Here is a 1153433-nt window from a genome sequence, read left to right as displayed (position 1 = left end):
CAGCCAGGTCCGAGGGAAAGCACAGACTTGTTTGAAGGAAACTCAGCAAGGGGGGGAAAAGTCCCGAGAGAAGAAAAAAAGCAAAAAAGGGGGGGGCAGTGTAAGTAACAGCCAGTTCCCTCCCAGCACCTTTATCTTCACGGCTCCACGATTTCTTTGGCCAGAAGCGGAAATGCGGTTTCTCGAAAGTCAAGGAAGAGAGGAAGAAACCAGGACAAACACGTAAAGAGAAAAACCCAGCCAGATGTGAGGCGCAGTGGAGCCTTGAATGGCTCCCAGTGCATTTTATACAAACAGCAGCAGTTAAGTATTAACTCTGTGTGTGCCCGGGTTGGCAGGGTGAAAATCAACCTCTGCTGTTTCCCGCCACCCCTTGGGAGTCAGCCCAGACTGGAGAATAAGATTTGCAACATCAGAGTATCTGAAAGTCAATCCAGATGTTGTTAGCCTATTTGTGCCTGTGAGAGCTAGGAGACAGTGGCATCAGGAACCCAGATCAAGGATGTTCAGGGCCAGGCTAGGGAACATCAGAGGTCAGAGACACCAAGTTAGGAGATTGGAGGCACTCGGGGTCCGAAAACGCTTGTGATCGAACCTGTGAACTTTAAGCTTCCATTCTATGACAAACCTGAATTGGACCCTAGATGCTTAGGACATTTGAGTGAGGAGAGGATTAGATGCCCTAACTCCATTCTTCATCCAGTAACTAAACCTAATAGCAAGCTCATTAGAAGAGGAGGGATCTGACCAGAAAAACAAAGTTTTCTGCTACGGCAATGACTCCATTCTCCCTCTTCTTCTCACCTCTCCTTCCCTCCAAGCCCTATGTGAGAAGTGTCCGGTATGGGCAGAGTATCTCTACTTTAGGCAGCCATTCCTACGTGCACTCCCTCTGTCTATATCTGGGCAGGAGATAAGGCAATATGGTATACTGGCATTGGGTTCCCAGGGGAAAGATGCTTTCCCTTGCTTTGGTATTTCCTTCCTGGATCTCTCCACATATTTCTTCTCGGAATGCCAAGTACAAACATCTGAGGGGTGGGGGAGGGAATTTTTTTTTAAATGAATGAAGGAGTAGCTACCATACTTGATACATATCTGGCACAGGTAATGTTGTCCCAGGGTTGGGAGTCAGTCAGGAAGTCAAGTATGGATGAGAATTGAAGAACAAGAGCAGATTTATGGCAGATGGGCAATGACACCCCCATAATGTGCAAACTATGCGCAAAGTGGGCTGACAGTGCTAACACCCTAGTGTAGGAGTAAAAGAAGCCAGTACTGCCAAATCTTTATGGGGATTTAAAAATTTATCAATTATTTTTCAGTTCTTTTTTATAATATTTAAAACCCATCTATTCTGAATTCAGTGAAGAGTGCCCAGTTTATTTTTAAGGGACATTATTAGGAGATTAAGTGCTTTGGTTTCCTGAGGTTACTATTCCAGATATAGTTCTAGCTAATGATAAGAATAAAGTTAGAAGTCTCACATTTCGTAGGATTTGTGTCAAGGCCTGGCAAGCTTACATTCTTTATAGCTTATCAATTCAGGAAAATTCAGAGATAAATTCATCTTCATTCCTGCAAGTAACTTAGGGAAGTTTGGGAATGAATAAGGGCATGCGCCTAACAAACTGACTGATTTTCCCTTAGCTACTTTGTCCTCAGATGGCCTTCCCCATGCTGATATCACAGGAAAACTCCATCATAATCTTGTAAGGAGGAGTTGAGAAAGGACAAGGATTCAACATCTTTATGGAACTGCTGTTAGTTAAGAGAATCCAGGACCTGTCTACAGTCTTCCTGGAATTAGAAAATTCCCTGGATTAGGTACTAGTTAATAAGCCTTGAAATTCCCCCATTTTCCTACTCTGGTAGCTCAGAAATTTTGCAGCAATGGACTAATGCTATCCTTTATTTTTTTTTTCAAATTTTGAATTTATATTAATTTTTTTGGACATTACATTTTATGAATATACTTCCCCATTCTCCTATCCTACAAATCATATCTTGAAACAAAGAACAAAAAAGAAACAAAAAAAGCAGTTCAGCAAAAATAACCAACACATCAACCAAGTCTGACAAGTATATGCAATATTCCACACCAAAAGTTCCCACCTCTAAAAAGAAGGGAGGGAGGTGAGGAGCATTTTCTCATTCTTTCCTTGAGGTCAACCTCAGGCATTATAATTACACGAAGTTCAGTTTGGGTTTTCTGTTCTTTCCCATTTTCATTTTTGTACTCGTGTTTACTGTTTTCCCGGTTATGCCTACTTCATTCTGTATCAATATGTATAAGTCTTCCTATGCTTCTCTGAGTTCTTCATATTCAGGCATTAGAAAAGGGTGCTGAGTGGTACAGTGGTTAAAGTGGATTTGGAGTCAGGAATACTTGAGCTAAAATTCTGCCTCAGATACTTACTAGTTATGTGACCCTGGGCAAGTCATTTAACATGTTGGCCTTGGTTTCCTCATTCGTAAAATAAGAATAATAATAGCACCTGTCTCACAGTGTTTTGTGAGAATTAAATGAGGTAGCACTTATAATATACTTGGCTTAAGTGACTGAAATGGGCATCTACTTTTTGTTTACAGTTCTTTGCTACCACTTAAGTACTTCTGTATGAATATTTTATTGTGCACTGAATCTTTGCTTCTACCTTTGACCTCCCTGAAGCATATACCTAGCACTGGGATCTGGCCAAATCTTAACATGCTATGTAAATGTTTGTTATTATTATTATTATTACTCTTATTATAATCATTATTTTTCTGTTCATTTTTTTCTGTTTTCTATTCAATATCCTCCATTCAGATGGCATGATTTTTCCTAAGGCATAGGTCTGTCCATTAAATTCCAGTGTTTCCCTATCACCTCCAGCATCAAATACAAAACCCTCTGTTTGGTGTTCAAGGTCTTTCATAACCTGGTCTACGCTCAAGCTTTCTAGTCTTCTTATACGTTCCACCCCAACACATACTCTTTGATCCATGATAATGGCCTCCTTGCTGTTCCCTGAACAAGATACTCCATCTCTTGGCTCTGAGTATTTTCTCTAGCTGTCCTCCATACCAAGGATGCACTCCCTCCTCTTTTCTGTCTCCTGCCTTCCTTCAAGTCCTATTTAAAATTCCACCTTCTATAAGAAGCCTTTCCCAATTCCTCTTAATTCTAGTGCCTTCCCTCTGTTAATTATTTTCCATTTATCTTGTATATAGCTTGTTTGTACATATTTATTTTGCATATTATCTTCCCCATTAGATTATGAGCTTCTCTTCTTTGTATTCACAGCTCTTAGAACAGTGCCTGGCACAATATTAGGAGCTTAATAAATGCTTATCAACTGATTGACAGAAATGGGCATCTACTTTTTGTTTACAGTTTCTGGCAACCATGAAAGTGTTGCTATATGAATATTTTGGTATATATGGGACCTTTCCTTCTATCTTTGATTTCAAAGCATACACCTAGCAGTGGGATCTGAGCCAAAATGGACATTTTCACCATTTTTGGGGGGTATAACATCTTTTTTGCTAAGCTCTCCCACAGAGACTACAGATACTATTACTGAACTTTTAAAAGGCCAATGAAATGTTGTGTAAATTGGCAATATTAATAATCAGTTTGGGGAGACTATTAAGAGACATGGCTGGAGAAAAACTGAAAAAAAAACTGAAAAAGCCACAGATAACAAGAAAAAAAAGAGATGGAGAGGACTTCTTTCTTGATGGAACTTTTAAAACCTTTATCTTACGAAGAAGATGAAGAGAATTCTTACTCAGAAATTTTTTGTTATCCTGAATGAACTAAGTGGTATGGAACTGTGTCCTCAAAAGTGAAGTCATCTGCCATTAATAATTAGGTTTGAGGTATCTCTGGTTGTAATCATTCTCACAGCAAAAATACTGTATTTAATAACTTTAATATTTACTTAATCTTAGTAGATTAAGAAATTTAATATAGAGAGAGGCATGAGTAACTATTATTGGAAGAAGTTAGTTTTTCCAGTTTACTAAATAAATAATATTTGATGAACTTGTGGGAGCTTCAAGATTAGTTAATTAATTGAAAGATATGTTGAATTTGTATTAACTAAAGCAAAAATATACAAACATATCTCTGGATTATCTTAGAGTTCAGGATGACAAAATGAAATATGGTAGCAAATCAAGTAGTAGTCCTACAAGTGAATATGGTCAATCCCAAATCCTTAAATCTTGATACAATTTATTTTATTTTCCAAATTATTTTCTAAAATGTTCACACCAATTCATAGCTCCATCAATAGTGTATTAATACGCCTGTCTTCCTTTAGCCTCTCCAACATTGATGGAATTCCCATCTTTTGTCGTCATAATACTATGATTTGGTTCAAACAAACAAAGCACAGACAAAAAGAGAAAAACATTGGGAAAATTAAAATTTTCAAATGCTTTATTTTTTCTCCTCTAAAAATAATACACTGGAATATCAGAATAATACTATTTGTTATAGTGAAAAATTCATCATAAGACAGATCTGGAGAGGTTTAGTTACAAAAGCATAAGAAAAAGCCAAAACTAGAAGTTTTTTTTTTTAATTTGGGACAAAAATATTTAGAGGAGGGTGCAGCCAGAACACATGTATGGAGAAGTAACTCATGCCTCCAATACTGCAAGGCTACTAGTATCTCCTGGTGATCTCATTGTACTGCTTTCCACTGGTCTCTAGAATCCCTATTCTATTGTCAACAAACTTCCTTTCCTTTTAGACTCTTCCTCTTGTGCTTCTTCCATTTTCTGACATTCATAGAGACCTGGCTCCTCCCAGAAAACACTGCATCCCCAGTCATACTTTCCAGTACTGGTCATACATACCTTCCCTCATGTCTCCTGATATACTAGTACTAGAGGAGAAATTAGCAGATTCCTTACTCTTCATTGCCACTTTGAGATTCTCCCTCTGCTGCTGTTACTCAGCAACTTCTCCTTCTTTGAGGTTCATTCTATCACTCACTCCAGTATTTTGTGGAACTATCTACTGGACCCCAGATCATTCTCCCTCCTTTCTCAATGAGTTCAGCATCTGGTTTTCATTCAAAAAGTTGATCATAAGACAGATCCAGGGGTTGAGTCTCAGGTTCAACCCTTGTTCTAAAGTGGGCAAAACATACGTCGATGTTACCTCAAATATCCTGGCCTCCTTGTCTTTTCAAGGCTATAGTTGAGTAAACTTATTTTCTTAGAGGCTATATGAATTATACATGTTTCATTTCATTTGAATTCCAAGCCTGAACCATCAGACAGATCCAGAAATGACCCACAATAGTTAATATAGTTGTAAGAATGGTTTAGAATAATTTTGTGACTGATTAACATGATTGAATGGGGGTGGGTGGGAAGGAGGGGAACTGTTTGGGTGACCTGAAAGGGAGTCTGGCACTCTAAGGCCATACCCTTGCAAACCATTATTCTAGTGACTTATCAGGTTGTTTTTAAAGCTTGTCCTGTAACCTCCTGAGTTCTAGAGTGGTAAAAACCTACCTGCCCTCTCTGATTGATTGAAAGAAGCCACCCCACAGTGGGAAGCACTAGGGAAGACCAAGACTCTATCACTAGGGTAAAGTTCTGGTTCTTATTCTCACTTCCACTACTCATTACTATCCTATATCTAGTCTGTTTGTACATATTTGTTTGTTTATTGTCTCCCTAATTAGACATAAACTCCTGGAGAGCAGGGACAGTCTTTTACCTCTTTCTTGTATCTCTGGGGCTTAGCACAGTAACTCCCACATGACAGGTACTTAATAAATGTTATTGAATGACTGACAAAATTTACTTTTGTAAAGTCGAAGTGGCAACAAGCTCAGGCCATAGGCCTCTTCTTCTACAACACGATCTTTACATGGACAGAAAAAATGGTGAAATTTGAGACAAAATGTTGGTTTTGCCAACTGGGACCTGGAACACTTGGGAGATGGCAAAATAAGGCATAGCACTTGCCACCCTTCTCAGAGAATGGAGGATAATGACACACTCTCCTGAGAAGAGTTTGGGATATGGCTCCTGAAACAAGAGATTGATAAGATCTATGGCCAGCTTGTGGAGTGCTAGTAAATCACTTAAACATCTTAGAGAAATAAGGGCTATTTTATTTTGCTTTACCCAATATTAAGTCATCCCTAAATCCCTTGCCCCACCTGAAAGTACCGAGCTACACAAGTCATTGCATCCAAACTTGAGTGGCTTCCAGAATGAGTCTCTCTAGGTAAAGAACAAGTATTCTTTGAGACCTGGGCCATTCTAACTCTAAGACCTTGCAGGGGACTAAAGTCACAGAGTCTTGGAAAGACAAAGGAAGAATCATCAAATGTAAAAGAGGCTTCTCAGAAGCCAAGCTACTATCATACCAGGGATCCCCCACAGTAGTTCAGTTGGGACAACCCAATTTTCTACAAGAAATTCCTGATAGCACACCACTAATGGAAGTGGCATACTTTCTCAAGTGGTAGTGCCCCTGATACCAAGGTTGACTCTACCTCACAGAATATGCATCTACAACAAATTAGCACCACCCTACAAAGGAGGAGTGTTCTTTTTTCTGTAGTTTCTTATATCTATAAATTAATTTGGTTAGTATTGTCATTTGTATTATATTGATTCAGTCCAAACATGAGAAATTAATATCTCTACAATTATTTATATAGTTATTTCTATAAAGAGCATTTTATAGCTGTATTCACATAATTCCTGTTTGTGTCTTGGTAGGTGAACTCCCAGATAATTTATATATTCTATAGTTATTATGAATGGATTCTCTCTCTTCCTTTAGGTTTTTGTTAGTAATATATAGAAAGGCTGATGATTTATGTGAGATTTTTCTATATTCTGCTACTTTTCTGAAGTCATTAACTATTTGAGTTAATTTTTAGTTAAACCCTAGGATTCTTTAAGTAAGCCATCACATTATACACAAAAAGCAGAAATCTTGTTTCCTCTTTGCCTATAATTTCCCCCTCTCTTTCTTTTTCTTATCTTATTGTTATTGCTAGTATTTCAGAACTATATCAAATAATTATGGTGACAATGGATATCCTTGCTTTACCTCTCACCTTATTAAAAAGGCTTTCTTCATAACAGGTAATATTAGCTCTTGGTTTTAGATAGTTTCATTTATTCCAATATTTTTGTTAGTATCCTTAACATGACTAGGTATTTTATTTTGTCAAGTTATTTTTGCATCTAATGTTGTAATCATGTGCTTTTTTCTTGCTTTTGTTATTAATCTGGTCTATTTTATTCATAGGCTTCCTAATATTGAACCAACTTTGCATTCCTAGTATAAATACAATCTAGTTAGTCACAGTGTATAATCTTGTTGCTGTAGCCTCTTTGCTTAGTTTTATTTGATTTTTGAATAAACATCATTAAGACTATTGGGTTCCTATAGTTTTATTTTTCTGCTTTATCTCTGCCTGGTTTAAATGTCAGCGCAATTATTTTTGCCATAATATTTTTTAGGATCCTTTCTTTAATTTATTTAATGGCATAGGAATTAAACTGTGATTTTACAATTTACTCAGGGAATTCCTGAGTGGGGAAACTTCTCTGACCAATGCAGGTTGGTGTCTTCTCTACAATTTATACTCTTAGAGAGCAGCTTGGAGCAGAGCTATCAAATTTGTGGCTTATGAAGTCACACAAGACCCTCAAGACTTCAGAGTATGTCTTCAGCCAGATTAAAATGCAAGTGAGAGATGTTTAACAAAATAAACAAAAATACAATAAAATACAGATGATGTGAATGTGTAGTTTTCAGTATATAGCTTGGAGGGAATCTGTTTTTATTTGAAGTTGACACCACTGACCTAGAGCACTGAAAGGTTAAATGAATTGCCCAATATCATACACTCAATTGTGTCAGATGTGAAACTTGAACAAGAGTTCTCCTGATTTAAAGGCTTATTCTTTATCTGCTATGCTAGCTATCTTATGATGTTTCTGCAATATAAGAATTGTTTTTTGAACATTTGATATAACAAACTTATAAATACATCTGGTTCTATGGCTTCTCCTTAGTTCTTTTACAACTTGTTTAATTTCTTTTCATGAAATTGGGTTATACATAATCTCTATTTTCTCTGTTAATCTGGGCATTTTACATCTTTATAAACATCTATTCATTTCATTTAATGTTAGTTTTATTGGCATATAATTGGCCAAAATGGTTTCTAATAATTTGTTTTATTTTCTCTGCATTCGTTGTGAATTATTCTTTTCATTTTTTTATATTGGCAACTTGGTATTCTCTTTTTATCAAATTAGCTAAGAGTTTCTCCTTTTTATTTTTTTAAAAAAGGTTTCTAGTTTTATCTTTTCAATTTAAAAAAAATTTATCTCTTTTCTGATTTTTGGAATTTCTATTTTTGTGTTTGGTTGGGTTTTTTATTTGTTTTCTAGGTTATGTTTTATATCCAATTCATCAATCTATTTTTTTTCTCTCTTTTGTTGATGAAAGTTTAAATTTTCCCCTAAGAGCTGTATTTCCTGCATTCCAAAAGTTCTGGTATGTTTATGTTCCTGTGAAATTATAGATAAGGTGCCCATCCTCAGTGGTAAAATTCCCTATACTAGTAAGATTGTACTATACTAGTATGATTGGGAGCGGGGTGGATAATAGGAAAAGAAAAGGTCTATGCAACTGTGTGTGTTCAATTGTTTCATCTGGTTCTGATAAGAGTGAATTCATAAAATGCCTGCTCCCCCAATACTTCCATGTTTACATACTTTTCTTCTGATGCACAATAATTATTTGAAATAGCATATTCCTTCTTAGGTTTCCTCATTTCTTCCCTAACGTATTCCTTTTTCCCTCACTTCTCTTTCCTCTCTTAAAACCAATAAAACAGAACAAAACCATACTCAGGCTATGTGTCTCTTTCTCTGTGACCCTTGCAGCTTGAGATTCTGAAGATTCACTCATCTCTCCCTCATTAAAATGTAAGCAATTAACCATCATCTGTTCCTTTCCAATTGCTCAAATGTATTTACCTTTCTATGTTTCTCATGATTACTACATTTGCATTTCAAAGTTTCTATTCAAGCCTGCTCTTTTCATCAAGAATATTTGAAAGTTTTCTAGATCTTTCAAATTCCATTTTCCTCCCTGTGAGATTAAATTTATTTTTGCCCCATATGTTATTTTTGGTTTTAAGCCTTTACCTTTTGGAATTATTCAAAGATTTCTTCTACTAGTTTCAGTGTACAGTAGTCATGTGGTTTCTGAACTCTTTCTAATTGCTTCTAGAATTTTTTTTTCTTCAACTTGGAGCCTCTAGATTTTGACTGTGATATTCCTGGCTGTTTTCATTTTAGGGCTCCTTATGGAAGATAATGGATTCTTTCCATTTTCTTTTTGCTTTCTGGTTCTAACAGATCTGGGGGGTTTTCTTTTATGATTTCTTGAAATGTGGATTCCATGTTTTTTGTTTGGTCATGGTTTTCAAGGAGTCTGATGATTTAGTTTTTATATTCTGAACTTAAGAAACACCCCACAAAATGAACATTACCATATACAAAGTGAACAGAAAAAGGGAATCATATGTGGTTTCACAAACCACAAATCTACTACATAAATTTCAAAGTTTCTATTTAACTCTAGTTGACTCAGGAATGCTTGGAAGTACTCTATTTCAAAAGTCCATCTTTTCTTCTGTAGCTTAATTTTTTTATTTTTTAAATTAATTTTTAAATCATTGAAAATCTACCTCTTTCTCCCACACTGAGAAAAAAAACAAAATCCCTGTCACAAACATTTATAATCAAGCAAAACAAATTCCACACTTGCCACATCCAAAAAAAAAGTCTTAATATGTACCCTAACACCTCTCCAAATAGGAAGGAGGTAGGTAATATATTTCTTCATGAGTCCTCTGGAATCATGTTTGGTCATTTCATTGATCAGAATTCCTAAGTCTCTCCAAGTTGTTTGTCTTTTCAATATTGTTGTAATTATATAAATTGTTCTCCTAGTTGTGTTCACTTTACATTGTATCAGTTCATAAAAGAATTCCCAAGTTTCTCTGAAACTTCATAATTTTCTATAGCACAACAGCATCTATCACATTCACATAGCTAACTTGTTCAATCATTTTCCAACTGATGGGCACCCCCTCAGTATGAAATTCTTTGCCACTACAAAAATAACTGCTATAAATATTTTTGAACATATAAAACCTTTTTTCCATTTCTCTGCTCTCTTGGGGCAATAAACCCAGCAGGAGTATCACTGGGTCAAAGGATATGTGCAGTTTAATACATTTCTGAGGGGAATAGTTCCAAATCGCTTTTCTGAATGACTATCGAGTTCACAGTTCCACTATCAGTTCACTAATATATCACTTTTCCCATAGCCCCTCCTGCATTTGTCATTTTCCTTTTTCAAAACTTTGCCAGTCTGAAGGGTATGAGGTAGAAACTCAGTTGTTTCTGTCTGCATTTTTCTACTAATGATTTAGAGCATTTTTAAATATGCTGGTCTTGGATTTCTTCCTCTTAGAACTGCCTGTTACCTTTGATAGTCTACTACCTTTGATAGTTTATCAGTTAAGGAATGGATCTTATTTTGATAAATTTCAATCAGTTCCTTATATATCTGAGAAATGAAACCTTTATCAGAGAACCTTGTTGCAAAGACTTTTTCCCATTTACCTGCTTCTCTTATAATTTAAATTGCATTGATTTTGTTTCTGCATTTGTAATAATTAATTGTGTATTTCCTTTCATCTTATTTTCTTATATTCTTCCTTCTCTGTCTCCCAACCTCTCTTTGTAAAGAAGAGAATAGTAGAAGAGTGTGCTCAGAACCTCACTCTAGGTTTGTTACAATCTCCTTCTGTTCTCCCACCCCTCTTCTCTTTCCCTCAATTAAAACCTAATCATAGTTTCTTATCCTTTCTTTCTTTTCTTTTAAATCCCTCTTAGAGATCCACTCCCCTTAGAGTTTGTTTTGCTTAGGCTCAATCCCTCCCTTAAGCTACCTCCCTTTTCTCCCTTTCCTCCAAATTTCATTATTAAGCTAAATGTATTATTGTACCCCATTTTCTTCCTTCCTTTGACTAGTTCATATAAAAGTGAGGATCAAGTGTCATCTACTCTCCCCTCCCCTTCCTCCTTGTGCACTCTGATTTCGAGATAATTTTCTTCTACTTTCCTCTCTTTTCCCCACAGTGTGTTCTTTTTCCCCTTCTCTTTCCATTCTTCTTTTCATATCATCAAAACACAAAACTAATGCCATATGATCTGCCTTATTAGACTCTGTTAACCTTGATGGTGATAGGGGTCAGAGGAGACATATTCATCATCTCCCCGTAGTAGAATTCAGTTTATCTTTGTCTAATTCTTTATGGTTTGTTTACTCATATTTACCTTTTTATATTTCTCTGGATCCCTCTGTTTGCATTTCAAAATTTCTATTATATAGCTCTGATATTTTCATCAAGAATGCTTGGAAATATATTTCATTAAGGATCATTTTTTTTCCCTTGGAGGGTTTATATTGTTTTGCTCAGAAAGTTATTCTCAGTTGCAAACCTATATCTTTTGCCTTTCTGCATTCTAAGATATTCACTCCTTTAGAGTGGTGGCCACTAAATATATGTGAACCTGACAGTGACTCTTTGGTGCTTGAATTCTTTCTTTCTGTAGTATCTTTTTTTACCTGGAAGCTCTGGATTTTGGCTACAGTTTTCTTGGAAGTTTTCATTTTGTTTCAGGAGGTAGATTCTTTCTATTTTTACTTTGTCCCCGATTCTAAGAGATCTGGGTAGCTTTCTTTTATGATGTCTTATAATATTAATTGTAATATGATGTCTAGACTCTTTTTCTTTTTTCATCATGGCTTTCAGGTAGTCCAGTAATTCTTATATTTTATTTCCTCTGAGTTCCTGGTCAATTGTTTTTGCTATGGCATATCTCATGTTCTATAATTTTAGTCTTTTTTGCTTTTACTATTTCTCTCTGTATCATGGAGTGATTAACTTCTTAGTCCATTTTAATTTTCAAGGAGTCTGTTATTTGAGGAGGTTTTGGCCCTCTCATGCCAAGTTGTTAAATGCCTTTCCAATCTTCCATAGTGCTCATTTCTAATTTTTTCCTCTAGCACACTCATTTCATTTATAAAAACATTTTTAACTCTTTTTCTTAAACTCTTGCTTCATCTCTTCTGGGATTCTAGTTCAATCTGTTCCCAAACTCTGAAACTTTGCTTGTAAATGTGTTAGAGTCATTCTCTTTTTCTACGTTTGTGTCTTGAGTATCCCCTGTCACTATGAGAGCTATTTAGGGTGGGATTATTTTTCGTTAACACATTCTTACAGCCTATTTCCTGGCTTTGGACTTGATGTTACGGCTGGGCTCTGGGCACTTCTGGAGGAGGATCCTTCTACTGCTTTCTTGGGGTGTTGAGTGTTATGTTATTCCAGGATCTCAGGGACATCTTAGGTTAGGAGCCTGAGAGCTTTCAGTGTTCCCAAAGTGGTCTGATCCAGGGCAAAGTCTGATAATCTCCTAGTCTAAGGGCTACAAATTCCTGCCCTGGATTTGGGTCTGAAAAACATGCCTATGGGCTTGCCCCATTTGGAGTTTCAGTAGACTGCTGCTAGATTCAGCCATTATCAACCAGCTGGAAAATTCTAGTGACTTAAAGTGAACAAACTGTAGGCTCCTTTTCAGTCTGGAATTTCTGTCCTCATTATTCTGTGTAAACTTTAGGCTGGGCTGGAAGCTGGAACTAAGACCTCCCTCTGTTCCCAAGATCAGAGCCACAGAGCTAGTTTGGTTTCTAATTCACACCTTGCTCTGTACACAGCTCTCTTCGCCCTGCAATGCTACCCCTACGTGTAATTTTACCTCAGGTCACCTTGAATCTATGATCTGGAACTGGGTAGTAACAGATCTACCAGTTAGTAACTGTTCCTGCATCTTGTATAAGGTCAGGCCTCTCTGTGTGGATCTGGAACCTCTCCTTGTTCTGATGCACAGTCTTTGTCCTCTTTCAGGCCTTGTGCTGGAATGTTCCAGGCAGCCAGTTCTTCATAGATCCCATCCCCTACGTCAGAATCTCTCAGTCTATTTCCTTATGCCAACCTGAATTGGAAAAATAACCCACTGTGATTTTTTCCCCATAGATTTCCCCGTCAGGCCTTAGTCTATATGTTTTCTAGATTTATATGGAGGGGTTGCATTAGAGGAACCAGACTTCACTTGCTCCTGTTAATGTGCCATCCTGGCCCCATTTCCCATTTTGAATATTTATACTCAGCTTTTCTGTGTAAGCTACTAGGCATCTAGTTAACACAGTGGATAGAGTCAAGAAGACCTGAGTTCAAATGTGGCCTCAGACTCTAAAAATGGGATGACTCTGGGCAAACTTCTGTTTGCCTCAGTTTCCTCAGATGTAAAATGAGGATAATAATAGCTAATAGTGTTGTTGTGGGGAAGTGCCTAGCACATAGTAGGCACTATAGAAATCCCCTATTATTTATTCTATGTCTTTAACTTTTGTTTTCTGGAATGCTATATTCCAAGCTGTCTTCGTCTTTTATAGTGGTAACTTTCAGGTCTTAACTGTGACTTCTTGGTATTTGAATTCTTTCTTTCTGGCTGTGTATTTTTTTCTTTGACCTTGAAGCTCAGAACTTTTCCCAGGAATTTTGATTTTGAGGTTTCTTCCAGAAGTTAAAATTCTTTATACTTTCAATTTCAGATCTAATAGACCCATATACTATATAATTTCTTCAATTTTTCTATTCTTGCTTTATGTAATGAATTCTAGTAGATTGTGGCAAATCTATGATTTTGCTTGTTTTGCTTATAAATTATGTGGAATTATTCTCTTCTTCTGAATTTGTGGCTTAGGTGTACCTGACTCCATAATATTTTTTAACACCTTTGTTTTAGCTAGATATGGTTGCATATGTCCATAAACCCTGGTGCTGAGGTAGGCTGAGACTGGTGGATCACTAGAGTTTGGGAGTTCTGAGCTGCAGTAGGACTAAAGTTGATCCAGCGTCAGCACTAAGTCTGTCACAAATATAGCAAGTCCCTAGGAGTTAAGGACTCCCAGGCTAAGGAGGAGTGAAGCGGCCCAAGATGGAAATCAGGGAGGTTATAAAGCTTCTATCCTGATCAGTACTGGGATCAGGCCCACAAACGGCCATTGCATTCTAATCTGGGATAAGATAGGCAGACCCAGTCTCAAAAAATAGTATCTTTGTTTCATTTATTTTACTTATTTTTCCAGGCTTACTTACTGAAGTAGGACTTTGCATCAAATCCAGATTCTGTATCATTCTGGAAGGAATAATGGGGCCTTATTTTTCTTGATCACTCTTATCTGGGGTCCTGTCACTTCTTACTCTGCTCAGTGGATTGTACCAGCAGGGTCCAATTCAGGGCAGGGCCTAATCATTCCCCTTTTGCTCTGGGTCCCTCAGGCTCTTGACCCCCCAATTCAGAGTCAGAGCAATACAGTTTTAGTCTCCAGACCTCCCTGACTCACCCCTGGTCTGCATGCTGGATGGCTTCCACATATGATACTCCTAAGTCAAGATTTTCTAGCTGGACTTCTTACTAAATTCCCACAGACTTCTGGTTATCTCTTTTTGTGGATCTGTGCTGGGAAAATGCACTTACTATAGTTTCTCCTTGGAGCTCTTGATCATTACTCATTATGGCACTCATATTTTTTCCATCCTTGCTGAAGTAATTGTGAGAGATAAGCTTCTTTACACTATTTCAGAAAAGGCCCCAGGCAAGTTTTACTTCTAGACACTACAGCCATCTCCTCCATGTTGTTAGCTGTCTTCTCACTCTGGAAAAACCTCTACCTGGGACCTGCTCCCCTGATTGATTACTGCCCCTCCAAGACCACTACTTTGTAAAAAGTCTTAGTTATGTTTCACTTAACTCTCAGCTCTCTAGCTGTCTCTTCTACAACCATGCTGGACAACTACCTTCCCCCCCCCCCAAGTTCTGGAACTATAAACCCTGATCAGATCAACCCTACTACTGTTTCTGGATGGAGTGTGTCAATTTATTATTCTATGCCCCTTCTCACCAACCCTATAGTTTTCAATACCAAAGTGCCCTTCTTACATCATCATTCCCTTTTGTGTGTTGTCTCCCTCATTAGAATGTAAGCTCCTTAGGGGGCAGTTAGGTGGCACAGTGGATAGAACACTTGCCCTGGATTCAGGAGGACCTGAGTTCAAATGTGACCTCAGACACATAACACTTACTAGCTGTGTGACCATGGGCAAGTCACTTAACCCCATTGCCTAGCCAAAAAAAAAAAAAAAAGAATGCAAGTTCCTTAAAAGCAAGGATTGTCTTTGCTTCTTATATTTGTTACCTATAGAAAGCATTTAATTCATTCTTTTTTCTTTTTGCTCCTTTTTACTCTACCATATTTCTCCTTGACTTATTTTCCCAGTCAGTTTTTAAAAATTATTGTAAGTACCTTACATTTTTTATCTATGCTTTCAAGACTTTTGACTGTTTTTGGTTGGGTTTTTTTTGTTTTTTTTTTTTAGGCAATTGGGGTTAAGTGACTTGCCCAGGGTCACACAGCTAGTTAGTATGTCAAGTGTTTGGTCTGAGGCCAGTTTTGAACTCAGGTACTCCTAACTTCAGGGCTGGTGCTCTATCCACTGCGCCACCTAGCTGCCCCAGCTTTGACTGTTCTAAGCTACTTAGTTTCCTTCAACTTATTTTTTCCCTCAAGAATCCTTACTTCACTTATAATTTCATTTTTATTCCCCACTTTATTTCTTCCAGCCACTCTTAGCATTCTTGTGCCCAAACCATCCTTTTCCCCATGATTCACCTTGTACTTGTTGTGAAGTTATACTCTTCTTTCAGGTTTACTTCTTGGGTATCCTTAACGTCTAGTATTTCTTGATTGTATTCAGTATTTTCTCCTTGTTTGTTCTTGTTTGCTCATATCTCCAGCCTCAGTTTCAGGTTTGGAAATTTATACCATGGCCAGACTCTAACTGCTCCTATATTCTTGAATGACTTGGGTAAGACTTGCTTAACCCTGTCCCCATTGATTTCCATTACTCCTAGAATTTCTGCATACAGGTTTCAAGCCCCTCTAGACTGTCCCCAGCCAAAGTGCTTCTAGTTTATATTACTTGGAAGCATGCCCTTATAACAGTGCCAGTCAAACTACTTTAACCACCTGGAGGGTTGGTAAGCTTCAGGCCCATTTACCTGAGCTCATGTTGGATTCCTCAGAATGGCCTCTGTCCCAGGACCTGCAGGCTACTGGCTCTCTTTTTGAACAGTCCTGGGGTAGATGGAGGATCTCACTACTGCTTCACTTTGGATTTCTTGATCATCATTCAACCTGGTGCCCTATTTAGTGCTTTAATGGAATATTATGTGGGTGAGCTGGGCTCATCTATAACCTTTCATATTACCATCTTAACTGAAAGTCCTGAATATTGTTATCATACTATTACTTGGTAAACTTCTTTTGTTAAATGTTAAACATTTTTAAAGATATTAAATGTTAACCATCTATGTGTGTCTTGTTTCATTCTAATGCTGAGCCTGAACCACAGGACCTGGACTGGGACAGATGAGTTCAATGATCACCTCTACACAGATGACGCCCAGATCTATGCATCTATCCCAAGCCTATCTCCTAGGTTCCAATTCTGCATCACCAACTGCCTACTGGACATTTTGTAGAGATATCCTATAGACATATCCAACAAAGCATGTCCAAAACAGAACTCATTCATTCTCTTTTTCCTCAAACTCATTCCTTTTCTAAACTTCCCTAATTCTGTTAAGGGCAACAATATCCTCCTAGTAAACTAGGTTAGCCATCTTGGAGTCAATTTTAACTCCCCACTTTTCCTCATTCCCCATATTTAATCAGTTACCAAGTTTTGTCAATTCTTCTTCCACAACATCTCTCAAATCCATTCCCCCTTATCTCTGCTTTCATGGTCACCATTCTAGTGTAGGCCATCTTCTCCTTAACTACTATTGCTGTCTCTTAATTGTTCTCCTTGCCTTAAGGCTTTCCCCATTGCAGTGCATCCTCCACGCAGGTATCAAACTGCTATACCTAAAGCACAGATCTGATGTTATTCCTCTATTGAATAAACTCTGATGGCTCTTCTAGAAGCCTCTGCATCAAAACTTTTAGGATGAGAACAAACTCTTCTGTCTGACGTTTAATCATAACATAATAACAGGCAGCATTTATATATGGTACCTTTTATGTGTCTGGTACCAGGCTAAGCACTTTGCAAATATCTTATTTGATCCTCACAATAATCTTGGGAAGCAAGTGCTATTATCCCCATTTTATATTTGAGGGAAATTAAGCAAACAAAGTTTAAGTGTCTTGCCCAAGGTCATACAGCTAGTAAGTATCTGAGGCCAGATTTAACATTATAGAACCATAGATTCAGAGCTGGAAAGGACCTCAGAGATGACCTAATCCAACTACTTCATTTATCAGAGAAGTTAACTGAAGGTTAAGTGATTTGACCAAGTTCACCCAGGCAGAATTGGGATTTGACCCCAGGTCTTCTTATTCTAAATCTAGTGTTCTTTCCACTACCAAGTTCTTCCCAATCTGCCCCCAACCTACCTTTTAAGATTTATTATTATTATTATTACTTCACACACTCTGCAGCCCAATCAAAATGGCCTTCTTGCTGTTTCTTACACATGACATTCTACCTCCTGTGTCCATATTTTTTTTGCCTTTAATTATATGTATGTGTGATTAGCAATAGGCTTCCTGGGTTTGGACACACTCTATGTAACATGCACACAAATAAGTACAAGATGATTTGAGGTGGGAGGATGTATTAACAATTAAGGGACTCAGAAGAGGCTTTCCCTAAAAGGAGTCACCTGAGTTGAACCTGGAAGGAAGCTAAGGTTTCTAAGAGGTGGAGATCAACAGGGAATGAATTCCAGGCATTTGGACAGTCTACAAAAATGCACAAAAGTAAGAAATAAATACCTAGTGTGGGGCACCACAAGCTGGCCAGTTTGTCTGACATGTTGAGTGCATGATAGGCCTGGAAGTGAAATGAATCTGAAAGTTAATAATAATGTCGGCTAACATCTATATGGCCCTTTCAGATATTATTTCATTTGTTCTTCACAACATTCTGTAAGTACTATTATTACCCTCATTTTACAGATGACGAAACTGAGGCTGAGAGAGATTAAATGACTTGCTCAGAATCCCACAGCTGATAAGTGGCTGAGGGAAGATATGGATATGGGCCTTCTTGACTTTTAAGCCTATCTCTCAATCCCACCACGCCTCCTACGTAATGGGATCCAGGCTGTAAAAGGCTTTAAATGCCAATATGAATTTTTTTATTTTATCCCAATAACACTGTATATGTGGTATTATTTTTTCACAGTGGTATTTGCAGACAATGATTATTTTAATCATTATGTGCAGACTACTCTAAGCAACTGAGGACATGAATACTATTCTGTGTTGGGAAGTTTTGGGGTTTTTTTTCCTGCTATATCATATCCTATGGATCTCTCTTAATGCCACTGCAGAAATCGTGGCAACAGTGTCCTGATGCTCATGTTGTGTTCATCGGCTGTATGATGGCTCTGTGGCCAAGGCAAACACTGAGACACTACATTTTTCCCTCCACAAAGTACGTCTCTTGGGAGCAATGCTCCTGGAGATGAGAACATCCCTGGAGTCCCCTGAGAGCCTATACCTCCCACACAATGATTATTGTGCCAAAGTCCCTTAGGGCTTCTTGAATATTCCCCCAAACCATGGGCCATCTAATTGCTCAGACAAGAGGTGCTTCCCTGGAATAGAAGACCCTTAAAAATTACAGGGGCAAAAAGGGGCCACCTAAGGGCTCAGAAGACAGCAGTTCCCTTTGTATTTTGAACTCTGTTTTTGTTCAGTTACTCTGGACACATTACTACCAGTCATTATGTCTGTTTCCCCATCAGTGGAGAAAAAAAATATCTGGCACAGTTAAATTCCTTAAAACACTTTGAAATTTGGTTCTTGATAAGGGCAACATACTATTATCTGCAGTGTGATATTTTCCATTGTGACCCCAACAGTTTGTCATTCCCAGCTTTTCTGGGTGGAGCTAGGCTAGACTGTCCAATCATCTTTGTGAGGGCAGAGGCCTGTATTGCAAAATTTTGAACTCCAATCTGAAGGGTAGTGACCATCAGACTGAGGCTGTACTGTCCCTCTGCCAATGGGCTGGGGGTGGGGAGATTCTTACTGTGAATTTCAAGAGCTAAGATGGAAAAGTGGAAACTTGGCAGTGTGTTCCAGTCACCCTGGATGCCTGCCCATGCTCACTGTTCTTGGGATGGTAAAGCCAGAGTTCCGGGAGTCTCAGGGCAGGTGGATCTCACTACTGGCAGCTTTACTAACTGAAACAGGCTATTTTGTTGTGTTGCTTTAGTCATACCTAGTAGAGCTCCATGAGAATTACTAGGAGCTAAAAGCTAGAAAAGGACCCCAAAAGTAATCTAGTCCAACTCATACCTCAATAATGAATTCCCTGTCTAGTAGTCCTTACAAGTGTCATCCAGCCTCCTTTTGAAGTCTCCCAGTAACAGGAAGCTCACCACTCCATTTTTAGTGGCTATACGCACTTGACTAAAAAGACTCACAACATAAAAACATTTATATGGCAACACTGGAGTCAGAGAAAAGCCAACAAGAGCCATCTACCTCATCTCTCTTCCTTATGCCATTCCCTCACGCCACAGCTACCATGGCATAACAGAGGCCCAAGACATAGGAAGCATGATGCCAATGATGATCCAGCAAAGAAGACTAAGAAAGAGAAATCAGGGTCAGCTAGATGGCACAGTAGATAAGAGCACCGGCCCTAAAGTCAGGAGGACTTCAGACCAAACACTTGATACTTACTAGCTGTGTAACCCTGGGCAAGTCACTTAACCCCAATTGCCTAAAAAAAAGAAAAAGAAAAAGAAAAAAGAAAGAGAAATCAGACAGGTAGGAAGACAAGTGGGAGAGAGCCATGAAAACCTGGCACTTCTAAGATTCTTCACAATTTTTAGCAGTTACTGACATTGGTTGGACAATCACAAGAATCTTTTTTTTTTCAGGACCCTGGAACATAGTTTACCCTGGCCTGGGGGTTTCAGTTTGTGGAGGAAAACTAGATGATATCTTCTGTAATCTTACTTACTTTGGGTTTTTACTGACAACTAATTCATTTTTTCCTATCCTGCCTGTTCCAGAGATCACGATGCTTAGAAGATTTAAAAAATGAAGCAAAATGAGTTGAAAGATTTGGCCTTCTCACAATTATTTGTTATCTTTACCCATTATTAGTAGAGAGACTACGGTATAATGGAAAGAACAGTGGACCTGAATTAATACCTTGCCTCTGACTTTACTGGCTGTGTGACAATAGGTAAGTATTTTAATCTCTCTGAACCTGTTTCCTCACCTGTTTTATGGGGATAATAATACCTGTAGCATCTACCTCATGGGGCTGTTGTAAGAATAAAATGAGATAATATATACAAAATACTTTGCAAACATAAAAGCCCTGTATGAACATTAACTAATTCTAGCTACCTGATCAATCAACCAACAATTTAAGAGGAGGGAAGGAAGGAAGGAAGGAAGGAAGGAAGGAAGGAAGGAAGGAAGAAGGAAGGAAGGAAGGAAGGAAGGAAGGAAGGAAGGAAGAAGGAAGGAAGGAAGGAAGAAGGAAGGAAGGAAGGAAGGAAGGAAGAAGGAAGGAAGAAGGAAGGAAGGAAGGAAGGAAGGAAGGAAGGAAGAAGGAAGGAAGGAAGGAAGGAAGGAAGGAAGAAGGAAGGAAGGAAGGAAGGAAGGAAGAAGGAAGGAAGGAAGGAAGGAAGAAGGAAGGAAAGGAAAGGAAGGAAGGAAGGAAGAAGGAAGGAAGGAAGGAAGGAAGGAAGAAGGAAGGAAGAAGGAAGAAGGAAGAAAGGAAGGAAGAAGGAAGGAAGGAAGGAAAAGGAAGGAAGGAAGGAAGGAAGGAAGGAAGGAAGAAGGAAGGAAGGAAGGAAGGAAGGAAGAAGGAAGAAGGGGCACTTTGGTCTGGAAAGTTATGGGAATGGTAAGTGGGGACTATAGGAGAGTAGACTGATACCTTCTATTTCCATTCCAATATTTCCCCTAGGAAGGAAGAAGGAAGGAAGGAAGGAAGGAAGGAAGGAAGGAAGGAAGGAAGGAAGGAAGGAAGGAAGGAAGGAAGGAAGGAAGGAAGGAAGGAAGGAAGGAAGGAAGGAAGGAAGGAAGGGGCACTTTGGTCTGGAAAGTTATGGGAATGGTAAGTGGGGACTATAGGAGAGTAGACTGATACCTTCTATTTCCATTCCAATATTTCCCCTTCTTGGGAGAGGCAAGGGAGACCTAGGTCCTCCCTAGAAGCAATGGTGTGCCCCCAGAGACCCATAGCTTTTAACCCAGCACATTGGGTTTGCATGCACATGCTTAAGAAGCTGCCACAGACAGAAGACTTGATGGAGCAGGGAAAGGAAATCACCACTGCAGTCTGTATCTGGAAAAAAAGACTTCCCCATTCACTTCCCTCTTACCAGGTTATCCTAATGATACTTATACACTATATCTTGGGATGCTTCTGGAAGAGTGGACAGATGATGACCATGCCTTAAGAAGGAATAAGCACCTGGACAGCAAGGCAAACAAAGCACATTATTGTAAATATGGGCAAAGCAATTTGCCAGTGAGGGCACTTCACATTTGCTGTGTCATCCTCAAGGAACACTGTAGTTGGTAGCAACAGGTAGCAGAGAAGTGGGGTTTATAAAATGCAGACAACCACAACATGGGTATACCTTTCCCCAACACAGCATATACCTTTTCCTACAAATGATGGCTACATCTTACCTTTAAGATTACATCAGAATTAATCTTCTATTGTGAGGGGAAGAGGGATAATACATCAACCTTATGGTTCAGTGAGACTTGATTCTGGCGCACTAACTTCTCTGTCCTACATGTTGACATAGAACATGTTATGATTGATAGGCTTGAAACCCATCTGCATCAGTACAAAGAGGATGGGCTCAACTGGATGGATAACACCTGAAGAATGGATGGAAACTTCTTCAACTTGTCAGAAAGTCTTTATATACACAAATGTCTACCCCACAGCCCTATGCTAGGAAACTAAAAACCTGTTAGGGCCCATTGTTCAAGGGTTAGACTCTTGGAAATTTGCAGGACACTTTACACAGAAAGACAGGGTGAACAAAGGTACTCTCAGTTTCAGCTTACAGTGGTAACCATTATCCAAACTTAGCTAGCAGACTACACGCATTCCCCTATTCAAGACATCTAGTTCAAGCCAGTTTGAATCAAACTGGTCAGTGGAACCCCTTTATCTACAATAATTGTCTGAAGGCCTATATGTTGCTATATTTCCCTAGTTAGACTTTTTGATTAGGCTATTTGGATTGAGACAGCAATGCCAGAAGAGTCCTGTAGAGGGAGCTATTTTGAAGGGATTTTTGTAAGGTTTTTCCTCTGCTGCTGGAAACATGAACTTCCCCATCTAATTTTTTATCTTTACCACCTTTAACAAAAGTTCTTTTTGCTACCACATAGTGATTCTCATTGTCCTGACACTCCCACAAGTCCACTGACTACTGGGGTGGTAGATTACAGAATAGTTTCACCGCTACCAATTAAAATAGATGTCTATAAAAATTCTACAGTGTTATATTCTGTTTTCTATCTGTTTGTGTGCTGGTTTTATCTACAGATGCTCTCAAGATCATATAGCTTAGCTGACCCCCATGCCATGTTTTTCCTTAGCTACTTTTCATTATTCTTTAGATGATATAGCTTCTATATCTTGATATCTCTCTATAATGTTTTGAAAATGAAGTTATACTTTACACTAATTCATTGTTGGTGGAGTTGTGAAATGATCCAACCATTTTGGAGAGCAATTTGGAACTATGTTCAAAGGGCTATAAAAACGTGTATACCCTTTGGCCCATGTTTTGCAATGACTAATATTGATAAACTTAACCCTTCTCAGCAATATAAGGATCTAAGACATCTCCCAAGGCTTCATTTTGTTTTGTTTGGTTGTTTTTTTTGGCTAGGCAATAAAGTCAAGTGACTTCCCCAGGGTCACACAGCTAGTAAGTGTTATGTGTCCGAGGTCGGATTTGAACTCATGTCCTTCTGAATTCAGGGCTGATGCTTTACCCACTGCACCACCTAGCTGCCCCCTCCAAAGGCCTTGTGATGGAAAATGCTATCCATAAAGAAGAAAGAACTATGGAGTTTGAATGCAGATCAAAGCATACTATTTGCTATTTTTTTTCTTCTGTTGTGTTTTGTTTCCTCTTTCTGGTGGTTCCTTCTATTGGTTCTAATTCTTCCTTACAACATCACTAATGTGAAAATATGTTTAATAGGAATGTATATGTATAGCCTATATCAGATTGTGCGCTGTCTTGGGGAAGGAGGGAAGGAGGGAGGGGGAGAAAAATTTAAAACTCAAAAGCACATGGAAGTGATTATTGATAAATCAAAATAAATTTTAAAAAAAAGCTTAAGGAAGAGGGTACAAAGCTATTAAAGATGAAAACTCCACTAAGACTTTTGGGACACCTGATACAGATATATTTATCTATCTACATGTATCTAAGTTGTCTATATATTTTGGATACCAAATCCTTATCTGAGAAATTTGATACAGAGATTTGTCCCCATTGGGCCACTCCCCTTCTTAACCTAGACACATTAATTTTCTTTGTGTAAAACCTTTTCAGTTTTATGTAATTAAAATCTGTATCTATAGTAAAAAAAAAAAAAAGCAATGAAGTTGTACTTCAAATCAATGTTGTCCTGGACCATGTTTCTCTGTTTGGCAAACAGATTAAAACGCATAGTGGTTGAAGTAATTTCTGACCTTTTCCTGCCTTTTTGTTGGGGTGACTGTTTTGTATCAGTAAAACAATGCTAAGAAATAATAATAGCTATCATTTAAATAGTACTTTAAAGTTTGCAAAGTGCTTTACATATCTTACTTCATTTGATTCTCAGGACAACCCTGCAGGGTGGGTGCTATTATTATCCTCATTTTATAGCTAAGGAAATTGAGGCAGAGAATGGTTAAGTGACTTAGTCATGACCACACAGCTAATAAATGTCTAAGGCTGGATTTGAACTCAAGTCTTCCTGATATCAAGTCTAGCTTTCTATTCACTGAGCCACTTGAAAATGTTAGCTGGGCCATCACCAGTCATCTTTACTCTTGTCTTGCCACTGGACTTCAATGACTCCGAAAAAGAGGAATGCTTTTTTTTTTTGCAAGGCAATCAGGGTTAAGTGACTTGCCCAGGGTCACACAGCTAGTAAGTGTCAAGTATGGGGCAGCGAGGAGGCACAGTGGATAGAGCACCAGCCCTGAAATCAGGAGGACCTGAGTTCAAGTCTAGTTTCAGACCAGACACTTGATACTTACTAGCTGTGTGACCTTGGGCAAGTCACTTAACCCCAATTTCTTTAAAAAAAAAAAGTGTTAAGTATCTGAAGCCAGATTTCAACTCAGGTTCTCCTGACTCCAGGGCCAGTGCTGTACCCACTGCACCACCTAGCTGCCCCACTTAACCCTCAGTTTCTTCATCTCTAAAATGAGCTGGAGAAGGAAATGACAAACTACTCCAGTATCTTTGCCAAGAAAACCCCAAATGGAGTCACTAAGAGTTAGACATGACTGAACAACAACAAATATGGTATATATAATACTTCTTTAGATATTTCCCTGTCATAAAGGTATCACCTTATTTCGCAAATAAATTTATGTAACCCACGACTGAGGGCCCCTCTAAGGACTCTAGACTAATATGGGAATAGATTTGATCTTGAGCACTAACCTGAAATGGGTCATCCTCTAGTTTCCTTTAGCTCATTGCTCTCACCTAGTCCATTCATGATATAGCTTGCATCTAGGTTTCTCCGGAAGTCAGTAATAGGATCCCCAGTTCCCATACATACACTTTAGTAAGGATGATCAAGGGAACCTCTGACTAATTTGTCAGTTCCTGGATCCACCTGAAATTACAGGGTGTGGCCCTTTGTTGGACTGAAGTACCTCCCGTGGAGCTTGGTAAGCACATTGGTTGTTACAGAGGGCCATTCACTTAACGAGAGGATATGGTAAGCAATTCTGGTTGGCCTAGTAACTGAAACTGTTTCCTGAAGCCCAGGAGGACAGATTCTTGTCTGAGGGACCTCTTCCTCTGTGGCCTATAAGATCTGAGGAGAAAAGTCTCCACCAATCTCTTCTGGACACTTCTCAGGCATTTTATTTCCATTGTATTTCCAGATAGAATGTACCAAGAGAGTGGGGGTAGGTGGTTTTGAGTATTCTCTCATCTCCAGTAGAAAATGGTGATGTGCATCAAAGTTATATATATCACTACAGGTTTGTGTTTACATGCAGTCTTGCTGGAAGTTCCTAGACTTCACCTGCGGGCACATTCTTCTGACTTTCTGCTTCCTTCTCTGAACAGGAATCAGTGACAAACGATCCCTAGAAATGATTATTCCTAGCCTTGGGCTTACTTAACAGGTATTTCTGAGTTTGAGGACTCCTGAGTTCCAGAGTTAAACAGCTCTCCAGAAGTTTTCCTCAACTGCATACTTCTCAGAGAAAAGGTCTGATATCAAGAAGCATTTTATTAACCCTGACAAACCCTGCAAAATCTTTCTCACAAGCCCTGCAAGACTCATAGTTACCACCCTGTAGTTTACACCCCCCCCAAAAAAAAGGAAAGATACATTGGGGTAAGCTGAATAACCAAATCCCCTTCCCACTAGACCCTTTGATCCAAAAACTCACTGACCCTGATCTCCAAGTAGGACACTGAAGTCAGTAAGTCAGTCAATAAATATTCATTAAGCAACTATGTGTGCCAAGCGTGGTGCTAAGTGCTGGGGATACAAAGAAAGGTAAAAGACAGTGCCTGTTCTCAAGGAGCTCACAATCTAATGGGGGAAACAGCATGCGAATAACTATGTACAAACAAGTCACATAGCTTTTCTCTCTGTCACTCTCAGCTTCTTCTGGTCCATGGAGTGCCTATTAATGCAGGCAGTAGTGTAAACATGGCTAAATCTAAGAATCATACTACCCACAGCCAATCACGAAAATGGCACAAAAATGGCATCAAGAAACCGAGGTCACAGAGATACAAGTCTCTGAAAGGAAGTCAACCCCAAGTTTCTGAGAAACATGCATCTTTCCAAGAAAATACAAGAAGGGGCTGAAGAAGATGCAGGCCAACAACGCCAAAGCTATCAAGGACCAAGTAGAGACCACCAAGGCCCTGAGTAGCAAGGCCTCCAAAGCTAAACCCCCAGGTCCAAGATCCCCAAGGTCAATGCCTGGTGCACCAGCCCCAAGATGGCCACCAAGTATCCAGACCCTAGAGCCAGCACCAAATGCCCAGGCTCCAGGATCATGAAGCCCAACTCTAAAGTTGCCAGAACCGTGGACCCCAAGGCTGCCAAGTCCACTGACTCCAAGGTTGCCAAGTCCACCAACCCCCAAGGTCACCAAGTCTTACCCCCAACACCACTGAATCTGATCCCAAGGCTGCTGAGTCTGAAGCCAAGGTTGCCAAGTCTGATCCCAAAGGGCTGTTTGATTCTAAGGTCATGAAGTCCAGTGATTTTAAGGCTACTAAGACTATTGATGCCAAGCCAGCTGAGGCCAGTTACCCACCCACTCTAAAGCTACCAAACTGAAAGATACTAAGGCTAAGGCTACTAGTCCCAAGCCTTCAGAACAGAAGGACTTGTTTAAACCCTAAACCACTGCCTTTTTTTTTTCTCTCAGCCAGGGTATGACAATTCACTATTTTTGTACAAATAAAGGAAATGGTGAATCATAAGGTTTGGGGGTGGGGAGAGTCATATACAGGATAAATTGGAAATAAAAAACAGAGTAAAGGCAGTAGAATCAAGAGGGTTCAGGAATAGCTTACTCCTGAAGGTGGAATTTTCTAGAAGTAGAATTTTAGCTGGGACTTGAAAAAAGCTAGGGAAGGAGATAGATGTGAGGAGTGAGAGCATTTCATGAATGGGGAATAACCAGTAAAAATGACTGGATCATAAGAATTATGTACATAATCTTCTTCTTTCTCAAAAAAGAAAATTATTTCTCCAGGATCAGAAAATTCCTTTCTCTCGCTTAGAAAGTCTGATCCCAGAGGTCTTGAATTAAGGAACTCCTGAAGGTGTGTGATATTTAAAAAGTTCAAGAGATGTAATTTCTGGGTAATTAAGCATTTTATTAATAATGCTAGCATATAACCAATAAAATGGGTCAGTGACATTCTTGAATGCCAAAGACAAATCATGGCAGTGGGCTCAGAGTTTATATGCCCTTGGAAGAGTAGGTGTTCCTGAGTGGCAATCAACTCTGAGTGGTTAGCAATCAATGCAAGGATGACTATTACAATAAGAGGTAGACCTATTCTAATAAGGGGCTGGTGAAATGTAACTTTGATCATGTCATTTACTTCCAAATCACCTAGACAAAGGGTCTATATCTCTCACCTAAGTCTAAGCAAGGACACAAATAGGGGAGAAGTTTCACCTTACATTAAATTCCTTATAGAGTTGAGTGGGGTAGTAATACCTAGATTGAGGAGAATGTTAATTCTATCTGCTTTCATCAATCCTGTCTTCCAGAGGCTGAACCTTGAAATGAGGACTTTAGAAAAAAGAGGAGAACTCTGGATCTCCCCAAATCATTGATTATTAATAATCATTTCCCTCAGGTAGGCAAAACAGGCAGGTACATGTTTAATTTAGCCATGTGCTTCTGTAGGAAATCCCCAGTGCACTGGCTTCTTTCATCTATTAACCGGCCACTTCTCAGGAAATTTGCCTTTTCTAGCTAGAAGACTGGATTCTAGGATCAAGCTGCATAGGGAATTCAAAAACCTCAACCCTTATACAGAACATTGGGGTTCAGGGACACCATCCATGAAATATTTTCTCAGGCCACATACATATACGCACTTGTCTGCCTCTGCCATATGCTTCTGCCACATCACAATCATGTATTCCTTGTGAGAGGAAACTGATAAGGACAGATTCCCTCCATCTTCCCTGCCAAATGTTCAAATGCAGGTTTGACTCTGCTGTGTTCTGGTCTGGATATCCAAGAGAAAAGAGTCATGGGATCTAAAAGCTTAATTTTATATCCCATAGGGATGGTAGGCACCTCAAATGAGAGTATGTCCCCCTAGGCTGTTAGACAAAAATCTTGAATTTCCTTGTGTCCTATTATTAAGGCACCATTGCACACCCCCATCTTCAGTGGGGTCTTTAGTTACCTCCAAAGCTCAATGTCCTATAATTTTGCTCAAATTAACCAGACTAACCTGAAAGTGCACACCCTCTCATATTTACAAACAACTTTCTCAGGATTTAAAAATGTCATTACGGCTCTTCTCTGAAATATGATCCAGGCATAATTTTATAGAAGACAAAACTCACTTTACATGGAGAAAATAATGTATTTGTGGGGCTGGGGGTTGGTACTAAAAGCCCCAGAAAGGGATTGTATAATGTTGGTCACGATGCCTCTAAAATACGACATACATACTGAAGAAGAAAATTGTCTACACAAGCCCTATGTTCCAGGTATTTGATGGTGGTCAAACCACATAACCTCTATGAGTCTGTTTTCTCATCAGCAAAATACAATTACTCCATCAGTTGGCCTGGGGAGGCGGGGGAAGGGGAATAAACTGAACAGGGCTATCTTAATGAACACCCCATCCCCCTAACCTCAACTACAGGTAAAATGGTGAGTAGGCCTCAACAATTTCATAATTCTCTTCCAGCTCCAACATCCTTCATCAATTCCCCTGACTCCGTACACCTTTCTCTCAACTTCTTGCCCTTTAAAGTCCAAAGAACTACAATTCCCAGCAACGCTCTTCTCCCCAAATGGAGTCTTAGAGCAGAGGCTTTCGGGAGCTGTAGTTTCTTCCCGGAGGGGGGGGCGAGGCATGCGCGGGGCGGAAGTGCGGACTTCCCGGCCCCGTCCTCCTGCCCTCACTGGATCGGATCGAGGTTCCTCCGGTCGCCGGTCGCCGCCGCCGGCCCGCCGTCACCGGCCGTGCTCCCCGCTCAGGCTGCCCCGCCCGAGCCGGCACCGAGAAGGGTGAGTGGCGGCGGTGCGGCCGACGCCGCCGGGCTGCCTGCCGGCTCCTCCCCCCGCCCAGCCCCGCTCTGGGCGCTTCTCACCTCCCCCACGGCCGCCCGTTCTCCCCGCTCCCCGGATGGCGTCTTCTCATCCCCACCCGTTTCTCTGCTGGATGGTGACACCTCCCCCAGCTCGCGCTGGCGCCTCCGCCTCTCCCTCCACCTCGTTCCTCACTCCCCCTGACATCTGCTCTGGCTCCCCATCCCCCTCCTCCTTGTCCTGCATTTTCTCTGTCCTCCTCCCCGACCCACTAACTTACTTTGCACCAAGCCCACCTAGAATCTCCTTTTCCCTTACTGGGGCCGCCTTGGCTCCCCTCTCAACCTCCCAGCTGACACTTTTTCTCCTTTTCTCAGACTGGCACTTCTTTTGCCCTCTCCATCCATGGATTGGCATCCTGGCTCCTCAGTGCCTGGCACCATCTATTTCCCCCTCTTTCAGAACCACTCCTTTCTACTCTTCCTACTTGACACATCGCTTATTCAAACCTGTTTCTCTCCAAGTCACTATAGGAAACTCATTGCTCGTTCAGCCCTCCTTCTGCTTCCCGCCCCACCCCCAGCCCCCCAACTCTCTGTTTCTTCCTACTTCTGCCAACTTCGATAAATGACTCCCATCCCTGCCAGTCCAAGAGCATGGAGACAAGCCGGTGTGACTTCAGATAGGTGAGGCTGTTGAGGATAGTGAAGTGTGCTGCTTATTCAGTGTGTATAAGGGAACCAGATATACTTGAATCGATCCTTCACTTTCACAAGTGGTAGAGATTACACACCCCGCCTCTCCTCACTCTCCTTGAAGTCCCCCACAGCTTTGCCCAAAAGGATCATCCACAGAGCTGGGCTTCAGGCACTGAGGTCAGCCCTGGCCCCTGTTTCACACCATGAGCTCTTCAGCAGAACAATGCGTCCTAAGACCTTGCTCCATGTGGATCTCCTGAGAGAGCAAGCAGTGTCTCTCCCCAGTGTACTGCCTGAGTGAATGAGCCTTCTATTCATGCCTTGGGCTCCCTGCTGAAAGGCACGTTGAAGGAGCCAGCATCATTCCACTCTCCACCAGTGTCCAGCCTTAGCACTAACCTTCCACCCCATGCAACACAGGCCATCTGTAGAGAGAGCATTCAGGTGAAAGAATTCCAGAAAGCTACCACTGTGTTCTGGGGACCTCATGTTAGGAAAATAAATTCAAAGCCATAGTCCATTTTTTTTTCCCCTCGGGGAGTGCTTTATGTTAAAATTGCCTGTCATAGTCTAATGTTGTTAAACATACACCGGCCTCTTTCTATTTACCGCATTATTCTTAATTTAGGTGGGGTCCATGTGAAGGGAAAAGCCCATGAGTTGATACCATTTGGCTGTCTCTGAGCACCAGAGGACAAAGTAGAAATAGAAATCCCAGGAACATCAGCGATTTAGAACAATCGCTGTTAAGCAGCCAGAAATACAAAATTCAAGTTTTGAGAAGCCACAATCAAGATCATATATATCAGCTACCACTACCATAAAGGAGCAGAGAACCTGGAATGTGATATTCCAGAAGGCAAAGGGATACCCAGGAATAACTTACTCAGCAAAACTAAGCATAATGCTACAGAGTAAAAAATAGATCTTTATAAAATAGAAGGCTTCAAAGCACTCCTAATGAGGATAAACTGCTTGCATTCGAATGTGGGGAAATAGATTATGCTTGTGTCCTCTCTGAACATGATCATTGGGTCATTTAGAGAGTCTCATCAGACAAGGGCCAGGAATGATTCAGTAACGTCTGGATGGTTTCAAGAAAAGAATTAAAAGAGAAAGGGGAAAGGAATACACTGGGGGGGGGGGTGCTGGAAGTTAGGGAAAATGATCTCACAGAAGTGCACAAGTAGACATCTATACAAACAAGAAGAAGGAAGGGAAGCAGCTGACACTTGAACCTCACTGTTATGTGAACTGGTCAAAAGAAGAAAGAATATACACACAAAGTTGAATACAGAAATACATTTCATAACCAGGGAAATAAGAGGGAAAAGGGCAGGGAGGGAGAATTAGAGGAAGAATATAATAAGGGAGGGATTAGTCCTAATCAAAACTAACTTCAAGGAGTAACAAAAATATTTATAGTGCTTTTTCAGGTGGAAAAGAATGGGAATTTGAGGGCGTGTCCATAAATTGGAGAATAGATGAATAACCTTTGATATATAAATATGATGGAATACAATTGTAGGTGTTATCTAACCAGGATTCGCGATGACCAATGATGAAAACATGCTACTTACTCCTGACAGAGAAGTGAAGGATTCAGAATGCAGAATGAGACAAAAAAATTTTAGACATGGCCAGTGTGGAAATTTTCTTTGATAGACCTCGTAATGAGTTTTGTTTTTCTTGTGTTCTCTATTGTGGGGTGGGGAGTTGATGCAGGAGGGTGAGAAGGCAGATCTTGGATGGTTAAAACAAAATACCTTTTAAAAATGTACACCCATTATAAACGCAGTAATTTAAATAGATCTAATGTCTCCTGATTTGCATTCCGTTCCTTTTACCTCTGGGTAGTTTTTTGGTTTTTGGTTTTTTTTAATGAGTATAGATTCTTACAGTGGATCAGAAGGTGGCGCTTAAAGTCCAAGACAGACAATACTGACACTAGCAGAAATGCAGAGAATATAATAATGGCTAAGCATTGACATAGTACTTTAAGGTTTGCAATGAATAAATTCAATAAATACATAAATGAATATGCAAGCAATTGGGGATAATTGCATTTTGTAGAGTAGTTAATTGAAAAATGAGTTGATTTAGACATATATTTAGAGATGAGAGTATGTAGTTGGGAGATAGGAAGGAAAATAAAAGATTGGCTGAAATCCACCATAATGATAATGTTTAGTATATAATGTGAGGCTGCATTTGAAAATGAAGAGTAGATAAGAGTTTCTTGTTTATTTGGGTCAGTGCTATGGTGACATTGCCCACTGGGATGGAGAAACCAGTACAAAGCTGGTTAAATGTGAACAGGATTCATGTACTGGCTAAGGGTAAGACTACATGACCTTCGAGATAGATTCTTTTCCATTATAATTCTATGATTACTATGATTCTTTAATAGGGAAGGAAGCAAAAATAAGCTAGGCTCATACCTTGTTTGATTCCCATCTGATTTCCACTGTGGACATGATTTCTTCCTTTGGAGTGGGAGGTTCTTATTTCCTCATTTTCAGTCCTATGTGTAAAACAATTTAATTAGGCAAAATATGGCAGTGTTCTTTGTGGAGCCACTTGTAACTTATAAGAATGCCCTTTTGCTAAAAATTCTTCCAAGAGTAAGGAGGAGTATATTACAAACTTAGGCACCTACTCTGGCCAGACCACAGCCCTGTTATTTATTATTTTAATACATATAAATGTTAATTGTGAAGCTGTCAACAGACTGGAAAAGCTGGCCACTTTGGCACTAGATTGGCAGATTATGTAGGTAATAGTTTACATGAACCATTATAAGATCAAAATATTGGAAAGAGATGGAAATTCTCTCTGTCCTTTCTGAACAATTGGCCTGCCCCCCCCCAAAAAAAAACCTAGAAAATGAGTTGTAGTACTCCCTCTGTGATAACTCCCCAACTTGTTTTTGCAGCATGAGCCCCTACCACTGTGCTGCCCATTAACAGTCAACCAATAGACAGCTCTTTGCAAAGACATTTACCAAACGGCATAGTGAAAACAGTAATTGTAAAATATTCTACTTTCTTCCACTTCCCCTCTTCTCCCCTCCAAAACCAAAACAAAACTGGAATGCATTCTCCTATAAATCACACAGCTTCTATGGAAAGAGTCAGCATAAAGTACAGTGGTAGAAATGCATAGGGACAGCTCGATGCCTCATGGGTAGAGCTCTGGGCCTGGAGTCAGGAAGACCTGAGTTCAAATCCAGCCTCAGACGCTAGCTGTGTGACCCTGGACAAATCACTTAACCTCTGTTTGCCTTAATTCACTGGAGAAGGAAATGGCAAACCACTCAACTATCTTTGCCAAGAAAACTCCATGGACGGTATGGTTCACGGGGTCATGAAGAGTCACCCATGACTGAATGACAAAAGGAATGCACAAGTATAGAGAACACATGGGCAAGGTACTACCAGGCCTCAAAGTCCTTTTTCTTCTATAAATTCTTACAGAGCTCCCTCCTGCCTTGGGTGAAATATCTCTGCTAGTCATAGCTCAGCTTGACCTCCAGAATCTGTTCCTTTCTGCATCTTGACTCTCAGTTGCCAGAGGTAGCTCTCCCTCCTTAATTTGCTCTCTTTTCTATTGCCGAAGGTCTTGGTTCTTAAAGCAGCTTCTCTCTATGTATCTGTCTGAAGTGTCTCTGCCTTGAACTCTCTTGCATTGACTCTCCAGCTGTCGGATGGTGTATCTCCTTCTGGGTGTATATATCCCCTTCTAGACTCTGTGACTGATGGGGGTGGAGAGAAAGAAATCCCTTTTTCCCTATGAGAGTCTCCTTCCCAGTTTCTCCTGACCTATACTCCCTTGAACTATCTGCTTTTTAATACCAGAAGAACCAAATACATCAATAAATTTGCATGGTTTTTCCTTCAGTTAGTGTTCGGTAGTGTCCAACTCTTCATGACCTTATTTGGGGTTTTCTTGGCAAAGATACTGGGTTCATTTGCTCTTTCTTTCTCTAGCTCATTTTACAGATGAGGAACTGAGGCAAACAGAGCTAAATGACTTGCCCAAGGTTACAGCTAGTAAGTGTCTGAGGCCTGATGAAGATGAGTCTTCCTGACTCAGCACTCTATCCACTGCACCTATGGTCCTTCCAGGTAGTCTTATAGTCCAGTCTTTTTTTAAAGATCACCAGAGGAGATACATCATCAGCCAACGGAAATTTCCTTTTCTGATTCATCCAGAGAAAGGTGTTTACATTTCTATAAAAAGATCACTGATTGTTAACACCTTGCTGATACATTAATGACAATTAAATCAGCTGACCTGGAAGAAAACTAAATAATCTCTTGTGTTGCTTATCCAAGGATCCTACTCATTTGGCTAGCATTTGACATATTTAGAGACAAAAATTCATTCCATTCTCAACCATTACTCACCGGTAATTCTTATTTCCTAAACCTCACCCTCCCAAATCATTCCCAGTATAAATCTGGATTTGGGTTTCTAAATGCAAAAAAAGCCTACTATAGCAAATCCAAAGCAGAAAATTTCTTTGATCATGATTGGTCAAGAGGGCTTTTGCAAAGTTGTTTGATTTGAAGCTCTTGGTATTTGCCATCATTATTTCCAAGGACTTGCAGAAAGTCAACAGAATTTGCTTTTCCCTGGGAAGTCTTTCTTTGGCAAACAGCTGAATAAAAAGCTTAGACTGGCCTGCTCTGTCTACTTGGGCTCTTGTAAGTATTTCACACACATCAGCATGTATAGTGGGGCCATGAAGGGAAGAAGTTGTCTGTCCTTTAAGACTGAAGCAGTGCTTCTAGGAGATACTGGCTACATAGGAATGGAAAGACTATGCCAGTCTTTTTGAGGAAGCAGGAAGTTGGGGGTTTTATCACTTGTTATCTCAGGGAGGTATGTCTTTTACTAGCTGCCTAGATCCTGGAAGGGGAGGAGTTTTTCTTGGTTAGCTTCTATTGAGCTGGTGTTCTGCCACCTGTCACACAATGCTATAGAACTTCTAGGTGTTGGGGGGGAGAGAGCATAGAGTGGGGCTTGTCAAGTGGTCTAGTAACTTTCATCTGCTGTGCTTTTAGAGATGAGTGACAGCCTTCTGGATCCATGAAGGTAAGTGGCTTCTGAGTGTACTTTTTGTTCCATGGTCCTTGTAGAAGGGGCTTCATCCTCAAACAAGGGAAAGATGGATTGTGGCATTATTATTTTTTTTTGTAGTCATCAATGCATTGTGCATTAGAAGAAATAAAAACTGTTCCCTAGCTTACCTCTGTGCCTCACTACAGGAACCTGCTTTGAGTATCTTAAAACTGATCTGATATGACTGGGCCTGCACATTTACTCAGAATAGCTGTTTTTACAAGCTGGCCATAATCATATGTTGTTTTTTTTTTGGTCTGTTTTTACAGAGAAATACTAGTTTAACTGAAGCCAACAGATGTATGAGTGGTAGAGAGAGCTTATTATACAGCTCCCTGATGAAGTGGTGGAGAGGGAATTAGGCTGCAGAACAACTCATATAGCTTGTATTGCTTGTAGTTATTATTGCCATCTTTGTTGCTGCCTGACATTTAGGCTTGCACAGTGTAAACAGAACATCAGTGGAACTTTAGTTCCTTAGGGTTTCTTTAGATCTCATTCAGATCCGCCTGGACAGATGGACTTGACAAACCATGTTCCTCTGTGATTTTTATTCTATCATACCTTGATAACATCTCATTCTGTTTTGGGCTGTTGGGTAAAGGGAAGCCAACCATCAGGATGAGCAGTAATATTGGCAGACACTTCTTGTGATAGGTAGAATAAATAAATAAATGAGTGATTTGGAAGTTTAAAGCATGCGGGCAAGATCAGACAATTCTAGATGAGTCCCTTTCCTTGTATAGCTACTTTGCCAGTCTCATCCCGGGCCTTCAGTGTTTCTTTGTTGTTCATAAAAAAGCATTAAAGTTCTTTCTTGAATAAAAACACAAGCAATCCCACCTGATTCCGCCTTTTTAGCAACAAGTACACATAAGCACATAAGCTGTACACTTACAGGATGTATTTATAGAGAACAAAAGAGATGGAATATGATTGGAAGCTTTTTGGGGTAGTTAGAAATAGGTGAAAAAGATTTCTTTTTCATTATGACCTATTAGAGGAAAGTATTTTCTTAGGATACTAAGGAAAAGGCAGAAAACTACTAAAGAAAGAATGAAGACTATCAGTTTTCCCTAGAAGGGAAATTGTTTAGGTACTACATAGTATGACAAGAGTTCGTTTTAGGGCAAAATGTGTGTATAAATGTCTCTACACCAACTTAACAATCAAGTCTGTATAACTGAGACATGCAGTGCAAACATCTCATCTCTGCGTAGCTTGTGTGTAATTGCTTGTTTTTTAAATGGGTTCCCCACCCAGGCAGGCCTTAGTGACAAACCTTAGTCATAAAAATGAGGGAAATGTTTCTGAACAGTCTGGAAATCCCTCAGTTTGAATAGCAGAGTGACTGGACTGCCCACAATTTGGTAACTTTGAGTTCGTGTTTAAGTTGTTATAGCCACTCTCCTATTAGAGTACACTCCCCAAGGGCTGCAAGAAGCCATTGATTGGCATGTTTGACTCCATCCCAGAGATCTGTGCTTTTGCATTATTTGTGCAGATTCATTAAAGAATCTTAGATTTAGAGCGGAGGATAAAATGAGATAATAGTTGTAAAGCACTTTGCAAACCCTACAGAGCTGTGTAAATGCTGGCTGTTTTAGTTATTATTGTCCAAGAAGACACAGGCATCATACATGACAGAGCTTGAATGTGGACCCAATTTGTCTGACTCCAGAGCTAGTCAGTGCTTTTTCCTTAGTCTCATGCAGCCTCCCTGGTCCTTTGTCTGGCCAGAAGGGGAGAGAGTCTTACAGCTCCATTTCTCAAACAGAGAACCTTATCTTATGAGTTCTAGACTGAATTAAGGGGGAGGGGTGGAGAAGAATCAGCTCCTCTTTTGAACTGTTGCAGCAGTGCTACATTGGCCCCCCTGCACAACATTATTTCAATCAATCAATCAATCAACATGTACATATCAATCACCCTCTGTGTGTAATTAATTATGCTAAGGATACAAAGACAAAAGCAAAATAATCACTGATCACAAGGAGCCAATATTCTAATGGGAAAGACAGCATGTACATAGAGAGGTACAAGTATCTAGATAGTATTCACAACAAACCAAATACAGGGTGACCCTGGAAGAGAAAGCAGTAACTGTAATGGAGAATACAAGGAAAAGCCTCATGTAGAACATGCCTTTTGAGCTGAGTTTTGAAAGAAGCCAGAGATTCCAGGAGGTAGAGCTGTAGTAGTCAAGCATTCCCAGGCATAGGAGACAGCCAGTGATGGTTATAAGAATGGGAGCTTGTATGGCTGGTCTGCAAAGTTTGTTGAGGAGAAAAATGTATAAGTAGACTAGATAGGTAGAAAAGGGTCAGATTGCAAAGAGTTTTAAACGTTAATCAAAAGAGGTAATTTTTGATCCTAGAGATCAGTAATAAGGAGGAGTTTATTTGTGGAGGCAGAGAATTGACACGGTCAGATCTTCACTTTAGGAAGATAATTTTGGTGATTATGTGGAGAAAGAATTGGAGTAAGGAGAAAGAAAACCAATTAGACTATTGCAGTAGTCTAGGCTTGATATGATGACCTAAACAGTGGTTGTATGAGTGGTGAGAAGGGGAGATATATAGGAGAGATATTGTAGATTTAGAAATGACAAGTTTGGGCAAGTGATTGTATGTGTAAGGGTGAAGAGGGTTAGGTTTTTTGGGGAAAGATAACTAGTTTTGTCTTAGACACTTTGAGATGCTTACAAGACATTCAGTTCAAAACACCTAATAGGCAGTTGGTGATATGAGACTAGAGTTCAGATTAATTTAAGGGGATATACAGATTTGGGAGTAATCTACCTATAGAGATAACAGTTGAATCTATGGGAATCGATGAGGTTGGCAAGTGAGAGAGTAGAGAGAGAAGAGAGCCCACAACAGACTTGAGTATATGGAACAAATAAATATAGTAAAGCAAAAAACAATCCACAGTGGCATATCCAAAAATATATGCCTTTGTGTACACTTGAGTGATTAGCTCTCTGTTAGAGAGGTGAGTAACATAGAATTTCCTGAGATGTGGTTGGTCATTGCTTTAGTCAGGATTTTTTAAGTCTTTCAGTATTGTTTTGCTTTGTAGTGTTACTACCATCACTGTACATCAGTTTTTGCATTAACATGATTCTTTGACATGCAAGCTTTGAATTTTGGCTATCATTGCTAGAACCATTACTTTTCAAGTATCTTTCAAATAATTGGTGGAATCTTTCAAATGATTTCTTAAAATATAATGTGCAGGAAAGCTGGGAAACAATTTTTATAGCCAGTGTCTCTGATAAAACCCTTGTTTCTGAGTCAAATTTGTAATAATACAAGTCATTCCCCAATTGATAAATGGTCAAAGGATATGAACAAGCAGTTTTCAGATGAAGAAATTAAAGCTATCATATGAAAAAAATGCTCTAAATCACTATTGATTAGAGAAATGCAACTTAAAACAACCCTGAGATACCACCTCACACCTATCAGATTGGCTAACGTGACAGAATAAGAAAATGAAAAATCTTGGAGAAGATGTGGGAAAGTTGGAACACCAAGGCACTGTTGGTAGAGTTGTGAACTGATCTAACCATTCTGGAGATTAATTTGGAACTATGCCCAAAGGGCTATAAAACTGTGGATACCCTTTGATTCAGCAATACCACTACTAGGTCTGTATCCAAAAGAGATCATAAAAGAAGGAAAAGGACCCACATGTGCGAGAATATTTATAGCAGCTCTTTTTGTGGTGGCAAAGATTTGGAAATTTAGGGAATGCCCATCAACTGGGGAATGGCTGAATAAGATGTGGTATACGAATGTATGCTATTGTAAGGAATGGAATACTATTGTTCTGTAAGAAATGATGAGCAGGTAGATTTCTGAAAAACCTGGCAAGACTTTATATGGACTGATGCTGAGTAAAGTGAGCAGAACCAGGAGAACATTGTACCCCGTAACAGCAATACTGTGCGATGACCAACTCTGATAGACAGCTCTTCTCAGCAACACAATTCCAAAAGACTCGAGAACATTGTACCCAGTAACAGCAATACTGTGCGATGACCAACTCTGATAGACAGCTCTTCTCAGCAACACAATTCCAAAAGACTCAAGATGGAATATGCTATCCCCACCCATCCAGAGAAAGAACTATGGAGTTTGAATGCAGATTGAAGTGTATTATTTTCTTTCTCATAGTTTTTCTCTTTTGTTCTGATTCTTCTTTAACAATATGACTAATGTGGAAATATATTTAATATAATTGTACATGTAAAGCCTATATCAGATTGCATGCTGTTTGGAGGAGGAGGGAGGGGAGAAAGAAAGAAAAAAATTTGGAAATCAAAATCTTATAAAAGTGAATGTTGCAAACTATCTTTACATGTAATTGGAAAAAAAAAATACTACTAAGAAAAAAATATAATGTGCAGACCTTTTTATTTTTAAATCATTGTTATCAGGGAGTCTACTTAAATTATTCTTAAATTATTTCTTCTGGAGCTGTTTTCCGAGTCACTTGTTTACCTTACCTTTTTTTTTTTTTGGTCTTGATTTTGTTCCAGTATTTCTTGCTGTCTTATGGAATCATTGATTTCTATTTTGTCTATTATGATTTTCAGGGAGTCTGTTACTTAGGTAAGGCTTGCAATTTTTTTTCTAAGCTATTTATTCTCCTTCTAATTCTTTTCTCCAGAGCTTTTTATTTCATTTTTTTTCTTGTTTCATTTCTCCTTAGTATTCATATAGTCTTTGTAGAAAATGCATTTTTTCCTTTGAGTCTCTGCCTGCAGTTTTAACAGGCTTAGTCTCTTTCTAGTTTAGATTTTGGAATATCTTAGTATCTGCAATAATTCTTTATAATTTTCAGTATCTTCTTTGCTTTACTCATCTCTCCAGCGTAAGTTCTTAAGCTGAATCCTTATGCTAAAGCCAGACTCTGCCACCTGGGTCACTTGGATTCGTACACTGACCTTAACCTCTTTGGGTTAACACCTCACCTCCACTCCTCAGATCTTTGAGATTCAGAATGTTAAATCTTCAGAGCCCTCAATGTATCTCAGGACAGAATGCTATTGATTTGGAACCTAAGGACCTGGGGTTACCCTAGTCTGAACACTGTCACTCCCAGTTGCTTCCCAGGTCCCCACCATGACTGCCCTGGGACTCTCTAGCAGGGGAGCCTTCCACTCTTGCTGCTTCTAGAAACAGAACCTTACAGGGGGCAGCTAGGTGGCACAGTGCATAGAGCACCGGCCCTGGATTCAGGAGGACCTGAGTTCAAATCCAGCCTCAGGCACATTACTAGCTGTGTGACCCTGGGCGAGTCACTTAACCCCATTGCCTAAAACAACAACAACAACAAAAGACTTGGATACAGAACTTTATAACCTACAGCTAGCTGTATCTGGCCAGTCTCCAGTCCATTGTGAGGCTACCACAGGTGCTGACTGATGGGCTTGCTTCTTTTGGCTGACTTTTTATGCAGTTCTGGAGTAGAGAAAGTCACTTGCTGTACTTGCTTATTGGATTCCTGGATTATTATTCCATTTTGCACTACCTAGTTTTTCGCTAGAATAGGGATGTGGGAGCTGAGCTTTCTGCATCCCTTCAGGCAGCCATCTTAACTAGAAGACGTGTATTTCTTATAACACAAAGTTCAACATTTGTGTGTTGATTTTATTACTCAGAAGGAGCCAAAGACCTTTTCTGTGCCAAAAGGTGAAGCCTATGCATAGAGAATTTCTGGTGCTCTAGACAGTGGAAGATCATCTGAATATAGTCATCTCTAGATTTTAATAACAATAGTAATAATGATAGCTGGTATCTGAATAGGACTTTTAAAATTACAAAGCAGTTTCTTCACAATATTATGCATTATTGCAAGAGAGCAATATGATAGATGACAGAGAAACCATAATTGGTTTTTTGGTGTTTTTTGGCCATGTACAAGTATGGCTGCTGTTCAAATAGAAACCTAATGAAGATCTGAGACAGGAGGATCTATAAGACTGTTCACCTGCCCCCTTACTCAGGTCTTTTACTGTTGCTAACACCACACTAGTGATGCAAAAGAATAGCTCACTTTTGCTCATGGGTAGGCTGAGCTAATATAATAAAAATGACAATCCTACCTAAGCTAATTTACTTATTCAAGTGCCATACCAATCAAACTACCAAAAAATTATTTTATAGAGTTAGAAAAAATAATAACAAGATTCATTTGGAAAAACAAAAGGTCCAGAATATCAAAGGAACTCATGAAAAGAAATGCAGGGGAAGGTGGCCTAGCAATTCCAGATCTTAAATTGTATTATAAAGCAGCAGTCATCAAAACTGCTTGGTACTGGCTAAGAAATAGGGAGGTGGATCAGTGGAATAGGTTAAATATGCAAGACACAGTAGTCAATGACTATAGTAATCTATTATTTGATAAACCCAAAGACCCCAGCTTCTGGGATAAGAACCCACTCTTTGAAAAAAACTGCTGGGAAAACTGGAAGAGAGTATGGCAGAAAATAGGCATAGACCCAAATCTCACACGATATACCAAAATAAAGTCAAAATGGGTTCATGACTTAGATATAAAGGCTGATACCATAAGTAAACTGGGAGAACAAGGAATAGTTTACCTATCAGATCTATGGAGAACAGAAGAATTCATGACCAAACAGGAGACAGAGAGCATTATGAAAAGCAAAATGCATGATTTTGGTTACATTAAATTGAAAAGTTTTTGCACAAACAAAGACAATGCAACTAAGATTAGAAGGAAGTAGAAAATTGGGAAAGAATTTTTACAACCAGTCTCTCTGATAAAGGCCTCATTTCTAAAATATATAGAGAATTAAGACAAATTTATAAGAACACAAGCCATTCCCCAATTGATAAATGGTCAAAGGATATGAACAGACAGTTCTCAGATGAAGAAATTAAAGCCATCTATAGTCATATGAAAAAATGCTCTAAATCGTATTGATTAGAGAAATGCAAATCAAAACAACTCTGAGGTACCACATCACACCTATCAGATTGGCCAACATGACAAAACAGGAAAATGATAAATGTTGGAGAAGATGTGGCAAAATTGGAACACTAATACATTGTTGGTGGAGTTGTGAAATGATCCAGCCATTTTGGAGAACAATTTGGAACTATGCCCAAAGGGCTACAAAAATGTGCGTACCCTTTGATCCAGCAATAGCACTTCTAGGGCTATATCCCAAAGAGATCAAACAAATGGGAAAAGGACCCACATGTACAAAAATATACGTAGCAGCTGTTTTTGTGGTGGCAAAGAATTGGAAATTGAGAGGATGCCCATCCATTGGGGAATGGCTGAGCAAGTTGTGGTATATGAATGTAATGGAATACTATTGTGCTGTAAGAAATGATGAACAGGCAGACTTCAGAAAAACCTGGAAAGACTTGTATGGTCTGATGCTGAGTGAAGTGAGCAGAACCAGGAGAATGTTGTATACAGCAACAGCCACGTTGTGTGACGACTAATATTGATAAACTTAATCCTTCCCAGCAATACAGGGATCTAAGACATCTCCAGAGGCCTCATGATGGAAAATGCTATCCACATCCAAAGAAAGAACTGTGAAAGTTGAATTGCTATTTTTTTCCCTTCTGCTGAGTTTTGTTTCCTCTTTCTGATGGCTCCTCCTATTGGTTTTAATTTTCGTTTACAACACCACTAAGGTGAAAATATGTTTAATAGGAATGTAAATGTATAGCCTATATCAGATTGTGTGCCATCTTGGGGAGGGTGGTGGAGAGGAAGGGGGAGAAAAATTTAAAACTCAAAAGCATATGGAAGTGATTGTTGATAAATCAAAATAAATTAATAAAAATTAAAAAAATAAAAATAAAAAAAGACAAAAGCAAATGGGGAGCATGCTAACATCTTCACAGGTTAATTAAGGAGAGTCATAATGTTGGCTAAGTATGAAAAACAAGACTTCAGTTGGAAAAGTTGGACTGGAAAGAATCTAATTTGAAATAATTGAAAGTTGACTGTATTTTCAAGGTTACTAACATCTCTCTTCCTTTTTTGGATATGTAGGTCCCTGCTGACTTTCAGTCTGATGCCCGTCCAACCCTATGACCACTTGGAATGGAATGATTCTATGCACTCCCTTCGGATAACTGTGGGTGGACTTCCTGTCCTTGCGTCCATGACCAAAGCTGCTGACCCCCGCTTTCGACTCCGCTGGAAGGCAATCGTGGTATCTTCACTGTGCTTTGGTATTGTGCTGCTGTTGCTGTGCTTCCACCGTTCATCCACAGGAAGACCGATCCAGCCCAACATCCACAACCGGAGGCTTAGTCAGTTCTCTGTTGACCGGTACAATGATACCTATCCTCTCTCTCCCTCCCAGAAGACTCCCAATGGAGTTCGATACCGAATTGCAGTTATTGCTGACTTGGACACTGAATCCAGGGCCAAAAAGGAAAATACCTGGTTCAGTTACCTGAAAAAGGGTTACCTGACCTTGTCAGAGAGTGGAGACAAAGTGACTGTAGAGTGGGATAAAGAGGATGGCATCCTGGAATCCCACCTGGCTGAAAAAGGAAGGGGCATGGAACTCTCAGAGCTGATTGTTTTCAATGGGAAGCTCTACTCAGTGGATGATCGAACTGGGGTGGTCTACCAGATTGAAGGCACTAAGACAGTGCCTTGGGTGATCCTGTCAGATGGAGATGGTACAGTGGGAAAAGGTAAATTGGAACAGATTTTATTTCCTGGTGGTGGTGGATGAAGAGTGTTGCCCATTTGTAATCAAAAACCAAATTGGGACATGATTAAGAGCCTATCTTTGCCACTTTTATCCAAAGAAATAAAGCTAGAATAAATAGTGTTCTACTGCTCAGGATTAAAGAATTCTACAAGGAGATGTCCAGGGCTAAATTCAGTGTCATTTAAATCTTTCTAGTAATAGGTTTCTTTTTTGAATAAATGAGTCTTTATTCCCAATGAGAGTTCCATGCCCCTTCCTTTATATTTCTTAAAAGAAGTCATGTCCTTGGCATTATTGCCACAAAATAATTTTCTTTTAAAGACAAAGTTTTAAATTGGTTCTCAGGTTAGGGCTTTAATGTTTGTTCTTAGACATGTGGCAAGATCTTTTCCCCTGTCCTGTCCTTGTGCTAGTTAAGAGGCTTATTTCATTCCCGTATGTATGTGTGTGTGTGTGTGTGTGTGTGTATACATACTATTAAACCTTAGATACTGTTATAGGGAGACATCATGGTGCAGTGAAAGAACACTACCTCTGGAATCAGAGGGCCTCGATTCAAATCCTCTTTGATACTTATTTTCAGTGTGACCTTGAACAAATCACTTAAACACTCTGGGCCTCTTTTTCCTTATCTAAAAAATTAGAGGGTTGGACTAGATGATCTCTAAGTCTGTAATCCCATCTAATTAAAATTGGACTTCCATGCAATGAGTGACAGCTCTATGGCCATATGTTTCCCTATGCATATATATCTTCCTTAAAAAAGAGATTCATTTCAGAAGACTAAATAGAAACACTGGAGCAAAGCAAGCTAGCTCATAATAGAAAACAAGAACAGGGCAATAGAGAAAGTTTCTTTGACATGGAATGGAAGGAAAGCCTTAGCAGAGGAATATGAGAACAGAGATATTTCTTGTATGCAGACTCAGCTTGGCTCTAATACTCTGTCTGATCTGTGTTTCTTAAACTCAACAGCAGCCTTTCCAAATTTGAATGGATTGTAATTAAAATAAATAAATAAATAAATAAAGACTGTGGTGAGCAGTGGCATTGGCTACATAAAATCTCTTCCATGTTGCCCAAGGTTCAAGACAAGTATTTAGTGTGAATAGTGTGGCAGATGCCTGCCACTTTTTTCCTGGGTAGATCAGACAGCGTAGAAATTAACAGGAGTCAGGCTGAAGATTTGAATGAGGCCCATCTCCTTGGATATAGCTAGTTATATAAAGAAAACTCACAAGATTAAATCACCATTTAGGAGAGCTTTGTTTGAGATAGGGATAAGTAAGTTTACCTACAAGTTGTGAAAATTTTCTTGCAATGACTGTGGTAGGTACCACAGTAGCTACCAGTGACTTTTTTTTTGCAGGAGATGGTAATATCATCATCGTTATTGTTGTTGTTCAGTCACTTTTCAGTTGTGTCTGAATCTTCATGACCCCATTTGGGATTTTTTTGGTAAAGATACTGGAGCGGTTTGCCATTTTCTTCTCCAGTTCATTTTACAGATGAGGAAACTGAAGCAAACAGTGACTTACCTGGGGTCACACAGCTAGTAAGTGTCTGGGGCCACTTTTGAACTCAGGAAGATGAGCCCAGGCAGGGCACTCAATCCACTGAGCCACCTGGCTGCACTAACATCATCATCATCATCATACCTAGCATTTATATAGCAATTTAAGGTTTACAAAGTACTTTACCTGTTTTCTCTTTTTTGATCCTCAGAACAAAGGCAGGTGCTGTTATTATTCCCATTTTACAGAGGAAACTGAAGCTGAGAGAGTAAATGATTTGCCTAGGGTCACACAGCTGTGTCTGAGGCACGATTTGAACTTGTCTTCCTGACTCTAGTTCACTGTATTCACTGTGCCACCTAGCAGCCAAAGTACTGAATTCAGGCAATCAGGATGTATGTGTGTGTGTGTGTATATGTATGTATGTGTATAGTTTTATATAGAGTTTTGTGTGTATGTGTGTGTGTGTATACAGTTATATATAGTTATATGGGGGGGGGTTGATCTTCCAAGAACAGATTGCATTGGACCATTTCAGATGGTGCTTCTGTCCATCCAATGGTCACGAATTGGGGGGCATCAAAAAGTTAAGAAAGGTACTGAGTATATGCTAGAACAAGAAAGGATTGTTCAACTTCTAACCTCTCTTTCCTAGTCTTCCTTTTATTTCTATGGATTACTTAGTGCTAGTGGCTCCTGAGGGAGATTTTGCCCCGTTGGGACAATAAGTGAATTTTTTAAAGTGATATGCTTTGACCAGAAGTGTCTTATCTTAACTCAGTGGAGACACTGTAACTCTGAGTGTCCTTGTCTCTAGGTTTTAAAGCTGAATGGCTGGCTGTGAAAGATGAGCATCTGTATGTCGGAGGCCTGGGCAAGGAATGGACCACTACTACCGGTGAAGTGATGAATGAAAACCCTGAGTGGGTAAAAGTGATTGGCTACAAAGGCAATGTATATCATGAAAACTGGGTGTCTAACTACAATGCTTTGAGAGATGCAGCTGGGATTCGCCCCCCAGGTAAGATATTCTAGGAGTTCCCTTCAGGATTAGATTGGATTGGACAGCCAGAAGGCCAAAAGGAAAGCTATAGCTTTTTTCTGTGATCTCAGCCAAAATGGTAATTTGATCTCCTTGCCTTAAAATATAAGCATGTAAGTAGGTACCCAGGACCACCATCCTGTTATATCAGTGAAGGTTGTTGAAGAATGTTTGAAAATCTGTTTTCCCATATAATAATTTTTCTTATTTCCAGATGCCTTATTCCATTTCCTTATCCATTCTGTGAAGCTGACTTCCTTTTAAGTCTACTGTGGTCCTGTGTAAACTGACAGATAATAATCTGAACTCAGCAACTTCCTGTTTAGACATATCTGGTTCTCAGTAGACATTGGAATACATAAATAATACAATTCCTTAGGCCTTTTTACCTCATGGTAGAGATAGCCCAGGACCGTAAATCCAAGAGCCATGGGAATAGCAGTGTCCTCCGGGCCACCAGACCTGTTTTCAGCTACCATAGCCACCATTGAAGGGAGAAATCATTGTGAAGAAAGGATCTACCTTGCTTATTGCCACAGAAACAGTGCTGGCCAACTGCCACTAATTGGCAGATAGGTGCAGGAACCCTAAGCAGCATCTCATAGTTCTACTTCTGGCCCAGCCCTCAGCCGCTGTCTGGGGAGACAGCTGCTGTGGATAAGGGGCCAACCACTACCTATAGAGAAGGCAGACCAGCCTAGCAGAAACAGTAAGGCACCCTGAGGGAGAGACAGGAAGGAACATGAACTGGGCAAGCCAAACCAACAACCACCACCTTGAGCACCATCTCCCTTCAGACCCTAGTGGAAACAGCCCAGGACACTGAACCCAAGAGCCTTGGGAATGGTGCTGGACCTACTTCCAGCACAAACCCCATAGTCATTGTAGAGAAAGGGCTCACCGTCCTTGTTACTGCCAGCAGCAGCTGCTAGCCAACTGCCACCCATGCTTAGATAAGTGCAGGAGCCCAGGCGTGGTAGACCCCCAGTCCCCCAAACTTCTGGTCTTGCTTCCAGCATAGCCCTCACAGCTGTTATCCAAGGAAGCAACCCCTGTGGACAAGGGGCCAGCCATCCCCACCAACTGCCCTTCATAGCGAAGGCAAGCCAGCCCAGCTGAAGCTGACTTTTCTGAGGTAGAGACAGGAAGCACAGAGTACCAGGCAGGTGAAACCAGCACCACCACTGTGACCACCATCTCCCTGTAGACCCTGATGGACATAGCCCAGGACCCTAAACCCCAGAGCTTTTGAAACAGCAATACTTCCAACCCATTGTCAAGTGCTTCGACATCAGAAACTGATATGATTTTATCAGTGGAAATGACTTTAAAGAAGAGGCATCACCATCTGCTTTGTCTCTGTACCCTGAGGACCATGGGACCTTTCCACATGAATTGTGGCTTAAACCTTCCATATTCATCATCTCCCCTGTTAGAATATAAGCTCCTTGAGGGCAGGGACTATCTTTTCTATTTGTATCCCCAGTGCATGGAATAGTGCTTTGCACATGGTAAGCACTAAGTCTCTGAGTTTGGGTCAGCTGCTATTGATCCCTTTTGTTTCTTTAGGCAAATTACTTGACTCTGTTTTTCTATCTGTAAAAATGAGGGTTATGATCCTCTTTTGTAAACTTCTTCCTAGGCTATCATCGCAGCCTGCTGTAGGGCAACCCTTCTACTATCCCACTGCAGCCTCCTCCCCAGCCTCACAAATTAGAATCTGTGCTAGCCCTGCTTCCCTCCCCTTAACTCTTTCATTGTTCCTCCACCCCTCCATTAAAACGTGGGGAAAAGAACAAAATGAAAATTCAAGGTTATAGGGTTAGCTGCTTTGGGGAAAGAGGGGATATAATTCAAATTAATGACTAAAATAATAAGGCTTTAAAATTTAAATGGTCCTCTTTCCCCTGCTCTTTATTGCCCTGGGTAATTAAGAACAAAACCAGAGTGTAAAATCTTCCTGAAAAATGTGAAATTCTAAAGAGAAGATGAATAATAAAGCTGGGGCTCATGGAAAAATACTCAATTAGTACAGCATCAAAATGGCCTATGAGCCTGTGAAAAGAGCTATACTTGTGTCCAAGGAAAATTTGAACTCCATATTCAGACTTTTCTTTTTCTGCATTCAGGGCACTAGCAGCTGATTTGAGTGCAGGTGGCTCTGATTGTAAGGAGGGGGAGATGTAGAGTGACAGCTTTCAGTTGCTAGGTAAGATGGGTAGAGACCAGAATCTGTTCACCTCTTTCATAGACTTTGTTAACTCCATATGCCTTTTGTGTATGTCCCCAGGCTATCTAATTCATGAGTCAGCTTGTTGGAGTGATACATTACAGCGATGGTTTTTCTTGCCCCGTCGGGCCAGCCATGAGCGTTACAATGAGAAGGAAGATGAACACAGGGGTACCAATCTTCTCCTTCGCTCTACTCAAGACTTTGGAGACATCTCCATGAGCCGTATTGGGGAAGTAACCCCAACACATGGCTTCTCTTCCTTCAAATTCATTCCTAACACAGATGACCAAATCATCGTGGCCCTGAAATCAGAGGAAGATAATGGCAAAATTGCTACCTACATCATGGCCTTCACTCTAGATGGACACTTCCTTCTCCCAGAGACCAGGATTGGGAGTGTAAAATATGAAGGAATAGAATTTATTTAAAACAGAAGAGAGAAAAAGACTTTCATGGAACACAGCCAAGTGGCTAGAATTTGTAAGCTGGGTCTTTACTTTGGTTTTATACGAATGAGAAGATTTTAGATTTTATTTTTATGATTTATTTCTTTTTTGCTGCAATGAGAGATGTGTGTCCTGACTGGGTGATTGCCAGAGGAGGGAGATCAGATCCAGTGTAGATTAATTAAGGGAATATGAGTTCCATGGTTTCTTTGTAGTTGCTGAAATGGACACATCTTCAGTAACGACTGATGGCTTCTGTTGGTGGTGATTGTGCCATAACATATTTCCACATAGGCGCCTGGTGGTGAAAGATAGTCATTATCTCAAATTCTGCCCGTGCTGTACAGTTCACTTCCTGTTGTAGGACTTGTGAGCAGTTCCAGCATCCGATTCCCCCCTGCTTTAATTTTCTTGGAAAAATATATTCAAGAGCCAGTGGAGATTGGGGGGAAGGATGACTTTGATTGGGGAATCCGAGTCTGTTAACACCAGTATTAAGGTACGAGGAGTTAATAAGTGCCCTGAGAAAGAGCTCTTTCCTTTTTCCAAGTTTTACATAAGATAATCTCTATCTCAGTGGCAGCTGACCTCATTTTACCTATTTGGGGCAAACTACATTATAGCAGCATGGCACTTTTAAGTCTAATTTATTTTAAGAAAAAATAATGTCCCTTATTATAAAATTGAATCACCAAATTTAATCGCACAACAGGAAGCCCTATACTTAAGTCATTCACCCATCAGACAGTAAGTGGCCATTGGGACAGTCTGTTCTGGGTCAAGATGGAAAAAATATGCATATGGTGAAAGAATGTTGTAATTAGATAGTTATAGTTAGTAAGCAACTTTTAAAATGGTCCTGAGCCCTAGGCCAGCAGATAGGAAGTTAACAGAAAAAAAAACTTTAAACCTCTTCAGAAACAAATTAGAAACATTCATAATTCCAGAAGCTTTCACAGAGGCCTTGGTTTTTCACTTTCTTGCCTTTGAAGTGGAATGATGGTTTCTGGCATAAATAAACTTTTGTTCCTTGGAACTTAGCATTTGGAGTTGAGACCCAGGCTCCACATTTCCCTGAAATAATTTTAGTGGGGCATTCATCATCTTACACCCTTCTGTCATCTCACCTCGATCCTCAGGCTACCTGTTTTTCTGACGTCTTCTCTCAACAGTCCTTGGTACAGGCAAGGTGGCATTTGAAAGAGAGAATAACTGGGAACAAGACCAAGAAGGGAAGTTTCTCTCAGTGCGCAGTGTTCTTCCCTAAAAAAGCTACCTCATTTTCTTGTGGGGTTTTTTTCCCCTATAAGAAAAACTGTCCCGCTGATGGGTGTTAAGGATGGGTAAGCAAAATGAGAGATCTTCCTTCCTGGTTTAATCAATGACAGCTTTTCTCAACTTGAAACTTTGATACAATTTCTTTGAGGGAATCCAGTTATGACCTTTCTTGTTCTGAAGGTCTCTCTTTGTTTATGCTGTAAACACAGACAAAAAGTAAATTTAATTTATTGAATGGTCCTTGTTTACCTAGAAACAAGCCAGTATACAGATATGCCCTGCTGTCTGTATCATCTCCTCTCCTCTTTGTTCTGTTTGGTGAATGTCAGCTGTGTATGGACTGCACAGTTAGAAAGGAGAGAGGTTTGGGGAGGACATGGAAAATTTAAGAGAATCATCAGTTTGGAATATTTTATCCCAGGTTTGAAGTGAGACATGAGGAGGTGTTTTGGGGTCAGTGAGAATGACTTTCAACCCCCAGCCTTGGCATTACTGGATTCACCATTTATACATGGTCAGTGATTTTCCAATATCTTTACATTATGCTGCCTTTTTCCTTCCCTCTCTCTATACTACTATAAACACAGTGTTTACTTGTGTTCCTTGCCTGCTGGATCCATGTGTTATAATAAAGTTTCAGAGGGGAATGTGAAGTCTATTTTTTTCTTGCTCTGCGTTATAATTGTTTGAGACATCAGTTTCCTAGGGGAATTGACAGCAGGTAATGCACACTATTGCCTGTCCTTTTTATTATCTGGCTTAGGATTTTTTCTTTCTAAAGTATCTTCCAGTTTCCCAAGTGACTGACTAGGCATGTAATATATTGATTGTTTTAGCCATAAATAACATCCGCTGCAAACAACAGTAGTGAGTTGAGCCTAAAGCAATGGTTTCCAAGTTTTATGTAGAAATAGTTTTTCTCCAAAATATTGCCCCCCAACACTTCATAAAACAATCTATGCAGATAAGTTTCTTAGCTTGTATTTTATTCAAATAAAATTAAGAATTTATTATAATTTTATAACAAATCTTAAATACATAATAAAAACATAATATGCATAGATTTTATTGATAAATAATTTATGGAAAAATACTGCAGCCTCCTGCTTATAAATCATATTTGTGATTTATAAAAATAATCATGACAGTAATATTAATATGATGAGTGGGCTTGTTTTTCAGCATAAACTTTCTCAAAATGTCCTTTCATTGATGGCATTGCTACTTACTAGTTTCACCTTCAGCAGAAAATCTTATTTCAATGCAAAAAGATGTTACAATTGGTAGTAAAATTTGTATCACTTAGTTTGATAAATCAGAGAGTTCTTTACTCACCTACAGCCAAAGCATAAGCTTTTCAGAATCAAACACTTGCTTGAGGGTACTTGTCCTTCAATTATGACTGACTCTTTGTGACCCCATGGAATGGTTTGCCATTTCCTTCTCCAGTGGATTATAGCAAACAAAAATTAAGTGCGTCAAATTTGAATTCAGGTCTTCCTGACTCCAGACCCACTGAGCCATCTAGCTGCCTCCTTACGGTGCTGTAACAAGATAAGTCTATTAACTGTTCTTATTCAGCTGGAATACAACTAAATATGATATTTATCCTTGGCAAATAGGTTCCTTCTGCATTCATAGTCAGAAATATCTAGGTCTTTAAAATGCAAATTGCTTCTGTAGACCAGTTGAGTGATTAATAAGGTCTTTGCTTTCTTCCATTTCACTTTCATGGCAAGTATTTTTAGTTGCAAAATATATAGGAATACTCATATTTATTATCCATAGTTCTAACTTTTCATCAATGAAATTATTTTATCCTTCAGGATGAGATAATGCATTTTAGGACATTGCCCTGATTTTTTTTTTCAGGTACTCAGCTTTTCAAAAATATCCCCTAACTATGCAAATTTCAAGAGGAAATTGTTGTTATAAAATTAATTTGCTTCAAAATATCTCTCTAGATACTTTGTATAAGAAAAAATGATCATGCTTTGCAATGATATAGAAGTGCCTTATGCTCTGTCCCGATATTATCACACAATTTGATTAATCATTAAGTCAGTTAACATTTACTAACTGTCTGCTATGTTCTAGGCACTGTGCTAAGCACTGGTGACACAAAGACATAAATGAAACAGTCCCTGCCCTTGAGAAGTTTATATTTCAAAGAGGAAACAATTTGTACATGCATGTAATTTTTACATTTACATGCAGCTAAACTTGTTGGGGGCAGAGTGTCAGATTGATTACCCTTATAAGAACTTGGAAAATTTATCCAACCGTTCTCTGGTATTTTTCAATACAAGTAACTATGTGAAGTATGCAATATCCAAATTGCATAAGGGGCCATATTTTTAGCACATTCTTGAATGCCTATGTTTCTTCCTAGAATCAATTGAGCTCTTCCAATGCAGAGCACAATACAGTTCTCCCACATACCATTTTCATGAAAAGATCTGCCATTTAATATTTAAAATTTCTCAATATGGTATTGCCATCAGTAGGTTTATAAAGTAACAAGTCTTCTCTAGCATTAATTTCAGTAACATATCATATGTTATCAAGCATCTTTCACTTCACTGATTGCTTCATACACTTGCAAAAATACAAGGATTTTAGTTAATTATCACAAAGGTCTTCAGAAATACAGGCAGTTCTCACTGTACTTTCTGCAAGTCAAACTGTTTGAAGCTGCTTTGCATATGATTCATCAACCATCATTCTGACCATCCCAGTAGGTGTGCAAGTAGCACCATTTCTTTTCAGTGAGGCTTTTGACACTTAACAGTGTGTTAACAGCCTTATAAGATACAAATAATTCTTTTGATGTCACAGGCTTTTTTGAATTTTGGGGGTTTTTTAAAGTTTGCTTCTGCTTATTAAAAGCATCAGATTTTTCATTGGAAAAATTCCCTTGCCTTGCCCACATCACAAGTACATTTTCAAGATGTCATTTCAATTTATTAAGTTAAATGATGTTTGCAGTTAATGTAGCCACATGTAACAAACAGCATTGTTTTCTCCATTATTAGTATTTGTGTGTCCTAGTCATAAATACAGAGGGCTATCATTTCTGGATTTTGGCCTTTAATTTGTGTTTATATTTTTGCCATTTACATTCTCTTTTTTGTCTTTGCTTGTATTAGTTTTAGCTTCTGCAGTGGATTTTCTCTTCAAATTGGCTATATATTTATCCATCACAAAGGAATACTGTTTTAAAAATTAGAGACCAATAAACATTTGACAATTAAACTAAAAGTAATTACTGTGGGGGCAGCTAGGTGGCACTGTGGATAGAGCACCAGCCCTGGAGTCAGGAGAACCTGAGTTCAAATCCAGCCTCAGACACATAACACTTACCAACTGTGTGTGTGACTCTGGGCAAGTCACTTAACCCCAATTACCTCACCAAAAAACAAAAAAAAGTAATTGCTAAAAATTTCAAATGATGACGACTCTTTTAATGGTGCTCTTTTTTTTAATTGGTGCTCTTTTTTGTATCACTTTCCACTTATTCCTTTCCTATCCCATGATAGAGGCCCCTCCCCCTTCTTATGACAAGTAAGTATGGAATTAAGCGAAATGAATCAACACTGACCATATTTGAAAACGTATGCCTAGACTGTATATCTAGTCTGCCACTTCTCCACCATGAGATACAAGGCATGCTTCACCAAAAGAATTCTGAAGTATGATTGCTCAGTGTATTCATTAGAGCCATAACCATCCTTGAGTTATTTTAAATTATTTTTAGAAGTTATGAGGTTTTGGGGAAATGTTATATTATTCTTACCAAAATGAATGAGAAATATGACAGATTTAATAGTTATTATTTACTTCCACGCAGATTATTTAACACTTTGTATTGTACATAGTTTATATAACTTCACACTAAAAGGTAGCAAACAGTGCAACAACATAACTCATCTGTGTCTTGAGCCTTCCTGAATTGACTTTAGATCATTCGGATGTTGATATTGAACATGTACTGACTCAAATTTGACCTTATTTGTGCATACCATATTAAGTAATCCCTGTGCTATACTTATTATTAGTTGGAGCAAATTCACCTGGTTAGTGTTGCTTTCTTGACTTTGATTTGAACTTTCTTTTCATTGAAAAAATTAGATGTACTGCCGTGGGAGTTAGTTGTACTTGAAAATATCCAATAATTTCCAGACTTTGCTTCACCTCCCCCCAAAAAGGTCTTCAGCCCCTTAGAATGATGCACCCTGAAGTTTGGAAGCTGACCTAAGGTAAGTTAAATGAATGAACAACAAATCATGTTTAAGGATTCCAGTTACATATCCCTGTTGTCTGCACCATGAAAAGTACTGAGTTGTAAGAATGACCAAAGAGTATAGTAATGATAGCAGACATTTATGTTGCTCTTTAAAATTTGCAAAGCACATTTTTATTTGATCCTTAGAGCAACACTGAGATAGATACAACCAATATTATTAGCCCCATTTTGCAGATGAAGCAACTGAGGTTAAAATGACTGGTCACAAAAGACATTCTCCAGTTCATAAGTGGTCAAACAAACAGTTCTCCAAAACAAAGTGTAAACTATTAACAATCACATGAAAGAATGTTCCAAATAACTAATTATAAGAGAAAAGCAAATCAAAACAGACCTGAGGCTTTCACTTCATACTCTGCAAATTGGAAAAGATGACAAAAGATGTAAACAGTCAGTATTGGAGGGGTTGTGGCACACAAGTGCATTGTTGGTGGAGTTGTGACTTAGTACAACCACTTGGAAATCAATTTGGAATTATGCAAATAAAGTGATTAAAATGTCACCCTTTGACTCAGAGATTCCATTACTAGGCTTATATCCCAAGGAAGCCATTGATAAGAAAGTCCCTATATGCATCAAAATATAGCAGCACTTTTTGTGATAAAGAATTGGAAACAAAGTAGATGCCCATTAGTAGTGAAATAGCTAAACAAATTTGTGACATATGAATGTAATAGAATTTTACTGTGCTGTAGGAAATGATTAATGTGATAAATACAGAGGGATGGAAAGATCTACATGAACTAAAGAGGGGTGAAGTAAGCAGGCCAAGAAAACAAAACGCACAATGATTTTTGTTGTTCAGTCATGTCTGATTCTTTGTGACCCCATCTGGGGTTTTTCTTGGCAGAGATACTGGAGTGATTTGCCATTGCCTTCTCCAGCTCATTTTACAGATGAGGAAACAGGTTAAGTGACGTGCCCAGGGTCACACAGCTAGTAAGTGACTTGAGGTCAGAAGTGAACTCATGAAGATGAGTCTTCTGCCTCCACAGTACCACCTAGCTGCCCTATGTACAATGACTGCAACAATGTAAATGAAAAGAACTACAAAAAAGTCAAAAGTGAATGTTGCAAAGTTATAAAGAACAAGTATACCACGAAAAAAAGCGATAAGACACCCCCACTCTATGTCTTTGCAGAGATAGGAGAACCATAAGTGTTGCACATTGCACAAATTTTTGTATTTTTTCTATGTATAGATTAGTTATACTGATTTATTTCCCTCTTGTCTTTAAAAAATATTATTTGTCTTAGACCCCCTCCTCCTGTCACCCCAGACTACTTGGCCACTCCTAGATCCCTCCCACAGTCTTTTTGTATATAAGGTCCATCTTGTCATCATTAAGGTGCTCTGATTCTTATAATCTAGCCACTTGCTCAGATTTTTACAATCTAGCCAATAGCTCACAAGTGGTCAGATTCCTTAAGAGTCTGGCCAGTATGGTAGATCTTTAATAAACCTTGTCTTTGGCTGAAAAAAAATATTATTTGTTATGTGAGAAGGCTCTCTGGGAGCAGGAGAGGGAAGGATACCGAGGGAAACTGGTGACATAAAAGACCAACAAAAATTTCTTAAAAGAATGATTGGTCCCACAACTAGGAAGTGAATCCAGGCCCCTACTGACAGGTCTGGTGCTCTTTCCACAACACCGTAGTACCCATTTATGGAAGCAAAGCACAGAGTGAAATGGGTTGATACCGTTGGGTTGAAGGAGGCTGGTTAGTTTATTTCTAAATATAGCAGTGGTGTGGTAATATAGCAGGTGGGGCAGGGGGTATTGGAGTGCCACTTTCCTAGCTCCTCTTTAGTCATGACTTTCTAGCCAGCTCATTTAGCTCCATCCCTCAGGCATGGCTTAACTTTCGTTTCAATCCAACAGTTGGAAAGAGACAATGAGAAGAAAGCCTTCCCAACACAGCCACCTCACTGATACCAACTCCCATCTTCTCAAAATCTCCTCCCTACACAGGAACTGCTAGGCTCATTTTGTGTGTAAGATAATCTTTTTCCTTGCTTTGGGGAAGTTATAAAAATATAAATCAATAAAGTTTCTCTTCTGTATAAGTGCAAGTCCCCATTGTGCCAGGAATGGTCCTACCAGTATTTAGATCTCTCTCCCTCTTTACTTCACCCCACATCACTTCTCCCTCAGCTGCCTTTTAGCATTGAAACACATACAGGTCAGGATACAATAAACCACAGCCTTCTCTTAATATTGACTTTTAAAGAAATGTAAATAAATGTTAAACAGTTAAAGAGTTAAGAGAGGGAAGAGGGGAAATAGAATCATTGTCTTGGATCTGCTCCTCTGGGTAAGCCCAGCAAAAACAGGATCTGCCCAGGCCCCAGAGTCCAATGTTGGTGACATCATTCCTGAAGCTCTTTTCCTGTTTCCTTAGCTTCTGCTGTTGCAGTCTTTTGCTCCTCTACTCCTATTCCCCAGCAAGGCTGCTGCCAGTGCCCCAGTGCATGCTTTCACTTCCAAGAGATCCCAGCAACCCCTTGGGGGTCTCAGCTTTCACTCATGCCACTGGCAGTTAGGGTATGGCAGTGTTCTGCTTGCTCATGCTCACCTCTCCTCCCACTCCCTTAGGAATGAGGGAAAGAGTTCATTCTCCAATGGGAGGGACTCAACAAAAGAATATCGCGGAATTTCCCAACTGGCAAGGGCTTTTTGCTTTTCCATTATTCCATAATGCTTTGCAAATATTTGGTTTAATACCTTGGGTTTACTGTCCTGAATATGAGCCACACAACTTAACAAGCATTTATTAAAGACCTACTACATAAGGCTCTATTCAGGGTACTGTACCTGGCTCTGTAGATTCAAGGACACAAAAATCTTGTCATTTCTGTCTCCCATCTCAGCACCTTTGTACTGGCTGTTCCCCATGCCAGAAAGCTCTTACCGTGATGTCTTAGTTCAGTCACTACTGTCATCAGGAGGCCTTTCTTGCCATCACTACCACTACCACCATTCCCCTCTCAGGTACTAGAATCTCCCCATCTAAAGTTACCTAGTATCTATTTTGTATGTGTCTTGTGTATATATGTATATGAACATGTCCCTTCATTGTATTTTGTTTTTGTCTTTGTGTCTCCAAGGACTTTGCACAGTGCCTAGAATGTAGTAAATACCTAATAAATGTTTAATTGCTTGAAAAAGCGATTGAATATTAAAATAAATCCCACATATGATGAGTGCTTAACTGTAATATGTTGCACATGTCTCTCTTGCAAGGTTTGATGAATCTGAGTTAATACTGGAAATCTCTAAAATCAATTGCTAGGTTTCCTTCCAAGGGAATTGTGGGAAGAGAGTGTGATAAGGCAGGAAAACCACCTGGTCTCCCAAATTCCCCCACAAATAAGTTAATGCTTCAAAGTAAATTTTAGAGTGGCAGAAATAATTAAAAGTCAGGATAAAGCAGTTGTCTAGCCTAAGACAACTTAAGAGGACTAGGAAAGATCTGACCCCCATGATGGTGGTCTGTCTGGCCTGATTGAAGTGCAGATACCTCCAGACAGATAATGCTGAGTCAACAAACAGCAAGTCCTGAGGGCAGTTGTATAGAAGACAGCCTTATCTTCCGGAGCTTTCACCCCAGTGATGGTGTGGGGGTTGGACAGCTGATCAGGGGAAGATTTCAGGACCCTCCACTGGTGCTGGAGGAGGGGCCCAGGCTCATTGACCAGGCTGTGACTTTGGGCAGGAAAGAGTGAGCACATGCCAATTAGTATGGTCACAAAGGGGTGGGGCCTTGCTGGTTGTGGTCACTCAAAGGAGAGCAGAATCCCTGGTGTTGGTTCCCGGGTAGAGGCGTGAGCTGACACAGTCACTGCAGGGAGCAAGATAGTTTGTGGTGGTAGGGATGCTAAGGGCCCTGGTAAGCTGGAAGAGCAGTGACTACATCTGGCCTTGGATTATAGAATGTTGGAAGAACCGAGAGGCCAAAGGCCCCCAGACAATGTTCACAAAACAACAGCATGAAAAACCTAAAGCCTGAGACATTATCCCTCACACCCTGGGAGCAGAACCCAATGCTAACATAAAGTCAACAGCCAAGAAATAGGCTATTTAAAAATCAGTAAAAAACAGAGAAAGAACCCAATCATGGAGAGCTTCTGTGGTGATAGAGAAGATGAGGGTCCAAATTCAGAAGATAAAACTTCTTGTAAAGCTTCAGAGAAAAAATGTAAAATGGTCACAAGCCCAAAAAGAGTTCTTGGAAGAGCTTAAAAAGAACTTTAAAAATCAAGTAAGAGAGGTTGGGGGAAATTGGGAAAAGAAATGAGTGATGTAAGAAAAGCAAGAAAATTATGAAAAAGGAAGTTAACCAACTGGAAAAAGAACTAAAAACTTAATCAAAGAAAATAACTCTTTAGAAATTAGAATTGAGCAAGGAGAAGCTCATCACTTCATAAAACATCAAGAAATAAAACAAAATCAAAAGAATAAAAAAAAGATGAAAATGAGGAATATCTCATTAGAAAAACAACTGACCTAGAAAACAGACTGAGGAGAGATATTATAAGAATTGTCAGGGGCAGCTAAGTGGCACAGTGGATAGAGCACCGGCCCTGAAGTCAGGAGGACCTGAGTTAAAATCCAGCCTCATACCAAACACTTGATACTTACTAGCTGTATGACCCTGGGCAAGTCACTTAACCCCAATTGCCCCCCCCAAAAAAGTCAGACTACCTGAAAGTTATGATTAAAAAAAAAGAATCCAGACACTATACTTCAAGAAATTATTAAGGAACATTACCTTGAAGTTCTAGAACTAGAGGGTAAAATAAAAATTGAAAAAAATCCACCAATCAGAAAGAGATCCCAAAATGAAAAGTTACAGATATATTATAGCTAAGTTTCAAAGCTACTAGGTCAAGGAGAAAATATTACAATCAATTAGAAGGAAAGAATTTAAATATTGTAGAGCTAAATCAGGATGGGCACCTAAGGGCACAGTGGATGAAGTACCAGGCCTGGAGTCAGGAAGACTCAACTTCCTGAGTTCAAATCTGGCCCTAGATAATTACTAGTTGGGTGACCCTGAACAAGTCACTTAGCCCTGTTTGCCTCAGTTTCCTCATCTGTAAAATGAGCTGGAGAAGGAAATGGCAAACCACTCTAGCAACTCTGCCAAGAAAACCCCAAATGGAGCCACAAAGAGTAAGCATGACTGAAAAATGCCTGAACAGCAACAAGCAGGATAATACAAGATTTAGCAGCTTCTACATTAAAATACTGAAGGGCATGGAATATAATGTTTCTAAGAGCACAGAAGCTGGGTTTGCAGCCAAGAATAACCTAACCCAGCAAAGCTGAGTGTAATCTTGCAAGGGGAAGAATGAATAGTTAACGAACTAAAGGACTGTCAGGTATTTTTAAGGAAAAGACTAGAACTAGAATTGAACAGAAAATTTGACTTACAAGAATCAGAAAAAAATAAGAAGGTAAATTGAAAGACTATAAGGGATTTAATAAGATTAAACTGTTTACTTCTTATCTGGAAAATGATATTTATAACTCTTAAGAATGTTATCATTATTCATCTGGAAGAACAAAAGGTCCAGGATATCAAAGGAATTAATGAAAAGAAATGCAAGGGAAGGTGGCCTAGTCATACTAGATCTTAAATTGTATTATAAGGCAGCAATCATCAAAACTACTTGGTGCTGGCTAAGAAATAGAGTGGTAGATCAGTGGAATAGGTTAGGTACACAAGATATAGTAGTCAATGACTATAGTAATCTACTGTTTGATAAACCGAAAGACCCCAGCTTCTGGGATAAGAGCTCACTATTTGACAAAAATGCTGGGAAAACTGGAAAATAGTATGGCAGAAACTAGACATAGATCGACATCTTACACAGTGTACCAAAATAAAGTAAAAATGGGTACATGATTTAGATATAAAAACTGATGCTATAAGCAAACTGGGAGAGCAAGGAATAGTTTACTTATCAGATTTATGGAGAACCAAAGAATTTATGACCAAACAACATATAGAGAACATTATGAAATGCAAAATGGCTAATTTTGATTACATTAAATTGAAAAGCTTTTGCACAAATAAAGCCAATGCAACCAAGATTAGGAGGGAAGCAGAAAACTGGGAAAGAATTTTTACAACCAGTGTCTCTGATAAAGGCCTCATTTCTAAAATATATAGAGGGGCAGCTAGGTGGCACAATGGATAGAGCACCAGCACTAGCATTAGGAGGTCCTGAGTTCAAATTTGGCCTCAGACACTTGATACTTACTAGCTGTGTGACCCTGGGCAACTCACTTAACCCCATTGCCTAGCAAAAAATAAAATAAAATATATAGAAAACTGAGTCAAATTTATAAGAATACAAGTCATTCCCCAATTGATAGATGGTCAAAGGATATGAACCAGCAGTTTTCAGAGGAAGAAATTAAAAATGCTCTAAATCATTATTGATTAGAGAAATTCAAATTAAAACAACTTTGAGATACCATCTCACACTTATCAAATTGACTAAAATGATAGAAGGTGGAAATGACAAATTTTGGAGGGGATGTGGAAAAATTAGGATGCTAATTCACTACTGGTGGAACTATGAACTGATCCAACAATTCTGGAGAGCAATCTGGAATTATGCCCAAAGAGCTATAAAACTTTGTGTACCCTTTGACCCAGCAATACCACAATTAGATCTGTTTCCCAAGGTGATCAAGGAAAAAGGAAAAGAACCTGTATGTTCTAAAATATTTATAACAACTCTCTATCTGGTGGCAAGGAAATGGAAAATGAGGGGATCCCATCAGTTGGGGAATGGCTGACTAAGTTGTGATGTATGATTGTGATAGAATACTGCTGTGCTGGTAGAAATGATGAGCAGGTTGATTTTAGGAAAACATGGGAAGACTTGTATGAAGTAATGAAGTGAAATGAGCAGAACCAAGAGAACGTTGAATACAGTAACAGCATATTGTTTGAAGAGTAAATATGAATGAGCTATTCTGAATGAATATGAAGAGTAAATATGAATGAGCTATATGAATATTCAAATCAACTACAAAGGACCTACCAAAGAAGATGCTATCCACCTCCAGAGAAAGAACTGATTTGTGGAACTATGTATTGTATAGTTTCACATTTATATCTGTGTCGAATATTGGCCCTCTCTAGTGCAGGGTTGGGAGGGAGGGAGTGAAACAGCTTGGAATTAAAATGTAACAAAAAGAAAATAATTTTTTTTAAAAAAATGAGTTACCAGCCCCAAATGAGTTGACTAACTTCCACAGTAGAAAAGCCAGCAAGGCTTACTGCCAGTTCCCCACCCTGCTCCTAGGCTTGCTTTTGTTAAATTCTTAATCTTTTTTTGTCCCATGGACTCCTTTAACAGTCTGGTGAAACCTATGGACCTCTTCTTAGCCTAATGTTTTTAAATGCATAAAATAATATTTATTTACTCAGCTTCTTGCCTGAAGGGTCGAGTATGCAGTCTCTGGTTAGACAAGTATTTTGGCTGTTGTGCCCCATCTCTGTCTCACCATCCAAGTGGCTCCTTTATTTTGCTAAGTCATCATGGGTAAACCCTGGGTTAAAAAACATCTGTAGCCAAGGAGTGGGGGTGAGGCCCATGTATAAAGGGCAAGAGCTGTCTTTCTCTATGGCTCAAAGGAGGCAGAATAAACATCACTAGCCTCTTCTTTCCTGATTCTTCTTTAGGGGAGACTTTAATTCCTGCCAGGAGGGGAAACAGGAGGCTGGGGCTAGAGACCACCACTATGCTTTCTTCAGAGAGAGAGGGGTATGGGGCTAGAATTCTATCTGCTTCTTTAAATATTGTTTATCTAGGAGATATGATCAAGTTTGAGCTAGCTCTGATAGTTTTGTCATTTTTTAGGGGAAGGAGGACCCCAAGCTCCATAGCCAAAGCTTGACCTCTTTCTCACCAAATATCACAATGAGCACATAGTGAATAACAAAGAAAACCCATTTGTCCAAATCATAGCAAAACAGAAATCAGAGAATCTATGTCTATGAGAATATATACCAGAGACAAAGAGCTCTCCCACCGAGAGTGAAGTCTCTCAACCAAGACAGTGTCCTGGATCTTACTGAAGGGGAAATTCCTCACAGTTTCTAGTGTAGCAAGCTTGGGATAGAAATATGATGGAGACTGACAGCTCCTTGCATGTCTTACTAGGGTCTTTTCCTTTAGCAATCTGAAGGATGGTTCATGTTTTCCAACTTCTCTCTCAAGCTAGAGGCCAGAAGTGCCTGAAGTGGCTTGAAAAAGACTTGAAGCTGAATGAGTCCCAAAGGGGAATCCTGAAGGGGGACTCTCAGAGACTGAAGCTCTCTAGCCTCTTGTCAACTCCACCACCACAGGGCAAGGCAGGACATTCATCTCCACCAATAAGGAGAGAGTTCCAAACCAATGGGCTTTGGAATTACAAGTCTGTTTAGCTACAATAGTCACTTACATTCCCACAGTAGTGAAAAATATCAAGCTGGGGTGGAGGGCTTTCTGGGTAGGGATGATTCAGAGGTACGTTTGGAAATAAATGTGTTGTAAAGAACGAAAAGTGTCAGTAAAAATTTTTAGAAGAAAATTTATGGTAGTTTAAAAAGAGTGACCACACCTATTTCATCTTGAAAAAGATGATTCATTGCTTTATGTGCTTGGTGAGTTTGTGTTTTTTATTTTAGACAAGCTGCTAGAAAGCAAGTGGATTTATCCTTTTCTTTGGTATATTCACAACCTAATCGTGTGCAAATGAACAACTGATAGAGAAATCTCAGTCCAGCGGAGACCTTACCCTTGGTGCCTTACTTAGATTATACCTCCTCTATAAAGCCTTCCTCTATAAAGTCCAAACAGAAATTAGGTCATTGAGATCTTTCAGAATATTTTCTTCTACTTCTTCTATACATTTATTATTCCTTTTTTCAATTTAATTTTACTGTTTTCCCAATTTTCTCTCCCCTCTCACTATAGCCCCCCACACTGAACAATTAAAAATAATTAAATACTCCCAACAAATACAGTCAAGCAATACAAATTTCTGTGCTGTCCATATACAAAAATGTATATCTCATCCTGCATTCTAAAGATCATTGCCTTTCTATCAGGAAGTGGGTAACATTCCTATTCTTTGGTTTTCTGGAATCATAGTTTGTTATTACATCGTTGAAAATTAAGTCTTTCAAAGTTGTTTTTATTTATTATGTTGTTATTATATAAATTGTTTCCTAGTTCTGTTCATTTCACTCTGTAACAATTCATAGAGACAGAAGTCTTCCCAATTTACTTTGAAACTCAAGATTTTGTCATTTATTATAGCTCAATATTCTATTATATTCATATACTGTAATTTGTTTAACTATTTCCTTAACAGGTGGACACCTCCTTGTTTTCTTTTTTTTCTTTTTGCTGCTGTAAAAATAGCTGCTATAAATATGTATAAATATATATAAAAATTTATATATCTATATAAAAATATACATGTGCGTCCTTTTCTTCTTTCTTTAATTTCTTTGGGGTATATGCCTAGTAATGGTATCACTGGGTCAAAGGACATAAACAGTTTAGTCACTTTTGGGACATAAAAAATGTCTTGTAGAGTGGTTAGATCCACAACTCCATCAACAATGCATTAGGGTGTCTGAAGCCAGTCCAACACTTGTCATTTTCCTCTTTTGTCATCTTTATCAATCTTATGGATGGGAGATAGATACTCAAAGTTGCTTTAATTTTCATTTCTCTAGTTATTAGAAGCATTTTTCATATAGTTAGCTTAGATTTCTTCCTTTGAAAATTGCTTATTCCTATCATTTGGTCATTTATCTATTGGGGAATGACTTAGTTTTCTGAATTTGAATCAATTTCTAATACATCTGCGTGTAAGAACTTTAAGATAAACTTGCTGCAAAGATATTTTTCCCAATTTCGTGCTTCTCTTTTAACTTTAGCTGCATTGGTTTTGTTTCTGCAGAAGCTTTTAATGTTATGAAATCAAAACTGTCCATTTTTTCTTTTGTGATTTTTTTTTCTATCCCTTGTTTGGTCATGAACTCTTCCTCATTTATAGATTTGAAAAGTAACTTCTTTCTTGGTCTTCTAATTTGCTTATGATATCACCTTTATTGTCTGTGTCATTGTATCCATTTGGAGTTGATTTGGCATGTGTGTGAGATATTGATCTATACACCTAATTTCTGGCAGACATCTCTTCAGTTTTCCCAGCAGTTTTTGTTGAATAGCAAGTCCATGCCCCTAAAGATCTTTGAGTTTATAGAACTCTATGTTACTGATTTTTCTTCTGTATTCTCTTGACCTAATCTCTTTCACTTAATGAGTTCCCTAATTTTTAACCAGTACCAAATCATTTTGATGATCACTACTTTGTAGGACAGTTTAACATCTAGTACTTCTAGGTCCTTTCTATCCTAATTTTTTTTTCATTTCATCTCTGGAGATTCTTACTCTTTTACTCCTCAATAGAAATTTCTTTATGCTTTCTAGCTCTATAAAATCATTCTTAATAAGTAAGTTAATTTAGGTAATGTTGTCATTTTTTATTATATTGGCTGAGTCTACCCTTGAGCAAATAATGTTTTTCCAATTATTTAGATCTATATTTATATAAAAAGTATTTTGGATTTGGATTCATATGAGTGTATCCTGGTTGATAGACTCCCAAATATTGTATACATTCTGTAGTTATTTTGAATAGAATTTCTCTTTCTATCTCTTCTTGATAGGCATTGTTGGTAACATACAGGAATAATGAGGATTTATATGAATTTATTTTATATCCCGCAACTTTGATGAATTTGTTTCAAATGATTTTAGTTGAATTTCTAGACTCTTCTCATTAAACCATAATTGCCAAAAAAAAAAAGATTTTGTTTCTTTTTAAAAGCCTATTTTTCTTACCTTAATTTCTTTTTCTTATCTTATTGCTATAATTAACATTTCTAGCACTATGTTAAATAATAGTAGTAATAATGCGCATTCTTGCTTTACCATTGTTATTGGTTTTAAATATTATTTATCATACTAAGGGAAAATCCATTTATTCCTATGCTTTCTAGTATCTAACAGAAATTGGTGTTGGATTTCATCAAAAGCCTTTGCAGCATCAATTGATATAATAATGTGGTTTTTATTAGGATGGTAAGGTGGTGCCACTGGACTTAGAGTCAGGAAGACCTGAATTTGAATCCTGCATGAGACACTTATTAGCTATGTGACCCTGAGAAAATCACTTAATCTATTTGACTCTATAAAATGGAAATTATGATAGCACCTACCTCACAGCATTGTTAATAAGGATAAAATGAGTTAATATTTATAAAGTATTTTGCAAACCTTAAAGTACTATATAAATGCTGGCTGTTATTATATTATTTGTTATAAATATAGTTTATTTTCTAATTTTGTTTATATTGAACCAGCCTGATATATTCCTGATATAAATTCAACCTAGTTGTACTGTATAATCTTTCAAATATATTTTTGTAGTCTATAATATATTTTATTTAAAATGTTTGTAGCAATGTTCATTAGGTATTGATCTATAGTTGTTTTTTTTCTCTGCTTTGTCTCTTCCAAGTTTAGGTATCAATACCATATTTGTATCATATAAAAAGATTAGAAAGCCCTCTCTCTATTTTTTAAAACAGTTTGTGTCTATTATTGTAATTAACAATCTTTGAATGTTTGATAGAATACACTTGCAAATCCTTCTGGTACTGGAGTTTTGATAATATTGGGTTATTTAAATAATTATTTCATCTTATGTTGGTTCTGGATATTTTATATTTTTGTAAGTATTCATCCATTTCCTCTAGGTTATCATTTTTGTTAACATAATTGAGCAAAATAGTTTCTGATGATTTCCTTTATTTCTTCAACAGTTGTTGTGAATTGTACTTGTTTTTCCTCTTTTTAAAATCAAATTAACTATCTAATTTAATTTTTTTTAAGTCTGAAGTTTTATTTATCAATTCCCTTGTTTTCTTTTCTTTCAGTTTTATTAATCTCTTCTTTGGTTTTCTGATTCTACTTTGTTGTTTAGTCTGGGACGAAGGGAGGGGGGACTTCATTTGTTGTTCCAGTTGTGTGGGATTGTGTTGTTGCCTAATTCATTGATTTATTCTTTCTCTTTTGTTGAGAATAGTGTTTAAAGACATCAATATTCCCCTAAAGGACTGCTTTAGCTGAATTTCTTAAGTTTTGGTATACGGTATAATTGTTATGTTCTTTAATGAAATTGTCTGTTGTTTCTATGTTTTGTTCAGTAATTCAGTAATTTCCAGATAACTATCAATTCTAATTTTTCTAAAATTCTATTCAGGTCATTAATTTTTTTTCTTGTTTGTCTTTTGGTGAGATTTGTCTAGGTCTAAAAGGGACACTGAGGTCCCCCTATTATAGTTATACTGTCTATTTCTCCTGAAATTTGATTGAGCTTTCCTTCATGTATTCTGAAGCTTTGCTTTTTGGCGCATATTTAGGCAGCTAGGTATCCCAGTGGATAGAGTACTGAGCATGGCATCTGAGACCTAAGTTCAAATCTGGCTCCAGACACATCTTAGCTGTGGAAACTTGGGCAAGTATTTAACCTCTGTTTGTCTTGATTTCGTCATCTATGAAATGGAGGTAATAATAGCACCTAGCTGCCAGGGTTGTTGTGACAGTCAAATGAGATATTAATTGTAAAGTGCTTAGTTTAGTGCCTGGCACATAACAAGTACTATATAAATGCTAGTTTTATTATGGTTGTCATTATGTAACTTTATGTAAAATACTGATATTGACTGGTTCATTAGTGTCTTTAAGCATGTTTATTTCCTTATCATCTCTATATTTACAGCAACTATTTGAAATCATGATGGCTATCTCTACTTTTTTTTTTTAGTTCAACTGAAGCATAATAGATTTTACTTTAGCCTCTAGTTTTACCTTTGTATCAATCTTTATATTTCAAGTGTATTTCTTAAAAACAACATATTGTTGGATTGTGCTATCTATCATTGGTGAGTTAGGGGGGTGTCTACCCCAAGCATGTGAAGACTTTCCCCAGCAGAATGGGCCTCCCTTTGAGCAGGAGTGGGGAACCTGCAACCTCAAGACCACGTATGGCCTTCTAAGCTTTCAAGTGTGATCCTTTGATTGAATCCAAACTTCACAGAACAAATCCCCTTAATGAAAGAATTTGTTCTGTAAAACTTGGACTCAGTCAAAAGGCTGTGCCCAAGGACCTAGAAGGCCCCATGTGGCCTTGAGGCTGCAGGTTCCCCACCCCTGCCTTTGAGGATGCAAACAAATTGAAAACAATTTGTTCCAACAGCCAAGAAGGCAGCTGAAGCAGGCTCTGTGGAACACTTAGAGCTTGGTCAGACGTGAAACATGGCCAAGATCATCCACTGCAGCCTGGGCCGTCACCAGTCATATTGACATTTGTCTTGCCACAGGAATTGGATGACTCTGGAAGAGAGAATGAGGCTGATGACTTTGTGCAACTCTGCTTCACTTAAATCCAATTCATGAGCAAGTCAAGATATCACCCCATGATGTCACCAGTCCCCTTAGAAAATGAAGGACAAACAACACAAGAGCGGGGGACAAACCCAATTCCTAATACGGGTCAGAACCTAGCCCTGGCATAAAGTCTCTCAGTGTAGCAGCTGAAGCTAGAAACATTAATAAACAGAAAAAAAGCTTCAAATACAGTGAAGAACTTTTGATTAGAGAAATGCAAATTAAAACAACTCTGAGGTATCACCTCATACCTATCAGATTGGCTAATATGACAAAAAAGGAAAATGATAAATGTTGGAGAGGATGTGGGAAAATCGGGACACTAATGCACTATTAATAGAGTTGAGAACTGAGCCAACCATTCTGGAGAGAAATTTGGAACTATACCCAAAGGGCAAGCAACCTGTGCATACCCTTTGATCCAGCAATACCACTGCTAGGTCTGTATCCCAAAGGGATCATAAAAAAAGGGAGAAGGGCCTACCTGTACAAAAAATATTTATAATAGCTCTTTTTTTTCCTTGGTGAGGCAATTGGGGTTAGATGACTTGTCTAGAGTCACACAGCTAGTGAGTATCATGTGTCTGAAGCCAGACTTGAACTCGGTTCTCCTGACTCCAGGGCCGGTGCTCTATCCACTGCATCACCTAGCTGCCCCATATAACAGCTCTCGAGGTGATGCCCATCAATTGGGGAATGGCTGAATAAGTTGTGGTATATGGATATAATGGAATACTATTGTGCAATAAGAAATGATGAACAGGCAGATTTCAGAAAAACCTGGAAAGACTTGTATGAACTGATGCAAAGTGAAATGAGCAGAACCAGGAAAACATTGCATACAGTATAAGCAACATTGCATGATAATCAACTATGAATGACTTAGCAACACAAAGATCCAAGGCAAATACAAAGGACCCATGGTAGAAAAACGATATCCACATCCAGGCAAAGAACTGATAGATTCTGAATGCAGATGGAAGCATAATTTTTTCACTTTATTTTTTTCATGTTTTTTTCCTTTTGATCTGTTTCTTCTTTAATAACTGTGACCAATATGGAAATGTGTTTTACATAATTGCATATTTGCCTAATTTTTTACACAATTGCATATTTGCCTACCATTTTAGAAAGAGGAGAAGAAGGGAAGGAGAAAAATCTGAAACTCAAAATCTTGTAAAAATGAATGTTTAAAATTGTCTTGACATACAATTGGGAAAAAATAAAATACTATTAAAAAAATGCAAGCAAAGTGAAGAAATGCTATGTGTTAAGAGAAGTCCAAGAGGCAATCCCAGAAGAAGAGAATAAGTACACAATAAATACAGGGGGAAAAAAAGATCAATCCAAGAATGGATGGAAGAATAAAGCAAGAGGTAAAAAATTAGATTTAGAGGAAGCATGGTGGTATTTTCAGCAATATATTGAGTATTTTAAAGAATAACTCTATTGCTTAGCAGATTCCTATAGAGGTATTTGATATAAGGGCTACTGATCAGTTCTAGCCCTCTCCTCTTCCTCAGCACCTCTGTTCCAGAAATATAGACACCATCTTGTTTTCTACAATATGGCTTTATCCAATGGAACCATGCAGCTTCAAGCATAGTGTAACCATCTCTTATCACTCCTCCTTATCAAAGACTCCGCTAGATTATTGTGAGTATACCAGTCATTTGGGATCTCTTAATTGAGGAATGAGGGGCAGCTAGGTAGCACAGTGGATAGAGCTCTGGCCTTGGAGTCAGGAGGACCTGAGTTCAAATCCAGCCTCAGACATTTGACACTTACTAGCTATGTGACCTGGGCAAGTTACTTAACCCCAACTGCCTCACCAAAATAAATAAATAAATGGAAATTGAGGAATGAGTGTCACATGCAGGACCTAACCTGACTTGCGAAACACAGTCCTGATCTGAGCCTTTGGTGAACCTCCCTGTAACCCTCCTACAGGCCCTGCTCTTAGCCTGATCATCTTCAGGGAGCTTTCCTTGCTGGAAGCTATTATTGGGTAGAATTAGAACAAGAGCCTCTCCTATGTGGAGATCAAAGTCCTGGTCAATAAGCTTAGACTCCCTAGGCTGTGTGACTTGAGTATCTATTTGAGTTTTAGATTAATCTGGCCCTCTAAGATTCTCTTTCAGAGTGAGATTCCCTAGAGTTCTACCCAGTATAGCCATATGAAATTCACAAATGATAGTTATTTATTATTATTTACATGTTAACATTTGGATCGTCCATCTGCTAGATGGCATGGTGGATAGAGTGGATAGAGTAGAATCAGGAGGACTCAACTTCATGAGTTCAAATCAGGGCTCAGACACATGCTAGCTGCATGACCCTGGGTAAGTCACTTAACTCTGTTTGCCTCAGTTTCCTTATCTGTAAAATGAGCCAGAGAAGGAAATGGCAAACCACTCCAATATTTTTGGCAAGAAACTCCTAAAATGGGGTCACAAAGAGTTGTACTGAAATAACTGAACAGCTGCAACATACATTATTAATGTATGGATTATTTAAGAGCTGCAGAGCAACTGTGAGAAAACATGATAGACATTCTTATGAAATGAATCCTATGACAAAATATGGTTAATTATCTAACCCATATCAGAACTTCCAAACCTGAAGATATTTTCTCCTTTTAGGTCTCAGTTGAGCTTCCAGAGCTCTGTCCATCTCCCTACAATGCAGAGCTGCTGAAGTTATGGTTTCTTGTGCACTGCTGAGGGGATCCCCACTCTGAGGTCTGGTATCCAGATCTTCTCCTCCCTGTCCCCATCTACTAGGAGAACAAGGCCTGATTCTTTGTCAGTATACCTATGTTACAGATGTAACTGACTTTAGGGTGATGAGGATTCTAAGTACCAAAAGTTTTCTACTAGCTCATCTTTCATCACGATCTCTTCAGTTTACAACTTCACAGCAGTCATCTGCCCTTTCCACTGGTCTAACTCTTCATAACAAAGGAAACTTAGGATGCAGGAGTTGGGGAATGCTGATACAGAGGAGTTAGACACATCAGTAGAAATTCTAGAGGCCAAACCTGGCAGAGTTGAACCCATTCCTGAGACTAGAGGCTTCAGGGGCTCTGTGTCTCCCACTGCTTTCTCCAGAGCCATCTCCAAAACTTGCCACCAGATGTCTCCTCTTGCTTTCAATGAGTCGACCACTGCTCTGTTTAAAAATTCAGCCAAAGACTAACTGCAACAATGCAGAGCAAAGACATTCATATATGATGTCAGCCCCATGTGACTGTGGCAAAGCTGTATGTCTTAGACCCTATATTCTGGGACTGTGCCATCTAATTCAGGGATTCTTAACCTTTTCTTTTTTTTATTCCCAGGGTGTGGATCGTGGACCCTTTTAACAGTCTGGTGAAGCCTGTGGACCCCTCAGAATAATGTTTTTAAATGCATAAAACAAAAACAGAAAATATGTAGGATTATAAAGGAAAATCAGTCAAAAGATGATGGGGAAGGGAAATCAAGGAAGGAGAGAGAGAAGAGGAGAGAGGACAGAAAAAAAAAAGTTCATAGACTCCAGGTTAAGAATCCCTGTAAAACTCAAGCTGCTGTAAGCATGGCCTGTCTCTAATCAACTCTCCTATTATAAAGGTGGGATAAAAGATAGGAGACAGTGAAAGCTGAACGTGGTTGGGGCTGCATTCTTTCTAACTCTCCTTTTAGGCTGGCATCTGAAACTGTAATCTGTCTGCAGACATCAGTAAATATCAAACAAGGTTCAGAGTTTTGCAGTGTTCACTGGGGATGCAGAGACAGCTAAAACTAAGTCAACTACTTAATAAGGAGATAATAGAGCCCCTGGCTCTATTATTCATGGATTAAACTGAGGGGTGCTGACTTTGTAGTTTTAAGTCTAGTTCCTTTTTAACTTTTTTTTTTGATGAGTTCAGCAAAAAAGGGCCAGTAAAAGTTCCCTTAGCTGGCAAACAGTGTGGGGGAAAGGGGAAGAGGAAAGGAGAAACACAGATCAACTACTATCCATCAGTAATCAGCAAATTAGACTCTTAGATTCAAACAATATCAGAGCTGAAAGGAATCAGAAAGGTCATCTAAAATGAGTGGATCTTTCCTGTGTTGATACTTCTATTTGCATACTTTTGGTTGGTTTAATTAATGGCTAATATCTTCATTAAAGCCTGTTATTCATCAAATATGCTTCTTCATTCTTACGGCTATTTATTGATATCAAAGCCTAATTATTAGGGTGTTTTCATTTTTAGCACTTTTTTGTGTTCTAAGAGCTCCTAATAAGAACAGCCAATTTTAAAAAAAAATTATACTGATGTGATACCCCTTCTAGGCTGCTCCCCAATGTACACTCAAACTGGAAGGCTGAATGTGAAGGTACCTTTTTTTTGCCTCAGGTGCTAGGGAGACTGCAATGGAGCTATTGTCCTAACACAATAAATAGCTCTCCAGCCCTCTCCAGTGTGTTTCATATTAGCCAGAAGGTACAATTAACTATTAGCAAAGGCATTTACTAAAGTAGCAGAGTAAAAACAGCAGGTACAAAAACATAACCCCCATAAACTTGGGGTGCACTCTAAAGTGTGGTAGTGATGAGGCACTCATGTAAGGTGGCCAAGGCTTTCCCTCTTTGTGAGGACTTCATAGAGTCTTCACGTAACCCCCCTTGGATCTTTGCTGGTTTGCTTCTCTTCACAGTGCTTGGGTTTGCCAAGTCTAGCTCTTTGAAGCAGCATTCTCTTCAGCTGACTGTCTCTCTGAATCTTTGTCTGTCTGGAGTTTGTTTCTCTGCTCACTGCTGGATGCAGTGTTTCCTACTGGCCCAGTAGCTCCCCTTCAAAGCTCCATGACCTGTATTGGAGGTGGGAGGGGAAGGGAGAGAGATTCCCTCCTCCTTCCACTGCAGGGGTCTCCTTAATAAGCAGCTCCTGGCTTGTCATGTCTCCAACTCTTAAAATTCATCCAGGGCTTAGTTACTTAAAGGCCCAGGCTAATTTATTTGCCAGTTGCATAGTTCCCTTCTGGACTGAGGTGTTTGCATATCCTAAAGGGATCAGGATATAGACGCATCTTTTACTGTTAAACACCTCATTTATACCCCATAATTCCATTGTGACTAACTACATCCACTCAATTGTGGGTGAGAGGAATCACATTGCCCATCCTTTGCAATAGCTGTGTATTAATTGTTGTATTTGTTCATTCTTCGTTTTTGAAGAGGACCAATGACATCAAGGGTGATGTCTTGATGGGTGAATTGGATTTAAGTGAGGCAGAGTTGCAAGAAGCTGTCAGGCTCACTTTCTCTTCCAGAGTCATTAAAGTCCAGTGGCAGAACTGAAGTCCTGGGTGATGGCTCGAGATGACCTTCAATGCCCAACCAAGTTCTAAGTGACCACTTAGACCACTAAGTAACCACAGCTCCTGCTTCAGCAGTCTTGATGACCATTGGAACATCTGCCCATTCCACTGATGGAAATCTTCACATGTAACTCACTGAAGGGTTTGAGGACCATCAGTTACCCTCAACCTAGTTCTACTGTCTACCCAGACAGTTTTACGGGACTGTGGCTGCTGTGCATGCTACAGCTTCTCGGAGCCAAACAGCTCATTATTGGTAGATCATAGTATCATAGGCTTAGAGCTAAAAGGGACCTCAGAAGTCATCTAGTTCAACCCTTTCATTTCATCAATGAGAAGACAAGCCCAGAGATGTGAAGCGATTTGTCCATGTTCATATAGTTCATAAATGACACCCCTGGGATTTGAGGTTTACAGGAAATGTTCAACAACTGGCTCTATGGAAATAATTTACACAGGAAACACTTTTAAGTTTAATTTGCATTATTAATATTTTCTCCATCACTTTCTTAAGTCTAGACAAGATTGTGTAGATTCTAGGAATCAATAAAACAATAAATCAAGTACTGATTTGGAGTTGCACACCCCTTATTACAAAACACTCTCCTCACAACATAGGCATTTTCTCCTTCATGCAGAGGGGGCAGCTGAGGCTTAAGAGATGAGAACTAACTAGCTCAAGTGAATATCAAATCTGAGACACAAAACCAGGCCTTCTGCATTCAAGCCAAGTGCTCTTTCCACACTATATTGCTTCTTTTTTTTTTTTTGGCAATTAGGATTAAGTGACTTGCCTAGAGTCACGCAGTTTGTGAGTGTTATGTGTCTGAGGCTGGATCTGAACTCAGGTCCTCCTGACTTCAGGACCGGTGCTTTAGTCACTGCGTCACTAGCTGCCCCTACTATATTGCTTCTTTAAAGGAGTCTATTGGCCTGCTCTAGAGTCAGGGTTGTTTTCACCACTTACACGGAACCATCCATGCTTCATCATCTGGACCCCCGTTATGTTTCTTTTGCACATTGAGGAGAATGGCTAATGTTAGAGTATCAGTCTGGGACAACAGAACCAAACCAATTGGTCAGAACAGGGATACAAACCATTACAATGATGTAATTAGCACCCATAGGGACAAATAAGAATTAAAGTTAGCATGGACCTTAAGGATCATTTAGTACAAACAAAATCTTCATTTCATGGATTAGGAAATAGAAGGGGAAGTGATTTGCCCAAGGTCACACAAGGTGGTAGTGGTAAAACCAGGCTTTAAGCCAAATTCTCTGATTCCAAGTCCAATGATCTTTCTACTACATCATTCTACTTCTAGAGTTGAACAGAACTTTGAGAGACCATGTAGTTGAGCCCTCTCTGCTTCTGTGCCTAAATTATCCTAGCCAGGAGATAATTTTTCTTCCTTTCAAATGCCTCCAAAGAAGGTGAGTCTAATTCTCTTGGTTCAATGCCTAACAGCCTTAACTCTAAGGGAAATTCAAAGTATAAGAAATTTAGGACTTGAAGGAATTTTAGAATATATCAATTCCAACACCCTCATTTTACAAATGAAAAAAGTGAACCCAGAAACACCAAAGAGATCATAAAAACGGGAAAATGACTCGCATGTACAAAAGTAGCAGTTCTTTTTGCGGTGGCAAAGAATTGGAAATTGAGGGGCTGCCCATCCATTGGGGAATGGCTGAACAGGTTGTGGTGTGTGAATGTAATGGAATACTACTATGCTATAAGAAATGATCAGCAGACAGACTTCAGAAAAACCTGCAAAGACGTATATGAACTGATGCTGAGTGAAATGAGCAGAACCAGAAGAACATTGTACACAGTAACACCAACTCTGTGTGATGACTGACTTTGATAGACTTGGCTCTTCTCAGTAGTGCAAGGATCTAAGACAACTCCAAAAGATTCATGATGGGGCAGCTAGGTGGTGCAATGACTAGAGCTCTGGCCTTGGAGTCAGGAGGACCTGAGTTCAAATCCAGCCTCAGACACTTAACACTTACTAGCTGTGTGACCCTGGGCAAGTCACTTAATCCTGATTGCCACACACACACCACACACACACACACACACACACACACACACACAAGACTCATGATGGAAAATGCTATCCACATCCAGATAGAACTATAGAGTCTGAATGCTCTCCTTTTCTTTTGTTGTTTTTGTATTATTGCTTCATTCTCGTGGTCCCTCCCATTAGTTCTTATTCTTCTTTACCTCATGACTAATGGGAAAATACACTTAATATGAATGTATAAGTAGAGCCTATATCAGACTGCAGATCGTCTTTGGGGAGGGGGGAAGAAAGGGATGAGGAGAAAATTTTAAACTCAAAATCTTATGGATGTGTATGTTGAAAATTAAAAATAAATTAATTAAATATTTTTTAAAATTTTTAAAAAATGAAGAAACTGAGAAGTAAAGTGATTTGACGAGGGTCACATATCCAGTAAGCATTTGAGGATTTGAACTCAGGTCTTCTTGATTTGAAGCTCAGTGCTAATACCACTGCCTCTGTAAATTCCTCTAATCTAAATCTCTCTCTCTCTTTTTTTTTAAAATCAAGATCTGTGATTTCATTGGGATACAGAATTCCCAGAGAGGAAAATCCTTCTATTCATGCAGATTACAACTCTTCTGCAATATGTAGTCTTAGAGAATTGCCTAGGGCAGTGAAAAGTTGAGACTAACCTTGTGACCCACAATCACTATGTATCAGGGAAAGAACAAATCCACACCTTTCTGACTGTGAAGCCATTGTTCATAAATCCCTGATTTATGCAGATTTGTATTTACTTATCTGCGTATATGTGGTTCTCTCCAAATAGAATGATGAAGGAATTTTAGTAATTATGGCTAATGAATAATTAATAAAAAGATGGTCATTTGGCTATGTCTCTTAAACCAAAAGATGGATCATGGTGGCCTCTTGACACTTATATGTCCTTGAAAGACTGGATGTTCCTGACAGATGGCAATCAATCCTGATTGGTTAATAGTTAATGAGAGGATGAATATTTTAATAAGAGGTGGTCCTATTCCAATGAGGGGCTGGGGACAGTGACTTTGATTATGTCACTCTTACTCCCAGACCATCCCTAACCTATGAAATCTAGACAAGGGATCTTACCCCACCCAAGCCTGAGTAGAATACAATGGGCTGGAATTCACCTAGATTAAATTCTTTTTACTATTTAATCAGAACTAAACTTCCCTTAGTTGGGTGGAGTCTGAACAAGATTGAGGAGAATGTTAAAATACAATCTCATTACCAGCCCTATTCTTTGGAGGCTGATTTGGCTTAGTAGAGAATGAGGAAATGGGAAGGGAAAAAATCCAGGACATCCCCAATATTAACAACTGGTTATTTAATAATCATTTCTCTCAGCAAAATGGAAGTTCCTTGAAGGAACTATTTTTGTTTGTCCTTTTATCCCTATCACAGTAATATGCATAGTAGGTGCTTAATAAATAATTGTCAATTTGAATTAAATTTAAGCCCATTTCCTCTTGTCCCTCATTACACTGTCATCTTCAGGTGGACAACTTACATATTGGATTTAGAGTAAAAGGACTGGGTTCTAGTCCTGACTGTGATATTTAATAACTGGGGGACCTTGGGGAAGTTGATTCACCTGTCCAGGCTTCTGTTTCCTCATTTGAACTAGAGACTCTCTTCTGTCTTCAAAACCTATGGTCCTATTGATCATGATTGCACATGGAGTGTTGGGGTAAGGGAAGCACAGAATGTATCAGAGACTTTCTTCTGAATCACCAGATGGATGTGTACTGTAAGAAGGGCCCAGCTGTTGCGCCTCAGTGAGAGCTGGAAAGAGAGGGTTGTATGTGGCTATAGCTTTTCTTTCCAAGGAATGTCTTTGGAGGTGAAGCCAAGAGCACAGAGCCAAGGGAGTGAGAGTTGCAAAACTGCTTGGAGCAAGCTTATCACATTTTTTCATAGTTCTCTATTTCTTGCATTATTTTTCAAAATGTTTTACACATATACATATATACACATGTATATTTGTGTACATGCCTGTGTGTGTATTGTGTGCAAATTATGTGTAGAAATCACTTATATATCTGAGTTTGAGAGGCAGTGTGGTTTCAAGTTCCACCACTGTCACATACTGTCTCTGTGACACTGGGCAAGTGACTTAACCATATGTGGGAGGGGTATGTATATATGCATGTATTATGTATGTGTACGCACGTACATATGAATGAATGTATATCTAGATTTTGTACATACTGTCCCAACTCACATGTAATGTAGATGTGATTGTGTCTAACATAAAAGGACTGGCTTTCATGTGTCATGGACAGATTCTGTTTTCAAAGGGAATCTTCTGTTTCTATCTTTGCAAAGAACAGAAGCCCCATTTTGTGGGGAGCATGTAGTCCCTCAAGGCTGCATTGCTAATAGCCCAGTAGAAGAAGGGCAGGCAGGGTCCATCCCAGCTACTCCATTCCCCTATCTTCAAGAGGGGGTAGTAAGCTAAAGTTATATGTACCACACCACAGATATTTGTAGTCTAAGGGTAAGATCCACAGTGTTGGTAAATGTTTAACAACCAGCTCACCAAAACACAAGGTGTACTTTTAAATTTAATCTGCATTTTCTCCATCAATTTCTTAAGTATAGACAAGCAACAAAACAATAAAACAAACCTTCATTTGTGTTCTTCAAGGCATAAATGCTAACATTAGTGAGCCCAGACCAGCTAGCTTCAACACACTCTTAGGTAAAATGCTCTATCGTTCAGGGGATTTGAGTAAAGGGCACACTTTTCCTGGTTGCTCTGAAGGAGAGGGTAACAATAAGCTTAGCTCTTTTTCACAAAAGGCTGCTTACACAAAAGACAACTGGGGATAGTAAATCTCTATAAGTACTAAACAATTCAGAGAAATTATACAGATTAAGAGAAGATGAATATACTATGTTATGGAAATGGTTATTTTATTTATTTATTTTTGTATTTGTAGTTTTTAGGCAATTGGGGTTAAGTGACTTGCCCAGGGTCACACAGCTAGTAAGTGTCTGAGGCCAGATTTGAACTCAGGTCCTCCTGACTTCAGGGCCGGTGCTCTATCCACTGTGCCACCTAGCTGCCCGGTTATTTTATTTTTTAAGTTCAGAATAAAATAAATAAATCTTTAAAAAGAAGAGTAGATGACTGAATACAAAAGAATACATGAGCTCTCCAGGAGTGAAGTAGGAGCTAAACTCAAGCAAGAATAGACCATTTTTTAATAGTCTCTGGAGTTATAGATACTGGAAGTTAAGGCACGTGTTGGGAGTTGGCTCCTCCACAGGTCTTTGGCTCCATGTAGATCTCCTACCTGGCAGTCAGAAGTTTACTTTCTCTCTCAAACCTCCTCTTTGCTTCCCCCAACAGAAAAATCTCACGAAGTATTTTCTCAATTTAGGCAAGTATGCAATGTGGTGGTCTCTCAACCAGTCAAGAGTCACAACTCCCCCTATGTATGCACCAAATATGTCTTCCTTCAGGAAACTAGCCCAGGCTTATGGCAGAAGTGGGGTTACCTTTATTTACTTGTGCTCATCGATGAGCTATACATCCACTATGAAGATTGGATATATATGTGTATATGTGTGTATATATATATATATATATATATATATATATATATATATATATATATATATATACACACATATACACATATATATGATCATGGAACCAAAGATTTGGAAGACTTCATAGTCTAAACAAGAAGCCTTTCTACAATATGCCTGATAAGTGGTCCTCTAGTCTTTGAAAACCTCCACTGAAGAATAACCCAACACTTCACAAAGCAGTCCATTCTATTTTTGTACCACTTTAATTTTTTATCAAATTTTTCAAGATCAAATCTATCCATTGTTTTTATATCTGTCCTCTGGTGCTGAGCAAAAACAAATCAAATCCTTTTTCTACAGGATAGCTCTTTATATACTTTTTTTGTTTGTTTGTTTTGTTTTTAGTTAATTGGGGTTAAGTGACTTGCCCAGGGTCACACAGCTAATAAGTGTCGAGTGTTTGGCCTGAGACGGGATTTGAACTCAGGTACTCCTGACTTTAGGGCTGGTGCTCTATCCACTGCACCACCTAGCTGCCCCAACTCTTTATATACTTTAAGGAAAGTTAATTCCACCCATATGAGTCCTCTCTAGACTATCCCAATTCCTTCAACAAATTTTCCTACTGTTATGTTTTTCAAAGCCCTGTACCAATATAACATCTACCATGTATGCATACTCAGCAGCCCAGTGCTAACTGTTAGGGATACAAAAAGAAGCAAAAGACAAGTCCCTGCCCTCAGGGTGCTTACAATCTAATAGGGGAGATAACATGCAAACAAATATGTGCAAAGCTATACATAGGATAAATAAGAAATAATTAAAAGAGGGAAAATACTGTAATTAAGAGGGGTTAGGATAGAGTATAGTTAAACTATCACCTCCTTCATTTCTAGGGCTATACTATCTCTAGTTCAGCTAAGGAGGAATGGACAAAGGAAGCTCACCATGCCCAGCCAAACACAAGCAGTTCCACCTACCATGGTTCTGCTGCACTGTTTCCAATCTGAGTGGCTACCCTCCTCTGGTTAAAATGGTCTGGGACTCTTTTTTTTTTTTTTTTTAACGAGACAATTGTGCTGAGGATGGGATCTAGAGCCCAAAAAGGAAAAACTCTGGACTTTCCCACATGGCCAAATCTCTGGCATTTTTTTCACCTGAGGCTATAATCCCATCAACTGACCTTTCTTTGTGGCTATACCATCTCCCAATTCTCTGTTACCCTTAACCTTAGCCTAGCCCTTCATAGTTTTACCTCCCTATGTTCCCCCCAAGGCTACTTCCACCCTTAATCCTATCTAGGCTCCATTCTCCCTTGGTCACCCCTGGAGTCTTATTACCTCATAGACTACTTGGCCACTCCTAGATCCCTTCCATAGTCTTTCTGTATATGAGGTCCTTGTCTCCAATAAGATGCTTAGATTCCTAAAATCTAGCCAATACCTTACTAACATTCAGACTCCTTAAGAGTCTGCCCAATAGGAAGGATGTTCTAATAAACCTTGTCTTTGGCTGAAAGACTTGGCCCAAATTCTTTTGAGCAAGACCTGAATGTCGTGATTTTGGGGTCCCAGCACCCCGGGACCCTTAAACCTCAATAGTTAGGGTTAAGTGACTTGCCCAGGGTCACATAGCTAGTAAGCGTAAAGTATCTGATCTGAGACCCGGTTTGAACTCAGGCCCTCCAGACTCTAGGGCCGGTGCTCTATCCACTGCGCCACCTAGCTGCCCCTGGGACTCTAAAAGTCAAAGAACCTATAGTCAATAACTCAGATACAGCAGCCAATATAACAAACCTGAGTACCTAGTGCCTGGTCCAAGGTTGGAAAACATTGCCAACACCTTCCATTTCTGTACCACTGCTCCCTTCTCCTTGTCCTTCAAAAATTGAGAGAGAGAAAAGGGCCCCTTTCATATCTCCAGACCCTTTCCCATGCCCCAGGTAAAGGGAGCAACAGTGCCAGCCTTTAGGGCTTACTTCTGGGTAGAGATAGGACACCTCAGGTACTTCAGGATTTATAAGCAGTAGGACTTCCTTGGGCTCCAAAACCTGGTATAGATACATTACTTAAGGCCATGTCAAAGGAGGAAATGAACTTGAGGCTGAGGTTGACAAGGCAGTAAACCTGTAGAGAAGACAGCACTCCTACTTGTGCTATGCATGATGTCCTTAGCTGCAAAAATGGGCCCCGGTGGTTTTCTCTTCTAATCATAAATCAGTAACCTCTGTCTTGCCTGGCTGCAGAATCAACATTCAACCCACAAATTTCACTGCTTGTTTGCAAAGGAATTAGCCAAGTTTGCCTGTTTGTTCAGGATGAGTTCTCCCTAGGCCTGGGTTATGGACTTTGGGACTCAGTGCCTGGCACAGATTAAGCACTCTTAAGGCTCTAAAAGGAATCTTTGGTGATCCTCCTTAATGCTAGTGCCTTCCATCTTAGACTATCTCCAAGTTAGCTCACCTTTATCTGGTTTATACAGAGTTTTTTGCAAGTTGTCTTATCCATGAGACAGTGAGTTCCTTGAGAGCAGGAACTATTTTTTGCCTTTCTTTGTCTCCTAGGTGCTTAACACAGTGCCTGGCATATAGTATGTGTTTAATTAAATGCTTGTTGACTTGCCTAGGAGCTGGGAAGAGTCCTTTATGGGTTGGGATTTAAAAGATTTAAAGAGGATTTAAAATAAACTTTTACCAGTACAACTTAATGAGATCAAATTTAGCAGATGCGTGAGGTCATAAAAGCATTCCTGGAAAGAGATTTTAAATCAACTCCCTCTAAAATTATTGTGGTTGTCATGTGCAGTGAAGTGAGAAGGGAACATTTTAAAGAAACAGATTAAGTTAGTTGAGGGCTGAGAATGAGCCTGAGAAAGAGTGAATAAGGCAGGACCATAGACTCATACAAAGTTAGAATAGGGAAAGGCTTAGAGCAGAGCTAATTATCTAGGGCAGGCTTTGCCTTGTGATGCTGTTCTTAAGAAAGAGGGTACTGACAGTACTTGCATCTAGCAAGTAAAAATTATTTGTGTTTAGCTCTCAGTTAGCAAAAATAATTAGTTAAAACAGGACATCTATCAGACATTCAGTGTCTAATTCCTAGTTGGAGTCTTCCCCAGCCTGGCCCAACTCTGCTCCCTACCCTAGTAATGGTCTCCCCAGGAGCAGCTTAGTGGTAGCTTTGGATCCATGGAGACCACCAGTTCCCTGGTCCCAGTGTCCCTGCCTTCTTTATCCACCCGTGGAGGAGTGCCTGGAGGGAGGAAGGAGTCTTCACACTCAGGGCCTTGTGTCCTAATGTCCAAGTTCTCTCCCCATAATGTCTCTCTACCCACCTCCCACCCCTAGAGTACATGTTATGGTGCTTTTGCCCAGCAGAACAGAATAACTATGGCTCTATCTTAGAAATCATTTAGTCCAAAAACTGTAAAACAGATGAATTGTATCTGGTGTCGTTTTATTCTCTTTCGGTGATCCTCTAGGGCCACTCCTGCATGACCCCCTTGCTGCCTTGAGATAACCACTCCAGAACTTAATCCAGGTGTGACACCTCAAGTACATCTCATGCTGTGAATTTATTCCTCTTCCCCAATGCCTCTATTTTATTTCTCTCTCCTTCTCCTCTTCCCCTACCCTGTAAAGCCCTACTTCCCCCTACCCTGTAAAGCCCTACTTCCCCTCTGTTTACAAAGAAGTCTCTGGATGTTTGCAGTTATGGAGGATTGGAGAGAAGTGGTGATTCACAATTAGTGACATTTCTGAGTTTAGAAATAAAGCCTCCTAGCTTCTCCATGTACTGTTCTACTACATATTAGTGCCCCCCATCAATAAAATCTGAAAACCTGATTGGGGCTAATGCCTCCCCTTCCAAAATTACCTTCATTTGATTTTGTATACGTTTTTGTATATACTTTGCTGTTATTCAGTCATTTTTCAGTTGTGCCTGACTCTTTGTGACCCTGTTTGGGATTTTCTTGGCAAAGATACTGTAGTGGTTTGCCATTTCCTTCTCCAGCTCATTTTACAGATGAGAAAACTGAGGCAAACAGGGTTGCTAGGGTCATACATAACTAGTCCTGTCTTAGGCCAGATTTGAATTCAGGAAGGTGACTTTTCCTGACTCCAGACCCTGCACTCTATCCACTTCACCTCCTAGCTGCCCCCTTGTATATACTTATATGTGTTCAAGGAGAAAGTATGGAGTAGTAAGTAGAGAGCTAGGCCTGAGGCCAGGAAGATTGGGATTCAGAACTACCTCTGACCCATGCTAACTATATGAACCAGAGTGGTAAACAATTCTCTAAGATTATATCAATTACAGAGAAGGTGCTGACCTACCATGGTAGAGAAAATCCCCTCATCCTGGAGTTCCTTATACCAATGAAATCACAGGTCCTATCCCTATCTCATTAGCATACAGGTTTCTTCTCTAATAGAATGTTAGCTTCTTGAGGGTAGGGACCTTTAAATGTTTGTCTTTGTGACTTTAGGACCTTGCACAGAAAGTAGAGGCTAAAATGAGTAAGTGATAACCTTGGTATTTGGTGATGGGGTGGGGTATTGTTTGTTTGACTTCTGGAGACCCAGTGTTTTTTAGCCTTTTTAAAAAGGTTGGAGTTAGGAATTATGAATTGTAATCTAATTCTACTAGCTTTGTGTCATTTGGGCTCTGGCTTCTAACATGGTAGACCCAGGTACAATTTTGGGGGAGTCTCTCACAAAAAAAAAGAGCTATAGTTTATGCCCCACCCAAAGGAACCCTGGAGAGTTCAGTATCTGGATTCTTTTGTTTCCCCATCCCCCCATCCCTAAAGGCCTTCATTTCTCCTGTAAGCACTAAAGGTAGATGTAGAGGTATGGCTTCTCCTCTCTAGAAAGAATCTGGTCTTTTTCTACCTAGCAGAAACCTACTAACAAACAACTAGAGGGAAATATAACAACTGAAAAGTGGGTTCTCATTTTTCCTTATGGTTGTGATTTGCCGACAGCTGTTCTCCATTATTCCACCTCAGGCCTTTTTTTTGAAAGGAGCCTCATGTGACCAGCTCCTTGCTTTAGTCAGAGCAGACCTCATGCAGGTATGGATAGCACTGAAGTGCCTGTTGCCATGGCAATGCAATCAAGTCAGAGCTGATTGCAACTGTGACTGCCCAGGACCCTTACATAAGCCTATAAGCTCCTCCATCTACTTGCTCTTCCACAAAGAGTGGTATCTAGTCATTCCTTAGCCTCTGGCAGGACTACTGGCCTGAGCTATTCACTTGGGACTTAATTCCCAATCTCAGCTCCAATAAATTTCCAGTGGATGAGTGATATTTAAAAACCATTAGGAGATGGAGAGTTCAAAAGAAATCATTGAGTGTTTTTAAGCCTCCTATACCCGAGGCTGATACCCTGTTCCCTCTGTACTTATTCTATAACCACAGTGACTATATCCTCTGAACAACCCTCCTGCATCTGGGAGATCAAATATAATTCTCATGTGACTAGCAAGTTGTCAAATTCCATACCCCAAAGGTAAATATTATAGAAATTATGGGAAAGCCGAGGCTTATTACTTTCCCATCCAGAAAATCATAGAATGTGAGAGAGAGAAGGGGGATTTGAGATAATTTTATCCAATTTCATTTTACAGAGGAGTAAATTGAAGCCAATCAACAAATATTTGTTGAATGTCCATGAGCACCATGTTAAATACAATAGTCAAGGGCTAGAGATTGGGGAGAAGGCTACAAAAAGAATATAAAATGAGATCTTTTTCCTTGGAGAGCTTACAGTTTGTAAAAAGCTTACAGTTTGATAATATCAAACTATGCTATTATCCATTCCTAGAGAATTTAAACTCCTTCCCCTTCAGATTATGGTCATGGTATTGTTGGGACTGAACTTAGAACTTAGATTTTAATCTCTTTTACTGGGGAATGGAGAAAGAAAGAAGTAGAAATTAACAAGTAATCAAGAAGAGCTCAGCCTTATGCCTCAGCAGCCCCAACTCCTAGGTTGCACCAGGATAGTCCAGATCTCACCTCTTCAGTGAAACCCATAATTCCAGCAAAACACAAGAATCTGGCTGGGTTTTTGTGCATTCAGTGGGGAGTGACATTTTAGAGCACAAAGAAGATGACACATTGAATGTTTGCCAGATTTCTGCTACATAGGGAATAAGTGAGAACCTCTGCCAACCAGTTCCATCTGAGCTAGAAAGGATGATTTCTCCTAAGCAAAAAGCAAAAACAAAAACAAGCCCTTGTACCCATCAAAGGTTATGAATCCACCTTGTCTATTTGAATTTAGGCTTGTTCTTAAAATACTTAAAAGCTTTAATCCTTTTAAAGATTTACTTTCTTCTGGTTAAGATGGCAGTTCAAAAACTCATAGAGAACTCTATTTTCCCCACATATATTCTGGCGAAGACCTAAAAAAAAAGGAAAAGAAAAAGATTGAATAATGTTATCAATAAATACAAAGAGAAACAATAGTGCCCTCATCCAGCCCAGGATTGCATAAAAAAGACAGAAGAAAGAGAGGCACTGGAAGAGAGATCATATCAGGGAAGCCAAACAAGCTGAAACAAATAGACCCAAAGCCCACAGTAATGTTCTAGCCAGGGATGCCTCAGGGGAGCAAGAAGACCACAGCTCTTTGACCAGGGACAACTCAGGAGGACCAAAATGCTGAATCACTCTGACTAGGTAACATCCTTGGAGGGCTGGAAGATTGTGGTACCCTAAACTGGACACCTCAGGGAGGCCAGAAGCCCAGAAATTCCATCTGGGGAAATTGAAACTTGCTGGTCCTTTGAGCACACATAGAGGGGAGGAGGAGGAGGGGCAAGGCAGGAGGGGTTTGAAGCAACCAGAAGAAAGCTAAAAAATAAGAAACAGGGCTAAACAGGACCTGGTCATCATCCAAGAATATAAGAAAGGGTAGAACATGATCCAGGTGTCACATCCCAAACCAGAAAGCAAAGCTGAAGATATGAGTAAAAAGAAGATAACATACACAATAAAGAAATAATATGGATCAAGAGAAGCCCAAGAGTTAAACATAGGAAGAGAGTAACTCCAAGACTACAGAGCACTTTCAGAATAAATTGGCATAATAACAAGGATTCTAAGAAAATAATTAAAGCAAAAGATAAATTATAAGTGAAATAAGAACTCTAGCAGAAAAAGTTGGAAGGAGAATAAATAGCTTAGAACAGAAGGCAGAAAAACATACCCAACTTGTGGATGCCCTAAAAATTAGTATGGAGCAAACAGATGGGAAATTCAATGATTCTGACACAGTAAGAACTAGTAGAACAAAATTTTTAAAAACAGAAGAAATAAAAAAAACATAAAGTAGTTAATACCAAAAACTACTTATCCAGAAAAAAAATTAAAGAAAGATAACTTAAGAATTACTGGATTCCCTGAATACCCTGTTCAAATACAATCCTAGAAACCATATTAAATATATATGTATATATATATAAGAAAACAGTGCTGAACTATTAGAATTAAGTAGATGAAATGAAAATAGAATCCATTGAGCATGAACATTGAACAAGAATCCATTCACATAAGAAACCCCAAAATGAACATACCCATGACATAGCCAAAACCCATAACTTCCAAATACAAGGGAAAAAAAAAATGATTCAAGCAACCAAAAGGAAAGAGTGCAAGTACCAAGGAACCACATTCAGGATCAGACAAGACTTAACAATAACTACGAAAAAAGAAAAAAGAGAGAGGGAGGAAATCCGGAAATAGACTTTTCTAATAGACTTACAACCAAGACTAACTTGTTATAACCAGAAAAACTGAATATAATCCTAGAGGAGGAAAGTGGACTTTTAATGAAATCTCTATTTCTCCTAATCATTACTGATGAAAAGACCAGAGCTTCATAGAAACTTTGGGAGGCAAATACAGGAATCAAAAGAAACATTAAAAAGCAAACATGAGCAAACAAGGGACTAAAGGGACAAAATAAAGATAAACTGTTTACATTCTCATATAGAAGAGGATATGTTTCTCCACATTAGAAGTCTATCATCATCAAGGCTCATAGGAGTCTAATTAGACAGAAAAATAGCCATGATTAAAAAAGATAACTAAGAAAAATACATTATATTTTAAGACTCCACTGATAATGACATAATTTCAGTACCTAATTATATGCACTGAATGGCACAGCATCTAAATACTTGAAGGAAAAAGTTAATCTAATTATAAGGAGAAATAGATAACAGACTATAATAAATGAAGATTTCATCAACTCCATTGAAACCTAGACAAATTTAACCAAAAAAAAAGAATTTAAGGATCTGAATAGAATTTTAGAAAAGTTAGATATGATAGATCTCTGATAATAATTGAATGATAATACAAAAGAACATACCTATGTGTATGACACATTCACAAAAACTGACCATGTTCTATGACACAAAATCCTCATAAACAAATTCAGAAAAACAGTAATAAGCACATACTTTACTGACCACAACAAAACAAAAATTTAATCCATCAAGGGTCTTTGAAAAGAGGATTCAAACATAAATGAAAACTAACTAAATAAATCCCTAAGAACTAGTGGGTCAAAGAACAAATTATAGAAATAATAGACCATTTCATTTGTTTAAAAAATGAAAACAATGAAATAACACATAAAAACTCTTAGGATACAGTTAAACAGTCCTTAGAAGAAAAATCTGTGTCTCTAAATACTCTCATCAATTAAAAAAAGAGAAAGACAAAATCAATAGATCTGGCATTCAACTAAAAAAAATTAGAAAAGCAACATATCAAAAATCCCTAGCTAAATGCAAAAATGAAAATTCTGAAAATCAAAGGAGAAACGAAATTGAAAACAAAAAAAACACATTTAAAAAATAAAACTTGAAAAATCATTAAAATAGATAAATCATGAAAATCTGATAAAAGAGGAAAATAAAATTGTCTATATAAAAAATTCAAAAAGGATAATTCACAACCAATGAAGAGAAAATAAAGGAAAATGTTAGTAATTATTTGCCCAATTCTGTTACTAAAACTGATTAGTTCAATGAGATGCATGAATGCTTACAAAAACAGAAAATATCCAGATTAACAGAAAAAGAAAGGGAGAATTTAAATAACCCATTCTCAGAATAAGAATTCAAACAAACTATTATGAAACTCCCAAAGGGGGAAAAAAACTGGACCAGTTAGATTTACAAGTTAATCCTATCAAAATTTCAAAGAATAATGAATTTCAATATTCAATAATTGTTTACAAAAATAAGGAAAGAAGAGATCCTATCAAACTCCTTTGATGAAAAAAATAAGGTTATACTTCCTAAATTAGAGATAAAGCAGAGAAAGTATAAGCCAGTATTCCTAATAAGTCTCAATGCAAAAATATTTAATAAATTATCAGTGAAGAGATTATGACATATATTGGAAAAGAGTACAGTACATGCTATGACAGGTTAGATTTATATCAAGAATGTAGTTATGGTTCAATATTAAAAATTATAAACAATAAACATAATATATAAATTATAAACATAATAAAATGATTATGTTAATCATTTCAAAGAAATAATTTAACAAAATACAATACCCCTTGATGTTAAAAACATTTTAAAAACATAGAAATAAATGGACTATTCCTCAATATGATAAGTAGTATTTATCTAAAAACAAGTTTTTTCTGCAGTGAAGAAATGCTAAAAGCATTTCCACTAAGATCAAGGGTAAAGCAAGAATGCCCATTGTTACCATTATTGATGGGATGACAGATTAAGAGCTGGAGGGGACCTTAGAGATAATTTAGCCCAACCTCCTCATTTTATTGCTTAATGAGATAAAATGATTTGACTAAAATCACACAGATTAAGATGACAGAGCCGGGATTTGAACCTAGGTCCTCTGGTTCCAAATGCACTACACTCCTCACTGTTATTATTAGTTCTAAAAAATGCTAGCTACAGGGGGCAGCTGGGTGGCTCAGTGGATAGAGCACCAGCCCTGGATTCAGAAGGACCTGAGTTCAAATGTGGCCTCAGACACATCACACTTACTAGCTGTGTGACCCTGGGCAAATCACTTAACCCCATTGCCTAGCAAAAACACCAACAACAAAAAAAAATGCTAGCTACATCAATGACAAGAAAAAGAAATTGAAGGAATAAGCATAGGCAAAAAAAGGAAATAAAACTGGTACTTTTTGCAGATGATATGGTTGTTTACTTGGACAATTCTATAATTAGCTAAAAATTAATCATAACAATAACTTCAGCAAAGTAGCTATATATAAAATAAACCTATGAAAATCACCAGCTTTTCTCTATATTAACAACAAAATCCAGCACAAAGAATTTTTTTTAAAAGCCCAACAAATTTCATCCAAAATAATTACAGAATATATAAAATATCTGGGAATTCAGCTACCAAGACAGATATAGGAATTTTTAAATGAATACAACTACAAAACAGTCTTTAGGGAAATTTAAAAAAATCTAACTAGTTAGAGAGAAAATAACTGCTAATGATTAGTCCATGTATGTGTGATAAAAGTGAGAATAATACCTAAATTAATTTACATAGTCAATGTTGTACAGATACTTTATAGGATGGAAAAATAGTAAAATTATTTAAGAATCTCAAGGAAAAATTATAAAAAAAAAGGGAAGGAAGGAGGCCTATCAGTACACAATTTTAAAGTACATTGTTGTTGTTCAGTCACTTTTCAGTTGTGTCTGATTCTTTGTCCATTTGGGGTTTTCTTGGCAAAGACACTGAAGTGGTTTACCACTTCCTTCTCCAGTTCATTTTTCAGATGAGGAAACTAAGGCAAACAGGGTTAAGTGATTTGCATAAGATCACACAACCAGTAAGTGTCTAAGGCCAGAGAGCTGGCACTCTATCTACTGTGCCACCTAGTTGCTCAAAATATACAATGATGATTACATAAAATTTAAAAGTTTTGGTACCAAAAAATCAATACAATTAGAATTAGAAGAGAAACTATTAACTGGGGGAAAACCTTTGAAGTAAGTTTCTTTGGTAAAGGTCTGATATCTATAATATATAGGGAACTGATCCAGCACCTACATAGATAGTTCTACTTTGTACGTTCTTTACATGAACTTTACTCATACATATTTACCTTAAACCAACTTACTACATGAGGGGACCACATACCACCACACTACAAGCGCATGGTCCAACATTGCTAAAATTATATTATTATTAATAACAACAATCATTAGCACTGATATAACACTTTGTAGTCTATAACATGCTTTCTTTACAACTACTTCATGAAGTAGTCTCTCTGATGACAAAGAGTGTATTTTCCCTTCTGTATGCCCAGGATCTAGCGTTTTGCCTTACACATAGTAGGAACTTTATAAACATGCCAAATTAAATCATCATTCTACAGATGAAAAAACTGATGCTCAGAAAGGTGAAGTGATTTGTCCTTGGTCATACAGCTAATAAGTGTTGAAGCTGGGACTTTAACTCAGGTCTACTGGCCCAAAATCTAGGGCTTTCTCTTCTGTAACATGTCTTCATCATCCTCATTCTGCATCAAGAATGTTTGCACTGTCATAATTCAGGTTGAGGGAGAAGCGGGAATCGTGAAATGTCATAGGGATATGCCCCTGTCTCATTCATGCAAACACCATATAAAATAGGGAATAAAAGGAATCAGACAGGATTAGTCATTAGATTAGAAGCCCCTTGGGAGCAGAAATGGTCTTTTGCCTGTTTTTGTATCCTCAGCTCTTAGCATACTACCTAGCACATATTGGGCCCTTAATAAATGTTTGTTGATAGACAGATGGATGAATAGGACTCCCCCAGAGATTAAAAGGGCATGTACCTTTCGGGGGAGGGGGGTCCTAATGGGTAACCAGCACACTTTGTTGAATAGAGAAGAAGTATCAGTGACCAAAGTCTTGGGAAACTGCCTAACGGCCAGGCATTTTGGGGATTTACCCAGTCTGTTTTGTGGCAGACAGCCAACCTTCACTTCAGCTTGCATATGCCTGTACCTGCACTGAGCCCCAGAGCAGCAAAGCCCCTAGCAGAAGTGATTGGTTCCCAAGGGAGGAACAGAAGCAGAATAAATGCTCTAGGAGACTCTGGAGGAAGGTATGGCACACAGATGGGTTCTCTTGTGTCCATGGAGGGAAAACAAGCCCTGTCCCTTTAAAAGCCTACTTTGCCAACACAGAGAATACAAGGAGGATTTTAGTAAACATCTGAGCGTTTGAAATAATAACTACCAGATGCGTGGTGGCAGGGAAAGGGAATGAAGACCAGAAACCATGCTGCAGAACAGGACTGGTATCTTTTCTTGGGTGAGATGAGGGGAAAAGATGGTGGTGAACCTATTGAATAGTGACACATTCCCCAGGGAACTGAGAACCTAAGACATTCTCAAACTCTCTGGCCTTAGACCCTTAAACTTTGACTCCACGGTCTCCAGAAAACTGAGAGGGTGGTTGGAAGTTAGAGGGGTGGGTGTTAGAAATTAAAAACCCTGTGCTCATCAGGTATTTATGTCTCCAGCCTGTGCATTTAGAATGATTGAAGCTCAGTTAGGTTCTTAAAAATACCTGAAAACCTTAATTGCTTTTTAAAAAAATGATTTTCTCTAGTTTTGCAAAACTGTTTTAAAAACTATTTCTAATTCTGGCTCTACACTGTGTAGCTTAGGTCATGGGGCTCTTTTCTTAGACATCTACTGGTTTCCTCCTCTTGAAAATGGGGAAGGGGGTTCAGAGGCAGGTTAGAGATGTGAGAAAGGTGTTAAACCTCAGAGATAAGTTTAAATCCTACAAGAAAAAACTCTCCTATTACAACAGCAACAACAAAACAATGAACCAAGGATAAGGGGACAGAGACCTATTTCAGGCCTGTGGGTAGGAGGAGCAGTGAGTGAGGTAGTGAAGCTGGGAATTAGGGCCATCAGCTATAATTGAGTGGTCTTTGTGTGAGTTTCTTCATCTGGCAGTAAAGGCTTCTCCACAAGAGCAATTATATGGCAACTTAGCCTCCACACAAGGAAGGGAAAAAAGGAGGAAGCCCATGCACAAAACTATGTGTTCAAAAGATATTTATTAAGCTAACTGAAGGAGGAAGTGAAACACTTACGTCCTCAAAAATCTACATGCAGATTGGGGTGATGGTGTGACAGTTTCAAAGGTGACTTCTGGGGCAGCTAGATGGCAAAGTGGATAGAGCTCTGGACTTGGAGTCAGAAGGACCTGAGTTCAAATGTGGCCTCACACACTTGACACTTACTAGGTGTGTGACCCTGGGCAAGTCACTTAATCCCAATTGCCTCATCGAAAAAAAAAAAAAGATTTCCCAGCTTTCCCTTTTTTTGTACAGGAAACGTTCCATCTCTGACATGTATTACAGATGTTTTTCTCATTTGGGGTGGGGTGGAGTCAGGGTGGAGATTCCAGGAGAGAGAAAGGTGTTACTCCCAGATCTGTGATTTAGAATCTTTGATCGCAGTGATTGGTTGAGGGGGGTGAGAACAGAAGATTATAATGTTTCCCAATTTAGTCAGGGTAAGCTAATAGGCACAATATGGAGCGTCTTGTCTATGACCCCAGGCGCTATGTGAATATTTGGGCCCAGGTGGATGCTTATCTATGAAGTTATAATTGGAGGAATGGAAAAAATGGAGAAATCCACTTTGTCAGCTGGTTTCAGAGATAAAAGCAAAAAAGCAATTAAAATTATATGAGCGGCGTATAGGATAGTGGCCAATTAATATGCTCATGAGTCTCCCCAGGCTAAATTGCTTAACCTGGATCAGGAGGATGGCTTTGGGTTGTTCTTTCAAGTGAAAAATCCAAGGCCCTTTGGAGGTGCTTATTGGCTTTCCCCCTTAGAATTCTACATATAAAATGCTAACTCAGATCTCAATAGGGAAGCAAGAATAAACTTTTTTCTTTTTAAAAAAAAATTTAACTGTACTTTTTCAATCAGCAAAAACCCTTCTTTTCTCCTTTTCATCCACTATTTGAGAACAAAGCATGTTACAAACATGTAGAGCCAAGCAAACCAAATTTCTACATTGGCAACAAACAAAAAAATATGTCTCCTTCTCTACTCTGACCCCCTCACCTTCCTATCAGGAGTTACATAGCATGTTTCATCATTATTCCTCTGGAATTGTGGGTGGTCATTATGTTGATCAAAGTCCCTAATTTTTTCAGTTGTTTGTCTTTACCATAGTGTTTTTATTGTACAAATCCTCATCTTGGTTTTATTCACTTAACTCTATATTTTATAGCCGTCTTTCCAGGTTTTTTCTGAAAACATCCTCCATCATTTCATTCAGCACAATAATATTCCATCGTATTTACATGCCATAATTGTTCATCCATTCCCCAATTGATGGGCACCCCCTCAGATTCCCATTTTTCCTACTTAAAAAAGAACCATAAATATTTTTGCGCATCCTTTGTTTTACTTGACCAACACCTCCCTTAGCCTATCTTCCTTCCAAGTCCCCCTTCTCCACCCTCCTCTTTCCCTTATATTTCCCTGTTGAGTGAAATGTATTTCTGTACCAAACTGTGTGTGTGTATCTGTATTCTTCCCTTCTTTGACCAGTTCAGGAGAGAGTGAGGTTCAAGTTTCTGTCATTCACGCCCCCCCCTCATTTGCATAGATGTTTACTTGTGCTCCCTGATTACACGAGATAATTTTTTCTAATCTTCCTTTCCCTTCTGACTTCCCACAACTCTTTCCTTCTCTTTTCAAAACCACTCTCAGCCCTTGTCTAATTGAATTCTCTCTATGATCCCTGACGCAGTTCAGAGGGGAGATATGCATCATCTTTTATATTAGAATGTAAACAGTTATCCTCATTTAGTCCCTTATGATTGCTCAAATTTACCTTTTCAGGTTTCTCTTGACTCCCGTGTTTGTACCCCAAAACTTCTATATAGTACTATTCTTTTCATCAGGAATGCTTAGAAGTCCTCTCTCCATCTCTGTGTCTGTCTTTCTCTGTGTTGTCTCTCTCTATGTCTTTCTGATCTCCTCTCTCTGTCTCTTACACACACACACACACACACACACACACACACACACACACACACACATTTCTTGTTGTCTCACTGAGTTATTGGCTTCTATTTGGTCCATTCTAGTTTTCAGGGCATTTATTGTTTGGTCAAGGTTTTGTATCTCTTGTGCCAAGCTTTTAATTCTCTCTCTCTCTCTCTCTCTCTCTCTCTCTCTCTCTCTCTCTCTCTCTTCTCTCTCTCTCTCTCTTCTCTCTCTCTCTCTCTTTTTTAATATGAGGCAATTGGGGTTAAGTGACTTGCCCAGAGTCACACAGCTAGTAAGTGTCTTAGGCCAGATTTGAACTCAGGAAGAGGGATCTTCCTAAATCCAGGCTTGGCACTCTATCCACTGCACCATCTAGCTTCCCTAACATATGTATACCACTCTAGTATAGTTCCTCATTACCACATACCAGGACTATTGCAATATACTGCCTCTACCCTCTAATCCATCCTTCATCCCACTCTAAGAATAAACTTTGTTATCCTGAGATATGCTTTTATCATTCCTCTGCTCAAGTTTGGATATCTTTGACTAACTGGCATTTAAGGCTCTTCATAATTGATAACACCCTGCCTTTCCAGCTTTATTTCATATTGCTGTCTCACATGAATGCTGTATACTCCACAACAGCAGTAAGCAAGTTACAGGGCTATTAGATTATAAGGTTTTTGGTGGCAGAAACCAAGTCTCATCTAAATTTATCTCCCTCAGGGCCTAGCAGAGTGTCCTGCATATGGTAGGAACCTAATACATTTTTATTATAATTGTTGTAGTCCTTGTCTTCCATTCTTCCCCAGACCTGACACTGAATTCTTACCAAATTGAGCTATGTTCCAAAGGAAAGAGAACAGGAATTGGATGGAGGAGATGTGGGTTCAAATTCTGCCTCTATCACTTATTACCCGTGTGATCTTGGGCAAAGCACTTCCCTTCTCTGACCTTCTGTAAATTGAAGTGGTGGGACTACATGACATCTAAGGTCCCTTACAGTTCTAAATTTATGATCCTGACAGTTGTTCCATAATCACTCCTTAGAACTTCCCAAGTGATTTCCTTTGCTTGTGCCATTACTTCATTCTGAAATTCTTACCCTCCATATTCTTCAAAGCCCAGATTAAATTTGAATTTCTACATCAAGTCTACCATGATCACCCCAGGAGAAACTAACCTCTCCCATCTTTTAAATCTATTTATATAACATTTACATTGCCTTATGTTGTAGTTATCTGTATATATATTTTTATCTATGGTCTTACAGTGTAAGTTCCTCCAGTCCAAAAATCATGTGTTAGTCATTTTTGTATCCCCATAGTGCCATATTTTGAAAATTTGTTGACTAAATTAAACATAGAACTGTGTGCCTATGCAGGTTGTTTGCATAAGATGGAAAATTTTACCTATTGAAGATAAAGAGTTAAGAATTTTACTCCCTTTCCTCTGGCCCCAACCCTTGGAATGTAGACATCACCTGCCTTCTCTAGATGTTCTTCTTTTCCTACCACCAGACATGACCTACTGGGAAAGTAACAAGAAGGGGAGAAAGTCACATCCTCATTCTTAACAAACACAATCATATACAGTCTCTCTTCTCTTAGTCTTGAGTGGTATCAATGTGGTTTAGCCCTTGCTCATTTCTCAAGCAATTTCTGCTCTCCTTCTCCTTTTGTATGATGGAAGAGCAGCCTGTCCCCTCCTGGGTCAGTGACCAAAAGCTTGTGCAGACAGGCATTGGGATTTTATTTCTGCCAGCAGAAATTTATGTCCAATCTCCTGATACAAAAAAATTCAACCTAGCAGGAAGAGAGGGCTGGGTAAAGTCTTATTCCTTGTAGCCTCTATTCTTCTTCCTTTAAGACCCCAAACACTAAACTAAGAAGCAAAATAATTGGGTTCCACTTGGCCACTTACTAGCTGTATAATCTCAATTAGCCATTTAGCCTTTCTGGGCAGAGTCTCTACATCTGTAAAATAAAAGACTTAGAAACAAAACAAGACAAAATAAAATAAGGAATTTACTTTGTCATTGAGTCTTAAATGTTTTTTGCATTATGGTTCAAAATCATTATTTAATTTTTATCCTTTTATTTCACTTTTCATGTAAACATGCACAAGCTCATAAAATTAGTGAGATGAAGGAACCTCAGAGATGACCTAAACTTTCCTTTGCAAGATTCCTCGTAAGTGGTCACGTAGCCCAGGACTTCTTAAACTTTTTCCAAGCACCACCCCCTTTTTACCTGAAAAATTTTTATTTGGCCCTGGGTATATTAGCATATAAAATAGGCATACAAATCAAACATTTACTGATAATAAATCATAAAGAAATTTATTTTAAAATAATTCTTTGGTACATATATAATTTTACCACTTAGTAAAGACAAAAGCAAATTTGCATACTAATGAGATGGATGTGCTTGTTTATTTTTACATAAAGAATTAAGTCTTGCTGAATCCAATTTATTTTTAGAATCAAAATTTGAAGGGAATTATTTTTGAAACTGTGTCTCCAGGCACTTCAGATGATCAGTTATAACTCTTACAATTAAATCTTTGGGAAGGTTATTTTCAATTACAAAATCATCTGTAGCTATAAACATTTTTAAAGAATCATTTTCTGCTTTATTCTTCCATATGTTAACTTTTTTAGTAAAACTTTCAATTTCTTTTAACATAAATATATCACAATTTTTTTCCTTGAAGCAACATGTTTAAATCATTGAGTTTTTCAAAAATATCTGATAAATATCTGACAGTTTTGAAAGCCATAAGTCATTATGAAAAAAATTAACAAAAGGAAGCCCTGTCTGTAGAGACAACACAATTTTTCCACTGTAAACCTCAATTTGTGAAAAATTCATCAACTTTAATATGTGTCTTCCCCTCTTGTGTGCCCTTCCAAAAGGCAAAAAAAAATAATTCCTCATGTATGCTTCCTTCATAAACATATCTTACATAAAGTAACAACTCTGCCATGTTAGAAATAACAGTTGTTTCATCTAACCAAATTGCAAGCTTTGGGCTGTCCTTAAGCCTAGTAATAAGCTGCTGAAATTGGTCATTATTAATTTCAGAAATTCTTTTGGAAACAGTGTCATTTGATAAAGGAATTTTATGAATTTCATCTCCATACTTTTTCCTGACATTTTCTGACATTTTAATAGCAGCAGGTAACACAAGATCTTTTCCTACCATGTAGGGCTTTTAGTTTTTGCAATTAAATAAGAAGTTTCATAAAATGCAAATAAATACTTTTCATTGACTAACAAATTTCTCAAAACATTGTTTTTCTTTATTTGAAGATTTTAAAAGTCATTCAAAATATTCCTTTGGTTTATTGCAGTACACTGCATGCTTGATATTAAGATGTTGTTTTAGTTTGGCTGGTTTCATACTCTCCACAGCCAAAACTTCATTACAAATTAAGCAGAGAGGTTTTTCCACACCATCATCATTATTAGAAGTAAATCCATATTGCAAAATTGATTTGACACATTTTCTTTTTTGTGTTAATTTAGGTGTACTGCAACCTGGTAGCAAAAACTCTGCTACATTGTCATCAATATTTTTTCTACCTTTTCTGTCTAAATTTAGCCACTTTTCCATAACCAAAAAAAATTTTTGTCCTAAAATATAAATAAATATTGCTAATAATTTCTCAAATAAGTACAAGCTCTTTTGTATGAAATTATATTTGTGCTTAACTTTAAAAATTGATGTTAATACATAGATATACAGCAGTGATGGTGGAGAAATATCATTAAAGGGCTTTTGTCTTTACTTGCTGCAATTAAACACATTTCTGTAAAAGAAGGAGATAACAGCAATTTTAAAAATCAAACATTCTAACACAGTGCAATCCAAAGATACACTAATTTGATGCTTACATGCTGAGGAATGATGGTAGGAAAATGTTAAAAATGTCTTTGTTTTCTATAATTAAACTATTATGTTTCTGTAAGAGCAGAAAATTTTGTATGTACAGTAAAAACATTGTACTTCATAACATACAATAGTCTCAAATCTGAGCCGAGGCCCTTCTGACAACGTCTATTGGCATTGCTTGGTGTGGTAGCATGAGCAGTGAAAAGTGCGCATGTTGTGTGTTCAGAACCAAGGCTGCAGTGAAGTTGCATGATGTAACATGAGCAACACTGCTAGAAACACCTCGGATTCATTATATGTTTGATTTTGAATTAACTTCTGGTCATTGTGCATTTAGAAATCTTTTACTGTTGCTAAATTTTTTTGTGACCCTCACATTCAGTTATGCAACCCCATATGGGGTCACAACCCACAGTTTAAGAAGCACCAATCTAGTTCCTACTTGCTGACCTATGTGCCTACTATTTTCCAGGGACTGTGCTGAGCAATAGGTTTATGAAGACAAAGATGAAACAATCCCTGCTGTCAAGAAGCTTTCATTCTATCGGAGAAAATAGTATGTACTACTATATACCACAAATGCTATTAGAGGCAGTGTAATGTAGTGAATAGAGAGCTAGGTTCAGGGTCAGAAAGACCCAGGTTTAAGTCCTGCCTCTCACATATACTGGCTGTGTGACCCTAGCAAAGTCACTTAAAGTCTCAGTACCTGAGGCAACTCTCTGCTGTTATTCAGTCGGGTCCAATTCTATGTGACTTTGTCCATGGGGCTTTCTTGGCAAAGATACTTGGAGTGGTTTGCCATTTCCTTCTCCAGTGTGTCCCCATTTTATAGATGGGAACCTGAGGCAAATAGAGGTAAGTGATTTACTCAAGGTCACACAGCTAGTGTCTGAGGCTAAATCTGAACTCAGATCTTCATGACTCCAGGTCCAGAGTTATTTCCACTGTGCCACCTAGTTGTCCCTCCTCCCTTCCCAGACAGCTCTCTAAGAATATGAATTACAGAGATGTTAATCTGCCTTAGTAGAAGGAGTTACTGGCTAGGAGATGTTTAATGAAATCACAAGTACCTTCAAAACAACCAAAACTAAGTAATGGCAAAGTAATTTGGATGAGGAGGGAAGCAGTAACAGCAGAGGGAATCGGGGAAAGCCTCATGAAGGAGATGGCATTTGAGCTAAGCTTTAGAGGAAACTAAGAATTCTCGGGGGCAGCTAGCTGAAGCAGTGGATAGAACACCAGGCCTGGAGTCAGGCAGACTCGAGTTGAAATCTGGCCTCAGACACTTTTTGTGACCCTGGGCAAGTCACCTCACCCTGTTTGCCTCAGTTTCTTCATCTGTAAAATGAGCTGGAGAAGGAAATGGCGAACCATTCTAGTATCTTTGCAATGAAACCCCAGTTGGGATCATGAAGAGTCAAACAGAACTGAAAACAACTGAACAACAAAATGATTCTAAGAGGAGGTGAGAATTCCTGGTACAGGGCAATATCATAGGCTAGGAATTGAATGGCAATGTCCTTCCACCCTCCCTAAACCCCCTCCCCATCCCCACCACGGATGATCTGGGGCAAGGGCCCTAGAATATGTGGCTTTCTGGGCAGGAGGGTCCTTTACCAGGAACATATTAGCACTGCCCCTATCTATTCCTCAGGAGCTCCTCCAACTTTCTATGGGCCTGAACCTTAGAGATTTACTGAAGCCTTTGCCAAAAAAAAAAAAAAAAAAAGGAAATCTATAGTCATATTGATTATGTAATGTTTCTACTAATTAAATAAAGCATCCTTTTTATATTATATTTTAGGTCCCAAGTACTTTTTTACTATTAGAAGAAAACAGATTTTCATTCTTCCACTCAGAACAATTGGTATAGTGGAGCAGAGTCTGGAAGAAAGGTCTCATAGTTCAGAAAAGGTGGGAGAGAGGAGGGAGATTTTGCTTGAGCTTACAGGCAGCAGCCACATGCACACAGCAGTGTGGAAAGCAGAATAGGCAGGCCCACGGGGGCCCTTTGCTTACAGTTATTGTCTGTAATCTGGAATTAATAAGGCCCCTCCACTCTGCTGCAATACGATGTCCTGAGGTTAACCCTGTAATTATCCTCTAGCCCAGAAATGAGGGTCCCAAGTGTGAGGGGAAGGAAAAGGGATCCCAGGTGAATACTCACCTTGAGGAAACTGGAGGCCAAAGACATGGGAGTTGCTATGCTATGGGACTGACATTTTTTATTCCAATGAAAGGTATCATATCCCTGCAACCCACTTCCTTTCCAGGCAATTGTTGATCCTTGTTGCCTTTTGAGGGGCCAGGAATGGGGAGGGGAGGGAAAGAATGAATTGCAACCAGTGAGAAATTGACTTAAACATAGTGTGGCCAGCAACAGCTAATAAAGAACTCCCTTTGAGTAGACAATGGAAGGTAAAAGTGCAGGGCTCAAATGGTTGGCCATTGGGAGAAGTGGGACCTCTCAGAAGAGCATACAAGGGCTGACCCACCTGCCCCTTGGGCGCTCCTCAGACTTGACAGAACAATCCTCTGCTTGGTAACCTCTACCACAAGTTCTTAAACATGCCTTTGCAGATTACTGAAGGTTGAGGGCAACTGAGTGGCACAGTGGACAAAGTGCTGGGCTTGAAGTCAGGAAGACAGTTCAAATCTGGCCTCAGATACTTAATAGCTGAGTGACCCTAGCCAAATCGCTTAACCTGTCTGCCTCAGTTTCCTCAACTTTAAAATGGAGATAATAAGAGCATCTATCTCCCAAGGTTGTTGTAAGGATAAAATAAGATAATTATAAAACACTTAGCACAGTGCCTGGCACATAGTACATATGTGTGTGTGTGTGTGTGTGTGTGTGTGTGTGTATAAAATATATACAACATGCTATCATCATCATCATCATCATCATTATCCTCAAATATAGTCTATATCCTTACAGCACTGCTTAAATAAAGCAACTTCTTGATCATATACTTTAAGATGCTTGGTGCTTTGCTGCACCAGAATAGAAAAGATTTCAAGTCTCAGCCCAAATACAAGTAGGAATAAAATAGCAAACCTAGGTATACCCTCGGAAAACTCAAGGGAACAGGAGAGGGCATCCACTTTATTTCACATTCTCTCCTCTCCTTTCTAGGCAAAAAGAATTATTCCTCCATCTCCCTTTCCTCCAGAAATAGTAAAAGCAACTCACAGCAAAATGACAACTCACAAGGTAGACATATGCTTACACATAGCTCATGTGTCCCCCAACTTCTTGGGCATTTCCTCATGGATTGTGCTCCTTGTAGAAAGAAGAGGATCATATCCATAGATCCTGCCCAGCAACCAACTTGGAGAGTAAAATCTGAGTTATCCAGTGCAGATGGGATATACTTTTTTTCCTTTTGGTGGGGAGGAGGGAAGAGGAGTATACTTTTTCAAAAACCATCAAAGTATGTTTATCTTCCAGGGAGAGTCTAGACCGCAAGATCATACTACAAGTCATGAGGAGAGTATATGGGACTCTGTGGGAAAGAAGTATTTGCCAGAATGACAAAGGGTTGACTCTATGGTAACCCCCACGCTCACTTCCTTTCCAGATGGCAGTTGATGGGCTAGTTTGTTATTTTATGTTTCTGGTTTTGTTTTTTTTTTTTCTTTTGGCTAGGCAATGGGGTTAAGTGACTTGCCCAGGGTCACACAGCTAGTATGTGTTATGTGTCTGAGGCTGGATTTGAACTCAGGTCCTCCTGAATCCAGGGCCAGTGCTCTATCCACTGCGCCATCTAGCTGCCCCTATTTTATGTTTCTGGGAACCTTAGATTTCACATATGGGAGGCATAGCTATAATTTGGGCTGGTGAAATTCAGAGGGCATTGACAATACCCTCTCAGGGCAGGTTTCCTACTCACCTGCCCTTCACATACACATATTCTATGGCTACACCCCAAGGAAACTCCCCCTCCCCCAGGCCTATCTTCATTGATCTTTTTTTCTCTCTTCAGTGGCGGTAGCCATGGACCTCCCCTCTAAGTTCCCTGGCCTCTGCAACAAAAAAATTCCTATTTATAGCTCTGAACTGAGGGTACCTTATCAGAGAACCAGTCAGTCTTTAAAGAACTAATCCAGTTGTTCTCCCTACTTCCAGTTTTTGACCCATCACATACACACCCAGTCCATATTACATAGCACAGCTAGACTAGATTTCCCAAAATATTGATATCAAACAACATATCCAGAAAAATGCTTCCCTATAACCAAGTCATATTCATACCATGGATGCAGGGATAGTACAACCTTGGGAAAATAAGAGGCATAATTAATAACATAAAGAACAAAAATATCAATAGATGCAGGGGGAAAAACCCTTTGCCAAAACACAGTACATGTTTAAGTTAAAAACCTTAAAAAGCATAGGAATAGGGGGCAGTTAGGTGTCATAGTAAACAGAGCACCAGCTCTGAAGTCAGGAGGACCTGAGTTCAAATCCGGCCTCAGATACTTACTAGCTATGTGATCCTGGGCAAGTCACTTAACCCCAACTGCCTAAAACAACAACAACAACAACAACAACAACAACAAAAAGAATAGCTGGGGCAGCTAGCTGGCACAGTGAATAGAGTACCGGCCTTGGATTCAGCAGGACCTGAGTTCAACTCCTGCCTCAGACACATAACACTTACTAGCTGTGTGACCCTGGGCAAGTCACTTTACCCCATTGCCTATCTAAAAAAAAAAAGTATAGGAATAGAAAAGGCTTTCTTTAATATGACCCAAAAAAAAATTAATCCTCGACATTCCCATGTTTAACTTCCCCAACTTTAAGCATTGGAGTGATATTACTAGTAACATTATTTTCATATTCGTAATAAAGAAAAAAAATGAGAGCATGATACATTAAGTATATATTCACAAAAAGGAGAAAGAATTCATACAGGTGCTCATAATCTGCTTCAGAAAGTGCTAAAGTAACCTTTCAAGTACACAATAAGAGAACTGAAAAAATGGAAAAGTGGCTACACTTGTGGTTAAATGAGATGGTGATCACCATCTTGCTGCCTTCCAAGAGTCCAGGTGGGCTTGGCCCAGAGCAGCAGAGAAGGGGCCTAGGAATTTACCCAGAGGCACGTGCTTTTCATCTGGGAGTAGCTCAACCATGGAGCCAAAAGGAAGATTAGGGACTGCAGGTATTGCCCCTTTCCTTTTTTACCTTAGGGTTCTTCCGACACCTTAGCCCCTGCCCCTCCCCATCCAGTCCTGCATTGCCTCTCCTCTCCCCTGCATTTTATGGGTTATTTCGTGGTTTCTGTGTTAGGAAAAGTGATATTATCAGAATTAATGTTTTGTTATAAAGTATTACATGCAGAAAAGTATATTTTTAGCAATCTCTAGTGAAAGATTACAGGTCTTGGTGGTCATGAGAACCTAACCTTTTGTCTCCCATAGGTTCAATGTATTAACATTCACAGTTTTTACTTGAAAAAGTTAAGGATTGACTGTGTATTTAAAAGCAAGAGCTAGGATTATTTGTAATTGAGAAACACTGGAAGCTTTCCCTTTATAAATAAGGAGCAAAAACAAGGATTCCCCTTCTCCATACTATTATTTGACATAGTTCTAGAAATTAAAGGTATAAACATTGGAAAGAAGAGAAAAAAAATGATGCGTATTTGCAGATGATACAATGGCATACTTAGTAAAAACCAGAGAATCACCAACAAAATTAATTGAAGTAATTAACAATTTCAGCAATGTACCAGGATATATTTTTTAAACCCACAAAATATCAGCAGTTCTACACGGTTCTAACAAAAACTATGAAAAAATGATAACAATCCAATCTACCAGACACTTATTACTATGTGCCAGGCATTGTGCTAAGCACTGAGGATACAATTAATAAAAAGATAGTCCTGCCCTCAAGGAGTTTACAATCTAATGGGGGGGGCAGGCACACACAAAAGGAGGCAGAAAATCGGGGTGAAGGGAACACCAGGGAGTAGCAGGTACAAAGGTGCATCTTGTTCTGTGGAGTTAAAACCAGAGAGAATAGCAGATGCAAAGTGGGGTGAGCTGAGAGTTTAGTCTAGTTTAGTCTCTGTTCTCTATAAAGGAAGGCATTGGGAAGGGTTTGGTACTCTACCCTCCAGCTCTCCAATCAGAGGGAAGAGGTGGGTGAAGGAAATAGATAGTGTTAATCAAGGTTTGAGTTGGCAGCTCTGTGAGATTAAAAGTAATAAGCTTAACCTTGGGAGGGGCATCTTGTTCCATGGAGTTGAAATCAAGCACGGCAGCAAATACCACAAAATGCATAGAATAAGTAGGAGCTGACGTTTCAAGGCACACCCAAGATTTATATAAATACAGTTACAAAATGATTGCCATAGAAATAAAGTGAGACTTGGATAATTATTCACTATTCATGGTTAAGTCAAGTCAATGTAATGAAAAAAGACTATACTATAAAAATCAATTTCAGATTTTGTGTTATGCCAAGCAAATTACTGAGGGGATACTTGATAGAAAGAGATAAAATAAGCACACAGAGAGAGAGAGAGAGAGAGAGAGAGAGAGAGAGAGAGAGAGAGAGAGAGAGAGCTAGAAGTCTGATGAAGCCTTCCCAGTAGAGAAGCCTGAGTAAGCTTAGATAAAGAAGCTACCAGCACTCTAATCAGAGATACTTCAGGGGCACCTGAAGTCATCAGCCCACTGTACCTGGAACACTCAGATAAATAATGCTCAAGGGTGATTAGAAACCTATATCATATCAGCTCATAAACACAGGACTAGAGGTTAGCAGAACACTGACTGGGACACTCCAGGGGAACCAGAGATCTGTAGCACCCTAATTGGATATGTTCCAGAGGGCCAAAGATCAGAATGATTTGACCTAGAATGAACCTATTGGACTTGAAACCTGTCAGCTCTGGGCACAGACACAACAGAGGATTCAGAAGTCAATGGTAGCAGCCCAGGAAATTCGGACGAGGACTAAATAAGGCCTGACTTCCCCACTAAAGACTTCAGTAGAGGGTGAAGTGCCAAAATAGAAACTGAGACTGGAGAACTAGTAAACAGAAGACACCAAACACGACGAAAGAGCATTATGGGTCAAGAAATGTGGAAGAATAAATAGAATTGAATGACTCCATGAAACGAGAAATATTAGCACAAAATCAAAAGGCTGAAAAAAAAATTTAATGTCAGGTATCTTTAATAGAAAATTATTAAACCTGGAAAAAATGCCAAGAAGAGAGAATTTAAGCATTATTAGATTCCCTGAAAATAATGACCTAAAAAGGAACCTAAAAAGGACACCATACTCTAGGAAATCATAAATGAAAACTACCTCAGCTAAGTAAAAATAGAAAGAATCCACTAGTCATCTCCTGACAGAAACCCCTGACAATCCATTGATAAATATTTATTAAGTGGCTACTATGTGCCAAGCACTGTGCTAATAATTGGGGATACAAAAAAAAAAAAAGGCAAGAGACAGCTCCTGCCTGTCCAAAAGGAGCTCACAATCTGATGGAGGAGACAGGATACATAGGAAATAACTGAGGGAAGGCACTAGAATTAAGAGGGGTTGGGAAAGGTTTCTTATAGAAGGTGGGACTTTAACTGGGACTTAAAGGAAGCCAGGAAGCCAGTAGGCAGAGATGAGGAGGGAACGCATTCCGGGCACGGGGGACGGACAGAAAAGATGACCAGAGCGGAGAGATGGAGGGTCTTGTTCATGGAACTGTCAGGAGGTCAGTGTCACAAGGCTGAAGAATATATGGCTAGGTTATGAAGGGCTTTGCACACTATAGAAAGGATTTTGTATTTGATCCTTGAGGTGAAAGGGAGCCATTAGAGTCTATTTAGAAGGTGGGGTGAAGGAGTGACATGATCAGACCTTCACTTTAGGGAAATCACTTTGGTGGTTAAATGGAGACTGGATTGGAATGGGGAGAGATGAGGCAGGTAGACCCACCAGCAGGCTATTGCAACAGTACAGACATGAGGTGATTAGGGCCCGGACTAGAGTGGTGGCAGTGTCAGAGGAGAGAAGGGAGCACTAATTGAGAGATATTACAAAGATGAAATTAACAGGCCTCAGGAACATATTGGATATGGAGGGGTGAGAGTTAGTGAAGAGTTGAAGGTGACTTCTATGTTGCGAACCTGAGGGACCGAGAAGGTAATGTTGCCCTGTACCATAATATGAAAGACAGGGAGTGGGAAGGGTTTAGGTGGACAGATAATGAGTTCAGTTTGGGACACGTTGAGTTTAAGCTGTCTACTAGAGATATACAGTTTGAGATGTCTGAAAGGCAATAGGAGATGCAAGATTAGAAATCAGTAGATTTGAGAATCATCAACATAGAGATGATAATTCAATCCATGGAGCTGATGAGACCACCAAATACAGTAGTATAGAGGGAGAAGAGAAGAGGGCCCAGGACAGAACCCTGAGAGACACCCAAGGTTAGAGGGCATGATGTACATGAGGAGCCAGGAAAGTAGACTGAGAAGGAGTGGCCAGGTAGGTAGGAGGAGAACCAGGAGAGAGTTGTGTCCCAAAAATCTAGAGAGAAGCGAGTACCAAGGAGAAAAGGGTGATCAACAGTGCCAAAGGCTGCAGAGAGGTCAAAGAGAACGAAGATTGAGAAAAGGCCATTGGATTTAGCAACTGAGAGATCATTGGCATCTTCATAGAGAATATTTTGAGTGGAATGATGTTTAAGTATGACAGAAGCAGCAAGGCAGGATGGAATGGGATCGCTTGAACAAGCAGAGGAATTAACCTTGGTAAGAAATAAGGCCAACTCATCATATGAGACAAATGAAGGAAGAAATCATGGTAGAAGGCACCTGAGGGATACGAGATGAGGAAGAGGAGAGAAGAGGGAGCTCATAGCAAATGGCCTTTTTATCAGAAATACATGACAGTCCTGTGTTCTATTAAAGATAAATTTTCACCTTGTAGAATTACATTTAGTCTTGCAGGGCAAGCTATGCTTGATTGTAAACCTTTATGTTTTGCCTTTTGGAATAACATATTCCAAGACTTTTTTCTCATTTTAGCAGTACCTGCCAAGTCCTTTGTGATCCTGACTATTATTTCTTGATACTTGAACTCTTTCTTTTGGGCTGCTTTGCAGTATTTTCCTTTGATCTAGAAGTTATAGATTTTAGCTTTGATATTCCTGGATATGTCAAAGAAGAGAAGAATATCAAGACTTTCCTCTGACCAACTACCTTCCATCTCCTGCAGCACCTGCCTCTGAGGGAAGGCAGAAGGAGGAGTGGCTGGGTGACTTCCATCTACCCCAAAGTGATTTCCCCTTGTGCTGGGAGAATTCCACTTCCTGCTGCACCTGCCTGATCTGCAGCCTTAAGTGAGATGAAGAGCAAGATTTGCCTCTGACTATACACTTCCATCTCCTGCCCATGTCCGGTGAGGGTAGGCCCTAGGAGCAATTACCATCCATGCCAGCACAAGGCAACTTCCACCTCCTACTGCCAGCCTGATCTCTGGTGTAAAAAGAAGCAACCTTGCATTTGAACTCATGGCCTTGCATCTCCTGCCGTACCTGTACCTTGAGGGAAGAAGAGGAAAGTTGATGGAAACTGGACTTCCATCAATAGAAATCTAGAAAACTAAATACATCCAACAAATTGGAAGGCACTAAATGGTGATGAGGTACTTATCTTCAAATTGATGTAGAAATGACAAGTGTCCCTTCATAATGATAATGTTTTCAAGGTTCACAGAAAGAGTTAAATAAAACAGAAGGTCTGAGAGTGGTTTTGATCTGCCTGATGATCTTAAGACAGTAAAGAAAAAGAGGGGAAGAAATGGAGAAGAAAAAAGAGTGAGGCTTAGTATTTTTCATAGCTTCATAACACAAGAAGAGTATACATACTCTTACCTGGACTGAACAAGATCTTTGAACTCATAAACACACATATAAACAGAGAGTTTGGTAAAGCAGTACATTAAATTCAACAACGAAACAGGCAGGGAGTGAGAGCATAGGAAAATATAAGATACACACACACATAAAACACACTTTCTTTAACAAAAGAAAGTACAAATCAATGAATACAACTAAAAAGCAACTAAAAGCAATAATTAAAAACTCAAACTAAATTCCAAAATAGAAATTCTGAAAATCAAAGAACACATCGACAAATTGGAGTCTGAATGCTGATGGAAGCATGCTATTTGCTCTCCTTTTCCTTTGTTGTTTTGTTTTATTGCTTCATTCTCATGGTTCCTCCCATTAGTTCTAATTGTTCTTTATATCATGACTAATGGGGAAAAAATGTTTAATATGAATGGGTAAGTAGAGCCTATATCAGATTGCATGCTGTCTTGCAGAGGGGAGAGGAGAAGGAGGGGGAGAAATTTTAAAACTCAAAATCCTATGGATGGGGCAGTTAGGTGGTGCAGTGGATAGAGCTCCGGCCTTGGAGTCAGGAGGACCTGAGTTCGAATCCAATCTCAGACACACAACACAAGACACTAGCTGTGAGACCCTGGGCAAGTCATTTAACCCCGATTGCCAAGCCAAAAAAAAAATCTTATGGGAATGAATGTTGAAAGCTAAAAATAAATTAATTAATTTAAAAAATAAATAAAAAATAAAAAACAACAAGTAGTAATGGGGAAAAAAAGAAAACCCCCAACTGAATTGATAAATGAAACTATAAGCTATTAAAACAAAACTAATAAAAACAGATGCCATTAATTAATGATTTAAAAAAGAGAGAAGAAAATCAAATTTCCAATATCAAAGATGAAAACAAATTCCATTTCCTGCTACCATCTCATTTCTAGTCTCCTCAAGTTAGAAGAGGGGTCAAATATTTCTCAGACTTATAACCTTGTGCCTTCCATCTCCTGCTAGGTACAGTGTGTCCTCTGAGACAGAAAGTATTGAGCCAGGTGTCTTCTATCTACCCTGAAGCAACAACTTCCATCCATGACAGCATAAGGCAACTTCCACCTCCTGCAAGTTTGATGTCCCAAGCAGCATGGGAGGCAAAGAGGAGCAACATTCCCTTTGATCTCAGACCTTCCATCTCCTGCCATACCTATCCCTTGAAGGAAGAGGAAAGTTGAAGACTAGAATTTCTCCTGCTGTACAGATTCGACTTCCGTCTCCTACTTCACCCTCTTCCTGCTTAATCTCCACCCTTCCACCAAAAGAGGAATAGTGAATCAGGGACTCCCACTTGACCATATAACTGTGTGCCTCCCATCTCATACTGCACTTGCCTCCAGTTGAATTTCCAACCATTTTTGGGAAGAGGAATGGCACCTTCCCCTCAATCACGGATATTCTCATACCTGGTTACACTCTTCACATTTCAGGGATTCTGAACACCTGTTGATCATTCTCCACCCCACACCCCACTACCTGTTTCCTTATTAGCATCCTCTTCAACCTTCCCATTCCAAAATCTTGACCAAATACTACCCAGCCCTTCCACATGCCCTCTGGAATACCCGTTTCAAAGGCAACAAATTTCCTTTGATCCTAAATCTTTTCCTCTCCCACTCCTTCCATTTACTATTATTGAAACTACTATTATTCAAACCTGGCTCCCTGCAGATGACACAGCCTTCCCCAATATCCTTTCCAGTACTAGCTGCACCTTCACTCATTCTCCTTGGCTGACTAATTGAGGCAGGGGAGTCGTAATACTCCTTCCTCCCCAATGCCACTATGACTCAGTAACCTCTCCTCTCTTGAGGTTCATGCTATTCAGATATACTGCCCAATCAAAATCCTGGTAGCTACTGTCTACAAACCTCCAGGTCACTCTCCTTCCTTCCTCAGTGAATTTGGTATATGGCTCACAATTTTTCTCTCTTTCCCAATTCCTGCTGTCATATTAAGGGACTTCAACATATTTACTGACTCTCCTTCAAACATCCAAACCATTTGGTTCCTCAATCTACTCATTTCCCATAAGCTACTCCTCTTCCCCACTTCAGTCTTGCACAAAGATATTCATACCCTTGATCTTGACATCATCCAAAAATGTACTACCTTCAAGTATTCCAAAATCCCTTTATCCAACCATAACCTATTGACTTTTCACTTCTTTCTCTCCCTTTCTTCACAAAATCCTACTCTTAATCTTCACTGTGACATCCAATCCCTTGACCCTTCAGTTCTCTCTCAGGCCACCACCCTTGCCACTCTCTCTCTTTTCCCTCACTTGACTCCTTAGTAAACCAATTCAACTCAATACTGTTCTCCTTTCTTGAAACTCTAGCCCTTTATCATATTTCCCCCTGCCAAGTCTCAATCTTGAATCATTCCTACCATTCATTGTCTTGACTCCTACACATGAACTGCTAAATGAAGATGAAGAAAGTTGTGCCACCATTCTGATTTGATTCACTACAAATTTATGTTATACAACCTCAATTGGGCCCTCACCACTGCTAGGCAATCCTTCTAAATCTTCCTTATTGGTTCACTATCCCACTCTCCATACCAGTTCTTCCAAAGCTTTTCATCCCTCTTCAAGCCCCGCCAAGCTCCTCCTCTCTCCATCTTTTCAGCTGAGAATTTTGCCTCAGTTTTACAGAAAAAATTGACGTCATTCACTGTGAGCTCCCTCTTCTCATGTCTTTTTCATCTCATATTACTCAGATGCCTTCTGCTGCCTTCAACTTCACTCTACCTATCTGATCACTCCTTTTCAGTATCTTTTGCAGGATCCTTCTGTAAATCATGCTTTCTAACCTGAGGAGTCCGTCAGGGTACTATCCTGGGCCATCTTCTCTTCTCCCTCTACAGTACTTCACTTGGTGATCTCATCAGATGCCAAGAATTTAATTGCCATTTCTATACTGATGATTCTTAACTCTACCTATCCTGCCCAACCTTTCTACTGACCTCCAGTCTCATATCCCCAACTACCTTTTGGACATCATGAACTGGATTTCCAAATAGATGTTTAAAATTTTTTTTTATTAATTGTTGATTTATCAACAATCACTTCCATAAGCTTTCGAGTTTTAAATTTTTTCCCCTTTTTCCCCTCCTCCCTCCCCAAGACAGCATGCAATCTGATATAGGCTTTACATATACATTCCTATTAAACATATTTTCACATTAGTCATGTTGTAAGGAAGAATTAGAACCAATAGGAGGAACCATAAGAAAGAGGAAACAACAACAACAACAAAAAAAGAAGAAAATGGCAAATAGTGTGCTTTGATCTGCATTCAAACTCCATAGTTCTTTCTTTGGATGTGGATAGCACTTTCCATCATGAGACTTTTGGAGATGTCTTAGATCCTCGCATTGCTCAGAAGGGCTAAGTCTATCAAAGTTAGTCATCACACAATGTGGCTGTTACTGTGTACAATGTTCTCCTGGTTCTGCTCACTTCATTCAGCATCAGTCCATACAAGTCTTTCCATATTTTTCTGAAGTTCACTTGCTCATCATTTCTTATACCACAATAGTATTTCATTACATCGATATACCACAACTTGTTCAGCCATTCCCCAATTGATGAGCATCCTCTCAATTTCCAATTCTTGGCCACCACAAAAAGAGCTGCTATAAGTATTTTTGTACATGTGGGTCTTTTTCTCATTTTTATGATCTCTTTGGGATACAGCCCTAGAAGTGCTAACGCTGGGTCAAAGGGTATGCACATTTTTGTAACCCTTTGGGCATAGTTCCAAATTGCTCTCCAAAATGGTTGGATCATTTCACAACTCCACCAACAATGCATTAATGTTCCAATTTTCCCACATATTCTCCAACATTTATCATTTACTTGTTTTGTCATGTTGGCCAATCAGAGTTGTTTTGATTTGCATTTCTCTAATCAATAGTGACTTAGAGCACTTTTTCGTATGATTATAGATGCCTTTAATTTTTTCATCTGAGAACTGCCTGTTCATATCCTTTGACCATTTATCAATTGGGAAATGACTTGTATTCTTATAAATTTGACTTAGTTCTCTATGTATCTTAGAAATGATGCCCTTATCAGAGACACTGGTTGTAAAAATTCTTTCCCAGTTTTCTGCTTCCCTCCTAATCCTGGTTGCATTGGCTTTGTTTGTGCAAAAACTTTTCAATTGAATGTAATCAAAATTATCCATTTTGCATTTCATAATGTTCTCTATCTCCTGTTTGGTCATAAATTCTATTCTCCATAAATCTGACAGGTAAATTATTCCTTGCTCTCCTGGTTTGTCCAAATAGACATCTTAAAATCAGCATATCCAAAACAAACTTGTTTTCTTTTCCCCTAAGCCCTTCCCACATATATGTATGTATGTGTGTATGTATACATACGTATATGTGTGTGTGTGTATGTGTGTGTGTGTGTGTGTGTGTGTATATATATATATATGTATGTATGTATATATATATATATATGTATGTATGTATATATATATATATATATATATATATGTATGTATAAAATTTGTTTGTTGCCTCCCCTATTCAACAATTAGCTCCTTGAGGTCAAGAACTGTCTTTTAACTCTTTTTGTATCCCAAGTGCATAACACCATGCCTAACACATAGTAGGCACTTCATAAATGTTTACTGATTGATTGAATTCATAACAAATTAAGAGGAAATAAAAGTAATCATTAGTAATCATTTTGCCCAATCATGTGCTAAGAAAGTTGATAAATGAAATGTAAATAAATATTTATAAAGATAAAAGCTCTACCAATTAACAGAAGAAATACAGAATTTAAATAACTCAATTTCAGAAAAAGAAATTGAACAATCCATAAACAAACTCCACAAGTAAAGAAAACCCAGGACTAGATGGATTTACAAGTGAATCTCACTAAACATTCAAAGAACAATTAATTCAAATATTACAAAAAGTTCAAAAAATAGTAAAAGCATCCTATCAAATTCTTTCTGATACAAATATTGTCTTGATATCTCAACCACAAAGAGAAAAGTAGAAAAAGAAAACTATAGACCTGTATTTCTAATAAATAACTATTTAAACTATTGAGTAAAATATTAGTAAAGAGGTTAAAGCAAGATATTTAAAAGATTAGACACTGTAACCAGGTCAGAGTTATGCCAAGAATTCAGGATTGGTTCAGTTTGGGAAGATATTGGTTCAGTATTAGGAAATGCCATTTCCACACCATGATTATTCCATTCTGACCATCGTCCATATTTTCCCTCCTTCCCCTAATGAAACCTTGAATTATGTCCATGAAACATAAGGTACCTTTCCTTAATATGGTGAATAGCATCTAACTAAAGCCAAGCCAGCATTATACATAGTGAAGAAATGCTAGAGGCCTTTTCAATAAACTCAGGGATAAAGCAAGGATATCAATTACTGTTATTTTTGGTTATAAAAAAGTTGCCTATAGCAAAAAGATAAGAAAAATAAATTAAGGGAATAAGCCGAGGTAAAGAACAGATAACATTATCATCTTTTTTGTAGATGACATGATGTTCTACTTTGTGAAACCAAGAGATTCAACTAAAAATTAATTAAAACAATAATTGCAACAAAGTAACAGGATATAATATAAACCTACATTAATAATTACTCTTTTTGGAAATTACCAACAGCAAAACCCAGCAGGAAGAGATTAAAAGGCAATTTTCACTTAAAGAAACTACAGATTATAAAAAATATTTGGTGTTCTAGCTACAAACATCTATAAGATGATCAGGGATACTGATGCTGACAAAAGAAGAAAAGAAACAAAAGAGTGCCAATGAAACATTTCTTTTAATGCAAAGAAGGAAACAGAAGGAACACAAGAAGGAAACATATCAGGAAAGTTCTAAAAGTACTGTGTTTGAGTTATTCTGTACTTTTAAAACAAGATATACATAATAGAGATTTTCTGTTGCATACACAATTCTCTTTTTTTCTTCTTTCTATATGGAAAATACATGTGTGCTGAAGTTTGTCAAGTTCAGAATAGCAAACAATAATTTTATTAAAAGGTTCAATGTGAGTGGCCACCAACTGAGGAATGGCTGAAAAAAAAACTAAGGCAAATGAATATAATATAATATTATTGTGGAAGTAAGAATGCTAAATATAAGGAATTCTGAAAAACATGGGGAAATTTGATAACAATATATGGGGCAGCTAGGTGGCGCAGTGGATAAAGGGCCAGACCTGGAGTGAAGAAGACTCATTTTCCTAAGTTCATATCTAGTCTCAGACACTCAGTTTCCTCATCTGTAAAATGAGCTGAGGAAGGAAATGGCAAACAGAGTTTAGTACCTTTACCAAGAAAACCCCAAATAGGGTCATGAAAAGTCAGACACAACTGAAAAATGACCCTGACAACAACAATATAGATTAATAGATAGCTAAAAGAAAGTTGAGTAACTGAAAAACCAGTGAAGATCCTGGAGAACAGATAAAGAAACATTCATCTTACTTCAAAGTAGAGAAACAGGGGACTGCTACCACAGAATACTATGTACATTATCAGATATGATCATTGTAACAGATGTTTTTGGTTAATTGTTCTTCTTTGTTACTAGAGAGGATTCAAACTGGAGAGGAATTCAAAATGATGTATGATGTAAGCACAAAAGATATAAAAAAAATTAAAACATAAAATAAAACAACACTCCTCTAATGTAACTCCTTTTATTGAGCACCTATAATGCATCCTACTGCCTCTTAAATCAAGACCAAACTCATTTTCTGGTTTTCAAAGCCCTCCATATTTTGAACTCACCCAGCTATAAAAACCTTATTTTCCACTACTTTCCAACACATACTTTCTCTTCAGTTAGCCTGTTTTTCTTTCCTTCTGCCTTGCACAGGACCTCTTATTCTGTTCATCTCACAGTCCCCTCTTTCCCCATACTGCTCTCTGCCTAACGTGACCTCCTTTCTCTCCTCTGCCTATTCAACTTGATTTTAAGCACCTTGAGTTAAGGACTAAGCCTTCAATTTTTTTTTTGTATCCCCTTCAATCTAATATAGTTCTGGGAAAAGATCAGAGAGACCATCCCTAAAATAGATATCCCTCAAAATTTCTAGTTTCAAAGATTCCATGACTTATGATGAAAAGTGCTATCTATCTCCAGAGAAAAAACTGGTAGAGTCTGACTGCAGATCAAAGATCAAAGATCAAAGATCAAAAAATCTACCTTTTTTCTGGTTATTTTTTCTCTGCATTTTCTTTCACTGCATGACTTACATGGAAATATGTTTTCTATAACTACATATGTATAAACTATGTCAAATTGCTTGCCCTTTTAATGGGGGAGGGCGGTTTGCAGGAGAGGGAGGGAGAGAATTTGGAACTCAAAATTCGAAGAAAAAAAATACTGTTAAAATTGTTTTTACATGTAATTAGAGAAAAATAACATTAAACTCAAAAAATTATTCCATGACCTCACTTAATACTTCATTCTAATGCCTTAGTGTTAGCATCTCTCCCAACTGCCCCAACGCAAGTCATTTAGCCCATAAGCTACCATCTCCAGGAAGGCAAAACCCTGGGCCTCAGTCATGTTCCACCTACCTCTGCATGAAGCCCACCCTCTCAAATCCAACCAGGACCTCACCTCCCAAAAATGTACCCAAAGGACTACTAGGCCTTTCCATTCACCCTGGAACTGAACTCTCCTATATATGTTGATCTTACCCAGTTAGAATGTGAGCAAGGACTGTCTCAATTTTCCATATGTATTCCCAGGGCTTGCTAAATGCATTGTAAATATTTTCCATTCTATTCTATCAAACCTGAATTCCTTCTACTCTATGCCATTTCCTCTTATACTGTCTTTGGGAAGAATAAAATACGTATTATTAATGACTGCATTTTCTCCCCTTGTTCTCAAGTTTGTCCTCAACCCCAGAGCAGTAACTAATCAGAATTGCAGCTAGGGCAAATTCAGTTGTGAAGAGGATGGGGCACAAGCTGACACAATATAATCCCATTGTAGACCCAGTCTTGCTAGGAGGTGGAAACTCAACTCCCATAGAGTCCAAGCCCAGGGGCTCTTTATCCAGGTGGAATTTGGAAGACAGAGGAGGCCCAGGAGAAGAGATCACCTATTGCTGGGACTAATAGCTGGAGATGGTTATGTCCTGCATCTCTGGAGCATTGGAAAGGAAATTAATTCCCCTGAGAATGTTTGAACTTTGGAGGAAAGGCCAATTTGCCCCATGCCATTTATGGCTCTGCCCATTCCTCTTCCCCCTGTTATGCCCAGGTTCCCTCTCAAACCATTGACTTGGTTTTTATTAGAACTGGGGATCAAGTTTCTCATTTCCATGAGATAGCTCAAGAACTGATTTATCTGGGTTTCTTGGAGCCAACCCTCCTTGGCTCTTACAGCCAGGGAGATCTCCCTTCCCCCAAGAGGGAATTTGCCTGGGCCTCCAGGCCTTTCACACTCATCCTGATGTTTGTTTTGTTTTCACTCTCAGCTCACAACAAATCCACAAAAATATTTTCTTTGGCAGCTAATGAGAGAAGAGCAGCCCTGTACATGCTTGCCAGGTTACCCTGAAACCTAATCAGATTCTCCCCTCAGCATTCCCCCTTCAAAAGGCAAAAATCAAGAGGAAAAGTTAATTTAGGGCAGGGGGAAGAAGAAGAAAGGGTAGAGTTGTTAAGGATTCTGACCTCACCCAGACCTTAATGTAGGGCTTTTTTTTTTTTTCCGGTTGAGGACATTTCTCCCCAACCCACTCCACCAAGCAACAGAGAATGAATAGCATGGGAGATCTGTTTCCATCCATCTGATCCCAAATAGGCTCCTCAGGTTGGGACAATCATTTGTGGTCAAACTGGGCAAATTCCCACAATGCCAGAAAATTAGGCAGTTTCCAGAGTTGTAGACTACTGCTGTCCTCCCTCAAATTAAAGGCAGCTAAGTGGTGCATCTGATTGAGTGCTGGACCAAAATAGGAAGACCTGAGTTCAAATCCAACCTAATACACTTACCAGCTGTGTGACGCTGGGCAAGTCACTTAACATCTGTATGCCTCAGCTGCCTCAACTGTAAAATGGAAGTAATGAGAGTACCTACCTCATAGGATCATTGAGAAGATCAAATAAGATAACACCCATAAAGTGCTTACATAATAGGCACTCAATAAATGCTTGTTTCCTTCATTCCTTCCCATATCTAGAAAAATCTGACAAGTTTCAAAGAGTATATAGGTAATAAACAATCTTGGCCTATTAGAAGAGATGAAATGAGAGACTATGGCGACAGAATGTTGCATATACCGTTTTGCTTAATTGCTTTTCTTTGTTACAAAGGAGGGCTCATTTATTGGGGGACATACACAGAGACGATTCTGATATAAAAAAGATTAAAGTCATCAGTAAAACATATCTTTTGAAGAAAGTACAGGTGACTGAGCAAATGCTCCAGTGCCTTTTGTGGCAATGCCTATCATGTGGACCACCAATAGATGACCAAGGTTGAAGGAGAAGAGGAAAGAAAAGAGAGGACCTTAAATGTCAGATTAGCCTCTTTTCTCGAAAAGCCCCAATTTAGCAGACTATTTGTTCCCAATCAAAAAACATAATCATTTGTCGCTTACAAGAAAACTCCTTGGTTCCCCTTTTCCCTTCCTCCGGCCATGAGCTAAGATGTTCTTTTTGCTAATGTTTTAAGAATTGTACTTGTACTGGAGAGACTCTTCTTGGGATCTGATGTTTCACTCCTTTTTCCGGATCAAGAACTCAAAACTGAGTCAACAGCCCAGAACTGATTTCTCTGAGTTTTTCCTTGACTCTTGGAGCCAGCAATATCTCCCTTCCCCTAGGAGTGAGCTTGTCTGGGGGTCCAGAGCCTTCACACTCATGTTGCTCAGTGCTCAGGCTAAGGCAACCTAAAAAATCATTTTCTTTCTCTACCCCCAATAGTAAAAGTATTTAATTAAGACATCAAAGCAACATAAATAGAAAGAGGGAATGAAATAGTAGACCCATTCTTAATCCTCCATACAAATACAAGTACAACTTCATGCACTTTCCAAAATGGCGAATTAGACAGAAACTTCCTGGGTAAAATTTACAAAGGAGTAGGGAATACTATACTTTAGCACGTGAGTGGATAGGGTAAGGAAACATTTGTTCTACCCTGACCATTTTTTCCCAGTGCTGGTCCTCATGCCTACCCCTCCCCTTTCCAATTTACTTCTACTTGTGCTCTGGATGGAAAAAAAGACTAGTCTGTCCATGAGACACACAACCTCAGCAATCTCTCAGGGCCACAATCCCACAAGAAACCAACAGAGGGCCTTGATAGTATAAACAGGGAGCCGAGTTCCATCCCACTGCTCAACTTCTTTGAGGCCCAGAGAAAATAAGCTGCGGGGTATTTTCATGGTTGGGTGTGTATCTGTAGAGGAGGAGGGGTCAGAAAGAGGAGTGCCTGAAGGCTGGTTTTGCCCTAAGAGGGGGGAAAAAAAAGCCTTGTCCTAGGATAAACCCCCATTGGGACAGAGAAAGATTTCTTTTAAACCAGGAATATAACCAGATTTGGGGAAAGGCCCCTGCCACAGATATTCAAGGTGTAGGAGATAATAAGCGCTGACAAATAAATTTTCAAAGGGAGACCAACAACCCCTCCTCTTCCCTCCTGAAAGTCTGTCTCCCCAACCCCTCCCATAGTGACTAAAAGTGCAGGAACCTGGAGTTTGGAACTATAAACTCCACCAGCCAGCAACAGACATGTGTTTCCGCTTAGCCTGCTCAGCAGTGAGTCACCACTGACAGCTGCTGGTTTCCTCCATCTCCTCATCATAATCAGATCAACAAGACTGGGAGCCCTGGATCTTGCTGAGATACCTTCCCTTCCCCCATTTCAGATCACTGTTCTCCCTGATAAGCATCACAGCTCCCACCCACCCACACCAAAGTGACTCTGAATTTTCTTAATACAGTGCTCTGTTCTGAACTTGGCTCTTTGAATATCTTTCATGCAATCCTCCACGCCCCTGCCACCTGTCTGTGGGAGAACCTCCCTACCTTGAACCCTATCATTACACTTGGTCAAGGATCAAGGAATATTACTTTCAACTCTTTTTTTTTGTATTATTAGTATCTATGAGACAAAAAGAGAAAAGAAAAACATTCTCAAATCTTGTTCCATTTCAGAGGATGGCAATCTCCATACCTCAGGAACCAGGCAAATGCCTGTAATTTCAGGTGATTCAGAGGAGTTAAAAAGGACTCACATCTCTTCTCTTCCCTCTTCACTTATTATAGGTAAAGGCAAATGTAATTTTCAAGTTTGAAGAGACCCAGTCTGTATCCATGCAGAAATCCCTTCAACAATGGTTCTTCTATCCTACACCCTTTTGACCTTCATCTTAAGAAAAGTTCTTGACCTTCCTTTTCTGACTTGTCTTTCCTCAATTTCTATTGATAGGTCAGCCCCATCTTCAAGGCCACCCTGTGTGTCTCAAGATGTTCAGGAAACACTGTGCAAAAATATGCCCGTATTTGGCCCCTTTTTTCTTCTATAAGGGCAGAATAGGGGCTGTGTAGTCTGACATGATCAATGTGCTGGGGTTTTTTTAACTATATGTCTTCGTTACAAGAATGAATTTTTTCTTTTTTTCAAATTTTTTTATTAATTTATCAACAATCACTTCCATAAGCTTTTTTTTTTCTGGCTAGGCAATGAGATTAAGTGACTTACCCAGGGTGACACACCTAGTGTTATGTGTCTGAGGCTGGATTTGAACTCAGGTCCTCCTGAATCCATAGCTGGTGCTCTATTCACTGCACCACCTAGCTGCTCCATTCTATAAGCTTTTGAGTTTTAAATTTTTCTCCCCCTCCCCAAAATCTGATATATGCTATACATATACATTCCTATTAAACATAAGAATGAATACTTTAAGGGAAAAAAAGCAGAGTGGTGGTAAAGACACAGGGAAAAGACTGTAATGTAAAAAAAAAGCATGAATAAAACATTTCTTTTTAAATCTTGCATGATAATGGACAAAACAAGGGGTCTTATCACTATATTCTGTTATCTTTAGTAAAGGGGCTCCCACTCACTGCTATTCCCTATGGACAGCAAACTTCTACTACCTACACTTTCAATCTCTGTTCTACCAAGCACTGGCTGTCTAAGAGTAAACCATTTCCACCCCCAGTCTCTCACAGTGTGTTCCCTCATCCCCATCCTCCTCAACCCTAGCCCTCCCATGTCCCAATCCAGCTCTGAACACCCCTTTATTATGCCCTGTGGAATTCTCATTCCACAACTAACAAATTTCTCTTCAGTCTGAACAGGATGACTGTTTCCATCCTCTACCACTCACAGAAATCTAGCATGTACAGACACCATCCCTGGCCATCCCATCACATATTGGCTTTTGCCTTATTTCATACTCCCTGTGGCATTGGTCCTAGAAAGGGAGTTATAATAGTCCTTCCTTCCCCTCATACCTTCCAGTTTCTCCCTGCTGCTATAATTGAGCAATTTCTTCTGCTCTGAAATTTGCTCTATTAAAATTATCACCTAATCCAGATCACAATGGTTGTTGACCTCCAACTCATTCTCATTCCTTTCTCAAGGGCGTTAGTACCCAGGTCATCATCTTCATCTCTTCCCCAACTGTTGTTCTTATACTAGGAAACTTCAACATAAATGTTGATGATCCATCAAACACACTAACCTCACAGTTCTTCAATTTCCTCAAATCCCATGAGTTCCTCTACTCCACATGAGCCACATATAGGGCTTTATATTTTAATAAAGTGAACTTCAGAGCAGAAGAAATTGCTCAGTTATGACAGCAAATGGAGAAACTGGAAGGTACAGTGGAAATCAAGGAATATTGTAACTCACCTCTAAGACCATTGTCACAGGGGGTATGAGACAAGGCAAAGATCACACCCTGAATAGTATTACTCATAAACATTCCATTTTCATATTCAAAAACTCTGACATTTTTCAGTATGATCAACATTTCCTATCATTGCACTTCTCCCTATGCTTTTCCCTTCTTAAACTTATTTTTCATCCTCAGTAGAACTTCCAATCATTCTGCCCCTCAATAGACTCTGACATCACTTTCCTCCCTTCCCAATCTTAATCCTATAGTTAGCCAGTTCAACTCCACACTGTCCTCTATGCCTGAATCTCTCACTCTCTCGTACTATAAGATGCCTTACCAATTCCCAGCCCTGTATTATACCTACCAACTGCCTCTTCTATTTTTACTCAATTACTTCTAAACAAAGCTGGAGGAAATTTTGAAACCAAATTGACTGGGTCACCTATAAATTTGTGTTACATAATCTCAACTAGGCTCACACAGAATCAAAGCAATCCTTTTACCCCTTGCTAATCCTCTCACTCCCTATAGAGGTTGTTTTAAGCCTTCTCTTTTCTTTTTAAATCCCTTATCTCCTCCAAACCTTCTCCCTTCTCAGCTAAGGATCTTGTCTCATACCTTACTAAATTCCTTCTACTTCCCTTATGTTCATTTCAGAATTCCTTTACATCTCCCACTTTTTCCTCCCTTTCTCTAGTCCTGGTTAATGAGGTGGCATTTCTTGCCAAGGTCAACTCCTTTTCATGCACACTTAATCCCATCCCCGCCTAGCATAAACCCCAGATTGGCTCCTTAATCCTCCCCACCTCTCTCTAAACTTCAATCTGTCCCTTATTTACTGGTTCTTTCCCTACTGCCTTCAAATATGCCCAAGTCTCCTCCATCCTTAAACAAACAAACAAAAAATCTTTCATTTGCTCTATCTTCAGCACCTAGCACAGTGCCTTGCATGTATCACAGTAGGTGCTTAATAAATGCTAGTTAATTGATTGATGTAGGAATGATCTTGGGGCACATTTTACTAAGAGACTATAGTTTCGTTGCTCTTGTGTCAGCATATAGAAGGGGCAGAGGGGTGCACTAACACCTGTCCTCCACTCCATTAAAGCCAAATTCCTTTTGAGATCCGCCTTCTTATTGATTTTTGAGCATGACGTTCCATCTTCCTTCTCTATTCTTTTGCAGATTCTAGCTTACGCCTGAAAGGAGTTCCCTCCTCACCTCTGCCTGTTAGAATACATAATTTCCTTCAAAGCTCATGATAAATGACATTTTCTACATGAAGCCTTTCCTGATCCCCCATCCAGTTGCTGTCCCCTTCCTCCCTGCTTAAAAAAAAAAAACCCGAAACAAAACAAAACAAAAAACCATGCCTTGTATAGAGAATCAGGGTGTAGTGGTGTCAAACTGAAATAGAAACAGATCATTCATCCTACAGAATCCTACCCTGCAGGTGCATTTGACTTAGTTTTAAATGTAATGTTATCTATGTTTTATTGTATTTATATTACAATGTATCTATGTTTTATTTATTTGTTGAATATTTCCCAATAAGTTGTGGGAGCTTTGCAGGCAGCATGCCTCTTAAGTTTCATACCTTGGGTGTAGTAGATAGAGACCTGGCCTCAATCCGGAAAGACAGAGTGATTGAATGAATAAGCATTTATTAAGTGCTTACTATATATATATGCAAAACACTGTACTAACTGGCAATTACATATGAAAAAGGAAGATAGTCCCTAGTGGGGAGAGAAGTTTAGGGAAGATTTCATCTGCAAGTCTGATGGAGAAGTCCCAAGGCCCTTTGGTACTGGGGCAAAGTAGAATTAATGTTTCTTCTTTAATGTCATTTGCATTGATAAAATCCTATCAGTATCTGATGCATCTTATCAGTTTCTGACAGGAGAGAATGCCAAGAAATTTGGTGGCACAAACTTTCCTTCCTGGGTCTTCAGGAGCTGAGGGTGTCGCACGTGCTGGAGCAGTTGCCCAGCTGTATCTCCACTAGGGCTGCTTCCCAGAGTGACTCCTGGGGATACCAGGCTGGAAGAACTGCTATTCTCGAGGCCCTTGTGTCCAGGTGCTGGGCTGTCTCCATCAGCGTCTGAGGGGAGATGGTGCTCACCTTGGTGATGGTGGTTTGACACCCCCAGCACAAGCTGCCTACTGTCTTTTCCTCAGGGTACCTTGCTGGCTGGTCTGTCTGGCCTGCCCTATGGGTGGCAGTTAGGTGACAGTTGGTGGTGATGGCTGGCCTCTTCTCCTTAGGAGCTGCTTCATCAAATTATGTCTGCCCAGTCTGGGCTGGGTTCAAGTCCTTCCTCTGAAATATTTGAACAATGTGTCCCTAGGCAAGTCATTTAAACTTTCAGTGCCCCAAGAAACTTTCTAAGACTACAAGTTACAGAGCAGGTACCTATTTCTGTTGGTCCAGGGAGTTTTCTCCCTGAGATTTCTCTAGACCATCAAAATCATAGATCCAGACTACAAACACAAAACAAAATTTTATTTTGTATACACGGTGTCCCAAGAGTCTTAGCACTGTTTTAAACTTTAATAGTTTAGGATAGCAGCAAGACTTTTGGAGACACCCTATTTACTGATAATATATGTGCATTCTGTCTCCCCTGATGGCATTAAGCACCTTAAAGATAGAGACTCATTTTATTTTTGCCCTTGTATCCCCAGCTACCCAGCACAGTGTCTGGCACAGAGTAAGCTCTATATAGACGGTTTTTGATTCATTTATTGGGAGCATGGGTCATGCTTGCACCAGTTTGGCTTCTCCTCCTCTAGTTTTTTTGTTTGTTTGTTTGTTTTAGCAAGGCAATTTGGATTAAGTGACTTGCCCAGGGTCACACAGCTAGTAAGTGTCAAGTGTCTGGTGTGAGACAGGATTTGAACTCAGGTCCTCCTGACTCCAGGGCCAGTGCTCTATTCATTGCACCACCTAACTGCCCCTTCCTCTAGTCTTCCCCTATTATCCCATACCTCTGTCCTATCTGGTGCTTCCAATTTTAATCTGAGACACAGTGGAAAAAGTAGATACGGAGCCCTGGTTTCGAATCCCCAGTCTATCTACTACCTGTACATCCCTTAAACAAGTCACTTCCTCTCTCTGTAAAAAAGTTAAGATCAGTCTACACTGGTGATTCTTAATTTTTCTGGTGCGTCATGGACTCCTTTGTCAGTTTAGTGAAGCCTATGGTTTCCTTCTCAGAATAATGTTTTTAAATATATAAAGTAAAATATATTGGATTACAAAGGAGACTCATTGAAATGCAGTTTTTAAAATATTTTAAAATTCTACGTTCATGAAGCCTTCCGAAATCTATTCACAAACTCAGGGTTGTGCTAGAACCAAGCTGAACAGGTTTAGGAGAAGAAATTGTTAAATTTTCAGTGTGAGCATTACATTTTAGAAATGAGTAAATGTTACAGATCAGGGCTAGATTTATTGTTTTGTTGATTGTCTAGGCTTAAGAAAGTAGAACAGGGGGGAGAGGTGGAGCCAAGATGACTGAGTGAAAGCAGTGAATTTCTTGAGCTCTCCCCCAAATCCCTCCAAATACCTATAAAAAATGGCTCTAAACAAATTCTGAAGCAGCAGAACCCTCAAAAAGACAGAGTGAACCAAATTTCCAGCCCAAGACAATTTGGATGATTGATTGGAAAGGTATATCGGGACAGGCAGGAAGAGAAGCGCAGTGCGGCATGGGTGTGCAGGCCACAGTGAACCTGGAGCAGGCCTGAGAGGGCTGAATCTCAGGCAGCTGTGGCGGCTTCCAGACATCTCAACCCACAAACACCAAAGACAATTTAGAAGGTTAGTGGGAAAAGTCTGTTTCTGCGGTGAGAGAGGAGGTAGGTCTCGGAGCCAGTTCCAGAGCCCAGAGCACGGGTACCAGGGTGGTGGCTGCGTCCTGAGCTTCCGGCCCACGGACTGAGGAGGAATCGAGTGGCTGATCAGAGGGGGATTGCAGGGATCTCTTTGCCAGTGTTGAGGCAGGAATCTCTTGTTTTGCCCGTGCTTGGATCTGGGTCACAGTTCTGGGTGGCGGTCCTGGGGTGAGGAAGAGCACTGGTATGGTGGAGCTTGTAGTGGTAGTAGAGAGAAAACCTTCCTCACAATTCCAGGACAGAAAGGAGTGCTTGTGGTCACTAATAGACCAGAGCACAGGCCAGGAAAGGACTAAACACCTCATCCCCTTATCATACCACCTTGCAAGAACTGAAAATTTACAGATCCCTACAAGTATCTCTGAAAACAGCTGTACAAACCCCCGAAGCTTGGGACAGTACATTCTCCACATTGGAAGCAAACTCTTACCTTAACAAAGAGTTTAAAACTCAAGTAGTTGGCTGGGATCAGGAGCAAACCTCGCAAAAAGAGTCAGACTGAATTATCTTATTTTGGTGACAAAGAAGATCAAAATATACAGCCAGAAGAAGACAACAAAGTCAAAGCTCCTACATCCAAAGCCTCCAAGAAAAATATGAATCAGTCCCAGGCCTTGGAAGAGCTCAAAAAGGATTTTGAGAAGCAAGTAAGAGAAGTAGAGGAAAAACTAGGAAGAGAAATGACAGTGATGCAAGAAAATCATGAAAAACAAGTCAACAGCTTGCTAAAGGAAACCCAAAAAAATACTGAAGAAAATGAAACCTTAAAAAATAGCTTAACCCAAATGGCAAAAGAAGTCCAAAAAGCCAATGAGGAGAAGAATGCCCTAAAAAGAAAAATTGGCCAAATGGAAAAGGAAGTCCAAAAGATTACTGAAGAAAATACTTCCTTAAAAATTAGAATAGAGCAATTGGAAGCTAGTGACTTTATGAGAAATCAAGACACTGCAAAACAAATCCAAAAGAATGAAAAAATAGAAGACAATGTGAAATATCTCATTGGAAAAACAACTGACCTGGAAAATAGATCCAGGAGAGAGAATTTAAAAATTATTGGACTATCTGAAAGCCATGATCAAAAAAAGAGCCTAGACATCATCTTTCAAGAAATTATCAAGGAAAACTGCCCTGATATTTTAGAAGCAGAGGGCAAAATAGAAATGGAAAGAATCCACCGATCTCCTCCTGAAAGAGATCCCCAAAGGAAAACTCCTAGGAATATTGTAGCCAAAAAAAAAAAGTAGAACAGAAAATTTTAATAATGCAGATAAAATTTAAAAGTGTGTTGTGTGTACATTTTTTCCCCAGAGAGTTGGATGTTAAACATGTACCAGTCCACCCCTGTAGGAACCTCTTGGGGATCCTTGGAACCCAGATTAAGAACCCTTGGTTAGATGATCTAAATCTTATAATCGTGAGTTCAGGGCAATGAGGGATTCTTCCACCTATGGAGGAAGATATCTGGCTAATATCTACATCTTTTAACCCATTCCCTTCAGTTTAGTGCCCTGGCCTATTTCTGCTGCTCTGGACACCACAAAGGTTGAAGAAGGAAGGTTTGGTTTGCATCTATGGGCATTATAAATTTGGATTGTAAAGAGGAAGGGCTGACAAAACAGAGCTGTCAGCTTCTATGCTGATGTTACCTGGAGTTGGAGCAAAATTATGAAAGAGGAAATGAAAAGGGAGATGAAGTATGAAGTTAGGAAATGGTAGAAGGGGAGAAGGAAAAAAAAAGGAGGCATGAAGAGAAAAATAGAAGTGGGGGAGGGAAAGAGAGAAAGGAAATTCTTAGGCACAGACATAATCATGGCCTTTAAATGAAACTTACTGCCACACTCAGCATGGGCCACCAGCCAACTCCATGAATGAGCTTTCTTTATGTTTCCATTAAGCAATGACATCATGGCCATGGGCCTATCACTCCCCTAATAGCAAAGAGAGAAGAAGATGTAAGGCAGGAAACCTGAGCCTCTCCAGTCCTGGTTTCCAGGGGAGAGGAACATGAAACCATGAAAACAATCAACCTTTAAGAACACCTGCTAAGATTTTGCCTTGATGACCCTCCCTCTCGGGCTGACACACTGTGAACCCCTTGTTACCAAGAAACTAGCCCAAGTGAACATACGCCCCTGCTGGAAAGAATTTCCTAGGGAGTGACACTCAATTCTCATCTCTGATCTTGAGCTCTTGTCCTGACCCATTCGTGAAAATAAGCACAGGCCAGCATGCCCAGAGGTCTTAAGGAAGTCAGACAGTAGGCTTAAAGGAAACCCAGATTACAGGCTCTGCTTTCTTCTCCTCCTTGATTTGGTTTTCAAGAGAATCTGAGTGTCAGGAAAATACTAGACATGAGCAGTAAGAGACTTAAGAAGCTGGAAGCAACAAAAGGAAGGGGGATATGAACGTCAGCTGAGCCATCTTAGCTAAGGTAGCTGAGAGAAAAGGCAATGGGCACTGTGAATGGGCCTTGTTTTGGTAATCTCATGATGCCATCTGGCCAATGGGCTTTGTTGCCTCCATTCCCAGCTCTTTCAGTAGAAGACCTGTCATAAGTGGTTCTCTGCTGGTAACGTGGCATCCCATCAAGAGTTTTCCTACGTTGCATCCCAGGATCCCCCAATGGCCCTGGCCTTCAAGTCTGTTGGGGAATATAAATGGACATTAATCTGAAGCCCATTATTTCTCTAGGGTCATGCTGACCCCTTTTGAGTCATGGTTGGGGGCTTCCCTCTTGCAAAGTAGGTAAGGCAGCATCAATATAGAAGTAGTGACACAAACATCCACTCTACTAGAGGCAGAAAATCTGACTTAAGCATTCATTTCTTGGAAACCAGGCAAAACTCTAACTAGCACTTTTGGTGCCTGGAGCATTCCTGGGACAAATAACCCCAATTTTTATTTTTTTATATTCTGAACTTAACAAATGATAACAAACATGAAGATTTACATACAAAAAGAACAGAAAAAGAGGATTGTTATCTGAAACAACAAATCTCTATAATTTATAGTTTGTATTTTTAAAAAGTACATGATACATTCAACATATTAGTTCCTACACTGTCTCACTTGTCTGTTTCCCTCAGAGCTTCCTTCAATTCTAGTCTATATATTTTGTAAATGCTTTATTTACACTCTTTTGTTTTCTCTTTATATTTTTGTCATCGGTATCACTAGTATCCCTCTCCCCCTTGGGAAAAAAAATAGCCCTCCAATGTTAAAAAATAATATGATAGTCAAGCAAAACAAATGAAATGAAAATGTGTATCTCATTAAGCACCTCTAGTCCACCACCTCTCTTATCAAGAAATAGATATTATGCTTCCTTCAGCAGCAGCCCTTTTGGAGTTGTGGCTGGTCATTACATTGATCACAGTATTTAGGTCTTTCACAGTCAATTTCCTGTATAATATAGTAGTCATTCTATAAATTGTTCCCCTGGTTCTGGTCACTTCACTATAAGTTCAAACAAGTCTTTCTAAGTTTCTCTGAATCCATGCTTTCAGTAATTTCTTATTGTACAATAATATTCCCTTTTCATACACCATAATTGGTTCAGCAAGTCTCCAACTGATGGAGGGACCCTTAGTTTCCAGTACTTTACTTCAATTAAAATTGTTATTAGAAATATTTTTGTACGTAAGGGTCCCTTTTCTCCTTCCTTAATCTCTGGGGTCATTGATCTTAGTAGTGGGATTAATGGGTCAAAAAGTATACAATGAAGACAGGGATTGTCTTTTTTTTTTTTGCAAGGCAGTCAGGGTTAAGTGACTTGCCCAGGGTCACACAGTGTCAAGTGTCTAAGACTGAATTTGAACTTGGGTCCTCCTGACTCCAGGGCCAGTGCTGTATCCATTGTGCCAACCTAGGTGCCCAGGGATTGTCTTTTGCTGTATCCCCTGAATTTAGCACAGTGCTTGGCACATAACTGCCATAGGGGCAGCTAGGTGGCACAGTTGATAGAGTACTAGACCTGGAGTCAGGAAGACTCTTCTTCCTGAGTTCAAATCTGGCCTCAGACACATGCTAGCTGTGTGACCCTGGGCAAGTCTCTTAACCTTATTTGCCTCAGTTTCTTCATCTGTAAAATGAGCTAGAGAAGGAAATAACAAACCACCCTAGTATCTTTGCTAAGAAAACCCCAAATGGGATGATAAAGAGTCATACAATATTGAAAACAACTGAAAAACAACAATAACTGGCACATAGTAAGTACTTAAAAAATGCTTATTGACTGACTTATTTATTACTCCTCATTTGTTTCACTGATCAACTGTTTTTTTTAATTTTTAACTATTACCAAATAGTATTAATGATTCATGATTTGCAGTATTCTTTGAAATCTGGTATTTGTAGGCCCTCTTCCTTCCCACTTTAATTTCCATTATTTCTTTTTTTTAAAACTTTTTTTTTAAGTGAGGCAATTGGGGTTAAGTGACTTGCCCAGAGTCACACAGCTAGGAAGTATTATGTGTCTGAGGCCAGATTTGAACTCAGGTCCTCCTGACTCCAGGGCCAGTGCTCTATCCACTGAACCACCTAGCTGCCCCCTAATTTCTATTATTTCTCTCAAGATTTCTGACCTTTTGTTCCTCCAGAAGAATTTTCTTATTTTTTTCCAGTTCCATAAAGTAGTCCTTTGTTAGCTTAATCGATATGGCACTGAATCTCTAAATTAATTTGGGTGGTATAGTAATTTTTATTACATTGACACAGCCCAACTGTGAGCAATTAATATCTTTCCAATCATTTAGGTCTGTATTTCTGTAAAAAGTGTTTTTTAGTTGTATTTATATAGTTCCTATGTGTGTCTTGATAGGTAAATTCCCAAATATTTTGTTCATTCTGTAGTGATTTTACATGAAGTTTGTCTTACAAGCTCATCCTACCAGGTTTTGTTGGTAAGATATAGAAAATCTGATGATTTATATGGTTTTGTTTTATATCCTACTACATTGCTGAAGTTATTGGTTGTTTCGATTAAACTTTTAGTTGAATTTCTATGGTTCTTTAAGTAAAACCTTATATCTTTTGCAAAAAAAAAAGTTAACTTGCTTCTTCTTGGCCTATGTTTATTCACTAAATTTCTTTTTCTTATCACTGTAGAATAGTAGTAGTGATAATGGAAATTCTTTATACTTGATTTTATTGGAAAGGCCTCTAGTGTTTACCAATTATATATGATCTGGCTCTTGGTTTTAGTTCTGTTCTACTTACCATGTTTTTAAAAGTTCCATTTATTCTTATGATTTTATTGTTTTTAACTTAAATTGGTATTGTAGTTTATAAAAAATCTATTTACATAATAATGTGATTTTATTGTTAATTTGGTCCCTTATGTTTATGGTTTGAGAAATACATAAGAAGGAGATAGAAAGATATATATATATAGAGAGAGAGAGAGAGAAACAAGTATAAATGTATATATGCATGACTACAGTCACACAAAGAAAAACAACACTAAAAGACATCTGACTCTGAAGTTTCATCTACTGCTTAATAAATTGGGTCCTTGTTGGTAAAGCTATGAATTGGTCCAGTCATTTTTAAAAACAATTTGTAAATATGCTAATAAAGTGATGAAAATATTGAAACCTTTTGACCCAGCCTCCATCCTTCCTTCTTTCCCTTCTTCTTTCCTTCCTTACTTTTTTTCCTTCCTTTCTTCCTTCCATCCATCCATATTGGACTTAATGAAGACACTTGATCAGATTTAACCTTACTGCATCTCAGAACTCTCAAACTCAAGCAATCCACCAGCCTCAGTCTCCCCTAGTAATGTGCAGAAAAGTCCCTCCTTTTATTATTAGAATTAATACCTAAACCAGTTTTTTTAAAAAGGCAAAAATAAGCAAAGAAAGATAATAAATATCATTAATATCAACCCAAAAATTTTAAATTAATACCAGGAAAAAATATTCATAGCAATTTTTCCTAAGAAAATCATTCACAATGATCAAATTGGATCAATACCAGGGTTGCAAAGATGGTTCAAAATTAGGAAAACAACATAATTATGTTTTAAAACCACATGATATATCAACAGATGCAGAAACATCCTCTAAAAACATATAACATACACTTATATTAATATAATAATATTCACACAAGTGCCTGATTTGCTGCCTCAGGAGAGGTATCAAGTATATAGGGAACCCTGGGATTTGTAGTTTTCCCACCCTAGGAAGTGAATGGTCTCACTCGTTTTGAGGCAAGAGGAATTTATGTCAACCTGGGAAGTTTTCACACAATCCTGCAATGAGACAGAGGAAAGCCACAGCAGGAGGAAGGATACTTTAAATAGAGAATGAATGACTCTGGACACTGAGTGGCTAGAGCAGCTTTCCCTGATTGTTCTCTCCTCAGTGAAAGAAAATTATATTGAGAAGGGAATGGAATGGTTCTTTACTGAGAAAACCGAAGTGGCTATTAAACTATTTCTTTTTCATTTTCCCCATTCTCTTTTTGGTCCAAAAGAATGGATATTGAAAGTCACAAATTTGGTTTCCTTTTAAGCTCTTCCTTACTGTTTCAACAGTATCTAAACCTGACTTTCTCTAACTAAAGATAAGATCCAATATTAATTGTTATTTCCATATATGCCTATAATTAAAGAGAATACAAATGAGAGAAAGCCAGTAGCTATAAGAATATATGTATATATATATTTTAAACAGGTTGGGAATTATCATCTCTGATATGATTGTTAAGGAATTTTCCTTTCTAGGAGTTCATGAGCTATATTGTGATGATAGAGCAATATCTGTATTAATAAGCTCCATCAAATAGCCTAGGAAAGAATCCATGTGTTTTCTAGCCATTGCCTCTAAGCTAAAAGCATTGGGCTACTGTCTGAAGGCAGAGCAAAGTGATTTTGAATTCAGGCACTCTGGGTAATCTCTACCTCTAATATGAAATAGAAGACAGGGCAAAGGAAAGAAGAAGAGGTCATGATCAGAGGTAAGGAAAACAATATATAATTTATGTTTGTATTAGAATTAAAAGTACAGCAACAAAACAAAAAACAATTCATACTGAATGCTGTGAAAGTATAATGATCAAGAAGAGCTGTAAGAAGAAATATCTCTTATCTTTGTAGAGGTGGGAGGCTATAGATGGGGCCCACTACAGATAGTGCCAGACTTTTGATAGGTTGGTTAATTTTCCTAATTGTTTTCCCTCTCTTTTTTATTCATTGTTATAAGGGATGATGGGGGGAGAAAGAGAATGGAATGTTTGGAAATGTACATGATGTAATGGGGAAGAGTGAAATGGGGAACCATAGGAAAGGTCACATGCAATGCCTGCCACTGTGAGGAGATAATCATGGTCTAATGACATTCCCAAAGTGGGCAATACCACCTCCTGGGGGGTGCTGGAATGACCCAGGGAGGTGGTAGTAGCCTTGGGTGCAATTGGGAGGGTGTTGGATAAAAATAAGGGGGTGGTGGAAGCATAAGGAAAGAAGAGAAGAGAGTTTTGAAAAACTGTTCTTACCCATTTCATCTGTTGTGTAACAGAGTTAAAGTGGTAGTGATTATGTGATTTTTCAAATAAACACACAAAATTTAAGTTATATAATCAATTAGTGGTCAAGTCTTCCAACAGGTCTTAACAAGCAAGTATTGACAAGCAAGTGTGTCATGCATTGTCAGGAAATCCAGCATGCATCGGCAGGAATATGTGTGTGTAATGACTTGTTTACAATATGCTACTACATGGTTATATGATGCAATATTGAAGATGGGCCTAAGGGTCTGATCCTTTTCAAATAGGTCTGATCATCATCAAAATTTTGATGCAGAAAAAAACACAAATTTATAATAAATTATTAAAGATTCATCTTTTTTCTTTCTTTATTTTTAGTTTTCAACATTCACTTCCATAAGATTTTGAGTCCTAAATTTTCTCCCTCTCCCTCTACTCCCCCCTCCCCAACATGATGTGCGATATGATATAGGCTCTACATATACATTCATATTAAACATATTTTCACATTAGGCATGTAAAGAAGAATTAGAACCAATGGGAGAAACTGTGAGAAAGAAGAAACAACAACCAAAAAAAGAGCAAATAGTATGCTCCAATCTGCATTCAGGCTCCATAGTTCTTTTTCTAGATGTGGATAGTATTTTCCATCATGAGTCTTTTGGAGTTGTATTAGATCATTGCACTGCTGAGAAGAGCTAAGTCCACCAAAGTTAGTCATCCCACAGTGTTGCTGTTACTGTATACAATGTTCTCCTGGTTCTGCTCAATTCACTCAGTTCATGTAAGTCTTTCCAGGATTTTCTGAAGACCTCCCGTTCATCATTTCTTATGGAACAATAGTATTCTATCACATTCATATACCACAACTTGTTCAGCCATTCCACAAATGATGAGTATCCCCTCAATTTCCAATTCTTGGCCACCACAAAAAGCTGCTACAAATATTTATGTACATGTAGGTCCTTCTTGCATCATTTAAAACAATTTTTAATACATTTTTAAATGATGCGAATTTTAAAAAAAACATTAAAGGGTTAAAGAAAGTAGATTTCCAGGTGGGTATTGAGTAATTTTTTTTTAAAAAGGAGGTGGTAGGGGCAGCTAGGTGGTGCAGTGGATAGAGCACTGGCCATGGAGTCAGGAGGACCTGAGTTCAAATCTAGCCTCAGCCATATAACATGCACTAGCTGTGTGACCCTGGGCAAGTCATTGACCCCATTGCCTCGCCAAAAAACAAACAAACAAAAAAAAAGAGGGGCAGTAGGCCAATTAAGTTTGGGAACCTCTGGTCTAAGAGGATCAGACCCCTAGGAACAGGTCCTACCCTCAATGTGCCCAAGAACTATGACCCAGAACTAGGCAGTGAGCAACAGAATTACCAGTTGGTTCCTGTTCCTTCGCCCTACATTAGTTTAAGCCCCTCTGTGTTAGATCTATGACTTCTTCTTGCCCTGGTGCACAGACTCTCTCTGTACTGGAGTGCTTTGGCCAGATTCTGTCTCCAGTGTCCACAGACCTCTCCATCTATTTCCCTACGCTAACCTGGGCTGAGAAATGATTATGATTTTTTTTCTTGGATTTCCTGACAAAGATTCAGTCTAGTGTTTTTCTAGATCTGTTTGAAGAAGTTGGGGGGCAGGGAACTTGCTGTACTCCACTCTGCCACCTTGAACACTCCTTCCCATGCTTTACTTTTAAAACTTTCCTGTTTATGCTTCCTTATGAACTTCCTACCTTTCTTCTCTGTACATTAAAAAAATAAGTTTCAATGGCCCTTTTTGGGGGCATCACTATTGCTTACAACCCCTCTCTCCTAACCCTTCTTTCCAATTAAAAATTGAAAGGGGGAAAAAACCCTTGTAACAAATAAGCATAACCAAGTAAAATGAATCATAATTCCATTAGATTGATCAAAATTCATAATTCCTTTAAAGTTTTTTTCTTTACAATATTGCTGTCTGTCGGTGTATAAATTGTTCTATTTCTTCTGCTCACTATATTCTGTATCAGTTCAAACTACCCAGGATTATTTTCAAACTTCTCTTTCATTATTATTTATGGCACAATAATATCCAGTTAATTCATATGCCACAATGTGTTCAGCCATTCCCCAATTGATGAGTATTCCTTTCTTAGATTCTAGTTCTTTTTATCCTTCTCTTTGATTCCTCCTTCAGGATCAGGAAGTTGGTTTTGCTTATGTATTTTCCTCCCTTTTAACCACACCCTCCTCCATCCCCACTGATTTCTGGGTGTGTGTGTGTGTGTGTGTGTGTGTGTGTGAGTGTTCTTGTGTGTAGTGTGTTCAATTCTTCTTTCTCTTTTTTTGGATAAAATTGAAGTTTACTAGATGCTTACTCCCTTACCCTTTCCTCAATATTTCTTATTCTTCTCTAATTATGAGAAATAGTAAGTTGCACTTCCTTTTTCCTCCTTTCTACACTAGCATATTCTTCCCTTTGTCCTCCCTTCTCATTTCCCTCTTCAAACTTCCAGAACAGAATCAATCCAATTCCAGGACTGCTGTTTTTCCTATTCAACTCTGTCAATACTCTTTGAAAACATTAACTTTCTAAAAAAGAAAAAAAACCATTAACTTTTTGAAGGAAAACTTGCTTTTTCTTCCCCTATTAAAATGTTAACACTTCATCATAGAGCTCTTTCTAACTACTCCAAAACATTTACCTCTGTGGAGTTTTTTGCATTTGGGTTCCAAAGCTCCTAATCAGCTTTGGTCTTTTCGTTAGAAATGCTTGAAAATCTTCTATTTTATTAAAGATCCATTACCCACCCACTCCTTGTAGGATTATACTTAGTCTTACAGAGTAAGTTATTCTTGGTTGCAAGCCTTTACCTTTTGCCTTTTGGAATTTTGTATTCCAAGTTTGTCTCTTGTTTATAGTAGAAAGTAGTAGGTCATGTTTGATACAGTCTATGGTTTCTTGGTAACTGAACTGTTTCTTTTTGGATGCTTACAGTACTTTTTCTTTGATGTGGGATTTTGGCTATGATATTCCTGTAACTTTTTCTTTTGGAGTTTCTTTCAAGAGGTGGTTAGTGTATTGTCTCCAGTTCTAATAGATCTAGACAGTTTTCATCTACAACTTCTTGAAATATTATGTTTGGACTTTTTAAATTTGTGATTTTCAGGAAGTCTAGTGATTCTTAAATTCTCTCTCATTGACCAGTTTTCCAAATCAGTTGTTTTTTATATCTATGTTTTCAGCCTGCCATGACTGAAAATAGACTGAGGCACAAAGATCCCAGCACAATCAATTTATTGGCAAGGCTAGCAATTATCAATAAATGGGACATCTCATCTCCTCAGCAAGCTAAAAGACCACAAGTGAGGTGATGCATCATTTTTATAGACAAAAGGAAGAGCCTCCAAAAATTAGAAGGCAGCATTATAGATGGGAGAAAACAATATGATTGGCTACAAAAGCAGAAACATCATAGGCAGCAAAAACAATATGATTGGTTGGATATTTGGGGCTATCAACAACCCCTCCTTCCATCCTGCTGTCAGGAAAGACTGATTGATAGAATCTGTTAGTGGAAGAGATAACAGACTTGCTTGACACATGGAGTGATTCACAGGAAAGCTAAACTTCTGAACCTAAGAGATAACACATTTCCACTAATTGTCCAAAGACAGTGTAGAGATAACAGGCTTCCTTCAATTAAAAGTGATTTTTAGAGAAACTGAACTCTTAAACTTAAGATAGCAGACTTCTTTTAATTAAAGAATTTTAATGGGTAAACTGAACTTTTAAACTTAATTTAGAGTAGAAGACTGATTTTTTGAACCTATGAATTTCTGAACTGAACTTAAAAAAAAAAAGAAAGTGACTTTAGGTAGTTATACAAAATGTTGGTGGTGATACAAAATAGAATAAATTATAAAATGGAATCAGAATCAACTTGATCTCAATTCCCCCTTCTGGTTGATAGGAGACATGTCTCCCATGGATCACTTATCTATAAACTAATTGTACAAGATTTTTTTTAACATAATCATTATCAGTAGGGCCCATTAATGTAAGCTTTTCCAGTGTGAATTTAGGACAGGTTTTAACACAACAGCTAAGGCAAAGTTTACAAAGAATAATGAGACAGAGGACAATGAGAGCCCAATTCACCAAGGGTAGGTAACAGTCTAGTTCTCTGTAGCCAGGTGAACCAAGAAGAGGGATTCTACCAATCACCATCATTTGTGACAAGCATTTGATTTGCAATTTACTGAGTCTTGGGCATAATTCATTGGAGATCTTGGATATGTATGACAATTTCTCCTGTCTTATTAATATAGAAGCAACATGATTAATTAATAACAGCACAGTTTCCTCCAAGGAAGCAGAGAGAACATCTAACACCAAGCAGCTTTGCACGACCACTTTTGCTAGGGAATTAACTTCTACTTATAGGCAGAGGACAGTATTGGCTGTGTTAGCAACGGCTTAGATTGTTTCATGGGCTAGTTTTTCAACATCTGCAGAAACATTCCTAACTGAATATATTACTCTAGTTTTTCCATAAAGGGCAAACACAGACCAGAAAATATCTCTGTATATAACTGGACTCTTCTGCGTAAGGTAGATATCCTTCTGCATTTGTTATGTTTATGCCACCATGCTCCCAAGATTCTGGTGGTTTCTCTTCCAATTAAACCTATAGAATTATTAAAAACCAATACTGGAAGGCCAGGTAGACTGTTCTACATGTTCTGTCCTTCTCTAGGGGAAGGGAATATTAAGCAAAGATCTATCATAGTAAAATAGGTACCCTCACAAGAAATTGAGGCAATGATGGTAGCAAGTTTGGGCAGGATATCTGGGTTTAAAATAAGCATTAACAATGCACAAATCTTGTATATAAAATGATAAAAAAGCTTGCCAGCAGGGCCTGGCTTAGGTTTCTTAACAGAGAGGATCAGCATATTGCAAGGCGATCTGCAAGGTACGATAATACCTTTATCTCTTAGAGAATCAATAATGGGTGAAATGTCTTCAATAGTCTACCCGAACAGAGGGTACTGGGAAATAGATGGCAGAGGGCCTCCCCTGATTTTGATCGTTATAGGGATGGCAGACTTCAGGAGCCCCACATCTGAAGACAAAGAGGCCCATGGGGAGTTGAGGATGTTGGATGAGATGCTAAATGCACTCCCAACTGCCTCTTGGTTATTTTGAATAAGAACAGGGAGTAAGGAAAAAGAATTCTCAGGCAGCTGCAAGGACAAAGTAGCATTGGAAGAACAAGAAATAGTAGCTTTAAGTTTGCATGGGGAATCCTGCCCCAACAGATTTACAGGGGATTTGGGCATCATGGGGAAGGAGTATTCAACAGAAAGGGGACAAATGAATACCATACAGTGGACAATCTTGGAACATTCTGAGGCTTCCCCAAAACTCCAACATTTAGAGACCCAGTAGAGGTACGGTTGGAATCAGGTTTATTCATTAGAAGCAAATTAGAAGCTGTAATATCCAGTAAGCAGTCACAGATTATATCACCAGCTTCAAGGGTAACATGGGGCCCACCACTATGGAAAAGGAATGGACCAGAATAACTGGGACCAGGATGTGTGGATCAAGAAAAACAAGTTATCTCCAGAATTCACAGTTCCTACGTCTCCCCAATACCTTCATGAAATGAAGTCCCCTGGGAACCTCTAGGACCACCATCCTTTCTCTTTCTATGGTCCCTATGGTCCTATTTTTTTTTTCCATACAGAATCAGACAATGTGGCCCTTCTTTTGGTGGTAAAAACATTCACAAGTTTTGCAAGCCTCTGATATGGCTTGTGCTAGAGCAAGAATGACCTGTGCTTTTCCCGTAGGTTTCTCTTCCTCCTGTTTCTCTATCTTTATCTTTTCCTTCATATATATAGACAGCAATGCTCTTAAGCTGGTCAATAGGTATTTCATGGCATCCAAGACATCTGTCATGGAAATGTTTTTTATTTTAGGCAAGGATTGATTAATAAAGTCTGTACTAATGATACATGTATCTCTTGATTTGAGTGGGCCTAATCTTTCATACTGCTTTGCACATAGGCACAATCTATCATAAAAATGGTGAGGTGGTTCTTTTTCTTCTTATAATGTCTCTACTCCAGTTTTCTGTTCTGATGGCACAAGCTTCCACCCCAGCAAGCAAGGTATCCCTGCTTTAAACCAACCTAGTGTAAATGGCCTGGAAAGTGGGATTCCAATGGGGATCATGCAGTGGCCAATTAAGAAGACCTTCAGGGTCTTGGGAGAAAGATCCAACAACAAAGGGCAGTCTATTAGCGGCCTATATGATGGCAGTTCTTTCCTTAGGGGAAAGAAGAGTTTCCATAAGGTTGGTAACATTTCCCCAGATGAGATTATGACCCCCTCAGTAGCCTGAAATTGGGTAAGAGCAGTCTCAGGGTCTTTCTCAAATTTTGGGGTATCCTTCCTCCAGGTGAATAGCTCTGAGGGAGTAAAAGTCTGATGGTGCCTATGAATAACTATTATTCCCTTGAGGTCATAACTAAGCCTTTCTTGAAGAAGGAAAATACCAGTAGGCTCTCCTTCAGTTTCAGAAGAAACTAAATCCTTGTTAGAGGTGAATAAGATAGAAGCACAGAATGTGAGAATGGAGAAAGAAGAGGAGAAGGAGCTGCTAGCAGAAAAGGAAAGACAATAGTAACAGAAGAAGAATAGCCAAAAGGGGCTACAAAGGAGAGGGAGAAGGTACAGGCAAGGCAGGTAGAGGGAAAATACCTGAAGGTTAGTCAAGCATATTCTTTTTGCTAGGGCTGCCCAGCAGAAAACTGTGTTTGACTTGAATATTTTCTTATAGCTAGCTTTAAGTCCTTCAATTTATACTGATGTCATAGTCCTCTTTGACAACAAAGGACAAACAACAACAAACTCAAAAGTACCAAACTGAGGCCAGAACAGATTATCAGTTGAATCTCTAACAATATAGACCAGATTTTATATAACTTAATTGTGTGCTTCTTTATCATTCCAGGCTCTACTAGGAGTCCCCCCACCCCATCCCATGCTACAAGAAATCTTCCCAAGAGTGCTTCTTTCAGCACACTATTATCTAGCTTGCTATTATTAAATCATATTATTCCAAATGGCTTCTTAGGTCAGACCACAGAAAAGGAAAACAAAATGTATAAGGCAAAAAACCACAAATACACAGAAACACAGATTAACAGGCACAAGACTGATGGACTTCTTTTTTTAAAATTAATTTATTTTGATTTATCAATAATCACCTCCATATGCTTTTGAGTTTAAAATATTTCTCCCCCTTCCTCCCCATCACCCTCCCCAAGACAGCGCACAATCTGATATAGGCTATACATACACATTCCTATTAAACATATTTTCACATTAGTGATGTTGTAAGAATTAGAACCAATAGGAGGAACCACCAGAAAGAGGAAACAAAGCTCAACAGAAGAAAAAAAATAGCAAATAGTATGCTTCAATCTGCATTCAAACTCCATAGTTCTTTCTTTGGATATACATGGCATTTTCCAGACTGATGGACTTCTATGAGACATCCCCCACAAGTCCTAAACAAGTCAAAACATGCAACAATCTTTTACTGATGATAACTATGTTGGGCCAAATTTTCTCCTTCTTTTAGGCAAGAGACCCTTTAAATTTGGTGACGTTATTTTTCTACTACAAAATTTAGTAGTAAATATCTTCACCAAAGCACTTTTAAAAGACTCATGTAGCTAATTGCATAGAATGACATGGCTTCCAGTATTGCCTTTTGAGGGTTTTACTTTTTCTCCAGGAATCCCTGCCAAGCATGGTTCTGCTAGATAACCTAGTCACAGATCTGGTCCTTAGTTCATAGATCTAGAAGAAGCCCAGGAAATTCTAACAGGAAATCCCTCCTGACAGCTTACGGCATTTTAACAGGCAGCTCTTACTTTTGAGACAGCTATCACAACATCATGCTCAAGACAGCTTTGGGGCAGCTGCTGCTAATTATAATCCAGAACAGGTGTCACTTTATGTCTAAGGAAAGCCTTTGGGCACAAGGAAGACCCTTCTGGAAGGATGTAGGGTTCCTTTATTGATCTTGCTTTCTATAACTGGGCTTACAGTGCCATATTCCCCCTGTGTAGGTGTGGCTGTCAATAAGTTGTCGTGTACCCAGTTTATGACCAAGATAGGATGGTATAAGGGCAGAACCTAGAGACCATCTTTTCTTTACAGTAATCAAATATAATGAAATGAGAGATTGTTGCCATAAGGTGGACACGAAGACACTAAACACCAGTGATGAAGCTCCTTTAAAAATAATTTAGTGTGCACAAATGAAACTCCTGTTTTTCAGGTGAGATTTAGGACGTTCTTGTATGTCTTAGGCCAATTTTGCTCTATTTTTATTTATCCCCCATTTGACTGGGAATGTATCCCTGTTTCCAGGCTTCTCCAATCCCTTCTGAATAGGAAATGTCACTCTTCCTTCTCACCAATCATATTGAGAAGCCCAGAACTTAACCTCCCCTCTTGCCAATGGCAGGGGCACTGATAATGCACACCTCCACCCCTTTTTTTTTCTACTAGGAAGAATCCTATTTCCAGGCTTCCCCAAAACCTTCTTAAAGGGCTTTCTGTTGTGCTTTTGAAGAGGGGGGTTCCTCAGGTTGTATGGTTGTCAATTGTTGTCAAACAGCTGTACTAGAAACAGACAGAACACCAAGACAAATAATAGGATTAGGGTTACAACTTCCCCAACAGTGTGGTAGCCTTACCTTGGTTCAGAAGGGTTGGGACTGAGGGAAGAGTCAGGTCCTTAGTGCCATCCTCCACGGAGAAATCTCTCAGGGAAAAATTTCCCTGGAGCACTCAAATGTTCCACCTAAGAGGACCAGCCTTCCTCATCCCAGTCCCTTCATGGTCGCCAAGCTGTCATGATTGAAAATAAGGTCTACCTAAAGCACAAAACTCTGAACTTAATAAATTTATTGGTAAGGCTAGCTTTTACCAATAAATGGGGTCTCTTGGCTCCTCGGCAAGCTAAAAGACCTCAAGTGAGAGTTGACACATCATTTTTATAGACAAAAGGAGTCTCCAAAAATTAGAAGGCAGCATTATAGATAGGAGAAAACAATATGATTGGCTACAAAGGCAGAAACATCATAGGCAGCAAAAACAATATGATTGGTTGGATATTTGGGGCTATCAACAACCCCTCCTTCCATCCTGCTGTCAGGAAAGACTGATTGATAGAATCTGTTTGTTAGTGGAAAAGAGATAACAGACTTGCTTGACACATGGAGTGATTCACAGGAAAGCTAAACTTCTGAACCTAAGAGATAACACATTTCCACTAATTGTCCAAAGACAGTGTAGAGATAACAGGCTTCCTTCAATTAAAAGTGATTTTTAGAGAAACTGAACTCTTAAACTTAAGATGGCAGGCTTCTTTTAATTAAAGAGTTTTGATAGGGAAACTGAACTTTTAAACTTAAATTAGAGTGGAAGACAACTTTTGAACCTGGGAATTTCTGAACTGAACTTAAAAAAAAAAAGAAAGTGACTTTAGGTAGTTGTACAAAATGTTGGTGGCAATATAGAATAGAATCAATTACAAAATGGAATCAGAATTAATTTTGTTTTCTCAAATCTTTCAATTATTCTAATATTTCTGACTATCTTGGGGAGCCATTGATTTTCCTTTATTCTGTTCTAGTTTTCAGGGAGTCCATTCCTTGAGTAAAGTTTGACACTTTCTGATATAGATAGATAGATAGATAGATAGATATACATATACGTGTGTATATTTATTAAAATTGACAATTATAATATTTAAACTTTATATAAAAGGTTACATCCAAGTAGAGGCTTTTATTGTAGACATTTGGGCCACTCTTGAAGATGTTTCCAATGAACCAAATTCATCTATGACAATAATAATTATAATTACATTGCAATTTTAATAGTGATAATAGAAAAGACTAGGTGATCCTAAGAAGAATGATTCAGAAACATAGCCAATAGTGGAAAGTACTAGAATAATTGGTTCAGCTAAAACCAGCACTCTTCCTAAGGAGATAAAAATGGTGGAATTTTTGGCATTTAGTCCATAAAGTTACTTCTTGTGCTCTTCATTGAGAGTTGACTCTTTGAAAACCAGTATTGTCTATACCTACCTTTGGACCTGAAATTTTTGCCTGATTTGGTTTATAGAGGCAACTGGGTAACAAAAGGCCAGAGAATGCCATTGAAAGAGCAGCCAGATGTCTTGCCACCACCACCCAAGGAAAGTAATTTGATGTATATGATGTGTATACATACACACACGTATACATATATACATATAGATTATATGTAGCTATATCTCCACACAGATGTATGTCAATACAACTATATATAGATATGCAAAGATAAATTGACATAGATATATAGATTTTGTCTACATAGATACATAGATATATAGATATGTATCTATATAGAGAAATAGCTATATATAGAGAGAGATATGTATTTATAAATCTATATAGATGTAGATGCATAGATAGCCCTATGATGGAGGATACCAATATCTATATCTAGTTAGCTATATCTCTATCTCTCTATCCATTTATCTCCCATTAGACTGTCATCACTTTGACAAGAACTGTCTTTGATTTTCTTTGTAACTCCAGCATTTAGCACAGTGCTTAGGACATAGTAGGTACTTAATAAATATTTATTGACTATTTTTTTGCCTTCTAATTCTTTCTTCCATAGCTTTTATTTCATTTTTTAATCTCTTGCTTCATTTATCCTAGGTATTTATGTAGTCTTTGTGGAGAATTCATTTTTTTCCTTTAAGATTCTGTTCACAGTATTATAGAGTTGTTGTTCATCCTTTATTTTTAAAGGGGACCAATGACATCAAGGGGTGATGTTTTGACTTGCTTATGAATTGGATTTAAGTGAGGGAAAGTTGCACAAAGTTTTCAGCCTCCCTCTCTCTTCCAAAGTCATTGGGAATCCAATGGCAAAACAAAAGTCAAGACGACTGGCAATGGGCCAAGATGCAGCGGATGACTTTTGTGTCTTTGATGTCTGACCAAGCTCTAAGTGATCCACAGCACCTGCTTCAGCCACTTTTATGGCCACTGGAACAAATTGTTCTCATCCACCCATTCCAATGGGGGCGGTCTTCACATGCTTTGGGTAAACATCTTCCTAACTCACTGATGGATTTGAGGCTGGTTGGTTATCTTCTTTCCTTCTAAACTGGAGTTTTGGGTTTTCCTAGATCTATAATCATTTTTTATTTTACCCTGATCAGTGTCTTCTCTGGTTTACTCATTTTCCAGCTTTACTTCAGGGCTGTGTTGCCAGGGCCAGGTTTGGCTTCTTGTTGTGTTTTTGGATGGGAATTTTGAATCTTGTTGGTCTTGATCTGGGTTCCTCTGTTGACTTACGTCTCCCAGGGTTAGGCCCCTCTATATCTTTTAGTTTCAGGATGCTGGATCTTCAGGGCCCTCTATGGCATCTCAAGACAGAGTGCTAGGAATATTAAAGCCCCTGGGCACCTGGTCTGTACTAGTGTGAGTGTTGCCATGCCACACTTGTCATTACTATTCCTGGTGGTTTCTAATATCCCACTGTAGGTTTATGAAATGGTTGCACGAACACCTTTATAGGTCTGATAGGCCTACAACATAGGACAACATACTGGTGGCTTCCAATATCCCATTCTAAGTTTGTGATTAGCCTTAGGGATTGGGAGAGCACACTACCTTGTTGTCACTGGACACAAGTGCTTTTAGCCTCTTTACCTCTCTCTCTGAGTATGCTGGGAGACTACCCAGCTTGTTTAACTGTGTTGGTGCTAATTTTGCTGGTGGTCCCCTTTCCTATTACCCATGGACTTCTGGCTGACATTTTGTGTAGTTCTATGGTGGAAGGAGTAACTTTGCTGTGGCTTAATCATTATTCTGCATGATATGAATTTCAGGATTTTACTAGAGTAGTTATATGAGAGCTAGGTGGTCTGCCTTTGTTCAAGTAGACATCTTAACTAAAAGTCCTTAGCCAACATTTTATTTAACTTAGCATAATACACTCAAAATTGGACATATGGCCTGAGTATTAAATATCAAGCCAATTAAAAATTAGAAGAGAACTAAATTAGGTACCTTTCATAGCCATGGTTAAGGGATGAATGCAGCAAAGCTTTAGAGGTGATTACAAAAGATAAAACAGATTATTTTGATGATATGGAATTGAAAAGCTTTTGCTTATATAAAATTAATGCAAGTAGGATAAGAAAGAAGCACTCATTTGGAGGGGAAAATCTTTGTACCAAATATCTGTGAGAAAAATTTTCAAAAGATATAGGCAAGAGAAATATGTAAGAATAAAAATCATTCCCCAGTAGACAAGTGGTCAATTCTTAGAAGAAATCCAAACTATTAATAACTGTATAAAATAATGTTCCAGATTACTATTACTACCACGACTAGCTAACATTTACAAAGTAAGGTTTACAAAACACATTACATATGCTATCTTATATGATCCTCACCATAGCCTTGTAATGTAGGTGCTATTATTAGATCCATTTTACAGATGAAAAAAACTGAGACTTAGAAGCTGTCAATCAACAAACATTTATTAAGTACCTATGACATTTCAGGCACTGCACTAAGTACTGGGACCATAAAAGTAAAAGACTGTCCCTGCTCTCAAGGAGCTTACAGTTTAATGAGTGAGATAACATGCCAATTGGATAGCAAATACATGGGGCAGAGCACCAAACTGAGGATTTTATATGGATCCCAGAAGTAATAGGGAGCCACTGGAGTTTACTGTGTAGGAGGTATCATGGTTAGACCTGTGCATTAGGAAGAGCACTTTGACAGCTAAGTAGAGGATAAGAATGGGGAAAGATTTAAGGCAGGCAGACTAACTAGCAATCAGGGCATATGTGAGAGACGTTATAAATGTGAAGGTCGCACAGTAAATTTCTAGAGAAGGATTTGAACTCAGGTCTTCCTGCCTCCAAGTCCAGTGCTCTATATAGTGCATCACCTGGCTGCCTAATAATACGAGAATGGATAAATCCAAACAACTCCAACATTCCACTCCTCATGTGGCAAACTGGCAAATATGATAAAAGATGGGAAGAATTCAATGATGAAGGGATTATGGGAAGATTAATGTGTTGTGTGTGGTACTGTAAATTTGCCTAAGCATTCTGGAAATTAATTTGGAATTATGCAAAAAAAAAAAGTGACTTAGACTCAGGAAGACTTCAATTCAAATCTAGCCTCAGACATTTACTAGTTTTATGGCTCTGGGTAAGTCATTTCACTGCTACCTGTTTTGGTTTCTTCATCTATAAAGTAGAAATAATAATAGCACTTACCTCCCTGGGTCATTAAAAGGATAAAATGAGATATTTGTAAAGCACTTTGTAAACCTTAAAATGCCATATGAACACTAGCAATTATTATAACAGACTTTTTGGGGTAGCAAAGACCTGGATACAAAGTAGGTGTCATTGATTGGGGAATAGTTAAATAAATTTCAATATATGAATTTAATGGAATATTACTTTGGGTGTTTTTTTCCCCAGAGGCAATCAGGGTTAAGTGACTGCCCAGGGTCACACAGCTACTAAGTGTCAAATATCTGAGGACAGATTTGAACTAAGGTCCTCCTAACTCCAAGGCTGATGCGCTCTGTCCACTGTGCCCTCTAGCTGCCCTTGGAATATTATTTTTCTGTAGGAAATGATGAATATTATGAAGACAGAGAAGCATGGAAAGATGTATGAGCCAATGGAAAGTGAAGTAAGGATAGAGAGTGTGTGTTGCCATATAAGTTTTATTTTTGCTTCCTTGGGTTTATTTAATTGTGGCTCTCATGAACTCATAAATAGATCTCTAGAATGTAACCCACCCCCCAAGGGAGACTTTGATTCTTGATAGATGGGGAGCTGAGGAAGGGGCCATTGTGACTGTTCAGCTCTACTCAGAGAAAGAGGATACTGAATTAAATTATATCTATAATAATTATACCTACTATATCACCCTAAATATTGATAGTCTGGAGGAACTTATTTTTTCTTAGGTTTAACCTACCCTCCAAGGAGTGCATGCCAAAAAACCTATCATAAAGACATAGAAAGAGGAATTCCATTTAAAATGATTAGAGAATTTATAAATACTCGTGAGTCCAGCTCCAAAGACACACACAGGATATGAACCCAACTACAATGATCTAAATGTTTGCAGAATATTAACTGCTTATGGGTAAGCCAAGACAATATAAATAAAAATGACAATACTACTTAAATTAATTTATTTACTAAGTTCCATAACAATCAAACTACCAAAGGATTACTTTATAGAGCTAAAAAAAAAATAATAAAATTCATCAGAAGAAATAAAAGGTCAAGAATCTCAAGGGAAATGATGAAACAAGATAGAAAGGAAAGGAGCCTGATAGTAACATCTCAAACTATATTCCAAAACAGTAATTACCAAAATGATCTAGCACTGGTTAAGAAATACAGAGGTTGATTAGTAGAACAGATTAGGTACAAAACTTACGAAAGCAAATGAGCACAGTAGCCTAGAATTTGATAAACCCAATCACTGTAGCTACTGGGTAAGAACTCACTATTAAAAAGCTGCTGGGAAAATTGGAAAACATTTTGGAATCCCCCAATAGAGAAGTGGGATAGACTAACATTTTACATCACATACCAAGATAAACTCCAAATAGATACATAACTTAGTGTAACATCATAAACAAATTAGGAAAGTAAGGAAATTACCTTTCAGATCTATAGATAAGAAGTTGCAACCAAAAAAAAAAGTTAAAGAGGCTCACAGAAGATAAAATTAATCATTTTGGCTATATAAAATTTAGAATTTTTTTACACAAACAAAACAGCAATTTTCTCAGAGAAATAAGCTCTCAGGGAGTTTATTAAAATTTATAACAATAATAATAGTAGCTAGTTTTTACATAATGCTCTAAGTTTTGCAAAGTACTTTACATATGTTCATTTGATCCTCATAACAATATTATGAGGCAGGTGCTATTATTATCTCCATTTTATAGATGAGGAAATTGAGGCACAGAGATGTTAAGTAACTTGTTTAGGATCATATAACTAGTAAGTATCAGAGACAGGATTTGAACACAGCTTTCTTAATTCCAAGTCCTTCACTTTAACCACTGTACCACCTAGTTGCCTATTCCCCCAAGTTATACATGGTCAAATGATATGAACAGACAGTTTTCAGAAGCAAAAATCCAGGATATCAATGGCCATATGAAAAAATGCTCCAAATCAATCATTAAAGAAGTGCAAACGAAAACACCTCACACCAATCTGATTGACAAAGCTGACAAAAAAAGGAAATAACCAATGTTGGAGAGGCTGTGGGAAAATCAGTAAATTAATACCCTTTTGGTGGAGCTGTGAATTGGTCCAGCCAATTTGGAACTCTACCCCCCAAGTCATTAATCTGTGTGTACCTTTTGATTCAATGATCACAATATTAAGTCAGAGATCAAAAAAAGAGGGAAAAGATTGGTACATTTAAAAAAATGGTATAAAAATTATAGTAGCTCTTTTTATAGTGACAAAAAACTCAAAACTAGGGGGTGCCCGTCAATTGAGGAATAGTTGAATAAACTATGGTATGTGAATATAGTGAAATACTATTAGCTGTAAAAAAAAATAGGAAAGGGATGGTTTCAGAGGGCATGACTCATATGAACTGATGCAAAGTGAAGCGAGCAGAACCAGAAAAACAATTTTTTTAATACGATAACAACATTGCAAAGACAAGAAACTTTGAAAGACTTGGAATGTCTGAACAACACAAGAATCAACCACAATTCCAGAGAATCCATGATGAAACACACTACCTCCCTCTGAAAGATAGATGATGAATTAAGGGTGCAGATTGAGACATACATTTATTGGACATGGCTAAAATTGAAATTTATTTTGTTTAACTATCTAATTTTGGTACAAAGTTTTTCTTTTTCTTTTCTTTTTTTTTCTGCCAGTGTATGTAGGGGAAGGAGGAGGAAGGTAAAAGAGAGAGAAAAAAAGATTTTTGTCAATTGAAAAAATTGAATTTAATTTTTTTTAAAAGAGGAATGAACATAGCTTATACATGAAGGCTTGGTTCCTTCCCACCAAATACCAGTTATACAAAAGACCTCACAAATACTGAACATTAAATAAATCCTTTTATATAAGCAGATGGCAAACAGAAATCAGAGAAGTTATACAGACTAAAATATGCCAGATAATACATAGGGTGAATGAGATTTCCCAGCGGGAGTGAGATGGCTCTGAGAGAGTCTCTTATCTCATTCAAGGAGAAATTTCCATAACTCTCTAAGGAGGCAAGGTAGAAATCAGTGACGTGTTGAGGTGCCATCCCTTCTACAGGCCTCTAGATTCCCAGAGTCTTTTCTCTCTCAATTCCAGTTTCACCCCAAAGAGGGCCTGGCACTACCTGCTTTCTATCTTGAAACAGGAAGCAAGAGGCTCTCTGCTCTCCTCAAGATTTCATGCCAACACCACCCCTTATGCAGAATTAAGTAATCTTTCTTTCCACCAATAAGGAGAGTCTCACATAATTGGTAACTTGCAAAATTCTTCAGGGTTTTGAAACTTGGTTACATAAGCATAAGCCTGAAAACAGAATATATAATGTCTACAACAGTGGAAAGGGAGAGAAGGAGGAGGAGGAGGAGGAGGGAAAGCAGGAAGAGGAGAAAAAAGAAGAGAAGGAAGAGGAGGAGGACAACAAATTGAAACTGAATATTAGAAAATTATAATGATCAAGGTTGGCCTCCAAGAAGAGTTATGAGAAGGCACCTCCCTGCTCTCTTTGCAGAAGTGGGAGACTATGAGTATGGACTACTGAATGCAGTGTCAGACTTTTGGTATGTTGGTCAATTTTCTGAACTGGTATTTTTGTTGTTGTTATGAAGAATGGCTGGGAGCAGACAAGTTGAATTTTTAAATGAACCTGACGTTATAACAAAATATATTAATAAAAATTTATTTTTAAAAAACCCCCGAACATACCACATATACTAAAATATTTATAGCAATACTTTTTGAAGTAGCAAATAACTGGAAACAAAGTTGATACCATCAACTGGGGAACAGCTAAACAAATTGTGGCACATAAATGTGATGGAATATTACTGAGGAAAATGCATATGAAGAGTATCTTGGTAAAGTTAAAAGAAGTACTGGGTTTTGAGTAAAAGGAACTCGATTCAAATCCTACTTGTGATGCTCACTACCTGTGTGACCTTGGTCAAGTCACTTAATCTTCGTTATGTCTCAGCATCCTCTTCCATAAAATTGGTGGGGGTGGATTGGGTTGGTGAGTTGGGTTAAATGGCGTCCAAGGCCCTTCTAGCTCTGAATCTATGGTCCTATGGAGAATTCTGAGAATAGTGGTCCAAGCCAGGCTGGAGCTTTAGTTTCAGAACTGGAATGAAATGAGATACTTGTAGATCATTTAACAGTTAACAAAAGGAGGTTTAAATAGCCACAGTAGTGAAATGAAATTTAATAAGAAAATAAAAACATTTCAGTTTGATGCAGCTTCCCTCCCTCTGTGTTGGTTATACTGGAGTGCTGGTCAAAAGCTAGAAGGACAAGCAACTCCTACCTTTTCCAGAGCTGGCTTTTGCTCTTGGGCTACCAGAAAGGTATCTCAGTAGCCTGAGCCTTAATCTCCTGAGCCAATTAAATCTCAAGAATAATTTTAATACCTTTTAATTCACAAGCTATTACCTCTATTGTGTCATAGATCCCTCTGGAAGTCTGGGGAACCCTATGAACCCCTCTTCAGAGCATATTTTTAAAATGTATACAATAGGGGCAGCTATGTGACGCAGTGGATAGAGCTCTGGCCTTGGAGTCAGGAGGACCTGAGTTCAAATCTGACCTCAGACACATAATAGGCACTAGCTGTGTGACCCTGGGCAAGTCACTTAACCCCAACTGCCTCACCAAAAAAAAAAAAAAGCAAGAACAAAAAAAAAGAATGTATACAATAAAATACATAGGCTTACAAAGGAAACCAATTATATTTAAATAGTTATGAAAATATTTTTAAAACAAGTTCAGACCCTCCCAAGTTAAGGAAAAATTAGCCTAATCTCCACGGTAGATATTATTCTTGTCAATATGGCAAAACTTATGTTAGTCAATAGAGAGAAGTAAGTAGGGCCAGAAAAATCATTTACAAAATGATTGCAACAGTATAGATGAAAAAAAACCCCTAATAACAAAAAGAAACATTTGACAGTTATAATGATCATATTTGGCTCTGGAGAAGAGTGGAGAAAATATACCTCCCTCCCATCTTTGCAGACGTTGAAGATGGAGGTTGTGTCTCTCTTAAGACCTGGCTGATGATGAACTCAGTTATGCTGAACTGATTATTTTCCTTTCTTTCCTTTTTTTATAAAGAAAGGCTCACTGGGAAAGAGAGGAACATATATTTAATAATGATAGTGATATAAAACCAAAATATATTAACAAAAATAAGATTAAAAATAAAGACTGGGAATTTAGATAAGTGATGGGGCACACCTGCCCTCTTCTCAGAGTAGTGGTATAGAATAACACGCCATCATGTTAGCACAGTACTTCACACACGGTAGGTACTTAATAAATATTTATTGACTGACTGTTGGACAAAATCAAGATGTTTGCTTGTTTTCAGTTGAGCTAGAGTGGCGGCTGCGCAAGTAGAGGAAGGGGAAGATTTGTGAGAGATTTTATAGCAGTAGAAAGGTCAACTTAGCAACTAATTTGTTTGGATAAACAGAGTAATAGTGAGGAGTCAAATATGACGCTGAATTAATTTCTTTCTTTTTAATATTTTTCCCTATCAATGATGGCTCAGTAGGAAAAGAGAGGCATTTATGAGAATGACGAATTTTTTAAAAGTAAAGCATGAAAAACTCATATGTGAAACAATTCAAGAAAAATTACACAATAAACTATGTGGGGTTGCTTTAAAATGTTGGAAATTCTGAAACCATATAGAAAAAAACTTCTATACTTTAGTACCCAGTAAAATACTCTTAAAAAGAAAAGATATTCTACCTGCAAAATGTAAAAAACAGAAGCAAAAGTCTTCTTATCTTCTCTCAACCAACAGTGCTAGTCCCACACTGGTTGCATATGTCTATGTCTTTGTCTACATCTGTGTATATGTATATACACATATATATGTATATATGTATTGTATATGTGTATATACACACATACGTATAGCCAAATGGATACTTTTAATAAAATCATCTTTTTTTTCTAAATGTCTTTTCATTTTACCCCAAAACTAAGCTAAATTGACAAACTTATTTGAAACTCTTCTTGAAAAGAATACTCATGATATTTCCCCAGAAGTAACTCACCCTTCCAGGAAAGGAAGATAACCACAGTCTGGCAAAGAAGACAGGCTCCCTCCTTCACTGAGCAATGCTTTTGTTTTCCATATCAGAAACTAAATGTAGATACTCTAAGTCATTCTCTTCTAAATGAAATCTGGTTTACAATGTCATCATTCAGCTGAAACTGCTTTTTCCAAAGTTGACAAAGATTTAATTACCAGATGTAATGATCTTTCCCAAATCCTCATCCTTCTTGGTCTCTCTTCAAAAACTGACACTCCTCTTGGCCATTCTTCTTCTTTATTATTATTGTTTATTATATATTATTATTATTGTTTGTTTCTGGTACTGCTTCTGTATCTTAGTTGCCTTTCTACTTGTCTATTCTTATTCCAGCTCTCTTTGCTAGATCTTAATGTCACACTCATTAACCGTAGATGTCCACCAAGACTCTGTCCTGGGCTCTTTCTTTTTCTATACTTATCTCAATACCAGACATATCTCTACATATCTAGTCTTTCTCCTGAATTCCTTCACTAACTGTCTAGTCAACATTTGGAACTGGATGTCTTATAAAAATACCAAACCAAACATGTCTAAAACAAAACTCATCTCCAAAACTCATTATCTCTCTCCAAGAAACCCTTCTATACTTTCCTATCACTGTCAAGAGCCTCACTATCCTCCCAGTCACCCAAATGTATAACTTCAGCATTTCATCTTGGACCTCTCACTCGATGATTCCATATATCCAATCAAGTTAGCTGCTAAATGTTGTCCTTTCTCTTCTGGTAGACACAACCCTAATTTAGGCCCTCATTTCTCCACAGGTCTATTGCAATAGTCTATTAATGGGCCTCCTACCTCAAGTGTCTCCCTACTCCAATCTATCCTCTACATAGCCGCCAAAAGTGTTTTCCTAAGGCACAGGTCCAACCATGTCACCCCTTAACTCTATAAATTTTAGTGCTCTCTATTTACCTATAGAATCAAATAAATTCCTTTGTTTGACATTTAAAGCTCTTCACAATCTGGCCCCTTCCTAGCTTTCCATTTATCTTAAACAATACTACATTGTATAATGTTAATGAAGCACACATAAAGGGATGTGATGTGGTAAAGCAATAGCTCACAAACTCCTGGTACTAGAAATTCTTTCTACTTTTGTCAAGTCCTCATACAGCTCCCCTTAGACCAGGGGTTCTTAACCTTTTTTGTCCCATGGAATCCTTTGGCAGTTTGATTTAGTCTACAGATCCCTTCTCAAAATGTTTTTAAGTAACTGAAAGAAATGCTAACTTTCAGTTAGAAGTTATTAAAAATAAGGATGTCATTTGTTTCCCATCCAAGTATAGAGATCTCATGAAAAATACATTCCAGGTTAAGAACCCCATTTGGACCATCTACTTCCTTGAGTCAGCTCTGGGTGCTTCTTTATTTCGGGAAGGATAAATGCTCCCTGAAGCTGCCTCACTCTGGTACCTGTCTCTGGCATCCAAAGCAATTCCAGTTGGTCTAGTCTCTCAGACACCATTGTCAATGGGAAAAGGGATAGAGGAGAGAGAAGGGCAAATACTTTCTCTAGGCTCACTCTTCCCTTTGATCTGGGATCTTCCAGATAGACTGGCTAACTCCCAACACAGCTTGTTTTTATACATAGGCCCAAGAGGCATGACTGATTCTTTCCATTAATCACATTGATCCCTTTTTTATTTAATTAGAGGGGGAGTAGGGTATAGACAGGGCAAGGTATGACCATGTCACTCCCCTATTCAATAAACTCCAGTGGCTCTCTATTACCTCCAGGATCAAATATAAAAATCCTGTTAGGCATTTAAAGCCCCTCATAACCTGATTCCTTCCTACCTTTCCAGTTTTCTTACACCTTACTCCCCTCCATACACTCTTATTTTATGTAAAACACAATTTCCTGAGCATTTTCACTCTTTCTTGGGGCTGGAATTCTCTACCTCCTGGCTTCCCTTGCTCCCTCACTCAGCTCAAATACAACTCTTAGCCAGAAGCCTTTCTCCTCCAGTCCTCCCTAAGATTAACGTTTTCCCTTTGACACTATCTCCAATTTATCCTCTACCTTAGTCGTTTGCGTGTTATCTCCCGTTCATCTGTGAACTCCTTGAGAACAGAGACTATTTTTGCCTTTATTGTATTTGCAGGGGTAGTACCTGGCATATAGTAGGTGCTTAATGCCTGTGGATTTCTTGTATTGAAGTGGGGGGTAGAGTGCAGTACCACATTATATTTGTATCCCCAGTGTATGGTAAACATTCAATGCAATGCTGTATATATCTTAAAAGAAAAGGTTTTCTCATAAGCCATCTGTTTAACTTTCTGCTGAGTCAGTCTGTTGGGCACTATAGGCCGCCTAAAGCAGCTTCCCAAATCACATTTTAGGGGGAGTTATCACCAGATGCATTGGGGGGGGTGTCCAGGGAGGCCGTTTAGAAGAGTCTGGACAGCTGTGAGTAGTGTGTGAAACATCCGTTCTATAAGGATTCAGGGGCTGTGGTCAGTGGCTCTGAAGAGGCAGACAACACCCGCCAGGCTGACCACAAAAGAGAACAACAAAAAAACCTGATTATGGGCAGGCCCGAGTCTGGCTGGAGTAAATGAGAGCAGGAGTCGAGGCAGGAGGTAAAGGAAGAAGAGGGAAGGAGAGAGGGGCTGATGGGAGCAGCCCAGCAGCCTGCACTGGCCGCGAGCCACCAAGAGGAGGAGCAGAGAATCCTTTGAGCACATTAAAAAAGCCAGGCTTAGCACAAGCCAGAGGAAAACACATCCATAGAAGGAGCGTGAGAGAAGACAGCCCTGCAGTTTTTTTCCTCGTCTTTTCTTCTTTCTCTACTTCCTGGTGAATTGCTTCAAATACTTTTTTTTCTTCTCCCTCCTCCCCACCACTCCAAGCAACAAAGAAGAGAGAAGAAACTTTCTCCTGGTTGAGGCTTACCAGGTGAGAAGGAGGGTGTGCACCAAGGCTCCATTCGATTTCCTTTCTTTGCCCTCCCCCCGAATTCTCCCAACCCCAGCCCCCAATCCTTAGGAGTTCCGTGTGGACATCGCAGCCGGGCTCAAACCAAGCGTCCCCCCCGCCCCCCCATTTCCTCTCTGCTGGAGAGAAAGGGAGAGAGGTTTGGAGAAGAAGGAGGCAGCAGAAGCAGCGGCAGCTGCAGCGGCGACAGCAGCAGCAGCGGCAGCAGCCAACAGCAGCAGCAACAGCAGCACCCCAGGAGGAGGCTGAGGCAGAAGCGCTCCCGGCCAGCTCCCTCTAACAACGCCGCCGCCGCCCCCTCAACCCCGCCCCCTCCCCCCAGGACTCCCAGACATGAACGCCACTGCGAGAAGTCTCCTTCTCTCCCTCTCCATCCTGCTCCTCTGGAAGCTGGATCGGTTCAGCGAAGCCTGTAGCTGCTCCCCGGTGCATCCGCAACAGGCGTTTTGCAATGCAGATGTAGGTAAGAAAAGGCGGTTCCTCTCCTTATCTGTAGTATTCTCGGCCGGGCTTCGCGGCCACCTCCCTTCTTCCCCCACCGCTTCCTCACCCGGTTCTTTATCGCCTCTTGGATTCAGCACTTGGAAGCCACCCTCACCCCCAACTCAAATGAAATCTCCCAGGGGTGGGGGTGGGGGTGAAGGAATCTCACGTGGTGGCCAAATAAAAACCACTTGTTTAAACTAGCATCCACCCTTAACTCCCCTTCTTCTCCCTCGGCCCCCCACCTCGCCCCAACCCCTCTATCCTGAGCACAGAAGCGTTAGTTTCGTTAGACTCGGTTGTAAGTTTGACATACATTTGTCCCCTTTATCTCCTTCTCTTTCTTTCTCTCCTTCCCTCCCCCTTTCCTCTCTCTGATGCTTCTCAACCTCAGAATTCCGCTGAAATTCCACTGCAGCTCCAACCCCAGAAAAGGAGCCAGGGAATGGATTTGATTTTGGCAGTCGGCGGGCTCGAGGATGCTAGTAGGAGTGGGGGAGGGAATGGGAGACACAGCAGAGAAGAGGCAAAGCGGGGCTTTCTTTCCTCCCCCGACTCTCACCTCTTTCTTTTTTTTCCCCTCCCAAATCGAGCCGAGGAGGTGAAGGTAAGAGCCTCCCTCGGGAAGAAACTTTTGCAGGTGGGAAGGCTCTATGCCTGGGGTTGAATCAGTTGGTCTCCCCTCCCCCCTTCATTACCCGCACCCCCTCCTTTTTTTCCTTTTTCTTTTCTTCCTTTTTTTTTCTCCTTAAAGAAAAAGCTCCCTCCTCTTGAAGGATGCGAGACACTCTTCACAGACCAAATTTCGAGGGCTTGGAGTTTTCTTAGGGAAAGCCACCGTGTGAAAGATGGGCCTGATGTCTTGCCCAGGGTTCTCCCACAAAGCAGACTCTGCTTGTGTGGAGTGAAACGGTCTTCACTTTGTTTAAGATTTCTGTATGTGTGCATTGGGACTTTTACAAATGTTCTTGAAGTTTCTGGTGACTAGAAGTGGAGGGGTGGGGGAAGTCCTGCCCTTGACCCTGTCGCTGTTAGAATTTCAGAGATAATTTTTATTCTCCTACCCTCACTGGAGTCCTAGGAGAAGATGGCAGGAGTCAGGAAAAAAGAAGAGTGGAGAAAAAAAAGCTGGACTGATCCATGGTGGGTCCGGCAGACAGGGGGCAGCCAGAAAAGAAAGGAAAAAGCTGAGCAGGGTAGATTTCAATCTACTTACCAAGTATAAATAGCTTCACAGGCCTTTAAGCTCTTGGTCATGATTAGCCATGGTTTTTTTCAGTTTAACCAAAACAGAAGATATCAAGGTCAGGTTCTCTAGCCCACTATGCTTTTGTGTCAGGTTTATTTTTCCCCCTAAGGACTCTGCAACCCAAGCTCCTATTCCTAACCTCCTTCCTACTCCCACAGTCTTTTTTCCTTGTTAAGTCAGATAAGGAGATACAAGGTGAGGTATTGATCACCTGCCCTGGCCTGAAACTGGGGTTCCTCTTCCCCCCTGCCCCCTCACTTTAGTTGATGATTTCTTACATCTCCTGGTTTTTACCCTTCCTACCTCCCACAACAACAACAACAACAACAATAAAAACACCTGACTTGGCTTTTTTGGATTATATTGGCTTTCCTCATAGGCTTATAGTTCTGTACTACCTGTGGGAAGGACTCAAGAGTAGATTCAGGCTTTGCATTGTTTCATGGTTTCTTATTTTAATAATAATATCCAAACACATTTAGGTTTGCAAAGCCCTTCATCCTCAAGGGAAAAGTGAGTCACTCCCAAAGATTTGTCAGAATTTTGGTTTGACCAAGATGAATGCAGGATTATGTGGACACAATTATATGGATGACTCAATTTAGGAACATTTGGTCTTAAAAATCAGGGAGAGAAGGTGGTTCTTCCCAAACAGGATTTTAGAGAGGATGAGAAGGTGTTGAGGTATTCAGTTTGAAAGGAGAGGTGCATCCTAACTATCTCAGATGTGGAAATAGTCTAGGTTCTGGTGACTGCCTTCTCTTATACTCATTTCCCATTGAGTTTTACTGGGAGCAGGCTCGCAGATTTAGAGCTGGAGAAGACCTCCAAGGTTATCTGGTCCAGCTCCTTCATTTTACAGACAAGACAGCTGAGGTTTAGAGATTGACCTACCCAAAGTCACACAGGTTACACTAAATGACAGAGGCAGTATTCAAAGCCACATCATCTAATTCCAAAGCCAGAGCCCTTTCTAGTATGCCACCACCATTTGTAGGGAATAGCAGCAAGATTTACTGAGTCAGTGAATCATATCTCATGGGACTGAATCAGATCCAGACAATTGGGAGAAGCACATGGATCTCAAGACACACAGGTTCCTGTTTACTCAGTGCTTACCAAGGGGCTGGACTCAGGGAAAGCACCTCCACATATCTCTGCTGCTTTGAAAATAAAACAGAAAATTACTTCTTTCATCTGACTGCTCCCTAATCCCCAGGCCTCTTCCTCTTTGATTTGTTGGATTGCCAGGCCAGTGCTACAAATGGATGCCAGGACTATTTCAATTCTTGGTATGGTAGGGGGAGAGTACTTCTTATTTATTGAAATGAGGAATCACCCTTTTAAAGTGGGCCTCTTTATAGTTCATATAGTTCAGCCCTCTCTACCTTCATTCTTCTGCAGTGTCTCAGCTTAGATCATCAGAAACATAAGTTGGTCAAGTGTTCCAACATTGTCTTCTCTCAAGCCTTTTTTTTTTTTGGAAATGAGGCTGGTTAGAGATTGGATTAAATTGGGAGGCCCAAAGTGTTGATACAGAATCATTATTTTGGTCAATAAATCCTCTACAGTTAAGCAATAATGACTCACATTTTTTTGCCTTTTCAATTGTTTTGTTGCTGTTTAGTCCTTTCAGTGATGTCCAACTCTTTGTGACCCCATTTGAGGTTTTCTTGGCAAAGATACTAGAGGTTTGCCCTTTCCTTCTCCAGCTCATTTTACAGATGAGGCAACTGAGTTAAATAGGATGAATGACTTGCCCATCATCACACAACTAGTAAATGTTTGAGGTTGTATTTAAACTTAGGTCTTCCTGACTCCAGGCCAAGTGTTCTATCCACTGAGCCATTTAGCTCTCCTTTCTAATTGTATCTCAGCACGATGTCTAGAGCATAGTAGGTGTTTAATAAATACTTGTTCACTTGATGTTTGTACATCACTTTAAAGTTTGCAAAGCATTTTCTTCACAATAACTTGAACAGTAGGTAATAGAATTATTATCGTTCCCATTTGACAGATGAAGAAATTGTGGTTTTGAGAAGCCATGATTGGTTGACAGTCACAGAGCTAGGGAGTGTCAGAAGCAGGATTTAGGTCTCCTTACTATGGTGGCAGTACTCTATACGTTATGACATATTACCTCCCATGAGCTCCATGAGGGCAAGCACCTTGTCTTATTTTTTTTTAAGTGGAATCACATTTTAAATTTCAGGGCAGCATGTATTTATTTTTTATAATTTTTTTAAAGTGTCCAAACTTTAGGACCAAATGAATATTAAATTCTATTCAACATTGGCCCAAATTCCCTTGTGATCTTTGTTAATGGGCATACATAAGTTTTTACAGAGTTGTGAACAAAGGCAACCTGGTATATTGTGAAAACACTTGGATTCAGGAAGACCTGAAGTTTGAATTCTGGCTCTGTATTTTCAAAGCTATGTGTAGCCCATTTAGTCCTTCAGTAACTCAGCCGTTTACTTTTATTGTAAAGATTCAATGTACTTTGGGGTTTTCTGCTAACCAGAGATATCCTTATCAAGATTCTTAAACCTTTTTTGTGTCATGGACTGCTTTGGCAATCTGGGGAAGCCTTAGGCACGGCTTGTCAGAATAACATTTTCAAATGCATAAAATGAAATACGTGGGATTGCAACAGAAACTAATTATATTGAAATACAGTTAGCAAAATGTTAAACAAGTTCACAGACCCCAGGTTAAGAACCCCTGTACTGGAAAATATTTGTATGTATAGCCTGTACATCTATTCTCCCTCTCCTCTTTGAATTTCAGCTGTTGCCAGGCGGATCTCATTGATGATAGGCATTGCAACCAGATTCATTTGGTTTTTTGTCTTGTTTTTGTTTGGGAGAGTAAATGGGCACTTAACCAAGTGATTTGCCCAGGGTGACATTGCTAGTAAGTGCCCAAGGCTAGATTTGAACGCAGGTCTTCCTGACTCTAGGACCAGTGCTCTATCCAAACCAAAAACCATCTGGATACATTTCAGTTGTGAGTTTGGGGGGTTAAATTTCATAGAGAATGAAGGGCAGATAAGATCCAAAAACGTTCCTGAGGCCAACTGCATTGTTACCCATTTAGACCTAGTGCAGCACCACATATGATTGGACATAAAGTTTAGGAGAGTATAAAAAGACTCCACATTTATTAAGCACCTACTGTATGCAAGGTGATATTGCTAGGTGCTGAGAGCTAAGTGATGAGGTCCTTAGCCCTAGAAGAGCTTAAAATCAATGGGGTAAGGACAAATGCACAAGCAAATATAATACAAAGAGCATGAAAATACATTTCAAGTTCAAATATGTTATGAGGATACAGAGGAAAGAATTTTAGTCCTGAGGGTCACTGGCAGGAAAAGAAGAGGCATTAGAGGAAAAAAGAACATAGGTGTTACAGGATCTGGAAGTCATCCAGGGAAGTGGAGTAAGAACTCTGGAGACAGTACAGTTCTCTAACAAACTGATCATGCCACTCTAAATAGTCTTTGCCTTAATAAAAAGGATTTTTTTCAAGTGTCTTTCTTAACACAGCTCAGTGGCTTCAATTATATGACTGCATGGATCTTCTTCATCTCTTGGAGCATGGGAAAACTCTTCATTCTTCATATAATAAAGCCCTACTATCATTAGGGCATGTACTGTGAGATATGTTCAAGCAGGGATAATGTATAGACACCAGTATGTTTACAGCATCTCTCTTGGTTCCCTTTTATGACCAAGAGCCTATATTTTTCAAACAGCTGAGTGGAATTAAAGGAAGAGAGTGAGCATGCAACAGAACAAAGCTATCTGGGCCTGATCATAACCATGATCACACCAGTACTACTCAATTGATTGGAGCAGGAAAATATTTCTGCTTTGCAGATGTGAAAACTATGGCTTCTAGGGAGCAAATAAGCTAACAGTACCAAGCCTGATGCATGTGGAGGACTTCTGTACCTGTTCCCCTGGATTGTACTGCCTGTTTTGTTGGGCTATGTCAGATAGGGAGTTTTCTTGGATTCCAGTAGTATGCTTCTAGAGTATTCCAACCAGAACGTTTGGGTGAAGGTTTTGTTCTAAGAAAGAAGCAGCCTCTTGTGACATTTCATGTTTTACTTGATCATTTGCCTGGGTCTGGAAGCAAGAGCAAGGCTGAACAATTTTACTTTTTCTCTGCCAGAAAGTTCCAATTTATCATCCTCAGGTCATAAACACTTGCTTCAGGTAGCCTGTGTGGCTCAAAGATAGCATTAACCAGAGAGTGGATCAGAGATCCATTACAGGCACCTGGCGTGGAATTAAATGTCAACAAAGCCATCCTACACAGGTGACTTGCTTTGCCTTTTTAGCTGGCTTGGTGACAGGCTTCTGAACATATGAGAAGCTTTCTTCACACTGTCATTTAGAATGCTTTGCAGCTGAGAGGGTCATAGAGGTAAAGTACTTTTTTTGGCAGATGGAAATTGGATCTTTCCTCTAAAAATATAACAAAGAATGGGTGATCACCCTCTGTTTAAAAATGAGGGCAGAGTATGGAGACATGGGGGAGAGGGTATTGGGGACAAACTGAGTGTAATTTCTATTCTAAGATACCACTTCTCAATGGTAGGTTTGCTTAAGTTGTATACGAGATTTACTTAATTTTGGGGACAATTTTTTCTTGCAATTGTTTATTGCAGTGGTCAATTCAGAAGCATTGGGTTTAGAGTCAAGGTCATGCAAGTGGTAAGTGAGAGAGGAAGGATTTGAGCCTAAGTCCTACAACTCCAAATCCAGTGCTCTTGTTATTGTACTATGCTCCTTTTATAATGAAAGTACTTATAAAATTTAAAGACTGCTATATGTTGGCAAGATATTATTTTAGGAGGGTAGGGAGGAAAAGCAGAAGATAGGAAATAAAAAGCTAGCTGTTAGTGCCCCCCAAAATACAGCCATTCTCCACTCCCCCACTCATCCCCAGTTTACAGGTACTACTTGCTTGGTATAAATAGACATACTCTGGGAAAGCAGTTATTTGCAAGACTAGACTGGCCTACTCTTCAAGTTCTTGGCTTTATTCCAATGCTTGATGGTTTCAGTGACTGGAAGCCAAGGAAAGAACTTTGGAGAAAGGATTGTTCAAAGAACCTGGAAGGAAAGTCATTCTGAGACAAGGTTTCTGCGCACGAGTTTTATCTTTCCCTTGTGAGGACCACGCTAAGTCAAGTGATTGTGGTACCCAGTTCAACAAGCATCTACTCCTGCTCCAGGCACTGTGCTACATCTTGGCATATGAAGACAAAGACAAAACAGCCCTTGTTCTTAAGGATCTTATACATTCTTATGTTTTAGAGGAGCAGAAGTGTAGGACTGCACATCTCTGTGCTTATGATATATGTTTGATTTTCTACTTACTGGACTGTCTTTTGTCATACTTATCAGCAGCTGTTGTCAATGTGACTGGGGGAAAAGGTGAAACAGGAGGAAGGGAGGGTGTCATCCCAAGCTTTACCTTGAAAAGAAGAATCTTGACCAGTTATACCTCTGCAACTTTCTGAATTCCAGTTAAATAATGAATGAGTGGAAAGGGACTTCAAGAGGTCATCTGGTCCGGCTCTAGAGCCTGTAGGCTGGTGAATAGCTAAACCTTCAGAAATGAGGGACATAGACGTGATGTGGTCAGAATTAGAATTTAGCAGAACTGACTACTCCTTCTTTATGGCTCCCACCCTCCTGTGGGGGTTGTCACACTTTCTCAATTCCTTCCTTTCAGGAGCAATTCTCTAGTCATTTCACTGGTCTCCACCCTCAGAGGGGAGGGGTTTGGGCAAATCTCTGAGTCTCAGTTTCCTCATCTAAAATGTATTACCTTACTCAAGTGAGATAATATTTGTAAAACTCTTAAATAGTGCCTGACACATGATGAGTGCTTCATAAATGTGTTTTCCACATTTTACTTCCCTATATTTCACAAGACTGTTGTGAGGATTTAAATGAAATAATGTATGTGAAGTGCTATAAAATGTCAGCTATTATTATTTATACTGCATATGATAAACTTTTCCATCTTAACCATGTTCTGTGCTGCCACTGTTGCTGCTTCACCCTTGGGACTTGGCCACCAGAGTCCAAAAAGTTGTCACTCTGCCCTGCATTGCCTGGTCCATGTACCCTCATCTTTGCCCAGCCATTTTCTGCCTTGCTGTACTGCAAGTGTCATCCCTCCCCCCACTTCCCACATCTTGCTCTGAAAATTGTTTATCCAATCAATGCTACCATTGTTTCTGGAAAGGACACATCAGTGAATTTGCCTTTTGTTTCCATTTGTGATTTCTTAGACCAGAATGCCTTTCTTTGTCCACCAGTTCCCTTGTCAAAGTCATTCCTTTCCCATTATAATATAAGCTTTTAAGGGCAAGGAATGTCTCATTGTTTATACTCTTGCACTTAATATGGTGCTTGGCACTTAGTAAGTACTTAATAAATACTGTTCATTCATTCATTCATTCATTCATTCTGCTTCCATTCACATAGTGGTTGTGTGACTAAGAGGAAATAACTTAACATTTCAATGTCCCAGGTAACTCCCTAAGGTTATAATTTATGAAAGAGTTGCTAGTCTGCATCAATCAATGTGCAAGCATTTTTAAAGCATCTACTTAGGCCTTGTGTTGGGAATCCCACTTTCAAGGAGTTTATACTGTGTTGGGGAAAACAACATATGTATCAGCGGAGGGAGTTTCTTTTCAAACTGGGAGCTCCACACACCAATGAAATAACAGATCTGTTAGTCTAGAGCTAGACTAAAACTATCAATTACTCGTGTTATCCATGGATAATGTTCATTCCTAGGTTCACTTTGCCTTTCCATTAGGCACACTTCTAAAATGTCTTTCCTCCAGTGGTTGTGTATCCTTAGGGAATGCAGCATTACATTAACATCCTTAGCCAAACTCATTTAAAAATGTGTCTGCTGATGGGTGTTGGGAAGCAATGTTTAAATGTATTCCAAAGCCAAATGAAATATTATTTTGATGGTCTGCTCTACTGGATTATCCATCCATGTCACTCCATTCTATTAACACAGACAAGTGACAATTGACAATATTACATTGAACATTTACTAAAGCATTCTGTCTTGCTCTTGGCCTTATAATTTTATAGCGACATAGAAAATCAGGGGAAGAGTTGTCTACTTTTCATCCAAAAATATGACTAGAATTCAGTGATCACCCTGTATTTAGGGTACAGAAGACAGAGGGTTAGAGATTTTAGGTTTTAAATGATTAAGAATAGTATTTTTCACCACAAAGAAAGATTGTAGAATGACTACTGGTCTTAAAACCTGTGGAAGATTATCCAGTATAGTAGCCGACATTTCCAAGGGAAATGAGTTTTTGACTTATGCATGAGAAATCTGAACAATGGCATAGACTATATAATGGGTTTAGAATGTCCTCTCAATAAGAGTCCAACCCACTAAATAAACCCAGCCATTATTTCTTCTGGGCCTTTCTCTAATAATGGCATTTCTATCACTCTTAGAAGGTTTATTATGTATAGAACTGGCCTTGGATGGAAGTGAGAGGAAGTAATCAATGGGATGCCTTTCCTATTTTAACAATAGCTCACATTTTTATAGTGCTTTGTGGTTTACAGTGTACTTTTTTCAAACAGTCCAGTTTTGTAAGGTAATATATTAGCCCCATTTTACAGATGAGGCTAAAATAGATTACATGACTTAGTCATAGTCACTGAATTAAGTATCAGAGATTAGATTTGGACCAACCTAAGGACTTCCCAAAAGCCCTTCAGTCTCAGAATTGGGAGTGAGCTAGGGAAATCTTTTAAGCCATATAAACTTAAGTAGCTATCATTTTAAAAGGCCAGAATTTCTAATCTCCCTTTTACAGTAGAAATATTTACTTATTTGTTTATGTATCCTATACTGAAGAAGTATATAATTTCATTGAAGTTAATGGTTGTTGTTTGTATAAAGACTTGGGGGGGGGGAAGAAGAGTGGATTTAATCAATCACCTCCAGCTCAATTAAAGTAATTAATAGGGTGCTATACCCTGATACCTTTATCAAATTAGACCACATCTTCAGAATTAATTAATGAAAATTTCTAAAATAGCCACAAAAGCACCTGGTGTTACCATTATGCTGGTCATCAATTAACCCCTTTCACACCAAATATTTAGGGTTTGGTTTCTTTTACTCATTATTTAGGAAGATGTATTAAAATGGGAACAGATTTTTATTTTTATAATGGAAGAGATAAGGACTGGGCCTGTGATTTCACTGGTATAGGGAACTACAAAATGTGAGAACTTCTGTGAGTGCAGGTCAACACTTCTGCACAAATTAGAGTCTTAGAGAATTGCCTAGAGCACTAAGAGATTACAGTCACAGAGCCACCGTTTCAGAGGTGGACAGGAACCTAGGTCTTCCTGGTTTTGAGGCCAGAGCTCTGTCCACAACAACATACTTTTATAATGGGAATTAAGGGAAAATAAATAGTACTCATTTTACAGAGATTTGCTTGGCAATTTATCTTTGTTTCAATGTCTTTAATCAACAAGCAAGGGATCCATGTAGCAGGATAAGAGTCCTTGGGTGAGAATGGAGTAATACTTGGCCAGTAGTAGTATGAAGTTCCTCCATCTTGAGGAGCTGAGCAGTTGCTTCCACTCCTCTGCTCATATACAGAAGGGTTAGCAATTAGGGCCTTACAATGAGTCAGCTTCACATTGTGTCTAGGGGCTGTTAATAGAGTTATGACCGCTGTCATCCTTTTCCTGTGAAGCTAAAGAAAATGAAAATGGATTATGATTATAGCAAGAAGGTCTTAAGATACATACCAGAAAACAACAACTTTCTGATTGAGGTTTGGAAGGCAATAACATGGCATACCCTAAACCAGGAGTTCTTAACTTGGGATCCACGGAAGGGGGATCTGTAATTAAAAAATAATTTGATAACATCTCCAATATAATTGATTTTATACTTTGTTATCCTATATTATTTTATGCATTTAAAAATATTCTGAGAAGAGCTCCAATCATAGGCTTTACCAGACTGCCATCACACACACACACACACACACACACACACACACACACACACACACACAGAGGTTAAGAACCCCTGGCCTAGTCATCTGGACTAGGCAGTAACATTCCAAAATCAAAATTCTGTAAAAAACTGTAATATGACCCATCAGTAAGCAGCAAGTAACTTCTGTGATTAGAATACTAGCCTTATACTGTTTCTAGTAGGGACAAAAGACAAGACTCTGGAGGGAGAGGTAAAGGTAGCAGAAAAAGAAGTCAGCTGACCTTCATACTTGTCTCATTAGCAGAATGACAGTCCTGTAAAGTCAAGATACCTTGCTGAGGGAGGAAGGGTGTCACTCAAGGGTAGGCTGGTTAAATGTTCAATAATCACGACTGGGAGGGGTAGATGTGTATTCACAATACACTTTTAAATTTAATCTGCATTATTAAGACTCATAAGTCTAGACAGCCAACTAAAGAATAAACCAAGCCTTGATGTGTAGCCTTCTGAGGTGTAAATGCTTATCTTGGAAACAGCTCAGCCAGTTTAAGCTGGCTCCTGCACACCCTTAGTGCCAATGATGTAATTAATCATGGTGGTGTTGGGAGTGGTAGGTTATGAAAACCTCTAGCACTATGGTTGCCTCTCTAAGGATCTATGTATTGGGTACGATCATTTTTTGTTTGTCTGTTTTTAAGAATCTTTTGATCCATTTTCTCTGTTCATCCTAATTTTTTAGCACCTCTTTTCTGGTTGGAGATACATGAGCATTCTGATTGGACAAAACCCCTTGCATATCTGTGCCCCTGATTTCACCCCCTGCCCTGCTGTCATAGCATCAGAACACTGGTGTTCCTATGGCAACAGCCTGACATAGCAGGCCAGAGAAGAATCTGGAGCTGTTGCTGAAAATGAGAGAGCATTTATTTCCACTACCTTTGGTCATTTGGCAAGAGAAACCCCACCCATTTCTCCTTGTTGGCTTGTTCCTCATTGGCACAATTCTTTTCCCAGTTTTTTTTTTCCCATTGTGAGAGCATCACTATTTGGTCGCCATCTGTTTAGGGAGCTTTTGTTGTGGTGAGGTGATGAGGCATTCTGTTTGGGGAGAAGGGCTATAAATTGGCTAGCAGAGGCCCCCCCAAGGCTCTAGAAGCTCCATACCTTGGTAATTCTTTTTAATGCCTACTAGGTCTATAACACTTATGGGATAAAAAGAAGACCTAGGATACAAGAGAGGAGTGGTGGCAAAATTTCCACTTACTCATATGGTGAACATGGCTATAGATGATTAGGGGCCCCTGAGCTAAAATTATTTGGGGAGACTGATCAGCAGAAAATAAATCAGCCCTAGGTCTGGAAGAAAAGGAGGTGATACAAATCATCTTTAAAAACACTTTTATTATTGTCATACTTATGTCTATTTAAGACAGCTCATTTGCATCAACCAATTAAATTGATTATCTCAGTGTAGCCAGGATTCATTGGATGTTTATTCTGCACAGTGGTGATTATTTTTTTTTTAATGTGACATAGTTAGTTCTTGCCCTGAAGGTGCTTATCACATTGGAGAAATGAGATTCACATATATGAAACAATTAGAAAAGAAGACAGAATGTTAAAGTAATAGCTTATCTAGAAGTCATTTTTCTAGTAATCTTAAATATCTAGAACATAGCCAAGAACTTTAATGTGGGCAAATAAGATTCCTCAGCAATCAAAACATGTCACAAAGTCTGTGTATTAAAGCTCATTGCATTTTATTCTGAGGAGAACTGCTATCTCAGAGCCCGTTTGCTCTTGCTTTAGATATGGTTTTAACTAGCCTGCTTAACTAGTTTCTCAATCTACAGCAAATTTGAGGCCATAAATTGGAGGGGATGGGGAGTCTGCTATAGAGGCAGTCAGACTGACAAGCAGCAAGAAGTGCTTGCTAACAGCCTAGAAAGTACAGAAGTGCAGAAAAACTGAGAAACACACACACACTCCCACCCCACGCCCCAGATCTAGGTGGGAAGACACTTAGTTTAGGAGCAAACAGTTCCAGCTACTGCAATAGCCCCTGGGAACATCATTTTATTACAGTACAGTATAATTTTTGTAATTATATTTTCATGATGATGAGTCTGAGTCATCAGGAGAAGGTTAAATTGTGCTCAGTATCTGCCCTTTAAAAAGGCTGGAAGTATGTAAACAATTTTTAGAAAAATTTCCAGTGAAAATTGTACTTAAAAATTTGGTGGTTTAAAGAAAGGAGGCATAGTACAAGGAGAACAACACTGGATGGGTCTTAGTCAAAAGACCAAGATTCAAATCCTGGCTTAGCTAGTTACTATCTATGGAGTGGACTCAATGATTACGGAAACCCACTACTCTAAATCCTATGATTCCAAGAATTTGTTCATTGAATTCTGGAAGAAAGTGGAGCCATTGACTGAAATAGGAAAGTTAGAAAAGACAACTAGCTTAGATGGGGAGGATGAATTTTATTTTAAAACAAGGTCAGTTTGAGATCAGGTAAAGGGAATGGTTCAGAAAGGCTTGTGGAGTGATTGTTTTCCCTTTGATAGGGAGAAGTGTTTAGACTCATTAACAGTAAAGAATCTGAATGCTCATTCACATGCATGCACACACATAGTGGCATGCAAAGATAAAAGAAGATTAAAAAAAAATAAATGAGATAGTCTTTTGCCCTTAAGTGCTTCCTTAGGAAGCTGGAAAGCCTCTCCTGAGTGTGAAGCCACTGATGGCTGATAGTTTCTGTATCTTTTACTGTGATTGCCAGGATCCTAAAAGAATGAAGTTCTACTTAGGGAAAAATTGTTATTTGTTATATCTTCTACTGAATGAAAGTCGTGCCTTGAAATATGTAAAGGTAGTCAAGAGATAGGAAGTATGCCTTGGAAGCCACTGCTGCCACTGCAGCCTCCTCCTCCTCCTCCTCTTCCTCCTCCTTCTTCTCCTCCTCTCCTTCTTTTTTCTCTCTCTCAAAGTGTCAATTTCTCTTTGTATCTTTGAAATTGCTTCAGTCTCAAGTTTTACTTTTATCAGGTTAGTATCCATTCACACACGACACACTGACCTCACTACCTTAGATTGTGATATAGTGAAATCTTTCTGAGGTCTGAGCTACCAGATAAAGACAATAATATTAATACGACCTCCTCCTAGTCAAGTGAATAGAGCTACAGCTTGAGGGAGAAGCTTTGGATACTGAAGATGGATCTTGGAAAAAGGTCAGGCTAACTATTATCATCTCTAATCTCTAAACATTTTTGCATTCAGTTTTGATTAACCTATTATCCTGATTATCTGAGTTTCCATGTTCAGTGCCTGAATTTTATATAATACACTTAATTCTAAAATATTATGAATGTGATTTTATCTATGAAGATTCAGAAGGTACAATTACTTTCTTCTCATGCTTTAGACTCATTGTGAACATGAGGAGCCAGAAACCTAGGCTCTAATCTTTGATTCACTAGCTACCAGTATAATCTGGGCTTTCACTTAGAACTATAAAATTATGGAATTTTCCATCTGGAAGCTACCTGAGAGACCATCCAATTCAACAAGAATTTATTAAGCACTTACCAGGTATAAGGCAGTGTGCTGGCATTTTCCAAATTACCTGGGCCAGAGGATACTTTAGAAATAGTCACCTCATCTCATTTCCTGCCTCCTCTGGTTAGCATTAGAAGGCTTTCTTAATTTGGCTGCTGCCTAGCTTTCCAGACTGATTTCACATTATTTGCCTTTATATATTATTCCAACTAAAGTGGCCTATTTGCTGTTTTGTAACCCAGCATTCCATCTCCTACCTCTGTCTTTTACACAGGCTGCTACCCCTGCTCCCATGCCTAAAATAGTCTAATTCCTAATTTGCAGTCCCTCTACTCTTCAAGGTTCAAGTGTCTCCTCTTTCACTAAGCCTTTAATGATCCTGTTTGGTCTCTTTCCCCAAATCGTTTTGTATTTAATTTGTATATATTTTAAATTTATTTATACAGGCACATATTTCCCATAGGATATAAACTCTTCAAGATCAGGGATTGTTTCTTTTTTTGTCTTGGAAGCCCCAATGCCTACAGTTTAAATATATTGATAATTTTTTAAAAATTCTGGCCTGGGGATATGGGGTAACCCCATAATAAAGGTGAGAGTTATTGTGAAGCAGAGCAGGGGAAATTTGTCTTTTTTCATATTCAAATGAAAAACATTAAAAAAAAAAGAAGCATTGATTGAGCACCTACTCCATGTGCTGGGCATGATGCTTGACTCTAGGGATAAAAAGGCAAAAATGATCACAGTGTCTGTCTTCAAGGAGTTTATAGTTTATTTAGGGGCAACGTATACTTATGTACATATAACAGGGACTGGCCCCTGCCCAGAGTGCCTCATCATGACTTTCCCAGAAGCAGGCTCCCAAGCCACCTCCACATGGGGATTTTGGAAAGGCCTCATGAAGATGGTGGCAGTTGAGTATCTAGGCCTTGAAGGACACTACAGGGGCAAGGAGGGAGGACAGGTGCTGCAAAGATGAGTTGTGGTATGTGAGGAACAGAAAGGGAGTTCAGTTTGGCTGGTCCACAGTGTGCACAAAGAAAACTGATGTGCCATGAGGCTGGAAAGTAAAATAGGGTCACATTGTGAAGGGCTTTCAGTGCCAGAGGAGTTAATAATATTGGATCCTGAAGAGATCCAAGAAGCCACTGGAATTTACTGAGGAGGAGAGTGATGTGGCCAAACCTGTAATTTAAGAAAATCAGTTTGGCAGCTGTGCAAAGAGTGGTTTGGAGAAGGGGGAGATTTAATTCAGTTCTTCAAGGTTCTGTTGGGATTCCCTCCATTGACACAGTGTAACTTTTTTGTGTGTCACAGGCCCCTTCCGCAGTCTGATGCTGGGGACCTCTTCCCAGAATGTTTTTAACTACATAAAATAAAATGCAGAAGATTATATAAATTAACCAATTGTACTGAAATACATATGTGTGTGAGTGTGGTGAGTTGTTTTTTTTTTAAGATCACAAACCTCAGGTTCAAAACCCTGGCTCGGCTCTGCAACTATCCTGGAGGATGAGTCTCTCTGATTTAGGTGGGCTAGTTCTTAAATGATAGATATACTTGAAGCACTTCTGGCTTGGCACAACTAGTTGGTCTGAGAGTGAGGAGTTGGAAGGGAGAGAGGGGAAACCACCCAGAGCAATCAGATATTTTGTTGTTGGTCCAGATGCTGGTGTCTTGAAAGCCAAAGGAAGTTACTGAGTGAAACAAAAGTACATCAGGGCTGCCAACCTTGAAGGCTTTTTCAGATGGATAGCAATTGGCTGGGGAAAGAGGCAGGATCCATTACTAACCCTTCCCTCAGACCCAGTAGCAAGTGACTCAGTGGCAGTAAATCCCACCAATAATACCTTGAAAATGCATCACTGATCACCATGGTGATCCACAGAGACAGCATCCACCATTCCCATCTTGGTTTCTGCTTAGGCTTTTCCTGGACTTGATACCTTCTTCAGGCATCACTTTAAAGGTTAAAGTACCATATCAATATATTGTAATATCATATATGAATACTTTTAAAGAACAGGTATAACCCATTTCAGTTCCCTTTAGGACCTTACTACCACAAAGCCTCATTGGCATCCAGTCTAGAGTTGCAACAAGAAATGTTTGGGAGCCACTGCCTTAGCTGCTCTACTCAATAATCTGGCATTTGGAGGATTTTCCCAGCCTGCTTTGTGGTTACTTTATCTTGATATGGAAAGCGGTGGTGTTCCTTTGGGTGCATAAGAGTATTGCCTCTGTTGAAAAAGCTCTGTGTGACTTTGCTGCCTACTGGTTAGTCTTTATCACCTGGAGCAAAGGGCATGGAAAGCTCTGAGTGATGAATGGCCCCACTGTCTAAACTGCTCCCAAGTCTCTAGATGTCATCTAGAGGCCAAACTAGGCCATGATCTGTCTTTCCTGTGTTTTGAGTGTAGCTACTGTATGGAAGGGAGGTCTGTGGTTTCCCTGCATGATTATAAAGGCAGTAGGCAAAACTTTTGAGCTTAAAGGCATGAACTGGGAAGGGAGAGAAGGAAGAGGAAAACCTCTTGGAAAGCTATGAAAATGTTGTCTTTGGGCCAGATGCTGTTGTCTTGAAAGCCAAAGGAAGAAACTGAGTAGGACAGAGGTGCTTTAGAGCTACCAACCTTGAATGCCAATAGAGAGGGAGACCTGAGTTCCTCCTGGGAAAGGACAGTGTGAATAAAACACATAAGTCAGAAACTGTGCTCTCTCTCTTCTGGTAAGCTGCCTGACCTCAGAGCAGCATACCTTACTGGCTCATAGAAATGTCTCCTCTTCTCTATTCACCTCCTCTACCCCAAACCCAGTAAAGGTAGGTTATTAGTGGTTAGGGTATAATTTAGTCTCAGTCAGAGTTTTCAGAATGTGAAAAATCTACCACACCAAACCAAACCCTTTTATTCATTTCTGGCTCCTTAATATCTGTGGTCATAGGGCACAGTAGATGCATAGATGATAAAAAAAAATAAATAAACCCCACAGATTACCCCATTACCTAAGACTCAGCCAGAAGACTCAACTCCTTCTGCCAGAGCTACTAATAAGTATCCTAATAGATGAATTTAAACTTAACCTCTCACAGTTCCTACCTGCCTTATCAAATAGTAAGAAAAAAAAAATCACACCCATCCCAGATAAAGAGTAGAGGTAAAAACAAAGGTGATTTCATCTTCAAATCTGAAAAATGTCACAGATTGTTAATTGAGCCCTGCATTATTACTTAGACAGAATCAAATGAATCAATGGAAAGAGCACTAGTTTGGAGTCAGAAGGGTCTGGGTTTGAGTCTAGCCGCTAACATTTGTTAGCTGTGCAACTAGACAAATTGCTTAACTTTTCTGAACCTCAATTTCCTCCTTTGTAAAATGGGGATAATAATGCTTATAAAAATGCTTTATAAATGTGGGGCTCTTACGGTGAGGAGTGTCTATACCATCTTGGGACTAGCTTTATGACCAGACATGAAGATGGATGAAACCCTTACATCAACCACATGTGTAGGATCTAGTCACCAAAATGTATAGCCAACTCTTAATGATTCAAGAGATGATCATCTGGCAGATCCTTTTTCCTCAAATATTTTCCTATTCTTTTCTATTCCTGCCTTTGACCCCTAAAGACAGAAGATTGACTGATTATATCAGTGATTACTTTGGAGTCTTGGGTCTCAATGAAGTCTTCTGTAATTGATCAAAGGATTGCTGATGACCTCTTCCCAGACTCTCTCTGTGTAAACTTGAAATTTTTATGTATGTTTCTTCTGCTTTCATAAAATCTTAGAGAAGGGGCCTTAAAGGGCATCTCATCTTGACCAACACATATCTATACAAGAGTTCCCTTTACAAACTACCTAGTAAATGGTCATCTAGCTTTTGCTTGAGGAGGAAACCAGGTCTCCTGAAGCAGCCTATTCCACTTTTAGACAGCTATAATCATTAGAAAGTATTTTCAGTTTCTATATACCCTATCCCTTTTTCCTTAAATCAAGCCTAAATTTGTCTATTTATACCTCTTCCAGTTCCTAGTTTTGCCATCCAGTGATCCAAGATCGATTTCCTAGAAGTTTCTTTGTTTGCATTTATCTTTACCATTCGTACCCTAAATTAAATATAATTTAATATTCATATCATGTGTTTGCTCAACTAACTTTGTGCTGGTTTGTTTCTGTTTTTCCTGGGTCCTTTTACATGTTTTTCATGTCAGAGTGTTTGACCCAAATAATAATTGCCTATGTTGTCATTGTTTGGTCATTTCAGTCATGTCCAACTCTCTATGAACCCATTTGGGGTTTTCTTTGTGAAGATATTGGAGTAGTTTGCTATTTCCTTCTCCAGCTCATTTTACAGATGAGGAAACTGAGGCAAACAGGGTCAAGTGACTTGCCACGGGTCACACAGCTAGTATCTGAGGCTAGATTTGTACTCAGAAAGGCCCAGCTCTCTATCCACTGCACCAGCTGCCCCAGTTGGCCTGTGGAGGCTATCTTTTACCTGTGTAAATCTTTTACATAGTGTCTAGCAAAATATTTACTTTTTATCAGGGTGGTCTAATGACCCCTGGCTTTTTAGAGTCTTAACATGAAATTTGTATTCACAATTCTGTAAGTGCCTTGCTATGTGACCTAATACCTTTACTGCTTTGAGCCTCAGTTTCTACATCTGCAAAATGGGACTATTATTACCCATTCTTTTCTCAAATTGGTCATAAGGATAAAATGAAAAAGTAGAATTATGATCTTATAGGGAATTTAGAGCTCATCTTTAAGCAATTAGGTTGCTTTTATTCCATTTGCCAGCGTCTGAATTACTCTGCATTCTCCAGACACACTAAGAAATAGTCTCAGGCCTATCTCTGGACACCTAGGAGGAAATGGAAAGTAGTTGGGTTCTTAAGCAAACAAAGATAGACATGCTTATAAAGACAAAAGAATTTTGATTACATAAAATTGAAAGGCTTTTGTATGAACAAAATATGATGAAGATTAGAAAGAAGTCAGTTGACTGAGAAAAAAAATCTTTGCATCACATATTTCTGATAAAGGTGTGATAATCGAGAAATGGGCAACTAACAGAAATATTAAGACCAAAGGTCATTTCCTAATAGCTAAATGTTCAAAGATTTGAATAGTTTTCAAAAGAATTGCAAACTATTAACCAAAGAATGTTTCAAATCACTCATAAGAGAAAGGCATATCCAAATAAATCTCAGGTTATATCTCATAGCCAGCAGATTGGCAAATATGACCCCAAAAATGGCAATAACAAATGATGGAGAGATAGTGGAAAGATGAATGCACTTATGGAGCTGTGCATTGGTCTGACCATTCTGAAAATCAATTTGGAATTCTGCATAGAGAGTGCCTTAAAATATCTATACCCTTTGTACCAGAGATTCCACTGCTGGGCATATATACCCAAAGCATCAGAGTAGTTTTAACAGCAGTTTTGTAGTAGGAAAGAGTTGAAAACAAAGTAGATGACCGTGAATTGGGTTAAGTTGTTCTGCATGAATTTAGTCAACTATTGCTGTGGTTGTAAGAAACAGTGACTATGATGAAGACAGAGTAGCATGGAAAGATGTGAACTGATACAAAGTGAAGTAAAAGCAGAACCAGAAAAACAATATGCACAATGACTACAACAATGTAACTGGAAAGAATAACAAAACAATCGAAACCAAATGTTGTAAAATTATGACTGCCTACCTTCAAAGATGAGATGGGAGAAGGTACCTCCCAGCCAGCTCCCCTGCTTCCTCCTTTCCTAGATTTGTGGAGGTGGGAGGCTATAGAAGTAGATAACACTGCAACATAGTATCAGATTTTGACATGTTGGTTTGTTTTCTGAACTGTTTTATTCTTTGTTAAAAGGAATAGCCCTCTGGAAAGGAGGAGGAAGAATACACTCAGAGGTGTAGATGTTGTAATAAGAAAAGACATTAATTTAAAAAATTATTTTAAAAGAAAGTGGCTGGTATGCAGAGGCTGCTAGGTTGAATAAGAGTCATCATATTTAAGGGAAGCACAGGGACAGAACAGTGGGGGTGGGGTAGACTTACAGGAAATGCAGACTCCACTTTAAATAGTTATGGGCCCAACTCTTGGAGTCCTGAATTCAAATCCCTGGGCAAGTCATTTAACTGCTATCTGCCTCAGTTTCCTTATTTCTAAAATGGGGATATAACAATAGCACCTATCTACCAGAGTTGTTGGGAGGATAAAATGATATATTATTTGTAAAGCACTTTGCAAACCTTAAAATTCTAATGCTAAGTATTATGGTTATTGTGTTGTTATTATTATTAGCTTTAAGTAGCTAGAAATGGACAGCAGAATAGAGGCTCAGCAGGAATAGCTGTAGGATTGCCCACTTTAAATAGGTTTCATTTTATTCATTGCAACTTTAATGTAGGCCTCTCTTAAATAGGTCACTATATTCATTTGTTTAGTGATTCTTCTCTAAAATGAAAGAGTTGGGCTTGCTAACCTTCGTGGTCCCTTGTAGCTCCAAGACTCTCTGGTCACTGTGAACCACCCCTCTTCCCCCCCCAAAAAAATATCACAGTCATAGTTTAAAGTCCTTTCTCTTTGTCTTCATCTTTCTTTCCTCTCCCCCTCCCCCCACCTTTTGGTTGGGATACTATTTGTGAAAAATATTAGTAGTTCTTGGATTCTTGGATGTACCTGTGATCTCATAACTATAGGCACTCCTTTCACTCATACGGATCACCACTTTTCCCATCCTGTTCATAAATTCATATCCATAAATTCTCCACAAGTTCTGGTAGCTGTTGTCTCCCAATCCCCAGGATACTCCCTTTCTTTCTTCAATGAGTTCAGTGTCTAGTTCACAGGCTTTGTCTTCTCTCCACCTCATGCTAGAGGACTTCATATATACACTGATACTCTATTCAACATCCTAACTTCCCACTTCTACTTAAGTTATTTCTCATGACCTCCACCTCACTTCAGCTACATAAGAGATGTTAATACCCTTGATCTTGCTTTTACCTACAAATGAACCAGTTCTGTGTTCATAAACCCTGGAATTCCCTTATCTGTTGTCATTCCATCTCTCTGCCTGCCTTGCCTGTTCCATTCTGACTGTGACCAATAGTCCCTCAATATTTGTTTTTTCCCAGTCCGTCATCCCTGCACTGGCTATATTCTCTTCCTTTTTCCATTTTGACCCCTTGGTGAATCAGTTCAACCCTACACCATTCTTTTTTCTGAAGTTCCCTCTCTCCTTATCCTTTCAGCTGTTTTGCCTTGTCCCTTGTCCTTATATTACAACCACCTTCCATGACTGAACAAAGTTGGAAAAACTCAATAATTGTGCTAACTAGGCCCACTACAAATTTATGTACATAATCTCAACTAGGCCTTCACTGTGTCAAGGCAATTCTTTTCCATCTACCTAAGTGATTCACTATCCTACTCACTGCAGCAGCTTTTCTCTGTGTTTTCATCTCTCTTAAAATTTCCCAAAACTTCCCCTTCCCTTACTCTCTCAGCTGAGGACCTTGCCTCATATTTCATAATGACACTGTGATCACTCTTTTCTCTTCGATACTGTCTTCTCTCTAGGGGTTCAGGAAACCACTCTCTCCTGGTTTTCCTTCAGTTTATCTGACTGCCTCATCTCTGTCTCCTTTATTGGATCTTCATTCAGATCATACGTCCTCTAACTGTAGGTGTCCCTCAGTATTCTGTCCTGAGCCTTCTTCTCTTCTCCCTCTATACTACTTCAATTGGTAATCTCATCGGCTCCCATAGATTTAATTACTCTATGTTAATGATTCTCAAATATACCTATACTGCCCCAACCTCTCTGCTGACCTCCAATCTTGGATCCCCAATTGCCTTTCAGACATCTCAAACTCAACATGTCTAAAACAGAACTAATTACCTTCCCCCTAAACCGTTCCCCCTCCTAACTTCACTTTTATTATTGAAGGCAACAGCACCCTCCCAGTCCCTCAGCCTGTCAACCTAGGTGTCATCCTCAGCTCCTCGTTATCTCTCACCTCCCATATCCAATCTGGTGCCAAGGTCTGTCAATTTCACCTTTGCAATATCTCTCAGATAGGCCCAATTCTCTCCTCTGGCACTGACACTACTCTGCTGCAGACCCTCATACAATAGCTTCCTGGTGGGTCTGCAAAGCACTGACCAAATCACCCGTCTACTCAATAGATCTAGCATGCTATACTAATAGCCTGCTATTAGTTCCAGAATCAAATACAAAATCATCTGCTTGGCATTCCCTAACCCACTTCTACTTTTCCAGTCTTCTTATACCTTACTCCCCACCATGTGCTCTTTAATCCAGCCTCATTGCTGTTCTATGAATAGGATACTCCATCGCTTTGCTTTGGACATATTCTCTGACTGTCCCCCATGCTTGAATGCTCTCCTTCCTCATCTCTGTGTGCTGGCTTTCTTTAAGTTCCAACTAAAATCCTATCTTCTTTAGAAAGCTTTTCCTAAGCCCTCTTAATTCTAGTACTTTCCTTCTTTTAATGATTTCCTATTTATCCTGTATGTAGTTCATTTGTATGTATTTGTTGTCTCTCCCACTAGACTCTGAGCTCCTGGAAAAGACTCTCATTTGCCTTTTTTTTTTAATCTCTTTAGGACAGTAACACTTAGTATTGTAGCATTTGGAACATAATAGGCACTTAATAAGTGTTTACTGGTCGATTATTGATTGATATTTCACTGAAAAAAATTTGAAGCCACTCACCAAAAGCTCCTTCTCCCCATCTTCATTTCACATCACTTAAATGTTTTCTACCCACTGTCTTCTTCATCCCTGTCTCACAGGAAAAGGTGGTTCTTTTCCTTGCCAAGGCAAACCTCTCTATAGTTTCCAGTGACCCCATTCCATCCTATCTTCAGCAGATTGCCCCCTCTACCATCCCCACTTTCTCTTATCTTTATTCTCTCTCTGTTTATTGGCTGCTTGATTCCCTGCTGCCTACAAACATACCCATGTCTTCCCATTCTCAAAAAAAAAAAACCCAACCTTCACCTAATGCATTTATCCCCTCTAACTATCATCCCATAACTCATGAGAAGGCAAGCTAAAATTGAGGCCCCTGCTTCTTTTCTTCTTATTGTCCTCTAAACTCTTTACACTCTAGCTTCTAACTTCATTCAAACAAAACTGCTGTTCTCAAAGTTACCAGTGATCTCTGAATTGCCAGATCTAGTGGCCTTTTCTTAATCCTTATCCTTCTTGATCTCTCTGCAGGCTTTGACACTCAACCACCCTTTTCTTGACATTCTCTTCTGTCTAGGTTTTCATGATACTACTCCATCCTGTTTGTCCTCCTACATGTCTGGCCACTCCTCAGTTTCCTTTGCTGGATTGTCATCCATTTCACACCCACTAATGATGGGTGTCTCATCTTTAGACTCAGCATGTCCAAAAATGAACTCATTATTTCCCCCCTAAATTCCTCCCTCTTTCTAACTTCCTACTTTTGAAGGTACCACCTTCCCCTAGCCAGCCAGGCTTGCCATCCAGATGTCATCATTGAGTCCTTAATCTCTCAGCCCCCCAAATCCAACCTGTTACCAAGTTGTGTTGATTTTACCCTCATACTGTATGTTGTATACAACCCTTTCGGCCTCTGACACTGCCACTCCCTTAGTGTAGGCCCTCATCACCTCATTCCTGAACTATTGCAATAACCTTTTGGTTGGTGTCCCTGCCTCAAGTCTCTCTCTACTCAGTGTCAATTTAATCTTACTAAAATGCAGTTCTAATTATGTCACCCCTTCCACCCTTCATTCCAGTGGCTCCTTATCATCTCCAGGACTAAATATGAAATCTTTTATTTGGCATTTAAAGCCCTTAATAACCTGGCTTCCTCCTACCTTTCTAGCCTTCTTATATCTTACCCCCATGTATTCTGAGATCCAGTGACCCTTGCGTCCTTGCTGTTCCTTGCACAAGATAATTTATCTCCTCACTCCAGGAATTTCACTCTACCCCCATGCCTAGAATTCTCTCCCTTTTCATCTCTGCTTCCCTGAAGTCCCATTTAAAAATCTCACCTTCTACAGGAAATCTATTCTCATTGCCTTTAATGCTGGTACCTTCTCTCTTTTAATTATCTCTAATTTATCCTGTATACATATATCTTGTTTGTACATAGTTATTTGCATGTTGTCTCCCCCAATAGACTTTAAACTTCTTGAGGAGAGACTATCATTTGCCTTTCTTTGTATCCCTGGTGCTTAGCACAGTATCTTGCACATAGTAGGAGATTAATAAATGCTTGTTGACAAATCCTCTCATTGTGCTGGAGGGCTTTTATTAACTTGAGGACAACAGTGGAACACCTGGACTGCCCATCTATTACTCCTGACTGACTCGGGCCCTTTTCTGATCATACATGTCCTTGATAATATCTTTTATGCCACTTCTTATATGCACATCTATAGTAAAGTGCTATACATAGCTCACTGATGTTCACAGTGCATCCTAGCATTGTCCTCTGGGGCACCTTCAATTTTGATCCCTCTAAGTTTATGGCACTCTAAGATTCAAAGTTGTAGAGCATCACTAGGAGAATACCAGTGTTAAAAAGATATTCTTTTGCAAAAAAAAAAAGGCAGGTTAAAATAATTTCCCAAATGCCATGCAATCCAGTCTCCATAATAGCACTAATAAATTATCCTTTATTATTAAGGCACAACACAAAGGTGTACTACTATGAGATGAGAAAAATGAATGAAGCAGCAGTGTGATAAATGATTTAGAATCAAGCTTCAAAGCTAAGAAAGCTTGGTATCTTGTAGGGAAAGAAAGGAGCCTTATAGAATTCCCAACATTCTTGAAAGACAGCTCAGGTACCACTTCTTGCATGAAACTTTTACCAGTCCTTCCAGTTGTTAATACTCTCTTCTTCCTGAAATTATTTTTTTTATATACCTTTCAGCACAGATATATGTTGTTATCTTCCTCCTTGCCCTTCCTAGTAGAATGTGAGCCCCTTGAGAGCAAGGATTATTATCATTTCTATCTTTATAACCTTAAGGCCTAGCACAGTGCCTTGCACATAGTAGGTATATTTGCTGAATTGCAATAAGCTATCTATATTTGACTCATTAATTAATTGAAATGTTGAAGGGAGCATTGTTTTCCTATAGTTATCATCAAATTTTGACCTCAACTATAGAAATTGTGACAATGTTGAATTTTTGTTGGCATAAAGAGTCTCCCTATCTTGGCCCTGGTAGAAATTTCCCATCCTAACCTTCCCTTCCCACCCAACACCCCCCAAAAATGGAAACCCCCCCTTTTTTTTGACTTGCCCAGGGCCACAGAACTAGTAAGTGTCAAGTGTCTGAGGCTGTGATTTGAACTCAGGCCCTCCTGATTCCAGGGCTGGTGCTCTATCCACTGTGCTACCTAGCTACCCCCAACCAACCGCTTTTGGAAATTATAGACTTTCAATATGGAAAATCTAGAGTACAGTTTTCTTGAGAGAAGGGTCCATGTTGCAGCTACCTTTGCTTTTTCTTTTTTGTAGTAAATACTACAATAAATGTTTAGTGAATTGAATTTGTCACAGCTCCAGATATAAACCATGGTCCAAGGTCTCCCAGGCTCTGAACTCACACAAATAGGGTCTAGTCCTGGGGAGCTGATGTCCCTATGACAGTTTCTTTCTCTAGTTTGTTGCCTCACCTGGAGTTTAGTTTTCCTGAATATAATTACCTATACTATCATTCAAAGTCCTAAATGAATATGAAGTATAGGACAGTCTTTATTTCTCCCCTTCCCCCCACCCATGAAACCCATAGGGCAAAAAGGCCTCAGAGTAGTCCAAAAAGAAATAGAAATGCATAAAACACTAAAGTAACCTGAGAAAGTAAACATACTTTGGAGGGCTACTGAACAAGCAATCACCTTCCTATCAAACCTGAACTATCTGAGCAACTCTCAGCAATAATAGGGAAATTTGGCAAGGTCCAGATCTCTTGTTCCCCCTGTGGGGAACACAGTGGGAAAAGGCAGAGGAAATTTTGATGACTATGAAAAACTGACAAGCCTGATTTTAAAGACTGTAAAGTTGTCTGATTTGAAAGCAGCCCCAGTCTCTAAAACCCAATGAGTAGATTGCTAATGAGACTTTTCATTCCATGTTCCTCAGTTGCCTGCACTGGCTTATATCCTAAAAACTCATTGGTTGACTGGTGAGCTCCTCAAATTCACCAGTGACTCTCCTTATCACCACCACCACAACCCCCCTACACAGGTCAAAAGACACCAAAAAGTTGTTTGAATGGCATTAACTTGCTCTCCCTGTGATTATTTTGTACTGAAACAGACAGAAAGATACACATACCTGCTCAGCTCTATTTCTCCTCCTCCTCACACTTATAAATAGGTATACAAGCAGAGGGGCATATGTCCTTCACTTCCTACAAAGTCCTACCCAACATACCTCTTACCCACCTATCCAGACCCAAACATTAATGCAATATATGCAGTTTTTGCTCTTGGGCAACAGTAGAATCATAACTAGAAAGAGGCCTTGAGAAACCATCAAGTCCTTCCCCTTTTTTAAAGATGAGAAAATTAAGGCACAGAGACACAGCTAGTAAGTTTCAGAAGTGGAATTTGGACACAGGTCTTCCTGACTCTGAGTCTAGAGTCCTACCCATGTATAGGAGACCAGTGAAGGTTTTTTGAGACTATAACTCTAGTGCCAAATACTTTTAAAAATCAATTTTGAAACATTGTTGATACTTCTTACCTTTCATGTGAGACTGTCAGTTCAACAAATATTTGTTAATCTCCTATATGCAGAACTCTGTGTTAGGGATAAAAAGTTTAAAAAAAAAGGCAAGGTGCTTACCCTCAAGGTGCTTATAAGTCTTTTATATGGTGCTTTAAGATTTACCTTGAATTTTTCTCACAATAAGCTTCTTAGGTAGGTAATGTGGAAGATAAGCCAACAAAATAGAGAAGTTAAAAAAGGAGATAACTACAGATTAGAATTTGATTAATGCATGATAAGTAAGGGTGAAATACTATGAGACAGATTGAAATAGATGTCAATTCTCTTTTTAGCACTAACAGTGTCATTGGTGATCAGGAAACTTTAAAGAATTCCATAAATAATAATTAGGTGTCTGCTATATGCCAGACACTGTGCTAGGTGCTGCAGATACAACAACAGAACCGAAATAGTCCATGCCTTAAAGGAGGGGTGAGGGTTAGGAGAGGAAACTACATGAACTCCTAAGGAAACAGAAAGTAATTTGTGTAGGAAGTGGACACTAAAAACAGGGAGAGTCTAGAAAAGGTTATCACATTGAAGAAAGATAACAACCGGGGTTCCAAGAGGTTTGTATGACATTTTCAAAACACTTTCACTGTACTTGGTCCTACAAAGCACAGAGATCATACTATGTCTGGAAGGGTTCTTCCTTCAGAGAAACCTAGCATTTTGAGTATTCTAAATTTGGGCTCAATTTTGGGACAGGATGGTAAGCAGAACAGGCTGGAAGATGCTGAAAACCAAATCTTTCCATTTTAAAAGGTATTCAAATTTGTTTCTTCCCTTTCTATATTGTGCTTAGTATTCTAATTCTGCCCTAATATAGCTGCTCACCTGTGCCCTGCCATTTTCAGGTTCCTCCAAGGCAAGGGAAGGATACAGATTCAGGAGCATTTGCTCCAGCATTTCTTTAAGTCACAAGTATTTGACCACCTTTCCTTCATAGAATACCTAGCCTATGGTGCACATGTTGTGAAAGATTAAGAAATAAATCCAAGAAATGAAGCTAAATATGCTTTACTGGCCCAGGAATTTGCCTGATTTAAATCCCATTCATTGAAAACCTGTGGGTTATATTTAAGGTTTGATTGAGGAAAATATGACTCCATGATGAAGAATTAAAGAATTTGCATCAAAATCTTGTTAATTCAATGCCAAACTATGGAAAACAAGTAGTTGCAGCAAAAGGAATACGTTTCATTTTGAAATTTTTTTTAAAGATTCACAAGTTGTGAGGTACTAAGTTGGTCAATTTAATTATTTTGGTTTTTTCCCAGTTATTTTGCATGTAGGTGTAGATGCTAAGTCCTGCCTATACTATTATACTATTTTATGACCTTGGGCTAGTACTTAAGTGTCTCTCTCACAAGTGACCCAGGCAACTCTCCAAGTAAAGGATGCTTCCATTGCTGATCTGAACTGCTAGAGGAAATTTCTGGACCTGAAAAAAAAATTCCACAAATGAATCCTTAGCTCTCCTGAAGTAACTTCTTGGACCCACAGGGGCCCAAAGTTTGGGAATTACTGGTCACACTAGTTAGAAATGGTAAAGAGGTGTCTTGAACTTAGTAGGTACTTAGGTACTTAATAAATGTAGATTAGATTATTGACTACCTTAACTCTCTCCTTCTGAAAACTATAATATGAATAACAGCTCTGCTCTGTGCCAAGCATGTGACCTTGGGTGGGTCACATCCCTTCTGTTCCTTGATCTGTGAAGTGAAGAAATTAGAATTGTTTCCATGTAGCTCTAAATTCTTATAGTTTCCTACCCTCAATTAGAATTTACTTATTCTAATGAAAGGTTGTTCTGACCATTCCTAAGTTTATCTAATCTTATAGCCAGGCATTGACTCATAACTCAGACCTGGGGTGGAACAGAAACATCACATCTGGTGACTTGGTCCTGCCTAACTTAGCTTGCAAACCAAAGTCTAATTAGTGAAAAGGCCTCTGGGATCTTCTTTTGAGTGGGTTATTTTCATTCCTATTTTCCAAGGTAGTAGTTGTGGTCTGCATGTTCTAGGTTGGTAATTTCTCTTTCATAGCCACATACTTTGACTAAATGTGGGTTTGTGGAACTGGGGGAGACACCACTCCCACCCCCCAAAACATGTACTGGCATTATCATATCTCTTGAATACAAATTACCACTATTTCTTCATACATTTTACACACACACACACACACACATACACACACACACACTCACACACTCACACACAGAAACAAAACAGAGGTTGGTGTATGATCCCTGAACCCTAGCCATTACTCAAGGTCCAGTGGTATCTCTGATGAAATAGTTCAGTCCCAAAGTAAAAGACTTTATGTCTTCCATCTCCTCTGGTAACCTTTGCTGCCAGGTATAATGGGTAACTTTCTTGTGTAAAGAAAAAGAAATGGAAGACTAGATTTTTTCCTCCCCACTCTATTGCTAGGGAGGAACATAGAGATTATTTTACTTTTCTCTGGCAGCACCGTCCCCTGATGTAGCCACTGTATTCCCTTCTCTAGCATCAGTCAATAAATATTTATTAAGTACCTCCTATGTGCCAGGTACTGTGCTAAGCACTGGGGTTACCAGCCTTCTTTTGGTTTACCAGAAGTTTGTATTTTACTATAGCATGAAGGAATTCTGGTGGTACAACCTATATATAGACAAGGTCAGTGTCTCATTGACATGTTCTTTTCCTTTTAGGACCCTTTTAGGAGAACAGCACAAGTTCTATCCCCATCACCATTATTCACCTTGGCACAATCTTAAAGCTTTAAGCAGTCATTTCTAGACTGTTTCAATACCCTTCCATTTGTTAGTCATTCCTAGTTTTGACCCTTGGGGTCACTGTCCTTTTGTTCTTTTATTCTTGTAATAGTCCCTTCTTTCTATCTTTGGGCTTAACTTGAACATTCTTTCAGTTCCATTTGTTGTTGTTGTTGTTCAGTCTTGTTGTTCCTGACCCCGTTTAGGGTCTTCTTGGCAAAGATACCAGAATGGTTTGCTATTTCCTTTTCCAGTTCATTTTACAGATGAGGAAACTGAAGCCAAAAGGGTTAAGTGACTTGCCACACAGGTAGTGTCTGAGGCTAGATTTGAGCTCAAGAAGATGAGTCTTCCTTTGTTTCAGGTGGGGCAGTCTATCCACTATACCACCTAGCTGCCCTTTCAGCTCTGTAGGTTTCTGGAAAAGCAGTCTTTCTTTCTTTTTGGTCTGGGCTCAGGTTTTATTCCTGTGACTCCAGGTTGAAACTGTTCTCTTCAGTTAGTTGCCTGAGGTACTTTGCCCATAGAAATTCTCTGACAGACTTAAATCAGCATCTTACTAAGTTTCTCTGAGGTGTATCTCCCACCTTGGTAGGCATATCATGAGTTATTCCCAAGGTGTGAATACTTTCCTCCTCCTCTTTTTCTCCTTTCCCTCTGTCTCACCACATTCTTTCTCTATTCTCCTTCAGAAACTAGAGAACTTCTTACTGTCTCTGAGATTTTTCATAGTTCTCTCTTTTCTTCTCCTTCCTCCATCAGAGATCACTATAGCTATTCTTAGAGAACTGCATTTATAAAACCTAATCTCTGAACATTTGCACATCTTCAACTCAGTTACTTAATTCTTATGGCTCCAATATGAACTTGGAGTTCCAAATCCACAGTTATTTTCTTTCTTTCTTTTTTTTTTTTGAGAGGAAGAGGCTTTCACTATGGGATATCCTATAGGATTTGTCTACTGCTATGGCAAAACATTTACCACCAGAGTTGGATCTAAGGGAAGTTCTGGGTGGGACCTGTTAAGTTAGGTGTTGGTTCAGGGGCCAATGTGGTCTTATGGGGGAGGAGTTCAGATTGCTAGCTAAGTCAAAAATAGTTCACTTACTAGACCGTACTGTGGTAGGAGAAACCAGGAAGTGTGGTGAAGTTGTTATGTGGTCACATAGTTACATCAGCACTTTCTGGTTCCCACATTTCATAAGTGGGAGTCATTTTGAACACAACCCTATCTAACTTAGTAGGCAAAAATCCCCTGATCTTGTGCAAATGAATTAACGTAGTGAGTAGAGCAATAAAGTCTAGGGGCTTATAAACTTGATATAATAAGAAAATTAGATTTTAAACAAAGATGTGTTTGCATGCACATGTGCATGCACACATGTGTGTGTATATGTGAGAGAGAGATGGACAGAGACAGAGAGAACCTTTAGCATAAGAAAAAAAAAGGAAGTGAAATGATTTCAGGTCTTCTTCGCAAAAGTGATTGCAACCTGCCACTCCTTGAAAATGATTATAGTCTTTGCCCAGAGTTTTTATTTAAGTCAAATTCACCAGAGCAGCCCCATCCACATTCCTAGAGCTAATACCTCCCTCTGTCAGACTAACAATAAAAGACAGTCACTGTGTATTCTGTAGAGGAGAAGTTAGTTAACCTATGGAGGAAAGTAGACTGGTATATCAAGATTTTTGATTGGCATGGATGAGGTAATATTAACATCACTGTAGATAGATAGAAGGTATTATGTAAAAAGGAAGAAGCTGACTTGGATTTGCAATGCCAGGTTTCTTCCTGGATTCATTGAGGTCCCCAGCCATTGACCCAGTAGGCATGTACTTATTATTGTAGGCACCTGCACTGCAGGGATGCAGGATTTGGAATCAGAGGACCTTGATTCCTAACTCTGCCACTTAACATTAGTGTTACTTTGGATAAGTCACTTGACCTCTCTGGGTTTCAATTTCCTTATCTTACTGTAGCTACCTCCTCATACCACACTTACCTGTTGGATCCCATAGCGCACTACTTCTCCAGCTTGAAAGTACTGGAGTGCCTTATGATCCACACTTCTAAAATCATATGATCTTCTACTTGTGTATTATTAACCTTTAATAGTCAGCTAGTTGACCCTATTATTGCAAACAAAGGCATTTATTAAAATGGCCCTGCAATCAAGAGTACTCAAAAGACATTGATTATTCCCATAAACATAGGGCACCTTCTCTCATAAATATATGTGGTATCAGTGGACAGAATTGGGTGCACACATAGAGAGGTCACAGACTTAGCAAAGGCAAATCATATTTCTAGCCCTACAGGGCCCTGATTGCCTTCCTCTTTTTATGGTGTCCTCATGCTACCCTGGTGCATTGTCTCTACTAGGCTCCATGGAATTGCTCCTCCTCACAACTGTACTCCTTGGGCTTTGTGTCTCCTACTAGAGACAACTGCTCCACTTATCCATCCTTATCAGTGGGGGGTAGAGAGGAGAGAGAATTCCCTTCCCCCTTCCTCTCCCCTCCAGCTCTGGTAGCATAGAGGAAAAGGTAAAGAGGGATTCCTTCATATCAGCTAGGTTCTTCCTCATAGCTGACTCTTTCAACTTCCAGAGACAACATAACTATACTGATAGAGCTCCACTTGTATTGATGAATTCCAGGACTGCAATCTGGCTTTTTAAAGGCCAACAACACCATGGCTGATATTTCTGCTCCTATAATTCCATCAGGTTTGAGAAATTTCTTTACACCTCTTAAAGGAGCAAAAAATAGTACAAATATTTTATACTTCCTTTAACAGCTATGAATGGGCCATTCCCAGTTGGATACTTTATAATGTGTGAATAGATCACTTGGGGTATGAACCACTCAAGATTTCCTGCCCTTCACAAGCTGTGAATGCAGCCACTCATTCATTGCCTCTGTTAACTTTGGGACCAATTGATTCCCTGATCAGTCCTCTCCTACTCTCATATACATTAAAAAGAGGGGGTTGGACTAGATGATCCTTAAGGTCTATTCTGGATCCAAATCTGTGATCCTGTGATCTCCCAATAGTTTTTCATTGCTATTTCTTACTCCACCAAGCACCAGTGGATCCTTCTTGTCTCTGTAAAGTTGGCTGGGATTGGAGATATTTGACTTATTTACTTCCTCCTCTGGCTGGATGGTATAGTGGATAAAGTAATGAGATTGGAGACAGGAAGACCTGAATTCAAATATAGCCTCAGATACTTACTACTGTGTGACCCTGGGCAAGTCATTTAACCTCAGTCTGCCTCAGTTTCCTCAACTGTAAAATGGGGGTAATAATAGCATTTACCTCAGAGGTTTTTGTGAGGATAAAACTTTGTAAAACTCTTTCCTTCCACAAAGTGCTTGACATATATTAGGTACTTAATAAATGCATTTTCTTTCTTCCACTTACTTTTTTTGTGGCTTCCAAATCTTTCCCAACTGCTCCCTTAGACCAAGGTACTGTTTAATTACTAACTTAGGCTGTGCCTTGTGGGGGAGGCATTTCCTTGAATCTGATCTGGGAAATGGGACCCTATTAGGGAAGATACTGATCACTTCCCTGTTTACCAGTCCTTTTTAGCCCTGACATGAACATTAGCTCATTCCTTGACCAGGGGAATCCACAAACAGCCTGGATTAATTTTTAAACTATTTGTAGCGAGTTGAATAATATCCTTTTAGTAAAACTCATTGTTTCATCCAACTCCCAGACAGATATTCTGGTAAATTGGAAAGAAAATCTTGCTCTTGCTCTCGGCTGCCTTAGAACAAATGAAATACATGCAGACTAATAATGCTTTGGGTTGACACGCAGTGGATAGAGCACCAGCCCTGAAATCAGGAGGATCTGAGTTTAAATCCGGCCTCAGACCAAACACTTGACACTTACTAGCTGTGCAACGCTGGGCAAGTCACTTAACCCCAATTGCCTAAAACAAAAAAGAAAAAGAAAAAAAAGAAAGATTGGATGAACAGTAATGAAAAAAACATAAACTTTAAAGACACAGATAAGCTTTGGAACAAATAAACATTGTTCCTGGGAGAGAGAGGGGTAGGGGAAGAAGGGAAGCAAGCATTTATATTGTGCCTACTGTGTGCCAGGCACTGTGCTAAGCACTTTACAAATAGAGAATTTGACCCTCACAACCCTGGGAGGTGCTATTATTATCCCCATTTTACAGTGCAGGAAACTGAGGAAGACAGGTGAAGGGACTTGCCCAGGGTCACACAGCTAGTGTCTGAGGCTGTATTTGAACTCAAGTCTTCATGACTCCAGGTTCAACAACTCTCCATAGTACAACCTTCTACTTTCTCCCATTCTTTAGCCTATGATCTCTCTCTAGCTGAAGAGTTGGTTGAAGGACATGTGTAGGGAAGGCAGTAGCCTCCCTCGCTTATGCCCTTATCTTAGAAACAGTTTCTTTCTCTTTGAAGCCAACAGCCACACCCTGCCACCCCTCCAGCATCCAGCAAGGCACTTAGGATCATGGATTTAGAAATGGAAGGAACCTCAGGGGTTATCCAACCCAACTCCTTCATTTCGCAGATGAGAAAATGGAAGCTAAATGACTTGCCCACTTAGGTACTGGAGCCTGAATTTTAACTTCAGCACTCTTTGTATTGATTGTACCATATTGCCTCCCTTCTGCTCTCTTATTCTCAGTTTATTGTAAATATAAATGTAAAATTAGATGATTGCCCTAAATGATCTCTAAGATCCTTTATAGCTCTAAGTGTCTTGATCCTGTGCTTTGCAACTATAAGTGGTATATAAATGCCAGTTATGGCCCCTCAATAAAGTGGTTTCTGAGTCTGGGTCTTTTAACAAGAGTATAGTCTCTGCCTTTAGAGATGGAGTTCATATGGGCTCAGGTCACTCTCCAAACACTAACTCAGACTAGCGGTTTGGGTCTTCAGAACAAGGTTAGCTACAGCTTTCCTTGGAGTTGTGGGGCTAACCTTGAGATGTTGGGGGTGTCTTTCTCTAGTGTCATCACTCACAGGCTTGATATATCACTTGATATGTTCTGACTTTGTTATTTACCCGGTTATTTACCCAACCAACCCCTTGATATCTCCTACATCAATTAGATTTTACTGGGCAGAGATATTTACTGATAAAAAGCTACTATATATCATTATATTATACTATTATGGCTAGATTAATAGGAACATCTACTGATGAAGTATGGGTAAAAGTACAATTCTCCAAAAGCAAGAGTCTCCTCTCCTCTGTGGCACCAGGCCTTGCAATTTGTGGGGAGAGTGGACTGAAACTTAAAATGGTTACTATCCCACCCCTACCCCACCCCCAGCCAACCAAGTTCCATTCTGGGATTGCTTATGAGGTGTCAGGTCTTTTGATCACTTCATTACTGGACTAAGTCAAGCAGGTTGCCTTTCACTAGGCACAGCTGCAGTGGCTAATAGCAAACTGTCATATAGATTCAAGTTGTTGATGGGACTTGAGAATTTTTGAAGATCATGAAGTTGTAACCTGGCCTGTGCATCTCCAACACTCATTTACTTGGCATCAGGAAAGAATAGACATGACAGGGATAGAAGAAACATAGGTTTCATTTGTTCACAGCCACGTGGTGGCCTGATTAGACAGCTGTAGTAGGGCTTCCCATCCAGAGGCCTGCAGCATTTTTTTCTCCTTACTTGAGAGTCAGAGACTGAGAGAGGACAGATTGTGACTTTCGTTATGCACAATCAGCTTCAACTTAGTATCCAGTTAAAAACCTTTTTGTTACCAAGCTATAAGCCAACAGGAAACAGGAATCCTGTACATTCTTTGAATTAGAGGGAAGGCCTTCCAGTATACATGCTTAGAAGCAAGCTTACTAAGCTTTCACTTGTGTTGATACCAGATACAGTATATTCTGCATGCTGGAGGCTTTCATTAACCTGTCACTCTGTTATAGAATTAGTGGGATGAAATAACTTTCTCCAAACAAGCCGCTAATCAAATAGTAGACCTCAGGGTTCTGATCCACTAGATATATTACTACTCTTTCTCCACCTTTAGGATAAATAAATTAAAATTTTTTCTGTTTAGCCCACAGGCTAGGAAGCACAAGTCCTATTGCTCTCTGGATAAATCCTATAATAAGAGCAATATTAATAACAAATCATAATAACCAACACATAGTGCTTCAAAGTTAACAAAGCATTTTCTATAATTCTCTCCACAGCAAACCTGAAAGGGGAAATATCTACACAGGCATTATTATTCCCATTGTATAGATGATTCTGAAGAAAGAAATGAGGGGGGGCAGCTGAATGGAGTAGTGGATACAGGACTGGCCCTGGATTCAGGAGGACCTGAGTTCAAATTCAGCCTCAGACATATAACACTTACTAGCTGTATGACCCTGGGCAAGTCACTTAACCCCATTGCCAGAAAGAAAGAAAGAAAGAAAGAAAGAAAGAAAGAAAGAAAGAAAGAAAGAAAGAAAGAAAGAAAGAAAGAAAGAAAGAAAGAAAGAAAGAAAGAAAGAAATGAGGGCCAAGATGAAAAGATGATACAAGAGCCATTTATACCCCATGTCATAAACACTTACTTCCAAAAAAAAAAAAAAAAGAATAGGTCTGCACTGGGCATGATGAGTACCAAATAACATCACAAAGAATAATATTGATTACATTTTAAATGATAGAAGAGACATTCATTGACATGGGAGTTATCCCTGATTCAGCTATCTATCTATGTGATCAGACCATAGACTTGTCAGAGCTAAGATGACAATTTATAACAGAAATGAAGAAAGATTAATAATGAGAAAAAGACATGGCATAGAATTTAGAGAATTTAACATGACATCATTTAAACAAGTTATTGAAAATAAGAAATGGGAAACGGACAATAGGAATGACATTGATATCAATTATGATAATTTTGTTAAGAAATTTATCCACAATTAAATAGCAAAACAAAGAAACCAAAAGAGCCCAGAAACCACTTTAGCAAACATTTGACTTGTTTGCCGAATGGAGAGAGCTGACTACCAAGGGCAGTGCCAAGTTAGAATATTAACTGGTCTATGAAATTTTCCAAAGGATGATAGACAATTATGAGCAATATTGTCTTAAAATACAGAGAGAAGCAGTGGAGGGTAAAATCAGTTGAACAAAAGCTTAGCAAGATATCTGAACAAGCCCTATCATCCCAAGAATGTTTCAAGGATGAAAACTTGGAAAGATTACAAAGAGAAGGAAAATGGAAAAGATTTGCAAAAGCTATTTCAACAAACTGATTTTGTCATCTAGTGGTACCACCATCCTTGGAACCTAATGTCACAGTCCTTGAGGTAGGAATAGAACTATGGAGAGCAAGGATGCGAAAAGTAGCAGGATTAAATCAAATATACACACACACATACATACATATGCATGCACACATGTGTAAGATCCATGCTCCAAAGTGACACAATTGCGATGGCATTGAGGGGCCTCTCAAGTAAGGAAAGATATCAGAGGCATGGAAAAAATTTTGAACCTTACTGATATCTGTTCCCCCTGAAAAAGTGAATGAAAGAACATCAGTAATTACTGACTTATATGCCTAGTCTCTGATCCTTACAAAATCTTTGAGTACTATCTATGCATGAGTTGAAGCCATTCTCCATGAAAACATTATTAAAGAATAAACAGGGCTTCACAAGTGATTTTCAACAATGGCCCACTTATTTACCGTCTCACAATTGATTCAAAGATGTAGTGAATAGAATTTCTGTTGTGCTTATTGTTGTTGCTATCTGCCAGGCTCTTTTTACAACATGTTTCCATTCAATATATCAAGATAATTTGTGATTTCTTGGAATATAACATAAATATAATATAATAAAAACAAATGTAAATAAATATAAGGAGTATAACAAAGAAATAAACCTGTTCTGTGACCCCCTGATAATTATTATCAGGCAAAGCTAGAAACAAGGAGATGTTATGGTCACCAAAAGTATTGGACACTGTGCTGGTGGAGATCCAGTGCAGAGTCCCAGTTGAGGTGGATGTGGATGTGAATGGTGAGCAGGAGCAGATGGTTGTTTTTTGGTGGTTTTTTTTTTTGCAGATGACGTTGTGTTTTCTGCATCAAGCCCTAAGATATTCCAGAATCCCTTGGAAGAGATTTATAATCAGCCAAAGGCACATGGCCTGTCCATCCATAAAGGAAAGACATGAAAAATGTTGGTTACCTAGATTTCTAAATGCATTTGAGTGGACACTCACTGGTACTTTTCCAATAGCATGTACATCTGGGGTAATGATCTGGGCCCAGAGCTGAAAAGTACTTTTACTGACCCCAAACTTCCCATTAAAGTGACCCCCCATCTTTTTAAATAAAAACATTTTACTGGTGTTGCTATATGGTAGTGAGACCTGAAACACCACTGCCCACCAAAGAACTAAAAAAATTAGTATCATACAGAGGGCAAAGTACATGATGGGTGTGGACAGACACAATATAAAATCAATGAGGAGCTCAGACACACTAAGTAAAGAATGTCACCTAGGAGTTTTATGGGAGCAAGGGAAGATGTGCTGGTTACTACTGCAGGGGATTACTAGCAGATGATCAGAGTGTTCCTCCAGCCCCTTGAGATGACAGGGGAAAGTGAGGAAGGTCTCCAAAATGTTGGGTGGACTTCCTATAGTAAAGTTTCAGGAGTATATGGATGAAAATCATGCAGGATGAGGTAGCATGGAGGGGTTGCTAGCCTTATCATTGGAGGGAACGTCCAAGTCAATGAGATCATGGATCCACTTGAATATCTATGAGGAAACTGAGGCTAAATAAGACAAGTTAAATGAATTCCCTCATTGTCACACAGCCAGTATCAGCAGAGGGATATGAACCCAGGTTTTTCTGACTCCACTTTCCTTCACTAGTTCTCTTATGTGTTGTTGTCAGATAATTTTTCAGTTGGTCCGACTCTTTGTTACCCCATCTGGGATTTTATTGGCAAAGATACTGAAGTGGTTTGCCATTTCCTTCTCCAGCTCATTATACAGATGAGGAAACTGAGTTTAACAGGGTTAAGTGACTTGCCCAGGGTCACACAGCTATTAAGTATCTGTGGCCAGATTGGAACTCAGGAAGACGAGTCTTCCTGACTGCAAGGCCTGGTACTCTATCCACTGAGCCACCTAGCTGCCCTTCATGCATACAGAGCTCCTTAGCCCTTCCCTCAAAAATACTGCATCAGCCCACTAAGCTTAAGAACAATTCTTCACATCTTCAATCGCCTTTTCACCTCCAACATTTCCCTTAGTGAACATGCATTGTAACTGTCTCAGTTCAGTTGTCTTTCTCCCTCTTGTTTACTTATTCCCTCCTCCCCTCCCTTCTACTCTGTCCTTCTCCACCCTCCTCCTTCCCCCCACTGGGGTTCTGGGTTTTGCAGAGTCAAACTTGGCTACACCACTGGGGTCTTGGCGGAGAAAGTGCAGAGCAGCACTTCCCTCCACAAAGCTGCAATGTTCAGAACAAATCCTCCCAGGACTGGGATGCATTTTTAAAAAATGAGTCAGTAGCACGTGAGTGGAAAAGGCTAGCGTCTACTGCTTCAGGAACCACGACCAAGGTCTTTGGCAGTGTAACAGCTGCCTGTCCCATAGGGAAGAGGGCATTAAGCATCTTGGGCTAACTGGGGAGTCTCACTAAAAGCAGAACTGGAGAGAAAGGGTATTGGAATCACCAGTGTCCCCGGGACTCCAAGTAGCCAAGAAGCTAAAGAGCCTTATTATTATATCATATCATTATCATTATAGTTTGGGGGTGCCGGGGGATCAGGGAAATGTCACTCTCTGTAGGGCAAAAAGAAGTGGTAATAGTTCTCCATGGTAACCAAGAAGCCTAGTGGACAAACAGTTTACATGTATGTGGTAAAAATCCAAGATGGGATAGCTTCCATGAAACTGATTGGGAAAATCTCAATTTTAGGCCACTGAATGGGCCCTCTTTCAGTTTCTCTCAGAAAAGTTCCCATTACCCTTTGGAAGGCCCTTGATATTGAATCTGTGGAGGTAGAGAGAGAATTAGAAAACTAAAAGTATCTTTGGAGAACAATTAGTCTAATTTATTCATTTTTCAAAGGAAGAAACTGAGAGGAAGCCACTTCACCCAGGGGCACCCAATTATTCTGTGGCAGAAGAGGAACTAAAGCCCTGACTAGGTCTCCTGATTCCCATGCACCCTGCTATATATTCTCAGCTTTGAGCAATCATTATCTCTGGCATTTATAAATATTGGCATTTGTGCAGGCTGACCGACTCGATTCTTCTTGGATCACTATGCACACAAACCCACTGACCTCACCTCCTTCAATTTCACTCTTTGCTCAAGCCTTTGTTCTTTTCCAAAATAATGTACTACTCCTTCCTAGTAGCCTCACCATAGGGGTACAGTTTCTCTTTTACAGATACCAGTAAGAAGGGAAGAGCTTCTCCCTAATAAACTACAGAGCTGTTTTTAATTGCTAAATTACAGCCCTGCCTCCACAGCCCCTTTTTCTTTCCCTTAAAGGGGAATGAATTTGGAGAGTCCATAGGTCTGCTCCACCCACTGGCAAAAGCCTGATCAGGCTACGTAGAACAATAAAGGGCAGAACTAAGAGCTCAGAAAAAATCCCCATCCCTTGCCTCACGCCCAGATTCCACAAGTGCTAAATTGGGGAAAGAACTGGGCAGAAAGTTAGGAAGAAGCAGCCTTTAGAGAGAGGCAGTAGTGTGACACACCCACAGATTTCTGGACCTAGAGACAGCACTGCTGTAGTGGTGATTTTTCTTTCTCCCTTTCTTTCTCTATCCCTCTATAGTCTCTCACCCATTTCCTTGTAACCTTAGATGAAAAGTTTAGAAATTAGTTCTGAGGAGTCACTGGCTTCCTAAACCCACTTCTCCTTTTTGGTCACTATAGTCACCACTAATGTATATCCTAGGGAATGTTTGGCAGTCTCTTGGAAGCAACAGGGGCTGCCACATCACCTTAAGGGTGGGTAATGAGGTCAGTATGTCCTATTTGAAGGAGTTAATACACTCCCTAAGATTTAAGCTGTTCTTTATTATGCCCTAAAAAGCCTAAATTAAATGAATTATTTAAATTCAAGCAGTTAGGAGTTCTGCAGTAGTGCCTGAATTTACGCTGTGTCTTGGGCTGCTGGAGGAACTTGGATCTTTATAGCTTTTATGGGGTCAGACTACAAACTGACTCTCTGGACATCTCTGGAAAACTGACTATTTTCAAGGTTCTAAGTGACTTGGAAGTTGGGAGGCTGGGTGTATAGGGATGGAGAAGGGGGGGTGGGGTGGGCAAAGCCTTCCTGATTGCAAGTGTTATTAAATCCTTGAGATGCTGCTGACATTGTTTCTTTCCCATTCTGTGCTTCTGGTGCCAGCTAAGCAAGGCCTAAGTCCATCCAACTGCCTAGGTTTAATATGAGCCTAATGTGCTCTCTATGCCCACCAAGGACAGGATGAGAGATTAGGGTTAGACCTGAGAAGAACTTCTGATGTAAGTGCTGCAAGAACCTGAGAAAGTGTGATGTGTCCTGGAAGTTTTTAAGGAAAAATAGAGTACAATATAGACACTTTGGATCTCAGAGCCAAAAGGGACCTTGAGAAGTCATCTAATATAGTCCTCTGCCTTGAGGCAAGTAAAGGTTTGGTGACACTCTCTGAAATGTTGGCTTAAAAAAAAAAGATGACTTTTGTATCATTTCCACCCTTCCTTTATAGCAAAGCCAAGTAAAACCAACAAGAAATGTCACATTGACATCTAACAGCATATGCAGTATTCCACACCCATGGCCCTCTTCCTCTTAAAATGAATTATACAACATTTAACTTTTCTATTGATACTTTTATTCATTCATAGTCATAATTACATAGCATTTGAATTTTATCACTATTTTCATTTACATTATTGCGGTCATTCTGTATGTTGTTTTCCCTGCTTATTTCATTGTGCATGCCTCATTTCATAGGAGTTTTCCTGTGCTTCTCTGAAATCCCCATATTCTCATTTCTTATGGCACCCACTTAAATTTAGGGAAGGAAAGCTGTTCCAGTTCTTATTTCTTCTTAATTTATACCTCTGTGTGTGTGTGTGTGTGTGTGTGTGTGTGTGTGTGTGTGTGTGTGTTCCCTGGGTAATACACACACACACACACACACACACATACACACACACATATGTGTGTGTGCATGTGTAGGTATATGTTCCCTGGATAATAGAGATTTGAGACCTGACTGGTATCCTGAGATTTGTAGTTTAGAAAGACAAGCATTTCCTGAGAGTGATTTGGATTATTACTATCTCTGAGCTGGAAGGTGGACTTGAGTTACATTCTGGAGCTTTTAAAGGAAAACACCAAATCTGTACCAAGACTTAGTAGAATGAATGAGGACTAAATGAACTGAGCAGCAGCAGTTTGGGAGATAGCATCTCCATCTCAATTGGAATTTAAGGTGACCAGCTAGAAAGAATCACATGGGCAAGAGGCAAAAGGAGAAACTGAAAAAAGAGCTGAACCATGTCTGAGAACGGCAAGATAGAGGTTGGCCTTCAGGCCTCATCTCAGATCATAAGACTCAGAGAGAAGCTACTGGATGTATTCATGTCTTCAAGGACTAAGAAAAGTTTCAAATGGTCTATTCCCCACCCCTCACTCCCAATTTCCCTCTCTCAGCCTATCCAGTAATAGTTACTATAATATACTCTTCTCACTTCTTCTGTCTAACCATTTCTCTTATCCCAATTTTACCTAGAATATGTAAAAGATGATAGGGGTTAGCTGTAAATATACAAAATTTAAATTAGGGCAGGGTACCCAAACTCTGTGAATGTTACAGATTTTCCTGTGGATGGAGATTTGAACTATTATTAACTATTTATTACTATTAATAGTAATTGCTATTAATAACTTTTCATCTGCTAAATTCCATAAAATAGAAGAGACAGGGACCAGTGGACCTGCCCCTGAGATAAAAGTGAGCCAATTGTTGTAACTGGAGGAGAAAGGAAAGATGAGTGACCTAAGAAAAGATCATACTTTAAACCAGAGATAGGAGATAGGCAATAGGCAGGCTTGAAATAGGCAGGATTCATCTCCAACCCCTTCCAAAATGAAGGAAGGAGAAGAAAGGATTGAATACCTTCACCTGTTGCACCTATAATAAGCTTTATCTGCCTAAAATTTAAAACTATTGTTAGTCTTAATGGTACACCTAACTTCATTCTAACGGGAATAATGCAATTACTTCTTGGTTAATTTTGGCTAGCAAAGTCCTTAGGGGACTTTGTTGGGGGATGTTGGGGAACTGAGATCGTAATATGATGGCACTGGTATAAAAGCCTTGGGAAGAAGTGCTTCCACAGCTTTCACTGAGGGCAGGGAGTTGGCTCACATTTTCTCTGATGCTATGAACAAGGTGCCCAGTGCATATTAGAAACAATGAATGGCAAATGCAGATCTTCTTGGCCACTTTCACTTTTCCTTCCAGAACAGAGATTGCAAATTATAAGATGAGGTGGAGTTAAAGGCAATGAGTTGACTCCAACTGGAAATGAATCCCTTGATTTTATCCCAAGGATATCCTAGCCCTAGGATCCTTTGAACCTAGCATTTGGACAATCACCAAAGCTGATTTGGATCTTAAAACCAGCTCTGCAATTTCCAAAGGGGATTCCATAAAAAGAGTAGGGTAGAATTGTCCCCATTCTGAAATGAATTTAGATTTGGGAGGTCATCTAGTCTAACTCTGCCTCTTTTTTGCAAGCTAGCAAGACCTGCAAATTATTCTGGTCCATCAGAGTTCTCTCTCCTAGTGAATTTTTTGGAAGGAACAGGACGGAGGTTCACACATGTGATTCATTGATGTAGGTAATTCCTGGTGTAGAAATTTCTTCCACTAATACAGATGGCAGTTTGTAATATGTAGTCTTAGTGTTTACTGGGACACAGAGTGATCAAGGGACTTGTCCCTAATCACACAGCTCGTATGTCAGCTTTCTCTGACTCTCCACAGCTAGTCTCTAATGTGCATTCATGGCAGTCTTAAGTATCTTTTAACCTTTCCTTTCTTGGCCTCTCTCCCATGATGTTCACACTCTTGCCTAAGCTACCAGCTTGACCTGCTGAGGCTTATTACACTGCTTTTTACACCTACCTTGGAAATAACAGAATCTTAGAGTTGGCAGGGCTTTCAGGGGCAATCTCATCTAGTAAAGAAAGCATGCTGAGTCCTGGCCCTGGTAAGTATAGTTTGAGTTTAGGGGCATTTACTTCTGCTAGGGTCTTGTGGATTGATTTGGAAGAGCTGTCTAGCCAGAGTTATGCAAGGACAGAAGGTCTTCAGGCTAAACTATATTCCTGTCCTGGTCCTTAGAGGGGAAAAGCCTTTCAGAGAGCAATTGAACATTTGTGGCCCGTGGGGGAAGGATGTGTTTTTTTCAGGTAGGGTTAGTGTGGCTTGAAAGAGGGCCAGTGACTTCTGGGATCTCCTTCCCATTGACTTAGCATCATTGGAATCTGGCTTGTTGCAGTGGAAAGATCACTGGAAACATCCTGTTTATAATTGAAAGTCCCTCACAGTCTGGCTCCAACCTGTCTTTCCAGGTTGATTCAACGTCACTCCCCACCTTCATTCTAGTTAAACTGGCCAACTTCATGTTTCCCATATCCTGCTTCTGTACATCTGTATGGGTTGTTCATCATGCTTGGAACGTTCTTCAGCTTTTGGAACCCCTAACTTCTTTCAGTGGTGAGCTCAAGGTCAACCTTTTTCAACAATCCTTTCCTGATTTTTTTCAAAGTTGTTCATGTCCCCAATTCCTGTATATTAGAGGGGATTTATATCCTGCATTTAGGGCAGCTAGGTGGTACAGTGGATAGTATGCCAGGCCTGGAGTCAGGAAGAACTGTGTTCAAATCTAGCCTCAGACTTACTAGCTGTGTGTCCCTGGGCTATTTAATTAACCATATTTGCCTCATTTTCCTCATCTGTAAAATGAGCTGGAGAAGGAAATGGCAAACCACTCCAACGTCTTTGCCAAGATCACAAAAGTCAGACATGACTGAAATGACTAACCAAATATCCCGTATTTACTCATCTATGAGCATGTTTTATCCCTTTAGTATGTTAGCTTCTTGAGGGCAAGGACTCAATTTTGTGTTTGTTATCTCCTGTGGTCCTGTCTAAAACTTAATAGGCACTTAATGCTTAATGATTGATAAATTGCACCTGGCAAAGGCAGCTAGGTTGGTAAAAGATCTTGGCCAGGCATTCTTGGAGTATTGAAGAAACTAGAGATATTTAACTTGGAGAAGTGGAGACATAAGGGAGACATGATACCTCTGTTCAAGAATTTGAAGGGCTTTTATGTGGAAAAAACTTATTCTGCTTTTCCTCAGAGGTCAAAACCAGGAGCAATTGTTACAAGCTGTCAACAGACAAATTTAGGCATATTTCCTAGAACCAGGAAAAAGGTTCCTAACTATCAAAACTGCCCAAAAGAGGAATGATCTTCAAGCAGAGGTTGAATAGATCATTTATCTGGTATGCTAAATGGAGGAGGAATTCCTTTCAGGGATGGGGGTTGCCTTAGTACATTGCCTAGCACATAGTAGGTTAACAAATGCTTTCTGTTATTGCTTGGCTTAGACATCTACTGAGATCTCTTTCCACTCTTAAGATTCTGGGATTCTGTGGATCATCTTCCCTGGACTTTTGAGTCTCCACCTTCCTAGTTCTTTTTTTCATTTCAAGTCCTGTTGGCTTTGTAGAAATTGTTTTTACAGGCTTCTTGAGGAGGGAAATGACATCATGTGGTCTCTCTTCAGCTGTGCCAACCCAGAGTGGTGGAGGGGAATGGGTTTCAGTAACTTGTGCTTTTAATTCAGTTGACGTTTGGCATTCCAATAGCAAACATCTGGCGTGAATTTGCCAACCAGTGTATCACTCTTGATCTCAAAGCCAGATATCGTGTTAATGGCAAAAATAAAATCTGAACCAACTAAGGGAGAGGCCGTGTTTTTCTGTCTTGGTGCAGCTGTAACAATAGACGGGTTAAGAATGCCTCTCTTCTTGCCTCTGGTTTCTAAAATCATATAGAGCAAGGGTTCTGAAATTTGTGTGTGTGTGTGTGTGTGTGTGTGTGTGTGTGTGTGTGATATGGACCCCTTTGGCAGTCTGGGGAGGTTATGGACCCTCTCTCGAAATATCTTTAAACATATAAAATAAATACACAGAATTACAAAGGAAACCAATTTCATTGAAATAACAGTCATCAAAATATATATTTTTAAAAAACAAGTTAACAGACCACCAATTAAGAACCTGGATGTAAAAATACCTCCCCTGCTTTACCTGCTTTAACTCTGAGCAGCTCAAAAGACAAAGAGCCATATTCAATCTGGTACCCTGTCTGTACAGTTCAGAAGTTCTTGTGAATTGACTTCTCCCTGGGTGCTGGTGATTGTTTTATAAAACCCCAGTCCCACTCCTCTGCCAGACACATAGAGGGAACTTTGATTGTCCTCTCTGTTCTTGTCAGCTTGTTATTCGGGATTTATAAATGCTTGTTGATTGATGGGGCTTCACTTTGTGAGTGCCTCTGCATGGGCCAAGATTTTCTTGCCTCTGATTCTTTCCTGCCTACATCTCTCTCTCTCTTTTTTTTGTTTTTTATATCTCTGGGAATCATAGAAATACAAAATTTTAGAACTGAAAGGGACCTTAGAGATGACCTAGTCCGTCTCCTTGAGTTTACAGAATAAGAAACTGAGGCCAAGAGAGGGGAAGATTCTTAGTATAAGGTTATGAAATTTGCCTTTCTCATTGCTTTCTGAAAGCCACATCAAAAATCAGTCTGTAAATTCAACTCCATATTAATAATGTTTCATAGTCAGTTTTTCGGGTGGCTGTCTCTTTCACACATATACCCATACTCCTTTGTTCTTTCTTTTGTTCCTATTTCCTCACCACCTCCTAATTCACTACTACCTCTTCTAGTAATTCACTATTACCTGTCTAACATTCAATGCACACAAATCTCTATATTTCTCTTTTCATATCCATTCAGCTAATACCTTCAAAAGTGAGAGAGGCACCAAGTTGTACAAGCCTATGGGCTACAAGGGCAGCTAGGTGTCTCAGTGGATAGAATGCCTGGAGTCAGGAAGACCTGAGTTCGAATCCAGCATGAGACACTCACTAGCTGTGTGACCCTGGGCAAGTCATTTAACCTCTGTTTGCCTTAATCCATTAGAGAAGGAAATGGCAAACCATTCAAGTATCTTTGAAAAATAAACAAACAAACAAACAAAACCACCAGATCATGAGGAGTCAGACATGACTGAAAAACTGAGCAGCAACCCCTATGGGCTGCTCTATAGACCTATGTTTACATAGAAAGTGCCTGGACTGCCTATTCTAATAATGTACAGTTGAATTACATACAAATTGATTTAACAAACATTTATAAAGCACCTACCATATACACACATTGTGCAAAGTGATGAGGATTCAACTGGATGGTACAACATATATACAGATAAAAAATAATTTCAAGGGGATAAAGTGTTAATAGTTATAGTGATCAGAAAAAGCCTAATGCAGAGCTGGCACCTGTGCAGCACAGGGTCATGCATAGGCAATAGGTAAGGGTGATGACCAGGTTGGGGTAGTCCTTTTAACTATTTTCTTCAATTCTCACTCATGAACTAAAAGCCCTGTTTTAGCTAGGATTTCCTATCTCCAAAGCTGCTCATATGATATCCTGGATAAAAACAGGTAATTAATTAAAAGGCACAGTGAGTATACCTTCAAAACTAAAAAACACTACCTGAGCTAACACTACCCAGATTCATCTTCTGCAAGTGGTCAGTTCAACCAGCTTGAGCTCAACACTAGTCCTTTCTGAGCCCTGGCTAGTACGTACCAACAGTGTCCATGATCCACTTATTGGGCAAAAATTTGGATAATAGTTTTTCCTGTTTATGACTTTTCCTCCTTTGACCCTATTTTTTGCAGATTGGAGCAAGAGACCTCTAACTCTAAAAGACAAAACCAGAATATTAACAGGAAGTATGAAGACATTCGAATTGTAGGTTTACCAGCAAAGCCCAGGCAATGCCCATGAGCTACCAAGAGATTCCTGTTAGGCCAAGGCTGGCCAGGCAATGAGGGAGTGCCTGGCTACCCTCAGCTCTAACTACATTTCAGACCTGATTTATCACAGGACTTATTAGTAGATTGACTAATTTCAGTTTGTTTCTCTGTGTCTTCAACATCATTGTGTGTAAAACCTGGGAACAACACAAGAAAGCTTCATTCATTCAGGACATTGCCCTGCCATTGTCTATTAATAAACTATCATGGTAACCTCAAAAATGTAATACAGCCCAAAGGTAAAAGGGAATAATTTACTTTCCCTGTCCTTATGCTTGTGGACTCTGGCTCAGAGTTGATTTTGTGTAATAAAACTTAAGCCAAATGGAACCCTCAGGAAATGAATGAGTTCTCCTAATGACTAGAGGTTTACCTCTTTAAGTACCAAGACTTTTTTTTTCATCTCTTTAACAAGTAGGAAAGAAAATCTTCCAAAACATATCATGTCCTGCCTACCTTGCTATATGATACCTTTCCTTTTCTTCTTAAACAGAATGTATTGAATAAAATTTAAACTTTTGTCGTGACTCAGGAATCTCATTATGAACATCTTTTTGTACTTAGCTGGCATATGATTATGCCTCCATGGCCTACTGAAGTGTAAAGAGTCATTTGTGCCTACTCTGAATGGCCCTTTCCCACTGTGCTTTTTGAGTTCTTAAGTCTGTGGTTGACAGTTTTCCCTGTCTTTTCCCTTGCTGTCTGGCTGTCACTTCTTCCTATTATCAACACAGCTGCCATAGCAGCCCTTCTTCCTTCCCACCCCTTTTAAATTTACTACTTTTAATATGCTAGCAGCTTGTAAACCTTAGAACTAAACTTATTTGAAATACGTGTAAAGTAGGAGTAAACAGGCACTGAGCGAAGGCTAGTCAGGCTCTCCCTTGAGCAAAGTGAATGAGCTTTCTTAGTACATAGATGTTGTGTCATCTCTTTTGGATACCCAGAGGTTTTTCTGCTTTCTTCCTGATTCATGCTGAATCAGCTGATATTGTCAGAAAGCTGAGTTCCCAGTAGGTGAGGTGTTACTCCACAACCAGCATTATGGTTGTAATACTACGTTTATTATCTGATAAGCAATGATAGAGGAACCAATGACCATGCCATGTGAATAACACATCACGAAGACCAATTAGACAATTTAGTATTTAAATGAAATAAAATGTCAAAAGTCTGACACATTATGCAGTTACCATGCAGCATACAGATTTATTAGGCATTTAATTGGGCAGAGATGGTAAAAGAAATATAGAAGGGCCCACAGATGAACTTCACTTTTGTAGATGGCCAATCCTGCTGGGTTTTGGTGACTCTACAACATTATTGGATGACTCCAGAACTGTCCTGCTGACAGGCAGCCAACTGAAATACTCCCGTATTAGCTTTTAAGGCATAAAGCTTTTGGTTTAGTGGGGGCACACCCAGGCTAGGGCTAGAACTGAAGAGTAACAGATTATTAGAACTTGAAATACCCTCAAAATTAGTCCTACTCCTCAGAGATGAAAATCAAGGCCCAGGATGGGGAAGGGACTTGCTGAAGGTCAATACAATTTGTTAGAGGCAGAGCCAGGACTCAGACTCATAGCTGATGAGTCTTAGTCTCCCCAGGGTTCAACCTGGGGAGGGGCACGTGAGGAAGGAGTTCTTAGAGCAGGCGAGTTGGTCCCCAGAAACTTGAGGAGTTCCAGAAATTAAAATTAAGCCACAATTTCTTCCTTTTTAACTTATGTTAACTGCTAATTCTCAACCTCCTGAACTAATGATGATAAAGTTGTCTCTGACATTCTTAGACTTAGTATTTTGATTCTTAAATCCTGCGCCAATCCTGATCCAAAATCCTGCTTGAGGATTTGTGTGGGATAGTACAAAGACTGTTAGATTTGGAATTGGGAAAGACCTGTGTTTCATTGTAGGCTACCAGGTATCGGGTGGCAGACCATGTGACTTCAAATTTAATGAGGATGCTTTTTGTTGCCTGTTACTCATAGAATGCTCAAGTTGGAAAGTATCTTAGTGCAATTGTTCTTATCACTTTATAATTATACTTTGTATTCTGGGCTTTTAAAAATTACATTACCTATGTTGGTTAGCATTGCTGAAATGTCCTTTTCCCTATTTTTATTCTTTGTTACAAAGGGTGGCTCTCTGATAAAGGGAAAGAATAACATTGTGAAATGTAGGCAATATAAAAGGTATTATTTGAAAAGAGAGGTTAAATCAACAAAGAATAGGACATTTTGGGGAGATTTTTCCACTGTTCAATTCAGCAGTTTACTCAAGGAAGCTGGGCACATAGGAGTTGTTATTTCTGCTTACTCTCACCTTTCTTGTAAGACTTCTCTGTGGGGAAATCATTTTTCCTGGGGTTTCTTCTGTAATCCTCTCTGATCTGACAACTAAGCATCCAGGAAGAATGTAAGTTCCTTGAAGAAAGGGACTGTCTTTCATTGTATCTTTGTTTTCCCTAGTACATAGGTGTCAAACACTCTGCTGGCAGGGGACATTGTGGGCCACAACACTCCCAAGTACCCCCCAAACCAGATTAAAATATAATGGGGAGAGAAATTTGGGAAGACTTATATGAATTGAGGCAGGTTTTTTTTGGTATCACCACACTTAACATGCTGACATAATAGGTGCTTAATAAATGCTTGTCAAGTGACAGTGAAATGAGAAGAAGCAGAAAACGTATACAATGACTACAGCAAAGAAAAACAACTTAGAGTTGTGAACTGTGATCAGTTTAGTGATTCATAGGAACAAAGGCATAATATGGAAGAATTCAGTGTTGTGTTTTAAGGATAGAAGTTCGATTGGCTGGAGCATAAAATGTATGGAGAGCAGTAACATGATTTAAAGTTTGAAGGATTTATATCATTTTTTTTTACATCTTATGGCATCAGACTGTAGAGGATCTTGACTGCCAGGCAAAATATGAAAGATTATTCTGGAAGTAGTATATGAGATGGATGGAGAGGGAAAGTCACAACCTTTCTCAGCCTCAGAATATGAGAATAATAATGCCTGTAGTCTCTACCTCACAATATTGTTACCACTAAATGAGATCATGTTTGGAAAAGTATTTTACAAATAGTAAGATGCTATGTAAATGTCACCTATTGTTATTAAGGGGCAGTTAGGTTACACAGTGAATAGACTGCCAGGCCTGGAGTAAGACTCATCTTCCTGAGTTCAAATCTAGCCTCAGATACTTACTAGCTGTGTGACCCCAGGCAAGTCACTTAACCCTGTTTGACTCAGTTTCTTCATCTGTAAAATGAGCTGGAGAAGGAAATGGCAAACCACTCCAGTACCTTTGCCAAGAAAATCCCAGATGTGGTCACAAAGAGTCAGATGTGACTTAAATGACTAAACAACAACAAATTGTTGGTATTTTACATATTAGTAATAAGGGACTGCAGATATGGCTGAGATTTTGCACACAGCATTACCATTATTTTCTCCTAAACCTACCTCTCCTTCAAACTTATTGCTTTTGAGAGTATCACCAACCTTTGGATAGGCAGAGTCCAACTTCAGGGTAATCCTTGACTATTCCCTTTTCCTCACCACCTGTAGCCAGTCAGTTGTGAAATCTCACATATGTCTTTTTTACACTCACATAGCCACCAGTCTGGTTCAGAATCACATATCTTGTCCATGTCTTTACAACAGCTTCCTAAATGGACTCCTAGATTCTAGTCTGTCTCTTCAATCTATACTCTATACCAGTGGTGTGAAACTCAAATAGAAATGGGGTCACCAAACTAGACATAAAGATCTCTGCTGGCTGCATGCTGACTTAGAAAACCACATACTAACATTATCTATGTTCTATTGTATTTTTATTTATTTTGTTAAACATTACTCAATTACCTTTTAACCTGGTTCTAACAGCAGTAAGAGTGTTGCAGGCCTCAGTGCAGCAGGCTGGCTTTGTTATGTCCTGGTTGACACCTTTGCCCCACACAGTTGCCACCATAGTTTTCCCGAAAGCATGGATCTAACCTTTTCTCACTCTTCTCCTCGAGAGACTTCAGTGTTTTGCTGTTATTTCTAAGATAAAATACAAACTTCCACCACAAAAAGATAGATGTTGTTTGACATCAAGAGACGTTAATGCTATTTTTTGTGTCTGATGGTGGGCAAAAAACTAAATCCACTTCTTCTCATTCCCCCCTCTATCAGTTATTTGAGCACCAGAATAAGGCTTGCGCTGCTTCTTTCAGCCATCCACCCTGCTGATAGTTTCAGATTTCCTCACTATCTCTTTGTCTGTTTCTTGCAGTGATCAGAGCCAAAGCTGTCAGTGGGAAAGAAGTGGACTCTGGAAATGATATTTATGGAAATCCCATCAAAAGGATTCAATATGAGATCAAACAGATAAAGGTAACCAGTGACTTCACATTGTATCACTTTCATCAGACTGTACTTCTAGTCTTTTTTCTAGGGTAGCTGCTAAAAGAAAGGTACACTTGGGTGTTGTGAAATGGGAAATTAGAAGTCTCTCAGGAAATAAGGAGGCTCAATATAGTGGTATTTAGCTTTTTATGAACCCAGAACACTTCTCATGTGATGAAACTGTAGCCTCCACAGGTAGTCCAGTACACAATTGGATTGTAGAGAATATATGTTATTTTGATATTTTGAAAGATCAGTGTTTTCATGCATAGAAGATAGAGCCCTGGACTTGAAGTTGGGAGATTTTTAAAACATTAAAATGCTGCAGAAATGTTGTTGTTGTTGTTACCCAGATGCTACCAATGTAGCTCACATTCTTTTCTCTTTTCACAATTAGCATGGACAAAATTTAACACCTGGTTCTTAACCTTATAGGTGGCTGTGGGTCTTCATTTATGTAATATATGTAAAGAAGAGGGGAAGGGAAGGAGCAAGGCAGGGATAGAATTTGGAACTCAAAACTTTAAAAAGTGTTAAAAATTGTTTTATCATGTAATTGGGGGAAAATTATATGTACATATATCAGCTGTTATGATCATGATCCTCCTCCTCATCATCATCATCGTCATCTTCATCATGGTGAATCTTTCTGCCCTGAGCTATGTTTGTCTTTAACAAAAAAAATATCACGAGACCTACAGAACTCAGTTTCTTCTGGGATAGATAGCCTTTAAGAAGCCAGAGTCGAACCCTTTATGAATCTCTCATTCCACAATGAGTAATCAGAGAAGGAATTTAGTGGAGGAAGTATGTTATGTAAAATATAGAAGCACCCAACTGCATGTAGATGAATTCCCAAAAAGCTGTATATAAACTTGAGTTTTAGTAAAGCAAATGTTATTCTTCCATGATTTACACGCACATTTTTTTTTGTCCATTGGAGCATTTTTATTTGTATGTATGTTTTACACCCTTAGAAAAAGAATCCCAGGATTTTTCCTCCTGTGTGTTTTCGTCTTGCTTCCTCATGGTCCATGATGCCAGCTGAGGTTGTAAGCACAATGAACCCAAACTGATGGGGTGGTAGCAGATTATTTTGCCACTTTTCCAGAACTTTCAATTGAACATCAAATCTGGGGCTGATTACACCACACTTGTTTAATCTGCCCGTGAGGTTCACAACAATTTTTCCTGCTCTGTGATCATCAATGATCTCAAATTCACCAATGTAAGCATGCTTCATCATCATAGTCAAGAACCAGACAATTACTTTAGAGCATGGCCTAATGAGAACCTGGCGTTTTCCTCGCTTTTCCACATTATTGATGCTTTTGAGAGCATCTGCCAGGACATTCATGCACCATGGTGACAGCGCTGCAAGATGGCGGAAAGAGCCACATTTTCACAGATGCTTTTTCTTCTCCTTTTTGAATCCTTGTCAGTTAGCCTGTGTCTTCTTTTAGCTTTAAGTCACCAAGTTGAGAAGGTTATCTAGTACTTAAAGTATACCAAGCACGGGACCTGTTGCTCTAGGCAATATCATTATAATAATAATGAAAGCTGTCATGCACATAATGTTTTAAGGTTTGCAAGGTGTTTTACACACATCATCTCATTCAAGCCTCCCAACAATCTCATGAGGGTAAATGCTACAGGTATTATTACTCTCATTTTCTACATGAGGAAATTGAGACTCAGGGAAGTTAAATGACTTGTCCGCAGTCACACAAACTAATAAATATTGAGATTGGATTCAAATTCAGGTTTTCTTGACTCTGAGTTTAGCACCTTAGTTCCATAGGAACCCTAATTCCACATTATTCTGCTGCATTATGGAATAACAGAGCTTGTTCTCCCTATATTTGGAGTGCTTACTTTCTCCAGAAGACAGTGCATGCATGCATGCATGGCACAAGCAAAGAGTACCATAGGGTTATATCAATGCTGCTTGAAGTTGGTGGCACGGCTGCTAAGAGCATTACCAGTTTCAAGAAGAGAAAGAGTTGTTGGGGTTCAGAGTGATCAGGGGAAGTTTTATGGCATGGATTAACCATGCTGGGCTTTATGGGATGACTGATAAAGAAATGGAGAGAGCACAAGAACAGACCTCCTTGTTGGAAGAGATTGGCTCTGATAAGTAGGAGAAAATAGGATAGTAGGTCGGATGGTTATTAGCAGGATTGAATTATAGTGTTAATTTTTTTGTTTTGTTTTGTTTTTAGCTAGGCAATGGGGTTAAGTGACTTGCCCAGGGTCACACAGCTAGTAAGTGTTATGTGTCTTGAGGCTGGATTTGAACTCAGGTCCTCCTGAATCCAGGGCCGGTGCTCTATCCACTGTGCCACCTAGTTGCCCCCTATAGTGTTTGTTTTTTAACTGAGTTGAGAAACAGGCATATTTGAATTCAGGAGGGAAGAAACTATTGGCTAGAAAGATTAAAGGAAGTGGGAGAGAAAAGGGGTAAGTGGGAGAGAGCTGTCTCTCAGTAAGAAGCTGGGAAAGGATGACAGCCAGAGCAGACATCAGCAACACCTGAGTTCAAATCCTGCCTCACACACTTACTAGTTAAGAAACCCTGGGCAGTTAGCCTCAGTTTCCTCATATGTAAATGGAGATGATGACCTTACAGTGTGGCTGTGGGGTTCCAATGACAAAAATGTCCATATAGTGCTTTGCAAGCGTCAGAGTGCTATATAAATGTCAGCTGTCATCATTATCTTCATTATTACAGATGAGTACAGCCAATCATTTAAGTGCCATCTCTGTGTCGTGGAGGCACCTAAGTGTCTGAGTGGATAGAGTGCTGGGCCTGGAATCAGTGAGATCCGAGTTCAAATCCAGCTTCAGATACTCACTAGCTGTTTGTCCCTGGGCAAGTCACTTCACCATGGTTTGCCTTAATCTACTGGAAAAGGAAATGGCGAACCACTCCAGGGTCCATCCCAAGAAAACCCCAAATGGGTCACAAAGAGTCAAACACAACTGGAAATGACTGAACAACATATCCTCTATAATAAAATATTCATATTCCTCTATTGGCCGTTTAAATAACTTCTCAGTTCAGACTCCGGCCTCTACTTCTAGAGTTGTTTCACATAATTCCTCCTTACTCTGTGTTCCTGTCAACTAACACATTGGCTATTTGCATGGCATTCTATTTCCCATTTCTCCGCCTTGGTACAGGATATGCCCATGCCCCACATCTGGACCATCTTCCCCACCTCTTTGGAATCCCGAATGCCCTTCAAAAGTCAGCTCAGACAGCTCCTGCTGCAGCAAGCCTTTCCTGATTTCCCAGCTAATAGGACTCTCCTCCCATCCCATTAAAGAACATATAATAACATGTTAAATCTATTGATCCTAATAAATATAATAAATTTACATTTCTTTTGTACATACTTTGTGTTTCTCATCCATGTACATTGTTGTACTTCTCCTGTAGACCATGAGCTTGAGGACAGACATTTCATTTATGTCACTATGTCTCTAGCACCTTGCATGGTGCCTCAGCATAGAAAATTTGGCCAATGGCTATAATTTGTAACCCCCTGGACTAGATGATCTCCAGGTTCTGTTCCAGGTATAACACTCCATGATTCTCATGTGCCTATACCTGCACATGAAATCCTACAGCAGTCCACTGAATCTGAGGGTGATAAGCTTTTTTTAACTCCTCTTGCTTACTCTGTGATCCTGACAAATCACACTGTTCCCCCTCCATGCCTTTAAGTGGGTGTGTAATGCTCATACCTGCAGTACACTCCCTCCCCTCTGCCTCTTGGAATCCTGAGGTCCCTTTAAACCCTCAGGTGGCAGGCCATCTGCCTCTTTCCCCAGGAGTTAGTGTTTCCCCACCCCTGAAATGACTTTGTATCTATTTTGCATTAACTTTCTGACTGCATGCTATCTCCCCACCCCTACTCCTTAGCAGGGCAAGGCAAGGACTGGCCTTGTTTTTTGCCCATTCCTGGCACCAAGTAGACAATGCTCAATGAACTGATTATTGTCATTGAAGGTTGGAGTATTCAGCTGAGGAAAGCTCTGTGGAAGAACTCAGATCTACGTTGAAACCCACAGGAGTACTAGGGGGGTAGGAGGACAGATGTTCCATGTGGGGATAATGTCGTGGGGAAGATAAGGGGGTAAGAACAAGCAAGAGGCTGACCTAACTAGAGCAGAAAGTGTTTTGAGGGGCAGCTAGTTGGCTCAGTGGATAGAGTACCAGCCCTGAAGTCAGGAGTACCTGAGTTCAAATCCGGCCTTAGACCAAACACTTGACACTTACTAGCTGTGTGACCCTGGGCAAGTCACTTAACCCCATTGCCTAGTCAAAAAAAAAAAAGGTGTTTTGAGGGAAATAGACGGAAATAAGGCTGGATAATAAAAGTTGTTGGGCTAGATGATGGAGGTGTTTGAAAGCTAATCAGATGAGCTGGAACTTGATCTGGTAAGAAAATAGGGAGTCATTGACAGTTTTGAAGCAAGGGAGTGACATGATATTGTCAGTAGTATTAAAGAAATATTAATTAGACTGGTAGGGCTATGCAGGATGGTTTTGTGAAGGAATAGCCTAGAATCAGAGAAGCCACCTAGGAGGCTATTGAAATAATCCAGAAATAATGTGATATGAGACTAGATTGGGGTGATGATGGTTCTAGCATTCATTTATTTAGTTAGTTATTTTTGGTGAGGCAATTGGGGTTAAGTGACTTGTCCAGAGTCACACAGCTAGTGAGTATTATATGTCTGAGTCCGGATTTGAACTCAGGTCCTCCTGACTCCAGGGCCAGTGCTCTATCCACTGCTCCACCTAGCTGCCCCTGGTGCTAGCATTTATGTAATGCCTACTGTGTATCAGGCACAGTGATGAGTAGTTTACTATTATCTCATTTGATCCTCAGTGCTGTGAGGCAGGTGTTATTATTATCCCCATATGACATTTGAGAAAACTGAGACTGACAGAAGTTAAGTGACTTGCCCAGAATCACGCAGCTAGTGAGTGTCTGAGGCAAGATTTGAACTTAGGTCTTCCTGACTCCAGGCCCAGCTTTCTATCCACTGCACCACCCAGCAGTCTGAGCTGATAATGAAGATGAAGAGATGAATATGAGAAACATTTTGAAGTAAAAATTGACAGGACCTGGGAAGTGACAAGATATGGAGAATAAAGAAGTGTGAGCAGTCAAAGATGACAATGAGGTTTTCAGACTGGATAACAGAAAGATGATGGTGTTAACAAAGACAGGAAAATTGGGAGAGTTTTTTTGTGGAGGTGGGGAAGGAAGATGACTTCCATTTTGGACATATTTAGTTTGAAGTGGTTGCAATGCCTAGCTGACAATTAAAGGACTGGTGCTGTTGGTGAGAAGACAAGACTATGATAAGATGGTTGTGAGATTGTATTTGTTTAAAAAAAAAAAAAGGAGTGGCAGCTAGGTGATTCAGTGGATAGAGCACCAGCTCTGGAGTAAAGAGGACCTGAGTTGAAATTTGGCCTCAGGCACTTACTAGTTGTGTGACCCTGGGCCAGTCACTTAACCCAGATTGCCTCCAAGTAAATAAATAAACAGATAAATAAATAAGTAAAAAGGAGGGGAGATGGGGATATGATATTAAGAGTCTACAGATAATGGAAGAGAAATTGATAATCACAATAATAAATTAAAAGTGTAATCTTACCACAAGCTTATATAACCATAAAACAATAAGGTTTGTTCCTACCTTAGTTCCTTCACTCATAAAGTAGGAAGGAGAATCTCTTTTCTTTTTTACCTCACTGAGGAATTATGTGAATGAAAGTAATAATGTTTGGGAAGCACTGTTGGCTTTTGGGAGACATTATGTAAATATATTGTTGTTATCAACAACATGATATTAGCATTATATGTTAAAGATTTGCTGTATAGATTTCCTCTGCTTGGCCTCAGAGGGTAGAACTAGGAGTGAAACTGCAAACAAGCAGATTTAGGTTTGATTTCAGGAAAAATCTCTTAACAATTGAGTATAAAATAGCTAATAGCTAGTATTCATATAGCACTTTAAGGTTTGCAGAGCTCTTTATATATGTTATCTCATTTGATTCTCACAACAACCTTGTGAGATAGGTTCTATTATTATCCCCATTTTAAAGATGAGGAAACTGAGGCTAGGAGAGGTTTAGGTTGACTACTTTACCTGGGGCCATACAAGCTAGTAAGAGGGTAAAGGCACTTAGCTCTTCCTGGCTCTAAGTCCAACATTCTATCCCCTGCAACACTGAGCTGTCAAAAGTGCTATGTGCAGCGAGATAGAGCACTACTAGCCCTGGAGTCAGGAGGACCTGAGTTCAAAGCTGACCTCAGATACTTACTAGCTAGTAAGTGTGGGAAAGTTACTTAACCTCCATTGCCTAAAAAAAAAAAAGTGCTATGTGCTTCCTTGGGAGGTGGTAGACTCTCCCCTCACTGGAGGCCTTCAAGCAAAGACTGGATACTTTTCAGGTATGTTATCGAAGAGATTTTTGTTCAGGTATGAGTTAAACTGAGTGGCCTCTGAGATATTGTAATTCTGCTTATCTAATGTTATCTATTGTCAATTTAGAATTAGTGCTGACATGGTTAGAACTTTGTGGCACAGTGGACTCATCTTCCTGAGTTCAAATCCAGCCTCAGACACTTACTAGCTGTGTGACCTTGGACAAGTCACTTAACCCTATTTGCCTCAGTTCTTTATCTGTAAGATGAGCTGGAGCAGGAAATGGCAAAACATGCCAGTATCTTTGCCAAGACAACCCCATATGGGGTCACAAAGAATCAGACACTACTAAAAAGGACTGAACAACAATAAAGATAATAAATAATAATAGCTACATTAAAAAAATTTTTTTTAATAGCTACATTTATATAATGCCTAGGCACTGTGCTAAGTGCTTGACAATTATTATCTCATTTGATCCTCATGACAACCTGGGATGATGCTATAATCCCCATAGTACAGATGAGGAGACTGAGGCAAATAGAGGTGAAATGACTTGCCCAGGGTCACACAGCCACTGTTTAAGGCCAAATTTGAACTCAGGTCTTGCTGACTCTAGGCCCAGCTCTCATCCACTGCTGTACCTAGTTGCCTGTCTGACAGTATAAGAAAGAAATCATAGCATTTTTAGCTCATAAAGGTTTCATGACACGTACCCCAACAATGGCTCCAGTTCTGCAACTGTACGATATGGCTGTACCCTTCACATGAAGGTTTTAGATACTCCACATAGAGTTCATCTCTTGGGCAGCTCCAGGACAGTCTCTCTGCTTCCTTTTGCCTTTCTGCCCACTTCAGTATCTTTGTGCCATGGGACTACTTGAACAGAATTTACATCCCTTCCTTTTGTTATGTCTTAGTGTTGGGCAACATGGATGTTTTTGCTGCAGGACCTGTAACTATGAATTCAAAAGAAGGATCTGTTCACTTTGTACAGGTTTGCCTCACTTTATACCATAGCTGTATCCCTGAAACATGGCATAAATCAAAGCTGTAACTGGAGCAGGGTGAGCATAGATGGCACCTAAATTCTGAGGAGACTGAGGACATTGTCCCTGAGTGTACTTCTTCCCCACCAGCAACCATATCCCCAGCTTCTTCTTAGCCCTTCTCTCTCCCTCCCCCTACCTTCTGGGAATTAGCCACCCAGTCCTGAAGTAACATAAGAACCTTGTCATATATGCTTCCTCCCCCGGTGGCCACATCCCTCAGGTAAGGCTCCTCGCCCTTTCCCAATTCCTAGCTATTCTTCTGCTTTAAAGTTATATACATCAAATCCTATTTGAAGCAGCTGTATGGATTTGGAGTCAGACACAACACCTGAGTTTTAATCCTGCCTCAGACAGGATTACTTACTAGCTTTGTGACCCTAAGCAGAGTTAATCTCAGTTTCCTCATCTTTGACTTCTCTCTTTAAAAAAAATTCTCTATATTTTATTTATCCCTTTCATGTTTGTATTACATTAATACATATTTATGGAATAAAACAAGCATTTCCATAACATGGTACAATAAAAAAGATGATTGCAATGAAACTGCAAATCTACTATGCATAACTTGCTATTCCTTTCAAATATACAATAAAATTGTCATGTAAATTTCTTTGACTTCTCTTAATCTGTTTCCTCATCTTGAAAATGGGAATAATAATACCACCTAACTCACATGGTTCTTGTAAGGATCAAATGAGATACATAATGTAAAGTTCTTTGCAAACCTTAAAGCTATTATTATTTTCCCATTGGTTAAAGGATCATTTCAGAGATTTTTTTCCTAACCTTATTCAATCATCTATACATTCTGTTTTTTTAGGTTTATCTGTCCTACCCCTTGTTAAGTTCCTCAATAATAGTCCAAATGTAATTAATATGACTAATTAATATTCCGTAAGTGTATACTTCAAACCTACTAGAAAAAAACTCAAAACCTGTGAGTAAATCCATTGTGTCTCTTAGTAATGTTCACCCCTTTGGTTTTATTTTTGGTTTTTTGTTTTTAATTTTTAGGCAATTGGGGTTCAGTAACTTGCCCAGGGTCACACAGCTAGTAAGTGTCAAGTGTTTGGTCTGAGGCCGGATTTGAACTCAGATCATCCTGATTTCAGGGCCAGTGCTCTATCCACTGTGCCACCTAGCTGCCCCTACCCCTTAATTTTGTAGCGCTATTTTATAAGTTGTATTTCTTTTAAATATAATTTTCTTAAAGTAAAATACCAATTGTGATGAAAAGGCAAATTGGAGAGTATTGGGCTACCGCATGATGGGTGAGTTTCTTTAAAAGGAAGAATGGAAGGGCTGCTAGGTGGCGCAATGGGTAGAGCACCGGCCCTGAAGTCAGGAGTACCTGACTTCAAATCTGGTCTCAGACCAAACACTTGACACTTACTAGCTGTGTGACCCTGGGCAAATCACTTAACCCCAACTGCCTTAAAAAAAAAAAAAGAAAAAAAAAGGAGGACTGGACAATCCCTTTCAAAGCTTCACTTTTTTTTTCATTTTTTTTTTCCCTTCAGATGTTTAAAGGACCTGACAAGGATATCGAGTTCATTTATACTGCTCCATCCTCAGCAGTCTGTGGAGTCTCACTGGACACTGGAGGAAAAAAGGAGTATCTCATTGCAGGTACGTGAGGCCATTAGCTGGGGACTGGTAGAGACCAGGGAAGAGACCTCGGATTGACCCAGCTCAAGCTTCAAGGTTCATGCTTGAAGGCCGTCTAGCTTAATTCCAAGGCACCTCGTCCAACCTCCTCATTTTACAGATGAGGTAACTTAGGCTGTAGAAGTTTCAGTGACTTGGCCAAGGTCACATAGGAGTAATCAACAGGGGTGGGATTTAAACCCAGGTCCTCAGAGCCAGTGTTTTTTCCACATACTTGAAATGAATGGAGAAAAATACAAAGCAGTAAGTTGTCAAATATCAAAATAATAAAGTCTTTTATTTTTTATTCTTTTATTATTATTTATATGGTGCTTTTAAAAGGCTTACTTCACTTAAATATTTGTTGAATATTTGGAGCCATCTAGCTACTTTCAGCTGGGTGGCTTAGTGGATAGAGTACTGGGCCTGGAGTCAGGAAGACCTAAGTTCAAATCCTACCTCAGATATTTAATAGCTGTGTGACCTTGGGCAAGTCACTTACTCTCTGCTTCATTTTCTTCAACTATAAAATTTTTATGAAGGATCAAATGAAATAATATTTGTAAATGCTTAATACAGTGCCTAACACATAGTAGGTACTTTAATAAATGCTTTTTCCCTAAATCCTCCTGTAACAAAGAACTATGTTAGGCATTCTAGTGGGATCATTCAACTCGAGCACCACTAAGTATAATATAGGGTAGGGAGTAAGGGGGCAAAGGAATGATTGAAGAATGCTGGGAATATTTGAGAAGGGAAGCACTAAAAATTGGGGTAGGGGAGAAGGGAGGACTCAGGAAAGACATCTCAGGACACAGCATCTGAGTTGAATCTTGAAGGAAGATAAAGATTCTGAAAGGCAGAGGTGAAGAATGAGTAAATTTAAAGCATGGGGGAATGGTTTAAGTGAAAGTATAGAGGATGTAATGAGGAATTTATGAAGCAGTTTCCTTATAGCACCGTTTGAGGCAGCTAAAACAAGTAAATGTCCCCATTTTATAGGTAAAGAGGCCCACATGGTATAGTGGATAAGGCTGTGACCTTGGAAGGCGGTTTCAGATCCTGCCTTAGAAACCTACTTTCTCTGTGGTCCTGGCCAGGTCACTTAACTTCTCTGTGCCTTGGTTTCCTCATCTGTAAAATGAAAAGCCTGAATTCAGTAGCCTCTGTATTCCAAAGCTATGATCCTTTGAACTTGCCCAAGGTTACCCAGCTTGTAAGTATAAGAACTGAGATCTGAACCTAGATGCCCTTACTTGAAGTCTATGGTTCTTTTCACTAAATTAGGCTACCTCTTAAAATGTGTGTGTATACTACATAAATGCACACATACATATGTATGTACGTGTATATATATAAAGATAATAAATGTTGTAGAACATCAGATGAGGAAGAGAACATTGTGGCTAGGGCAATCAAAAGACTGCCCTCTTTATGTCTTTAATTGAACCCTTAAGGAGGAGTAGCATTTGGATAAGTGGAGAGGAAGTCAACAAGATTTACCATGTGCCAGACACTGTGCTGAGCTCTGAGGATGCAAAGAAAGGCAAAAAACTGTCTCTGTTCTCACAGAAGAGGGAGGCACTTCCAGAGGAGGGAAATTGCATTTGTTGAAATGTAAAAGCAGAATGAGTATGACAGGATGCCTTTTTTTTTCTAATTTCTCTGCCCTTGGAGTCATTTTTATCTTTGCTTCTCTAAGGTTTTCTAAGGAGTTTTCCTTCAATGCAGTAGTCTCATGTTTCTATTAAGTTGGTTCAAGGATCTCTTTCACATAACTTTCTTACTGTCATCTCATTCTGGGAAAATCTAGAGAGACCTCTGGGAAAGGACTACACCAGAATCAACCGAGTCTCTCTTTTTCAATGCTGCAAAGAATTGAGCTTTGACAGTACCTTTTAAATGAAAACTAGAGAACTTTTGCCATCATTTTTACATCTTGTTGTATTGCCCTCTAGTGGTTTCTGCAAGATACTGCTTTGCAGTAAAAACAACTGGGCAGGATTATGTGGGAAACAAAATATATCTAGTCACTGGCAATAACAAAAGTAGTTTAGTTTATATTACATAATAGTTATGTGTTTGTACAGCATTTTACAGCTTAAAAACTTTCACTTTGGTTTTCTCATTTCATCCTCACAACAACACAGTGTGATATTTCTAATTGATACATGGTAGAACTGACACTCAGATGAATTTCACTGCAGTGCAACAAACAGTAGGTGTCTACTATGTGCAAGGCAACATGAGAGATGATGGGGATACCAAGACAAATAGGGAAAGCTCCTTCCTTCAAGGAACTAGTAACTGACTAGGCTTTGTCTTTCTCGTTGCTTACCAACTCTTAAGTTGGAATCCTGGAACTTAAAAAGATCTTAATGGGGACATTTGGTCAGATCTCCTATTTGTAGATAATCACAGAAAGTAGAAAGTCCATCCCTTTTTTTTTTGTGAGGCCAATTGGGGTTAAGTGACTTGCCCAGGGTCACACAACTAGTAAGTGTTAAGTGTCTAAGGCTGGATTTGAATTATTCAGGTCCTCCTGACTCCAAGGCCAGAGCTCTATTCACTGTGCCACCTCACTGTCCCCGTCCATCCCATTTTTTAAGGACCCATTCCATTTTTAATGGGAGACCTTCATCATTACAATTCACTTCAGAAACAGACTCCTAGAAATGATTTCTTAAACAGTTGCCAGGTATATAAACCTCATGCTTAGTACTTTGCACCTCTCTTAGGCACTTATCATGGTTTCTTTTACATAATGGTTGTTTGCATGCCATTCTTATCTCCTCTACTACCTTGTAAATTCCTTATGGGTTGGGAGGACCCATCCAGAGATCACAAGACAGAACAGAAAGGGCCTAGAGTCCTGGGAAAGGCCACAGCTCTCCCACTTAACCATGAGGGAGGCACTTTACCTCTTTTAGAGTTGCTAGAAAGAAAGTGCTTTGTGAACCTATGAATGTGAGTTGAGTTTTATTTATCTCTGTGTCTCCCATGGCATTTAGCAGGAACTTAATATATATTTATTCATTTATTGAGTTGAATTTAAATTGTCCCCAAAAGCCTCTGCCACAGTACTCAGCTACCAGTTATTCATTGCCATGTGTGAGCTGAGCCCTATCCTTTTACTGAGACCTGGGAAAGACCTTAAGTTAAAAAGGCCAAGGTCTCCCACTGCATCCAAGGCCATCTTCAGTTGTCCTGATCTATATCTTCCCAATGGACCCAGATGACTATGGAGGAGAGAGTGAGGCTGGAGACTTTGCACAGCCCTCCCTCACTTAAATCCAATTCAGGCCAGAAAAATGTCCTTTGTGAAAGAACTTAATAGGGTTGGGCAGGCTAGATTTAGGTGAAAGTTTCCAAGCTCCTCCAACCCTTTGGTTTCTGGAATTTGAGGAGGATTCAGTAACCACAGCAGGTCAGATGGCCAGGCTGAAAGAGCATGGATGACTGCTTGTGGAATATAACATAAAAAGAACTCATATTCAGGTGTGGGATGGAATAGATGGCCACTAGAAGACCCTTCCAACTCACATGACATGACTGTGGTCTGAAACACATGCCAGGGTCTGCCTACCTTTCAGAACTTCAGATCTCTGCCTGTATTTGCTTCCCTAGAGGAAGGAGTCTGAAAAAGAAATAACAAAGAAGATATATATAAAATAACTAAATAATATATAACCATATATTATTTATCACTATATATATATAATAACTAAAGAAAGTTGGTTCAGGAAGTGTGTTGAGTTTCTTAAGTTAGATGCAGCTTTTTTTCTTTTTAAAAATTTTCCTTTTTATTATGAACTTGGCAGTTAGCAACAAACACAAACATTTTCATATACAGAGAAAAATAGGGAAAAATAAGAACTGTATAGGGAAAATGAATTTCCACTACATTCCACTAGGGTTTTGTTTTTTATTTTTTTTTTTTTTGCCTTTTAGGTGAGGCAATCAGGGTTAAGTGATTTGCCCAAGGTCACACAGCTAGTAAGTGTCAAGTGTCCGACGCCAGATTTGAACTCAGGTCCTCCTCCAAGGCCAGAGTTCTATCTACTGCACCACCTAGCTGCCCCTTTTTAAAAATTTTTTTTATTTTTTGCCCTACTTGTTTGTCTCCTTCTGAAATGTCCACTGTTCTCCTCTGTTTATTTTTTTAATGATTCGTTGATGCCATTTTCTTTCTTTCAATTTTTAGTATCACTATGACTACTCTCAACTATTAATTATTACAGATAATTCTGTTGACAAAGTATAATGCTGGGGCAGCTAGGTGGTGCAGTGAATAGAGTATCACTCATGGAGTCAGGAGGGCCTGAGTTCAAATCTGGCTTCAGACCATAACATTCACTAGCTGTGTGACTCTGGGCAAGTCACTTAATCCCAATTGCCTCACCAAAAAAAAAATAAATAAATTTTCTAAAGAAGAGAATGTTAAGTATAATGCTCAATTATGCTAAAAATCCTACAAAGTGTAGGTATGGAGAAGGGGTTTCTAACTTTATAGTTCCATGAACTTTAAAAAAAATAATTTGATAACTATATTTGGATATAATTGGTTTCCTTTTTAATCTTTTGGTTTCCATGTATTTTATTTTATGCATTTACAAAAATTATTCTGAGAAGGGATCTGTGTGTTTCACCAAACTGCCAAAGGGATCCATGATTTAAAAAAAAGAAAGTTAACCCCTGGATAGAGAGATCTTTATTTTACTGTGTGACAAAAAATATCTATCCAAAACCAAAAACAAGCATTATATGCAATGGGGAAATATTAGGAGCTTTCCCAATAAATGCAGGAATAAAGCAAGGCTGTTCCCCTTCCTTGCTATTATTTGATATAGTTCTAGATATGCTAGCAATAAGAAAGAAATTGAAGGCACCACACCTAGGAAAAGAGGAGAGAAAAAATCATCCCTATTTTCAGATGACATGATGGTTTACTTAGAAAATCTGAAAGAATCAACAAAGAAACTAATTGAGACAATTCACAGATTTAGCAAAGTTGTAAGCTACAAAATAAACCCACAAAAATCAACAGGATTTCTCTATAATAAGGCAGAATTCAGGAGGCAATAATAAAAAGAGAAGTCTCATTAAAAATAACTAGAAATGCACAGAATGCCTTAGGGTCAATCTTCCAAAGCACACTCAATACTTGTATGCACAGTTAAAGAAAGAGCAGCTTAAATAGTGTTAATGACTGACTGTGCCAAAATAATAAAAGATCTTAAAGATATCTATATCAATGGAGATATAGATATTTCTCTATGGATGGATCTATATATCTCTATGTCTCTATCTATATTTGGCCAAAAGCCATTCCTGAACAAATAAGTGGTCAAAAGATAGAAACAAATAACTATTTGATATACCACAAGTATTGAAAATATAAATATTTTTGTATATATGGATCCTTTCCCTCTCTTTTTGATCTTTGTGTACTGTGAGCCTAGGATTGATAATGCTGGGTCAAAGGGTATGCACAGATGAGTAACTTTGAGGGAATAGTTTCAGATTGCTTTCTGGAATGGTTGGGCCACTGGACAGCTTCATCAGCCGTGCATTAGTGGTGCCTGTGCCACATTAATCCCATCACGACCACCACAGCCCTGCCCCTTCCAAACTTGTCATTTTTTTTTGTTTTTGTCATCTTTGCCAATCTGATAGATGTGAGATAGAATCTCAGAGCTCTTTTAATCTATATTTATCTTATTGTAAGTGCTATGGAGAATTTTTTCTTAAGGTTATTGATAGCTTGCCTTCCTTCTTTTGAGAACTACCTCTTCATAACCCAAATGTTCTTCCAGATGAGTTTCATTAGTACTTTTTCTGGTTCTATAAAGTAACCATTTGGTAATCTTATTGGTATGGAACCGAACTTACAAATTAATTTAGGTAATATTTTCATTTTTATTATATGAGCATGACCCAACTATAAGCAATTATTTAGGTCTCTATTTTTGTAAGTGTTTTGTCTTCATATTCATATAATTTCTGTATATATTTTTGTAGTTAGACTCCATAATATTTTATACATTATAGTTATTTTGCAAGGAATTGCTTTTTATATCTCTTCCTGCTGGTTTTTGTTGTTAATATATGGAAAGGCTAATACTTTTATGAGCTTATTTTATCCTCTTTCTTTCCTGAAGTTATTAACTGTTCTGTTTAATTTTAGTTGAGTTTTTTTTATTTCAGAAATATTTATTGAACATTTAACAGGAGTATTGAACACATCACAAATTGAATTTTTTGTCTTCCCCCCAAAGCTGCTTCAACTTCAATTTTCTCTATTTTTTTTTTGGTAAATTTTCTTTAATTCTAAATTTAAACACCAAAAAAGATATTCCCATACACAAAAGAATAACTGTTGATATTGTTTAGTGTTTTCTTTGATTCATTCATCTTGACAGTTCTGCAGTAAGGCTTTGTACCAAGGTTAGGCTCTGCCCCCTTTGTACTTTTGGTGGTGGTCAGCCCTGTTTGGCTTCACCCTGTACCCCTGGGTTCTTGTACTCATCTCTACCTTGTGGATATACTTCCCACTTTGTGAGTTTCACAGTGCTGGATCTCTGATGTCTCAGGACAGGGCTCTGAGCTCTGGGCTGTCCTGGCTTTGGTATTGTGACACCAAACGGTCCAGCCTCTTGCTGCCACTCCCTGCAGCTTCCGCGTTACCTACCCTGGTACTCTTATGGGAGCCCTCTGCCCTTAATGGATTTCAGTTAACATACATATCCCATCAGTGGTTGTGCTGGTACTGATTTTGCTAAAGAAGTCCCTTTTCCTGGGCTTCTCAATAACTTCTGTGGTTCTGGGAAGGAAAAAGTCATTTGCTGTAATTTCTCATTGTATTTCTTGATCCTTATACAGTCTGGTGGGACTTCAGGGTTTTTGCTGGCACAGGTGTGTGGGAGGATTTCTTTCTATCCTAAAAGGGTTGGCATGTTGTCTCATCATTTTATTTGATGAAATTATCTATTGTTTCTATTTGTTCTTTGACCCACTAATTTTTAAGGATCGAACCATTTCATCTCTGAAGATACTCAAATCTTATAGGCTCAACATAGTTTCTCAACACAATCTATGCCGAAATAGTCTCCTGACTATATACTCCAGGTGGGAGCTCTCAGAATTCATTTCCAGGACTCAGTGCCCAGCTGGATTTCTCCTACCTCTACACTCATTGTTATTTGCTTAACAAAAGCATGTGAAATAAATTAGTCTATATCTGAAAACACAGCCAAATTAAGAAGTAAGTTAACATAAAAGAGGAGAAACACATTAAATATGGGCAAGCTTTTAGGCTTTTAAAGTCTGTGAAGATGATTTTTAAAAAGTCTTAAGTAGAAACTGCTGGTGTTGACAGCCCAGAAAATGAGACTAATTAGAAAAAAAAAACTGCATGTGGCATAAGTTATAGTCATTGAGAATTTGGAAGTGGGAGAAGTGTTTCTTTTTCCTCAGATCTTCTTTTGAAAATAATTATAACTATGTCTTATATAGTACCCTTCACAGTTTTTGAAGTATTTCACATACATTATTCTCACTTAACCCTGTTTTTCTTCACTGTCTGTGCTTTCTTCCTGAGTAATCTCATTTCTTATCTACCTGGAACAGTGCAGAGTACTAGCTCTGAAATCAGAGACAAGCTGCCTTCAACAGATAGTACCTGTATAACCTTGGACCGGACACTTAGCCCCACCCCAGCCTCATTTTTCCTTATCTGTACGATGAGGGGGTTGGACTAGATGCCCCTAAGGTCCCTTCCATCACAGTCTATGATCACCTACCAGGATTCCCAAATCCAAATCTCTCAAATCTCTGTCCTTTTGAATGATAAGAGAATGTAAAATGGTAATAATGTTCTCCCAGAAACTCATTCCCTATAGTGTTTGGTAAATGATTTTCCTTTATCAACTGGTCCTGTGTTTGAATTTGTGTCTTTCCCTGTGGGTCAGAGCCTAGATACTGGTACAAGTGAGATGTATCTTATCCTTACATTAAAAAGACTGTGAACAATGGGAAGAAATTCCAGACTTGGCCTAAGCTAGTAGGGTGGCCAGGGGCAGCAGGTACTAATGAGAACTGACCTCAGATTAATCTCATTAAGCTCTGTAAAGTATAGTGTCCTAAACTATGAATCGTGCTCCGTCATAGAACTGTTTGTGGGGACCTTTGCCTTCAGACTTGTAGCTTTCTTCTTTATTTCATTCTAAAGTTTCTAAACTTTCCTAATCTCCTGACTCTCAAGGCACTGAACTTTCCACGTAACCTTGGTTCTTCAGCCTACTTGGATGATTCAGAGATTTGATCTCATATTGGCCTCTTGCCCCTTTTGCTCCTGCCTCTGTAGCAGCAAACTGTCACTAGTTTTATTGCACATGCTTCCTTTCATCTCATCCTGCAGCCATACAATTCAGACACATGTGTATGTGTGTGCGTGTGTGTGTTTACTATGGTTTATTCACAAGGAAAATGAGCAATATTTTGAAATATCAAGAATTGTGTTATAGACAATTAAAAGCTCATATAAATGATTCTAACTTGGTATAGTCAAAACAGTACCTGAAATTCCTAAGAGTGACAATGTAGGATAGTATGGAAAGAGCCTGCACTTGGGGTCTGGAAAGATCTGGGTTCTAATGTCACCCTTGATACTTATTAGCTTATGTGACTATGGACAAAGTGTTTAACCTTTGTGAGCTTCCATTTCCTCATCTGTAATATAGGGATAGGAATACTTAAAGTATCTACCTCATAATATTGTTATAATACAGGGGATCCCAAAAGTCTTAGTAGAGTTTTAAGCTTTAGTAGCTTTATTAAGCTTAAAATGCACTTAGACTTTTGGGACCCTCTGTATATGTAAAATGATTAATCAACCTTGAGCTACGGAAATGCTGGCTGTCATTATTCTCTGGCTAACATTCTCTGAAAGAAGACCCAAACTTCTCTTTTGAGCAAAGGCCCGTATTTTTAACACCAACATTCTTCTAGTAATGCTCTTTATCTGTAAAGCATGGAATACCACAATCTCCAAAGAATTAAAGTTACAGGTCAAGCAAAGAGCAATGAAGAGATGGATAGTGGACTTGAGTAGAAAAGAAATTAAGGAAACGGGCATTTATTAAGTGCCTGCTCTGTGCCACGAAACATCAAGAGATCACAGTCTGTGAGCCACCCAAACTGGCCTTTTCTCTGTTCTTCATACATGACCCTTCATTTCCCATTTCCATGCCTTGCACTGGCTGTCCCCCATGCCTGCAATGCACTCCTTCCTTACCTTTGCTTTATAGAGCCTTTCTCTTCCTTTATGATGGAACTTGGGCACTATTTTCTGCATGAAGCCTTGTATTTAACAACCATCAACATTTTATTCAACACACCACAACAACAGAGAACCCCAATTTCAACAAAGAGAGACAAGCAAGGCATTCCTAGCTTAAAGCAGAAGATGGTGGATTCTATAGAAGTTGGGTGCTAAAGTGAAGGAAGGAACCTTAAATTTCCTAAATTATGACCAAACAGGGAAGGCTCTGGAAAAGTATTAATGATACTTGGTACACCAACAGGTGATCTCCCTGCTATAACCATACAAAGTACAAGGTGTTTCTTATATAAAGATAAAGCATTTAAGTGATTGTAGAGGAATAGACATTAAGGAAACTACTCTAGCACATCTCATTTGCCCTTTAAGTCACAAGTTTGGTTATGTTATATTGAACAAATTGACCAACCATAAGATCATCTAAGAACAATGATTAACATGGTGCTGACATGTCAATTTTGTCACAAACTCTCCTTGGTAATTATTTTGTCTATACATATAATCCCCTGTTTAGAACACATGACTTGACAGAGAAAGAATCTTAGTGTATTTTAGAAGCATAACTAATGAATAACAGTATCTATTTCCATAGTAACCCTTTGGACCCATAGTTATACCAAAAAAGTACAAATTTCCAATATACTTCTCTCATGGGAAAATGTGTTACTGGCCACCTCAAAGGGCTGAAGGAAAACATAATTTAGAAATCTGATTTGAGAAGTAGAGGAAGAATTGAGAATGGCAACAAAAATGTACTAGGGCTGGGACAGATTAATGGTCAGTGAAAGTCACAAATTGTTTCCCACACAATTCTTGGGAAAATGCCTACAGTTATTCATATACTGCAAACCACTAGATAAAATAAATTTTCATATGACTTGTATCCCTCATTACAATGTAAGCTCATTTTAAGTAAGGATTGTTTAATTCTTTGTATGTGTCTCCCTAGCACCTAGCACAGTGCCTGGCACCTAGGAATGCTTAATAAATACTAGCTGATCAATTGATTGAGGAAGGTCCCCAGCATGTTGAGTACTCTGTGAGAAGACTTGGACAAGAGTCACATAGAATGAGTAGTCACATAAATGAAGTCCATGCTCAGTCATGCTGTTGCCATTCTGGTCTACCCCAAAATGGCATCCTCTTGCACACCAGAACACCTTCATGAATTGAGATTTGGTTTCCTGGGAGCCTTGGACTGAGATCATGCTTCCTGCTCCCAAAATCAAGAAGCCTCTCAATTCCTGAAAGGAATCTACATTTCCTACTTAATCACTGCCCAAAAATATATCTGCTACCTTAACACCCCATGTTCAAGTGGCAGAGAGGAAAACAACTCAAAAGATATTGCTGTAATTTTTGTCCTGTCATTCAGTTAAAAGACTAATTCAACTTGATCAACCTCAAAGTTCATGAGGCATCCTGTCTTCCTCACAGGCTTTTACCTGAATGTAACTCTGAGATTCCCTGTGGCTCTAAAGAGCTTGAACTTGGTGTCAGAAAATCTGGATTTGAGTCTCACTGTACTCTTTACTTGCTATGTGATTCTAGACCACTTGGCTTTACCTCTTTGGGTCTTGTTTTTTACAGCTACTATCCTAGTTCAATCCCTCATCATCATCTCTTGCTGAACTACCTATCAGCATGGTGTATCTGCATCAAAGAAGGTGCTGTGCTTTATGAGTGAAGCAGAATTGCAGTAGCTCAAAAGAAACATGAGATGTGCAAATTTAGACATCACAACTCCACACGTTCATATGGACTATTTGTGCCCGACCTCTGGTAGAGCATTCTGAGCTCATACTGGTCTGATAAGCCATATTTGGACACACTATACCTGGACCCCAATGTAGTCATGTCATTTTGGTTCTCTTTGAGAATGAAGGACGACAACCGTTGCAACAGTCTCCTAATTGGACTCCTCGCTTCCAGTCTCTTCCATTCTCCAAACCACCTTTCTGGCAACATAATCTCCCTAAAACATACTTCTGACCAAGTCATTCCCCTAATTTAGAGTCCTAATGCCACTAGAATAAAATAATAACTCCTCAGCTTGACATTGAAAGTCTTTCAAAGTGTGGCTGCAGTTCACCTTTCCAGGCTTATTGCACATTAGCATACTTTTACTCAATCAATAAGAATTTATTAAGCACCTGCTATGTTCCAGATATTGTGTGAGGAGCCATGGATACAAATACAATGAATAAAATCATCCCTACTCACAAGAAGCTTACATTCTGTCTGGGGAGATAATAAATACATAGATTAGTATATACAAAATAAATTTGGGACCAGACCTGTGATTTTACTGGCATGGAGAAAACTCCTTTTACCAAGCAGATCAGTACCTTTCCTGCAATTTATGGTCTTAGAGGATTGCCTAAAACATTGAAAGATTAAGTGACCTATCCATGGTCACATAGCTATTATGTAAAAGAGGTCTTAAATCTAGGTCTTCCCTACTACAAGGCCCGATTTCTTTCTACTAGAGCGTGTGCCTCTCTATACCACACAAAGATAAACAGAATAAATAGAAAGGAGTTATAAACAAGGTCAGCTGAGAGGAGGGGGACTAGGAGTTTTCAGGAACAGGAAGGCCTTCACGTAGAAGGTGGTGCTTGAGTTGGGTCCTGAAGGAAGGAAATCTTTATCTCATGTGACATCTTATGGGAAGCCTTTCCTGATCCCCTTATTTATTAGTATTCTCCCCTTCATCCTCAAATTATCATGTATATACTTCTCCATTTACATATTGTTTCCCTCCCAAGTAGAATGTGATCTTCTTGAGGACAGTTCTTGTATTTTGTTTTGTCATTGTATTCTACTACAGTGACTTTCACCCAGCAGACCCTTAATAAATAAACACTTATAGATTGGATTTCTAAAATGAGTTGGACTTAATAATCTGTAAGGTTCCTTTCATCTCCAACATCCGGTCATTTTTTTATGACCAAAGAAAAATACCTGTGGGAGAAGCCAGTACTCTGTCATCATCTTCCAGTGTCCTAACTATGCCAGGGATTTTAAACTGGGATCTACAGAGAGGTCTGTAGATAGATTTTAGAGGGTCCATGAACTTGGATGAAAAGAAAAATGCATCATTATTTCAACATAGGGCAGCTAGGTAGCACAGAGGCTAGAGTGCCCCTCCTGAAGTCAGGAACACTTGTCTTCCTGAGTTCAAATCCAGTCTCATATACTTACTAGCTGTATGACCCTGGGCAAGTCACTTAACCTTGTTTGTCTCAGTTTCCTCATCTGTAAAATGAAATGGAGAAGGAAATGGCAGATCACTCCAGTATCTTTGCCAAGAAAACCCCCAAATGGGGTCACTGAAATGACTGAACAACAACATTTCAATATAATTGGTTTCATTATTAGTCTTATGCATTTTATTTTATTTATTAAAAAGCACCATTCTGGGAGGGGATAGGCCTCACCTGACTGCCAAAAAAGATGAACAATTCGTGACATAGACTGTCCCAGTTTTGCTATACTGTGGCCTGCCAATTGGCCAGAGACCCTGAGACATCATCAGCATTTCTGCCAATCAGGGAGCATTTTATCACATGTGGTAGAGTTAGGAAACATCATAGAAAAGACAAGACTAATTTATTCTGTTGCAAATTCTGTTCCCCTCCTCACACAGTGACTGATTTAACCTTCTTTCCCAGGTTCAGTCAGATGACTCTAAATAGAATCTGTTGTTTACTTCCTAAGTAAGTCTAGGGAGACAGTCTGTGTGCTTGTGGCGTTGGGACACCCTCTTAGCCAAGGATTAACCAGAAATCATAGGGAACAACAAAACCACTTAGCCAGAACTAGCTGTACTTCAGTGAATGACTGCATTACCCTGTAGAGGGTATCTCCTCTTGGTTTGAGTGACTCAGCTTCACATGTTTGGTTTTGGCACTGCAGGAGACAATCAGATTCAGTGTCCCTTTAAAGTATTATCACTTCTGTGTTCCACTCCTGATTCTTCCCATTCATTTACAAATTGAAAAATAAGCCCCCAAATTTTTTTTCTGGTATCAATCAGCTAAGAAGCATTTATTAAGTAGCTTCTATGTGCTAAATATTTAGGATACAAATACAGTAGATGATACAAACCTTCTAACTAGGGCATCAAATACATATAAAAGTATATACAGAATAAATACAAATAATACAAGGTATATTGGGAGAGGAGACACTAGCAATTGTGGAGATGAGGAAAGATCATGTAGAATCTTCATGTAGAAGATGGCACTTGACCTGAATCTTGAAGGTATAGGGGAATCCTCCGAGTCAGAAGTAGGAAGGGAAGTACATTTCAGGCATGAGGGACAGCTGCTATAAACTGGAGGTAAGGGTGTGGTGTAGGAGGAAAATAAAGAAGGCCAGTTTGGCAGGATTAGAGAGTACAGCATTGGGACTAATGTACAACCAGCAGAAAATGCGGGGTCAGGTTGTATAGGGCTTTAAAAGCCAAACAGATGCATTTATATTTAATCTTGGAGGCACTAGGGAACCACTGGAGTTGAGTGAAGAGAGAATTAACATAGTCAGATCTACTGTTAAAGAAAAACACTTTCATAGCAGTAAGATGGACTGGGAGTAGAGACAGACTTGAAGAAAGGAGGCCACTGCAATCATCTAGGTAAGAGAAAATGGAGACCTGAACTAAGGTAGAGGAAAGGGGTCAGATGCTAGAGATGTTGTGAAGGTTGAAACAGCAAGATTTGGCAACTGTTTTAATATGTGGGATGAGGGTGAAGGGAGAGTGAGGAGTCACTAATGCTGAAGTTATGAACCTGCCTCATGGAAAAAATGGTAGTGTCTTTGCTAGAAGGGGGGAAGTTTGGACAAGGGATGTGATGGGGGAAAGATAAGGAACTCTGTTTTAGACATGTTGAGTTTAAGAAATCTCTAGGTCATCCACTTTAAAATGTCCAATAGGCAATTGGTGATGAATGATTAAAGCTCACAGAAGAAACTGGGGCTGGAACTGGAATGTAAAAGAAAAGCATGGCTTAGGAGAGCCGTGGCAGATACCCACAGTCAGGGGACATGGTTTGGATGATGAACCAGAAAACTTCAGAATGCTCTCTTCAATAGGATCTTAAATCTGCTGTAGCCAACTTTCATCCATACTAGAGAGATTTTAAGCACTGATAGATGCTGCAATTTCAAGGATGCTTCCTAAAATCTTTTTGGCCTACCAAGCAGTGCTGTTTCTACTAAAACTTTTGCTTACTGATCAAAATTGAAATAATTTAATTTCATCTTCTCTTCTGGAAATGTTGTAGAAGAGGTCAGGAAAAGGTTGGACTACATGGTCTTTAGGGTTCCTTCCACTTCATAGATTCTGTACTTCATTGCCCCTGTGTCCCTTTCTATTTCTGAAAAAGCTACTACTTGGCAGTGAAGTATCCAAAAGGAAAGTTGAAGGAAAGAGAATTACTCTGAGGACCTTATTCCAAATGTGTTCTCTCTTCAGTCCTCCAATTCCATTCCTGTCTCACTTACTTTTAGCACATGTCTTAGCTTCCTACTTTACTGAGATCTTGGACAGCTAAAGGAAATTCCTCCCATTCCCTTCCTCTCTTCAGTACCTTGCTGCCTCATTTCCATTTTCCCCAGATGTTTTTGGTCATACAACCATATCAGTAAAAAATCTCAATTCACGTGCTTAATATGCATATGTCTCTATCTTTATGTAGAGATAGATAGTTCACATTATAAATGTCTAAAATTATATACATTTTACTCTGCTGATAATTATGTATATTATAAAACTTTAAAAAATTTTGAAAGGACAAAATAAAGAGTAAATAATATGATTCTAGGATCAATCAGAAACCACTGAAATTTAATATAGGAGGGGGGAGCAGCAACATGGACAGACCTGTGCTTTAGGAAAGCTGCTTTGGCAGCTGTGTAGAAAATGGTTTGGGGAGGGGAAAGATGATACAGGAAAGCCCATTAGGAGACTGTTGTGTGGGGGCCTGGACTGGGATAGTAGCTTTGTGAATAGAGAGAAGAGACAGATGTGAGGGATGTAGTGGCAGAAATGTCAAAATTTGTCAACCAATTGGATATGTAATGTGAGCTAGAGAGAGCAATCAAAGATGATACTGAACTCGTGAGCCAAGATGATGTATGAAAGGTGGTACCAAATCTTTTCAGGGAACTTTAGAGAAGAGGGAGAGGGGAAATTGGTTTGGAGGGAAAGATAATGTGAAAGATGTGGGATGTAGATTGTAACTCATCCAGACTTGCTTATCCTGAGCCACTCATTCTTGCCCACTGAAAAAGCAAAAGGGTTGGCAGGGCCCTTACTTACCAGCTGTTGCCACAGAGCCTCTCTAGCAGGGGGTGCCTGCCAGAGTCATAAGGGAATGTGGGAATGACGTGGTTGTTGTTTGTTGTTTGTCCTTCGTTCCTGAAGAGAGGACCATGACATAGGGAAGGAGACGCCATGACTTGCAAGTGAATTGGATTAAGTGAGGGAGGGCTGTGCAAAGTTACCAGCCTCATTCTCTCCTCCAGAGCCATCTGGGTCCAGTGATATAGATCAGGATGACTGGAGATGACCCTGAATGACCTTGGCCTTTTAAAGCTAAGGTCTTTCCCAGGTCTCAGTTTGACTGAGGCAATGCCCATTCGGTAATTAAGGCTAGGTAAGAAATGAGGCAAAGAAAGGCCTCTTTTACCTAGTTGAAAAAAAAATCAATCTGGGAGAGGAAGACCCTTAGGGTTTTTGGCCAAAACAGAAACAATTGTTACTTACAGTCATTCTGAGCCATCAGGGCCCAAACAATGACCAAGTGAGGCTTGGGCTGGGACCTATAGATGACCAGTCAATTAGAGCCAGAGTGATTTGGGTTGAAGGCATGGTTCTTAAAGAAGGAAATGGGGGGGGTGGAGCCAAGGTGGCTAAGTGAAAGCAGTGACTTGCTTGAGCTCTCCCCCAAATACCTGTAAAAAATAACTCTAAACAATCTGGATGGTTGATGGGAAAGGTCTGTTGTGCTGGGCTGAGAGAAGAGTGAAGTTCAGCCTGGGCAAACCTAGAGCAGGCCTCAGGGACCTGAATCATTGGCAGCTGTGGTGGTTTCCAGTCTTCTTAACCCTTAAACGCCAAAGACAACTTAGAAGGTCAGTAGGAAAAGTCTGTTAGACCCAGGTGAGAGAGGAACGTGGTCTGGCCCAAGCCTTAGCACAGCCCTGTTGGTGGCTGCTTCTGGAGCTCTCAGCCCACAGAAAGTAGGAGAATTGAGCAGCTAATCAGAGAGAGACTGCGGAGATGTCTTTGCTGGCACTGAAGCAGGATTCTCTTGCTTTGCCCATGCTTGTATCTGGATCACAGTCCTAGGTGGCAGTCCTGGCAAGAGGAGGAGCACTGGCATGGTGGAGCTTGTGGCAGCAGTGAAAAGAGAATCCTCCTCACAGTTCCAAGGCAGAAAAGAGTGCCTGTGGCCACTAATAGACCACAGCACAAGCCAGGAAAGTAATAAACACCTCTCTTTTGAGCATACCACCTTGGAAGAACTGAAAATCTACAGGTCCCTAGAAGTATCTTTGAAAACAGCTGCACAACACCCCTAAAGCTTGAGACAGTATACCCTCCACATGGAAGCAGACCCCTACCTTGAAAAAGAGTTAGAGTCAAGTGATTGACTGGGAATATGAGCAAACAGTGGAAAAAAACCTCAGGCTATAGAATCTTACTTTGGTGACAAAGAAGATCAAAACTTATAGTCAGAAGACAACAAAGTCAAAGCTCCTACATCCCAAGGCCTCCAAGAAAAATATGAATTGGTCTCAGGCCACGGAAGAGCTCAAAAAGAAATGTGAAAAGCAAGTAAAAGAAGTAGAGGAAAAATTGGGAAGAGCAATGAGAGCGAAGCAAGAAAATCATGAAAAAGGAGTCAACAGTTTGCTAAAGGAGAACCAAAAAAAAAATACTGAAAAAAACCCCTAAAAAAATAGATTAACCCAAATGGCAAAAGAGGTCCAAAAAGCCAATGAGGAGAAGAATGCCTTAAAAAAACAAAATTGGCCAAATGGAAAAGGAGGTCCAAAAGCTCATTGAAGAAAATAATTTCTTAAAAATTAGAATGAAGCAAATGGAAGCTAATGACTCTGTGAGAAATCAAGAAATTATGAAATAAAACCAAAAGAATGAAAAAATAGAAGACAATGTGAAACTTATCATTAGAAGAACAAATTATCTGGAAAACAGATCCAGGAGAGATCATTTAAAAATTATTGGACTACGGAGAAGCTAGGTGGCACAGTGGATAGAGCACCGGCCCTGAAGTCAAGAGTACCTGAGTTCAAATCAGGCCTCAGACCAAACACTTGACACACTTACTAGCTGTGTGACCCTGGGCAAGTCACTTAACCCCAACTGCCTAAAAAAAAAATTATTGGACTATCTGAAAGCCATGATCAAAAAAAGAGCCTAATTCATAGCAGCTCTTTTTGTGGTGGCAAAGAATTGGACATTGAGAGGATGCCCATCAATTGGGGAATGGCTGAACAAGTTGTGGTATATGAATGTAATGGGATACTATTGTGCTATAAGAAATGATGAACAGGCTGACTTAGAAAAACCTGGAAAGACCTATACGGTCTGATGCTGAGTGAAGTGAGCAGAACCAAGAGGACTTTGTACACAATAACAGCCACGTTATGCCATGACTAATATTGTTAAACTGAACCCTTCTCAGCATTACAAGGATCTAAGACATCTCCAGAGGCCTCGGGATGGAAAATGCTGTCCACATCCAAAGAAAGAAGTATGGAAGTCGAATCGCTATCACTTATTTTTATCTTCTGTTGAGTTTTGTTTCATCTTTCTGATGGTTCCTCCTATTGGTTTTAATTTTTACTTACAACTTCACTAATGTGAAAATATGTTTAATAGGAATGTAAATGTAAAGCCTATGTCAGATTGTGTGCCATCTTGGGGAGGGTGGGGGGGAGGAAAGGGGAGAAAAATTTTCAACTCAAAAGCATATGGAAGTGATTGTTGATAAATCAATAAATTAATAAAATTGAAAAAAAAAAGAGCCTAGACATCATCTTTCAAGAAATTATCAGGGAAAACTGCCCTGAAATTCTAGAACCAGAGGGTAAAATAGAAATTAAAAGACTCCACTGATCACCTTCTGAAAGAGATACCAAAAGGAAAACTCCTAGGAATATTATAGCCAAATTCCAGAGTTCCTAGGTCAAGGAGAAAATATTGCAAGCAGTTAGAAAGAAACAATTCAAGTATTGTGGAAACACAATCAGGATAATATAAGATTTAGCAGCTTCTACATTAAGGGATCAGAGGGCTTGGAATGTCATATTCCAAGGTTCTGGAGGCCAAAGGAGCTAGGAATAAAACCAAGAATCACCTCCCCAGCAAAACTGAGTATAATCCATCAGGGGAAAAAATAGACATCCAATGAAATAGAGGACTTTCAAGCATTCTTGATGAAAAGACCAGAGCTGAATAGAAAACTTGAATTTCAAGTACAAGACTCAGGAGAAGCATGAAAAGGTAAACAGGTCAGGGGCAGCTAGGTGGCACAGTGAATAGAGTTCTGGCCTTGGAGTCAGGAGGACCTGAGTTCAAATCTGGCCTCAGACACTTGACACTTAACTAGCTGTGTAAGCCTAGGCAAGTCATTTAACCCCAATTGCCTCACCAAAAGAAAAAGAAAAAGTGAAAAGGCAAACAGGAAAGAAAAATCATAAAGGACTTATTAAAGTTGAATTGTTTATATTCCTACACGGTAAGATGATATTTGTAATGCATGAGACCTCAGTATTAGGGTAATTGGAGGAAATATATATGTGTGTATGTGTATATATATATATATATATATATATATATATATATATATATATATATATGTATGTATAGACAGAGAGTACAGGGTGAGTTGAATATGAAGGGTAATATCTATAAAATAAAATTAAGGGGTGAGAGGATTATACTGGGAGAAAGGGAGAGGTAGAAGGGGGTAAATTATCTCACACAAAAGAGGCAAGCAAAAACTTTTACAGTGGAGAGAAAGAGGAAGGAGGTGAGAGGGAATGAGTCAATCTTACTCTCATCAGATTTGGCTTAAGGAGGGAATAACATATGCACTCAATTGGGTATAGAAATCTATCTTACCCTACAGGAAAATAGGGGGGAAGGGGATGATAGAAGGAGGGGCAGATTGGGAGAAGGAATAATCAGAAGCAAACACTTTTGAGAAGGGACATGGTCAAAGGAGAGAATAGAATAAATAGATAGGATGAAGGGAGGTATATTAGTCTTTTGAAACATAACTATTATGGGAGTGTTTTGCATGACTAATCATGTATTAACCTATATCAAATTGCTTGCCTTCTCAATGAGGGTGGGTGGGGAGGGAGGAAGGGAGAGAATTTGGAACTCAAAAAGTTTTTTAAATGAATGTTAAAAATTGTTTTTACATGCAACTGGGAAATAAGATATACAGTCAATGAGGTATAGAAATTTATCTTGCCCTACAGGAAAATAGAAGGGGATAAGAGAAAGGGGGGGGTGATAGAAGGGAGGGCAGATTGGGGAAGGGGTATTCAGAATGTATGTTGTCTTGGGGTGAGGGGAGGGGAGAGATGGGGAGAAAATTTGGAACTCAAAATCTTGTGAAAGTGATTGTTGGAAACTAAAATAAATTAATTGATTTAAAAAAATAAATCTAGCCCATAAACCCCAAGATATCTTGCAAGGTTTCAGTGATCAAAACTTATATTCCTTTGGGTAGAGCACCCACAGGTAAAGGTGTGGCACCCAATGTGGACAGAGGGAGAGGAGGGAAAGAAGGAAGGAAGGAAAGAAAGAAGGAAAGAAGGAAGGAAGCTAGCTGCATTGTATAACTAGAACTGGCCAGTTGGTCCCCAGTGGCACAGCTCCTCACAGATTGCTGTTTGTCCTTCATTCTTGAAGGGGACCATGACATCAGGAAGGTGATACCATGACTTGCAAGTAAAGGAATGAGGTGGATAGGCTGGAGAGATGAGGGAGATTGGAACTTGCCCACTGCCACCTGCACAGTTACTCTGCCTTGAAGACCAATCCTCAGCTCAGAAGAGGGGAGGTTGGGAGCTTGTACAGTGGAGGGAAGTAGAAGAACAATGGAGTGTGAAGGATGATGGTGAGTGTAGTTGTGTGGTAGTTAAGCTTTAGGCCTATATATAGCAATGGTTAATTAATCACTTGACCCCTTGAGATCGAGCCAAAGACTCCATATGTTGGAGACTACTGACCTATGGTACTCTGTCCTCTTTATACAGATAAGAAGGTAAATATCCATGCTTGGCTTATTTCCCTATTGAGCTTTATACTCCTTGAGGGCAGGAACTGCATCTTTTTCACCTTTCTATCTCCAAAGGTTCTTGCACTTATCACACTTAATATTTTCTTCTGAATGAGTAAATGAGAAATAAGGTTCCTGGATAATATATTCATCATCCCAATCAATAGTTATCCATTGAGCCCTGCTCTGTGCTAGCAGATGGGGGGAATCATAGGATCTAAGACTTCAGTCCCTGATCTCCAGGAACCTGTACTCTAGACAGGGTTGTTGTTTTTTTTTAATGCATAAAGAGATTAAAAACAATTTAAGCATGTAAAATGAATGCTAGGTATAAGCGCTATACGAATTTGGGGAAAGAAGCATTGATTGGAAAACCAGGTCCTACATAATCAAGAATTTGTTGAATTTAGAGAAATATTAGGCCTGATATTTTTTCCGCTTGAGTCAGTGTACTGGGTAGGAAGCCAAGCTTGGAGTCCAGAAATCCAAAGTTCAAATCTTGCCTCTGACATTTACTAATATGGTGACTGTGGGCAAGTCACATCATCTCTATCAGGGAACTGTCTAAGATTCTAGGTCACAGAAGGGTTTCAGAGTTCTCAAACCAATGAAAGCACAGATTCTTGATGAATGATCTCTTTATATTGGGTAGGAGGAAGAGCTGAGATTTGAAGGTCTATATAAAGAAAGGAATTGTAAAAATAAAGACAAGCAGGTAGGTTATACATCATTCATCACTTCCATTTCTTTCAGCTCTTTTTTGATCCTCTTTTTAAGAAATAACTGATCCAGGCAGAGGGCACAAGACATCTTATATCCTTTAATATATAATAGCTATTATGTATATGGTACTTTAAAATTTGCAAAATACCATATACCTGTTATCTCATTTGATACAATAACTCTGCTGGGTGCTAACCCCATTTTATGGAGGAAGAAACTGAAGCATAGACAGGTTAAGTAATTTGTCCAGGGTCGTACTGCTAATAAGGATGTTGGAGGTGGGATTTGAATTCATGTCTTCCTAACTCCAAATCCACTGTGGTGTAGGTGTGTGTGTGTGTGTGTGTGTGTGTGTGTGTGTGTTTTAAAACACCAGATTTTTTTCTTTCTTTTATTTTTTCTTCTCTCATCACTCCACCAAATATTCAGACATGCGAAAAAAAACACATACACTGATAGCAACTCCTTCAGTTAGGGCCCAATGCTACTAAGGGGAACCAGATGAAATAAAAATGTTCCTGGAAAGCCAAGCAATTAAAATAGAAACCAAAGTATAAGAAGTCCAAATGCCAAGACAGCACTGCTTCAAACAGTGATTTTCATTCATAAAGGGTTTTATTTAATTCAGGCACCCAAGGCTTCTCTGCCATGGTGATTGGCCACAGTTCATCTATTTGTGATGTCAGCATACTTTTCACCAGCTACACTACTGTTTGCTATACTAAATTTCAATTTGTGATTTCGCTAGATGAAATTTGCTCCTAAGATAATGGAAGTTCGGTCTGTTAAAATCCTATCAAGTAAGCTATGCTTAGATAACAATGCGAGGGGGAAATGCCACATTGAAAGCTAGAATCCTTTCATTTCTAGAAAAGCTTCTCTATTCAGTCTGCCTGTCAGAGACTCTGACTGCTTAGCATTTTGACATTTTGACAGGGTATCATTGTAATAAGGGTGAATAGAGTAGTTTTAAAAATGACCACCCTGCCTTAAGTCAGATTCTGTCATTCACTGAATACAGTTGTTTTTTTCTCTTGCTTGTCCAAGACATTGGATGTCTTTAACAGAGAGAGAAGGGAGCTGTCAGGAAGTCACTGCAAAGTGTGAGAAACTGTTAGGACTCACCTATGTCCAGTTAGATAGGGAAATCATAGCAGATTTATCTATCCAGTAATAAGTTCCATGAGGTCAGGGATCATTTTTATTCACTTTTATATTTCAATTCAGGTAGACCAATATTGATTGGTCTTACTTTAGAGCTTACTTTAGAGCCTTGCACAGAGTAGAGATGCTTTAAATATTTTTGGATTCAATTAAAATTTGCACTCAAGAGTGTGTTGTTCACTTTAGAAAACCCAACAGTGAAACTAAACTCTCACTCTTAAGTAAGCCAAAAGGCCAATGAATGATGGGGGGTAGAGGTGGGGCAGAAAAAGAAGACAAGTTCACTGTTTTCTTGGGTCTCTTCAGGAAAATCAGAAGGAAATGGCAAAATGCATGTTACTCTCTGTGACTTCATCGAGCCCTGGGATACCCTGAGTACCACACAGAAGAAGAGTCTAAATCAGCGATACCAGATGGGTTGTGAATGCAAGGTAAGCAGAGTAAGCAGATAATTTCTGCTATCATTCAAGGGCTACTGATCAGCCAGTTCTTAGTATCAGAGCAGAGGTTCCAAGGTATCCTTCAGTTTACCATGGTGCTGTGGAACTCAGGTTTACTATGTCAAGTATGCACCTGTACATCCTTATGTGCCACAGGCCTCTCACTTTGGTAAAGCTGCCTAGGTTTGAAAGCCCTCTTAGGATGTGGCTGGTTTTCCCATTCTCTGGTAACTCCAGGTTCCTACAACCACTCCTGCTACTCCTACTTCCTTCCTCTAGTTCCCACTTGATTACCCTCCACAGCTTCCATTAGACTCTAGTGCAGGGAAGCATTCACAAATGGTGATTTTATTGCCCTGAAATTCAGGGCCCTTCTATGCCCAGACACTCTATGTCACTGCCTTATTTGTTCTAAAGCTACCTCTTCTTGATGACAACAAGTTCCATTCTAAGTCGGGCAAGTTTTCTGCCTTCCTCCTTGTTTTCCATGGTTTAGTCCATCATGTGTGACCCTATAATTTAGATTATAAATTTTAAAGATTGTACTTCCGGTAACCAGTCCTTAAGTCCCATCACCACCCTTGAAAGCAGTGGTGGGGCTAATGCGGCAGGATCCAGTTGGAAAGATGCATTTTTAGCCAAGAAGATAAACCTGACAAGGTTGTTCTGTATTTTAGGAAAAGGGAAAGGGTTTGATTAAAAGGAATAATTTACTGGTCACAGTAGTGCACAACTCTAGTTGCTGCTACCAAGGAGACTGTGGCTGGCGGATCACTAGCTTAGGAGTTCTGCACTTCAGTGGGCTAAGCCAGTTAGGTGTCTGCTCTAATGTTGGGTACTAATATGGTGAGGCCCCTAGGAGGAGGAGGAGGAGGGGAGAAACCTGGCTAATCCAGGAGGTAAGAAGGCTAATTCAACCTAGGTTAGATAAGCAAAGTAAATCAAAGTTTCTGTGCCAATCATAGGTGGGATCAGGCCCATGAATGGCCACTATATTTCTTACCTAGATGAGATAGGGAGAACCAGTCTCCAGAAATAAAAATTTTATTTAAAAAAAAACAAACAGCAAATTGCAACATTTATGTATTTTAAATTTAGTTGTTAATTTTTTGAAAGGAGGTTTAAGCTTTTATTTTTCAATTTGATGAATAAAAATAATGTACTTTATGATTACTCAGTAAACGTTCACCTTTTAAAAAATAAAATAAAATGCTGTGGGTGTATGCCTTTTTGAGATGTGCTGTGCACACCTGTGCTATATGGCATCATTCATCTAAATCCAGCAAATCTGCTTCTAACGCCAGGCTTTATGAAAGAAGTGGACTTCATGGGGTAGAAATGGTGGAGCAGTGACAAATGATGGCCATAAGGAATACAATATGGCTACAGGATTCCAAGGCTCACCTTTGCCAGGTCATTTTTAAGGGAAATGCGGTAAATTTGGATAAGCAAATGTAGATAGATCTGGCCATGTGATCTGCAGCTGATAAGAGACCTGGAAGGGAATTCAGTAGGAAGAATGTGAATCTTGTGGATGTTTTTGCACTTTAGCTCAAAAAGATAAGCACGTGTATGTACCTTTTCTAACAGAGCCACCTGTATCAGACCCTTGCCAACATTCAAGCCCTTTGCACTTGTGGGCATGTGTAGATCTAGGATGTTCGAAATATTGTCATGAGGAAGAGACTTTTTCAAAATCGGCTGAGAGATGTTTTCACTTTGATAGCTAATCATTTGGTGTGGTCCTGACTTAAAAAAAGAAACAAACAAAAAAACCCTGACATCCAAACTCAGTCTTTGGTCTCTAAATCCAAAGTTTTTCCACTTAAACACCAGACTGGACTTTTGCAGTACCCTCCAGTAAATGTATTAGTTGCTTAGTTATTTAGCAGGTATGGAGGGTCCCTAGAAGAAATCCTTTGGATCCTAGAGCCTCTCCCAGCCTTGGACTTGTGGTTTCCTTTCTCAGAATGGCATTATGCCACTGGGGGCAAAAATGAATGATAAAAAGTAATGGTAACTATTTTAGGCAGACAGTAAGTCACGTGCAGGGGGAGCTAGGACTAAATTTATGAGCTGTAGCTTCCCAAGCCATTTTTTTTTCCCTTGCTCAAAAGATCATAAAATCTTTTCCTATTTCCTCATGTACCCCCTCCCCCACCTTAGCCTTTTGAAATTCAAAATGGCAGAGTGCCAATGTCCCACATTTAAACCTTCAACTTTTTTTTTTAGGCAATTGGGGTTAAGTGACTTGCCCAGGGTCACACAGCTAGTAAGTGTCTAGTGCTTGGTCTGAGGCTGAATTTGAACTCAGGTCCTCCTGACTTCAGGGCCGGTGCTCTATCCACTGTGCCACCTAGCTGCCCCACCTTCAACTCTTAACAGCAGTTTAGAATGTTATCTATCACCTAGCATACAATTAAAATTCAGTCTTTTATGATTTATTGGATTTTTGACGTGGTGAAAGTATTCACTACCTTGCATAGCCTCAAGTTGCTCTATAAATAGGATGATCATCATCTGATTTCCAGCACCACAGGCTCACAATTGGATCATAATAATAATCTTTTTCATTTGTATAATGCTAATCTCCACAAAACTCAATATATTTTCCCCCTTTTTCATTCTTCCATTATGATCAACCTGGAACAGAGAATTTGGAAAGGGAGACAGGCTGTATTTATGTGCTCCAAGCACACTAGTAGAAGCTTAGAAAGCCAAAGTATTTGTCATACTGCAAGCCTATGGCATAGTGGCTTTCTCTCCTGGACCAGACTGCCTCCTTTTGGGTTGCAAAATGGATTCAAAAGAGATAGTCCATCTAAAATCAGTGTGATAAGAAGAGCAAGTAAATCTAGTCCTAATAGATAAGTTCAAAATCCCAATTTTGGGACCTCTACTCTTTGTGTGGCCTTGGGCATCACTTAAATTTCTCTGAGCTACTTTTTCTTTATCTATAGAATGAAAGATCTTGGCTAGATAGTCTTTTACAGCTTTAAATCCTAGAATCTTCTTCACTTAATTTGGTCTTTGCCCCTAAGTCTGTCTTGTGACCCTGTTTTTATTTTCTCCCTAGATTTCTCGATGCCCCATGATCCCATGTTATGTATCTTCACCAGATGAGTGCCTGTGGATGGACTGGGTCACAGAGAAGATCATTTATGGGCATCAGGCAAAGTATTTTGCCTGTATCAAGAGGAGTGATGGCTCCTGTGCGTGGTACCGTGGGGCAGCACCACCCAAGCAGGAGTTTCTTGATATTGAGGACCCATAACTGGACTGGCAGAACCCTAACAGCCAATAGAAAAGCCTCCAAGAGTTTAGACAGGTCCAACTCTGACATTACTTCCAAGAAACAGCATGAAAATATAATCATCCAATTGTGTCAAAATTAGGTGTGATTTTTATTTTCCTTTTTTTTTTTTTTCAAACATGATGCTACATCTCTAGGGAAAGGGAGAAGGAGGGCACAGAGTTCCCATCCTATCTAGACTCAGGCTAAGTGCTGTATTTTTCAGTTCTCATTCCTCAGAATGATAACCACCAGGAAATTCCCTGGAAATCTCTACCCCACCAGCACCCCTATTTTGGAATGTTGCATTTAGCAAAAAACCAATGAGGTTCATTGCAAGATTCTGTGTAGCAGGCCTACCAGGTATCTCTCATCTTGAGTAGCATGTCCCTCATTTCATAAAGCTTCCTTCCCCCCTGTTCTCACTTTGTCAGTCCCTACCTTTCCCAAAAGCCCTTCCTTTTCTTCCTCCCCACCACCATTTCCCTGTGTCTGTGCCTTTCACAGGTTCTCAGAATCTCATGTCTCAGTGAGTGTCCATGAAATGCCATTTGTACAACCAGCACCCAGACTTCTTGGTTTTGAAGGCACCTAAAACTTAGCACTCAACAGAATGGAGCCCCAGGGACCCTGGAAATATGCAGAGGCAACAAAATTTCCAGCTGAACACAGTTTTCAGCTTTAGTCTGTCTCCCACAGTGGGAATCTGTTGGATTCTACTCTGAACATCAAAGACTTATGAGGGAAGCGAAATGAAGGATGCTCTGGTCTATATACTTAGCTTTGAATCCTGAGAGTTGCATGGCATGCCTTTGAAAAAGGCATCTGCAGTAGTGCAGATGACATGGATATGTAGCATTAGTGTTAAAGTTCCTCTAGACTCCCAAAGAGATTGACAGTTGCCATTTTGCTCTCAGGTTTCTGCAAATGCTATTTGGCTAGCAACATAGTACTATGGTTTCTTATGTAGGGAGGAAAGGGATTTTGGAGGTAAGAAGGTTAAATGAAGCTCTTATTTCTGCCTGGGTTTCTCTAGGACATCATGACCTGCTTTAGAGGCATCTCATCTCAAGATTTAATTCATCAGTCCAAATGCCAGGTAAACCACCATCTGCTTATATTTTCCATGTCAGAAACACAACATAGTGAAGAAAATCAGATGACCCCAGAGCAGAATACTAAAGATCGTTCATTGTCCCTAGTAATTAAAATAAAGATAGGCAAATATCTTTACTGATAGTAAAAGGGAGTTAGTCATCTCCTTTTTGCCTCTGTTGTAAAAGTGACCTACTTCCAGAAGACAGACAGACAGACAGACAGACAGACAGACACACACACACACACACACACACACACACACACACACACACAGAAATTGTAATTAAATTAAAATCTGGCAGCCTATGAGTGATCTTTCTTCTGTGAAACTACTTCACCAAACTGTCCATCATTTGAGCCTATTCTGCAGTAACTCCAAAACAATTAGTGACCCCCAAGTGTCATGGAGCCTCTTTTGCCTGGGATCCAGTCAGCATAGGCCTTGATAATTTACCTTTCTAGGGCAAATTATTAAGAGAACATCCAGAAATAATCCCCTGCAGATCTGCTTTGGGGATATTTTCATGCTCTTTGTCAGTAGAAGATTTTCAAGATGTCACATTGGACCAATGGAAGTGATTTCACTCTAGTCAAGCCAATGTAACATTCCCCATTTGCTTACTTTGTGATGAAATCATAAGCGACATGTGACATTTACTTTTTTCTCTGATTTCCCTTTCCTTTTAGTGTTTATGGTTGTTTTGGGCATCGGTTATATCATTACTGTGCTGTGTTTCCACCTCCTAACCACCTCCAACCCCGTTGTTAGGTGTTAGAATTGCACTTTCTTTTAAAAGGTTTCTATAATGGAAGCATTTGACACAGAGTGGAAAGAGTGTCAAGTTAGCCTATGAAGATAGATTCCTCTGGACCTTTTCTTTAGCTGTTTAATTGCCTTTGCTTCTTTCCTTTCCCCTCTTTTTATACCTTCTTGTTCAAATTCCTGCAAAGTCAACAGGTCTTTGAGAAAGTTGTCTTGGGGGGACAGGCTATATATAAATAAATATATATATATACATATATATATATTTTTTATTCCTTGCTAGTTAGTCTTCTTTCCTTTCTTAATAGGAAAGAAAAAAAAATTCCAGTTGCAGGTGAGATAAGGAGCCCTTCCAGTAGCTTTACAATAAATGTTATCACATATATATACATACATACATACATATATATATGTGTGTATATATTGTTTATGAAGGATCTTCATTTGGCATTGCTTTAATTTATATGTTACACAATCTAAGCACTGTTCTTTTTACCCTTCCTCCATGCTCTTCTTTGTGCAAGCAACTCAAAATATTTTTAAAGAAAGTTTACATTATAGTTATTTTCAAATCTTTGCTTATAAGTATTAAGAAATATCTAAATGGCTGCCATAATTTAAAGCTTTGGGGGTTTTTGTTTTGTTTTGTTTGGATCTTTTTGGGGCAATATGTTTTTGCTGGAATATGAAGTCTGAAACCTTCTTGTGCTGGGAACACATGAAAGTTGTTGAAAAATGACAAGCAGTCTGTGCATGTCTCTGACGCTTTGTATCATTCTTAAGTGAACATTCAGTCATTGGACAATAAACAGTATTATCAAATAAAATTTTGTCTCCACTATATTCAAGGTACCTATCACACAACCAGTTGATCTCTAACACAATCACAGAATCTCAGTTAGAATAAACTTTATGTCCAACCCCTTCCCAAAAAGAATGCTCTAAAATATACCTGACAAATGGTAATCCAGTTTTTGCTCAAATATCTCAAGTGAAGAGCAATACACTCCTTTCCAAGGTAATCCATTTCCCTTTTGGATAGCTCTAAATGTAGGAAAAATTTTCTATATCAAAGGAGCCAATTCACTAAGGAACACTTGCATTAAATATACTTGGTGTTGTACTGCTAACTAGGAACATATATAGTAGAGTTAACAAGGTTTTGCTAAACAAGAAACAAGTCAGTAGCAATTACAATGATCTGTACAAAAAAAATGTGTATATGGTAGACCAGACCACAATAATGCCTCATTTATCTGGATTTCTTTTATTTGGCAAACAATTCTTTTAAATGTAGCGAAGGCCATAAAAAAATAGGTGAAAAGAGCTCAAGAATAGCCAAATCAGATGCCAAAGGCCTAGCATTAAGGCATGTGCATTTTATTCTTATACCACTGGTGAACAGGGGTATACTGTTGTTACGGTTCAGGGGCACCCCAAAATGTTGGGGTCATCTTGAAAGTATTCACTCAGGCTGTCTCCAAATCAAGTAAAGGAGTTTATTGTGGGTAACACAATACACCAACCAGACTCCTCTGCCACTTAAGGGAGACCCCAGCTTAAGGGGGGGGCAGCTCCTTAACAGAGACAGCCCCTCAGGGAAAAGGGGCTCCCAAGGGAGACTGCTCCTTAAGGGAGACCATTAGCCAGGAGAGGCTAGCGATTCTTATAGACGAGAACCTGCCTTGGGCAGGGGAGATGAGGTAATCAGGCACTGTAGTTCACAGTTTGGGGCTTTATCTGTCATCATCATCATCATCATCATCATTGCATTGTTCAGCCTGGCGGGGAGGGGTTTTAGTTTCAGTATTTCATTGACCAGCCGACTGAATCTCACTGTCTCCTAAAGTGGCTTTAAGTGGTATTTGGGATAATGGGCTTTGCCATCAACCACTCTGTTTTGAATCTTGTCATCTCCTCCCTCAAAAAGTAGGCACTCAAATTCATTTGGGGAAAAGGGCAAGGGTCATGCATTCCTCAACATCGTGGCATGCTGTGAGTTTTGCTGATGTGCTCTGAAACTCCTCACCACACTCATAGGCTTCTCAGTCCCCTGTTAAAAAGATCACATTAACAGCTCTAGTCATGGCTCCAACTCCTAGAGAAGTAAGGAAAGAAAAGAAGCATGGGAAAGGTGAAGGACTGCCTGGGAACTTTTCTTTCTTACCAACATAAACAATTAGGATGCAGTGATTCCCATTTTACCATAAGCAAAAAAAAAAAGTTTGAAAACCATTACTTTAGACACAATTACAACAAAGCTTGATTATCTGATTTCCCAATCTACAGAAGATTAAAAGCAGCAAACTAGAAGAGAAGTTAGGAAAGAGATAGCATGAGGTAGGTACATAACAGTGTAAGGATAAGGTTTCATTGATTATCCTGCCTCACATAAAAATAATTACATTTGTTAGGTAATAATATTTATTTGTTGAATCAATCAGAAATAAGGGTGAACAGGGCCTGTATACCTTCTTGAATCAATCAAAGCCATTGCCTGAGAAACTTTGTCATATCCTTAGAAACTTGTATAAAAGGGAGGAGCTAACCATATCTATTCATAAGGTCTGAAAGTGGAGTAGGAAAGAGTGGGGTCAAAAAAAGTTGAATGGGAAAGAACCAGCAGCCTAGGGACAACCAGCAAAAAAGAAAAAGAGAAGGTAAGACTGACTGATCTGTGGCAGAGATATTGAGTAAAATCATCAGCCCTACTAACATCTCAGAGTTAAAGATTTGGTCTACCCCACCAGAATACCCACCTACTCAAGAACTGAGAGAAATTGCCAGAAAAGGTCTGCTTTTTTTTTTTCTATTTCCCTTCCTAGTGGCTATTCTAACCACAGACCCTATAATAATATAGTCTGCTGTTTTGTTACCCAGATGTTTCCAGTAACCTGAATTTTGCCTTAACCACAAAGATGCTGTGGAGTTAACTAGAGGTAGATATAAATAAATTTAACACAGAAGTCCTAATATTAAGAACTTTCTAAATTGGGGGTTCAGAAGGAATGTGATTGAATTCATAACTTTTATTTTATTTTTTTGAGGCAATCAAGGTTAAGTGACTTGCCCAGGGTCACACAGCTAGTAAGTATCTGAGGCTGAATTTGAATTCAAGTCCTCCTGACTTCAAGGCTGGTGCTCTAGCCACTGTGCCTCCTAGCTGTTCCTCATAACTTTTAATCTAAAATAAATTCCCCAAAGCCACAGAGGAGGAAAACGCTGTGAACCTTAGGAGGTCATTAAGCCCCTAGGCTTAAAACAAGCTACTTATTATAAGCTGCAAAAAGCATCAGTTGATAGTAAGGGACAAAAAGCAGACTGAGAATTCAGAAAGCTTAACAGCTCCTCCTGTGCCTCAGGAGTTGCCTAGAGTATTAACTGTATTACAGTAACTAGTTACAGTAATAGTGAGTGGTAATGGATTTAGGGTTCAGAATGAGACATATTTTTATGTATAGCCATTGAGGGGATTTGCTTTGCTTGACTATGCATATCTGTTCTAAGAAATTTTTTTTTCATTGGGGGAGTAGAAAAGAGAGAAATAGAGTTCTTTTAATCAAAAAAATAGATGTAAAATGTTACACCAATTTTCTGATGAGGTGACTGTATTAATGTTACTTTTTTGTTTTACTTTGTTGCAACAGGCCTTTTATGATAGGTCTGTATGTTATAGAGGTTAGGGAGATGTCTGGCTGAGGAAAAGCACTAGCATCTCTGGCTTCCTTACCCTGGGGGGCAGAGCCACTCTTTCTGAGACAGCCCCACACACATCTCAGAGAATCTGACTTTTCCTTTAGTCGCCCCTCCTCACCTGTTCCCTGGGGGGTAGAGGCGAATTGGTTCTTTTAACCTGTTGTAGGGCAACATCATAGAAACTTGACTTAGAGAGGCCTTCACTCGTTTGTATTCATCAAACTATCAGAACGCTCACTGTCAGGCTTATTTTGTGTCTAGGTGTGGAACCAAATTTATTTGATCTCTTCTCCGCTTTGGGGAAGCTAAAATATTAATCATATTTATTTATTTATTTATTTTTAGGCAATTGGGGTCTTGCCCAGGGTCACACGGCTAGTAAGTGTCAAGTGTTTGGTCTGAGGCAGAATTTGAACTCAGGTCCTCCTGACTTCAGGGCTGGTGCTCTGTCCACCGCACCACCCAGCTGCCCCTTAAAATATTAATTATCAATACTATCTCTTTCATTCAACTGGAGCCCCCAGTTAAGGAAGAATCCCAGTATTAGAACATCTCCCTCTCTACGTCCTTAGGTGATCACTCTCTCAGCTACTTTTCTAATCCCCTCAGGAAAACACACAAACACACACATACACAAACTGAACAATATCTTAGAGAAACCATTTCTTTTTTGAGAACAGATAGAAAATACAGAAGGAAAAGATTTTTCAAGAACTGAGGAATGGGAGTGGATGAGGGGGTGGAGCCAAGATGGCAGAGTGAAAGCAGTAACTAGCTTGAGCTCTCCCCCAAACCCCTCCAAATACCTATAAAAAATGGCTCTAAACAAATTCTAAGGCAGCAGAACCCACAAAAAAGACAGAGTGAAACAAATTTCCAGCCCAAGACAACCTGGATGGTTGATCAGAAAGGTATATTGCGCGGAGCTCACAGTGGAGCACAGTGCAGCGTGGGCATGCAGGCCTCAGCGAACCAGGAGCAGGCCTCAGAGGACTGAATCTCAGGCAGACTTCTCAACCCATCAACACCAAAGACGACTGAGGTCAGTGGGAAAGGTCTGTTTCTGCGGTGCTGAGAGAGGAGCATGGGGTCTCAGATCCAGTTCCCTGAGAGTGAGGCCCTTGGGGGGGGGCAGCTGCCTCCTGAGTTTCTGACCCACAGACTGAGGGGGAATCGAGTGGCTGATCAGAGAGAGATTGCAGGGATCTCTTTGCCAGTGCTGAGGCAGGAATCTCTTGCTTTGCCTGTGCTTGGATCTGGGTCACAGTTCTGGGTGGCAGTCCTGGGGTGAGGAGGAGTGCTGGCGTGGTGGAGCTTGTAGTGGTGGTGAAGAGAAAACCCTCCTCACAGTTCCAGGACAGAAAGGAGTGCTTGTAGTCACTAATAGACTAGAGCACAGGATAGGAAAGGAGTAAACACCTCACCCCTTATCATACCACCTTGGAAGAACTGAAAATTTACAGGTCCCTAGAAATATCTCTGAAAACAGCTGTATAAACCCCCAAAGGGTGGGACAGTACATTCTCCACATTGGAAGCAGACTCTTACCTTAACAAAGAGTTTAAAACTAAAGTAATTGGCCGGGATCATGAGCAAGCAGCGCAAAAAGAGTCAGACTATATTTTCTTACTTTGGTCAAAGAAGATAAAAATATACAACCAGAAGAAGACAACAAAGTCAAAGCTCCTTCATCCAAAGCCTCCAAGAAAAATATGAATCAGTCCCGGGCCTTGGAAGAGATCAAAAGGGATTTTGAGAAGCAAGTAAGAGAAGTAGAGGAAAAACTGGGAAGAGAAATGAGAGTGATGCAAGAAAATCATGAAAAACAAGTCAACAGCTTGTTAAAGGAGACTCAAAAAAATACTGAAGAAAATAACACACCTTAAAAAATAGCCTAACCCAAATGGCAAAAGAGGTCCAAAAAGCCCATGAGGAGAAGAATGTCCTAAAAAGAAAAATTGGCCAAATGGAAATGAAAGTCCAGAAGCTTATTGAAGAAAACACTTTCTTAAAAATTAGAGCAATTGGAAACTAGTGACTTTATGAGAAATCAAGACACTGCAAAACAAATCCAAAAGAATGAAAAAATAGAAGACAATGTGAAATATCTCATTGGAAAAACAACTGACCTGGAAAATAGATCCAGGAGAGAGAATTTAAAAATTATTGGACTATCTGAAAGCCATGATCAAAAAAAGAGCCTAGACATCATCTTTCAAGAAATTATCAAGGAAAACTGCCCTGATATTTTAGAACCAGAGGGCAAAATAGAAATTGAAAGAATCCACTGATCTCCTCCTGAAAGAGATCCCCAAAGGAAAACTCCTAGGAATATTGTAGCCAAATTCCAGAGTTCCAGTCAAGGAGAAAATAACAAGCTGCCAGAAAGAAACAATTCAAGTTGTGGAAACACAATCAGGATAACACAAGATTTAGCAGCTTCTACATTAAAGGACCCAGGGCATGGAATATAATATTCTGGAGGGCAAAGGAGATAGGATTACAACCAAGAATCACCTACCCAGCAAAACTGAGTATAATCCTTCAGGGGAAAAAATGGTTATTCAGTGAAATAGAGGACTTTCAAGCATTCTTGATGAAAAGACCAGAGCTGAATAGAAAATTTGACTTTCAAATACAAGACTCAAGTGGAACATGAAGAGGTAAACAGGAAAGAGAAATCATAAGAGACTTATTAAGATTGAACTGTTTACATTCCTGCATGGAAAGATGATATTTATAACTCATGAGACCTTTGTCAGTATTAGGGTAGTTGGAGAAAAAATTATATGTATAGATAGATAGATAGATAGATAGATAGATAGATAGATAGATAGATAGATAGAGCACAGGGTGAGTTGAAGATTAAGGGGTCATATCTGGAGAATAAAATTAAGGGATGAGAGAGGATTATACTAGGAGAAGAAGAAAGGGAGAGGTAGAATGGGGTAAATTATCTCAAAAAAAACAGACAAGGAAAGGCTCTTACAGTGGAGGGGAAATGGGGGAAGGTGAGAGGGAATGAGTGAATCTTATTCTCATAGGATTTGGCTTACAGAGGGAATAACATACACATTCAATTGGGTATGGAAATCTGTCTTACCCTACAGGAAAATAGGGGGAGAAGGGGACAAGAGAGCAGGGGATGATAGAGAGAGGGCAGATTGGGAAAGGGGTAATCAGAAGCAAATACTTCTGAGGAGTGACAGGGTCAAAAGAAAACAGAATAAATGGGAGGACAGAATAGGATTAAGGGAAATAGAGTTAGTTTTTCACAACATGTTTACTATGGAAGTGTTTTGCATAGCTGCACATGTATAACCTATATTGAGTTGCTTGCCTTTTCAATGAGGGTGGGTGGGGAGGGAGGAAGGGAGAAATTTGGAACCCAAAGTTTTAAAAACATGTGTTTAAAAAAATGTTTTCACATGTAACTGGGAAATAAGAAATACAGGAAATGGGATTTAGAAGTCTATCCTGCCCTACAGGAAAATAGAAGGGGAAGGGATAAGAAAAGGGGGGTAGAGATGGAAGAGAGGGCAGACTAGGGGAAGGGATATTCAGAATGCATGCCATCTTGGGGTCAGGGGAGGGGCGAGATGGGGTGAAAATTTGGAACTCAAAATCTTGTGGAAGTAAATGTTGAAAACTAAAAATAAATAAATTCATATTTAAAAAAAAAGAATTGAGGAATGGGTTATATAGGTTCAGCCAGAACAAGCTAAGGAATGGAAACATAATATAGTAGGTTTCATCACTGCTATTCTCAGCAGAGACAGAAGCAGTGTTGCCCTCCTATCTCCTTTAAGCCCTGCCCAGAAACCAAATGATCAGGAATTGGAATTGAAATATGCACTATCATTCCTTTCTTCTAAAACATCTGTGAATTCCTCCCTAAACTGTTGTTATAGTTTTCCTTATAAGATCCAGTCACACCATGTGAAACATTGACCTTGTATCCAGGGGTGCTAGGTGAGCCTTAATCTACTAAGCATCCTTACAGCCTGTCAGCTTGATACCAACTGACTCTAGAAGAAAGCACATTCTTCTAATGGCTTCAATGCTTTATTTGGAATGGACCATGTGACATAGTCAGCAGCCTAGCATCTATGAAATTAAACCACAGTGGAATAAGGTCAAGTTGATGATTTTTCTGCCGATTTCCCTCCTGGTTGAAGCAGAGATGTTGCTACAGCAACATTTCAGCAGGATTCAGTGACACTGACTTGGCCAAAATAAGCAGGTGCAAAATATAAAAAGTGATATATACAATTTGTTTCTCTGCATAACAAAAATAATAGTAACCATTAGTCTCTGAGACTAGAGGTAGAGGAAGTTCCTCATGAGGAATTTTTAATATTGATGAAATCACAAGTCTTACAAAATAAATTGATCAGTTACATTTTGTATATCAGTCTAAGTTTTGCAAAACGCTTTAGATACATTATCTGATTTATCTAACAACACTGTGAAGTAGGTGCTGATTAATACTGGCACTATTATTACCACTTACAGATGAGGAGACTGAGGCTCAGATAGATACAACTTGCCCAGGAGTTGACCAGATGTATATTGTGTATTTCTGGCGTACTAAAGTCCTAATCTCAGAAGTGATATACTGCTAAGATCCCCCATTTTATCCCCTTGTCTTAAGTTGAAAAGATGTCTATGCTTTGGGAACTGACATTTATGAAGAGGAAGAGTGGGATGGATGAAATCAAAGAATTTCATAGTTAAGAGACCCTAGAGACATCTTGTCCAACTCATATCAAAAGAAGACAATCCTCTTTTCTTGAAGACCATTAAGAAAGACAAACCCATTAGCTACCATGGCAGTCCATTCCACTTTTGGATAGCTATAGTTGCTGACATCAAACCAAAATCTTCCTCTCTGGAACTTCTACCCATTGCAGATTGACTATCATGATTAAGTCACGACTAGTTGATTGAGATATTGGCTGAGTGCGGTGGAAAAGATACTAAACAATTTGAAAATAAGACCTTGCTTTCAAAGAGTTAATAATCTAGTTGTGGAGCCTGAATGTAGATCCACAAAGTCATTCAGTCAATGTTACACATCTACTACGTGCCAAGCACTGTGCTAAAATGCTGGTGATACAAAAAAAGGCAGTTTCTACAGTTCTTGCTTACAGTCTAATTCAGGAGACAACGTGGAAACAATTATGTAAAACAAGATACAGACAGGATACAATGGAGGTTATTAGCAGCGGGGTAGCACTATAGCATTGAGCCAGGTTAGTTAGGAAAAGCTTCTAGTAGAAGGTAGGATTTTAGCTAAGACTTCATGGAAGCCAGAGAAGCCAAGACGAAGAAGGAAAATAGTTTAGGCATGGTGGATAGCCAGTGAAAATGCCCCCGGCTGGAGATGAAGTGATTCGTTTGAGAAATAGCAAGGAGGCCAGTGTCACCACACTGTAGAGTATGTGGTGGGCTGCAGGGTGAAAGAAGACTGGAAAGGTAGTTCCTGAGATGGGAAGTAGTCCGGGAGGACACTGGCGTAGAAATCACGTGCTCTGCGGCAAGTAGCAGGAAGGGGCGGGGGGAGAATAGGGGAAGGAGGAGGAGGCGGAGGAAACTCCTGTGACAAACACTGAAGACGGAAGCGTGTGCGGACTCGAGCTGCCCTCCGGTACGTGAGAGGCTCCGCCTCTTAAAGGAAAACCTACCCTCGAAGTTGGCCGAGGAACGCTTGCAGGGCACGGCGCCTTTAAGGCCTGCCGCTGACACGTGTTTGAAGCGCCGGCGGAGCCCCGGATGGTGCGTGTGAGGGCCCGAGAGCTAGTGGAGCGCGCCGCGCCGCTCCTGACGGACTGACAGACTCCCTTCTCCTGAAGCCCCCTGGGTAGGTTGGGGGCGCGGGGAGTTGGGGGTAGAACGAGGGCGACAGTGGGCGGCAGCGACGGAGGACAGTTGGGGGGCCGCAGCGGCGGGATGGGTCGCTGGTGTGCTGTGGTGCGGGGCCGTGGCCGCTGTCTCTTGCCTCCGGAGGTTGGGGCCAGGGGTCGGGTCGGTGTAGCCTCAGTCACTGCTGTGAGGGTGGGGGGCAGCGGTGGAGGGAGAGGGTTGTCTTGGCTACGGGGCCTGGGCCCTCGCTTCTTCCCCAGGCCGGGGGAGCGGGCGCTGGTGCCAAGTCTGAGGTGGGCGCCGAGGATGCTGAGCTTGGTCCCGGTGAGGGCTGACGGGGGTGGGGGAGGAAGGGTGGAACAGGCCGCCCTCGCAGGTGTTCGGGTACGTGGCGCACACGCACCCACGGGGCTCCAGGAATCAGCGTGTGCTGGGGTGCGTACGGGTCTCGGGCAGAGTCTACGTCAGGGGACAGTGACGACGGTCTGAGTCCCGTGTCCTTCCCTCCCCCGACCCCTCAGGCCCTGTGCATGCGGGTAGGATGCTCGGATGGGCCGAATGCCCGCGTACTCCCGTGATGGGGGAGGGGAATGTCTTCTTCGTTCCTGACTTGGGGTTCTGTAAAAGACTGTATCTTCTGTAGGAGAACCTGGTGGGGTGCCATTGCTGTCTCTCAGTGAGCCTTCTGGAGCCTGTGTTTCTGGCAGGTCAGATGCCTGAGTTCTTAATGCTCACCTTCTTTCTCGGTCTGCAGGCCTGCTTTCTAGACTTGGGGTTTTGCTGCAAGGTTTGCTTTTAGTGCTGTTTTCTAGGGACCCAGGTCTGAAACTTCTCTCCTTGCCCAGATTCTCTTCGTCCTCCAATCAAGACAAGTCCTAAAATCGATTCTGGGGATGTAGGGTGGTAGAGAGCTCACCTTCCTTGGAGTCTGAGAGAGACAGCAAAAAGAAAAACCTATTTTTTGGTGCTTAGCAAGATCCATGCCTATAGAAACAACACTTTGGGGAGCAATGGCCAGGGTTTTTGTTTGTTTTGTTTCTGGGAGGTGACTTTGACCAATTAAAGGGAATAAAGTTGTCAGTTTAATGTGCTTTTGTGGGGCGCTCTGGAAATGTGAGAGGAAATAATGCCTTTCTTTTAAAAACTGAGGTATTTTTGAGGAAGGGAGGGAATAAGTGTTAAGTGCCTGCTGTGTGCTAGGTGCTTTTACAAATATCTCATTTGATTTAAGAAAATTATTTTCTCTGGGAAAGTAACCTTTCTCTCATAAAACATTTGTTTCTGATGTCTTTCCAAGTACATATTGCTTATAAGGGGCAGTATTCAGCTATTTTTAGGATGAAGTACGTTTCTTCTACTTGCCAGAGTTGCTTCCTAGGGCAGTGTCAGGTAGCAGACCAATATAAAATTAAGATCCAAGCAGCTTTTTGGTGGATATGGGAATGTCTTCAAGGAAGGAGGGGTCTTGATTCGCCCTCTTCCCTGCAATGACAGGCCCTCTCTTGAAAAGTAGCAGAGTTTCTGATCTCTTAGCAAGCCCTGAATAGGGTTTGTGCTGTTTCCATATTGTTAATCCTCCCCTTGACTGCACATAGCAGGTGGGAGCATTTGACACATGACAGTTGGAAAGACCAAGAGGTGTCAGCCTTGTGCATGTAGTGCACTTCTCTGTATACCCTGGAGAGTAATATGTAGGCTTGAAAAGAGAATTGTTTGTGTATTTAAATGGTGGATATTTTGAGTATACTATGTGAAGCAATTTACCATTGGTTACTCAGGATCACTGAGTTTTTCTCTTTGAAATTTTATGCTTTAGTGATAAAGTGACACCCAGTATAGGATAATAGGATAACTTTATTTAAAACAGAACTCTTAAATGTATGGGACATTTTCATAAGTTTTAATGTGTAAAATTAAAGTGTGTGATTTTTTTAAACAGTCCTGTTTTGGCTTCAGAGGGTGGTCATTTGTTGCTTAGTTCCTAAAGCTTCTGCTATAATTTGTGAAATAAATATTGATGTTGGATAATTATCTCAATTAAGGCTCTCAAATCCTATGTTTGGAAAGGAAAAAAAATCTAGTCCTTTATCCTCATGGTAATGGGTTATGTGGATTTATTTACTTATTTTTGTCTAAACTCAACTGACTCACCTCCCTGAATTGTATGGCTCAAATGAAATAATATAAAATGTTTTACAAATTTTAAAGCAACCACAGTAAATGTCAGCAGATAGTATCCTTTGATATTCCTTGTATTTTCCAGGTACTCATTAATTGAAAGAACAAATTTGTTAATGGATCCGTTAACTCTTAGTCTTTTCAAGTGAAATTGATGGAAGATATGAGATTCTAGCTAATGACCTTGCCATTACTTTTATTATCTTTTCATTTGAGGCAGCCTTCTTGAACAAAGGTTGAGATGACCATGGCAAGAATTCGTATTCAGTCCTCATTGTGCTCACATTTCATCCTCTTCCACAGTTACTCTCCAGATTGCCCCTTAGCTTTCATATACATAGCGAATGATCAGTACTTTTGTGGTCCAAAATGGAAATTACTGCTAGAAGGGCAATGGAAGTTTGTTTAATAATTTTCTTCATACTCGGGATTCTGATGATTGATAATGTTCTGTTCACCTGGCAGTTTTGCTGACTTAAAAGGAAAAGAAAGAGGAGCTTCCTAATTCAAGGTAGAGGACAACATTTGGCTTGCTGGAGTAGTCCTCTTTCTCCATAACCTGATCAGATGCTGCTGCAGCAGCTGGTCTAAATCCTCACATCCCAGGTGAGCCTGCAAAGGTTTCTGCACATTTTGTTATCACTTCAATTTTTTTGTATATGAACCTGCACTATTGAGTGCTTTTGAAGACTTTCCCCTAGAACAGGTATCTTGTTTTTAGCACATTTCAGAAAAATCAGACTTAATAAGTTTTAAATATGTGTGTGTATATATATATTTTTATACACATGCATACATATTACACACACATATACACACAGATATCATGTCTATATAGGGTGTTCCAAAAGTTATAGTGTGGTTTTAAGCTGCTAAAACTCCACATTCGTTTAAGACAGTGTGGGAAAGGAAATCTATATAAAAATAGATCATCCATATTGCTATATGCTTGACCTTCGGGCGGCCTTGAAATGGAGGGTGTTTAGTTGATGTTTATAATACCAAGCTAGATTCCTGGGTTCGAAGGAATTTCCTAGTGTAGATTTTCCCCATTAATTTTTTTCTTTTCTTTTTATTTTTAGGCAGTTGGGGTTAAGTGACATGCCCAGAGTCACACAGCTAGTAAGTGTCAAGTGTTTGGTCTGAGGCCGGATTTGAACTCAGGTCCTCCTGACTTCAAGGCCAGTGCTCTATCTACTGTGCCACCTAGCTGCCCCTCATTAAATTTTTCTAAGTGTAATTCAAGGAGTTCTTGAATCCCACCTAGTATGGTCTAGCATAAGAGCATAAGTGACAAAGGTAGTTGATAGTTGATAAATTCAGTTGTTCCCTTGATCAGGGTAAAGAAAAGAGAAAGAGGAGAAAAAAAATACTACTATTAGTGTAACATCTTTAGAGTTTATTTGGTCATGGATATCTGAATTTATTTTATAAGTTACTATTTGACAAGGAGATTTTTGGATAGATTTGTTTAAATGTTGCCATTTTGTTGTTATACCCTAGTTGCCAGTCCCATTGAACCTCCTTCCTTACTCCCACTCTTTTTTTGGTGGGATAGTGACAAATAACTTTATAAATAGACTTGTACCATTCTGTTTCAAATTGACCAGTTTCTGCCCAGGGATCACTGATTTTCTTTTGTTCCCCACAGTTTAGTTTACATTTCTGAAAATGTTGCAAGATTTGTAGAATGTTTATTTTGAAATCTGTTTTCATTGGGTTATTTTTCTTCTCTACCTTTATTGAGGCTTCTAATTAGTTTGTTACTGTGGTTTGCATTTCTTTGTGAGGATGATAATTGATGATCCTAGGTAGCTTATTCAAGTAGTTCCTTAGTGATCCATAATGATCATTGAGAAGAGTTTAAGGGAAATGACCGTCTTATTATCCAGCATTTTTTTTATTACTTTATCTCTACTCTTTTACTTTCAGTGATGCACCATGCCAATTGTTGATAAGCTAAAGGAAGCTCTAAAACCTGGCCGAAAGGATTCAACAGATGATGGCGATCTGGGGAAGCTCTTGGCTTCATCTGCCAAAAAGGTCCTCCTACAGAAGATAGAATTTGAGCCTGCAAGCAAGAGCTTCTCTTATCAGTTGGAATCCTTAAAGAGCAAATATGTGCTGTTGAACCCCAAAACAGAGGCTGCCAGTCGACACAAGAGTTGTGATGAGGCACAGATCAGGAGACAGGGTAAGTAGTATATTTGGGAGCAGAGTATAGGTCAGAGAATGATGGATTTGAATAAGGTCTCTCTATCCCTGTAAAGGAGAAATAATTACATAGTATTTGCCAAAAGGGAAGATGAAGGGATAGAAATTTAGGTTTCTCAGAACTTCTACACTTGTAAGGTAGGTAGCTTTTTTGTCAGTTTCTTTCTTTCTTTTTTTTTTTTTGGTAGTCTGGATAAGATGCATCACTTCAGAGGCATCATTTCAGAGGATTTTCTGGTGACTCTGTATATGTATATCAATCATTTCCTCTCCTTACCTTTGTTTTTTCAGGTAGTGATCATGGGTTTGAAAGCTATAGTGATGGTGTTCCAGCCCCACAGAAAGTTCTCTTTCCTATGGATCGGCTATCTTTGAAGTGGGAACGAATTTACCGAGTTGGAGCAGGTCTCCATAACCTAGGCAACACCTGCTTCTTGAACTCAACCATACAGTGTTTGACCTACACACCCCCTCTAGCCAACTACTTGCTGTCTAAAGAACACAGTCGGAACTGTGAGTATAATTTTGTGGTATAAAAATGACTTTTTCTGAATTTGATAATGTAGCTACATTGAGGTCATAGATCTGTGATTATGTGTTGATGTTTTCCAATATGGCAGTGATGCATCTGGCCAGAATCAGTATTTAGATTAACTAGAATTTATCCTTGAACATAAGTACTTTTATTTTGTGAAATCCAGAAAATATTTAGTAAAGCAAATTAAATTCCATTATCTTTTTGTTTATACTTTCTTTGCACAAACTGTTACTTATTCTACATGAAAATAACTGTTCATCTGAAAATCAGTCAGTGGCATTAGGAAGATGATTAGCAGATTAACTCATAATGTTTTACAGTAAATTGAGGGGTTTTTTTTCACCTAGAGTTTAGTAATTGAGAAAAGGAGTTAGGCTTTTTTTTTTAAGTTGACCTCTTTAATTTAGGTGCTCTGTTTATAGGATTTTGAGAAACTGGTCTAAGTAGGTTAAAAGTGCTAAAGGCCAATTTTGAAATCTTTGTTGTAGAGCTTATGTTCTGTGTCTTATGTCCAGAGTTAGTTGAAAGGATGAATAGACTGCTGTGTTGCATTTGGACCTTTAAGACCTCAGTAGCCCTGTACTTGCTCGTAGTAATGAGTTTACTGAGAAGTATCCGGCAAGATAACTTCATGAAGTTCTCTTAGTGTGAATAGTAATCACTAAGTCCTGATCTATTATAATCAAGTAAAGTGAAATTAAGAGATAGAGAACAAATATTTTTTATCGGCTAATACTTTTTTTTTTGAAGTTTTTTATTTTGAGTTCCAAATTCTCTCCCTCTAGCCCCTCCCCCACCCTTTGAGAAAGCAAGTAATATGGTACCCATTATACATGTCAAGTCATCCAAAACATATTTCTTTATTAGCCGTGTTGCCAAAAAAAGGCAGGAAAAATAAAGAAGGTGAAAAACAATATGCTTCAACCTGCACTTTGAGTTCATTAGTATCTGTGGAGGTAGACAGCATTTTTCATCATGAGTTTTTTGGAATTGTCTTGGATCACTGTGTTGATCAGAATAGCTAAGTCTTTCACAGTTGATCATCCTTACAATATTGCTGTTCCTGTGTACAATGTTCTTTTGATTCTGCTTACTTTATTTGAAACCATCCACCTCGTCATTTCTTTTAGAACAGTAGTATTCCATCACAATAACACAACTTTTTCAGCCATTCTCCAGTTGATGAGAATCCTGTCAGTTTGCAGTTCTTTGCCACCAAGAAAAGAGCTGCTGTAAATATTTATGTACATGTAGATCCTTTTCCTTTGCTTTTTTTGGGATACAGAACTAATAGCAATATTTCTGGATCAGAATGCAGGGTTTAATAGTCCTTTCAAATTGTTGTCCACAATGGTTGGACCAGTTCACAACTCTACCAGTAGTGCATTAGTGTACCTATTTTTTCACATCCCTTCCAAGCAGAGAGCAGATATTTTTCTGAGCTTAATTTTTAAAATGACTAGAACCTGATACAAACAATAATCTTTTAAAAAAAAATGCTACAGTGTAAGAATACTAGAATCAAGGTTTTCATTAGCCCTAATGTCTGTTTAGCACAAAATGGGCTTCTTTCTGTAGTGATCATTGATTCTAACCTTATAGTTGTCTTACTTCTCAGTATTCTCTTTGAGATTCCAGTTGCTAGCTACCTCAATCTTTTGTCATTTGTCATAAGACCATCATAGATTCTGTTGGAGACTAGTTAGCAATCTCTTTGTCTCTTTCATGTCTGCAGGTCACCAAGGAGGTTTTTGTATGTTATGTGTTATGCAGAATCACATGATCCAGGCCTTTGCCAACAGTGGCAATGCTATCAAGCCAGTCTCCTTTATCCGAGACCTGAAAAGTAAGAATTGAGTAATATGAACAAATATTTATTTAGATCTAATTGCCTAGAACTATGCTGGATACTGTGGGGAATGTGTAAGATCTATAAGAAATAGGAACTATCCTCAGGATATCTTATTGGGGAAACAAGACTTGTCCATATCAAACAATTAGAAAACAACCACATATAAAGCACTAAATTTTGTGACAGGCAATAAATCACAAAGGTTGCAGAGATGGAAGGGGCTATTAGAGCTTAGAGTCTTTGGGGAAGACTTAATAAGTCATGTAATATTTGAACTAGAAAGTTTCTGAGAGATCACCTGTCTAGCTTCTTTACAGATGAGGAAACTGAGACCTAGAGGGGTAAAATTACTTCCTCAGGGTCATAGAGCTAGTTAAGTAGCAGGGCTATATGTAGAACTAAGATATCCTGATTTCTCTCTAGTCTAGGGTTCTTTCTATTATACCATGCTGCCTTCTCTTTCAGTAGGGAGATAGCATAAATAAAGGCATGGAGCATGCCTATAGGTGTAAACCCACTTCCCAGTCATTAGATATGGCCATTTATCATTGCTACATACTGATTTACCCTCCATCTCTGCCATAAGCAGTGGACAGGTTGGTTTTTGGAAAAAAATACAATGCCATAGGAAAATTGCTTTTTTTGCTTTGTACTGACTCTTCTGAAGATTAAGTAAGTCAGTAGACTAAATGTTCTTAGTTCCTGTTTAGCTTTGTGGAGTATCTGCTTTTCTCTGAAGTATTAAGAATTAGCCCCTATTGAAGCTTTGTTCTTTGAGTATTTAAGTAATGTTGAGGAAAACAGGGAATAGAATGGTTGTTTGAAAGGTAAAATTTCAACCTTTTACCCACTTGGCTGAATTTCTTTCTTTCCCATTCTCTCCCTCCTTAGAAATAGCTCGGCACTTCCGATTTGGAAACCAGGAAGATGCACATGAGTTTCTTCGGTATATTATTGATGCTATGCAAAAGGCCTGCTTGAATGGCTATACAAAGTATGTACTTACTTTCTTCACCTTCTGGTTGAGAATTTGGAAGCTGATTTCGCTCTGCCTCAGCCACAAATAGAAATGGTTACATGCTGGATTTTACCATCACCCAGAAATGTTCCATTTCTTGAATTAAAATCTCTGACATTCTTCTGTCCAACCATAACTTCCCATCATTCCAAATCTCCTTAGGCCTCACCCTTCTTTTTTTTTAAATTTTATTAATTTATTTTGATTTATCAGCAATCACTTCCATATGCTTTTGAGTTGAAAATTTTTCTCCCCCTTCCTCCCCCCCACCCTCCCCAAGACGGCAGACAATCTGACTTAGGCTTTATATTTACATTCCCGTTAAACATATTTTCACATTAGTGAAGTTGTAAGTAAAAATTAAAACCAATAGGAGGAACCATCAGAAAGATGAAACAAAACTCAACAGAAGGTAAAAATAAGTGATAGCGATTCGACTCCCATAGTTCTTTCTTTGGATGTGGACAGCATTTTCCATCCCGAGGCCTCTGGAGATGTCTTAGATCCTCGTAATGCTGAGAAGGGTTCAGTTTAACAATATTAGTCATGGCATAACGTGGCTGTTATTGTGTACAAAATCCTCTTGGTTCTGCTCATTTCACTCAGCATCAGACCATATAAGTCTTTCCAGGTTTTTCTGAAGTCAGCCTGTTTATCATTTCTTATAGCACAATAGTATTCCATTACATTCATATGCCACAACTTGTTCAACCATTCCCCAATTGATGGGCATCCTCTCAATTTCCAATTCTTTGCCACCACAAAAAGAGCTGCTATGAATATTTTTGTACATGTAGGTCCTTTTCCCATTTGTTTGATCTCTTTTGGATATAGCCCTAGAAGCGCTATTGCTGGATCAAAGGATATGCATGTTTTTGTAGCCCTTTGGGTATAGTTCCAAATTGTTCTCCAAAATGGCTGGATCATTTCACAACTCCACCAACAATGTATTAGTGTTCCAGATTTTGCCACATCTTCTCCAACATTTTTGTCATGTTGGCCAATCTGATAGGTGTGATGTGGTACCTCACAGTTGTTTTGATTTGCATTTCTCTAATCAGTAATGATTTAGAGAATTTTTTCATATGACTATAGATGGCTTTAATTTCTTCGTCTGAGAACTGTCTGTTCATATCCTTTGACCATTTATCAATTGGGGAATGGCTTGTGTTCTTATAAATTTGTCTTAATTCTCTATATATTTTAGAAATGAAGGCCTCACCCTTCTTAAACAAGTTATTCTCCCCTACTCCATCACCCCCTCTTTAGTCCTCTATTGCTTTCCTCTTCCCCACAGTTCTTTCTTAAGCCATTACCCTTAGTTTGACTCCACTTGGCCTCTCTAATCTTAACCCTATAGTTAGCTAATAGTTAGCCAATTTAACTCCACACTGTTCTCTACTTTCCTATCCCTTGTTCTCTTATCCTATTGCTGCTTATCCTTTGCTAAACCTAGCTCTAGGTTTAGCTCTAGACTACCCATCACTGAACTCCTTAGCTCCTACTTACGTGTTGCTGCATGGAACTGGAGGAAGTTGCACAATTGTGTTGACTAGGTATTTATAAAATTTATAAAATCATGTTCAACTTCAACGGGGTCCTCCCTGCAGCAAGGTATTCATATTACTTCTTTAATTGATCTTCTATCTTACTTCCCGCAAAATCTTTTCTAAACCTGTCTTCAGACCTCCCACACATCTCCCTTCCCCTACTATCTCAGATGAGGAACTAGCCTCTTACTTTGTTGAGAAAATGGAGCCTATTCAAGAAGAGCTTCTTTTTTCTTTCTCTTCAACTCAAAACTCATTGACATCATCTTTTCCTATTCTCTCCTTTCCTCCAGTTTTTAGCAGTATGGCGACCCTTCTCATTACCGATGTTAGCCCCTCTCTATATGCCCTGGATCCTATCCCCTCACATCTTTTTTTTTCCCTCAAAAAGCTTACACTTTATTTTTAATTAATTAATTTGGGGGAAGGGGTATTCAGAAAGCATGCTATCTTGGGGTGAGGGGAAGGGAGAGATGGGGAGAAAAACAAGAGAATCCTGTCCCAGCATCAGCAGAAAGATCCCTGCAATCCCCTTCTGGTCAGCCACTTGATTCTCTCCACTGTCTGTGGGCCAAAAGCTCTGGAAGCAGCTGCTGCCACTATGGCCACCACCCCCGGGCTGCACTAGGGCCAGGATTGTGCCACGCTCCTCTCTCACCCCAGGTCTGACAGACTTTTCTCACTGACCTAAGTACTCTTTGGCTTTTGAGGGTTGAGAAGTCTGGAAACTGTCATAGCTGCTAGTGATTCAGTCCCCTGAAGCCTGCTCTGGGTTTGCTAGGTCCCCATCTTTGCTGGCATGGCCCACGTTGAACTGCACTCCTCTCCCAGTCAGGCACAACAGATCTTTCCCATCAACCATCCAGGTTGTCTTGGGCTGGAGATTTGTTTCACTCTGTCTTTTTGTGGGTTGTTTTGCCTTAGAATTTGTTTGGAGTCATTTTTTACAAGTATTTGGAGGGGGTTGGAGGTGAGCTGAAGCAAGTCACTCCTTTTATTTGGCCAGCTTAGCCCCACCCCCATCCCCTCACATCTTCACCAGCAGATTGTAACTTTAGCCATCAATTTCTCCCTATCTACTTGTTCTTTCTAAATTGCCTTCATATATACTCAAGTCTTCCTCATCCTTTAAAAAAATTTTTCACCAGAACCCCCCCTCCCCACTATTTCTTCTGTCTTTCTTAGCTGAATTCCTAGAAAATGTGGTCTATACTCAAATGTGACCATTTCCTCTACTCTGAATCTCAGCCCTTTGCAATCTGGTCCCCAGCCATATTGCTTAACTGAATTTGCTCTTCCAGAGTTACTAGTGCTCTCTTAATTGTTAATTCTAATGGCCTTTATTCAGATATTCAGTACTATTATTCAGAATTGTTGACCACACTGTTCTCTTGGATAAACTTTTCTCTCTAGGTTTTTTGATATTACTAGTGTCATCTACTTATCTTGGTCTCCTTCTCCCTAACTCTGTGTGTTTCTCAAATTTCTGTCCTAGGCCCACTATTCTTTTCAACATTCTCTTGGTGACCTCATCAGCTTTCATAGGTTTAACTATTATCTCTATGCAGATGACTTCTTGATCTATTTATCTTGCTCTAGTTTCTCCTCCACTGAGAACTTCAGTCTCACATTACCAGTTGCCTACTGGACATTTCAAGCAGGATGTCCCAAAGATAATCTTAAATTTAACGTGCCCAAAAATGAACTCATTATTTTCCCCCCTAAACCCAACTTTCTTCCAAACTTCTCTTTTTCTGCAAAAGCACCACCGTCTTCCAACATTCTAGATTCATAATTTTGGTGTTATCCTCAGCTTCTTTCTCCAGATATCAGTTGCAAAATCCAGGCATTTGCTATGTCTTCACCATTTCTCATTCAGCCCCTTTTCTCTACTCACACAACTACCTTTGTTCAGGCCCTGGTCTATTGCAGTAGTTACAATAGCCTACTGATTGGTCTTCCTGCCTGAAGTTTCTCTGAACTTTGATTCTTCATCCTCAGAGTTCCAAAGTCATTTTCCTTACAGATCTAACTACATCACTTTCCTCTTAGTAAACTATGAGGGCTTTCTTTTGCTTCCAGAATCAAATATAACCTCCTGTATTTGGCTTTTAAAGCTTTTAACAACCTAGTGCCAGCTCGTCTTTCCAGGCTCCTTATACTTCACTCCCCATCTTGTACTCTGTGATCTAGTCATATTTCCTTACACATGACACGCCAGCTCCTGACTTTGTGACTTTGTATCAACTGTTCCCCATGCCTGGGGTACATGGCCTTCCTCTCTCCTGCCTCATGGTGTTTTTCTTTTCCTTTGGTTACAGATACAGCCTAAGTACCACTACCTACATGAAATCTTTTTTTTGTTTTGGTTTGGTTTTGTGTGTGTTTTTTTTAGGCAGTTGGGGATTAAGTGACTTGCCCAGGGTCACACAGCTAGTAAGTGTTAAGTGTTTGGTCTGAGGCTGGATTTCATGAAATCTTTCTTGATCCCCTTAACTGCTAGTGCCTTCTCCCTGAAACTACCTTGTATTTAACTACTCTTTAATTTATTTGTATTTAATTCTTTTTATATTTATTCTGTACATACACATTTATATATACACTTGTCTTCCCCATTAGAATGTAAGCTTCTTGGGAATAGGGATGATTTCATTTACCATATTTGTGTACTCAGAGCTGGGCACAGTGTCTGGTGCGTTGTAGTAGGTGTTTAGCAAGTAGGTGCTTGTTGATTGATTACTTTGAAGGGAACATAAATTTGTGCTATTTAGAAAGGTATTTTTGCAGTCAGTACCTTTATTACTATATAGACTTCGGTTGTTTTATATTTCTCAGACTGTTTGAAGCCTGAATCCAAAGGATCTGTAACATGCTCCAAAGAAAGACAGGTCTATAGCCTCTGCTGGGGCAACAGTTGTTCAGGACTCACTTTATAGAGCTGAAAAATTAGGAATGTTATTCATGGAATTTCCAAGATGAAGGAAATTTATCTCTGTAGCCTGATTCAGAAAGTTTTAGCATACAATACTATTTTGAAATCTAGATTTGTTTGTCAGTTATTTTTCCTACCTTGTTTGCCTCTTGCCAGTGATTCACTGTTTTGAGCCTTTTAAAATTCTGTTTTGTAGTAAGGCTCTTGAGTTCCTACCAGACTTGTCATGGGGGGAAAACTATAAAGGGGCTTATGAAAAAGAACTTCATATCTACAGAAAATTGGGATTGAAAGTCTGACATCTAAATGATACAACTTTGTTCTTTGACCCTTTTCCTTTTTTGTTTAAATACTCTTAGATTTGGCAGTATAAAATGAATAATTATGAATTCTATGCCAGGGTCATCTGTGCAAGGCAGGAAAAATCCTGTTTAAAAGTATAGTTTTGGGGGTATTTAGCTATTTTTAATAAATTAGCCATCTTTTCTAAGGTGAGTTTAGAGAGGGAGTAAGTTAAGAAAAGGCCTTCAGAGTATCCTACCCTAAAGTAATAATAGCCATGTACATTGTGTTCAATCAGTCAGTCAGTTGATAGACATTTATTAAGCATCTGTTATGTGTCAGGCACTGTGCTAAGCACTGTAAATAAATATAAAAATATGAATAAAGAAAGACAGTCTTTGCCCTCAAGGAGATTACAATCTAATGGGGAGACAACAAACAAAAGGAAGCTGGAAAACTCCTGTGTTCATAGGAAAGAGAGAATAAGTATGGTATAGTGGATAGAGATTTGGCCCTTGAGGCAGAAAGACCTGGAGTCAATTCCTACCTCTCATATGTATTGGTTTGGTGATTCTGGGCAAGTCACTTAACCTCTCAGTGCCCTGGGCAATTCTTGTTTTTAAGGCTGCACTGTTTTTGCTGATCTGCACTGATAGAGTTTTCCTCCCTGGGAGGTCTCTGTACTGGAAAAAAAAATCACAAGTCCAGTTGAAAAGCTCCTAAGTACCTTAAATATTTGTGGCAATAAAATCTAATTGCTATTTATGAAGGTAATCTGAGCGATGGCTCATTGAAGTGTGGGAAAATGCTGGTTATCATGGGAAACAAATTAGCATTGTTCACTTCTACATGAAAGGCAACGTCTTGGGAGTTAGAGTATTTTGCCTTAGTGAAGTAAGGTGACCTGGTTTGTCATACACTCTCCCCCCTTGTCATGAGAACATTTTAAGGGACTTAAGACAATCTACCCACAATGCAAATTCTAGCTATTTTGTAGGAGTTGGGTGTTATCCAGTTATATATTGATCTTGGAAGTCTCCTATCAGTGGGTCATATCATATGCTGTTTTGTAGATTGGATCGCCAGACGCAGGCAACTACTCTGGTCCATCAGATTTTTGGAGGGTACCTCAGATCTCGTGGTGAGTAGAGACTTTTTATTCCTATTTTTCTTTGCTAGAGGTTGTAGTAGTAACCAAAGGAATCCAAAAAATCCTTACTATTTCTTATCATTTCTTAAAACAATATAAATCATAAAACTTTAGCTGGAAGACAGTGGACCTCCAGGATATCTTGTTTATCATCAGTACAGAAAAGCTATTGGTTATTGGAGAAAAAGATTCCATTACCCTGCTAAGGCACTCAGTTGCTCTGGGGTGCTTTTGGTTGGTTCTCTATCTTTTTGTCCTTGAATGATGTAAGTTCCAAATGAGATCTTTTACCACTGTAATGACACTTACAAAGCTGTTTTTATCATAATCTCTTGTTAACATTGTCATAGAGTTTTGAAAGATAAATGAAACTTGAAGCAAAGTAAGCTTTAGGAAAAATGAGAAAGAATCTACAGCAGTTATAATTAGCTACATTGCTGCTTGACTAATTGCTCTCTGTTTTATTACAGTTAAGTGTTCAGTATGTAAGAGCGTCTCTGATACCTATGACCCCTATTTGGATGTTGCACTGGAGATCAGGGTACAAAATTATAATATTGTGACTTACATGGCTGGGTTGGGAAAGTGGGGATTTTAGCTTTTTTAAAAGAGCTAGATGGGAAGTGAGAAATGTGTTGCTTTGGTGGGAAGGTTTCTTGACAGCTTTTCACAAAAATTTGGGGGATATTGTAAGTTTTCCTTTTTATAAAGACATTCTTTGCTGTATTACAACTTTTGTGTTGTGGTAGAGAAGCTGTTATCTAGTTTTCAATAGGATAATCTATAATTTAGAGGAAACCTGAAACCTTTAAGAGGAAAAATAGTTGACAGTAGTCTTGACAATCCTGTTAACTGACTCAAGAATGTGTGTGTGTGTGTGTGTGTGTGTGTGTGTGTGTGTGTGTGTGTAAAATCATTTTTAAAGTTCTGTGACAAGTGGAATCTGAAATGACTGAGGAAACAAAGATTTGATCTTCCCAGTGTATAAATTTATTAAGCAATGCATGCAAATTGCATAACAAATTGGGACTAGGCCTTCTTCAACTTGGCACTGGACCCCAAATACAGGGGGAGACAGATTTTTTAATTGATTAAAAACAACAAAATAATTAATTAATTTTAAAAAATTAGGATAAAAAATTAGGTAATTTGATTTCTTATTGGAAGAAAGATTAAGGACTTTTCAAGTAGGGAGGGAGAGAGCAAACAAGTGCATTTCCTAAATCAGAAAAAGTGGCATCCCACTTCTTCCCAAGTGATAGTATTCAATCAGAGGAACATGGAAACAGCAACTGACCAATACAGAGCCAGGGTTTTTTTGTTTGTTTTTTTGTTTTTTGCCTAGACAGTGGGGTTAAGTGATTTGTCCAGGGTCACACAGCTAGTAAGTGTTATGTGTCTGAGGCTGGATTTGAACTCAGGTTTTCCTGACTCCGGGGACAGTGCTCTATCCCCTGCGTCACCTAGCTGTTCCAACAGAGCCAGTTTTAAGATGAGACATATGGGTTGCTTGAGATGTGAGAAAACTTGCATTAATCTTTGGATCTGACTGGGTTTGTGGTCAGCATAACCTTGGTTAAGCATGTCCTTAGTTAAGTATCTCTAAGCAGTAGATAGAGGTGGTCCAGCTTCCCAGCCATGCAGGTCTAGATTCAAACAATGCAATAAAAGTTCTCCCATAATTTAATAAAGTTTTCTCATGAGACAGAAATTGGGCTAGATCCATAATTGAATAGAAAGGGAACTGAGCTAGATCCAGAATTGAACCACAAGATGGAGTCAGTGCAATTCACAGTATTCCCACAATTCCCTCAGTTCACAGAACAGGTAACATTATTGATCTGCTGTCTCTCCTGATGCTTGCCATTTGACCTTATTAGACAGGAATTTCAAGACTCAGATTTTCATATAATATAACATGAATGTTTAACTTAAACTTTAAAAAGTTTTAATTTTGGTATTTCTTGTGTATATATATCTATATCTATATCTATCTATATATATAAGCTCTTTCTTCTACTGTCTTTTCTTGCCACTTGTCTTTTACAGCAAGCTGCAAATATTGTACGTGCCCTGGAGCTGTTTGTAAAACCAGATGTCTTGAGTGGAGAGAATGCTTACATGTGTGCTAAGTAAATCAGCTTTTAGTTCTTTCTCTGGGGTATTTTTAGAGTTTGTCGTGTCTCCTGGATATTTCTTAATGCTGTAATATTCTTTTCATTCTACTTGCCAAGATGGTTTTCCTCACCAAAATCATTTTCTTATTATCCTGTGAAGTATATTTACTATCCTTTTCTCCCTCCTTCTTGTTGAATATGTAGATAATTACTTTACAAATTTCATATGGATGGGAAAGTAGTCATATAGACTAGTAGTAATTGATGTTATTTTGGTTATCTTTTTTCAGTATCAAAAAGACCAAACATTTTTTCTGTACCTTTGGTATTTCCCCCAAGTTCTCATGCCTTTTGAATTAGTCCCCCAATTTATAGTCTTAGAGAACTGCCAAGAAGACTAAGAGGTTAAGTGACTTGCTCAGAGCTTGCTGGCGTCGAGACTTGCTCTCTCTCCATTATGTCAGGCTGCAGGGAAGGGAGTGGGTAGAGGGAGGGTGGTAAGGATTTCACCTTTCAATCCAAAGGTTAAGGGGAGTGGGAGTTTACCAGCTTTAGATTGTTAAGGGAGGTAGAAGGAGAGGGAATAATCAATTAATTTAGGGTACTAAGATAACTGGGCATGATGTCTGATAGAGAGGTGAAGGAGAAAAGTAGGTAGTTAATAGAGATTCCTATCCCCTGGGCTTAATTTTTGGCTTCTTGACCTCTGGGCTGCATTCACACTCAGTGGAAGGATGAGCTCTTCTCTAGGAGGGCCTATAGTGCCCTAAGACCTCTAGGATCAAATATAAACTCCATTGTTTGGTATTTAAACCTATTTATAACCTGGGCCCCTTCCTACTTTCCAGTCTAATATATGCATCTTACTTCCCTACACATTCTATGGTCCATTTATGCTGGCCTGCTTGTAGTTCCTCAAACGGCACTCCATCTGCCATCTCTGTCTCTCATTCCTGGAATGCTTTGCCCCCTCACTTCTGCCTTTTTATTTTCCCTGATTGCTTTCAAAAGTCAGCTCAAATCCCTCCTTTTGCAGGAGGCTTCTCCCAGTCTCCCCCTACTGTCACCCTTCCTCTTCTGCTGCTGGTCCCACCATTCCCTTCATCTCCCCTAGGAAATAGTGACTTCCCATTTCAGATATGTACCTAGTTATTTGCATATTTTCTCCCTCATCAGATTATATTTCCATTGAGAGCAAGGACTATATTTTTTCCCTTCTTTGTATCCCCCAGCATAGCACCTTTTATACCTAGTAAGTGCTTACTAAATGCTTGTTGACTGACTAACTCTATATGGTAGGGTAGATCATGGTAGCTATGGTGTGCCGGCCATTATCTCTCTTTTCTCAAGGAGTTCAGTATCAAGTCCACTATTTTGTTTTCCTCCTTAATGCCTGCATTTATATGAAAGGACTTCAGCATTTATGTTGATGTTCCCTTAAATTCTCTGGACTAATTCCTCAATCTTCTCAGGTTATTTTGTTAAACTGTCCCCTGTTTCTAAACATAATCTGTCATTCCATCTTTCCCCAAACCTTACCCCTCCTAAACTCAGGACCCCTCTGAGCCCTTTACTCCTTACTACTTTCTGAGGCCACTACTCCTACTATGATTTTGCTTTCCCTTTCAAATCTCTGCTCTGTAGTTAACCAGTTGGACTTCAGAGTATCCTCTACTAAAATCCTTTGCTCACTTTGCCCCTTGTCATACCCCAACCCTATATCATTCTGCTCCCACTCCTGGACTCTTGTCTGAAGCTGGAAGAAGTCATATACCTGCACTAATAAATACTCATTTATATTAATCAACTTCATGTATATTAACTGAGGCCTCACTGCAACAGGGCAATTTTTATATTCCTATGCAATTTGATTCTCTAGCTCATGCCCATTCTAAACTTTTCATTAAGCTTCTCTCATTGAACCAAGCTCCTCCCAACCCCCATCTCACTTTCTTGAATAAAGACCTAATCCCTAATTATTTGTCCATAGCTCTTTTGTTTCCTTCTCTTTATCTACAATTCTTTTACTATCACCCATCTTTTCTTCTTCTCTCTAGTGGTCTTGCCAAGATCATCCTATCTACGTGTGCTGTTGCTTCCATCCCATCCTGTCTTCTCTAGTAGATTGCCTCCCCAGTCATTACTTCTCTCTGTCTACTGATTACTTCCCTACTGCCTTGAAGCAAACTCAAGTCACCCCCATAGTGAGGGCGGTGGGGGAGGGAATAGGAGGAAAGAAGGGGGAGATTGGGAACAGGAGCACACCAGGACCCTTTAGATTCTACTAGTTTAATCTTCATCTCCTTGACCAGTTTATGTATTTGATGTTATTAACCATCCTTCCATTCTGGATGTGTTCTAGGTGACTTCATCAGTTTCCATGGGTTTAATTATCCCTATATACATATGACTCACAGATTATATATTAAGCCCCATTTTCTCCTCTTTGCTTCAGTAATGCTGCAGCTGCTTATTGGACATTTCAAACGAAATGTTACATCTCAATCTTAACATGTCCAGAACTAAGCTGATCCACCCAGATTCACCCTTCTTCCAAACTTCCTTACTCTATCATTCTTCCAGTTTTCCAGATTCATAACTTTGGAGTTGTCCTCTACTTTTCATTCTAACTCATTCCTTATACCCCATCAATGACCAAATCTCACTTTTTCTACCTCTGTCACATCGTATATCCAACTCTCTTTCTAGTCATACAACTACCACCTCCATTCAGACATTCATTATCTCTTGCCAAGGCATTTGCAGTAGTATCCTAATTTGTTTCCTTGCCTTAAGTCTTTTCTCCACTTCAGTCCATCTTCTGCACTGCTGCTGAAGTATTTTTCCTTAAGCATAACACCAGATGTTGTCACTTTCTTATTTAGTAAACTTAAATGGAATAGGTGGTATAGTGGATAGAGTGCCTTGCCTGGAGTCAGGAACACTCATCTTCCTGAGTTCAAATCTAGATTCAGATACTTAATTAGCTGTGTTACTGCAAGTCACTTAATCCTGTTTTCCTCGTTTTCCTCATCTGTAAAATGAGTTTAAGAAGGAAATGGCAAACCACTCCAGTATCTTTGCCAAGAAAACGTCAAATGGGATCACAGAGTTAGACATGACTGAAAAATGACTGAACAACAAACTTAAATGACTCCCTGTTGCCCCTAGCCAAAAATGTAAACCGCTCTGTCTTTTAAAGCCCTTTACAACCTGGCCCCAACCTATCTTTCCTGCCTCGTTACATATTGTATATTACTTGCCTTCCCATAGTCTTGCCAAACTCACTTTAATTCTTTGGTAGCAAGGTAGGGGACTGTAGATGCAAAATGTTGCATATATGCCATCAGATGTTGGTTGGCTTTGCTTAACTTTTTCTTTGTTATTAAGAACAAAGTGGGGCTGGGGGGAGTAGCTATATATCAGGAAATGACAGTGATACATAAACAGCATCAATAAAACTTGCTGAGTATGGTGGGTAAGGATTTTATTTTAACTCCATGGATTGTGCTATGTTTAATAAATAACCTCCAATTCCTTATGTGATGATTAAACTGTCGAAAAGCAAGGGATGGCTTTGTGGTGATTTGCCCTTTGTTAGGCAAACATTTTATATCCTTTTTACTTGTGTATCACTCCCAAATCACTTAGATGAGAGAACAGTTCTTTCTAGAGTATAATCTAATAGAGTTTTTAAATCTGTTTTCCCTGTAGATGCAAGAAAAAAGTGCCAGCCAGTAAGCGCTTCACAATTCATAGGACATCCAGTGTCTTAACCCTCTCCCTGAAGCGCTTTGCAAACTTCAGTGGGGGTAAGATCACCAAGGTGAGTTTCCTATCAAGAATTATTGGATTAAATACTAGAGCTTTGGAAGCTCTATTAGGTACCGACCATCTGTCTCTCCATTTGAAAAGCAGATACTCATGACAGATATTATGATTTTAGACATATATGCAGTAAAATTACTTTTATATAACTTTAAGTACCTGGTTGGGTAGCTAGCTGGCACAATGGAGAGAGTGCTGGGCCTGAGTCAGGAAGACTCATCTTCCTGAGCTCAAATTTGGCCTCAGATATTTACTAGCTGTGTGACTTTAGGCAAGTCACTTAACCCTGTTTACCTCAGTTTCCTCATCTGTAAAATGAGTTTAAGAAGGAAATGGCAAACCACTCCAGTACCTTTGCCAAGAAAACCCCAAATGGAGAGTTGGCCATGACTTAACAGCAACAACAACAACAACAAAGTACTTGGTTTCCAAATTAAGTCACTGAAGTTTTGAAGTATTTTAATTTGATTTTTATATAATTACTTATTTTTTATTTTTGTGTTTTGAAATTCGTAAAATTTAGGGAAAATGTTGGTTATTGTTCAGAGAACACTTTCTTCCTATAATATTCCTAGGATAAATTGCCAATTTTTGTTGACATCTCCGTTTTTTACCTCATTCTGCAGAAAGAAATTTTTTGTGGAATGACCTTAGGCCTGATTCTTTCTATAAAAATAGGATTTACTGGAGAAAGTAGGTATAGTAATCCATTTTATTTTAAATAGCTCAGGTGAGCTATTATCTTCACAACATGTCTGTGGAATAGTAGGGAAAAGCAAGGCTTATTCCCATTTTACTTTTCGGAAAAGAGGTGGTGAGAACTGTTGCTTTATAGCAGGACCAGAAATAAAACTGAAATTTGATGTAGTTACAAAATCATATCCTAAACTAAGGAAGAATTATTTTACTCTTTTAAACTTCTTCCATAAGTTGCTGAATGCCCAATTAGATTTGAACTATTGAGTTATTGTCCATGTAATGCATTTGCTTTGTCTGGATAGAGATAAAAGAGAAAATAACCTTTTGTCTCGATACAAGTTCTAATTTCTGTTTTCTTTTGTAACAGGATGTAGGATATCCAGAATTTCTCAATATACGCCCATATATGTCACAAAGTAATGGTGACCCTGTCATGTATGGGTTATATGCTGTACTTGTCCATTCAGGCTATAGCTGCCATGCTGGACATTATTACTGTTATGTGAAGGTAAGTCTGTCTTTTTTTAGGTACAGCCAATGTAATTGGTAATAGATTCTTGATAAATAAGTATTGACTTTTGGTGCAAGGGCACCAGTCTTTAGAGGTTATGTAAGCCCTGCTTTAACCTTTGTAACCTTCGTTTTAGGGAAAATAGGAAATCTTTCTAGCAAATACATAGCCCCACTTAGAACACAGAGGAAGTGAGTTACTTTTTTAAAAAATCTATTAGAATCTTTACTATTATCAGATATGTAGAGAAAGAGTTGGGAAGGTAGCTGTTCTAATTGCTTGGGCTATAAAATTGCCTGATAAATATCAGAGGAATCTTAGCTAAGGGAAGGTATTTGCTTGTGGTAGAAGGTATGGAGATCGCCTTTCATATCTCTTTGGAACAAAGAACCTGAGGAGTGATGAAATGTGAGAGAATTAGAGATTATTGTTAAACCATTTAGGGGTCAACATTTGAGGCCCACCTCTTTAAATTGTTAATGTTTTCTGAGCACCTAGTTATATATAGGATTATATTAGAAATTACAGATTGTAGTTTTTATCACTCAAAGTAGAGAAGGGAGTCTAACACCTTTAGTGATCTTTTTCCTTTTATTTATTCATGACTTTAGGCTAGTAATGGGCAATGGTACCAGATGAATGATTCTTTGGTCCATTCTAGTAATATCAAAGTGGTCCTGAACCAGCAGGCATATGTTCTGTTCTATCTCAGGTAAGTCTTTTGATGGCTTCCTTTAGAACTTTCCTTTAGGTCTGTCTAGGTCCTTTCAATGGAAATTAATTAGAAATTTCCCAGGAGAGGATAAATATTTTAAGAAAAAATTTCATTTGTAATCTCCAAAAACAAGTAATTTCAAACTCACTTCAGAAGTTCTACCATGGATCCCAGATGTGGAGAGCGTCCTGGGTACCAGTTAAGTGGGTGTTAGTTTTAGTTTGGCCTAGAACTTCAAGGGCCTTATATTCTAGGATTATCCCTTTAAGGTAAGACTATGTCAGAATGTACTCTTTCAAAAATAAGTTAACTTGTTTCTGAGCTAAAACCAAAATGTCACCTAGGGATTATAAGAGCGTTTGCTCTGTGGCATTTAAGACCTAGAATTCTGATTTAAGGTATTTGGTGCCCGTTTGTACTTTGCCAGAGAACGATATAGCTAACAAAATTATGGTGAATGGAAATCCTTAGCATCTGAATTTAGGATGCAACAGAGGTAGCTATCGTGTGGGTTTTCTTCCCCATCCCTTGTTACCGTGACCCTGGAACACAGTCAGTAATCAATCAGTTGCTACTGAATTAAAATGAGGCATTTTAGAATTATATTAACTGCTTTGGAACTTAACCAGTCCAAAAGTTATCACTTTCTTTACAGTTGGTATGTTCAATTAGGCTCATATACCTGAGACTATACAAAGTTACATTGGTTTATAGGACAAGATAAGATTTATCTAGTGATTATTCTCTCTATATGGGGCATTTAGCAACATTAAGGTCCACTCTGGTGTGGCTCTATTTCTTGCCGTGGTCCTTTTACTTAGTATTTGTTTAGTTGCCACCTATTTTGTTTACTGTCTTTTCAATTTTATTACTAACTTCCTTCTCTTCCCAGAATTCCAGGCTCTAAGAAAAGTCCTGAGGGCACCATTATAAAAACTGCCTCTGCCCTTTCTAGCCGAGCAAATAATGTAGTTCCTGAACACATAAAGAAAAATATTAGTAATGGTGTCATCCCCTCACCACTGATTGGAAAGGTAAGTAATTTGTAGAGCATCAAAACACCTCCTTCCAGGAAATAAGGGTAATATGTATCAGTGCTTATGAAGTTAACTGTCAAGTCATTATCATTTGGGAAAAAGAAATCTGGTACAGGTGATTCTGACCTGGCCATTTCTGTGCTGTTGGGAGCTTAGCAGAGAGTGAAATAACTTTCAAGCAATTTGTGTGATTTTACTCTATTCTTGTATAGGATGGCAACATTAGTTGAGTAAGGGAAGGGGATGGAATGACTTATAAAAGGTGAATGCTGAGTAAGCATACTTAATTAAAAACTGCATAGTAGGCTTTCTTTCTTCTTTCTCTAATAGCTCTTCCTAAGCTGTGGGTTGAGAAAAATTTGGCAACAGTAAAAGGCTTCTAAATGCGCAGTGAGCAAAAATTAATCAAAAATCAAATGCATAATGAGTCCTAGTTGTTTCTGGCAGCACTTGCCCATGTTGTATTCAGCAACTTCACTGTAGCCTTGGTTCTGAACACATGACTTGCACACTTTGCACTGTACATGCTGTCATGCCCACGTAGTGCCAACAAGTGCTGCCAAAATTTAAAAGGGATGTTGAGTGGAAAAAGTTTAAGAACCCATACTCTAGAGAACATCTGTCCATAAGTTTGAAAAATGTATTAGCTCATCTCCTTTAAGAGATACAAAGATAGTAAAATGAAATAGCTATGTATGGAAGTGTTTCTTCCTTAGGCTTTTTTACAGTAAGCAAAATTTCTGCTTGTAGTTGTGAGAGTTAGTTTTGCCTTTCTTATATAGTGCCTTGCTTGTTTGTCCTTATGTTTACCTCAAAGTCCTTAAACTGTGCTTTCTTCGTGGATTTCCTTTAGAAACTGGACTTGGTATCAGTGAAAAAACATCAGACAGCAGAAGAAAATGGTGTCCCAGTTTCCAGGAATAGCCTTGTAGTAGGCCCTAAATCACAGAATGGAAGTGTTCAACTAAAGCTGCCCCTAGGGTCCCTGTCCCCAAAATTTTCTGCAAAGCCCATTCATGGACCCATCATACTGGATAAACTGGGGAAAAAAGTCAAGAAGCCTCTCTCCCTGCAACACCTTTCTCCATCACTAAAAGTATCTCAGGGGTTAAATGGCATCAGCAGCTTAAGTAGCACTAAACTTGAGAGCCGAAGGCAAGGCTCATGGGAGAACAAGAGTGCTGTGCTAGCTACCTCACCTAAGCTCCTGCCTGAAGTGACTGTCAATGGCCTTGGGCCAAAGGGTGAGTGTTCAGATCCCAAGAGGAAGGATTCCATCAGTTCCAGCCCTGAGTATTCTGCCAGTAGTGAGACAGCCAGGGGGCCCGAGACCCTGAAGAATGGAGTTGGCTGTTTCTGTACTTCTCAGGAAACAGACTATTCTGCTGGTGAGCGTACCAAAGAGCCGCCTGGTGGAGAGGATTCTAAGATGGTGAAGTTAAAGTCCCCTGTCCTGACCAATACTACCACTGAGCCTACAAGCATCATGTCCCCCCCACCAGCCAAAAAACTGGCCCTTTCTTCCAAGAAGGTGGGTATGTGAGGTCTCATTCCCTGCATGTGATCCATGGGGCTAGAGAGGCAGGTTTGATTTGCTTTCCAATCTTAGAATTGTAGAGTGACTGAGTATGAGAAGAGAAACCATAGGGGTTTGGGCCTCAACTGAGAAAAACAAAGTTTATTTTAGGTCTCCTTAGCAGTGTCTTGGGTTATGATAGTGATAGTAAGGGATAGAAAGGTAGGGATCAGAGATTTAAAGGAAACCTTGGGCTTCTGTCTTGTATTAGCTCATAGATACTTATTGTTAATGGAGATAAAATACACCTTGGGAATTCTAGGAAGATAGAAAGGGAGTTGTCTTTTAGCTTTCGCTAATTCTCCCCTTATTGGATGATAGATGGATGCATGCATAAACTAAACTCCAGTTTCTTATTCCTAAAACTTAGGGTGAACATCAGAAATGGGTTAGGGTCTGTTGCTCAGATAGGTGTCCTTGCCTCTGAATCCACAGGAAGACTAGGTGTGGTGGAGTTTGGTAGGGAACCATCAGCATGGAAAATGGCAGCCATCTCCTTCATGGAGCATGAGGAAGTGATGAGAAGATAGTAACTGTTGTGTTGAGATTTCTGTTGAAATTTCCTTCTTTTTTTCCTTTTTGTTTCTAACCGAAAACACTTCTGATTCTTCTTCTATCATTCCCCACCCCTTACCTTCTTGTTTGTTTTTTTGTTTTCTCTTCCTGCCCATCCCAACCTTCCCTCTTTGTGGGCTCTTCTTTCCCCTCATTTTTATTTTTATTTTTCCCTCTTCACTCACGGAAACCTTTTTTAGACCACCAAGTTTTTATTTATGTCGATAACTACAGGCCAGCACCCTACGGAGGGCGACCGGCAATGACCTCCATTCACCTCCCCGTTCATCATTCGCTGACCACACCTACCCCACGAAAATCACCCACCCTGTCTTTGCCTCTTCTTGGCCTGTCAGTAAAATCAGGTGAGTTGTACACATCGAACTCTAGAGGGATGACCATCTATTCTAATCTGGGGCTAAAGGAAGCAACTAAACTTAGCCCTGTGAAAGATATTGTACTATTAGATATTGATGTGAAGATAATTGATGACCAAACAAGGGATGGTAAAAGTGACAGTAATACATGTTCCTCATTGTTTCTTCTTTTTACCTATTAGAAATTTGAGAGAGGATCCTTCCTTGGTAAAGGAAAAGCTGAGTTTCCACAGCTTGTTTTCATCGTTCTTATTTTTCTGAGACTGTGTTCCATATGAATATATGATAGTAGACATAAATATATGTTCTATGAACTATATACTAAGACTTCCCTGAGTAATCTTGTTACATCTTGAAAAAGGAAAAGAAGATCTGAAATAAAGGTGATGTAAAGACAAAAGATAGCAGTAAGATAGCAGTAAGAATGAGGGCCTCATTTCAAAAATTGTTTCCACCCTAGCCAAACAATGTAGTTCCAGAGCATATCAAGAAAAATATTGAAATTGGTGCTATCCCCTCACCACTAATTGGAAAGGTACATTGATGTATGGATGTCAAAGCCCAAACCAGAAAACCTCCTAGGAATATGAGCTGTATGCAGTTTGCTTTTTCCATTTGCCTTTTGGCATCTGATGCTTTGAATTCTGAAATGATTCTGCTTCTTTTGTGGTTTCTGTTTCTTTAGTTTAGTTTAGGTTTGTTTTTTTAAGTATAGGATTTAGGATTTATACATTAAGAGGAAAAAAAAAGAAACTAGAATTGTAATGTAAAAGGATTCATAAAAAAATTAAAGGAAAAGCCCCTGAAGGCTGGATAGAGATCTTAAAACATTTGACCTTTTTGACTTAGGAAAAAAGGATGAGGTTAGAATACCTAATTCAACAAATGTTGTTTGTTCCTTTTCTTCTATCTCTGTCTTAGTTCCAGTGCTTGAAATGTATAGTAACACTAATATTGAGACTAAGCCTTTCACTTTGGGACAGAGGTTTGGAATGTTGAATAGGCATTTACTTTCTACTTTTTCTTCCCAGTTCTGTTTACAAAAAAGAAAATTCTTTAGAAATATGACCAGAAACTTTCGTGGTTTTATTTTGAATTGGGTTTCTTTTAGTAATTCTACCTAACCTACATAAGTCTATTATTTAGACTACTTGTTCACTGTTTAAGTAAAGAAAGACAATAGGAGATATGTGGACCTTTTAGTTGGCTTTTTCTTATACAGTTCCTTTATTTAATTTGTGTATAACCCGATAGTTTTGGGGCTGGAAAATGGAACCCACTGTTCACAGTTTTAGGCACTCAGCTAGTTCCAAGATTTTCTTATTGGGGGAGGTCTCTATTCATTTTCAAATTCTGATAGCATTTAAATTGAAAAACATTTCAGAATTTTCAGAAGTACTTTGAACTTTTTGAAGGCAATAAGCTATGTAAACAAAGTAATAGTTGATGTTAAAGACAAATTAAATCTCAGCTGCTGTCTTGACATGTTACCTTAAATTTATTCATACATCTCAAAACAATTGCATTAAGATACTTAAGGGGAAACAGTGTTTAAAATTCATGGCTAAGTCATTTGAGATTGAATTTTAGAAAGGATGAGGTCAATTTGGGTCTTTTGGAGCTAATTTTTCATATACCTGCCTTTCTGTTTTTAGGGCTGTTTCACCTCTCAAATCATCAAATTCTTTGAAGTCTGTCTTCAACTCCTATTCAGTCAAAGCTTCCCCACTCCCCTCCAGCTTCAGGCCTTCAGGGATGACTGAACCACATGGCTGCTCCTTTGCCTCCAATCCCCTGCCTCAGGTAAATGGGGACATCAAGTCCCCTTCCCACCAGCAGCAGGGGGCCAGCAATGCCCCTCAAAGCTTCTCCAAAAAGAGAAGGAAAAAGCATACAGGAGAAGACAGGCCATACAGAAGTCCAGAAGAAATCTCACAGGGAAATGGAGAGGCAGTTGACCTTTCTCATGGAAAGAAAAAGAAGAAGAGGAAGCGTACAGAAGAAGGACATAGATCCTGGACAGAAGTTGCTGCATCTGTTGTGCAGGCGGAACAAACACAGAGACCCACCTGGAATAAAGAGATAGGAAGGAAGTACGGGTTAGATGTGACTATTGATGGGCTGGAGGAAAAGAGCAAAAACCAAGAGATGAATGGCAGTCACGTAGGAGATATGACTGATGCCCCCTACCTTAGCAAGAAGAAAAAGGAGAAAAAAAGGAAGAGAATGGAGGAATATAATGAGGAACATTGTCACTATCAGAAATCATCTTTGGACAGGTGAGGATAGGGATAAAAGGACATCAAACATCAGTACACCTTTTTGAGATTTAAACTTATATTCTAGGTGCAATACTGTTTGACCACAATCTTTAAGGAAAGTGTCAGTAGAACATACCAGACATAGCTTCAAGCTGTGGTTGGGTCGGTTGGATACAATACATTGTCTCCTGGTGTTTCAGTCTAGATGTAAGCCTGTAAGTGATAGTATAATTGATGGCAGCCTTTCATACATTTATTACTTATTTTAACTATGTGTGTTAAATAGTTTGAGCTTATTTAGATCCCATACTAGGTTTTTTTTTAGTCCTTTCTTGAGGTCCATACTAGACTACAAGAATTTGGGTGATAGTATGTGGGGACTACCTCTTGCTAGATTATAAATAGATAGGAGAAAAGTGCATTTTGGCATTTTACTTGAAATGAGGTTTCTTTAAAATGAGTTTCTTTTTATTCTTTGTTTTGAGTAAGAGATTTAACTACTTCCCGTAATTCTACAGCAGCTACTCTATTTGTGATAAGGATGAGCCAGAGTCCATTACAGAGTCCCCAAGGAAGAAGAAAAAAAAGAAAAGAAAGCAAAATTCAGAACAGGAAATAGAAGAGAACGAGCACCAAAAACACCAGAGAAAGGACTGCCAAAATGACCACAAGATCATCCCTAAGGAAAACACTTTTTGCAAGGACAGCAATCAGTCTCAATCTGTGAATGGCCAGCATCCTGGAAATATTGCTCCATATTTGTTTTTGGGTGAGATGAGGGGTGATTAGGAGGTGGGCAGTTTGAGAGAATAATGTCTTATATGATTGATGGGTCATGGCTAGTATTTCTTGTTTTGCTTTGTCTTTCATTTCTAGGTTTCAGGCATTCTGATGTTTAGACACACTGTTATTTGAAAACTAAAACTTCTGTTTTGAAATGATTTGTGGCCTTCTAGCATAATTTATCCAATAACACTTGAAATGAGATAAATGGGGAGATGAGGTATTTAGAAATTCCTTATTTTATTCAAGAGGAAACTGAGGCTCAGAGAAAAGTGAGTTGTACAAAATAATACACGTAGCTAATAACACTGCAAATTCCCAGTTCATTGTCATTTCCAACATACTGCCTGCCACCCATGCTTCACTACTGATAGGGTATGTTGAATGGCAACCATGATTGATTTAGTTATCTGGGTTATCCCAGGTTAGAGTTAAAAGTTTATAAAGAAACAGATACTGTCTAATACTCCAGTAGGGCCCCAGGTATGACAGTACTTTTGGAGAGATCACCTCAAGTATAAGGGGGGATTGATTCATACTAACCAGATTGATAATATGGCACCAACATTGTGCCATATCATAATTTGCAATCAGAAAATATAACTGCCAAGATGACCAAAATAATCATGTCAACTGATCAGTTAATTCTTTTCCGAGTCTGCTTGGGAAATCAATATCACATGGTTGCTTGGTAAATATAGAGTTGCAGCTAAAGGCATTAGACATTTTTAATGGTTACTGTCATCAAATTTTAATGACCTCATCTCTGTATTGAGATGTCTTTGCCCAGCAAACTGAAATCTTCATGTTAGCTGGACAGGACACTCTCTCCTCTTGAGAGGTTTGGTAACTTATTGACAGATTCTTATTACTCTTTGACATTTCTTCTAGATTTCATGTAGATTAATAGTGTCAAACATAAATAGAAATGGGCCACTAAACGACACATAAGGATCCCTATGGGGTGCATATTAACTTAAAAAAATCATTTGTGCACACATGCACACGTGTGTGTGTGTCTGTCTGTTCTGTCTGTCTGTTTCTACAAAGTGTGATTCAGGCCATACTTTGGCATGTTGTGGGCCACATGTTTGATATCTCTGATTATCACCCACATGTTAAGATAATAAGATAACATTACCTTGACTATGTTACCATTAACTAAATTTCATAGCTTATTTAAATTTCAGTATGCTTGATGAGATTTGGTGATCTTATAATCTCATTAGTAAAATGCTATTTATTTTAAAAATAGATTTTACATCACCTACCTTTTACTTCCCTTTATCTAAACCCCCTTTCCTTCCTCCTTCCAGAGAACTAATAAAAAAAAATATGACAGTATATACACCACTGGATTAGAACCTCTGCAAAGGAGTAGGAGGAGGTTCTCATATCTCTTCTGTGGAATCAAGTTTTTTTCCCCCATTCACAACATTCAGTTTTGATTGTTTTATGATTGTCTGTTCATTTACATTGTTATAGTCATTGTGTATGTTGTTTTCCTGATTCTGCTTACTTCACTTTGCATCAGTCTTTCCATGTTTCTCTGTATTCATCATACTCCTTTTTTCCTATAGCATAGTGATATTCCATTACATTTTTGTACTACAGTTTAACCATTCTCCAGTCAGTGGACATCTACTTTGTTTCCAATCTTTGCTACTGTTAAAAATGCTACTATAAATATGTGTTGGTATGTGTGGCAATTTTCTTTTTTGTCAGTGACCTCTGTGGGCTATATGCATACTGTCTCTGGGTCAGAGGGTATGGATATTTTAGATGCTTTATTTTTGTAATTCGATATTGCTTTCCAGAATGGATGGACCAATTCAGAGCTCCACCAACCATAACTCCACCAATTTTGACTTATTCCATCTTTGCCAATTTGCTAGGTGCAAGGGCAAACCTCAGAGTTGTTTTGATTTACATTTTGTGTATTAGTGATTTGGCTCATTTTTTCCCTATGATTATTAACAGTTCTGCAGGTATATCCTTTTTGAGGAATATATCTCTTCTGTTATGATTATTTTGAGAGTGTATATTAGGATTTGAAGCTTATTTTGTTTCTTTTCACATCAAATATTATAGTTCACATTAATGACTTACTTTCTGTCTTTTCCAAGAATAAATTTCAGATAACTGCCTTTTCTGTTAGTTGTAAATGGAATTATCTTTTTTTCCTACTCACATTGTTTTATTGATGCTGTTTTTTTCCCCATTATTGTTACTTCTCATTGACAAATCCCCTACCGCCAATAGAACCATTCTTTGTAACAAATAAGTATAGTTAAAACAAATCACTACATGATCCATAACTGCAGTTTAGTGCCTTATTCTGCACTTCTTGACGTATGCTGTCCTCTGAAGTCACCCTTGGTCACTGCAAAATTCTGAGCTCATCTAGTGTTGTTTTCCTTTATACTGTTGTAGTCATCATGAAATTGTTATCTCCTGATTCTGCTTTAAGTGGGTTAAGTTTCCTTACTATTCTAGTCCATGATAGGAAGAAACAGCATCATCTATGGTCTCTCAAAAGTAAAAAGATGAAAACTGGGTGTGCACTAATTGAGGAAATGGCTGAAAAAGCTTTGCTATATGAATGTAATTCAGTCGAATTGTGCAATAAGAAGAAGTGAAAGACAATGTTTCATGTTTATATAGCAGTTCCTTACATATTTATTTGATCTTACGACAACCCTATCTATTATCCCCATTTTTCAGATGAAGAAACAGGTTCAGAGAGGTTAAGTGACTTGCCTAAGGTTATATAGCTAGTAAGTATCTGAGGTGGAATTTGAACATAGATCTTCCTGACTCCTAAGTCCAGTGCTTTATTCATTTTGAAATGCCAGCCTCTCAGATGAAGAATTTGGAGGAATATGGGAAGATTTTTATGAAATGATTGAGTAAAAAAGAAGCAGAACTAAAAGAATATACAGTTAATACACCAGTGTAAATAAAAAGATCACCAAAGGAAAGCCGAACTCTGGCTAACTGAAAAGCCAGTCATGGTCCTGGATGGGGAGTGGGAGGGACTACTAGGACAGTATTTTGTATACATTGTCAGATTGGATCACCATATTGGGTGTTTGCACTTAACTATGTTTGTTACAAGGGAGAGTTCCATTGTGAGGGGAGGGGATATTTTTCCACAGATGACTGTGATGTAAAGAAAAAAGTGTCAATGAAATTATTCTAAACATAATATTGACTGTTTCCTTAATGGTTTAACTTGAAGATGTTATATAAATCTTTATAAATATAACTCTTATTCTAATTGCAGAGAAGAAACAGGCTCCTCTTCAGCTCTGGAATAAAGAGAGAAAATCTAATATAGTCCAGGAATTGCTTGAATATTCATCTGATAAAGCTTATGGGAAAAAAGGTACTGTCTTTGAGATCAAGCCTATTTTTGTTCCTTTGGCTAAGATTTCCCAAATTCTCAAACGTACTTGAGATGTGGAAGATCCGAAAGGCGATGAGGGTGTCCTGGAATGTTGTAAAAGGCTATCAATCATTAGATTAGAGAAAACAGTTATAAAAATTGAATGTGTGTTTACAAAATTGAGTCATCCTTAGCAGCAGCAAATTTCCTGTACTGCTTATCAGTAAAGACAAAAATTTGAGGCATAAGTGTAATGTTAGATAGTTTAAAATTTGATTTTATTTTTTAATATTCAAACAATGCTTACTAGTTGGCTTTTTATTAAAAAGGTGAATCTCAGGTATATGTGATACTCAGCCAAATGATCTTTTATCCCTTTTTTCCTCTCATGGCCATCTTTATTGAGGAGGATTTGCTTTTTTTTTTTTTTTAAAGTAATAAGCCTTTTATTGGCATGGCAGAGCTTAACTACAGCACCAAGGGGAAAGTGGGGTTGACAAAAAAAGGATACTGTAGAATTCACTAGTGGGGGAAATAAATGAAGGGAGTGGTGGTCATCAGGTGAAGGTAGAAGGATAGGATACAAATGAGTATTTTGCCAGGTAATCTTAGGGAAGTGAGAGAACAGACATGTATTAAGTCCGTACTATGTGATAGACCCTGTGTTAAGTGCTTTACAAATAGATCTTTTGATCCTCACAACAAGCTCTGGAGGTAGATGCTGTTATCCCCATTTTATAGTTGAGGGAACAGGCAGGCAGTAGTTAAGTTACTTGCCCAGGGTTATACAGTTAGTACGTGTCTAAGGCAGGATTTAAACTCAGGGCTTCCTGACTCCAGGCCCAGAACTCTATCCACTGTACCACTCATGGCAAGAGAGAGAGAGCCTGCTCCCATAACTTGCCGTATCTTTACACCAAGGTTTTTCAAGGAGTACTGGGTCTATCTTCCATGCATAAAGCTACATGCAAGGCCTGGACAACTCAAAGGCGGAAATTCTGCTCAAATGAATCAGATTGGTTTGTAACTTCTGAATTCCCAGCCAGAAAGGAAACTGACAGTTTCTAGCTTGGAAGATTCTATATGTGGAAGATTCTACAAAAGGACAGGAGGAAGGGATCATGACTAGGCCATAGAAAGCCTATTAGACAAATTAAAACTATGCCCAAACCTTGACCACCCACAATCTGCCCCTCAGTAGGCTAACTATGCCCCAAGATGACTAGGAAGAATCACATACAACTGGCTTCCTGTTAATCTCCAGGATCAGATAAAAGTCATCTTTGGCATTTAAAGCTTTTCAAAACCTGGCCTATTCCTACTTTTCCAGTCTTCTTGTTATTCCCTTCCACATGCTCTACGATCCAAAGACATTGACCTTTTTATTATTCCTTGAATTCAGTGCTCCACCTCCTGTACCTTTTTTGCTGGCTCTTCCTTATGCTTGGAATGCTCTACATCATCTTGTACCTCCTGTCTTCCCTAGCTTTCTTCAAGTCTCAACTTAGATCCTTCCTTCTAAAAGAGACTTTTCCTGGTCTGCCTTAAAGCTAGTACCTTCCCTCTATTGATTATCTTCAATTTGTCCTGTATATATCTTGTTAGGTTTTTTTCCTCCTGTGTGTATATGTGTAGTTGTTTGCTTGTTGTCTCTCCCATTAGAATGTGAGCTCCTTAAAAAGGACTGGTTGGTTTTGTTTTGTTTTGGTTTTTTTTGTCTTTGCCTCTTCTTTGTATCCCCAGCGCTTAGCGCAGTGTTGGCCATATAGGGGCTGCTTAATAATGCTGGTTGGTTGACTAACAATTCTGTATCTCCCTCACTTCTAGTTCTCCATCACTTCCCTGCATATACACACTAGTAGATAGGACTATAAAAGGGCATTTACTTCCCTTTATCGAGATATTTATCTAATTCTGCTGCCTTCGTATATTTTACCTGTGAACAAGGATAGTGACTGGACCTATGATTTGTTGATATAGGGAACTCCTAGGTGAGAAGACTCCTTCACCAATTCAGATCAACACCTTTTCTGTAACTTAGAATCTTAGAATGTTGTCTAGAGCACTAAGAGGCTAAATGAGGTTTATCTTACCTGGAATCAATTCAGTACTCAACTATGGGCCTGTCATTCCTGAATGCTCATTAGAACAACCTGCTTATAGTTTCCTTTTTTTTGAGGAGGAAGTAAATGCTAGTTCATTAACATACCTCCATATCAGTGATCCTTAATACCAGTTTGGTTTTAGCATATCAGTATATGAGGTCAAGATCAAAGCAGTATTAATTAATAGTATTTAGGGACTCATCCTCTTTAAATAGGTCTTCAAGAAAAGGAGTGAAAAACAAAATGGGAACAGTAATAACTACTTGACCTTGATACAGTAGAGGCTTCCATAGCAGCATTATTTATCTCAGACAGTTTAGCCAGCTGGGGCATCAGATGTACAGTCTACCAGAGGGCCTAAGGCATCATCATTCTGTTTCACCAAACTGCAGGAGCCTAATTTCTTCTGCCCTGGATACCCTTAAAACTGTTGTTGGTTCTCTTTTGTGCTACTCTTACCTTTTTCACAGAACATTCCAAAGTCAGTATTCAGTTCTTTCCCCAGTTTGACAGCTTACTTAGAAAACTGTAAAAAAAGCTTCTCCATTCAGTATCATCCACCCTGTCCCCTCTCAGCAAATAAGGTGTGAAGACTATATTCAGGAGAAGGGAGTGGAGGCAGAATCTGGCTTCTGTCATCCCTTCTGCCAGGATCTGTTGCTGTAACTAATTAAAAGGACTCCCCAAAAGAATTAGGTGAGCCAATTAATGCTGAAAGAATCACTTTTAACAGTAGTAAGTGATGCAAAGAGTACATTTATGCCACTAGGTGAATTAGAAACTTAGGTTTCTGAGTTAGCTAAACCTACCTAAGTATTGACAGTTGTGTCTCTGTTTTGTAGTTTTAACATGGGATGGTGAAGTGTCAGCCGTCAGTCAGGATGCCATTCAATATAGTAGACTGGCCCAAAATGAAACAGTGATTGATGATTGGGACAAAGAATTTGACTCTGGGAAGGTAAGACATGGCTGGGAATATGGGTCTGATGATGTATTTTTTAAAATGTATTTAAAAAAATAAAAATGTATTCAAAGTGCTATAGAAAACCTTAATTGTTTGATGTTTCTTGGTGAGTACAGTGAAGCTAAATCCAGACCTGGTAGATAGAGGGAACTTGAAATTAGCCTAATGAAAAAACCATGATGGGATTTGGTGGCTATGTTTTGTGAGATTTTGGCTTCTGTATCTTTCTTTTTCAGGAAAAGAAAACAAAGAAGTTCAAGCGAGAGAGGAGGAGAAACTTTAATGCCTTCCAGAAACTTCAGAGCAGGCGGAACTTTTGGTCTGTGACCCATCCGGCTAAGGTTACAAGCCTTAGCTACCGCCGCTGAACTGTGCTACTACTAAGAAAGGTAGGTTTGAAATATCTTAGAAACTAAGCTTGTTTTTGAATGTTAGAACTAGTAACTTGAAGAAAGGATCATATCTCTTTTCTTCAACTGTTGAGATGTACATTTGTTCCATTTATTGGTAGAGTGTGATGCAGGGACAGTAACAGAAAGATGAAGCAAAGTGTTGAAATTTAATAGTTTTAATGTGTGCTGCTACTCACTATGGGACCTCTTTCCATACTTCACTGAAAGCATTGAGGGCATCCTTCTCAAGCTCCTTCTCTTTCCCAGTTCCACAGCTTCAGATCACTTCCACAGCATCCCTTCCCATCTCTAATTTCAGAGGAGATTTATCTCCTTTCCCCTTGGCACCTTGCTTCTTGGTTGATCTACTATCTCTCCCTAATTCTTAACCTTTCCTAATCCAGTGGCTTCTTCCCTGCTGTTTTCAAACTTGCCCAAATCTCTCCATCTTTATAAAACCTTCTCTGGAGCATTCCCTCAAGCTATCAGTCTGTGTTTCTCCCACCTTTCATAGCCAAACTCATAGAGCTTTCCTTCTACTTACTCATCATTCGCTCACTTCTCAACCCATTGAAATCTAGCTTTTGTCTTTTATCACTTGACTGAAACTGCACTGTACAAGGTTGCTCATGATGCCTGTATTGCTAAATCCTTCGTTTTTTTTTTCATCAGTTGTGACTACCCCCTTCTTTCTGGGAAATCCTTCCCAAGTTTTCATGATGTTGTTTTTTTTCAGCACCTTTAACAATTGCCTTTGTCATCTTTGTCCATCTGATGGGTGTAAGAGGGGTCTAAGTCACATCTAGGGAGTCATACTTGACTCTTTACTAACATTTACCCTTCCCCTCCTCCAATATCCAGTCAGTTGCCAAGTTTTGAATATTTCTTGTCCTTGGCATCTCTCATTCATCTTTTTTTAAATCTACAAATAGCTACTCTGATTCAAGCCTTCGTCACCTCAAACCGGAACTGTTAGAGTAAACTTCTAATTGGTTTCCCTGCATTATCCAATCCCTCCTTTCTCCAAACAGTTACCAAGCCTGAAGTGCAAGTCTGACCATGTTGCTTCCCTGCTCAAGAAGCTTCAATGACTCCCCTTGAAGACAATGTACAAACTCCTTTCTGGCTTTTTAAAAATTCAGTTTTAGTTTATTTTCAGATCTGCATTCTCTCCATCCTACATTCCCCCTCCTCCAAGAAAAAAAAAACTCCTCTTATATATGTGTATTTATAATGTTATATGTATATGTTACATGCATGTATAACATGTGAGTTTATATAAACATGTGTTAGTGTATATTTATACACATGTTAGTATATATGCACACATATACACAGTAAGCAGAACAAATTCCTGGATTGGCCATGTCCAAAAATTATGTCTCAGTCTGTACTGTGAGCCCATTACCTCTCTATCAGGAGGTACCTAACATGTTTCATCTTAGGTCTTCTGAAATTGTGGTTGGTCTGATCAGTCCCTAAGTCTTTCAGAGTTATTTGTCTTTACAACATTGCTGTTGTTGTTTAAATTTTTCTCCTGGTTATACTTACTTCACCCTGCATCAGTTCATATAAGTCTTCCCTGGTTTCTTTGAAACCATCTCAGTCATCATTTCTTACAGAACAATAGAATTCCATCACATACATGTACCATGACTTGTTTAGCCATTCCCAAGGTGATGGGTACCCTGTCAGTTTCCAATTCTTTGCTACCTCAAAAAAAAAAAGCTGTTATAAATATTTTTGTACATATGCATCCTTTTCCTTTTTATTTAATCTCTTTTGGGTATAGAATTAATAGTAGTACTACTGGGTCAAAAGGTATGCACAGTTTAATAGCTTTTTGAATATAATTCCAAATTGCTTTCCAGAATGGCTAGGTCAGTTCACAGCTCCATCAACCATGTGTTAATATGCCTGTTTTCCCACAGTCCCTTCAGCATTTATCATTTTCCTTTTTCTTTGGTCAGTTTTGCCAATCTGATGAGTATGAATTAAAACCCTGGAGTTGTTTTAATTTGTATTTTTCTAATTTTTAATTAGAGCAGTTGTGTCAAACTCAGAGAGAAATAGGAAATAAACTGTATTTAAGGACTCATGCAGGCTACATATTGACTTAGAAAACCACATATTTACCTTGTAGGAAGTGGGCTTGACAACTCTGATTTAGAGCATTTGGATTTTTTCCTCTGAAAACTACCTATTCATCTCTTTATCTTAGAAACATGTTGCAAAGATTTTTCCCATGTACCTGCTTCTCTCCTAATTTTATTTGCGTTGGTTTTGTTGGTACCAAAACATTAATTTTGTGTAATCAAAATTGTCCATTTTACCTTTCTCTTTGGCTTTCAAAGCTTTTCACAATATAACTCCATTCTTTTTCTAGGCTGATAGGACACTACTCATGCACTCAGCCATTCAACTTAAATGGCCCAGTTGCTACTTCCTATGTATGACATTCCATTCCCTACTTTCATGTCTTTTCACATTCTGCCCTGCTGTCCTCTTTTGGAACGCCTTTAAGAAGCCTTTTCTAATACTGGTGTCAGTGCTTTTCCTTACTCTCCCCACTTCCACTCCTTTCAGATCACTATGTACTTGTTTTGTATACATCTTGTATTGATAACATATTCACTTATCTGTGAACATATTGTATCCACTGATTTTAAACTCCTTGACTGCCTCACTTTTATCTTTTTACTCTTAGTACATAGCATAATACCTAATAGTAGGAGCTTAATAAATGCTTGTTAATCTTTTTTTTAAATGCTTGTTAATTTATCAACTAATTCTTTCTTCCGCAGCTTCCAGGAAAAAAAGTGTCACTCTGTGAGCTGTAGCTGCCTGTCTGTTGGATCTAAAGAACAGATGTTGTGGACCTTAAATAACCTTGCCTACCCCAAGGGTATTTACACTGTGAACCTACCTTGGCAGGAGAAATCTCCCTCTGCTACTGTTACAGATCATCCTGGAATAGAGTTTTATGGACCATTATTTTACAAAAAGGAAAAATTTTAAGGCTTAGTGTCTTAGTGAGTTCAAAAATGTGCTGTAGGAAAAGCCAGAGTCTGATAGTACTGCAGAGATGGCACTTCATTGGGCTCAGGGTGTGGACTGAATCTAGTTTATTAAGTGAATGTAAGATAGAGATTCTTCCACAACAAAGACAATCCAGTCAAAGGAGATCTAGGCACTGGTGTGTATAAAAAAATGAAAGATGAAGGGATGGATTAGGTAGTTTAATGAAAACTAGCACCTCCTTCCCTTGTATCCTAAGGGAAACTTAGAGTCAGGAACTTAAAAAGAGGACACATTTAGTAACCTTTGTGGTGAAAAATCATCTGCACTACAACTGCTGGCATTTTATATGCTTCTGCTCACTGTCTTTATTTTTGGGTGTAGAGCTGGCATTTTTCTGAACCTGAGTGATTTGTCTATGCCTCTCCTGTCCATCTTGCTGCAGTAAGCAGAAGTACTGCATCATTTCTCCTTTGGAATGGAGGCTTTAGTTAATATTTCTCTTTTTCCTTGAAAATTGCTGCTATTCATATCTTCATAGAGTTAAAAGCTGATTTTCTGCAGTATGAATTTGTGATGAGCTGGAATTATCTCTCCTTTGCTTCCAAGTATGCTATTTTCTTGCTCCATTGTGACTGTGAAGTAGTTTACCTTACAGCTGCAATAACCCATGGAGGTCTTGGGGGTGAAACTCTTCTGTTTTACTTTGATATTTGATATAAGACAATGTACTTACTACCAGGCCAGTGGTAACATATTTTCCCTTTGCCCTTTTTCTGTAGTGCACACCCATTTTGATACTGTTGATAGAAGTCCTTGGTTTAGACAATACCCAGTATTATTTATTGTGCCTTCAACATTAGCAGTTTGAGAAATATGGGGAACTCAGTTTATTTGGCATTTTAAGAAAACATAACTTCCACTATAAGTAGGAAGAAGAACGGTGATAGAAATTTCACATTGGTATCAGATAGAGAATCTATATGTAACTTAGATTGATTCCAACAGGTGCTTATTTTGCACAGAACCTCCTGTTATTTATGTTTGTGCCACTTTCTTCTTAATTTAACTTTGCCTTATACTCTGCTATCACCTTAATTAGGGTTTTAATGTTGACTGTGTAGACAGAACCTGCTTTGGGAGAATTGTCAGCATTGTAGACCTTTATTTTTAAATGGGCATATTCATTCAACAGTCATTTATTAAGCAGCTACTATTTGCAGAACACTGTTTTGAGAATAGTAATACATGTGGTCTGTCCTCATTAGTTACTTCAAATCTTGCGAAAACAGAATTGTAGGGTTTGCTAATGCTAATTAGGGGACTTTTTGCTCTCCTCTTAGACTGCAGATTTCTGAATATCAATTTATACTTCATTTTCATGAAAAAAGAAGCAGTCATCAGTGTTCCTGTGGCTTAATTATCTATTGCCATGATGGAGGAGAAGCAGCTGCTTTTTTTCAGTAATCACTTATTCCTTATATTAAAATTTACTCCTCTACAGAATATCTCGATACCAAGCCACTTCTCTGCAATGCCCTATAGTTGAAAAAGAAAATTTAAGTTTTCTACTGGCATAATATCCTCTTTTATTTTTTTTCTCCCACACTTAACCTATTCCCTACTCCTAAACCTCTCATATATCCCTTCTGTACTACAATTATGACATCTTTTCCCGATAGTCTTTAAAAATATATGTATGACTTTCCAAAGCATTTTATCATTGTCCAAATGTAGACTGAGTGTAGACTAGCCATTTTCTTTTATAAAAAATGATTAACCAAATTGGGAGAAGGAAGGGATAGTGCCCAGAAATAATTTCATACAAACTCTAGGGTGACATGTACATAATTTACATATATATACATACATATAAATATCTATAGATACAAACATATGCATATATATATCTTTTATAATAGCAGTCATTCAGTTGACTTAGAATGTGGATTTTATTTAACTTTGTATTTAGGAGGTGAGTTGGGGTAGAGTATGATTTGTACTGTAAAGACCCTGCTCCTTTGAGTGATAAGGTATAATGTCACTCACAAATGAATTACCATTGATTAGATTGTTTTATTAACCTGGACTTCATTTTGACAATTTTTAAAGTCTCATGTTTAATGGTTGTATAATCTCTCTAATGTACATGCGTGAATAGATATGTCTTCTCCTTGTATTTTGCACCTCCAGTTGAAGGGTGCTCGGTAGCCTCAGATATTGCCAAGATCATGGTGCAATAAAACAATGAATTTTTGTGAGTTTTGTCAGTGTCTCAGTGAATTTTTTTTTGGAAGACTAGTCTTTTTTTTCCGGTTAGGGTGAAAAGTTCCAGTAGTAATTCATTCAGTAGCCATTGGGATGGTTATATTTTCTTCAAAATTGATGATTTCAGAAATCTATGGCTAGAATAATTTAGAGCAGGGCTCAAGGTGATATGCCTCTTTAAAAATAAGAGGTAAATAGAAACTTTTGATAGTTTGGGGAAGATAAACTTTATATAATGGTAGATTTAAAATATACTATACTAAAGAATTTGAAAATAAAATTGCTACAATTTAATATTAGAAAAATAGAATTAGTATAGAGACAGATAAATGAGAAATAGTATGTTATACTAAATGATCAATTTTCTCTCCAGAATAAATTTAGTAACGAGAATTTTTCAAACTTTTCAAAACTAGTACACATACTCAAAAAGTCAACAGTATTCAATTCAACAAACATTAAGGGTCTACAATGTGCCAGTGAAACAAAGAGGGAATAAGACATTAAAACAATCTGTAATCCCAAAAAATCTATAATATAATGGGGGAGCTATGACATACAAAATTGGAAAAGATTCATGATTTCATCTTTGTGGGTACTAATGCCACCAAAGCAGATTGGAATCCCTCTATGCTAGTGTCTTGTGGCAATATTAATAATAATAGCAATTATTATTGTTTAGTGTCCAAACTGATTATGAGGCTTTCCAAATTCAGCTAGGAAAATCCTTAGATCTATTCTTGGTTATATAATTAAAGCTTTTCCAGCTTGATATAGGACCTATCAGAGCTTAAACTATGTTGGCATAGGGTCACCTCTATTCTAAGATGAAGTACAAGAGAAGTAATTCAGTGAGGCAAGACAGATAAATAACTAAAATCCAAATAATTTGTAAACTAATATAAAGAGAAGATCTAAGCAAAGTCCTAGAAATTTGATCTAGGACAGATCACTTATAGTTGATTTTACAGAGATAACTGATTAGATGTGGAGAGGAAAAAGTCATAGTGGCTTGAAATTTAACATCAGAATGTTTGAGAGGATGGTGGTGCCACGGACAGAAATAGATAAGTTAGGGGGAAGCACAGATTTGGGGATTATATTATTTAGTTTTAGACTTTTTGATTTTGAGGTATAGGAAGGAGGACTTCCAGATTGAAATCAGCAAGTAGTCAGATATGTTGGACTAGAGTTCCCAAAGGAGTTGGGGCTGGCAATTAAAGATCTGGCAGTCATCCACTTAGAGGTGGTGATTGAAGCTATCAGAGTAAATGAATTCATCAAGGTAAGGAGAAAAGGGTCTTGGTTACCTGTTTACCAGACCTGCGATTTTATTGATATTAGGCTCTCCAGAAGAGGAAACTCCCTGTACCAATGCAGATTGGAGCCACCTGAGGCAATGAGATTTTAAGTACTTGCCCTAGGTTATACTATGGGTATGTTTTAAAGGCCAGATTTAAGCTTAGATCTTTCTGATTTGAGGTTGCCTTACTGTCTGCTAAGCTATCAAGTTTCCAAACATTTTTGACCACACACCTCAATCAGCAAAAACAATTTTGAGCCCATTATGCTTATATTTACTTACTTATAAAATATGTATGTACTTCTATACTAATAATTATATCATAAAACACATAAAAACAGAAATGTTTAAAATATGAGATAGAGATTAAAAATATTTGATACTAGAGTTAATAGGGAACTGCTGAAATTTATTGAGTAGGAGAGTGACACGGTAAGACCTATGCTTTAGGAAATTACTTTGTTACCTTTGTTGGCGTATTGGAGAGTGGAGAGATCTGTAGCAAGAGACCAATTAGGCTATTCAGAAGTCTAGGTGAGGTAATGAATTTCTGAAGTAGGGGGGTAGATGCGTGAGTGTAGAGAAAAGAATGAGATAAGTAGAGATGTTTAGGGAGAAATAAGATTTGGCAAATGATTGGATATGTGAGTTGAGGTAGAGTGAGGAGTCAAGGTGGTTAACCTGAATGAAGGATGGTGCCCTCAGCAGTAAAAGGGAAATTTAGAAAAGTGATATGTTTTTCCAGGAAAGATAATGAGGTAGACAGGCTCTCACAACCATCCTTGCCTGTTCATCTTGTTTGATTTACCTTGTCTCACCCAAAATGAACAGGGGAGATAAGGCTCTTTCTGCTCACTGCTCAGGAGTCCAGAGCTCTTCCCTGAGGGGTGCCTGCTATGACCGTGGGATGATCTTGGAGGAAGGGGTTGGTTATCCTGGAGGAAAGGGGGAGGGAGATTTTCCCAATAGTACTTGGAAAACTGCTTCTGGGAGGTTGGTTTCTGAGGGGATAGTTGGAAGCTTGTACTATGGACGGAGGGGGCAGAATGGAGGGAATAATGTTTGGAGAGAAGGGTAGATACTAGTGGTGTTGAAGATAAGCCCCATGTTTGACTGTTTTGAGGAGAGTCAGTCATAAAGACTTTGGGGTCAGGTCACATCCTCCTCTTTGAAGACTACTTAGGCCATGTTTTACGAACAGAATTTTTACTACCAACTACATTAAGAGTGTACATCATGTTGTACTCATGAACATTTTAGAAGGTAGAAAGTTGTGAAAAAAAATTCTCTCCTAAACACTTGTTGAAGTTACTTCTGGCCTACGTGAAGGAATTGTTTATCACCATGAAATTTAGGCTACCAGGGAATCTTGTTATCCAGGAGGTTCATACTTGTGAGAAAAAACAAAAAACAAAAAAACATTAGGCAGATTCTCTAGATCTAATCTACTAGATCTTTCCTTCACTAGGCAAGAAGTCTAGTCCAAGGAAGTCAGTGAGTCAAGGACAGGGTACAGAATCCAAGTCAGTCAACGGAATAGCACTACTTTCTTAGCATGAGTGGCTCTGAGCCCACTGGTGTTTATTCTAGCCAGAGGGAGGTCAGAGGACTGTTGGTAAATTATACTTCTGATTAGAGTCGGGCGGGGGGGGGGGGGGGGGGGAGTGTTAACAGATACAGTCTTAACCTTTTCTTCCTCTCTTTTTATCATGATAGTTTTATTAATCAAGTTTTAAATTTCCTGTCCTGCTTTGTAAGCATATAACCTAAACTTGACCTGGCTTTTCCTCCTGTAGTCACATGGTATTTCATAGCCTGGAAGGAATGTTGATTAACTGTCAATGAAGATCAATCTATAACTACTCCTTATTGAACATCTACTATGGACTGTAGGCCCTCAGGTGGAAATAAAATATAACATATTTCTTCAAGGAGCTTAAAATTTGATTGGGGAGATAGCACAACTGTGTGGAGAATTAAATAGCAAAGCAACTTTAACAGATAACAAAAATGAATGACAAGTGGTAAGGTAAGATGAAAAGGATAGATGACCATTTTTCAGGGGTATGTTAAGGACAGTTTTTTTTTAACTATATATGAAATTGGATTATAAACAACTTCCAAATTTTAAATCTGTGATTATATGCTATTCTGCCTTATCTCACTTCTCTTTATCAGGTTGGGAAATGGGATACTTACTATCAAGTCGCCTGAGTTTCAGGTTCTTCTCCCTAAATATACTAATACTGAACTATCAGTTAGTCTTATTACTTGTATCCAGAGAGTTGTTAGCATAAACGAAGAGCTGGAATGGACCTCGAAGCTCACCTAGTCCAATCCCCTTTATTCTACAGATGAGAAAACTGTGGGATACAAATCCACGTCCTTTAATTCCACATCCAGCACTCTGTTACACATTGTTGGCCTGAAGAGATACTCTTGCATGATGTTTTATTTAAAAGGTAGTGGTGTTTTTTTTTTACCATTACTCAGATTAGAAAAAGCATTAGACCAGAAATTAGGAGAGCTGTGTTCTAGTTCCAGCTCTGCCATATGATCCTGAGTCACATAAAACTTCTCTTGCGCTTGAGTTTTCACATCTATAAAAAGGGGAATGGAATTGGGCCAAGTACTAGAAGATTTCTAAAGTTTCTTCCCCTATTGTTCTATGATTTGCCATCTCAATTTTCATGGCTTCTGAGAGACAGTGGGCAAGAGAGAGAGCAAGCGAGCAAGCTGTACCCAGTGTGCACTGTATGTGTTACATTGTCATTTGTTATTACATATTTTCATATGTGTTACATTCCCTTTGAAATGATCTTGGCAATTAGGAGAATACATTTGTAAACTTCACTTAGATCTAATTCTAAAGGATAGATCTTGGTTCCATAGCAAATACTTGCAGAGGTAGAATAGATAAACCATATTTTTTTTCTCCTTATACTGATGTAACCCACTTCCACCTAAGCCTGGGGTGGTTTCCTGAGGGATCACGATGTGTGGTGCTGCATACTTGCTGTGAGGGGTAGGGAAGGAGGAGATATGAAAGACTAGTGAGCCTGCTATGTTGAGTACCTTTGGAATGGTGAGCAAAGATCTCCCTGGAGCCACAAGCATATAAAGAAGCTATCCCCCAACAAGTCCCTGGATTCCCAGTGCTGGCAACCCTAGAGACTGCCAAGGACATATTTTCCTGGTGAGATCATTCTGTCCCTAATTGAGACAAAATTTTTATCTACTAGCAAAGAGCTTATCTACTCAAATAGCCTTTCACGTACTCTAATCTGTATATTTTTCTTGAGTTTCCATTTATTGCTTATTATGATAAAGAGGCTTACTAACCATTTATGATTATCTTTGGTGTACAAAGTGTTTGTTGGGACCAGCCAAGCTGGTAAGTATAAGCTGACTATTACCCTCTCTTTGAGAGTGATAAAGGAAAAGAGCTTTTATCTTGAACCCCAAAAGTATCATACTCCTACATTACCATTATTTAAGGTGTGGTAGATAGAATATCCTTCCTGGGGATAGTCCACAAAGGCAGAAATCAGTCTCTCTTAAAGAACGAATGGAACAAGTCAAGGTCAGATATCTATTCATGCTATACTCAGGCCAGCCTGTTTTATGTGGGCCAGGAGAGTAAGTCTAAAGTCTGACTATACTTACGCTAATACATTTAATTGACTAGCTCTATTTAGCATTCCAGCTTTGGTTTCCCCATCCTAAATGCTGAGAATCATAAAACTAATCTCCTAACTGTTTTTCAAAACTTAAATTTTTAGAAATTGGTAGTGTACAAAGTTTCCCTTTTCATTTTCTATTACATTGTGTGTGTACAGTTCCTTTGGCATATGGCTATGGCTTGACACTTCCATTAAGATAGCACTTACAGTAAGGTAGTTAAACCTTGAAAATATTCATTAAGAAGTTTCTGATTTGTAACCAACTTAGTGTATCTTATTGTTTTTTTTTTCAAAGAGACCAGCATTCCTTAAATATGTGATGACCTTCATTGTATATACCAGTTGCTGTCCTTGCTGCCTTCTCTAAGCCAGAATGTTTTTTTCCCCCACCATATGCAGCCATGTAAGTGAATTAGAGCATAAGCTAATACAATAACTACCCTATTTGAAATAAGAACTTGAACCTTGGTGAGAGACTAGCTGGATTATAGGGGAACAGTTGGTGACAGCTGGATATAATCAGGTTCCATTCCAGTCTTACAGTGGTGTTCCAATTTAAGTGAAACAAAGTAAAATAATTTATTGATTTATACAATAAACCTTAAAACTTTATATCATTTAACAAACTTTTAATATTCAGTATGTCCTTTTGCTATAATTACTTGTTTTACACAATTTTGTTTTGAGTGCACAAAATTTTGAAACATTCTTTAATTCTTCATCATGAAACTACACTTTTATTACTGGATATTAAATCTATCTTTGAGAAACTCCATTTTTCCATGGTTAGTCTTGAGAAGATCCCATGGATTTTTCAAAGGGGTTCAAATCAAGCAAGTTTCCAGATAACTAAAACATGTTTATCTCCATCTCTTAGATAAGTTTTTTAACTTTTTGTTATGTGTGGCATGGTGAAGAGCATATACAATATTCCACTTCTATTTGGGAATTTCTAATATCTCAAAATATTGATAAACTTATCAGGGCTCATAATTCCCACTAAGGAATAAGATGTACAGGTCCACTGCAAAGAAAAATCCCCAACATGGATTTTTTTGGCAGGGGAGGTAGGAGAGAGAGAGAGTGGATTTTTTACAGTTTGATGAAGATGCCCAAATCTTACAGGCTTACCTGGACAATTTCTGACAGTTTTGGCATAACATTCAATGAAAAAATGAGTTTCATCAGTTAACATTACCTTTTTTTCAATCTTTGTCTTTGTATTGTTTTGCTTGTGACAAGCATTTTTTTCTTTCATATTAACAGCTGCTGTTTTATTTTTTCTCTCAGTCATCTTGCTGGTCTTCCAACTTCAAGAAACTTGACATTCCACTGTAGAGGAACCAGTAACGATTTCTTCAGATGCAGGTCCTTCTGAAGAATTTTTCTTGTTTTCTGATGATTCTTTAGGCTATTTTGAAGCAATAGTTTCAGTTTTTCATTTTAAACTGAACTTTACTTTGTACTTGAGACCTTCTCATACCTGAATATATAACACCTATTGCAATATCTCTTAAGAGCCACTGAAGTCTGCTCTCTAAAAAGCTACAACTCTAGAAGATTTAACCACAGAATTAAAAATACAGCATAAGAGAAAAAAGAGAAAAATGAAACAGTTTGGCACAAAATCTAACACCCAACTGACAGAAAACTAGTAAGAACAGAGAAATCTGATCTCAGTCAGTATCAGTTGTAGCTTACGCACATATGACCATTACTATCACATAATGAAACTATATCAGAATTATTGCTTGTCCCAAGTAATTTGTGCACTACCATAAGTGAGTTCCTAAAATAGGAAAGTTAAGAATCTTAGAAAGGAAACTTGAAAATCATCTAGTTCAACCCCCTTCACTTACTTGAAGCCTTAGACAAAGTGAGAATTGATGACTTTCAAAGCAAGGTATTGTGCAAGCCTTAACACAGATCTGTTTGAGTATAAGCAATTTGCCAGGATCCTGAGGCTTGTTCTTACTTTCCACTCGGTGGCATTAATAAGCACCCTGTTCATTCAACAGAAAGACATTTTCAGATTTGGGAAGCCCATTGCTTCTAGGCTGAACTGCTGGCTGCCGTTTTTATTTATTTTAGGATCCACTGGATGTAGACACACTGTCTTGTGTAACCTTCATTCTGCTTTCAACATACAATAATTTCTTCCTGTTGTCTTGAAGACATTCTTTTTCCTGTCCCTCTTCAAACTCTTCTTAAGAAGTTGGGGGCATTTGGGATCCTTGGCTAAACATATTAATAAGCCTATGGTACCAGTACTATTTAATCTAAACCATTTTACAGTTCTTTGGACTCTTACCCCCAACTCATTCAACAGGTAATGACATGGCCTTCTTTGGTTTACTCTTTAATTAGGCTACGGTTTACAATTCTGGCCAGAACCAACCTGGGCCTAGTCATGCAGCCAGACTTAGATTCCCCACAACCTCTCAGGGGTGATGTAATTAGTTCCTGGAAGCCTGCCCAGGGTGGGCTACGTAAGTATCTTTTGTTTTTATATCACCTCCCAGAGGGGAGAGTAAACCTATAAAGCACATTTTAAAAAGAGGGCTAGGGAGGGGGAAAAACCACAGTAGAGTAAAACTAACCAACATATATCAAAGAATTTTTACTTTATATGCAATGTTCTACCCCTAGAATCCCCTACCTCTGCAAAGACAGGAGGAAGTGCCCTCTCATATCTCTTTTTTAGCTTAGTCATTGTTATTTGGCAACATTCAGTTTTAATTGTTATCCAACTTAGAATTTTTTAAATTTTTAAAAAAGATATATAAGATAAAAGTCGAGGCAAGTTAAAGATGAATATAAAAGTGTGTCACAGTACTTCAAGAATAGTATTAGGAATGCTAAAGCTCAGAGCATGAGAAAGAACTTAAAAAAACTAGAAGAGGAAAGAGGAGACTCAAAGATGGAAAAGTACTCGTGCTCAGAGCATTCAGGACAATAATAACAGAGAAGGCAAAGCTGCTCAATTGTTATTTTGCTTGTTTTCTCTCCTGAGAATAACTGGTGTCTTGTGGTTCAAATGACATAATGGATGTAAAGCGAATCACAAACTTTTATACACATACCAGTTGTTGTTGTTACTATCCTACACTCATCAGCCTTCACTTCATTCCTTAAGCCTTATACTGTACTCTTTCTGGGTTCACATCATGTTTATAGAGCAATTGGTAAATGTTTAACAATAAGGGTCTGTGTATACGTGTGTGGGGGGGGGAATGTATGAACACACACTTAAATTTAATCTGCATCATTAACACTTTTTTAAGTCTAGACTATCAACTTAACAATAAACCAAGCCCTGATTTGAATCTGGGATTTCTGAGGTGTAAATGCTCACATGGAAAATTTAACTATGGCCTCTCAGAGCTGGCTCCAGCACACCCCTGAGAATAACTTTTTATCATGGCTAATATGGGAACGGATTCCCAGGATAAGAAAGCACCTAAATGTCTTTGATGACGCTGACTTGGAGTTCTAATATGGCTCATATAAACAATATCCCTGTGTTTTTAAATTAATTTTCTTTTTATTTATGGACAACAAATAAATATTTCCATCTTTACAGAATAGAAAAAGATGATTAGCTATGACACCATGAATCTCTATTATGTATAGCATGTTTTTCTTTTTTAAGCGTATATTTAGCTTCCTGACAAGATGACTGCCTCTATGAGAGGCAGTTTACCCAGCTCTCATTTATCTATTCTAGTAAAACTCTGAAGTTATCACCAGACCAAATGATGGTGAAGAAACCCAGTGAAAAACTAGAGTAAATGACTTCTTATATGCTAGGATTCACAAAAAGTTATCAGGCATGAGGAAAGGAGATATTCCTCCAGCCACACAAGCTCCAAGTGACCAGTGATTTGACAAATTTAGGGACAAGGCTTTGTAGCTGGTGGCAGAAAGAATGGAGGGATTCCCTCGTTCCCTGAGAAAACCATACATTGGGAATCTTGAAAGCCTCGAGGAGTAGCAGTGGGCAGCAAATCAGGGATTAGTGGAATGCCAAACAGCTTAGTGCCACAGTGGTCAGGCCAGAACAGCCCAGGCCCAGGGGACCTGAGGTCCCTAACGTTCAAGCCTGAGATGTCAAGAGAGAGCCTTGAAGATCCAGTACTCTGAACCTCAAAAATCCAAGCGGTGCCTAAACTCAGGAGAGGCAGGTCAGGACAAGAACCCATGGGATCCATGGTGAGATCAAGCAGGGTTGACTACCCCACCCAAAACTTTCATTAAAGAGCAGAGCCTGACTCAGGCACAAAGCTCCAATTCAGGAACTAAAGTTGGAGATATGAGTAAATCAAAGACAACATAAACTAGTATCAAAGGTGACTGCAAACCTAGAAATGTCCAAAAAAAATAGAGACTAACTGCAAGTAGTGACTCAAAGGAAAAAAAATGGATTTTCCACAAGGACTACATGAATACCTAGAAGAAATGATTTAAGAGACTTTTAAAAAATGAAACAAAAGCTCTGGAGGAAAGAATTGGAAGGAACAAGGATTTCTGATTAAAAGACCAGAGAGGATTAGGAACCTTAAAATACAAACGAGTGCACAGAAACTTAGGTAAATTTATTTGAGCAACTGTAGAGACCTGTATGACATCTCATAACTGGTATATGTGAGAAGAAGAGTATACAAATATGGGGGGAGTGTGGGAGAGGATGGCATCAGATGAGCCTCACTCTATCTGAAATGGACCAAGCACACATATTTTGATGTAAAGGTACATCAAACTTAATAGGGAAACAAGTAGGAATGAGGGGGAGAGGTTGAGGAGGATAATAAGGAGCTAGAAATAACTGGAAACAAAACAAAATTCCTGATTCTGAATGGAGGATTAAAAGGGAGAAAAAGAAAAAAACTAGAATATAAAGGGTTGCCTTAGATTACATCTTAAAGACAACTGGGAAATTGGCTGGACAAACTGCAGTGGATGAATATAATGGAATATTATTGCATTGTAAGAAATTTTGAAAGAAAATTTCAGAGAATGCTGAGTAGAATGAATTGATGAAGAATGAACTGAGCAGAACCAGGAGACCAATTTATATGAGGACAGCAATACTGTAAAGAAAAACAATTTTAAGAACTGTGATCAATGGAATGACCAACCTATGTCCTCAGAGGACCTATGATGAAAGATGTTATCCCTTCCTGTCAGAGACATGATGGACCCAGTTGCAGAAACACGCACTTCTGCACATGGCAACAGTGTGGATTAATTTTCCTTGACCTTTTTACTACAAAGGTGTTTTTTTCTCTTGTTTTTTACTAAGAAGGAAGGAAGCAATAAGAAAGAAAGAGAAAGAGGCAGAGAGAGAGAGGCATTACAGCTTTTAAAAAAATCACAGAAAAGGGGGCAACTAGGTGGTGCAGTGGATACAGCAGTGGCCTTGTAGTCAGGAGGACTTGAGTTGAAATGCAGCCTCAGACACGTAACACTTGCCACATAACACTCACTAGCTGTGTGACTCTGGGCAAGTCACTTAATCCCAATTGCCTCATCCCCTCCAAAAAAAAATTCACAGAAAAGAATGAAGTTCAGAAGGAATAAGTAAATTAGTAAAGTATTTATTAGGCACTTTGTTGTTCAATTATGTCTAACTCTTTGTGACCCCATGGACCATACTGTCCATGGGTTTTCTTGGCAAAGATACTGGAGTGGGTTTGCCATTTCCTTCTCCAGTGGATTAAGACAAACAGAGGTTAAGTGACTTGCCCAAGGTCACACAGCTAGTTAAGTGTTGGAGGCCAAATTTGAACTTGTATTCCTGACTCTGGGCCCAGTGCTCTATCCGCTGAGCCATCTAGCTGCCTCCTTGTTAGGCACTTATCATGTGCTAAGCTGGGGATACAAATAGAAAAGCAAGACAGTTCTTGCTCTCAAGGAGCACATATTCTAATGACGACCCATATGCAAAGTGTCAGCAGCAAGTTAGATGGAAAGATCCCATGGTCTTTATGTCACAGCAGCAAAACAGATATTCATGCTTCTTTCTAAATATCATTCCCACTGATAAAATTATATCAATTTCTGATGTTGAACTTTCTAATAGTGCCAAGGACTTTAGTGGCCAGAATTTTCTTTTCTGGGCCTTCAGTAGATGTGGTTGCAGCACCTGCTGGAGCACTTGGCCAAGCTGCATCTCCACAAGTCTAACTTCCCAGGATGATGGCTGAGGATACTGGGCTGGGTACTGTCAAGTCTCTTGGGATCAGGGTCTTGGGCTGTCTCCATCTGGGTCTAAGGGGGAGGTGATGGTCAAGGTGGTGGCACATACTATCTCCTGTCTCTCCCTGGTGTACTCATGCTTCAGCTAAACTAGTTTGCCCTGTGTGTGGCAGTTGGTTGATAATTGGGGGTGTCTGGACCCTTTTACATGGGAATTGCTGCTCAAGATGGTGGCCATGAGGGCTAGGCTGGAAGCAGGAATGGTGCTGGGTGGGGGTGGAGTGGTGGGGGATGGGGGGTGTTGCTACTGCCAAATAAGCATACTTGCTTATTTGCCTGTTTTAATGGCAGTTGGTCAGCAGTTGTTGCTGGTAGTGACAAGGAAGGTGGGATCCCTCTCCACAACAATCTTTCCCCTCAATAATGACTGTAGGAAATGGGCTGGAAGCCTGTTTATTGGTTTGTGGGGCACTGCTATTCTCAAGTCTCTTGAGCTCAGGTTCTTGGGGCTGTCGCCATTGAGGTCTGAGAGGAGATGGCGGTCAAGGTGGTGGTGGTGGTAGTGGTGGTTTGACATGCCTGGTTCATGTTGCTTCCAGTCTTTCCCTCAGGGTGCCTTACTTAGGAAGCATAGATTGTAGGACAGTTTTGATACTAATATGTAGAATTTATTATATACATTAAAAAAAGTAGTATGAAATGGATTTCATGATTTCATATAGAATCTTTTTTATTCTTTTGTATGTGGAAATGTTCTTTTTTGATGTTTAAATGTATAATTTAAAAAAATCAATTTAATTGATTAGTTTCAACACTTCTCTGCTTGTCTGTGTGCCCTTCTAAACTTTCTTCCTGTCTCTATTTTTATTAAATTTCATTGATTCTCTTTTCTTTCTTTTCTTCTTTTGTTTATATCATCCATAATTCCCTCACTTCTTCTATAACTGTACATCACTGGCCATTTATCAAGTAACCAGGTCTTATCAAGTCCTTCCAGTGGCCTGAGCTGTAGGCTAAATGATCAGCATGTGAGGAAACCTTGACATATAGGTCAGATAGTATCTTGATCCATACTGATTCCTGAAAAGTGGTCATGGGCCTGGCCTAATGAGGGAAGGAAACAAGCATTTATTAGGCACCCACTATGTGCCAGGAACTGTGCTAAGTGCTTTATAAATGTTTCATTTGATCCTCACAACGACTCTGTGAGATAGGTGCTATTACATTTCCCATTTTTTACAGTTGGGGAAACTGAGGCAGACATTAAATGACTTGTCTAGGGTACACAGCTAGTAAGTGATGATGCTCTGATAATAGAAAGGGATACCTGTAGCTCACAAAGACTTCCTTGGCCATGGTTTCTTTTCCTACCTCTCTACTGGCTTCTGTCCCAGTTACTAGAGTTCTTACTGACTTCTTTGGTGTGAACCCTCTCTTTTTCCTTGCCACCTTTTTGTGCAGCTCTAGACTGTATGGAGATTACAATTCCCAGGGCCCCATTAGAATATTTGGGAGTGAAAGAATTGTATGGGAAACCTGGGCTTCTCTATGATCTTTCATATTGCCATTTTGATGGGAAGACTTGGGACACATGGCTTGAATTGTCCAACAGGCAACTAGTAGTGTGGGAGTCTGTCTTCAACAAAGATTATACCTCAGTAGAGGGCTTAGATACAAGGATTTAAGAATGATCTTGACAGAAATAATAAATGTCAGAGGCAGGATTTGAACTGGGGTTTCTTGACTTCAAATACAGGCCACATTGATTTTTGAAAGACAAAATTGTGCCTAACTACTTTATTAAAGTTATATGAAATGGTGTAAATAGGGATGTATCTAAAGGGAAAACAGTAGATATAATCTATTTAGACTTTCAAAAATGTTGGGCAAGGTTTCAGACCAAAAGCTATTGAAAAACAAAAACTGCTGTCACTCACAGGGCATCCACTATCTTAGTTCAAGAGCTCATCACCTCTTGCCTAGCTTTTTAACTGGTCTCCCTGCAGTTAAGTCCCTTCCCTCTTTCCTAAAGCATAGGACTAACCATGTCAGTCCCATGCTCGATAAAAACCAATGGCTCCCTATTATGTCTAAGATCATATTCAAACCCTTCTCTTTGCTACTGAGTCTTCTGAAACCTAGTTCAAACTCACCTTTCTAGCCACATTAAAGCATTACTGTCCTCCATGATCTCTTTGGTCCGGTCAAACTGCCTCTCCTAGGTATTCTTCATATGTAGTATTCCATCTCCTATCTATGTGCTTTTGCACAGACTGTTCCCCATACCTGGAATGCACTTCCTCCTCACCTCTGCCTTTTGGAATTCTTAATTCCCTTCATAGTCTAACTAACTCTAACATCATCTCCTAAATGAGGACTTTTCTGATTCCCTCCAACTGTTTCTGCCTCCCCCCTCAAATTACCTTGTACACATTTTACATATACTTTGGTATATGTTATTTTGTATGTAACATGTGTAATTGTTATCTTTTTGCTGATAGATGTAAGCTCAGGGATTATAGAGAGAACTGTTTATCATGGATAGGGAACTACCTTAGGGGCAGGAAACAGAATAGGAGGAGAAGAATAGATCCTGGTTGGAGAAGTGTTCTTCTGGGGTGTATGGGGTATTCAGGGTGCACTAGCACCTCTGATGTGAGGGCTTGCTGAGATCTTTTCAGGGCTACTCATTCACCTGTCCATCTTTGCTGTACAATACCTGTCACCCAACTCTCATGTGGCTCCAAGAAGCATGTGTAGTGGCCATACCTGGGTAAACTCTCTCAGCAGATGGGCTAAACCAGGTTGAGGGTAACTGACAGGCCTCAAACCTGTTGGTGAGTTAGGGGGATGTCTACCCCAAGCATGTGAAGCCTCCTCCTCCCCTCAAAGAATGGGCAGATGAGAGCAATTTGTTCCAATAGCCATGAAGATGGCTGAAGAAGGTGCTGTGGAGCACTTAGAGCTTAGGATCAGACACTGAAGATGCCAAGGTCATCCAATGAATCCCAGGCCACTGCCAGCCGTTTTGACTTTTTTTTTTTTTTGCCTTGCCAGTGGACTTCAGTGACTCTGGAAGAGAGAGTGAGGCTGATGACTTTGTGCAACTCTGCCTCATTTAAATTCAATTCACGCAAATCAAGACATCATTGGTCCTCTTGGAAAATGAAGGACAAACAATAACAACTAAGCCTTCCCTTCAACCTAGTCCAATGCCTTGCAAATTGAATGAAAAATGCTGGTGCTTAAAAAAAAGTTTGTTGTTGAATTGCTAAAGTACAGTAACTGCCACAGGGCAGGAACGGCTGGGTCTGGAGCAAAGATCTGAATTCAAACACTTAGACACTTTCTAGCTGTGTGACCCAGGGCAAGTTACTAATCTTGTTTACTTCAGTTTCCTCATCTGTAAAATGAGCTGGAGAAGGAAATGGAAAATCATTCCAGTATCTTTGCCAAGAACTGAATAACAACAAAGATGGTCATACACAAAGATGGTCATACCCTTGATCTTGCCATCACCCACAAATGTACTACCTCCATGTTCAAGAATTCTGAAATTCCCCTTTCTATTTGTTTCAGTTGTGTCCAGTTCTTCATGACCCTATTTGGAGTTTTATTGGCAAAGATGCTAGAGGTGTTTGCTATTTTCTTCTCCAGCTCATTTTACAGATGAGGAAACTGAGGCAAACAGAGTTAGTAACTTGCCCAGGATCACACAGCTAATAAGTGTCTGAGGCCAGATTTGAACTCATGAAACTCCCTTATCTGGCCACAATCTATTGCCTTTCCACCTCTCCCTCTGCCTTTCCTTACAAAACTCTACCTTTTGTCCATATGTGAATTCTGTTTTTGTTTTTTTTATTGGGCAATGGGCTTAAGTGACTTGCCCAGGGTCACACAGCTAGTGAGTGTTATGTGTCTGAGGTTGGATTTGAACTCAGGTCCTCCTGACTCCAAGTCCGGAACCCTATCCACTGTGCCACCTAGCTGCCCCCCCATATGTGAATTCTGATCCCTTAACTCTTCAACTCTCTCCCAGGCCATCTCCTCTTCACTAGCCACTCTTTCTTTTTTCCCCATTTGATCCCTTGGTGAACCAATTAAACTTTGTCCTCTTGAGTCCCTATTCCTTTTATCATTTTGCCAATTGTGTCCTGCCTAGCTCACCCTTAGATCATTGCTACCATCTTTCTCCTTCACTCCTACACTGTTGCTGAATGAAGGTGGAGAAAATCCTGAAACCATTCTGATTAAGTCCACTACAAATTTATGTTACACAACCTCAACTGGGCCCTGCTATGCTTCTATCAACTCCCTATCCCACTCTCTACAGAGGTTCTTCCAAACGTCTTCATCCTTCCTTCAAGCCTCCTATGGTTCCCCTCCCTTGCACTGTCACAGTTGAGAACTTTGCGTCATATTTTATAGAAAAACAATTGAAGCCATTCACAGTGAGCTTTATTTTTTTTCTTTTCCCTTCTTCCTCATCACTTATCATTCATATGCCTTCTGCCACTTTTTCCTCTTTTATTCCTATCTCACATGATGAGGTGGATTTACTCCTTACCAGGACTAACTCTGTCACCTGCTAAAGCATTTCCATTTCATCTGCCTTCTGTCATCCCAACCCTGTCACTTATTTTTGATTTCTCCCTGTCTACTGGTTCCTATTCTACTGTCTACAAACATGCCCATGTCTCTGCCATTCTTAAACAATCTTCACTTGATCCTTCCATTTCCAATAAATATCATGGTATATCTCCTCTGCCCTTTGTGGCTAAACTCCTTGAAAAGGCTGTCTAAAATTGGTGCCTCTACTTTTTCTCTACTTAACCTCTTACAATCCAGCTTTTAAATTTATCATTCCCCCAAAACTACTCTCTCTAAAGTTACCAATGACTCCTTAACTTCCAAATCTAAAACCATTTTCTCAACTCTCATCTTTCTTGATTTCCGGCCAGTCTTTGACACTGTTGATCACTTCCTCCTTCTTGATACTCTTTTCTCTCTGTTTTCAAGACACCACTTTCTCTTGGTTCTCCTCCTACCTATCTGACCACTCCTTCTCAGTCTCTAACCATAAGTGAACTCAGGGTTGTGTTCTGTCCCCTCTTCTCTTCTCCCTCTATACTACTTCGCTTGATAATCTCATCAACTCCCATGAGTTTAGTTAACCATCTCTATTCTGAGGATTCTCAAATCTGCCTAACCTTCTCTAACCTCTTTGCTGACCTCCAATCTCTTATCTTCGATTTCCTTTCAGACTTCTGGAACTACATGTCCAGTAGACATCTTAAACACAACATGTCCAAAACTGAACTTGTTATCTTTACCACCATACCCTCTCCTCCCTTCCTATCTTCCCTATTATTGTAGAAATCAATATGATCCTTATAGTCCCTCACGTCCCAAAGCTAGGAGTCATCTTGGACTCCTCACTATCTCTCACCCCCACATCCAGGCTGTTGCCAAGGCCTACCCATTCTACCTTTGCAACATCTCCCCTCACTCTAATCCATCCTCCATTAAGCCAACATAAGGATTTTCCTAAAGCACAGGTCAGACCATGTCACCCCCACCCTCAAAATTCAGTGGCTCCTTATTGCCTCAGGATCAAATACAGAATCCTCTGTTTGGGGTTCAAAGCTTCTCATAACTTAATCCCTTCCTACCATGCATTCTTTGATTCGGTGACACTGACCTCTCTACTGTTCCACGAACAAGATACTTCATTTCTCAGTTCCAGGCATTTTCCTTGACTGTACCCCATGCCCAGAATGCTCTCCTCATCTCCACTACAGACCTCCCTGGATTCCTTTACATCCCAACTAAAATCCAAATCTTCTAAAGAAGCCTTTCCCAATCTCTCTTAATTTTAGTGCCTTCCCTCAGTTAATTATTTCTTTATTCTGTGTGTAGCTTGTTTGTGAATGGGTCAGCATAGCATAGCGCCGTACATCGATGGGTTTGGAGTCAGGAAGATGTGAGTTCAAATGCTACCCTGTGATTATTACTAACTGTATTAGCTTGGGCAAGGACCTCAAGCTCCCTCACCTAACTCCTTAGGACTTAGTTACTAAGTCACAGGTGGGTTGCGATTTGCAAGGGTGGAGGGGGTTCCTACACCGGGACTCAAATCATCGATCTATCTCCTATTCCGGCATTCGTGTCAAATAGAGGGTAGTGCTTGAGTCTAGCCCTCCGAAGTCAGTTCCAACAATGCCATTCATTCCCCGGCTCAAAGCAACATCGCGTGTCAGAATTCCCTCTTCAGGGAAGCCGGGATAAACCTAACCTTTAAGTCTGACGTCAGGAAACATCAGCACGCCTGCCCGCACCACCTCCAGCTCACAGCAGTCCCGGACACGGTCGGATCCAGGCAGGCAACCCTTTGCATCTCTCTTGCGAAGCACTGCTTCTAGCAGGAAAAATTTTTTTCCCCCCAAATTATCCTTTTTTATAGTCTGGCAAGGAGCAAGGGGGTAGCACCCGAGCGCCAGGAAGGCGGGGCCTCTTGGGAGGCTCGCGCGCGCCCCCCCCACACGCCTGGCGGTTCGCGCGCGCGCCCTCGCTCACCCTTGCGCGCGCTTTCTCTCGCTCTCGCGCTAGTCCGCCGGACGGCCCAGGGAGAAGAAGGCCCGGCGCCGGCGGGAGCAGGGGAGGGGCGGGGTTGGAGGAGGGGACGGGAAGGCAGAGGACGCGCGTGCGCGCGTGCCATCCGTCTCCGGGAGCGAGCAAGCGAGCAGGCAGGCAGGCTGGCGGGCGGGCGCCTCGGAGGAGGGGCGGGGTCCAGAAGCCCGAGCCGGGGCCGCCGCTGCCGGCGGGACAGGAGCTGTCGCCGGGGCCGAGCCGGCTCGTCATTGGATCCGGGTCCCCGATTCTGCCGAAGCGTCACCATGGAGGAAGACGACTTCGGTAAGTGCCACCTGTGCCCCCCAGCCCAGCCCCAGCTGCCCCTGTCAGCCTTGGGGTTGGGTTTATCGATCTGGGGGGAGGAGCGGCGGCGGGGGAGGGGAGTCACACCTCGAGGTGCGGAGGCTCCCGGCCGCAGGACGCCCTCCTTCGCCGGTCTCCTTGCCCAGGCTTCCCCCGGACTCTCGGGGCTCCTTCCCGCCTGCCACCCCCGGCAGTCCCTTCCTCTGGTCAGGCGGGCGCCGGATTCCCCGCCTCGAGCTTCCCCTGGGCCGGCGCCCTCTGTGGGTGCCGGGAGTCTGACAGTGTCCGAGCTCCGGCCCGGGACCAGCGGAGCGGAGAAGCCCCAGGATAGGGAGCTGACCCGGAGGGCTGCCCGGGAGAGGGCGAGCGCAGGCCGGGCGGAGGGCTTCCTTCCCGGGCTCCGAGGCATGGGGCGCAGACCCTTGTCGCTCCGTGAACGAAAGCCTTCCAAATATCTGCTCTCTGTTTCTTCGGACTGAGGAGTTAGAGGAGGGCAGCTGTCATTTTTGATAGGAAATTGGATCATCAGTAATGTGGTTTGCTTTTTCTAGCTAAATATGCAAATATCGGTGTTGCTTATTCTGAATTCTTGCTCTTTCCTTGTCAGTTTCCGGTGTATGGAAGTTCTGTGTGTGTGTGTGTGGGGGGGGTGTAGCCCAAAATCTAGTCATTCGTATCTAGCACAACAATTCCCTTAGCAGTTGTCATTCAGATTTGCTGGGGTCAGGATTTATTATTGGGAGAACATTATGGGAGCTGTTATGGATTTCAGTGATTCTTTATTTTGCGTTAGGAAATAATGACTTTTTTTTTTAGGTGAGTCTATGGCAATATATTTAAAAGAAGAGAAACTTTCCTGTTAGTATTCTTATCAGTGTTAAGGAAAGTTTGATAATTGCAGTCCATAGATAACCTTGTATTTAACTTTCTTAACCTAATTTTCCACCTGACCTTTTCCTACAGTTCTGGCCAGTAGCTAAATGAGTAGAAAAAGAGAAGCAAAGAGAGCAGTAAATCCTAAAACTGGAAAATCATGATTCACATTTGGGGTTTTCAGAATAGTTTGAAATTTAAAGGGTTACAAAGAATTTCTTGAAATGCTGTGGTCACACTTTTAACTGTAAAATTAGAGGAAGTATGACAGTTGAAAGACTACAGAGTGCATTTGTGTGATGAGAAGTGAGAGGCAATCCAATGTAGTAGATAGAGACCTGGTTTCAGAATCAAGAAGACCCAGGTTCAGGTATGTATCTGACACTGGCTTTGTGGGTCTGGGTAAGTCACTTAATCTCTCTATGCTCTTGGTAGCTTTCAAAGGCTGTTGGAGAGAAGTGCTGACCAGAGGGAATTTTCCTTACTATGCCAGTGAAACCATAGATCAGTTCTCTGTTCTTTTAAAAGAAGTGCGTAGCACTTTTAAAGAATTTAGTTATCAATCTCACCTTTCTAGAATGCAGTTGATATCCATAATATAGTTGCTACAAACCAAAAAAAATCAATGAATGAAGGGAGGAACATTTATTAAGTGGCTACTATGTGCAAAGTACTGCAAAGCTCTAGGCATAGTAGAAAAGCAAGGCAGTCCCTGCTTTTAGTAAGTTCACACAAAAATCAGGAGATGTTACAGAGCAATTTTCAAGTCAAAAGAAGAAGTCCAGTGGTCCTTAGGGGCTAGCAGCAAAGCAAGTGGTAATCCATCTCTTTTAGAGCCATTTTCATTGATAAAACCGTAGCTTTTTCTTATGTTGAATCATTTGACAGTGCCAAAGAATTTGGTGGCAAGAACTTTCTTTTTTTAGGTCTTTAATAGCTTTGCTGCAGAGGCAATTAATTGCCAGGTAGAATATATATTACTGCTGTTTTCCTGAAAAATGGCAGCAGTGGCCAGGGTTGAAGCCAGGGCAGTGCTATTCCAAGGATACTTTGGTTTTCTTGGACACCCATGGCAGTTGATTATTGGTGGTGGTAAAGATGATGGATCCCTTCTTTATAGGGGTTGCTATCCTGGGGTTCTAACAAAGGCTTTTCACTAAAGCCTGTGTACTTTATGTTCAGGAAATCCCCATAACCATTATTGAGAGACATTATACTAACAAGCTAGGTTCTCTAGTTTCTAAGCCCTCAGCAGATTAGGACATTGTAAGAAGGCCTGGTACAGGAAGGCACATAGACATCAAGAAGAAGTGACAACTAGAACATCAAATGTAGAGGTAGAAAACTCTGTGAAAAAGAGACATCTCAAAAAGTAGTGTAAGGTCATTTCATGTAGGGATAAAAACGTTTTAATAGGTCCATGTCAGGATACAATTGGTACCTTGGGATCATAACAGTAATTCTAGGTTGAGAAGAGACTTTAGATGCCATCTTGAACTTTTTTTTTCTTTTTGGTGAGGCAGTCGGGTTTAAGTGACTTGCCCAGCATCACATAGCTAATAAGTGTCAAGTGTCTGAGGTCAAATTTGAACTCAGGTCCTCCTGATTTCAAAGCCAGAGCTCTATGCACTGCACCACCTACCTGCCCCTAGTCCATTTTACAAAAGATGAAATTGAAGCCCAAAGAAGTTAAATAACTTGCCTGAGGCCGCAAGGTTAGATACCCAGACATTGATTGCTAAATACTGTAAAAGGAGGCTAAGCTGTCTCTAACCTCAGTGAGCTTAAATTCTGAAAGAGAAAGACAACACTTAAAGGAATACAGGTAAGGGGGAATTGGGGGAAGGATACCTGAGAAGAGGCATGGTGAAGCAACTGTAGTAATTGACGATAGCATAGAGGCCTGAGTCTGTCATTTCCAGTCTGAAGATCATTTGAAGAAGAAGAGAGACATAGTTTGACCCTTTTTTGATATGGTTAATTAATTAAAATATGAAGAGAATGCTGTAGATATAGTTTACAAAGCACTTGATTGTCAGCAAAACATTTGATAAAGTCTCATGCTTTTCTTTTGGAGAAGATAGCAAGATGTGGACTGGTGATCATAAAATTAGATAGCTTCAGAACTGGTTAAATGATGAGACTCAAAGAATAGTCATAAATGGTTCAATGTTTCATAGTGGCTGGAGGTCTCTAGGGGAATGCCCTAGGAATTTGTGGTAGATCTTGGTCCTGCCTGACGTGTATTGGCTTTATGAGCCTGGGCAAACATTTAACATCTCAGTGTTCTTGGCAGCTATTTAAGATTATGTGGTAGAGAGGATGGGCCAGTCTTCATCAGTAAAGGGAGTTTCTTTATCTGAGTGTTCCCTGTAGTAATGAAATAATCACGGGTCCAATGCTTATCCATCTCCCTATATGTAGCTAAATTTCAGAGGAGAGGATTTTATGTAGCCTAAAGCATAATGTGCAATAATGAAATATATTTTAATGGGATTGTCATATTTGTACTTGGTAATAAACGATTGCTTAAGAAATGGGCATATGAATTTCAGTTTAGGTATGCAGGAATTTATCTTAGCACCTGTTTGCAGCGTTTTAGAGTGAAAACAATGTGTTCTTTCTATTTACAAGCCAAAAAAAGAACTTCAGTTACCCAACAAACCAAGTGCCTATTTTGTGGCACTGGGGATACTAAGAGAAAAGGAAACAGCTCTTGCTGTCAAGGAGCTAATTGTTTTATGTGGTGATATAAGCAAAGTAATTTTTTTTTAGTTGAAATATACCAGGAAAGGTGCTACTTGAGCTGAACCTTGAATGGTACTAGGGATTCTAAGAGGCCAATGTGAGGAGGGGGTGCATTTCAGAAAACCTGTGCAAAGGCATGGAAATGAGACATTCACTGACTGGTCTTTGGGGTTCTTCCCAGCTCCTCCAGATCATTTCTATTGTTTCTTGCCAGAGATAAGAAGGTTCAGAGGAGAAACCACCACCGGCTTCACTCACTTTCAGGACCTCTTTCCTCCTCCCCTTGCCACCTCACCTCAAATCCTGTTGCATTGCTGTACTTCCTCTCTATCTTCTTTCCTCCTGTGCTGACTCTTTTTGGTCTCCTGAGGATTGGCTCTAGAAACTATTCATTGGTGTTTTGTTACCAAGATGTCTGGCCTTTAACAAGCAAGCTAAGCATGTGTAAGGAAGGAATACAGCTAGAAATTTGTTTCTCTTACTTAGAAAGAATTTCCCTAAAAAATTTGTTGAAGAGAGGGTATAGAGGTATTGATTGAGACAATTTCTCCAGTGTCCTCAGCCAGAAAAGTTTATAAGTATCTGAGGGTGATAGAGAGGAGGGGGAATATTTCATGATTTGAGGAGAAGATCTCAAATTTACTTCAGTCTCCAGAACTTTCAAAACATTCTCTCATATATGACAATAAAATTTATAGACTTTAAACTTCATATATTAAGAGGAAGTCCATATTGAGAAAAAAAACTCCAGACTACTTCTGTGAACAAGCTAAAATGCTTAGGATAGGGGGATCAGGGTGAGTTGGGAAGTGGTCTCCAGGCTAAGAAAAGAAAGCATCAATAAAACACTTAAAAAAGAGTGCCTAGAGGTCTTTTGGAATTTCCATGTAGCTCCACCTACTTCTTTATTCATCTGTAACTCATTTCCTTTTTCAAGTTTCAAAAAAAAATTATTATTTGATTTAGAGCTTATGTGCTAATATTGCTGCATTATTGTTTTCTGCTGCTTTTCATTGCAAATGTATAGTGAGAGGCAGCATGAGTTAGTGGAAAGGTAGCACTGGATTTAGTGGCAGAGAACCTGAGTCCAAGTTCTGCTTCTGTTACTAGGTTTTTTCTGGACCTTAATTTCCTTATCTAAAAAAAAAAGGTGTTTTGCCTTTAGCTACATGTTTTATCTTTATTTTCTTCAACAGGATTTCTTTTTTTGGGGTCTATGAACTAAATTGGAATCTGAAAGTGCTTTTAATATGTTGTACTAGATATATATGTAGTGGAACTTCGGGCAAGTCACAGATCTACTTGGGACTCAGTTAATCTCATCTGTAAAAGGAGGGGGTTAGACTACCTGACTTCTCAGGTCCCTTATCACTTTTTATCTATGATCCCACGATTATGATAGATTCTAAAGGAATAAATTTTGTGAGGTAACCTAGGAACCTAACCACTTTTTATAAATTGTTTCAGATTGATTTCATGTAAACTTTTCAACACAGGTTTTGTAATCTGGTCACTTCCTATAAAATCTTTACAAGAGCACATAACTCGAAGTATGTTATAGAGCAAAGAGAATAAATCTTAAAATTCCATCATCCCATTACATAGAATTTCAGAAGAAAAGCTAAAATCTGTCTTAGTACAGTCTTTCTGTAGGGTCTTTGTACAAAACTAATGATTATGCATGACTGAATTTTAAACCGCTTTATTCAACAGAGGTTTTCCTGTCATGGTTGGGGACAGAGTCTAACTAAATATAATAGTGATTGAGTCAGTACATGCTTTAATACCTTAGGTTTATACTGAGTTACTTTAGCAGCCTAATAGATATAAATAGGAATATAGATATGTATGAATTGCATTAATTGATGAAAACATATCTTTTGTAATATTGTTTAGAAAATTTGAGTATATCTACTTGTTTTAAATTGGGATGAGGTGGTGGATGAATGTGTGTGCCTCTGTTTCTTTTCTCAAAGATGGCTTCATCCAGAGTTGGCAACATAATTGGAATCTACTGTCTTTTGAATTTATATATATATGTGTACATATATATACACATACATATATATTTCCTACCTTAAATAAAAAAGAGGATTTTTCCAAGTCTAACCTCTCCACTTGTGCATTTTGATCCATCTATGTCTCTTCCGTGACTCACTTTTCTAGTTGGTTTCTCAGTGATTAACAGTGTTTGGCACATAGTAGGTGCTTAATAAATGCTTTTTCACTTTTCCTACCTTCTAGGGGAACTTTTCTGTCACTTCTCTGTCAAGAAAGTTGTACTTGATCTTTATGTTGATCATAGTTTAGTATTTGTCGAGTGTTTTTCTCTACAGTGTTGCAGTCATTATATATTATATTATATATACATATGTATATAAACATTGTTTTTGTTTTACTCATTTCACTTTGCTTCGATTTATATAGATTCTTCCAGGTTTTTCTAAATCCATCCCTTTTCTTGTTTCTGCAGTAGTATTCCATGACATTTATAAACCATAATTCATTCAGCCATTCCCAGTTGATGGGCACCCCCTTAGTTTCTTGTTCTTTACTACAACAACAAGAATTTACTATAACTGTTTTTACATATATGAGTCTTTTATCTTGTGTTAACTCTTTTGGGTATAAGCCTAGTAGTGGTATCTCTGAATCATTTTTTGGGGTATCCATCTAAAATGCTTTCAGGAGTGGTAGGGCTGATTCATAGCCTCACTAACTGTGTGCTTGTTCTACTACTTAGCCTCTAACAGTTGTTACTTTCTTGTTTGGTCACCTTTGCCAATCTGAAGGGTCTATGGTGGAACCTCAGAGTTCTTTTGATTTGTTCTTTTTTCTTCTCCTTCTATACTGTATTGCTTGGTGATCTCAGCATTTCCTATAGATTCAATTATCATTTCTGTGCAGATAATTCTTAGATCCATTTATCTATATGTCCCATAGAAACATTAAACTCAACATGCCCAAAACTTAACTAATTTCTCCCCAAAATTCTTCTCTCTTCTGAACTTCTCCATTATTGTCAAGGACCATTATCCTTCCAATCCTTGAAGTTTACAACAACCTAGGTGTTATTTTCAACTCCTAATTTTCATTCACCCTCACATCCAATCTGTTGCCAACTCCTGTCTTTCTACCTTTATAACAGCTCTAGTATATATCCTCTTCTCTGACATATCTACCACTCTGTTACAAGTCCTTATCTCTATATGTGGCTATTACCGTAGCCTTCTGGTTAACCTCCCTGCCTCATCTCTACCCACTCCAATCCATCCTCCACCATTCATCTGCCAATAGTGATCTTCTTAAAGTACAAGTCTGATTGTGTCAATCCCCTTTGTAATAAATTCTCTATTACCTCCTCTGATTGACATTTAATTCTCCTATACAAGCTAACCCCTTGCTACATTTCTGGTCTTCTTAGACTTTACTCCTTTCTGTGTACTCAGTGACAGTGACTCCTTTTCCTCATATGACACTTCATTTTCTATGTACCTTTGCTCTGGCTGTTTTCCATGTCTGCAATGTTCTCTCTCCCTGTCTTCTTTCAAGTCTCAGCTCAGATCCTTCTGCAAGATGCCTTTCCTGGTCACCCTTCATGTTAGTTCTTTCCCTTTGAGATCACTTCCAGTTTATCCTATGTACATTTTATATGTACATAGTTGTTAGCGTGTTGTCTCCCCTAAAGTACTTTGAGCTCCTTGAGAGCAGGGAATGTTTCTGCCTTTCTTTGTATCCCCAACACTGAGCTTAATAAATGCTTATTGACTCGCCTTGCATTTTCATTATTGGTGATTTAGAGCGTTTTTTCATATGATTGTTGACAGCTTGAGTTTGTTCCCTGGAGAAGAGATTTCTGTCTTTTGACCATATATCTATTGGGGAATGGCTCTTGCTCTTATATATTTAAATTAGTTCCATATATATTTTATATATGAGGTTGTTATCAGAGAAACTCACTCCAAAACTTCTTTTTCCTTCCAGTTATCTGTTTCCTAATTTTAACTGCATCAGTTTTGATTTGTGCAAAAGTTTTTCAGTTTTATGTAATCAAAGTTGTTAATCTTGATCCCTTATCCTTTTATTTCCTTACTTGATCAAGTTGTTTTGCAGCATTGATCCATTGGTAGCAGGGAGTGCTGGGACACTCACCTGTTTGTGTCGAAGGGCCTATCTACTCTGTGCTCAGCAGAGTACCTAGTACTACAACGAATATTCACTGGTTCCAGGGGAAGACCAAGTTCATTATCTTTTACCCAATTCAGCAAGACTCTTCTTCTGGTGTCAGAAACTTTTGAAGTTTTTGGTTATTTTTTTCTTGAATCTCTGGGCTAGATGAAAGGATTTAATGAAATTTCTCTTTGGAGTTTTTGATTGTTCTGTTTGGTGTTCTTTTTAGGTCATTGCTAGAGTAACAGTGGGAGATTTGGCTCCTTGGAACCTTTTTCCAATGCTATCTTAACCAGAAATCAACTAGTATCCTATACTTATATTTTTTCATATTCTCTTCACTGGCTAAATTGTAATCTCTTTGTAAGCCGGATAAGTACTGGTAGTGTTTGTAGCGACAGCACCTAGCATAGTGAAAATATGCCTGCCTCCCCGTCTTCCCTTGATCTTCCTGTTCCATCTCTTCTTTTCTTAGTTACCATTCCCATTTGTACTAACCAAATCTAGTTTAGGCCCCTTATCTCCCTGCTAGTTGCTCTACTTCTGGTTTTGTGCTTTTCAGTCCATCCTCCACATTCTGATAATGTTGTGATAATGTTGATCAAAAGACTTCAGCAGTTTCCCCATTTACATCTAATATAAATTTTATAATATTTTATGAGTTCCAGATACATTGGCTGATGGAAGCAAAATGGGGTAATTTTAACTTGGAACAATAGCTTTCTCAGCAAGATCTGGGTACCCTGGCCAACTTAACTGCTGCAAAAATAATTGCTTGTAGGCAGGTGGTGGGTCCCTGCTTAGAGTATTATTAGGGTCTAAACATTCCACTCTAGAGAAGATGTTCTTCTTGTCAGTCATTTGCATAAAGTTTTATTATCAGGCTTACCTTTACTGAGTAAATCATAATGGCTGTTTAAAACTGTCTTCTAATTTGTGAACTTGCAAGGCACCAGTGGAATGCTAAAAGCTCTTGTGTGAATATTCTTTCTTTCTTTAGATTTTTACTGGCTAACTTTGTGTCTCTTAAACTTTTACTTGCTTAATGGGATCTCCAATTTGCATGATGCTTAATTTGATGCTGTTGCTTAAAGGACCTATTTACTTTCTCAGGCTTTGATCCTTTGGAGGGAAAGTAGGAAAGATAATTTAAAAAAAAAACTGTTCCTGCCATCCAAATCCCAGAATCCTATAGGATTCCTTTTAGTTCATGAAAATAGGACCTGCACATCCATGTTAAAAAAAAATCTACTCTCTTCCAATCCTACTCTAACTCATCACTAGGGTATGGAGGAGGTGGGAGTCTATCTGCCAAGACATACATAGGAATTCTGTGATCACTTTTATAAAGCAGTCTTTACACAAATTAAGACAGATCCGTATAATTGGAGAAGTGTTGATTGCTCATGGGTAGGCCGAGCCAATATAACAAAAATTACAGTAAATTAATTAAAAATTATCTAAATTAATTTACTTATTCAGTGCCATACCAATCAAACTACCAATAGATTACTTTATAGAACTAGGAAAAAAATAACATTCATTTGGATCTGGAGTAAGCAAATTATGGTCCACAGGCTAAATCTAACCCACTGCCTATTTTTGTTTGGTCTGAGAGCTAAGAATGGTTTTTACATTTAAGAAAATGGACAGTGAATTGTAATTGACGCATGGACCATAGTAGGCTGATCCTTGATTTGGATAAACAAAAAAATCAAGAATATCAAGGGAATTAATGAAAAAAAGTGTGAAGGAAGAGGGCCTAGCAGTAGATCTTGAACTAAACTGCAAAACAAACAATTTTGTGCTGGTTGGGAAATAGAGAGGTTAATTAGTCATATAGGTATGCGTTAGCAAATGAGTCCTGTGGAATAGAGTTTGATAAACCCAAAGATCCCAGCTATTTAGGTGCTATTCAACAAACACTGTTGGGAAAACTGGAAAGCAATTTGGCAGAAAGTAGGTATAATCTAACATCTCATACCACATATCAAGAAAAGCTCAAATTGGGTACATGTCTTAGATATAAAGGGTGTATCATAAAAAAATTGAGAAGCAAAGAAGAAATTATCTGTCATGTCTATGGATAGGGGCAAAATTCACGATCAAACAAGAGATAGAGAGGGTCACAGAAGATAAAATGGACACTTTTCTTTACATAAAATTAAAAAGGTTTTGTACAAACAAAAGCAGTTCAGTTAAAATTTGAAGAAAAGCTGGTCAGTGGGGGAAAAAATTCTTTGCAGCCAGTTTCTCTAATAAAAGTCTAATTTTTCCCCCTTTGATGAGGCAGCCAGGGTTAAGTGACTTGTCCAGGGTCACACAGCTCCTTAATGTCAAGTGTCTGAGGCTAGATCTGAACTCAGATCCTCCTGACTCCAAGACCAGAGCTCTGTCTACTTCACCACCTAGCTGCCCCTAAAAGTGTTATTTCTGAGATAAATAGGGAACTGAGTCAAATTGATAAAAATAAGCCATTCATCAATTGATAAATAGTCAAAGGATGTGAATAGGCAGTTTTCAGAGGAAGAAACCCGAGCTATCACTAACCGTATAAAAATGCTCTAAATTGCTAATAATTAGAGAAATGTAAATTAAAACAATTTTGAGGTGCCACTTCATATCCATCAGTTTGGCAAAATTGGCAAAAAAGGAAAATGAAAAATGCTTGAAGGACGGTGGGAAAGCAGAGGTTTTAATGTACTATTTGCAGAAGTGTGAGTGGGTCCAGCCATTTTAGAAGGCAATTGGGAATTATCTCAAAAAAACTATTCAACTATGCTTTCCCATTATTTCCTTTAATCTTTAATTTTTTCCAATTACATGTAAAAACAATTTTTAACATTTGTTTTGTTAAAAATTTGAGTTCCAAATTCTCTTCCACCTTCCCTTTTCTTCCCCCACATTGAGAAGGCAAAATTTGACATAGGTTATACATGTGCAGTCATGCAAAACATTTCTATATTAGTCATTTTATGAAAGAAGACAGACACCCCTCAAAAATAATCACCAGTAAAAATAAAAAAGTAAAAAGAATATGCTTTGATCTGCACTCAGATTCCATTAATTCTTTGGAGGTGAATAGCATTTTTCAACATGAGTCCTTTGGAATTGTCTTGAATCATTATATTGCTGAGAAAAACTAAGTCATTCACAGTTGATCATTATATAGTATTGTTACTTTGCACGATATTCTCCTGGTTCTGCTTATTTCACTTTTTATCAGTTCATGTGAGTCTTTCCAGGTTTTTCTGAAAGTATCCTGCTTGTCATTTCTTATAGCACAGTAGTATTCCATCATAATCATATACCACAACTTGTTCAGCCATTCCTGAATTGATGGGCATTGTGCATACCCGTTTAACCAGCAACACTGCTACTGGGGCTGTACCTTAAAAAAGATCAAAGAAAGAGGAAAAGGATCCACATGTACAAAAATTTATAGCAGCTCTTTTTTGTGGTGGCATTGAACTGTATACTGAAGTGGGGCACATTAGTTATGGAATGGCTGAATAAGTTACTGTCTAGGAATGTGATGGAATGCTGTTATGCTGTAAGGAATGATGAAAGTGATGGTTTCAGAGAAACCCAGAAAGACTTGTGTGAACTGATGCAGAGTGAAGTGAACAGAACCAGGAAAACAATTTATAGAATAATAGCAATAGTGTAAAAACAAGCAACACTGAAAGGCTTGAGTAAAGACTTCAGTGAAATGATCAACCACAGTTCTAGAGGACACAAGTCAGAGCATATTACCTCACCTCCTGATGGGTGATGGACTCAGTACAGACAGACCTCTTTTTTTTTTGTATATGGCCAGTGCTGAAATTTGTTTTGCTTCTCCAGAAATGAATGTGATGGGGTTTTTGTTTTTCTTGGTTTCTCATTTAGGGGTGAGAGGAGATGGACAGAGAGAATGTGGGTCTGAAAACATAATAATAAAATTTGATTTAGAAAATCAGAAGAGTAAAAAAAATAATTTTGGTTAAAAAAAAACCCCTCTATGCTGATACTTTGAAGGGTGTTTAGCATAAATAAATGTTCTATTTTAACACTTATTACTAGTGATTAAGTACATAGAGTGTGTTGGTCTTGGGAGTTAGGATAGCCTAAGCTGGACTCTTCCTTTGTGCACTTATGAGCTGTGTGACCCTGGGCAGATCATTTAACCTTTCTTTGCTTCAGTTTCCTTATCTATAATATATGGAGATAAATAATAGCACCTACCTCACAGGGATGTTGTGAGGATCAAATGAGATAATATATATTAAACACTTTGAAAACTTTAAAGTTCTGTTTAAATGCTATTATTACTTTGTGAAAGGCTTTTTTTTGCATCTACCAAATAATCACCTGATTTGCATGTTTGTGTTTATAATTTGATTACATTAAATGTTTAACTAATGTTAAACCATCCTTATTTTGTTCAAAATTCAACTTGGGTATAGTGAATGATTATTTGGATAAATTTCTGTAATTTTTTGCCAGGATTTTAAGTTTTTTGAATTGCTGTTGTATTAATCTGTAGTTCTCTTTCTTTGTTATATTTTAGGATAGGTATTAGGATTGTTTTAAGTATTAGGACTCTGCTTTATAAAAAAAGTTTTGTAGAGTGCTTTCTTGTTTTTTTTTTAATTTTTGGCTAGGCAGTGGGGTTAAGTGACTTGCCCAGGGTCACACAGCTAATTAGTGTTATGTGTCTGAGGCCGGACTTGAACTCAGGTCTTCCTGACTTCAGGGCCGGTGCTGTATCCACTGCACCATCTAGCTGCCCCACTTTCTTGATTTTTGAGAACAATTTGTGTTGTATAGGTACTAAATGAGGCAGCTAGATGGGCGATGAAGAGAGTGTTGGACCTAGAATCAGGAAGACCTGAGTTCAATTTTTAGTTTTGTTACCCTGGGCAAGTCCCTTTACTTCTCTAAGCCTCAGTTACCTAATCTATAAAATAGGTATTATAATTATAACCCCTGCCTCAGAAGACTGTTGTGAGGATCTAGTCAGGTAACATGTATAAAGCAGTTTGCAAACCTTAAAGTACTATGGAAATGCTAAGTATTATTATGAATAATCATTATTCCTTAAAAGTTTGATAGATTTTTCCTATAAATCCATCTGTACTTTTTTTCTTTTGATTATTCCTTTATATTTAGGTTAATTTCCTTTTCTAAGGTTGTGTTATTTAAGATCTATATTTGGTGTTTTGTTAATTTGGGTATTTCATATTTTTGTAATCTCTTTTGAATTTCTTTTTTTTTTTTTTGGAGGAGGGTATGTGCTTTTGTGTTCCAATAGTTCTTTTTATATCTTCTGGGTTTCCTGAGATTTTACTTTGTTTATATAAAAAAAAAATAGTTCTTCACTTGGCCCTCTACCATAGGGTTTGATTCTGCTCCCCTGCTACCATTTTCCATGTGGTGATTAATCTTGCTTTGTCTACCCTAGGTTCCTCATGTTCCCGAACCGACATCCACTTTGTGGGACGAGGCCTTCTAGATCTTTGAAATTGAGAGCTCTCTATGGGCCATCTATGATGTCTCGTAACAGGTTCTTAAATAAATGTTTATTGACTGGGAATGTTAGGTACTTTGAAGCCTCTGGGCCTGGGTCTGAATGTTTTTCGTCCCCACTATCTGGTTACCATCTAGTGGTAACCATTCAGGTTACTACTGCTCCCAGTTACTTCCAAGGTCTATAGTTTCTGACTGCTGTGTGTAAATTCCTCTGGCTTAGGAGAGCCTCTACTCTTGCTGCCTTGGGATAAAAAGCTTTGCAGATAATGTTTTTGGCTAGTCTCTGATTGTGTTGGAAGCTACCATTTTTTCTATTGCAAGTAGGTTTTAGCTGAGTTTTTATGTAGTTCTGGGATGGGAGAAAAAGTTGCTTACTGTAGTTTTTCATTGGATTTTTGTGATCATTTATTCTGGTATGATTTTTAGCTTTTTGCTGGAATAGGCATGTGGGTCTAGGCTGTTTGCTATGATTTAGGCAGTCATCTTGGTACCTAAACAAAGTCCATTTTGTTCCTTTTTCTAAAACTTTCTATTCTGAAATAGTTTTTTCTGATTCTTAGTCTGCATCTTTATTCCTTCTTTAATTTCTTTGTGTTACTCATGGAGTTAAAATTTCTGAAGTACTACATTTGAATTCCTTCTTCTAACCAACTTGTATGTTATTGTCTGTATAGATTTGCCACATCATTACTTTTTTTTTCTGATGTGCCCCATTGTTAGAAGTATTAATTCATGAAGGAAGTAATGTGAATAGAAGCAGTGTCCCATGGTAGGAATTATCCTGTATTTTAGTTCTACCCCTTGCTGTCACCAAATTTTTTCTCTTTCAAATTGGCTGTGACATCTTGTCCCTTAGTTCATGCTTCCTCTACCCATTTGGGTGCCAGATGCCTTTAGGAGTTTGAATTTCTCTTTTCTAGGAGCAGAGTGTTTTCCACAGGGGCACAATACTTGGTCTCAGAGAAGATGGTCTGTCAATACACCAACTTCTCCCAAATTAAACCTATCAGAAAGTCCCTATTTCTCATCATAGGCATATACATCTTTCCTCATAGGATTACTTTTAAGTGGAACCTTTTCTTCCTCCTAACTCCTACCTTCTATTCTCCTAGTTCAAATTCCTCTTTTTTGCCATCTTTTCCATTTTCATTTGGCTTCTCTTTTTGTTGAGAGACCATAGGTGTTATCATTCCTTCACACTTTTAAGTCATGGACTTGATGAATGTATATCACCCATGCCCCTCTGTATTTTGCCTCCCTTGTATGTATTTACATACCCTCTTACTCTTACAACTTTGGAGCACAAAAGAGGTTTTTTCATCTGTTGGGGGGTTGTAGTGTTTAGCTCCTGGAGCTTCAGTTTGGCTCATCCACCTTAATTCAGTCATTTCAGTTGTGTCTGACTCTGTGTGAACCCCTTTGGGGTTATTTTCTTGGCAAAGATACTGGAGTGGTTTGCCATTTCCTTCTCCAGATCACTTTATAGATGAAAAACTGAGGAAAACAGAGTTAAGTTAGTTGCCCAGGTACACACAGATAGTAAGGCTCTGAGGCCAAATTTGAACTCAGGAAGATAAGTGTTCCTGACTTGAGGAGGGGCACTGTATTCACTATGCCACCTAGCTGCCCTCTTCCACTTTAACTTCTTCTATTTCTTTAAATTCTGATTACATCTTTATCCCTTTTTTCCCCATTTAATCCTGCATTTCAGTGGATTTTTAAAAATAACCTGTAAATATGGCTAATTCATTTTTATTACTTTTTATTATGAAACTTATTTCTTATTAACATTTTATTTTTTTCAATTAACATGCATTTAATTTTTCTCTCTTACCTCCCCTTTACTGAAAAGAAAGCAAGGAAGGAAGGAAGGAAGGAAGAAGGAAAGGAAGAAGTTAAGTGATTTGCCCAAGGTCACATAGTTGGGGAGTATATGAGGCAGGATTTGAACTTAGATCTCCCTGACTCCAGGCCCATTGTTGTATTCACTGCAACACCTGGCTGCCTCTAGACCCTAAGGTATCCTTTCTAAAATGGTTCATAATTACTGTGCCAGACAAATCCTAGCACACAAACCCTTGAAGGCACCAGGATGACTGTGAATATATGTCTGATCAAAGGTTTTGAGCTGTGATTTTAAGACTTTAAGCTCTGCCTCTCTTTATCTAAGAGAGAGGATAAGAACTGGAGACGTTTTGCCTGAGACAATGATAATAAGAGAAGGTGTAATCCAGCTGAGGGGTGGTCTGTGTGGAGCCCCGAGACTGTCAAAGACCCCCCTACCTAGGCTTCTGTGAGTTAGCTGCCTCTGCAGTTGCCGCTTGCCCCTATGGAAGGGTTAGGGAGTGAAATTTGGGAAGACCTATGGCTGTTTCTTATGAGAACTACAACAGTGAAAACTCGTATCTCCCTGTTCCTTACCTCATTTCTGGCTGTCTCTCACAGAGCCTATATTCCATTCTTCATTTCTTTAAAAAGTCTTTTCGTTTTCTGTATTGGTCATGTGTTCTCGAAAGGGATTGGTTTCTCAAATATCTTTTGTATGTGTGAGAGAGACCTTGGGGAAAAAGTAAAAGCAGTTAAATGGGAGGCTGTGGTCAATCTGTGACACACTCTCTCTAGAGGAGATTCTTTTTCCAGTAGCTGGAATTTCTGCCAGATAGGGTCTAAAGAAGCACCAGACTTTTTTTTTAATCACTACCTATTATTATAGTCCTTCAAAAATAAGGAAGAGATTAAACAAATACAGAATCATACCTAGACACAAATAAGCCTACAAAGTGGTGGAAGGAGGGAGTTTGCTAAGTAGAAGACTGAGGAAGCTTTCCTCCAGTGCAGTTGGTCTCTGGCACTTTTCCTTCTCATTGTTCTCTAATGAAGCAGGTTAAAGAGTCACCTCCTCCTTCCTCCCCCTCCCCTCCAGGGGTGGGGCTGAGCAAAGGATGATGACTAAGGGAAAAGTCAGTTTCTTTCCTCTTCAGCTAAACAAGCTCATACCACTACCTCTGTTAGATTTGGATGTTCATCTTTTTTCAAAGCTAATTTATTTTCAGGCTCATAGTTTTGTTTCTTACTTGACATTTAAATACTGTTTTAATTCTTCCTTCTTTTAAGCAGACTTATCAAGCGTTGTCACAAGCTTTTAATTTTAATTTTTTTTTTGCTCCTTATTTTATTTTTCCTTTTAATTCTCTGAGTTTGGAGTTGAATTTAGCTCACCACTTTTTTCCCCAGTGATAATTAGGAAGATTTGACTTTTGGATTTTATAATTTTGACAGTTTTGCTTCCTTTTGAAGTAGATTTTGCTTCCTTTTTAATTTAATTTTATTTGTTTTTTTGCATAATAACATTTTCAGTTTGATTTTTTAATTTAATTTTAATTTCTTTTTTTGTTTTTGTTTATTTTAATATTTTTGTTTTACATTTTCTTTGGTTCTTCAGTTTACGTGATCAAATAAGATTATATTTGTAATGCTTAGCACAGTGGCTGACACATAGTATGTTATCTAATAAGCTCGGTAAATACTTATTCCCTCTTCCCCCATTCTACCTATGTACTTGCCACCTTGGCATCTGCTGTGCTCTGCTAATATCTTTCTGTGTGGTATTTAATGTGCTAACTTTGACACAATATTATTTTGTTACCAGTGAAAGTACAAATGGAATGCTACTAATTTATATAGTTGCTTTGCTTTTTCTCACTAAGATCATTGCTTCTTGAATTAATTGTATTATAAATACATTTCTACTTAGCCATCATGGACAAATTTATTGACCAGATGGGGTATAAGTTACTTGAAAACTATTGTGATGTTTTTGAATTGTAAATACATGTCTCCTAATTTTAGGGTAGACTGAGAGAACAAAATAGGTATTATAAGGACATTGAAAAAACAGGTCAAATCAAAGGAAAAGAGGAAAAGAACCCCAAAGTACAAACATATTTCTAACAACTCTTTTTGTAATGACAAAGAACTGGAAACTAAGGGAGCAATCATTAATTGGGGAATGACTGAACAGATTATGGTATATTAATTTTATGGAGTACTGTTGTTCCAAAACTGATGAAAATGATGATTTCAGAGAAACTTGGGAAGATTTGTATGCACTGCTGTAGAATGAAATGAGAGCCAGAAGAACAACTTATGTAGTAACAGCAGTTTTGAAACAACTTTGAGAGTTAAGAGCTCTGATCGATACAGTTACCAACTACAGTTCCAGAAGATTGATGATGAAGCATTCTCACTTCTGGACAGAGAGATGATGAACTCAAGATGCAGAATAAGACATACATTTCCTAGAGATGGCCAATGTGGGAATTGGTTTTTTAGCTCGATATTAGAAGGGTTTTGTTTTTGTTTGTTTGTTTTCCCTGTGGGATGGTAGGAAGAGAGAAAATAAATGCTTATTAATTTTTTAAATTAAAAAAAAATACAGATTAGCAAGGTAATTCGTCTTACAAGGTCAAGGTTGGAAAAATCACTTAGTACTTTGTGGATTATTGGATTATTAAAAAATATCAGCTACACTGACTTTAGGACATAGCATCTAGGAACTGATTATGTACTTCCTCTTCAAAAGGAGGAGTTGGTCAAGAAAATTAGTCTTTAATAAACAGAAAGACTAGATAGCAAGGCATATCTAGCAAGGAATATTCAGGAGAGAATAGGACTGTTTACCATAGGGAAGGGCAAAAACTAGGTCCACTGTGTCAGAAAAGGATAGCTAATTCTTCGGGTAGTGCTGAAGCTGAGTCCCCTATGGCAAAGAGATACTTCCTATATATTTTTAACAAGTAGACTTTTGTGTGTCAGATGAGGGCTAGATTCTAATGGGTTGCACAGAGCATCTATGCCGGGACAGGTCCAAGACTGGATCCCCCATCTTAGACACCCCAAGATAGGAATATTCTTGGGAGAGGATGCTTTGCCCTCCTGGAGGAGATTCAATAGAAGTCTGGACTGAGCATGAAGTAGAGGGTTTAGTAGGCATCTGACAAGGACAAGATGATTTTTTTTTTGATGGAAAGTAGTGTATAGATGGAACAGCTAGTTGGCACAGTGGATAGAGTGCCCCTCCTGAAGTCAGGAACACTCATCTTTCTGAGGTCAGTCTGGCCTCAGATACTTACTAGCTGTATGACCCTGTGCAAGTCACTTAACCTTGTTTGTCTGAGTTTTCTCAGCTGTAAAATGGGCTGGAGAAGCAAATGGCAAACCACTCCAGTATCTCTGCCAAGAAAACTCCAAATGAGGTCACAAAGAGTCAAAAACAACTAAACAACAACAACAACAACAACAAGGTGTCTAGTTGTGGTATGTGGGTGCTGTTAGCAAGATATCTCAGACAACAAGCCAAGACCTCAGTATCTGTGTACTTTGTTCATTCATGCAGATGTTTCCGGGAGAATAGAAGTGAGGAGGAGAGTCTACTAGTAACAGTAGTAACAGTGTGGAAAATGGCTGGAGTGAACACAGGGACACATAATCCAATGGAGTGCAGAGCTGAGAGGTTTAGCTCCTCCTGGGCACAGTTTCTTGTGATCCAGTTGAGCTAACTCTGATGGGATTCAAATCCCACAGCGTTTGAATGGCTCTTTTGTAATTTGAAGCTGTTAATGCACCACCCCCCTCAATCCACTCCCAACCACACACATACAGAAACACAGCAACAAAATTTCTTGCCAGCAGATCCAAAGTCTTGTGAAGAGGCCTGTTGGAGACAAAAGCTTTGCTTTAACCTGCCCATTTGCCACATTGCCACACATATTCTAAGTTGTCTCTAATTATTGTTGCTTAGTTTCTGTAGAAATAATTATGGCGTGGAGATGTAGAAAGTGTTTAATTATATAAAAGAGGTGAATCTTGTCTTCTGACTGCTGTTGTTGTTATGCTTCCCTTTATTTGCATTGCTTTTTAAAAAAATCTTAATGTAGATTGAAGAAAATACAGGGAGGGATTTGTGTGTGTGTTGTATTTCATTGTATACAATGTCATAACATCTTCCTCTTGTGACAGTAAGTTGCTCAAAGGTTGCTTTCAGTAACAACTGGCCTCATAGTAATCTTGATATTAGCTTCCTTATGTACCTACCTTTCCCCCTTTTCTACCCACTTATTTGCACCTTGCTGTTTCATGTTCAAAAAGTTTCTATTAAACATTGTATTGATTCTGTGAGTGACCCATAAAAAGCAATCTGTATTATGTTAGGCATAAATGATGGGATGGATTTTAGGCTACCATTAATTAATACTCCCTCCCCAATCTTACACTCTTTAGCAGTAATAGCCATGGATCTAACTAATGCAAACGATGTAGAGCTCTTGGCTAAACTCATGTTTTTGGTTTAAATTTTGAGAATGAATGAGTCCAATTTGAATTCATATTTTCAGATAGTGCTTTGTAAAATTCAAGCAGGAATCAGGCTCATATTTCATTTTATCTGTTGGGACTCGCATACAATAGCTGCTAGGGTATAAGTTTCTGCAGTCCGTTTAGCTTAAGTTATTCTTTATTGTATGTTTTCTGAAATATAATTCCCAGCATAGCTCCAAATAGCTGAAATTAAGAGACTATTTTAATTTGTGATATAATAATTCACATCTAAATTTTAAAAAAATGTATAGAATATGAAAGCAAAATTACTAACAGAGGATGGCTTTGAATGGGGCACAGACCTTTGAAAAGTGTCCAGATTGCTAAAACTCAGAATTATCTGAGGCTGTAAAGGGAAGCTAAGGACGACAGAAGGTATACTTTTTTTTATGGAAGAAAAAAATTACATAAGAGCTGTACTTGGAATGGATGGAACAATGATCAGTGACAATGGAGAAGTGATAGAACTGCCTGATTCTTGTTTTGCTTCTGTTTTTTTTTCCTCCAAGGGAAAATGACTTCTGAGAAATATGTATATTCTTTAGCAATAGATGATACTATAAGTCTTTCACCTCTAGTTTTGCCAGCAATTTGTTTTAAAACTTGTTTTATCTTTTCCCAAAAATACTTATTTTTTTCTTTTTAAATTTTGAGTTCCAAATTCTCTTCCTCTCCCTTGTCCTCTCCACTACCCACTGAAAAGGCAAGAAATATGGTATCAATTATACGTGTGAAATCATGGAAAACATTTCCATATTAGCCATATTGCCAAAAAAAGAGAAAATTATACTTCAGTTTGCACTGAGTTCATCAGTTTTTTCTTTGGAGATGTATAGCTTTTTTTTTTTATCTTAAGTCCTTTGAAATTGTCTTGGGTCATTGTATTGAGTAGCCAAGTCTTTCACAGTGTATCATCATTACAACATTACTATTACTGTGTACAATGCTCTTCCAGTTCTTCTCACTTCACTTTGCATCAGTTTTCATATAGGTCTTGCCATCTTTTTCTGAAACTACCCCCTTTGTCATTTCTCTTAACACAATATCACCATTATAATCATGTACTCAGCTGTTCCACAGTTGATGAGCATCCCCTTGATTTCCCACAAAAAGAGCTGATATAAATATTTTTGTACCTATAGGTCCTTTTCCTTTTTCTTTGATCTCTTTGAGATACAGACCAAGTAGTAGTATTGCTGAGTTATAGCTCTTTGATAGTTCCATGTTGTTCTCCAGAATGGTTGGACCAGTTCACTACTCTACCAGCATTTCATTTGTGTATCTATTTTCCCCTCAACCCTTCTAGCATTTTCATTTCTGATTGTTGTGAGTTGGTATCTCAGAGTTGTTTTGATTTGCATTTCTCTAATCTATGGTGATTTAGAGCATTTTTTTCATATGATTGTAGATAGATTTGATTTTTTCTGAAAATTGCCTGTTCATATTCTTTGGCTATTTATTGATTGGAGAATGGCTCTTATTTTTATAAATTTTATTCAATTCTCTATTGAGAAATGAGGCCTTTATCAGAGAAATTTACTGAAAAAATTATTTTGATATTACTTCATTGTCTAGGGTACATTTTAGCAAAATGTAGTTTCCATGATTATCTCTCTTAATTAGGTCTTTCTTTTTTTGCTTTTTTTTGTTTTTGAATTGCTTGAGATCATGATGGCTGCTGAATTCTGCTCTAGCCCTTTATGTGTCATTTTGTTTCAAGTTTGTCTCCTGTACACAACATATTGTTGGAGTCTGGTTTCTAATCCATTCTACTAGCTGCTTCTGTTTTATGGGTGAGCTCACCCTGTTCACATTCACAGTTATGATTTCTCAGTCCCATTTTCTTCTGTTTCTTCCTCTCTCTCTTTTGATCCTGTTTCTTCTCAAAAGTCTATTTTGCTTTTAACACTGCCTTCTTAAATCTGCCCTCCTTTTTATCACTCCTGTCCCCCTCCCCCCTTCTCTTATCCCTGTTCCCTATATATCCCTATTTGGTAAGACATTTCTATACACAACTGAGTGTGTATATATATTTCCCCTTTTTGAACCAATTCTGATGGGAGTAAAGTTCAAGCATTGCCCTCTACCCCTCATCCCCCACTTCCCCTCTACTGTAAAAGCTTTTTCTTACGTACTTCTTTTATGTGAAAAAAATTTCCCCCCTCCCTTCCCCTTTCTCCCAGTGCATCCCTCTTTCTTAACCCTTCATTTTTTTGGAGATTATTCCAACAAAATGAACTCATACCCATGCCCTGTGTCTGTGTAAACTCTTTTGAACTGCCCTAATAATGATAAAGTTCTTAGGAGTTACGTGAATCATATTCCTGCATAGGAATGTAAACTATTTGACTTTATTGAGTCCCTTATGATGGTTCTTTCATGTTTACCTTTTTATGCTTCTCTTGTGTCTTATGTTTGAATATCATATGTTCTATTTAATTCTAGTCTTTTCATCAGTATTGCTCAGAAGTCCACTGTTTCATTGAATATGCACCTCCTCCCCAACAGGATCATACTAAAGTTTTGTTGCATGGGTTATTCTTGGTTGTAATCCTAGCTCCTTTGCTTTCTAGAATGTCATATTCTAAGCCCTCTGCTTTTTTTTTTTTTAAATAATGGAGGCTGCTAAATCTAGTGTAATCTTTACTGTGGCTCCATATTTGAATTGTTCTCAGGCTGCTTGCAGTATTTCCTCCTTGACCTTGGAGCTCTGAAATTTGGCAGTAATATTCCTGGGAGTTTTTATTTTGGCCGGTCTTTCAGAAGATGATTGGTGGATTCTTTCAATTTCTGTTTTACTCTCTGAAATTAGGATATCAAGGCAGTTTTCCTTTATAATTTCTTGAAATATGATGTCTAGGCTCTTTTTTTGATCATGACTTTCAGGTAGTTTAACAATTCTTAAATTATCTGTCCTTGATCAATTTCCCAGGTCAATTACTTTTCCCAAGAGATATTTCACATTTTCTTCTATTTTTTTTCATTGTTTTGACTTTGTTTTGTTGTTTCTTGAAGTCTCATGGAGTCATTAGCTTCTACTTGCCCAATTTTAATTTTTTAGAATTATTTTCTAAAGTAAGCTTTTGTACCTTCTTTTTCATTTGATGTATTGTGCTTTTAAAATTTTTTTTCTTTTTCTTTTTCTTTTCTTTTTTTCCCTTTTTTATTAATTTATTTATTTTTAGTTTTCAACCTTCACTTCCACAAGATTTTGAGTTCCAAATTTTCTCCCCATCTCATCCCTCCCCCCACCCCAAGAATTTTTTTTGGGGGGGGCCAGGCAATGGGGTTAAGTGACTTGCCCAGGGTCACACAGCTAGTAAGTGTCAAGTATCTGAGGCCGGATTTGAACTCAGGTCCTTCTGACTCCAGGGCCAGTGCTCTATTCACTTCTCCACCCAGCTGCCCCTGTATTATGCTTTTTTTTAATATGTCCATATAATTTTATTGAATTTTTCATTGTGAACATAACATTCTTCAAGTCAGTTCAGTAAACATTTGTTAAGTACCTACCATGTGCTCAGCACAACACTAAGCACTGGGGATACAAGAAGAGGCAAAAGTCCCTGTCCTCAAGGAGCTTACATTCTAATGAGGGAGAAACATGCAAACAAATATATTGTGCTTTTTAAGGATTTCTTTTCTTCATTGAATTTTTGTGCCTCATTTACCATTTCGCCTATTCTTTTTTTTTTAGGTGTTATTTTCTTCAGTATTTTTTTGTGTGCCTCTTTTACAAAGCTGTTAATTCTCTTTTCCTAATTTTCTCGTATTACTCTCATTCCCCTCCTCTACTTTTCCCTCTACTACTCTTATCTGTTTCTTTAACTCTTCTAGGAATTTTTTTTTGGGGGGGGGCCTTGTGTCCAATTAGCATTTTTCTTTTCTTTGAGGCTTTGGTTGTAGCTGTTTATGAGTTGTTACCGTCTTCTGAGTTTGTCTTGGGCTTCCTTGCCACTCTTATGCCAAGTTCTTTTTTTGTTGCTTGTTAATTTTTTTCCACCCTATTTCTTGACTTGGAATTTAATATTAAAATTGGCCTTATGGGAAGGCATGGTGCCAGGCTTCAGGCATTTTTTTGCTTCTGTTTTCAGAGCTAGTTCTGGGGGTCTGCAAGTTTTCAGTTCTTCCAAGGTGATATGATCCTGGGAAAGGTATGGTCACTGCTCTCCTTGTCTGTGCTCGGATCTTACCCAGGAAGGGTTCCTGTTCCCCGAAGCTGAAAATACTAGTGCTCTTATTGGCCCTGGAGCTGTGACCAAATTAAATTTGATTCAAAGATTGTTTTCCCCTATTCAATAGCTTCTCTTCTTATTCTCTTCTTATGTTGACATTTTCATGCGGGAAACTAGATTTTAAAGCTCTTTTTTTCCTTTAAAAAAGGAAAGCATTTGTGTAGCCTTAACTAATCAACAAGCATTTATTAGGCAGTTCCTACATGCCGTTGGTGGTGAGAATACAAAAGCAAATGATACTAATGAATGCTTTTTAACATTTGTGCTTAGTATGGATAATAATGAGTCTATCCTTCTGTCTTCTTAAGTGCTGGGAGAATATGTTCTGTCACAAAACCACTGCCCAACCATTTTGGCCAACACCTGCCTTCTTTCTAGATTAACCACATACCCCACATTAATAACTGTGTTTACCAAGTCAATGGACAGTGGTGGAAGTAAGAAGATGCAGTGGAGTGAGTACTCCAGGTTTGTATGGGAGGATGCCCTGGAAGCCTGGCTTTGCTCGTTCGTATATGACCTTGGCTAGGCCGCCTCACCTCTCTAGACCTCTGCTTCTTGTTCAAATGAAATAACCTATGTACAGAACTTTGCAAACCTGAAGGTATTGTATAAATGTTAGCTGTTATTATTTATTTCTAAAATGAGGGAGTTAGCCTACAAGATCTTTTCCAGTTCTAAAATCTGTGATCATATGGCTAATCCTTTTGCTAATTAGTATTAATGGCTTATTCCTATTCCAATTAAATTCCATTAATTTAATTTTGAAGGGATCTTGTGGATGGTAAATACACTATTGACTCAATGCAGCAATTTTTTTTAGATCCTATGATAGTTGCAGTTTTCTTGTCATTCAGATGTATATACACATACACTATCCTGTGAGATTTAAGAAAAGGCTAAATAAATTAAGTTGTTGCTTTTTTGTCTGAATTTGAATGTATCGGGGCTTTGTAAGTTACTGCACTCTAAAGGTACTAATCTCAGCTGTATTCTGAAAATTATTTTCCTATCACACCTGCCTAGGTGTTGTGCATGTTGTAACTTAATGTGCATGGCTTCTAAATTGTGAGATACACAACTGAATGAAAGGCAGTAATAAGTCAGTAACACTTTCTCTAATTTCTCTGATGATATAACGCTATCATTCTCTCCAAACAACTTCCATCCTTGGTATGTTAACTACTTCAATCAATCAATAATAAAATCAACTGAATTTGTGAAGAGCCTACTATGTAGATAAAAAGAAAGTTTAAAAAAAGTTTCTGTTATCAAGGAGCTCACTGTCTAATGGGGGAGGGAGGATAGGGACTATTTATACACAGAATAAATTGGGAGTAGTGTCAGAGAGAAGGCACTAAGATTAAAGAGACCCAGGAAAGGTTTCTATAAAAGGTGAAACTTTAGCTCAGATTTGAAGGAAGCCAGGAAGGGTAGGAAGCAGAAATGAGGAAAGGAGTTCCAAGCATGGTGAACAGCCAGTGAAAGCAGGGAGATGGAAAGTCCCTTGTTACTAACAGCAAAGAGGCTAGTATCTATAGAGCCAAGAACATGTGGAAGAGAATGTATTGGGGCTCTGTCTAAGAGCCTGGAAAAGTAGAAAATGGCCAATTTGTGAAGGGCTTAAAAAGCCAATGGAGGATGGATTTCATTCTGGAGGTAACAGAAAGCCACTTGAGTTTGTTGAGTAGGGTAGTGACATGGTCAGACTTGAATCTAAAGACCAGTTGGACAGCTTAGTGGAGAATAGACTGAAGTGGTGAGAGACTGAAAGAGGGAACCTAAGCATCAAGCTAGTGTAATAGTCCAGGCGTGAAGGCCTGCCCCAGGGTAGTTAAAGTGTCAGAGAACAGAAAAGGGCTTATAAGAGAGATGTTAGGAAGATAAAAATCAACAAGCCTTAACAACAGATTGGATATGGTGAATAAAAGAGAGTGAAGAGTCCAGAATGAGACCTAGTTTAAGAGCCTGGGTGACTGAAAGAATGATGCCCTCAGTAGTAATGAGGAAGTTTGGAAAAGGGGAGACTTTATGGGGAAACAGGATTTGTAAATTCAATTTTGGACCTATTGAGTTTAAGATGTCTATATGAAATCCAATTCAATAGTTTAATAGTCAATTGAAGATTCAGGACTGGAGGTCAGCAGAGAGTTTGGGGCTGGACAAGTAGATAAGAGAGTCATCTGCATAGAGATGATTATGAAAGCATAGGAATTAATGAAACCACCAAGTGAAAGAGTATTGAGTTTGTTGAGTAGGGGGGAGAAGAAGAGAAGAGGGCTCAGTTATCAGGTGTGTGATGAATGAACATCCAGCAAAGGGGATAGAAGGGAGTGGTCAGACAGGTGGGAGGTGAATCAGGAGAGAGCAATGTCAGGAAAACATAGAGGGAAGAGAGTATGAAGAGGGTGATCAGCAGTATCAGAGGCTGCTGAGATGTTAAGAAAGGTGAAGATTTAGAAAAGACCATTAGATTTGACAATTGAGAGAGCAGTAGTAACTATCAGTAGTAACTGTTTCAGTTGAATGATGAAGTCAGAAGCTAGACTCCAAAGGGTTGAGAGTAAGGGGAAAGAAAATTGGGGCACCTTTTGTAGATGTTCTACTCAAGCATTGATATAGAACCGTGGTTAGAGGGGATAGATAGATCAAGTGAAGTTTTTTGAGGATGTTTGTAGGCAGTAGAGAAATAGTCAGTAGACATTGAAGTAAGTATGATAGAAGGGGCAATTTGTTAGAGAAGATGAGGTGGAATTGCCTTGGCAAGGAGAAGGGCCACATCTTCACATAGATAAGGTAGAGATGGTTGCAGAGGGCATTTAAGTGGTGTGAGATGGAGAGATGAGGAGAGCTTTCCAGTTTTTTCAGTGTAATAAGAGGCAAAGATTCACATCTAAGGATGGGAATGTGGGAATTATGAGAAGTTTCAGGAGGGATGAAAAGATTTGGAAAAGCTGGTTGGAAAAGTGGTAGGGACGGTGAATTGATTAGGGAGGTGTAAAAGGATTGCTTTGCTCCAGTGAGGGCTCATTTCAGATTATGTAACATAAACTTGTGGTGGATTTTCTCCAGCTCCTTTCAGTAGCAAGTGAATAAAGGTAGCCAATAGCAGGAGTAATCCAAGGCTGTGCAGTTTGGTGAAACAAGATCTTTGATAGGATAAAAGAACAAGGGACTGGAGAGAAGAGGACAGTGTAGAACCAAATTGGTTCACCAAGGGGACAAAATGGGGAAGGGAAGAATGTGTAGCTAAGTGCAGGGGTAATGACCTAGGAAAGAACCAGGGAGTTGAGGGATTGGAGATCATGGTAAGGATGAAGAACAGGGTTTGGGGTGGCCAGACAGTAGGAAAGGTGGAATAACAACAAATAAAGGATTCAATAAAGGAATTTCAGAGTTTGTGAACATGAACACTGGTGGGTGATGGCAAGATCATGAATATTACATTTGTATGTAATTGTGGGGTGGAGGAGTAGGTCATGGAAATGAATAAATTCAGGAGCTGTAAGGTTAAGAGTGTTTGAGGCAGTTTGAAGTCCTCTAGTATAAGGGCCGAAGTTGAGAAGAAGAGGAGGACTGTAGGCCAGGCACTGAACTCCAATTGAGGAAGGAGGAAGGGTATCCTGGAGGGAGATTGAATGAACCTGAAAGGAGGAGAGGTTACTGAGTGATGGTGATAAAGGAAGACCCTGGAAATGGCAGTGGAAGGTGGGGGAAGGAGTATTCCAACTCCCCCACCATGATCACTGAGTCAGAGTTATGAAAGAAAGTGGGAAAAGTGCTGGAAGGGATAGCCAGGGAGATGGAGGGATCTAGAAAGGAAAAGGTTTAAGATAATAATTCAGTTTGTTACCTATGGAACAGGCATCCCAGAGAGGACAGCGTAAGGGTTGAGAGAGTAGTTTTAGAGTGGGTGGTTGGATGGGCATTGGGTTGAGGGGAATGGTAATAAGGTAGTGGCCAGTGGGGCATGGAGAACATGTTTTGCACAGTGGTAAGTGGGGTCTCAACAAATTTTTATTAACCACTGTGTGCCAAGCTCTTTGCTTAGTGCTAGGGATACAAATACAAAGAATGAAGCAAACCCCACTCTCAAAGAGCTTATGTTCTAACAGGAGACACAAATATATCTATGTACACATATGTGTGTGTATATATACATATGCATTTGTATGTATATGTACATAAAGTGTTTCTAGATGTATTTCTATATATATGTATGTATATATAAAATACATGTATGCATAGAATAAATATAAAGTAATAAAATATAAGGTCTTTAGGAAAGGAGGGCACTAACATTTAGTATAATGGGTCAGAAGAGGCTTCATGTAGAAGATAATTGTTAAGGGGCAGCTAAATGGCGCAGTGGATAGAGCACCGGCCGTGAAGTCAGGAGGACCTGAGTTCAAATTTGGCCTCAGACCAAACACTTGACACTTATTAGCTGTGTGACCCTGGGCAAATCACTTAACTCCAATTGCCTTAAACAAAAAAAAAAACAGACACAAAAAGAAGATAGTGGTTAAGCTTCTTGAAGGAAGAGAGAGTCTGTATGTGTCTGAGATGAGGAAGGAGTGCATTTCAGTTGTGTGTGGGAGCCAGAATTGGCCATTGCAAAGGTATGGAGAGGAGAGATGGAATGCCATGTGTGAAGTACAAAAGAAGACCACTTTGACTGGATTATATGGTTCAGGGAAGGGAATAATATACAATGAGATGGAAAAGATAGGTTGGTGCTACTTTTGAGAATTTTAAAAGCCAAATAAATGAATTTATATTTGATCCTACGGGCAAGAGGGATCAGACCTGTATTTCAGGAAAATCACTTTGGCAGCTTTGAGGACTGGAGCTTCTTCTTTGCATAGTTTACATTTTCCTATAGCTTTGTCTTATTGCAAAAACTTTTTACAAAACCCCTTACTGACTCTGCCCTGAGCTGTTTGGAATCAAAGGAATTATTAAAAAAGGCTTTCTCTTTGAAAGTTAATAATTGAAAAAAAAATTCCTGAAGAGTAAAAATATATTAACTAGTGGGAATGTGTATATATATATATAAATACACATAAGTGTATTTATATATATATGAGTGCTGAGGATATTTCATTTCTATAGCAAACATGAAGACCTAGCGAAAACTTCCTTGCAGAGTGCTTAGGGAGTGAGGAGAGGGCCTTAAGGGGAGGAGAGAGTATATAACTTATATCAGAGGAACTTCTTATCCCTGTTCTCTTAACTTCTTCTTTGCAATGTTATTTTCTTCTACTTTTGATATAAAGGCTGAGATTGGTGTTTCTGATCTTCTGTTGCCTTCTCTAGGTCAGCCTATTTCTGGTTACTAACTAGTTGTGTTTACAGTTCTGATATAGAATTTACGGTATACCTTTTTTCCCCTTTTTGACTTTTTCCTTTTTGTGCTGATGACTGTAGTACAGCTAGGAAAAGCCCTTGGAACCAGCTAGTATCACTTTTTATAAATATTCAAATAATGAAATTAGAAAAAAATAGTTTTGTTGCCAGAATTGCATAATTAAAAAATCCTTTTAAATATTACAAACTCGACAAACATAAATAAATGTGAACATTTCCATTTACATGGTGTCCCAAAAGTATAGTTTGAGCTATTAAAAAAGCTATTAAAGCTTAAAACTGCATTAAAACTTTCGAAATACCCTGTACAGACAAGAAGAAGAAAAGAATCTGTTCTATACAGCTTAGTTTTTTTAAAGTGTAGCAGAGCTGGATTGGAGTATATTTCACTTGGAGCATTTGTTGAGCTACCCTCAATGCTTTCTAACTCAGCACTGAAGAATTTAGGGGCTGGGATGATGGAGCAGTCAGACCTCTTAGGGGTACCTGGGTTCTCTCACTCTGCTGACAACTGACAGGGAAGATGGGGCATAGGAGAGAGGCTTTGGCAGAGCTGCATCAGAGAAGCTTGGCCACTAAAATCAGGACACATGGCTTGCTCAATGAACTTTAAAGGGAATGAGCAGCTTTACCCTTTGGCTTTCTTTTCCTGTCTGTGGAGTCCAGTATCTTCTAGAGTCTCTGATCATATGGCCACCAAATCATCTATGTTTGCTTAGGCAAGCCTGAGTCTAGGCTTTAGACCCCTGACTGCCTTTTCAGCTTTGTGTTGCTTTTTTGATTATAGTTGACTGAGCTGTGATCCTGAGATAAAAGTTTCTATCCTTGGAGGCAACCTTATGAGGAACTGCTGGTCTTCAGTTGGTGCTGGTTGCGTTTTGATAGGAGCCTCTAGTACCTACTATAACTTATTTGAGAATGTGACTACTGGTAGGAGGATGAGCCCAACTTTTGGCCTGGTTTGCTAGAAGACTTGGACCAGGAGAGAATTGTTTAGACAGTGTAGAGCTGCGCTGACTGGAAGGTTTCAGAAAGGCCAATTGAACATTCCTTCAAAATACTTCTTGTTCTGATGTTTTAAGTTTTATTGTCCCGGCAGAATATAACAGTGGTTGTAAGTTGTTATTGTTGATTGTTTAAGTTTTTGTTAATTTAGTTATGAGTCTCTTGTGTTAAGTACTTCTTTGTGTAGAGAAAATGAATAGCTTGTTTCTATGTTGCATTGCATTGCATATTGAATACTTTTCTACTCTCCGCTTTTGGGGAGATACTAGATGTGAGCCAAAATTAAGTATTAAGTAGTTTTCCCTGGGTTGGAGGTCATAAAGAGCAAGAGAGTATGAGGAAAAAAGGAGCATTCCCCTCTCTCCAGAGTTCAGGCTGTCCCAGGACTGAACCTGGCCTACTTGTGTGGATCTAGAATTGAAAGAAGCACCTTAGTAGAAAGGGAGAATACAAGTGCCCCAAAATACTACACTCTCCCATAATAGAAATTATTGTTATATAATTATATTTTCAATATTCTGTTTTCCTTTCTGAATTTACTTCTGTGATCTGCATTTCTCCTCATATTTCATTGATTTTTTTTTTTTGGTATCATCATCACCCCTCCTCTCATAATTCTCTACCCCCAAAATAAAAGCTCTGCTTGGTAACACATGTAGTAAAACAAAGTAAAGACTTACATTGGCTGTATCTGAAAAATGCATGTCTCATATTGTGTGATTGCTAGACTTAAAGTCAAGGGACCTGTTTTCAAATTCTGACTTTCATTTGTGTGACCTTCAGCAAATCACTCAACTTCTCCCTGTAAATTGAGGAGCTTGGACTTAGTGGCCTCTAATATCCTCTCTACCTCTAAATCCATATATCAGAACTTTATTAAAGAAATTTTCTGCAAAGATAAGGAATCTGATCAATAAGTTATAATGGTAGTAGTCTGTTCTTATAGTGGTAGTGGTTTTTGGCCCTTCCTCTCTTCACCAAGGCAGCTAGGTGGCACAGTGTGTAGAGCATTGGGCCTGGAGTCAGGAGAACCTGAGTTCAAATCAAATCAGATCTCAAATACTTGTGATACTTAGTAGTTGTGTGACCCTGGGCAAGTCACTTAACCATGTTTGCCTCTGTTTCCTCATCTGGAAAAGGAACTGGAGAAGGAAATGGCAAAGCACTCCAGTATCTTTGCCAAAAAAACAAACAAACAAACAATCCCAATGGGGTCACAGTTGGACAAGACTGAAATGACTGAACAACAAAACCTCTTTACTGAGGCCGGACCCAGTCTCTAGTTCTTATACTTTCTTTTTCTCTGTTTTAACCTCTTTCCCTTTATAATCACATCTTCCAAAGTTGATGTTTGTTTTCCTTATGATTCTTGCTTCTCATACTTTCCTCTCTCTTCTCTGTTTCCCTGTCAAGTTTGATGTTTTTCTATGCCAGAGACTTATGTTCAAACCCTTTTTGTCTGATTCTGATATAAATCTCTTTAGATATCTACTCTCTCCACTCCTTCTTCCATTTTTGTGTATTTGTCTCCCACATCCCTATTATGAGAAATATTTAGTTCCTTCTTCTTCCTCATTTTCTTCCTGAAGTATTCCTTTTCTCTCTCTCTCTCTTTTATTTCCTTTTGTAAAACCACAACCAGGCTTTGTATTTGTATATTACCTAACTCCCTGAGTAACCCTTGATAATAGCTGTATTATTGAAGGGTATTTGTCTCTTCCCTCCTTGATTAGATTCCTATACTCCATATCATCAATCAACCCTTTCCAGTTGCTTAAATATACTTACCTTTATAGGGTTTTTTTGACTCCTATATTTGCATTTCAAAGTTTTAGCTTGAAACTAGTCTTTTCAACAAGAATACTTGAAAGTTCTCCTATTAAAGATCTATTTTTCCTCTGTATACTCAGCAGGGCAATACTCTTCATTGTAAGCCTTTATCTTTTGCCTTTTGGAATAGACTGTTCCTTGACTCTACCCTCCTCACCCCCCCACCCCATCCCCATCCATCTTGCAACTCTAAAATATTTAGCATCATTCTTCCATCTCCCATCAGGCCATTAGTCAAGTATTAGTGAACATCTACTAATTCTTAAGGGAAATTATAAATACATATATTAAATAGTTGCAAAATTATAGATGTACAAATCTCTTGGCTAGCCATTTTCCTTGGTGAGATTATGGTATTTCTTTCAGCTATTCATTGGCTCTCAGTATTGCATCAGATGGATCCAGAGGTCCTCAGTTATGTCTTGACTAGAGCAATGGCAATTCTTTTTGGGTATTGGTTTTTGATTTCTAATTCTGAAATAAATGGAAACTACAATGTCTACATGAACTTATCTATTATACATAAATACATAAATTTGAAATTTTAGTTCTTGACTTTCCTGTTTTATATTCTGTTGTCGTACAGTTGTTTCAGTCATATCTGATTCTCCCTGACCTCATTTTGGGCTTTCTTGGCAAAGATATTGGATACTTCTCTGGCTTACTTTACAGATGTGGAAACTAGGGCAAACAGGGTTAAGTGACTTGCCCAGGGTCACACAGCTAGTAAGTATCTGAGACTGGATTTAAACTCAAGTCTTATTGACTCCAGGTCTAATACTCTGTCCACTGTGCCATCTAACTGCCCCCTTTTATATTCTGTAATTAATAATTTTTTTTAATTTGTTCATAGAAGAAAATTGATGTACATTTGTGATGAGATTTTGATTTCAGAGGACTAATAGCACCACATTTGAATTTAGATATATGCTTTAGAAAATATATTTGATACCATGGAGAAATCACTTTATATCTGTTTTAAAACTTCATTAATTATTTATAATTTTTTCCTTCTCTCTGTGTGTATGGAGGGAAGACAATCAAAAATATAATTGACCAGACAAACTTACTTTTATTTCTCTTTATTCAGCATGTCCAAAACTGAACTCATTATCTTTTCCCCCAAACCTTATACCCTTTCAAACTTCACCATTCTTTAGTCTCTCAGGCTCTCAACCTTCATCTTCAGCTCCTCATCTCCCTCCTCCCCTTTCTTCCCCCCACCTCATCTGTCTCTGTTGTCAAGGTATGTAGATTTTTACCTTTTAAACACCTCTCCCCTATGCCTTCTTCTTTCCTATGACCCTGACAATGAGTGCCAGAGTGTAGAACTTTATCACCTCATGCCTAAACTATTGTAATAGCCTACTAGTTGGTTTCTTACTCCAATTCATCCTTCAGTCAGCTATCAAAGTGATCTTACCAAAGCTCAGGTCTGACCATGTCACCTTTCTACTCAATAAATTATTTCCGAGCTCAAATATAAAATTATTTATATTATATTTATATTCTTTACAATGCTGTATGTTATTTTTCTTTAAAAAACCTTTCCCTCTACCCCTTTATCACTCTCCCTCTTTATCCTCTCCCCCCTTTTGTTCTTCTTACGCCTAAAATGCCAGCTCATACTTTGCAGTCCAGTAACACTGACCTCCATACTGTTCCTTGAACAAGAGGCTTATGTCTCAAAGTTGGGCATTTGCACTGCCTGTTTCTCATGCCTGGAATGCTGTCCCTTCTCGTCTCTGCCTCCTGGCTTCCCTGCCTCCTTCTAGTCACAACTAGAATTTTACAGGAAGCCTTTTCCAATTCCTCTTAAATTTAGTGCCTTCTCCCTTTTGACTATTTCCAGTTTAACTTCTGTGTAGCTTGTTTGCATATAATTGTTTTTTTCTACTGTCTCATCTATTAGATTGTGAGCTCCTTGAGGTCAGTGACTGTCTTTTCCCATTCTTGGTATTACCAGTGCTTAGCACAGTGCCTGGCACATAGTAAGCACTTTATCAGTGTTTGTTGACTTACTGATTGTTAATCTTTACTATGAGAAACCTACTTATTTAGAACCTACATTTTCTTTTTCTTTTTTTTGTTTTTTTTAATTTTATTTTAATTTTTTTTTTTGTTTAGGCAATGGGGTTAAGTGACTTGCCCAGGGTCACACAGCTAGTATTATGTGTCTGAGGTCAAATTTGAACTCAGGTCCTCCTGAATCCAGAGCCAGTGCTCTATCCACTGTACCACCTAGCTGCCCCTGGAACCTACATTTTCCTGGAGGCAACTTAGCTTAATTGCAAACTAAGTAGCTAAGAAGAATTAACTCTTGGATTTGTCTTGCAAATACAAATCTATAAAGTGATGGGAAATATAAGATTTACTTTAGCATATGTCTTTTGGCTCTAGGTTTTATCTCAGTATTACTTTAGAAATTAGGTTGGAAAAACAGGGCTATTATCAATGGGCAGATGACCATTCAAAAGCATTATACTTGGATACTTTGCCCAGTAAAAGAGTGTATAGTATATCTCCAGGGGACTGTATCACACAGATGCCTTGAAAAACACTAGTTCTTATAACTACTTGTGATTGAGGGCTGGGAAAAAGTGTCAATCTTTTATTAATATCTCCTTAATGTTTTAATGTGTAAAATCATGGTATGACAGGTCTATGGAATGATGCTTTGCTGGAAAGGCATGGATGAGAGCTGATACCCAAAGTGCTTCTTCCGCTAGGCCAGCATAATTTGTATGGCTTTAATCCTGGTCTGTATTTTCCCTAGAGATTGATGAGGTTTATTAATATGCTTACGTTAATAAATTCATATGGTAGTCCAGTAGCTCATAGGTCATAGAATGTTAGAATTGAAAAGGATTTATAGAGGTCATCTGGCCCACTTGGGCCTGTTTTATAACAAGAAGCCTGACGTCCATAGAAGTTTAGTAGCTTGCCCAAGGTCATACAGCTAGATGGTAGTAGAGCCAGAACTAGAGTCAGGATCTCCACTGTCAAAAGAGTGCAGAAAATAGCAAACAGAAAACAATTAAGTTCTTTTAGCTCTGGATTGCGATCACTATCTGTCCTCTCTGATCCTAATCAAAATGTTTGGCAAAAGATGATTACAACCTTGCTGACTGGATATATTACAAACTGTTTTTATCCAGCCTCAGTTGGGTTCTCATTGCAGCAAAGCAATCCTTTTATTCCTCCCTCATTGATTCCCTTTCTCACTTTCTACAGTAACTATTCCAAACCTTTTTTTCCTTCTAAATCAAGCCTCCTGTGCTCCTCTTCTTCAGCTCAGGTGAGCGTTTTGCCTTTTATTTTACTGTGAAAGTTGAGACCATTTGATGTGAGCTTCCTATTCTCCCATTCTTTTCATCTCAAAATCTGTCTCCCATTCTTTTCCTTTCCCTAGTTTCTGACGGAATGGTAGTCGTCTTCTTCATGTGCACTTACTTTGATACCATCCCATCTTCTCCAGAATATTTCATCCCTTATCATTGCATATTTCTTTCAAATATTCAACTTCTGTCTATGAACTGGTTCATACCCTACATCCTTCAAATATACCCATGTTTTCCCCATCCTTTAAGAACTAACCATCACCTCAAGCTGTTGTCCTAGTCATTGCTTAATAAATACTTATTTCCTTCCCTTTCTCTTCCTACTCACATCTCAGCCATTTGCAGTCTGGTTTCTTATCTCTCCTCTCAACTGAAACGTCCCTCTCCAAAGCTGCCAATGATCTCTTAATTGCCAAATATGATGGGGGGGGGGTTTCCCTCACTCCTCACCCTTCTTGACCTATCTTGCATTTAACTGTATTTAACTTTGTATTTACTGTATTTGTATTTATTAACTTTATATTTATGCTGCATATATTTTTAAATTATTTGATCTCCAGGGCCTAGTGAGTGGCATATAATAGGCTCTTTAAAAATACTTAATTGATTTGCTTCTAGTTTCCAATCTAAGGCTCTTTTGTGAATGGTCATATAAATAAGTGTTTCAGCTTTTATAGACCTGTTTTTGCCTTTTATTGATCTCTTTTTTGGGCATCATGCAAAAGTCTTCAAGATGAAAATGTAGCCAAATGATGAGTTTACTATGTAGGTGGATTTTGTATATTCTTATATTTGTTCTGGAAAACCATGCCTGTTTTCAGACAATATCCCCTCCTTTGATTAACTGAATGTAAGAGACCTCATTAGTTAGCAGAAACTTAAGCTCTACATTCAGCTTGATAAAATAGTCCTATGTTACAATTTTCACATAATTGTATCATGAAGAGATAAATACTCCATGGGATTCTGGAGCCTTCAAGTAAAGAATCAAGGCTTCTCTTTTCCAAAATACATATTTAGTTTTATAGAACAAAGATTTATTAAGCACCTGTTATGTGCAAGGTTCTGTCTAGATTAAAATTAAAGTAAACTGAGACACAATGTTCAATTTATTAGTAAGGCTAGCAGTTACCAATAAAATTGTTTTCTTGGCTCCTCAGTCAGCCAAGAGACCACAAGAAGTACGGCTTACTAGCCTTCATATGCTTTGGGAAAGTACAGTAGAGCAAAGAACAGGAAGTATCACAGATGGAAAACAATTTGATTGGTTTTCAAAGTCTGCTTTATCATAGGTGGCAAAAGAATATGATTGGCTGGACATTTGGGACTAGCAACGACCCCTCCCTCCATCCTACTCTTAGGAAACGTTGATAGAGTTAGTCTGCTCCTTATTTTAACAGACTTCTTGGCACCCACCTGCAGTCAGTAAGCCTTGTTAGTAGGATAACAGATCTCCCTTAACTGTACATGAGTATGTAAGGCTGTATAGAGATAACAGTTTTCTTTCAATTAAAGTGATTTATAGGGACACTTAACTTTTTTTTTAAGTGAGGCAGTTGGGGTTAAGTGACTTGCCCAAGGTCACACAGCTACTAAGTGTTAAGTGTCTGAGGCTGGATTTGAACTCAGGTCCTCCTGACTCCAAGGCCAGAGCTCTATTCACTGTGCCTCCTAGCTTCCTGAAACTTAACTTTTAAACTTAGCTCAGAGAGGTAAACTGAATTTCTGGACTCATGGACTTCCAAACTTAACTTGGGGACAAAGAAACATGGCTCAGGCAGTTACAGAATCAAATCAGTTACAGAAAGGAAATCAAATAGAAAAAAATATTTTATTTTCTCAGGTACAAGCTCAGAATAGAAGTAAAATAGTTTCTACCAGCCAGGAGCTGATATTTTATTGGTGTATGTCTGTGTATTAAGAGCTGTGGTATCAAACACAAATAGAACTGGGACCACTGTACCATACATAAGGATTTGGGTGGGGGCACATATTGACACATCATTATCTATCTTCTATCATATTGTTTATTTATATTGTTAAATATTTCCCAATTACATTTTAACCTAGTTCTGCTGCACTAAAGAGTAAGTAGGCTGCTGGCCGTGTGTTTAATACATCTGGTTAAGAGTGGGCAGAAGAAGCAGGAGAAAAAAAAATTGTTAGATGTTTATTAATAAAGGTTTGTTGAATTAAAAAATAACCTAGTTGAGGATAAAAACATGAATTACAAAACCATTTTTGTTTCCCACAAGACAAGTACAAAAAATAGCTATACCATAAGGAAGAATATCATGTATGTGAGTGCTATTGAAAAATAGCCCTATACAATATTATAGAAGAATATAAGCGCTATAGAACAGGTAATACGTTCATGTTACCTCTACCTGGAGTGATTGGAGAAGGCTTCCCTAAAGAGATAGGATTTTATAACCTGTTATATGAAGGCTTTAAGTCATAGGGATTAGGTGAGCAAGAAGAAGAAACTTGCCAGTCATTGATACCAGTTATAAAGAATCAGTAGACTCGATTGCCTCTAATGAAAATGTTACTGGGTCTGGATTCCAATTCCACTTTTGGCATTACCCTAGCTGTGTCACCACTGATAAATAATTTGCACTCAGCAAGTTATTTAACTTTTCTGAGCTAGTTTCCTCATTTGTAAAATGGGGTTAATACTTGTAGTACATACTTTTACAGTGTTGTTGTTAGGGATCCTAATTAGATAATGTATGTAAAGGACTTGTAGATCTTGAAGTACTACATAAATGTCAGATGTTATTATTCCTTGTATGTATGTGGGTATTTACCTGATTACTGCATTTTTTTTCCAAGTGTCTGATTAGTACTTAAGATAGCCTTTAAAAACAGTTGAGCAAAATAGATTTAGCAAAAGAAGGCGGAGATATATTAGAAAAATTAGTTTTAATCTTCTACAAATATTTATTGAACACTTATTTCTTTGAATAAATTTTGTAAAAATGGGTTTTGAAACTTTATTTTTAGTAAGTAATACTCTTTTCATATTATAACTTTTTCATATATGTAAATAAATGAATCAACTGATATTTATTAAGTACCTACTATGTGCAAGGTACTGTGGAAATAAGCACAAAGAAAGGTCTTTGCAAGGAGCTTGGATTCTAATAGGGAAGATATACACATATAAATATGTACAGCATAAATATAAAGTGAATAAGTGCAAATTTATACGAAGTAGATAAATATAAGATATGTGTTTAGAGAGTACTGGCGATTCTGATTGAGGAGGGGATTGTCTTAAATGAAGAAAGGGATTCTGTGAGGCAAAAGGAAGGAGGGGGAGGGCATTCCAGGTGTGTGAGATCAGTCCATACAAAGGCCCAGAGACAGGAAATAGAGTGTCATGTGGGAGAACCCAAGAGAAGGCCAGTTTGGCTGTATTGCAGCGTGAGTGAGGGGGTTATGTCCGTTGAGTTTGGGCAGGTAAGTTAGGACCAGTTTAAAAGCCAAAGAAAGGAATTTATAATTTATCTTAGAGGCAATAGGAAACTACTAGAGTTTCCCTGAGTAAATCATTCACCTGGTCACACTCATGCTTAAGGAGTACTGGCAGCAGTATTTCAGGGACATTTAGTTCAAAACATCCAAATAGGAAACTGATAATGAGACACTGAAGCTCAGGGGAGAGAGTACAGGTAATTGTGAATTATCTGCATAGAGATGATAGTTAATCCCCATGGAAGCTGATGTGGTTACTAAGAGAGAAAGTGTCAAGATGATGAGGGCAGGGCCCTAGCCAAGATCTTCACCCTTTGCCTCAAAGGGAATCTGACTCACAGGCCCCAGACCCTCATCTCCCTTTGAAAGCCTTAGCTTTACCTTTTAATATTTATTCAGATGCCCCTAAAAGCCTTAGGCTCCCTCTTGTCTATAGGCCCCTGAAAGGCCTTCCTTTATCTCCTTTTGAAAGTCCTAGCCCCACCTTGATTTTGTGCAGACGCCTTTCAAACTTCTGCCTTCCTGTTCTTCCATTATCTATTCCCATTGTCTATTCAATCTCGGGCCGACCTCCCCAATTAGAATTGTTACCTACACCCTTTACCCAACCCCCTTCTCTGGCCACCCAAAGTTACTTTAGTATTTAAGATCCACCTTGGCCCTCATTTAGAGGCTGAGAATCTCACGCTCTAAAGGCTGAGAACCTCTCATGCCCGCTTATCTTTATGGGCGTCACCCGGCCTATATGTTTTACCACCAATAAACTTTTCCTCTGGCTGAAGAAGATTTGAGTTGAATTCTTTCAGGCAGGGCCCGGTACCGCGATCTTGGGGTCCCAGCACCCCAAAACCCCTAGACCTCTTCAGAGAGAGAAAAGGGCCTAGGACAGAATTTTGGGGAACACCTAAAATTAGGGGTGTGTAATATGATTGCCAAGGCTTGAGGAGTCAGAGTAGAGGAAGTGGAGATATCGAGTGATGACAGCTTTTTCTAGGAGTTTGGCTGAGAAATGGAGGAGAGATTTAGGACAAAAGATTAAGGGGAGATAGTAGGCTATAATGAAGATTTTTTTAAGCATAGAAGATATCTAGGTATGTTTGAAGGTAGTAGGGAAGGAGCCAGCTAATAGAGCAGGGTTGAAGATTTGAGAGAAATAGTCAGTGATGTGATGTGCTGGAGATGATGCAAGGAGATGGAATCAAGGGCACTGGTAGAAGGGTTGACCTTGGTAAGAAGGGGAAACTCTTTGTCAGAGATTGAAAAAGGGGGAAAAGTAGGAGATGGTATCAAGAGATTTTGAGATGAAGAGAATGGGAGAACAGGGAACTTATAGCAAATGATTTTAATTTTCTCAGTAGAGGCAAGCTCCTGAATTGAGAGAGAGGGAGTGGGAAAGAAGAAGTAAGGGAGGCTTGAGAAGGAAAGAGCAATTTTGGAATAGCTTCTGTAGGGAGTGAGATAGGAGCTCAATCAGGGAAGAATAAAAGAACTGCCTTGCTGCAGTTCCCATAACAAGTTTGTAATGCACCAGACTGTGAAACTTCCTCCAGCTGTGTTCAGTAGCCCATGAGTAGAAACTGAGGTTATGGATGGTGGGAGTAATTGATGATAAATAAAAGGGCCAGGGAATTAAAAGCAGAGGATAATGTAGAGTTGAAATCGGTTGAAGTTAGAGAAAGGAAAACAAAGTCAGAGCAGGGGTAATGGCTTGAGCTGTTGCTGGAGATGGAGAGATAATGAGGGTGAAGAATGAATTTAGGAGGAATGAAGCATAGAAAGTGGTAGAATCAGCCAGTTAGTCAAATAAGCATTTATTAAGTGCTTACTGTTTGCCAGGCTCTGGGCTAAGCACTGGGAATACAAAGAAAATTTGATAGTGAATTGAGTGAGAATGAGGAATTAAGGATGACACTAAGGTGTCTGGGAAGATAGTGCTTTCTTTGACCATATTGGAAGGGAGGAAGATTTAGGTGAAAAGATAATGAATTCAGTTTTGGACATGTTGAGTTTAAGATTCTATAAGATACCCATTTTGAGATGTTCAGTGGGCATTTGGAGATGTTGTGACTGGAGCTCAGAAAAGAGACTAGCATTACATACAGATCTAGGAATCACTGGCGTAGAGATGATAATTAAATGGGATCTGGTGAGATCACTGAGATAGTATAGAGTAAAAAAAGAAGAGTTCCCAGGTTAGAGCCTTAGGGGTCATCCATATCAATCAGTCAATAAACATTTAATGCCTGCTAGTTGCCAGGGACTGTGCTAAGTGCTAGGGAGCAAAAGGAGCAAAAGACAGACTCTCTGCCCTCAAGAAGCTTACAATCTAGTGGGGGAGATGATATGCCAACAAATATATACAAAGCATGCTATAAGCCAGGTAAATAGAAAGTAATTAACAGAGGGAAGGCACTAGAATTGTTGGGGAAGGCTTCCAGTAAAAGATGGAATTTTAGTTGGGACTTAAAGGAAGGGAGTCAGTAGGTGGAGCAGCTCAGAGAGCACTTTCAAGGCATGGGGTGACATCCAGAGAAATGCCCAAGGCAAGAGGTGGAGTGTCTTCTTTGTGGAAAAGCCAGGATGTCAGTGTCTCTGGATCTAAGAGTACCTGTTGAGGAGTAAGGTGTAAAACCACTGGAAAGATAGGAGGGGGCTGGGTTTTGAAGGGCTTTGAATGCCAAACAGGATTTTGTATTTGATACATAGAAGGCCTGACATCAAAGAAAATCCTGCAAAGGAGACTGAGGAGTGGTTGGAAGAATCAGCAGAGTTGCATCACAAAAACCTAGAGAATAATAGGATAGAAGATGAGGGCAACTAGGTGGCACAGGGGATAGAGCACTGGCCCTGCAGTCAGGAGGACCTCAGTTCATATCTGACCTCAGACACATAACACTCACTAGCTGTGTGATCCTAGGCAAGTCACTTAACCCCAATTGCTTCACCAAAAAAAAAAAAGAAAGAAAGAAAAGAAAATTAGGGTAGAAGACTTGAAGAGAGACGGAAATAGTAGGTGGTTTATGGTCAGATAATACTTTCAAAGAATTATGAAGTATTTAATCTCTGCAGCACTTTTTTATAGAAAACTGATATTATCTACATATATTTGGATATACTCACATAAATCTGTGGTTGAATTATCAGTTTTCTGCTCACTTTATTAAGCAGCTTTTTCCTTCAATGAAAAATATTCTAGTGCTTTTATTAGCCATCCAAAGGCAGTCTGTACAACTTGAAAACTATCCCTAAATCTTGTATGATTTTTTCTGGGAGAATTTCAGAGAATAAAGTCTTTATCAGATTGGTAGAATGTTGGAGGACTTTCTGACAAAACTTCCTCTCAAAAATAAATACATTTGGCCTTTGTTGAAGGGTGTGTGTGTGTGTGTGTGTGTGTGTGTGTGTGTGTGTGTGTGTGTAGGGTGGGATTTAAAGACAGGAATTCGAGGACAAGTTATTTCTGTTTTGGTTTGTTTAGGGATAAATGACAGTTGTAGAGAGGTTTAGAGTGACAGACTTTCTTTTTTTTAAATAATATTTTATTTTCCCTCCAGTTATACACAAAGCAGAGGTTTCTTGATAAATCTTTTTGTATCTTTGCACTGTTGGGCAACAAAACTGCCGTACAGTCTGTCTTCCTCTCCTCCTCCTGTATCATGTGACAGGGTTAGTGGTTTCCTTTTAAGGATAGAGGCCATTTCAGTTTATGCTTTTGTTCATGTGAGTAACATGGGTGGAGTACACCAATTTTGCACTGTTAATTTTGTGGTTTTACAAAGAAAGGGGAGTGATATCAATCAACAAGCATTTATTAAGCAACTTCAATGTGATATACAGTTAGTTAAGGAGAAAGGGATTAAAGAAAAACAGGAAGGGGGTATGCAGTGCTCATGTAATATATGTCAGAGTAGAGAATGTTGTTCACAGTAGGAAAGAACGATTAGAAGCTTCCTGATTTTTTTTTCTGATTGCGTTATTGCCATAGCTTACTGTTTGTTTCTTAAAGGGCTTTTTGCTTCATTCTATTATTAAGTGAAATCTCTTGGTTGCTTGCCACTTTGACCATCCTGTTTCTAATTTTCATTCTTTCCTTATGCAGTTTCCTTGTCTACCACTTACAAACATGCCGATATCTACCCCATTATAAACCTTCACTTGATCTATCACCCACCCAAGCTATTGCCCTGTATCTCTCCTCTCTTTCCCAGCCAAATTCCTGGAAAAAGGTGCCTCTGTTTCATCTCCTTTCACTGGCTTTTCAGTTGCTTGTAATCTGGCTTCTGACTTTATCACTCATCTGAAATACCTTGCTCCAAAACTGATTATCTTAGTCGACATATCTACTGGTCTTTTCTCAGGCCTGATCCTTTTTGACTTCTCTGAAACAAGAGAATATCAGCCAGAATGGTGGAGGCCCTTAACATCATGCTGTACAAGTATTATAGCTTGAAGGAACTGAGAGTGTTTATGCTGGAGAAGAGAAGGCTTGGGATGGACATTATAACTGGCTTCACGTGTCTGAAAGACTTGCAGGAGAAGAAAGATTCAATGAGTACTTGGCCCTGAGGAACACAACTAGGAGCAATGGGTAGAAGCTTCCAAAGAAGCAAATTTAGACTTGACGTAAGGAAAAACTTCCTAGTAAGAGTTATCCAGAAAGCGTAATAGGCTGCCTCAGGAAGTAGCCGACCGCTTCCTCTCGCTGTCTCTGTCTCTCTTCTTCTCCCTCTTCCTCTCCCCTCTGCCCCCTCCCCACTGGAGATCTGCAAGCAAATGCTAGAGCACCATGGTCAGATATGTTATAAAAGGGATTCTTGTGCTATGGGCTACATTAGGTGACCTCCAAGGGTCCTTCCAATGCTGAGATTCTGTGATTAACTGAAAAATGAGTAGAGAAAGCTTAGCTTGAGACCTAAACTCATTCATCCTGAGATCATTTGAAGATGAAACTAGAAGACAGACAAAAAGTAGAAAAGTTCGGTCAAGATTTCTGTAGCACAATATTTACTCAATTAATGACAGTACAGCTGTGACGTAGGGATTCTAGCATCAGCCCCTATTATACTTAATGAAGAAGTAAAAATGGCGCTCAGCATAACAAAGATGGGAAGAGCAGTTGTACCAGACTAAAATATGCAAGGATTGTTTGTGAGAAAGCTGACAGTTTTGAAGGTGTTAAGGGACAAATTTTCTAATTACTTGAAAGTAGAAGATATCAAGTTGATTAGAAAAAATCATGGATATTATTATTACTTTCTAAAAAGTGAGGAGTTATCAGTATATTCTGACTCGTATCTACTTTCATATCACTACAAAATTTTTGAGACTACATAGATCATTAGTGTCCTTAATGAAAAAAATGGTTTTCTCCAGCAGATTACATTTTTCTGAGTCAAACAGGTGCAAAAAAATGCAGGATCCTGTTGTGTTCATTGTTTCTTTTAAAAAAATGATTTCATAGAGCAACATTCTGTCTTAAAACCTCTCCTACAAGGTATTTCCCATTTATATGTTAAGGTCACAAAAGATTTCTTGATAAATGCAAGAGTAGGAATAATTATTATCTTCTTAATCTTAATAATATCAAGCAAGGCATAAATTAGGGAGACAGATGCTTACTAGAGGTCTTTGCTATAATCATAGAGAATGTTCAGTCAGAATCTGCATGGATGAGGAATTCCCTTGAGGATAAGGTCCAGCTTTATGCTGATTACAGGAAGCACTAGAACAGGCCTGCACAACATATGGCCCTACAATCTAGGTGTCATCCTTGACTCCTCACTGTCCTTTACCTAGCGTATCCAACCAGTTACTAAGTTCTATTATTTCAGCCTTTGCAACAGTACTCATATATACCCCTTTCTCTCCTCTGATAATGCCACTTCTATGGTTGCACACCCTCATTACCTCATGATAGGGTTATTGCAAAAGCCTCCTGGTTGGTCTTCCTGCCTCAGATTCTCTCCCTACTCCAATTCATCCTCCACTTAGCTGCCAAAGCGATTTTCCTAAAGTTCGAGTTTGACCATGTTACGCTATCCACCATTTCACCCCTCCAATTCAGTAAACTCCAGTTATTAGCTCCAGGATTCAATATGAAATCTTCTCTTTGCTTTTAAAATCCTTCACAATCCTATTGCCTTCCTGCCTTTCTTATCTTCTTATACCTTACTCTCCTCAAGTACTCTGGAATCCTTTGACACTGGCTCCTTGAAGTTCCTCATGTTTCCTCTTCTGACTCCAGGCATTTTTTGCTAACTGTGTCCCATGCCCGGAACTCTGTCCCTCTTCATCTCTACCTCTTGGATTCTTTCAAGTCTTAACTAGTCCCACCTTCTACAAGAAGCCTTTTCCAGCCCTTAAACTTAATGACTCTTCTCTGAGATTACCTCTAGTTCCTCCTGTATCTTATTTGTACATAGTTGTTTGCACGTGCACGTTGCCTGTCCCATTAGATATCAGCTCCTTAGTGAGCTCTCAGTACAGTGTCTGGCATATAGTAAGTGCTTAATAGATGCTTGTGGTCTTGACTTGAGAGATTCATTGAAGTAATGAAAAAGGTAGTGCTTCAAAATTGCTTTAATTTGCATTTCTCTGTTAGAGTTTTAAATGATTTTCCAAGTATTAACAATTAACAATTCTCCTCTTTTAAAAACTGACCACTTGAAATGTCTCAAAAGATTGGCATTAATTATTGAATCATTAATAATACAGAAAATACAAATCAAAACAACTGTGAGATATTTATCTCACACCCAGAAAATTGGTAAAGATGACAAATGGTGGAAATAGTATATGTTGGAGAAGCTGTAGCTATTATACCATTTACCAAGATAAGGTCAAAATGCATATATTACCTAGTTATAAAGGGAGATATTACAAAAAAATTGGAAGAACATGGAACATATTACTTATCAGACTTATGGATACTAGAATAAAATTAATGAATAAAAAGGAGATAGAGAGCAGAGAGAGATATGGAAAATAGATATTTTGTTAAATTAAAAATATTTTGTACAAATAAAACAGATGCAGCCAAGATCAGAAGTAAAGCAGAAAATGGGGGGGGGGATTTATAGACAGTTTCTCATATCTTGAATATATAAAGAACTTTATCAGATTTGTAAGAATGAGTCATTCCCCAATTGATAGTCAAAAGATATGAACAGGCAGCTTTCCAATGAAGAAATCAAAACAATTTATAGTCATATGAAAAAAATTCTCTATATCATTGTTGACTAGAGAAATACTAATTAAAACAGCCTCGAGATATCATTTTACACCTATCAGGTTGGCTAAAATGACAGTTGGGGAAAGTGATAAATGTTGGAGCAGATGTGGAAAAATTGGGACACTAATTCATGGTGGAATTGTGAACTGATCCAGGTATTTTGGAGAGCAACCTGCAATTATGCCCACAGAGTTATTAAACTGCCTGTGCCCTTTGACCCAGACCTATATGTTCTAAAATATTTATAGAGCTCTTTGTGGTGGCAAAGAGCTAGAAATTGTGCCCATCAGTTGGGGAATCGATGAACAAGCTGTGGTCTATGATTATGATGGAATACTACTGTGCTATAAGAAATGATGAGCTTGATGATCTTAGAAAAACATGGATTGCCACAGAATAATGAAGAGCAAAGTGAGCAGAACCAAGAGAACATTGTATACAGTAACAGCAATATTTTTTCAGAACAACTTTGAGCTACTAAGTCATTTTGACTATTATAAATTCCCAAATTAATTACAAAGGACATATAAAGGAAGATGCTATCTACATCCAGAGAAAGAACTGATAAATAGAATGATTTTACATATACATATATATAACACATATTTGTGTCTAATGGTAGCCATCTCTAGGGGGAAGGAAAAAAAAGAAATCTGCACTGACTTTATCATATATTTAAAAGGAACAGCAAGTTGTACATAATAGATTTGCATATGCAATCATATTTTTTATATTGTTATAGAAATGCTTGTTTTATTCCATACATCAAAAATAAAATAAACAAAAATGGAAAAAAAAAGCTGTAGCTATACACACACACTAGTGAGTGCCCAACAAAGGAGTTTGAACTTCCCTTTGTAGATAATAGGGAACTGCTGAAGATTTTTGAGCAGAGTAGTGGTATGACCAAATTTATGCATAAAAAAGATCTTTCTGGCAGGGGTTTGAGGAATAGTATGGAAAGGGAGAAAGTAGAGTCAGAGAGATCTATTAGTAGGCTGTTGAAGCAGTCTAGTCAGGTGGTAATGAGGGCTAACACAAGGAATAGAGAAGAGGGAACATATACAAGAGCATAATTCAGGAACTTGTTTCTTACAAGATTTTCCTGATCCCCTCTGATTGCTAGCATCTTCCTTCTTAAACTAACTTGTATTTAACTACTGTTTATTTATTCTTTTTATATTTATTCTATATATACTTATGTGAATACTTATTGTCTGTCTTATTAGGAGTAGGGATTGTTTCTTTCATTGTATTTGTATCCCTAGCCCCAAGCACAGTGCCTAGAACATAGTAGGTGCTTAATAAATACTTGTCGATTGATTGTAGAAATGAAATTGACCTAATTTGGTAACCTGTTGAATATGAGAGGGAGAGTAGTCAAGAATAACCCCAAGGTTGCAAACATTTGAGGTAAGGAGACTTACAAACTACAAACTTTTGAGAAAAATTAGGAAGGGGAAAAATAGGTTTTATTTTACACATGTTAAATTTTTAATAACTCTTGGGATGTACAAGTGGTATCCAAAAGGCACCTGGAGACATAGATCTGAAACTCAGAAGAGACATTATTAGGGTTGGAGATAAAACATTCGGGAGTCATTCAAATAGAGGTGTTGGTTGAAAATAAGAGAGAGTACACTGCTTAAATGATTTAAAATTTTAAAAATGCTTCTCCCCAAACCTCAAAGTTATAAAACTTTCTTACACCCCTGTCCCTTAAATATGCACAGTCACTAGATTTTCTGTGGTCTATTCCATGGAGTGTGCTTAGAACTACTCTCATTGGTTCTGGTCTGCTGTGTGGGAGCTTTAGGGTCTGCTTCTGGCCATGTGCAACTCAGAGGTTTTCACTTCAAGATGAAGAGCCTCCTTATTTGCGGCTGGACCAGAGAAGCTAATGAATTCATTGGATATACAAAAGGAGTCAATCCACTCCTCCATTCTTCTCTTCCTTTCTGGCTGAGAAGACTATGAGGATTGTCTTGAATTGTTTCCCGAGTAGTGGGTAGGGGAAAGGGGTGACTACTCTAGCTCCCACTTGACCTCCATGTGGCTGTGAGCACATATCCAGCTTAGGAAAGCTATGCCCTGGCTGCCTTTGCAGCTTTTTATGCTTATTGTTTCTTGATTTTAGGAGAATGATTTCCTCTCCTGAGATTGACATGTCCATGATTTAGAGGCGGACTTTTGAGTTTGGAAGTTTTGGAGTTCCCTGATTTCACTGGGTTGGAGCTGACTAGTAGCAGGGAAAGAAATCGTAGGCATTGGAGAAGATGGTAATTCACAAGAAGAGGACTGGCCCACTTTATTAGCAAAATTGTAGGGACAGTGTGAAGCTGAGGTGAAATGTGAAATGACTAATTAGCAGTACAGCAAATTGTTCTAGATATTAGCCTTTCAGCAAATTATAGCAGTAAATATAAATTGTTCCTGACTCCTGTTTAATTGTTCTGTTAATAGGTGTTTGTGGGTGTTCTGTGTTGAGCATTTCTTTTGTGTGTAGAAACAAACTACTTGTTCCTTATCTTATTCATATTGTACACACTAAGTATCTCTTTTATTCCCCCAATTTGGGAAGACTTAGGTGCAAGACATATCCTAAGTCTTAAGCAATTCCTGCTTCCCATTGGAGTGGGGGACTTAAGTTTAATGAATATGAAAAATTAAAGGCAGGCGCCCCCCCCTCCCAATCTATGCCTGGGAACAGAACAAAGAATGGCATAACTTTTAGCTCCTGTGGACCCAGAAGTGGTGCTTCAGTGTTTGACCTTAATCCTCACCATCTCCTTCTCTAAGTCGAGTTGTTAAAATTAGTAAGGCCAGAAAGTTTAGCCATAGGCAAAAAAAAGGAGATCGCTAAGAAATAACTAATCAGGGGCAGCTGGGTGGTGCAAAGCACCAGCCCTGGAATCAAGAGGACCTGAGTTCAAATCCAGCCTGACACTTGACACCAGCTGTGTGATCCTGGGCAAGTCACTTAACCCCGCTGCCTATGCCCCCCCCCAAATATAACTAATCATCTTACTGTGCATGACTTTAGTGTTTATCAACAACCAAAAACACAGAGCTTATGCTCATCCTACGCTGTTGAAATACACAGGTTTTTTCATTCTACTTTGCCATTCTCTGACTTTCTAAATGTATCATAATACTGGTTAAGATTGTGTAAAAACTCTTGGTGGTTTTGTTAACCAGCAAGAGCCTAGTGTTTAGATTGGCAAGACTGAATTAGCAGGATATCGTGGGTGGAGTGCCTGTTTTTCAGTTTCATCTGAGAACTGACTTTAACACAAACCCCATATCTTTGGCCCTTATTTTTATATGTTTTAGCAACTTGAATTAGCCAATGTTAACACAATATTATGATTTTATACATTATAATCCCATTCATCTAGAAAGAGATGTTTGGAATTTAGTAGTCTGGTTAATTTAGTTACTACATATCAGTGATAATTTCAAAGGATTAAAATATAATATATTGAAGTCAATATGTAATTATTAAGTGCTCACAGTGTACCAGGCATTATGCTAAGTCCTGTGGATACAAAGAAAGGCAAAACTCAATCTTTGCCCTTAAGGAGCTCTCACAGTCTAATGGGGGAGAAACATGCAAACAACTCTGTACATCCAAGTTATATTTAGGGTAGAGTGGAGGTAATCTCAGAAGGAAAGCACCAAAGCATTGAGGGGGACTGGAAAAGGCCTTTAGTAAAAGGTAGAATTTTAGATGGGACTTGAAGGAAGCCAGTGAAGCCAGGAAATAGAGATGAGAAGGGAAGCCATTCCAGGCACAGCCAATGAAAAGGCACAGAGCTGGGAGATAGTGTCATGTGCAAGGAACAGCAAAAAGGCCAGTCTTACCAGATTTCAGAGTCCACTGAGAGGGTAAGATGTAAGAAGACTGGAAAGGAAGGAAGGGGCCAAGCTGTGGAGGCCTTTAAAAGCCAAGGGAGGATTCTGTATTTGATCCTGAAGGTTAATAGGGAGTCACTGGAATTGAGAAACTTGAGGCAGGGAGACTAACCAGAAAGCTGATGTACCATTTCACATATGAGATGATGAGGACCTCTGCTGTTAAGGTAAGTGTATCAGAGAAGAGAAGAGGATGTATAACAAGATGTTGCAAAGGTAGAAACAACAAGGCTTCACAAAAAATTTTGAATATATTGGATGATTAAGAGAGTAAGGAGTTCAGACTGAGTTTAGGTTAGGTACCTGGATGACCAGGAAGGTGGTAGTGCTTTTGGCTGTTAAAAGGTGGGGATTAGGAAGGAGGATGGGTTTGGGGGAAATTTAATGAGTTCAGTTTTGTATGTTGAGCTCAAGATTTCATAGTGGATAAAGTACCAGGCCTGGAGTCAGTAAGACTCACCTTCCTGAACTCAAATCCAGCCTCAGACGCTTACCAGCTGTATGATCCTGGGCAAGTCATATAACCCTGTTGGCCTCAGTTCCTATAAATCTGTAAAATGAGCTGGAGAAGGAAATGGCGGTACCTTTGCCAAGAAAAACCCAAAATAGGGTCATGGAGAGTCAGACATGATTGAAACAACTCAACAACAAAATGGGACATTCAGTTTGAGATGTTTAATAGGAATTTGTAGATGCAAGACTGGAGGTCAGCAGAGAGGTTAGGGCTGGATAAATAGATCCAAGAATCATTTTTATACAGATGATAAATGAATCCATGGGAACTAATGAGATCATCAAGAGGGATAGTATAGAAGGAAAGGAGAAAAGGGCCCAGAACAGAACCTCAGGGGACACCTCTGGTTAGCAGATATGACTTGAATAAAGACCCAGCAAAGGAAACAGGTGTGCTCAGATAGATAGGAGGAGAATAAGGAGAGGCAGTATCAGATGCATTCAGAAGACACTTAAGGGGGTAGCTAGGTGGTGCAGTGGATAGAGCACAGGCCCTAGAGTCATAGAGGACCTGAGTTCAAATTCAGCTTCAGACACTTGACACTTATTAGCAGTGTGACCCTGGGCAAGTCACTTAACCCCAATTACCTTGCCCCAAAAAAAGACACTTAAGGACCTTGAAGACCTTACATTTGTTTTGAAAATCAGATATCATTGAACTGTGTTATCAAAAAATCTGGTTATTTTAGCTTTCTGGTTATACATATTTTTAATTAATGGTATTTTTCTGCATTACTTATTCCTCTATATGCTCTATATCCTATATCCTCCACTATAACATGATAATTCTACACATGTTCAAAAGCAAATGGAGTGAAAAGGTATGGATTACATATTAAGTTTAAAAAACATCCTCAGTTTTCATAAAACTGACTTAAATTTGTCACCTAGCTAAGTGATTGATGATCATTTGTTTCTTGCTTCCCTTCAGAGTCTTCATTTTTGAAAATAGAGATCCGAGAGTACTCCAATTTAAGAAAGACTGTATGCAAAAGTTTGAATGTGAGAAGAAGATAAAATAGATGGTGATTGTTTACATTGCAAAATGATTCTTCATTTTTTAAAAAAGAGATTATACTTTTCTTTGGATAGCAAGCCCTCTCCTTTCTTTGTCATTAATTACTTGACAGAAGAAGTATGAATTGTTTTCCATCCAATTTCAATCAGAAAAATAAAGCTTTTGGCAATATTGCAAAATTTTGATTGAATTTACAGTTTTTTATGAGTTAGTTTTTACAATTAATTTTGCAAATTATTACTTATAATGCTGATAAAGTACTATAGGCCTAAGTAAGCTGTATCCAGAGGATCAAGATCAAGGGAGAAATTAAGGCAAAGCTGGAGACTGACTTTTACACATAATCTATTCTAATGGTAAGTTTAGGTGTCTTTGAGAAGTCTTCTGGAAATAAATCCATTTTAAAGCATGAATTGAAGGTGTGTCCCTAATGAGTTTTGATTGCATCTCTGTACATCTCTTTATCCCATGTGATTCCTTGAAAACTCTATGATTTGCCAATCAGCAGTATAGAAAAAATGCAGTTCCATAGGAATGAAATTAATAAGTTTAATATGCATTCTTGTGTTGACAAAATTCAAAGAAATTATTGAAGCTTAAGTTAGGTCTTTATTCTTTCATTCAATAAGCTCTTATTGATCCCATCTCTGATTCTTATTATTTGTGAGACAAGTCACTTAACTTCCAAGATCTTCCATTTCTTCATTTGTAAAAAGAGAGGGCTGGATGAGATGGCTTCTGAGGTCCTCACCAGCTCCATATCTATGGTACTGTGATGGAAATGAAGTCTGTGTACTCTGATAAGCACTGAAAAAGTCCCTCACCTCCCAAAAGAAACTATTCCTGCTCTCAAATAGCTTATATTCTTTTGGTGGGAAACAACATGCAGATGGAAAAGTAAATACAAAATGCTCACAAAGTAATTTCTAGGGAGGTAAGGGCACTGGTTACTGTGGGAACAGGATAGATTTTTTTTTCATCCTGGGAACAGGTAAACTGTTTTGTTTTTTTTTGCTGAGGCATTGGGGGTTAAGTGACTTGCCCAGAGTCACACAGCTGGTGTCAAGTGTGTAAAGTCATATTTGAACTCGGGTCTGCCTGTCTCCAAGGGTGAAGCTTTACCCGCTGCGCCACCTAGCTGCCCCTCAGGTAAACTTTCTTAAAGATATTGATTTTAATTGAACTTTGAATAAAGCTAGGAATTCTGTGGGGCAAAGGTAGGGAGAAACAGGGCATTGTAGGCATAGATGGCAGCCTTTGCAAAGGGCATATAGATAAGAAATGGTATGTCATGGATAAGAAGAAACAGTTTGGTTGTAATATAATAGAGTGCAGTAAGCCGGGCGAGGTAAACTGAAAATAGATTCTGAAAGTCTCTAAAAGTCAAGCTGCCCTCAAGGAGTTTACAAGCTAATCAGGAAGACAGCATATATACAAACAAATATATAAAAAGCAAGCTATATACAGGCTAAGTAGGAAATAGTTAACAGAGGGAAGGCACAGGAATTAAGAGGGATTAGGAAAGATTTTATGTAAAAGATAGGATTTTAGTAGGGAGTTAAAGGAATACAGGGAAGTTAGGAGGCACAGTTCAGGAAGGAGAGCATTCTAGGTATGGGGGGTAGCCAGAAAAAAAAATATGCAGAGCTGAAAGATGTAGTTCATGGCACAGCCAGGAGACCAGTGTTACTGCATTGAAGAGTGTGAGGGGAGTGCAAGGTGTGAGAATGCTGGAAAGGTAAGGGGAGGGCTTGGTTATTAAGGACTTTGGATGCCAAACACAGTATTTTGGAGGTGATAGAGAACCGCTAGTGTTTATTGAATAGAGGAGTGACACGGTCAGACTTTGTGCTTCAGGAAAATCACTTTGGTGGCTGAATAGAGGATGGGTTGAAGTAAGGGGAGACTTGAGGCAGGTAGACCCACCAGCAGGCTATTGCAAAAGTCCAGCCATGAGGTGATGAGAACCTGCACTAGAGTGATAGAAGTGTAAGAAGAAGGAAGGGGGCATATATGAGAAGTGTTGCAGAAATAAAATCGATGGGCCTTGGCAAAGCTTGGATATGGAGATGAGTGATAGTGAGGAGTTGAGGATAACTCCTGGGTTGCAAGCCTGAGGGACTTGGCCTCTACACTCATAGTGAAAGTAGCAATGGGGGTGGGAGGGTTTAGGGGAAAATATATTGAGTTTAGTTTTGGACATGTTGAGTTTAAAATGTTTATTGGAGATCCAGTTGGAGATATGAGGCAATTGAAGATGTGAGATTGGAGGTCAACACAAAGGTTGGGTCAGGATAGGTAGATTTGAGAATCCTCAGCATAAAGATGGTAATTAAATCCATGAGAGATGAGATCATCAAGTGATGTAGTGGAGAGGGAGAAGAGAAGAGGGCCCAGGTCAAAATCCTGAGGGACACCTTCAGTTAGAGGGTGTGATCTGGATGAGGATCCAGCAAAAAAGAATGAGAAAGATTGGTGAGTTAGAAGAAGATCCAGGAGAGAATGGTGTCCTGAAAATCTAATAAGAAAAGAGTATCTAAGAGGAGAAAGTGATCAACAGGCTGCAGAGAGGTCAAGAGAATGAGGATTGGGAAAAGTCCACTGAATTTTTGGAGTTAACAGTTTCGGTGAAATGACAAGGTTGGAAGCAGGATTGTGAGGTTTAAGAGGAGAATTGAAAGGAGAGAAAGTGGATTATTGTAGAAGACTTTTTCAAGGAGTTTAGCTTCAAAGAGCAGAAGAAGTATAGAATGATATTTAGTGGGATTGGAAGGATTAAGTGAGGGTTTTCAGGATAAGGGAGACATGGATATGTCTCTTTGAGAGTCAAAAGCGTTGGGTTTTTTTGGTAAGAGTAATAGGGAGATATTGAAGTCTTCAGATAGAAAAGTGATCTGGTCAGATCTGTGCTTTAGTAATAGTAATTTATTGGCTATGTAAAGGATAGATTGGAGAGGGTAGAAGACTGAAACAGGGAGACTAATTAGGGGTCTATTGCAGTAGTTCAGGTGGCAGGTAATGAAAGCCTGGACTAGAGTTGTGGCTGTGTGAGCAGAAAGAAGGGGATAGATAAAAGAGGTTCGGAGGTGGCAACTAATTTCATATGGAAAATGAAGAAAGAAGTGAGGATGGTTCTGAGATTTTCATCTTGGGTGAATGACAGTATGGTGGTGCCCTCAGCAAAAGTAAGGAAATTAGGAGAGTTGGGTCAGTTTTTGGGAAAATATAACCTTCATTTTAGACATTGATTTTCAGATGCCTGTAGGACACTTGAGATAGAGATTTACTCCAGTGGTGATGGGGGACAGGAGATTAGGAGAGAGATGAAGGCTGTATATATGAAGATTTAGGGATCACATATGTAAATCTAATTGAACACATGGAAGCTGATATCACCAAAAGAGAATATGGGAGAGAAGAGAGTGGGCCCTGGACAAAGGGTGCAATTTGGATAATGATGCAGCAAATGAGCCTGAGAAAGGAGAAGGTAAAAAGAGAACCAGGAGAGAGCAGAGTCATGAAAACCTAGGGAAAAGAAGGTGGTCACCGCTGTCAAACGCTTCAGAGAAATCAAGAAGGATTAATAACATTGGAAAGGACAGTTTTCATTGAAGTGGTAATCTGAAACCAGATTTCAAGAAGTGAGTAGGGTAAAAGACAGGAGTTTGACGAAGAAAAAGAGAAGTATAGTGTGATGGTTTGATGAGGTTGACAGGGTCAGTTGATGGGGGAAGATTTGTAGGCATTTGTAGGCAGCAGGAAAGGAGGCAGTAGATGTGTAATAATTGTTAAACATTTATGTTATAGGTTTGTGCAGTGCTTTTACGTGTATTTGATCCTTACAACATCTTGTGAAGTAGGTGCTATTATTAGCCCAATTTTACAGAAGAGGAAGCAGAGGTGGAGAGAGGTTAAATGACTTGTGTAGGTTTATACAGTAAAGATTTGCTCTCCTGCCTTCATATGTAGAGAGAGAAAGAGATAATCAGGGGTACAAGGTTGACATTCTGAGCAGAAGAGAGATTATAGGAGAAGGAGGAAGATATTTGAGATACAGAGTGGGATAATAGAGATATATGTTGTATGGCCTCTGTTTTCTTAGTAAAGTATTGAGATGAGGTCCTCTACTGAGAGGGAAGAAGGTAGGTATGATGTATGTTTGAGAAGAGGTTTGAAATGGGTCTCCTTTGATGCTTCTCTGATTCTGTATTTATCATGTATCTTTTCAACATTTTACCGATGTATTCTATTTTTTATGCCACCTCCATTTCCAAATGTGTCTTTTTTTCTCTATCTCTCCCCTAGAGAGCCATCCATAGGACCATAGATTTAGAGCTGGGAGGGACTTTAGAGCTCATCAGGTCCAACTTCTGCATTTTACAGATGAGGAAATTGAGACTCAAAGGGGTTAAACGTTACTTATCTAGGGTCATATTTCGAGTGTCTAAGTCAGGATTTGAACTTCAAGTAGATGAGGGAAATGCTGTGAATATAGTTTACCTAGATGTTAGCAGAATTTTTGCTAACCTCATTCTGTTCTTGTGTGGAAGATGAGAAGATGTGGAATGGACAATAATATAATTAGATGAATTTCGAATTGGTTGGCTGGCAGAACTCAAAAGTTGTTCATGGTTCAATGTGTGGCAGGGAGTCTCCAGTGGAGTACCTGAGAGATCTGAACTTGTCCCTTCGCTATTTAACATTGTTCTCAATGCATTGGATTAAAGCCATAAATGATCAATTTTTCAAAAACAGGAGAGAGAATTAACATAATTGGATAACAGGACAGAAAGGTCTCTTAACGGGCTAGAGCATTGGGCTGAACCTTATAAGATGATATTCAATATTCAATAGTCAACCAAAAAAAAGAATCCATTTTACAAGTGTAAGATGGGGGGGGGGAGATAGACAATTTTAAAAAAGGTTTGGGGATGAGTCTGCATTGTGATATAGTAGTGGAAAAAGCTAATGTGTTCTTGGACAGCATTAAGAGAGGATTAGCTACCAGGAATAGGGAGGCCTTAGTCCCACACTGCACTCAGCTCTCATCAGAGCTTATTAGGAGTGTTACGTTCAGTTCTGAGTGCCACAGTTTTTAAGGACACTGATAAGTAGTTGCTAAGTGTTAAAAGGAGGGCAACCAGAGTGGTGAAGGGCCTTGAATTCCTATTGTATGAAAATTGTTTGAAAGAACTGGGTTTAGCTATCATGTGGAGGAGGCTAAGGTTTATTCTCTTTGGCCCCGAGGGTAGAAACAAAATATGTAGATGTTGCAAAGACCCTGATTTAGACTTGATATTACAGTTCCTAATGATGTGTTTTCTAAAAGTAGTCTAGAGAGGTGATGGGTTCCCCCTTCTGGAAAGTGGTTAGGTAGCGGCTAGATGACCACTTGTCAGGGAGGTTAAAAAAGGTGCTTTTGGGTGTGAGTTGGACTAAATGGCTGCTGAGGTCCCCTGTAGCTCTCCAGACCCAGGGGCAACCCTGAATGTGAAATTGGAATAGAAATCGTCCCTCTGTGATGGGTGTCATCTGTAGTCTTGTAAAGGACTCCAACTGAATCACGAATTAACTGTTTGATTGAACTTCACTGAGTTAAAAACCCAGATTTTTTATATTTGTTTTTGCTGGACTTCATCGGTCAAACTCATCTGTTTATATAACTTTCTGTAAAAATGTGTTTGACGCACAGTGAAGCAGTTTGAGTTAGAACTGAACATATTCATGCATGTATTTTTTAAAACTACTGACATTAAAGGGCTTCAAATTAGATCTGATTCAGATTACTGTTGTTATTGGAAACCAAAGATTTGGGGGTTTGCTTTCTTTTTGCTTCAAAGAAGTCACTGTACTTCTTTCAGCTTTGGTTTGATTTTCTTTACTTGGGGGATGATAATATCTATTTCCCAGGTATTATAAAAGTAAATCTTGCTTATTCCTGTTACTTTAAGTTATTAAAAAGAAACAGTTTAATATCTGCCTTTTTGGATAAACATTTTTTTCCTCTTCGTTTAAAATGTGTTGTTTTGTGCTAGAGAACTGCTGTACTTGACTGTTGACTGCATGTTTTTCAGAATTTTGTAGGGAGAATATATGTAGATATACAGATCTAGATCCAGATATATGGATATATATGTTGAACTTTCACTTAGTATTGTGTTCCGTTGTGTATTTTCCCCTCATCTTCAAGAAAACTCTTTTAATATATTGATCATGATTATAAAATTTCATGCTAAAGTGAATTAATTTCCTTTATTGAAAGGGGTGGTTAGTAGATAAAAGGAATTCTGTAGACCAGAAGTTCTTAACCTTTTTTGTATCATGGTCACCTTTGGCAGTCTGGTAAAGCCTCTGGACTCCTTTTCAGAATAATGTTTTAAATTAATAAAATAAAATATGTAGAATTACAAAGAAAACCAATTATATTGAAATATATATGTGTATAAATATCAGTTCACTGACCCCCAAGTTAAGAAACTTTTTTTTGAACATAATATATTTTGAGTTCAGCAAGGTATTTGACAATATCTTTAATTCTGTATAGAGAGGCAGCATGTCATAATGGATAAGGTGTTAAACTTGTAATCAGAAAGACCTGGTCCAATTCTGCTTCAGATACTTAGTAGCTGTGTGATCCTGGGCAGGTTACTTACCTTCTCTTGGACTTAGTTCCTCATCTATAAATTGAGATTGGAATTAATGGCCTCTAAGGTTCCCCCTTTAATTCTACATCTATGATCCAGTGATCTTATCCTTAAGGAGAAGATGGAGAAGTGTAGCTTGGATGATGGTACTATTAGGAATATTCATTGTTGATTGACTATCTTTGCTTAAAAAATATTGACAAATGTATTGTCATTAGTTTTGAAGGGAGGCCCATAGTGGTATGCCAAAGGAGTCTGATCTTGGCCTTTCCTTGCACAGTATTAACATCAACAACTTGGATAAAGACATAGAAGGCATGCTTATCAAATTTTATAGCTAAAATGAGGAACTGGCAAATGAGAACCCAGTCCTTATGAGCATGTGCGACATACTAAAAGCATTTATTGTCTTCTCACTTTTGAATATAGCTAGGCAGGAAAAGAGAAAGAAAGTCCAGTCATTAGGGCCTTTCTGTATGCATAGAGTTCTGGCTCAGAAGCCAGTTGAAAAACCTTTTTACCATATGTATAGTAGACTGGAAACAGTCATACAGCCCCTATGCATGCTCTGATAAACCAGTGGAAGATTGCCTCAAACTAAAGCAGAATATGATTATGAATGCTAAGCTTTTTTTCATTGGCTGGTCCCTGCTACATAAATCTCCTATAGATAGGAAGAATGCCTCATATATTGGAAGACTGAATCAGGATTCAAAAAGTTCTCTATAGATTGTAATAATGGGCTGAAACTAGCAAGATAAAATTTGACAGGAATAAATGTAAAAGTCTGCGTTTAGGTTAAAAAGAACCTATTGAACTGATATAGAATAAGGCCAAAATAGCTAGCTGTTCGGGCAGAAAAGACCTCAGGGTGATAACAAACTCAGTGAGTCAACAATGTGATTTAGCTACTTTAAAATGTAATGCAAGCTTATATTACAGTATGGAGGCAATATAGGTAGTTAGTCTCAGTATCAAATCAGAGGACTTTTTGTTCAAATATTAACTGTGATATTGATTGACCTCGGGGGAGTCACCTAACCTTCAGTAGCCTGGATAGCTTTGAAGATTATAATTTGCGGAACAGTTGTTGGAGCTATACTGGTAGGAGTTTCCTCACTGGACCAACAAAATCACCAGTCTGGACCATAAATTATATCTTGTATTGATCATACAATATTTGGAGTATTGTATTTAGATATGGCTTCATTTTTTAAAACTTATTTTTTATTTTTTCAACATTTACTTTTATAAGATTTTGAGTTCTAAATTTTCCCCCTTCCCTCCACTCCCTCCTCCCCAAGGTGGCCTGCAATCTGATATAGGCTATACATGTATGATCATATTAAACATATTTCCACATTAGTCATGTTGTGAAAGAAGAATTAGAACAAAAGAGAAAAACCATGAGAAAAAACCAAAAAAACAAAAGAAAGAGAAAATAGTATGCTTCAATCTGCATTCAGATTCCATAGTTCTTTCTCTGGATGTGGATCGCATTTTCCATCATGAGTCATATGGTATTGGCTTAGATCATTGCTTTGCTCAGAAGAGCTAAGTCTAACAAAGTTGGTCCGTGTACAGTGTTGCTGTTGCTATGTACAGTGTTCTCCTGATTCTGCTCACTTCACTCAGCATCAGTTCATGTAAGTCTTTCCAGGTTTTTCTGAAGTCCAGCTCACCATTTCTTATGGAACAATAGTATTCCATTACATTCATATACCGCAACTTCTTCAGCCATTCCCCAGTTGATGGACATCTTCTCAATTTCCAATCCTTTGCCACCACAAAAAGAGCTGCTATAAATATTTTTATTCATGTGGCTCCTTTTCCCTTATTTATGATCTCTTTGGGATACAGACTTAGTAGTAGTATTGCTGGATCAAAGTTTTATAGCCCTTTGGGCATAGTTCCAAATTGGTCTCCAGAATGTTTGAATCAGTTCACAACTCCACCAACAATGTATTAGTGTTCCAATTTTCCCACATCTTCTCCAACATTTATGATTTTCCTGTTTTGTTATGTTAGCCAATCTGATAGGTGTGATGTGGTACCTCAGAGTTGTTTTAATTTGATTTTCTCTAATCAGTATTGATTTAGAGCATTTTTTCATATACCTATAGGTAGCCTTCATTTTTTAAAAGAGACATTGATAAGTGTGACCAGAGAAAGGTTGTCAAGATGGTGCAGGTCAGAACGGTGGATATTCAGTTGTCTTCAAATACTCCAAGGGGCTGTTGTATGGAAAGAGGATTATATATACACCAACTATATATGTATATATACATATATCTCATGCTGGTCCAGAGGACAGAGACAAGACCATTGGATGTAACAAGGAGGTATTGTCAAGGATTTTGTGAAGAAGATTCTTTTACCTCCCAGTCAGTTGATAAACATTTATTAAGCACCTACCAAGTGTCAGGCACTGTACTATGCACTGGGGAGACAAAAAGAGGCAAAGGACAGTTCCTGCTCTCCAGGAGCTCACAATCTAATGGGAAGGACAAGCGAACAACTATGTAAAAGCAAGATATGTACAGGATAAATAGGAAATAATTAACAGAAGGAAAACACTAAATTAAAAGAATTTGGGAAAGGCTTTCTATAGAAGAGATTTTAGCTGAGACTTGAAGGAAGCCTGGGAAGTATTCCAGGCATGGGAGATAGGCAGAGAAAATGCCCAGAGCTGAGATGAGAGATGGAGGTGTCTTGTTTAGGGAATAGCAAGGAAGTCAGTATTATCTGATTAAAGAGGCTGTGGCAGAGAGTAAGGTAAAAGAATACTAGAAAGGTCAGAGGGAACTGCTAGGTTATGAAGGGCTTTGAATGTCAAAGGGGATTTTTATTTAGTTCTGGAGATGAAGAGCCACTGGAATATAGAGTGGGGTGGGTGTGTGTGTGTGTGTGTGTGTGTGTGTGTGTGTGTGTGTGTGTTCGTTCACATGGTTGGATCTTTGCTTGAGGAAAATCATTTTGGCAGTTGAATGGAATGAGGATTGGAGTAGGGAGAGACTTGAGACAGATAGACCCCCGCCAGCAGACCATGGCAACAGTCCAGGTATGAGGTGATGATGGTCTTGGTACATGAGGGTGGTAGCAGATCAGAGGAGAGAAGGGGGCTTATTCAGTAGATGTTGCAAAGGTGAAATTGACAGGCCTTGGCAGTAAGTTAGACATGTGGGCTAAGAGAATGAGGAGTTGAGGATGACACTTAGGTTGCAAGCCTGAAGAACTGGGAGGATACTGTTGCCCTTTACAACTGTAGGAAAAGGGGGTGGTGGTGGGGGAAGATGAGTTCAGTTTTGGACATGTTGAGTTTAATATGTCTGAAAGGCAGTTGGAGATGCGATGTTGCAGGTCATCAGAGAAGCAGAATAGATAGATTTGAGAAGGAACAGCAGCCCTAGCCAACCTCTCTCTTTCCTCTCCCTTGTGGAAGAACCCAGGACCTGTGAATATCTGATTGAGGAAGCCTAGGACGGTAACTTCCATCTGTCCCTTCCTCAATTGCCATAAACTGAAGTGGTAAGGTCTAAAGTTTTGATCTCCACACCCCTTGCCCTCACCTTGGTCTGGATTACCTGGTTACAGAGGAAGTGGTGCTAGTGATGATGTGTTTTGAATATGACTGCTGACCAGGGTGTCTAGGCTCTAGGCATGGAGGAAAGTGAAACCTTTTATGGGAGAAGATACTGGAGTGTTTGTTAAATGAGGCCTACTTTTGGAAACATAAACGTCAGGGGGTTCACTGGACTTTTTCTACTGTGCTCCAGAAACATCTTCATCCTGGAAGCTCACTGTAGCCCTGGAATTCATACATTGAAAATACCTCCACCCTTGCCATTCATTCCCTTTGATTGGAATTCTCCCAGAACTTCCTTTTAAGCAGGACACCCATCTCTCTCATTCCTTTTCTGGCTACACTCCAGATTTTTCTCTACCTTATCACAGTGTTAGATACCTTAATCTTCCCCCTGCAGCCCTCCTTTCTTTTTCAACTTCATTTTGTATGTTGTCTTCCCCTATTAGAATGAACTCCTGGAGGGCAAAGACTGTCTGTCTTTATTACTGGTTGTATTTGCATTTCCAAGCATTTAGTGCTTGGCATTTGAAAAGTTAATAAATGCTTGTTGACTGAATGAGTGAGTGAATCCATCTTATTTTATTGCTTGTGGTCCCCACCCTCCCCCAACAGTTCTTATTGTAGCATGCCCATAGGGTAAAGTAACTGTAATGAATGCAGGTATATGAGATTATCTGTAAGATTGTTTCCTACTATTAGCTCAAATAATTTAGGGTTGATTGTACTGTTTTAGATTTGAATTAATTCCTCTGAAGAATAGGAAAAAGCGTGAGACTTGAGAGAGGCTGAATTGAAGAGAACATTTTTAACTTAATTTTTTTAACATGAAAAAAATTAAAATTCATCAGCAAAAATTTCCAGGTTATTAATCCTTCAGAAATAAATCAGTTTCTCCTTGTTGCCAGTGGAGGGCAGTGCAGATTGAACTTTCAGTGTGTCATTGCTTAGTATGCGTTGCATGGCTAAAGGTAGTTAGAAGTGGGAGAGAGAAGAAAGGTTTAATGTTGGTGTACGTTTTGTATCAGTTTTATGTTCTTTCATTCACTCGTCTTCTCATATTTATACTGCTCAGGCTTTGTGGATGAGGATATTTGTTTCCTTTTTAATTTAACAACATGATGATTTTCTAATCTACTGATGACATTCTTTATCAAGTGCTCTTAACATAGCACCTGTGAATTTGTGTTTTTTAAAATATTTTGATGACTGTTTCAATATAGCTGGTTTCCTTTGTGATGCTATGTATTTTATTTTATATATTTAAAAACATTATTCTGAGAAAGGGGCCCTATAGGCTTCCCCAGTTGCCAAAGAGGGAGTCCATAGCACAGAAAAGATTAAGAACCCTGTTCTAGATGTTCCCTTTAGAAACATGACAAGGGTTTAGCCACGAGCGTGGTACTATTGAGTACAATCCTAAAGAAAGGAATTCCTGTCTCACCTTGTGGAAAAAAGGGATTAAATTAATGTAATGTGACTTCAGAGGGCAGAACTAAGGCTAGTGGGAGAAATTAAGAGGGAGACAGAATTTTGACTCATTGTAAGGGAACAATATCTAACAATTAGAGTAATTTCAAAGTGGAATAGGCTGCCTCAGGGGGTAATGACTTCTTAATTATTAGAGATATTTAAGTGGAAGTTGTTCATACTTAATGTAAGTAGTAAATGTTAGTGTGCCTCTTAGGTCCCTTCAAGCTCTGTGACTTTAATTCTAGTTTCATTACTTGATGTGTCATTTCCATGGTCACTATTTCAATGCATAAACACACATGCACAATCCCTATTGTTGCAGAAGTTTCCTGAATTATACGTGGGGGTGAGTGGTTGTCATTAATGTGGGATGATGTATAGTGTTGTCAGAAGCAAGTTACATAGCAAGAGCTTGATGTAGTGGTGGTGTAGGTATGAATGGTTTATCTTGCTTCTGCCCTAGTCTAATTTTCTGTATTATGCAATGAAAATTTCTTTCCAGGTAGTAGACTAGAATTAAAATGTACTGAGGTATACTATGTAGAAAAGGCACTAAATTCAAATTTCAGTTCTGCAGTTTAGTATTTTCTGTGATCTTAGACAAATTATTTAACGTCTTTGGGCCTCGTTTTCCTTATCTGAAAAATGAGGGAGTTGGACCTCTAAGATCCTTTCTAGCACTAATCATATGAATTTATTTAAGTTTAGGGAAGACCCAGAGGGAAGGAACAGAAAATTAATCTTTTGATTCTGACTGGAACTGGTCCCCTGTTTCCTAGTCCAGTGCTCTTTTCTTATCGTATCATACCAACAGAGACAAGTTTTTCTTTTGATTCTGTGTTAACCTGATCCAAAAAGGGAAAGCTGTATGAAAATGAGATAAGGATGTCAGAATGGTAGAGGGAAAAAACAATAGATTATAAATGAGAAGACATGGGTTCTAGACTTAGCTTTGCACTTAAATTCCATGTGTGACTTTGGTCAAGTTTAAAAAAAATCTTTCTGAGCCTCCATTTGCTTTTTGGTAAAATGATAAGGTTGAATGGGATGATCTTTAAGATTTCTTCTCTTGCTGCGTGGAAAAAAGCCCAAGTTGGAAGTTGAGGAGCTCTGTCTACTTTAGCAGCTGTAGCACTCTGTCTCTCCAGTGTTATCATTTTTGTCATTTTTCTGCATGTGTTGCACTTTTGAGGAAGATTTGTAATTTGGTATAATAGAGATTTGTTTATGTGTAATCTGTGTGTTGATGACATCATTAATATGTTTTTTTCCCTCCCGGAGCAAATTGAGGTAGTGTTTTGAAAAGAAATCCATTTACCACTTCCATTCATTCTCTCTAATAGTATTTTCATGATATTGGGTTATAATTGTATACTTCTGCTTTTTTAAATTTGTAAAATTTAGAAGATTATTTTTTTTTTCAGCCAAAGACAAGGTTTATTAAAGATTTATCATATTGGCCAGACTCTTAAGGAATGTGAACATTTGTGATGCTTTATTGGGCTAGAGGGAATCTCAGCCATTGGCTAGATTTTAAGAATCTGAGCCCGGAGATGATCTTTCTTTCCTTCTTTCTTTCTTTCTTTCTTTCTTTCTTTCTTTCTTTCTTTCTTTCTTTCTTTCTTTCTTTCTTTCTTTCTTTTTCTTTCTTTCTTTCTTCCTTCCTTCCTTCCTTCCTTCCTTCCTTCCTTCCTTCCTTCCTTCCTTCCTTCCTTCCTTCCTTCCTTCCTTCCTTCCTTCCTTCCTTCCTTCCTTCCTTCTTTGTTTCTTTCTCTCTTTCTTTCTTTGAGGCAATTGAGTTAAGTGACTTGCCCAGGGTTACATAGCTAGTAAGTGTCAAGTGTCTGATCTGAGACTGCATTTGAACTCAGGTCTTCCTAACTCCAGGGCTGGTGCTCTTACACTGTGTTATCTGGCTGCCCTGGGAGATGATCTTTCAAACGAGAGAGAATGCTGCAATATGTAGATAGGCTTCCTTTTTTATATCACTCACTCAAAAATCATCTACCTGAGATCTAGATAATTTTCTGAGTTTTATGACACTTCAGGATTTTTCAAACTTAGGGGTTTGCAAAATTCTATAACAAAATCAATTTTGATTTATTTGAAATAACAAATATATTCAAATAGTTCTATATACTCTTTTTGAGATCTTTGCCATTGGACCTTCTTATATTACGATCTGATCAATAGGGCCCTGAATGAAAAGGAATGAGAGAGGGAGAAGACTGTGTACATTCTCCAAGTAAGATACTACATACTCTCTCCAATGAGAGGTTGTAATTGTAAGTTGAGTAAAATTTGAGTTACGTAAAAAATAAAAGTTAATTTGAGTTAAGTAAAAGTTAAGTAAATTTGAACTTGTAGATGTCACTGAGAATTGTTGGGATAGGAATACCTTATTCAGAAGAAACAGACTAGGTAAAAAGTGGGTGAGGGTAGCCTTGTGTATTATACTTTAGTAACAAAGAAGTAACCCATGGTCTAAATGCTACAAAGGAAATCAGCCTAGTAGGGATAAGAGATGTTCAAGAATGAAATTCTGGAGATATAAAGGGAACTATTTAAATGATTAGGAAAAATAGAATTTGTCTGAAAAGTCAAGTGTGGATACATAGGAACTCGCCATCCAATTTATATTTGAAGAGGAAATGTACAGAACATAGGAACAAAGTCTGGTAACAGGATAAATAAGAGTATGGCACAGTCCTGTAAAAAGTGTCGGGAATGTTGAAGCTCAGAAAGATATGAAGGAAAGCTGAGACAACAGAAACCATTTTTAACTGTTTCAAGGGGAAAAGGATGAAAGAAGGGATAGGATTTCTGTCTAGGGTGGATAGGATGCTGAATACTGACAAAATAGAAAAGACAAAACTGCTTAATTCTTATTTTGCTTCTGTTCTCTCTTCAAAGGAAAATGATCTTTATACTGGAAATGGCAAAACAAAAAAATGGCTAAAAAGGAGACACTACCTAAGATAAGTAAGGAGATAGGGGAAAAAAGTCCACTCAGTTTTCTTTAATGAATTTCATCCAGGCCATCTGACTGACATGAACTACCTCCTTGAAAGAACTGCTGCATATAATTGCTGAACCACTGTCGTGATATTGGAAAGAACCTGGAAAAGTAGAAATGTACCACAAGATTGGAGAAGAGCAAATGTTCTAGTTTTTCAAAGGAGGGAAGAGAATAATAGGGTCTACAAACTATAAGCTAGTGAGTTTGACTTGACTTTTAAAGGAAATTATATAATGGAACATTAAAGAGACAGTTGGTAAACATCTGGAAAGGAAGTGATAATCAAAAAGAAGCAGCATCTCAAGAACAAGCCGTGCCAGAATAACTTCATCCCCCTTTTTTGACAGGATTATGAAGTTACTAGATGATGCGGCTGTAGCTGATTTAGATGTTAGCAAAGATTTTGCTGTCATGTCTAATTGCTAATGTAATATGCTGATTATGATTGCTATATCATATGCTAACCTAATCTAATCTGATTTTTTTAATCACGTGTGATTCAGTTGTGGAGAAGATGGAGATATGTGGACCATACAATAATACAATTATATATGTCTTCGGAACTAGTTAGATGGGCAAATTAGATGGACAGACTTAGAATCATTGTTAATGATCCATTGTCAACAGGACAGATATTCTGTGGCAGAGATCCTTTGTTAGTTCTGCTAATTTATATTTTTATCACTGACTTGGACAAAAGGTCCTCAGATTTTCAGATGGTACCAGGCTAAGAAGGGTAACAGGCTCATGATCCAAAAAAGTCCTGATAGGCTAGAACATTGGGCTGAATATAGTAAGATGAAAATCAATAGGGATAAATATAAAGTCTTTCAGTGAGATTAAAAAAAATTAGCTTTACAAATATAAGATGAGGGAACTATCTCTTTATGGTAAGATAATTCTGTAAAAGATCTGGGGTTTTTAATTGACTGCAAGTTTGGTGAGAGTCAGTAGTGTGATATGGCAGCCAAAAAAGTTAATGTGATCTTGGTCTACCTTCCTACTTCCACGAACAGGGAGTTGTTGGTTCCACTCTACTCTACCTTTGATAGAGCTCATCTGGAGTATTGTGTTAAGTTCTAGGTGCCACAATTTAAGGAAGATAAGCTGGAGAATGTCCAGAAGAGGGCAGTCAGGGTTGTGAAGAGCCTTCTTCTTGTTCAGTTTTTTCAGTAGTGTCCAACTCTTCGTGGCCCCATTTTCTTGGCAAAGATACTGGAGTGATTTGGCATTCCTTCTCAGGCTCATTTTACAGATGAGAAAACTGAGGCAAAAGGATAAAATGACTTGCCCAGGGTCACACAGCTAGAAAGTATCAAGTGTTTGGTCGAAGGCCAGAGATGAACTCAGGTCCTCCTGACTTCCACTGCGCCACCTAGCCTGCCACATGGGTTGGATTAGATGACAGCTGATGTCTTTTCAAAACTCTCTAATTCTGAGATTTTTTTTTTATGGTGGGAGGGGCAGAAGCATAAGCAAAAAAAATACCAAATAAGTACAAGGTAATGTTAGCGATAGGGAGAGATGGAGGTAAGAAGACACTAGCATCTGGTAGGATTAGAACAGACTTCATATAGAAAGTGGCCTTTGAGCTAAGCTTTTAAAGGAAATTGAGGATTTTTAGGTGTGGAGGTCAAGAGAGTGTGCATTCCAGCTATGGAGTCCAGCCAGTGCTAAGGCATTCAAATGATAGAATGTTGTCTTGGTGATGATGACAACAATGACAATAACTAGCATTTACATAGAATTTTAAGTTTTGTAAAATGCTTTACTAATATTGTCTCATTTGGTCCTCACAACAATCCTGGGAGATAGGTGCTATTATTATTCCCATTTTACAATAGAACAAACTGAGGCAGAGTTTTAAATAACTTGCCCAGGATCATACAGCTCATAAGTATTTGGTGCTGAATTTTAACTCGGGTCTTGCTCACTGCAATTCAGACACTCCCACTTCACCACTAACCTGCCAAAGGTTGTGAAGTGGAAAAGTTATACTTGATCCTAGAGGCAATCTGGATCCTCCTGTGGAACTCCTGTAGTTTATTCATCATGAGAGCAACAGAATTAGACTTGTACTTAAAAAACAAAAAAACAACTCTTTGACAGTAGTGTGGAGGATGGATTTGAGAAGAGAGAGACTTGAAGCACAATGACCAGTTAGGAAGCTATTATAATAGTTTAGGTGAGAGGTAAGCTTAGGTTGGTAGCTGTATAAATAAACCGGAGACAAGTTGAAAAGTGATGATGATAATAATAACTAACAGTGATATAGCGCTTATCATGTGCCAGGCATGTGCTGAGTAGTTTATAATTTATGATCTTGTTTGATGCTCACCCCAAACCCTGGGAGGTGGGCACTATTAATATCTTCATTTTACAGTTGAGGAAACTGAGGTAAACAGCAGTTAAATGACTTGCCCAGGGGTATATAGCCAATAAGTATATGAAGCCAAATTTGAGTTCTCATCTTCCTGATTCCAGTCCCAGTGCTCTATCCACTGTACCTCCTACAATTATTAAGATTTGGCCATGAATTGGATATAGAATAAATTGATAATGGCCATGAGATTGTGAGTCTAGGTAACTGTGTGGATGGTGGTAGTCAACAGTAGTAGGGGATTTTAAGAAGAGTTGGTTTGGGTTTATAGATAATGTCTTCTCTTTTGGATATTTGAGTTTGAAATGCCTGTGGGACATCTTTGGTGATGTGGTGTTTGAGCTCACAAGAGAGGGTAGGGCTGGGTAAACAGAAGTGAGACTCATTTACATAAATGGTACTATGGCTCATAGTGTCACTAAAAATGTATATATAGAGAAGAAGAGGGCCCTGGGTAGATCTCAGGGTTTGCCCACAATTAGGAGACAGGATAAGTAAAGGCCAGTGTTATTAGTGACAAAAATATTAAAATACTAATAAATATGAATAAAGTAATATATAAACCTCTCCCCCAAATCTTCTATTTTGATCAACTAGAGTTTTATAGATGGAATTCAGGGGTGATTTTAAATGAGGAGAATAACTAGTATTTCCAGCCTCATTGCGTATCATTTCCCTCTCCCTACCTTATCCCCACACTGTGATGCAATCAAACTGGCTTTCTTTTCTCTTTCTTTCTTTTAAATATTTTTTTATTTTAGACTTGAATATTAAAACTTAAATACATAAGAAAAAAAATTTAAACATTATAAACTTATATTAAAACTGGAATGTAAAATAAGAAGAAAATGTCATGTGCACAGTAGAATATAAGAGAAGATTCAAAATATATAGCAATAAATTTCCATTTCAAGAAAGCCAATATATTAAATAGTATGCTTTGTGTTAAAAGCTGTCCACCTTTGCTTCCTTGTAAGTTTTCTTTGGTTCTCTGATGTATACTTTTTACTTTGTTCTTTTTCTCCCCTTCTTCCTACTTCTCCCCAGGCTACAATTAAGCATGGATATATCTATATCTATATGTACTTTCTCACACACACACATATACACACATACACGTACACACACACATATATATATACATACATGCATGCATGCATACATACATACATAAACATATTCTTTCCCTAAGAGATTCTACCCCTAATCTATGTTTTTGTGTGTCTCTTATTTCCTATCCCTCTTGACTCCTCTACTTTGCTTCTAGTCTCTCCTTTACCCTCCTATTACTAAACCTACCTCCCCTCCAGTGATTCATCCCTTATCCTCCCCACCCATAAATCTAAACACCTTTCTATACCCCCTTTTAACCTATTTCCTCACCCTCCCCTCTAAAGATCCCTCCCTTATCTTCTCCCAGCTCGTAGCTTTTTATTTCTTTCTGAATTTAGAAGACTTTTATACTCTTCTAGTTGTATATGTATTGTTCCGTCTTTAACCCATTCCCAGTGAAAATAGGTTTCCAGAACTAACAGCCCTCCTTCCCCATCTAATTCCTCTTTATCAGTTCTTCCTCTCACACCTCATTTATATAAGATAATTACTCTTTTTAGCTGTTCCTGAAAAATTTTATATTTTGAAGTCATGTCATGCTCAGGTCTACCCCAGTCTTTCTTATGAACTACGCAATTACTAATAACAATCTTAGACATACGTTTTACATTTTACATATATAAAAGGTAAGTCATCTGTCCTCATTGAGTCCCTTATAATTGGTTTTTGGTATGTACCTTATTTTTCTCTTGGCTCTTGTATGTCAAATTTTGTATTAAGTTCAAGTTTGTTGTTGTTGTTTAACAAAGTCCTGAAAGTCTGAATATTCATTAAATTTGTTTTTTTTTTTCATTCAGAATTATGCTTAGCTTTGCTGGGTATGATATTTTTGGCCAGAAGCCTAGTTCTTTTATTCTTCTGAATATATTGTTCCGAGACTTACGGTCTTTTAGTCTCACTACTGCTAGGTCTTGATTCTAATTGTAGCACCATCACATGTAAATTGTTTTTTTCTTGTTGCTCATAGTATTTTGTCCTTGAGCTGGGAGTTTTGGAATTTGACTATAATACTCCTGTGGGTTTTCCTCATAGGATCTCTTTCAGGTGGTGATTGGTGGATTTTTCTGTTTCTGCTTTCCACCCATGTTCTAATGCTTAAGGACAGTTTTCTTTAATTATTTCTTGTATTATTGTATCAAGATTCTTTTTTTGCTCATAGCTTTCAGGTAGTCTGATTATTCTTATGTTTTATTTTCTTGATCTGTTCTCCAGATCAGTTGTTTTTCTGATGAGATGTTTCATATTATCTATTTTTTCATTCTTTATATTTTGTTTTATTATTTCTTGATCTCTTATAACCTCATTGGCTTCCCCTTGCCCAATTCTGATTTTCAAGGAGTCATTTTCTTCTTTAATATTCTGGATCTCCTTTCTAATTGGTTGACTTTATTTTCATAATCTTGTTTTTATTGTTCTCTCCCCCCCCCCCATCTCTCTCGTTTGATTTTTAAAGTCTTTTTAAAGTTCTTCTATGAATTCTTTTTTGGTAAGGGACCATTTGACAATACTCTTTTGGGTAGAAAAGGGTTTCTTTGCTTCAGTATCCTCCTCTGAAGGCGAACCCAGTTCTTCTCTGTTCCCATTGTAATTTTCTAAGGTTGGATTCTTTCTCCTTTGCCTGTTCATTTTTTTTTAAACCCAAGAATTTTTTTTATTGTTTTTATTTTATAGCCATTTATGCCATGAATTCGTAGGGGATTGGTTCCAACAGCTCAGGTTCCTTGCCATCGGTTCTCACAAAGTGTGCTTCTCTGGGTGGAGCAGGCTGGTGCTTCAGTTGAATCCAAGTGCCTTTTTTCTTTGGCTTCCTTCCTCTGATCATTTTCCTTTACCTGCTTCAGGAAGCTGTCTCTGTTCTTAGAATGCTTAATATGCTCAATACCCACATTAATTGTCTTGGCTGGAATCTTGCCCGTAACCTGTTTGTTTACAACAATACATACAGCATGTTAAGTAACATTATAGGCCCATCCAGTCTTGCCATGGTAACATTTGTGGGGCATTCCTTACTGAGCCATGCCCATACCCATACAATATCACCTTTCTTGTATGTTCACCTATATATACATATACATACATAACCAGAGGGACAACACCATGTTTTGGAAAGGGCTTAGAAAACATGTATCGTGTCCCTCTCCTTTTTCCTTTTGTGTTCGGCATTATGGCAACTCACTGGAATATGACAGAGCCAGTGGAAAGGCCATTTTTAAAAATAGCTTAATTTTTGTAATCACCTCTAGTCCTGTGGTATGGGGGATGGTGCCTCTGGCTTCATATCCTCCTTCAGTTCTCTTCTGTGACCTTGAACCCAAACTAAGACCTCCAGCCTCCTCTAAGTGCCCACAGCCAATGGTGTCCCTGCCCCACTGCTGCACTCACCAGGCATGTGCTGGTTCCTTTTCACCCTGGCCAGTCTCTGCAGCACAGCTGAGTCTGGTGTTCCTTGCCAGCAGAGGTTCCCTCTTATCTTCCCTAGCTCAGATGCCCAACTCCCCTCATTGTCCCCTGGGTAAAAGTTCTTGTGACAGGGGCTGAGGCAGCCTCCCAACCCAGCTAACCTCAGGTCTTGCAGCTTGTTGTTTAAGCTGTCCCTAGCCTGGAGGTGTTTACTCTTTACAAGGACCAAATCTCCTCCTGGTATTTTTCCTAAGATCTTCTCAAATGTCTCTGGAGGATCCTTGTTCGGGTCCCTTATCTCATTTATTTTTACTGCTGTATGTTTGCCCTGAGTTACTATTTTATCTCTTTTTGTGGAAGAAAATCTTGAGAGCTTGGAATTTTTTGATTTACTGTGCCATCTTCCCAGAATCCTCTCCTCTTTCTCTTTCTTATATATTCTACCCTCCATTACCAGTCTCTATTCCTTTGTATTTCCCCTTGCCTGAAATGCATTTTCTCTTTACTTTCACCTCAGAGAATCCTCCTCTTCCTTCAAGACTCAAGTACCAGCTTCTACATGAAGCCTTGCCATATCTGTCCCCCTCCAGTCTAGTACCCTTCCTCTCATACTCTTTCATGTAACTACTGTGTATTTATTTGCATTTGTTCTCATATTTATTCTGCATATACTTATGTTTGTACTTAGTGTCTCCTCCATTAGCGTGTAAGCTTATTGGGAGTAAAGATTGTTTTTTGAGGGTTTTTTTTTTTTTGTATTTGGATCCCCAGTGCCTAGCACAGTGCTTGGAACATTAGTAAACATTTAATAAATTCTTGATTGGTGGATGATCTAGCAAGAAGTACAAGAAGGGAGTATCAGACCAGTAGAAGGGAAAAGCAAATGAGAGCAGTATTATGGAAATGTAGAGGCAAAAGTATCCTGGAGAAGAGAGTGGCCAAAGTGTGAAGTGATGCATAGAGGTCAAGCAAACATTGCCCAACTCATTCTGAATTTCACTTAATAAAAAATAGTGACATTCTTTTTTAAAAAAATTAAACTTTATTGATTTCTTCTGTTCTTCTGTAGTTCTTACTGTTTCTTCCCTTACCTCATCTTAGAGAGCTATCCCATATAAAGTTTGAAGCAAGGAAGAAAGAAAAAACCAGCTCTGCAAAACTAAGCAACAAATCACAAAAGTCTGATATGATACAGTATGCAGTATCCCCCACCCCCAGTCTTTCACTTTTACAAAGGAGGGGGTGGGGAGAAAATTGAAAAGGAAGTATCTTTTCGTATCTCTTCTTTGTGTCCAAGAATAGCCATTATAATTATGCAGCTTTCATTTTTTATTATGGTGGTGTTCTTTCTGTTTTCATTGGTATGTTCATTGTGTATATGCTTTTCTTGGTTCTGCTTACTTCTCTTTGTATAAATTCATATAAATCTCTTTCTCTCTGTAATTATCATATACACCAGAGGTACCAAATACTGCAGAAGCATACTAAAATGTAATTAGGAAATGTTTAATGAAATAAATAAAAATACAATACAACATAGATGATATTAATTTGTGATTTTCTGAATCAGTATGAGGCCTACAAGGGCTCAATTTCTATTTCAGTGTGGCCCCAGGGATGTACATAATTTCTTATTGCACCATTGGGTTTGTATTAATGTACAGGTTGTTTAGTCATTCCATGTTTTTGCTATTTTGACATCTATAGGGCCTTTTCTTTAGACTTTGACATACTTGGGTAAATGCCTTGCAGTGGAATCTCTGGGTCAAAGAAAAGGGACATTTAGTCATATTCTTTTTACCTTCCATTTATGTTGTGTATATGCAGTTTTTTGCATGTTGTCTACCTCATAACAACAGAAACTCTTTGAGGGAAAGTACTGTTTTTGCCCTTGTGTATCGTTGGTGCTTAGCACAATGCTGGGCACATAGTAGGCACTTAAATGTTTATTTACTGACTGCCCAGCAGTTTCTTCTTGAATATTGTACATTCCTCCAGCTATTTAAATTGTCATTTAGTTCTTTAAGGAGCACAATGTTGACTAGGATGGATTTGGAAGATGGATTCTCAGGTTATTTTATGCATTTAATAGTTTTTTTAAAATGGGATTTCCCATTCTCCTATTGACTTCTGGATTTTTGCTATTGCATAGAAATGCTATTGATTTTTGTTGGTTAATTTTTTCTTGCAATCTTGTTGAAGCTACTAATTGTTTCAATTAGTATCTTTGCTTATTCCTCAAAATTTTCTAAATAAACTATCATGTCATCAGCAAATGGGGATTATTTTGTTTCCTCTTTTCTTACTTTTATGCCTTTAATTTCTTTGCTATTGCTAGCATTTCTAGGACTATACCAAGTAGTGGGTAAATAGGCATCCTTGAACTATTCCTATATTTTTCCTCCTTGCAGATAGTTTTAAATAGATACTTTTTATCATATTAGGAAAAGATCTCTCCGTGCTGATACTTTGTAGGTTTTTTAAAAAATAGTATAATTGAGTATGGTCCTTTGTCAAAACCTTTTCTGCCCCTAGAAATAACTGTGCGGTTTTTGACACTTTTGTTTTGTTTTCTTAATGTTAAATCATCCTAGCATTCCTGGTGTAAAGCCAGCGTGATCATAGTGAATGATTTTTTTGGGAGGGGAGTATAGATTTCTGTAGTCTTTTTGCCAAGATTTTATTAAAATTTTTTAATTGATATTCATTAATGAACTGTCACTGGTTAGATGTTAGGACTATATTTGTCTCACAATAGGAGTTTGAGTGCCTTTTTCTTCTCAGTTTTTGAGCATTATTTGGGCATTATACATATTGTTTTTTAAAAAGCTTTCTAGAATTATCCTATTTGGATCACAGGGTTTTTCCTTTATTTGTTCTTTTGTAGCTGGTTCAGTTTCTTTTTCTGAGATTAAATTATGTGACATTTCCATTTGGTATTCTGTTAATTTTTGGATTTTTTATTTTTGTAAGTATTCCTTTATTTTGTTTGAGTTCTCAGCTTTTTTTTTTTTTGGAGTGGCATATAACTAAGTATAAAAGGTTCTGTTATTTCTTTTTTGTGATGATATGACTTTTTATGACAATAGCTTTAGAGTGATTAAATCCTATTGAGGTATAACTGAATTATTTTTAACTGATGTGAACTTTATGTCATAAATTTTCTTGGTCCATACCTTTTCTTTTCTTTCTGGATTTGTCATCAACCATTACATCATTTAGTGTTCTTTTCACTAAATATACATTCGTTCATTTTTATCAGTACAGGCATACCCAAATAATAGGATTAATTGGTCTCATGAAAAGATGATAGCCAAAACATTACAGGGACCAGTTAGTTCCATAGGAACATTATAAATGGACTACTGGCTTACCAGAATAATTTCATGGCATCATAATAGAGTTTGATTAGTACAAAATCATTGTTGATTGGGGTCATATTATATGGGTTTTGCCTCATTTGAGGATCTAAGTGGAAGGTTATCATCCTCAAGTTTTAATATCCTAATGTTTGCTTGATTTTTGAACCACACTACTACTTATAAAAATATGAGCTAGTTCATACTAGAGTGTGGTATAAAGCTGTTGTCTCATCACTTAATCTTTGTGGGCCTCACATTATCTTTAAAGTGTAAGGAATTTGCTGAATGTTATATAAGGTCCCTTATAGTGCCAAATCTTTAATCCTCTATGAATCCTATTTTTGTTGTCAGTTTCAGAAATGTATTCCTCTGGGAAGAAAATGTTAGATCAAGATGTAATAAAACCAAATTTGAGAATGCAGTAAACTTCCTGTAGAAGTACATACTTAAAGGAAAACAGTAACAGTCTGATAAGCATTAGCAATACTCAAAGCATCAGAAGCCTTATTATATTAAAAATAAGTCACAAATAAAAATGTGGAAAGTGAAAATATAGTACAGAATCAAACACTGTTGAAAGTGTAATCATCTACTTCACACATTACTCCCACTGAAGTCATTAGTACTTAATTTAGTCCCTAGAGTCTTAAAAATATGACTAAGTTTTTCATATGCCTCAGATGGTCTTAACATTTCATTGCATTCAAGACAATTTTGCCCTTTTTTTCCACTTTCCCTTCCTTATAACTTATTGAAGTATCTTTTCCCTTACATCTTTGCCTTTTTTAGTTAATCAATTAATCAATCAATCAATCAATGCAAGCATTTATTAAGCACTTACTCTATGTATCAGGAATTGTGCTAAATAAAAAGCAAATGAATTACAAATAAATAAGCAAAAGCAGTCTCTGCCTTCAAAGAGCTTATATTCTGAGGGGAAGACAACATATGAAATCAGTACATAAATAGAGTAGATTGAAGGAAGATTTAGAGTGGAAGGCACTAGCAATCGAGGGATTGGAAAAGCCTTTCTGGGGGAGGCAGTGTTCCCGTTAAGTTTTAAAGGATGTCTAGGATTCTGAGAGTTAGAGGTGAGGAAGGAGAACATTCAAAGTATGTGGGTCAGTGTATGCAAAAACATGAAGACAAGAGATGGGATATTGTGTATGAGTAATAGCAAGGAGGGTAGTACAACTAGATTGTAGTTTATAAAGGAGATAAGAGTGGTGACATAGTTACACCTGTACTTTGGGAATATCATTTTGGCACCTCAGTGGAGGAGGGTGGATTGGAGTAGAGAGAGATTTGAGATGGCACATCCACTTAGAAGACTGTTAGATTATTTTAGGGAAGAGAAGATGAGGGCCCAAATTAGGGTGGTGCCTGTGGATGGAGAGAAGAGGAGCAAGATTTGACAACTAATAGGCTATGTGAAGTGAATGAGAGAGAAGTGGTAAGAGGTAAAACTGCTGTTTGAGCCTGGAAGGATGATGGTACCCTCAATAGTGAGATAAGATGAGCTCTGTTTCAGACATGTTGAATTGTTCAGCATTGAAGTTCATAAGAGAATCTAGGGCCAGATTAATAGATCTTGAAATCATTTTCATAGAGATGATAATTGAACTGATGGGAACTGATGAACTCACCAAGTAAGATAATTTAAAGAGAAAAGAAAAGAGAGCCCAGGATAGACTCTTGCAGGACACTCATATTTGTGGGTATACCATGGATGAAGACACAGCAAAAGAGAGTCAGAAGGAGCAGCCAGATAGGTAGGGGGAATACTGAGAGAGAGCAGAATAAAACCCAGAAAGGAGAGAGTATCTAGAAGGTAGGTGGGTCTCAAATACTGTAGAGAAGTGAAGGAGAAGGATGATTGAGAAGAAACCAGTAGATTTGGCAATTGAGAAATTATTTGGTAACTTCATAGAAAACAGCCTATTGAATCACAAGGTTGGAAGGCCAGGTTGCAGAGGGTTTACTGAGAAGAGAGTTAGAGTGAGAGGAGAGAAAGTAGAGTCACTTATTGTATGAAGATATGTCTTTTTAAAGGAATTTAGCAGAAAATGGGAAAAGAGATTGATTACTGTAGCTGATAGGCATGATAGTATAAAGTGAGGGTTTTTTTAAATCTACAAGAGACATAGATGTTTGTAGGCGATAGAGAAGAAAACATTAAATAAAGAGAAATTGGAATTTTGGAAATGTAAGGATGCTGGTGGGGGCAATCTGCTGGAGAAGACAGGAGGGGATAAGATCAAGGAGACCTGACAGAACATCAGAAGATCTGGCCTTGAAAAGTAGAAGGGCCATCTCATTATGAAAGACTGAAGTGAAGGAGGAGATACTGGAGAATAATGAGGTATGTGAGATAAGGAGGAGAGGAGAAGAAATAGCTTTCAAGGAATAGCCTCAATTTTTCCTGTGAAGTATGAGGCAAAATCCTGTAGGATGGCAGAGTAGACTTAAAGAGAGGGGGAAAAGGTTTGGAACACCTCCTGTAGTAGGTGAGAGAATTAATTAGGGAGGAGTCTTAGGATTTAATAAGCATTTATTAAGCACTTACAGTGTTCCAGGCATTATGATAACCTAGGGATACAAAGAATAAAACAGCCTCTACCTACAAGGAATTTACAGTTGAATAGGGGAGACAAGTATCCATGTAATATAAAAATAAAATGAATAAGTACAAATCAATGAAAAAGTGCTTTAATATAAAGAATACCATCAGGAAGGATCCAGGTCTCAGTTTCAAAAGATGGAAGGAGCAAGTGAGTAAGTGATGTAAGTTAGAAATTTGTTAATTATGGATCAAGCATTCCATAGAGTGCAGGGGAAGAGACAGGAAGATCTAGATATTGGGAGAGGTATGTTGAGATTGATAGGACTAAGAAGTGAACATCTGGAGTAAACTTTCCCCTTTGAGGAGAAAGGTTTGTTCCTTGGCATCTAGGGGTTCAGTATCACAGAGTTGGGGAGAGTAGGAAAGAATTGGGACCTCATGTTTTAATGAATCTAGGCACAGTAAAAGTACTGTCTCCTAATGAAGGCAGATCATTAAAAAATGTTCTAGACTAAGTTCAGTTTTTGCTAGATTTAAGCACAGCATTCTACTTTTCTATCCTCAGTGTTGTGTCTTTAGAGGCCTCTGTAAGTACTCTCTGCAGCAGACTCCGTGAGCAGGAGGTTGAGTGTTGCGGTAAGTAAGCTGTGTCCTGGGTACTGTTTGAGGGCAAATGTAGCATTGTTGTGACCTTCTAGGCCTTTAGAAACCTAGTGCAGTAGTTAGAAATTGTTTATCTCAGCCATGATTTACAAGTCTAGTGAGGAGATTGATCAATGAATCAATAAATATTAAGTGCCCACTATGTGCCAGGCACTGTGCTAAACTCTGGGGATATAGAAAGAGGTAAAAGGCAGTTCCTGCCTTTAAGGAGTTTACAATCTAATGCAAACAAACATATACAAAGCAAGATAAACAAGAAATAATTAAAAGAGGGAAAGCACTAGAATTAAGGGGGGTTGGGGAAGGCTTCCAGTTAAAAAATGGAATTTTCATTGGGATTTAAAGCAAGGCAGGGAAGTCAGTAGTTGGAGTAGAGGAGGAAGAATTTCCAGGCATTGAGGACAGCCAGAGAAAATTCCCAGAGCTAGAAGTGTCTTGTTTATGAAATGGCTTTGAGGCCAAGTGTCACTGGATCAAAGAGTATGTTTTGGGAGTAAAGTGAAAGGTAGGAGGGGGCTGGGTTATGAAGAGCTTTGAATGCCAAACAGACCATTTTGCATTTGCTCCTGGAGGCAACATGAAGCCACTGGAGTCCTGTCTCACCTTGCCAGACCTTGAAGGACCTGGCCATGTTATACAGTTTTGTTGCCAATTCATGTGAATGTAGGTGTCTTAGAGAGAAAGGTTACTTGAGATTCTGTAGTTTGCAGCCATAAAGTATTATATGAAGGAACATTGGTGCTTAAAAAAAAAGGGGGTTTTTAAACAATTTCAGTAATCCACTGCTTGACAGATCCAAAAGCAAATATAACTTGAGAAAGGATATTATTTAACAAAACTGTCTCGGAGAACTAGAAAGCAGTTTGACAGAGATTAGATTTAGCTCACCTTACAACATATGCCACAATAAGCTCAAAATTGATACATGATCTGATAATGAAATATGACATTGTCAAAAAATTAGAAGAGAATGAGATCGAGTACCTCTAACAAATATGATTTGGGTTTGGGAAATAGGGGTGGAGTTCTTAACTACACTATGGATAGAGTAGATCACAAAAGACAGAAAGATAATTTAGGCCACATCAAATTGAAACTCTTTTGCACTCACCAAATTAATGTAGCTAGGATTAGAAGGGAGTTTTTTAATTGGGAAAATATCTTGGCATCATTTATTTCTGATGAGGATCTGGAATCTAAGATATTTAGGGAATTAGCACAAATATATAGGACCAAGGATCATTCCCCCATAAATAGCATTCAAAGGATACAAACAGTTCCTCAAAATAATCACAAACTATTAACAACCATTTGAGAGATTGCTCCAAAATATAATTAATACAAATGCAAATCAGAGCAACTCTGAGGTTTCACCTTATATCTTGTAAATTGACAAAGGTGATAGAAGATGAGAATAGTCATGGCAGGAAGGATTGTAGAAAGCCAAACACTCTAATACACTATTGGAATTGTGAATTGGCTCAACTATTCTGGAAATCAGTTCTTAATTATGCAAAAAGAATGACTAAAATGCCCATACACATTGACCCAGAAATCCCACTGTTGGGTCTATACCTGTGTCCTATATATGTAAAAGTATTCAGAGCCGCACTTTTTAATGGAAACAAACAGGAAACAAAGTAGAGGGTTGGTTTTCTTTTTTTTTTTTTTTAGGGAAAGCTAAACAGATTGTGGTAAGTGAATTGTGATTAAATGTTATTTATATGGTAAGAAAAGACGTATATGAAAAAAATGGGAAAGGATTGGGAATACTTGTATAAGCTGATACAGAGAACCAAGAAAAGGATATATATTATGACTATCACAATATATGTTGAATAAACAGAAAAAGAAACTGAATGCTGATCTAAACCAGGTTTGGTCCTGGAAAAGAGTTGATAAGAAGGAACTGTCAGTATAGAATATTGCATATATTGTCAGGCATGGTTGATGTGTTAATTAGTTTTGCTGAACTGCTCCCCTCTCTGCTTTTAAAACATCTTTGTTTTGAAGGATGGCTTGTTAGGTAAGAAAGGGATGCAATATTTAGAAATGATTGTGATTTAAAAACAAAAGTTATCAACAAAAATCACATTAAATTTTTTAACAGGAATAGATTTCTGTTTCAGTTTCCTAAATGAAATTCCAGCCAACTTTTGTTCCTCTTATTTAATTCTGGTCCGGTCTCATTGTCTCTCTACGTTCTCTCTCCAAGATAAATATAATGATGGACTAACTCAGTGAGTTATCTGTCCAACTATGTGTGATAGTCTGGGCACAAAGCATTTTTCATCTACTTGGATTTTCTTCTGTGGCTTGTTAGGCTAAACTCTTTTGAATAGGTTATGGATCTCATTAGTGAGGCTTTGTAGTGCTCTGTGGCTTTATTTTATCAGTACAATGTCATCCACAAACAAGAGCAACTGATGACCTCATCACTTATTGGAAATTTTTTCTTCTGTTTGAACTCTTCCCTGGATATCCTCCATGAGTTATTTCTTGCCTGACATTAATAATCAGAGATTATCGAACAAAGTTGTCTGCTTTTGCTTCTGTCAAGGAATCTTAACATATGTATGAGAGGAAACTTGGTGGGGGAGAAACTTTAAAACTCTGAGAGACCCAGAGGGCAAAAAAAATGGGCATAATTTGGTGTCAGCATATTTACCAAAATTGGTAGGAAGTGGCATAAAAATCATCCAAGAAATATATGGTTAGAAAGAAGCAATAGATAAGACTGATAGACTGAGAACTGGTTAGTGTCCTCGTAATGTTACTAGGAAGGCTTCTAGAAGATCTTGTGAGTAAAATCCACCTGTATCATCAGAGGAGAATACCCGCAGTTAAGAGGACGTAGATTCACTGAAATATTAAAGTATAACGCCTAGAACCAGACTTGCAGCTGAAGGGAACTTAGGGGCCATCTTTTCCAACCCATCTGTGAAGCATACATTCTCTTGACAAAATTCTCAATTGTAAATACCTCACCTGAGAGGCTTAGTAGATAGAAAGCCAGCTTGGGAGTCAGGAAGACATGAATTTAAAGACCTGCCCCAGACACATACTAACTGTTGCCATGGGCAAGTCACTTTACCCCTCAATGCCCAAGATTACTCTATAAGACTATAAATTGTAAACAAGTTGCTGATCTACATTGATGGAAGGAATTTTCATACTGAAAATTCTCATGTTTGTAGTGTATGTAAATACATTATGTATTATATTTATATATATATATATATATATACATATATACACTTCATAAACATCACTAATGCACTCAAATCAACTTTTATCTCACATCTATGATATAAAAGAGATGGTGCTAGGGATATGAAGAGAGCAGTAACACAGATTCTGTTCTCAAGGAACTTAAGATGTTATGTGGACTAAGGAGATATCAATAATGAAGATATAAGAGTGCGAAAAGTATAAAGGGAATGTTTCAGGCAAAGTGATATGAAACATTTGGAATCAATTGGATAGAGTTAGGAAACTCTTCATCAAGGAGAAAGCACATGCATTGTAGCTTGAAGGGAAGGATGCACTCCAGCATATGGAGAAGGTGGGGAGGGAGAAGAGAGGATCAATAGAAGTCCATTCTGGCAGCGGAGATGGTACAAACAAGATCACAAAGATAAATTAATCAAGAATTTATTAATCAGCTGTTGTGTGTTAATCACTGTGCTAGGTACTAGAGGTATAAAGACAAAAATGAAACAGTCTCTGTCCACAAAGAACTTGCATTCAATTGGGAGAATCGACATGTATGCATTTAGGGATATGTAAAATATTGTCAAGGTAATTTTTTGAGAGCAGGGGAAATAGCAGCAGTTGGGCTGGGTTAGGAAAGGCCTTATGTAGGCAGTGCTGTCTGAGCTAAACCCTGAAGGAAGCCAGGGATTTCAGTATGGAAAAGAGGGGAGGTAATAGTGCCAGCATGGGTATAGGACTGGGGATGTCATGTGTGCAGAACAGCAAGGTCTATTTGGCAGGACCACAGAGTGTACGGAGGGGAACAATGTTATAATAAGCCTGGAAAAGTACGCTGGAATCAGGCCATCAAGGACTTCAAATTCAAATAAAGGAGTCTATATTTAATCCTGCAGTCAAGTCAACAAACATTTATTAAGTGCCTACTATGTGCCAGGCATTAGAGAGCCACTGGAATTTACGGAACAGGAGAGTGACATTGCCACACCCACATCCTGTAAATATTGCTGTTTGCAGCTATGTGGAGGATAGATTGGGAAAAGGAAAAACCTGAATAAACCAGGAAGACTGATCAGGAAGCTAAAGCAATAATCAAGAAAAAAGATAATGTTGGGAGGAAGAGAATGGGAAATGAATCCATGGTCAGAGGCCTGTCCTTGTGTGGCTGAGGGAGGCAAAATAGATATCTCTAGCTTCTTTTCCCTCCACCCTTCTCTAAAGTAGACTTTTATTCCTGCCAGGAGGGGAAGCAGGAAGTTGGGGCCAGAGGTCACCACTCTGCTGTCCTTAGAGAACATGGAAGAAGCCAACCTTACTTCAGGTTGCTGGAGGAAAAGGCACTGGGAAAACAGGAGAGGAGCCTGCAGTCTCCATCTATTCCCAGCTTGCTACTCTAGAGACTTCAGGGAGTATTCCGTTTGAGTGAGATCCATAACCATCTCTCAGTTGAGCTGACTTACCATACTCCCAATATAATCGGGAGGGTTCTGGCCCAGAAATATATCTATATGCTCCCTTAAATAACGTTCATCTAGGAGATAGGTTCCATCTAACTTTTGATTGCTTTGTCATTTCTGGAGGAAGGAGGGGGACCCCAAGCTCTATATCTAATACTTGACTACTTTTCCACTTGATACCAGTTCCACAATGAATACACATAGCAAATAAACCTATTTATCCAGATCAGGGCAAACAGAAATCAGAGAAGGTATACATATAAAAATAATATACCCAGCAATACAGAATGAAAGAACTCTCTTATTGAGATCTCACCCAAGGGGAATACTTCCCCAAATCTCTAGAGTAATAACGCACTTCACAGGGTTGAACTCTTCCATCTTCTTTCTTGAAGCTAGAAGCCAAGAGTGCCCAAAGGATAATCCCTAAAGGTGGACTGGTGAAGGTTGGAGCTGCTTGACATCTTAGCTTGGGCTTTCATCTCCATCAATGTGAGAGTCCCATTGGGCTTTGGGGTAAGGGTTACACAAGAAAAAAGCTGCTGGGGAAGATACATTAGAAAAAGGTATTGATGATTAGAAAGCAAGAACTCATCATATTTGGCATTTTGCTTTTAGATTGGTGTTTTGCTTGCTTTGTTTATACCATACATTTATTGAGTTTACTTACTAAATATGCAAGGTGGACTCCTAAAATCTTGCCTATTTGGCCTATGGTGTCATGAACTCTGACTAGTCATCCTCTTTTGAAATAAACTATGATCTCATTATGAGAAGATAGGGCTTTTTCCTGTTGTAATCTAAAAATTGGGGCTAAAGGATAATAAGAGAACAGAAAGTTCTAATGGCTAAATCTAATTTGCTTGTGTTTGTGAAAAGAGTTGAACTGCTGTAACATTTGTCTCCCCATTAGACAAACTCTAGGTGCTAAAAGAGTTAACTTTCTTTATAGGAAGGTACTTCTGCTTGACAGGAACTGGGTGGTGGTGATTCAGCAGGGAATGACACTCCTTTTCTGGCTGTTTACTGATTGGCTCTGTGTATTTGTAGCTTTCAGTTCAGGAAGTAGCTCTGAGCTGTCCTAGTGGCTAGACAGATTTACAGGTATTTCTGGGCACAAGAAATCTTACTTAGTTTGGAAAGCTTTTTCTTTGGTTACATTTCTTACCAGAAGAAACCAAATAAGAGGAATAAACTTGGCTGAGACCTTCATATTTTATCCAATTGGACAAGATGGTCCTTAAAACGGAGGAAGAAGATGGTGAGTACAAGATAATACTCAAAAGTTAGTTCTGCAATAGGACAGGAAATTTCTGTGTGTATGTTGACTAATAATGTGAAGCTTAAAGACAGAAAGGCCTTTTACCTTTATAGGGTGGGGTTTAGAATTAACCCAGGCTGTGGTTTCTTCTTACTGCAAGGTTTCCATGTGAAAGAGAAAAATATAGTATAGGGATTGTTTCGTTTATCTTCACCTCCTGTTGTAGAAAAGGGGTAAATTAGTTGTCCATATCAGCTGTCCCTTTTTCACAAGTGTATTATTACCAATCGGATTCTTTGAAATTAAACGCTCAGTGCTTATACTACTTAATTAAGGGGATTAACTTTGTCTCAGAATCCTCAACTTCTTCTTTGTCTAAACTTGGCACTTGGTCAGAAGTGATAGGAGTTATGAAGCTGGACTGGGTTAATTTTATGATCAAGGTCTACAAAGTGTTTATCAATCATAATGTTTTTGACATTAACAGGTTGGGATGAGGGATATTTTGGGTTAGGACTAAAAATTACCTATATTTTTATTCATTAAACATGACCAAAAAAAGTACCTAATATTTTGGGCTTCTTTCTTCTTTTTACGAAATTACTTTCAGGTTATTTTGAAGCATGATAGATGGATGTGATAGGACTGCCTTCTCCAGCCTCATAATAAGTAGTGAAATTATAAGTAATAGGAAGATATTCTTAAAGTTTTTTGATTCCAACAGATTCTCTGTGAAAAGTGTGTCTGAGAGTCAGTGTGTTTAAAGTTTTATTTTGTTTTGTTTTTTATTAAAATGATGTTCATGGAAATTTAAGTAGGTAGTAGAGTTTTAATATTATAACTTACCTTTAAATTGTAATAAAAATTAATTTATACAGGGTTGTAGGAAACAATATGTTTTATTTTGGGTGGAAGACTACATCTAACCTTATAGTCAAATAGTGGGGTTTTACCATTAGAGCTGAAGGTTGTAATAAAAATGCCTTTCCTTTTTATGTTGTACCATATCCAGGATAAGAAAATACATGTTCTTGACCTGTGAATGGTAAACTCTTACCATTTGTTTTCTGGCTCATTCATTAAAAAGAACACACTTTTGCTAGAAACTGGGGACGTACAAAATTTTGATTAAACTTTATACTCATCCTTAGAGTTTATAGTTTAATAAGGGGATAAGACAAATTCAGTTAACTAATACACAGTATTATATGGGTGCATTAAATAGTTGCTGAACAAAATATATGAAGGGGAAGGTTGTTACTGACAAGGGATCAGGGAAAGCTTCATGGACGAGTGACATTTGAGTTGGGGTTAAATGAACGTATAGGAATTAGAGAAGTAAGTGGGAACAGGAAGACATTTCAAGCAAAGGAAATAATGTGATCAAAGACAGGCATGTTTGGAGGAAAGAGTCTGTTTTGACTGGGCTGTCAAATACATGGAGTGGAATAACAAGAGATGAGTCTGGAAAAGTAAGGTGATACCAGGCTTTTGAGGGTCTTGCATGTTAGGCAAAGAAGTTTTAATTTAACTTCATAGGCAGTTGGAAATCTAGATTTAAAAAAAAAATAAAGATTTATGAACCAGAGTGTGACATGGCCAGATCTAAGTGCTATATAAGGAATTCTAGTAGCGGTTTGAAAGGGGATGCAGTAGGGATGCAGGCAAACCTGTTGGGCTATTGTTAACAGCCCAAGCTTATAAGTATAATGGCCACTTCTGCTGTGGCTGCCACTGCTCCTATTTCTACTATTACTACTACTGCTGTCATCCCTACAATGTCATGTACTTTGCCTAATTTGATGAATTTATTTTTCCCTTTTTCTTTTCTTCTTTCTTTTTTATGAGGCGACTAGATCTGGGAATGGTATTAACATAAGGATAGGCCCTAGACCTATGATTTCATTAATGTAGGGGGAATGTAAGGAAATTCCTTCTTCCTGTTATTTCTGTAAGTTACAGATAGTGTTAAAAGGTTGCCCAGAGTACTGAAAGATTAAGTGAGTTACCTGGAGTCACATAGCTAGTAGGGGTCAGATATAGGATTTGAATCCAGGTCTTCCTGGGTTAGAGGCCAGCACTATATCCCCTAAGCCACTCTATCCTCATTCCATGTTAGCATAATATAATTAAATTCAGCAAAAGTTGTCTCATGATATCCTTTTAGATAAGATAGAGAGACATGAGGGCTAACTGATTGTATAGTGGATCCAGAATCATTGGAATGATGCGACACTGTATTCATTAATGACTCAGTGTCAGAGTGAATGGAAATTTGAGTCCTGAAGGAAGGAGGAGAAGCAAAGAAGAGTAGTGTCATGAAAACCTATAGAGAAGAGAATATCCAAGACAAGGTGACTAAAAGTGTCAGAGATTACAAATTGACTAAGACAAAGGTTGAGAAAAGGCACTTAGATTTGGTAATTAAGACTTTTGGTAACTTTGTAAAAAACGGTTTCCATTGAGACACCTAGATGGTACAGTAGATAAAGTGCTGGTCTTTCTTCCATCCTGGTGTCCCTTGTGTCTGAAATATTGAAGTAGCCTCTAATTGATCTTCCTTTTCTCATCTGTCCCCATGCTAGTCCATCTTTAACTTCCCTACTTCCCTAATTCCTGCATTGTCACTGGCTAAGTCTCCCATGCCAGGAATTCTCTCTCCTCATCTCTGTCTCTTGACTTCCTGGCTTCCATCAAATCCCAACTAAAGTTCCACCTGCTATAGGAAGTCTTTCTTAATCCCCCTTCGTACTAGTCCCTTCCCTTTCTTAATTATCTACAATTTATCCTACCTTGTATGTACATAGCTGTCAACATTTTTGCTCTCCCTTATTAATAGATTGTGATTTCCTTGAGATTGAGTGTTTGAGATATAAAACTAAATTTATCAATAAAAACAATTTTTTTTCTAAAAAAAATTCTCAGTTTAACAAGCAACAAGAAACTTGTTTTCATTTAATGTGGCATCAAAAAACAGCCATGCAAGAAAGTGAAAAGGTCCTGTAAATTCTTCAGGCCAGTTTCTCTACTGGAACTGGCTTTTGTAAAAGGGGCGCCTTTCCTATTGCCTGTGGGCTTCTGGCTGACTTTTTCCAGCGGTCTGGGGTTGAAGAAATTACTTACTAAGTTTCTTAATGGATTACTTGATGATTATTCAGGCTGCTGCAAACTTCATAGTTTTGCTGGAGTAGGTATATGGAAGCTGATTGATCTGCCTCTCATTCAAGTAACTATCTTGTTTGAAAATCCTCCTGTCACTCTCTTCTAAACACTTTACATCTACATTTAGACATCACCATTAAACTAAAACTGCACTTTCCAAAGACATCACTGATTTTATATATCAAATTCAAATTAATTGCTCTTTCTCAATCTTCATTCTTCTTGATCTCTCTGTACATTTGACACTGTTGACTACCCTCTCTTCCTGACTGCTTTCTCCTCTCTGGGTTTTCATGAAACTGCCTTTTTTTTTTTAGTTCTCTTCTTAATTACTTAACCCTTCTTTTTCTGTATCCTTTGCTGGATTACTCCCCAAAATATGGACCCTAGACAACCTCTGAAGTCCTCTCCAACTATATTATTCTTTTTTTTTTATGATAAGGCAATTGGGGTTAAGTGACTCACACAGCTAGTGAGTGTTATGTGTATGAGGTTGAATTTGAACTCAGGTCCTCTTGACTCCAGGGATGGTGCTCTATCCACTGCGACACCTAGCTGCCCCCCAACTGTATTATTTTTGAGGTGTAGGTACTCATCTTAAAGTTAAGAATGTCAGGACCAGAGAAGTTAAATGACTTGTCCATGGCTACATGGCTCCTAAGTAAGTGAAGTGGGATTTTAATCCTGGGTGCAGCTGTCTTTAAGTACAGTGCTTTTTTCGTTATACTATGAGATGCTGCCTCTCATTATATTCCTATTTAGGTAGTTTGATGGGAAGAGAGAGGAGGAGTTGGATGTGAGAGCTGTTATGGAGGCAGAACTGATCACCGAATTTTAGTGATGAGTGTCAGAGATAATCTCACATTTTTGAATGTGATAGAGAAGATGAGAAAGGTGGTATTGCAGGAGATAGTTAAACTAGAAGGAAGATCAGGTTTAAAAGGAAGACAGTGATCTCAGTTTTAGACATGTTTGACGTGCTCGTGGGACATCCAGATAGATATGTCCTGTAGGCAATTACAGATGTAGGCCTGTAGCTCAACAGAGGTCAGGATTAGAGACATATATTTGAGATTCATTTTATATAGAGGCCATGGCTGAAGTTGTAGGTGTCGGCATAAGGAGAGCCAAGGACAGTCCCTTTGGAAATACCCACATCAAGCAGTCAAGTAACCAGCAAAGGTCAATGAGAGGAATTACTTAAGAGAAGGAAGGTGTTAGGGTGTTGATATAATACTGGCATACAGATATTAAATGCTGAAGAGAAATTAAGAAGAGTGAAGGTTGTAAAGAGGCCAACGGATTTAGTCATTAGGAAGTTATTGGTGATCTTTGAGAACTGTGTTCTCAAAGTACTCTACTCAAGTAGAGTAATGGGAGGAGAAAGGGGGAGGCAAAAATCCAATTGCAAAGTTTTGAGGAGAGAGTGGGTATCGATCAAATATTTACTAAGTACCTACTGTGTTTCAGGCACTGCAGTAGGTGATGGGGATAGTAAGGAAATAGGAACATTATTACTTTTAAATCTCATGTTCCAAGTAAGTTCAGGATTGAAGAGACAGAGAGAAATGGAGAAGTAATTGGATGGGGTGTGAGTCAAAGGGAAGCCTTTTGAAGGCTGGGGGAGGTCTGGACATATTCTCTTAGTAGATAGAATAGAAAAAGCCAGAAGAGAAGGTGAAATTTAAAATTCAGGGAAAGGAGGGGGGCACATACAAGGTAGGGGTGAAATCAAGGTCTTTCCTTGATTGTACTTGAGAACTAACATGTTCAAGTCACTTCCATTCTTGGGGCTTCAGTTCTGTCATCTGTAAAATGAAGGGGTTGGACTAGGCGCCTTTAAGGTCCCTTTCAGCTTGAAGTCTCTTGTGGTCCTGTGACAGCTGTTTGGGATAAAGATCAAAATAGCACCTTAAATTTGCATAGCACTTTAGTTTTCAGAACCTAATTTCACATTCTAATTTGATTCTCACAACGCCTCTGAGAGGGAGGCAGGGATATTTATCTCCATTCGAAAGAAGAATGAACTGATACAGAGAATTTGACTTATCCAAGGTCACACAGTAAGCATTGAGGCCAGGTCTAAAATCCGGGTCTTCTGAACTGTAGTCCAGAGCTCTTTCCTCTATATCAGTACAAAACTCCATTTCACATCCTAGGACTTCCAAACTCGCTAGCCCTTGCTCCCAGCTTCAGTTACTGATGTTTTATGAAGGTCACCATAGCATACCTATCTGCATTTTCTGCTGCAAGTCCTGGGGAAATAAAGAAAAGGGGAAGGTAAGTGAATAGAGGAATTCCAAAGCTCAGGTAATAGGCCTGGAGGTTTAACTGCATGGAAACTCTTCTTTATTGCTTAAACTTCTAATATAATACTTAAACATCCAATATAATCTGATTCCTCACAGCAAAACACTGCCATGAACAAAGAAAGTCTGAGAACCACAGTTCAGTTGTGATAAGGGAGTACAGTTTGATGATAGAAGGGAAAGGAACTAGACTCAGAAATTATGTCTTTACAGAAAATTAAAATATTTAAAAAAAATAAATTCATTGATTTTACAAGGATAGCTAGGTGGCGAAGTGGATAGAGTGATGGGCCTGGAGTTAAAGACCTGAATTCAAATCTAGCTTAAGATTCTTACTACTTTTATGACCCTTGGCAAGTCACTTAATCCTGTTTGCCTTAGTTTCCTCATCTGTAAAATGGAGTAGGAAATGACAAACCACCCCAGTATCTTTGCCAAGAAAACCTCAAAAGGATTCATGAAGAGTTGGACACAAGTGAACAACAACAAAAATTTTACAAAGGAAATTGAAAGCCTGTTGCTGCTTGTGAAACTTTGAATGAAACCCTACCAAGTTTCACAGTTCAAAGAACTCTATGCTAGGTACATGATTTCTAGGGGAAATTCAGGAGTAGGTGGAGGGTTTTTTTTTTTTAATTTGAAAAATCCCATGCAGTTTGTAATATTCTTAAAGGACTTGGAATTTGGTTCATCCTAGCGAGCAGGTACTTCATTATCCCTGCTTGCTGATGCTTGTCCTTCCAGTTTTGACTTGAATTCAGAGACAATAGGGAGAATGCTGCCTAATAGGTGAAAGGGAATAAATAAACAGAGCTTCTATAGGCAGCCCATAGTTTGTGTTAATCCTTGATAAGTATAATTTAACTCACCTTTTGTAGCTCTATCTTAAAACTGAACATAAGGGTATAAGTAGGTCTTTCTCTTAGCAAATGGTCTCCTCAGTGTTCCCTGAGCTCTGAGGATTTTTTGGACTTGAACTACCCAGACTACTGCTGACTCTGACCTTGATTCCCAGATTTGCCCTTCCCACCTTTGAGAAAAGAATATGTGGGTAGAAAAAGGGATCAGATACTATGACTGGGCCAGGCAGGTGGAGAATAGCAAAGGTTGAAGTCAGAATAATGTCCCCAACCCGAGATCGTATGCTGAGCTGGAAGTTTCTAGACTCATCACTTCCCAGTGAAAGGGATGGAATATTGGGGAACCTTGAGAAAAGCCCCTGTTGTTCCCTGCTGAACCAGGGAAAGACATTCCAGAGCCACAGTCATCTGAGATGCAGGAATAGGATTGTTGGGGAGACTGCCTGGAGACTCCCCACTGTCCCCCTTGTTTTCCTAGAGACTGAGATTTACTCTAGTTTTCTACCTCACACTATTCCTTCTATTTCTCCCCCTCCCCCTTCCGCCCCCAACTTGCAGCTGCAGGCTGTGGCTGCTTTTAAAATAGGATTGTTTTAAGTGTTTTTTCAGTATGCATGTGACAACATATTAAAGTCCAGATGGCCCTTTGAATCTCTGCCAGTTCTGCTTACTTGAATGCTAGTGGTGAGATTGTCAATGGAAGGAGGTACAAACTCAGAAGGGAAGCAGATTTAAAGTATTGAGGTTTTATGCACCCAGTTTGAATTTCACCAGTACAAACTAAATGGAGGTTTGAACTACATATTGACCTGAGATTATAGTGCATTAGAAGAGAATATGTTTGGGACTAGATTGCTGAAGCCCCAGGCTAAATGCAGGCAAAGTATGGGTTATCTTACTTTCACTTTCAAATTGTTAATTTTTTTTCAAACTGCTGTTTTTTAAGAGATGTGGGAAGGAGAAGGTTAATAGAAAGCTCCACTTGCAGTAGGAGGAGTAAACTAAAAGAAAGCCATACTTTCATGAAAGGAGGAAGGCAATCCCCCCACCCTCACCACCCCAAACATATTGACAATTTAGGCCGCCTTCCTTCCCAGTGTCACTTACTATGAATATAGGGTGTTCTAAAAGTCTTGTGCATTTTTCAGCTATTAAAAAACTGGACCAAAATTTTTGGGACACCCTGTATAAGGACTTTAAAATTCAGTCCAAGAGAATGATTATAGAGCTATGTGGGGATTATTCTTCTTTTGTAGGTCCAGGAATGTTTCTTTCTTTCTTTTTTAAACAGATAAAGAAGATTTTGTACACAAAACTGAAAGTCTCTCTTATGTACAACTTGTTTTTCTTTTAAAATGTATAATAAATTAAATATATAGCTTTCAAAGCTGTCTTCTTTACGATTCCTTCTGGGCCTTCCTTCTGTTATGGTCTCTGCATTTTAAAAAAAATGCTTTTTCTTTTATAGAATGACTTTTTTCTTTTTCTTACTTTTTTTGAACAACCTTATCTTCGCCCCTCTCTTCCTCCCAACCTTTCCACCCTTTAAAAGAAAAGAAAAAAAATCTTTGTTACCAGTATGCATAGTTAAGCAAAACAAATCTTTCTAGGAATAATTTTTTTGGGGGGAAGCAATTGGGATTAAGTGACTAGGCCAGGGTCACACAGTCTGAAGCTGGATTTGACCTCAGGTCCTCCTGACTCCAGGGCTGGTGCTTTATGCATTGTACTACCTAGCTGGAATAATCTTAAGAGACAAGAAACATTTATTAAACAGGTACTATGTACTGCACACTGTGCCAAGCATTGGTGATACAAGGAAAGGCAAAATTTGTCCCTGTCCTCAAGGAACTCACACTCCAAGGCAGGGAAGAGAGCATGGAAATCCCTATGGTCATACAAGATATGTACAGGGGGTAGTGTACAAGGAGACTGAGAAAGGTCTGTCTGTCTCTGCTTTGTAATGGTATTTTATTTTTTCCAATTACATGTAAAGATAGTTTTCAGCATTCATTTTTTATAAGATTTTTAGTTCCAAATTTTTCTCCCTCTCTCCCTTCCCTTCTGCTCCCCAAGAAGGCAAGCAGTCTGATATAGGTTATACATGTGCCATCATTTTAGACATATTTCTGGGAAAGGTCCCTAGCAGAAGACAGGATGTGAGCTGAGACTTGAAGGAAGCCAGGAAGTAGTGATAAAGGAGGGAGAGGGACAATCAGTGAAAAAGCACAGAGTTGGAAGATAGAGGAAAAGCAAGTAGACTAGTGTCAGTGGATCATAGAGTATGTGGGGGGGAGTAAAGTATAAGGAGACTAGAAAGGTAGAAAGGGATTGAATTATGAAGGGCTTTAAATGCCAGATAATTTTATATTTTCTTATCATGGAGGTAATAGGGAGCCACTGGAATTTATTGAGCAGTTTGGATGACAGGCTTTAGGAAGATCATTTGATTGTTGAGTAGAAGATGGAGAGTGATGAGAGACTTGAGGCAGGGAGATCAAAGAGAAGGTTATTACAGTAGTCTAGTCATGAATGATGAGGACCTGAACCAGGATGGCAGTTTTATCAGAGAAGAGAAGAGAAAGAGATGTATATGGGAAATGTTACAAAGGTAAAATTGACAAGACTTGGCAATAGATTGGATATGGATTGGGGATGAGAGTGAAAAATTGAGGGTAACACCTAATTTGTTAACCTTAGTGAATGAGAGGTTAGAGGTTAGCAGAAATAGGGAAGTTTAGAAAAGGGGAGATTTGGGGTGAAGATAATTTGGGACAAGTCCAGTTTTAAATATGTTGAGTTTCAGATGTCTGGGAAACATACAGTTTGAGATCTCCAATAGGCAATTGGAGATGCAAGACTGGAGGTTAGGAGAGAGGTTAGTGCTGAATAAATAGATCTGAGAATAATATACATAGGCATAATAATTGAATCCATGAAAGCTGATGAGATCACAAAACAAGATAATATATAGAGAGGAGAAGGCCCAAGACAGAACCTTGGGAGAGAACCACAGTTAAGCAGTGCTGAACTGGATAAAGATTCAGCAAAGCAGACTGAGAAGGAGTGATCAGATAGGTACTAATAAGTCTCCATTTCATCCCAGTAACTTGTTTGGACAAAAAGAGGAGGGAGGAATTTGGTGGAAAGAACATTGAATTGGGAATCAGGAGACCTGGATTTCTTTAACCCATAACTCTGCCATTAGTTTTGTGACCTTGAATACCTCTCTGACTGTTGGTTTCTCTCTTTGTAAAATAAGGGGTGTAGATTTAGGTGCTCTCTAAGGGCCTGCTGATCCCTAAAATCCCATGAATTTTACCTTTTTAATGAAAATTAATTACCTTGCCTAGACCATAGCTTTTTCTTTTGCAATGTGAGGTATTTGGAGATAGTCTTTTAAGATTCTTTCCAATTTAAAATTCTTTGAAATTGTCTGCCCCTAGAGATTGTGGGGAGGAAAAAAAAGTAGCATTTAGATTTATGTGAAAGTGAAGGGAACACATAGAGTTTCTTCTGGCAGTTCCCAAAGTTTCCAGAAGTGAGGAGAAGTTAAATGTTAACATTACATTGATAACAAAGTTGCCATTATCAGGTTTATTTATGTTGCCTTGAAGATCAGTCCATGTAATGCCTTATGTAGAGAGATCAGAAAATCCGATTTAAAATAAGGCCCTTTTGTTCAGTATTGTTCTTAGTTCCTGAATGCTCAGGAAACTACTGTTTCATCTACCTGCTGGTCATCTAGGAGTCTTTTTATTTCAGCAATGAGTGTCTACTAAGACCAGTAAGTATAAATAATTTGCACATAATTAAAATAAACCCTTTTAATGGTTTGTAACCTCCTTGATGTCTTTATAAAAAGTTTACTGAATGAATGTTGAAATTCATGTCAGTTTGAGGCAAAATAAGGAGCTTTCAATCTTTATTCTCATTTCTATGTGTTTTGCCTTTGGCCTTTTCTTTTTGATATACAGTATAGTAGAATTGGGCCCTCTGTCTATGTTTGGGTAGCTTAGCAAGGGAAAAAATCTCATGACATCTTTCTTATCTTGGAAGAGTAGGACAAATAAAATGGATGTAGTATTGTTGCTGTCTTTTAAATTAGAATTCCAAACTTTCATGAAGTACACTGCACTTGGAGTCAAGGGACCTGGATTTGAATACTGGCTCCAACACTTGGTAGCTTCTGTGATCATCACTTTGCCTCAATTTTTTCTTCTATAAGTTAGGTTATAATACTGCCTACTAATGATAACTACCTACCTTAGAAGGGTTGTTGTGAGAAGTGTTTTTTAAACCATAAATATATCTACATGTCTGTTAATGTACATGAAGATAGAGGGGTCAGAAAGATTCCTCTTCCTGAATTCAAATTGAGCCTGAGATACATTCTAGCTCAATGACCCTGGGCAACTCACTTAACTCTGTTTGCCTCAGTTTCCTCATCTGTAAAGTGAACTGGAGAAGGAAATGACAAACCACTCCAGTATCTTTGCCAAGAAAACCCCAAATGGAGTCACAGAGAATCAGACATGACTGAAAACAACTGAACAACAACATATCAATGAATCAGTAAACATTTATTGTTACTACTATATGCTAGTCACCGTGGCTAAGCACTGAGAATACAAAAAGAAGCAAAAGACAGTTTCTGCCCTTAAGGAGCTTGCAGTCTAATATATGTATCTATATCATATATCAGTGCCAGTGCAAAGTACTATGCAAAGTGGTATGGGAATACAAAAAAGAATAAAACACATGTAATCAGGGAGATTAGATGGCTTACACAAATCAATCAACAAGAACTTGTTAAATACCTACTATGTGCCATGTACATAGTAATTATCCCCTTAAGACCTGGGGATACAAAGATAAGACATGAAATAGTCTCTACTGTCAAGGAGCTTATATTCAAGCATAAAAATTTTCAGAAAGAGAAACACAAAGTGCTACATGCTAAAGAGAAGGGAGAAATTATTTGAGTATAGGGGAGATAGAATTTGAGTTCAGTCTTGAAGAAGGATTAGAATTGAAACAAGGAAGTTGGGGTGGGAGAGTGTTCCAGGTCAAGGAAGCAGTAATTTTAGTATAATGGGACTGTAGTTCTATTTGGCTAGAGAAGGGAAAATGCAAAGGGGAGTAGTAGGAGATAAAGCTAGACAGTCCATCAAAAGACATTTATTAATGTCTTTAAATGATTTATTATGTACCAGGCACTATGCCATGCACTGGGGATACAAAGAAAGGCAAAAGCATTTCACTCCTCATAGAGCTCATATTTTAATGAGGGAGACAATAAGTATGAAATAAGGCCCTCAGATGAGTTAGTTGGGGAAGATCTTGCCGTGGAAGCTTAAGGAGGAATGAAGGCGTTTGGAAAAGCCGCCATGGTGAGTGCTATAGTAAATTGATTAGGGAGGTGTAAAAGGATTTCTTCACTGCTCTGAGGGCCTAGTTGAAATGATATTAAATAAATTTGTAGTGGGACTCATTTAGCCCACTTTTGTGATTTCCTCTAGTCCTTTTCATCAGTCTATGAGTAGGAATAGAGGAGGTAGATGTTGGGAGTAATTGCAAGGTTGGGGTTTGACAAGGCATGATCAAGATAGGATAGAGGGGAAGAGGATTTGAGTATAGAGTTGAACTGATTCACCAGTGAGGGAAGAGGTTGAGACCAAATAGTTGAGAACCTTGAATATCAAACAAAGGTATTATTCAGTAGGTAATGAGAATCAATTGAAAATTTCTGGTTAAGGGATGAGGGCTATCATGATTAATCTGGCCTGGCTTATAGAATGGTTTAAAGGGAGAAGAGACTGGAGTCAGAGACACAAGTTAGAATCTATTGGAATAGTCTAGGCAAGAGGTAATGAACACTCAAGCTTGGGTAGTAGCAATATGAATAGAGAGAATCAGCTAATAAAGATTTATTAGGTGCCTACTATGTGCCAGTCCTTGTGTTAGGCCCTAGGACAACAGATGTGAAAATGAAATGGTTCCTGCCATCAAGGAATTTACTTCTGCTTAGGTGATACAATATGTTCATAGAATATATGCCAAATAAATAAAAGGTGATTTTCTTTTGGTGGGAGTTGGGGTACTGATAACTGGAAAAATCTAGAAAAGACTCTTGAATGAAGTGGTAAGTTGGGCAGAACCCTGAGGGGAGCTAGGAGTTCCAATACGTAATGATGAATAGGAAGAACATTCCAAACAAATTTATGCAACTGGAGAGGAATGTCATGTACAGGGAATAGCAAGTAGGATAGTTTGAAGGGAACATAGAATGTAGGAGAGAGGGAGTAAAGTGTGGTTGGTTCTCAGGTGCTTTAAATACCTAACAGGAGATTTTGCATTTTAATTTAGAGGCAGTAGGGAGCCACTGAAGCCTTTTGAACAGGGGAATGGCATTCAGTCAATTAACAAGAATTACTAAGGACTTACTTTACAACAGGAATTGTGTTAAGTAGTGGAACATGTTAGATGATCAGCACTTTACTTTAGGAATTTCATTTTGGTGGCTACTATGTGGAAGATGAATTGGAAATGGGAGAGAATGTATGTGGGGAGGTCAGTTAGGAGGTTTTGCGATGGTCCTGGTGAGAGGTAGTAAGGGCCTGAGTGAGCTAAGGTGGTTGTACTGTGAGTGGAAGGAAGGGGACAAGTGCTAGATGTGAAGGATGTGTAAGGGGCAGAATCAGAAAGACTTAACTCATTTTATACATGATGGAGGGAGAAAGAATAAAGAGTTGAGAGACTTGTGGCTTATGAACCAGGTAACTGTCAGAATGGTGGTGCCTTCAGTTGATGTAGTTAAGAAACAAGTGGCTTTAAGGGAGAAAGATTGAATTTGGTTTTGGACTTGTTGAGCTTGAGGTGCCATATCCAGAAAGCAGATAGAAATGTGGGTTCAGGGCTGGATATGTAGTGTGAGCCTGTTCTTCTTCCTCATTATGCCAGGGTATCAACTTGTGCTAATATTTGCAGTATATAGTGGGAAGAGGCCTGGCCTGAGTCTGGAGATACTAGTTCTCATTTGACATTGACATTTATTAGCTTGTGTGATTTCAGAGGTCACAGTGTCTCTAGGCTTCAGTGTCCTTACCTGTAAAATGAGATTGGATTAGATCATTTCCAAGACTCTTTATTCCTGCAACTCTAAAATTCTGTGATTCTTTGAATTACTGTCTTTTGCCTTTACTTTTAGCCATAGTAGTTTGCTTTCATGAAGTGTAAAAGAATTTTGCGGCTAATGCCTTAATGAGATTAACTAGGATGGGCATGTTAAAAACAACTAAAGGGATTCTTTATCCTTCGTAAAATCATAAAAAGTTAGAGCTAGAAAGACTCTTAGAAATTATTTATAGTCTATGTTTGAGAGCTTCTATAAGGGAGCTTGTTTTATGCTTCAGTTCTCTCTAAATGTCTTACTCATGAAAACCAGAGAAATATCAGTCAGGTTGGTTTAGAAGACTGTACAGGATCACTGTGTGTAGGGTGCTTTGGTGATAACATAACTTTACCGTTTCGATTTTCTTTCTCCTTTGGAATCTTCTTCGGAGATGCTTTTCAGAATGATATACCTAGGATTTATATAGCACTTTAAGGTTTGCGTGGTGTTTTACATATGTTACCTCATTTGATCTCCACAACAATTCTGTTAGGCCGATGTTATTATTATCATCATTTTATAGGTGACGAAACTGAGGCACAGAGAGGCTAAGTGACTCTTTAATCTTTGGGATATATTATGTAATATCATATATTAATAATATTATATTATCAACCATATTAAAATATTTTATAATTATTATAAATGTTATATAATTAGTAATATGGTTCTATTAATATAATAATATAATACAGTATTATAATTCTATCATCTCTTTAATCTTTGGAACATACATTATTATATAATTATATTATATAATAATATATCATATATATTAACATAATATATCATTTATTATGAATCTATACTATTATTAGCATGATATAATTAAATAATATGTTATTCATATATATTATCATATAATGTATGTAACAAAGGTTAAAGAGTTCTCCATTTGAGAAAGACAGGGGCAAGCAGGCAAGAAAGTCCCCATGCTATTATCAGGAAATATATAGGGCACCAGACCCTGGCAATTCACTTAACCTCCCTGTGCCTATTTCCTAATCTGTAAAATAGGGATAATACTATGTTATTAATAATATATAATATATACATTCATATTGCAATGTGCATATATGCATGTGTTTTGTGTATATGCACACGTGTAACAGAATTATACATATATTACGTGATCTACAATATGCTAAATAGTAAAATTATTTTAAATAATAAAGTTATTATGTAATGTTGACTGTTTGCTTTCCCAGAATAAAGTTCATCTACAGAATAAATCAAATAGAAGCCTAACTTTTCAACTAAAGAGATATTCTGTGCATAACATATACTGTTCTGTGCACAATATATACATATAGCATATAAACACATATGTAGAGAGACTGAAAGACATATATTTACATATATGTAGAGAGAGACAAAGAGACATGTCTACATATATGAAGAGAGACAGAAACAGATGAATATGAAAAAAAGAGGTTTCTTCAGTTTAATTAAATAAAAAATAATACTTAATAAACAGGGGTGGGGACTCTAAGCTAATGATCATTATTGCACTTTTAGTAATTAATTAGCAAACATCCAGATATCCTGTATTATTCTAGAATTCAGAATGGTAAGAGTGAATATGATAATGAATCAAGTAGTAGGCTATGGTAGAACCCAGAAAAAACTTGTTATATATTGGGGCTTTCATCTGGGATTTTTAAATATTTTTTTCCTTTAGGTGTTTTTTTTCCATAGAATTGTAGATTCAGGGTACCTGAAAATGCTGCTAAAGATCAATATTAACTTGCCTGTTTTACTATTTTATTTGGCATATCTTGATTGCATATGACTTATTTCATAGTTTGTTACTCTATTAACTATGGTTATTTTAGCATTATTGGTTTACAGAATGCAAATTTACTATAACTATTTTAAAGATGAATTTCAGTATGTTTAATAAGTATTGTAGTGTTTTTAGACCAGAATATCACAGGCATCTCAATCTTAGGAGTGAGAATAAAAATAAGAATATTATAGGATTACTGAAAGAAAGGTCAAGGGATTGATAAATTGTAAAGTACTGCATAGTAAGATCATGCCTGGAGAGTTCACTTATAGTATTCACTTGGTCTGTGGGATAACTAAAAAATGGCAAATATACTGATAGTAGGGGACCTTACTGGGTGTGGTTTGCACATCACCTTTTGAGGAGGAATTGTTCAAGGAAATAGAGTTCTTTTTTTTTTCTTAATTTATTTTGATTTATTAGCAATCACTTCAATAAGCTTTTGAGTTTTAAATTTTTTCCCCCTCTCTCTGCCCCTCCCCAAAGACTGCATACAATCTGATATAGGCTATACCTATAATTCCTATTAAACATATTTTCACATTAGTCATGTTGTAAGGAAGAATTAGAACCAATAGGAGAAACCACCAGAAAGAGGAAACAAAACAAAACAGAAGAAAAAAAATAGCAAATAGTATGCTTCAATCTGCATTCAAACTCCATAGTTTGTTCTTTGGATGTGAATAGCATTTTCCTTCATGAGATCTTTGGAAATGTCTTAGATCCTTGCATTGCTGAGAAGGTCTGAGTCTGTCAGTGTTAGTCATCATACAACGTGGCTGTTACTGTGTACAACATTCTCCTGGTTCTGCTCACTCCACTCAGCATCAGTCCATACAAGTCTTTCCAGGTTTTTCTGAAGTCCGCCTGCTCATCATTTCTTAAGGAACAATAAATGGTGTTCCATTACATTCATATACCACAACTTATTTAGCCATTCCCCAATTGATGGGCATCCCCTCAATTTCCAATTCTTAGCCACTACAAAAAGAGCTGCTATAAATATTTTTTGTACATGCAGATCCTTTTCCCTTTTTTTTATGATCTCTTTGGGATACAGACCTAGTAATGGTATTGCTGGATCAATGTACAGTTTTATAGCCCTTTGGGCATAGTTCCAAATTGCTCTCCAGAATGGTTGAATCAGTTTTCAACTCCACCAACAATGCATTTGTGTTCCAATTTTCCCACATCTTCTCCAACATTTATCATTTTCCTGTTTTGTCATGTTGGCCAATCTGATAGGTGTGATGTGGTACCTCAGAGTTGTTTTGTTTTGCATGTCTCTAATCAGTCACTTAGGACTCTTAAGGACATTTTCAGCGTTGTGGGATCCTGACAAATCTCACATTTACAACAGCCTACTGGACGTTTTCACCCAGATATGTCTCCTAGCAACTCAAATTCATTCTAAAAAAATGAACTCATCATGATTCACCTTCCTTTTACCCTTCCTTTTAACGTCTCCATTTTTGTTAATAGTGTTTGTGTGCGCACTCTCACTTTCTCTCTCCCTCCCTCTCTCCTCTCCCCTCCTCCTCCCCCCCTCCCCCAGGTTTCATTAAAATCTTAGTCATCTTTGGTCTTATCACTCTCTCACACTTCCTACATTCAATCAATTGCTGAGTCCTGTTGACTTTACCTCAAGAATCTATTCCTGCTATCCTCTCTCCCATTTGTTCCCCTAGAGGTATCATTACTGTTAATGCCTCTTAACTTCTGTCTTCCCCTTTCCATTTTATCATTTATATTGATACCTGAATAATCTTCCTAATTTATAGCACTTATTTCACTTCTTTTTAATGTAAGTTTACTGGCCTTCAGTTGTCCACCAAATAAAGTCCAAATTCCTTAACACTTTTAAGCAGTTTAGACTGGTATTCAAGTTCCTCCTTAACCTAGCTCCCATCTACTGTTTCAGCTCACTACGTTCTTTCACACATTCTCAGTTTCAGCTACACTAGATTAGCTTTTCCTTGGTATCTTCCCATATCCTAGTGCCTCCAGGGTTTTGCTTACAACATCTCCTTGCCTGGAATACATTCACCACCCTTACCTTCAGCCCCACCATGTCTATCTGTTGAAATCCTTCCCGTCCCTGGAGATCTGTCTTGGAGACATCTCCTCTAGGAAGCCTTTTATGATTTATTCCTAGCTAGAAGTGATCTCTTTTGCCTCGAATCTCTCATAGCACTTTAATTCTGCTATGTATTCATTACATTCTAATTTTTATTATAGTTAGGTATGACTTTATCTTACCTCTCTACCACTAGATTTTAAAATCCTTAAGTGCAAAGACTGTATCTAATTAAGACATCTGTGTATCTCTAGTACCTTGCATACCCTGCACACAATAAATATTTAATAAATTTGTTGAATTAAATTTTATTTAGGGATCCTATGAGGAACATGATAGTTTTCTTCCCACTGTTACCCTAAGGATCCAAAATGGTTGGGAGGTAGAGTAGAATTCACATTCTTCAGATTTATTCTTGCAGATACTTTAGTTGAAAATTAGCCTAGAGCAGCTAGGTGGCACAGTGGATAGAGCACCGGCCCTGAGGTCAGGAGGACCTGAGTTCAAATGTGACCTCAGACCAAGCACTTGTCACTTACTAGCTGTGTGACCCTGGGCAAGTCACTTAACCCCAATTACCTTTAAATAAACAAACAAATAAATAAATAAATGAACGAATGAATGAAGAAATAAATAAATAAATAGGTAAGCAAGCAAGCAAATAAATAAATGAATGAATGAATGAATAAGCAAACAAGCGAGCAAGCAAGCCTAACCCTGGAATGTAATCTCTGGAAGTGTCTTTGGTCTCATTGGTTCTAACCTGTATGATATGGTACTCTGTATTTCCTCCCCCTTCCCCCCCAATCCCCAATTGCTTCAGAGTTCTGGTTATTGACCAAGTTGTCCTAAGAACTCAAAGATTCTGTATGCTAAGCTGTGGAGGACTCTTTGACCTTAGGTAACATTTGACTCATGCCACACTCCCTTTGTTTTCTCTTCATCGTTTCTGCCTAGATAGTTTCTGTCCATTTTCTAGATCAAGTCCCATCTCCACCCTGAAAGCCTTCCCAGATTATTCTAACAAGTTGTGAAATTATTCCTTTTCTCTTATAGCACTTGTCCATATCACTTCTTTGAAAATTTATCCTTTACTAATTTGAAATTTTTCTGGTATTGTTATTGAATGAACTCTTAAAACTGTTTAACTTTTAATGAATATGTTTTATTTTTTTCTCCCCATTATATCATCAGCTCTTTCAGAATAAAGAGACACATATCCTTTGTTTTTCTGCAGTTCCTTGTAGAATTATTATTTTTATTACATTAAGCACTTAGAAAACATTTGCTGAGTAGTTTCTATCTGCCTTTTGTTTCCTCTTTTCCCCTTCTCTACATCTCCCTACTTTTTAATTCATTCTCTGATGAAGGGGTCCCTCCTCTGTAAAACCACTTTCTCTACATGTGCTCTTGACCATATCCTGTAGGTCCATTGACAACAGCAAAAAAAAAAAAAGGGAGCTGGACATGATGGAGTAAACGTTAAAGGAAAAGGAAAAGAGATTCTTACCATATTTCATATTATTCCTTTTCATGCTGTCCAGCTAAACTGTCCTACTAGTTATTCTCTAAACCATCATTCCAGGTACATTTTCTACCTTTGCATAGGCTGTCCTTCATACCTAGAATGTATTCCTTCCTGTTGTCCCCCACTGTTACTCTTTCTCTTTCTAAATTACTTTGTATTTAACTGTATGTGTACATCACAGAATAACAATATCAGAATTGAAAGGTACCTCAGGTGCTATTTGATCAACATTCTCCTATACAAACGTATCTAATAAATTTGATGGCCTTTAGTAAGGGAGAAACCCAATAATTCCTGGAACTGACCATTCAACTTTTGTTGTATTCCCCAAGTAGAATGTAAATTCTTGTGGTCAGGGACTTGTTATTGGTTTTGTTTCTTTGTGCATCTCCCAAATCTGGCATAGGACCTTACCTATAATAGATACTTAATTTATGTTTATCAAATTGAATGGATGGTAAGGAGCTACAGGAAATTTTTGAAGGGGAAGATATGATGAAAACAGTGCATATGAGAGATTATCTTGATAGTAATATGCAGAAATTGAGTGTTGGAGAGACTGAAGGCAGAGGAATATCTGTGAGGCTGTTGTAATAGTCCAGGCATGAAATTATAGCAAAGGATAGGGCCAGAGAAACTATAGAGGAAAAGTTGGCAGAAAGTGGTGACTAATTTGGTATGGGGATCAAAGGAGATAACCACAGAGTGAATGAATAAAAAGAACTTATGAAGCACTTATTGTTTGCCTAAGCACTGTGAATACAAATGAAAAAGCAAGAAAGTTTCTTCCCTCAGAGGGCTTATATTATAAAAGTGGGAGACAATACACATAGAGAAGGGTTCAGCTTCAGAGCAATTCTTAGGGCCTGGTGGCCTGGCAATTCTTAGGATACAGGATTCAGATGGCAAGATTCCGAGGTCCTTAGATTCAGTGTCAGTTTTGATGGCAAGGTTGGGAGGTTTGGGGGGGCATAATAGTAGAGAACGTGGCAAAGCTTGGCTATCTAGAGAGTATGGTGACAGTATTGATGACAAAGTCCAGGTTTCCAGAGGACACAGAAGCAGAGGAGATAGAAAGACCAGGCAGTGAGAAAGGGGACCTCTGTGAACAAGATGTTGCATTCTTAACTACCTTCTCATTTAGGTTGGTTCACCATAGCCTGGACCCATTCTACATGCCTGTAAGCAGCCATGTATTCTTTATCTTTATGACTTGGGAGCCATGTGCAGCATCTTTAAAAAATTGACTGTGCATTGGAGCATAAACACCTCACCAAAAATGAAGAAAGGCAGAAATACTAAACATATTGTTTAGTAATGATAATGCAATATAAATTTTCCTGAATAAAAAGTTTTTGAACAAAGAATTAAAAATTAATTGGAGACAGAACAACTAAATCCTAAAAAACAAGTTATAGAAACACTTTAAATAAAAAGTTTGTTACGAAAAACTATGTGGATCTTTTCCCTTTTTTCTTCTTTTTGTTTCACTTTTATTCTTAAATGTCTCCAAGATGATTTTGCTTATTCTTAGCTGGGTCTCTTGCCAAGCTTTCTTTCAAATTATTTTACCTTGGGGGCACCTACGTGGCACAATTGATAGAGCACCAGCCCTGGAGTCAGGAGGACCTGAGTTCAAATCTGGCCTCAGACACATAACACTCGCTAGCTGTGTGACCATGGGTAAGTCACTTAACCCCCTTGCCTAGCCAAAAAAATTAATTAAATTTAAAAAAGAAAAATAAAATTATTTTACCCTCCCTACTTTATGAGACAATACTGCTTAGAATCATTTCATTATGTTTCTTCAGGAGATGCGGCAGTTGCCTGAAAGATGGAAAGAATTTGATATTCCATTGTACTTATTGTTGGTGATTGTTGAAAAAATTTTAATTTAGCAGTTTGGCAAAGTAAAATGCTACCTTAAATGTATTCTAACAAGACCTTTACCATCCGTATCTCAAAATCATTCAAAATTCTTTGAGAAATATAACAATTGAAAAAATCTTTTACAGTTATCTTCTGATCATAAACCCTGGGCAAAGCGTAAAGGAGAGAAATACAAGTTTGACAGAAATGTTTGCTGTTGTGATAGAAGAGATACAGTGCAGAGTTTAAGTTGAAGAGAGACTCTGTGGATAGTAGGTCTGCTAGATGCTCTTATTGTAAATGACATTTTGCCTGGGCATCACATCTCAGAACAGAGACTCTTGGAAGGGATCTTTAATCACTCAAAAGAGTTTTACCTGACCATCTACAATGGAAAAATCAAGTGGGTAATGATTGTTCATTGCCTAGAGTGCTGTTGAATAGAGAGCTTACAGGGATTTTATTTCAGTAGGTATATCTAGAACAGACAGTCCAAATGGACAGCAAATTGGGCACAGAACTAAACAGGAATAGTAGAGTGGTGTTGTGTCAGAAATTGCAATGCCTCCTTAGTCACCCCCAGCTTATTTTGGGGAAAAAAGCCTGTATTTTTTTTCCATTTTTAAAACAAATTCTTAATGATATCTTTTATTTTTATATCACTTACACTTCTGAATATATTGTTCCCCTCCTTTTTGGGGAGAGCCATCCCTTATAACAAAGAATAAAAAAGAGGGGGAAAACCAGTCTAATAAAATCAACCCTATATATCACTCATTTCTGGAGGAGAAACCATTCTGTCTCTCAAGACCCATCAGGAAACTAACTGAGAACTGCAGTCATATAAGTAGCAGCAGTAGGATGCCAGTGGCAGGACAACATAAGAGTCACTAGACCAAGTCAGCTAGACTTAGCGATGGAGATACTGGACTAAGTGAGAGCCACAGCTAAAGAATAGTAAGGGACAGAGACACCATGTGGAAGAGGAAGCAAGATCTTGCCCTTCATTGGTATTCATGAGTGCTTTCATGCTTTTAGCCATCATCTGAACCACTGAAGTCTTGGGAACATACTCTGGGAGTTTAATCCACTCTTCTTTGGACTTGGGATGTTGGTAAATCAGTGAGACCAAACTCACATAGTTCAGTATATCTTGGGTTATCCTAGACTACTTGGCCAGGCTTCAAGCCATCCACCCCAACGTGGTCTTCACCTTCCCTTTCTTCACCCTTCGCTTCATATACTTGTTGCTCTGAGAACTGTAATCAAGTCAGTACTACTGTTGGTTCAGGAAAAGATATGTCATTAGGTTCTCACATGTTGCACTCACGATTCCTTGTCATTTCCCTGTTCCTCTAAATGCGTTGTCTCCCACATTAGAATGTAAGCTCCTCAAAGAAAGGAGACACCAGTCCTTAGTATAGTACTTGGCACATAATAAGCTCTCAATTAGGGCCATTCATTCATTATTCATTATTAATGCCATTTTACAGATGGAATTGAACTCAAATGTGTCTTATGCCTGGTCACAAAGCTAGCAAATGTCAGAGCTGCGACTTGAATTCCTGACTGCAGAGCTATATTGTTATCACTATACCATGGTTCTTTTCACTTGAAATAATTAATGAACAAGATAGTGTAAAAAAAAAAAAGCACTGAACCATGAGATACAAACTTGGGAATAAGATCATACATATTATTAAGGCATTGTTTATATAATAGATAAATGCAAAAGATATTAGAGAAGATCAGTGTAAGCTGGAATCATTAGGGAAGGCTTCATGGAGGAAGGTCTTGAACTGGAACTTAAGGGTTGGAAGTATATTGGTTCTCTGCCCAGATAGAGAGGAATAGAAAGGGACCACTGAGATGAAATGATTGGAAATAAGCCGTTATTTTGGAGTGGAGAGAGGGAGAGAGAGAGAGGAACTGTCATAGGGAGGTGATAGGGGGCCAACAAAAGAAATACAAGAAGGAAGTGATAGAAAGATACAGTTTTATGCCACATTTGGGATTCTAGACTTATTTTAAGCTTCTGTTAAAGTGGTTTTGGGGGTTTACATTTTATTTTATCTTCTGTGAATGAATTTGGTGGTTGGGCTTTTGCAGAATTGTTATATGATTCCTTAAAAAAAACCTCTGATGTCTCTCAATATCAGTCAATTAACAAGCATTTATCAAGCTCCTATTATGTACCAAACATTGTGCTAGGCACTGAGAATAAAAAGATAAAAGCAAAAATAGGCTATACCCACTACATTCCAGCTGAGGGAGATGCCGTGTATGTATATAGTTATGTAAAAAATAGATATAATGTAATTTAGGAGATGAAGGCCCCAGCAGTTGGGTGGTCCAGGAAGCAGTTCGTATAAGACAGTGGCACTTGAGCTGAACCTTGAAGAATATTAGAGATTCAAAGAAATGGAGGTGAGGAGGGAATGCATTCCAGTCATGGGAGGCATCCAGTGCAAAGGCTTGCGCCTTTGGATAATGGATGAATGGAAGATGGAGTGCCATTCATGTATGTGGAACATCAAGGTGGTCAGTTTGGACCAGTGTATTCATGCAAGAAGGCTGGAAAAATAGGTTGGGGCCAGGTTATAAAGGGGTTTTAATATTTTACTGTAGAGTTATATAGGCAGCCACTGGAATTTATGAGTAGGAGAATGACATTGTCCAATTTGTGCTATAGGGAATTCAATTTAGAAGCAATGTGAAAGATAGCTTAGAGAGGAGAGAGACTTGAAGTGGAGAGACCAACTGGGGCCATTGCAGTAGTCTAGATGAAGGGTGATGAAGACTTGAAACTAGGGTAGTGGCTGTGTGAATGGGGAAATGGGGATAGTAGGTAGAAACAAGATTTGGCACTGCAGTATATGTGTAATGAGTGAGAGTAATGCTGAAGTTGTGTTCCTAAGTGATTGTAAGGATGGTGGTAGCAGAAATAGGGAAACTCAGAAAGGAGATAAGCTTAAGGTAAATGATAATATGAGTTCAGTTTTTTTATATCTTGAGTTTAAGATATCTTTGAGACATCCAGTTCAGAATATCCTCTCTTCCTTAAGAGACAGAAGCTGGGATGTAAAACTAAAATGTTTGGATCGAGTATGAATATTCTTATATAGTAATTATTCACATTCCCAAGCAGTATTGAAACTTCAATAAGTAATTCAGAAGATAGGGTTGGTTTTGCCACATTAGTATTATGATGAGAAAAAGAATTTTATTCTTAGAAACATTGAGAGCTCTGATTTGGTTTTTAACAATACCTTTAGGACATGGTTTTGGGAATTAATGTATTGAATGCTGAAACATTGTTGGGGAGGTATATTACTTATTTTTGGTTGCTGTTTTTCCCCCATTTCCTCACTCTTTTTAACACCAACCTACCATAGTTTTCCAAACTAATTTTCTTATTGTATGGGGGGAAAGGGAGTTGTGTATACATGAGACTTTAGCTGTGTTTCCTGACATCAGCCATCTTACGTGTCAGTTCCCAAGACAAGCTTCTTTATCCCTACCCTGACAAAAATTTACCAGGATGCATATATTGCAGCTTTTTTGGGGGGTGGGGGAAGCAGAGGGATAGCCATTGCCTCAGTCATTAATAGCAAGTGAAATAAAAATGTAATCCCTGTTTCAAAAGAGATGGAGGAGCAGCATTAACATGATCTCCTGCATATTCCGGAATCTAGTTAATAATCAAACTGCTTCCTGAAACCTCCTTTGGCTATGTTTTAGAAATCTGGTCAGTGTCAGTTCGCTGCTGACATAGTGCAGAGTAGCAGGCAGCACGTTGGGATTGTGGGTGAGGGGAGTGACAGAGTATGGTGCTACTCTTTATGGATGATGCATTCCCTCATCCTATTTTTTATTCAGTCAATAATACAAGTATATCCAAGTAAGGGTTAATATCTCCCAGTAAAAGCAACCATCCACTCTTGCTTCTGAGGGGGAAAGAGAAGCAAGCAATTTTTCTCCATCCCCAACCCCCTTCCTCAAGCCCCAGGAGGCAGAGAATGGGGGAGTAGTGGGAGGGGCCAGCCGTGTAATTGCATTCATGGAAATTAGCCTGAGAGAAGCTGAGCTGTGCACAAGTAACGGTTAGGGTCACAGCTCCATGCATATACATCTCTATGGTACAGGCCAGCGTTCTCCTCCAGGACCAACTCCCTTTCCACTAGCAGTTTTTGTTCATCTTTCATTTCATCTGGACGCCCTTTTTCCTTTTTCTGCTGTGCTGGCACACACATGCTGTCTTTCCTCCATCTCTTGCTCCATCTAGTGCTGTGGAAGCACCCAGGAGACTGGAACTGCTATACAAATCTGCTATGGGCTCTGAAGAGAGAAGCAACAATCTGCTGGTGATTTAATGTTGCAGCCCAGGGCTTGCAAGGACACTAGGGCAGCAGGAGAGGGGACTCACCTTGGGTAAGAGGTTGGGTGGTGGATGTGTACATATGTGCTCACAATACATAGAACGTATGTATTGTGCTTTGCTGCCTGCCTCTTCTGTCTTGAAGCCACCGGCATTTGCTGATCAGTGCAGTGTGTCTATCTCGCCGTATGTCTGCCTCTTCTCCGGCTCTGGTTCTCTCTTCTCAGCATTTTTTCATTGGCTGCTTTAGCTAGTGTTGTTTAAGCATTCAGTGCAGTGTTTCTAGGCCTATGATTTAGGAACAAGCTAATATCTGATTTCAGTGGTCCTGAACTCTGTGTGTGTGTGTGTGTGTGTGTGTGTGTGTGTGTGTAGAAGGGGGAGGTGGGTAAAGAGCAGTTATGACAGGAAGCAAAAAGGTAAATTAATGTGTTATTTTTTCCTGGAGTTTTCTTCCACCTACTAAGGTCCATGGGACGCTGTCTCTTTATTCCCCTTCCCAGAGATAAACAGAGAGAAGGAATTGGAATAATAACACATCTGGTTCTATCATAGGTATCTGTTCTCATTACAAGACTAAGGCAAAACATTTCTGAGATTTACTTTATAATGAAGATGTGGTCCTTTACTTAAGGGCCAGTGTACTAGCTGATTTCAGGGAGGGGGCCACAAGGAAGAGAACTGACTCAGTAAATACTGGTAAGCCTCTATTTTATGGTGTGAAGGGGCGTGCTAACATAGCTGCTCAGACTGACAGTGATTATGTGCACTCCTCTGATTTTAGGGACTGGACACTGCAGCCATACTATGGTAGGGATGCTTCTGTCAGATCCCATTTGACTTTGTCTGTGGAGAGGGGAACAGTAGAAGCTGCAGTGAATGGAGAGCATTCTCTATTAGCAAAGAAGAAGGAAGACAAAGCTGAACTGAGGATTAGGTACTCTTTATTACCAGTTAACAGATATGTCCTAGCTTTTTCCAAGGATTTAGAATTGTGCTTTTTTTTCCCCTTTGAGGCCAGTGGCAGAAGATGGCTTTTCTTGATTCAGCCTGCTAAATTTGACTTCAGTTCCTATTGTGTCCTTTAAATACAACATTTGGGCTCCCTGTCTTGAAGGATGAGTGTCATGAAAGGGACTGTTGTGAATTCTATCAATGCGAGGTAGTTATCAGTAGGTCTTAAAGGTTAGGGCCTGAAAATGAGTTTGACAGCCATGAACCTTTATTGATGCTCACTCGTTTCTCTAAATCATCTTTTAGAATAAGATTCTATAACTAAGCTTCTGTTACTTCAACATCTGACCAGCTTTCCTTAGGATAAGTGATTTAAGTGTAAAACTATTTAGACTAGTGGAGAATCCTAGGATTTGTTAGATGAAGTGTGATTCAACTTTAATCTCTCTTTAAGGGGAAATTAGCAGTGCCCAAATTATGACTTCATGTACCACTATACAATAAGTTTACTATACTCCTTGAAGAGAAGTTTAGTTGGAAATAAAGGTGGAATTTTTGGTTTAATACTGGATTTACATGATGCTTCTAAGTTTTAGGAATCAGCAAGGTTTAGTGGCTAGAGAACCTGCCTCAGGGTCAAGAAGACAATGTCCTGTATACCTCTAAGATTAGAAGTTGCAGGACAGTTCAGCATTGGTAGAGGGAGTTTCCCCATTTCAAGTTCACTATACTAAGGAAATCATAGACCCAGACTAAAATAAAAGATTCACTTAGTTGTAAGGAAATAAGAGGTTTGTTCTTAAAATACACAATATCTTCACTGTAACAGAGAAAAGTGGGGATTTTTTTCATGCAAATAATAGAAACCATAAGAAATTGTGGAATATACTGAGGACAGCCTTGCTAGTTTTCAAGGGTGAATACATATGCCAGATTTATAGTAAAAATGCTGATTTAATTTGTTTTACTCTTACAATGAAGGTTGTAAGATAATGCAATCCTTAAACATCTACTTCCATGTGTGGGGAAAGTCATAGGGACTTCACAAGTCACTTAGTTCTTCCTACTCTCTCACTTTATAAATGAAGAAACTGAGGAGGCCCAGAAGTGTGATTTGCCCAAAGTCATACAAATGATAAGTTCTAGAGCTAGGATTTGAACCCTGGTCTTCTGACTCCAAATCCATGCTTCTTTCCACTGCATTTTTCTGCTTCCCTCAGTTCAAAATTTCCTAGAATGGAAATGAGACAAATACTTAGGAAAGCAGGTTACTGCTATCAAATGTTAGGAATAATTACACTTACTTTGGTTAAGACATTCATATAGTAGGAAGAACTCACTGTTTCTCTCCAATCTATCCTCCATGCAACTGCCCAGATGATATTATTAAAACATAAGTTTGACAGTCCTTTGTTCAAGAAGCTCCAAAGGCTCCCTATTGCCTGTAGGATCAAATACAAATTACTCTGTTAGGCATTTAAAGCCTTTCATAATCTCTCTGAAGCCAGCCTGTACAGACGTAACATATTACTCCCCTTCACATATTCTACTGTCCAGCCAAACTGACCACCGCATTCCATTTCTCTCTCTGAGCCTTTGTTTGGGCTGTCCTACTTGCCTGGAATTTACTCTCTCCTCTAATCCACCTCTTAGAATCCCTAGCTTCCGTTAAAGCTCAATTTCAGTTCCACTTCCTAAATGAGGCCTTTTCTGACCTTCACCTGTTAGTAACATCTTAACCACATCTGAAATAACCTTGTAGTTATTTTGTATAGATTTATATGTGTGTATATATTATTTTCCTTGATGCAGTATTAACTCTCTAAGGGCAAAGGTCTATTTTATTTTTGTTGTGTCTCCTCAACACCTAATGCAGTACCTGACACATAATAGTTGCTTAATTACATGCTTGTTGATTGATTGTTACTGATTCAAGGTGGGTTTTTATTTGAAAACTTATACATGGTGTCTTTTCCGTAAAAGCCTCTGCTACCAACTTATCAAGTCACCCAAAACAATAACTTTTATAGATGCCAAAGTTTCTCTATAGCTTTCTAAATTCAGTTTTCTTAAAAGCATAAACTAAAAAAGAACTCTTTATCTATTTTTATGTTGTATTTCTGGTCTTTTGAAAGTCTCATCTTGCTAGAAAGACACTGATTCTTTACTAAACTCGACAGATTTTTTCTTTTTTCTTTTTTTTGGGGGGTTGGGCAGTGGGGGTTAGACAGATTTTTAAAAACTTGATACTGTATAGTTTTAGTACATTTCCAGCAATTATCTCATTGGTGCTATGATGTAAGATGTACAGGTTCTTATTTTTACAATTTTTTACCCTCATCTTCACTACTACATCCTTTAGTACTAAGTATTACTTTCTTTCAGAATAGTTTACTAAGCTTTGTAGACTATACAATTTTTTTAATGTCTCTTATACTTTAAGTTGGGGCATTCTCCTTTCTAGATCCCTTAAATCTTGAATTTATTTTTTTTCTAATCTAAAGGAAATTATTGCATAAGTCTTATACTCAGGCTGAAAGAAAACAATCAGTATAGAATGTCAAGAAGGTCCAGGGTACATGACCATAAATTAGTTGATTTCAGGCAGGTAAAAACCTTGCATAAAAGATGGAATGTCTTGTGTCAGAGAGGATTCAAATGAATTCTGTGTCATATGGTAGAGATAAGAGTTCTGAATCAAGGGAGAGAAGCTGCTGTAGTCCTTGATAGAGTAACATCTCCAAAGATTTCAGCTAGAGGGATATCAGGAGATCTGGCATTTCATGCCTTGTATTCTTTGATCTCTGTGGTCAGCACTATCAGGCTTCTTGGGCCTTTTACCTTATCTTTCACTTTATGCCTACATAGTCACTTCTTTCTCCTTTTACTTGTAAATCAGCACCATGATGGTAAGAATAGCATCCTAATTTAACTTCCATGACTGCCTGCTTTTACTGAGTCTCTCCAGCTTCCATAACCTTTTTACATGCCTCATAGTCCATTTTCAGGTCCTTTTGGGTAACATTCTCCTGTCCATATCCTCCAGTTCTTGAAGCTCTTACCCTGCAGACTTCTCATATCAGAAAGATGAAAAGTTTTTTGTCAAATCTTGTTTATTCTCCATTTGTCTTTTTTTTTAATGATTTTTTTTTAAAGGCAATTGGGGTTAAATGACTTGCGCAGGGTCACACAGCTAGTAAGTGTCAAGTGTTTGGTCGGAGGCTGGATTTGAACTCAGGTACTCCTGACTTCGGGGCCTGTGCTCTATCCACTGCACTACCTAGTTTGCCCTTCTCCATTTGTCTTAATGATCTTTAGAAACCTTTGTCATTATATTTGATCTCTGAATTTGCTTTTCTTTCAAATTTGCTGAGTACAAAAAAGTCTCCAATAACTTTCCATACGCATATATATTTTTACATACATATGCTATCTATTCATACACACACATATACACATCTCTGCTTTATTCTGCCCTATACTTCAATTAATAGTCTGAAAGTTGTTTTTTAATTCTATTTTTAGACATTTTAATTTATGATTTATTTATTAGCATTCTTTGCTTTTTAAATCTTGAGTTCGAAATTCTTTTCCTCCTACCCCCTACCCTACTCACTGAGAAGGCAAGTAATATATCAGTTATACATGTGAAATCATGTAAAACATATTTCCATATCAACCATATTTTTTAAAAACAAGAAAAATAAAGTGAGAAAATTACACTTCAGTTTGCAGTCAGAGTTCATCAGTTCTGTCTGTAGAGGTGACTAGCATGTTTTTTTCATCATGAGTCCTTTAAAATTGTCTTAGATCATTGTATTGATCAGAGTAGCCAAGTCTTTCACAGTTGATCATCATACAGCATTGCTGTTACTGTGCACAATGATCTACTGGTTCTTCTTACTTCACTTTGCATCAGTTCATATAGTTCATATTGACACATTTTTCTGAAACCACCCCCCTTGTCACAATAGTACTCCATCACAATTATATGCCACCACTTGTTCAGCCATTCCCAGTTGATGAGCATTCCCTTGATTTCCAGTTCGTAGCTAACACAAAGAGAGCTTTTATAATATTATTATACATATATATAGGTCCTTTTCCTTTTTATTTGATCTCTTTTGGGTATAGACCTCATAGTGGTATTGCTGAGTCCAAGAGTATACACAGTTTTATAGCCTTTTGGGCCTAGTTCCAAATAATTCTCCAGAATGGCTGGACCAGTGTCCTACTCCACTAGCAGTTCATTAGTGTACCTATTTTTCCCTCATCCCTTCCATCATTTGTCATTTCTGATAGGTGTGAAATGGTACCTCAGAGTTGTCTTAATTTGCATTTTTCTAATCAATACTGATTTAGGGCATTTTTTTCATATTACTATAGAGAGCTTTGATTTATTCAGAAAACTGCCTTTTTATATTACTATACCATATATTACTTGAGGAATGGCTCTTATTTTTATAAATTTGACTTGGTTCTGTATTCAGTATATATTTGAGGAATGAGGAATTTAGAAAAACTTGCTATAAAATTTTTTATATTACTTCATTGTCTGTGGTACCTTTTAGCTATAGTGTAGTTTCCCTGATTATCTCTTTTAATTAACTCTGTTTTTGCTTTTGCTTTTTTCTTAGATGATGATTGCTACTCCTGTCTTTTTAACTTCAACTGAAACATGTTAGATTCTGCTCTAGCCGTTTATTTTAATTAACTCTGTATGTCTTTCTGTTTCAAGTGTGTGTCATACACATCATATTGTTAGATTATGGTTTCTAATGCATTCTATCTGCTTCCATTTTAAGAGTGAAAAGATCACATTCACATTCACAGTTTTGATTCCTAACTGTATATTTCGCTCCATCCCATTTTCTTCTATTTCTTCCTCTCTCTCTCTCTTTTTATCTGTCTCTCCTCTTTTTGCTTCTAACACTGCCTTAATCTGCCCTTTCCTTTATTCTCTTTTCTTATCTTTCCTCCTTGGATAAGTTACATTTCTATATATAACTGTGTGTGTGTATATATGTGTGTATTATTCCCTCTTTGAGCCAATTCCAGTGAGTCTGAGGTTCAAGTATTGCCTGCTAGCTGCCTCCCCCTATTTTCCCTTCTATTGTAAAAGTGCTTCCTTGAATGCCTCTCTTTTATATGAGAGAAATTTCCTTACTCTACCTCTCCCTTTCCCCTTCTCCCAGTGCATCATCTTTCTCACTTATTCATCGTTCCAACATAATCAATACACCCATGCCCTCTATGTAAACTCCTTTGAACTAATAATTAGAAAGTTCTAAGGAATTATACATATCATCTTCCTAGATAGGAAGGTAAACAGTTTAACTTTATTGAGTCCCTCATGATTACTCTTTTATATTTACCTTTTTATGCTTCTCTTGGACCTTGTGTTCAAATGTCAAATTTTCTGTTCAGCTCTGTTCTCTTCGTCAGCAATACTTGAAAGCCTCTATTTCATTAAATATCCTTTTTTTTCCTCTGAAGGATTAAACTCAATTTTGCTGGTAGGTGATTTTTGGTTACAATCCTATCTCCTTTGCCTTCCAGAATATCATATTCCAGTCCCTTCACTCCTTTAATGGAGAAGCCACTAAATGTTGAGTAATCCTGACTGTGGCTTCATGATATTTGAATTGGTTTTTTTCTGGCTGCTTGAAGTATTTTCTCTTTGACTGGGAAGCTCTGGAATTTGGCTATAATATTGATGGGAGTTTTCATTTTAAGGATCTCTTGCAAGAGGTGATCAGTAGATTCTTTCAATTTCTATTTTACTTTTTGAATTTAAGATGTCAAGGCAGTTTTCCTTGATAATTTCTTGAAATATGCTATTTAAGCTCTTTTTTTAAATCATAGCCTTCAAATAGTTTAATAATTCTTAAATTATTTCTCCTTGACCTATTTTCCAGGTCAGTTGTTTTTCCCACAAGATATTTCACATTTTCGTCTATTTTTTTTCATTCTTTTGACTTTGTTTTATTGTTTCTTAATGTCTCATGGAGTCATTAGCTTTTGCTTACCCAATTCTAAATTTTAAGGAATTATTTTCCTCAGTGAGCTTTTGTACATCAATTTCCATTTGGCCAATTCTACTTTTTAAGGAGTTCTTCTCTTCAGTGATTGTTTTGTTCCTCTTTTTCACCATTTGGTCAATTCTGTTTTTTAAGATGTTATTTTCTTTGGTATTTTTGTGCCTTTTTTTTTTTAACCCAAGCTGTCAATTTGCTTTTCATTATGTCTTGTGTCACTTTCACCACTCATCTCTTTCTTTAGCTCTTCTAGGAATTCTTTTTGGGTTTAGGTCCAATTAGCATTTTTATTTGAGACTTTTTTGGGCTGCTGTTTTCACATTGTTGTGTTCTGAGTTAATGTCTTGGTCTCCCCTGCCACCATAGTCAGTTCCTTTTTTTTTTGTTGTTGTTGTTTGCTCATTTTTCTAGTCTATTTTTTTGACTTTGAACTTTATGTTAAAGTTTGGCTCTGCTTATCTGGAGTGGGAAGGCACTGACCAAAGCTTCAGGCTTTTTTTGTGCTGCTATTTTCAGAGCTAGTTCTGGGGGTCTGCAGTTTTTTGTGCTTCCACAGTGGAATGATCCTAAGAGAGGTGTGGTCATTGCTCTTCTGATCTGTGCTCTGGTCTTTACACGGGAAACGTCCCCTGACGCCACAAGTGGTAGTGCTCCTCTTTGCTTTGATACTGTGACCAAGGCTTTTGGTCCCTTGTGACCAACCACAAGCACTCCTTTCCACCCCAGAACTGTAATCCAGAACTCTATATGGGCAGTAGAGTTGCTAATCAGATAATTTGTATAAGATAATTACTCTTTTTAGCTGTTCCTAAACAGTTTTGCTTTTTAAAGTCATATCATACTCAGGTGTAGACCAATCTTTCTTATGAACTACTCAGTTACTAATAACTATCTTAGACATACATTTTACATTTTATATACATATAAAAGGTAAACAATCTGACCATATTGAGTCCCTTGTCTTTGGTACCTTATATTTCTCTTGGCTCTTATGTGTTAAATCTTCTGTTAGGTTTAGGTAGGTTTTTAAATAAAGTCCTGAAAAGTCTGAGTAAAGATAGTTTTTTTAAAAATAGTATTTTTTCAATTATATGTAAAGACAATTTTAATATTTTTTTTGAAAATTTTGAATTCTAAATTTTTTTCCTCCCCCCAAAGGGTAAATAGGTTATATATATTTAATCGTGTAAAACATATTTCCACATTAGTCATGCTGTGAAAGAAGAAACAGAACAAAAGGGGGAAAAAAAACAAAAAAAGTAAAAATAGTGTGCTTTGATCTGTGTACAGACTCCATTAGTTCTTTTTCTGGATGTATGTAGCATTTTCCCTCATGAGTCCTTTGGAATTATCTTGGATCATTGTATTACTGAAAAGAGCTAAATCATTTATAGTTGATCATCATACAATATTGCTGTTATTATGTACAGTGTTCTCCTAGTTCTGCTCACCTCATTTTGCATCAGTTCGTGTATGTCTTTCCAGGTTTTTCTGAGATCCACCTGCTCATTATTTCTTATAGCACAATAGCATTACATTACATTCATATACCACAATTTGTTCAGCCCTTCCCCATACATGGGTATCCCCTCAATTTCCAGTTCTTTGCTACCACAAAAAAATAGCTGCTATAAATATTTTTGTACATGCTCTTTTCCCTTTTTTATGATCTCTTTGGGATACAAATGTAGTAGTGATATTGCTTGAGTCAAAGGGTATGCACAGTTCGGTTCCCCTTTGTGCACAGTTCCAAATCCTCTCCAGAATGGTGGATCAGTTCACAGCTCCACCAACAATGCGTTAGTGTCCCAATTTTCCCAATCCTCTCCAACATTTACCATTTTTCTTTTCTGTCATATGAGCCAATCTGATAGATGTGAGGTGGTACCTCAGAGTTGTTTTAATTTGCATTTCTCTAATCAATAGTGATTTAGAGCATTTTTTATATGACTATAGATTTGATTTCTCTATCTGAAAACCGTGGAGGTATTAAAGTTGTGTGTAGGGGAATGTAGGGAAGATTGAGTTGGGTGGCTGCCCCTAATCCACCATCTTGGCTCCACCCTGAAGACTTTTGTTTTTTATCCTTCATCTTTTAATTCTAAAAATGTTGACATCTCAGTTACACAGATACTCACCCCAGTCCCCTGTTCATCAAAATATCTAATAAATTCTGAGACTTTATTTTAGAAATCCAGTGAGGAAATGTTGCCTGTAGTGTAAATGAGCCTTAAAATTTGCCTACTACCTTCTCCACTACAAACATTGAGAGAAAATAAATTGTGTTTGCTTTTAATGTCCAATAGTCTTTAGCCACTGCTCTTTTAATAACTCAGGAAGCATGTGATTTTTTTTTTATAGTACTGGGTAACAACCTTGGGCAATCAGTTTTGTAGTCTGTCTTCCCTCCCACTTTGTAAAAGTTTTACCACTTTTGCTTCACAAGCTTTTTTCTCCATTGCATCATTTTTGTAAGGTTCTTGTGTATATTTCTCTGAATCTACTTAGTTTACTTTCAGATTATCTCTTGAAAGTATCTTTCATTACTTTTTTTGTTGCTTTGTTCAGTTATTTTTCAGTCATGTCTGGCTCTTCATGACCCCGTTTGGAGTTTTCTTGGTAAAGATAGTGCAGTGGTTTGGTATTTCCTTCTCTAGCTCATTTTACAGATGAGGAAACTGAGGCAAGCAGAGTTAAATGACTTGCCCAGGGTCACAGAGCTAGTAAGTGTCTGAGGTCATATTTGAACTGGAGTCTTTCTGACTCCAGACCCAGCATTCTCCTCACTGGGCCACCTAGCTGCCCCCTCCTTTTTCAAAGCTACTTCTCTTTATCTCATGATATTATTTGGGTTTGAGATGAGATAGTTGAAGTTTTTAACCTAATGTGAATGATGTAGCAATGACAGAGGGGAGGAGATTGAGGAAAATAACTGAATTTCAGGGTGGAAGGCACTGCCATACCCATTTAGTCCAACTCATACCAAAAGGAATCATCCACTATAACTTACCCAGTAAGTAGCCTTTAATAAAAAGGAATGCACTACTTTCCAAGGTAGCTTGATCAACTCTAATTATTAGGAAGTTATTTCTGACACCTAACCTAAATATGTCTTTTTATACCATTCCAATTGCCATATGAGGTCTGGTCAAAAGCTACTGCCCAAGAAAGATTCTAGACTATGTTGTTTTTAATTTCTGGGGTTGTGTTCTAAGCACAAATACATGAAAAAAAGCTTCATGTTTTCTAATAGTCATAGAAATGCAAATTAAGGCCTAAAGAACTTATACATCCTCTGGAATTGTAGACATACCAAAAAATGATGAAATTTACTATTGGGGAGCTGTAAGCATTCTAATACATTGCTGGTGGAACTGTAGGTTGCAATGAACATTTTGCAGCATGATATAGTAATTTGAAATGTCACAAAACCTAACATATCTTTTAACCCATCGATTCTACTACTGAAAGGGGGTAATTTGTATTTTTGGAGGAGAGAAGGATGGGTTGTACTTAAAGATTACTTCCTTGGCCTTGGTGGTGGTCAGAGATTACAGTTAAACGATTTTGAATAGATAGAGCATTTCTATGTTTGGGAGAAAAGGAATAGACATCTATGTCAGAGCTATCCTCACAATTCTATATCCAACCTTTTCTTTACCTTACCATTCAGTCTCTAATTACAGCCTCATTTCCTCCCATTGAAATCCCATTTTTTCCTAGTGAAACCAATAAAGGATGTATGTATGTATGTGTGTATGTATTTATGTATCCCAATAAGTTCAACTGTGAATGAAGAAAGAGGGGGAAAGAAGAATGAGGTTATGGTTGTGGTATAAAAAAGCAAAGGTACTTGTCTTCAGCGTCTTAACTGAAGCAACATATAGTGGCTTGAAGGAGAATTATCAAGGTCCTAAATTTACCTGTTACTCACAACCCTTAATTTTTATGTTGATAAAAGGGTTTCTCTTGTCTTAGCCCCCATTCTGGCCAGCAGCCCAATGTGTTTAGATTGAGTAGGATCTGCATTCATAACTGGCTTTTCAATTTGATATAAAATGGTATTATCTAGGTGGGTTGCACTTATCTGTGGCCTAAACAGAAGTTTCATCTCTCCACTTAGGATGAGAATAATCATCCTGTTTGTTTATCCCTTTGCACAGAAAGATGATGCTGTCCCTTTAAGGGACATCCTTTTTATGCAGTAGATTGAACACATTTCAGCTTTGCGTTTCTGGGGACTGTTAAAATCTGCAAAGCAACATTTAAATAAAATTTTAGAAGCTTCTCTTGTTGGGCTTTTCTATTCAAAGCACGGTACAATGGTCCCTTGTTGCTTCAATCTCCTTCATTAAATTGGAACCCTGGAAAGGAGTGGAGAGGAGGCTGATATTAAAATGGCCCCCATGAACTCTTATCAAGAAACCTGGTAATCAGCCTTTAGCAGAAACTAATTCCTCAGGCCTGGCTTACCTGGGCCCTTTCCTACTCCCTGACAGTGCTTGGGTGGGTGGTTGGGGAGAAGAGGGTCTTGAGTGTAATGGTGGCTGTTTTCTCTAGTGTGTTCATTTGTATTAGGACCAAGGGACAGAAATCGTGAAGAAAACTTGCTGTTTTCTGCAGTTACTGTTCTTTAAGGCTAAGACTGTAGTAGATTCCTGATTGATAAGTGTGATTGAAACATGGGGTCCTGAGGATTGGAGGGCAGGGTCAAGTTGGTTATTCCCTTGCCATCTGGTTCAGGGTAACCATTCATGTACAGTTAACCCTGATGACTGTCTAGTCCTTGATACTAGTGTGTATGCTGTCTTCTTACAGTTTATTAGAATAATACACAGACACAAATACACACATATACACTCACATTTTATATGTGCAGTACATTGTGTGTGTGTGTGTGTGTGTGTGTGTGTATATATATATATATATATACATATATATATACACATATATATATATATATATATGCGTGTAAATATAATAATAGCTAACATTATGTGCCAGGCACTGTGTGAAGTACTTTACAATTATTACCTCATTTGTAAGCTAGAAAGTATCAGATAACTGGATTTGAACTGAGGGTCTTCATCCAGGCCCTGCACCCTATCTCATACACTACCTAGCTGTCCCTAAATGTATGTATGTATGTATGTGTGTGTGTGTGTGTGTGTATGTATGTATGTATGTATATACATAATTACACTATTATATATTATTATATATAAATTTTAGTATATGTAAATTTCAAATAATAGTACTGTATAAAAATTGAGTGGAATATCCATATTCACCTTTACTATTTTGAATCACTTAAATTTTTTAAATGTATTTTGTTTTTATATCATTATCACTTCTGAATTGTTCCCTACTTCCTCCCCTGCCTAGTGGCCAAGACTTGGTAGCAAAGAATTTTAAAAGATTTTTTTTAAAAAGCAGTTCAGCAAAACTAACCAACAAGACAAGTGAGCTTTACTGTATGTCCTCTATTTCATACCCGTAGTCTTTTACCTCTGCAGAGGGGAGAAAGGGCTTTTTCTCAATTCTTTGCTGAAGCCTAAGAGCTTGATGAGCTTGGGGGTGAATAACATCTGACTGTAGTACTGCAGGTTTCATGACTGCCTCATGCTGAAAGTTTATTGATGCCTTTGTTTTACAATCACAGTCACTCCCCTTCCCCCAACCCTAAACAGATCCTTCCCTAATAACAAAGTAGTGTTAAGCAGAGCCAACTAGCATGGCAACTGCCTTGACAAGCAGTTTTCTATACCCATAGTGCTCCACTTGCCTACTATGGCAAGTGCTTGAGGTGCCTCCTTATGTCTCCTCCCTGGACAAGGCTGCACATTAAAGTTGTTCATTTTTTGTTTATATTATAGCCATTGCTTATGTTTGGATTCTGCTTAATTCATTCTGAATAATTTTATATAAATATTCCTATTCCTCCAATTTCTTAATATTTGACATAGACTATAGTTTGTTCACCATTCCCCATTTTGTTTCTGGTTTATGTCTGTCACAAAAAGAGTACTACTTTGAATATTTTGGTGTAAAGGAAACCTTTTTTTCCTGGCTTTGGCCTCTTTGGATTATATATTCTGTAGTAGTATTTCTGGGTTGTAGGGTATTTAGTGTCATTTCTCACATATGGATAGATCAAGTGAGGAGTGATTGAAAGAAGAGGAAAAAGTATGCTACTGGAAAGTTTCTGTATGCTCCCTGCGTTAGAACAAAATTCTCCTAAGAGGGAGAAAAGTAGAATCAATGACTGAATTTTATTCGTATTTATTTTTAGTGATAAAAAAGAAGCATGGTTTTAGTATAGAGACAGCCTGCCTCAGAGTCAAGAAGACTTTAGCCTCTGCCACATATTGGCATTTAACTTTGAGCAATCCAGGCACCTCTCAGATACAACAAATTGTAGAAGACTTGGATTAGTAGAATTTTACTCTTTGGGAATTTCCTATACACCAGTGGAATCACAAGTCTGGACCTCCCCCCTTCCACCCCTTCCCTCACTGATTTCTGCCTGCTTTGTTAAAGCAAAATTGTAGCCTGAGAAATCATCTACTTTAACTAGAACCCAAAATAATCTTCTAAACATTAACTACATGTTGTCATTGAACTTCAGCTTGAAAACTTTTGGTGATAGGGAACTTGTTCTCTACTAAGGCAGCTGACTTGGTCAGCTCCTTACGTCAAACTGATACCTACTTTTCAACAATTTCCATCCATTGCTCCAAGTTCCTCTGGGACCAAACAAAACAAACCTAATCCCTTTGCCCCACCTAAGAGTCCTTCAAATACTCCCAGCTAACCCTCTTTTCACTTCATGTCTTTTTTCCATGCTTTGTTGTCGTTCAGTGGTTTTCAGTCGTGTCCAACTCTTCCCAACCTCATTTGGGGTTTTCTTGGCAGACACAGAGTGATTTGCCATTTCCTTCTCCAGATCATTTTACAGATGAGGAAACTAAGGCAAACAGGGTTAAGTGACTTGCCCAGGGTCACATAGCTGGTAGGTGTCTGAGGTCATGTTTGAACTCAGATGTGTTGTCCTAACTCCAAGCCTGGCACTCTATCCACTTGTGCCATCTAGCTGCCCCATTTTTCTTGTTAATCATGCCCAGTTTCTTCCATAAATTCTCACCATCCTGGTTGCCCTCCTTTGGATGTATTTGACGTGCCAGTATCCTTTCTGAAAAGTAACACTTAGAACTAACTGTACCACAGTAATATAGATAAGGTCTGATTCTGGCATAGTTGAACAGGGTACATTTCTTTGTACTTTGTGCTCTGCTTTTATTATCATGTTTGAAAATTCATACTTTGCACACAGGAGGAGCCCTGAGCTCTTCAAGGTTTTTATCTCTTATTTTACAGGATTGTTGTGAGTTTGATTGTCTGGTTTCAAAGCCCATACCAGATTAAAATAACAAATTAGACATAGGGCTACTTATGGGCTGTAGGAAACAATACTTGATAGCTCTAAGAATTAATATCTGGGGCCATTTAGTGTGGAATGTATATATTTCATTAGGCCCTGAGAGGAACATTTTATTATAATACAGTGTAATAATTTATGCTTGTAATGATGCCTCAATACCATCAAAGGGTGCAAATTTGGAGTCAAAGGAAGCCTGGGTTCAAGTGCTGCCACCACCAACTTGCTTGCTCTGTGACCTTGGACAAATCATTCAGCTTCTCTGAGACATTTCAGATCTGTAAAATGATTATACATATGGTGAAGCTCAAATTAAGTAATGCACATAGGGTGTTTTGTAGAACTTAAAGTGGTATATAAATGTGAGCTTGCATCATAGGATGACATTAGCTTTTTCAGCTATGATGTTAGAGTATTGACTCATGTTGAAGCTTTCTACGTCACATAAACAGTTGTTTAGCCATGACTATTCCATTCTGGATCTGTGCAGTTAGTTTTTTGAACTGAAGTATTAGACAAGTTTCTTTATCCAATTTAATTTGGTGGGAACATTGCTACTTGGGTTATATAAATGTGGAATAAAAAGGGGTTGGAAATAATGCAGTATCAGAAGGGAAATAGATCAAAATGATCACAAAATCTCAGGGTTAAAGAAGACTTAAGATACCACCTAGTCCAACTTGGACTTGAGCAGCAATCCTTTTTACAACGTATCTAACAAATGATTATCTAGACTTTGCTTAAATACCTCCCAAGAAGGAAAAACTTCCATCTCTGCCTGCAGGGAACTCTATCCCACTTATACTTCACTCTAATTGTTATCAAATTTTACCTTGAATCAAGCCTAAGTCTGCCTGTCTGCAATTTACATACACCTAGTCACTGAAGATACCTTTTTAAAAAATGCACGAAGAGAACAGAAGGAAGATCAGAAAGAAGCACATGTATCATCACCAGAAAAACTCTAGTATTAAAAAGCTGTTCCTTAGTCTCAGGAAAAAGTTTGGAGTTATTGAAAAGCACTGCAAACTTTCTCAAATGTAATGCAGTTCCATTTCTTCTTTTAATGTGTTTTTATTGGGGCATCTAGGTGGCACAGTAGATAGAGCACCGGTCTTGGAGTCAGGAGGACCTGAGTTCAAATGCAGCCTCAGACATATAACACTTACTAGCTGTGTGACCCTGGGCAAGTCACTTAACCCCATTGCCCAGCCACCCAAAAATGTTTTTATTGATGTCTTCTCTTTCTTACATCATCATAGTTATCCCTTGTATTGCCCTTCGTCCTCCCAGAGAGCCATTCCATATAAAAAGGTTTAAAAAAAATTTTTTTTTTTTTAGGCAGTTGGGGTTAAGTTGCCCAGTGTCACACAGCTAGTAAGTGTCAAGTGTTTGGTCTGAGACCAGATTTGAACTCAGATCCTCCTGACTTCAGGGCCAGTGCTCTATCCACTGCGCCACCTAGCTGCCCCTAAAGTATTCTTTTTTTTTTTCAGATGTGGGAAGTTTATTCAGCTCCTCATTTTAAAGAGATAGTATAAATTTGCAAGTTGTTTTGAAATAGAAGGGAAAAGTGAGAAGAATTTAAACTATCCTCCCCCCTTCAAAAAAAATTGTTCTGAATGCAAACACAAAGATTTTCAAGTTTTTAAAAACTGCTTTGTCCTATAAGTGAGACATATAACACAACATTTTTACAGCAGGCCAGCATATAACTTCTAGTCCATTTTAAAGTCACTATATTTCATAGAATACAGTGTTTATAAAGAACAAAGAAGGAAAATTTTATAGCTAGCTCTAGAGCTGGGACAGAAAGAAAAATTCAGGTGAATTTCCTTGAACTTGGAGATCACAGGTTCAAAGATTTAGAGTTGGAAGAGACCCAATAGGACAACTAGGTCAATCTTCACATTTTACAGATGAAGAAACTGAGGCCTAGGGAAGTACAGTGATCTTGGGTAAGGTCACTCAAGCGGTAAACAGACATTCAAACTCAAATCCTTCGAATCTAAATCGATTTTTCACTAAGATGTCAAGATTTTACAGCGTACTATGTTGATTGTGGTGTTTGTTTTTTTATTTCAAATATCTAGAATGTGAAATAGCCTATTTCTCTTTGGTTATATTTATTTACTCTTTTTTTTTAAAAAATCTGTTCAGAAATGCAAGGGCCTGAGTTTAAATCCTTTCTCAGAAACTCACTAGCTGTGTGACTCTGGGCAAGTCACTTAATTTGTCACTTAGCTCTGTCTGACTCAGTTTCCTCAAATGTAAAATGGGGATGATAATACTACCTCCTAGGATTCTTTTTGTAATTAAACAATTTATTAATTTTTAGTTTTCAACATTCACTTCCATAAGATTTTGAGTTTCCAATTTTCTCCTCTTTCCTCTCTCCCCGCTCCCCAAGAAAACATGCAATCTGATATAGGCCCTATTTGTAAGTTCATATTAAGCATATTTTCACATTAGTCACGATGTAAAGGAGAATTAGCACCAATGAGAGGAGCCATGAGAAAGAAGAATCAAAACAAAACAACAAAAGAAAAGGAGAGCAAATAGTATGCTTCTATCTGTATTCTGATTCCATAGTTCTTTCTCTGGAAGTGGATAGCTTTTTCCATTGTGAGTCTTTTGGAGTTGTCTTAGATCCTTGCATTGCTGAAAAGAGCTAAATCTGTCAGTCAGTCATCGAACAGTGTGGCTGTTACTGTGTACAATGTAAAAGTATTCCTTTTTAAAGAAGAAAAAATCAGCACAACTAATTGATACATTAAAAAAGTTAGAAACATGTGCAAGGTATGACACCTGTGGACCTCCCACCTCCATGAAGGGATGGGTTGGGGTGTCCTTTCATATCTCTTTGAGTCAAGCTTGATCTTTATAATTTTGTTATGAATTATTCACTTTTGATTTTTTGTTTATTTGTATGTATTTCTTTCTATTTATATTGTTGTAATTGTGAATATTGTTTTCTTGGCTCTGTTCACTTCACTCTGCAGTCGGTTCATGTGTATCTTAACTATCCTAACCCTAATTGTGCTTCTCTGTATCATCATATACATAATTTCTTACAGTCTAGTACTATACTATTACATTCATGTACCACAGTTTGTTTAGCCATTCCCCAATAAATGATTATCTACTTTGTTCCAGTTTTTTGCTATTACAAAAGTGCTGCCGTAAATATTTTGGTATATATGAGGACTTCTTATTGATGGCTTTTTTAGACTGTAAACCTAGTAATGCAGTCTCAGATTCAGAGGATATGGACATTTTAGTAATTTTATTTGGATAATTACAAATTACTTTCTAAAATGATTGTACCATTTTATAGCTCCGCCAACAATGTATTAGTGTACTTATAATTCTATAATCCTTCCAACTCAGTATTAAAATTTTTTGTCATCTTTGCCAAATTTGCAGGATGTGAGGTGAAACCTCAGTTGTTTTGATTTACATTTCATTTCATGTTATTGTTATTATTGATTTATAGCATTCTTTCATTACTTTGCAATTCTTCTTTTGATAACTTAATTCATATCCTTTGACCATTTATATATTGGGGAATGGCTATTATTCATATATCTATCTATCTATCTATCTCTGTGTGTGTGTGTGTATGTATATATATATATATATATACACACATACATACATACATACATACATATATATTTATTCATTGCTTATATATCTTAGATACCAAATCCTTGTCAGAAAAAATTTGATACAAATATTTTTTCCCCCATTCAAACATTTTCCTTCCTATCCTGCATGCATTAATTTTGTCAGCACAGAAGCTTCTTAGTTTCATGTATCAAAGTATCTATTTTATATTTGTCTCTATTAAGAATATATCTCCCACCCATAGCTATGAGAGTTAAATGATTTGCTTCTTTTGTAATTTTTTAAAGTATAATCTTTAATAATAATGGTCACATATCCATTTAGAATGTATTGTGGAATATGATATAAGGTATTGGTCTAAGCCTAATTTCTGCTAGTCTGCTTTCCCACTTTCCCGTTTTCCCCAGCAGCTTTTGAATTTTTCCTATATAATTTATATTTTCTACTTAATTAAACACTAGGTTATTGTGTTCTCTTGTTTCTCATTATCTTTGTCTAGTTTGTTCCATTGATCTGTCTCTCTGTTTTTTAACCAATACCAGATGGTTTTGATCTCTGCTGCTCTATAATATAGTTTGAGTTTGAAAGTGCCATTTCTTCTTCATCATTATTTCTTTTCATTTCCCTGGATATTCTAGATCTTTTGTTATTACAAATTAATTTTGTTATTGTTTTATCAAGTTCTATAAAATATTCCCTTGATAATTTGATTAGTATAACATTAAAAGTATAAAGTAACTTTTAGTAGTGTTGTCATTTCCATTATTTTGATGCTGTCTAGCCATGAGCACTGAATTTAAGTTGTGCTTTACTTCTTTAAGGAGCACTTTGTAGTTGAATTTTAACTAGTCTTTTATGTGCTTTGGTAGGTCAAGACCCAGATATTTTATCCATTTTGTAGTTATATGGAATAAGATTTCCCTTTCTATTTTTGTATCTTGTGTTTTGTTATTATTATAATATGAATTGCTGTTGATTTTTGAGGGCTTATTTTGTAGCTTGCAACATTGTGAGGCTATTAATTGTCTCAGTTAGCATCTTTGCTGATTCCCCAGGATTTTCCAAATATACCATCATGTCATCAGCAAATAGGGAAAGTTTTATTAATTTCTCTCTTGTATTATTGCCATTGCTAGCATTTCTAGAACAGTATCAGATAATACAGAGGAGAGTGTGTATTCTTGCTTCACCTCCCATATTTATTGGAAAGGGTGCTTACTTTTGGTTTTAGATATATGCTTTTGATGATATTTTTTAAAGTCTCTTCCCTAATTGATAAATGGTCAAAGGATATGAACAGGCAGTTCTCAGATGAAGAAATTAAAGCCATCTATAGTCATATGAAAAAATGCTCTAAATCATTGATTAGAGAAATGCAAATCAAAACAACTCTGAAGTACCTCATCACAGCTATCAAATTGGCCAACATGATAAAACAGGAAAATGATAAATATTGGAGAAGATGTGGGAAAATTGGAACACGAATGCTTTGTTGATTGAGTTGTGAACTGATCCAACCATTTTAGAGAGCAATTTGGAACTATGCCCAAAGGGCTATAAAATTGTGCATACCCTTTGACCCAGCAATACCACTTCTAGGGCTGTATCCCAAAGAGATCATAAAAATGGGAAAAGGATCCACATGTACAAAAATATTTATAGCAGCTCTTTTTGTGGTGGTAAAGAGTTGGAAATTGAGGTGGGGTACCCATCAATTGGGGAATGGCTGAACAAGTTGTGGTATATGAATGTAATGGAATGCTATTGTGCTATAAGACATAATGAGCAGGCAGACTTCAGAAAAACCTGGAAGGACTTGTATGGACTGATGCTGAGTGAAGTGAGCAGAAGCAGGAGAACATTGTACACAGTAACAGCCACATTGTTTAATAGACTAACCCCTTCTCAGCAATGCAAGGATCTAAGACATCTCTAAAAGTCTCATGATGGAAAATGCTATCCATATCCAGAGAAAGAACTATGGGGTTTGAATGCAGAACGAAGCATACTATTTGCTCTTTTTTTCCTTCTATTTTGTTTTGTTTCCTCTTTCTTGTGGTTCCTTCTATTGCTTCTAATTCTTCCTTACAGCATAACTAATGTGAAAATATGTTTAATAGGAATGTGTATGTATAGCCTATATCAGATTGCATGCTGTCTCAGGGAGAGAAGGAAGGAGGAAGGGAGGGAGGGGGAGAAAAATTTCAAACTCAAAAGCTTATGGAAGTGATTGTTGATAAATCAAAATAAATTAATAAAAAGAAGAAAAAAATTTTCCTACTTAAAAAGAAGTCCCTCCATGCTATACTTTGTAAGGCTTTAGCATAAATATTTCTTTCTACTATCACCTTTTTGGCCTAGCTTATTGCTGATCTGCTGGATCTTTCCAAGATATGTGTACTGATGGGCGAGCTTTATCACTTGTCCATTCAACTGTATATTATACTGAATTAAATTAAATTTCATCTTATTAGATTTGGCCCAGTGTTGCCTGTTGAGATCTTCTTGGTTCCTGAATCTGACAGCATGTTAAATTGATTGTTCCAGATGGGCATCAGTTTTTTATGAATCCTTTTTTTTTGTTCCTTATCATTCAGGCTGAGTGCATAGTTCATTAATTTAGCTGTGCCTATACAACCTTCATAGTGTTGACTTTACCATATTGCTGTAAGGCAAATGACGCTATAACCACAAAGTATTTTTAAAAAATTCCTTCCTACTCCAAAAGAATTCTGCAGTTATAAATCAGAGTCCTGTTATAGCTTCCTCCAAAAAGGGTCAAGTAAATCATTCCAAAACAGTGTTATTCTGTCAGTATATATAGTTTGCTTCTGGTGCTTCAGGGGTTCCTTTCTCAAAGGATCTTTGGGATGTATACCTCTAGGTCTCAATCTGTGAAAATAATGAATCCTCTGAAATGGTTGCATTATTTGAATGTGTACTATATATTTCCATTGGGCTAGAACCTATTACCATTTCTTACATAATTGTAACTTAGAATAGTTCAAATTAGAAGCTTAAAAAATTCTTATCTAGCATGTGAAGGCTGGGGAGGGGTTGATTAACATGACGTATTGGAAGGAACTATGTTGGATATGCATATTTGTTATTATTTTCTGGGTTAGTATATCATGGTTGCATGACCTCAAGAAGTGCTTAGTGGTTGTCCTTTATTCTAGACTTTTCTAAAGGATAGGGTAAAGCAACTCATCAATTAGGCATGTCTGCTAGTCTCTCTTAAAGTACTTATTGCTACAAAGTTTCAAGGTCATTCTCGTAGAGAGGACCTAAGATAGACTTACAGTTTGTGTTGTTCCCTTCTCTAAGGGTTCTTGTTACAGGGCAGCCTTTTCTCTTCCACTTTCCATCCCCACGGAAATGGACTTCGAAGAGCTTTTCTCTCTGAACATTGGATCATTGGATCCCTTTGTCTTTCATGCTTATTTATTGATATTAGAATAGACGTTCTTTTGAAACCCATTAGTTTTGGGGTCACATCCATTATCTGCCCTCTGAATTTAAACAGCCAAGCTCTGTTTTCAAGAGGCAAAGGAGTCCTAATAATATTTTCTCTTTCTTTTATAGTTCCTGGCGACCTGTCCTTACAAGAACGTCAGGAACTGGAGAACATCCGTCGTCGGAAGCAGGAACTGTTGGCTGACATTCAGGTGACTAGAATAAGGCAAATGTTTTAATAGCGTGATAGGTATGAAGAGATGTATCCTACTCAAGGTTAAGTGGCATCTAGCAGCCTCATTTGTGTATCATCCTGTCCAAGACCACCACTTGAGGTGTTCTCTTACTTTTATCCTTCCTACCTCTAGTGTGATCCACAGGTATGTTTGGATAGTCAATCAATAAACATTGAGCACCTACTATGTGCCGGCTATGAGCTACTTACTACTAAGCACCTACTATGTACTAAGATAATTTATTCTCATTTTAAAAATTGTAGTCTCATACCGTTTGATCCAGCAATACCACTACTAGGTCTGTATCCCAAAGAGATTATAAAAAAGGGAAAAGGACCTACATGTACAAAAATATTTATAGTAACTCTTTTTTGTGGTGGCAGAGAAAACTGAGGGGATGCCCCTCTATTGCAGAATGGCTGAACAAATTGTTGTATGTGAATGTAATGGAATACTATTGTTCCATAAGAAATGATGAGCAGGTGGATTTCAGAAAAATCTGGAAAGACTTGTATGGACTAATGCTGGGTGAAGTGAGTAGAACCAGAAGAACATTATACGTAGTAACATTATGTGATAACTAACTTTGATAGACTTAGCTCTTCTCAGCAATCCAATTACAAAAGACTCATGATGGAGAAAGAACCATAGAAAGAAAGAGCTATAGAGTCTGAATGCAGATTGAAGCATAATAGTTTCTCTTTTTTTTTTCATTCTTGTGGTTTTTCCCCTTTTGTTCTGATTCTTCTTTCACAACATGACTAATGTAGAAATATGTTTAATATGATTGTACACGTATAGCCGATATCAGATTGCATGCCATTTTGGGGAGTGGGGAGCAGAAGGAGGGGAAAAAATTTAGAAGTTAAAATCTTATACAAGTGAATATTGAAAACAAAAAATAAATTTTAAAAAATAAAAAATTTCAGTCTTTCATTTGATTAATTAGCTCAAGTTCATTAGATATGAATTGTTTATAATAAACTGCATAAACGTCCTTTACATTAGTAACTATTTTCTGTATAACTAAATAAACATTAAAATTGCTGAATATATATAATTTATTAACAAAAGGAATCCATAATAAAACATAAAGACATTGGTACAATTTGATATTTTGGCTGTTGTCACACAAGATAAATTTTCTTCTTTGCCTTTCTTCTGTGTGCAGGGTGATTTTGCATCATCATGGGATCATAGATCTAAGACTATAGCTATAAGGGACCTTTAAAAATAGTAACAATACCTAACATTTATGTAGCTGTATGCCAGGCACTGTGCTAAATGCTTTACAATTATTATTTCATTTGATCCTCACAACAACCCTACAAGGTAGGTGCTATTGCTATCCCCATTTTACAGATGAGGGAACTGAGGCAAACAAAGATGAAGTGACTCACCTAGGGGCACATAGCTAGGAAGTGTCTGAGGCTGGAGTTGAACTCATGTCACACCCAGCACTATATCCACTGTACCACCTAGCTGCCCCTAGATCATCTTAGAGACCATCAAGTCCATCCGCCTCATTGAACAGATGAAAAAACTGAGACACAGAGAGGTTCAGTCACTTGCCTAAGGTCACACAACTTGTAAGTGTCTGAGACAAGATTTGAACCTAGGCCTTCCTGACTCCAAATCCAGTGCCTTATCCTGTATATTCTAGTGTTAGTTAGATTTCAGTCTCCCTTTGGGGAATCCTTCTTTGTAAGGATATATATAGCTATGCTCAGTGCTTCTCACTGCTGTTACTTTCCTGCTCTGGGGAATCTAAACCTAGGCCTTGTACACCGATCTAAGCTTTCTCTTTCTGCTCTAGGCTTTTCTCACAGATAAGCTGACCCTTCCTGACCCTGTTATTTTTTTCAGATTTCTTGCTCTTTCTGTTCTCAAAAAGGCCTCTGTGTTTTTTCTTGACTAGCTCCTTTTTCTCAGAAAGAGGTATATAGGTCATTTCTCACATACTACTATTAAGTCATACTATTAAGCTAGTCAGCATTTTTTACATGATCCAGTGATCAAGTAATTCACAGAATAATGACTAAATGAAGTCGCCAGCTCTAAACTTACAATGCATTATTTTGTAGTTAATCAGTTCTTTAATATTTCTCTTTAGTATTCTTCTAATATATTTATTTTAATGTGCTGACTCTGCTGCTAAGATCAGGAGATACTCATGTAAGTTTCCAGTTCAAAAACATCACAATACTTAAAATATTGGCATCTTTAAAAATACTAATAATATACAATTTATCTTTAGCAAGACAAGAAGACCAAACTAAATAGTACGCATAGAAGTTGTCATTAATTGTCGATAGCCAGTCATAGACTTTGCCTTTAAGTTATATGTGAAAATATCTGTGAGAAGAGGTAAGGAAAAAATACTCAAAAACTCAAGATTTAAGCCCCCATTCATGGGTGGTTGTTGATTTCAGTGTAGTATCCCTTGTATGTAGTGACATTAAATGGGATCTGGCCAATTTTTTTTTATGTTATTGCTCAGTCTAGAAGAAAATAGTATGCTTTAATCTGCATTCAGACTCCATAGTTCTTTCTCCAGATGTGGATAGCATTTTCCATCATGAGTCTTTTGGAATTGTCTTAGATCACTGTATTGCTGAGAAGAGCTAAGTCTGTCAGAGTTGATCATCACACCATGTTGTGGTTACTGTGTACAGTGTTCTCCTGGTTCTGCTCACTTCACTTAGCATCATTTTATACAAGTCTTTCAGGCTTTTTTGAAATCCGCCTGCTCATTATTTCTTTTTTTTTTTTAGCTTTCTTTTTTATTAATTTATTTTTAGTTTTCAACATTCATTTACATAAGCTTTTGAGTTTTAAATTTTTTTCCCCTCCTCCCCACCTCCCTCCCCAAGATGGCATGCAGTCTGATATGGGCTCTACATATATATTCCTATTAAACATGTTTTCACATTAGTCATATTTTGAGGAAGAATTAGAACCAATATGAGGAACCACAAGAAAGAAGAAACAAAACAGAAGGAAAAAAAAAGAGCAAATAGTATGCTTCGTTCTGCATTCAAACTCCATAGTTCTTTTTCTGGTTGTGGATAGCGTTTTCCATCATGAGACTTTTGGAGATGTCTTAGATCCTTGCATTGCTGAGAAGAGCTGAGTCTGTCAAAGTTAGTCATCCCACAATGTGACTGTTACTGTGCTACTGATTTCTGCTCACTTTGCTCAGCATCAGTCCATACAAGTCTTTCCAGGTTTTTCTGAAGTCTGCCTGCTCACCATTTCATAATAGTATTCCATTACATTCATATACCACAACTTGTTCAGCCATTCCCCAATTGATGGGCATCCCCTCAATTTCCAACTCTTTGCCACCACAAAAAGAGCTGCTATGAATATTTTTGTACATGTGGGTCCTTTTCCCATTTGTTTGATCTCTTTGGGATACAGCCCTAGAAGTGGTATTGCTGGGTCAAAGGGTATGCACAATTTTATAGCCCTTTGGGCATAGTTTCAAATTGCTCTCCAAGATGGTTGGATCAGTTCACAACTCCACCAACAATGTATTAATGTTCCTATTTTCCCACAGCTTCTCCAACATTTGTCATTTACCTGTTTTGTCATGTTGGCCAATCAGATGGGTGTGATGAGGTACCTCAGAGTTGTTTTGATTTGCATTTCCCTAATCAATAGTGATTTAGATTGGCTCTGTACTTTTAAAGAGCCAATTATGATCTCTGTTGTCTGTGAGATAGATTTTATAAACAGGAGTTATACTAGTGTATGCTACATTATCCTCCTTCCTTTTTAAATGGTGTAACTTAAAGAATAGTATTGCCTTTTTGGAGAAAAAACTAGGAAGTCATTAAATGACATATTTTATCCCTTGAAGCTATATAATTTCTTTTAGAATTTATTGTAATACTTTATGATACTGTAATATTTTGGGTCAAGGAAGTGGTGTTTGCAAGTTTTCTTGGTTATGTAATGCCAGAGTATGCCTGGGCTGTTGATTTGAACACAGGCTGATTAATTTCTTTGAAACAAACTTGACTAGTAAATAGTTTAAAAATCTCTACTTGAAGTCTTGATAGCAAAAATTTATTTGGAAGGAGAAGCATTTTTTTTACTTGAATAAGTAAAGAAGAGCTACTAACTTTTTCTATCTTACATTGTAGACTATACTGGAAAAGCATCAGAAGTGCCCCAAAATCTTGGAATAATATTATATCTCTAGATCCAGTTGAAAAGGTTATTTTTGCCCTTTCGGGGGTTGGTAGGTTCCAGACTTAATTTCTATTTGCATTGTCTTGATTAACTTAGATTGCCCTAGCATAGGATTTTGTGTTTATATTCTTTGGGAATCTAATAATATAATTGTATGGCATATGTATTCTTCAGCAGCTATTCATGACTCTCTGTTATTAAAGTAATATCAAAAAATTGGGATGGGAAGAGTTAACTAATTAATATCTTGATATAGGCAGGCTCCAATTTATGAATAGATTGTGTTCCAAAAAACTCATTTGTAGGTAGTTTTGTAGTTTGCAAAGTAGTTACAATGAATTTTCTCTAGTATCATTGTTGTAAGTGGTGCCTATTTTGTAAGGCTAGCCTACCTATTTTATTCATAATGTGGTTAAAATACTGGATATTTTGAAAATGATAGAAAACAATACTTTTGTGACATGCTAATAGATAAAAATAATAAAACCAACTGGAACTCAGTCTAAGACAGATTAGTTGCTTGTCTGGAGCAGTCTTTTAGATTCATGTGAGGAAAAGGGAGGCAGTATGCTGGTCAGATGTATGGAATATTTCCAAGTTAGGTGTTCATAATTTGGGGTATACTTTTATTTAAAAATTTTAAGTAAGCTAGTATTAAATAGTTCATGTTCTAGCAATATAGTTTCATAGGAGATCTGTGCAGTACTTGAATGGATTTGGCACGTGTAGATGAGTGATTGGCCATAAGATATATATCTATCAATTAAATTAGACAGCTCATTTACAACTTCTCAATGGAGCTTTTCCACTGAGTTTCTTATTTATATCTGTGCCATAAGAAGTTTAGATGAGTGGGGAAACCTGATTACCCAGTAGTGCAATTTCCAATCTTAAAAGAAACTGGTGTGATAAATTGGAGGCTCTGCCTACTTTAGGTGTCCCAAGTCCTGTCTAATTATTGTCAAGTCACTTCAAGAAGACAAGAAAAGTAATAGGGGCCATATCAGGGGTATTGATAAAAAGCAGTCCACTTTTAATAAACCTGAAGTGGGCATGGACTCTGTGGGAAGAAATGCTGTTTCTGTAACTATATAAGTCATGTTACTCAATTGGATATTTCATATTTATTTTCAGGACATTAAGTAGTACTTGAGGAGAATCACATATGATGAGTAGAGTGAAAATACATGGTCTCTGCATTTCAGTGTTCATCTTTCATTCCATAATGCTGAAGTTTGTTCCAGTATTTTCAGAGCAAATAACTCATATTTCTGTGGTACTTTCTGTTTTACAAAATGTTTTCTTCACTTAAACCCTTTTTGGTGTAGGTAGTGCAAATGCTATCATGCCTATTTAAAGATGAGATTAAGTGTCAGAGACAGCATTGCAGTCTGAGTTGGAATCTTATGATTCCAGGTATTTCCACTGTACTGCTCTGTGTTCTTATTGTTTCACAGAATCTGAATTTTATAAATGAAGAAAAAGAAAATGAAAAAGAAAGCCAGTAAATAACCATAGTGAAATCTTAGGCAAGAATTAATAAATAGATTACAGCATTGGTTTATTTGTTTTTCTGTACGTTTTGCCTTCTCTAGAGGTTGTAATAGGTAGTTCTGTACCCTCTGTGATGCACTTTTCTCGTGCTAAAGTACTTGATGATCACCTGCTTTTATAGATCTACTTTCATAACCCTAGAGACAGAGACAGAGTGGCCTGGAGTCAGGAAGACCTGAATTCAAATCCAGCCTCAGACATTTAGTACCTGTGTGATGCTGAGCAAATCACTTGACTGCTATCTGCCTAGGTTTCCTCTTCTTTAAAATGAGGATAATAGTACCTAACTCCTGAGGTTGTTGGGAGGATGAGATAATATTTGTGAAGTACTTTGTAAATCTTAAACTACTTATTTAAATGCTGGCTTTTAAAATAAAAACCTGCTCTGGCTTGAATGACAGTTTAAGAGATTAGTAACTCCAGGGGCAGCTTAGATGGTTCAGTGCTGGGTCTGGAGTCAGGAAGACCTGAGTTCAGATGTGGCCTCATACACTTATTAGCTGTGTGGCCCTGGGCAAGTCACTTAATCTCTGTTTGCTTTAACCCACTGGACAAAGACATGGCAAACCACTCCAGAATCTTTGCCAAGAAAACCCCATGGACAGTATGGTCCACAAGGTCATGAAGAATTGGGCATGACTTAACAACAACTCCTGAAGTGAAAAATAGGAAATATTAAGCCAGCACTCTTTTCTCCCCCAGTCTGAAAAGCTGTGTCTTTAGTGAAAGCTCTAAAAAATTAAATGTAATTTAATTCTCTTCATGATTCTGCTTGCTCAATGAGGATACAACTCCTCACATGTAAATAAAGGGGGCAAGATTCATGAACTTGAGTGGAGGCTTAGAGGATCAAGTAGAAAAATACTGTTCACTCTCTTGACAGCTTCTTAGAGGATGTAAAAGCCTAAAAAAGGAAAGAGGCTGTCTTTCTTTGCAGTTTCTTTACAACTCCATGATATAACTACATTTGATTTATTGTGGTTATTTCAGATGCTAAGTCCTTTATATTTTAAATTTCTTGGTTTGAGAGTCTAATCCACTTTAACCCAACAAGCATTTATGATGTGCTTACTAGGTCCATGGCATTATACTCGGCAGTTAGGGATATCAATACAAAATAAAAAACAGTCCTCATCTTCAAGAAGTTTTACATTTTTCTGGAAGAATACAACCTGTATCTATATCACTGTCTTCCCAGTATTTTATACCCTGTCACTTTTTACACAGTAGAAACAATAATGGAAATATTTTCTATTACTTATTAAGGCTCTTGATAGCCATCTGAAGCTCTCTGTTACTTCTGTTGAAAGTTCTGTTCATCTTATCTTACTTATTTATCTCTGTTTATCTCTGCTCGGCTTTTTGAAGTGGTACAGGCTTGTTTCAGTAATTTTCTTTTGGTCCAGAGAGCCTTTTAATGATAGCATTTCAGGAATGACTTCACTAATATTTTAACATCTGAATCTCTTCCTTCTTACAAGAAAGCAGCAGCATTAGAAATGCTGTTTTTCCTTGTGCTCCCAAGTGTCAGCCAATTTAACTCGGCATGTATGTTCTTTATATTATGTTCATTTATATGTTCTTTATATAAATTCATAATGTTGCTTTATACATCATTAGGCCTTAGAAATTTTTCTGTTTAGCTTTAAAAGTTACCCAGGTACTGCCAAAATTTGTTAATGACATTCTCTTTAACATTCCCCATATAATTAATCTTAGTGAACATAAACATCTGTCTGTATTTATTATTCTAGAGTTCACATGCAAATAGAAATTCATGTGGAAGCTGTATACTGCCTCATTTCCCATTCTTTTAGGCCAGTGGGCCTATCTTTGGTTTTTTGACTAACATTTAGGATTACAGTACGATGGATCAGGAGACAAGGACAGATCACATGAGGAGTTTCTTGCACCATATATATGATACTTGACTGTTTTTTCCAAATGTATGCTTTCATTTTCTGAGATGAAAAATGGTTGAAGTATTACTAACTTCTCTTTACCATAATGGAATCAAAGAATTTTCACTTATATATTGCCATGCAAAAGAGGATAATGTGTCAGAATACTGGTCATCTTGTCTATTTTTTAGCTAAGTTTTTTTATTTAACAAGGTAGAAAATAAGGGCAATGCAAGAATGAAGCATTGACGCCTTCTTTGCATTTATAACCTCTATATGATGGTCTCATAGACAGTTATGAGATAAGGTAGTCATCTTCAGGTTGATTTTAATTTGGAGAAATTCTTCAGCATGAGATTTCAGATGTTTTATTTTGGCTTATGGTTTTTCCTTTCTTGGCATCTTATTTATGGTTTTGTTTTTGCAGCGTCTGAAGGATGAGATAGCAGAAGTGACGAATGAAATTGAGAGCCTGGGATCCACAGAAGAGAGGTGAGTGGGCCATTTAGTCCATAAGCATTTAGTAAGTGCTTGCCAGGAACCATACTAAGTATTGGGGATACAAAAAAAAAAGGGTAAAAACAGTCTCTTTCCTCAAGGAGCTCCTACTCTAGTGTGTGTGTGTGTGTGTGTGTGTGTGTGTGTGTGTGTGTGTGTGTGTGTGTGTGTGTGTGTGTAAATTACTATGTATGCACGAGATAATACACTAGATGGAAGGTAATTTCAGAGGAAAAGGTACTAACAGCTGAGGGGACTGGAAAAGTCCTCCTGGAGGAGGTGAGATTTGAGATGAATCTTAAAGGTAGTCAGGGAAACTCAGAAGCAGAGGTGAGGAGCACAGCATTTCAGACATGAGAGACAGCCAGTGCAAAGGCACACAGATGAGAGATAGAGTGTCTTGTATGAGGAACAGTGTAGACCAGTGTAGCTGGATCATATAGTTTGTGGAGGGGAATAAAGTGTAAGAAGACTGGAAAGGTAGGAAGGGGCTAGGTAGTTTTAAATGACAAACAGAAAGGTTGATATTTGTTTCTATAGGTAGTAGGGAGCCACTGAAGTGGGGAGGAGAATATCATGGGGAGACTTATACTTTAGAAAAACCACTCTATCAGCTAAATGGGGGATGGATTAGATTGGAGAGAGACTTGAGGAGATGGATTTGAAAGCATAGTCTATGTCAGGGGTAGGGAACCTGAGGCCTTGAGGCCACACATGGCCTTCTGGTCCTTGGGTGGGTCCTTTTGACTGAGTCCAAGTTTTACAGAACAAATCCTTTTATAAAGGGGATTTGTTCTGTGAAGTTTGGATTCAGTCAAAGGGCCGCACTTAGACTATTATTTTTTAGGGTTTTTAATATTTTACTTTTTCCAATTACAGGTGAAAACAAATTTTAACGTTCAAGTTTTTTTTTTAATTTTAAGTTCCAAATTCTCTTTCTCCTTCCTTTCCCCCTCCTTGAGAAGGCAAGTGATTTGATATAGGTTTACTTATATGCAACACATATTTCCATATTAGTCGTTGTTATAAAAGAAAACACAGATAAAAAAACCCCAAGAAAAATAAAGAAAAATTTTTTAAAAGTCTGTTTCAATCTGCATTCATACTCCTTCAGTTCTTTCTCTGGAGGTGGATAGCATTTTTCATCATAAATCCTTCAGAATTGTCTTGAATCACTGTTTTATATATATGACAAATGCTATAAGTATTTTTGTACATATAGGTCCTCTTCCTTTTAAAAAAATACCTTTGGGATACATACCTAGTAGTGGTATTGCTGAGTCAACAGGCATGCACCGTTTTATAGCCCTTTGATCATAGTTCCAAATTGCTCTCTGGAGTGATTGGGTCAGTTCACAACTCCATCAACAGTGCATTAGTGTCCCAATCTTCCCACATTCCCTCTAAGATTGTCAATTTCCTTTTCTGTCATATTAGCCGATCTATTAGTTGTGAGGTGGTGCCTCAGAGTTGTGCATTTCTTTAATCAGTAGTGATTTAGAGCATTTTTTCATATGAATATAGATAGCTTTGGTATCTTCTAAAAACTGCCTGAGCACATCCTTTGACCATTTATCAATTGGGGGAATGATTTGAATTCTCATAAATTTGACTCAGTTCTCTATATATTTGAGAAATAGGTCTTTATCAGAGAAAATTGTGGTAAAAATTTTCTCCCAGTTTTATGCTTTCCTTCTAATTTTGATTGTATTTTGTTTGTGCAAACCCTTTTTAATGCAATATCATCAAAATTATCATTTTACATCCTATAATGTTCTCTATCTCTTGTTGGTCTTTTCCCTTCTCCATAGATTTGACAGGGAAACTATTCCATGCTTCACTCATTTTCTTATGGGTATCACCCTTTATGTCTAAGTCATGTACCCATTTTGACGTTATCTTTGTATGTGGTGTGAGATATTGGTCTATATCTAGTTTCTGCCATACTGCTTTCAGTTTCCCATCAGTTTTTGTCCTATTTTCCCCCCACCTATCCTCCTCTCTTGCTCCTTTCACTTTTTCCCTCCTCAAAAGTGTTTTGCTTCTGACCACTGCCTCCCCCAATCCATCCTCCCTTCTATTATCCCCCTCCCTTCCCTTATCCTCTTCTCCTCCTACTTCTCTGTAGGGCAGGATGGATTCCAATACCCAACTAAATGTGTATGTTATTCCTTCTTTGAGCCAGTACTGATGAGAGTAAGATTCAAATGTGGTCCACTACCCCCATCCTTACCCCATCTTCCCCTCCACTGGAAAGCTCTTTTGCACCTCTTTTATGTGAGATAATTTACCCCATGTGAGATAATTTATCCCATTCTACCTCTCCTTTCCCCATTCTTTCATTGCATCCCTCTTTCTCATCCTTTCATTTTATTTTTTTGGATATCATCCTGTCATAGTCCTCACACCTATGTCCTCTATCTTTGTATCCTCCTTCTAACTGCCCTAATAAATGTTCTTAGGAGTTACAAGTATCAACTTCACATGTAGGAATGAATGTAAACGGTTTAGCCTTGTTGAATCCCCTATGATTTCTCTTTCCTATTTACCTTTTATGTTTGAGTGTTGTATTTGAAAGTTAAGTTTTCTATTCATCTCTGGTCTTTTCATCAGGAATGCTTGGAAGTCCTCTATTTAATTAAATGTCGATTTTCCCCCTGAAGAATTATGCTCAGTTTTGCTGGATAGATGATTCTTTGTTTTGTAATCCCAGCTTCTTTGCCCACCAGAACATCATATTCTAAGTCCTCTGATTCTTTAATGTAGAAGCTGCTAAATTTTGTGTTATCCTAATTGTGTCTCCATGATATTTGAATGATTTCTTTCTGGCTTTTGCAATATTTTCTCCGGAGTTTGGTTGTAATGTTCCTGGGAATTCCTGGGAGTGATCAATGGATTCTTTCAATTTTTATTTTACTCTCTGGTTGTGGATTATCAAGGAAGTTTTCCTTGATAATTTCTTGAAATATGATGTCTAGGCTCTCTTTTTTGATCATGACTTCAGATAGTTTAATAATTCTTAAACTATCTTTCCTTGATCTATTTTCCAGATCAGTTGTTTTTCCCGTGAGGGAAAAACATTTTCTTTTATTTTTTCATACCACCATGGAAGAACTGAAAACTTACAGATCCCCAGAGCTAGCTCTGAAAACAACACATAGACAGTTAAGAGAGATTAGCAGCCATAAACTATACAACTCCAACTCCAACTTGCAAAAGTTAGTAGATGGTACACAGTAAATATTCAAAACCAATTATATGGCTTTCTTATTAACTTGATAATCTTTTCTCCTTCTTTCCTTCTTTCTTTCCTTCTTTCTTTCTCTTTCTTTCTTTCTTTCTTTCCTTCTTTCTTTCTCTTTCTTTCTTTCTTTCTTTCCTTCTTTCTTTCTCTTTCTTTCTTTCTTTCTTTCTTTCTTTCTTTCTTTCTTTCTTTCTTTCTTTCTTTCTTTCTTTCTTTCTTTCTTTCTTTCTTTCTTTCTTCCTTCCTTCCTTCCCTCCTTCCCTCCCTTCCTTCCTTCCTTCCTTCCTTCCTTCCTTCCTTCCTTCCTTCCTTCCTTCCTTCCTTCCTTCCTTCCTTCCTTCCTTCCTTCCTTCCTTCCTTCCTTCCTTCCTTCCTTCCTTCCTTCCCAAGGTTACACAGCTAGTAAATGTCAAGTGTCTGAGGCTGCATTTGAACTCGGGTCCTCGTGACTCCAGGGCTGCCCCATGATAGCAGTAGTGATGAAAGTTCTTTCTAAAATTTCTAAAATTAGGACACAAATTAATAAGCAAACTTTTGCATTGATTTACTTATTTTGGTTCTACCACATTTAAGTCCTATTCATAGTTCTGTAGTAATCCAGTAATTTCAGCATATGTCAAAAAACAATTGCACTAGAAGGGCTATAGATGTGGGCCCAGCACATACTCAGTTCAGTGTTAGACCTGTCCATTCTAGTATGGAAAAAGCACCAATACTTTAATGTCTAAAATATTATTGGAACCACTTAATTTATTTACATATCCCTAAATAAGCTGGCTAGATATAATATTCATTTTATCTTTACCTGGAAAAGTTGTATGAGTTACTGAATGTGTGAACCCAAATGACCTTCCCACTGAGATAGATAGATAGATACATAGATAGATAGATAGATAGATGGATAGAGCAAGCAATCACATATTATGTGTTTACTATGTGACAGGTACTGTGTGAGTACTGGGGATACAAATATAAGAAGACTCTCAAGGAGCTTATATTCTAATAGGGGAATACAGAACATAAAGGGAAGTTGGAAAGTTTGCTGATGAGGATCGGGAACAATCCATATTGATCTGGGAGTGAAAGATTATATGAGGACTAGATACTTTCTCTGATGCTCCTGACCTCTCAAAACTCTCCAAAATAATAATCATGCAGAAGAAATCAAGTAATCTTAGCTGTCTACACAGTCTAAGATACCAAGAAATTTAACAAGGTAACAATCCAATGAAGTAATGGTAGAGAAGGTTAAACTCTAACATGCTTACTCAGTATCTCCTCAAACTGATCCACAGGGCTTGCAAGAGAATTCAACTCTAACCTCATCTCCTTCTGTCCCTTTCCTTCCCCCACCTGCCCTCATGACTCCACTGCCTCCTTTTTTTTTTTTGGTGAGGCAGTTGGGGTTGAGTGACTTGCTCAGGGTCCCATAGCTAGTGTTAAGTGTCTGAGGCCAGACTTGAACTCAGGTCCTCCTAACTCCAGGGCCAGTGCTCTATCCACTGCTCCACCTGGCTGCCCTTCATCACTCTCTTTCTGCCATGGAAAATGAAAAGGCAAAAGCTTGCTCTGACTTGGATGGCAGTATGGCAGCACTCTGTACTACAACATTGCTAAGTAAGAAAACCAGGGAAGAGAGGGAACTGGGACAGGGCATCAGCTTGTATATGGCATGCCACTAGGCCTTCAGGAATGGGGACTGGCATCCAGTTGTGATCAGTCCTGTTTTCTCAGCAATCACTTGGGGTAGAGATTAAAGCTGGCAAAATGTGAATTCAGCAGCATGGCATGAGGTTAAGATAGTTTTGAAGTCCAGCCCCCAGGGAAACCACTGTCCAGAGGAAAGAATTAGAAAGTAAGCAAAAAGAGAATATAAGGAAAAATACTGAAATTATCAAAGATGTCAAGAGATAAAAATATAGTTGATTGAGCTTAAACAGACAAGCCAAAAGGGAAGATAATAATAACAGAAGGGAATGTGGCCTCTAGATTAGCTAAATGAGTTTAGACATCTATTAATAAATGTTGCAAGACAAAGGAAAATGAATCAGTACATAATGTGGCATAGGGCCCCATGAATTCCCAAGAGACCAAAGAACCACAAGATGTTCCTGAATGGTTTAAAAGAGAAGTAAATATTGTGAAAGCAGAATTTATGGCCTGCTCAGCAGAAATAATCAGCAGAATAGAAAAATTTGAATCTATGTTGGCAAACCTCATCAAAGAACCAAAAAAAAAGAGTTATTGATTGGAAATGTGAATACACAGAAGTAAAGGATAGTCTGGAAGAAATGGTATAAAAAGCAATAATGTTAAATGAAAGCATGATCATATATAAGCAAGGCATGTTGCTTTTAAAGCCTGGAAGCATAGAGACACCTTAAAGATTATAGGTCTCCCAGAAGAATTTGACAAGTCAAAAAACCTGAACACCATAATGCAAAAAAAAATATATGAAAACTGCCTAGAACTTCTGAACATAAAACAAAGTACCATTTGAAAGAATGTGCAGCTTGCTCACAGGAAAACCAATAAAAGAAACAAAATACACCTAGGCTGCTAACTTCAGGATATGTGGTGGTTAAATCTAACCATCCCAATGACAAACAACAAATTCTGCAAGTGACCAGGAGAAGAAAGGAAAGAAATATAAAGGAAAGGAAATTTGAATAACACAGGACAACTCTGCATCTACAATAAATCATAGGAAGGAATGGAACAATGTGTTCTTGAGCAAAAAAGCTCAAGATACAACTGAAGGTGACATATACTGAAAACCTGAACCTAACTTTTAATGAAAAAAGATAGACATTCAATAAAATCAGGGTTTCAAAATTAATTAATTAATTTAATTTTAGTTTTCCACGTTCACTTCCATAATATTTTAAGTTCTAAATTTTCTCCTTCTCCCTTCCGTCCCCCTGCCCAAGACAGCATGCAGTCTGATATAGGCTCTACATATACATTCATATTAAACATATAAAATCAGGCTTTTAAAGCTTTCTTGAAGGTGACACATTCTGAAAACCTGAGCTTAACCATTAATGAAAAATATGGATGTTCAACAAAAAAGAGGCATTTGAAGCATTCCTGCAGAAAAAAACCAGACCAGCAACTTATAGGAAATGATACTTCAACAGAACTTAGAAGGAAACTAGAGATTTTGTGAAGTGGCAGTGAAGTGGGACTACATTACAGGCAAGGTGAAGACAACCTTTGGAAAGAAGAGGAGACAATGTGGGACTAGCACATAGGCCGGTTTAATCTTTCTTAGTTAATTAAACCAAAATTATGTCTAACTGTTTCTTTTATGGATAACAGAAAGATTAATTTATTGCAGGCCTGGGAATCAGGAGATATGGGTTCTTCATGGTTTTGCCACTAGTTAGTTGTGTTTGACAAGCTTTGACCCTCACTTTGCTTATTTGTAAAATAAGGGTGATGATCTCTGAGATACTTTCCATTCCTAAGAGTCTGTTATTCTCCATTAACTTTTTTATTCTGCATTTTATTTATAGCCTCCTTTTCAAACATACATTAAACAGTGAGTTATGAGAAGACACACATGAATTTAATAATAAAAAAACCTAACACCCATGAATTTCAATCATAATTTACATTAAGAATCATTTTTAGAATCTCTAGACTAAATCCATATGCATTTTATAAGACTACAGGATTCATCTTAGAAACATCATGGAATTCATCTAAATTTATTTTAGTTCTACATTTCCTGCATTTCCTCTAAATAGTTTCACTGATGTCTACATTTCATTGTTCCAAATTAAATACAAATTTCGACTGGAAAAAATGCCTGTTTAACCCAACTTAAACCAGCCCTTGTATATGGAAGAAAGTAACTTGTATACCCAAATATCCTTACCCCTACTGAATAGGACGTTTCTATGACATTCACGAAATGTAAAAAATGACAATTTAAATACTGTCATTGAATTTTTTGTTAATATTTTGAAGCCAAATTTTACTTGTCTGGGTTTCTTGTGTGCATAAATTAATTTTCTCCAGGTATACCTTTGGGTATATGTTCATTTTCATAATCATTCTCCTTAGGGCACTAATAAATTGTTGTGGTGATTGTTTTATAGGAAAAACATGCAGAGGAACAAACAGGTAGCCATGGGCAGGAAAAAGTTCAATATGGACCCCAAAAAGGTAAGTAAAATTGGATGCAGTCATGACTATAAGTGGATGGCTTCTTTCAGGTATGACTTTAGATAAGAACCCCAAAGTGTCCTCGAGCTTTTTTATTTCTGATGATCCTGTAGAAATTAATGTATTATGCCTTTAGTATTATGCCTAGCAACTGATGGAGAGCTCTGATAACTATTGCTCTAATTTTTTTCAATCAGGGAATATTTGTTGAATCCTTATAAGTTCAATTTGGTCACACTTGTTTCCTCCTCTGTCCTTTTTCCTTATAGATGTATTTAATGAGGGCCACTGTGGAATAGTAGAAGCATTGATCTTGGATTAAGGAGAGGCCTAGGTTTGAATTCTGCTTCTGACTTGCTAGCTGTGTGACCCATGAAAAATACCTGTAGTTACTTCCTTACAGATTGTTATGAACATCAAGTGAGAGAATGTATATAAAGCTTGTTAGAATTATTGACACTTTTCTTGTGATATTCTAGGGGATCCAGTTCTTAATAGAGAATGACCTGCTGAAGAACACTTGTGAAGATATTGCACAGTTCCTGTACAAAGGTGAAGGGCTCAACAAAACTGCTATTGGAGACTACCTGGGTGAAAGGTATATAGCCCTGGCTTCGGGGGAGGTAGAAAAGAATAAAGTAAAGAGCTATACAGTAAAACAGATCTCCCCTCCCAAACTGTACTTTTGTAACTTTCTCAAACCTGAAGTAAGAGAATTAGGGTTGGGAGCCCTGTTCTCCAACCTGCCTTTGGACTATAGGCTCTCCAAAGTACCTTCCTGCTGTGAGATTCTATAATATCATGTCATAGGTAACAAAATATATTGGATATAGATAATCTTAAATGGAAAATCTGATTTGTATTTTCCAAGTTGTGGACATTCTATGGCAGTGGCTTTAGTTTCTGATCCAAAGGGAGTTAATCTCTAAGAATATCCTTTTAAAATGGATTTTTGCCTCCAAGGGATGGTGGGAAGCTGTGATGAATTTTATCTTGTGATGAACTATGACTTTTAATTTTGCTCCTCTTGTCTTTTTTTTTAATTAACCTTCACAGAGATGAGTTTAACATCCAAGTTCTTCATGCTTTTGTAGAGTTGCATGAATTCACAGATCTTAATCTTGTCCAGGCATTACGGTGAGTATACTAGAGATAAATAAGGCATGAAAGGCAGCTTTGGAATCAAATGATTGTTGTTTAAAAGTTTCTGTTGTATATCATAGGGAGTATTTTAGTAAATCTATAAGTCTTAAAATTGATTTTTTAGATGGTTAAGGGGAATTGTGAAAGATGTCAAAATCAAATATCATCATTTTATACAATGGTTACTTTGTTGATTGATTCATGATTTAAATGGCCTAGAAGAACTTTTATTTATAGAAGAGGTGAAAAACTTTTTTTCCTTATCCAGGTAGGACTGTGACTCATTAAAAAAAATTGAGTCACATAAATTTAAAAAAAACAACCTGATTTGTTAAAGAAATATATTAGTCATTGAACTTTAGAACTAGACAAGGCCTTAGAAGTCATCTAGTATCTTCCACCTCTCAGTTTATAGAGGCAATGAGGCATGTTCATTGTTACACAGTTAGTTAAAAGCGGAGTTAGAATTAAAATTCAGATCATCTGATTCTCAATTCAATATTCTTGCCACTAGTACCATCCTGCCTTAAATTTTTAAAAGAGAAAACATAATACTATTCCATAAGTACAACAAATTTAAGGCAGATTACAGCTTGTTAAGGACAATTAACAGAGAGGTGGGAAATGTAGAAAGGGAAAGGAAGAATAGGGAAGAGAGATAACCAATTTTTTTGCCAAATCTCCGTGAGGCAAAGATTTAACTTATTTATTAATACTGCTCTTAGATCAATCAGCAAGTATTTAAGTGCCTACTATGTCCCACACCCAGGGGCTGCGTTAAATATAATGATGAAACAAACCTAAAAGTTTTATAAATAATAGCTAAAAAGTAACTAGAATTTCTTATTTGTTCCTCTTCAAATAATGGAAGTACAAGTGTATTTAATGTCTTCTATCCTTTTTTTTTTCTATGAAGAAAATCTCTAATTTATATCTTCAGAAAGTAGAGAAGTAAATACCTCATTTTGTAAAGAAAAATTTACTTCAGTTCTAAATTCCACCTGTCATCTTGGGATTCTTTTATATGATCGTCACAAATCACTTACAAAACTATGTTGAATTTTTACTACCTGGGCATAGTAGAGTGACATCATTTCTTGGTACTTGTTTTAACGTTTTCATTTCACAACTAGATGAAATTAAGCTGAAGGCTGGATCTCATCAATTGACTTGATCCCTCTTTAAAAAGAATATTTATGTAGATCATTTGGGGAATTTTATTTTGCATAAATCAGGATTTTCGTATATTGAGTTTGCTTATAACAAAGGGTATATATAGTCTGATTCTGTTTACTAGTCTGAGGAAAGAGGTTACTCTCTCTAATCAGACAATATTGATTTTCCCTTTTTCTGATGTTTTATACCTATGCTACCTGCCTCACAGGGTTATTAGGCTTAAGTGAGATCATGTATATAAAGAGCTTTGCAAACCTTAAAGACCAGTATAAAGTGTAGGTGTTGCCACTCTTATCTTATTTTTCTCATTCTTTTTGATGGATTTTAGGTAGAAACAGTCCAAAAACAAGTTGCTATCATGCTATCGTTCTTTTATATTTAATATCCTACAAATTATTGCACAAATGGATAAGTTGACTTTTTTGTAATTGAATAAGAGTATTGAGGTGTTGCTTATCTTCAGTAAATTTACTGAAAACTTCTTATGGACAGCTATATTAGCACACAGGATGACAGGGATAACATGTTCTTCACCTTCCTACTTGGTATATTTGGTATATATTCCTACTTGAGATATTTGAAAACTTTCTATTCCACATAGTTTAGAAATTAAAATTATTCAGTGTGGTGAAATCTAACATAATCATATTAATCTAAACATTGATTTAACATTTTTGGATTAATGTGCCCAGGCACTTATTTGTGGGCAACAGTTCTGTCTGTAATGATGCTGTGACTCTAGTACAGTCCAATTTCCTTAACTAAAGCCTTTTTATATTTTCTGGTGGCAATAAATTGATCATCAATTGCTCTAATAAATCTCTTTCCCTAAAAACAAATCTGCAGCATTTAGTCATTTGGTTGTTGCTTCTTTTGTTGGTAAAGTTTGTGTAGATGTAGCACCTTTGGAATCCATGCCTTTATGTTACCATTTCCTGGGCTTTCTCCAGTTATATCACTGTTGGTTACATTCAGCAAATCCAGAATCATCATCATCATCATTGTTATCATTATCATCATCATCTTCTCATTTTCCCCTTGAGTTCAGATAAAAATAGTCCTGGAACAAGTTGCTGTCCTGTGATTTCTTCTTTTATACTTAATATAAAATGGAACTGATTTTTGTGGTTGAATGAAAGTAGAGTGCAACAGGGAACTTACATATCTATCTATCTATCTATCTATCTATCTATCTATCTATCTATATATATGTGTGTGTGTGTGTATGTGAGGTATGTAGTCATATACACACACATACACACACAAACACACACACACCCCCATTTGATTTTTTTTTACTTCCTCTCAAGTTTCTACAGTTTGTAGGATGTTTGTTCCATTAAGCTTAGAGATTATGAGTGTATAAAAGTTGTGGTCAAGTTTTTAGAAATCAATGTTATGTATAGGTGATTGCAGACATTATTTGTGATAAAGGTCTAATTCCAGTACAGTTTTTGGTTGAATTCTTCAGGGTATTTTAAAGTCTGTATTTGTAGCATTGATATTTGTTGTTTGTTAGTCCATGAAAGGGAGGGAGCTTCTGATTTATCATTCTAGTAACTAAACGCCTTGCTGAGCATTCAATAGATACTAAATTTTTATAACTATCCAGTGATATGTTGTACGGTTTCTACCATTTCCTCATACTTGTTATCAGAACAAATCAGCTATTTTGTTAGCATAAATAGGATTGGCTGATATGTCTGAAATGTAGAGAAGGGAATGGATCTGTCCAGTACTTTAGGATAGAATTTATGAAACCAAATAGACCATTTTATCACTCTTTCATATAAAATGTTACTGGATGTTTTGAAATCGATAGGAAAAAAGTTGTCTTCTAAGGATACCATAACAGACATTCTCTCTACTATATAGGCAGTTTCTGTGGAGCTTTCGTCTTCCAGGAGAGGCACAGAAGATTGATCGAATGATGGAGGCATTTGCACAGCGGTATTGTCAATGCAATAATGGAGTCTTTCAATCCACAGGTAAATAAGGCTATTAGCAGTCACTAATCCCATGTCTTCTAGGCAGTTTTGGTAGATTCTTTTCTTGCCACTGAGTAATTTTTAAAGTGTATAGGGGCCATAGGAACATCTATCACATTTTGCCTTTCCCTTTGTAGTTCTGGTGTTGGATGTATGGAATACCTTCAGATGGCAAACACTGGCATAGCTTGTCGTCAACTTTGTCTTGTAGCTCTGTCAATTGCCTGTTTCTACAGGGTGATTAGAAGCTTTGGAATGAATTCAGGAGACTCTTCTGGAGATCAAGATTTTTAATCCTTGATTCCATTGGTCAGTTATTATTGTTTTCCTATTTGACATATGACCGATCTTCTCAGCATTGCCATGTTTTTGCCGTTTTATTTCTTATAGACACTTGCTATGTTCTCTCCTTTGCCATCATTATGTTGAATACTAGTCTCCATAATCCCAATGTCAAAGATAAGCCCACAGTGGAGAGGTTCATTGGCATGAATCGAGGTATTAATGATGGAGGTGATCTACCAGAAGAGCTGCTCAGGGTGAGTGTGTGGAAGATAGTTATTATGTCGTTTTAAAATTGGGACACTAACACATGTAACACTTTAAGGTTTTTATAAAGTGCTCCATATATATTGTCTCATTTGAGTCTCACAGTAACCCTTTGTATTAGTTGTTGTTATTATCCCCATTTTACAGATGAGAGTTTGAGAGGTTTAAGTGACTTGCTAAAGTCACACAGCTAGTAAGTGTCTGAGGCAAGATTTAAATTCTGGTCTTCCTGACTCTAGGCTCAGTACCCTGTCTTCTGTATCATGCTTCTTCTCTGATACGAATTATTGTTAGTCAGAACTTTTTTGGATCAGGAGAATTTGTTGACTTTGGAATGGGTTTGTTGCTGAGGAGGAAAGGATTAAATTTTATTGCTAAGTGGGCGTAGAGACCGAAGTAAACAATTGAGAAAGGGATGGTAGAGTTTAAGTCTTGAATAAGGGAGTTATGTTGGACAAGAGATCTGGCGCTTTTTATTTTCCCATGTATTTATATGCTTTTATCCTTAAATATCCATTAGGCTTCAAATTTAATCATTTTTTTAAAGGAAAGGACTAAAAATAATGGGTGAAAGGAACAACATTGATAGTGTCAGAGACATATATATATATAATGTAATCTTTTGTCCCAGAATCTCTACGAGAGCATAAAAAATGAACCCTTTAAAATCCCTGAAGATGACGGAAATGACCTCACTCATACTTTCTTCAATCCAGATCGTGAAGGCTGGCTACTAAAACTTGGTGAGTAGCTCCTGTGAGCAGGGCAGAGGAAGGAATTTGTATTATTCTTGGCAAAGAGAGTGGTGTTAGGGGTAGTTATGTAGGGACATTAATGTGGTTTGTTTTATAACAAATTTCCATCTGAAAAAAAAAGTAGTATATCTCTCCTTTAGCTCACTGTTATATATGCCCTGTTGAGAAATAAACCTGACTTAGCTGTGGAATGTCCAAATATATGTTTCCCACATTTTCACCTCTGGGGTTCATTAACCAGGTTGTGTTTCAAGGAAATTCCTGTAGGTATTGGTTCTTTCCCCTTTTCCCCTCTTCCCCTTAAGCCATGTGGGAAGTGAACAGTGGTGTCCATCTTTCTATTTCCCATTCCTATACCTTGTATCTGGTGCTCCTGCCTTTTCCCCACCTCCCAGTGCATCATCACTTCCTTCTGCGTTCTGGCTCCATGAGCAGACAGCATGCATGGCAACCCCAGAGCGCTTGATTGCAGCTGCATACACAGCACTCTTAATCATTCTCAGGCAGTGGAATTTTCCCCCTCTCCTTTCCAGTTTAAATCAGATATATTCATTAGAAAAAAATTGTAAATGTTCTATTTCCTTCTCTCCCTCTGCATGAGGTGAGCTTCTGTTGCTGGAACTTATGATCATATCTTCCCTGGCAGCAAGTGAGGGTTGAGGTATCCAGAAGTAATCTGTTTTTCTGTAAGGATTTTATACAGGTTCACATATTTCCTTGTGAAAATGTTTATGTTGATATGAACTGTTCAAAATATAGAAAGAACTGATCTGCCTCCTAAACTCAATAAACAGAAGGGTCCCAGACTATTTGGACTCTATATTATTATTGCACAAAAGTAGTAACTTGTTCCATTCTACCTTGCCCTATTACCTGTGGGTGATTCTCTTCTTTATCAGCTAATTTATGGGTATAATAATCTTCCTAAACCATCTCAATTAAGTACCCCAATGACGTTAGAAATAGTTTCTAACTTGGTTATCGTTGACATCTGTAAAAAGATGAAATGGTGTCTTTCCACTATCCACTAATTCATAGGATTTACAGTTTTCCATTTTTAAAACCATATTTACCCCTAATTACAAGGTATTCAATGTTAAAGGGCCACCATAGTGGTTTGCATTTTGAATGTTACTCAGGAATAAGACAATATTTTGTGCTTCTTTAAACCAGTAGTACATATACCCCTTAGCGCAATCCCTGCTTTAAAATCAACTAAACCAGTTAACTTGCTATTTACCATTATTTCCAAGCAGCTAGGCCCAAAAGGGAATTTTGAAAGTGCAGCTGTTGGAAAAGAAGCTGATATAAACTAAAATTAAGATAAAAATAAGATTAGGGGAAAAAACAGAAAAAGTGCAACTGAGGTTCAGTTTACTTCCTCCAGTAGTTAGTTCCAGTTTTAATTATATTTTTTAAACAAACTTGTGGTTCATTGCATCGATTTTATAAACTTCAGTCAAGCTTTCCTAGGCCTTACATCTGGCTGATGTATTACATGATAAAGAAACCTAAAATGACCACCTCAGTAATTGTGATGGAGAGGCAGCCATCATTATCATTGTAATTATCATTGTAATGTAAACATAATTATACACATGCATATGTATTCTTTGTACCAGATACACATATGTATGTATACTTGGATGTACTTAAAAAAACAAAAACTTGACCAGCTTTAGATAGAAACTTCATTTTCTCAGAACTGATATTTGTTGCCAGGAGTTTTGATTCCTTTTCCCTGGGTTCTGGACATGCTAATAAGTATTAGCTTTATAAATGCTGAATTGTAACTTCTTTTGGGCCACGTTTTCAGTACTTGCCTCTAATTTTACATTAGCCAAGTGTGTGGTGGAATATAAGATTCCTGGACTTTCACTGAACATTTAACTAATGGCCAGCTGAAAACTTGCTCCCAGGAGAAAGCATTTTTATGCTTAGCTCCTTCTCCAGGCAGACATGAATGTGACTGATGCATTGCATAATAAGAATAAGGAGCCTGGTTTAATTTATTTGTTTTAATTTTCTTTTCTCCCTCATTTGTATGTTTCCATGATTTTGGCTCTTCTTTTCCTTGCCCCAAACTCCAGGAGGTATGTAATCCCCCACCCCCATCCCCCACCTGCTCTCTTGCTCTGCACAGGCCACTGTAATTGCTGCAGCATTTTATTTTATTTTATTTTTTGGTTCTTCTGTTTTTGTAATTGCTGGTGGTACTGTTAATGCTGCTTCTGACTTTTTGCACAGTCCCTAGGGAATTCTGCTCAGGATCAAGGGGTTATAGAAATTTCATTTTTTTGCATTTTAATAAGTACCAAGAATAGTACTTCTCATAGACCCCAAGGCCTCAGATAACTTAAATTCACAATTTCACCATATGTATTTAATGTGTGTTAGTGTACAGTAGGCTGAAGACATCATAAACATGGGTCTGTGAGATCAGGAGAGATCTAATAAAATTGTCCTTAGGGTTATTGACAAGATCTGTTCATATCATAAGTGTACACACACACACACACACACACAGATTTGCTCAAATCCATTTAAAATCTGTGTATCACTGCTCTTTCTAAAGTTATTTCTGAAATTGTTGAGAGGAAGAAGTAGGACCGTTTGTTTTCTCAAAGTTACTGTGCTTCTGGAAAAGAAGTAGAGTTGACCCTTTGGGGCATTTCTAAGTCTTTGTTCTTGTGAAGTGTAGAACTGGTGTTTTCTGAATTCAAAATGTAATAAAAAGTGTAATGCAAAAAATGAAGTAAAAAAAAGTAAAAGACAAAGTTTAGGAAATAAAAGAAAAGCCACCTATATTCTTTCTGCTAGTTTCCAAGCATCATTGGAGAATTACGTGTTCATCAGCCCTTTTTTCAGTCAGTCAGTGTGGAAAGTCTAGCATTGACCTTCAAGTTACATTATTAGTATAGATTCATTCTTTCTCTGTTTGCTAATTTCCTAAGAAGTGCTTACATTTTTCCCAGCCAAAGGTCTCTGCAAAGTTTCTGCATCTAAGTGTTACCAGATTAGAGCCAAAGAGAGAACCAGTGACTAAACAAACCACTAATACACCAATGACAAAACTTATTTAAGTGGAGATATTTCTGGGACTTCTCATTTGAGAGCCTGAGCTAAAAGAATGATTGGGAGAAGAAAAGTACCTAAAATCAAGAAATCATAAAAGGAGTTCAGGAGATCCATATGTCATATTGGAAGTAAAGGAGGAAGGAAAGGGAGCAAGAGTGGGCATATCCACCATTACACCTAAACCAGTGGAAGGAGGGGATATATCACTTATGAAGGTGGGAGGTTTTCCTGTGAGTTCCACAGGGACTGTCCGAGGTGCTCTCAGTGATGCGTCTGCTCATTTTATGTCTGTTCCTTCAACATAGAAACACTTTCTGTGGCAGTGCTTCATGGTAGAATTCTTTATAACCACAAGGAACTGTCCTGAGGAAATGATCAAGCTTCTCTGTAATCAGAGAAATACGTATATTCTGTTTTGCTTTATCTCCTGGATTTTTCCCTACGTTCTTTTGGCACTCTACAGCCTTTTTTCACTGTCTCTTCTCAAAGGACTTTTTGTGTCATCAGGGTGTCATTCTGTAATGGGATAGGGACGGGCTCTTATGCATATAAGTGATTTAGTTCATGTTTGAATGTTCATTGTATGCTGAGCATTAGACAGGCCCAGTATCTTCAAAGCAGAAGTTCTCTCAGACCCTTTGGGTTTCATCTTGAAAAAAACAAAAAAATCACCATCTCAATATGCCTCTTCTTTTTCTTCTCCCCATTTTTCTTTCTCCTGCACACCCAGATTTTCCTTTTTTCTACATCTTCATCATCTCATTGATTTATTAGTTTTTCCTTATCCATGCTCTTTGATCACATTTCCCATTTAAGGTCAGACAAGAATGCTTCACATGATATCAGTTAGACAGTTTGATGGGAAGAGGTCTGCTCTTCAGTTGCTTAAGATTAGAGCTATATAGGTTGGTGGACACACCTCATAATGCCAAAGTTGATTTAACAGCCAAGACAGTAGTTATTTAGAATCTCAACAGTTTGTAGTTAAAATCGTTACTTGTCTCTGCCAGTAACATCTAAGCAAAATCTCATAGAGAGCCTAAAAATTAATTGGTTCTTCTATTAATCTGCCAGGCTCTTTGTTGACATTGTTTTCAGAGCTCCATTTTTATTACCCAACAGTCTATACTACTGTAGGCCCTTTTTCCCCTGGCATTATCTGATGTTGATGGAAAGATTATAAAAAAAATCACTGACCAGTGGAAATCTTTTCTTTTCAAAGCTTCACCATTTTCTGTTCAAGAGTATGAATCTGGAAAGGCATGTAGGAACACAGTACTATGATGGGCCCTGGTGTAGTAAAAAAGAGTTCTAGATTTGAAGTTAAAAAAAAAAAAGCAAATAAACTTGAATTCAAATTCTGGTTCTGTGTGTCACATAACCTGTGTGACCTTGGGTAAGACATTCTCTCCTTGTAGGCCTGTTTGCCCATTCATAAAGTAAAAGGGTTAGACTAGATAACCTTTAAGATCGTTCCAGCTTGGAATCATATGATCTTATGGTAGTATTTGTTTTGTGTTGTGTGATCCTTGCTTTTTGTGTAGACTAGAGAAATAATTCTCTCTTGAAAAAGAATTTGTAGTAATACAGGATGTGGTAAAGGATAAGGAAAGATGTATTCATAAATGCCAAATAGATTTTAACTAACACAGGCTTACCCTGTAAATCAAAGAATAATTATGAAGTTTCACCTCTTTTCCTCACTTGAACAGCTGGAAAATATGGCTGTGAGGAAAATATTAGGCTCACTGTGTTATTTTGATAGTAGGTTATAAGGGTTGGATTAGAGTCAATTTCAAAGAAGCTTTTTTCATTCTTTTGTTATTAGTATCAATATAGCTTCATAGAATACAATTATTCTTTGCCTGTTTAACGGCTAGTGAAAAAGGTGGGTGGGAAAGGGCTGTAGGACTGAGTGAAGCATCCACCACTAACATTAATACTTATTTAGAGGCACACCCGCTCTCCCTACCTCCTTTTATGACTTGCTACATATGTGAACTTTATGCCTTAGTTGGAAGAATGAAAAAAAGTTATAGAAGACCCAAACAGTTGATTTTTCCTATGATAATTATAAGGTGTGCCCTTTATTTGCCCTGAGATTAGAGAAAAAGTGTTTTTTGATATTATTAGCCTGACAGTTTCAATATTAAGTTTCCTATAAATAGGCAAGATGGAGGTAACCTAATCAACATGGAAAGGACAGTTATGAAAGCTGGCATCTAAAGTTACAGTATTCCACAATGAAACTGGAATTTGATTGCAAAGGAACTAAAGATTCTTGTTTCTTTTTTCTCTCTGCTCCCATATCTGACTGATTAAAGTAGCAGCTCCTTAAATACCTTTGGGTTTGTTAGATCCTTTATACTATTTAGTCCCAAGTCAGGATGTTTACATTTTTCCCTCTCCTATTTCTCTCTAGTTTCAGCTCCATTGATCTGCTTTTTGCTGATGCTTCTCTAGCACAAGTCAGTTTGCACTGCTTACCACTGGGTTCTTTTCACCTGAACCCTGTCCATCCTGCTGTCTGATTCCATCTGAAGGATGTCATTCAGCCTCGCTTGCTCTGCTTGTGCCACAGATCATGCACCTTGTGAAAGATGCTTCTGTTTTGGCTCTTGTTTGTGTTTTGTAACTGATGTAAAATTTTCCATAACCTAGTTGTTCCCATAATATCCCTTCCTTCCTACTCATTCATCCTTTCTGAGAAGAAATACTTGTGTTTTGTGGAGCCTATACTGAGCTTGGTTGTCTCTTGTCAAATGTGTATCTCCTTTTGCTCTGCAGGTGGCAGGGTAAAGACATGGAAGAGACGCTGGTTCATTCTGACTGACAACTGCCTTTACTACTTTGAATATACAACGGTGAGCGAATCTGAGCCTGCTGAGGCAAGAGGGGAGGGTCAATCATTTACTGTTAGAGCAAAACATCACAAGACACATGTGCCTCATTTTGTTTGGTTTTAACTAAAACCCAAATAAATGAGGCACACCACAATAAATCCAATAAGCTGGGAACCTAATAGTGAAGATTCCCTGACTTTATCCAGGTGATTACTCCATATCATTTGACCCTAACCATGGTCAGATAAAGAGCAATACATGAATGTATTCATGGCAACAGCTAATTTGTGGCTGGGAAGAGAAGTCTTTTATACTACTAATATATCCCCAATAAGTAAAATCCTCTCATCTTCTTATAAAGGGAATGTAGTGAGATACTATTTTTATGGTAAATGCGGAGCAAAAATGTACCTCTATAGAAGAAAATGTTGAGTACCAGAGGTAGGAACATTTTATCTTTCATGGACTAAATTGATTTGGCATTATATTCATTGTCATTCTTTGTTAGTATAAGCAGCATATGAATGCAGTTGCTTAAATAGGAATATATAACTTATTGAATTGTATAGGAATACATAACTTATTGACATATAGCATAACTTACTGTCAAAAGGCAGATATTTGAGGCTAGCTAGATTAGCCTGTGACTCTTATGAAAAATTGTAGGATGGTGTAGAGCTAGGAATGTGCTGGAGCCAGTCAATAAAGAGTCAGTAAATATTTATTAAACACCTACTATGTACCAAGCACTACACTAAGTGCTAGGAATACCAAAAAGGGCAAAAGACTTGCCTTCAAGGAACTCAGAGTCTAATAGGGGAAAGACAACACATAAAAGAAAGCTAGATTGAGCTGATTCTAGCCAATTATTAAATTTTCATCGTAAACATTTACGTCTTGGAAATACTAAATGCTAAAATCAGGGCTTGATTTATTGTTTTATTGATTATCTAGACTTTTAAAAAGTGTTAATAATGAGAATTAAATATAAAGATGTGTTTTCCATCACCCCCCCCCACACACACACACACCCCGCCCCCAGAACAGATTGTTAAATATTTATTAGCACATCCTGTGTAGGGCCCTGGATGAGGATTCAGTAGAACTGGATTCTGGATATGGCTTTGTTATGTAACTTTAGATAAGGAGGGGAGAAGGAAGGGAAAGGAATAAACATTTATTAAGCATTGTGTGCTAGGCACTATGCCAAGTGCTTTAAAATAGTAATAACATAGTAATAATAATTAAATAGCATTTATATAGCACTTTTTACAAATATTATCTCATTTGATCTTCACAATTACCCTAAGATCCCTATTTTAAGGTTGAGGAAAGTGAGGCAGAGAAGTTAGTTGACTTGCCCAAAGTCACACAGATAGTAAGTATCTAGTCCAGATTTGAAATAAGCTGTTGCTCTATCCATTGTGCCACCTAGCTGCCTCCATTCTTTTTCTTCATCAAGTCTGTCTGTCTGTCAGAATAGAATGGGGGAGATGTCTTCCTCCAGTTCTCATTTGGATTCTTATATAGCAAAATCCTATTCAGGACCAGGATGTCTGGCCAGACCTTCCCATTTTGTTGCCTTATTTAATCCTCCCAATGAGTCTGGGAGGTAGGTTCTATTATTCCCATTTTACAGTGGAAGAAATTGAGGCAGTCAGAGGTTAAGTGACTTGCCTAGAATCGCACAGCTAGTAAGTGTCTGAGGCTGGATTTGAACTCGTCTTCCTTATTCTAGGCCAGCATTCTATCCATTGTGCCACTTAGCTACCTATAAATCCTTTTTCTTGACCTCAGTTTCCTAATTTATAAATTGAAGGAGTTAGACTAGATCACAAAGGCCCATTCCAACTCTAAAATTCTATCATTCCATGATTTTTGTTTTTCTGTCCTCAGTACCTACTACAGTATCTCGTAGATAATAGGTCTTTAACCAGTGCTTATTGATTAAATTTTCTGCCAATTCTGTTTAGTTTGACTTCTTGATGAAGACAAACTCCTGTTAGCTGCCTTGACTTTTGCCTTATTTTAGAACTATCTGCATATGTGTACATAGAGAGAAGTGGGGGATAGGGTGGAAGAAGCCCTAGTTAAGAATAGTAAATTCTGAAAGTTCATTTTTAACTTGGTGATTTGGAACTTAGAATATATTTTCAATGTGGTTAAATTTCCAGGCCATCCTAGAAAAACCTGTTTAATCCAAAATACAGCTGAACTATATTAGCAGTATCATAATACACTCTATCATCATAACTATAACATTGTTTCTGTGTAAAAATGAATTCTTAATGTCAATTGGAGATACCAGTTTTCTGCTTTCCACCCTAATCTGTCTCCCTCCCAAATATATGCCTTCAGTGATGACACCCCTCTCATCTTTATACATCCTACACTAAGTGTGGAGATTACAGTGATCTGACTGATTCTACTGTTGGGGTTGGTAAGACTGAAGTTTGGCAATTACCATGTCAGGACTCCTGCAGTAAATACTTCCATTGGTTCTGATAGGGGAGAGCAGGGTATGGCCCTGAGCAGGAGGAGAAATAGAGAGAATTAGGGAATCCTATAAAAGAGGAAAAGGCTGGACTTCAAGCAGATGTCTCATCAGAAGAAAATAGAGATTTAGTGACATCTAGAGCCATAGTGAATTACTTGTATCTATGTATACACATAAAGAGACTGAAAGTGTATACCTGTGTGGGTATATCTTTACCATACTGTGTGTATGTATCTGTTTATGTGTGTTTCTTTTGCCTTTCTTCCTTGGGATTACCCCTCTTTAGCTCATTCCATCACAGTTACCTGGGTTCCTTGATATACTCTATTCCCGTTATATATGTTAATGATGGTGATCATTGTATTGCTAGCAAGTTGAATGGTTTTTCATACTGGTGGAACCAGTATGGTAGAATAACAAAAGGCAGTGCAGTATGCTCTCACCTAAAAAGACTCCTCCACATAGATCTAGGAAGTGTACCAGTTGAAGAGAAATCCAGAAAAAGTCACTGTGAGTCATTTGTTCAGTCTAGGTTATTATAGGAAGGCAGAGAGGTGAGCAGACAATAGGGATAGGGTCAGGACAGAAGCATGGTGTCCTAAGAGAACTCCAGGATCCAGGGAGAGGCTGTGAATTGAGGAAAGAAGAGGTCCCAGATCAAAACCAGACCCATACTGGGGGAACTGAGACAGAGACAGGTTCTCACTGGCATGTTTATTGCACACTACTCAGTTGTAGGCCACAGATCCAGAGTGGACTGGAAAGGAAATTTGTGCTCTGGAGGTGGTATTCACTGGTGGGGAGGTGCATTGTATTGAGAAAGAAAGAAGTTCAGAAACAAGCCACAGTGGTGTGGCTCAGCCTGCAAGAGCAGGGTGGGCTCTCATTTCCAATATCTAGTCCAACCTACAGTAGAATAGCCAGAGCAGGAATTCCAGACCAAAGCAGGGCTGATAGGGGCTGAGTCCAGCAGTATTTTTGCTTTTGCCAAGACCCAAACCCAGGTCAGGAACTTAGGGAGTTTAGACCAGGGGGACAGCAATCACACTTTGCCCTTGATCAGACCACTTTGTGAGCACTGAGAGCTTGCAGGTCCTGAGCCAGTCTTTGAGATCCTGGAATGACATAAGTCAATATTCCATGAAAGAAGCAACAAGATCAGCCTAGATCTTCCCTAAAGAAGTGTGAAAGAGTCTAATCCTAGCATCAAGTAAGAAATCAGGAAGTAGGCTGGAAAAATAAGCAAACAAAAAATAATCCCACCATAAGATACTATTATGGTGACAGAGAAGCTCCAAATACAAACTCAGAAGAAGAGAATGACTCCAAAACATCTACAAGTAGTGCCTCAGAGAAAAACACAGCTTGAGCACAAAATCAGATAGAATTTTTAGAAGAGATGAAGCAAGAGGTTTTTTTTAAATTTATAAATGGAATGAGAGTGCTTTAGGAAAAAATTGGAAAAGAAATAAGAGCTATGGGAGAAATAATTGGGAACAGAATTAACAGCTTAGCACAAGAGGCACAAAATCTTGCCTAAGCAACAAACTTCATGAAAATTAGAATGGGCTAACTTGAAACTAATGACTCCATGAGAAAAACAGAAATATTAAAACAGTCAAAAGATGAAGGAGGAGGAGGAGTAGAAGACAATGACAACAAAAAAATGATTATCTTATAGCAAAAACAACTGACCTGGAACAAATTTAGGAATCATTAAAATATCTGAATACCATGACCAAAAAAAATCTAGATATTCTTTTTCAAGAAATCATAAAAGAAAACTACCCAATTCTCTTTGAACCAGAGAGCAGAGTATAAATAGAAAGAATCCCTTGATCATCTCTAAAACAAACCACCAAATGAAAACCCCCAGGAGCATCCTAACCAAAATCTAGAGCTTCTAGGTCAAAAAAAAAAAAATACTCCGTGTAGCCAGAAAGAAAGAATCCAAGTACCTAGGAGCCACAGTCAAATTACACGTAATTTAGTAGCCACCACTGAACAGGAGAGGAAAACTTGGAATATAATATTCCAGAAGACAAAGAATCTAGGCTTACAACCAAGAATAATTTAACCAGAAAAACTGAATATAATCCTATGGGGTGGAAATGAATTTTTGATGAAACAGAACACTTCAAGAGAAAAATAAAAAGGTAAACATGAATGAACAATGATAAAGGACTAAACAAGGATAAACTACTTATAGTCAAATGGTAATGAGATGATACATGTGTCCTCTCTAAACCCTATCATCATTAGGGCTCATAGAGGGAGCCTGATTAGATAAGTTCTGGGAGTGGTCCTACTATTTCTTGATGATCTTAAGAGAAGAGTAGAAAAAGGAGGAAAGAAGACTACAGTAAAGGAGGAGGCAAAGGGAAAGGAAAATTAGGGGAAATCATCACACAAGTAGACGTCTATGCAAAGAAGGAGGAAGGGGTGGGAGAAGCAGTTTCAATTCAATTCAGTTAACATTTATTAAGCTCTTACTATTTGCTAGGCACTGTGCTAAGCTCTGGTGATATAAAAAGAGGCCTCAAAGAGCTTACCATCTAACGGGGATAACATGCAAACAAATATATACAAAATAAGTTACATACAGGATAAATAGAAAATAATTAACAGGGAAGACACTGGAATTAAGAGAGTTGAGGAAGACTTCCTATAGAAGGTGGGATTTTGGTTGGGACTTAGGGATGCCAGTGAGGTCAGTAGTTGGAGAAGAAGAGGGAGAGCATTCCAGGCAGAGGGGACAGCCAGAGAAAATGCCTGAGAATCAAGAGATAGAGGGTCTTGTTTGTGGAACAGCCAGGAGGCCAGTGTCACTGGATCAAGGAGAACATGGAGAGGAATAAGGTGGATAAGGTCTATACTAGGGTATAAGAATAAGTTAGGAAGAGGCTAGGTTATGAAGGGCTTTGAATGCCAAATAGAGAAGTTTGTATTTGTTCCTGGAGGCAATAAGAAGCTACTGGAATTTATTGGGGAAGAGGGATAATGTGTATGACATGATCAGACTTGCATTTTAGGAAAATCATGTTAGTGGCTGAATGGAGAATGGATTAGAGAGTTGAGGCAGGTAGACTCACCAGCAGGTGTGAGGTGATGAGGGCCTGAACTAGAGTGGTGGCAGTGTTAGAGAATAGAAGGGGATGGATTGGAGAGATATTGCTGAGGTGAAATTGGCAGCCCTTGGCAACAGTTTGGATATTGGGAGTGAGAGATGGGGAGGAATCTAGGATGACTCCTAGGTTTCAAGTCTGAGGGAGTAGGAGAATGGTGTTGTCCTCTATACTAATAGGAAAGGTAAGAGAGAAGGAAGGGTTTGGGGGAGAGATAATGAGTTTTGTTTTGGACATACTGCGTTTCAAATATCTACTGGACATCCAGTTTGAGATATCTGAATAGTTGGAAATGAATGATTGGAGGTCAGCGGAAAGGTCGGGGCAGGAAGAGTAGATCTGAGAATCATCAACATAAAGGTGGTCATTGAAGCCATGGGAGCTGATGAGATCAAGTGAAGTGGTATAGAAGAAGAGAAGAGGACCCAGGATGGAACCCTAAAGGCTCACTCTCAGTTAGAAGGCATGATCTGGAAGAGGATCAAGCAAAAGAGACAGGGAAGGAGTGGTTAGATAGGTAGGAGGAGAACCAGAAGAGAATGGTGTCCTGAAAACCTAGAGAAAAGAGAGTATCAGGAAGGAAAAGTAATCAAAGGCTACAGAGAGATCAAGGAGAATAAGGTTTGAGAAAAGGCCATTGGATTTGGCAACTAAACAGATCATTGGTAACTTTGGAGAGAACACCTTGGTGGAATGATAAGGTTAGAAGCTGGATAGTAAGGGGTTAAGAAGAGAGTGAGAGGAGAAGAAATGGAGGCAACTATTGTAGATAGACTTTTCAAGGAGTTTAGCTACAAAGGGCAGAAGAGATACAGGATGATAGTTAGGAGGGATAGTTAGGAAGTAAAGTTTTTTTCAGGATAGGGCATATATGGACATGTTTGTAGGCAGTAGGAAATGAGTCAGTAGAGAGACAGAGATTGAAAGTAAGTGAGATAGTAGAGATGACAGAAGAGGAGCAAGGCTACTTTACTTCATCATGTGAGACAAGGATGAAGAAGGAGATAGTGGCAGAAGGTACTTATGTGATAGGAGATGAAGAGAAGGAGGAGAGAAGAGGGAGTTCACAACAAGTGGTCTAATTTTTTTCTGTAAAATATGAGGCAAGGTTCTCAACTGAGGGAGTAGGGGAGGCATGAAGAAGGCTGAAAAAGTTTTGGAAGAGCTGCTGTGGAAAGTGGGATAGTGAGTTAATAAAAGAGGCATAGTAGAATTGCCTAGCAGCAGTGAGGGCCTAGTTGGGGTTATGTAACATAAATTTGTAGTGGATCCAGTCAGAATGGTTGTGTGATTTTTTCCCCCACTTTTGTTCAGCAGCATGTATGTAGGCATGAAGAGAAAGAATGGTGGGAGTGATTCATCCTCACTCTCATCTGAACAGGTCAGATATATGATATTATACATATATATGTATTATATACACATTTGAGTATGGAAATCCATTTCCCTCAACAGGGAAATAGGAGGGAAAAGGAAGAAGGGGGATAGAGAGAATTAGAAGGAGGGTAGGCTAACAGAGCAAAACAAACTCTTAGGTAAGGATGTACAAAATATATAGGTTTTTTATAGATACAAAAATGGACATCTGAGGAGGTGCCCATCAGTTGGGAAATGGATGGATAAGTTATGGCATATACATGTGATGGAATGTAAAAAATGATGATGATGATGATGATGGTTTCAGAAAAACTTTTGATGCAGAGTGAAATGAAAAGAACCAGAACAATTAGTGCATTGATAGCAATATGGTAAAGACAACTTTGAGAGAATTACAAATTCCTATTGGCGTAATTACCAATTATGATTCTAGAGGACTAATGATGAAATGTGTTCACTAATTGCTGATAGAGAAGTGAAGGACTCAGAGGGCAGAAAGAGACAAATTTTTTTGGATGTGGCCTATGTGATTATTTGTTTTGCTTAACTATACGTGTTTGTAACAGGTTTTTTCTTTTGCTCTCAATTGAGTGGGAATGTGAGAAGGCAGATTTTTGCTAATTGAAAAAAAAAATTTTTTTTAAAAAACCAAAAACTTCACACTGGTAATCCTAATTATCACCTGATAGTCCTGTTTCTGGACTATGAGCCATAAAAAATGCTTATGAAACCAGGTAAACTTGACGGTTATTTTTGTGTGACAGGTATAATCGCATAATCATGTAGATTAAAAAGTAGTTACTTTATATAGATTTCTTTCTGCATTACATAAGCAGCAGGATGGTGGACTGGACAGTTTCTCTGATCCTCACAACCTCTCACACCTCTGCAAAACAGAAATTATACACCAAAGATAAAGCAACTTTAACTGTTTTCATAGTTTAAGACACCAAGAATCTAAAACAATGTAAAAAAAAAAAAACAAAAACCCTAAAACCCAGGAACTGATGCTCACTCAGCCCCACTCCCTCTTCTCCCACACTAACAGATCAAAGGACATGACACAAGCCTATATCAAAACCCATCCCTATATCCCTGTCTCTCTCTCCCTTCTCCTAACTCTAGGCTGTGAAAGTTTTCCTCAGGCCTTGATAGCCTGCTTGGCCAAAACCGTTCAGGAGCAAAAGCCTGCTGGGGGCTGAAACCTGGGAACAGCTACAAACCTCAGAATTACCTGTAGCCAGGAACTGTTGATGCTAGAGAAATCTGGTGCCAGAAGGGTCTGAACTGCCAGTGCTTGGCCAAAGAACTAAGAAATAAAAGGAGTGGGATAGGAACAGGACATTGTGCACATGGGGAGCTGTGCAGTACTCTACCAAGTGTGAGGGAAGAGCACAGCATCCAGCTGGGGCTAGTTCTGACCACCAAAAAGTCAGTTGAGGCAGAGACCTAGGCTAGTAATTTATAAATTGCTGAGTGTTGGAGGAGGCTGAGACACTGTGAGATCCTGCCCCCCTCTCCCCAAGAAAACTTTAATTAAAGGAGAGAGTATCAGAAGTGAGTGATAAGGAAATGATGGGGGAAAATACCGAAAGTACCAAAGATTCCAGGAAGAAAAAAATCTCAAAGACCTTGAACATAAACAGATAAATTAACATGAAGAACAGTAATTACAGAAGGAAATATGACCTCCAAAGCTAGTGAATGAGTTAAGGCATCTATGGATAAATAACTGCAAAATGAAGGAAAATGATCCAGTGCTTGATGAGACAGAACTCTGTAGAAGTTGAGAAGGACATGGAATACAACATGCTGTTCATGAGTGGATTAAAGAGAAATGAGAATTTTGAGAGCAAATATTTATGTCCTGTGCAGGAAAAATAATGAGCAGAATAGAAAAGTTGGAATTTGCGATGTCAAGCCTCACCAAAGAAACAAAAGAGACCGTAGTAGATTGGGTATGCAAATATAGAGAAGCGGAAGACAATCTAAAAGAAGAGAAGCAAACAACAAGAATATTAAGAGAAAATATGTTCACTATTCAAGCAAAACATATGGATCTCAAAGACAGAATGCATAGAGACAACAGTTCTCCAAGAAGAATGTGACAGGACAAAAAAACCTTAACACCACTTTGTCTTTGTTTAAAAGTCCAAAAGAAGGGAAATGACTTGCTTTAAGTTAAATACTTAGGTATTTGAGTTCCTGCTCTTCAATTTACTATCTCTTGACTTTTAAGTCCAATGTTTTGTCCCACTACATTGTATCTTCCACTAGTATTGCAAGCTAAGTAGTAGAATTTAGGTATCAAACTTTTACTTATTTATATTTGATGAGAATCATAGATTATATATGAATTTCCCTTCTATAGCTTGGCAAATAAGTTCAGCTTTCTTCAGGTTTATTCTAAGTCTTTAGTCTAACATTGAATTTTGTAAAGGACTTCATGAATGGTTTCTTTCAAAAATATAATCTGCATAAAAATTTCTGAATGATTGCCTCTACAACATTTTAGATAATCCTTTTAAATTGGAAGAATTTCACAGATGTACAAATTCATTCTCAACAAAAGAGTCTTGTTGTCTCCTCAAGGATGGTTATATAGAATAAGTTGAATAAAATTGAGATCACTATCATCAGTGCATATGCAGCCACCATTAAGAGATATGTTTTGAGGAAAGTGCATTTCTATCCATTTAAATGAACAGAGAGTTAAAACAAAAGAAAAAACTTTATTTACTTCACAACTCTACTTCACTCTTTTGGTGGGGAATGATTCAGACAAGATTACCATCCCACTCATGAATAGTCCTACCATTCTGATATGGTATGAGGATATTAGTAAATTTCTCAGCAATTAAAGTTGTCAGAACACAGTTATGCTAGTGGTGCATTATACTTTTTTGTTAGGCCAGCGAACAAAATTCTGAGCATTAATGCTGCTCTTTAAATGTTTGATTCTTTGGTGGAAAAAGGTTCTGTCCTTTCTAGTGTTATGGTCTAAATCTGAGAGTTCTTGGAATGAATGAATGCAGAAGCATTTATTAAGCACTTAACTTGTGCCAAATATCATGTTAAGTGTCTGGGAATATAAATACAAAAAGAGACAATCCACGACCTCAATGAACTGATATTCTAATAGGTCAAGACAGTATATAAAGAGGATTATTTTGGCAGAAATGATGAGTAGAGCCATAGAAGGGAGTAGATTATTATACCCTTTCCTCTAACAGTAGCAATATTGATTTGCTTATGATTCCAGAACTGGAAGGGGGTAAGAGGAGAAGGCAGTATAGAGAATATAGTGTCTGGCAAAGAGAAAACCAGGGAGTAAAGAGAAGCATTGCCTGATATAATGAGCTACATGAAATGTTCAACATTCAGAGAAGTGAGGCCCCTAAGCAGGAATTCCAGAGATGAAGGGGTTAAGTCTAGGAATTCTCAAGTCATAATGTTGTTCATTTACTAGCAGTAATAAAATAATTCTTGTCCCAATCTCAATAGTTCCTAGATTATAAAAACGTGCCACAGTAGTTTCTGCAGTTCTTAAACATGGTGACACTAGTAGCATTAAATTAAGGCCACTCAGTACAGGATGAAAGCATCTTGTAGTACATCCTATATCCATGAGTTCACAGCATTTAAAAATGATAAGTCTTGATTATTTTCTCCTACTTATTTTTTTTCTTAGCTTTTATTTACTATTTTATTTTCCCCAGTTGCATGTGAAAACAATTTTTAACATTCTTTTTTAAAACTTATAAAAAAACTGTTAAAAAGTTCCAAATTCTCTCCTTTCTTTCCTCCCCACCTTCTTCATTAAGAATCTCCTACCTATTTCACAGTGTCTGCAGTAGAAAAGGGTAAAAGAGAAAGTCTATGTGTAAAACTTACTTGTGGAACAGTTTAATAGAGGTTATTCTTTAGAGTTGTCTAGAACACGAGTCAGCAAACGATGGCCCATGGTGCTCTCACCCTCTGCCTGTTATTGTCTGGCCTGACAGCTAGGAATGGTTTTTACATTTTTAATAAGGCCACATTTAGCCTGCAGGCTGTAATTTGCCATCCTTGGCTCTAGAGCTTTTAATGGTGCTATAGTCCCCCAGATCTATTGAGAGTGAAATGATGATTGTGGCAGCTTTCACAAAAATGGTTTTACACCTGACATACATTAGAAATGCTTCCTCCATTCCAGAGTTCCAGCATGGTTATTGATGAGGAGTATCTTCACAGCTCTATTCACTATCTACTCAAATATCTTAAGTAGTTCTCAAATATCTTTTTTTCTATGTGGTGAATAGTTGTATGGAAGGTAAAAATTTATGAGCTTTGAAAGAAGTCATTGAGCCTTTTACCATCCAGTAAGGGTAGAATTGCATTTCATCTCCAGAAGAGCCATCAGATCCCATTTATCTGTATATATTTTAATAACATGACCAATAACAGCCCATTACCACTCAACTGTATCTCCACTTTAGGATCTTTGAGATCATTAATTGGTTGAGAGAAATAAGAATATGAGATTGGAATGTTTGCAAGTTTGCTCAAGATTGGCTAAAAAAGGGAGACAAGGAGGATCTTATCTGTGATCCCAGGTATAATGGGCCATTTGGGTCGTGATGTATACTTACCTATGAAGTTATAATTTAAGAAACAGAGAGAGAGACTTTGCCTGATTTCGGAGGTGAAAGTAAAAGAAATCAAGAACCAACTAAAACTAGTTATATAGTATAATAGCTGATTCTAAATTGCTTGGCCAATACCAGGGGAATGATCTTTGGTTGGTCTCTCAAATCATCAGGTACTTATTTCACACCCACTAAGGAAGGGATACTGCATTCAGAGCTGGGATGCAAAGAATGCAAAAATAGTGCCTACCCTCAGGGAGCTCACAATCTAATGGGGGAATCAAAGTATAAACAACTATTTACAAAAAAGATGATGAATGGGTTAATTTTAGTGGGATTCTTAAGGGGAATCAGGAAGGACTCTATAAATGTTGGAATTCTAGTTGAGATTTAAAGGAAGTCAGGAAATGGAGATGAGGGGAGGGGGACAGCCAGTTAAAATACAAGTGGAGAGATGGAGTGTAGTATTCAAGAAAAAGCAAGGAGGCCAGAATCACAGGATCATCTGTATGGAGGGGGGAAAGGTGTAAGAAAACTGGAAAGGTAGGAAGGGGTTGTGAAGGGTTTTAAAGGCCCAAAAGAAAATTTTGTTTGATCGGTAATTGATCCTGGAGTTATATTGAATAAAGTGGATAATATGGTCAGATCCTATGCTTCAGGAAGATCACTTCCTAAAATTAAGTGAAGGATAGACTAGAGTGAAGAGAGACTTGATGCAAGAAGACTAACCAGAAAGCTGTTGTAATCAAAGGCCTTTGATGAACGTGCTTACACTTTTCTCTTAGACTTCTACATATAAGTGATAACTCATGTTGCATAGGAGAGAAGAATAAACTAATAATACCAAAAAGATCCAAACAAGGGAAAAGAGGTCTTAATTATTGATATAGCTAAGTATGTATAAATATATATGTATATATATATATATATATTAATGTTTATCTTTTCTAGTAAAAAATGTCCAATCTAATCCAATATATATTTATTATGCACTTACTATGTTCCAAGTACCGTGCTAAGCATTGGGGATGCAGTTCATAAAAAGAAAGACAGTCCTTGCCTTCAGGGAACGTACAGTCTGTTGGAGAGAGGCAGCACACAAAAAGAGGGAAGAAAGGGGTGGAGGGTATTCCATGCAGTGGCATCTTGTTGCTTGGAATTAAAACCAAGGCAGAGCAGCAGATGCAGAGTGGAGTGCAAATATCAATTCATTTACATTCCCCAGTGAGAAAGGATGACACTTGCAATTATAAAGTTCCAAGAAGCAAACATAGTATTATAGACGTTATTTTTTAAAGGGTCACATAAACCATAAATCAAACGCTAAGGCATTATGACAGTTTTAGTTTAAGGGCCCCTACAACAAGCGTCTTATACGTTTAGAAAGCCTTTTCCCAGATCATTTCCCTTTGAGGTTCCTAAATAGGATTATACAGATACCCCAGGTATTACCAAATATCACCACTGCATCACTATCGCCTGAGTGATCAATATCCAAGGCAGCCTGTTTCCATAGCTTTTTTGGTTATATGATTCAGCCATAAAGTCATAAGATTTAGAGCTGGAAAAGATTAGAGATCTTCTATGCAGATGAATATGCCTTTCTTGGTTTTTTGTTGTTGTTTTTAAGAACTTTGACTAGCTCCTAGGGTTACTTTAAAATGATGATGGAGTGAGAAAAGATAGGACCCACTATAGCAATCAAAGAGATTTGTAGTTATAACATTCTAGACTTGATGGTAAAATCTTTTCTTTCATCAACCTTTTCTGTAGGATAAGGAGCCCCGTGGAATTATTCCTTTAGAGAACCTAAGTATCCGGGAGGTAGAGGACTCCAAAAAACCAGTAAGTGTTTGTGTGATTGGTGATGGGTGAGTGAGATCCTTGAGGAACATAAGTAAATTTGAATGTATTTTTAAAGATTAAATGGAAGAACTGTTGTAATTTCCATTTGGTTGATTTACAAGTCTGCATTTTATTTAACCTTCTTAAATACTCTGTAGCTATGTCTTTTAAGTGTTTTATTCCATCCAAGTCAATATCTCATTTTTTGGAGGCAGCTAGGTGGGGCAGTGGATAGATCGCTGGCCTTGGAGTTAGGAGGACCCGAGTTCAATCCGGCCTCAGACACTAAACACTTACTAGCTGTGTGACCTTGGGCAAATCACTTAACCCCGATTGCCTCACCCCACCAAAAAAATCTTATTTTTTTTTAATTCCAAGATTTTCTGTCTATTTTGGAAATACTTGTTGCCATATCAGAGGTGTTGAGATTTGTCTGTCTTTAAGTGTGTGATAACAGAGACACTTATTATTGAGCTATAATTTATTATCTTGTATCAAAACTTTTAAATATGTATTGCTTTTTGTTAGAATATTTCATAGGAGTATAGACTTAGAGCTGGAAGGGACCTTAGACATCATGTTTGTCCAGCCCTTTAATTTTACAGGTGAAGAAACTGATGCCCAAAGAAATAAAATCACTTATCCAAGATCACACAGGTAGTAAGTAGCAGAGCCAGGATGTGAATGCAGATCTTCATTTCAAATCCAGTGTGCTTCTTACCACACCATGTTGATAATTCTGTTGCTGCCATTTGTGCAGAAATGGCTAAAACAAAAAAAACTTATTATGTAATCAGCATAGATCATCAGCCCAAAAGGTGGAGTGAGGCAGTGGATAGAGGACTGATCTTGGAGTCCAGAAAACCTGAGTTCAAATGTTGTCTCTGATACATACTAACTGTTATCACTCTGGGTAAGTTACTTTAACTTGTCAGTGCCTAAGGCACTCTTAAGATCCCAATTCACAGATCAGGGCCTCATCTGAATTGGTAGAGGAAGTTTCCACACTGGGAATTCACCACGCAGATCAACCACAGATCTAAACCAAAGATTACCAAATCCCCCTCCCCAAAATGTAACCAGCAGCCTTTTCCATGGTTCAGCCATATGAAGACCCACATGTGTTTAGTTTGGGGTAAAAAGGAACAATAACATGGTTGAAACATTCCTGACCATCCAGAATTCTCCTTCCAGGGCATTCTTTTTCTCACAGAGGTGGAGTTTCATTTTATGACTGTTCAATAAAGGCAATTCCTTTGGGAAATATATTAATGCTGGTTTGTTTAATTAACATTTTCCTCCAATCCTCCATTCACTGTCTTCTTTCTTCTCAGAACTGCTTTGAGCTTTACATCCCCGATAATAAGGATCAAGTAATAAAAGCTTGTAAGACTGAGGCTGACGGTCGAGTAGTGGAAGGAAACCACACAGTCTATCGGATTTCAGCTCCGACTCCCGAGGAAAAGGAGGAATGGATCAAATGCATCAAGTAAGTTGCACTGGATAAACAGGGAGGGAGCCTTAGCTTTTTCCTCTTAGAGTTTCACTGCTTAAATCAAAGCTTAGATGCCTCTTCCTTCACCAGATCCCAGCCTCACTGAAAAATCCTCAGAAAAATGAATATAGTTATAGAGAATTCCAAAATTACTGGTCTGAGAGAATTTTAGATTTCTATTCCTTACAATATTTTAAAAAGAGAACCTCAAAAACATATGGGAAAGAATACAGAGGAAAGAATTCAGGACTTGTTCAGCTAGATTTACTAGCTGTAAATAGGCCAGTTATTTAATCTCCTTGCAGCACAGTTTTCTCATTGCAAAGTAGAGATAAGACTTTTGCTCTCTGCCTTATGGGCTTGTAAAGAAAACACTGTGTAAATCAAGTTGTACAAGTAGGAGTGAAGAGGTAGATGATGTTTGGAGTCTGGTTGTATGGAAAGAATTCAGGGAGGCAGAGGTTCTCCTAGTCAAGAAGGCTTTATTGATGCAAAAGCAGTGGGCTAGTCATTAGGAGCAGTAGCAGTTTGAGATAAGACAGGGGCTTACTTTTATACACAAGTTTTGGGGACTCAGCTGAAGGTGAGGATATGCTCCTACATGAGAAGTTAACCACAGGGAAGGATGTCAGGAAAGGGGAAGCAGGTGTATAACAGGAGGCAGGAAAGGAGAAGCAGGTGTGTTGTGTACTTTACAAAGCAGTTCAGGGATATGGTCACAAAACAGGGAACTTATCTTGCAACATTCAAGGATATGGGCACAAACATGGGAGTTAATCATGTACACAGAAAATAACAAGGTTTTCTTGTCAACAGAGAGAACCCCCTGTTACTGGGCAGATTTAGATTTAGGCAAGGCTCTGATTGTTGCTAGGCAGAAGTCAGCTATTATCAGTGAGTGAGAGGGGAGACAAAGAAAGCCGCACTCCAGAGTCAAGCTGCAGCACTCAGAATGCTTTTCTTGTCAAATCTTTTACTATCAAACACCGTTAACACTTGTTCACACCACACACAGACACAAACACAAAAAAGAAAATAGACATACAACAACCTTCCGCCCCTATAGAATCCTCCAATCATCAAACGATATCCAATCGTTTTCCTTTCATCTTTTCCTCTATATCCCTAATCAAAGAAAATACCAGACGATCCCCCACTGAGTGGGATGTAGACCACTTACGCAAATAAAAACTCAGAGGTTTCTCCAGGAAGAAAACAGAAGTTTTAGTCTAGCAAGTCCCGCTGGAGAGTTGGGCGTCACCTGTCCAGGGTGGACTGGAGTAGTGAGGCCCAGCACAAAACAGCAGCAAGCAGTTATATAGTCTTAGGCAAACCACTCCAAAAAGCTCCCCTCCCCACTTGTTTGTCTCAATCTCTTTATCCTCATTGGCTGAGGCAAGAGAAGTCACAGTCTATATTTAGAACCCAAGAGATACATTTTACTCAAAACAAGCTTGGGAGCTAGAGGATTGCCTTATTTGGTAAAGTTAATGTATGAAACAAAAGAGGGGGTGGTTACAAAACAAGGGAGGGGGTGGGAATCTGGTGCACAGTCCCCATTCCCCAAAAACGAAAGTGAAACTTAGGCCCAGCTCATGCTGAAGCCTCACTATATTTTGGAGCATAGCTTACATCTCACATGAGAAACTTTCACTTGTCCCACACAGTTCCCCCGTCTCATTTCATAGTTGAAAGTTTCTCACACCAAAGCTGGTAGGTTTCTTCAGTTTCCCTATTGGCTATTTCATCAAAATCGGGACTTCCTTCCTCCTGATTAACTGTCATCCACCCTTGATTTTTTGATATCATTAGACTCACTGACAGGTTCTTTTAATGTAATCTTTCTAGACAGGGTCTTTTGTACAGAAGTAGTAATTAATTGCACCATGCAAGGGACACACAGTGGGAGTAGTATAACTCCACTTATTGCTATTAACACAAATCATAATACCTGCTAGCACCAAGATCCCCCAAACCGGGACCACCAGGGAGTATTAAATGAAGAGGACCAGGTCTGAACTGGAACATGGGCCATCTTTTGAATTTCCTTATTCATATCTCTAATGGTTTGTCCCACATAAGCATATATCGGGGCCTGATATCCCCAGGTCCTATCTTGTCCCCAAGTAGCAGGTCCATATTCCTTTATGATCCTTTCAGGGGGCCAAGTATCTTCCCATCCATCTGCATTTCCCATGCTAACAACAGAGGTATCAATGACTCGCTTGTTCCTTTTAAATCATCATATACTTGTACCCCTAGATGTTTGTCTCCTTGTCCCAGGAGGAAGAAAAACTTAGGGCGAATTAGTTGCATTGTGGGGAGACATACCAGGAGCAAGACAATAATTCCTCTCAAATTTTACAATCTAAGAATTTTAGAAACACAATACAATTTAGAAACAATAGTAACTTTTGTAATATAAACTATAAACTTCAGGTAACATCAATTGCATCTTCATATCATCACATATAGAAATTATCATTCTTATGATATCTTTAACACTTGGCACTCTTGGTACCTTTCACAATCACATTAAATAATTCAAATTCTTCTCCACTCTTTTTCTTCTCTCTCTCTAAAGCCATCACCCCTTTAAGTAAATACAGGCATTAATCTAAACATTGACAAATCAAAGGAGCAGTCCCTTCATAAATTCAGATACAGAGACCCAAAAGAAAACAATAGTGTAATTGTTCCTTTAAGAACCAAAAAGTCTTTTCTTATGCAGCTGTCTGGCAGGGAACACCATCAGTGAAGTCCTCTTGTCCTTGGTATTTGCTCCAGCCATCTCCAGCACAGCATCTCAGCATCTTCCTCTTCTTGTCGGAACCAGCTTTCTGTCCATTCTCCTATAAAAGGACCTTAGCACAATTTTAAATTACTATTTCTAATCTTTATAACCCTGATCATTTCACAGACTCAAAATTGGACCCATGGCCAATTGTCATGTTTAAGAAATTCACATCAGAACCCAGTGTCTTATACTCCACATTAATCCATTATTAATTTCCTCACCAGGGGGATGAGATGTCACTGTGGAATTAATGAGAGGCTTCAGTACATACATATCAACTTTTAACACAGTATATATGAAATCTTAAAATTTTAGTCATGCCTTGTTTCTTTGATGGTATTTCCACAAGCCATTCTTCTTTTGACATTATTAATCAATGGTAACAAAACTTTAGATAAGTATGATATTATCCAAATAAAATAACATTCTCACAAGCTCTTGATTATCTCCATACCATTACCAAGAATTAAAAAAATCCTAACTCATAACACTAGTCCCAGTTCTATAATAACCTAAGATGTTCCATAATCAATTATTTTAGTGAATTTGTTGCTGTACTTATAAGACCTTCTTATTATAGAAACTTGTCACTAAGAGATGAGAGTAAGGGGACAATATTTCCCTCAACTTCCTGTCAGCTCCAGACAGAGTGTTCTGTTGAACTGCAAACTGCATTGAGCCAGACTTAAAGTCCTCCAGGTTTCAGTTAAGGACACCTGGAGTTAGACTCAGAAATAGTCAGTCATTAGTCCTGGCAAGTTCCAACAATCAGTTTAAGATATGACTATAATCTAATCCTTTTCTTATGTCTCATGCTGACTACTTGCTGTGATCATAGAAACTTACTATAGAAGAAAAAAGAGCAGGGACAGGTGACGTATCCTGTATGACAGGATAAAACATCCTTAGCTTTGTTTAAATTCAGATGGAGTCGCAGTTCTTCAGTCATGCAGTATCTGTTCCATCTCATAGCCAGACTCAGAAATCGTCAGGTGGGAAACATTCCTTTCCAAAGGAACACAGTGGGGAAACTGAGCCAGGAGGATCCCTTCTAGATTGTGGCTAAGATTGTCCCCTCGGCTTTTTCCCAAATAAATCACATTTCCTTTAAATAGACCTCCACCTGTTCTTGTGACATTTCTCTCAGATACTGATTTAATGCAGACAATTATACCCAAATTCAAACTCAAAACAAAATTAGTTATAGTCCCAAAAGCCTTTTTCCTCAAACAGGAAGTCTCATTAATCACAGCTTAAAGCCAGATAAAGTTACTTTTACTCTCATGGAGTTGCAATAAGCAATAAGGATTTACCAGGACTCACATACATAGGAGCTCTCACTTTACATCTTTCCTTCTCAGATTTAAACTTGCCCTGGTGTAAAAGCCAATCATCAAAAATCATTTCTATCTACTGAACATAAACTTGCAACTTCCCAGCAAACTAAATTCATTGTCTAGGAACTGCACAATCCCAACAACTTCTTTTCTCAGGGCAGATAACTTTGCCCCCTTTCCTTCAAGATTCTCTGAAAAATATGTACTACTCCCCAGGCATACCTTGAATCAGTGTAAACATTGCCCTCTTTCCCTTTTAATAATTTTAATGCCCGATTTAAGGCATATAGTTCACATATTTGGGCAGACCAATTTTTTGGTAAACTTCCCGCCTCAACCAAGGATTCTTGATCCCCATTAATGACAGCATATCTGTTCCTTCTTTTCCCTTCCACCACCCTAGAGGAGCCATCAATAAACAAACTGATTCCTCCAGGAATCGGGGATTCTTGTAAATTCTCCGGAACCCAAGTTTGAAGGTCAATAAAGTCAATACAATAATACTCTAATTCAGATGCATTTCTGCTCCCTGAAGTCAGAAAAGAGGCAGGACTTAAGTTGTTATCTTGTGATAATATTAAATCATCTTTTTCCCATGCTATGGCTTCATATTTGAGAATTCTGGAATCTGTAAGCCACCTCTCTACCCTTTAATTCAGGATGACTCGTACCTGATGGGGAACACTCACTATTAAGCTTCCCCCAAAGGTCAGCTTTCTACCCACCTCCACTACTATAGCAGTAGCCGCTACTGCTTGAATACAGGTCGGCCATCCTCTAGCCACAGAATCCAAGATTTTTGATAAGGCGGCCACAGGTCTCTTCTGCCCCCCCTCCCCTTATTTGGGTCAAGCCCCCCCTCTGTCCACATTCACAAATAAATGACAGGGCTTCTCTAGTGAGGGGAGTGTCAAAACAGGAGGGGAGGGGAGGACCTCCTTTAACTTTTTAAATCCTCCCTCCCCTTCAGGGCCCCATCTAATTTGTTCTGGTTCTTCCAATAAGTATTGGTACAAGGGTTTTGTTAGGGACACATATGAATCAGTCCAATTTCTACAGTATCCTACTAGCCCCAGGAACTTTCTGAGTTCCCTCTTAGTTTTTTAGGAGGGGAGTTTGAAGGATTCCTGCCACCCGCTCTGGGTCCAGCTTCTTCAGCCTCTCACTTATTAAATGTCCCAGATATTTCATCTCTTGTTCCACGAATTGTAATTTATGTTTGGAAATCCTCAAACCTTCTGGTCCCAAATAGTTTATCAATTTGATCGAAGCCTCACTGGTTTCTATTCTCTTTTTACCTGTCACCAGCAAATTATCTACATATTGTAATACTTCTGTCCCAAAGGGAGCTCTAAACCCTTCCAGGATTCTCTCAAGGACTTGTCCAAACAAATTTGGTGATTCGGTATACCCCTGGGGCAGGACGCACCACCTATACTGCTGCTTCCTCCCAGTCTCAGGATCCTCCCACTCGAAGGCAAAGATATCACTACTACTAGGGTCTAAAGGACAGGCCCAGAATGCATCTTTTAAATCAATTACACTGAACCACCTACTGCCTTCATTTACCCTTCCCAAAATCATATAGGGGTCAGGGACCACTGGGTGGGATGGTAATACAGCCTTGTTAATTTCCCTTAAATCTTGGACTAGTCTATATGTTCCATCCCCTTTCCAGACTGGCAAGATGGGGGTATCAAAGGGGGAAATACAGGGTTCAAGAAGTCCCCCTTCCAATAGCCCCTGAATCACCGGTCTAAGTCCTCCCCTCTCCGCTAGAGATACAGGATATTGTTTTACTCTCACGACTGTAGTGGGTTCCCTCAATTTGATCTTGAGAGGGGTTATGTTAACCCTCCCTCTGTTGGTTTCCAGGAACCTTGGTAAGTTTTCAACATAAGGAGTAATTGCCTTGTGCTCTTTCTTTTCATACACAAATAATTCTAGGTAACAGTAACCCCAAACAACCTGGTCAACAGTCTCACAAATGTAGCAAAACAATTGTAGCTGAAAATGCCCCTTAAATAAAGACAAAATTTGGAAATTTTATGCTTTCTTAAATTACAATATTTAAAAAGGAAATGTTACAAAACAGGATCATATAGAATGCCCCAACAGCCAGATTCATTCCTTTTTCTCTTTTCCCTGAAGGCACAATTAATTTAACATTCTGGATTATAAAAGAAATTGCCCTTCCAGCAACATAACTAATACAATTGAAAACAGACTCAGTAAAAAAAACCTTTCTTTTTAGACCCCTTCATCAGATTCAGCAGTCTCCTGGGACCACATAGTTAATAAATTTCTTAATGCCAAATAACAATAGGTACTCTCAAAATTATACAAATACACATTTCTAAATTCATTACCCTTAGCCCTTTATAAAGGGATATTATCCACAAATTCATATATTTCTTTAATATTTCAGTTCCCCATTCATGTCCACATTTTCTTGAGAAAGTTTTACAAACAGTTTGGAATCACGTATTGTAATCAGGTCAGTTTAAAATGTACTGGGCCAGTATTCTAACTACTTCTTTTTGCTTTCCGTCCAGGTAGGCACCTCTGGAGCTTAATAATTAATTGAACAGTAATAATCATAACTCACAATAACCAATATCTTTATCATAGCCAATATCCATATTAGATTTAATAGAACCCACCCACGGATCTAGCCTGAAAGGTGGGTGGACATAATTCCTTCCATCTTTCCATAACTTTATCTATTGGTTTTTAAATTAGGCAAAAAAAAAAAATTATTTTTCCATCTTTCTACTTTAAACAGACCACTTCCTCACACCTTCTTAACTTACTTAAACCATCTAAAGCTATTCAGCTTTATTTTTGCAAATCTGAAGGGAGATAATTGAATAGGGCTCTCCCTCCTTCTCTCTTCCCAAACTGCTTTTACAATTTTACTATGCACTCTAAACCATTCACTTGCCTTACACAATTTTTCCACTGTTCTTTAGTTTCTTTCAATTTACTTTAGTGCCAAACAGTATAATAAGTTCTGAAATTAAAAACATCACATTTTTACAATTTGAATGAGTTGGGGCTCATGGGGAAACATCATGGTCTCGGCAACAGTCGAACCCAGTCATCCCCAACAAGCCGCAGCCCTCAGCACAGCCCCCCGGCTGCCCATAAATTACCTTTTGTTTATGTTCTGGTACACAAAAACTTTTCTCTTTTGTGAGAGGCAGAAAAGATTAAGTGCTACCTCTCTTTTTAATCTGAGGTGAAAAGGTTCCCTTTTTCTCTCTTTGTCTCCACACTCAAATTTGGCCAGAATGAGAATGCAGAGAGAGAGAGAAATTATTTTTTTTTCCAAAAGTTTCAAAACTTTCTTGCTTTCAAAACCCTCTATTCACACTGTGCAAATAAATTATACCTTCCTTAAGCTTTCTACACATACTCCTCTCTCCTACATGCTTCAACTTTCTTGCCTTTCTTTTTTTCTTTTTTAAATTTTTTTCTTGCCTTTCTTTTTTTATTTCTTTTAATTTTTTTCTTGCCTTTTTAAAATTTTTAAATTTTTTAAAATTTTTTAAATTTTTTTTCTTGCCTTTCTTTGGAATGGACTTTGATTAAAGTCCCTTTAAAACTGTACATATCTTATTTCTTTCTAATTCTGACCTGACACTTCGTAAATCCTTCTCAACTTGCTTTTTACCAATCATATAACCTAAATAATAAAGTATTTTTCTCTCTTTCTCTCTTCCATCCAGCCCCACCCCCTGAGGCTGCTATTATCAGTGAGTGAGAGGGGAGAGAAAGAAAGCCACACTCCAGAGTCAAGCTGCAGCACTCAGAATGCTTTTCTTGTCAAATCTTTTACTATCAAACACCGTTAACACTTGTTCACACCACACACAGACACAAACACAAAAAAGAAAATAGACATACAACAACCCTCCTCCCCTATAGAATCCTCAAATCATCAAACTATATCCAATCATTTTCCTTTCATCTTTTCCTCTGTATCTTGGCAGTTCATTCCAATTCTGCAATCGATTGCCTAAAGGATTGTCTATAGGTACCTCACATTTGCGCTCCGACTGCACAGATTTAGATTGTCCCTTACATTTCTAGGGACCCCCCAGGCCCTCACCTAGGGAATTTCAGGAGCCGTCACTGAACTCCCTGAGTCTAAAGACAGACTCAGCCGAATCACCGAGGAGGGTCGCCCACTCCTCACCAGTCACCCATGAAGCTTTCCGATGAGGTATCTATTCCGCAATTTGACTAGGCCTGGACTCCGCCCAAACTAGAGTCCGTCCTAAAGGGCCCTCACCCTGCACCAATTACTCCAGACCCCTGAGTGCTTATCTCTGGGTTGCAGGCATGCAACTTAATGTGACTGTTCTCACCCGCCGGCCGGAATTTCACAGTTTCATTTTTAATCGTCAGAGCCCTAACAAACCTTCTTTTTCTCCGAGTCCCCCTCTTTGGGTTTATTTCAGTGACTGGGTGGTAACCTCCCTCTAGAGCTTAAGGCCTCTGAGCAATCTCAGATGTGCTCTTGGCTTTCACCTCGGCAAGGAAGCCCCCTCCCTAATCAAAGAAAATACCAGACGATCCCCCACTGAGTGGGATGTAGACCACTTATGCAAATAAAAACTCAGAGGTTTCTCCAGGAAGAAAACAGAAGTTTTAGTCTAGCAAGTCCCGCTGGAGAGTTGGGCGTCACCTGTCCAGGGTGGACTGGAGTAGTGAGGCCCAGCACAAAACAGCAGCAAGCAGTTATATAGTCTTAGGCAAACTACTCCAAAAAGCCCCCCTCCCCACTTGTTTGTCTCAATCTCTTTATCCTCATTGGCTGAGGCAAGAGAAGTCACAGTCTATATTTAGAACCCAAGAGATACATTTTACTCAAAACAAGCTTGGGAGCTAGAGGATTGCCTTATTTGGTAAAATTAAGGTACAGAACAAAAGAGGGGGTAGGTTACAAAACAAGGGAGGGGATGGGCATCTGGTGCACAGCCCCCATTCCCCAAAAACGAAAGTGAAACTTAGGCCCAGCTCATGCTGAAGCCTCACTACATTTTGGAGCATAGCTTACATTTCACATGAGAAACTTTCACTTGTCCCACACAATACTAACTGCATGACACTGGGCAAATCACTTAACTTTTCATGACCCCAGGCAATTCTCTAAGACTACAAATTTCAAAGAAGATGTTGATCTGCATTGACAGATAAAGTTTCCTCAACTAGAATTCCATATCCCTGTGAAATCACAGATCTAGATCAAGAAAAGAAAGAGAATAAGTTTTTAGGGAGAATGGTGTTATTAAATGCTATCATAAATATTTGTGTACAAATTAAATTTTTATAAATTTTTTAAAGTTTAATTTTATATATGGAACATTCGTTTAGGAAACATGCCTTTTTTTCATTGGAAGTAGCTGGATAGAGCTTAGAACAGTGGATGATAAGAGGGCTGGCCCTAAAGTCAGAAAACTTGAGTACAAATCCAGCCTCAGATATTTTTACTATCTGTGTGACCCTGTGTTAACCTCTGTTTGTTTTAGTTTCCTCAGCTGTAAAATGATGATGATGATGATGATGATGATAATACCTACCTTGCAAGGTTGTTTTGAGGATTAAATGAGATATTTATAAAAGTGCTTAGCACAGTGTCCAGTACATAGTAAGCACTATGTAAATGATTATTCCCTTCACTTGTAGCTTAGGTGAGTCTCTTGCTTCCAATATGACCCTCGCCATAACAATTTTTCTGTTATTTGAATAGAAAGCTCCTAGTAATGTGACGATATCTAGAAATTGCGTTTTCTGAATTGACATTATAGCACATTAGCATTCTCTCCTCCTCTATATTTTTCTTTAAGATTCCTTGCAAATGTTGCCTAGGTTATCATAAACTCTAGAAGTAATAATGCTGATCATTCTTACTGCCTCACAACCTATTAGGACTTATGATTCCCCTTGACAACTGCTTGTTGTAGGCTTACATTTCATATCCAATCTGTCATTTTTGGTTGTCTGTCCACTGTATTCAGAACCATAGATTTAGAGTTGAAAGGGGCCTCACAGACCAGCTAGTCCAACTCTGTCATTTTACAAATCACAAAACTGAGGTCCAGGAAAGCTAAATGACTTGTCCAGGTTCACATAGGCAGCAAGTGTTGCATCCATGTCCTTGGACTCTACAGAGTCAGTTCTTTTTCTACTGGACTTTTTTCTACTTCCTCAGGGACCAAATGGTCCTAATCTTATTGTATTAAACAAATATGGTTTACCAGCAGTTTCCCTCCTTAGGTAATACTTACCTATTAACAAGACAATTTTGGCTTGCTTGCTTTTGCTGGGGTAGGCAAGGAGAGAAATCCTAATGGAAGAAACGCCTTTTACGGGGGGGGGGGGGGAGAGAGTGTGTGTGTGTGTGTGTGTGTGTGTGCCTTAAAAGAGTTAGAGTTTAGAGCATGATTGTACATGTGTAAACTATATCAAATTTCTGTCTTAGGGAAAGGGGAGGGGAGAGAGAAAAATCTGGAACTCAAAAAATCTTTAAAAACTGAATATTGAAAACTCTTTGCATGTAATTAGAAAAAAATTAAATACTGTTAATTGTGAAAAATTATTGAGGACCCCCAAAGAGCTTTTATTTATGTGAGTTTATAGCTATGATATTTATTGTATTAGAAATTAAAATGTCTTGGTATTATTATGAAAATAGCTTTGACCTCATGAGCCTCCTGAAAGAGTTTTAGTGAAGGCCACACTTTTGAGAGCCTGTGGTATAGAGGAAATTGAAAGGTGGCTAAAGTACACTAGATGAAAAGGAAAGTAATACATGTGTACAAATACATACGTATCAAAAATCTCTTGAGAGTGGCTATATGGGTTGAAGGTAGGATTCAGATCTTTTCTCTTAACTAAAAATGAAAAAAAAAAAGGAAAATGGATGAAATATTATTAGGAGATTCTTTCCTTTTTCTTCCAGCAGATTCATCTACATTTTTTTTCCCCTTCCTTAATTCTACCTGAATACATTTTTTAAATGTGCACTTCTAATTAGCATTAAAACCCAGTAAATTTTCTGTTCCTTTAAAAGACACTTTGACAGTTAAACAACATTAACCATTTTTAAAGATGGCTTGTTAAAGTAATTTTTAAAGTAATAAACTAACAGTGCAATCCAATACCTTTCTCTCTAAACCTTAACTTTCTCTTTTGAATTAGCTCTGAATTCTAGGTTCCAGTGCTTCTGAATGTATTTCCTGCGAAGCTTTCAGAGTCAAAGCAGCGTAGGACTAAATAGTGTAGCTTATTCTTAGAATTTCCAGCCATCTTTTCTGTCACTCATGCACAGTGAATGGATCATCTTTTCTGGTCTCTTTATGCTGCATTATAATAATAATGTTTGATATTTACATTCTATTTTATTGTTAAATACACAATTTCATTTGATCCTGACAACAACCTTGTGAGAGTAAATAATACACAGACTACATAGGCTGTTCAAGCTAGTTACAAAAGACCTTTGTTTTGACAGGCTTGACATATTTTGAGCTCCAGATCATCAGAGCTATTTTTATTTTCTGCAAAGTTTCACCTGAAACTAAAGAAATGTTTTTGATACTTTTCACCTGGTGCTTGAGTTTTACTATTAAAGTAACTTGAAAAGAAGTCTACATCATCAGACATTACTGTTAAGAATAGCAGTAGAGAATCACCTGCAGGTTATTTGAGCTTTTCCACCACTACCTCAACAGTTCAAACTCAAGTCTGTGAGTACTTAGTATATTGGACTTGGATGTTGTCCCAAGAGACCTAAGTTTAAATTCCAGCTCTGACAGTTACTAATTATGTGACACAAACAATCCACACATCTAAGCTAGTACTACCTAAATGTCCAGTGCACATGAGGTTTGTTCATGAGAATCCAGCTAAGAGAACAATATGATGATAGAACTGTGTAGAGTTTTTTTCATATTTGATTGGGTAACCAAATGCCCCACCAAAAGTCACAGAGCAGGCTAAACTTTCCTTTCCTCAGATCTCAGAAAGTGAGAAGTAGGCCCCAAGGCACTGTATGTTTCTTTTTGTCCTTGGCAGCAGGCTGCTTTGGTAGCAGTGGTACTTGCAGTATTCTCAGGAACACTAAGTTCCCTTCTCCCCACATGCCATTTCTCCAAAGAAGCAATGTAATAGATGTGTTCCCAGCCCACAAAAATCTCTTTAATCCATAATGTAGCTGATAGCTCATTGCATTATTTCTTAAACAGGATTTGTGGCCTTATAGTCCTACACAGAGATGCAAATTCAGGATTAAAGTTGCAAACTTTTATATTTGCAAACATTTATGGTGTAAGTTGTTCAGAACTTGAGATTCTTTTCCTATAGAAATGATATTTTAAATGATTATTTTTCTTGTCAGTCCACAGAAATCTATTTGTACCATAATATACCTGAAGCAGGGTACTACAGAGCCTAATTACTGTGTTTAATTGGGATTCCTTATTTGGGGAAATTCAGGGACCCAATTTGGGAGACAGGGGTCACATAGACTGCCACTGCAATGAGACTGTAGATTTTTCCTTCTCTATCCTTCTCCTGTCCTCTTACCCTGCCATCTACTAAGTACTGGAATTGGAGATGCTGCAGCTTTATGTCACTGGTTATGGCTTCTGTAGATTGCGCAAGGGCTCCAACTGGGAACTAGATGGGGGAGGGGTGTGAAAAACTGAAGACAGAGCTCTCTGGCATTAAAGTTTAAGGCCTCTTGCTACAGAGCTAGCTTCCCCTTTTTTCTGTGAATTCCAAAGATTATCCTACTCACTTCCCTTTCTACTATTATCCCTTGTTGCTTCCAGCTTGGGCTTTTCTCCTTCCTCATCTCCCTAATGAAACAAAATACTCACATCTTCTTTCCCAATTTATCCCTATGCTATTGCCCTCAACTCAGGCACATAACCTTTTGGGAGGAGGTTATCTAAGTGTGTTTACTGTCTGTACTAGAGAAAAAGGGGAATAAAAAAGCTACATCTTATTCCTGGTTTACTCCTTCCATCTCAAAGAGAGAAACTGTTCAGTGGGGAATATATTGGCATTAAAAATGTTGAGAAAAGTCTGATATTCAGTATATGTGGGGAATTGAGACAAATATATAGGACCAAGAGCCATTCTCCAATAGATAAATGGTTGAAGGGACATGAACAGTTTTCAGAAGAAATATAAAAGATCAACAATCATTTGAGAAATGGTACTAGTCACTAATAATGTCATTAAAGTTTGAAAACTTCTGTAGTTTTGTCTCATATCAGCAAACTGGCAAAGCTGATAAAAGACAGAAGCACTAATATTAGAGGGATTGCAAGAATACAAGCTGGTAGAACTGTGTTGGTCCAGCTGTTCTGGAAAACACTGGAATTGTACCCAAAAGTGGCAGACTTTTACTTTGACCTTGTGATCTCACTGCTGGGCTTATTGCCCAAGGAGGTCAAATATAGAAGGAGAATATATATACATACATATATATATATTTATACATATATATATATATATATATATACACACACACACACACACACATATATGTATATATATATGTGTATGTGTGTGTGTATATATATATATATATGTATCCATTTCAGATGAGTAAAAAATGCAGATGATATGTAATTTACTTTTACAGATGAGCCGGAGATCTTCACCAGAATTTAAGGATTAAATGTTTAGATGGATTAGAATAACATTAGAGGGTAAAAATAGAAGAATATCTAGTGTTTTTGCTGTCATAATTAGCTTAAGAAGTGATCACAACTTAGAAGCATTCAGTACTTTCCCACCTGCACGTCAAGATGAGGTAGCTGTCAGAGTTGACCATTAAGATAGACCAATTGGGTACATATTCTTGTATCATATGATACCAAGATGGAATTTATTTGCTTATAATTTTCAGTTGATATTTTCTCTACTATTGTTCATAAGCTAACATCTCATTCTCCATTTATATATTTCAGAGCAGCCATCAGCAGGGATCCTTTCTACGAGATGTTAGCAACAAGGAAGAAGAAAGTTTCCTCTACCAAGAGACATTAAGAGCTTGTGCCAGCTAACTGGGATCAGAATCTTACAGTGTGAAGAATTCTTGATTGTATCCCTCTGCCATTCAACACATGGGGAGAGAGAGGGCTGCGAAGCAGGAGTATCTTCTGCCACTTAGCATCGTCCTGAATTCCTAAGGACCAGCTTCCGCTTTTGCAAATTTTTTTAAGCCAGTGGGGGGAGGGGTTGGGGTGGGCAGTTATCAGTTGAGGAGAAGAGGGAACCTGAGCCCTTTTTAAGGCATGGATTCATAATTTTTTTCTTTGAAAAAGAACAGAGCAAATCAGCTTCCCTGCAAGTCTCTCCACTCAGCAGGTCTGATAGCAGAGCTTGGAGCCAACCATTTACCTCTTGGTTATTTTTCCTGTGAAGAAGCCTTCAATTCCTGCACCATAGGTACATTTATAAATATATTATATGTTAAAGTGAAAGGTGAGATGGAAGAGATAAACCACACACCATAAAGATATATTTTTGGCTTTAAAGAAGTTTGCCCAGATGCATTATTCTCTGTCCAGTCTTGAAGACTCCCAGATAAATTGTGTTCCTCCCTGGGGGAAGGAGCAGCATAGGCAACACAGGTCTCTACCACCAGGCACTGAGAAGGGATGAGGGTAATGCCATTACTACCTCTCCAATCTGCTTTGCATTATCCTGGCTTAGTGAGTTGGAGAAAGTCTTCTATAGTTTGAGTAAGCCATTGGGTTTGGGAGAAAAGTGGGTTAAGGGTTGGGGGTGGAGAGTGGGAAAGGAAGCAGTGAAGCTTAATGGGGGCCTCAGACTTTATTTTACCCACATACCAGGATCTTGAATATAGCTACTGGTGTGCTTTGTGGGCCCTGTAGTTGGTGTGGCCACACATGCCATGGGCTGCAAAACAAAGTAGAGTTCTGTTGGGGGTGGTGTTTTGTCATTCTCACTGCACATGGGACACTGAGGAGAAGAGAGTGGTTGGAGCTTTTGAGAATATTTTTTTTCCTTTTTCAGAATTAATGCTCCTCCTGAGCTTAAGAGGGAAAAAAAAATCAGCATTTTTCACTGAGCAAAACACCAAATAACCAAAATGATGTGGAGGGCAGCCCCCATGGACACCTGAGCATGACTGACTCAGTTGTCCCATTTTTCTTTTTCTTTCCTTGTTTTCAGCTACTTTCCCCAAAAGCTCTAGTCCTCGTTTTAGAGGAAGGACCAAGTCCTGCTTAGTCTCCTTGAGGCTTTGTTTTTTTCTCCCTCAAATAAATAGTCCTTAGGTACTTCCCTAAATTCGTCTTCACACAAGGATTTCATTTGCTTGATCCTACCAAAGGATTAAACTGAAATTCTTCCTGCATTAGAATTCTTCAGGTGGCTTTCTTGAAGTGGGTAGATAATAGTCTGAACCCATGAAATGCAACTCCCAGGAACTATCAGTAGTAGCAGTTCCTTATTTCCATAGAATCTAACCTGGCAATCTAAAAAACCCTTAGAATAATTTATCAGTGCATTTCTTCCCATATGTATGTTGAGTTACCTTCTAGGACACAAGAAGTTGTTCTTGCTGTATTAGGAAGTAACTGTGTAGGCCATTCAGATTCCCAACAGGTGATAGAGCCCTCAGAGCTTGTCATCTCTGAAACCATTCTGAAAAGGTGTTGGGGAGAAGAAAAGAGCATGGAGATTGTCAGTAGTGTCCCACCTAGCCATGGTAATGAATCGCTGAGTTCTTCCTGAAGTCTAATAGGTGGTTTAGTGGAATGGCATCAAGTGTTTTTGTGTCTGGATCCTGTTTGGAAGGTATCTGAAAAGAGCACAGACCAGAACCTTCTATTTAAGAGCATAAAAATCAATGCAGAGAAAGCAAGATTCTGGGAAGTTTGAGGTCTGTTGTTAATGTCAGAATTACCCCAACTAGGTTCAGTCCTTTGACCATGTTTCAGTTCCTCCCCTTGTGAGTTGATTCAGTGCACTGTATCTAGTGAGTAAGCTGGGGGTGGGGTGGGGAGGGTGAGGAGAGGGAGGCAAGTGGATCAGTATTAGCCTATTTATCAGAGATGTAAATAATCTATGTATAGTTTTTCTCCTTTAGATTATTTTGTATTTGGAAAAAAGGTTTTTATTTTTTTTGTTTTTTTTGTTTTTGTTTTGTTTTTGGTGGGGGGAGATCTAAAGAGATGAGCAATCACCGCTGACAGGATTTATTTTAATTATTCTGATTTTTTGTTTTTGTTTTTTGTTTTCTTTTGTTTTGTTTTGCCATGTAAACTAGAGCCAAGAAACTGCAGCAAATAAACTCCAAACCTTCCCTGAGCTGCACTTCTTTTTTTGTCTATTGCGTTCTTTCTAATGCCTGGATTGGGATATGGGGATAAGAGAGGAAAATCATTACTGAGTGTACCATTGTGGGAGAGTGTATCACAATTTCTTCCATAGCCCCTTCTTCATAACCTACCTGGATCTCTGTTTCTTCATTTGTAAAATGATGATTGAATGAGTTACTTGTTAAGATCTTTTCTAAATCATGTAATTCTGAATTGTGACACTTATATAAATATAAGGTTGGGAGTTCATTTTTTATGAGTTTTGTAAGGAAGAAGCAATTGAATGTAGTTTTAATTAAAATTCACCTGGATCTTAATTAAATCAATTAGCAGGGAATATAAAACTTCAGTACACATGTTTAACAAGGGGATTGGCCAGTGAAGGCCCAGTCCTGAGTACACAGTCAGTGCCTGGAGCCAACCCATGTGAATGCTTGGGAAACCTGCTTCAGGAAGTGCATGATGGTTTGGAATGAAATGGGCCAGCTCTCTACTTCAGAGCATGCACAGTCTTGCCTGGTGACAACCCATGTGGATGCTTGGGAAGCGAACTTCTAGAAAAGAGGAATAGAGGGGCCCTGCCATCCACTTCAAGTTCATGTACAGGTATTCAGTGATTGTTACCTGTTGGCTTATAGCATGATGTGAGAAAACCTTTTAATTGTCTGCTAAGCTGGAACCTGATGATGCATACAAAAGGCAGCAACAGGCCAAATCATTCTCCTTTCCTTTCCTGTCCATCATAGGGTATAAAGATGACTCTGAACTCTTGAGGGGTGGGCAGAATGCCCTTCCTCTGCACTGGGCTAGTGGGGACACGTATTCTAGGCAAGCCTGTATCTGGAATGGGGCTGCCTCTCCTGTTTGTGTCTTCTTTCCTTTGGTACAGGGACTTGTGAAATCTCTAAAGGTTGAAAGACTTACCCGAGATCTAACTGCCAACCCCAGGAGGGAACCATCCTTGAGGAGTGACTTGCAAATCCAGTCCAGTTGTGGATCAGTCTGGTAGCCAAATGTCCCGCTGCTAGAAGTGACTCATCCATTGGCTGTGCCACACCCAAAAGGGAACTTGTTTGGGCAAATGTTTGTAAGCAGCCTCTTTAAGTTTGAGCCCACTCTCCTCAAAGACTAAAGTAGTTAGAGAAGAGTCTGTCCCCAGTTTGTACTTCAGATCTTACTGTAGCTTCTGGGTAAATAGCCCTTTTTAAAAAGCCATTTGGTAATAATTATTTACTGATAATGTCATGGAGATATTAGTTGGTTAACTGATATTGGAGTCGTAATCACTAACAATCACTGATATTAGGGAAACACACTAGAATGGGATATTGAGCCAATAACATTAGGGGAAAAAACCCCACTGTCCCTCAGGCTTACCCTTAGAAGGCTGGGCAGAAAGTTGGGGTACAGAAAACAGGAAACTTGCTGTGGGAACCCCACTCACCACTGCTAATAGAATCCTGGTGGAGTGAGGGTGGGAGTGTGAAGGGAATGTGGAGAGAGATATCCCCACTGCACTGGGAGCTTTTGAATTGCCCAGAGACAGGACAGTTGATTTGCCTGACACCAATTAGAGATTCAAAAGTTCTGGCCTTCAAAGAGCTCCATAGCCCTTGTTACTTCCAGGGCTGGGAGGACCACAGCTTCTAGGATTCTTAGCATTTAAGCACTTCTTTCTCACCCATAGGGAAGTCTAAATAGGGATTAGACTCTTGTTTTTATTAATATAGGCAACTTCTGAACTTCAGTCCTAGAAGAGTTGTATATAGCACTCAGTTAACTGAAGTTGATATATGTCAGAAGCAAGACTTGAGCTCAGGTCTTCTTGGCCTTGAGACTAGCTTTCTAAGCACTATACCACACTGCCTCTCTAAATGCTACATAACAAATACAACAAACATCTAAAAGATACTTTACCTTCATTTTAGGCCCAGTTAGCAGGAGAACCTAAGGGGCAAAAGACAAGAAAAAGGAGAGAGATTAATAGGCACAGAGAGGGAAAAAGACAGAGAAAGATATATCTAAAATTTTAATAAGTTCCTAAACATCTCAAGCTGTTGATTACTTGTTGGATCAAAGTGTTACCATCTCTTATTACTGCTGTTTGAAAATTGTGATTAGCCAAGTGATCATTATTCGTAGCTCTTCCAGTTCTTTATTTTTAAAATCTCAGAGGGGCGGGTATATTATTTTACAGCCATATCAGTGGCCAAAATCATTGTAAGATTACTTCACAGGTTGGATGAAATTGGGCCGAAGGCCAAAAGAGCAGTTCCTAACTCATCCAGCTCTGAGCAAAATACAAATCTCCCCCAGCTGCCTGGAGCTGCTTTCTATCCACTGGAAGAACCATGAGGTCCCACTCATGTTTTCCCATTAATGTAACAAAAGTTAAGTCCACTCAGAAACACACAGGGAAGATGAACATACTATTTCTAGAACAATATTTCTTTTGAGTCTTTTGGAAAAACATAACCTAGTCCCACTCTCCTTCCGCACACAAGATTTCATTTGATTTCTTTGTGGGATTTAGGTTAATTTATTTCCTAATTGGATCGCTCCCTTTGAATTTTCACATGTGTAATGTAATGTAAGCCTAAGGCCTTTGGAGGCAGAGGGTGGGAGAGATACATACATTCTGAAAAGGTTTTCTTTTCAGACTCTCCACAAGACAGTGGAGTCTATGGAAGCACAGCAGCCCAGCTCCCCTACAACTATTTCAACAAGGATTTTTAAAAGCATTAGATCAAGAAATGTTAATGAAATCCAAGGAGAAACTAACGGAAGAAAATTTTGCTATCTCAGTCCACAAAAAGTGGTGCTAGGAAGAGGCTGCAGCCTGACACAGGATTGATGCACAATGATACCTTCCAGCTAAGACCAAGAGCCAGAGAAGCCTAGAGACTGGAACTGTTTGCTAGGGTGGGAAGAATAGGAACCTATGCTAGTCCTAGCCAAGGATGGATGTTACTGTGTTACTCTGATTACAAACTGGGCATGGAGACTCAGTCCAGGAGGACAAGAATAAGAACACACCAACTCTGGCAGAGACCACTTCAAACGACAACAACCCCAGTGCTGGTTGTACCACGGACACTGTCTCTGTACAGAGAGTTGGCTAACTGCTCCTGAAGTACTTGAAGAATACACCATTACCTAGAATCTACTTATATAGATCAGCAACAATGGATACCATTCCTTTCAGAAGTACACAGAATCTGGCCTGACACAAAGTTCCAATTTAGGAAGTAAAGCAGGAAAAATGAATATGAAAACACTTATGATAAAGAAATTTTATAGAGCTAGGGATGATTGGGACACAAATCCCAAAGAAGAAAATAACTCCATGTCATCTACAAAGAAAAGCAGATTTACTGTAAGCTGTACAGTAGTTTATGGAAAAATGAAGCCAGAATTTTTAAAATAGTCATATAAATTAAATGAGAGAGTAAAGAATGGGAAAGGATATGAGCTGCCCAATGTGGAAATTTATTTGATTATGCATATTTGTTAGAAAATATTTTGTTTTTATTTTTGTTTTCATTGGAGGGGAGGTGGGGAGGAGGGACAAAATGTGCTTGTTAGTTGTGGGGGGGAACAGAATGAAAGTTATACTAAAAAGAAAGGAAATGAGAAGTCTTGAGGAAAGAATAGGAAAGAGAATTAATAGCTTAGGCCAGGAAGTGCAAAATATAAGTTATAGAGACTCCTTGAAAGTCAGTTGGATTGACAGAAATCAATGATTCTTTGAGACAACAGGAAATACTAGAACCTAGCCAAAAGATTGAAGAAAATAGTAGGAAATGCAAATTACCTCCTATTGGAAACAGCTGACCTGGTAAACAGGTAATCTAAGAATCATTAGACTATCTGGAAACCTCAGCCAAAAGATACATATCATATTTTGAGAAATCATGAGTGAAAGACTTATTAGAACCAGAGAACAAAATGAAAATACAAAGAAATCACTAGTCACTTCCTGAAATAAAACTCAAAATTAATACTCTCAGAAACAATATAGCCATAATCCAGAGCTTCCAAATCAAAGAAAAAATACTCCAGTCATCTAGAAGCCAGTCTGCATCTCAAAAGACCTGACAACTACCAAAGGTAAACTTCCCAAAGGTAAAAAGGCTTACAAATGAGAATCATTTACCTGTCAAAGCTGAGTATTATTTTACAGGGCTGAAATAAATCTTTAAAGAAATAGAAATCTCCCAGCTATTCTTGATGAAGAAGCCATATACTTTAACTTACAAACACAGGAGTCAAGAAAAACAGAGAAAGACAAATACATTTGAGTAATTGGAAGGGACTGTATGATGATGAAGATTTTATATTCTAAGATGGGGGGGGTGAGAAAAAAATTATTCCCTTAGAACCCTAGTTCTTTAAAGACCCTAGTGGAAACAAATAAGACGATGCCTATGAGCAGTTTTGTTATATCTTGATGATCCTTAAAGAAAAAAAGGAAAGGGAAGGATAAAGGGAATAATGAGATAGGAGAGGAGTCATAGGATCATAGATTATAGAATGAGAAAACTATGGATATGGGGCTATTGGGAATTCAGAGGCTGTTGAGTCTAACCCTCTTGTTTTACAAATGAGAAAAGTTGAAAAATTGTGACTTTGTCAGTGTCTGAGGCAGAATTTGAACTCTTATTTTCCTAATGCAAGCCTGCAGTTCTAGCCACTACATCACCTAGCTGCCTCAGGGTAAAATTTAACCATCTTACATAATTGGAGTACATGAGAAGACTTGTCTAAATGTAGAGGAAGGGAGGAATGGACAGACATCAAATGAATCTCACTTAACTTGTCAAAATAAGGTTTAACAGACACATTGGTGTAAAAAAAAAAAAGCACACAAATTCAATAGTGAAACAAATGGTGATAAGAGGAGTGGTATTAAGAAGATAGATAATACTGCAAGCAAAATAAACTCCCTGATTCCAAGAGGCTATTAAAAAGGAAAGCAAATAATTGGACTCTAAGGGGAAGGGAAGGTTCTTCAATTGGATAATGGACAAATTGTGGTTCATGAATAGATGAAATATTATTGTGCCATAAAAGTCCTGAAATTATTTCAGTAAGTCCTAGGATGTATGAGCTGATGTAGAATGAAGTGAACAGAACTAGGAGAATGGTTTTTACAATGGTAAGATTGTCAAGAAATATAACTTTGTAAGACTTAAGCACTTTCATCATGAAGCACGCTATCCACCTCACAGAGAAATGATCAGCTGAAGGTGTAGAAAGACATGCATTTTGTAATTGGCTACTTTGTGAATTTTTTTTTGCTTAACTATTTGTTACAAAAGTTTTTTCCCTGCTCTGCTTTTTAAGGTATTGAGGAGGTGAGGGAGTTAAAAGTAATAATGCCAAGGGAAAAAAAAGAACCCTGGTTTTTTTTAATGCACAGGAAAGAACAGAGGGAAATTCAGAAGGAAGCACAAACAAGCCAGAGTTTTTAAATGTGAAATTTGTTGTGTCCAACAATTTCTTTAAAAATATGTTGTGTACAAATTTCTTTTTTTAAAAAGCAAGTGGTATGAAATTGAGGTTGAGTTTCATAAGCATTCCTTTTTTTCTTCTGTGTATGTGAGCATGGTCTTTTTTTTTTGGTATTTAAATTTAGAATTTTTTTTTAAATAGCTACCTTAGAAATAGAAGGTACAGTACAGTACAGAAAGAAGAAATACTGACTTTGACTCACTAAAGCACATAGCTGTAAAACTAAGGAATTGCAAGGAAAAAAAATTCTCCAGGAATAGAAAAGAGAAAAAAGGGCATATTTAAAGTACAAGAAAAGTACCATTTAAAGTAATATCTGAGGTTCTTTTATATTGCAAAAGAAAAATTACAGTTGGGCGAAAAAAATATGAACATTTTGAAATTGTATTATGTTCAAAATTACATACATTGAATGACCATTTCAACTCAAAAGCAAATAAGAGAGTAGACTTTATCAATAAAAATCATAGCTAAAGATATCCCTACAAGTAGTGAAAGAGGAAAGTCAAATTGCCTGAATGATAAGTGTCTTAATAATAACAATAAGCCTTTTGTTAAGATAAATGGGTGGGTGTTAGGATAAGATGTTAAAGATAAAAGGTATTACTTTTATTTTTATAACTGATATAAATGGAAAATTTAGGCTTTGGAATGATGATAATCATAAATGGGTACACAATGCTAAAAAATTCACATCTACAATCTGGAAGTTCTGAACATACATGAAAAAAATCCAGAGAAAAAGAAGCAGAGGAATGGGGAGAGAAGCTGATATTCCCAGAAGCAAAGCTTCCCTCTGTAGACTAAAAATAGTATTAAATTTTGTGGAAACATAAAAACTAGTAATTTTAAGTAAGAAATGCAATCTCTTTTACTTATTAACTGAAGTAGTTACAGAAACCTAAAATAGATGGTATTTCCTATAGACAGCACCAAGAACACAACAGAAAAAAATGATATATAACAACAAGCAGTTAATAAATATTATGTGCACTGTGCTAGGCAATAGGGGTACAAAGACAAAAATGAAACAATCCTGTCTTCAAGGAGCTTACATTCTGTAGTGGGATTAAAGATACATGTATGTACAAAATTAACAAAAGGCAGTTTTGAAGGGAAAGCACTGAAATCTAAGGAGATTAGGAAAGGCCTCATGTAGAAGATAGCACTTGAGCTGAGTTTGGAAATAAACAAGAGATTCTAAGAGGTTCATTCCATAAATATAGTAAGACCAGTGCAAAAACACAGAGATGGAAGAGGGAGCATTGTCTAAAGAGGAAAATATGAGGGCTAGAGATAGTGAAGGGAAGTAATATGTAATAAAACTGGAAAACACAAGATTATGAAGGGCTTTTAAATGTCAGAGAAATTTATATTTGATCCTAGAGGTAATTAAGAGCCACTGCAGCCTATTGAGTAGGAAAGTGACATGGTCAAACCCTACACTTTACAAAAACCACTTAGTGTGACATTTGGATTCAGTCAGAGAGCCACACTGGAGGACCTAAGAGGCCATATGTGGCCTCAAGGTGGCAGATTCCCCACCCCTGGTTTAGGACATGCTGTTTGATCTGCCTACACGGCATCTAGTTCAAAATGTCCAATAGATAGCAGGTAATGAATAGGATCTCAGGAGATTGACTAAAACTGGAGTTATAGTTCTGGAAGTCATCTGCATAAAGATGATAATTAAACCCATGGCAGCTGTTAAGATCACCAGGTGAGAGTCATTGTCAAAAGCATTGTGTGCATCTTTTCCTTATTCTGATTTCACTCTGTCAATTCCATTAGCCACATCTGGGAATAGGTTATCTGTGTGAAACAAGCAGCTATAAATAAGACTTCTGGTGCTAATCTGAAGAATTTTCAGATTCATTGTTTCATATGGCACAGTATATATTTCAGTAGATTCATGTGCTATAGTTTGCCATTCTCTATTCAGTAATCATCTACTTTGTTTTTAGTTCTTTGTGTAATGGGGGCCTGACTTACATGTAGACACTATCAACTTGCTAAGATGGTGTATCCCCATAAACAATGCCAGGGAACTGCTTCTGAGAGAATGCTAAATGTCATGTGAGAGAAGTGCCTTGGAGATAAGGAATGAAACAAGCATGTGTTAAGCCTCTGGTATTTCCAGGCACTGTGCTAAGTAATTTATAATTATTATCTCATTTGATCCTTATAATACCCCTGTGCAGTAGGTGCTGTCATTATCCCTGTTTTACAGTTGAAGAAACTGAAGAAACGGGTTCAGTGACTTGCCCAGAGTCACACAGCTAATGAGGCCACATTTGAACTCAGGTCTTCCTGACTCCAGGCCCAGTGCTCTATCCATTACATCACCTAGCTGAGACTGGTGTAGGTATGGATGTTCTGTAAGTGGTTCCAGTAGGTGCGGACTGATTGTAGTCAGCTAACTATGTACTGAAGTATTATTCAACTCCTATTCAACTCCTACCTCTAGCTATATGACCATGGGCTTTTTGACTGGCTATAGAGACATTCAAAAACGCTTGTTAACTTCAACTGTGGTCTCTTTCTCATTTGCTTCTGGGTGATTTCATCAATTACTTGATTCATGACATTGATAAAGGGAGTAGAGTCTCTGAGCAAGCCACAGGAAGCCAGGAGTTGGAACCCAGGCCCAGTTTCTCATCTAGCACGGCATTGATGCCCCAGGGAGCAAGGACTGATCTTTGAAAGCAAAAATTTAGAACTTCAGAACTCCAGCCTGGCAAAAGGATTCATCTGACAGTCATGCCACATCTGAACATAAACTGGGTGGTGTCTGTGCCGTGTAGGAACTGAGCTAAGTTTTGAGCCTATTGCCCCGAAGACCAAGGTGGTGTAATGGAGATTATGTCCCAGAATGTTAGGAGAAATGTTTGATGCTTACTGGTCATATGTTTGAAGTCAATAGCCTTTTAAAAAATCTGTTGTGATGCTGGTTGGTTACTGGAAGTGCTAAGTCACTTGTCCCCACAAATGTTTGGGGCTTAAACCAGTGAGGGAAGAAAGAAATACCCAAGCCCCTTCAGGAGACCTAAGAACCCTGAGGGGGAAGATGTAACAGACATCTAAGAAAATGAGACCAGAGTCGGTTATGTTACATTTACTTACTACAGAGTGCTGCTATAAATATTTTAAGGCCAAAAGCCATTCCCTAGTAAATAATGGTGAAAGAGTAAAAACAAGCAGCCCTTAAAAGGAGAATTGTAAACTTACAGTAACAACCATGTGAAATGTTGCTTCAAAATCACAAATAGAATAATGTGAATCAGAACAACTCTAAGGTTTCATATCACACCCAGGAAATTGACAAAAGGTGGAAATAGTCAGTGGTCAAGGGGCTACACTAATACAGCCTTGGTGGAGCTATAAATTAGGCCAGTCATTTTGGAGTGCAATTTGGAATGATGCTAAGAAAGTGACTGATAGGTTATGTAAAAACAAGAATATCTATAAAATTTCTTTGGTAAAAAAAGTGACTAAAATGTCAGTACTCTTTGGCCCAGAAATCCTCTTGGCAGGCATATACCCCAAGGAGTCCAAAGATTAAAGAGAAATATATGCCAAGATACTTATAGTATCACTTTTGTAGTAGCAAAGAATTGGAAACAGAGTAGGTGCCTATCAGCAGGACAATAGCTAAACAGCTTGTGGCACATGAATGTAATCAATGCAAATGCTGTAAGAAATAATGCCTATAAAGAATACAGAAAAGCATGGGAGGATATATGAATTGATGCAAAATGAAATAAACCTAGAGAAACAATATACAATATCTACTAAAGTGCAAATAAAAGAATACAAAACAAAAATGAATTCTGTAAAACTATAATGACCAAGGTTGGCCACGGGAGAAAAGATAGAAGAATGCAACCTCCTGCCCTTTTGCAGCAGTGGGGGAACTGTAGGTGTGGAATTCTGCGTATTTTGAACTTGATTGATGTATTGGTTAGTTTGCTGAGCTGGTGTTGGATTTCCCCCCACCTTTTTTTTGTTGTTTTAAATAAGGGATGATTTTCTGGGAGAGGAAGGAAGAAAAATATACTGAGAAATGTAAATGATATAAACAAAAGATTGTGTGTGTGTGTGTGTGTGTGTAAAGAAAGAGAACCAAGACTCAGTCGTGTGTTAGTGGCCATTTCAAATTGTCTGACAGTTTGTGGCATGGGTTTTTGAACTCACTCATGGGCTTACCCATGGGCTTTCACACAAGAAGCTGAAGCAAAACCAGCCTGGGGGGTTCTAGGAAGGAAGAGACATTTGAATAGCAAGGACCAAGAGGAAAACAAGGAGGACAGAGCCCTCCTGCATCCAGATCAAGATGACTGACACTATGAGCCATGCAGGCATGTTTCATTTTAGGTCTAGAGAAAACTAGGTATTCATAGCTACTAACTGAACAGATAGTTTTGATGGCACTGTCAGTATACTTATGTCCTGTATAGAAGCAGCTTAGATGACACAGTGGATAGAGTGCTGGGCCTGGAGTCAAGAAGACCTGAGTTCTAATCCAGCCTCAGACACTTACTAGCTGTGTGACCCTGGACAAGTCACTTAGCCTCTGTTTGCCTCCTTTTCGTTAACTATAAATTGAGTGTAACAGTAGCACCTACCTCCAAGGGTTGTGGTAAGGATCAAATGAGATGAGATACTACATGTGCCTGGCCTGTAATAGGTGCTTAATAAGTGCTTATTTCCTTCCTTCATTCCTGTATAGCTATGAAAAATTTATCTTTATTTTTTCACTGGAAATACCCAAACCTCAAATTCATTCAGATGTATGGATGGGGGAAATCTTGGAGGAGGAATACATGTTGACTATGCAGTCATTTGGATGGTGACAATATGTGGGGGTGCATGATTACAGATAAGAGCTAAGGATAGGACACCAAGTCCAAGCTGGTGAAAGCATTAGGGTTGCTGTGATTAGTACTAGGAGTACTAGCCTTGAAGTCATGAAGGCCCAGGTTTAAATCCTCCCTCTAGCTGTATGACCATGGGCAAAACACTTTAATCTCTTGGAGACTCAGTTCTTTTCATCTGTAAAAAATATGTATATATATATATTATATATATATATATATATATATATATATATATATATATATATATATATATATATATATCTGTAGTACCTACCTCACAGGGTTCTTGTGAGTCTCAAATGAGAATAATGCATTATAAAGTGATTTGCAAGTGTAACAGGATGCATACTTGACTATGCTGCTGACTTCCAGCTAGCCATGTATATTAACTGAGACAGATCTGGGCACTTGAGAGATTTCAAAGTTCCTGGCTACTTCTGGCTTGCCATGTGTGATTCAACGATGAAGGACTCGGGTGCTTTGGGGATGATGAAGTAATACTCTTATTGGCCACTAATCAGGAAGAGCTGATGATTCAGTGGCCCTTTAAAAAGGGAATGACCCCACCCTTGTTTGTCTTCTTTCTTCAACTCTCCAGGTGACAAGTAGTGGTCCCAGGAAGAATAAGGGGAGTGGCCTCCCTTCTGCCTACCCCAGAAGAAATGTTGAACTGCTCACATGTGGCAGCTTTATCAGATACTCAGCTGGGTGAGCTGAGCCCAGGTTTTAGGACTCTAAGCTGCCTTTTCCATTCTGTATTTCTGAGTATGGACCAAACAGTAATCTCAAGATAGATATACTCAGTCCTGGAAGAAATCTTGTGAGTTCAGGAGGTTAGAGATCCTGGACCCTTGATCAGCAGGGGCGTTGTTGCATCAGAGAAGATACCATCAGCAGGGGAACAAGTTCATCTCCCTGGCGTGGCTAGACAGAAGACATTTGCTTGGATGGAGTTTTGGGTCAGTGCAGAGCTTTCATATTCTGACATTTGTCTTAAGCTCCTGGCAGAATATAAGTTATTATTGCTGCTTGTTTTAAGTCTTTCTCTCACTGTGTTTGTGAGAGCCTTTTGTATTAAGGCTTCTGTGTGTATCTGTCTCATACTTGACTCATATTGTGTTTCAAGCACCTATCTACTAACCACCCCCACTTTTTGCATACCCTAGATGTGAGCCAAATCCAAGCTTTAAGTAATTTTCCTTGGGATACCAGGGTGGGGGGGCACAATGAGCCAAAGAGAAGTCTGACCTTTCTATTTCCCCAGGACTGATCCTGTCATGATCACAGGTGTGGACTCCGTAAAACAGGAATGAGGAAACCTGGATTATAATTTTGGCTCAGCCACTAATTAGTGGTGTGACCTTGGGCCAGTTGCTTCATTGGACTTCAGTTTCCTCATCTGTAAAAAGAGCATGAGTCCAAATAAACCCTTAATTCCCCTCCTAACATTAAAATTCTATGATCTTCTGAATAGTTGAGAGATATGGTCAAATAGTGGATAGAGAGCTAGCCTTGGAATCAGGACAACCTATAATTGACACATTAAGTCATGCCTCTAACACTGCAATTCTAAAAATGTGTTCCAAGGACCCCCATGGGTCCATAAAATGAAAAATTGCTTTCATAATAATATTAAGATTTTATTTGTCTTTTTTACTCTCATTCTCTCATGAGTGTGCAGTAGAGTTTTCTAAAGTCTACATGATCTATGAATTAAAGATTTAGCTTAGAAGACTGAAGTAATACCTGCAGAAATGTTCTTTTGCCTTACAAATGGACAAATCTACAGACGTGACTGAACTTGCCATTTTGCTTGTGTTCATCTGGTATCTACAGTAGCTAATAATTGAAGAAGATCTTTTATGTGACTGCTTGGCAACAAATACAAGTGGTGCTAAAATATTCAAAGTGTTGAATATTTTTTTTGAATCTCATGGTCTGTCCTTGAATGAATGTCTTGACATTTGCACCAATAGTGCAGAAGCAACTTGTAATTTACATTAACAAAATGTAAAACAATGCCACTCTCCTCACTGATTTTTTTTTGTTTTGGAAAATAGTTATTTTCATAAAAATGTTATTTACGTTAACATGTAATGGGTTTGTTACTGTTATTTTAAAATGAATTAATAAATAAGTTTTAAAATTATGTCTGTTTTAATTTCTAATCGAGTAAAAATTGATGTAACACACATAAACAAAAGCTTTTTGAGGTCCTCAGTGATTTTTAATAGTATAAAGAGAACTGCTCTAATACATGCTAGCTGTATGATTTTGAGCAGATTACTTAACATCTTAGTGTCCCAGGCAACTCTCTAAGACCAGAGTGTTGCTGATCTATTTTGGTGAAAAGTTTTAATATTAAGAGTTCTCCACACCAATAAAATCACAGTTCTGGGCCAATTATGAATAGTTAGATGCAGTAAGGTATGTATAGGGAGTTGTGCCTACAAAGTGGAGATAGGGTGGTAGAAGGGTGTATCCATTCAGTGTAAAGCTCAGATTTTCTTCTGGAAGAACTTGATGGTAAATGATAGGACTGGCTTTTATTTTATTTTATTTTATTTTTTTTACTGAAAACAACTATTCCTGAGTAGGCCAAACATCTATGAGAAACATATCCTCTGCCTGATGCCACCAAGAAGCACAAGCCCTCTACCTGCTCCTAAGGATAGAAGGCCCTCTCCTTTGGGTTTATTCCTAAAATTCAATTCTCTATGAACTTCCTGGTATTACAGAGAGGCAACCATATTTATTTCACCAAAAGAACAGCAGATTCAATTTGCAAATCTAAGGGCTGAGTCTCTGTCTTTTACCTCATCTTTTACCCACATCCCAAAGGAGTTGGAGCTTTCAGAGTTCTTTATTGAAACGTAAACATCTGTGAATCAGCTAATACTTTAGCGGACTTAGTTCATAACTCTCCTTAATCATGAGGGTGAGGATAGGGCCAGAGGTAGTCCAAGAGAAGTTAAAGACTGACTTCAACTATTTTTATAATTTTGCTTTCTAGCAATCCTGCTTTTCTTAGTATCATCCATGTGACTTTCATATAACATGAAAGGCCTGGGTACATTTGGAGGATTTTCACCTTTGGCTTCTAGTCCTCAGTCAGAAAAATCCACAGTATATTTTTCCATTAACTTTTCTTGCAAGCGCAAATGACAAAACTTAAGTAATGTTTTACTGATAGGTCAAGGAAAACAAAACAGAACTCACAACAGTACTCATAGAAAATAAGCCCTCATATGAGAAACCTGTGTAGTATCTTAGTCACTGATACTTCCAAGGAAGCAAGGCTCCCAGCAGGCATGATTTCCTACAATTCTTCAGCAGGTCATTGCTCTTGAAGTCTGGAGCATCTAAGGAGATAATATTTTGCTTTGTGATTTCTTCTAAAATTCCTATGAGGTATTATCCAATATTGTTTCCCATTATGATACCATGTGTAGAGTATCACAGTTTCCAGCACATGGTATCCAGTATTGCTCACTTCTTTAGATGCTGTACCTCCCAGCAGACATTGCTTCTCCTTGAAATTCTGTATAGCATATGTCCTTGGGCACTATTATAGCATTTTGCCAAAGAAAAGTCATTTCTATCAAGGGCTCCTTACTTCTACTATAGAAAGGAATGCTCTAAAGCTTCCCTTGTGGGAGACAGTTGTCCTTGAATTAGGTCAACAAGCATTATGTGCAGATACTGGGCTAAGTGCAGGGGATACAAAGAGAAGCAAAAAGACAGCCCATGATCTCATAGAGATTACATTTTAATGGTAAAACAACATGGTGAAACAATATTTAAAACAACTAGGTAAATAATAGATATTCAACTGAAAGCCCTGAGAAGGGAAGGCATGAACAGCTGGGAATGAAGTACTAAAATAGGAAAGGCCCACTGGTATAGGTGAGATTTAATCTGAGTCTTGAAAGAAATCAATGAAACTAAGGTGGAATTGAGGGGACAGAGCGTTCCAGGCTTAGGAAATAGTCAATAAAAAGATATAAAATGAGAGATAAAGTGTCCTGTATGAGGAGAACCTTGATAAACCAACGCAGTTAGATAATAGAGCGTGGAGAGAAAAGAGTAAGTTGTAAGATTGAAAAGTTAGGGGAAAGGTTATTAGGAGATTTAAATAGCAGAGTTGATAATATTTGGTCCTAGATGTATTGGAGAGCTTTTGGAACTCATTCAGCATGGGACGACATGGTCAGTACTTAGACAAAGGCAGCTGAGTGGAGGATGAATTGGAAGGTTTAGAGATTTCGGGCAGGGAGACCAATTGAAAGCTCCTGTAATGGTCCAGGAAAAATGTGATAAAGATCTGGAGCCAAGATGGTAGAATAAGGCAGGAATTTGCCTAAACTCTCCCAAATTCCCCTTCAAACAACTTAAAAACATTGCCTCAAAATAAATTCTAGAGCAGCAGAACCAAAAAAAGGAAAAAAAATTTCCAGCCCAAGACAACTTAGAAGGTCGATAGAAAAGGTCTGTCTCAGGTGACAACGGAGCACGGTCCAGTGCAAGCAGTTGGGGCAAGCCAGTAGTGAGGCCCTGTGCCTGGTGCAAGTCAACAGCTAGGACTACTGCCCAGCACAAAGAGCAGCAGTGCAGGCCTTGGGGGCAACTGAATCATCAGCAATGCCTCCTGGAGCTCTCAGTCCACAGGCCAGACAACAGGTCAAAAAAAGATTACAAGAGACACTGTTGGAACTGGGTGCAGGACTCTGTTGCATTCCCCAAACGGATCTGGTTCAACAACCCAGGTCACGGTTCCAGAGTGAGGAGGAACACTAGCACAGTAGAGCATACAGGGGACCAGGGTCCTGGCCACAGTTCCAGGGTGAAAAAGAGTGCTCGTGGTCACTCACAGACCAGAGCACGGGCCAGGAGATAGTGACCACACCTCTCCTTAGATCCCACCTTGGAAAAACCAAAAACTTACAGACCTCAGAACTAGCTCTGAAAATAGCAACGCAAAAAATCTAAAGCTTAGGACAGTGCCCCCTGCACCCCAGGAACAAAATCCAACGTTAACATAAAATTAAAAGTAAAGAAATAGGCTAGAAAATGAGCAAAAAAGAAAAAATAACCTGGCCACAGAAAGTCACTATGCTGACAGGGAAGATCAAAACATAAACTCAGAAGACATCAGTGTCAAAACTCCTACATCCAAGGACTCGAAAAATGGTAATTGGTGTTGGGCCCAGAAAGAATTCCTGGAAGAGCTCAAAGTGGATTTTAAAAATCAAATAAGAGAGGTAGAAGAAAAACTGGGAAAAGAAATGAGAATGATGTGAGAGTCATGAAAAAAGTTAAAAGCTTTGTGAAGGAAGTACAAAAAATGGAAAAAGATGTACAAAAATTCGCTGACAAAAACAACTCGTTGAAAAGTAGAATTGGCAATGGAAAATAAGGTACAGAAGCTCTCTGAAGAAAATAATCCCTTAAAAATTAGAATTAGGCAAGTGGGAGCTAACGAATGACTCCATGAGACATCAAGAAACAACAAAATAGAATGAAAAATAGAAGAAAATGTGAAATACCTCTTTGGAAAAAAAAACTGACCTGGAAAATTGAGGTGAGGTAATTTAAGAATTATTGGACTACTTGAAAGGCATGATATAAAAGCACCTAGACATCACATTTCAAAAAATTATCAATTCAGCAGGGGATGACATGGTCAGAACTTAGAAGAAGGCAGCTGAGTGGAGGATGAATTGGAATGGTTAGAGTCTTCAGGCAGGGAGACCAGTTGAAAGCTACTGTAATGGTTCAGGAAAAATGTGATAAAAGTAGGCTTGATATCTTAGATTCAGAGGATAAAATAGAAACTGAAAGAATTCATTGATCACCCCTAAAAGATCCCAAAATGAAAACTCCCAAATTCCAGGGCTCTCAGGCCAAGGAGAAAATATAGCCAGGGAGAAATAATTCAAATAATTCAAATACCATGGAGCCACAGTCAGGATTATGCAGGATTTAGCAGCTTCTACATCAAAGTGTCAGAGAGCTTGGAATATGATATTCCAGAAGGCAAAGAAGCTAGTATTAAAATAAAGAATCGCCTATGCAGCAAAACTGAGTATAATCCTTCAGGGTGAAAAATGAATATTTAATGAAATAAAGGACTTTCAACCATTCCTGATGAAAATACCAGAGCTGTATAGAAAATTTGATTTTCAAATGCAAGACTCAAGAGAAGCATAAAAAAGTAAACAGGAAAGAAAAAACATAAGGGATTCAATAAAGTTAAACTTTTTATATTCCTACATGAGAAGATGATACTTGTAACTCTTAAGAACTTTATCACTATTAGGCAGTTAGAGTAAGTATACATAGACAGAAAGCACAAATGTGGATTGACTATGATGGAAAAATATAAAAAAATTAAGAGGTGAGAAAGGATGCAGTAGGAGAAAGGGGAAGGGAGAGGTAGAATGGGGTAAATTATCTCACATAAGAGGTGCAAAAGAACTACTTGAGTGGAGGGGAAAATGGGAGGGTGGCAGGCAACACTTGAATTCTACTCTCATCAGAATTGGCTCAAAGATGGAATAAAGTACATACTCAGTTGGGGATATAAATCTATCTTGCCCTGGGAAGTAGGAGGGGAGGAGGATAAGAGAAGCAGGAGCAAGGGGACTCATTGAAGGGAGGGCGGATTGAGGGTGGCAATGGACAGAAGCAAAATATTTGTGAGGAGGAACAGGATAAAAGGAGAGAGAAAGAGAAGGATAAATGGGGAAATAGGATAGAGGGAAATACACAATAATTATAACTGAATGTGAATGGGATGAACTCACCCATAAAATAAGTGGATAGCAGAGTGGATTAAAAAACCAGAACCCTACAATATGTTGTTTACAAAAAGCACATTTGAAGCAGACACACACATAGAATAAAGGTAAGAGACTGGAGGATAATCTATTATGTTTCAGCTGAAGTAAAAAAAAAATGTAGGGGTAGCAATCATGATCTCAGACAAAGCAAAAGCAAAAATAGATCTAATTAAAAGAGATAAAGAAGGAAACCACATCTTGCTGACAGGTACCATAGACAATGAAGTAATACCAATACTAAAAATAAATGCACCAAATGGCATAGCATCCAAATTTTAAAGGATAAGTTAAATGAGTTACAGGAGGAAATTGACAATTAAACTATACTAGTGGAGGACCTCAACTTTCCCCTCTTAGAATTAGATGAATGTAACCAAAAAATAAATGAGGTAAGTTAAGAAGTTGAATAGAATTTTAGAAAAGTTAGATATGATAGACCTCTGGAGAAAATTGAATGGCAATAGAAGAGAATACACTTTTTTCTCAGCAATACATGGCATCCCGTGTTAGGACATAAAAACTTCACGACCAAATGCAGAAGAGCAAAAACTATTAAGTGCATCTTTTTCAGATCATGATGCAATAAAAATACTATATGTAATAAAGGGCCATGGAAAGATAGATTAAAAATTAATTGGAAACTAAGTAATCTAATGTTAGAGAATGAGTGAGTCAAAAAACAAATCAATACTTTCATTAAAGAGAATGACAACAATGAGACAACATCCCAAAATTTATGGGATGCAGCCAAAGCAGAAAAATAGGGGAAAATTTATATCTCTAAATGTTCACATCAATAAAATAGACAAAGAGCAGATCAATGAATTGAACATGCAACTTAAAAAATAGAAAAAAGAATAAATTAAATATCCCCAATTAAACACCAGATTGGAAATCCTGAAAATCAAAGCAGAGATTAATAAAATTTTAAATAAGAAAACATTGAACTAATAAATAAAACTAGGAGCTGGTTCTATTTTTAAAAAGCAATAAAATAGATAAGCCATTAGTTATTTGATCAAAAGAAAGAAAATCAAATTACTAGTATCAAAAATGGAAAGGGCAAATTTACCACCAGTGGAGAGGAAATTAAAGCAATTATTAGGAGCTATTTTGCCCAATTATGTGCCAATAAACCTGATAATCTAAGTGAAATAGATGAATACTTACAAAAATAATTTGTCCCAATTAAGAGAAGATGAAATAGAATACTTAACCTCATCTTGGGGGGAAATTGAACAAGCCATCAATGAACTCTCTCAGAAAAAATCCCCAGGGCCAGATGGATTCACAAGTGAATTCTACCAAACATTTAAAGAACAATTAATTCTAATACTACATAAACTATTTTGAAAAATAGAAAAAGGAGTCCTACCAAATTCCTTATATAAGATAAATATGGTGCTGATACCTAAACCAGGAAGAGCAAAAAACAGTGAACTATAAATAAATAAAACTAATGACCAGTTTCCATGATAAATTTGATGTAGAAATTTAAAATGAGATTCTAGCAAGTAGATTACAACAAAATTTCACAAGAATCATGCACTACGACCAGGTGGGATTTATACTAGCAATGTAAGGCTGGTTCAGTATTAGGAAAACTATTAGCATAATTGACTACATCAGTGATCCATATGATTAACCATATGATTATCTCAGTAGATTCAGAAAAACCTTGTGACAAAATACAACACCCATTTTATTAAAAATGCTAGAGAGCATAGGAATAAATGGTCTTCCTTAAAATGGTGAGTAGCATCTATCTAAAACCATCAGCAAGCCCATAATAGTGATAAACTAGAAGACTTCCCAACAAGATCAGTAGTGAAACAAGGATGTCCATTATCACCACTATTATTCAATTTTGTACTAGAAATGTTAGCTTTAGCAATAAGAGGAGAAAAAGAAATTGAAGGAATTAGAATAGGCAATGAGGAAACACAACTATCACTCTTTGCGTATGATATGATGTTATACTTAGAGAATCCTAGAGAATCAACTAGAAAGCTAGTTGAAATAATTAACAACTTTAGCAAAGTTTCAGGCTATAAAATAAACCTACATCAATCATCAGCATTTCTATATAGTACCAACAAAGTCCAGCACAAAGAGATAGAAAAGAGAAATTCCACTTAAAATAACTGAAGACAATATAAAATACTTGGGAGTCTACCCTGCCAAGGCAAACCCAGTTACAAACATTTTCCATACAAAGTCTGATCTACGTAATTGGGAAAATATCAATTGTTCATTGCTAGGCCCAAGCTAGTACAATAAAAATGACAATTCTACCTAAATTGATTTACTTATTCAGTTCCATACCAATCAAACTACAAAAAATTGTAAAGCTAAAAAAATAGTAATAAAATTCATCTGAAAGCACAAAAGACCAAGAACATCCAGGGAATTAATGAAAAAAAATATATAGGAAGGTGGCCTAGCCATATTAGATCTCAAGTTATATTAGAAAGCAGTAATCATGAAACAATCAGATACTGACTAAGAAATAGAGTGGTGGATCAGTGGAATGGATTAGGTACACAATACACAATAGTAAATGACCACAATAATCTAGTGTTTGATAAACCCAAAGATCCAAGCTTTTTGTCACTATTTGACAAAAACTGCTGGAAAACTGGAGAACAGTTTGGCAGAAACTTATGTATAGATCAATATCTCACACCGTATATCAAGATAAGATAAAAATGGGTATATGATTTAGAGATAAACAATGATGCCATAAGCAAACTAAGGGAGCATGGAATAGTTTATGTGTCAGATCTATGGATAATGGAGGAATTTATTACCACACAAGAGATAGAAAGCATTACAAGATGTAAAATACACAATTTTGATCATATTAAGTTAGAAAGGTTTTGCACAAACAAAACCAATGTACCCAAGATTAGAAGGAAAGCAGAAAGCTGAGAAATAATTTTTACAGCCCAGTGTCTCAGAGAAAGGCCTCTTTCTCAAATATATAGAGAATTGAGTCAAATTTATTAGAATATAAGTCATTCCCCAACAGATAACTTGTCAAAGGATATGAACAGGCAGTTTGCAGAACAAGAAATTAAAGCTATCTATAGTCATATGAAAAAATGCCCTAAATCATGACTAATTAGATAAAATGAAAATTAAAACAACTCTGAGGTACCACCTCACACCTATCCAACTGGCTAATATGACAGAAAAGGAAAATGACAAATGTTGAAGGGGATGTTGGAAAATTGCCGTGTTGGTAGAATTGTGAACTGATCTAGCCATTCTGGAGAGCAATTTGGAACTATATCCAAAGGGCAATCAAACTGTGCATACCCTTTGACCCAGCAATATAACTACTTGGTCTGTATCCCAAAGAGATAAGAAAAAAAAAGGAAAAGGACCTATTTGTACAAAAATATTTATAGCAGCTCTTTTTGTGGTGGCAAAAATGGTAATTCAGCCATTAATTGGCTGAACAAGTTGTGGTATATGATTGTGATGGAATACTATTGTGCTATATATAAGAAATGGCAAGCAGAATGCTTTCAGAAAAACCTAGAAAGATTTATGTGAACTGATGCAAAGGGAAGTGAGCAGAACCCTTCTATTGTGCCTTGATCCTATCTTCTCCTAGGCTTTTTTATCATTCCTTCTCTGTCTTTAGTTTTCTTTTAAAATTTTCATTGCAACCTATTGTCTTAATGTTATAACCTTCCTAAAATGGAGGTCTGACCATTGTCACACACACCCCTACTCAATAAGTACCAGTGACTCCCTATCACCCCAGAATCAAATATGAACCCTATTTGGCTTTTAAAAGCACTTCACTATCTGACCCTACCAACCTTTCCACTCTTCTTGTACCTCATTCTCCCATTTTCCCCCAACCCCTACGTTGTCTGTGATCCAGTAGCACTGGCTTGCGGTTCCTCCCACATTACATTCCATCCCCTGGCTCTGTGCATTTTCACTAACTGTCCCCCATACCTGGACTTTTCTCCTTCTTCATCTCCAACTCTCGGCTTCCCTGAAGTTCCAGCTAAAATTCCATGTTCTACAGGAAGACTTTCCTGATCCCCCTTAATGCTAGTGCCTTCCCTCTGTTGATTGTATTCCATCTGTCCTGTATACATCTTGTTTGCATATTGTTTACAATATTGTTTCCCCCATTAGACTGCAAGCTCCTTACTTACTTATCTTACTTTGTATCTCAAGTGCTTAACACAGTGCCTAGGACATAGTAACTGCTTAAAATGCCTCATTTGACTTAAATATAGCTTTCCCTTTCCCCCTGCCCAGTATGCCATCCCTGGTAACAAGAAATAAAAAGGGCATGCAGTTCAGCAAAAGTAACCAACACAGCAACCATCTAATAGTATATGCAATTCTACACCTTGAGTCCTCTGCCTCTGCAAAGAAAGGAGGTAAATGACATTTTCTTGTCTCTTTTTGAGGCCAAACTTGTGTATTACAATTTCACAGCCTTAGGTTTTTGTTGCTGTTTCTGTTGTTATTGTTGTTGTAGCTATTGTGTATATTATTTCCCTGGTTCTGCTAAATGCTTTGCATCAGTTCACATAAGTCTTCTCATATTTCCAAATTTTTCATTTTCATTTTCATTTTCATCATTTCTTGTGATGATGTTCCATTATAATCATGTGCCAAAGTTTGTTCAGCCATCATGCAATTGGTCAGCTTCTGTCTTGTTTCTAACTCTTTGCTACCATAAATATTTTGTTTATATGGGACCTTCCTCTCTGTGACCTCCTTGGGGGTATATTTGTCTATTAGTGAATCTCTGGGTCAAAGGATATGGACCTTTTTTATCATTATATTGAAATAATTCCAAATTGCTTTCCAATTCCATAGACAGTGTATCAGTGTGCCTTTATTCCTATAGTCCCTCCAAAACTAGCTCTTCCCAGTGTAAAGTGGGTTGTACATAGAATTCAGATATTCTTCGCTTTCTTCTGATTGATCATGTGGGAACTCTGGGGGCTGTTTCTAGTGCATAATTGAATGGCTCTCAACTATTTATTTAGCATGTCCTATGTGCCAGGCACTTCACAAATATTATCTCATTTGGCCACAAGTCCCCTGTTTGGCCCCTCAACCTTTGGTCAGCCAATTCAGCTTTACATTGACCTGTCCTCTCCAGTCCCTTTCAGGAGTTGAGATAAAGAGAAAGACAGTGAGCCAGGTACTGAACTCATTGAGAAAGGAAGAGACTGTCCTGGGAGTCTTGGATAAGTTATTAAAATCTTGATTGGGTAGTAAATTTGTATTGAATAAATTTTTGTTTCCTGCCCCAAAGGCTTTTTCTCTAAGTAAACCCCATCTTACCTCAGGGTCATCAGTTTCAATTCGGTTCAACCTCTCTGGTTCCTTTGGGGATTTTATTAAAAGTGTGTTTAGGGACAAAGGTATGGATGAAATCTGTGCCTTGTTCATTGTCTCATTGGCCTCTTCACCTACAATTGAGTGGGTTGTGAATATCCATTTTCCACTTGAAGGCTTTTCCTTTTGCATTTCAGTATCTTGCCTTTTAACCCAGCCAATATTCAGATTTTGCTAAAGTTTCACTACTACTTTTCCAGTCTTCTTATACTTTACTGCTCTCCACACACTCTGTAGTCCTACTATATTGGCCTACTTGCTATTTCATGAACAGACCACTCAATCTCCCATCTCCATGCTTCTGCAGTTTGTCTCTCACTCCTGGACTGCTGTACCTCTTCATGTTCACTTCCTAGCATCCCTGTTTCCTTCAAATTTCAATTCAAATCCTTCTGCAGGAGGCCTTTCTTAATTTTCTCACATCTATTCTGTAGATATATTATATGTTATTTGCATGTTTTCTCATTTACATGTCATTCCCTACCACCACCATTAGAATGTATGCTTATTGAGGAATGGGATGTTTAAAAAAAAACTCACCAAAACCTTTCTTTTATGATAAGAGAAAAAAACAATGGGAAAGAAGGTTGGGTTTCTTGCCATCAATGTGATAAGAGAAAGACTATGATGAGAAAGAAACTCTGGCTCAGATTTCTTGTCACCATTATGATAAGAAGAGGACACTGCCCTAATCTGTATTTTGAGCTTCCAGACATTGTTCCTAGAAGCTAAGTAGTCACACTGCCTGTAAAATCAAGGTTGGGACACGAGCCACACTTCCATTTTCAACAACTGGCAGGGGTCCTTATCTTCCTCTTTCTGTTACTTTGTTTCCATACATGTATACCCTTATCTTCCCCTGCTGTTTTCTGTAAAATTCCATTTTTCTATGCATCTTCTATATTCACATTTTTTGTTTTGGCTAGGCAATGGGGTTAAGTGACTTGCCCAGAGCCACACAGTTAGTAAGTGTCAAGTGTCTGAGGTTGGATTTGAGCTCAGATCCTCCTGACTCCAAGGACCAACGCTCTATCCTCTGCACCACCTAGCTGCCCCATGTATTCACATTCTATATAAGGTTGCTGAAGCTGATGCTGTGGGCTTACTGACTCTTAAGATCAGTTGAGCCTGTACTCTGAGCTTAATAAAACTGCAATTAACTTATCTCTGTGTTGTTGATTTGCTGATTGACTGCAGTACCTAATCAATGGATCCTCGGATGAGTTTATCTCCCTTTGCATCCCCAGCACTTTGCACTGTGTCTGGCAGCCAGTCAGTCAGATGTCATTTATTAAACTCCTACTATGTCCCAGTGTTCTTGAGAAGCAGGGAGCGAAAATGCAAATAATGACGTACACACAAGCTATATACAGGATAAACTAGAAACAACCAACAGAGAGAAGGTGCTAGCATTAAGAGGGGATCAGGAAAGGCTTTCTGTAGAAGATGGGATTTTATCTGGGACTTGAAGGAAGCCAGAGAAGCCAGGAGATAAAGATGAAGAAGGGAGACCATTCCATGCATGGAGGACAGTCAGTGAAAGAAGATGCCTGGAGTCAAGAAATGGAATATCTTATTCAAGGAACAGCAAGGACGCCAGTGTCACTGGATCATAATAAATGCTTTTTGACCAATTGGCAGTTAAAAGTAGGCTTTAGTATGTTATCCAGGCCATATGAGAAATTGTATAAAAGGCATCATCAAGGACATGAAAGACTGGGAAAGAAGGTGGGCTGATCATGTAGTGGGAGCAAAATATAACAGATGGATAGCCCTACTTTTGTACTGGTATCTTTGAACTATTAAAAAGAAGTGAAAGACACTCTCCAGGTATGGGTATCAGATGATTTATGGGATATTTGTGAAAATAGATGGATAAGAATCATACCGGATAAAAAGTATCAGCACTTATAAAGGAGTGCCCACATTGATAAGAACATAGATCCATCAAAGTATGGATGCAAAACATAATTTGGAAGTTAAATATGTAGCAACTATTTTAAGAAACAAATCCACAAAATTATTCATGTATTTCAGAGACAAAAATAAATTATTTTATGATAATTTATTGTATTATATCTACCCTATCTACCCTGTCCCCACCCCACTGGTGTCAGCAACTAATTTTTTTTTTAAACTTTGGCAGTAGTGTTGTTATTTTCATGGGTAGCTAAGGAAAATGTTGTAGTGACAACCCCTCTGGGTTCCACACTGGAAGCTTCTGGAAGTTCCGTGACAGTTAGTACTGTCTAAGCTAGAGGAAAGGGTGAAAGAGCAGAGGAGAAAGAGAGAGAGAGAGAGAGAGAGAAAGAGAGAGAGAGAGAGAGAGAGAGAGAGAGAGAGAGAGAGAGAGAGAGAAGACAAAGAACACTAGCTATTTTCTTAACCTGTGATAGAAAAGGGGTCTGTCTATCAGATAACACATCCATGCAATTTACTTGACCAAATTGTCGGGACTGGTGAGTGTCTTTTTAATATGATGAAAGGGGGTTGGAGCTAACGGAACAATAAGGAGAGGGGACCAATGTTGGGAATCCAGGGCCAGGAGGACTGGGATGGTTCAGAACCCTGGAATGTCAAAGCTAGAACAGAACTTAAAGAAAATATAGTCCGGTTCCTCATTTCACAGATAAGAAAACCAAGGCCCCAGAGAAAGAGGGCCCTTCTTTGTGAAATCTTTAGTGTTTGCTTCCTCAGGTTCAGTTAAAGAGAATATATTCTTCTGTCTGGCCACTAAGATGCCCAATGCATTTGTGCTCTATAGACTGGCTACCTTCAGACATCTATACTTATGGTAACCCATTCTTCCCACATTGAATAGGTCTGGAAGAGGTCCACTAATTACTTTAGGTCATATTTTAGTCTGGTTTTTATGCTGCTTGGTGCCAAGTTGGTGAATATGAATGGTGTTATTACCTAATCCAGCAGGTTGGTTATCAAAGACAAAAGTTCTCAGGCTCAGATGATGATAGTGTTAGGGGTTCTACAGGCACAGTTAAGTCACAACAAAACAGTAAGTCTACTTTTCTTGACGAGTAGTATAATCCCAATTTGCTTGTGCCATGTCCCATTTCTTTGGGACCTTCTTGGGTAAAAGTTATTAAACTGGTCACTGAACTAGATACTAAGATGTTGTAACAGACATGTACCAAAAGGAAAAGAGCCTAGTCTTTTATGAAGATAGCTAAGGAGTCCTTTTCTGTAATGCCATGGGTCTTTAGGATGCCTTCACAAAAAGGAGAGAAAAAACCACAACAGGATAGAAAAAGTTTCCAGGGAGGCTCATTGTAGCCATTAGGAATGTGGAGCTACATAGGAAAAGTGACTGCTGCTGACCAAATAGTAAAGTATCTCTGAACCAAGAGAATCCTACAGAATCATGTTGAAAAATGGTGATGATGGTAGTGATAAGCAGGCATTGGCTAATACTGAAATGACCCCTGGGATCCGTGAGAGCGGTTAAGGCCAGTGCTCTATCCACTGCACCACTCACCTGTGGCTCCAAGAAGCTATAACATGTGTAGCAGCCACATCCCAGTAAAATTGTCTCGTCAGATGAGCTAAATAAGGCTTCAAACCCATCAGTGAGTGAGGGGGATGTCTACCCCAAGCACGTGAAGACTTCTCCCAGCAGAATGGCCAGATGAGGACAATTTGTTCCAATGGCCATGAAGTCAGCTAAAGCAGGTGCTGTGGAGTACTTAGAGCTTGCGGAGTGCTTAGACATCAAAGACACCAAGGTCATCTACTGTATCCCAGGCCATCACCAGTTGTCTTGACTTTTGTCTTGCCACTGGACTCTGATGACTCTGAAAGAGAGAGTGAGGCTGAGGTCTTAATACAACTCTGCCTCACTTAAATTCAATTCATGTGCAAGTCAAGACATCACCCAGTTATGACACTGGTCCTCTTCAAAACTGAAGGACAAACAACAACACAATTTTAATACCTTGGTACCTTCTGTTGCTTGCAGAAGCATGGGGCTGTGAGAGACATAAAGCAGATTTTGAGATTTCCAAGATACCTCTGGGTAGGGGCAAACAATCCACGGAGAATATTACAAATCAAAGCCTCCACAACTTAACATGGTAGCTTTCCTTCCTTTTCTGTTCCAGAAATTGCTTTCCTTTGGTAACATGAGTCATGGGGGCCACATGTAAATTCTGGAGGTAGAGGCCACTCCTATTACAGTATTGCCTCTCACCCAATTCCATCAACAAAGAAGTTGTAAACCCTGATTTAAAGCCTAGTTAGATGAGATTCTCCTCATTGATGAAGATTGCTTACTCATCAAGGTGGGGAGAGGGGGAAGGGTTGGCAAGAGCTTGAAAGAACAGAGATCTTGGGCTAGGGACTTCTATCTTTGATAAAGAAGACATACAGCTTCAAATTGTCTTCTGGGAGAGGTCTACGAAGAGAGAGAATGACTCTGGGAAGAAAGTGACATGACTGGGATGCCAGATCATATACATAGCAGCTGATTCCCTTGGGACCCTATAGACTTTAGCATCCTGACTGAGCTATCCTCTCATCCTAGAACTTCCATCAACACCTGGGGCCTTCTCACGCAATATTTCTCTACCATGCCAACCCTCTTCTCCCCCTCTTGAGTATTCTGAGGGGCTTCCATCTTGGAGAAAAGCCCAAGTCAAACTTGCTTAATTTCCCTCCTTATTGTTCTTCTGAATATACGGACTTTGCTATCATGTTGTCATAGGGGTACCTGTCACCCTCCCCCTGCTTTTCCAGTTCTCTTTCATTTTTTGTCTTCCTCCATTAGAATGTAAATTCTTTGAGGGCAAGGAATATCTTTCTTTTTGCTTGTATTTGTATCCCCATTGCTTAGCACAGTGCCTGGCATGTTCCAAGCACTTAATAAATGTTTGTTACCTACCTTGTCTTGCCTGTAAGAATCAATGAACATGGGAGGTGGAGACAAGATGGCTGAATAAAGGCAGAGATTCACCTGAGCTCTCCCAAATTTCCTTCCAAGCAACTGTTAAAAATAACAGCTCTAATTGAATTCTGGAGCAGCAGAATCAATGAAAGGATGGGGTAAAACAATTTTCTAGCCCAAGACAACTTAGAAGGCTAACAGGAAAGGTCTGTCTCCCACTGGAGTGGGAGAGGAGCCCAGTCTAGCACAAGCCAGCAGCAGACCTTGCCACTTAACTGGGAAGCTTCCAGAGCTCTCAGCCCAGAAACAGTAAGGGAGTCAGAAAACTGTTCAAAAGGACATTACAGAGGACCCTTTGCTAGCACTGAGTGCAGGACTCTGGGTCGCAATGCCAGGGTGAGGAGGAACACTAGCACATTAAAGCATGTGGCTACAAGGGAGCTGGGGACCTATTACAGTTCCAGGGTGGAAAAGAGTGCTCGTGGTCACTCACAGATGAAAGCACAGGCCACACCTCTCCTTGGTTCATACCACCTTGGAAGAAATGAAACTTCCAAGACCCCTAGAACTAACTCTGAAAACAGCAGCACAAAAATCCTGAAACTTTGGACAGTACCCCCTCTACCCTGGGAGCAGAACCCAACTTTAACATAAAGTTGGAAGTCAAGAAATAGGCTGGAAAATGAGCAAACAAAAAAAGAACCTGATCAAAGAAAGTTACTAGGGTGATAAGGAAGATCAAAATACAAACTTAGAAGAAGACAACAAAGGCACAATAGCTACATCCAAAGCTTCAATGAAAAAAATGTGAATTGGTTTCAGGGCCAAAAAGAATTCCTGAAAGAACTCAAAAAGGAGTTTAAAAATCAAATAAGAGAGGTAGAGGACAAAATTGAGGAAAATAATGAGAATGATGAAAGAAAATAATGAAAAAAAGAACCAGTAGCTTGGTAAAGGAGGCACCAAAAATGCTAAAGAAAACAACATTTTAAAAAAACAGCATAGGCCAAGTGGTAAAAGAGGTACAAAAATCCACTAAAGAGAAGAATTCCTTAAAAAGTAGAATTGACAAAAAGGGGAAAGATGTACAAAAATTTACTAAAGAAAACAACTCCTTAAAAGTAGACTTGGCCACGTGGAAAATAAGATACAAAAGCTCACTGAAAAAAATATTTCCTTAAAAATTAGATCACTGAAGAAATAATTCCTTAAAAATTAGAATTGAACAAGTGGAAGCTAATGACTTCAAGAGACATCAAGAAACAATTAGGCAAAAAAGAATGAAAAATAAAAGAAAATGTGAAATATCTCTTTGGAAAAAACAATTGACCAGGAAAATAGATCAAGAAGCAATAATTTAAGAATTATTGGACCACCTGGAAGCCATTATCCAAAAAATATCTTAGACATCATGTTTTGCGAAATTATCAAGGAAAACTGCCTTTGTATCCTAGAACCAATGGGTCAAATAAAAATGGAAAGAATCCACCAATCACCTCCTGAAAAAGATCCCAAAATGAGAACTCCCAGGAATATTATAGCCAAATTCCAGAGCTCCTAGGTCAAGAAGAAACTATTTTAAGCAGCCACAAAGAAACAATTAAAATATTGTGGAGCCACAGGCAGGATCACAAAAGATTTAGCAGCTTCTACATCAAAGGATCCAAGAGCTTGGAATACGATATTCCAGAAAACAAAGGAGCTAAGATTACAACCAAGAATCCTTCAAGGGGGAAAATGGATATTCAATGAAATAGAGGACTTTCAAGCATTTATGATGAAAAGATCACAGCTGAATAGAAAATTTGGCTTTCAAATATAAGAAAGACTCAAGCATACAAAAGTAAAGAGGAAAGAGAAAACATAAGGGACTCAGTAAAATTAAACTGTGTACATTCCTACATGGGAAGATGATACTTGTAATTCTTGATATGGTTAATTATGCTGATAGTTTTCCTAATATTGAACTAGCCCTGAATTCCTGATATAAATCCTCCCTGGTCATGGTGTATTATCATCAAGATAAGTTGTTGTAGTCTCTTTGCTAATATTTTATTTAAAAAATTTACATCTATATTCATTAGGGAAATTGGTCTATAATTTTCTTTCTCTGTTTTGATTCTTCCTGTTTAAGTATCAGCACCATATTTATATCATGAAAAGAATTTGGTAGAACTCCTTCTTCACCTATTTTCCCAAATAGTCTATATAGTATTGGCATTAGTTGTTCTTAAATGTTTGATAGTATTCATTTATAAATCCATCTGGCCCTGGAGATTTTTTCCTAGGGAGTTCATTGATAGCTTGTTCAATTTCTTTTTCTGAGATAGAGTTATTTAAGTATTTTAATTCCTCTTCTCTTAATCTGGGCAATTTATATTTTTGTTAATATTCATTCATTTCACTAAGATTGTCAAATTTGTTGGCATACAGTTGGGCAAAATAGTTACTAATTATTGTTTTGATTTCCTCTTCCTTGGTGGTGAATTCACCCTTTTCATTTTTGATACTGGTAATTTGGTTTTTTTCTTTCTTTTTTTTAATGAAATTAACCAAAGGTTTATTTATTTTATTGGTTTTTTCACAAAACCATCTCTTAGTTTTATTTATTAGTTCAATAGTTTTCTTAATTTAAATTTTATTAATCTCTCCTTTGGTTTTCAGTATTTCTAATTTGGTACTTAATGGGGATTTTTAATTTGTTCTTTTTCTAGTTTTTTTAGTTGCATGTCCAATTCATTGATCTCCTCTTTCTCTGTTTATTCATGTAAGCATTTAGAGATATAAAACCTCCCTTAAGAACTGCTTTCGCTGCATCCCATAAGTTTTAGTATATTGTCTCATTATTGTCATTCTCTTGATGAAGTTGTTGATTGTTTCTGTGATTTGTTGTTTGACCCACTCATTCTTTAGGATTAGATTATTTAGTTTCCAATTAATTTTTAATCTATCTTTCCATGGTCCTTTGTTACACGTAATAATTATTGCCTCATGATCTGAAAAGGATACATTTAATATTTCTGCCTTTCTGCATTGGATTGTGAGGTTTTTATGCCCTATCATATGGTCAATTTTTGTGTAGGAGCTAGGTACCACTGAAAAAAAAATATATTCCTTTCTACTCCCATTCAATTTTATCCAGAGGTCAACCATATCTAACTTTTCTAAAATTCTATTCATCTCCTTAACTTCTTTCTTGTTTATTTTGTGGTTAGATTTAATCTAGTTCTGAGAGGGAGAGGTTGAGGTCCTCCACTAGTATAGTTTTGTTATCTATTTTTTCCTGTAACTCACTTAACTTCTCCAAGAATCTGGATGTTATACCACTTGGTGCATATATGTTTAGTAATGATATTACTTCATTGTCTATGGTACCTTTTAGCAGGATGTAGTTTCCTTCCTTATCTATTTTGATAAGATCTAATTTTGCTTTTGCTTTGTCTGAGATCCGGATTGCTACCCCTGCTTTTATTACTTCAGCTAAAGCCTTTTACCTTTGCTCTATGTGTATCCCTCTGATTCAAATGTGGTTCTTGTAAACAACATATTGTAGGATTATGGTTTTTTATCCACTCTGCTATCTGCTTCTGTTTTATGGGAGAGTTCATTCCATTCACATTCACAGTTATAATTACTATTTGTGTCCTTCTGTCCCTCCTATCCCCCCCATTTATGTTTTTGTCTCTTCTTTCTCCCTCTCCCTCCTCACTAGAGTTTTGCTTTTGACCACTGCCTCCCTCAGTCTGCTCTCCCTTCTATTAGCCCCTCCCTTTTCTTCCCCTTTACCCTTACTACTTCTTCCCTCCTTTCTCTTCACTCCTCCTTTTTCTTTTCCCTTTCCCCCCTTACTTTCTACAGAGTAAGTTAGATTTCTATACCTGATTGTTATTCCCTCTTTGAACCAAATCTGATGAGAGTAAGATTCAAACAATGCTCATCTCCCTCCCTTCTTTCTCTGTAGGTTTTTGTACCTTTTCATGTGCTGTAATCCCTTTTCACCACTTAATTAAATTTTTTATCATTACATCAAAACCAACTTATACTCATACCCTCTGTCTATGTATACCGTTTTAAATGTCATAATAACAATACAGTTCCCAAGAGTTACAAGTGTAATCTTCCCTTGTAGGGATGTAAACTGTTTGCCCTTATTAATAACATGTTGTTATTTTTTTCTTTCCTGTTTACCTTTTTATGCCTCTCTTGAGTCTTGTATTTGAAAATCAGATTTTCTGCTGAGTTCTAGTCTTTTCATCAGGAAGGTTTGGAAGTGCTCTATTCTTGAATGTTCATCTCCTCCACTGAAAGATTAGGCTCAATCTCCCTAAGTAGTTGATCCTTGGTTGTAATTCAAGCACCTTTGCTTTACAGAATATCATATTCTATGCCTTCCAGTCTTTTAATGTAGAAGCTGCAAGGTCCTGCATAATCCCGACTGTGGTTCCATGATATTTAAATCGTTTCTTTCTGGCTGCTTGCAGTATTTTCTCTTTGATCTGGTAATTTTGGAATTTGGTTACAATATTGGAATCTCTTTCAGGAGGTGATTGGTGGATTCTACCCTCTGGTTATAGGACCTCAGGGCAGTTTTCCTTGATGATTTCCTGAAAGATGCTGTCTAGGCTTTTTTTTTTTCCATTGTGGTTTTCAGGTAGACCAATACCTTTTAAATTGTCTCTTCTGAATCTATTTTCCAGGTCAGTTGTTTTACCACTGAGGTTTTTTACATTTTATTCTATTTTCTTTTATTCTTTTGTTTCTGTTTGACTAATTCTTGATCTCTCATACAGTCATTAGCTTCCACTTGCCCAATTCTAATTTTTAATTAATTGTTTTCTTCTATTAGATTTTGTGCCTCCTTTTCCATTTGGCCAATTCTTCTTTTTAAGAAGTTGCTTTTTTTAGTATACTTTTTTCCAGTTGGCCAATTGTATTTTTTTAGGGATTTGTTTTCTACAGCTAATTTTTGTCCTTCCTTTTCCAAGCTATTGACTCTCTCTTGCATACCTCTCACTTCTTTTCCCCAATTTTTCTTCTACCTCTCTTATTTGACTTTTAAAATTCTTCTTGAGCTCTTCCAAGAAGACTTTTTAAGCTTGAGCCCAGCTCATATTCCCCTTTGAGGGGGGGTGTATTGACAATGATGTCCTCTTTTGAATTTGTGCCTTGATCTCCCTTGTCCCCATAATAAGTCATTGTCTGCTTCTGCTTTTTTACTCATGGTATTTGCCTATTTCCTGGCTTAAAAAAAGTTGAGCTCTTCTGCCAGAGCTCAGGAGGCACTGACCCAAGCTTCTTGGTCACTGGCTTTGTGTGCTGGGGCCTCTCTTTCCTGTTTCCTTTTCATGCTTCTCTTGAGTCTTGTATTTGAGAGTCAAATTTTCTATTCAGCTCTGGTCTTTTCATCAAGAATGCTTGTCCTCTATTTCACTGAATTTCCATTTTTTCCCCTGAAGGATTATACTCATTTTTGCTGGGTAGGTGATTCTTGGTTGTAACCTATCTCCTTTGCCCTCCAGAATATTATATTCCATGCCCTGCAGACCTTTAATGTAGAAGCTGCTAAATCTTGTGTTATCCTGATTATGTTTCCACAATACTTGAATTGTTTATTTCTGGCTGCTTGCAATATTTTCTCCTTGACCTGGGAACTCTGGAATTTGGCTATAATATTCCTAGGAGTTTTCTTTTAGGGATCTCTTTCAGGAGGTGATCAGTAGATTCTTTCAATTTCTATTTTACCCTCTGGTTCTAGACTATCAGAGCAGTTTTCCTTGATAATTTCTTTCTTTTCTTTTCTTTTTTTTTTATGCTTAGGCAATGGGGTTAAGTGACTTGCCCAGGGTCACACAGCTAGTAAGTGTTATGTGTCTGAGGCTGGATTTGAACTCAGGTCCTCCTGAATCCAGGGCCAGTGCTTTATCCACTACACCACCTAGCTGCTGTCCTTGATAATTTCTTGAAAGGTAAGGTCTAGGCTGTTCTTTTTAGATCATGGCTTTCTAGTAGTCTAGTAATTTTTAAATTATCTCTCCTGGATCTATTTGCCAAGTCAGTTGTTTTCCCAGTGAGATATTTTACATTGTCGTCTATTTTTTCATTCTTTTGGTTTTGTTTTACAATGTCTTGATTTCTCATAAAGTCACTAGTTTTCATTTGCTCCATTCTAAATTTTAAGGAATTATTTTCTTTAGTGAGCTTTTGGACTTTCTTTTCCATTTGGCAATTCTGCTTCTTAAGACATCCTCCTCCTCATTGACTTTTTGGACCTCTTTTGCCATTTGGGTTAGTCTATTTTTTAAGGTGTTATTTTCTTCAGTATTTCTTCGGGTCTCCTTTAGCAAGCTGTTGACTTGTTTTTCATGATTTTCTTGCATCACTCATTTCTCTTCCCAGTTTTTCCTCTATTTCTCTTACTTGCTTCTCAAAAGCCTTTTAGAATTCTTCCATGGCCTGGGACCAATTCATATTTTTCTTGGAGGCTTTGGATATAGGAGCTTTGACTTTGTTGTCTTCTTCTGGTTGTATGTTTTGATCTTCTTTGTCACCAAAGTAAGATTCTATGGTCTGCCTTTTTTTCGTACTGTTTGCTTATGTTCCCAACCAATTACTTGAGTTTTAAACTCTTTGTTAAGGTACAGGTCTGCTTCCAGTGTGGAGAATGTACTGTCCCAAGCTTTGGGGGTTTTGTGCAGTTGTTTTCAGAGATAGTTCTAGGGACCTATAAATTTTCAGTTCCTCCAAGGTGATATGATCAAGGGTGAGGGTATTGCTCCTTTCCTGGCCTGGGATCCAGCCTATGAGTGACCACTAGCACTCTTTTCTGCCTTGGAACTGTGAGGAGGATTTCTTCTTTACTGCCACTACAAGCTCCACCATGTCAATGCTCCTCCTCACCCCAGGACCACCACCTAGAACTGCAACCCAGATCCAAGCATGGGCAAATCAAGAGAATCCTGCCTCAGCACCAGCAAAGATATCCCTGCAATCCTTCTCTCATCAGCCACTCTATTCCCCCTCAGTCTGGGGGGCTGAAAGCTCCAGAAAGAGCTGCCACTCTGGGGCCACACCAGGACTGGGGCTGGGACTGAGCTTCTCTCTCACCACAGCCACAGACCTTTCCTACTGACCTTCTAAATGAACTTTGGCATTTGTGAGTTAAGAAGTCTGGAAACTGCCACAGCTGCCTGTGATTCAGTCCCTTGAGGCCTGCTCCAGGTTTACTGAGGCCTCGTCTTTGCCTGCCACCCATGCTGAACTGTACTCCTCTCCTAGCCTAGTGCAATAGACCTTTCCAATCAACCATCCAGGTTTTCTTGGGCTGGAAATTTGTTTCACTCTGTCTTTTTGTGGGTTCTGCTGCTCTAGAATTTGTTTACAGCCATTTTTACAGGTATTTGGAGGGGTTTAGGGGAGAGCTCAAGCAAGTCACTGCTTTTACTCCACCATCTTGGCTATGCCCCCGAACCAGGAAAACATTATATACAGTAACAGCAATAATGTATGATGATCAACTGTGAATGATTTCACTTTTCTCAGCAACGATCTAAGACAATTCCAAAGGACTCATGATGACATATGCTATCTACCTCCAGAGAAAGAATTGAAATTATGAATGTAGATTGAAGCATACTTTTTTTAAACTTTATTTTTCTTGGAGATTTTTTGGTTTATGTTTTCTTTCACAACATGACTAATATGGAAATGTTTTCCATGACTGTACATGTATAATCTACATTAAATTGCTTGCCTTCTCAAGGAGGGGTGAGAGGAGGAAGGGAGGGAGAGAATTTGGAGCTCAAATGTAAAAAACAAATGTTAAAATTTGTTTTTACATGTAACTGAAAAAATAAAATTTTTTTAAAATAATAAAAAGACATTTACCTTAAAAAAAGGAATCAACAAACATGAAAAATACAGAGAAGTATGAAAAGATGTATGTGAACTGATGTAAAATGAGTCTGCAAAGAGCCAGATCCATGTCTTATGACTAGCCAAGGTCTGAGACTTCTTCTCCTTCTGTCCATGATCATTTTCAAGAAGAAGGTAGATGCAGACCACTCCTTCTTCTTCCAGGCATCTTAGACTGAGAGATTCCAGGATCTCCAGGCCCCTTCATTCCCCTCATGGGGATGTTCCTGACTTCTTGTTCAGTCATGTCTGACTTCTTATGACCCCATGGGCAAGTCCATGGGGTTTTCTTGGCAAAGATATTGGAGTGGCTTGCCATTTCCTTCTCCAGTATGTCTCCATTTTACAGATAAGGAGGCAAATAGGGGTTAAATGATTTGCCCAGGTCATACAACTAATAAGTATCTGAGGCCAGATTTGAACTTAGATCTTCCTGACTCCAGGCCTCGTGCTTTATCCACTGTACCACTTAGCTGTTCCTCACTTACTGGATCTTAAAATCATGTTTCTAGTGCTGTCTCATCCAAGAACTTCCCACAGTTCCTGGAGCCTTATCCTGGAACATCTTATCACCCCTGCAGCCTGGTTGCTTTGGAATAATATCCTTCCACAAAGCCTGTCCTCCCATTGGTGAGTTTCTTTTGGGGCCTTCTTTTTGTGAAAGGGTCCAGGCCATTCCTCCTTTAGCCCTGTTCCTGACTTTCTGGACTTCAAAATCATGCCCTATTCATCTTCCCTACCCTTCCACCCTGGCCTGCTTTTCAGCTCCTTAAAGTCAGGGACTGTCTTTCTTTTTACTTGTATTTATATCCATAGCTCTTAGCATATTGCCCAGTACATAATACATGCTTGTTTAACAACCAGTGAATCTAAAGTTAGAAGAGAAGAAAATTGGGGAAGGGGGAGGGAATCTTTACAGCAAATTTCTCTAATAAAGATATCATTTCTGAGACAAGATAGTGGAGTAAAGGCGGAGAATCACCTGGATTCTCCCCCAAACCCCTCCAAATGCCTTTTTTAAATGACTCTAAACAAATTCTAGAGCAGCAGAACCCACAAAAAGATAGAGTGAAACAAATTTCCAGGCAAAACAAGTTGAAAGATCGGCAGGAAAGGTCCATTGCACCAGGATGAGAGAGAAGAGCAGTCTAGCACAGGCTGTACCAGTGTGGACTGGGCCCCAGTGCAGACCAGGCCCCAGCAAACCCGGAGCAGGCCTCGGGGCGACTGACTCACTGGCAGCAGTGGCAGTTTCCAGACCTTTCAGCCCATGGATGCCAAAGACAACTTGGAAGGTCAGCAGGAAAGGTCTGTCACACCTGGGTGAGAGTTCAGCACAAGTTGTGCCTGCGCAGCAAACCAGGAGCAGGCCTTGGGAGTGACTGAATCAGCAGTAGCAGCAACTGCTTCTGGAGCTCTCACCGCACAGACAGCAAGGGGGTGGAACAATTGGTCATGAGGAGATTGCAGGCGTCTTTTTGCTAGCCCTGAAGCGGGACTCTGTTACTTTGCCCATACTCGGATCTGAGGCGCAGTCCTGGGTGGCAGTCCCAGGGAGAGGAGGAGCACTAGCATAGCAGAGCTTATGGCCACAGTGGAGGGGAACACTCCTCACAGTTTCAGAGCCAAAAAGGGTGCTTGTGGTCACTCACAGAGCAGAGCACAGGCCAGGAGAGCAGGGAACACCTCTCCTTAGATCATACTGCCTTGGAAGAACTGAAAACTTACAGGTCCCAGAAGTGTGTCTGAAAACAGCTGCACAAAACCCCTGAAGCTTGGGACAATGCACTCGAAGCAGAGCCCTACTTTAACAAACAATTAAAAGTCAACTAATAGGTTGGGAAAATGAGCAAACAATGGGAAAAAACTCTGACTGTTGAAAGTTATTATGGTGACAAAGAAGATCAAAACACACACTCAGAAGAAGACAACAAAGTCAAAGCTCCTACATCCAAAGCCTCCAAGAAAAATATGAATTGGTCTCAGGCGATGGAAGAGCTCAAAAAGGATTTTGAAAATCAAGTAAGAGAGGGGCAGCTAGGTGGTGCAATGGATAGAGCACCCCACTGGAGTCAGGAAGACCAGAGTTCAAATCTGGCCTCAGATACTTAACACTTACTAGCTGTGTGACCCTGAGCAAGTCACTTAACCCCATTGCCTAGCAAAAAAACAAACATAAAACAAAACAAAAAAAAAAAAATCAAGTAAGAGAGGTACAGGAAAAATTGGGAAGAGAAATGAGAGTGATGCAAGAAAATCATGAAAAACAAGTCAACAGCTTGCTAAAGAAGACACACAAAAAAAAAAATACCGAAGAAAATAACACCTTAAAAAACAGACTAGACCAAATGGCAAAAGAGGTCCAAAAAGCCAAGGAGTAGAAGAATACCTTAAAAAGCAAAATTGGCCAAATGGAAAAGGATGTCCAATAGCTCACTGAAGAAAATAATTCCTTAAAAATTAGAATAGAGCAAATGGAAGCTAATGAGTTTATGAGAAAACAAGAAACAATAAAACAAAACCAAAAGAATGAAAAAAAATAGAAGACAATGTGAAATATCTCATCAGAAAAACAACTGACCCTGAGGCAGGTAGGTGGCACAGTGGATAAAGCACCAGCCCTGGACTCAGGAGGACCTGAGTTCAAATCTGGCCTCAGACACAAAACACTGACTAGCTGTATGATCCTAGGCAAGTCACTTAACCCCATTGCCTAGCCAAAAAAAAAAAAAAGAAAAAGAAAAAGAAAAACAACTGACCTGGAAAATAGATCCAGGAGAGATAATTTAAAAATTACTGGACTACCTGAAAGCCATGATAAAAAAAAAAGCCTAGACATCATTTTTCAAGAGACTATCAAGGAAAACTGTCCTAATATTCTAGAACCAGAGAGTAAAATATAAATTGAAAGAATCCACTGATCACCTCCTGAAAGAGATCCCAAAATGAAAACTGCCAGGAATATTATAGCCAATTCCAGAATTCCCAGGTCAAGGAGAAATATTGCCAGTAGCCAGAAAGAAACAATTCAAGCATCATGGAGCCCAGAGTCAGGATAACACAAGATTTATCAGCTTCTACATTAAAGGATCAGAAGGACTGGAATATGATATTCTGCAGGGTAAAAGAGCTAGAATTACAACCAAGAATCACCTACCCAGCAAAACTGAGTATAATCCTTCATGGGGTAAAATGGAAATTCAGTGAGCTAAAGGACTTTCAAGTATTCTTGATGAAAAAACCAAAGCTGAATAAATTTGACTTTTAAATACAAGACTCAAGAGAAGCATAAAAAGGTTAAGCTGTTTTACATTCCTACAGTGGAAGATGAAGACCTTTCTCATTATTAGGGTACTTAGAAGGAGTATATATAGACAGAGGGCACAAGTGTGAGTTAAATATGAAGGGATGAGATCTAAAAATAAAATTAAGGAGTGAGAGAGAAATATACTAGGAGATAGAGAAAGGGAAAGGTAGAATGGAGTAAATTATCTCACATAAAAGAGGCAAGAAAAAGCTTTTACAGTAGAGGGAAAGAGGGGGGAGGTGAGGGGAAATGAGTGAACCTTACTTTCATCAGAATTGGCTCAAAGAGGGAATAACATGTGCGCTCAATTGGATGTAGAAATATATCTTACCCTAAAGGGAAAGTAGGAGGGGAAGGGGATAAGAAAAGGGTAGAGGGGATGATAGAAGGGAGGGCAGATTGGAGAAAGGGATAGTCAGAAGCAAACACTTTTGAGGAGGGACAGGGTGAAAGGAGAGAAAGAATATAATAAATGGGAATTGGGAGAATAGGATGAAGGGAAATACAGTTACCAGTAGTAACTATGAAAAAAATTTTGAAGCAAGTTTCTCTGATAAAGGGCTCGTTTCTCAAACATATAGAGAACTGAGTCAAATATATAAAAATAAGAGCCATTCCCCAATTGATAAATGATCAAAAGATATGATCAGTTTTCAGATGAAGTACTCAAAGTTATCTATAGCCAAGCAAAAAAAAAATTCTAACTCACTATTGATTGGATAAATTCAAATTAAAACAATTCTGAGGTTCTACCTCATATTTATTAGATTGTCTAATAGGACAGAAAAGGTAAATGACAAATGTTGGAGGGAATGTGGGAAAAATGAGACATTAATGCACTGTTGGTGGAGTTATGAATTGATTCAGTTATTCTGTGGACCAATTTATAACTATGCCCAAAGGGCTATAAACCATGCATACCCTTTAACTCAGAAATACCACTTCTAGATCTCTATCCCAAAGAGATCATAAAAATGAGAAAAAGACCTATATATACAAAAATATTTATAGCAGCTTTTTTTCTGGGGATAAAGAATTAGAAATTGAGGTCATGCCCATCAATTGGGGAATGGCTAAACAAGTTGTGGTATGCGATTATGATGGAATACTATTGTACTATAAGAAATGATGAGCAAGATACTCTCAGAAAAAGACTTGCATGGACTGATGCAAAGTGAAATGTACTGTATACAAAGTAACAGCAATATTGTAAGATGATCAGCTATTATTGACTTAGCTATTCTCAGCAATATAACAATCCAAGACAACTCTGAAGGATTTTTGATGAATAATGGTATTCATCCCCAGAGAAAGAACTTATGGTATCTGAATACAGATTGATGCATACTTTTTTTTTAAAGTTTATTTTTCTTGAGGTTTTTTGTCTATGTTTTCTTTCACAATATGACAATTATGGATATGTTTTCCATGAGTTTCCACTTATACATACACACATATAAGTTATATTGAATTGCTTGCCTTCCAGAGTGAAGAGGGGGGAAGGGAGAAAATTTGAAACTCAAAGTTTTAAGAACAAATGTTAAAAATTGTTTTTACATATAACTGGGGAAAAATAAAATACTAAATAAATTTTTGAAAAAATAAAGATAGAATTTCTAAGATATATAGGGAACTGAGTCAAATTTATAGGAATTAGAGCATTCCCCAATTGATAAATGGTCAAAATGAACGCGAAAGGAAAAGGGGAGAGCAGGGGTTGAGATGGATTGATAGTGTCATGAGAACAACAAACATGAACTTGGACAGACTTCAAGAGATAGTGCAGTATAAAAGGGCCTGGCATTCTATGTTCGATCAGGTCATGAATAATTGGACATGAATAAATAACAAGCAGTAACAATAACAAAAGATATGAATAGACAGTTTCAGAGGAAGCAATCCAAACAATTAATAGCCATTTGAAGAAATGCTCTAAATCACTGACACAGAAATGCTCATTTAAATAACTCTGAAGCAGCATCAGATTGGCTAAATTGGCAAAAAAAAGAAAGTGACAAATTTTAGAGGAGCTATGAGAAGACAGATATTTTAATACACTGTTGGACCTACGAACTGATTTAATTGCTCTGTAAAGCAATTTTGAACTATGACCTAAAAGACATTAAATTGTACGTCCACAGCCTTTGACCAAGCAATATTGCTAGTAGGTCTACATTTACAGAAATCCTCTACCATTAAGAGATTAATGTGGTGTTGTTGTTTCTTCCACCATGGCCTTTCATACGTTACAAATATAACCATAACTATGCTGGGGTGATTGGGACTTTCCTCCAGGATGCCAAATTTAGAGGAAATTAATAGCACTTTTACTCCTTCAGAAGAATAAAAACAACAGAGCTTAACCAGTTAGCAAAAAAAAAAAAAAGTTAAAATAGGAATATTCCAGATAGTGCAGTGAGCTTCCTCACTCCACCGTAAACTTCTCTTCTCTCCTCTATGTATCAGTCTCATGCTGATCTCTCAGGGTTTGTCTCTTCTCCCTCACCCAGCTGAGGGTACACTTCATGCTGCTTCTCCAGGTACAGAATTCCTAGTTACAGCTCTCATTATAAGAGTTCATCTGATTGTACTTATGTTGATGCTTTTTATCTTTCCAAATTCAGCAAGGGACATATATCAATCTCTTCAGCCACATTCATATCCCACCCCTTCCAAAAAAAAAATACAAACACAGCTGACATTTCTATTTTCTATTTTTTCATACAGGAAACTGACCTCCAAATGAATGAGTCCTAATGAAATCACTGATTCAGAGAGAAGCAAGAAGTAGCCTCTGTGCCATTTGCTAGCATCTTAGTCTATTGATTATTTCAGGAGGAACCTGAGGAATAAAAGCAAACCAAGATGACAATGCAAAACCCTCCCACTGACCCAAGAGTGATGTATTTGGAATCTTATAATTCTCTGTCCTTAAAGTTCAAACCAGATAAGTGGTTTAAGATGCTGGGGGGTGAGGAGAATTTGAACATGCTGATAGAGTTCTTTGAAAAGATAGACACACTAGTTATGGTGTTCACCCTCAATCAATCAGGACTGGTCATTCCCTGCATCGGCTTCCCATCTGCCCTCAAGACCAAAGGGGCTTATTTTGTAAAGTCATCTCGTGAAACTGTCAACAAGTTAAACTACCAGACTCTCCTTCTCTATGGAGACATAAGTAATACACCTGTGGAGCAGCTTATTGCTATAGTAGAAGAGGTAAGTCCATTCAAGGGTCTAAGAAGCTGGAAAATTCTTTCAGTAATTAATATATGCTTATCACTTAATGGTTGGTTTTCTGGCAAGCTTGAAGGCGAAATCACCACCAACCCTACTTTTGGTCATTTGTGTTTCCTTTCAATCCTTTGTCCCTTGACAGGATTATAGACTTGACATCATATTCCTCTCTCCTCTTCCCGTTGTATTTAACCCTACCCCACTTTCTGGGTTATTCAAGAGTGGTTTGGATGTTGGTTATGTCTTGTATTTTTCTCAATTTGGAGACTAGGAAGACTGTATAAAAAGACTAATGATGCTCAGACATTTATTTCCTAGCTGTGTGACCCTGGCCAAGTTACATAACTGCTGCTTGCCTCAGTTTTCTCATCTGTAAAATGGGGATGATAATAATAGCATCTACCTTCCAGGGTTGTTGTAAGGATTAAATGAGATAATATTTGTAAAGCACTTTACAAACCTTAGAAGTGTTATATAAATGTTTGCTATTATAATTATTATGATAAATATCCTGAGTTAGAACAATAGCATCCTCAAAGCTAACCCTTAGAGACATACCTTGTCACAGCATAATTTTGGCTTCTTTATATGGAGCCTATGCTGTTTTTACATGGGTCTAAATCTTGAGTATTCTATCCCTCCTCAAATTTCCCTAGAACATTTTGTCTGGCTCTCTCCTTTGCTCTTATAACACTCAATCTCCTTGCCATATTCTCTTTTAAGAGAATGTCAGCTCCTTGAGGGCCAAGATGTGTAATTTTTAAAATCTTTGTATCTATGATCCCACAGCACAGTGGCTTCTGCATAAGCACTTAATAAAGATTTCCTGAATTGAGTTTTCACTTTCATGCGGTTACTGTTGTGACTAGTCACTGTAGTTGGGGCATCAGCATCTCTCTGAGCAGACCAACCAATCATCTTCACCGAGGAACTATACCTGATCTGCTTCCTTTGATGGATGGGAGATGTTTTCCCCAGAATTCCTGTTTGGTTGAGAAATAGAAATCCTGCTATTTCAATCAACTTATTGAATATGTAGGGAATTTCCTACTCATTCAGCAAAACTTTCCCTGGATTGGTGTAGGCAGAAAATGAAACTTTAAAAATGTGTCTTTCTAGATTATTTATTCTCTGTTCAACGAAAGTGAAAACCTGAGTGGCTGGCCCCGGGTGGTTTCAGAAGATATAGTCCGACAAGCTCACAAACTGAAGAATGAAATGTTTGTGATGGGAGGGAAAATCGAAGGAAAAACTCTGCTTCCCATCCCAGAGCACTTGGGGAGTTTGGATGGTACAGTAGAATCAATGGAAAGGTAAGACCTTTCAAGGGTTAACTGAGATCTGACTTATCTTAGACTAAAGAGCTAAAGAGAACAATTATGTTGCCTGAAGCTATTGGTGAGGCAGTATGGTACAATGGATAAAGAACTGGACCTGTAGTCAGGAAGTTCAAATCCCACCTCAATGTTTAGGGACTATATGGCTCTAGGCAAGTTATTTAAGCTTTCTGAGCCTCAGTTTCCTCATCTGTAAAATTAGTGGGTTGGGCTAGATGATCCATTTGATCAATTTTCCTCAATATATTTGCTTTAAGTTTTGAAGCTCACTAAAGATAGACATGGGGAAGGCTGATACATTCCTGAGCCTGTGGCCCTTCTGGGTTCCTGAATCTCTAATAAGATTTAAATTTGAAAACTCTTTAGTCTCCATAGTCTAAGTAACAGCTCCCTCACTCCACCCCCACTAGAATTGTGCAAAAGCAAAGGGAGGCTTGATGAAACACACTACAAAGGGACATGATGAACTTGGTTCTATTTAGCAGAGTGCTGAGGAATGTTTAACAACCAGGTCTCTGGGAGCAAACAACAACAACTATGCATGGCATACTTTTTAGTTTCAAGTTTTAGTTTTAAGTTTAGTTTGTATTATTAACATTTCTGAAGTCTCGATAATCAATAAAACAATAAATCAAGCTCTGATTTGTAGCATTTGCCAGTTTCCAAGATATAATTGCTCACACTGAAAAATTAAACAATTGGCTTTAAGAGATGGTTCAAGGGCAGGGAGATGGTGCAGTGGATAGAGAACACCCCTGAAGTCAGGCAGACCTGAGTTCAAATCCAACCTTAGACACTGACTAGCTGTGTAACCCTGGGCAAATAATTTATCCCAGATTGTCTCAAAAAGAGAGAGAGAGAAAAAGAGAGAGAGAGAGAGAGAGAGAGGGAGGGAGAGAGAGAGAGAGAGAGAGAGAGAGAGAGATGTTCAAGATGCATCTAGTACAACCCTGTTGTTCCTTCCTTTCCCTTCCCAGGATCAAAGAAGCCTAGGAAGCTAACATACTATACAGACTATCCATTTGTGCTCTGTCTCACATACTCCACGTGTGCTTTCTTCATCTTGCCTAATCTTTCTCAATCCAGTTAAGGAGCCACCTCCTCCATGAAACTTTCCTGGATTCTGCCCTCCTCACAGTTCCACTTGACCCACCCACCCCCAGTTGACAGTGTTCTCTCCTCAAATTTTCTTAGAGCACTTTATCTCTAGATCTTTCCTTTGTCCTCTTCAACCTTACTTCTTATTGTATTTCTAAATAAATATAAATATATTTAATATTAAACAATAAATATAAATATATATTTAATATATAAATATACAATAATATGTAATATTATACACACACACATATACATATGCAAGTTTTGGATCTTCCCCAGCAGAATGTAAGCTCTTTGAGGGGAGGCACCTGGCACAGTTCCTGGTACATTTTCTTTTGGGGGAGGGGGTGTTGTGATTTCACTATTATGGAATATTCTTTGTATGGAAAAGCCCTTCTGCTGGTAAAAATCAACAACAGGGTCTTGGAAAGTTGCCTAGGGGCACTAAAAGGTTAAGTGACATCCCCGAGGGTGCTAAAGGTAGTGATGAGGTCAAGAGGTCTGGGGTGCTGGGACCCCAAGATCGCAATGCGGGCCCTGCCTGAATGAATTCAACCCAAATCTTTTTTCAGCCAGAGGAAAGGTTTATTAGAGATAAATCATATAGGCCAGGTGACACCTGTAAGGATGAGCAGGCATAAGAAAGTCTCAGCCTTTTGGGCATGAGAGAGTCTCAGTGTTTGAAAGGGGGCCAGGGTGGATCTTATATACACTAAAGTAACTTTGGGTGGCTGGGGGGGGGGCTGGGAAAAGGGTCTAGGTGAGAATTCTGATTGGAAGGTCTGAGAAATTGAATAGACAATGGGAATAGATAATGAAGGGAACTGAAAGGAAGAAGTTTGAAAGGCATCTGAATAAGATCAAAAGGTGGGGCTAGGGCTTTCAAAGGGAGATAAGGAAAAGTTTAAGGGTTTTCTGGGGCCCATACCCCCATCATTAGTACTTATCAGATATAGCACTTGAAGTTCAGGTCTTCCTCACTCTAAGTCTGGCTCACATGGTCACCCATAACCCTAGCACATAGCAACTGCTTTAAGCATTTTTATTGAATTGACTTGAAGTGGGTGAGGATGCACCTTTTAGGGAAAAGATGTTTCAACAGTCCCCAAGAAAAGCATGGAAAATAGAGCAAGTCTCCTCTGAGAATAGCTGAATATATGTGTTGATTTTATTAGGTGAGTAACTTACAATAGGACTGTTTATGACTTTCAGACTACCCCCATCACTGGACAATGCATTGCTGCATGCTATTGAAACCATAATCATAGACTGGTCTCACCAAATCAGGGATGTCTTGAGTAAAGACTCAGCCCAACCTCTGCTAGATGGATTGCACCCCTTGCCACAAGTAGAATTTGAATTTTGGCGTGCCAGGCTGATGAATCTGAAGTGTATTCATGAGCAGGTAGGGTGATGTTTTCCTGCCCCAATGAAATCTTTCATATTTGTTATCACAAGATTGAAGGAGACTAGTGAACACAGGCCCTATCTTATATTTGTAGGTTGTTCTCCCTTCCCAAGAAGAAAAGCCTTGAGAAGCTGATACTAGAGGGTGGGGGCATATACTTCCTTTGTTGAACAGAGCCATAACTAGCAATTTTTGCATCCTTTGGCAAACAACATGAAATAAGCCCTCAATTCATTTGGGGATAAAGGGTGGTGGCAAAGACCCAAGTCCCTGTAAGGCTGCTGCTAGGTAGTAAACTGCTAGAAGCTGGGTGGAAAGGAAGCTGCCATTTTATTTTAACTAATTATTTTTTAATTTAACTAATTATTCTTGCTAAGTAGGTGGGAAGCTCAATTATTTCTGTGTTGTTGAAAGGACTGAAAGTGCTATTAATACCCTATTCTCTGAATACCCTATGCTCTGAAACAAAGCTCCATTTGCCCTACCCTACTTACTGCTCTGATATTGAAACACTCATGTGTTAATATAATTTCCTCCTTAGCTGAGCAAGCCTAAAGTGAATAAAATAGTGGAAATTTTGAAGGAGGCAAAGAGTTGCTACTGGCCTGCACTTCAGAATGTTTATTCAGATGTCAATGAAGGTAAACTCACAATTCACTCCACTTCAAGGGTCTATCAAATACATACTCCAACTGAAATTTCGGAATCCTTTCTGAAAGGACTTTAGGACTTTGAGCACTTGGGGTTACCTTCTGATAGAGCTAAAATTAATTTTTTTAACCTCTCTAGAGGGAGAGTGGTGGGGGTGGGTTGTTGTGAGCTGTGGCAACAGAGAGGATGCAGCCACTCTGGGAAAGGGTCCAGTCTGATCTTCACACCTGCAGAAATTGTATGAGGTGAAAGATGGATTCAGAAAAGAGATGCCACAGAAAAGGGGCTGTGAATGGTAGCAGTTGAGGCAAGAGTTCAGGGTTGGTGCTACCACTGGGAGGAAACATTCTTGGTCCTGCCCTGCTCTGGCCCATGTTGATATCCTAGGGAACTGCCCCATTCACCCCATGCTAATTATGGCTCTGCCTTTAGCAAGTCACTAACCTCCTAGAGCCCTGGGTTTTTCTACAAATGGCTTCTTTCTGTTTATTCTCTTCTACGGTGAAGATAGATATTTCTATCTATAGATCCATATCTATATCAGATTGATGGTGATAGATATCTATCTCTATCTCTATGTGTATATATGTTTACCTTCAATCAATGCTTGTTAAATGACTTAATAAGGAAATGTTTTACATGATTGCACATGTATAACCTATATCTGATTGCTTACTGTCTCGGGGAGGGGAGAGGGAAGGAGAAGGAGGGAGGGAAGGATAGAATTTGGAACTCGAACTTTGAGAAAAACAAATGTTTAAAATTTGTTTTAATATGTAATTGGGGGGAAATTGTATATATGTGTATACATACATACACATATAATACATACATACATATATATAATACAAAAAAATTAATGCTTGTTTTATATAGGACTGAAGGAAGCTAAAGATATCGTTCTCTACCTAAAGCCTCTACAGATTTCATTGGAGGAAATGGAACAGGGCGACTACTCTTTGGTAAGATTTGAGGACAAGAATCATTTCTCAATAATAAGGATAGATGGCAACACATGTTTTGTGTGTTCCACATAGGCCAAAGGGGAGGGGTCGTGAATGTTGTAGCTCTTCCATGCCAGAGGTAAGTGTATTCAGTTTCATGAGGCACTGGGATTAAATATTACAAAGTCAATAGTTTCCAAGGGAGGGAAACCATTTGTTTGACTATATGTTGTTACTGATTTCTAAGTGGACTTATGGGCACCTTATTTCTTTGCAGCTCCCTATCTTTATTTCCAAGGTGCTGTTTACCATCTGCTATATATGGTCCAACTCTGAGTACTATAACACCCCATCGAGGATTATAGTTATTTTGCAGGAGATTTTCAACCAGTTCATTGAAATGGTAAATTCCAAGCGCCATCAGACATTATTCTTGTAAATATAGTATTCTTGTAAAACCCTATGACTTCCTATATACCTTCCTCATCTCCCTTTTCCTCAAACCATCCTCTGTAACTCAAAAGGATCTTCCTGGAAAGCCCTGGAGATTTGAGCTAGGGGGTAGGTAAGCAATAATTACTTCTCTCAGTCTCTGGGCTTATGTCTCTCTATTTCGTGGATGTGCCCCTATCCTACTCTACCCTACCTTCTATTGTTCCCTCTGGGGTCCATCTTCTATTGTTAACAAAGTACCCTTCATATTAGCCCTTGTGCCATCCCACTCCACCCCCCAAATTACTTTGTATTTATTTTGTATTTAATTTACTCTGTAGGTTTCCCCAAATAGAATGAAAATTCATTAAGAACAGGGACTGTTAAATGTTCTTTGTTTAACATGGTGCTGGACACAATACCTGGCATATAGTAAGTTCTTAAACATGCGTGTTGTTAATTGAATTAAACTGAATGTAGCGGCAACCTTAAAGCAACTGCTTAGTGACCTGAAATTACTAGAAAGTGATCAACCTGTTCTACAGAGATTATCTAACTACAACCTGAACTAATTTGCTTCTACATTTGAATCCCATTTTTTCTTTCTTTCATTTTATTTTTAATATTCTGAACTTTTGGTTCCCTTTTTTTCTTCCTTGGAATAAAGCCAAACACCTTCCAATGCCTCAAATTTGGCTCAAAAGTTCATAAACTTTGGGTATTGTTATAAAATCCAAATCACCAACCCCAGAAATTTAGTTACCAAAGAGACAGTAGGAGGAGAGTACTACTGAAAGACTTGATAGCCTGGGGGGAGATGCCCCCCTCAAAGATTATACCCATTCCTTAACAATACACATTTGCCACAGCCTATACATTGCAGAGGTTGGTGATGGGATATAATGAGGTGGTGGTGGAGTCTGTCCTTTCGAAATGAGCAATAAGTGCCTTAACCTGATGGAAAGGACCAGTCTGTATGTAATTTATTGGTTTATTTTTAACTCCAAATACAATCAATCCTTCTAATTTGTTAGAGGAAGCAAACCTAGCAGTTTTCTCCAGGGAGCTGTGGGCCCCTCCCCAAGTAATTCCCTATAATCTGAGGTGTTGCCCAGTAGAATTGCAAAGACTGCTGTTCTAGACAAATGGGAAGGAGGAGAACAAGAGAATAGATAAACATGGTAAGGTAATATCATTTTAAGTGGCTTGTAAGGATATTGGAATCTGGTTTTTTTGCCCAGACACGCAGTTATCTGAGCCCTGAAGAAGTGCTGAAAGGATTACAAGGTGAAATAGAGGAAGTGTTGGTTGGCATCTCACACTCAGTGCATATTTTAAAGGAGATCTACCAGACCTACGATTATTGCTGCACCAATATGCCTCATTTCTTTAAGGTACTTGCCAATTGGAAGAGCAGTGATGTTAAAACTTACACTGTCACTCATGATTTCAATGTTCGAAGCTGATTCTCATTTTTCCTTCTCTCTCTTAGAATGGCAAAGAACCAGTGCTGTGGGAATTCCCATCCACTCTTGCATTTTCCAGAATGAACTTATTCTTCCACAGAGTCCAGACAATAGAGGTAAAAGTGAAACTTGGATTATTCTGTCTAAGTCTTTCTTTAGCACCATTGATTTCAATTTGGGCTTTTCTGCGTCCTTGAGGTCTTTCCATATTTTATAATTCTGTCCCTAATGATTATATCTTTAGGGCTGCTCTAGTTTAGGAACTTAGGAGGTCATCAAGTCCCACCCTTCATTTTACAGATGAGATCACTGAAGCCTAGATATGTAAAATGACTTTCCTAAGGTCACACAACTAGTTAGTATGAGAACTAGAATCTGAAGACAGGATCCATACTATGCTGCCTTCTCACAAGCCTTTTCCTATCTTCTACTTTTTAGTTCCCAAATTCAAAACTTGCCTGAGAGTTCATTTTCTCAAAGCCTCTTTGATATTTGACTGACAGCGTCTTCGAAGCACTTATCATTTCTTCCGCATCTCCGGCACCCTACAGAGCTTTATTTCTTACCCAGAAAAAAAAAACCAACCCATCTCAGGCATGGGAGGCTACAGAAAACATCATTCCCCGCTGCCAAAACCAAAATCAAACAAACAGAAAATCTTTGATTTGAGCTGGTAGAAAGGAACAAAAATGATCGTTTCAACTGCCTTCCCACTCTACCTCCCCAACTACTCCATAGGATAGGTATTAGTGAGAAATGAAATGGCCACAGGCCGGCATTTCAAAAGGTAGAGGAAAATGAAGGGCTGAAATAATCCACAAGTAGAATCAATAATTAACTCTGAATTATTTTTTTTAAATAAGATTTGTTTCCTTTTGTTTTTATGTTCTAGTCATTTTTAGGTATTCCCCTACCTCACTCACTTATCCTGGAATTGAACTCTTAAATAAAAAATACAGAAGTTAGGCAAAAATGGCCTATAAGAGTGATTGTATTTGCCATTGTATGCAGTATTCTGTTCTGGGGCACTCCCTTCCCTTCTAACCCAACACAGATGCTGAGAGGAAAGAGGTATATTTCATTATCTGATCTCCACAAGCAAGATTGGTTATTAACATTACTCAGAGTTGGGCTTTCTTTTAGGACAATTTTCCTTTACATTTTCTTCCCATGTTTCTCTGAATTTGTCAGTCATAATTTCTTACTGCCCAATATTCTATTACATTCATGTATCTGTTTATTTGTTTATTGACTGTCCCCAGTCAATGATACCCATGAATTGTTGAGAACTGACAATAATAAAGTTATCAGTAGCAATTCCCTTTTATACACCAGGCTTTCAGGTTTATCACAGCAAAGACAAGTACCCTTAGTAACATTTTCCAGATGAGAAAACCGAAGCCAGGAGCATGTCCCAAAACTGTGAAAGGTACCAGATTGGCTTCTAGTCTGCTTTATAAGCACTTTAATATTCGGGTCACATAATCATTTATGCCTAAATAATTTTTGCTAGATTGCTTTCCAGCTTTTCCAGAATCTCTTATCAAATAGGGAGTTCTTTCTCAAGTAAGTTATGTTTTGAGGTAAATTGCCAATTAATTTATCGAATTATTCACTGATTTACTGTGACCCAGATAAAAGGGGAGGGGAACCTCCTAGAAGGGGACATAAGGTTTAGCCATCTCACTGTGCCCAGCTCCTTCAGGGCTAGAGGAGGCTTTAAATAGCGCAGTTAGTTCTAATGCTCTCAGTTGATGACCAAAGGAATGCAACCGCTAGGGTGTCCCTCTGAGTCAAGTTGGTGGGAGAATGCATGCGCAATTGTTTGGCTGCTCCCTGGGAAAGACCGTGACGGTAGCAGTATGAAGTAATATTTCAATCACTTTAATAAGGCACGGAGAGTACAGTTAAAGTATCCTGGGGTACTGAGGCACACAGCTTGGGGACAGGGATGGCGTGGTACAGGGAGGTGGGAAGTATGGGGAAGAGAATGGGGAGGGGGAGGAGCACAGAGAGTTACGTGGATTCGCGTTGGGAGCGCTCGGGCAGCATAGATCCTTCTTAGCAGGTGGAGGTGTTCTAGGGGGCAGGAGTTTGGGGTTTCATTTTTGAAGGGTTTTGTTGTGTGTGTGTGTGTGTGTGTGTGTGTGTGTGTGTGTGTGTGTGTGTGAGTGTGTGAGTGAAACAGGCTATTTCTTATCTATGCCACGTTAGACTTAGCTTATTAACATATCCATTTCATCTCAAAGCTCAGCACCTAACTTAGGGTTAGTTCATTAGCATGATGGTCCCTGGTTTTCTGCTGCACGGGTCTGGAGCTTATCCGAAGCTTACAGACTGTAGGTAGTTAGTAGGACTGAAGGACCTTTACCTGAAGGCTTAGTTGGCTTCCTCTAATTTAGCACATAGTATCAGAATGTGGCCTTACTTAATTTATGAGAGTTTCCAGTGGCTCCTGTGCTCCCTAAATTTATGAGACTTGGAACTATTTTATCCTAATGGAACAGGCATTATCCTATGAAATAAATATTGTTCCTTGTTTATTTTTCAAGGCAGTAATATCTCAAAAAGGTGGGCAAAGAAGACAACTCACAAAAAAAAATCCTTTTGTTTTCTACTGTTTTTTCCCTGAGTGGCCAAATTTAGAATGAAAAGAGGAGATTAACAGTTGCTTGACTTAAAATCCCTATATTTGGGAAACTTAAAATACCTTCTTACTAAAAAATTTTCACTCCTAAAATTTATGGCAGCTATATTAATTGATGTTACAAGTTACCAGCAGGCACAGATAGGACACTTTAACTTTTTTTTTCTTCTTTTCTTTCTTCTCCTTAGGAACAATGCTGAGTTTAAAAAAAAAAGAGGGGGTAGGGGGGAAACCCTTCTCATACAGGCTGATTAAAACATAGATAAAGCAAAACAAATACTGTCCCAGTACCACACACATATTCAGTAAAAAGTGCACTGTCACACTAGTTTTGAATCTTGAGAGAATAATAAATCATCGAGATGTTGGCATTACTTTATTGGAAGTTAATTAAACAGACCTGTTTAATCACACATGCATGGAGAAGATAAGGAGGTGATAAAGATAAGAGCTAAGGATATTAGGTCTGGGCCAGGATGTGGAGGCCCACCATAAGTAGAAGGCTAACTGAGCTGGTAGGAAAAAACAAACAAACAAACCAAAACAACAACCCTTTCTGGTGATCAAAAAAACATAGAGATGTGTGTGTGTGTGTGTGTGTGTGTGTGTGTATGTGTGTGAGATTGACAAACAATAAACCCATTATCTCTAGAAAGCCTATGTAATCCCCCGTTACAATAATTAGCTTGTTTTAAGCCAAGGGAGCTATATATGGCTTCAAAGTCTGCTCGGTTTTCTCCTCTTCAACTTCAAGCAGTTTATTTTAGATGAAAAGTTTTGAGTTGTCACACTCGTTCTGAACCCCTAGTTAGGAACCTTCCTATTCCTGGGTAAAGATTAGGCTGTCTGCTTTAACTTTATACTTATACATAGTTAGCTTGGTCTCTTTGTGGATGAGGCAAAATTCAGTTTTTGGAAATATTTGAGTAGCAAAATGGCAGATTATATTATAGTGTCTGTAGAGTGACAGGCATCAGGAAGGGAAGTAAGAGAATGCTAAGCTTTTCCTGAGATTTTCCTCAGCCTGGGTCTTCAGCCAATGTTCCTTCTAGATATAACCTTTCTCTTTCATAGATGGGTCTTCCTTTCACTCCATGCTTACTCTACCCTCCCAAATTAGGCTCAGACTCTCTTTATCCCTCTTTTACACAAACTGCTTACTATATGGTACAATATCACACGTAATGATTTGATTCATTAAAGGGAGCTAGAGACTCTGTTCTCACTCAGTTTTGATTGTTTCATTCAGTTAAAAAGTGTTCTCCCCTAGTAAGTCAAAAAAGCTAGAGAGAATGATTTTAACTACATCCTTCCAGTTGTCAAGATACCTAGGTGGCTCAGTTGATAGAGTGAAGGGCCTGGAGTCAGGAAGACCTCAGTTCAAATTTGGCTTCAGATACTTACTAGGCTGTGTGACCCTGGGCAAGTCACTGAAACCTCTGTTTGCTTTAATCCACTGGAGAAGGAAATGGCAAACCACTCTAATATACTTGCCAAGAAAAACCCATGGACATTATGGTCCATCCAGTTATGAAGAGTCAGACAAAGGCAATTACAGCTCAGACCTCAAAGAAACATACAACACAATCTCTCTGGGGACAAGACGTACATAAAGACCAACTCTTCCACCATGGTTAAGGAAATGATAACATGGGTTTTTCTCTAAAGGGACCATCTCTACTGGCATAGAACAAACAGACTAGGAATTAAATGAGCCAGACTAAGAACAAAAACAAAATATCAAGGGGAAAAAAGATTTCAACTAATTTTTTAAAAATCACATCTAGGGGAATTCTATGCTTCAAAGAGAGTTGTAGTCCATGGATTGCTAGCAAGCTTTTCCTCTTGCTTAAAGAGATTTAAAAGGAAGACTGTCATACTTCAAATCTGATACCAGAAAGAAGAAAAGGAGGGAAGGACACAGCCAGTGTTTTCTTCTCATATCTTTGTGTTTCAGATTCCCTGTCCAGACTACCAAAAGAAATTATGGGGGGGAGAAAAGGAGGCACAGCTTTACAACTTAGGTACAAGTTACACACAAAAAAATTATTTCGCTGTGCCAAGCATGGCATGGCTCATACATAGAGAAGGGAAGTCTCTGCAGCAAGCTAGGAAGTGTCTGAGGCTGGATTTGAACTCAGGAGAATGAGTGTTCCAGACTCTAGGCCTGCCTCTTGATCCACTACACCACCTACTAGGGAAATTTGTGAATGATGTGTCTTTAGTTTTGGATTGTTTCTGTTTTACTTTTCGAGCTTTTTTTTGGCTGTTATTGACCACTTCAGTTTTCTGTAGGTTTTCACTTGAGAGATTAGCTAGTTTGTAAATTTGAACTTGACTTAGGCCTACCTCCCTATTTTACAGTTGAGAAAATTGAATCCCAGAGAGAAGTAACTTATCCAAGGTCACATAGTCTATTAAGTAAGAAGTGGAACTGATGTATGAACACAGGTTCCCTGATGCCAGATCCAAGGCTCTTCCGCTATACCAGTGTCTGTTTAGAATGGTCAGCTATAGGTTCTTCAGCTGCAGCTTCTAGACTGAGTCAGGATAGGTCATAGTCCTGAATCTGCCAACTAGTACCTTAAACTGGCCATTCTTTAATTCACTAGACTAATCACACGATTGCTTCCTTTATTTCAGTGCAAATCCCTAATACACAAGTCCTTGTGTCTAGAATATTTTATGCATGGTGTCTAATACTTTTTATCTGTTTCACATATATAAAACCAATAATTTGTACTGGTTTAGGAGGTGGGAGAGGTGGGTGGGGCAACTTACTGCTTCTTACTGAAGAAATCATAAATATTTTTGATAGTTGGAAGGAGGAGTGTGCTGGCAAATGTTTAACAACTGGCTCTCCAAAAATGAAATGAACTCATGACATACTTTTAAGTTTAAATCTGCATTATTAATATTTTTCCATCACAGTCTTAAGTCTAGACAGTCAGCTAAAAAATAACAAAGCCCTGATTTGTATCTTTTGTCAATTTCAGAGGTATAAATACTTACACTGAGAATTTAACAGTGAGCTCTTGTGAGCTTGTCTGAGCACATGCCTGGTTGGAAGGGACCTCAGACATTGATTCAATGGTTCTTAACCAGCTAAAGTACAATTATCAAAAATTTCTTAAAAACAAGTTCATATAAATGACTCATGATGAAAATGCTATCCATCTCTAGGAGAACCAATGAACTCAGAGTGCAGATTGAAGCATGTTTTTTCTTTCTTTTTCTAGCTTCCACCCCCCCCGCCCCCCGCCAGAATATGGATATTGGAAAAAAATAAGTTCATGGACCCCAGGTTAAAGAGGTCCATTAAAAATGTCCAATTAGTCCAACTCCTTATTTCATAGATAGAAAAACTGAGGACCAGAGATAGAAATTATTTGTATAAGGTTACATAGCCTATTAATGTCAGAGCCACAATATTAAACTAAGGTATTCAGACTAGTAATCCAGTGATTTTTTCCATTATACTATGCTGTCCTTCTGGTTTTAATCCTGATTGATCTTGCTACTTGCTATATGATTTTGGGCAAATCTCTTTCCATTTTTGGTGGGGTGGTTTCCTTAAAATCTTGATACCTTCAAAAATTTAGAGCCCACTGTGATGGTGATGGTTTTATAACTAGTGAAGATACCTCTGTACTCTGAGCTAGGGCCACTTTGGAGGCCACGTCATGAACCAAGTGTGTCAGGGTCTAGGACTTTCTCTGCTACCCCAGCAAAGAACCTCAGAGGCAAAGTCACAGAATTAAGATTTTGATCTATAAGGGAACCGAAGAGATTATTTAGTCAAACTTCTTTATTTTACAGATGAAAAAACTGAGGCCCAGAAAAGGAATGATGAATGATACAAGGTCATACAAGTAGCAAGTGAAAAAGCTGTGAATGATCTCAAGTCTTTTGATGCCAGGCTTTGTACTTTGTCCACTCTACTATATACTATACCCTTAATTTTATAGATGAGGAAAATGAAGAATTGTCAAAAGCACCAGGAATTTTGTTAGGCATTGAGTGAGGGGGCACAAAAAGTACAAGACAGGGTCCCTACCCTCAAGGATCATACAAATCAGTTGAAAAAAAAAGTAATTGTAGAATGGGAGAGATAACAGTAAATGACAGGAGCTAGTGATGGGCCCAGTAAATGGGTCCAGTAAATGGACATAGATAGTTATTGCTACAAAAAGGGGAGAAAAGTTCCTGGGTCCAGGGTAGTTAAGGGAAGCTTCATGGATGGTACAGTACTTGAGCTAGATTTTGAAAGAATTGAAATATGTATGTTGTCTTTAACATAGAGTATTTCTTTTGTAAATTATTCCCTCTTTCCCTCTATACTTTTGCTATAAAATGGTGACTATTTCAGATCTCAAATCATAGCCTACTGACTACAAGAAACCTTAAAATTCTTTTTTTTAAAGTTTTCCTTCAGTTTATCTTTTAAAATTTTATTTATTTTATTTTCCCACAGATACGTGTAAAATTCTAATCCAACTCCCTCATTTTATGTCAGAAGAAACTGAGGTCCAGAAAAGCCCCCAGTGACTTGCCCATGGTTACTTAGGTAGTCAGTGGAAGATCTGTAATTTGAACCCAGATCTCTTGATCTTCCTGCCTTAATGTTTCCACCATATTAATCAATTAATTCATAAACATTTATCAAGTACTCCCTATGTGCCAGGCATTGTGCTAAGCATCAGGGATACAAAAAGAGGTAAAAGACAGTCCCGGCCCTCAAGGAACTTACAACCTAATGGGGGAGACAACATGCAAACAAATATACGCAAAAATACAATAAACACAACTTTTTTATGAAAAATCTTCCTTCCAGATCCTTTCTCTCAATGTTCAAGAAAATTATCCAAAATAATCATTCCTAGGAGACCAATCTGATTATCTTCATGTCCGTGGGCTATTTTCTTTGATGATTTCCCTTTCCTGTCTTCTTTCTTTTTCTTTTTCTCTTTCTTTCCTTTTTTTTGGGGGGGGTTAGCAACAGTGGTAATTGCGTCCTGGCATTTGGTAATGTCTGTTAATCAACTGGTTTTATTGTTGTTCTCCATTAGGACCTATATAAAACAGCCATCGAGTTCCTGAAGCTAGAGAAAATTGAGCTCGGAGGAGTGAGAGGAAACATCCTCAGACACTTGGTGACACAAATTTACGAGGAAGTCTTTGAGCTGGTGAGAGTTTTTGCGGATTGTAAATATGATCCCTTGGATCCTGAAGACTCGGTAAGCAACTCATCTTAAGTACCTTAAGACTTTAAGTTTGGTTTTGCTACATAAAAAAGTATTTTCATAAAACATACCCAAGGAGGTGAGGAGAACCAAAGATGTAGGGGGCATGAAAAGTTTTCTATCCTCTACTTAATGATGCCAGATCAGGCCTTGATAAAAAGTTGTCACCATGACAACTAACATATCTAATTTAGACCTATACTCTCAGATTCTAACTCATGTTTGCCTCAAATGAGATTCTGTAGCTAGCAATTATCACTTTGCAAGCTGATTGCTTCCTTTTGCTTTTTTTTTTTTTAAATCAACAGAGTTTTGATGAGGATTATGCTGATTTTGTGACCAAGATTCAAGATTTGGATAGAAGATTGGCAACCATATTTTGTCAGGGATTCCAAGATTGTAATTCCATTGAATCTTGTGCTAAGGTATGGCTTTCTGGGGGCTGTCTTGGAGCTATAGTATTGGATAATTATAGAACTAGGGGAGTCAGAATGTCATAGCTAGAAGGGATAGATTTTAGAAAACATCTTAGTAGCACTCCTTACCTCAGCGGGGCTGTTGTAAGAAAAGCACTTTTGGGCACAGGTAGGGTGGTGCAGTGGATAGAGCACCGGCCCTGGATTTGGGAGGACCTGAGTTCAAATATGGCCTCAGACACATAACACTTAACTATCTGTGTGACCCTGGGCAAGTCACTTAACCCCATTGCCTAGCCCCCCCCCCCCAAAAAAGCACTTTTTGTAAATCTTAAAATACTGTGGAAAAGTGACCTCATTCTTCTACAATCCAATCCCTTCATTTTCATCATGAGGAAACTGAGACTCCAGGGAGCTTACAGTAACTTTTCCAAGGAAATTTCAATGTGGAAACTCTATTGCCTAAGGACAAGAAGTTAAATGACTTGTCCAGGGTCATACAATTAATGATAGGTAGAATTTATACCTTGATTTTCCTGATTTCAAGTCCACCAGCCTATTCAGCTCATTATTTTCTCTCTTTCCCATAGTTCATCCAGCTAGTTACTAATGATCAGGTTAAGTTGCTTGCAGTTCTGATTTCTACATTTAAAAGAAAATATCGCGAGAAAGAAATGACAGTTGTTTTACATTTGCCCACTAAAGAAAGATAGACACACTTTTAAGCTGATAGTTCAATTCTACCATTGTTTAGATATGTGTGTGTGTTGTGGGGGAGGAGATTGGAGGGAGCTGTGTAGTGGAAAAGTTGGGAGTTGCATAGTGGAAAAACTCATAAATCAGGATACCATGCCAATCTGTATATTGTAACATTTTGGGTCATTCAGATCATAGAATCGTAGATTTAAAGCTGGAAGGAGCCTTACAGATCATCTATTCCATAGATTGGCAAAATTTTTCTGCAAAGGGCCAGATAGTAAATATTCTAGGCGTTGTAGGCCAAAAGGCAAAATCAAGGAAATTATGTAGATACTTATGTAATGAGGGAAAGCAAAATTTCTACCAACTTTTTATTGATGGAATTGAAAACATAATAATAAAGTACATTTTTGGTAATAAAGGTCTACTAATGAGATGAATGGAATATTTTTTGGGGGGAGAATGACATTTCCTTTATTTTTATTTGTTTGTTTTTCTTTGATAGTATTTTATTTTTTTCCCCAGTGACATGTAGTCAAGACAATTTTTAGCATTCATTTTTGCAAGAATTTGACTTCCAAATTTTTCTCCCTCCCCTTTTTCTAAATTGGTAGGCAATTTGATATAGGTTATACATGTGCTATCATGTAAAACATATTTCCATATTAGTCACAGTTGTGAAAGAAGAAAAAGATCCAAAGGAAAAAAACCATGAAAAAGAATAAAGTTAAGTGAAAAAAGTATGCTTTGATCTGTATTCAGAGTCCATCAGTTCTTTATCTGGATGTGGTTGGCATTTTCCTTCGTGAGTCCTTTGTATTTGTCTTGGATCATTATGTGGCTGAGAAAAGTTGAGTCATTCATAGTTGTCATCACATAATATTGCTGATATTGTATACAGTGTTTTGCTGGTTCTGTGCATTTCACTTTGCATCAGTTCATACAAATCTTTCCAGGTTTTTCTGAAGTCAGCCTGTTCATCATTTCTTATTGCACAATAGTATTCCATTACATTCATAAACCACAACTTGTTCAGCCATTCCCCTCAATTTCAACGATGGCCATCTCCTCAGTTTCCAATATTTTGCCACCACAAAAGAGTCTGTTATAAGTATTTTTACACATGTAGGTCCTTTTCCCTTTTTTGATGATCTCTTTGGGATACAGACCATTTCCTTTAATGGGTTTCCGAGTTAATGTGCAGGTTCCCTCAATGTATCCAGCTCAGAGCCTGTAGGCTTCAGGCTTTTTGAGTGAATGCAGGAGCTTCTCATTCCCTTTGGCATTCTTCATTATTGCTTTTTTAAAAAGTTATATTTGCTGGAATGTATATGGAAGAGTTCAGCTCCTTTATAACTTTTCACATTATAAGTTTTGCTTGTCTTTTCAAGAGCTTTTAGTTTTGTTTATCAGTACTGTAATCATTTTGGTTCCTCCAACATTGATTATTCTTGTCTTTGGTTATCTTTGTTTACTTACTGGATGTGAGATAAAATCTCAGCATTATTATGATGAAATCAGCTCTTAGTAAATTGCTCATCTTTCCACATTGTCAGAAGAAAGGAGCAGGACTCAGATAACTAACTATTTTGTTTGGACAAACTCAAATCCAAATGTATAAACTTGTAAAAATCCATGTGGACTTCTAGTCACAATTAACCTAAAAATTAAATGTTCAATCCTAGTTTTCTAATTACCATATTCATAAGATCATTAATTGTTTATTAAATATATAGGAACATTTATGTTTTCAATTTATTTTCAAATGTAGAATTCATGAAGACATTTCTGCAACCTGGAATGCTTTTCTTTTGGCTCATTAGCTACAAACATCCTAATAGGTCTTTGTTGAAGAGTCATAAACTGAAAGCACCAATTTGGTATCTCAGTTAATGCCTGCTACACACTCAACTGCACTTTACCATTTTCTGTTTCTTCCTTATGCTTAGTGTGGTTTTCTCCAAGTGAAATATCTGTATGTAGTACTTCAATACATACTTATTATCTTCCTGGCTACACTGTGCTAAATCAAATATCCCTTTAATTAATTTTCTTAGTTTCTGACTTTGATTGTCTTGTAACGCAGACTGTCTCTGTTGTAAGTTACTTCAGTTCTATTTGTTAATACAATATAAAATATTGAATTAATATTTAATATTTCATTTTCTTCTTGCTATGCTGCTTTTAATTTCTTAGCCTTCCAAATCATGTTTCCTGTGTGTTGTTAGATCTAGTTTCTCCTTTTTCCATTGTTTCTGTTTTGAACTGATAATTTATTGTCTTTTTTTTTTAATATCTAAACAAGTAACTCATGGTGTTTGGGCTGTACCAGCTTCCTTTAAGTCACTGTATTTATTTTAATTTTTTGCAAAATTTCTCAAATAAATTGCATAACTTTGTTACTGGAATGAATGAAAATCCCAAATCTCCAAGTACAGTTTTTTCCTTTTCCCCTCTAATTCCCTGTAAGTATTTAAGTAATCACAACTATGTCTGCATATATATATATATATATGTATATATATATATATGTATATACACACACATATACATATACATATACATATACATATACATATACATATACATATACATATACATATACATATACATATACATATACATATATATATGTGTGTGTGTATATACATATATATATATATATATTCAATTTATGAAACAAGCAATATAAGCAGGGGAAGGGTCAGGGAAAGCAGGAGGGGATGGGGGAGAAAGGGGAACAGTAGGAAGGGGTGGGGGAGAAGACCAAGGAAGGGGATAGGGGTGGGGGAAGAGGCAAGGAAATGGCCAGGGAAGATGACCTGGGGGCCACAAGAAGGGGATCATCTAATATATCAAGTTGGTTTCCCATTCTGCTTTTGTAGGGTGACTCTAGTCATGAGCATTTTACAGTTTTTTTTTCTGAGAATGGGATCCTGTGAGAGTATTCTGAAAGCCATTATGTACGATATTTCTTTCCATTTCTCCTCTCGTCAACAGTATAAATCTAGCTATATGAGAGTATTGTATTGCAAAGACACAAAAATGCGCCATATTTCTTGGTACTCCAAGTGATACTGAGGCCAAGCTATGTTGCAAAAGAGCACAAAGTATTTCTTTTTGAGGTCTCAAGAGAAACTGAACTTTTTCCAATTCTTTAAAAGACAAGACAAGGGCAAATTTTAGGACATTGAAAAGGATTAGCCCACCATGGGTATAGGAGCTGGTAGTCCCTCTGTGAAGGAGGATCTGGGGGTATGGAGGGAGTAAGCCTCAGGAAGGCAAAAAGGCACCTGCAATTTTCCCAATTCTCTAGAGTCCTGGAGAATCAAGAGAATTGGGCATACATTCCCAGATAGGGCATCCCCTGTTCTGTGGAAGGTATGCCCAGGTCTGAGATAGCCTTGAAACTGTCTGACCCAAATGAAGCCAGAGAGCATCAGGCCCAAAAAGCACCTCCAAGCCTTCTTAGGTGCTGGGAGAGTCATCCTAACTGTAGAGCAAGAAAGGTATATATAGAGAGGAGGCTTACATATCTTCCTGTCTTGGCTGGAGAAGGTCCAGCTTGAGGGGGTCAAGCAATTCCCTGTACAGGCCACCAATATGGTGCAGTTTGGGGTGCTGGGTACCTTGAAATGTAAAGGTAAAGGGGGGCTGCCACAAAAGAATTCAACCACTCAAGCATTCTTTTAGTCAGAGTAGCAAGGTTTTATTTTAACACCAGAATGGTGGGCAAGATTCCTAGTAAATCTGCAGTACTGTATCACCAATAGGAGTGGGCAGAGTTCCTTGTGAGTCTGTGCTTTATGGGGGTGGGAATGATACTTTTATATAGAAAAAGACTATGAGAAGATCTGGATGGGATTAAGGAGGGGTAAATAGCCTGGGGTGGTTCAGGGGCAACAGAGAAGGGGTCTGGATGGGATTAAAGAGTGGCAAGCAGCAGGCAAGTGCAGGCAATGAAATGAGTTAAGTGGTCAGAGAGCTACAGTAAAGAGCAGTTAAAAGGATTATTGAGTATGGAGGTAAACTGGGATGGGTTAGATGCCTCAGGCAAAGTACCAGGGACTGGGTTGCTGAAATGTGTGGGAAAGTTCAGGGGCTGGGTTGCATTCAGAGACATGATCTTTTCCTTTTAGGGGTCCATGTCCCATAATCTCATCAATTTCATCATCTGGGCTGGGGAAAAAAATCAATTGATAAGGATTTTTCCTGATTAGCCCCACCACACACATACACACCCAAACACACACATAGGTTTTTGCTGGACCAGGTCTTCTTTCTATATTTTCTGGTGTCTTGAAATTGATACAGTTTAATGAGACTTAGCAATCATAGTCTAAGCACCATACTAATGCTGCTCCTTAAAAAATTTTTTTTCTCTTATTTTTCTTTGCCCAAGTCTGATTTCTTTAGTTGATACATCATGATGTGTTGGAGAAAAGCACTGGATTTGGAGTTAGAGGGCCTATGTTCAAATACCAGTTTTGCTACTTACTAACTATACAGCCTTGAGAAAATCAGCTAATTTCTCTTTGGGTCTCAATTTCTTCACATGTAAAACAAAGGACTAAACTGGATGACCACTAGGGTCCTTTCCAGCTCTAAATCTGTGGTCCCAATTTTTTTTTCCTGGACTCTCAATGTTAGGACCATTGCTGATTTGCATCTTGGTCAAATATTTTGGAGCCAAAAATGCACATCAAATCAATCAAGGCACAAGGTTCAAATCATAACTACCTCCATGACTTAGACAAGTCATTTAACCTCTCTAGGTCTCAGTTTCATCATCTGTAAAATGAGAGAATGGATTAGGTGATCCAAGGTTCTCTCTAGTTGTAAAATCTATGATTCTGTTAGAGAAAAAAAATGTGTGAAGGTATGTAGGAGGGAGGATTTTATTTATTCACTCACTACACACATAAGAAAAGCTAAAATTAATGTTTGAAAAAAGGATCGAACAATGTCTTATGAAATGTGCCCATGTGTCCTTCCTCAATGGCCATAGAACTAAGAATAGAGCTAGGTGAATAGGGAAACAAATGTTTTTTGGCTAAGCCAAAATCATCTCTTTACCTTTCAGTTATTACACATGTTTGGGGGGCTTCTCGAACGGCCTCTCATATTGACAGAAGTAGTTCCCAGGTATACAGTCATGTTGAATATGTTTGATGCTGAATTGGATAATGCCAAGATTTTGTACGATGCTCAGATATTGGCTACGAAAGAAGGAGGTGGAGTCCCACCAATAAATAAAAACATGCCTCCCATTGCTGGACAACTGAAGTGGAGTTTAGAGCTCCAGGAAAGGCTGGAGGCACCAATGAAGGACTTCAGACACATTGAACATCCGTAAGTCATGACCTCTTAGGCTAGAAGAGACACCAAGGTACAAGTGACTTATTTTTATTAATTATTATTGTCAGCAAATTAATACCAGCAGATAATCCCAAAAACTTAATTTCAGCCAAAATTTTCAGTTTCAGCTTTTATCAAACCTTTATCTACCTGTGGCTTAGCACGTTTGTGGTGGGGAAAGAAACCTGGACGTGTATTAAAAAGTCCTAGGTTTAAATCCTACTTCTATTAACTTCTTTTGGCTTCAACTTTCTAATCTGTTAAGTGATGAGATAGGATTTAATTATCCCTAAAAGTTGCTTCAACTCTAAATCTATAATTCTGTGAGACAAATTTGAACACTTTTCTCCTCTGTCTCTTACTTTTAGACAAATGTTGGCATATAGAGAAATGGGAATCAATAGAAAGAATTCTTTTAAAGCACTGAATTCCCTTCTAACTCTTGAGATTCTGTGGTTCTGTGACTCAAGGACTGCAACAAGAAGCCTAGGGAAGTAGGGGCCCTGGATGATTCACAAAGTTGATAGTCAGTTCCATGAACCATGGATGTAGGGGCCCTGGGTGATTCACAAAATTGACAATCAATTCCATGAGCAAGCTTGCCTCGGATGTTGTCATCTAGCAATCATGGTTCATGTAGGTCAAAAGGGTTCTCTAGTTGACTGATTTTTTTGGAATCATTGTATGAAATCTTATGCTGTTTTTCTGCTTACTTGCAATTCTAAATTCAGGGTCATGTCCAGTGCAGAGGCTAAGGTGATCTATCAAAAATATGAGGAGATGATGTCTTTACTTCAAAGCTACCGTCAGTCTATTTACAAGCAGTGGATAGAGCGAGTGGACGAAGACTGCCACTTTAACCTAGGACAGCCCTTGATTCTGAGATATCCAGCCACAGGCCTCATCCATGTGAACTTCAGCAAAGCGGTTGGTAGCCATCTTGTTGGGCTATATGGGAGATGAGTATAAGATTGCTATGTAGGAGACATAAGATTTTTATTATAGCTGGGGGTAGTTATTTTAGGAGTACATGTAAGATCCCCAAAATGAAAGTCTCTGCAATCAGAAGTCAGAACATGAATTTAGAAATATGGGCTACAAAATATCACAGTAGTGAAAACAGCTTCAACTATATATTATGGATAAATAAGTAAGCAGGAAGCCTCATCAATCTGAAAAAACCTGTATTTTCATATTTCTGGACAGGTCAGTTAGGAGTCATCCAAGAAAGCAGATAAGACAGGTGCTCAGAGGAATGAAAAATAACCTACAGTGTTTGGAAGGGGCAACAGGAGAGGGGTGGTAGAGGAAGGATAGTAATAATAGGTTTGAGCCCTTGGAGACTAGGTTCAGTGCTCTGGCATAATAAGAACATAGCATCTAGATTTAGAGCTAGAAGCAACCTTGGTGGTCCAGTACTCTATCCAATACCCAAGTATCTGGTCTGATTTGAAGAGACAGTGATGATAAAGATGGCTCCTAGGTTTGCCCCTAAGAGGCTCAAACGGATGAGGAAGGGTTCCCTAAGCCATTACCAAAAAGAGTACTCCAGGAAATTGTTCTTTTCTCAATTTCTTTCTCATTTCTCCTGGTTTCCTGGGTTCTCCTGTTGTCTATTAGTTTCTTTTAATCAGCGGTGCATTTCTGGTCTCCTCCTTTTTCTAATTTCTTGTCTTTCTGAACTTATAGAATCCTTTACTTCTTCTTGGCAATGGAGTTGGGCTGATTCATGGGCTTCAACTCAACATGTTAGTGGGCTTCCCTATGGAGTAACTCAGGAGGGTTAGCCCCAAAAGTGAAGTCCCTAAAACGTCAGTGGTCCCTTAGGGTCACCCTGGGCCAACACATGTGCTGTGATTATAGGAGAGTCTGGCCTATGAATAGTCAATCCTGCCTGGAAACTAAAAAGTAGTTAACTCTAAAAACTGGATGTCTAAGATTACAGAAGTCACAACTATGCAAGGGCTAGCTGCTCCAGGCTGGCACAAGGTTTATGGGAGTAGGGTAGGGATATTGGAATTAGGTAGAGTACCCAAAACAGCAAATTGGTGAGTCATCATTCCATAAATTTTTTTTCTATAAAAATTATTTGTAGTAGATTCTTCCATTTATCATATTCTTGTTCTTTCTGAGTTAATTGAATTTGAGAACTTTTTACTTGTATTGCTTGTTTTGGGGTGAAGTGAAGGAATAGGGAGAGCTGACCCTAGGAAAATCTTAACTTACACACCATCTCTCCTGAATCTAATTGCAGGATTATTGATATTTATAGCAGCCCTTTTCTCTAATATTCTTTACCTTCAGTTAGTGGCTGTTCTAAGAGAGGTCAAGTACTTGAACTTTCAGGAACAAAAAGAGATTCCAAGTAGTGCAGAGAGTCTTTTCTCCAAGAATGAAACCTTCCGAAAGTTTGTGGGCAACCTGGAGCTCATCGTTGGCTGGTATAATGAGGTAAGTGGTGTTTTTGCAAAGTATTTATTTTTGTCTTGAGTAACAACAACAATAACAATGCGTAAGTTCCCCAAATGAGCATTCTGGCATGGGGGACATGTCATGGCACAGAGATGAGAGATGGAGTGTTGTATTAAAGGAGCAGCAATTTGGCCAGGCTAGTTGAATTATGGAGTGCATGGAGTGGAGAATAAAGTATAATGTAAGAAAGGCTTTTTAAAAGCCAAACAAAAGACGTTATATCTAATCTTGAATATAACAGAGAGTCACTGAAATGTGGAGAGGAGTGACATGGAAATCTTTGGAGAGCATACCTCTCCCTGTTTTGTGCCTCACCTGATGGTTAGGGTTATGTAACTGGATTATTTATATTATTATGTCTTCCTAGAAATCTTGAATGATTTTAGTGTAACTATGAGAGATACCTGAGGCAGCTTGTGGCTCAGTGGATACAACCCTGGACCTGGAGTCAGGAAAAACCTGAGTTCAGATCCAGCCTCAGACATGTCCTAGCTGTGTGACCCTGGTCAAGTCACTTAACCTCTGGTTGCCTTTCAAAATGGATCCACTGGAGGAAGAAATGGCAAACCACTCTAGTATCTTTGCCAAGAAAACCCCAAAATGGGGTCATGAGAGGTCAGACACAAGTGAAATGACAGAACAATGAACAACAAAATGGGAGATATTTTGTTGTAAAGGGGCCTATAAGTTGGTGTTTTGTTATATTGACTCAAATGTTCATTCATAATCAAAAAGCACAATGGGATCATGTCTTCTCTACATCTTTCAGTTAATTGTGAAATGGGAAAGATGTGGTTCACTGAATGTTTGCTTGCTCCCTCTCAATACCTTCATCAAGAAAGTCCTTGATTGTGTATACGCAACTCACAAAGACTTTGTATAGATGGGAGAGAGCTGAATAGGGTGATAGATATGGATGTTCTCTAGGTTGCTTTTTTTCAACATGAACAAGGTCTGATTTGATATATTCCTCTCCTACAGATACTTTTTATATAGCTCTCTCAAAGCTGTCATACTTGTATCACCTCCATCACATGTCTCTTCTAAACACCCTTGCTCTAATCAGGCTGCTTTTCCCATCTTTATTCTCTTTAGAGTCATTTCTATCTCCTCTAGTCTTTTCTAGGATTGTGATGTTGAAGTTCACAAGTGGTGGCTCAACCAACCTTGATAGAGAAAAGAATTTGTTTAAAAATTTTTTTTGCAAACATTTTCTCTTTGTCTTCTTTTTGGAGTACTCCTTCCATTTTCATCCTTGAATGTGCTTGGGATGACTTTACTTATTTCGATATCCTGCCAAGCTATTTTATTTCATTGTTTCTGTTTGCTTTATATATCAATCCTATCCCTAATCATCTGTCAAGACAGTGCACAATCTGATATAGGCTTTACATTTACATACCCATTAAACATATTTTCACATTAGTGAAGTTGTAAGTAAAAATTAAAACCAATAGGAGGAACCATCAGAAAGAGGAAACAAAACTCAACAGAAGGTAAAAATAAGTCATAGCGATTCGACTTCCATAGTTCTTTCTTTGGATGTGGACAGCATTTTCCATCCCAAGGCCTCTGGAGTGTCTTAGATCCTTGTAATGCTGAGAAGGGTTCAGTTTAACAATCTTAGTCATTGCATGACGTGGCTGTTATTGTGTACAAAGTCCTCTTGGTTTTGCTCACTTCACTCAGCATCAGACCATGTAAGTCTTTCCAGGTTTTTCTGAAGTCAGCCTGTTCATCATTTCTTATAGCACAATAGTATTCCATTACATTCATATACCACAACTTGCTCAGCCATTCCCCAGTTGATAGGCATCCTCTCAATTTCCAATTCTTTTCCACCACAAAAAGAGCTGCTATGAATATTTTTGTACATGTGGGTTCTTTTCCCATTTGTTTGGAATATATCCTACAGGTGACAAATTCTAAGCCTTTTCAGCATAGTTAGAACCTGACAGAGCCTAAGCTACCCTGGTATGCCCTTTGAAGACACTAGTGTCACTTCCCTGTCATAATGAGGTATCTGAGTATGGTTTTGTGGAGGCAAAGTAAACTCTAAAAGAAATAATTACATTAGCCTTTAAAATTGGTGTTGCTCTAGGATAAAGGCAAGTTTGTCGTAATGTCTGATCTAGCATAGAACCATTGTTCTGGGGTATGGTTAATGATTCCAGAAATCTCTGAGGAGTTTTGTCAGAATTTCTTGATATAACCCTATGTGTCATATTACCCAATCATGCCAGTAAATTGGTTTCTTTTTCCTGACTTTCCCGCTGGGGTAAGGAAGTAGGAAAAGTGGTACTGAATCAGTTCATGGAGATCTTTCCATGCTTCTCTGTACTCATGACATTCATCATTTCTTACAGCACAGTCATATTCCATTACATTCACATACAACAGTTTGTTTAGTCATCCCCAGTCAGTGGGGGAAAGAATGTCCAATTTTTTTGCTACCACAAAAAAATGTTGCTATAAAGATTTTGGTGTACATGGGGACTTTCTTCTCTCTTTTTTCTGTAGGAGGTCAAGCAACCTTCCCCTCCATTGTTTCACACCTTTAAAGTGTTTTAAAATATACGTGGCTGACAGAACTGGCAAAGAGATGGGTCTAGGCAGCTCCTGAGTATACAAAGATTCTTGGTGCCCTTGCTCTGTTTGGCTACAGCAAGGTCCACGAATAGGTTTGTTTCTCCCTGTTATGGCTCTGCTGCTATTTCAGCATCTCTCTCTGGTACTTGCTCCTTTGTAGGGGCCATGTGGCTGCATAGGCCTCTCAAGGTTTATATGAAGCCAGGCATCTCTATCTTTCATCCCCAAAGTCTACATTCATCCCTCATGTCCATAAAAATGCCTGGCTGTCTTCTGAGAAAAATGTGGGGAGGAGCTGCCCTGCATGGCTGATATCAAAAGCTATCATTCATACTCATCCTTGATTTGAATGAGATGATAAATCCCTTTCAAATTCAATTTAGTATAAATTCTGGCCCCTAAGAGTCTTTAAGATATTTGAGACCAATTGAAGCAGATGTTGCATGCATGGCAGTTAGGTGAAATAGTGGATGCACAATGGACTGAACCTGTATTCAAAAACTGGTCTCAGACACTTCCTAGCTATGTAACCTTGGGCCAATTACTTAACCTGTCTGCCTCAGTTTCTGCATCTGTAAAATGGGGATAATAATGGCACCTGCCTCCCAGGATATTGCAAGGATAAAATTAGATAATATTAGCAAAGTGCTTTGCAAACTTTAAAGAACTATATAAATACTAGCCAGCATTATTACTATTATTATCATTATTATTATTAATATCTTATTACATCCCTGGTGATTGATGCATACATTTCTCTCCTCCTTTTCTTGGCTTGGGTAACCACAGTCTTATATGGTTCTGTCCCCTTCTCGCTTTGCATGTAATTGCTATACCTCTAAAGCATAATGAAGACTAGTCTCAAAATATGCTAGCAAAGCTTACACTCCTTTTTCTTCTTAAGTAGCCTGAGTGAATGCAGCTCCCTTGGGGGTAGAAATGCCAGTATACTCTCCCAAGGAAAATGTCCCCACTTGCTTCTTTCCTGCCTCCACAGTTTGGTTGTACTGCCTTCACTTTGAACATTCTTTCTTTCCAATCTTACTTGGGAAAATTTCAGACCCCTAGGGACATGCATACTTTGGGAGGTACTAAAAAGTACAGTCCCTCCTGAGATGAATAATCCCACACTGAGCCTGAAGAGAATAAATTGAAGAATATAGTCAGGGTGCTTTCTCAGTCCTTAGACTAGTGAAGAACAGACTGTTGCGGGGAGGTAGGTTCAGTCTTAATGCCAGGAAGTAATGTCATTGTGGGAAAGTTTCAGTCATCCAAATGCAAATAAAGTCAGTACTGCTGAACCTCAAACAAAGGTAAAGGAAAGAAGTTAATGTCTAAGGGAAAGTGTTCAGTTGGGTTTGGGAAAATCTACAATTACCACAATTCCAACCATCCCTTCTCATTCTCCTCTCTTCAATCTCCCCTTGTCTCCTGACTTCCTCCTGCTTCCTACAAGCATGTCCAAGCCTTGCCCATACTTAGAAACTCCTCACTAGACCTATCACCCCTCAAACAATCATCTGATAGTTCTCCTTTTCACAGCCAAACTTAGAAAAAGTTGTTTTGTTAACTTCACTTCTCTTCCTCTCAATTTACAATCCTTTATAGTCTGGCATCTGATCTTCTAAGATACCAATGTTCCCTTAATTGCCAGGTTTAATGACCTTTCTCAATTTTCCTCTTTCTTCTCTGCAATATTTGGCACTATTGACCACTCTTCCTCCTAGAGGCTCTCTCTTCTCTGGGTTTTTGGCACATTTCTCTTTCTTAGTTCTTCTCCTATCTGTATGAACCTTCCTTATCAAATTTCTATTCTCGTTCCATATCACATGCGTAATTGGGGTTGTACCTCAAGGATGTGCATTGGCCTCTCTTTTTTTTTCCTCTCTCTACATACTCTCACTTGGTGACCTCATCAACCCCTATGGGTTGAATTATCATCTTTATGTAGATGAATTCCAGATCTATTTATGTGACCCGTAACTCTCCTAGGCTCTGGTCCTTTATCAGCAACTTGCCTATTGGATATTTCAACCTCATTGCCCTATAGACATCTCAAACTCAACACATACAAAGTATAAATCATGATCTTTCCCCAAAAAATCCATCCCATTTCTAAACTTGCCTATTTCTTTTGATGGTACTGTGATCCTTCCAGTTTCTGAGGCTTACAACCTCAGCATTATCTCTGACTCTTCCCCTCCCTCTACATATCTGTTCAGTTGCCAAATCTCATTGTTTCTTCCTCCACAATAAGTCTTGCAACAGATCTCTTCTGTCATGAACAGATCTCTTCGTATGGTCTCCATTCTAGATCAGACCGTCATCACCTCATCACCTAATTGGTCTCACTGCCTTGTTTCTTTTCTCTCCATTCCTATTCTTGCACTCTGTAGCCAAATTCACATTCTTACTGCTCTTCACACGTAAGACTTTACTCCTTATCTGTATGCTTTTACACTGGCTGTCCTCTAGGTTTGAAATGTGCTTCCCTCTTAGTTCCACCTCTTAAAAATCCAAACATCATAGTTAATATGAAACTTTTTCTGATTCCCCCAGGTTCTCCTATCCAGAGCTATCTTGTATATTTTTATATCTGCATTCTCTTGATGCTTATTTATGTACAAGGTGTCTCACCTGTTAGAATGGAGTTCCATGAAGGCCAGAACTGCACCATTTTTGTTGTATTCCCAGCACCTCTTACAATGGTACATAGTGAGAGAAATGATTATTTCTCTCTTATATTAACAATCAATTATTGAATTAGGACCAGGGTTTTTCCTGTAGGTTGTCCAGTCTCTGAAGGATATCGTTGATGGATGAGATTGCCTAAACCCCCAGGGTTACATGCCTTTCAGTATTCAGTGGGAGACCCCACCCAAATAGTGAAAGAATTGAATCTGTTCTGGATGAAATCAGGCCCATCGTGTTGTAGACAGAGAGGTCTGAGTGATGGAAGTCATGTCCTCCAGCCCCTCATTAGAATAGGTTCATCTATCATTAGAATATTCATTGTCATTACTTGTTAACCAATCAAAGTTGATTGCTACCCTAAGCAACATCTACTCTTCCAAGGGCATATAAGCATTGAGTAGGTTCCATGAGAGATCTTTTGTATTTGAGAGTTCCACTAATCTCTTTTAATAGTTATCTGCTAGCATGATTAATAAAATGATTACCCAGAAACTATACGTCTCAGACTTTTTATCTGTCACAATAGTAAGTACTTAATAAATGCTTGTTAATTGTTTACATGGTGGTTTGGGGGTAACTGAAATCCTTGCTCTTGGATAAGTCACTAAATGTATACACAGAGCAATAACTCATCAGGAGGGGAAATGGCTTTACTAAAGAGGAATCTTGGGTGTGGCATTTCATTGTTAGGATTGTAAACTCTGCAGGGAAAAATTTATAAATTCCTCATTAGACTAGAAGAGAGATGTTGTGCTTTTCTCCTACAACCACAGCTGAAGAATTGACAAATAGCACAGTGTCCAGTTGCTGGTGAGGAAGTACTGCAGGCTTTAGGAAAGCTGCATAAATGACCTGGATTTGGTGAAATAAAACCTTATGAGGGCAAGTGCCATGCCCGGAGGACCTGAGTAGAAGAGAGTTCTCCATATTGTAACTATAAATCACCCTGGGAAATAGTCTTTATAAGATGTCATGGGACTATGGGTGACTGCAGTTTACCTGTTGAAGAATATTTTTGTTGTTTCTCCTGTAACCTCAGGGCCCAGTCCCAAGCTCTGCTGATCTGGGCTGGAAAAATGACTTGTGATTTTCTTTTTCTTGGATTCTTTGATTGAAATTCACTCTGGTGTGTTTTCTAGAGCTGTTCAGAGGAGTTGGGGGAAGGTGGTGTAGGGGAAGGAACTCACTGTTCATCCTCCTGTTACTTGGCCATCTTATTGTAAAATATTATATAATCAAATAAAATAAAATATTATAAAATTATAACCAGCATGTTCATAAGGGGAAACTGGTGTCAACCTACTGTGTATCAGATTCCTGAGTCAAAGCGCAAGCCAAAAATACTTTGATATCCACAAAGTAACCTGGGTCCTGTGTGTCATGGGCACCTCTGACCAATTAGCTTTAAATTTTACTATCCCTTGTCAACTAGTAGCTAGCCTATAAACCAATAAATCTACTAGGGAAGCCAATATTTAAATTTGCAGTTTCTCTAGATTGAAGGAATCATTTTGTATTGCAGATATCTTCCATTCTTAAGACACTTGATTTGTAACTCTTCCCTGATGAGGATGGTCTTGGAAAATGTATATATAAAGCAAAGTCTTACAAATTGTTATATTTAATACACCAGAAGAATTCATTATTTTTTGGGAAAAATCTTTTCTAAAAGTGTCTATGACTCATTTTTATCAGCTTTATAAATTTTTAGTTGATCAGTCCTATAAATCCAGGTTTTCCTACATCTGATTTACTTAAAAATGAGTGTTCTGGTTTCCTTGAAAGGGGATATGCGCGTATTATATTGAACTCTCTATGTTCTTCTTATGATCTGAAGTAAACCTGGTCTTTTTGCTTCTTGTTGCTCAGTTAGCTACCAAGTATTGGGCAGATAGCTAATCTGGTAGAAATTTGGGATTGAACACAAAAAATGTCAGATGTGTAGTGGGGCTGAGTTTGAGATTGTTTGAATATTCTGTGTCTGTGCATCTGAATATGTCTTTGATTCAATATTTTACTGCATTACAAAGTTAAATACCAAAGGTTTTGAATTGTGTGCTATACTTATATTACTTATAATTATTATTATCTTCCTTCCCCATTAGCACAGACAATTGAGAGTTTATAGGATCATTGATTATAGTTATAACCAGGTGGCACAATGAATGAGGCAAACCTGGAGTCAGGAAGACTCCTCTTCCTGAGGTCAAATCTGGCTTCAGACACTTACTAACAGTGTGACCCAAGTCATATGACCCATTTTGCCTCAGTTTCCTTATCTGTAAACTGAGTTTGAGAAGGAAATGGCAGACCACTCCATTATATTTGCCAAGAAAACCACAAATGGGGTCACAAAGAGTTGGACATGACTAAAAAAATAACTGAAGAATAAATAATAATGAGATTATAGCTAGATAGCATCTAGTCAAAACTCCCTCATTTTACAGAGGAGGAAACTGAGACCCAAATGGGTTAATAGGCTTTCTCAAGGTCACACAAGTTTAAGAACTGGTAGAGCCTGTATTTGAACCAAAGTCTTCTGACTCCAAATCTAAAGGAAATATCTACTACTGGATTCCATGCTGCCTCCCTTGATTGTATGTGAATCTTCAATAATAAAATGGTTCCCAAAATGTATTAAGACAAAATGGGCATCTCTTGGGATATGTGATCATAAGCAATTCCTGATTGAATGAGGATTTATTTCAAATATTCAGATTGATTCTGAGTGATAATGGATAAGTACTTACCAAAATATTTTTTTAATTGTGAGGTTGGATTTTACAGATGGGCCTGAAATGCCTTTGTTTTGCAGATAAAGACCACTGTTCAGAAAGTAGAATTTCCACTGATCAAGGAAGAATTAGAAGCAATTGATGTGAAGTTACAGAAAGCTGAAACAACATTGTTTTGGAATGGCGAAGGTATTAAAGAAATGGCTTCACATTTAGTTGAATTTGACATCCACCAAAGTCTACTTCTACCGTTACTACCATATAACAACCTTGCTTTCAGAATTCAACTTCAGAAAAGATGTAGTAGGTGGGGTGTGTGAAGGGAAAAGGTAAGCCCTGGGAGAGGAGCACCAGGACTATAGTGGCCATGTTGTGCAGCCAGTGTTGGACCAGCAAAGGAACAGCATGAGGGAAACTATCATGGTCCTTACCTAGTAACACTCTAAGGTAGAGCCCCATTGGCCAGCACCCATGGACTTGCCCTTTTTACAACTCTATTCTCTTTTATACCTAATAATATAAACACTTAGATTTTTCTTCTGAGATTCTTAGTGGTGATGGCTTAAGAGGCAAAAGATGATTCTACATGGTGATCCAGTTCAAAAAGAACCTGTTTAATGTGATGTCACATTAAGGAATAGGGACTTTCTCTCTCTCTTTTTTTTATTTTGACAAACATTTATCATGTTCTTATGCTACCATGTGAAAGGTACCATAGCATAGGGGATAGAGAGTCAGCCTCAGACTCAAGAAGACCTGACCTCAGTTCCTTCCATGTGACATCCTGCAAGTCATTTTTTAACCTTTCAATATGGCAAACAGTGATGTCAGGTTCTAAGTCATGTAGCCATAGGATATCAGTGTTGACCAAGTGTTTTCTTTTCACTTGGAAGTCACCTAGATCTGTGAAATTCCAAGTACAACTCCTTACTTCTACTTCACCCCAAATCTAAATTACTTGGCTCTAGGGAAAGAAATATCAAGACAAAATGGTTCCTACCTTCACCAGACCTTCTCTTTTTAAAGGGATGTTATTTAATACCTTCTGGTCTTATCAGGTTACCCGGCTATGCAATCAATAATCAGATGGTAGGGATAATGGTGCTTGGTAAAAACTTTTGTATGATAGTAATGGCATTCTCTGGTTTATATAGCAAGGTCCCCTCTGCTTTGGCCCTGACCGTAAGACATTTTATTTTTCAAATCTTATTATTTGTATATTATGTATTACAATAATGTTATATCAATATTAAAAAATAAAATATATTAGTATAACATATTATTATATATTATTTATATCAGTTTTCAACTGATGGCTCCTTTGGAAGCCCTGAGAGTTGATCAACACCGTCCTCTGCTGTTCTCTGTATGGAAACAAGATGTTACTGGCTCACTGACTCATTCATATGCTGGGAGCTGCCTTTCCGTTAGCCCAGATGGGTTTTGCTGAGCCATCCATACATTGTCACTGTTTTCTGTCTGAGAAAGGGATGTGCTTGTATAGCCCTTGAGGAGTTTCAGCCCTTGATGTTGGTTTCATTTGTGCTACAGTGGGACTGTTTTTTGTACCATTCTTGTCCTTATGAAGGACCAAAAAAAGACTTCAGCTTGCTAAACTAGGTGGCACAGGGGATAGGGCACTGGGCACAGAGTCAGAAAGACTTGAGTTAAAATCTGGCCTGAGACACTTATCAGCTATATGACTCTGGGCAAGTCGTTTAACTTTTATTTGCCTTAAATTCATAATAACACTTACCTCTCAAGGTTGTTGTAAGGATTAAATGAAATAATAATTGTAAAGTGAATTCATCCTTTTGTGAAGGCAAAGTAGGCCATCTTTTACCTCAGTTCCTACTTAGCCTTTAACTACTAAATAAGTGTTGCCTCAGACGAACAGAGACCTAGGAAAGACCTTAGCTTAAAAAGGCCAAAGTCTCCCACTGTATCTGGGACCATCACCAGTCAGCTTGACCTATGTCTTGTCACTGGACTCCACTGACTGTGGAGGAGAGAGTGGAGCACCACTCTGCCTCATCCAGTTCACTTGCAAGTCAAGATATCACCCTCCTGATGTCATTGGTCCTCTTTGAGAACGAGGGTGAATAACAACAAACAATTGTAAAGTGCTTAGTATAGAGCCTGGCACATAGTAAGTGTTATTAATTATTATTATATAGAGTCATAGAATATTGGAACTGGAAAGAGAACTATACGTCTAGTCTATTAACGGTTCCTCCACACACTATCTCCATACTTGAAATGCACTTCCTTGTCACTTCCGCATCTTAGAAACCTTAGAAATCCCTCCGGTTTCAGTTCAGTGTCATCAGCTACATGAGGTCTTTCCTAATCCCCTCAAATGTTAGTGCTCTTCCACCTGAAATTTACATTTACTTTTTATATACTCAGTATTTACATATCCATTTATGGGTTATAAACCCGCCCCCTACCCTCAGTATAATGTAAGTGCCTCGAGGGCAGGGATTGTTTGATTTTTGTTTTTGTATCCCTGGCATCTAGAATGAAGTGCTTCACCCGTAGTAGATAGATAACACCTCTAATCAAAGACAACTTGTGGGGGTTCCCTGTGATGCTGTGTAAGCAGAAGGAGACATCACCTCTAATTGGCTGAAACACCCCCAAAACTACTTCCCTTTCTCCCACCTTGAGGTCTGTCCTCAGCACAGCAGTGATATGGGCTATCCAGCAAATTGTCACTAGCCACTTATAGGCAAAGTGTTAGAGATATTTCATCTTTGTTGAATTATATTAAATGTAATTGAATTGAATCACATAGTATAATCCCCTCATTTTATCAACAAATCAACAAGCATTTATTAAGTATCTCTTATATGCCAAGCACTGTGCTAGGCCCCCAAAGAACAAAGACAAAAATCCCCTCAAACAATTTATAGTCTAAGAGACAATACACACATGCACACACACACACACACACACACACACACACAGATACATACATACAATTAATTTTATATGTCACTTATAATGTATGTACATACATATTTCTCTATAGATTAAAACAACTTATTTGTTACATATATCTAAATATAGTTTACATGATAAGATGCACCTAATATATTACATAATATATTATACTTATATTATTTAATATATTATATACATTAGATGTATTATCTTGTATCATATCATAGTATATATTATACATAATTTACCCATGTCACACCCCTTATATAATAATAAAAATATATTTTATATTAAATGTATTTTATTACATAGTATATTTAACATAATGTATTATATAAGATGATGTATATATATTTAGATACACAGATTGCATGTACATAATATATGTGTGTGGCTTTTCCTGGCTCAGTTGTCAATCATTTGGGACATAGCTCCCACTCAAAGGGCACACGGACTGGAGTCTTAGTCAAAGAGACAGACTGGAAGTGGTCCTTTGGCAATGGGCTTATGCTCATTATGCTTCAGTTAAATATTTCCTATCTCCAACAAAACCAACAGGGCTGCCTTTGACACATTTTGTCATACCCCCATTTCTGGAAATTTTTACAGAAAAGGAAACTGATGTTATGAATGTTTTAACTTTTTTTTTTAGGTGTGTTTCAATATATTCAAGAGATGAGAGAAATCCTATATGACTTAGAGACCAGGATCCAGAAAACAAAGCAAAACATAGAAGGAATTGTTCAGATTATGAATGTAAGTCAATTACAAGGTGCTTGAGAAGGTTAGGAATGGAGAGCCAGGGAAAAAGCTGACAAAAAATAATGCTAGAATATACAAGAGTGCATGTCCAGTAATGGGAACTTTAAATTTAAAGAGCACATGAAGGATCCCCACACTACAAAATTGCAAGGGAATACACTGAGCAAATACCGTTTACTGTTCTTGGTCATTATAATTGTGAAATTGGATTTATTATGGACAGTGAAAATTCTCTCTCTAATGTGTGTTTTCTGAAGGCAGATTTTTTTGTTTTAATTTATTTTGAGTGGTCAACAGTCACTTCCATAAGCTTTTACTTATGTTTTAAATTTTTCTCCCCCTCCCTCCCCAAGATGGTGTGCAATCTGATATGGGCTATACATATACATTCCTATTAAATATATGTTCCCATTAGTCATGTTGTAAGGAAGAATTAGAACCAAGAGGAGGAACCACAAGAAAGAGGAAACAAAACAGAAGGAAAGAAAAAAAAGAGCAAATGGTATACTTTGATCCAAAGGCAGATTTCTTATCAACAGGTTGCTGAACTGTTCTAACCTTTTCCTTCCAGGATTGGTCGGCCAACCCTATGTTTGAAAGAAAGGACAACAAGAAAGAAACCCTTTTAGACTTGGACGGAAGGGTGAATAACCTCAACAAACGCTACACGGCAGTCAGAGAAGCTGGAGTGAAGATCCAGGCCATGGTTGCAGTAAGGAAGCTAGAGAAACTCTGGGGAGCACACCTGGTTTCCATGCAGGAGGGGGAAAAGCCAAGATAGACATGATGATGTCATAGGACCAGAGATTTAGAGCCACGGGGGACTAGAGAGATTAGCTAAGCCAACCATCTCCTTTGTACAAGAGGGGAACCTGAACCCCGGGGAGTGAGCTGTCTTGTCTCAGGTCACACAAGTGGTGAGTGAAAAAGGCAGGATTTCAGCTCAGGTCCTCTGAGTCCAAAACCAGTGCTGTCTTTGAATGAGCTGTCATTCAAATCACTCAGTAAGCTTTTTTTTAATTAACAATAGCTATCTTATAAGATTTCAGATCTAAAGCTGGAAGGGAGCTTTGATGCCATCTAATCCAACCCCTCCATTTTACAGATGAGGAAACTGAGACCTAGAGGGGTTAAGTAACTTGTCCAAAGTCATATGGGTGGTAAGCATCAAAGGCAGGATTTGAACCCAAGTCCTCAAGCGGTGGATAGAGTACCAGGCCTGGAGTCAGGAAGACTCCTCTTTGTGAGTTCAAATCCAGCTTCAGATACTTAGTAGGTGTGTGATCCGGGGCAAGTCACTAGACCCTGTTTGCCTCGGTTTCCTCATCTGTAAAATGAGCTGGAGAAGGACATGGCAAACCACTTCAGTATTCTTGCCAAGAAAATCCTAAATGGGGTCATGAAGAGTCAGACACAACTGAAAAATGACTCAACAACAAATCTCAATTCCCAAGCCAATGTTCTTTCCTGTGTACAACATTGCCTCAATCTCGAGCTTTAATTTAAATCTCTCGGTAAACTTATTTTTAAAAGTCAACAGTTGTCATGAAAGTTCAAGTTAGTGTGTTCTCAAAACACACTTAAAAACAGTGAATCATCCTTGCTGTGCCATTGAAGCCATCCTGCTAATTGTTCTGATGGCAGAAACAGCTTACTATGTAGTTGACATAGCTTGTCTTAAGTTGGTGTAGGCAGAGCACATTCTCCCAGGGCCAGTAGGAAGAGAAGGCCCAAGAGGAATGCAGTGGGAAGGACAATGAACATGGTGGTAGGAGATGTGCTTTCAAATGCTGGGCCCTGCTGCTACATGTGTGGCCTGGAGCAAGTCACTGATCCTCCTTAAAGTGAAACACCTCCTAATAGCGGCAACAATAATAATGAATAACTCACACTTATATATTTGGAAAGCAGTTTTCCTGAGTTATCTCCTTTAATCCTTACAACAGCTGGCATTGTTGTTATTATTCCTTTCATATAGATGAGGAAACCAAGATTTAGAGAAGTTAAGTAACTTGTTCAGGGTCATACCAATAGGAGTTAGATGGGGCAGCATTTTTACCCAATTTTTTTCCAACTCCAAAGCTAGCATGTTAGCATGGTGCCACACTAGAAAGTATTAGGGCAATTAGCTTATCATTGAGCAAATCACTTTGTGTCTCTGAGCTCAAGATTTCTCATTGTAAGTAATATGTATTTTTTCTTTTTTTATTACTATGATTTGGGCAAACATCAATAAACATGAACATTTCCATATACAAAGAATATTTTTCAAAAGATTATACATGACCCTATAAATCTTTTACATATAGAATGTTTTCTTAAAAGTATATTAAAACATATATTAAATTTAATTCAGTAATTTTAACACTGCTCTGCTTGTCTGCCCTGCTTCTTTCTATGTTTTTTCAAAAGTGTTTCATTTATACTTTTCCTTCTCTCTCTGTCTCTGTCTCTCTCTGTTTTGGTATCACTTTCATTATACTCCCCCATTGCCCCATTACTCTCTTCACCCCAAAGCCCTTCTTTGTGACAAATATATATAGCCAAAACAAATCTATCCACTGGCTACGACTGAAAATGAACTTCTCATTCTTTACTTCTACACCTTCACCCCTCTAGCAAGAGGTGGGAAGCATGATGATTCTCCTCTAGTCCTGATTGGCTATTGCATTGATCATAGTTCTTAAATCTTTCACAGCTATCCTCCTTTATAATGTTGTAACCACTGTACAAATTGTACTCCTGGTTCTGCTCACTCTGCATCACTTCCTACCAGGTTTCTCTGCATCTATCCCTTTTGTCATTTCTCGCAATACAATAATATTCTGTTACATTCAGATACCATAATTTGTTCAGCCACTCCCCAAATAATGGGCACCCACTTTGTTTTTAGCCCTTTGCTACAATAGAAAGTGTTTCTATTAAAAGAAAATTCATACATATGGGTCTTTTTTCTCTTTCTTTGAGGGTATATAATGGGTCAGCAGGTATTTAGGTGAGTGACTTTTTTGGGTATAGTTCCAGGTTGCTTTCCAAAATGATTGGATTGGTTCACCAGCTCCACCAACAGTTTATTGGTGTGCCTATTTCCCCGAAGGCTCTCCAATGATTGTCATTTTGCTTTTTTTTTTTAATCATCTTGACTAATCTGACAAGTGTGAGATAAAACCTCAGAGTTGTTTTAATTTTAGTTTCTTTTATAATTAATGATTTGGAATCTTTTACCTGGTTGTCCATTACTTGCCTGTATTTGTATCAATTTCCTGTGTATCTTGGACATCAGATACATTTGCTGCCAAGACTTTTTATTTCCATTTAAATGCTTCTAATTCTAATTGTATTGATTTTGTTTGAGCAAAAACAAGTTTTGCCATTTGTAAAAAATAGGGATTGAATCTCTAAAGTTCTATATCCAGATGCCATGCTGAGCAACCAAATAGCTTGGGACTTTTGGTTGGCTGTGTAGAGGTCATGCCACAGTGCTTACGTTTGAACTGAGGTGGTATTTTTGAACATAGTGATGAGTGTGTGGGGTTTTCCACTATTGTGTAAAACGAGAAAACTTCCAGTAAGGCCCCAAGACATTCCTTGGGATTTTTCTTGAGATTCTGAGTCCTGGAACAGAGACAACTTCCAACCCCCCTAAAAAAAAAGTTTTTCCGTCAGAAATCTCCCTGTCCTGAAAAGTGCAGGCATTAGCTCCAGAAGGGCCTGCCTAAAATGTTAGCTGGGGAGGTAAAACATCCATTCATCAGGTTCCATTGCATATTGTCATGGGTTCATGAAGAATGTAACCCAAGACATATAAAATTTCATGGAGGATTAGAGCTGGGGGAAAATCCAGAACACAGGTCACAACAGGGGAGAACATATTAAGGAAGAGGCGTATCATCAAGGGAAGCAGGAAGACACTGAGTGACCGGAAGGGTGTGTGGTATGGGCAGGGAAAAGGGGAAATGATACCAAAGAAGGGTGTCAGAAGGCAGGAAAGGGAAGTAGGAGGGCAATGAAGGGACAGAGTTTCATCTATTTCCTCATCTTGCAGAGGGGCAGCCCTACTCATGATGACCCTTGGTACCTTGATCACTGTGATAATCAAAGTGGAATTTTAAGAAGCATAGACAAAACCTCATGAATATATATGTATATATATGTATAATATAATTTGTGTGTGTGTACACACACATATATATATATATTGTGTGTCTATACACACAATATATATGTATACGTATACATGTATGTGTAAATATATATGTATATATATGGAGAAAAGAAAAAAGAGGGAGAAAGAGAGAGAGGAAGAGAAGGGGGGAGAGAGAGAGAGAGAGATACAGCTAGCAAATATTAAGTGCTGGGGATACTAATACAAGCACACAGGCTGTGCCTGCAAGGAGCTTACATTCTTTTTTTTTTTTTAATGAGGCAGTTGGGGTTAAGTGACTTGCCCAGAGTCACACAGCTAGGAAGTATTATGTGTCTGAGGCCGGATTTGAACTTACGTCCTCCTGACTCCAGGGCCAGTGTTCTATCCACTGTGCCACCTAGCTGCCCCCAGGAGCTTACATTCTAATGGGATTATACAACATAAAGAAGGGAGTGACCATGGCCTGAACCCCTTGTAAAATGGAGGTCTAAGCTAAAGTTGCCATTTCAGAAAAATAGACCTGAGGATGGAGGCATCTCCAGGTTGCTGGAGAGAAGGTAGCGGAAGTGAAGAAGTCTGGAGAATGAATGGAGCCAGGAATAGTATAGAGCTTCTTAGTAGTACAGAAACCATCGTGGGAGCTCTTATTCCCACAAAAAAAGGATACAAGGTGAGCACTTTTAACCTTGAAGCCGCTCTTGGTTTGGCTTTAAGCAAAGTCACTGTTGTAGGTTAAAAGAGTCCTGGGTAACCTCCTCAGCCAGGCAACTGATAGAGGTCTGTGGGGTTTCATGCTAAAGAAGACAAAGTGACCTCAGTGCCCCAGCTTAAGGTGAGCGGACTCCAATTGTGAATACGCTAATCTTAAGGCCAGATAAGGCCAAACACAGGGGTTGGCAGAAATCCTTTGGAGTTAAGGCTTGTACTCATGGATATTTAAAAGTCACACAAAACTGTTGCTCTGTCTGTGTTTCCCTCCCTCCTCTGGATAAAAGTGCTGATTTAATGACTTAGATAAATTCCTTTCCCAGGAAAATGCAGAATTATTTCGAGCTGACACAACGACTGAATCTTGGAAGGAATACGTAGATTATATTGATGTTATGGTCTTAGAAGGATTTGAGCAATTTGTTCGAAAATCTCTGCAGTATCTTCTGAGCAACATGGTAACAGATGTAAGTTTTGAAAATGTCCTTTTGTTTCAAAGGGGATGTTAACGATAGATTTATCGAAAATTGGCCTTGACAAAAATTATTTCTAGAATACCTAAACCCAATGGTACATTCAGACTTTCTGGGGTCCCTAGACACCCCTGTGGCCCTCTCTCTGCCTCCCACCACTACAGAGCCAGTGAGGTTGAGTGCTCTCTGATTCTTAGAGTTGGAGTTAGCTAGAGTTTCAGAGAAGTCAAGGAAATGAGAGGTTCTTAATTGCACCTCTCTTGCACTTTTCTGTTAATCTCGGTGCTTATAAACATTAAGTAGGTATCATGTCACCCTCTTAGTTATGCTCCTAAATCCTGAATATTTCATCTTCTCACTTTTTGTTTAGAAGGTCAATGGTGTAAACTGCTGATTTGGTTTCTGTATTTCTATTTGGGTGCCTAATTCTGAGTTAAGGGTCCCTCCTCCTCCTCTTCCTCTTCCACTGTCACTTGTTTTAGGGATTGTTAAGAACATGGAAGCCTCTGGGCATGGACCTAGTAGGCTAATTGGATCATCTGGTACTGATCATTAGAGAATGTTTTCACCTGGAAATTCAGATATCAGGATAAATAAAAGGAGAGACAATTATCTCTCACTCCTTTAAATGAAGTGGAAGTTACTTAAACAGTGTTCTCTATTACTTTGGAAATAGCCACTTAGCTGCTTACATCAATTTGTGTCAATTTCTTCAATTGTAAAATGGGGATAATTGTATTTACAGTTCCTCCTTCACGGTACTCTGCTGAGAATTAGATGAGGTTTTATATATACACACACACACACACACATATGTGTATATATATATATATATATGTATGTATGTATGGCAGTTTGCAAACTGTAAAAAAACAGTGGTTAGAGTATTGGTCTTGGATTCAGGAAGACACATCTTTTCAAGTTCAAATTCATCCTTAGATGCTTATTAGCTATATGACCCTGAACAAGTCACTTAACCCTCGAATACCTTTATGGAATTTCCCAAGCATTATTATTAATAAAGCACAAATAGGCTTTTAAAAAAATCCCAGGTTATGCAAAATTCATTTCTATCTCATCACAAATGCAAATATAATTATTTTTAGTAGACTTATTCTATGAATTCTTTTGCTTAAGTTGACACTGAGTCTACATTCCCTGAACATACATAATCTGTGTGCTGGGCAAAAGTGACCTAGCAGAATTTGTGGAAGTGGAGCCAAATCGGCTTAGAGTTAAAAAAAAAAGTCATATATGTTTCACAAAATGGATTATCTGCCCATTGATCATTGAGAAACTACTGTAAGCGGAATGACATATAAAGTTAGAAGTAAATAGACCCATTCTGTCAAAGAAAATAATCCTGGGGATCAACTGTTCTCAGGAAACTGTTGCTCCGCTGTTTGAAGTGAGGTTGGAACTAGATGAAGATGTGTTAACATACAATCCATCTCTGGAAATTGGAATCGAAAATGGCTTCTTCTCACTAATAGAGAGTCTGATAAATGACATATACGACACTGCCAAACTGATTCCACGACTGGCAAAAGGCAAACTGAGTTACAAGGTAAGCTTTTCCTTAATTCAGCTGGTATGTTGGTGAGGACTTATGTGTCAGCTCTCTTGGGCCACTTCCCCAGCTTCCATTCACATTGTAAGACTGAGGCCCCCGAAGGTGCTGACTGCTTCTTCCTTGGGGTTCTAGGGCAGCGGTGTCATATCAAATTTAAACAGAAGTAGATCCCTGCAGTCACATAGTGACTTAGGAAATCACAGATAATATTATCTATCTCAGATGGTATTTTTATTTATTTTGTTAAATATCTCCCAATTGTATTTTAATCTAGTTTGGCCCCATGAGTTTTGGAGCCACAGGTGCCTTTGACACCTATGCTAGAAGGGGTAACTCCAAAGGATTGGGGAGGGAGTTTTCTAGCACTTTGCTCACAAGTCCTCAGTCAGTGTTCTCCCAGGTATCTATTAACCAGTGGACATTGCTCCAATATCCGTTTGCTTTTACAAAACAGTGTTTACGAAGTAGGTGTATAGTAAGGACTACAGTATAAAAACATATCCCCGAAGTGTGGAGATACTCTTGCCTCTGCACGTAAATGGGAGTTCAAGAGCCATCTAGTCTAGTTCCCTTATTTTCCGTATGAGGAAACAGAAGTCAAGGCAGATTAAGTCTATAGTGACTTCCAGCTCTAAATCTATGATACTATGAAATTGTTCCCTTCCGGAGCAATCAAGCAACACATATTCCTGAACATGAATGAGAGAAAAGTTCCCCTTCCTACCTTCTTTTAACCTTCTAATAGCCTAAGTAACTCTCTGAAAATAGCTCTGTCTTACCACTTCAAAGTGAGCACAGCTAAACTTTGACTGCAGAAGCAGGCTGACTGCTTTGACCTGTCTGCAGGTTCAACACTCTTCCTACCTGCCCCTCAAACCCCTTTGGGTATTGCAGGGTCAAGTTTATTCATAGGCAGAATAATTCTAATCAGGTTGAAGATTTCAAAGAACAGAGATATAACCACATCCACCTTAAGCTAACTACACAGTTTGTTTAGAGGTAGGTAGCTGGTAGCTCTCCCCACAGATTACTCGTGTGATGCTTGGCAAGTCCCTTACGTGGTTGGCCTCAGTTTCTTCGACTGTAAAATGGGGATAACAACAGCACTACCCAACACGGTGGTTGTGAGGATCCAATGAGATAATATTTGTAAAATCTTGACTCTATATAAATGCTGTTATTTTTTTGTCAACCTCTGCCTCCTGCTGGCCTCCATCTTTGCTCTAGGAAAATGAAACTGTAAGTGCTCTCAGAAGGTTGGCTCTACATAGAAATAATGACATATAAGGGGTAGCTAGGTGGATCACTGCATACAGTGTAGGGCCTGGAGTTGGGAAGACTCATCTTCCTAAGTTAAAATCTGGCCTTAGACACTTACTAGCTGGGTAACCTTGGGAAAGCCCTGTTTGCCTCAATTTCCTCATTTGTAAAAATGATCTAGAGCAGGAAATGGCCAACCACTCTAGTATCTCTTCGAAGAAAACCCCAAATGGGATCATGAAGAATCAGACATGACTGAAATGACTGAACGACAACAACTCAAAGGGAATCAGTGATTCTCAGAAATATACCAACCTATGGTAGGCAGAGAAGCCACAGTGGCTGCTGTCATGTATGTTCATTAGTCGTTCGAGTTGTTTCTATGTGTCACTTCCTTGGGAGGAAGAAGCCTAATAATCTAACCAGCTTGCATCATGAGACATTCTGACCTTTCTCTTCTACATGTAAGACCTCAGATAGCCAACTCCATCTCTTTTCATCAGGCAGAGAATAAGGCCCACATACTATTTTAACTTTTAAAAAAATCTACCAATTCCATTTTTAAGGCTAGCAGCCTTTTCACTAGTTAAAAGCAAATTTCCAGGGGAAAAAAATAAAAGCTAACTTGAACTGTGAATGTGGGCACTTTCATCTATTTGCTTCCTTGCCTTTCCCCTTTCAGAACGACCTAGAAGACAATGCTGACCTGTTAGAAATGAAGGAAGACGTCACGGGCCACGTTTATACCGCCATGAAGCAGGCTGAAGATTATCAAGATTCTTTTGAGAAATATTCTTACTTATGGATGGATAACCTCCATGAATTCATGCAGCACTTCTTGACTTATGGTCGCATGTTCACAGCAGAAGAACTAGAGGCTCATGCTGAAGAAAGCCTCCCCAAAACACCCCCAACTCTAGCCCAATTTCAGCAGCAGGTAATGTTAAAATGACAACAATCAAGGCACAAGAAGGACTTTAAAAATTACTATTGATGTTGGGAAAGAGTGTATCCAAATAACTCTAAGTCACCTTTATATAAGACTTAACCACCTTATAGGTTATCTGTAGAGATTTCTGATCTGGTACTGGTTTCTCCCTGCAACTTAAAACATTTCTATGCTATCTTTCCATCTTTCCATCAGATAGAGTTTGCTCAGGGAATACAAATTAATTTTTAATATTAGCCCAATATAATTAGACAGGGAAAATGCCGGAAGTTATATACATTTCAAGACAAACTGACATAATTTCTTATTTGTGTCACTATCCCATTTCATCAACATGGATAATTAGGAGTTGTTTGTAGTCTATTTCCTACACTATAGGTACTTTAAGAATCACCCTAGACTCTTGGGATGATGCAGGGCCAGGGTGTCTATTAGTACTGCCCCTCTCAACTGCAGATAGAAGCCACACTCAAAAGATTCTGGTTCTCTGTGCTCTCTAAGGAAATCACTAGTTCATTTTACAGTTCCAATGTGACACTGATGTCTGCTTTTCAGATTGATTCTTATGAGAAGCTCTATGAGGAAGTCTCCAAGTTTGACAACAGCAAAGTATTTAATAGTTGGTTGCAGAGTGATTGCCGTCCATTTAAACAAGCCCTTCTTAATATCATTAAACGGTGGAGCCTCATGTTTAAGCAGCATCTGATTGACCATGTTACTAATAGGTAGGTTATTCCAATGTTCTTCACTTAGATTCACCTTCATTTGATGAATGATGTCTGTCTTGAAAATGAAAACTCATTAATCCGCTGGGACGTCTTAGGATTCCAACCTGCTCTGAAGAGATTAGATACCTACACAGTATAAATTCTGTCATCATTCTTGTAGTTCTGTTATCTGCAAAATGAGGGGCCCACAACCTCTGAGATACCATTCTACTTACAATTATTGGATAATTTCCCCAGAGTAGAGAAGGCAAATTTTTATTAGTCCAAGTCATTAGGCTGATCCAATAAAAGGGATTCAAGGTAGAAATTCTAAAAGCTCTAGGCATCTGGATTCAGGGCTGGTCTCACATATCACTAAGGGAGATAAGATGTGGCCCAGAATCTGCTTTAAGGTAAAGGAAGAAGATTGGACCTGGGGAGGCGGGGGTTAAGCCTTGATGATATGGTCCTGGTGTCTGAGACCTCACCCTGCTCTAAAGATGGCATACCTCCAATCAAGTGGAAGAGGTCAGACCAAGGAGGCCAGAGGTCCAGTTCATCTAGCCTCTCCAGCAGAGGGTATTGCTTCCTTATCCCAATGGTTATTTGAATCTTTCACTCTGTTCATTGTTCAACTATTGTTCCCACGCATTCAAGACTTTCCCTTTTTTTTTTTTTGGTTTTAGGCAACTGGAGTTAAGTGACTTGCCCAGGGTCACACAGCTAGTAAGTGTCAAGTGTTTGGTCTGAGGCCGTATTTGAACTCAGGTCCTCCTGACTTCAGGGGCCGGCCCTCTATCCACTGTACCACCTAGCTGCCCCTAAGACTTTCCCACCTTAATCTGCTTATTGCCTGCAAAAAACACTCCATTAAAATAAATGTATACTTTCTAAATTTGTACTTCTGTCATATACACCAATGCTTTCTACTTGGCTTGGGCCCATTTGTCTGTTTTCCTAACTGGATATCTCTTTGCCCCATTGTCCATTTTAATTCTCCTTTGTTAGATTATGAGTCACGAAGATTATTGACCACTTTACAAATTACTGTTTTTTAGTCTGGCCGATCTCGAAGTTTTCATGAAAGAAGCCAGAGCAGGTTTAACAAAGCCTCTCAAAGAAGGTGATTATGATGGTCTTGTATCAGTCATGGGGCACTTAATGAAGGTCAAAGAGAGACAGGTAGCAACAGACAACATGTTTGAACCTCTGAAGCAAACCATTGAACTACTAAAGACCTATGGAGAGGAGATGCCAGAAGAAATACACATGAAGTTACAGGTGAGGTTGCTAACCAGTTGGATTATGTGGATAATGAATGTATTCATGTAATCAAACAGCAAATAAGTAAGCACCTATTACGTGGCCAGTGCTGTGACAGGCACCGAGCACTCCACAAGAGAAGTACAAGATGTAGTTTCTGGGGGTAGCTAGGTGGATAGAGCACCGGCCTTAGAGTCAGGAGGACCTCAGTTCAAATCTGGCACTCACTAGCTATGTGACTCTGAGCAAGTCACTTAACCCCGATTGCCTCACCAAAAAACAAAAACAAACAAAAAAAACCAAAACCAAACCAAGATATGGTTTCTGTATTACTTTAAAGACTGAGAGACTTCTGGTTGTGGGTAGAGTGCACCCAACAAGAACTAATATGTATTTGCCTTAGAGTCATGCAAATCTAACTCAAATGTTTCTAAACTGAGAAGGAAAAGAGAAGAAAAAAAAGCTTTCCCCATATACCTATTGAGCTAGATGCAACAGATGGCAACTACAGTATTGGAAGAAGAGTAGCAATAAATGGGTAGGGATGTGTGGGTAGAAGAAGGGACCAGAGACGACCTAGGTGGACAGGTGGAAAATATTGGAATTTAGAACCAGAACAGCATCCCATCCAGAGCCTAGCTGCTCAATTTTGCCGTGATAGATTGTCCTGAGGGCTGACAGAAGTGCCACTTCAGTGAGAAGAGCAAGCCTTGGGGAGGCTGCCAGAAAACACAGGAGATCCTCACCATGTTTCCCTAGGTGCTGAGATCAGTGCCCCTGTTTTCCTCACCCATTTCTTCCCTTGCTTTATTCATTCTGTAGCATAAAATTGAATGGAAGGGAAGCCAGCCATGATGTTTTTTCTTTCCCTTCCTCTTCTGTAGCAGCTTTGAGAACAACTGTCTCTGTAAATGGTTATTTTTCTCTGTATGCAGGTAAAAATGTATTAAAATCAGGGAGGCCTTTCAAATCTGTGCTCACTCGAATGTTAAGCAGTGAAAATTGTAGTGGACCAAAGACAAACTTGAAAGGGAAGCAGATTTGAATTAACTTGGATTGGCCACTAAAAAAAAAAATGGATGGAGGTTTGAGCTGCACATTTAACTGAGATTATAGTGCACTATAGAGAGAAGGAGGATAATATTAGGGGACAGATTTCACTTGATATGTGAACTAATAAAAGGTCCTGAATTGTAAATGGTTTGCATGGGTAATTTTACTTTCACTTTCAAACCACTGACAGCTGCCTTTTTTTTTCCTTTTTTAGTGCACTGGGTTTTTGCTTTTGTTTTTTGAGACTGGGTCTTCCTATCTAAATATATAGATATCCCTGCTAAGTACAGCAGTTACTTAACGCTAAATACTGCTGCTGACTGGTATGGAAGCTTTGACCTCCATTTTCCCACCTGAGTGAATTAGTACCTCTTTAGACAGCCTAGTGACCCCTGCCTCTTGGGGACTCAGAATTCCCAGACTCCTTAGACTCTGGAGTAGCAGGAATTACAGAAATGCCATTAGAGTTTTAAAAGAAAGCTCACAGCATAAGAGAGGAATGAACTAAAACTATGCCTTCATAAAGGAAAGATAAAGGGAGTGCTTCCTCAACCTTACCAACCTGACGTCAGCTCAGCCTGCCTTGTTCAACACCACCATCTGCTGGTTACAGAAGAAATAGCAGCTAAGAGTTGCTTTGAAGGAAGCTAGGGATTTTGAAATGAATAGGTGAGGAGCAGTGTGTTCAGGCTGTGCAAAGGCATAAATCTGAAAACTGTATGTCAGGTATAGGGAATATCAAATTAAGTCAGTTTGGAACAGTGATTTAATCATTATAGTTGCAAGAACACACTATAAATTTTGGAAATCTAACTTCATATATGATTGTTTTTATTCTTATTGGTGTAATATATGTTTGTTGAAGGTTACTAAGTTCAGGATTTTTAAAAACAGGCAGATGGAAGGAATGACCCTTTCACATGTGAAGGATGGTAAGCATTTTTGCAATGTGCAGAATCTTTATGACTGGAGGTAAAAGGGAGGTAAGATTGGTGAGAGAATCAGGAATTAGGACAAGTTGTTTTTGAGGGTCTTGGAATTCAGAATGAGAGTTTGGACTTGATGTGATAGATTATTAAAATAGGACCTCAAATAGGAGTTCAACATGATGAAAATAGTGTTTGATGCATATGGTTCTAGTTTTTGTGAGTTATGTATATGATCATTAAGTATAGAGAAAATAAAACTCTCCTTTATCTGTTGGGGGGGGGGGAGTAACACAACTGATTTACCTCCTTATTCATTATTTCTTCCAGGAACTTCCAGAGCAGTGGACCAATACAAAGAAATTGTCTATTCAAGTCAAACAAAATGTGGCTCCTCTACAAGCCAATGAAGTGAATATAATTAGAAGAAAATGCCAACAGTTTGAGGTACCCCTGTTTGTCTCATGGGAGAAATCCTGTTAAGCAGAGCCATAACTTTCTTATTTTAATGCTCAGGGCAAGTTTCACAAAATGCAACTAGGTGCAGATAGCATCACAAAATGTTCTCAGATCAGCTTTTTGGAGGCAAATTCAGTTGAGGGGAGATGGAAACCCACAGAAGCGTAGGGGGCAGTTTAACTGGGATATGGACAAAGGAAGGTAGAAGCACTTGCCACATTGTAGCGTCCTATTTTAATTAATTATTCTTGTTAAGTAGGTGCTAAGCCCAGTTGGTTTAAGGATGCAGGAATTGAAAGGCTGTCAGTCCCATTAAATTTCAGGATCTTGGCTAAAGCTCTGGTTTCCCCACATCAGTAACAGTACTGTTGGTTAGTAGTACATAGCTCTCAGATCCTGCTGGAATTTGGGCTACATGGCATTTAATTTGTAATGACAAACTATATAAACTGGACTATTTAGTGCATTTTGTCATTTGTTTGAAATCTAAAGTCCATGTTTTCTTTTTCCTTTTAGCTCAAGCAGCATGAATTTAGAGAAGCTTTCAGACGAGATGCCCCCTTTTCATTTACGGATCCAGCACCTTACAAATCCCTCAATAAGGTATTTCATTCGAAGGTGCAAAGATGTAGCCATCCTTTGGCCAGTGATTTATAACAGTAAAAAGTGACATTCTGCATTGTTTCTTCATTCTTTTGTGCTTTAATTCTTGTGAGTATAAAGATGAGGCTAACTTTGTCTGACCTCAGAGGCAGAATATTTATTTCTGTGTAAATGCAGGTGCCTATAAATTGGGCCAGGGACGATGGACTTTGCTTGGAGAAAGAAAATGATCATATTTAGTAAATCTGCTAAACACTATCTCTTATCTCTCCTTTTTCTTTCCTACCCCCCAACTTCTGAAAGCACCTCATAGCCTTCTGTGTCATTCTCCACCAAAAAATGGGATATAAAAGAATGAGCTCTGGAATTATAGTCAGAGGATCTGAGTTCAAATTCTGTTTCTGCTCTTTAATAGTTAAGTGACTTTATGTAAGTCATTTAATCTCCTTGGAACTGTTTCCTCCTCTGTAAATTGGGTGGGAATTTGTTCTACATTAAAGATTCTTAACCTGAGGTTCTGTGGAAAGATCTGAGTGAGGTACATGAACTTGGATGTAAAAAAAAATGTTATTTTCAGTAACCTTTAACTGAAATATAGCATTTCTTTCCATTATGAACATAGGTTTAAACATTATTCTGGAGCAACCAGGTTGCACAATGGATAGAGAGCATTGGCCCCAAGGGTCAAGAGGACCTGAGTTCAAATCTGGCCTCAGACACATGGTATTCACTAGCTATGTGACCCTGGGCAAGTCACTTAACCCCAATTGCCTTGCAAAAAAAAATTTTTTAATCTGAAAAGGTGTCTACAGGCTTCACCAGACCTCCAAGTGTGCAAGGGGATTCATGGGATAAAAAAGTTGAGAACCACATAAACTCTAAGGATCCCTTCCAGTTCCTAATCCTACACATGTACTAGGGCTGTCCCCTGAAATTCCACTGGCATCATTGGGTTGCATGGAAGTCATGTTATGGGGGGAGGTGTTTAAAATGGAGTAGGCCTAGGTAACTTTCTTAAATCCAGATCCAGAAAACTCCTAGAGGATAAGCCTGATTTGAACTCTCTGGTCAGAGATCAGGGAAGAGAAAGGGGGATTTTTTGGCTTTTATTTTTCCCCCAGATATGTTCCAAGGTTCTTCTGGAACTGATCGGGACCCTTATTAGATCCCATAAATAATCTGATTCTCTTTATCCCCAAAGCCAGGGATGCACTATTGCCACGTAGGTCCCATTAGCGTGGACAGTAGTATACTTTGTTTATAGTTTACTTATTGTCTCAAAATTTGTTTATGCCAGGAAAGTTCATTTCTCCCAAGGGACATCTCCCAGGGACAAGGCCCCTGGAATGGAAGTGAGTTGAGGCAATGCTTTTTGCTGCCATCTACCTTCCATATTGAGAAATTTTGGCAGTAAAATACAACTTAACTAGTACCAGAAGGAGGGGGATGTTGGCATGTGGGACAGGGAGAAGATGGATAGCCAAAGTCCCTTCAGTAATGCCAACCCTCTTTTGGCTAGTACTTCAAGCATTGCCCTTTGCCTATTTTGTTTGTTTAATCCAAGCCAGGAATAAGTAGGCAAATCAAAGGACCTAAATTTCCCTTACTTTTCCTGTCTTTGCCTCCTTCAGTAGAGGTTCTAAAAGAGAATGACATTATTACCGCATTGATAACAAGAGGAAGATGGATATGAAAACTCAGGCTGGGACTTGTTCATTCAACATAATTTCCCCACAGAATTAGGGGTACCTGGGCATCATACAAAAGATGGAGCAAGATATGGTACTTGTTTAATGAGAATCATAGTCTGAATTATTTGGGGAAAGAATTTAAAAAAAAACCATATCATGACAAGAAAAAGAGAAACTATTTCATGGGAAAATGAGGTGGCAAAGAATTATGTCCTGTGGAATTTTGTGATGTGAATTGGAGTTTCATGGAAAAAATGTAATGCTAGTGAAAATTTCATCTCTAAAATGTTAAATCTGAAATTATATATGTATCAAAAATACTACATATGGCAATATTTTCATTGTGAAATAGGCTTAATTCTCTTGATTTTATTCCAAAGTTTCTCCAAATCCCATTTATTTTGGGAGTATTCTATACTTTCAAGCCCTGATCCAGACCAGTATTTATTGTGTTCTGCCAACATGTTTCAAGCCCCCAAATCCTTCATAGTTTGCAAAGCATTGGTCTTTGGTCTAAAATGGATTTGGAAAGTAATGGAACCTTTAAATATTGTTCTTAGCATTTTTCTTTTATTTCTAGCAACAAAGAAGCACTGCAGCTATGAAAGGTGTCATGGAACAACTTTCCAAGTCAGCTAGTTTGTTTGAAGTCTCAGTCCCAGATTATAAGCAACTCAAAGCCTGTCACAAGGAGGTACGCCTGTTGAAAGAGCTCTGGGATATGATCGTCTTGGTAAGTGATCAGATTGGTATCATGAAGCAAGTAGATGTCTATTATCATTTTATTCAGTCAGTCTAGTTCAGAGATGAGGAATTTTATAGGCTGGATTCAATTTTAGGCTTAATTTCTTTTAAAAATATTTTTATGAATATCATTTATTTTTACATCACTGCCATTGCTTATTTAAAAAAGAAAGAAAAAGAAAACAAAAAGTTCAGGAAAAGTTAACCAATTACAACATTATACCGATAAACATAGTGGTTATAGAAGAGGAGAAGAAGGAGGAGGAGGAGGAGGAGGACACTTCATAGTGTCCCACCTCTGCAAAGAAAGGAGGCACATTCTCATATCTCTTTTTTGATCACACAGTGTTCAATTTCAATTGTTTTATTGTTGTCCTTTCCATTTACATTGTTGTAATACTTATGTTTATTGTTTTCCTAGTTTTGTTCACTTGATTTTGTATCAAGCTAGATGTCTTCCCACATTTTTCTGGATTCATCATAGTCCATCATTTCTTCTAAGTTATTATTTTAATAGCTATTCTTTATTTGAACTACTTTGTTTTCAGCTTTTTTTCTACTATAAAAAGTGCTACTGTAAATATTTTGGTATATATGGGACCTTTATTTTTATCATTGACCTCTTTGGGGGTATATGCCTATCAGTGGGATCTCTGGGTTAAAGAGTATAGACACTTCAATCACTTTCTTTGAATAAATTACATCTGGTTTTCTAGAATAATTAAGCCAATTCACAGCTCCACCAGCAGTGTATTAATGTGCCTGTCTTTCCACAGACCCTCCAGTCTTGTTGTGGTAGATTGACTCAGATATTTTATGCATTTTGCAGTTATTTTGAATAGACTTCCCATTCTATTATTTCCTATTGAGTTTTCTTGTTGCTGTGTGGAAGTGCAATTAATGCTTGTGGGTTTATTTTGTATCCTGCTAATTTACTAGAGATATTGATTGCCTCGTTTGTTTTTTTTTTTTGCTGATTTGTTAGGATTTTCTAATTTAATCATTATGGCATTAGCAAGTAGAGATAGCTTCACCTCTTCTTTGCCTATCCATATGCCTTTAATTTCTTTTTTCTGATAGTTATTGTTAGCATTTCTAGAATTATGTCAGACAACAGTAGGGAAAAGGAAGCATCCTTGTTTTATTTTTGTTTTTATTGGGAAATTTTCTGATGTCTCCTCAAATAATGCTAGCATTTGGTTTTAGATAAATACTTTTGTCCTTTCATACCTACACTTTGAAGAGTTTGTCAAAGGCTTTTTTCTGTAACTATTGTGTAGTTTTGAATGCTTTTTAAAAAAATGTAATCGTTAATTGCTTGTTTAATTGGTTTCATGGTGTTGAAATATCCTCGTATCCTTGATATAAATCCAATTTGATTCTACTGAATATGTTTTGGATACAGTCATGTAGAACTTTTGTCAGGATTTTACTTAAAATTTTAAAATTGCTGTTCATTAATAATATTATCTAAGGTTCTCCTTCTTTGATTTATACTTCTCTGGTTAAGGTATGAGGACTATGTGTAGCACCACCCTCAGGACTCACCAGCCCAACTCACAGCACCATTGGCAGGTTAGATCTCCATGGGATGGCTGTTGCTATTCCAGGTGTTCTAGGGGTCACCATGTGGGTGGCTATCCTCCTAAAAGCTAGCTCACAAGCCCCAAGAAGCTCAGTGCACTTCTTCTTAGTCAGTTCTTTAAAAAATGCATTTACTCAAATGGTATAGCAGAATCAAATGGTATTACAAAGCATCTGTCCCAAACCTCAGAAGCACATTCTCACACAAACACACCCAGAATCCAGAAGCAGGGAAAAGTGGGCCCTAAATTAAAATACAATGATAGTGAGTACATGTGTAGGGAACACACATGGCCAAGGCAACCAACAATCCCGGCATTGCAGATCCTTGGTGTTCTTTCTTGCTCCAGAGTCCCTGTGAAGTTTCTTGAAGTTTCTCCATCATTCAGCTGCACTGTCTTTTTCACTGAACCAGCTCTTTGCAGAGCGCAGCGTCTCTGATAGAGGGGCAGTCACTCAGCTGGGCAGCTCCTTCTAGGGTGCAGTGGCTGGAATGGGTACTATGCTCCTGGGCTGGGTCAAGCAGTTCACTTGATAGCTGTGCTGGCGTCTCACGAGGCTCCATTGCCCTGGGCACATGGCACAGCCACTGTCCTCTTCTCAGGGTGGAGTATCTCTGCTGCATGGTTTGGTCTCCCAAGCTTGCTCTTTAGTGGGCAACCGAAATCTCTTTTCCACCTTCAGCCTCTGAGTGGCCTGGGGAGGGAGGTGGATGCTGCCCTCTTTCCAGCTGGAGTGTTACCTAACTCTTTTCAGTGAAAGGACTGACCCTTAGCCGAAGACCAGCAGAAGCTTCTTCCCTTTGACAATCAACCTCAACTCTGAGGTGGATGGTCACCTCCAGACAGGTGGATTGGAGATTTGCCTTTCCTTTGGACATATTTTTCCTGTAGAAATGTCCTTTCCCTCCTTATTCTATGTTGCTTTATGGTATTTAGTTGAATCATTTTTATCTCCTAAATTCTTAGGGAAATCTTATGTAAATGAGTGACTAGGGACTTAAAAGTGTCCCGTGGGTACGTATATTTTTTTTTCTGGAGAGCCAAATGTTAAATATTTACTAGTATACCACTGCAGGACTGGCCCAAAACAGACACTAAAATTTCCACGTAGTCTGTGTGGCCTACTGGCAGCAGAAAGGACAACTCTGAGCATGCTCCATGGGCTGGCCCTGCTAGGTTAATTCAACTTAGGTTTTTGGATTTGTAAAGTTCTTTCAGGAGACCTATCGTTTTTCTTTTCCTTTTTTGGAGTCAATCAGGGTTAAGTGGCTTACCCAGAGTTACATAGCTAGTGTCTGAGATGGGATTTGACTTCAGGTTTTTCTGACTCTAGGGCCGGTGCTTTATCCACTGTGCCACCTATCTGAGACCTATTCTTTTTTTTTCTTTTTTTGGTTACATTTAATTTTTCTTTTATTTTTTCCTCAGTTACATGTAAACAAAAAATTTAAAAATTAAAAAAAAATTTTGAATGCCATATTTTTCCCTCCCTCTAATCTCTCCCCTCTCATTGAGAGGGCAAGCAATTTGATATAGATTATACATGTACAGTCATGAAAAACATTTCCATATTAGCCATTTTGCAAAATAAAATGCAGACCCAAAAAACCTGCCAAGAATAACAAAGAAAGTTTATGTATGCGTATACATGCGTGTATGCATACACACATACAGATATATCTGCATACATATATACATATAGATATTTACATATGTATGTGTCTCACACACACACACACACACACACACACACACACACTTCAATCTGCATTCAGACTCCATCAGTTCTTTCTCTGGAGGCGAATAGCATTTTTTCTTTTTTTTGTTTAATATTTTATTTTTTCCCCAGTTACACATAAAAACAATTTTTAACATTCTTTTTTAAAATGTTGAGTTCCAAATTTGCTTCCTTCCTCCCTCCCCACGTTCCCAATTGAGAAGACAAGCAATTAGACATAGGTGAGACTTATAATTCTTAAGTTACCTTTTTGCATCTTGTTTTCCTGTTCCTCACTTAGGGTGTATGGAAAACTCTTGTGTTCTTTTAATGTTGTTGCTTTTCACTTCTGCCAAATTTTCTTCCATATTATTATTTTTATGTTACAAATATCTCAATCTCATTTTCATTCTTTAGAGAGATTCCTTAGCATGAATTCATTTTTCCTTAATCTGACTATCGTGTTTTTAAAATTTGTGTTGAGTTCCAATTTCTGACCTATAATCATTCCTTATTTGTTCTTTTGTGGGTTTCATTTCTTTTTTGAACTATTTTTGAATTTCTTGTTTGCGATCCTTGGGGAGTCCTTAGGATTTGTTTTATATCAGGCACTATTTAGCTCTCTTTACTTCATATTTTCTTTTCTTTTTTTTTAATTTTTAAAATTTATTTTGATTTATCAACAATCACTTCCATATGCTTTTGAGTTGAAAATTTTTCTTCCTCTTCCTCCCCAAGATGGCACACAATCTAATATAGGCTTTATATTTACATACCCATTAAACATATTTTCACATTAGTGAAGTTGTAAGTAAAAATTAAAAGCAATAGGAGGAACCATCAGAGAGATGAAACAAAACTCAACAGAAGGTAAAAATAAGTGACAGCGATTCGACTTCCATAGTTCTTTCTTTGGATGTGGACAGCATTTTCCATCCCAAGGCCTCTGGAGATGTCTTAGATCCTCGTAATGCTGAGAAGGGTTCAGTTTAACAATCTTAGTCATTGCATAATGTGGCTGTTATTGTGTACAAAGTCCTCTTGGTTCTGCTCACTTCACTCAGCATCAGACCATACAAGTCTTTCCAGGTTTTTCTGAAGTCAGCCTGTTCATCATTTCTTATAGCACAATAGTATTCCATTACATTCCATATTATATTTTCTAAGAGAGCTTTATATTTTCTTATTTGTTATTTGTTTTTGTTTTTAAGATATTTCCTGTTGATTTGTCTAGGTGTTATTCACTGGATCTTTATTGAGGCTTTTTGCTTAATATTTTTGGAATTTCAGCCTTATTTTATTTCCCTGTCACTCATTTCCTGGCCTTCCTTTTTCTGATGAGCAGACTGCAAAGGCTGAGCTGCAAGGTTACCTCAGCCTCCCCATGTGGTAGTTTCCAGAGTTGGCCATCCTGGGTCACCTCTCTGGGGACAGGACTAGCCCCAGATGGGGTTTCAGTTCTCTTTCCTTCGGGCCTGATGCAGCTGTCCATGATGTACCCTTCCCTATTCCTTCCTTTGTTCTCCTCATTTCCTTCGTGGTAGAATAGTCTATGGATGGTCTGAAGTTCAGGCAGCTTTGGGGTAAGACCCTACATGTGAATTGTCTTGTGCTCCTGTTGGGAGCATGGAGAGGTTCGTGGGGGAAGGCTGCTGAGTAGGCACTCAAGTATTAGAATTTTATAGTGATAGGCTTTTACCTTGTTAGGAATTCAGTCTTCTGTGGAATTAGTTATAATTACTCTACATTTGATGCATAATAACATTTATGGGAGTTGGAGGGTTTTTGAAGAGGTTTAGAGAAAAGTGACTAATCTGCATTTTGCTAGTCATGCCCTTTGACTTAATTTCATTCAACTGGTGGGGGTGTACATACAAATTATAAAAGAGAACATTCCCCTTTATGTCTATGGTTGCAAAAGTGCAATATGAATAATGAAGCTGTGTGTGGGAGTGTGGCGGGGAGAGAATGGAAATCACCAACAAGTGATCTACATACAAGATCTTGAACCCTAAAATTTATGACAAGCTCCTGTCCTTCCATGTCTGCCTCCATTTCACTCCTAAACTTGATCTTTCTCCTCATTGCAGCTTCTATTCCTTCCATCCCTCTCTGTTTCCCTGGTCTATCACCCCTGTTCTGCTTTCATTTTCTTCCCTTCAGTGACTTTACCTCACAGTGAAGTAGTTCAATAAGGCATTCTCTTCCACCTCTGAAACTTTTATTTTTCATATACTACTAATAGCCAACCTTGTGTCATTCTTATCACCTGCTTCCCTACTCTCAAATTGCTGAACATCACTGAAGAAGTCATTGAATTGTGACAATGTGTCCATTACAGATTCATATTGTTTAACTTCAAATGGGCCTTCCTGACACTCATTTTATTAACTTTTGATTGACTTCCTATCACAACCCCCACAATGACTGTTCTAAACCTCCTCCACTCTTATCAAACCCCCAATTCTACTCCCACCACTCTTTCTCTAAGCAGGTAACCTATTTTACTGAAAAGATTAAGGCCATCTGTAATGAGCTCTCTCTTCCCTCCTCCTCCATTTCTATACCTTCCCTACATCTATACCCATTCTTTCCTCATTTGCTCATCTCAGAGAAAGAAGTAGTCTTTACCTTTGCCCTTGCCATTGCTAATCTCTCCATTTTTACCCCAATCTCATCTCCTCCTATCTCCTTTGGGAGCTTGCCAAACAGTAATTACCTTTCTCATCCATTAATCTTTGTTCTCTCTCTAACAGTTCTTTCCTTGTGCCTACAAATATAATTAGGTTTTTTCTGTCCTTAAAAAAACCTTCACTTGGAAACTTCTGACTCCTGACACCACCACTCTGCTAAAACTTCTCTTTCAATGCTCTCCATTGATCTCTTAACTGCTAAATCTAATGGCTTTTCTTTGCAATTCCCTCCTTTCTTTGACCTTTCTGCAACTTTTGAGAATGATCATCACCTCCTCCTGGATACTCTCACCTCCCTTCACTTTTATGACACTACTAGAAAGCAATGTTTTTCTCTTAGCTGTCAAATTGCTCTTTCTCCTATTTTACTGGCTCCTTAACCTCCTCCTGCCCCTGAGTATAAGTGTTCCCCATGACTTTGTTCTGGAACCTTCGCTCTCTCTGTCTGTCTCTGTGTTGGTCTGTCTGTCTCTCTTGTTACTCTATCTTTGTTGTTCTGATCTACTCCCATGGATCCAATTATTTCCTCTATGCAAATGACCTCCAGATCCAGCCCTACTTTCTTCTTTGTATGTTAGGCCCATGTCCCCAACTACCTCTGCTTGAATGCTTTATTGGCAGCTGAAACCTAAAATTGAACACATCATCTCCCCTGCCTTCTGCCTTCCCTATTTCTATAGGTGGTATCACCATTTTCCCAGACACCCAGGCTAACCACCTCAAAATAATCTTTGCTTCTTCATTCCTCACATCCATTTCATTGCCAGGTTCTAATAATTCTCCTTCTACAACGTCTCTTACATATCCTCTTTTCTTTGCTCATATGGTCACTACTTTAGATTAAGTTTCCATCAACACTTACCTGAACTGCTCTGCAGGCCTCTGTCTGTCCCCTTTTCCAATCTAGTCTTCACACAACTGTCAAAATAATCTTCCAGTTTTACAGATCTGATGATGTCACTCCCTTACTAAAAAATCTTCAGTAGCTCCCTGGTCCCTCTAGAATAAAATAAAAACTCATCCTGACTTTTTAGGCCATTTATAATTTGGCTTCAGAAGACCTTTCCAGTTTAATGTCACTTTGCTTCCTGTTATATATTACATTTTCTAACCAAACTAGGCTATAACATGTTTCCTCATATGTCATTTCCAGATTCTTTACATACAGGCCACCCTCCATGCTTAGAGCACACTTCTCAGCTTTGTCTTTCAGAATTCTCCTCCTTCAAGGCCTAGTTTCAGGTTTCACTTCCTTGGTAAAGTCATCTGGATGCTATTCTCTCATTTCTCAGATTTCCTTAGAGTATTTTTTCTCCTGCATTAAATTTGAGATTTCAAAGAACAGAAGAAAAATGCTCTGAATTTAAGGGTTTATTGAGTAATATGTAAGACATGTGGACATATTCACTCATACAGAAAAAAATATAAGGAAACACATCATCATTGGTACATCTCACTGCCATCTGCCTTTTTTTTTTTTTAATATGGTCAGGGAAATGAAGTCAAACGTATTACTGTTCCAGAAGATTAGTTCTATCCAGACAATAATGCGCTGACTACTGGGGAGCCCACGTTTGATAGGGGTCGTGAGGTTTTATAGTGAGGCACACAAAGGGAACTATTACCTCTTCCAGACGCAGTAATCTATGCTAAGCAGATAAGGCTAAACACAGGAATAGTAGAATTCCTTTACAATCACTGGGGCTGTACTCATGGACATTTATTAGTCACTCCAGCTGTTCTTATCTTTAAGTCACCCTACTTCCCACTGGAAAGGGCTTGGTCCAACTGACCTACGTCATCTTCTTTGTCCTTCTCACTATGCGTTATACAGGTCTGTATACATATTGTATCCCACTCCATCCCCTGCCCAGAAAGTAATTAAGCTCTTTGAGACCAGGAATTATTTTTCTTAAAAAAAAAATTATACTCAGAATATAGTACATATAAAGTAAATGTTTAATAAATGTTTGTTTAACAAAATTGATTTGAATTGAATCTGAAATATATTTTTAAAGGGCAGAAATCACCACAAGGATAAACAGATGCTGTTGTTTTTTAAATTTTATTTATTCTTTTAGTTTTCAACATTCACTTCCATAAGATTTTGAGCTCCAAATTTTCTCCCCATCCCTCCCCTGCCCCCACCCAAAGATGGAATGCAATTTGATATAGGCTGTACATATACATTCATATTAAACCTATTTTCACATTAGTCATGTTGTAAAGAAGAATTAGAACCAATGGGAGAAACCACGAGAAAAAAGAAACAAAAAAAAAAGAGAGAGAGCAAATAATATGCTTCGATCTGCATTCAGACTCCATAGTTCTTTTTCTGGATGTGGATAGCATTTTCCATAATGAGTCCTTTGAAGTTGTTTTAGATCCTTGCATTGCTAAGAAGAGATATCAAAGTTAATCATCTCATGATGTGGCCGTTACTGTATGCAATGTTCTCCAGGTTCTGCTTATTTCACTCAGCATCAGTTCACATAAGTATTTCCAGGTTTTTCTGAAGTCCTCCTGCTCATCATTTCTTATAGAACAATAGTATTCCATTACATTCATATACCACAACTTGTTCAGCCATTCCCCAATTGATGGGCATCCTCTCAATTTCCAATTCTTTGCCACCACAAAAAGAGCTGCTATGAATATTTTTGTACATGTGGGTCCTTCTCCCATTTGTATGATCTGTTTGGGATATAGCCCTAGGAGTGCTATTGCTGGATCAAAGGGTGTGCACAGTTTTGTGCTTAGTTCCAAATTGCTCTCCAGAATGATTGGATCAGTTCACAACTCCACCAATGCATTAGTGTTCCAATTTTCCCAAATCTTCTCCAGCATTTATCATTTTCCTGTTTTGTCATGTTAGCCAATCTGATAGGTGTGATGTGGTACCTCAGAGTTGTCAAAATGCCATTATTAAGTGATGTATATGTAACTACCCTCTTGAAAAGGGGGACAGATTCAGCCTCTCTCACAAGTGGGATGAGTGGCCTAGACATTGAATTTTAGCTTGTCTCTCAAACCAGGGCAGTATCACCTGGTTTGGAGACAATGAGAGTGAGCAAGGATGAGAGGGAAAAGGATGGGAGGAGCCAGCATCTTCCTTGCCTAGTGGAATGTCCAGTGAAACTTAAAGCAGTTTTAACAGTGGCAGTCTGAGGTCAGCAGCTGAGAAGCCTTTCTCTTCCCAGGCCATAGGAGATGTATAAAGATTGGTTCCTATAGTGGCAGCCCCGTTGTGGTTCTATGATGTGAGAAATTCTGGTCAGGGCTCCCTCACTTCAGGGAATGTGAAAGAATGGATGAAACTGGAACTGTCTCTCCAACTCCTCTCCCCTCCCTCTCCACTTGTTTGTTTGTTAACATATTGGTTTGCAATTGATTTTCTCTTTGTGAGTTAAGCAAGGGCTTCTTGACCTGGTGTCAAGGGCTCCACGAACTTGAATGAGAATGAGAAAAAAAAAATTACATCTTCATTTCCACCAACATTTCCTTCAATTATGTCAAAGCATTGTTCTTAGAACGGCTTCACCTTTTACCAAAAGGGACCACGATGGGGTAAGAACCCTTAAGCTAATCTGTTTTCTTTTTACCGATTTTTTTTCTTTTTCTCTATAGAAGTGTGGTCTACCCAGACCCATATAATTCCTTATATCCTTTTCTTTGCAGTTTGAGTGAGGAATGGGATATCTCTAGTGGTTTAACCTTGTGGAAGAACATTGACCAGGGAAGTTTTTTCCAGTCCCTAGATGGGAACTTGAGTCCTTGTTCCATTGTTAGAGAATCTCTCTCTAACTGAGGACAGCTATAACAAGTCATTAACCTCACGTTACCTTATAATGCTGTAAGCTCCCAAACAGAGAATTTTAAAAGGGAATTCCAGGCCATTCCCTTCCCTAGATGAAACGGGCTAACTTTTATTTCTGTTGGGACTCCTAGCAGTTACACATATTTGTCTCCTTGTGAATTTTCCCTTGAAAAGGTGCTATGTGCAATGAGTCTTCTCATTTTAGGTGAATGCCAGCATTGACGACTGGAAAACTACCAAGTGGAAAGATATTAATGTTGAACAGATGGACTTTGACTGTAAAAAGTTTGCTAAAGATGTAAGGAGTTTAGACAAAGAAATGAAAGCCTGGGATGCCTTTGTGGGGCTGGATAACACTGTGAAAAACATGATCACATCCCTCCGGGCTGTGAGTGAGCTACAGAATCCAGCCATAAGGGACCGCCACTGGCAGCAGCTCATGCAGGCGACACAGGTACACCTTGAAACTTGAAACTAAGAATAGTCAGCGACTGCCATTCTTTTGGCTGTATTTCCTATTGTCAGACATTTGTGCCTATTAATATAATGTCTGTGATAAAAACATTAATAATGGATAAAGCTTCTTCCCCAATACTCTTATGAGAGACAAGAGTAAGCCCCATAACCCCAGCCTTAGATATATCAATCAATTAATAAACATTTATTAAGCACCTACTATGTGCCGGGCACTGTGCTAAGCACTGGAGATACAAAAACAGAAGCAACAGACAGTCGCTGCCCTTAAGGAGCTTGTAATCTAATGGGGGAGACAACATGCAAACAAATATATTTAAAGCAGGTATATACAAGAGAAACAGGAAATAATTAACAGAGTAGAGGTACTAGATTTAGGAGGGGTTGGGTATGTTAGTTGGGACTTAAAGGAAGCCAATGGGGTCAGTGGGTAGAACAGACAAAGGAGAGCATTCAAGGCATGGAGAACAAGCAGTGAAAATGCCAGGGTTGCTTGTGGAACATCTAGGAAGCCTAGGATGACCTAGTGTTCTAGATCAAAGATACCTGGCAGCAAGTAAGCTGTAAGAAGAATGGAAAGGGGGTGGGGGTGGGGAGTAGCTTATAAAGGGCATTGAATGTTAAACAGAGAATTTTTGCATTTGAAGCAGGAGGCAATAGAAAGCCACTGAAATTTACAAGTTATTTGGGGTTTTCTTGGTAAAGATACTGGAGTGGTTTACCATTTTGTTCTCCAGCTCATTATACAGATAAGAAAACCGAGACAGATACAGGTCAAGTGATTTGCCCAAGATCACACAACTTGTAAGTGTCTGAAACTGGATTTGAACTCAGACCTTCTTGACTCCAGGTCCAGGGTTCTATCCATTACATAAGCACCTACTATTTTCAAGGCGCTATAAGAAGTGTTGGGTATACAAAGAAATATAAGTCATGGTTCAAAGTGTTGACAAATAAATGAACTAATTTTTTAGTTGATTAATCTATTTCTTTGAAGTATTCAAATGCTAGGAATATCTTCAGATTGTAGATGTTATAGAATGATAAACAATGTGTCCTTGGAAATGATGAACATTAATGACCTTGGATATAACCTTTGGTCCTAGGTGAAATTTGAAATGTCAGACCAAACTACTTTGGCAGATTTACTACAGTTGAATCTACACAAATATGAAGATGAGGTTCGTGGTATTGTAGACAAGGCTGTGAAGGAGTCTGGGATGGAAAAGGTACGATTTAACAACTAAATGAGGACTATGGCTTTAAAGCTCTAAGGTGCTTTAGAGGTCATCTAGTTAAACCCTCTCATTTTATGGGTGAGGAAACTAAGGGCTACAGAAGGGAAAAGGTGACTTGCACAAAGTCACGTGGGTAGAGTCTGAGGATGAGATTTGGTCCTTAATGATATGACTCCAAACCCAACCCTCTTTCCATTGGACCAAACTCTCTCCTTAAAATCAGACTATCCCAACAGTTGCACTGGAATTCCATGTCATTTCATCTGTTGCTCAATATTCACATATCTTTTCAATACGCTGAAGTTGAACTGTGCCTTAGAAAACCTTACCAGCAGTTATAACTGGCAGAATTTAATTTTTAATTACTTTTTTTTAAATATCTTTTGTTTTTTATATCACCATAGTTCCCCAGTATTCCTTTCAACCCCCTTCCCAGAAGTTCATCTCATATAATAAATAATATTTTAAAGACAAAAAAGGAAAAAAACTCAGTCTAACTGATCAATATATTGAAAAAAGTCTGAAAATATATGGAGTGCAACCCTAATGAACTTCTTACCTCTGTGAAGAAGCAGAATTTATTTTTAAGCTACAAGGACTAGCTCACTTGCAAGAGATATTCCTAGAAAGTATGCAAATTGAGTTTTTAAATAGATTGAATCCTATTTTCCCAATTATATTTTCAAAGATACTTCATTTTCATTTCTGCTTTTCAAATTGCAGTGGTTCCTAATACTTCTATTTAAGCTATTTGGTTAAGTAGTCAGTGATATGTTAACATACATTTAAAGTAATTGGGAAAATTCTTAATTAAAGAAAGCCTAAGGTAAGTATGCCTTTAATAAAGTAAAGAGGGAGCTACAGCTAGGTGGCTAGAGTGTGGATAGAGCACTGGCCCTGGATTCAGGAGGACCTGAGTTCAAATGTGACCTCACACACACATAACACTTACTAGCTGTGTGACCCTGGGCAGGTCACTTAACCCCATTGCCTAGCCCCCCCCCAAAAAAAAAAACTGAGAGGGGCAGCTTGGTGACACAGTGGACAGAGTTTGGCCTTGGAGTCAGGAGGACCTGAGTTCAAATCTAGCCTCAGACACTTGACACTTACCAGCCATGTGACCCTGGGCAAGTCACTAACCCTTATTGCCTTACCAAAAAGCAAATAAATAATTAAATAAACAAACAAACAAACAAACGAATAAATAAATGACGTGAAGAAGCCCTTTATAACTTGAACAATCACTCAATTTAGATTTTCAGATATTATTATTTTTCTTAGAGAGTGGCAGAATGATTCCAGAGGTGCTTGGGGTCATTGCAAAGTTTCATGTTAAAAGGAGCTAGGTAAACTGATGTATGTTTATTTATATTAATTAAAAGGTTTTGAAAGCACTAGATAGTACCTGGTCCACCATGGAATTTGAACATGAACCCCACCACAGAACTGGAACCATGATGCTGAAATCAGATGAAGCTCTGATTGAAACTCTGGAAGACAACCAAGTGCAGCTTCAAACCTTGCTGACGTCCAAGTATCTTGCCCATTTTTTGAAAGAGGTGACAAGCTGGCAGAAAAAGCTATCAACAGCCGACTCTGTCATTTCCATCTGGTTTGAAGTGCAGAGAACTTGGAGCCATTTGGAGAGTATCTTCATTGGGTCTGAAGACATTCGAGCTCAACTGCCTGAGGATTCACAACGTTTTGATGAAATTGATCGAGATTTTAAGGTGAGCAAAAACACTCCTCCTTGAGTATGTTAAAAAAAAAAAAGCCAAAACACCAATATGGGGGGAAAGTGGAGCTAGGATGAGTAGTCAGAACAAAAGATGGGAAGTTACAAAGAGCTAAAATCAGGTTTGATGTAAGGGAAAAAAAAACTCACTAGCAATTAGAATTATCCTCAAGTGGAATAAGCTGCCTCAGTACATAGTGGCTCCCCCATCACTGGAGAGCTTCACAAAATCTAGATGGCTACTTTTTGGGTGTCATGTAGAGGGAATTCTTGTTCAGATATGGGCTGGATCATATGGGTTCTTAATTCCCTTACAACTCTGATGATCTCTGAAAACCCTTTTATAGAGCAAGGTGATATAGAGACGTGGGTTCAAGTCTTGTGTCTAGCCTATGTGACCTTGGGCAAATCACACTTAACAACTCTAGGCAAAGTGTGAAAATTGTTCCTTGTCTGGGTTCCTGTCTATTTAACACTTTCAGCCTTTGACAAAACACATAATAAATTAACCACAAAATAAATACCTACCATGGAGAGCAAAGTGTTCTAACAAAAAAATACATAGCCTGATGAAAAGCAATATTAAAAAGTGAGAAACAGTGTGACATAATGGATAGCCAGCCTCAGAGTCAGCAAGACCTGGATTTGAGTCCTGCTTCCAGCACATACTGACTTCTCTCAAATTACAACTTCTCACTACTCCCAGACAATTCTGTACAACTTGAATGGCAGCTAGGTGATGTAGTGGGTAGAATGCCAGCCCTGAAGCTAGGAAGACTTATCTTCATAAGTTCAAATCTGGCCTCAGACACTTAATAGCTGTGTGACCCTGGGCAAGTCACTTAATGTTGCCTCATCTGAAAAGTGAGCTGGAGAAGGAAATGGCAAAACCACTCCAGTATCTTTGTCAAGAAAACTCCACCTGGGGCAGCGAGGTGGCACAGTGGATAGAGCACTGGCCCTGGAGCTGGGAGGACCTGAGTTCAAATCCAGCCTCAGACACATAACTACTCACTAGCTGTGTGACTCTGGGCAAGTCACTTAACCCCAATTGCTTCACCAAAAAAAGAAAGAAAGAAAGAGAGAGAGAGAGAGAGAGAGAGAGAGAGAGAGAGAGAGAGAGAGAGAGAGAGAGAAAGAAAGAAAGAAAGAAAGAAAGAAAGAAAGAAAGAAAGAAAGAAAGAAAGAAAGAAAGAAAGAAATGACTTACCCAAGGTCACAGGTAGTAAGTTTCAGAGGCAGGATTTGAACTCAGATCATCTGACTCCAGAATCCTTACTCTTTCCATTGCTACTTTATGTTATGATAATATTCTATTACTCAATATACCACAATTTGTTCAGTCATCTCCCATCAATGGGCACTCATTTGCTCCTAGTGAGTTTGTTTGTTTGCTACTCCAGAAAGCGCTACTACAAATACATTCGTATATATTGGACTTTTCTTTTTGCCTTTGACTCCCTTGGTCACAGGAGTATAATATTGTCACATTTTATAACAATGGGAATGAGGAAGAGGCAGGATCCCAGGCTGTACAACCAGCCAGCCCTAGCAGGGAAGCCCTGAGAAACCAGGGTGACCAGAACTCAAGTCGAGGGTGGGACTTGGGACTGTGCTATATGGGAACTAAGAGAAAATGTGAACTTAATCCCCTTTTACTCCTCCACAGTATGAGGTGGTACAGGAAGGTATTATGCTTCCAGGTCTTGAGGGGAATGTTTTTATGTTCCTTCTTGCTACACCTTTGAAGCCAACATTCCTTTTAAAAGCAAATATGTTAAGTGGTTACATTGAATTGTGGGTGCAAGGGACCCCTATAATTGAGAAAATACCATTGGTTGGGGCAGGAGTCAATGGCAGAGAGCCTAGGCAGTTCCAAACCCTCTACAGGGTACTGAATGACCCCGGAGGAGCTGGGAAATGTAACCTGCTTAGCCTTCAGGCAATGGGGGCCTGAAAAGTAATAATACTATTATATTACCTACGGCTACTGGATTCTACATCCTCATCCAATTGTGGAATGACCTCCTCCTCCAGGGCACTGGCATTTTGATTTTGTAAGGGTCAGTCTGGTTCATATCTAGCCTCTCAGAGAAACCATGGCTCCTAATTCACCAATGGAATGTCTTTTCTCCACAGAAATTAATGGAAGAAGCTATCAAAACACCCAATGTTATTGAAGCAACTAATAAGCCAGGCCTTTATAAACAACTTGAATCTCTGCAAAAAAGGTGAGCATTGGGACCTTTGCTAAGGGAGGTATTCAACAAACATCAAAATGCTGAATATTAGGGAAAAAAAAGCTATCTCAGAGTTAGCCACTTGTATGATGGTCTAATTCTCTAACAATTATTTGTCAAAATCATTAATAAATTCAGTTCTTTTAGTTCTGGTTGATTTGCAATTAATTGATATTCTTGCATTTCCCCTGCAAGAATATGTTCCTTTTAATGCTAGTATCTTCCTTCCATTGATTAGCTCCAGTCATCCTCTATATATACCTTAATTGTACATAGTTATTTTCATGTTGTCCCTATCCCCGGGCCCTATTAGACTGTGAGCTCCCTGACAGCAGAAATTGTGGAGGGTTTTTTGGTTTTTTTTGTTTTGCCTTTCTTTATATGATCACAGCTTAGCATAGTGCCCAGGCACACATTAGATGCTTGACAGACATCAAAGACACCAAGGTCATCCACTGCATCCCAGCCCCTGATTAGTTGTTCTGACCTTTGTTTTGCCACTGATTTAGATGACTCTGCAAAGAAGAATGAGGCTGATGACTTTGTATAATTCTGCCTCACTTAAATCAAGACATCACCCCATGATGTCATTGGTCCTCTTTGAAAGGAAGGACAAACAAAAAGATCCTTGTCTTGACTTTCACCAGCATCCCTGGTGCCCAACAGAGTGGGCAGCACATAATAGGCAGCTAATGCATGTTGATTTTAATTGAATTACAAAAATTTCATTTTAGCAGACTAAAATTTTAATATTGGTATTGAACAGTATACTTTCTATCTCTCCAAATCTGATTTCAAGGGACTACATGGGCAGAGATAAATGCTCTTAATTAATCTGGCTTTGTGAATATGGAGCTATGCACCTCTGCAATTATCAGTCCGATGCGATTTCTGGAAAAAAGTAGAAAAATACATATTGGGGCAGCTAGGTGGCACAGTGGATAAAACTCCGGCCTTGGAGTCAGGAGGACCTGAGTTCAAGTCCGACCTCAGACACTTGATACTTACTAGCTGTGTGACCCTGTAACCCCCATTGCCTCACCAAAAAAAAAAAAAGAATTAAAAAAAAAGAAAAATATATATTACAACATCATTAAGTTGCCTTCTTTTCTCTTTTCCTCTAGTTTGGCACTTTGTGAAAAGGCTTTGGCAGAGTACTTAGAGACAAAAAGACTGGCTTTTCCCAGGTTCTACTTTGTGTCTTCTGCTGACCTGCTAGACATTTTATCCAATGGAAATGACCCAGTAGAGGTAGGTAATATAATAGTATTATTACTTTTCAGGCCCCCATTGCCTGAAGGCTAAGCAGGTTACATTTCCCAGCTCCTCCGGGGTCATTCAGTACCCTGTAGAGGGTTTGGAACTGCCTAGGCTCTCTGCCATTGACTCCTGCCCCAACCAATGGTATTTTCTCAATTGTAGGGGTCCCTTGCATCCCCAGTTCAATGTAACTACTTAACATATTTGCTTTTAAAAGGAATGTTGGCTTCAAAGGTGTAGCAAGAAGGAACATAAAAACATTCCCCTGAAGACCTGGAAGCATAATACCTTCCTGTACCACCTCATACTGTGGAGGAGTAAAAGGGGATTAAGTTCACATTTTCTCTTAGTTCCCATATAGCACAGTCCCAAGTCCCACCCTCGACTTGAGTTCTGGTCACCCTGGTTTCTCAGGGCTTCCCTGCTAGGGCTGGCTGGTTGTACAGCCTGGGATCCTGCCTCTTCCTCATTCCCATTGTTATAAAATGTGACAATATTATACTCCTGTGACCAAGGGAGTCAAAGGCAAAAAGAAAAGTCCAATATATACGAATGTATTTGTAGTAGCGCTTTCTGGAGTAGCAAACAAACAAACTCACTAGGAGCAAATGAGTGCCCATTGATGGGAGATGACTGAACAAATTGTGGTATATTGAGTAATAGAATATTATCATAACATAAAGTAGCAATGGAAAGAGTAAGGATTCTGGAGTCAGATGATCTGAGTTCAAATCCTGCCTCTGACACTTACTACCTGTGTGACTTTGGGTAAGTCATTTAAGCTTTCTGTGTCTTAATTTCCTTATCTGAAAAATGAAGGGGTTGGATTCTGAGGTCCTTTCCACCTCTCTATCTGTGATCCTATGGTACTATGATGCTGAGAAATGATAATGATGATGATGGTAATGATGATAATTAATAATAACAACAACAATTCATTAATGATACTTTAAGGTTTACAAAGTTCTCTACAAATATATCTCATTTTAGCTTCACAACAACTGTGGGAGGGAGATGCTATTATTATACCCATTTTACAGTTGAGTAAACCGAGGCAAATGGGTTAAGTGAGTTGCCCAGGCTCACATAGTTAGTAAGTGCCTGAGGCCAGATTTGAACTCAAGTTTTCTTGACTCCAGGTCCAGCACTCTATCCACCATGGCCCGTCTCTGCCTCTAGATATGAGATATTCAGAGAAACATGGGGAGTTATGTATGAATTGAGGCAAAAGGAAAAAAGCAGAAGCAAGATAATAATATATATAATAATTACATTAATGTAAATAAACTATGATAAATTAAACATTAAATAATGTAAATAAAATGAAAATGCAATTGAACACAGATGAATTGCAATGATTTTTCTTGGTCTCTTAGAACAGATGATACTCTACTTCCCTCTCAGAAGAATTATGAGGGTCATAGGTATGGAATGTTGTGTTGTCAGATATGTTGCTCTGTCACTTGGTAATGCTTGAAAATTTTTCTTTGTTAAAAGGGAGGGTTCAATGGATGGAGATATATTGAGAAAGGACTTATATAAACAACCAAAAATATTGCTAAAACTTTAACATATGGAGTATGTGATTTGTTTTCTCTTGCTTAGGTTGGCCGCCATTTGTCCAAACTCTTTGATAGTTTGTGTAAACTGAAATTCCAACTAGATGAGAAAGAGAAACCTATGAAAATAGGCTTGGGAATGTATAGCAAGGAGGAAGAGTATGTGGACTTTGATAAGGAATGTGACTTGTCAGGACAGGTAAGTTCACATGCCTAGCAGTCTGTCATTAGGCAGGCATAAGATGGTTCTGTTTAGTGTTCTTTGGAATGCCAAAGAGGTATGCAAGTTGGAGATGAATACATGTGGTCAGGATGAAAACTAGTATAAATTTTCTTTCTTTCTTTCTTTCTTTCTTTCTTTCTTTCTTTCTTTCTTTCTTTCTTTCTTTCTTTCTTTTCTTTCTCTCTTTCTCTCTCTCTCTTTCTTTCTCTCTTTCGTTCTTCTTTCTTTCTTTCTTTCTTTCTTTCTCTCTCTCTCTCTCTCTTTCTTCTTCTTTCTTTCTTCTTTCTTTCTTTCTTTCTTTCTTTCTTTCTTTCTTTCTTTCTTTCTTTCTTTCTTTCTTTCTTTCTTTCTTTCTTTCTTCCTTTCTTTCTTCCTTTCTTTCTTCCTTTCTTTCTTCCCATATTCCAATTTATTATACATGTATTTTAAACTTTTTTTTTCTTCTTAAGTTTTAAGTTCCAAATTCTTTCCCTCTCTTCCATCCCCTTCCCCACCCACTGAGAAGGGCAAGCAGTCTGATATCAATCACATGGGAAATCATGCAAAACATATTTCTATATTAGCCATATTTCCAAAAAAAGAAGCAAGAAAAAGAAAGTAAGAAAATTATACTTCAATTTGCCCTCAGAGTTAATTAGTTCTGTCTATGAGGGAGCATTTTTTCATCATGACTCCTTTGGAATTGTCTTGGATCATTGTATTTATCCAAGTAACCAAGTTTTTCACAGTTGGTCATCACTACAACATTGCTGTTACAGTACATAATGATCTCCCGGTTCTTCTCACTTCACTTTGCACCAGTTCATATATGTCCTGCCATGTTTACCTGAAACCATCCCCCTCATCATTTCTTATAGCACAATAGTACTCCATCACAGTTATATGTCACCACACAGACTCCATAGTTCTTTCTCTGGATATGGATAGCATTTTTCATCATGAGTCTTTGGAATTGTCTTGTATCATTGTATTGCGGAGAAGAGTTAAGTTTATCAAAGTTGGTCATCGCACATTGTTGCTGTTAATGTGTACAATGTTTTCCTGGTTCTGCTTACTTCACTCAGCATCAGTTCATGTAAGTCTTTTCAGGTTTTTCTGAAATCTGCCTGCTCATCATTTCTTACGGAACCATTATACACATATACCACAACCTGTTCAGCCATTCCCCAATTGATGGGCGTCCCCTCAATTTCCAATTCTTTGCCACCACAAAAAGAGCAGCTGTAAATATTTTTGTACATATGGGTTCTTATCCCTTTTTTATGATTTCTTTGTGATACAAGTAATATTGCTGGATCTAAAGGTATGCACAATTTTATAGCCTTTTGGACATAGTACCAAATTGCTATCCAGAATGGTTGGAGCTGTTCACAACTCCACCAACAATGCATTGGTGCTCCAGTTTTCCCACATCTCTAACATTTGTCATTTTCCTTTTTTGTTATGTTATCCAATCTGATAGGTGTGAGCTGGTACCTCAGAGTTGTTTTAATTTGCATTTCTCTAATCAATAGTGATTTAGAGCATTTTTCATATGACTGTATATAGATTTAATTTCTTCATCTGAAAACTGCCCGTTCATATCCTTTGACCATTTATCAATTGGGGAATGATTTGTATTCTTACAAATTTGACTCTGTTTGCTATATATTTTAGAAATTAGGACCTTTTCAGAGATGCTGACTATAAAAATTGTTTCCCAGCCTTCTGCTTCCCTTCTACTCTTGGGTGCATTGGCTTTGTTTGTGAAAAATCTTTTTAATTTAATGTAATCAAAATGATCCATTTTGCAGTTCATAATGTTCTTTATCTCTTTTTTGGTCATAAATTCTTCCTTCTCCATAGATATGACAGGTAAACTATTCCTTGCTCTCCTAATTTGCTTATGGTATCACCCTTTATGTCTAAATCGTGTAACCATTTTGACCTTATCTTAGTATATGGTGTCAGATGTTGGTCTATGCATAGTTTCTGCCATATTATTTTCCAGTTTTCCCAGCAGTTTTTGTCAAATAGTGAGTTCTTATCCCAGAAGCTGGAGTCTTTGGGTTTATCAAACAGTAGATTACTATCGTCATTGACTACTATGTTTTGTGTACCTAGCCTATTCCACTGATCCACCCTCTATTTCTTAGCCAGTACCAAACAGTTTTGATGATTGCTGCTTTATAATACAGTTTTAGATTTGGTACTGCTAGGCCTTTGGTAGCTGTTTTCACATTGTTATCTTCTTTTGAGTTTACGTCTTGGTCTTCCCTGCCAGCTTAGTAGCCTTTTATGGTCAGTTTCTTGTTTTGTTGCTTACTTATTTTTCTAGCCTATTTTTGGGCTTTGAATTTTATGTTAAAAGTTGGTCTCTGCTTAACTGGGAGTGGGGAGGCACTGACCCAGGCTTTCTCCTTGCTGCTGTTTTCAGAGCTAGTTCTGGGGGTCTGTAAGTTTTTGGCGCTTCCAGTGATTCTGGGAGAAGTATGGTCACTACTTTCCTGGGCTGTGCCCTGGTCTTTACTCAGGAAGGGGTCCTGGTTTCTTGCAGCTGCAAATGCTAGCACTCCTCTTGGCTTTGATATTGTGACTAGGGTCCCTTCTCTCTTATGACTGACAACATGCTCTCCTCTTCATCTTTGAACTGTGACCCAGAGCTCTGAAAGGGCAATAGAGTTGCCGATCAGTGCCAACTATACCCAGTGTTAGCAAAGGATCCCCTGTAATCTCTTTCAGACCAGTTGTCTGACTCTCCCCTCACCATTTCTGGGCTGAGAGTTCCTAAAGCCACTGCTGCTGCTGCTGCTGCTGTTGCCTTAGCATGTGTGGGCTCTAAACGGGCCTCCACCCAGCTGCCATAGACTTCTCCTGTTGATCTCATGAGTTTTTTTAGGCGAGAAAAATGTCTCACCCCAGCCTTTTGTTGACTCTGCTACTTCAAAATTTTATTTGATTCATTATTTTAAAGTTGTTTGGAGGTGAATGTTGCAACAGTTTTCCTGGGTGGCTGCCCCTAATCCACCATCATTGACTATAGACTCTTTCCTCAACCCTCAGGGGTTGAGACTGTGCTTGACAGGAGAAACTTCCTATCCAGAGGAAAACGGTTGGCAGAAACCCCAAGCCCAGGGGAGTAAGAGAGAAGGGACGTGGGAATCAGCCAAGAGGAAGCTCTCTTGCTCACTAATCATTTACCTTCTACCTCACATACTTTTCAAAGGATACCACCACTGCTAGAAGTGAGAGCTTATATTGGGATACCTTTTTTATTTTTGAAAAAATTCGTATTGAATTTTATTTTTGAATTCTGTTTTATTTTTTACTTCTTGCTTCTTTTCAGCAGTATTTTCCCTGTTTATTGAAGATCACCTCACTACAGCAATTTTATTTATTTATTTGCAAATATTTAAAATATTTACAAAATATTTTATCCTCTGTTATTTCACTTTTCCTATGATGCTTTGAGTTTGGAGTTGAATTTAGCTCAACACTTTTGGGAAGAATTGTTGCTGTAATGTTGATGATACAGAGTTTTGTTTTCTTTTTTAAATATAATTTTCCTTTCTCAAAAAAAAATTTTATGATCCAATTTTGTTTGAAAACCTTTTTTTGGTTTTTGTTTTCTTTTAATTTGTATTTTGTTTTCTAGTCTCTTAGTGCAGTTGAAATTAAATGGAAGGACAAGCCCATAGTCCCCACTACTGGGGAGACTGAGGCTAGTGGATCACTTGAGTTTAAGAGTTCTCAGCTGCAGTAAGACTAAAGCTGATTGGATGTCTGCACTAAATTTGGTACCAGTATGGTTATCCATCAGGAGCTGGACAGAACCACCAGGTTACCTAAGGAAGGGTGACTTAGCATAGGTCAGAAATAGAGCAGTGATGAGCACTGGAGTCAGGTCGATGAGTGGCTGCTGGAAAAAAGGAAGGAAGGAAGGAAGGAAGGAAGGAAGGAAGGAAGGAAGGAAGGAAGGAAGGAAGGAAGGAAGGAGGGAGGGAGGGAGGGAGGAAGGGAGGAAGGGAGGAAAGACGGAAGGAAGGAAAGGAGGGAGGGAAGGAAGGAGGGAGGAAGGGAGGAAGGGAGGAAGGAAGGAAGGAAGGAAGGAAAGGAGGGAGGGAGGGAGGGAGGAAGGAAGGGAGGAAATTACTTCAAGGAGTATGAGCCTTGGTGATTCAGAGTCAAATTTTAGAGAAGAGCAGATTCTAGGAATCCCATGTGATAATCCTATGAAGAGAGAAAAGACTTCCTGGCCCTTCAGTACCAGAAGCTTCAAGATGCCTTTGGCCACATGGGTATCCTACATATGGATCCTCACTCCTCATAGGTGGTGTGTGTCTTTGTGGCCAAGGATTATGAGATTCATGTTTTATAATTACTCTTCTTGCTATGCCATCTGAGTAAACACCTTTACTAAAAGCTAATCATAGCTATTGGCATCACTGTTTAGGAGAAGCACACACAGTGTGCTAACTTCTGGGCATACAAATACAAGCCAAAAAGAAAACCAGTCCTTGCTTTCAAGGAGCTTTTAAGCAGGATTTCTTTTTTACTTACAGAAGATAAATGAAACAATTTTATTTTATATTTTAAACATTTTATCCTGTTATTTCATTTTTCCTATGATGATTTGAATTTGGAGTTGAATTTACCTCAACATTTTTGCTACTACTGGGGAAAATTGTTGCTGTGATATTGATACAGAGTTTTGTTTTCTTTTTGAAGTACACTTTTGCTCCTTGCTCAATGAAATCTTATATTCTAATTTTGTTTGAAATTCTTTTTCTAGTTTTCCTTTTCTTTTGGTTTGTATTTTATTTTCTAGTCTCCTGTACAGGGATGTATAATGGAGGAAAGACAATACATAAAAGGGGAGCTGAAAAGCAGGGGGAGGGTGGAAGGAGTTACCCGAGAAGATTAAGTCTGGAGAGAGATAGCTGATCTAAAGCCCTTTCCCCAAATGGAGGTCCTGGGGAAAACTCACCAATTGGAGAAGAGACCTACAGGAGCAGTCATGAGACATGGTAACTAAGCCCTCAGTGGGGGCTTGGGAACTGTAGTTTTAGAAGAATGATATCATACTTGAACCTTGGGAGCAGTTGTCATTCTGGGACCCCTTTGTCAAAGGGGTTTACTGTTTGGGGAAGTAATTCAGAGGAGGTTCTACACTTTAAATTGGTTAAAGAAGTCTTTGTAAAATTGTAGTGTTTGCAAGCTATATATTTTTGTTCTTATCAAATGTTTTGTCTCTGAGTATTCATTTTTTAAAGTAGTTCATTCTAGCTACTCTAAAAATCCTCTACTTCCGTATATTCAAGATATGTGTGTTGGTTACAGCAACCACCACCATGAAGTAGGTTGGAGTAATGTAGCCTATCTACAACATCAGGTGATTAAGTCATTAGAGTTCCCAGGGCTGCTAGGTTCTTTCTTCTTTCTCTATCCCTTGAATTTCTGAAAGCACAATTTACTTCATCAGCCACCAGGTCAATACATAGTTATCTTCTAGAAGAATCTAATCCCATATCTGTGATTCAGTTTCCAAGGATGAAGTCCTTGGGATTAAAAGACTTTCTCAGAGTCTTTCATGTTTGATGACAAAGAGTCTCCATTGTCTATTCATTGCTCCCTTTGAGCTTCACTTCTATCATAAATAGTAATTTTTGATAACAGGCCAAATAAAGGAGCCTACAGAATTCTGCTGATACCCCTAATTTGGTGGGATTGGTTTCTATCACCAGGTTGAAGTCTGGCTAAATAGAGTGCTTGACCGAATGCGTGCGACACTCCGCCATGAAATCCCTGAGGCTGTGGTGACATACGAGGAAAAGCCACGGGAACAATGGATTTTTGATTATCCTGCCCAGGTACAGAATATAATGACTGAATTTGTAAATTTCAGCCACACTTTCATTGGTTTAAATCATAATGTTCATACTATTTTGTGATCTTTTAAGTGACAGAACTAGAAGCAATGTGTGGGAGTTTCAAAGAGGCAGATTTCTTCTCAATGTCAGGAAAAACTTCTAACAGAGCTAATCCAAAAATGGAATGGGCTAAAAAAAAAAAAAAGGAATGGGCTGCCTTAGTAGTTGGTAGGTTTCCCCTTCCTGGGAGCTCTTCACGTATGGGCTAGATGATCAATTGTCAGGGATATTATAGGAAGGTAAGTGTTGTTTGGGTAAGATTTATATTAACCACAGCTAGAATTTATATAAAGCTTTAAGTTTTGCAAAGCACTTTACACATGTTATCTGATTTGATCTTCACAACAACCATAGGAGGTAAGTGCCATTATTAATTCCCATTTTACAGATAAGGAAACTGAGACAGATAGATTAATTGTCTTGCCCAGGGTCACACAGTTAGTAAGTGACTCACATAGTTAGTAAGTTATTGAGGTCAAATTTGCACTCAGGTCTTCTGACTTCAGGTCCAAGGTTCTATCCACTACACCAGTGTTTTCTTAGGTCCCTTTCAATATTGTGATTCAGTGAGACATACAGTATGATGTTAAGGAAAGAGGACTTTCCTGGGGTTCTAAGAAACCAAGATTCCAGTTCTGAAACATGTTAACTATGTGTCCCAAAGGTATAAGTCACATAAGCTCTCAAAGCTACAGTTTCCTAATCTATAAAATGAGGATAGTCATATTCACACTACCTACCTCTCAGTGAGGAAAGCACTTTATAAATCTTGAAGTGCCATATAAATATGAGCTTGTATGGTGGTTAACATCTTTATAGGCATATTTTATTGTTTTCATGTCAAAAGAAAAAATATGATATATAATGCTTTTCAAAATGTATATTGTTTAAAATAATTATTCCTGACTCTTTGGTCATTTGGGCATGTGGGGTTGTTTGGGGAACTTTTAACTTTCAGATTGCTTTGACGTGCACTCAGATCTGGTGGACAACAGAAGTTGGAATGGCATTTGCAAGATTGGAAGAAGGTTATGAAAATGCAATTAAAGATTACAACAAAAAGCAGGTATACCGCTCAGTATTTTCCTTTGTAATTCTTGGGGGGCCATTTGTCATAAATTTATCGTGCTATCTTTCATTTCACTCTCTTGCACTGTCTTGGGCAAATGACTTAACCTTCTTTGAGCCTCAGTATTAATCTCTAAACTCTAAATCCTATGATCAGTCTTCTGATATTCTTTAGTGCTTATCATTTGCATATTTGTAACTGGTATAGGGAAAGTGGGGATTTGTCGCAGGGTACCAACATGGGGGAGTGGGGAGCGGATATTTTCTTTCCTCAGCATCCATCATCCCTTCTGTTTATCTCACAGTCCTATATTGCCTGGTATCATGTGACAATTCAGAGTCCCATCATTATAGCACCCAAGGCCAGCCTTCTCCCCACATTGGGTGAGACAGCTCATCTCCTTCACACCTAAGGCAGTAGCACTCAGAGTTGCTCTCAAAAGAATGCTGCTGCTACCTTCCCTGACCACCTCCTCAACTGTCTTGTCCCCAAGTGAAAAAAAAATACCTAGTTATGGCTCTGATTATCCAACTCATTTAGTACTCGCCATATTCTGACTTATGTCATTATGTCTTTGCGTGTATGTAACATACCTTGAGAACAAGGACTTCTGGGCTTTATACTTTGTTGTAACACACACAGTCTTAGCACAATGACAGGCAAAGAGCGAAAGTTCCCTAAGTATTAATTCATCAATTGATAGTTTTATTGGATGGTATCATTTGATGTTCCGTGGAAAAATATCTTTGTTTCCATAGATCAGTCAGCTGAATGTACTGATTACATTGCTTCTTGGGAATTTAAGTCCAGGAGATAGAATGAAGATTATGACCATTTGTACCATCGATGTACATGCCAGAGATGTTGTTGCAAAGATGATTCTGGCCAAGGTATGTGCCCCCTTCATCTTCCCTCCCCAGAGTTGACTGGGCAGGTTCCCTGAATATCAGGTCATTCTGCTGATGTTTACAGGTTCAGTAACGTACCAAAAGAGGAGGGTACTTCTGAGGCAAGTATTTCATTGGTCTCCAAGAGGCTGGATTTAGGCAGAGGAGAGACGACAGAATCTGTAGTCAACTGGATTGTGGGAGTTGGGAGTAGAGAACAACAACAACCACCACAACCCAGAGCTTAACTAACAAGAATAATTAAATTAATTTTAATTTATATTAATTAGTAATTAAATAGTTAAAATGGAAGCCATCTAGGATGAGCTCCTCCCCTCTCCAGTAGTGGCTTCACATTGAATCACTGAAGGTCAGACACTCAGAATGAGAGACATAGAATTTCCCAGTTTTTCTTGTCTAGGCATTTATCAAACTATGGTCTGTAGAACCCTGCAGTTCCATGATGTGTTACTTCTAAGAAGTTCAACCAAGAAAAAGGTATTAGCCAAAAAAGTATTAGCAAACTCATCTTCATCACTATCTGTGTTGGTTTCACATGGTGTATATTACATTGGCTAAAATCAGTCATGAGACCTAGAATCACTCAGTGAATACTCTCAACAGTGGGAAAGCTGTGACTAGCTTGGGACTCTAGTGGCTTTGCTCCAGGGAGCTGCCATAGGTTGGGGCATAGGGGTCACATTTCTTCCCTTGGGAGAAGCCATCCCCATGGTCACCACCCCATAATTCCTGCAGTGAGCACTATCTTTACACTTTGCCTGATGGGCCTCTGATGGCTCGTAACACTTGCCACAACCAGGCCTCCAAATTCTCATCCTGTCTCACTGGACTACTTTCTTCCCCAGCTTTCTCCAGGGCGAAGATTCTGCTGTCTCTTCCACCTGGGTAACTGTCCCTGTAGCCTGCCTCCTTACCTCTCTCTCCCAACCTTGGCTTCTGGTGTTTTCCTCTTGTCTCCCTTTGAAAATCCCTATGCTGTTTTTCCATTCAAGTTGTTCTCTGATGATTCATTATGGTATGGAATTTACCAGAGAATATCAGAGTTGGAAGGGACAGTTGAGGCCATCTAGTCCACCCCTTACTTGAACAAAAGTTCACTTTAAAATATCCTAAACAACACTTACCTCTCTAATTCTCAGTTTCCACATTTATACAATAAAACAATTTGGTGTAATAGAAAGAACACCAAATTTGGAGTCAGGACTCTTGGGTTTACTCCTAGCTCTCTCACTTTGAATGGTTCCATTCTCTACAGACTGTTTTTATCCCCATTGAAAATACTCCTAGTTACGGCAATGATATATGATATACCATCATCAAGTGATTATTAGATCCAGCAGAGTTCATGTAAGGACTTTTTAATCTTTTCTCTGGCCTTAGGGTTTTTTAAAATTATATTTTACTATCACTTTCGGGGTATCAATGATGCCCATTAGGAATAAGTGGGTAAAGTTGGAATGTTCTAAGAAACAAAAAAAAGAAAAACATCAATCATAAAAACTGATGGTGAAATAAACCTTCCAGAGCTTAGTTTGAATACCAAATCACTAATAAGATATGCAAATGACAATAGCTATAGCTAATTTCACTTAACTGCTTCCTACTGACCCAAATACATGATATTTACATGACCAATTTTTAAAAAAAATACCATAGTTGCAGCAAAATTATAAAGGCACTTAAAAATTAAACAGTGTATTCCAAAACAAAAATCCACAAAAAAGAAATAAAGTTCAGTTTTTAAAACTTAAACAAAAATATGATAAATTGAAAAAATTCCCCCCCACAGGAAAAAATTTACATGTTTGTGAAGCATCTTAAAACATGGACTATTGCATTCTATGTTGTTCCAAATTATAAAATGCTTTCTGGTATTGTAGAGATGACACTGGATTTACATTCAGAAGATCTGGGTTCAAATTCCAGCTATTCCTTTTACTATCCAGTGTCATCGTAGGCAAGTCACTTTGTATCTCTGACCCTTGGCTTCTTCTTCTGAAAAATGAGGGAAGTCACAACATTTCCCCAATAGATTAGAAACTACTTAAGAACAAAGACTACGTCCTTTATATCTTTCTATGTCTAGTGCCCAACACAGTGTTTTACATGACTGAGAATTTAATAAATATTGATAATTGATCACAACAATATCCTTCTCTCTAAGTATTTGTTTCACAAGATTGTTAGATTCATAATGAGACTGACCTAAAAATGGAAGATTTTAAATCAATCTCATGTCATTTGATGCCATTAGTAGTAGGCATTTGAATAAAATAATTTTAAAATATTTAACTACATAGTTTTTGTTGATGTTTTATTTAAAGTGCAGGGAAATTGAAAATTACTTCTCTAAGCAGTAAATCATTCTATGACCTTACAGTATTTTCTTAATTACATTTACTTTTGGTTACCTAATAATTATAGTAATAATATTATATATGTCTTTAAAGTTTCAAAGCATTTTCACCATTTTATTTCATACAACAATCTTGTAAGGGTGGAGAGGTTATTTTTTTATTAATTTATTTTGATTTATCAACAATCACTTCCATAAGCTTTTGAGTTTTAAAATTTTTCTCCCTCTCCCTCCCCAAGACGGTGTGCAATCTGATAAAGGCTATACATATACATGCCTATTAAACCTATTTTCACATTAGCGATGTTGTAAGGAAGAATTAGAACCAATAGGAGGAACCACAAGAAAGAGAAAGCAAAACAAGCAAAACAAAACAGAAGAAAAAAATAGCAAATAGGATGCTTCGATCTGCATTCAAACTCTTGAATGCAGATCGAAGCATCCTATTTGCTATTTTTCTTTGGATGTGGATAGCATTTTCCATCATGAGGCTTTTGGAGATGTCTTAGATCCTTGCACTGCTGAGAAGAGCTGAGTCTGTCAACATTAATCATTGCACAACGTGGCTGTTACTGTGTACGATGTTCTCTCTGGTTCTGCTCACTTCACTCAGCATCAGTCCATACAAGTCTTTCCAGGTTTTTCTGAAGTTTGCCTGCTCATCATGTCTTATAGCACAATAGTATTCCATTACATTCATATACCACAACTTAACCATTCCCCAATTGGTGGGCATTAAAGAGGTTATTATTATCTTTACCTTACAAATGAAGAAATTAAGAAGGTGAAATAGCAAAATTCCATCAAATTTTAAATGATTTTTTTTTCTACACAGTGCTAAACATCTAACTATTAAAGTGTATCTAGATAATTGAGTAAATTTTTCAGTTTCCATCTGGATCTTTGGCAACCACATAAATTTATCCAAGTTCTGAACAGGTAAATTGATTACTGAGAGGCAAAATTAACCCCCAATTATCTGTTTATGGATTATTCATTCTGGGGGCAGCTAGTGGCACAGTAAATAGCACGCCAAGCCTAGAGTCAAGAAGACTTATCTTTGTGAGTTCAAATCTGGCTTCAGAGACTTATTAGCTGTGTGACCCTGGGCAAGTTGCTTAACCCAGATTGCTTCCCCCCCCCCCCCCCCCCAGTGAAAGCATTCAAAAATGATTCCAGACCTTGGAGTGATTGGGAAGGTAATGAGTAAGAAGCAGGGAGGTATAGGTAAAGCTCTAGGCCCAGCTTTGCTCTTTTCTGAGCCAGTTATTCAGGCATCATCTACTATCTAGATGTCAGGCCTGCTTCTTAGAGTTCCAAATTCCTCCTAAAATAATTTTTCCCCCTTTTAGGTTGAAAATTCTCAGGCCTTCACCTGGCAGTCTCAGCTTCGGCATCGTTGGGATGAGGAAAATAAACATTGCTTTGCCAACATCTGTGATGCTCAAATTAGATATTCCTATGAGTATTTGGGTAATACGCCCCGTCTGGTAATCACACCACTCACTGACAGGTATGGAAGATGCAATTGCTTGGATTTGTCATAGGGCTAGAAGAGATAACCAGTGAGATCAGTTTGTTCAAGGGCCTTGCATCAGGCAAGATGTCAAATAAAGAAGGGCATGTCCTGTTCATAGGGAAGTGATAGTTCTGTTGAACTCTGGTGAAACCATAGTTGGAATTGTAGGCACACTTGATACACTTGACTTCTCTCACATCAACAGCCACTGCAAAATGTCCAGTGGTCATAGAGTGTCCTGTTCAAAAGCTACATATTTTGCACATTTCCTTGAAATAATATCCATTCTTAAAAACCAGTGTATGCATAGGTATGCTTAATGCACGCCTATGTCTTGAGAATTTTATTTAGTTCTTAGCACCACATTTTTGTCTCACCATATGAGGGTCATTTGGATGAACTGGGGATGTTGAGCCTAGAGAAAAGAAAATATAGGAGGTACATGAGAGGTGCCTTCAAGTATTTAGGAGCTGTTTTGTGGTAGGTGGACTAGACTTCTTGTTCTTGGCCCTAGTAGGCAGAACTAGTACTAACTGGTAGAGTAAGTTTTAGTAGAGTTGGCCTTAATATAAAGAAAAATTCTTCTCATAGTAATCCAAAAAGGAAATGGGCTACCTTGGGAAGTAATGAATTCCCTTGTCACTCGAGGTCTTTGGACAAAAGGCTGGATGATTACTTTGGGATATGTTGTAGAGGGGACTCTTATTCAGATTTAGGTTGTTATGACCTCTGATGTCTTCAAATTTGGGATTTGGGGAACTTTAAAGAAAAAATGTCCACAGTACTTATATATATCAAATCTAAAATTTTCTTGCTACAATGAAAGCCCATTTTTCTCTCGTGGGCATGGTTTGGGGGGTGACATCATATTACAACTAAAGAATATAAATGTCAAATGGGCTTTGGGTCAAGAGAATTTCAAATAACCAAGGGTCCCATTACAGATGCTACATTACTCTGACCCAATCCCTCCATCTGATTATGGGAGGAGCACCTGCGGGCCCTGCAGGGACAGGCAAAACTGAGACCACCAAAGACTTGGGCAGAGCCCTAGGCATCATGGTATATGTCTTCAACTGCTCTGAGCAAATGGATTATAAGGTGTGTATCCAAATTCTAGGTACCTGCTTCTCTAAGAGAGAAAATGCTGTGTTCATATTAGAAGGCTGTATATGAGGTGCTTCTTTCCTGAGATGAGCATTGTATTATATCCTTTGCCTCTAACATGAGGTTTTCATTCTGTACAACCTGAAAGCTGAATGGGCAACCTAAGTCGGAAGAGTGTGAATAGTCTCAGCTTGCTGATAGTAGCAGATCTAATGGATATTTGCCATACATTATCACAAGACCCACAACCATTACTGTGGGAGTCTTAGGTCCACTGTAAGTCAAACATGTCCTAGTGGGCATGATAAAAGTCTGCGATGGTATAGTAGATCTGTGTGTCAGTCTGGGTGTTTTCTCTTCGTAAGTGTCATGTAAATGAGTACCAAACTTCAGCCTATACATTTTCCCCCCAGTCTGCCCCTTCCTCGTGGCAGTGACATCTCCATTTTGGGGAATAAAGTGATATTCACTCAGCATAGATTGTCACCTGCCCTAGTGAAAAATCTTTATGTTAATTACACACCATTACCTTCTAAATCAATTTGGAGCAAGATAGTTGGGTAAACAGTATTACTAAATTTGACTTGGTTCTGTATATATTTGAGAAATGAGGTCTTTATCAGAGAAATTTGCTGAAAGTTTTTTTCACTGTTATGATTACTGTGTATTTCCCTCCATCTTATTAATTGCCAGCCACTTCTTGAGTTAGCGGGACAAGGGTCAGTGGTCTGAAAGGCAGGAATGCTCAACCAGAATTCAAGATGTAGCACTTACTGTCTTTACCATATCAGGATCTTTCTTTCTTTTTAATTTGTGGAATAAAACAAGCATTTCCACAATATAATAAATTTTCATAGTGAAAATAATTTCCATAGTACAATAAAAAAGATGATTGCACATGAAACTGAAAATCTATTATGTATAATTTGCTATGTAAACAAATATATATAATAAAATTATGTAAATTTCAAAAAAAAAAAGGTATTATTAGATAATATTTGGGTTGAATCAGCTCCCAGTGATCTAAAAAGGAATGCCTCACTTTAGGCAGGAAGAAGGTCAGTTTTGAGGTCTTTCATTTCAAAATAAAGGGTAGTCCCAGTTGATCTGGACCAAAAGACCCCTGTTTTATTTCCTGTAAATACTAGTAAGTCCAGGAACCAGGACTAGATCTGAAAAGAGTATCTTTGGGCAACTTTGGACTTACTGAGTCTACTCCCAACTTGAAATGAATAGTCTTTCTCTCTGGATTTCCAGAAAGCCTGAGATGTCATTGTATACAACTCTCATTCTGGGACTATACAGCCCATGAGTGCCATAGAATAAGGAAAGAATTCATTAGCTTGGAATGAGACCCTACTGTTGGGTCTCTCTGTGACTGCTTTGCAGATATTTTCTAATATTTTTGTGTTTTCTGATTATGGTCTTCTCTAGTCTTGTGGAAACATCTACAAAGGATTGGCCCAAACAGGGGCTTGGGGATGCTTTGATGAATTTAATCGAATCTCAGTAGAAGTTTTATCTGTAATTGCTGTGCAGGTATGTCCATCATCCAAATTATTTTTGCACAAATTAGAATAACATGCCAGCATCCATGATAGCTTTGATGAATTAACAATGTTTTTCTGGTTTCCTACTATCTCATAAAGCAACATGTTTACATATAGATATAATCATAAGCATACTATATCCATATCTATATACCTATATCCATACATTTATACACACACACACACACACACACACACACACACACACACACACACACACACATATATATATATATATATATATTTCCAGGTTAAACTTTTTTACACAGAGTCTTTATTCTAAAAGAAGCTGTGATATTCATGTTATTATCCTACTCTAAATGGGGCAATATTTATCAGAAAACAAAAAGAGCATGGAAGACCTAGAATTTGGATAGAATGTGGATAGATGTTTAGTTTTACTTTCACAAGAGAATGGTCAGTTTCACTCACTTGGCCCTCACCCATATTATATGTAAATTCTCAACTCTTGATATGTATAACTTGAAAACACAGGACAACAAACAGCAGGGGTGTGCTGGTAAATTTTTAACCAGCAGCTCTCTGCATAACATATTTTCAGGCTTAATCCTCATTAATAACATTTTCTCCATTACTTTCTTAAGCCCAGACAATTCACAAAACAATAAATCAAGCCCTGGTTTGTGACATTTGCAAATTTCCAAGACATACAGTGCCCACACTGAAATTTAACAGTTTAAAGCTGGCTGAAGCACACCCCAGATTAAAAATACTCTGTTAAAAAAAAGACCCAAGAGAGAGGGAGCAGAGCCAAGATGGCAGAGTAAAAGCAGTGACTTGCTTGAGCTCTTCTCCAAACCTCTCCAAATACCTGTAAAAAGGCTTTAAACAAATTCTAGAGCAGCAGAAAAAGAAGAGTGAAACATATTTCCAGCCCAAGAAAATCTTGATGTTTGATGGGAGAGGTCTGTTGTGCCAGGTTGACAGAGGAGTGCAGCTCAGCGTGGGCTACGAAGGCAAAGACCAGGCCTCAGCAAACCTAGAGCAGGCCTCAGGGGACTGAATCAAGGGGAGCTATGTCAGTTCCAAGACTTCTCAACCCACAAACACCAAAAACAAGTTAGAAGGTTGGTAAGAAAGATCTGTAGAACTGTGGCTCACTCTGGCCCCAGTCCCGGTGCAGCCCTGGAAAGGCAGCTGCTTCTGGAGCTCTAGGCCCATAGACAGAGCAAGAATCAAGCTGCTGATCAGAGGGGGATTGCAGAGATCTCTTTGCTGGTACTGAGGCAGGATTCTCTAGCTTGGCCCATGCTTGGATCCCAGTCTTGGTTCTGGGTGGTGATCCTGGCGCCAGGAGGAGCACTGGCATGGTAGAGCTTGTGGCGGTAGTAAGAGAGAATCCTCCTCACAGTTCTAAGGCAGAAAAGAGTGCTTGTGGTTACTCATAGACCAGAGCACAGGCCAGGAAAGGAGTAAACACCTTGCACTTGATTGTACCACTTTGGAAGAACTGAAAACTTACAGGTCCCTAGAAGTATCTCTGAAAACAGCTGCACAAAACCCCCAAAGCTTGGGACAATACATTCTTTTTTTTTTTTACCTGAGGCAATTAGGGTTAAGTGACTTGCCTAGAGTCACATACTTAGTGAGTGTTATGTGTCTGAGGCTAGATTTGAACTCAGGTACTCCTGACTCCAGAGCCAGTGCTCTATCCACTGTGCCACCTAGCTGCCCCAGGGACAGTACATTCTCCACAGTGGAAGCAGACCCCTACCTTAACAAAGAGTTTAATTGTCAAGTAATTGTCTGGGAACATGAGCAAACAGTACAGAAAAGGTCAGACCACAGAATCTTACTTTGGTGACAAAGAAGATCAAAATGTACAACCAGAAGACAATAAAGTCAAAGCCCCTACATCCAAAGCCTCCAAGAAAAATATGAATCAGTCCCAGAGCTCAAAAATGATTTTGAGAAGCAAGTAAGAGAAGTAGAGGAAAAACTGGGAAGAAAAATGAGAGTGATGCAAGAAAATCATGAAAAACAAGTCAACATCTTGCTAAAGGAGACCCACAAGGGGATAAGAGAACAGGGGGAGAGATAGAAGAGAGGGCAGACTAGGGGAAGGGGTATTCAGAATGCATGCCATCTTGGGGTGGGGGGGAGGGAAGAGATGGGGAGAAAATTTGGAACTCAAAATTTTGTGGAAGTAAATGTTGAAAACTAAAAATAAATAAATTTATATTAAAAAGGGGGGGGGCAGCTAGGTGGCGCAGTGGATAGAGCACCAGCCCTGAAGTCAAGCGGACCTGAGTTCAAATCTGGCCTCAGACCAAACACTTGACACTTAACTAGCTGTGTGACCCTGGGCAAGTCACTTAACCCCAACTGCCTAAAAAAAAAAAAAACAACCCAAAAATAAAGGAGACCCACAAAAATACTAAAGAAAATAACACTTTAAAAAATAGCCAAACCTGGGGCAGAGCGAAGGTGGTGGAGTAAAAGTAGTGACTTGCTTGAGATCTCCCCTAAACCCCTCCAAATACCTATAAAAAATGGCTCTAAACAAATTCTAGAGCAGCAGAACCCACAAAAAGACAGGGTGAAGCAAACTTCCAGCCAAAGACAGCCTGAATGGTTGATCAGAAAGATATATCAGGCTGGGCAGGTAGAGGAGCACAGTTCAGCATAGGCGCGTAGGCCACAGCAAACCTGGAGCAGGCCTCAGAGAACTGAATCGCAGGCAGCTATGGTGGTTTCCAGACTTCTTAAACCACGAACACCAAAGACAACTTAGAAGGTCAGTGGGAAAAGTCTGTGTCTGTGGTGAAAGAGAGAAGCAAGGTGGTCTCAGCTCCAGTTTCCAAACTCAGCCCTGGGGCGGCGGCTGCCTCCTGAGCTTCCAGCCCACAGACTGAGGGGGAATTGAGTGGTTGATCAGAGGGAGATTGCAGGGATCTCTCTGCTTGTGCAGGATTCTCTTGCTTTTCCCGTGCTTGGATCTGGGTCACAGTTTTGGGTGGTGGTCCTGGGGCAAAAGGAGAGCTGGTGTGGTAGAGCTTGTAGTGGCTGTGAAGAGAAAATCGGCACAGTTCCAAGACAGAAAAGAGTGCTTGTGGTCACTCATAGACCAGAGCACAGGCCAGGAAAGGAATAAACACCTCGCCCTTGATCATAGCACCTTGGAAGAACTGAAGATTTCCAGGTCCCTAGAAGTATCTCTGAAAACTGCTGCATAAAACCCCTGAAGCTTGGAAACAGACTCCTACCTTAACAAAGAGTTTATAACTCAAGTAATTGGCCAGGATCATGAGCAAGCAGCGCAAAAAGAGTCAGACTATATTATCTTACTTTGGTGACAAAGAAGATCAAAATATACAACCAGAAGAAGACAACAAAGTCAGAGCTCCTGCATCCAAAGCCTCTAAGAAAGATGTGAATTGGTCCCAGGCCATGGAAGAGCTCAAAAAGGATTTTGAGAAGCAAGTAAGAGAAGTAGAGGAAAAACTGAGAGTGATACTAAAGGAGACCCAAAAAATGGTGAATAAAATAACACCCTAAAAAATAGCCTAACCCAAATGGCAAAAGAGGCCCAGAAAGCCAATGAGGAGAAGAATGCCCTAAAAAGCAAAATTGGCATAATGGAAAAGGAAGTCCAAAAGCTTACTGAAGAAAATACTTCCTTAAAAATTAGAATGGAGAAATTGGAAGCTAGTGACAATTTGAGAAATCAAGGCACTGTAACACTAATCTAAAAGAAAGAAAAAATAGAAGAGAATGTGAAATATCTCATTGGAAAAACAACTGACCTGGAAAATAGATCCGAGAGAGAACTTAAAAATTATTGGACTATCTGAAAGCCATGATCAGAAAAAGAGCCTAGACATCATCTTTCAAGAAATTAGCAAGGAAAACTTCCCTGATATTTTAAAACCAGAGGGCAAAATAGAAATTGAAAGAATCCACCAATCACCTCCTGAAAGAGATCCCCAAAAGAAAACTCCTAGGAATATTGTAGCCAAATTTCAGAATTCCCAAGTCCAGGAGAAAATATTATAAGCAGCCAGTTCAAGTATTATGGAAACACAATCAGGATAACACAAGATTTAGCAGCTTCTACATTAAGGGTCTGGAGGGCATGGAGTATGATATTCCAGGGGGCAAAGGAGATAGGACTACAACCAAGAATCACCTCCCCAGCAAAACTGAGTTGAATCCTTCAGGGTAAAAAAATGGTCATTGATAGAAGGGTGGGCAGATTGGGGGAGGGGATAATCAAAAGCAAACACTTCTGAGGAGGGACAGGGTCAAGAGACAGAATAGAATAAATGGTGGGTGGGATAGGATGAAGAGAAATATAGTTAGTGTTTCACAGCATGGCTATTCTGGAAGTGTTTTGCATGACTACACATGTATAACCTGTTATCAAGTTGCTTGCCTTCTCAATGGGGGTAGGTAGGCAGGGAGGAAGGGAGAGAATTTGGAACCCAAAGTTTTAAAAACAAATATTAAATACAGGCAATGGGATATAGAAATCTATCCTGCCCTTAGGAAAATAGAAGGGGAAGGGGATAAAAGAAAGGGAGTGATAGAAGGGAGGGCAGATCAGAAGAAGGGATACTCAGAATGCATGCTGTCTTGGGGTGGGGGAGGAGAGAGATGGAGAGAAAATTTGGAACTCAAAATCTTGTGGAAGTGAATGTTGAAAACTAAAAAAAAAATAATTTTTTAAAAAAGGCTCAAGAGAATTAAGGGAAGATTCAGGTTTTGTTGATCATGGCTTTCTCTGTCAGAGGGCACAGGCAGGTAGGATGTAGGAGAGGTAGCGCAAGCTGTTTCTGGCCCAGAAGGGTCTGAGGGAAGGACAAACCCTGGATGAGAATTAAAACCAGAAGCCTAAGTAGGTCTGGAGGTGAGAACTCTCAGGAAGGATTTTTAAACTAGGCTATATTGCTACTGGCTTGTGGTGAGTGGCCAGACCTCTTAAGAACCTGCCAAGTTCTATATATGAGAATGGCTAATAAGTAACAAGGGAGTCAGATAGTGCATGGATTTGGAGTCAGAAGACCTAGGTTTTGGTCATTTTCCCTCTATGGAGTTTAGTTTCCTCCTGAGTAAAATGAGGGAGTTAGACTAGGTGTCCTCGTAGCTTCCCTCCAGTGCTAGAGCAATGTATAGTGAGCTCTTAACTTCATTTTTTCCCTTCTTTGTGCTGAGATGGAGAACACACATTATCTAACAGCAGGACCAACTATGAGGCTGACGATATGTATAGGGAATGGAAATTTCAAAATCTCTGTCTCTGCCACGGCGCCAATTATATTCTACTCTACAGATAATTTCAGAGGAATCCAGTCAGGTGTGCCAAGTAAAGAAATTAGGACTCTAACAAGTGTGCACATAACAGTGCAGTCAGTATTTGAAGAATGGGTTTAATTAAGAATGAATTTTAGACTCCATCAAGTGGTACAGAGAGAAGTTGCAGCATAACATCCCCATACAATTTATTTGTTTTATTTGCTATAGCAGCTACTACTGCCAACTTGATTACAAAAATGAAAGCACAGGCTTTCTCCCGAAATTCCAGCTATAGACCTGAAAACTGACATCATTTCCGCTAAGGAATATTTTATATGGGTGTCCTAAATAATGAGGAATTCATATTTCCCAGTGCTGATGTCAGAAAGGATTTTTGAAAAAATAAAAAATAGATATTATACACATACACACATATGTGTGTATATGCTTTTTTTGGTCCTTAGGACCTTATTAGTGTAGCAAGGAAACTCATTGAGTTTCTACACCATGAGTTTCCTTCTTACACTAATGAGGTGTAGGATGTAAGTGTAAAATCATTATCAGTGATCAGGTAAAATTCCACCAATATCAGCAAAGTGTTTTGTAACATAGAGTTATAAAGAGTTGCCTGGGACCCTGAGAGGTTGCACAGTTAGTGTGTTCAAGAAGTAGAACAGCAGGGGTAGGCAAGGTGGCAAAGTAGATAGAGCACCGGCTCTGGAGTCAGGAGGACCTGAGTTTGAATGCAGCCTCAGACACTTGATACTTACTAGCTGTGTAACCCTGGGCAAGTCACTTAACCCCAACTGCCTAGCCAAAAAAAAAAGAAGCAGAACAGCAGTCTTCTTAACTCCACTGCTGGCCCCCTATCCATTATATCTAAGTGTAAATTAGGGAATTGTAAAATGGCTAATTTTCTTTCTTGCTTCAATTGAGGTTAAGTACCCAGGATCACAGACTAGTAAGTATCTGAGGCTGGATTTGAACTCAGGTCCTCCTGAGTCCAAGGTTGGTGCTGTATCAGCTGCAGCACCTAGCTGCCTTATGGAATGACTATTTTGAAAGGGGGTGAGGGTGTGTGTGGATGGATGAATCATTTTGGAAATTCAGAGTCCTTTCGAGCTAACAAAAATTAATATATCTCTTTTACATTTAAAATGCTATAACTTTCTCTTTTTATGTAATTGTGCTGTTTAGGTAAAATGTGTCCAAGATGCAATTCGTGCCAAGAAGAAAACATTTAATTTCCTTGGAGAGATGATAAAACTCATCCCCACAGTGGGCATGTTTATTACCATGAACCCAGGTTATGCTGGACGGGCAGAATTGCCAGAAAACTTAAAAGCTTTGTTCAGGTACATGTACACAGATAATGATGATATTAACCTACAATGGCTTTAGTAGTAAAGTAGATCAGAGTCTTCAAACATTCTCTCTCTTTTACAGGTCTCCAATCTCCCCTTCTCCAGTGGCTTCCTCACTTCTGCCCACAAGTAACTCAGGTCTCCCTAATCCTCCCAAAAGCCTTTCTTCAGCTATATATCCCATTGAGCTATTGTCCCATCTCATTTCTCCCTTTCACTAGCAAATTTCTTGGAAAAAAAAAATCTACACCTATTTCTTTCACTTACTCATCACCCACTCACTTCTTTGTCCCTTACATCTTAGCTTCTGCTTCTACTAAGACTGCCCTCTCAAAGGTCACCAAAGACCTCTTTACTTCGGTCTTCATCTGGATACCTTTGGCTTCCAAGTCATTTTTTTCCTGGTTCTCCAATTCTGATTCCTTTGCTGGAACTTCTTTCTTTTTCCTCTTCCCTAAGGTTCTGTTCTTTGCTTTTTTCTCTCTATACTTCCCTCTTCAGTCATTCCCTCTCAAGGCTTCAACCCTGATCTCAGCTCCAGACCCAGGTCTCTAGTTGCCTACAGGTGTTGTGAGTGAAATTTAACAAAAAGGTAAACTGAGGCAATTCTCCACACAGGATAACATAAAAAGGGGTCAGTGGCTTGCCTCTATTTATGCCAAAGACCCCAAGCAACAGGACAGTTCCCCTTTTATAGGTTTTGGGGAATATAGAACAAAGAACAGAAAAGAGTATATGACATCATGAGATCAAGCAAACCATGATTGGTTACAGAGCTGAGGCACAAGGAAGAACATGATGAGTTGGAAGTTTGGTAATGGGGGCTAGCAATGACCCCTCTTCTTTTCTCCTGAGACTAAGAAGTGCTCATTGTTTGAGTCCAGGTGCAAGATAGCAAACCAGACATCCTTGAAGGATAGCTTAGTGACATCATTTCAGCTAAGGAATATTTTATATGGGTGTCCTAAATAATGAGGAATTCATATTTCCCAGTGCTGTTGTCAGAAAGGATTTTTGAAAAAATAAAAAATAGATATTATACACATACACACATATGTGTATATATGTGTTTTTTGGTCCTTAGGACCTTATTAGTGTAGCAAGGAAACTCATGGAGTTTCTACACCATGAGTTTCCTTCTTACACTAATGAGGTGTAGGATGTAAGTGTAAAATCATCATCAGTGATCAGGTAAAATTCCACCAATATCAGCAAAGATATTAGGCCCTACTCTCTTGGGTTCAGATCAGCTAAATTCCTTGAGGCAAGAATAGATTAGTGATTAACAGAAGAGCTGAGTTTTTAAACTTAACTCATTATAGGCCAGCTGAATTCTGAACCAAGTTGAGAGTAAGAGAACCATGACTTAAACAGTTACAAGACAAAACCAAATAATTGTAAATAGGATCAAAAAATAAATGATACAGGATCAATTTTAATCTTCTCCCAGGGCATCTGCACCTGTTCTGCTGTCCCTTCAAACTCAATGTGTCCAAAAGTAATCTTTTAATCTTTCCCAAAAAAACTGATTTCTTTTTTCTAACTTGAGTATTTCCATCAGTGGTATTATTCCTGTCTTTTTCTTTCCCTTACCTCTCACCAAGTCCTACTGATTCTGTCTCCGCTATATTTCTCCTGTTCCCATTTCTGACATCTTTTATGCAGGCTCTCATTATGAATGAAATGCACTATAGCGCTTGCTTCCTAATACTCACCCATCTCTAATCTTTCCCCTCCTCTAGTCTATCACTCACACCAAAATCAGATTTATTTTCCATACGTATAAATCAGGTTATGTCACTCCTCTTCTCAAAACCCAGAAGTGGATCCCTATTGACTTTTTAAGGCTCTTTAGACTCCCATTTAAGGCCTTTCACAATCTGGTGCTATTTTACCTTTCCGTCTGTATAGCATACTATTCTCCTCTACATGCTTTATGCACTAGCTGGAATGGACTGCATTTATTACCTGTCATACATGTTTCATACTTGTCTGCATCTGCACTTTTGTTCACCCTGTTCCCTGCACCTTAAAAGTCCTCTCCTATTCCTACTTGTCATTTAAAGCCCAACTCATACCAACTCTTCTGTGAAACTTTCCCTAATCTCCACAAACAGTAATTATCTTTCCCCCTCTTATTTTAGATAGCATCTTTCACTTCCTTTATGCATTTATAATGAACTACTTTGTTTTACTATACTGTGTGTATATCCCCCATCCTCCATTAGATAGTAAACTTCATGAAGGGAGGTAATAGACTCTCATTTAATTTTTGTATCTACTTGAGCACTTAACACAACACATTTCACAGGAGCTTGATAGATTTTTGTTAAATAAATGAATGAATTAGTGAATTCATTATCTGGGAGTGGGGCTGTGTATTCTTGACTGTATGCTCACCTGAAAGCCCTGGAATTCCCAAATGAACATATTTTCAGATTACATGTGAAAATAAAGAAAGAACTAGGTTAATGGTTTATCTTGTGAGAAAATATCTAAAATAAAGTCAAGGTGGGGGGAGGGAAAAGAAATAAGGAGATATTTTAATACTATTTCTCTACCAGATCTATATGTATATGAGATTAATGAAAGGCCCTTCAAGGTAGAAGATGTTACTTGGAGGAAAAGGGAAAAGATTAAAGCCTAAATAATAATAATAAAAATAGAAGACATTTCTGCCATTTCTATAATCAGATAGGCAGCTCTAGGATGAATGTAGAACATAGCTTCCTCATCACTCAACTCTATATATTCTTGTAGCTGCCATCTGGGTTCTGAACCAGTTCAGACATACAACATTGGACCTACACAGGCAGCCAGGAACAGGAACTAACCATGCACACCACAAGGAAGATATGAGGGAAGTAAACCCAGGACATTCAACACCACAGGAATAGTATTGCACTGATTCTCCAAGCCTCACCAGGCCTTTCTGCAATCCACACTCTTCCCACATTCTTCACTGACCACACAGAAAACACTCAATTTGCCCAAAGACTTATCAGCTGCTCAGCCTGAAAAAATAATTGCTAGTATGTTGTGCCGTGGCCAACAGGTAAGACATAGTGGGATTGGGAAGAAAAAAAAAAGGGTCTTGATTAGGCTGTATTTCTTTCAGGCCCTGTGCTATGGTTGTCCCTGATTTTGAACTTATATGTGAGATCATGCTTGTTGCTGAGGGCTTTCTGGATGCTAGGCTTCTGGCAAGAAAGTTCATCACTCTCTATACCTTATGCAAAGAGCTACTTTCTAAGCAGGTATGTCTTTTCATATTATGCTTTGATTTATAAAGTTGACCATGGAAAGGAGAAGGAGAGATGATTAGTTCTGTTTCCTGAATGTTCCATACTTGACAATAATTTGGAGGTATCTATGACTTACCTCAAAGGCATGAATTTTTAACAGTGACTTACACTGAGCTAATGTAGTTCAAAGTAATGTTCTATCAATGCTTGTTGAATATAATAGATAATTTGTTCTTGGCATCATTAATAATGGAGAAATTTTGCCAGATAGTTTTGGTTCTAAGGAACCCTCCGCAGATTACTCGTATCACATCATTTAGAAAGCCACCTCCTTGATTCAAAAAGCCTGTCTGCTAAGGCATTAGGAATTAGCATGCTATGTTTTCAGAAACTGATCTGAAGGTAGATAACATTGTTGTTCTTATCCACTTCTATAAACATAGCCTCAAATCTGAACACCTACACTCCATTATCACAATGTCTTGACAGGATTGTTTTTTATTTTTGCTTTCTTTCCCTTCTTAACTTCCCAAGGTGTAAAAAACACAACTAGGTCATGCAATGGGGGTAGGCTGCCCTTAATGGTAGCTCTTTTGTGTGATGTCTAGCTCTCACAATGCTGAGGCTTGTGTATACTACAGGAAGTTCCAAGACATCAAAATCCTGGGAGATTGCATCTGGACATGGAGATTAGGTCAGGTAGTGTGAGCTAGAAAAGGGCTACACTTTACTGAGTGAGAAACACTGGTGCTTCAGGTACACTCAGAGGAGACATATCAGGTGATCAATTCCACTCAGAGAGTGCTAAACTCCAAGAGCCAGTATTGAAGTAAAACTAACCGCAAGGGACTGAAATAAATCTCCACGCTAGTCATTGAGAGAATCCTAAAAGGAGACTGATTGGCAGTTTTTTGGCATTATATTGCAATTTTTTGCGATTTAATTTTGGCAATCAAATTGGCAAATTTGCTAATTGGCAATTTTTTTTACCCTTTCCCATATGTGGAGAGACAGTTTTCCCACCCACTCATCAATTTTTCCTGGGAGATTTATTCACCATCCATCACCTCAAGAGACCATACCCATTTCTGTATGGGGAAGAGAATGATTCTACTATTTAATTATCTCTTGTAATATACATTGTTTTATGTCCTAATTAAATACTTTTACTACTAGATTGGTTGTTCTTGCTTGGTCTGATAGTATTACACTGCTGGGGGCTTAGGATGTGATTTTAGAATTGATTACCCAAAATAATATGCACTTGGACCTGAAAAAAAGTAGCAACAGTCCCCAGAAGCAGATTTCTTAAAATTCGCAGTTGTCCTGGTGCTATATACACAGAAGGGCATCTTTTGGGTTTTTAGGGAGGCAGCAATGTGCTGCACAAAAGCCCAGTGAGAAAGGGAGATGATACAGAAGCACAGACAGTCCTTGATATAGTTGTGAAGTCCACAGAGCTGGTATAAAATGCTGATGTTCTTCATCACTTGTCTGGCAGGATCACTATGACTGGGGATTGCGGGCCATCAAATCTGTGCTAGTAGTAGCTGGCTCCCTAAAAAGAGGAGATCCGACCCGTGCAGAAGACCAAGTCCTCATGAGAGCTCTGAGAGATTTTAATATTCCCAAGATAGTAACAGATGACTTGCCTGTGTTTATGGGACTGATTGGAGATCTGTTCCCAGCTCTGGATGTTCCTAGAAAACGAGATCTAAATTTTGAAAAGGTAAGGCTATTTCTAGACACTAAGAAATCTTGTCGTAGCCCAGTGTAATTGTGACCTTCTTTCCTCTCTATTTTCACAGTACATCAGTCTGGTTCATTCCTACGACCTAAGTGTTATATGCAAACATAGGGATGAATGACTTGTGTCTTTTTCCTGATATTCAACATTTACCCATTTATTGATTCATCAGCTGTTTGAAAGCAAGGCACTGTGATAGGTACTAGGAATGAAAAGCTACACAATTCTTGCACTCCAGGAGCTTGCCTTTAGTAGGAGAATAAGACATATACACAAATAAATACTATACAAGTTCAAATAAGATAAGAGCAAAGGAGAGGTCAGACTGACCTCAGAGGTTCAGAGAGAAGGATCCCTTTTATGTTGGGGAATCAGAGAAGGTTTCCTGGAGGATTTGGTACCTGACCTAAGCCTTCAAGAAAGGGAAGGTTTCATCAGCAGGTGTGGAAAGATTCTGTCCCGAGAATGCAAGTTAGTGTGTGCAAATATATACAGATTGGAAAGATCAGGATGAGACTGGAGAGCAGCAGTCCAATAGAGATGGAAATAGACTTATGATGGGGAGAACCTGGCAGTAGAAATAGAAAGGACAGGAAACACAATAGCTATGACAAAGGTAGGCTTGCCAGGACTTGGTAATTTATTGGCAATGAAGAAAAGAGGTGTCAAAGATGACACTGATGTTTTGAGCTGGAGTCACTAGGGAAAAGATGGTGTCATCAACAAACAGGAAAGTTAGGAAGAAGAGCAGCAGGTTTTCAGAGCAAGATTATTAGCTTGCTAATATTTGTAGCATTTCTATTGCTACCAAATGGTAGCCAATATAATGCTTTACATATATCTTTTCATTTGATCCTCACAACCATCCTAGGAGGTATGTGCTTTTATTATCCCTGTCTTACAAATAAAGAAACTAAGGCAAACAGAGGTTAAGAGACTTGCCCAAAGTCACAGAGTTAGTAAGTGTCTGAGGCAGAATTTGAATTCATCTTCCTTAGTACTGGACTCTGCATCCAGCACTCTATCCAGTATACCACTTATTGGCCTATAAGATGAGTTGTTTCACATATTTTAGAGTTCAAAATGTTGACAAGCTATCTAGGTGTACATGTCCACTAGGCAGGCAGTTGGAAAGGTACCTGAAGTTCAGGTGAGAGGTTGGGGATGAAGAGAAAGATATGAGGAATCAGCCACTTGGAGGTAATAATGGATGCCATGAAAATGGATGATCTCAAGGAAGAAGGTTTAAAAAGAAAAGAGGACTGAGGTCATAGTCTTAGGGACATGTGTTCTTGGGAGTTGGAAGGTTTAGAAAAACCAGAAAAGATAGCAAGAGTGGCTAATTAGGTAATAGGAGAAAGGTAAAAACAATATCAAAGAAACCTCTAGAGGAGAGAGAATCAAGGAGGGCATGATCAGCAGTGTCGAATTCTGCAGAAAGACTGAGGAAGGTAGATTGAGAAGAGGCCATTGGGTTTGGCAAATAGGAGGTCATTGGTAAATTTAAGGAGTTCTTGGGTAGGGAAGCCAGATTGCAGGAGGCTGACAGTGAATGGCTGGTGAGAAAGTGAGGGGATCTCAAAATAGACTCACTTGAAAGCCAGAAAGCTATTTTACTAAAATTCAGTACCTCTTATTTCCAGGGCATTCCCTAGATAAGATGCCTGGTTAACTGAATTAGTCATCAGAAAGTTGCTTGCCTGTGTAGTCTTAAGAAATGCCTCCACCCACCCTACTCTATCCCATACCAACAAAAGTAGTCTAATGATAAACTACTTCTACTCTGCAATGGGAAGTATTTCTACCTTCTGTCATGAGCTATCTTTTCTCCCTGGAGCAGGACTAGATAAATACCAACTGTAAGAGGTAGGAGGATATGATTTCCAGAGGGTTCCCCCAATTCAGTTAATGTAGTTATGGAAGACCTAGAATACAAGATAGAAAGGAGTCTTCCTACAATCTCACAAGAAGTTGTACAAAAAAAAAAGTTCCAGAATCAACTTGTAGAGTCTCTTTCATTGGATGAAGCCAACTAACTTGTGATTGGCTGAGAGAGTAAGTCACACTCCTTGGGTCTATACAAGAAAGAAGCAAGCCATTTGGCAGTTGAGGAGTTTGAATTGAAGATTTGGCCGTAGTTATGGAGAACACCCCTGCTCCTGAACTGGAATCACATTCCCCCTCAGTGACATTACCAATTCTTTCCTCTCTAACTCTTCTTCAAAACTCATGGGGACTGTGCAAAATTTAAAATAGCCCCAGTTTCAAACCTTCTCTCCCATTGTCTAGGTAAATCAAATGACCAAAATAAAACAAAGACTCCTTTTGTCAGACTGTGTCTCAGTTTTTAGTGTAGAAAAATATAGTGACCTTACATGTCTCTCCTTAAATTTCTTTTTGCTCCCTATATATTTTGTATGTATGTTGTTATTTATGTGATGTCTCCTAGGATGGGAACTCCTTAAAAACAAGGATAGTGTTTTGCATTTCTTTATTGCCCCAACACTCAGCCAGATTTATAATGAACATGTTTAGGTTATATAGCTTCAGGTTGGTGTCTCCCTAAAGAGATTTTGGAAGGGCTCTTTAATAAGGGGACATACTCAGGTCATCTGTAACATACTAACAAACCAACTCAGGATAGGCTATTCCTTGAGAACATCTCCACAGATGACTTAATCTTACCACTTTGTGCTGAATTCTCATATCCCAGTCACTTCCTTTTCCCCAAATTTGAAGGAGGGAAGGAGAAGGTGTTGCCATTTACCGTTGGAAGCTTGCAACCCTCCTGTTGCTTACCAGTCTATTTTCTTCTCTGGGGCAGACAGAATAGTAGCACTTCTCATATGATCTTATGTGGTCTTTGCTTCATGCTTTGCCTGTTGAATAAGAGAATGTCTACTTTCTCTGCCCATCCTAGATCATTAAGCAGAGCATTATTGAGTTGCAGTTGCAAGCAGAAGATAACTTTGTGCTGAAGGTCGTGCAGCTGGAGGAATTACTACAAGTGAGACACTCTGTGTTTATAATCGGAAATGCAGGAACTGGCAAATCCCAGGTAAATTGCCCAGCTTGGGCAATTGGATTTTTGGCTACAGTAGGGATTTAACAGTAACTTTCTTTATTCCCTCCCTCTCCCCTGTACCCCACCAATACCCTTTTGTTCTCTTTCTTCCCCTTTCTTCTTCACCACAGCAGATACAATGTGAAGGGGCAGGGTACCTTTGTAATATCAAGACAGAGTTTTGTTTCCTTTTCCTCTTGTCCTCCCCTCACCCCCTACCCAACTCCCAAGACAAAATCTCAACCCCCCAAATTTGACATGCAGTGAGTAATGGGGGCCTGGGGCTGGTAGAATGGAGGATGAGGAATTGGGATAGGGCGAGGGATCCTAGACACTAGAATCCACAGAACCAAAAAGAGGAGATGGCAGTGGCTAAGGAAAGGGAATCTCTTGTGGCAGCATGTCTGGGACAGCTCTTCTTTCATTAAATATGGCATTACTTGTTGAGAGGGAGGAAGCCCATGAGGAACAACCCATTGTCACCCTGCTCTACTCTAAAATACAAATCCTCTCTTTCCCCCCTAGAATCAACAAGAAAACTTCATTAGTCTTACTGATACCCTTTCCTGGTTTTTAGCTACCATTACCTCCCTCTTTTCTTTATGACCCCAAATCCCAGTTCATCTATGGAAAGAGTTCAACGCCCTTTCTTCCTCTCAGCTCTCTGCAAAAATTGTAATAACCTAATTTTACAGCCCCCCTTTTTTTTTTGGCTAGGCAGTGGGGTTAAGTGACTTGCCCAGGGTCACACAGCTAATAAGTGTTATGTGTCTGAGGCAGATTTGAACTCAGGTCCTCCTGAATTCAGGGCTGATGCTCTATCCACTGTGCCACCTAGCTGCCCCAATAACCTAATTTTAAACAATGTAGATGGTCATTATAAAGCCCTACAGGGAAATTACCTGGGATGCAGTAACAAGTAACAGAGTAGTTACAGATACATAAATGTTCCAATCAATCCCAGCTTTCTCGGTACATTTTAAGGAAAAGCTCTTTCTTAGTCTCCCTCTTTTCTTCTCTCTTACTGGATTAACCCCTATATCTACTAGCTATCATTTCCAGAATCAAGCCTTTACATGTAAATTCAGTTATTATTTCCAAGCCAAGGAATTTGATCTGGTAGGACTTGCTGTCAGCCATCATGGAAGCCACTATACCCAACCTTTAGCTCTAGGTCCACAGCGCTGACCTTGACTTTCTATATTCTCTAACTTCCCTTCACCCCCATGGCCAAATGAAACTTCTACTTGGTGAGAGTAGCCTGAAGGTAATTCTTTAATAAGAAGAAAACTTCTTTTTCGGTCTACCCTCAGAATTTGGCCCTTTGGGCTTCTGGCAGCTTGTCCATCTAGCTCAATACTTCCTTGAGCTCCTCAGAAATGTAGCATCTGGAATTTTTTCACTTGTCCTGAACCTATTCACATGCTATATAGGCTTTCTTCTGGCTGCTTAGGTGGGTGGTCTCATCCTTGTTTTAAGTTGACTGTCTTGCCATGAAATTAACCCTGAGTTCCCAAAATCAATGCCAGTGAAGTATATGTCCCAGTAGGTCCTACCAAATTGAGAAGGCTTCTGCAGTGTGTCTAGAGATGGACTGTGTTTCTTTAGTCCAATGCCCTGCTCAATTTAGTTCAGAAGTTTATCATCAGAAAGTTGGCCAACAGGTTTTGCTTTGTTTTGTTTTGTTTTTGCTTATGTCAATTCTTGAAGTCGTCTATTAGTGTAAAGAGAGGTTGTGGTCTATGTATAGAGGTGAGCCAATGGCCACACCTATACCACCCACCAATATGCCAGGGGGTGGAGAGGCGCAACCAGGCCCCAAGAGATCCACCAAAGCTGGGTGATCTTTCCACCATTCTCTGAAAGGGATATTAGGCTACGATTATATCTATCAAGTCCCTTCAAACACTGATAACCTAGAGAATGGTAGGTTTAGAACAAAATTTACTTCTCTGAGCTCTATTAAAAGAAAAGGTATCCCTTAGTTTACACTCACCAATTTAGCTTCTTCTCATCAAACACTGATTATGCAAAAGATCATCATAAATAGCTAATATCAAGTAAACTTATTTATCTATTGAAGAAAAACAGCAAGCAGAAATTGAAGAAGTTATACAGATTAGACTGTACCAGAAAATACCCATGAGTAAATGAGATCTTTAGCTGGGAGTGGGGTACTCTCCAAAGGTGCCAGCATTACTAGTTAGGGCTCTAGTTCCTGGTTGGGGTCACCTGAGTTTGGTCTGGCAAAGTATCTTTGTAAATGCTTCCACTTACAAGTTTACTGAATATGCAGAGTAGTAGTGTAGTTGAGGTATGTACTTACGCATTCTAGTCAGTGTGAGATCTGAAATGAGGGAATTGAGGATGTGTTGGGTTTCATTTTATGCATATTTCTAATGAATCTGAAAAGATAATGTCTCTTTTTTCATTTGACTCACTTAACATAAGAATTGCCTTTAATGGACTCCCATTTGCCTTTATCTTTCAAAAAAATTTAAATAACTTTTTTTGGGGATGGCTTTGGTTTTGATATCATTGTCATTTCTGTACAAAGACTCTTTACCCTCCTTCCCCCACCCCAAACTCCCCAGCAACCTGGGTCCTGGAATTGAACAACAATTAAGTGGCCACATCTGACAGTATATGCAACATTCTCCCCCTTCAAACTCCCTCCTCTCTGCTGTAGGCCCAAGGCTGGGTATCACAATTACTCATATTTCAGTTTCATCGTATCACTCTTTTAATTTATAATGTTTCAGTCATTATGTATATTATTTCTCTGGTTCCACTTATCTCATTCTGTGTCAGTTTGTATAATCGTTTGTTCCCCTGAATTCATAATATATTCATAATTTCTGATGGTGCAATGGTATTCCGCTGTATTTATAAGTCATAATTGTTCCACTATTCACCAGCTAATGAGCATCCACTTCGTTTCCAGTTCTTGCCACCATAAAAAGTGCTACCATGCATATTTTAATACTTTTCTACATGTGAATTATTGGCAGCAAATTTTAAATTTGAAATTGGCTTCCTTCTTTGCCATCTGGTACATGGAGATATATCTCCCATAGCCATCAATGGGTACAAGCTTGGGAAAGCAAGTAGAAGTAGAAAAGTTAAACTGTTTTCAAAAAGTCATATAAACACCCCAAAGTCAAGTAAAATGACTTGGAATTATCTATTGGTTGGGATTGTCCATGCCCATGCTTTGTTGCATGGGTGTGGATTATTACTTACAGTTATCTGTGCAAGGATGCTTCTTACCTTTAGTCACTTTCTGGGAGAGGGATCATTCTTTCAGAATGCTTGAGACAAATTTTACCTCCTGCCAAAACTGTGATGGGGTTCGATTGCATGTTAATCACATGTCCATTATCTCTTTCTTCTTAGGTCCTGAAATCCCTCAATAAGACCTATCTAAACATGAAAAGAAAAGCTGTTGCCGTGGATCTTGACCCCAAAGCAGTCACATGTGATGAACTCTTTGGCATCATTAATCCTGCTACAAGAGAGTGGAAAGATGGTAAAAACCGATGAGCCTCCTTCTAGTAGCTGCCATCTGCATGGCTACACTGGCTGTATGTTATACATTGTTGAAGGAAAATACCATGAGTGCATTCAGATGCAGGTCATTCAGGAGAGCTCTGAATGAACTGCCCTCCTCAAAAGCCTTCAATTGCTCCCCATTGCCTACAGAATAAAATCCAGACCTTCAGCCTGGAATTCAAGACCCTCCACGATCTGTTGCCAGGCTACCTTTCTAGGTAGCTAGCCACTGTTTCCACACAGGAGATCCTTTCCATCCTTCAGTCAGTCAACAAGTATTTACTAAGTGCCTACTGCTCTGCAGGCACTGTGCAAAGCATTGAGGATACAAAGAAAGGCAAAAGACAGTCCCTGCTCTTTAGGAGCTCACAGGCTAATGACCTAGAAAAAGACTACAATAACAATTACAGTAACAACAACAACAATAATAGCTAACATTTATATAGTGCTTACTGTGTTCCAGATGCTGTGCTAAGCCCTTTGCAGCTGTTATCTCTTTCGATCCTCATAACAACCCTGTGAGGTACATGTTATTATTACCCCCATTTTATAGGTGAGGAAATGAGGGAGAGTTTAAGTGACTTGCCCAAGGTCATACAGCTAGTAAGTTCTTGAGGCTGGATTTGAACTCAGGTCTTCCTGTCTCTAGGTCTGGCAATCTATCCACTATACCACTTCTATATCCTACTGGAGATTACTACATATAGACAAGTAAACAGAAGATAATTTGAGAAGAGAAAGAAAACTAACAGCTAGGGAAGATCAGGAAAAATTTCCCATGGGAAGGGACACCTTAACTAAGCCTTGAAGGCAGCTCAGGATTTTAAGCAGCAGAGCTGAGTGAGGATGGAATGAATTCTACTGATGAGAGAAAGCCCATACAAAGGCACTGGCTGGAAATGGAATGCTGAGTTCAGTGAACAACAAAAGGGTCCACTGTCTAAAGTCCAGCTCAAATGCCATGTCTACAAAACTGACCTAACCAGTTGGAAGTTTTTTTTTTCTCTCACTCGATCTCATAGTACTTTATACTTGTAAACTTATTACACTGTGATTGGCATGACATTTAGCTAACTTCCCCTTCTGAAACATAAGTTCCTCATGGTCAAGCATCTCATATTATTTATCTTTGTAGCCCATGTTGTTGAATGAGTGACTGTGAAGTTAGGAGGTGGCTGGTCCATCTTACTAAGTCTAGTCTCCAGTGATGTCTCCTCCCCAAGGCCCTCCCCTTTACATGTGTACTTCATCCATCCCCTTCTACCTTCTCTAACAGATTCCCCACCCCCACATAACACTCCACCCTCTAATCTTCAATCCTTCCCTACATACTGACAACTTTCCTGCCACCTATAAACATGTCCAAGTCTCCCCCAAAAAAATCTTCACGGACCCTATCTCAAGCTATCATCTAGAAAAAGTTGTCTACACTTGCTGCCTCCCACTTCCTGTCCTCTCTTTACAAAATTCCTTCTCAAATCTTTACAATATGGCTTCCAACAAGTGTGTGCGTAATACAACAATAAGACTGCGGGATTTGGGTTCAAATCCTGACTTTGTCTCCTACTGTCTGTGTGACCCTGGGCAATTTACTTAAACTCTTTAGGCCTCTGTTTCCTCATTTGTAAAATCAAAGTGCTCAAGTAAGGTTTTCTAGTTCTCAATCTATGATCCCAAGAACCTGATCATTCAACTGAAGCTACTCTCTCCAGAGTTACCAATGGTCTCTTAATGCCAAACCCAATGTTCTTTTCTCAAGGTTCATCCTTATATAATAATAATAATAATAATAATAATAATATAATAATAATAATAAACAGCTAACATTTATATAGGACTTTAAGGTTTGCAAAGTGCTTTACAAATATTAACTCATTTGATCCTCATGACAACCCTGGGAAGTAAGTACTTTTATTATCCCCATTTTACAGATGAGGAAACTGAGTCAGACAGGGGTTAAATTACTTGCCCAAGGTCACACAGCTGGTAAGTGCCTGTGGCTAGCTTTTAAATGCAGGTCTCCCTGACTGACTCCAAGTCAAGCATCTTATGAACTGTACCAGCCACCTAGCTGACCCTAGGCCTTTCTGCAGCTTTTAACATTACTGACCGCAATTTCTTCTCTGAATTTTTGTGGCGCTACTCTCTCTTGATTATCCTCCCGTCTGTCTGACTGCTCTCTCTCAGGCTCCTTTGCTGGATCATCAAATCACACTCCCTAACTGTGGGTGTTCCTCAGGGCTCCAGACTGAGCTCCCTTCTCTTTTCTCTATTCTTTCTTCCTTGGTGACAGCAATGAGTACAGACATCTTTTTCTAGGAGTTTGGCTAATAAAGGGAGAAGAAATATAGGATGGTAGCTTGAGACAGGTGCTAGCGAGGATTTTTTTTAAGGATGGGGAAGACTTGGGCATGTTTGTATAATCTCTATGCATTTCATGCTAGTTTCTCTCTGAGGCTCCAGTGCCTTCATCACCAATTACATGTCAGACATTTCAATCTATATAGCCTATAGGCATCTCAGACTCAACATGGCCAAAACCAGGATTCATTTTCTTTCTTCTGAAAACCGCCATTCTTTCAAACTTCCCTCTTTCTGTGAAGGGCTGTATCTCCGAGTGCCCCAGGTTTGTAGCCTCTGTTTTGTCCTTGATTCTTCACTTCCTCTCACCCCACGTATCCAGTCAGTTCCCAAATCTAATGATTTCTGCCTCTACATATTTTTCATTCATGTTCTTCTCTCCACTTGCACAGCCTCTGCACTACCTGATGAGTTCAGATCCTCGCCACCTCTCACCTAGAGCGTTGCCTGTTAATTTTTCTCCCTGCCTTAAGTCTCACTCTTTTTCAATACATCCTCCACACAGCTGCCAAAACAATTTTCCTTCAGTGCAGGTCTCACCATGTCATTCCCCTACTCAATAAATTTCAGTGGCTCTGGAATAAAAATATAAATTCCACTGTTTTGGCACTTAAAATTCTTCACAACTGGGCCCCAGCCTACTTTTCCTTCCTTTTTATATTCACTCCCCTTCACAAATTCTATTGTTCGATTTGTCCTTCTTACTGTCTTCATCTAGAATATTCATATCTCTGCCTTTGCTCTATCCATCTCCCATGGCTAGAATTCACTCCTTCTCCTGCTGCTCTGTCTCTCCAAATTCCTACTTCCTCGTGCTGCTTTGTCTGTCCAATTCCTACTTCCTTCAAGATTCATTCACGATTCTACATGAAGCCTTTTCTCATCTCCCAAGCTGGTAGTGCCCCTCCCCATGGCCTTGTAGTTGTTTTGTATCTGCCAGTGTTATGTGTGTTGCCTTCCCCAATAGCTAAATGGTGCAGTGGGTAAAGTCCCAGGCCTGGAGTCAGGAAGACCTGACTTCAAATGTAGCCTTAGATACTTACTAGCCGTGTGACCCTGGGCAAGTCACTTTCCTAATCTGTAAAATGAGCTGGAGAAGTAAATAGCAAACAACTCGAGCGTCTCTGCCAAGAAAACTACATTTGGGGTCACAGAGTCAGACACGGCTGAAATGAATGAACAACAACTCTCCCAACAGCAATGCGAACTCCCAGAAGAGAAAGGGTATTTCACTTTGTATTTGTATCCTCAACACCTTGCATAGTTCTTAGCACATGACAGGTGTTCAATAAATACTTATTGATTAACCTTATTGCAATTTCCTCTTCCTGAAGAATGTAATGATGCATATATTGAAAATAAAGCTAACTAAATTCAATTCTGCTACCACACAGGACTTTTTTCCACCATAATGCGGGACCTGGCTAACATCACTCATCAGGGCCCTAAATGGATTGTCCTGGATGGCGATATAGATCCCATGTGGATCGAATCCCTGAACACTGTCATGGATGATAATAAGGTTAGCTGGGGGACTTAATGGATTTTTCCTCTTCCTTATCAGTTGGTGATTTCCTTGTACAGAAACAAGACTTTCTTGAATTTACAGTAAATCCACAGTAATCTTATCCACAGTCATCCAAACTAGCACAAAGTCAAACAGTATATTATGCATTGGAACCTTGTTATTTATTACACAGTGAATTGTGGTAAAAGAAAGATTTGGTTTTTATCCTGTTCAAAGTACTCATTTACTGAATTTCTTTTTTAAAAAAGCAGTCCCATCACATAGACCCCAAGCTATACCGCTTTGGCCTTGCCCTATTCAACATTTTTACCAATGATTTGTGTGGCCAAAGATGGGATATAAATCAGATTAAATAAAGCAAAGAGGCAAATAAGTGATGACAGATTTAAGACTCATAATGACTGTGGTATGTTGGAAAAGTATAGTGAAACTCATAAGATGAAATACAAAGAACATAAAGTCCTGAACTTAGCTTGGGGTGGGGAGATGGTGGGGGTGGAGAACCATCATCTGCACAAGTAGATTAGGAAGATTTGGCATAATGGCAGTCAAATGAAAAAAGACCATGTTGGCTGCAAACTCCAAATAAGCCAACTGTGTGATATAGCTATTTAAGAAGGAAGGAAGGAAGGAAGGAAGGAAGGAAGGAAGGAAGGAAGGAAGGAAGGAAGGAAGGAAGGAAGGAAGGAAGGAAGGAAGGAAGCTTATTTAGTCTTAGGTTGCATTAATAGACATGTCCCAAGCAAGTTTGTTGACAATCCTACTGTAATGGTTAGACCACATTTGGAGCATTCATTTATTGGCACCAGCTTTTAAGTGTTAATTACCAAGTTAGAGTACCCAGAGGAGGGAAGCCAGAATGGTAAAATGTCTGACATCATGTCATATTAGGAAGAGCTAAAGAAATTGGGAGCCTGGGGAGGGAGATCATGAGAGGTCTCCTCAAATATTTTAAGGAATGCCATGTGAAGAGGAGCTGGATTTATTTTGTGCATCTCTGGAGGGCAGGATAAATGTGTGGAATTTCCAGGGAGGTGTATTTGGGCTGAGAACTAGGGAGCACTTCATAGAAATATTAAAAGTGATACTGACTCAGAGTCCCATTGTTCCCAGCCCTGTTTGTCAGTGTTGGAGGAGGCTCTGTTGGGGAAGGTATCACCCACTCTGCAGCTTTTGTATTACCTGCTATTCAGCAAGTCACTCCCTACCTATTTATACCTGTTAAACATAACATACGAGCAATTAGGGAGGAAATGAGACGCAATGACCCGTCCGCTTTTGCTGACATAAATCTATCTGAATTGTCTTTATCTCATTATGAAAGTTATCAATAAAAACTGGCCTCATCTTGAAACCTTTGCTGATCTCCAGTGATCAGCCTGTCAGTGTGTTCCTACCTTTATATATTTTAATAAACTCCCTTTAATTCTCTTTTTCCTGTAAATCTGGGCAAGAGCCTGAACAAAAGAATTTTCCTTTTAACAGAAGCTAGAACTGTCCCAAAACAAAAATAACAAGTTTCCCATCATGAATCATTCCCATCATGACTGCAAGTAGAAGCTAGATAATGGCTTATTAGGAATGCTATAGAAGGGGTTCATGCATTGATCACTAGGTTGGATTAGTCAACCTTTTAGGTTTATTACAGTTATTAGATCCATAAAGTCAAGATTTCAGGTATGGAAAGTGCTCACATAGCATGGTAATGAGCATTTCTGTATATCCAGTGACGAAAGATGAGGAAATTGGGCAAAATAGAAGCATCATGAGCGATTTAGGTTAGATATTGGGATTAATACATCCGTATAGTGAGAGTGGTTTGACATTGAGATAAGTTGCAGAGGGAAGTAGTAGAGAAAAAAAAAACTTCTTGTGGGGGTCCTTAAAAAGAGGGCTTGAATTTGTACTAGATGCTTTTTGTGACAACTTGCTTGAAGGCAAGTACCTTTGTGACTTTGCAAACTTGCCTCTGGTCCTCCAATTATACAAATCTATTGAAATATTGGGTATTCTGAGGCATGAATGTCATTTTCTCTTGGAAATAAACCTGGGTTTTTTTCCTCTCATCCTAGGTTCTGACCTTAGCCAGTAATGAGCGAATCCCCTTAAATCGAACCATGAGACTAGTGTTTGAGATTAGTCACCTAAGGACAGCCACCCCAGCCACAGTTTCCAGAGCAGGAATACTTTACATCAACCCTGCTGATCTAGGATGGAATCCGTAAGTTCTGATTTCATCTTTACCTTTATTATCTATGCTATCAAAGTAGGGAAGTGAGGAAGACTGAAGGCCTGTAGCCAGGCACAGGAAAAACCCTAGCTAATGTGCAAAAGGGATAGAATTCTTGGTGGTCAGTGCTTCTGTTCAATCTTCTGTCCCAAGGGCAAACTAATTTATTTAAATGAGGATTTACTGCCTTGACTATCTAGGGGCACAAGTGCTTGAAGATATAGTTGCGTTTTACAAGTTTCATGTAAAGACAGTTATCAAATTAGTGGATAGAGTACTGGGCTTGGAGTCAGAAAAACCTGGGTTCAAATCTCCCCTTTAACAAGTTGTGTGAATTGGTCAAGTCATTTAATGACTCTGGTGCCCAGTTAGCTCTCTAAGGCTTATCTTCTAAATCATAGCCTCATTATAATTTACCTAGTGGCAGTTCCATGGCGCAGTAAATAGAGCACTGGTCTTGGAAGAGTCATTTTAAGTGAGTTCAAATCCAGCTTCAGACACTTAACTAGCCGTTGCTTAACCCTGTTTGCCTCAGTTCTTCATCTGTAAAATGAGCTAGAGAAGGAAATGACAAACCACTCCAGTATTTTTGCCAAGAAAACTCCAAATGGGGTCACGAAGAGTTGAAACAACTCAATAACAACAAAATGTATACATCCTTCACCTTTATAGTTCATAAAACTTAAATTTCATGCTAGATTCAGATTCAGCAGCATGTTTGCGTACACTAATGATCCTAAGCAAGACATAGTCATTAATAGAAGACTAAACATAAGTATAATACATGGATGTATGAATTGCTCTCCCTTCACAGTTAGCTGAAATTCTATAAGGAGATAAATATTTTACAGATGATCATAACAATGTGCATGGTGAGCATCGGGCAATAACACAACAATAGTACCTATTGACGCTCCCACAGGTAGCTAGAGGCACAGTGGGTAGAATGCTAGGATTGGGATCAGGAGTCGAATGTGGCACCAGACACTTTTTTGGCTCTGTGACCCTCGGCAAGACGTTTAACCTCTGTCTGTCTGCTTCAGTTTTTCATCCGTAAACAATGATAATAACCTACTTTGCAGGGGCTTTTTTGAGAATCAAATGAGAAATTAGGCATTGTACAAATGCTTATTCCTTTTCCACTTTAAGGTTTATGAAACTCTTTCTTTGATACAACTCTGTAAATATTATTATCCTTTTATGTGCAGAGAAGTGTTCATGTTCAGACACCTCTTAGTTACCACAGAACACTGTAGCTTAAATAACCAAAAGCAGGGGGTAACCTAAAACTATTTTAAATTTAAATTACACTATTGAGTAATTCTCTTGTAAATTTGGCTTCCTAATTACACGTAGGCTAATATGAGGGTAAATTTATATTCTTTGAACACCTGGAACTGTGTAGGCAGTAAAATGTAAGCTCCTTAAGGGAAGGGATTATTTAGTCTGTGTATCTCTGGTCTAAGCATAGACCCTTTTAGGTTGTTATCGTTCAGTTGTGTGTCCAACTCTTTGTGACCCTGTTTGGGGTTTTCTTGGTAAAGACACTAGAGTGGTTTGCCATTTCCTTCTCCAGTTCATTTTTACAGATGAGGAACTGAGGCAAACAGGGGTAGGTGACTTGCCCAGGATCACACGGCTAATAAATCTCTGAGGACTATCTTTGAATTCAGGAAGATGAGTCTGTCTGGCTTCAGGCAGGCTCTCTATCCACTGAGACTCCTAGCTTCCCCTTGGTCCTAACATAGCACCTTTCAGGTAGTAGGCACTTTAATGGACATTTGTTGACTTGAATTGAATTGGGCAGCTAGCTTTAAGCTATACTAGAAGGACTGAAGCCAACTTGGGATAGAGATAACTTACTTGTGGATATTCATTTCATCAATGTTTTCCAACTTCTCTTTTTTTCTAGTGTGGTAAATAGCTGGATTGAAAAACGCAAGGTGCAGTCTGAGAAAGCTAATTTGATGATCCTGTTTGATAAATATCTCCCCACATGCCTGGATAAGCTGAGGTTTGGATTTAAGAAGATCACTCCAGTTCCAGAAATCACAGTGATCCAGACTATACTCTACCTATTAGAATGTCTTTTGACCCCAAAGAATACCCCTCCAGATTCCTCCAAGGAGCTCTATGAACTCTATTTTGTGTTTGCATGTTTCTGGGCTTTTGGAGGAGCCATGTTCCAGGACCAGGTAAAGTCCTTTCAAGAAATTATGATTTTATTACCTTTGTTTACAGTACAATTAGCAGCATAATTAAAAGGTCACAGGATCATTGAATTAGAATTGGAAACAACCTTAGAGGCCATGTAATCCACATTCAGGAAATTAATTAAATGTTTAACAACCACCTCTCCAAAAAAAATTACAATTTTTTATGCTTAATCTGTATTATTAATTTTTTCCGTCACTTTCTTAAGTCTTGACAATTAACAAAACAAGAATCAAGCCCTGATTTGTAGGTGTGCCCATTTAACTATCTTCTCTTTAGAACCGACTTCAGCACACCCATGAGACCACATCTCTCATTTCACAAATGAGGAAACTGAGACCCAGAGGTATTTAGGTCATCTAGTTACAGGGTCAGGTCTTCTAACTCCAAATACAGTGCTCTTTCCACTGTACCATACTGTGTTTGTGGGAAACCAACATGAATATGAGTGATCCTAATTTGGTCAGTTATTAGTAATGAGGCCATGGACAAATCTCTTCAGTTCTTGGGCCTCAGTTTCTTCATCTGTAAAAATGAGATTGGTCTAAATGACCTCTTAGTGACTTCCCTTCCAGCTCTGAAGTCTATAATTCAAATAGGATTTGCTAGTAATTTCTGTTTTGTTTTTTTTCCCCTAGCTTGTGGACTATCGTGTTGAGTTCAGCAGGTGGTGGTTGAATGAATTTAAGACCATCAAATTTCCTTCTCAAGGAACCATTTTTGACTATTACATAGACCCAGAGAGTAAAAAATTCATGCCATGGACAGATAAAGTATCTCCATTCGAATTGGATCCTGACATCCCATTGCAGGTATCACCCCTCAAACTCTGAACCCTGGAATCAGGCACAAAATTTGTTTTTTTCCCTACTTCTAAGAAGAGTTCTGTTGTACACAGTTATTTTAGCAATAGTACCTTTCCATCAAAGCCTGGGATTTTATTTTATTTTTTCATTTGGCTCTGCACCTTAATTTGCAAGTGGAAGTTTAGTCATCAGATTGCCTATAGGATAAGGATTTCATATTGCTTTTGTTTCCATGGATTCTTTCCCTACCCCTAGGCTTCCTTGGTCCACACAACAGAAACCATCCGGATTCGGTATTTTATGGATTTACTAATGGACAAAAAGTGGCCAGTGATGTTGGTGGGCAATGCAGGTACTGGCAAGTCAGTGTTGATGGGTGACAAGCTTGGCAGCCTGAGCACCGATGAGTACGTGGTACAGTCCGTTCCCTTCAACTTCTATACCACTTCTGCCATGTTACAAGGTAAAAAAACAACAACAACCCAAAAAACCCACATCTTTTTTTGGCGTTGATAAGAAAATGATGTAAAAAAAAATTTAAAAAAAAAAAGAAAAGAAAATGATGCCCAGAAAGCTACTGAATGATAGCTAACGCGCTTCAAATTTGGCAGGTGTTCTTGAGAAGCCACTGGAGAAGAAATCAGGGCGAAACTATGGACCCCCAGGCACCAAAAAGCTTATTTACTTCATTGATGATATGAACATGCCAGAGGTGGACAAGTATGGAACGGTGGCACCTCACACTTTGATCAGGCAGCACATGGATCATGGGCACTGGTAAATATAGGACCTTTGATAATTGTGAGACTCGAGGATATTATCAAATAGAGTGATCTTTCAACATAAATGTAGTTAGTCCTGGCAAGAGACTTTGAAACTGAAAAGACTCACGAGTCACTCACTATAGGAAACTTTTGTGACTAACTCCCTACCTGGTAAGGTTTTGTTAATAATTTAATCACTTGCATTTCCATAGTGCTTTAAAGTTAAAAAAATATTCTCACTTCTCTAAGTAAGGGAGGTAGCAACAAAGATTATTTTACCCCCATTTTACAGATGAGGAAACTAGCTCATAGAGGCTAAATCACTTCTGCAAGGTCACACACACACACACACACACACACACACACACACACACACACTACATCTTAATGATAGAACTGGGCCTAGAACCCAGAGCTTAAGTCTCCTAACACAGGCTCTTTCCACTCTGCTATTTGGCCTCTTGAGTTGCTTTTCTTTTGTAAGGAAAGTGGAGGTGTTGGGGGGGTGGGGGTGGATGGCAGGCTGTTGGGAAAGAGAAAGAAATGGAGAGATGGTGAAGATATAGTGTTTCAATAGCTAATAATTCTTCAGTATGTTGTATAATTAGAGTCTATGAGTAGGCTTCAACATGTTATAAATAAGGACTTATGCAGGAGATACATTGAGAAGGCTATCATCAGAGAAATTATGGCAGGAAAATAAAAAAGTCTCATAAGCTAGTGAGAACAGAGGATGATCAAATGCTCCATTGGTCTTCATTCAATATAAAGAAAATGAAAAGGAAGGCTGCAAGCTTTGGTGAATTTATGGGAGCCAAGAATCTCAGATGATTGGCAGGCATAGTTGGGTTGCAATCTTTGTTTTTGGAGGGGGAGCCCATATCAAGGAAATCACAGATCTATTTGGGTACTAGATAATTGGAAAGTGAAATTATTACCAAGCTGAGCCAAGCATATGTGACTGAATCATAATATTGAACTTCATACATTGAACTTCAAAGTGTATGTCTGCCCAAGAATTGTGAGCATTCTGCTAGTGTTATAAAAATAAGATCCTTTAACTTTTTCAGCAAGGAGTATGTAATACTAGCTTTTGTTTATAAAGTATTGTATAATGATCCTCTACCAAATCCTACTCTGTTATCTCATCACAGCCCAAAATACCCTCTCTATGCCGGTAGAATAAAAGCTTTAGGTATCGTCCTAACAGGCTAAATCTGTTTTCCAAGGACTTGCCTGGCCAAATATAAAACTCATCACCAGCAGGCTGGTCTTTTGGCGATAGATTCTCTTTTCAAGGCAGCCCATGAAGCCAAGAAAAGTACAAAATGTCTCTCAGTTTGCGTGACTTGCTCCTGCTTCTACAGTAATGATTGGTAGAGAATGCTAAGGATCAGGCTGTTTTAGACTTCTTTTAAAAATAAACTTTTAACTTAGCTGCCAATATTCTAGTTGATCCAGTGATCGAGGCAAACAGGATTGAGTGACTTGTCCAGGGTTACACAGCTAGTAAGTGTCTGAGGCTGGATTTGAACTCAGGTTTTCCTAACACCAGGCTTGGCTCTATCCACTACACCACCTAGCTGTGTCAACAGCACCTATTTCTACAGTACAGATGGCAGAGAATGCTAAAAGTCAGGCTGTTTTAGACTTCTTTTAAAAAAAAACAACTTTAACTTAGCTGCTGATATTCTAAAGGAAATCCATGACCCATAACCAACTAGCAAATGTATTGTAGGAATTACAGCATCTCAATTTGTCAGTTGTTGCTATAAATGAAACCAGAAGAAAGGAGGAAGTTGCTGCTAAATCAAAAGATGGCTTTAAGATTCTCCTTAGAGAAGCAACTAAAGGAGTCAGCAGAATTGGCTTTTATCATGTTGCCAATGGCAGTGAGGAATGTCATTTCATGGGATATTTGTTCATTTTATGTGTCAATGTTCACTGTAAGTATTTGCCAAAAGATCATCCACAAAATAATTGCAGATTATGCACCAACCTCCAATGCAGAAGTTGAAGAGACTGAGATTGGAAGACCTCAATAAGATTCTCCAAATTAAATCAACATCTACTTTGATACTTGTTAACTCCATTGCCAAGGTAGTGATATGTAAAGATGGTAAAAAAAAAAGTGTTAGAAAATGTAGACCAGGAATAAGGAATGACAGGGTCCAGAAGCTTGTATGATATGCAGAATCTACATGCATACATGCACTCAATACCTTCTGCAAGAACAGAATTAGAAAGACTTTCTCACGGCAAACAACAAATACTGTAACAAAAAATGAGATTAATTTTATTTTAATAAAAATAAAATAGCTCATAAGGGCAGCTAAATGGTGCAGTGGATAGAATACCAGGCCAGGAGTCAGGAACTCATCTTCCTGAATTTGGTCCAAGTCTGGCCTTCGTAGCTCTGTGACCCTGGACAAGTCATTTAACCTTGTTTTCCTCAGTTCTTCATCTGTAAAAGGAGCTGAAGAAGGAAATGACAAACCACTTCAGTATCTTTGCCAATAGAACCTCAAATGGGGTCACAAAGAGTCAGCTTTCACTGAAAAACAACTATGTGGAGCCAAGATGGAGAAGTAAAAGCTGTGACTTGCTTGAGCTGTCCCCCTAACCCCTCCAAATGCCTGTGAAATATGGCTCTAAACAAATTCTAGAGTGGCAGAACCCACAAAAAGACAGAGTGAAACTAATTTTCAGTCCAAGACAGCCTGGATGGTTGGTTGGAAAGGTCTGTTATGCCAGACTGGGAGAGGAGAGCAGTTCAGCGTGGGCACAGAGCAAAGACCAGGCCTCAGTGAACCTGGAGCAGGCCTCAGGGGACTGAATCCCAGGCAGCTGTGGCAGTTTCCAGACTTCTCAACCCACAAATGCCAAAGACAACTTAGCAAGTCAGTAGGAAAGATCTGTGACTAGTGAGAGAGGAGCTCGGTCCCAGTCCCAGTTCCAGCACAGCCCTAGGGTGGCAGCTGCCTCTGGAGCTCTTGGCCCACAGACTACCCTACAGAGGGAGAGTCGAGTGACTGATGAGAGGAAGATTGCAGGGAACTCTGCTAGTGCTGAGGCAGGAATTTCTTGCTTTGCCAATGCTTGGATCTGGGTCACAGTTCTGGGTGCTGATCCTGGAGCGAGGAGGACCACCGGCGTGGTGGAGCTTGTAGTCGCGTTGAAGAAGGAATCCTCCTCACAGTTCCAAGGCAGCGCTTGTGGTCACTCATAGACCAGAGCCTAGACCAGGAAAGGAATAAACACCTTGCCCTTGATTGTACCACCTTGGAAGAACTGAAAATTTATAGGTCCCTAGAAGTATCTCTGAGAACAACTGCACAAAGCGCCTGAAGCTTGGGATAGTACCTTCTCCACCCTGGAAGCAGACTCCTACCTTAACAAAGAGTTTAAAACTCAAGTAATTGGCTGGGAACATGAGCAAATTGTGCAAAAAAAAAAGTCAGACCATTGAAAAACAACTAAACAATAACTCACTTACTAATTTGAGAGTCCCACAAAAGAAGCATTCACTTGTAGACAGGGTGTTGCCAGGTGGTGTCCATAATGGCTCCTGTCTGCCTCTTCACTGTTACTTCTATCAGATTTCTGCCTTCATCCCATCTCCTTGTGTATATTTAGAAAGAAGTCTCTGTTATCTGGGGTGTTTGAGAACCCGATAGTCTTTTCGGTTCTGGTTTTCTTTCTAAAAATATTTCAAACTATTATTGAATGTCCATTTTTTGTGCTGTATGATGAAGCTCAGATTTGCAGGATAGGTCACTCTGGGTCACGTCCTGAACTCCATTGCTCTTTGGAACACATCGTTCTCCTTTTTCTAGTGGGTGCAGAAGAGTCTTGTGTAATTCAAATGTTCTTTTCTTTGTGTTTGAAGATCTTTCTCCTAATGGCCTGTAGAACTTGTTAATTCAGAATTGAATTGTTAAATTTAACCACTAGAGTTTTCAGCCTTGGGTCTTTTCTGGAGTAAATCTGTGAATTCTTTCATTCGGAATTTCATTTTCTATGTCCAGAAGTTCTGGGCAGTTTTCTTCTCTTATTTCCCTTATTATGGTGTTAAGGTTTTTGTTTTGTTTTGTTTGTTTTGGTTTTTGGCCTGTTGTATTCTTCTGGGAAATCTATGATTCTTAGCTCGTCTCTGTTCATCTTGTCTTGTTGAGTATGTTTTGCTTGCATCGAGAGCATGTATTCTTTTAATGTTCTTATTTGTTGCTTCTTTTCTAGGCTGTTGTTTACTTCTGTGTATTCGCATTCTCTGTTTATCGTTCTATCTTTTGGTGAAGCTTACTATCGAAGGTTCAAGTTTTTCTATTCTGTTCATTTTTTCCCAACGTTATTCATTGTGCAAGACATAAATTCTGTGCTCAAAACTCTCCTTCCTCTTTTAAACCACTCAGAAAACAGCATGTTGTTGTGCCATGTTCTCTTAAAATTCCAGAGTCTTCTGTCTCAAGTGCTGGATCATTTTCCTTTATTTTGCAGCTTTTATTCATAGATGCTTTAACTCATTTACAGGATATGGAGGCCATATTTCCTTCTGTTATTACTACTTTTCCTGTTGATTTATCTGTTCAAGCTCTTTCCTTCCCAAAATCTTGGGTACTTTCAGTGTTTCTCCTCCTTATTTTCCTTATCACTGGCTTCCTGCCTACCTCTCCTCTGATTGTGGTTTCCTCAGAGGCTGGATCTCAAAGCATCTGAGGCTCTTCCCACACTGGGCAATTCACAGTTCACCAGTCTAAGTCTCTGCCCTAGCTGACTTTTCAGTGCTCAGAACTCGCCCTAAATGGATGCTGTGCTCTTTCAGGTTTGGTGGCTGACTTTTCAGTGCTCAGAACTCGCCCTAAATGGATGCTGTGCTCTTTCAGGTTTGGTGGCACAGCCCTCCCATGCATGGTATCCTATCCTGGTAATCTGGGCCACTCCCTCAGGTCTTCAGTACTCTGTCCAAGCAACAGAATTCAGAGTTTTGCACGAATGCTTCTGGGTTGTAGTCTGCAGCAAGTATTTGCTTTTGAAGAGTCATGGCCCCGCTAGCTGTTGAGCTCTGAGTGAATTTCTGCAGTTTAGATCCCCAGGCACAGCACTGGAAAGAGAGAGGGAAGACAGGGTGTAGGGGTGGGTTTTGATGTAAGCCAATGTCATTTCCTTGGGTTTGCTAGTGTAGCCTTGCTACTGGTAGTATGGGAGGTGGGGGAAGGGTGCCAAGTGAACTCAAGGTCAGTGAGCATCAATCTTGAGAAAGCTAAAAAAAAAAAGCAAGAAATGTTTTTAAAAGATTAACTGATGAAAATGAGTTGTTGTAAGAATCTAAAAGCCTCACTAGTGAGTGAAGCAGAGATATATGGCAATAATAGTTTGTAATATAAACTCTTTTGCAAAATATTATGGAAGGTGGTGATGATGATGAAAGATTTTGAACAATGTCAATTTATAGAAGCAGTGAAAAGTAAAACTAATTTAAAGAAATCTTTGGAAAAAATATAACTGATCAAAGTGATCACAAAATCATTTAGGGATGAAAATGAATAGAAGAATTGAATGAAAAATAATGGAAATAGCCACCCCACTTGGATTCTAACATCATAGTCCCAAGTGTGCTTATCAAATAGAATGACCCTAAAGAAAACTAAAATGCAAATAGCAATTGGATGAAAAGTAGACTCAAGATTTTTTTTTTAATCTTCTTTGGGATTCTGAGTGGCCTAGACTTTGGAGATGTTGCTTTATCTTTGGCACATAATTTCTGTTTTAGAGAGGTTCGAGAGGTCATGGGGTTGAGAAAAAATGTCTAGTCTGCCATCTTGTTGCTCATGGGAACCAGAAGTACTAATTTAAAAATAATTACTGAATCAGCTGCCTGGGTATAGTCAGATGCCTGCCTTATTAGATCAAAGATAATGTTAGTACAAAGCTTAAAGACAGTAGAACAAGAGAAAAATAAATGGAACACAATTAAAATAATTCCATCTTAATCTAATTAAATGAATTATTGATTATGAAAATGAGCTATGAGTGAAAGAAGGTACATATTCACAGACTAAAATAATTTTATGCAGATTTTTAATCGATGATGATTTTGTTAAAATGGTTCCTTGCCCCCCTCTTCTTTTTTTTTAAATTCCTTTTTATGAGGGATGACTTACTGGTATTGAGAGGGAGGGCAGGAAATCTACTCTTGCATTTTAGCCAGCTTTATCAGAAACACTTTTATCAATGTACAAACCTCGGAGAGAGTTTCTGCCTCATAGGATTTCTTCTGCTACCTAATCAAGAGAAGTGTATCTCTTTTGAGGGGTATTTCTCCCTTTTGTTTATCATTGACTTGTCACCTCCCCCAAGTTAGGAAAATTCCCAATATTTAGGTAGAGGTGTGATTTTCTACCCTAATTTGCATTTGTATATTTCTAGTTAACTTCTGGCTTCTTTGGTGTTGAGTAAAATTCAGATTACTTTTAAAAGTTTAGGAAACACAGCAGCAGATTATCTTACAAGGTCTTTGAATAGACAGGAAATGGGAGGGGAAAATGGAAAAAGAACAGACCTTTTCCAAGAATTTTCCTCAGTCCTTGGATAAGCGGCTACAACTGATGGCCATCACCCTGAGTCTTCTGTTCCAAAATGTCAATAAGGCCAATGACCTGCCTTGATAATCTCCCTTCTCTGCCGCAGTTCAGTTTTACTTTTGCTTTCTACTTTTACTGATTACCTCTAGGTTTGGGGTTCTTTCTGGCCCAGCTCAAAATGACCCCATTCTTTTCTCTCCATTTCTAGACTTTCAGAATCTCTTCCTAGTTCTGAGATAAGTCCTCCATTTTATGTAAGTTCTTTGAGTATGAACAGGTCTCTCACACAATGGTTCTCATTCATTCAAGATGTCCATGCCCTATTCATACACATTTCTGATTAATTCAATCAAGAAATGTTCTTTACCTAACAAAGGTAATTATTTTTAAGTGGGGTGGAATAATCAATGGAGCTCTGCCCTTATATTAGAAAGCTAAAAAATAAAAAAGCAAGAAATGTTTTTAAAAGATTAACTGATGGGCGCAGTGGATAGAGCACTGGCCCTGAAGTCAGGAGGACCTGAGTTCAAATCCAGCCTCAGATTGACACTTGACACTTACTAGCTGTGTGACCCTGGGCAAGTCACTTAACCCCAATTGCCTAAAGAAAAAAAAAAGATTAAATGATGAAAATGAATTGTCGTAAGAATCTAAAAGCCTCACTAGTCAGTGAAGCAGAGAGATATGGCAACAATGGTTTGTAATATAAACTCTTTTGCAAAATCTTATGGAAGGTGGTGATGATGATGAAATATTTTGAACAATGTCAATTTATAGAAGCAGTGATAAGTAAAACTAATTTAAAGAAGTCTTTGGAAAAAATCCAACTAATCAAAGTGACTGCAAAATCATTTAGGGATGAAAATAAATAGAAGAATTAAGCAGAAGAAAAATGGAAATGACCACCCCACTTGGATTCTAATATCATAGTCCCAAGTGTGCTTATCAGATAGATAGAATGACCCTAAAGAAAACTAAAATTCAAATAGCAATTGGATGAAAAGTGGGCATAGAGCATATCTGTGTTGGAGGTGACATAATTGTGAAATCTTTGAGAGATTCTCAAGGTGACTGAAAGAGAGAAAGATACAGAAGGCATTAAACGAACAACCAAACAAACCTTACTGACACCAAAAAAAAAAAGTACAACCAAGAGAAATAAAAAACTGAACCTATATTCCTGTTTTCTTTCTTTCTGTCTAATTAAAATTTTTATGAGACTAATTCACATGCTATATTAAGGGCATCCTTGATAAGAGTATTAGAAGGGAACAAAGTAGGCTCTACCCAACAGCACTCCAAGTAGACCACATCTTTAGTTTCACATTGAAATATGGAAACAATACAAGATCTCACCCTGGTTATTGTTTATTATTATTTAAAAAACACACAGACATTTGATTTCTTAGAGCAAAATACCGGTTTGAAGGCTCTATTCCAACTAAGTATCTCCAATCCATACATCAATATTATTTAAAATTCACTGAAAAATTTAACAACAGAGATGACTTTGTTCAACAATCTCTGATTAACATTATCAGGCCAAGCATAAAACAAGGAGATACATTTGCCAAACATATTCGCTGTTGTCATGGAGGAGATTAAGTGCAGAGTCTGTAGCTGAAGAATTTTCAGTGATTGGGAAAGCGCCCCATATTCTCTTGTTTGAAGATTACATAATGCCGGTTAAACCAAGATTGAGAACATCACAGAATCTCTTAAAGTAATCTGTAACCACTCCAAAGAGCTCTATCTAATCATCCAGTCAGGGAAATCAAGTGGAGAAAGAATGCCCTTTATCCAAATTATGACATAAAATTAGATGAACAGCCTATGGAACTTGTCCACAGTATACATATGTTGGCAGACAGTGCAAACAAATAACAAATTTGGCCCAAAATTAAAGTGGAGGAGAATAAGCTGGATTGCCTTTGGGAAACTGTGAATATCTAAGACACAAAAGAGAAGGGAAAGGAAGGAAACAGAATTAATAAGACCTACTGTGTGCCAAGCAGTGTGCTAGGTGCTTTACAAATATTACCTTATTTGATCCTCACAAGAACCCTGTGAGGGAGATCCTATTATTATCCCCATTTTACCATCAAGGAAACTGAGGCCAGCAGACAGTAAGTGACTTGTCTAGGGTCACACAGCTAATAAGTGTCTGGGGCCAAATTTGAACTCAGGTCTTCCTGACTTTAGACCCAGGTTTCCATCCACTGCTTCAGTTGATTACACTATATATAAATGATTAAATGAGTCCAAATTTCTTCCAGAAATGGAAGTTAGTCTTTTAAACATTAGTATTCTACCTAAGTTGTTAAATGGCTGCACACTATAGAATGTGATAGTTTCTGAAGAATTAGAAATTGATGCCACTTAGACAGCAATGGTAGGTGAGAGCAAACTGCAGCACACAGCAAACACAGAACTATGAAGAAGAACTAAAGTAAAGATTTTCATCAAAGTAATAAATAATTGAAAGAGAAGATGGACTGTTTATGTGGTGAAAGTGAGGGGTAACCAATGGTCAGCTTGTGTTATCCATTAGTATCCTTGCAAAATGTCAAGAAAAAGTGAGAAAGGAGCATTAAGTGGACCCTGTAGCAGACAGGGAATTCATAGAAGAGTTCATTTATGTAAAGAAAGGTAGAATGAAAGGTTTTGCTCAGTTTCAGACATGTACAGACTTCTGCCTAAGCCCAGCAACTGTCTTAAGCAACAGCCAAGCAATAAACCATTGTTTGAGGTCGGTTGCGCAAGATCTGAATTTGTTCCCAGAAAAAGAACTCAATTTCACGTAAAAAGTATTGCTATGGCCCCAATCAGTAAACTTCTACCCAGATCAAACTCACAATGAGGGGACCTCCCCATGCAGCTGTCTGCTTCACAGTGATGTTATCAAGGCCTCCGCCTTGTGTTAGAAAAGAGGCAAGAATTTTCAGGGTCCTTGCTAGCCATTGCATGAATAAGCCAGCACAGGTTACAGAGAGATAGGTACACTGTAGCTTATTCACTCAAGAGTATGACACTCCCCTTCAGTAGATGATGGTTATGTGTCTCACAATTCCACAGACAGACTGATTGACAGACAGACAGACAGTCAGATACACTGATAGATACATAGACAGTTTCTCCTCTTCACCTACATGGCCCAGAGAGTTTGGGTAAGATCAGATAGGTCAGATCACATAGATAGCCTTATGAAACAGTTTTGGGTAAAATCAGGTAGAAAAGGCACATTTTTAGCAAAAGAAAAAAGATGGTTAAACTGTTACAGCTGTTTACACCAGACCAAAACCATCAGTTAATGTGCATTTGTTAAGCTCCTCCTACTAGGTGCCCTATTAAACAGAATAAAGAGCAGTGGATAAGAAGTTCCTAGAACCATTCAAAGACCTGTAGGCTTTCTTGTATAACCATAAAGTGATGGGGGAAAGAGGGAGGTACTAAAGGAGACATTTAGTATATTTATATAATAATATTTATATAATATGGCACAAAATGGATTCAGTAATGTCCTCCCCCAAAACCATTTTTGACAGAAGCATAAGGTTTCCTTCACTTATCTTTAATGACTTTTTTTTCTTTCTTGGGGAAGCTGAATTTATTTTACCACAAATGTTTTGTTCACATTTTACAGATGTTTCCTAATCTGTTTCATTTGGAAATAGGGATATTTTGTTATTGTTGTTGTTGTTCAGTCATGTCTGACTCTTTGTGACCTCATTTGGAGTTTTTCTGACCAAGCTATTGGAATGGTTTGCCCTTTCCTTCTCCAGCTCATTTTACAGGTGAGGAAACTGAGGCAAACAGGGTTAAATGACTTGCCCAGGGTCATGCAGCTAGTAAGTTTCTGAGGCTGGATTTGAACTCAGGTCTTCCTGACTCCAGGTCCAGCACTCTATCCACCGTGCCACCTAGAGCCTAGCAAATATTTTCCCCAAACATTTCTTTTTTAAATGTTATTTAGTATTATATTTTTTCCAGTTAAACGCACAAACAATTTTTAACGTTCATTTTTAAAACTTGGAGTTCCAAATTCTCTCCTTTACTTTCTCCCCATCCCCCTGCATTGAGAAAGCAAGCAGTTTGATATAGGTTGTACATGTGTCATCATGCAAAACATTTCCATATTAATCATGTTGTGAAAGAAAACATAGACCAAAAAAAAAAACCCACAAGAAAAATGAAATTTAAAAAAGTATGTTTCAATTTGTATTTAGACACCATCGGTTCTTTCTCTGGGAATCGATAGCATTTTTCATCATGAGTGCTTCAGAGTTGTCTTGGATGATTGTATTGCTTAGAACAGCTAAATAATTCATAGCTCCTCGTTGTCATTACTTTGTACCTGGTACATTTCACTTTGCATCAGCTTATGTAAGCCTTTCCAGGTTTTTCTGAGAGCATCTTCTACTCATCATTTTGTGTAACACAATAGTATTCCATGCTAGTCACATACCATAATTTGTTCAGCTATTCCCCAATTTGATGGGCATCCCTTCAATTTCCAGTTCTTTGTCCCCAGTAAATAGCAGCTATAAATATTTTTGTACATATAGATCCTTTTACTTTTTGGTTTTTATCTCTTTTGGGATACAGACTTAGTGGTGGTATTGCTAGGTCAAAGGTTGTGCATGGTTTTATAGCCCTTTGGGCATAGTTCCAAATTGCTCTATAAAATGATTGAATCAGTTCACAACTCCACTGACAATGCATTAATGTCTCATTTTCCTCACAATCCCTCCAACATTTGTCATTTTCCTTTTCTGTCCTATTAGCCAATCTAGTAAGTATGAGGTGGTACCTTAGAATTGTTTTAATTTGCATTTCTCCAATCAATAGTGAGTTAGAGCATTTTTTCATATGGGCTATAGATAGCTTTGATTATTGCATCTGAAAACTTCATATCTTTTTTTAATTGGAGAATGGCTCTTATTTTTATAAATTTGACTTGGTTTTCTGTATGTTTGAGAAATGAGGCCTTTATTAGAGAAACTTGCTTCAAATTTTTTGTCACAGTTACTGTTGCTAACTGTATTTCTCTCTATCCTATTCCCCTTTTCCCCCTTTATTCTGTTCTCTCTCTTTTTTTACCCTGTCACTCCTCAAAAGTGTTTTACTTCTGACTACCCTCTCCCCTAAACTGCCTCCCTTCTATCACCAGCCCTTTCTTTTGTCCCCTTCCCCTCCTACTTTCCTGTAGGGTAAGATAGATTTCTGTATCCAATTGAGTGTGTATGTTATTCTGTCTTTGAGCCAATCTGATGAGAGTAAGGTTCACTCACTCCCCTCACCTCCCCCTTCTTTCCCTCCACTTAAAAGCTTTTTCTTGCCTCTTTTATGTGAGATAATTTACCCTGTTCTGTCTCTCTCTTTCTCTTTCTCCCACACAGTACATTCCTCTCTCACACCTTAATTTTATTTTCTTTGATAACCCTTCACATTCAACTCACACCTATATATACTCCTTCTAACTGCCCTAATAATGACAAAGTTCTTATGAGTTACAAATATCATCTTTCCATGTGGGAATGTAAACAGTTTAACCTTATTAAGTCCCTTATGATTTCCCTTTCCTGTTTGCCTTTTTATGCTTCTCTTGAGTCTTATATTTGAAAGTCAAATTTTCTATTCAGCTCTGGTCTTTTCATCAAGAATGCTTGAAAGTCCTCTATTTCATTGAATGTCTGTTTTTCCCCCTGAAGGATTTATACTCAGTTTTTCTGGGTAGATGATTCTTGATTGTAATCCTAGCTCCTTTGCCCTCCAAAATATCATATTCCAAGCCCTCTGACCATTTACTGTAAAAGCTGCTAAATCTTGTGTTGTCCTAACTGTGGCTCCATGATACTTGAACTGTTTCTTTCTGGCTGCTTGCAATATTTTCTCCTTGACCTAGGAGCTCTGAAATTTGGCTATAATATTCCTGGGACTTTTCATTTTGGGCTCTCTTTTAGGAAGCAATCAGTGGATTCTTTTTTACCCTCTGATTCGAGAATACCAGGGCAGTTTTCCTTGATAATTTCTTGAAAGATAATGTCTAAGAAAAGGAAAATGACAAATATTGGACAATATGTGGGAAAATTGGAACACTAATGCACTGTTGGTGGAATTGTGAACTGATCCAACCATTCTGGAGAGCAATTTGGAATTATGCCCAAAGGGCTATAAAACTGTACATAATATCCTTTGATCCAGCAATACCACTACTAGGTCTATATCCCAAAGAGATCATAAAAAAGGGAATAGGACCCACATGTACAAAAATATTTGTAGCAGCCCTTTTTTGTGGTGGCAAATAATTGGAAATTGAGGGGATTGCCCATCAATTGGGGAGTGGCTGAAGAAGCTATGGTGTATGACTATAATAGAATACTATTGTGCTATAAGAAACGATGAGCAGACTGATTTCAGAAAATCCTGGAAAGACTTACATGTACTGATGCTGAGTGAAATCAGCAAGACCGGGAGAACATTGTACACAGCAACAGCAACATTGTACAATGACTAACTATGATAGACTTAGCTCTTCTCAACAATACAACAATAGAAAGATCCAAGACAAGTTCAAAAGACTCATGATAGAAAATGTTAACACATGCAGAGAAAGAACTATAGAGTCTGAATGTAGATCAAAGTATACTATTTTCACTTTTTTGTTTTTTGCTTTTCTCATGATTTTTCCCTTTCGCTCTGATTCTTCTTTCACAACATGAATAATGTGGAAATATGTTTAACATGATTGTACATGTATAACCTATATGACATTGCCTGCTGTCTTGGAGAGGGGGAAGGAAAGGAAGGGAGAAAAACTTGGAACTCAAAATTTTACCAAAATGAATGTTAAAAACTATCTTTGTATGTAATTGAAAAAATACTATTAAGGAAAAAAAAAGAAAGATGATGTCTAGGCTTTTTTTTTTTTGATCATGGCTTTTAAGTAGTCAAATAATTTTAAAATTATCTCTCCTGGATCTGTTTTCCAGGTCAGTTGTTTTTCCTATGATATTTCACATTGTCTTCTATTTTTACATTCTTTTGGTTTTGTTTTGTTTATTGATTTCTTATAAAGTCATTAGCTTCCATTTCCTCAATTCTGATTTTTAAGGAATTATTTTCTTCAATGAGCTTTTGTACCTCCTTTTCCATTTGGCCAATTCTCCTTTTAAGGAGTTTTTTCTTCAGTGAATTTTTGTGCCTCTTTTTCCATTTAGCCAATTCTGCTTTTTAAGGCATTCTTCTCTTTATTGGCTTTTTTACCTCTTTTACCATTTGGTTTAGTCTCCTGTAATCTCCTTTTGACCAGTTATTCAACTTCCTACTGTCCGTGGGCTGAGAGCTCCGGAAGCAGCTACTGCCATTGCAGATTCAGTGGGGCCTGGTCTATGCTGGTGGGATATGTACTGGACTGTGCTCCACTTTTCCCCAGATACAATAGATCTTTCCAGCTGACCTTCCTGGCTGGAAAATAATTTCACCTCATCCTTTTGTGGGTTCTGCTGTCCCAGAAATTGTTTTATGGAATTATTTAAAGGTGTTTGGAGGAGTTTGGGGGAGAGCTCAAGCAAATCACTGCTTTTTCTCAACCATCTTGGCTCTGCCCTCTATCTTTAATGACTTTAACAAAATTATTTTTGCTACTATGCTGTGGCTTATGTTCCCATGATCCCTGAAATTAGAATCTCCATGGTCAACACTTGGCCTCATGAACAGGATCAAGGGTACCCTCATGCTATTAGTCAGAACAAAAACAGGGGAGAATGGTAGAAGACTCTACATCCTCAGGTGCCTGGAAATATTATGTTTACCCTCACTGAGAAAGCATTGAGGTTAACTGGGCCTCCTGTCTGGCCCTAGTTGTCTTTCCCCAAAGAAAAAAATCCCCCTACAGATAGCTAGGGTAGAGTAGGTGATAGGTCTGAAACACAGAGCTACTGAAGAGCAGAAGGAAGTTGGGAGTTGGGATGGAATGCTACCTAATTGAGACTCTGCTAAAAGCCAGTAGCTAAAAAGAAGGGGTTGAGACTGTGAGAGATTCATAATTAATTCATAGAGAAGCAGTAGAGAATGCTGCTTAAGAAGCTGAGCCTAGTGATACAGTCCTTTTGCAACAGGTCTTAACCATTCAGCTGCTTCTAGAATCACAGCTACCTATCTCCAGAGATTTTTCTAAATTAGTTTATTGGTTCTTTGTTTTGTAGAAGGAGTGAATGCTGTCAGCTTTCAGTGACTCTTGTCCTATAGGTTGATATACAGTCCCTGCCATCTCAGACATTACACTGCCTTGATAACTTTAGCAAGGGAATTTCTGGTTTTAATCAAGATCCTATTCTTTCTTATGTATTCATTTTCTGTGTTTAATCATAAGAAAGAGATATTTTTAAATTTTTTTTTTGCTTTCTAATTTCAAGTTTTACAAAAAGTGGAAGAGGGAGTTTTAAATTTTGAGCTCTAAATTTTCTTATTCTTTGTGTGTGTGTGTGTGTGTGTGTGTGTGTGTGTGTGTGTGTGTGTGTGGCTAGGCGATTCAGGTTAAGTGACTTACCCAGGGTCACATGGCTAGTAAGGATCAAGTGTCTGAGGTCAAATTTGAACTCAGGTCCTCCTGACTCTGAGGCTGGTGTTCTATTCACTGTGCCACCTATCCGCTTCTATTATTAGTTTTTAAATTGATATTTACATGGGAATGTATTAAAAAAAGAAAGCAAAGTAGCTACAGGCTGTTAGAAAAGATGCTGGATGAATTTAATAGGTACAAAAGATGGATTGCTGGGAAAGGTAGAAATGACAATTTTATAAAGGAAAATTACAAAACCTTCCTGCTTCAGTCTCCCTTTTGTGCAAGATCTGAATTTAATCGAGGGCAAGAGGCTCCTTGAAAAACAAAGTTCTGAGGGCAGCTAGGTGGTGCAGTGGATAGAGCACTGGCCCTGGAATCAGGCGGACCTGAGTTCAAATGTAGCCTTAGACACTTATTAGCTGTGTGACCCTGGGCAAGTCACTTAACCCTAATTGCCTCAAAAAAAAAAAAAGAAAGAAAGAAAGAAAAGAAAAACATGGAGTTCTGATACATGAATTGGCCATTTCAAAAAAAAAAAAAAAGCTTTCATGAACTTTACTTGGGGTGAAATACACCTGACAGTGTTTTGTGCCATCCCAGGTCAATCTGTGACTTTCAGATCAGGCAGAACAGCTCTGGAATTGTTTTAACTATATCCCTGGGCAGCTAGATGGAACAATGGATAGAGTACTGGGCATGGAGTCAGGAAAACTCATCTTTGTAAGTTAAAATCTGGCCTCAGACTTTTATTTACTAGCTGTGTGGCCCTGGGCAAGTCACTTAGCCCTGTTGGCTTCAGTTCCTCGTCTATAAAGAGAAGAAATTGTCAAAGCACTCTAGTAGATTTGCTAGGAAAGCCCAAAATCAGGTCACAAAGAGTCAGACATGACTAAAAAATGACTAAACAAAAAAGATAGATAAATAGATAGATAGATAGATAGATAGATAGATAGATAGATAGATAGATCTATCCCTCTTACTCCTTTCACAGAAAATTCCTCTAATCATGGCAGTAGAGATTCAAATCTCTTAATGATGATTCAATATCATTATCCCAAGATTTCCAGAATCCATAGTGAGGGAGGTACAGAGGCATATGCCTATATGCTACTGTTAGGACTTTGCCACCCCTTCCTAAGAAACTGAAACTCATTAGAGCCATTTATTGAAAGGGTACACTCTGGCAAACAAATGATTCTACAGAAGTATTTATTTATGTAAAGACAGATTGTTGTCATGGTATTCCCCATGATGAACATCCCCTTAATTTCCAATTCTTTGCTACCACAAAAAGAGCTGCTATGAATATTTTTTGTACATATAAGTCCTTTTCCTTTCTTTTTAACCTCTTTGGAATACAGACCTAGTAGTGGTATTGCTGAATCAAAGGGTATGCATAGTTTTATGTAGCCTTTTGGGTGTCATTCCTAATTGTTCTCCAGAATGATTGGACCTACTCTACCAGAAGTTCATTAGTGTACTTATTTTCCCCCTCATCCCCTCCAGCATTTGTAATTTCTGATAGGTGTTAGGTGGTACCTTAGAGTTGTTTTATTTGCATCTCTCTGTAATTAATAGCGATTTGGAGCATTTTTCATATGACTATAGATAGCTTTGATTTCTTCTTCTGAAAACTTCTTGTTCATATCCTTTGACCATTTATCAATTGGGGAATAGCTTTTATTTTTTATAAATTTGACTCAGTTCTATATTCAATTTATATTTGAAAAATAAAGCCTTCATCAGAGAAACTTGCTGTAAAAATGTTGACATTACTTCATTGTCTATGTTACCTTTTAGCATAATGTAGTTTTTAATTGACTCTACTTTTGTTTTTGCTTTGAGTTCATGATTGCTACTCCTACCTTTTTTACTTCAGCTGAAGCATAATAGATTTTGTTCCAATCCTTAATTTTAATTCTGTGTATGTCTTTCTGTTTCAAGTGTGTCTCCTATAAACAACATATTGTTTGATTCTGGTGTTTAATCCAATCTGCTATCCATTCCTCTTTCCAGACATGAGAGAAAAATAATACAAATGATAACGTCTTTTAAAAAATGAATTAAAAAAAAATTTTTTTAATGAATCAATGAATAAACATATTTGTTGGGAGAGTATCAGATATACCTACTGGGCAGCTGGGTGGCTTAGTGGATAGAGTGTTGGGCTTGGAGTCAGGAATACTCATCTTCCTGAGTTTGAATTTGGCCTCAGACACTTGCTAGCTATGTGATCCTGGGCAAATCACTTAACCTGTTTACCTCAGTTTTCTCATCTGTAAAATGAGCTGGAGAAACTACTCCAGTATCTTTGCCAAGAAAACCCCAAATGGGGTCACAAAGAGTCGGACAGGACTGAAACGACTGTACAGCAATTGTCCTTAGCAGTTGCAGAAGTGTGGAAAGAGCAACAGTGACCTGGGGCCTTGGAATCCCTGCCTGGTGGCTAACAACTGAAAATCTGCTGAGCCTGTATTTTCAAACCTGGCTTATCTTTCTCTAAGGTTCCCTTCCACCCCATACACATGTACACATTTGTTTCCCCCCGCAAAATCATTTAAATTTAGAGGCAGTATGGTATATTGGCTAGTGTTAAAATTGGAGGCAGGAAGACCAGGTTGAGATCCTGCTTCTGACATTTACTAGCTGTGTGATGCTGGACAAATCATTTAAACTCTTTGAAACTCATTTTCCTCATCTATCAAGTGGGGATATTTATACAAAAATGATGCATGTAAAGTGCCTTGTAAAACTCATGGAGACAAATGTCAATTGTTATTCCTGGGAAGACAGAGAGAAATAGGCTATTTCTGCTAATCACATCAACCCTGACATATTAAGTATTTCTTGAAGTGACCAAAGGGGAAAGGAAGGCTTTGATTTTGTGGCTAATTGACCTGAGACATGTTTTCTCCTTATGCAGGTATGACAGACAGAAGCTGACACTGAAGGACATTCACAACTGTCAGTATGTAGCCTGCATGAATCCCACTTCTGGCTCCTTCACCATTGACTCCAGACTTCAGGTGAGCAAGGAGAAAGAGCAGATGATTTCTGCATTAATAAAGTGTGTGTCTGTGTGTGTTGTGTGTGTAGGATAGCAAAGTGGGGGTGTTTGATTCCAATTCCCTTTTCTGTGAGGAAAAGAGGTTTGTGTTGGGAGCAGAGTTCTAACTAGCCATTTTTGTTCCCAAGTTAAAGGGCACAAAATGCATTGTCAAATTCTTAAGGAGAGAGGGGAGCAGAAATGAAGATGGGGAAGAGTGCAATTGAATAAGCAGGACAGGGAGTAGCTCACCTGAGGTACAGCCACTAGAGGGAGCTTTCAATTTTTTAACTAGTTATTTATACTAAACAATTGCTAAACTCAGTTGTTTCTCTGCTGCTGTTTTTCTGGAAATTTTAGACTCCTTAAATTTTTGGTGCATTTGCTCCAATTACTCTGCTATGGTTCTGGTTTCATTTGGAAGGTTAGAGCCACATAACTGAGGAATTTATCATGGGGAAAGGAATGGTAAGAGAGAGACCACCTCATCTGTAGGTAAAACCATCAGATGTATGCTTCTTTACTTTCATGAAATGAAATTAAAAGGCCATTTCAGTGTTTCACCCTGAAAAGTAAATTCCTTGTTGTTGTTTGTCTAACTTCTTTATAGCGTAGCTTAAGCCTGTGTCCTCTTATTCAGTCTTTGAGAGAATTCACTATAATTTTCCAGAAAATTCTCCAACTCACCAAGGCTAACCAGTTAACTAGCTTACTTTCTTTTTTTTTTTCCCAGCTGGGACAAATAAGGATAGAGGTAGAAAACCCAGCCTAGACACTGTGACCCTAGCTAGACAGGCTTTTTATACAAGCTGCCAGTGGAGAGACTCACCCCAGAGTCGGTAGACCCAGAAAAGGGAAGAAGTGCTGTGGATGGAAGGAGACTGAGCAGAGGAGAACAGGCACAAACACTAAGAAAGTACTGTAGTTGCCCTTTAACTTTCCCCCCAGTGGGACCACTCCAGTTACCACCCTTTCCTAGCATCGCATAGGAGAGGCCACCCACTCCCCATCTCGAGTCTTCATGTTGGTTAGGGATCCTCAGAGAATTCCTTGCCAATCCCTGTCATGAAGATGCTGGATGCTTCCTCGGTTAGGAAATCCCCCACTCTGTTCAAATCCAAGTGAAGATGGGCAGTAGAGAGGCTTCTTGCTTTCTGGAGAATTTGGTCTTCAGCACTCCCTGTAATCAGAGAAGATAGGTCTGAGGACATCTGTGAACTTTTTGTTTTGTTTTGTTTTGCCTTGATGTAGAGACACTTTTGTGTGTTTGCTGTGAGTTTCCCTGGACAAGATGCTCTGATGGCAATTTATAGCACAATCTTGGCACAGCATTTATCCTATCGATCTGTCCCCATCGTGGTTCAGAAAATTAGTGTCCAGCTGGTCACCTCAGCACTTGGTAAGTTGAAACTATCCACATCCACTTTAGTATTTATAAAAGCTACTATTTTATGGAGGCTGATGGCTTCTTCATCTTTTCCCCTAGTAAATATTTTATTTATATATTTAAATCAATATGTTTAAAGGATGCTATGTTTCAACAGGAGATATTATGAAATTCAATTGCTTCAGTGGGAGGGTAGAGTATAGGAAATTCAGTATATAGAAGTGATTTACATGTCAACAGAGAAGCAAACTTCGTCTCTGTTCAGCTCTGCAAATTTCTAACCTAAATTGTCACTATTTCATAGTCCATTTGCTTTGGAAACATTGTTTTAAGTTCTACACTTCCTGAGACCATTAAGCCCATAGAAGAATCAATGTGTGTATTTTTCCTATAATAGCCTTGCATCAGAAAATCTCATCAACCTTTCTTCCTACGGCCATTAAGTTTCATTATGTCTTCAACCTCAGGGACCTCTCCAACATTTTCCAGGTACGGGTTTTTTTTTTTTATTTCTGTGGCACTCCTACCACCTCTCAGCCCAAATCCCTGTTTTTATCAGTACCCTCTGGTTCTCCTTCAATGGGAGCAGAAACATAGTCTGTGGAAGAGAGGAACTTATATAGAAAGCAAGGCCTTTTATTCACCTAGTCTTGCTTTCTTTTCATCTTCATGGCACTCACTGAAGCAGTGTGGTGCAAGACTAATTATAATTTTTTGTTAATTTTAATATAGCATACCCTTATATAGTAATTTAAGGTTTACAAACCTTAATATACATTATCTCATTTGATCCTCCCAACAACCCTGTGAAGAGGTATTATCATCATTCCCATTTTACAGATGAAACTGTGGCTCAAGAAGGTTACAGACCATGCCCAATGTCAGACCACTAAGAAGTACATAAGGCAGGATTCTAATAAAGGTCTTCCTGATTCCAGATCCAATACTCTCTCCACGATACTACACTGTCCTTCTTTTGGATAGTAAATAAGAGTCAGAAAGACCTGGATTCGAATCCCACCTCTGACACTTACTAGGTATCTGACACTGGAAGAGTCATTCTCTTCTCCGAACCTCAAGCAACAACCTAGAACTTATCCACTAAGTCAAAGACGGATTGGTGGAGGGTGTTCCCACACAAGTCATTCCCTACCCTAAGGAAGTCATACCTCTTTTCAATTGCATATTCAATATTCTCCTCCTTGTCTCTGATGAAATCTTTTTTCTTCAATAAAGTATTTTTTGCTATTCTGAAGTTGATAAACACTGGCAAATATGAGTAATTCCCTATCAAAGAGTGGGAGATGGGGAATGTTATGTCAACCTGTGAATCTCTGTCTTGTCATTCTAAAGTACTCACTCCATTGAGCACATTAGTTCCAAAGCTGTTTTGCTTGTTTGTGTTTCCTTTTGAACTTGCTTCTATGTGTTCTTTTAAACACTTTATTGATTTCCTTGTCTTTTTTGCATCACTATCATCTCCCCTGGGCAGCTAGATGGTGCAGTAGATAGAGTACTGGGCTTGGAATCAGGAAGATTCATCTTTATGAGTTCAAATCTGGCCTCAGACACTTACAAGCTGTGTGACCCTGGGCAAGTCACTTAACCCTTTTTGCTCATGTTCCTCATCTGAAAAAGGAGCTGGAGAAAGAAATGAAAAACCATGTATGTATGTTTGCCAAGAGAACCCCAAAAATGGCGTCACAGAGAGTCAGACATGCCTGAAATGACTGAACACCAGCAAATCATCTCCTCTACATCATCCTCTCCTCCTAATTAAAAAAAAAAATTCTCCCTTATAACCAATAAGCGTAGTTAAGCAAAACAAATGTATATGTCAGCCATGTTCAGAAATGGATGTCTCGTTTTTCACCCCAGTCTATCACCTCTGTCAACAGATGGAAAGCATCTTTCATCATCATTCCTCTGGAAACATGGTTGGTCCTATATTGATCAGAGTTCTTATGTCTTTCAACATTGTTTTTCATTACAGCGTTATAGTTATTATGTAAGTGTTGTCCTGGCTCTGCTCACTTTTTTCTAACTCAGTTCCTACAACTCCTCACATGTTTTTTCCCTTTTGTCATTCAGTAATATTCCAATATAACCACATGCCATAATTTATTCAGTCACTCCATAACTGATGGGCAACCTCTTAGTTTCCATTTTGCTGCAACAAAAAGTACTCCTATAAATATTTTTGCATGATTCTTTTCCCTCTTTGTTTTAATTCTTCAGGAAATAAGCCTAGTGGTGCTATCACTACATCAAAGGCTAAGCACAATGTAGTGATTTGTGAGATATCAAAATTGCTTTATAGAAAGGAAAATTTGACAAATTCATAGCTCCATCAACAAACATTAGTGTGTTCTCCCATATCTTCTCCAACAATTGTCATTTTTCCCTTCGTCTTTTTTGACAGGTTGATGAATGTGAGGTAAAATCTCAGTTATTTGAATTGGCTTAGTATTTTGGAGCATTTTTGCTTTTCTTCTTTTGAGGATATCCTGTTTACATCTTTTGTCTATTTATTTATTGGGAAGTGGCTTATTTTCTTACATATTTGAATTGGTTCTCTGTATATCCTGAATATCATATCTTTATCAGAGAAACTAGCAAAGATTTGTTTTCTTTCAGTTAACTCTTTCCTTTCTAATTTTTTGCTCTTCCTTTTGATGATATCTTTAACTCAGACTTACAGGGAAAGTCTCCCAGATTTATTCATTAAGAGACATGATGTGATATAGTGGGGTAGAGGGGGAACCCTAGACTTGGGAGGCAGAAGCCCTGGGAATGAGTTACAGCTCTGACACTTACTAGCCATGTGACTATGGGTAAGGCATTTGACTTCTTTTTAGTCTATGATGAAATGATTCTGATTCATTTTTTGTGAGGGGAAGGAGTTGAGAATGTGTTGATATTGTGAGATACCTATGTATTCTTATTTGTAATTATGGTAGAAGGTGTATGTTTTGGGATCTATTCCCTAGAATAGGTACCCATGTCAGGGCCATGAGCCATTACCTAGAAATAAGTAGGTCACTGGATCCCTAGTTGAAGATTAAAAAAATGTCCATGCTCCATATGATTGTTCACATAGCTTGGCCAGTAATGGAAAGCCAAGGAAATAATGAAGGTCCCCGGGTAAATTAATTCAGAACTAGAGAACAGGATGATCTGGGGAAGCAGTCATCCAGAGAGGAGCCTTGGCTCAGAAGTACTCAGTGTAGGATAGAACCAACATTAGTAGAAGAAATGACTAGGCTATTGAGCACAGAATTGGCCTAAAGATCTGGCACCTAGGGCTGATTTTTCAGCAGAAGCAAAGTGAGAGGAGTTATAGGTTCCAGTGGAGTCAGAGCTTGGAGACTTCCTGAGGAAAAATAAAGTGACACAAACCCAAAACTTATGGGGTGGTAACTTTGGCACCAAGAGGGAAGAACTATTTCTTATGAGAAGTTGAGACTTGGGGTTTAGGAGAGCCTTTACCAGGGGCTTGAAGATGAAGTATCTCAAGACTGACAGTGAGAGGTAAATAACCTATTTAGGTCCTAGTCTCCTGGAGTAGTATAGTTGAAAGTACATTGGCTGTGGAATCAGTAGACCAGAGTTCAAATCCTGTTTCTGACCTTGTTGTGTGGGCAAGTCTATTAACCTCTCTAGGCCTCATTTTTCCTCATCTGTAAAATTGGAGGGTTTTATTTGATGCCATCTGAGGTCCCTTCCAATTCTGGATCTGTGTGCTACTCCAGGTCACAGGCTAGAGGAGCAAGATCTGGAGGGCTAAAAATGGCAGCTTTGCTTAGTAGAGTCTATGACAGTAGAATGAGAACTAAATTAATATCAAGGCCAAGACCAGAAAGAAGACGTTGAAACAAGAAAGAGTCTAAGAACAGTGGGTGAATATCCCATGGCTAGTCCTGAAGACCAGTATTTACTATTAAAAAAAAAACCTTTCTAAATTGAGAAATGATTATGTTTTTCCTACTTCTGTGTGTTGTACCAACCCCACCCCTGAGTCTTTTTTCTCTTATATCAAATAAGGATGATATAATACTTGCACTATCTGCTCTGTATAATGTTCTCTCTATCACTATCTGGTCTCCACAATGTGCAAATGGAGTGATGGTTGTAACGCCACTATGTTGGTCAGGCAATAAACATGATCTTTTGAATTTTTTTTTTATTCTGAATACTCCCCAAAAGAGCATTTCCATATCCACAGCAGAACAACAACAAAAGAGAATTATATTCTATATGGGTTCAAATCCTGTCTCTAATATGTAATGTCTGTGTGATCAGCGCAAAACATTTTCCCTCCCTGGGCTTCAGTTTCTTCATGTAATCAAGCGTTTGAACTGGATAGCCTCTGAGGACTCTCCCAGATTTAGACCTCTGATCGATGAACTGCATATCTTAATTTGCTTCTCTCTCAAGGCCAAGAATCCCACAATGACTAGTTTGTTCTTGGCAGGGACTCTTGTTTTCTACAGCAGAAATCCTCAGAACCCCTGTTGACCTCATACGGCTATGGCTACATGAAGCTGAACGGGTATATGGGGACAAGCTTATTGAAGATAAAGACAAAATCCTGTTATATAAACTCACTGTAACTTCGACCAAGAAATACTTTGAGGTAAGTTATAGCACTGGCTTTCGTTGCTCAACCTAGAGTGTCATGCCAGACCTGTGTGGCTTCTAAGTGGGCTGGCTGGTTCTGGGTCTCCTGCAGTTTGAGTATATTCAGTAAAGTCCTGGTGGGTCCCAGTAAATGTCTTTAGGAAACAGGTGTGAATATAAATGAGAAGTTTTTCTGGGTACCTGAGACAAGTAAGGAGATATTAAGAAAACACTGAAAGGCCCATGAAGAATTCTAGTCATCTGACCCAGATGAACTACATCTGGGCACCAGCACTTTGTTTAATGAAAAAACAGACAGACATGATTGCTAAGCACTGTCAGTCATTGTGGAAAATATGAGACATATACCTTAACGTCGGAGAAAAGCAAATGTCCCAGTTTTCAAAAAGGGAAAGAAAATGGGGCCTGCCAAAAAATTGAACTTATCTTCCATTCTTGCAAATGTTCTAGAATGGACCATTAGAAAATGGTTGTTCAACATCTCTTAGAAAGGGAAGAGAGGATTTTCAAGAATCAGCATAGCTTCATCAAGAACAAGACATACCAGATAATGTCATTTCCTTTTTTGGCAGAAATACCAAACCAACAGATGAAGGGAACACTTTGGTATAGGTTATTTATACTTTAGCAAAGTTTTTGGTAAAGTAATTCGTAGTATTATTGTGGAAAAGATAGATTAGGTCAGAATATAAAAAGATGTATTCAGAACCAGCTGGATGACTGGAGTCAGTGTGGTAAAAGTTCCACCGTGGTATAGGCCAGTGATCTATGCTTGGTCCTATGCTGTTTTAATATTTTTATTGGTGATCTGGATAATAGTATAGATGGCATGCCCATCAAACTTGAAGATGCAGAAAGCTGGGAGGGATGGCTGACACAATAGATGATTGAGTCCAGATCTAAAAGGATCTTGACAGGCTAGATCTAATAAGATCTAAATCTAATAAGAGGAAATGCAAAAGGGATAAATGTGAAGTCTTTTATTTGAGCACACACACAAAAATCAGATTCACAGATAAAGGTTGGGGCAGGCATAATTAGACACCAATAGTTCTGAAAAATATCTTGGGATTTTAATGTAAAGCAAGTTCAATATGAGCCCCTACGTGAAGTAGCTGCTAAAAAAGCTAATGCAACTGTGGCTTTCATTAAGAGAGATAGTTTACAGCAGTTGGTTTACAGGTCCCTTTGCAGATCTCTAGTAGAGTTCTGTGTTCATTTCTGGGCCATGACCAGTTGAAGAAATTAGGGGAGTTTAGCCTAGAGAAGAGAAATCTCAGGGGAGACATGACAATTGTCTTCAAGTATTTGAAGGGCTATCATGTGAAGGCAGGATTAGGAGACAGGATTAGATTTGCTTGTACTTAGCACAGTACCTGGTACATTTTTGTTGTCGTTCAGTCATTTTTCGGTCATGTCTGACTCTTCATGACCCTATTTGAGGTTTTTTGTTTTTTTTGTTTTTAGCAAAGATACTGGAGTGGTTTGCCATTTCCTTCTCCAGCTCATTTTATAGGTGAGGAAACTGAGGCGAACAGGGTTAAGTGACTTGCCCGGGGTCACACAGCTGATTGGTGTTTGAGGCCAACTTCAAACTCACAAAGAGGAGTCTTCCTGACTCCAAACCTGGTACCCTATCCTCTGAGATGCTTATCTGCCCACTTTGTACAGAGTAGATGCTTAATAAATGGTTGTTGCCTGAGGGCAGAACCATGAGCAATGGATAAAAAGTGCAATTTAGGTCTCATGTCAGAAAGCTTCTTAATAATTTAGAGTAATGCAAAAGTGGAATGACTTCCCTTAAGAGGAAGGATGTTTCCCTCCTCTTTGGCAATCTTTGTGCCAAGGCTAGATGGCCATTTGTTGGGCATGTTATGGTGGGGATTCCTTTTGTATGAGTTAGAGTAGATGGCTTCCAAAGTTACTCCAATTCTCTGTGAAATCTTAATTTCTCTGTGACTTAGTCTTTTAGAACTGCAGTGGACAAAAATGTCATCTCCCTGCAGCCAACCTGGTAATGAACCTTTTTGAACTTGGCTAGGCCACTCCTTAGACTAAGAGATAGGTGATTTGTCACTGGACCTGAACTCACAGGTTTTCAAGCTTGGGCAGAACCTGCCAAAATTTGTACTGTGCTGGAACAGCCTTCAAGAACCTAGGGTTAGCTTCATGCCACAAAGAGCCTCAGAGGAGAATGTTCGTGGAGGCCTAGAGTTATTTTTTTTTTAGAGTTATTTTCAATATTACTTATGTTGATAATAAGGATGACTCCTACTATGTACATTTCTCTTTAGAACTTAGAAGGTGCTTTCAAAATCATAATCTTGTTTATTCCTCATAACGAGCCTGTAAAATAGACAGGGCAGATATTCACAATCCCCATTTTATAGAAAATAAGGCTCAGAGTTGTTGATAAGTACTTTTTCTAAGATCTCATAGCTAACAACTAAGAAAATCCATGATTAGCAAGCACTAGATAAATATTCATGTAAAATCTGTCCCGTAATCAAGTTGGAAAATCCCTAAACCAGTGCAACAAATATTTATTAATTTGTGGCATTAGGTTAGGCCCCAGTGAAATGAAAAATATTCTATGCCCGTCCCTCCAAAATTCCTATTCTATATGTCTGTACAACAGGAACATATCCTGTTGTGCTCCTGGCTTTTCTTACCACGTTTCCTATTTTACTGAAAGCTCATCACTGATGAGTGGACAGGGTAAGATAACTCCACTAAGAAATTAACAATTTATTTGCCTAAGAACTTGTGGGTGACTTACCCTTTGAGAGGTGGGAGGAAGATGCTGTTGTGACCTGAGCCCCTGGAAATTCTGCCTTGTGGCCAGGTCTTATCGGGGTTCTTAGTCCTTCTTTGTGGAGGTGCTCCCACTATGTGAGATTGATATTGCACACCTAACTTACTATGCATATCCTCTAACATTCTCTTCTCCATGTATAGGAATTTGGTGACAACGTTCTATTTGCCAAACCAAATATCTACTGCCACTTTGCCCAAGGGATTGGAGACCCTAAATATTGCCCTGTAACTAATGTGGCAAATCTGAATAAGCTACTAGTGGAAGCTTTAGAAAGCTATAATGAAGTTAACGCAATCATGAATTTGGTGAGTGGGAATCCGTGGGAAGCATAAACCATTATTTGGAAATACTGATTTCTCGCTTCACAATTTGCAAATGTAGTTCTTGGTTTTTTATTTTGACATGGTTTGGTTTATGGAGATGAATAATTATGTTATTATGAAATATCTTAATATTTCTGGACTCTTTAGGTGCTATTTGAAGATGCGGTGGCTCATGTTTGTAAAATTAATCGCATCTTAGAGTCTCCCCGAGGGAATGCCTTGCTGGTGGGAGTAGGAGGCAGTGGAAAGCAAAGTCTTTCCCGCTTGGCTGCATTTATTAGTGCCCTGGATGTATTTCAGATCACCCTGAAGAAGGGATATGCAATCCCAGATCTGAAGGTAAGAAACAACTTTTTTGTCAAACTACTTCTTGTGGCTAGATTTTAGGGAAAATCTAATTTTGACAAAGCAAGATAAGAAAAATAACTGATAGTAACAACTCCTATATACTGAGAGCTTTCATGCTAACAAAGAACTTTCCCCTTCACAATTCTCATTTTATGACTGATAAAACTGAGGATAAGAGATTAAGTAAATTGCACAAGGTCAGATTGATGCTGAGTGTTCAAATTGGAACTCCAACCTAGGACTTATGATTCCATGCCCTACGCTCTTTGCCCTATGCCTTGCTGCTGCTAAAAAAAAAAAAGTATAGAGAAACAAAAGAATAGAGAATCTGAAAGGCACTAATGTACAGACTTTAGCTAGGGTTTTCTGAAAGATAGGAAACTGGAAACATTATAACTAGGGTCTATACCTAGACAGACATGTCTAAATAGAATATTGCAATAGGCAGTTAATTTAGGACAGTCAGCTCACATAAATTAATTCAATTGAATCTCAATAAGCCTTTATTAAATGCCTACCATATGCAAACCACTGTGTTAGGCATCAGAGATACAAAGACAAAAAACAAAAAAACCAAAAAACAAAGACAATCCCTGCCCTCAAGGAAATCACATTCTTTTAGAGAAGGGAGAAAGAAGAGGGTATACAATGTGTAGTCTGATAAGTAAATATAAACCATACCAAAGAAAATCTCGCAGTGTCCTTGTCATCAGAAATGGTTATGTTTCTTGTATCATATTCTTCAAAATAATGCTGGATCCTCAGCTCTTCTTTGATTGTGTGGACGCTGACAACATTTGTCTCTGTTTCCTTTGGATAGATGATTATTTGTATATTTTCACTGATGAACAACCATGTATTTGTAACTCTATATGCATTAAGTATACCTCTGTTGTAACTTACAGAGATCACCACACTCCCCAATTAGTGTCTATTGAATACCCAACTCTAAGATGGGAGTCCTAGACAGCAATTGCCTTTTTAAAAAATTACACACACACACACACACACACACACACACACACACACACACACACACACACACACACACACACACACTGAAAGGAAAGAAGTTCCCACCTAAACAAAGGCACAGACAAGGTGGAGCAGTATTGTGAGCCATACTTAAATTAGCCTTAGTTAACCAGTTCAAAGTTTAACATGCAGTGGCCACACTTGTACTGTAAGATGCCATTCACTTTGCTATTTAAGAATTAAAAGATCATGTTGTAAAAGGACATACTATGAAAAATAAGACGCCACCCTACCCCTCCTTCAGAATCAACATGGCAGACAGGTAGAGACAAATGTTTTCAGTGTCTACACAATCAAAGAAAAGCTGAGGATCCAGGATTGCCCTCCTAAAGAGTAGATATGACTGTTCATACCACTTGGATGAGTAAGGAGTCACCATCTACAGTCATCCTGGTAAAAATAAAGGACTATCAGACTTTATCATCTTTTTGCCACTCCAGCCTCTAACCCCTAGGCCCTGCCCTCTGACCTGCTGATGCCCCCTAAGTACTCCTGGGTCTCTCCAACACATTCCTGTGAGTATTGTCTCCCCAACTAGAGCGTGATCTCCTTGAGAGCAGGAACTATTTCAGTTTGTCTGTTTGTATGCCCAGCACTTTGCACATAGTAAATACTTAATAAATATTTTTCATTCATTCATTTAATCACAGGAATTACTGGTAGGCTCAAATGAGATAACATTTGTAAAACACTTTGCAAATTTTAAAGCAATATGTAAATGTTAGTAGTTGTAGTCATAAATTCAGTTTAGAACATGGTGAATTTAAGGTGCTGGTGGCATAGCTCGAGAGAGATAATAGCAGGCAGCTACTACCCCATTTTATAGATTAACAATGTATGAGACTCAGAGAGATAGTGACTAAGGTGTTAATTAATTCTGCTGTCTTTTCTTCCATTTCATTACTGTCTTCACCTGCCTACAGTGCCTCCCTCCCTCTTTATTGGAATTGGTTCAAGACAGCCATCCAGGCTAAATTCTACATATTAGCTAACTGCTAATTCTCCCAGAATCTTATTTAGCTTTGCACGGAGCTAGCTTAGAGTACGTCTTATTCCCAAATCAACCTAACACTTGCTGCTGTTTTTCTTTGTATGGAAAAATTATCATCTCCTTATGTTTTGCCAGAATATAGATATGTATGCCTACTCTCACTTTAAAGACTCCCTGGAGAAGAAAAATTCAGCTATAATGAAACTTTAGAATCGAAATTTCTCAGTGGGAAAGTTATTGTCAAATTGTCTGTTGTCTCTGTCATTTATTCTAGTTGGATCTGGCTGCTCAGTACATAAAATCTGCAGTGAAGAACGTGCCCACGGTATTCCTAATGACTGACTCCCAGGTGGCTGAAGAGCAATTCCTGGTATTGATCAATGACTTGCTGGCATCAGGAGAGATCCCAGGCCTCTTTCAGGATGATGAAATAGAGAACATCATCACTTCTATGAGACCACAAATAAAAGGTCTTGGCATTCCAGATACACAGGAAAATTGTTGGAAATTTTTCATTGATAAAGTACGCCGACAGCTCAAGGTAGAAATCCCTTGAATTCTGCATGTCCATTGACAGTTGGAATTGGTGACATGTTGTTTTCTATTTTTTTACACATTTGTTCAGTGGGTAGGTTTCTATCTTGCTTTTAATGAATTTAAATTGTGTATAGTTGGGGGAAGGAGTTGATTTCCACATAGATGTCTCAACTGGATTTCAAAATTATTATTGTTTTGCTGCTCAGTTGTTTCATTCGTGTCTGACTCCTCATGACCCTATTTGGAGTTTTCTTGGTAACGATACTGCAGTGGTTTGCCATTTCTTCTCCAGATCATTTTATAGATAAGGAAATTGAGGCAAACAGGATGAGGTGACTTGCCCAGGGTCACTCAGCTTAGGGTCTAAGGCCAGATTTGAACTCACAAAAATGAGTCTTCCTGACTCCAGGACCAGCATCCAACCCACTGTGCCAGCTAGCTACCCCAGATTGCAGAGTACATGGGAGTAAGCAACATGTAAGTAGACTGGAAAGGAGAATTTTTAAAAAGAAGACTGGAAAGGGGGACAAGTCATGAAAAGATCTGAACACCAAATAGAGAGTTTTATATATGATCCTAGAGGTCATATCCACTAGAGTTTACTGAGCCTCTACTTAGGGTCACATGGTCAGACCTATACTTTAGGGAGAAAAAAGTGAGACAGCTGAGTGGAAGATGGACTGAAGTGGGGAGAGACTTGTGGCAGAGAAACCTGGTCTGAGTATGAAGTGATGAGGGCTTGCACAAGAGCAGTAGCAGTGTTAGACAAGAGAAGGGGGTATATTCACAAAATATTCCAAAGGTAAAATAGGCATTGGCCATAGGTTGGATATTCAGGGGTGCAGTGGGGAGTGTCAAGAAAGAGTGAGAGAAAAAAAAAGAGTGAGAAGTCAAGGGTGATACCTATCCTGGGGGACTGGATGGAGGGTTGTACCTTCATTAGTTAGAAGGAAATTAAGGGGAAAAAAAGGTTTTGAGAGGAAAGATGAATCTAGTTTTGGACCTACTGATGTTTAAAGGACATCCAGTTTGAGATGTCCAATAGACAGCTGGAGATGCAAGACAGCAGAGAGATTAGGATTGGATAAGTAGATCTGAAAATCATCAGCATATAATGATAATTGAATCCATGGAAGCTGATGAGATCACCAAGTGAAATAGTATAGATGGATATGAGAAGAAGGCCGAGGACAAGACTCTGAGGGACACCCTTATCTACTGAGTATGACCTGAGTGAAGATCCAACATAGGAGATTAATAAGTGGTCAGACTGGTTGGAGGATAGAAAGGAGTATCACAAACAAACAAACAAACAAAAAAACCCAAAGAAAACACGGCATCCAGGAAAAGAGGGTGATTGACAGTGTCAAAAGCTATAGAGAGCTCAAGAAGGATGAAGATTGAGAAAACTCCACTAGAGTTGGCAATTAAGAGAGCATTAGTAACTTTGGAGAAGATTTTGAGAGTCCCATGGACAAGAAGATCAAATCTATCAAAACTCAAATTAATTCAGGCTATTCACTGGAAGGTCAAATGCTGAAGCTGAAGCTTAAATACTTTGGCCACATAAGGAGAAGACAGGACTCATTGGGAAAGCCCCTGATGCTGGGAAAGATTGAAGACAATAGGAAAAGGGGACAGCAGAGTATGAGATGGATAGATAGTGTCATGGAAACAATGAACATGAACTTTGACAGACTTCCAGAGATAGTGGAATATAGAAGGGCCTGGTTGTGCTATGGCCCATGGGATCATGAAGAGTCTGACACAACTTAATGACTGAACAACAACCACAACAGTAACTTAGGAAAGAGTAGTTTGGGTTGAATGATAAGGTTAGAAACCAGACTGTAGGGAGTTAAGAAAAGAGTAAAAGGAAAGGAAGGGGAGGCCTTCTATTATAGCTGGCCTTCTTAAATTTAGCCACAAAAGGGAAGAGAGAGAGGAGGCCATAGCTAGTGAGGATAGAGGAATTAAGTGAGTTTTTTTTTTTAAGGACAGGGGAAACATGGACATGTGTGTAGGCAGTAGGGTGCTGGAGCAGAAAGCTATAGAATACAGCCAAAGTGGAGAAGGGACAACCTGCCCAGCAGAGACACTTTTCTTAGGAGGCACAGTGTAAGGACACTGTAAGAAGAGAAAAATAAATCTGGGTCCTATAACACTGGAGTTGTGAGTTGTACATTCCCTGTGTGCAGGCCTTTATTCTAGGGAACTTCAGATGTGTGCATGCCTCTTCTTTCCCACTGATACTATGTGGTTGTAGAAGAGGGTGCTTCAGGTTTATTGAGAATTGTTTGCAGCTTACTATGCCATTTTAGTAAATGATTTTGCTTTGATGTAATTATGTCAACTGGCTAATTACTAAAGATAAATCCATTGGAGAGGGCCTGTATTAGGATTGCAGATTCACAGAGTACCTTCAGCCTGGTGTAGACTTGTCCAGAAGACCTGATCCATTAGTGCAAGTTGGAGTGCATTCTAGAGGGGGTGCTGTATCTATGTGGACAATAATATAATACTAGCAGAATAGAATAATACTACATCCATGTGGAGACCTAAATAACAACAGTTTTTTATGCTGTTAACTGACATGACTTGTTAAAGATATTCAAGCACCAGAAAAAAACCCCCACACTTTATATGTGCCTTACGACCCGTAGGACTCAGAAGGGTCTGAACATTCAACATTATTAATTTTTTAATGTTGATGACACAAATTAAGCTAGAATTCCAAACTATGTTTGGAAACTAAAATAGAGTAAGGGAAGGGAAACCACAACCATAGTATATTGTACACAATGGGTACTTGATAAATAGAATATAATTCTTCTATGATAAACAGAATGTAAGCAGGTCTTTTTTTTTTTTTCATTTTGTCTCTGTATCACTGGAATGAAACAGTGCCTTCCATATAGTAGGTACTTAATATATGTTTATTGAATGAATGGGTCATCTCATAGGAATAATATGATCAACCTTCTCAAAGGAAGTTGAGAAAATTCTAAGGCTAGGATACTAAGTTTCCAAGGGCTAAGCACATTGCTACTCAGTCCACACCCTCCAAAAGTATTCTTGTGACTCTGGTGGGAACTCTGATCCCATTCCCCTACTTTCTCAAGATTCTTCCTCATCCCCTTTGATCCATTGGTAGACAGCTCCCTCTCTATTGCCCATGCCCTCTTCAGTCAAAGGTTAAATGTTTCTGCCACCAAAATGGTGGTTTAGGTTTATAACTTCATTCCACCACACGCAAAAGCATCAGTGAAACTTGTCTGATTTCACAGATGTGTCTCTAATGCAAAATGAAGACTGGTGTCCATTGTCATTATCATACACAGCAATCCATGTCTGCTCTTTTTCTCTCTAAAGAGGTTTTTGAAAAACTGATAATGATTTGTTGTTTACTCAGTTGAATCCATTTTATCTGTGTTGTCCATCTAGGTTATCCTGTGTTTCTCTCCTGTGGGCTCCACACTTCGGGTGCGAGCCCGAAAATTCCCAGCTGTGGTCAACTGTACAGCTATCAACTGGTTCCATGAATGGCCTGAAGATGCCTTGGTATCTGTCAGTGCTAGATTCTTGACAGAAACAGAGGGAATTGAGGTTAGCAAATCGACTCGTTGGTTTTGCCTGTCACCATGTCTTACATCAGTTGCAAAGCATCTGCTGGATCAGAGACAATGTGATCTGCATGTACTATTCTATCTTCACAAGTTATTCGTCGCTTTGTCTTTAGCAGCAAGACTATCACTGTGAGGATAACACAATACAACAACCATCCTAATTTTTGTTCTACTTTCAATTTTCACTGAAGAGGAGGATACTCGCTTTCACTTATTTGCATTAATTGTCTGTCTGGAAGTCATCATTAAACCATGACATATCCTGGACACAAAATGTGTTGCCCAAGAAGGCCACATGTTATTAATTTGGGACAAATATGCTATTGTCATTGAGTTAGAATTAGTCCTAAACTAAATTTTTTCATAGATTAAAAAAAATCTAAGGTATTGAATACGACACTTTGCTTCCCCTCAAGTAAGATCCTTGTTTTGTTTTTCTATCTCTAATATAACAGTACCTTACATATAGACTTTGTGCAGTAATTAAATTCAATTGGATTCAAATATTGAATTGAATTGGATTTACTTGCCAATATGATGCTGGATGACTAGATTTATATCTCAACTGCAAATAAAGGTTGAGAATCACTGTATCCTTGACTTGGTTTCATGATACTCTCCTCCTAAAAGTGTTACGTGGCACAGTGTGTGTGTGTGTGTGTGTGTGTGTGTGTGTGTGTATACAAATTTTATTAAGATAATTTCTGGAGAACTATATAATAGTTCTTGAAATGATTATGGCAACCTGGAGTGCTGTACAAGTAGACCTAGGAATCACTGCTTTAGATGAAGTCAGGACAGGTTGCTTGGAACAACTGCGTGATATAGTAGAAAGAACTCTGGAACTATTGTTTGAGGACTTGTCAATATGAGCTTTGGTACTTCTGTGACATTGGGCAAATCATTTCTCCCATCTGGGGATCAGACAGTGCCATCTCAAAGGTCCCTTCCAGTTATATTATAAGCATGGCAAGTCATTTTTAAGGGGGAATGAGGCCAATTTTGCCTCCCTCTGAAAAGGAGCTAGTCTATGTTAGACAACAGCTGCAAAGTCACACAACCCAAAGAATGCTGCAAGTAGAAGGGCTTGCTGATACCTTTTCCATGTATCAGGTCAGGCATTGCATGTGGAATTGTTCCAGTTAGGCTTTGTCCTGGTACATAGACGTCAAAAGTGCCGGAGTGGGGCAAAAGAGCTTGCTCACACATGATGCTTTGAGGCACCCTTTCCAGCTTTTATGCCCAGACTTTCCTGAATCCACCGAATGGATGGACATGCACTGTGGTGCTGTGCCCACCTAAGGAGTTGACCTTCACCATACAAACGAGAGCTTGGATTATGGCAGAAGTGAGCAGATTCCCTTCCCCTACACACATCAAGGGAGAGGGTAGAGGAGGTACACAGGGAGCATGGAAGGGAGAATCAGACCTAGGAAATGGTAATTCTGGTTAATTATGGATAATGCTATGTCTTATTTTTTGTAGAAAGAAGTCAAAGACTCCATCAGCCTTTTCATGAGCTATGTGCATACAACTGTTAATGAGATGTCCAAAGTCTACCTGACTACTGAAAGACGGTATAACTACACAACCCCCAAGACCTTTCTGGAGCTGATCAAACTGTATCAGAATCTACTGGCTAAGAAAAGGAAGGAGCTCATTGCCAAAATTGACAGGTTGGAAAATGGTTTGATGAAGCTTCAGAGTACTGCTTCTCAGGTAGGACACCAGGAATTTGAGATACTAATATTTTCTAGGCAAAGCATGTTCCTCAGGTTCCAGATATTTGACCCAGGTTTTCATGAGAGCTCTGTGGCTTTCTCCTCATTTGGTCTTTCCACTCATTTTTCTTCTTATTTTGTTCTCATCTTTTTTGATGGGAGTTCAGATAGAAATAGTCCTAGGAGAATTTGCTGTCCTGCTATTATATATTCAGTGTTCTATGGACAGGTGGATAAAATGCTTGGTTTTTTTAGTAGTTGAATAAAAGTATCATAGGATATAAACTCATCCCCCATAGGCTCCCTAAAAATATCCTTGATATATATCCAGGAGTAAATGACATAAAACATCCTGTTCCCCTTTATCTTTAATTACCTCTTACAGGTATTGATATTTTGAAAGTTTTTCATCTGTATAGCTTGGGGAGTACTTGGGATGGAAATATCTATTAAAAACTTTCTTCTTAAGTTTTTATGAATTAATGTTATGTCCTGGCAATTGTGGGTAGTAGTTTGGTATCCAGTACAATTGTACTCCAGTAGTTTGGGTCTGGTACAATTTGTTGATTACGTTCTTTGGGACACTTTGAGGTCTATATAGGTAATATAAGGATTAGCCGTCTGTCAGTCTATGAAAGATAGTGAGCTTCTGGTGTATAATTTGAGTCACTAGATTATATCTTGAAAGGTATTCAGTAGATGCTCAATATTTATAACCTTTAGTGAAGTGCCACATTTTATCCATTGTATCCTCGCATAATCTGCACTGACTATTAAACCCAGTCTTCTTAAGTGTAACCCTTCTGCAGTGGCCAGTGGCAGTGACCTGGATTAAAATCCTACCTATGTGACCTTCAATGAGTCACCTATTTTCCCTTGCTTCAGTATCCTAGTATATAAAACGAAAGGATTGGATTGGATGGTGTCTGAGGTATGTTCCAGCTCTAGATCTATGACCTGGCCCTGAATTGCCATCAAAATCTTCTCTGTTTCCACAAACAAATCTATAATTGTATTAGTGGTAGGGAGGGAGTGGGAATTGGACAACCTTGATCAATTGGTTCGTGTCCCTGCAGCCTAGTTGAAATTACAGAGACCACCACTTCTACCACCAGGTTATGTTAAACAAAGTACAAATATGATTACCACCCTTTATGAAGTGTAACCCCTTAATGGATTGGAGGGCAGCTTGCTTTTGACTCTCTGAAGATTGGTCACATCAAGGTAGCCTTTAAAAAGTTAGTTTTCTAGCTGTGGAGATAGTCAAGATAAGAGAGATTAATAAATGTAACCCACTTAAATAAGAAGAAAGTAAGCTATGGAAGAAGAATCTAATGCTGAAAGGGGATCCTGCATCGCCTTTTCTCTTGCACTTCCACCAAAGGACAGTGGAGGTTGGGTGGGAGAGATTTTTATCTCCTTATTGGCCATAAAGCTGTTTAGATCATAGCTACTCCCAAAAAGGGACCAAAGATTATCAACTGAGGCAGCTCTGAGAACTGTGATCCCTGGTAGCAGAGAAGAGAGCCAGCTATAAATTCAAGGGATAATTAACCCTTGCATTTTGGAATTGAGGAGCACAAAGGAGGAAGCTCAAGAAATCTCTATGAGCTTCCTTGCCCAGAAGAGATGTTCTATCCTCAGGGGAGCAACATGAGGACACCACAAAAAGACAAAGGGCATTAGGGCTCCTCAGGGCTAGAGGCAAGATTTGCATCATGCAAATTCGAATCACACAAATGCAACTTTACCTAAAGAATTCTAAAATAAATCCTCATTCCAAAAGTAATAATAATAATAATAATAATAATAATAATAATAATAATAATAATAATGAAAATTCCTTATGCAAAGCAGATGCTGTATGATGCAGACAGTGTAAATGTTGGTGGGAAGCTGAGAAGTATCTCTAAGTCAGTTCCTGTCTGTCTGCAGACAGTGAATGATACTCTTCCTGAGTTCAATAGTTATCCTTATATTTTCACCATGGCTGGCAGCAAACATGCTCTCTCGAAGGGAAAAGTGAATCATTTTGTAAGTATAAGCCAAGAGACTTGGAAATGAAAGTAAAAATAATTAGAAAATATGAAGGAGGATAAAAATTGTCATCAATAGCACATGAACTTGGTCTCGTGGTGTCGAGTGTGGATCATGTCCATAGTGAAGGAGGATCACCCAAAACGCCATGCTCACATGAAGTCGACTTATCTATCCAGATGAAGAGAACGCACTATTCTACAGATGGAGAAACTATTAACTATTAGCCTCTTTGAAGATGTAAAGGTAAAAAATCTGAAGGAACACAAGTATCCATAGCAAGCAGTTTTGTGTGATTTAAAAATTGTGCAGGATTTTATAATGTACAAATGTCAAGAGAGGCTGCTAGTGCAGATATTGAATCAGCAAAGAAGTTCCCAGAGTTTCTGCAAAAAAAATAATAAAAGATGAAGGTCCTTACTTGCCAGAGCAAATCTTTAATGTAGATCAAACTGAATGCCATCAAAAAATGTCATCTCAAAACTACATCTCAAGGAAGGAGAAAAAAACTATGCCAGGGCATAAATTAAAAAATAAGAGTTACTCTTCTGCTTGAAGATAATGCATCTGGGATTTGCAAATTAAAGCCTGATGTTGCACACCACTCAGAAAATCCCAGAGCATTGAAAGGAATCAGCAAGGCATACCTGTGCATTATTTTGCTATCTGTGCATCATTCCACTCATCCCTAAGGCCTGGATAACCCTTATCATCTCTGAACAATGATTTATATGCACTAATGGTGTTCCTTTCAAGGTTCTACTTGTTTTGGCTAATGCCCCAGGTCACCCTCCCCATCTGGATGATTTTAATGAAAATAAAAAAGTGGGGCAGCTAGGTGGTGCAGTGGATAGAGCACTGGCCCTGGAGTCAGGAGGAGCTGAGTTCAAATCCGGCCTCAGACACATAACACTTACTGGCTGTTTGACTCTGGGTAAGTCACTTAACCCCAATTGCCTCACCAAAAATAAATAAATAAATAAATAAATAAATGGAAATAAATGAATAAAAAAGTGATCCACCTATTCCCTAACACTACCTTATTATTACAGCCTATGGATCAGGAAGTGATTGTGATTTCAAGGGGTATTATTTATGCACTACATTTGCCCGGGCAATTGCAGCTTTGGATTACAGATAAGATTTGACATTGAGAGATTTTTGGAAGTCCTATAATATTTACCATGCAATCTGGAATATTGCTAAAGCATGGGAAGATGTAACATAAACATGTATGAAGAGATCGTGGGAAAAAAGTGTGCCTACAATTCCAGTTTTCATGGATTTGACAAAAATGAAAAGTTCAAAGAAGTGAGTAACAAGATTGCAAAATAAGCATGAGAATTGGAGCTAGAAGTGGGTGAGAATGATCTGGAGTTGAGTCTCATTGTTGAGTGAGGATCTGACTGAGCTGCTAGCTGCAAAGATTGCCAAAGAAAGGAAAACCTCAGAAGCTGAGGTCGAACCAAAAAGCTTCGCAGTGAAACAGTCAGCAGAAGCATTTCATCATTTGAGTGAATGTTGAAAAGATGGATCCAAATGCTTCAAGATTTTTAAAAGTTCGAAAACTAGTTAAGGATAATAATGCTTGCCATCAGCTATACAAGGGAAAAAAAAAGAGAGAGCCACTGTCCAAAAATCTTTCAGTAGCGTCAGAAAAAAAGTTGCACAGCCAATCACCAGTGATAAAGGCTAGGTGCAGTTGGTAGAGAAGGGGCAATGTACTGCACACCTACGTTAACTTTATTGTACAGTACTGTGCATACTTTTTCATCAACTTTAATTTTCATTTCATAATTCTGTCTATTATCACGATATACTCTTTTATATGTCTGCATTTTAGTACATTTTATGACTTGGGTAAAGGTATTTTGTATATGCCTTTGTTACATAGAGTAAGTGAAGAGGGTGGGTAAGGACCAATTGGCATTATGTAAAAATTACTTCATAAAAAGTAATTAAAAGTAATAAAAAATACTCTATAAAAAGGTCTGCAGAATGGTCCACTTATGTAAAGTGAGACCTGTGTGTATTGCCACTATTTTCACCTATGCTATGTGTGGCTGTGAGAGAATGAAATTCACGTTAATGGGGATAGTGTTTTGTAGCTACTGTTCTTACTATGCCTTCTTAGTAAATACCTTTGCTTTGAAGCATTTGTGTCAACTGTGTGACTGTTAAAGGTAAGTGCCCTGGAGGGAGCTTGTAAATTATTTTTTAGGTGTGTGGATGTAGAATCCAAGGTAATCATGCCCCCAGAGAAAACCAAACTACAACTGTGAGCGCCAAGGAAGGGGATACCCCAAAAGAGTCTACACTAATTATTAATTTTATTATTGTAATTTCATTCTCATCTTCTTTGATGAGATTCAGAAAGAAACAGTCCTAGGACAGATAATTAACCTATTTTGCTTTATATTCATGTTCTGTGGACTATAGATATAAGTGATTAAAATGACTACTGTTTGTGGCTGAATAAAAATATTAGGGTGTAAAGTCATCCACCGTAGGTTCAATGAAAGCATTCTTGGTACAACTCCAGTAGAAGACAGGATGAGAGACATGATATGTCTCTCATCTTGTCTCCATGTGAATTTGATCTTCCCAGCCAGGTTTCTATCCTTTGAAAGATTTATTTTCCACAGAGCTTGGAAATTATGAGTATTTGCAATAGTAACATCTATTGAAAACCTTGTTCTTAAGGTTTTATGAATCATTATTATGTCTTTGTGATTGTAGGTAACAGTTTGGTCTGTGATAATGGTTTCATTCCAGTACAATTTATTGATTGACTTCTCCAAGATATTTTGAGACCCATCTTTGTAGTATTTGTTGTCTCTCAGAGTGAGGGCTACCAGGTCATTTCTTAATAGGTATTTGGTAGATGTTCAACTTTTCCAGTCTGTGGTGATATGTGACGCTTTCTTCTGCTATTTCCTTGCATAATCTACATTGATCACTACCTTTAAAGCTTCTGGTAGAAATGACCTGGTTTTGAAAGACTACTGTAAACCCCTTTGTTTCCATGTAAAAAGCTGCCCAATAGCCATATTTCTGATGCTTCTTTGTTGGCATATTGTGGGCCAAGTTCATGAGGTTCACCCATAGCAAGCTTTTTGATTCTGCTCCTGGTTTATAGTTGTTTGATGAACTCCATCCAGAAATAATTTTTTATCATATAAGAGAAATCCAATTATGTGTGCCTATTGTTAACTTTTATAATTGTTCGATGCAGTAATGTCTATTTATTTTTTAAAATTCTATAGATTTTTGACCTATTTTTCATTTGCAATAAGCATGTGAATTAATCTTTCTCCTTTTTCAAGTGGAAGTGTTCATCTTTCTATAGCTGCCTTATAGTGGACCATATTTTAATAATGCTAAAATTTGTGTAGCCCTTGCTATGTGCCAGGCACTGTGCTAAGCACTTTTCAATTATTACCTCATTTGATCCATCAACTCTGTAAGATATTATCCCCATTTCACAGTTGAGGAAACTGAGGCAAATTTTTAGGCAATTGGGGTTAAGTGACTTGCCCAGGGTCACACAACTTGTAAGTATCTGAGGCCATATTTGAACTCAGGTCTTCCTGACTATGGGCCCAGTCCTCTATCCACTGAGCTACCTAGTGGCAGCTGTGTTTTACTAATATTGATTTTATGACTATTGTGTAGGTTTCATTAGGGGACTTTCCAAATCCATTTTGGTCTATTTTATAATTCTAAAAGTATACCTTAAAATTGAGATTGCCCGGTTGTGAATTGCTTTAAATGTGTTCTCATTCAGCTTTGATTTTAGAATGCCAGTAAGTCTTTTAATGTATTCAGCTATAGCCTGCTCCTTGACATTTTTTGCACTCAATGTGTCTTGCCTGGAGGAGACCAAGGCACTTATAGTTATTACCTCCATCCATGGTTCAGTGTGACCTCTGGATTCAAGCTGGAATGCATCAGCCTCTATCTTTCTTTGGCATACATTAAGAATGTTATACTTACTGAGTGCAAAAGACACCTTGTTATTATTGGAGAAAAATTCCATGTGATAGGGGAGCTATTTAATTTCATCTTCTGTGGAGCCATATAGCTTGATATCACCCATATTAATTTGAAAACCATCCTTAGTTATTTCAGGATGTATGTTAATGGATTTAAGGCTAGGCAAAGCCGTAATGGACTTGAATTTTCTCCCTGAAAAATGCCATGTTTTGGGGTAGCTAGGTGGAGCAGTAGACAGAGCACCGACTCTGAAGTCAGGACGACCTGAGTTCAAATCCAGTCTCAGACCAGACACTTGACATGTCCTAGCCATGTGACTCTGGGAAAGTCACTTAACCCCAATTGCCTAAAAACAAACAAACAAACCAACAAAAAAAGAAAAATGCCTTGTTTTACGTGAATTGTTCTTGACATTATTGTGTCGGTGGCATGTTTTCTCCATAGAGTTATCTATGTGGGCATCAAATATTCTATTATTCTCACTATACTTGGGACCACTTTGTATATTTGCAGTATATGAATAAACCATGAATGCAGTGCTGCTTGGAATGCTTTATGATGATCAACAAAGAGAGAGTATGTATGTCATGGCACTTTGGGACAGCTTGTTCAGTCACTGCTAAGTACCTGTGGCCTATTTTGGCACATTTTTTTTGCTCCTCAGATAATATGTTGTTTTCCTTATAAGGGTTCATAGATTTTTCTATTGATACGACCTTTGAATGCTTTGTATAAAGTGCATGAACCCATAACTGGCTTATATTTGGAGGGATTACTGATATTCCCTTCCTTTGGTAATAAATGTTAAGAAAGGTGGGAATCGGGGCAGCTAGGTGGTGCAGTGGATAGAGCACCGGCCCTGAAGTCAGGAGGACCTGAGTTCAAATCTGGCCTCAGACCAAATACTTGATACTTACTAGCTGTGTGACCCTGGGCAAGTCACTTAACCCCAAGTGCCTAAAAAGCAACAAAAAAAATTAATATTGTCTGAAATCAGTGTTTTTTTAGTGAGATGTTAACACAAAAGATCACAGAATTCTAGGGAATAACTAGGAAGAAAAAGTGTTTTGTATGTTACTAATTTTATTTTGTGTACTGAATTTTATGAGTTATTTCATGGTTACTGCATGTTATCAGAATTAATGTTTTGTTATAAAGAACTGTATGCAGAAAAATGTATTTTCAGCAATCTCTAGTGAAAGATTACAGTTTTTGGTGGTTGCAGGAACCTAACCCCCCATTTCCCATAGGTTCATATCAACATTCACATTTTTGACATTGACACTTTTCTATGAATGTTACCCCCATGAAAGCTGAGGATTGACTGTATAATTTCTGGAATTTACATTAAATGAAGATTTTCAGTGCCTTTATCTTCAATTTTTCCCTCTTCAGATTTTAATAACTCATTGATTTATGTCTAAGCTGAGTTTAGGGATGAAGTTGTTATCTATGATTACCCTGAACTGGTCAGCAATTTGTTGTGTGACAGCTGAAGGCGCTGTTGACAAAAGGTAGCATCTAGCATCAATGTTGTTTGTAACTGGTGAGCTCCATTTCCAGTTTTGTAATGAAGTAGTATTGGCACATAATAAAAATATCTCTTCCATTTCATGGGCTCTCATGGCTTGCCCACTTTAATACTTAAAACCTTCTGTGCCAAAGCATTTCCAACAGGTGGGGTATTAGCAATTCTGATTTATTTTTATATATCTTGCCTTCTTATGGTATCAGAATGTGAAAGATTATAGTTCCATGTAAAGCCAAAGATCATGATGCTTTCAAGCAGGGCCAGCTTGAAACACTCCAACACTCTGCCTGTTTCTTAAATTCATAGGAATGATTTCATCATTATGGCAGGGGTGCTAACTCAGTGATTACTATCATCGCAGAACAGTTGGCCAATAGTCTAGGCTTCTGGCCTTCACAACTACCATAGCAGTCGTGGGGCATTTTCATTATGTCATACCTCTGCCTAGAGCAATGAAAACATACCTGCATAATGTTGCACCAACCATCATGATTTCTTAACAACATCCTTCATACATTACAGCCAGTAAAATTATGGTCCACTGTAACATCATTCCAAGCAGTGGTTATTTCCTCAGACTTTTACCAGGGGTACCCATCCACCTTCTCATTGGTGGATGGCAGTGAGTCTAAGTGTGACCATTAATAAAATGGTTGTTGGGTGCACCTAAAAGGTATACCTTCCTTCCCCCCCCCCACTCCCAGACCCCCTAAAAGATGAAAAGAGAGAAATGAGAAGAAGAGAGGGCAGGGCAGAAAACATGCTGTTGTGCTCGAGAGGGGAAGGAGTGATACTTGGCTGAGGAGGCAAGAAAAACTGGTAAATGAGAGTGAGAAAGATTATGCCAGGGCAAGGAGAGAGAACCCCATTGGGCTGAGGAGAGGAGATTTTCCAGTTTGCTAGAAATGACTATTTATAAGGTTTTATAATTTCTATCTATATTTTATATGTAATTATGCATATCTAATTATTTGGTCTTATAATCTGAATTTTAGGCAGTCAGCCTAAATTTCTCACATTTACAGCATTGTTCCTAAAGAATTAACTGTTCATTCTATCATAAGGGGGCCAATTCTTGACTTTAGGCAGGATATGCCTGCAAGCACATCAATTTATAAAGTAATGGCTAGAAGAAGGAGGAATGAAAGAGGTGATTAGTGACTCCTTAATGAGAAATCCCAAGGTAGATATTTGTTGATCTGAAAGAGAGGTCTTCTGTCTTCCTGGGGATGTAACAGAGCCTCATGAGAATTATCAAATCTAATGACCATCACTGCTCACTTCTGCTGACTTATGTGAATATAAATGATACCACCAGGAAGAACTGAGAAACATTTGGGGCATGGGCATCATTAAAACAGGTGGTTTTCATCATTATTGCCAATTGACCATAGAAGTATCAGAAAAGAAAGGCAGACATGGGTCTGCCAACATCTGGCAAGGAAAATTTTGTCTAAGAATAGGATTTGAATTACTGGGCTTACAGCTTAAAATATAAAATATAACATGTGTGTGCACTTGGGAGTTACCTTGACAATTTTTGCTTTCTTACAGAGAAAGCCCCAGTTCATTCTGAACACAAGCAAACAGTTACAAGCTAATCTATTCAAAAGTGCATTTTGCCATTAGATAAATTGATGTTCTGATTTTTTTTAACAAAATTGTTAGCTATTATTGTTTTTTGTTGTTGTTGTTAATTTGTGGCAAAAAAATTTTTTCCAGTTAGCTGTTTCCCTTCTATTTGCAAGTGAATTGGATTTGTTTGTGCAAAATCTTCTAAATTTTATGTATTCAACATTGTCCATTTTATCATTTGTGATATCTCTCCCTTCTTTGGGCGTGAATGCTTCCCCTATCCATATCCATAGGTAATTTTTTCCTTGTTCCTCTGATGTGTTTATGATACAACCTTTTACGTCTATGGCTTCTGTCCATTTGAAGCTTATCATGGCATATGACATGAAGTATTAGTCTAAATTTAGTTTCTGTCACTGTTTTCCAGTTTTTTTTTTCAGCAGTTTTTGTCAAATAAGCAGTGCTTACCCTAGGAGCTGGGGTCTTTGGATTTATTAAACTAGGCTATTTGGTATGTTGTATACACAATCTGATTGTCCTCTCTATTTTTTAGCTAATTACAGAGTTGCTTTAATGATTACTGCTTTGTAGTGTGCTTTGAGATCTGGTACTATAAGGCTTTCTTCCCACTTTTTTTCCATTATTTCCCTTGATGATTTTTATGGGTTTTTTTATGTTTTACTTTTTTCCAGATTGATTAGCGCTCCCCTAATTTGCTTATGATATCACCCTTTATGTCTAAATCATGTACCCATTTTGACCTTATCTTGGTATTCAGTGTGAGATGTTGGTCTGTGCCTATTTTCTGTGCTACTTTCTGTCAAACTGCTTTTCATTTTTCCCAGTAATTTTTTTTCAAAAAGTGAGTTCTTTCAAAGCTTGGATCTTTAGGTTTATCAAACAGTAGATAGCTATGGTCATTAACTACTGACTATTGTGTACTTAAACTATTCCACTGATCCACCATTCTATTTCTTAGCCAGTACCAAATTGTTTTGATGATGACAACTTTGTAATATAGTTTGAAATTTGGTACAGTTAGGCCTCCTTCACTGTTTTTTTTCATTGACTACTTGATATTCCTGATCTTTTGTTCTTATGTTTTGTTATTATTTTTTCTAGCTCTTTAAAAATAATTTTAGGTAGTTTGATTGGCATAGCACTGAATAAGTAAATTAATTTAGGTAGAATTCTCATTTGTATTATATTGGCTCTGCCTACCCATGAATTATAATAAATAATGCATATTACTAATATTAATTTTATTAATCTCCCCTTTGATTTTCAGGATTTCTATTTTGATGTTTAATTGGAAATTTAAAAATGTGATCTTTTTCTAGTTTTTTAATTGTATGCCCAATTCATTGATCTGCTCTTTCTCTTTTTTTTTTATTGATATAAATATTTACAACTTTTGTTTTGTTTTGGCTAGGCAATGGGGTTAAGTGACTTGCCCAGGGTCCCACAGCTAGTACGTGCTATGTGTCTGAGGCCAGATTTGAACTCAGGTCCTCCTGAATTCAGGGCCAGTGCTCTATCCACTGTGCCACCTAGCTGCCCCAATATAAATATCTGCAGATATAAAATTTCCCCTAAGTATTGCTTTGCTTCCATCCCACAAATTTTGGCATGTTTTCTCACCATTGTCATTATCTTTAATGAAATTGTTGATTCTTTCTATTATTTGTTCTTTGCCCCCTCATTCTTTAGGATGAGATTATTTAGTTTCCAATTAATTTTTAATCTATCCTTCCATGGCCCTTCATTGAATGTAATTTTTGTTGCATTATTGTCCCAAAAGGGTACATTTAGTATTTCTGCTTTTTTGTATTTGTTTGTGAAATTTTATGCCCTAATACATGGTCAGTTTTTGCAAGGTGCCAAGGACAGCTGAGAAAAAGGTATACCCCTTTCTGCTTCCATTCTATTTTCTTCAGGCAGCTATCATATCTAACTTGTCTAAAATTTTATTCATCTCAACTTCTTTCTTGTTTATTTTATGGTGAGATTTATTTAGTTCTGAGAGGGAAAAGTTGAAGTCCTTCACTAATAGATTTTTAGTGTCCATTTCCTTCTGTAACTCATTTAATTTTTCCTTTAAGAATTTTGATGTTCTGCCATTTGGCACATAAATGTTTAGTATTGATATCATTTCATTGTCTATGGTACGTTTTAGAAAAATATCATTTCCTTGATTATCTCTCTTAATTAGATCTTTTTTTGTTTTTGCTTTGTCTGATACAATTGCTACCTCTGCTTTTTTTTTTTGTTATCTCAGCTGAAGCGTAATAGATTTTGTCTCTGTCTGTTTCAAGTGTGTTTCTTATAAACAACATATCATTGGATCCTGGTTTCTAATCCATTCTGTTTCCTGCTTCTGTTTTACGGGTGAGGTCATCCCGTTTACATTCACAGTTATGACTACTAACTAAGCATTTTATGGTCAGATTCTTTTTTTATTGTTGTTCGCTCATATTTTCCAGCCTATTTCTCAACTTTTGAACTTTTTAAAGTTGGGCTGTGCTCACCTAGGGGTGGGAAGGCAGGGTCCTAAGCTTTAGGCTTTTTTGTGCTGCTGTTTTCAGAGCTAGTTCTCAGAGTCTAAAGGTTTTGAAGCTTCCAAGACAGTGTAATGTGGAAAAAGATGTGGTCACTGCTCTCCTAGTCTGTACTCTGGACTTTACCCAGGAAGGGCCCCCTGCTGCCTTGCAGCTACAAGGGCTAGTGCTCCCCTCTGCTCTGGAATTGCAACGACATGAGCACGAGCAATGCAGTAGCAAACAGTACCCAGTCCTGCACCCAGTGTCAGCTCAGGGTCCCTAGTCATCTCTTTCTGACCAGTTGTCCAATCCCCTCACCATCTCTGGGCTGTGATCTCCCAAAGCTGCTGCTTCTGCTTTGGCTGCTGTTGCTGCCACACTCGCCTCCAGGGCCTACCCCCGGTGTTTCCTCCTCATGTATTCTGAACTGATCCCCACCTTGGTGTCACAGACCTTTCTTTCCAACCTCCTAAGTTGTCTTGAGCTGGAAAAATGTCTCACCCTGAGCTTTTGTTGTCTATACTGCTCCAGAATTCAATTTGACATGTTATTTTAAAATTGTTTGGAAGAGAATGCTCAGAGTTCAACTGGGTTGCTGCCTACCATCTTGTTTCCACCCCTCTGTAATTTTAAATAGAATTTCTCTTTCTATCTCCTCTCCTGGGTTTGTTGGTAATATATGGAAATGCTGCTGAGCTATGTGAATTTATTTTATATCCTGCAACTCCGCTGGAGTATTTCAGTTAATTTTTTAGTCAGCTCTCCAAGGTTCTCTAAGTACACCAACATATCATCTACAAAAAGTGATAAATTGTTTCTTCTAGACCTGTGCTTATTCTCTTACAGTAAATCTCCGAAGTAGGTAGTACAAGTAACCCATTTTACAGATGAGGAAACTGTGGCTCAGAGAAGTTAAATGACTACAACCCACGTCTCCTGCCTACAAACCCAGCAGACTTCCTGCGCTATAGTATACTGCCCCTTTCTTAGTCACCTAGCATCTCATGAAGAAAATTTTCTTCTTTTTCTATTTTTCAACTGGCTATTTTGACATTCTACAAACACAGATATACAAAGAGACCGAAAAGAGGTGAGGTCCTTTTCCTCATTTAGAAATCAATCTCTGTAGGCTTTGAAGTGCAGGGCTGATAATGAGATGAAAAACTGGGCAAGAAGAAGGACCCAGCTGGGAAAACATGGATCTGAACCAAAGATGAAGACATTCTAGTCTGGTGAAATCCAGCCCATTGTGTCTTAATCATCCAACTCTGAGTAGAGGTGGACCCCCTTTTGTCTAGATTGCCCTAGGCTGGGTGTAGTCTGGATAAGGGATGTCTTTTTGTCCAAGACTCAGTTATCAGGATCACCCCAGACCCTCATTAGAAGCCCACCTCTCATTATAACATCATTCTCTCACTACTTGTTAACCAATCAGAATTTATTTTTACCCTCAGGAATACCCCCCTCTTCCAAGGGCATATAATTGCTGAGTGGGTTCCATGAGGGGTCTTTGCCATTAGAGAGTGCCACTGATTCCTTTTGTTAATTACCTGCTAGCATAATTGATAAAATGATTAATTACCAGAAACTGTCTCTTGAATTTTTCATATGTCATAGAGGTAAAATAAGGAAAGTGAGTATCAAAGAGGTCTGTCAATATCATAGGATTGAATATTTGGAATTGGTAAGAGCCTTACAATTCATCACATATAAACTCTAAACTTTACAGATGAGGAACCTGAAGCCCAGAGAGGTCAAAATGGCTTATGCAAGGTTACACAGATAGGAAAGTAGCAGAACCAAAGATCTAAATCCAGATGCTCCAACTCCAAATTAAATACTCTTTAGATGGTACCACATTGCTCAAACACTTACTAATTCTGCTTTTCACAGGTGGATGATTTAAAGGCCAAATTGGCAGTTCAAGAGCTTGAACTTAATCAAAAGAATGAGAATGCAGACAAGCTGATCCAGGTGGTTGGGGTGGAGACTGAAAAAGTCAGCAAAGAAAAAGCAATTGCTGATGAGGAAGAAATTAAAGTCGAAGTCATCAACAAGGTAGAGAAGGAAGGTGGGGGGGGAGTCAGTGAGAAGGAGATAAGGAAAAGGAGAGGAAGGGAGAGTATGGAGCAAATGGAAATATGACAAAGTGAAACTGTAAAAAAAAAATTAAAGGTGAATATCTAAGGTAGTATAAGAAAATGAAGCATGAAAGTGAATGAAGGGGCAGCTAGGTGGATAGAGCACTGGCTCTGGAGTCAGGAGGACCTGAGTTCAAATCCAGCCTTAGACCCTTCACACTTACTAGTTGTGTGACCCTGGGCAAGTCACTTAACCCCAATTGCCTCAAAAAAAAAAGAGAAAAGAAAGTGAATGAAAATGTAAGAAAGAATGAGAGGCGGTGCGATAGTGTGGGGATCTACTGTGTCCACAGTAGCCCACCCCATCCCACCTTGTTGGTGCATAGCCTGATCCACACCAGGATCCTGTGGATGTATGGAGGAAGGATTGAGATGTCCCTTCTTTCATAAATAAAAGCATCCCACAAGTCCATCACTCTTATTCAAAGCAGCCTTTTTCAAATGCAGTGTTACAACACAAAATCACCTTTCCTCTTTTGGCTTTCTTTCAGAATGTGACAGAAAAACAAAAGGCTTGTGAAACCGACTTGGCCAAAGCAGAGCCTGCCTTGCTGGCGGCACAAGCAGCTCTTGACACTCTGAATAAGGTGAGAGAGACAGAGAGAAAAAGAAAATGCTAAAGACAAAACAAGACGAAAAAGCTCAGTGTAGAGTAGTGAGGAAAGGAGAGCTGCAGTGTGCTTGGCTTTTTGCGGTTTGAGAACAACAATCGTTGTAGACTTGTGCACTGCTGTGTAGTTCATGAACTTCACTTCTCAGTCAGCGTCAGCAGGAGGAATGCTGACGAGCACCCGCTGTCTTTGCAGAACAACCTGACAGAGCTGAAGTCCTTTGGCTCTCCGCCAGACGCAGTGGTTAACGTAACAGCTGCAGTGATGATCCTGACAGCGCCAGGGGGCAAGATCCCAAAGGATAAGAGCTGGAAAGCCGCAAAAATCATGATGGGGAAAGTGGACACTTTCCTTGATGCCTTGAAAAAATTTGACAAGGAGCACATTCCTGAAGCCTGCTTGAAAGCATTTAAGTAAGTCTGGTGTCCTGCTTGGATTTGGTGGAGTCTTCCTTCTGTACTGAGATAGGGACTGAATTTGTAATTTCACTGATATAAGGAACTCTCAGGTGAGGAAATTCCCTCTGCTAGTACAGGTTAATACCTTCTCAGCAATTTACAGTCTTCAGAGTTGCCTAGAGCTCTGAGAGGTTAAGTGATTTGCCCAGCGTTACAGACTCACCATATGCCAAAAGAAAGATGAAAACTCAGGTCTTCCTGGTTTCCAGGACAGCTCTTTACCCACTATACTATGCTGCCCGTTTTGAAGTCTTTACTTAAATATTGTAATATGTTATATAATGATAAGCTTAAGCAGTCTAAGAAGGCTTACTTACTGGAAGCAGGAAGGGAGCTTAGAGGCCATCTAATCTAATCACCTCATTTTATAGATGAGGAAACAGGTTTAAAGAGATAGGTAAGGTGCTAACTCAGATATTAAGTAGCACAGCTTAGATTTGAACCTAGGCTTCCCACTCCAAATCCAGCACTCTTCTCACTGTACCACACCATCTTTCTGGCTGTTAAGTGGTTCAGTGGATAGAGCATTAGCCCTGGAGTCTGAAAGGCCTGAATTCAAATGTGCCTTAAGATACTACTACTAATAGTCCTTTGTACATTGTACAAATAGTAGTACATTGTCCTACTATGTGCCAGGTACTAGAAGAAGCGCTTTACAAATATTAGCTTGTTTGATCTCATTTGATTACTAGTTGTGTAACAGCTGGGCAAGTTACTTAACTTTTGCCTGCCTCAGTTTCTTTATCTGTGAAATGGAGATAATAATAGCACATACCTTGCCATGTTGTGAGGATAAAAATTAGATGTTAATAAAGCACTTTGCAAACCTTAAAGTACTACATAAGTGCTAGTTTTTATTACTGTTGTTATCATTATAATTCTGTCTCACTTATATATACTACCAGCTGAGGACATAGCCACCAGTGATAGTTTTAGAGTATCTGTACTATTTTTCGACAGGACTTGTGTTGTCACTGAAATAGGAAACTCTCTGCCAATGCACATTAACACCTACTCTGCTATTTGTAGTCCTAGAGAGCTGGCTGGGGCACTAAAAGGTTAATTGACTTGTACGTAGTCAGAACACCTGAGGCAGTACTAGAACCGCCCCCCCCCAGGCCTTTTTGACTCCTTAGCTGACTCTCTACCCACTACTCCACGTTGCCTTCATATAATTTTAAAGTGGATTTAAATGAGGGACTGGAGCTTTCCATGTGTAGTTTTTGTCCTGCTTTCTGTTTTTTCTGCATTTCTTTACTGTCTTTCACTTTTTATATAACAGAAGGCAGAGTTGCCAGATCTATGTCTTTTTCTATCCTTGGCAGCCAAGCTATAAATGAGGTAATTAGCTCACTCTTCCCCTCACTACTTAGTTTAATCTCTAATCCCAAGAATAAAGTTCTGAAGTCATTTGAAGAGCATCTGATCCTGACAAACCTCTGTACATCCTTATCTCCCTAATTTCTTTCTTTCTTCTTTTCTTCCTTTCTTTCCTTCTCTGTCTCTTCTTGTCTTTCTCTCCAGGCCCTATCAAGGCAATCCCACCTTTGATCCTGAATTCATTCGTTCCAAGTCAGCTGCCGCTGCTGGTCTGTGTTCCTGGTGTATCAACATTGTCCGTTTCTATGAAGTCTACTGCGATGTAGCACCCAAGAGACAGGCCCTGGAAGAGGCTAATGCAGAACTGGCAGAGGCACAAGATAAGCTCACTCGGATCAAAAATAAAATTGCTGTAAGTGCTTGCTCATATCCCTAGTAAAATACCAGTGCAACTTGCTTATGATCCCTGTCAATATCTCTGTTTAAAAAGGGTTGGCATGGGCTCTACTCATGAATTATTAAATGGGGGAAGAGAGTGAAATCAGCTATGGGGACCAGCTCATTCCAGGAGGCTTCTCAGTGTAAGCTGCATGCACCTCTGAGGGATGCTTTGCCTTTATGGGAAATTCTGTAACATTCTTCCTCTTCACGTGGGCAGTTTTTCTCTTAGGTGGGGCAGAGGGGTGGGGGAGGTGGAGCGAGGAGAGCTGATAATTCTCAGTGTTGCTCTCTTGAAGGGTCTTTTCAACTTGTCCCCCCCCCCCAGGAACTCAATGCCAATCTGGCCAACCTAACAGCTGCCTTTGAAAAGGCTACAGCTGAGAAAATAAAGTGTCAACAGGAGGCTGATGCCACAAACAGAGTCATTTCCCTAGCTAACAGGTATGTTGGGCTTAACTGGAGCAAAAGGAACCATCCCAGGAACTCTCAGGTTCTGGGACCACCTGAAGGAGGGGAAGCCTGGGCAAAGACCCCTTTTAGGCATAGCACTTACTTCTTCTTTTACAACATGACTAACATGGAAATGTTTTCATGATTGCATGTATATAACCTATACCATATTGCTTACCATTTTAGGGAGGGGGAAGGAAAGGGAGAAAAATTTGGATATCAAAAATTTTTTAAATGAATATTACTAATTGTCTTTATACGTAATTGGAAGAAATAAAATGCTATTTATTTTTTAAAAAGAAGAAGTAGCACTTGCCCAAATGAAACCTTTTTTTTTTTTAAAGCAGCTGTCACTTTTTAAATACACATTGGGTTAGGGAGATAGGGTGGGCCTTGGCAGGTAACCTCATCTTATGCAATAGCCTTTTTGTTGAAGTTTTTCAATTTAGCACATAGATTCTTCCTATAATGCAAACTGTCAGTGAAGAATTCCACATAACTCTGTCCAAGGGGGCTCACTTATTGGAAGGAGGATCACAGATTCAGAGATGCTAGAAGGACCTTGGGTATTGTCTGGTCCTATCCCTTCTTTCTACAGATGATGCAGCCCAGAAAAGTTGGGTAATTTACTTCATGTCACACAGGTGGTAAGCAACAGAGCCGGGATTTTAACCTAGGTTTTCATCCTCCAAATCTAGCATTCTTTGCATTGCCCTGTGTTGCCTCCCTATTATACCCTATTCTCACATATGACATTGTCCTGGAGCGTATGTGCCCGTGATAGCTTTAGAGTATCCATAGTATCCATATATCTATATATATACACATACATATGTTTATCCATTTACATATATATATCTAACATCCATGTTATATATATTATGATATAACATGACATGTCTATGACATGCATGACATATTTATATAACATAACACATCCATTTTAGGTAGATATATTATCTGTCTATATCATATATAGATATGTTATCTGTATATCTATTATCTATATTATAGCAATATGTAATAGAGATATATATATTACATAGATACCTATATAACATCTATCTATATTTATATGTAAAGATAGATGGATTTTAGAGAGGCTCAATGTGTACTGTTCATTTACACAATCACATGTTTCAAGTAACAGCTTTGGAAAGTGCATTGGAATCTTAAACCACTGGAAGCCAGATCAAAATACCCTAGGATCTAGGGGAATTACTTGTTTATTTCAGACTGCCATTGGCAGCCCAGTTCTGTTTTCAGCATATACGTTAAGAGCAATTTTTTCAACTGACATTTATGTAATGCTTTATCCTTAACAAAGCACTATACAAAATTATCTCATTCGAGCCTCATAACAACCTGGTGAGGTAGATACTACAGTTATGATTACAAGATGAGAAAACTAAAGCTCAGATGCTGTAGGGTTGTTATGAGGCTCAAATGAGATAACTGATCTTAATGTATTCATGCCACCCTTTCAGACACTAGCATATCATGGGGAAAATAATTTACTGAATATTATAATGCCAATGGCCTGAGAAGGAAGGTCAAAATACTCCCAGCCACGCTTATATGGGCTCTTATCATCTTCCTCTCCTGGAGTTAGCAAATAGGTAATAATTGGCTGAAGTATTCATTTGAAGTGTGAATACTGCCCATGTATGGCCATTAGGTCAAGCCTTTCTCTGTAGAGCCAAAGTAGATTATTAATTAGCTTTTTTGAGATATACTTGAATAATATCACTAAAGCACACTTAGTACAGATTTGGGGGTGGGTGGGGCTTAGAGGAAGGAGAGGAAGAAATATGAATTACTTGTAAGTGGTACAAATGAATGTTTACTAAAATTTTCCAAATGCACACCTAACCATGTCCTTCCCCTATTCAAAAACCTTCCATGGCTCCCTAATTCAATTCAGTTCAATTCAACAAACATTTATTGGGTGCCCACTATGCACAAAAGATACAAAGAAAGAAACATTAATCCTTGCCCTCAAGAAGCCTATGTTCTAATTTTTGGATAAGATAAAAACTTTTGTTGTTATTCAGTTGTGTCTGAATACATCTGAGGTTTTCTTGGCAAAGATACAGGAGTGGTTTGCTGTTTCCTTCTCCAGCTCATTTTACAAATGAGGAAACTGAGGCATGCAGGGTTAAGTGACTTGCCCAGGGTCACACAGCTAGTAAGTATCTGAGGCCAGATCTGAACTCAGCAAGATGAGTCTTCCTGACTCCAGGTCCAGCACACTAGCATGATGTTTAAGGTCTTCCATAACCTTCCCTGCTAGCCTTATTTTACATGGCTTTATTTCCCACACACTATATTTTAGTCAAATTGTATCACTACTGATCTCATAGTATACTCTCTTGCCTCCACTGACACAGGCCAGTATCCCTGTGCTTGAAATTTACTTGTTGAAACATCTCTGTTTCTTCAAGATCTACCAGTTCATCCAGTCTTCCTTATGGAAATGATAATTCCTCCCTATGACTTTTCACTTGGTCAAGAATATTTCTTTTGCCCCTCTCACATTCTACTTGTTCTAGTAGATCATACTTATTTGTGCATGTATAGGGTTCCCCTGTCTTAGATTGTAAGCTCCTTGAGGGCAGGTGCTATGTAAACATTTTTCATCTCTGTATCCCTAGTGCCTAGGGTACACCTCACACATAGCTAGGTTAGTACAATAAATAGAGTGCTAGGGGCAGCTAGGTGGCGCAGTAGATAGAGTACTAGCCCTGAAGTCAGGAGGACCTGAGTTCAAATCTGGCCTCAGACCAAACACTTAACACTTACTAGCTGTGTGACCCTGGGCAAGTCACTTAACCCCAATTGCCTAAAAACAAAAAATAAAATAAAATAGAGTGCTAAGCCTCGAGTCAGAAAGACCTGAGTTCAAATCTAGCCTCAGAAATTTAATAGCTGCGTGACCCCAGGCAAGCCCCTTATGTTTACCTCAGTTTCCTCAACTGTAAAATAAAGATAACAGGTGTTGGAGGAATCACATTGGATAATATCTGTAAAGTGCTTAACAGAGTATCTGGCAAATAGTAGGCGCTTAATAAATACTTCTTTCTTTATTTTTCCTTAATAAATATTTACTGAGTTGAATTAAGTTTAATTGAAGTACGAGAACAAATCTTGGCAAAGGTCTTTGACTCAACCATTCTCTGCTCCCTTCTCACCACTGAGTGACTGAGTTAAATTTATCTATCCTGTCACAAATGTCAAAAATTCCTCTGCCAGAAGCCATCAGCAAGTGATTGGAGACAAAGTGATTTAAATTGTCTGGAATAAGACTAAATGCTAACCAGGTTTTTTTTTCCTTCTCTTTCCTATTCCCATTTACCAATGGATATTTCTTTTTTTAGGCTCGTGGGAGGATTAGCATCTGAAAACGTCCGCTGGGCTGAGTCTGTGGAAGACTTCAAAGGGCAGGGAATAACTTTGTGTGGAGATGTCTTACTGATATCAGCCTTTGTTTCCTATGTGGGTTATTTCACCAAAAAATACAGGAATGAACTGATAGATAAATTTTGGATCCCATACCTAAATCAACTAAAGGTAACATCCACAGGCACACTCGGTTCTCAGGATTTCTAAGTGGACACTGCCAAGGTTCATTGTCATTTATGTTCTCTTGCCATCAGTCCATTTGGAGTTCTTATTGTAGTCCAATATTGCTAACATCACTCTGGCAGTGCTGCAAAACTTTGAAGTCTGGAGTAGTCTGTGGTCCCCCTCACTGCAAAATCACCTCGTATGACAACTGTCTTCACCACAACATTATTTGTTTAGAGTTATTTTCCATTCAGCGAGGGCACCCCACTTAGGGCAGCTGGCAGTTGTAGCCTTCAGCCATCACTGCTTCTGAGGAAGGGCCCATTCTCTCTGCAGGTCCCCATTCCTATCACTGAAGGTCTGGATCCCCTGACTCTGCTGACAGATGATGCAGACATTGCCACATGGAATAACCAGGGCCTGCCCAGTGACCGCATGTCCACAGAGAACGCCACCATTATCTGCAACACAGAGAGGTGGCCTCTCATCGTTGATGCTCAGCTACAAGGAATCAAGTGGATTAAAAACAAATATGGGGAAGAACTGAAAGCCATCCGACTGGGGCAGAAGGGGTATGTGCTCTTTATTAGAAGACATATAATTGTTTTTTATAACACAGAATTGTTATTGTCATCCGAGTATAACAGTCCTTAAGCATTAGGGCCACAAGAAGGCTGCCACAAGCTCAATAGCTTGCACAAAATGAATTAATCCATGCCTGAATGAGTTTTTAGATGCATTAATCTAGCCTTGAAAATAAATTCCAATATTGACTAACCTACAATTTACTTTACGTTTTATTGCTAATGCTGTTTTTAAACAGGCCTATACTCCCTGATGGAGGATACAGCTAGGTAAATAGGAAAGATGGCTAATGCTGTGTGTGTGGTTTTTTCTTTCCTGTTAATACAGCTAGAGGGCAGCTAGGTGGTGCAATGGATAGAGCGCTAGGCCTGGAGTTCAAATCTAGCCTCAGACATTTCTTTGCTATGTGACCCTGGGCAAGTCACTTAACCCTGTTTGTCTCAATTTCCTCATCTGTAAAACGAGCTAGAGAAGGAAATGGCAAACCACTCCAGTATCTTTGCCAAAAAGAAAATAAAAACAAAACCAAAAAAACCGAAGTGGAGTCACAAAGATTTGGACACGACTGAAACAATTAAACAATAAGCAACAAAAACACAGCTAGATCCTGATCCTATTGGGCTGAAATCAATTACCAAATTTTACATAATTATAATTTTGAATAGATTGAATTATAATTCCTGTGTTCTTCACAGGAGCCATTTTCCACTTTAATCAGGACCTAGCTCTACTGGCAGAAAAATATATAGCATTAGCTATCTTTCCTACACACCTCTCAATCTGTCATTTGCCCAGGTGAATGGTTGTGTTTAGAGCTAAATTAGTGATAAGCATAAGGGACCGTGAATCTTCATTTCTGAAGGCATCGAGTGCCATGAGTAATAAAACAATTTCTCATTTTTATCGATTTAGTTGGCTGCTCATTCTAGAAGGTTGTTTCTTAAAATGCAGTATTGTAAGTTGCCTCTGTTTTATTGCATAATGATTCATGAGATCACTGTTGTACTGTGTCTGCAGCTATCTGGACAAAATTGAGAAAGCTATCTCAGAAGGAGATACTTTACTCATTGAGAATATTGGAGAGACCGTAGAGCCTGTGTTAGATCCTCTACTGGGCAGAAACACGATTAAAAAAGGAAGGTAAATGGTTTTTCCTTTAACTAACAGAGCAGTGAGTTTTCTATGATTTCATCTTCTTTTGTGTGGGAAAATGTCATAAAGAGATAATATACTGAATTTCTTTGACTTTCCTACTAGGAAATTGAGATACTAAAAATCACTACAATGTGAAAGAATAATCCCTTCCTGAAAGAGAGATAGGGGATTGTGGGGGCTCACCCCACACCTGAGATAAGGAAGTTATCTGGGTAAATCTGGGGTCTTAAATATTCTGAAAGTTATAGTGGAAAATAGAGAGGAAGTCTTGGGATGCAGTGCATAGAGCACGGGCCTGGAGTCAGAAGGACCTGAGTTCAAATCCGGTCTCAGCTGTGTGACTCTGGGCAAGTCACTTAACCCCAACTGCCTCATCAAAAAAAAGTAGAGAGGGGAAGCTAGGTGGCACAGTAGATAGAGCACCGGCCCCGAATTCAGGAGGACCTGAGTTCAAATCCGACCTCAGACACATAACACTTACTAGCTGTGTGACCCTGGGCAAGTCACTGAACTCCATTGCCTAGCCAAAAAAAAAAAAAGGAATAAAAAAAAGGAGAGAGGAAGAAAACTCTGACACTAAGCTAGATACTACCAAACATCAGGTATAACATAGAACATCAGTGGAAAAGCCCATTAATTCACAGGTAAAGGACAGTATAATAACAGAGCTTCACGTTTCTATGCACAAATGCACAAAATATGGATAATAAAACTGACCAGAGATGTTAGCACAAGCGAGTACAACAGACACAACAGAAATCACTGAGATTTGGCAGGGTGTAAAGCTCATAACTTCAAGAGGAATAGATCCAATAAAGATTAAATAAAGTAGAATAGCATTTTATATCAAGAAGGTGTACCCTTGTAAGGAAATCCCTAAACAAGAGGGGAGAATCATGATCTGAAGCATTTGGGTGATTGATGGAAGGAAAACCAGAATCTATACTGTGGTGAAGTTCTACCACAGACCACAGGGCCAGAAAGGGCACAGATTTCCTGGATGAGTAGTTTTTCTACCATAGACTACTTAGATTTTGGCAAGCCATTTGGCAAAGTCATAACTTTGTGGATATTGTGGAGAGAAGCAGATTGGAGTACAGTAGGGTTAGATAGGTGTGGAACCAACTGAATGACAAGATTCAAAAAAAAGTAGCTGACGGGTCAGTATCAACTCAGAGGAGAACCTCTGTGGAGGTGTTCTAGGGGTCTGGCCTCGCTCTTGTTCTGTTTGGGCATTTGTATCAATAGATGAAGATGGCAGGATTATAGATTTAGAGCTGAAAAGCATGTTACAGGTTATCTAATGCGGTAGCTTCGTTTTTATAGATGAGGAAATCTGCCCACAGCTCAACTCGATGACAGGTTTATCAAGTCTGTAGATGCCCCAGAACTGGAAGCACCAGCTAACAAATTCAATGGGAGAATTGGTATCCAAACAGATCTTGGAATGATAGAATGTTGGGGCAGCTAGGTGGCTCAGTAGATAGAGCACTGGTCCTGTAATCAGGAAGACAAGTTCCAATCCAGCGTCAGATATTTATTAGCTGTGTGACCCTAGGCAAGTCACTTAACCCCAATTGCCTCAAAAAAAAAAGAGAGAGACAGATATAATAGAATGCTGATCTGAATATAACAGCATGGAAATATAATAGGGATGTATGTAAAGTGCTATACTTAGTTTTTTTTTTTAAATGAAATTGTAGCAACATTTTTTTGTTTCATATTGCCTAAATATTTCCTCCTATATCACTCTCTTCCCCCTATCCAGAGAGCCATCTTGGGGCAGCTAGGTGGCGCAGTGGATAGAGCACCAGCCCTGAAGTCAGGAGGACCTGAGTTCAAATCCGACCTCAGACCAAACACTTGACACGTACTAGCTGTGTGACCCTGGGCAAGTCACTTAACCCCAATTGCCTAAAAAAAAAACCAGAGAGCCATCTTACATAACAAAGAATATTTTTTAAATCAGTAAAATAAATCAACACATCAGAAAGAAGATCTAAAATATATGCAGCATTCCACAATTGGGGACTTTGCATCTCTGTAAAGGAACAGGAGAAAGGTCTCAGAACTCTTCTTTGAGGCTGTGCTTGTTCTTTATTATTCCATAATCTTCACTTTTAATTGTTTTGATACATATGGTTTTAAAAATCAACTTCAGAAGTGCAATATGGAGAAAATTGTAAATAGACAATAGTTTATATGGGACAAAAAGACATGGGGGTCTTAATGCAGCAAGCTCAATATAGAGGCAGCTTGGTGGCACAACGGATAAAATACCAGGCCTGGAGTCAGGATGACCTGAGTTCTCATTCAGCCTCAGACATTTACTAGCTGTATGACCCTGTGAGCAAGTAATTTAACTTTGATTTGCCTCAGTTTCCTCAACTGTAAAATGGGGATAATAATAGCACCTACCTTTCAGGGTTGTTATAGAGATAGGAGATAATCCTTGTAAATATTTGTAAAATAGAAATAAGATATTTGTAAAAAGCACATGGCACAGTGCCTGGCACATAGTAGGGACCATATAAATGCTTAGTTCTTTCCCTTACATCTCCCCCTCTTCAAAATGAGTCAATACAACGGCCCAGAAAAGCTCATTCTTAGCACTAATAAAAGCATCTTGTACTGAATGAGTCAGGTCAGAATATCTTAAGGTTTAAGCTAGAAAAGCTATTAGGAACTATCTAGTCCAACTACCCAGATGAGGAAACTAAGGCACAGGAGTCTCCCTGCACTCTGCCCTTGGTGGAAGGGAAACTACCTTTGCAGGATTGTTTCCAGTTCTAGTTTTCACCTCTTAGGTGGTAGAGTAGGTCCAGAAGAAAGTGACCAGGACGGTGAGAGAGCTGGAAACTATGCCAGGATTGGGTGAAGGGACAAGAATCATTTATTAACCCATAGAAGAGAAGGCTTATCAGGGACGTCATGTACGAGAGGTATCTAGGAGTATCTGAAGGGCCATCATGGGAAAGAGAAACCAGATTTGTTTTGTTTGACCCAGAAGGCATTGATTAGAGGTTGCAGTAAAGACAATTTCAGATGAAACATAAGAAAAACATTTCCTAACAAGGAAAGTTGTCCAAAAATGGAATGGGCTGCCTTGGGAGGCAGTGAGTTCCTAAAAATCTCTGGAGGCCTTTGACTATTGACTATTTGTCAAGGTAGGGGTGTCGTAGAGAGCTGTAGACTGATAGGAGACTTCTGAGGACTTTTCCAACTCTGAGAGCTTATGAATCTATATCAAGCAACTGTTTTTAAAAACAGAGGTATAATATACAACGCTAAGGAGGAACAGTGAAACACTGTGTTGATGTCTGAGTCTGGAAGAAGGAAAGGACTTTCCATTGGACCAGTTATGAACAGTGAGAAAAATGAGCCGATTCTATCCTCCCCCACCCAAGGAACTTGTACAGAAAAAGAAAAGAGAGAGAGTATAGGGAAGAGTTGGAGAAAAAAAAAAGATTCTTAATATGATAAGCCTAAAGGCATAGATTATAGAGAAATCTCACTGACAGAGAGGTTCAGGATAGAAGAAAGAAGACATTCCTTTATACTTTAATCTGGAGAACAGAAAAGTAGCATCCCTGAGGAATGTTTATATTATACATCCATCCAAGAGTTGTAACTAGGTTGGGGTTTGCTAATGCAGGGGTTTTACAGGGGTGACAAAATTTGTAGAGATGATTAGTGGTACTTTTGGTCCTTCAGAAGCACTGAACTTGCTACCTAGCAATAATAATTAATTAAAATAGGAAGCTCCCAGATAGATGCTTTCTCCCCCCCCCACTGTCCCAGCAATGACCTTGAGGTACCCACTTCTCTGCTGTGCCCCCAAATTAGTTAAGAGATCATTTTGTGCACCTTGTCTTAGGCACAAAATTTGATAATAACAGCTCTGAGATAGAAGACATAGAAAGAAAACAGGAAATGACCTTCTTCTAGTGACCAAGAGAAGGTCTAAAGATAGTAGCTGGACCCCGGGGACTAGAGGAAGAAGGGTGAGCTTAGACAGAAGAACAATCAATGGAGAGTCAAGGCCTAAAGTCTGCTGATTAAAAGGAAAGGACAAAAGTCTGCACCTGGAAAGGATAATAGCTATTTTAAAGCTAAACCATAAACTATGACATGTTCACAGCGGGACTAAGTGTTTTAAAATTCAGTTAGGCTGACCCAGTGTGAAATTGTATTTAATGGTAATATAGTTCGGCTGTATATAATGTGTATCCCTGTAGGAAAGTTAAATTGTGTCTAACTGTGTCTACTGTTTTGCACTGCATATATAATTGATATCCCTATTTGAAGGGAATATCACCAAATAAACTAGAAAGAATGGAGGAAAGGAAAAGAACTTTGAGAAAAATCTCCTCCCATTTTATTTGTACGTTGTAGCAGCCAAAAGAGAACCTAAAATTATTTGGTAGATTCTTTTGGGGTGCTGTGCCCTCTTCATAGAAGGAAAGGGCTAGCAGACATGGTGAAAGTAAAAGATAATTTTTATCCACTCCAACATCTGGCAATATGATTGAGTATCTGTTTTATTAACTCCACAGATACATTAAAATAGGTGATAAAGAAGTGGAATACCACCCCAATTTCCGCCTTATCCTTCACACCAAGTATTTTAATCCACATTATAAGCCTGAGATGCAGGCTCAGTGCACCCTCATCAATTTTCTAGTAACCCGGGATGGGTTGGAAGATCAACTTTTGGCTGCTGTCGTGGCCAAAGAGCGACCAGATCTTGAGGAACTGAAGGTAACATTGATTGGGATAGCAAAAGAAGTGTGGGGAAGGGAGCTGGATGAAAGGAAGGCAGAAAGGAGCAGCAAAACTGAGGGAAGGAGAATTGTGAATAATAGTTAACCATGGTGGCTACACACCCAGCCTGCCTTCTTACCTTTCTGTTGAATGTGCTCATCTCATCAAGTGTAATCATGTTTTCACTTACAACAGAGTGAGTCATTTCTTTCCCATTTATCTTGTCATCTGCCTCACAAATGTAATTCTAAATTAAATGGCTACTTCATTTGAAAGGACAAGATCACAGTAATGACAATTTGTCTCCATATTTCTCTTATCAGACTCTATCTATTCACTTTGCCAGTGCTCTAGTTTGGATCCTCAGTGCCTCTAAACTGGATGATTGCAATCGGTTCCTATTGCAATCTGAACAGCTTCTAATCTGTAGCTCTGTCTCTCCTTCCTCTAACTGATCCTCTACATCACAGCCAAAATAATCTTCCTGAAGCATTGGTCTAAACTTGTCAACTCCCAGGGATCAAAAATCTTCAGTGACTGTTGCCACTAAGATAAAAACAAACTCCTCAGTTCAACATTTAAAATCCTCTAGAACCTGGCTCTAGCCTTCCTTTCTACACTTATTTTATACTACTTCAGAAACAGCTTGGAGCCTGGAATCAGGAAGACCTGAGTTCAAATCCAGCCTCACATACTCAATAGCTGTGTGATCCTGGGCAAATCACTTTACCTCTTCACCCCAGTTTCTTCAACTGTAAAATGGGAATCATAATAGCACCTATCTCACAGGGTTGTTGCGAGGGGGAAATGAGATATTTGTAAAGCATCACATATTAGGCTCTTAAATACTTATTCTTTTCCCTCGTCCTCAATAGTCTTTCCAGCCACATTGGACTATTTGCTATTCTAAGAACTTGCCTGGCACATAATATGCGCTATGTAAATGTTAGCTATAGCTTAGTATGCCTGTGTTTCCATAGTCCCTCCAACATTAACTATTTCCATTTTATGTCATCTTTGCCAATTTTCTGAGTGTGAGGTATGAAATTTACATTTCTCTTAGTAATCTAGAGCAATGTTTTATGTGTCTGTTAATACCTGGTATGTTTTATTTTATTTATTCATTATATTTTTAGAACTGCTTACCCAGAAAATGTTCACTTTAAAAAGAAAAAGCATATGAATCATTGATTGTGCTTCCTGGGTGTGTGCAATTTTTTTAGGCAGAACTCACCAAGTCTCAAAATGAATTTAAGATTGTCCTGAAAGAACTGGAAGACTCTTTGCTAGCCCGTCTATCTGCTGCATCAGGAAACTTCTTGGGAGACACAGCTTTAGTGGAAAATCTGGAGACAACCAAGCGTACAGCTAACGAAATTGAGGAGAAAGTAAGAAACCTTCTCTAGGAATGTTTTTTTTCCTTACAAACAGAGGCCTAAGGTAAAAACTTATTTAAAATAAACTGTGAAATCCTAGATTATGTTACCAAAGGAGAAACTCCTGATGAAATTGCAAAGAAAAGAGCAAACAAGTTGCCTGGGCTGGTGTGAGGGTAAAAGTGGGACCCAGGTGGCTTACCTACCTCCTTCAAATTCCATCTTACCTCTGTTGTGCCTCCTTAGGACTTTGAGAGACAGAGCCAGTTTGGTATGGTAGAAAGAAATCTGCGTCTGTGGCCAGACAATCTTGGTCCAAATCCAAGGCAAGTTTCTTCACATTGCAAGCCTTACTTTCCTTCCCTATAAAATCAGGGGATTAGTGGTTATCCTATCCCCTAATTGTAGCCAGGATTCTACAGGATATCTGGCTTTTCAGGTTCCTCTTCTGTAGGTTGGTTTCACTAAAGATTTTTTTTCTCCTTGCTTTGAGGTGAAAGAAGCAAAAATTACAGAAATTAAAATCAATGAGGCAAGAGAAAACTACCGTCCAGCTGCAGAGAGGGCATCCATGCTGTACTTTATTCTGAATGATCTCAATAAAATCAATCCCATCTATCAGTTTTCACTGAAGGTACTAGCCTTAATCATCCTTCTTTGAGGCTGTGCCTGGGAGTTCTCAGAGTTGTCATGTGTAATCAATGCTGGGGCTTACATAGTCCCATCTTGCAGATGAGGGTGGAGAGGTGAATGACATGCCCAGCCACTGTGGGTCAGTGGTAGAAATAAGACTATTGTATTTCAGGTCTTGTCAGAACTGTTCCAACTCATGTCTGCACTCTGGGTTCTTTAAGCCAAATTAACCTCCTAATTATGTCATTCCTTTCTGGAATCCGATTTAACATAACACCACGGGCGGAGTGGGGCACCCCTTTTCTCTCTAGGTAAACAGTGAGATGTTTGACCACCTCAGTACCTTCTCTGGTTTTACTATTTCCGGTCAGGCATTTAATGTGGTCTTTGAGAAAGCCATACAGCGGACCCTGCCAGCTGATGAGGTAAAGCAAAGAGTGATTAACCTGACAGATGAAATCACCTACTCTGTCTACATGTACACAGCTCGAGGACTCTTTGAGAGAGACAAACTCATTTTTCTGGCACAGGTTGCATTTCAGGTAATTTAAGACTCATTTGGGACTATTTCCAGTGAAACATCACTAACATCAACTCAGGAAGGTGAATCTAAAAATTAAACAGCTTAAATTCTAGAAAACTTTAAAGTAAGTACCACTCTATTTTTTTTAAGTACATACCATAAATCTAGGAGAGAAAGCATAGCATAGTGGATAGAGGGCCAATCTTAGAGTCAGGAAGACCCAGGTTGGAAGTCCCACCCCTGACACAATCTAGCTGAGTGACTAAGGCAAGTTACTTGACCTTTCAGTGTGCTTGAGAAAGAAGTGAATGTCATCTGTTATCAGTACAGAAAGTTTCCATTACTGGGAGTGCCTCAAATTGATGACCTCAAGATGGTGGATCAGGGAAGAGGGCGGCAAGGAAATAACCAAAATTCTAAGCAGCTGCTAACAAAGTGCTGCCAACTCTAGTCCCTCTTTAAGGGAATGAATGGGTTTCATTTAAAATAAGCAAACAGTACATGCCTGCATGGAAAGATGATATTTATAACTCATGAGACCTTTGTCGGTATATGTAGATAGATAGGTAGAGGGCACAGGGTGAGCTGAAGATTAAGGGATCATATCTGGAGAATAAAATTAAGGGATGAGAGAGGATTATACTAGGAGAAGAAGAAAGGGAGAGGTAGAATGGGGTAAACTATCTCACAAAAAAAACCCCAGAAAAGTCTCTTACAGTGGAAGGGGAAACGGGGGGGGGGGAGGTGAGAGGGAATGAGTGAATCTTATTCTCATAGGATTTGGCTTAAGGAGGGAATAACATACACATTCAATTGGGTGTGGAAATCTGTCTTACCCTACAGGAAAATAGGGGGAGAAGGGGAAAAGAGAGCAGGGGGATGATAGAGAGGAGGGCAGATTGGGAAAGGGGGTAATCAGAAATAAATACTTCTGAGGAGGGACAGGGTCAAAAGAAAGAATAGAATAAATGGGAGGGCAGGATAGAATTAAGGGAAATAGAGTTAGTTTTTCACAACATGTCTACTATGGACGTGTTTTGCATAACTGCACGTGTACAACCTATATTGAGGTGCTTGCCTTTTCAATGAGGGTGGGTGGGGAGGGAGGAAGACAGAAAATTTGAAACCTAAAGTTTTAAAAACATATGTTTTTTTAAAAAAATGTTTTCACATGCTACTGAGAAATAAGAAATATAGGAAATGGGGTACAGAAGTCTGTCCTGCCCTATAGGAAAATAGAAGGGGAAGAAGATAAGAGAAGGGGAGAGAGATAGAAGAGAGGACAGACTAGGGGAAGGGATATTCAGAATGCATGACATCTTGGGGTGGGGGGAGGGGGGAGATGGGGTGAAAATTTGGAACTCAAAAACTTGTGGAAGTGAATGTTGAAAACTAAAAATAAACAAATTTATATTAAAAAAAGAAAAAATAAAATAAAATAAGCAAACAGCCCTATTAAATTAAATTAAATAAGCATATAGCCCTATTATTATCTAAAGACAGCCTGTTGCATTAAATAGGTTAAATAGTTCTCCTGCCATCTTATTTACATGGTAAATTTATTTAACAAACTTTAAACTTCATAGTGTGAATGTAGACTTGAACTCAAACCTAATATAAACAGCTCTATCTTTAAGTTAGTGAGGCCCAATGAAACAATAATGAAAAACAAATTCTGCTTGCTGCTGGTGAAATTAAAACTTTTCATTCCTGTCTGAATGTAACATTCATTAATTAGTTGTCCCTTACCAGAACAGCATGCCTTCCTTCCCATACCCATAGTGTTTCCTGTCTGACTAAAAGTGGACTGTATGTCTGGGAAGTGGCGTTTTCCTGAATCAGAGATGAGGACCTTGTGGCCAGCCGTCAGTGAGATGACAGGGATTGTGAACTCCTGGGCCCTTGACTGTCCATCAGAGAACACTGTTAGCCTCAAGTATACAGACGTGGTGCCGAGCCATACAGGAAAGTGAATCTGAAGTGACAGGGTCTCTGTGCTCCAGAAACACAGGCAAAGATGGCTCAGGCCCAGACATACACAAGAAAAGGTGCTTTCAAAAGCACAAGGGGAGGGGCAAGTGGAATGCTATTACAACCAGTAAGAGATGTTTGTCTCTCAAAACCCTTGCCTTGTACCCAGTGACCTTGTGATTCTGCCAGGGATTTATCTTTTTAAAGTAACGTCAGACATCCTCTGTTACCGTGACAACATAACCCTGTGCTCACTCATGTTTCCTCAGGTTTTATCAATGAAGAAAGAACTGAACCCAGTTGAGCTGGATTTCCTCTTGCGATTCCCTTTTAAGGCTGGGATCCCTTCACCTGTGCATTTTCTATTATCTCAAGGATGGGGAGGGATTAAGGTTTGTCTCAAGTCTTAGAAACACTATGTACATCCTTCACTTAGTAAAACCTTTTCCTGTGAGTCTGAGTGTGTTAATGAGATTAGATTGCAAAAAGTTATTGGCCTGTGGAATTCAGTGATAGCAAGGAAACCAGAGATGATGATGAAAAACAGTATTTACAGTTTTTATTTACTGCTGGCAAAATTAAAATTTTTCATTCTTATTTTGAATATAACATTTATTAAATCCCTGTAATGTACCAGATGTTTATACTGGCAGAGAAAGGGATAACTTCCTGGCAGGCTGAGATCACCCCCAGGATGTTGGCCTACATGGCATTATCCACATGGCTCTTTCCCAACCCACACTCCCACCACCAACCACTGCCCTAGTAAAATACAAAGAGTAAAGGTTATCCCCAGACCTCACTGTCTTTGGGGCTAATCCTGGACCTCAACATTCTAGAGTTTTTTAAACTATAGAATGGAATGACAGAACTAGAGAGGATCATTTATCCAGATGATAATTTCTTGTGGTGTCAAAGAAATGTAGATAAAGAAAAGTTAGTGAACTGTTGAATTCACAGGTTGGAGATCACAGTCTCTTGGAAGAGTCACGTTGTCTAATCCATACGAAGAGGGGACCAAAATTCCCCTCTACTTACCACATTTGTATCAGGTAGCCATCTTGTCTTTGTTTAAAGCTTTACCATGAAGAAACATCCACTACTTCTGGAGGAGGTTATTTCTACTTTTGGTTAGCTCTAACTGTGACTCTAACTGACATAGTATATCTTAATATACAGTGCTACACTACATACCCCTCTTTTATCTGTCCCATTCCTTTTCTTTTTTCTTTTCTTTTCTTTTATTTTTTTGGAGGCAGTCAGAGTTAAGTGACTTGCCTGGGGTCTTACAGGTAGTACATGTCAAGTGTCTAAGGCAAGATTTGAACCCAGGTCCTGACTCCAGGGCCAGTGCTCTGTCCATTGGCCCATTCCCCCCCTTTCCTTTCCAGTAAGGTCTGATAGTTCAATATATATAGGTTCCTATAGTTCAGGGCCATTTCCCTACTATTTGTCCTCAGTGAAAAATACAGCCAGGTAATAGTTTTAATTTAATTGTGAAACCACTGGTCCTTTCATCCCAAACAATAGCTCTGAGGTCTAGGTGGCCAACTTTTCTAGGTGAAGGAGATATTTAATCAGAATTTGTTTTAAGTATCTATCACCCCCAAGCTGCCAGCACAGTTCTTTGCAAATACTAGGTCATGAATAAGTGATTATCGACAAATAGATGTGTTTGAATAACCTTTTCCAAGAAAGAAATGGAATGAGTTGTTATCATGAATTCCCAGGTCCTCTCAGAAATGGATGACTTCAGAAATCTGGATAGTGACATTGAAGGATCTGCTAAACGGTGGAAAAAATTTGTTGAATCTGAAGCCCCAGAAAAAGAAATATTTCCTAAGGAATGGAAGAATAAAACTGCGCTACAAAAACTCTGTATGATGAGGTGTATGAGACCAGACAGAATGACCTATGCTATCAAGTAGGTAACCAAAGACTCCCACCCAGCCAGAATTCTAGCCAAAGCCTGACGGAAGATCTGAGTGGTGTAGTGGCTACCATGAGCCTAGTTCTCCAGGGATACTTCACCCACTCATTCCTTCCAATGTCATTATAGAATCCCAGAACTTGAGTGTTGGAAGGGACTTTATTGCTTATTTAGTGCAACTCGTATACAAAAGGAATCCTCACTATAGCATAACCATAACATAACAAGTGGTTGTCCAGCTTCTGCTTGAACACCTAAGGGAACACCTCCCCATCTTTCCAGTTGGCCTATTCCATTTCTGGACAGTTCTAATTGTTGATAAATTTTCCTGACCTCAAGCCTAAATTTGCCTCTTTACAATTTCCACCCATTGGTTTTGTTTCTGCCTTCTGGAGCCACATAGAATAAGTTTACTCTTCCTTCTGCATGTTGTCATTCAGTCATTTCAGTCTGACTCTTAGTGACTCCATTCAGGGTTTTCTTCTCAAAGATACTGGAGTGGGTTTGCCATTTTCTTCTCCAGCTCATTTTACAGATGAGGAAACTGAGGCAAACAGGGTTAAGTGATTTGCCCAGGGTCTGAGGCCAGATATGGACGCAGGAAGATGAGTCTTCCTGACTTCCAGCCCAGAGCTCCATCCACTGTGCCACCTAGCTGCCCTCAACACAGATGGCAACCCTTCACATACTATCACATCTCCCCACTTCTCTTTTCCAGGTGAAACATGATGATTATAGGTGTTTTCACTCCAAAAGAAGGGATGACTTATAAGATGGAAGGGATGTAAATTTATGAACTTGCTAAAATCAAAATCCTGGATACCAGACTAGGGAGGAAATGGAGCTAATTCATGCCTAAACCTCTAGATAAGAGAGATTTAAATATTTCCAAAAATCTCCAGAGACACAGTGTAACCCATTCTCATGCCTCAAAATTATCAGAGTTGATAAATTCCTTCTGATAGCTAACTTCAATCCCTCCAGCTATCACTAATAACAGAGGATCAGGCTGGCTAGGGTATAAATATGACTTAGTGTTACACTAATCCAGATGAAGAGTACACCTGATATCTGGGAAGAAAGATAACTTTTTAACTCATGCCTCACTCCACTATTAAAAAAAAAAAGCATGAACTTTTCTGATTCCAATAACCGTACAACTGTTGATGTTGCTTTTAATGGCATATCTGGCAGGGAGAGAATCATAGAATCTCAAAGGCTTATAGATTTAAAGCTGGTCAGAATTTTAAAAGTCATCTTTATAGGTAAGGAAACTGATGAACAGAGAGGTTGAATAACTTGCCCAAGGTCACAAAGGCAGTAAGTGGGAGAGTCAGGATCTGAACCTATGTCCTTAGATGCTAAATGCAGCACTCTTTCTATTGCACTATGAGCTGGAATGTTCCTTAAAATGTGTCTCACCTGGCCCAAACTTGAACAGGAGGCCCATCTACAACATCTGTGATAATTAGATAAAAGGTTGTCATTATTCAATCATGTCCGACTCTTTGTGACCCCGTGAAGCAAAGCACCCAAAGCTGTCCAATGGCGTTTTTCTTGGCAAAGATACTGGAGTGATTTGCTATTTCCTTTTATAAGGGATTAAGGCAAACAGAGGTTAAGTGACTTGCCCAGAGTCTAGCTAGTAAGTGTCTGAGGCCAAATTTGAACTCAGGTCTTCCTGACTCCAGGCCCAGCGCTTTATCAAACGCTGAGCCACCTAGGCACTCACATTTTATCCAATACTGTCACCTGAGCCCATTTCACTTTTGGACAACTCTAACTGTTAAGTTTCTTACCAAAAGGTGAAAACCAAAAATAAGAGAGAGACAGGGACAGAGAAAGCTAGAGGGAGGGAGAGATAGAGAGAAGGGAGAAGGGGTGGAAGGAGGGAAGTGATAGAGAGGAGGAGATGAGAGAAGGAAGTGGGGAGGGGCAGCTAGGTGGCACAATGGATAGAGCTCTGGCCTTAGAGTCAGGAGGACCTGAGTTCAAATCTAGATTCAGACACTTGACATTTACTAGCTGTGTGACCCTGGCAAGTCACTTAACCCCAATTGCCTCACCAAAAAGCAAAAAAATAATAATAATAAAAATAAAGAAGGTAGGGAGATGGTTCCATCTGTTGAATAGGTTGAGGCTGGTGGATCACTTGAGCTTTCTAGTTCTGATCCATATTAGAGCTAAAGCTAATCGGGTGTCCTTGCTAAGTCTGGTACCAATACGATGAGCCGTGGGAAGGCGTGGAAGGCATCAGACTGCCTAAGGAAGGGCAAACCAACTCAGTCTGGAAATGGAACAGGTCAGAGCTTTCATGCTGACCAGTAAGTAGGATCAGGCCCACGAATGGCCATTCTCCTTCCAGGCTGCGTGAGACAGGGAGGTCCAGTTTTCCTACAGGAGCCTAAGTCTTCCTCTCTGCATCTTCCCACCATTGTGGGAAGTTCCTAGTTCTACCGTCTCGGGCCAAGCAGAACAATTCTTAAGATGAACAGTAGTTGACAATTCCATGTCCCCATAAACCTTCCCTCCTTCATTCGCAGTTCCTTCAGCCAGTCCTCACATGGCATGGTAGGGCTTCACTAAGCCTAGTCCTCTCCCCATCCCGTTCACCCTCCTTTGAACGATTTCCAGTTGTCAGGATTCTTCCTAAAATGTAGTGCAGAGGCCCGAACTTCAGGAAATGGTCCAGTTGGGCTTGCGTACAACAGGATAATCATCATTATATCCCCATAAATGTAACCTAAGATTGCATTCACTTTCTGGGCTGCTATGCTGTAGTGTTGACTGACAACTGAGTCTGCAATCCACTAAAACCACCAGTTTTTTCACTGAATTCTCATCAAACCATCATTTCCCCCACATTCAGCATTAGAAACTTTAACTCTTTCAGTGGCTCAATGAAAACAACTGTGGGGTTTTTTAAGTTCATCTTTCTGAAACAGACCTAGTTCCATTTTTTTTCCAATTCTTAATTGTTTTATTTTTAATGTATTTTAATTTTTTTCCAATCCTCAATTTTAAAAAATCTTATTTTTGATTGTTTTTGCTTTATATCACCTTCACCTTCTATCTATTCTGGATTCATTTTGTATGCTCTGATTTATATATAGTCCTTGAGAGCAGGTTTGATTTTTGCTTTCTCTTTGTCCCCCTAACACTTAGCACAGACAATGGCACCTAGTAAATGCTTAATAAATGCTTGTTGACCGATTAATATATCTTTTCTCATTCTCCCTCCCCTCCCCATCACCCAGGGGCTCCTCCATTGTAAGAGAAAATAGGAATTCAGAGAAACCAAACAACACATTACTCATGTCTGACAGTTTATGTATGCAGTACCCACTTGTAGTCCTCTAACTCTTCAAAGATGGAATTGAGGTGCACTTAATCACTCTTTTCCAGGACCAGGCCTGGCCATTATAATGACATTTGTTGTTGTTCAGTCATTTTTCAGCCATGTCCAACTCTTCATTACCCCGTTTGGGGTTTTCTTGGCAAAGATACTGGAGTGATTTGCCATTTCCTCCTGTTGCTAATTTTACAGATGAGGAAACTGAGGCAAACAGGGTTAAGTGACTTGTAGCTAATAAGTGTCTCAGGCAAGATTTGAACTCAGGAAGATGAGTCTTCTTGACTTCAGTCTCTATCCACTGCACCACCTAGCTGCCCTTTACAATGAAGAAGCATTCAGTTTCTTGGGGGTTGTGGTTATATTTGCTGCTGCCGCCGTCGTTCTTTCCTTTTACATTATAGTGACTGTGTTTCTTGTTTTTCTGATTCTGCTTACTTCACTATGCATCAGCTCATAGAGGTCTACCCAGGCTTTTCTGAATTCAGACCCACTTCTCTACTTCAAAATAAATGTGGATCTCTACTAATTTGCAAGACAAACTGTTCTGGTCCTGTATTAAGCCATTTCCCCAGTACTGTATCTTGCTGTCTATGAAATCCCTCCCAGATTAGAGAGAGAATGGCTGTAGCTACCCAGCTTCCCAATTCCTTTCAGATTTTTCTTTAGACTTTTCTTTCACACAAATAACTTTGAGAAGTATTTGAACCTCTACCAGTTTCCTCTTTAGGAAGAATAACTTAAATTAACCCTGGGGGTTGTGTATTTCATCAGTTCCTCCTTTTGTTAAAAGATAACTCAATCATTAATAATGTACTGTCCTACCAAGAGAGGGTTTGTAAGTGAAAAAGGAGAGGAGATTGAATTTGATCAAATTCTAGTACTTAAACCCAGTTGAGAGACCTTGATATTTGAGACCAGTTTTCCTATCTGTTGGCAACTTTCTTAATTGTTTTTCCTGGTAGAATGCAGGCAATCAAATTTCCCCAAAACACCAGTCCCCATGCTAGAATTCCCCCTTTGGTAAAATGGAAATCTCACACCATCTGGCTAGCCAGAATTTTTTTTATCTTCAGTTGAAGGACTGGGATCTGTGAGGAGGGTCTAACTCATTAAAAAGAGAAGTCACTTTGTTGCCAGATTGTGTTTACTTATAAACTGTTAGTCCTGGTCCTAAAGTTTACTTGGTTTCTGGAAAGAGGATGAACAGAATCTGAGAAGCCAAGTGGCCACCTGACTATTTCAGGGAGTTTCCTTAAAAGTGGATGAATATTTCTCTTCTGAAATATTTCATTTAGTATCATTTGAGGAACACAATACGATAAGAAAATATTGGACTCCAGTTGGTAGGTGATGTGGAATTAGAGAAAACAGGTTGTAAATGGTGTAACATAACTAGGTAAGGGTTAAAGTTTGGCAAGCAAATAGGGAGGGCTTGACTAGACCTTGTTGGTGGCAGCAATGGGGTTTATAGGAAACAGTTCCAGAAAAGGGCTCCAGAGCCATAGGGCCAAGGATATGCTGGTAAATTATTAACACCTGGTCTCAGGGCATCGTATCCACCTTTAAGCTTCATCTATGTTACTGACATTTTCGCCATCACTTTCTCAGGTCTAGACAATCAACAAAACAAGATATCAAGCTAAACACTCACACTGAAAATTGGCCTGGACCTTAGCACAAATCCCCATTCTGCTACTTAATCGCCTGTATGGTCTTCACCAAGGGCAGGTCCCTTGATCTGTCTGGATCTCATTCCACTTCTATAAAACAAGGGATGGGCCAGATGATCTCTTACGGTCCCTTCCAGTTCTAAATTGTGTTAGCCACATTTATTAAATGTCTACTTTGTGCAAGGCACTGTGCTAATCTCTGGGGATACAAAATCAGACCCTGTCCCCAACAAGCTTATTACTATGGAGATCCTACACAGCAGTTTCATATTAGTGCCACAAGTCTGTTTTAAGAATTAAATAAGCTTTTTTTTCTTCTGTTGTGTTTTGTTTCCTCTTTCTGGTGGTTCCTCCTATTGGTTCTAATTCCTACAACGTGACTAATGTGAAAATATGTTTAATAGGAATGTATAGGTATACCCTATATCAGATTATGCACTGTCTTGGGAAGGAAGGGGGAGAAAAATTTAGAACTTAAAAGCTCATGGAAGTGATTGTTGATAATTCAAAATACATTTTAAAAAAAGAATTAAATAAGCTGAATTTTGTGAAAGCTTTTGTGAAAAGTGTGACATGTTAGAAGAATGTCAAGTATCATGATAGTGATGGTGAGGATTGTTGTACCACCCCATCCTCCACCAAGAAGGACACAATTATCCAAAGAAATTAAATTATAGGTAATTCTTTTGAAATGCATACTAATAGAAAGAAGTGGTTGTGTGGAAAATCCAGTACAAGAGATTACTTTCAAATCAATGCTCTAAGACTGGGGAATGTACAGTATTAAAAGAAAGCATATTTATTTTTCTAAATATGTTTGATTTAGGTCAGATAAATAATAATTATTATTATTATAGCTAGCATGTACGCAGTGCTTTAAATTCTGAAAAGTGCTTTACATACATATTTCATTTGGTCAGATTGGCTGTTGTGCAGTTTACATGTAATTAATTGAGAGATGGAGTTACATTTGAGAATTGTTAATTACTTGAGGCAAGTGGGCAAGTGATTGTTTGCAAGACTAGTTTAGTCCCTTGCCTAGAGGCCAGGGAAAGAGACTTGGGAAAATTTTGGAAGCCCTCCTACTCTGGGATCATCTCATTTGATTTTATGTAACTTAGCAGTCGTTTTCTTAAATTGAAAATACCATCAGGGAAAGGCCTTGCATTTCTATAGCATTTAAAGGTTTACAAAATGATTTACATGTGTCGTCTCATTTGATCCTCACAACAATCACTCCCCCACTCCCACCTGGATAGTAGGGGCTATTATTATCTTCACTGTATAGATGAGGAAGTGAGTTGTCCAGGGTCATACTGCTAGTAAGAGTTGTAAACAGAATTTGAACTCTGGTCTTCCTGCCTCTAGATCCAGTGCTCTGTAAACCACACCACCTACCTGAACTCATAAGGGTGATTCTGGTTGCCCTAAATTGAATATATTAGTAGAGATTTGGGCCAAAAGGCCTCTAAAATTATTTACTCATTGTTGTTGGCATTGTCCCATCCCAATGCTCACTGTATTCAGTCTGGGGTCCAGAGTATCACAGGATCCAACTATAAACTCATAGACAAATGAGGGAACACTGACGTGTCACATGGACTCCTAGCTGCCATTCTCAGTTAGTAGCCCAGAGGGCCACACAGGAAAAAAAAATAGGGGAATGCAAAGAAATAGTTGACCGTGGCGGCTGAGGCTAGCCACTCCCACACACTGAAGGATGAATATGGCCAAGACCAGCTGATTTGCCACCATCACTAGTTGCAGTTCTGCCTTCACCTAAATACTTTCTCCCCTCAAACCCTGGGGCTGGTAGATTTTTTGGAATTTATTTCTGGTGTAGGGTCCTGGTGTGTTCTTCTACCTCAACCTCTTAACTTAACAGACATTAGCACACTGGTTGTATATTTTATCCCATAGTTTAGGGAAAAAAAGTTATTGAACCTCCCCACCAAAATAAGGGGAAATAGTGTAAAAAATAAATAAATGAATAACAGAAAAAATTATGCCCCCAAGTCATTTCCCCAAGGGAGTAGAAATGCAAATATTGTCACAGCCCAGCAAATTCCCTTAGTGAAACAAAGAGAAAGAAATGGGAAGCTGATAAGGGGCTCCTATGTATGAATCATAACATCATGGGATTTAGAACTTGAAGGGACCTCAGAAGTCACGTGGCCCAAACCCTCACTTAAAAGATGAAGAGTATAAAAATGTACATACCCTTTGATCCAGCAACACCACTTCTAGGTCTGTATCCCAAGGAGATCATAGAAAAGGGAAAAGGACCCACATGTACAAAAATATTTATAGCAGCTCTTTTTGTGGTGGCAAAGAATTGGAAATTGACAGCACGCCCATCAATTGGGGAATGGTTGAGCAAGTTGTGGTATATGAATGTAATGGAATACCATTGTGCTGTAAGAAATGATGAACAGGCTGACTACAGAAAAACCTGGAAAGACTTGTATGGTCTGATGCTGAATGAAGCGAGCAGAACCAGGAGAACGTTGTACACAGTAACAGCTACATTGTGTGATGACTAATGTTGACAAATGTAACCCTTCTCAGCAATGCAAGGATCTAAGACATCTCCAAAGGCCTCATGATGGAAAATGCTATTCACATCCAAAGAAATAAATATAGAGTTTGAATGCAGATCGAAGCATACTATTTGCTTTTTTTTTTCTGTTGTATTTTGTTTCCTCTTTCTGGTGGTTCCTCCTATTGGTTCTAATTCTTACCTACAACATGACTAATGTGAAAATACGTTTAATAGGAATGTATATGTATAGCCTATATCAGATTGCGCACTGTCTTGGGAAGGGAGGGGGAGAAAAATTTAAAACTCAAAAGCTTATGTTAGTGATTGTTGATAAATCAAAATAAATTAATTTTTCTTAAAAAAAGATGAAGAGGTGGCTCAGTGGATAGAACACTGGTCCTGGAGTCAGGAGGACCTGGGTTCAAATTTAGACTTAGATACTTTACTAGCTGTGTGACCCTGGGCAAGTCACTTAATGCCACTGCCTCAGAAAAAAAATGAGGAAAGTGAGGACCAGAGTTTAAATTGCATTGGTAGTAAATAGCAGAGTCAGGATTTGAACTCATATCACCTGATCTTAAATCTAGCATTTGTAGCACTGTTTCAATTATGTTGTCCTCCTTCTTTCTGTTCACATTGTTGTAGTCACCGTGTATGTTGACTCTGCTTACTTTACCTCGCACGTGGCTTATTTGTATTCATCATGTTCATCATTTCTTTACAATGTAACAATATTCCCGTATATTCATGTACCACATTTGTTTAGCTATTCTCCAACTGATGGGCATCTACTTTATTTCCAGTTCTTTACTATTGCTTACTATATTTACTAGTGCTTACAGGGCCTTTCTTTTTATCACTGGGTTCAATCTCATCTCAAACACTTATTTCTCTGAGACTAGGGACAAATCATTTAACCTCTCAGCCTCAGTTTTCTGTTATGTAAGATTACGATAATAACAACACCTACTTTCTTGTGAGGATAAAATGAGATTTTATAAATATACACATATATATGTGTATACATATATATGTACCCATGTACATATTATGTGCAGATTATGTAGATGCATGAGTGTCTATATATATATATATATATATGTGCATTGCATTCATATGTACATAATTGTGTACACTGCAAACGTGTATATATGTGTAAATATACATATTGCTTTCTGAACTTTAAAACACTGTATAAATGTGAGCTATTATTATTTGCCTCCTCTCAGAGAACTGAAAGTTAGCTTTTTCCCCTCACCATGCCTTTTATCAAGGCTGCTCACCAGGATTGGCACCTTTCTCTGCCCTATTAGAGAAGATGGATCTGAAGAAATCAAGTACACGAGGGACTTGTATCCCTAAAATGAGCATTATGTTAGTACTAGAAATTGAAGAACAATTGTTTTTTCAATCTGGATTACTCATAACCCTATGATCCACCCAAATTAATTGGAGACTTGGCTGCACTGATGCTAAATTGAGTCTGTCATATTTGGATAGGCACACAGGTCCACGGGGTCATTTGGTACAGAGGTGCCCTGAGGCTTAACATCATTTCAATTTACGTGTTTACAAGTTTGCCCCCATGTAATCCCACAGAACTGAGTTTATATACCTTTCAAATTAAAACCAAGACCAAACCCTCACAATCCTCAACCCTCTTGCAAAATAGACACCTCCCTCCTTCCCCCTGCCAAATGTCCTCTTGCTTCAGAATCAACTGAGCAAAGGGCCCTCCAACTTCTGTTTGGCCCACCGGTCCACGTTGTCACAATCTACTCAACTCCCCTGTTGATGTCAGAGCATTCTACGGCCTCTCTTTTCATGTCTAATGAAGAACATATTCTTCAGAAACTTTGTGGAGGAGAAGATGGGGACCAAGTATGTGGAAGGACGGAGTGTTGAGTTTTCCAAGTCTTACGAGGAGAGCAGCCCTTCTACCCCGATCTTCTTCATCCTTTCTCCAGGGGTCGATCCCCTGAAAGATGTGGAAGCATTAGGTGAGTAGTTCCCAACAATAACATCTGTGGAACCTTTCTGTTGTTGATAACTATGCCCTCAACCTCTGGAATTTTTCCAGCCCTGTGCTTTTCCTGTTTTTCTTTCCCTCAGGAAAAAAGTTGGGATTTACCATTGACAATGGGAAAATCCATAATGTGTCCCTGGGGCAGGGACAAGAAGTGGTGGCTGAGCATGCTCTGGATGTGGCATCTGAGGAAGGGCATTGGGTCATTCTGCAGGTACTTAATGGGAACCTTGGCCTCTCCAACAAGGCAGCCCCTCTCATACGAAGGATTTTAGATAACCATGTTTATTAAATTAGTCTGGATCCACTGATCCAAGAGCTTGAAGGTTAAAAAAAAAAGTTAGGATAGGAGTTGGCAAAAAAAAACAAAACAAAACAACCAAAAAGCCCAAAATGGAAAATATGATGCACTGAGAGGGAATGGGGAAATAGATAGGAATGAGGAAGATCAATCTATCTATCTGATTTTGCTTGTAGAACATCCATCTTGTTGCCAGGTGGCTGAGCACTCTGGATAAGAAGGTAGAGAAATACAGCACAGGAAGCCACGATGACTATCGAGTATACATGAGTGCAGAACCTGCCCCCTGCCCTGAAGTTCACATCATACCACAAGGCCTCCTGGAAAATGCCATAAAAATCACAAATGAGCCTCCTACTGGCATGTATGCCAACTTGCACAAAGCCCTGGACCTCTTCACACAGGTATGTCTGGCTTTTGGTAGGGTTCCTCTTTCTCTTCTCTCTCTTCCTCCCAGGCCACTAAATGCAGTCTCTAAGACTTGGCTAAAGCCCCTGACTGCCCTTCACCAGTCACCAACATACTAGCCTTGAGTCTCTCTCTCTCTCTCTCTCTCTCACACACACACACACATAAATATGCACAACACATGCCTTGCATCACAAAATAGACATAGGCCTGAAATGCTTGAATTTTAGAAAAGTGAATCACTTCTAATGCAACAGGAGAGCTTGTTATTTATAGGGGCAACCCTGAGGGGAATTGCTTTGGAAAGCAAAACATTTTGCAATGGAACTGACTCCTTCAGTTGTGTAATTTTATACTTTGAATTTTCATATGCATATATAGGTTGTCCCAAAAGTCTTTAGTGCATTTTTAAGCTTTAATAGTGCAACTATTTTGTCATTAAGCTATGTAGTTTTGTAGCTTAACTATTTAATGTCTTAACTAAATAACCTAAGTAGCTTAAAACTTGTAATAGGCTAAAACTGCACTGAGACCTTTGGGACACTCTGTATACACAGACATAATATATGTTTATTATCCTTCATTCATATTTGAAGATGGGAGACTACTAATGGTGGGCATTAGCTGGGATTGATCTGATCAGCTCAACTGGTTATTGGAATGAGGCCGACCTTCCATATTTCCAACAAAGTCATCACTGTCTTCATTTTCCAGGGTTTTTACCTTTCTTCTTCCTTACCCTACATATCCATTCACTTGCCAATGCTTGTTAATTCCACCCCCTGCCACATCACTGGCATTCATCCCCTTCTCCCTGTTTCTAAAGCCAGCACCCTACTTGAGCCTGGACTCTAGCAATGCCCTCCTAATTGGTCTTCCACCTCTCTATCCATCATCCACTCAGCTGCCAAAGTGATTTTTCCCAAAATAAAGATCTGACCATTTCACTTCCCTATCTCAATAAACTATAGTAGCTCTCTCTTGACTCTAGGATAAAGTATAAATTCTTCTGGAGCATTTAATAAATGTTTGTTGATTGACTGTCAATCAACAGTTTGCTTCACTTTGTTCCAAGGCCACAGACTCCAAGTCAGACATCTCACAACGTGTGTCTTGGGCATAATGACGAACTTGTGCTATAGGGGGATTGGAATAGAAGGCCTCTAAGGCCCCTTTCAACCCTTCCTCTATGATCCTATGATAAAACTCTAATGAGAACCTCCATTTGGGCTCAGAGTTGCCAGCCTTTCTCTAACACTTATTCGATCAAGTTACCACTCTCCTGCCAAAACACTTTCAACGGCTTTGTATTGTCTGTGAGAGAAATTCCACATTACTTAGCTTAGCGTTCAAGGCCTTCCACAATTTGGTCCCAACCTGCCCTTCCAAAATCATCTCCCTCTGTGTTCTAGCCACACTAGTCCATCTCCTGAAGATACTAAGCACATTTCTGCCTGTGCCTTTGTTTGTGATGTTACCCCACTTTGAATGGCATACCATTCATTTCCATCTATGAACCTTCTTTAAGGCTCAGCCTAATACTACCTGTTCCATAAAGAGTTCTCTGGCTATTCAAACCCACATTAACATCTCCTTCCTCAGAATTCATAGCATTTGTTCTTCCAGCCACTCACTGTGCAACTGATCACATTTTGATGTCTCTTAAATTGTCATTTAACTCCCATTGTCACTTACTTTTTCATGGGGCTTATGGTCCCAATTGTCATAAGATCCTTCTGCTTTTTTATTTTATTTATTTGTTTGTTTTTCTCTGGATCCCCACAGTTCTTAGTGGAGGCCCTCGATAAATGTGTGGAATAAATAGGAAGACAACTCACTACAGTGGAAGAAGCACGGGCTTTGGGTTCAAATCCCAACTCTAACCCTTAGTACCTGTGTGTGCTTAGACAAATGAAGACCCTGAGTTGAAATATGACACTTAGTACCTACGTAATCTTGGACAAATTGCTTAACCTCCCTGGGCCTCAGTGTCTTTATCAGTAAGACAGGGGCATAGGGGTTGCTCAATTAGGCCTCTGGCCTTTCTATCTGTAAAAATTTAATCCTATTTCCAGGAGTTGAATCCTAGCTCTGTATCTTGCTCCCTATATGACTTTGGGGGAGCCTCTGGGTCTCCATTCCTTCTTCTATAAAATGGGGGAGGGGGGTCAATGAGTGAGTTAATAAACACTTATTAAATGCCTTCTATGTGTCAGGCACTGTACTAAGCACTGGGGATTTAAAGAAAGGCAAAAGACAGTTCCTGCTCTCAAGGAACTCAATCAACTGAATTAGAGCTTAGAAAGAATTAAGTTCTTTTCAACTCTAAATCCTATGAATGAATTCTCTGCTTGATTAAAGAACTGAGTATTTTTAATTATCACTTCAAGGGTTGAGATGTAAAGATCTGAAATTAATAAGATGGCTAGAGATGCTCACCAATCTCTCATTTCCCCACTGCCTAATATGTTTGCTCTTAGGCGTCTTCACGCCTTAACCATATTGTGTGATCCTTTTTTTTGTAAAAACAGACCTATGCCAACAGCCAGGACTCTCTGCTTCATAAACTTCTGCAAAGTCACCCAAATGAAGTTGTCTATTATCTATAAACAGTTTGTGACTTCTCATACTGGATTTGCTCTTTGGTGTGTCTCAGAAGCCCAGAAGAAAATAAAGGAGTGGATAGAGTGGCAAACATAGTCTTCAGGTGTCTCCTGTTACACAGAATCAAATTATTCTTTGTGTTTCATGGGTTAAAAAAAGCTTTGCCTTCTGTAAACTGTTGTAATCCCCCCCACCCCCATTAGTTTTCCTATAACCTTCTGTTTGGAGCTGGCAAGTGACATTTATTTCCTGTCCAAGCCCGTCCTCTTCCATTTGGTCATTTTCTCTCTTGCTTTCTTAGCTTTATTTCCTGGAGTTTTCAGGCAGGAAGCTGAGCTTTGGGAAAGAAGGGCTAGAGGTTGAGAAGAACTGGTCACCCTCACTTCCCTGGAACCAAAACTTAGAGACCCCAGCTCTGTTTTCATGTTCAAAAGGAAGGAGGCTGGAGGGTAACTGAGGTACAAAGATGCTTCTGTTGCCTTCTCACTTTCCTAGGGAGAAATCCAACTCAAGAGCACTTTAGCATTCACTCTGCCCCTCGGAAACACAAGACTGAGCCTATCAGTTTCCAACAATACTCATGTTTGTTCCAGTAGCCACGAATCCAACTCACTTAATAATGATAACTCAGTAAAACCTTAATGATTCAGACTACACTGGATGGTATTAAATGAGAATCACAGAAAGTCAGAGATGGAATAGGCCTCAGAGATCATCTAGTCCATCTCCATCATTCTCAACAGAAGAAAATTGAAACACAAAACAAATCCACGAGTTGCTCAAGGACCACAGTGTGAGCCAATGACTGAGCCACAACTGGACCCAAGTCTTCTGGCTTTTTCAGTGAGGGGTGGGGGGAGGGGAGGAGCAGGGAAGAGTATGGGTTGTCCTGGTCTGGATTTAAGTCTAAGCTTTGCAGAGTCCAAAAAAAAAAAAAGTTTTTTTTAAAGGTTCAGTTAAGCCAAACACATAGTCTGTTTTATTAGTCAGGCAACAAGCATTCATTAAGCACCCAGGCACTGTGTTCATACTGGAAATACAAAAAGAAAGGCAAAAACAATTATTACACTAATAAAATGTTAGATTCATTTTGACAAACTTTTTAAAGCACTAGGGCATATTGTTTACATGCAAAAATTGCTCAATAATGATAAACAATAACAATAATAATAGCCAGCACCTATATAGTGTTACTCCATTTGAACCTCACAACAACTTTGGGAGGTAGGTACATGAAGGAGTTCTTAGCTTGATCACTGCTTGGAATTTTGTTATTCTATGTACTTGAAAATAATAAGAATGTACCTTCTTTTTAAGTCTTTATTTCATTCTTTTCACTGACTGCTTTAAACTGGTCATCCCATCTTTCACCCTCAATTAGACAGATTACTGAGGTTTGCTTGGCAATTAGCAAATCATTCAGTTTCTTAGTAAAGGCCAAGATTCTACTAACAGAATAACTGATGCCCTTCTCAAGCAAAATTCTACCTCCTTTATTCTTTCTCCTTGTTGAAATTTTATTATAGAAGGGTGGCTTAGCCAAACCTATAGAATGAAAACTTGGTATCTGGCATTTTTTAACCTATCTTTTTCTTTCTTAGGATACATTGGAAATGTGCACCAAGGAAATTGAATTTAAATGTATACTATTTGCCCTCTGTTATTTCCACGCTGTGGTGGCAGAGAGGCGTAAATTTGGAGCTCAAGGTTGGAATAGGGTATACCCTTTCAACAATGGAGACCTAACCATCTCTATCAGTGTTCTTTATAATTACCTGGAAGCAAACCCCAAGGTAAAGAAAGGCTTGCCTGAGAAGAGCAACTCACATGCAGTGATGATAACAAAATCAATTTTCCCTTCCTGAGGTTGTGGGTTATCTATATGCCTGTTCTCTCTCCTCATGTCAGCTTTTTGTTAACATCACCACATCAGGGCAAGCCCTGTCCCATGTTAGGAACGCAGCTATATAGGGCAGCTTAAAGCAGAAGGCACAAGTGTGACCCTTGGTTCCTGAAAATGCTCCTGCCCTTTCCTGAACACACCAGGCCACATGGCAATCCTAAGGGTGTCTTTACCCTAGGATACACAATGATTGTGAGGGAGATACTCACCAGGTGTATCTGGCTGATGGGATTTTCTGCAGTAAGTCTGTGTCCTAATGAGAAAAAAAAATTCTACTCATCACTTTCTTTCCATTTCCACTACTCTAATTAATACAGGGCAGCTAGGCAGTGCAGTGGATAGAGTGCCAGGCCTAGAGTCAGGAAGACTCATCTTACTGAGCTCAAATGTGGCCTAAGGCACTAGCTGTGTGACCCTGGGCAAGTCACTTCACTGTGTTTGCCTCAGTTTCCTCATCTGTAAAATAAGCTGAAGGAAACAGCAAACCACTCCAGTAGCTTTGCCAAGAAAACTCCAAATGGGTTCATGAAGAGCCAGACACAAGTGAAACAATTCAACAACAAATTTCCACCTGCCTGCATTAGTGCTACCTATCAGGTCGCAATTGCTCCCACTTACTGCTATCTTCAAAACCATCCTTCGTGTCAGATTTATTGTTATGCCTAGATGTAGCCACATTCCTCCTCTGCTCAGACCCTTGAGTTGTTCCCCATTGCCAAAAGTTTAAATTCCTTAGCCTAGATTTAAGATCTGCAACTTGATATCATCTTTCCAGCTATAATTCTCAGTACTCTCCTCCAGGTGTGCCATTCTCCATAGTGTTCTCATGCTGGTTTCTACTCCTGCAGGCTCTCTCACCTCCTTCTACCTTCTACTGATTCTTACCTATCAAATTTCACAGCCTCCATAAAGCTTATCATGATTCCCAATCAAAAATGATTTCCCCCACCCTGTACTTGGTTTGTACCTTTTAAAATTCATTTAACGTACATCAGTTAGTTTTGTCACACCCCTTACTAGATTCTAAATTCCATGAAGGCAAGGATCATCCTATTCATCTTCATTTCTCCCCTAGCACAAAAGTACAACCCTTCACATAAGCATTTTTTTTGGGGGGGGGGTGTTAGGCAATGGGGTTAAGTGACTTGCCCGGGGTCACACAGCTAGTAAGTGTTATGTGTCTGAGGCCGCATTTGAACTCAGGTCGTCCTGAATCCAGGGCTGGTGCTCTATCCACTGCGCCACCTAGCTGCCCCCCCCCATATGAACATTTTTATAAATGCCAAAGCAGACAATAAATGATGGCTGAAGTTGTTTGAAATCATTCTTAAATGTTGAAATCAACTTAAAAGCAGAAAAACCAAAATCCTTGTCCAAGACAGCTAGAGTGTATTGAGAAGAGAAACCAAGATGACAGCTCCTAGTGCTGTTTGTAAAAAGATCATTGACTGAGGAGAAATTCAGCATTGAGGCTCAAGACCAACCCCAAAGCACCCCCGGTGGTTGAAGTTATACTGCAGGGCAATGCTTGTTAAGAGCTACAGTATGTTTCAAGGAAAGTCAGGCCTTCACGCTCGTACAAATTTGCACTTCAGAATCTCACACCATCACTGAGGCTGAGATTTTAAATCTAAATGCTTCATCTGGAATAGAAGAGTACCTCCCAAGAAATGCCACCCCCGATTTAGCACCTGCTTACTCTCATTTATTTTCTTTGAAATAAGGGCAGATAGTCGAAATATCAGGCCACACATGGTCAAGGCCTCCACTAGGGGGTGTGCAAGGGCAGGGAGAGGAGGTTGAAGCAGTAACATCTGATTTGTAAGCAGTCTACCGGATAGAGAAATCACTAATGATGGGTAAGAATGGATCTCTGAATTTCAGTCATTTCTTTACCCCAGTCTAGAGTTGCTTATAGATCTCCATAAAGCTCTAATGTAATTTACTCACATTTACATTACCAGGGAAAAGAAATTTCACAGTAATACCCTCACAAAAAAACTGAACCAAAAATCAGTCTTGTTTTCTCTTTTTGTTAAAGCAGCCTACCCATGAGGAATTTTAGTGGGCAGAAATGAGCTACAATAATAACTAGCATTCATATAGCAATTTAAGGTTTACAAATCTCTCATTTTATCCTTATAACAACCCTGGAAGGTAGTAGGTATATAATTATTATCTCCATTTTACACATGAGGAAATTGAGGCAGACAATGATTAATTGAGTTACCCAGGGTCACACAGCTAGCTAGTGTCTGATGCAGGATATTCATGTCTGTTCTAAAAAAGCATGGTACTGTGGGGACCCTGGAAAAAACTTTCAGAGAAAGGGTGGGTCTTTTTCATATATAAGATTCTAAGTGGAATTTCTAAAAATTACTAAAAACTTAGAATCATCTTTTAGTTAGAAGAAAAGATTTTTACCTGTTTGGCAGCTTTCTCTTTAGGAATTAGAAAGGAATACATTTTAGGCAGGAAGATGTTGGATTTTTTTTTAATTAAAGCACCTTATGAGCTTTAACTTCTCTACCTTCAACTTCCTCAATCTCCCCCCTCCAAAAAAAGGTATCAAAATCAGGTAAAAGTGACCCAGAAAACTAAAGGAAATGGGCCCTAGACAGATCAATGTACATCAAAACCCACACTAAAAATCACTTTTTCTCTTTCCTACTTTATCATTTTTCTACCTATGTTCATTGCTTAATCCTTCACCAGCTCACTTCCCTTCTCGTTTGGGCTTTGATCATAACTTGAGAATACTGGATGCATGACATTCAGGTACTGGCTCTGGTGACAGAGCACAAATCTAGCACTGGCCTCACTTGATGCCCAAATTCCCAAGTGACTGGCCTCATACCCAACCTGGTGCTTTCTCTGCTCCTTCACTTAAACAAAATAAACTTAACAAACACTTATTAATTACCTTATATGAGCTGGATACTAGGGTAGATAGACATCAAGTTCCCTCTCCTCAAAAGAGCTTGCAATCTACTCAGGAAAAATCATGTAGTGAAATGAGCCCTTGATTTAGTTGGGGGGAACTGTATTTAATTCCAGCTCTGCCATTTATTAGCTGTGTAACCTAGAGCAGAGATATCAAACATTTGGCCCTGCATTGTACTGTCAACCAAATTAAAATGTAATTGGGAAATATTTAACAAAGTAAAAAATGCAACAGAACATAGATAATGTTCATATTGTGATTCTTCTAAGTCAAGCAAATCATAGGGATCCTCATGTATGGTTTCGGGGGAAGAGAAGAGGGCACTGTATCACTGGCCCAGTGGGCGTAAATCACTTCACTTTTTGTGTCTCAGTTTCCTTATCTTTAAAATGAAAAAGTGACCTCTCTAAGGACAGCTTTAAATCTGTGATCCTATAAAAATTCTTAGGCTCCCCACAGGGGCTGACTGTTTTTGCTAGTAAAGCACTCAGTTACACTTTCTCACTCAACTAATTCCTGGCATTGAACTTACCCTTTGGAGTTGAGATGCACTTGGGGAAAAACAGTAATCAGGAAAGATAGCCGAAATCTTCCATATCTCATAAGGCCAACATTTAGGAACCCTTCATTGCTTAAGTATTTCAGCTATGTACAGAATTGGGATGATACATAGAAAATAGCAACCCTGAGTTCAATGGGAAAATAAGACTGTATGTACCCCCCAAAATTTCAAATTTGGGGAAATAAGGAAAGCAAGCAAGCAACTACTCTAGATGCTGGTAAAACAGACAGGAAAGAGGAAGAACAATGACAGCTTAGTTTAAAGAGAAAGTGAAAAGCCATGAGAAGAACAGATGCTGCAATTAACAAACATTGATTAAGCTTCTAACTGCCAATTACAAAGAAAATTAAATATGTAGGGAAAAAGTGAACATTCTTCTCCTGACCTCTCTGTGCCTCTCCTAAGGTGCCATGGGATGATCTACGCTACCTTTTCGGGGAAATTATGTACGGAGGCCACATCACAGATGACTGGGACCGCCGGCTCTGTCGGACATACCTGGAAGAATACATTCGAACAGAAATGCTGGAAGGAGAGTTGTTCTTGGCCCCTGGATTTTTGATCCCTCCCAACTTAGATTACAAAGTGAGTAGCCAAGTTCCTCAAGGATGGCTAACAAATTAAACATAAGCAATATGGTAGCAGAAAAGGTTAATGCCACTCTGGTGGGCTCTCTAATAAGAGCCTTTCAATATAAATGGAATATCAATAATTGAGCAAAGAACCAAGGCAACTAAAATAACCTAAGATCTGAAATGCATCCTACCGTAAGAGGGAATGGAAATTTCCTACTTGTAGCAGGGGAGGAAGTGGGAGCAACCATAAATGGTATGGGGATTTGGGACTGGTGAAGAGGCTGGAACCAGCGTTTGAGAAGATCACATACAAAAACTGTTTATTAACGTGAGGGACATTGTCTAGTTGCATCAGTCTCCCAGCATCTTCCTGTTTTGGGATGCATCCCTTTCTTAAATTCTATTAACATCTTTTTTTTTCCCCCAGGGTTACCATGAATACATAGATGAAAACTTGCCGCCTGAAAGTCCTTATTTGTATGGTCTGCACCCCAATGCAGAAATTGGCTTTCTGACGGTCACCTCTGAGAAGCTATTCCGAACTGTTCTGGAAATGCAGCCCAAAGAGTCTGACACAGGAGGAGGGACGGGAGTGTCTCGGGAGGAAAAGGCAAGAAATTTTTAGTTAAATATTTCAGACAGGGGCAGCTAGGTGGCGCAGTGGATAGAGCACCGGCCCTGAAGTCAGGAGGACCTGCGTTCAAATCCGACCTCAGACCAAACACTTGACACTTACTAGCCATGTGACTATGGGCAAGTCACTTAACCCCAATTGCCTAAAAAAATAAAATTAAATAAATAAATAAATAAATATTTCAGGCAGATTGAAGTAAAGGACAAATAAGAAACTTTTGACTTCTTGGTTCTCAAATCACAAAAAGCCCAAAAGCTGGTTGCTATAGAATTCTTCCTTCAAGGTCTCTCACTTCATGCTATATAAATGAGGAAACATTAGCAACCTCTAGAGATCCTTGATAATTAGGAATTGGGACTGAGATAAATTTTTTAAAAGAAAAAAATCATGCAAATGCCTCTTCATGAGTTCTGCTGAAACCTGCCAAACCCTAAAGATTACAAAAGGCATAGAGAATATCATCCTGCTTTAGCTGAACCCCAAAGGACCAACCACCTTCTGGCAGCACCCAGGTTAGGCCTATCCTTGTCTTTCCTTCAGGAGCCCTGAGTCATAGATATTTTGGTCAAGAATGCTGACCTTACACATAGGAAGACATGAAGTGTTTTTTGTTTTTTTACTTTCACAACTATAATTAAATAACACAAACCAAAGACTCTCTGGCCTAGAGACAAGCTACCAGTAATGGAGACATGTTGGGGCTTTGCAGGTCAAATCTGTACTGGATGAGATCCTTGAGAAGCTCCCAGAGACATTTAACATGGCAGAGATCATGTCAAAGGCACCTGAAAAGACACCCTATGTGGTAGTAGCCTTTCAAGAATGTGAGAGAATGAACATCCTGACTAATGAAATGCGCCGTTCACTGAAGGAGCTGAATCTGGGATTAAAGGTAAAAAAATATGAAGTGGAAGTGAAGATGTGGCTTAGGGAAAAGAGCCCCCATGGCAGGCGTGGCTCACTATCCTGCCAAACAAACAAACAAAATCCCCAAGTCCCTAAAAGATACAGCTTTATCTCAGGCCCATTAGTTACTATCTCATTCCCTCACATCACTCCCTAATATAGTGCTCTCTACATGGACCTGTATCTTAAATACTATGGAACTGGATCAAGTGAATAGTCAGAGAACTTAGAAGCCCACCATAATCTGTAGCCAGCAGGTCACTGATCTTCTAGGCAGTCTAGGGTTCCCCTTTTGCCATAAGTGCAATCATTAGAGGCAGCTGATGGTACAGTGGCTAGGGCATTGGGCCTAGAGTCAGGAAGACCTCAGTTCGAATTTATTAGCTACATGACCCCTGTCACATAAATCTGTTCGCCTTGGTTTTCTCAACTGTAAAGGGAGGATAATAAAATCACCTACCTCACAGGGGTGTTGGGAGGCCCAAATGAGACAATATTTGTAAAAAAATATAAAAAGCGCAGCACTGGCACACAGTGGGTGCTATATAAATGCTTATTTCCTTCCTTCCATTTCTGAAACAGAACATGTACATATAGTAGTTAGGCACTTACCAGGCTCACACTAGTCTTCATAATAAGATCTGCGTGGCTCCATTGCCACAGCAAAGTAAGGATACACTCACCTTCAGTCAAGTGAAATGACAGGTCAGCCTTCTGTCACATTCACAATACATGTGATGATGAGAACTGGGGAAAATGGCTGACATCAGCCTCTCTCTACCTGGGTTCCTCAGGGGGAATTAACCATAACAACAGACATGGAAGAACTTTCCAATTCGCTATTTTATGACAACGTGCCCGAGGCATGGGTAGCTCGGGCTTACCCCTCCATGATGGGTCTGGCAGCTTGGTATGCTGACCTGATTCTTCGGATCAGGGTGAGTAGTTTCTTCTTCTCCAGCTTCTCTGCTTGGCCCAGGATGAAGGATCTCTAAAGGCTCTAACTCCCAGGGCCTGCTAGGAGGAGAGGCCTTGAGGAGGGAAACAGTTTCCCTCCAAAGTCTCCAAAACCACAGTTATCTTAGCCCTTTGTCATTACATGGCAGGAAGGGCCTGGCCCACAACCCTCAAGGCTTCCTGTAACAATGGAAGCATTTCCTCTTTAAAAAATAAAATAAACAAGTATGAAGGGAGAGCAGTTTCTGCCAACATGAATATCGTGAGATATTCCCAATGTGATCAAGGGTAGACAGAGTGAAGTGTGTACAGGGTTGAGTCTCCTGCCGCACCAAGCAGGATGACTTGAGTGTCTTGGGTTGGAACATCTAACCCAATTAGGCTCCAACGTTAAGTAAGTCCCTTCTTGACCCTTCTCTTCCCGTTCCCTCATTTAAAATGGAGCCAAACAGTAAACCTACGTCATACATAGGAAGGCAGCAGAGCTTCATTGATTGCTATTTGTAAAGCCCTCTCAGCTCTCTGGCTGGAAGGCAAGGGAAGGAAGCATTCTAGCATTCCCTTTGCTTAGTGAGGCCAGAGGCTGAGGGCTGGTTATTCACAAGTGTCCTTTCATGTTTCCTTCCAGGAACTTGAGGCTTGGACAACAGATTTTTCCCTGCCCACGACAGTGTGGCTGGCTGGCTTCTTTAATCCCCAGTCCTTCCTCACAGCCATCATGCAGTCCATGGCCAGGAAGAATGAGTGGCCACTGGATAAGATGTGCCTTGCTGTGGAAGTGACCAAGAAAGCCAAGGACGACATGACTGCCCCTCCAAGGGAAGGTGCCTATGTGAATGGCCTCTTTATGGAAGGTAAAAAGGGTCCCAGCAACCTAACAAAACTCTTAAGAGTTCCACTCAGTTCAAACAGATGAGACATGTAGCTCTCAGCAAGGAATCATGCAAAGTTGGGCTCTGGAAGCAGTGAAGGGTGAATGCTGCTTTCAGTAGATGCAGTCTGATTCATGACTTGGAGGTGGACAGAAAAGGGAAAGTATGATTCTGAGAATACACTCCAATAGGACCAAAGAGACAGAAACCATTCTGTATGGCTTGGGTTTATTTATTCATTTATTTGTTTTTGCAAGAGGCCTGGTATTTCATTAGCATAGAAAGTTTCCAGGAAGCTACTTCCTCTACCAATGCACATCAGCACCTTCTCTCTAGCTCCCTCCCTAAGAGTTCTAAGTGACCTGCCCAGTGCAGCACAGCCAGGATGTATCAGAGTCAAGATTTGAACCCAAGTCTTTCTGATTCCAAGGCTAGCTCTCTAGACACTATGCCATGTTGCCTCTTGCAAAATGCAACCCTTTTATAAGAATGTTTAAAACCTTCTGATTTAAAACCTTTTGAAAAGCAATAAGGAAAAAGGTCCTTCTAGGCTCTGAAAGGTCAGGGAGCTCAGGATTATAAGTTTATGTGACTTCCAAGTGATGACTTTAAGTGTCTTTTCCCCTGACACAAAAGGGTTGCAGGAAAGTGAGCATACAGGTTAACTGCCCTCCTCTTCTAAAGTTAATTTCCAAAAAGTTTTCCATGCATATGGAAAACAAAGAAGCTAAAGGGAGAGGGGCTGTGTGCAAGCTTCTCTAAAAAGGCATGTGGGAGGAGAGGGAGGTTGGGTAGGTCACTCCCTGGAGTTCGTTGAGCTGAATTTCAAAAATTCTACACCCTCTGCCCAAACCTTTTCCTCACCTTCTCCCTCCCACCAACTGATGAATGACTGATTTTATTTTATCCCTTAATTCTGGGGAAATGTCAGTGTAATGCCAACAGGAGCAGAGGGGACTCCCCATTTCTCACATCATTGAAGAAAGGCACAGTTGCAACCACTTGTCAGTATTTATTTTGGAATTTCAGGCAGGAAATATAAACATCATTAAATAGGATGAGTAGAAATAATGGTTTAGTTAAAAGCATATCTCTTTAATAATTTTATATATATCATACATATATAGAGTGTATATATATATATAAAATTATATAAATTATATATGTAGAATGTATATATACACACAAGACAGACATTAAGTATGAAGGTCTCCAATGATACTCAGCTAGAGCTGTGATTTCCTGCCATAGCAAAGAAAAGGCTGATGGATCAGGCTCTGGAAAGACCACAGTTTTAAACAGATGAAACCCAAGGAACTTCATTCATCTGAAGCTTTTGTGTTAAGCAGTTCCTGAGTGCATAGTGAGATATGCGAGTCAGTTGTAACGTGCGCGTAATTACCCCTATGAAACCCTATTTTTAGCAAATTCCATTTTTAGCTATTTCTGTGACAGTTCAGGCTCTGGAAAAAAGCCTCTACCCTGCAGGAGCCAAGACTTGTGTCCCATAAGCACTTCTCCAAGGCCAGGAAGGGGCAAATACCAGGCCTCTCTCCCTTTCTCCCCTTCCCTGATTTATTGCCAGCACACCAAATGAGAAATAACGGCCTTCACACAGGCCCTGAGCCTGAGCCACGTTGTTGATTGCAGGGGCTCGCTGGGATACCCAAAGTGGAGTCATTGCAGAAGCTCGGCTGAAGGAGTTAACACCACCCATGCCCGTCATCTTCATCAAAGCCATTCCTGTAGACCGTATGGACACCAAGAACATATATGAATGTCCTGTCTACAAAACCCGAATCCGTGGGCCCACTTATGTCTGGACCTTTAATCTAAAGACCAAAGAAAAGGCAGCTAAGTGGATTCTAGCAGGTGTTGCATTGCTTTTACAGGCTTAACTTTCTCCCTGGATTCTATGTATGCTGCCCATAAACCTCTTGTGCCAGATGAATGGCCTAACCACAATTCCGAATTAGAAACTCACAACTTATATTTTTTTTTAAACAGGGGTGATGTGGGTTTTTGGTGTTTTGCTTTTTATTTTTCCCTTAAATAATCAAGTTGTTTTTAGCAAAGAACATCTGTATTAACTGGGGAGATGGGGCATCAGATTAAAGTATTAATACCAATTAGTTGTCTTATTTACTTGCATTTGCTCAAGCCCTGAAAGCCACCAGAAATAGGCTACCTGGGGTAAGGGGACCAATTCCCAGCAGTCAAGGGAAAACATCCCAAGAACCAACGGTATGGTCTTGACTTCCCAAAAGTCCCTAGGTTTATTTCTAAACACAGCCGCTCTCTGGCCACTTTACACAGAGCTGAGCACGGATCACAAAACAAGAATCAGAAGCAGGTCCCCCAACCTACCAGTGCCTACTATGACAATTCTTAGATCTGTTAAGTGTTGAGGAGACCATCTTTCCTGTTCTTATTGTAACTAACACTATTTGGGGATAGGCTATTCCATGAAAACGTGTTTCTAAATAACTCAAGCTTTGTGGTCCAAATGCCAAAACTTTTCTTGCATTTACTATTTTTGATGGAACTGTTATAAGATATATTTCCCTACCTTACTGAATATAATGACCAGTCCTCTTCTCAAAAAGATTCAGTGGCTCTCCAGCATAAAATAAAAACTCCTCTTTGGCATTTTAAAGCCTTTCACAATCTCTCTCCAACCAGAGCTTCCGAGGCACAATCACATACTACTCCCATATGCTTCTCCCACAAAAATGGCCCATCATTGTCCCTCCATGCAGGATGTTTATCTCTCACTTTCACAGATTTCCCCAATGCCTGAGAAGCTCCTGTTCCTCACCTCTACCTCTTAGAATCCTTAGATCATTTTAAGGTTTGGTTCAAGTGCCATCATCTTCAAGAGGCCTTTACACAAGTTTTTTTTGTTTTGTTTTTTAATGACCAGTCATCTGCCCTAAAACTATCCTACTGAAAGGTAACATAATATATTCTGTTGGGAGGTAGAGATGATGGATTCAGACTTGAGGCCTGGGTTCCAAATCTAGTTTCTTCCTATTTAAAATGATGCAGCTCTACTAGATCAGCAAAAGTGACTATTTTGTACTGACGTTTATTCAGTCTGAAGAAATTAAGTTATTACTAAAGCACTGGGGAAAAGGAATTTTATGAATACAAGCTGAATGGTAAGAGGTAGCACCATGTCTTACTAGCCATCTAAGTAAAGGTATAGCAGTTGTTTTATTTAGAATCATAAATGACTCTGTCTTCAGCCTGTGTTCTTCTATACTGGGGTAGGGGGAAGGAAAAGGCCTACATGAGGCCCAGGCCATTTAGAATCAGAAGTAATGCTGCCCAGAAAGGTAGAGATCTGGCTAGGAAAAGCTAGCTTTAAAAAGAGAACAAGGTAGGTCTAGAGAAGATCTAAAGAGAACAGTTTAGAGAAAATTTTCAGGTCATGAACGAAAAGTGATCTTCAAGTAACACGTATGTTACAGACTCTGGGATAAATGTGAGATAAGAAAAAGTCACCCTCAGCTGTGTGGAAGGCTTTAAAAGACAAATGAAGAAGAGTCTTCTGAGAATGTCTGCATCTTATGACTTGGGCTTGGAGTTCTAAGATCATCATTTTTTTCCTCTAATAGTTAAATACTTAAAATTATCCTGTATGAATAAGTGGTAAGGGAAACTCTGAATTCAGAATAATTTACTAAAATGTTGGGGTACAGAGCCCCTTCATGCCAAGCTAGACAATTTGCACACAACTGGGGTCAAACCTCCATATTCTCCCCCTACCTGCTAAGTGGCAAGAGATTCTCGTCCCTATGTGGCTGTTGCTTTGAGTCCGGGGAAAGCTGGGGTTCAAATCCCACCTCTGAACTTACTCCATCTGTCAAAGAGAGGTAGTGATATAGATATCTATATCTATATCCATATCTGTAGCACCCCCTCACAAGGCTGAGATGCAGGGCACCCTGTAAATGTTTAGAGTAATAAATGTCAGCTATTACTACCTCTATTATAATAGAAAGGAAGAACTATGTTAGGAAGTGCGTGGCATCCTCAAATAGCAGGGGTGGTCCTGTTGTGCCTGGCCATGGCTAGATCACATCTAAAATATCCTATTCAGTCTTGGACACATTTTAGGAGGAAATGATGAAATGATTAAGTGGAAGGAACCCAAGAAGGGCCTCAAATTCATGTCACATAATAATTGGTTGAAGGTTCTAGATATGTGTTAACTTGGAAAACAGAAGATTCAGGGTAGACGACAGCTGTCTTAAAAAGGATAAGACTTGGGGCAACTAGGTGGCGCGGTGGATAGAGCACCAGCCCTGGAGTCAGAAGGACCTGAGTTCAAATCCGACCTCAGACACATGATACTCCCTAGCTGTATGACCCTGGGCAAGTCACTTAACCCCAATTGCCTTGCCAAAAAAAAAAAAGGATAAGATTTTGTTTTGCCTTGGCCCCAGGGACAGAAAGAGAAACAACTGATACTGATTTCAAAGGAAAAGATTTAGGCTTGGTATAATGAAATACTTTATACAATTAGACCCTTCCAAAAAGGGAATGGACTGCCTTGGAAAGTAATAGGAAGTCTTCCAGAAAAAGTCCAAACTGGATTCAGTGCCCTCTGAAGTCCCATTCAATTCTGAAATTCTGTAAGAGTCTATGCTCAGAGTAGGAGGAGTAATCTGTACCCCACCTTCTGGTGTCCAAAGGGAAAACATGCTAGTCTTTTTTGCGTTTACCTAGGCCAAGATAAGGTACAGATAGCTGTCCTACCCACCATGGTATGGCCAACTGACCAAATTATCTCCAAATGTTTTAGAGAATGATTCAGCTTAAAGGCTAAGATAAATGCCTAAAGTAAAATGAGGGTTAGAAAGGAAACTGTTTTACAACTTAAAATTGCTTTGATGACTGAGAATTTGCTTTTCTGTGACTGATTTTTAACAGTGCTCATTTCTGATTTTTCTAGTACAAAAGGAGTTACTGTCCTAGGGCAGAGGTTTTCTTGATGAGAGGGCACCTCCAGAGTGGTAGTTTGAATCATCAGAGAACAAAGAGAATGAAGTCAGAACATAAAGCTAGAACTGCTGATTTTTTTTTTTTTGGTTAGGCAACGGGGTTAAGTGACTTGCCCAGGGTCACATAGCTATTTGGTGTTATGTGTCTGAGGCCAGATTTGAACTCAGGTCCTCCTGAATCCAGGGCCAGTGCTCTATCCACCGTGCCACCTAGCTGCCCCAGAACTGCTGATTTCTTAAACTGTAGCCATGTAACAAGAGTGCTTACATTGGCCCCACCTGATCTAAAGGAATGCTAAACCTGTTGATCTAAGGTCTCTATCCACGGCCCTTACTGCCTCTGTACATTCCTTTGGCTTCTCCAGTCTCCTCGCTTTACAGGATGATTTAGTAACTACTTTGAAGCCTACCCCTGACAAATGGTGCATGGTTGCTTTGGGGTAGTTGCTGGTTGTCATAGGCTCCACCATATACCAAATCTGCATGGTTAATAGGGGTATTTGATGGGGATGGGGGAATGGTATCCCCCTGGCCTGAAAGCTCCTTATCACTGGGAAATTCCAAAGTAAAAAGCAAAGCCACTGGATACTAGAATAACCAACAGCTACAGCTAGAGAGACAGAGGGCAAAAGCTAGTCCTCTAACAACAGACTCTTTCTAGAACCCAACCTGAAAGGATTATAGTCCAAGTCAAAGATCAGATGAAGAAGAGATTTAACCCAGATAAAACCTGGAGCTATTATTCTCGTCAATCCTTCTGGGTATCAAAGACAGAGGGGTCCCTTACTACCAAGGGTCACTATCCTTTTGGATGCTACTATTAACTAGCTGATACACATTTAGAGCATCTCATCTCCTTAGCTGCAAGTCAGATGAACGTCAGTGAGACGTCAGCAAGAAAGCTAGCCCAGGATCTGATTCCTTAGATGCCTTTTGCTAGCAAGCTATTAGCTACAGCTGGCGATGGCAAAAGGCCAGGGTTGTTTTCCCAACTTGCAGTGTCAGAAGACAAAAAGTTGAAATTATCTTTTCACCACCTTAATGGGAACTGGTCCTTTCCCTCCAGCAGAGGAAATCTGCAGCATGAATACATCAAGCATTTACTAAGCACTTACTATATGCTGCAAAATACTTAGTTGGAAGATGAGAACATTCTTTCTTAAATTTATCATTTCCCTCATCAATAACAGGGAACAAATTTGGCCTCAGTAGAGGCCAAAAAAAATAAGTTTTGAGATGAAAACTATTCAAATCTTTAAACACTGTTTTGGATTCACCCAAGGGGAGTGATGAAAAAGACTTCAGGTCTCTGAGGGAATGGTACTGAGCTAAACTCTGCTTCAAGCTGAAATGATCAAAACAATGGTGAGACTCAGTAGAGAAGGGCAGAAATCTCACCTACCAAATGGTCGTAAGGTTCTGTCCTCAGAAGAAATTCTTAATCAGCGGAGTCACCATCTTCACCCACAGCTTCACATACCGACTTGGCTGCTCAAAGGTGGCTGATGACACCAAACCTGACCTTCGGTAAAGCTGCTCCTGTTCCTAGAGAACAAAAAAACATCACTAGTCAAATTCCACCTAGCACCAGCCAAGCAAGAGCAACCTACTGGTCACAACCAAGAATTTTCTTTTTAAAACAATGAACAAATGCTCAGCATAGAACTCTCAGGATGGTAACCATAAAACAGCTACAAAATTCCAATTATGACTTAGAGCAGGAGACAGCAAAGAATTAAGTACGATAGCCTGCAAACTAACAACGATTTTTTATATTTTCAAATTCAATAAAAGTTTACTTTAAAATATAAAAATTATCCTTAGCTTGAAGGGGGTGGGGAATATGAAAAGCAGGTGAGCCTCATTTGGCTGGAGGACTGTAGTTTGCTGACAAGGTGATGATTTCAAGGTGAGCCCTTTTCAAGGTACCTGGGCTTGGTGAAGATTCCACAGTGTTAAGGATTCCACAAAAGGACTAAGACAGTCCTCTAGTCTAGACAAAGTTAGGATGGAGAGTGACAAGGATGAAGAAGATAAGGATGACTCTGAAGAAGTAGCTATGGATACCACACATGCCAAAGGGAAGACTGCTGCTGGGAAAGCCAAGGAATCTGAGGAAGAGGGGGAAGACAAGGAAGATGAAGACAAAGATGAGGAGGATGAAGAAGATGATGAGGAAGAGTCCGTGTAAAAACACCAGGAAAAAGGAAATGGGCAAACAGAAGGCCCTAAAGCCAAGAAAACAGAAACTGGATGCTGAAGCATCCACAAATTGCACTTTCTTTACGGGTAACCTGAACTTCAGCAAAACCGCTTCGGAGCTAAAAACCGGCATCATGGACTTCTTTGCAAAAAAGGACCTTATCGTTGTGGGTCCCTGCACTGGCACCAACAGGAAGTTGGCTAAGTGGAATTTTAATTTGCTGAAGACATGGAAAAGGCTCTGGAACTCAGTGGCTCCAAAGTGCTTAGCTCTAGAAATTAAGCTGGAAAAAACAAAAGAGAACAAGAAAGACTGAGATGGGGGCAACAAGGTGGCCCAGTGGATAGAGCACTGGCCCTGAAGTCAGGAGTACCTGAGTTCAAATCCAGCCTCAGACACATAACACTTACTAGCTGTGTGACTCTGGGCAAGTCACTTAACTCCAATGGCCTCACAAAAAAAAAAAAAAAGACCGAGATGCAAGGACTCTTTGTCAAGAATTTGACATATAAAGTAATTTAAGGGGAGCTCAAAGATGTGTTTGAAGAGGCTATAGGTCAGGTTGGTCTGCACCAAGGATGGGACCCCCCAAAGGAATTTGCCTATGTAGAATTTTAAGATGGAAGCAGATGTGGACAAGGCCTTGGAAGAGAAGCAGAGAACTGTGATTGATGGCTGAGGTGCTCATTCTGGACTAATGGCAGAAAACTCAAGGACAAGAAAACTCCAGAGGTGGGAAGAATAATTCTTGGGGTAGGACAACAGCAAGCTGGCAGACTCCAAGACGCTGGTGCTCAACAACATCACCTACAGTGCCACCGAGGAGAGTCTGCAAGAAGTCTTTGAAAAAGAGACATCTATCAGCTTGCCCCCAAAAAACCAAGGCCAACCTAAAGGGTACAAGTTTATTGAATTTGCCTCTGTGGAAGACGCAAAAAAAGCCTTGAATTCTTATAACGACATAGATATTGAAGGCAGAGCCAAATGGCTGCAGCTGAAATGACAGATGGCCACTAATGCAGCCGCCACTAATGCAGCCCCAAGGAACCAGTCCTACAAAACCCTGCTTATCAAAGGTCTGTCCAAAGACACGAATGGAAGAAATGTCAAAAGATTCATTTCATGGCTCTGCGGGTGCCAGGATAGTCACAGACAAGGAGATCGGTCTTCAAAAGGTTTTGGTTTTGTGGACTTCAACTCAGAGTTAGACACCAAAGCTGTGAAAGAGGCCATGGAGGACGGGGAGATTGATGGAAACAAAAGTAACCCTGGTAACAAAGTAACCCCTCGTGGCTTTGGGGGCCGAGGAGGTGGCTGAAGCAGCCCAGGGGCTTTGGTGGCAGAAGCCAAGGAAGCTTTGGAGGCTGGGGCAGTTTCTGAGGAGGAGGAGAAGACAACAGGCCACAAGGAAAGAAGACATGTGAACAGACTCTGGTGGGGTTTATCCTGTCATCTAATCACTGACGGAGTCTTTTGAGGACATTCCAAGATGGATAGGTAGTCTGGGGTAGTCTTGGAAAAGCCTGGATGACATTTCAAGGGAGAGAGTGAGGCAGTTTTGACTGGATAAATGTTCCATATAAACTTTTTGGAGAGACAGGTGATAGCTGTTGGGAGGTCACCTTTTTGTACGAGTTGTCTTGAGTTTATGATGTTATACCACCCCATGTACAAAACCATTTTTTTCCCCTTTAAAAAAAAAGCACACGCACATACAAAAAATACTATTTTTTCCAGTCAGTTGTAAATATCTTCAGGGCAAGAAATCTTTTATCCCTCTCCAGCCCCCAAGCCCAATACCTTCCATGTTACCCAGCCCAGCACCAAACACTCAGGAAACTGAGTACCCAGCCATCTCAGGTTTGATAGCTGTTATTTCTACATCAGAAGACTCCAGCAACTTAATATGAATACAGGACTAAGAGCAACCCCAGCCACATAAAACAGAAACCCATGACTCCTGTAAAATCTTGGGGACTGGAATGAAGTTGAAGTTATTTTTTTTAAGAATATGACAGAAACATAAAGCCTAACCTAACTTCTTCCTTTTGTTAATCTATTACATATCCTTTCTGATCTTTTTCCTTGAGCATGAAAACAGTTTGTTACCCCAGGGACGATGTAATGGTTTCAGATAAACAGAGGGACCCTACTTCAGCTCTGTGTCACAAAAGGATGTAATAATCCTGCCTTCTAATTGTGTTGCTCCCAGGGTCCAAATCCCTGGCTGGGGCTGATGACACAGAATCCAGCTCTAGTCTCAAGAGGCTGGTTTGAAGAGCTCTCCACAGACTGGGCTCCAGCTTTATGCTTTCAAAATGAATAAGCAGCCAAGATTTCAATTAAATTACCAGAAACACTTGAATTTCCTCACAGGCTCCACCATACAGATGCAAGAGGAAGTCAGCTGATATAGGTTACAATGCCACTGAGGGGAGCATTTCTTGGGTCACAAGTGGGAGATGTGTGTTCTGAACAATACCAGGAAGTTTTCCACTTTTAATTTATGCACCAAATGCAGGGAAGGGTCTTTGCTTCCTATATATGAATACTTCCCTCATATGAATACTTCCCTCCATGCCCTGCTCTGAGGTCAATGTAACAGCTCCTAGCCCTTCCCTGCAAGGCAGAGAAAGAATACCAAAAGAGGCAGCTTTTGAGAGTTCAAAGATCCTTGAATGGCTGGAGTTTTAGGAGCTATGCATATGTATGTTGGGAGGTGAGGGAAGAGTAGCTAATAGTTTTATCTAAGAGCCCCTAGCACACTTAGGGGTTACAACATTCTTCAGCCACATTTGTGAAGGTGATTCATAGGTGTGGTGGTATAATGCATGCAAACTGAACAGAAATGAGTTTTACAATTCCAAAAACAAAAATTCCAAAAGTTCGGCCTTTGAAAGGAGGGAGAGGAGGAGGAAGAAAAAAAAAAGTTGAATTATCACCTTCCTGCAATCCTCAAATGCCCCTCATATTCCGATTTGGGAAGAAGAAAAAAATCCCAACTATGCTGGCTCTGGCCACAAGCAACCCAACTTTTCCCAAGAGCCAGGATGTGGATTCAGTACCCTTCTATGAACCCCTCATTCAAGAAATGGAGAGTTTAGCATGATCAATATTTATTTAGCGTCACTCAGTTGATACCCAGAAACAACATCCGGAAAGACAAAGGGGTCCAGGGTCCAAGTCTGAAAGGATTTTTTTCTTCTCGATCAATCCAAGACTAGGGCACCTAATGTTGGCCTTAAATCAATGAAACTGCATTAAGAACTGTCTTGCTGACCTAAAAAGCAAGCACCCATGAAAAATGGATTCAAAAATTATTGAGTAAGGGGAAATTTTTACTGTCTGTGACACTGGCACAAATACAGAGAAGGCAGGAACGTGGGGAATTTCAGGTTCATAGTCACACTAGCCAAGGCTCAGGGGCCAGCTGTACTAGAGTGGAGATAATCTCCTACCCTGGCTTGCCTTCATTACATAATCTTTCTGCTTCTGTGAACACCTCAGTCATTTTCTATTATCTATTCTGTAAAATGTGAACAGCTAGGCAAACTGGATTGTTCCATTTGCACACCCTTCTCCTGCCCCCCAAACAACTATCAGGATTATCAAAGTCCAGAGAGGCAGGGCCCAGGGAAACAAGGCAATTCTCATTTCCCTGTACAACAACAAAGGGGCAAACAATTTCACAACAGCAGTTCCCAAACATCTGGGAGCAAAAGTCCAAAAATGAAGTCAACAGCTGAAGTTTATGAACACTGACACACAGAGCAGAAGTCATATGTATGTGACTGATATGAGAGGAAAGGAAGCCTTAAGATCTCAAAAGGGTGACTGGAATCACTGGGGTCATGGCACAGGCATTCCCCTCATCCTCAAGGATTGATCTGGGTTCAAAGTAGATCTAAGCTGTGTCTAGATCTATCCCAGAGATTCCCCTGGTGTGCTGATTTATGCATTTTAAGCAAAGTGGTCGAGTGGAAGGGTCCAATGTTGTGATCATGAAGGCCTCCTCCAACCCCAAGACAACAGCTAGCTTCTCTACCTAGGTTGGGTAAAAGAAGGTAGAGAATATGACTATCATGTAGTCCTATTCATGCTACGTCATGAGGCTATTATGAGGAAAGTGCTGGTAAACTTTAAATGAGTTGCTGGGGGAGGGGTCCCCTAAAATTTCTGAACTCTCATCCACAGTTAGGAGGAAATTGAGTTTCTCTCCTTCCATACCTTCCAACTCTGTAAAGCCAAACCTAACTGAATACTCTAGAAAAGTCTAAAAAGAAAAAAAGGGAAGCAGCAAGGTCTATCTAAGAGAGACGATCACCCAGGAACTTGAAGGACAGGTAGCCTATACCAACCTACCACATAACCCTAGGAAAGCTGTAAAGAAGCTAGCTCTCTCTGAAGAAGTTTCCTCCACAGTCAAAGGGAAGTCTTGACTCCTTCCCTTTTCTGGTTGTGGGGAAAACTGATAGTAAGATTTCTTCTTCTGAAGAAAAATATCTCAGAAAGTCCAAGTGACCATACTCTAAATGAGGACAGCCAATCTATTTCTGTTCTTTCTGATGTCACTTTAGAGGGGAAATGAAACCAATCAGCTGACAAGTCTCAATCTAGCACAAGTCCATCACTAAATGCCATTTGAATACAGTCCCAGGCTAATGGTAGGTGAATATTTTCTCTTTCCAGGCTGCTTCTATCTTCTATTATGTTTCTAGATCACAAAATACAGTAGCACTATTTGAAGTGGCTAATGGTCTGGACACTAAAACCATGACTAATTTCCAGGGACTGGCATTAGTCTCATGGAAAATAGCCATTTTTAAAAAGTCATTTTTACCTCCTAATTTTCCTTTTCAGAGATTTCTGTAATTACTAATGTCTCCTTTCGTGCTGATGTTTAAGACAGTTTATAGCTCTTACTTTTTGAACTCTCTTTTCTGATTTTTCTTCTCTTTTTCATGTATTTTTTGAACTACTCTATGCCCTTGCCCTAATATTCCCAAGCATCTTACACCTCTTCTGTAGGATACTTTCCTGAAATAACTAAACTCTGCCTGGGAGTTCCTATTAAAGAGCAATTTTTGACTCTACTCTCTTAGAAAGGTTCTAATCCTAATTAAAAAAAAAAAAGTCTTAAGCTGCCAGACAGCTGTTCTCATCAGGGAGAATGCATTTGGCTGTACTAGAATTGTGGCCACAGGAGAGTCAAGAAATGATTCTCAGAAAGGTTCCTCTGGGTTTGTCTATAGGGACCAACCATTCCCATAAAAGGAGGACTCACTCACTGGGGAAAAGCAGGCTTCTTTCCCACTCTGATCTAGGCTTCCCAGCAGGAAGCAGTCCCCAGGAGGAACCTGATGTCAACAACCTCCTGGAGTTTTAGTTACCATTGTGGGTCATAGTGGCACACTGGTCTTAAAGGTAAAACAGAATTCCCAGCTATATATCCCCATTGGCCCCAACCCACCTGGTGGAGCTGCTGCTGCAAAGCTCGGTTCTCTGTCACAATGGCAATTTGGGCCTCCAGGTCCCGATGAACTGACCTGTATCCAAAATTAGGAGAGCCAATCAACGTGAGACAGGGCAGACTGCTCCCTGCCAGGTACAGCCACAGGCCTGCAGGGAAAAGGAAACGTGCAGACAGAGGAAATGAGCAAAGAATCTGCTGAAATCCTCTCCGAGTGTTGTTTCAATTTAAAATAAATGCATCTGGGGAGTTTTACTGGAAATGAAATGGCTACAGCTGGAGGATTGGGAAGGCTGAAGCAGTAATGCTATTCTCCTCCCCATCAGCTCTTACATCACCACAAACAGAGCCTCGGCTTATGGTTCTAAGTTATTCCTTCCTAGCTATATCTTCTATATTTGCAAGAGGCTGGTGGCATTCAGGGAATCTCTTGTTCAATATAGAGACATGCTGAGCAGAGTCTTCAGGACCAATGGTCAATACGTCACCCTACTCAGCACTACCCAATTGCTTTCTGGCATGGTTTACTACACCTCTATTAGTGCCTGGGCAAAGGGGCCAAAGTTGCGGAAGTGTAGTAACATGACCAAGAGTTGGCATTTTTGGTGTTTTTGTTTAAAACTTTTAAAGGCACTTCACACTTACTAGCTGTGTGACCCTGGGCAAGTCACTTCACCCCATTGCCTCACCAAAAAATAAAGGTTAAAAAAAAAAAGCTGCTTCTTTCAAAAAAAAAAGCCATTTAAAAAGCACAGTATCTTTATATGTCTAAATTTTCTTCTCATCTGTACACTACTGTCAATCACCTCTGCCAGCCATAGTCTTTCCCTCCTCAGAGAATTTCAGTGCCCTCAATCTCATGCACTGCCTCTGACTTGGCTACCACAACCTGACCTGATTGTGCTTCTCAGCTGAAACTTAAGAGCCCCAGGTTTAACGAGAGGCTAGCCAGTTCCTTCCTAAGAACTGTAGGTGAAAGAAGTCTCATTGCATAGCTAACTGCTTCCGGCAATAAAAAAGGCACATATACACATGGCTATCAGAATGGGGTGGATTCAACAATCCACTCTACCTAACAATTCTTCTCTACAAGAAGGCTCAAGTAACACAGAACAAATGAGGTCCAACTACGCCCCATTACCTATTCCTGCACAGAACCCAAGTTGAACTGCTACTCTCCTTCTATCAAAGACAGGGAAATATGCCAAACTAATACCCACTCCCACCCCTCTGTTCCATCGGGACAAAATAACTACAAAGCCTTCACAGGTATCCAGGAAGTCTAGGAAATACTCATTAACACTGGCCTTGGCTGATGGGGAAATGTCTCGCAAGTATAATCGGTCTCTTGCCTTCTCAACGGTGCGGTGTGGGGTTTGGAGGGAGAAAGAGGATTTGAAACTGAAAATTTAAACAAAAAACCCCCCCACAAAACAGTGGTCTTGGGGGGCTCTTTGAACGGTTAAGGCCACTTCTATTTGGGTCCAGGAAACTCAAAAAGGTTTCTGCCCCAATCTCCAAAGGGAACTGCCTTTTTTTTTTTTAAACTACAGCTCACTAGAATATAGTTACTGGATTAGAAGTGTGAAGTATGGGCATCCCCCAGTAGTAATGGGAAACTACTAATCCTGAGTTACACCATAAGGAAATTTCTATTTACTGAAAACATTTGGTCTCAGCTTTCCTAAAACCATGACCAGATACCAGACCCCTGCTCCTCTTAGTCCACCCTAAGCACCCCACTGAGTATCTTTACACTTGTTGGCAATCCCTATCTGGGCCACTTATCCCATGATCTAACCAGTCTCTCCTTCCCAAAAAAAGCAACTGTCCCAAAGTCCTCAGGCTTCTAGGGAAGTCTGGAACCCCAGTCATCTTCCTTGACATAACAGAGACAGGACTGGACTTCTGTTCCCATCATTCAACTGCATACCATCACCTACCTAGGAGACATTTCCTAGCAACACAAGTCAATGCTGATGCAATCTAACTAAGCCTTTCTTCTGCTGGGTTCACTTTGCACAGACCCTGCTGTGCTCAAACATTCCCAACATTATCAATCTACTCTGTGACTGTCTAAAACCTTTACCCATCCCACAGACGTACACGTCCATCACATATGAATCAACAGTATGAAACACTGAGATCCTAAAACAGAAGCCCATTTCCTAATTCTAATTCAGAACAAGAATATTTCTGAGAACATCTTGGCTAAGACAGATTGTCAGTCTCCTGCCTGTTCCTGTAACACACCTTCCTCCTCCCCTTACTATGTGCCACATCAAAGCCAGTCAGTTGCCTGGGTCAGTTCATCTGTTGCATCTCCTCAAGTAAGAAGACCTGCCCAGGGCCAACCACAGTGAATTGTTCTGACTTCATTTCAGCTCCCACACTCCACCCCCAACCTGGGGCTGAGAGGAAGAAGAGAGGCAAGAATATCACCTTTAATATGTCTCTGACCATTAGGACACAAATGATTGTGTGCTCACAGCCTGTGTTGGGTCCTGGCAGTACAGGACAAAACAGTCAACTCTTCTGTGTTCTTCACAGGAAATCTACAGTCTCTGGGTGCTACCTTCCTGCTAGGCCAATTTGAACAAATGCTTCTTCTCCAAAAGGTTTATAAAACTATGGCTGGGAAAAAGGGAGGTTACAGGAACCTAGGTCTGTATCACCCTTACAAGTCAAGGTAGACACTTTCAGCCCTGCTGTATCAATACCAGTCCTTCTGATTTGAAGATCGTTGTGGGCTTTTTTTGTAAATTCACAGTCACATTGCTTGATCTGCCAAATATACCCAGTCCCCTCAAAGTGAGGGTTTACACTAATCCTGCACCACTGAAAGGGACCCAAGCACAGCCAATTTACAATCCTATAAACTTGTATTCATCCTCCAAATAGTCCTACACCACAAAGCCTGACAATGACAGAAGGTACCTGTTGCTTAGGACACATTTTGCATTTTAAAAACTGATCTGGATGCATTCTCCCACAGGGGTGTCTGGGATTAGTCAAAATATAGCCCTTGAGTCAAGGACAGGTAGCTTATAGCATCTGAAGTGTTCTTGCCTGTGGGACCTTACCAGGTTTTTCTCTCTCTCCCCCATTTCCTTTTAGACTACTCATGGCCCCTGCATCATGACCCCTCACTGCCCCCTCATTTGGGGGCAATCACAACTTAAAAGGTTGGTGAAGATCAATGGGTTCAAATTTTTTTCAATACACAGATCACTTCAATATTTACTCCCACTTTACCCACTCTTCTTTTCCACCAAAAACAAAAGATGAAAAACAACTTTCAATGGCAATAGCACTTACTTTTATGAAATAGTAGTGATAAGTAAATTATGAATTCAGACCAAATACAAAATTATAACCATTATCATAATAAGAAGGCAACAATCTGAGAACTAGTTCTAGTCAAAAATTCTTAATGCTTGTTCAAATACCAGGGAGCATTAGGAGACTTGAATGGGGGATACAGGAGCTACCTTAATGCTTGTTCCACTACTGCAATTAATCTACAAGAATTTATTAAGCACCTATTGCTCTGTGTTAGGCACTAGGGCAGGGGTGGGGAACCTGCAACCTCAAGACCACATGTGGCCTCTAGGTCCTCAAGTGCAGCCCTTTGACTGAATCCAAACTTCACAGAAAAAATCCCCTTAATAAAGGATTTGTTCAGTAAAACTTGGCCTCAGTCAAAAGGCTGCACCCCAGGACCTAAAAAGCCACATGTGGCCTCAAGAGCTGAAGGTTCCCCACCCCTGCAATAGGGATATAAATACAATGAATGAAACAATTCTTACTCACAAGGAGCTTATATGCTTAACGGGAGATGATGGGAGATGAGGATGACAATAAAAATAACAGACAAAAAGAAATAGCATTTATATGGTGTTTAAGATTTGCAAAGCACTTTACACATTAATCTAATTTGATACAACTATTTTGGGAGGTAGTTGCTATTATTACCCGAATTTCACAGATAAGGAAGCTGAGGCACAGAGAGGCAAATATTTTTTCTTCAATGACTTGCCCTACGGGGCACCTAGGTGGCACAGTGGATACAGCACTGGCCCTGGAGTCAGGAAGACCTGAGTTCAAATCCAGCTTCAGACACATGATACTCACTAGCTGTGTGACCCTGGGCAAGTCACTTAACCCTGATTGTCATACACACACACACACACACACAAATAAATAAATAAATGAATAAATAAATAAATATATGAAGTATAAAGTTACATATATAATATATATTTTATATAGAAAGTTATAACTTTCTATAGGAAAATAGGAGGGGAGGGGGGAGTGGTGAAGAAGGGAAGGGAGTACAGATTGGGGAAGGAGTATTCAGAATGCATGCCTTCTTAGGGTGGGGGAGGGGCAAGATGAGGAGAAAATCTGGAGCTCAAAATCTTGTGAAAGTGAATGTTGAAAAGTAAAAATAAACAAATTAAAAGACTTGCCCCAAGTCACTCAGCTAAGTAAGTGTCTGAGGCAAGATTTAAACTCAGGTCTTCCTGACTCCAAGTCCAACACTCTATGTACTCTGCCACCTGGCAGCCCCTATGGAAGGATATGTAGGGGTACCCATATGCAGAATAAATATAAGAATAAATTCAAATAAATACATTTATTACTGCAAGGCAGGTTGAGAGGGCACCAGCACTTGAGATCAGTAAAGGTAGTCCTTCAACTATTTCTTAAAGAAAGGGAGTGAGGGTATGCATTTGTGAAGAACAGAGAGAAGGCCAGTGTAGTGTGGGGAGAGTAATATGAAAGGGTACTGGAAAGAGAGACTGGGACAAAGTTTTGAAAGGCTTTTTAAAAGCTAAACAGAGTTTGTATTTGATTCTAGAGAAGGTGTCCTTAACCTTTTTTTGTGTGTGTCATGGACCCCTTCTCAGAATAATATTTTCAAATGCAAAAAAAAAAAACCCAAAACCCAACCCATCCTATTAGAAAGAAAGCCAATTATACTGAGTTATCAAAATACACAAATTCGCAGACCCCAGGTTAAGAACCCCTATCTAGATGATGAACTTGTAAAGGAGACTGAAAAGAACTTAAGATAGAATGAAGTCATGAAAATCCAAAAAAGGAGAGAGGTTATCTAAGAGGAGAAAGTGGTCGACAGTGTCATGTAACAGTTTGAGAGGGATGAGGATGCAAAGACTAGCAGATCTGGTGATTAAGAGATCAATGGTAACTTTGAAGGAAGCAGTTTCAGTCAAGTGATGAAGCCACAAGCTATACTGCAAAGCACTGAGGAGTAAATGAAAGGAGAGGAAATGAAGGCAGTGAATGGACACAGCTTTTCTAGGAGTCTGAGAAAATAGAGGATAATAGCTTGAAAGTACGATAGGGGCTAGTAAAGTTTTTTTCTTAAAGGATGGGAGAGATGGGCATATGTGACAGCAGTAGGTATAAAGACTGAGGCTGAAGATTAAAGAGAAAGGGTGACTGAGTTTAAAATTTTTTGGAGAAGCTGAAAGGAGATGGGATCAAGGTCATCTGTAGATAGATAGGCTGACCTTGTCAAGAAGGGCCACCCATCATTGTCAGAGTCTTTGAGAAAGGAGATAATGGGGGATGATGTCAAAGAGTTTTAAGATGAAGAGAAGTGAAGAATTTTTCAATTTTTTTTAATCAACAGAGTATAATTTCTATCATTGGAGGGGAGGAGGTTTTAGACTTTTTTTTTTAATGTCAAAAAACAGACCTTATACTCTGAAAGGTTAGGGGCTACTTCCCTAAACCTCATCCCAGAGTCCAGGGGCTCAGATCCAAACTGCAGCTGAAGATACCCTGAGAAGAGTGGGGAAGTTGAGTTTATGATTCACCTGCCCTGGACAGTGGCAGGTGTTGATTCCAGCCACTATCATCTTTACAATTCCCTAGTCTTGGAAAGACTATTGTCCTGAGGAACAAAAAGAGAAGGAAAGAACACCTCCAAGCCGAGGTAAAAAGGTCCTTTAGGAGCCTGTGGAAGGTAAGACAGGGCATAAGAAAGCAATGAGGGAGAGAAATCTCCTGTAGGACAAAACACCTAACTTGGCCTGGTGCTCCCCCTGACCCCCATACTAGAAGCTAGAAAGGGGGCTGGCAGTGAAGGAATAGTCATAAGGAAGTGGCCCCTCCCCTGCTGCCTTATCTGAAGCTCTGACATAGGACATTTGTTAAGAAAGCTTCAGAATTTTAAAACACATCCATCTCAGTGACAAACTGTTATCAGTCCTCAGGGTACTGATCACAGAAACCTGGAAGTCAAGAATGTCGACATCTTTTCCAGGGAATAGAATGCCCTCTTTCTATTGTGTGCAATCTCCACCGAGCACAACTGTTCTAGTACTCAGGTGAGGAGAAAGTACACGTACATTTAGCACAGCCAAACAGGCTAAGACTGCCTTGCCTGTGTTGTTAATTAGAACTCTTCATGTACTGTTCCAAGTTGCCTGGCCAAAAAGTGGTAAAAAGTGTCTTATAATTAGCAGATTTCCCTGGCCCAAAACAAAGCAGAAATCTCAATGCCCCTCCTACTCCAAAGCTTCTCACAGTTATTAATACCAGTGAATTCACTGCAGCTTAAAAGACAAACGCACCCCATTAAAGTTCAGCTCTAACCAGCAGAGCCCAAGGTTCATTTTTACATGCTTTCATTTTGACGTTTATCTATGTCTACCTGGAAGCTGAGCCCCAAACCTCAAACATGAATTACAGGTGTGGCCACTTCACTAACATTCAGCCCTGGAAAAGGGGGGTAAAGGGAGTGAGGAGAGTGAGGAGGATGAGGAGGGTGCTGTCTTTCAGGATTGGGGTGGGGTGTCCAGGCAGGGCTGGGCTGGATTCCAGCACAGAAGTGAGCCTGGAATTTGCCCAGAAGTAGTATGTTTCCTGCTCTTACCAAAAAACCAACAGCAATAGCTTCAAAGGTGACAAAATAAAATGTAAGGGAAACTAGGATTCATAACTTTTATGCTTGGGCTCCTTTTTTTTTTTGAGACCTCATGTCTAGTTCAGTGGGAACCAATAAATGTTGGCTACTGCTAATTGATCCATTCTGTCAGTGATGCTCTAACATGCTTTTTCCTTCCAAGGTCAGGAGTTGGTGGATCTCCACCAAATCTTTTATCCCTTCATAGCTGAATCTGCTTCTATCACAGCTGGGGACCCTTACTCTGTCCTGGCATGTTCTCCAGTAAAAAATGTATAACCGTGCAACAGGAAACTGACAAGCCGTGAATCAGAGCTGCTAGTTGCCTAAGAGAAATTCAACTTCTGTTCTCCTCCCTCCCCCTTGCCGCATCTCAAAGTCCCTCCTGAGATTAGACCCTCTACTGGAAGCCAGGAATACACAGGGAAAGACCTCATACTTCACAGTTACCTTTTTTGATCTTGAAACATCCTGAAGACCAGCAACAGAAACATCTGGGGAGAAAAGTACTGAAATAAGAGGCCAGAGTTGGGTACAATTCCCTGTTCTACTGCTAACTTGATGACCTGGAACAAGGCACTTCCTTTCTCTGGGTTCAATTTTCACATCCGTAAAATGAAGGAAAAATCCCTGTCGCTCCAAACCATCACTTAAAGGTGCCATAAAGGTGAAATATCATTCACAATTTAATGTGAGGCCTGCTCTTGAATTTTATAGCAGACCATATGCTTCAAAGCACTTTCATGTATATTATTTCATTTGTCCAGTCAGTCAGTAAGCACTTATTAAAAACCTATTAAATGTCAGACACCGTCTTAGACATCAGGGATACAAAGCCAAAGAGAAGACTAGCCAGGCTTACATAATTTACACCTGATAATGGCAGATAACATGTACACATAGGCAAAATCAATAAAAAGTAAAGAGGTAGGAAGGGGCACAAGCAGCTAAGGGATCAGGAAAGGCTTTTGGTGTGGTGGTGCCTGAGCTGATAGCTAAAGGAAGCTAAAGATTCTAAGAAGCTGGGGTCAGGTGAAGAGGGGCTGAAGCCCAGGAAGGAGAGACAGCCTGGCCAGGGCAGGAAGATGGAACAGCATAGCTGATTTGGCAGGACTCCAGAGTGGAGGAAGTGGGAGCAAGCAATAAGAAGGTTAGCAAGGCAGGCTGGAGCCAGGTCATTAAGGCCAGAGAAGTTTGCACTGGACCCCTGTGGGACAGGAAGGAAAAGGGTTATTAATCCAAAATAACAAAAGGGGAACCTGAGGCCCATAAGGGCATTACTGAAAATCATACAGCTAGTTAGTGGCAAAGTTGGCACTGGAGAACTTAGGTCCCTAGCCTTCCAGAGCCTAGTGTCCTTTCAGAATAATATTCCTTGAGGGCAGAGGCTATTTTGGGATTTCTTTTGTCTTTCTAATCCCAGCATTTAGTAGCATATCACATATTCCACTTAAGTGCTTAATTAAATGTTTGTTGAACTGAATTCCAGGAGACCACATCTGTTCAAAGTTTTAACACATTGCATAGCTATGTTCAGATTTTTTAGTCAGCCTAGTAAATGAAAATCCAAATCTAAACCTAGAAAACGGATAAATTATATCAAAGTTTTTCTGGTTTATAAAATAATCATGAAGTTTCTTCCTGCTTTTTCAAATGAAATTAACCTGTGGAAAACTTTTCTGGAATTTCTGTATTACATGAACTGAAGACCTATGCTCAGTTTGTCAAGAATTATTCCAACAAATACCATCCCAACAAAAACTTTCTTATAATCTAACATTCAGGTTCTAGCAAGACACAAATAATTTCTAGCAACATATTAAAAAAAAAGCTGAAATCAATTTGAACTTGGAGTTCATCATAATCTTATCTATAAATTTTCATTTATTTCTATGAACCCTTGTAAGAGTTAAGTCATCTCAGTATGTTTTGGTATCCAAATAGATGGTAAATTCTCCCATGGTCAGAAACTGTCTTCTGTTTCCTTTTAATATCATTTATTACATTCAATAGAGAAGACAAGGCGTTTTTTTCAAATGTATGTAAACTAGGGTTGGGGGGAGACTGTGGGAAGAAAGAGGGGTAGAGGATAGAAAAATATCAGAGGCCAGAAGGATCTGGTGGTGACCACAGACTGAACAGCAGGCACATCTAAACAAAGGGGACAGGAACACCAATTATGTCCTGCTCACTATTTCTTCCCCAGGGATTTCAATGACTTTCTAAGAGGGAGCAACAAGGTTTGTGCTAGGTTTGTCCTGCAAGGCTTGGTTCCCCAAGCAATGGTATGGACAAGGGAATCACTGAAATAAATAGCAGTTCAAGAACATACACATTCCTTTCTATTCCATAAAACCGTTAAACACAAGGCTGCTTGTTCACCAGATGAAATAAAGTTCATTCATCAACCTATCCTATAATGGGAGTAGTGGGTGGGGGTGTTAGGGGTTGAGTTGAACTGTTATCTCAAACTGGCTATAGTCAGGGACCTAGAGAAAGACCAGAAAAGGGAGATTCTTGATACATTTTACTGACCAATCATGCTGCTCATCAGGAAATGGCTTTGTCTGCAATAAATCTCCACCCCCAACTCAGTCTCTACGTTCCAGGGTGAGGTTCAGTTATACTCACAAAGCCCTTCAGATTGGGAGCAGAATGCACAGTTGTGTCCTCTGTCTTTTTCTCCTTCTCTCTATCTGCCCCCTCCCCAGCTCAGCTGTAGAAACATCCAAGTCTCCCCAGGCCTAGGGGCCACACCTCCTGTGGAGGAGAGGGAGTGGCAGGAGCACATTAGTCCGGGAAGAGGTGAGACACTGGAAAAGCCAGTCAGGTGTTTCTATTCCAACTGGAAATGGAGAGTCACTGAGCGTCTGTCAGACCAGTTTCAGTGAAACTATCCACCAGCACAGTCAGAAGTTGACAGATAGGGAACCTCCCAACATGGTGGCTGGGCTAGAAGGAAAAAAGCTGGCCCAAAGTAGCAACAGATGTGCCAAAAGAGTGCTCTAAATGTATGTATGGAGCTAACAAGCCTGTCTGTGCACACACTGGCTCTGGTAGCAGTTGCAGATATATAATGTGTACCAAAATTTACTCACTTTCCTCTGCTTCTCTCTTTTTTCTGTTCTCAGCAATCACCATACCAAACCTAAACTTTCTTTCACACACAGACTAACAAACAGATCCTCCCTGGAGGATCCCACCTTCCCTGAGAAAACCCAGTGCCACTAGTCATGTGCAGGCCGTCACTCACCAAGGAATACCTGGGATGCTCTCTAAAGGTCTGGGCCATAGGCAATTAACAGGGCCTGCAGGAGCCAGCATAATCTTGGAGATTAATTGCATGAGAAGCATTTCCCTTCAATAGCAATGGTTAACAGGAAAACTAGGGCTAAGAATTAAAAGACCTAACCTCCAGTCTTGCCATCATGCTTGCATGATCTTGATTGTATACTCAGTTTTCATATAAGATATGGAGGTGTATAATATACTTCACTTATCCAGACGCCAGCTGCCAGCTGTCCTTGGCACACACAACTACCCTGAAGGAACCAGAAAGCCAAAAGAAAATGCCTTCAAGAGCTCAAAATAGACAACACAAAGTCTATGCACTTTACTCATAAGTAAACCCCTGAAATCTTCACTCACTCTTTCACTTGGTTAGCAATAAAAATAGCTGGAGGCAGCTAGGTGGCGCAGTGGATAGAGCACCGGCCCTGAAGTCAGGAGCACCTGAGTTCAAATCCAGCCTCCCACCAAACACTTGACACTTACTAGCTGTGTGACCCTGGGCAAGTCACTTAAATCCAACTCCCTAAAAATAAATAAATAAAAATAGCTGATATTTATGTAGGTTTTAATATTTTCAAAGGACTTTACCTCATTATCTCATTTGATCATCGCAACATGCCTGTAGTTGTACAATTGAATTCTTTCCTGTGCAGGTATTATTGTTCCCATTTCACAGAGAAAGAAAGAGAAGCCAGAGAGGCCAAGTAACTCGCCTGTGGCTAAGCAACTAGTGAGACTATAGGTGAAACACAAACCAAAAGTCTCTAAATTCAATGGGCTTTCTACTAAACCACGCTACCTCTCATTCCAATGAGATAAGAAGCAGCCAATGAGAAGCAAGGAGGAATACCAGCAGCAAGAAGTAACAGCAAGCACTGAGAGAAAAAAAGAAAAATGTTTTAAAAGCAGACTTACAAACAATGTAGGCAATTACAAAAGATAAAATAGATGATTCTGTTTACATGACACTGAAAAGCTTTTGCACAAAATTAATGTATCTAGAACAAGGGAAGTGGTTCACTGGGAACAAACTTTGTATCAAATTCTGATACAGGTTTTCTTTAGAAGATATGTACAAAAATACCAGAAATAGGGGCAGCTAGGTGGCACAGTGGATAGAGCACTGGCCCCGGAGTCAGGAGAACCTGAGCTCAAATTCAGCCTCAGACACATAACACGTACTAGCTATGTGACCTCGGGTAAGTCACTTAACCCCATTGCCTAACCAAAAAAAACCCCAAACAAACCCAAAAATACCTAAGGTCAAAAGCCATTTCCAATAAAGAAGTGGTCAAAGAATATGAGCAAACAGTTCTCAAAATAAGAATTACTTGCTAATAATAAACATATGAAAGAATGTTCCAAATCACTAGTAACATAGTAAAATACAAATCAAAACAACTCTGAGGTTTAACTTCATACCCAGAAAACTAGCAATGGTAATAAAAGATGGGAATAGTCAACATTGAAGGTTGTGGAGAGACACGCACATTAATAATGTATGCATTCACTGCTGGTGGTGCTTGTGTACTGGTCCAACCATTCCAGAAAACAATCTGGAATCATGCAAAGTCACTAAAATGTCCATGCCCTTTGATCCAAAGATTCCACTACTAGGAATATATTACAAGGACATCAATGAAAAAAAGAAAGGCTCCATATACACCAAAATATTTATAATAGCACACCAAGTAAATGCCCATCAATTATGGAATGGTTTAACAAACTGTGGTACATGAATGCAATGGAATGTTATTGTACTGTGAGAAACAATAAGCATGATGAAAATAGAGAAGCATTTTAAGACTTAGACTGATGCACAGTAAAGTAAGCAGAGCCAGAAAAACAAAATAACAATGAGCACAACAACGTAAGATGAAAGAACCACAAAAATAACCAAAACTGAATGTTGCAAAATTACCAAGAACAATCTTAGCTCCAACAAAAGGATAAGACAGAACTCCTGCTCCTTTTTTAGAGTCAGGGTCCAGAGGTGTGGAACAATGCCTATAACTTCAGTTTTCATTGCTGATTAGTTTTGCTGAATTTTCTTTCTCTCTTCCTCTTTTTAATTGTTTTTACTCTCTCGGAGCAGAAAGGAAGGGGTTACCAAGGGAAATCGAGGCAATGTAAAAATAGATGAAAATCTTTTTTTTTTATAAAGCAGATCTAGGAACTCAAAAAAGTACAGAACTCTGGCATTCTGAAGGGATAAATGACTACTCAAGACTTTGAGAGTCCTATCGCACAGTCCTCTAACTAATGTTCAAAATCACGAGTCACCTAAAAGAGGTTACATATTATATTCTATATATTCTGTTGATGATGGCTGGTTACTATGTAATGTATTTTATAAAGAGTCCCGTGAAAAGTGATTTAAGATTTTTTGTTAAAAGTTTTGAACTTCAAGTTTCAATTGACTAGAAACTTCATTTATATAAAACAGCTCCTTTCCCCACAATGCCAGACAAAAGTGTCAATGTACCTTCTAAGGTGCTTTGAAATATAAAATGGATAAATGTAAAAAGTGCTTTAAAAGTAAGTGTTCATACTTAAACAGAGAAAACAGTTAGGTTAAGGTACTTAAGAACTTAGGCAGGTAGGACCATGGAATTGAACTATGGAGATAGGGAGGAGATCCTTACCCACACTCTTACTACACCTAATTTTTCCTATCAAATTTCCCTATGTGTTAGGGACTTCATTTCATGCTGGATAACCCTCTTACCTTTGGCATGAAAGGTCCAACCACTCCGCCAGTATTCCTGTAGTTGCACTCGTTCCTGCTGCCCTAGGCTACAGACTTCACTGTAGAACTGTCTCTCTATGTGGACATAAGCAGCAGGGATGGCACCTGCCACCCCCTTGGCCCCAAAGAAGCCATTCACTTCAGGTGAAGCCAACAGAATATGGTACTCTGCCCGAGTGCCCAGGACCAGATCCATGTAGGCCTGGGTTAGGTTGAAATAACCAGTAGTAAGGTAGATCTTAGCATCCCTCTCTGCCTCTGTCAGCAGTGTCTCTGTAACAATCTCATCAATTTTAATCTCAAAAGGCTTCATCTGGATCAATGGATAAATCCAGGTATCAGGAGCTGGCCTCCGGTCACCAGCCGCTGCTGCATCTTCCTGGGTCAAAAGAGAGTCACTGTGAAAGGTTTGGGTATGGAGCAGCTGCTGTCGGGTCCGAGCTGTGTTGATCACATCCATGACTCTCTTGTTGGCTGCCTCACAATATGCTGTCTGGTCTCCTGGAAAGCGACATGGGGAGATCAGTGAAGAAGGAAAAGAAACAGATGGGACTCAAAGCCATGGTTCTATAATGTCAAGACACAGGCACTAATAATAAACATACAGCCTTTTGTATACAAAGTGGTAGGTTCTGCAAATTCTCTTAACTGTTCTCTGTTGAAACCAGGAGTGTTAATCTGAGTTGACAAGTTGCAGAAAGATTAAAAATAATTCATCTATATAGGAATACAAACTATGACCTTGGCCTACCTCATCAACACCATGTTCTATCGTGTATTATAGTCTACATACCTTAAAGAGTTGTTGTGTGGCTCAAATGAGGAGACTATATGTATAGTGTTTTTTGTAAACCTTAAGTGCTATATGTCAGCTAAAATATTTTTTGTTTCTTTTTATTAGATCTATGATTTCATTTGTTTACAAATGGCCTACAAAGGCAGATTAGCAACTGATCTGTAACTTCTTATAGTCCTAAAGGTTTGACTTGCCATTTTTCCCACAAGCAGTATTGTCAGAAAGGGTCTTCCTATCTGTGTTTCCATGCTGTCATTATGATGATGATGATGATGATGATGATGATGATGATGATGATGATGATGATGAAGAAGATGGTGAAGATGATGACAACTACTACCAAACACCACATGAGCTAAGTGGCCACACACGTTCCCAGGGCAAAGTGAATAAGTAACTCATCTCTTCCCTGAATATCCTCTCTAAAATCCCTCCTTCTGGCTCACTTCTTCAACAAAGCTTCATCTCAGCCATCTTGGGTCTTCTAAGCACAACCTCACTACTACCCACTCCTGACCAGAAGACAGTGTTCATATCTCTCTTTATCCAAATGCTTTCTCCTTCTCTCTACATGTTCAAGTCTGGCCTGTAAAAGTTAGATTATGAACAAAGAGACTGTGGACTGTCTCAGGTTTGCTTAAACAGCTATACCCTGTTGAAACACAAGAAAAAGGAATGGGACAAGACAATTCTAAAGCTAAATTCTAAGCAGAGACCTGAATCCCCTTCTACATCTTTACAAATAATAATAAAACATAATCCTTTGCCTCAAGGAGTTTTTCATCTTGTAGAAGAGGTAAGGCAGTCACACAATCTCAGGGGGCTGGCTGGCATCAGGGATGAGAAGCAGAAAATGCAACAAACAACCCAACTATCTTTCCAGATGATGAAACAGAGCCAACCTGGGCCCCACCTGGATAAAGTCTTAAGTGAAGAAAGATGAGGGGCCTAGACCACTGCCACCACTGATTTTTTTCTTCCATTCAACACAAATCTATTAAGTGCCAGGCACTAAACCAAAATACTTTCCTCATAACAATCTCTGGAGATTTAAAAACAAGCATATGGTCTAATTCTCTAGAATAAAAGTTCTTAATCTGGGTTCCATGGATACCCCCAACCCCCCCAAAAAAGGGGGTCCTTAGGGAGATTTCAGAGATCTATAAAATTGGATGGGGAAAAAAAGATGTTTTTACTATCACTGACATCTAAGTGAAATTTAGCATTTTCTTTCCTTTATTCTAACATATTTAAAAATATGAGGTCACAGGTTTCACCAGACTTTTGTGCCAGAGGTCCATGGCACAAAAAGATGAAGAACTGCTGGTGAAACATTTCCACTTCTCACAGTGATACTGATCTTTGATTCTTAATGAAGCTTTGAATCTATAGGAAACGAAGGGAAGGGAAAGGCTGCCTGACAGGAATACTTGGAGTGGTGGCACAGAATGGCTGGAAGTGAGCTTTAAAAGAAAAGTGAGCTGAGGGTGGTTTTGAAGACACAGATATCATATGTGCCTATATGGAGAATGGGAACCTCTCAGTCTTCTTTTGCCATTCCACAAATGCCCCATGATACCCTCACCAAGATGATTACTTGTGATTTCAACCACAAATCTTCTTAAAGACAATCAGCTAAAGCCACAGGAATTAAAAGAATGCAAAATCCCTTGGGCTCCAAGGGAACTGTAAACCACCACCAAGATTTCCTTGCATGCAAAGAGTGGAGTCAAGAGCTCTTCCATTTCACTATCTAGGCAGGAGGCTACAGATTCATGTGTAGGTAGGAGCTGCAGAAGTCCCTGTATGCCAGTGGTTTGGGAGGGAAATGCTCCTGAGCAGTCCAGTCAATGTGCCACAAATAGCCATTTACCAGAGCAGTTTCCTATAAGTGCTGGGCAGGCTCTTGGCTCACTGCCCTAAGCACATAGCAAAGAACCCATACTGTTCCCACCCTTTCTGGAGCCAGATCTTTACCACAGAGTCTCCTCTGGCTAGGCTCTAGTGACTGAAGTTTCCTTCATTCAAAGCCTTGGAGCTCTTTCCTGCAGAAAGCTGAATGGAGAGGCAAGATAACCACTGCACATTCCTAGGCCTACAATGGAGCTATCTTGATTTTCAAAGTCCAGCATCACAGAAGTGGACACTTATGAGGATCAGCTGGTCTAAAGCAAATAAGTCACAGAATTAGTCCAGCTCACCAATCCCAATAGTTCCCCTCGTCTTATTTCCCAGTAATACTCAAAGGGTCAAGAAAGAGAGACTGCCATAATTTCATCTTTCAGGAAGATAGGATGCTAACTTCCATTTTCAATCACTACCAAACCAGCTCGGTTTATGCAGTGAAGGAAACCTAGCACATCCCACCAGTGGAGGAAGCTGAAATAATAGCATCAGTCAGCAGCAGCACCAAAAAGATGAAGGGAAGGAAGGGTAGGTTTCTAAACACTCAAGAATGCATCCTTCCTTTTCCCTATGTGTCTCAGTCATCCCATTAGCCTGATAAACTGACAAGGGCAGAGACCAAACTGGTATGGGGAGCTATAAAGGCACTAAATTCTACATGAAACCTTGGTCACCCTAAGACCAAGCAGGTTCTCTTCTCCAGTGGCCTTATGTATACTAATAATAAATGTTAATATGCTATTAAGCTTGTTGGCTCTGCATTCCCAACTATCTCACCCACTGGCAATATCAAATACCAAGGACATGTGTAAATAAAATGATAACTTATTCACTGCTACCTTCCAAAGCAACAAGAACAAAATCACTCAACTCAAAGCCACACTAAAGATTTTATTTTTTATCGAGACTGAGATTGCAGCAGAAAATCTTGATTGAAGTGTGTCTCTGAATCCCCAAGAGATGAACAGCTTTCTCAACTCAAGAAGCTAAGATTCAGAACATATGCTGGCAACATACTACAAATAGGCAGGGAACTCATTCTCTCGCTTCTCAGCCTTGCCCAACCGAAACCTCAGCAAAGTTATACAGCACAATCCCCCTACCTTTGTAAGGATGTACCATCCCTTCCACCATCTGTACAGTGTCATCACCCTGAAGCTGTAAGGACACATCCCCTACTGCATTCACAAGCTCTGTGAAGAAGTCAGCAATCTCTGGGCAGTCCTGCAGAAACACATATCGGTCCTGGCGATTGGTGAAGTAGGAGTCACTCAGGTTTGCACTAGAGGGAGGGAAACAGAGGGTAAAGACATATTTCTGTCAAGGGCATCACTACCTTTTTTCTAGTCATCCAGGTTTACAGCCTTGGAATCACACTTGACTCTACACTCTCCCTCCCATCTACTTACTGCCAAGTCTTGTTGTGAAGATAGAATCCACCTTTCTCACATCTGTTTTCTTTTTCTCCACATATACCAGTCTCATTTAGGCCCTCATCATCTCTTGCCTAAAGTATCAAAACAGCCTCCAATTGGTCCCCCTGACTTGCATCTTCCATCTTCCACACAGTTGTTAATGTGATTTTCCTAAAGTCTGACCATGTCACTCCCCTGGCTCCCCTTTGCCGCGAGGATCAAACACAAACTCTTGCGGCATTGAAAGCCCTTAGCCACCTGGCTCCATTCTAGCTTTCCAGTATATACAGTATTTTCCTCCCCATCTCACACTCTAAAGATAGTCTAAGCCAGGCCTGCACAACCTGCAGCCTTCAGGCCCCTTACAGGCTGCTCATAGCACGCCAAAGGATGTTTTCCTCTATATTTTTCGAGGGCTGCCCAAAATCCTTTGGTGTGCCTTAAGTGGCCCTCGGCCCAGCGGTTGTGCAGGCCTGGTCTGAGCAAACTGATCAACTTGCTATTCTTCACACGCAATATCACCTATCCCAACTCTGCGCTAAGGTGAAGGTGCCCCTCTCCTCACTTCCACTTCTTAGGATACCTACTTTCCTCCAAAGCTCAGCTCACGTGCTCGCTAATTGTCTGATTCCCTTCCCCTACCTGCTAATGCTTAACACCAAAAGTTACCTTATATTTGTAACATATGTACTTTTGTTTGGACATGCTGTCTGTCCCAACAGAATGTAGGCTCCTTGAATCCAAAGACTATTTTATCTCGGTATTTCCAGTCAGTCAGCCAATCAACATTTATTTAGTTCCTACTATGGGCCAAGCATTGAGCTAGATGCTAGGGATACGAAGAAAGGTAAAAGACAGTCCCTGCTCTCAAGCAACTCAGTCTAACATGGGAGACAGAATCCAAATGACTATGAACAAACAAGCCATATACAGGATATATTGGAGCAAGAGAGAGGAAGCTGTAGAAATTAAGGGATATCAAGAAAGGCTTCCTGAAGCAGGTAGGATTTTTAGCTGTGACTTGAAGGAAGACAGGAGGTAGAAATGAGGCGTGAAAGGACTGCAGGCATGAGGGGCAGCCAATGAAAATGCCCATAATTGGGGCAGCTAGGTGGCGCAGTGGATAGAGCACTGGCCCTGGATTCAGGAGGACCCGAGTTCAAATCCAACTTCAGACACATAACACTTACCAGCTGTGTGACCTTGGGCAAGTCACTTAACTCCATTGCCTAGACCCCCCCCAAAAAAAAGTAGAAAATGCCCAAATGGGGAGATGGAATGTCTTGTTTGAGGAATAACTGATGTTGACTGCCAACGTCACTAGACTGAAGAGTAAAGGAGGGGGTGGAGTTGGTGTGGATAAAGTATAAGACAGAAAAGACTGGGGGGAGCCAGGGGAAGAGAAGGTTATGAAGTGCTTTGAATGACAAATAGAAGCTTTTCTATTTGGTCCTGAAGTTGATTGAGAACCACTGGAGTTTATGGAGTAGGGAATGGGGATGACATGGCCAGAATTGCCCTTTAGACACGTTTGACAGCTGAGTGGATGACAGAATAGAGAGGAGAGAGACTTGTGGCCAGACAACTAGCAAGCTATTTGCAATGGTCCAGGCAGAGTTGATGAGTGCTTACACCAGGGCTGTAGCAGTGTCAGAAAACAGAAGGAGACATTTTGAGAGATGTTACAAAGGTAAGATTGATAGACCTTGACAACAAGTGGGAAGGAGCCTGGCATATAACTGCATTTAATGATTCTTGTTCACTGACTGATTCATACAGAAAGGGTATCCTCCTAATGACCTAGCCTAGCCTTCAGGCCAAATGGAAGAAAGTTGGCCGACTCAACTTCAGATACTCCAATCACTAAAATATCTGAATGGCTACTATATAGGCAATGAAGGAGAAATAAATAAAATAACCCTTGCCTTAAAGGGCTTACTTGTTGAGAAGATAAACTATAAACACATGAAAAGGTGACAAAACAAAGAAGTATTAAATTATACTTCTATAAAGAAGAGATAGATCACTGTTTCAGAGTGGTCACATGGAAGAGGCAGAGCTTAAACTGAACTTTAATGACTGAACAGGACAAGAGGAATACTGGACTCCTCTTGGGTATTCCCAGTGGAATGAATGGTATGAGCATGGTCCTGGCATTTTTTTAGGACTGTGATAGCAGAGACCGTGAAGAGAGTTCTCTTCATAGTTACATTCCCCAGTAACAGAAAAAACACATTTCCTAGATCACAGAGAAGACCCTGTGACCTGCCAAAGGGGGCCAATGCTAAGGAAGACATCTAGAAGGTGGAACATGAGGGAAAGTGAAGAGACGGGTTTTCTAAATTTCAGGGAAATTAAAGATCTCTCTTTTCCTTTATCTTCCCAAAGCCCATCATTTCCTCCAAAGTAATCCTGAAAAAAACCATGGCTCTGATGAGATGATAGAAGCTAACTCACCCACTCAAGATCACATTGTTGTCAAAGAGATAAACTTTGATGTGCTGAAGACCAATGGTTTCATTGAAGCGTTCAGGAATAAGGAGACGGAGGAGCCCACGAAGGTTTGGAGTGTGGAAGAGGGAGACACGGACCTGATCAGGAAACTTCTGCAGTAATGGGAGCAGCATTGTGCGGGAGTTCTTCCTACCTAGAAATGAGGACAAAGCCGTAAAGAACAGTAACTTGGAGGGGGTCACACTGATTCCAGATCCCAATAAAGTTGCTGGTCAGGATCTAACTGGCAATCTTAACATCACCCAAGTTGTTTGCCTCAGCTTCTCAAACCAACTGGTGCTAATTCTATCCAGGGAATCCTCCTCAATCACATATTACAACATCCACCAGAAACAGAAGAGATGAGATTGTTTGGGTCTTCTTGAGTATGTGATAGCTGTGCCTCTTTCGAAAGAGAGTGAAAAGAGAACAGTGGGATTTTTTTAAGGAAAAGCTCAGAGGAGAAAAGGGGAGCAATACCTACCTCTTGATCCCCGGGTAAAATCTAAAAGAATGGAAACTTTGAGGTCTGAAGAAAAATTTGCTTGTAGTGACCTTTCTAGACTACTTTCTATACAATCCACCTGTTGATAGAAAAGACCCAAAGAAAATATAAGTAAAGGACCTAAATACATTTTTTTTTTGCTTTTTTGGTGAGGTAATTGAGGTTAAGTGACTTGCCCAGGGTCACTTAACTTAGTTAAGTAAGATTCAAGTGTCTGAATCCAGATTTGAACTCAAGTCCTCCTGACTCCAAGGCCAGAGTTCTATCCACTGTGTCACCTAGTTGCCCCCAAATAATATTTTAGACACTTGTAAACCTTGGTGATATTGATATTGCAATGCTCTCTAAGAACAGACACTGAAATCACATATACACTATTAGTTTTAGAAAAAAAATACCATGAAAGGTCAACCAAAAGAAACATTTTCATACAAAGGCACCCAATGCCTAATTGTTTAATCTGTGACACTCAGAAAAGGCAGAGGATTACATGTCAGGGAGCATGTTTCCCAGACAGTACAGATGCAGCTGCTCTCAAAATTACTTTTAGGATTTAAGCTCTCAAATACATTGCAACCAGTCAGATAAAAATCTATAAAGAAGCAAAACAAAGACTGCTATGTCTATAATAGTACTTCATAAATATTTATTAAATGAATTAACCCAAGATACAAGGAAAAAATGCCTATTTCAATACTCCAAGTCACAAAACAAACCCAGAGACAAATCTAAAAGATGGCCTCATTCACTTTAGGTTCATGTAAAAGTTATAGACTCAATCTGCATAGAGGGATGTATTTACATTCTTTACAACTAATCATCTCAGTTTCCCCATGTTAAGAGCCATCAGAGATGACAAGAATGACATTACGGAAAGATATTATTGGGGCAGTTAGGTGGCATAGCGGATAGAGCACCAGCCCTGGAGTCAGGAGGAGCTGAGTTCAAATCCGGCCTCAGAGACTTGACACTAGCTGTGTAACTCTAGGCAAGTCACTCAACCCCAACTGCTTCATCCAAAAAAAAAATTATTGGCTGTTTAAAAAAAGTTATATATAAATCATACTACATCTAATTCATACTATCAAGAAATCAAGCCAACCAGATCTGATCTGTATTTCTGTTAACACTTATCTAGCATATGGAAGCCATCGGGAAAGGCTACTATTCTAGTAAATGGTACAGCTAGGAAAAATGAAAGGATAGGAGATACAAGACTACTTCTCATCCATTCCTCCATCATCACCAGTCATATCTCCATCTAACCGCTACCTCTGTACCTTGAGGTACAAAATAGATGGGAGTTCAGGTTATAGCAACTTTGTCTTTTGACTAGAACATAAATTTTACACTGATTCTTATGACATCTGGGATAATCGGGCCTTGAGTCAACTGCGTGAGTTTCTAATTATTAACTCTTAACACAAGGGGAAACAAAGTCACAGGGCTTAAGAAAACAGATGTATTTTGATGCAGCACTGTTTTCCCAAAACACTTACCAGTTCCTGTTCCAAAGGACCTGTCCCAAGGTACAGAGAGGCCATCACTACTCGCCTTTTGGCTGTCTTTATCTGTCCCTTTAAAAATAAAACAAGATAAAACAGTGAATATAAACATAATCCCTATGCTTATAGCTTTTTCTCACTTCTGGCCTAAGCAATCTCATACTACAATATGCAAGCCAGAATTCCCTTTATCACCATCAATTAATATTTACTAGGTGACCATGGTAAAGGTTTGTAATAAAGAGTCTACAGAGGTTAATTTAAAATGACCATAATGTTCCTTGATCCTCCTGGCATATAATTCAAATAATGCCCACATGAAAACAAAAGGAGAAATAAAGGAGGCATTTGGGTCCAAAGCTGAATATACTTTTTAGTGTTCCTAAAAGTAAAACTCAAAAGAAAAAACTTTGAAAAAAGAAATCATAAGCTCTTGGCACAGAAAGGAGTGGGTGTCTATAATCCATACAGTCTTGTTTTCCCAGTCTGATGGGATGGTCAGACAAAACTCACCTTCATGAGCTCAAAAAACTCTGCTGGAGAAGATAACACCTTAACATGAGAGCTAGAAACACCAAATTCTGGAACCAAGTTTCTTATCCACTGAAACCTGTGGACCCCCTCTGGACACAGGCAGCAAGGTGGGGAGGTGACCTGAGGAACAGGTGGGGACAACAAGGGAGCCAAGAGGAGCCATGGTGATCTAAGTAAATAAAGAAACAAAGTTGTTACATTCTACCACATATTCCCTCAAAAGTTTCTCCAGAGATGATCAAGAGTGGCAACACAACTGTTTTGACACATTTCAAGAAGTTTTTCTGGGATAGCACTGGAGCCACTGGGAAATTGGGCAAACAAGAGACTGAAAAGGGGAGATAGAAATAAGGAAGGGGAGATGGGAAGGGGCACTAAATCAAATAAGCACAAGAAAATGGACTGTGGTTTTTGTCCCTGAGTGTTTAGTTTTACCTCAACCAAAAAGTTCTATCATACAAAGTACAACATACCCTCATCCACGTACCTACTTGTAAAGCACCAGGAGCAAATTCAGAACCCACAGAAGACACTAAATATTTTTAACACCACTCCCTAACAACCTGAAATTCATCTTTCAGAAAACCTACCCAATTTACACGCTGAAAGATGCCTAGAACAAGGGAGTTGATAAATTATGAGAGATACCAAAAATCAAAGCAGCTTATGACCCAGGCTACAGATTGGTATGACTGACAGCATGCAAAGGTGCAACAGGCAAAGAACCTAACTATTTCTTTAAAAGTTAAATTTTAAGAGAAAATTCAGTCACGTATAGGGTTGAGAAGGAAAGCAACTCAACGGTGTATTACAGGAATTGCCTCTTCCCCGTTAGAAATATCATTTCAGGCTCAATTGCATTGTGGTGAGTCACCTCTTGGTCTCTGGCAGACTGATTCTGACCACACAATTCAATACCCCTAACAGAACTCTCCTCAGGAACCTGAGAGTATGAGTGGCAGTAACTAGTTTTGCCGATGAAGCCCCACAGCAGGAACCCTGCTCTGCTCCTTCTAAGATAGGTAGAGTCTTGGGAGAGGAACAAGAGCCCCACACAGGTGGGACCTGTTCTGTTTCATCATTGCTGCAGTTCATCCGTTAACAGGAAAATCCTCATCAGCACTGACCTTCTACATCACAAAAGGAAAGCTGGGGGAAGGATGCTGAAACATCCCAAGGCCTAGATGACTACAGATTCCAGGAAGATGATTTCAACTTACTTGCTTTACAATAAAGCACTAAGCTTCCTAAGGTCTGTAAATACCTTTGCACAGAAGCCAGATGCCTCACAGATAACTTTCCCCGAAAGCCCACTAGTTTGTCCCAGACAATTCAACATCACGTTGATAGGCGGTAACTAACTGATCATCTGCATGCTAGGAAGTCTGGGGGTTGGCTTTAACAATACCATGTAGTGAGTGAGAAAGAAGTTATGCTTCCTAACAATATCCATAATAGCTCTTCAAATTGAATGACAGTTTGTGGCTGTCAATTTCTTAAGTCTTACTGTGCTTACAGATATTAATGGGCAGCTACAACTCTAGAACCAAGAATGTACATAAATAGCTTATTACTGTCTCAGTCTAAATCTGTAAGCCATCCTCCACCATCCTGCTTCTAAGCTACCTTCGATATAATGGAGGTAAGATTCTTGATATCAACAGGAAAAATCACGTGTGGAAAAAAAAAAAGGGAAAATGGCACAATTGCTTACCAAAACAACCCCCTTAAAATGACAACAGTAGTATTGTTAACCAAAAATGTAATGGGGAAATAAAGACAGAAAATAAACCAGTCCCTACTCTCAAAAAGCTTACATTTTATTGTGGAATACAAACACAAATACATAATAAACAAAAATTAAATGCAAAGTAATTGTGGGAAGGGTAGACAAGAGAGCACTAACAAGTTGGGGAATCAATTAAGGATACTTTTAAGTGACAGCACCAGAAGTGAGTTAGGGTGATGAAGAACATCTACAAATAGTCAGTAGGACAGTTGGGTGAAAGTCGCAAAGAGAAAAATTTAGAACAGATGTCAGGGAAAACTTCCAAGCAACTAGAAAACTATCTGAAAGTTGAATAGGCTGCTTGAGGCAGGTGGTAAAGACCTTCCTGGAGGGGTCTTCAAGCAGTGGCTGGATTGCTCAAGTTAGGTTTCCCATATTAGTTGGACTATGGCTGCTGAGGTCCCTTATAACTCTCAAATAATATGATTCTGACATAGATGATGATCCAGCAAACAAGACTATTAAAGAGTAGTCAAACAACAATAGCACTTCTAAGGCTGTATCCAAAAGAGATTATAATAATGGGAAAAGGACCCAAATGTACAAAAATATTTACAGCAGCTCTTTTTGTGGTGGCAAAGAATTGGAAATTGAGGGAATGCCCATCAATTGGGGAATGGCTGAACAAGTTGTGGTATATGAATGTAACGGAACACTATTGTGCTATAAGAAATGATGAGCAGGTGAGTGAAGTGAGCAGAACCAGGAGAATATTGTACACAGTAATAGCCACATTGTGTGACGACTAATGTTGACAGACTTAACCCTTCTCAGCAACATAAGGATCTAAGACATCTCCAAAGGCCTCATTATGGAAAATGCTATCCACATCCAGAGAAAGAACTATGGAGTTTGAATGCAGATTGAAGCACACTACTTGCTCTTTTTTTTTTCTTCTGTTGTATTTCCTCCTGTTACTTCTAATTCTTACTTACATCACTAATGTGAAAATATGTATAGCCTATATCAGACTATGCACCGTCTTGGGGAGGGACGTGGGGAGGGAGGGAGAGAAAAATTTAAAACTCAAAAGCTTATGGAAGTGATTGTTGATAACTCAAAATAAATTTTTTAAAAAACTAGTCAGAGAGCAAAAGAACCGAGAGATATGTTACAAAAATCCAGCGAAAAGAAAGAGTCCAGGAGAAAGGGATGGTCAATGAACACTGCAGAGAAGTCAAGAAGGAAGGGAGCTAGACAAATAGGTCAGTGGTTTTAGTAAAAAGATCACTGGAAGCCTTGGAGAATATAGTTTCAGTCAGATGGTGGGGATGGAAACCAGACTGCCAAAGGTTAAACAAGAAGTGAGAAGTAGAGAACTGGAGGCAACATATACCTTTATCCATCTAGATGTTTAGCTGTGAAAGAAAGAAGAAATATAGGTATAAGTTTGAGGGGGACAGCATGATCAAATGAAAGTTTTTTAAAGGGTGAGGATATATGGGCATGTTTGTAGGCAGTAAAGAAGGAGCTAGTGGATAAGAAAAAACTGAAGAATAAAGAGGCAGGATGAGTGAAAGGACAAAGTCCAGGAGGGAAGAGAAAACAAGACTAAAGACACAACTAGAGGAGTTGGTCTTGGCCAGGAGAAATCCACCTCCTTTTCAGAGACTGAAGTAAAAAAAAAAAAGATGATGACATTTAGAGGATTTAAGGTACAGAACTGGGGAGGAAAGAGCAGGCCCAACAGATGACCTCTATTTTCTCAGTAAAGTATAAGATGTTTCCAGCTCTGTTCAAAAGGAAGTAGGGAGGAGGTGGTTTATATAGCTTGAGGAGATAAGAGAGGTATGGAACTGACATGGTGGGGAGGGCAGGAGAGAATCAATCAGAGAAGACTAGAAAAGGATTGCTGTGCAGCAATGAAGACTGAAATGGTATTAGACAAATTTCCAGCCCACGAGCCAGTGTAGTACTACTTCCTTCAACAATATTCAGCAACATGAGTAGAAGCAGAAAAGGCAGATGAGGATAAGGAATTACCGAGGTTTGGGGTTTATTAAAACAAGTTCAATAGGACAAATGGGAAAGGGACTCAAGGGTAAAAAACAATGTACTGATTAACTAGAGTCAAGATTGGAAAAGGAAATCTGGACATAGATGACAGTCTAGGAAAGTAAGGAAGGCTAGACTGAATGGAAGTCATGATGACAAGGTTATGATAGACAGATGGAAGAATAAGAAGTTATGATCCGAGAAGAAAACTGCTGATTTCTGAAATCATAGAAGTCAAACAGTTACTTGTGATGACAACAGCAAGGTTATGATTGTCCCTATGTATGGATGAAGTGAAGATGATCATGGGACCTGAGGAAGTTGGTAAGTGGGAAGCCAATGTCTAGAGAATTATCAACATATACACCAAAATCCCCAAATATGAAGACAGAGACTGAAGTTAAAAGAAAGACTATGAGCCAGGCACTCTCAAAGATGAGAAAGGAAGGTAAATAATCTGAGCACTATGAATAAGATAATACAGATGGGAGTGAATCTGAAAAGAGGAGAAAGGTTGCTCAATAATAGCAGCAAAAAGTGTGTCTGGAAGTGGCAGTGAGAGGTAACAAATATGACTCTTCTGCCAAACTAGTTGTGTTGAGGGGGCACAAGAGAAGATGCATCTAGTACTGAAGAGAGTGACCTGCAATGCAGTATCTTCTGGAAGAAGCCAGGTATCTGTGAGTGCCTAGCAGTACGCAGAGTACAAATGAAGTACACAGCCAGGGAAGAGAAGACCTACATAAAAGTCCCGAACAACACAACACAACACAACACAACACAACATAGTATGAAGTGCTAAAAATGGGCGTGTTTTTAAGCATTTAAATATAGAGAAAAGGGAAATGTAAATTTTTTTCTTCTGTAAATGATGAAAAGAAATGTAAAGGGGGCAGCTAGGTGGTGCAGTGGATAGAGCACCGGCCCTGAAGTCAGGAGGACCTGAGTTCAAATCCGGCCTCAGACCAAACACTTGACACTTACTAGCTGTGTGATCCTGGGCAAGTCACTTAACCCCAATTGCCTAAAAGCAAAAAAAAAAAAAAAAGAAAGAAAAGAAATGTAAAGGATGGCTAGTTAATGGGAAAAGTTTCACAGGACTCAAAGCAGGACTTGACAGATTTTTAGGCTTCCAATAGGAGAAGGGATGGCACTACAAACAGAATGAGAAAACATAGAGAGAGAAACATAAAAAATCAGCTTCCTATATAGAAAAGTCTACCACAGCACAATAAATATTCTGAAAGGCTTCAGGGTCCATGTGAAGCACCAAGGCACAGACTGGAAAAAGCTACACTAGTGGGCATTTTCAGGGCTCCTGCTGGGCCTATTTTCTTTTTTTTTGGTGAAGCAATCGGGGTTAAGTGACTTGCCCAGGGTCACACAGCTAGTAAGTGTTAAGTGTCTGAGGCTGGATTTGAACTCAGGTCCTCCTGACTCCAAGGCCAGAGCTCTCTATTCACTGTGCCACCTAGCTGCCCCTTGGGTCTATTTTGAAGAGTCACTTCCTTCTCCTGGAGTGAAGTCACTCTGGTAATATTCCATCAGTGTCTGTAGTCCAAGTCTTGCTAAAGTCATGTATATGTGTTGGTTTCCTGTTTAATTTGTGAACTGATAGGTTCGTTTTCATTAGGGGATAGAAGGTGATGAAAGCGAATTCAAACTGTTTAAAAAAATAAAGTAATAACTGGTAACATTTACATTGAGCTTTGAGATTTACAAATCATTTTATGTACATGATCTCATTTATTCTTCACAACATTGTTATCCTCATTTATTGATTAGGTCCAGGTCTACAGGGGAGAATGATTCTACAAGTTGGTAATTACATATTATTTATGTCACAATTTTACAAACATAAAGGGAAGAATACTTTTTTTTTAAAAAGCACCAATAAGTAACTGGTACTTCAGGAACGGCACAAGATAAAACCAACAATCAATATAACTCGCAAATCAAAATTCAGCAAGCAAAAACTAAAAATCCTTTCTGAACAGATATTCACTGTTTTCTTTCCCAAACTCTTTTTGCATGTACCAAGCAGATATTATTCGTATACACCCCCCCAAAAAAAACCCCATAGTGTATAGTTACCTCTTCCAGAAGCATAGCTCCTGGGAATTTTCTCAGAAAAGGCTTACCCCAAAGCCAGCAGCAGTCCCATCTCTAGAATGACCACCTACATAAACAATTCCCCTTACAGGATAGGTTTGTTAACAGAAATCACATACCCTTTTTAACAACCTAACTCTCAATGAGTTTAGAAGAAAAGGAAGGTGCATCTAATTATTTTATACATATATCAAATTTACCAGACAAAAGAAACAAACCAGAAATACAGTTTCCACACTTTAGACTTGAGCTGACCTTAATAATTTCTTTCTAGATAACACGGCACCTGCAAATCTTTTTGGAAGATGGAGAAGAGGTATTCTAGATGTTAAACTTCTGCCAACTTTGCCTCTCCCACTGGCTTACTACAAAGCTGGTCAAGTTCCATTTGGTGTACCACGAAAATAAAGATGAAAGCTGGAAAAGAAAGGGAGGACAGCTAGTTGGCAGCAATGATGTCCTGGGTACTCAGAATGAGACAAGCTGCCCTATTTCACTATAAAAACCTCAGTCTGCAGTTCTAAAAGTGAAATGGAAACTGCATTCTCCAGAAATCAGCTCAGCCTCAGCCTCCCACCCACACAAAACCTGATATATGATAGGACTTGACTTCAAAATTCTCAGGATTATCTAAGTGGTTAGTGATGTCTCTGGGTAAAAACTCAAATTATCAGGACAATTTTTTTAATGGAATTTGTTTAAAAAAAGAAAAACAACACAACACAACAAAACCCTGATGCAACAGTGAGAGAAGCGATCTAGAGATGACTTCCCTGAACTAGACTAAAGAGTGTGTATACTGACTGACACTGTGGCCTCTTGTTCTTGACTTCCTGGATTGGGAATGTCTCTAATGCAGGAAAGAGAAAGTATATACTAGCGACATTACCAATAATGAAGGAATAGGAATCACCACAGAATTCTTTCAAATTGCACATTTCCCACTACAAGCCAACCATCCCCTCAGAGGGAAGCCCTCCTGACATGGTCAAACCTGGAATCCCAGATTTCTAGTAGCAAGACAATTAAGTGGCTCTATTTTGGGTTTTAAACTGAGACTGAGTTAAGCTACTCAAAAAATATAAACATTTTTAGGTGTAAATTCAATATAACATTGTCTTCATCAGTTAATCAGATATTTATCAAAAGACTCAAAAAAGATATCGGTAGCTATAGTCTCTATCTTGCATAAAGAGATACTAGAAATTAACCTTCCTTAACTTCACTAGATCCAGAACCATAGTTCAAACATCCCTAAACTAAATCTTGTGGCTTAGAGCTTACCCAAATCAGTGCAAAAAAGATGAAAAAACAAAGTATTTTTTTTAAAAAATCAACCCATCTTTTGAAACTGAAATTTTTTTCAGAAAAGCTTTTTATAAGAAAATCCCACTATTTCAGTCATACAAAATGAAACATACACAAGTAAACTGATGAGAACTGAGAGTCATCACATTTACTGGGAAAGGATCAAGAAACTACTTGAATGTAACACACTTCCTGCAACACTATCAACAGTCTTTCCTGACTAATGTTAAGACAAACCCCAAATAGGCGAAACAAGCATAAATTCCCAGAGATTACAAAAGACCCAACTGCCCGATTAACTACTAACAACAGATTAAGCATAATGATGGATTTGCTAGTATTTGGCTAAATGCTAAACAATAGACATTCTTCTTTAGAAAAGTTTGAGAAATATAAATCTAAAACATACTTGTAGAGCTCGCCTAAGAAATCTAGATTCAAATAACCCTTGGGAAACAAATGTAAAAAACCCAATAAAGACAACTTACATTACTTTTTACCCAAAGGGTTATAACTTGATAGAACTCCCCAATAGTCCTGAAAAGTATTATTTTTTATTAATTAGCTCTTAATTACATATGAATTATTTATCATCCACCTCTGAATAATTTATTTTCCTTTGGTCACTAGGCATATATCTCAACAGAATGACTACCTCATCATCAGTTGGTAACTGGGAAGCTATTGTTGACCAAAAAAAGGGGGGAAAAAATCACTGTAAAGTCAAAGACAAATGATTTTCTGGATTATCCACCACTGAATCAAATAATCTGTTCTAATGCACCTCTAATACTCAGGATTTTAAGAACTGGATTATTAAAAACCTCTGTTGAGCTAAGAGAGAAACTTGGACTAAACACTACCAAGAGTACAAAAAATTCCAGGAAACCATCAGCACCTTTAAAATCAGAAATGTTAGAACTGAAAGGGGAGTAATGTATAACAGGACTAGAGAGACAGATTGGGGCCAGGTTGTAACGGTTTAAAAACCAAAGAGAAATGTATATTGTATCCTAATGGCAATAGGAAGTCACTGGAGTTTATCAGGCAGAGGAGTGACTTAGTCAGACCTAAACTTTGGGAAAATCCCAAAATCACTTCAGCCACTGTGTATGTGGACTGAAACGGAGAAAGACAACAGAAAGACCAACTAGAAGATTATTATTATTATTATAGTTCAAGTGAGAAATGATGAAGACCTGAACTAGGATGGTGGTTATATAAATAGATGTGAATGGATGTGAGATGTTGTAGACATGAAAATGACAGAATTTAGCATCTGATTAAACATATGGGGTTAAGTATAAATGTAGAGTCATGATTACAAATCATGTAGTAGAGACCTCAACAAAAATAGAGAAACCTGGAAGAGTTCTATTTTGGAAACGATGAATTAGAGATGTCTACAAAACATAACAGTTTGAAACTTCCTGCTGAAGATGCATGACTATAACTCAGCAGACACTAGGGCTGTATATGTAGCTTCATCTACCTCAAGATAATTAAACTTATGGAAGTTGATGAGGTCACTAAGAGGACCCAGAATAAAGCCTTGTGGTATGTACTGCCCCACTTCCTGCTCTCTAGACAAACTGGCCTTCTTGCTGTTCTTTACACATGACTCCCTGTCTCCAGTTTTCATGACTTTTTACTAATTTACTAGAATTCACTTCCTCTTCACCTCTACTTCTGTTTTCTTCAAAACAGCTCAAGCACCAGATATGAAGCCCTTCCTGATCCTCCCCCATGGCTAGATGTAATGACACCCAACACACTGTGCCTGGCACATAGTAGAATTAATTTAAATGGATCTGTTATCTCAACAATTTGGGAGTTCCTTCCAATGATGTAGATTACAATCAATCCATGTTCATCTGTCCTGTGCAACTCTCACCCATGTTCTTCCCAAAATTTCTCACAGAGGGTCTACTCAACATGCTAAAGGCCTTCCTCATTTTCTCCCAACATCATGAAGATACCAATGGAACACTCCTGGCTGGCTACCTGTCACCCTTTGCTCTTGCCATACAACCAGTCCAATTTCTCTTCTAGTCATATGGACAATGACACCCTTTACTTCTGTCCTTCTGAGTTGGATAGTTACAATCTGCTCACATACACCATTTGCCTCTGCATGGTCTCCGAGGGGTCCCTTCATCTCTATATCTTCAGAGGCTATGGTGTTTTGCATGTTGCTTCCACATAGCAACACCAGCAAAATGTCAGTATCACAAGAAGACCGGGTTTGGTAAAAAGAACCCTGCAATTTCCTGAAAGTAATTCAACCCACTCTCCTCCTCGAGGTCAACCTCTCTGTCCCAAAAATATATACTGCTGGACAAGCTCTTTACATGGTATCTAGCCAAAGGCAGGTTGAATTCTGAGCAATAGACATTCTTCATCCATTTGGTCTTTCCTGTGGATTTCAGCTCTCTTTCAGGATGCAATCAACACAATGCCATCTGCAAACAAGAGCATCTGGAGTACTTTGCTACCTGAAGGGAATCCCTTTTCAACTTGTCTCTGTGACAAATGCAGCACCATGTTTTTGTGCCCCACCTGATATTTATTATCAAAGGGTAAATGGACAAGAGTTATTTCTCTTGCTACATTTTTTCAATGGAATCATCAATGTATGGATAGGTAACCTTGCAGTAAAAGGGCCTGTAAGGCTTCTTTGTTTTATTCTACTGAATAGAGTCCTTTTTCGTAATCAACAAACACGCACACTTGGACCTTATAGTCCAAGGTGTGGTCCACTGTTACACATTGCTTGCAAAAACCTGCTTGTTCCCTATGAATGCCTTCACTGAGGATGCCTCAGTTTATGCATAGATGAATCTCATGAAGATTTTGTATAAATAAATGGGAGAGTAGACATACAGGTTAGAAATCATTAATATTCTCTCAGCAGCCTTTTGGGATACTAATATGGTCTGAGGTTTTTTTCCCACACCTTTGGTATCTTTTCTTCCCTCCTTTAGATCCCAAACATATCAGTCCCTTAAAGTCCTTACAAACACATCTTCTTCTGCATTATCCTTCTCTACAGAGACTTCCAAATCAGCTTCTTTTCCTATCTCTGTTCTCTTCAGTGTGATTTCTACCTCTCCTATTAGCACCTAATGTTAGAATACAAATGTGATGATCTTGCTACCCTTGATGGAGAAAACCCTTTGTTGAAAAAAAATTTTTGCAAAACTTTTCATTTTTTTTCCTGTTTGTTGTCTTCTTTACATTTTTATCCTTGAATGCCTTTGGGAAGACTGCTTAGTTAATTATCTTGCTGAGCTTTCTTTAAACTGGTTTTTTACCTGGAAAGACTTAAATGAACTGATGCTGAGTGAAGTGAGCAGAACCAGGAGAACATTGTACACAGTAACAGCCACATTGTTCAATGACTAACTTTCACAGACTTAGCTCTTCTTAGCAATGCAAGGATCTAAGACAACTCCAGAAAACTCATGATGGAACAGGCTATCCACATCCAGAGAAAGAACTATGGAGAGTCTGAATGCAGATGGAAGCATGCTAGTTGTCCTCATTTTTTTGTTGTTGTTTTGTTTTGTTTCTTCTTTTTCATGGTTCCTCCCGTTGGTCTTAATTCTTCTTTACATTACTAATATGAAGATATGTTTAATATGAATGTATACGTAGAGTCTATATTGGATTGCACGCCATCTTAGGGAGGTGGAAAGGAAGGGGAGGGGAAGAAAATTTTAAACTCAAAAAGTTTATGAAGGGGCAGCTAGGTGGCCAGTGGAATGAGGAGGACCAGAGTTCATACACTTGACACTTACTAGCTGTGTGACCTTGGGCAAGTCACTTAACCCCGACTGCCTCACCAAAAAAAAAAAAGTTTATGGAAGTGAATGTTGAAAGCTAAAAATAAATAAATGAATGAATGTTAAATTTTAAAAAAAGCCACTAGTTTTTTTTTTATCCTCCAGTACTTCTCTCTGCTTCAGGAGATGATACTAAACATAATAATCCATCATCATTCTTTGTAAAACTTTTAAAAGTTTACATTCTAAATCTGCATTGCCTTTGGCAGCCACCTCTATTTTGGCAAGTCAGACGTTTGCTGACTAAGGCACTTTCAGGATTCTTTTTTTCTCATTTTGGCAACCGATTTACATTGGTTTAACTTTTGAAATTATTGTCTCCATGGTGGTAGGAGTTCCATAATTGATCCCTGTTCAACCTTAAGGAAAATTTAAATGAGGAAACTGAGGTCTAGAGAGGTTAAGTGACTTGCCCAAGACCCACACAACATCAGGACTGAAAGAGAAACACAGATCATGACTCCAAACAAGCCTTCCCCACTGTGCTGAGCTGCCTCCTCTTCTAAACCATAAAACAGATTTGTTTCTACTTTAGAATGGAAATTAAGCATCATGCTGATCTGCCATTAGACCACAAATGTCTGCTTAGAAAAGCAGCCTAGTCATCAAGTCATCATAGCCTTTTCACTCATAACTTAAGGAAGAGGGAAGATGACAGTGTTTGGAATGCCCAACTTAAATGAAAGGGAAACAAGACTATAGTGATGATCTGTCTTAGCTCAAAAACACTTTACAGACAGCAAATAGTCTCAGGAAATACTTTACCTTGTATGGAAGGAAAGGCAGAAATACCACTAAGGGATATCAGGAAATGTATATAACTGAAATTAGTGTTAATGGAACAAGAGTAAAGAAATAATTTTATGCTTGTTTGAAAGGAGTATTTATTTTCTTCATAAATTTGTAATAATTTTGAGAGAACAGTGTTCACTAGCTTTTGGACTAGACAGTAAGGTAAAGAGACCCTTCCTTTGCCTCATCTGTCTTCCTAGCCATCTTGATCCTAAACAATCAACTTGTCAATGGCCACAGTGATATTTAAAACAAGCAAGCCAAGTTTGGAACAATCAGTGAAAAAGTAGCTGTAATAGTAACAGAAAACTAGGTTATTTGAAGGATAGGAAGTTGCAAGATCAACATTTAAAGTCCTCTCCAATATGGTTATAGCCCATTGTAATAGGCTTATTACACAATAATATTTTATGCTCTCAAACATTCAGCCTTATTTATTTGCTGCTACTCACACTTAACCATCCATCTCCTGCTCTATGAATTTTGTATAAACTATTCCCCATCACTGGAATGCACCAGCTTTTTATTTCTGCCTCCAGGAATTCATGCAAAGCTCAGCTTAAATGCTATCTCCTACATGAGGCTTTATATGATTTTCCCCAGATCCAGGGTCTCTCCTCAAAAAATTAGCATGTATAGATCTTACATTTACTTATATGCATGCATGTTGCTTCCTCCAATAAAATTTAAGGACCTTGAAGGAAAGTGCCATTTCTCCTCTTTTATGTCTCATCCCCATCACCTAGCAAAGTATCTGTCACAGGGTAGGCACTTATGTGTTTACTGACTGTTGAAAAATAGTGAATTAAAATAGCAATCAGAAGTTATTAAAGAGGCTAAATGGACACAAGAAAGCTAGAGGAAGACCCCCATCATAATGGATGGAACCTGTAGGGAAGACATGAGAGTTCATAGACAACATCAGTACAGAATGAGAATACATGGATGGGTTGCTCTATGAAGCACTGAAGGAATATTCACATCAGTGAGATGAAAGATCCACCAGAGTATGCATCTTGAAAGGAGTCTTTATCTAATTCATAAATTTGAAATAATTTTGAGAGAACAGTGTTTCACTAGCTTTTTGACTAGTCAGTGAGGTAAAGGGACCTTTCCTTTGCCTCATCTGTCTTCCTATCTATGTGTTTCAACCAAAGTGGCCACAAAATGCCACTCTAAGCTTATCAAAGATCAATGTGGAACCACACATACTACTCTTTCTTTATAGTATGTATAGAAGGAGCTTTTGATTATCTAGTTTATACTTGTAAGCCATTCAAGAAGGACAGTATCTTATTTTCAAGAATTATAGGGCACACCATTTTCTCTGTAAATAAGCCACCTATTTCATAGGGGTTTTTGTAAGGAGTTTTATAAACCTTAAAGAATTATATACGGATTAGCTATTATTCTATGAATGTTATGAGTTATAATGAGTTGTTATTACTGCCTCAACACCAGTCAGCAAACCATTCTCAATTTCCTTTGCCAGGAATTGTTCTTGTTTAAGCATGAAAAGGGAACAACTTGAATTGTTTGTCCTCAAAGTTACAACACTTTTTCAAAACCCACCATAAATCAATCTCTCCGTGGGTTGCCTTCTTGACCTCACCATATCCTGGAATGGATTATATTCCCTTTGGTAAATGGATACAGGCAAAGCTACTTTACCACAAAGGCAGTATTGTAGAATTTGAAGCAATTCTGATGCTGAAATCTCCTAAAGTCCTTTTTAGCCCTTGGTCTATGAATCAATCAAAAAGCATTTCTGCCTTGAGTGCTATATGTCAGGCAGTGTGCTGAACTTTGGTGATATAAAGAAAAAACAGAAACAGCCCCTGACCTCAAGATTATATTCTAAAGGAGAAATCAACATGAACATATATAAATATATACAGAATATATACAAAATTAATACAAGGCAGTTTGGAGAGGGAAAGCACAGGGTAAGAGGTAAAAATATTCCAGGCATGAGGAGATGGCCAATGCAAAAGCACAAGGACAGGAAATGGTGTGTCATGTGTGAGGAACAGCAAAAAGGCCAGTATGGCTAGACCATAGCATACAGGAAGGGGAGTGAGGCATGTGTAAGACTAGAAAGGAAAAGGCCAGGTTGAAAAGAGTTTTAAAATACAAGGAGTTTATATTTTATCTCAGGAGTAACAAGAAAACAAAAAATTGAGCAGAGGGGATGACATGGTCAGACCCAAGTCATTTTAGCAGCTGTGTGGAAGGAGTGAGGAAAGACTTGAGGCAGTAAAATAAATAAGGGTAAGATACAATTGAAGGCCTAAACCAGACATGTGAAGGGAAAGAAGGAGGACATATACAAGATAGACACTGAAGAGACAGAAAATGACAAAATTTGGCAGCCAAGTGGATATATGGAGTAAGTGAGAAGGAAGACTGAAAGGACAGACAGTACTTGCCTCGCTAATAGAAAGCTCTGAAAAGGAATGGGCTTGAAGGGTAAAGATAAGCTAGGTTTTACACACGATGAATGAGATTCCTATTGGATATCCAATGTGAAATATAACAGGCAAATGGAAATGCAGATATATATAGCTACACAGATATACAGATGTGAGTCACTGACAAAGAAATGACAATAGATAGTAGAGATTACCAGGTGGATGGTAGAGTGGATAGAGATGTGAACTTAGTCAGACACTACTACACACACACTACTGTGCGAACCTGAGTGAGTCATTTAACCTCTCAGATTCCTCATTTGTAAAATGCTGATAATAATAGAACCTACCTCACAAAGTTGCTGAGGATCAAATGAGATAGCATGACAAGTACTTTGCAAATCTTAAAGTGTTTTATAAATTATTATCATCGTTCACGGGAGCTAGTGAGGTTACCAAGTGAGAAAAGAGAACAAAAAAGAAGTCTCAGGATGAAGTCCTGGGATACACCCAGAGCTAGCCAGTGTGACATCAGATGCCAACTCAGCAAAGAAAGCTAATAACAAATGCTTAAAAAGGTAGGAGAATCTGGAAAGAACAATGTCACAAAAACTCAGAGTGAAGAAAGTATCTGGAGAGGGTGATCAACTGTATCAGTAACCAATGATTTAACAAAATTTAAAGTTTTATTTAAGCTTTGTGAGATGGACAAACCTTCACTATAGGGCTTGGGCAAGAAAGGCTCCACCATAATTCAAGAACTGTTTCTCAAGGACCTATGCCCACCACAGAGGACTAAAGCCACAGATATTTGTGCTGAAGGTCAGGAGTCCTAATCTTGCCCAAGTAATACAAATACCCTTTAAAGTATTCAGCATCACCTAAGGAAACTGGTCTTAAGATTTTAAACAAGTGTTTGCTTTAGGCTCAAGTTTCCCTGGCAGGATACAAAGAAATCTATTAACGCACAACAGAAACGCACAAACGAATCACAGCAAGAATCTAGATTCAGCACCATCTTGGAGCAATACTTATTCTCAAGGACTATTTCTAGCACAGTTTGTTTCAAAATCTACTTTACTATTGACATAAGCCAACTGAGTACTTTTCCAAAACTTCAGGCTCTTGAAAAGAGCAATAGGGGCTTCAAGTGATTACCCTATCAGGCTTGAGTTGAATTCAATGGGGATTGCTTCACAGCCAGGATGTGAGAAAAGCTGCATGCACAAAATCCCAGCAAGGCTGATTCACTCACTGCGTGTCATTGGCAGTAAGGATTACAAAAGACCCAAACACTAGTGAGAGGATACTCTGAACCCCGACAGGTCCGCAGTGAAAAGACATGCAATCGCTGACCACATCCTGGTACATGAGTTAGGACATTCATGCCCACGAGCCCGGCGGGCGCTGCTGCCCGGAATGCCCGGGCACACGCGGCATCTCTCCCCAGCACTAGGCCGGGGACAGTAAAGCAGCAGCAGATGCAGGAAGCCGGCAGGAGACGGACCCGGGCCGCCGGCCTCTCGCTCGGAAGTCCGAGAGGCGAGCTCAGAGTAGAGAAGGGAGAGAGAGCAGAGCCGGGGGCGTGACACGGGGGGAGGGGTGGGGACAGGGCGCCAGGGCCCCGGGGCTGGGGGGGAACCCAAGTCCGAGGACGGGGGGCGAGGGGGAGCGCGTCCGCGGGGAGCCCGGGCGGGGGGATGAGCAGCAGCTTCCGCGCTCCCTCGCGCCCCGCAGCCCCTCCTGCCCCGGCCCCTCCCCGCTCCGGGAAGCCCCTTACTCACCTCCGGCCGCGGCGGTCTCTGTTCCTGCCGAGTCGGTCCGAGAGGCGGCCCAGGAGAGCGGCCAGCCCGGGCCGGCCGGGCAGGAGGCCCAGCAGCCGCCTCCAGAACACCGGGCCCGCCGCTACCGCCGCCATGGAGACTCCCAACTTCCGCTTCCGGCTCCCAGAAACTTTATTGACAGCCGCGGAGCGCGGCCGGAGGACCGGGTCTGGCCCTGCGCCTGGTGCTCTGCAGGGGGGCGAGACGGGAGGGAGCCGAGGCTGAGCTGGGCCCCCGGCTGCCCTGAGGGAATAGGGGTTAGCACGCTAAGGTACTCTGCGGTGTCCTAAGCGTTCTCCAGCACCTTGATTCATTATAACCTTATAACCTTATAACCCCCATCCCCCGTGAGGCAAGCTAGAACTTTCATTGTTATCTGTGATCCCCATTTTAAAGATTAGTAAACTGACATCCAGAGAGTAGAAGTCGCTTGTCAGAGGGGAGTGGTAAAGGTCGAACAAGAACCTAGGTTTCCAGACTGTTAGTCCTGTGCACTTGTCCACGATCCTTCACTGCCTTTCAATGCCCAAATCCCTCGGACATAGGAAACGCCTAAAACACCTTATATCCACAGAAGCTAAGATGCCAGAGAGTTCATGGTATTGATATTATCCAAGCTACCTTAACTCATTTAACGTCAAAGAACAAACATTTTTTATTTAGGCGCTGTGCTAAGTGTTGGGGATAAAAGGAAAAGCCAAAAGTACTGCAGTTACCTCCAAGGAGCATTCTAATGGTTGAAACAATAAAGTGGAAGGAGGGTATTTTCAAAGGGAAAGCATTGGCAGCAGGGAGAGGATGGGAAAGACTTGTTAACGAAATTTGGAATTTGAGCTAGATCTTAAAGGAAGCCAGGGAAGCTAAGAGGCAGAGATGAGGAGGGACAGCATCAATGCACAAAGAACAGCCAGTGAAAATAACAAAGTTGGGGAATGGAGGATCTTGTGTGTTGGGGAATTTGAACCCAGAGGTCCTGATGATGGGGTACAGGCCTAAGCCGAGACCTTTGCCCCTTACCCCAAAAGGAATTTAGGTCCCATTTGTCTACAGGCCCTAGAGAAAACCCCACCTTGGACTCTCCTTGAACTCTCACTGGATCAAGGAAGTCTCTAGTGTTTGTCTGAGGCTATAATCCTATCAACTGGCCTTTCATATCACCTACACCCAATCTCCCAATTCTCTGTTACCCTTAACCTAGACCAACCCTTCATTGTCTATTACCTCCCTTGACCCCTCCCTACTTCCCACCCTCCTTCTTATCTAGACCCTATTCTTGACTCCCCAGTCACTCCCATCAAGATCCTTCCCTAGAACCCTCCTCAGGTCACCCCAGCTTACTGGCCACTCCCACCAAGATACTCCTCCCAGACCCCTCCTCCAGTCATCCTGAACTACTTGGCTACTCCTAGATCCCTCCCATAGTCTTTCTGTATATAAGGTCCATCCTGCCTCCATTAAGGTGCTCAGATTCTTATAGTCTAGTCAATGTTCAGATTCTTCAAAAGTCTAGCCAACGGCTTAGATTCTTAAAATCTGGCCCCCTTGCATTGGCAATACAAATGTTTAGATTCCTTAAGAGTCTGGCCAATATGGCGAATCTCTGATAAACCTTGTCTTTGGCTGAAAGAAGGCTTGGGTCGAATTTATTCAAGTAGGACCTGTGTCTCTTGCTCTCAATATTTTGGGGTCCCAGCACCCCTAAACCTCTAAACCTCAATACTGAGACCCTCCCAAGCAGTTGCTCCTCTTACCTTGGTTCTTTTCACTACTGGAGGTCAATAAATCAGGAGGCCAGGCTTGAGATGGAGTCTCAGGAGTTGCCAAAGGTGAGGTTCATTCTAGCAGGAATGTCTTCTTTGTAGTCAGTCCCATTGGATGGAATATCCAGGTGGCACAGGAAATCTCTAGTTTTCTCAGTAGTTAATCCCATCAGAATATCCAAGCTAGGTGAATTTCTAAAGAGGACTCCATCAAGATAGAATTGATGGGTTTATCCTGTTTTTGAATAAAATATAGACTGAGGGTCTGCCTCTGTTTAAGAAAACCTGAATCTCCATTTCTTGGACCTATAAGTTTTTTTCTGGTGAGATGTTTTCCCCATACTCACAGTATTCATGTTCATCTAGTTCTTCTAGAGTAGCTGGATTGGAGAGTGAATTGGAGAGTAGAATAAGAAAACTGGAAGGGCAGAAAGAGTCCAGGTTGTATGCCTAATTGAGGACTTTATTTTTGATGCTGAAGATAAATAGGGAACCACTAAATTTATTAGGAAGGTGACACAGTCAGACCTGCACTCTAGGAAAGGCACCTTGGCAGCTGAATGGATTGGACCAGGAAAGATTTGAAGCAGGGAAACCTGTTTGTTAGAAATCAATTTTAGTGCCCCAGTTAGAAAGGGATTAAGACCTGTGATAGGATGGGGGATGAGTGGCAGAAGGAAGTGCCTAAGAGAAATGTAAAATTAGAAACAGTAAGATTTGGCAACATATTAGTTACATGGGACTAGTTGAGGATGATCCTTTGGGTGCCTGGGAAGATGGTAGTGCCATCAGCTAGCTGTAACAGATCTGGAAGAAGGGAGATTTGGGAGAAAAAATGAGTTCTGTTTTGGCTATGTTTCATTTGAGAATGCTCATAGGACATCCAGTTTCAGATGTTCAAAACGCAGATGTTGATTAAGTGGGACTAGGAACACTGGAGAGAGAGACTGGGGCTGGATTTATCCATCTGGTAAATTTTCATAGAGGTGACAATTGAATCTTTGGGAGCTAAAAAGTTCACCACATGTAATAGTGTAGAGGTAGAAGAGAAGAGGACCCAAGGACAGAGCCTTGGGGGACAGTCAGTATTAGAAGATTCAGCAAAAGAAATTGAGAAGGAATTGTAGGTAGAAGGAAAGCCAAAGAAGAGCAATTTCTCTGAAACCAAGAGAGAGAATATCCAGGAGGAGATGGTGATCAATGATGTCTGAGGCAACAGAGAGGTCGAGAAGGATCCAGATGAAGAAAAAGCCATTAGATTTGGCCATTAAGAGAAAATTAGTTGCTTTGGAGAGAGAAGTTCCCTCAGGAAAGTACTCCACATTTTAATTCGTCTGCCAGGATTGAGCTAGTAGACACTTCTATGCTCCCATAGGAAGTCTAATCCTGAAGAGCTTCTAGGGACTAAAGTAAAAATGCAGCCAATGTCCTCAGTGTCTCCAGGGTACCAGGTCCTTGTCTTTGCCTGCCTTTTCATATTTGGTTGAGCTATTTTACCTTCTCTTCTGCCCACTCCCTCCAGGTTTATTTACATCTAACATCAGCTCACTTCTAGATTTCAATGTTTCTGTTATTTAGCCCCTTGTGACTTTGGGGAATCTAAAAGAACATGCCTTTGCATAATTTTATCCTGAATTCCAGAATAATCAAGGTGGGATATTTTGATCCATATTAATTAATAAACTGAAAACTTCTTTCTCAATTTCTCAGTTTGCTTAACCCACCCACCCTAATTCATTAAATATTATTTATTGAATAAATGGGGAAAACTTTCCTAATAGCAGTTATACTCTACATTTTAAAACCTTTAATGTGGCTATGATCAGGTATTATAAATATTACAATTAACATTAAATACATAATTTATTAACAAATTAAGTCAGTAATAAAAATATAATTACTTATACTATTTTAGGTTGCCAAAGATCATAGCCAGAGTCATTTCGGACCCTCAATAGAATAGCAGATAATTTTTCTTCACTTCTGGAAACATAATTCCAACATTTAGTTCATTCAAAATACCAAGTCTCTCAAGTATCCTCTTCATATTCTCAAGATAAGAGTTAAATTCAGTCTCTTAGAAAATAAATTGTTACTAATGGGGATCTGAACCCCTAAAACAAAAAGATCATGTCTTTGGGATCAGGACACCAAAAAGAAAAAGCCCTGGACTTTCCCAGGTGGATTCCTTCAGAGTCTACCCAATACTCAGATTCCCTAAGAGTCTGGCCAATATGGCAGTTTCTTAAAATCTCACCCACCCAAGGTTCTAATAAACCTTATCTTTGGCTGAAAGAAAGCTTGGGTGGATTTCTTTCGAGGCAGGATCTGCATTGCTATTTTGGGGTCCCAGCACCCCTAAACCTCAACATTAAGACCAGAATAGGAGTCAAGATGAACTAAGTTCAAATCTGGCCTCCAACGTTAGGCAAGTCACTTAACTGCTGCTTGCTTCAGTTTCCTCAACTGTAAAATGGGAATAATAATATTTGTTGTAAGGATCAAATGAGATAATATTTGTAATTAATAAGCTGTATCGACCAAAACATACCCTCTTGGATTATTCTGGAACTCAGGATAAGATTATGCAAGGATATACCCTTTTAGACTCACTGAAGTCCTAAGTGGCAAACAATAATAACATTAAATGTAAAGGGGAGTTCCTTTTAGGGGTAAATAAATCCTTCCCTGGGAGACTTGAATAGCTCTACAAAGCCGGGCACTTATACTGTATAAATGCTTTATATATAAATACTATTATTATTAGTCCTTTTTCTTTCTCTTTTCCACCATCACAGGTTATACTCTCTCCAGAATTCATTATAAGGTTTCTTTATAAAACAACAATTAACAGTTCTCACAAGAAATAAGTCTCTCTTCACCTTTCTCAACCTGATAAATCAAAGATAAAAATAAACACACTCTCCAGCTACAAAGAGAGAAGTACTTCATAGAATAACAGGTGCAACTGTAACTCCAAACTGCTCACCTAAACTGTTTTTTTTTCCACACTGTATTTCTCGTAAAGTGATGTCTCTCTATCTCTTAAAGATATAGCAGTGATGGGGTTATGGAATTTGTGCTGGACCCCTAAAAGGAAAAGACCAAGTGTTTGAAAGCAACCCAGTCCCAGAATTTTCCCATACATTTCAGTAGCCCAGATCACTGGTGCTTCTGCCCGAGGCATCTGGCACCCCAGCCCACCTTGATTCTTTAATTAGTTTACTTGACACTTCTTAATCCCATCTAGACCCTTTCTTGGTATCCCTCAGACCACCCCAGGCTATTTACCACTCTTTAATCCCATCCAAATTTTCTCTCAGTCTTTTTCTGTATAAAAGTACAAATCTTATCCCCATTAAATTGCTCAGATTCTTAGAATCTGGCAGGCTTCTGTTGGTGACCCAATAACAGATTTACTAGAAATCTTGATGTATAATAAACTTCATCACTCTGACTGAAAGAAGGCTTTAGTGGTCAAATTCTTTGGAAGCAGACCAGCCCTGTGCCCTTGCATTTTGGGGTTCCTAGAACCCCAAACATCAGCAGTAGCAAGATCTGTAGTCTCTGTAGGAGTGCCTAGTGACATGTTAATAATGTACACATACCATATTCAACCACAAAAGTCTTGTTTCAACAACTAATTGTGACATGGAATGACCCTGGATTCCTTTTAACTAGGCTAGTGGAGCTAAGTAGCTCAGTGGATAGAGTGCCTGTCCTGGAATCAGGAACATTTATCTTCCTGAGTTCAAATCCAGCCTCAGATACTTACCAGCTGTGTGACCTTAGGAAAGCCATTTAACCCTGTTTGCCTCAGTTTCCTCATCTGTAAAATGAGCTGGAGAAGGAAATGGCAAACCCTTCCAGTATCTCTGACAAAAATACTCCAAATGGGGACAGCTAAGTGGTATAGCAGATAGAGAGCTCCAGCCCTGGAGTCAGGAGGACCTGAGTCCAAATCCGACCTCAGACACTTGGTACTTACTAGCTGTGTGACCCTGGGCAAGTCACTTAACCCTGATTGCCTCACCAAAAAAGAGAAAAAAAAAGAATGCTCTGGATCACAAAAACTAAAAATTACTCTAAACACCAAAAAGTGAAGCATAAGCTTTTGCAGGTCCTATGAAGCTGGAAAGTCTTGGAACAGGAGCCAGGTGACCAACTGAGTGCCTGTCTTTCTGGGACCACCCTATCTTTTTTTGGCCATTGCAACTCAGGAATACTCTATCAGTGAAAAGTACCCATGGGACCAAAACACAGATCACTGATGTACTGTATTAACATATATGGGATCATAGGCTCATAAATCCAGTCCACCCCCCTCAGATGAAAAAACTAAAGTGTAGGATTTGAACCTTTGTCTCCAAAGCTAATGTTCTTTCCACTTTATCAAGCTGCCGCAATATAATATATATGATCCTGAAAATGAATTTAATCTTCATGGGTCAAGGAAGAAAAGTTCCTAAGACCAAGTGAAAACCATAGAAACGTTTTAAAGGATAGTCATCAGCCCTCAAAACTGACTCATTACTGATGAATAGAGAAGATGAATTTGTAAGAAGAGGAGATTAATTTTTAAGCTTGGTTATACTGGGCTAGACTTGGTAGGGTGAGTAAACTACGATTAGGTTGTTAGTTAGGCATGTGCGGAAGTGTGTTAACTCTTAGATCACTAGTGTATGGTAAACCTTAGGAAGTTACCAAAAGTCTGAATAAGTTATGAAACATGCTGATTGGGACTATCATTACTCAACTGCATATGAGTCCTTTGGAATTTATAGCTTTGTCAGACAATTTACCAAATGAACACAATAATGTAAAGGAAAACAACGTTGAAAGACATTGGAACTCTCATCAATACAATGGTGAAGCATGATTCCCTCCTTGAATCAATAAAATGGCAGGATATAAAGGTACAGAATTAGACAAAGGTTGTCAGATGTGGCAAATGTGTTTGTTTTGTTTAACTTTGAAACAAGGGAGGGTTCTACTTGAGAGAGTGGAGTGAATGATGGTAGTATTTAAAAAGCATCCGTTGTGTGTATGTGTGTCTATATACATATATATGCAAAACGGATGCTTTTTAAACACTGCTACATATACAACATATGTACACATATATAATATATAGGTCTATGCCTATGTGTATGTGCTTTTAGCTAACTCTCCCAACCCACACCCAGAATATCAAGTTGAGTCCTCAGCATAGATCTGCTTATACCTCCCCTCAGAGTTCTAGAGGTAACCTGGAGGGGTTTGATGGGTTTCTCTAGCACAGACCTGTACAACTTGGCAGTAGGTAGGGGCCAAAATTAAAATAGGCCAAACTTCTTTGGGCCTCGGATAGGTTTTTAGTGGCTCACTTTCCAAGGAAAGGTATAATTAATGATTAAAACTATTTTGCAAATAAACCATATTTTTTAAAAAGGGAAATTTCAATTAATATCAATTACTTATTAAGATTTTTATTTATCATGAAATCACATTAATGTTAAAAAAAATTACTTTGCTAAGTGGTAAAAGCTTAAATACATTTTCAGGTTTTCTTACTGTTTACATTTAGTAATGACCAAAAACACGGTGAAAAGATACGACTCTCACTCATCTCAGACTGGAGACAGATCGATGATAGTTCGTTGCCTCAGTCATGTGACAAACAGGAGAGACTGTGCAGTGGCAACCCACCCACCAAGTTAGATGATGGGCACCAAGTAGTGACTAGTGGAAGGTGAGTTAATCCAGGCACAGAGAAAGCACTCATTACATTTTTTTAAAATAATTAATTTTTTTTTTTGTTTTCAATATTGGCTTCCACAAGATTTTGAGTTGTAAATTTTCTCCTCCTCACACTTCTTCCTCCACCCCCAAGATAGCATACAATCTGAGATAGGCTCTACATATACATTCATGTTAAGCATATTTTCCCATTAGCCATGATGTAAAGAACAACAATTAGAAGGAGGAACCATGAGAATGAAACAGTAAAACAATGCAACAAAGGAAAAAGAGAGCAAATTGTATGCTTCCATCTGCATTTAGACTTCATATTTCTTTCTCTGGGTGGGGATAGCAATTTCCATTGTGAGTCTTTTGGAGTTGCCTTAGATTCTTGCGTGCTATGAAAAGCCAAGTCTATCAAAGTCAGTCATCCCACAATGTGGCTGTTACTGTGTACAGTGTTCTCCTGGTTCTGTTCATTTCATTCTACAGCAGTTCATGTAAGTCTTTTCAGGTTTTTTGAAGTCTGCCTGTTCATCTTTTCTTATAGAACAATAGTATTCCATTACATTCATATACCACAACTTGTTCAGCTATTCCCCAATGGATGAGTATCCCCTCAGTTTCCAATTCTTGGCCACCACAAAAAGACCTGCCATAAATATTTTTGTACATGTGGGTCCTTTTCCCACTTTTATGATCTCTTTGGGATACAGCCCTAGAAATGGTATTGCTAGGTCAAAGGGCATGCACATTTTAATAGCCCTTTGGGCATAGTTCCAAATGGCTCTCCAAAATGGTTAGATCATTTCACGACTCCACCAACAATTCATTAGTGTTCCAATTTTCCCGCATCTTCTCCAACATTTGTCATTGTCCTGTTTTGTCATATTAGCCAATCTGATGGGTGTGATGTGGTACCTCAGAGCTGTTCTGATTTGTATTTCCCTAATCAATAGTGATTTAGAGCATTTTTTCATAAGACTATAGATGGCTTTAATTTCTTCATCTGAGAACTGTCTGTTCATATTCTTTGACCATGTATCAATTGGGGAATGACTTGTATTTTTATAAATTTGACTTAATTCTCTATATATTTTAGAAATGAGGACCTTATCAAAGAGACTGGTTATAAAAATTCTTTCCCAATTTTCTACTTTCCTTCTAATCTTGGTTGCATTGGCTTTGTTTGTGCAAAAACCTTTCTATTTAATGTAATCAAAATTATCCACTTTGAATTTCATAATGTTCTCTATCTCTTGTTTGCTCATAAATTCTTTCCTTCTCCATAGATCTGAAAGGTAAACTATTCTTTACTCTTCTAGTTTGCTTATAGTATCAGTCTTTATGTCTAAATCATATACTCATTTTGAATTTATCTTGGTATACTGTGTAAGATGCTGGTCTATACCCAGTTTCTGCCATACATTTTTCCAGTTTCCTCAGCAATTTTTGCTAAATAGTGATTTTTTTTATCCCAGAAGCTGAAGTCTTTGGATTTATCAAATAGTCATTGACTGTTGTGTCTTACATACCTTACCTATTCCACTGATCCACCACTTTATTTCTTAGCCAGTACCAAGTAATTTTGATGATTGTAGTACAACTTAAGATTTGGTTCAATTAGGCCACCTTCCCTTGCATTTCTTTTCATTAATTCCCTGGATATTCTGGACTTTTTGTTCTTCCAGATGAATTTCATTATTGTTTTTTTCTAGCTCTATAAAATAATTTTTGGTAGTTTGATTGGTATGGTGCTGAATAAGTAATTTAATTTAGGTAGAATTGTCATTTTTATTATATTAGCTCAGTGTACCCATGAGCAATTGATATTCCAATTATTTAGATCTGACTTTATTTGTGTGAAAAGTGTTTTGTAATTGTGTTCATATAGTTCCTGGGCTTGTTTTGGCAGGTAGACTCCCAAATATTTTATAATGTCTACAGTAATTTTAAATGGAATTTCTCTTTCTATCTCTTGCTGCTGAACTTTGTTAGTAATATATAGAAATGCTAATGATTTGTGAGGGTTTATTTTAAATCCTGCAACTTTACTAAATTTGTTTATTATTTCAAGTAATTTTTTTACTTGATTCTCTAGGATTCTCTAAATATACCATCATATCATCCGAGAAGAGTGATAGCTTTATTTCTTCTTTGACTATTCTGATTTCTTCAATTTCTTTTTCTTCTCTAATTGCTACAGCTAACACTTCTAGCGCAATATTGAATAACGGTAATGATAATGGACATCCTTGTTTCACAACCCCAATCTTATTGAAAATGCTTCTAGCTTATTCCCATTACATATAATGCTAGCTGATGGTTTTTGATAGATGCTGTCTGCCATTTTAAGGAAGACTTTTATTCCTATGCTCTTTAGTGTTTTTAATAGGAATGGTTGTTGTAGTTTGTCAAATGCTTTTTCTGCATCTATTGAGATAATCAGATGATTTGTTAGTTTTGTTGTTGAAATGGTCAATTATGCTGACAGTTTTCCTAATATTGAACCAGCCCTGCATTCCTGGTATAAATCCTACCCGGTCATAGTGTATTATCTTTGAGATAAGTTATTGTAATCTCTTTGCTAATAATTTATTTAAAATTTTTGCATCTATATTCATTAGGGAAATTGGTCTATTATTTTCTTTCTCTGTTTTGACTTTTCCCAGTTTAGGTATCAGCACCATATTTGTATCATAAAGAGAATTTGGTAGGACTCCTTTTTCCACCTATTTTCCCAAATAGTTTATATAGTATTGGAATTAGTTGTTCCTTAAATGTTTGATAGAATTCACTTGTAAATCCATCTGGTCTTGGAGATTTTTTCTTAGGGAGTTCATTGATGGTTTATTCAATTTCTTTTTCTGAAATGGAGTTGTCTAAGTATTTTATTTCCTCTTCTGTTAATCTGGACAATTTATATTTTTGTAAATATTCATCCATTTCACTAAGATGGTCAAATTTATTGGCATATAGTTGGGCAAAATAGCTCTTAATTTTTGTTTTGATTTCTTCTTCATTGGTGGTGAATTTACCCTTTTCATTTTTGATGCTGGTAATTTGGTTTTCTTCTTTTTTTTTAAAATCAAACTAACCAAAAGTTTATCTATTTTATTGTTTTTTTCATAAACCAGCTCTTAATTTTATTTATTAGTTCAATAGTTTTCTTAATTTCAATTTTATTAATCTCTCCTTTGGTTTTCAGAATTTTTAATTCTCATTATATCTCATTACACTCATTACATCTTTACTTTCTTTTACATTCTCTACATTTTACACAGACTGCCAGAAATCCCTTGGCAGGCCACAAGCATTCTATGGGCCATGTGTTGTACAGACCTACTCTGGTACTATCTCATGCCTCTATCTAGTGTATTCCCTTCGATGTCATCACTAGTTAATATTTCCCCACTATCATCTAGTCAGTGATTATAGCAACCAATATAATTTTGACCAGTTGATCCCAATAACGTGTAAGCAAGTGACCAGTTGATATCTCTTCAGTATCAGTTAACAAAATGTGTTACTATAATTCCCATCTCTGTTGCAAGTCAGGCCAATTTTTCCTTAAAGGGTATTGAAACTATTCTTAAGATTGATTGGCAGATTGATTACTGTCTGGGGGGGGGAAAGGGAGGGAGGGATAGAATTTGGAACTCAAAATTTAAAAAAAAATTTTTTTAAATTGTTTTAACATGTAATTGGAGGAGTACATATAAAGATTTGATTGACTCAGGGGACTGAAAGTGCAGACATCTCTTCCTTGTCACCTGAATTCAAAACAACTAGCTCTCTCTGAGGCTTAATTTTTGGATGACAATAAGCAACTCAGAGTCAAGTGAGTTTTGCTTAGCTACATTTTTTATATACATATATATGAAATGTATTATACATAAATATGTATATCTATATATAAAAGCATATCACTATACACACATATATAGTGATGTGCTGGTCTGCAAGTCAGAAAAGCTGTATTCTTATCTGCAAAATAGAGATCATCAATTAATAAACATTTATTAAGCCCCAACTATAGGCCAGGCACTGTGCTACCTGGGGATACAAAGGAGAAAAAAGACATTCTCTGCCTTCAAGGGGCTTACAATGTAAAGGAAGAAGACAATACACAAAAGGAAGCTGAAAAGGTGGGGGGGGTGGGCAGGGCAGAATATTTATGGAGCAAAACCAAGTATAGCAGCTGATGGGAAATGAAATCAGTTGGAAAATTCTGAGCCCTCTATAAATCGAGGCTTTTGGGAGAAGATAATACCTTGCCTGCCACATGTAACTATTAGGCTAAAATTATGTGAACACGCTTTGGTAATCCGGGAGAGTTTAAATAAATTATTGCGGAAATGCTAGGTGATCTCATACTTATTCACCATTACACATCAGAAAACCTTTAATGTCCAATTTGTTCATTCAAGAAGCACTTATTAAGCACCTTCTGTGTGTAAGACAACATGCTAGACCCTGTAGGAGATAGAAAGACAAATAAAAACAGGTCCTCTGCCCCTTGGGAAGCTTAGAATCTATTTTAGAAATTAAAATGTGCATCCAAATATCTTTGTTAGAAGTTAGAATATGATTAATAAATAAGAAAAGTCAAACAATATGAGATGGGTTCAGACAAGAGCAAGATGAATACCAGCTGGGAAGATTGGGAAAGGCTTCATGGAGGAGGTAGCATTTTAGCTGTTTTTTGAAGGATTGGTAGAATTTCAGCAAGTAAAAACTAGGCATTTTATTCTGGGAGTCAGAAAGCAATGTTGGATGTGTAAAGAGCCCTGGCCTTGGAATCAGAAGGCTTTGATTCAAGATTCAGTTCTAAAATTTATTGGATAAGTGACCCCGGGTGAGTCATTTCTCTCACTGCCCCATTTTCCTCATTTGTAAAATGCGGATAATAATACACTGCCTACAGAGCTGTGAAGAAAGCAATTTGTAAACTTTTAAAGTTCTGTATAAAGATGGGTTTCTTATAGAGAATAAGTGGAAAAGGTGGAAAGGTAAGAAAGCTAAGAACATTGTGTAGGAGGTGTTGAGTACAATTTGACAACTTCATGGCTCTGATCGATGCATCAAAGTAATCAGGTTGTAGATAATCGAGGTAGCCAGGTCTAACAAGAAGGTATGGTTTCAGATCTCAATTTTAAATCAGCTTCCCCTTAAGTTTCAAAGTGTTTATTTGCCTGTTGTTATGTCCTGAAGTGCCAAGTGAATCAAATAGATATAACTCCTACCCTTGGGTGCTTTCTAGGCAGAAAAATAGTATTAAATAAGATAGAAATAATTCAGAACGTAGTAAGTTAAACAAATAAAAGCAAAGAGATCCATCCGCTTCCAGCACCACATAAGTCCTTGGCCTAAATGGCCTTGCTGATGCAGGCTTTTGATGACATGAATCAGAAGAGGGGGTGGGGCATGCCCTCATTCACAGATGTCAGCTCTCTGAGATAGATTCTAAATCAAATTGATGGGGCCCTGGCCAGCTTTGAATGTCCGCGTGTTCTATCCGTGACCCCAAGTCTTTCATTCAGCCCCTTCTCGTCAATCCCTCCTCTACATTCCCTAAAACAGGAGGTTTAGGAAGAGAGGGTCAATGTGACTGATAAAGATATGCATTTTTGAAACCGGAAAGGGAAAAGCTTTCATTAGAAGAGCTATGAACATCAGGGAGCAGTGGCCGCTGCCCCATATGCCAGCAGTCGCTGCTTGATTCAGGAAGCATTAGGAAATCCTGAGCCGAATGGTCCCTGCCACAATGTCTGTGATTCACTCTTTAAAGACAAAACCAGAACAATGACAACAGGAAAGACATCAGATCTTTAAGGTGTCTCTCCAAGACCACTCAAATAATGGAGTCCAAGGACTGGAAAGAAGCCATCGGTTTGTTTCCAGCCTTCTGAGGAGGAACACCTCTTTAATTTTGTTTGAATTAAGGCTTCTTTCACTCACTCCTAAAGTCGCAGCATGACCATAATCAAAGACTGTTTCATGGGTATTATGCGATGATGAACACCCCAGGCACATAATTGGACTTTTGCATGTAGGTGACTGGCCTTGCTTGTATCTTTCTAACAGGCAGTAGATAACAGTGCCCTAAGTCCTCGGACATTCCGTGTAGCGGCTTGGTTTCCTGGGGATTCACTTAGCCTGGGAATGAGTCTGAAGACTTTTGCTTGATTCCTGTTTACCTGGTCTCTCTCCTCAGAGTGTTGACCTTTTTTTTTTTTCACCCTTGGTCATTTTCAGTTGAGCTCAACTCAGTCATTTGAAACTCTTTCATCCATCAGAGACCATAAAATTTGTGGGGTCTTGGAAATCATTTAATCTAATTTCCTCATTTTACAGAAGAAACTAAGACACAGAGAAGAATTAACTTGTCCAGGGCCACAGAAATGGTAAGTGGCAGAATTGGGATTCAAACCCAGACATTCTGACTCCAGATGTACATGTAGTAGGAGCCACATCTTGAAGTCCCACCCCACACAAGTGAGGCTAATTTTTCCTTAAAAGGTATTAGAATCCTACTAGGAACTTAGTTGAATCAGGGAACTAAAGAACTGGGTTGTTGTTTCCATAAGTTCAAAAGCCAGAGTATGAGTCATCACTTCTTCCTGAGGATCATCATTGGTTACTTAGAGACAGAGAAGCTATGCCCGAATGAATCAATCCTTGCTGAACATCCTTTCCCTACTCTGAATATCTTTCCCTGCTATGGCTAAGTAAACCATTTGTTAACTTGTCATATATCCTATAAATGTCTCACTTCATTCCAATTTCAAATGTGAGTTACCAAATGTGCTCGAGTCAGGCCTGGCTGTTTACATTTGGAGTCAGCAGTATTAGATTAGAATAGCTTCACTGAAGTGGGAGAAAGCTGATACAGTATGACCAAGGCCTTTGATACTGTCAGTCGTGAGGGCTTGTGGAAGATCGTGGCAAAATTTGTTTACCTGGAGAAGTTTGTCAGTATTGCACATCAATTTCATGACAGCATGCTTACATAGGTTCTGAATGATGGACGGTGCTCTCGTGCTTTCCCAGTCACCAATGAAATGAAGCAGAGCTGTGTGCTTGCTCCCTTGCTTTTCAGCATGATGTTTTTATTGATATTGTGAGATACCTTCAATTTTGATGAAAATAGTATGAAGGTCAGCTACCGCACTGACAGTAAATTATTTAACTTGAAAAGGCTATAAGCCTAAAGTGGAAGGAGAGTTGGTGCATGACTTTTTGTTCACAGATAATTGTGCACTCAATGCAACCTCTGAGGTTGAGATGCAACAAAATATGGATCATTTCTCTGCTGTTCTGTGCTAATTTTGGCCTAACAATTAACACCAAGAAAACAGAGGTTCTTCACCAGCCAGCACTGCACCATCCGTATGTGGAACCACTGGTTACAACAAATGGAGAAATTTCGAATGCTGTGGATAAGTTCACTTACCTCGGCAATGTACTTTCTGGGGGTTGTAAGCATAGATGAGGAGGTTGATGCATGCATTGCCAGAGCAAGCTCAGTGTTTGGGAGGCTCTGAAGCAAAGTGTGGAAGAGAAGAGGTATTAGGCTTCCTTCTAAACTGAAGGTCTACAGAGCCATTGTGCTGACCTCATTGTAGTATGCCAGTATACCAGCACCATGCCAGGAAACTGAATCATTTCCATTTGAATTTGTCTTAAGAAGATTTTGAACATCACCTGTCAAGATAAGGTACTGGACATTGAGGTCCTTTCTCAAGCTGAACTGCCAACCATTCATACTCTACTGCAGAGAGTACAGCTCCAATGGGCTGGCCATGTTGTTAGAATGCCAAATATAGGTTTGCTTTAAAGACTATTTCATGGAGAATTCACACAAGGCAAGTGCTTACATGGTGGTCAGAAGAAGCAATACAAAGACACTCTCAAGATCTCTCTGAAGAACTTTGGAATTGATTATGAGACATGGGATACACTGGCCCAGGACTGAGCAGGATAGTTAGTATGCCTGAATCAAAGAAGGCACTGTGCAGAATTTTGTAAGCTCAAAAGAAACATGAGACACAAATTTAGACATCTCCATTCTAGATGTCCAGATGCACTATTTGTGCTTGACCTGTGGTAGAGGCTTCTTAGCTCTTAGTGATCTGATCAGCCAAAGTTGGACACACTGTACCTTGATCCCATCGTAGTGGTCTCATTTTGATTCTCTTTGAGCACAAAGGAGAGCAACCAACCAACTAACCAAAATCCTATCTAATACAGGAAGCCTTTCCTCTTAATTCTAGTGCCTTCCCTCTGTTAAATATTTCCTATTTATCCTATCTATAGCTTTTTTGCACATAGTTGTCTGCATGTGATCTCCCCATTAGATTGCAAGTTCTTTGAAGGAAAGGTCAATCTTTTTGTATCCCCAGTGCTTAACACAGTGACTGGCACTAGTGGGCACTTAAATGTTTGTTGATTAACTGACTAGTGTCCACCAAACTCGTGGTTCTTCAGTCCCACAACATAAACCACTTCAGTGACATATAAAGATGGTCATACTTTTAATCTTGTCATTACTCACAAACACACCACCTCTATGTTCAAGAATTCCCAAATCCCCTTATCTTACTATAATTTATTGGCTTTCCACCTTTCCCTCTGCCTCCCTTTACCAAACCTTGCTCTTTATCCATACCATGACCTTTAGTCTCTCCACCTCTCAGTTTCCTCCCTAGCCATCACCCCTACATTGTCCACTTTCTCTGCTTTTCCCCATTTTGATCCCTTGGTGAACCAGTTCAACTCTACACTCTCCTCTTGAGTTCCTAGGCTTAGATCACTCCCACCATCTGTTGCCTTTACTTCTACATATATGCTGGTAAACAAAGGCAGAGAAAATCACATATCCATTCTGACTGGGTCCACTACAAATTTATGTTACACAACCTTAACTGGGCCCTCACTACTGCTAGGCAATACTGCTATACCTCCTTTATCAACTCACCATCCCACTCTCCACAGCAGCTTTTCCAAACGTTTTCATCTCACCCCAAATCTACCATGGCTCTCCCTTTTCCCACCCTCTTAGCTGAAAACCTTGCTTCATATTTTATAGAAAAAAATCTAGGCCATTCACTATGAGTTCCCTTTTCTCCCTTCTTAATCCACTTCATATCACTCATATGCCTTCTTCCAGTCTCTTCCTTTTCATCTATCTCCTTTGACCAAAGCTAACCCTTTACTTATACAAGCTATCCCATTCTTCCAACAGTCTCCCTACTCTGTCATCCCCACTCTGCTACTTATTTTTGACGTCTCTCTGTCCACTGGCCCCTTCTTTATGGCCTACCAACAGGCCCAAGTCTCCCCCATCCTAAAGAAACACTTCCTTGACACTTTCATCCTTGCTATCTTCCTATATCTCTTCTGCCCTTTATGGCTAAACTCCTTGAAAAGACTATCTATAATAGATGCCTCCACTTTCTCTTCTCTTTCTTAACTCCTTACAATCCATCTTCTGACCTCATCATTCCACCAAAACTACTCTCTCTAAAGTTACTAATGTTATTTATTGCTAGATCCAGTGACCTTTTCTCAGTCTTCATTCTCTTCCACCTTTCTACACTGTTGATCATCCTCTTCTCCTTAATATTCTCTCTATATAGGTTTTCCAGACACTGCTCTCTCCTGGTTCTCCTCCTTCCTATCAGACTACTCCTCAGTCTCCTTTGCTGGATCATTATGTAGATCTAATCCTATGTGTCCCATAGGGTCCTCTCTTGACCTTCTTCTCTTCTCCCTCTATACTACTTCACTCTCATGGATTTAATTACCATCTCTATGCCAAGGATTCTTAAATCTATCTATCTTGCCAAACTTGCATCTCCAATGCTTTTCAGCCTCAAACTGGATGTCCAATAGATATCTTAAACTCAACATGATAAAAACTGAACTTGGTATCTTTCCCCCTAAATCCTCTCCCCAACCCTTACTCCCATGAACTTCCTTCTTACTATAAAGGGCAAGACCATCCTGCTAGTGCTTCAGGCTGTAAACATGGTATCATTCTCAACTGCTCACTATTTCTCACAGCCCCACATCCAATCTATTGCCAAGGCCTGTTGATTTTACCTTTGTAGCATAACATCTTTTGAATAACCCCCTTTCTCTCCACTGACACTTGCCACTACTTTAGTTCAGGTCCTCATCACCCCATCCCCAGACCATCCCAATAGTCCTCTGGTGAGTCTGTCTGCCTGAAGTCTCTCCCCACTCCAATCCATCCTTCATTCAGCCACCATGGCCTCCTTACTGTTCCACAGACAAGACGCTGCACCTGATTCCAGGCATTTCTCCTGACTTTCTCTGCCTGGATTGCTTCCCTGACTTCCTTTAAGTCCCAAATAAAATCTCATCTTCTACAGGAAGCCTTTCCTAACCCCTCAATTCTAATGCCTTCCCTCTGTTAATTATTTCCTGTTTATCCTATTATAGTTTGTACATATTTATTTCCTTGTTGTCTCCCACATTAGATTTTGAGCTCTCTGAGGGTAGGGACTATATTCTCCCTTTTAGCACTATGCCTGGAACATAGGAGATGCTTAATAAACATTTATCAACTGCTTATAGTTCTTCTTTCTGTCGCTATTTACCATGAGATTTGACCCATTCCTCCAGTAGAATTAAAGAGTAAACTGTCTAAGGGCACTCAGCAAACTACAGAGAGATGTGAATGTGTTCTATGCATACAAGACTGCATTCAAGAGGATAATGACCTCTTAGCTACTCTATGACAATGATAAGTATCATTGATGATACAGGAAGTGCTATCATCTGCATTGTATCCCTGATGTTCCTGTTGCTGCTCCTGCTCATTATCATCTTTTTTACATCTGGATACTCTTTATATACTACACAGATTTGGCATTATTCAGCACATGGACCAGATCACTAAGATCCAGGACTTGGGCCGCCTTAAGGGAGGAGGTAAAGCCTAGGATTTCAAGCCTTCATTCTCTTCAGCATGCTCTCCTTCATGAGGTTGCTACATTTCTTATCTTTTGTTTTGTTTGCTTTCTTTCTGTTTTAGTTTATCTTTTCCTGGCTCCCTATGTCTGGCTTCTCAAATACCAATAATAGCCCTTAAACCATTTAAGTGGTGGAAGGTTTCCTAGAAGACCTTTATAACCTTGCCACCCAAAGGTGGAATGTGATGGGAGCTATCTCCTAAACCCTTGCCTCATAAAGGTTGGCCCTGATGTAGCTTCCTGGTACCCTAAAATTGAAAAAGTCAGGGCACGAACAATGGCTTGAGTCCTCTCTCATACTTCTGATCAAGGACTATAATGAGTAACTCAGAGAGAGAGAGAGACGCTATCCCCAACTGGCAATGCTATGCTCTTGCTAGGTATCCTTTCTCTGCTCTGGGTAAACAAACCTCCTTTTGCTAATTATTAGATATTCTATGTCATTTCATTTCATTTCATTCCATTCCATTCTTTTTTTTTTGAGGCAATCAAGGTTAAGTGACTTGCCCAAGATCACACAACTAGTAAGAATCTGAGGCCAAATTTGAAGTCAGGTCCTCTTGACTCCAGGGCCTATGCTCCATCCGCTGTCACCTACCTGCTCCTCATTTCATTCCATTCTCAAACCTGAATTAGCAGACTGGTTTGAGTTAGACCTGGCCTTTTAAAGTAGACCCTAAGAGTTAAAGTGAGAATCAGAATCAATAAACATTTATTAAGCACCTACTATGGGCCAGGCACTGTACTAAGTCCTGGGAATACAAAGAAAAGCATAAGATAATACCTGCCCTCAAAGAGCTCACAATCTAAGACAACACATAAAAAGAAGCTGAAAGCATGTGAGGAAGTTACTTGGTGAGGCATGATGAAGTCATGCAGCTATATGGGAAATAATCTGAGGAAGTACGAGTTTCTGAGTTAATTTCATTTTATAGAATGATGAATTTCTAGAGAGGATAAAGTCCAGGAAAGTAGAGGTAGGAAATGAAATGTCATGCTGCCTGTCAATATTTATTATTCTTGGCTCTTTTTTTATCCTCATTCCTGAATGCCCCCCCACCCAAAGAACTAGGACTCCTCCCAGGAGCAAGACTAGCTTCCTTTCCCACCATATTCCCACAGCTAGAATCCAGCTCCTATAAGCCCTATGAAAAAAAAAAAAAGGTCCCAGCAAAAAGAACTCCAAGCTAGTCTCCATAATATTTCCTTTTCTTCACTAATGGAATCCCAAATCTTCTATATATAACATGTGAAGCAACAGATTCTAGGCTCTCCAGTACAGGATTGTTGCATCATCCCAGAGTTCAAATCCTTCAATACTGAGCCAAAGCAAAAGTCCCGCACAGAACTAGGTGGCATGTCAAACTCCAATCAGATCAGAAAATTGGGAACCTCCCCAATTACCTCCATTACAATTGAAATATTTTAAAATCTTAGGCAAAAAAAAAAAAGGAAAAAAAAAAAGAAAAACCAGCAAAGGAAAAATAACGAAAGCATTAAAGACAAGCAGTTAAAAAAAATGTTTTTTAAAAATTTATTTTATTTTCAATTTAAGGAACAAAACAAGCATTTCCATAACACAGTACAATAAAAAAAGATGATTGCACATGAAACTGCAAATCTATCATTTACAACTTGCTATTCCCTCCAAATATACAATTATCATGTAAATTTCTTTTTCTTCTTTTCTTTGCTTCCCCCTCCCCAGCCACCCTAGAGATAGCTACCATTAGACACAAATAGGTTACGTGTGTGTATATGTATGTATGTATTACATATGAATAAAATTATTCTATACATACTTCTATTTATCAGTTCTGAGTGCAGATAGTGTTATAGGAATGCCATAGCCAAGTTTCAAAACTCCCAGGTTAAGGAGAAAATATTGTAAGCAATAAGAAAAAAAATTTAAATACTGTGGAAATATAGTCAGGATTTCACAAGACTTAGCAGCTTCCACTCTAAAAGACTGTACGTCTTGGAACATTATATTTCAAAGAGCAAAAGAGCTAGAGTTACATCCAAGAATAACTTGCCCAGCAAAGTTAAATATAATCCTGATGTGAAAAAAAAAAGGTCATTTGACAAACTGAAAGACTTTTAGGTATTTGTTACAAAATGACCAGAGCTTATTGGAAAATTTGAAATAAAAGATACAGAAAAAATATAAGGAAAACATTAAAGACTAATTAGGAGGTAATTTGACCTTAATGATGTCAAATGAAGGTCAAACTATTTACTTATTATATCCATGTATATGTATATGTGTATATATATATATATGTGTGCATGTGTATGTATGAAAAGGTTATCAATATTCTTAAAACTGTCATCATTACTAAGGCAATTTGAAAAAGTGATTTTAAGGCCTTAGATCTGGATTGTTGTCCTCTATCAGGGATGTGAGCTTCTGTCTATGAACACACAAACCAAATTCCTATGACTTTAATTCATGCCATCAGTAACACAGGTACTTGGGCAAATCACTTGACCAAATGATGAGATTGGCCAGATAACTTCTACTGTCCTGTTCAGTCATTTTACAGTTATATGACTTTGTGACCCCATTTGGGGTTTTCTTGGCAAAGATACTGGAGTAGTTTGCCATTCCTTTTCCAGCTTATTTTATTCTATTTTTTGTCGTCTGGCAGGTTTTCTTTTTCCCTTTCACTTAATAGTATTTTATTTTTTCCAATTACATGTAAAGATAGTTTTCAACATTCTTTTTTATAAGATTTTGAGTTCCAAATTTTTCTCCCTTCCTCCTTCCTCTCTCCCCTCTTTAAAACAGCAAGCAATCTGATATAGGTTACATATATACAATCATATTAAACATATTCCCATATTAATTATGTTGTGAAAGAAGAATCAGGACAAAAGGGAAAAACCACAAGAAAGAAAAAAATAGAAAACAAAAAAAGTGAAAATAGTATACTTCTATCTGCATTCAGACTCCTTAGCTCTTTCCCCTGATGTGGATAGCATTTTCCATCATAAGTCTTTTGGAATTGTCTTGGATCATTGTGTTGCTGAGAAGTGCTAAGTCTATCATAGTTGATCATCACACAATGTGTGTGATGTTGCAGTTACTGTGTACAATGTTCTCCTGGTTCTGCTCACTTCACTCAGCATCAGCTCATGTACGTCTTTCCAGGTTTTTCTGAAGTCTGCCTGCTCATCATCTCTTATAGCGCAATAGTATTCCATTACATTCATTTTTTCTTTTCTTTTCTTTTTTTTTTTTGGCGAGGCAATGGGGTTAAGTGACTTGCCCACAGTCACACACCTAGTAAGTGTTATGTGTCTGAGGCTGGATTTGAACTCAGGTCCTCCTGAATCCAGGGCTGGTGCTCTATCTACTGCACCACCTAGCTGCCCCTCTATTACATTCATATACCACAACTTGTTCAGCCATTCCTTAATTGATGGGCATCCCCTCAATTTCCAATTCTTTACCGCCAAAAAAGAGTTGCTATAAATATTTTTGTACATATAGGTCCTTTTCCTTTTTGTTTTTTATCTCTTTTGGGGTACAGATCTAGTAGTGGTATTACTAGGTCAAAGGATATGCATAATTTTATAGCCCTTTGGGCATAGTTCCAAATTTTCCTCCAGAATGGTTGGATCAGTTCACAGCTCCACCATCAATTCCAGCTCATTTTATAGATGAGGAAACTGAGGCAAAGAGAGTTAAGTGACTTGTCCAGGGTCACAGAGCTAGTAAGTGTTTGAGGCCAGATCTGAACTCAGGAAAATGATCAGGTCCAGCATGCTAGGTACTGTGGCACCTAGCTGCCCCTTTTTCTTGATAATGTCCTTTCAAACTCTACTGCAATCAATAGTCCTAATCCTAGAGCAGCAGGTCTGAACCAATGGCACCACACTGGGAACTTAGCCACAGATAGCAGGTGTCGTTCATCCTGTGATAACCTTCCTTAACTGGAAAGACTATAATAGATGTGGGCATATCAAAATGTCTGGGGCCAACTTCCTCCCATCAGGGGAACCCTCTAACTCAGCACCAGAAAGGCAGGAGAAGCCTTAACGTGGCAGCCCTGAAAGAATGCCCCTAAACTAGAGCCAGTGTGGCTATAGAATGTGTCAAAGGGAGCAGGGGTAGGAGGTGTGGGGAAAACCTTTCCATCTACTTTTGGAAGCTTCCTCTTTCATTCAGGGTAGAAATGTGAGTGAGGACCAGAAAGGAGACATTTCCACAGGTCGCAGTCATGCTCTTCTGGAGGTCAGGAGACATTCATCACAGTTTCAGTGTCGCCCCAGTGATTTTTCTTAGAACACTACAACTCCTACCCCGTGACTCCTAGTGTGTACTGCTGGTACATATGCGTCAGAGGGTGGGAAGGAAAAGGAAAGATCAGTAATAACATTTTAATCTGAAAATTTGCTGAGTTAATTGTACATCCAGAGGTAGAATATGTACAAATATGTATTTCTTTATGCAAATGTTTCAAACCAACATTTTTAGCCCTTTTTTAAATTTAGATGAAGGCATAGAGATGACATGTCTATCAAATTTCTTCATGGCATGAAACTGGAATGAATAGCTAATACTAAATGACAAAATCATAATCTTCCTCATCCTGTATTTGCGTAGTTGATTTTTTTAAACTCTTGTGTAAGATTGCATTGAATTGAGGAAGAACGACAAATGGAAAGTCTTACCCACAAATGCAGGATGAGGAGATATGGCTAGTTCATATGGCTAGAGCTTTTTAGGGGACTGCAAGCCCTGTATGAGTAAGCATTGTGATACAGCAATGATCAGAGGCTGCCTTAACAGAAGTATGACAGCCCCACACTGGAAAAAACATTGTAAGTGGGTTATAGGTTGTTGTTGTTAGTCTTTTCGGTCATGTCTGATTCGTCGTGACTCCATTTCAGGTTTTCTTGGCAAAGATACTGTTTGTCATTTCCTTCTCCAGCTCATTTTACAAATGAAGAAACTGAGGCAAACAGAGTGAAGTGACTTGTGCAGGGTCACACAGCTAGTAAGTGTCTGAGGACGGATTTGAACTTCCTGACTCCAGTCCCAATGTTCTATCCACTGAGCCACCAAGCTGGCTATTTATAGGACCTAAGTTCAAATCTGCCCTTTGCCTCTTACTTTGAGATCTCGGGCAGGTCACAGAACTTCTCTGGGCCTCAGTTTCCTTCTCTATAGAATGAAAAAATTAGACTGGATGCCTTTCTAAGACCCCCTCTGGCTCTGCTCTAGATCTATGATCCTCACATCATCTCTACAGTATCACAACATTTTAAAGGGGGCAATCAACCAAAATGCAATCAGAGGATGGTAAAAAGACTGGAAAGCAGGCCATCCAAAGACTAGTTGAAGGAATTGGTGTTACTTAGTTCAGGGGAGAGAAGGATTAAGGGCTACATGACAGTTATTTTCAAATGTTTCCAGAGTCTGAACTTGACTCTAGGTCTTTTGGCTTCCAGGCCAATGCTTTTCTAAGACCCCATCCACCCCATCCACTTTTTCATGAAAAGGGCAATCCTTACTTCTCCTGAATCCTGCCTAGCATATTGTAGAGGCTCAGTTACACACAGCACCCAAATGCCAGCCACAGAGCCAATAACTGCCCAATTCCTACAATCATGCATTGGAGTAGAGTGGAAAGGAGCAAGAGTCCTATGTCCCGTAATGTCTTCCCCCCAAAAGCTTCACATTTCTGAGGGACTTCCTTTGTCACATTGTGATCCCATTTCTAAGCCCCATCTCATGCCTCCCCTTCCATGGAACAAGCTGGTCTATCCCTGACTCCCACTGGCTGGGTTCTCTCCCTTTCCTGAGGCACTGACATTGGCTCCAGGCAGAGTTCCAGGCTTCATTTGCATTGCAACCCAGATGGTTCACCACAGACTGGCTTCCCAGAACTGCTCTGCTCCCCTTCTGTTTATTCCTGACTGGCAGAGGAGTAGCAGTCGCTTCAGGGCAAATAGAAACTATTTCCAACCCAGCCCAGGACAGAGAAGGGTTTGTTGACTTAGGGTCAGAGTAGAGAATTGGCCATGAGCCAACCTTTCCCCCACCAAAACTATGAACTTGGAAGAGGGTCTAACCATGAAAAAAGAAGCTATTACTCCCCAAGACACACACAACATACATTCTCTAGCATATATATTCACTGCCCCACCTCCCCACATACCAAATCAGACTGAAGCTTTCTCCACTGTGAAGCCATTAGCTCCCACTATTCAATCCCCCTTTAGCTTAGGGCTTCTCTTGTGAAGTTAGAAAGGATGAGTCCTTAGCAGGACACAAGATCCCCCTACTGCTCATCCAATCTCCAGCCCTAGGCCCTAGAGGGATCACAGACTCAGAGAAATTTCATTGGGAACTGGGTCCGTGGGTTTCCTTAATATTATTCTCCTCTCCCCCCCATCAGTTCTTTTTTTCTCTTCTGGGAAATACCAGAGGCCAACAAGGCTTAGAATGCCAGGATGGAAAGAACTACTCAGCCACAGAGGAGAGACATCTGAGCCATCAACCTTTTCATGAACATGGTAGCATCCTGCTTCCCTCTGACAGGAACAAAGACCTAAAAGGTGAGCCTTCTCCCCAAGCTGATAAGCTATCCCCCTCTCCTGCAATTCTCTCTCCCCACCTTAGAACTTTCTGGAACAAGGAATAATGTGATAAAAGCCAAAGCCAGTGGGTAGGACAGAGTGGGTGTGGCACCCAGAGGACACTTTATAGAAGTGAGAGATCTGTAAGTATGCATAACACATTGGCATACTCAACCCAAGCTCTATGTTTACCTCTGAGGATTTCTGGAGCCTGAAGACATCCTCTCCCTTAGCCCCTGTCTCTGATTAGGCAGTGGGATGGGGGTGGGGGTGGGGCAAGGAACAAACATTTATCAAGTACCTACTTTGTGCCAGGCACTGTGCTAAGCACTTTATAAATATTATCTCATTTCCTTGTTCAGCAGATAGAGAACCCAACTGAGTTGGTGGCAGAGTCACACTAAATTCCAATTTCTTTAGCCCTCAGTATATCACCATTCCATACTAAAACTATGTCCAAGGCACTATGCTAGGCACTAAGTAAGGCCTTAAGATTCAAAATTGTAAGGGGTATATTTTCTAGATAGATGTTATCCCAGATTTTTCTGAATAATGTTTTCCAGCAACTGCCATTGATGAGATAATTCCAGTAGAGCTTTCCTTCAATTCCTCTTCCAAGGATACTTGGCTCCCCAGGAGACTGGATCAGTCAGTTAAGCTAATGAAGTGGTGTGAGAGATGGAGAAAGAGGGGAAAAGAACAGAGGACAGAGAGACTAACATGGCTGTGACTGTCTATGCACAAACCATGCTATCCTCAGGATCAAGGTGGGGTAAAAAATAAACTCTTGTATTTGGGAAGTACTGGAGTAACTGGGTGGAATTTCAATCAGACAATAAGTATTTATGTTTTATGTTCATCTGACACTCACTACAGGCCAGGCACTGTACTAGGTACTGGGCATACAAGTACTAAGAATGAAACCATCTCAACCCTCAGAGAGCACTCTAATGGGAGGAAGTAACAAGTACATGTATAGCATAAATGTAAAGTGTTTCTCTATGTCTATGTGCATATATATATATATATATATATATATATATATATCCACATATGCATGTATACAAATATGTTTATGTACACACTATAGATAGATGATATGCATAGCTATGTAAAAATAGATATACATACATACAAATACACACACACAGAGAAAGTAGTTAAATTCCAGGGAGTTTGGGAGGGAGGGCACTAGCAGTTATGAGCATAAGGAAAGGCTTCATGTAGAAGGTATTATAAGAGCTGAGTATTAAAGGAAGTGAGGGATTCTATGAGTCAGAAATAAGGAGGGAGTGCATTCCAGGCATTAAGGATGGTCAACGTAAAGGCATAGATAGGATGTGGATTTTTGTGAATGATGAGAAATGAGAAAAGCACAATTTGGCTGGATTGCAGAGTGAGGGAGGGGAAATAATGTTGAATGAAGCTGAAAACATAGTTTGGGGCAGGTTATGAAGGGCTTTGAAAGCCAAGCAGAGGAATTTGTGTTTAACCTAGAGACAATAGGGAAGCCACTGGAATTGGTTCAATAGAGGAGTCACATGGTCAGATTTGTACTCAAGAAAAATTATTTTGGCAGCAGTGCATAGGATAGAATGGAGTGGGGAGAAACTCAAGAGACCAGTTAGGAGGTTGTTGCAATAATCTAGGTGGATTCCAGCTCTTAAATTGTATTATAAAGCAGCAACCATCAAAACTGCTTGGTATTGGCTAAGAAATAGAGTGGTGGATCAGTAGAGTAGGTTAAGTATGCAAGACACAGTAGTCAATGACTATAGTAATCTATTATTTGATAAACCCAAAGATCCCAGCTTCTGGGAGAAGAACTCACTCTTTGACAAAAACTGCTAGGAAAACTGGAAAAGAGTGTGGAAAAAACTAGGCATAGACCAACATCTCACACCATATACCAAAATAAAGTCAAAATGGGTTCATGATTTAGATATGAAGGCTGATACTGTAAGCAAACTGGGAGAGCAAGGAATAGTTTACCTGTCTGATTTATGGAGAACAGAAGAATTCATGACCAAACAGGAGATAGAAAACATTATTAAATGCAAAATGGATAACTTTGATTACATTAAATTGAAAAGTTTTTGCACAAATAAAACCAATGCAACCAAGATTAGAAGGAAAGTAGAAAATTGGGAAAGAATTTTTACAACCAGTCTCTTTGATAAGGGCTTCATTTCTAAAATATATAGAGAATTAAGTCAAATTTATAAGAATATGTCATTCCCCAATTGATAAATGGTCAAAGAATATGAACAGGCAGTTCTCAAATGAAGAAATTAAAGCCATCTATAGTCATATGAAAAAATGCTCTAAATCACTATTGATTAGAGAAATGCAAATCAAAACAACTCTGAGGTACCACATCACACCTATCAGATTGGCCAACATGACAAAACAGGAAAATGATAAATGTTGGAGAAGATGTGGGAAAACTGGAACACTAATGCATTGTTGATGGAGTTGTAAAATGATCCAGCCATTCTGGAGAGCAATTTGGAACTATGCCCAAAGGGCTATAAAAATGTGCCTACCCTTTGACCCAGCAATAGCACTTCTAGGGCTGTATTCCAAAGAGATCATACAAATGGGAAAAGGACCCACATGTTCAAAAATATTTATAGCAGCTCTTTTTGTGGTGGCAAAGAATTGGAAACCGAGAGGATGCCCATCCATTGGGGAATGGCTGAACAAGTTGTGATATATGAATGTAACGGAATGCTATTGTGCTATAAGAAATAATGAACAGGTAGACTTCAGAAAAATTTGGAAAGACTTGTATGGTCTGATGCAGAGTGAAGTGAGCAGAACCAGGAGAAAGTTGTATACAGTTAACAGTCATGTAGCATGATGACTAATATTGATAGACTTAACCTTTCTCAGCAATGTCTCTAAGACATCTCCAAAGGCCTCACGATGGAAAATGCTATTCACATTCAAAGAAAGAACTATGGAGTTTGAATGCAGATTGAAGCATGCTATTTGCTATTTTTTTTTCTTCTGTTGTGTTTTGTTTCCTCTTTCTGGTGGTTCCTCCTATTGGTTCTAATTCTTACTTACTACATCACTAATGTGAAAATATGTTTAATATACATATATGCATATCTATAGCCTATATCAGATTGCCTGCCATCTTGGGGAAGGAGGTAGGGAGGGAGAGGGAGAAAAATTTAAAACTCAAAAGCGTATGAAGTGATTGTTGATAAATAAAAATTAATTAATTTTTAAAAATAATCTAGGTGGAAGGTGATGAGGGCCTCAGCTAACATGGTAGCTGTAGAAAAGGGTCAGAAGTGAGAGATGCTGGGAAGACAGGGATGGCAAGATTTGACAAATGATTGGCTCTATGGGGTGAAGGAGAGTAAGGATTCCACTATAATGCTGAGATTATAAACCTGGACAGCTAGACCTACACACCTATACACAGGACAGCTTCATTCCCTTTCTTCTGATCAGCATGGTCTGAAGAGCCAGGCTGTGGAGTAAATAGGGACCTTGCAAACCAGAGAAACCTCAAATGCACCAAGAGTGACACACTAGCTTCCCTAGTCACTTCCATGAGTGACTGAGCTATTTGTCACTCCCTCACATAAAGAATTGGGAAACAATGGGGTTTACCAGGGCAAAGTGAAACTGCCTGTCTTCCTTTCTAGTGGTACAAAGAAGTGGGAGGACACTGGACTTTGGCTTGCAGGTTGGAGATGACAATTTGGGGGTTGAAGGGACAGTGACAGCTGTGTATGACTGTTTGTTGCTTCTCAAGATTACCACGCCCCCCCCCTCCATTTAACTAAACTGTTTTTGCTTTATAGAGATATGACTTAAATTAGGGCAGCTAGATGGCACAGTGGATAAAGTGCCAGGCCTGGAGTCAGAAAGATCATTTTCCTGAATTCAAATTTGGCCTCAGACAGATACTTTCTAGCTGTATGACCCTGAGCAAGTCACTTAGCCCTGTTTGCCTCATTTTCCTCATATGTAAAATGAGTTGGAGAAGGAAACGGCAAACCCCTTCAGTATCTTTGCCAAGAAGACCCCAAATAGCATCACAAAGATTCAGACTGAGATGACTGAACAACAAGAAGACTTAAGTTATTTTAATGACTAGTTGTAAACATGAGTCCCTATTGGATGGGAACTGAGCTAAGAGCATGTTGAACTTGATTCTTGAATATATTCTCAGTTATAGGAAACAGTCCTAGACATACTGCCCACATACCTATCACAAACCATTTCTGACCTACAATCTTATCAGGTAGGGTTATTGCAAGTGTTATTGTCCCAATTTTACATGTGAAAAAAGTAAATTCGATTCCACAAACACTAAGCTCCTACTCTATGCAAGGAATTATTGATACAAACACAAAAAAAATTAGCCCAGAATAAATTTATATTCCAGAGCTCAGAAAGGTTCAGTGACGCTTGCCCAGGGCCACACAGGTAGTTTTTGAGCCTGGACTGGACTTCAGATCCTGAATGGAGTAAGACCAGTGCTCTTTTCACTATATCAAAATGTCACTCAAAGGTCAGAAGTAAGAAGGGGTCCTTCTTCCCAAGGGCAAAACATTGAGGCCTGGCCATATAATCCTCTTGAAATCAGATGGAAAATCCACAGAAAGAAAAGCCACTGAGTAGAATTTTCAGGTCCTCCATTTACTGTTTCCTCCCTTGCCAAAATTTCAAAGTGAAATTGATCTCACAGGCCAAGTGACCACTGTTTCTCTGGGAGAACCTTGCCCAACTCTCAGGAATGAATTAACAGCATCTGCAGCCCTTGGAGACTATCCTGGTTCTCTCTCTACACAGGCTTTTTTTTCTTTCCAGACAATTCGGTTTCCCTACTTCCCAAGCTTGAAGGTTTATGTTCACCATAACAAGGTGCAAATGGCACTCAGGTAATTATCTACAACCAACAACCTGTTCTCATAGGATCAGAGATTTAGAGATGAAAGGTTCTTTAGATGTCATGTAGTCCAAAGCCCTCATTTTGTAGTTGAGGAAACTGAGAGCTAGAGTTACTCAGAGACTCTCCCAAGTTTTACGTGGATAGTAGATGGTGGAGCTGAGTTTTGAGTTCAGGTCATCCGATTCTAAATCTAGTACTCTTTCCAGTATTCCATTCAATCTCTGAGCTAGATAAATAGTTTTCCCATCAGCAAAATAGGAAGTGCTGTCTCCCGGGGGTTGGGGGAGGAGTGGTTCCCAGCATCTGTAATAAACTACATTATGAGTAACTGAGAAACAAAAACTGCTCTGTGTGCTGTACCCCTGTCATGAATGACTTTTTTATCTTTATGACCAGGAATGACTTTTTATCTTTATTACCAGGAAACTTTTTCCTGGAAACTGGATCCTAGATTCACAGAAAATCTGCAAAGGGAGAGATTAGAAAGAGATAGATATCCTCTAAATTCCAAAGGGTAGAGAGAGAAATAACTGGGTGGAGAGGCACCAGGGGTTGGAGGAGATATATTTTGTTGTTGTTATTGTTGTTACTACATCATCCTCCCTACAAGTTCCCCAGGAATCAGAAAAAAAGCCTTTGTCCCAAATAGCTGAGTATGCAGCCCTTCTTTTGGTGATTGAAGCTCCAGATTGGTACCTGAAAGACGGACGGTGGTGAGTCTTCTAAAGATCTCCTGGTCAGCAGTTCTCACCTACTCTGCTTCTTTTTCCTGGTATATTGTTTCCTTTTCCCCTTTCCTATCTTCCATGGAGGTCCTGCCTTGGCAGGATCAGTAGATCCAACCGTCCTAGCCATGCTACCCAACAAGAATCATTATCAATCTACTTCATTCAGATGTTCCCCTCCCAACCCATACCTGAGGGCTGAAACAACTGAAAAGAAATCAGGCTATAAGTAACTTTTTTTAAAAAAGTTCTTATGAATTTAATAACTATCAAAAAACTTGGACAATTTAATATATAAAGATCATGAACTTTTGTTATATAGCTTGTGTTTTAAAAGTACATTAAATATATAAACAAAATTGCCCTGTTTGTATCCCCTTGTGAACTTTTTTTCTGTGCTTTTAAAAAATGTTTTATTGATGCATTTTTTTTCATTTCTATCACTATCTTCTAAATTCACACACACACGCTCACACACACACACACACACACACACAGAAATACACACACAAAATCCTTTCTTGTAACAAGTATAGTTAGGCAAAACAGCTCTCCACATTGGCCATGTTGTAAAATGTATACCTCATTCTGCACCTCTAATCCATCATCTCTTTGCCAAGAAGTGGGTGGCATACTTCATTATTAGTCTTCCAAAGTCATGATTTGTCACTGTATTGATAAAAATTCTTGTGTAACACCAATTCCCATCTAGGCAAGATGGGCAGGTTTTCCAGAGGAGAAGCCCTGCTCTTTGTATGAAGAGGGAGACAAAATTCCTGACTGATAAAAAGAATACTAAGAATGATGCTGAATATATACTTAAGGGAAATTATTGAAGTACATATTTTAGAGTAGGGCATTGAGAGAGACAGTTGTGAGAGGCAAGCATGAGCTTTTGAATGGCTGCTGGGTCCCTCAGAGCTGAAGACTCATAGAATAATATTCTTTGATTTCCAGTGCTTGCCACATGAGAGAAGACTCCCCTTGATGAAATCATTCCTTCTTTCCTTGCAACCAAGGTGCAACTTGAGGTGTTTTATTTTGCTCCCAGCTAAAAAGCTCCCCTAATATTGTGTATTATTTAATCTGTCCTAACCTATGTAACTTTCCCAACTTCTGTTTATGATTTTGTTTGGATAAATGGCTTTATTCAATATTCATTTTTTTGTGATGTTTTTTTTTTTACGTAACCCATATTTGATGGGACAAAGACAAACTAGTGATACCAGGCTAGCTATTATTCTCATTTTGAAAGTGATCAGGTAAGGTGGCATATATCCTGGATCATGACAATGTAATTGTATCTCTAGACTTATAGATATATTCGATGTGGTATATAAATTTAATTTTAGCCCAGTATCCCTCTTGGAGGTAGGCAAGGGAATGAGTAAGTGTCCAGCCACCTTCTTCTTTCAAAGTCAGAAATCAGACATAAATGAACTCTGAAAGAAAAAAATTCCTTAGGATCAGATGGATTTACAAGTGAAGTCTATCAAACATGCCAAATAAAACTAATTCTGATATTAAACTATTTCCAAAAAATAGGAAAAGAAGAGATCCTTTCAAACTCTCTGACACAGATAAGGTCTTGATACCTAAACCTGGGAAAAATAAAGAAGGGAAAGAAAACTATGGACCAATATTCCAAATGAACATAAATGTAAAAATATTAAATAAAACATTATCAAAGAAGCTACAACAGCATATCATAAAGATTATACTCTATTACTGGGTTAAATTTATACCACGAATATAAGATTGGTTCAACAGAAGAAAAAATTTAAAAACACTAAACTGTATCAACAGCAAAAATATTTTTAAAACCATGTGATTGTATCAACACATGCTTTTTTTTTTTTTGCTTTTAGGCAATTGGGGTTAAGTGACTTGCCCAGGGTCACACAGCTAGTAAATGTCAAGTGTTTGGTCTGGTCTGAGGTCAGATGTGAACTCAGGTCCTCCTGACTTCAGGGCCAGTGCTCTATCCACTGCGCCACCTAGCTGCCCCAACACAAGCTTTTTAAAAAGGTGTTTCTGGGGGGCAACTAGGTGGTGCAGTGGATAGAGCACCAGCCCTAAAGTCAGGAGGACCTAAGTTCAAATCCGGCCTCAGACCAAACACTTGACATTTACTAGCTGTGTGACTCTGGGCAAATCACTTAACCCCAATTACCTAAAAAAAATTTTTTTTGACAAAATCCAATACCCATTCCTTTTAACATTAAAAAATCATAGGAAACATGGAACTTTCTTTTATATAGTAAATAGTAGCTATCTAATACCGAGAGCCAACATTATAGATTGATAGATATAGGCCTTTCCATTAATATCAGGGCTAAAATACACATATCCATTATTACCATCACTATTTGATATGGTACTAGAAATACTAGCTAATAATTAGAGAAGGGCAAATTGAAGGAACTCTGAGGTTCTACATGACATTCATCATATTGTCTAAGATGACAGAAAAAGGAAAGTGGCAAATGTTGGAGGGGCTGTGGGAAAGCAGGCACACTAATGTATTATTGGTGGAACTAGGTATTGATGCAGCTATCTTGGAAAGCAATTAGGAACTATGCCCCCAAAATTACTAAGCCATGCATACTCTTTGACCTAGATATACCACTACTAGGCATATACCCCAAAGAAAATGAAAAAAGCAGAAAAGTATTCACATGTACAAAAATTTAGTTGTTCTTTTTTGTTGTGGCAAAGAACTGGAAACTAAGCAATTATGGTATATGAATGTAATGTAATATTATTGGACCATAAGAAAGGATGAATGGGATGGTTTCAGAGAAACCTATAAAAACTCGTATGAACTGACACAGAGTGAAGTGAGTAGAACCACGACAAAAATTTGTACAATAGCAACAATACCATAAGAATAAACAATTTTGACAAACTTGTGAACTCTGATCAATGCAATGACCATTCATGTTTCCAGAAGACTACTGCTTCATGCATGCTACCCAGTTACTGACAGAGAGGTGATAGACTCAAGATGCAGAATAAGACATAAATTTTTGGAGACAGCTAACGTAGGAAATTGTTTTGGTCCACTTTGTATATTTGTTTCAAGAGTTTTGTTTTTCTTTTATTTTTTCCATTGACAAGGGAGGGGGAAGATGAAAAGGAGATGAGGATAAGGTAAGGAGAAAAGGAAATTTTAAAAGGGCCATTGAAACAACTTTTTAATTTTTTTAATATATTTTATTTCATTAAATATTTCCCAATTACATTTAAAAAATGTTTAACATTCATTTTTTAAAAATTTGATTTCTAAATTCTCCTTCTCCCTCCCACCCCTCCCCCACTCCTTGAGGAGTCAAGAAATATATCAGTTATACATGTGAAGTCATGCAAAACATGTTTCACATTAGCTATGTTGCAAAAGAAAACATACACACACACGCACACACACACAAGAACAATAAAGGAAGTTTAAGTTCAATTTGCTTCAATTTGCACTCAGAGTTTATCAGTTCTCTCTCTAGAGGTGGATAGATTTTTCATCATGGGTCTTTTGGAATTGTCTTGGATCATTGTCTTGACTGAAGTAGCTGATCATCCTTATAGTATTGCTTTTACTGTCTACAATGTTCTCCTCATTTTGCTCACTTCACTTTGCATTAATTCATGTAAGTTTTCTCAAGTTTTTCTGAAACCATCCCCTTTATCATTTCTTATGGCACAATAACATTCTATCTAATTCATATACCGTAACTTATTCAGCCACTTCCCAATTGGTGGTTATCCCCTCAAAGTCCAATTCTTTGCCACTGCAAAAAGAGCTACTATCAATATATTTGTATATCCTTAGAGTTTGCTTTATGATGCACTCTTATTATCCTCCCTCATTTTTCTCCACTTTCCCTCCTGCTTCCCTACTGAGTGAAATGTATTTCCATTACCAACTATGTGTATGTTAATGTGTACTCTTCTCTCCTTTAACCAGTTCAGATAAGAGTGAGGTTCAAGTGTCACTTACTCCCCCCCATCCTTTCCTCCTTGTTGGTATAGAGTTTTACTTTACTCCAATTATGTAAAATAATTTTACCCATCTTTATTTCTTCTCCTTTCTCTCCTCTCAGTGTAGTCCTCTTCTCTTTTTCTGTTCTTCTAAAATAATCAAGATATAAAATATATTATATTTAAAAGAAAAGCTGTACATAAGAAACAACTGAAATTTTGTTTATAATTCTCTTCTGTTAGAGTGTGTAGATTGAAATGCCCTTTTTTTTTTTGGTTGACTACTAAAAAAAAACTAGTAGGTATTAGAGTCAGAATTTGAACCTAACTCAAAGGTTAGTCCTTTCTCCACTATAACAAAGTCCCTATTAGGGGTAGAATAGAGGAAAGAAAAGACAAGTGGCTTGTCCAAGACTAATGGAAAATTACTACTGAACAAAATCTCAGCTTTGGGGGCATGTTATCTGGCTTCATTTGTATCTTTCTATCTCATCAACACCTGCCATAAAATATCAGAGATGAGACCTAAGGACTGCACAATGCTAAATCAACAGATATAGTCCTTGATCTTTGAGAGTCAACAATTTAAGAACACTGTGTTGTTTTCTCTGAATTTCTATAGCTATTTTTTTTAAGAAAGGATTACAAAAGGTATCATTTGTTTGAAAATTATAGGGAGCAATACCACTACCAAGCCTATACCTCCAAAGAGATTAAAGATGAGGAAAAGGACCCTTATGTAAAAAAAAAAATAGAGTAGATGTTTTTGAAGTGGCAAAGAGCTGGAAACTAACAGGGTATTCATCAATTGGGAATTTTAAAACAAATTATATGGATGTAATGAAATTTTTATTAAATAAACTCTCATTTTATTAAATAAACTCTAATCTAATAGACTTGTATGAAATGATACAAAATGAAGCATGCGGAATGAGAACAAATTATATAGTTGCATAAAGAAAAACAACTTTGAAAGATCTAAGAATTCTTATCAATGCAGTAACCAACTATGTAATTCCAGAGGATTAATGATGAAGATTTCCTGACAAAGATGATAGACTCGTGGTGAAGACTGAGACACATATTTTTTGATGTGGCCAATACAGATATATGTTTTGCTTGGCTATGCATATTTGTTTCTAGGATATTGTTTTGGTTCTCAGTTTTTCTCCTAAGCTCAGTGCCAGGATCTACTGCTTCAGCCACATTCCAGAAACAAGATGGTGAAGGTTGGAGTCAATGGATTTGGCCATAATGGGTATGAGGGCTGCATTCACCTCAGGCAGAGTAGATGTTGTGGCCATTAGGAGCCCCTTCATTGACCTCAACTATATTGTTTATATGTTCCAATATGATTCCACCCATGGAAAGTTTGAGGGCATTGTCTTTCTTTCTTTCTGTCTTTCTTTCTTTCTTTCTTTCTTTCTTTCTTTCTTTCTTTCTTTCTTTCTTTCTTTCTTTCTTTCTTTCTTTCTTTCTTTCTTTCTTTCTTTCGCAATTGGGGTTATGTGACTTGCCCAGAGTCACACAGCTAGTAAATGTCAAGTGTTTGGTCTCAGGCCAGATTTGAACTCAGGTCCTCCTGACTTCAGGGCCAGTGCTTTATCCACTGCGCCACCTAGCTGCCCCTCAAGGGCATTGTCAAGGCTGAAAATGGAAAGCTGATGATTAATGGAAAAACCATTACCAATCTTTCAGGAGTGGGATGTCACCAATATCAAGTGGAGATTCTGGAGCCAAATATGTCATAGAGTCCACTAGTGTCTTCAACACCATGGAAAAGATTGAGGCTCCCTTTAAGGGTGGAGCTAAGTGGTTCATTATCTCTCCCCTTCTGCTAATGCCCATATGTTTGTGAAAGGTGTAAACAGGAGAAATAGGATAATTCCCCTAAGATTGTCAGTAATGCCTCACACACTACCAACCACTTGACACCCCTGGCCAAGGTCATTCATAACGTTGGCATTGCAAAAGGACTCATGACCAAAAGTCCATGCCATTACTTCTCCCCAGAAGACCCCTGCCCTCTTTTTACAAGTTGTGGTGTGATGGGCGTGGCTCTGCCCAAAACATCATCCCTATTTCCACTGGTGCTGCTAAGGCTGTAGGCAAGGTCATAGGAATAGGAAGCTCACAGGAATGACTTTGCATGGTCCTGCTCCCAATATATCTGTTGTGGACCTGGAGAAACCTGCGAAATATGATGATATCAAGAAAGTGATGAAACAAGCGCCAGAGGGACTGTTGAAGGGCATCTTAGACTATACAGAAGACCAGGTTGTATCCTGTGACTTCAATAATGACACCCACTCTTCTACCTTTGATGTTGGCACCGGTATTGCCTTCAATGACATTCTGTCAAGCTCATTTCCTGTTATAACAATGAGTACAGTTATAGCAACCATGTAGTACACCTTATGGAAGCAGCTAGGTTACTCAGTGGATAAAGCACTGGGCCTAGAGTCAGGAAGACCTGAATTCAAATGTGACCTCAGACACTACTAGCTGTGTGACCCTAGACAAGCCTCTGTTTGCCTTAATTCACTAGAGAAGAAAATAGCAAGCCATTCTAGTATCTTTGCCTAGAAAACCCCATGGGCAGCATTGGCATGCTGTGGTTCTTGGGATCACAAAGAGTCAGACACAACTGAACAGCAACAAGAAGTAGACCTCGTAGTCTATTTAACCTCCAAGGAGGAAAGTAGAAAGCCATGGATCTTTATCCCCAGCCAAAAGAGGAGTCCACATCCCTAACCTATTTCCCTATACTGATAATCCCATGCCTATTCACAGTCCTTGTCCTGAAGCATCCCTGTAGTAGGGCAGAGAAGCATAGTACTTTGTTGTGTATCATCAATAGTCACTATATTCAGTACAAAAAAAGGTGTTGTTTTACTCTTTTTTTGAAGGGGGGGTGGGGAGAGACCTAGTAATATGATTATCTTACCTTCTTCAAAAAAAGAAAGAAAGAAAGAAAAGAATGTCATTGAGCCTTTTTTTTTTAACATACAGAAGAGGGCCAGAAGCGCAGGGAAAGGGAGTCGCTGCGGTTTCCTGCCTCAACAGTGCTTAAAGCAGAACCCGCAGCTCGATTCCCCTGGCTGGAGCTACCCTTAGCCACCTGTCCACCTTCACCTCCACTAACCAATACTTCTTCCCTCCTCCCATTTTTTTAAATATAAATTTATTTATTTTTCGTTTTCGACATTTACTTCCACAAGATTTGAGTTCCAAATTTTCACCCCATCTTGCCCCCCCCCACCCCAAGATGGCATGCATTCTGAATGTCCCTTCCCCTAGTCTGCCCTCTCTTCTATCTCTCCCCCCTTCTCTTATCCCCTTTCCCTTCTATTTTCCTATAGGGCAGGATAGACTTCTGTACTCCATTTCCTGTATTTCTCGTTTCCCAGTTGCATGTGAAAACATTTTTTTTTAAACATGTTTTTAAAACCTTGGGTTCTAACATCCTCCCGTTCGAGCAGCAGCCGCCTGCCTCCTTCTCCCACTTCCTCCTGCTGCTTCCTCCTCCCGCTGCCTCTACCATCTCTGCCGCCATGACGACCTCGTCCCCCTCTCAGGCGCGACAGACCTACCACCAGGACTCGGAGGCCGCCATCAACCAGCAGATGAACCTGGAGCTCTATGCCTCCTACGTCTACCTGTCCATGTCTTACTACTTTGACCAAGATGATGTGGCATTGAAGAACTTTGCCATATATTTCCTACACCAATCCCACGAGGAGAGGGAGCATGCTGAGAAGCTGATGAAACTGCAAAACCAGTGAGGCGGTGGGATCTTCCTGCAAGACATCAAGAAACCAGACCGAGATGACTGGGAGAGTGGGCTGAATGCGATGGAGTGTGCTCTGCACTTGGAAAAAAATGTCAGTCAGTCTTTACTGGAATTGCACAAGCTGGCAACTGACAAGAACGATCCCTATTTATGTGATTTCATCGAAACCCACTACCTGGACGAACAGGTAAAATCCATCAAACAACCTGAACAAAATGAGGGCCCCCGATTCTGGCATGGCAGAATATATTTTTGGCAAGCACACCCTTGGAGACAGTGACAATGAGAGCTAAGCCACACCTGGCTTCCCCCACACTTGGGAACTGTGGGAGTGACTCCTACTGTCTTTCAGTGCATGCATATTTCAGTGCATGCAGGTTATCTGACCTTTTCATAATCGTACCAAAAAACTACCACCATTTACATCCCAATAAAGTGACTTGGTACTGATGAAAAAAAAATATACAGAAGAGAACAGAAAGAAGGCCAAAAGGAAGCATGGATAGCAGGACAGCTTTGAAAGTTACATGTTAAATTTATTATAGATGTAATTAGAGTGCCCCAGTGAGACTTCAGTAAAAGCTGAAGGTCTTCAAGGGCTAAAGTCAGATTTTTGAAAAGTAAAGGAGAAAGGCTTCAGATGCCTGGAGATGACAAATCAACTTAGACTCTGAGGTAGTCAAAGGGAAGAAGCTTCTCCCTGTCCCAAAATAAAGGGTCTTTGCCCTGGTGGAAAAGGTTTTGTAGCATTCCAGGTGAAAAGAGCCTGGAGCACTATGGGAATAGAGTGGGTATTGTTCAGTGTCACCAGTGTTTTAAGGTGGAGACCTTCATATTGATCTATTGCAGAGATGCCACACCCCTGCAATAGAATCCATTTTTTCCCTCTCCAGTACTCTGGGCTTATTTTTATAAGAGAAGGAAGGAAGGAAGGAAAGAAGGAAAGAAGGAAGAAGAGAAAGAAAGGAAGAAAGGAAGAGAGAGATGAAGGAAAGAAGGGAGAAGAGAAAGAAAAGGAGGGAGGAAGAAAGAAGGAAGTCCCAATGAATTCCTCAAATTTAAATGGGGAAGACTATGTAAAAAAACTATATTATGCATAAAGTCTAAATAGCATATAATCTTAACTAGAAGGAGGAGATAGACTGGTAAAAGCCTTTTGTAGAAGGGGGGACTTCTACTGAGTCTTGAAGGAAGTTAGTGGAGTCAGGAGATGATGTGAGGTAAAGAGGGAGAGCATTCTAGGCATAAGGGACAGTCAGTAAAAATGTTCAGAGTTGGAGTTGGGCGTGACTTCTTCAAGGAATAAAGAAGGGTAGTATCACTGGATGCTAGAGTAAGTGGAGGGGAGAAGAGTTTAAGAACACTGAAGATGTAGGAAGGGGAACCTCAGTGGTGCAGTGTATAGAGCACTGGTCTTGGAGTTAGGAGTACCTGAGTTCGAATATGGCCTCAGACTGTAGCTGGGTTTGTATATATGCATAAATGGGTTAATTATATATCTTGGCTACCTTAACAAGGAAATTTGATATAAAGATCCCCCCCCATTTGACCCCTTCTCTTATCCTAATTGCATTAATTTGTTCAGAAGCTTTCCAATGTTCTGTATTCCAAATGATCTCTTTTATCTTTTGTAATTGCCTCTGTCCTTAGTTTTGCCAAAGAATATATCCAGGAGAACAGTTTATATAGCAACAATAATATTGTAAGGATAGGTGATTTCGACAGAACAAAATAACTAACCGAGATTCCAAAGGATTTATGGTGAACCATGATCCCCACCTCTTAATAGAGAGGTGAGGGATTCAGAGTGCAGATTAAGACTTTTTTTTTTTGGACATGGCCAATGTAGGAATTTGTTTTGCTTTAGACAGTTCATGTTTATCACAGAGTTTTTCTTTTCTTTCTCTAAGGGGGAGATAGAAGAGAGAGAAAGAGAGAAAGAAGTAAAAATGAGCAAGTTACAATTGAAAAGAATAAAAAATAAAGATGCATCAGTAGCAAAAATTTCTGTGTGGAAAATAAGTACATTTACAAAAAATAAAATTTGACAGTATCCGTCATTGTGTCTTCCTGCATGTTGAATTCTAGACATCTTGCTTATCCTGGACACTTTTAGTCAGGGTATTGAGCTAACTCAGCTTGTACCCACATGAGGAAGACTGAAAAAAAAATCCATTTTCTTTTAAAGGAAAGTGAATTGTAAAGAGCACCAGAGTTGGAGTCCAAGGACCTGGGTTCAATCCTGTCTCTGCTTCTTACTACTTGTCTGGTTTGGGGCGGTTTACTTAATAATAATTAATAATAACAATAACAACAATAAGTAGCATTTCTATAGCACTTACTAAGTGCCAGGTACTTTACAAATATTAAGTTCATTTGATCCTCACAACAACCCTGGGAGGCAGATGCTATTATTATCCCCATTACTTAGGTGAGGAAACTAAGGCAAAGTTGAGTGACTTGCCCAATGTCACACAACTAGTAACTGTCTGAGGCTGGATTTGAACTCAGGCCCTCCTGACTCCAGGCCCAGCACTCTGTCCACTGTGTCACCTTGATGTGGTACTTGGACGCTTGTGTTTGGGTGCTTGTGCTTGGACCTCAATTTCTTCCTAGCCTCAGAAACACTATCCCTGACAGCTTCTCCTCAGCCCAAGGACACTGTACCTAGCAATTACTCATGAGTGGGCCCCAGCAAGACCCTTATTTCTTTCCCTGGTGCAGTTCCAAACAGCACCTGAAGAAATTATTAGTTTGAACTGGCTTTGCACTGGGTCATAAAGACATTCTTACCCACTGGACTATCTATACTACCACCCTACCTCATTATCTACATTCTAGACTCCTCATTAACTGTATTCTAGACTTAAGACATATGTATACTCCCTACATCTATCTTGTCAAACAAGACATTGATTGGTGGCAGACTGGACAACTCTCAGTTACCCCTGAACTCTAGTTAACTTAGTGACATAGCAGGCCTAAAACCACACCTCCGTGTGGCCCCCCTTGTGGGCTTTTCCTAATGAACTCTGGGTAAAACGCCTGAGCAGTAGGTACAAGAAGTGCATGTTCTTTTAAGAACTGACCACTCCTTAATCCCACCCTGAATCACCCAGTTAGCATATTTGGCATGTGTTTTATTGTATTTTATCCTATATAAACTTTAACTGTACCACTCTAAGATTGCAGGATCCTTAAGAATCCTTGCCCGCTGAAAAGCATGACAACAAACTTTTTGCCAACTTGACTTAAAGAATGCTTGAGTCTGTGACTTCATTCCAGATGACCCATCATGTACTCCATTCTTTGAGGGGTCAAAACCTCAAAAACCACAACAACCTGGCTACCTACTTTACCTCTAAAAGCCTCAGTTTCCTCATTTGTAAGACAGACTAGATGTCTTTGTAAGGAGTTTGGTAACTCTAAATCCCATGAATTTTTAACAACCTAATTATTTCTGGAAAAATATTTTGGTTCAGATCATCCAGATTATTTTCAATAATGTATATGTTAGACTGACCTTTAAAAACAATGGGGGGGGCAGCTAGGTGGCGCATTGGATAGAGCACAGGCCCTGAAGTCAGAAGGACCTGAGTTCAAATTCCGGCTGCAGACACTTGACACTTTCTAGCTGTGTGACCCTGGGCAAGTCACTTAACCCCATTGCCTAGCCAAAAAAAAACCAATGGGGAAAAATAAAAGCAATGGGGCATTTTATTCGGTGGTCTGCAGAGTAAACTAAATTTTTTTAAGCAAGGGAGGGGAGGAGGGTGATTGAGAAACTCTTGAAAATTCCTTTGAGAATTCCTTTGAGACAGCCTTAGGCCAGATTCCAATTTCGGCCGTTCTACGCTGAACTGCCAAGATAACCCCCTAGGTCTTCCCACCTCCAGACTTGGAAGATTTCTTTTCTGGGCACGTTCGGGCTTCAGGTGCTGCTCAAACCACTGATCTTCTTATAGAGACCTCAGAACGCCATCTAGTGGACAGTGTGGGGTGGGAGGGGGTGGGGAGGACTTTCGCCCGGGACTAGCAGCTCCAACCACAATCCACGGAGCTTGAGAGGAGTACATCCAAGGCAGCGTAATCACAGAAAAGGACAGCACAGGGTAAGCGTGGGGAGAGAGGAGTCCTTAGGCTACTGCTAAGTGACCTGAAACAGTAGGGATGAAAGATGGAGCGATCTAGTAGGACTCCAGCTCTAGTCTAGTCTGCATTGTCAAGGGTAGGGGACGAGGACCGCATAGGATGTGTATGGGAAGAGAGGGGTGCAAACGATACGGGTAAGTGACTGAAAAGAAAATTGAAGAAAGATGAGGTGATCTAGGACTCCTGCCTCAGTCTAGTCTACACAATCTGGGGTAGGGGGAGAGAGCAGCATGGAATGTGCGTGGAGGGAGGTGCAGAGTTCAAGAATAAGTGACTGAAAAGATGGGGCGAGCTAGGATTTCTGCCCCAGTCTAGTCTATACAGTCTGTGGGGGACGGGGGGAGGGGATGAAGGGCAATATAGGCTGTGAATGGGAAGAGAGAAGGTGCAGAAGACACAGATAACGACCAACAGAGTATAAAAGAAAGATGGGGCGAGCTAGGGCTCCTGCCACAACCTAGTCCCCGAAGCCCCGGAGACACACGTTCCCAGCTTCACCTCTGGGAAGTACGCGTAATTTAATTTATTACTAAACTTGGAAATGAACCCTTTCTCTTTCCTCCCGAGGATCTGTGGTTTGAAGGGTTTCTCCTCTTTCCGGGCAGCCCCTGGGAGTGGGCGGCGGGGGAGGGGGGCGGGTTAGTGGGTCTCAGAGAAGCTAATCAATTCCTTTAGCTTTGTTCCCCAGAAAACTCTTCTGGTTTTGCCTGAGCCAGAACAAACGGAATAGGGGGACATCCACCGGGGGTTAAGAGGAAAAAGAACGAAAGAGCCAAGGAAATCACCCCTGCACTCTTCCACAGCAGCCCAGACTGAATCAACAGCGCCTTACGCCTATGCCAGAAACTCACCTTCTTAGAAGGGGAAAAAAAAGTGTGAATGAGAAGTTACTGGAGGAGATGCGGCTGGAGGAGGGGCCCTCATACCAGGAACGGGCTGGATGGTCTGGCTCTGTGCCCTGGGTTTTCTCTGTTGTCTCTGTCTCTGTCCTATTGCGTGTCTCTGTCTCTGTCTTTCCCCTCCCTCCCTCGCTTCCTCCCTCCCTTTTCTCTCGCAGTCTCTGACTAAACGTTACAAGAAGACGTTCAGTTCAATTCCAGGAATAGGGAGGCGGGGCTCTTGGGCCCAACCGGTATAATAGCTCAGCCGCTGCCTCCCCCAGTGGCATTTACTCTGGACCTCTCCGCCTTCCTCATTACAGCCCGCTGCCCTGCGCGCCCGTGCTGCCCTGACTCACAGACACACGCAGCCAGCCAGACAGGCTGGCCAGCCCTGGGGAGACTGACGCTCCCAAATCAAACCACCCAGCCAACTGTGTCTCCTCCACTTATTCCCGGACCCAGGAGACGAAGCTTGAGGGAGAAAGGGAGGGGGGACAGGGAGCTGAAGCCAAAAAGACACGCGTGGAACCCCTTTGTGAACTTTACCGTTCCCTACATTTGGCCACAACGCTGGCCACATCTGGCGGGCTTGCTAAGGACCTCGCACGGTTGGAGATACTGGAGATACACACGGCATAAAATCCGAAGACTTCATTCGAATTGGACTAGGTAAGAAAGTGGGGGTACGGTTTCGGGGCTTTCAGGAGGCTTTCTTTGATGTTCCTTTCTCCTTCCCGGGGTCCATTTAGAAGCCAGTTCCCAGTGGAAGATGGGGCGATGTAAGGTGGTGGGATGGAGTAGGAGAATGGGTTTGGACCCCAGTTTTGGAGCTTCCTCCGCCCCCCCCCCCGGCCCAGCACTACAAATACAAAAGCCTGGGGCTGGGGTGGGGGGTGCTCCAGTTTTCACCTCCCAGGCTAAAGCAACTCTGTTCTGGAAAATGCCCCAGTTTTCTCGCTACACCTCCCCCCCTCCGGGTACCGGACATCCAGGCGCCCTGCGCGGCTGGGGGAGGGGAGGGAGTGAGGGGGACGGAAGGGAGCATTTCCCCAGACTACCCACCCTGTTCCAGCCCCCTTCTCTACCCCGCATCGGACACGTTTGTTGAAAGTCAACTTGTGCACGGAGTTTGCAAATTACTCCCTTCATTGTCCCCTTCTCCTCCCTCTCCGCCCCCACCCCCCAGCTGGGAGTTCGGGAAAGGGCTGGCAGAGCACCCACCACGCGCTGGCACCGGGCTAGACAGGCAGCGCTGGGGGCGGGGGATGGGTGGAGCTGTGGGAGTCTTCTCCCTTTTGCTTGCCCTTACCTAGGGCTGACCCTAAAGCCCGGTAGGTTGAAGGTAAGCAGTCGCCTAATGACTTCTGCGAGGTGGGGGCGACTATGACGAAATAGGACCCCATCTCCTAGCTGGAACCTAGACATCCCCGGTTGTGTTTTGGGACGGGATGGTATGACATTCTACTTCTCACTGCTCCTTCTGTTCCTTCTCAGGCTCTGGGGATGTGGTAGCAGCCGGTGCACCTGGGGGCAGCAGCCAAAGGATCGGGAGGAGCAGCAGCAGCAGCAGCCTCTACTGCTGCCGCCGCGGCCACCACCGAGCAGATCCAAGCTGGCTCCTTGCGCCATGGTAACCCACAGCAAGTTCCCCGCCACCGGGATGAACCGCCCCCTGGACACCAGCCTGCGCCTCAAGACCTTCAGCTCCAAGAGCGAATACCAGCTGGTGGTGAACGCTGTGCGCAAATTGCAGGAAAGCGGCTTTTACTGGAGTGCGGTGACCGGTGGAGAGGCCAACCTGCTGCTAAGTGCTGAGCCCGCGGGCACCTTCCTCATCCGAGACAGCTCGGATCAGCGCCACTTCTTCACTCTCAGCGTCAAAACCCAGTCAGGGACAAAGAACCTGCGAATTCAGTGCGAGGGCGGGAGTTTCTCCCTGCAAAGCGATCCTCGGAGCACTCAGCCAGTGCCCCGATTTGACTGTGTCCTCAAACTGGTACATCACTACATGCCCCCCACCTCTTCTTCCTCCTCCTCCTCTACTTCCTCTGCGGCCACCCCCTCTTCCTCCTTGCAGGATCAGATGCTCCCTCAACCCCTCTCTGGGGCACCTCCTAAACGAACCTATTACATTTACTCTGGGGGAGAGAAGATCCCCTTGGTGCTCAGTCGACCCCTTTCCTCCAATGTGGCCAGCCTGCAGCACCTCTGTCGGAAGACGGTCAATGGACACCTGGACTCCTATGAGAAAGTTACCCAACTCCCTGGGCCTATCAGGGAATTCCTGGACCAGTATGATGCCCCTCTTTAAAAGGGGATGGATAGTGGACATTTTGCCTTCACCCCACCAAAATATATGGGGAAGGGGGTTGGCACCTCCATCCCCTGTGGCACATAGCATAAGCACAAGGGATACAACCAGATTGGAGAGTCCCTTTTTCTCCTATCCAGAGCAGAGCCAGGGAGTCCAGAGACCTTGCCCTCTGACTCCCCCCCTTCTACCCTCTTCCCTCTCCAGTATGGGTGCAGGCTGGTCTTGAGTGTTTGAGGAGAAAGTAGCAACAAGTCATCTCTCTTTCCCCTCTCCAACTTCTGGAGGAGCCACCAGGCCTTGTAGGACAATTCAGAAAAAAAAAAAGAGGATTTCGATTTTTCTTCCTTTCCTTCACTCCCTCTCCCTGGGGAAGCTGGGGGACTGAAGGAGCTTTGAACTGATGTTAGCTACTGGTGAATGTCCCAGCTTTCCTGGGGACTTGTTTGCTGTTTGATTTGGTTTAAAATGGCTTGAAACCTGAGCTGGTGTCAGGGTCTGGAAGAGGAGGGAGGAAAAGAGGGCCCCCTGGAATGGGCCTGAGGGCTAGCCAAGGGAATGATTTGGTTCTTAATGCAAATAGCTTCCCAACCCCCATTCCCAGCCTCAGGTGTGCTGTTCTTACCCTCCTGGGGTGGTAAGGAAAGGGGCCTAAGATCAGCCTGAAGAAGCTGACTCTCTCATTCTTCGTTATCTCCTCACTTCTTCTGGCACCTTTCCCTCTCCCTCTCCTTCCCCCCAAACCCCATTTCCGGGAAACACCCAAGCCTAGATTCCAGCTTGCTGGGGAAAGCCAACATAACCTCTCCTGTTTTAGGGGGGGGGGTATTGGCACTTGGAAGAGAAGAGGGGGAGAGAATGAAGGCTCTCTGGTCTGGTGGTAGGGTTGGTCCACTGAAGGAGGTGGTTTTTCTTAGTGTCCTTTTCTCATATTGTACCTTTTATCACCTCTATATAAGGGGTGGACTGCCTCTTGCCCCAAAGCCCAGAAAAAGAAACTTCATATTTTCCCTCCTTTGTTTGGGAGGGGATTGCCTTAAATCTCTCCCTGTCCCGTGGATGGGGGCCGGCACATTAGAGTAACTAACACTTTGCTGATAATGGGTCCACCAGTCCCAGCCTAAAGCAGTTAAGTGACTTGCCCAAGACCATAGAGCCTGGGAGTATCTCAGTGTTGTAGCATCCATGGATTCCTCCTATGGGATATGGGGGGGGGAGGAGTGTAGGAGATTCATTTATTCTAAAAGACCTCTAGAAGAATAACTTCTGTTATTCCAAAGTGTTACCTAGTCCTTTTGGGGATGCTCAGACTGCCCCCCCTTGGGTATCTTTTGCAGCAGACCCTACTCCTGCAGCCTCTTGGGTTCCTGTGTGCCTCTCCCCATCCCCCACATCCCAGGCTTCTCTAATCAGGAGTTTTCTAGCCTCTGCAGGCATGAACAGCAAGGGAGGTCAAAGGAGGGGTGGGAGCTGTAGCACTCACTAAGTGCACTGCTCTGAGAAAGCACTGATCATTGTCACCCTACATGGAATGTAGCAACAAAGCAATTACCTGGAACTTTTTTTTTTTAGTGGAAAACAAAACACACATGTTTTCTGTGTCAGGTGTTTGGCTGGATGAGGCAGTTGTGTGTTGGGTGTTTTTTTTTCCTAGTTAAAAATGTTTACAAATCTGCCTCAATCACTCTGTCTTTTATAAAGATTCCACCCTGTGCCCTGCCCTCCCCTGACCCTCCTGCCTTTGAGGCCGATAAGAAGATGCTTGAAGAACCCAACAGAATACAAATTCAAGTCAAACTTTGCACATATTTATATTTATATTCAGAAAAATACATTTCAGTAATTTATAATAAAGAGCACTATTTTTTAATGAAAACTTTACCAGAGGCTTTGTATTTTCTTCCTCTCTCAAGCACACCTACAATTTATAACAGTAGGTCAATGAATGAGTCTGGCGTGGTACAAGGCCACCACTGCCCAGCCACTCCACTTAGGCCTTGAGTGTCTGAGGCCTGCTCTCAGGTCCATCTTCTCACTTGCAAAGAGAAGACAACCTTGACTTGTTAGTAAAGGGAGGTGGTAATTCCTACCAGGCTGATTCAGCTAGGAATATGCAAAACAGGAGCTAAAGGAGTGTTTCAAAGAGAGTGAAGGGAGCTGAGATGCAGTGGAGTAAAGAAAGGTGAGAAAGTAGGAACACTGGTACCAAGTAGAGAAAGTGTCCTCCATGTTAGTGGTCCAAAAAGGATCATAGCAAGCCCCTAAAATTTTCTTGAAATATTTAAAAATACAAATTTTCTAATTTCCAGGTTAGGATAACAGATTTCATTGCAAGTAAGCGGCACAATGTTGTGAAAGAGCACTAACGTTATAGTCAGGGTCAAATCCTGCCTCTGCTATTTGCTACCTGTGTGGCTTTGGGCAGGACCTCTGGGCCTCAATTTCCTCTTATCAAAATGAGGGTGTTTGAACTCCTAGCTCCAAGGTCTCTTCTAGGTCTAAATTCAATGGTCCTATGAAATCACCTAAACAGTGTGGGCACTTTCTAGGAGACTAGGTCAAACACCTTCCCTACCACCTTTCCCCGAGATCCCAAAGCACAAGATGTTCAGGTTGGCCTATCCTCAGCACACTAGACAAATGTCCACAAGTTGCCCTTGAAAAAGCCAATGGCAGGGGATATTAGCGTATATAACTTGCCCTTAGACCTTGACTGCTATCTCAGACGCTCACCCTAGAACTAGATATATTTTCCATCTCTCATAGAGGTGGGTGTGGAGGAGTTTTACTCAACAGAGAGGGCATCTCCTGGATCTAGCATCCTCCTAGACACAATATACCAGAGCAAAAACAAGGTTCCCCGGGGACCTGATAAATAGCTCCAGGAATCAAGATCCAAGAGCAAGTCCATGATAGTGCTTTTTTTTTTCTTATTTCCTGAACTCTTGGGGAAAATGACCCAAAGTGACAAGAAGAGGACAACCATGCTTTGACATTGCTGAATGGACAGAACATGAGGAGTTGCATAATTTTGAGGGGCAGCCAACTCTAGAAGTCCAGGGGCAGTGAAAGCCACATTCCCCAAACCTAAGATCAAGCAAGGAAGAATTATTCAGGCAGGGAGGAGTTAATGGGTTCAGTTCTTAATTGCTTCCCAAGAAGATCATGCCAACCCAGGAATAAACCTGGAACATTTGAATCCCCAGCCCCAAGGGAATGGTCCTGGCCAAGTGTGTTTCTTTATTTTAAGAAATATACAAACAAACAAACCAGGAACTTGCCAGGATTCCCAACCCTGGTGATGGAGTGGAAGATACCTGAAGAGCTCATATACTCAGGGATTCTCAGGAGAGATGGTATTTGCTTTGATTTGGGGAGTCATTCAAGGACAGTGGAAAGTTTTTATGGGAAGCTAGCAAGCTAAGATTTACTTTCATGGATCTTAGAGGAAACTACTCTGTTATGCCTTTGAGATCCATGGCTTGGCCATGGGTGATGCTATATAGTATTGGGAAGAGGAAGATACTCTGTCTGACAATCCTATCTCATTTATTACTCCAAACTTTTGCCCAAATTCCTTCTTTCTCCCTAACCTCTTCCTTCCTCTCCCCTTATTCTAACTTTATCCCCAACTCTTTCATCCCTAATTCATAGGACTCTAGTCCTATTAAATGAATTTTTCTAATACCTTAGGATTATAAGATTTCCATCCTGAAAGGACTGTGTTGTTATTGTTAGATCTAACTCTTCATGACCCTATTTGGGGTTTCATAGCAAAAATACTGGAGTGGTTTGCCTGTTCCTTCTTTAGCTTATTTTACAGATGAGGAAACTGAGGCAAACAGGATTAAGTGACTTGCCCAGGGTAACACAGCTAATAAGTGGATTTGAACTCAGGTCTTCCTGATTCCAGGCCAGTTACACTATCCGCCGTGTCACCTAGCTGCTCCATCATCTATCACAACCCTCTTCACTTTATAGACAAGGTCACACAGGTAGTAAATAGAAAAGTCAGGTTTCAGTTTTGATCTTCGTATGCCAAGTCCATTGCTTTGTTCAGGATAACAAACTACTTTCTCCAGTCACCTTTTCTTCACTTCTCAGCTAGATCCTCCATTCAGAATTGGGTGAAGGGGTTGGGTTTCTTTGCTTAAACCGAGCCTTTGCCTCAGGGCCTTAGTAGCATTCAGAATATAAGAGGAAAGAAATCTAGACATAGTCTATTCTCTATTTTAGGAATAGAGAAGGAGGAGGAGGAGGAGGAGTAAGGCTTACATTCCAAGTTCTGATGACTAGAGTACACTAGAGTAGGGAGAATAGCTAATGAGAAGCAATTGCATGGGCAGGAATCCAACTGAACATAACACTGGGGTGAGTATTTGTTAAGGATAGTAAAACTTTATTAGAAGTTCCCATTCTTCTTCATGGTTTTGGAAGTCTCTCCTGAGAGTTGAACTCCTTTATCCACCTGAAGAAGTCCTTCCCCCTTCTTCCCAGAAGTATTTTGGCCAAAGTTTTTTTTGTTTTGTTTTGGTTTGGTTTTGGGAGGTTTGTGTGTGTGTGTGTGTGTGTGTGTGTGTGTGTGTGTGTGTGTGTGTGTGTGTGTGTGTGTGTGTGCGCGCGCTTGTTTTACTTTGTTAGTTAGACCTGCAATACCCAGGGCTCTGCTGGGAGGTGATGCAGTATCTTGGAATGAGCTCATAATTGGGAGTCAGACATCCTTGTTGGAATCCTGGCTCTGCCAATTTATTGCCTGTGTGACCTTGGGTAAATCCTTTCCCAATCTCTGAGGTTCAGATTTCTCATTTGCAAAATGAGGGAGTTGAATTAGAAGCCCTTTTCCAGTTGTACGGGTATTCTAGAATCCTACATGAGGAGGCACCCTTCTCCCAGGTTCATATGCATGACTTTCAACCTGGAGCAGAGCATTGCCAAAGCAGGTTGGGAGTGTCACAACACATGTTCCTAACTCTTCCCTAAAGGGTGTGGAGAGAGGTGTAGGGATAAGAGGAATATTAAGAATGCAGTTCACGTCTACATTTGCTCTTCTTGAGTACCAAGGACAAAAGAAGGAAAGGTATGTCAAAAGGCAGAGAAACTGGAAGAGACCAAGTCAAAGCCTGCACAGAAAAAGAGACAGCTAGAAAGAGCTAGAGGGAAACTAAAAAGAGAGGCTGAGAGAAGTGAGTAGCTGAGGCCACAGGAGGGGCAGGAAAGGGGGTGTGGGGTGGAGGGAGGGCTGGGGAAAATGGGGTAAAGGATTAGCCGAAATCTGAGAGGAAAAAAATCTTTCTTGAATGAGGAGTTTGCAGCAATTTGCAAGAAGAACCCCCCCCTTCCTTAACCCTGATCTCTATAGCCGCCCCCCCTTTATTTTAGTAGCATTGTGCTGGGCGAATAGTTAAATACTTTCCCTCCTGCCAGGAAGAGTGACTTCCCGGACACCCCAGAAGCCCTGACGGAGCTATGTGAAGAATGTCCACACAGAGTACAGAGGGTGGCACCTTCCCAGCCAGCGCTGAAAGCGGGGAGTGTCCCTGCTCATCTGATACAGCCCTGGTCACACCCCCTCTCCTCCTCCCCCTTCACCCCTTCCTCTCCCCCCCTCCCCCGTCAGAGTTATGTCTCCATGGCAATAGGATTACAGGCGGAATAGCACTGTTTATTCTCAGCCCAGTGCCAGGAAATTAGGCAGGGAGGCTGCCAGGCGCACCTCCCTGGGGGGAGGGGGAAGGAGGAGGAAGGAGAGGAATACAAGCTTGTGGGCTCTGGGCCCAGGGGAAAGGAACTAGAGTCAAGGGTGAGGGAGGTGGGCCAGTGGGGAGGTCTGGGTAAAAGAGGGGGTCTCTGGGGAAAGAGAGGAGAGGAGGTATGCAGAAAGTTTTGGAGAATTAGGTGGCAGGAGAATATTTCGGGAAGAAACAGGCCAGGCTGCAGAAGGGGAGTTTGCCACGGGCCTTAAGGGGGAGAGAGGGTATAGGTCATTTCTCATCCTGCTGATACAACATAATTGGGGGAAAAACTAGACTCGCACACTCGCATGGACACACACACACACACACACACACTCTTTGATATCTGGAATTCCCTGCCTCTCCTAGCCTGAGGGGTGACATATAGCTTAATTTCTCCTGCTTCATGAAGCTGAGATTTTTACCAAAGTATCCCCCTTACTCCTTCCTTCCCTGCTCCTCCTCAGTTCAGTCCAGAGGGCCCCCAGCAGCCTCAATACTTTACTTTCATTACAATATACTCACACGACTCATGATCCTATTTGATCATTTGGTCAAAGCAAATATGGTTTTGCTCATTTTAGAGTCAAGTAAACTGAGGCCTAGAGAAAGCTTCCCATTTTTGCCCAAGGTCATATAGTAAGTTGGTAGCAAATGCAGTATTCCTAATTTCCAATCCAGTGCTCTTTCCACTGGACTATTTTTAGTATTGCTACCCCCCCCCCCTTCACTCCTATCTGCTTTTGCTATGGCTATGGTTCCCTTAGGGCAAGACAACCCTTTATTTTCTTGTCTCCCTGGGACAAAGAATTTCCTCCATGAATTGATTGAACCAGAGCTGGGAAGAGAACAGGATGAGAATGCTATGAGCTTACCACATTTTCTGCAGCAGGTCCAGGCAAGTGCAGCCCATCCCTCTCCCTGGGGACTCCAGCCTCAGTCATCCCTTAAGCCTGAGAAAAATTGAGGGGGTATAGAGACAGTGGCTCAATCCTCCTGGGCCCTGTTGCCTGTGCTGGGTGGAACCAGGAATTTGTGAAATCTTTGGGTGAAATTGGCCCACCATCACAATGACTGACAAGAATGCTGGAGCATCATGAGGTATGTTTCCAGAAGTTGGGGGAGAACTCTGGACTTTCCACTCTCCTCCAGATGCTTGACTGATTACAGAACAATACAGCCTTAAGCAATAATAGTACCGGGCAGTACTGAGCTGCAGAGAAAGAGAGAAAGCATAGAACCAGAATGTAAAATCTGAAAGGGACCTTAAAGACCATGAAATCTACAGGTTCTTAACCTTTCTTGTGTCATGGACTCCTTCAGAAGTCTGGTGAACCCTTTCTCAAAATGTTTTTAAATGCATAAAATATATAGGAAAATACAAAATAAATCACTTATGCTGAAATACAGTTACCAAAATATATTTTTTAACTTCATGGACCACTATCTTTAATAGTCCAACTCCCTCATTTTACATAGAGGAAACCAAGGCCTAGAAAGAGAAACTTACTTATCTAAGGTCTTATAGCTTGTTACTGGCCAAGCAAGGAAGAGAGTCCAAGGCTCCTGACTATGGAGCCAGTATTCTTGCTGCTACACCACCACCTTGCCTCCCTGTTGAGGTCTCTTCTGAAAGGCGTCAAGAACCACAAATCTGCATGTAAGAAAAATAGTAATGTCTGATATCATTATTGTTGTTTTTCAGGTGTCCACAGTTTTAGGAAAACTCATTCAACATATCCCATACATTCAAACTTCCCTATTTTGATTGAAATCAGCACCATCCTTTTAGTCTCCTGGATTCATAATCTCCGCATTATACTCAACTCCCCATTCTCCCTAACCTTTCAAATCCAATCAGTTGCCAAATTTTGATGTTTCTGCCTCTGCAACATCTTTAGAATGTGTCTCCTTTTTCTCTCCTCATGTGGGATTCACATGGGACTTACAGAAGCTCTTATCACCTCTCACCTAGATTATTTCAACAGCCTCCAAATTAGTTTCTCTGCCTCAAGTCTTTCCCCACTTCAGTTCATCCTACACACTGGTACCAAAGTGATTGTCCTTAAGTGCAGGTGTGACCATGTCACTCCCAAGCTCAATCAACCCCAGTGGTTCCCTTTTATCCTCGAGAATGAAATATAAACTCTTCTGTTTAGCTTTTAAAATCCCTTCACAACCTCAACCCAAACTCTTTCCACTTTCTTTTTCTTTTTTTTATTAATTTCTTTTAATTTATCAACAATCATTTCCACAAGCTTTTGAGTTTTAAATTTCCCCCCCTCCCTCCCCATCTCCCTCCCCCAGATATTTTCCACTTTTAATGGACGTTACTACCACCAGTCCCCTGTAATTCAGCCATATTTACTTTTTATTTGTTCTTTACACACTACATTCCATCTGCCTTCTCTGTGTCTCTCACCAATCCTTGCATTTCTCTTTGCTCCTGGGCAACTGGTAGAAGAGCTAGGCTGGAGAAAAGACCAAGACATTTCAGGAAACTTTTGGAATCACCTTAGGAATCACCTTTTCCAACAGGGAAAAGGCATAGGCATTAAGGCCACTGTTCTGAAGACCAATATTTCTCCCATGAAACCTGTGCCCTAAAGCCTTGAACAGGAGAACCAGTTCTACACACATTTGCTACTTAGGCCCTTTGTCAGAGCTCCAGCTAAGAGTGGAGAGAGGGACAAAATGAAGAAAGATCAGCAGTTCTCTAGGCTATTTTCTAGTGACCCTGGCAAGATTCTAATCTACATAAAAAAGCTGGAAACTTTAGCCAAGGGTCACCACAGCAAATAAATACCTTTTACTCAAGTGGTGGACTGATCTGTCCAATCTTGGAGGGATAAGAGGCTTTATACATTGGGTTTAATAAGACCCTGATGCATGTAGTAAAAGACAGAGGAAGAGAAACCTTTATTTAGAGAGTATGCTGGTAAATTTTTAACAACCAGCTCTCCAAAAAAAAAAGTATGAATGACACCTTTTAAAATTTCAAATGAATTATTAACATTTTTTCATTACTTTCTTAAGTCTAGACATTCAACAAAACAATAAATCAATCCCTGATTTTGGCATTTGCCAATTTTTAAGCTTACATTGAAAATTAAAACATTAGCTCCCTCAAGCTGGTTTGACTTAGCTTCAGCACACCCCTGCCTTTATCTGTACCTGAAAATGCCATCCAATCAGGATCAGTAGGAGCAGAGAGCAGAGTCAAGGGACTGAGGGGAAATCATGAAAAAAAGAAGTACTTAAGTTTCTGACAGGTTTTATAGAGGAACAGCCCTGTAATGTGTAGGGGAATGTGTGGAGGAAGACATGATTTCTGATTGATTGGCTGAGAGAATGCAGAGCTGATTAAGGGACTTTAGTTTATTGCAGATTCTTCAGAGGAAATGGATAAAGTTGCTACAGGGAGGTAGTCAAGAGAGATACTTTTGAATGGTGGACTGGAGCCCTCAGAGTTGTGGACTAGTCCCATCATATTCCTTAACTTCCAGGGTCTGCAACTCGAGAGACCATCTTAATGGTCTTGGGTTAGTTACATTGTTCTCTCCTGGTTTGAGCTGAGATCTTATTTTGTTCCTAGCTGAAGATTTCATTTATTTTTATGTGTTCTTCAGTATAGTCTAATCTGTATAACTTCTCCAATTTGTTTTCTGCTTTGTTGGATAAATGAGTTTACTTGCTGTTTGCTATTTGGGATGGTCTTTTGTGTAACTAACATTTGGTGGGAAAGGGTTAAACTAGAGAGTTTAAAGCTAAGGATCATCCTTTTCCTTCAAAAGAGACCAAAGAAATAGCTTCTCTTCTGAACCCAGACTCCTATCTCTAGACTAGGGGCATTTGAGGGGTGGTAGATGGATGTAATTATGGGAAAATACCCCTCTTTGAGATAGCAGAGATTACTTAGCACCTGACTATCTTGGACATTGCTTGAACTTCCCTCCACATAGGCTGCTGGAAAGCCTGATAAGGTCTCTTTCCTCCTTCCCACAAAGGAGAAAATTTCCTGTTGGAGATGGATTGTATCTCAGATTATATCTATTATATCTATTCATGCCATTTGCAAGCCATATCATATATCTAGATGGCCCTGCATACATGTTACATACACAAATTGTACAAGATGCTATACATACAAATGCTGCCCTTCTTCTATGAAAGGGACTGACAGACCCTCCATCAGTTAGATATCTATCTAGCTATTTACACATAGGTAGAATTACTTTTTCAAATATGCTGACTAATAATTAACATTCATATAGTTCTATAAAGTTTTCCAAGCTATTTGTATACATTATCTCATGAAGGAACAGTTTGGTACAGTGGAAATACTGATGAATTTGAAGTGAGAGGACGTGGGTTTGAATTCTGGCTCTGACAGGTACTATCTGTGACACCTTCAGGAAGTTACTTGACTTCTCTGGGGCTTCACTTCTTCATCTGCAAAGTAAGGGGGTTGAACTGTTTGACATCTAAGGTCCCTTATTATACTTTATTCCCTGTCACATACTCTTTGATTCAGTAACAGCAGCCTCCTTGTTTTTCCATGGATAAGACAAGATATTCCATTTCTTGGCTCTGGGCATTTTCTCTGGCTGTCCCTTATGCCTGGAATGCTCTTCTTTCTCAAATAGGAATGGGGGCCACTAAACAGCACATAAAGATCAATGCAATGACCAACTATGATTCCAGAGAACCGATAATGAACTATGCTACCATGTCCAGACAGAGGTGATGGATTCAAGATGAAGAACAAAATATACTTTTCTGGACATGTACAATATGGGGATTTGTTTTTCTCGATTGCATATTTGTTACAAGTTTTTTTTTCAAATGCAGGAATGGGATGGGAGGAAGGGAAAATAAATTAATAAAATAAATGTGCTGATAATTAAATAAATAAATAAAGTTATGTTGATTGACAAATGAAATTTAAAAAGAAACTAATTACCCCAGGCTAGGACTGAACCTATGATGGTCATCAGTAGTGGTCTAATCACAAAGAACATCTGGATTCCTGGCCTTTTAAACCTTTAATTTCAGTACAAATGGACCTAGTCCACTCTTGATTTGATTTTTGTTTTAAAGTGGCAAGTTTTATGGGAAGCAGAAGATGAAGTTTAATAGGGATAAATTGAATTTTTAAAAACAACTACACACAATATGGATTGTGGGGGGCTTGGCTAGGTAGTAATCATGAGAAATAGTATGGTATAGTCAAAAAAAATACTGGGTTTGGCTCCAGATGATATGAGCTCAAATCCCAGCTCTTTTGACTTTTTGCCTGAATGACCTTGGTGTAAAATCATTTAACCTTTTTGGGCCACAGTTTTCTCATCTGTAAAAGAAGGAGGTGGACTAGATCTAATAGATCTAAGATCTATTCCTATTCCATATGACATGTGATTCTATGAACTGTTCATGTGAAAAAGATACATTTCAAAGTGGTTTTCAAGCCTAACATGAGTGTGGCATGGCAGCCAGAAAAGCTAATGAGACTTTAGGCTTCATTAAGTTGGTTATGGAATGCCACTATCTCTGAAAAATTGAAGCTGAAGATCACCCACAAGTCAATGGAGAAACTCATGGTTGATACAAGCAGACTGCAAGACATTATAAATTAGGAATACACAGAAATAACAGCATAAAAAACATTATTAGAGAAGTATTTGACTGGGGGGTAGGGGCAGGAAATATGGGCTAATCATTGGAAAAAAACATTAGCTACAAAATCAGAGGACCTAGGTTCAAATGCCACTTGTGGTCTTTGCTCTTGTGTGATTTTGTGCAAGAATAGCTAACATTAATATATCACTTTGAGCTTTGTAAAACATTTTCATTTATTCTCATTTGATTCTTTATAAAAACCCTGAGTTTGGTGTTATTATCCCCATTTTACAGCTAAGGAAATTTAAGTCTTAGTGAGGTTAAATGACTCACCTAGAGTCATAGCTGAGGCAAGATTTGTCCCAGGCTCTTCTTGATTGTAAATCCAGTACCCTTTTCCAACACATGAGAGGCAAAGGAAGCCAGAGGCTCCAGTACAAGCCCAACTAATTTACTCCACATTCCTTGTGGGAAGTGGTAGCCCCTGGCTCCATGATATAAGGCTATCTTTCTCCACCTCTGGCTGAAATCACATCTTGTCACCTGGAGGGTACCAGTTTGAAATCACCTCTTCTTTCACCAAGCCTGACATCCCATATCAGCAGCTCTTCTGACTCAGTAATCCAGAGAGGGGACTCTTAGTGATGATTTATACGTGGACAGAAACCAATATATCCATATAGTCTATCAAAAGCAATCAGAGAATATCTGCACATGCTCTGGGGAAAAGAGGTGAGCGGGATGAGTGAAAAGAACCTATTTTTATGACCAACTGAGAGTGAACGATAACCAATGAATGGACATCCCAAAAGGAATGCTTCTAGCACATTGGGTGGACCTCCTGTGGCAAATTTATGGAAGGAAAAAGAGTTGGACAAGAGGGCCAGGTATGTATCAATAAGTAGCCACACTAAAGAGATTATGGATCTGGAGATCCATATGGACTACTGGAGAATTAGGGTATAGTGTCCAAAAGTAGGGAGGCAATCATTCCACTAAACTCTGTCAGACCATATGTGGAATATTTTGTTCAGTTCTAGGAGCCAGCTGCATTTAATCTACAGAATGTGATCTGGAATAGCCTGAAGATATCACCCCATAAAAAGGACAAGTATTCCCCCCAGGAGTTGATTGTTGACATCTTGATAGCATATGAACCCTGGTGGGTGTGGGTCAAATGAAAGGCAGTAGCCAGGTCAACTTAATTCAGTTAAAGCCAGGGATTCTTAATTTGGGGGAACTTGTTTTTTAAAAATATTTTGATAAATATTTCAATGTAATCGGTTTGTTTTGTGTGATTCTATGTATTTTTGTTTTATGTATTAAGCTGAGAAGGGTAAGTGGGCTTCACCAGGTCTGCCTAAAGGGCCCATGATACACAACAGGTTAAGAGCCCTGGATTATATGATGGGGCCATTGTTTTACCTCTGGAGAAATCTCCCTATAGAATACATGGATGTGGTGTGGATGGATGGCTGGATTGGTAGAATGTAAGCTCTTTGTGGACAGAGACTGTTTTATCTTTGTTATAGTACCTGGCACATAGTAGTTAGTTAATAAAGTCTTGTTGAATGGAATTTAAGCCTGTTGGAGATCTGACTTTCACCTTAGACTAGATCTCTCAGAGATCCAAAGATAAGAGCAGGGACAAAGACTAGAGAGAAGACTTGTGTCCCTGGGGAAGGAGAGTCTGCTTATTTATGCATCATTTCTTCCCAAAGTCCCCAAAGCTCCAGAGGTGACAGTTGTGAAAAAGCGGTGGCAGAGTGATAGGGTCCCTAGAAGGGGAAACCTAGGATAGTTCTAGGGGAGGAAGGAACCATATGTCTCAAGAGTTAGCAGCTTCCAGGAGTAATACAGGTTCCTGTGCCCAAGTTCCTAAAGAGAAAAGCAGCAAGTAAGTGTAGCAAAAGACTGAATCAGAAAATGGAGGAACAAATCTGGACCTTTCCCTCTACTACTACTGAAAATTGTGTGGATTGTAAAAGGGGGAAGAACTTTCCAATAATAAGGGCTAGCTAGTGGTGAAATTAGCTGCCTTGTAAGCTCTATGTGACTGGAAGTTTTTCAAGCAGAGGCTAGATATCTATCTCTCAGTGTTACTGTGGAAAGCTTTTCTGCATCAGGGAAAAGGTTTAAGAAAATGATCAATGAGACGCCCTCATTCATTTAAAAAGCTATGTGTCACAGTGGATAGAACACTGCACTTGGGAGTCTGGAAGACTTGAGGTCAAGTCCTGCCTCAGAATCTCACTAGCTGTGTGACCCTGAGGAAGTTACTTAATCTTTCTCAGTTTTATCCTCTGCATCTGTATGATGTAGGTGACAATGGCACTTCACAGGGCTATTGTGCAGATCAAATTAAGTTATATTTGTTAAGTGCTTTGCAGACCCTAAAAATGCTATACACATGTTGGCTATAATTATTTATTAAGTGTTAACAATGTCAAGACTTCCAGCTCTGAGATTTTATGATACTAACTCATTGGTCCCTTCCCTGACCAACAGATGCTATTCTAGAGGAAGAGGGTCCTTTTGATCAGATTTAGCCAAACTATTCCCCAGATTCTATATGTTCTTTCTGATCTCCATGCATTAGCACAAGCTATCTCCCAAACCTTTGTAACACTTTCTCTGGACTATGGGCATCTTCTTTGGCTGTCTCCCATGCTCAGAATATTCTTCTTCCTCATCTCTGTCTGCTAGTTTCCCTGGATCCCTCTAAGTCCCAACTAAAATCCATTTTCTACAGGCAGACTTTTTCAACCCCTCTTAATTCTAGTGCCTTCCCTATGTTAATTATTTTCTATTTCTCCTATGTGTAGCTTGTTGTCTTTCCCGTTAGATTGTAAGGTCCCTGAAGGCAGGGAATATTTTTTGCCTCTTACTGTATCCCCAATACTTAGCAAAGTGCCTAACATATTTTTGGTTGTTCAGTCATTTTCAGTCATACCCAACTCTTCGTGACCCCATGTAGGATTTTCTTGGCAAAGATATTGGAGTGGTTTGCCATTTCCTTCTCTAGCTCATTTGACAGATGAGGAAACTGAGGTAAACAGGGTTAAGTGACTTGCCTGGGGTCACACAGCTATTAAGTGTCTGAGGCTAGATTTGAATTCAGGAAAATCCAGGCCCAGCATTCTATCCATTGTGCCACCTAGCTGCCTGACACATAACAAATGATTAATAAACGTTTATTGACTCACTGGGCTCCTTCTCCAACTCACACTTATACTTTCCAGTTGGGTTCCCAGAGAAAAGCTACTACCTTGAGTTCTAAGAGTAACCCTGTGGGCTTTTTCCCTAATACTATAGTTCATGAGGCCCCTCTGGTGTACTTCTAATTAACAGTCAAGCCAGTAGATTAATTAGTTCTTAGCAAAGATATTTACTAGAATGGTAAAAAAACAGTAGCTACAAAACATTTCCCTCATGTGGTAGGAGTGACACCAGTTTCATATAGGTGGATTTGGTCTTTTAAGGGGAGAGAAACCATTTTGATTCCTTGATTCATGAGGTATAAGAGGACCAGACCAAGAGAAGTTGAAGTTAGAAGCTCCATCTTGCCTCTTGTGCTGCCCTCAGGGGAATGTATTCCAGATTTTTAAAAAATGTTAATTATTCAGAGGTTAAATACAATTATTTTAACATGTCTGTTTCAATGGATTCTTATCCATTTATTTGGTTTTAATTGTGTTTCTTGATTCATGAGTGCTTGTAGCATTGTAACCTTGAACCTGTTTGAAACTTAGCCTATAATATTTGGCAACATGAACAAAGTTTGCTTTTTTCCTTTTCTTTTCTTCTCTTTTCTTTCATTTTCACAATGGCTTCTTGGTTAAATTCATTTTTTAAGGGAGGAAAGGATATTGTGAAAGAAAGGGAGCCTTGGGTGATGAGTTGGCTAGAAACATATTTTTTTTCCCCCTTAATGGCAAAAACCTTGTTTAAAATATATGGAGAAACTTTTTTGGACTAAAAAGAGGTTTCCTATTGATCCTCTGGGATTAGTGCAATGTATATTTGATGACAGGAGAAACCCTGCCTGGTTTTTATTAATATCTATGGAAAAGTTGTATTGACAATAAAAGGAGAGTACAAATAAATTGTCCTTGCATATTAGGCAATTAGAGGAAGAAGTCAATGAGCTTTTGGTTCTTAAAAAGTATGTTTTGAAGACAGGAAAAAGACTAAAGGGTTCACTGATTACCCAAGTAGATGGATTTTTTTTTACTTTTAACTTAAATTTTATTTTTTTCAATCAACAAAAATCATTCTTCTCTGCCTCCTACTCCCCTCCCCACATTGAGAAAGAAAGAAAACAAAACTCCTGTTATAAGCATGTATAGTCAAGCAAAACAAATTTCTGCATTGGCTTTGTCCAAAAAATATGTCACATTCTGTACACTGAATCCTTTATTTCTCTATCAGGAGGTAGGTAGCATGTGTCATCATGAGTCATCAATGGAAATCTGGTCAGTTATTCCGTCAATAAGAGTCCTTAAGTCATTCAAAATTGTTTGTCTTTACAATATTGTTGCCTCTGTAAAGAAAAAAAATTCTATGGATTCTGCTCACTTCACTCTGCATCAACTCATGCAAGTCTTCCTAGACTTCTCTGAAACGATCCCCTCCATCATTTCTTATATCACAATAGTATTCCATCATATTTATATACTGTAACTTGTTTTATCTTTCCTCAATTGCTGGTTACTCCCTCAGTTTTCAATTCTTTCCTACCACTATGTATGTTATAAATGTTTTTGTCTAAGTGAACTAAGTATTACCCTTTCCTTGAGAGTAGTCAGAGAAAGTGGCATTGATCTTAGGTTTTACCAAAGTGTTGTACCCCTAGACTGACAATATTTGAGGGGTTGTGGATATGTGTAATTTTAGTCTAATATATACCAGAAGTAGGTGAGGGAAGGTGTAAGTTCACAGCCATGGCCCTCCTCTTGCTCCCTACAAAAGCAGAAGTTGCATTCTCCTTCACAGAAGGCTAAGCTACATCCCAGATCAGATATCTATCCATACCAGAAGGGAGCTGAGCTATCTTTATAACTAGATAGCTACCTATATCTTACATGTGGGGGATTATCCACAGGAATCTTATCTCATTAATAATTCCTAGTTGTTACTCATGCAAATAATGTTCCTTTCTCTTTCATTTAAAAAAATTTTGGAATTTTTTGGTACACTGTTCTCTTTTGGAGAGGTAGAAGACAAAGGGAATTGAGAAAACAAGTCTGACACAAGAACATCTCCATCAGGGAAATGACTAGGGTAATAAAATCACCATTTGTAATAACTGTGGATCTAGGAACTGTTAAAAAAAAAGTTGGAATGTTCTTGTTTTAGTGAACAAGAAATTGAGAGTTGGTTATTCAAATGTGGATATCTCCTTTTCAAGCTACAGGAAACCATGGTGAGACCAGGGAATGAGGTTACCCAGGGCCCCAGAGGACAAGAACATTGACCTTATCAATTATTTATGGGTCTATTCTTGTTGGAGTCATAGAACTTTATGCAGAGATGGTAGTAAATATTAATAATGTGGACTGCAGTTCTTTCTTAGACTTTCTTCCTAACTTTATTCCAAACTCTCTAGGCATCTCCACCAGGCCCCAGCAGTATTCTCACCTTGGAAGATTCCTCTGGCCCTGCTGCTCCTTCCCTTATTGATGAAACTCTCCTAGAATCTCCAGTTCGAGGAAGTGCCCAAGGAAGCCACGTTCATTATTTTATTTCTTTTGAGCATACCCCAGCGCATATGCCCTGGCCTCCCTTTCTCTTTCTGCTTCTTTTCATTTGTTATCTTTTTCCATTAGAATGTAAGCTCCTTTTTACTTTGTATTGTATTGTCAGTGCTTAGCATAATGCCTGAAACTTAATAAATACCTAGTAAATGCTTTTTGACTTGGCTGTCTTAGTGAATTTCAAGTTACCATCATTTTCAAAACTTTCTACGATAGATATTTGAGAAAAACATCTGTAAATCCCATTGAACTTGGGTCCTATTGGACTTGAACTTGGTGGACTAAATGATAATACTTTAATACATCAAGACGAGCTTGAGATTCCCTTAAGATATTATTGGTGTCAACATAATAGTAGATGCTATGGTTCAACTATGTCCAGAACTTCTAACATAATAATGTCATTACTGATAGGAACTAATTCCATCCTTTTTCAATATTATAGCAAGACACTGTAAACAACAAGATGGGACTCAATACCTATACATTTTTATTAACCATGCAAACTGTGTAGGGGTTTACAAGGGGACAGAGTCACAAGGTGCCAGTAAACATCACAGGGGCACTGACTGTTCAACCACATTCTTGTGGATCCTGAGGTATTTGACTTTGGGGGCCTTCCAATATTGAAGTATGGAAGAATTGGTTGAAATTCAGGACAATGGATATATTCTCATTGTATGTGGAATATGCTAACAGAGCAACCCACAGAATTTAATTCAATGATTCACAACCATTCCAGGAAAGAGCTGACAAATAAAACATTCCATGTTCCCCTAATTTGCTTATGATATCACCCTTTATACCTAATCATGTACCCATTTTGACCTTATCTCAATGTAAAGTGTGAGATATTAGTCTATACCTAGTTTCTATTAAACTGCTTTCTAGTTTTCCTGGAAAATTTTGTCAAATAATGATTTCTTGTCCCCAAACCCAAACCTTGGATCTTTGGGTTTGTCAAACACTACATTACTATGGTCATTTACTACTGTAATCTTTTATTAATACCTAATCTGTGCCACTGATCCACTACTCTATTTCTTAGTACCAGATTGTTTTGTGGATTACCACTTTGTAATATAGCTTGAGATTTGGTACTGCTAAGCCACCTTCATTTACATTTTCCCCCCTTGATTCCTTTGATATTTTTGACCTTTTGTTCTTTCTCAGGAAAGAGTTGTGAAAATTACCCTATCAAAAAAGAATTACTCTATCTATGGTAGAGTACTCTGTCTATGAAAGAGAGGAGGACCTCATGAGCCATCTCAAAGAAATGCTGGTTAATAACATCATCACACAACCCAGCAGCCCTTATGCATCACTAATAGTGTTAATGCCAAAGACGAATGGAAAGATATGTAGACTACTAGACTTGGAACAAAAGAACTAAAGTGGACCAGCCATATGTTCAATATGCCTTGGATTGTCTGCTGGTCAGTGGTTCTCTGTCTTGGAGTTGCATAATGGATATTATCATATCCTTGATATCTGAGAAAGGAAAGGACACTTCTTTTATCTAGCTGAATTTTACCAGCAGAAGTTTGACTCACAGTGAATCTCATTACTCTATCCACAAACTTGAATTCTTTTTTTTTTTGGTGAGGCAGTTGGGATTAAGTGACTTGCCCAGGGTCATACAGCTGGTAAGTGTCATGTGCCTGAGGCTGAATTTGAACTCAAGTACTCCTGACTCCAAGGTTGGAGCTTTATCCACTGTGCCACCTAACTGCCCCTCACAAGCTTGAATGATTTAAGTTCAAAGATGACATACATGGGGCAAAACTCTAAGAATGGATTTATAACAATCCATTGACTTCCATTTTGACCAATGCCTAGCTGTAGGCTGTTTCCCAGAGATAAGTGGCAGCACTGGCTAACTGTGATTTCGGTCTAGACTACAGATCTAGAAATATCTGCATGCAGATACCTCATCTAAAACACCCAAGGCAAGTGTTGGGAGCTCTCTGTCACACCAAAGGAGTTGGATGACAAAAGCTAAGAAGTTGAGACTTCCACCAGATACCAAATGCAAACCTTGATTCATTAAATCAATCTTCCTTGCCTCAGTTATCTATGGCTGACTGATAGAGAGAACAAGATGGCTGTTGAATGACTGAGAGAAATGGTGCAGGCCAAAAAGCAAGGAAGAGATCTTAAAAGCAAATCAGCAGAGGGCACCTTACCATGGAGACAATTGTAGAAGGTGGAGCTAAGACAGTAAGTCTTGTTTCAGACTAACTGATCCACACATGGAACCAAGAAGCAGTTGGTGTTGTTCAGAGAATAACTCTCAAATGACTTTGGACAGATGGGCCAAGAAAGGACCCTCCAACTGGCAAGAAAGAGATGTATCTGGCCCAAGACGTCACCAAGAGGCATGAAACGTTCACCTGATACGTACAAAGAAAAGCATTACTAACTCATGCTGAATATTTAAACAATATAAGCAGTCAAATACCTCTGGAGCTTGTCTATAGACTTTCTATCTCTGGAAGGAAATAGTTAAAATACAAATCATATTTTTGTGATGATTGACAATTTTACCTAGCATGCATAAGTAAACCCAACAAAACCAGAAAGCATCCATTGTTTCCAAAATGTTGTAGGGAGAGGTTTTTTAAAAAAAAAATTTTTTTTAGTATGTGAATTCCCTGATGGGGTCCACTGTAGCTAAGGTAGAGTTTTTGAGAGTGAGCTATTGAAGGAATTTTGGCCTTGACATATATCAGAACCTCCACTCTCTCCACAAAGACATCCATAGCTTTAGCATTTCAACCCCACTTGTTTGAACAGAACAAAACAAATTCTCTGTGTGAAGTTGATGGGGTGTGACCCAAGCCAAGGTCTTTACCCCTTGCCCCAAATGGAATCTGCCTCCCCTTGTCTATAAGGCCCCCGCCCCTCATCTCCCTTTGAAAGCCTTAGCCTACCTTTTAATCTCATTCAGATACCTTTCAGTTCCTTCATTATCGATTCCCATTGTCTATTCAATCTCTTAGACATTCCAATCTCTGGGAATTCTCACCCAGACCCTTTTCCCAGACCATTTTCCCAGACCCTTCCCTAGTCACTTCAGTATATAAGATCTACCCTGGCCCTCTTTCAGGGCTGAGAACCTCTCATGCCTGCTCGTCTTTATGGGTGTCACCCTGCTGAGAATCTCAGGCCCACAAGACTGAGACCTCCTCATGCCTGCCCGTCCTCAAGGGCATCACCTGACCTATGTGTTTTATCACTAATAAACTTTTCCTCTGGCTGAAGAAGATTTGAGTTGAATTCTTTCAGACTGGGCCCAGTACCGCAATCTTGGGGTTCTAGCAGCACCCCAAAGTCCTAGACCTCTTCAAAGTCATCAATCACGTGCCATTTCTATAACATGAATATAATTCTGCCAGGAACGGTGCTGCAGGCTGTATATCATACTTGCTCATGTTTGGGTGAGAACCACACTTAACCTGTTGACTTATGCTTTGGGAATTCAAAAGAAGGAGATGATGCAACTCCTCACACTCAGTGTATCTCTCAGTTAAAACAGAGGCTAAAAGAATTGTGACAGGAATGAGAGACATTATGATGCTGGAGTACTTTGTCAAGATCTTCAACAAAGAGAAAGACTTTTGCTGAGAAACCTTGCATTGAAGGAACTCACAAATCAGCTGGTAGCTGGAAAGTTAACCTATACAAAATTTTTGAGAGACTGGACAAAAAAAGCTGTTTATAAAGTAACACCAGATACTGGACTATTCAGTGGAAACCACGTATTGCCCACAGTAGAATTGGTTGGATTTTCTAATGAGCAGGTGGTCAGAAATGAAAGAAAGATGCTCACACTGGTCAACGCTGAAGAAAAATTCCATCTACTAGTTGAGAAATGACCATCTGACCCTGATATGGACACTGAATATGATGGTTCCATTTAAGGAGAGTATGTACTAATGTAAGGCAAGAGAACTAAACCCAGAGGTAATACTTTTTTAAAAAGTAATGTTTTATCTTTTTACAATTGCATGTAAAAGCAATTTCTAACATTTGTTTTTAAAATTTTGAGTTCAAATTCTCTCCCTCTCTCTCATTTCCCCTTCCTTGAGATAGCAATCAATTTGATATTGGTTATACATGTGCAATCATGCAAAATATATTTCCATATTAGTCATGTTGTGAAAGAAAACACAAACCCCCACCCAAAAAAATACATGAAAAAAATAAAGTGAAAAATATGCATTCAAACTCTGCCAGTTCTTTTTCTGGAGGTGGATAACATTTTTCAGAATGAGTCCTTTCAAATTATTTAGGATCATTGTGTCGAGAGAATAAGTCATTCACAGTTGATCATCATACAATATCGTTGTTACTGTTTACAATGTTCTCCTGGTTCTGCTTATTTAACTTTGCATCAGTTCATGTGAGTCTTTCCAGGTTTTTCTAAAAGCACCCTGCTCTTCATTTCTTACAGCATAATAGTATTCCATCACAATCATATACGATAACTTGCTCAACCATTTCCCAATTGATGGGCATTCCCTCAATTTCCAATTCGTTGCCACAACAAAAAGAGCTGCTACTGATATGTTTGTACAAACAGGTCCTTCCCCACCCCTTTTAAAAACTCTCTTTGGGATACGGACTTAGTAGTGGTGCTGCTGGGTCAAAGGGTAGAGACTCCTATGCTGTATGAGGAACACAATTAAAGTAAACATACTGATAGTCCATCTGTCCTTGCTGTAAGCCCAGGTATAGACATGCAAGTCTATAATGATCTTCATGGTCATTATATATCCACAGATCCAAAATATCTATTAGCCCTGGTACAGGAATAGAGATAGCCAGTGACATGGAGCGGAATGCCAGACTCACCAGACCAAACATTAGACTTAGTTAGAATGTTACAAGTGAACCCAAAGAAACAGTAACATCAGTATCTAAGTAACAATACTAACAATTGTCTGTGTGAAGTGTACTTTGAATGTAATTGCTTTTGTCTATTCCTGCAATGTAATTATTAGATTTACTTTATCATTATTAGATTTTTGAGCATGCCTATATATTATTTTTGCCAGTATATTCACTTGACTGTGCTCTATATTTGTCATAACAATGTTTATTCATTGTTTTCCTCATTGTTTTGTGTATACACTAATGCTTCCTGTCAAGCTATGTTTCTTTTTGAATAGTGTTATTGTTACAACTAGCTAGTTTTGCTTTGTCAGTTAGCCATGCTTTCCTTTGTCATTTATGATTATTTTCTGTGTATTATGGAAAGACATATACTCTTGAGGGGTGCATATGCTATGTCCTGCTCATAACTTAGGCATATTGTCCCTGAGGTACTAGGCCAGGCAGTGCTTCGCATGATTGTTTTCAATGATACTCTAAGTTGGTCAATGGGGACATCAGGACAATTACTCTTACTGTTTTAGAGCAGTGACATTTGTGTTTATATTGCTCGGTTACAAGTTTCAAGCTCACTTTGGCTGGTTTTTTTGCAAGGGATTGCAAAAATTTTGGCCCAGGAGAGGGGTGGCCTCATTCATCTCCTAAAGGATGGCCTTCTGATGCTACATACTTAGAAGGAAAATGATTCCTGAGTGGCTGAAAGACCTTAGAGAATGATGCTGCATACCTGTGTAAGACAAGGGGACTTACTTTTAGATAGCTGGAATATTTTGAGAGAGAAGGTTGCAAGAGGCAAACACAAACTGTTGAATGAATGCTAGGAGAAAACCCCATCTACCTTCCCACAGGGATCTTTTTGATGGGCATCTCCTCCTGGCTTACATTCTCTTCAACTTTTAACTTTTACCAACTCCTTATACCATGATCTACAAAAAATTCTAACTGGATATGTAATCTTAATATTATTGATCATACCATTAAAAAAATTAGAAGAGAAGCAGATCATATACCTCTCAAAGTTACAGGTAGGAGATATACTCTTAACCAAACAAGGGATAGAGAAAATTACAGAAGATAAAATAGGTAACTTTAATATGAAACCAAAAAGATTCTGCACACAAAAAATTAATGCATCTAGTATAAGGAGTAAAACAATCAAATGGGAAAAAAATCTTTGCATCAAATCCCTCAGATAGGGTTTGGTATCCAAGATAAATAGAAAAGTCATACACCTCCCCCCAACATACATATATGTATACACACAGACATATATATACATATGTGCATACGTATACACATATACACAATTCTCTAATGATAAGTGGCCAGAGAACATGAACATTTTCTAAAAAAAATTGCAAACCATTAACTACTCCATGAAATAATGAATCAAATCACTAATAATAAAATAAATGCTAATCAAAATAATCCTGAGGTCTTCTTATACCTAGCATATTGGCAAAGATGACAAAAGATGCCAATATTGGAGGGGTTGTGATAGTACAATCGGCACATGAATGAATTGTTGGTAGTTATGAATCAGTATAATCATTTTGGAAAGCAATTTGGAATCATGCAAATATAGTGATTAAAATGTCCATATCCCTTAACTGAGAGATTCTACTACTAAGCTAATGATCCCAAAAAAGTCATTGATAAGAAGGAAGTCCCCATATACAGCAAAATATTCATAGCAGCATTTTTTGTGATAGCATTGAAGATAAAGTAGACACCCATCAATTGGAGGATAGCTAAACAAATTGTGATACATGAATGCAATGGAATATTTCTGTGCTATAAAAAAATGACAAATATAATAAGTAGAGAAGCATGGAAAGAATTATATGACCTGCTGCAGAGGGAAGTAAACAGAAACAAGAAAACAATATATACAATGACTACAACAATCTAAAGAGAACGAATAGTGACAAAACAATCAAAAGTGAATGTTGCAAAACTGTAGAGAAAAAGCATCACCTTCCCAAAAGGGATATGAGAAGATACCCCCACCTCACTCCTCTGCAGAGGTGCGAAGCCCATGCATGTGGAACATTGCATATATTTTCAGACTTTTTCAATGTGTTTATTGGTTTTATTAATTTTTTTCTCCATTTTTCCCTTTAAAAACATTATTTATCATATGGGATGGATGACTGGTAGGGAGAGACACTGGAAGAAATTCTGGCAATGCAAAAAAACAGAAGATAACAAAAAATATGTGTTTGAAAAAAAGAAATCTATCTAGAAAGATAGATTGGAGCTAATTGTGAAAGGTCTTAAATGCTAAGCAACTAAAGAACTAATATTTTTATCTTAAAGACAGGAAAAGTCCCAGGATTGAACCCAGTCTGTGTAAACCCAGAGCTGTGTTTCTGGGCCATGGGTTCCATTAAGAAAGACACTGACAAACTGGAATAAATCCAAAAGATGAACAGGATCAATCAATTAATGAATGAACATTTATTAAGTACCTAGTGTACGCCAAGAACTGTGCTAAGTGCTGGGGATACAAAAAAAAAAAGAGGCAAAAGACAGTCCCTGCCCTCAAGGAGCTCCATCTAATGAGAGAGATGATGTGCAAACAAATATATATAAAGCAAATTATATACAGGATAAATAGGAAATAATTAACACAGGGAAGATACTAGAATCAAGGGGGGTGGGCTGGGGAAGGCTTCCTGTAGAAAGTATAATTTCAGTTGAGATTTGAGGCCAGGAAGGTGAGTATTCCAAAAGGAGAAGGAAGACCATTCCAGGTATGGGGAAACAGCCAGAGAGAATACCCATAGCTGAAGATGGAGTGTCTTATTTGTGGAACAGCCAGGAAACCAGTGTCACTGGACAAAGAGTACATATTGAGGAGTAAGGTATAAGAAGATTGCAAAGGCAGGAAGGTTCAAGATTAGGAAGGGCTTTAAATGTCCAACAGAGCATTTTCTCTATACTCCTAGAGGCAATAGTGGGTCACTGGAGTTTATTGAGTAAGGGGGTGAAATGACCAGACCTGCATTTTAGGATGATTAGAGGGCTGGAGATGGTACCATAGAAGAACCAAATGATCATTTCTACTACCACACCATCCACTAGTATTCAGGAGGGGACAGCTAGTTTGAAATCTAGGCAGTTGGGAAGGACCTAAGAGCTCATCTTCTTACAACCATTCTAATTCAAGAAGTCTTCAACAATATTCCAAATTTCGCCCCTGCTTCATAGTGCAGGTATGTCTGTTATTGGGTTGCCTTTACTTTTGGAGAGTTCTTCCTTATATTGAGCTAAAAGCTTCCTCTCTGTGATTTTCAGATTTTAGTCATGGTTCTGTCTTTTAGCTGCTTGCCTCTACCTCCTACTCCCCCTCCCCCCCAAAAAAAAATAGAATGAGGGCAGGGAATGTTTTACTTTTTGTCTATATACCCCTTGTTCCCGGAACATGTTCTTTGCACATAGTAGATCTTTAAAAATGTTTGTTGAATTTAATTGAATTCTGTTTCATGTGCCTAGCATCCATTCTTACTCAAAACAGATGAGTAGTCACAGGGTGATTCCAAGGCTGACCTAATGGTTCAATGATTTCCTATGGGAGGATAGGATGAACATAATAGGGTGGAGATAATTCCATCCTGACCCCTATGTGATCTCTGCTCTGAATCCTTGTGGCTCTTTACCTTACAAAGCTTTTCTCTAGATAAATCTTATTTGTGAAATAAACGTATGAGCTTTGGCTTTGGAGCCAGAGGAACTGGGTTCAAATTCCACCTATCATTGATATGGCCCAGGGGTGGGGAACCTTCAGCCTTGAGGTCTCTTGGGGCCTTCTGGGTCCTTGGGTGCAGCCTTTCCACTGAGTCCAAGTTCTACAGAACAAATCCTTTTCAAGGGTATTTGTTCTGTGAAGTTTGAATTCAGGCAAAGGGCAGCGCTTGAGGACCCAGAGGGCCACACGTGGCTTCAAAACTGCAGGTTTGGCACCCCTGATATGGCCTATCATCTGTATGACATTGAGTAAGTCACTGAATCTCACTGGGTCTTAGTTTCCTCAACTGCAAAATGAAAGACTGGACTATATGGCCACTGGTGCTCCTTGTGTATGATCCTAGGAACCATCTTAGGAGGCACTGTGATTCAATGGATCTGCAGTTAAAAGGACCTGGGTTTTCCTCCTCTGATACTACCTTTATGATTCTGAGCAAGTCACTTAACTTTCCGTAAAATAAAGGAATTGGATTACATCATTTTTTGTCTCTAGACCTATGGTCCTCTATGTAAACATTCACACACACACAATAAAGTCACATCTGTTATATATTCATAAATATGCGTACATACGTATGTATATTATATGAGGCAGTAAGTTCCCCAGCACTGAACTATACTGTGTATACATAGGATTATATATACATTTCTATTCCTAAACTATCTTCTGCTCAGATTTTCAAAGGCAGTATTTATTGTTTGGTTCTTGGTGATCTTATGAGATCTCACTAAGAATTTTTTCCCCCAAGTATTTCTTTCTTTCTTTCTTTCTTTCTTTCTTTCTTTCTTTCTTTCTTTCTTTCTTTCTTTCTTTCTTTCTTTCTTTCTTTCTTTCTTTCTTTCTTTCTTTCTTTCTTTCTTTCTTCCTTCCTTCCTTCCTTCCTTCCTTCCTTCCTTCCTTCCTTCCTTCCTTTTCCTTTCTTTCTTTCTTTCTTTCTTTCTTTCTCTCTTTCTTTCTTGGCAATGGGGTTAAGTGACTTGCCCAGGGTCACACAGCTAGTAAGTGTCAAGTGTCTGAGGCCAGATTTGACTTCAGGGCCAGTGCTCTATCCATTGTGCCACCTACCTGCCCCCAAGTATTTTCCAAGAAGAAAAGACTGGAAAAATGTGCCCTTGACTAACATTGGGAGGAGGGTCATTTGGGCATTCCCCTTTAGGCTCCATTCAAATGCCGTAAGAATGATCTGCAAACTCAGTATCCAGTGATGTGACGACTGGAAAGCAAGACTGCAGACAGACTAACTTCAAGTCTGAGAGGCAGCAACAATGAACTGCTGGGGAGCAGCTGCAGGGAGTCTTCCCATCTTGCTTCCCTACCCTTGCCTCGTCTGTCCCCTGTTCCTGGAATGCATTTTCCTCCTCACCTCTGCCTCTTAGACTTACTGACTTACTTCATAGCTGAACTCAATCACTGCTTCCTACATTAGATCTTTCACAAAGGTCCCACCTATTGCATTTCCCACAAATTCCTTTATATTTACTTTTTATATATTTTTGTATATGAGAAGAATGAAGAAGTGTGGCATAGTGGATAGAGATCTGGCCTGAGAGCCCGGAAGACTTAGGTTCACATCCCATCTCTGATACCTCCTAGCTGTGTGACACTGAGCAAGTTATTTAACTTGTTAGTGATTTAGGGAATTCTCTTGGACTATGAATTACCTAGAAAGTGCCACCTTGTATTGACAGAAAGAGTTTTTTCAACAGCAGTTCCTTATCTCAATGAGATCATAGGTGCCATCCCTATATTTTTGTTGTTTTTCAGTTGTTCTCAGTCATGTCCAACTCTTCATGACTCCATTTGGGGTTTTCCATCTCTTTGTGAAGTAGCTTTTTCAAATTTGATTGCCATTAAAACCAAGTACTGAAATAAACTGAATTTAGAACTAGATTTTTGGGTTATCATATCACAGAATGTAAACTAAGATCTTTTAAAAGAATGAATGAATGAATGAAAAGGCATTTATCAAAGTGTTTACAATGTGTTCTGTGATAAGTGCTGGGAATACAAATAGAAAAGCAAGACAATCCCAGCTCTCAAGAAACTCACATTCTAATAGAAGATGATGCATATCAGAGGTTTCAGTGGCAATATATTAATATAGTGGCAAGTCATATGGAAAGGCCTTATGGTTCTTAGGATACAGTGGCAAAGCAGCTAGTAATTCATCTTCTTTAATGTCATTTTCATTAATAATACTATATCAGTTCCTGACGTTGAACCATTTGACAGTGCCAGGGATTCTGGTGGTAAGAACTTTCTTTTCCAAGTTTTTAGTAGCTGTGGTTGCTGAAGAAGCCAGGCCTGCAGCACCTGCAGAGAAAGTTGCCAGGTTGCATTTCTACAAGGGTTGCTTTCCTGGACTATGGTTGCAAATGCCAGGCTGGAAGCAGGGCCAATGGCCTGGGGGTGCTGCTGTTCCCAGGGTTCTTGGGCTTACCAGCCCCATCAACAGCAGCTAGTTGGCAGTTAGAAACATTTACTGATGTTCACTAGTAGCAGTGTAGGTGGTGGCAGGAATAGTGGTCATATTTGAACACATTGCTTTTAATGTTAAGAGCAAAAAAGGGGTTTATATTATTAACAAATACAATAAAAATATTTTAATATATTGTTAATTTCATCTTTATGGCAGCCTTTAAAATTTTGATTTTGTGCTTTATGACATATACAATATATTAATGTAGTAGTAAGTGCAAATGACATATAAATAAATATTCATATGTAGCATGAGCGAATTGGCCTGGGGGTGGGGAAATAGTCCTTGAAGCATATATAGATATTCTCTGCCTGGCTTCTGTCCAAGCAACCACATGGAAATTTGACATAGGTTCTGTTTCTGGTCATGAATAATTGAAGGGCTTGCTCTGTGTGATAATGAAAAGTCTTCTAATTGGCTGATGAAATTGAAGAACTGATGCTGATGTTGCTGGTTTAGAACCTTGAAAGAAATACCTATGTATGTTCCACTGGTCCCCATAATCCAATTAAGCCAAGCTCAAGATATATTTTGGGATTATGGCCAAATATTTTTGGGCGAACAGCAAAGTTTGAAGAGTGTTGTTTAGGACAGTCATTGCACCATAGAGCCAAAAGATATACTTAGCAACATCACCTTCAATTAGGTAGGACAAGTGATAAAAAAGATCTAGTGGTCCTCAACAGCCTAGAGCCACAAAACTAGGGAGAAAAGAGAAGATAAAACCAGATAAGATTTAGAAAGGAGAAATAAGCTCATCAGAGACTTTACCCTAACTATCAGCACAGAAAAAATTCTAGGCAATTAGCCAGTTGTTTTGTCTACTCGATTCTAAAGTCAACAGTATATTTGAAAACATGGGATGTTGAGTTTGTTTCATTTAATATAGTCATTCATATATAACCCCAGAAGAGTTGGGTGGTTTCCTAAAGGACAACCCTGTAATTTTGCCCCTTGTATATACAGAGGGAGACACAGAGCAACTATAAAGAGAGAAGGAGGTGGAGTTCAAAAGAGAATGGCAAGAAGGAAGGCACAGAGTTTGGAATGGTAGACAGGAGATTTTCTGGGAGCTACCGTCATTGGTGAAGCTGGCCTTTGAACATGTCTCTTGACTCCTAGCACCTGTAACCCAAGAAACTGCTAAGAGTGTACTTCCCAGTTGAGATTGTTTTCTCCTTGGATAAGCTGAGATTTTATCGAGTCCATTTACTTTTGTATATTCTATTATCTGCCTAGCTTTCTTAATTTCTGTTTCACTGTTTGCTCTAATAAAATATGGTTGTTTGCTAGCCAATATTGTCTTTTGTATATAACCAGGATTTGTTGGGAGAGCATACCAAAGGCAACTGACTTTGGATGCCTAAGAACAAGTTTATGGAGGGCCTTGCTGTGTATAGAACCTTACCTGAAGAGAGTCAATGGGAGGGAGACAACAACATACCTTCTGTCTGGAAAGTTAGAGCCCATAACAGAGAAGTAGAGATAAAAGAAAAAAAAGAAAAGAAGGTCTCCATATGATTGGATCACTATATTAAATTCCCAAGTGTTTTGCAGCTCCTCTTTTTTTTGGGGGGGGGGCGCAGAGAGGGAAGGAAGGCAATCAGGGTTAAGTGACTTGCCCACAGTCGTATAGCTAATAAGTATCTGAGGCCAAATTTGAACTCAGGTCCTCCTGACTCCAGGGCTGGTGCTCTATATACTGCTCCACTTAGTTGCCCAGCCCCTAACTCTTAATTGGATCAAATTCTGCATCTGAAGTTTTCCACATATGTGATCTTGAGCAAATCACTTAACCTCTTTGGGTCTCATTATCCTTTATAAAGTGTAAATATATCTTTTACAAAATGAGGATTTCTGGGGTCACTTCTAGATCCAGATCCCATTAACTAAACTAAATTCTGGGTAAGCACTAGACTAGACCCCTAGTTTCTTTAACCTCTGTTCCTCTTCCCAGAAGTTGAGCATGGGAAGGGAAGAAGGGAGTGCCTGGGGGGCATGGGGTTATGCCCTACCCAGACCACAGAATGGGGACTGCCTGAGTGTCACCAGCAGCTGCCTGATCAGAGACAGGAAATCAGCAGAATGACTGAGCAGTTGTGACTGTGGCAGCCTCAGAGCACCCAGGCAGAAACAGTGGAAGAGATCTCTTCTAGGAGTCAGCCAAGGGGCCAAGGTGATCCTCCTGCCCCATCCTCACATTCAGCCACAGAACCTCAATTTGGAAATCATTAGTTTACGGGAACATAAGAACAAAGAATGGAACTGGGAAGAGATCTTGGAGGTCATTTGGTCCAGTCCTTTCATTTTACAGAGAAAGAAACTGAAGGTCAGAGAGGTTGAGGGCAGAGCTGGGATCCCAATCTGGATCCTCTGATCATAAATCCCATATTCTTTTTTTTAATTAATGACACTATTTCTCCCTTGAAGTTGAAGGTGTGAACTTATCTAGATTTCCTTTAGGAAAGCCATAAAGAACTGGGTTGGGCCCGCAAGGAATCTCCTATAAGCAACAGTGATCTGAGCCTCTCTGGACAATGGTCTGGACACTCTTACTCTCTTCTTTATCATGTGAAGGAATATGGTCAATCCGCTATGGAGAAGTCATGATATCTAGGATTTGAGGATCAGGGGTATCAAGGATATGGAACAGAATGGACAACCTATATAACCCAATGCAAGCATTTAGGACTACTTGGGGGCAAGGGGGAGGTGCCTAGTGCCCAGCCTTGTAGGGGCCTGTTTCTCCCCACATCAGGGCTCCTCTCTGGCTGGCCTACCCAACCACAGGACAATCAGTCTTTCCCAGAAGCAACCAATCATGGGTACAATCTGCTGGGAAGTTACAGTAAGTGAGGCCTGACTGTTCCTTATATGGGGCTCCTGTGTTGTTCCCAGGCCTCTGAGCTCAGGGATGATCAGAAAGCGGAATTGACAGTACCTTCCCCTTGCATTTTCCTAGGCTAGTATCAAAGAGTGAAGTGAGTATGAGTATATGGAGCAGAGGGGGGATGTGGGGGGAGGGGATAAAGGAACAAGGGAAGGGAAGCTAATTTAACCATCTCCTTCCTTTGAAGAGTTTGGCCTTTCCAAGCATTTTCGGGGGACCAACTCTTTTCCGCCAGTCCTGCCAACCATGCAGTCCAAGCCACAAAGAGCAGCTGAAAGCCACAACTAACATTTTAGAAGGGAAGAACTGACTCACAACCAGGCTGGGTCCTCTTTTAATGTTCTTGGCTCTGAGCCTAGGATTCCTGCAGGTTCTGACAACAAGTTGGACCATCCTGTTCCATAAAACCTAGCTTCAGGGTAATGTACAGCCAGATCCCAAAAGAAGAAGGGCCTGTGTGTGTGTGTCAGGGTAGGGGGGGTACCCAAAGTATCAAGGTCCCCCAAGACAAGACTTTTGGTAAGATAGAGGCTTAAATTAGCCTTTTCTTGGAGTGAGGGTCTCCAGAGATACAATGAGAAGATAAGAGGGAAGTAGAATGAAGGAGAAAGCTTAGAAATGAGAGCCAGGATTGCTTTTAGGTATTCTTTTGTCTCTGGCAGAATTGCATTCCTTAACCCCACACCCTCGAAGAACCCAGGCTCTGTCCCAGCCACCAACTGAACTAGTAACCCAGATCCCACAGTAGGGCCCCTGTGTCAAAGTCCACAGTGGTTCCATCCTCTGTAAGGCTCTAATATGTGGAGTGAGAGAACTACACATTGGGGTTCCAGGGCCAGGAGAAATAGGCCTCCATACCCATAATCCCAGGACCACCCAAAGTCCACTATAAGAAGAGGAAACAACAGAGCAGCTGAATTTCAACACCGGCGTGGGTGTTCTTTGGCCGGAAATAAGTTGCAGATCTCTCAAGAGTTACCAGAGGGACCCAAATCATGTCCCCTGCCCCCACTCCAGGGAGCACAGCCCTTCCAAGCCACATCCTGGAGAAGTTTTTCTTTTCCTCAGGGAAAAGTCTAGCAGTTGGTTCCTGGGAAGAGACTGTTTCAGAGACTGAAAAATTCTGACCTGGCTGGTGACCTGCCTGTTCCCCAACTCCATCATTCATCATGGGAATTCTCTGGGCTGGTTGCTAACAAAAGGTAGCCTCCCAACCCACCGACCCCCCCCACCTCCTTCCTGCAGCTGCCTCAGCCCCTCCCTGGACCTCAGAGGATAACTTCATTTCAGGGAAGTATGCCCAGGGAGCCAGAGTTATGGAACAGATGTCGAAGGGGAAGCAATCAAGATTACCTTACACTCACACTCTCCTGCGGATAGCTATGTATATTTGGGTCTGTGAACCCAGCTCATAAAAGAAAAAAAAAAGCCTGTGTACATTGCCATGGCAACACCTCCTTTCTGTTGCTTTATCTCCAGGAGACCTTACAGTCAATTCCTGAAGGAGAAGGGGGAGGGGGGAGGGGTGGAGAGAAAGAAAGAAAGCAGTTGCAAATTCCTCAATTGTTTCATCAGCTCAGCTGGGTTCCCCAGCTGAGTTTCCTTAAGACTGTGAAGTCATCTACTCTATCTCTACAACTTTCCCCACCTCCTCCCTCATAGTTTCTTCCCCTCTGCAGCCCCTCTCAGTTATCAGTGGTCCTATTGATGGCTAGAGAGACAGGGGGGACAGGGGGTGGGGAACCTGTGGCCTTGAGGCCCCTGGACTAGCCTAACACACCACCCCCCCAAGGTCTGGTAGTCTTAGGACTTTAGAAGTCATTGAGTCCAAACTCTTGGTTTTCCAAATGTGGAAACAGAAGTGATTTTCTCAAAGTCACTAGGCATAGTAAGTACTAGAGCTGAGATTTGAACTCAGATCCTCTTGACTCCAAGTCATCGCCCTTTCCATTACACTATGCTGTCTCTCTGTAGGAATCCTATTTTTGGTGCCAGTGCTGACAGATGGGGCATCCCTAACTAGAAAGGAGTCTATTTTAGGCAGCACCAGCAGGAACAGTGCCATGGGCTGCCCACAAGGACTTCCCAGCAGAGTGTGTGTCCTGAGGACAGAGAGAATTCCAGAGTTGGACTCACCTCTCCAAATTCCCAGCACCAGAAGAGCTGCAGGGCAGATTCTGCCTCTCTGAGCTCTGCTTCTCTTTTTGGTCAACATTCCTATGAAGGGACATATGTCACCCCTCCCTCCTGCCCTCAAAAAGTGCAAACCATGCAGATTCCTGGCTACATACACAAATATTAACTCCCCTCCCCAACTACCATCCCTACCCCCACTTCACTGCCTCCTAGGGAAATTACTGGCCCTAGCTGGAAGAGGTCTTGCTCCTGTTCCAGTTCACAGGGTCCCCTTTGGTCCCTCCCATAATTCACCAAAATAGTTGGCATTTGTGTAAGAGTATGCCTTTGGCTGGTTCTATCTGAATACGAAAAGATGAAGAATGCAGCTGAACAGGTAGAAAAGAAGACAGCCTTACTCCCTCAGTTTAGCTTTGTGTTTCTACCTGCCTTTTCTCCCTTGCCCCACACCCCCCTTCCCACACACACACTCAACTGCAAGGGAGAATTAATTGGGTTGGGAAACTGGGGAAACCTAAGCTTCTGAGTTAAAGTAGTTATTGGACAAGTAACCGTTACTTGGTTTGTAGGGTAGTTTTCAGATATTAAAGTTGGGAGGTATATGAAATGCTTTCTAAAGAAGGCTCAAGTCCCTGGTCCAGTAGTGGAGGTGAGGGGCAGGGGTGAGAAGGTTCAAAGAAAAGAATCAGGCCTGAAGGCAATAGCTAGCTGGCAAGACTTGCCCTTGGTTCTAAAGAGCTTGTGCTTACTAGCTGTGTGGCCCTGGGCAAGTCACTTAAGTCTGATTGCCTCAGCAAACAAACAAACAAGCAAACAAAAAAGAGCTTGTGCTAGAGCTAAGGATGTTGTGCTAGGGAAGAGAGAGGGTCAAAAATCCAAAGGGAACAAGATAATGGAAAGTTTTTTGCTTGTCCAAAGCAATGGTTTCTCTCTATTCTAAAGCATACCTCCCTTTCCACCACTTTCTTATATGTGTTATATTTGATTAGAATGTAAATTCATGTGTGAATTGGTCTGGTCTTTAATAGGATTCTATTGCCAGACATTTTGCAAGGCAGTTATTGACAAGAAAAAGGCTTCACATATACCACAAGATATAGGTAGCCTCACTCTTTTGTGGTAATAAAGAATTGGAAATCAAGTAGATGCCTGTTAACTGGAGAATGGCTAAACAAATTGTGGTACAAGGATGTAATGCAATATTACTGTATTATACAAAATGATGAGCTCATGAGAAGCTTGTTATGATTTATATGAACTGATGCAAAGTAAAGTCAGCAGAGCTAAGAAAAAAAAAGCAACAGATACAATGACGACCACAACGTACATGGAAAGAACAACCACAAAATAATCAAAGCCAAATGTTGCAAAATTATAAGCAATGTTGGCCTCAAAGGAGAGGTGTGGAAAGACATGTCTCTGCCCCCATTCCTTTGTAGAAAGTGTCATCCGGGAATATGGAACACTGAATATAACACCAGGCTTTTTTAAGGTAATAATTGGTTTTACTGAATTTTAAAAAATTATTTTTTTTTCCTTTAAAAAAAATTCTTTCTCATAAGGGATGACTCTCTGGGAGAGGGGGAGAGGTTGAGACATAGTGGCATATCTAGATAATGCAAAAACTAAAGATATCAAACAAATTACATATATATGTATGTGTGTGTGTGTATATATATATGTATATATATATATATATATATATATATATATATATATATATATATACACACACACACACACATATACACATATACATATGTATATATTTAAATCAATGTAGATCCTTGAGGGCAAAGGATTGTCTTTCTTTTTGCATTTGTATCCCCAGCCCTTAGGACAGTGTCTCATAGGTAGAGCACCTAGGCGGCTTAACGGATAGATCCCCTGACCTGCAGTCAGAAAGACCGAGGTTCAAATCTAGCCTCAAATAACTACTAGCAGAGTGATCTTGAGCAAGTCATTTAACCTCTGTTTGGGGATAATAATAGCACCTACCTCCTAGAGTTGTTGTGAGGATCAAATGAACTAATAATTATAAAGCGCTTAACACAGTGCCTGGCAAATAGTAAGATCTATATAAATGTTAGCTATTATTATTGTTATGGTGCATAGTAAGTACAAAAAATGGTCACCTGTTCATTTGATCCTCACAAAAATACTGAGATATAGTTGGGCAGAAATTATTCACTCTATTTTACTGATGAGGAAACTGAAGCTAGTTCTGTGAGGATAGGGATGGGCTCAAGATCACACATCTCATCAGTGGCAGGAGCAGGACTAAAACCCAGGTCCAACGTTCTTTATACTATACTACCTGGCCACTTTATAATCTGTTAAGTAAATATGACCCTGAAATCTGACATTTCCATGGTTTCAAATTATGTTCCTGTTGCCCTCTTTGGCTTCTTCATGCCTGTCCTGAAGGAGCCTCCCAACTCACTCCCAGTCTGGTGGAAAATGTGCTGAGTGAAGAAGATTCTGCAGACTAGTTCCTGCTTGCACTTCACCTTACCCTGACTTGCCATATGACCTTTGGGTAAATCATTCCAACACCCTGAGTCCACATCTTCCTGTTGGTAATCCAGTTCAAAGAACCATAGAATAGGAAGAGACTTTAAGGATCACCTCGTCCAGGGGTGGGGAACCTGTGGCCTCAAGGCCACATGTGGCCCTCTAGGAGCTCAAGTGCTGCCCTTTGACTGAATCCGAACTTCACGGAACAAATCTCTTTATTACAAATGTCACAGATCAAACCCTTTTATTAAGGGGACTTAGAGAGCCACATGTGACCCCGAGGCTTCAGGTTCCCCACTCCTGAGTTCTAGTCTAACCTCTTCATTTGACTGAAAGGGAAATTGAGCACTAGAGAAGGAAAGTTTGTAGCATAGCTGATCATGAGGAGATACAATGAATGGAAGGATGATGTCTCTTTGGCAGAGCAAATAAAGGAGTTGGTTTCATTGTGTGTCCAAAGAAATAAGAAAAATCATTTCATTGACCACTTGGGTCATCTCCTCTTTGATACTCAGGAGGCATGTAAGCCAAAAAACCCCATCTATATGAGGATAATTAGGGCAGATGCTCTAATTATCAACATCTATTGAATCTGTTATAGATGATGACAAACCTAAATAATTGTTTTTCTTTTTTAAAAAAGTACTTTTTATTGATAACTTTTATCTTTATGTCATCTTCATTTCTAAATGTGTCCTTCCCCCTTCCCTACATAATGAGCATAATTAATTCTTTGATAAAAAAAACAATTCTGTAAAGAATTTGATAAGATCTTTCAAAAGAAAGCAACTTCTACTTGAATGCTCAAAGACCTTAATGCAAAGCTAGGGATAGGAATGGATAGCAAAAGATACAAGGCCACCCTCAGTTCAGGTTCCCTTAGTTCCCGGCACATTACTTCCTCATTTGAGAGGAGCTGAGGTTATTTGCATATGTCTCATTGAAATTCCTGACTGGAAGCTCCCCCTTGCTCTATGGGGAGTGGATTTCTCAAAGAAACCAAAAGGGTTGTGTGTGGGGGAGGCGTTGGGAGAGCGTCTGGGAGGCCTAGAATGCCCCTTGTCTCCCCCCTCCATGATTCACTCTTTTTCACTACCCAGGGCAAACTTCCTTAGCCTATTGCAACTTTCATGAAGGTTTTTCCACAAAAGTCTCAGCTCAGAACATTTCAGATCTTATTTGGGCTGAATTCTCCCTTTTAGGGTAATAGACTATTTTCTTTGTGGCCTTTTGGTTAACATATTCCTTTTGCAGTAGGACCTGAGAAAAATCTTACTTTCCACTATGCCCCAGTGGAAAATGTCCTGGCTTTGCAGTGTGAAGATCTGGCTTTACATCAAGTTTCTGTCATTTCCGTCATTTACTACTGGTGACTTTGGGCAAGTTAGTTTCTCTCTCTGGACTTCAGTTATTCATTTGTAAAATGAAGGGATGGGAGTAGGTGGTCTCTAAGGTTCCTTTCATCTTTACATCTAAGATCCCAAGATCCTACTTTGCTTGGGGGAAGAAGGGAAGAAATTAGTTAGCATTAGCAGCTTCTAGACCCTGTCTATTTGTCCACCTTTCAGGGGATCTGTCTACCCTGTATACCTTTTACCAGTTCTTACATTTACAACTGTTGAATGAATAAAAAAAAAATCCACTTTACAAATACTTTAAGTGTACTAGGTATACAAATATGAAAAGCAAGACAATCTTTGCCCTTCTAATAAGGGAAGACAATACATATGTGGGAGAGGTAAGGAGGGAGGACTGTTGCCATAGGCCCCTTCTAGGCCTGGAAGGGCCATTGACTGGCCCTTTCCAGTTGATATGATTATTCTCTGGGGTTCTCTGGGGTAGAGGTGTAAAGTGTCTTCAGAGGAGGGGACTGTAGAAGGTGGGGAAAACATTAAGTGTTCTGTGGCATGACATGAAGATGGTGGTAGTACAGCATGGTGAGTCTGGGTCTGGGATACACATAGCCAATCAGGACCTCAGAGCACTCAGGCAAGAGCTGGTATGCCAGGTTGGAAGCAAAGGCTAGAGTGATGGCATGAAGACAGGCTCAGGGGAAGGGAAAGGGAAAGGAACAAACATTTATATGAACCTATTACGTTTGCTGTGCGAACAACTACACTCAATTCACACACCAGCAAAGTTATACTTAAGATTCTGCAAGCTAGGCTTCAGTAATATGTAAACCAAGAATTAAGAACAAGACGGTTTTTGAAGAAGCAGAGGAACTAGTGACCAAATTGCCAACATTTGCTGGATTATGGAGAAAGCAAGGGAGTTTCAGAAAAACACCTCTTTCTGCTTCATTGACTATACTAAACCCTTGACCATGTGGATTACAACAAAGTATGGCAAGTCTCTAAGAGACAGGAGTATCAGATCATCTAACTTGTCTCCTAAGGAAGATGTATGTGGGCCAAGAAGCAACAGTTAGGACCAAACACGGAACAACTGATTGGTTTAAGATTGGAAAAGGAGTATGACAAGGCTGCATATTGTCACCTTATTTAACTTATATGCAGAGTACATCATGCTAACTGCTAGGCTAGATGACTCAAAAGCTGGAATTAAGGGTGCTGGGAGAAATAGCAACAATCTCAGACACACAATTGATACCACTCTGATGGCAGAAAGTGAAGAAGAATTAAGAAACCTCTTGATGACGGTGAAAGAGGAGAGTGAAAAGCTGGCTTGAAGCTTAACATGAAAAAAAAAAGATCTTGGCAACTGGTCCCATCACTTCTGGCTAAAAGAGGGAGAAGAAATGGAAGCAGTGTCAGATTTTATATTCTTGGGCTCAAAGATCATTACAGATAGTGACTGCAGCCATGAAATTAAAAGATACTTGCTCCTTGGAAGGAAAGTTGTGGTAAATCTGGATAGTGTAATCAAAAGCTGAGATATCACCTTGCCAACAAAGGTCCATACAGTCGAAGCCATGGTTTTTCTAGTAGCAATGTATGGCTGTGAAAGTTGGACAAAGGAAACCTGAGTGCTGCAGAATCAACACTTTTGAATTGTGGTGCTGGGAAAGACTTTTGAGAATCCCTTGGATAGCAAGAAGATCAAATCAGTCAATACTTTTTTAAAAAATTATTTAGGGGGCAGCTAGGTGGCTCAGTGGATAGAACTCCTTGGAGTCAATAGGACCTGACTTCAAATCTGGTCTCAGGCACTTGACACTTGCTAGCTGTGTGACTTTGGGCAAGTCACTTAACCCTGACTGCTTCACTCAAAAAAAAAAGTTCTATTTAAGGGGCAGCTAGGTGGCACAGTAGATAGAGTACTAGCCCTGAAGTCAGGAGGACCTGAGTTCAAATCCGGCCTCAAAGACATAACACTCACTAGCTGTATGACTCTGGGCAAGTCACTTAACCCCCGTTGCCTCATCAAAAGAAAAAAAAGAAAAAAAGAAAAAAATTATTCAGGTTATTCACTGGAAGGTCAAATACTGAAGTTGAAGCTTAAATAATTTTACCACATAAGGAGAAGAAAGGACTCATTGGAAAAGACCCTGATGCTGGAAAAGATTGAAGGCAAAAGGAAAAGGGGATGACAGAGGATGAGATGGAATAGATAGTATCATAGAAACAATGAACATGAACTTGGACAGACTTAGAGGGATAATGGAGGATAGAAGAGCTTGGTGTACTATGGTCCATGGTGTCATGAAGAGTCAGACATGACTGAATGACTCAACAACAAAATTTGTCAGGCACTGTGCTAAGCACTTTTTACAAATATTATCTCATTTGATCCTCACAACCACCCTGGGAGGTAGGTGCTATTATTATCCTTATGGTACAGTTTGAAGAAACTGAAACAGACAGAGCTAAAGGACTTGCCCATGTCACACAGCTAGCAAGTGTTTGAGATCAGAACTCAGGTCTTCCTGACTCAAGGGCCAGTTCTCTGTCCACTGCCATGTCTCTTTGATACCTTAAGCTTAATATGTCCAAAACTGAACTTACCATCTTTCACCCCAAAACTGTCTCTCCTCCCAACTTCCCAATTTCTAATGATGGTTACCACAACCTTCCCATTCATTAAAGCTTGAAGACTTGAAGTCATCCCTGACCTTTCTCTCTGACTCCCCTGCCATTTATTTTGTAATGATCTAATAAATTGTCAAATCGCATCACTTCTATCTTGGCAATATCTCACATCTCTCTTTTCCACTTACATTGCCTCCCACCCAAATTCAAGCTTTTGTTCATTCTTACCTAAGCTACTGTATTTTACTGGTTTTCTTGCCTGCATTATCTTCTCTTTATAATTTATCCTTCATGTAGCTACCAGATCAAGCTTCCTAAAGCAAAAGTCTGATCATATTATTCCTTTGCTGAAATGCCTTTAACAACTCCTCACTGTCTATACTGCAGTTATCGAAGTGTGGTCTGAGAACCCCTGGGTGGTCCCCAAGACCCATTCCAGGGATTTACAAGGCCAATATTACTTTCATAACAATACTAATATGTCATTTGTCTCTTAAAATACTTCTCCCTTTTCTAAGCAGATCTGTGTACACTAGATTTTCTTCACATACTTCAACCAAAACAATATATTCCAACAGATTGAATGCAGAAGCAGATATGTGAATCTAGCTGATTTCTATTAAAAGTCAGATTCTAAAAAGATTTGCAAAAATATATAAAACAACGCCACTCTTCTTGCCAATTTTTTTTTATTTTGGAAAATATATATTTTTATTAAAAAATGTTGTTTTTGTTAATGTAATAAATTTATTGTTTTTATTTTAAATTAACAGATGTTTTAAAAATATGTCTGTTTTAATTTCTGAATTTCTTCATGTTGATAAATATGTAACCCCACATAGACAAAAGTTCTTTGGGGTCCTCAATAATTTTTCAGAGTGTTACAGTGTCAAAAATTTTGAAAAGCACTGGCCAATAGGACAGAGCATAAATTCTTTTGGCTGGTCATCAACATCCCCACAATCTATTGCTAACCTACTTTTTCATTCTTAGATTAACCTATTCCTCCTTTATACACCTAGAAATTCAAGCCAAATTAAACTATTAGTTGTTCCTCATTTTGTTCCACTGTCTCCAGACTCCCTCTCATTTGTATACAATTTCCCATGCTCATGACAGATTCCTTTGACCCACCTCTCTATTTGATTAAATTATTTTTTTCTTACAAGTCCCACCTCAAGTGATACCACTCCTATGAAGCCTTTCCTTCATCTTCTTCTATCTCTCTCCTAATTTCTCATTCTCCCCATGTGCACTTTTCACATGCTAATTTGGATTTTGATCATCTGAGTACTTGTCTTATTTCTCTGCTATTACATTTATTTTGTAATGATCTAATAAATTGTCAAATCCCATCACTTCCATTTTGACAATATCTCACATCTCTCTTTTCCATTTACATTGCCTACATTGTCCTAGAAAGCCAGAACTGTGTTGAATCATAGTTGGCCCATAATAAATATTTATCCAAAGAACTTGTTAAATAGAAGGAATGAACCCTGATGGGAAAGCAATGTGTTAACTCTGAAAATGTAAACTGATGTTTAAAAAAAAAACATAACCAAAAAAACACTTAATCTCAATTTTTTACCTGCCTGATCCTTACCATCCATCACTACACTTGCTGAACAAAAAGAAAGTCTTTGGAAATTGGTCCATGTATGGACCCTAGCACGGAGGACCATACCAAAAAAAAAAATACTGGTTTAAATTTTAGGATCAATGTTTCAGTATGGACTAGCCACACAGGGCTGTTGTTAGGAACACATGAAACCAAATAGTAGGAACTTTAAAAAGAATGCCTAATTGAATTGGAATAAAATAACATGTATGGGAGTGCTCATGGTCACACCATGGTGTTATGGGATAGAACTGAAAGAACTTAAAGTTAGAAGACTTGATTCTGCCACTTGTTAGCTTTGTGAAAATAAACAAGTTGTTCTACATTTCTGAGACTCATTTCTCTCCTCTGTTAAATGGAGGTAATGATACTTATAGCACAGTGGATAAAGTGCCAGACCTGAAGTCAGAAAGACTCATCTTCCTGAGTTCAAATCTGACCTTAGACACTTACTAGCTGTGTGATCCTGGGCAAGTCATTTAACCTTGATTGCCTCAGTTCCTCATCTGTAAATGAGCTAGAGAAGGAAATAGCAAACTACTCCAGCATCCTTGCTAAGAAAACCCCAAAAAAGGGTCATGAAGATTCAGCCATGATTAACAAACAGCTGAACAACAAAAACTACATACTAAACAGAATTATCATAAGGAATACACCTTGTAAACTGTAAGTATTGTTATGATCAGAGAAGTTTAACAGATAAGTTATTGTTGATCATGATAGTGATATTGATGGTTGTAATGGTGGTGCTACGGAATAGGGAACATTTATACAGCACTTGCAATGTGCCAGGCACTATGCTAAAATGCTCTACAAGTATGATCTCATTTGATCCTCATCACAACCCTTGGAGGAAGGTGCTGTTATTATCCCCATCTTACACTTGAGGAAACTGAGACGGAGGTTAAATGACTTGTCTAAGGCCACGTGACTAGTAAGTGTCCAAGGCTGGATTTGAACTGGGATCATCCCAATTCCTGGTCCAATGATCTATCCATTGTACCACCAGCTGCATTCTGGTAGTTGTGATACCAGTGTTGGTGACAGGAATAATGAAAGCGGCAGGACTAGTGGTGGTGATGGTGGGGAATTACTAAGAATAATGACAGTGATTTTGGGGTGATATTTATTATACTTCATACAGGTTGCCTAGTCTTAGAGGGAACAAGGCACCTGACTTGCCCAGTGAATTTAATGTTGGGGTTGTATCCCTAGAGTTTACATGTGGGGGACCTCATCTGGGATAAATATTAGGCCTATCAATATCACTCCAGTGTATCCAAAAGTTTTCAAGGACTTTACACACTGAGACTAAAGGGTCTCATTACCACTTAAGATGTGTTCTCACCTGGCTAAAGTATAGGATATTACATCTCATCGCTTACTTTAGCAGGAGTGTAGTAAGGGATATGCTGATAAATGTTTAATAACCAGCTCTCAAAAAAAATAAGCATGACACACTTTTTAAAAAAGATTAATTTATTTTGAATTATCAACAATCGCTTCCATAAGCTTTTCAGTTTTACATTTTTCTCCTCCTGCCTCCCTACCTTCCTCCTCAAGACAGCATGCAATCTGATAAAGGCTATACTTATACATTCCTATTAAGCATACTTTCACATTAGTGATGTAGTAAGTAAGAATTAGAACCAGTAGAAGGAACCACCAGAAAGAGGAAACAAAACACAACAGAAGGGAAAAGATAGCAAATAGTATGCTTCAATCTGTACTTTAACTCTATAGTTCTTTCTTTGGATGTAGATAGCATTTTCCATCATGAGGCTTTTGGAGATGTCTTAGACCCTTGTACTGCGCATGACACATTTTAAAATTTAATCTCCATTAAAAAAATTTTCTCCATCATTTTAAGTCTAAACAAATTAACAGATCAATAAATTAAGCCCTGATGTGTAGCATTTGCCAATTTCTGGAGTATATATGCTTAACACTGAAAATTCAACAACTGGCTCTTGCAACTAAGGGAATTGTAGGAATTCAGTGAACTACACTGACTCCATCTTATATATCAATTCTGGAGCTAGCTCAGTTACCTTTCTATTCTATTATGGCTCTAGTTTAATTTCTATCTTGTGAAAAAACCTTATTGCATTGTTTGATCCTAGCCCTGCATGGATGGGAAGCTGGACCACCTCTATCTATTGCTTAGAGAACCTCAGGGGCCATCTCCAGTCCTCTTGATCTATATCTCGCCACCGGACCCAGATGGTTCCTGAGGAGAAAGTGAAACTGGTGACCTTGCCCAGCTCTCCCTCACTTCAATCCAATTCACTTGCATGTCATGGCATCACCTCCCTGATGTCATGGTCCTCTTCGAGAACAGAGGACAGACAACAACAACAACAACAACAACAGAGACCCTTAACTAAGGACCTAGGTTATGCTGACCAGAAACCCAGTGAGATCCAAAGATTGATGCAAGGAGTTTTCTCACAATTATGCATCTTAAGTCTTATCTGAAAACTAGCCCCATAGAAGTCAATCAGTCAGTGTTTCTTTGTTCCTTCGATTGGATACAGACACTTGGGGTGGGGGGAGGGAGTATGACACCTCTTTTTCTGATTTCAGGGAATTGCACCTGTTTTGCTATCTGCCTCGCAATTCAAAAAGCCCCTAATCTTTCTTCCAATTAGAAATCAGATCACCTAATGTTGTATCCTGATTTATCCTGTTAATTGTTGGCTTTTGATGTGTGAAAGTCCTTCTTCCTCTGTATTCAAGTTCCATTGCCAACCAGAGTAGGCCTGGTCCCAATTTGTTACACAATTGGCATGCATTGCTTAATAAATCAATATGCTAAGGAGCCTTTGTTTCCTCAGTTATTCCAGATTCCACCTACTACACAAGCCAATTCCAGCACACAGCTGGGTGTGGTAATTGATCAACTAGCTCAAAGATGCCACCCCTTCAGATATTTTTAAAAAGTTAGGGGGGCAGCTAGGTGGCACAGTGGGTAGAACACTGGCCCTGAAGTCAGGAGGACCTGAGTTTAAATCTGGCCTCAGACACTAGCTACGTGACCCTGGGTAAGCCATTCAACTCTGATTGCCTCCCCGCCCCCCAACAAATCATAGTTTCGTGTACATGTTGTTTATATTGGCTATATTCATGTTGATGTTTTTCAAGTTTATAATAAAAATGAAAATTCTTTCCCAAATAAAATGTTAAAGGCAACAAAATTAAAAAAAAAAATTTAAAGCAAAACAAGGAAAAGATTGATTAACTGCTTGAGGGATATGGGAAAACGTTAACAGGCTCAAAAAAAAAAAGTCAGAGCACCTGCTATAGTACTTGCACATATGTGCAAGGCACTATGCATATGAATAAGATATGACCCCTAGCTTTCATGGAGCATAATTTATAAGCTACAGCTTATAAAATCTAGCTTATAAAAGACAACACAAAGAAACGAACTATTCAACTCTTGGAGTATAGAAAGAGTGGTGGACTGCGGCAGCAGCCATGGTTGTAGGCTCAGCAATGCCACTAAATCCTTGTGTAGTTGTGGGTAAGTTGCTTGACCTCTCTCTGTAAGAGGAGAAAATTGGACTAGATCTCCAAGGTTTCTTCAGGCTTGAACATTCAATGATTCTAACAACAACAAAAGAGACTGTTTGCTCTTGCAATCATCCTCAGACTAGAAGTGCTAAAACATAGTTAAGAAGGAATTAAGATTTAAATAGGAGAGTAGACAATAATAGAATACCTGGTGGCTTTAAATGGGTTAGTTTTGACATTAGTTTAAAATGGGTTAGTTTTCTATCTCTGCAGTTTACATTTTTACAGAAATGGTTACAAAAGCACTATTAATAATGTCTGAGGAATCCTGAAGGAGACATGTCAGAAGATTTGAAATTGGCTAACATCCTAACTTTCCAAAAGGAGGAAAATATTGATTCCAAAGGTATATCCTTGTGAATTTGACATTGATCTCTAGCAAAACTTTACTATGAATTATTATACAGATGATTTGCAAGCACTTAGAAAAGGAAGCACCAATAGGAGTCATTATGGCACAAATCATGACAAACTAATCTAATTTCCTTTCTTTTTTTTTCTTTTCTTTTTTGGTGAGGCAATCAGGGTTAAGTGTCTTGCTCAGGGTCACACAGCTAGTAAGTGTCATGTATCTGAGACTGAATTTGAACTCAAGTCCTCCTGACTCCAAGGTTGGAGCTTTATCTACTGCGCCACCTAACTGTCCCCTCTAATTTTCTTTCTTGATATGGTTATTGGGTGACTGTCATAGACAGTGGATTTTGAAGCCATTAAACAAAATGTCTGCTGGTATGCTTGTGGAAAAGATCTCAAAACATGGCTGGATGCTAGTATAATTTAGGTAAATTCATAACTGGTTGAAAAACTGCATCAAAAAAGTGTTGATTAATGGATAGATGTTTATTGAGAAACAGCACAGCATAGTGGATAAAGTACCAGATGTGGAGTTGGGGAGACCTGTGTTCGGATTCAGCTTCAAATACTTATCTTGTGATCTTGGACAAATCACTTAGTCTATCAACCTTAGTTTCCCTATCTGTAAAATGGGGATGATTGCACCTACCTCGTAGGTTGGTTGTGAGAATCAAATGAGAGGGGCAGCTAGGTGGTGAAGTGGATAGAGCACCGGCCCTGGATTCAGGAGGACCTGAGTTCAAATCCGGCCTCAGAAACATAACATTAGCTATGTGACCCTGGGCAAGTCACTTAACCCCATTGCCTAACCAAAAAAAAAAAAAGAAAGAGAGAGAGAATCAAATGAGATAACACAAATGTAAAGTGATTTGTAAACCTTTATAAACTATGTAAATGTTAGCTATCATTACCTGGACACAAGCCTTTAGTGTCATGCCACAGGGTTCTGTATGTGTCCATGGACCAGTAATTTTTGTCCTTGACCTGGAACATAGAAAACACAGTTATTACATTTTCAAACGATAGAAAAAATTGGAGCATAAATTAGTGCTAGAAGGGATCTTAGAGATCATCTAATGTACTCCTCATTTTATAGATGAGGAAGGTGAGGTCTAGACATATTAAGTGACTTGCCCAAGGTCAAGTAGCTAGTGAGTGATTAAACAGGGAACTGTAATCAGATCTTCCATCTCTAAATCTAGTGTTGTTTCTACTGTACCATGACACTGATACACTGGCATCTAGATCCAAAAATATCTCAACAGGTTGAAAACATATGATTAAAATTCTTTTTATCTTATCTGTGATTTCATCTTTATAGAGAGATCCCCAGGGAGGAAACTCTAGCTATTAATGTAGATCAGCAACTGTTTTGCAACTTATAGAGTTGCCTGGGGCACGGAGAGGAGGTTAAGTGATTTGTCCAGGGTCACACAGTCCATTTGCCTGAGAGGCAAGATTTGAAACCAATTATAAGAAGAGCTCTCCAGCCTTTCTACTACACTGACTCAGGCTAAATGATTATATGATCGAAATAAATATGAATAAATGCAAGGCCTTTAACTTGGGCAAAAAATAAAACCAACAGGTATACAAGTACAGGTAGGGACTTAGGAGTTTGTGTGAAAAGGACTTTTTTTTTTAAATTAGTGGACTATATACGTTCACTTTGAGCCAACAGTGTGATATGGTTGCCAAGAAAAAAATACAATTTTAGGCTAGGCTGCATTAATAGAAGCTCAGTGTCCAGATGAAGAGAAGTGATTATTCAGCTGTGTTGTACTCTATTCAGGGCACATCTAGAGATCTGAAGAACTGTGTTCAGTGCCCCGTTACTACTTTTCCTTTAGGGAGACACTGACAAACTAGAGGAGTGTGTAGAATGGTGAAAGGTCTGGAAAATGTCAAAAAAAGGAATGGCTGATGGCATTCGGAATGTTTAGCCAGTTGATAGATAGTATAAGGTATTCACCTAGGAAACAAGGTCTTCTATTTCATCTGCCTTCTAAACCACTTACTACTGCCCCTTCACAGGTCTGCAAAATACCTAGAAGGTCTGTGAAGTCTTATTTATGCCAAAATTTTGTGTAAGATTAGTTTATTCTACAGTTTTCTGACACTTGCTCCTTCCTCTGCACCATGACCAGCAAATCCCAACTTCCTGATGCCCTGGTTCAGAACAACTAACTGAATGGGTGAAAATTGCTTTCCCTTGTGACCTCTTGCTACAATACTATTCCTATCCAGGATAGCAATTTCATTCCCTACTGCAGTGATTCTCAGACTTTTTGGCCTTGGGACCCCTTTATGCTCTTAAAAATTATTGAAGACCCCAAGGAGCTTTTGTCTGTTATATCTTATCTTATTGTTATATATTAGCTATATTTACATATTAGATATGTTATTAGATATCTATTATATATTAGATATCTCTATTATATATTAGATATATTGTTATATCTATTGATATTAGAAATTAAAATACATATACTTTAAAATATTTATTTTAATTTATTTAAAGATAATAATAAACCTGTTATATGTGAATATTCATAAAATATTTTTATGAAGAATAAAGCATATTCTCAAAACAAAAAAGTGAGAAAAATGGCATTCTTTTACATATTTTCGCGAATCTCTTTAATGTCTGGCCTAATAGAAGATAGCTAGATTCTCATGTCTGCTTTTGCATCCAGTTTTTGCAATATGTTGTTTTAGTCAAAGTATATGAAGAAAACCTGACCTTTTGCATATATATATGTGTATATATGTATATATACATACATATCACATATATGCATAAATGTATAGTTGGAAAAAGGAGGAATACTTTAATAGGCAAATCATATCTTTGTATTATTATGAAAATAGGCTTGACCTCAGACCCCCAAAAGGGTCTCTGAGATCCTCAGGAAACCTCAGAAAAGATTTTGAGAACTGCTGCCCTAATAAGGAGACTTTTATATCTCTCATTTCACTACCCTCTGGAACAGTTTTCAAACTTTTTGATCATGTAGCTTTACTATTAAAAATTTGTCAGTATATAATTCAATATGTATTTATTTATTTACACATGAAGTATCCATGTACTACTGTACTAATAATTACATACATTGTACAATTTACAAAAAAAAATTGAAAATTTAAAAGGATGAGAGGTAAAGATGAATAGTATTTGGTGCTAGAGTCAATAGGGAGTGACTGGCATTTATTCAATAAAGTAGAGTTTTAAGCTTGGGCCCAACAGAATGCTGGTAGGCTCAGGATTAGCATGAAAGGAGATGCCTGTAGACCATCTAACATTTAACAAAACAATAGTACAGAAAGATTATTTAGTAAGCATATGGCATTAATCCAGTTGTACACTTCTCCCTTGCCTCAATATTTGCCCTTGTGGGGTACCTCAGGTTAGCAGCATGTATCAAGCCTGAGGAACTATCAGATACTTACTCATGCTCTGGGACTTTTTATATCTAATTGATCAGACAACTTTGTCAACAATTTGAGACTTAGTGTTCTAGATCAATTAAGTCTCTTGAGATGTTATCATTACCTTTTAGGGGAAAATGTTTGCGATACATATGGCAATCTACCCATGCTAGTTCATCCTGAGTGATTCCCTCTGTCCTACACAAAATGAAAAGGGGAAATATGGGTTCTTTATTCACCAATCACTTCAACAAAGTCAGAGCCTACTCTAAGGAGCACCAGCCACAGCTATGAGGTAATCTATGGAAGAAAGAGTGAGTATGTTGGTGGGAAAATTATCTCATGTAATTGCACATGTTGATATCTATGTTTTATATATGATTTTGTTTTGTTATTTTTGTGATCATGTTTAGATCACGCTTGTAATTTACCACCTCCTCACCTTATCTTGCTTTAACCCAATGCAGATGCCACATTCTCTATCTCCACAAATTATCTTGAATTTTACCTTTCTATGTTTATGTTGTATTTCCTAGTAGAAAATAAGTTCCTTGAGAACTAAATTTGCTTTTGTATTCCTAGCACAGCTCCTTGCACTAGTAAATGTTTAATTAATACTCATTGAAATGAATATGTGAAGAAATATGATAGAACAGCAAAGATGTTGCACATATAACACCTTACTATACTAATTAGCTCTGTTAAGTTGAGGAGCAATATAATATTTCCTAAAGTCCAAATGGTTCTTTCCCCTTTAAGCTTTAGAGAGATTATTTTAGGTCAAAAGTTATCAGTTCAATCACAATTGCTCTGAGCCCCCAATTAGGAAAATTCTTTTTTTTTTTTTTTGGTAAGGCAATTGGGGTTAAGTAACTTGAGTAGGGTCACACAGCTAATAAGTGTCAAGTGTTTGGTCTGAGTCTGGATTTGAACTCAGGTCCTCCTGACTCCAGGGTTGGTGCTCTATCCACTATGCCACCTAGCTGCCCCAGAAAATTCTTAACATTAGGAGGAGGTTAGATTCTCTCTCTGGTTAACACATTCTTTCTTTGTGGTTGAGGCAAAATTCAGTTTACTGAAAACATTTGGGCACAAAACTGTGGATTGCATTACAGAATCCATAGATAGATAGGCACTGAGCAGGGAAGCTGGGAAAACAGCCAATTTTTTCTCAAGACTTCTCTAAGCCCAGGTCTGCTCCAAAATTCCTATAGGTCCAATGACCTTCTTGGATATCTCCTTTCTTTGTCACAGCTCAGTCCTCTCTTTGCCCCTAAGGGTGTGCTGGAATGCCACACTTTGCTCCAACCTCTTGAATGAATGTAGTTCTAGCCAGTCTGGTAATTTACAGATGACCCCTGATTTGTGGCCAAATTTCCTTGGCCTATCAAACAGAATTCTTGGCACTTGTGCAACAGTCACTTAAGTCAGAAGGACTTTTCCACGAGGTCTAAGGCCTGGAAAAGTGGTTGATTGGGCATCTTTTCACTTTAAGAGGGGTGGAGCTGAGTAAATCAATCACCCCACACCACCCTCACAAACACTAAAACACTGCAGAAGTTTCAGGAGAGATTGATGACTAGTACGGTCAAGGAAGGTTAATAGAGGGAAGATATTTGAACTGGGTTTTGAAGCATAGGTAACATTTTTATATGCTGATAAAAAGGCAGCCACTGATGCTCTCAGCCAAGCTTAGAAATATTTCATCACTGTGACAAACCACTGAACTTCAGGCCATAAAATCTCTAGGCAGTCCCATATTTCAGGGAAGAGTGTATAAGCAGCTCCCTCAGCATGCTAATTCCATGTTAATGGGTTGGTGGCAGGGGAGACATAGGCATTGCTGTTTGTAACTGTTCGTCAGGGAAAACTTGACAGCTTACCCTGATTTTGCAAGCAGCTAAAAATTTGCAAAGAGCCATTCAGCTTCAAGTGCATTTCCTACAAACATACAGAAAACCCTAGAGCTTCCCCAGAGTCATCCAAAATACTGGCAAAAGAGAGATGAAACAGAAAAACTCAAAGAGGGAAAAAGGACATTTGATGTCATCAACATATAGCATGCTAACTAGATGCTCACCTTCCTGCCCACGCTTAGGGCACAGATCCATTGAGCCAGGTAGGCAACCATTTGTTCAATGTGTGCTATGTAAGTGGATTTCAGAAAAACCTGGAAAGACTTATATGAACTGATGCTGAGTGAAGTGAACAGAACTAAAAGAACATTGCACATAGTAAGAGCAATATTGTGTGACGACCAACTTTGATAGACTCTTCTCAGCAATGCAATGATCTAAGACAACTCCAAAAGACTCATGACGAAAAATGCTATCCAAATCCAGAGAAAGAACCATGGAGTCTGCAGGCAGATTGAAGCATACTATTTTCTCTCTCTTTTTTTTCTTTCTCATGGTTTTTCCTTTTTTCTGATTCTTCTTTCACAACATACTAATATGGAAATATGTGTAATATGACGGCACATGTATAGCCTATATCAGATTTCAGGCTGTCTTGGGGAGGAGGGAGGAGAGGGAAAGGGGAAATTTTAGAACTCAGAATCTTATAAAAGTGAAAACTGAAAACTAAAAATAAATAAATGTGTGCTATGTGCAAGGCTCAATGGGAGACACAAAGATATAGAAGTCAGGGTGCCTGGCCTTTCGAAGCTCATAATCCAGTAGGAAAGATTGTATATATATATATATATATATATATATATATATATATATATATATATATTCAATCAAGCAAGCATTTATTATGACAGGAACTGTGCTAAACTCCAGGGATTCAAAGACAATAATGAACCAGTTCCTGCCCTCAAGGAATTATAATCTAATAAGTAAGAGAAGCCTTATATCCAGAGGGAAAAATAATTACAAAGATAATATAACCTGATAGGTGCTTACAAAGAAGTATTATGAAGTAACCCCCTAGGGGTAGCTAGGTGGCACAGTGAATAGAGCACTTGCCCTGGAGTCAGGAGGACCTGAGTTCAAATCCGGCCTCAAACACATAATACTTCCTAGCTGTGTGACTCTGGGCAAGTCACTTAACCCTAGTTGCCTCACTGAAAGAAAAAAAAGTGAAGTAACCCCCGAAAGGGCAATGAATTCAAAGGAGGAGAACACCCTGTGTTCTCTACTGTGGGGATCGAGTTAAGCCTCTTGAGGGAGATAGCATTTGAGCTGTCTTAAAGGATTAGTAAGATTCCAGCAGATGGAGTTTCTGAGGGAGAGAAGGATGACCCAGTATTCCTTTCCAGTGCCACAAATGCAGTAACAGAAAGTTCATGGAGCTGTTAGTTTTCCTTTCTTCTGAGAACTGGCTGCAGTTTCCTGTTTCTTCCTTCCCAGGAGAGCAGCCTCCTGGCCTGGGGGAAGATACCACTTCTATGAGGCCATGCTCCAGGCAATGGGGCATTTTGTGGCCATTCCATCTTGCTGGAGGGGAGAAGGCTACCTCTCCAGTCACTCTCCTGGATCCAGTTCATACGGAACCCACAAGACACAGAGTCTTGCTGAGTCACCAGACCTATATCAGCTGAGTCACTAGACCTACAGAAAGGAAAGAACAGTCACAAAACTGGAAGAACTAGATGCTGCCTGGGGAGACCAAAACAAGGGCAGCAGACCCAAGTCTTCTGCTATCTGGGCCTCCCAGGACTGGGTGTTCTAATTCTTTTTTTTTTCCCCACAATTTATGTGGTGGGGTTTTTTTTTACTAGTTTTTTTTCTTTTCTTTTCTTTTTTTTTGCACCAGGCAATTGGGGTTAAGTGACTTGGCCAGGGTCACACAGCTAGTGTCAAGTGTCTGGTCTCAGATGGGATTCGATCTCAGGTCCTCCTGACTCCAGGGCTGGTGTTCTATCCACTTCGCCACCTTGCTGCCCTGGGTGTTTTAATTCTTAACTCAAATTAGTTCTTATAATCTAGTAGTAAGTGAATTAAATTAAGAAGTTGCATTTGTCCTTTCAGGTCACTAGAGTAAGTGTGCAGCTGACCTACTATCAATGAGACATATGATTTGAATTGGTCAGAATTTTTTCTTGATAGCAGGGATGGATGTCCTTCAACTATCCACCTTCATGAGCCCATGATCACAAAAAAAAAAAAGAATTTGCTGGACAAGGGATGTAGTGTAGCCTGCGGTCATGGGACGGTTTTTCTCTTCAAAGCTAATGGAGGGGCAGCTAGGTGGCGCAGAAGATAAAGCTCTGGACTAGGAGGCAAGAGGACCTGAGTACAAATCCAGCCTCAGACACTTGACACTAGCTGTATGACCCTGGGCAAATCACTTAACACCATTGCCTAACAAACAAACAAACAAATGAATGAATGAATGAATAAATGAATAATTAAATAAATAAGCAAACAAACAAACAAATAAATGAGCACATAAAAAGATAGATGAATAAATAAATGCATGAATGAATGAATAAATAAATAAATAAATAAATAAATAGCAATGGCCTAAGTGATCTCTCCTAGGTGATAATAGTCTCCATTCTCTCCCCTCTCCCGATTAATCTTCATTCTAGTTAAATTTCACATTCCCATTTCATATTTTGGGGCAGCTATGTGGTACAGTGAATATAGCACCGGCCCTGGAGTCAGGAGGACCCGAGTTCAAATGTGGCCTCAGACACTTGACACTTACTAGCTGTGTGACCCTGGGCAAGTCACTTAACCCTGATCGCCTAGCAAAAACAAAACAAAAAAACAAAGTTAATGGAACCACTGTGGGGGGGGAGGGGAGAGGGGAGAAAATTTACCTCAGTCATTTGAGCCTCATGCTCTAAAATTAAACCAAATGGACAAGACATGGGCACAGAATCACAAACTTTCTGATTTGGAAGAAACCTCAGAAGTCCCCTAATCCAACAATAAGAATCCATCGACTTACCCAAGGAGTGATAATTGGTGCAGACTTCCAGTTGGAGGGAGCCCACCACCTTCTAGGGCAGCTGGTTACACTTATAGATAACCCTAATTGTTCAGAAGTTCTTTCTTACAGTTGATGCGTACTGCGTACTGATAAGAACTTGTGGACCAAAATTTCCATGGTGCAACTTCTTTCCTCCCAAGAAAGAACCTTAGTAAGCTAGGTAGGTCAGTGTGTTAGAGTACTGGGCCTGGAATCAGGAAGTCCTGAGTTGAAAAATCCAGACACAGCCTGTGTGACCCTGGACAAATCAACTACCCTTTGTCTGCCTCAGCTTCCTCAACTGTAATATGAGACTAATGACTCCCTTGGTTGTCGTAAGGATCAAATGAGATAACATTGGTAAAATGCTTAGCACAGTGCCTGGCACATGGTAGGTACTTAATAAATACTGATTTCCCACACCCCTAAGAGAAAACAAAGTTGTCCCTTGAGACCAGATTGATCTTACCTAATGCAGCTTCCTGGTCATTTAGGGGCATAAAAAGTCCCAGTTATTTGGAGATTAGGATTTTTAGACGTGGTGGGTGTTGAAAACATTGGAGTTGCCACACCCTGAAGACTTGCTGATCAGGCATGTTTCAGTGAAGAGGTGAGGTCGGAGTCTACAAAAACTACCAAAGTCTACTGAAGACAAATACCATTGTATCCTTGTTGCACATCCTCACTATATTAGGGCAAAGAAAACCTCCTTTTGTGAAATGTCTAATGACTTCTGAGTCTCATTTCCTCCCCAAATCAAACCTGACAATGCTAGCATCTGAGCCGAACCTCTGACATGTCCTATTTTAGGAGTCTTGTGGGGAGGCACATAAAAGTCCTGGTGGTATGCTAAAGATGTCAGTTTGTATGACACCTCTAAGAGGGGTGTCAGGATCCCCATGCCAAAACCACCCCTCTCTTTTTCCTCCTCTTTTTTTTGCTATTAAGAGACACTCTGTCTTCCAGAGCTAAGTAAGGCCCAGCAAGCAGGCTGTGCCCTGAGCTTGGCATAACAATCCTTTCACCCTCTTGATGAACTCTGCTGGGGCAAAATCCCAGAACTGTTTCACACCAGCTCCAATTGGTCCCTGAGTTCAGACGAGAACCTAAAGGAACCATATGCTATGTGTCTCTCTATTCGTCAAACTCTCCTCATTGTTACTGTTCATGACTACAGCTCCCTGAGTAGCCACTGCTATATGTATCAAGAGGACACCCCAGCATTCGTGTCTAGTTTTCATCCTCCAACAGAATAAAGAATGCTTTTTGCTTACAACCACTCTTTGGTTTTATTTTATTTTGTTTTTCAGAGTTAACAGTTGGATGTTACTTCTGTGAGTTCTTTGGCATTTTTCAGAGTTAACAGCAGTTGTACAACCTCTCTGAATCTTTGGTCATTTATTTTCAGGGTTTGACCGGGGTTAAAAGGTTTTGTGGGGAACTGAGCTAGCTCAGTCCCACAAGAGGCAGAATATAAACAACCAGGGAAAGGCCGCCATAGGATTATAGACTTAGAACCAGAAAGGATGTAAATGGTAAACTGGTCCAACCCTGTGTGAGAAAATCAAGGTCCAAAATGATGACTTGGCTAAAGTCACACAGGTCGCATGACTATCAGAATCCACATTAGAATCCAGGTCCTCTGAGTCCAGATTCAACATTCTTTCTACTGGCTACCTCCCGCTTCTATAAATGTATGGTTTCACTTTGGCCTTATTCTCCTAACATGTGTGTATTAGCAGGTTAGGTTCCCACAGCTAGACTGGCTACATTTTTCTCTAGTGGTATTCCTGAAGGTAGAGGGTAACTCGAGGGAGACTAGGTGGCAAAGTGGATAGAATGCCACACCTAGAGTCAGGAACACTCATCTTCCTGGGTTCAAATCTGGTCTTGGATACTTACTAACTGCGTGACCCTGGGCAAGTCACTTAACCCTGTTTACTTTGGTTTCCTCATCTATAAAATGAGCTGGAGAAGGAAAGGCAAAGCACTCCAGTATCTTTGCCAAGAAAATGGGTTATGAAGAGTTGGACACAATGGGGGAAAAAAACTAAGCAATAACAAGAGGCTAATTCACAGTCTCTAATGCTGTCAATGCAAGGCCCCACTCTGATGTGATCTTTCCCATGTTAACCACCAGCAATTAAAGCCCTAGTATCATTTAACCAATTGACATCGATTAGCTTTTACAAAGAGTAGTTTATTGGGAAGCCAGAAAAACAAATAATTTCCTGAACTACCTGGGGTACACTGTCCCCTATTCTATCTCAGTGCCTGAAGAGATCTGTAAAGCATTTCACTTCTGCGTTAGGAAGCAAATTCACTGCTACTGTTCTAAAAGAAACGATGAGCAGGCAGATTTCAGAAAAACCTGGAAAGACTTACATGAACTGATGCTGAGTGAAGTGAGCAGAACCAGGAGAACATTGTACACAGTCACAGCAACATTGCACAATGATCAACTAGGATAGACTTAGCTCTTCTCAGCAATACAACGATCCAAGACAGTGCCAAAAGACTTGTGCTGGAAAGTGCTATCCACATCCAGAGAAAGAACTATGGAGTCTGAATGCAGATCGAATTGTACTATTTTCACTTTTTTTTGTTTTTTTCTTTCTCATGATTCTTCCCTTTTGTTCTGATTCTTCTTTCACAATATGAAGAATATGGAAATATGTTTAACATGACTGTATATGTATAACCTATATCATATTGCTTGCTGTTTTGGGGAGTGGTGAGAGAAGAGAGGGAGGGAGAAAAATTTGGAGTTCAAAATCTTACAAAAATGAGTGTTGAAAACTGTCTTTCCATGTATGGGGGGAAAAAAATAAGACACTATTACGTGCAGAAGAAAATTCACCTTCTGAATTTGGGCAAAACCCCTAGATGAGTTAGTTGTGACCCTGGGCAAGTCACTGAACTTCAATTGCTCCTCAAAAAAAGTTCATGTAACTTTATGCTAAAGTGTATTGTGGCAAACTTGCCTATCTTAGTGGCATGCATCAGTAGTTACTACAAGAGCCAAAAACAAAGAACTTTTGCCTAGTTTCCTATTCATGTATGGTGGTGAGATGTTCTCTTCTCCCCCAAACCTTTGAGACTATGAAAGTGGAGATACAGAAGAATTCCCTTTAGGAAATTTCCTTCAGACTAAGGAAGACTTGTGTGAACTGATTCAGAGTGAAGTAAGTAAAACCAGGGTTACAATTTACACAGGAACCACAAGAATGTATGGAAAAGCAATACCTGCATGACTTCAGAACTCTAGTTAAGTCACCAATCATGACTTCAGAGGACTGACAGAGAAAGTACGCTTCTGGACCCTTAGCAGAGAGATGATGGATTATAATTAGGCAGAATTAGGCTAATAATAATAATTAATATTTCCATAGCACTTTAAGGTTTCATTAATGTATTTATTAATTTTACCTAAGTGTACTTCATTATTACAAGAGAGAACCCTATTGAGGGAGAAGGATCATTTGTAAGTGAGAAGGATGTTCTTTTAAAAAGAGCACCAATAAAAACAGATTGTTAAAGAATAAATAATTGCCTCCCAAAGTAATTAGTTCGTTTTAACAGTTTGAGAATCCACCTCAATTTTCAGGAGGAAAAAATAGGAAAAATTCAATAAGACAGACAGCTACGTGGCAAAATGGATACAGCACAGGCCCTGGAGTCAGGATGACCTCAGTTAAAATACAACCTCAGACACTTACCAGCTGTGTGGCCCTGAGCAAGTCACTTAACCCTGATTAAACCAACCAACAAACAAATAAACTAAAACCTCAATAACAAAAACTAAATGTAAATTGAAGTATCAGATGTAACTGGTCCTGGGGACAGAGCTCTCCAAATGTGTTCAGATTTCACTTGTCTCTTTGCAAGCAATTCTAAATGTTTCCCAAGCCTTAGAGAAAATAAGCTATACACTGGAGATGAAGGAGGACCAGGTTAGAAAATGGAGAGCTCAGAGTCTTGAGAACTTGGCACTACAACCTTAACATATATTCTGAACCAGTTATATCAGTCCCTAGAATCAAAGAATTTATGTTTCAGTGGAAAAAGAAACCAGAAAGAAATTATTCCAGGAAGAGAGGGATTTTTGTTAACCTCTATGCAAGAATCAATCAATCAATATTTATTAAGCTCCTACTATGTGCCAAGGCACTGTGGTAAATGTCGGGGAAACAGAGAGGCAAAAGACAATCCTTATCCTCAGTCTAAGGGGGAAACAACATGCAAACTATATACAGGATAAATAGGAAACAGTTAACAGAGAGACAAGGCTATAGAATTAAGAACTAAAGGGGAATCTTGGTACCTCAAATTTGAAGAAGGAGCTAGTGGCAGAGGAAACAAGAGAGAAGAGCCTGCCTGAAGAAATGAACACTTCAGTTCACTGAAGTGTCAATGTATCTTTCATATCAGGAGTGTAAGAACTCCCTCCTCCACTGAGTTGTCTGGTTATCCCTTTCTTTTCAAATGTGACTAGCCCATCTTCTTTTTATGTCATACATACATATATGTTTTTCTTCATCCATATGTAATAGGGATGCACCTCAACATTTAATAGGCATTTATACAATGTGTAACAAGGTCACTGATATGCTGGGTATGGCAATAGATGTAACAGTGAGTTGTGTAGATGTAATGGCAATAGATGTAACAATGAGCCCCAACAGTGGGTGAATTTGGGGGCTTCCTGTGGAATAAATGCCCACATGTAGTGATGAATAGAGAAAGGGGGACAGAGGAACCTAGGAGAACCTAGGAGAGTTCACATTGAGTCCCTCTTCTTTTCCCTTTTTTGCAAGGATTATGTCTTGCCAACAGAACTAATAGAGGACAACAATGGCTTCAGATTACAAATTTCTCTCTTTGCTTTTATTTCTTCTGCTTTTCACCTTGGGCTGGTTTAGGAAATGGTTGCAGGTAGCTCATCTACTGATGCTTCTGCTGCTCTTATTTCAGATTCATCTATGTTTTCAACTTCTACCCCCCCAAATAAAACTTATTATGCTCATTTATTTTATCTAGCAGTGGAATAAATAAGAAGGGAGGGGAAGAAAACAGAGGGAGAGGGGAAGCATGAAGGGCTGGCTCCCCAGAAAGGAATGGCTTCTTTCTTCTTTTACACTGAAGGGGTAGAAGTACAGTTAATACAGCAGCTACTTCCATGGCTTGGAATTGGGGGTGAGGGAGGGAGAGGGGAAGGGAGGCATGGATAAAAAATGTTTCACACAGCCTTTGGCAATGGCAATTAGCCATGCAATCTCCCTGAATGAAAGAACTGAGGCAAACCTGGGCACCCTTGTGCTCCCTTAAGTTCCCAAGATAAAGGACAGTACGTGAACATACCAAAACTCTTCCTTTTCCTCTTTCTGACATCAACTCCTTAAAATTTTCATTAGCGATCCCAGACACTTTTACACAGCCCTCCATATAGTTGATCTTCCACAATATCCATTGCTGCCAGATTCTGGGATGGCTGGGCATCACGATTCCCCTGCCTTATGCACATCTCCAATGGCAACCTTTATACTGTTTCTCCATTATTGGTGATTGTTGCATCCCGCTCAAAAACACCAGGCTCAAAAACACCCTTTCCAGTTGGGTCATCTTCAACTCTATTTTCCCTAGAGACCGTGGTTTTCCATGACTTGCAGCCATATAGTATCACCATGTCAGAAAGTAAAGAAAAAGTTTCCTGAAGACTACAGGTACTCGAGAGTATTCTCTGACACCAGTGACTGGTTCTTTGTGGAGCTGCAAGTAGCAAGATAGTCAAACTGCCTTCCCTTAAAGAACCAATCTAGGGACAGCTAGAAGATGCAATGGATAGAGCACTGGCCCTGGAGTCAGGAGGATCAGAGTTCAAATCTGGCCTCAGACATTTGACATTTACTAGCCGTGTTACTCTGGATAAGTCACTTAACCCCATTGTCTAGCAAAAAAAAAGAACCAATCTAGCATATCCCACCAGCATGCCACCTAGTATGCAAAACATCAGGTGGGGCTTCCATGAAGACAAGGGAATTTAAAGTGATGGGGCCAGGTCAATAGGGTTAGGGAGGGAGAAGCCCAGAATGCAATCAAGCAGTGGTTAGAGCATACTGAGACCTAAGGGGCTGAATGCTACACCTTAGCTTCAGCACCCCACTCATCACCCATATAAAACCTGCACAGCACTTAACACCTCTGTAAAAAGTGTTTTGTTGTATTCATAAAAGTCCCATGTGTCTTTGTAGCTATGCTCCAGGTTACTTTATATATTCTGTAGTTATTTTGAAAGTATGTCTTTTTCCATTTCCTTTGTCAAGGTTTTGTTGGTAATATACAGAAAGATCAATGATTTTTTGTAGGCTTAATTCATATTCTACTTCTTTACTGAAGTTATTAATCGTTTCAACTAATTTTTAGTTGAGTCTCTAGAGTTCTCCAAGTAATCCATCATATCATTTGCAAAAAGGGATTATTTTGTTCTCTTTTTGCCTGTTTATTTTCCTCAATTTCTCTTGGGCAGAGGTATCCTTTCAACCTTGAAGTTAATTTATTTTAAGCTCTTAATTAGAAAAGTAGTTTTATTGCATTTTATGGTCCATAAATATCTCCTTGCATTTAACCTTTGGGCCTGAATCTCTCTGCTGACTTCCAACTCACATCTCCACCTGCCTTTCAGACAACTCCAACTGGATGTTCAGTAGACATCTTAAGCTCAATAGGTCCAAACCAGAACTCATTATCTTTCCCCCCTCAGCCTTCTTCCCCTCCTGCCTTCCCTATTAGTATAGAGGGCAGCACCATCCTCTCAGTCCCTCAGGCTCACAACATAAGAGTCATCTTGGATTCTTCACTATCTCTCACATCCTCTCCACCCCCAGCCCTCATCCAATCTGTTGCCAAGGCCTGCTGATTTCATTTCAGAGAGGTAACACCTCTCTTCTGACTTTGCCACCATTCTAATGCAGGCTCTCATCACCTCACATCTAAGCTACCGTCCTACTACATGGACCACTAGACTGCTAATGGATCTACCTGCCTCAAGTCTCTTTCTACTCCAATCCATCCTCCATTCAGCCACTAAAGTGATTTTCCTAAAGCATAAGTATGATCATATCATCTCTCTCCTCAATAAACTCCAGCGGCTTTTTATTGCCTCCAAGAGCAAATACAAAAACTTTGGCTTTCAAAGCCCTTTATAACCTATCTTTTCAGTCTTTTTTCACCTGATTTCCCTATGTACTCTTAGATTCAGGGACACTGGCCTGGCTGTCCTATGAACAAGGTACTCCATATCTCTTGGCTTCAGGGATTTTCTCTGGCTGTCCCCTAGCCTGGAACCCTCTCCCTCCTCTATTCTGACTAATGACCTTCCTGGCTTCCTTGAAGTCTCAACTAAAATCCCACCTTCTATAGGAAGCCTTCTCCAAATCCTCTTAATTTTAATTCTATTGCGCTCTGTTAATTATTTCCTATTTATCCTCGATTTAGTTTGCTTGCTTTGTTTTTTTTGTTTGTATTTTGGCTAGGCAATGGGGTTAAGCGACCTGCCCAGGGTCACACAGCTAGTAAGTGTCAAGTGTCTGAGGCCAGATTTGAACTCAGATCCTCCTGACTTCAGGGCCTAGACAGCAGAGGCTTCAGATCTCAGCCACTCAGGGAAGGTATTAATCTGAATCTTCGTCATCAAGATATTCTTCTGCATTGCTTAATGTCCGAACTACATCTGTTCCTTGCTTCTTCTTAAGCAGAGCAGCACAGACATCATTGGTTGCCATGTCCAGGGCCAGCTTCTTCTCATTATTTCTCAAGTCTGTCCTAGCACCTTTCACCAGAAGCATCTCTACAATGTCGGCACAACCCTTCAAGGAGGCAGCATGCAAAGCTGTGTCCCCCAACTTATTCTGCTGATTTAGTTCAATATTTGGTTGGGTAAATAACACTTCCACTACATCTTTGTGACCACCATGACAAGCCCAGTACAGAGAGCAGTGCTTCCAGCTTTATCTAAGCTGTTGACGCCAACTCTGTTATCCAAGCATTCTCTCAACCAGCTCAAGTTGCCTCTCTTGGCAGCATCATGAAGTGGATCATCTATGGACTCAGCTTGTTCAGCCACATAGTTGCTTGGAATGAGTCCAGTCCTGCCTTTTGAGGTCCCTTTCCACCAGTTGGTATCACTCATGTCAGAAATGTACATAATATCATCTTCTTCAAAGTACAATTCATCAGGAGTTCTGGGTTCAAATGTATACAAAGCTCAGAAGACTTTGACCTGCCATGTGCACATATCATCTCCTCTAAGACAACTGAAGCTCCTTGCAGGCAGGGGCTTTTTATCTAATTCCAATATCCCCAGCTGACGTGGCTTAGGGGTTCAGGGGTCCTGAGACCCCAAAATCACAACACACGGGTCCTGTCCGAATGAATTTGACCCAAGCCTTCTTTCAGCCAAAGATAAGGTTTATTAGAACATCCAACATATTGGGCAGACTCTTAAGGAGTCCGAACGTGGGTGAGCAGTGGCTAGATTAAAAGAATCTAAGCTGTGACTAGACTTTAGGAATCTGAGCCTCAATGTATACTTTCAGAACCATAAAAAATGTACCCTAGGACATTTGGAAAGCATCTTCCCAGAAACCAGTACAATAGTATACAATTGTGATGAAATGCAGGACCCATCACTGTAAAGCAGTATAGAAAAGTTAACCCTTCTTTACCAAAAAGAGGGAAGAGGATTTATATACATTCTTAGTGCACATGACAAAAAAGATAAAAACCTATAGAAATTATTTTGGAACAAACATGTCACTTTACCAAGCAGTAATACCTGCTGTCAGATTTGTTGAACCTAGTTGAAAGTACTTTATTACCGTGTGGAGACTGTGAAATGGCTAAGATCCAAGACTGGAATCAAAAAGCCTTCCGAGGACAACATACACATGAACTCAATCAATAATGTGTCAACAAAGAAGGGTTAAACTAATGACTGAACATGAGGATTTGTTTGCGGAAATAGATAATGACATTTCAAGACCAGGTCACTGCCACCAGAAGTTATAGAAGGGTTATCATTATGGAGTCTGGACTTAGTGATCCATGTATGCAAGTGAAACCACTAAGTATCACTCTGGAGGGCAAAGGTATTTTGCTCCTTTGCTCCCTCCTCCCAACAAGAAAAAGTGATTGAGCTGAATCCTCCCAAGTCACAACAAACTCTAGCACTGGATTATTGTTTTGTCTAGAGGCAAAAATGGCCCCTGGTCCATGTGCCTCACTTTCTTGGCTAGGTTAAAGTGTTTATATAAGATAAACATTATTAATAAAATCATATAAGCTCAGTGTCCCTAGTCAAGAAAATGCTTAATATTTGAGCAGAGATTCCTATCCTATTCACATTCCATGTATTTTTTTAGCTAGCCACTGATTTCCACTTTTTCTTTTTTTTTCCCCCCATGGATTAATATATACAGACATGCACTATGCACCAGTCATGATTGAGCATGGGGTTTTTTTTCATGTAAAGGAAAAGTATTTTCAAAGAGACAAATAAAATCTGAAATTGTAACAGATTTAAAGGACACAGAAATTTCAGTGCTAAATTCCCCTTGTTTTCAAGTAGAGATCAAACAGACAAGAAAGGAAGAGTTTCATGTCACCATTTTCAGCAGTCTCTGGGGAAGAGAAACAGTTCCATACTACACTTTCTCCACAGTATACCTTTCAATAAATGAAGCAATGAGAAAGGAAAGCCCCTACCATGTCATCACTCATCTATTTCCAGTTCCAACACCTTCCATTATGCTGCTGCCTCTCCTCAGCTTTATTGCTTCTCTGACTCACTCACTTCTTTGACTGTTTTCAAACTCTCATATCTTTGGACACAAATTGCAAGTTTCTCTTTTCAAAACTCTTAAGCACAGCTCAAGTCTTCCTCTCAACTCAAAGATCACATTAGTTCAGTCTTTCTCAGGGCTGGGTGAGAAACTGTACCAGTCTGAACTACCAATTTATCCCTGAAGGTCAATCTGAGCCATGGTTACCCAAGAAAATGGTAAAAAAAATGACAACACATTGCAGACGGTAAAAATTTAGTATCTACGAAATGTCCAGCAAGATTCAAATCTGGTGTCTGGAATTATACATCAGAGGTCTACTATTTTTCATGAACTAACATATAAGAAATCCCCATACTACAAATAAAAACCTCAAAATATGCTAGAGAACTCCACAAAAATATAGACGAATAATAGTGGTACATAACAATTTATCTCAGAAGGTTGTTTTTTTTTTAACCTATCAAAAAAGATTAGCATGAATGGTGCTGGTGATAGTGGGGGTGACCAGGTGATCAATTTCAAAAATTACATATGGGTTCTCCTTAAGGAGCTTGGATTTATTTATCAATTCAGATTATGCAGTGAAGCAACAGAAACTGCAATACATCATGGCAACATTTGATCTAATGGCTAGAATTATACATCAGAAGTTTGGTATCTTTAATAAACTAACATGACAAATCCTGCTACTACAATTTTTGGACTGGATTGGTGATTTCATCAGTAGAGGAAGTTTTTGATTGAGAGCAGATTGGAACCTCATCTGCAATTTATATTCTTAGAAGTTGCCTGGGGCAGCCAGAGATTAAATGACTTGCCCAGGGTCACAGAGCCAAAATGCCAAAGGCCAAACGTGAACCTAGATCTCCTGACCCTATTATGGACTCTCTTTTCTACTCAATCGTAGACCTCAAAATACCCTTGAAAATTAAAACAATGAACTACTAGGATGAGACAATTATCACAGGCATAACTGTTACCCACAATCTCCCGGACATAGCATCCATACATGAAAAGGTAATAACTGTATTTTAATAGATTTCACAGCACTAAATACTAATCATCTCCAAGTTATATGAAATGAAAAACATCTGAAATATAGAGACATAGAAGAAGATATTAAAATCAAGTGGGAACTGATCATGGTACTTAATCTCTTCGTCCTGTCTACTACTGGAGTTATCCCAAAGATACTTCCAGGCTACAAAAAATGAGCTTCAAATCCACTATTTTTATTCAATTTGTTAAAAAGTCAGTTGTTTTAGCCTAAAAAAAAATCAGTTGTTTTATATAGCCAATGCAAAAATTTGCATAACATTAAATATAAAAGAATAATAGCAAGATAGCAACTTGTCCCAGGACCATTTCTATCTCAACTCCATTGGAAAATATGGGAAGACTAGGATTATTATTAGTAGTAGTTGTATAATAAATAATAATGATAACAACAATGGATAAGGCACTAGACTTATGTGACACAGATTGTCTTGTATCTCAGAAGACCAGGGTTTGAATTTGTGCTCTGCTGTTCAGAACACATTTAACCTTTACCTTTTGGGGTCGCAGTTTCCTTATCTATACAATAAGGACTAAGAACTCTTCCAGCTCTGAGATAATTTGATTCAGTATGATATCACTTATCAGAGCTAACATTTATATGGCACTTTAAGGTTTGCAAAATACTTTACATATATTATCTTAGCTGATCCTCATAATAGTCCTGTAAGATAAGTGCAATTGTTATTTCCCTTTGTACAGATAAGGAAACTGAGGCTGAGAAAGGTTGGGTGACTTGCTGAGAGTCACAAAAGTAGTAAGTGCCTGAGGCAGGATTTGAACTCTAGGCTCCTACTTTAGTGCTGTATCCAAATTCTGCTGTGAACATTTATTAGCCATGTGATAATATGCAAGTTACTTGACCTCTCAAGTGCCTCAGTTTTATCATCTGAAAAAGAGAGATAATAATATTTTTTACTTATCTTAGAGGAGTTTCCTGAAAGAAGAGCTCAATAAAGGCCTATATAAATGTCACACACACACACACACACACACAAAATATATAATGTATATAATAATTGGAGTTAAAGTGACTTACCCAGGGTCACACAGTTAATAAGTGCCTGAGGTCAGATTTGAACTCAGGTCCTCCTGACTCTAGAGCAGGTGCTCTATCTACTGTACCACCTAACTGCCCCAATTATGCTATTTTTAAAAAAATAGTGCTTACCTATTATAAAGCTTTTTCACGTGTTATCCCATTTGGTCTCTATGCAGTAGGCAGTGCAAGTATTATTGAATCGATTTTATGGATCAGGAGCCAAACTTGGGGAGGTAAAATTATTTTCCAAGTTGATACAGCTAAAATGTGAGAGAAGTGGAGCTTAAGCCCAGATCTCCAGACAGCAAATTGCAGTCTTCATCTTGCTGACTGTCTTTAAGAGCAGCAGGGGAACTCCATTTGGCTCCAAAGCCTTTGACTCAGCCAGTTCCTCCTCCATTGCCCCAACCCTCCTGCTCCTTCCATGCTCCTTTCACTGACCCATGATCCAAACCTAATATTATTGACCCTCATCTCCTATCCCCTTCTCTACCCCATCTAGGAATAAGATCAGAATTTAGGAGGCAAGATCATTTAGTTGAAATCCACAATTTTACAGGTGAAGAAAACTGAGTTTCAGTGAAAGAAGTGACTTAAGTGACACGGTTTCTTAGTAGTGGATCCAGGACAGAACTCTGGTCTCCAGATTCCCGATCGGATGTTCTTTCCATGAGTTCACCCTATGACCACTGATAGAGTATGTCAAACCCTGGGCAGAATAGTTAAACAGGTTCCATATGACCCCATGGTCTCCTCTTCAGGTGCCACAAGGATTGGGTGGGGGAGGGACGTGAGGCTGCCCCAGCGCTAGCTCCATCAGCCAACTGGGAGAGGAGGGAGGAAACTGACCCCCTCCTGGTAAACAAAGAACTTCCTTCTCCTTAGCCCTTGCCCAGAAAACCAAGGCACTGACTGCACAACTGTTTATAGAGACAGATGTTTGGGATGGAAAGAAAGACAGTACTCCCCCGTCCCCATGGAAACTGAGGAAGTTTGCATCCCAGGCAACTGGAATCTGAAAAAGAAGTAGTGATTTAGGGAACCTAACCCAACCCACTGACAACATTTTGACATTTTCAGATGCAGGTTACTAACAAAGACGGGTTGCTGTGGCAACCGGAGCCAGAGGCAAATTGTTGCCAATCCTCACCAGATCTGGGGAAGGAGCCAAGGAAACAGGAGTGAGAGGATGGGAGGAATGAATGAAAGGGGAGGGGAGAAAAAGAGAGAGGAAAAAGATTAAAGGGAGGGAAGAGGAAAGGAAAGGGAAGGTGAAACGAATGTGCAAGAAGGGGAGAAAATAAGGGTGAGGCTAGGGGAGAGAGGAAGAGAAGGTAGAAAGAGTAGGGGAGGAAAGGAAAGGAAAGGAAAGGAAAGGAAAGGAAAGGAAAGGAAAGGAAAGGAAAGGAAAGGAAAGGAAAGGAAAGGAAAGGAAAGGAAAGGAAAGGAAAGGAAAGGAAAGGAAAGGAAAGGAAAGGAAAGGAAAGGAAAGGAAAAATGACAGAAGGGATATAGAAGGAGGGAGAAAGGAATGTTAAGAAAGGAAGTAGGGAAAGAAAGTGGGGGGGCAGCTAGGTGGTGCAGTGGATAGATCACCAGCCCTGAATTCAGGAGTACCTGAGTTCAAATCTGGCCTCAGACACATAACACTGACTAGCTGTGTGACCCTGGGCAAGTCACTTAACCCCATTGCTTAGCCAAAAAAAAAAAAGTGGGAGAGAAAAGTGAGGCAAAGAATGGGAAGAAGAAAAGAGGGAGGGAAGATTCCATAATAGAGAAACAAATAGAGAAACAGATATTCTGCATTATAAACTTTCTCTCCTTCAAGAGATCCGAAAGAAGTTTGCATTCTTTCTCTCTTAAAAAAAAAATCTTCAGCATTTCCTCTATCCCTGATCAAGGGCAAATCTCTCTGTTTTTCTGGGTACCATTCAAAGACTGCCATCTGGCATCAGTCTCTTGACGTGCCTGGCACTAGTTGGCTGTGTTTGGCCTGTATAGTAAGGATCCCCTGGGGTGTGCCTAGTATCTCCCGTAACAGGCTCCAGCTCACTAAAAGCCATAGACACTAAGCAACTCTGGCTTCCGAGTATAATAGTATAAGATTAAAAGAGACCTTAGAAATGATCGAGTATAACCCCTTCATTTTACAGATGAAGAGACATGCCCAGAGAAGGTAACTGACTTGCCCAGGATTATAGGAGAGCAGACCCACATTGTACCTTGACCTTGGGGTAGTCCTCCTGCAGAGATCCAACTTGCAAGTATGAGCCCCAAAGGAATATATTTGTATCCGAAGTACCTAGCATGATGCCTTGCACATAATAAAAGCTTGATAAATGTTTGCCAAATGAATAAATGCTAGACATGCCCTGGGGCAGTGCCATGCAGAGGGTTTGTCGAGTTTAAATCTGGCCTCCTGCAGAGCTGTTGGCAGAGGTCTTCCTGGCTCAAGAAACATGTGTAGTGGCTGGAGCTGGGAACCATAAGATCTTAGATTTAGAGTTTCATGGGGCCTTCGAAAGTGGCTGGCCCTAGGTAGGAATCTGGTCCTACCCCACAGGATCCAGACTACGAAGCCATGGAACACTTAGCCACAGAAAAGAGAGCCAGAGAACCGTGCCCTTCCCGTTGAGAGAGCCTGGACCTCCGAATGAATGGAAGCAGATGGGAGCTGAGGCAAGATAAAGGGATTGAGAGCTTCATTGACCTCCCTGCAAGAGACAGATCAAGTAAAATGTTTACTTGGTCTGGGGTTCATACCATGGCAACCAAGACTTAGGCTAACAGGATTTTTAGAGCTAGAAGGAATCTTATAGATGATCTGTGTTGGCCAACTCCAAAATTATGAAACTGAATTCCACAGAAGTTTGAAAAAGTTTGCTCCTGTTATTTAGTCTTGTCTGGCTCTTCTTGACCCTATTGGGGGTTTTCTTGGCAAAAGTACTGGAGTGGTTTGCCATAGCCTTCTCCAGCTCATTTGACAGATGAGGAAACTGAGGCAAACAGGGTTAAGTGACTTGTTCAAGTGTCATACAGCTAGTAAGTATCTGAAGCCAGGTTTGAACTCAGGTCCTCCTGAGCTAAACTAGTTGCCCATTGTTCAGAGCTGTACAGGTAATAAATAGCAGAGCTAGGATTCAAGCCAGATGTCTTTGTTTCAAATTTAAAGCTTTTGGCTGGGGTTAGAAGAAGAGTGTTGAGCCTTGGAAAATATAGGACACTCCCCCCCCCCAAAAAAAAAAACCCAACCATATGTTGTTTTTGACATACAGACATGAGGTCCAGCACTGGACAGAAGATACAGGTGTAGGCCTTTACCTCCGCTCCCTGACTCTGTGTATAATGTAGATTCTCTTGCCAGGGTAAAAGGAAGAATTGACCTTCAGCATTCCAAACTCAGCAAATAGGCATGGAAAAGACAAACAACATGATTCTAATCTCCCTAGGAATTTACAGTACTGTGGAGAAAACAAGAGCAGTTAGGTGGTACAGTGGATAGAGCACCAGGCCTGGAGTCAGGAAGATCCATCTTCCTGAGTTCAAATCTGAACTCAGACATTTACCAGCAGTGTGATCCTGGGCATGTGACTTAACTCTGTTTATCCAGTTTCCTTATCTGTTAAATGAGCTGGCGAAAGAAATGACAAACCACTCCAGAGTCTTTGCCAAGAAAACTGCCAATAGGGTCAAGAAGAATCAGACATGACTAAATAACTAATTATTGTTGTCCAGGAACAACAACAAGAGGAAACAAAGGGAAGTGAGGAAGCCATTGATATCTTACCAAGTGAAGCAGTCAGTGAGGAAGTTTAATTCAGTGAAGTGGCTTTGCTGTTGTCGTTCAGTCGTTTCAGTTTTGTCCGACTCTTTGTGACCTCATTGGGATTTTCTTGGCAAAGATACTAAAGTGGTTTGTCATTTCCTTCTCCAGCTCATTTGACAGATGAGGAACTGAAGCGAACAGGGTTAAATGACTTGCCCGGGGTCATATAGCTAGTAAGTATCTGAGGTTGGATTTGAACTCAGTTCCTGATTCTAAGCCAAGCACTCTATCTACTGCACCACCTAGCTGCTCTATCCAGCCTCAGACACTTATTACTTGTGTGACCCTGGGCAAGTTACTTAACCTCTGTCTGCCTCAGTTTTCTCATCTGAAAAATGGGAGTAATAATAGACTCTATCTGTGGGATTGTTGAGAGAATGACAGAACATTTTAAAGTGCTTTGTAAACCTTAAAGTGCTACCTAAATGCTAACTATTATTATTAATATAAGATTATGACAATTGGTCTCAAGTTTCCTTTTGATCTTTCCTTCCTTGTATAGTTCATTCCTTTTTAGCAAGCATTCACTCAGAATGCAATTAAAATCACCTTAGTCTTTATGTGGAGACAAAGCACCTTAGAAAAGTACAGACAGCAAATACACAAGGTTTTAATAATTTATGGTAACTTCTGAGGGTAAATGTCAATTGGCCAGGCAGTAATGAGGCAGGGGAGAGGGAATGGAGAAGGGATAACTTTACCAGGCCCCATAGTGAGGCAAACAGGCACATCCAGGCAAACAGAAATTCTGTGCTGACTTTATCATTCCTTTAAGTGGGTCAGTGAGTTGGACAAGGGTCTAACTGATCAGTGCAGGGGAGCAGCATCCTTCCCTGCCATCACTTCACCACCGATACCTGTATGCCTTCCCCTAATTCCTCTCCTGTAAAAGCAAAAGTTATAGGGTTTCCCTTGCTCTATCAAGTTTCTGCTCCCATACTTTAACCTCACTCCACTTCCCAGTTTGGGAAAAAACAACAACATCCCACACTTTTCATGAGCCCCCTTGCCAGTAAGGAACTACATTCCTCTTCAGGATTTAGTAATATTGCAATCCCTTGCAAATCTGTTGTGGCAACTTGACATCTGTAATTATATAGAATAGCATCAGATTGCATTTTAGCACTTTACAGAATGAGGGTGAATAACCCAGCATTCCAGGTAATATATCAAAATATATGTAAGAGACATAGTGGTAGTTATAAGACTACTTTATTTATTTATGGTGAGGCAATTGGGGTTAAGTGACTTACCCAGGGTCACACAGCTGGTAAGTTTCAAGTGTCTGAGGTCGAATCTGAACTCAGGTCCTCCTGACTTCAAGGCCACAGCTCTATCTACTGCGCCACCTACCTCCCCCCAATAAGCCTACTTTAAAAAGGAAAAAAAATTAGACAAGAGTATAGTTCTGATGGGGATGATTTTGTTTATGATCAATCCATACCTTTGATTAGCACAAATATAGGGAAGATAGAACAGAAGGTCACAGGAGTATTAGGAATACCTAAATGTCCCAGGTGTAACTGGAGAAATGGTTACACAGGTAGCCAGACAATAATACTAATGCTTATCCATGTAATGTATGTCTTGATGTAATTTCTCTCATTCCAAATGGTTTTCTTTGTACCACAATAGATATTAATTTGTTGATCAAAACAAATTAAAAAGGTATTCCACCAAAAGAAGCAGTAACACATAACATCTTTCCTTGTGGCACTAGTCTTCTTCTTAGAGCTGATCTTTCTCATCGCAAGGAGACAAACAATCCAATTCCAATTGCAGTGAAACCTTTAAATTCCATGTCAATTAGTCAATTTCAATCTGAATGTGCTTCTCCTTTTCAATTATGTCTTTCTCAGTAAGCACAATCACTTTTGCTGTGATTCTTTTTGTTAATGAATCACGGATGCCCAAGTCAAAATCTCCTTCCTTCTATGTGAAGACTAAAGTTATTTTTTAAAAATATTTTATTGGTTTTAATCAGTCATGATCCATCTTCTTACCATCCTCCCACTCCACTGAGATCGTAAAAAAAAAAAACCCAAACAAACCAAAATCTATTAGAAACAAATTTTCACATTGGCCTTTCCCAATTTTTTTTTCTCATTCTGCATTCTGAGTCTCTCTCTCTTGCCATTCTTTGCTTAAGATATGATGACATAACAGATCCACTCCCAAGACTTGACTATTTAGACTCTCTTCAAGGACCCTGATGATGGGGTCACATATATCATCTCCCCATGTTTGAATATAAGCAGGTTGTCCTTATTTAGTCTTTTATCATTGTCCATTTATGTTTACCTTTTTATGTTTCTTTTCACTCCATCAGGACTGCTTGGAAGTCCTCTATTTCACTTAAGGTCTATTTTTCCCCCTATAGCTTTATACTCAGTTTTGTTGAGGAAATTATTCTTGGCTATAAGTCCATTTCATTTGCCTTCTGGATATCAGGTTCCATTTCTCCATTTTTTAGTAGTAGTGGCTGTTAAATTTTGTGTGATCCTGATTGTGGCTCCTGAGTACTTGTATTCTTTATTTCTGACTGCTTACAGTAATTTTTTCCCCCTTTTGACTTGAAAACTCTGGGTTTGGGCTGTGATGTACTTAGGAATTTTCATTTTAGAGTTTCTTTCTGGAGGTGATTGGGTGGATTGTTTTTATTTCCATTTTTCCCTCTGGTTCTAAGATATCTGGGCAGTTTTCTTTGAAGACTTCTTGAAATATGTTGTCCAGGCTCTTTTTTTGATCATGGCATTCAGATAGTTCAATCATTCTTAATTTTTTTTTCCCCTTGAACTGTTTTCCAGGTCAGTTGTTTTTGCTATGAGATAGCTTATGTTATCTTTTTTTTTTCAGCTTTTTGACTTTGTTTTAATGTTTCTTGTTGCCTGATGAAGTCATTGGCTTCTACGTGGTCCATTCCAATGTTCAGGGAATTTGTTGCTTGGGCCAGGTTTTATAGTTCTTTTTTCAAGCTATTAATTCCCTTTCCAATTCTTTCTTCCATAACTCATTTCTTTCACAACTTTTTCCTCAAGTACTCCCATTCCATTTATAAAACATTTTAATTCTTTTTTTTTCCAACTCTTGCTTCATCTCTTCCAGGAATTCTAGTTGAGTGTATATACAAGCTGAGGCATTCTTTAGACAACATTCTCTAAGATATTTTGTAGTCATTCTCTTCTGTGTCTATGTCCTGAGCTCCCTTGTCACTGTAATTGTTCATTAATAGCAGGGTTCTTTTTGTTTGTTTGTTTGCCCATTCTTTTCCTTTTTTTTTTTAGGTTATACATGTGCAATCATGTTAAACATATTTCCATGTTAGTCATGTTGTGAAAGAAGAAACAGAACAAAAGGGAAAAACCATATAAAGAAAGTTTAAACAGTATGATTTGATCTGCATTCATATGTCATAGTTCTTTCTCTGGATGTGGATAGCATTTTTCCATCCCTGAGTCTTTTGGAATTGTCTTGTATCATAGTTGATCATCGCACAGTATTGCTGTTACTATATACAATGTTCTCCTGGTTCTGCTCAGTTTACCCAGTATCAGTTCATCTAAGTCTTTCCAGGTTTTTCTGAAATCTGCCTGCTTATCATTTCTTATAGCACAATAGTATTCCATTACATTCATATACCACAATCTTCCAGTTCTTTGCCACCATAAAAGGAGCTGCTATAAATATTATTGTCCATATGGATCCTTTCCCCTTGACCTCTTCGGGAGATAGACCTAGTAGTGGTGCTGCTGAAACAAAGGGCATGCATATTTTATAGCCCTTTGGGCATAGTTCCAAATTGCTCTCCAGAATGGTTGGATCAATTCACAACTCCACCAACAGTGTGTTAGTGTTCCAATTTTTCCACATCTTCTCCAACATTTATAATTTTCTTTTTCTGTCCTTTGGCCAATATGATAAATGTGGTGGTACCTCAGAGTTATTTTAATCTGTATTTCTCCAATCGTGATTTTGAACATTTTTTATGTGACTATAGATAGCTTTAATTTCTTCATCTGAAAACTGCCTGTTCCTATCCCATGACCATTTATCAATTGGGGAATGACTTACATGCTTATAAATTTGACTCAGTTCTCTATATATTTGAGAAAGGAGGCTCTTATCAGAAATACTTGCTGTAAAAATTGTTTCCCAGCTTCCTGTTTTCCTTCTAATTATGGTTGCATTGGTTTTGTTTGTGCAAAAACTTTTTAATTTAATGTAATCAGAATTATCCGTTTTGAATTTCATAATGCTATCTCTTGTTTGGTCCTAATTCCTTCCTTTATCTGTAGATCCAGCAGTAAATTATTCCCTGCTCTCCTAATTTGCTTATGGTATCACCCTTTATGTCTAAATCATGTATCCATTTTGACCTTATCCTGGTACATGGTGTGAGATGTTGGTCTGTGCCTAGTTTCTGCCATACTATTTTTTAGTTTCCCCAGCAGTTTTTGTCAAATAGTGAGTTCTTATCCCAGATGCTGGAGTCTTTGGGATTATTGAACAGTACATTACTATAGTCATTTACTACTGCCTCTTGTATACCTAACCTATTCCACTGATCCAGCATTCTATTTCTTAGGCAGTACCAAATAGTTTTGATGATTGCTACTTTATAATATAGTTTCAGATCTGGTGCAGCTAGGTGTTCGCTCATTCTTCCAGCCTACTTCCTGTCTTCAGACTTGATGTTAGGGTTGGGCTTTTCTATGCTTCTAGAGGGGAGATCTTGGCTTGTTCTTTTGCTGCTTTTCCAGAATATTGAGTGTTTTGTTATTCCAGCATCTCATGGACAATTTGGGGGCCTACAAGCTTTCTCTCAAAATGGTCTGAATTAGGGAAAAGTCTGACTGCTATTCTCCTGTTGAGCTCTGCAAGTTCTTTACTTGGGTTTGGGACTATGCAAAAGTAAATTGCTGCCATCTGGAAAGCTCTGCTGGTTCAGAGTGGCAGAATTGTAGGCTCCCTTTTGGGCTGGGATTCCTGCCTGGGTTATTTCTCTGCAGTCTGGGCTAGATGCTGGAAGTGAGACCCTGCTCTGATCCTGAGATCTGAGACATACTGTTGCTGCTGTTTACTTCAAGCTGAACTTCCTCCTTTCTCAATACACTGCCCAGGTCCTCTCCATCTGTCCTTGTATCACCCCGCCCCACCCACCACCTAATTTAATGTTATTGGAATATTCATCAACTGTTTTGCAAAACTTAAAGTACTATATCAATACTAGCTATTACTATTAGTTACCATTATTAACTAAATTTGGGCTGGCTAGCCATGTTCTATGTTCTGAGGTATGTGTTTCTAACCTGAGGGACTCGGGTTTGTCTTTACAGAGCCCCTACCAGTTTTCAGCTCTATTTTGTGAAGAGAAAAGTTGCCCACTATCTCCACAAGTAAGTATGAAGTAGCTTTCCAAGGATCCACTAACTTGTGTGTCCCATGAACATTAGGGTTTCGCAGCAGTATTCTCACCTTTGTTGAAGGTGTGGACATTCATTCTGTCATTTTTTTACTTTTGGTATTATTCTGAGCAAAAGATATAGCTAGGCAGTAAACTTTCTTTGACTTCTCTCTCAATTGAGAGATGTTAGTTTGAATGCCTACAGATTCTCCGTTCTTAGGGACTTCATAACAGAAATCAACAAATAGCCCTGGTTTGTGCCTCATGACCAACAGGTAGGGTATAAAGCTAGAATCATCATTCCTGGTGGATGTGTACAAGCCATACTGGCTCCACTGATGATTTCCCCCCTCATCTCAGTGTCCCTATCATATTCATCAATGAGAAGTTGAAATTTTCAGCTTACAGATTCCTTTAAGGGTGATAAGGTGTTGCTCTAGATTTTCTGATGACAGCCAAAGCTAACCTCTTCAGCAGGGTACTTTCAAAGTCTCTACCTTTAAGGATCCAAAGGCTATACACTAAGAAATATTCCCCCCCACACACCCCCCACAATACTTTAACATTTGTGGAAGCTTTCTGGCTCCTGGTTTGGCATGTCTGCAGACTTTGGGATGATATAGTCAGACCTACACTTTAGGAAGATTATTTTGACAGCTGAGTGGATGCGAAAGTTCTATGTGCCATTGGGCAGCACAACTTTCATAGTGCCATGTTTGGGATCAGTGACAGGCTACTACAGTACTCCACTGCATAGCTCCAACTTCTTCCATTGTCTCAACAGTAAGGTATGTTACAGAAAGCTGGCAACTGTACCACATCTGGGACTGGGATAGATAGTGAGGAGTCTTCTGCCTCAACTAAATATAAGGCATTGCCAAAAGCCCTCACTCTCACTTGGCAGTCCTGACTCCCCCAAGTCTACTTTCCTGACCTGAGGTACTTTTTGGGATGAATCTCCCCAGGACCCAGGTTTGGGTCATCCTAACTGGAAAGCCTCAGGGAGAACCAGAGGCCATATGCCTGAATCACCATGGCCTTAAAGGGAGAGTGGGTCACTAAATATATATGAGGCTATTGGTCACTGGCTGACAGATGACTATAACAATAAGAGACTCCTCCCTCCAATGGGCTCATTAGGACATCCTTGTTCACGTGGAGGTAGGTGGAAAAGCCCCATCTAGGTTATAGTCATGGCATCTAATTAGGGCACAGTTATCATGAGAATGGATATTATGTCTCACACCTGAAGAAGCCCTTAAAAGCTCTAAGTTCTATCTTCATTTCTTTGATATTTTTACCTTATTTTCCCTTTTATATTACATCTTTATCATTCCCTCACTTCTGGACTTCAAAATCATCTCTGCAACTGACTTCTACAGTTCCTTCGCTTACCCTTAGCATTTGGTTGTAAAAGAATTGAAAATGGGTTCTCCTGAACACTTCTGAGAAGGGTTCTTTTAGACAACTTTGCATTTGGATCTCTTCAGCTTTTTCTCAGCACTTCTTACTGTTTGTTTCTGCTTGGTTGTATTAGTTAACTGAAATCAGTCCTGAATTTCTGGTTTCCTCCCTCTTCTACTTTCTTATCTCCCAGGCTCTATACTACCCTATGGCCATCTCCTTTCCTTCCTCTCAAGACTAGTGGCTGGTCTGGTTCGTGGACCCTAAATCACTCTAATAGTGGGGTTACCCCTGGGAAACAGCTACAAAAATAGCATGCTAAAATTGCAGTAGATATGGGAATGACAAAATGTCTAGGGCCAGCCAAGACAAGTTTAAAGATGAGAGGACCAGGAGCAGAGAGTAATAGATCTTCTTCCTATCCTGACAGCAGGAACACCGCACCCCACCCCCACCCCAAAATTTCAAAAGGAGTTTATTCCAAAGGAACTTAAAATTAAAGTAGCTGCCAGAGTCACAGGAGCCACCTAGGGGTTACATATGGGGTTGGGGAGACTAGAGGTAGTGATAACGATGGACTGGTAAGTTAGTTCTTAGTTATTCTTCCTGTAAGAATTACCTTGTAGCAGGTCCTTTCATTTATATTCTTCTTGACATTGCTGAGTTTTCTGTATCAAGGTAGTTTTTTTTATTTGTATTGTTTGGCGTGGTGAGCAGGGAGCTGCCAACAAGAAACCTTTCACTCCTCTCATCATAGAAGGTTCATTTAACACCAATCTGGTGATTTTTGGCATGGAACATGATAGACTCCAAAGAACTGAAGTTGAAAATCAACCAAAGGGCAATGAAGGGTACACTGTAAGTGTAAACAGGCTAAAACACATTATAGAAGTATTATGTAGGAGAAGTGGTGTTCAGGACATCACGTAGGGCCATTAAAAAGGAAAGGTCGGTCAGGTGAGGCAGCATGAACAATGGATAGAGAGCTGATGTCAGATCCAAGAAAATCTGGGTTCAAGCCTCACTTTTGTATGACCCTGGGCAGGTCATTTAACCTCTCAATGCTGGAGGTAACTCTTTAAGACTATAAACCGCAGAGAAAGCACCAACGTGTATTGGAAGATAGAGTTTTTTTTTTCATTCAGGAATTCCCAGTTTCCTTTTATATATTGTCTTCTCCCATTAAAATATAAGTTCTTTGAGGAACTATCTTTCTTTCCTGTATTTGTATACTTATAGCTTGGCACAGGGCCTTTGTAAGTAGGTATTTCTTGTTGTTCAGTCATATCCAACTCTTCGTGAGTTTTCTTGGCAGAGATACTGGAGTGGTTTGCCATTTCCTTCTCCAGCTCATTTTACAGATGAGGAAAACAAAGCAAACAGGGTTAGTGACTTGCCCAGGATCACATAGCTAGTAAATGTATGAGGCCAGATATCTAATTCAGGAAGATGAATCCTTCTGGATCCTGGCCTAGGTCTCTATCCACTTAGCCACCTGGCTGCTCCTTTGTAACTAAATGCTTAATAAATGCTAATTGACTGACTGACAGATACATTGGGTAGATTGCATGTAGAAAATTTGTGAGAAGACTGAAAAAATAACACACCGAATAGGCAGGCATAGATGGACTACAAACCTAATTGTTTAAAGGAGCATTTTTTATATTTTTGCTTTCAAATAAAAGGACATTGTGAAGAGAAGTTAGCTCCTTTCTTCCTAGAGTTTGAATGCTAAAAGATGAAAACATGAATGTGAATATGTACCAAGAATAACCACCCATTTTCATTTGTACATGGATAAAGGAGCTAAATAAACCCAGGGTATACTGACATCCTAATAAACTCAAGGTTAACTGCCTTCAGTAAGAAGGAATCCCTTCTGGTAGAGGGAGACTAGGTGGGGATCTCCATTAGCTAGTTCTAGGGCCGGTGCAACTACAGAGAGAGGAAATCTCACTAGTCCTAGTGTTACATCAGGCCCTCTCCCTCCGCTCCTAATTTCAGTCCTGCTTGGCTCTACCTCCTGAGTAGTCTCTGCTACCTTTGTAGTGGAGGGGGACAGGGTGGGAAGGAGGAAAGGGTAAGAAGTGCAGTCACCTTCTTCCTTCCCCTTTCCCAAAGGGGAATCAGCTCAGTCTCCAGTGCAGGTAGACACACACACACACACACACACACACACACACACACACACACACACACACACTCATATCCTTCTTGACTCCAACATCTTGGGTATTTATGTTTCAGGGTACTCACCCCTTTTATGTACTAACTCCCACCCTTTCCCATGTTACCCCAATCCTTTCTCTATCTCTCCCTACCATCTAGACTTCAGTCCTTTGGGGTGCTTTCCAAATCTAACTCTCTATGCCTAGCCCTTCACCCAAAGATCCTAGATTTGAAAACAAAGAGATTTTGAGAAATTGTATTTAATGTAGCCCCCTCTTTGACAAACAACACACACATCTCAGCCCCAGACATTCCATACTCTCCACTGATACACCCCACAATCCTATGTACACATGCACAATTCCCTCCAATTATGCCAGCTGTGTTTTCCCTCCCTAGGTTTGGTGGGCTACAGAATTAAGTCTTTGAAGGCCCAAGGAGAATGTAAAGAAGCAACCTCTGGATCCCCAATTGCCACCTTGGTGCTGGTGGGCAGAGCTCTCCTTCTTATTACAATGTACCCTTTCATTTCTACTGCTCCCCATTGTGAATTCATGATGCTCCAAATCCATCTTGAAAGACAAGATTTTTAAAAGTCAAAAGTTGCCCATTATTTTCCAATATTTGGGGGCACTGGGAGAGGGGGAAGGATCTTGTCCACAGAGACTAGCTTCTCTGGGAAAGGGACTTTCCTTAGAAGGAACCAAGACATTTTATATCAGCTTTTAATGATTTGGGAAGGGAAGCTGAGCGGCTCTTTACTGTAATTTGACCAACTAAATTATTCATTGAGAGAAGTAGAAGGATATTGGATGATGACCAGAGACCCTGGCCCAACCTCTGACCCTGGCATCAGGCTGATCTGTCCCCCTCCTCACTTCAGTCCTAAGGGGCTACAGCACAGTTTTGTAGATCTGGGAAGTGACTGGTCCCCCCGAGGGCTATATTCAGAGCACACCAGTAATTCACATTTATTGGGGGGGGGAGGGGGAAGGGTAGACAAGAAAACAAAGAGTCACCAGATTCCAGAGAAAAATGTTCTGACCATCTTGCCTCAGGGGGGGCTACCATAGAATTTTCTTCTTGCTCTGGTGGTGAAAGGGAGCTAGGAGATAAGGAGGGCTGGGCAAGTAGAAGAGTGCTGGCGGAATGGAACAACCTTCCCAGAGCAGAATGAAGATATTCTCAGGTATACATGGGCACAGAATTCAAAGGTTTAGGTTGGTGCAGCACCCCTCCCAAAGGCAAATGCAGTAGACAAATCAAATGTTTTGTGGGGGGGGAGGGGGCATCTCGAGACATGTTCCATCCTTATTAAGGGATAAGAATGAAGAATTCTGATGTGGTTGAACAAACAATGGAATTGGAGGCAGAAGACCTCCCTTCTAATTCCTGCCCTATGGCTTACTAGCTGTACAAGCTTGGACCCTTTCTAACCCTTGGTTTCCTCATCTGTAAAAGGGGAATGATAATACTACTTGCATTATGTATGCAATTTAGGGGGGCAAACTACAAAAATATGTTATTATTATTATTATTATTATGAGTGAAAGGAAATTCAACTTTGACAGGCTGCTGCTAATATTTCTCTGAAACCCAAGGCAAACCATGGGAGGTTCTGTGAGGAGGTAAAATCAAACACTAGGACTTTTTTACTTCATCAGTTGCCAGAACCATTTCCACCACAACCCCTTCCAACCTCCAACCTCCCTACCCTGCCCTTCCTAGCAAAAGAAAAAAAAAGTAAATCCACATAGCCTCCTCCTTCTAGCTAAACTTCATGGTCACTGAATCTAACTGGGCAATAATAATGCTAACAAAAAAACCCCCAGCCAACATTCATATAGTGCTTTAAGACTCGCAAAGCATTTTACAAATGTTATCTCATTTTATCCACACAACAACCTACAGAGAAGTAGGTGCTGTTATTATCCCCCTTTTGCAGATGAGGAAACTGAGACATATAGGGGTCAAGTGATTGTCCAGCATTACATAGCTAGTAAGTGTCTGAGGCCAGATTTGAACTGAGGTTTTCTTGACTCCAGCTCCAGAGGGTTATCCATCACTCTGCTTAGCTGCTACCCTCAACTGGATTTGAGATCTGGGCAAAGGTGAAAAAGATATTTTGTTTACTTCTTCCTCTCTACAACCTCAGACTACCCTCTTCCCCTTGCTCCAGTACCACAAGGTCAAAAGAGTGGGCGCTGAGTCAAGCCAAGTTATCAGTGTATGTAACCTGTCACGTATCCACCATTAGAACATAACTAGTAATTTTTGTTTGTGGGGCAAATTCAGTTGAGAATGAGAAAGGGGTGGGGTAGCAGAGTGACAAGTGACACAGAAGACAGTCTGATTTCAGGTGTGGTTAATTAGCAAACTAATTAGCAGCTGCCCCTCTTTTTCTACCAGGGAATACTTTGGTAGTCTGGAGAAGCCTATGGACCCCACCCCCCTTAGAATGTCATTAAGTGAATTTAAAAATACATAGGATTACAAAGAAAACCAATTATATTGCAATGCAGTTATAAAAATATTTTTTAAATGTTTACAAACCTCAGGTTAAGAATCCCTGGGGCAGTTAGGTGGTGCAGTGGATAGAGCACCAGCCCTGAAGTCAGGAGTTCAAATCTGACCTCAGACCAAACACTTCACACTTACTAGCTGTGTGACCCTGGGCAAGTCACTTAACCCCAATTGCCTAAAAAAAACCAAAACCAAAAACAAACAAAAAAACAACCCCCCCCAAGAATCCCTGCCCTAGAGGGCTGGAAGAAAAGAGGTTCTGGGAAGATCATACAGATGCTTGGGGATGTCAGCCTAAGAAAAGCTGTACTGAGTGACAGTGAGGTGGAAGGGAAAAAGTGTGTTCCTCCGCTAAGGAAAATTTATACCCCCCAAGTCAGCTTAAGGGTAGGAAGTGTGATTGATTCGATCAATTACCCCATCTCAATTAAAAGTAAGTGACAAGATACCATATCCTGATACCTTTGTCAGGTGAAAATAATTAATCAGAGGTATATACTAAGTGTTGCCTATTGAATCAATAAATGATAAGCATTAGATTAAGTCCAAGAATCCATTGATCAATTCAGTAGTGCTTAAAATCCATTGGATGAAGAGAACGACAATATATGGGAAATCTGATCAGAATGCTTGAAGAACTTGGACATGCCCTGTGAAAAAGATAAAAAAATCAGCAAGCTACTTTGAAATTGAAGATTTAAGGCTCTAGCAGCTCAGGGTGCAAGCTTCCCAACCAAATTCCTGAGAAGGAATTACTGGGGCTAGAGGGGAAGAGTCCTAGCCCTGGCCTTGGCCCTAACTCAGTTTCCTTTGGAAGGCTGAAGGATTTTGGACTTTGTTGGCACCATCTTTTGCTAATGGGGCAGTATCTTTAGGGGGAGTCGAGGACACATTGGACCAAAATGACGAAAGACAGATCCAAGATTATACAAGTAGCCTAGCAGACACAATGCACCATCCCTAAACGTGACATTTTGAGTCCTCTAGCAAAAACACTTGCCAGAGCTATGAGTTTGCCCATGTGCTCCAAGCTTGAGTCCACCTTCCCCCTTGGACTATACATGTATTGGTAGGAGAGTGTCATGGACTTTTAGAGGTATGTTTTATGCCAGCTGTACCAACTATATAACCACAATAAATATCCATCCCAAAAAACTAATTAAGCCTAGTTGACTAATTGACATCAACTGATAATCAATGGGGGATGCACATTGGAGGGGGTTTGTAAGCTATAGTGCTGAAAAAACAACCCTACTTCTTCACAATTCTCTAGACGGTAGAATGAGCAGCTTTATTCTGGGGACTCAACTTGCCAATGTGAGTGTTAGTTGAAACTGTAGCCCTTTGAGGCTGTTATACATCAGTGTTCTGGGACAAAGCTCTAGCCATCTAGTTATAGAACTATCCTGCACTGTATATTCCAGGCAGAACAATCTCCACAAATGGCCTCCCACCCTTCACCTCATAGGAAAGAAGATTAGGGTGGGGAGGGAGGAAAAAGGCACAGAAAGAAAAGGGAAAGAAGTATTCTGAATTAGAGGAGAGTCCCAGTGAGCTCTTTCATTTGATTACATAGCCCTTTTTACTTCTCTTGTAAACTTAGCTTATTACAAGTAGTAGTATATTTATCTGTGTGCACAATTTGTCTCCACTCAGAGATTGTAAGCTCCTCAAGGACTAAGCCTGGATCTTATTTATATTTGGTTTTTCTCCTCCAGTGCCTAGCATTGTGTATTTATTACACATAATAGATGCTGGATAAAAGTTGGTTGGCTAAAAGAACGAAGGATCTTATTTGTATCTGTTGCAATAAACAAACATTTATTAAGCTTCTACTATTCCTCAATGCAAGGTACTGGAGAAACAAAGAGGAAAAAAATAGTCCCTGATGTCAAGGAGTTTAAATTTAGTAGGAGAAAGAATACAAACAAAGAAACTAAGATATATTAGATCAGTTATAATTTGTTAAATGGCAAACCATTCCATTATCTTTGCCAAGAAAACCCCAAAAGGGGTCACAAAGAGTAGGACATGACTGAAAAATGACTAAACAGCAAAAAACATGTTAAAAAATAGTGACTAACATTTGTCTAGTGCTGCAATATTTGCAAAGTACTTCACAAATACTATCTCATTTTATGCTCACAACAAACCAGGGAGGTAGATGATAGTAATACTCTTGTATTAATGAGGAAACTCAGGTAGACAGCAGTTACAAAGGTTAAGTGACTTGTCCATGGAACACACAGCTAGTGTCTGATGCAGCATTTACACTCAGGTCTTCCTGAGTCCAACTCTAGTACTCCATCCACTGTGCCACCTTGCATCAGAACAGTCCAAACATAACATTGTGGTAGGAGAGATACCAGAAGAGGGCTGAGAAATTGGGAAAAGGATTCATGGAGCACATGCCATCTGTGCTAGGCTTTGAAGGAAGGGAAGGACTTCCACAGGCAGAAATGTCAGGAAGAGACCATTCCAGTCACAATGGAAAGCATGTACAAACACATGAAGGTGGAAATGGTTGGAAGGCTGTGTTTGGAGCCAAGAATGCATAACCTTGAATGTTGGACTAAGTTTGTATTTGTCTCCTCCTGTAGGAAACCTCTTGGAAGGCAAGATCATATGATATTTCTGTATATCCCACAGTGTCTAGCTTTGTGCTGACTGTATAGTATATGACTCTGCCAAAGATCTAAGATTTTGTCATCTTGGGAACTCCCAATTGGGAAGTCCATCCACCATGTTAGATCACAGGTTTAGATAAGTTTTAGGAAGTTGCTGGAAGCATACAGAGATTAAATGGCATACCTACGGTCACATAGTGTTAGAGGTGATATTTGAACCCAAGTCTTACAGAGCCCAAGCCCAATGCTCTTGGACTTGCAACCATGCTGATGCAATATGCTTATCTAGTAAATGTTCAATACATACTCAAGTAAACACCCTTTCCAGAAACAGCCCAGTTTTTGTCAGCCTGGGCAAGGAAGGAAAAGTGAATGAATGAGTCAACGAATGAGTGAATGAGTTAGTGAATGAATGAACGATGAGAGACAGAGAAAATGAAGGGTATCTAAAGGAGTAAGGGAGAGAAAGAAGGCAATGGAGGGAAGAAGAAGATGGGAGAAATATAGATGAGAAGGGAAAAGAAAGAAAAGGAGGAAAACAGAAGGGAGGAGAGGAAGAATGAGCAGGAGCTAGAAAGAGGGAATGAGGCTAACAGTGGAAGAAGGAGGGGCTGAGAAGGGGGAGGAAAGGAGGGGGAGAGCTTTTGGAAAATGGAGCCCAGAGGGGAACATGTTGACTCAGCCTCTTGCCTTCGATTTTCTCCCTTTCCCCAGGAATCTCATTTTATTTTATTTTCGGGAAGGCAGCTTGGTTCTGTGACTAATTTGTTCTTAAACAAACCAAACCCAGGAGGTGGGACAGTTGGGGCCCTAAGTGGGGAGACTGGTTGGGGCCTGAGTCACTGACTATCCAGGGGGCAGTTCGAGGCCACCCCTAGGAAATCCCTTCCCAATCCTGCCCCCACCCCCGATGAGGTGGGGGAGGTACACTCCTGTCCTACCCACTTTCTCACATGCTTCTTGGAGAGGTGGGGATATGCTTGGGAGGCCTGGGGAGCAGGTTCCTGAATCAAGCTGGCTCCTGTAATCCTTATCAGGCTCTGCCTAAGGAAGACAGTTCTCACTCTGCTATGCAGCCTAGAGATGGGGGTGATAAGTGAGGGGCACTTGGAGGCTGTTCCATCCTTTCTGAAGTTCAGTAACCAAATTGTCCAAGGAGTTCTTCACTACCTCTTCTTCTTTCCCTATAGGATCCCCTTTTTCAAGAGCCTAGCATGGAGTCTGACACATAGTAGCCTTATTAACTGAGTGTTTTGTCTAACCCACTGATGGTGGCATCCAATGCCCCGTGATTTGTCTACACGGCTCAGAAAAGCAGGCAGTTTCAGTTCCTGAGGAATCAAGTCCCATATGTGCCAGGAAAGAGGTCGTGGTGCAGGGTCCAGGCCAGACCTAAGGCATCTCAACACCTGGGGCACATGGCCAGAAAATGAGACTATTGGGGGAGGTCATAGGGTAAATGTGCTTTTGTGTCCAGGTACCAGCAGCAGGCTTCCCTCCCCCAGCAGCTGGATGGGGCTGCCTCGGACACAAGCATTTAGGTTGGGTGATGGGGGCCGGGGTCCCAGGGCTGGCTGCCTCCTGCCCTTCCCCTTCCATTAAAACCGACCCGAAAACATTAGGAAAAACAATTAAGGGGTGGGCAACAGTGCAGCGCGGCGGGTGGGGGAGCTGGCTTTGGCCCGGCTCTCAACGCCCATTGATTTGCTATTATTAAAAACAGCAGCAGGGGCAGCTGCAGAGCAGACGCTGCAGCGGAGCTGTCGGGAACTCGTTTGGGGCTCCTCGCTCCCAGTTACTGGAAAGGTTACTCCCGCGTGTGGCAAGGTTGAGATGAATGGAGCCCGAAAGCAAGCCTCGCTGGAGTTTGCCTGGGGGTGGCGCTGCCAGCCAGCGGGCAGGCCTAGCCCTGCGGTCCAGCATGGGGGGAGGGTGGGAAGGAGGGGTGGCTGCCGGGCATCCCCGCTCAAGGAGGGAGGGAGCGGAGCGCCCAGCTGGGAACGCCCGCCCCGGGGTCCTGGCCCTGCCCCTTCCCTACCAAGCAATTCCCCACAGGAGGACGACCGACCTACCGCAGGGCGGACTCGCTGGACTTTGAGTCCCACCCCTCCCCTTTAAGCCTCCGAGAGCAGAGCCTTCCTCCCCACGGCCCTCAGGACAGCTAAATCCCCTCTCGGGACAAGTGCAGTGTTTGTGCCCTTCTTGGAAACAGGGAGGGCTTCTGGATGGCTGGGGCGGAGACGAGGGTCCCCGAGGACTGGAGGAAGGAGGGGGCGGAGCTGGGAGGGGACTGGAGGCAGGGTAGGATGGAAGAAACCTCAAGCAGTTTATCAGCAGCTGCAAAAAGGATCTATCTCCTTTCCCGGTATCCTCCCAACCACCCCGCGGGTCAGTTCCAAAAGGAGAATTAATGCTTGTGGGTGGAAGGCGGGGAGAGGCCTAGGAGAGGCTGCCTGAGGAGGAGCTAAGCCATCTGGTTCCAGCTGGAGCCCAGGCCCCCCTCTGCAGCCCTGCCCCCTTAGCCCATCAGCTCTTGCTTCCTTGCCAGGCTGAGGAGGCCTCTTTCCGAGAGGTGGGGAATGCTGCACTCCCATCCAAGGCAGCCTATGAGTCACCCTCAGCAGGAAGCCGGACCTGGTTTTTGGCCACAAGATCAGTGGGTCTGGACTAGGCTGGAGTGTGGACTGGAGGGGCGGAGAGGAGAGGGGGAGCTATGTCTTCAGCCTGTCTGGGCTTCCCTAGCCCCAGATAGAGGGCAAAGGATCCCCAGCGCTGAGTCTTCTTACCTTCATAATACTTCCAAACATCACCTGACCACTATGGAGACTCTTTAATGGGGGGCAGTAGGGGAGTTTGAGATAAAGGGATTAACAGCCCCTAAACTAGTGGAGCATTACCCTTCCCACCACCATTTCCAATCCCAAGCCTATGAACTCAAACCTGAGGCAGGAATCCCTAGCTCCCTTCACCTTCAGCCACCTCCCAAACAATAATTACCTGAGTGATACTGGTTTTAAGGTTTACAAGATACTTAATATAATGAATAATGCATTATTTCACTTACTTGGTGATCTCATCAGTTTCTATGGGTTTAGTTATATCGCTGTGCTTTTGGCTCTCAGATCTATATATCTAGTTCTAGCGTCTCCTGAACTGCAGTCCCACCCAGAAATTGGCCTGTAAGCATCTGAAACTCAGCATATCCAAAACAGTACTCATTTTTCCTCTCATTCAACTCTTTCTAACTTCTTTATTACTAGTGAGGACACCACACTCCTCTCACAGTCATCTGTGATTACTCACTCTTATCCACCCTATACAGACAACTAGTTGCGGAATCTTGTTTCTACCTCCACATTTCTCATAAACAGCCTTTTCTCTACAGCCAACCAATGTGAAGCCAGGGTCCCATCATTTCTCCAACCCACAGCATACTACAGGTTGGTCTTCCTGAGTCTCTCCACACTCCAATCCACACAACTATCAAGTGATTTTCCTAAAGTATAGGTCTGACCAGGTCACACTCATACTCAGCAAACTTTAGTGGTTCACTATTACCTTTAGCATCAAAAATTAACTCATTTAAAACTCTTCATCACCTGGCCCCTTCCAATCTTTCTAGTCTCCTTTGATATTACTCCCTTCTATGCAATGTTCAACCTTACTTACAGATGCAACTCTCCATATCCTGCTTCCATAGCCTGCCTTCAAATTGTCAGTCCTTCTCTCCCCTTTGACTTTTAGAATCCCAGACTTCCTTCAATGCCTGAGGTCTTTCCTGGTCTAGTCACTTGCTAGTTCCTTTACATCTGTTTTTTCAGTAACTACTTTGTATGTATTTCACACAAGCCCACATGTATACATGGTCCCCCCCCCCTTCTCTGTCAGGTGGGATTCATCCTTTATTTTTTAAATTTTATTTTTAATTTATGGAGTAAGACAAGCATTTCCATAATATAGGACAATAAAAAAAGGATGATTGTACATGAAACTGTAAATCTCCTATGTACAACTTGCTATTCCTTTTAAATATACAACAAAGTTATCATGTAAATTTTTTTTTCCATCCCTCCCTGAACCCTGCCCTAGAGATGGCCACCATTGGACACACATAGGTATATGCACACACATATGTGTATACATATATGTAAAATTTTTTATGCATACTTCTATTTATCAGTTCTGTCTGGAGGATATGTCACCTGTCTTCTTAAAACAGGCTCCTCGGAGGGAAGGAATTTTCACTTTTTCTTTATAGAAGTGCTCCTTGAGGCAGTAACTGGCAATTAATTAAGCTAGTTTGTCAATTGATTGATTCAACAATGCTGAGAGGTAGGGATATTACCAGTTGGGGTTTTGTTTTGTTTTGGTAAGGGTGTGAGACAAAAGCCCTTTAAAATTTCCCCCAATTCAGACCTAAAGTGGAAGTAGGATTTCAGATGAGAGATTAGCGGAAACAATGGCTTTGCCTCCTGGGTGTAGATGGCCTGTGTACCTTTTCCCTTTTACTTGGAAAAGTAAAAGTTCAGAAGTTTTAAAAATGTTGAACAGATTCTGATTTTTTTAAATTTCAGAAGGCAATTTTGAATCTTGTAATTTCCAAGAACATTGGGGTTTTTTTGTCTTATTTTCCCCTTCTTTCTAAATTTTTAAAATTCAGAACTTAATTCCAAATAAAATGAGCATTTCCATATGTATAGAACAGTATATGAAACTGAATGTTATGTACAGTTTGCTTTTCTTTTAAACTATATAATAAATTCAACACATAATTTTAAAAGCTGTCTTACTTCTACATGATTCTTTCTGGCCTTCCTTTGGTTCCCTTTTGTGCATTTTAAAAAATGTTCCAAAGATCCTCTTTCTTTTCTTTTTCTTTCTTTTTTCTTTTTTTAGGGGCTTTTCTATTCCTAACACCCCTCACTCTCCTCCATTAAAAAGGGGAAAAAATGAGACTTTTGTAACAAATATGCATAGTCAAGTAAAATAAATTTCGACATTGGCCATTGTCCAAAAATATATGTCTTATTCTACATAAATGCATTACATGTTTGTCAGAATGCCTCAACATCACTTCTCAGAAATCATGGTTAGTCATTGCATTGATTAGAATTTTTAAGTTTTCAGTTGGGTTTTTTTCTTTATAATGTTGTTTTTCTATAAATTATTCTCTTGGTTCTACTTCCTTGCTTTGCAGCAGATCATACAAATAGTCAATAAACAACAAATAAATAGACATTTATTAAGCACCTATTTTGTGCCAGGCACAGTACCAAGTACTGAGGATACAAATACATTTTGTTTTAAATGGAGGAAGAAAGAAAAAAGAAAGACCACCTCTGCCCACCAGGATCTTACAACATAAAGGAAGAAGAAAACACATAAATGGAAGCTGGAAAGGGGAAGGAGGTACCCCACCCCCAAGGGCACGGTAAAGAAGTCAGAGATGTCCCAAAGTAGTACAGCTAGGTGAGAAATGAGAAACTCTGAGCTGATCTCCCTTTTTAAGCAGAGGTCTAGGAATCTTTTGGAGGGTTTAGGGGAATACAAGTCACCCCACGTTTCTCTGAAACTGTCTCTTCTGTCAAGAGAAATTCAGAAGTAAAAAGTAGGTGGAAATATTTTGGGGTTATTGGAGAAATGACCATGCTTGGTTTATAGCCTAGCCTTCAGAGATGCAAATTTAGGAAGTCCTTTGGTTAGTCAGGATGAGTTCACCCAGCCCTTTACCAGGAAGGGGTGTGGGGGAAAAAAGACTAAGCCTGAGGTCAGTAGTTTGCTGCAATGACCTTGCTCGTTGTTCTAAACAGCTTTGCGCCTGGGGCTGAGCAAAATCGGGGAGGCTTTTGTTGGTGCTACTGTAAGAGTGTCTACTGTTTCTAAAAGAACTAGCTGAAACAGCATAGCAGGTCCCCAGCCAAGAGTTTCAGCAAAGCAACGTCAAACAGCATCAAGAGGTGCAGTACCCAACTGCGATGAGCAGAGACTGACTGGCAGGTCAATGGGAACAGCATGAAGGTGGAGGCGTGAATTGCTTCTCCACCCAGTCACTCTGGCTCCTTGTGTAGGTGACTCTCTATTTAGGGTTTTTATTGTGTCCTTTGTGTCCATTCTACCAGCTGATACTGTGTGTATTTTATAGGAGAATGGACCCCCAGTTTATAAGGGACGTGTTATATTTCTTACTCTGCCATTCCTGTACATGCTGTTACTTTGACCTAACTACTAGCCGGTACCACCAAGGTAGCTAGTTACCTCCCCCATTATTCAGCCTGAAAGAAAAGGAAGTGTGAGAGTCAAGCAACAGCTATAGATGCTAATAAAAATGCTCCATTCTTCCCATGTGCATGGTGCTTGTTTTGGTCTGAGTCTAACTTAGACCAGCCCTCTTAATTTAGGTTCTGTTATGGTACCAAATGAAACATTTGTACCACATTCTGTCCTAATGCAGAGAATTCAATAATGAAAACTACCTTTTCATAGGGAGGAGGCCTGTTCATCAAATGAGAAATTATTTTAATCCTTCCTGGAATGTACCATTGATGTGATACAGAGATTGTACAAGACTGAGGTAGAAAAATATGGAGATTGTTGAAGAACCAAAGATAGAATGCTCTGTGACTATAATATTTGAATGTCTTTAAGTATTGGGTAGCCAGTTCCAGTTTTATGATGCAGAAAACATCAATGATACTTATGGGTCATAATTCAGGGTACAATAAATATGTAGTATGTGGACCATATGAGACTGGCTCAATTTCTCTTTTAAGAGTATGGTGGCCCTCATCCTGATGAGGGGTTCAGGGGTCCTGGGGCCCCAAAATCACAACGGGGGTCCTGCCTGAAAGAATTCGACCCAACCCTTCTTTCAGCCAAAGACAAGATTTGTTATAACATCTGTCATATTGGGCAGCCTCTTAAGGAATAAGCTATTAGTAAGCTCATGGCTAGATTATAAGAATCAGAGCATCTTAATGAAGACAAGATGGACCTTATATACAGAAAGCCTGTGGGAGGGATCTAGGAGTGGCCAATTAGTTTGGGGTGAAGAGGAGAAGCCTAAGGAAATCTGGATGGGAGGGGAAATGGCCAGGGGCCTTAGGGAGGTAAGACAATGGAGGGGAGATTGGGTATAGCCACAGTGAAAGGCCAGTTGATGGGATTATAGCCTCAGGCGAACACCAGAGATTTGACCTTGTGGGAAAATCCAGGGTTTTTCCTTTCAGGGGCCCAGATTCCAACCCCATCAATCCTACTGTTGCAGTTTGGGGTTGCTGGAAACCCTGAAATATCAAGGTATAGGGTGGCTTCTGTCTTGACTCAAACTTTCTTCCAGTCAAGGAGCATTTTATTGTAACACCAATAGAAGTGGGCTAGATTCCGATTGAGTCTTCTACTTAAAGGGGGTGAGAATGATACTTTTATACAGAAAAAGGAAAAAAAGATTAGTGAAAAGATCTAGATAGGATTAAGTAAGTGGGGGGGGACCCCAGTGGAAACAGTGGAAGAAGTTAAGTGGTCTGGGCTGAGTGGGAGTGCCCTAGTGAAGGTACTATCAAGTGTTTAGGTGGGCTGGGCTGGGGCAGGTGCCTTGGGTGAAACACCAGGGACTGGGTTGTGTGTGAAAGTTCAGGTACTGGGCTGCTTTCAAAGACATGGTATTTTCCTTTTAGGGGTCCAGGTCCCATAACCCCATCATTACTACTGACTCATTACCCAGCTGGATTTTTCTTTTTATACCTAACTTTCTTCCATGGACTCTGTGATCTACTGACACTACCTCCTTGCTATTTCTCACCCAATGCTGTTCCTCCTCGTCCCCTCTTGGTCTCCCTGGCTTCCTTCCATTCCCAGATAAAAATCCTACCTTCTGCAGGAAGTCTTTCCAGATCCCTTACTGCCTTCCTTCTGTGGATGATCTCCTATTTATCCTATATGTAGCTTGTTTGTACTAACAAAATTAACATAATTGTTAATATTAATAAGGACAGAAATTGTTAATACCAAATGTAATATTACTTGCCATTCCCTTAAATGATCCTTGTAATGTCAGAATTTCAGTAATGTCCTTGCCTTCCTACTCTTAAGTATTTATTCTTGATACTTGAGCCCCTCCTCCCCTCAGGTCTTGCCTTGTGGGGGAACCTGGCTCCTGCTGGATTTAGGCCTTTGATGTCCTTGCCCTTTTCCAGTGGGATTTATGGCATGAAGAGCAAAACAGCCAGAATGAAGTAGCTTTCCTGGCCTGGATTGCCAAGGGCCAGTGAGGTCTGTACTAGCTAGGCCTTGCTACCTCATACTGTCTCCTCTTCTCCTCCTAAAACTATGAAAACTTTTTCAAGGGTCTCTTTGGGCAATCCACTGGACATACCCCAGGATGGTAGATTTTCTGCCCTATTACCTCAAATAAAGACACTTTATTCCTCGACTCAAGGTTTTGGTTTATTTTAGGACCTGACAGTGCATAGTTGTTTGCATGTGAGACTGTGAGCTCCTTGAAAACAAAGACTGGTTTTTGCCTTTCTTTGTATCCCCAGTGGTAGGTACAATGCCTGGCACATAGTAAGTACTTAATAAACGCTTATTGACTTGACTTCCCAGTATTAAAACACTTTCTCAGTTCTGGGAAGTAATATCAAAAGATATATAAATTATCTTTATCTTCTTGTTAGCTCTAAGGACCCAGCTAGAAACTGAGCTTCCAACATAACACCTCAGTGTTAGAGCTATTGCTCTTTTCTAGCCTTCAACTTGCCAAGAAGCTCAAGGCAGGGAAGGAGAGACTGGATTGAGACTTTTGGGTTTATAGTTTGTGGGGGGCACTGGAATGGGGGAAGAAGAGTCAGCCACACAGCTTCTGTCCTGACAGCACTTGAACCCCATTGGTTCAAGCAGCCTCCCAGAGTCCTGACCTTTTCGTGGAAGTTGCCTCTCCCTGATACTTCTGCTCTCTCAGCTACCCTGGCTTCTCAGAGCTCTCCTTTCTGTAACTCCATGTGGCTTTCTACCACTTCCCTTTCCCCAACTCCATACTTCTTCTTTTTGTAGCCCATATAAGCTTCTGGGAATCCTCATCTCAACTCCAACTCTGGTGGAAGAATTGTGTTCCTGGAACTAGGCTAACTCTAGCTCCCCCTCAGGGTTCAAAAGGTAGCCTGAGGGGTCAGGGATGATCCTGTAATAGCATTGTTTGAAGCTCCCAGTGGAGTGCTTCCCCTTCCCCCAAGATTATTAGTTGAGAATCAGTTTAGTCAGCAAGACTCTTACAAAAGGATCTTTACTAAGGTGGCACAGAACATCAATGGGATCATGAAGAAACAATTATTTGCTGATGGATGCTGGATTTTTTTTTTTAAGCCTAGTCAACATTTTTTTTTTCAGGGAGGCGGCAATTGGGGTTAAGTGACTTGCTCAGGTCACACAGCCATTAAGTGTCTGAGGCTGAATTTGAACTCGGGTCCTCATAACTCCAGGACCAGTGATCTATCTACTGTGTGCCACCTAACTGACCCATTTAGCAGTTTCCACATAGCATTAATCCCACCTAGTTGGTGTCCAAATGCAGCATTATTGCCTTATGGCTCCTACAGCATCCAGGGCCATCTTTAGCTGTCCTGATCTAAATCTTGCCACTGGACTCAGATGGCTCTGGAGGAGAAAGTGAGGCTGGTGACTTTGCACAGCCCTGCCTCACTTAAATCCAACTCACTTGCAAGTCATAGCATCACCTCCCTGATGTCATGGTCCTCTTTGAGAATGAAGGACAAATAACAACAAACATATTGCCTTATGAGTTCTTGTGTCAGCTGAGCCAGAACATTACTCTTCATTCTTTGGGACACTTGATGCTGCAAAATTCTGTATAGACTTAACTCCCAGGTTCCCAGGCTCCCTCTCCCAACCTTTAAAAACTCACAAGGTCAGAGCCTCATGATAGATCTCCTTCACCTAAAATGAATGGTGAAGCAGGCAAAAAGTAGAGGACCATATTCATGGGGCTGCCTGGTGGTCTCAGAGAGAAGGTCAAGGCCTCACCTTTCAGCATTGTCTCTCTAGGACGTTGTCAGCAAAGACAGTGATCTACCAAGAGTGGACGGCTACAGAGAATGACCAAAGCCCTGGCTGGTCAGTGCCTTTTGAAGGTACCCACTGTCTCAGCTATGTAGTCAATCAAAAAGACTTCTCCTAACTCCATGATTAGGAGTGAGAACCAGTTACAGAGTGTCTATGAATGTCCCAAAGCCTCTCCCAGGGGTTTCCATTACCTACCATCACTACCCTAGAAGTAGGCTTCACACCCTCTTCCACCAGATTAACTTCAAAGGTGATCTGGTGGGTGTGTCAATTCCCCCTGTTACAAAGCAAAGAGTGACAAAGTATTACTCCAAAGAAATTAGCTGTGCTTCTCAACTGGACAAATCCTAAGAATCTTTAACAATGAAGAACTAGTAGAAGCATATTTAAAGCCTCATTTGTGTTAAAACTAAAAATATTAAAAATAATATTCTTCTCTGAAGCCCTTTACAGATTCCTGGGAAAAGCCCCAGGGAAAGGTGGTTAATAGGTTGAGACAAAAAAAAAAAAGGCCTCTTATTAGATGAATGGATTAAAGGAAAATCTTTTTATCTCCTGAATGGATTAAGCTAGGGTCTATCCTATGGGAATGCCATCTGAGAGAAATGCCACAAGCTACTCAGAGAATGTGATACTGGTGGGAAGTCAGCATTGGGAAAAACTGAGAGGACAATTTTAGCCTCAGTCTAAGATGGGATCCTCCTGGCTCAGTTTCCACATTGTGTTCCTTTAAAAAGGAATGTTACCCACCTGGCTATTCCTGAGTCTGGCTATGAGGTAGATTTGAAATGGCATGGTTGGAAAACGGAATTATCTGAATCCAAACAGAGGTAAGGGTGTTTTATCCTGTCATATCTGAGCCCTGCAGTCTTTTCTGTCAGATTTGTCTTCCAGACCACAGGCCATTCACCTGTGGTTGGTAGCAAACAGTGGGTACCAGCCAATGTCCCTCCATCATTCCCTGGATGCAACCTGTGCTCTGTTCCAGTCCACCTCCTCTTTGGGACCCCCTCGAGGCAGGGACAGCTCTATATCCCTTGCCAGCAGGAAGCAGTTTCAGAAGTCAAGACCTGTGCCCTTTACCCCAAAAGAATTTGGGTCCCATTTGTTTGAGGGGGGAATGATGGGGTTGGGATCTGGACCCCAGAAAGGAAAAACCCTGGACTTTCCACATGGCCCAATCTCTGGCATTTGCCTGAGGCTATAATCCGATCAACTGACCTGTCATTGTGGCTACACCCAATCTCCCAATTCTATTATATTCTAATAAACCTTGTCTTTGGTTGAAAGAAGGCTTGGGTCAAATTCTTTTAGTCAGGACCTTCTTATTGTGATTTTGGGATCCCAGAACCCCTAAACCACTTAACCTCAACAATTTGGACCTCTCTTTCTCCAAACTAGAAATGGCTTGTATATAGATTAACAATAAATTAATTAAAGCTGAGGCTGGTAAGCTTGAGCCTAAATTGCAGAGTACAGTATTAGTATTAATATATAATATGTGTGTATATATTTAAATTTATTTAATTTTTAATTTATGGAATAAAACAAGCAGCAAAAGAACAAGAAAAGACAGCTTGACTTAAACCTTCTGAAGCTATTTGGAGACAGTTGGGGTAGAAAATGCAAACAAGTGCTTAAAGGTTCAGTCAGCTTCCTCACCATCCACCCTTATTGGTCTATGCAGATTCAGGCAAGCCCTTTGTGTTCCATACCAATGCATGAATGAAAAGCTTGGCAAAAATTCTGTTCTAAGATAATGATGTTTACCAAGAATATGTTGCATTTCCTAGCAGAAGAATTATGACAGTGAGACTTAGTCCCTAGTACACAAATTGGATTTCTTGGCCTTGAAGTGGGTGATCATTGAGAAGTTCAAAGATTATAAGTACGGGACTAAATTCCAAGTATGGACAGACAATAATCTATTGATATATCTTGACAAGCAATGGGTTGGATGGCACCTGGAAGAGATGGATAGCAACAGTTTTAGCTACCTAATCAGTTCTGTGTATACTATCAGCCAGAAAGACATACACAGATATAGGTGCTCTGTCCAGAGGGCCACATGATCCTGAAGTTGTGGTCACACTTGAAAAAGGTATGAAGGCTATATGTGGTACCCAGGTAGCTAGGTGAAAACTAACTTGAATGAGTTGCAGAAAGTGGGGTTGGGGGAAGGATGCAGAGGAAGTGCTAAATACGTTTTCCAACTGGGCTGGCCCCCATGCCTAGAATGCATTTCCTTCTCAACTCTAACCCTAGCTTCCTTCCAGGCTCAGTTTTTGTGATATCTAACAGGAAGTCTTTCCTGATTTCTCCAGTTATTAGTGTTCTCTCTTCATATACTTACTTGTTTACATGTTGTATCTTTCCCCACCTCTCCCATGCTCCCAGTTGACTACAAGCTCCTTGATGGCAAGGACTGTGTTTTCTTTTTTCTCTTCTTTTCTTTTTATATTCCCAATATTTAACATAGTATCTTTTACATAAGAGTCTATTAATAAATGTTTGTTGGATTGTATTGGATTAGGTTAGAAACCAAGTTGTAGAGAGGTTGTTACTTGCCCTGGGTTGCACAGTTAATTAGTGTCAGGGACAGAATTAAAACCCAGGTCTTTCCAGCACTCTTTTCCCTTATGTCACACTGCCTCTAGTATCACTAATTATCTTGGGCTTTCTATTCACTCTAGACAAGAACAAAACATGATAGGAATGTTTTGGGAGGAATCCAAGGAAGGGCCAGAACCTGAGGGGTTGGGTCTGAAGACCAGCCAGGAAAGACCTGAGAGATCCAAAAATCAAGGGTAAAGGTGTGAGAGAATTGGCCTGAGAATGAAACCTAGAACAAGAACCTAAAAGCCTGGCTGATGAGTCAAGCTCATTCAATGACAACACTGTGTGCTTGTAATTTACCTACTTATGTACTCGGAGACCTTCCATACACTATATGAAAGTATTCCAACCGGCCTGTTCACAGTCTAGTTCCAACCAAATCTCCAAATGAATCTAGCCTATGGCAAATGGTCTGCTTTGGTTGTATACTCTATATGGCCTTAAGCCCAAAGCTCCTCACACTGAATCCCATACTGATTCCTTTAAGTCAATAAAAATTTATTCAATTAAACATGAGTTGTTTAAAAAAAATGTCAACCAGCAAACATGTGCCATTATTTTCAGGGTTAACAAGCTATAGAAAGATGCTTGGAAAAGCCTTTAAACTAGGAGCTCTTAACCTGGGGTTCATGAACCCCCAAAGGATTATCAGGATCCCCATGCCAAGACCACTCCTCTCTTTTCACTCCTCTCTCTTTTTTTTCTTGGTAAGACAATTGGGGTTAAGTGACTTGCCCAGGATCACACAGCTAGTGAGTGCGAGTTCAGAGCTGAACTGAGGTCCTCCTGATTCCAGGGCTGGTGCTCTATCCACCGCTCTACCTAGTTGCCCCTCACTCCTCTCTTTTTACTGTTAGGAGATACCCTGTTTTCCAGAGTTAAGTGAGGCCCAGCAAGCAAGCTGTGCCCTGAGCTTGGCATAACAACAATCCTTTCACCCTCTGGATGGACTCTGCTGCAGCAAAATCCCAGGTCATTTCCACACGAGCCCCAGGTGGTCCCTGAGTTCAGACAAGCACCTGCAGGAACCACATTTTGTTCATGCAGCCCTGCTATGAATCAGAATCACCTTTTCATTGCTGTCACGACTACAGTTCACCGCCTTCTTTGTCTAGCCACTGACTTGTATCAAGGCTTGGTCTCACTGTAGTTTCCTCCTAGAGGAGACCCCAGCACTTGTATCTAGTTTCTCTCCTCCAATGGAATAAAGAAAGCATTTTGCTTATAACCAGTAGCTCTTTGTTTTTATTTTATTTTTCAGAATTAACAGTTGTGAAAATCTTTGTGAGCTCTTTGGTGTAGTCAGAATTAACAGTGGTTGTATAACTGCTATGGCTGTTTGGTCAGTTATTTTCAGGGTTTGACAGGACCTATGGATAGATTTCAGGGTATCTATGAACTTGGAAGGAAAAAAAAATTATATCTTTATTTTCATTTACCCCTCACTGAAAATTGACATGTCCTTCAGTTATGAATATAGGTAACAAACCACAGTTGTATTAGGCTTCCCCAAAGGAGTCCATGACACAAAAGAGGTTAAAAAAAAACCCCCAAAACCCTGCTCTAACCAATCCATTCCTATCTCCCACAGCTCTCAGCCCCCAGCTCCCAGGGTAGGTCAAAGAGAATCAAAGTGGGAAACACAGACAAACACAGAGACATTCATGGAGATAGACACACAGAGAAAGAGACACAGACTGAGTGAAAAAAAGAGACAGAAACATAGAAGTATACAGACAGAAAAAGGGAGACAAACAGAGATATAAAAATAGACAGAGAAGGAGATTCAAGTTCAGCAGCTCCTTTCACCTCTGGGAGAGGAGATACCTAAGTAGTCCCTTATGGAGGAGGGGCAGAGGGGAAGAGAAGAAATAGGGGTTGTCAAACTGGTATTTCACTTTCTCTTTTGTTCTTCCTTTCAGCCTCAGCCCCCTACTCAGAGGCCCATGCTGATATAAGGCAGGAAGAGCCCAGTTTTGGCACTCTGATCTAAATCAGAGCCAGCAGCCTGAGTCAACCTGCTCTCGGTTTCTGTCCTCCTAAATTAGCTTTACCGGGCCATGAAGAGTGGGTTTTCTGATGAAAGGGGGGATGAGGAGAATGGGCAGATTCAGAGAAAGAACTGAAAAGGCTATACTGAGATAGCAGTGGGGTTTCCTCCATCTGTATTGTGGGGGCAGGAAATGTAGCAGGTGTGGGGGGGGAGCAGAGAAAGGAGGGGTGGACAGTTCTCTGTTCTCTGTTGCATGGGTGTTTTACAGTAAGAGAGCTAAGCTCTCAGAGGAAATGCAAGGAATGTGCTTGTGACCCACTCCAGGGCCCACTCATCACTAGCATTTAGTCCCCAGGATTCTGTCCTAGGGGTCCAAGAGCTGGGTTTAGCAGTCTGCCTATATGGTAGTGTTTTTCAAATGTTGGGGAAGAGGAGGGAGGGAATGGTGAAAAGAGGGAATGCTGATCAATCAACATTTTTTTAGTATTCTCCAGAAATATGCCCCTAGACAGCAGAAAAATCCTTCTAGTTGACTTTCAGGCCTGTTATTTAATTTAATAATTCACATTTACATCACGTTTTCCAGTTTGTAAAGTGCTTTCTTCACAATTAGCTTGTTAGGTAACTGGGGGTCTGAGGGTGGTTAACTTTGGTTCACAATTATAGCTAGAAATTCTGGCAACAAAAGCAAATTCAGTGGGTGGGGAATGGGTCTAAGACATCATTGTTGTGTATTATTGAGGCACACTGAAGACAGAGGTCATGTGAGTTGAGGAGGACGAGAGACTGGAATATTTGAAGGAGTAGAAGTAGGAGTGGAGAAGACTGGCCAGGCATTAAACTTATTGGAGGGATAGGGAAATAACCCAGAGATGCACAGAAGACAACATGGAAGCAACAAGGATCTAGACAATACAGAGTCAACTTTAAAAGAGGGGGAAAAGAAGAGAAGTGGTTGCTGAAGATTGATGGCAGAGGAGATGTATGAAAGTGGCAGTGGAAAGGAGGAAAGCAATATGCCAATTCTTCTTCTTGGCAGTGGAGGAGGAGAGAAGAAGCCATCTCTTGAAGAAGGTGCCAAGAGATGTTTGTGTCTTTAGGAGAAAACTAAATTTCAGGGAGCACCAGAAGATGGGAAGCCTGTAAAAGGAAGAAAGCTAGGATGATGGGGAGTTTATTAGTAATAAAGTGAGGTTCCAGAGAGAAAGAGGGCAAAGGAGATTGGGAAATTGGGAGGGCAAGAGTGAGTTATGATAAGGACAGCATCCACCAGCAAATAATCATTTCCTTGATGATCCTGAGGATGAGGTTTGGGGTTGTCTGGAAATAATAGGTGGAATGGGGAGAGAGGAGTGAGGAAAGATTGGAGAAACAGAGTTCCAGACAATTGGTGGTGATGTTGGTAGTTTTAAAGCAAAGGTGAGAAAGTAATGTAGGTTTGGAACCTTACAGTTCCAATCAGTACTTAGGAGTACTCAGGAGAATGTTGGAAGAGAATTATAATTTCTCTCAGAATTATGCCTATCTACCTCTACAATATCTCTTCCATCTGTCCTCTCCACACAAATGGTTTCTACTATAGTTCAGATCCTTATCTACTGTGGCAATCTAGTATTGCATTAACTTCCTAATTAGTGTCCCAACTTCCAATTTCTTCCACCTCCCACAAATAGATATGACCACATCACTCTCATACTCAAAAACTTAAATAAATTCTTATTGCCTCTAAGACAGGGGTTCTTTTTTTAAATAATATTTTATTTTCACCTCAATTACATGTAAAAACAATTTTAACATTCTTTTTTTTTCAAATTTTGAGTTCCAAATTCTTTCCCTCCCTCCCTCCTCTCCCCACCTTCATTGAAAAGGCAAGCAATTTGACATAGGTTATACATGTGCAGTCATGCAAAACACATTTCCATGTACGTCCTGCTGTGAAAGAAAACAGACCAAAAAAAACCCAACCCCAAAATAAAGAAAAAATTATGTTCAATCTTCATTCAGGCTCCACTTTCTCTGCAGATGGATCGTGCCTTTCATCATAGGTAGGACAAGGGTTCTTAACCCTTTTTGTGTCTTATGCCCTTTGGCAGTTGGGTGAAATCTTTCAATCCCTTCTCAGAATATTTTTAGATACATAAAATACATAGGATCAAAATGGAAGCAAATTGTATTGAAGTATAGTTATCAAAATCTATATGAAAAGAGTTCAGAGACCCTTGTTTATGATAAAATACAAGTTCTTCAGCCTGGCATTCATCTGACCCTCATCTAGTTTTCTAATCATTTCATCTTGCTCCTTTTCCCACATTCTCTATTCTAGTCAAACTGGCTTGCTAGCCATTCCATCATCCGCTGCCATATCTTTGCACAAGTGGTCAGTCATGTCTAGAATGCACTCCTTCCTCATCTCTACCTCCCAGGATCACTGACAGTTCAGCTCAAGGTCTTTCTTGATCTCACCTGTTGATAGCACTCTCTGCCTTTTGAAATTATTTCGTATACAATTGTATTTACTTGCTTCATTACACATTATGTCCCCTCCCCAGTAGAATGAAAGTTCATTGAATGTTGGATGATAGTTATTTCTTTTTACATTCCTTTATAAGCTGTTCCTCTGTTGGAACTCCCTCCCTCCCAATCGAATAAAACCAACAAAAAAAAAACTCCTCATAAAAACCATGCATAGTTCAATAAAAATTCCCACATTGGCCATTTCAGAAGACAGATGTATCTTTGCATTTCAAGTTCATCATCTCTCTGTCACGAGTTGAGTGGCATGTTTCATCTTTAGCCTTCTGGACTTGTGATTTGTCATTTTGTTGATCAGATTTCTACAGTCTTTCAAAGTTATTATTTTTTTCTATGATATTATTGTCATTGTCAAAATTATTATCCTACTTCTGTTCATTTCACTCTGCATCAGTTCATAGACATCCTCTCAGTTTCTTTTAAAATTACCAATTTTATCATGGCAGCCGTGAGACCCTTGGCAAATTACTCAACCTCTGTTTGCCTCAGTTTCATCATCTGTAAAATGGGGATAATAATAGCACCTATCTCCCAGGGCTGTTGTGAGGATCAAATTAGATAATAATTGAAAACACTTAAAACAGTGCCTGGCACATAATAGATGCTGTATTAATGTTAGGAGACAGCTACAGTGTTCAGTGGATTGAGCACTAGGCCCAGAGTCAGGAAGATCTGAGTTCAAATTTGGCCTCAAACACTTACTAGATGTGTGACCCTGGGCAAGTGACTTAATCTCTGTTTCCTTAATCCGTTGAAGAAGGAAATGGCAAACCACTCTAGTATCTTTGCTAAGAAAACCCCTTGGACAGTATGGTCCATGGGATCACAAAGAATCAGACAGGACTGAACAAAACCAAATGTAAATATTAGCTATTTTCATTATTATTTCTCACGGCATAATAATATTCCATTAAAGTTATATACTGCCATTTGTTTAAGTCATTCTCCAGAGACTATTTCTTTTTTATCTTTTTATCTCTTGCACCTAGCAGAGTACCTTACACACGTATGGTTAATATTTGTTTCTTGAATTGAATGAACTGAACAAAATTACAAGAGCTTTTGGGATTGAGAATGAGAAGGGACCTTAGAGGTCATTTAGTCCAATCTTTTCATTTACAGATGAGGAAACTGAGGGCCCAAAGTGATTCTCACTAAAACCATTGATGGATTAAGTAAGCTATAACCTCCATAATACTCCACGGACCTGGACCCCAAGACCCATTCTGTCTCCCACATTTTTCACTGTAGGATAGTGAGCACTTGGCTTTGACTGATACTGCTTGCCCAGAGATGACAGGAGAATTCTGGAAGTAAGGGGGAGACATTTACCAGAAGTTCAGATTAGGGGCCCAAGACGCCTGATGTGGCTGCTTCCCCATTTTTCCTGCTTGCTAAAGGATGAGAATCAGAGAGGAATTACTCTTCCTATATGGTCCTGTCTCCTGTAGTGCATCAGAATTCTTAGAAACACATGAATGTCTCTGCACCCTTCCAACTATCAGAGAGTCAAACAATAGCTCACCTCTTGGTATGTGAAAAAGATTTGCGTTTGCAGTGGGAGCCAGAAAACTAGGGAGCTAGTTATTCCTGGCATTTTCAGTAACTGTCTCTGTGACTCTGGGCGATTTATTTCCCCTTACTGCTTCCTCATCTGTAAATGAGGAAGTTGGACATGGTCCCTTCTGGTTCTGATATTCTGTGGTCTACAATTGGAAGGAATGGGATTTCAGGTTCTTGTTTCATCCTACTTTGTCCTAGGAGAGTGAGACATTATAAATAACCTTTAGAATGCCTAAATTGGCTCATTTTTTTTCTTATCAAATGAGAGAGGGATGGATGGGGTGTGTGTGTGTGTGTGTGTGTGTGTGTGTGTGTGTGTGTGTGTGTGTGTGTGAGTAGTCAGGGGACCTGGGTTTGAATCCTGGCTACAGCATCTATCAGCTATTATGATTATGGACAAGACACTGAAGATGCTACAGAAGCAATAGCTCACACCTAACTCATGCCCACTTTCTACAAACCTACAGAAGAGCAGGTAGTCATTTGGTCAATTAATTAATTAACCAATCAATCAACCATCAATAGAGTGTAATAACCTCTGTAAGGTGGCAGTCTATTCCAGCCACCAACTAAGGTAAGGGTGGGGGTGGGGAGGGTGTTGATCTGGTACAAAGTTTGTCCAACAATTAAGAAATAGATTCCCTCCCTCCTCTTCCCCCCCACCATGAAGCTGAGCAGGTTTAGCTACCCTTGCTAGCCAGAGTCAAAATTCAACCTAGAGGAAAAGGAAATGGAAAATTGATCTGAATAATGAGAATTATAGACATCTCTATATGGCTCCAACCCCATCCTCTATCTGGAAAATTTCTTTCAATCCTACTGACCTTTTACATTTATATCATATAAGCAAGCCACATTTATTGTACAAAGAAAATTTATAAGAAATTTCAGAATTACTCTGTAGAGGACTTGCTTTTAAAAAAAAACACACATTAAAAACATGTTACTTTCAAAGTTGTTCTCCTTGTCTTTATTTCTTTCTGAACTTTCTTCCGATCTCTTCTGTACATTTAAAAAAATATTTCAATGACCCTTTTCATTTTCTTCTTTTTGGGGGGGGGAAGCAACACTATTGCTAGCTTCCCTCCCCTCACCCCAAATAAGAAAGAAAAACAATCCTTCTAACAAATAAGCATGGTCAAGCAAAACAAATTGTGTTGAAATTGTATCTTGTTCTGATGCCCCAACCCCCTACACCCCTTCTAGCATGTTTATAAGTAGCAAATATAAAGTAACAATATCAGGAAATAGAAGTGCAAAAGGGAACCTAGAAGTCACTTACAGACAATTCCGAAGGTCAAAGCAGTACAATTTGCCAGCTGTATTATATATTAACCAAAAATCACATCCTGAGACTGTGTACTAAATCAGGGGAAGCCATTTAGGCTTTTCGGTTGGGGCTTTTTGGTACTGTGATAAGTAAATCTCAGATAAGTTCTAGACATCTGCCCTAAGACCACCAAAACGCGAAATGTGCAGCATTTCCATAACACCAAACAATAAAAAGATGATTGCACGTGAAATTGCAAATCTACTATGTACAACTTGCTATTTCAAATATACAACACAATAACGTAAATTTCTTTTTTCCCTCTCCCCAGAGATTAGACTCATATATAATATATACACATATACACATACATATGTAAAATTATTCTATATACACTTCTATTTATCAGTTCTTTCTCTGGATGCAGACAACATCTATTCTTCATATGTCTTTTGTAGTTAATTTGGGTGTTTATAATAGCCAAAACAACTTATTTGCTCAAAGTTGTTCTTAAAACGATATTGCTGTTACTGTATACAGTGTTCTCTTGGTTCGGCTCATTTTGCCGAACCATTATTTCATGCAAGCCTTTCCATGTTTTTCTAAGATCATCGAGCTCATCATTTCTTATCGCAAGGTAGTATTCCATTACATTCGTATGCCACAACTTGTTCAGCCATTCCCCAACTGATGGGCATCCCCTCGATTTCCAATTCTTTGCCACCACAAAGAGAGCTGCTATGGCCTTACACCAAGCCTGGGAAGTAGGTGCTATTATTATCCCCATTCTACAGAGAAGGAAACTGAGGCAGCTAGACAAGTTGAGTGATTTGCCAAGGTCACATAGCTAGTGAGTGTCTGAGTCTGGATTTGAACTCAGGTCTTCCTGAATCCATGACATGCTGGGAGGCAGGGATGAAAAAAAAAAGGCTGACAGGATATTTTTAGAAAAAAAAAACAGATCAGAAAGCATAAGAAAATGAGAAAGCAAGCAGTAGTGTAATTTGATGCAGGGTACAGGCCTGCTGACATAGGTAGAAAAAGAGTACCTAGAAAAAGACATATGTGGAACTTCTGACTATCAGAAGAGGCCTAGAGGAGAATGATGTGTTAGGGACGCTGAGAGGAATCCCAAGGAAAATAAAACCACTAAGTCAGGGTTGAAAAAACACTTGTGGCCTGGGACTGAGGGATGGATCTGAGGACCAGAAAGAAAGACTTGATTTGGTCAAGAATCAGAGCTAAAGGTGTGAGATATCTGGCCTGGGAATGAAGCCTAGAGTAACAGCCCAAGAGTGACTAATGAGTCAAGCTCATTCACAAAAACACTGTGTGCTTGTAACTTGCCTATTTATATACCCAGAGGTTTTCACACCCTATAGGACTATAACTGGCTTACTGGGTGTGTGTTCACAAGTTGGCTCCAACCTATCTTTCAAGACTGATTTCACAGGACTCCTCAGTGCACGGCCTTACATGTCATCTCCTCCCTCCATGCCCTTTCACAGGGCTGTCCCTCCACCTACTCTTCCTCTTCTGCCTTTTGGAATTCCCAGCTCCTTCAAGAAACCTTCAAGGGCCAACTCCTATACTAGCCTCTTTCCTGACCCTTTCTCTCCACCACCGCTAACAAATTTTTTTGGATAGTTTTTTTTTTGAGGCAATCGGGGTTAAGTGACTTGCCCAGGGTCACCCAGCTAGTAAGTGTCTGAGACCAGATTTGAATTCAGGTCCTCCTGACTTCAGGTTGGGTGCTCTATCCACTGTACCTCCTAACTGCTCCAATAAATTATTTTGTATTCACCTAGCTTTACACATGTTGTTTCCCTCCACATAGATATAAGCTCCTTCAGAGGCAGGAATTCTTTTTCTTTTCTCTGTATCCCAAATGTCTAGCATCTCAGTAGGTGCTTAATAAATGATTGATTGAATTGTATTGTGCTGAAGATTCAGAGGAGAAATAAAGAGAAAGACTTAAGGGTGGCTTTGCCTTTATCCCCCACCTCCCTTGTGGGAGCAGAAAGTTATCAGTAGAAGAACAAGGAAAGTCTTCGGTTTGGGAGTTTGTAACATTATAGATTGAGGAACAGCTAGGTGCTAAAGTGATTAGAGTGTTGGTCCTGGAGTCAGAAAGACTTCTCTTTGTGAGTTCAAATCTGGCCTCAGACACTTCTAGCTGTGTGACCCTGGCAAGTCACTTCACCCTGTTTACCTCAGTTCCTCATCTATAAATAAGCTGAAGGAGGAAATGACAAACCGGTCTAGTATCTTTGCCAAGAAAACCCCAAATGGGGTTGTGAAGAGTTGGTCACGACTGAATCAATTCAACAACAACAATATCATAGATCAAGTGCTGAAACCTCAGAGGTCACCAGTCCACCCACTCACTCCATAGACAAGGAAACTGAGGCCCATACTTGTGACAGAGTGACTTGCCTAAGGTCACACAGGTAGTAAGCTGCAGAGCCAGCATCAGAACTCAGATCTTGGGACTCCAAGTTCATTTCTCTTTCCCACTTTACCTACCAAAAGCTATATTGTCACAAGGTTCATTGTTGGAACTAGGATTGAGAACTCAAGAGTCCTGGATCCCATCCTACTGCCTTGTACCCAATCTTACTGCTGCTGGTTCCTGGGACAGGAACCAAAAACAACTGAGAGGGATGGGCAAATCAATCAGTAAGTCAATTTGTCAATCAACACTTTGTGCTCATGATCCCTGAGGGTTCTAAAGTTTACAGTCTAATGAGGCCTGTGTGGTGGTTGGACACTTCTTCATATGCATTTCTATTAAGGAGCTGTGGACTGGGTCCCTAACTTCTTCCAGCCTCAAGGAGTCCTGACCTAGAAAATGAGTATAGCTTAGAGCAAAATTTCCCCACTACTGGATAACCACTTCAAAGCACATTTTCCCCCGGGTTTATATTAATAACATTATCTCTGTATAGGAGGACAGGGAGGTGAAAATTCCTAGGGAAGGAAGAAAACCAGAAGATATAGTTTCCTATGCTTGGGGATTCTCATAGGGAGATGGGAGGACATAAGACCACAGCACAACAGACATAGATCTTAAACGCTAATTGCAGTGCTATAGGGGCTATAAAGGTGAGTTAAGGTGGTTAGTCAAAGAGAAAGTCAAGTGTTGAGCAGAACTTCAAGGGTTGAGCAGAAAAGGATGTGATTCTTTTGAGGAAGGGCATGGGGGAGATTGCAGAAACAAGAAATGGCACTTGTTCCGGGAGACAGAAATGAGCCAGTAGTCACATGGGAGGGGGGTGTTGGGGTGGGGTGGTTACTATGTCTGCTTAGCTGGAAGAATCCAAGAGGAAAATGAATGACAGAAGAGAATAGGTTGAGTAAAGAGAGAGAAATAATCAGTGAAGTTAAGGTTTTTGAAAGGGATTTAGTCCATCTTTTCAGATATGATCCACGAGGTTACTGGGGACTACTACGGGCTTCTAAGCAGAAGAGTGGTGGGTCCACTCACAGCAAATACTCTCAGATTGGTCAGAAGGAGGCTTCAAGCTCAAATGACATTGCCTCCAGAGAGTCTTCCCTGATGATGCTAGCAGGGGATTTAGTTACCTTTGCCCCTCATTGGGCAAAAATCTCTGGCTTTATCTTGGAATTATTTATGTCTAGGCTTCACCCTTTCTACAAGATTGATCCAGAGGGCAGAACTAGGACCAACGGACAGAAATGAGCATATTCGAGTTTAATAATATTGCCCAACAATAGAATAGGCTGCCTTGCAAAGTAGCGAGTTCCTCATCACCTGAAGCTTTCAAATATGGCCTAAATGACACTCCTCCTCCCCAACCCAGGATGCCAGAGAAAAGATGGATGATCAGTGAGGTCCTTTCCAATCATCAATCCTACTATGTGCCCTGGCACATGATAAGCACTGGGGAAACAAAGAAAGGTAAAAATAGTCCCTGCTATCATGGAGTTCACAATCTCATGAAGGAGTGGGGAGTACAATGTGTAAACAACTACGCAGAAAAAAAAAGGTATATACAGGATAAGTTGGGATAGTCTCAGAAGGAAGGCACTGAGATTAAGAAGGACTGGGTAAAGCTTCTTGTAGAAGGCAAGGCTTTAGCTGAGACTTGAAGGAGCCAGGGAAACGAGGAGGCAGAGATAAGGAGAGACAGAATTCCAGACTTGGGGGTGGGGTGATAAGCAATGAAAATACTCAGTCAGAAGAGTCAGAAGATAAGAGCTTCAAGTGTGAGGAATAACAAGGAAGCCATTGTCCCTGGATCATAGAGTACACTGAAGGACTAAGGTGTCAGAAGACTGGAAAGGTAGGAAGGGGCCAGGTTATGAAGGACATTTTTCTAATCATAAATTCTATAATTCTGTTATAGTCAACTCCTCGAGGGCAGGAATTCTGTCCTGTATGAAATGCTTGAATCTCACATCCTGCCACCAATTCTAGCCATATGACCATGGATGGACAAGTCACTTAACATTGGTGAACCTGTTTGCTCCACAGTTGAACAGAGATAATATCCCTAATTGTGAAACTTTAATAAGATAATGCATGTAAAGCACTTTGCAAATCCTAAATGCTATAAAAATGTCAGTTATGGGACACCAATACAAGCTGTGTATGCCTTATACCTGTATAAGGGTGGGATTCCTCCCCATTCCAATTAATCAATCAACAGATATAATGAAGTCTTAAATATGTGAATAAATTGTTTATACCCCAACACCTCTGAGGTATGAATCTCTTTGGGTCAAAAAAGATAGCAAAGTGATTGGCTGATGTCATATTCATTGGGCATATAAATAAAATAGCAGTCAGTCTACCAAGTGACTTCAGTCTAAGAATTTCAGCCCAGTGACAGATTTCATTTTTGAAGTTAAGAATTCTAAGTCAATCCAATCCAGCTCCTGAGAGAGAATCACTCTTTGGGGAAAGAGAGAGTTTCTTCCTCCCCCCCCCGCCCCTTTTCATTGACCATGTCATCAGAAAGAAGGGACCAACAGGAGACAAATTGGGGGAGAGAGAGGCACACCAAGGACAAACACAGACACAACAGAAATAGAAGATAGCCAGACAAATACAAGAGGAAACACATTCACAGAGGGTGACTCTTCCCAGCACCCTAGGGAGAAGGTGTCAGATATGTGGGCTCTAAAAGGGGATCAGCTCTTATAGTCCAGGAGAGAGTTGTACCTAAGAGGGACTTCATGAGGAATCCACAAGGAGAGAAAAGGACGCCTAGTACCAGGACCTGTTAGGTACTCTTTTTTTTTTTTGGCAATTGGGGTTAAGTGACTTGCCCAGAGTCACACAGCTAGTTGGTGTCAATTCTGAGGTCGGATTTGAACTCAGGTCCTCCTGACTTCAGGGCCAGTACTCTGTCCACTGTACCACCTAGCTGCCCCTGAGTTAGGTACTCTTTTGACACACATGTTCTCTACATATATGTCTCTCTTTTTCTCACTTTCCTAGGGAACCGTGTGTATGTATGTGCATATGTATATGTATGCATATGTGTATACGTGTTTTGTATCAAATATTCTTACTTTAGTAAATATTACTTCCTAAAAGCTAATTGAGGATACCAGCTCATGAGTAATAGTACTAGAAACACTTAACCCCTTTAAGGGTTAGGTTACTCTAGGTTACTCCTAGAACCCTAAGGGAAGCTGTAGTCATTGTCCTTTGGGGACTCAGTCCACCAATTTGAGAGATAGCTGGGGAAAGTAACTCTGGAGAGGATACTACACTATAATTCTTAGGGAATTATTGTAACCCTGGTATTCTACATTGGCTCCTGTACCAAGCTGTTACTTTATTATCAAACCAGATGCTATAATGTTTGGTTTGTCCACTAGGGGGCACTATTGGGGGGGCCCCCACCAGTCAGATGGCTTTCCTAGTGTGTATATTGGTGTACACTCAAGTGCCTTTTCTCGGTTTTTACCCCACTAAACTCTGTGGCTCTGCATGTGGGGTGTGGGGTGGGGAAAGGGTAAGAGCAAAAACCACACTGGGTCTCAGAATGGAAAATTACAGATAAATTAATGTCTCCATCATCCCCATTCCAAACTGGACTTTCCCATCTCAATGAACCAGCTTGATTCACTATGGTCACATGGTTTCTTAGACACAGTAAAAATGCAAGGAAATTCAAGCACTCCTACATGGGGTGCCTCTGTCCAACTATTTCTCAGAAAGCTCTACTTGTTTGGCCTTCCAATCATTCTTTCTTGGGACTCCAAGGGATGATCTCAAAGCATATAGACTATAGAAAAGATGAAAGGAAATAGCTGTATATCCAGGACTCCTTCTTAGGGCTGGGACTAAACATAGGGAAATAAAAGAGAGTTGCTGGTGTCCAGGCCCCTGGATCTCTCATTCTAGACTAAGACGGGTAAAAAGAGAAGAGTGGTGAGATGATCAGTCCTTCTGCCTTTGGCTGACTAACAGAGTTTTTAAAAGCTGCCAATTCTAGGATGCCAGTCTGGTCTCTTCTCTGTTGAGGTCTAAGGGTGCTGGGAATTCTGAAATTCAAGGGCAAATGACACAGGTCCTGCCTTGAATGAATCTGACTCAAGCCTTGTTTCAGCCAGAGACAAGGTTTTTTAAAACACTGGTTGAGCGAGATTCCTAGTGAGCCTATGCTATTGGCCAGATTTTAAGAATCTGAGCCTTTGTAATGAGAACAGACTCTTAAGTAATCTGAGCAATTTAATGGGGTCAAGGTGGACACTTACATACAGAAAGGCTATGGGAAGATCTGGATATGATCTAAGAATGGCCAATAGCCTAGGGTGACTGGGAGATAACAGAGAAGGACTTGGAAGGCAAATGCCAGGGACCTGGGCCGTGTGGGGTCTAGATGGAATGAAGGGTGGAAAGTGGTCTGGGGCCATCTAGATAATGAAGGGCTAGGCTAGATTAGAGGTAACAGAGAATTGGAGATTGGAGCAGGGTCAAAGCCACAATGCAAGGACAGTTGAAAGGATTATACTGAGATGAGCCTCAGGTGAATGCCAGGGATCTAAATTCAGGGGCTCATAGGAGAAGGGGCCCAAAGCCCATACCTTGTTGACCTCCACTGACTGGTCCCCAGCCATCCATCTCTCTGACACACTCTCATCTCTGTACATTAATTTCTAATCACCAGAAATGGTGGTGTGGGCCACTGCCTGTAGTCCAGAGTCCAACTCCCAAACCTTGCTGCCCCTTATCCATGTGCTGGGCCAGGAGCCCAAATCTAGTGGCCATGAGTCTATCTATTCCTATACCCTGAAAATGGCTGAAATATGTGATCCTCAAGGGCAATAGAGAGAAAATGTGAAACTCCAGAAACCTATGTACCTAAACCCAGATTCTAATTCTTCCCAATGCTTCATCAACTTTTTTTTTTCCTTTCAGGAACTTTTGAGGTTCTCTTCTGCTCCCTATAGAAGAGAGGAAGGGTTGGAAGCAAGAAAATTGTCCACCAGGCATTCTTCACCTCTTTGGGACCTATGGATAGATTTCAGGGAGTCCGTGATTTGGATGGGAAAAAAAATTCAATCACAGGTAGGGAACTTGTGGCCTTGAGGCCACATGTGGCCCTCTAGGTCCTCAAGTGTGGCCCTTTGACGGAATCCAAACTTCAAGAACAAATACACTTAATAAAATAATTTGTTCTGTGAAACTTGGACTCAGTCAAAAGGCCACACCTGAGGACCTAGAAGGCCACTTGTGGCCTCAGGGTCACAGGTTCCCCACTCCTGATTTACTTTCACTAACTTCTAACTGAAATTTAGCATTTCCTTCAAAATTAACATAGACAACAATATGTAGGGGTCCATAGACTTTACCAGACTACCAAAAAGATCCATGAGACAAAAAAGGTTAAGAACCCCTACTATATAGGTTATCACAGAATTTTAAGCATTAGTGGTCTAGGAACTGGTCTATTGTGTCGACAATTTTTCACAGAATGGCTGAAAGGAGGGACCAAGTAGACAAGGAATTGAATCTTAGAATGTCCAGTCTCTTGCCTCCAGGTTTCCCATGTCAGGCAGGTTCACAGCCCTGTTCCCAGAAGGTGCTGTGTTTGATAGGTCACTTACCTCTGCCTGGCAAACAGAGGACAAGGTAAACAAAGAGGTGAGGTAAACACTCATGAGGTGTTTACTCCCATGGGAAATAGAAATACAGGGAGAGCCCTTTCTTTTTCTTTTTTTCTTTTTAAATTATTTATTTTTAACTTTTTAAAATTAATTAATTAATTAATTTTTAGCATTAATTTTTAAAAATTTTGAGTTCCAAATTCTCTTCCTCTCCCCAGCCCCTCTACTCACCCATTAAAAGATAAGCAATATGATAGCAACCATACATGTGAAGGCATGTAACATTTATATGTTATTCACGCTGTGTGTGTGGGAAACACAAAAAAAAAAAAGAAAGTGAAAAAAGTATGCTTCAATCTGCATTCAGAATTCATCAATTCTCTCTCTGGAGGTAAAGAACATTTTTTATCATGGATCTTTCAGAATTATCTTGGATCATTCTATTGATTAGAGTCTCTTATAGTTGATCATTTTTATAATATTGCTGTTTCTGTGTACAACATTCTCTTAGTTCTGTTCACTTCACTTTGCATCAGTTCATATAAGTCTTCCCAGGTTTTTTTTTTAAAGCTGTCCTGGAGAGCCCTACCTTTTCCATGCTTCTGGTGATATGTTTCAAACCAAAGAGTGCCATTTGACATCAGGGCACAGAAGACAGAACATAGGCGTAATCCAGCACTAATCCCTTTCCTGAACTCCATGCACCTCATTGGAAACTACTTGTCAGATCCTTTTTTCTGAATGTCTTGTTGGCATCTCAAATTCAATATGTTCAATTCCACTCCCTTCTAAACCTGCTCTTACTCCAAACTTCTCTATTTTTGTTGATAGCACCAACATCCTTATGGCAACTCAGGTTTACCCACTTGGCATCATGCTTGACTAGTCCCTCACCCTCACCCTTATTTCTCCAGTCAGTTGTCAAGTACTGCCAATTGCACCTCCATAATGTCTCTTGTACCTCTACCCTTCTCTCCATGTACATGGTCTTTGCCCTTGTTCAGGGCCTCATCACATCTCCCCTAGATTACCGCAATAGTCTCTCTCTTCTTCAAGGCTGTCTTGCCCTCTACAATTCATATTCCACAAAACTGACCAAAATAAATTTTCCTAAGGCAGAAGTTTGATCATGCCACTATCTTCCTCAAAATTTTTAGTGGGTTCATTATGCCTCTAGAATAAAATACAATGTTAGGTTGGCAGTTGAAGTTCCCCATAGACAGCACTGTGAGGAAGGGTTTGGCTGAATAGGGGAAGGAGTAGCTCCTCATTCTTCGAAATTTGAGGGGTTTTAACTCAAGGTGTGGCCATTCTTCCTAGATAACATTTCCCTCTTCTCTCTGAGGACCAGGGAGGCATAACCTTTCATTAATCCATTAATATTTCTCATTCTAGAGAATGAAAACTTCATTGAAATGCCTACCACTCTAAGCCACTGCATTCTTGCTTCCTCATGGCTCCATGTCCTAGAAGTGAATAGCCCTGAGTCACGTGGTTGTGTGTTTCTGCTGTTTAGGAGCTTGTAAGACCTATTAATAAAATAAAAACTGTAAGATTCTCTCTCACTGACTGAGTCCCAAGTGGAAAAGGCCCACTCCCAACGGTCAGAAAGAGAAAGTACACCTTCTCTTGACTTTTTTATCTCTGTTCTACAAACTCTTCTCTGGCTTCCTCTACTGCAATCACCAAATTAATTTACAGACTTGGATTGCAAGGTAGTTATGCTCAATCAGTTTTATGTGTAGTCTTTATAAACTCTGTGGGTTTTAATTCTAGCTCCTATTCTCTCTTTTTTTTAATTAATTTATTTTGATTTATCAACAATCACTTCCATATGCTTTTGAGTTTTAAATTTTTCTCCGCCTCCCTCCCTATCTCCTTCCCCAAGACAGTGTGCAATCTAATATAGGCTATACATATACATTCCTATTAAACATATTTTCATATTAGTGATGTTGTAAGTAAGCATTAGAACTAATAGAAGGAACCACCAGAAAGAGGAAACAAAACACAACAGAAGAAAAAAAAATAGCAAACAGTTTTGTTTTGATCTGCATTCAAATTCCATAGTTCTTTCTTTGGATATGGATAGCATTTTCCATCTTGAGGCTTTTGGGGATGTCTTAGATCATTGTATTGCTGAGAGGGGTTAAGTCTATCAAAGTCAGTCATCACTCAATGTGGCTGTTACTGTGTACAATGTTCTCCTGGTTCTACTCACTTCACTCAGCATCAAACCAGGTTTGTCTGAAGTCTGCCTGTTCATCATTTCTTATAGCATAATACATTCATATATCATATTCACAATTATGATAACTATCTATGTCTTTCTCTTCATCCTTCTGCCCCCCATTTGTGCTTTTCTTTCTCCTTTTCCCTCCTCAGTAATGTTTTGCTTTTGACCACTGCCTCCCTCAGTCCCACCTCCTTTCTATTAGCCACCTCCATTTTCTTTCCCCTTTTCCCTCCTATACCTAACTGATTATGTTATTCCCTTCTTAAGCCAAATCTGATGAGAGCAAGGTTCAAACAATGCTCTAGATCAATGCTCCTTCCCTGCTTTCCCTCTGCTTTAATAGGTTTTTGTGCCTTTTCCTGTGATGTAATTTACCCTTGTCTGACTCCTCCTTCCCTTTTCTCTCAGTACATTTTCTTAGTTAGATCAGATTAATTCATTTACTTGGATCCATTTAACCCACTTGATTAGATTTTTTTCATCATTACATCAATTTATATTTATTAATTTAAGTCAATTTATACCCACCCCCTTTATGTATACCCCTTCCATGTGGTGTAATAACAATACAGTTTTCAAGAGTCCACAAGTGTCATTTTCCTTTGTAGGGATGTAAAGAGTTTGCCCTTATTAATAACATGTTACTTTCTGTCCCATTTACCTTTTTATGTCTTTCTTGAGTCTTGTATTTGAATATCAGATTTTCTGTTGAGCTCTGGTCTTTTTATCAGGAAGGTATGGAAGTCCCCAATCTTGTTGAATATCCATCTCCTCCCCTGAAAGATCATGCTCATTTTCACTGGGTTAGCTCCTATTCTCACTGTCAAGTCAGATTCCCAGAAGGCTGGCTACTATCTAGCCTCAGAATTCTAGGGGTATCCCTGATGAGATAGTGGGGTCTTTTTTTAGGGAATTAATTTTTTGAATATTTTATTTTTTCCCCCAATTACATATAAAAACAATTTTTAACATTCATTTAACATTCTTTGAACCCTTATTCTGATGTTAAACTGCTACTGCCTTTTAGCTGATCTCAAGGAACAATGACAGTCAATAGTTTCAATCCCTTCTTAGCAGTTTTTTTCCTTCCTAATGATTGGAAGCTGTGATCATTTGAACCAAGCTTGCAATGACCAGACTCTCTAGTCTGTGAGTTTGTCTTGAAACACTTGCAAGAGCAACCTCTTTCTCTGTATCCAAGTTGCTGCACCCTCTTTCCAAATCTGAGGTGCAACTGAACTTTGGGTTCCACCCCTTCTGCTCTGTCTCATCCCAACGCCCCATGTATCGATGCAGAAAATTCCACAAGAATCTCTTTCCTTCATCAGGAAGAAACAAAGTTGTCTGTCCAGAACTACAGGTCTCAGAATTTAAATAGTTGGGTTTCAGAGCCTTCCCCTGTCTGCAGGAAATATCTGAATACTCAGAAGCATTCCTCACTAGGATTTTGGATTTTGCAGTCCTTTACAAAATTAACTGGAGTATACTTGATAATTGGACTTACGTAGCATAGCAACAAAATAAATAGAAGCACTTAACAGAAGAAAGATAATTAATCCGATGTCCCAAGTAATTGCCTTAAGATATCCACAGCAAATGTAAGTGAACTATACATACAAACTCTCACAAGAGTCTCTCCCACGGTGGGGAGAAAATTATGCTCTCTGTTTAGAATTCATAGTTATTCAAAATTCTCATCAGTAGATTTCATAGCCTTTCCCTACTGCAAGGAAAGTTTGAATACTCTGTTATAATTATAAAAGTCACATCACACACACACACACACACACACACACCAAAAAATTAGAAGAGAACTAAACCATTTACCTTTTATACCTCTGGCTAAGCAGAGAATTCTCAACCAAGGAAGGAATAGAGCACAAAAGATGATCACAAACTGTAAATAGGCAATTTTGATTTCATAAAATTGAAAAGTTTTTTTCCCCTGGACAACATAAATACAATTAAGATAAGAAAAGAATCAGTCAAGGGGGGAGAATTCTTTGCATCAAATACCTCTGATTGGGGTCTTATATTCAAGATATGTAGTGAACAAAGGAAGGGAATAAGCATTTACATAGTGCCCACTATGTGTCAGGCACTATAGCAACTCTGGGAAGTAGATACCATTTTTATCTACATTTTATAATTGAGGACACTGAGGCAAATGTAGGTTAAGTGACTTGCCTAAGGGTTACACAGCTAGTCTGAGGCAGATTTGAACTCAGGTCTTCTTGATCCCAAGACTTGTGTTCTATCCACTGCACCACCAGCTGCCTACAAATATTGGTAGAGGGAAAAGTGCCCTTGTTCAAGGTGATGCGTTTGTAAAAGCTAATTAATATTAATAATTAATTATTAATACTTTTTAATAATAAATATTAATAATAATTAATATTAATTGGTTATCAATTATATTGAAGAGATATCAATGGATTAAGTGATATTGAGACGCAAATGATTATATTGGGGAGAACCTACCAGAATGGTAGCTCAAGCTGATAGCGTTAGAAAGACCCCCAGTCCCTCAGGGTTACCCTTAGTACCTGAGGAAAGACGTAGCCAACTGCCTTCTGGGAACCCAACTTGCTAAAAAAAAAAAAGGGTCTACAGTCTTTGGAACGAATTATGTGAATTTTTCCTTGGGCACATCCCACATCACACTCTTTCTATGAGAACACCTTCCTTCTCCTACTGAGCTGCTCTCTCAAATGGTACTTCCACTCTTTAGGTGCCAGAGAATCACCAAAGACAAATTCTATCCTTGAATTGGAGAAATCAGTGCCCTGGTAGCATTTGCTGGCACCACCTGCTTCTATCTCTGCATGAGCTATATTGGTGGTCAAGATATTCAAGTACAAAATTCAGCTTACCACTTAATAGGTGTGTTGGCAGTATCTTGCATAAGCTGGAGTTGGTCTTAATCATGACTAATACAACAGAGATGTTTTCTGGCTCTAGATATATTAAATGCTAAGATATTTATTTTCTAGTCAACACCAACATTTTCTTTAGCAAACTTTGGGCTCGTTCTAATATAGACTAGGGGGTATAGTGTACTCTAGACTTGAAGTCAAGAAGCTCTGAGTTCAAATCCTGCCTCAGATACTTACTGGCTGTATGATGCTGGGCAAGCACTTGACTTTTTCAGTCTCAGTTTGCCAATCTATAAAACGACTGTAATAACAGCACTTGCTTCACAGCACTTTGCAAATCTTAAAATGCTATGTAAATATTAGCTATTATTGTTGTAGTTCCTGTCATTTCGTCCATAGAATCTTAACCCTTTCCTAGGACGCAATGCAATTTTTCTTGCGTCTCTCCTAGAACAGTTGGAACATAATGCTCACTTGGATTCACTTTCCAGTATGGTGACATATCATATTTTCAATCTTTACTGTCACAGCACTGAGGGATATTAGTAAGTCTGGATGGAATAGCCCAGATACAACTGGAGTTCAGGCAAAGCTTAGCACCCTTGGAGGACAGAACAACTTTTATCCCTAGTCCCACATCCATTTCTTAGTTCTGGTTCCTTGATTCACCCCCTTGCATACCAACTCTGCACTCTTCTCTCTAGTTAACACATCATTAATACATCCACTTACACCATAGTTATAGCAGAAGATAGTTGTTGCCCTTTTTCCTGTTTTCTAATTATCACATCATTTCATCAGGTAGACATAATCTTTGGGTCCTTGACCCCTGGCTCCCCAAAGTAGAAAAGTTTTGCTCATTGTTACATCTCTTATCAGGTATTCTGTAGATTCTTGCCCTTGCACTTGAGCAATGAGATGTGGTCTCTTACTTGATTTCTGTGGTCCACACATGGATCTAGGGCTAGGCTGAGCTGAGTTTTTGCCAAGTTACATCATTCTTTGTTGCTTGGAAATGACTCTTTAATTGGTTTACCCTTTTTAACAACTGATCAAAATTTGGCAACTTTCATTCATAATCAAGACCAGTCAGGCATGCTTTCAGCTCTCAAAGGCAGACTATACCTCTGCATATTTGCTCCAGGCTAATTATATACATTTCTCATATTGCATTGTTCCTCTCTCTTAGTTTCTAGAATTGACTGTCCAACTGAGTTACACATTGGAAGGGCCATCTCCCTTCCATTGAATAGTAGACTAAATGAATTTGGTTCATCACCATCAAATCCTTTTTCTTATCTCTGCAAACATCTTTGCCATGTGACTTCAGGTTTTGCAATTTTCAGACTATTGCAGAAGGAGGGCTTTTAAGATTTCCTAGCAGTCTACATTTCCCCCTCCTTCTTCAATTACCTGCCAGTGCTTTCTGACCCAGATAGCCAATGTTTCTTTCTTAAGAAGACATTTTAAAAAAAGGAAAAAAGAAAAGGGGCAGCTAGGTGGCATAGTAGATAGAGCACCAACCCTGGAGTCAGGATGACCTGAGTTTAAATCCGGCCTTAGAAACATCATACTTACTAGCTATATGACTCTGGGCAAGTCACATAACCCCAATTGCCTCAAAAAAAAAAAAAGACATTTGTAGGGGGAGGATCCTGGGAAGATGGTGGAGTAGGTCAGAAAACTTTTGACACCCCAACTTTCCTCCACAAAAAATAAAAGACAGAACATTGCCTCAGAGCAGTAGAAATAAACATGGGGGTAAAACAGTTGTCCTCCTAAGACAATTTGAGAAGACCACAGGAAAGACCCAACCTCCAGGGGCAAAGGTTTGGCTTGAGTGAAGTGTAAACACCTCTGGACCAACTCTGGAATCAACAAACAACAAGTTCTGAAGGCAGCTGGGTTGAGAGGCAGCCCCAGCCTCGGAAACTTTTATTTTGCAGACAGCGTGGGGGTCTGATGTCTGAGTGAAAGATTGAAGAACCTTCCACTGTCAAGGGATGCCAAGCACAGCTATGTTGACCAGACTCTACCTGGGCTGTTGCTGTGGGGAGAAGGAACTCACACTTGGTGAGTGGGGTAGCAAGGAGCGAGGACTCTGTTGGCTGTGGGCACTTGTTGGGGATCAGAGTCCCTGGTTTCAGTTCCAGGGCAGAGAGGACAGCTGTAGTTTTCAGCCACCAGAGGGACCATAGGGTGCAAGATCATTTGCGGGACAGTGTGGCTGGGGGCCCTAGCCATCACTTAGGAGTAGAGAGGAGCGCCCAAGGTTGGGCCTCAGACAGACCTCAGAAAATAACGGTAAGAAGGACCTGACACTTGGAACATTATTCCCCATACTTTGGAACTACAACTTGATTACACTAACAGCTGCTAATAAATAAATAAATAAATGAAATAAAAAATAAAAATGAGTAAGCAAAGGAGAAAGAACCCAACCATAGGTAGTTATGTGGATAGAGAAGATCTGGGTTCATATTCAGAGGAAGATAATGGAGCTAAAAAAGCCACTCCTTTTTCGATGAGAAATGCCAAATGGTCCCAAGCACAAAAAGAATTCTTGGAAGAACTTAAAAAGTACTTTAAAAATCAATTAAGAGAGATTGAGGAAAAATTAGGGGGAAAAACAAGAGCAATCCAAGAAAATCAAGAAAATCATGAAAAGAAAGTCAATCAATTTGAAATAGAGAGTCAAAAACTTAACGAAAAAATAATACCTTGGAAACAAGGATTGGGCAAGGAGAAGCTAATGACATTCTAAGACACCAAAAAATCATAAAACAAAATCGAAAGAGTGAAAAAATAGAAGAGAAAGTGAAACATCTCATCAGAAAAACAACTAATCTAGAGAATAGATTGAGGAGAAATAATATGAAAATAGTCAGATTACTTGAAAAATATGATAAAAAAACACCTTAATACAATATTACAAGAAATTATCAAGGAAAATTGTCCTGAAATTCTAGAACAAGAAGGCAAAGTAGAAATAGAAAAAATCCACCAATCACCACCTGAAAAAGATCCCAGGAGGAAAACTTACAGGAATATCATAGCCAGGTTTCAAAGCTCCCAGGTTAAGGAGAAAATAATGGAAGCAACAAGAAAAAAAAAACTTAAATATCATGGAGCTACAATAAGATTACACAAGACCTAGCAGCTACTACATTGAAGGGCTGTAGGTCTAGGAATACTATAGTCCACTGAGCAAGGGTAATTTACCCAGCAAAATTAAGTATAATCCTGAATGAAAAAAAAAATGGATATTTAATGAACTGAAAGACTTTTAGGTTTCTGTGACAAAAACCCTAGAACTTAAGGGAAAATTTCACATAAAACATCCAGGAAAAATATAAGATAAATATTAAAGACCAAATATGAGGCTCAATAAGGTCAAATTACTTACTTCTTATATGTGAAAATATTATCAGTTTTTTTATGACTGTCATTTATACTTGGGTAGTTTGAAAGAAAGGCTTGGGCTGAGCTGAGTATGATAGGATAATTCTAAAAAAATAAAACTGTGTAGGGTAAGATAAAAAGGCATAATTATCTCATACAAATGAGGTATAAAAGGAAAAATTGATACAGAAGAAGCTAATGGGGGGGATAGTACTGAAACCTTACTCTTATCTGTAATGGGTTAAAGAGGGAAATTATGAGGGTGTGTGTGTGTGTGTGTGTGTGTACGCGCACACGCATATGTGTGCATGTGCGTGTGTGTATGTGTGCATTCATATATATGTCTTCTAAATTCAGAAAGAAATGAGGGCAAGGGGAGAGGGTAGGGGAAAGGATAAGGGAGGGACTTTTAAAGAATAGGTAGGTTAAAGAATAAGAGGACAAGGTAGTGGATAGAAGTAAAGCAGAGGAGTGAGGAGAGATAGGGTAAACAGGGTGAGAAGGAAAGTGAGGAAAAATAGGAAGGAGGAAAATACACAAGTAATTGTAGCTTAGAATGTGAATGGGATAAATTTGCTCATAAAATAGAAATGTATAGCAGACTAAAAATTTGAATTCCACAATATATTGCTTTCAGTAAACATTATAAGAATGAGAGTTACACACAAAGATAAAATAAAGGGCAGTAGCCCTTTATGTAAATTATGTAAAAATTGTGTAAAAAATTTTGTAAAAAAAGAAGCAGGGATAATAATCATAATCTCAGACAAGGTAAAGTTAAAATAGATTTAATCAAAAGTGAAAAATAGAGAAACTACATTATGTGTCACCAATATTATTCAATATAGCTTTAGGCCATTTAAAATACCTAGTCAGTATAAAATACCTGAGTGTATATCTGCCAAAACACACAGGAACTCTATGAACATAGGCATAAAGCACTTTTTATACAAATAAACTCAGATCTAAATAATTGAAGTAATACTTATTGTTCATGGGTAGGTAAAGTCAATATCATTTTTAAATGACAATATTACCTAACTAATCTATTCAATGTCATCCCAATTAAATTACTAAAAAATTATTTTACTGAATTAGAAAAATAATAACAAAGTTCATTTGGAAGAGCAAAACATCAGGAACTTCAAAGAAACCAGGAAAAAAGCTATAAAGGAAGTAGATTCAGCAGTATCAGACCTTAAACTATATTATAAAGGGGAGCATTGTTGAAGTGTAAAAAGGATAATTTTGATTCTTTTAAATTAAAATTTTTTGTATAAATAAAACCTATGTAGCCAAGAGTAGAATGAATGCAGAAAATCAGGGAGAAACTTTCATAGGCTATCTCTCAGACAAGATGTGATTGGGTTGGAATACTGCTGTGGTATAGGAAATAATGAGCTGGTTGATTTAGAAAAACATGGAAAAACTTGGACCTATGAAGGAAGATGCTATCCACCCTCAGAGAAACAGATAACAAGTGGAAATAAGCATAGTACTGTCTTACATATCTGTATATGAGTGTTTAACGTGTATACACGTGCATATTTATAGGAATCTGATAAATATAAAATGATATCTCAAGTTTATTTTAATTTGTATTTCTCTAATCAATAACCATTTAAGCACTTTTTCATGTAATTATAAATTGTTTTGATTTCTTCATCCAAAAACTGCCTATTCATATCCTTTCACCATTTATCAATTGGAGAATGACTTGTATTCTTATAAATTTGACAAAGTTTTTTATATATTTAAGATATGAGCCCTTTAGCTGAGAAACTGTAAAAAAAATTTACCCCCAATTTTCTGCTTTCCTTCTGATCTTAGCTACATTGGTTTTATTTGTGTAAATCTTTGTAAAGGTACCATATACCACTGAGAAAAAAGTACATTCATTTCTATTCCCATTCAGTTCTCTCTAGATATTTATCATATCTAGCTTATCTAAAATTCCATTCACTTCCTTCATTTGTTTCTTATTTATTTTTTGGTTAGATTTATCTAGTTCTGAGAGGGGAAGATTAAAGTCCCCCACTATTATAGTACTACTGTCTATTTCCACCTGTAATTCATTTAAATTTACATTATTTCCCTGCTACTGCTTATTTCACTTTGCCTCAGTTCACATCTTCCCATGTTTCCCCATACTTCATGTTCATTATTTCTTATAGCACAGAAATACTCCATTACATTCAAGTATCAAAATTTGTTTAGCTATTTCACAATGGGCAGCTGCAAAAAGTACTGCTATAAATATTTCAGTGCATATATAGCCTTTCTTTTTCTCAGTGATCTCTTTAGGATATATGTCTAGTATATGACTGAGTCAGGTCGGCCATTTTAGTCACTTTATGTGCATAATTCCAGAATGGTCATTCAAATTCATAATTATACTAACAATATGTTAGTATGCTTATCTTTCTACACTCCTTCTAACACTGACTATATCTGTCTTTTATTATCTTTTCCAATTTGGTAGGTTTGAGGTAAAACTTCAGTTGTGTTTTGATTTACACTTCCCTTAACAAAAATAGTTACTCAAAAGGCAGAGCAAGAAACACAGTTATGTAATATTCACTTTTATAAATGGTTTGCATTCTCCCACCAATGCCCAATAGCCACAGGGAAGAGTAAGGACAATTAAAAACACCATGGTAATAAGGTACATGTGTAGGGAATACATTTGACCAGGATAACTCACAACTGTAGCACAATAGTTCTCAATGTCCTTTCTTGGGGACTGCCCTCACAAAGTTGACTGATAGGTCTGTGTTGAATAGGGGACTGCTTTTCTGCTGGGCTGGCTGCTAATGGGTATGGCTGCTTCTGTACTGGGCCAGGACCTATTCATTCCGGGAGACATTACACTCTTTCAGAGAAGGTAAAAATCCATCATAAAGAGGTATAGCCTCTCTTTCACCAAGCGCTAAGGTCTTTTTTAAGACTGAGCTCCCTGGTTCAGGGTTGGGTCCCTTTAGCAAGAGACCTCACTTTAGCTTATGGTGATTAATTTGTAAGAATTATGAAATCCTCATCTCTTGCTGCCTGGTTTCCAGGATCTTCTCTGCCCTGCACTTTACTTCTTCTTTGGGTCTCCTTCCCTCTATAGCATAGAAGAACTGAGTCAGCAAATACCTTTGTAACCCTTTGGCTAATCTCACAGATATAACTCTCTTGGAAGGAGAGTTAAAGCTTGGCCAGAAACACCAGAGTCCAGATTTCATGATAATATTTTAGCACTAGAAGAGACTTGGAGGTCATTTTATCATTTTACAAATGAGGAAACTGAGAGCCAGACACTTTCCTTGTTGTCATTTGTTATAGCATTTGGAGAGGGTCTGGCTCATCTGAAGAGTACTTTACTCCTTTACTATGATCTTTTTTGCTGAGTGGCCACCCTCTTCCAAATAGACTAGTCATATTCCCAGGACTCCAGGTCATGGGGTAGGACTTTATCAGATACATAATTTTGTTTAGCAAAATTTGTATAAGTATGAGGACATGGTGGGGGCGGCATGCCTTGATCTGTATCCCTTCCTTTCAGGGTATGGGGCAAGAAGTAAAGGGGTAGATTCATGTCCACAGAAATACAGAATTACAGAATATCAGAGTTTGAAGGAACCTCATATGTTACTTAGCTCAACCTATCTCTATACAATCCCTCTGCAACATCCAATGAGTTGGCATCTAGTATCTGAAGAAGAAAACCCCTTACACTCTGAGACAACCCATTCCACTTTTGTAATCATTTAGGAGGTCCACTGAAGAGGGGCAATGAATGTGATGTCTGTATCTAGAACCACAGGGAAGGGAAATAGGGACCACCCTCCCTCTCAAAGGAAAATGGAAAGAAAGGTAGGTACCCTGGGAAATGGCCTCAGTGTCAATCCCCACATCCCATACCTATACTCATTTCCTCAGCTCCTAGATATCTCTCCATGATCTCACAGCTCTTCAACAATCTTCCGGCTTATGTCGGCAGTTTTGCCCAAGGAGCATCCCTACCTCTTTCATCCATCAAAGTCAGATAAAAAGATCTCCATCTAGTGGCTTCTTGAGCAAAAGCCAGTTGTATTTCTTTTTTCTAAACCATTAGAACTAAGAACTAGACTGGCAAGAGTTAAAACATAAGAGTTAATAGACAATCCCAACTGGAAATATTTCTTAGGGCTCTAAATATTTCTTAGGATGCCACTTGGCTGGTCAGATCCTTAGGTATTGCAATCTGAGGATCTTGAATGTCATAACTCCCACTTTCTTGTCCTATCTTGGAGTCAGGGTCTTCAGAAGAGCCCTATGGAATATGCAGCAATGTAAGTCCCCCAATTAGGGATGGGGTCAGAGAAGTGTTGTTCAAAGGATCATAAATTTAGAGTTGGAAGTACCTTAGTAGGTATCCAGTCTAATTCATTCTGTAGATGAGGCAACTGAGGCCCCAAAAGATCACGTGACTTTCTCAAAGTCAAAGGAGCAGAAAGCAGAAGTGTGACTTAGAGTTGTCTTCTGGTGGCACAGTGGAGAGAGGGCCAGTCCTAGAGTCAGGAAGACTTGAGTTCAAACCTGGCCTCAGACACTTACTAGCTGTGTGACTCTGGGCAAGTCACTTAACCCTATTTGCCTCAGTTTCCTCATTTATAAATGAGCTAGAGAAGGAAATGGCAAACCATTCCAGTGTCTTTGCCAAGAAAACCCCAAATGGGGTAATGAAGAGTCAGACATGACTGCAGAGACTGAAAAATAACAACATCTGACCGTAAAACTAGTTCTGTGTTGTCTCAGGAAACCCCAAGTATGGACAGACTAGTTCTCCATTATTGTGCGTAATTGAATAGAAAAAGGAAAGTAAATCAATGGACCAAGTAATAGTGATTGGTTTTGGGGGTTTTTTTTGGAGAATGAAAGTCTAGGCCTCAGTTTCCTTATCTGGAAAATGAGGGGATCTTTTAGGTTCCTTCTTGCCATAAGATTCCATAACTGCTTCACAGCTCTGATCCACTGATCTTATGTCCCTAAGCTAATCACATGACGTTTATCTAACCTTGGGCAAGTCATTTCCCTTCTCTGGGCCTTAGTTTCCTCTAGAATTTAGACTACATTATCTCCAAGGTCTCTTACCATTCTGAAATCTTCTGCCCCTGTTTCCCTTCCTTATGGTTCTAGATACTTCTGTGGAGAACAGACACCATGTTAATTGCCCCTCCTCAGTGGACCTCCTAAATGATTACAGGAGTGGAAGGGGCTGCTCTTCTTCACCAGATACTGGATGCCAAATCATTGGGTGTTGTAGAAAAGATTATCATTCAGATATAGGTTGAACTAAGTGACACCTTAGGTCCCTTCCAAATCTGCTATTTTGTAATTCTGCATTTCTTTGGACATGAAGCTACTTCTTGTCCCATACCCCATAAGGCATCCTGTCCCTCTACCCCACGTCTTCTAACTTATACATACTTTTGCTAAGGCCAGCCCTAAATGTGGTAAATCTTTGTGCTCTTCTGACCTCCACTTTCTTCATTCCCTTCTCCTCTTGGAAGTTCCTTCTTCTCTGCCCCACCCCCTCACCACCATCACCCCAATTCAGGCCTTTCTCACCTCCCATTTCACTTCTTGTCTCTCTGCCTCCAGTCTTATCCTTCTCTAATCCACTCTTCACCCAAGGGTCCCCTCTTATTAATGAGCTTATTAACATGCTGGTCTCCAGTCTTATTTCATAGCTCATAGTTTCCAAGACTGTATTTTCCGACTCAAGTAGGCCAGACTTGACCCAAGCCAGTCTGGGACCTCAGATTCAAGACTGGAAGAAAATGAGACATTCAAGAGGACATCTGACAGCTAACAAAACAAGATTTTACTTAGCCATAGTAGGGGAAGGACATGTAGGGCAGGGAATATTATATTCAACAAGGCTATAGTCTTGAGTTAGTTGAATATGGCTTCCCTCCTTTTGTGCTAGCTAGGGCTGCCTGCCAGTAAAGCCTAAGGAAGCCTCCAGGAACTCCATAGACATTGGCCTTTTTATACTTGGGTGACCAGGGAGTTACATCAAATAACCTAAGTTTTACTCTTCTGAACCAAATAAATCTTGAAGATGGTTTCAATATCTTTTAAGAAAACAGAACTAGATGGCATTTTGGTACACAGCTATAATCTGTGCCATTGCAGGGCTGAGTTTCAGCTGCATTGGGCTAAGTCAATGAAGTATCCACACCGAGGAGTAATATCCAGCCCAGAATTATTTGCATTCAAGGAATGAAGAGATACAAAACAAAACAGGCAGCCAGAGCCTCCTCTATTCCAGTAAATGTGCTCTAACTGCTCTATATGAGGAAGTAATCATTAAGGCCAAGGTTGGGAGGGCGCCTGAGGCTTACACTATGCGGGAGTTCCTCAACCACCTCTCATTGTAAGTCGGTGTAAGAGACAAATGGACAGATAGAGGCAGAGGCAGAAACTGAGAGAGAAACCAAGAGAGACAGAGACAATCGGGGGAAAGAGAGAATGAAATTATAATTCATAGATGCTGAGCTAGAATAGCAATGGTCTCTCTCTTTAAACTTTATAAACCCATGTCCCTCTGTAACTGGAATGCATTTGTCCATATCTCCATTTCCAAAAGATCTGTGGGTTTCTGGGGAGGATTAAGTACTGTCCTTTCAAATGCCTCTCCCAGTGCTTTGCACTAAAGAATCCCCACAAAGTTCACATGTTTCACAAAGTTCTCAATATCCTTCTAGGTGGCATATAAAAAGTCCCAAAGCATTTCATTCAGGGCAATTCTCAGTTCCAAAATTACAGTATGATGGTGGGTGAAGCAGTCCTATCACAATGGGTAAATCTGGAGATCATTATCACTCCCCAGTACAAGAATTTTACAAATTCAACCAAGACAATTTATATCATTTATCATCTTCAAGATGTTGCTCTTTTTGTTTTGTTCTGTTTTTTTTTTAATTGGGGGTGGAAATCTTTTTGAGACTGAGTATCCCTGTCTCAACACGTTAGAAGTGCATCAATTACTCATGGGTCTCATTCCACCACTGACTGGCACAGAAGCTTTGACCTGCTTTGTTTTTCTGATCTGAGTTGGTTCATCTCTCTGGCAACAGGTGGCCCTGAGTTCCAAGGGATTTAGCATATTTTTGATGGACTTAACTTGGACACCTAATTGACTTAGCTCCCTGCAGCTCAGAACTCCAGTGCTCAAGTGATCCACCAGCCTCAGGCCCCTCTGTAGCAGGGGATTATAGGTATGCACTACCATACCCTGAAGGGACATAGAGATAGAGCACATTCACCTTTGTTTCTAGTGGTTGAATGACCACTTAAAGTTTACTATCTAATCACCCTAGGGCAATGGGAGACACCTTGTGGTAAGCTGGCACAGACAGAAGTACCTCCACCAGGATCACTCAGGCTACCCATGGCTCACCTTCATCCAGACCATCCAAATCACACTTTCTGATCCAATCCTGCAGAGCTGGGTATTTCCCTTTTTTTTTTTTATTAATTTATTTTGGTTTTTCAACAATCACTTCCATAAGTTTTTGAGTTTTAAGTTTTTCTCCCCCTCCCTCCCACCTCCCTCTCCAAGACAGCACGAAATCTATATAGGCTATACTACGTAATCTACCTATTAAACATATTTTCACATTAGTCACGTTGTAAGGAAGAATTAGAACCAATAGAAGGAACCACAAGAAAGAGGAAACAAAACAAAACAGAAGAAAAAAAATAGCAAATAGTATGCTTCAATCTGCATTCAAATTCTGTATTTCTTTCTCTGGATGCGGATAGCATTTTCCATCGTGAGGCCTTTGGAGATGTCTTAGATCCTTGCATTGTTGAGAAAGGCTAAGTCTATCAAAGTTAGTCATCACACAATGTGGCTGTTACTGTTTACAATGTTCTTCTGGTTCTGCTCACTTCACTCAGCATCAGTCCATACAAGTCTTTCCAGGTTTTTCTGAAGTCTGCCTGCTCATCATTTTGTATAGCATGATAGTATTCCATTACATTCATATACCACAACTTGTTCACAGCTGGGTATTTCCAAATGCCCCAGGCCAGTCTGGTATCTGAGGTACAAGACTGAAACTAAGGAAATTGTTCCTAGAACATCTGACAGGTAACAAAAGGAGATTTAACTAAGCAGAGCATGAAAAGGATACTCAGAGTAGGGATATTCATCAAGGATAAAGCTTTGATTCAGTTAAACACAGTTTACTTGACTTTATTTGAATGTATAAGCACTCAGTAGTTTTATTAAAAGTCCCACTACTTTATTGTTAAATCATGTCTCTTTTACTGGATTGTATCATGTCTCTTTTACTAGATTGTAGACCACATCTTCCGCTTTTTCTCTGCTTTCCATAGTGTTTAGTACAATTCTCTGTATACAGTAGGTGCTCGGCAAAGCTGTTAATCATAGAGGTGGTAGCAATCAGGATTATTGCTTTAATTGGTGGGGTTTAAAGGAAGGAACAAAGGAAGGGAGGAAGGGAGGAAAGGAAGAGAAGGAAGGAATAGAGGGAGGGAAGGAAGAAAAGAGGAGAAAGATGGAGGAAAGAGGGATGGAAGAAACAAAAGAAAATTAAAGAAAAAAGAAAGAAATGAAGGAAGGAAAAGCATTTATATAGTGCCTACTATAGGCCAGGTACTTTGCTGAGTGCTTTACAAATATCTCATTTGAGCCTTACAACAACTTTGTTAGGTAGGAGCTATTATTACCTCCTTTTTATAGTTGAGGAAACTGAGGCAAACAGACATTAAGTAACTTGCTCAGAGTCATGCAAGTTATAAGGGTCTGAGGCCAGATTTGAACTCAGGTCTTTCAGACTCCAGGCCCAGTGCTCTATCTACTGCATCAGCTAGCTATGTCCTAGTAGTGTATAATAAGTATAAATTTTTTGAGAAGGTCCTTATTTACATGGGGTTTCTCTAATGATTTACATATTTGCACAGATCAGACAGTATTGATTATGCAGTCAGAGCCCACAAGATAAAAGAACTTAAAGCTAGAAGGGCCCTTAGAATCAAAAGGCCTGATTTTGCAGATGAGAAAATAATCTGGGAGAGGGGAATTAACGTGCCCCAAGTCACAAAGCTAGTATTAGAGCCAAGATTCCAGCCCAGGTCCTTTGACTCCAAATCCATGGTTCTTTCCATTAATTACACCATGCTAAGTGCTTTTGTTGCTTCTCCCACAGGTCTCCTCTCTGGATTGGTCTTTTCTCTACTGCTTTCTCTCCATCAAAAGATCAGAGTTCTTCATTAATACAGCTAATTAAGGAATAAGCATTGAACAGATCCATCAATAAGTTAAAGGTTAAATAAGATGAGCCATTCCCATTATTAAGGAAAAGGGTATTAAGGAAAGGGTAAGTATCTCTCCTGGACCGTGAGTGATTGGAGTTACAGTTTGGTTGAGTATAATTGGAGGACACGGCCAGCTCTCTGATTGATCTGGACTTTCTGAAGTAGGGGTAAAGCAAATACTAGCTGCTATTTTGATTCTAGCAACAGAAGAGAGCTGACTTAGTTGGCCAAGGCAGATTCCTGTGACGTCAAATCATTGGGCAGCGACCAAGAGTTCAGATGCTCCTTCTCTGCTCTCACCCTAGAAAAATGTGAAAAAGGCAGGCTCCCTTGATGTCATCTGGGGGATATCCATTGAGTGGGAAAAACAGGACCAGAAGGAAGGGATTTCTCCTTCTCTCCCAGTAGCCAGGTCCTCTGTAAGTAAATGAAGAATTCATTCATGGAGTCACAGAATAACATTTATTAGGTCCCAGAGATCAGCTAGTCCAATCCCCTTGTTTTCACAGGTTAAAACAAGAACCTGAGAAACGAAAATGATTTGTCCAGGGTCAAACAGCTAATAAGTAAAAAAAAAAAACCCAACAACCAAGAATTCAAACCTACACCTTCCTAACTCTATATTTAATACTTTTTCTACCATAATTGATGGCATTTGTAAAGCACCTTGAGATTTTAAAATTTCTTTACTTACATTATCTATTTGACCTAATGATAATCCTATGAAATAGATATTGTTATCCCCATTTTATAGATAAGAAACTGAATTTGAGACAGGTTAGTGACTTGCCCAGGCTGAACATAGCCAGTAAGTATATGAGGTGAGGTTAGAAACCAAGTCTTAAGTTCATAGACTACACAACTCTGAATCTACAGGACCGCCTCTCCAATTAGGTAAACTTTGCTAAGTAAACTGGGAAAATTTCAACAATACCCAGGCTCATAGGTGGAGCTTTCAGGAGTTTACTTCTGGGTAGGGTGAATGAGTTGCAGAAAGAGGAGTGGGGACAGGCTAGGATAAGGATGAACATGAAGGCCGACTGCTGCTACTCTTCTCTTGTTCTGAGAGCATGAGTCTTTTCAATGCCCCTGAACCCTGGCAAATATGGGAACCCCTTCTGAGAGAAGAAATGGAACTGGACCCAAGACTTTTAGTTGATTGGGACCCAGAGCTAAAAGCATGCTGCTAAAGCCAGTTCCTGATCAATGGGGCAGATTAATGGCAGATTAATGAGGCAGACTAAGCAGAAAGAGAAGAGAGAAATAATTGAATGGACTAAGACAGGGAAGGAAAGAGAAAAGTCTCTTTGTAACATCTTTGGCAAGAGTGGCCTAGGTAAGGAGAGAGGGAGGGAAAGTGGGAGCCACTTCATTAAAGTCAGGACAGCTCTGGGATTGAATCCCAATTCTGTCAGGGGTGTGTCTCAGCCCTCTTCTTGCCTGTCCGTGTCCCCTGCTGGAGCCCAGCCCAAAGCAGATGGCATCGTCGACATAAGGACACCCCCTGCTGGCAATCCTTGGGATGCGGAGTTCCCAGAAAGTCAAGACATTTGTTTCACAGGATTTTTTACTTAATGCCCTGGGCAGGGAACCTCCTACACCCCTTGGCATGGGGCTACTCCTGGGCTTTTTGCCCACTTCTCCCACTGGCACTGATCCCTCTGGGCTTCAGTTTCCCTATTTGTAACACAGGAAGGCTTTGACTTCTGTCTCTTGTTTTCTTCTTGGATATAAGTAAATAAGAAGCAAAAATAGGAGGGAGGCAATAAGACACAGTAGGGAAAGAAGACAAGAGGAACTTCGATGGGGAAGGAAAATGGAAGGAGAAGAGAAACTGGAGAGACCCAGGTTGGGGGGTAGAAGGGAATAGATTGAGGGAGTAGGGTGGGGAGAGAAAAGCAGGAAGGAGAAAGGGGCAGGAATGAGTGAAATGGGGGCAGGTAGAACTGAGTTGGGGCAGGAGCAAGGGTAAGTCTAGGAAAGAGTAACTTACTGTAACTACAGCTGAACCCAGAGGGGTGGGGTGCTTTGCCCTCTCCTACTTCATTAAAGGGCCCCTTTTATCTCTGGACCTGTGAATGTGGTAACTAGCTTCTGTCCTAGGGGAGCCTAGCCTCAAATGAGAGAGGTTAGGTTCTTTTTCTCCTTTACACTCTGCCCACCCCATCCCACTACCCTGGGAAAAATTACTTTAAAAGTTTAGGTTTGGCTCATGCCCAGGGTCTCCCCAAATGGAGGAATAGGAAGGTACTCAATAAACAATGTAAATTAGGTATAAGGCAGCTATTTATGATCTGTATAACAATGAAATGCTTTAACACACCTAAAACCCACAAGCGCACATTGGCAGAAAAATTTAAACAAGTAGCAGTGATTTATTTTATTTTATTTTTATTTTTGGTTCTAAATTCTCTGCCTACCTACAGCCTCTCCCCCACACATTGAGTAGGCAAGAAATACTATACCTATTATATAAATGAAGTCATGCAAACTATATTTACATATTAGTCATGTTGGGGGGGGGGAACAAAAATAAATAAAGAAAAAAATGCCATTCAGTTTTCACTCTAAGTCAATCAGTTCTTTATCTGGAGGTGGATAACATTTTACACTGGAATTGTAGCAGATCACTGTATTCATCAGAATTACTAACTTTAATTACAACTTTAAAAGTTGATTATCTTTACAATATTGCTGTTATTGTATAGATGATTCTTTGGGTTCTGCTCACTTCACTTTGCATCAGTTCCTATAAGTTTCCCTAGGTTATTCTGAAACCATCCCTTTTATCACTTTTTACTACACAGTAGCATTCCATCTCATTCATATACCATAACTTTTTCAATCATTCCCCAACAGATGGACTTCCCCTCAGTTTCCAATTCTTTTCCATTCCAAAAAAGGCAAGTATCAGTGATTTATAACTACTCTCCTAGGAGGTTTACACTTAAAACATCAAGGCACAATGCAGTTTGAAGAAATGCTAAATAAACACTTTACATTTCACCTGGGCTCTACACTAAGTCATTCACTCCAGATCTTGGCCAATCTGGACAAGGGCTGAGTTGCTTTCCCTGCTTGTGATCATCCTCTCTGATATTTAAAAAACAAACAATGCAAAACTCTCCCTGCTGTCAGTCAGCTCTGGCAAAGAGACTCAGGATCCCTGGATTTTAAAAACTCCATGGCTGGACACATCCATCTTGGGGTTGCTGTTCAGTCACATATACTCAGTAAAGAAAAAATAGAAGTGACAGCCAGGACCCAAGGCTTAAACTTTGCCTGAGCCCACATGTTGCCACATGCTCAGAGGTTACCATTTCTTTTAGAGTAGAAGAAGGGCACCAGCCCTGCCACCCAACCCTTCAATAGAGAGGCCCTTCATTACTGAGTCACACATGTTCTGGAATCCCCAGAAGTTTCCAGTGGATCGCCAGTGCAAATTCTTTGGAATAGCTCCTTTAGGCCCATTCCTATGCCTGCTCCAATCTCACTTCAAATGGAATGGGAGAAGGACAGGAAGAAATGAGAAGATGAAGTGGGGAATGAGATGGAGATTGAAAAAGAGCTGGGACAAAAGGGAATGAGTTGGAACTGCAGAAGAGAAGGGCAGGAAGGGGGTAAGAGGTGGGTAGGAGGATATGAGGAGAGGAGAAAAGGGAGACCAGAGAGACCAGAAAGATGGGAAAGGGAGACCAGAAAGAGCAGAAAAGAGTGAGATAAGGAGAAAGGAAGATGTAGGAGGAAGAGGAGCGAATCCTAAAACGGGAAGAAGTGGAACAGGAAGGAATAGGAGTAGGGCCAAATGCGCTGGGGTAAGGCCAGAGGGGAAGGCTAGTACTATCTGGGGCAGGGAGGGGGTTAGTTGATTCTTAGTTGCTGGTCTCTGGCAAGGTAATGAGTGCCTGTCAAAGGTCCAACAGGCTGCCCTAGACTCCATGACCTCTAATCCCCCTCTAACCTCTGAGGGACTCACCATTCTCCTTGAAATAGCAGGACTCTTTCCATTTCTTCCTAAATTTACCCATCTGGAAGTCACTATACCCTAGAAGTGAGTTGAGCCCCTATTTCCAACCATTTTCTAAGATTACAGTGGTAGAGGACAGAAAGAAGGCCCCGATCCCTAAAGTGTCTCTCTGGCCTTTCCTTACTTGGTTCCCTGACTACAAGCCCAACTAATTTCCTTTCTTCCTGCCAACAATGACTGGGCTGTATGTTGAGCTTCCACTTAAATAAAACATGATGATTATAGAAAAACTGTGCCCACCCTCCACAGACACCTACCCAGCCTGTATAGGCTTATTAGAGAGTGGCAGATTGGGAGGACAAATAGCCAAACCAACAGAATTCTTATTTAAAATTTGTGGAGATCCTGGGGATAGAGAACAAAAGGACTGAGAGGTGTGGACCTGTACAAACTCTCTTTGCCCATCTCTTCTAACATATACATGTCAAAAGGCTCCCCCACCCCAACCATGCACACACCCTTCACTCACAGGGGGAGTGCAGAGGGGTGGTGGTCCTTCCAAATCAACATGCACTCCTTCCAGAGGGGGAAAAAAATTTGCCCACTACTTTCACTCCCAGACTGGGTTTGTACTAGCTTATATACGTAAGGGAATGAATCTGGGCACAGCTTTGGCCTCAAATTTTTTTGCCAGGCTTATCATTTGGCCAAGTCCAACATGGTCCTCCAACTTTGCTTTCATTCTATAATGGTTCTAAAATCTAAACCTCTATCAGCTAGGCAAGATGATTCTCTCCAGAAAAGAAGATTCTCCTTTCTTATACCCTATACCTGTAAGTATTAAAAAAAAATGAACACCTTAGAAGTTCTGTTGGCCAATAGCATTTTATCACATGGTAAAAACTTAGACATAAAAAGTAAACATTTAGTGGAAAAAGTAAAAATGCTTCCAAATCCCCAGGTGCCCTTTTCAAATAGTCTAAGAATGTCTAATGGGAGTAGAAAGTTAAAGTGAATAAATAACTGATGTGTCTCTTCCCCGGTAGGAGGGAGTAGAAAGAGAAAAGTGTGTCCGCATCTCCCTTCCTGACCCAAGCTTGATCACCTCTACAGTTTTGGTCCAGTTCACAGTATACGCTCAGATTACTCCACCTAGGAAGCATCACAGCTGCTAGTATTTTATTGACTTCTGGTACACTTTAAGTTTAGTGGCCTGTGATGGCTTTGTATTTCCCTTTTCTCCCTCTCCCTCCTCGCTGTGCACTGTGAGTGGAACCTAAAAGATTGGGCTCAAAATATGTGATCTCACTTGATCCTCACAATAATCTCTTGAGGTAGGAGATGCAAATATACTCATCATTTTATTCAGTTCAATCAGCAACATTTATTAAATATCTACAATATGTCAGGCAGTATGCTTGGTGCTGAGGACATAAAGACAAAAAATGAAAATGCTTCTTGTCTTCAAAAAGTTACATTTTACAGGGATGAAGCAATATATAATAAATATATACATACACATATTTATTGTTATATATCATTTATATAATGAGGTATTTATGTAATATATATAAAATACATCTATTTAAATACTATATATCATTCATATATAAATACACATTTATATATAAACATATACATGCGTACATACACATAAATACACAAAGTGAATACGTATAACAATAAAGTACCATTTCTTCTGGGTCCAGAGTGACTGGGAAACTCACCTTGAGTCAGGATCTCCAGCTTCTGCCATCATATATGTTTCTTTCCCTGACCAGAAGCACCTGGACTAAAAGACATACTCTTCAGAAGCCCCTTGATCCCTCAGCTGTAAGGTTCCCACTCCCTAGGTTCATCTGGATATGGCCTCTGCTCTAGCAGCCATGTAGAATGCAGGCAGTCACCATTTCTGTCAGGGTCAATGAAGGACATCACCCCCCTGCCCCCTGAAAAATCAAAGAAAAAATTTTATGCCCCACATTCCTGAGGAAAGAAGAATTTTAAAAAACTAACAAAGCAGCCCCTCTACCTGCCATTATAGTGAAAGGATTAGGGGGAGGGGTACAAGGGGCTACCCAAAATTTGCTGCATTGCCCCAAAGCACTAAGGCCTTTAGCATTGAAGCAGAACACGTGTGGTGGAACAGACAGGTCCAGAGTCATAAAGACCAGAAGGATTCACCTGTTTATGCCTATCACATATCTTTCTCCCCTCCCTGTTAAAAAAAAATTCCTGTCTTCAGACAATAGAATGGGGTGATTTTGGCATATTTGTCTATATCTCCAATTCTGAAAAATTCTCTGGGACTCTGGGGAGGCTCAAGCATTGTCCTTTCCCCCTCCCCTTATCCCCAGTGTCTTGTACATACATACACACACACACACATTTACACAGATTGTAGTAGAAAGTATATTAAATTTAAGAGGGAATTAGGAGGGGACTGAAAGAGGGGAGAGAGGGAATGTAGATTCAGGGACAGATTACTCATAGGCAAAACAGACTCCGCCTTTGGAGGGTAATGAATAAAGTAGGGAATAAAAGGAATAAAAGAAAGGTAAGAGCTTGTGACCCAACACTGAGCAAATGGTAGAGGAATAATGGTACGGAAACAGACTGCATCAAATGTAGATCACAAGTGCGACACATACTTCTTTCTCTACATCCTCTTCTTCATTGTATTAAAAAAAAAAGAGAGAGCAATGAGGGCAGAAAGAGGGAAAGTATGAAAGAATATAATAGAGAAAAATTTTAAATTAACAATTATAACTGTGGACGTGAATGGGATGAATTCACTTATAAAAAAGAGGAGGGTAGGAAAATGAATTAGAAAGTAGAATCCAACAACTTGCTGTTTATTAAAAACATACTTGAAACAAACAAAAAATAAAATAGTTAAAATAAAGTGATTGAGTTATCATCTCAAAAAAGCATGGAGAGCAATCATGACCTCCAATGGGGCAACAAGAAGGAAACTACATTATCTTAAAAGCACCACAATGAATTTCTATCAATATGTAATATATGTGTGTATACATATGCACCAAATGATATTACAACTAAATAATTAAGGGGAAAAGTAAGTGGTTCACTGGAAAAAATAGGCATTAAAATAATACTATTTGGGGAATCTCAATGTACCACTCTCTACCAAAATAAACCTAACCAAAAGACAAACAAGAAAGAAGTTGAGTACTTGAGAAGAATTTTAGAAAAGTTAGAACTGATATGTCACTGATGACTCCTGAATCGGAGTAGAAAAGATCAGAGTATACATATTTCTCAGGTATACATGACACCTTTGTAACATTGACCGTGTATTAGGGCATAAAAATCTCACAAATAAATGTAGAAAAAAATAGAAATAGCCACACAACCTTTAGTGATCACCCAACAATAAAAAATATATATTCAATAAAAGACTTGGAAGAAATGATTAAAAATTAATTTGAGGTTAGATGACAATTCTAATAAATTTGTGGGTCAAAGAATAAAACATAGAAACAATAGAAAATGTTGTCAATGAGACACAATGAGACAATATACCAAAACTTTTGGGATATAGCTAAAGCAACCTTGAAGGGAAAATGTGCATTTCTAAATATATTTATCAATACTAAGGAGAAAGAGAAAATTAATGAATTGGACACACAACTGAAAAACTAGAAATATAATCAATCAAAATGCCCCAACTAAATAGAATTCTGAAAATAAAACAACAGATTAACAAAATTGAAAACAAAAAAATTGATAAATAAAACTAGATGCTTTTTCAAAAGGAACCAATAAAATAGGAAAATGTAAAGTGAGCCGTTTGAAAAAGAGAAAAAAACTAAATTGTCATTTCAAAAATGAATCACATTACAAATAAATTAAAGCATTAGGAATGAAAATGCCTTTTGCAACTATAGGTAGGAAAAAAGTTTATGACCAGAAAAGATATAGGAAGGATCACAGAAGATAAAATGAACAGTTTTGATTACAGAAAACTAAAAAAAAGGCACAAACAAAATCAATGCAATTAAAATGGGATGTTTACAAGCAACTGGGGAGAAAATCTTTACAATGAGTTTCTCTAATAAAGTTCTGATATCCAAGCTATACAATGAACTGATAAATGAGAATAAAAGCCGCTTCCCAATAAATAAATGATTAAAGGATATGAACTGGCCATGCTTAAAGGAAAAAATCCAAGCTATCTATAACCATATGAAAAAATGCTCTAAATTGCTACTAATTAGGGAAATACAAATTAGAACAACTCTGAGATTCTACTTTATACCTATGAACTGGCAAAGATGACAAAAATGGAAAATGACAATTGTTGGAGGAATTGCAAGAAGGCAGGTATGCTATTGTGCTGTTGGCAGAGCTGCAAATTGATCCAGTCATACTGGAAAACAATTTGGAACCATGTCTGAAGAATCACTAAACTTTTCATATCTTCTGACCCAGAGATACCTCTATCAGGCCTATGCTTCAAAGAGATTGAAGAAAGATAGAGAAGACCCATACATATGAAAATATTTTGTGGTGACAAAGAATGGAAAGCTAAGGAGGGAGGAGAACTAGGGAATGGCTGAACAAATTATGGTATATTAATATAATGTAATATTATTGCATGGTAATAAATGACAAAAGGGACAATTTCCAAAAAACCTGGGAAGACTTATATGAAGTGATGCAGAGTGAAGTGAGCAGAACCAAGAGAACAATTTCTACAACAATAAGAACATTGTAAAGAATAACAACTTGGGAATACAAGCCATTCCCCAATTGATAAATGGTCAAAGGATATGAACAGACAGTTCTCAGATGAAGAAATTAAAGCCATCTATAGTCATATGAAAAAATGCTCTAAATCATTATTGATTAGAGAAATGCAAATCAAAACAACTTTGAGGTACCACATCACACCTATCACATTGGCCAACATAACAAAACAGGAAAATGATAAACATTGGAGAAGATGTGGGAAAATTGGAACACTAATGCATTGTTTTTGGAGTTGTGAAATGATCTAACCATTTTGGAGAAGAATTTGGAACTATGCCCAAAGGGCTATAAAAATGTGCATACCCTTTGACCCAGCAATAGCACTTCTAGGGCTATATCCCAAAGAGATCATACAAACGGGAAAAGGACCCACGTGTACAAAAATATTCATAGCAGCTTTTTTTGTGGTGGCAAAGAATTGGAAATTGAGAGGATGCCCATCAATTGGAGAATGACTGAGCAAATTGTGGTATATGAATGTAATGGAATACTATTGTTTTATAAGAAATGATGAACAGGCTGACTTCAGAAAAACCTGGAAAGACTTGTATGGTCTAATGCTGAGTGAAATGAGCAGAACCAAGAGAACATTGTACACAATAACAGCCGTGTTGTGCGATGACTAATATTGATATACTTAACCCTTCCCAGCAATATAAGGATCTAAGACATCTCCAGATGCCTTGTGATAGAAAATGCTATCCACATCTAAAGAAAGAGCTATGAATGTTGAATTGCTTTTTTTTTTCTGTTGAGTTTTGTTTCCTCTTTCTAATGGTTCCTCCTATTGGTTTTAATTTTTACTTACAACACCACTAATGTGAAAATATGTTTAATAGGAATGTAAATGTATAGCCTATATCAGATTGTGTGCTGTCTTCGGGAGAGTGGTGAGGAGGAAGAGGGAGAAAAATTCTAAACTCAAAAGCATATGGAATGATTATTGATAAATCAAAATAAATTAATAAAATTTAAAAAAAAAGAATAACAACTTGCAAAAATTTAAGAACTGAGGACCAACAATGAAGCAAGCAATCCAACTCTTGACAGATGGGTGATATATCTAAGGTGCAGATTTTTATACTGATAAATGTGTGGATTTATCTTGCTTTACTGTGCTTATTTGTTATAAGGATTGAATTTTTCCCTTTTTATTATTTGTGGGCAGAGAAAATAAAAGAGGCTCACTGAGGCGTCTTTTAAAGTGCATGGAAAGTAATAGAAGGAAATTCTGAGGGAAACACAGTCAAAGTAAAACAGCTTTGATAGTAGCCTGTTGGAGTTACACTTTTTTTTTTAAAAGAAAATCATGGTTTTGAAAATAACCCTATTTTTTGTTCTAATATGTGTGTGAAAATATTTTTATTTGGAGATGATTGCAATTCCCAGACCCACCAGTTATAGAAGGTCTGGGAATTCCCTAAGCACTGCTAATTTGGGGAGTGTCTAAAAGTTGTGTTGAATGGATTGTTGAGAACTTTTTACATGGCATTTGGTAGGCCATGGAGAATTATGCTATGGAGATTTAGTTGGAGATATATATGTGTGTGTGTATGTGTGTGTGTGTGTGTGTGTGTGTGTATGTGTGTGTATGTGTGTGTGTATGTATATATATATGTATATATACACACATATACAACATATATGTATACATACAGACAGACATATATATATATATATATATATATACATATATGTGTGTGTGTATATATATATATCCAAAAAAATTATGAAAGACCTTTTGTAAGACATGGCATTGAGCTGTGTCTTGAAAGAAGGAAGGAATTCCAAGAAGTAGAAATGAAGAGGAAGAGCATTCCAGGCATAGGAACAGTCTGTACAAAGGCACAGAGTAAGAAAATGGAACATGATGTACCAAGAACAGCCAATAGGTCAGTTTGATTGGAATTTAGTGTGAGTAAGGGAGAATATTGTGAAATCATTCCAATAAGACAGGTTTTAGCCATATTGTAAAGGGTCTTGAATGACAAACAGAGAAGTTCTTGATTTCATAGAGTGACGGCTACCTAGTGCATTTTACACGTGAGGAAATGGAGGCTCAGGGAAGATTAAGTGACTTTACTAAGGTCATTCAGATAGTTAAAAACCAGAGTAGGATTTGAACTTAGGTCTTCAACACCGGGGCCAGTGCTCATTCCAATGTATCACACTGCCTTTTTGAGGCAATAGAGAGCCACTGATGCTTTTTGAGAAAGGAAGTGACATGGTCAGAGCTGTGCTATAGAAATATCAATTTGGCAAGTGTGCAGCTAATAGTCTGGAGTATCTGAAGAGACTGAAGGGCTCAAGACCTCTTAGGGGAGGCTGTTGCGGTAGCACAGGTGAGAGGTGATGAGGACCTTAATTAGAATGCTGGCTATGTGAATAGAGAGGAGATAGATAACCCTTTAATCCAGCAATAGCATGTCTAGGGCTATATCCCAAAGGGATCGTGCAAATGGGAAAAGGACCCACATGTACAAAAATATTCATAGCAGCTCTTTTTGTGGTGGCAAAGAATTGGAAACTGAGTGGATGCCTATCAATTGGGGAATGGCTGAGCAAGTTGTGGTATATGAATGTAATGGAATACTATTGTGCTATAAGAAATGATGAACAAGCTGACTTCACAAAAACCTGGAAAGACTTGTATGGTCTGATGCTGAGTGAAATGAGCAGAACCAAGAGAACATTGTACACGATAACAGCCATGTTGTGCGATGACTAATATTGATAAGCTTAATCCTTCCCAGCGATACAAGGATCTAAGACATCTCCAGAGGCCTTGTGATAGAAAATGCTATCCATATCCAAAGAAAAAATTATGGAAGTTGAATTGAGTTTTGTTTCCTCTTTGTGATGGTTCCTCTTATTGGTTTTAATTTTTACTTACAACATCACTAATGTGAAAATATGTTTAATAGGAATGTAAATGTATAGCCTATATCAGATTGTGTGCTGCCTTGGGGAGGGTGGTGGGGAAGAAGGGGGAAAAAATTTTAGACTCAAAAGCATATGGAAGTGATTATTGATAAATCCAAATAAATTAATAAAAAAAATTTTAAAAAATACAGAGGAGATAGATTCCAGAGATGTTGTGGAAGTACAATCAAGTCTTTAGCAACTCATTTGATATGTAGGTGAAGGAGAAGGAAGGATAGAGTTGGATTCTTATGTTGTGAACCCTGGTAACTGGAAGGATGGTGGTACCCTTAACAGAAATAAGACTGTTAGGAGAAAGATTTAGGGAGGAAGATAATGAGTTCTATTTTGGACATGTTGAGTTTAAGATGTCTATGAGATATAGAGGACACAGGACAGAGCATGTACACTCATGTTTATAGGAAGAATGTGGATGTTCCTCCAGCAAAGAAGACTGAGAAAGAGCAAACAAATAGGAGTGTAAGGAGAGATCAGTGTCACAAAAACACAGGGAAAACAGTATCCAGGAAGAGGGTCTGATTTACTGTGTCAAATGTTGCTGAGAGGTCACAAAGGATAAGGACTAATTTTTTAAAACCATTAGGTTTATTAATTTAGAAATCATTGTTAGTCTTCCAGGTCACATGAGCAATAAGATGAAGCACTAGATGTTTTCTCTGATCCCCAAATACTCTCAGACCTTTCAAAAACAGAAAATATATGCCAAAGATAAAGCATCTCAGCTGTCTCTGTGGTCTTGGACATCCAAAATCCAAAAGAAGGCAAAACAAAACAAAACAAAAGAAAACCCAAACACCCAGGAATTGATGCTTACTTACCCTTAGCTCACTCAATACATTGCCCTCTCCTTCCATGCTACCAACATCAAGGCTGCACTAGCAGACCCAAGGACAGGACACAGACTTATAACAAAAATTATCACTATACCCTGGTCCCTCCCTCCATCTTTCCAGTGCCATGGAGATGTTGGTCCCAGTCTGTGGAAGTTTGCTCAGGCCTTGACAGCCAGTTTGGCCTCAGCCCTTCAGGAGCAAAAGATTGCCAGGGGCTATAACCCAGAAGCACAAGTGCTGCAAAGTTCTGAATTGCTGGATTAAATGGGAACCAGGGAAAACAGCTCTGCAAAGTACTGAGCTGCCAGTGCTGGCCCAGAGAACTGAGTAGGACAAATCACCAGGACAAAATACCATCTGTATCAGGGGCTGTAAATCACTCCACCAAGTCTGAGAGAAAGACAGAGAATCCAGTTGGGGCCAGTTCTAAGCACCCAAAATCAGTTGGGACAGAGACCTAGGCTGGTGAACTATGAATTGCCCAGGGTGGGAGAAAGCTCAAATGCTTTGAGATCCAGCCCCTAAGGAAACTACAATTAGAGGGAAGAGAGTTAGAAAGTGAGTGATAAAGAAAATATGGAGAGAGGGATGAAGAGACTGAAATTACCAAAGGTTTCAAGAAGGAGAAAATTCAAAGACATTGAACACGAACAGATAAATTAATAGGAAAAACAGGGGGAAAAAACCAGATGAAAATATGGCATCCAGATCTAGTAAATTAATTCATCTAGTAAGTGAGGCATCTCTGAATAAATACTGCAAAACAAAGGAGAACGATCCAATACCTGATGAAACAGAGAGTTTTGTGGAATTTGAGGAAAACATAGAATCATAATATACTCTTTCTGAGTGATTTAAAAGAGAAATGAGAGTATAATTTATGTCCTACATAGCAAAAATAATGAGCAGAATAGAAAAATTTAAATCTACAAGAGCAAGCCTCATTAAAGAAATGAAAGGTTGGGAATGCAAATTCACAGGACAACATAGAAGAAGAGAAGCAAAAAACAAACAAACAAATAAATAACATTAAAAGAAAATATAAGCTGAACTCAAAGACAGGATGTATAGAGATCATAATGCCAGCAAAGTAATGGGATAAGAGACCAGCTTGCAAAAAGTTGACAAATATGTGGGAGGTGAGCAAGTGAAGGCAATGAGTATAAATAACCCTTTCTTGGAGTTTAGTTAATAAAGGGAAGAGAGATATAGAATGATAGCTTGAGGGGATGGCAAGATCAAGTGAAAAATTTTTAAGGGTGGGGGAATGAGTGTGTTTGTAAGCATCAGGGAGGGACCTAGTTATAAAGAGAGATCTTGAAGCCTAGAGAGTTGAAGTTTAGAAAGATGACCATCAAAGGGGCAAGCTCCTGGAGAAGATGGGCTAGGACAGGATCAAGAGCACAGGGTCTTGACAGGTTGAAAGGCCACCTCTTTCTTAAAAACCGTAGCAAAGGAGGAGGGGGTGAGGTATGAAGTTATGGGGATTTGAGGTTAGAATTAGGGATAAAAGGAATCATTTTTCTAAGTAAAGGATAAAATAAAATCTACTGAAAGGGAGTGATTTAGAACTGGAAGAGACCTTACAGGTCATTTAACACTCTAATTTTATAGGTGAGGAAGCTGAAACTCAGAAAGGATAACTGACTTGAAAGTGACGGAATTAGGATTAGAGACAGATTTTCTGACTATAAGTATCATGTTCTTTCCCATTTCAAATTTTAAAAGCATTTATTAAGTATGTTAAGGAAGGGGGGAAAAGCACTTATTAAATGCCTACTATGTGCCAGGCACTGTGCTAAGTACTTTAAAAATATTACCTCACTCTTCTGGATCCACCATCAATGGGTGGACCCAGTGCCACAATGCAGATTTTTGTGAAGACTTTGATGGGGAAGACCATCATCCTTGAGGTCAAACCATCAGATACTATTGAAAATGTCAAGGCCAAGACACAAGATAAGGAAGGTATTCCCCCTGATCAACAAGGATTGATTTTTGCGGACAAGCAACTGGAAGATGGTCAAACTTTGTCTGACTACAACATTCAGAAAGAGTCTACCCTTCATCTTGTTCTGAGGCTTCGTGATGGCGCCGAGAAGAGAAAGAAGTCTTACACCACTTCCAAAAAGAACAAACATAAGAGAAAGAAGGTTAAGGTTGCAGTTCTGAGGTACTGTAAGGTTGATGAGAATGGGCAAGATTACCCTCCTTTGAGAAGAGTGCCCTTCTGATGAATGTGGTGGTGTGGGATCTTTATGGCTAGCCATTTTGACAGACATTATTGTGGCAAGTGTTATCTAACCTACTGCTTCAACAAGCCAGAAGACAAGTAAATGTATATGTGTTAATAAAAAATAATCAACTATAAAAAAAAATTACCTCATTTGATCCTCACAACAATCCTGGGAGGGAGGTACTATTAGTGCCCTCATTTTAGAGTTGAGGAAATAGGCTGACAAAAATTAAGGGACTTGTCCAGTGTCACACAGCTGGTAAATGTTTGAGGTCAGATCTGAATTTAGATCTTCTTGATCCCTAGAATCAAAATCTAGGTGTCATTCTTGACTCCTCTATTTTTTACATTGCGCCCCCCCCAATCCAATCTGTTGCCAAAACCTGTCAATTTTATCTTTGCAACATCTCTCAAATATGCCCCCTTCTCTCCTCTGATACAAGCACTATCCTCGTGCAGGTCCTTACCATCTCACATTTGGACTATTGCAATATCCTACTGGTGGGTCTGCCTGCCTCAAGTCTCTTTCCACTTGAGTACACCCTTCATTCAGCCACCAAAGTGAAGCATAGGTCTGACTATGTCACACATTACTCAATAAAATCCAATGGTTCCCTATCACCTCCAAGAGCAAATACAAAATCTTCAAATACAAAAATCCACTATAACCTAATCTCTCTCCCATCACTCTGCACCTTCCAGTCTCCTTACACCTTACTCCCAGCCAAATATTCTTCAGTTCAGTGACACTGGTCTCCTAGCTGTTCCACAAATAATACACTTGATTTCTTGACTCTGGGCATTTTCTCTGGCTGTCCTTCATACCAGAATGCTCTCCTTCACCTGTCTCCTGCCATCCCTGTTTTCCTTTAAGTCTCAACTAAAATCCCATCTTCTATAGGAAGCCTTTCTCCACTCTCAATTCTAGTGCTTTCCCTCCAGTGAGCTGCCTCTGAAAAGGACACTATACTAACCACTAGGGTAGATAAAAAAAAATAATAAATGCTCTTTGAATTTAACAGAGTTTTCAGTATAGCAGAGATATTATACACACACATACACGTGTGCTTATGACCATGATACAAAAATTATTATATAAGTAAATGAAAGATGACTGAGCAGGGCAGGATTTTTACTGACTTGGAGAGCGAGTAGTCAGAGGAGCATTCTTAGAAGATATAGCATTCAAATATTCAAGCTGGATCTTAAGGGACAGGTAGCATTTCAAAGGAGGTAATGGACAGGAGAGCATTAAACAGGCATATAAGTGCAGTGATGAATCTAGCCATAGACTCTGTTCTTTGACCTCAGGTGACTTGCTCTCTTGACCTTTTAAATCTCATAAGATCATAGCTTTCTCCAATCTCTTTCCCCTAAAAGCAGGAAAGAATGGTCACAACAGAGACAGAAATGACAGCAGAGACATGGACCCTTGGTTTTATGCCAGCTTCAGGAAAGAGATGGTCAGGGACCTTTTTGCCACCTGGAGAGCTGAAGCAGTTTCATATTTCTTCTCAGATGCCAACAAGTCTGGAAAGAGCCAGAATCAAGATTGGCCTTGAATGACTATTGCCTTTTGAATGAACCCCAATTTCAACTATGCATCAACACAAAGTTAACAGAGTGGAACCAGTTACAGAATGTCTGTGCATGCTCCAATTTGCGGGGCAAGGCAATCCATCAATCGATAATTTAAGTGCTTACTATGCATCAGTACTGTGCTAAGAGCTGGGGATACAAAATGAGACAAAAGACAGTCCTTGCCCTCAAGGAACTTATAATATAATGGGGGAGATAATGTACAAACAGACTTCCTACCTGCAATCACACCTCTACAGAAGCAGGATCTCTTGTCTCTTCCTAGTAGGGGGTTGCAACAGCTGAACAAGCTGGTGCCTGTTCATCACCCTGCCTTTTATATGAGCAAGGACATGGAGTTGGGAGAGACCTCATGAGTTAGTTATGGGGACTGACAAGTAATCCATCTGGAGCATAGAGGAAAGTAATATGAAATATGGCTGGAAAGAGAGGGTCATGCCATTTGATTGATTTATTGGTGGGTTGGTTGATTTATGAAGGGCTTAATCAGAGAAGTTCAAGCTTTATTCAGTAGTCCAGTGATCTCCAAAGTGAGATACTGGGTCTCCTGGGGGATCATGGCATAACCTGAAGCAGTGTATAATCAATCAGCTGAAGGGTGGGAAGATGAGTCATATCACATCCTCCACAAAATTGCAAATTGTGTGGCTTCTCTCCTGAACAACCACACTTACCTTTCATGGATTATATGCAACACCTCCCTATCCTGCCCCGCCCCATCTCTGCTACAGAAAGTAGAAATCTTTCTCCTTCTGTACCAAGGCTACAGTCCCTGGAGTGTGGGGGTGGGGAGGGGCTACAATTGTTACCTAATTGTAACTATGCTGGTGCCATTTGAAAAAATCCTTCCTATAGCATACTGCTGTTCCCCATCCCTCTCCAGACCATTTTGTGGCTATGCTAGTTATGCACGCACCCCTTAGAAAGTGAGGTAATGACAAGTGAGTAAGAGCTCCACTACCCCCACCCCTTTTTCTTTCTGGTAGAGCAGAGTCATGCAAGAAGAGTGAGCCATTACATGTTTCGTTACATTATCTTTCTCCCCAAAACCCATTCGTCTTCCAAACTCTCATATTTCTATTAAGGGCATCTCCTATCTTTCCAGTCACCTACATTCACAACCTTGATGTCATCTTCAATTTTTACTTTTATCCAGCCCACATATCCAAACACTTGTCAGATTTTATAATTTCTATTTCCACAACAACTCTTGCATAAATTCTCCTCCCCATTAAAAAAAACCAAACCAACCCACCACCATATTTTAGGTCCTCATCTCAACCCTGGACTATTGTAATGACTTCCCAATTGGTCTCATTAGTTCAAGTCTTTCCCAACTTGAATCCATCCTCCATAGACTACCAAAGTTATTTTTCGAAGCATAGGTTGGATCACGTCACTCCATTACTCAGTAAATCCCTATTGACTCTAATATCAAACATAAACTACACTGTCATTCAAAGCCCTTTACAAGCTGACTCCTTTCCAGCCTTAATATTGTTAGTACTGTCCTTTCTGCACAACTGATCTTGCTATTCCTCAGGCTCACACCAAAACATAACAAATGTATCCCAGTATGAATAAGAACTATATGTATATGTATGTATACCATCCTTTAAGCAGAACTATGTAAAGAAAGAGAAATGGGTTTATATTTTAAAGTTTCTGCTGAGTTTAAATCAGGAACAATTCATTTTTTCATGTTATTTTTGTGTTTTGTGTATTGGATATGCAGAGAAATGATTCCTGCTGAACAACTGTTCTGTTTCTACCATGTTCCAGGCACTGTGCCAAGTGATTTTTACATTCGATTCTTATAACACTTCTGGAAGGTAGATGCTATTATTATCCTTATTTTAGAGTTGAGGAAACTGAGGCAAACAGAAGTTGAGACTTTCATAGGGTTGTGCAGCTACAAAGTACCTTAGATCAGATCTGACCTCAGGTCTTTTTGACTGCAGGCCCAGTTCTGTATCCATCTAGGACCTATTATTATGATCTCAAATGACCTATTATTTGATTGCCATATTGGATACCTTTCAATAAAAACTATCTTACAAAGAAATTCTCCTGCTTGACTAGCTACATTTATCAAATTAACTGAGTAACGACTATTTTTTTTCCTTTTTTTGGGGGGGGGGTTGGTTTAAGTGACTTGCCCAAGTTACACAGCTAGTGAGTGTTACATGTCTGAGGTTGGATTTGAACTCAGGTCCTCCTGACTCCTGGGCCGATGCTCTATTCACTGCACCACTTAGCTGCCCCTAACAATTATTTTTACAAGCTTACGCTATATTCAATTTTTCCCCTTAGAACAAAATCAAGCATATTCATTCACATTGTTCTCAATTAAAGGAAAATTTTAATAACATTTTTATTAAGTGTAAAACTCTCACCCAGGCAGGTTGGGTGGTTGCCTGAAGGACAGCATTTGCTCACGTGTATTCCATTGTCTGTGTTGATCTATTGTCTAAGTTATGTAGAACTTCCTTGATTTTGGTTTTACTGCTTGCTTATATAAATGTGTTTGCCAGTTATCTGTGACTGTTTTTTGTGAAACAATTGTTTGGATGGCTGAGAGCTATGTTGGCCAAGAGCAAGTGAACTAGTACCTTCCCCATCTGGAAGTGGGAGGGACTACTTCCCATCCAAGGCAACAAGGCAAAGTGGCTTTTATTCTGAACCCCTGAAGAGCACCACATGCCTAGACTGCAATCTCTTTGTGCAGTAGATCACTACAGTTCTATCCTACTCAATGCTCCCTTTGGAAATAAGGGAGTGGAAAAGTGATCACTCAGTTGCAGGTTATTCTTCCAGGATGGAAATCACAGTTTCTCTTGGAGACTCAGAATGGGCCTTTCCAGATCCCAGATCTTATCTATCTAAATATATTCCTACAACACTGGCTGTTCTAGGCCTCTGGGTCCTTAAGATTCAAATCTAATCTATAACACAAGGCAAGAAACTTATTATGAGAATTAAAAGTGATTTGTACCATTAATAAATAAAGTATTTTTTCACCTCTATCACATACTTTTAATTTTCATTTTGTATATATTCTGTAATGTATATAAATACAAAATTTATGATCATAATTATAAAAATATATAAATATATTGGGATATGAGATCAATTTTTTTTTCTTGATAGGCTATGTGACCAAAAATTTTGGAGATCATTGTAATAAAGCTGGCAACTTTCTGGTACAGTTGTTGCTTAATGCTGAAAGGGTTTGATATAATACTATTTGAAATATGAAATAATGAAGAAATCCCCTTACTAGCCAGTGCAGCAGCAAAAGTCACTCTGTGGACTTCAAAAAGAAAATGATGACTATCTGATTCTGTCTATCAAGTGAATCAAATTCTTTTCTGCTCTTCCTGGAGGCCTATGAGCTTATAGCAACTAAAGCATATATCCTACCTAGGTGAATCTTAACTTGATTTGGGGATGGCTCTTTCTGTTTTGTTTCTTTCTTAAGTACAGGCAACTGATTAGTGTTCCTTAAGTGGTCCTTTCTAGTCTTAGGGATCTGAGAGGTCTGGATATCTTGGGTCCTCAGGCAGCACCAACTGGGGACCTAGTGTCTCCATAACTCTGAAACTCAAAAAGCTGCTTTCAGGGCTGTAAACAACGAAAAGGATGGAGAGGTGGGGGAGGGAAGAGGTGTGACTTAGTTCTCCCATGCCTCAGATCAGCAAATGTACTCATAGATGAGATATTAATGTGTTAACAAGGCATTAGCACGCTTTTTAAAAAAAATGTATGTGAACACCTTTTTCTGCTTGAATTAGAAAGGAGTAAGGTGATTGGCCAGGCTGAAAATTGTTCACCTCACTGGAAGCTAAGTTTTGAAGTAGATAGAACGCTTAGAGTCAGGAAGACCTTGAGTTGGAATCCTAAGACTTTTCCAGAAAGTCTAACATTCTCCCTCCCCACCCCACCATTTTCCAGACCCCCACAGGACTAACATCTACCCCCAGAGGGTAGATGATTACTCCCTTAAGATTCTAGGGCTAACCCTGAGGGATTAGGGATGAGTTTTCTAGTATTCCTGTTCATAAGCCTCCACCAGTATGCCCTCCATTGACTGATCTAGTTGGCATCCATTAGCTAGCCAGAGTTAATACTCTTTCATTTAGGAGTATTTACTAAGATAGCAAAGCAAGAAAAGTTAGTACAGAACATTCTCCCTACAAAAATTTGTCCCATGCTCTCCCTCAAGTACATACAGAGCCTAGGTTAAAGTGAGTTTATAGTGGAAATATATATTGCTGTGTGATCCTTGAAGATTACTTTTTTGTAACCTGGGTTCATCTTGTAGCCATGACTTATGACACAATTTTAATTTGCTGTGGAAACTTATGAGCTGGTTTAATGAATCCTTATGCTTTGGCCTTGCCCAATTATGTATCAGATAAGAAACCATCCACTACTATTGAGATAGTCCAAGGTCAGAACAATGGGTGGGCCTTCACTTACACTATTGGTTTATATTACATAACCTCACCTGGGTCCTCACTGCTCCTGTGCAAGCCTACCATACCTCCTTTATCAATTCACTATCGCACTCTCCACAGTGACTCTTCCAAACCTTTTACCCCCTCAAACCTCCCATAGCTCCCTTCCTCCTACTCTCTCAGCTGAGAATCTTGCCTCATATTTTATGGAAAAAATTGAGTCACTCACTATGAACTCCTCCTTTCTGTCATTTCCTATCAGATGCCTTTTGATACTTTTTCCTCCTTCACCCCTATCTCACACAATGAAGTGGTCATACTCCTTACCAAGATTAACACTTCTACTTGTTCAAGTGATCCCATTTCATCCTGTCTCCTTCAACAGATTGCTCCCACTGTCATACCCACTCTTTCACTCATTTTCAATCTCTCCCTCTCTATTGGCTCATTTCCTACTGCCTACAAACACTCCCATGTCTCCCCTATCCTGAAAAAAAACAACCCTCACTTGAGCCTTCCATCTCTGCTAACTATTGTCCTATATTTCTTCTGCCTTTTGAACCTTTGTTGTTGTTTAGTTGTTTCAGGCATGTCTGACTCTTTGTGACTCCATTTGGGGCAAAGACATTGGGGTGGTTTGCCATTTCCTTCTCCAGCTTATTTTACGGATGAAGAAATTGAGGCAGACAAGGTTAAGCGATTTGCCTGAGTCATCCAGCCAGTAAGTGTGTGAAGCCAGATTTGAACTCAGGAAGAGGCTTCCTGATTCCATGCCTGGCATTCTATCCACTGTGCCACCTAGCTGCCCTTTGAAGCTAAACTCTTTGAAAAGGCTATCTATCTACAATAGGTGCCTCTGCTTTCTCTCCTTTCACTCTCTTCTTAACCCCTTAAAATCTGGCTTCTGACCTTATAATGCCTCCAAAACTGCTTTCTCCAAAGTTACTAATGATCACTTAGTTGCCAAGCCCAATGGCCTTTTCTCAGTCCTCATTCTCCATGACCTCTCTTCAGCTTTTGATACTATTGATCACTCTCCTCTTTGATACTCTCTTCTTTCTAGGTTTTTGGAATACCATTCTCTCCTGGCTCTCCCACTAACTGTCTGATTGCTTCTTCTCTGTCTCCCTTGCTGTATCCTTTTCCAGATCATGATCTCTAGCCATAGCTGTCCCTCAGGGTTCTGTCCTGGGCCCTCTTCTCTTCTCCCTCTATTCTATTTCATTTGGTAGCCTCATCAGCTCTCATGGACTTAATTACCATCTCTGTGCTGATGATTCTCAAATCTACCTTTCTTGCCTAGATCTTCCTGCTGACCTCTGATCTCACACCTTTCACTACCTTTCAGACGTCTCCAACTGGATGTCCAGTAAATATCTTAAACTCAATATGTCCAAAGGAGAACTCATAATCTTTCCCCCAAAACACTCCCTGTCTCCCACCTTCCTTACTACCGCAGTGGGCAACACCATCCTCTCAGTCCTCCAGGCTCAAAACCTAGGAGTCAATGTGGATTCCCCGTTATCTCTCACTCCTCAATACCAGCAGCTGTTGCTGCTGATTTCACCTTTGGAACGTCTCTCCAATACACCACCATTCTCTCCTCTGACACCCTCGCTGCTCTAGTGCAGACTCTCTTTACCTCAGGCCTCACTACAGTAGCCTGCTGGTGGATCTGCCTGCCTCAAACCTCTCCCTGCTTCAATCCAGTCTCCATTCGGCAACTTCTTAAAGCACCCCTCCTACTCAGTAAACTCCAGTAATACAAAATTCTGTTTGGCATTCAAAGACCTTCATAACTTAGCTCCCTCCTACCTTTCCAGTTTTCTTATACCTTACTTCCCAACAGATCCAGTGACACAGGCCTCCTGCCTATTCCATTAACAGGACACTCCATCTCTTATGTCTGGGCATTCTCTCAAGCCTGGAATGTTCTTCCTCCTCCATACTAACTACTGACCTTCCTGGTTGCCTTTAAATCCCAACTAAAATTCCATTTTCTATTGCAAGCTTTCCCTAATCTCTCTTAATTCTAGTGCCTTTCCTGTGCCAATCATTTCCTATTTAGCTTGCATATAGCTTGCTTTCTATATGTTTGTTTGCATGTTGTCTCCCCCATTGTAAACTCCTTGAGATCAGGACTTTTGCATCTTTTTCTTATCCCCAGCACAATGCCTGGCACATAGTTGGAACTTGATAAATGTTTATTACTGATTGATTGATTGATTTGCTGTTCTCACCTGGAGACAGCCCCCCACTGTCATGTTTATGAAGGGAGGAAGGGAACATCTTTTAATTTTATTTTATGTTTTTATTTAACTTCATTAATTTTTAGTTTTCAACATTCACTCCTATAAGATTTTGAGTTTTAATTTTTCTTCCCCTCCCATTTCTTCCCCACCCACCCTGAGACAATGTACAATCCAATATAGGCTCTACATATACATTCATGTTAAGCATATTTTCCCATTAGCCATGATGTAAAGAACAATTAGAACTAATGGGAGGAACCATGAGAATGAATCAATAAAACAAAACAACAAAAGAAAAGGAGAGCGAATAGTATGCTTCCATCTGCATTCAGACTCCATATTTCTTTCTCTGAATGTGGATAGCATTTTCCATCATGAATCTTTTGGAGTTGTCTTAGATTCCTGCATTGCTGTGAAGAGCCAAGTCTATCAAAGTCAGTCATCACAATAATGTGGCCGTTACTGTGTACAGTGTTCTCCTGGTCCTGCTCATTTCACTCTGGATCAGTTCATGTAAATCTTTCCAAGTATTTTTTAATTCTGCCTGCGCAACATTCTGATAGCACAATAGTATTCCATTACATTCATGTACCACGACTTGTTCAACCATTCCCCAATTGATGGGCATCCCCTCAATTTCCAATTCTTTGCCACCACAAAAAGAGCTGCTATAAATATTTTTGTATACATGGGTCTTTTCCCCATTTTTATGATCTCTTTGGGATACAGACTTAGAAGTGGTATTGCTGGGTCAAAGGGTATGCACAATTTTATAGCTCTTTGGGAACATCTTTAAAGAATCCTATAAAAACCCCACTCAAATCCCTAGTCAGTGGAGAAATCACTGCCAGTCCCTTGACTGCATAGTTGGCTCTCATCCTCATCTGATACATAGAAATCAACTCTTACATCCCACAGGTATTACCTAATTCCCTGAGTGGGGACTTCAGAGGGGACTGATTATTTCTCCCTCTTTCCCCTTCCTTTGTATGAGTTTTGCTGCTGCACCTTTGGCCTCTGGACCTTGTTCACATCTACCACTGGTAGTGACAAATGTCAGTGCCCTGTTAATAAAGCTAGGTCCTATATTAACTCTTGGAGCCATTCTTTCCTGTCAGAATCCAACCAAACCAATTATATGGGTAATAGGTCAAGTCTAGACCACTAGAACCTCCCAGTTCATGAACCAAGGACCAAAGTTAAGATCAATTTTCCTGGCATGAGCACATCTTCAGACAGGGTGAGACAGGCAATCTCACTTCCACACTGTCTTCTCTGAAGAAATGAAGGACCAAGTCACTGAACCTCATGCTTAAGAGGTAGGGAAGCATTTTCTCTTTAGGTCCTAAGTTGTTGACCAGAACTGGGAGCAGGACTTTTGGTGGCTGTACTTTAGTAGGCAGGACTTTCTGCCTTCATTGAAGAGAGAAAGGGCTAAGAATCTGAACCTCGGGCCTCAACAATAAGAAACTCCTTCCTTCTTCCCAGGTCCATATGTCACTGACCAGGGTTGACTAGGACCCTTGGTAGCCATACCTGTGTAGACAGGATTTCATGCCTTTATCAAAGAGATCAAAGGGTGAAAATTCAAACCCTGTGCCTCAGTGACAAAGACTTCCTCTCCTAACATGTCCCTTAGATTCATGAGCCAGTGACCAAGGCTAAGAACAGGACTCTTGAGTTTAACATCTGTGCCCCAGGGGCTCCAAGGGATGTACGTCCCACTACTCTTTTCCCAAGTTAAATATCTGCCCTTCTCCACAAAAACAAAACAAAACAAAAAAACAACTCTGGGTTGAAATTTGCACATTTGTTCATAACCACCGCCCGCCCCCATTGTGGCAAGGTCTCTGGGGTCCTTGGGAAGCTCAAGTATTGTCTTTTATACTAAAGAGTTATTAGTCTGCTAAATATCATGCAAAGAGTCTCAAACAGGGAGGGTGGAGCCCAGATGGCAGAGTAAAAGCAATGACTTTCTAGAGCTCTCCCTCAAATGCCTCCAAATACCTGTAAAAAATGGCTCTAAACAAATTCTAGAGCAGCAGAACCCACAAAAAGACAGAGTGAAACAAATTTCCAGCCTAAGACAACTTGGAAGGTCAGTAGGAAAGGTCTGTTGGACCACGGTGAGAGAGGAGCTCCCAGTGCAGCCCTGAGGCAGCGCCTGCTTCCAGAGCTCTTGGCCACAGATGGAGGGGGGATCAAGAGGCTAATCAGTAAGGCAGGATTCTCTTGCTTTGCCCATGCTTGGGTCTGGGTTGGGAGGTGGGTCTAGGTGGCAGTGCAGAGAGAATCCTCACAGTTCCAAGGCAGAAAAGAGTGCTTGTGGTCACTCACAGACCAGAGCACAGGCCAGGAAACGAGTAAACACCTCATCTCTAATCCTACCACCTTGGAAGGACTGAAAATTTACAGTTCCTTAGAAGTATCTCTGAAAATAGCTGCACAAAATCCCCAAAGCTTGGGACAGTACATTCTCCACATTGGAAGCAGACCCCTACCTTAACAAAGAGTCTAAAAGTCAAGTAATTGGCTGGGAACATGAGTAAACAGTACAAAAAAGAGTCAGACCATAGAATCTTACTTTGATGACAAAGAAGATCAAAATATACAACCAGAAGAAGACAACAAAGTCAAAGTTCCTACAACCAAAGCCTCCAAGAAAAATATGAATCAGTTCCAAACAGTACATTCAGCACAATTCTTAGATAATCCCACAAGGAAGAGTCTTTAGGAAAATCCCAAACCTATCATAGTTGGTAGGTCTGAAGATTGTGATCATCCTCAATACAGCGTAATACAAATCCAACAAACACTTTGGGCTTATTCTGGGAATAAAGTTTTTCTCTGTGAGGGGAAACTCAGTTTTTCCTTTTTTCTATTGTTCCTCTTCTTTAGTTTATTTCTATTTTTCAACTTTTTTCTCTTTCTATTTGCTTGGTTTGGAAAGGCCTTTTATCAATCCCATATGGGAGATAAACACATAAGTTTTGTAAAATGAAACACTCTGTTAAGGCATTGAGAGGTTAAAATCTACATCTGAGAGGTAATAAAATGAAATAGAGTGTCTTGTATGCTTTTGTCTACAAAATAAAGTTCTGTAACCCAGCTGGAAACAAAGTTCTTAGTGTGTGCATCAGTGGCAAGGTGAAATGAACTAAATGCCTCTCATATTTTCATGGTCATATAAGACCTTTTCTTCTCTTTTCTTTTTCTTCTTTTCTTTTTATAACAATTTTTACACTCTAGTGTAGTGGGGGCAGATGAAAGTTTGCTGGCAGACAAAAAATTCCCGGGGTCATGTGGGTTAGCCACGACAAAGGACTATTGATCTTGCTTCGGCACCTATGGGGGGCAAGGAGAATTTCCAAGGGACCTGCAGAGAATGTGCTGTTTGTGTTTCTACCAGCTCCATGCAACACTTACATATGCTATTTTGAATATTGAAACAGAAATAATTCAGATGTGGAGGGAGTGAGGAAATGGGGCTGCCTGAAGAGACTAATGTGAATACACAAGAAATCTATCAAGCAAACTAGATTTTAGAGAGACATTTATAAAAAATGAAAGCAAAGAGAAGTAACTGCATGAATACAAAAGGGTAGCTGGAAGAACTATGTCCAGAGTACCAAGCCCCAGAATAAGCTGAAGCTAGGGATGAACTCAAAGGACAAAAACAACAATAATAAATGGTGCTTGTTTTTAAAATTATGGTCTCCTACTGCATCTGGAGCCATCTCCAATCATCTTGATCTATCACAGGGGTGGGGAAACTGTGACCTTGAGGCTACATGTGGCCCTCAAGTGTGGCCCTTTGACTGAATCCAAACTTCACAGGGTGAATGGGATGATGATATCAGACAATGATACTAATGTTGAATAACTCAACTCTTACACTGCTTAAATTTCCTCTTTTAAGGAGAAATGATCTTAGGATTAGGAAACAGAACAAAAATGATTTTAGCAGGTAGTCCCAAAGAAGAGTTGAGAAAATGTACCTCCTTCCCATCTTTACAAGGGTGGGGGCTTATGGATGACAAATGTTGCATGTGCTATCAGACATAGTTACACTGTTGGTTGATTTTGATTTTCTCTCTCTTTTAAAATCATTGTTACAAGAGATGGCTCTCTGGGGAAGGTAGGAGGAAGGATTTGTTTGTAAATGAATGTGATGTAAAATATATATTCAAAATGAGATTAGAAAAAAAAAAAGGTTAGCGGAAAATAGAAGTCCAAAACAATGAGGAATTGGTGAGACAGAATCTAGTTACACTGAGTTCAAGTCACCAGGAGCAGATTACCACCACTACCCTTTTTTTAAACAAATTTTACATTCTAGTGTAGTAGGGGCAGGTCAGAGTCTGCTGTCAAATATAAAGTTCCCAGTGCCTGTCTACACATGCCAGTAAGACCTGTGGGGCAGTAACCGTACCTGAAAAGGCTTTCATTTCTCCTTCCATCCTACAGACACTGGGAAGCTGAAATGTCTCAAGTGAGAAACATGTGTAAATAGCAGATGAGGGCTGATGCTACTCCTCCCCGCTCCCCACCCTGCTATATTTCCCCACTCACAATCTTTGAATCTAATTGGTGTCTACATGGAGGCACATAGATCTACAGCTCCTCTATGGTGGGCCCTTGAGGAAACTCCGGAGCTTGAACACACTTACCAGTGTTGCTGACACAATTGGGGGTGAGATGTGGGACCACCCAGAGCCACTGAAGAAAGGATTGTACCTGTTTTCCTTCCTTGAAAATTACAAATGGTGAAACTCCCCTCTCCCTACCAGGGAGAGTATGTGTTCATTCCAAAGCTCTGTTTCTTTGAAGCTTGTATTTTAGATCGTTGTTCCTTAGTCTTTTTTTTTAAGACAATATTAGGACAAAATTGTGGTTAACTAAATGCTTTATTAGTCTTTATGTATTTCATTTGCTCAAGGGCAGATTAGAAGTTGTAGTCATTTACACAGAAATAGAGAAGGAAACTCTAAATAGCTGGGATTTCCCCAGCTCTCGGCTCAAAATAAACCAAAGTGATTTTATTGATAAATATTTTCATAACTCCCTAAAATCAGGGAAAAGATCTTAATCACAAATCAGAACTATCATGAATTCCCCTGGGCACAAATGAATCATCAGAGGCAAGAAGCCTTGGTAAAGACAAAATTCTCCCCAAACTCCTCTGAGTCAGTGGCCTCCAGCAACTTTCCTTTTCTCACTGTTATAATTCCAGCAGGGTTCAAGAAAAATTCCTCCTACCTTGGGGTATAGCCAAGAGCAATGACTAGAGAAAGTCACTCGGAAGAGTAGCACAATGCCTGACACATTGCAGGTACTTAATAAATATTATGTTTAAATTTAGAGAGCAGGAAAGGTACATCAGGACTAAAGATGGGTAAATACCATATCCTTGCTGTTAGCTTGGATTTCTTCCTTTGAAACCTGCCTATTCATATCTGACCATTTATGTATTAGGCAATGGCTCTTAGTCTACGTGGGGCCTGGAGTCAGGAATACTCATCTTCCTAAATTCAAATCTGGCCTCAGACACTTACTAACTGTGTGACCCTAGGCAAGTCATTTAACCTTGTTTGCCTCAGTTTCCTATCTGTCAAATGAGCTGGAGAAGGAAATGGCAAACCATTCCAGTATCTTTGCCAAGAAAACCCCAAAATAGATTCACAAAGGGTTGGACGTGACTGAAAAATGACTAGACAACAACTTTGTCTTATATGTTTGAATCAGTTCCTTTTATATCTTGGATATGAGATCTCATCAGAGAAAGATTTTTTTCCCCAGTTGACGCATTTCCCTTCTAATTTTTACCTTAGATTTGTTTAGGCAAAACCTTTTTTTAATTCTATAAAATCAAAATACTTCATTTTATCGTGTGTGATCCTCTCTGTCACTTGCTTAGTCATGAATGCTTCCCCAACCCATAGATCTGAAAGATAATTTCTTTGCTTCTCTAATTTGTTTATCATGTGACCTTTTCTATCTTAATTCCGGGGCATGACTTCATCAACAATTGTCATGCTAAACAAACCATTTTCTCTTTTTGATGTAATCTCCCTGAGGTCAGGCTTTTGGCCCTTTTTTGTGTTCCTGTTGTGGTCTACAGGTGCTGGGAACCCTGAAATTCTAGGGCAAAAGATATGGGTCCTGCCTCAAAAGGATTCAACTCAAGCCTTCTTTCAGTCAAAGACAAGGTTTATTAGAACACCAGCTGGGGTGGGTGAGATTCCTAGTGAGTCTGTGCTATTGGCCAGATTTTAAGAATCTGAGCAATTTAGTGGAGGCAAAGTGGACCTTCTCATACAGAAAGACTGTGGGAAGATCTGGATGTGATCTAGGAGAGGCCAAATAGTCTGGGGTGCCTGGGAGGTAACAGAAAAGGGGTCTAGAGGGAATTAAGAATCTGAAGTGGTGGAGCTTAATCCGGAAGTAACAGACAATGAAGGGCTGGGCTAGGTTAGAGGTAACAGAGAATTGGAGATTGGGGCAGGGTCAAAGCCACGGTGCAAGGGCAGTTAAAAGAATTATAAACTGTGAAGTCAGGTGCCCCAGCTAAACACCAGAGACCTGGGCCACATGGGAAAGTCCAGGCTTTTTTTAGGGGTCCATCATTAGTGCCTCATCATTCCCAGTGCTTAGCACATTGCCTAACACATAGGAGGAGGCAGCTAGGTGGCTCCATGGATAGAATACTAGGCCTGGAGTCAGGAAGATCTGAGTTCAAATCCAGCCTCAGACATTTATTAGCTGTGTGACCCTGGGCAAATCACTTAACCCTGTTTGCCTCAGTTTCCTCATCTGTAAAATAAGCTGCAGAAGGAAATGGCAAACCACTATGGTATCTTTGCCAAGAAAACCCCACAGACAGTATCATCAAGGGGTCATATACCACTGAACAACAACTGGCACATAGTAAACAATAAATGTTTGCGATTGATTGATATTGAGATATTAAAATTATTATAGAGGAGGCTTGACCTGATAAATAAAGTGTCTGGCTTCTAATAAGAAGAAACAGAGTCATATCCCAATTACAATTCCTACCAACAGTGTGTCCCTGGGCAACTCAGACAACTTCCTAGCACTTATCTGCATGTGTAGAGCTAATTCCCAGATCCTGAGCCCTCTCAGAGGATGAAATCACAGATCTTTTTCTAATTTGCATAATTAGATCCATAGAGAAGGGAAGTGCTGTAAACATAGTGTATTTAGATTTGAGCAAAGCACTTAACAAATTTTCACAGCTCTGCTTTTTGACTAGAAGGAGAGATGCAAAATTGATAATAGTGCTGTTTGGTGGTTTGGAATGACCCAATTCAAAGACCAAGTCAAAGGGTAAGCCATTCATGGATTAGTGACAAAGTTAAAAAGGTTCTCTAACAGGCTTTGGAATGGTAACTATACATATTAATGCTATGATTATGTCTATAAAGAAGAAGGGGAGAGTTTTAGTATGCAAACCTGTAATGCTGGGTTCAGTTCCTTATATTTTAGGAAAGATGTAGAGAAGAGGTAGTTCAGAGACCAGAATGGTGGAGCAATGGACTGGAGGACATGTGACATGAGGACATTTAGAAGGAAATCAGGGTATTTAGCCTGGAGAACATATGGGGGAGCTAGGTAGTGCAAAGGATAGAGTAGCAGTTCTGGAGTCAGAAAGACCTGAGTTCAAATCCAGCCTCAGACATTTACTAGCTATGTAACCCTGAGCAAATCACTTAATTCTGTTTGCCTCAGTTTCCTCATCTGTAAATATGATCTGGAAGAGGAAATTCCAGTATCTTTGCCAGGAAAACCCCAAATAGGTCACAAAGAGTCAGACATGAATGAACAGCACTTACACTGCGAAATATGTATGTTTAAATGTTCACATGCAGAAGACACCATAAGCATTTCAAACAGCTGGATGGCACAGTAGATAGAACACCAGGACTGGAGTCAGGAAGACCTGAGTTCAAATGACTAGATGATCTACACTTCTCAGATTGCTCTAAGCTCTAAAATTATAAGATTCTTCTAACCTCACAATTATTTTTCTTTTTCATTTTATTATTAGAGATTTGGAACAATGCCTCATTGTTGTTAATAACAGCTATTTGTTTACATCTTTTGGCTACATCCATTAGGTAATGCCTTTTTAAGAATATATGTTCCTGGAGCAACTAGGTGGTACAGTGGATAGAATACTAGCCCTAAAGTCAGAGGGACCTGAGTTCAAATCCAGCCTCAGACCAAACACTTGACACTACTAGCTGTGTGACTCTGGGCAAGTCACTTAACCCCCAGTTGCCAAAAAGAAAAATAAATATATGTTTTCCTTGAGGTTCTAGACCTTTTTGTTCTTCCAAATCAGTTTTTAGTATTTTGTCTAAATTTTTGTCTATAAAATAGAGATTTGGATTAGATGACCTCTGACATCCCTTCTAGCTCTGGATTTGTCATCATTTGTTTTAATGTTCAGTATGTAAATTCATTTAATAGCAGTTTGAAAATAATAAATTTGAAACTGATATTTCCCTAATCTTATTCCCTGTTTCACCTCTCCTTTAGCTGTTCTTTGCCTTCATCAAGACTTTCATTGTATCCACCCCTCAGTATTTTCTCAGGTGATTCTCCTCTGACTTCATTGTCTTTGCTCCCTAATCACAGCCCAGTAGTTAGCCATTTCAGTTCGCTACTGTTCTCTCTTCTTGAATCCCATGTTTCAGTCTTGTCACCACAGTTGTCTTGCTAAACCTCAGCACGTGATTACCATCACCTCCTAATTACAAATCTGGAGGATTACAAAGCTGGAGGAAAGTTCTACCATCTTGCTGACTGTAGTACATTACAAGTTCATGTTATTTAAGGTCAACTTGGCTGTCACTGCAACAAGGCATTTTTATCTCTCCCATACCCTCTCTTGATCCCTACAGAAGCTATTCCAAATATTCTCTTACGTGGTAGAAACAATATCCCAACCCCTCCCTCCTCCCGGGTGTAATTTAGACTACTTTTTCTTTAAAAGGTATTGAGGCATTTCTTTAATCTTGGTTGGCTGAGGGCAACTTCCTCAATACCTGAATATAAAGCAACGGAAAGATGCTTGGAGGGACTCTGGGTTGGTGAATTGTGATGTGAACTTTGCTCAGCTGGATCGGCTAAAGGGTTCCTCAATATCTATCCTTGTTGATATCCTTTTCCTTGATATGGCTGAAGAAATCATAGCTTGTTGACTGCAGAATGACTTATGAGTGTATCATTTTGTTCCAGTACTGAACTTAAAGTACCGAGGAAATAGACTGAGGCTGACCCAGCCCAGCCTGTCTTTCCTCCTCAAGTGCTACACTTTATCTTCTTTCTGACCTTCTCCCCTTCTCTTTCAGCTGAGGCACTTGCCTCTTACTTCACTGAAAAAATGGAAGCCATTTCAGCTTCCTCTTCTCTTATTCTCTTCATATCAAAAACCGTTGATACCATCTATCACTCTCTTCCTTTTCCTCAGATCCTGACAAAGACACGGCCCTTTGTCTTGTCAAAGCCAACCCCTCTACATGAACACTTGGTTCCTCTCCCCTCCAGCCTTCTCGAGTAGATTGAACCTTTGCTCATCATCTCTCTCTCCCTATCTTCAACCTCCTTAACTGGTTCCTCCCCTACTGACTGTATATGCTCAAGTCTCTCTTATTCTACTATACCCTACCATCCTTACAAGCTATCATTTTATATCTCTCCTCACTTTACAAGCCAAACTCCTTGAAGAAGTTGTCTTTACTTTTTCAGATGCAGCTTCGTGGAGCAATGTATGACTTTGAATCTGGAAGACTTAACTTTGAATTCTGCCCCAGACACTTGCTAGCTGTGTAACTATGGTCAAGTCACTTAGCATTTGTATGCCTTTTTCCTTGTCTGTAAAATGGTGATAATAACAGTACCCTCTTCACAGGGTTGTTGGGAGGATCACACGAGATAACAGTCAAGGGCTTTGCAAACCTTAAAGTCCTATACAAATGTTAGCTATTATTATTACAGTAGCTAATTCTCTCAATCATTTCTCACCCATGGCAATATGGCTTCTGTCATCATCAGTCAATAATGAAACTGCTCTCAAAAGTTACCAAAGATCTCTTAATTGCTACATCTAAGGGTTGTGTGTGTGTGTGTGTGTGTGTGTGTGTGTGTGTGTGTGTGTGTCTCAATCCTAATCCTTTTTGGCCTATCAATCGCATTTGATGTTATCGAACACCCTTTCTTCCTTGGTACTCTTACCTTTCTGGGTTTTTATGTCACTGCTCTCCTGTCTTGGCTGTCTTTGTTTCCCTTTACACGCTGATCATCCACACCATGACACCTTAACTGTGGGTGTTCACCAAAGTTCTGTCCTTGGCCATCTTCTCTCTTTCCTCTATAACATTTTTCTTTCTTTGTAACCTCATCAGCTCCCGTGGATTTAATTATCTTCTCTATAGATGACTCCCAAATCTATAGAACCATCTCTAGTCTCTCCCTTGAGCTTCATTCCCATATCACCAATTAATTATTAAACATTTTATACTGGATATCTTGGAGAGATCTTAAACTCAGCATGCCTAAAACCGAACTCGTTGTCTTCCCCTCTAAACCTTCCCCTTTTCTAAACTTCCCTGTTTCTTTTTTTTTTCCAGGCAATTAGGGTTAAGTGACTTACCCAGGGTCACACAGCTAGTAGGTGTCAAGTGTTTGATCTGAGGCTGGATTTGAACTCAGGTCTATCCACTGCACCACCTAGCTGCCCCCCTCCCCTCTTTCTTTTGATGGCACTGCCACTGTTCCGGTGTCTCATGTTGATAATCTTGGTATTATCCTCAGTTCCTCATTCTCCCTCACCCTATATATCCTAAAGAGTTGCTAAATCTTGCCTTTTCTACCTGTCCAACATTTCTGGAATCTGACTTATTTTCTCCACTCACCAAAGCTCCCTCAGTTCAGCCTGAATCACCTCTCCCCTAAATCATTGCAACAGCCTCCTAATTTGTCTTCCCATGTCAAGTCTCTCACCACTCCAATCCATCCTGCACCCTGCTGCCAAAGTTATTTCCCTTATCTGATCATGTGATTCCCTTATTCAATCAGCTCAATTGTCTTCCCTTTGTGGTTAGGATAAAATATAAATTCTTCTGTTTGGTTTTTTGTTATTTTTTAGGCAATTGGGTTTAAGAGACTTGCCCAGGGTCACACAGCTAGTAAGTGTTATGTGTCTGAGGCTGGATTTGAACTCAGGTCTCTTGACTCCAGAGCTGGTGTACCACCTAGCCACTGCACCATCTAGCTGCCCCTTCTGTTTAGTTTTTAAAGCAACCCAGACCTAACCGAACTTTCCATCTTCATTATATGTTCCCCTCCCACCTTCCCCCCGAAGTTTGCAATTAAACTAAAGTGTTCCTTACTCAAGACACTTCATTTCCCATCTCCCACCTGGCATGCAGTTCCTCCTTACCTTGACTTCCTCATACAGTACATCTTTTTCTTTAACATTCACTTCAGTCACCATTTTCTGTAATGTCTTTTCCCATTCCTCCTCCATTCCAAACTACTGTGTGTGTGTATTTATTAACTTTATATGTATTTTGTATGCATTTTTTCTTATTGTCTCCCCAGATTAGAATATAAACCCGTGAGTGGGGATTATTTTATTATTATCCACAATTTTAACACATAGTGGACTATATGTTACATATAATTGTTGACTACTTGATTATATTGCCTTTTGGAGTTTGCCTTTGTTTTAAAATTTAGTACTCTGTCCCTGTGATGTGTTTTGCTTACACTACTTTGATGTTAGTTTATTCCCATAATCTCTACTCCTCTTTCCTTCTGCCCTTCGTCTGTTCTATTCCAGGTTCTTGGAATTTACTTAAATTGTTAAATTCCTTTTCATATATTTGGTTATCTTCCCCCTCCCCCTTTGATGCCCTACTCAGTTATCAATCTAGATTGTTTTGGGGTTTCTGGCCAAAACAGAAATAACTGCTATTTACAGTCGTTCTGAGCTATCAGGGCCCAAATAATGACCACCAAGTGGGGCTTGGGCTGGGACCTATTGTTGGTCAATTAATGAGTCAGAGTGAATTGGGTTTAAGGCATGGTCCTTAAGAAAGAAATCTAGTCCATAAATCCCAAGATATCTTTTGACAGGAATCAAAAATTGCATTCCTTTGGGCAGAGCACCCACAGATAAGGGTATGATACCCTATGTGGATACAGGGAGAGGGAGGAAAGTAAAGGGAAGGGAAGGGGAAGGGAAAGAGAAGGGATGAGGAAGGGAAAGAGAAGGGATCTCTTCCCTTTGATCCTAAGTAATTTTCTTTTACTTCACCCTTTTCCTAGAAGCCTCCTCTTCTTTGTCCTCATTACTTTGCTCCCTACCATTCTATTCTGAATTTTATTTTCTGATTTATGGGCTATACCTTTACTTATTTTCTCTCTATTTTTTTCTGTGAACTTCATAAGGTTATAGCTTCTGAAGTATCAGGTGTTCATTTTCTTTTAGATTTCATTTCTTAGATTTTATAGCTGTCTTCTCTCATCTTTTTGTCTTCTATTTTACTTTACTCTTAGAAATATCAGTTCATGAGGAAAGTTATGTCAGACAGGAGCAACTCTGCATGTCAAGAATTACCTTGTGTCCCAAATCATTCTTCCCCCTGCCCCCATTATATTTAGTGTGCATTCCAAAGGCCATTCCATCCCTTCTTTGTCTTTGTGCTCCTCAACACCATTCTGAGTGTCAGTTGCCTCAAGAAACACACATCTATTCTTCTGGGACCAGAGACGCTGCAAAGGTTGTGCAATACTCTTTCAAAGAGCTTTGTGTCTCCCAGGACACAAAGTTCTACAAGACTAAGTTTACCATGAGGTTCACATTTCCCACTGGAGGCAGAATCCCTCCCTTCCCTCCCCCCATTGGAATGCAAGTCTTTCCTCTTCTGTCTCCCACATCCTATTCTTCCATAGTACCACATAGTACCACTCTCCCCTTCCTTGCCTAGAGCCTATAGGAATCACCATCCCTTCACTGTTTAGCCATGTGCTGGGTAAGGGCCAATTACACAGTCCCCTTTATCTCCTACCTCTCTTCCGATATACAACCTCTTTCTCTGCTATTGTCTCCCACAGAAAACATTGCTAGGTGTCTGTCTTCTTTCACCTTCACTCTTCCTGAGTTTTTAAGTTCCTTTAAAACATTTAGCTTTTTTGGTCCCTATTTTCTTTTGGGTTGTCTTTCTTTGAGGGTAAGAGGGAAAGAGCCAGTAGATAGGGAAAAAATTGAAGATTAATGAGGGGGACAATTGAGAATGTAATCTATCAAGGTCATATATAGATGGGTTGTCCTTTCTCAATGCCTCTGTTTAGAGGATGCCTCCTTTCTCTGGAAAAGGACTTACTTGGCTTCACCTTCATCCAGAAAATCAGGATTGCCACTAAGGGAATCCCCTTTCTTCCGGGTAAATACATATTCACCATAGTCATGAAAAGATCATTTCATTTCCCCTTTAACATTTGAAAGCAAGTCATATCCCAACAATACCTATCCCCTAGGCCCTCCAACCTTTTTTGGGGGAGAAGTTTTCTGTACTATCCTGGGGGGAAGGAGACTTGTCAACTGAAGAAAAGTGAGCCATTTCCTTAGGGTGCATGGTGCCTTTGGAGGGGGCACAGATCTTAAGCCTGGATGACTCAGCATTGGGGACAGAATAAGGAAGGGCTGGAGAGGGTCAACCAGACATAAACCAGACAAAAAGTCCCTATCAGGTTTCTGGAGGCTGGATCTGAGAAGCCGCTGAATCAGAGAGCCCTGCCCCTTCATAGACTGGTATTTATTTATTGTGGTCGAGATTGGCAATAAAGCTCCTCAATTATTGCCATTCTTGTAATAGCATCAACTCGGTTGTTTGGTTCAGGAGAATATCTCTGGTAGGTATTGATATATCCCACAAACAACTGTATGCAAGGAGAAATGTTGGTAACATTCTTCCATTGATCTTTACCCAAAGGAGGATTGCCTTTGATTATTTTTACTTCAACGTCCAGACTGATGCCATGGTTTTCTTCAAGAATGAAGGACAAACAACAACCTGTGAGTAGTATTGGCTGCCTCACTGGGGACCCAACTGGCCAGTTCCAGTTGAGCAACACAACTCCTCTTCTCTTTCCCTTCCCCATCCCTTCTCTTTCCCTTCCTCATCCCTTCTCTTTCCCTTCCCCTTCCCTTCCCTTTACTTTCCTCCCTCTCCCTGTATCCACATAGGGTATCATACCCTTATCTGTGGGTGCTCTGCCCAAAGGAATGTAATTTTTGATTCCTGTCAAAAGATATCTTGGGATTTTTGGACTAGATTTCTTTCTTAAGGACCATGCCTTAAACCCAATTCACTCTGACTCATTGATTGACCAACAATAGGTCCCAGCCCAAGCCCCACTTGGTGGTCATTATTTGGGCCCTGATAGCTCAGAATGACTGTAAATAGCAGTTATTTCTGTTTTGGCCAGAAACCCCAAAACAATCTAGATTGATTTTTTTTTAAAATTAGGTAAAAGAGGCCATTCTTTGTCTCATTTCTTACCTAGCCTCAGTGAATGGGTGTTGCCTCAATCAAACTGAGACCTGGGAAATAACTTAATTTAAAAAGGCCAAGTTCTCCCACTGTGTCCAGGGCCATCTCCAGTTGTCCTGATTTATATCTTGCCACTAGACCCAGATGGCTCCAGGGGAGAAAGTGAGACTGATGACTTTGCACAGCCCTCCCTCACTTAAAGCCAATTCACTTGTGAATCATGGCATCACCTTCCTGATGTCACAGTCCTCTTTGAGAATGAAGGACAAAAAACAACAACAAGATTATTCTATGATTCTTAGAATCATAATTTAATAATTTAAATTTAATATTAAATTAAATTTTAATTAAACTGATAATTTAATTAATTATTAATTTAATTTAATAATTTAATATTATCTGAAAATGCCTTTCAATCCCTGTGACATCGATGATCTGTACCACACAATCCAGCATTTTACAGAATCACAGAAAGTCAGAGCTGTATGGGACCTCAGAGGATATCAAATCCAACCTTAACTCAACAAAAAAAATTCCCTCTTGGGGCAGCTAGGTAGCGTAGTGGATAGAGCACCAGCTCTGGATTCAGGAGGACCTGAGTTCAAATCCAGCCTCAGACACATAACACTAGTTGGCCCTGGGCAAGTCACCTAACCCCATTGCCTAGCCCCCTCCCTCCAAAAAATTCCCTCTTCAATGTACAAGTGGCCATCCAGCCTTTGCTTGAAGATCTCCAGGGAGGGGAAACCCACTGCCTCCTAAAACAACCCATTCTACTTCAACATAATTCTAATTGCTAGGAAGTTTTTCCTTCTGCCAAACTGAAATTTGCCTATCTCCAACTTTCAGACATAGCTCCTAGTTCTGCCCTCTGGAATTAAATGGATTAAAAGGGATTATCAAATCCTCCACACCACCTTTGCTCCACTCCAAGTCTTTTCTTCTGGTTCAACATCCCCCAGTTGTCTAAATTCTATCTTATATCTTACTCTACTATTCAGTTGTTTCATATGGGTGACTTATGTTGTGACTCCACAACAGAGTCAGCTAGGTGGTACAGTGGATAGAGTGCTGAGCCTGGAGTCAGGAAGAGCTGAATTCAAATCCAGCCTCAGACATGTGCTAGCTGTGTGACCCTAGGCAACCGCAGGGTCACAAAGGCAAGGTAACCTCTCCCTTCCTCAGTTTTCTCAATTGTAAAATTCAGATAATAACAGCACCTACCTCTCAGAGTTTTTGTGATACATTTATAAAGAGCTTACCATGTGTCAAGAGCTTGCTAAACACTCTATGATATCATTTACTCAGTTTTGTCATCTATAAAATAAGGATAATAATAGCACTTACCCTCCTAGGATAAGAATAATAATAGCTAACATTTAGACAGACAGCATTTAATATGTGCTAAAGCACTGCGCTAAGCACTTTACAATTATTATGTGATCTTGAAAACAACCCTAGCAGATAAGTTCCCTTATTATCCCGATTTTACAGATGTGGGAACTGAGGTAAATAATATAGTCAAGTGTTTAGCACAGTGCCTAGCATACAGCAGGCACTTAATAAATGCTTGTATCCTTACTTCCCAACTTCCTAACCATCTCCCAGAGAGACCATGTCTTCTGTTCATTTTATATTTGCCTAAAACAATGGTGGGGTACAGTGGATAGAGTCCCAGGCCTGAAATAGGAAGACCTGAGTTCAAATATGGCCTCAGAAACTCATTAGAAGCCCAGGCAAATCACTTAACCCTTTTTTGCCTCAGTTTCCTCATCTGTAAAATGAATTAGAGAAGGAAATGACAAACTACTCTAGCATCTTTGTCAAGAAAACCCCACATGGGGTCACTAAGAGTCAGACGCGACTGAGCAACATCAACAGTGGTGCATATATGGTCGGTGCTCAATAAATAGTTGCTTCATGATGTAGGGAAAAAACCATTGGATGGGTAGCTAGAGTACCTGGCTTCCAATCTGGGTTCTGCTACCCCTGTCACCTGTGTAACTTAGGACAAGTTTTCCCCTTCTCTGAGGCTTGATTCCCTCAAATAAAATGAACGAATTGGACTGAGTGATCCTTAGCATTCTTTCTGGTCCTGACTTTAGAGGGACAGTAGAGTAACCATTGCTAGATCCACAGGGACTACAGTACCAAGCCTACTCCTTGTTATGTAACCAGCTCCTAGAAAAATGATCAACAGGCAAACCCAAAAGAGTGCTTAAGCAAACAAGAGAACAGAATCAAGAAATTATTGAATTTTAGAGGTGGAAGGAAACTCAGAGGTAGCTTAGTATAACAGAAAGAAAAAATTAGATCTCAAATCAGGCTTCTACTTGAGGTTAAACTCTCAGTCTGGTACTTACTGACTTTGGGACTTTGGGACCATTGGCACCGTGACTTCTCAGTTTCCTCAGCTGTAAAATGGGAACGATTAATAAGTCTTACCCTAGTAGACAGAGTGTTGGACTTGGAATCAAAATGGACTGGTTTTCATATCTAACCTCTCCTTAGTTGTGTGACTGTGGGCAAATCATTTAAGCTGGGGGAATATCACAAATCACAAATCGCTGAGCTTGTTTCTTCATCTGTAAATTGGGGCTTGCTGTGGGGCAGGGCTGTTGTGGGGATCAAAAGAGATAATGCAGGAGGTAAATCGGAAAGTGATATGTAAATGTGAGCTGCTATTACAATTTACCTCAAGCTGAAATTCCAACTCTAAATGCTAAATCTTAAACTGCTACGTAAAAGTGATCCTTTATTAACTCTTTTACAAACTAGGAAAATGAGACCCAGTCACTTGCCCATGATCATGACCCAAGGTAAGAGAGTCTCTCCAGAAAAGACTGTTACACATGACCTACTAGGTAAGAATACCAAATAAAATGAGGCTGCTTCCCCCTCCCCATCCTGGAGGGAAGTACAAATGGTCCCAGTTCCAATCTTTGCTGCAGTCCAGGAGCACCCCCTGTGGATGAGGAGGGCAGTGGACATAGTACTCTCCCAGCGGCTGGTGGTGAGCTGATGCTGGGCTCAAATTAAATGCCAGACCCCTAGCACAGTGCAGCTGAGATATTATCATCTCTAGCAAAGCACTTGCAGTCAATGAATGGGCTAATTAATTCTCCTCAAAGACCTCTCAATTATTCATCCTGGGCCACAGACAAAACAATTAGAGCACCTATTGGAGCCTCCTGGCTCCATCACTCATGGGAGCTGGAGCTAGGGAATAGGGCAGGAGCTAGGAGGGGCTTCAGCTAGCTCTCCCCCTTGCCTCCTCCCCTCTTCAATCTCCATAGATAACCATGAAGCATTGCTGTTTTATCTCAGATTCCTCATCTAACGCTACCTCCTGAGAGAAGTTAGGATGGAGCTTATTCCACTTGGAGGCAGGGTTTGGGCACTGGACATTTTATACTCACCCTTTTCCTTGACTCCATATGGTTGCAACCCACAGCTTAAGAAGTGCTGAAGGGGTCATGAGTGGAAAAAGTTTAAGAAACCCTGCAATTCCCCAATTGGGGAACGACTGAACAAGTTGTGAGTGTATGGTTGTGATGGAGTACTACTGTGCTGTAAGAAACGATGAGCTCAATGATCATAAAAAAGGCATGGAAAGAGTTGCACAAAATGATGAATGAAGTGAGCAGAACCAAGAGAACATTGTACATAATAACAGCAATATTGTCTTAAGAATGATTTTAAGTGACTAAGTCATTTTGACTATTATAAATACATAAATTAAAATAAAGGACATATGAAGGAAGATGCTATCTGTACCTAGAGAAAGAATTGATAAATAGAAGTACATATAGAACAATTTTATATATACTTTTGTGTCTAATGGTAGCCATCTCTAGGATGGAGGGGTGGGTGCCAGGGGGAGGGGGAAAGGGAGGAGAGGAGAAAAGAAATAAAGGGAAAAAGGAAATTTACATGATAACTTTGTTGTATATTTGGAGGGAATAGTAAGTTGAACATGGTAGATTTGCAGTTTCACATGCCATCATCTTTTTACTGTACTGTGCTATGGGAAAGCTTATTTTGTTCCATGAATTGAAAATAAAATAAATTAAAAAAAAAAAGAAAGAGTAGCAGGGCAGAGTTCAGCCCTCACCTGCATTGGGAGAGGCAGCAAGGGAGGGGCACATTGCCCCACAAGGGGCCTCTGCCACTCAGTTCTCCAGGCACAGATGTTTCAAGAGTTGGGCCATAACATCTTCAATGTAGTCATAAAGGTGAAAGTTAAGTTTGGTGGCCTGCAGGCTGCCTATGACCAAGCAACCTCCTTTGCATTTGGTAAACAGAGGCAAGCTACCACTAGGTCAGATTTGTAGTCACGTGCCCAGGCTGATGGACAGGTTTGTGTTCCTTCAGGCTTCATCTGTAAGACTGAGGTACTCATCAAGCAAGGCATCTTCCCAATCCAGGATGGTGTCCCTTAGCTGCAGGCCAAAGCCTTCAGTGGATAACCACAATGCATAGCCAGTCCACTGCCTTGAAGCACGATGCTGCCTGCCACCACGTTCATCACAAAATGTTTCATACGTTTGGCACACTCTTCCACAAACATGTTCCCATGGGGCTCAGTCAGTTTGTCGCTGTGGAAGCTACAGTCCACATGCAACCCATCTACATTCTGGGTCGTCAGGACCTTCAGGATGCCCACCTGTAGGTCTTAGAAGGCTGGATGCTCTGGAACACTGTGTCAAATTTGGGGGACAGGCTTCTGTTGAGTTTTGTTTCGTCTTTCTGATGGTTCCTCCTATTGGTTTTCATTTTTACTTACAAGTTCACTAATTTGAAAATATGTTTAATGGGTATGTAAATGTAAAGCCTATATCATATTGTGTGCCATCTTGGGAAGGGTGGGGGGGGAGGAAGGGGGAGAAAAATTTTCAACTCAGAAGCCTGTGGAAGTGATTGTTGATAAATCAAAATAAATTAATAAAATTTAAAAAAAATTGGGGGGATAGGCACATTCTTCCGTGGTCCACATACCTTGGGGGAACACTGATGTCTGAGAGGCCTGAGGAAGTGCTAATGCTTGTACCCGTGTGTAATACCACATTGGAAGATCTCTGAACCAAAGGTGCCAGCTCATATATTCCTGTTTAGCTCTTCAAGGGGCAGAGGCAGAGTCAAAAATCTATGGGAGCCCACACTTACCCTTGTTCACATAATAGAAACATACGAACCTCCCAGTAAGATCCTAACTGTGTAGTTCACCAACATCACCAAGGCCACAACCCAGTATGACCAGAGGCATCCAACTTTCCTCATCCCCTCAATAACCTAATCATTCCAGAAGCGCAGGTTCTTAACCTTTTTTGTGTCAAGGATCCCTTCAGCGATCTGGTAAAGCCTAGGGGGTCCATGTGGGCCTCATCCTTTTCCCTTCCTCAAGCGAGTGAGGTGGTTCAAGGGACTGTGGTGGATTTTTGCCTTCTACATGTTGGGGTAGGGAGTAAGTTTGCATATTTGTAATATGTTTAGAAGTAAATATTCCTAGGGGCAGCTAGGTGGCGCAATGGATAGAGCACCGGCCTTGGAGTCAAGAGGACCTGAGCTCAAATCCAGCCTTAGACACATAACACTTACTAACTGTGTGACCCTGGGCAAGTCACTTAACCTCTCCCCTCCCCCCCAAAAGTAAATATTCCCTTGTAAAAGCTCATTGTGTTACACATAAAATAAAATATACAGTATTGCAAAGAAAACTGTATTGAAATAGAGTCATCAAAATATTTTTTAAAATAAATTCATGGCCTCTAGGTTAAAGATTTCAGCTGTAGAGTGCTTTCTTTTGTATGAAGATAGAAAGAGTTTTCTAGGACCAAGACACAGAATCAAAAGAAGTTTGTCAGTTTCCTGTTTGTTCTGGTTCTAATTCACTGGCATGCTAAGCTGGTAAGAGAGAGGGCTTTCTTTGGTTTTGCTTAGATATAGGGATCTAAAGGGCAGAACACTGGGCTTGGAGTCAGGAAGGCTCATCTTCTTGAGTTCAAATCTGGTGTCAGACACTTACTAGCTGTGTGACCCTGGGCAAGTCACTTAATCCTGTTTGCCTCATAGGACCATGTGTCTAGCAGAGATATCATATCCAGCAAGGCGCAGATCCAGTGAGGATAGTGGGATGACATTACCAGAAGATAGAGGGGGTCTAGCAGCACCAGAGGTGTGAGTTGACTCCACACATGTGCCCTGGGTATATGTTTCCTATTTATATGTCCCTCAATTCTGATCCCTATGTGTGTCCTCACTCCCAATTGATGATATGGGTGTGGCAAGGGATAGGGCATGTATCACATGTATCATGGAAGTATCATTGTGTGGTTCGAAAAGAGGCAGAATAGATATCTCTAGCCTCTACTTCCTCTACCCTTCTCCAAATGAGACTTTTATTCTTGCTAAGAGGGGGAGTAGGACATTGGGGCTCAAGGCTGCCACTCTGCTTTTCTCAGAATAAGGGGCTAGAATTATATTTATCTGCTCCTTTAAATACTATTAGTTTAGGGGATATGAGTTTCAGGTTCAATCCAACTCCTCAAAGCTCTATATCCAAAGGTTGACTCCTTTCCCACCAAATGCCAATTCCACAATGAATGCACATAGCAATTAGCAAAGAAATCTATTTATCCAAATCATAGCAAAACAGAAATCAGAGAAAGTATACATAGGAGAGCATTGCTTGTTGTTGAGGGTAGTGTTTGTCTTTTGTTCTGAAAGAGGATCGATGACATCAGGAGGGTGATGTCTTGACTTGCAAGTGGATTGGATTTAAGTAGTAAAGGACCTCTCCCATGGGGAAAGAGGTAATTCAATTCAACCAAGAGAGTCCTAGCTCTCACCCAAGGGGAGATTCCCCAAAGCTTCTAGTGTAGCAAGTGGATAGGGCCATGATCGACACTGTCAGCTCCTCTTATGTTTCTCCAGTCTTTTACTTCAGCAGCCTGAAGTAGAGTTGGTCTCATCCATCTTCCCTCTCAAAGCTGGAAGTCAGAAGAGCTTGAATCTACACAAAGCTTGAAGAGCATTCAAAGGCAGTCTGAAGAACTCAAGAGAATGAAGGACTCTCCTCTCCTGCCAATTCTGCCCCTGCTCCTCACTCAGGCATGGGCATTGATCTCCATTGATCTCTCTCTCAAGAGAGAGTTCCATATCAATGGACTTTGGAACTGGGGTTACATGTGAATTTGTAGGAAAGCTCACTTAAGGTTTGTGGAATGTTTAATTGCAACTTTTCTTACTATGCTATTATGCTAAATGTCTTTATTTTGAACTAATTGAGTCAGAAAATAAGCATTAATTAAGTGTTTATTATGTACCAGTCACTATGCTAAGTCCTGACTAGAGAAAAAGTAAACAGAAGGAGAGGCTTAGGAGCTATGGTTTTGAATAGTTGTAAACTCACAGAACTCCTTAAACAAAGGGTTGTTCTTCTGAAAGCCTTCACACAACGCAGGGAGATGCTCCAAGTGTAACATTTTGGGGCTCATCCGAGATCTCTATATTGGACATGCTAATAGTGCAGAGATCCTGCAGCATGGCGTCTGACAAGGAGATGCACAGGGCTATGACTGGCTAACAGGTTTTTCCGTTGTTCTTTTTCTTCTTCCGGTCATACCAGCTTCTGTAAAATAACTATTATATGGTTGAAATCATATTGAAGTGTTTTGTTTATCAGCATCATTGAACTGTGGGAATACATTGTTATTGATCATGGGGTTTAATAGCTATTATGACTGTGCAGGTATTAGAAGTTTGGTCCTCTTCACAGCAGTTGTGAAAGTACCTTTTTAATGTGCTAACAGCAATCTATTATGTAGGCTTTACCTTACGCTGAGAACACATTTGGAGAATGAAAAGTGTAGCCCATGTAAGCTGAGGTGAGAAAAACACAACAAAGTCACAACTTGATTGGCCCGGGAGGGAGGCAAAACTCAATGTGCCTTCCCTGACAAAGCTCCCTGGTGTTTTCTGTCTGTGTCAATGTGATTTTCTGGTCACCTAGGGTCATAAAAGGTCTTGCCCGCCTGGGGTCTGAACACTTATAATTTGGTGAGTCCCTGATGACTGCACAAGTCACCATGCTCTGCTGACCAAATGCATTTCTATACAGAGAAGGGGCCACATTTATGGAAACTAAGTGCCATATCCTTGTTGCATACCCCTACTTTGTCAGGACTAAGTAAACCTCTTTTGCTAGATGTTCAATTCCCTACAAGTGCCTCATTTCATCCCAACATTGAACCCAAACTAACGGGGGCTAGTGTCAGGCCTGCCCCCAAAAATATCTTATTGTTGAGACATTGCAAAAGTTGCAACTATGCAATAAAGTGACTCAGACACTCACTAGCTGTGTAACCCTGGGCAAGTCACTTAAACCTGTTTGCCTCAGTTTCCTTATCTGTAAACTGAGCTGGAGAAGGAAATGGCAAACCACTCCAGTATCTTTGTTGAGAAAACCCCACGTGGGGTCACAAAGATTTGGATATGACTGAAAAACAGCAATGGTGCCAGGAAGCAACTGGTGCTACCCAAGGCATTTTTTTTCAAGGATATGACATCATTACATGATGATTTAGATAGAGAGGGCACTTGATCTAGTAAAAATCAGATTTTACTGAGCCAAAGGAGCAGGAAATGTCTTTAAGAAGTGTGAGACTGTGCTGTGTACATTCACAGGGCAGTGATACCAAATTGTGTGGCATCTTAGGAGAGTGTCAATTATAACAAGCTATGGGAGCTTGTGTGTATAAACCTTCTAATCTCTGCAGGGAGATTGGAAAAGTATAAGCAACATTCTAGTAGTGACTAACCATTTCATCCAGTATTCATGAACATATCCCACCAGGAATAAAAAAGTTTCAACAGTTTCTAAGGTATTGTGGGCCAAGTGTTTCTGCGCACATGGCTTCCTTGCCAGGATCTACTCTGACCAAGCAAATTATCTAAAGGGGTTTGAACTTTGACAGGATAAGGAAGTCTCAAACCATGCCTGAACACCCTCCAAGAGACCCACAGTCTAAATATTTCAATCACATACTGCCAAATATACCAGGGACCTTGAAGCTGGTGCAAAAGTCTCACTGGAATTTTGCTATGGCAAAACATTTGTGTATGTATACAATGTTAGCAGGAGTGATACCATCAGACTTTAACTGCAGATGTTTGGGGTAAGGGCCAGATTTGCTTCCTTGAGACCTGCAATGTGGAGTCTCAGAAAAGAGAGAGAACATAGAAACTCATAATGAGATTATTTCTTGGTTGGGAGGTTGATTGAAAAAAGCCTATCGCCTGGCTATGGCCTCAACTCAGAAAAACTCTTTATCAAAACATGTATGATGTTGGATGGAGCCGCTGATAAGCAAGGTGATAGAGTTCTGCTAAGAAATCTTAGTGTGTTGTCAACAAATTGATGGAAATCTATTTCATACAATGTAGTGGAAAGATCAGTCAACTTGCCAGTCTACAAGATAGTCCTGGAGAGTGTTTGGAACAGTACAAAGACAAACACAACCTATAGTTTATTGGAGAGGGAGTTAGGTTACCTCATCGGAGGAAAGGAGTCAAGTAGGCTCTTAGAAAAAGAGGCCTCTCAACAGTTGCAAAAAGACTGCCAGACTTAGATAAGTGTTCAAAAGACAATGACCTAGATGAAGAAAAAAATGGGTGTTGCTGCTTGCTAACCACCAGAGGGTCAGAGACATCTCAGCTCCAGGGGGTCTTTGTTCAGACTGGGGAGCAGGGCTAAACCTAGAGACTCTCCTTTTCTTTGTTAATTCTCAAGTTACAAAGATGCCTAGAGAACCAAGGGGAACCACAAAGCCTGGAAACAGAGATAGATAGATAGTTACATACATACATATACATATACATATAGATATAGATATAGATATAGATATAGATATATATGCATATATATCTGTGTCTATATATATATATATATATATTTATCTATATATATCTATCAATCTGTCTATAGTCAGCTTGGGACATGAGTTCATGGTTGGGACCACAGGCTAGGAGGACTTGAGGATGCTACCAGAAATTCTGAGACATTCACAATCCTAGGAAGTCACAGTAGAAGTGCTAAGCTGATTAGGCCAGTGATCAAGCTTACAGAGGATGCATTAGAAGAAATGGTAAAAGTTACTCATAGAGTCGAAGAAAGCCAATTTGTGCAGGTTGAATTGGAACATATGCTATTATGTGTTGCATATATGTTTGCTATGCAATATGCTTTTATTGCTGAGGGGTGTTTTTGCTATATATGAAAGCTACATATTTTTTAGATATGTCATTATGGATATATTTTGGTGTGTGACCTCTGTACCTGGTCACGAAATATAACTGTCATGAGATATTATATGTGTTTGTATTACATTAAGATTTGTGTCCTTAGCCTAATAAATGCCATGATTTTTATATCATTAATATGCATTATAATAATCACATATTCTAATGTTAATTGCCTAGGGTTCTACTATGAATGTCAGGTATTAGGTATCTGTGTGTACATTGTATTATTTGTCAGTTTATGTTGTTTATGATATATGCTCAAAGATTTTCATATGTACCACATGGAATTTGCTGGAAGAGCAAATTCTTCATGGTGGAGATTGGGGTGGAGATGGGGGTTTTTCTTGAGTCAAAATACAGGATCAAAGCCAAGGGGCTTTGCTGCTAACAAATATACATAATAAAGGCAGGAAATGGGAGCTAGGTAGGTGGAAAACAATAACCTTTCCTCCCTATCTTAAATTCATTGGCACGCTAAGCCTGGGTGGATCTTGGGAGTGTCTAACACAGTCAAGACCTAATCCTTACGGCATGTATAATGTTGACCTGCTATGCATCTACAGGGAAGATTGGGAAGCCTCTTTGAGAAGTGGTAGAGGGTGCCCCTTCCTTCCCCACCTCAAAAACTGTGTAGACATTCTCTGATTGTCTACCATTGATGTGTCATAATGAAAAGCCTTTTTTAATTGACCATTGAGCCAGAATAAGAAAATTCTCTCTCTCTTCCCAGGTGGTAAGTGAAGCAAGAACTGTTGTGGCAGAGGCATACTGCTTTCCACCAGCTCTTATCTCCTCACTAAGCCACCACGTGGCCATGAACACATGGTGTTTTACTGTATTCTGTTCTTTCCAGATCTCAGGTGAATGAATATTCGGAAATGGAACAGACTAGTTAATGACCTTGTGATCTTTGCTTCAAAAGGTCATAAGAGCTATGAGAAGTCCAGCAATTAAAGTCAGTAAGAAAGTCTGCCCATAGCCATAACAGCCAAGTGTGGTGAACAACCAGCCTTGAAAAGTGAGGAGTGAAGAGTGACCACCAGCTTGATCCAGCCCAGCAGTAAATCAATACTGTGTCCTTTAAGCAAAGGAGCAACTCTTCCATCGGCTGTGGCACACACACAAGTGAATTGTGTGTATGTGGGAAGATGGGGAGGGAAGTGATGTTTTTGTTTTATATTACCTCCTTTAAGTTTGAAGGCAATGTCCCCAAGGACCAAGGTGGTAGAGAAGAATGTGCTTCTCATATTAGATATATTTTGGCTCCTCCTATTTCTTATCAGTAAATATCCCTTGATTAAAAGCTAATTGTTGTTAATTGGTTAGTTGATATTAAGGAGAAGTCAGCAAGTGATTGATATTGACTGGTTGGTTGATATTGAAGGGAAACCCTAAGGGGAACAACAGCTGCCTGGGCTTAAGTGATCTACCAGTAGATCACCAAGTAGATTTACGGATCTACCAATATTAGTGGAAGTTGGGAGGATGAGACCCGGTAATCAAGGCCTTTAATCTTCCTCAGACATAGGAGTCAAAATTAAAAAACAATCTTAACTTAGAGTATTCGCCCTGCTTTTGGTTGTGACTGTCACCCTTCCTGTATCGGGGAGGGGTTTTTACTATATTGGATGAGGATGAAACCAAAATGGTCAGTGGGTGACCCTAAAATTCCAAAAATTGGAAGCAGCAAGCAAAGCTTGCTTGCCAACCATATACCCAGCAGCATACACCAGATCAGTGGTCTTAGCAGAGCAATGCACTCAGTAGACACCATGAAACCAACATAGCACCATTCATCTGAGACTCACTACATGCTCCACAGTTACCAGCAAAGTACTGGGGTTCACTCACAACTAGCAGGGACCAGGCCCAGTGAGAGCAGTGTGATGACATCACCAGAAGACATCAGTTGCCCTGCAGCATCAGACACGTGAGTTACCCCTACGTGCATGTGCCCTGGGTACACATGTTCCTTACTTGTTCTCCTTGGTGATCCTTATGTGTGCCCCCTCTCCCAAATGATAGTATGGGTATCTGTAGTATGATGTGCCTGAGATTTATAAAGGGAATGTTCTATTACAACTTTTCTTACTATACTTTTCCATTTTGCTTTGAACTAATTGTACCCTCTGAATGACTCGAAAAAAGAAACATCAGTGGGGGCTTATAAAAGATTGTTTTAAGTGGATATAGACCCACAGAATTTTTTGAACCTAGAGTAGTTATTCTGGAGGCCCCATATATGAAAGAGAGAGTGCCCCAGGTGCTACACTCTCTTGAGTTGACCTTGCTGACACAAGCTGATCATATACTTGGGAAGCTAGGTGACATAGTGGTGGATCTGGAGTCAGAGATTTGTTGTTTGGTAGCTACAGTTTTCTTGCTTTGCCATTTCCTTCTCTAGTGGATTAAGGCAAACCGAGTGAAGTGACTTGCTCAGGGTCATACAGTAAGTGTCTGAGGAGTTTGAACCCAAGTCTTCCTGACTCCAGGTTGTCATCTATCCACTGAGCCATCCAACTGCCTCAGAGTCCTCATCTGTAAAATGGGCATAATAATAGCACTGTACTCCCAGGGTTGTTTTGAGGATTAAATGAGTGAACACATGTAAAGCACTTTGCAAATCTTAAAACACTATATGAATGCTATTATTATTTCCAGGAAGCCAGGCCGCCGTGCAGTTTCTAGGGGGCTTCCTCTAGTGCATACTGGAAAAGTATAAATAGTAAAAAAAATCTTCTCCTCCCCATGGCACCATTCCTATGCTGAAACATCCACGACTATTGGAGTTAGAAGGGATGAGAGGAACCCTCTGAATAAGAGACTGAGAATCAAACTTCTCAGAATTCATTGTTTTGTTTGGAAGGGGGAACCCAACACCCAGACCTAGGGCTCAGTCTTACACTCATATCCAAGAGATTCTGGGGACCTGAGCCAGCAGTCCTAAGATGAGATAAAAAGGGCAATGCATATATTGGTGGAAGGCAAGGGAGGTGGGGAGAGAGTAGCCTGGGAAATGTGACCATTGTGTTTGGGGCCTCCCCCCTGTACTTCAGAGGCAGCAATGACCTGCAGAAGGGGAAATGCTGCCCTATGAGTCCAGGGTCCCAGCTCTGGGGTTGATTCCTGTTTCTAGTTCCCTGAGATGCCAAGTCAGTGGCTCTCACTGGGGAACCAGGGAAGAGGAGAGTTGGGACCAAAATGAGAGGAATCACAAAGACCCACCCATCTCCAGGCAGTCATGCCTCAGAGCGCGCCCCCCCCCCCCCCGCCGAAAGTTTGAAATCTTGGAGTCAGTCAGACTCAGAGCACCTTCAGACTTTCCCAGAGTTGTTCCATGGTGGGGGAAGGGGAGCGAGCTGACAGGGCAGACAAAGTCAGTCTCGTTGCACCCCGGGCTCCTCTGTCTAGTTCTAAATTAGCTTTGTGTTCCCCATGCTGTGCTCCTTCCCCCTTTCCCCAAGTTGTAAGCTCACCAGCACGTGCAGGGTTAACTCCCAGTCTCTCTGGCTCTAACAGCCTGCCTGGGAGTGGGGGTGGGGGGGGACAGGGGGCGTGTCTGTCGGGAAGTATGGATTTCTGCAGTGGTTTTACTGGAAAAGCTCTAGTCAATGGTGGGGGGGGGGTCACCATGGCAACTCCTGGCTATGGGAACAGGTTGGTTGGTGGGAGTAAATTCTTCCAGGAGCCCAAGGGAGGGCAAGGGAACCCTGTGGGGGTCTCCATAGGGTCCCTTATCTCCTTGAGAGACTCAAGCTGACTAGTAACTCAATATTCTACCCCTTTCCTGTCCACAATATTTCATCCTGTTCCAGAGGTCTCTGAACCTTCCAGCTTCTCTCTACCCCCCCCTTCTCCACACATTCACCTCTCCCTTGCCCTCCTGACACTAAGAACTACCAGAAATGGACTAGCTATCAAAAAGAGTTGGTAGGATTTCTTAGAAGTGTGTTGAAGTCAGGATAGATGTTTGTCTCATCAGAATGGTTTAGGGGATGATCCTACAGGGACACAGAAATGGCCTCTCAGAAACTTCCAAGCCCTGAGATTCTGGGATTTCCTTCTTAAGCCTAAAACGTCATCCCCACCAAACTCTAATCCAAGAGGAATGAAGCTTAGAATCCAAAGCTTCCATCACAGCTCCCAAACTCCACAAGCATACACATTCCTCCCCTCCCAAGGAAAGCTATCTTTCTGGGAATGAATGAGATGGCAGAGATCTTACGGATAGGGTGAATGGGCAACTCATCAAGAAGGTACTACCTTGGAAGTGTGGGGAGAGGAAAAGTCATTGCTCAGCATCCCCAAGGACCCAGGAATTCTTTCAGAGGACACCCTTATCCTTCCTTAATATCCTGGGAGAGTCTAGTTACCAAAACCTAAAATCCTGGCAAGTTCTCTCCTTATCATTGCATCTGCAGAGATCACTGATGCTAGGGAAACACTGATGTCTTATGATGATTTCATCACAGTGCCCTCACTGGGCCTGCTCTTTTCTGGTTGTGGATCTGGTTACAGCGGGAAGCTGGCAAGAGAGGGGCAGAGCATTCCTCTCATTTTTCTAGCAAACAAAATATAGCCAAGAGGGAATGGAGGGGTGAAGAGCCTTTTGGGGATCACCTAGGGCTCTGTTTCTCCCTATAGTTAGTAGGGTGCTATATTTGGAGGCAGGAAAACCTGGTTCCAAATCCTGAGAAACTTGCTAGCTGTGTGGCCATGAGTAAGTCACTTAATCTTTCTATGCCTCAGTTTCCTCAACTGTAAAATGTGGAGATTGAATTCAATGGCCTCTAAGACCCCCTTCAAGCTCTAAATCTATGATCCTATGAGTATGAGGTGAGAGGACACCCTGGGTATAGGTGTAGGATAGGGGGAGGAGAATGGGGAAGAACACCAAGGCACTACGCTGTGCCTTTGAGCTGGAGCCCAGAACACCCCATGCTGGGGCCCCAAGAAACCTATTTTCATATTCATCCAACCCTTTCCAGCTTCTCTGTCACCATTCCTCAAGGGCAAGAACCAAAAAAGCCAAGAGAAAAAGAAGGAAGTGTTAAGATTAAGTTAAGTCAGACTATATTCCTCCTAAAGTGATATAAACCCACTGGGCCCCATCCTCTGAGGGGAACTCAGTCTTTAAAGCAATCCCTCTAAAAAAAATTTTTTTTTAAAAGGATTCTGGCTCATTCTCCTTCAAACCAGTTCAAACCCCTTACCATAAGTACTAATCGGAGGACAGGGAGGGGCAAAGATCTCACATCATGCCCTATAACTTCCTCCTGATAGAGGATAACAGGTAGCTTCCATAACACACTGGTTTCCTTCCTGGTTTGGCTGGTGGTTGGGCCCCAGTTTCCCAGCCAATCACTGAAACAGTTAAGCTGACTGAATGCTGGGCTTATTGATCCGAGGTTCCTCCCCACAATAAAGATGTCAAGCCTAGCTGTGTTTAGGGAAAAGCCTCCTGAGCCCCAGCCCTCCCACCCCACCCCCATTTGCTGCTTATGCACTCCCCACCTCCCATCTGCAGATCTGATCTGCCAAATCCAGATAAAACATTTGGGGGAGATAAGTGCTGCATATAAATAATTAAGGTCACATATATATTTGCCAACAAAAAAAAGTTCAAAAAAACACATTCCGGGAATAGCCGCCTGCTTGGGGCCCAGAGAGGGCTTTGAGAGGCCCCTTTAGGGGGAGGAGGCTAGGGAGGAGGTAGAGGAATGGTGGGAAATCTCCTTGGAGAGGTCTCTGTCCCCTGTGTTAGAAAGTCTATATTTTTTCCATAGCGAAAGGCAGCTGCCTTAGGTGGTGAAGAGGGAAGCCCTCTAACCTACCTCTGAGCAAATAGCTATTTTCAGCCTCCCTCCTGTTTACTCTGGAGGTCTCTCTGATCTATACCTACACTTCAGGGAGGGCTCTCAGCTCAAGTAAGCTGCCCAAAGGGTGAAATGATCTTCCCAAAGCTAGTGAAGAAACCTAAGTTGTCAGATCTGGGAACTAGGTAATTGTCCTACGACTGCCTTCCCTCTCTGAACCATATACACTTCATATTTTCTCTGGAACAGCCTACCTGATCCACTGATTATCCAACCATTTCAATGATCTCAGTCACTGGAATCCTAAGTATTCTCTTTATTACAGTATAATAGCTGTTGTGGGCTTCATGGGCACATGCAGTTTGAGTCTCTAGAGGGGTAGCTACTAATAAATTCAGGATTCTAAGGGTAACCATGTGAGTGACTATCCTAATACTAGTTTATGAGCCCCCACTGGTGTGCTCTCCTTTAATAATTAAGAAATAGGTTAATTTCTTTAGCAAAGACGTTTATTAAAATGGCATAGCAAGAACATTAGTTACAAAGCATTTTCAGTCAGTTAATAAACATTTATTAAGCACCTACTAGGTGCTAGGCACTGTGCTAAGCACTGAGGAAACTAACGAAGACAAAAGATAGTCCCTGTTCTTATTTCTCTTAAAAATCGAAGGTGCAGTCCTACAAATGCCAGGACTTCGGGGGAAAAGAGCGGGCCTGAACGTAAAGTGGAATGATAATGAGGCACATGTGGAAAACCACAAATGGCCAAGGGAAATACAGAACTCTGCAAATGCAGGACTTCAGTGGTCTTTCTTTCTCTGGAGGGAATCTGGCCTGGGCCCTCTTCACCCTCTCTACTATTGTACTTGGTGATCTCATCAGCAACTATGATTTCTACTATCATCTCTATGCAGATGATTCTCAGATCTACTTATCTAGTCCTAACTTCTCTACTTACTTCCCAACTCATATCTCCAGTTGCCTATTGAACGTCTTGAATTGAATGTCCTGTAGACATCTTAAAATATATATAAAACTGAACTCATCTTTGTCGTCCCCCCCCAAAAAAAACCGGAAAAAACCCAATAGAAACAAACCCTTCTCTGTTTCAAACTTGGCTACCAAGGGCACTACTATCCTCCTAGTTACCCAAGCTTACAGCCTAGGTATCCTTGACTTTTTCTCATTCCCTATATTCATTCTATTGTCAAGTATTGTCATTTCTATCTTCACAGGAAGGAAGAAAACAGACATTTCTATAGGGAATATGCCAGGCGTCGCGCTAAGCACTTTCAAAATATTACTTCATTCGATCCTCACGACAACCCAATATAAAATCCCCTGTTTAGCATTCAAAGGTTTTTTTTTTATAACATTTCCCTTTTCTACATTTCCAGGCTTCTTATACCTTCCCCAATATATTCCGTGATCCAGGGACACTGGCCTTCTGGGTGTTCCTCACACAAGAAACTCCATCTCCCTACTCTTTGCATTTATACTGTGTGTCATACTCTCTGTCTCATCTCTGCCTCCTGACTTACTTCAAGTTTTAGCTAGTTCTGCTAGTGCCCTCTTTCTGTTAATTATCTCCAATTTGTCTTGTATTTACCTTGTTTGCTTGTTGACTCCCCTATTAGACCGTGAGCTCTTCCTGCTGAGGGATTGTTTTTGCTTTTCTTGGAATCTGCAGTGTCTAGCATAGTGCCAGGCACACAGAAGTAGTCAAGAAGGAGAGGAAGAGGAAGGAATTTCTTCTCCTCTTCCCCTACCCCATCAGCCATGAAGTCTAGCAGCTATTTGCCCAGAGGGAGACACTCCAACCAGCACTTTCAGATTTCATGGGTTTAAAAGAGTTCAAGGCACAATTGAAAGAGCAGAGATGCATGTTTTGGACTAGCAAAGATCCAGAAAGGCAGTCACTCTAGAGAGAAAGCAGTTTTGAGGAATAGAATGCCTGGAAGCAGAGAAGAGAGTCAGCTATAGACCAGGAGAGAGCTAGGCTGGCAAATAAGAGTTGAACTATGGAGAGGAGCAGACCCTGGAAACCCAGCTGAGCCACATACCTGGAAGAGATGCTCTACCTAAGGGAAACTGCATGAATATTCTACAAAGAGAAAAAGGACCTGGCCCTGAAGTTCCAGAATGATGTGTGTTCCTCTCTCACACTGTACCATGTGCCCACTCTTCCAATGGAAGCTGTGTGTATTTGTGGGAGTGCATGCACCCCAGGTTTATGAGAAGAACATTTTGCAGCTACTATCCTTGTCATGCAAATGCTAGGCATTTGAGTAAATGTTATTTTGTTTTTCACTCACTATGTCTATTAGCTGATTGTTTATTGGAAGCATAGAGTATATGAGGTGTTGGAGGAAGACTAGCATTTCTGGTGTAAGAGCTTGCTGAGCACTTTTCAGGGCTGCTCATCTACCTTTGTTATCTACCTGGCACTCAACTTTCACCTCTGGCTCCAAGAAGCTGTAGCATGCTCTCGGCAGATGGGCTAAACCAAGTTGAAGGTAACCAACAGGCCTCAAACCTATTGTTAAGTTAGAACCCCAACATGTGAAGACTTTCCCCAGCTGAATAGGTGGATGAGAACAATTTGTTCCAACAACCATGATGGTGGCTAAAGGAGGCACTGTGGAATACTTGGAGCTTGGTCAGACATTGAACACACCAAGGTCATCCACTGTATGGCCAGGCCCTTGTCAGTCATCTTGACTTTTGTCTTGCCACTGGACTTCAATGATTCTGGAAAAGAGAGAGAGGCTGATGACTTTGTACAACTCTGCCTCACTTAAATCTAATTCACAAACAAGTCAAGACATCAGCTGTGATGTCATTGGTCCTCTTCAAGAATGAAGGACAAACAACAACAATATTGGAAGCATACGAGTGGAGGCTTATGACCTACAATATGAGGAGGATAGACCCTCAAAGTTACCTTTAGAACCCAAGTGGCAGATGGTCCAAGGGGCCCAGAGGCACCTCCACCCATCCTTCCTAGTTCTTCCCCATGTGGCACACACATAACAACCCTTCAAATATTTGAAGACAATTCTCATGTCCTCCTTAGTCCCCCTTCTCTAAGTGAAACATCCCTAATTTTAAAAAAAAAATTATTCTTATATGAAATTAACTCAAGATCCCTTCACCACCGTGGTTGCAATTCCTCTGGATAATCTCCTGCATATTTATCAATACCCTTCTAAACTGTGCCTCCTAGAACTGAATGCAGAACATCTAGACAGAACAGAAGGACCATCACTTCCTTATTTCTGGCAGCTAGGCTTCTCTTAAGCTTGCATTAGCTTTTTGGGCTACCACTTCACACTGCTCACTAATGCTGAGCTTTCAGTCCACAAAATCCCCACCAGACTGCTACTTAACCAAGCCTCCCTCATTCTCCTGTTGTGAAATTGAGAGGTTGGGACACATTTAAGTCTTTACATTCAGCCCGACATTCTTGCCTGTCAAGATCACTTTGGACATCAACTATGCAACTATTTTTTCCTAGCTTAGTGTCATCTACAATTTTGATGACAATACCATCTATTCCTTTAATGAATTCATTGATAAAAATGAATCATAGTAACGCAGGGCCAAGCACAGATTCCTGGGAGAATCTGCTAGAAACCTGTTGTCAGACTGACATGGAATTATTCACAATTACTCTTTAAGTATACTCATTCAATCAATCCTTTATTTCTAAATCCATCTGATTATTTTGTCCATCAATGTTCTCCCCACCACAGAGTCTACATCACTCCATCTTTTCTGCAAAAAATGCAGGAGATATTTTATCAGCTGCTATGCTAAAATCTAGGGAATCTATATCTCTAGCCTTTCCCTCCCTGTTTAGAAACCCTGTCAAAACAAGGAAATGATTTGAGTCTGGCAGGACTTGTTTTTGATGAAGACAGTTGAATCACTGCTTCCCTTTCTAGTTTTTTATCAGCTGTCTTTTAAGTGGGCTGTTCTACAGTCTCTTCCCGGGACTAGAAGTCAAGTTCACTGGCCTGTAGTTTTAAAGACTCTGTCTGTCTCTGGCTCTCTCATCAGGACATTTGCCATTCTCTACTCTTATAGTACCTCTCCTATTCAGATAGCAGTGACAGTAGCTCAGCATTTGCATCTGCCAGGTCTTTTAGCACCTGAATAAGTAATTCTGCTGGACCAGGTGGGTTGTATTTTTTTCAAAGGTTACTAAGTGTTCTTATACTGTGCTCCTTTTCCTTATCTTGGGGCTGATGCATTTCTGGTAATATAATTTCTGGTACAAAGGTCTTCCTCCTTGGCAGAGAAAATAGAACCAAAATATAAACTGAACAACTGGGCTTTCTCTCCATTATCAGTTATCATCATTCAATCTAACCCAAGCAATGTCCTTTCACTTCTTTGATCTTTCCTTTTCTCCTAATTTTCTCCTTTTAAAAAAATACACATTTTCTTAGTTTCTTTCGCGAGCCTCAGTTTAACCAATATGCATTTGTTAATTAACTACTCTGTGCCAGGCTTAGCACTGAGAATATGAGGACAAAATTGAAAATTTCTTCCCTCAAAAAAAAAAAGAAAATGTCTTCCCTCAAGGAGCTTCCATTCTAATGGGGGAAACAACATCATATGTGTGTATACCTATAAAATAAGTGTTTGTTGACTGACTGGCCATCTACACGAAGCCTTTCCTTATTCCTCTCAGCTGCTAGTGCCTACCTTCCCTTCCCAAACTACCAAGGACTCATTTGGATTTATGATATATGTGCATATACGTTCATGTACACATATACGTACTTGGCCCCCAACGGTAATTACTAAAGGTCAAATGGTATGGCAATAAGTAGCTTGAATTTTGAATTAGATGATGTAAGTACTAATTCTTAGCAGCAGGGATAACCAATATCAATGTCTGGGACTAGAAAATTTCAAGTTCAAGTAAAGTTTAATGCTGAAAAGGTAGACTTTGGTGTAGCAATGGCCAACTTAATGGGTAGATATTGATTGACTTTTGTGAGACTGTTACCAAGGAATTGATGAGGGACAATGCCAGCAGATCTCATTGGATTCAAAGACTGCTCTAGAGAGTAGGAGAGATTATTAGAATATTATTATATGTAATATATATGGAGGGAGAGAGAGTGAGAGTGTATATTAGAATATCTTAGCTCACCTTGAAGAAAAGGGTCCAGGCATAGGACACAATAAATAGCCATTATGTCTCACAGGTGATTAGGATCATAGTATTGGGGATAAGAAGGGACCTCCTACCCATGTGACAGGATATGTTGCTAAATCTAAGGTTAAGAGGTTAAGAACTGCTCAACCTCAGTTTCCTCATCTGTAAAATGAGGATGACACCTGCATTATCTGCTTCACAGGATTGTGGTGAGGACAGTATAAAGAATAAACTTTAAAGCATATACTGGAGGCTGTTGCATAGGAGAGGCAGTGCAGCTGTTGTTCATCCTTTGTTCTCAAAGAGGGCCAATGACATCACAAGGGTGATGTCTTGACTTGCAAGTGAGCTGGGTTTAAGTGAGGTAGAGCTGGGCAGTGTGGTATGGTAGATGGAATGTTAGACTTGGACTCAAGCAGACTTCATTTCAAATCCTACTACCTCTTACTAGCTGTGTGAACACGGGCAAATAACTTAACCTTTCTGACCTCATCTCCTCGTTTCCTCATCTGTAAAATCCAGATAATAACTGTAGTACGGAACTCAAAGGGTTATTGTGAAGTCAAATGAGAAAATGGATATAAAGGTGCTTTATAAACTTCAAACAGCAATATGAATGTCAGTTGTTTTTATTGCTATTGAACCCTGGTATCCTCCTCACCTTTGAACCTGCTCACAGGAAATGCATCATTTACTGGCAGGTGGTGAATAGTGGCTACCTGATCTCTATTGTTCAGAGGTAATAAAGAACTTATACTGTAGTATGATGCCTTGAATGATTTCCCAAGTGTGTTAGACCTTGGAATAAGCCACAAAGATGGTTGTAAACTTACCTTCTTTGGAAATGAAAAAGAAATGCCTATCCTCCTCTTGGTGGTGAGGGTCGAGGAAGTACACTTAGGGAAACTAAGGCTCTAACTGATGTCATAAATTACATATGTCTAGAGCTGGAAGGGAACTTGGAGGCCACCCTTTATTATAACAAAAGATTATAAGATAAGAAAACTGAGGCCCAGAGAAATTAAGTGATTTAATTCACATAGGAAACTCAATAAGAGTTTTCACATTATAAGATCACAATTCAGATATTTGTACTACCTATAATGTTATAATGTAAAGTACTTTGTGATTATAAAATGCTATAAAAATGTCAGATATTATTATCAAGACTGAACTTCTTATCCTGGTCCTCTATCTCCTGGCCCCACCCTATATTATCAGTTTTATTTCCCATTATTACCCCCAGTATATACTTCCAGCTTGTTAGGAATATTTCCTCATTTTCCCCTTCATATTCCATGACCTTTCTTATGTCCACAGTATTGGCTATTTTCCCTTCCAGAAATGCTTCATTCCTCCTCCAAAATATCCTTTTAGGCCCAGATGCTGTTTCATCTCCCAAGCCTTCTCTAACTACTTCAACTCATTGATCTTTCCTTTTTCTGACCTGGTGTTGTAATTATTTGATGACTAGAAATGGCTATTTGAATCTTTCCAGCTATGTCATAAACTCATTGAAGGAAGGACCATGTTCTATTTTGCTTTATCCTCTTTAACATCTAATAGCATGCTGCTTATAATACTCGTTGATTGATAACCTGTGAGGTCACATTTAGCTTTTTTTCTGGCTGCCTTCCTGCTGGACCAGTCATTCACATTCTCCCCACCTCTCCATGACTCATAAATTAGCATATCAGAAAGGGCACTGGATTTGGAACCAGAGTCCCTAGGTACAAATCTGGGCTCTGCTTCTTTCTGCAGGAGAGACCTTAAACAAGCTACTTAAATTCTCTGGGCCTCAGTTTCCTTACCCGCTAATGAAGGAATGATCTCTGAGGTCCCTTCTAATCCCCAATACTATGATCCTAATCACCTGTGAGACATAATGGCTATTTATTGTGTCCTATGCCTGGACCCTTTTCTTCAAGGTGAGCTAAGATATTCTAATATACACTCTCACTCTCTCTCCCTCCATATATATTACATATAATAATATTCTAATAATCTCTCCTACTCTCTAGAGCAGTCTCTGAATCCAATGAGCTCTGCCGGCATTGCCCCTCATCAATTCCTTGGTAACAGTCTCACAAAAGTCAATCAGTGTCTACCCACTAAGTTGCCCATTGCTACACCAAAGTCTACCTTTTCAGCATTAAACTTTACTTGAACTTGAAATTTTCTAGTCCCAGACATTGATATTCGTTATCCCTGCTGCTAACATACGAGCTAAAGCTCTTCAGTAGGCTTGTGACCAAGCTCCCCTTCCCCTTTTCCTAATCTCATCCTTCTCCCAAAGTGCCACCAATCCTTATTCCTAATCATTTAAAGTTAATATTCTTTCCCCACCCTTTCCTGGTCCCTTGTCAATCCCCCTTATAGCACCTCCTGGCTGAGGAGATCTTCTCCAAAGGTAGCCTTTTTTTTTTTTTGGCTAGGCAATGGGGTTAAGTAATTTGCCTAGGGTCACACAGCTAGTAAGTGTTATATGTCTCAGGTCAGATTTGAACTCAGGTCCTCCTGAATTCTGGGCCAGTGCCCTATCCACTGTGTCACCTAGCTGCCGTAAGGTAGCCCTTTAAAAAAATGGTATTTTATTTTCTCCAATTGCATATAAAGATAATTTCTAACATTCATTTCTTTATAAGATTTTGAGTTCCAAAAATTTCTCCCTCCCTCCCTTCCCACTCCACTCCCCAAGACAGCAAGCAATTTGATGTAAATTATGTATGGACAGTCATGCAAAACACATTTCCATCTTAGTCATAAAATAAAATATTTTAAATAAAATTAATGAAGAGTTCATCAGGATTCTGTCAGCAGTTGAGAGGGAGAAAAAAGCCAGAAGGTAGCCCTTTTTTGAGGCACGCCCTTTGATAGGACCCAAAAATGTAGGAGAATGGACTTTGTCCATATAGTATACCTCATAGGAATAAAGAATCATGGGATTTCATGGGATTCTATAATCCTTTCTGCCACCTTGTGGGGAATGGGGGATGGGGAAGAGGGAGGTAAAAGGAGTCTGGGGTGGGGGTAGAGGAAGGGGAGGAAGAGTCTGGGGTACCGGGGACCCTCAAGGTATTAAATACCTAAACTAAGTCAGTTTCTGTTTCAAGGTGAGGGGTTAAAATGTAATGAGGCACTTGTATACCATAAAATACAATAAAACAACTGTGCTAATAACAAGAAATTAAAAGAATACAGATTCTAAAGTTAAAAGAATACTAAATGTTACTCCCCTCTGCCTCCACAGTCACCATGGCAACAAGTTACACTAGGTTAGGAATTCAAGATGATCTTCTCCAAAGGCAATAAAGCTCAAATGTAACATTTGACACAATTTCCTCTTAGGCTGAGCCTGTTATACTTTAGGTGGCAAAGAAGTCAAATATCCTCTCTGCCCCCTTGAAGGACCAGACTAGTATATATAGTATCAGTGTTACCACCCAGCATATAGGGCACTCAATGAAGGGGAAAGGAGAGAACAGGCAAGCAGGGGTAAGAGGCTTAACCAGGACTGTGGTGTGGTCGTGAGTGCAATCCCATCCTCAGCCTGGATACTCCTCATCAACAGCCTCATTACCCACTATCCACATAAAACAAATATAATTCCTAGCACATCCCACCCCTTGGTGGCAAGGTCCCAAAAATTGTCTAGGGGAACCTTATAACACTAAAATAATCTTAACCCTAGACACTGGAGAAAAAGCTTAATATAAATAATGATGACCTAAATTTGAACAATTTTCTGTAAAAGTTGGGGGGGTAATATCAAGGGCACTTCATAGCAGGCTCTCTTATATAAAAACAATTATGGGATCAAAAGCAGTAGCAGAAATATCAGGTCTACAGCATAGAAAATAACATCTCCAATATCATCTCCAGTCCCCATCACAGCTGTGGGGCATCTGGATTAAGGAAATTAAGAGGCCATGGGCCTCTTACAAACAAGACCAGTCCTGGGGCTTGCATTAACACTAGGGCTTGCCCCAAATCTACTGTTAGTCACCAGATACCATCTCTGTTGTTCACCAGCCACACGGAGTTATCATAAGGGAAGTTTCCAAGCCACAATGACTCAGGCACATGGCCTCTAGGCCCCTCTTTCCCTCCCCCCCACCAAATTGCTGTTAAAATGGTATAAGCCTCAGGGGAACCCCAACCATTGCCCTAGGAAGACTCATTCCAACAGTCCCTCAAATCTGGGCACAAGGACTTAGGTGGCACTAAATGACTACGTGGCATAAGGGATTAACCAGATAGAGTAAACCTTCTTAGGGTTTTCTAATATTTTGGCAGGGAATAAGGACCCTTGTTGCCTTGGTACCCCAGATACTCTAATATAATTTTACTAACACCCCTCCTGTAGGTTGACCATCAATCATCTTGTCCACTCTGTTTCAAAAACCACACCCATAGCTCCTTACAGGAAAGAGTATCATCACCCTCCACCCATTTAACTTGGCAGCCGGCATCATGCCTCCTCTCGTCATCCTCAGACTGCCTATTTAAGTGGACAGTCCAATTTGCCCAGAAAGCTGCTGGGGCTGTTCCAATCTTCCACTCAAACTTCGTCAATTGGTATGCCAAGGCCTGTGTGGTAGTCTGGCATGGAAGATCCATGGCAAAACCCTGACACCATTCAGGTAGTTCTCCACCCAAAAGGCAGAACCTGATTGCACCCAAAAAAGGTTAGTCATAAGCAGGGAGAGGAAGATCATGGAGAAATAATATCTTGTTTCCAATCCATCAAACTTATCTCTTTGAAAAATTTCACTCACACACACACACACACACACACACACACACACACACACAACCTTTGTTGTCCTCCATCTCTATGGGGTAACGAATGCAGAACTATACCCCATTTTAATCTCCTATAAAAGGACAGAGGGCAAGCCATATCTGGAACCTTTAATTGATTCAACTGACTCTGAAAGACTAAACTCTCCCAGCCAATGGAACTCTGCAATTGAAAAAAAACTCTAAATTGCACCCCCACACCCCCTTATTAGCCATCGTTTTAATGATTTATTGGCTTACAATTTAAACTTCTCCCACAATCATCCAAGTTCTTGATGGTAAAGGCTGCCCATCCTCTGATTCCCCCATAGGAGTCACTTCCTGAAAAGTAGTATTCTGACCCAAGATTCTCTTACCCCTGTTCCAATTCCCACTCCTGAGCATCCCTGCTCTTACCTTCCTACTTTATAGCTGTAGTCTTGGGATAGGGCTTAACATATTCTCCAGTCTTCCACCTGTTAACTATTAGCCCCAGTCTTCATTCACATTTGCCCTTTTCACTTTTGTAATTACCAGATCCATTTATCTTTCTTCTGCCCTCAAGGCACAGTTTTTGAAAAGAGAAAGCTCATTTACTTCTGCCTCTAGCTGACTAATATGCAAAGAAAAGCTATCTTCATTCTTCTTGCTAGCAAAGCAGCTTTTTTTCAATAGCTATCAATAAGTACCATGGAATTCTTGATTCTGCTATAATTTTATTGTCTCTAGCAAGGTCTTCAAACATCCATCATGCCAGTTCCACAAGGTCAATGGGAATTTTCTCCTTTTCCCACTAAAAGGGCTGCCCATAAATTTTCAACAATATTTTAGTTACAGAAAACCAGGGACCTGTATCTGACCATCCACTTACCCAGGGCTCTCTTTCACATATCCTTTCCCTTACTTAAAAAAAATAAATTTAACTTCAAGGCCATCACACACACACACACACACACACACACACACACACACACACACACACAAAATGTCTGCCAAATATTCCAAATATTCTGGGCAAGAGCTAAGCCTAAAAGTACTGGCTTGGGGGAGGGAGAGGGTGTTTAAAATGCAAAGTACTCACGGACTATAAATTGCAATAAAACAACTTTACTAATAACAAGACATTTTAAAAATACAGTTTCTAAAATCAAAAGAATCTAAAACGTTATTCTCCTCTGCCGTCACTATGGCAACCAGTCAGAACTGGCGCCATGGCAACTAGGTCAGAAATTCTGGAAGGTATTCCTATAGGCGCAGGGGCTCAGGTATAAGCTCTTACCTATTTCTCCTCTAGGCTGGGCCTTTTATACTTCAGGTGGCAAAGAAGGCAAATCACCTCCCCACCCCCTTAAAGAGCCAGCCTGGTCTACAGGACTCCAGAGCTACTGCCCATTCCCTGGGCTTGGGCAGGGCTGCCAAAGAAGAAAGAGTAGAGAGATTAAATGGGAGGGCATGAAAGGCAAAAGAGAAAGAGATCCAGGAGTTATGGGGGCACTATAGCTTGGTCACTCATCCTCAGGGATGCCTCTCAGAGCCTCATTTGCTGCTGCTCAAAACAAACACTGTTCCTACCACACCCTTCTAAAACCTTACCTCCCCAAGAAGCTAATCTGTACTGAAGTCTGTCTCTTCATCATCAAACTCTGCTGACTATCAAGTTGACAAATTTTCTAATTTCAAATTTTTAAGCACCATTTAAGCCTCCCACAAACACCTTTTGAACATCAGTACCCATCGTCTTGTCTATGTGGTGCCTTTATTGGATCTTCTCTCCCCTATGTGCCTCCTCCCCTCTTGAAAAGGTTGAAGGAAGAGGTAGTCTCTTTGGGGTTTATGACCAAAGTTAGGATGGCCACCAGGCATGTTGCAAAGTGCATCCAAGTTTGAAGAATTTTAGAGGAACTTGCACCATTTGTGCTTCCCTCCTCTTCCCCTCACCCACATAAGGTGGGGGTAGGGGACAAAGGAACAACAGCAGCCTGAGCTCCTGGACGCTCTGATCATCAGCTTTGCCTCCTGGTTGGTCTTGCAGGAGCAATGAGTGATAGCTGCAAAGAAGAAAATTTAGGTTCGATGTCAGGAAAAACAGCTCCTAACAAAGCTGTCCAAAAATAGGATGGGCTGCCTCCAGAAATAGAGGATTCCCCGTCCTTGCAGGTCTTCAAGTAGAGACTGGACGACTACTGGTCGGGTGTATTATAGTGGTGTTTCCTTTCAGGTATGGGCTGAGCTAGACGGCCACTAAGAAAGATCCCTTCCAACTCTCAAATTCTGTGATTGTATGATTCCTTTGGGGGAGGTGGTCCTGATGTGGTGGGTGGCACCCCCCCCCCCACTCCTCTGTGTATATGACCCATACGGAAGAAGGAGCCTGAGTAGAGGGCTTGGTGGGCAGGCAGGGAGGCCCTAAGGAGGAGACAGAGCCATCCTTACCCCACTGCTTAGTCCAAGCTCAGTAACAGGAAGCCAGCTGGTCTGAGTGCCGGTAAATGAGATCCAGGAGATTAGAGGTCTCTTTGCCTAATCAGAAACTGCTTGAAGTTGGAGGGCATGTTACTGGAAGAAGGAGGAGTAAATAAAGTCAGACTCCTAACATATGGCTCCCTTGCTGTATGGGAAACTCAGCTCTGCTGGACATTCTGTTTGTGTTCCCCGGAGTCAGGGAGGTTCAGCTCAAGGGTAAAGGAAGGGAGGGGAAGACTGAAATGGCAGAGTTTGTCAGGGACCCAGCATGGAGGGATATTGCAGATGCTAGCATTTCCCCATCCACATTCTCTCCCCAAAGGCTCTCTACCCTCTAAGGGAGGCCTCTTCAGGGAGGGGGATAGCCTAAGACCTAACTCTCTTCTGCTCCCCTCCCTCCTCCCAGTTGCTACTATTCCTGGAAAGTCTGCTCCTTCCCAGCAGAGCAGAGTGGGTTGGGGGGGGTGATGTCCCTTTGGATAGATTTTCCAGGATTCCAAACTTGCTTGGATGGAAGTGAAGGGACCCCTGGAATAAAGATCTTTCCTTTTTGTCTTTAAATCCTCCTAAGTGGAACCCCAGCGTTCCTACTCCCACCCCAAGTTTCCCATGGGTCTCCCTCTGGAGCCCTGATCAGTCCTAACCCTTACATGATTTTCTTTGTTAGACTTTAATATCTTTTTACTCCATAGGGAAAAGAGACCAAAACTCCAGGCTTAACCATAGCTCTTCTGCTCCGTTCCTCATTCCCGCACCCCACCAGCAAAGGATGAGACCAAAGGCTCTGCCTCTGTCTCTTGTGTGGACTAGAGCAGGACCAAGGAATCGGCAGCTCTGCATTTGGCTTGATTTTCATTGGCATCGATAAATAATGACTGGGCTGGAGGAGTAAGTTAAGGAAAATTTAAGAACTACAGAACTTGGTAATGTGATGTAGTTGAAATTAAAGCTAGATTTGGAGTTAAGAGCTGACTGAGTTAAAACCCCAGTGAACCACTTAATAGCTATGTGACCATGGGCAAGTAACTTCTCTTTTCTGAGACTCAGTTTCCTCATCTGTAAAATAAGGGAGTTGGGTCAAAGACTCCTTCCAGCTCTACGGCTTATGCTTCTATCCTTTCCTTCTACTCTTTCACATAAGGAAATAATGCTATCTATGAGACTTATTACCAGATGAGTACCTGATGTAAGCCCAGAGTGGGCATGGGTTTGTGCTGAGCCACTCCATACACTCTTTTTTTTTTTTTTTTTGTAAGGCAATTGGGGCTAACTATGTGCCAGGGCCAGGCACTGTACTAAGCATTTTACAAATATTATCTCATTTGATCTTCATAACAATCCTGGGAGGTATGTGCTGTTATTGTCTCCATTTTAGTTGAGGAAACTGAGGCAGACAGAGGTTAGATGACTTATCTGAGGTCACACAGCTGGTATGTCTCTGAGGCAGAATTTGAATTCAGGTCTTCCTGACTATAGGCCCAGTGCTCTATGCACTGTGCCACCTAGCTGTCTCCATGCCATGCACGTAGTACCACAGTTGATGCTTTGTTTTTTCTTTTTTTTCTTTTCTTTCTTTTTTTTTTTTTGCTTTTTGGTGAGGCAATTGGGGTTAAGTGACTTGCCCAGGGTCACACAGCTAGTTAAGTGTCAAGTGTCTGAGGCCAGATTTGAACTCAGGAACTCCTGACTCCAAGACTGGAGCTCTATGCACTGCGCCACCTAGCTGCCCCTACAGTTGATGCTTTGAAAAAAAAAGTTTGTTGAATTGAGCAAGACTGTGAGGTAGACAGGCCAATATCATTATTGTCATTTTACAGATGAAGAAACTGAGGCTCAGAGAAGTTGAATAATAACTTGTCCATGGTTGTAGTGTTAGGAAGTAAAACAGCCTAGACATTGTGGCAGAATCTTTTTTTTTTTATTTTATTAATTTATTTTGATTTATCAACAATCACTTCCATATGCTTTTGAGTTGAAAATTTTTCTCCCCCTTCCTCCCCACCACCCTCCCCAAGACGGCGCACAATCTGATATAGGCTTTACATTTACATACCCATGAAACATATTTTCACATTAGTGAAGTTGTAAGTAAAAATTAAAACCAATAGGAGGAACCATCAGAAAGATGAAACAAAACTCAACAGAAGGTAAAAATAAGTGAGAGCAATTTGACTCCCATAGTTCTTTCTTTGGGTGTAGACAGCATTTTCCATCCTGAGGCCTCTGAAGATGTCTTAGATCCTCATAATGCTGAGAAGGGTTCAGTTTAACAATATTAGTCACTGCATAACATGGCTGTTATTGTGTACAAAGTCCTCTTGGTTCTGCTCACTTCACTCAGCATCAGACCATATAAGTCTTTCCAGGTTTTTCTGAAGTCAGCCTGTTCATCATTTCTTATAGCACAATAGTATTCCATTTACATTCATATACCACAACTTGCTCAGCCATTCCCCAATTGATGGGCATCCTCTCAATTTCCAATTCTTTGCCACCACAAAAAGAGCTGCTATGAATATTTTTGTACATGTGGGTCCTTTTCCCATTTGTTTGATCTCTTTGGGATATAGCCCTAGAAGTGCTATTGCTGGATCATATCAAAGGGTATGCACATTTTTGTAGCCCTTTGGGCATAGTTCCAAATTGTTCTCCAAAATGGTTGGATCATTTCACAACTCCACCAACAATGTACTAGTGTTCCAATTTTCCCATATCTTCTCCAACATTTATCATTTTCCTGTTTTGTCATGTTGGCCAATGTGATAGGTGTGATGTGGTACCTCAGTGTTTTTTTTGATTTGCATTTCTCTAATCAATAACGATCTAGAGCATTTTTTCATATGACTATAGATGGCTTTAATTTCTTCATCTGAGAATTGTCTGTTCATATCCTTTGACCATTTATCAATTGGGGAATGGCTTGTGTTCTTATAAATTTGTCTTAATATTTTAGAAATGAGGCCCTTATCAGAGAGACTGGTTGTAAAAATTCTTTCCCAATTTTTTTATCTTCCTTCTAATCTTAGTTGCATTGGCTTTGTTTGTGCAAAAACTTTTCAATTTAATGTAATCAAAATTATCCATTTTGCTTTTCATAATGTTCTCTATCTCCTGTTTAGTTATGAATTCTGTTCTCCATAGATCTGATAGGTAAACTATTCCTTGTTCTCCCAGTTTATTTATGGTATCACCTTTATATCTAAGTCATGAACCCATTTTGACTTTATTTTGGTATATGGTGTGAGATTTGGGTCTATGCCTAGTTTCTGGCAGAATCTTCTGATTCCAAATTTGGTGTGCTTTCTATTACACCATGTAGTAGAATTATAGTAAGTGTTTATTGAATTGAATTAAATAGTATTGAACTAGGATTTGAGTCATACCTCCCTCTTCCTCCCCTTTCTGTCTTAGTTCTCATAAGTCCAAGACTGTTCCTGGAGTTAAGATTAGGGGATGATTCAGAGAGGCAGAGTGTATTTGGATTTGAAATCAGAAAACCTGAGCTCAAATTCAGGCTCAGCTATTTACTGTGTGACTTTAGATAAGTAAATTAACCTCTATGGGCCTAAACGTCTTCATTTGTAAAATGAAGAGTCTCCACATGACTTTAACATGGGATGGCACAAATGTATCCCAGAACATACATCCACTAGCACACCCCATTCAGGTAAACCCTTGCCAGTGCCCTCTCCAAAGTTTTCCTCCTCTACTGGCCAGGGATCCCTGGTTGTTTTCTTGATAATGAGAACAGTAATTTCTGTGACTCCCCAGCTGTTGAATTTGTAACTGTGCCAAATGACTGGTAGATCCCCGTCCTAGACCAAAGGCATACACACAGTGGGACATTGATTTTGGCTTTAAAAAAAAAAGTGGATTTTGTTTTGTTTTCACTCACATTCATTTCTAAATATATTCCTCCCCACCCTAATAATAAGGTTTTAAAAAAAGAAAACATTTCTGCAAAACCAGCCTGCATCAACAAGTTCTGACTGCATAGGCAATGTGCCACACCTATAGTCTCCTACTTCTACAATGAAGGGAGGGAGATGCATTTTCACAAGTCTCCTTAAAAGCCAAGCTTGGTCATTACAATTAAACAGCATTCAGTTTGGCCTTATTGTTTGGGAACGGCCCTTCTACCCCACTGTTTACCTTCCTCAGCAGGACTTATTCCAGGCTCTATCTTCAACTGTGATCTGCTGCCTCCCTCTATCAACCGTGGGGCCGGCCCTATATTCCCAGCAATGAGAGAGTCTGTGCTGATGATTTCCTGTTAGCCGCAGAGCCATTACAGGAATATTCACAATGAAATCAACTGCCATTGTGTGTGTGTGTGTGTGTGTGTGTGTGTGTGTGTGTGTGCACATAGGAGTTTAGGTGTGTATGTGATGAGAACCAGCCAATGCTCAGGTGACCTCACAGCTCTCTTTCCCTCCCCTCCCCTCCCCTCCCCTCCCCTCCCCTCGTATCTGACCTCCTAGGAACCACTGAAAAATACAGTGCCCGGAAGAGGGAGAGACTAGGTAAAGGAGGTACTGACCTAAAGAAATATTGATGAGGAGATGGATATACTTTCAAGGCTTCCATGGGACAGCTAGGTGGTGCAGTGGATAGAGCACTGGCCCTGGAATTAGGAGGACCTGAGTTCAAATCTAGCCTCAGACACTTACTAGCTGTGTGACGTCTGACAAGTCACTTAACCCCAATTGCCTCCCCCCACCAAAAAAGCAAAACAAAAAACAAATAAAACTCCAGCTCCTTCTACAGGTGGTCAAGCTAGGAAGGATGGTAGAGATCCTCTAATTCAACCCCCTCATTTTACATGCAAAATGGGCCTCCTCAGGATCCCCCCAATGGCCCTGGGACTCCTCTTTACTTCCCAGGTTCTATCAGCATCCATTCAGATCCACAGCTGTGAGCCCTTTCCCAGAACAACCCAGATGACATATGAATTGAAAACAAAAAGACATTTAATGATTCAGGATAGCAAGGTAATAACCAGGAGGCGAATAAAGTAATAAATACTCTCATTCCCAGATGGTGTCTGCCTCCCACCTCTCCAAGGAAAACAGTGAAGCAAATACCCATCCAATTTCCCCTCATTCCTAACACAAAAGGAAAAGGCTGCAACAGTTCAAACACTCAGAAAATGGGCTACACTTTAGAGTTTGAGCTGGGCTTTCTAAACCAGCTTTCCTTTACTGCTTTATAGCATATTGTCTCCCCCATGAGACTGTGAGCTCCTAGAAAGCAGGGACTCAAGTTTGCCTTTCTTTGAATCTCTGGTGCTTAGCACAGTGGCTGGCACCTGTCGGGTCCTTTAATAAATGTTTATTGACTGACTGGACCTCAGGACATAGAAACTATTGTTTGTTTTAGGCCTGGTATACTAAAGCCTCTGTGACCCATAGCTACTACCAGGGTCCAGATGAGATGCTGCAGGTCAGGAACAACATGCCTGGTGCTTTCTTTCTTTCTAAGAGGTTGCTGCTCAGATCTCCAATGCTGCTGTGCTCATCCTTCAATCCCCCTGCTTCCTGGCCAGCAGCAAGGTCTGTATCACTGCCTCTGCTCAGACTAAGCTCCTTCATTCTGTATTATCTGATAAATGGTCTCCTGTGTATACTTTCTCTAATTTCTGTTTGCTATTGAATTGGGTAAATGGCTTTCTTTGATAATTTTTTTTTGTTTGTTTTTGGCAAGGCAGTGACTTGCCCAGGGTCACACGATAATTTTTTTAAAACAGAGAAAAGAAATTCAATACACTAAAAGTGCCCCTAACAAATTAAACAAATGTGTATTAAGTACCTACCATGTGCAAGGCACTGGGGATACAAAAAAATGGATAAAAAACCCTGGCCTCAAGAAGCTTATTCTCTCCTGGGGCTATCTATCTATCTCTCTATCTATCTGTATATGTATACATGTGTATATGTATATATACACATACATATGTTGTTCGGTTCTTCAGTCATGTCCGACTCTACATGACTCCATGGTTGTTATTCATGGGATTTTCTTGGCAAAGTTTCAGGAGTAGTTTGCTATTTCCTTCTCCAGTGTGTCCCCATTTTACAGATGAGGAACTGAAGCAAATAGGGGTTAAGTGGTAGGGATTAACAGAAACAGAAAAGATTAGGAAGAGGTGGCAAAGAACTTTACAAGAAGGATCTTCCAATCACCGATAACCATGATGGTGTGGTTATTGATCTAGAGCCAGACATCCAATAGAATGAAGTCAAGTGGGCCTTACAAAGCATTGCTAACAATAGTGGAAGGCTAGTGGAAGTGATAGAATTCCAGCTGAGCTATTTAAAAACCTGAAAGATGATGCAGTTAAAGTGCTACGCTCAATATGCCAGCCAATTTGGAAAACACAGCAGTGGCCACTCATTGGAAAAGATCAGTTTACATCCCAGTCCTAAAGAAGGGCAATGCCAAAGAATGTTCAAATTACCAAACAAATGCACTCATTTCACATGCCAGCAAGGTTATGCTTAGATTCTGCAAGCAAGGCTTCAGCAATATGTGAACCAAGAATTACCAGAAGAGCAGGCTGGTTTTTAAAAAGGCAGAGGAAGAGAGACCAAATTGCCAATACTCACTGGAATATGGAGAAAGCAAGGGAGTTCCAGAAAAACACCTCTTTCTGCTTCATTGGCTAAAAAGCCTTCAACTATGTGGATCACAGCAAAACATGGCAAGTCCTCAAAGAGACAGGAGTGCCAGATCATCATACTTGTTTCCTGAGGAACTTGTATGTGGGCCAAGAAGCAATAGTTAGGACTGGACATGGAACAACTGATTGGTTTAAGACTAGAAAATGAGTATGACAAGGCTGTATGTTATCACCTTATTTATTTACCTTAAATGCAGAGAACATCATGCAAAATGCCAGACTAGATGAATCAAAAGCTGGAATTAAGGGTGCTGGGGAGAAACAGCAACAGTCTCAGACATGTAGATGATACCACTCTGTTGGCAGAAAGTGAAGAGAAATTAAGAAGCCCCTTGATGAGGGTGAAAGAGGAGAGTGCAAAAGTTGACTTGAAGTTTAACATCAAAAAACTAAGATCTTGGCAACTGGTCCCATCACTTCCCGGCAACGAGGGAGAAGAAATGGAAGTGGTGTCAGATTTTATATTCTTGTGTTCAAAGATTACTGCAGACAGCAACTGCAGCCATGAAATTAAAAGACATTTGCTCCTTGAAAGGAAAGCTATGGCAAATCTGGACAGCATGCAAAGATATCACCTTGTCAACAAAGATCCGTATAGTCAAAGCTATGAGAATTGGATTATGAGGAAAGCTGAATGCCTTAGAATTGATGCTTTTGAACTGTGCTGGAGAAGCCTTTTGAGAGTTCCTTGGACAGCAAAGAGATCAAATAAGCCAATCCTCAAAGAAATTGATTCAAGGTATTCACTGGAAGGTCAAATACTGAAGCTAAAGCTCAAATATTTTGTCCACAAAAGGAGAAGATAGGACTCATTGGAAAAGACCCTGATATTGAGAAAGTTTGAAGGCAAAAGGAAAAGGGGATGGCAGAGGATGGGATGGATAGATAGTACCATGGAGGAGAACCAGGAGAGAGTGGCGTCCCAAAAATCTAGAGAAAAGAGAGTACTGAGGAGGGAGTGATCAATAATGTTAAAAACCACAGAGAGATCACAGAGAAAAAAACAATGGAATTGGCAATTAAGAGATCATTAGTAACTTTGGATAGAGCAGTTTTGGTGGAATGATAAGATCAGAAGCTGGATTGTAAGGGGTTAAGAAAAGAGTGAGAAGAGAGAGGTGGTGTGGGGAAAGGGTGGGGGGGGCATCCCCCTACACAGCACAGTGCATGGTACTCATGCTTCAGATGAACAGGAACTTCATCCCACTGGATGCCTCTGACCAGAGAAAGAGATTGTTCCAGTCTGGTAGCCTGTTCCAGCTACACAGCCAATAGAAAGAAGCTACTCCCACCTATGTAGTAGGAGAACACAGAAGTTCTTCTCGAAGCAGAATACCTCCATCTCAGGTGATCTGGGCATGCCTATCAAAGCCCTGTTACACATGTAAGATACAAAGTAAAAGGAAGGTAATATGAAGAGGGAAGATATCTCCTGGGGGAACCAGGAAAAGCCACCTACAGAAGATAACCTTTGAGCTGAGTCTGAAAGAAAGCCAGCAAATCTTAGAGGCAGAAGTTAGGAGGGAGAACATTCCAGGCATGGAAGACAGTCAGTGCAAAGAGAGGAGATGGAGCATGTATACCAGCCAGGGCCCTCCCCAAACCTCCTTGAACCCCCACCATCACCTGAGAAAGGCCTAAAACCCAGATTGGCCAACCAGGAGAGACATTTTGGCCCACTCTGAGCTTAACCTACCGTAATGCTTTGTATGCTCTGACATAACAGACATGCTTGCTTTGCTTTCTGAGTGAACCCAAAATGCCTCTTTCTGTGTCAGCAACTACAAGGCCAGATGAAGCTGATCAGGAGTATTTTTCTGTTTGTGACTGTCCAGGACAAGGCACCTTGAACCAGATGTTATCTTGAATAATGGGACTTTTCTTGTGTTATATTATGTCATGTTAACGATAAAAGAAACACGGACATCCTGGATCTATAATTTCAATTGACACATTGCATTCTTGTATCTTATTATATTTACAATCTATCCAATTAAGAAATTCCTTTCTTATATTCTGTATGACGCATTTCGAGACTATAATTTTGGCTGACATAGGCATCCTGAGCCAGGAAGGGGAGAAATTTTTGTACCTCTTGGCCCAGAACTGTACCCAGTTTCTGGTGAGCAGAAACCAATTCTATTTACTAGCAAAGGACTTGTCAGGGAGATAGAAACCCCATTCACAAGTTACAGTTCACTGTTTACATTCCTACATGGAAGACTATATTTGTAACTCATAAGATCTTTCTCATTATTAGGGTAGTTAGAAGGAGTATATATAGATAGAGGGCAAAAGTGTGAGTTGAATATGAAGTGATGACTTAGATTCTTAAAATCTAGTGGGCTGGGATTCCTAAAATCTAGCCACTGCTCAGATTCTTATAATCCAGCCACTGCTCAGATTCCTAAAATCTAGCTACTGCTTACCCATGTTCAGACTCCTTAAGAGTCTGCCCAATATGGCAGATGTTCTAATAAACCTTGAATTTGGCTGAAAGAAGGCTTGTGTCGGATTCTTTCAGACAGGACCTGCATGTTGTGATTTTAGGGTCCCAGCACCCTTGAACCTCTAAACCGCATCATTTTGGTGGCCTGTATGGGGAAACTGTCTAACCCCAAGTTCTTCTCCAGCCAAGACTGGAAGGTATGTAGGCCTCCCCCTTTCCCTCCTTTCTTGCTCTGCAGTTGGGGGGTCACTCTCCAAGCACTAAGGCTTGGAGGTGCTTTTCTGGCAGACAGCTATGAGGCTGTCTTGCACTTGGCCTGATGCTCTCAGGCTCTCGGTCCACTGGGTGGGTTCAAGGCCATGGACCTGGGTACACCTTCCGCAGCATAGAGGACAAGGATGGACACCCTATCTGGAAGTGTATGTTCAGTTCTGTTAATTCCCTCAGTGCTAGGGAATTGGGGAAAACTGCAGTTGCTTTTTGGTTTCCTGAGGGCTACTTACTCCCTTTCCTCTGCACCTCTGAATCCTCCTTTATGGAGGTTACAGGGAAAGTTAGAACAGCTAAAAAGTAGCTTGGCAGATTCTGGAGGTTTTGTGATTGATCATTAAGGAGTTTTGAAACACCTCCTTACAACCCTGGTCACTCCCTTCCCTTGAGTCAAGAGGGTATCTGTTAACCCCTCTCATAGGAGCAGAGAGTTTCACCCTTTACCCCTCACCTTTGATTTCACCCTCCCCCACCTGGGAAAGGAAGGAGGGGGGGAGGGGCAGCAGCTACAATGTGGGCCCTCCTGGCAGTGGCCTTGGGCCCTAGAGCAACCTTTGCCTGGAAGCATCACCCAGGTTCAGCACATCCTGCTCAAGGTAAAGAAGCTGGCCTCTGAACTTGGGTAATCATGCTCTTTTAAATTTGCAGTTTTAACTGTTAATGACGAAATGTTGATTCTCTATGTAAAGTAGCTTGGAAGTACATTTAACAAAACTGAAGTCACCTGATTGGTAATGGGTTTGTTTCAAGTTTCAAATTGGTGAACTTTTTCTATTAGTTATTTCAAGCAACTTTTCATAATTTGGTTACCGCTAAAATAATTTAGCTATTGTTGGTTATTGTTTTAATGTGTAAACTAGCCAAAAAGCTTGTTTGGGTTATGTATGGCTTGCTGAGAATTTGCAAGTGTATGGATATCTCTAATGATTGGCCTTTTACATTAGGATAAATTTAAGTTTGAGATGTAAATCCTGGAAAAGTTCCTAAGCTGTGATTAGTAAAACTTGCTGTTTTAAGTAAAAGCTCATAGGGCTTTATTTTGAGTTGTCTGGATCATAATCCATCGATAATCAATAATCCACCATCTTGACAGAAATGCCACAAGCTACCCAGAGAAGGTGATACTGGTGGGAATTTAGCATGGGGAAAAGCTGAGAGGACAATTTTAGCCTCAGTCTTAAGATGCGATCCTCCTGGCTCAGTTTCCCCATTATGTTCCTTTGAAAGGGAATGTTAACCACCTGGCTATTCCTGAGTCTGGCTATGAGATGAATTTGATACTGCATGGTTGGAAAACTGAATTATCTGAATCCAAACAGAGCTAAGGATGTTTTATCCTCTCAAAGATGGGCCCTAAATCTAGTTCCTGCTATATATCTGGGCCCTGCAGTTTTTTTCTGTCAGATTTATGTCTTCCAGACTACGGGCCATTCACCTGCAGTTGGTAGCAAACAGCAAGTACCAGCCAGTGTCCCTATATCATTCCCTGGACGCAGCCTGTGTTCAGTTCTAGTCAACCTCCTCTTTGGGAACCCCCTCGAGGCAGGGACAGCTCTATGCCCCTTGCCAGCGGGAAGCAGTTTCAGAAGCCAAGACCTTCGCCGCTTACTCCAAAAGAATTTGGGTCCCATTTGTTTGAGGGTGGGGTTGGGATCTGGGCCCCAGAAAGGAAAAATCCTGGACTTTCCCACATGGCCAAATCTCTGGCATTTGTCTCAGGCTATAATCCCATCAACTGGCCTTTCATTGTGGCTACATCCAATCTCCCCTCCATTGTCTACCTCATAGACTACTTGGTCACTTCTGGATCCCTCCCGCAGGCTTTCTGTATATAAGGTCCATCTTGTCTCCATTAAGATGCTTAGATTCTTAAAATCTAGCCACTGCTCAGATTCTTATAATCTAGCCAACTGCTTACCCATGTTCAGACTCCTTGAGAGTCTGCCCAATATGACTGATGTTCTAATAAACCTTGTCTTTGGCTGAAAAAAAAATATGAAGGGATGATATATAAAAAATAAAATTAAAAAATAAAAATAAAATAAAATTAAGGGGTGAGAGAGGAATGTACTGGGAGAAAGAGAAAGAGAGAGATAGAATAGGATAAATTATCTCACATAAAAGAGACAAGAAAAAGCTTTTATAGTGGAGGGGAAGAGGAGAGAGGTGATTCTTATCAGAATTGGCTCAAAGAGGGAATGACATATACACTCAATTGGTCACAGAAATCTATCTTACCCTATAGGAAAGTAGGAGGGGAAAGCGTTAAAAAAAGGAGGAGGTAATAGAAGGGAGGGCAGATTGGAGGAGGGGGCAGTCAGAAGCAGGTACAGGGTGAAAGGAGAGAGAGAATAGAATAAATGGGGGTGGGGGAATAGGACGGAGGAAATACAGTTAGTAATAGTAACTGTGAAAAAATTTTTGAAGCAGGTTTCTCTGATAAAGGCCTTATTTCTTAAACATATAGAGAACTGAGTCAAATTTATAAAAATAAAAGCCATTCCTCAATTGATAAATGATCAAAAGACATGATCAGTTTTCAGATGAAGTAATCAAAGCCATCTATAGCCATATGAAAAAATACTCTAACTCACTATTGTTGGGAGAAATTAAAATTAAAACAATTTTGTGGTACTACCTCATACCTATTAGATTGGCCAATAGGACACAAAAGGTAAACGACAAATGTTGGAGGGGATGTGGAAAAAATGAGACATTAATGCACTGTTGGTGGAGTTATGAACTGATTCAATCATTCTGTAGAGCAATTTGGAACTATGCCCAAAGGGCTATAAAACCATGCATAGCCTTTGACCAAGCAATACCACTATTACATCAGTATCCCAAAAGAGACAAAAAACAAAAAAGAAAGGAACCTATATGTACTAAAATATTTATATCGGCTCTTTTCTGGGGGGCAAAGAATTAGCAATTGAGGGCATGCACATCAGTTGAGGAATGACTGAATAAAGGTATGTGATTGTGATAGAATACTACTGTACTATAAGAAAAGATGAGCAGGATGTTCTCAGAAAAACCTGGAAAGACTTGCCTGGGCGGATGCAAAGTGAAATGTATTATGTACAAAGCAACAACAGTGTGGTAAGATGATCAGCTGTGAATGACTTAGATACTCACAGCAATACAATGACCCAAGACACCTCTGAAGGACTTACGATGAAAAACGCTATCCATCCCCAGAGAAAGAACTGATGGTGTCTGAATAGAGATTGAAGCATACTTTTTTTTCACTTCATTTTTCTTAATTTTTTTTGTCTCTGTTTTCTTTCACAGCATAACTATTATGGGAAAATAAATAAATAAATAAAACAATCAAGTTACACTCCTTGGATTGGAAGGGAGTTGTCGCTAAAAAGTTCAAAGACTACATATATGCAGCAGAATTCCAAGTGCTTGATGACAATCTATGACATACTTTGACCAGGGCCAAATTAAATGCTGCTTTGTCAGAGCTGATTAGTAGCACTAGCTAACTCTGAATATGGCACAGGCCAGGGAAAAGTAATGTGAAGGCAGATGCTCTGTCTTGAAGACCATGCAGCAATGAAGCTATGCTATTACCAAAGAAAGGAATACAAACTTAAAGTGATGTATGGACTGCTGCTGAGTGAAGTGAGCAGAACCTGGAGAACATTGTACATAGTAACAGCCACATTGTGTGGTGACTAACTTTGATAGACTTAGCCCTTCTCAGCAATGCAAGGATCTAAGACATCTCCAAAAGTCTCGTGATGGAAAATGCTATCCACATCCAAAGAAAGAACTACAGAATTTGAATGCAGATTGAGGCATACTTTTTGCTATGTTTTTCTTCTGTTTTGTTTTGTTTCCTCTTTCCTGTGGTTCCTTATATTGGTTCTAATTCTTCCTTACAACATGACTAATGTGAAAATATGTTTAATAGGAATGTATACGTATAGCCTGTATCAGATTGTGCACCACCTTGGGGAGGAAAAGTGGGGAGGGAGGGGGAGAAAAATTTTAAACTCAAAAGCTTATGGCAGTGATTGTTGAAAAATCAAAATAAATTAATAAAAAAAAACCCAAAAAACTTAAACTGATACCCAGGGATCTGGGACACAAGCAGAAGTGTAGCTGACAGCTACACATATTCAGGCTAACTACATATGTGAACCCTGTTTCATTAAACCAATCCTCTTTGCTTCACTTGTCTGTAGATGAGTGGCAACAAGAGTAGATGGCTGATGGGCTGATAAAGGCATCTTACTGTAGAGGCAATATTAGATACTGCCATTGTTCAGTTGTTTCAGTCCTGTCCGGCTCTTTGAGACCCCATTTGGGGTTTTCTTGGCAAAGACACTGGAGTGATTTGCCATTTCCTTCTCCAGTTTATTTTACAGATGAGGAAACTGAGGCAATCAAGATTAAGTGACTTGCCTAGGGTCACACAGTTAATAAGTTATAAGTGTTAATAAGTATCTGAGGCCAGATTTGGTTTTTTCCCCCACTTAATAGTATTTTATTTTTTCCAATTACATGTAAAGATAGTTTTCAACATTTAATTTTATAAGATTTTGAGTTCCAAATGTTTTTCTCCCTCCCTCCCCACCCAAGATGGCATGCAATCTGATATAGGCTATACATGTACAATCCTATTAGACATATTTCCACATTAGTTGTGTTGTGAAGGAAGATTATGAACAAAGAGGAAAAACCATGAGAACTGTATTTCCCTCCATCCTGTCCCCCCCCATTCATTCTATTCTCTGTCTCCTTTCACCCTGTCCCTCCTCAAAAGTGTTTTGCTGCTGACTACCCCCTCCCCCAATATGCCCTCCCTTCTATCACCACCCCCCCCTTCTCTTATCCCCTTCCCCTCCTACTTTTCTGTAGGGTAAGATAGATTTCTGTACTCAATTGCATGTGTATGCAATTTCCTCTTTGAGCCAATTCTGATGAAAGTAAGGTTCACTCACTCCCCTTCACCACCATTTTCCCCTCCACTGTAAAAGCTTTTTCGTGCCTCTTTTATGTGAAATAATTTGCCCCATTCTATCTCTCCCTTTCTCTTTCTCCCAGTACATTCCTCTCTCAACCCTTAATTTTTGGTTTTAGATATCATCCCTTCATATTCAACTCACACCTGTGACCTTTGCCTATATTTATTCCTTCTAACTACCCTAAAACTCTGGTCTTTTCATCAAGAATGCTTGAAAGTCCTCTATCTCAAGGTAGGCGTGGCCCCTCCACCCCACTGATTCCCCGCCCACCAGGTGTCCTGGCTGCTGAGGAGGCGCTTCCACCACTCAGCAACCATGGTGCTGCAGGTAACCGTTCAAGATGCTTTGAATCAGGCAATGGATGAAGAGTTGGAACGGGTCAAGAAGGTCTTTCTGCTTGAAGAAGAAGTGGCTTAGTATGACAGTGCCTACAAGGTCAGCAGAGACCCATGGAAGAAGTATGGAGACAAGAGAATAATCAACATGCCAATATCCGAGGCGAGGCATGGAGTCTGGACTGACCTCGCTGGAAGGTGGAAACATGTGCATGATGGCAGGGCTCTCTGGCCTTCTTCACTTAGGTTCTGTTTTGCTTTTTCAGATGAGCTTTGCTAGGATTGCTGTAGGGGCAGCTATGGCTGGATTGAGGCCTATTTGGGAATTCATGACCTTCAAATTCTCTATGCAAGCAATTGATCAGGTTATAAACTCAGCTGCCAAGACTTACTATACATCAGGTGCTTCAGCTGGTGTGGCTGCCCAGCACTCACAGTGTTTTACAGCTTGGTATGGACACTGTCCTGGATTAAAAGTGGTCAGTCCATGGAGTGCAGAGGATTCAAAAGGACTTATGAAATCAGCAATCTGGGATGATAATCCAGTCGTGGTGCTGGAAAACAAACTGATGTATGGAGTTCCTTTTGAATTTCCAGAGGAAGCTCAGTCAAAAGATTTCCTGATTCCTATTGGAAAAGCTAAAGTAGAAAGGGAAGAAACCCACATTACATTGGTTTCCCACTCACAACCTGTTGGCCATTTTCTGGTAGCTGCTGCTATACTGTCTAAAGAGGGAGTGGAATGTGAGGTGATCAACCTGTGTACTATTAGACCAATGGACATTGAGACCATTGAGCTCAGTGTGATGAAGATCAATCACCTGGTGACCGTTGGAGGAGGCTGGCCCTAGTTTGGGGTGGGAGCCAAGATCTGTGCCAGGATCATGGAAGGTCCTGCATTTAACTTCCTCGATGCTCTTGCTGTCCAAGTCACCAGGGCTGATGTTCCTATTTCTTATGCAAAGATTCTGGAAGAAAACTGCATCCCTCAAGTCAAGGACATCATCTTTGCATCCAAGAAAACACTGAATATCTAATTTGTACTTGACATTGAAGTCCCTGGGATTTCTTGAGTGTAATTATTGCTTCAGAGATTAGGATGCGCTGTCAGTTCACATGTGTAATTGTACTGATCTGGAGCCACAAGGCCTCTGGGTACCATTTTGTGTGGGGGTCAGCATCAAAGCACTTGGGGTCATCTCAGTCCTGAGACCATCACCTTTTTGTGTCTGTTACAGTTAAGCTATTTCTGCTCCAAAGAAAATGATTCAATAGAACACTTCCCCCTTCATTACCAATGGGACGATGAGGTGGGGGCTTTGAAGGAACCCTGGCCAAAGATCTGCCTGACAGTTAACTTATCTGTACAGAGGGAAGGCATGATCTGCCTCATTTGAGTTCTGTTTTGATGAGGAATAAATGCCTTCTGGTTCCAGTCAAAAAAAAGAAAGAAAGAAAGTCCTCTATCTCATTGAATATCCATTTTTCCCTCTGAAGGATTACACTCAGTTTTGCTGGGTAGGTGATTTTTGGTTGTAATCCTAGCTCCTTTGCCCTCTGGGATATCATATTCCAAGTCGTCCAATCCTTTAATGTAGCAGCTGCTAAATCTTGTGTTATCCTGACTGGCTCCACCATACTTGAATTATTTCTTTCTGGTTGCTTGCAATATTTTCTCCTTGACCTGGGAACTCTGGAATTTGGCTATAAAATTCCTGGGAGTTTTAATGTTGGGATCTCTTTCAGGAGGTGATTGGTGAATTCTTTCAATTTCTATTTTACCCTCTGGTTCTAGAATATCAGGATACTTTTCCTTGATAATTTCTTGAAAGATGATGTCTAGGCTCTTTTTTTGATCATGACTTTCAGGTAGTCCAATAATTTTTGTTTTTTGGTGAGGCAATTAGGGTTAAGTGACTTGCCCAGGGTCACACAGCTAGTAAGTAAGTGTCAAGTGTCTGAGGCCAGACCTGAACTCAGGTCCTCCTTACTCCAAGGCCAGAGCTCTATCCACTGCGCCACCTAGCTGCCCCTTAGTCCAATAATTTTCAAATTATCTCTCTTGGATCTATTTTCCAGGTCAGTTGTTTTTCCAGTGAGATATTTCACATTGTCTTCTACTTTTTCATTCTTTTGGTTTTGTTATATTGTTTCTTGATTTTTCATAAGGTCATTAGCTTCCATTTGCTCCATTCTAATTTTTAAGGAATTATTTTCTTCAATGAGCTTTTGGACCTCCTTTTCTATTTGGCCAATTCTGCTTTTTAAGGCATTCTTCTCCTGATTGGCTTTTCGGTCCTCTTTTACCATTTGGCCTAGTCTATTTTTAAGGTGTTATTTTCTTCAACATTTTTATGTGTCTCCTTTACCAAGTATTGACTTGTTTTTCATGATTTTCTTGTGTCACTCTCATTTCTCTTCCCCATTTTTCCTCTACCTCTCTTGATTTTCAAAATCATTTTTGAGTTCTTCCATGGCTTGAGACCAATTCATATTTTTTTAGGAGGCTTTAGATGTAGGAGCTTTGATTTTGTTGTCTGCTTCTGAGTGTGTGTTTTGATCTTCCTTGTCACCATAATAACTTTTTTTTTCCTGTTGTTTGCTTATTTTCCCAGAAGTAAGGCTCTGCTTCCAGGGTGGAGGATGCACTGTCCCACGCTTCAGGGATTTTGTGCACCTGTTTTCAGAGATACTTCTAGGGATCTGTAAGTTTTCAGTTTTTCCAAGTTGGTATGCTATAAGGAGAGGTGTGTTTAGCACTCTTTTGGTCTGTGAGCCACCACAACCACTCTTTTCTGCCCTGAAACTATGACAAAGGTCCCTAATCCACTGTGGCCACAAGCTCTGGTGTGTTAGTGCTCTTCTTCACCCTGTGACTGCCACCCAGGATTGTGACCCAGTTCTGAGAATGGGCAAAGCAGCAGAGTCCTGCCTCAGTGATAGCAAGAAGACCCCTGTAATCTCCTTCTGACCAGTTGTTTGACGCCCTTACCATCTGTGGGCCTTGAACCCTGGAAGCATCTGCTGCTGCTGCTGCCAATTTAGTTACTCCTAATGCCTGTTCCTGGTTTTCTGGGGCCAGGATTGTGCTGGCATGGCCTGTGCTGGACTGCACTCCACTCTCACCCAGGCGCAACAGACCTTTCCTGCTGCCCTTCTAAGTTGTCTTTGGCATCTGTGGGCTGAGAGGTCTGGAACCACCACTGCTGCCAGTGATTCAGTCATTCCAAGGCCTGCTCCAGGTTTGTAGTTTGCTGGGGCCAGGTCTGCACTGGCATAGCCTGCACTGGACTGTGCTCCTCTCTCACTCTAGTACCCCAGACCTTTCCTGCTGACCTTACAAGTCATCTTAGGCTGGGAATTTGTTTCACTCCATCTTTTTGTGGGTTCTGTTGCTTTAGAATTTTAGAGTAATTTTTGAAGGTATTTGGAGGGGTTTGGGGGAGAGCTCAGGTGAATCCCTGCCTTTACTCCGCCATCTTGGCTCTGCCTGCAGAAGCCAGATTTGAACTTGGGTCTTCTTGACTCCAGCCCTGGTGCTGTATCCAATGTGCCACCTAGATGCCCTTATTAGATACTGCAGCTATGCAACAGAATTCTGTACCAGACCATAACTGACTTCATGTATAGTATCAGGAAGCAAATAGTGCTTAATAATAATAATAATGCATATTGCTCCACAGCCATGAAAACACTATATGATGGTTTTGGACATTTGCGTCAAGAAAGGACTCTAAAATTAGTAAGAAACTGATTCTCCTGGACCAAGATGGAAGCAGATATCACTAATAAGTGTGAAACTTGTGCCTAATGTGCAAAGAAAAATACTGTCAAAACTCGCTGCATATTTGGAAAATGTTAAGTGCTAACAAACTTTTGGAACTAGTCTGCATTGACATTTTTTCTAAATTTCTGGGAGGAGATAGTAAGAATATAAATCATATCTTAGTAGTGACTGCTCATTTCACCAGATATGCACAAGCATACCCAACCAGCATCCAATAAATATCCACTGTTGCGCAACTATTGGAAAAATATTTTTCAATCTATGGATCCTTCATCAGGATCCATTCTGACCAAGGCAGAGATTTTAGGAACAAGCTACCTAAAGAAATATTAACTTTGCCAGGTATTAAGACATCTGGAACTACAACTCACCATTTGCAGGGAGACCCACACACTATTGAATGTATTTGGACCCCTGAGACCAAAATATCAATGGAATAAACATGGAGCATTTCTAGTACATGTGTACAACTTAACAAGGAATTATGTCACAGCTTTATACCTTATTGCTAATGATTGGACAAGAGTTACACTGACCTATTGACTTATATTTTGGCATTCCAGAGGATAGAAATGATACAAATACTCAAAACCAATTTTCATTCTGGGGGAAAAGAAGCTGAGAGAAGTTTATCAATTAGTCCTGAGACTTGACCTCCAGAGATCCATGATGGAAGCAAATGATCATCTGATGTCTGAGCATGTCATAAAGACCTCCAACAATTAGAGTTTTGTTGAGAAAGTTTGGTGTTCATGAATACACAAGTTAGTTGGATAACATAAAACTACTTCACACAAAGGTGATGAGAAACTTTCCTGTTTATAGACAGTGAAGAGGGCCTTGTAAAGATGATTCATTGTGGACTTTCTGATGAGCAGGTGGGAAGAAGGGACAGCCATTTAATCAAGGCACTCCAAGAAAAAGGGATTACCTGTCAGCTCTACAAAAGTTGCCTCTTCAGATGCTGGCTCTGAAAGTGACATTTCCAGTGAAGGAGGAGTATGCTGGACCTGGTTCAAACTGACTCATGAAAGTCAATTGTTTTGTTTTCAGTGGGAGCATTTAAAGCTTGGAAATGCTACAAATTGAGACTTGATTTCGTGTTTTGTTATTTTCCAGACTTAAGAAAATGATGGTGAAAACAATAACAAAAGTGAATTGTCATATAAATAAGATATGTCATATATATGACATATTAAAAATGTCATGCATGTTTACTTTCTTTTTTCCAGAAAGCCAGCTGTGAAACATTTACTAGCACACCACTGATCATTGCTCAATAATTTTTGCCTCAAACTGAGGAGCACCCCACTTCAGATATGGGGAAAGGACTGAACCCAGAGGTCATATCTTTCATATTTAAAACTTCAACTACAGAGGCTTCGAGAAACAGCCCATCAAGCATGTCAATATTCAGGGTGACCCTTCAACAAGCTCAGGCTTAGGGCTGTAGGCCTATAGCTATGATGAAGATAATGATCATTGACCATCTCAGAAGTGGAGGCAGAAAGGGCAGCAGGTCACAAAAGAACTTAGACCCATTCAGCCTTTGCCCATACTAACTTATGATGTTACAGGTGAACTAGGAGAAGTGGTTATGAATGTGGCAAGACAACACTTGAAATCATAGCAAGCAGCAAGGGTGGTTCAGTGAATAGAACACTAAACTTAGAGTCGGGAAGACTGGTATTCAAATTCAGCCTCAGATACCAGCTATGTGACCCTGGACAAGTCACTTAACCTCTATTTGCCTCAGTTTCATTAACTGTAAAATAGGGATATTAAGGGCACCTACCTCCCAGGGGTTTTGTGGAGATCAAATGAGGTTATATTTGTAAGAGCACTTAGCATGGTGCCTGGCACATAGTAAGTGTTTAATAAATGCTAGCTATCATTATTAGGTTGTCTATGCAAAGTGTGCATTGCATGTTATGCTTTTGTTTTATTATTTTGCTGTTGTGTTTATTTGTTCATATGTTACTATTATATATAGCAACATCTTTCTGATAGGTATGCACTCGGCTATTAGGCAGCCATGTGGCACAGTGGATAGAGTGCCAGGCCTGAAATTAGAAAGATTCAACTTCACAAGTTCAAATCTGGCCTCAGACACTTACTAGCTGTGTGACCCTGGCCAAGTTATTTGACCCCATTTACCTCAGTTTCCTCATCTGTAAAATGAGCTAGAAAGGGAAATAGTAAACCACTGGAGTATGTTTGCCAAGAAAACCCCAAATGGGGTCCAAAAAAGTCAGACACCACTGAAACAATTAACATAACTGTTCTACTCTTTGTTTATTGGCATATATGCTAACGCTTTTATTTATGGGGTATTTTAGACCTGTTGATATTGTTATAGCTTTATCTTTGACTGTCTTTCACTTGTCCATCACAAATACGCATGTACTCTTTGGATGGACATGTACCAAGTACTATATGGAATCTAAACATTTAGTCACTAACCACCCTGTCCAGGGTGGACTATTGTGCTATATCTAGTGTTAATGTGTATTTGCTTTGAATAATCTCATAGGATGATCACCAAAGACACTGGTATAACCTTTGTTATGTTAAAATGCTATTGTTTCTTTTGATGCAAGCAGATTGCAAGTATATACTGGCTGATTTTCACAAGAGATGGTAAAATATCTGGTCTAAGAAGGAATGGAATAATTCTTTGACTTGCAGGCTGCTGCCCAGCAAGAATTTCATAGAGATATCAGATTCCAAAAATAGCCTAAGATACTCTATCCCAGGATTCAGTCACTCAGTATAAAAAAAAAAATTTATTACACACTTACTATGTGCCAGGCACTGTGCTAAGCACTGGGAAAACCAAAAAAAAAGGCAAAAGACAGTCCCTGCTCTTAAGGGGTTCACAGTCTAATGAGGGTGACACTGTACAAACAAGCTATATTGGAAATAATCAACAGAGGGAAGGCACTAGAAACACAGGGTCAGGAAAGTCTTCTTGTAGAAGAGAGGTTTTAACTGGGACTTAAAGGAAGCCAGTAGGCAGATTGGAGAAGATAGAGTATTCCCGCATAAAGGATAACCAGTGAAGAGGTACAGAACTGGGAGATGCATTTTCTTATTCAAGGAACAACAAGGTTACCATATCTGGATCCAAGAACATTGAGTGGAAGATGGGGAAGGTGAGGGGTTTATGAAGGGCTTTGAACACCAAAGAAACAATTTTATATTTGATCTTGGAAATGACTAGTTTGGTGGTTTTTTATGAACTTGTCACTGAGACTTATAACCTGACTCTTCGAGACCCCATTTGGGGTTTTCTTGGTAAAGATACTGGAGTAATTTGCCATTTCCTTCCCTAGCTCATTTTATAGATGAGGAAACTGAAGCAAACAGTGTTAAGTGACTTGCCCAGGGTCGCTTAGACTAGCTAGAAAGTGTCTGAAGCCAGATTTAACTCAGGAGATGACTCTTCTTGATTCTAGACCCAGCACTCTATCTGCTGTACCACCTCATGGCAACACTATCTCCTGAGAACCTCAAAAGAACCAAACTTTCTACCCTTCCCGTACATTGTCCTCTATACACCCTGTCTCCAAGCTTTTGTACGAATTGTCCCACATGCCTGGAATATTTTCCTTCCTCACCTCTACCTCTTAGAACCCCTGGTTCCTTTAAGACTCAATTAAACTGTCACTGTGTGAGGCCTTTCTTGGTTCCCACCCACCCCCAGCTGCTAGTATCTTCCTTGCAGTTTCCCTTGTATCTGCTTTGTCTGTCATTGTATACATATTTATGTATTTCTATGTTGTCTTCTCCACTAGAATAGAAGCTTTTTGAGTAAAAGGATAGTTTAACCACTTTTGCCTTGGTATCCCCAGAATGTAGAGCAGTGCCTGGCACTTAGTGGGACCTTAATAAATACTTGTTGATTGATTGATTATGTATAAAGCCTCTAGGTAGCACTAAGGAGGGGAGGAATAGCCTCCTCATTCCTCCTTCCTAACAGAAAAAAGGAAGAACCCTCCCTCCCAGATCACACATAGCTCCATCCAAGGGATGGTTTAGATTTTCTTCTCTAGTCCCTGAGTTTACTCACCCTCCCTTCCAAAACAACCCAAACTGCTAAAGATCAAAAAGATAAGTTTAAATTCAGAGATTCTTTCCTCTTTTAATTTGGAGTGCTTAAATGTGTGTGTATATGTATATGTTATATATCATATATATTTTTTATATATCATATACATATATATATACACACACACACACACACACACACACACATATGTTGTGTTAGACAGTCTTTCAGTTGTGTCTGACTCTTTGTGACCCCTTGAACCAAAGAATACTAATACTATCCATGGGGTTTTCTTGGCAAAGATACTGGAATGGTTTGCCATTTCCTTCTCCAGTGCATTAAAACAAAGAGAAGTTAAGTAACTTGCCCAGGTTCACATAGCTAGTAAGTATCTGAGGCCAGACTCAAACTCAGGTCTTCTTGACTCCAGGCCCAGTGTTCTATCCACTGAGACACCTAGTTGCCTCTATACACACATATACCAATTCCTACACACACACACACACACACACACACACACATACACACACACAGAGACATAATTATAATTATAAATATATATCATTTCTAAGATATGTAGTCAAAGGATATAAACAAGCAGTTTTCAGAGGAAGAAATCTAAGCTATCAATAGCCACATTTAAAAAATACTCCAAATCACTCATAATTAGATAAATGCAAATTAAAGCAACTCTGAGGTTCCACCTCAAACCCATAAGATTGACAAAGTTGACAAAAAAGGAAGATGACAAATGCTGGAGGAGGGCTTATGGGAAAACAGATATATTAGTTCACTGTTGGTAGAGCTGTGACCTGGTGGTCTAACCATTCTGGAAAGCAATTTGATACTATGCTTAAACAGCTTCTAAATTGTGCCTATCCTTTGACTTAACAATATAACAATACTATATCCCTCCCCAAAGAGATCAATAAAAGAGAAAAAATTATACACACAAGACTATTTATAAAAGATAGATATTGTGATCACAAAGATATGGAAATTAAGAGGGTGTCCATCAATTAGGGAATGGCTGAACAAATTATGGTAAGATTACTGTAATGGAATATTATCATGTCATAAGATGAAGGGAATTGTTTCAGAGAAACTTGGAAAGAGTTGTATGAACTGATGCAGCATGAAATAAGCAGAATAAGGAGAATCATTTATGCAATAACTACAACATTGTACAAACAACTTTGAAAGACTTAAGAACTCTAACTACAGTTCCTGAGGCCTCATAAAAAACATGTTATCCACCTCTTGACAGAAAGGTGATGGACTCAGGGGGCAGGATGAGACATTTTATTTGTTATGAGATTTTTTCTTTCTTTTTCAGTAAAGGAGAAGGAAAATGAAAGGAAGAGAAAAACATTTTTTAAAAAAAATTTTAAAGAGAAAAACATAGCAAAGTAAACAAAGCAGAAGCCTATGCCAGGTGCACCAAGATAGGAGAGGGAATGGGGAGATGATAAAGAAGAAATAAATCTCTGTTGTAACAGAGAAAAACTGTTAAGAAACATCTACCAAAACAGTGATTTTGTAAGGATTCTCAATATTTATTTCAACATTCCACCACTTTAACCCCCCTATTTTACTACTGAGAGAAGGGATATATGTTTCATCGTTTGTTTTGCAGAACCAAGACTGTTCACCTTTTCACAGTTTTTAAAAAGGTAATCACTCAACAAACTTAGTCTAAAGTCTTTTTAATTCCTTGGAGCAAAGGCTGTCCCTGAGGTTAGCCTTTCGTGCTCAGTCTCTGATCCGAACCACACATTGCAAGATGTTCCTAGGATCCTGGTAACCATGGTGCTGCCATTTAGCGATTCTGATACAGCTTCCCATTCCATCGATCTGTCTATCCCAGATGCTTTTTAAATCTCCTGCTGCATCACTTTTACCTTCAGCACCCCAGGGCATTGTACTACAAATCCCAAGATGCTTAGCTAGCCCCTGGATACTTCTTTACCTGCAAAAGAATCAGCTCCTTTAAGGCATGTTACATATATATATATAAATGGCCTTACCAGTCTAGGTCCTGCAGAACAGATGATATTTCCTTTCTCCCAACAGTGAAGTGTGTGTGTGTGTGTGTGTGTGTGTGTGTGTGTGTGTGTGTGTGTGTGTGTGTGTGTGTAAGGGGGGCATACAAGTATGGAATGTTGACATTGATATTTAGCATGTCAGAAAAAGTCACAATCTTAGTAGGTGGGTTTTGCCTTACTGTTTTTCTGTGTTACATCAGAGGGTTCTATTGGGGGAAGAGGGTTGGGTTTCAGGAAATGATTATAGTGTAAAAAACAAAAGACAGCCATAAAACATTTAAATAAATAAATAATTGGATGAATGAATGACCAACCACTTTGTCTGAGGATGAGTTTTCCCTTCTGTAAAAGACAAAGTATAATCTCAGAATTTTATTTTTAGTTCTCTGGGGCTAAAATACTTTCAACTCCCCAATCCCCTACTCGTAAATTTGCACAGGGAAATGAGCTACAACTCCAAGGCAGCACAGCTCCAGCAAAAATCAGATGGAATTGACCTTTGGGTCTAGGAAGAGTTCAGGAGGGACATTCCTGTCCTACAGAGGATGTCCACTCTGGTTCTTTTCCCCCAAAAAAGTAGAGGATGGTTTTGTGCTGAATGCAGAATAAAACCTCTATTTAGGCAGTGAGCAAATTAGCTCACACAAGAATAAAACTCAGAATTGCCCTGGCCTCATTAGCATGGAAAACTAACTAGGGCAACCAACCTGACCCCAGGTTAGAAGGTTTAGTTTTGCCACTTAACTATATGACCTTGGGCAAGATACTTCACCTCCTCTGAGAATATTTCTTCATCTATAAAAACAGGAGTGCGAATGCTTGTGAGTTGCTGGTTTGTAACCATGCTGTGAGCTACAGAATCGGCAGCTATTAAGGGAAGAAATACCACTAAGCTGAGCATGGAAAACTACAATCCCCAGCATGCCACTGGGTTGTCTTTGCTGCTATTATGGGAAACGTATGTGTGCTGGTATTCTTTGGCCAGATTGGCGTCTCACACTCTATGGCATTTTGCTGATTTTTTTTTTTTGCCTTCAAGAAACGCTTTCAATGCCTCAATCCCTACCCCCAAATTTGCTCGAATAAGCTAGAACTCCCAGGCAGCACAGCTCCAGCACATACCAGATAGAATTGTCTTTATGGGAAATCCTGCCCATTGTGCTAGCACTTGTGGGGAGAAGGGGGTGGAGATACCAAACTCTTATCTTCTTCCATGCTCCATTGGCTGACCTTTGCTCACTTCCTCCTCGTAGAAGGGTTAGGTTCAGAGGGCTTGAGGGGCCCCCAAATCCATGTGGTTTATATCTCAGCTATGACGTGGTAACAGCCTGTGCTGGAGGCAGACTATGACCCAGACTATTGTGAGGGGAAGGGCTGGTAGGTAGTAAAGTGAATAAAGCATCAGGCCTGAAGGCAGGAAGACTCATCTTTGTGAGTTCAAATCTGACTTCAGACACTTACTAGCTGTGTGACCCTACTGTTGTTATTGTTTTTTAGTCGAGTCTGACTTTTCATCACCCTGGGTAAGTCACTTAGCCCTGTTTGCCTCACTTTCCTTACCTGCAAAATGGAAGAAATGGCAAACCACTCCAGTATCTTTGCCAAGAAAACTCCAAATAGGGTCATGAGAGTTGGATACCACTGAAACAATTGAATAACAACAATAACTTTATGGAGGATGATGACTGTGGAAAATGAAATTTGTGGCTTCAGTCAAAAGTACTTCAGTGGGCTTTTTTATAAAAGTGTTTTTCTGGAGTCAGCTTTAACCTGATCCAGATCCAATTGTTAAATTTTCAGTGTAAACTTTCACACTTGTTACAGGTCAGGGCTTGAGTTATTATTTTGTTGATTGTCTAGATTTAAGAAAGTAATGGAGAAAATGTTAATAATACAGATTAAACTTAAAAGTACAACTTGTATACATTTTGGGGGGGGGAGCTGGCTGTTAAACATTTACCAGCACACCCCTGGGCACCTCTAGGGTCACACCACCTCCAAGATCACAGATTTAGAGCTGTAAAGGACCTCAGAAACCAACTGTGGCTCAGAGAGAGTAGGCCTGAAGTCACACAGGTAGTAAGGTCAGAGCTAGGATTTGAACCCAGGGCCTTTGACAATGAATCCAGTGTTCTTCCTACTGCACCCCACTCCCATTCTCATGGGTGGTCCCAAGAGGATCCCCATTTCTCCAGCACTCCCCAGTGCTGCTTGTCATGAAGTCAGCACCACAGCCTGAGTCCTGTCTTATAGAATCAGAGGAAAGGGAAGGCATGATCCTTGTTCTTGGGAAACCCCAAGTGTAATGGGGGAATTATAGGATCAAAGATCTGGAACTGGAAAGAACTTTAGAAGTCTTCTCATTCAAACACCTTTTTTTTTTTTTTAGATGAGAAAACAGACTCTAAGAGGTTTAATAACTTAGCCAGCTTTACACAGAGAATAATAAGTGGTATATCACCATTGGGACACAGGGCCCTAAAACATGTGAAAATGATTATAATACTGTGTACATAAGAGGACACAGGTTAGACCAAATGACCTCTGAGTTCGCTTTCAGCTTTTAGATCCCATGATTCTGTGAAGGTCGATTTCTGGTTCTGCTATTTATCACCTGGGTAGCACTGGGCAACCTATTACATTTCTTCATCTGTAAAATGAAAAGGTTGGATGAGATGGCCTCTTAAACTCCCTTCTAATTCTTGATCTAATTAGCAGACGCCTCCCCCTTCCCATCTCAAGAGCTCCATTCTTAGGCACCCTTTTTAGAATACTTCCCCACCAACCCACTGCCCCCTCCTCCACCCCAGGGCTGTGGCTGCTTCCCTTTCTCTGCATTTGTTTTTGCTGCGGTTGCAGGAGGGGAAGGGAGTGGGGGAGAAACCACAGGGCCCCACCTGCAGCAGGCTGATGGGAAAGGAAATGAGGACAGGTGTGAGACCAGGGTGGAGGAGGGGAAGCAAACCAGAGTAGGGGAGGGTGCAACAAAAGCGGGAGGATTCCAGTAGGAAGGAGGAACCCTGCAGGGATGCGATTTGAGGGAAGGAGAAAAAAATCTCCATGTGGAGACTGAAGATAGGTTCCAGTGGCCTGGATCAGATTCATACATCTTCTTAACTACATTTATTAAGTACCTACTGTGTACAGAGATCTGTGCTAGGTACCAGGGTGGATATGCAGTTTAGACAAGTTCATCCTAGAGTGCAGCTTCATAGGAGGGTAAGACACAAACAGAGTTAACTACAATACAGCAAAATCGTGCACTAGAGAGTTTCAAAATAGAGGGTCTGAAAGGGTAAAATCATTCCCGAGGGAGGGGATCCAGGAAGACTTTGAGGAGAAGATAACATTGGAATCATGCTTGCTTCCTTCCTTATTCCCGCTTAAACTGGTGGCAGGAGGCTGGAGGAACTTTAGACTGTGGATTGGGATCTCTCTGTGCTCTCCAGCTCTCCTCCAGCTCTGATCCCACCATCCTCATCTCTGATCGGGCTGGGAGGCAGCTCTTCTGGGTGCCTAGCAGGCTGCCTAGAGTTTGGGAGGGACTGAAGTCTTGAATTCCCCATTTTGGATCCCAGTGGTCACTCAGAGGGGCTTGCTCACAAGCTTTACTCGTACTCTCCTCCCTCCCCACTATTTAGTCTGTCTAAATGATGTGTTACTGTCAAGCCAAGGGATTACGGCTCCTTTTCCAGCAAAAATCATACCCCCACGTCTATGATCAAGGAAAGGGGCACAGATTAAGAAGTTGCTCTCCTCATCAATCAGACTGGAATTTTGAAATGCTCTGTTCTGCTCAACACTGAGTACTTGGTCCTACTAGAAGCAGACGCTACCAGAAGAGGAGATTCAAAGAAACTTAGTCTGGGTGCATCCATCCCTCCTCCCCAGGGAAAGTCGGGGTGGAGGTGGGGTGGGGGGAAGTAAAGCTGGAAGGCAGATTCCCAAATACAGCACTTGGGGGCAGCAGCCACTCATTCCTCTTCTGAGGCGCTGGTCTGGTGTGGCACTCAGGTCCCTGCTGCCCTCTTGTGGGAATTTAGAGCAGTGTATGCGTTTGGGACCAGGGAGTAAATTCCATGCAGGGGTTGGTAATTTTTGTCATGTACCCCTTTAGTAGTCTGGCAAGGCCTACAGACTCCTTTTCAGAATAATATTTTTAAATAATTAGAGGTAATGCCAAGCCTCAGATAAAGACAAGTGAAAATAAGGATTTTTTTCCTATTCCAAGTTCATGGACTACTTGGGTATCCACGAGTCCCGGGATAAGAATCCTTGGTTGGGGAAAGCAGAGTCTATCTCCAAATCTCTGGAAACTTATGCTGCTCACTCCCTTCATTCCCCATCCTAGACCCACCATTTATCTAGGGTTTTTAAATCTCAAAGTGCCGAATGAGGGAGAAGGATGAAAGATTAGGAGCCGCAGACAGCAAGACTCCTGAGTTGTGTGTGTAGTACATTGGAGTCTGAAAGACTCCTTTTCCCAAAGCAGCCAAGCCAAGAGTTCTGGGGAAATGTCTCCTTGATTCCATCTTTCTACTCTTCTAACACCCCAAATATCAGGGGTTCACTCCCACTCTCAGAGCAATCCTACAACTAACACCTTAGACCTGACTGAGCTGAGGAGGAAAGTCAGATAGGGTCATAGCAATACCTGTCATCGTCACTGTGAGTTCATCTGCCTAAAGAACACTTAGAACACTTCAGGGGCTGGGTCCTACTCATTACCTATCTCTGCCCTAGCATCACCTGTGTCATTCTGTACTCTCCTCAATCTTCTCACCCCCAAATACACCTCAGTTTGGAGAAGGCATGGTTTGGGGCAATGGAGTGGAGAATGGCTTAGAAATCTTTCCTCTTACCCTCCTGCTCCCCACTATCTACTACCATGAGCTGCCTAATTATCTAACATTGTTCCTGGAACTCCAACAAGATTATTTCCAATTTATCCTATTTGTTTACCCTGCTTTTTTTTTTTTACTTTCTCTCCTATTAGACTGTGAGCTTTTCAAGAGCAGGGACTTTTTGCCTTTTTTTTGTATTCCCAGCACTTAGCAGAGTGTCTATCCCTAGTGGACCTTATTCCTGAGTTGCAGCTTCCATTTCTTAGACTAGAACTTTTTAGTCAGTTCATATATGTGTTTGGGGCCATAGGACTGTGACATTAAGTGCTGTATGGTTTTAGATCTTCAAGGCCCAAGGTTAGCTTGTGACAAAGCAGGCTAGACACTTCTTCAGGATTACAGGTCATAAAGCAATATCTAGGGGTTTACAGCACTGCTGTTCACTCCTCCTTGAACAAATATAGGTTTGTACTGAGTATATGCGGTTATTTTCTACTCATGTCAAGTTAACCAGGTGGGAGCTTTGAGGGCCAACTTCAAGCCATATGTGAATCACTGGTGAAGATCTTGCATTGTAGATGACACACACATAAAATACCCGAACTGGCTACTGATCCAGAGGAGCTCAGTGGATGTACAAAACGGACCAACCTCCCTTTCCATCACTCTTCCTTTTCAGCTATGAATCATGGAACAAGGAGAACACTCTCCCTTTAGACTCTCCAAGAGGGATAGAGGCAGGAGTGGGATGGGATCCCCCCATGGAGGACTCAACTAGGTGAGTATACACTTGGGCCCCTTTTTTGTATTGTATTTTTTCTCCTGAATAGGTGACTCTATGAGTTCAAAAGTTTCAGAGGACTGTGAGTTCAGTGTCTGACTCATAGATTGGCCGTAGCAATAACCAGAACAGTTGCTTGTGGCCTTGGAAGATGCTGGAGGATTGACTATGGAAGAGGCTGAGCACAAAATTCAGAGGATGCTCTGTTCAGAGTGGAGTGATAGTGAAGAGCCAAGGTAAAATGTAAAATGGATAATTAGCAGTACTGCAACTCTTTTATGTCCTAATGAAGTCTGAATATTAGACTCAGCCTATTGCAACCATAGTTATAAGTTACTGAAACCTATTAATTCTGTTAACATGTGCTGTGATTCTTCCCTCCATTCTCAGCATTTCTTTCTGTGTAGAAATAAACTCCGTCCCATACCCAATTCATTTGTACTTGTATCTTGTTTTTCCCCACTCCTTTGAGAGTGTTAAGGAAAGGAACTGTGATGCTTGGCACTTCTCTGGCTTCTCCACTTTCCCAGTGCCCACTTTATGGTGGCAGGAATTGAGAATGCAGTCTCCACTCATTCCTGGCCACCATTATGGCACTAGGGTGACATAATCTTCCTTCCAAAAATAAAATAGACTCAATATAATAAAACAGAAGTTTTATTGATCCTATAGTAGTAATGACCAACATGATGTGGATGGGAGCTCCAGGGTTGCTGCCCATGGAGCTATGCCAGTGTCTGCAATGAAATCAGGGGGATAAGAGCCATAATCTTCTCTCAGATCTTTTGGCTTGGTTAATTGGGGCTGCAGACTCTTTTTGGACATAAGACTCTGGTTACTACCCAGAGTACGCAAAATTCAGCCAATGATGATGCTCCCTTGACCATAAGTTTGTGGGACTGGTTTACAAGGTGCCAGGACAAAAGGAACACCAAGCACCAACATTAAGTTGGGGAGCAGAAAATTTTAAAGAGGGAATTGAGATGAAGCCAATGGTCATGAGGAGCTAGAAGACTTCTCTTGGTGGTACCCTTCCAACCTCAGTTTCTGAACTTTGAGGGTATCCTTACCTTTCTTTTCTTACACACTAGTAACACTGAGAGACCAAGGAACGAGGCAGACATTACCAAGACGCCTATCTCACTACTGAAGATGCAGCAGAAGTATCCAGGGATCATTTGGCTCCTGTGTCAAAATCAATGTACTACAGCTTGCAGGGGTCACCAGCTTTTCTAAGAAAGCATATGAGTAGGGGCAGCTAGGTGGCACCTTGGAGTCAGGAGGACCTGAGTTCAAACCTGACCTCAGACACATGACACTTACTAGCTGTGTGACCCTGGGCAAGTCACTTAATCCTGATTGCCTCACAAAAAACAAACAAGACACTTACTAGCTATGTGACCCTTGGCAAGTCACCTAACCCTGACTGCCAAGGAAGGAAGAAAGGAAGAAAGAGAAAGAAATATGCATGGTGTGTTCAAGGAGCCTACCAACAGCCAAAGAAATGGCACTAAGGGAGTATTTAAGATATTGATAGCCATGTATAGGAACACCATTATGTTTGTGAATTGGACAGGTTAGAATAGCAGGAATAAGAATATTCAAAAATGTATAGCCTCTGCTTGCCCTCTAGTTTTCCTTGGCTACCATGACAGGCACTAACTCATCGTGGAACCAAGCTTAGGTAAATCACTTCTCATCTCTGGGCTTCAGTTTCCTCAATTATAAAATTTTAGGGGGTTGGAGTCAATGATCACCAAGTTCCCTTCTACTACTAACATTTTGTGACTTTGTCATTCTACATCCCATCCTATGGGTCGAATAAATTCTCTTTTTCTAAAAAGGATCAGCATCAGTCCATAGCATTTATTGATCTCTCTCTACAGAGGTATTGACAATTTACTATCTGTACGGGCTTAGGTGAATCACTTAAAGTTACTGAGCCTCACTTTCTTCATTTATTAAATAGAAATAGTATTTACCCTACCCTTCTCATGGTTCATAGGATTTAGAGCTAGAAGGTACATCTTACAGACTATGTAGTCCACCTCTTTCATATATGAACAGAGAGATGAAGGGCATATCTCCTATAACACTGAGTGTTATAAACCATCTTCTGCTCTTGAGAAGGGGAGATGCTAAAGGAATTTATTTGGCAGCTTGGTGGTGCAGTGGATAGAGTACTGGATCTGGAATCAGCAAGACCTGAATTCAGATCTGGCTTTACTAGCTGTCTGATGCTAGACAAGTTAATTAAGTTGTCTGTCTCAGTTTCCTTACCTATAAAATAAAGACAATAGTACCTATCTCCAAGGGTTGTTGTGAGGATCAAATGAGATATTATTTGTAAAGGGTACTGTAAACCTTAAAGCACTACATAAGTGCTAGCTATTATTGTTGTTGTTATTATTAATATTATTTATTACCAGTCCAGTTAGGACTGAGAATTTGAGAGCTTCCTGAGATGATGTTACTAACCTATCATTGCAGGACATATTTCCTTTGGGTTATTTTTTCAGAAATCGTCTGTGCAAAATGATGCATGCTTTCCCACCTAGTCAGTTCTTGCGACCAATAGCATGCATGGGTAAGGCTTGTGATGGTTCCCGTGGATCAAGCCCTTACCTTGGTCTTGTTAATACCACAGTCCCCCTCAGAGTTTCTCAGCCAGCGCCAGAAAGTACTAAGACTTTTCCAAAACATAGCCTGTATCTATGCATTGAGTCTGCAGCTCAATGGATAGACAACTGGGCTATTTCTGCTCCCTCTCTATGCCTTAGGTTCTTCATCTGAAAAAGAGAAATAATAGTACTGATCTTGTCTACCTCATATTACTTAAATTTCTTAATCTGCAAAACATGGATAATACCTGTCCTGCCTATTCCATAAAGCAGTCATAAGGCAAAAAATATAATGCATATAAAAGTTCTTTGTATAGTCTTTGTATATATAGGTTGAGGTATTGTTACTAGTAGTGTAGCCATAGGTTATACTAAGCCATCCACATTCTCTCAACTGACCTCTCAGTAGTCAGTGAAAACACATATCTGATATGGCTGGCCTAAGTTTGAGATAGAATCTGATTGTATGATATTACCCTAGGCAGGTCCTGAGACCTACCACAATCTCAGCCCTCACGACTACCAGGTGGTACAGCAACAGTAGCAATAAATAAAATGGAATAAAATCCTTTGGCTTTGGAATACAATCCTGGGATCAAATTCTGTTTTTGAGGTTTACTACCTGGGTGGCCTTAGGCAAGTCACTTAACATCCGTAGGCCCCAGGGATTTATCTTTCAAAAATAAAGAGGGGTGAGCTCAGTGGCCTCCTAAAGTTCCTTCCAGGTCTGAATCTATGATTCTATAAAGATCTTAAGCCTTGACAATCCTAAGGCCTGGGTTTAATCTTCAGTTTCTACATATCTACTAATTCCTTCTGTATTCATTTCAAAACCACCAGAGTTTTCCCCAATCAATAAATGGTCAAAGGATATGAACAGACAGTTCTCAGATGAAGAAATTAAAGCCATCTATAGTCATATGAAAAAATGCTCTAAATCGTTATTGATTAGAGAAATGCAAATCAAAACAACTCTGAGGTACCACATCACACCTATCACATTGGCCAACATGACAAAACAGGAAAATGATAAATGTTGGAGAAGATATGGGAAAATTGGAACACTAATACATTGTTGGTGGAGTTGTGAAATGATCCAACCATTTTGGAGAACAATTTGGAACTATGCCCAAAGGGCTACAAAAATGTGCATACCCTTTGATCCAGCAATAGCACTTCTAGGGCTATATCCCAAAGAGATCAAACAAATGGGGAAAAGGACCCACATGCACAAAAATATTCATAGCAGCTCTTTTTGTGGTGGCAAAGAATTGGAAATTGAGAGGATGCCCATCAATTGGGGAATGGCTGAGCAAGTTGTGGTATATGAATGTAAATGGAATACTATTGTGCTATAAGAAATGATGAACAGGCTGACTTCAGAAAAACCTGGAAAGACTTATATGGTCTGATGCTGAGTGAAGTGAGCAGAACCAAGAGGACTTTGTACACAATAACAGCCATGTTATGCAATGACTAATATTGTTAAACTGAACCCTTCTCAGCATTACGAGGATCTAAGACATCTCCAGAGGCCTTGGGATGGAAAATGCTGTCCACATCCAAAGAAAGAACTATGGAAGCTGAATCTCTATCACTTATTTTTACCTTCTGTTGGGTTTTGTTTCATCTTTCTGATGGTTCCTCCTATTGGTTTTAATTTTTACTTACAACTTCACTAATGTGAAAATATGTTTCATGGGTATGTAAATGTAAAGCCTATATCAGATTGTGCACTGTCTTGGGGAGGGTGGGGGGGAAGAAGGGGGAGAAAAATTTTCAACTCAAAAGCATATGGAAGTGATTGTTGATAAATCAAAATAAATTAATTAAAAAAAAGAATAGCAAAACCACCAGAGTTTCTCCCATTCTTTAAAAAATAAACAAAACCCTTTATTAGATCTTATCATCCCCTTAAATTATCATCCCTAATCTCGCCTACCTTTCTCAGTCACACTACTAGAAAAAGATACTTATACTCACTGCCTCTACTTCTTTTACTTATTCCCTTTCCCAACATCATTTCTCAGCTCAACTGAATAGCCATCTCCTAAGTCATCAATGATCTTTTAATTACTACAAATCTCAATTATCATCCTTCTTGACCTCTCTGCAGTATCTGACACATTGATCATCCTATCCACCTGGAAACTTTTTCCTCTTTGGGATTTCCTAACATTGTTCTTTTTCTGTTCTCTCTGAGACTATTTCTTCTCAGTTTCCTTTGTTGAATCAATATCCACAATATGCCCCCTAAATGTGGGTGCACCCCAAGGCTCTGTCCTGGATCTTCTTCTCTTTTCTCTACACTCTCTAGCTTAGTGACCTAAACACTTCATATGGGTTTAACTCTCTTCTCTTCCTAAGTGTCCCAAACCACCTCCTCCCACCACCCTCACACATTAAGACCTTGTGTTATACTTTACTAAGACAAGCAAGACAATTCACTGTGAGCTCTCTCTTTTCTCCTTTCCAACTAAAAATCCCATAACGTCATCCCCCCATTTTTGCCTTCTTCACTCCAGTCTCTGGTAAAAAGATGGCCATTTATTCTTCCTGCTATGGCCAACTCCTCTACATATGTTCTTGATTCCATTCCCTCCAGGAAATTGCTTCTCCTATTTTTAATCTTCAATCTCTCCCTAGCTATAGGTCTATAAACATACCCAAGTATTCCTTCAAAATTAAAAAAAAAATACCATCACTAGAAGTTATCACCTCCTCAAACTTCCTTTCTCAGCCAAACTCCTAGAAAAAGCCATCTACTTTTGCCAAACCTATCTTTTCTCAATTCTTGTCCTTCCTGTCTTTGCAGCATCTGATCCTTTTGACCATACCCTCCCCGGGTACTCTCCCCCTAGGTGAAATAAGAGTGCTAAGAGAAAACATTGGGAAAAAAATTAAAGCTATAGAAGAAAGAATTATAAAGAGAATTAATAGCTTGGTATAAGAGGTTACAAAACCTTAATCAAGCAACAGACTCCTTAAAATTTAGAATGGACCAAATAGAAGTTAATGACTTTGTGAGATAATAAGAAACATTAAAACAAAATCAAAAGGCTGAAGAAAAAGAAGTATAAATATCTCATATCAAAAACAACTGACCCAAAGAGAAATAATTTAAGAATCATTGGACTACCTGAAAGCTTTGACCAAAGAGAACCTAGATATCATGTTTTAATAAATCATTAAAAAAAAATCCTCTCACATCTCTTAGAACCAGTGGGCAAAGTAAAAATAGAAAGTGTCCACTAGTCACCTTCTGAAACCCTGAAATACCAGCTCCCAGGAAGCAAAATTCAGAGCTTCCAAGTCAAAGAAAAAAATAATGAAAGCAGCCAGAAATAATTCAAACACTGAGGAGCTAGAATGAGGATCACACAAAATTTAGTAGCCACAAGTATAACAAGAACAGAAGAACTTGGCTATTTCAGAAGGCAAAAGATATAGGCTTATAATAAAAAAAAAAAAGTAAACTACCCGGCAAAACTAAGTATAATCTATAAAGATATAAGATTAACATTTACCAATATTTCCCTGACACAGATTCCTCCCCCTCTCCCTATCCCCACCAAGGTGGGGCAGAACCACACTTATCCTCCTTCCCTCCTTCAGCTGGGATTAGCTTACCTAAAAAAAGACAAAAACTGACCCTAGAACCTGACTCATCCCTGTCTTCCCCAATGCAGCTTCCTGGTCACCTAAAGGCATAAAAAGTGCTAGTCACAGGCAACCAGGTCCCCTTCAACTTAACAGATTTCTGAAGATCACATATCACCATGTCCTCCCCTCTTTTCTGCCCTAATGACCAGATGAATTTCCATATGGAGATCAGGGGGGAGAGGGGCACACCCAGAGAAGCTAAGTACACTGTATCCTTGTTATATTAGGGCAAGGTAAAACTCAATTTAACTGTTCAATCGTTTGCTAGCACCTTATATTATCCCAACATAGAGGGGAAAACAGGGCTATTAAACGAAACAGAAGATTTCCAAATATTCCTGAAGAAAAGAAAACTGTTAGAAACTGAAATACAAACACAGAAGGCAAGAGAAGCATAAGGGACTAAACAAGGATGAACTTGTACAACAACAACATTATAAAGATAAACAATTTGGCGCCTCAGGATGCAGATGGGTCCTGTTAAGTCAATCAAGCATTCCTTTTTTTTTTTTAAGGCAGTGGGGTTAAGTGACTTGCCCAGGGTCACACGGCTAGCAAGTGTTATGTGTCTGAGGTCACATTTGAACTCAGGTCCTCTGAATCCAGGGCCGGTGCTCTATCCACTGCACCACCTAGCTGCCCCAATCAAGCATTCCTTAATGACAGAGGGGTGGTTACTAGCCCCACATCAGTACTAGCCTGCTTTCCTTGATGTAACCAATCGTATTGTCCCCAGCCCCTGTAACCAATCGAATTGTCTTCCCCACCTACCCAACTCTGTTCTTTGTTCTCTTGTATTTCCCAAAACTATACAAAGGGTAGTCAGCCCTGCTTTGTTTGTGGTCTTTGGTGGCTGAGAGAGACCATTGGCCCAATTTGTTGGTTACTGCTAACCTAATGAGTAAATTAACCATGCTTGTCTCTGCTTGCCTTAATTTTCTTTTTCTTTTTTGGAGGCAATTGGGGTCAAATGATTTGCCCAGGGTCACACAGCTGGTAAGCGTCTGGGGCTGGACTGGAATCTCTATCCACTGCACCACCTAGCTGCCCCAGTTTGCCTTAATTTTCAAATGCAACAACAATATAACCTAACTTGCCTTTCTTTTTCTGTTGGTACTCCATCTCTCACTTCTGGGCTGTTGCAATGGCTATTCTCCCTTCTCAGCTCTACTCTAGAATTCAGTGTCTTCAAGTCTCAGCTCAAGTGCCATTGTCTACACGAACTCAGCTCCAAAGCATCCACTGTGTCACCTGGTTAGTTGGATCATTGAATGATTTGGTCATATAAGACCCCCTATTCTAGGAACTAAATATCAAAAGATGGTCATATATTCCCGATCTCTTAGCATCTTGTATGTATGTGTACCCAAGGAAGTTTATCAGAATATTCTAAACCACAAAATATGCAGTCTGTCCCAATAACAAGCTGTATCCAGATTGCTTGGCAAAGGGATAAATAATACCGACCAGTAAGACCCCTAAAAGCCCTCAGTGGCCTTCCTGAACAGGAAGCAGCACATCAACCAATAGCAGACTCAGCCATGAATTCCTCCTTGCTTCAAGCGTCCTCCCATAATTTTACATTTTTTTCTTAAATAAATATTAGCATTAGACTGCCATCTATGCCTCATTATTTCACTGTCCCCTAGCTCCCCTTCCCCCACCCCAACCCTCCAGCACATTTACTTGGGCATCTTCTCCAAAAAAGGCTACATGCTTTGGTGACTGGGTTTCACTACCTCCAAATAACCTCTTGGTTCTCTCCCATTCTAAAAGTGCAGCTAGTTTGACCATGGACATGGGTTATATAAGGAAGTGGCTACACTTCCCCAAAGGTAGGGCCTTTCCATGTACAAGGATTTCTTTGGCATTCAGTCCTGAAGTCAGGAAATTTGCATTCAAATTCTCACTCTTCTACTTGCTAGTTGTGTGATCTCGAACAAATTACTTCCTCTCTCTAGTCTTCAATCTCCTCATTGTAACATGAAGGTGATGAGGTTTCTAAAGTCCCTTTCAATTATAACTTTTTCTGACTCTTTAACAGTACTAAGAAGAGAGGTTGAAGGAGACTGGAGATGGAGAGGTAGGGGTAAGCTCAGGAATGCCTAGGTGGCATAATGTTGCAGTGACCCCGTCTCCTCCCTACCCTCCCCATGCAGGTCCCATTTTGGAATTCACAGATAAGCTGCTACAGATATCAGACTCTGGGGGGATCCATCTTTTCTGCTCTGAGTAGAAACAAAAAACTTGAACTGAATTGATTACTTGTTTGGAAGGAATAAATCCACCTGGAATTCTTCCCTGTTCACTCCTCCATTCCCCTCATCATTTCTATTCCAGTGTGTAGAACGGTGAAATCCCTTATTGCGATTTATATTTTCCCACTGTTTATATCTTCTTCATATTATTATTTTGCTAACAGGATAAGTTGTATGTGCGTTTCCCACAATCTAAATCTCCTCTATAATTTACGCTGTATTTTTCACCACATTCATTTCTCAGAAATGCCCTTGTGTATACAAGCATAAACACAACTAGCTGTGACTAGGTGTAATGGGGATAGGAGCCCTTGCCTTTGAAGCAGGGTCACTAGGTATGGCTTCTGGCTTTGCTCCTTCTTGCTCCATATTTCTGGTGCCTCCTTGAGACTTCTCCAGCCTTCCCGAAATTTACATGGCCTGGCACTAGTCCCCAGGTTGGGAAGGGTAATGGATGAAGAGTTAAAAGGAGTGCAAATATTTTCCCTAGTCTCAAAAAAATTCAAGGGGTGAGGTGGGGGGAGACTGTTGACCATGCACCCAGAAGCATGGAAATGAAATTCAGTTACCTTAACCTGGCTAGGAGAGACTGTGGTTCATAAAGATGAATCAGCAGGTCTTCAGAGAAGTCTTCACAGCTGCCTGAATGTCCCTTTGTGTGTTATCAGGGCAGGGCTGGAAGTCTGACTTTAAAAAGAAAAAAAAGAAAAGCAAGCAGGCTAATAGTGCTATGGAGGCAGTGGCAGTAACAGCAGCAATGGCTGCAGCAGAGAACAACTGAGCCTCCAAACCTTACAACAGAAAGAGATCAGGTAACATCAAGCTGCAAGACCAAAAGAACACCAAATGACCTCGGAGGCCCTGGAAACAGAAGCTGAACAATGGAGTCAAAACGGTGGACAGATTAGTGCAACCAAGAATGCTGAAATCAGGGACCAGAGGGCAAAGAGAAATCAGGCATACAACCACTTTGATGAGGACAAAAAACAAACCCTGATTTTGCCCTTCACTGATACTATCACATACACCATTCACGGGCCAGAGGAGGTGGTGTCAGTTCCCTAGTAATCAGAAATTATTTCTCTGCTTAGGGGAGCTTCATACTGCAAGTCTGGAGCAGCTGTAAGAGGATATGGGTGAGACTCACTAGAGTGGGCTGCTTGACTTCCTGCCCACCCCAAATTTTTTCCAAATGGATGGAGATGACAGTTGAAGCAACCATATATAGGTTCCTAAGAAATGTGGGGCCCACCAATGGGGAAAGTTTTCCTAACTATCTATGGGATTGGATGATTATTTTCATCATGCCTTAGTCTAATAAACTTGTTCTATTTGTTCTAGGCTTTGTTAGCTCAGTGCTTGCAAAGGACTAAAGCCATCTCAAAGCAAACTAAAAATGAATCAAATTCTGATGCTCCCAAAGTCACATCTATGTAACATGCACCAACTATTGGATACCACCAAGGTGGATGACGGGCCACATGTGTGATAGGAAAGGAGAACCATAGATAACATGTGGATGTTGGGCAACTAGACACTACCTCAAACGACAACAGTAGATCCTTTTAAAATAATTTCCATTTACACAACCTAGAGAATCACACTGAACACCCACTTACAAACTGCAGTTGATAATAATAACCTAATTCAATGATTTCGACAGATGAAAAAACACACTAGTAGGATCAGTTATATTCAATAACTTTTTCTTTAAAAAAAATTTTTTAAAGCAGAAAAACATAAGCTGAGGTCATCATCTCTAGTGTCAACTTTATAAAATAGATAGCTAGTCAACGCCCAGGAACTACATTCCTATTTCCCACTTTGCAAAGGAAATAAAAAATAAAGCATAGTTGTTTTTCCCCCTCCTTTCCCTGCTAGGTCAAATGATAAGAACCAGTTATTAAACTGAAGTGTCCAATTTACAAACTAGTACCTCCCAGTCTTCTCTACGACATGTTGACTGCATTCTATTCGCCTACTCCCACTGAAACTCAAGTTCAGATCCCTGGACACTGGTTGTTTGACTAGTGAGCCTTACCCTGCTGAGAACCATGCCCCCCAAGCAACTTTCCAGCCATCTCCATGTCCTGTTACCGTATAATACCCCCTCCTGAATATGTGCTGCCTTCTCCATTTAGAACACAAGCACCTTGAGGGCTGAATGACTTAGCCAGTAATTAGCGCAAGGCCTGGCATACAGTAAATACTCAATATTTTTTTTCATTTAGTCCTATAGAAAGGAGCTGATTAGATGGCTATGTTCTTTTCCTTCCTCTCCCATAAAAAAAAAAGTTGCAATATCCCCCAGTTGGGAAGAAAAAAACCTCAGTCTCAGGCTCAGGTCTGGCACACGAGATTAAGCCAGGGCACATCTTTCTTTAAATTTTTCTTTTAAATTATGAATTTAACAATCATCAACATGAACATTTCCTTATGTAAAGGACAGGAAAAAAGGATTACATATGCAACCATGACTCTCTTGCATAACTTTTAAAGTATACATAAACTTTAACATGTTAGTAACAAAATACTTCTCTTGTGTCTTCTGAACTTTCCCTTGCTCTTTTTTTAAAAAAACGTTTCACTGAGGTTTTTCTTCCTTTTTTTCCCCAAATTACTTTGGAGCACATTTTTCACAATTAATTTTCTGCAAGGAAGAAGTTCTAATGGCATTAACAGCAATCAGTCCAGAAACTCATGTGGTTCTTACAGGACAGACCAAGGCCAGTTCACTTCCTCTGCCAGAACAATTGATCAAGTTTCAATTGTAGCATCAGAAAAAGATCATTTAGGAGACTATAATGGGGCCACAGAAACAGCCTGAAAAAGATTTTGAAAACTCAGAAAGGTGTGTGGTAGTATTTGGAAGTTAAACGTCTTCTATTTCACTGAAAAAATTAAAATTATCCTCAGGGATTTCCAGTGGCACTGTAACAATCTAATCTTCAGTTGAACTTCATGAAGGTAGGTGAAATGAAATAGATTATTAACTCACATGAGAAAAGCCTATGCTATTACAAACTCTCTCTCTCATTACTGATTCAGATGACAATTCTAGAGAAACGTAGCAACATTGAAAACACTGAGAAAACAAGGTTGGCATTGTTTCATCTTGGAGACCAAAAGATTTCTTAAAACAGACCAGGTGTGTCTTCATAATGCTAACCAACTGAGCAATTTTTAGGGGATTCTAGTGCTATCCTCCAGAAAAATACAAACAGCATAGCCTACCCCCAGGCCACAAGCACATGTTCCACTGATCTTTTGGTAAGTTTTTCTTAACATTAGGAGTAACTTCTGCCAGATAAGGCTTTTCTCTTCACACGTTAGAGGTTTGCATAGGTGTTCATTAAACAGACTTCAAAATAATGTGCTTACTTTTAAATAAGAGTTTGTAATGTCCTAGGAAATTTACAATACAGAAAAATGAAGCTACATCAAAACCTCTGAATGACGCTCTCTGCTTTAAAAATAGGAGTGGAAATGTATTTAGTTTTCCCTTATCTACCACTGCACTCCCTCTTTAAACTATGCAAAGCAGCTAAGTACATCTATCTAAACTTCTCTGACTTACCTTTCCCGAAGAGCTATTTAAGTGTTTTGGTTTAACAGCTCAGCCCATGCCAGTCTGTAGAAATAAATTAAAATGGTGGTCTTTCAAGAAGTTTCTATTTAGCTCTCACTGTGTCCAATGTTCTGCTCTATGCTGGAGGAGATAAATAAGACATAGTCCCTGCCCTCAAACAGCTTACACTCTAAATGTCAACAGATGATTCAACAGAGTAGGTTAAGTTGAAAGCAAGACTTACCACAGAAAAGTAGCCAGAGTCGATAATGTATCTTATTTAGGGTTTTAAGTTCACCAGCCTTTTTCTGTCGATGCTATGAGCTGCTATAGTATATGAACTTTAGTTCATTTTTTTTTCTAATCTTGTATCTACCACAATAATAAATCTCTGAGTTTTCAAATGTTAGTTAACGCTGCAACTTTAAAGAGTATGACCAGAACCCAAATGCCATGAATTTTATGACCTTAGAAATGCAGAGAGGGAATACCAATCTAAAAATGTGACATAACAAAAAATGTGTTCTAAGTTAAAAAAAAAATCCATGTGACTATACTCCATTTGAAAGACAGGTGAATACTGACCTGCTTAGTTTTAATTATTACTGAAAAGGTAATAGAAACAATAACATAAAGCAGCCCTCACTAGACATATTTCAAGTTTTCTATACCACTCATCGCCACCATCATCCACAGATGTACTCCTATGAAAAGTAGTATGTACTTTGGGAATTCTTCTAGGGGGAAAAGAACTGCATTGTGCCAGGACCCTGGAAAAGGCTTGTTTGGCATTATGGGAATTTGACTTTGTAGAGGTTGTGCAACTCTTCCATTGTAATTGCTTCTTTTAAAGGAAGGTAAACCAGAAGAGCACCTTTACTTTGCCCTGGAAACAAGAGTGTCTTTTCAACACTCTTCATACCTTTTACAATGCTGCAGCTATTTGAAAATACTCAATTACAAACATCAACTAAGAGGACGAGTGCTGGGTTGGTTTTTTTAAAGGCATTATTTCTCTATATTTGAGGTTGTTGAATTACAAAATGTATTTACTAGTACTAACACAAAAAATGGATATTGCTACAAATGGCCAGACTGCTAATTTTTAAAACACATGGCATCATTCAAAGGTTTTGTTAAGTGATGTGATATCGTTCAGATCTTGTGTTGGAAGCATTCATATTCCTGATAGGATAAAACAAAGGCAACAGTACCTTCAAAAGGTCATTGTGATAAATGAACTAATATTCAAATTGCTTTGTGTATGATATAAAAATGGTACAATATGAATCCAAAGTATTATTATACAAAGTATAAAAACACTGCATCCTTAATTAACTAACTGTATATTTAAATTCACCCACAAACAGAACATTTTCACCCTCAAATCCTAGGATCCAGAAATAGAAAATCAGACAACAAATGGTAACTATAACAGTACTAGCTATGAGAAAGTTTACGAGTCAGGAATAACAATATAAAAATGGATTCAGTGCTGTTAGTCCCTTCTACTTCTCACCCAGGTCTTTATCTAACATCTGGCAAGGCCAGGGGGCACCAGTATAAAAATACATAAGTTTTTAAAATAGCTCAAAAAAGATAGAAGTCACGAACGCCATAAACACTAGCTGGGCAAGACGGAATCAAGTTGCTTCTGGAGCCATCTTCAAGCAAAAAAATAGCTGATGAAATCTAACTTCAAATTTCTAAAGTTCTCTTCTGTTGTAAGGCATCATTAAGCAGTTCTACACCAATATTTGGAGAACATGCCTCAGAAATAATGATTAAGCTGTGGGATGACATATTAAGGAGAGGAGTCATTCCAATGCAGCCAGCTGCTCAATGTCATGTCGTACTTCTTTTGCATGCTCTTCAAATTCGGGTTCTTTTCTGGGAGGTTTCCTTTACCTAGAAACAAAGTAACAAGACATTATAATAGTACAAAAAGGTTCAAATTCATCTCAGGGGGCAGCTAGGTGACGCAGTGGATAGAGTACCAGCCCTGGAGTCAGGAGGCCCTGAGTTCAAATCCAGCCTCAGACACTTGACACTTACTAGCTGTGTGACCCTGGACAAGTCACTTAACCTTGCAAACTTCGCCTAGCAAAACAAAAACAAATTCATCTCAGGAGCTAAGTAGAAATATTTTCTAGGACTATGAGGAAGGTACTCAAACATATAAGACAATGCTTGATAAGAGATAAGTCTCTTTCTTCATCAATAAACTTTATTTTTATGAAGAAACCCAGAGCATCTCCCATTGCAAGTATCATAAGCCAGCCTACTAAAACATACTTTGGTGTCAGGAAACATATACTTATTACAAACCAGAAATCTCCCTAAAACACTGAGATGCTTTTTTTTGGTTTAGAAGGCATTCCATCTCCTCACCATCCATTCCCTCCTGCTCTGAGGCTTCTATTCCTAACACTACTTCCTCTCCTGAAACTTTGACCATTGTCTACCCACATTCTTGACCTCTGAAATATCTGACACTGCACCCACCATCACTAATTTATAATTATAATTTCTCCTCCTCTTTTCTAGAGTGTATTGCATCAATCTAAAACTTCTTTCATTCTCTTCAATGACTACTCTTCTGTCTTTCCTTTGCAAAGGAGTGCTCAGCCAAGGTGAAGAAAACCACAAACATATCCAACAGCTGTTTCCCAACCCTATCCTCAGGAATTAATCCACTTTCACAAGTACTAGCATTCTTCCCAATTTCCCATTTCTATAAATGGTACTAATATTTTCAAGTCACCTAGAACTGTCCTACATTTATCACCTTTCTTTAACTCTGCATCAAATTTACCATCAAGTCTTGTTGAACTATTCTTTATGATCTCCTTCTTCATCCAGGAATAAAAATATTTCAAGAAATTGGATGTGGATGAGGAGGGAGAGGAAGCAGGTCCAGGAGAGGAAAACTGAAATACATGTACTACTTTTAAAAATGTTCTTTACATATTCATTTAATCTAGGGCAACAAAAATGTATTATGTGTAACTTTATCTGCTCAAAAAGCTGAGATCTTTTTCTATTAAACTGAAAAAATATTCAGCTATTCAGAATTTACTTGATTAATTTAAAAAATTTTTTTATTCATTTTAAACTTAAATACTAAACAACAAAAGGACATTTCCACATTTCCACACACACAGCAGAATATAAAGACAGGATTCAATATAAAACCATACGTTTCTATTTTAAACTATTTGCTTTTTTTTTAACTATGCAATAAATGCTACACATTGATTTCAAAGCTACTCAGCTTTTCTGTGCCTCCTTCCAAGTTTTCTTTTGTTTTCTGCAGTGAAACTTTTCTCCCTCCCTTCCCACCCAGCCCTAGAGAAGGCTACAATTAAACATGAACATACACACACATACATACACACACACACATACACATATAAAATATGCATATATACACACACATATTTCTCTGTCACTTCTTTCTCTGGAGGTGGATAGCATCTTCCTTCACAGATCCAAGTCTTCCCATGTTTTTCTAAAATCAACTAACTCATCATTTCTTACAACACAGTAGTATTCATCACAATCACATATCACAACTTTTTAGCCATTCCTCAAGTGAAGAGCATCTATCATTTTAGCCAATCTGAAAGGTTTAAGAAGGTATCTAAGTTATTTTAATTTTTATTTCTCTAATCAACAATAATTTGGAGCATTTTTTTCACATGACTATACTTTTGATTTCTACATCGAAAAACTGCCTTTTCTTACCCTTTGACCATTTATCAATTGGGGAATGACTTGTATTAGAAGTTTGACAAAGGTCTTTGTATATTTGAGAAATGAGACTCTGAGAGACTGCCTGAAAAATTCCCCAATTTTCTGTTTTCCTTCTAATCTTGGCTACGTTGGTTTTATTTGTATGAGAACTTTTTAATTTAACATAATCAAAATTATCCATTTTACATCTCACAATGCTTTCTCTTATTTAATCATAACTTGTTCTCCTATCTATGAGTCTGGTAGATAAAGTGTTCCGTGTTCTTCTAATTTTCTTGTGATATCTTCCTTTATATCTAGGTCAGGTATCCATTTTGACCTTATCTTGGTACATGGTTTAAGATATTGGTCTATGTTCAAATCCAGCCTTAGACACATAACACTTACTAGCTGTGTGACCCTGGGCAAGTCACTTAACCCCATTGCTTAGCCAAAAAACAAACAAAAAAAAGATATTGGTCTATGCCTAATTTCTGCCAGACAGTTTTCCAGCTTTCCCAAAACTTTTTACCAAATAATGAATTCTTATCCCCAAAACTTAAATCTTTACATTTGTCAAACTTAAGGTTACTACAATCCTTTACCTACTGTGTATTTTATATTTGTCCTCCTATTACTTAATCTACTGACCCCTCTAAAACTCCCTCCTTTATCCTTTCCCCCCAATCCTCCTAATGCCTAATCTACACACCCTTCTAAAAATCCCTTCCCTATCCTGTCCTCTCATTGCTTTTTTTCCTAACAAGATATTTCACATTCTCTTCTATTTTTTCATTCTTTCGATTTTGTTTCTAATTGTTTCTTGGTGTCTTATAATGTCATGAGGTTCCCCTTGCCTTCTAGTTTTCAAGGAGCTGTTTTTTTCCTTAAGTTTTTGGATCTCTTTTTCCAATTTGGATCTCTTTTTTACAATTCCAATTCCTCATAAGAAAAACAACTGATCTGGAGAACAGATCAAGGAGACAATACAAGAACCACTGGACTACCTGAAAATTACAACCAAAAAGAAAATATTTTTTCTCTCTTTATATTCTGCTGTGTACATGGAAATGTGGAAATGTCCTTTTTTCACCTCTGCTTTTGTATTTAAGTTCAAAATGAATTTTTAAAAAGTTGCAGTCTATTTACATCAACCATATCTCTCTCTACTGCCTTTTGGAAGACTCCCAATTATGACTCCTTACGAACTCTGCCAGTCTTTGAATCATAACAATATAGCAATACTAAGTTTATAATGTGAATACAATCCTCTACTCTGCTTGATTTTGAAGGACCTCCATTCTATCTGTCCAACCTTATTTTTTACAGCTCACCCTCAGGCCAATGTCTTCACTGTCCTTGGAACTCATATTTTCATTATTTCCTCTAAGTAATGGTGATTTTCAGAATGCAGTCCCTATAATATTCAACAAACTATAACACTGTACTTCCTTTAAGAGCTAGGTCAAGTGGTCTCTCCTCTTTAAATCATTGCCCTGTAATTCCACCTTCCATTTACTTTAGCATCAATTGTGAGATGTGGGAAGCACGAAACTGCCAGCATAGTATGCAGGCATTAAATCACAGTAGCAAAAAAGGAAATATATGTGTTGCCCAAATCTAGAGACATCTCCATCCCAAATGAGCAAATGTACCATTTATGAGCCTTCCAGGTTCATATTGGACTAATCAGCCACAGTTAAACACACTTTGTGATGTCACTGGTCTTTGAGTACAAAGGACAAACAACAACTAGGAGTGTGTGCACTGAAATTTGATACAGACAACGCAAGATAACTGGATTCAAATTAGAGAATAATGGAATTTTAGAGCTAAAATTAACCTCTCAGAGATGATCTAGTACAACATCCTCATCTAGAGAAGATTTGCACATCTTGTAAACTTCTTCAGGAAGTAGATAGGTTAGACTACAGACAGACTAACAATGATTGGTTGCCACACGTCACATGACAAACAGGAGTGTGTGCAGTGGCAACCTTACATTTTCCCCAAAATCTTTTGGCAGGCTTTATGTAGTGTAGGACTGTCCTGAAAAATTTCTCTGAGATTTTGTTTCCCCAATTTATTCATGGTCACAACTAGTTAGAGTTCAAGTCTGGATTAGAAGTCAGATCTTGACTCTTAATCCACTGTTCTTTTTTATTACAATGGTTCAAATACATCTCACAATATGGAAATCCCTTTTACTGCAGCCTACATGCTCCAGGTTGCTTGAGAAGATATTTTGTAACTGGTACTGCCACTCCATCAGGTACCTAGGTATCTTATTCACTAGTTTTTTTAAATGTGTATCATTTAGTTTCCCCAAGAAGACTGAATTTCCTCAAGGACAGGGTTGGTTACCTCTACATCTTCAAGGCACAGAGTAGGTGTTCAATAAATACTTACAGATGTGGATCTTTCAAAGTTGTTTAAAAATTAAAAAAAGTGTAGGGGCAGCTAGGTGGGGCAATGGATAGAGCTCTGGCCTTGGAGTCAGGAGTACCTGAGTTCAGATGTAACCTCAGACACTCGACACTTACTAGCTGTGTGACCCCGGGCAAGTCACTTAACCCCAACTGCCTCACCAAAAATAAAAAGAAATAGTGTTGTAGAGTTGGCCCCAGAGAAGCTAAACAGGGCTCACACCTAAGTCTGATTTTGAGCTATACATACAATCTTGTTTTTGGCTCTTTCTTTGTCCAGTTTCAGGAACTCATTGAGTGTTAAATCTTCAATCTTCTTCTTAATGCTGATGAAGGCACAACTAGATGAGTGCTTTTTATGTTCCAACCTAGCAAATGAATACAGAATAACATCATGAGAAAGAAATTGAAATATAAAATAAGAGTTATGTTTAGCATGTCAGTTTTTAGAGTCTATTATTAATACCTTAATCTATATAACCTGTTTCCCAGGTTCATCAAAATCATCCCTCTGGTTGCCAATACAAATTTATATTAAAATGTAATAAACAGTAAGTACTTACGAAGTGCAAAGGTGGAGATACAAAGGAAAGGAAATAAAAATCTTTGCCTTGGAGTACTTACAACTTAATAGCGCTGTGAGATAAAATAGGTATACAAAATAAGGAAATGGGATAGAATGCAGTAAAGGCAAAATAAACATTTAGACAAAATGTTATAAGACATTTGAGAGAGAGATTATTTTCCCTGGAAGAAGTGAAGGAGATCAAAGATTTCTTCATAGAAATGGTACCTGCTTAAAAAGGAGGTTTCAACAGGCAAAGAATGTGAGAAGAGAACATTACAGGAAGGGGGCATAGTCTGTACAAACAAACATTAAACAGAAGAGATCAAACTATAACTAATGAATGGAATGTGGTGAAAACCCCTCATAAAATCTAAACTCAAAATACAGGACTTTTGCCCAACTGTGTGAACAAATGGTTGTATCGAGTCTGCAGGGGACCCTGGGGTGGGGGGGAACAGGAATTTTGCAGGGATTTGCCGAATTGGAACATTTCAAGATAACCACATCTGTTTGTTTGTCACTGTCTCCGGGAAGATTTACCTTCAAGGCTTGGGGGGTGGGGAGATGAACTGTTGGGGAGGGCCATATAAAAACCTGCTGTATCTATGTTCAGCTTGCCCTGACACTGAGAGATTTTCCAGTGAGGGTCGCCCTTTCTTGCAAGATCATAATAAAAATTCCTTTCTGCCTTCTACCTGGAGAAGCCTCTGAATTTATTGGAAATAAGGATAGCTGTCCCACACACTAAAGAACAAAGAAAAGTCTAGATACGGATGGAATACAGAATAAAGTATATGAAGGGAACTAGGGTAAATTAAGGTTGGAAACATAAACTGAAGCCAGATTGTTAATGTCTTTAAAAAACAGATTTGTGTCTATCTTATAGAGAAAGAGCCACTGTAGGGTTCTGAGCAGGTCATTGACAAAGTCAGGCCTATTTAGAAGATTACTTTTCCAAGGAAAGAGAAGACAAGAGATTGGAGGCAAGGATACCAGCAAGAAAGACATTACAATACTCCAGGAAAGAGGTAAAGAGGTCAACTAAGGTGTTGCAAGTAGGAATGGAGAGAAAGGAGGAGATGGTAAGGGACACTCCGGAGGTAAAAATTCAATAGATCTTGAACGGAGGTCCTTTAGAAAAAGGTCAAAAATAACTCCAAAGTTTTAAATCCAGGTCATTATGAGGACTAGCAAATTGGGAAGAGGGAAGGTTTTAGAGGGAAGACAATTAGTTTAATTTGAAACTTACAGAGCTGCAGATACTGTTAGAACCTGAAAGCACAGATATTTTGCAGACAAAGACATAGCACTGGGGAGGAGCTCAAGGAGAGATTAATGCTAGAGATATTTATTTGGGAGTTAAATGCATAAAGGTGGTAATTAATATCATGAAAAAAATGAATAATGAGATAACCAAGTGAGAATATGTAGAGAGAGGAGAGGGAGATATTCCCACCCTCACCCCACCCCCAACACACACAAGGGCAAGGAAAATGAATAACCATCAAAAATAACTAAAAATGAGGAACCAGTTAAAAAGTAAGCTTGAGTTCAAATAGGAAGGAGTGAAGGAAGGAAGGAAGAAGGGGAAGGAAGAGGAGAAAGAGGAAGGAATCTCTCCTGAGAAGTTCCATTCTTCTTTCCTGGATAGAATTATCTGTATAGAGATGATAATTGAATCCAGGAGATCCCTGAGCAAACAGTATAGAGGGAGAAAGCCCAGACAGAGTTTGGGGAGGAGGGAAGAGACCCATAATTAGCAGCTATGATCTGGATAAAGATCCAGCAAAGGAGACTAGGGAACAATCCCGTGAATGTAGGTAAAAAATAGGTCAAATTGAAAGCAAATAAATTTATTAGCATGCTAACAAAGACTGCTTACAGATAGCAGCTTCAGCTAGCTAAAGTACATACTGTTTTTTTTATTTATAACTTTTCAGCCCCACTTAGAGCATATAGATAAACAGGGGCATTCAATGGCAACTTGAGAGAGGTAAGTAAAGCATTTCAAAAGAGGAGGGGTAGAGGAAGGAGGAATTAGTCAAAGGAGAAAAGGGGAATATTTGGAATACAATGGAAGGATTTATCATCACAATAACAAAACATTCCCTGTTCAAGGATAAAAAAGAAAAAGAAGTAACCAAATGCTTTATACAACTGGTTAAGAAGTCCATTTAAGAAAAGAGGGTTGAGGTTATGAAAAAACTACAGAAATCTATTTTCTAAGGACAACAAACAGTTGTTATAGCAGTGGATGAGACCCATCTTCTTTACTGGGTCCTTGCATGATTTTTAAAATTTTCTTTCTCCTTCAATAGCAGTTCAGAATTTTCCACTATTAAGGATATCAGGAAGTTGTTGGATTCCAGTTGTAAATGACTGCAGTTCCTATCCTCCCTCTTCCAAGAATTTCTAAATCAACTTATCTAGCCCTTATCTCCCTCCTAATCTACAAAGTTCTATTCCCAGCTGCCTACTGGACATTGCAAACTGGATATCCCATAGACACCTTAAACTCAATTTTTATCTCATACTTCCCTCAAATTTTTCCTAACTTCCCTATTATGGTTGAAGGTATCATAATCTTCCCAATCATCCAGGCTTACAACCTAGGTGTTATCCATGACTTCTCATTCTCATCCTCCATAGCTAATCTGTTGCCAAGTCCTATTTTAATTTTTTTGGGGGGAGGAGGAGGCAATTGGGGTTAAGTGACTTGCCCTGTGTCACACAGCTAGTGAGCGTCTGAAGTCAAATTTGAACTCAGGTCTTACTGACTCCAGGGCACCACCTAGCTGCCCCTCTATTTTACCTTTTTAACATTTCTTGTATACACCCCCTTCTGTCTTCTGACACAGCCACCACTTCGGTGCAGCCCCACATCACCTCATACCTGGTCTACTGTAATAGCCTGTTGGTTGGTCTTCCTGCTTCAAGTGTCTTCCCTCTATAATCCATCCTTCACTCAGCTGTCAAACTGATCTTAAAGGGAAGGGGAATGGAAGGGAATAAGCATTTATACAGCATCTATTATGTGTCAGGTACTGTGCTAAGTGCTTTACAAATATTATCTCATTTGATCCTTATAACAATCCTAAGAGCGAGGGGCTGTCATCCCCATTTTACAGTTAAAAAAACTGAAACAGAAGGGGCAGCTAGGTGGCGCAGTGGATAGAGCACGAGCCATGAAGTCAGGAAGACCTGAGTTCAAAACCAACCTCAGACCAAACACTTGACACTTACTAGCTCTGTGGCCTTGGGCAAGTCACTTAACCCCAACTGCCTTAAAAAAAAACTGAAACAGAAAGAGGTTAAGTTATTTGTTTAAGGATACACAGTAAGTGTCTAAGGCTAAATTTGAACTCAGGTGTTCCTGACCCTAGGCCCAGCTCTGTATTCACTGTACCACATAGCTGCCTAAAGGGACTATTTTGCCTTTCTTTCTATCCCCAAAATTTATACCTGCACATACAGTAGGCTCTTAATAAATACTTGTTGATTTGACTTGACAACAGCCTTCTAAGTGGGCACCATACCTCAAGTCTCTTCGTTCCATAATCCATCCTTCACACAGTTGATTAAGTGGTATTACTACACACAAGTCTGATCACATTGCTACCTCATTTAGTAAGTTCCAGGGGCTTTCTATCATCTGTAGAATCAAATAAAATCTCTTCTGTTTGGCATCTAAAGAGCTTTACAACCTGACTGCAAACTATCTTTTAAGCTTTCTTTCACATTTCTCTCCTGCACCCACTCTACAATCCAAACTGGCCTTGCTATTCTTACACACACAACCTTCCATCTCTTAGCTTTTACATAAATTGTCCTAGAATGCACTCTACCCTCACTTCCACCTTTTATAATCCCATAGTTTCTTTCAAAGCTCAACTTGAATACCCCCTCCTACTTGAGACCTTTCTGGATCCTCCAGTTTCCAAAGCATCCCCTGCAAACAACTACATATTTTTAAAAAATATATTTGCATGTAAACAGGCTGTCTCCTCCTACAGAATATAAATAAACTCTGTGAGGACAGGAATTGTTTCATTCTTGTTTTTGTTACTCCACCCTTCCAAGTACTTTAAAATGCTTGTTGATTTTCCACATGACAATCTTTCAGACACTTAAAGAATGCTATCATCCTGCCCCTCTAAATCTTCTCTAGGCTTAATATCCTCTGTGTCTTTAATCATTTTGACACATTACTCCGTAAATTAATATGAACAGAATATGTGATTGAATATGAAATAAAACATATACCACCATGCTTTTTTATATTTCATAAGACTGAAATATCTAATTGGATAAGAACCTAATGTAGACAGGATCAAATAAACTACTAAGGTGCTGCTTTCTCATGAACAAAAGTTTTACATTTCACAAATAAAGCTATAGTGGTAGCTAATGGAGACTGAAATTGCGCTCATTGCCCTGCAAAATAAAAATCCTTTTTCAAAACAAGAGTTTGATTTAAGAGTAAGGAGTGTAAATTCTGATGCAGAGCAAGGCTAGGTCAGCCTGGCAAGGACTTACATAGGATCATCCTCTGGTTCCCAGCCCTCTAGTTCCTTGAAACAGAAGAAGCACTGGGCTAAATCAGGCTCGTTCTCACTTGGGCAGTGGATGAACCCAGCTTCAGCCATCTGCAAAATAAAGTAGGTCAGGACGGTTGAGAAACCAAAGAGCAGTTGTATCTCCTCTCCTTAAGAACACAGGGCTCCAGAAAGCCAGGAGATCAAGTAGGTGGAATACCAGCTTTCTTTTTCGTTTTGGGCCCAGTGTTAAACTGGATCCCAAAGTGTCTCTTATCTGGAAGGTTAAGGGGTTATGCCTTACCAAATCTAAAAAGGAAGGGAAAGAATTCCAGATTCTTGGAAATACTCCAAAATGATCAAGGATCTTTGTTGGAATTTGGGGGTATGAAGAACATTACCCTTTTTTGGGCTACGTGTAAAAGTGTTAGTGTTGAAGGATAGGACGGCATCATCTGATGGAAGAGTACTGGACTAAGTCACAAGTCTCAGGTTCTACTTTTTACCCCCTTTTAGCTCTTTAACCTCAGATAAGGCCCCATTCCATGTCTTAGTGTCCTTCTTTAATAATAACAATAATGAAGATGATGATAGCTAGCATTTATATACAGCCTACTAAGTGCCAGGCGCTTTACAAATATTATATCAGATTTTTAAATAAAATTTATCTGGAAGTACAAAAAGTCGAGTTTCAAGGGAATCAGTGGAAAAAAAAAACTGGGATGGAAAGGGGCCTAGCAGTACCAGATTTCAAACTATACTACAAAGCTATGACCATCAAAACAATTTGGTACAGATTAAGAGATAGGTTGATCTGAGGAACAGATTAGGTACATAATATGCAGAAGCAAATGAACAGTCACCAAGTGTTTAACAAACTCAAAGATAAATGGGGCAAGAACTCACTATTTGATAAACAACATCTTGAACAGATTAACAAGGTAAATTCAAAAAAATAAGTAGAAGAGGGAAGAAATTACCCTTCACGTCTATAGCTAAGGAAAGAGTTCATGACCAATTAAGAGACAGAAAGGTCCACAGGAAGGAAAACGGTTCATTTTGACTGCATAAAATTAAGAAGCTTTTGCATAAACAAAACAGCCAAAGTTAGACCAAAAGCAGGAAACTGGGGCAGCAGTAGGGGGAGGGGAATGTAGAAAGTTTCTTGGGTAAAGGTCTCATTTCTAAAATATATGGAACTGAGTCGAATTTCTAAGAGTAAGATTCATTCCTCAATTGATAAATCATCAAAGGATATGAATAGGCAGTTTACAGAGGGAGAAATCAAAGCTAACAATAATCATATGAAAAAATGCTCAAATCACTAATTAGAGAAAAACATGTGAAGTCAACTCCGAGGCGACCCTTTCCACACATGAGACTGGCTAAGATGACAAAAATGGAAAATGACAACTATAGTGGTGGTTACTTGACGAACATAATGCGTAGTTGGGGGAGCTGTGAACTAGTCCAACCGTTTGGGAAAATTCAGAACTATGCCCAAAAGGCATGTGCAGGCCCTCGATGGTGGGAGAAATGGAGCCTCGAGGCTGCTGGGAGTTAGTCTTGACGAAAGGACCAGGATAGGTGTGAGGCTTTGGGGGGAAAAAAATGAGAAGGGGAGGCGAGGGAGGGAGGGTCGGCGGTCAATGGCAAGAGGTGGGGGGGGCGGGAGAAAGAAGGGGTGGGGATGGTGGACGGAGAATGAGGAGAGCTGAAAGGGGGGAGGACGAGAAGGGCTAGGGGAAGACGGAGAGAGGTCAAGGGTGAGAAAGAAGAGAGGGGGGCAGTGACAAGACGGTGGGGGAGGGGAGGAGGAAAGGGGCGGGTGGGGGGGCAGCCTGAATTAACGGGCTCGCCGAGAAGCAGCTTCCCGCGTGTGCGGCTCATCAGTCTCACCCGCTCCGGAGTGCAGGCGCAGTCCTCCGTGAAAGGCCAGTTCTGGAAGGTAGAGATGCGCGTATCGAGTTGGTAGAGCTGCCACTTTGGGGGTAGCGGCGGGGCGCTCATTTTGCAACCGGGAATGCAGACCGTTTCAAATTCTGCCACCGCGCGGCATGCCGGGAGCACCTGGGCTTTCTTCTATCCGTGGCCTCCAAGGAACTGGAGGAGGGTGTCGCAGGGCATGCTGGGGATTGTAGTCAAACACACAGACAGGCGCGCGCATACGCACACGCACACGCACACACGCGCACACACGCGCCAGTCTTCCACCGCCACTTCCCTCATTCCCATTTTCAAAATGGCGTAGCTCCGAGATGATAATTATAAAGCACTCTTTCTGGCACATAGCAAGCTATATGTAAATGTTAGATATTTTTTTAAATATATTTTTATTTTTTCCAATTACATTTTTAAACATTTTAATTCATTTTAAATGTTTTTAATGCCGTTAAATATTTCCTAATTACATTAAATTTTTAACATTTTAAAAAATGAGTTCCAAATTCTCTCCCTCCCTCACCCCTTAAGAAGGCAAGCAATAAGATATCGATTATACGTGTGAAGTCATGTAAACATTTCCATATGAGTCATGTTTGTTGCAAAAGAAAACACACATGCACAAAAATAATAAAGAAAATCCAAAAAAATTATGCTTTAATTTGCACTGAAATTTCATCAGTTCTCCTGGAGATGGAGAGGACTTTTCAAAATGGGTATTTTGGCATCATCTTGGATCGGTTTCTTGATTAGAGTAGCTAAGTCTTTCACAGTTGATCATCATTACAATATTGCTGTTACTGTAGTCAATGTTCTCCTGGTTCTGCTCACTTCACTTTGAATCAATTCATATAAATCTTCCCACGTTTTTCTGAAAGCATACTGCTTATCATTTTTATAGCACAATAGTATTCCATCACAATCATATACTATACCTTATTTAGCCATTCCCCAACTGATAGGCATCTCCTCAATTTCCAATTTTTTGCCACCACATAAAGCTGCTATAAATATTTTTGTACAGATAGGTCCTTTTCCCTTTTCTTTGAGCTTTGTGGAACACAGACCTAGTAGTGATATTGACTAGCTATTATTCTTTGGAAGGGCTGTTTGTGAGGTCTGTTGTCCTTTAACAAAATTTTTTAAATTCTGAAATTAAATACCCCCCCAAAAAACCCCTACATGTCCATATGCACAGAAGAAAACAAAAAGATGAATGTGTATGAAACAATGAATCTCTAGCCTATACTGCTTGTTTTTTTTAAAGATATATAATACATTTACTATATTACTTCCAAAACTATCCTTCTTGTCTGTACTTCCTTCTGAACTCCCTTCTGTTGTCTAATGTGTGTTTTAAAAAAAGTTTCAATGTCCCTTGTTTTGGCATCACTATTGCCCCTCCACCTTCCAATTAAGAAGCAAGAGGGGAAAAAAAATCCCTTGTAACAAATAAGCATGGTCAAACAAAATAAATCCTCATGGTGTACATATCTAATAACACTTGTCTCTGCATCTGTCAGGAGGTGGAATAACATGCTTCTGTCCTCTGCAGACATGGTAGGTTATTGCATTGATCAGAATTCTTAAGTCTTTCAAAGTTGTTTTTCTTTACAATGTCATTGTCCTTGTATAAGTTGCCCTGGTTCTGATCTTTTCATTCGACAACAATTCAAACTACCCAGGATTCTCTGAAATTATAATTTGTCTCATTTCTTAATTATACGCTTCAATTTGTATAGCTGCATACCAATTTATGGGCATCCCCTTAGATTCTGATTCTTTTCTTTTTCAATCCACCCTTCAGCTAGTTTTGCCTGTGATTATTGCCTCCCTCTTAACTATCCTCTTTCTATCCCAATTTGTTTTCTATTGAATTTGATATATGAAACTCTTTTTATGTGAGTAAATGGGTATATCGTATGTATTTCACCCTCCTTGGTCCATTTTAGTTGAATAAGATTCATCAGATTGCATTTTACACTACTTCCTCCATGTTTACAATACTTTCCTAATTATAAGAAATATCACGTTCCATTCCCTTCTTCCTTCTTTTTGCACTTGTGTACTTCTCTCACAGTCCCTTCTTTTCTCCACTTCAGACAAAACCAATCTATCCCCCAGGTCTTCTGTTTTTCTCATTTAACTCCCTCAATACCCTTTGAAGACATGAAGGCTTGGAAGGGACTCTGGTCTCTCCTCCCCCTAATTAGAACATTTTTGCATTAAGAAATGCTATAGGGGGCAGCTAGGTGGCGCAGTGGATAGAGCGCCGGCCCTGAAGTCAGAATGACTTAAGTCCAAATTCAGCCTCAGACCAAACACTTGACACTTACTAGCTGTGTGACCCTGGGCAAGTCACTTAACCCCAATCGCCTAAAAAAAAAAAAGCTAAAGCCCCTTCTAATCACTCAGATTTGGCTTTAAGTTTGCATTTCAAAGTTCTTACTCAGTCAAGTGCTTGAAAGTCCTCCATTCCATTAAAGGTATATATTTTTCTCTTCAACTTATTCTTGGTTGTAAGCCTATATCCTTTGCCTTTTAGAATATTATATTCTAAGCTCTCCCCTTGTTTATAATAGAAGCTGCCAGATCTTATGTGATCCTGACAGTGGTTTCTCGGTACTCGAACTGCTTCTTTCTGGATGTTTATAATAATTTTTCATTGATATGGGAGCCCTGGATTTGGGTTGTGATATTCCTGAGACTTTTCCTTGTAAGGTTTCTTGCAAGAAGTGATCAGTAGATTCTTCCTATCTTCACTTTGCCCTCTGGTTCTAAGAGATCTGAGCAGTTATGTATCATTTCTTGAAATATCGTCTTTTTTCTTGACTAGGTTTCCCTATCTCACTCAGGCTGGAAGTGTGGGGGGGAGGGGTTACTAATGGGCCAGTTCCACTCAGATCTGCACAGAAGTTTTAACCCATTGTTTCCATCCTGGACTGGTTCACCCCTCTATAAACAGTCTGTTGTGCCTCCTCACCTCCCTCCTGGGGGCTCATCATATTACTGCAGAATTTAGTTCAGTGGCTAGACTACAGCAAAACTCCTGAGCTCAAAAAATCTGACAGCCTCAGCTTCCCAGGTTAACAGAGATTACAGATATGCACCACCATGTCTAGAGTCCATTGATTCTTAAATTATCTCTTCTTTTCCTATTTTGCAGGTCTTTAATATCAGATATATTATACTTTATTCTTTTTTTTTACTTTTTAAATTTTTTTCTAATATTTCTTGCTGCCTCTTGAAGTCAGTGATTTGTTTGTTCTATTAGTTTTCAGGGAGTCTGCTACTTGGGTAAGGTTTTTACCACTTTCTTTACTTAGCCATTTATTCCCCTTCCAATTATTTTTTCCTCCACAGCTTTTATGTCAGTTTTAAATAAGTATCATTTTACCACATAGTTCTTGAGGAAATTCCTTTTTTTCCTAACCTTTAAGTCTCTGTTTTCAGCTGTTACTTTTTTTTTTAATTTTTAGGCAGTTGGGGTTAAGTGACTTGCACAGGGTCACACAGCTAGTAAGTGTCAAGTGTTTGGTCTAAGGCTGAATTTGAACTCGAGTCCTCCTGACTTCAGGGCCGGTGCTCTATCCACTGCGCCACCTAGCTGCCCCACAGCTGTTACTTTCTAGGCTGGATTTTTTTTACATCTCTGGGCCTACAATAATTTATGGTGGTTGTTCGTCTTCTTTGGTTTACTTATCTCTCTGGCTTTAATTCCTACACCAGGGCTTCATACAAGGACCTATGTCTGCCCTCTTTTGTGCTTTGGCCTGTGTGGTCTAGTCTTGGGTCACCTGGGTTTCTACGCTGACCTCAGCCTCCCAGGGCTAGGCCTCTTTCTTGAGGTCCTTGCTGGCATTTCAGAACAGAGTTCTAGGAATATCTGGGTGATCCAAGTCTGAGCACTGCTATAACACAGTTTTCAAGGTCCTCTCTGTGGGTTTCTGACTACAGCCCCCTAAGACTTTCTCAGGGGACCCCCTCTGCTCTTGTTCCGTCCAGACACAGAGCATTACAGACCAAACATACCTATGGCCCATCTCTGTTCATACTGGGAAGCTACGGGATGATTGTGTTGGCACTATCTTTGCTTGGATGCTCTCTTTCCTATTGCCAGAGGATAGAAACCCAGTCAGAATATGGTAGGCAAGGCTGAGGAGAATAATTCCTTCCATGCTGGGTGCTGGGTGGCAACTCAAAGCTAACTGCCATTTTATTAAAAAGAAACAGGATAGGTAAAAATTAGAGAGGTGAGGTACCTCTCAACATTGTATTTTAGTATAATGTGTATAATCAGGGGAAGTCTGATCATCCCTTTGTTATGGAAGGGAGGGGAAAAGATCAGAACCCCTCTCTCCCATAAGTTCTGGCTAGAGTATACCCTATAGAACATGGGTAGATCTGGGCCCCTTCTGATGATAGAATTGTTTTGATCCGGGTGGACTATGTATGGTATCTTCCTGCTGAAACACTTGGTGCTTTGGGGTCATACAATAAACCCTAGGCAATGTCCCCTGGTCCCCATAATGGCATCAGGGAGAGGTAGATAGTTCTGAAAGGACTGGCCATCAAACCAGAAAGAGCCTAGCATTCAATAGACCATAAAGACAGTGACCTTCCCCTTTAGACTTATTCATAGATGTAGTGATACCACTCATTCATACCAAAATTTCTAGTGGTTCCCAATGGCTTGCAAAATGAAGTTCGGATTTCTTTGCCTGAAATTTAAGGCCGTCCATAATCTGATACCATCCTACTTTTCCAAACTAATCTAATTCTGGCTCTGCCACTTATACTTGTGTGCTCTTAAGCAAGCCACTTCACTCACTGAGCCTCAGTTTCCTTATCTGTAAAATAAGACTACCTAGTATAAGGTCCCTTCTAGCCCTGAAACTATGCTATGTTTGTATTACTTTCTTCTAAATACTCTTATGATCCAGCCAAACTGGACTAATCTCTCGGTTCCCCAAAGGTGCCTTGGGCACACTATGCCTGGAATGTCCTCCCAAGCCCACTTTGCCTCCTGAATTCCTACCCAGCCTTTCAAGCCTAAAATAAACATCACGTCCTGAAAGGAGCTTCCCTGATCATCCCCTTTCTCAGCTCATCTTTATCCTTCAAATGATACATAGCATTTTGCTTTTCCGCACTTTGCAGAAATGATCGCGTGGTATTTTGTATTGTATTTTATTTTGTGTCTTATTCTTCTACTGGATTTTAAGCTCATGGGAGCTTGGCCAACATTTTATCTAAGCCTTGTATTTCTCCAGCACCTAATTTAGGGCTCTACCTCAGCACCTTGGTAATTGTTTGTTGAATGAATGAACATATGATATCAAGTTAAAAGGTTTTATTAGTGGTCATGGCAGCAAGCACAGAGAAATATTCTCTCCACAAAGGAAGGTAAAAAACCAAAGCTCTTTGTGCAGGTTTGGTGAATGGTCTAAGACCCTAACCTTCCCAGAATGGAAAAACAAAGAAAGCAGCTTTCTGGTTTCTCACAGAAGCTTTGGAGAAGTGCTCTTTGCTCTTCTCCAAGCTATGGTAGACATGGTGAGGCTCTGGGTTCTCTCATTACTGGAAAATTGTCTTCAAAATAACCTGCAACAGGAAGAAGTAGTGACCTTAGAGCTGGAGAGGCTGACATAAACTGAACAAGGAGGATTGGAACTGGGAAGTGGAGAGGGAAGGTCTCTTGAACGTAAGAGTGGTGGAGTGGGATGGGAAGGAGATTTAGAATAGATTTGGTGGAGAAATGAGGGAGGATTGAGACTAAAGGATAAAATTTATTAAGCACCTACCACACTCCTGATACCATTCTAGGTGCTGAGGATACCAAGACAAAATAACAACAATGACAACAATGCTATCCTACCTGAGTCAGTATATATTCATTCTGAATCAGTTTCTCAATGATGTCAAAGTGATCCACATTGGAGATTTCTATAAATGAAACTCTCCACCCCTGTAAACGCAGAACCTGTAGAGAGGGAAAAAAAAAGCTAACGGGATAGATTTTTAACGAATTAGGAATGTTGCAAGTGGCTGGCAAAGAGGGAGGAAAAGGAAAGATCATAAGAAAATGACTGGGAACCAAATTATCAATATCAAAAATAAAAAGGGTGAATTCACTATCATTGAAGATGAAATTAAAGCAATTATTAGGAGCTATTTTGACCAATTATATGCCAACAAATCTGACAATCTAAGTGAAATGGATAAATATTTACAAAAATACAAATTACCCAGATTAAAATAACATGAAATAGAGTACTTAAATAACCCTATCTCAGAAAAAGAAATTGAACAAGCCATAAACGATTTCCCTAAGAAAAAATCCTCAGGACTAGATGGATTACAAGTAAATTTTATCTAACATTTAAAGAACAATTAATTCCAATTCAATATAAACTATTTGGGAAAATAGGCAAAGACGGAATCCTACCAAATTCCTTTTATAACATAAATATGGTGCTGATACCTAAACCAGGAAGAGAGAAACAGAGAAAGAAAACTATAGACTGATCTCTCTATGAATGTAGATGCAAAAAATTTAAATAAAATACTAGCAAGGAGATTACAGCACTATATCACAAAGATCTTACACTATGACCAGATGGGATTTATACCAGGAATGCAAAGCTGGCAAAAACTATCAGCATAATTGACCATATCACAATAACAAAACCAACAGAAATATGTCTCAATCGATGCAGAAAAATCTTTTGATAAAATATGACACTCATTCCCTACTAAAAACACTAGAAAGCATAGATCTCCCCTTCAAATGATAAGTATTATCTATCTAAAACCATCAGCAAGCATTATCTGTAATGATGATAAGCTAGCAGTCTTAATAAGATCAGGGGTGAATCAAAGATGTCCATTAACAGGATTACCACTCAATAGTGTACTAGAAATGCTAGCTATAGTAATAAGACAAGAAAAAGAAATAGAAGGAATTAGAATAGCCGATGAAGAAACAAAACTATGATATCATGGTATACTTAGAGAATCCTAGAAATCAACTAAAAATTAGTTGAAACAATTAAAAACTTTAGCAAAGTTGAAGATGTAAAATAAACCTATGCAAATCATTAGCATTTCTACATATTACCAACAAAGTCCAGAGACAGAAAGAGATAGAAAAGAAAGGAACAGAGAAAGATATAGAAAAAGAAATTCCATTTAAAATAACTGCAGACAAAATAAAATACTTGGGAGTCTACCTGCCAAGGCAGACCCAGGAACTATTTGAACACAATTACACTTTTCAAACAAATAAAGATAGAGCTAAACAATTGGAGAAATATTGTTCATGGGTAGGCAGAACCAATAAAAAACAATTCTACCTAAATCAATTTGCTTATTCAGTGCCATACCAATCAAACCACCAAAAATTATTTTATAGAGTTAGAAGAAATAATAACAAAATTCATGGGGAAGAACAAGCAAATCAATGAAAAAAAAATGTGAATGAAGGTGGTCTAGCAGTACTGCATTTCAAACTGTATTACAAAGCTATAATCATGAAAACAATCTGGTACTGTTAAAAAATAGAGTGGTAGATCAGTGGAACAGATTAAGGATATACTACCTAGTAGTAAATGATAACAGCAATCTAATGTTTGATAAATACATAATTCCATGCTTTTGGGAGAAGAACTCACTATTTGACAAAAATTGCTGGGAAAACTGGAAAGCAGTTTGGCAGAAACTAGGTAGACACCAACATCTCACACTGTATACCAAGATAAGATCAAAATATATACATGATTTAGATATAAAGGATGATATCATAAGCAAATTAGGGGAATGTGGAATATTTTACCTGTCAGATCTACAGAATTTATGACCAAATAAGAGATATAGAGCATTACAAAATATAAAATGGGTAATTTTGACTACATTAAATTAAAAAGGTTTTGCACAAATAAAACTAATGCAGTCAAGATGAAGAAAAGCAGAAAACCAAGAAAAAAAATTAACAGCATGTTTCTCTGACAAAGCCCTCATTTCTAAAATATATAGAGAACTGAGTCAAATTTATACAAATACAAGTCATTCACCAATTAATAAGTGGCCAAAGAATGTGAACAGGCAGTTTTCAGAAGAAGAAATTTTGAAACTATAGATTTTGAAACTCAAAATTTTTAAAAATTACTGTTAATTTTTTTTTACATATAACTGGGCAATATTTAATGAAGCTATCTATAGTCATATGAAAAAATGTTCTAAATCACTATTGATTAGAGAAATGTAAACTAAAATATTTCTGAGGTATGACCTCACACCTATCAGATTGACTAATATGACAAAAAAGGAAAATGACAAATGTTGGAGAAGATGTGGAAAAATGTTTTGTTGGAGTTGTATACCATCCAACCATTATGGAGAATAATTTGGAACTACACCCAGAGAGCTATAAAACTGTGTATACCCTCTGACCCAGCAATACCACTGTAGGTCTGTATCTCAAAGAATTCAAAGAAAAAAGAAAAGGATATATTTGTACAAAATTATTTATAACAGCTCTTCTTATGGTGGCAAAGAATTGGAAATTGGAAGGATGGTCTTCAGCTGGGGGATGGCTGAACAAGTTGTGTTATATGATTGTGATGGAATATGATTGTGCTGTAAGAAATAACAAAGGGATGGTTTCAGAAAAAACCAGAAAGAACTATATGAACTGATGCAAAGTGAAGTGAGCAGAACCAGAAGAACATTGTACACAATAACAACAATATTGTAAGGATGATCAATTGTGAGAGACTGGGATACTCTGACTAAGACAATAATCTAAGACAAATCCAAAGGACCCATGATGAAAAATTCTATCCATCTCCAGAGAGAGAACTGGTGAACTCTAAATGCAGATTGAAGCATACTTTTTTTACTTTATTTTTCTTAAGGTTTTTTTTGCATGTTTTCTTTTGCAGCATTGCTAATATAGAAATATGTTTTGCATTACTTCACATGCATAATTGATATCAAATTGCCTGCCTTCTCAGGGAGGGAAGATAAGAGAAACTCAAAATTTTTTAAAATGACTGTTAAATTTTTTTTTACATATAACTGAGAAATATTTAATGAAATACATGAAAATATATCTTAATAGGAAAAAAAAGGAAAACAATTGGGAATTGGAATCCAAATTAGGAAGCACAAAACTATGCTTCCCTTCTTTCCCAACTCCCCCCCATGAGGAAAGAGAGGAACAACACAAGGAAAATAAGACCACCTGAAAATAATCCAAGGACTGTCGGTGGAACTCAGGAGAATCATGCTGGCCCACGGCTACTATTAATTCACAAGTTGAAGTTACTTGACTCTGGGCCTTCTTCTGGCAAAACATGGGACTATTCCTCTGGGCATCTTCCCTGAAAGTGGAGTGGAAAAAGGACAAGAGCAGGGAAGGGAAACAGAAAGTCTTAATTTTACCCTCCAGCAGTGTCAGAAGACAGGAAGGGAATATATTGGTGGTCTGTGAAACCTTGGAAGCTTCCACATGTGTGCTGCAGGAGGGGAGTAAATGCCATATAGGTTGGGACAGAGGAGATGACTAACTCACAAGGTCATTTGAAGTACATCGTTGACATAAGTATGCACGATAGGCTCCAGGTCATAGATTCCGCTCACCAAGAAAAAGCCTATGAATTGAAAAACAAATATCAATACAGAGTACAGCATGAATGGGGAGGGGCCAAGCCAATTTTTTGTGTCTAGGATTCCTAACGTAAATAGCCATTTAGAAATATTCATGGGGCAGCTAGGTGGTACAGTGGATAGAGTTCCGGCCTTAGAGTCAGGATGACTTGAGTTCAAATGTGACCTCAGACACTTGACACTTACTAGCTGTGTGACCCTGGGCAAATAACTCCATTTGCCTTGCCAAAAAGAAAAAAAAAAAAGAAATATTCATTCAGTTTGTGAGTGTTAGAACAAAACAATATCACATTGTCAATTGAGTACTGACAGAACTTGGCATTAAAAACCTGGTTTCTGTTCCAGCTTGGATACCAATTAGCCATGTGACCTTGGGCAAAATCATAATCTCTTTGAGTTTGTTTCCTCAGCTATGAAATGGAGATAATGCTACTTGCTTTGCATGCCTCATGAGGTTAGGGGTGTAATGCAACAATCTGGTCCTACTCTCAAGAATCTTAACAGTCTTGTAGTTGACAAAAGACACCTTCACAAGAAAACCAAACAAAACAGTAGAAAGGGTAAGTGCCTTTTTCATGGTTAGTCAATAGTCAAGGCAGAATATGAATCTTTCTTGGTTCCAAACCCAATCAACGCTTTTTCTAGCATATTAGGGCAAAGTAGAGGTAGCTATTTAGAAGAGATATTTTTTCAATGACTTTTAACTAGTTACTATTGCAACATAAGACGGTAGTATTTGGAGAAAGGAAAACCTAGGAGCAAATCCCACTTATGACAATTACTAGCTGTGTGACAATCTGTCTTAACTTCCCCAGAGACTTATATGTGAAGTTATGAATGAAGTTATTGAAATTTGCATCAGTGAAGGGAGTTTCCAGACCATTGACATCACAGATTCTTTGACACGTTGATTAATCTCAACAGAATCACCAACACCCTCTGTACTGTACTGCTCCACCTTCTAAGGGACATCAGTATCTATCAAAGAAGGGAATGTAAGGTGTGAACTCAGGGGAGACCTTGGTTCAGGCCCTGCCTCCAATGCTAACTAGCTATGTGACATCTGGCAGGTCACTTGGCCTGTTTTCTCTTTGTAGCTCATAGTGCCAATCTCACAGAATTCTTGTGAGGACTAAGTGATACAGTGAATATGAAGTGCTTTGCTTCAGCACCATAGTGTTGTCAATTGTTATTGCCTAGTTAATTTTGTTTGGCTTACCTAAAAGACTATTTCTGTATTTGTTATTGTGTCTGGAGCTAAGTCTTTTTAAGTTTTTTGCTTATTGAGTCCATATAATAGCAGCTCTAAGTCAAGAGATAATGGACCCTGAGGACTTCCGCTTCTGGTAGCCAAGATGGTGGAGTAAAAAGGTAGTTGCTCTCACCCTCCCCTATCAACCTCTGAAAACCCAGAAAATGTCACCCCAGAAAAAAAAACCCTGGAACAGCTGAACTAGAAGAAAGACGGGGAATAACAAATGCAGAAGCCCAGCAAACAGGTCTCCCAGTGCCTCAGCAAAAATAAGGGAAGCAGCACTACAAAGGAGTCTTCCTAAAGTCCCAGCCTTGCTGATTCCAACCCAATACCAGGTAAGCTGTCAGAACCCTACAGCCTCCAACTGTCAACCAGGAGGAGATCCTGAAGCCCAGGTGGTAGAGCAGGCAAACACCAACACCTGGACCTTCGAGTGCCTCAGTGAGGGGTGGGGGAACCATTGGAAACCAGCTCAGAAAACCACCTGGTGCCTCGGCAGTATATCTCAAAGGAATGTCCCAGTGCATTAGCAGAAAGGAGGGAGGCAGCATTGCAAGGGGCCCCAGGCAGATAAACACCCTGCAGTACCCATCTAAAAGGAGCTGAAGAAAGCTAAAGGAAAGGAAAAGCAGGCAACCTGAGAGTTCCAGCCTTGCTGATTCCAGCCCAACACAAGGTAAGCTTCCAGAACCCTACAGCCTCCAATTGCCAACATAAGAGGCCCCAGCACACAAAGCCAGTGACCAAGACCTAGGCTCCCAACACAAGAAGCTTGGGTCAGTGCCCTCTGTTCCCCAGCAGGAGAGCTCAATCTCTTTAAAGGCCAGGGAATAAAGAAACCATGAGTAAAAAGAAAAGTACCATAGATTCATATTATGAGAACAGTGAAGATCAAGACAGAAATTCTGAAGAGGACAACATTGTCAACAAACCCACTTCTGCAACATCAAAAGGGAATATGAACTGGTCTGAAGCCCAAAAAGCCTTCTTAGAAGAGCTCAAGAAGGATTTTAAAAGTCTAATGAGAGAGGTAGAAGATACAATTGGCCAATTGGAAAAAAAGTACACTGAAGAAAACAAATCCCTTAAAAATACTATTGGCCAATTGGAGAAGGAAGTACAAAAACTAACAGAAGAAAACAATCTGTTAAAAACTAGAATTGGACAAATGGAAACTAATGACTCTATGAGAGAGAGAATCAGTCAAACAGAAACAGAAAAATGAAAAAATAGATGAAAACATAAAATACCTCATTAGTAAAACAACCGACCTGGAAAATCAATCCAGGAAAGACCATTTAAAAATTATTGGACTACCTGAAAATCATGATGAAAAAAAGAGCCTGGACAGTATCTTTCAGGAAATCATAAAAGAAAACTGCCCTGAAGTCCTAGAAACAGAAGTTAAAATAACCGTAGAAAGAATACACCGCTCACTACCTGAAAGAGATCCCAAATTGACAACGCCAAGGAATATAATAGCAAAATTCCAAAATTACCAGATGAAAGAGAAGGTGCTGCAAGCAGCCAGAAAGAAACAATTAAATATCATGAAACCACAGTCAGGAATACACAGGATACGCAGCTTCTACATTAAAAGACAGTAGGGCGTGGAACATGATATTCCGTAAGGCAAAGGAGCTTGGATTGCAGCCAAGGATCAACTACCCTGCAAAAACGACCATGATTTTTCAAGGGAGGAGATGGATATTCAGTGAAATAGGGGACTTCCAAACTTCCTGATAAAAAGAACAGAGCTCAACAAAAAATTTGATATTCAAGTACAAGATTCAAGAAAGACATAAAAAGGTAAATGGGACAGAAAGATACAATATGTTGTTAATAAAGGCGGACTGTTTACATCCCTACAAGGGAAGATAACACTTGCAACTCTTGAGAACTGTACTGTTATTACACCATGTTAAAGGAGTATACATAAAGGTGGTGGATATTAGTTGACTTTGATGTAATGATAAAAAAAAAATCTAATCAAGTGGGTTAAATGGATCCAAGTAAGTGGATTAGTCTGATCTTAGAAAATGTACTGAGAAAGAAGGAGGCAGACAAGGGTAAATTACGCTACAGGAAAAGACAGAAAATCCTATTACAGCAGGGGGCAGTGAGCATTGTTTGAACCTTACTCTCATCAGATCTGGCTCAAGATTATGTTATTACATAATCAGTTAGGTATAGAAATCTAACTTGCCCTATAGGCAGTAGGAGGGAAAAGGAGAAAGAAAAGGGAGGGGGGATAGAAGGGAAGGAAGAAGCAGTAAGGGAAAGGGGAAGAAAAGGTAAAGGGATAATAGAAGGGAGGAGAGACTGAAGTGGGCGGTGGTCAAAAGCAAAACACTAGTGGGGGGGGAGAAAGGAGAAAGAAAAGCATAAACAGGGGGAAAAAGGATGGAGAAAAAGACACAGATAGTAATCATAACTGAATGTGAATGGAATGAACTCTCCCATAAAATAGAAGCGGATAGCAGAATGGATTAAAAACCATAATCCTACAATATGTTGTTGGCCTAGTGATGGAAAATGCTATCCACATCCAAAGAAAGAACTATGGAAGTTGAATCACTATCTTTTTTTTCTCTTTTGTTGAGTTTTGTTTCCTCTTTCTGATGGTTCCTCCTATTAGTTTAAATTTTTACTTACAACTTCACTAATGTGAAAATATGTTTAATGGGAATGTAAATGTATAGCCTATATCAGATTGTGTGCCATCTTGGGGAGGGTGGTGGGGAGGAAGGGGGAGAAAAATTTTAAACTCAAAAGCATATGGAAGTGATTGTTGATAAATCAAAATAAATTAATAAATGAAAAAAAAAGAGATGATGGACCCCACATGAGATTGCCACCAGAGAAACAGGGAGTCTTCCAATGATTTCTAAGCTTAATTTCAGAGATGATGGCACCCTGACATATCTAGAGAAGAATGCTGGAAGTTCATGTTGGACAAGAGGCCTTAGGAAGTCTTTAAAAAAAGCCAATAGGAAGGGCAGGTAGGTGGCACAGCAGATAGAGCATGGGCCCTGAAATCAGGAGGACCTGAGTTCAAATCTGGCCTAAGACCAAACACTTGATACTTATTAGCTGCATGACCCTGGGCAAGTCACTTAACTGCAATTGCCTAAAAAAAAAAAAGCCAATAGAATTCTGATTCTAAAACTAAACGCAAACCAGGCAATTTGAACACTTTTTTGATGTTGTTCATTTTCCCCATTGATGCCAGATTTGCCATGTGTTAAGATGTTGTACGTGAACTGGTGATAGTGCTGAAAACTAAGAAGAAAAGAGCACGAAGCTTTGAAGAGATTTAGCAAGCATTTAATGGGGCAGAAAGTATGGACAGCCCACTGATTGTGCTAAAGCTACAAATTAAGTGGACACTTACTTTCATTCATAGTAATCTAAAAATCAGTTACCAGTATATAGCATTTTATAGGTAGCATGGTAAACATCTCACAACAATTTTAAACAGTAGAATCCATTAGGACTATGGTTATTTCTTATACTTTGTGTTACTACTGGTTATCTGGACCTGCTATCTCTACAGGCACTTCCAATCCCTCTTCTCCTCCTCAACACTCCAGCATGTAAATTAGTTCAAACAAGCCTGGAATAATTGAAATACTCCAAAGTGATCACTTGTTAAGCCATAGATCATGATAGTTCCTGAGGTCAACTCAGCAATTAGGGGTAAATCGTCCTGAAAGTTATTCTAGGCTGAGAGCCATCATAGCTTTCCTGGGCCTACATGTCTCTCCAGCCCGGTAATACACCCAGTACTTGACCTCAGGAAAAAAGACACTCTGCAGCATATATGCCACCTGAGCAAGATGAAACTAGGCCAATTTCCCTTTCATGTGTGATCTGTTGCCTAGAGAATCTTTTTAAGCTCCAACATCCTCTGCTCCCCTATTCTCTCAATCCCTTGGCTCAAACAGAAGTCTTGTGTGTAGCACACTTCTAGTGTCAGCCATCATACAGCCAGATTTCAGAACTGACTGGTGTGGGGAATATGAAGCAAAAGCAGCTTGGACTTCTTATCATATGCTGGAAGCTATCACTTTCTTTCTATCCCCATGCCTATGTCATGAAAGAGAAAGCAGAAGTACATAAAATTTAAAAGTTTTTGCATGAATTGAATCAATGCAGCCAGCATAAGGGAAGGATTTAATTAAGGAAAAAACCTCCACAGCAAATCTCTCTGATAGTCAGATATCATGACATACAGGGAATTGAAACAGATAAATGAGAACACAAGAAGTTCCTTGATAGATAAGTTGCTCAAAGGATATAAACAGGTAATTTCAAAAGGAGAAATGTAAGTTATTAATATCCATATGAAAGAATGTTCCATGTCATTAACAATAAGAGGAACGCAAAACTAAAGCAACTTTGAGGATTTATCTCATACCCATTAAATTGACAAAGATGAAAAAGGACAAAAATAGTAGACATTGGAGGGGGCATGGGAAGACAGAAACTAGTGCATTGTTGATGGATCTGTGAACTGGTTTAAATATTCTGGAAAAAAGTTGGATTACACTTTTTTTAAAAAAAAATCACTAAACTGGACATACTCTTTCTCTTTATAGTGGGAGACATTACTATTGGACATATTTTTTCTTAATCTATTATTTATTTTTAACATTAATTTTTTTAATGGGGCAGCTAGGTGGTGCAGTGGATAGAGCTCCGGCCCTGAAGTCAAGAGAACCTGAGTTCAAATCCAGCCTCACACCAAAAACTTGACACTTACTAGCTGTGTGACCCTGGGCAAGTCACTTAACCCCAATTGTGTGGAAAAAAAAACAGAACCATTAATTTTTTTAAATTTTGAGTCTGAGTTCTCTCTCTCTCCTGTCTTCTCCTCTTCCTATTGAGAAGGCAATAAATGTAATATCAATTATACATGTGAAATCATGCAATACATATTTCCATATTAGCCATGTTGAAAAATAAAGAAAGTAAAAAAAAATATTCTTCAATTTGCACTCACAGTTTATCAGTTATTTCCCAGGAGGTGAACAGCATTTTTCAGTATAAGTCCTTCAGAATTGTTTTGGATCACTGTATTGATCAGAATAGCCAAGTCATTCACAGTTGATCATCGTTACAATATTGCTGTTACTGTTACTGTGTACAATGTTCTCCTGGTTCTGCTCACTTCACTTTTCATTAGTTCATATATGTCTTCCCAGGTTTTTCTAAAATCATCCTGCTCATCATTTTTTATAGCACAATAGTATTCCATCACAATCATATGCTACAAATTGTTCAGCCTTTCCTCAATAGATGGGCATCCCCTTGATTTCCAATTTTTTGCCACTACAAAAAGAGCTGCTAATAAATATTTTTGTATATGTAGGTCTTTTTTTCCTTTTTCTTGATCTTTTTGAGATACAGACCTAGTAGTATTGCTGGGTCAAAGGGTACTGAGAAGATTAAGAGTGATATTGTATCATTTATTTATTGATCTCATTTACAACTAATTGGTTTTGTCTTATGACTGCTTAAGTCATGACAAAGATCTCTGAACTTATCTCAGAAATTCAGCTGTCCTGTAATGGATTAAGTTTAAAAATCCAGCTCTCCTGCTCAAGGAATTTTGTCAACCTTGGGGAATGTGTGTGAACACAAAGGGAGTCGGGCCTGATATCTTTACTCCACCAAGCTATACTTCAAGGATGTCTAGTTTGCTGTTCAAAAGTCTGGGCCACTATCTCACACCTGGATTCAAACTATGAGCACTTCTTAGTTTCATAAAAGAAAGAGGCTGGTTGTTGTTAGCCCCTATTACCAAACTTCCAACCAATCATGTTGCTCCCAATCCCATGATGTCATCTACCCTGTTCTATACTTTGTTCTATGCTCCCCAAAATCTGTATAAGGGGAACTGTTCTTTTGCTTGAGGTCTTTGATTTAAATGGAAGCAAACCATTGACCCATTTACTGAGAGGTTAGACATCTGCCTCAGTTTATCTTTTTGTTAAATTCCAATTGTGACAGAATGCACAGTTTTGTAGCCCTTTGGGCATAGCTCCAAATTGTTCTTCAGAATGGTTGGACCAGTTCACAACTCTACCAACAGCATTAGTGTCCCAATTTTTCTACATCCTATTGGGCATATATTCTAAGAAGGTCAAAGACAGAAGGGAAGGTTATATATAGAAAAATATTTAAAGTAGTACCTCTTAGACCACTGAGAGAAGAATGACTGAAAAGTTATGGTATATGAAAATGGTGGAATATTACTATGCTATAAAAAAAGACAAATATGAAGAAATCAGGGAAATCTGGGGAGATATCTGTATGGTGATGCAGTACAAAAGGAAGCAGAATCATGAAAACAATTTGCATGACAGTTCCTAAGACTTTAAAGGAAAACAGTGAAAGGCTCCAGAACTCTGATCAATGGAGCAGCCAATCACAACTTCAAAGAACTGATAGTAAAGCATGTTTACACATCTGTCAACAGAAGGGGCAGCTAGGTGGCTCGGTGGATAGTAGCACCAGGCCTGTAGTCAGGAAGACCTCAGTTCAAATCTGGACTCAGACACTTACTAGTTGTGTGACTCTGGGCAAGTCATTTAACCCTATTTGCCTCAGTTTCCTCATTTGTAAAATGAGCTGGAGAAGGAAATGGCGAACCATTCCAGTATTTTGGCCAAGATAAATTCCAAATGGGGTGTAAAGAGTTGGACACGACTGAAATGACTAAACAATAGAAAGAACTAGAGAGATGGAATAGAGAGTGAACTAGAGATAGATAATGAGGAACATGGAAAAAACATGTTTCAAACATGGAAAAAAATAAGCAAAACTTGGAGCAGCAAAGCTACTGTAAGCCTGCACTATGTTAGATCTGGAGAATTCTTTGAACCCAGGACCCAGGCAAGCAGTCTAATTTTCTTTCTTGACCCTTTCACTCCCCACCTTCTTTTATGCTCATCTGGGTGCAAGTTGTTTCCATCTAGAATATAAGCTCCTTAAAGGGAAGGAAATGATTCCTTTTTGTCTTTGTATATTCCCAGTGCCTAGCAGAGTACCTCACAGACAGCAGGTGTTAAATTCACATTTGCTGAATTTGTTATGGGGTTTAGACTTCATGCATTTTTTCACTGTTTTATTATTTGTTTAATTTGTTTTTGTTATGATTATTATTTTTGCCACAAAAATTATCTTTTTTTAATGAAATAGCTGTTCACAGGGTAAAAAAAATTCATAGATACCTTTAATGTTAGGAATGACTTCACATTCAACCCAGTCTGTCAAGAGCACCATGGAGGCCAAGTGAGCTCCAGCTGAATGTCCACACAGGTAAATTCCCCTGTGGTGAATCAGACAGAAGGAAAAAGTTGGAGGTTCTCATGGCAGTCTTTGTTTAATCCAACTTTGCAAATGGTTTCCTAAAAGCATCTGACTAGGAAAAAAATTTCGACTTCTCTGGTTATTGCCCAGACATTCCCTCAAATGCTACCCAGCAAGAGATAAGTCTCTGGGGGCAGCTAGGTGGCACAGTGGATAGAGCACCGGTCCTGAAGTCAGAAGACCTGAGTTCAAATCCAGCCTCAGACCAAACACTTGACACTTACTAGCTGTGTGACCCTGGGCAAGTCACTTAACCCCAATTGCCTAAAAAAAAAAAGAGAGAGAGAGAAGACATAAGTCTCTGGCAGACACCCACCTGTTGAATGAGTACTGCTTCTGGATGAAGAGGACACTGCGTCTCACCTGGCTCAGCATCAGATCGATGTTACCTGCAGAGGTGTGACAAATGATGCTTCAGCTTTAGACTAGGACATTCCTCTAACTCTCAAATGCTTCCCTCTCAATTCCCTTACTTACCTTTTGGAACAAGGTCATAAGCCACTACAGCCACTGCTACTCCTGCTGCTGTCAATGGGGGCACCATAAAGGCTGAATAGTCCTTACTGGGGAAGGAAAAACAAGCAACACTGCCTGGTTACCTGTAAGCAAGTTGTCCGGGCAAGGACCACCACCCACTTGGTGCATCTGCAGTGTTTGTTCTGGTTTTACCTGGAGCAAGATACCTCTTCTCTCTAGCACACTGCCCCTCTCAGACAGGGGCTCGGGGCTCAGGGAAAGGGTGAAGGACAGCTGAAATCACTGATAGGCAACACTTAAGTAGCAGCAATTTAGTGTCCTCACAAACACCTCTATTTAGTGTTCTCCCTAGGTCAGGAACGGTGCTAGAACCTAGGGAAAGCAGAACGGTTCCTGCCCCTGCCCCTCCCCCCAACTTCTATGATAATGAGAATAATAATGATGATGATGATGATAATAGCATTTACATAGGACTTCAATGTGCGACCTGCTCAAGGTCACACAACTACTAAGTGTCTGAGGCTGGATTTGAACATAGGTCTTCCTAACTCCAAGTCTAGTATTCTACCCACTGCACCCACCTTCTATGTAGAGTTATATATCCTCTGGCTCACCTTCCTTCTTGCCAGTATCCTCCATGAATAAACAGGAAAAAAGGTAATTCTGAAAGAAATACATACATACACACACATATGTGTGTATATGGTGTGTGATACAAGACATACAAATGAACATCATCAATACAACTTCCTCATTTTGTCAGAGAGGAAATAAAAACCCAGAGATTTGAAGTAATGCATAGCTCTGAATCATAAAATCTCAGAATTGGAAGTAACCTCTGTGATCACCTATCCCTGACCTACTCTAAACATCCCTTAGGCAGATATCCCCCTGTATAACATCCCTAACAAGTGGTCATTCAGCCTCCACTTGAAGGCTTCCAATAATGAGGAATTCGCTGTTTACTTAAGTAGCCCATTCAGTTTTTGGACAACTGATTATGATAAGAAAAATTTCCTTTACATCCAGATTAAATCTGCTTCTAGGAACTTCGACCTATTCAGCCTTCAACTTACCTTCAGAGGTTTTGGCAGGGAAATATATGTCCAGTTTCTCACCATTACCTTCTCCATAAGCGACACCAAGTAGACTCTGTTTGCTCGCCTGGGCTTCCTTGGTAGCTACTCAGGAGAAACAACAAGAAAAAATGTCATGTTAATTGGTTAACCTTAACTACTCCTGTGCCAAGACTTTGTAGGTTAGGTACTCTGTATGAGGCCTGCACTCATTTCTTGCTTGGGCTCAGGTAATACAAAGGATTTTGATCTCAGTTTTAGAGAGATATTTTCACCTTCTCCTCAGACTCAATCCTGCCCTTTAGGTCAGTTCTGAGGGACACCTCTGAAGAAATAACTCCATAGTGTCAACCTGATGACCTCTTGGCCTGAGCCAAGGATTTGACCAGACTGGTTCTTTCCAGGGAGGTCAAATAAAATAGCTATCCATTCATAATGAAATTCAGGGATCTGTGATATATTTTTATCATTTGAGAGACAGTTTTTCAACTTAACAAGTATTCTTTGAATATTAATTACATGGTGATCAGTTGCTATTGGACATGAATCAACAAATATTTATTCAGTGCCACCTATGCTAGGCACTAGAGTACAGAGACAAGAGTGAAAGGGTCCCCTACATTTGTGGATTTTACAATCTAGCCTGGGGAAGCAACATATGAATACTGTATATGGCTCTATAAAAAATATATATGGTGATTTGGGGAGAAAAGCACGTTGGGGGGAAGAGGAGAAGCATTTGAGTTAAGACTTAAGAGAATGAAGGATTCTAAGAGATAGAGATGATGAAGGAATATATTCTAGGGATGGCAATATAAAGCAATAGAACTGGTTCAGAGGAGTCCCAGAGGCAATATAAATCCCTGGGATCAAACATAAATCCCTTCGTTTAGGTTTGAAAGCCCTATGCAGCCTGGTCCTTTCTCAAACTGAATTGCCAAACATTCAAACTCTATTGCTGAGAGTGCAGATCCAATGGGCTGGCCATGTTGTTCAAATGCCAAATATAGGTTTGCCTAAAAGACTATTTTATAAAGAATTCACACAAGGCAAGCACTCACATGGTGGTCAGAAGAAGGGATACAAGGACACTCTGAAGATCTCTTTCTTTGGAACTGGAATTGGTTGGGTAACATGGATGACACAAGAATCTATGAAGGGGTTACAGGGAAGAGAGGGAGAATGCTGGTACAGTAATGAATTGGTCAAGTCCATCTGGAAAATAATTTGGAATTACACAGGTCACTAAACCTTTTATACCCCTCCACCCAGAGATTCCACTGGTAGATATATAATTCAGGGAAGAAAAAAGGAAAAGAAAAGAAGAGTCTTAAACACAAGGCACAGGTAACAGAGAAAATAAGACACAAGGGTTATGTCATTTTCAAACTTTCATATCTTATAAATGGTAAAACAAACAAACCCCTCTTTATAGCTTCTTGGGATGTTGGATACATGTGCCTTCTCGTCCTGTATGACTCTTACAAATGTTCTCATATAAATTCATGATAGGGGTCCACACAAAGTAATAGGGCCTTCTTCATGTTTTCTTAACATTATGTTGCTACCAGTGGAGCAGATGGTTGTTCATCAGTTGTCTCTTTCTATGACCAGCTCATCTTTTCTTTCTGGTTACATATTTCTCCAATGGCATCTGTTTCACTGCTTCTTTTGAACATTTTCTTATTTTATGCTCCAGCCTGCCCACACTTACTACACACTTAACTACAAAGACCTCTGAGTGATCCTACACTTCAATTATTTCAAACACTGTAGTAATCCATGACCTACACCTATATGTCACCAGAATGATAGTACTGACAAAATGGACCTTCCAGGGAGAAGTCTGGGGTCATCAAAAGAGCTGAACAAGTTTCCAAACATTATGCTATTGTACTCATTTGCTTCTGTATATTGTGTACCTAATCTGTTCCACTGATCAACCTATTTCTTACCTGGTAGCATATTATTATGACAATTATGACTTTGTAATATAGTTTGAGATATGATACTGCTAGATAGGCCTCATTCCTTCCTACTTTCTTTCATTAATTCCCTTGATATTTATTCTTGACCTTTTATTCCTCTAGATGAATTTTATTTTTTCTAGTTCAAAGTAATTCTTTGGTAGTTTGTTTGGTGTGACTGAATAAGTAGATTTCGGTATTTTCATTTTCATTATATTGGCTTGGCCTATGAGCAATTAATATTTCTCCAATTATTTAGATCTGTCTTCATTTGTGTAAAGTGTTTTTATAATTGTATTCATATGGTTCCCGTGTATATCTTGACAGGTAGATTCTCAAGCATTTTATGTCATCTACAGTAATTTTAAGTGGAATTTCTCTTTCTATCTCTTCCTATTGGATTTTATTGGTAATATGTAAAAATGCTGATGATTTGTATAGGGTTATTTTATATCTTGAAATTTTGATGAAATTTAGTTTTTTTTATTAACTCTCTAGGGCTCTCTAAGTAAACCATCATATCATCCACAAAAAAGTGATAATTTTGCTACCTTTGCCTATGCTTAATTTCTTTTTTTCCTTTCTTGCTATAATTAGCCTTCTTAGCACTATATTGAATAGTAATGGTGATAATGGAAATCTTTACCCTTGATCGAGTTTATCTCCATTGTAGATAAGGCTGGCTCTTGGTTTTAGATATACTACTTGTCATTTTAAAGAAAGTTATGTTTATTTCCATGCTTTCTAGCGTTTGGTAACAGGAATAGGTGTTATATCTTGTCAAAAGTTTTTTTTCCTGCTTCTACTGATATTTTTGTTATTAATATGGTCAATTATTTTTATAGTTTACCTAATATTGAACCAGCCCTTCATTTCTGTATAAATCCAGTCTGGTCATAGTATACAATCTTTGTTGTTATTTTATTTAAAACTTTATAGCAATATTCACTAGAGGTATAGTTCTACAAGGTTTTTTCTTTTTTGTTTTCTATTTTGACTCTCCCTGGTTTAGGTATCAACTATATTTATGTCAAAGCATGTGGCAGGACTATTTAATTTCCTATTTTTTTCAAACCTTCCATATGGAGTTGGAATTAGTTGGGTTTTTTTTTAATCAAGTAAGCGAAATACTTTTTTTTTTAACAGCTCAGTTTTATTTATTCGTTAGGGGTCTTTTTTGCTTTCAATTTTGTTACTCTTCTTTGATTTTCAGGATTTCTATTTTGGTGCTTAATTTTTTTTTAATGTGTGGTTTTCTCGGTTTGTTTTAGTTGCATGCCCTGTTCAATTATCTTCTCTTTCTGCTATTGATGAAAATGTTTAGAGATAAACTTTACTCTAAGTACTGTTTTGGCTAAATCCCCAAAATTTTGGTTTGTCTCACTGTTGTCATCATTGTTAATGAAATTATTGTTCCAATTATTTTTCCTTTGACCTGCCCATTCTTTAGGATTATTAGTTTCCAATTAATTTTGAATCTTTGCTTTAAAAACCCTTTATTGAATATATTTTTATTGCATTATGGCCCTTAAAAGATGCATTTAATATTTTTGTTTTCTGAATGTATGAGGTTTTAATGCCCTAATAATTGGTCATTTTTCGTGAAGACACCATCACAAGAATACTTCTATCTATTCCCATTCAACATTCTCCAGAGGTCTGTTGTAGCTAAATTTTCTAAAATTCTATTGTTTCTGCATTTTTTTTGGCTTAGCTTTATCTAGATGTGACAGGGGTAAAGTGAGATCCTCTCACAATTACAGTTTTACTGCATGTGTGTGTGTATACCTAGATATGTGTATGTGTGTATACACAGATATACATATACGTGTTTAGTATTGATACTAATCTGTCTATGGTATCTCAGCAAAATGCAGTTTGCCTTTTTATATCTTTTAATTGAGTCTACTTTTGCTGTAGTTTTGTCTGAGATCATGATTGCTACCTCTGCCTTTTTTACTTAAGCTAAAGCGTAACAGATTCTGCTCCAACCCTTTATTTTAATTCTAGACCTATTTTTCTATTTTCAAGTATATTTCTTATAAATAATATTCTGTTGGATTCTAGTTTCTAATCCATTTTGCTATTCTCTATTTTATGGGTGAGTTCATCTTATTCATGTTCACAGTGATAATTGTTAATTGTGTATTTCCCTCCATCCTATTCTTTTCTATTTTTCTTTCTGTCTCCTGCCCCCTTTTAAAAATTTTGTTTTGCTTCTAATGACTTTTGATCCACCCTCCCTATTTTTCCCTCTTTTCCCTTAAATACTTTCCCTCTTATTTCCCTGTTGGGTGAAATGTATTTCTGTATCCAACTGTGTGTTGATAAGATAAAATGAAGACCATGTACAAAATGTAGTTAGTTTAGTGTGAGAATCAGAAGGACCAGATTCTTTCTTATGAATAACTGACTTACAGCTTGGAGACTCAGTGGAGATAAGCAAGTTGATTACTAAAAAAGAAATTCACCAAACCAGGCTTCATTGTGATGAAGAGTGTTTAGCCCTAGAAAGGAAAAGGCGACTAGCAGAGGCTCTTAATATCAGTGAAAGTTCTGACCCTTTTAATGTACGGTCTGGGTCAAGATACAGTGATAGCCTGAAAGAAGATGCTAGGAAGGACTTAAAATTTGTCAGTGATGTTGAAAAGGAAATGCAAGCTCTTGTGGAAGCTGTTAATAAGGGAAAAAATGTTAAGAAAAGTCATTGCTACCCTCCTATGAATAGAGACCATCGAAAGCTCATCTATGAGTTGGCCCAGGTTTATGGTATTGAGAGTGTGAGTTATGACAGTGAACCATCTTGTACTACCACATGTATTCTAATCCATTTTGTTGTTTTTCAATTATTCATCTCGTGGGAACTAGATGACATATATGTCATCTGTTGTTTTATATATGCAAGTGGATGTAATTAATCAACATCTTGGGGCAACTAGGTAGCACAGTGGGTAGAGCATAGGCCCTGGAGTCAGGAGGACCTGAGTTCAAATCCAGCCTCAGACAACACTCACTAGCTGTGTGACTCTGGGCAAGTCATTTAACCCCAATTGCCTCACAAAAAAAAAACCCAAAACTCTTCATTTTATGAATAGAGGACTCCCAAACCTACTCATCCCCCTCCCAACTGGACTGAAATTTACTCTTTCCCCTACCAACTTGGAAAGCCCCTAAACTTTCCTCCAATTAGAAATAAGATTACCTAATTTTGTATCCTGGCTAATTATTTTGTTATAATAGGATTTTTTTGATTAATTGGTTTTTGTGTATAAAAATCTGCTTTACTCTGCATTTGGGGTCTTTGGACTAACTGGGGAGTCCACTGACTCATTCTTTCTGAATGCCTAGCCAATAAATGATCTATGCTCAGATTGTTTTCATATATATTATTAATTATTCATTATAGTATGTAAGTATATTCTTCTCTCCTCTGACCAGCACAAATAAGAGAGATGTTCAAGAGCTGCCTTCTCCCTCATTCTTTCCTTTTTGTCTGAATAGACTTCTACTTGTATACCCCAATTATGTCAGAGAATTTTCTCCATTCTTCCCTCCTCCCAATGTATTCTTCCATTCTCTTCCCACCTCCAGTAGCTTCATTTTCCCCTCCCTTTCCATTCTTCTCTTAAGATCATCAAAGCATAATCAAACTACTCTCAAGCCCTCTAACTAATTAAATTCTATTACCTCTGATGATGTCCTGTGGGAATATATGTATCACCACTTCATATAAGAATGTAAACAGTTGATCTTTGTTTAGTCTCATGTAAGGGCTCATTTGTTTTTTTTTATGCTTCTCTTGACTTCTGTGTTTGTATGTCAAAGTTTCTATACAGCTCTGGTTTTTTCATCAGGAATTCTTAGACGTATTCTATTTCATCAGAGGTCCATTTTTATCACCTGTAGGATAATACTCAGTTTTGCTGGGTAAGTTTTTCTTGGCTCTTAAGTGTAGATCTTTTTGCTTTCTGATATATATACATATATATATATATATAATGTGTGTGTATACATATAAATAAATAAATGAATGAATGAATGAATGAATAAATAAATAAATATATATATATGTATATACTCTAAACTGCTGCCTTATAGTAGTGGCTGCTAAATTTGGTGTGATAATGACTGTGACTCCTCAATACTCCTTATTTTCTGGCTGCCTAGTGTTTTTACTTTGAATTGGAAGCTTTGTATTTTGGCTATAATATTCCTGAGAAGTTTTATTTTAATGTTTCTTTTAGGAAGTGACTGGTAGAATCTTTCTATTTCCATTTTGCCCTCTGGCTCTAAGAGATCTGGGTAGTTTTTTAAAGATAATTTCTTAAAATATGATATCTGGGCTCTTCTTTTGGTTATGACTTTCAGGTAGTCCAGTGATTCTTAAATGAACCCCCAATCTGTTTTCCAGATTAATTGTTTTTGCTATGACATACTTTCCATTTTCTTCTATTTTTTTTTACTTTTTTTTTTTTTTAGCATTTTCTGCTGTTTCATGGCATCATTAGCTTTCATGTAATCAATTCTAATTTTCAGGGAGTTATTTTCTTTGGAAAAGTTTTGTACTTTTTGTTCCAAACTGTTAATTCTCTTTCCATATCTTCCTTCTATAGCTCTCATTTCATTTCTCATTTTTTGTCTGCCATTCTCATTTGGGTTTTTTTTAATTTTTTTTTAATTTTTAGGCAATTGGGGTTAAGTGACTTGCCCAGGGTCACACAGCTAGTGTCAAGTGTTTGGTCTGAGGCCGGATTTGAACTCAGGTTCTCCTGACTTCAGGGCCAGTGCTCTATACACTGCACCATCTAGCTGCCACCTCATTTCGTTTTTAAGATCATTTTTAAACTTAAAAAAAACCTCTTGCTTTATGTCTTCTAAGATTTTTGATTGGACTCAGGCCTACACTGTGTTTTCCTTTGAGACTTTGTGGATATTTTGGAGTCATTCTCTTCTAGATTTGTGTCCAATTCTTTGCTATCACAAAACTGTTGGTATTAATATTTTGATGTATATGGAAATTTTCTAATCAATAGATTCTTGAGGTATAAGCTTAATAATGTAATCTCTGGGTCAAAGGGCATGAACATTTATTTGTATAATTCTGAATTGATTTCCAAAATGGTTGTTATCAATTTATAGCTCCACTAACAATGCATTAGCATACTGATCATTCCACAACCTCTCTAACATTGTTACTTTTTTTTTTTGGTAAGCTTTGTCAGTTTGCAGAGTATGAGGTAAAACCTCAGGGTTTTGATTTGCATTAATCTTATTATGAGTGATTTGGATCTTTCTATCATGTAGATGTTAATACTTTGCAATTCTTCTTTTGAGAACTGCCCATATCCTTTGACTCCTTGCCTACTGAGGATGGCTATGTATGTGTTTCTATGTATCCTTATCCCTTCCTCATCACAAGTATTAGGGGTACAGGATCTGGAAAATCTGTGTAAAAAACTTTGGCCCTTCTTTTTTATCAGAGAAGTCTGAATGATTATGGTATTAAGACATAAAATGTGTTGCTATTATATATAATGCTATACACATATTTTACACATTTCTGAGTTTCTAAATTTTTTCTATGTTGTTAGCTGGCCTTTGCATGTCCTCTGCAGCTTCCACAAAACTCCAAAAAAATTCTCATTTAATTTCTTATGCCAACCTACAATATATCAAAACTGCAATAGGGAAAGTTGTGATATGGAAGAGATAACTCTGTGTGTGTGTGTTTATATATCTTGGATACCAACTCCTTAGCAGAGAAATGTGATCCAAACTCTCTACTATTCCCCACCCCCATCAACCATTTCCCTTCTTATCCTAGGTATTTATTAATTTTTGTCTGTGCAGAAGCTTTCAGTTTCATGTAATCAAAATTATCTATTTTATTCTTTGTAACTACCTCTGTCCCTTGTTTGGTTATCCATAGCTATGAGATATACATGGTCTGCTTCTAATTTTCTTTTAATAAGTAGGTAGTGTGTCCATTTAGAATGCATTGTGGAACATGGGGTAAGGTGATGGTCTAAGCCTAATTCCTGTCAGATTGCTTTCCAGTTTCCCTAGCAATTTTTAATCAAATACACTCCCATAGGTTCCTGAAGTGGATGATACTGCCCCCTGGGGGACACTGGAACAATCCAGGGGGATGGTGGTAGCCTTGGGTGCAATGGGGGGGGGGGTGCTGAATAAAACTAAGGGGGCAGTAGAAGCATAAGGAAAGAAGAGAAGAAAATTTTGAAGAACTGTACATGTTCTATCTGTTGTGTAACAGAGTTAAAGTCATAGTGATTACATTATTTTCCAAATAAACACACAAAACGCAAATTATAACCTATCAGTAGTCAAGTAAATCAACAGGTCTTAACAAGCAAGTGTTGGCAGGCGAGCATGTCATGCATTGTCAGGAAGTCTAGCATGCATTGGCAGGAATATGTGCCTATGATGACTTGTTTACGATAGGATACTATATGGTTACATGATGCAATATTGTGTCATCAAAATCTCAATGCATTAAAAAAAAACCCACAAATTTACAATAAACTATTAAATTTAAAATGTGTAATTTAAAAAAAAAATTATATATTTTTGAAATGATGCAAATTAAAAAAAACATTAAAGAGTTAAAGAAAGTAGATTTCCAAGGGGGCTCTGAGTAATTTTTTTTTAAAGGGGGTTGGTAGGGGCAGCTAGGTAGCACAGTGGATAGAACACCCGGCTCTGGAGTCACGAGGACCCGAGTTCAAATGCGGCCTCAGACACTTAATACTTACTAGCTGTGTGATCTTGGGCAAGTCACTTAACCCCATTGCCTAGCCAAAAAAAACAAAATAAAATAAATGGGGGTTGATAGGCCAAATAAGTTTGGGAACCTCTAAAATAGAGTGTTGTTTCCTAGTCAATTTATTATCAATGGGTTATTGAGTTCCATTGTTTCTGATTCTCCCTTGTCTAGTCTGTTCCATTGATCTGCCTATTTTTTTTATAACCAATGCCAGATGGTTTTGATGACTGATACTTTATGATAAGTTTGAAGTGAGGAAGTGCTATTCCCCCTTTGTCTCTACTCCTTTTCATTATTTCCCTTAATATTTTAGCTCTTTTGTTTTTCCAAATGAATTTTGTTATTTTATCAGTCTAGTATATTTCCTAGACCTTTGTGGAAGAGATGTGATACAGGGCCAGAGCTTTACTTCTTCCTGCTACCCTGCCATTTTTGAGCCTGAGTTTCTTTTTCCAAGAAATTTGACAAATTATTTTATAACCTGCTGCTCACAGAAATGATTTCTAGACTTACTTGGTCTTCTCCTTATGACAACTGATTGACACTGTTAATGTTTTCTAGGAGACTTCTATGATTAATACTGAGGTCCATTTTACCATCTATTTCCCATTTTTTGGTGTCAATAACTAGGTAAAGTTAGAGTTTTAAATTGCACGCCATAGTTTTCTCATTGTTATGTTAATTTCTAATGCATATTTTTATTAATTTATTTTTAGTTTTCAACATTCACTTCCATAAGCTTGAATTTTAAATTTTCTCCCCCTCCCTTCCCAAGAAGGTGTGCAATCTTATATAGGCTCTACATATATTCCTATTAAATTTTATGTTAGTTTCTTCTAGTTTTCTATTAATTTTGATCTTTGTTCTAACAAGTTAATCTGCATATACACAGACAGCTAATTCAGAAATCAATCTCTCATCAGTAATGAGTCTTTTCCTGCCTCTTAGGACATAATAATCAATTCCAATTTTTGGTGATCTGGAGGGATGCTCTCTAACACCATCCACTTCTCTTCTTTAATAAAATATTCTTGATATACAGGTGTGAGGCTTCTGTATAGTCAACAGGACTATAACCTACTTTATTTCTTACTTCTAAACTATATTTTCTGACAATTTTTTTGCCATCTACTTGTTTAAATTGAAGTCACAGAATATTAAGGTAAATGTTGATTTAATTTGGAGGATCTTACTTAGTTCTTCACAGAATTCTCTCTACCTCCTTATCCACTTTCAGCGATGTTGGTTTATAAACTACAGTTATGTTTGTGATGGTCTTTTTGCAAACACTTATTATGAGTTATGGGGTCTATGGTATGCTTAGGGAGAACTAGCACCTCTAGTATGAGGGCTTGCTGAGCCCCTTTCAGGGCTGATAATCCACCTTTGTTGGCCATCTGTCACTCAGCTCTTAACTATGACTCCAAGAAGTTGTAGCATGTGCAGTGGCCACACCCCAGTAAAACAATCTTGGCAGGCAGGCTAACCCAGGTTGAGGGTAACCAACAGGCCTTAAACGTGTGAGTTAGGGGAATGTCTACCCTAAGCATGTGAAGAGAACAATTCCATGGAGGTAGCTGAAGCAGGCTCTGTGGAGCTCTTAAAGCTTGGTCAGATATTGAAGACACCAAGGTCATCCACTGCATTGTGGGCCATTGCCAGCCATCTTGACTTTTGTCTTGCCATAAGACTTTGAAGACTCTGGAAGAGAGAGTGAGGCTGATGACTGTGAAACTCTGCCTCACAAATCCAATTCATGCTTAAGTAAAGACATCACCTCATGATGTCATTGGTCTTCTTTAAAAATGAAGGACAAACAACAACAAGTCCTGCAATATGAGATGTAAAATGATGGTGGAACCAATAGTCTTGTGGCCTTGATTCACATGACAAAATCAATTCTGCCAAGTCTTTATTTGCCTTGCAGAGAGGCTTAAATGACAAGCTAAGTTTATATTTTATCCTAGAAGTAATAGGGAGCCACTGATATATTTTAAGCAGGGGCAGGACACAGACTTGTGCTTTATGAAGATTATTTTGACAGATGGGCAAAGGATAGATTGGAAAGTGGAGACTGAGAAATAGAGACCAATTTGGAGGGTATTACATTACAATAGCCCAGACAAGGGGCAGCTAGGTGGCACAGTGGATAGAGCATCGGCCCTGGAGTCAGGAGGAGCTGGGTTCAAATCCGACCTCAGACACTTGACACTTACTAGTTATGTGACCCTGGGCAAGTCACTTGACCCCACTGCCCAGCAAAAAACAAAACAAAAACAAAAAACCAATGGCCCAGACAAGAGAGCATAGGAAAAAATAGGACTGATTGGTGGGGGGTGAAGAGGGCATAAGGGAGGGAGAAGAGCCAAGGACTTCAAACCTGGGTGACTGGAAAGCCTGTGGAGGCTCTTATAAAATTACAGAAGTTGGGAGGGGAGAATAGATTGGAAGAGAAAACACTGATAATAAATTCCATTTTAGACATGCCAGGATAGTTATCTAGTTGGCAGCTGACTATATGATTGGAGTGAAAGAGAGATCTTAGGGCCATTTATATAGATTTAGGAGTCATCTGCACAGAGATAACAATCAAATAATCAAATATGATAAACATATGTTAGTATATAGGATCAATAAAGTCAATCAATGCATAATAAAAACAGAAAAATACAAACAGAATAAAATGATCATAACTTGGTAGTAAAAGACAATAACAAACATACCCCCCTCCATAAAAAAGAAAAAACCCAGTCATTCAATTGTCAATTTCCTCACTCTAGTCATATCCTCCACACAGATGTCTATCCCACCTAACATCTCATCATTATCATTAGTATCATTTTCATTAGTTCTCTCATTGCCAATAATTTGGCTAAGTTTTAGTTTTGAGCATATGAGCTTATTACCAGAATCACACCCTTCAAGAACCTTCATAATCAAAATGGCACAGTGTACCTTAAAACCCTCTTGTCTCAGAAGCTGAGTCACAATTGGCACTTCACTTTTTTACCAACTCTGCCAGCCACAAAGGTGGAACAACAGTTCTCTCAGGACACTCAAACGTATCTGCGATCTCTTCGATTTGGGAGTTCCCTCCAGCCACACAGATGATAACTCAATCATGCCTGACCATCTTGTGTGACTCTCACCTGTGTCCTCCCAAAAGTTCAACATGGGCTGTTCGGTCAACAGTAGAGGCCTTCTGCACTTTTCCCCGATATCACGATGGTACCAGTGGAGCACTCTGGCCATCTACCTGTTACCTCTTGCTTTCACCAGGTGACCAGAACATCATCTTTCAGTCATATAACTGCTTGATGACATCCTTTACTCCTGTTCCTCATAGTTCCTTGTTGGTTATGTGCGGCTGCTTGCTCACATCCACCATGTGCCTTTCTATTGCCTTCTATGTGATGTTCATCTTTAGTTCTTCAGATACAGTGGTGTTCTAGGTCTTCTTGCCATAAAGCAACACTTGTAAAATGTTTGTACTGAAAAGATGGACTTTGGTTGTTACAGGAAGTATTGGTGATGGTGGTGTGGTGGTGGTGGTGGTGGTGTCAGTAAAAGCGCTTTGTAATTTACCAAAAACAATTCTGCCTGCCTTCGTCCTCCATTTCAACTCTGGGCCCAAATTCATTGTCCACTGTCAGTCTTAGATATACATATTGTTAGTGTGTCCATTCAGATGTATGTTAATGATGACATGTCTTTTGTTTTGTTTTGGTTTTTGGCTAGGCAATGCGATTAAGTGATTTGCCCAGGGTCACACAGTTAGTAAGTGTTATGTGTCTGAGGCCAAATTTGAACTCAGATCCTCCTGAATCCAGGGCCAGCGCTCTATCCACTGCACCACCTAGCTGCCTGATCACATGTCTTTTCCAGGAAGTTCTACGACGTGTTAGGGCTTGATGCCATTAACACAATGTCATCCACAACCAAGGACACCTGGAGGAGCCACATGGTAAGCATGTGAATGATTTCTTTCATTCAGTCTTAACACCTCTTAACACGCTTCTTTTTCCCTCTACTCAAGTTGCCACTACTCCTGGACCTTGTTACTTCTCACCTACACTGTTTGTAATAACCCCCTGCCTCTAGTCAATAGATTATGATTAGAGAAGGGAATTTCAGAGTTCATGAACATTGAGATCATATATTTGTGAGTGATGGAATATGCTAGGTAATCACAAAGACATTCTTTAATTGATTTCAGCAACAGGGACATTTACTATCTGTGTGACTTTGGACAAGTCATTCAATAGCCTTGGGCCTCAGTTTTCTCATCTGTAAATGAAAGAGTTGGTCTGAAAGACCTCTGAGGATCTTCCAATTCTAAATCTATGATCCTATGAAATGGTTTGTTCTCATTTTCCAGTGGTTTTGCTCATAAGTTTCTTGTGCCTGAATACCTGAAATGTCCCCCTTCTCTCTGCCTTCGTTACTACTTGCTCAAATCCCATCTGTTCTTCCAGCTTTCATTTAACAAACATTTATTAAGTGACTGTTGGGGCAGCTAGGTGGCTAAAGTGGATAGAGTGCCAGGCCTGGCATCAGGAAGACTCATCTCCCTGAGTTCAAATCTAGCCTAAGACACTTACTATGTGACCCTGGGTAAGTCACTTAACATTGTTGCCTCAGTTTCCTCATCTGTAAAATGAACTGGAGAAGGAAATGGCAAACCACTCTTTTTTTATCTTTGCCAAGAAAACCCCAAATGGGGTCATGAAGAGTCAGAATAACTGAAAAACAACTGAACAACAAAATTAAGTGACTGTTCCAGGCACACAAAGACAGAAGCAATTTTAATTTAAATGTTCTCTTCTGTGTAAAACCTTGCCTCATTTTCTTTCCCACTCCTGTATGCAACAGTGATCTGCTGATTTAACAGATTTACCTCAGATAATCAACTGTTTATATAAGAGGTTTTGCAAAGCCACATAGAGGTGGGCTATGTGCTTACATAAGTAAGTATGGCACAGCCTATTTCTCTGAATTCTCCTAATACTTTTCTTAAACTTTTTAAATATTCATTTATACTATTTAATATCATAATTATTTGTGTAGGTCTAATTTTCTAGATTTTAAATTCATCAAGGGCAAGGCCCTTGGTGTTTCCTTCAACACTTGGAATCTAACAAATGATTGTTAAATACTTGTGTAGGGATATAAAATTTTGGATACAAAGTTTTTAAAAAATAGCTGTTGTTCTCAAGGGGTTTGACTTCCTCTAGGGGAATGTGCAGGTACATAGATAAGTGTAACATCTTGTCCTTTCTTTCCATTTTGCTGTGTCATCTCCTGCCTGATCTCCAGGCTCTGTTGGGAGCAGAGCATCTTTTGCCTGGTCTTTCACAGTACTGAACAGTCCTCCTTCCTTCCTCTCTCTAGATAAAATCAGGTAGCATGAACAAGCATTCTGTGTTCTACCCTGTACCATCCCATACTGTTTGTCTTTTGCCAAAACTGTGGGTGTAACCTGTCCTATTTTTTCTAAATATTTTGAAATTATGAATCTCTTCAGAACAGGAGTTTAAAACATAATTTTGCGGCTTCCTCCCATATAAGCAACCAAACATTTGCTGTGCACTCACTTACTATGCATTCAGCACTACAGGAAATAAAGGGAAATCATTAGACATGACTCAGATCTGTGCCTACTGGGAAAATGAACTGGATCTAACATCGTATTCTACCTGCTTACATTAGCCAAACCTCAACATTAGGAAACCGTTCTATTCTGACTTTTGAAAAGAAGCAAAAGAGGATACTTCTAGAACGGAGAAGGTAGGAGCATTGTTCTTTGCAAAGGGACAGAGAAATCTTGGTAGGATTAAAAAAATAATCATTATCAGCCCTGGTTTTTTAACATCCCATAATATCTCCAGTTATCTAAACGAGTGTCATCAAAGTCTCAAAAAATTATCAGAATAAAAGATTTTAAGTGGAGCCAGCCTAGAAGTTCAGTACTGGAACAGGGTTTAAGTACTGCTTGGACTCATACCCACTGAATAACAAAGTGAAAATCTCTTAACTTCCAGAAAAGTTGCCCCAGGCAACTCCAAGACTGACTGTAAATTATAGATACTTGTAGATCTCTAAGAAGGTGAGGAAATTCTCAGAGCCACAAAATCATCAATCCAATACACACATAATTTCCTCAACTCAATTTAATTATTAATAGAGAAAAACACTCAATGGAACACTGTATTCAACAAGGGAGTCCAGAAAACCAAACACTGGGAATTACAAACCTTTACAAACAGAAGAGTTCCACTGGCCTTTGGTAAGGTGCAAAGGTTAACAGATTTTGCATTTGCTCTACCCCCACTGAAACAGGGGCTATTCAGGTAGTAATTTGTGGAACTTTGGAGGTAGGAGAGCATCACATAATTCTAAAACTTGCCTGACCCTTTCAGGTGAGACTGGATTTGTGAAATTTCAGAAAACCAGGGTCCTCTGGTCTCACCTAGTCTTTTCCAGCTATACTTTGACCCTTAGCAGACAGGTGAGAAGAGACTGTTGCCTTACCCTCTGTTCCCACTCGTACATGAGCTTTTATCACTTCCTCAGCATGCAATCGGTGGGACCATCTGCTGGGGGAATATTGCTTCTCCAGGTCCTATGGGACACAGAGGCTCAGGATTTCTGAGTTGGAAGGCATCTCAAACGCCAACTAGCCCAACCCATACCTGAAGGCACTCCTTCCCCACCCATTTCCCTCCAACAAATTAGATAAATGATCAACCACTTTTTGCTTTTGACTTAATTAGGAAGAAAGCACCACTTCCCTAGGCCATCTATTTCCCTTTTGAACAGCTTTAATCATTAGGAAGTTTTCTTCACCTAAATTTATCTCTTTATAAATTCCCTCCACCCATTAATCCTGGTAAAAATAGTAATAAGGTAATAATTAAATAGTTACAGCGGACATTTACATAGCACCGTGAGCATTTTACATACATTATTTCATTTAGATCCTCACACAATGGCAGTGACTGGGATGTGGGAACTCCCTAACTCCTGAGACGACATATTACAAAATAATTCAAATTGTGAGGATTTTTTTCTTATCAAACAGAAATTTACATTACTCAAACTTTTATTCAAGGCTACTAGCTCTTCCTTCTGGAGCCAAATCTATTTTTTTCTTCCACATGACAGCCCTCCAAATACTTGAAGACAATGATGATGTCCCTCCTAAATCTCTTCTTCAGGCTAAATATTACTAGTTGCTTCAAACTGATTTTCATATGGCACGATCATATTTGACCGGTATTTCATATTGGCCCTTTACCAGTCTGGTAGCCCTCCTCTGGAAACTCTAGCCTCTTATCCTTGCTCCTAAAATGTGGTATCTAGAACTCAACATAATAGTTCAGATGTGGTCTGACCACGGCAGAGTACAGGACAGTTATCTCCCTCATTCTGGACAGTATGGCTCCCACAAGGAAGCCTAAGTTTTTGTTAGCTTTTTAGGGGTGAGGGCAGAGGAGGGGGAGGGAGAGAAGAGCTTCAACGTCACACAGGTTAACTGGATTAAGCCTGCAGTCCTTTTAAAAAAAAAGTTCCTCCTCCCCTACTATCAAGCCACTCTCCCTACATTTAATATTGTGAAGTTAATCCTTTGAAGACAAATGTGGAACTTTACAGTCATCCCTAATTAAGTTAAATCCTATTAAAACTTGTTGGCCCAAACTTTTAGCCTATCCAGGTCTTTTTTGCATCCTGAATCTGTCAACATAAGAGAACTTTCTCTCCTAGCTGGGGGCCACCTGCAAATTTTGTTAAATATCATTTATGCTTTCATGTGAATCCAGGCTGAGATAAAAATGATCTTAATGGCATAGTGGCGGAGAGAGCTTGGAAAGCAAGGGAATTCTCCAATTCACCACCTTTCTGCACTGAAAAGATGGACTTTGGCTGTTACAGGAAGTATTGGTCCCAGGCTCCCCGGGGCTCCCTCCTTCCAGTCATCCCTGCTCAGTAAAGTCTCCCCTTACCTCCTGGGACAGCGCCTTCCAGGGCGAGTCTCGGAGGCTCGGCAGCAGGACAGCCATGGCTTTGCAGACCGTCAGGCTGGGATCCGCCCGCAGCTCCAGAGTTTTAACATCTCCAGGAGAGGGGCGGAGACTCCGATCGCCAGCGGCGCGCCAAACTGGAGGGAGTAGCCAGCTTCCAGATTGACAACCCCAGCGGTGCGGGAGGGGTGGAGGAGGAGCAAGGGCAGTGAAATAGACAGGAGGAGGGAAGAAAGGCGGGGCCTGAGACTCCGTCGAATCTCCCGCCGGCCCCTAACTCGGCCGGGATTAGTCCGGCGCCAGGCGCGAGAGCTCCCTATTGGCTGCTGAGTCCAGGTTAAAGGCAGTCTGCGCGGGAACCTTACCGCGGGAATACAGGCCAGCTGACCCGGTGATTGCTTCTCTGTTCGCTCCGGACTCAGGATGAGCTGCATTAACCTGCCCACCGTGCTGCCCGGCTCACCCAGCAAGATCCGGGGACAGATCCAGGTGAAGGGGGCCAGGGTGGGATTCAGCAGGGCCAGGTGTTGCTCTCAGGCTGGGCGCTAGATTCAGGGAATACCGCGGGCGTTGGGCTGAAAGATGAGATCCCCATGGCGGGAGACCTAATGCCATTTCTTAATTCCTCTGCAGGTGATCTTGGGGCCCATGTTCTCCGGGAAAAGGTAATCTCACAAGGGAAGGGGCAGAATGGGATGGAGAACTGAGGCAGCAAAGGGAGGCCTTCAGAAGGCTGTGGGGAAGTTGGCCAATGATTCAGTACTTATGACTAACCTTTAAAGACAAAAATGAAACAGTTCCTGCCCTCCAAAGAGGGAGACAACATGTATACACATATTGCATGGGCAAAATACATAATAGGTGAATTGAGGGAAGAGGCACTAGCAGCTGTGGAGATGGGAAAGGTCTGTTGGAGGGGGCATTTGAGCTGAGTTTTGAAGGAAACTGGGGGATTCCCAAATGTGAAGAAGTGCAGTACAGGTATAGAGGATAGCTTGTGCACAGAGAAAGGATTGGAATGTCTAGTGGGAAGACCAGGCCAGTGAGGAAAGGAGAATAACAGATGCTAAGCTTAGAAAGGCTAAGTTGGAGCCACATTGTTTCATTCATGAATGAACAACAACAACAACAAAAAATTTATCATGTACAAACACTGAGCTAAGCCTTAGGGATGCAAAAGAGAAAAGCTTGCAGTGGCTGCTGTCAAGGAGTTCATATAAGTGGGGGAGAAAACATGTAAAGGGCTTTAAACACCGAACAGAAGAGTTTAAATTTTTGTATTTGATGTAGACATAATAGGGAGCCAGCCACTAGGGTTTAAAGAACAGATAAGTGAGAGAGACCCTCAGAGATGCAGAAACTCCTCTTTTCACCCCCACTGCTAAGAGCTCACCTGGGAGGGACCTTGAGCTTTAAATGCTCCTTTGCCCTATAAAACAGACATCTGAACACCCACCTGACAAGCTCTCTGACAGCTCACTTTGCCAATTAGAGTCTCGTTTTCCTCTCTATAACCTGTTTTCTTTCCTTCCTATGTGAAATATAGAACATCCTTTTTCTTGAAAACTAAAGAAATAGCCAAAAACCTCAGGATGAATGTTTTCTGTGCTAGTTCTGTTATTTATGACCCACATGATCTTGACCAAGTCATTTCACCTGGGGTGAATCAGTTTCCTAATCAGTAAAATAATGGGGTTGGACTAGATGATCTCTGAGGTCCTTTCCAACTCTAAATTTACATGTCTCTGGGCCTCAATGCAGAAAGGGGAACTGGTACATCATCCTCATTCTCTCCAATCTAAGGAAGAGGTTGATGTTCAGACCTGTCTGACTTTTCATGACCCTATTTAGGATTTTCTTGGCAAAGATAATGGAGTGGTTTGACATTTCCTTCTCCAGCTCATTTTACAGATGAGGAAGCTGAGGCAAACAAGGTAAAGGGACTTGCCCAGGGTCACACATGTCTGAGGCTGTATTTGAACTCCAGTCTTCCTGGCTCTGGGCCCAGCTCTCTGAAGTAGCCTTCCCTTTTGCCAAGTCCAATCCCTCTACATATGCCTTCCATCCTATTCTTGCCCTTCCCTAAGAACTTGTTCCTTTAGTTATTCTGCCTTGGATTTCTCAATTCTCTCCTTATCTACTGATTCCTTCCCGGCTTCCAGTGAGCATGCCCAGGTCTCCACTTTTCTTTAAAAAAAACAACCAAATAACAAAACAAAACTGGAACCCTTTGCTTGACTCTCATTAGCTCAAGCTATCATCCAATGACTCTTCTCCCTGCACACTTACTTAACCCCTTAAACTCTCAGCCTGCAACCCTACCAGTGGACTAAAGCTGCTTTCCCTTTGGATCTCTTACAGTTAAATCTGATGGCTATTTCTCAGTGCAAATCCCATTTCTCACACTAATCCACTTGATCTCTGCAGTTTTTTGTACACTGACTACCCCTCACCCCCTTCCTGGGCATGCTTTTCTTCCAAGACACTGCTCTCCTGGTTTTCCTTCTATCAATGTTCCTTTTAAGTCTTTGCATCTGTATTTTCCCCTCCTAAGAATGAGTTTATCCTAGGCCCTTTCCTGCACCTTTCTCACTTTTTTCCCCTCATCTTTGACTCTTAACTCTCCCTCCCTCCTCCAGTCATTTACCAAATCTTGTCAGTTTTACCTCCATGACATCTCTTGCATCCCTCTTCTTCTCTACATTCACTGACATCCTAATTCAATCCCTCATCACTCCTCTTGTAATTATCACCTAGACTCTTGTAATAGCCTATTAATTTGTCTCCCTGTTTCTTATCTCTTTTCTATTCTGTTTTTCACATAACTTCCAAAATGATCTTCCTAAGGGATGGGTCCAGTCATATTATCCAACTCAAAAAATCATCAGTTATTCACTACTGCCAATGTGGCAAGATACAAAGTGTTTAGCCTGGCATTTAAAGCCCTACATGATCTGGCTCCAACTTTCATTTCCAGACTCTTCATATTATTTCCTTTGATGTACATTCCAGCCAAACTGGATTTACTAGCTGTTCCCCGAACTATCCATCTACCATCTCCTTGCCTTTGCACTCCATACCTAGAATGTGCATAGTCCTCAACATTTACATCTTAGAATCCTTTTTTTCTTTCAAAGCTTAGCTCAAATGCCATTTTCCTGGTAAGTCAGTTTGTTGATGTTTTCATTACCTTATGGGTACTTCTCTATGTGTTATAGAATGCACACTCCTTTGATGAGAATTCATTCTATGAAAGTAGGTTAACATGTGACAAGGAGAACCACTCTTCAGGGGTGTTTCTCTTATTTTGTGATATAAATACCCTTCTCTCTGTGCCTTAGTTTAATGTTTCATTTCACTAGGTTTTTGTCTTGCATAATGTGCTGGGCTTAGATTGTGTAATTCCCTGGGTGGAAGGGGTGGGGTACACATTAGGTGTTTGGGGTCATTTGGTGCTAACTGTTGTGCCTTCCTCCCTGTGCTGGGGAACCACTTTGGCTTTTGTAGCACAGAGCTCATGAGGAGAGTCCGGCGATTCCAGATTGCTCAGTACAAGTGCCTTGTGATCAAGTATGCCAAAGACACTCGATATGGCAAAAGTTTCTCCACACATGACCGGTCAGTTCCTTCCTCCAATTTCATGCTGGTTCCCTGGTTAGAGTGAAGTCTATATCAGAGAAATAGTACTAAATGTTGCTAAGTGGGTCAGTGGTAATTTCTATATGTTCTTTAGTAGTATTTTCATAATTGGCTTTTGAGTCCCTTGCTCTGATGTTAAGGTCAAATCCCAAGGTGCAAGGAATTATAGGAATTCCCAGGTTGTGCTAGAATATTTTATTCATCAAATGTGTTTGGAATAAGTGTACCAGGGCTTGAAAATCTCTTAGGTACATGGTTGAAATAGAAATTAACTTATGTGGATGCCTGAGTCCCCTGTCATTGGTTTTGTTCTTACTTGTTCCCTTTGGCATCAGGAAACCAAATGTTCTTAAGCGTGGGGGGAGGGGTGGGACTAAAATTTCATTAACCGGTAATATCAGTTACCTGGGGTGAAGTGTACACTGGCTATACTTCCCATATGTGAGTATGATGCAGGTTGCAACTGTCTATAATTTATAGTCTTGGGGACTTGGAACTGCCTAAAACTTGAGAGTTTAACTGACCTTCCTTGCCTATGATCACACAGCTAGAGTTAGTGGTAGAATCTGATTTCAGGTCTTTTGACTCCCAGGTCCAGCTGTCTATTCATTAAGTCCTCACATGCCTTCTGTATAACCCTGAATTCGAGGCTAGATGGCTAATTAGCATCCAGCCTTACTTGATTTCTCAGTTCAGAGCCTGTGGGTGTTTCTATCTTTTTTTTTTTTGGTGGGGGGCGGTGTATGAGGTGACAGTCTATATGACAAAACTCTATTTCCATTTGTTTTATTTTACTTTTTCATTTCAAACGCTTATTAAGCACTACCTTTTTGAAGAACACTGGGAAAAGATACAAAGTTTAAGACAGACCTTTTTTCTGCCCTCATGTAACTTATAGTCTAACATGGGTATGACAACAGGAATAACTATATAAAATGCAATAGTATTATTGGGTCAGTAACCTCCATTTCAGTTTTCTTTATTACAATTTATCTTTTTCTAACAGCTGTCATCCCCACCCCTTATCACATAATAAATGCCATCAATTCTCTCAATTAACAGGCCATCCCTTCAATGATACACTACCAGGTATTTCAGTGACTATTAAGTAGTACTCTACAGAGGGATTACTTGACCCAAGTACCAATGGGAAGTAGCCACTTCATTAAGATAATACTTTGAAGTAGGGCAAACCCTGAAGGTTATAGATTTACTAAATTTTTCAAATGCCACATGACTAAGTCTTATACATTAGGTCTAGACTCTAAGCTGTCCCTTTCCTGATTACTTTGTATCCCTATTCCCCACAGTTTGCTGAGTACGGTTTCAGTCAGTATCTGATTTTTAAAATAGTACCAGAAGCCAAGGCCCTCTCAGAATCCTCAGTTGGGCTTTCGGAATGATAAAAGACTGAGCTAAGGTTAATTAGACACATCTGTGTGAATCACATTCAAATCTGATTTGGTATCTAATTAGCCATGGCAGCGACCATTATGTCAATTTTCCTATGTGAGGAAAACCTGTCATAGTGTGTCTTGGTTTGCTCAAGCATTTTCCCTCCCAAAACAGAAAATATGAGACCAAGGAAAATAAATATTATAGCATCAACATTTTAATTATTTTTCTTATGAAAACAAAGATGAATTTTAGAATGGGCATTTGGCCCTTTTTCTTCTTGTCTCCTTTCAGTTCAAAGTGTTTACATCTCTTAATGGCTGGCATCTTCTCAGATCTGCAATTGGACTCAATACATTCAAACATTAGTACGATCTTCTGTAATAATTGTAATTTTTGAAATATATTGTTTAATGTTGTAGCTATAAGTGACAGGACTCCAATATTGGAGTCAGGCTAAGTGGTTTTAATGACCAGAAATATGTAAGCAATACAGACGGTCTCTACTTTTCCACTGTTCTGACTCATTCTGATCCTATGTCAAACATGTAAATGATAGAGACTCCTGATTGACTGAGGCTTCAGGCCAACTACTTTGGTTGTACCTTGACACCCATTCCTGGGATCCTCAATTATGGTTGAATTCAGATCCTCACCCAATTTCTGGTTCAGATTAAGAAACCCTCCTACCCAAAACTGGTATCAGTGAGCAACCTCAGAAAATTTCCCTGTCACATCTGGATCTGATTAGATATGCCTCCTCCAGGGGCAGCTAGGTGGCACAGTGAATAGAGCTCTGGCCTTGGGGTCAGGAGGACCTGAGTTCAAATCCAGCCTCAGACACTTAATACTTACTAGCTGTGTGACCCTGGGCAAGTAACCTAACCCTGATTCCCTCACCTAAAAAAACAAAAAGCTTCCTCCCATATCTGGCATCAATTCCCTGTTCCCAACTGAGCCTATTTTTAAGGTATAAAATTTTCCTGCTTAAATCCCACTGAGTATGTACTTCCATGGAAATCTTGTCACTATAAGCGTTTCCCTCATATGAGTGACAGGCCCTTCATGGCCCTGCCTTGCCAAATGGTGTTGAGGGACTTTGTTTTTGTCTGCTTACTGTACCCCTCATTCTAATAACTCTTATGCTTGTACTAGTTTCCCAAGCATTACTTTTCTGTCAGTCTTCAAATATGAGTCTTTGCTGTCACTCGATCCATGAGGCCAAAGAAAACTTATTTCTTTGTGGTCCTGGCCTTTTTCAGAAAATAGGCTTTAACCACCATAGCCACCCTGCTTCCTGGTAGTACCTTTTAACCTGAGCACATTGGAAGTCACTGCTCCTTTTGCATGGCATTACTTTGTGATGCTTCCCTCACTTCCTGATGTGGGTTTTAGGGATGTGTCATCAGCCTGAAGACAGAAAAACAGCCATGAAACAGAAGTATATAGTGGCTTCTCAAGTCCTGGGCCTCATAGGAGATGACTAGAGTTGAAGGTGTACCCTCTATCCTAAGTCAGCCTCTTTAGCCTAAAGTATCTTCCATTTTTTAAAAATTTAATTTAATTTTTCACAATTGAAAATCCATCCATTCATTTTAAATGGAATATAAGGGAGTACTTCTGGATCCCTCTCAGAATTCACCCCTTTTTCACCCAGATTAAAAAAGATTTTTTTTCCCTTTCAAATACAGGAAATAATCTTTTCCAGAAAAGGAGCAGAGGGGGAAAAATCTCCAAACTCATTTATAGTACAACTCTTGTCCTGTGGATTTTTTTCCTAATCAATCAAACAACAACAAGCATTTATTAAGCTTCTGCTGTGTCTGATATACTTTAAAACACACTGGAAATAATGGGGGGGGAGGGAATCCCTGCCCTTTAGGGATCTACATTCTATTGGGAGAGATAGCTTGTACGAATAGAAATATATTCAAGGTATTTTTGAGGGAGCTCCAGGCTGCTGGAGAAAAAAAGCTTCCAGGTAGAGGTGGTACTGAAAATAAGCCTCAAAGGAAAAAGGGATTCTAATATGTGGGAGTAAAGTAGGAGTACATTCCAGGCATGGAGATAGTCTGGGCAAAGGCCTGGAAACTGGGGATGGGATGTGTGAGAATACCATGTGTAAGGAACAAAAGGAAGGCCAGTTTGGCTAAAATGTAGAATGTATGAAAGAGAGTTGTGTGTAACATGCCTGGAAAGGTAAGCTGCAGCCAAATTGTGTGCATTTTATCCTAGAGACAGAGGGAACCATTAGAGTTTCTTGGGGGATGGGGTGGGATGGGCAGCAGGGAGTAAAATGATCACACCTGTACTTTAGGATTATCCATTGAACAGCTGTGTGGAGGATGAATTGGAGAAGGGAAAGCCTAGAAGCAAGACAGCCCTTGACTATAGCAATAATATAGGCTAGAGGGAATGAACTTGAATTAAAATGGTGGCTGGTTGAGTGAAGAGAGGGAGGTATATGAGGGTCTCAACTAGTCAGAGCAGTAAAGATCTTTGATTTAATCTAGTAGAATAGATATATGGGTGCTGCCACTATGGTCTACTTTTATTCTAGTTTTTTGAGGATTAATCTGGAAAAAAAGACATATCCACCAACTTCTAGATCAAAAGTCAACATGAGCAAACAAGACAGTGAGTTTGTGTGTTTTTAAGGGCAAACTAAATACAGACATTTTGCCCTTAGATATAAAGGTTGTATCCTGAGAGAGCATCTAGTCCAGGGATTCTTAACCTGAGGCCCATGATTTGTTTTTTAACACTGATGACTGGAGTTCAATAGCTTTGGGTTCCTTTGTAATCCTATATATTTTATTTAATTTAATCTATTTTAAATCATTCTGAGAGAAAAGGTCCATCCAGAGGCTTTACCAGACTGCCAAAGGGGACCATGACACACAAAAAGTTAAGAATCCCTGATCTAGTCCTACTCCCTCCTATGCATGAGAAAACTAAAGGCCACAGAGGGGACATATTGTTCATGACTGAACAAGGTTCTGAAGGGACACATGAGTCTTTCCCTATTAGAATGTTAGCCTTAAATCATCATACAGCCACTCTCAATTACTAAGATAATTAAAAAAAATAAAAAGACAACTAGTCTCCAACTGGGTCTCCTCACTCAGGCATTCCATGCTCCCTCAGTATAGGAATTATAATCTGTTACTAAATAGTTTTATGTTAAATTGATTTTAAAACAAATTTGGGGGATATAAACACTGGCAACAAATAGATACCTTTAAAATGCTTATTTTAATCATCATAAGATTTTTTTTTTGTGAGAATCCTTTTTCCTTCATGTCCCTATCCAGGCATCAAGGTGAGTTATTGGCATAGTATAGATCTGATTTATGGGACACTCTGACTCTAGGCAAGTTCTTTATTTAGGAACTAAGGTTCTTAACCTGAGGTCTATGAACTTGTTTTTTTAAAAATATCTTGATAACTTCATTTCAAAATAATTGGCTTCCTTTGTAATTCTACATATTATATGCATCTAAAAATATTATTCTGAGAAGAGTTCTGTAGGTTTCACCAAATTGCCAAAAGAATCCATGACATTTGCAAAGAAGGTTAAGAACTAGGCTCAATGCTGAACATTTACTTCTACATAATAAACATATCCAAAAAGCAGGAGCTTCAGTTTCGAGAAAGATGTTTTCAGTGTCTAACCCAATACTTCTAATGATGTCTTTATTTTTATAAACAAAGTAACTTTGTTATTGTCAAATACATTTCCAATATGCTCCAAAGATCCTTATTTTCTCTCAGTTTTATGCAAGTCATTTAATAGCTAAAACAACTCTGCATTTACAGAAATGCCTAAAAGCACATTGGCCAAATTGCTGAAGCCATGTGTAATGGAAAGAGCAGCAGATTTGGAGTCAGAAGGCTTAAGTGCTGTTTCAGCTATTTACGGGGTGGGGGTGGGGGTTAAGTCTTATGCCCAATTTTTTGATCTATTCCTTCTTTTACTTATCAAAATGTTTTAAGCTTCCTTTCTTAAGGACTACTTTGGTTACATCCAATTTTGGTATGTTGTCCCATTTGCTCTGGTGCCATTAACTTTAATTAAATTGTCTCTTGGTTCTGTGATTTGTTGTCTCTAGCATTTTTAATGGTTTCTTCAGGGGCTCTTTATTGAGTTATTAAATATAATTTTAGTGTATTGTGATTGATAAAAGATGTACTTAGTATCACTGCTTTTCTGCATTTGTTTGTAAGGTTTTTATGCCCTAATGCAGGTCAATTTTTGTAAAGATGCTATGCACAGCTAAAAGATATGTATATTCTTTTTTTGTTTCCATTCAATAATTGTCAGAAATCTATCATATCTAACTTTTCTAAAATTCTGTTTAGGTCCTTATTTTTTTGTTGTTGTTATATTTATCTGTGTCAAAAATTAAAGTCCCTCACTATTGTAGTTTTACTATTTTGCTCTGTAATTCACCTGGCTTTTCTTTAAGTATTTAGATGCTGTGCCATTCAGTGCATATGTTTATTGACTTTAACTCAATTAGCATTGATATTAATTCATTGTTTATGGTACCTTTCAGCAAAATGTAGTTTCCCTGATTATCTCTTTTAACTCGGTCTGTTTTTACTATTGCTTCATCTGAGATCATGATTGCTACCCTCTGCAGGAACACTATGGAAGCACTTCCAGCCTACTTGCTTCGGGATGTGGCCCAGGATGCCCTGGCTGTGACTGTCATTGGCATTGATGAGGGACAGTTTGTAAGTTTCTTCTAGGTTCTTCCTTCCTACTATGCCACAAACTTTTCCCATATTACTGGAAAGCCAAATTAGCCAGTAGTTGGGATTAGTTGGGGGAGGGGGAATGAGAGAGCCTGGTGAAGCTTTATAGAAAGGAGAACTCTATGCATTTCCTAATATTTTAAGTGAATTGAAAACCTTTCCTTAGAATTGTTTACTAAAATCTCAGCCACTCAGCAGTACTAGCTTCCAGGTTTAGTTAGAAAGGCCATTCTTGACTTCAGTGAGCAGGAATTCTTTAAATTTTACCTTGGTTTGTGCCTTAGTAGCTTTGCACATTGGAAAAAAATCACCTTTTCCCAAAAAGATATTGTATTGTCCTTCTGTCCTACCCCAGAGAGTAGGAGGGATAAAAGTAATTCTCTAACCAGTATCTCCTCATCAATCTACAAGCATTGATTTACTTATTAATTAAGCAGCAATGTACCAGGCACTGTACTAGGTTTGAAATAGTTCTGCTCTCATTGCTGCCTAGAACCTGATTCTTGCTAAATACTGTTTGGCCTAATTATGGAGAATAGCTGGAAGGTTCTTTCACAATCCCTCCTCAGTACCCACCACCAATACCCCAGTGTCTAATGCCAATGGATGGGCAAGGAAGGAAGGAACACTTTGTATGACAACTACCATTTCCTCCAGATGAAAGCTCTGCACTTGAACCTGGATTCCTTTTTTAGTTGGCCATGCAAATGATCTTGGGCCTCAAGGAAATCGAGTGGTAAGCAAATTAGAAGTTTTTTATTTGGTGTTGGCCAAGATCAACCTTAGGCATAACTGAAAAAAGTAAAGTTTTTGATTTGGAGTCTAGGAATCTGAGTTTGAATCCCAGCTGATCTAATCAGTACCTAATTAGTCGTTGGGCAAATTTAGCTACCGAGGCTTCATTGTCCTCTGTAAACTAAAGGGGTTGGATTAGATGATCTTTAAAGTCTTCTTCAACTATAAATCCTATGATCCCATGTTGTAGCTTCAGGAGTTAATGAGGATTCCAGAAGCAGACAGTGGATAGTGGTAGCCAGGAGGTCAGTAGAGAGAGCTATGGAGCTCTCTTTCTATAAGGGCAGAGAAATAACTTATCAAGTGTAGATTACCTAGAGCAAGATGAACTAAGCTCATAGACTGGGAATGGTGAGGGGAGGGATCTAACAAGGAGAAGGAAATAGGAAGTTCCCAGAGTAGAACAATAAAACCCAAGGAAGGGATTCACACAGGAAGCAACTGGCCATAGAAAGGGCCAGGGGTGAAGTTTCCATCACAGGTACTTGGTACTAGAAGCCCAAGGTAGCTATTGTAATCTTGCCCCTTCTGGTTTCTATGGCCAAGCCTTACGTATCTGTCTTCACTTTCCTGACTTGGGGAATGAGTCATGATTTGCAGTGACAAACATCCATTGTTGGAACAGAGTTAGTAATGTTTAAGACCTCCATTCACTCTGGTGATAACTGTTTCCAGGGTCAACATATCCCTGGGTATGAGACTACAGATTCCAGTTAGGGAGAATAACCAACCAGCTCTTGCTACAGTTTAGTCAGGTACCAGTTGTTAGAGAGGCAGCTTGACCTAGTGAATAAACAGCTGTAGTTACAGTCAGGAAGACCTCGGTTCAAGTCCAGTCTCTGCCATATACTGGCTATATGAGCTTGGAGTCATTTAATCACTGTCCTGCACAACTCCAGTTTAAGGTGATACATTGCAGAACAGTTGTGGATCTGCTTAGTAACTTGTCTGTATTAGAAGAGGATATTTTCTCACAGGTATTCCCAACAAAGGTCTGAATAAAACAATTGATTCCTGATACTCTATATTTTGCCAAGCACCTTACATAAATCATGACCTTCAGCCCATAGGATGCATTGCCTTGTTCTCCTCAACCTCTTATGTGGATTAATTGGAACTGAGCAATTCTAGTCCTACAACGTAGAGCTACAAGAAACCTTAACTTAGAAATGACCTAGTAGTCCAATGTCTCTTTCCCTTTACAAATAAGGAAACCAAGGCCCAAAGGGTTAGTTAAGGGTCTTGCTCAAGGTCACACAAGTAGCTAATTAGTAGTAGAACAATAAGATAAAGCCTGGGGTGTTCTGACTTTACTATAATCAAGGGCTCTACTATATCAGACTCTATCCAGACTATTTCCCCTTCTTCCTTCTTTTTCTTTGCCCTCAGTTTCCTTCTTTCCCATCCACCCTCTCCAACCACCCTGGATTTCCTTTTCTCCTCTCTTCATCACTCCCCCATGCCTCATGCCACGCTTCTTTCCTTTGTTTTTCCATTTCGTCTTCCATGATTCAGATGGTCTGAAACCTTTCTTCCAATTATAGGTGGGCTTGCTTTAAGTGAAACCAACAAAGTCTACATTTACAAAACTGACAAAGTGATTATTTACTTTAGATTTGATTTACTCAAACTCAGTTTATAAGAAATTTATTCTTGTAAGTGTACAGAGTACATGTGGTTGGGAGGGAAAAAGAGGTAGGAGTCCAAGTTCTGTATTCTCCAACACTGGGGCTAGTCTGAAGAGTGGAACTGAAGTATTAAGTGGCTTTTATTCTTCCTCTGCTCTTCAACATTTCGATTCAAAGGCATCAATAAGAGCCTGGGAAAGCTTGCTTCCTTGGAACAGGAGCTCACCACCTCTCCATTTCTTTCCTGGGGTGTTTTTAGTTTCCGGATATTGTGGAATTCAGTGAGAACATGGCAAATGCTGGGAAAACTGTGATTGTAGCTGCACTGGATGGGACCTTTCAGAGGAAGGTAAGATTCCTAGCTATGGTCTTTAGGTAAAGGACCTATGCTTGGGAAGTGGGTCTTATGCAAAGAGACCACTTCGCTTTTTTTAAATTAAAATTTTGTTATTTTTTTCCACATCAGTCATTTCTGAATTGATTTCCCCCTTCCCACCCCGAAGCTCAACCAGTTACCTTTCCCTTGTTACAAGGCAGTTCAGCCAAACTAACTGACAAAGTCTGGTGGTGTATGCAGTGTTCTGCATCCATGGATCCCTGAGAAAAAGGGAGGTACCTATTCTCATCCCTTCTTCCAGGCCAAAACTGATCATTATGACTACAGGGTATTCATTTGGCTTTTTTTAAACTGAATCATCATATAGCCTCAACTTTGTCAACTATCTTCTTCTAAATTAAAACCAAGCTAGAGGCCATCACTGTAACAAACCTTATCTCTCCTTTCTAGTTCCTTCTCATTTGCATGGTATTTGTATTAGACCAAATTGTGTCTGCTACAGGCTAGAAAATAATTTCCCTTAGTTTCAAGGAGCAGATAGAGGGAGGAAAGGAAATGAAGTGTGATCAGCACAAACTTTCATGGTTCAGAGTACTTGGGCCAAAGGTGTTGTTGGGTTTTAGGGTTGTTTTTTGTTTGTTGTTCCTTCTTTTTGTTTTTAAAGACATCCACCTACTATCATTTATTGTGTGTGTCTCTGGGGATCATAGCCATTTGGGAATATCCTGAACTTGGTACCACTGGCCGAAAGTGTGGTGAAACTAACAGCAGTGTGCATGGAGTGCTTCCGGGAAGCTGCTTATACCAAGAGACTGGGGGTGGAGAAAGAGGTAATTTCATTCCCTTCCCCAGTCTTTCTGCTGGAGTGGGTCCAGCCTAATGGGTTAATTAACTCCCTGACATGTCCTGTGTTTGGGAGAGCCTGCTTAACAGAAATCATGTTGCTGTCTCCCCTGTTGCTAGGTTGAAGTGATTGGTGGTGCTGATAAATATCACTCTGTGTGCCGCCTCTGCTATTTCAAGAAGTTCTCAGGACAATCTGCTGTGCTGGAGAACAAAGAGAACTGCCCCCTGAGTGGGAAGTCAGGGGACACCTCAAGCTGTCGCAAACTCTTTGCTGCTCAACAGATTCTACAATGCAGTTCAAACAACTGAGGCAGTAGGGTTGTTCCTGGAACTGACCTTGGCCTGGGAAGATAAATTCCAGCACTCTGGCCGTGTGGGGGGGGGGGGAGAAGTCACCTGGACCTGCTTCTTGCTTTCTAGCCACCCCACATCCATAGCTGTTGCTTATATCCATATCCTGGTTTTATCTTCCCCAGAAGATGAGACCTTAGGAAGGGGGGAATAAGAAAGAAGCAGTGCTTTATAACTTGGAACAAACCTTTTGAACCCAAGACTATACAACTTAATTCTACACTTCCCCTACTTGCCATCCTACCCACCCTGCCCCCACTTCTGCTTGGTCTATAAACATTGCCAGTAAAACCCCTCACCTTCCTTTCTTTGGCCTCAGTCTTTCTAAGTAAAGCTCCCCTCAGCTATCCCCTCATGGAGCTAAGCTGACACAGGCAGCTAAGTCAGAGCATTGTGGGTTTCCCTGATTTCCTCTGACTTGAGTTATGACAGAATTCTGTGACAAAGGACATTACTTCCTCATCTGTGTTATCCTGACTTTATGTTCTCATTAGAAAACCCACATACCATAAGATTTTGCCTTTTCTTAATTTTACCAACATGGTAACTTTCCTTGACTATTTTTTTTTCTTTCTGTAAAAGCACCAATCAGCTTCCACCAGCAACTTGAGGCCTGGGAGCTTTAGTTTCCTAAGAATATGACTCAGAGACCCTGGCCTTTGCCTGGGCTCTGGTTAGCCTGCTATGTCTCAACTTATAATGATGGCTTTTTGGGGGCTGAGGTAGGGGAGGGGACAATTGAGGTTGCAGGAAGGTTCTGCTATAAAAGATGAGAATTGAAACTAGCCTTTAGACAGACACTGTTCTGTTTAGCCTTCTGGGTTTTTCCCTTGGTATGAGGGAGTCTAGAATGAGGTGGGGGATTTCTTCTCCAACCATTCTCAGTTCTCATTAATACTATTAATACCTTCTGTGGGACCTACTAACTTTGTTGAGAGAAGTATCCCAGCACTGATGATTAAGAGCCTTTGGGGCAAGCTCAGGCCAATATCGGATTCAGAGGACTAGCCTTCAAAACTTATGGAATTATTGGCTGTATGACCCTGGGCAAGTTGACCCTATTGTATGACCCCATTGCCTAACTAAAAAGAAAAAAAACCTATGGAGCCAGGTTCTGTTCATGGATCAGTGAGAGACTGCACAGCCCATTTACCCCAAGAAAACAGTGTTAGGCCTAAGGAGAGTCAGAGCAGAGAATGGTTTTCACTTGGGTGAGAAGAAAATATCAGGCTATTCAGGCTCTGAATCTGTCACATTCATTCACTCATTAAGACTCAGTCATCACTTTCAATGAATTTGTACTCCTATGTATAATGTGATAAGTGAATAAAGTATAAAGGAGAGAAAGAGAATTTCCATTTTTGAAAATGGAGCTAAAAAGTTCGGACTTGCTTTAGTTTTTCAGTGGGGAACCACTGAAGGTTTTTTTGCCAAGGAAGTGACAAAACCAAAGCTGTGCACAAGAAAGACTAAAGTGGCAGTAATTCGTGTGCGAGATGAATTGGAAAAAGCAGAAGCAATTAAAAATATTAAATTAGTACAGGTAAAGTAACAAGAGACTGGAATGGGATGTTAGAAGTGGGAAAAGTGAGTCAAAGGAAAGAGTCAAAATAGAATCAGCAAAATTCAGTAACTAGTTATGTGGAAGAGGATCAATGATTGGTGGTGAACTGGAGTGATGGGAAAGAAGAGGGTACCATAGAAAGAAGGCAGGAATAAGTATAGGCAAGAAAATCCCAAGAGATATACAGAGAGCAAATTTAAGTCTGGAGCTTGGGCTTTGAAGTTAAGCAATGGAGATTTTGGAATTGTCCATGTACAAGTGATAATTGATCTGAGGTGGGTAAAGTTACCAAAGTGAATGGGAAAACACTTAAATTTAAAGGTCAGCAGAGAAAAGAGATAAGTTCTCATAAAGCAGAACTTTAGAACCAAGCACAAAGAATTTATAAACCTTGAAATGACAGCCCTATGCCACAAAGGTGATAGAAAGCAAATAATCAAAAGCTTCAGCCAAGGTGAGGGGTGCTTGAAACATCTAAGAAGTAGAGGTGAGCCAGGAGCTGTCATCCTCCAATCTTTCAACGGAATGAACAGCTGTTATGTAGTTCTATCACAGGTTCCTCCTTCCCCTCTCCCTCCAAGTACTCTTGTCCAGCAGTCTCCTTGCTTTGCACACAACACTCCATCCTCCCAACTCTGGGTGTTTTCACTGGCTCTCCCCCATGCCTAGAATGCTCTCCTTCCTCACCTCTATCTCCTAGTTCCTCTGGGTTCCTTCAACTCTCAGCTCAAGTTCCACCTAAACAAAAAAGCCTTTTTAGATCCTTAATCTTAGTGCCTTCCCTCTTGAGACCACCCTCAATTTATCTTGCATACAGTCTTGTTGATGCAGTTTTTTGCATGTAGTCTCCTCTCTTAGTTTGGGTTCTAAGCACAGGGACAGAGTTGTTTTGTTTTGCTTTCTTTGTATCCCCATCACTTAGTGCAGAGCCTGGCAAATAAAAGACTAAGGCTAGCTGACAGACTCAGGCCCTCTTTCCCATCTACTGGGGCTCAACTCTAATGAAGGAGAGTAACCTGGGCAAACACAGGAAAACTACCGCATTTATAAGGTGGGCAGTGTTGCTATATTTAAGATGCTGAGAACAAAGAAGGGGATGAGACCTCAGGCAGAGAATCACACAAACTGAGTGAAGGGAGACTATGCCAATTTTTGCTTCTGCTACTAAAAAAGCTGTTGGCTTTCTATTCCAATTTAACTCAACAAATAGTAGAACTGCACCAAAGAATATATCCTTTTCCTTTCTACCAGTAATTTAAGCCCATAACAGCAATGCCAATAGGGGAAACAAAAGGAGAAAAAAATAAACACAATATAAAAAATAAACACACACATACATATATTTCTTTATTCCATCTCCAAACCAACTTAAAATGCAAAGTCTTCTGGATGTTCTTTTCTGATGACTTTTTAATACATTCAGAACCATCCAGGGGCTGCAAGGTAGGCATGCTTCTCGCCCTGCCTCACATTTCATGTTTTAACAATGGCAGAATATTTACACAAAGCAGGGCCTTGCAGGTTAAGCAAAGCCACTCCCAGCTACCAGGATTTCTACAGCAAGGACTAGGCAGTGTTGCCCCTGCTGTCACCAACCCCCAGGTAGACCCTGGCACTGGGTGTGGATTAGCAATCTCAGAATACAGGAGAACCAGCAGAAAGAATACAAGAGTAACCATAAGGGGTTCAGGGCTAGATGCCCTGGTGGTCCTCACTTTCTCCTTTGAATGGGAATGGGGCAGAGATCAAGAGAATAACCCCAGATAAAAGGGTTATAGACCTGAGAGCAAAGGAGTATATATGTGTTGGAGGGATCAAGGTGGGGAACTCACTACCTCAGAGCCCACCACTGGCAACAGAATGGACAAGCATGAAGGCACACAAACACACCCTGCACACCCACATGCACAAGCACCACAGAATGTCTCAGCAGGACCTGAATGATCCCTGGCAGAGAACTCTAAGCAGCCACTGCCAGAACCACAGAAATCACCACAAGTTTTACTCCCCTGAGATGAAGGGGAATATATAAGGCACTGTAAGTAGCATTGTAGGGATTATCCCGCTTCTATAGCTGTCCCAGGCAAAGGGAAAAGCAGTGAGAAAACACTTCTATCCAAAACTGTCTTCAAAATTCTCTGTCCAAAGGCAGATTCTTCAGTCCCTCCTGAAAGGAAGGAAGTAGTACCTCAAATTATGTGGCAGGTTTGAAAAAGCATGGAGTACAAACAGGAGAAAGGGAATGGCATCTTGAAGGTGTCCAAAGGCTTCCTCCCCTTCCCTTCCCTCAAGGTGAAGACTAAGTCAACCCCACCCCTTCCTTTGCCCCCCCACTGTGCTTTTGCATGCTGCCTTAACTTAGTACACAGGAGGTGGTTGATAACCCTCAGTGGTCTCTGCATTCTGAGTGAAGGGTGGTTGTTGATAATTGTCTCCAGCAACTCCTGGGTAGGAGGCATAGGGGGCAGCAGGATCAGGGGTAGGGTCAATGTAGTTCTGGATGAAGTCATCTACCCCAGCTTTGTATCTCTGGTAGGCAAGGGCAGCCAGCAAGCCCTAGGGAAAGAGTGGCTTGTCAGGGTTTGAATGGATGGAAAAGCCTGAGACAGGGAGGAGAAGGTAGGAGAGACAGGACATCTAGTTCCCCTGTTTTTTTATTTCCCCCAACCTTCTTACATTAGGAATGACGAAGAGTTTAGGTTGGAAATCTGAGTAAAGAACCCTGTCCCCAACCCTCCCTTTGCCAAAACCCATATCTCTGGCATCACCCACCATAGGACCATGGTCCCAGACCCCCACATACCCAGGAGAAGATGGAGAAGAAGCTGAAGGAGATTGCTGCCCGAGCTGAGTCAGCCCCCACCAACACGTCTACGGGCTTGGTGGCTGCCCACTGGTTGGTGAGAAAACAAAATCCAACAAACCAGAGGAAGGTCCAGAAAGCTGGGGAGAAAATAGGATGTGGAGCCAGCTCCCCACAGAGTCACCCCCCCCAAGTCAGAAAGTACCACCGGGAATTACCAAGGAACATAAGTGGATCCTTTCCCATCCCTACCCCAGGAGCCACTGGGCTAACGGGGGAGAAAATTTGAATCCCTTCCCCAAAAGCCCATGGGAAAGTTACCTGAGAAGATCATGTCACCAATGACCAAGTACTTGCGGTCAGTGGCGTTGCTAATCTGGGGAAAATACACATCAACCACGAAGAAGAAGACAGAAGCCAGGAAGGCAAGCACCCCGATGGCTGTGCCATATCGGCAGGCATCCTCATTGTGGTTAAAGACACAGTGGAGGTCAGCTGAATAGTGTGAATTAACGTAGCCTTCACCAATGATGCAGGAGAACACGATCATAGCAAATAACTAATGAAGAGAAGGAGTGTCTGATGAGGCTAGGGAAGCCACACTGACACCCTAGGATGATGATCCCCACAAGCTACAAACCCAGAATTTGAAACAATTTAGGACCTGGGAAAAGTTGATGTGAGCCAGATGATACTCCTGGCTGGTGTCTCTTCCACTTACTGAATATCTTATTTTGTGTTGTTTTATTTCATTTCATGATTTCCATACAGGATTTGATAAGGTGATTACTTCCTCCTTTTAATGGGGAGGAGAGAAGTCAACTGCTCCTTATGACATTAATAGCCAGCCTACCTTTTCAGGCCTAGTTCATTTATTCTCCTGCACACACAAGTGCATTCCAGCTAAACTGGACAACTAGCTGTTCTTCACATTTATGCAGTCCATCCCCTAGCCTGGAATATTTTCCAACTCAATTTCCACA

At 39.3% G+C, this 1153433-nt stretch overlaps 11 protein-coding genes, 3 long non-coding RNA genes and 9 pseudogenes across 30 annotated transcripts in view; 15 read left to right on the top strand and 8 right to left on the bottom strand.

The window, feature by feature from the left end:
• The first annotated feature begins 29088 nt into the window (after positions 1-29088).
• On the top strand, positions 29089-50994 carry CANT1 (calcium activated nucleotidase 1). Its single transcript, XM_020965993.2, has 4 exons — positions 29089-29249; positions 43148-43803; positions 46155-46358; positions 48670-50994. Exons 1-4 carry the CDS (start codon positions 29095-29097, stop codon positions 49038-49040), a joined length of 1386 nt encoding a protein of 461 aa, XP_020821652.1. The 5' UTR covers positions 29089-29094; the 3' UTR covers positions 49041-50994.
• Positions 50995-66494: 15500 nt separating this feature from the next.
• On the top strand, positions 66495-72347 carry LOC144457720 (uncharacterized). The gene is made up of 2 exons (XR_013487155.1): positions 66495-70917; positions 71517-72347. It is a non-coding gene; the product is annotated as an uncharacterized LOC144457720 (long non-coding RNA).
• An 81851-nt stretch (positions 72348-154198) lies between these two features.
• TIMP2 (TIMP metallopeptidase inhibitor 2) lies at positions 154199-245336 on the top strand. Its single transcript, XM_020965923.2, has 5 exons — positions 154199-155168; positions 207095-207195; positions 216233-216341; positions 239223-239347; positions 242433-245336. The coding sequence occupies exons 1-5, from the start codon at positions 155039-155041 to the stop codon at positions 242628-242630; spliced, it is 663 nt and encodes a 220-aa protein (XP_020821582.1). The 5' UTR covers positions 154199-155038; the 3' UTR covers positions 242631-245336.
• Positions 208131-208580, bottom strand: LOC110193892 (small ribosomal subunit protein uS8 pseudogene; annotated as a pseudogene).
• An 8642-nt stretch (positions 245337-253978) lies between the features above and the next one.
• Positions 253979-294371, top strand: USP36 (ubiquitin specific peptidase 36). Of its 4 annotated transcripts, XM_020965937.1 has the most exons (22): positions 253979-254068; positions 256714-256854; positions 257331-257370; positions 258181-258442; positions 258754-258975; positions 260736-260846; positions 261744-261846; positions 267708-267775; positions 268255-268325; positions 269834-269916; positions 273616-273727; positions 274796-274936; positions 275551-275651; positions 276547-276688; positions 277545-278222; positions 279057-279187; positions 280855-281478; positions 281979-282229; positions 285530-285631; positions 288579-288694; positions 288937-289089; positions 291897-294371. In XM_020965937.1, exons 4-21 carry the CDS (start codon positions 258190-258192, stop codon positions 289066-289068), a joined length of 3441 nt encoding a protein of 1146 aa, XP_020821596.1. In that variant the 5' UTR covers positions 253979-254068; positions 256714-256854; positions 257331-257370; positions 258181-258189; the 3' UTR covers positions 289069-289089; positions 291897-294371. The 4 variants fall into 4 exon arrangements, with proteins under 4 accessions (XP_020821596.1, XP_020821599.1, XP_020821595.1 ...); XM_020965940.1 differs by lacking the exon at positions 257331-257370 and having other exon boundaries at positions 281982-282229; XM_020965936.1 differs by lacking the exon at positions 257331-257370.
• A 3778-nt stretch (positions 294372-298149) lies between these two features.
• Positions 298150-302690, top strand: LOC110193950 (uncharacterized). Its single transcript, XR_002320592.2, has 2 exons — positions 298150-299767; positions 300655-302690. It is a non-coding gene; the product is annotated as an uncharacterized LOC110193950 (long non-coding RNA).
• Positions 302691-312315: 9625 nt separating this feature from the next.
• On the top strand, positions 312316-515262 carry CYTH1 (cytohesin 1). Of its 7 annotated transcripts, XR_013487154.1 has the most exons (14): positions 397045-397247; positions 444039-444121; positions 452228-452292; positions 459649-459715; positions 460195-460313; positions 460772-460852; positions 463910-464022; positions 464413-464561; positions 465203-465314; positions 471192-471268; positions 484648-484719; positions 486054-486208; positions 500341-500821; positions 513712-515262. XR_013487154.1 is itself a non-coding variant. In XM_078155825.1 (13 exons), exons 1-13 carry the CDS (start codon positions 312459-312461, stop codon positions 500417-500419), a joined length of 1191 nt encoding a protein of 396 aa, XP_078011951.1. In that variant the 5' UTR covers positions 312316-312458; the 3' UTR covers positions 500420-502711. The 7 variants fall into 7 exon arrangements, 6 of the variants coding, with proteins under 6 accessions (XP_078011951.1, XP_078011955.1, XP_078011954.1 ...); XM_078155825.1 differs by lacking the exons at positions 397045-397247; positions 513712-515262 and adding an exon at positions 312316-312477 and having other exon boundaries at positions 500341-502711; XM_078155829.1 differs by lacking the exons at positions 397045-397247; positions 513712-515262 and adding an exon at positions 313008-313026 and having other exon boundaries at positions 500341-502711.
• Positions 515263-527600: 12338 nt separating this feature from the next.
• Positions 527601-751854, top strand: DNAH17 (dynein axonemal heavy chain 17). 2 transcript variants are annotated; one of them, XM_020966020.2, is made up of 81 exons: positions 527601-527799; positions 544183-544674; positions 545812-546005; positions 548343-548535; positions 549080-549179; positions 550066-550151; positions 550411-550536; positions 551807-551959; positions 552058-552147; positions 559748-559915; positions 560230-560346; positions 566120-566388; positions 567126-567321; positions 568699-568845; positions 576965-577073; positions 580483-580586; positions 581164-581304; positions 585771-585914; positions 587305-587487; positions 589436-589690; positions 590258-590427; positions 591468-591690; positions 593982-594098; positions 594627-594713; positions 596985-597137; positions 607167-607415; positions 608542-608664; positions 610056-610403; positions 612548-612639; positions 613773-613899; positions 615514-615666; positions 621414-621539; positions 622558-622665; positions 623427-623558; positions 627285-627445; positions 628396-628552; positions 629993-630097; positions 636562-636719; positions 639847-639985; positions 641475-641702; positions 644641-644778; positions 648181-648313; positions 652092-652219; positions 654298-654446; positions 656368-656650; positions 657308-657481; positions 657731-657938; positions 658087-658252; positions 676310-676412; positions 677684-677831; positions 678217-678308; positions 682294-682455; positions 685419-685583; positions 685749-685940; positions 688250-688516; positions 691957-692118; positions 693624-693857; positions 707432-707596; positions 708171-708266; positions 708486-708703; positions 710273-710480; positions 710835-710950; positions 714337-714529; positions 714863-715098; positions 716129-716251; positions 720823-721027; positions 722254-722418; positions 722900-723040; positions 723411-723581; positions 725803-725925; positions 727264-727457; positions 736882-737030; positions 737143-737270; positions 737534-737761; positions 741971-742162; positions 746184-746363; positions 746781-746963; positions 747697-747879; positions 748688-748831; positions 749479-749704; positions 751373-751854. In XM_020966020.2, the coding sequence occupies exons 2-81, from the start codon at positions 544321-544323 to the stop codon at positions 751618-751620; spliced, it is 13404 nt and encodes a 4467-aa protein (XP_020821679.1). In that variant the 5' UTR covers positions 527601-527799; positions 544183-544320; the 3' UTR covers positions 751621-751854. The 2 variants fall into 2 exon arrangements, with proteins under 2 accessions (XP_020821679.1, XP_078011950.1); XM_078155824.1 differs by lacking the exons at positions 527601-527799; positions 544183-544674; positions 545812-546005; ... (36 more) ...; positions 641475-641702; positions 707432-707596 and having other exon boundaries at positions 644707-644778.
• On the bottom strand, positions 750715-800732 carry PGS1 (phosphatidylglycerophosphate synthase 1). Of its 4 annotated transcripts, none has more exons than XM_020966027.2 (10): positions 800574-800732; positions 784517-784706; positions 783998-784075; positions 782478-782577; positions 781958-782147; positions 779189-779367; positions 775364-775885; positions 762405-762553; positions 756130-756276; positions 750715-751465 (listed from the first exon to the last, which is right to left on the bottom strand). In XM_020966027.2, exons 1-9 carry the CDS (start codon positions 800705-800707, stop codon positions 756157-756159), a joined length of 1662 nt encoding a protein of 553 aa, XP_020821686.1. In that variant the 5' UTR covers positions 800708-800732; the 3' UTR covers positions 750715-751465; positions 756130-756156. The 4 variants fall into 4 exon arrangements, with proteins under 4 accessions (XP_020821686.1, XP_020821687.1, XP_020821685.1 ...); XM_020966028.2 differs by having other exon boundaries at positions 750715-751554; positions 756134-756276; XM_020966026.2 differs by having other exon boundaries at positions 756134-756276.
• Positions 756740-757250, top strand: LOC144454138 (nucleolin-like; annotated as a pseudogene).
• On the top strand, positions 757412-758398 carry LOC110193963 (nucleolin pseudogene; annotated as a pseudogene).
• A 35556-nt stretch (positions 800733-836288) lies between the features above and the next one.
• Positions 836289-837752, top strand: LOC110193953 (glyceraldehyde-3-phosphate dehydrogenase pseudogene; annotated as a pseudogene).
• Positions 837753-838680: 928 nt separating this feature from the next.
• Positions 838681-841077, top strand: LOC110193951 (ferritin heavy chain pseudogene; annotated as a pseudogene).
• A 2088-nt stretch (positions 841078-843165) lies between these two features.
• On the top strand, positions 843166-848318 carry SOCS3 (suppressor of cytokine signaling 3). Of its 2 annotated transcripts, XM_020965970.2 has the most exons (3): positions 843166-843384; positions 843926-844800; positions 845626-848318. In XM_020965970.2, the coding sequence occupies exon 3, from the start codon at positions 845759-845761 to the stop codon at positions 846440-846442; it is 684 nt and encodes a 227-aa protein (XP_020821629.1). In that variant the 5' UTR covers positions 843166-843384; positions 843926-844800; positions 845626-845758; the 3' UTR covers positions 846443-848318. The 2 variants fall into 2 exon arrangements, with proteins under 2 accessions (XP_020821629.1, XP_078011949.1); XM_078155823.1 differs by lacking the exon at positions 843166-843384 and having other exon boundaries at positions 843907-844800.
• A 59428-nt stretch (positions 848319-907746) lies between these two features.
• LOC110193908 (osteoclast-stimulating factor 1 pseudogene) lies at positions 907747-908409 on the bottom strand (annotated as a pseudogene).
• An 81952-nt stretch (positions 908410-990361) lies between these two features.
• On the top strand, positions 990362-990868 carry LOC110193964 (ubiquitin-ribosomal protein eS31 fusion protein pseudogene; annotated as a pseudogene).
• Positions 990869-1017803: 26935 nt separating this feature from the next.
• Positions 1017804-1018407, bottom strand: LOC110193909 (NAD-dependent protein deacylase sirtuin-6 pseudogene; annotated as a pseudogene).
• Positions 1018408-1040795: 22388 nt separating this feature from the next.
• On the bottom strand, positions 1040796-1042511 carry LOC144457939 (uncharacterized). Its single transcript, XR_013487538.1, has 2 exons — positions 1042138-1042511; positions 1040796-1041752 (listed from the first exon to the last, which is right to left on the bottom strand). It is a non-coding gene; the product is annotated as an uncharacterized LOC144457939 (long non-coding RNA).
• Positions 1042512-1056805: 14294 nt separating this feature from the next.
• Positions 1056806-1058387, top strand: LOC110193910 (pyruvate dehydrogenase E1 component subunit beta, mitochondrial-like; annotated as a pseudogene).
• A 26670-nt stretch (positions 1058388-1085057) lies between these two features.
• BIRC5 (baculoviral IAP repeat containing 5) lies at positions 1085058-1097874 on the bottom strand. Of its 2 annotated transcripts, XM_020965989.2 has the most exons (5): positions 1097664-1097874; positions 1095766-1095875; positions 1090912-1091029; positions 1086596-1086600; positions 1085058-1086402 (listed from the first exon to the last, which is right to left on the bottom strand). In XM_020965989.2, the coding sequence occupies exons 1-5, from the start codon at positions 1097772-1097774 to the stop codon at positions 1086318-1086320; spliced, it is 429 nt and encodes a 142-aa protein (XP_020821648.1). In that variant the 5' UTR covers positions 1097775-1097874; the 3' UTR covers positions 1085058-1086317. The 2 variants fall into 2 exon arrangements, with proteins under 2 accessions (XP_020821648.1, XP_020821646.1); XM_020965987.2 differs by lacking the exon at positions 1086596-1086600 and having other exon boundaries at positions 1085058-1086408; positions 1097664-1097868.
• A 5169-nt stretch (positions 1097875-1103043) lies between these two features.
• On the bottom strand, positions 1103044-1134510 carry AFMID (arylformamidase). 2 transcript variants are annotated; one of them, XM_020965906.2, is made up of 11 exons: positions 1134314-1134491; positions 1132842-1132932; positions 1117560-1117664; positions 1117098-1117146; positions 1116484-1116569; positions 1116323-1116395; positions 1115868-1115965; positions 1107280-1107358; positions 1106950-1107088; positions 1103584-1103688; positions 1103044-1103309 (listed from the first exon to the last, which is right to left on the bottom strand). In XM_020965906.2, exons 1-11 carry the CDS (start codon positions 1134368-1134370, stop codon positions 1103283-1103285), a joined length of 909 nt encoding a protein of 302 aa, XP_020821565.1. In that variant the 5' UTR covers positions 1134371-1134491; the 3' UTR covers positions 1103044-1103282. The 2 variants fall into 2 exon arrangements, 1 of the variants encoding a protein (XP_020821565.1); XR_013487153.1 differs by lacking the exon at positions 1103044-1103309 and adding an exon at positions 1105379-1106342 and having other exon boundaries at positions 1103601-1103688; positions 1134314-1134510.
• Positions 1134511-1134658: 148 nt separating this feature from the next.
• TK1 (thymidine kinase 1) lies at positions 1134659-1148386 on the top strand. Its single transcript, XM_020965905.2, has 7 exons — positions 1134659-1134820; positions 1134965-1134996; positions 1137839-1137949; positions 1144012-1144105; positions 1146809-1146898; positions 1147597-1147716; positions 1147850-1148386. Exons 1-7 carry the CDS (start codon positions 1134755-1134757, stop codon positions 1148039-1148041), a joined length of 705 nt encoding a protein of 234 aa, XP_020821564.1. The 5' UTR covers positions 1134659-1134754; the 3' UTR covers positions 1148042-1148386.
• Positions 1148387-1150981: 2595 nt separating this feature from the next.
• SYNGR2 (synaptogyrin 2) overlaps positions 1150982-1153433 on the bottom strand; it is a 4548-nt gene continuing 2096 nt past the window's right edge. Inside the window, exons 2-4 of the mRNA XM_078155822.1 lie at positions 1152772-1153009; positions 1152451-1152590; positions 1150982-1152203 (exon numbers count right to left, since the gene is read on the bottom strand). Of these exons, the coding sequence (XP_078011948.1) occupies positions 1152006-1152203; positions 1152451-1152590; positions 1152772-1153009 (576 nt within the window). The 3' untranslated portion in view covers positions 1150982-1152005. The remainder of the gene's footprint in view (positions 1152204-1152450; positions 1152591-1152771; positions 1153010-1153433) is intronic.

This window comes from Phascolarctos cinereus, unplaced genomic scaffold, assembly GCF_003287225.1.
Source record: "Phascolarctos cinereus isolate Bilbo 61053 unplaced genomic scaffold, phaCin_HiC Scaffold_5;HRSCAF=322, whole genome shotgun sequence".
NCBI classification, from domain to species: Eukaryota; Metazoa; Chordata; class Mammalia; order Diprotodontia; family Phascolarctidae; genus Phascolarctos; species Phascolarctos cinereus.
The sequence above is the reverse complement of the archived record's forward strand: the minus strand, read 5'-3'. Positions and strand labels throughout refer to the sequence as shown.

What these genes read in the sequence shown, in the direction of transcription:
- BIRC5 (XM_020965989.2), bottom strand. Translation starts at nt 1,097,774, where the DNA reads ATGAGCGCCCCGCCGCTACCCCCAAAGTGGCAGCTCTACCAACTCGAT. An exon ending in GCGCCTGCACTCCGGAGCGG is followed by an intron (nt 1,095,876 to 1,097,663) that starts GTGAGACTGATG and finishes TTTATTTTGCAG; the next exon opens with ATGGCTGAAGCTGGGTTCAT. An exon ending in GAACCAGAGGATGATCCTAT is followed by an intron (nt 1,091,030 to 1,095,765) that starts GTAAGTCCTTGC and finishes TTCATTTGCTAG; the next exon opens with GTTGGAACATAAAAAGCACT.
- TIMP2 (XM_020965923.2), top strand. Translation starts at nt 155,039, where the DNA reads ATGAACGCCACTGCGAGAAGTCTCCTTCTCTCCCTCTCCATCCTGCTC. An exon ending in AAAGGAGTATCTCATTGCAG is followed by an intron (nt 216,342 to 239,222) that starts GTACGTGAGGCC and finishes GGGTCTCTTCAG; the next exon opens with GAAAATCAGAAGGAAATGGC. An exon ending in AGATGGGTTGTGAATGCAAG is followed by an intron (nt 239,348 to 242,432) that starts GTAAGCAGAGTA and finishes TTTTCTCCCTAG; the next exon opens with ATTTCTCGATGCCCCATGAT.
- USP36 (XM_020965936.1), top strand. Translation starts at nt 258,190, where the DNA reads ATGCCAATTGTTGATAAGCTAAAGGAAGCTCTAAAACCTGGCCGAAAG. An exon ending in TGGCCTGTCAGTAAAATCAG is followed by an intron (nt 279,188 to 280,854) that starts GTGAGTTGTACA and finishes TTCTGTTTTTAG; the next exon opens with GGCTGTTTCACCTCTCAAAT. An exon ending in TAAAGCTTATGGGAAAAAAG is followed by an intron (nt 285,632 to 288,578) that starts GTACTGTCTTTG and finishes TCTGTTTTGTAG; the next exon opens with TTTTAACATGGGATGGTGAA.
- CYTH1 (XM_020965882.2), top strand. Translation starts at nt 397,220, where the DNA reads ATGGTCCTTAAAACGGAGGAAGAAGATG. An exon ending in GGAGACTACCTGGGTGAAAG is followed by an intron (nt 460,314 to 460,771) that starts GTATATAGCCCT and finishes TAACCTTCACAG; the next exon opens with AGATGAGTTTAACATCCAAG. An exon ending in AATCTTGTCCAGGCATTACG is followed by an intron (nt 460,853 to 463,909) that starts GTGAGTATACTA and finishes TCTACTATATAG; the next exon opens with GCAGTTTCTGTGGAGCTTTC.
- AFMID (XM_020965906.2), bottom strand. Translation starts at nt 1,134,370, where the DNA reads ATGGCTGTCCTGCTGCCGAGCCTCCGAGACTCGCCCTGGAAGGCGCTG. An exon ending in GGATACTGGCAAGAAGGAAG is followed by an intron (nt 1,116,570 to 1,117,097) that starts GTGAGCCAGAGG and finishes TTCCTTCCCCAG; the next exon opens with TAAGGACTATTCAGCCTTTA. An exon ending in TTATGACCTTGTTCCAAAAG is followed by an intron (nt 1,116,396 to 1,116,483) that starts GTAAGTAAGGGA and finishes ACACCTCTGCAG; the next exon opens with GTAACATCGATCTGATGCTG.
- PGS1 (XM_020966027.2), bottom strand. Translation starts at nt 800,707, where the DNA reads ATGGCGGCGGTAGCGGCGGGCCCGGTGTTCTGGAGGCGGCTGCTGGGC. An exon ending in AGAGACCGCCGCGGCCGGAG is followed by an intron (nt 784,707 to 800,573) that starts GTGAGTAAGGGG and finishes TTATTTACTTAG; the next exon opens with ATCACCATGGCTCCTCTTGG. An exon ending in AGTTTTTTGAGCTCATGAAG is followed by an intron (nt 784,076 to 784,516) that starts GTGAGTTTTGTC and finishes TTATTTTTAAAG; the next exon opens with GGACAGATAAAGACAGCCAA.
- TK1 (XM_020965905.2), top strand. Translation starts at nt 1,134,755, where the DNA reads ATGAGCTGCATTAACCTGCCCACCGTGCTGCCCGGCTCACCCAGCAAG. An exon ending in AGTTTCTCCACACATGACCG is followed by an intron (nt 1,137,950 to 1,144,011) that starts GTCAGTTCCTTC and finishes TACCCTCTGCAG; the next exon opens with GAACACTATGGAAGCACTTC. An exon ending in GCATTGATGAGGGACAGTTT is followed by an intron (nt 1,144,106 to 1,146,808) that starts GTAAGTTTCTTC and finishes GGGTGTTTTTAG; the next exon opens with TTTCCGGATATTGTGGAATT.
- DNAH17 (XM_020966020.2), top strand. Translation starts at nt 544,321, where the DNA reads ATGACAATGCAAAACCCTCCCACTGACCCAAGAGTGATGTATTTGGAA. An exon ending in AAATACACATGAAGTTACAG is followed by an intron (nt 591,691 to 593,981) that starts GTGAGGTTGCTA and finishes TATTTCTTCCAG; the next exon opens with GAACTTCCAGAGCAGTGGAC. An exon ending in CAGAAACAGAGGGAATTGAG is followed by an intron (nt 692,119 to 693,623) that starts GTTAGCAAATCG and finishes TATTTTTTGTAG; the next exon opens with AAAGAAGTCAAAGACTCCAT.
- SOCS3 (XM_020965970.2), top strand. Translation starts at nt 845,759, where the DNA reads ATGGTAACCCACAGCAAGTTCCCCGCCACCGGGATGAACCGCCCCCTG.
- CANT1 (XM_020965993.2), top strand. Translation starts at nt 29,095, where the DNA reads ATGCGCGGGGCGGAAGTGCGGACTTCCCGGCCCCGTCCTCCTGCCCTC. An exon ending in CCGAGCCGGCACCGAGAAGG is followed by an intron (nt 29,250 to 43,147) that starts GTGAGTGGCGGC and finishes TTGGATATGTAG; the next exon opens with GTCCCTGCTGACTTTCAGTC. An exon ending in AGATGGTACAGTGGGAAAAG is followed by an intron (nt 43,804 to 46,154) that starts GTAAATTGGAAC and finishes CCTTGTCTCTAG; the next exon opens with GTTTTAAAGCTGAATGGCTG.